The sequence below is a fragment of the Schistocerca serialis genome, chromosome 11, assembly GCF_023864345.2.
Source record: "Schistocerca serialis cubense isolate TAMUIC-IGC-003099 chromosome 11, iqSchSeri2.2, whole genome shotgun sequence".
Classification (NCBI taxonomy): Eukaryota; Metazoa; Arthropoda; class Insecta; order Orthoptera; family Acrididae; genus Schistocerca; species Schistocerca serialis.
In genome coordinates this window covers 99099571-100244630 of record NC_064648.1, presented here as the reverse complement: position 1 = coordinate 100244630, position 1145060 = coordinate 99099571, and the positions used below count along the sequence as shown (strand labels likewise).

The 1145060-nt window shown below is 41.1% G+C and overlaps 5 protein-coding genes across 14 annotated transcripts; all 5 read right to left on the bottom strand.

Moving 5' to 3' along the window:
- Positions 1-40180: 40180 nt before the first annotated feature.
- On the bottom strand, positions 40181-127150 carry LOC126426486 (zinc finger protein 492-like). Its single transcript, XM_050088396.1, has 12 exons — positions 126969-127150; positions 123727-123816; positions 112952-113014; positions 77521-77558; positions 48403-49903; positions 48049-48172; positions 47776-47872; positions 47543-47645; positions 46369-46470; positions 45931-46052; positions 45833-45850; positions 40181-40277 (listed from the first exon to the last, which is right to left on the bottom strand). The coding sequence occupies exons 2-12, from the start codon at positions 123727-123729 to the stop codon at positions 40181-40183; spliced, it is 2268 nt and encodes a 755-aa protein (XP_049944353.1). The 5' UTR covers positions 123730-123816; positions 126969-127150.
- Positions 127151-467599: 340449 nt separating this feature from the next.
- Positions 467600-468762, bottom strand: LOC126426736 (uncharacterized). Its single transcript, XM_050088706.1, has 2 exons — positions 468693-468762; positions 467600-468190 (listed from the first exon to the last, which is right to left on the bottom strand). Exons 1-2 carry the CDS (start codon positions 468719-468721, stop codon positions 467878-467880), a joined length of 342 nt encoding a protein of 113 aa, XP_049944663.1. The 5' UTR covers positions 468722-468762; the 3' UTR covers positions 467600-467877.
- An 89419-nt stretch (positions 468763-558181) lies between these two features.
- On the bottom strand, positions 558182-564992 carry LOC126426735 (zinc finger protein 724-like). The gene is made up of 2 exons (XM_050088705.1): positions 564823-564992; positions 558182-563867 (listed from the first exon to the last, which is right to left on the bottom strand). Exon 2 carries the CDS (start codon positions 563852-563854, stop codon positions 562604-562606), a length of 1251 nt encoding a protein of 416 aa, XP_049944662.1. The 5' UTR covers positions 563855-563867; positions 564823-564992; the 3' UTR covers positions 558182-562603.
- Positions 558182-1053183, bottom strand: LOC126426733 (zinc finger protein 430-like). 9 transcript variants are annotated; one of them, XR_007576404.1, is made up of 7 exons: positions 1052932-1053175; positions 1049471-1049560; positions 1016281-1016367; positions 1015113-1015199; positions 1000074-1000111; positions 983424-987619; positions 558182-559957 (listed from the first exon to the last, which is right to left on the bottom strand). XR_007576404.1 is itself a non-coding variant. In XM_050088700.1 (7 exons), the coding sequence occupies exons 2-7, from the start codon at positions 1049540-1049542 to the stop codon at positions 564451-564453; spliced, it is 465 nt and encodes a 154-aa protein (XP_049944657.1). In that variant the 5' UTR covers positions 1049543-1049560; positions 1052932-1053164; the 3' UTR covers positions 564075-564450. The 9 variants fall into 9 exon arrangements, 8 of the variants coding, with proteins under 8 accessions (XP_049944657.1, XP_049944660.1, XP_049944654.1 ...); XM_050088700.1 differs by lacking the exons at positions 558182-559957; positions 983424-987619; positions 1000074-1000111 and adding exons at positions 564075-564538; positions 577882-577919; positions 602542-602634 and having other exon boundaries at positions 1052932-1053164; XM_050088703.1 differs by lacking the exons at positions 558182-559957; positions 983424-987619 and adding an exon at positions 937599-937764 and having other exon boundaries at positions 1052932-1053143.
- On the bottom strand, positions 859031-860148 carry LOC126426738 (uncharacterized). Of its 2 annotated transcripts, none has more exons than XR_007576405.1 (2): positions 859924-860092; positions 859031-859573 (listed from the first exon to the last, which is right to left on the bottom strand). XR_007576405.1 is itself a non-coding variant. In XM_050088707.1 (2 exons), exons 1-2 carry the CDS (start codon positions 860123-860125, stop codon positions 859312-859314), a joined length of 309 nt encoding a protein of 102 aa, XP_049944664.1. In that variant the 5' UTR covers positions 860126-860148; the 3' UTR covers positions 859031-859311. The 2 variants fall into 2 exon arrangements, 1 of the variants encoding a protein (XP_049944664.1); XM_050088707.1 differs by having other exon boundaries at positions 860079-860148.
- Positions 1053184-1145060: the final 91877 nt, after the last annotated feature.

Below are 1145060 nucleotides of genomic sequence, written 5' to 3'. Positions count from 1 at the left end.
GCTATCAGATGAAAGGTTTCCCTAACCCCAATACAGTATTGTTGAGCATTGATCTTTCTCTGCCTCAGATATTTTGTTTCCCTTGTCCAAGCATTCAGTGATTCAACCTTCCATGTACACAACAAAATGACAAATCCTAGCCAAGCATACAGCAAAACTTTCTTTTAGTACAACAGAGTAAATGGTGTTGACATGAAATAAATGAAATTCACATGACATGTGTAACATAGTGAGACTTACAGAAGTGACACAGGCAGTTTGATTATTAGTGTATTTGTTGTGATCTTTCGTCAGTTTTAGATTTTAAGTGAGAGCGACCTTGTACCCCAATACACATCTTTAACCTAACAAAAAATACAGCACAGAACACAAAAATCAGAATTAAAAACACAAACATTGTCTAATCCTGCTCCCTTCTCAAGGGTGTTCATGAAGTTCAAAAATTAAAACATTAGAGAAATAAACACAGCACTAGTGAAGATGTGCATAACAGGTTGGATGTGGCTGGTGTAGTGGGTGAGTTCGTGCTAAGAAAGAGTTAGCCCCCTTTACTTATCAGTGATAGCAGCATGGTGGGGCAGAACTTGTCTATGGCAGCAACAGGTAGGCATCTGGACTATTGACAGAGATGGGCAGCACAAACACAGTTACTCTTGTTAAAGACAGTCCTTCAGCAGCAGTTGTCAGTGTTGTGGCAATTGCTGTGAGACATAAATTGCCTGGTGTGGCGCTTTCCAGTCCCTCCTTTGTCAGGTCCCTAGAGACCCTTGTCAGTGGTGGCCCCAGGTCGTTGCACGACTTTAGGGGCGAGCCTCTGTTACCTGTTGGCTGCAGATGAGGCACCCCTGTGGACTCTCTCTCTCATACAGGTGAAAGGAATGAGTATGATTCTGCCTGCGCCTCCATCGTCCTTCAGCTGCCTCGGTGTCGTCATGTTGGCCAGCTACCTGTCCTGTCGCCTAGGGCACCAGTTGGACTCTCACCTGGGGACATCGCCCCCTGCTGTGACGCCACGCTGGCAGCAGCACCCAAGGCTTTGCTATGACACCCGAGCCCTGCCAGCATTGTCATATGGTCACCTGCACTGTACCAAGCCGCGTCCAGCCATGGTCTATCACTCGATCCTCATTTGAAACACTGTAGTCCTCTGCATAATCCTTTGTACATGTTTCAGTGCCATGTTTCACAATGAATGTTTACAAAAACACATACATAGAAAATAATAACAAAAATATGAACTGATGGTCATTAAACTTCAAAATATTACTAACGTGAAGAAAAGTGCCTTACTGATTTTTCATTTAATTCGTGTACCAAATATTATAATGAATCATTTATCTAAAAAAACCATAATCTTTTTCTAGTTGTCAAGCTGTGTTGCTGTTGCATAAGTCAGTGTTATGGTATTTTCCTGACACTAGTGCACCCCAGTGGGCTAAGCCAGCACAGCCTACGAATTCATACTTAAAGCGCTCACACCATGCAGCACTTACTTATAAATGTTCTACCCATTCCCAAGTGTAGCTACGTCTGACCTTTCTAGTTTGTGCTACTCTGGACTGTGATACTTCTCCTGATGCAAACTTATTGGATGGTTATGCTGATGCAGATATGTGGTGCAGAATTAGTCGAATACTGCTCACCATTTGTGCTGTCACTATAGGTCATAAATTGCACGAATTCACCTTTCCCTCTGAAACTAACCAATAACTCTCAAAAATCGACGTACAGATATCAATTAACAGCTGCAGTGACATAAAAATACCAAGTCTTTTTAATAATTTGTAGTGCAAAAGAATCTATCTTTCACTTTCATCTGGTGCCATTTGCTGTTTCCTTCCTATCCATCTAAAAATTTGCTACCGTGACTCAATGTACACCACGTAATACAAAGCTTTACCGATGACGCACATCTGGTGTTAGCGATCCACAATCGAAATACCTCAAAGGAAACATCATCGCACAACTGGCGATAATGGATAAGTGACAACTACAGACGAAAAGGTGACACCAGCGAAAAATATTGCACCATAAGTGATGTGGCGATAACCCTAACCGAACCACAGCGAGAAAGAAACCATACTCGAACGTAAACACGCATGTGGCGTGGACAACTCATCTCCATCTCACAAGATACTATCACCAGTATCGGTGGCATGATGCTAATTCGCCAACATCCACTGTCGGATCACAAATCAGTTTCTGTAGCACCACTACTCACTCCAAATGGTGGAACAGATCGTGCATGCCCCCAACCAGTAATGCCCACAATATCAACCCTCCCACCCTTTCCCACCCCCCAGGGGGCTCGCCATTCTTTGGCAGGTTCGTGCTTGGCTACCATGGGGCCCCAGCCTTTGCAGAATTTCCCTTTTGTGCTGCATGTCTATCTTCTTGCTATTCTTTTTTCCCCCCTCCCTTGTGGAACATGTCTGGGGTATTATTGGGAATGTTGCGCATTCTGTAGCTGATGTGCGAAGTCACACGTTTGTTTTTCGCTCTCCTTTCCTTTCTTTGTTTCCCTTCTCTCGTTCCTCTGCTTTGAGGATCCTCTTCCTCCCTGTGCGCTCCTGAAGAGTGGCACAGGCGTCTGACTCGTAACAGGTGACAGGGTAACGCGTAATTCCCAGCCCCTGGTCGACAGATAGTGTTCGCACATACCCCCTGGTATAGGTCAGGCCCAGGCAGGAGTGATTGCCTGAGTCGTAACATTCCCAAATTGCCGATTGGTCCTTCCATCAGGTGTTTGGGAGGTGTGGACAATCAGCTAAGGCGTGTGCGCCCCATTTGAAGGGGGCCCGCGATTGGAAAGAGTGCGCCATTGTAGATGCTGGCAATCATGGGGATTTCCTCATGATGAGTTATTCATCTTCCCACTCAACATCTACAAAACATAAATGCAATGAGGCTAATGATTCAAAGACCCTTCCCACTGCACCATGGTTCCCCGTGGTTTCATGTACTGAAGACGCAGTCCCTCCCCACATTAAATCTGTTCATTATTCAGAAAGGTGTTGATGCAATTGCTGGCCCTGTGAAATCCTGCTCTCATTTACGGAATTCCTTTAGGAGACCACTTCCGATTTTCAAGCACAACAACTGCTTGCTGCCACACTTCTCCACGGTTACCCTGTTTGTGTCAAGGCCCATAGAGGGTTGAATTCCTCCTGTGGTGTAATTTACACCAGGCTGCTCGAAGGTCTGAGGCCGAATTCAAATCTTACCTCTCTAATCAGTGTGTCTTTGCCATCCATAGTGTATTGAAAAAGGTAATTCCTCCTTAGTGCCCACCTGCACTCTTTCTCACCTTTGATAGAGTGGTGCTTCTGTCCAAGCTCAAAGCAGGCTATGAAATCATCACTGTCTGGCCATACATTCTGAACCCGATGTGCTGCTACCAGTGTCATCGCTTCAACCACATTAGAACGTCTTGTCAACACCCAGTCAAATGTGTCACCTGTGGTAGGGATGCACATAAGGGCAATTGTCCACCTCCTTCTCCCCACTGTATGAACTGGAATGGCGGCTATGCCGCCGCCTCTCGGAAGTGTCCAGTGTATCTCGATGAGTGGGCTGTTCAAGAGGCCTGGGTAAAGAAAAATGTGCCTTATCCAGTAGCTCGCAGGTTAGTGGCTAGTTTCAGACCCAGCATTCTCCTGTCTGATGCCTATAGTTCTGTTCTTGTTACCCCTTGCTCCATGAAGGACATGGCCACGCAAACATGGGACCTCCAATTCAGTTCTGAGGTTGTGAAATCGACCAGTGTCAAAGTAGCATCGCTTTCCCCCATCCAGCTGTGCAACAGATCGTCACTCTCGCCTCAAGGGACGAAACCACCAGCTACACAACCGGTAGACCGGCAAGGACAGGAGGCATACTCCTGTGAAGACTTCCTCCATCCCTCCAGCGAAACGACACCCAAGCCTTCATCCAACTGCAAAAGCTCAAAGAAGGCTCCAAAGGCAAATGATCTCCTTTGCCACCTCGAAGATCCTATTTGATGGTGTTGGTTCATGATACCTTAGCCCGGCCAGCCTCTGTGTCCTGTAGTAGCTCCTCTTCCCTAGCTGTCAATAGGCAGCCGCCGATGTGACACCCTTCTGTCTCTTCATCATGACTCTCCGCCAATGGAACATTCACAGCGTTTGGTCCCACAGGGAGTATTTATGACTGCTTTTAGCGTCGCAACGTCCCTTTGTACTCTGCGCTCAGGAAACTAAATTGCCCCCTCAAGACTGGTTTGAGCTTTCACATTTCTTACCGATTCGTTTTGACCTTCCCCCTGAGGTCGGCATTCCCACTCGTGGGGGCTCATGCTGCTCATATGGGATGACATTTATAGTCAACCCATCTCCGTGACTACCAATCTTCAAGCTGTTGCAGTTCAGCTTTCCCTTCCTGACCTGACTTTTTCCACCTTTACTATGTCCCTCCATCATTTGCTGTCACCAGGGCAAACTTCCTTCAACTTATTAGGCAGTTTCTTCCCCCCCCCCCCCATTTCTGCTAATCGGTGACTTTAATACACAACCTCCTTTGGTGTTCTCCCACGACCTGTCAGAAGGGTGCTCTCTTGCTGACATTTTTAACCAACTCAACCTCTTCTGCCTTAATACTGGAGTACCCACTTCCCTCTCTGACTCCTCGCACACATATTCCCATTTGGACCTATCCTTCTGCACTGCCCAACTTGCCCATCGTCCTGAGTGGTCCGTTCTGATACCTACTCAAGTGACCAAGTGACCATTTCCCGTGTGCTGTCTGTTTGCTGAGTCCTACCCCATCCGTGTGCACGCCTAAACGACAGTTTCCTATGACTGACTGGCAACTTTACTCCTCTGTGGCGGCCTTTGATGAACAATATTTCCCCATGAAAGTCTGCAGACAGTTAACTTCACTTCAATATTTCCCCAGTTGTGATGACCAGGTCGAATATCTCACAAACGTTATCCTTAATGCTGCAGAACGTTCCATCCTCCACACCTCCTCTCTACCGTGTCGTGTCCCAGTCCCTTGCTGGACTAAGGCATGGCGTGAATCAATTCGCACATGTTGACGAGATCTCTGCTTCTTTAACCACTACCCAGCGCCGACAAACTGCATTCATTATAAACAGATGTGTGCAAAGGGTCGTCCCGTACTTCACGGTAGCAAAAGAGCTAGCTGGACTTCGTTCACAAGTTCTTTTAACAGTTCCACACCTTCCTCTGTTGTGTGGGCCAATCTCTGGAACGAAGATCCACTCCCCAATTTCCGGCCGGACAGTCGATGTCGATGTCATTGCGGACCCTATTGCTATCTCTACAGCTGATGCCAGCAGAGGTTCGAGTCCTCCCTCGGGCATGGGTGTGTGTGTTTGTCCTTTGGATAATTTAGGTTAAGCAGTGTGTAAGCTTAGGGACTGATGACCTTAGCAGTTAAGTCCCATAACATTTCACACAATTTGAAATTTTTTTGCTATCTCCAACATCTTGGGCCCCCATTTTGCGGAAGTTTCGAGCTCTTCCCACTATCACCCTCCCTCCCTCCATTGGAAACGAGCGAAGGAGGCTTGGGCGATGCCCATCTCTTCTCCAAATCGTGTTACAATGCCGTCGTTTATATGAGATCCCCCACCCCCAGGGCCATACACTATCCACATTCAGATGTTGCAGCATCTTTCACTTGTGGGCAAGCACTTTCTGCTTAACATGTACAACTGCATCTGGGCAGAGGGCACATTTCCTGGACGCTGGCATGAAGCCACCGTCATATCCATACCCAAGCCCAGTAAGGACAACAAACTTCCTAGCTACTGCCCCATCTCTCTTGCCAGCTGCGTTTGCAAGGTGATGGAACCCATGATTCATGCCTGACTGGTGTGGTGGCTCGAGTCTTGACATTTACTAATGAATGCACAGTGAGGATTTCGAGCACAGCATTCTGCAGTTGACCATCTTGTTACTTTGTCCACCCATGTCATGAAGGGTTTTCTGTGGAAATCCCAGACTGTGGCCGTGATTTTAGATTTGGGGGTAGGCTTATGAAACCTGCTGGAGAATTGGTCTCCCCCATACTCTTTACACATGGGGCTTCCGTGGACGCCTGCCCTGTTTTCTTCAGGCATTTTTACGAGTTTTCAAGGTACATTTGAGTTCTGCCTTATCAGACACCTTTATCCAGGAATATCGTGTGCCTCAGGGTTCTTTCCTAAGAGTCATCATCTTTGCTATCGTCACTAACCCTATAATAACCTGTCTCCAACTGTGTACCTCCACCTCTTTTTGTAGACGATTTTGCCATCTCTTGTAGTTCTTCATGGACCTCTCCCTGAGCGGTGTCTTCAGCGGTGTCTTGATCATCTATACTCCTGAACCATCGACAATGGCTTTCGCTTTTCCCCTGACAAAACCGTCTGTATGAATTTCTGGCAGTGCAAATGGTTCCCCCCACCATCTCTACATCTTGGGTCTGTTGCCCTTTGTTCGTTGACACTACAAAATTTCTGGGGCATATGCTCAATAGGAAACACTCTTGTCCTCCCATATGTTGTACCCTGCAGCCTGCTGAACGTGGTCCCTCAATCTCCTGTGTGTCCTGAATGGTACTCCCTGGGATGCTGATCGAACCACTCTCCTTCGTTTGTACTGGCTCCTTGTCTGTTCGAAACTCGCCTATGGGTGCTTTGTTTATGCATCTGCATGCCCATCCCTCTTACGCCATCTCAACACTATCCACCATTGCATCCATTTGGCCATGGGCGCCTTTTGCACCAGCCTGGTTAAGTCTGTATGTTGAAGCTGCTGAACTACCACTGTCCTACTTCTGTGACATTCTCCTCAGCAGGTATGCATGCCGTTAGTCTGCCATACATGGCCACCCCTACTATATCTCCTAGTTTGATGATTCCTTTGATTGTCAGTATAGAGCTCGTCCCTCTTCTGTTACCTCCTGGAGTTCGCTTTCGCCACTTGCTACAGCAGCTTAACTTCAAATTACCTGCAACTTTCCCAGTGGGTGTGAACCCTTCACCATGTTGACTTCGTGATGTGGCCCATGTTAACCTTGGCATTTATTTGCTTCCTAACGACACTACTCTAGCCTCGGTCTATCTCATCCAGTTTTACAACCATCACATGGAACTTCTCGATAGTACCTTTGTCTACATTGATTGCTGTTGGACTGACCATGGGGATGTGTGCCTTCATCGTTGGCACCTGGCAGGTCTTTTGATATCAGCTTCCAGCCCACTCCTTAGTATTTACAGCCGAGCTCTTCACCTTGTATCAGGCCATGGAATACATCCAGCGACACAGCCTTTCCAATTGTGTCCTCTGCTCAGACTCAATCAGTGCCCTCCAAAGTCTATATGCACTGTACGCTACACATCCCTTAGTCCAGAGGGTCCAGGAAAACTGTCACTGGCTCACTCATCGTGGAGCCAGTGTCATGTTTCTGTAGGTGCCTGGTCATGTCAGTCTGCCAGAAAACAAGGCTGCTGACGCTGCTGCCAAGGCTGCAGTCCTCGTACTTCAGCCTGAAAGGACAAATATTCCCTCCAATCTCTGCATTGCCATCTGTCTGGTGGTGGTGTCCCTTTGGCGTAGCCAATAGTCCTCCCTTCATGAGAATAAGCTCTGGCTCATCAAGCCTCTCCCAGCGCCTTCGACGACCTCCTCTTGGCCATTCCACTGAAGGGAGATTATTTTAACTCGGCTGTGTATTGGTCACTGCGTTTTTAGCCATTGTCATTTGCTAATTGGTGCTACTGCACCACTTTGTACACATTCGCAAAAATTTTAACTGTCCGCCACTTCCTGCTGGAATACCATTTTTTTAAACAATTCACGTTCCAGCTTGGATTTGCCATCTGATTTATCAGCCATTTTAGCAAATGACGTGTGGGTTGTCGGCTGCCTTTTACTTTTTATACCCTGAGGCAATATGATGGCCATCTAAGTTTTGGACCTCCATTTCTGCATGGTGTTTTTAGCCTTTTTTCCATGTGCCTGTTTTTAGCTATTCCTATTGTCCATTGGAACTGACGTATAGTCATTTAACTCTATGTTCGTGTTCTATAGTTTTGACTTGGGTGCATATGACCCTGGTTGTTTTTTTGCATCCTAAACAAAACGAAACAAAACAATTCTACATCGTGAGAGCAGAATGGAGTGGTTTGCGGAACTCACTGACTTCAAATGTGGTCAGTTTATTCGCTGTCACTTGTCATACATCTGTACGTGAGATTTCCACACTCCTAAACATCCCTAGGTCCACTGTCTCTCCCTCCCCCCCTCCCCATCCCTCTGCGGGTCTGGGGATTAGAATAGGCCCAAGGTATTCCTGCCTGACATAAAAGCGACTAAAAGGAGTCTCACACGTTTCGACTTTCGTGATGGTCGCCTGTTGGGTTTGACCACCATTTTCAAAATTTTCCCGAAGAGCGAGTCAATTGGGAAGGGTGCCTTACGTGGTGCATCGTTTCCATCGTGCTTGGAGTCATTTTCCATCTTTCGTCGACGTGGATCTTCACTTCTGCTCATTCTCCAGCTGTTGGGCAAGGTCACCCTTCTGGGTAAGTCTTCCTCCATCCATTGTACAGTATGGTATTCTACACTGACGATCATAATGGACTTATTTGCTTGGTTGCACCTGATATACAGCACGGTAGCCAGTCTGTTGTGGTGGGGGCCGCCATGTACCCTGTTAGTTGTAGCCAACTGACCACACAGGTATCACTCTGCTGATACCTGCGCTGTTAAATCCCCATGTATGCCAAGGAGTAGTCCCATCACCTTGGGGCATCAGGACTCACAGCAATGACCATCCTGCCAGGTGGCCTTTGCTGTGGCTGGGTGGCGCCTGTGGAGAGGGCACCTGGTCGGAGTGGGTGGCATCAGGGCAGATGACATGCGATGAAGCATAGTACATCATCTCTTGCTGGTGGTCAAACACCAGCAGTCTCTAAGTGTTCCCAGGCTCAATTCAACCCACACAAGTATGACCCAAAATCGTTCCACTCCCTGGCGACAACCATGGGAGGAATGTCATGCTGAGGATGGCAGCAGCTCTTACTCACCTCAGTATCTTGTATGTTCGAGAGCTGATTGGGAATGCAGCCTCAGTCTTCTGTTTAGTGTTTAGAGGACAAGTTTGGGGAGGTGGAGAGATTGTTCAAAATGAGATCTGGGTCAGTCTTGATAAAACCAGCATCCTCTGACCAGTAACTGGTGTTACTCGCTTGTGATAAGCTTAAATATGGTCCAGGGTATCACATTTCAGAGGGACCTTCTTTTGCAGTCTGATGACTAACTGCACGCCAATTTAGAGTGGCGAGGTGTAAATTTCATTCGGCATGTCTACTGGTGTTGGAGGGATAACCATGTTGCCATTGGTGCCTTCGTCTTGGCCATAAAGGGTGATACATTACCCAAGAAGGTCAACATGATGGTCTACCACTGTGATGTAAAGCCCTATAGCCCTCCCCCAATACAGTGCTTTAAATGCTGGAATTTCGGCATGTGTCTTCCTGCTGTACTTCCAGCCTCACATGTCGAGATTGCAGATGCCCATCACATCCAAATACTCCATGTGCCCTGCCTCCCATGTGTGCCAACTGCGGAGACCACCATTCGCCTTGCTCGCCTGACTGCAAGATTCTCCAGGAAGAAAGGAAAATCATGGAATAAAAGACCCTAGACCAGCTGACCTACACTGAGGCTAAGGAAATTTGAATGCCTAGATCTTGCACGTATGATATCGCCTTATTCCGCCGCTACAACAGTTCTAATCCTATAGGTCCACCAACCCCAATCAGCTCTGAGCCAGAAGACTACACCTGCCTCCTTGATGGTGGGGGCACTTCCTTCCCTCTTGCTCCTGGCCCACTTACTTCAGGAGCAGCACCCCCAACCTCTCTGCTGGAGAAGCATGTTTCGGCTCCTCTCTCTAGAAAGGGGTCCCTTGCGTCACTGCCTTCCCAGATTTCTGCTAGTGGGAAAGATGACACCCACCAGTGGCTGAAGAGCAGCTGCTCATAGGGCTTCATCATCCTCAGTTCCAGAGACTGATACAGTGAAGTCCTCCCAGCCAGGAAAACCCGAGGAGCAGCAAGAGAAATCCAAAAAGGAAGACCAAGGGAATAGCAGTGGCACCCAGACGACCACTACCTAAGAGCTCTGTGTCTGCGGATGAGGTGGAGATTCTGGCGTTTACTGAGGACCTGGACCTCTCCAAACCCTCAGACATAATGGATATAGACTGCTCAGGCAATACGTTTGTGGCATCAGGTGACCCTGAAGCGTAAACTGCCTCATTGAATCTTCCATTCCTGTCCAGTCTCACGATGTCATACTCCAGTGGAATTGCGGAGGTTTTTTCCTCTGCCTGGTTGAGCTATGGCAACTGTCAAGCTTTACACCTGCTTTCTGCACTGCCCTCCAGGAAACCCAGTTCCTGGCAATGCGTACCCCTGCACTCCACAGCTCGAAGGGATATTAAAGAAACTGTGGCGACTATAATAGTATCAAGTGGTGTTAGCATTTATGTCCTTTACTCAGTCTGTAGTGAAAATGTGCCCCTTCGAACTCCTGTTGAAGCTGTGGCTGTCAGAATAAGGACGATGGTGGAAACAACTGTCTGCAACATGTATCTTCCTCCACATGATGCAGTACCCCTGAATTTATTAGCTGCACTGATGGATCAGCTCCCTAAACCTTTCTTACTTTTGGGAGATTTTAATCCACATAATACCTTGTGAGGTGGCACTGTGATTACTGGCTGAGGCAAAGATGACGAAACTTGACTGTCTCATTTCGAGCTCTGCCTCTTAAACACTGGGACTGCCACATATTCCAGTGAGGCTCATGGTACTTACTGGGCCATTGATTTATCAATTTGCAGCCCAGAACTTCTCCCAACCATCCACTGGAGAGCACATGACGACCTGTGTAGCAGTGACCCCTTCCCCATCTTTGTCACTGCAGCTGCATCAGGCCTGTGGACGCCTGCCCAGATTGCCTTTAAACAAGGTGGACTAAGAAACTTTCACCTTTACTGTCTCAATTGAATCTTCCCTGTACGGGAACATCGATGTTATGGTTGAGCAAATGACTACAACAATCCTTTCTGCTGCAGAAAACGTTATCCCTCCCTCTTTAGGGAGCCCCCGGTGAAGGGCTGTCCCTTGGTGGTCACCAGAAGTCGCTGAAGCAATTAAGGAGTGGCGACGAGCTCTACAGCGGCATAAATGGCACCCTTCCCTGGAGCACATCAAAGCCTTTAAACGGCTACATACTCACATTCACTAACTTAGCAAACGACGGAAGCAGGAGTGTTGGGAGAGATACGTCTCGACCATTGCATACCATACATCACTGGACAAGGATCAAACGTGTTTTCGTGTAACAGACCCCGAAAGGGGTTACTGGTGTTAACATAAATGCTGTGTTATCTGCCGATGCAATCACGATTTCCTAGCACTTTGCCGAGCACTCTTTGCCGAGCACTGCTATCGGCCCATCAGCCTCACCAATATTCTTTGTAAGTTGCTGGGATGTATGGTGTGTTCGTGTGTGTTGATTAGGTATTTACAACAGCTGGCCAGTTACATTGCACACGTTCATAGTTCTCCTACACATCCGAATTACTATCTAATTTTCCCACCCACAGTTTATCTCCCACATTGGCAGCCCAGGCCTGGGCTTCCAATTGCCATTCGTGTCTGATCCCTTCTTTCTTAAGTGGAGTCCTTTCCTTACCTGGAACTTTTACGTGGCCATAAGGACTCGGTTAACCCTCACAGCTCTCTGCCACTTCCTCTCGATTCTTGACACGTACAGAGGCCATGAAGTGGTTTACACTGATAGCTCGATGGCTGATCACGTCGGCTTCACATATGTACATGGAGGACATATTCAACAGCATTCCTTGCCCAATGACTGCAGTGTTTTCACTACCGACCTGGTGGCTATATCTCGTGCTCTTGAGCACATCTGTTCTTGCCGAGGGAGTCGTTTCTTCTGTGTATTTTCTCCTTGAGCAGCCTACAAGCTATCAACCAGGGCTACCCTCGTCATCCAGCAGTCCATCTATACCCTGGAACGGTCCAATCGTTCAGTGGTGTTTGTCTGGACCCCAGGTCATGTCGGAATCCCAGGCAACGACTTTGCCGACAGGCTGGCCAAACAGGCTATGTGGAGACAGCTTATGGAGATGGGCTACTCTGCAACTGACCTTCGTTTAGTACTACCCCACAAGATTTTGCTGCTTTGGAAGACGGAATGGCGTAACATCAGTGCGCACAACAAACTGCATGCCATTAAGGAGACTCCATGTGTGCCTCTCTCAGGGAGTCTGTGGTTCTCTGTGATTCTCTGTCAGCTCTGCATTGGCCACACTTGGGTAACACACGGCTACCTCAGTGTTGGTGTGGTGCCCGGCTGACAGTGGCCCATATCTTGGTGAGCTGTCCTTCTTTGGCTACCCTTCGACGGATTCTTCAGTTACCAGACTCTTTGCCACTAATTTTAGCTGACAACGCCACCTCGCCTAAGTTAGTTTCACGTTTGATGCGTGACGGTGGGTTTTATCATTCTATAAAAGTTTTCGCGCATGTCCTTCGTCCCTTTGTGTTCTCCACTCTAATGCTTTTAGGCTAGATGTTTTAATGTGTTGCAGAGTGGGTGGCTTTCCTTTTTATTCTCGTGGTCGACCAGCCACGGTATTCTGCTCTAGTTTTATACCTTCTACCTGTTTCTTGGTTCTCTCTGTGGTTTTATTTTGCTGTTTTGTCCGTAGTAGTATTGGTTGTCCTTCTGTCGTTCTTCTGGATCTTCCATTCTCCTGTTATTGTGCTTTATGTCTCCTTTCTTTTATTCTTCCCCTTGTGTAATTATTTTACTGGGAACAACAGATCGATTACCTAGCAGTTTGGACCCTTCCCCCCCCCCCCCCCCTTAAATCAATCAATCAGCCAGCCACTGTCCCCGATGTGATAGTGAAGTGAGAACGTGGAGGGACACGTATAGCACAAAAGTGTATAGGCCGATCTCGTTTGTTGACAAAGACCACAGACAGTTGAAGAGGTGTAATAGGCCGACAGCTATCCAAACCATCACACAGGAATTCCAAACTGCATCAGGATCCACTGAAAGTACTATGACACTTATGTTGGAGCTCTGAAAACTTGGATGTCATGGTAGAGTGGCTGCTCATAAGTCACACATCACGCCAGTAAATGCCAAACGACGCCTCGCTTGGCGTAAGAAGCGTAAACATTGTACGATTTAACAGTGGAAAAACAATGTGACGATCCGATGGCAGGGTGTGGGTTTGGCGAAAGCCCGGTGAAAGTCATCCGCTATCGTGTGTAGTGCCAATAGTAAAATTCGGAGGCGGTAGTGTTAAGGTGTGGTCGCCATTTTCATGGATGGGGCTTGCACTCTTCGTTGTTTTGCGTGGCACTCACACAGCAGAGGCCTACATTGATGTTTTAAGCATCTTCTTACTTCCCACTGTTGAAGAGCAATTCGGGGAAGGCGATTGCATCTTTCAACACGATCGAGCACCTGTTCATAATGCACGGCCTGTGGCGGAGTGGTTACACGACAATAACATCCCTGTAATGGAATGACCTGTACAGAATCCTGATCTGAATTCTACAAAACACTTAAAACTCAGACTTCATGCCAGGCCTCTCCAATCGACACCGAACCTCTCCTCAGTGCAGCACTCCGTGAAGAATGGGCTGCCATTCCACAAGAAACCTTGCAGCACCTGATTGAATGTATGCCTTCGAGAGTGGAAGCTGTCATCAAAGGTAAGGGTGGGCCAACACAATATTGAATTCCAGTATTACGGATAGATGGCGCCACGAACTTGTAAGACATTTTCAGCGAGATGTCCGGATACTTTTCGTCACATAGTGTAAGAATTTCTACCTGGCCTTGCACACAACGGGAAAACCAGACCAGGTTAGAGCAAGTGGACACTGCCTGTGGACACGACGCTGCTAGGATGCACCAGTAACTGCCTCATAGAATTCTGATATAGTCCACTGTTCCCAACAACGTACTTTATTTTCAATGCTTTTCCTTCGCAACAAATGTAAGCATTGGTCTGGACTGTGGAAAGCACCAGTCAGTGAAGGATTATCGCGCGTTTTGTGCATGTCTACGTTTTGGTTCTACAGGCTGGATAAAACTATACAAGCGTGGTTGGAGCACAGGCATACGTGCTTGACCGCGAATTAAGAGCATCCGGTTACTGTGGCATTGTGTGTGTGTGTGTGTGTGTGTGTGTGTGTGTGTGTGTGTGTGTGTGTGTGTGTGTGTGTGTGTGATAAACTGAGAGTAGCAGGCGTTGTGAAATTTTCCCGCACGTCCACAGTGGAGCTGTCCAGGGCACTGAACCAGCGAGAACCACGCCTCGGGCCAGGAGGCGTCGCGAATCAGTCCGCCACCTGCGACCACACGACGCCTCCTCGCACTGTCTGAGGCCACAGCCCAGGCAGGGAGGCACAGGCGCCGCTGGCCTGCTGCTTTGTAAGCAACTGTTCCCTTAATCTGTTATCCTAAGTGCTAATATCCTTAATCACGGATCCTGACGAAAAACAGAGCTCAGTTAAGAAGAGAACACTGGTAAAATCACGAGTGGTCAGACACATTACATTTGTTAATGGCTTTCAGGAAGGATTCAGTCTCAATGACATTACAGTAAGGCAGTCACTGCTAAATACGAATAAGGATCAATACGAAGGTGGTTAGAAAAGTTCTCGGAATCACTACGAGATGTCAGCGCTAGTGCAACGTTTGTTCACATGGTATTCATTGGACTATTGCCTGTAAACACGTGCCACGTCAGTGCTCTTGGAAGAGAGCTGAGGCGGTGACGTGGCTCTGTTATTGTTCCCCAGTAGTGATTTCCGAAGACGGAAAAAATCTAGATTCGAGTAGTGATTAAGTCCTTCATAAAGAAAGGTATGAAAGCAAAGGATATTCGTGCAGATTTCCAGACTACACTGGGGGATTCTGCTCCTTCATATTCAACTGTTGCCAAATGGACAAATGAATTTAAATTTGGTCGGGAGAGCTTAGATGATATTCTGAGCAGTGGTCGGCCAACATCTATCACTGCTCCAGAAATGAAAGTGCACAAAATGGTCACGGAGGGTCACCGATTGAAAGTGCGTGAAATTGCTCACACTTGCGAGACATCTGTATGCGTACATAACATTTTAGCTCAAGAATTAGAAATGAAAAAATTATCTGCAGGTTGGGTGTCGCTACTCTTGACGCTGGATGAAAAACGCACGAGGATAGACATATCAGAACAACGTTTGGCCCGTTTTAGGAGAAACGAACAAATTTCGTGCGCAGGTTTGTGGCCACAGATGAAACTTGAGTCCTCTACTATACCTCAGACACAAAACAACAAAGTAGTGGAAACATGCTGATTCTCAATTCCTTCGGTGGGAAAAGTCGTGGCATCGGTTCTGGGATGTGAAGGGTATTCTGTTTGTAGATTATCTCCCCACTGGCCAAAAAAATACTGGAGAATACTATGCTAACCTCCAGGACAAACTGCAACAAAGGATACGCGAAGAAAAGCTAGGTTTAGCAAGGAAAAGACTCCTCTCCCATCAAGACAACACGCGCCCACACACACATGGCATCGCCATGGCAAAATTATACGAACTAAGGCATGAGCTGTTGCCACAGCCGCCTATTTCACCTCATATGGCTCCATCAGATTTCCATCTCTTCCCAAAACTTAAAATTTTTCTTGGTGGACGAAGCTTAATTTCAAACGAAGAATTGATGGCCACAATCGACAACTATTTTGCAGGCCTGGAGGAAATTCATTTTCGAGATGGGATCAAGGCACTGGAACATCGTTGGACCAAGTGCATTAATCTAAAAGGAGACTACATTGAAAAATAAAGTTTCAGTGATGTAAGTACTTTTTTCTATTCGGTTTCGAGAACTTTTCAAACCACACTTGTGCAAGAACATCCAAATCGGAGATTTACGATGTGGAAGAATCTCGTGGTGCAGATTGGGAGTCATTTGGAGGCTTGTGCTCACACACTGAATCTAAAATGACAGCGTTACTCTGGGAAAATATTGTCTTAGCTTATCATTCTACAAATTCATGCAGTTTGCGCCAAATAAAGCTCCCAGCCACTTCATTGCCATAACTTGGTATAATACAAATAATAATATAATGTACTACCTACATTAAAATATCTATAATACGAGGGTCACTCCAAAAGAAATGCACACTATTTTTGTAAAAATACAGTTTGCATTCTGCATGTGTGAAAGTTTTACAGTGTGTAGATACATCCTTCCCACTTGTTTTCAAACTTAGTTCAACCTGTTCCCGTGAGTGGCGCCGTCACAGCATGCCTTGAAGATGACTGCTACACTTGACGTTCGTCAGAAGCAACATGCTGTCATAGAATTCCTGTGCTGTGAAAACGAGACAGTGGGAAACATTCAGAAGAGGTTGAAGAAGGTGTATGGGGATGCTGCTGTAGATCGCAGTACAGTTAGTCAGTGGGCAAGCAGGTTACGTGATGAAAGCGGGCGCAGCAATATTGAGGATTGTCCTCGCAGTGTCAGGCCTCGTACTGCACACACTCCAGACAATGTGCAGAGAGTTAACGAATTGGTGACTATTGACAGACGCATCACAGTGAACGAATTGTCACGCTACGTTGGGATAGGGGAAGGAAGTGTTTGCAGAATACTGAAAGTGTTGGTGTTTAAAAAAAGGTTTGTGCCAGGTGGGTTCCCAAGATGTTGACAGTGGCAGCGAACTTTTGGAACAGTACGAGAATGGTGGAGATGAATTTCTCGGAAGAACTGTGACAGGTGATGAAACATGGCTCCATCATCATTCACCAGAGACACAGAGGCAATAAATGGAGTGGCATAATGCAAATTCACCCAAAAAAATAATTCAAAACCATACCTTCTGCTGGAAAAGTTATGGCTACGGTGTTTTTCGATTCCAAAGGACTCTTGCTTGTGGACATCATGCCAAATTCTGATGCATATGTGACGACACTGAAGAAACGTCAAGCTCGACCACATCGGCAAAAGCAGGATGTTTTGCTGTTGCACGGCAATGCACGGCCAGATGTCAGTCAAAAAACCATGGAAGCGATCACAAAACTCGGATGGACAACACTAAAACACCTGCCTTACAGTCCTGACCTGGCTCCATGTGACTATCATCTCTTTGGGAAACTGAAAGACTCTCTTCGTGGAACAAGGTTTGAAGATGATGACTCCCTTGTGCACACTGCCAAACAGTGGCTCCAACAGGTTGGTCCAGAATTTTACCGTGCAGGTATACAGGCGCTGGTTCCAAGATGGCGTAAGGCAGTTGATAGGGATGGAAATTGTATAGAAATGAAAATAGTGTTCCTAAAGGGTGTATCTACATATTGTAAAACTTTCAAACAAGTAGAATAAAAGATGGATTAAAAAAAATTGTGTGCATTTCTTTTGGAGTAACCTTCGCATATTACAAACAGCCATTATCTCGCTACACTTCTACAAAATAGTGTTCTGTGTTTTGGGATAGCGACACATGCTCAGGTTAGGCTTTAAATATGAGACAAAAATCAAGTTAAAAAATCAGAACTAGGATTGGATTCAGAAATGTCTGTCAGTGGAATAATTGGATGTACTACCATTTACAGATAATTAAAAGGATAATATTTTTTTACACAATTTTTAAACAACAAAAGAGGTTTATATAAGTAGGTCATATCAAATTCTTCTCTTTCCATGCTTAACCCTGAAGCGGTCGCGTCAATTTTTGTAATTTTGGTAGTTACATGGTTCATCTGTCAACCAGCTATTGCGTTCTTTAGAGACACGATAAATATTGCCTTAACATGCTTGTTATTGAAAAAAGTAATATTATTTTGCTTTTTATATGCGTAAGCAAATATTTTGATACTTAAACTTTATTTCCTCTAAATAAATAGTTACAAAATCTAGTAAAAGTATCCTAATCTTTAATTTAACAAATTCTGAACACACATTTATTTCACAGTATATGCTACTTGTACAGCACTTATTGTATTATACTCAGTTTAATTATTAGATGTCATGACATTCTTATTATGTATAAAAATTTTGCTCATCTTCTTCCTGCAATTCATCCACACTCCTCCACACTTAACACAGGCAATGGAAGAATGCTTTTGTATACTAATATCTTACACTGACCGCAACGAATTGTGGTAACATTTTTTTTCACATGTAATGGCGTGACTCCTCTTTCTGTTGGGAGGCTCTTCCAGCTCTCAAGGTTCTTCCAATCTGTAAGGTGCCAAAAATATTTTGAGATCTTTTGAAAGCAATAGAATGAGAGATCTTGCAACTAAATGATCTTTCATAAGTTATCGAAACAAATGCTTAAAAAATTTCCTCCTTCATTCTCTTGGATTTGACTATTTTGGGACTGAAGCCAGCGCTATACAGTAAAGTGAACCATTCTGCCATTGTCAATCTTCTTGTCACACGAGCCTCACTGTATTTACTGCACATCTAGTCGACTGTGGCAACCCTCCCATTTGTCATGCTGTAGTTCATGACAATGTGTGATTTATTGTTTCCTTCATTAACTGTGCTTTCACTGTGCATGGTGTTAAGCAGAACAACATTCATTTTTTTTTTTTTTTTTTTTTTTTTTACAGTTACCATTGTGATATCTTTTGGGTATGCAAACAGCAAAGACACAATGTTCATGGATTTCATTGGTAGAAATTATAGATGGATTTCGATTTTATTTTCCTTCACAGTTCGGATGCAAATGACGTGTTTCTGCAAAAGTGTGTGTGTCAATGCATAACTGGTATACCAGTTACCAAAAGTAAGATTCGGCTGGATCCATTCAGATTTCCTGCAAGTTGACGCACAAAATCATATGGTTTATTTCATACGTTGTAAGAGCCATCTGGTTGTATTCCACAATACAGCTCAATTGATGCTTTACAGAACGTTTTGAAATCACAAACACCAAAGAATTTCGAGCCGTACTTGTTTGGTTTGTTTGGTATATAATGATCAAACGAACCCATCTACGGTTACAAACTCACCAAATATGAACTGATCGCTGCTAGTTGATGTTGCTCATGCCTTTGTGTTATATCATTAAATTTCATCATTCTGAGGAGGAGTAACAATCATGTGTATAACACACACCTCTAAGAATAATCAAAGTTCTTCAACATTTGTTTTATTTCCACTGTTCAACCCTGTCAAAATAAGGATTCCAATGATGCAACAGATATCTTCCCTGGAAGTCTCCTCCACGTACCTCCCACTAGAATAGTTGTTCTATGAATTTCTAATAGGTAAATTAGTATATTCCACAAGTGAATCAATCTAATTCTCACTAATCTTGTTGAACGCTGTCACTTCTTCTGTAATACTCTTAGTAGACCTCTACAGATGAACTTTTTTGAGGGCTACACTTACCTAGGACCACTTACTTTTACCATCTTAACCACAAATAAAATCACCAACTACTTCTTTTTCTTCATAAGATGACATTTCCCTCTAATGGATCCTTTGCCACATTTGATTCACTGTTTTGATCAGTAACTAGTATTTCTTTTTCCTTCTCTCAGACCTGTCATATTCAGGATACTCACTGTCATCACTGAGAAACTTTTCGTTTTCTCCCCTGAGAAGCCTTTCTTGAAATCGGCCCTAAGAGTATAAATAAAAATGAAACATAATTGATAATGAAAGACTTTAACTCATAAAAACGGTGGTGCATATAATTAACAGAAACATGTTTACTTACATTCCAGTCACTTGGTTGAATCTGTACACTGAATAGAGCATAGAAAAAAATAAACTAGAAATATTTCCAATGCCTTGTCACCAAAAAAAAAAAATAATAATACAGGTGACTAACAGAGGTTTAATTTGAAGATAGGTGGAACTGCCAGCAATGCAACAATGAGTTATTAGAATTCAGAGCAAAACAATGAACTCTGGTTGGCTGTGTATACCAGAGCAATTGCTCGAGGAATAGAGATACTAGGTTACTTAGGCAATCTTGTCCCATCATAGATACGTGAAAATTAGTTTTAATATGATGAACAAATGTTTACTCTGAGTTAATATGGAAATACTAAGGACTATTTGAAATGCTTCTCTCAGGTTCGCAGAAACATTTTCTCCATGTGCAGTTATAATGGTAAGAAGCTCTTCAGGTTCAGTGTCTTTTATACTGCAGAGTAACATCTTACAGTCACATATTTTGACACGGGATTTCAGTCCATTAAAATTTGTACAATTCTTTCCAAGGCTGTCATCACCATTAGCCTTATTTTATAAATTTTCAGTGTCCATAAAAATCCAAATTTGTAATTAAAATCACTTAGTCGTGTAAATCATGTACTTATTTCTTACTGCAGATGATGAGGAACGCATTTCATAAAGTGAGAAATTTACTTTCTGCAGAAAGATCAAAACTGCTAGCCATTTCTCCAAGAATTTTTCAGCCTCTTCCAACACACTGTTACATCAATATATCATTTTTTACACAGATATTTAGCCTTTTCTATTGCCTATTCACAAAACTTGCTCAAATGCCTGCAAGTTCAGATCATGGAATACGTCCCAAAAATTCGTTTTAGGATCTTGTAATCTGAAATGCACTCTTTCCATTCTCCTCAAGATCTCATTCCAGAAAAGGACTAAAGCCATGACACTATAATTAAGTGTATTTTGCAATAAAATTGTAGCTTCGCTTCTGGTATCACTTGGGTAGTGCTATCCTGTGCTAGTTTTTCTAACAGTTCTACTAACTCTTCCAGCCCACTGACAATAATACTAACCATTTGTGCCCTGGCACTCCATCCTGTTTCAAATTAATATTTAACAGCTTTCTTTAAAGCATTTATAATAATAGACACCATAATGTCGTACATGAAAAAAGATATATATTTTTTTTCAATTATTCCAAAACTTGTTACAATGATTGGCTCTTGCTTACCTACAGCAACTCCTACTAAATTCAAGGAGTTGTTATCACAATTTGCAAATAGTGCTTTATTATTCTTTTCATACTCCTTTGTTAAACGTCAGATATATGACCTGATGTTACAGCACCGTTGTTATAGCATTATGATCTACAGTTTAACATCATCTGATTGGAACTAAATTTTTCTAAATTGAGGATGAATGTTTAACGTGTATTTCAACGTATGCCACTAAAGATTCGTTGATATGAATTTTTCTATTGGTAAAATCACTGCCTACATTTCTAAATACTTGATATTTGTGCGCAATCAGTCGTATCAGGAGTCAAATCAAATAAAAGTCGATAATATTTACTTCTTTTATTCGATTTCGAACTGTGGATACCAGAAGATGAATGAATTCATTTTGAATTTGTGGTGACAGATATGTGACAGATTTTGGCGTTTCCACGACTCTTTTTTTAAGACGATTTGCTAGTAGTGAATAAAACAGAGCTACAATATTCAGTAAAGATAATGATAGATTTCCAAAATTTTTATGTCCTTGAACATTTTCAACATGACCACAAGGCGTGTATGTACCATATTGTATAATTAGAGACTTCATGCAAGCTACTGTTCGTTTTAATATTCCCCCGCCATTCTTTTCCAGACTGTATATTTGTTCCTAATGATGTCTCAGTTCCCATTTTATTAATTAATCTTATTTCTGTTTCTTTAAAAGTTGTAAACGATTTTTTACAAATTGTACTTTCATGGCTAATCAATCCATACTGAAGCGCCAAATAAACTCTCATAGACTTGCATATTCAAATACAGAGCTATGCAACCGGGCATAATACGGCGCTGCGGTCGGCAACTCCTAAAAGTGTCTGACGCTGCTGTTAGATCGGTTACTACTGCTAAAATGATAGATTATCAGATTTAAGGGTGTCTGAACGTGGTGTTGTTGTCAGCACACGAGCTATGGGTCACAGCATCTCCGATGTAGCGACGAAATAGTGTTTCCTGTACGACCAATTCACGAGTGTACTGTGAATATCAGGAATCAGGTAAAACATCAGATCTGACATCTCTGCGGCCGGAGAAAGATTATGAAAGAACGGGACCAACGATGACTGGAGACAATCGTTCAACGTGGCAGAAGTGCACCCTTCCGCAAATTGTTTCAGATTTCAATGCTGGGCCATCAGCAAATGTCAGCGTGTGAACCATTCAACGAAACATCATCGATATGAACTTTCAGAGCCGAAAGCCCACTCATGTACCCTTTATGACTGCATGATACAAAGCTATTCACTCAATAATTGAATCATCGATTTGATGTTAACAGAATTCAAGATATACGGAGCATATAAATACCGCTTCTTTTTTTTTTTCAAGAGAGCCTCTAGCAGCATGAGTGGAAAACTTTATGAATGAGAGAGGTCAGCTGTATTCCAATGCATGTCTATGAATGAGACGAGTCATGTCTTGGATATGGCGTCCGATACTAAAGGCCTAATTTATGTTGGCTTGGAGAATGTGAAATGGGACTACCACAATTAACATTTGTATAAGTACCAGTAAACCTCGTATTCCTTAAAGAATCCAACACCAATGAATAAAACAGCTTCATATATCAGAGTTAATGTGTTAAATGTTTGACTTTAGGTATGTAAGCGAGAAAAAGTTTAGAAAAGGTTTGAAAATATGCTTAAAGTTGGTTGGAAGTCTGTAAGTCCTTTCATTATGAGACACTGGATAAGTACAGTATTAGTAATCTGCGGTCTGCTTGAAGCAAAAGGTAGTTTTTTACGCATGTCAGCGTTTGACATAATTTCTCATGGGCTCTGTGCTGTACAGTAAAATACTTTTGTGGATACGTTCAGTGGTACTTGTGCATATTGACTGCAAAGTGTGATGCGAATAGTCGGTAGTAAAGAAATAATAAACTAAAACGTCATGTATGATTTGAAGTTTAAATGTGCCCTATTTTAGCATTTTTTTTTACCTATTTAAATCTTTGTTCTACCAAATGAACTATATGCCGCAAAATGATGTAATTTTTCAGATACATTTACTGGAGTATTTTTATTTTTGTTATTTTACACATCTAGTTCTGTAGCACCAAATTGAGGTGCAGATCTCCATTGTCATGGAGCCTCAGTACATGAAATTACAATATAAAAGTAATAACAGATAAAATGTTTATGTATACGTGCTTATTATATCCTAGAGTGTAAAATAAACAATGAACTACAGTTTTTAACAGTTTCCTTGTTGCTACTGGAAATGTAAAACGAATAACATGGTAACATCCATAAATCCTACGCTGAAATCATGGCATTTTATTTTTCCTGTAATACGGGTAAAACTTTCTCTCAGCTACTTTGTGAAAAAAAGAAAATACATGTTCTAGCTATGACATCATTATACTCTGAAGCGCCAAAGCAACCGGTATATGCATGTTTATTCAAACACAGAGATATGTAAACAGACAGAATACGGCGTTTCGGTCGGCAACGCCTACATTAGTCAACAACTTGGCACAGTGGTTATACACAACTGCACGCACTACCCCAGAACAACTCCCTCATCAATCCAAATTCTCATTTGCTGCACAGTATCTAAGCAACGTCCCCTACCCCCTTCTCCTGCGTTCGCTCGGCGCATCACATGAAGTCCACACGAGATAGGGTATAGTGTGTCCCGCACTGAATGATCATACTAGCCTTCACAGCACATATGTCTGTATGAGTGGTGCCTGTTCTTTGACATCTCCAAGAGAACGGACACCACTGATAATATATAAATGTGTGATGTTCAAACCACTCTTGAATGATGCAGTGTAGAGTCATAGCTTACTAGGCAAACAAAAATTCTATACACTGTAAAGGAATCCATTCCCTAGTTGCTGAGTAACGTTATACCCGCATATATATATTTATTGTTAACCAATCAATAATGAGGTGTTTATTTACTTCGAAGTCTAGCAGGCTCGTATGGATCTTTCCTTGCAGTTTGATGCCACAGTATTTTGTGTCTTAATTGGCGATTTCAGACTCATGCACAATCAACATCTTGATTTTAAGCTTAAAAAGATATTTTCTGGTCTGAAAGTTACAGGTATGCAAACTAGCTTCAGAATGGTGGTAATTCCCAAAAGCCACTGCTGTCTCCCCTAGCGACATTACACTCAATCGTCTGCTCTAGCCCGAATACGGCGGATCTATAGGGAACATTGGTGTCCAGACCTACCCTATAATAGACCTTAGCTTGCCACTGGCAACAGCTGCTGCTGCCATCTTGTGGCACTCCCCCACTCTACGTACAGCCGATTGAGTGTGGACTCCCTGCCACTACATCTGGAGTCTTCTGCTCACCTGGTACTATAGAGCTGAATATGAAGGAAGACAGAATATGCACGATTTCTTTTTTCTTCCTATTTCTCTTATGTCATTTCAATACTGGGGTAAACAATTCACAAGTAAATTGAAATTCATGACATTTAACCAGCACAGCACATCATTGTATCTAATTTATGACTGCTATTATTCATATATGGAAGTTATCGAATCATTTAATAATGCTTGTAGATTCGTTTTTCTGACCTTCCATTTGACACACTTCCTCTGTCTATTATCTTCCTTCATCAGTCCACTCAATTACTGTTTTACTTTGTTTTATGCGTTTATCCTCATTCTCTGGCTATAGTTTCTAAGTTTACCTTTTGATATAACGTTTAACATACCGCAAAAAAGCCAAGAGGTTTTGATGTCAGCATTGGAAGACACAGAAATTTATCCAGTGGGGGACAGAGCAAGACTCTAAAATTTCTATTTTTGATATAAATGAGTTGGTTAGCTTTGAGACATCTCATGTGCCAAGAACTAAATTTTACAGCTGATGCAAAAAAGTTATAATATCACAGAGAACAGATGATTATTCATGATGTATGATAACTCTGTAACGATTAAAAACTGTCTACTCTATATGATTGCGGCAAGGGGGGGGGGGAGGAGATGATTGCCCCCCCTCTTGCTGCCCCTTGCCAATATCTATGGAGATCAGTGATTTTAAACACTTACGGTTGTAGTTTCACTTGCAACCTCCGCCTGGGAAGTCTGGACATTTTCAGGAAGATCTGCAATAAATAGACTACAAATATGATCACTGACCATGGTTGAAAGTGCTAGGAGATTACTAGACAACAAAATAGATTTAGTACGATTAAAACACTGAAAAGATTGTATATTCACTAACCTTCTTCTCATCCAGACACAACTATTGAAGATTCAACATTGCCAGCAACTATTTGAAAAAAGAACTGAATAGTTGTCTGCTTCTTGCTGTCGTCAATACTTTTTTTTCAATGGTCTTACACGTAAATGTACCGTGTATATGAGTTAGTTTTCAGTTGCATGATCGCAGTATTTACTTAAATGATGTTGCATAGACACACATTCATGGAAGATCAAACTATTGGCAGATTTGCCACCAAGCTGATTATTCTATTGAGCTGTCCTCTCAATGTCAAACAATTTTCATATGTGGTCATTAGAGATGGAACACAAGCCCATTGCTCTTAACGATGGAGAAGGAAATCAGTCATACCTATTCAAAGGAACTATACTGGCTTTAGCCTGGAGCGATTTGGGAAAATCTAAGCAAACCTAAATCTGGACAGCCGGATGGGGATTAGAATCACCATTCACCTGAGTGCAAGTCCAGAGTACTAACCACTGCACCACTCATTTGGTTAGGGTTTGGAGTATTTTTTCCACCCAGTAGTGTAATTGATTGTTATAATCAGTGATGACTGTTCCACTAGTCTCCTTATAAAGGGCATTCTTTTTAAGTGGGCTCAATGACCCTTTTGATATCCAGGTACAATCAACCAATGTTCCCAGAGTTGAAAAACTCCTGTATACTTGCACAAAGTTTCTTGCAGCACTGTTACCACAGTTACAGATGATGTGGTGTACTATTGCCTTTGCTTTTTTTGTCCCAGTGGGTGACGATGTAATGGTTTGAGTACTAGTTGGTAGTTGCCTGATACCTAGAATCAAGGGAATATTTCAGGATATTAGTATTCTAAAAGAAACTATTTTGGCATTTCACTTTGAGATTGTCAAATATAGTGTCACATGTAAGGGTAAGAAGTACTTGATCGCCTTTGAAAATGTGTGCATTTAAGCCCCAGGTATAAACTTCCTTCTGGACTATGTCACCAAATTTCTGTCTCCTTGCATGGTCTATATTCTCACACAGACTGACTCTGCTAGATATTTTAGCAGAGTGAATCTTTTTGGGCTTGAAGTGCACCTTTGTCATTCCTGGTATATGATCAGTGTCGCAATTGGTGCAATGAAAAGAGAACATGTGCAGAAAATGGTGGAGACATTTCCTCTTGATTAAAATGAGATCTAGTTGCTTGCTGTGTTTGGAGGGATAGGACACCTAGGGAACATTGTGCCTTGCATGCCGTTAAATTCTGTTGAGTGACACACACCTGGTACTTATCACAAAATTCAAGCAGTTGTAAACCATTCTCATTCATGTTGCCTTCTCAATGTATGTTTAGGGCAGCTTGACCAAGTTCCAGAATGCCTTGAATGCACAAAGACGGCTCATAATGCAATACCTATGCCACTTCACTGTATAATTCGTCATACTGACCCTTTAATTCCACAGCTAAGGTTACATTCCGTGTATACAGCTGTCACCTCTATGATTCATTGATAGTTGACAAACAGAATGTCATAATGAGTGCTGGGAACCTTATATGGCTTTCAGTGGGGCATATTAGATCACTGAGAACGGGAAGACCAATACTAAGTTGTCTGGTACTGTCAACGTTCTTGCCCTTCCGAAAAATTGATTTTCCTCCAAAACATAATAGCCTGATTTCCTGCAAGCAATTAGCAATATTAAGCCTGGCTAAATACAGCTCGATTACAGTTAGTAGCATGATCGAATTTCGATCTTCACTGCTTGAGTGATGAAAGATAGATATTGCTTTTGCAACAAAATTAAGGAGTTTTGACCCAATATGACTTGCAAAATAATTACAAAATACATATTTTTTATGCATATTGCCGGCCGGAGTAGCCGTGCGGCTCTAGGCGCTACAGTCTGGAGCTGAGCGACCGCTACGTTCGCTGGTTCGAATACTACCTCGGGCATGGATGTGTGTGATGTCCTTAGGTTAGTTAGGTTTAAGTAGTTCTAAGTTCTAGGGGACTGATGACCACAGATGTTAAGTCCCATAGTGCTCAGAGCCATTTGAACCATTTTGAACCACCATTGTGTGTACTTAGTTGGGAGTGGACCATTGCTATCCTGAACAGAGTGACACATTTAGCAACTGGGCAGTGACCATGAGAAGGTACCATGGTTTTGTTCTCATTCCTGTGGCGATTGATAATGTAATTGTAAAATGAAATCTATGAGAAAGATGTATGAATCTACTATTTTTAAAGTTCACTTGCCATTTATTGTAAATTGTTGTAACTGCTAGTTTTTAATACCATAAAAGTGAAAACACAAATTCTATTTTTGAAAAGTCAAGAAGTTATGACCTACGAAAAATTTGTTGTCATATTAACCAGTCTGCTGTGAGTAGTATAAAAAGCAAAAACTTAACTAACAGTATTTTTATGAAGTCACGATACCAAGTAGTCTTTGTATGTGCTAGTGAGCTGCATATTACGGAAAGACCTGAAGGATGGAATACTGACAGAGATGCAAATACTATAAATTGTATTTAAAGATAGGAGATGCTAGATACCAGTGCTGAATACATCACAGAATATAAAATAATTTTTAAAAAAATTTTCTAGTAGGAACATCTCATGAGGTGAGTATAGAGTTGACCACTGGTTGGCACTACAACGCCAAAAAGCAACAACAAGACAGCACTGTTATCCTCCATTCCCATAGAAGCTACCTAGAAGGTATTAACACACATTTAGGCAAAAGCTTGCAAAATGGAGAGAGAAAATACCTATATACAGCCATATAACGAAATAAATCTACACGAAAAATGTTTGCACTACACAAGCACATGGTCAGATAAAACTTGGCATATCTCAGAAAGCTGTGATATATGAATATAGACATCATAGGGGTTTGTGGTATCCAAAAGATCCACACCAAAAATTCTAAAGAAAAATGAATACGATAAGCCGAAACTCGTTGAAGCACTCAAAGGTCCGACTGGGACATGAATGAGGTGATAAATTCATTAAATTCTTCCAGCAGAGGAAGCTGAGTGAATAAGCACACGCTTTGGATTTGTTTTTATTAAACGTAAAATGTACAATAAATTATCTTGGAAGTAAACGAGTATAAATATGTATCTACTACACTGATTTATTTGCATTATTTTCTTTATCTGTCCTTCAATAAAATACAATAAGTGCTTGGCAAGTGTCATTGCAATAACCAGCAACTATCTACGATAGGAGCTATGGGAACACAAAACAATTATAATTATCTCCCGTTGGTAACAGACAGTATGTAAATACTAACCATCCTTCAGGTTACGTTACTTGTCAGTAATTATTGATTATCCCTTCATGTTAACGACAAGGTGGCGAAAATCATCAAACAACTGTTAGCAGTAAAGCTAAGGAAGGTTGTGTGGACTGTCAAGACCATAACACTTGCCATGCAAATCCTCTCTGAATATAAAAATTTTGTATCATGGATATAACTAGTGTCATATTTAGTGAAACATTTGTGAAGATTATTAGTGCAAAAAAAAAATGATAACGTAGCATCCTTAATGTTGGCCTGTTATGCTCGTGCTCTCACATATATTTCCATTCCCTCGGTGTAAACGCTTGTTGCCGAGTAGAAGCAAATGGTATTGAACACTGGTGAAATGCCAGCGAACGCTTGTTCACTCAGTTTCGCTCCCATTCGCTCTCGTGTAAACGAGGCTCCAGGTGATGCATTCACTAGTGGCCACACGCTGCTGCAAGTGGAGGCGCTGCAGTCTGGTGCACGTAGACTTCCGGTGCTGCTTTGACGTCACACCTGCAGCCAAAATTCGCCACATAGTATTCTGCAATGTTGCTGCGGCCGCCGATGCCTTCTCCCCACAGATTTCCACCCTGTTTCACAGCTGTTCGCCGCTGCAAGCTGCACACAATGATTTGCCACACTGTTTGTGTTCAGCCTGCTGAGAGTTGGCATGGAGGAGAAACCGCCGCACTGAGGAAGCTGCTGCCTATTGCAGGTGATGGAGAAGAACAGACTGCCAACGAAAGGGGCATTTCTGTCCCCATTGAAATGCTAACACCTGAGAATTCACACACGTTCCTTGAGGGTTGCACTATTAGTGAGAAGTCCATTTTATGATTTTCGTCATGCATATGGGACTTGAAAGTCATTTCCTTGACATCAGTTTCTTAAAACAATACCAAGCAGTTATAAAAAGATATCTCCAAAAAATTCTCTTTGAAAGTTTGATTTCCAAGAGATGTTATGTGTAAAACATGTAGAGCCAACTAACAGAATCGTTAGTAGCTGAGTGCATAGTGTAAATGGAGCAAAGTCTTTTTTACTTTTACTTAAATTTCACATTTATTAACAAAAATCAAAGTTAATATTGTTATTTTTAATCACTAATTGTACAAAAATAATTTACAATTTGATACAGACATACAAAAGTCTTTACGTTAAAAATATGAAATATATCAGTGGTACCACCCAGTTCCCATATACAGAAAATTCTACTATATTTCGATTTGATGCTTTGTATTTTTGAAACCAAATTCTAAGTTATTTTCAATACTGGTATTTTCGCGCACTTAGTAAGTAAAAGTAAAAAATATGTTATTAAAGAAACAACTTAATATTCGTTAAATAACAATTCTAGTGGTTAATCCAATATGGAATTTAAATAAAACATAAAAGATGTTACTACTACTGGGATTAGACCAACAACTTCACAATTAACAAACGTTCATGCTAAGCCCCCAGTTCCCAGTGACTATGATAATACATTTCAAATGCTCGAATACCTTCTAGATGGCCGAGCACTGAGCATCATGTCTTATAATAGTTTGTTGTTGTTGTGGTGTTCAGTCCAAAGACTGGTTTGTGGCCACATTCCATGCTGCTCTATGGTGTGCAAGCCTCTTCATCTCCAAGTAACTATCATGACCTACGTTACTCTCAGTCTGCTAGCAGTCTTCATGTGTTGCTCTCCCTCTACTATTTTTAACCCCAACACATCCCTCCCACACGGAATTGGCAATCCGTTGTTGTCTCAGAATGTGTTCCATTAACCAATTCCTTCCTCTAGTCAGATTGTGCCACAAATTTCGTTTTTCACCAATTTTATTCAGTACCTCTTGATTTTATACGTGATATATCTATCTAAACCTCAGAATTCTTCCATAGCATCACATTTCAAAAGCTTCTATTCTCTTTCTGTCTTAACTACTTATCATCCATGTTTCACTTCCACACCAACTAACTTCACACAAATACTTTCAGGAAAGACTTCCTAACACTTAAAATGTATATTCGTTGTTAACAAATTTCTCTTGTTCACAGACACTCTTCTTGTCATTGTCATTTACTTTTTAGATACTCCGTACTTTAATCACTATCGGTTCTTTTGTTGCCCAATAGCAAAACTTATCTACTACTTTGTGTCTTGTTTTCTAGTCTGATTTGCTCGGCATCACCTGATTTAATTCGACTACAATCCATTATCCTTGTTTTGCTTTTGTTGGTGTTCATCTTATATCTGTTCAACCGCTCTTCCGAGTCCTTTGCTGTGTCTGACAACCTCAAAGTTTTTGTTTCTTTTCCTTGAACTTTAATTCCTATTCCAAATTTTTCTTCGGTTTCCTTTACCACTTGCTCAACGAATAGATTACATAACATTTTGGATAGGCTACAACCCTGTCTCACTCCCTTCTTAATCAGTGCTTCCCTTTCATGCCTGTTGACTCTTTATAATTGTCTTCTGGTTTCTGCACAAACTGTAAATGGCCTTTCACTCCCTGTATTTTATCCCTGCTACTTTCAGGATTTCAGGGAATACTTCAGTCAACATTGACAAAAGCTTTCGATAAGTCAACAAATACTATAAACGTACGCTTGCCTTTCCTTAACCATTCTTTTAACCTAAGTCATAGGGTCAGTATTAGATAGTGTTCCTACATCCCCCCCAAATCCAAACTGATCTTCCCAAGGTCGGCTTCTGCCTGTTTCTCCATTCTTATGTAAGTAATTAGTGTTGGTATAATCTTATAATTACTTTTAAGAAAATCGAAAAGAGCTATTTTGTAATGTTCCCTTGTGATACGTTGACAGAGGTTTAGTTTGTCTTCAAGGAGCTCACGCTAGTTGGCATGCGAGTCTCCATACCAGTTCTATACAAAATAAGTATCTAGCAGAACCTACTCCAGCCAACAGGTTTCATAGAAACGTGATTTAAAAAGCACATTCAGGCAATGCTGTAACAGCGTGCAGCGGGGTCAAGAACAGGTAGCATGAACTCTACGCTATGCCAGAGCTTTCCCTTTAGCTCAGGAAGACAAGGCAATGCCATAGAGACTGGATATGCTGACTCACTGATGTTCCAGTCGCGTTCGCACCAAACTTTTTTTTCAGTTAAAGTATCAAAATGTGTCCTATTTACACCTCCACAATGCGATATATTGCGTATTTCTTTCTGTTACTGTTACCTTCATTTAAATATTGGGATGCACATGAACTTATTACAGCTGCGACGACCATATTGTTTCGTCCATGACACAAATAAAGCCCATAGACACTAATAGACTATACAGTAACATCGACCCAATGAGGTACACACAAACTATAGATAAGCTAAACTATCATAATTCCATTCTGTACTTTTGACGTCCAGGCTTATTTTCACAGGGCCAGTACATACAGGTATGAGCAATGTCCATTTGAGAGATGTTCAAAGTGTCTAATCTGCACTTGCAAACACTTCGTCACTCAATGGGTCATTATTTTCTGGGTCCTACGCAACACACCTGCATCCACCATTGCTGAAGCATCGTTCCCACAAGGTATTCGTCTTTAAGTGTCCCCACAAATAAAAATCTAGTTGATTAAGGCTCAGTGAACGTGGAGGCCAGAACATTGAACCTCCATGACCAATCCATTTCCCTGGGAATGCTTCATTTAAATAGATATGCACCTTCATTCCAAAAAGCGGCGGTACACCATCGTGCTCAAACCATAGCTGTCGCCACACACCAAATGGAACATTTTCTAATGCATTAGACAAAAGCATTGCAAAGAAACACATGATACAGGAGCGCATTCAACTTGTCCACAATAGGTGAGAGCACATAAGCACTTCTCCAACGATTCCAGCATACAGGTTCATGCCAAGGCTTGTCTGAAAGTCACATTCACAGGTGGAATGGGGTTGTGTTCCAATCAATAATGGCTGTTGTGGAGGTTGAAAACCCTTCAAAAGTGGAGCTAGATATGTCATTCCATATCACATCATTCATAAAGTGTTTGTTATTTTCTGCTTAGTGTAAAAACGATCCACAAAGCTGTACTCATAGACTGCAGTCTTCTGGCCACTGGTGTTTGAGTTAACATGCAATTATAAGGATGCAGCTCTTCGTTGTGCAACATGTCAACAGCTAGCCTTTGAGATACCTAACACTGCCTTGCAATGTCACAGATACTTCAGTGATTGGGGAGCGGTTTCAGTAATCACATCTTCTGTTTGTGGAGTATGTATAATCCTTGGACTACATCTGTTCATTATTTGCAATTAAAGGCTACCGGTTACCTGAAGGCATTGCACCAAGTGCCAAAAATCAGTCTTATTGGGATGGTGTCTTTGAGGTGCAAACACACGTGCAGCAGCAGCAGCAGCAGCTTGTTAGTTGGATGCACTCAACTCCTAAAGCATATCAACATATCCATCATTTGTTTATTCCATTGGGAAGCTGCCTTACATGAACTTGACAGGGCCAGTTGTTGCTGTGCACTGTGTAGTTTTTTAGTACACACATGCATGCAATTTATGGCTCCCTTTGTCATGTGATCAGCTACTGTCATGTGAAAACATGATGTTCTGCTCATAAACAATAAGAACTATGGAAAAGGCGTCTAAAAAATAAACTGCCAAGGATTCAAACCACACTCCATGGTGAATATGGATTTGATGCCCTAGCAGTCTATTCAATGAGCTACAATGGGTGGCATGATAGTGCGAGGTGATACACATTTCTGTGCACATTCTGAAGTGCTGCATGCTGTAGCAGTGTTGCCAGCTCCTTGTTAATGTACACGAATTTTCAATAAACACCCGATCAGATGTTGCTAAAAAAACTTTTGTCTTGAATGTGGTTGAGTAATGGCATGCCGACCTCCAAGACCAGCATTTTTTCTTCACTATGTATAAACAACTGTATTTCTCTCTTCAATACAGTTGACTCTGACAGTTAACAAAAGTTTATTTAATAAAACTTGCTTTATAAATTTATGTTCCTATTCATACACAGTGTAGGCTTTTCATTCTGTTCAGGTACAGTAAAACCTAGTTCCTTTTCACTTTTGCATAATTTATCTAGCCACTACTATAGAAGAAGAGTCAGCAGAGTAAAAAAAGAAAGAAACAAACGTCCTAGTTGTCACAGAACATTTGCAATGGGTCAAGAAACCAGTGCATATCAACTAAATAAAAACTAAGAATATGCTAAAGTACGAAATCCATTAACATAACACGGGTAAGTGCAGTGAAAGTAGGTCAACTTGCAATGTTTGCAGATGACTACATCGCCCTGCCTCCATATGGCCCTGCCATAACTTTAATGAAAAACTTTCTTCTCCAGAAAATTGGATGTTTATGTGCTGTTCCATCTCATTGATTGTCTATGTAAACCACTCCATCTGAAATGCATTGTACATTGTTTTCACGTTCCATTCTGTTACGTGTGAATCAATCTTTATAAATACATGTTGGTTGGTTGGTTGATTTGGGGGAAGGGACCAAATAGCGAGATCATTGATCTCATCAGATTAGGGAAGGATGGAGAAGGAAGTTGTCGGTGCCCTATCAAAGGAACCATCCCAGCATTAGCCTGAAGCGATTTAGGGAAATCACAGAAAACCTAAATCAGGATGGCCAGATGCGGATTTGAGCCATCATCCTCCTAAATGCGCCACCTGGCTCAGTATGAATACGTGTCTAACTATTATGACGTATTTGGGTTTTGTGTGATCATTCTTCAAGTTTCATTCTTTCTGGCATCATACAGCAGTTTCTTACTGTGGGTTTTCTCTCTCTCGTTCAATGTAAGATTCAGACCCAAGGGGCATAGGTATCTGACAGTAAGTGTGGAATTCAGATGTAGCATCGTCCAAAAATCTTTAATTTATTATGCTTAGGTGCATGATAACCAGCAGTATAATTTCAAATGGTGAAAAAATACATTTCATACAGTATTTTATGTAACACTTAATGTGAGTATTGTGGGGTAGGATGATAGGGATGTCCACAGACAATGTTATGACGATACATCTGTTGAAAGTGTTTTTAAGCTATTATGGAGATTTATGTTGTTTTAAAGAGTTTCTTGATGATGATAATCAGGATACTTCACACAATTTAAAAATTTTTTTTTTTCTAGTTCGTTTTAGTAATGATACAGTATTACGTTGAATATGTTGAGAAGATATTATTTTCAAGGGGTAAAAGCAAATCTATTACTGGTACTTTAAGCAGGCCAGAGAAGTCAACTTTGAATGACAAAAGATGTTTTCTGTGATAATGGTGACTTGCTGTAGTACAGTAACAAATAACTAAAATACTTGATCTGTGGCTTACAAAACATTTATTTTAGGCTGCTTTTAACACTTTGAGTGCCATGCCTGTAATATTGTCTTCAGTGTTGGACGAATATCGCACCCACAACATTATGTGGCATTATTGTTGTTGTGGACTGACAAGACAGCCAGTCCACAGTGACGGGTAACCGAAAGGCACACGCTTAAACTCACGCAGGCTGGCGTGAGGTCTGAAACAGGACACGTAACGAATGCTATAAAGAAAAGTTCGTAGCTGCTGGAATACTTAACTTTAATCCATCATTTGAATACATCGTTCTGGACGGTACGTTCAAGACTATAAACTGTTAATGGCGCCTGGCTAGGTCGTAGCCATTGACTTAGCTGAAGGCTATTCTAACTATATTCTCTGCAAATGAGAAAGGTTTCGTCAGTGTAGTCGCTAGCAAGTCGTCCGTACAACTGGGGCGAGTGCTAGTAAGTCTTTCGAGACCTGCCGTGTGGTGGCGCTCGGTCTGCTATCACTGACAGTGGCGACACGCGGGTCCGACATGTACTAATGGACTGCGGCCGATTTAAAAGCTACCACCTAGCAAGTGTGGTGTCTGGCGGTGACACCACAATTGTTTTATTCATTTAATTATTTCATTATTCTGCTTTTCGTGGAAAAGAATTAATAAGTTTATTTTGTTTCAAATTATTTTTAAGAAGTGAAGGATCTTCAGAATCAATATGTCTAACGTCAATCATGTACTGAATGCCCCTCTTGTACTGTTTTATGCTGTTTGTTAGTAAAGATTTCTTTTTGTGCAAGCTACAAGGTGTTTTATATCAGAGGTACTCCTTTCTTCATATGTTCTTCAGACAAGAACTTTGTTGAAGTACTTTTTATGCTAGAACCCGAATACTTTCATGCAGCTGTAATGTTTGTCAACTGTTTTCTTAAGTCTCTGTAGTCTCAGCTTTTATTTATTTATGTATTCATTCAATTTTTGGTTATCAAGAGGAGTCCCCACATTCATTATACTTTGTGCACCAAGTATTCCTTGAGAGTGAAAGAAATATGTCAAGTTTGTCTTACAATCTATTCCTTTCTGAAAAAATACACTGATGGAAAAGAAATCCTAACGCCAAGAAGGAGTTGTGCGACATACACCAAAGTTGGTAGGTGTGTTTCTGCATCTGAAAGATGATCTATAGTCAATTATTGCGCCAGTTGCATAAGAGTGACGCTACTAGCTCCAGTATAAGGATGTTTGCTTTAAATACATGCTGTAAAGGTCATGAGTGTTAGTTACTTTTGAGACTGGACATTGTGAGTTGATGGAGGTTTCTTCTGCAGTATAGCAGAAAGACATGGCAGGAATGCAGCCATTGTACATAATTGCTGGCAGCAATGTTTATGGGAATGTACAGTCACAAGGAGATCAGGCTCTGGACGATCATGTGGCACTACTGGGAGGGAAGACCATCGTATTCAGTGAATGGTTCTGGCGCATCGTACTGCATTTGCAGCAGCAATTTGAGCAGCAGTGACACAACAAACTGTTGCAAGTCAGTTACTACAAGGACACCTCTGGGTCATATACCCTGTAGTGCACATTCAACAGACGCCAAAGAACCGCTGTTAGCGACTTCAGTGGTGTCAAGCGAGGGCCCATTGGAGGGCAGAATGATATGTTGTGTTGTCTGCTGAAAGCTGGTTCTCCCTCAGCGCCAGTGATGTCTGTATGTTCATTATGAGGCGGCCAGGTGAGGGCATACAACCAACCTGTCTGCATAGTACACACATTGGGCCCAGACATGGAGTTATGGCCAGGGGTGTGATTTCGTGTGATGGCAGGAGCACTCTCGTTGTTATCCCATGCACCCTGACTGCAAACTTTTACTTCAGATTGATGATTCAGTGTGTTGTATTGACATTCATAAACAGCATTCCAGGAGGTGTTTTCTAACTGGTTAAAGCTCGCCCACATGCCGCTGTTGTAGCCCAAGATGCTATACAGAGTGTCGACATGTTGCCTTGGCCTGCTCGATAACCAGATCTGTCTCCAGTCGAGCACGTATGGGGCGTCATCAGATGACAACTCCAGTGTCATCCACAACCATCCTTAACCGTCCACTTACTGATCAACCAACTGCAACAGGCATGGAACTCCATCCCACAAACTGACATCTGGCACCCTTACAACGTGAATGCAAATGTGCATGCTTACATTCAATATTCTGGGGGTTACACCAGTTATTTATGCACCAGCATTTCACATTTGCAGTGGCTTCTCTTGCAATTACATTAACCTGTGATCTTGCAATGTTGATCACTTAAATATATTACCTAGACAAACGTATTCCAAAAATTTCATTACTTTACATTGTTTTTTTGGTACTGCAATTTATTTTGTCAGTGTATTTACTGGGCCGCACTCTCAAAGGATGAGAATTCTTTGTAATAATTTTGCCTGTCAGGAATTTCGATGTTTTTCTGCAGAGCTACCATAGCTTTTTCCATTCGTTATTTTCTTTTTGTTGCCGGCTATCCACAATTGAAATCGTATTTCCGAACAATTATTCTATGTGACTAAGATATACCAATGCCTCAAGGTAAATTGCATCAGACACTCTTAGTAACTTTCTCTCTATGCAATACTCAATTGCCAAATTCACTCTGCCTTCCGTTCAGAAACGTTTTTTCCATTGTAACACATTACAAATGAAAATATTGCGCACGTTTTCAGTTTCTAATGTTTGCTGTGACTTCCAAATAGATGGTTATTTCCTCTTAGTATTTCTTTATAATTTTCATGCCTTTTGTCTCTTCCCTGCGACTGTGTTCAGTGAAATTCGTTGACACCTTCAAAATAGGGACTGTGGTGTCATAAGCACAACACACCAGCAGGCAGCACAACAGGTGTCGACAACCCACTCCAGAGATGGTGTATAGCCCAGCTATTGCCACATCAAGAAGTCCCAGCAGTATTGCCGCCAGAGAAGTGACATGCACTGCCACCACAGCAGAGCATGCAGTTCCGAATCAGAGTGGCACATTGTCTGCCTTTAGCAAGTACACACCAGCCCATCTTCGGCGATCTTTTAGTGGGACGGGAACTGTTTACTATCCAGCTTTAGCTTCTGGAACAGTAGCTGAACTTCAGCCTGAGTCGATTTGTACAAAGTAGAGTATCATCGATAAATGTGTGTTCTTGTCACTAATCATCATCAGTGTATCAGTATTCTTCTCGTTCTCCTCTCTTAGTGTTTCCCTCAGAACACTGTGAATAGTTTAGGGGATGACGAGTAAAATCTCCTTCTGTAGTATTAAAAGTATGATACAACAGTTTGTGATCGGGAGGGATGGGATTTGAGCAAAGTGAGTTAATTTTTGTTTTGCCCACACACCCATCCTTGATACTTGTTATTTAATTCTTGCTATTTATATGTCTTAGTACGTTATCATGTGGACTTCCGACTTGGGATGGACATTACTACCGAGATGAGTGTGTTTTTTGTGTGACATGTCTAATCCAAATTCCTAACAGGCATGATTTTTGCATCAAAAGACGGTTCTCTAACGCATGCTATTCAGTTACAGAGTGGGCAAATCCAGTAGTTACTGCAACCAATGATGTAGCTAACACAATAACAACAGAACCTACAAGCAGCACAGCAGCTACAGCCTCCGTCAACCATTCCACAGCTCCAACAAACAGCATGAGGACTGGTCGGAATGCTTACCTCAATTGAAGAAAAATATGAAGGCACACCAATTGCAAGATCAAAAGAGCAAAACATTTTTCTTTTCGTAGTGGGAACAGAAGTTTACAGGCTCATAGTTACATTGTTTCCCGACGAACTACTAGCTTATTTAGTGTTTGAGACTTTAATTAGCAAGTTAACCATTTACTTCGATGAACAAACGCTCATGGTTGCTGCAAGATTCAAGTTTTTCTTTCTTTAGCAGGTAGCAGACCAAACTCATAAACAATGGATCCCTTAATTACGAGGTTTAACTAGGCGATGCAAATTTTTGTGTAGTCACGTACAATCATGCTGTTATGTCACGCTGCAGGACACTATAACTCAAAATATTTGTGATTATAAAATTTGTGCTGTTATTTTGAAACAACTTGATCCTTCATTAGATACAGTGTTACAGTTAATTGAGGCTGAGAACACATGACTTACCTAAGTGTGAGATTCAAATGTCAAATATTAGCGAATTGCATAGTGACAGTGTTAGAAGTGCTATAAAACATAAACAGTCCCATGCCCACCTGGCATGTGCAACTCAGCATATGATGCACAGAGACTAACAGTGGCATGTCACGCTGGCACAATGCCAGTAGACAGAAAAACATGGCAAAGTCTTGCCCAAAATGTTTTAGTCACAATAAGTACACGCAGTGCCCAAATCACGAGACTATCTCTTAGTTTTGCAGTACAAAAATCATGTTCAGTCAATCTGCATGAAAAGGCTACGTGGACAGCAAACTCCCAAACAACATGCCACTAAACCAGTTCATATCATTGTTTGTCATGACACAGCCAGCCAGGGAACAGTGCAACCCAGTGGCAGTAGTATATGTTTGGAAAAGTTGCCCAAGTGCAAAACATAACAAACATCAATCGAGTGATTTTCATGAGTCAAACAAGTCATGCTGACGCAAATACAGGTCCACTACTAAATATTTGTCCACTTCACCTATCACACTTTGTAGCAGCTCACAGCAACTGGAAGAAGGCGATAGTTCTGTTTTAGACGTGCAAAGCAGTTCAGTAAAGGTTTTTTTTTTTTTTTTTTGACAGTAGCTAAGAAAGATGTCACCCTGAAACTGGACACTTCTGCTTTAGTTACACTTCTGAACAAACCTACTTTTGAGCGATTACTTTCACCAATACTGAATCCAGCTATTCACCTGTTGTCAGGCTACAATGGACAGGAAATTCCACTTTCAGGAACTTTCAGTATGCCAGCTACTTTTTAAGGTGTAATGAAGACTTCATTTGTGGTGATTTCTGCCAAATCATCACAGAATTACAGAATATTTTGGCTTACATTCTTTTGACATTTTCGGATTGTCAGTCCACAAGTTAGTGTCGCAAATTCGACAGATGCACCTACAGACAAGCTTCAGGCTCTGTGTGACGAAGTTAGTGAATTTTTCAGCAATAGTCCTGGTTGCGTGAACAATTTTTTAGCTCATGTCACTCAAAGACAATGCACAACCATAGTTTTGTCACTAAGGAACAGGTTATTGGAAGTTACAACAATGGCATGCTTATGGGGTCATCAAGCCTATTAGTGCAAGTCAGTGGTCTTCCCTATTGGCATCCTTCACAAACTTTCAGGACGTCTTCGACGGTCTGTTGATTTAAGTAATCTGTGAACTTTCAGACAATGATAGATGCATACATTTTCTTCCACCCCAAGGAACGGATGGACAGATTAGATGAGAGTATTATATTGTATTGTACATTGTACAGGGACCTAGAAACAATGGAGAGGCTCCATCCCCGCTGCAGCCGCAGTGGTCCACAACCCCACGAAGACCACCACAGTCCACTTCACCCCTCCGCCACCCCACACCGAACCCAGGGTTATTGTGCAGTTTGGCCTCCAGTGGATACGCCCCCCCCCCCCCCCTCCCAGGGAATGTCTCACACCAGATGAGTGTAACCTCTATGTTTGTGTGGTAGAGTAATGGTAGTGTATGAATGCACGGAGAGCTTGTTTGGGCAGTGATTGCCGACATAGCTGAGGCAGAATAAGGGGAAACAGCCCGTATTCGCCGCAGCCCGCAGACTAGCCGGCTCACCAGACCTCGACATAATTCCGCCGCGCAGATTCATGCCGGGGACCAGGTGCTCCTTCCCACTCTGGAAAGCCGTGTGTTAGACTGATCAGCTAGCTGGGAGGTATAGGTGAGGGTAGTTTTTTTCCAAGAGAGGTGTCACGGGTGATTACCTCCAATTGCTTTTGGATGACTGCTCAAATTTTTGGTTATTAACACCTATCTCAGGTTTCTGAGACTCCATGATCCTGCCACTATGTTTCATTTTAGATTCAGCATACAGCCAAGAGCCAGGGTCGTGGCTGCCACAGACCAGCTGGCATCTCAGCCCAAGGTACTTCCCATAGAGGTGGATATGCCCTCATCCTCGATCCCATCATCACAGTGGCCCCTATCACAATGGGCGACGCCTCTGTGTCCTGCCACCTTCCTATTAGGGGAGGGGGAGGGTTCCTCCAGCATTCAGAGACTACAGCCCTGTATGCAGGTGTGTGTCCGACCTCTGGTTTGTCAGGAGTTCCCATGGGGCTCAGGGTGAATGCTGTGGCACGGATGGGGGCCTGTCACTGGCTTCTGACCTGGCTCCTGTCCCATCAGCTGCATCTGCACCTAGAACCCCAACACTGTTGGTTCATGCCACAACCATATGTGACCATGGCCTGGAGATTTGGGGGGAGAAGTGTGGCATCATAAGCACAACACACATTACCAGGCAGCACACAGGTATCAATAGGTCAACAAACCACTTCAGAAACAGTGTATATCCCAGGGATTGCCACACCGAGAAGTCACAGCAGTGGCACTACCAGAGAATACAACTGCCAGCGCCACAGCAAAGAGGGCAGTTAAAAGTCAGGGACGCTGAAGACCTTGCTGTCGTGCACTCGTCCCACTTGTGTACTTTGTGCCTCATCATCTGCTTCCAGCAAGTCTGCACCAGCCCATTTTCAGTTAACATTCTAGTGGAACAGGAACTGTTCAGTATCCAGTCCTAGCTTCTGGAATAATAGTTTAATTTCAGGGTCTGTTGCCTGAGCCAATTTGTACAAAGTTGAGTATTTGTCAATAAATGTGTGTGTTCTTGTCACTAATCAGTACTAGTGCTTAAAGCATTTCCCTTGACACACTAAAATGGCTCTGAGCACTATGGGACTCAACTGCTGAGGTCATTAGTCCCCTAGAACTTAGAACTAGTTAAACCTAACTAACTTAAGGACATCACAAACATCCATGCCCGAGGCAGGATTCGAACCTGCGACCGTAGCGGTCTTGCGGTTCCAGACTGCAGCGCCTTTAATCGCACGGCCACTTCGGCCGGCTCCCTTGACACACTGTTAGCGCTTGAGGGTGGTGATGAGTAAAATCCCCTATGGTTATATCAGAAGTATGATTCAACAGGGGCCATTATGTTTTCAGTTCTCCTGTGCTCTGGAGCTTCATGCAGAAATTATCCCACAGTGCTGGCTCATTTCTGTCATATGCCATTACAAGTCATTGTTAGGCTAGTTATCGTTTGTGCAAAGTTCTCCTGTAACTGGAATTGTGCATTAAAGTAATTTATTTTTTTGCTCTAGGAAACTATCTTTTTCTCAATTTTAATTACTGACTTTTTCAGGTTCTTAAATGTGCCACGAGTTCACTTTTCTTCACGGAAGTTTGTGGTTATAATCATGTAGGCATCCCTCTTGATAAAGTAAACTGAAAACACCTATGCAGCTGGACATGGTAAGTTCCAGAAACAAAAAATTGTGACTACTTTTCTGTTTTACAATGAACCATGATTTCTTCTACGGCTACTGCTGTAGTTCATTTTGCTTGCTTCACATCTTCGTTGGGTTACATCATAAGGTAATTGTGGAACTATGATTATGGGAGATATGATGCTCACAATACTTGATGAAGATCTAAACACGTTTTTTGTGCTTCCTTAGATTCATAGTGATATTTATCTTTTACATAATTGCTCTGCCATCTAGTTCGTGGCCTAGGTTCATTTGAGTTCTAGGTTTTATTGTAAAAGATTTTGACAAATTGGCTACATTAGACCCCAGTTTTCTTTTTTATCATATTGCTTCAGATTAACTAGAGTAATTTTCTTTTTTTCTTTTTCAGAAGGTTTGATTATTTAATGTTTACCTGGTGGGAGCTATAATGGTCAAGAACTTTGATGATACATTTTGATGTTTTTCAGTTTTACTAATTTTGACTGGAAATTTCCACTTTCATGTCATCATATTATTGACAAAACATAAATCACATCTTAGAATACCTCCCATTTTTAAGAATATAAATTTTGGACAGTGTAGTGTGTAGATCATGCTTTTCATGCTATATTCATTGACACATGTTGTAAACACAGAGTGATAAGCAATAGGCTGTTGCGTAATGACCAAGGTCAATGCTCACACAGAGTATCTCGCATGAAGCTGATGCAATAGCTTTGTAATTTATTTATTTTTATTTGGTATTCTTTTTTGATAGGAATAAGGGAAAGGAAAGACTTTATTTAATTTCTATAATAATGGGTAAGGTCACCAATAAGTTTAATTTTTTTACAATTGTCAGCACCTTTAACCCACACTGACACAGATTCAGATTCATTTATTTTATGATGATTCCTGCTCCCTAGGACGAAAGACATGGCTGAGAGGTAATATTAATTACGCATATCTCTGTTGTAGACCTCTGCGACGTGAATCCAGTATGCGATGACATCATGGATGTTAATACTTTCCAGCCCTGAAACTTTATCGAATTTAGGTCCACGGACGAGGGTTATGGTTACCCTGTTTTGTGTATCCTTTTCTTAATGTTAATTCCTACAATTAAGATAAACATTGTTCACTACATTTATCTCTCAAAGCATCTCTATTACAAATGAAAATATTGCACTTAATTTCAGTTTGTAATGTTCACTGTTATCTCCGAACAGAATATTTCCTTCCTCGCAGTGTTTGTGATTTTCATGCCAGTGGACTCTTCCTGGTGCCTGTGTTAAGCATATTTCGTTGTACTGCCATATTACTACTATGGAGTCTTCTCACTGTGATCATCCAAGTCTAAGATATTGTCCCTCTTCAGCGACTCTCTTCTAGTCCTGCCAGATCTGGAATTCCACACTAACTGACCCAGATAATCTGAGGGGCGGCAAATCGTTTTGTTACACACAAGTTTCTCTTATTGTAATGTAAAGCAAACTGAGACCTGACCATATTCTGTTAGCCTCTGGATATAAATACCATAGACCTTTTTGAAATCATGAAGAATATGAAATTGTGGGTGTCAGTTCAAACAGGGATTAACTTAAATTAATAATTTGATCTAATTTTTTATTAACATTTTAATTTCTGTGCCCAGCTGTTATGGCTTAATTCTGCCCACAATCCACTTGATGTCCTGTACACTGCACAGCTTCGGTACTCACAAGACTACAAGTGACTAGACTTCAGGCTGAGGTTTATGACTTTTTCTTTTGTTGCATTCCACTTGCATCTACTGCTGTCATCTTTTCAGGTATTTGCAAAATTTTCACGTACTGAATATTGGTAATTTATATGTCATCTTCATTTTGCCAGTTCTTATCACTAGTAAGGTCAAACTGTACTACTTCTTAGCCACGCCATTAGCGATCTCCATACCTGAAATTGAATGTATTTCATGTTATAATTGTTGTTCTCCACTGATTAATTATTCAGGATGTAGAGTTGTTTCTTTCATTTTTGTTACCACTGTACCAAAATCCTTCTATTGTCCTGTCTTCTCCACTAACATTTGAACAGCCATCTTTTTCATTGGATTGTTATTTTAAAAAAAAGGAAATGTATTTCTTCCCTGGAAGTTATTTTAGATGAAGACTTAATTCTGTCTGCACAGAGAACTAATATTGATAGCAATATGAATACTTAAGGGATGTCTGAAAACTTGCATCACAGCATTACTTCTAAAAATTATGGCCCTGGTGGACCAGTGGGTAGAGCACTAAACTCTAGCCCAGGTGGCCCCAAGTTCAATCCTGGATAGGAGGAAAGATTTCTCCTCATTCCAGTCCACTCAGCCTACTTTCAAATGGTGAAAGGTTGCTGGAGTCTGGGATCTGCCAACCCTCCCCCTTCTAGTGACACATCAAACAGAAAGTCTGCATTCTTGCTGCAGTCAGGCCAACAACATTGTCATGGACTTGTTCTACAGACTTTTACCTTCATTGAAAATCACCTGACTGGAATATCATGGAATACATGCTACAAAAAGAAAACACTATACATAACCCCTATAGTGAGATGCTGATGTACACTGATCTGTCGGTTTACATAAAAGTGCTAGTAACTACAACTAAAAACATGAGAAATTACACAGATGTTGAACCTTATAGGTTCATGTTGACAAACATACAGGTATAAATACATCAGGGGGCTACACCAGTCACCCTATGCAGGGCCCAGAGTTAACTTATCCCTTGCTCCTAACATACAACTTACCAATGATTTAATTTATTAAGCCTAACTAAACAATGTTACTTTACCAACTTGAATACAGTAAAATTTTAATAAACTACATTAATACACAGCACACTAACAAGTAACTTACATTTTAGCAAGAAGTAGCTATTTTTATCTTTAAATGTAACCAGTATTGTCTTCCAACAAATGTGATTAATTCTAAATGAAAAGAACTGCACTTTTTGCAGTGAATACTATTTAATATTGACACTTCTTTTATGTTTCATCCTGGATCCAGTCAACAATAAGGTTACTCAAAATGCCTATTGACTGTTGATTGTGTTGCCTTTAAACAGAACTGCTTCATGAAAACTGTTGCTGAGCTAACTTATGAAACATAAATCTTGGCTACTATCATCCGCTAGACGATTTTTCTTAGTACTTTTAGGTTGGCAACATGTTATCCATGTAAACTTTTACTGCTATGGTGACATGTTATTTTTACTAATTAAGGAATCATGAAATTAATTTTTTTTAAATTTGCAACTTCAACTATGGATTATCTCTCATGCATGGAACGTATGGACATCTGACAATGAATAATGTAATACACATCATATGAAATGTAAGCATTTTGATAATATGATGATAGTCGTTTTTGCACTTATGGTATTTGGAGGTGTATTTCCACAGAAAAACATACAGAAATCATCAAGAATATCACATGATGATGGCAATGTTCAGTTACTCATAATGACTGTCATTTCTACTTTATCATCTAAATACACACAACATAATACTAACGGTTACTTTACTTAATTTGAGAATATGTTCTCATATTCAGTTATGAGATTCTGAAAGTGGACGAGTACAAGTTAAAATTAAAGATTCATGGTGGGAAGTACCATTGTACATTTGTAAATTATGAGATCTGTTCTTACTTGAGCAATAATTGTTGAAGTTATTGTTACAAGTAGTCATTCCTGGGAATACAACATGTGTGTCCATTATTACTAAATCAGAATATCCACAACACTACAGTATCAACAGGAACTGAAGCAAAAATGAGCAAATAAATAATTGCACAGAATAATGTAACAAAATGACAAAAATATTACAAAATTTGAAATCTATGTATTTTTCACTCTGTCATGACCACAATTTGTTATTGTGTGTCTAAAGAATACTGGATGAGAGATAGTCAATAGTTCAACTTTGCTTAATATCTAAAATCGCTGTGATACTACATATGGCAGGATAGTATTACGTTGCAACAGCGAAACAAAGTGTCATGACATCACTGCAAATCCACACAGCTGAAAGTGTTGCAAAATTGAAGGATGCTGCTTACTTTATTACAACTACATGAAGTCACTTCAGGTATGACATGACATAGCAAAGCAGATATTTTAAACAAACAAAAAATTGGGAGGAAGTGGAAAATAAACTGATCCTAAAAATAAACATTTTTAAACAAAATACAGAGCAGTAGCAGATATTTCAAAAAAGATCGTGCTTATTCACAGGAATTACAAAATTGGATGCACTTCAATCATGTTTAACACATCAACTGCAATGAGGCCATGGGCAACCATGGAGGACTGCACATCTGATGCAATGAGGCTGCTAACCATCATAGAGTCTGTGTGTCCAACCTGACATAGTGAAAAATCCATCTCTTCAGCGTGCAGGAGTTAGTGTGTTAAAATAAAACAAAGGAAGCAATTAAAAATTATTGTCATTTAATATATTTGCTTAGAATAATGAAAAATTATGCTTCTGGGTTAAATTCAGGTTGTTAGCAATCATACTTGGACGTCATTTGAGTGTTGTCATTGCGTTTTATTCAAGCAACTGGAGTTAGAGATTAACATTAGATGATGCACTCATTTGCACTTTTATTTATGTCTAGGAGTTACACACTGGTAAACAATGACAAACAGAAGTTTTTATACATGGTACTAAACTTTATTTATTCTGAATCCCAGATAGAGCTGTGTAATACACAATGCACATTTCAAAAGAAATACAGCTCTCTAATAGACAGCGGCATTTAGTACAAAAGGCTACCAATTATGGTAAGATTTGTGAAACTACACATTTTACCAACTGGCTGCCTTCTGTCGAGATACACTGATGAACCAAAATATTATGACTGCCATCGAACAAGAGGTCAAATGCCACCTACTGCCATGTACAATGGCATACACAAGGTATATGAATGGGGAATCATTCTAGCGATGGTATAGGACCCAACGTTGTAAATCCACTGACATAAGTGATATAATCAAAGAGCAGTTTGTTATGTCCTGGTGGTTGGCAATGACCTTCTAGGAGGTGGCAAAGTTGGTGTGCTACTGTTGTGAGCATGCAAGGAAAGTGTTTGAAGGGCAGTGAAACCATAAACTTGCTACTTGGTGTAGGTGCACACCATTCAGCACACATTGCTGAACATGAGGCTCCAAAGCACACAAATTCTACATACTGCTCCAACAGCATTGTATTTTGTCAATGGATTTAGTCACCATGCTGAATGAGTGACTTTCTTGTTGCACCACATCAATGATCATACCCAGATACAAGCATTTGGGTCCAAAATTGTGACATAGTGGACATTCATCTGGGGTGCTATAGGCCATGTAGTATTGTCATATACCTCAGCACTGGGCTCTACATGAACATTATTGCTACCACCTGCATCCCTTAATGCATGATGTCTTCCCTGAAGATAATAGCATCTTCCAGTAGGATAACTAACCATGTCACAAGGCCATACCAAGCAGAATATTTCCAGTAGTACATTCCAACGGTGGACCACCACACTATTAGGCAGTTCTCATTATGTTTTCGCCCACCTATGTATTTTGACATTAACAGGCATTTTATAACATAGAATCATACATGTACACTTAGTTGCACAACATTAGTGTAGTGAAAGCATACCTCTGAGAAGTAACTTCTATAACTGTAAAAGTTTTGCTATCTTTCTCAAGTATTAAAATTACTTTCCTGAGTGAAGGGTGTCACAAACGTTGTATTTTAAGCATCTCCTTCTGCCTAGCATTTACAGCTTCATGGATCTCAGAATGACACCATCCTTGAAGTGATATGCAAAATACCATTACATTTCCTTGCCTTATCCAGAGCACTGAATGCTACATGGTACTTATGATTACTGCAACAGTCAAGATATTTCTCACAGTTGAGCAACTTCTGGTCTTAACTCTGATAGGAGCATAGTGACAAACACCAAAAATCATTAAAGTGATATCTGCAGTACTTAATACAGCAATTTATCGAAATGTCAAGCTGCAGAAATGTTTTTTCGTACTGTTGCATGCTCTGTTAATCTCGAGGGGACCATCTACAGATATTGATGTTTTCATTCCTTTCCAGTATGTAATAATATATGCCTCTTGAGATTGCCCAACTGAGTAAAACATTTGCCACAGATATCACATTTGTGGGGTCTCTTACCAGTGTGTATTAATTCATGTCTCTTGAGATTACGTAAATCAGTAAAAGATTTGTTACAACTACCACATTTGTGCGGTCTCTTTCCAGTGTGTATTATTCTATGACTCTTCAGAGTACCTGACTGGACAAAAGACTTGCCACAGATATCACATTTATGGGGTCTCTGTCCAGTGTGTATTAAGGAGTGAGTCTTCAGATTACCCGACTGAGTAAAAGACATGCCACAAATATCACACTCGTATGGTCTCCTTCCCATGTGTGTCAATGCATGTTTCTTGAGAGTATTTGACTGGGTATAAGATTTGCCACATACATGACATTTGTGTGGTCTTATTCCTATGTGTATTAATACATGCTCCTTGAGATGACCCAACTGAGTGAAAGAATTACCACAAATATTACATTTGTGTGGTTTTATACCAGCATGTATTAATGCATGGCACTTCAGACCACGCAACAGAGCAAACGATTTGCCACATATTTCACACGTGTGTGGTCTGTTTCCTTTGTGTAATAATAAGTGTGTCTTGAGAGTACTTAACTGAGTAAAAGATTTGCCACAAATGTCACATTTGTGTGGTCTTTTTCCAGTGTGTATTAAGACGTGGCTCTTGAGAGTACTCAATTGTGTAAAAGATTTGCCACACACATCACATTTGTGAGGTTTCTTCCCAGTGTGTATTAATATATGGCCCTTTAGAGAACCCAGCTGTGTAAAGCAGTTGCCACATATATCACATTTGTGGGGTCTCTTTACAGTAAGTCCAACAGTGTTTGTACTTACTTTAATAGCTGCTGTTACAGTTGAATTACTTTCACCTCTGTCTCGTTTCTTTGAGTTGCGTGAAATAGTTAGTGTGTTACAAATGTCATTAAAGGTTTTTTTTAAAGTCTTCCCAGAGTCCTTAGATGAAGACTGCTTCTCAGTCTGTTCCAACATAGAAAGTTCTTGATCATGATCCAAGAAGGCAGTTTTTTTGGGGTTATAACTAGAGTCAAATTTCTCATTAATACCGGCAAGTAAAGCTTGATCACACACACCCATTTTCCCATGTTTGTTTAAGCTACCATTACTGGGAAATACTTCACCACACAACTTACAAATATATATAGGCGGCTGCACACCATCTATGTGTGTGAAGACATGCTTTATGAGTTTATATTTTGAGGGAAAGCTCTGTAGGCAGAAACTGCAACTAAATTTCTGCAGTTCTTTTTCCCTCAAACGATATTTTAGTTTCGTGCAGAGTACGTTAGCTTCTTGTGAGGTCAATCCTTCTGTGTGTGTACCAAACATGGTGAAAATTGTTGATTCCCATGTGCCTATCTTCAGTTCATCATGGACAACTCTTTCATTAATAGTTTCTTGAAATGAAATGCCACAACTATCACCCCTACGTTGAATCAACCTGGAGAGAGAAGAGAAGAATGCTGAATAAATCAGAAAAAACAGAGACAATATTTCAATGTCCACAAATCCAGAAATAAAACTATGATCATATAAGTACTTGCTTCAGAAATTACATACTCAGTAAATATTAGTGAAGAGAATTATCATGAAACTCTACGAGAATAAAATTTTGCAGCAGAAAAGCCCTTTTATAAACAAAATGACCAGAGGGATTTCAATAGCGACCAACCTCATTCACTGTTGACTTCATTTGCAACATCTTTAGCAGATATTGTAATTTAGAAGAGTCACATTTTTTTAAACTATGGTGCTGCAAGCTAATTGTACACACCAATTTATCATATTTATCAAAATAATGTATCTCATTGTGCATTAGATAATTCTGAATGTGGAAGGTACAATATATTTCAGATTTAGTTGAGACATATAATGAATCTGCTTAATACTATGTCCTTCCTAAATTTTTGGGGACATTTTTGGAAAACAGAGATCTTCTAAGCTATATAAAATCAGAGAAAAACCAGTCTAGATCATTATGGTTATGTTACTAAAATGACCAGTTTCAGCCTCGTCTTACGCCATCTTCGAAGCAGAACCACCAGCTGAGGTTCACGATGTTTAGAACAGTCAGTTGACTTGTTGCTCACCAGTTTCAGTGACTGCGGTCAACTGACTGTTCTAGACGTCGTCAACTTCAGCTGATGGTACTGCTCTGAAGATGGCCTAACACTAGGCTGAAACGGGTCATTTTATTAAAATAATTGTGATCTAGACTGTTTTTTTCACTGATTTTATATCCTTACTGTTTCAGCGTTAATCTCACATACTAACAGCTTCCAGTTTAGTACTCAACAGTTTCTACATATGACAAATATTAACACAACAAATATGAACACAAAGTAAAACAATGTTATAAATTACTATAATATAAAAGTTAAAATAAAATAATGCTTTTTACAGCCCTCCTCCTCTGTTTTCGAAAACACTTTCAGCTCAGGATAGAAAATGGTACAACTATCAATGATAAATTTCCTTTATCAGTTAAAACAAATTTTTCTATTTGATTCCAAGTGAATCAACTACTACAGCAAGCTGGCTGATTAGTCTGGAACTTGACCAAGTGTATAATGGCTACATTAATTGGAAACAATGTTAGATCAACAAGTGGCAAAACAAACAAATGTGCAACTGATATATAAATATGAATGACTCAGATTTACAGAGGTTTGCAACAGAACATGTGTGTTGTTGGCACTTCGTAAACAGAAATTGTTTGACAGTATGGAAATAGCTGTAAATCTGCCAATACATACACAGTGCTCAGCCATTCTGAAATATTTTAAGACTCCCAAAAACCTGATCACCTATTATTCCAGAACAGACTTGACAGAATAAGACACACACCAATGTCCACATCACCACTGGACACAGGGGACACTACCCTACTGTACTGTGGGCCAGTGATGGCAGCTGGTACCTGTGCTACCCCTGTCATATCAGGACCCTATCATTCCACGTGCAGTAACCCCAACCAGCAGAATGGAAATGTGAGTCTTTGAGGTTCACAGTGGGTGCATTTCAGGTGTGAAAAAACTATTGTAAATTAATGTGTTTTTTTTGTTTTCTTTTCTTTGTCTTTTTTTTTTAAACATAGCTGCATAACAACAATGGTTTCATGTAATAAAATTATAAACAGCCGACCAGTTGCAATGGATAAAGAAATTCTTTACCTAGGTTCCCGCAAATATAAATTTATCTTCTTCAGAAGGTAGCTATTTTACATAAGTAAGGACTAATGTACCATCGCCATTTCTACACATGGATCTATGCCGACAATTGTAAAAACAGCGATGGTACATTAGTCCTTACTTATGTAAAATTGCTACCTTCTGAAGAAGACAAATTTATATTTGTCAAAACCTAGGTAAAGAATTTCTTTATCCATTGCAACTGGTCAGCTGTTTATAATTTTATTCTTTGTCTTTTGTTTGTTCTTTGATGGCTGTAACAATAGTTTACATTTTGTAACATTGTAGTTGCTGTTTACAGAAATGTCATTCTCCATTTTTATGAAGTTATGTATTTATAGATATTTTGAATATTGTAATGGTATGCAACAGAAGTTGAGCTTTAGGAATGTAATGAGAAGTTTCTAGCTGATGTAACAAAGGTGTATCTGGAGGAGGTGTGTAAGAGAATGACTGTGGTGTGTGATGGAGGGTATATTGTGAGATCATGACTGTAGTTTCAAGACTGTTGTTTTGGTACAATGTGTGCAGTTCCAGTATTTAACATAGACGATAAAACTAAGAGCTAAACGTAATATAGTGATTCATATTGTAGAGTCCCATCTCCAAAAATAAACTTGAACCTACAATGTGCAGATACCAGTCATTCACCACAGAGTGGTGTACTGTTTCAATGTGTATGTTGAATACAGATTAGGTTGGTTTCATTATAGTTTATTGCATCTTGAACTAATGAGGTGAAACTATCAATTGGGGCATGGAAAGGACAGTTGAACTGAGCTGATAGCTTTTTATATACTGTTCCGTGTGTGGTACACTGGTAAAGAGCTAACTTCTTGCCATGAAAAAATATTAATAAACTAATAATCAAACACTACAATACTGTGAATGTGTAGTAATTTGTTTGAAAAGTAAATGGTTTCTGATGCACATCACAGAATGTGATATAAAAAGAGCCTGTATGAAACTACAAAATTCAAACTGTTGTAATGAATGAGTAAGAAGTTGTGTCATGTTGGTACACTTCATGTTTGCTTAGCAGAGCATGTTTGGTCTACACTGCCACCTGAAGCTACTGTGATCAAGAAGGAAACTGTAACATACTATCAAGACTGTATATTACTGATATAAAATAGGTTCAGAAAATGTCTGTAGTTTTTGGTTTATGAGGCAAAGATGAACAGGCAGGAGCAGAAATTTTCTGTATGTGGACTACAGAAACTGAAGTTGTAAAAAAACACACACATGGTCTACCAATAAACATAACAAAAAAGTAAAATCAGAGGCATATATAAAATCTGAATTGTATTATTTTTCTCGTACAAAGGCTGTTCAAAAAATTTCCAGAACTTTGTTCACAAAATTCCTCTGTGTTTATCTTTTACTTCTTATGCACGATCTCTTTCGAAACTCTCCTCCACAGTTGATACACTGCTCCCAATGCCATTTCCACTTCCAGAAGCAGTCTTGGTGTGCTTCTTACTAGATAGCGCGAAGTGCTATCTGCAGATTTTCTTTTATCTCATCTATCACTGCAAATCTTCATCCTTTCAACAGAGTTTTCAACTTGGAAACAAAAAAAGTCTGCAGGGGCCAGGTCTGGGCAGTACAGAAGATGAGGCAGCACAGTCATTTCACTTAAGCACTCATCACCATAGGCTTCCTGCATCATTTGGCTCGTCCCTGTAAAGGTTTTCTTGAGTTTCATATAAATTTTAATGCACACTCATTGCTCCTCTAACTCCGCCATCCCAAAATTTGAAAACTGTGCAACACAATGTTCTACTCAATAAAGCACTGAACAATAACAGACATGCAACAATGAAACTTCTAGCAACTACACATTAAACACAGGCATGTGCAGGGTTGCTAGCTGCATTTCACTCCAACACACCAGTGGTGTGAAGTTATGAATGTTCCAGAATTTTTTAACAGACCTCATAGTAAGGCAAATGTCTTTTCTTCTTTTATAGCCTAGATCATTTTATTGGGATTACTGCTAAAATAATTTACGAATTTTAAAGTAAAGCTACTTATTTTCACATTTGTTTACTGTAATGATATGTGATATTTGATTCTGTGTCTGTCCTACTGATGACTAAAGTACCAGCTTATGAAGGACTGTGTGAACACAAGAAGTGCACAAACAACATACTTCATTTGAGTTAGTCAATTTATCATGAGAGGTTCAAATATCAAAACATAAAATAGGAGGCAGAGGACACACAAATATACCACTATAACAATGCAATATGGGGTGGGGGGTGTACCAAGGAGAGAGTTTGAACAGCTCAGGCTTTGTTATTTTGTTTTTTATACACATTCTGTAATTGTTATTTATGAAACTGTTGTTTACCATTTTTTCTGTTGCTTACACAGCTTGAATATTGCAGTGCTATGTGAGAGAAGTCAAGCTTTAGAAATATATAGAGATGTTACTAGGAGAAAGGTTCTCATGAGAAAGATATTAAGAAACTGACTATTTTATGCCCGAGTGTAGGAACAGTGAGAGATCATGAATGCAGTTTTTAAGCTTATTTTAGTATAAAATATGTGGTTTCAGCATTTACTGTGGATAATGAAGCTAAAAATAAATAATCATACAGTGGTCTATACTGTGGAGTAATGCCTTGAAAAATAAACTTGAAACTATGATGAGCAGCCAGTGTAGTAATGCCACCACAGAATGATTTTTGGTATGCACAACATGAACTGTTTTGATGTGTACTATGAATTGTCAATTTAAAAGAAAAACATCTCTCACACTGTCAGCTTATATCTCACAAAGTGAAACTAAAAAGTATGATGTCTGGACAATGCAGGAGGCTGTTAGCCAAGTAGACAACTTCTGATGAGCAGAGTGAACTGCTTCTGACTTTTTGTGTGTTGTGGTGGATGTATAGTTTTGTTTTGTATGGTATCTGGCACATGTCACTCTTTTCTCTCTTCTTCTTTTTTTTTTTTTTTTTTTTTTAGACCTCTCATTTGGAATATTCTCTAGGTTTGCCCCTTATACTGGATTCTGCAGATCCATTCTTGTATGAGTAAGTAATACATTGCTATTTCTGTGTACTTATCTGTTACAATCTTCATTTTGAACTTGTGTATGTGTAGTATTTCATTAGTTCTGTAACTGATGTAAGAGGTCTTCTTTTGAATACGTTAATCACCCCATGTTAACTTATGTATGTAAAAATTTAATAATAATTTTTCAGTTTTACATTGAGTGATTAATACCCTTCTATATGTTGTTACTATGCATTGTTAAGACCTGTGTGCTGCTTCCTCTTTTTCAGTAGTGATTTGATTTCAGTTGTCGGTCTCAACCATTGGCCCACAATATTTCATGCTGATATGAATGTTTACTAAGTGAGAGACTATGCTTTGGGCAGCATATACCACACTGCTATCTGTGTCTGGTTGATTGAGCAATTAGATCATACTTGCTAAAGTGCACTTTTTGCCCAAGTTGAAAGTGAGGTTATTATTTTCTTTAGTTATGGTGAGGCATATGATGTCTACCCCTCCAGAGTAACTTCCTCCTATACAATTCCAACCTCTTTTTCATGCATACCATTTGCAATAAGAAGAAAATTTAAATGAGTTCTTAATGAAACTTCCTCTTTTCATGAGCTTTGTTTACTGGTCAGTTCCCAACACCCATGTACCTATATTTACACATCAGCTTTGAAATATTTAATGTAAATGACCAGCCAAATACATTTGTTAGGTGATTAATCAAAACATTTACAGTTATTCACTAGACTGGTAGAGACTACTCATTGCTTGGAATAGTTACACACTGTGTCAGTGATGCTAGGCATAAAAAATGTTTATTTAAGAAATCACAATAAAATGGGGTTGTTTCTAAAATCCACAGTTGCTAAGTAAATGCAGAACACTGTATGCCATTCTGTGCTTAAAAATAAACCTATCAGACATGGCCTACATGACACATTTCTTATACAGCTCCCTCCAAGTAGGCCACATCATACCAAGCGGATGACTAGTGAATCTATGTGAGACGTTCAAATAACTTAGAAGAATGCAGCAGGGGAATGTTGTAAACAATTGACAATATTTCAACAGGAGCACACCTTGCCATTTTCAAGGGACAACGCCAGCAAGTAAGTGCTGTCCTAGGGAATTTAAATCCTTGGTTTGCAGAGAAGCTCTGGAAAGATAACACACACACACACACTGGAAACACTTGTGCCATCAGATAGCAAAGATGAATACTGAAATTAATAATCAGTGGGTGAAGTAGCATTAACTCTGTCCCTGTTTTTTGACAAGGAAGAGACCAGAATTCCATGCAGAATTTAAACAGACACCAACAACTCTATTTATAAGGTTATTTGCTAATTTTTATTTCAACAGCTTCCGTAATAACACTGTACCAACAGCTAGAAGTACATGCCAAAATCTTCATGTTGTGTTGTTCCATAGGATGACCAGCACTAACACAATAATGTTCTGCAATAGCCAATTCTATCAGATGTTTTAAGTATGTGTGCCACTTATGCCCAGTAGACTGGTCTCCCAGAGTCCTGAAAATGTGGCCAATATACAACTTGCCACAACTGCAAGGAATACAACACACCCACCTTATGCAAACCAAGATCATTCTGTATGGAGCCTAAACAGATCCTGATCTTAGATGGTGGTTGAAAAAACATTTCACATCACAGTTCTGCAAGATACAACCAATCCTGTTTGAAATAACCCCTGTGTAAGGCAAAAGGCCTTAGACTTTGGTGCCATCTCGGTATTATCGTCACTCACCCAGACCACGGTTGGTTAATAGTGCAACACGTCTGTTCTGTCTTTCAGTATAATCACTCTGATGAAAGGTGTCTTTGAGATGGGCGAATTCAGCTAACAAACTCTTGAGGTCTGGAATTATGTGAGCCTTGTGAATCAAGGTACAAAGCAGCCCCTCATGTTGAACCAGATATCAGCTATCAGCCCACAGATGCAGTCACTGTGAGTAGGCTGCGTATAACTGGCTTGTCCCAGTGTAACGTCAGTCTTCCTCCTCACCAACACATTAAGGAAAGAAAGACAGCCATCCTTTTCAAACCCCATCGTGAAACAAAATCTTCAGGTGAATGAAATTCAGGTGTTCCAAAACATCATTTGAATTCACAGTGCCTCGAGGACAAAGAACAGATGTCTCATCTATATATCTTAAAAAAAAAAAAAAGGACCCGCCTAGGTTAGAAAGCAGCCAACTCCATGGCACATTCTGAAAGTCTTCCATGAAACATAGACCTTGCCATTGGTGGGGAGGCTTGCATGCCTCTGTGATACAGATAGCCGTACCGTAGGTGCAACCACAACGGAGAAGTATCTATTGAGAGGCCAGACAAACATACAGTTCCTGAAGAGAGGCAGCAGCCTTTTCAGTAGTTGCAGGGGCAACAGTCTGGATGATTGACTGATAGGGCCTTGCTGTGCTGGTACTGCGAATGGCTGAAAGCAAGGGGAAACAACGGCCGTAATTTTTCCCGAGGGCATGCAGCTTTACTGTATGGATAAATGATGATGGCATCCTCTTGGGTAAAATATTACAGAGGTAAAATAGTCCCCCATTCAGATATCCGGGCAGGGAATACTCAGGAAGGCGTCGTTATCAGGAGAAAGAAAACTGGCGTTCTACAGATCAGAGTGTGGAATGTCAGATCCTTTAATAGGGCAGGTAGCTTAGAAAATTTAAAAAGGGAAATGGATAGGTTAAAGTTAGATATAGTGGGAATTAGTGAAGTTCGGTGGCAGGAGAAACAAGACTTTTGGTCAGGTGAATACAGGGTTACGAATACAAAATCAAATAGGGGTAATGCAGGAGTAGGTTTAATAATGAATAAAACAATAGGAATGTGGGTAAGCTACTACAAACAGCACAGCGAACGCATTGCTCTGGTCAAGATAGACACGAAGCCCATGCCTGTAACAGTAGAACAAGTCTATATGCCTACTAGCTCTGCAGAGGATGAAGAAATCGAAGAAATGTATAATCATATAAAAGAAATTATTCAGATAGTGAAGGGAGACGAAAATGTAATAGTCATGGGTGACTGGAATTCAATAGCAGGAAAAGCAAGAGAAGGAAACGTAGTAGGTGAATATGGATTGGGGCTAAGAAATGAAAGAGGCAGCCGCATGGTGGAATTTTGCACAGAGCACAACTTAATCATAGCTAACACTTGGTTCAAGAATCATAAAACAAGGTTGTATACATGGAAGAAGCCTGGAGATACTGACAGGTTTCAGATAGATTAAATAATGGTAAGACAGAGATTTGGGAACCAGGTTTCAAATTGTAAGACATTTCCAGGGGCAGATGTGGACTCTGACCATTGGTAATGACTATGAACTGTAGATTAAAACTGAAGAAACTGCAAAAAGGTGGGAATTTAAGGAGATGGGACCTGGATCAACTGACTAAACCAGAGGTCGTACAGAGTTTCAGGGAGAGCATAAGGGAACAATTGACAAGAATGGGGGAAAGAAATACAGTAGAAGAAGAATGGGTAGCTTTGAGGGATGAAGTAGTGAAGGCAGCAGAGGATCATGTACGTAAAAAGACGAGGGCTAGTAGAAATCCTTGGGTGACAGAAGAAATACTGAATTTAATTGATGAAAGGAGAAAATATAAAAATGCAGTAAATGAAGCAGGCAAAAAGGAATACAAACGGCTCAAAAATGAGATCAACAGGAAGTGCAAAATGGCTAAGCAGGGATGGCCAGAGGACAAATGTAAAGATGTAGAGGCTTATCTCACTAGGGGTAAGATAGATACTGCCTACAGGAAAATTAAAAAGGACTTCAGAGATAAGAGAACCACTTGTATGAATATCAAGAGCTCAGGTGGAAACCCAGTTCTAAGCAAAGAAGGGAAAGCAGAAAGGTGGACGGAGTATATAGAGGGTCTATACAAGGGCGATGTACTTGAGGGCAATGTTATAGAAATGGAAGAGGATGTAGATGAAGATGAAATGGGAGATATGATACTGCGTGAAGAGTTTGATAGAGCACTGAAAGACCTAAGTCGAAACAAGGCCCCGGGAGTAGACAACATTCCATTAGAACTACTGACAGCCTTGGGAGAGCAAGTCCGGACAAAACTCTACCATCTGGTGAGCAAGATGTATGAGACAGGCGAAATTCCCTCAGACTTCAAGAAGAATATAATTCCAATCCCAAAGAAAGCAGGCGTTGACAGATGTGAAAATTACCGAACTATCAGTTTAACAAGTCACGGCTGCAAAATACTAATGCGAATTCTTTACAGACGAATGGAAAAACTGGTAGAAGCCAACCTCCGGGAAGATCAGTTTGGATTCCGTAGAAATATTGGAACATGTGAGGCAATACTGACTCTACGACTTATTTTAGAAGCTAGATTAAGGAAAGGCAAACCTACGTGTCTAGCATTTGTAGACTTAGAGAAAGCTTTTGACAATGTTGACTGGAATACTCTCTTTCAAATTCTGAAGGTGGCAGGGGTAAAATACAGGGAGCGAAAGGCTATTTACAATTTGTACAGAAACCAGATGCCAGTTATAAGAGTCGAGGGGCATGAAAGGGAAGCAGTGGTTGGGAAGGGAGTGAAACAGGGTTGTAGCCTCTCCTCGATGTTCAATCTGGATATTGAACAAGCAGTAACGGAAACGAAACAAAAATTCGGAGTAGGTATTAAAATCCATGGAGAAGAAATAAAAACTAAGTTTCGCCGATGACAATGTAATTCTGTCAGAGACAGCAACGGTCTTGGAAGAGCAGTTGAATGGCATTGGACAGTGTCTTGAAAGGAGGATATAACATGAACATCAACAAAAGCAAAAAGGGGATAATGGAATGTAGTCGAATTAAGTCGGGTGATGCTGAGGGAATTACGAGGGTCAGTCAAAAAGTAATGCCTCCTATTTTTTTTTCTACGTTTAATTGTCAGGAAATTTAAATGCAATTACAGAGGTTGAAAACCACAACATTGAGGATCATTTTGTCATTTTTCAATGTAATCTCCGCCCATCTCTACAGTTTTGGTCCATCTTTGAACAAGGGCATGTATCCCAGCACGGTAAAAATCACAGCTCTGCTTCCTAAGCCATTGACGCACGGATGTTTTGACGGCCTCCTCATCTTCAAAATGAATCCCACGATGAGCTTCTTTTAGTGGCCCGAACAGATGGAAGTCTGATGGTGCCAGGTCAGGGCTGTATGGGGGATGAGGCAAAACTTCCCATCCAATTTTGACAATCTCGTCAGAGGTGTGACGACTGGTGTGTGGTCTTGCATTGTCATGCAAAAGAAGAACATCTGCCATTGATTTTGTTGGGCGAACTCGCTGAAGACGTGCTTTAAGTTTGTTGAGGGTTGCGACGTATTGAACAGAATTTATTGTGCATCCCTGCTCCAAAAAATCAACCAGAATCACACCCTCTGTATCCCAGAAAACTGTTGCCATTACTTTCCCTGCCGATCGCACAGTTTTGAATTTTTTCTTCCTCGGCGAGCTTGTGTGACGCCACTCCATTGACTGCCTCTTCGATTCGGGTTCAAAAAAATGCACCCATGTTTCGTCCCCGGTCACAATTTTTTTCAGAAACTCATCTCCCTCCAAACGGAAGCGCTGCAAGTGTTGGGAGGCTATTGTTTTCCTTGCCTCTTTATTCTGATCGGTTAACATTCTTGGAACCCACCGTGCACAAACTTTTGAGTACCCCAATTGTTTAATAATCGTGATCACACTGCCTTTACTAAGAGAAATAATGCGACACACTTCATCTGCAGTCACCCGACGGTCACCACGAATGATGTCATCAACTTGCTGAATGTTGTGTGGAGTCACTGCACTCACCGGCCTGACGCTCCGCTTTTCGTCAGTCAACGGTGTTTGCCCTTCAGCTTCCTTACAACGACGAACCCATCGTCTAACAGTGCTGACATCCACTGTCACAACACCATACACCTTCTTCAGTCTTTCATGAATGCGTATGGGCGTTTCACCTTCTGCATTCAAGAATTCGATCACACAACGCTGTCTCAAACGAACATCGATGTCGGCCATCTTACAAACTTCTGCTGTGCTGCCACCTGTTGACACAGAAAGTTACTACTGCAGTGGATTGCAGAAGAAGGTTTGAGGAATGGCGCCAAATTCAAATTTTTCACTTAACTTAATTTCTTTAAGTAGAAAAAAATGGGAGGCATTATTTTTTGACCGACCCTCGTAAATTAAGAAATGAGACACTTAAAGTAGTAAAGGAGTTTGCTATTTGGGGACCAAAATAACTGATGATGGTCAAAGTAGAGAGGATATAAAATGTAGACTGGCAATGGCAAGGAAAGCATTTCTGAAGAAGAGAAATTTGTTAACATTGAGTATAGATTTAAGTGTCAGGAAGTCGTTTCTGAAAGTATTTGTATGGAGTGTAGCCATGTATGGAAGTGAAACATGGATGATAACTAGTTTAGACAAGAAGAGAATAGAAGCTTTTGAAATGTGGTGCTACAGAAGACTGTTGAAGATTAGATGGGTAGATCACATAACTAATGAGGAGGTATTGAATAGAATTGGGGAGAAGATGAGTTTGTGGCACAACTTGACAAGAAGAAGGGATCGGTTGGTAGGACATGTGCTGAGGCATCAAGGAATCACCACTTTAGTATTGGAGGGCAGTGGGGAGGGTAAAAATCACAGAGGAAGACCAAGAGATGAATACACTAAGCAGATTCAGAAGGATGTAGGCTGCAGTACGTACTGGGAGATGATGAAGCTTGCACAGGATAGAGTAGCATGGAGAGCTGCAACAAACCAGTCTCAGGACTGAAGACCACAACAACAACAAAATGAGTGGTAATACTAGGTGACAATGGGCTTCCCATCACATCACCAACTGTTTCCTCACAGTACTGGTCATTAAATGATAAGTAAGTGGTCAACACATGTCGATATTTATTTAACAAATCAGGAGCAAACCTAACCTCAATCGACTGTAATGAATCAGACAGAGATACATGAGTGAAGAGAGGGAACACATTGAATCTTACGAGGTAAGCAGGGTCATGTTGACTAGAAGGCATGTGTTTGAATAAGAAATCCGCTGAGTTCTTAATGTGGTGCTCACACATACCTACTACATGGCTCAACCAAGCAGCAAGCTCTTATGCTACATGTGTCGGAGCACCCGTGTTATTCACAATCAGACCAAGAGGAGTCCCTTTCTTGCGGACCTTAGGGAGGCCATATAGTGGGGAACAGTGCAATAAGAATTAAGACTTGATAGTTTCCTCCAGCAAGGAAGTTTCCTTCTGGAGGCTATTAGTCTCTCTCTCTCTCTCTCTCTCTCTCTCTCTCTCTCTCTCTCTCTCTCTCTCACTCTCACTCTCACTCTCACTCTCACTCAACAGTTTTTGAGGGGTCAGCACCAATCCTGTGATATATTGACTCAGACAGTTAACATAGCTTCTTTCGAACATAATCCTGCTTGTCCAAACCAACAGTAGCACAGCTCTTGTCCACAGGTACAATAACAATATTCGGATCAACTTAGTGAACGTTAGGCAGCACTCACAACTACTGTGATATTAATCTTGGGTGTAGATGCTCCAGTCAAACAAGACATGCCTCTCTTCTAGCAACATCAGGAGGCACTTAAAAACAGCCTTTTCAACAGTACTAATAAAACATACTACTGGCACATGCCTTGGAGTCTGTGCAAAATTTAAACCTTTCCCTTGCACAGATAAAGCTGCATCGTCAAAGCTCTTTCCGTGAGATTTACCACGTTAAGTCGAGATACAGTATTTGACTTTGAGACATAAAAAGTTAAAACTTCACCAAAAGCTGGGCAGTTAGAGACTGAAATTCCCAGTTAGACTGTGGACATGGAGCACCGTCCAGCCAATCACAATGAAAATCTGAAATTTTTGAAGTCACCATTAAATGAAGCCGAAACAATACCTTGGAAACAAAATCTAACTAACGGTGAGTGTTATGAAACCTTTCATGAACAAGAACTAGCCCAACACATTGCTTGATGCGATTGGTGACAGGAGAATTAATATGATGCACAGCTTTGACGGAACAACAGTTTAGTCACAACACCACAGCAAAAGTGACAGTATGTATTATAGTCTCACTCCACTGCTGAAAAGTTTATTCAGCCTCCACAACTAATGATATATTTCCTCCCCTCTCTTCCCTGTAGAGGGGAAGAAATATATCTTTGCTTGTGGAGGCTGAATAAACTTTGCAGCAGAAGAGCAACATTGCAATACGCACAATCATTTTCCTATGTGTTGTGATCAAAATAATGTTCCAACATTTGCCTAAATTCTGCATCACATTAATTCCCCTGCTGCCAATTGCATCAAGCAACGTGTTGGCCTAGTTCTTGTTCATGAAAGGTTATATCACATTCATCGACAGTTGGATTTTCTTTCCAAGGATTTTTTTTTTTTTTGTTCTTTTCATGACTGCCTCAAAAATTTCAGCTTTTTCTTCTGATTGGCTGGACGGTGCTTCATGGTCACAGTCTAACGGAGTTTCAGTCTGAAACAGCCAGCATTTGATGAAGTTTGAACATTTCCAAGTCTTGGAGTCAAATACTGTATCCCAATGTTCTGTGATAAAGTTCACACAGAAAGCTTTGAAAATTCAGCTTTATCCATGCTAGCAAAAAGTTTAAATTCTGCACAGACTCTCTAGTGTATGGCAGTGGTTGATTTTATTAGTCCTGTTGAACAGGATGTTTTTAAACTACCTCCTCGTGTTGAGAGAAGAGGCAGCAGCACGTCATATGCTGACTGGGGCACATCCACCCACGATTAATATCACAGCAGCTGATAAGGTTACTTTATGTTCACTTAAGAGCCAATCCAAATATTATTTTACTTGTGGACAAGGGCAATGTTACCACTGTTCTGGACAAGCCGGATTACGTTAAAAAGCTGCAGTGCTTACTGTCCGATTCAACATACTGCAGGATAGGTGCTGACCCTACAAGAAATGTTGAGAGAAAGACTAAAAGCCTCCTGAAGAAAAGTTCCTTGTCAGAGGAAACTATCAAGAGTCTTAATTTTTATTGTGCTGCTCCCCATTACATGGCCTCCCTAAGATCCACAAGAAAGGGGTTCCTCTTCATCCAATTGTGAGTAACACTGGTGCTCCAACATATCATGTAGCAAAATGCCTTGCTGCTGCTCTGCTGAGTCATCTAGTAGGTCTGTATGAGCAACACATTAAGATTTCAGCAGATTTCTTATGTCAATTAGAGGGGAATGTGTTTGAATGACTCTGGTATCCCAATAAGTCTTGATGTGTTCTCTCTCTTTACTCATGTTCCTCTATCTGATTCATTACTGTTGATTGAGGTCAGGTTAGGTGCTGAATTAACAAATCCATTTTGACATGTGTTGAGTTCCACTTACTTTTTATTCAATGACCAATACTATCAGGAGATAGAAGGAGATGTGATGGGGAGGCTACTGTCGCCTATTATTGTCAATTCATTTATGGAAGACATTGAGGAGTGTGCCTTGGAGTTGACAGCTTTGAAACCTGTGTTGGTCTTTTTTCCCCAGACATACAAACGATAGTTTTGTTGTGTGTCCTTATGGCTGTGAGAATTCAAATGACTTTTTAGAATGCCTTATTTTCATCCAATTGAATATTTGTTTCATGATTGAGATGAAAATGGCTGGTCTCTCTTTCCTCAGTGCGTTGGTCAGGAGGAAGACTGGTGGTACATTGGGGCATGCCATTTATAGGAAATATACTCACAGTGACATGTATCTGAGGGCTAACAGCAGTCACTATCTGGTTAAACATGAAGGGGTACTTCAGACCCTGAGAGTTTGAAAGCTGAATTAATTTATCTGAGGTCACCTTTCATCAGAACAGATATAGTGAAAGACACATCAGATGTGCATTGCACCAGTTATCAAACAACCATGCACTGAGCAAGTGATGACAATGTTGAATTGGCACCAAGTTCTATGGGCTGTCTCCCTTAGAAAGACAATATTTACGATAAGACTGGTCGTATTTTGCAGGAATATGATGAGAAATGTGTTTTATGACCTCCATCTACAGTTCTGTTAAGGATGACACTGGTTTGTGTAAAGCATGTGTCTATTGTATTCCTTGCAGTTTTGGCATGTCATACATCGGTCAGACTATCAGGACTGTGGAGGACCAGTCTACTGAGCACAAGCAGCACATGTGCTTACAACAGCTGAACAAATGGGCTACTGCAGAGCACTGTCTTGGCACTGGTCACCCTATGGAATATAACACAGAGAATCTGGCATACACTTTCAGCTATTGGTATAATGCTATTAAGAAAGCTATTGAAATTAAATTAGCAAGTAACTTTATAAAGAGATGATGGTTTTTGTCTAAATTCTACATGGAATCATGCTCTCTTTCTTGTCAAAAAACAGAACAATGGAATTAATTCTACCTCACCCACTGATTATTAATTTCACTATTTATAACTACAGATGTCACTCATCTTTGCTTTGTGTTATCTTCCCAGAGTTTCTCTGTGAACTGCAGTTTTAAATTTCCTTGCCCAACACTTACTTACTGCAGTTATACCCTGAAAATGGCAAGATATGCTTCTGCTGAAATATCAGCAGTCATTAATAATGTCACCTGCTTGCACTGCTGTAAGTTATTTCAACATTTTATAAACTAGAAGAAACTCTCTTCTCTCATGTTAAAGGTGATTCAAAAGACACCTGTTTTCACAATACAATTAGTAAAGAGCACCACAATAACTCATACAGTTCTCTGAGGTATTATCAGCACAGGATATGTCAGAGTATTCCAGCAGTTAAATTGTTCAGGTTGGAGAGGTACTTTTGAGTCCTGCAGGAAGTCAGTAAACAGTTTCTTAGATTTATAGCCAAGGTATGCTGACCAAACTTTTCATGTTATTTTCCTTTCAGTTGGTGAGGGCCTCATCATGGAAACTACTATGAAGAGGAAACAAAATTGCTTCCTTCCATAAGCACAAACGTCTCTTGACAGTCAGCTCTTAAGTAAAAAAAATAAAGATTTTTGTTTCATTGTTTAGTTTCTCTAACATGACTATACTTGTCATGGTCATTTCCACAGGTCATGAGGTATATTTGATTTTTTGGAACACAGAATCCAAACCCAACACAAAGAAAGGGTACTTGCTAATGTAACAGTTTTGTAACTGATATCCTAATTAGCACCCCCTGAAAATAAAAAGCAACATCTAGGCTTTTCATAGCGTTGTTTTTTTCCCTTTCTTTGAGATTCTCCCCCCCCCCCCCCCCCCGCCCAATGTTAGCAGTCATCTCTACCTCATAAATATTTTGGTGGTAAGCTATCTCCTCCTGGTTATTTACTGCATCTTTGGTGATCTTGCTAAACGATAGAAAAAAATTCTGGGGAATGCATTCACGGCTAAATGTTTCCCATACTCTAATGTGGTAAAACTACAGGTGAACTTGAAGCAGAAATCAGAGCCCAGAACTGCAATGAGGTTACATGTTGGTGTCAGTCAGGTGATGGTCAGCTACACTCAAATTCAGTGAACATATACAATTTCCATACCATTGCTGTCCATGTGACAAAGCCAGGCTGGTAACCAGGAAGACCTGCAACTCTACCCACTGCCAAGTACAATAGAAGGTCATTATATTCACTCCAGATAATTCAGCATGACACATTGTCGCACCTTCCACAACTGCCAAAGCATGGAAGCAGCCTTTAACCACATCTGTATCAGCTCGTCATCGTTCAGCCAGCAGCTGAGCAATAAGTGACACCCAGTCTGTGTCTATCCGCACTGTCGCTGTAACTCTTCCACCAGCAAGCTGTGAAAGTGGACACTCTGCCCAGCCCAGGCAGCCAACATGGTTCCAGATGCCACTGCCTTGAGATCACCCACCGTCGGAAATCCAGCCACCAGTCCAGCGTAAGATTCTGAGAAACAAAATGACCTTCCGCTATGCTAACTGACACCCACTGCCTGCTTCATGCCACAGCTAAGCCAAGTGTTGTGTCTGGACCATCGCTGAGTCAGCATGCCAAGTCAACATTTCTCTGTGTAACAGCTTCCTGTCTGCACCACTGGCCATTGCTATGCCTCCTGCTCAGCATAGAATATTACTTTAAGAAAAAAAATGCACTTCAAAGACTGTACTAATCAGGTTGAATAATCAAGAGACATGAGGTGTATTTGACTTTTGAGAAGACAAGAATCAAGTTGAATAACTGAATAAAGGACTGTGTGTACGTCCCCCATTGGCTTGTCTGCAGCTTTCCTACATGTGTCACCCGTCTTCCCAATCATCTACAAACCTTACTATGCCAACAGGAAGACTTCTACCCATCTCATCAAGCAATAATTACACTTTACTCCAGATTGCCCCAACTACACCACATGTTCCTGGTTTGCTACATTTGAGCACCAAACAGGGACGATTTTGGTGTACCTGTTACATTAGGTGTCAGAACTGAGATGGTTTGGAGACTGCTAGATCACTCATGTAATTCCTTACATCCTTTGGTTTGAACTTTCATTATTTTTTCCCCATTACTGCCAGGGTTAGATAAAAATGTAGTATTCGCCACGAGACTGACAGCCAAAACTTGAACTCCAGGAATGTGCACCCAGTGCAATTTACCTAGGCACTCAGCTGCCTGCACCAAGTCACATCCTGTAGTATGTTCGATTTCCCATCAAAAAAGGTATCACTCCAGTCAGCACACAGAATGTGCCCGACTCAGGAATGGGAAACCTTTGGTATCCCAAAAATTTCGTAAGGATAAGTCAGAAGAAGCTTAAGGATTTTTGCATCAATTAAAGAATTCTACAGGGCAAATGTTTTAGGATGAGCAAGAATGATTCCTAACGTGTAAATCAGCAATTACAGATAGGTATAATGAAGGATTTAAGGTAATGGCTAAGCGAAGAATATTAGAAGATACAATCTGAAGAATTTCAGGCTCAATGAAAATAGTTAGCATGTACTTAGTTTGTTAAGATAGGGTTTTAGAATAGGTTTAAGCCATGATACAGTATTGATGGATTAGAAATAGATTAGAGTCACAACAGTATTATCTGATTAGTTTTCAATGTCTTCACATCATGCGGCATTGCCTCAAGGCAGCCAAAGCATTGAGATACCACACGGATGCGAGATGTGTCGTCCATAACTCTGTCAAATAAGATTTATAACTGAAACAGCAACCAGCCACTACTATGGTTAACAAGGTTTACTTGAATCACACAATGGCCAGTTTCAGATTTTTTTTAAATTCATCTTATGGTTGTTACACACTTTGTTTTGTTTTCTTGGTCTCACTTTGTTATTGGTTTGCTGCACTAGAATAGACAACAGGTTTTGGTTGACTAATTGGTAATGCTTGCAACAGATTTATTTCTTATAATCTCTATCAAAGTATTAATGAAAATGTTTTAAAAGTTGTTAAAGTGTGAAATGTGGTGAAAGCCTCTGTGACAAAACTGTCCTGTGTTGTTGTTATTTTTGAAGTTACACTTGTAAACTAAAATTGAAATGAAGTAATAAGTGTGCAAATGGGAACATATGGACCCAGTGGTTGAGAGAAACTATAGATAAGTGCTAGTGGTATCAGGCAATGTAATGCCACAATGATGTGGAAGTATGAACCACAAATAATTGTAAATAATCAAGAGTGTATTGCAGACAATTCATGGGAGAATTTTCTTTGCAGAAGGGAGGAGACTGTAACTGGATAAAATTTTAAGCATAAATCTGAGCCTGGAACTGCAATAAGACCACATAATGGAATCGGCCAGGTGCCCCTCGAAATGAGTGGGCAACTACAACTTCTGCATCACTGCCATCCGTATGAAAAAAATGGATCAGTAACCAGGAAAAACCGTGGCTCAACCCACTGCCTATTACAGCAGCTGGTCACTGTCTTCACTAGATAATTAAGTGTGACACACTAACCTTGTGCATTCTACAACAATCGGAGACTGAAGACAGTACCAGTTCACCATCGTTCAGCCAGCTGGGCACTGGCACCCAGTCTATCTATCTGCGCCATTATCATAACTCTGCAACAACCAGGCCACAAAAGAGGGACCTCTGCCCATATGCCCAGTCCGGAATGCCAACAGCACTCCAGCCACCACCTGCTTTCAATCACTCATCATTGCGAGTCCAGTTAACAGTTCAAAGTCAGATTCTGGGCAGCACCATGACCTTCCACTACACTGGCCAATATCACCCACTGTCTGCTTGGCACTGCAGATGAGCCATGTGCAGTGTTTGTACCATTGCTGAGTCATTGTGTCATGTCAATATTCCTTTGTGAAAGCAGCTCCCTGTCTGTGCCACTGGCCACTACTATGCATCCTGCTCAGCCCAGAATATTACTTGGTGAAGAAAATGCACTTCAGTGACTGTACAAGCTGGATGGAATAGTTAGAAACTTTTTTATCTACATGGAGAAACCAAGATGAATGACTGAACAAAGGACTGTGTATACCTGCTTGTTTGCATGAAGCTTTCCACACAGCTGAACTGTCTCCCAAACCATCTACAGACCCTACCAAGACTCTAAACTATCCTGACAAGCAAGAACTGTTCATGTATCAATTTCGTCTCTCTGGAGCTACCCCAAGTTCACAACAATACAAGTGTTCTCTTGAAGCAAAACAATCTGATGTTCTCTGTAGATCAACAATGGAATTGTCACCAAGTACTGCACAAGATGCCTTGTGTTGACTGTTACACTTAGTTCCACTACTGGACAACTGCACATGCAGTGAGGTGAATCTCCCTTGAAATGTACCCCTGTCTGGGGCACTACAAACAAATTTGAAAATTGGCTGATGGTGAAATATTGCCCAGTTAGCTCCACGTGGTATCCACATCAGCAAATTCATTTTGTATTTAAGTTATACACAATAAGCCCCTGGGTGGCGGGTACTGGTCTACAGAAGTAGGATAAGGGATTAGGTGGAGGAAATAAAGTTATCAGTCCAAAGTAAATGCTACCACTTGGGATTTGGAAAACAGCTCTTTTCATGAGCTCAAGCTTTCCACAGCCTGATCCCTGAAGATGCTGTATAATACTAACATTAATACCTCCTAAAAAATATACAGTTGTCAAACTTCTATAAAAGTGTCAGCAATGTTTCTCATAAAAAGGATCTTGGCATGGTAATCAAAACAGTATATATTGTTGCCACTGAGTAAATGTCATAAATATTCAGACAGTTGGTATCTGATGACATTACCCCTCACATACACCTATGTGCAACCAGTCACTTACACTGTCCATTCAACCAATTAGAGACTCTGCTCTGACTTCACAGGAGTATTAAGTACAAGGTGTGCGCACACACACACACACACACACTTGAAATACAGTTATCTTCTATGAATGAAAAGTTTCAGTCATCCTACATGTATTCTCAAGCCATGAATGTTCCATTGCAGTACAGTATAGGAGTAACTTCACCAAGGACTTGCTTTTGTGTCAGTCTCACAAAGGAGAGTCAGCAACATGGTTCCATCATGAAACTATCAATATTTGGAACTAGTTGGCAGTGTCCACATGCGAATCACAGGATAGGGAAGTTGCATCTAATGTTCTGAAACCCTCAAGTCCCATTACTTTGATAATGATGCATGATTTCCTCTAGTGATCATGGTGGTGTGTTTGGGTTTGAAGCATTTTCAGTCTTTGCACGCTGGGAAAGAGAAGAATGTTAAGCAATAGCCATATCTGCTTTCTCACCTCCCAAATCTGATAGGAATGAGAACCTATTGACAGATCATCGTTGGACGTGTTCCTGAAGACATCTGTAATGAAAGCTTCACTATTGCATGCACCAAAATGTGTCTTCTGAATTGTCTTTTCCTAACAGAAATGAATGACAGTGTATATCCTCCTCCAAGGGTGGATAGTCATAGCCCCCAGCAGCACAATTATTGCAACAATTAAGAAAAATCAGGAGCATATAATACGATGTTCTCCCTCCATGTTTATTTTCCATAGGTTTCTTGTTCCCTAAATGACAGAGTGAAGCCCCACAACACAGACATGAAACAGCTCATCAACTATTCTTATTTGGGCAAATTAAGTGATAGGTTTCATTTTCTGATAGCAATTATGAACTGCTGATTAATATCAATATCACTGATATTTTCAGCTTACCAATTTTGGTAATCACAGTTTCCTCATTTTTGCCTTCTACCACTCATCCTTCAATAGCTACACAAGTTCTGAGAAATGACTTACAAGAAACCACAAATTTACTAAAGTAGAGAATGATTTGAGATTAGTGTACAATTAAAACTTCAGTTACTATCTCCATGGCAAAATATTACTGTTTCAAATTCTGTGACCATCACATGGTCAAGTTATTTCACATTTCAGTTGCATGACAACCTTTCTTCCCACATGAATCACTGACCTCGTCAAAGTAGGATGGCATGCATGCCTCAATTATATAGCCATAGCATAGTGCAATAGGGATAAGTGAGAATAGAGCACACTCATGTATGGCTACTGAAGATGGCTAGCAGCCTTTTCTGCTGTTGGAACAGCAAGGCCTGTGCCATTAGGCAACATGGCCTTGCTATACTAGTGCTCTGAACAGCTAGAAACAAGGGGAAACTACAGCTAGTGTACTTCCCGAGAGGTAGCTCCACTATATAGGTTAATAATGACGGCAACATTTTGGATAAAATATTCTGGAAGTAAAATAGTTCCCACTCAAATCTTTGAGCAAGGGCTACTCTGGAGAATGTCATCATCTGGAAAAGGAAACAAACATGACTACATGTCAAAGTGTGTAATCTTAAACTTCTTAACTGAGTATATGGGTCAGAGAACATAAAAAGAAGAGGTGTATAGGATGAGGCTGGATATGGTGTGAATTACTAAAAAGTAGTGGGGCAAACAACAGGACTTCTGGTTTGTTAAGTACAGGATTATCAACACAAGATGATATTGGGTAACGGGGCAATAGGACTAAAACTAAATATGAATATAGAAATGTGGGTAAGCTGTTGTTAACAGTACAGTGATGCACTGCTATAGCCATAAAAGACATGAAACTAAGACCATCCAGAGTAGTGTACATATATATCTACTAGCTCTACAGATGAAGAGACTGAATGAATGTATTGCGTAGTATTTTGTTTAATTTTGAAGAAGACTGTAATTGAGTGCAGCAATATGTGGAAATATAAAAGAGAATAAGTACACTGAACAGTTATAGGTAAAGCAGGTGGCAGACTTTGCTCCATTGCTAGGATACTGGGGAAATCCGCTCAGGCCACAAAGAAAATGCTTACAGAACGCTCACATGCCATGTGGTAGAATACTGTACAAGTGTGTGGGCCACATACTGCATGGGTCCAATGCTGGACATCAAACTTGCACTTCACAATGGTTTGCAGGGAATGGATATGAATGTAGTTGTAGATATGGAAGCCACACTAACCTGAGACAATTTAGTGGATGAAGAATGGGAAATTGTTACTAGGGATGCAGACAATGACTGAGAAATTATTTATCCCTTATAATATTTTTGCAACATCATGACCCAGTCTTCCTTTACAAGACATCAGTGGTAATTGCAGTTCAAGCTGAGAGAAAGGGCAGCTAACACTGGTATCAAAATATCATGTGCCTGGAAGGGTGAGCTTTAGACAATACAGAGGACTATTCTAATACAGATTAGAAGGTGTACTGCAAGCAGTATAGCAAGGTTCTTCACTGTAACATAAAAATAAAATCATAGAATAGATACAGCTCCCTCTTCCTAGAGCAATATAACTAAATCTCAGAAGTTATTTATCCCTTACCCTTATTTCTCTTAGTTTTATGCTTTATTAGGAGAATATAAGATTAGGAGCATGGCTAAAAAAAATTTATTTCCACCCATGCTATCCGCTTACAAACTTATTCACAACATTTATCGTGTAATTCCCTCTAATTGCTGTTACTGATCCATTGCACAGCAGGACAGTAATGAACTACAGGAATAAAATTTTGCTGACATCAAATGCAACAATGCTAAGTGGAACATTTCCACTGAGTACACAATTGTGGCGCAAAGAGCTACAGTAGAAACAGGGACCTTATTGGCCCTTGGTGTGAGAGACAAAAGTCAGAAAAACCTGTTTCAGCACTTGGACATCAGTGCAGAGCAGACACAACACTCTTCCACAACAGGGTTAAGATAAGTAACTTCACCTGGGAATGACACAAGAATGCCTTTCAGGCTGCAAACTTTGCACAAAGGAACACACTGAAGTTAAACTTTGGGCGAGACAAGAATGCTGACAGGCTCAAGAAACAAGAGCACATTCAATCACCAATATGGAGGAAATCACGTCATCAACTGCTACAAAACCAACCCTCACCTTTCTTACACTCACTTTCTGAGTTTGGCCACTCCATCGACATCACGGGTACCAATGGAAGATCGGCTTTACTGCCCTGGTGAGTATGACAAATTATCTATACCCAGCACTGCCGTGGAGTGCACCATTACGAGCCCAAAACCATCCAGCTGCAAATGGAACTGCAGTTATGTGAGCTGCATTATTGCCATTCACAATGATGACCAAGTGAAGATGAGGGCTGGGCTGATCGTCCAAAAATGAAGAATCGGCCTTCCTGTCTAAGAGCTGTTCAACTTTGGTGCAGGGCCCCTGTACTGCCACTCCTGGGCAGTACAAGTACCTCTCCGGCTCTCCTTGTCACTCTTGCATCTTCTGCCTACATACTGTCTCAGCAACTGACAACACAGCCATGCATATTTCTGTGACGAGCCTAAGTATAGCTTCATATGAGCTAAGTTACTCAATATACATTTGAACAGCATGGTCAGATTAGCCATTGGTTTTGCTACTAAATCAATGAAGATCATTGGATCCCAAAACAAATTATCAATGGCTCTTGCTTAATGTCCACACTACTGCCAGAGAATTTTTCTGTGGCAGGTTTTTAAAACTGGACATTAAGCACTTCAGGTGTCCTTGGCTCATACTATCTGGCAGAAAATGACTAATAAGGACTCTACAAATAATGATACACCAATGAAAGTCTTCATAAGCTTACTAAAATGTCTCCAGCTGTTTTACAGAACTTAAGACACTTCTTGAAGGTTGCCTGTAAACTGATGGTAGTATAAAACTGCATATTGACTACTTTATTACTGTGTCACAGCATTCAAAGAGGTGTTCAATGCCATATTAATTACTTTGATGGGGTTGGGACTTGACTTCAATTTTTGGATCTACAGGGTGAGTCACTGACCATTGCCACGTAGAATAACTTCAAAACTATGACAATAGCTGAAATGTTTGTGGGTCAAGTTGCATGGGACAACAGGGGCCATAATGTGACAATTTTTTGTTGCTAGGTGGGGTCACATCAGAGATATGAACATCAACTTTTGTTTTTTTAAATGGGATGCTATAGTTTGGTACTTATTTTCTGGTAGCGGCTATCGAGACGAAACCAATGATGTGTAACAGTAAGGTCTCTGAAGGCCAATGAAGGTCCAAAAGGTGGCATGAACGTACTCTTACAGAATCTGTTCAAAGTGATGACCATTGGTATGAATGCAGTGCTGCAATCTTCTTATCATGGATTCAGTGGTATTCCTTACCACTTCGGCACTTATCAAAGTACACGCTCCAACAATTCTCTCTCATATATCATGCAAATAGTAAATATGTGCCAAATTTGGCATATCCATCTAATGTGCACTTGACATGTAAACACCATTCAACAGCTTTGCAATACAACACTAATAGGAACGGTAAGATTAGCATCGCCGAATCAAGTGAATATGAACGGTGTATTCCTTTGAAGAACAAGTCGATATGCTTCTCATTTATGGAGAATGCCTATGAAATTCATTGAGAGCTACAGACTTACACGCTAAAAGATACCCTCAATGTACTCACCCAACACGGCGTACATTTAGATATGTGTATGATAAATTGAGAACAACTGGATCTTTAATGCATGGGAAACATATCCGGCAAAGGAAAGTTACTAATGAGGAAACGAAAATTGGTACTCTTGCCACTGTGGTTCGAGATCCTTGTGTTAGTTCGCATCAAATCACAAGGGAATCTGGCATAAGCCAGAGTAATGTTCTTCACGTTCTGCATCGCCATAAATACCGTACTCACCATATCAGTCTCCACCAAGAATTAACTGGAAGGACTGTATGTGTCACACTGAATTCTGCTGATGTTATTGATTAATATTAATTACTTACTATTCTAGCAGATCAATGTGTTGAATTTAGAATTCATATATGTAGATTTTTTTTCTACAAATAGTACTGATACTTTATGATTTACTTATGTTCAACCTCAGATTCATAGGTGTGACACATTTACTCATTTCATTTTATTTACTGACGAGGCTACATTCATGAACTATGGAAATATTAATTTGCATAACATACATTATTGGGAAACTGAAAATCCATGTTGGCTGCGGCAAATTGCACATCAAAAACTGTGGTCAGTGAATGTATGGTGTGGGATTCTGGAAGACAGAATTATAGGCCCCTATTTCATTGAAGGAAATCTTAATGGTAGGAAGTACACCACATTCCTGCAAGAAACATTCCCGTATTTACTCAAATCTAAGCTGCACTTTTTTTCTGGTTTTTGTAATCCAAAAACTGCCTGCAGCTTAGAATCGAGTGCAAAGTAAGTGGAAGTTCTGAAAAATGTTGGTAGGTGCCACCACAACTAACTTCTGCCATCGAATATATGTAGCACTTCACAGGCATGCTTTTCAGGCACAAAGATAAATACTGGCACCAAAACCTCTGTGTCAGCAAATAAGTTAAAATAAAATGTGGAAGAATGTAAACATTATGCCATGTATTCTTTTGTGTTTGCTGCTATCTCGTTTAAATCTTGTCTGCCTAATAAACTACGAAACTAGAGTGAGACAACAGCAAACACGGAAGAATATACATATCGTGTCATGTTTATATTCGTATTATTCTTATGCTGAATAGTGATACAGTCAGAAATGAAGTGCGGCAACTGACCAGATTTTTAAATCGAGGATGACTAATTTCTGTGCAGAATATAATGTACTAAAGAGGCGTCTGCAAAGATTTTCAAACAGAGAAAAATTTTCACTAAACTCTCATTCAGAACATCTTCTATCATACGCAGTACATTATTTGGTTCTTGTTGATCCTTATCAATGGAAGCAGCAGTGTAAGTAACAACAAATAGCAGTCTCTTGGCATTGTTTCACTTATGAGACAATTCCCCTCTTTTTTATTGTAAGCGGTGGTAGCGTGCACAAAAGCGAGCCATGCCACGAGCAGCTAAAGGTCGTAAACACTCATTATCAGAATACGACAAACAATGCATGACACAGTACAATACTGCATTTTCAGCTTAAGAGTGACGTGAACACGTATAACAAAGAGAACGGCACTTATCATATCAAAGCACAATAAGCAATCAATTCAAACCAGACGAAGCACGTGAAAAAGGAAGGGTACCCTTATAAATACGGACGGAGCACCTGACACATAGCAATGGCTACTTGGTAAATCTTAACTGTTCAGCTTACGACTCGAACCAAACTGCTGTAGGTTTATCTACATCCATTCGACCTAAATTGTGTCATGTTACAATGGACCAACTTTGTTTCAATTTGGAGGTGTGGTCTAAAACTTTTCTCTCGCCTTGAATTTTGAGTCTCAAATTACAGGTGTAGCTTAGATTCAGGCAAATTTTTTTCCTTGATTTCGAGTCTCATTTTTCAGTTGTGGCTTAGATTTGAGCAAATACGGTAGGTCTATTATTGGAAGAAATACCTTTAGGAACAAGGAACAGAATGTGGTATCAACACGATGGGTGTCCAGCACATTTTTTGCTGATGTGCTAGAAATAAGTTGTAGAGACAATTCCCAAATCATTGGATTGGACATGGAGATGTGTCATGACTGGTTCGTTTGTTCAACTTGACGCCTCTGGATTTTTTTCTTGTGGGGATTCGTAAAAGACATTGTTTATAACGACGTTCCAACTACACCTGAAGATATGCGAGAGAATTGTCAGAGCATTTGCTTCGATAAGTGCCGATGTGATAAGGAATACCACTCAGTCCATGATAAGAAGATTGCAGCACTGCACTGATACCAATGGTCATCACTTCGAACAGCTGTAAATGGACATTCATGCCACATTTGTGACCTTCAAAGACCTTACTGTTACACATTATTGGATTTGTCTTGACAGCTGCTATCAGAAAATAAGTGCCAAATAAAAAAAAATTAAAAAAAGGTTGATCCTCATATCTCCTAAGTGACCCATCCTAGCAACAGAAAACCAACGTCGTATTATAGCCCCCATTGTCCCATGCAACTTTTGTCCCATAAACTTTTCATCTCCTATCATACTTTCAGAGTTATTATTGGTGGCAATAGTTAGTGACTCACCCTGTAGATATAGTCTTTCCTCTTATTGGTTCTATAGTGGTATGTATTCAAGAAGATGAATCTGTGGAATTTCAGTGATTTCCACGTGATGTTCCAGTAAGCACAATATAATTGCTGACATTCCACCTGCATTTTCAGTTTCCTGCATGATTATTAAAAGCTCACTCCTTTTATTAAGAGACAGAACAACATAACAGCTGTTGTATAGAGTGGGTTACTGACCATACTGCCTTGGAATATTGTTGCTTATTGATAATAATAATCATCATCAGTTATGAAATGTTTTATACTTCAAATACTTTCACATGGAGCAAATAAAAATTTATACTACTCACAAAATTCTGCAGTGAATAACTGAAACATACCTTCTACTGTTGGATGCATATCTTGTTGATGTTACCACCTAAAATATTTAAAGAAATTACCAGTGATTTACATGTAATGGATCATTAAATAAATAAAATTCTATAAAAAAACCGCTGATTGTTCCAAAAGACATTGTTTGCAATGTTTACAAATAGAAATAGAGAAGAAATGCCACATAAATCATAGTGGTTATTGGAACAGATTATAATATATGTAAAAATTCACACTTCATTTCACCATTTTGTTTTTAGTACTATAGGTAACTATTAAAGCTGTAGGTTTAGTTGTTTGCATACTTCCTACTTGACACTTCAAAAAGTATACAAATAAATTAATTAATTAAATTAAATATAGGCGGTCAGAAAAATCTTATATCTGTCCTATGCATTTGTCTTGCACAAAAGTTTTTTGCACTCTTCATTATAAATTTTAGGTCTCGGGAAGGTGAATTCATCATCACAAGTGATGCATTTGGGCCTTTATAGTCTACAGAACCAAAATCAGCATGAGGAGGAGGGTCAGAGTGTCCTCTAATCCCAACAACCACAATATTCAAACCCTAAATGAAGTATGGGGTTGACACATCAAATACACAAAACACAAATAAATGTTGGCAAATAAACTATTGACATAATGCCCATTTACTATAAATTAATGACATCACAAAATTAGAGACTTACACAGAAGAAATACCCTGTGAAGAAATATCACATCCATATAATTGTAGACTCTTCAAGGGGAAAACAGGAAATAAAATCGTAAAAATGGTGCCACAGCTAGGCACTACTCTCATAATTAACAGATTTACACTACCTTTGGTAACAAATTTGTCGTCATCTTCAGGAAGATTCTCCCCTCACAATTCAATGAGTAAATAAGAGGTACACAATAATTAGCACATGTGTACCAATTAATCAGGATAATGGTAGCAATGTAGACAAAACAGAACAGTTTTGAAAACAATGTGGACATGAGTTGGTCAAAGTTCCAGAGAAAATGCAAGGATTTTATTGCAAGATTCTCAAGTTGAAACTGGTAAAAAAAAAAAAAAAAAAAAAAAAAAAAAAAAAAAAAAAAAAAAAAAAAAAAAAAAAACCACAGAAAGGAAAATATTTTCTGCCTGAGCTGTTGTTATATGTATTTATTAACAACTGAAAATTTGTCTATTATGCCATTCTCAAGTGAGAACTCACTCAAAGTCTATAAACGTCGCACTTGATGCAGGAACAGTGGAAATTAAAGAGTCCAGTATGACGGATTCGACAGACATTATTGTATAGAGTGCTACATCATGTCCTAATATAGGTATACAGACAAAGCAAACTCTTGTCTTTTTGTACATATGAAATATGTAAACACTTCAGTGTGTTATAAATTGAAAATGACACAGTCGAAATCACAACTGTGAACAAATACATTTAATAACAGTCCAGGGCCAAGATGTTTTCATTTTTAAATTCTTGCATGACTTTGGGCATAAATAAAAATAAAAAACGATGCCACACTTGCATTCATAATTTACAAATCTTTCCTACCTTTGGTAGAGAATTTTTTGTCACCTTCAGAAAGATTCTCCCCTCACAATTCAACGTGTCAGTAAGAGGTACAAAATAATTAGCACACATGTGCCAATTAATCAGGTAACAAAAGCAATGTAGACAAAGCAGAACTTATGAAAACAATGTGGATATGAACTGAACAAAGTTCCAGAGAACATACATTGTTAGTAGCTATCCTAACATTCATTCCCCCCTGACACATGCACACACGCACATACACATACACACAAAAAAATACAAATGGGAAAGACAGTTCTACAGCTATGAAAATCATCAAATGAAAATAAAGTCAACAAAATTAAAAAATTAGCTGAAAAAACATGGGAGATCACCCAACACCATGACAAAAATTTCAGGTAGATCATGTGGCTAGAAAAGAGCTGAGTCCAAGACAATAAAGAAGATTCAGAATGGGATCCATGTAGAAACTGAACAGTATCTTTCAATGATAAAAGTAAAATTTCCAGTCCAGAATAAATGAAGAGCATATTCCAAAAAGATTCAAAGACACGTTGGGCATTAAAGAGATACCAAATTCCTCAAGTGCCTGGAAACTAGGGGAAATAAGAAAGGAACTAGCCTGTGCAGCAGACAAAGCTATCCCAGAGAAAAGAATGAGAAAACATCCATGGTGGACACTGGAGTGTGATGATGGAGTTGAAAGGACTACAGGCCTGGAAAACTGATAACCTAACAACAACACACAAGAATTTGTGGACTATAGCATCAAAGAGGAAACAGATTTTCAGAAATGCTAAGGCAAAGTATGAGACAGAGCAATTACATGTGATTAATTAGTACTTCAATGGACAAAAGAAACAGGAACTTTTATCAATTACATAACAAGAAATTAAGAAAATTTCAGCAAAGGATCTGTATTTTAGGCATGAAGAAGGTAAACTTGGTATGACAAAAAGTTTGAGGGGCCAAGGAGCATATTAGAATTTAACAAACCTGAAGTAATCCAAGATATATCCCAAAGTCCAAAAGAAAAGAAAATACTATTCTCACTTTCACCAAGAATTTCAAAGTATCAGAAGAAAAGAATATACAGCTTAAATTCTAAAACATACGAATATCAGGCAGGGTTTAAAGAACTACATCCTATGTAGAACAAATCAATAATCTGAAGTTGATAATATCACAAAGGATTAGAAGAGCTAAAGAATACAGGTGAACATTTGTAAATTTTCAAAAGGCTGTTGACAGTAAATAAAGACTAATCTCATTCAAAATTCTTGAAGCATCTGGAATATTATAAAACACACAGAAGCTCTTAAAGGATATACTAACAAATACAGAACCTAGAATAGAACTTATGGCAGAAATTTCTGACTTGTTTGAGATTTGAGGAGAAATTAGAAAAGATGGAAGGCATTGGAAAATTGCCCGTCATCTTCCCATGACAATGTCAATGATCTGTTCTACATAGGATTTACCTCTTTAAACCCTGCCTGATATTTGTATGTATTTTAGAACTTAAGCTGTATATTCTTTTCTTCTGATACTCAATTTTAGATTAGATCCCAGAGTAAGCCCTCTCAGTCATATCTCAGGGTGTGAGAGGAGAATGCACACATCAGTTTAAACCATACTTGAAAATCGTTACAAGGACTGCAATCTGGCATGTGCAAGGTCTCTCATAGACAGGAACATTTGCTATCATGGAGAGGTAAATGAATCCTCATGATACATACTCTGACTCCCTGAGACACTCTGGAAAGCATATGGCCATTTCATGACTCAAGCTACGAATAGAATATATTTTTCTGGATGTGAATAGAAATAGTGTCACTATAGTGATTTCTAAGATCCTCAGTAATGCTATCATGAATTAAGAGCCCATTTGTGAGAGAACAATTTCAATTAAAATGAAACCTGCTTCTTGCAATATCAACATCATTAAAGGTTTTGCTCCCACTGCAGCTTCCTCCAACATAGAAATTGAACAGTTTTATAAGCTGCTAGGAATTACTGTCAGAAAGATGCCTAAAAAGGAAATATTATTTACCCAGGATGAGTTTAATGTGAAGATAGGTGATACTATAGGTGCTGGATACATGAGACATGTAGTTGGACTTTACAGCTTGGGCATGAGGATTGAACGTGGGGAATGGTTAGTGGAATTTTGTGTGAATAACAACTTATCCATTTGTAATACCCTATTCCAACAATATCCATGATGCCACTACACATGTATTTCTCCTGGGGATAGGGACAGAGATCAAAAAAATTTTATTTTGGTAGGGCAACATAGACATATTTTGGTCCTATCCTGGTGCAGAGTATGGCATTGATGATATTACGCTGTCCACAAAAATGTGGATGAAACTGAAACTGATCACTAAGGCAAGATAAAGACATGTTACAGACAAAAATAACCTCAAAGAATCTGGAAAAAGAATACACTTCCTGGATTTTGAACGCTACTCTACTGCTGATCAAACAGGGTAGCACAATGAAGAAACATGGTACGCAAACTGCTCCAGATGAAAAATACTAATCACTTGATGGGAAAATATAGTGAAACTGCCAAACTGCAAGACACATTACATCATCAGTATTTGTAATGAAATAGAGCATCATCAAAAGCTATATGAAATGCATGAACTCTTCACGATGAGAAATACCTTTACTCAAGAGTTCAAAAGACATACTTGAGATATAGAAGATGAAATGGTAACATCATCAGTGACAAGAAATCGACACTAGTCAGGCAGAAACAATACTGTGAAACACTGTACTGTGAAGGAAATACCATCAAGGAAGAGAAAATCTGTATTAAATCAGACACGGAACCTGATATTCTATTCAGTGAAATTGAAAATGCCATCAAGGACGTGAAAAACAACAAACGTAGGAGCAGACAGTATTTCCAAAGAAAATCAGACTGTGATGAGAGATAGGCAATTGTGTTTTACATTTAATATGCAGTGGAAAGCTGGAGAATGGTCCAAAGACTGATTACTATGTGCAAATGTGGGCAGAGTTGGTGATACTTCTCTCTCAGCTCCAGGCTGTGATGGCTTCGGTTACACAGTAGATGGGCACCACTGACGTGGGCCGGCCGTTGGTATCCAGCTCACATCTGAGTCCTATGATTGGTCCTCACCAGTGACCAGCTCAGTTACTGCTTGCACTGAGGTTGACCCCTCACCTGTGGTCAAGTGACAGGTCACCCCCAGGGCATAGCAGTTGGCAAAAGACTTCCCAGGGGGCTGCACATAAGGCCTACCCGGTTAGTCTGACAAACAGATTCCAGGTGCTGTCTGTGGCTGACACTGTAGCTGAGCCAGATGCTGACGCCTGACTTTTTGAGAGCAAATGCCTCAGCCTGCAAGATCTGGGCAATCACGATGGTGGGATTATTGATAGTTGGGAGCTCCAACATTAGGCTCATTATAGGGCAGGCTCCTTAGGGACATGGCTGCTGCGAATGGGAAGAAAGCCAATGTGCACTCCGTGTGTATACCAGGTGGAGTCATTCCAGATGTGGAACAGGTCCTTACGGATGCCCTGAAGAGCACAGGGTGCAGCCAACTGCAGGTGCTAGCTTATGTCGATACCAATGATATGTGTCACTTTGGATCAGAAGTGATTCTCTCTGGTTTTAAGCGACTAACAGAAGCGATAAAGGCTGCCAGTCTTGCTTGCGAGAAAGCAGAGCTGACCATTTGCAGCATAGTCAACAGGACCGATTGTGGACCTCTGGTACAGAGCGGAGTGGAAGGTCTGAATCAGAGGTTCAGATGGTTCTGTGACCATGTAGGCTGCAGATACCTCGACTTGCGCCATAAGGTGGTTGAGTTTTGGGTTCCACTGAATAGGTCAGGAGTCCACTACATGCAAAAGGTGGCTACACGGGTAGCAGGGGATGTGGGGTGTGGACTGGGAGGTTTCTTAGGTTAGAGGGTCTCGCAAAATGTTAAAAGGGCTTCACTCACAAAAGGTGCAGGCCAAACACAAGAAAAACGTAGATACATCAGTATAACTGTTGTAAAATGTTGTAGCTGTGTTGGGAAAGTACCAGATCTACAAGCACTAATAGAAAGCACTGATGCTCAAATCGTTATAGGCACTGAAACCTGGCTAAAGCCAGCGATAAGCTCAGTCAAAATTTTTGCGAAGAACCTAATGGCGCTCCAAAAGGATAGTCTAAACATGGTTGGCAGTGGCATGTTTGTTGCTGTTAGAAGTACTTTATCTTGTCATGAAATTGAAGTAGATAGTTCCTGTGAGTGAGTATGGGCAGAAGTCATTGTTGGCAACCGGTATACAATAATAATTGGATCCTTTCACCAACCTCCCAATTCAGATGATACAACTGCTGAAAGGTTTAAAGAAAAATAGAGTTTGATTTAAAATACGTATCAACCTTAAACAATCATAGTTGGTGTTGACTTTAATTTACTCTTGATATGTTGGTAAAAACACACGTATAATTCTAGAGGTATGCATGAAACATCATCTGAAATTGTGCTAAACTCATTCCTTGAAAACTATATCAGAGCAGTTAGTTCATGAGCCCACACAAATAGTAAATAGTTGTGAAAACACACTTAACCTCTTACAAGGGGAGGCCGCCAATTGTGAAATTCAGATTCGATTCATACTGCGCATAATAAAAGCTCATGGCCAGAGGTGTAATGTGGCAAAGCACCAAGACGCACTTCTCAGCAGTTAAAAGAAACCGTTGTGGTGAAATACTCTCTACGATTAATAATTTGCTACAGCGTCGTGGCGCTGCGGTAAGCGCTCGGGTTTATAATCCAAAGGTAGCCGGATCGAATCTCGTGCCATGCAACTTTTTTGTTAAAATTCCCGGCAATCAGTTGCAACAATTATGCATATAATAAGTTGTTGAAAGTAATTTGTCGTGGAAAAATAATACTTGAAATAAAACATAATATCACAAATAATATTCAAGTGGATACAATTTATTGAAAAGTTCGGTATACACTCGCACATAATTAACAATTAGTGACCAGAAGTAGCTGGAGTATTGCACGAACCAGAGTGATAGTTATCATAGAAACATGGAAAGCAGAAAACAGCATGACATCGAGCACATCTCATAAACGGTGCGTTTTTACAAGAACAATTGTTTTTTAAATTATCTTTTGGGAAACACACCTGATTGACATTCTGAAAAATTGTTCCTCAGGTTGGATGCATACCACGCGTATCGTATCATATCGGCAAAAATCGGAGAAGACAATTGGTGGTGGACGATGGATTGGATTTTTATACAATCGTCTCTGGAATTGATGTCACGGCTTCGCTCGATTAAAAAAGCACAATTTTGAAGGCTCTTGATCAAATTTTTTACCTGCTGGTAAAAATACACATCACACGGTTGGACGAGGGGAGTGCACTTTGGAGGAATGACTTTTATAGTGCACGTTGGTAACTTCTTATCGTCCTGGAACATCTCATCATATAACACCGGGTTCGTTTGCCCACCCCAAGAGTCGATCAGAAGGAGAAATTCTTTCCTTTGTATGTATGGTTGCAAAGCATTACGCAAGAAGTCCATGGAAAACCCGTTGTTAGTTTACCGGATTTGGCAGATGTAATAACAACGTTGGTATACTTCTTGGCGTACTCGTCGACTGTCTTCTGTACTCTGGGTCCAAACATACCTGTAGACTCTTGGAGACATACGAAAACAAGAGGCAAGACTCGTCCAGACATCGTGATTGAATATTGTGCTGTATACGATTGCGTCACCTTGTTCATGTCGTGTCGAGTTACCATGACAGCCTTTGACCCTTTTTCGGTGAGAGTTCTGTTGAACGTGGACCGGTACTGGCACCCTGACAAAAAAAAATGTAAAAATATCGTTTATATAAGAATATATGAAATCTGTGTTGTCTATCATACATCAGATTATCATATTCTATCATCATGTCATATGACATTTGTGAACAGCTCTTTATGTACCTGTTTGATCAGTATTAATTATGAAATCTTTGTCGAAGTTAGTTATCAACGTTCGCGTCTGGATCCGAAATGTGTCCGCTGCGGCCAAAATTTCGTCTTGGGTAGCCGTCTCTTTCCGGGAAACAAATTTTGTGATTTTCCGTTGCCGAATCCCATGCTGCCATTTGTTTAACAGGGTGTACCAAAGCTCTCACGTATGCACTGATTTTTGACGATGTTATAAGTTGCGCTAGGGACCCAATCTACCTTCTTTTGAAGTTAGCAGGCAACTATGCTGTTATGCAGCGGCTCGTTTCGGCCCATTCAACATCTGTCCTTCAAGTGTAACGAGCGAGTAATGGAGTCTATATTTCATACCTGCCACAGAAAATTTGTGTTCATGGGGTCTCTTCTAATTCGAACGTTTGACTTACACTATACGTATTTGTTTCGGAATATTGTTTCTACGTCTTCCGTTAACTATACGTGGTAAACATTATGAAGACAATTAATAACATTTGTGAAATACAACTTTGTTTGCGGAAAACATAACGATGTTCGAAGTCGCCAGTTTTTCCACGACAAACGACTTTCAACAACTTATCATATGTATAATTGTTGCAACTAATTGATCTGGAGCAATTGAGAGATTTGTACTAAATAAATTAACAGACAACAGAGCTGATCCTTCTTGGTACACAAAGTGGGTCAGAATATGGTTGCAGAAACAACAAAAAAACATGCAAAATTTAAACAGATGCAAAATCCCCAAGATCGGCGATCTTTTACAGAAGCTCGAAATTTAGCAGAGACTTCAATGTGAGATACAATGAGTTTCCACAATGAAACTTTGTCTCGATACCTGGCTGAAAATCCAAAGAGATTCTAGTCGTATGTGAAGTATGCTAGTGGCAAGACACAATCAATGCCTTCTCTCCGTGATAGCTAAGATTGCAAAGACACTGCTGCCAAAGCAAAGTTACTAAACACAGACTTCCCAAATGCCTTCACAAAAGAAGATGTAAATATTCCTGAATTCAAATCAAGAACAGCTGCCTACATGAGTAACGTAGAAGTGGATATTCTCAGAGTAGTGAAGAAACTTAAAACACCTAATAAAAGCAAGTCTTCTGGTCCAGATGTATACCAATTAGGTTCCTTTTAGAGTATGCTGATGCAGTAGTTCCATACTTAACAATCATATACAACCATTTGCTCTATGACAGATCCAGACTGAAAAGTTCCACAGGTCACACCAATATTCAAGAAAGTTAGTAGGAGTAATCCACTAAATTACAGGCCCATATCATTAACATCGCTATGCAGCAGGATTTTGGAACATATTTTGTTCGAACATTTTGAATTGCATCAAAGAAAACGGTCTATTGACACACAGTCAACACATATTTAGAAAACATCATTCTTGTGAAACACGAGCAGCTCTTTACTCACATGAAGTGTTGAGTGCTATTGACAAGGGATTTCAAATTGAATCTGGATTTCTGGATTTTTGAAAGGTTTCTGACACTGTACCACCCAAGCGGCCTGTAGTGAAATTGCGTGCTTACAGAATATCGCCTTAGTTATGTGACTGGATTAATGATTTCCTGTCAGAGAGGTCACCGTTCATAATAATTAACAGAAAGTCCTTTAGTAAGACAGAAGTGATTTCTGGCATTCCCCAAGGTAGTGTTATAGGCCATTTGCTGTTTCTTATCTATGGAAATGATGTGGGAGGCAATCTGATCAGCTGTCTTAGGTTGTTTGCAGATGATGCTGTCGTTTATCGACTAGCAACATCTTCAGAAGACCAAACAAATTGCAAAAAAATTTAGAAAAGATATCTTATGGTGTGAAATTGGCAACTGACACTAAATAACGAAAAGTGTGAGGTGATCCACACGATTGCTAAAAGGAATCCGTTAAACTTCAGTTACACGATAAATCAGTCAAATCTAAAAGCCGTAAATTCAACTAAATACCTAGGAATTATAATTACAAACAACTTAAATTGGAAGGAACACACAGAAAAATGTGAGGACAGCTAACCAAAGACTGCGTTTTATTGGTAGGACACTTAGAAAATGTAACAGATCTACTAAGAAGGCTGCCTACACTACTATGCTTGTCCATCCTCTTTTAGAATACTGTTCTGCGGTGTGATATCCTCACCAGATAGGATTGACAGAGTACATCGATAAAGTTCAAAGTAGGGCAGCACATTTTGTATTACCATGAAATGGAGAGAGTGTGTCACTGAAATTATACAAAATGTGAGATGGTCATCATCAAAAGGCATTTTTCGTTGCGGGGCAATCTTCTTACAAAATTCCAATCACCAACTTTCTCCTCCAAATGCGAAAATATTCTGTTGACGCCAACCTACATAAGGATAAACGGTCACCATGAAAAAATAACGAAAATCAGAGCTCATACAGAAAGATTTAGGAGTTTGTTCTTTCTGCGCGCTATACAAGATTGGAAGAATAGAGAATTCTGAGGGTGGTTTGAGGAACCCTCTGCCAGACACTTAAATGAGATTTGTAGAGCATCCATGTAGATGTGGAGATAGATGTATGCTGGACCATATCTGTTCTAATCCCTCTACTCAGAAAACAATCATCCAGGGACTGCTCCAATTATAGGACTATAGCATTAATTTCACATACTAGTGAAGTCCTCCTGCACATAATAAATCAAACAAACAAAGAAATTCCTGCAAGCTGGATTGCTGCAGAATAAGCAGATTTTGTGGCACATAAAAGTACTTGAGGGGTCTAATGGAATTTGAAGCAGGTAATTGAAGAAGTCAAATTCAGTGTCCCTGCATTAATTTGTTTCTTACATTATAAAACAACGTTTGACTATCATTTCAGACAAGTTTTGGTATATGCTTAATGAGATTACTGTCCCAAAACACCTAGTAGTGTCACTAAAAGGTCTTTATGACAGTCATACTGCAATCAAAAATGTGGACAGTTTTTCAGCGTGACAAATGGAGTTGGACAAAGCTGCATACTGTCACCATAACTATATAACATCCATGCAGAACATGGCATTGGGGGGAGTGCTGAATGGCTGGGATGATGGAATTTCAATTGGTGGCAGGAAAATCTATATTTTTCAGGTGATAACATCCTCACTGCAGGACATGAGGATGAACTTGAGGATCCGTCTAGAGATAAACATGGACAAAGCTAAAAGTTGTTAGTCATCAAGGCTTAAACCAGATTCAGTTTATAGGGTGCTTAAAGGTTCTAGAGGTAGTAAGTAAATGATAGTGTGTATGTAGATCATTGATCACTGACACAGGAAACTGTGATAAAGAAATAAAATGAAGAATTGTCCTCGACAATGCCACAATGGTCACACTCACTAAAATATTGCAGAACAACAAAGATGCTCCTTGTGGAATCATTGATGTTTTCTGTGTTTTTGTATGGCTGCAAACCCTGGACCATGAAAGCCAGTGACGAGCCGAATTGATGCCTTTGAGATGTGGTGTTGACAGATTATGTTGCATGTACTATGGACAGAAAGACGAACAAGTGCTCCATTACAGGACTTAGCACCAGTCAAAGACACTTCAGTTCCTTGGGTACTTTTTGGAGAAGGGGAGGTTATAATCTGGGAAAAAAATTTTTTTTTTTTGCTAGGCACAGTAAAAGGTTGAAGACCACAAGGAAGAGCAGCAAGCAGATAATTGGATCAAGAGAAAAAGGTTACCTGCCTACCACTTCCCATTATATTAAGAAGAGCTGAAGATTGCTGTGGATGAAGACATCTAGTTGTAGATTCAGTTACTTAAGAAATCAAAGAAGAAATTATGTCATAACATTCAGCAATGAGTTAACCAGATGATGATGATGGACAAAGTAATGGATGCTCTCCAGTCTTGTTTAAATGTGTCCATCAAAAAGCGGTCGGGAGAAGAAGTAATTGTCAGAATCTAATATCAAAAATGGAACACTAATTGACTGGGAAATGGATAATCTCACAAGTAACTGGTTAACATTCATTAATGTCTTAGCAATTTTAAGTGTACAGGAAGTAAAAAAAAAGATAAATACAAAAACAGTTGCAAATTCCCAATTACAAATCTTCTTTGATATGCAGATGTAACAGCAGACAGCAAGAACGTGACACCCAAAACAAGCATTTATTATGGAAATGTCAGTTGTAGACAAACATATATCCATGAAAATTCATCTCACCAAAGGTAGGGGAGAAAGAAGTCATCAGAGGAAGATTATGGAAAATTGATATTTCATTTCACTTAACAAAAGATGTTTAAGGGAAAAATTCATTCTCTAGAAATTAAAAAATGCAACATTACAAGACAGTCTTTGTAAGAATACATATATGCACCAGAAACATTACAATAAACATTACAATAAATGACAATGAAAAAAAGGAAAGAAGATAATAGGAAACAGAACAACAACAGTATAAGAATTTAAAATAAGAAGTAATACAAAGTACACAAACTTATAGGAAAAAATTACACAAAAACTTAGGAAAAGATAACATACTAAAAATAAGAATTTTTCAGAAGTTCAAAAAATTTAAAGAAAAATCCAGCTGGCTTAGAGAAGTGCATGAAAACGTAGAATAAATTGGCATATATATGCAAGAAATTGAGATCAGAACCAAATATAGAAACAAAGTTGAGAGGCGGAACTTCCCAAAAACACAATAGCAAAAATGGACAGCGGAAGAGAGTAATGAAGAAAGTGAACACATAAACGAGTAGGGAAAAAAAACAAAGGCTTAGCTGGCCCATAATGAAAGAAGAAGGAAAAAATTGTAGTTCCACATTTGTATAATCTTTGTAGTAGAGCAGATACTACATGCACTGCAAACAAATTAAAGCAAGCTGCTCAAAGAATCTTAAGGACCCTATAAATGAGCAAACGTGTTCGACAAGATCACTCTTATCTAGCCATACATTGACCAAGCAAACCTATACATATAGAAACAATCTTTACCAATATAATGTCATTTTAGAAGTGGACACTGTTCATGTTCATATTTTGTTTGACAGCAGTGAGAATGGTCACAAATGCAGGCAAAGCAGTCCTGGCACTGACTTTGGTACTATGTTTAAAGAAGAAGATGCAAATTAAAGGAAATATTACACTCAGAACCCAATGATTACATCAACTTTCTTCAAATGGACAACAAAACTGCCAAACACTTGTAAAGCCCTCATAAGGGAGCAGTCTGTCAAATTCATTCTTATCTAGCCACGGGTGTGACAAACAGGCACATATGTATTTAACCTTACTTCTGAAGTAGACGCTTTCCACATATGCTGTATTTTGGCACTAATGGGAATGGCTACAAATGCAGGTAAAATATATTTCTAACATTAGCTCAAGTTCTGTGTTTAAAGAAGAAGAAAAGCATGACACTTAGTCCGGGAATTGTTTAGAATGAGCAGTAAATATACACACAAGAGCGTGTTAACAGAGATGTTACAATCAGAACCTGATGATTATATCAGCTTTATGTGGATGAACAGTGAAACGTTTAATAACTTTGCCCACACACTGAAAAAGAAGACATAAGTAATGTATGCTAAAATTTATTTTCTTCTACTTGGTCCACAAATGACAGTTCATTAAAATATCTCAGTGTAGGAATATATAGTCCACATCATCTATGAAAGACCGGGAGAACTTTCATTTATTTTATTTCATAGCACTCCCATTTGCATAAAATATTGATTTGGTTCACAATCTCTTCCTCCACAATATATGGCTGGGAGAGATGCGATACCTCTACCAGTACGGTAATTGTCACTGCTATTTTTTTATCCTTGAACATAGAAACTTACGATACAGTGAGATAAACTGTAATAAAACAATTTCTCCCTACACATGTGGTGTGTCATCGACACAATGTCCACAATCTTGTCAAATTTTCCATCAATCAAAATTTCTTGTGTAACATGATCTCTCCTTGAAAAACATGGCAAACAATACCATACCAAGTCAAATATTTGGCAAACGAAGTAAAGTTTGGCAAAACCTTTGACTGTTTATGGGGGCCTTTATTTTAATGGAAGCAAATACAACATAAAAAGCATGTTCTGAGTGTTTTACTAAGCTAGTAGAGCTGAATTTAGACCTACAGTGAGATGAAAGGGGCAGACAATAAACAACACATGTCAAGATAACTACTGTCTTGTTATGCAAATCACTAATCTAATCTGATGCCCTCTCGATAGTACCAAGAATCCGTAAGTACATGGTCTGATGTGATCTGAACAGAGGAAACCAATCCTCACTCAAAGAAAAGAACAGTCAGATCTTTATATAGTGGGCAGCAAATTAATTCACATATATAAGGTATCTGAAAATTTCTCATGCAGTCAGATTTCCACCACATAAGATGATCAAGTCAACCTGTCATCAAATGCAACTGATTGTTACACACGAAATACATAAGGGTAATTGTAGAACTTTATCAATGCCATATATTATTTTTCTTACAATATGTTTAATGTACAGTAAGGTTCTTTTAGTGATTGATCCAGCTGGTTCAAGTTCTCAAATGACTGTGTGAACACACACTGCTACACTCACTTACAGATTCCACCACATGGGATTTGCCACATGGGAGTAGGGTTTTCCAGACTACTACCTCTTCCTCAGCTCCTGGCATGGAAATGACATGATTTAATTTTTTCCTTGTGTATATGTCCTTCCTTTCCTAGAATTTATAGTTCCAAAATGCAGAATCTATTTGTATGAATAGATACCATTAGTTTTGTTTCTACATTTATTTTGTTATTTGTTTCACATTTAAGCACAGAGCTTGTGATAAATGGCTTACATATAAAAGAACAAGCCAGCAGCCTCAGAACTATTAGCTTCAACACCAGTTATCACAGAATGAATATACCACTTTTTTTTAGTTCCATGTTATGTTTGCCTGTGGCTTAATCTTACTGTAAAGCATACGAGTTGGGACTGGGAGCGTACACTGTGCACTATGCACAATGTGGAGCTGCAGCAAGATTACTGACATTGCTGCTTCTATTCACTGACAAAATATCTCACAGGACTAACCTTTGTTTGAGGTGTGTGTCTATAAGAATGTTTTACTACACAAGCATTAGTAACTGTATCACATGACTGCGTTGGAAACTACATTGAACAGACTCCTTTGTGTCCTGAGGTAAATTTCCTCATCATGGAACTGTAGTAGGGTGAAACTATAATTTTTCTGTTAAAAACGGGAGAGTGAAGCAACTGAAAGTGTTGCGAACGCAGAGATTTGTTCGGTATAGTGATGAACATCATTTCTGAAAATTATGTATTGTAATAAAGTCATAGTAACTAACACACTCAAACTTCAATATTCAATCACTTCGGAGGAGGGAACCTGAGACCATCAGGCTGTAATAGCGTCAATAGCTACTGGTATTGGAAAAAATGGTAAGAAAGACTGCAAAATATGCTTAGTAAATGACAGGAATCAGACTGCAAGTTATCCGAGAAACCACTATCAAACATTTGTCTACAGTGATGAAGATGTAAAATATTTACAGATCAAATACTTACCCTGGTTATACACTTGTCTAGCAAGTTTTTGGGGGACAGGAAAGACCCAGTGTTGAAAACTGTTACTGAAGCAAAGAGAATGTTTGTCACAGACTTAAACACACTCCTAACCTTGCTGACAAATAAAAGCTAAACACAGCCAAAACAGGGAAGGATAGTAAAATGGGAAGCATTCAAAGAATCTGACATAAAATATTGCTGAATAACCTGATAAAAAATCAGATGCATGGTTGACTGCTAATGGCTTTCCAGACAAAATTTTACTAACTGATATTACACATGAAAACATTAAAATTGACACCGATGGACCCCTATCAAATTCTGCATTTATGTGTCATGTGTTCAATGCAGCACTGAATAACTTTTAATCGACTTCAATTTTCATAAACAATTATTCAACATTCACTTTAAATTATATTACTAGTAAATCAAAACCTGCAAACTCAAACAATACGTTAAGCTGGGCAATGAACCCATACGGATACTGTTTCTCTGGAACTTAAATGACTCCAGACTATTGACTATTTGATTAAGGCCACGGAATTAAATTTATCACACAGCAGCAAGTGTTACCCTTACAACTTTATCATTTTGTTAATTGTATTTGTATTTAGGAATTTCTCTGTGAAATTATCATGCCATGTGCACTGGCCTCTAATTAGATAGGCCATAATTGAAATTTGGTATGTGTTTCATAACAACCAAGAGAACCATGTAAATTAGCAAGAAACTACACTGTTGTGATATTTCACATTCATATGTATGAAAACATTACCTTCTATTTTCCGATGTTAAAAACTGTGCACAATGGCACCATATCATGTCTTTATTCGTGTTTAGTGTAATACATGTGTTAAAATGTTATAAAACATTCCAATAATTTTGGAAAGTGACAAGGGTGGGGAGGTGCTTATTTCAAGATGTTTAGTTTTTAGAAAACCAATATACCCTCAATGATGGTAATTTTAATGTAATTTTGTTGGAGGTTGTGAATGTGACACTGTGGTACCATTTCTCAAGGTTTCAAATAGGTGGCATTCTTGTACCCCATGATCTTTGATGGTTTGTCTACTTTGCATTGTCTGTGCCAGTGGATAATTGGTGGCGAGTCTGGACAGGTTTCTGTAGGAGCAGAACTTACGTCTCTGGGCAGTAATCCACCCGCGATCTTTCAATATTTTACAATTTTACAGGCAAGAGAATTTTGTGAATTCTACGATGTTTTGGACATTATCATGCTTCTTTCAAGTTGTATATGTTTGCAACTGTGGGCTTAACTTTGCACGAGCGACAGTTCCATTTCACGCTGACCACTGAGAAAGAAAGTGAAGCAGCATCGCTGATGAACTTCAATATTAACGTAGTCAGAACTTGGAATTTTGGTTCTGCTTTCACACTAGCTGATCTAACAGAGAAATTAACATATCTTACTGATTTTCACACAATATTAACTGTATTTTGCTATGATCTTAAGTATTTAACTTTGCTGTGGAAACCTATAAGGATTTAATGGTTTTAAAAAATATAAATTTGGCATTTCAGTCTTTGATTGCTATTTTTTATTTTCAATGACTAGTTTTAGGCTAGCTGCCCATCTTCAGATCTGTTAGATACAGTTAAAAATATAATTAACAAGAGAGATATAGTTACTGATAGAAGTATCTTAGTTTACAAAAAGAAATTTTGGAATGTTTAAATGCCAACATATCATATACTGCAGTTACAAAGTAACCTGTCAGTACAGAACTATTGGTTCGCTGTCATAACTAAAGTAATTTTAAATGTTAAAACCTTATATCACAGTTTGGAGAAACCTGATTGGTAAAAGTAAAAAGTGCCCTCCATCTGTAAGAATTCTGCATATGTACTAAGATGTTATTTTCTACCATACATATTAATGATGACTATACTTTTTAATAATAAGACAATTTTAAAGAAATAACATACGAATAATCTTTTTTGAGTGGACCATGAACTGAAATAATTTACACTAATTAAAATTTTTTAAAGAAACTTAAAAATGTAATTAAAACATATTTTAGTTTTTTGAAAATGTGTGTTTCCTCTTCTTTGTATTGATTGGTGGTGGAGAGGATTTCCCTACACCAAGTCCTCTTCCACCGTGCCCAATCCACCTTGCCATCAGTAGGGTGAGGGCCGTTCCGCTGCAGCTGGTTGTTACTGGAGTGTGCTGTTGCAGTCAGGAGTAAGCCTAAAATATATCTTTAAAAATCTCATAATAGCTCCTGTGCATAACATCACTTTGCTCACTAAGTAGTAAGTCAGGGTTTTTCATTTGATGAGCAAATATTTCAATCTCTTCGAGCACTTTGAGATAGAGACTTTTTGGAGCTTTATGTAGCACCTCCATTTATTCATTTATGTTGCTCACTTCATGTTTACTATCCTTCACATGTGTTCCAAATATGTTTTTTTTTTAAATTGTCTTATTATTAAAAAGCATAGTCGCTATTAATACGTATGGTAAATAATAACATCTTAGTACATATGCACAATGCTTATAGATTGAGGGCACTTTTTACTTTTACCAAACAGGTTTCCCCAAACTGTGATATAAGGTTTTAACATTTAAAATTACTTTAGTTATGACAGCGAACCAATAGTTCTGTACTGACAGATTACACTGTAACTGCAATATATGGTATGTTGGCATTTAAACATTCCAAAATTTCTTTTTGTAAACTAAGATATGGAAGGCACTAGCAGTAGGGGGTATATAAAATGTGTTGGTGGACACAAAAAAAACCAGTGTTGCAATGCACAAATGGAGAGATTGACCTGAATTCCAAATGCACATGATCACTGATTTAGGACCACGAATGGAAGCATTTCTGAAACAGTTAAGTTTCTAAACCTTGTGGCACCATTGTTAAAGTACATCATGAATGGCTAAATGGCACTGTCCAGTACCAGAACCAAGTTAACTGTGGTGCTCCATGGGCCATAGATGACACAGGTGAACAATGACTGCAAAGATGTGTACAGCTGAATACATGCGCGATTGTTAAGCCCGGATGAACCAAGAGGCTACCAATAGTGTCTCCTTAATGCCCGTTCAGTGAACATTGCTGTGTATGAACCTCCATAGTAGATGCCATGTTCATGTACCCATTCCGACTACCGACTGCTGAGGCTGGAATCTACAAGCCAGGACCACAAGGAGAATTGAAATCACCTTCAGTGAGCATACTGGCACAGAAAGTAACTGTTTAACAGTGGAACATTATAGCTGAGATAATCATGTCAATACCATAAGTCGTAAGACAGATATTGAGATGAGCACTTTTTGTACATTTTCTATTCTCTGATCACTTGCCTAGTGGAGAAAAGGCACCTGGACCAGATGAAATACCTGTACAGTTTCACATGATTACGTGGGAGAACATGCTCCTATTCTAACCACTGCTTATGACAGGTTTCTGTACCCATGAAGGTTTCCAAATTACTAGAAAATGGTACTGATCAATCCTGTTTTCCACTTGGGTCATCTGACAAATGCATATAATTGTAGATATTTAACACAATTTTGCACTGTTGTTTAATGAATAAAACATGAGCTTACTGAGCATCAGCCCAGGTTTGAAACTATATTCAGGATTTGTTGGTAGATATATCTCAGTGTGACATTCTTGATGGAAGTCGAGATGATCTGGAGTACCCCAAGGGAGTGTTATAATAAGGTCTCTCTCTCTCCCTCTCTCTCTCTCTCTCTCTCTCTTTCCTTGTGCCTGTATCCTGCACTTCCACAGGTTATCAACTGGTTTGGCAAAGTTAATTGACAGGGTGGCCGGATGCCCTTCCTGTCACCATCCCAGTGGATGAGATGAAGAAGATGATGAAGAAGATGATGATGATGATGACCACACAGAATGCTGATGAGGACGAGTACAACATTACACCCAGTTCCTGAGTGGAGAAAATTCCCCAACCCAGTGTAATGTCCCCACAGCAAAAATACCCTCTACCACGCACCAATTAATCATTTTCAATCAAACCATCCATATTCATTCACTTTGGAAAAGTTATCTGATCTGATTTTCTCTTAATATATGCGGCAACAGTTCGTCGACGCCAAAGTATTTTCCAGTGCGTTTATTCTTTGAAATAACAGAGATGCATATATGCATTCTCCATGGTTGTTAGAGTGGTAACTAGGACAGCTTCTGGAGTGTCTGTTGAGGGATTGACGTGTTTCTGAGAGAAACATATTCTGCTTTTCTTCTCGCTAAAGCGAGCCAATTAACATTTGTGCCGCTAGCGGTCTGTTTTGAAGAGAAAGAGATTGTAAAAGGAAAATAATTAAGGCGTGGAATCACCGGAGATCTGGACATGTAATGGAGATGGATTTAATACACAATTTCCTTCATAAATCAGGTTTGTGACTTTTTTGTTCTGGAGTGAATGAACGAATGAGTTTTTTCTGAATCATTTGTTGATCACGTTGGCCCTGTAATTAGTGGGGAAGTTTCAGCTGTGTCGAAGAGAGCCTGCAATCACTGGTCTGTGTTAAATCGTTGAAAAAGGCTTTGTACACATCTGGAGTTCGCAATCTTTCATAAAAGGAACAAATTGTCCAAACGATTGATTCTCCCAACTGACTGCAGGTTTAACAGTAATAATAAATGTAAAGATCTCTTACAGCAAGCCAGCCACTGATTACGAAGGCGAAGGACTCCACCAAAGTTTCTATTTGGCTGAATCCTATATCACGTAAAGAAATATATTAAAAACTATACATAGATAAAGGAGAGAGAGAGAGCAAATTAAAAACAGATATAATACTAATAATCCTCCATTAGTCTAATTTTGCACCTGTCTTATCATGGATCAGCCAAGAACTGGGAGGGCCTTACTTTACTGTATAGACTTAGGTGTGAAGGTATCTTAAAGACAACAGATACACGTCTATACAGACAAGACATTACACAAAAATAGCGGCTAGCTGCATTGGTAATCTATTCTGAGATTAAAGAGACGGCAACTTATTATCCGAACATTTAAAAATGTTAAAATGGCCAATCCGTGACAGGACACATTTTTGGGCATTGCTAAAATAATTTTGTTCTCTGTTTCATGTCAACTACGATGAGCTAACCTAACTGACGCTTGGAAAAGAGAGGAAAGACTCGCAGGTGATATAATTGGATCCACAAATAAAGCCGAAAGACAGCACGCTGGGCGCAGAAAAAAGGCCAGATCTAAATTTTTATTATTAAAGCTTGCTAGTACAGTTGAAGCATACACTTTTCTGTTTAGTGTTATTTGATATTTGAATATTGATTATTTGTGTTCATGTTAGATATAGGAAGTGTTTTGATTGACCTGTCCCAGTTGCATTTATCTGTATATGTACATTAAGAAATTAGACACAGAAGTACTCTTGTGTGAAGGGAGTTACATATAGTGACAGTAGAACATTTATATGGTTTTAACTAGGGCAATGTTTAGGATGAGTCAAGCAGAGCAAAGCAGCACATATCAGCCTTCAGCTGTTAGCACTGATAATAATGAAGCAGTAAGAAGTGTTGTAAGACCGATGGCTACAGATAGCGCAACAGAGCGCCCTGTAGACACGGCAGTGGGTGTAACAGCAAGTATGCAGAAGGGATTAGATCCATTGGTAATTATCATGAGACAGATGCAGACGATAACCGAGAGCATGAATACTTTGAAAACTGACATTAATGCGAAATTTGCCTCAGTTACTGAGGGGCAAAATGATTTGAATACGAAATTAGCTCAGTTACTGAAGGGCAGGAAAATCTGAAAACCGATATTAAAGCACAATTAGTGACAGTCACTCAAACTCATGAAGAGATGAAATTAGTCCAGACTGAGATTAAGCAGCAGTTACAAAGACAGTTTTTCCGAATTAGAGCAGTGGATAGAGGCGAAGACCACGGAACTCAAAGATCAGGCCGAAGAGACGGAACTAAAATTAACTGCACAAATAGAATTGGTGAAAGCACAATGTGAGGAATCTACTCAGCATGTATGTGTCGAAATGAAGGAGTATGTGGCTATTAAGATAGATACCGTACGGGAACAAGTGGAAATGGTTCCGCAATTAGTACAAAAGCAAGACGCCATGGCACGTGCAATTGCGCAACTTCCTGAATTGGCACGTACACAGACTAACCTAAAGGAACGTGTTGAACATCTGACAGAGCGTCAAGATGTTATAGACCACCAAATTAATGTATTAACGGGTAAATTATCCAAAATCACATTAGAAAACAAAAGGCTAATGTGTGAAAACGTTGAGCAAAATGTTAAGGCAGCATTCCAGAATTTATCTGGCAAACAGGAAGAGAATTTGTTTGCGAAAGGACTTGAGGAGGTGCGACAGCAGTTAGGTGCTGATTTGGAGCATTGGAAACAAATAATAGAAGAGTCTATGCATGTTTCACAACAAAGCTCAGAACAAATGAATACAGGGCAGCAGCAGAAGTTGGCAACGACTATAGAGCCAGTTACTGCCCATTCGCACACAATACCAACTTGTGTAAGTAATTCAAACATTAAATTGCCACAAGCTGGTTGTTCGCGTGAATTCTTATCATACAGAGATTACGAAAGCCTTTGCCATGCCGAATAAAAAATGATAAAGCATCGGCAATTCCAGATTTTTAACCCTGACAAAAAGGGGGTCCATCCAATTGTTTTTATTCGAAGTTTCAGAGGAGTGCTACCCACAAATTGGTCGGAGTGGCAGAAGATCAGTTTTGTTACAGGATATATACAAGGTTCGGGGGGCGATCTGGGCCTCGGACATGACTTCTGTTTGCCCGACATATGACGATTTTGAGAAGGCGTTTTTAGCAAAGTTCTGGTCAGAAGGGGTACAGGAACGCCTAAGGCAGGAGGTGCTCTACACAGAGCCTTTCTCCTTTTCGAAAGGAAGCCTTAGAAGGTATTTCGAAAAATATATAAATAAAACGAGATACTGGGACAGACCTATGCCCTTGCCCGACATAATAAACATACTTAAGGCAAGACTACCAACTAGCATCCGGAATTAATTGATTTACGGCAACGACAAAGACTTGGAGTTGTTCCTCACAACGTTAGACCATATGGATATTATCGAAGAGAACAACCAGAAGGCCCATAATAACAGATTTCAATATAGGGCAATAGAACTTCCACCAAACGGTAGGCAAGGTGGAAGTATGGGTTATACCAATGGCGATCAATCGACACTTAGAAGGAATGAACAGAGATCATTAAACAATGGAGGAACCCCTCAAAATCTCAATAGTAATCCCGGCAATGGTCTTGCGAGGGGCTATTCAAGGAACAACAGGAACGGGAAAAGATACAACCCCCTGTTGGGGGGACGAAAGAAATTTCAGACCCCAAGCCTGGAATAATACCAATAACAGAAATTGGAATCAACCGGGAGGAATGTATTCAAATAGCCAAAATCAGTGGGGACGGACATCTCCGAATCGACCAGTAACTACCGAAGTGACGGATGATGTCAACCAGCAGGTAAACCAAAATCCAACAAACTCGTAAGGACCCACTCGTGCCCCGGAGGAGCAGTCAACAATTGGTTGAGGGGCAACAGGATATGTGTACCCACGCTAACGTATAATGATGGACTATTACTGGCAGATGAACTGACCGAGGACTTAGAACCACAAGATGAGGATAAGGAACAGGTGGCAGTAGCCGAAGTGCAAGTCATTATGGAGACCGTACCTATAGTGGCGGTTTTAGACACAGCTGCAACCACAAATGTTATTTCGGAGGCACTATTCAACAGGATCAGAAATATAAGACGAGTACCAGTTTTTCCAGTTTAAAATTGCAGAATAATAGGCGCTGTTGGGGCTAGATCAGCTAATGTAAAGGTGTGGTAACTACTTGGTGTGGAATTCGGAAATGTAGCAATATTAAGCACATTCCTTGTTGTGAAAAATTTGGTGGTAGATTGCATTATCAGAGTCGACAGCCTACGTCAATATGGATGCACAATATATTTCAAAACAGGAAAAATTTGGTTGAATGTTAAAAAACAAGAAATTGAGTTGGAGTTGTTGGAAAAAAAAAAAAAACAACCTTATGAGAAAATATAATTGTGGGATCAGTGCGCAAGTAATCAGGACGGCCCAAAATTCTAAACAGCACGTAATTAATGAGTTCCAAGTCAAAGAAGATTTCGGTCAATTAGTGTTTGAAAAGTTAAATGAACCCGACTGCATTATCGAAGATCAGAAGAAGCAGCTCAATGAATTATTATTAACGTATGAAAACGTTTTTGATGATAGGCCAGGAGTTATTAAGGGATACATATGCCATCTCTACATTAAGCCGCACGAAACGTATTGTAGAACTTTCTATCCTGTTCCCTGGAGGTTAAAGGCTCAAGTTCAAATTTTTAGAGAGTTCAATCGCTTTATGAGGACCTATTGCCATAATAAGCAGACTGCGTGGGCAAATTATGTGGAAGAATTTGAGCAGATATACAACAACATGCCACACTCCTCCACTGGTTGTACACCTCATGAATTGATGTTCGAGGCAAAAGAAGAAAACTTCTGGACTGAAAATATGCCCAAAACTCAGGAAACTGAGATGCTTTGGGAAGAAAAAATAAGACAAGCCATCATAAATATGACGCAAAAGACTGATCAGAGAAAACAACAATATGACAAATTAATCAAGAGGTTACAGACGTACCACGTCGGAGAAAAGGTACTAGTCAAAAGACATACCAAATCATCCTCAATAAATAAGAGTATAAAGAAATGGGAGTTGTTATATACTGGCCCATACATCATTCTACAAATTCCGAACCCTGGGGCTTATCTGTTAGCATACCCAGGATCTAACAAAATTAAAGGGTTATTTTCCCATAACAAATTGAAAAAATTTAATGAAGATTAGAAGATACGGATGAATGGTGTTGCGAGTGACAGAGATGAACGCTCGTAAAAACATAACAATAAACTGTGTGTGTTTAGTGTTAGAAAACTTTAAACTGAAATAATTAATCAGTGAAACAGATTGTAGAAATAGTGACTAACTATAACTATTGAGTGCTGTAAAGAAGATAGTGGAGATAGGCTTCACCTGTGTTTGGGTAAACAGAGAACTTTAGCATTGCTAATGTCATCAAGAAGTATAAAGGATCTGAATGACCTTCAAGAAGAAACGAATATTTCCCGAAAATGACGCTGCATAATCTTAAGAGGTTCCCAGTGAATGTTCATATATAATTTCAAGTGCACGCTTAGATGTGTAAACGTGTGAAGTGAAGTTTTGCAGTTAAGTAGTGAATCATGAGTGATGGTTAACGCTGCAAAGATAATTTGCCACACAAAACGATTGAGTCGGCGCGAGAGTTAGAATCGATATAGACGACAGAGATATGCTTTCTAAGAGGCTCGCATCAAACGCGAGGGGAAACTGATTGATGTTGAACTTCAAAAAAGTGTCATAATTGGAGGTTAAGGGTTTTTGATTTATTGTTGAATGTCACAAGAAGTTAATATTCATAGAATTAGTAGTTATTTAATGGGTCTTGTTCACTTTGGAATTTTGTTTGAAAATCCATTTCCATATATGTGCATGTATGAATGACGGATGAATCAGAGAATAAATGAAAGAAGTGAGTCCACATTCCTTGCCACTAATAACTTTTAGATTGCAGCAATCAAGCGAAGAAATATATGTATTTAGCACAAAATTTTTATGAGTACAGATAAATGATATGACTTTTCAAGGAAATTATGGATTATGTCTTTGTATAAAATGAACCACACTTTTCATTATTCGATGATTGGAATCCAAAATCTACTGCAAGTTGGATGAATCCTTTAAATTACGAAGAACAAATCATTGACAGAAAATGTGTCAGAATTTTTGGACTTATAAGCACAAGTGGTGATGCGAAGTCCAAAAGAAAATTCAAACTAGAGTAAATACTATGATATTTTAGCCAACAGAATTAGTCAATGGATGAATGGAAACCTTAAGTCAATGGCTAAATTCCTTGCAGTACATCGTAAGGAAAAGGATGCATGAAGCCATAGGGATTTTGTTTTCAAAAAGGAGAATCTTGGACGGTGCAACCTAACCAGTTCTTTTACAGGAAGAGTTTCCCTTTCAGTCATTGCTAATTCTTTTGGAATGAATGTTGCATGTAAGATCTGGTATCCCTGTCTCTTCTACTCTTCCCATTGTGGGCCGCGTAGAAGACCGACTACAAATGTGGACGTCGGGGATATGCAAGATCCGGGGGTGTTTCAGCACAGCAAGATATTGTCCTGGGAACAAGATTGCAAATGGAGGTGCTACATAAAGCTCCAAAAAGTCTCTCAACATGTCGCAGAGATTGAAATATATGCTCATCAAATGAAAAACCCGGACCTACTACTTAATGAGCAAAGTGATTTTATGCACAGGAGTTATGAGGTTTTTAAAGACATGTTTTAGGCTTACTCTTGAATGCAACAGCACACTCCAGTAACAACCAGCTTCAGTGGAACAGCCCTCACCCTACTGGCGGCAAGGTGAATTGGGTGCGACGGAAGAGAACTTGGCGTGGCGCTGTATACGTTCTAACGTAGGGAAGTCCTCTCCACCACCAATCAATACAAAGAAGACGATACACACATTTTTGAAAAGAATATACATATGTTTCAATAATATTTCCTAGTTTCTTAAAAAAATTTAATCAGTGTAAATTATTTCAGTTCATAGTCCACTCAAATAAGATTATTCATATGTTTTTTTTTAAATTGTCTTATTATTAAAAAGCATAGTCGCTATTAATACGTATGGTAAATAATAACATCTTAGTACATATGCACAATGCTTATAGATTGAGGGCACTTTTTACTTTTACCAAACAGGTTTCCCCAAACTGTGATATAAGGTTTTAACATTTAAAATTACTTTAGTTATGACAGCGAACCAATAGTTCTGTACTGACAGATTACACTGTAACTGCAATATATGGTATGTTGGCATTTAAACATTCCAAAATTTCTTTTTGTAAACTAAGATATGGAAGGCACTAGCAGTAGGGGGTATATAAAATGTGTTGGTGGACACAAAAAAAACCAGTGTTGCAATGCACAAATGGAGAGATTGACCTGAATTCCAAATGCACATGATCACTGATTTAGGACCATGAATGGAAGCATTTCTGAAACAGTTAAGTTTCTAAACCTTGTGGCACCATTGTTAAAGTACATCATGAATGGCTAAATGGCACTGTCCAGTACCAGAACCAAGTTAACTGTGGTGCTCCATGGGCCATAGATGACACAGGTGAACAATGACTGCAAAGATGTGTACAGCTGAATACATGCGCGATTGTTAAGCCCGGATGAACCAAGAGGCTACCAACAGTGTCTCCTTAATGCCCGTTCAGTGAACATTGCTGTGTATGAACCTCCATAGTAGATGCCATGTTCATGTACCCATTCCGACTACCGACTGCTGAGGCTGGAATCTACAAGCCAGGACCACAAGGAGAATTGAAATCACCTTCAGTGAGCATACTGGCACAGAAAGTAACTGTTTAACAGTGGAACATTATAGCTGAGATAATCATGTCAATACCATAAGTCGTAAGACAGATATTGAGATGAGCACTTTTTGTACATTTTCTATTCTCTGATCACTTGCCTAGTGGAGAAAAGGCACCTGGACCAGATGAAATACCTGTACAGTTTCACATGATTACGTGGGAGAACATGCTCCTATTCTAACCACTGCTTATGACAGGTTTCTGTACCCATGAAGGTTTCCAAATTACTAGAAAATGGTACTGATCAATCCTGTTTTCCACTTGGGTCATCTGACAAATGCATATAATTGTAGATATTTAACACAATTTTGCACTGTTGTTTAATGAATAAAACATGAGCTTACTGAGCATCAGCCCAGGTTTGAAACTATATTCAGGATTTGTTGGTAGATATATCTCAGTGTGACATTCTTGATGGAAGTCGAGATGATCTGGAGTACCCCAAGGGAGTGTTATAATAAGGTCTCTCTCTCTCCCTCTCTCTCTCTCTCTCTCTCTCTTTCCTTGTGCCTGTATCCTGCACTTCCACAGGTTATCAACTGGTTTGGCAAAGTTAATTGACAGGGTGGCCGGATGCCCTTCCTGTCACCATCCCAGTGGATGAGATGAAGAAGATGATGAAGAAGATGATGATGATGATGACCACACAGAATGCTGATGAGGACGAGTACAACATTACACCCAGTTCCTGAGTGGAGAAAATTCCCCAACCCAGTGTAATGTCCCCACAGCAAAAATACCCTCTACCACGCACCAATTAATCATTTTCAATCAAACCATCCACATTCATTCACTTTGGAAAAGTTATCTGATCTGATTTTCTCTTAATATATGCGACAGCAGCTCGTCGACACCAAAGTATTTTCCAGTGTGTTTATTCTTTGAAATTACAAAGATGCATATATGCATTCTCCATGGTTGTTAGGACAGCTTCTGGAGTATCTGTTGAGGGATTGACGTGTTTCTGAGAGAAACATATTCTGCTTTTCTTCTCGCTAAAGCGAGCCAATTAACATTTGTGCCGCTAGCGGTCTTTTTTGAAGAGAAAGAGATTGTAAAAGGAAAATAATTAAGGCGTGGAATCACCGGAGATCTGGACATGTAATGGAGATGGATTTAATACACGATTTCCTCCATAAATAAGGTTTGTGACTTTTTTGTTCTGGAGTGAATGAACGAATGAGTTTTTTCTGAATCATTTGTTGATCACGTTGGCACTGTAATTAGTGGGGAAGTTTCAGCAGTGTCGAAGAGAGCATGCAATCACTGAGTCTGTGTTAAATCAATTTTATATGTTATATTAAAAACTATACATAGATAAAGGAGAGAAAGAGAGAGAGCAAATGAAAAATAGAGATAATACTAATAATCCTCCCTTAGTCTAATTTTTCACCTGTCTTATCACGGATCAGCCAAGAACTGGGAGGGCCTTACTTTACTGTATAGACTTAGGTGTGAAGGTGAAGGGATCTTAAAGACAACAGATACACATCTATACAGACAAGACATTACACAAAAACAGCGGCTAGCTGCATTGATAATCTATTCTGAGATTAAAGAGACGGCAACTTATTATCCGAACTTTTAAAAATGTTAAACCAGCCGGGAATTGAACCCTGGCCCCTTGGCGTGGCATTCCATCGTGCTGACCACTCAGCTATCGGGACGAACAAGGTCTTGACTGTCACTTATCTACATTAACACACTGCCATCCAGCGACACCACAGTGGTGTCGTGTGCATGGTATCGCTCAGTGGTCAGCAACAGCATTTTAGTATCCTTCACATTCTGTTGGTATTTTGTTTAGGTGAAAGTGAGTTGCACACATCAACAAGTCTTTTGTTTTTATAAATACTTGTGCTTATTCATCATGGCAGACTAAAGAGATGATATGATTATTTACGATGAATGCGCGGATGCCTTGTCTGTTTTGGACAACTTGGCCGGTTGGGTAGAAGACACTGGATATCGAAGAAAATGAAGGTGAAGCAGAATCGTCGGAACATAGTGAAATATGTCCAAGAACAATTCAGCGAATGCTACGGTTGCTAACTGATTCGGATTAATCAGACGCAGAAGACAGTTGATCTCCAGGTCCAAACATATTTCCCAAAGAGCATTGAGGATATCGATGTATTATATATTGGGAACGATCTATTTGAATATGTTAGCAACAAAACCACCAAGTACTAAAGTCAAAAGTGCAGCAGAAGAAAACTGGATAAAAAAAAATACCAACTTTGTCGATGTTACAGAACCCAAACTTAGAAAATAGTTTTATCTCGCTATCCTTATGAGAACTGTAAAAAAAAGCAAGGATTGATGATTATTGGCCAACAAATCCATTGATAGACACATCAGTATTTCACAAAATGATGTCCCACAACCGATTCAGACAAATATTATCATTTTTACAGTTTTCTGACAACAGCAATAAACTGGATAATGCTGACCGGCTTTCCATAGTGCAATTCGTAACTGATCATTTTTCCAAAAACTTTAAATAAACAAATATTTGAAACAAACAAATTTTTTATTTATTTACATATGTATACTTCGAAATTTCAAGAAATAAGGGGAATAGGGTTAAGAACTAATGAAGAGATTAGTGACTTAACAATTTATAATCTCCTGATAATGTTAACAGCCGGCAACAAGCCAAGTAATCTGAATTAGGATTGCTGGCACCAAGCGAATCACTTTGTACGAGACATGCAGATGGTAAAGTGTTAATAATATGCTGGAAAACATCAGAAGCTCTACCAGGCTATCCATCAATAATGCCATTATATATGGGAAAGCCGCAATGCCTGCCACTGATTTATATTAATAACATAATGGAAAACATCAGAAGCTCTATTAGGGCTACCCATCAACAATGCTGTAATATACAGAAAATCTTCAGTGCCATACAACTGTCAAAAATTATAGGCAGACCTGCAGAGGACTGAAGAATGGTGCAGGGACTGGCAGTTGACCATAAATGTAAATAAAAGTAACAGAGAGCCATCACTATTTGATTACACCGTTAATACATTGGAGTAACAATCCAGAAAAAAACTTCAGTGGAATCACCACAAAAAATAAATACAAAAATCAGAGCCAGGCTGAGATTCACTGGAAGAACCTTAAGGAATGTAATTCATCAAGAGAGAAGTGATTTACCAACTAATTACCTGACTGATTACTGCTCATTAATCTGGAGTTGTTACCCAGTTTTATTAACATAAGAAATACAGAAGATCCAAAGAACAGTGGTGCATTCACTTCGTGATGGGATCATTTAGGGAGAGCTCTACGTAGATGCTCAATCTCCAGTGGCGGATGCTACAAGAGAAGTAATGTGCACTACAGAGAGGTTTCCTGTTGAAAGCCCGAGAGTGTACATTCCACGAAGACAGAGAACATATCAGTTCCCCCCACACACATCTCGTGAAATGGACATAAAGGTAAAATGTTATTGGAGCACATAAAGAGACTTTGCACTATACTCTTTCCCCAATTTTTATGATACAGTCCCAAAAGATCTGTCTCAAACAACCTCTAAAATTTTCTTGATACCTTTATCTGTTTGCAACACACAGAAGTTCAAAGTTACCATACTTCTAAACATAAAATCTCATATAAGGCGAAATCTAGATAATAAATAACTGCAGTAAATTGCTCAAATTTTAACAGTATACACTCTATGCATTTAACTGGAATAGCCATCTACCCATTTTCAAAAATCTTTATCTGTTACCAAGAAATACCCCAAAAACTTAGTAACAGATTCCAAGACAGCTATGCAAAGAAAATGGCTGTAATTTTTACAGTATAAGCCATATTCCTAAGATCTCAATCTCAAACAGCCTTCAAACTTAGCTTCATATCTTTATCCATTTCAAAGATACATAAGTTTTTAGTTATGTTACTTGTATACACAAAACACACATTTAAACTTTAGTGTGAAATGTAAAATTATTTTTGTATTATTTCAATTTCACATAAGGAAACTGTCAAAATTTTACTGACCAATACATTTCATATGAGTTACATTCCCTGTTGCAGCAGGAAAAAAAGGAACCAGTGGAATATTGCTCCCATCAGAGTATAAAAATGAAAATATGTTCCTGTTTTTTAAGAGACTGTACCTTCCTCAGTATTTTAAAAATTTTGGTGTGTGAACATATTCATACTTTTTTATGCTGAGAGAGAAAAAGACAGTGGCAGTGGCAAATAGATGGGAAAGTAGTAAATACTGGAAGGAAGAAGACATTGGTTGTGTTACAGAAAGAGTGACTGAAACAGTGGCAGTGTAAGACAAAGACAGTGACACAGGGTAGTGGAACAAGCTGACAGTGAGAGAACAGTGTTAGGAAAAGAGTGAAGAATATGGGGCCAGGGGGAAGGAATAGATAAAGAGATGGTGGAAATGGGCGAGAGCCTGTGGTAATGAGAGAGAGAGAGAGAGAGAGAGAGAGAGAGAGAGAGAGAGAGAGAGAGAGAGAGAGAGAAAATGGCAATGAGAAAGAAAGAGAGAGCAACAGTTCAAATGGCTCTGAGCACTATGGGACTTAAATTCTGAGGTCATCAGTCCCCTTGAACTTAGAACTACTTAAACCTAACTAACCTAAGGACATCACACACATCCATGCCCGAGGCAGGATTTGAACCTGCAACCGTAGCGGTCGTGCGGTTCCAGACTATAGGGCCTAGAAGCACTTGGCCACTCTGGCTGGTGAGAGTGACAGTAAGTAGAGACAGCAGCAGTAAGGAAGGACTGAGATATTAGCAGTAACAGAGAGCATGAGGCAGATAATGTCAGTGAGAACAGATTATTGTTGTAGTTGTAGTAGTAGCAGTAGTAGTAGTAGTAGTAGTACAGAAAAGAGGGGACTGTGGCTGTTACACAGGAGGCAATGACAGGGAGACACAAATAGATAATGAGGAGGAGGAGGAGGAGATTAGTGTTTAACGTCCTGTCGACAATGATGTCAGTAGAGATGGAGCGCAAGCTCGGGTTAGGGAAGGACGGGGAAGGAAATCGGCCGTGCCCTTTCAAAGGAACCATCCCAGCATTTGCCTGAAAGGATTTAGGGAAATCACGGAAAACCTAAATCAGGATGGCCGGAGACAGGATTGAACCGTCATCCTCCCGAATGTGAGTCCAGTGTGCTAACACAAATAGATAATGACAATGTTACGTACATTGAAGGTGGAGGGGGGTGGAGGAGACAGGAAAGGAATGAGAAGGAATTACTACTGCCAACTGCATTAGGACATTGCAGAATCTGTGGCGCTGAGCAAAAATGTGTGCCAGACCGAGATTCAAACCCAGGATCTCTTGCTTACTAAGCAGTTACGTTAATCAATGTGGCATCCACACAAAGTGTTTATCGCGATTGTGTAGACTATATCAGCACGCCTCTCGCCAGGCCTACATTCCCACCTAGCACCGCCTACCCACAGTTCTCACCCGTGTCCTCCATGCTCACTACTTTTGAGATTCCCACAGGTGGTCGAACATTGTTGTTCATCCCTGTTGCAAGTGGTGGATTCACTGTCCATCAAGATGAATAGAATTAATTATATGAACATGTGGTGTCTGTTCTTTCTGGCATGTCTACTGTGGTAATCTCAAAAAAGCACGCATAGAAGAAACGAACGGGAACTGCAGATAGGTGGCACTAGGTGGCAATGTGGGTCAGCTGAGAGGTGTAACAAGATAGTCTGTGCAATTGTGATAAACACTTGTCTCGATAGCACAGTGGTTAACGTAACTGCCCAGCAAGCAGGAGATTCCGGGTTCTGTTCTTTTGGACATGACCAAAAGAATAGACACCAAACTATCACCTAATGACAGTGAGTTGGGCAGAATGAGTGAGTGAGTGAGAAAGGATGGGTATGTGCAACTTATCACAATGGACTAGTGAGTGAGTGAGTTACAGTTAGGGAAGCTAGCAGGAGTTAGAGGTGTGTTGTATATTAAAAAGAGTGTGATTATTTTTGCGTGCCAAAGTTTTTGTGCCAATTTTTAAACGTTTTGAGAAAGGTAGAATGAGGAAGCTGGTGTTCTACTTTTCGCTCAGAGTCCTTTAAATGAACAGGAACATACTTGTACTTTTTGTGCTCCAATAGCAGCATTTTTTGCTGGTATATGTCTACAGCATAATAAAATCAATCCAAGTGTAATTCCACCAGCTCGTGAGAGCACATTGGAAGCAACACCAGCCTACAGAGAAACAGAGCTACCATTACAATCACAACTGCAGAGCAGCAGCCATGAGGATTTGGCTGCCCCATCCTCCCCTTCCCAGAGAGCCTTATTTGATCACCATCCTCTCACTACAAGCATTCATGCTTGAGCATGCTATGCCTGAACACAAGATGCTCAAATGAGTATGAAGGACGAATATTCTCCATTCTGTGAACCTCCCGATGATGTTTACGTAGCGGTATTGTGGTACCAACATTTGCTTTCATTTGCCACAGATCAAGAGCTGTCAAGCGCAAGTTATTCCAACATAGATGTTTCTGTACATGTGGATAAATCTCCTGTTAATGATGATGAAAATGGCATTCGAACCATGCAATTGAAGATGGTGGTACATGATGGTACCCAATAATGTATAAAATCTTTCACTATACATCCCTAAATAATTTTGATAGCCACCTGGGTAATTGTCCAGCAGCTCTTAATCAACAGAGAATGACTGTGACTATACCTGTCCTCCTCTGGAGCTGAGCTGAAGGCTCAAATCAGATCATTCATTGATTTTGTGATGATCTCAACTACATATATTATGTACTGTGTTATTCAGTGAAAAACAACAGGGTACTCCTGTAAAGGCCATGAGTGAACTATATTCAGGAAGCATTAGATAAATAGCAAATTACACATGGAATGCACTCATATCTTTTGGATTTTGAAAGCCCTTTTACAAAGCAAATAAGCAGTTAATTGGCAGACAATTACAGACCCAAGGTTATGTCAGCTGCTTTTTTCATTGAGGGGGATTTCATGTCCTGAAATGTTGGAAATAGTAAATGTAAAACTAAACTAAAGCTAGAGCTCTTATCCACCTGGAGATTATTTGGAACACTGCAATACTCTACTGGATGTGGTAAGCTGTTGCCTTCATCCCAAAGGTTATTTCAGACTGTAAGAAGAGTTGCAGGAAATACATACAGAACTAAAGACCTATCTAGCTGTTGTCAAAACCTTGTAGAATGATTTTGTGTAGTTATTTGATGGCTCTTTCTGAAACCAAACAGTTCCTCAGCAAGAATAAAAATATATACCACAACCACAGACTCAATGAAACTTTGTTTGCTCTGTTCACTATAGTGCTGACTCAATGCAGTCAACCGTTATGATGTAGTTATACTGGTGTGTGTGGTGTGGAAGAGGCAGTGGGCATACTGTGTAGTTCTGAAAATGGACTTGTTTGAAAGTTACCAAAGTTCTCAGTCTTCTCTATGTGCCTTTCAATGATTTAGTGCTTCTACTATTCAGCAAGTTGTTACCTTGCTCTTTAAATAAATATAAACAATACTATATACTACAACTGAATAGTTGACGTGGATGGGAACAAAGGAGCCACCATTATTATAGGTAATCAAAACAAATGCTCTCTTTCCTAATGAAGAAGTGACAAAAAGCCAGTGTCTATGGAAAGATCTTATGAAAATTAAAGTTGCCATAGCTGCATAGTTGTGTGTTCCCAACAATTACTCAGAGCACAATGGCAATAAAAATATATTAACAAATGTAACCCGCTTAATGGTAATAGGCTTTGAGAGGTTTGTTCCCATTGAGATCATGTTGTTTCATTTCTTACACACATTACAACTCTATTCTCTTTCCTTCTGCCCTTATTCCACACAAGTATACATCTGCACCACTGTTGAATAAAAACTGTTTTACAGACCCAAAATGTGTTTCATACACTGCTTTCAGTTCATTACAAACACTTCACTAAGGATCTAACAAAGTTAATAGTTCGAAATTAATCAATGTAACAACAACTGCTTCAAGTAAAACATTACCTGGGGCCCAATGATGAGTTGAACAAAGATTTTTGATTTTTATGGAGAGTCCCCTTAAGCACTGGATGCACAAAGGTCTGACACATTAAAGGAGGCATGCTTGGATGGCTGATATCATTAAGGCAACTGGTGATGACAGCAGAAAATCCTGTCTCGAGTCCTGGACACAGCACCAGTTTTCACGCACTGCTTTGTATAAATATCAACATGGTATCTCAGTATTCTTACTTGTGTTTTTATACAGATATATAAGGAATTTTATGAATATAAATCTATATGCTAAAACTATTTCACCAGCTCAAAGACAACACTTAAATCCATACAGTGTATTTTGCCCCTATTCCTCATTTTCCACTAAGAGCTTACTTTGTTATTGTGAGTGTCTTGTTTATATTTTCTGTACCAAAAATCTAGGTGCTAATGTGAGGAGACACACTCATTGAAACTTCCTGGCAGATTAAAACTGTGTGCTGGACCGAGACTCAAACTTGGGACCTCTTTGCCTTTCATGGGCAAGTGTGTGGACGGGGCATGATTCGGGCTTGGGTAGCTCAGATGGTAGAGTACTTGTCTGCGAAAGGCAAAGGTCCCAAATTCAAGTCTTGGTCCAGCACACAGCTTTAATCTGCCAGGAAGTTTCATATTAGCACACACTCCACTGCAGAGTGAAAATCTCATTCTAGACACAGACATTGGTTATCCATCCAATCACATTCACCACAACTCAGTCATACTGTAACAGAGCTCAATTCCACAGTCACATAAATTCTAGAATTACCTCTTGATTCGCCGTCTCCTCCCAATCTTCTTTTAAATTAACACTGGTTGGGTAGACTTGGATCTGTGGTAATAGTAAAATAAATGTAATGAGTATATTCAAGCAGTCATGACTTCCACATATTTGATAAAGCTGCAACTTATTTTAAGTCTAAATATGGTACTTTAGAATTAATCACTAATTCTGATCAGTGCACTTTCCTGAGATAGAAATTCACAGTGACAAAGTCCCTAAGGTGTATTTCAATGAACAAACAAAAATTTACATGAATGATTAATGACAACATACACAAAAATTTATAAAGGTCTTGCAGTCCAGCCTTCTATCCATACCAGTATTTTCAAACATACTTTTCAGTTTCATGATCTTTACATGCAAATAATAGTATTGCAGTCAAATCGAAGAATACAACCAGAATTTTAAATACTAAAATCAACATCACTCATATGAAATGGAAAGGCACAGTCATAACCTTAACCCTTGAACAAGTGTGCTGTATTTCATAACACAAGTGGGTGCGCTGTGTGCTGTGTACATAGGTAAAGAATAGCTGTCTTTATGTAACCAAGGTAAACATGTATGAGCAAAATATGGTTTAATCTTAGTTCAATTCAACAACAATGAAATATAGTTACATAATATGATCTAAAGCACTGTTTAATTGTACAATAAGGACAGAAACTTTCATTATATCACTCTCTTGCCCCAGACAGGTGTCACCACACAGTTATGACCCACTCAAATCATTAAATAGTGCAGCTGCATCACAGCCAATGGCTTATTCAATCATTAATATCTCTTGGACAAGTCTCACATTTACATATTGTGCTCCTAGCTCATAATGCGAGTCATTTTCTTGCACGGATTGTAATTTTTTCTTGCCTAGCCCCCTGCTTATTTTATATTACTGCGGCTCACTTGAACGTATGACAACAATTTATTACCATGTTAGCTGAAGCAATAACGAAAGAATAGGTATGGGCTCACAATTGTGAAACGGCAACAGAATGATGCAAAACAATTTCATTGTGGTTGATACACTTTATACACCACCCGCTCAAAGGTAAATACCAAATTCAACATTTTACATATTCCACAACTCTTACAAGGTAACTTTGGTTTTCTGTCAACCAGTCATATACCTTTGTTCGAAATATTTAAATGGTATGTATTAAGTAGGGAGAGAACCTTAATTAACTTCACTTTGTAGAATTTTCTTGTTGTTGCAGCCAGTACTTTGAGATGTCAATGTCTGTCTTATTTCTGGCAGCCCATTTGTGACTTGCTGCTTGTCTGTCAACACATTTTTTATTGTTGAACCAGACAAAACCTAGTATATGAGAGGGACAGTACTCCATACAACCCACTGACACATAAGTGGTGGTGGTAATTTTGGCTGTGGGGTGCTCAACAGCACGCTCATCAGTGCCCGATGGAAAGTCAGCATGTAATTTTTGTGTGGAGGAGGGAATGGAGATGAAGGCTATCCCCACATGCCGAGTAGTTTATAATATATTAAAGTCCGCCCCACCCCCTCCCCTCCCCAGTACTCTAGGGATGAGGCTCGACAGCTCATACAATTACAGAAGCTGTGTAACACTTGTGTCCGTATCAGTGAGGATGGAGGGCAAATCTTGAGCCAAACTGAGGGCTGTCCTAATGTCAGTATACAAGACGCACACAGCCAAATTTTATTGAGCGGAAAGTTGGACATCATAAATGTCACAGAGTGGTGGCTCCTCCTGCTGGAGCAGGAAACCAGGGCTATATCTTACGTGCTGTCTGGCGAGCAGCACTTTCTTCTATTGGCATGGTTGGCATGAAATCCACCATGCCTGTGTGGTCAATTTGAGTGACCGTAATTTATTTTCTGGCATCTCCAGTCATTCAGTTTCCCACTGATGCATAATTCATCTGTCAGATAATGATACAATGGCATGCACGGGATGTGCATCTTTGGCTGCTTTGCTGGCTGTCATTTCCCTGTACCCTGATGCATCCAAGTACCCAGCAAAATGTCACCTCCTTGCCACAGTGTTGGAGCCACTGTAAGAAGTCATGATGAGCTGAATCAACTGCTCTATGGAATACATTTGATGGACTGCCAGTAGAGCACTGAGTAAGTCAGAGCAAATGAGAACTCTTGGACACAATACCTGCAAATCTGCTCAGGTGCTGCCACAATGCGATCCAACTCCACATCATAATTTGCAAGTTGTTCCAGAAGATGTACTTTGTAAACTGTATCAGTGAAAACAGCTGAACAACCAAGATCACTCATCTGCTGGGATCCATTTGTATACATAATGATAAAACTGTGGGCTGTACTTAAAATTGAAGCAAACAGAATTGTAAAAATGTAAGCTGGAGTACTAGTTTTCTTCTACTGTGTCAAGCTTAAAATCACTTTGGGCCCCTTAAGACACCAAAGTGGCAGTTTGTTCCACCCCCTGCTGTTTGAGGTCTGATACATCCACATCTCTCAGACATTCAGTTGCATGCATCCCAAATGGCATGGTGACATGGAGCAAATCCTTTAACAACCTCTCAAAGTTGGGGTGGATGCTGGACCATATGCTGATGACTGGGACAACGCTATTATTTTCGGGGCCTGTTGAGCCAAAGTAGGTACTGCCAAATCCTGGGTAGTGGTTGACCAGCATCTGCACACAGACTTTGAAGTGGTCAGGTCCAATAGGCTCTAGATGATCTCCGAATGCCCTCATGGTGGATGCATTAAACATCTTGAGATAGGACATATGGGCTAATCCCCAAGCCATGCTGTTGTAATCTAACCATGATCTAACAAATGCAGGAGGCAGACTTGTCAACTACCCACACCTTTCCGCTAATGCATTTTAAAATATTCAATGACCTGAAGACCTCCAAAATCCAGTCTTTCAGGTGCACCAGCCACATTAGAAACAAACAGTAGACCCAAAAACCATGCAGTATCCTTAAAACGTAAAATATTGTTCCACATTGTGAGCTCTCATTGGCTAAAACTTCAACAAGCGTGTTTAAAAGTGACTGACATGTGTAGTCTTATTTGGTAACCCATTTTCTTAGCCCAAGCTCTCAGCCTCCTCCTGGTCAGCTGCAGTTGCCTTGCTGTCATTATAAGATCAGAGGAAGAGTACAAGATCGTGAAGTCACCCACAAACAAAAAGCTCCTGGCTGAAGGAGATGCCACTGACAGGGATTGCAAGTAATGTGACCCTGAGTACACTGCCTTGGGGACTTCATTCTCCTGAACATAGCAATAAGACAACAAATCTCCAATTCGATATTGAAAGCACCTGTCCTTGAAAATGGATTGGATAAGATGTGGCAGACATCCACGCAGTTCCCACTCACAAAGTCGGCAAAGGATGTTGTACCTTCAAGTGGTGATGTGTGCTTTGTGGTCAAAATACACACCAGCCAAGTAGTTTCAACATAGGAAGAATTGCATCGCCATCTCCAGTACAATTAAGTTCTCAAAGGCAGAACAGTAGCACCAGAAACTGTTCTAGGACCAGCACACGTGACCTCTGGATTCCTGTAATCTGATGAGATGGTGGTTAATCATGCATTCAAGAGTTTCACCCATACAACTGGTAAAGATCACACATCAATACATGTAACAGTCAGTATGATCCTTGTCTGGTTTCCGTAAAGGAAATGATATTGACTCCTAAGTTGGGGGACCTGTTTGTCAAAACAGATTAGATTGAAATGAGATTAGAGTTTGCGTTTGTGTTTGTCTTCAGGGCACAGAGGACAGAGCATGGCATAATGAATCTGATCTAGTCCTGGAGCAGTACCTCTGGCCACAGATGGAGTTGATTCCAATTCCCACATGGGGAATGAAAGCTTGTACACCTCTCCATTACATGACAAGTGGAGCCTCCTCATCACCACAGTCTTACCAAGCACTTGAAAAGCAGGAGTTTGTCTGGATGACACAGCGACTGCAAAAAAGTTCAGCTAAGCTCTGAGCCATCTCTTTTGGCGCATCCATCAAGACCCCATTTTTCAAAAAGGTTCATAAACTGCCCTTGCCTGAAAAGTGCCTTGTTGAGTCCTACACTTGAGCAGTGGACATGGACAAATTAATGGAAGTTGTGAATTCCTCCCAGGAGTTCACCTTCCATTCTGTTATCACTTGTCTCACTTGTGCTTTTGCAAATCTGAAGGCAGATAGGTTTTTGGTGATCGGTTGGTATCTGAATCTTGACAAAGCTGTGTACCTGGCTCTGACAGCCTTGTGACATTCGTCATACCAGTGAGGGACAGCTTGTTGTCTGATGTGATTGCTAGACAGGGGACTGGAATCTGCAGCAGCTTGTTGGATCTCACAGATTATGTGGTCCACAACCTCCTGTACACAATCCTGTTGTTTTGAGATGACCTGCTGACTGCAGCATGGCCTACCTGCCATTTGAATCATCCATCTTCGTGCTTCTCCTGTCGACTACCACACAAGTCGGCAGTCGAATAAACACCACAAAGTGCTCACTGAAAAACAATTCTCTGCCCACTTCCCACTAAACTGAGTCTGCAATACCTGGGAAGCAAAAAATAAAGGTCAAGGGCTGAATGTGACCCTGCAGATAAGGAAAAGTGTATCATCTGATCAGAGTTCAAAAGGCAGATACCCTCTAAATGGGCAAGATGTTCAATAATTCAACTCCTGAATGAGATTTTCACTCTGCAGCGGAGTGTGCGCTGATATGAAACTTCCTGGCAGATTAAAACTGTGTGCCAGACCGAGACTCGAACTTGGTACCTTTGCCTTTCGCGGGCAAGTGGTCTACTATCTGAGCTACCGAAGCACGACTCACGCCCGGTCCTCACAGCTTTACTTCTGCCAGTATCTCATCTCCTACCTTCCAAACTTTACAGAAGCTCTCCTGCTAACCTTGCAGAACTAGCACTCCTGAAAGAAAAGAAGTTTCATATCAGCTCACACTCCGCTGCAGAGTGAAAATCTCATTCTGGAAACATCCCCCAGGCTGTGGCTAAGCCATGTCTCCACAGTATCCTTTCTTTCAGGAGTGCTAGTTCTGCAAGGTTAGCAGGAGAGCTTCTGTAAAGTTTGGAAGGTAGGAGATGAGATACTGGCAGAAGTAAAGCTGTGAGGACCGGGCGTGAGTCGTGTTTCGGTAGCTCAGATGGTAGAGCACTTGCCCGCGAAAGGCAAAGGTCCCGAGTTTGAGTCTCGGTCGGGCACACAGTTTTAATCTGCCAGGAAGTTTCAATTCAACTCCTCTAAAAAGAGGAAGTCAAACCACATAGAACATTGCATGCGCTGAAATCACCCATGTGGGTGAATGGGTGGGGCTGTCCCTGGAAGAGGTCTGTCAGTGTACCTGCATCAAACAGATCATGAGGTGAAAGCTACAAGGCAAACACTATGATTTTAATCAATGAGAGAGATTCCACTGAAACTAGTTTTATGCCTGTCATAGGAAGGACAGAGGAGGGGTGTCATCTGACATGAATGAAAACAGCCACAACGCTCTTAGCCCTGTCTCCAGTATCATCACCCTTCCTGTACAGGTGGTAGCGCCTTAATATAGGTGTATCAGTAACTTCAAAATGATTTTTTTGTAAGCAAGTTCAGAATGATCTCCTGTGCCAAAAGCTGTAATTCAACATACATTTTAATTTAACACAAATGGCAGTAACTTTCTTCACTAAAAGAACTTGTTTTTTCTTGTGACAAAACTTAGTTGCAAAATATAGCTTTCCTTTTTAATAAAAGAAAACAGGTTTTTTAAGAAAAGACTTTACAGACGGTCCACTTGTTCAATGCAAACACTTTACACAAAATTATTTGAAAGAGGACTAAGAAGGCTGGTGGCTCCGAAGGGGTTCGAAATCGTTTGAATAGTTTAAAACACCAAAAACAAGCCAGAGTTTTAAATCGGAAAAAAGGTTTTTAAAGGTAGAATGCATACATCAATTACATTACTTCTCAAACTTACAGCCTTCCACAGTCATAGACCCACTTATTTGTCCTGGTCAGGAAGAAACACTTTAGGTTAGCCCAGCTGGTTTGGAAAAAAAGTTCCTTCTATAACATGCCAAACCTACTATTAGAACATGGCTCATTTTACACCAGCTGTGAAGGCAGTCAAGCTTTGCATGTGTAGTCAATAAGCTCAAAGTTATTAAAGCAAATTACAATGCTTTAAAGCATGTAAAACATTTCTTTGCAACTTTAACCATTAAAAGTAGGAGGCTTATTGAAATAATCTAGCACTCTGCAAAGCAGCAAAAATTACATCTTTAGAATTACACCAAAAATGGCATCGCATAATTTTAGCTCCTTGTGCACACAGTTGAGCAGAGGTTAACAGTATGCAATCTAGTGCAGCAAGAAAAACCTTTACCAGCATTTTGGTTGACCCACAATTAAGACTACACATGCTGCTATTCAATACAACATTCTTCAAACAAAATAGCACGCTTTACCAAAGTTGCACTTATAGAACCTGCCAAGCATTGGGATTTAAACAGATATTACTCCAGCAAAAGTTCCCCAACCCAAGCTCTATATAGTGCAAAGAATTTACACAGTTTTTGTAAGTTAGACTCAGTAAATTATGCAATAGACATAGGTAGTACTTGTCAGCACAATGGCACCTATGGGGTGAGGAACACCCACACACAAACGTGACAGCACACTTGAGGTACCACAGCTCAACACAAAAGTTGTAAAGGGACACCCAGCAGTTAACCATACAAGAATGATCCTGGATGGGAAAACAGCTTGCCAACCAGATTTAACACAGCTGCAGAGGGCAGTAGTAGAGGTCTTGTCATGGTGATAGGATGCAGACAGTTGTATTTAGGCCTCTGCATGGCTGCACTGTCCTCCAGATGCAGCCAAGGCCCAGTTCCCCTATTAATGTGACGTCGCGTCACGTCATTCATTCAAAAGCATTACTACAGTAATGGGAGCAAGCTCTGCTATTAGTGTGAAGTCTCACATCATATTGTTCACTCACAAGCATTACTACAGTAATGGGGCAAAACAAAACTCTGGGCTCATATGGCCCACCACCGACCACTGCACAACTAGTACTGCTACAACAACTGATGAGGTCACTGTCCTCTCTTGGTAACCAACGTAACTTCAACCGTGTCTTGCTGCTATGACAACTCCCTTCAAATCGTTCTCACGTGCCTAAATATGGGATCACAGCCAATCTTACTGCTGCAAAGTGCAGGAAAAAAACTATACACGAATCATTTCAGTGATAAGTGATGGCTCAACCTTCCCTTCTTAAAGCAAAAGTAGGGATGGGTGCCAGAATCTCCTTTGCCTAAGGCCCTATGGTCACTGTGTACCTGCTCCACCATCAACTGGTTCAGGTGCATGTGATTTCTTCACCCTGTCTTGGTACCACAGAAAAACTGTTACCACATTTTGCAGGACCTTATGTGCTGGTTAAGAGGTTTTCACCAGGTGCTGAGCACAGCTGGTGACCCAGCACATAAGGTCCTGCAAAATGTGGTAACAGTTTTTATGTGGTACCTTGACTGCCTTGACTTTGCGCCCAAAAGTTTCTTAAGAACACTTCACTGTCTATCTTAATGGATGCTGCCTCGCTATGCTTGTTATATCAGTCTTTCTCCTGATGATGTACCAGCTTGATGTTGTTCCTAGCTGCCTCCCACTTTATCTCTGTCGCATCTACTTACTCCAGCAACAAATCGTTCAATCACCATAAACTGGCCAATTGAGAGTTCAATGAGAAGAACATTAATTTGATGAGAGTGGTCTCATGAGTTTTGTAGTGGGTGGGGTTAAAGGCAAAGGATAGCCAATCGAGGTGCAAATCCCATTGTTTCTGTGACACTAAATGACAAGCGATGAGGGTGGACTTCAGGTCCTAGTTCATCCTTTCTGCGAAAGACGATTGCAGATAATCAGGTGGTGTAGCAGCCTGCATTAGCCTGCGATTGAAGCAGGACTGCCTATATTCTTTGGACTTAAATGCAGGCACATTATTGCTCACCACTCCTGCTGCCAACAAACTGAAATTCCATTATAAGAGGAAACGCCATGTACGATTCCCATTTTCAAGAAGGGGGATCGAAGTCACACTAGCTGATACAGTAGCATTAATGCGAACTGCACAGCAAGCTGCCTATCTGGCAAAATTCTGTATGACAAAATAAGGCCGAATGTTGGCCATCATACTGACCCATGATAATGTAAAAATCATATACTTTCGACTTTAACCCAAGACAAATCATCCAACAGGTCTAAAATAAAGCACCACAACACATATTTCAGTTAATTTAATGACATCCCATTTGTTGGCTTTAACAACTTTCAATCAAGCTGTCAACATTCAAACTAACCTAGACCTCAGGCTATATTTCACATCAATCTGTGATAATTTTCATTCCAAATAATAATAATAATAATAATAATATAAAATTGAAATAAATAATCGGTTCTGTGTCATTTTGAGCATGCGATGTCACATTCCAAAGCAAAGCCCTGTATCAGTACATTCTACCACCCTACCACTGAGTTTAATAATCTTGAGAGTATTTAGTTACTTTCTTACATTTTCTTACGGAGCTGGTTTAGGACTACAGTCGTGATACTGCTGGTCAAATTAATACTAAGTTTATCACTAAGTTTGTACAAACTACAATTAAGCATTTTTACAAATATTAAAATGCAAATGGAACAATTTGACCCATGACAGATCGGAAAGGAAACAGAACTGCTCAACACAGGTTGTTCAGAAGTAACAAGTTTGTTTAGACTTTCAGATGAAGATAATCTAAAACTCACAAAACTGTATTGTTGTAGAGCCCACTGATGATGCCTTAGAACAGGAAAATGAGAAACGCGTATGGGCTAAATATAGTAACTAGCAGTAGGAAAAGGCAGTTTTATTTACAAAACAAGTGTTCAGAAGTAGTTTGAGTGGTTAGGTAAGTTCCCTCAGGCATCGCCGACTAATGGCAACCTGTGAATCTGTTTAGCTGCTATACCTGACCACCCTCCAAATGGTAGCCCTTAGTCAGATTTGAAGTTACAAAGAAATGTATCCAATAATTTACACCAACAACTGCTTCAGTTTTATATAACACTTGTGCAATTTTACAGACATTATTTATGACACTGTGAAGTTAATGTAGGAGTCGGCTATGAACAAACATGCCAATATTCAATATGTAGCCTCACGGCTTTTGTCACAAATTTGCTGCCAACAGACATTCATTCTGCACCCATTCATTCTGCACCTATCAGACTGCATAACTAATAATTAACATCTAATAAAATTTATCTACAACTGAACTTTTAGTGCTGCTGGTCTTAATGAGGCCTCATTTATACATTCAAAGACAGATAAAATGTAGAGTATTACAAAATTTTCTTCTAACAACAGTCACAGTAGTAAAAGTATCTTAAAATTCATTTTCAAACCAATTATTTTAAATCAGTAAATGGGATTACAAGAGACTGGGATATCATCCATCTGCTTTGATCAATGACATCATCACCATGCCAAAAACCCCAGTTTCAAGCATATCCAATATGGCAACTAAAACAACAATCAAAACACCTGCAAAAATACAAATACCATGCAAACCAATGCACTGACTGACTGGTATTCCAATCTCCAGTTCACCTATATCGTTCAACCCTAACCCTAAATACCAATAAATCTTAGCCACAACAACAAAAAGTGGTATCTCACTCTCCAGTTCACCTACATAGCTCAAGCCTTGAGTGAAAGTGCACTTATGGTGTCAGCGGCTTTTCCATTGCTTGTTGCTGCTGGTAACTGTATGCACAGTAAATTATGGAAAGTGAACATGACTAACAATGAGTCACATAGGACAAGTTAGTGGAACCCATGAGAAAATAAAAAAACATCATAAGTGAATCAATGGTTTTTAATTAAATTATGGGAGGAGGCAAGTGACTCAACTTTTTTGATGAAGTGATAGGAGAAGGTAGGTGGATCAATGTTTACTAACAATTGAGTCGAACATTTAATATTTTAATAAACACTGATCCACCTACCTTCTCCCATGATTTAATTAAAAATTTTGATCTGCTTGCTCAATGGTTACGCATGCACCTAAGAATACAGTTTAAATTTTACGACATTACGTTTTGTATGACAATATTCGGCACAATATACTCCACTATGCCATGATTTCATAGACTCTACATCATGATGACAAAAGCATACTAAATGACACAGTAACATACCTCCCAAACACATCGTTGCCACATAATTAAACCACCAGAGCATGCCCCCTCTTCATACACCACACCCTATTTCATTTCCACTCCATATCAAACACACCGAAGATCAACATCACACAATACATCACAAAACAGCACAACTATGTCACAAGCCATTGCAGACTGGTGGTATCCTAAAACCTAATACACATCTAAATTAATAAATAAAACACAATTCCTTTTCCATACTAAATAGGTAATATTATTATGCAGTACCTGCACCTGTACTATCTTTAAATTTACTTATATTGCTAATATTCATCATAGAATCATTTTCATTCTCATCAAAAATTAAATCTCTCCCCCTTTCTATGTGTGGTTTGGCACTCACCAAATTTTAACAGTGTTGTAAAATGTCATATTTAACATCAACAGATTACTGTTTCTTTCTTTAAAAAAGAAAAAAAAACCATTAGGCTGAATTACTCTCGGTTCCATCAACCCAATATGAATTATATTTATTCCCACAATATACTGCATGATATACAAGGTCACTTACCATAGGGCCTGGTTCAGTGCATATCTCATCTGTTCCCTCTTTTTTTTGTCCAAATATTTTTCTTGTTGACCATAACTACAGTTTCTGTCCCTGTAAAACAATGAATCAGATACAACCAGTTATACTCAATTTTCAGTCCACTACTGCCTACAGAAAATTAGTCACTACACAGAAAGTAACTTTTAACACTGGGCAAGGATACAGATTCAAATTTCAAGAGCTGAGTTACAACTTTTAGTTTCAAAGGGTCAGAACCAGGGTTGCCACAAGTTTCCCCAAGAAATATTCCCTGATTTTCAGACAAGTTTTGGTATTTTTCCCTGATAAATTTTGATATCTGAAGAGTAAGTAAAAATATGACCTGACAAAAAATGTAAATGACTTTTGTATTTCTCCCCCGTGTGAGCAAAAATCTTAAGCACTAATATCAACATCTTTTGTAATGAACTGTTTGTAGATGGTCTATATCATTAAGACCACTTTTGTTATTATATTTTCAACAAAACAAAACACATTTGGTGAAAAGAACATGCATTTCCTTGGAGTTGCAAGACAGATCTCAGAAATAACCTCATAACAATGTAGGTATCTCAAAAGAAGTACATAAAGTGAGGAAGAGTTGTGTAAACCAACACTATATGTGACTGCCTGCTATGTTCGTTATTGTCAGTTATCACCAACCTATTATTTTAGAGGTATTGCGCGATTTTTCTTTCAAGAAATATACGAGTACATAGCGTACAAACCACCAAAGACTGCAACAATTTTCTTCTTACTATTGACCATAATTCCTAATATATAAACTACTTTCAAGGTGCCAAAATGTACTAGAATAAATAAAATGTCTATACAATGCTGTACTGTACAATGTACTTGTCGTCAGACAGTCACAATTCCTGTAATCCACTGCCTGTTGCCTCAGGCCTGCCGAGGAGCATCGCAGTCCCAGGTCCATAGACAAACCAAGAAAATCCCCTGCATTATGTGTCACACAAACAGACCTGGCTGTGGGTAGATCGATGAGACTATATCAGATAGGCAGGGCTTGCAGATTAATGGGAAATGCTGGGGTTCAGATAGGCAGAAATGGCCTGTGGTTTGCCCGCCATGGAAGTTCACTTGTGTGACCAGCTATTCACATGTCACACACACCATGTAGTTGAAATGAGACTGCAGTGATCAATCCCTGCAACAGATAACTTGTGCAAATACTATGAGAGTCAGCACTAATGAGGATAGGTAGCAACTCACCATAAAGATGATCGCTGAGCCGCAGACAGGCACAGAGAAAAGACAACTACACTCTCACAACTAAATTTTTGGCCATTGCCTTTGTCAGAAAATAGGAGCAAACATACAATCACACAAACACTGAAACATAACTCATGCACACTTGACCGCCACCTCCAGCCACTGCGCAACAGTCTCTGAGAATCAGATCCAAACAAAGCATTCCTTGTGCCTCCCTGCCTCTCATCAGCAGCTGCTATGCTAGTGGCAAGAAGTAGTGTCAGGAATGACTACAAGCTGAAGGGAGTGGCAGAGAGAGGAGAAGCACTAGGAAAGAGGAGTATGGAAGCGGCACCCAGCCAGGATGATGCTGACATCAGCAAACAAGCCATTTTATCTACTGAGATAGAAACAAGGTTTTTACAGTGTTGGTTTCTCCCCCCCCCCCCCTCTCTCTCTCTCTCTCTTTTTCCAAACTTCCCTGATATTTCCCTGACATGTTTGAAATTCCGTGATTTCCAGAACTTGTGGCACCCCTGAGAACACACAATCTCAAAATATTATAACATCAGAATCATATGCAGTGGAAACAAGTGCACTGGCTTAAGGTACACTGTCCTATTGTAAGTACCGTAGAAAACTTAATTTATTTCTTCTGCATGAATTCTAACTACTGAATTATGATGAAGCAATACAGCATAGTGAATTTACAAAAAAATACCATTTACTATAGTCACACTCAATTTTACATATGAACAAGAAATGTTGAAATGGAGTTTAGGGTCATTTTTTAGATGAAGGCCTGTGTGTGCTTCTCACTGTTAAGTGTCCACAAGCTCCATTAATGCCATGCCTGTGGCTTTATTTTGACACTATCTTACTGTATACCATAATCCCACAGGTGTACAATCATGTGCTTATTAACACTCAATAAAAATAGAACAGAATTTGTACTGATCATCAACCAAGGTGAAATCAAAACCCACATTTCACTCTGTATTTTATTCATTCCATTATTTCATTCTGGGCTGGCACGCACAAAATTAGAATCAAATACCAAAGACAGTTCACCAGAAAGCAAAACACACTTTTTTAGATTACTTTAATGTGCATTTTTAATACAGCTTCTCCTCTGAGGCTTCCATCGTTCAGATTAATAGTTGTATACTCAATTTAGAGCAACTGCTGTCATCCAGTAGTCAGCATCCATTTACTAAAGAATGCTGCATACTATAGTCCTCACATCATGCAATGGAACAATTAATTCTTGATGATCACTGACATTTAATACTCATTGCCTTACAAAACCTAGTGAAATTGCCAATATTCTGTTTGGCTCTGATATCAATTCCTGGACCAATTACCCTTTCTTTAAAAACGTCCGAAAACCTGTTCCATTATCCTTACACAAAACTATCCTGGAGCACGCACATTATTACACATGATTTAGGGATCGGTGGAGCAGTACACACTAGATGAACGCCCTAAGCATTCTAAACAGATACGGTACTTTCTTTGATCCGAACCATTCCTGAATTGACATAATAACCGCAGGTACTTGAAACTGAAGTACTGGTCCATATGATACAACAGCTCACAATACGAACTCGTCCCTTAGCAAACATTTTTACATCATTTGGATACTATATAGACTGTTTCTTTTACGATTCACCAACGAGACATGTAATAATCTTATGGGATGGGGCGAAAATAACAAGCACTTTACTAGAAGCAATATACCTATATTCACGTCGACCTGGTATTTTTCACATCTGCCCAATGTCCGTACACATATGTGCCAAATTCTTGTATGAAAATCAATTATGTCATAATTCACCTAATCATTGAAAATGCGACAAACATAACCTGAAGCATTCACATGTTGTCTGAGAATATCGTCAAACTTGCTTAAGGTGATCTAATCACAGATGTTTAGATACAGAATAAAATCACTTTCAAGTTTACGCGGTAAATAACAGTAAATTAGTACAATACTATATTGGTATACTCACCACAGAATCAAAAGATATTTGCTGGTTCCGTGAGTTCAAATCAACAATAATAATAATAATACTAATGGAGCATCAGCTTTTTTCCGGACTAAATTTTCGTGTTTGTATCATCCTAGTTTACAAAACCCAGTTACTTATTTACCATCTGGACGCCGAAATTCCACTGTTTCACAAATGACAACATGGCTTCTGCTTGGGTTTAGCATTATGCTCAAAGACAATAAACTTTGGAAGACCAACCCTATAAAGGCTGCTTTTGTTTCAAGGGAATGTACTCTCTTCGTTTTCTGACTATTTATAAATGCTTTACTTGTATTTCTTTAAAATTTTACATCTGATTCCTAATATGATTTTTAAGTTAGAATATAATATGATGGGCTAGATGGCCAGTATTCTCCACAGTAAAATTTTTTTGTAATTTAGTAGATTTTTGTTGTTTTATCGTTTCAAATGATACGCTGGCGATTGCATGATTAAGGCTTCTTTTAATTATATTTGGTGTGGTCATAGTGCCTGTAGTAATTCCACAATTATTTACTGTATTTCAAATCTCTCTTTACAAATACTAAAAAAGGCCTGCGCACTTTACCGTGCACTTTTTGTTTTAACGGCCCTCACACGTTCTCTACTATTGTGTCAACACGTTGTCCGAAAGTATGACGCCAAGAACGGTACAATATTGCAGCGCAATATTTCTACCTGGGACGCGTCAGATAGACCTCTGTCGTCATAGCGAACACGATGGCCCTCGACGACGTGCATGTGTGCTGTGTCTAACTTGCTTACTTTGCAAAAGACAGGCAGAAGTTATGCAGAACGGATCAAACAAGCCTGAGGAGCTTTCTGTGAGCGTTTCGCCGCACCAGGAACTTTTTCATATGAGCATGTGTTTGTAAGCCATAACAGCAACTGATTGCAAATTGAACAAATGAATTATATAATTTATCGCGTTCATATGTTGTTTTCTATGTATTTCCAAACTCTGGCAACTTTTGCAGCGAAACAAAACAATATTATTGTTTGAAATATTGCATGATCCTATGTTCTGACAATAACAACTGTTGCACGAGAAATCAATGTACTTGCTCACTGGGCAGTTGACCTGATCTTGTTTGTCAGTTCACAGGACTGCCACAAGTAAAATAAATAGTTTTGCTTACTGTCATAACGCCATGCTCTTCATTTTCATCTGCTGTTGGGTAGAATAAAGTATATCAATTAATAAAATGCTCCAGGTTATTATGATGTACTCTTGACAGCATTCTCACGACCTTATGCGGGCCAATTGGACTCCTATATCAAGAATTGGGCACATTATATCGGTAAATTAAACGACATAATGGTCCAGTCGAAGGAAACATTAATTAGTTTTGATGTAGTATCGCTATGTACAATGGTTCCGAACAATAGCTTCCTGATATTGCAGAACTGTTTAAATATTGCCTCACGACCTTGTGTTTCAAATGGAACGATGAATTCTATTAATATATGGGTGATGTGGCTGAGGAGACCCTTTAGCCACAGTTATAGCGAATATTTTATGGAAAAATTCGAGACGCAGGCATTGGAAACTACCAACAAAAAACTGAATATTTGTTTCCTCTATGAAAATGATACATTTGTTTTGTGGATGTATGGCAGAGAGGAACTATGTCGTTTCCACAACAATCTCAACGGCCTTAATCTGAAGAGTCAGATTATCGTGAGTAGGTGAAAGGTTAAATTTTCTTAATCTACTAGTTTTCAAGAAAGAAGATGATAACTTAAGCCAGATAGTTTACCAAAATCTCACATACACTAGAATTCGAGCCACCAACTACAACAAAAGCGAGGCACCATAAAAACATTGGCGAACAGAGCAAGGAACATTTGCAAACCTGTGTCACTGGACATGGAATTAAAACAGCTCATCAAGGCATTGCTCAATAATGTTTATTCGCGTGCTGAAGTAACCAGAGCTTTAAGAACGCTGGGCAAAAATCATAGCGATGCACAAGTGCCTGTGAAAACGAAAGTTTTCCTACCTTTCATTAAGGACATTACTGATCGCACGGAAAAATTTTGACAGTACAGAACATTGTGGTAATCTACAAATCTACCTGGAACTTACGTGATCACCTGACATTGGCCAAAGATGCTCGCATGCCGAAAAAGGCCGAAAAACGAGTAGAAGAGCAGAAGGGCAACTGTAGAAAGGAGAGATTAATAGATCAGCTGTTGCAGAATATTTCCAGACTCGCTAAAAATGTGATTAAGATCAGCCTCTTTACAAGAAGGGAGATAAAAGAGATACTGTCAAACAATTGGTCAATTTCACTTTTACTGGTTTTATAAAAAAAATATTGGAAAAGTTTGTGTTCAAGTACCTTCTTAAGCATCTGACTGCAAATAATATTTTGCCCAAGCCACAGTTTGAGATCCTTAAGGGTTCCAGTGTAGAGAAGGCTATTTACATGAACAGTGAGAACCTACATTATTCATTAGATATCAAATTAGAGGCTACTGGAATTTTCTGTGACCTGTTAAAAGCCTTTGACTGTGTGAATCACAGAATTATCTTAAGTAATTTAGAATATTACAGAGTCACTGACAGTGCTGCAAAATGGTTTGAGTCTTACCTAATTAACAGGAAACAAAGGGTGTTGTATCAAAATACAGGTGGAATAAGCAATTAATTTCCATCTTATTGGGAATTAATTCAGATTCAGATTCTTTATTAGTCATTCAGCATTGTTACATGCAATAGACTTCGTCAGTTCACTTAACCTATTAATTTTACAAAAAAATTTTTTTTACACATTTAAGTTGATATTAGGCATTTCTAAAAATTCTTCTAATGAATAGAATGGATTGGTTAACAAGAAGTTATGAACATTGTCTTTAAATAATTTGTCAGGCTTGATTGACCCATTTTTAGACAATTTGTTATATATTTTAATTGCCATATACTTATGACTATTGTTAGTTTTGGCTAATCTATTTTGTGGCAACAGCAGAGAAGTACACGTTCTTGTATAGTAGCCATGTCTTTCATTTGTTACACTTAAATTAGGTAGTTCAGCAAGTATGTAGTTAACACTGTCAAGAATATATAAATTAATTACTGTTAAAATTCCATATTTAGTGAACAATGGTTTACAATGTGTTCTATTATCTACCTTAGCCATTACTCTGATTGCTTTCTTCTGGATCACCATAATTTCATTTATTTTTCTGCTGTTTCCCCAGAGTATTAACCCATACCTTAAAATAGATTGAAAAAAGGCAAAGTACGCTGTCCTTACGTACTCAAATGTCACACAACACATCAGTCTCTTCAACAAATATATAACTCTTGACAACCTAACCACTATGTGATCAACATGAGAGTTCCATGTTAGACTGTTGTCAAGTACAATACCTAAAAACTTTGCCTTTTGTTTTTCTATTTTTGTAGTCTTTGATAGACTGAACCACATATTCTGGGTCTTTTCCTCATTTAATAGCAGACCATTGGCATTAAACCATGATGTTGCATTTTCTTTTGCCAATTTCATATCACTTAAAAGGTTATCAAGTACATGGTTTACAGATAGAAAAGTTGTGTCATCTGCATACATATATGTCTTTACATCTATATTTCCTGGTAAGTCATTTATGTGTACAAGGAAAAGAAGTGGTCCCAATTTAGATCCCTGTGGCACTCCATTTTGAACCTCGAGTATGTTTGACAGATGACTTCCTGAACTCACCACCTGGTTCCTTTCATTGAGGTATGATTTGATGAGTTTTAAACTTTTATCACATATTCCATAGTACTCAAGTTTAGAGAGCAGAAGTGAGTGGTCAACACAGTCAAAAGCTTTGCTCAGATCACATAAGGTTACCTGTGCGTGCGCATGGTCCTCAAATGCTGCTAGAATGTCTCTGACTAAGAGCTCTATGGCATGTATAGCTGACCTTCCTTTTCTGTAACCAAACTGTGATGCACTTAACATACCATTTAGTTCTAGGTACTCATACATCTGCTTATATATTATGCCTTCAAAGACTTTTCCTAGTACTGTAATTAGTGAAATTGGTCTGTAGTTTGCAGGATCTGATTTGACACCCTTCTTAAAAACTGGAGTTACCTTGGATAGTTTGAGAGGATCAGGAAAAAACCCTTCTATGAGACACAGGTTTATAGAATACGTTAATGGTGCTGCAATGTAATGTATGATTTCTTTCAATAGATTGTTTGACATATTAAAAATATCTGTACTGTATGAATTTTTCATTTCTTTGACTATTTTAAGAACTTCATGTTGGCATACCTCTCTGAAGTGTTTCAATGATGATCCGGCCCTATTATGATTTAGGTTTGCTCTCTTCAGATAATCTATATATGTTACATTGGGTTTACTGATCAGCTTTTTGATATCATCAGCACAGCTTACAAAATATTTATTCAATGTATCTGCTGGTATTGGGACTGTCTTGTCGAAGTTTCTGACTTCACCTTTAACAGCCCGCATCTCGTGGTCGTGCGGTAGCGTTCTCGCTTCCCACGCTCGGGTTCCCGGGTTCGATTCCCGGCGGGGTCAGGGATTTTCTCTGCCTCGTGATGGCTGGGTGTTGTGTGATGTCCTTAGGTTAGTTAGGTTTAAGTAGTTCTAAGTTCTAGGGGACTGATGACCATAGATGTTAAGTCCCATAGTGCTCAGAGCCATCTGAACCATCACCTTTAACAGTATTAATTACTGACCAGGCTGTTTTGCATTGGTTTTTACTATTTTTTATGAAATTTGTGTTGTATCTTAGTTTTGCTAATTGCAACTCTTTCTTATACAGCTTCTTAGTGATTTTTTCAAGATCCTTAATTTCATTAGAATTGTTTACTTTGGCAAGGCGCTTCAACAGCAGTAGCTTATTTTTTAGAATCTCCAGTTCTTTGGTGTACCAAAATGTACCTTTTCTTGTTTTATGGTATTTCTTTTGAACAAGATGGGCTTTTAAAATACCTGTTAAGTAATTGTGGAATGTTTCATAAACTGTTTGGGCACTGGAATCACAGTTTTGAAATAATTTGTCCCAGTTTGTTATGCTCAACTGGTGTGTTAGTTTTATGAGATTGTGTTTTGTTAATATTAAGGTATTAGATTTTGTTAACTTTTGTCCAGCCTTGCTCTCATCTCCTTTTATAAAATGTCTTAACTTTACTGTTAACATGGAGTGGTCTGAGAAAACAAACTCCTTTACCTTGGTGGAGTACATATCACGAGCACAGTTGACAAAAGCATTATCCAAGCACGCTTGTAGTCTTGTTGGTTCTGAATTTACATGATGGAAGTTGTGCTGCCTCAGCATATTCAGTAACTTATTTACACTGGGTTTGTTACATGTTACATCAAAGCTTGAATTAAAGTCTCCCCCAATTACAGTTACATACTGTTTCCATTTCGTTGTGTGGCAGAGTACACTGTCTAAATTATCTAAAAAAGTTTTATCATCTGAGTCAGGGGAATGGTAGATACATACTACGATAAGTTTCATTATATCACATATGATCCCGGCAATTTCAAAGTGTTTCTCTACACATGCCCAACCAAGATCTAGTTCTCTACACTCTATTTCATTTGAAACATAGATAACAGTACCACCATTACGGTACTGAGATCTACAAAAACTGTTCCCATATTTATAACCTTCTGGTACATAGTATTGTATTTGTTCTGGTTTAAGCCAATGTTCTGATATACATAAGAAAGAATACTTATTCTGTGGCAATGACTCATCCAGAATTTCAACTTTATTTTCAAGATCCTGAATGTTTAAAAATAGGATGTTGTTGTGACTTATCTGTGAGTTAGCAGGCTGGTTTTTCACATGTTTATTTTCTTCTTGGCTTGAAACCATAAAAAATTATCACTGAATGACACAGATGTATTTTTCCTTTGGCTCCTCCTTAAGCATTGCTGTGTTGCTGCTCCAGTCGATGTTGGTTCTGTTACTGCTGCTGCTTCTGCTGATAATGATGGTGCTGCTGCTGTTTCACTTATTTCTGGTGTTTGTTGTTCCGTAACTGCTGTGCCTTTCTGTGAATTATTAACATTTGGAGTGTTCACTTGCATTAATAAAATTTCACATTTGTCTTGGAGAGGTGTAGCTTCACTGATAGCAGATTTCACATTGGATTCTACAGGATACACACACTTCCTGTCCATTAGAGGTATGACTTTTCTATCATCACACTGCACATTTGAGATTTTATTTACAAGTTCTAAGATTTTAGTTACTATTACGTTTTTTCCCAGTACATTTAGATGGGAACCATGTGTTGTGTGAAATCTTTTCCCTAAGTTGCTGATGTTCACAAATGTTACATTTTCAAACCGCTTGCAAATATTTTGCATCTCTTTATTTGCAGTTTCAATTTCTTTATTTACACAGGACCATTCTATCAAGTCGTAGCGGTGTGGCACTGAAAAAACAATAACATTTGTTCCTCTCAGCTCATACAGTTTTCTTTTTAGCGAGATTAAGAGATCGTTTTTTTCGTTCCTAGCTATATCATTTGATCCCGCCAGGAAGATGGAAAAGTCCTTTTTGCTCAATGAGGAAATTACATGTGATGTTCCTCATGGTTCCATCTTGGATCCTGTTTCTTGTGTACATAATGACCTCTCATCTATTACATTGCTAGATGATAAGTTTGTTCTGTTTGCAGATGATACAAACATTGCAATAAATAGAAAATCAACTACAGCTTTAGAAATGGCTGCTAATCAAATTTTCACTGACTTTAATAAGTGGTTTAAACCTAGTCCACCACCATTAAACTTTGACAAGACCCACTACATACAGTTCAGAATCTGTAAGAGACTTCCTTCCAGAATTTATATAACATATCAAGACCTGCACATAGAAGAGGCTGACAGTGTCAAGTTGCTGGGATTACAACTTGATAATAAATTTTGTTTGGAAGGGCATACCACGGAATTGCTGAAACACCTAAACAAGTCTGTATTTGCAATGTGAATTGCGTCAGATGGAGGAGATCTAAATATTAAAAAAAAAAAAAAAAACATGCATATTTAGCTTGCTTTCCTTCTATAATGTCATATGGGCTCATACTCTTGAGTAACTCGTCAAACTGCACAAAAGTTTTTAGAGTCCAAAAGACTTATTTGTGGTGTAAATCCAAAAGTATCACGTAGAAACCTCTTCAACGAATTTGGTATTTTAACCACTGCTTCCCAGTATATTTATTCATTAAGGGGAGACAGTGGCAGAAGTAATGAAAAATTTACAAATTATTTTTATTTGCTTATTTGATAGTAAATATAATTGAGATTATTATCGCAAATTTTTCCTTTAAATTCGAACTACAAACGGCATAAAAAATTAAAACCCTAAGCAGTGTAATGCGCCAAGCCCGCTTTTCAATGTACCAAATGGAGGAAAAATTTTATTGCAGAATTTGTCCTGTGAACCTAGTAAATATAGCTTTAGAAGGCTGTGATTTTTTTGTATACATAACAGCAGTGTTGTAAAGAAGGCTGTGGAGCCATTTTCTGGTTGAAACAGTTCGGTATAGAAGGCTGTGGAGTGTTGTACACAAGTTTTGTGCTGTTCAGTGGAATGCGAGTGACGCTTGATTTATTGTGCCATTCTTTGTGCAAGGTTGAATCAGTTGATCCCTTTTTACAATGCCTAGGCCTGGTAAAGTATTTAAAAAATATAGGAAGTCCCATATTTCCAATATAAAGCGAAAAACTGACATTGAGGTTAGGGTTGGGCCTGCAGAGGGACAGTCATTGTGTCAGAAGAAACAAATCATGACAGAAATACAGGTTTCAGAATTGTGGATCTGGAAATGGTGGCAGAAGCCCTTAGAAAAGCCTGCAAGTGCTCCGTTTGTGGAGGAAATGTGGATTTGGTTGTTGATGGAAAGAGAGAAGATTTGGTTTGCACATTGCACATTTTGTGTCAAAACTGTGATGCTGACAGGCCATTCAAGACGTCAAAGGACAGTAATAGAATCTATGAAGCCAATATTAGATTTGCTTATGGACTAAGATGTATAGGGATTGGAAGAGATGGTGGAAACTTTTTATGTGGTATTATGAACATGCCTGGTCCTCCCCTAAAATTTTCTGCAATGAGTACTGCTCTCCTCAATGCAGTTGCAGAAGTAAGTAAAGAGAGTATGAATATGGCAGTCCTGGGGCAATTCAAGAAAATTGTGAAGCAACTAATAGCAGCGATATAGCACTTTCCTGTGACAGTTCCTGGATGAAGAGGGGTCATACTTCACTGCATGGAGTTTCAACAATCATTAGTGTCGACGCTGGAAAAGTATTAGACTTAGCAGTGATGTCTAAATATTGTTCTGCATGTTCCTTGCACAAGAAATATATTGATGCAGGTAAAGAAACAGAATGACAAGAAGTCCATAAAGATGTTTGTAGCAGAAATTATGCAGGCTCCAGTGGTAAGATGGAAGCTGCAGGTATGAAATTCAAGTTCCATAGATTTTTACAAAAGTATGGAGTAAGATACGTACAGTATTTAGGAGATGGAGACTCTAGTGCTTTCAAGAATGTAGTTGAAAGTCAGCCCTATGGAAAATATTGCACTATTGAGAAACTGGAGTGCTTAGGCCACATTCAGAAGAGGATGGGTAGACGACTCCGAAGTCTTGTTGTAGACAATAAAGGCAAGCTACTAGAGGATGGGAAGCCACTGGGAGGTAAAAACAGACTAACAAAGACGAGAATTGACAGCCTACAAGTCTATTATGGTGCTGCAATTAGACGTAACCTCACAAGCTTGGACAATATGAGGAAAGCAGTATGGGCCATTTGGTTTCATTACTTGTCAGCCGACACTACACCTCAACATGGCCTCTGTTCTAATGAATGGTGCAAATTTTTGAAGAGTTAGGAAACTGGGGAAATAACCTTCCTTATGAGGTTTCAATGGCCATTAAACTAACTTTTAGAGCACTGGCTTCACCAGAACTGCTAGGAAAATGTCTTCATCTGAAAACATAGAACCCAAATCAAAGTTTCAATGCTCTTACTTGGAAAAGATGTTCAAAGACTGCGTTTGTTTTCAATTTGGTGGTGAAGATTTCTGCTTTGGAAGCTGCAGCAGTGTTTAATGATGGGAATGTAACAAGATTTCGCATCCTCAGCAAGTTGGGCTTTACACCTGGAGTCTTCACTGAACAGATACTGCAGATCATCGACAAGCAAAGAATCGCAAAGGCAGAGACTTCAGTCCATAACATACAAAAAATTGCTAGGCAAAGGAGCAGAGAAGCTAAAAAAGCTGCAGAGGATGATAAGGAAGAAATGGAATATGGATATGGGCAGTTTTAGCTAAGGTATGATAGATTTTTTTGCAACTTAATGTTTTCTGCTTTCAGGAACACAGATATCAGAAACTACCAGAAGGATTGCAGTGAAATTTGGCACACCTATTCTTTCACTTTGAAGCAATATTTAAGTGGAACAAAATTTTAATAGAGATATTATACACAGTTTTGTGCTTGATAATATATTGAAAAGTTTGTTTGTAAAAAATGTTCGAATCCAAAATATCACAGAAAATAGTAGCATTAATTTACCAAAAAATTACTGCACTTAATTGTACACCTATTAGTGTAGATTATTTTACCATTAAAAAAATTTGCCAAATTTGTCTCGAAATTATGAAAAAGTGTACCTTAAAACAATAATGCAATAAAAAATTCAAAATTATCTCACTGCATCAGATTGTTATTGAAAATTCTGATTTAAAAAAAATCATATTAGATCTCAATACATAAGTGTGCAAAATTTAAATGAGATTGAACAAAAAATGGCAAAGATATGGATTTACAAATATATCAGTGCAAGACTGCCACTGTCCCCCCTTAACAGAATTTTTCGCAAGTAATATGTCTGTATTTGCAACCAATAGTATCAACACAAGGAATAATAATAAATATCTAAAATCAATTACCTTGGTCCAAAAAGGGGTCAAATATTTAGGAACACACATTTACAATAAATAGCCAGCAACATTTAAAAACTTGGTTTCAGATAACGCACAAGTTAAACAGAGATTGCAAGACATTTTGATAGGCAGCTCCTGCTAATCTATAGATGAATATCTTAACAAGGATGTTACACCAGCTTAAGTAAAAATGTCAGTTAGATTTCAGTTTTGACAGTGCATAACTATGTTTAATTCTGACAGTGTATTAATTCTGTAACTATTAGCAGTTCCAGGATACTGTCATGTATTCACATATTTTGAGAATTTCCTAACAAATTATCAGGATCGTGAATATTATATTCAAATGTTTTATGTTATTTTGTGCTATACTTTCTGACTTGCTCCACACTCACAAGAATCGTCTCGTTTTTGGGTCTATGGAACAAAAACTGAATCTAATCTTATCTAATCCTTGCAGCTAGAAGACAACAGAGAGCCCACAGAGATGATAACCCACGAATTTCAGTAAAAAGGGGAAATGCGCGAAACTGAATGGCATCTGGATCCTGGTGCTGAAGAAGATGTGTATTATAGTCTGTTTGAAATTGCATGGTAATTGACACTTCACGTGTTGGAGATGGTTTCCTCCACTCAACATCACGCCCAAAACCCTTTCCATTGCCAAACTTCACAATAATTAATCAGTTCGTTTCCAATTTCTTGTCCAGCGTTCTTTCTTGATGTGTTTGGGTTCTGAATCAAGGGTCTGGTACTTCTATTTAGTATTCCATCACACACGATAACCACACCAAAAACAAAACACACACACCGATATGCTAATGAAATACACATCTCATACATAGCACCAACCAAATACTACTGGATACTTCTGCACAAGAGGTGACTCAGAGCAACATATACAGTTATCATAGCCACAGGTATCGGCTTACATTAGACAAGCTATGAATGACATTGCATGAAGCTGAATTTTGAAGGCTGTAATTTACCATTGTGATTGGGTCATCACAGTATAAATATAACAACTGTTGTAGCAGTGTGTAATGGTTGGTGCATTACTCTGTTGTGTTGAAGGTCGTAGGTTCGAACCTCATCAAATCTAGCGATCTGTTTTCATTTCTAAATCTAATCACAAGAGTTTATTTATTATTTTAATTTGGTTAAGTGGTTTAAATGTAATTCTTTTATTTATAATTCTTTTCCACCTCATTTAAGTCATTATACTGACTCATTTGTCCTTATTTTTTCTTCCTATTATTCTTTTTCGTCTGGAATCTACCTGTGTCACCTACAATCTGCAACCATGTGTCAACGAGGGCTGCTCATCAGTTGATAATGCGGCAGTGAAGCCAGTGTGAGGATAGTTCCAGGTAACCAATGATATCGAGAAATTAGTTTTTGTTAAATGATGAAACTAATTTTTTCTGTTTGATATTACCTGTTAGCATGAACTGGAATGAACAAAGCCATTGTGATATGCTGGAGATTGTTGACCAACATTTTCTTGAATACATCACAAGGCTGTGGTTAGCTTAGGACATGAGATTAAGTTCAGGACTACAAACGACATCATCTAGAATGGCTCAGTCATCGGTCACTTAACATCAACTGTTGACAAAGCGTCTCACATTTCTGACATTCCTTGTTGTAGCCACTTCTAACATTTCTTCATATTACACATTAACAGCATTTGTGAAATGATCTGCAGTGCATGAGTGTCGCCTATAACCAAGCAGCAGCTGGCAGCCAATGTGGCTACACTGAAGCCACAACTGACAGACATCAACTATCAAGTAATTTTATCATGCTATAGACTTCTACTGTGTGTTGATAGCACCAGCACATGACTGCATCCGACAATGGTCAATAGCACTCTGGTATTCAAAGCACATGACATCATGCTACTGTGTGGGAGGACGCAAAAACGAAATTTTGCTGCAGTGACAACATTGCCAGATCTTCTGATCTGCAAAAGATTTCCCAGCTAGGCATGCTTTGTCGAAAATATGGGTTTTTCTCCGAAATCTTTCGATTTTTAATTTTAATTTTAATTTCTCTCTATAAACTAATTTTTAACGATGCAGTACACAGTATTGCATGGGTGATGTAATACCAATCTGCATGAATCCGTTTGGTAATCATTGATGATCCAAATAAAATAAAGACAGTTGCACTTGTGCACCATTTCAGTTTTACTGAATGTATCCCAGTTTAGGTGTTGGCTATGTAGGTTGAGCATTAAATAATTAAATATGGGTACAAGTATATATTATGATGCCTCATTGAGAGTGTTAAGAAGCAAAACCGCAAAATAAAGCACAAGAAGTAATAAAGAATGGGAACATGATATTATTTTTCGTTGGTTGTTAAGTAAAAGTAAGAGAGGTCCCTTTTTTTAAATTTATTGTTCTCTGTGTTACCAACACTTCAGTTTCAGATAATATGAAGAAAGATACCACAGAGAAAAAAATATGAAAAATTGTAGTATTGTTGTGAAATAGCTTAAATCAGCTGAAGTGTCTTCTGTATGCATTAAAACCAATTAAGTAAAACTGTAAAGGAAGGTGGAATACATCTTGCTAGTTTTGTTTGTGAACACGATCTAACAATAAGAATAATAGAGCACTTCCAAATCAGATAAAAGCAGTGGCATGTCCATATTCTGAAAATTCAAGGCATATAGAGTGCAAGAGAATAAAATGAACAGCCATTATAAATAATGTGACTGGGAAGGGAAGTTTTACTCAACTCGCTGAACTTATGGAAAAAAATCACATTTTCCCTTGTAGACGAGTCCATTGACAAGGATTGCATAAAATATTTATGTATGGTAGTTCATGTAATGACAAATGATAAAACCAAAGATGAATTCCTTCAACTTATTCCTCTGAATGATGCTACTAGCAATAATCAGTATGAACATATTGTTACATTTTTAATGACCGTGACATACCATACAAAAGAAACATGATTGGTTTTCGTGCAGATTTTGTAAAAGTATCATTCATTTTCAATTAAAACGTTGCTGGAGAAGGGCACACCACTCCTTTTCACAATGAAACGTATTTGTCATTCATTTGTAGTTTGTGCTACCTATGCATGCCTCAGACTGTATAGAGAAATTAAAGGTCTCACAAGAAATTTTTACAACTATTTGTACTCCAGTTCTAAGTGTGTAGCTGGGCTGAGCGAATTTCAAGATTTCGTAAATGTAAAGTCCCACAAGATACTACACCCATGCCAAACACACTGGCTTTCTTTAAAGATGGTTATTGCTCGACGTATTGTGCAAAGTGAGGTCTTAAAGTTGTATTTTACCAATACTGTCTTGAGTGAACAATTTCTTGGCAATGAAACTACGAACGTATTGCAGATATTAAACGGTCCAAATACAAAATTGTTCCTTCAATTTCTGAATTTCATACTACCCTTATTCGACGATTTGAAATTGAAAGTCCAGAGTGAATCATCATAAATCCATATCATTTATCAAGATGTAGCTAGTACACTCAGACCAATTTAGGACTGCTTCATAAAAGATGAATACCTCTCTAAGGTAATGATGGAGAATATGCAGTATAAAAATCCCAGTAACTGTAAACCATTAGATGATACGTATTTTGGTTCTAAAATTCCTCTCACAGGAACCAAAAGCTAAACCCAAGGAACCCAGGAACTGAAAGATTTCAAGCTTCAATGTTTAAACTTCTACATCGAAGGTGTTGAAGAAATAAGCAGGAAATTTCGTTTGATGACTTTGTAAGAGGTCCATGATTGAGGAATTTGTTGCTAGCACACTTGAGCAGATGTATTTCCGATGGATTGCTCACACGCTGCCTGCGATATGTAAGCTGTAAGAGAATCTCAGACCAGAGAGCAGTGTTGTATGCAGTAGGAACTGTGTGGTAGTAGGAGTAAGTAGTTGCTAGCACTCGAGTGTGTGGAGTTGGCTGGGCTGGTCGTGGGGAGCGATGGCGGAGCCTGAGCGATGTAGTATAAGGTAAAAAAGCAGCCTCACACATATGTAGTATTGTTATATTAAGTCCCATGTAAATGTTTTTAAAAAAATATCTTAGTAATAATCTTTCTTATAAAAATTAACTTTTGACAATCATTCATCTCAATTTAAAGAATTTACTAATTTGTCCAATCCATGGTCATCCCGTTCATTGTAAAGAAAAAAATCAGTTGTTTCTTTTTATACATGACAAATCTATGGGCCAGCATTGCACTGGGCCGTGCCAGAAAAATTTCTTATGGGAGCAGGTATATATGTGTTATCCGGCGACCTTATTGAGGTAAGAATTTTTAATTTATTCAGTATGATCTTTCAGGGCCATGACGCAGCACTGCTGATGTCCAAAATTTACCAGTTTGGATTCACAGTCAATTAATTATTGAAAGGTTACATATGAGTCACATTTTTTATTAGGAGGTTAGTCACATTGTATTATTGGTAGGTTATGGAATTTTTTATTGGGAGGTTATGCTGAATGTGAATGGTATAAATAATTATATTTTTTTCTTTTGAGAGGTTTCGGAATTTTTCTGTTTGGAGGATACAACTTGAAGATGTTAGAAGCTCTTAACCCTGAAAATGGAAAGACCAAATCTAATTCATCATTTTTTGGACTTGCATCATAATTTTGGAATTTAATTGGAGACAACGAATTACAACATCTAGGCACAGAATGGAGAAAGCTGCCAAATACTAATATTAACATTGTGACCACAGTCCCAACAGTGTTCTGGATTGCAGTTCAATGTATAAAGTAAGAGAATCAATATTTCCAAAATTATCTAAATTATTGACCTCACTTTTGTGTTTTCCAATTCATCGACTAATGCTGAAAGAGTGTTTTCTACAGCGAATACAACGATAAACAAGACAGCTGAAACATTTCTATGGCTAAGGTTGAGAACGATAAATAAGGTACACATTGTACATAAAAATAAAAGTTGACAAAGTTATATTCTCAGAGCGTTTTAACAACGAAATACAGACAAAATAGTTGTGTAATTGTGTGAAAGTGGTGTAAACAATATGGTGTTTAACAGTGGCTATCTACTGGCTCCTGATGAACCAGTGCTTCAGAGATATTGGGTAAATTTAGTAAAGAAAATTCACAAATTTCTCTCCTCTTAACATATATTATTGAATTTTACATCAAAATTACAAAATAGAGATATTTTCCACAGACTTCCGATTCTTCATACTCCTTAAAATTCAGATTCATATATGTTTTATAAATTAGCGTAGGCCTTCACATGAAACTTGTGACACTCTTTCTCCAGAAGTGCAAAATTGAAAAGCAATGTGTGTTTGTTTTTTACTGAGGGACTGTTATTTGAAAGTTAGATGTGTTAATGGTATGCAGAGTGATACGAAAAAACAAAACGGTAAAACTTTACAAAGGGCTCTCAGGGAAATTAAAGATTGCAGAACAGGTGATTTGTGAATCAATGTTTCTTATGATTTTTTTTCAAATTAAAACATGAGTGGTGGAAGATATGTGATCAGATTTTATTGTCAAAAGTAAGAACACATTCGCTCTTAATCATACATGCATGGGTGTTGCCAACATCTGCACATAGGCAGCCCACTGTAAACTTTAGCCAAAAAACTGCATTTTTGAGGTGAATCCCACAAAACACAAAGGTGATATACTCCTGCATAATGTCTCAGGATACCATGTTATCTCACCTGCTTGCCAGTGTTACATATTGGAAGTCTCTAACTTTCCAAGCAGTGAAGACAGTGAGTCAACAAACTTTAATTTGTTGAAGATTTTGTGTTGAGAGTACTCACCTTTCCAGGTCTGTGTATTCCAAATATCTAAAGGCCCTAAAAGTTAGTGACGTGATAACTTTGTCATCATTGACAGACCTACACCAGGTGTTTACAATTTTCAGATTAACTGAAAAGGGTTGCTTTCTGCTAAGACGATAATTGTGGACATTTATAAAATAATATTTGTATGTTGCTCACTTCACTTATTACATCTGGAAACGTGTATTTTCTCTCACTACAGCTGTTAATGGGTTTTGCCACTTTGTACCAAAACTGTACATGTAGAGTGATAGACCATTTCCTTAGTCTCTGTTCTAAAACAGGGCTCTGTTTCATGATGAGGACATTATGGAGGTATGAAAATTTGTGCGAGAGGTGCACACTTTCGATTCCCTTCCAACTGATAGCGAAAAAAAGGGTTAACCAACCGAGTAATGTCCTCAAATACACTTTGCCTTGTGGAAAAAAGATAAAAACTGCTTTCAATGAAAATTTTTAAGAATGCTGCATACATAACAAACTAGTTTGGATACATTACATCTGCCAACCTGACCCAGTGAGTAATTGGAAAGAGTGGTGCAGTAAATGATAGGACATTTCTTGACAGTATTAAAATTTTCCACTGCTTGCTTAAGTTGTAACGATACATACTAGAGATGTGATATTCATTGCAATTTAATCAACATGTCAGCATCTCAGAACAAAGTAGGAAGCAGGATGGAGATGATATTCATTATGTGCACAGTGCGAAAGTATGTACTCATGCTTATTGTCATACAAAGTAAGTTAAGATGTGACAGTAGAAACATTTTGAAAGGCTCTCCTCCTTGAATTAATCACTGTATAGCTTTTCTCTTTTCGCATAAACAGTAATTTTTAGGTGTGAACAAGGAAAGTGAATGTTACATTGTTTTCAGTCCGTATAGGTAAGACCTGCATGCCATGCACCCAACTGCTTTTCTTATTGCACAAAGTAAGCTGTTAAAAGCGAAGTTGGATGCCCTGTATAGTAACAGTGAGATCAGTATTGCAGCATACTTGCACAGTTTTTAGAAACTATGTGGAAACAGCTAACACCAAAGAATTACCTGCTGCTCACTATGATCTTACAGTTAGTACAGTCTGGAAATTCATAGTTAATACAGTTTTAAAGGCATCAATCATATTACAAAATGAAAGGAAGTCTACAGGTACAGTGTTTGTTATAACCTGTGGGACATCTCATTATAGTGCACATCTACAATGCATTGTTTTTGAAATTTGATCATGGTTATGATATATACATTTATTGGTTTGTTGATGAACTCATTTGTTGAAACTGCACAGCTTTTATATTGACAAAGGGAAAAGTAGAGCTCCTACAAAAAATGAATTTTCTAATTTCTCTGTAGCCATTGTAACTTTAGGTGAGTGAAGATGAATTGGCAGTGACAGGCGGAGTTGCATACACTCTTGAAATTCACAAAATGCTTTTACCTGTAATGAAACAGGTGCAGATATTTTTTTAATTTTTTTTAAATAATGCTCATGTCACATTTTGGTCAAATCTTTGTAAAGTCAGGCACACAAGTTGGTTTTGGCTATCCACAAAGTACTTTTCAAAGCAATTAGCTTCTTTGGATAATCACTTGTTGAAACAAACAGTGCATGCTGTAGCTGCAAGAGGGCACATGTTCAGAGAACTCTGTCACAGATTTTAGGAGTAGATTCTTTCAAGGAGATGTAATGATCAACACATTTTTCGAGCTAACGTATTCTCTACTTTGAAAGAACATAATGTAAGAGAAGTCCACCAACCTATGTTGTTATCGTCCACTGTCCTTTGTGCCTCAAACATTGCAGACCTTTATAATTGTAGCTATTTTCAAGATATGATAAATTTTGCTTTCAATAAGTCAATTATAAGAAGGAAGATAACAAGAACTTAAGACAAGATTTGTCATATACTCTGTGGGGAAAAATTATGTTCTTCCCGACATTGTTCTAAACATTCTGTAGTATAATTTCAGAGTCAGAAAATTACTAAGGTACACCATGCTCAAGAATTCAACCAATTAACTAAATCAAATTTTAATTACTACATGCATTTGACATTTACAATTGCAGTAGCATTAGCCTGGGTTCGAGACAGACATTAACTGTTACATTACATTGTGAACAACATTTCTTGCTCACAGATATATCAATTTATTCATTACAACCAATTTTGATTGCTGCAGACGATTGTTAAAGTAATAACACTTGAGATGTACATCATGTTATTCAGAATGTATTCAAAAGCAACTGTAATGTTAAATTAATCTCCATGTATTAATAATTACACCTGATTCCATTTCCTGTCACTGAATGTTACAGTTGCATTTGAATATATTCTGAATAACATGATCAGATGTACATAATGTATCATCATCTTCAAGGTGGTCTGTATTGTCCAAAATCGATGCAGCTGTGTGCAAGAAATGTTGTTACATTTCAGTTGCTCAGTGCTTAACAGTTTATCTTCCATGCTTCCTTTTTGTGTTCATGTGGCAAATGAATGAAATAAACGTTGACACAGTTAGTTAACTTCGCAGGTGTGTAAGGTTTGAAACAGAAGAGTAGAAGTTGAACACTTGGCACCTGTATTAAATTAAATTCTGAAAGAATTCCCTTACTGGCACCAAATATAGTTTATACCAACATTGAGATTATAGTCTACTTGGTTCATATCGCCGATCTGCAACTATGCTGCTATCACTAAGGTAACAATCTCATCATCCAAGAATCAATGAAACACATTAAATTATATAAAATATATTTTATTTAAATAATTAAGTGTCTTCAGGACACATTTCCATTACATATAGAGGTAACAAAAATGCTTGAAATCATTCATAAACATAAGAAAACATTTCTTAAGAAACAGAGGGAAATATCTGAAAACATTACATCTGTCATTCCCAAAATCAAAAAGAGTATAAATATACGACAACCATCATGTTGTACATGGACTCATATTATTATAGACAGACACCAGCAAAAGGAAAAACCTTGAACAGACATAAACAATAAGACAAGGACATATATACAATTCAATGAAAGGATGTGTAACATTTGGAAGAGTTGGGTAATTTACCTTTATACATACAATAAGAGAAAGAATCCACCTGGAAAGAAAGGATATGATAATGCTTCTAGGTGACATTTATGTTCCTTAAGGTAGCACTATTCTACTTATGTGAGAGCATTATTTGGTGATTTATCTTATGAGATGCTATACATCATCATTCTTTCTCTGTCACTCATTATGAAAAACAAACGCTTTGCTGTCAGCTAATCCCAATACAACAAGAATGATAAGTTAAGAAACTGTTTTTTTATATTTCATAATAAAATTACATAGTTAACAGAAATCCTTACAATTAAATCTGGGCAGATGAGATATCAACAGACTTTCACCAGGAAACCAATTGTTTAAAAAAATAAATAAAAAATAGTTGAAAGTAGGAGGAAAGTCCTGTTAACTAGCAGCCATGGAAGATGCATGGGCCAGATCTTGTGGAAAAATTAGATGACAGGTACCAGGTCAGAAGTCTTCCAAGCCCAGTGCATGTCTTACCCAAGTGACTGAGGATGTGGGATCATTGTGCAAGGGTTTTAGAAAGTAGCCTCATGTTATGATCATGTGTGGGGTGGGAAACAGTATTGATAGGGATCAGGGTTGCCTGGTAAAAATACCATCTGCAATGAACCATACCAATGATGACTTGTTTCCTGCTATTATGCAGTGTGATGGCCCAACTGAACAGCTCTGTCAGGAGGGTCAATATGCAGCTAGATCAGCTGCTTCAGGCATCTACTTTGTCAGGCAAAGGTTTTGTTCATGCATTGGTAGGTAGGACTTCACCAGGCATGGCCAGCATCTGAATGAGAAAGGGAAGGTTAAATTGGCTGGGATGACAGCAAAATCTTTGGGGGGCGGGGGGGGGGGGGGGGACAGGCACAAACTCGTGGGAGTAACTCGTTTTTAGGCTAAGACCTTATGCTATTAGGGTTATTGCAAATTTTAGTGATAAACATATCAGTAAATTAGTTTACTTTGCCTATTTTCATTCACTGCTTTCATTCATTGCACATAAGTGCATATCATAATAATGCCTGCAGCCCATCTAAGATCACCTTGCAGACATTTATTTAAGGAACTCAGGATATTCGGATATTCACAGAACCTTCACAATACAAATATTCACCTATGAAATTTGTTGTTTTTAATACTGCATCTCAATTCAAAAATAACAGCAAAGTGCATAGCTGTAATAGTAGAAAAAAGTATGACTTTCATTATTCTGGGTTATAACTGACTTTGGGATGGAAAGCGGTGAATTATGTTGCCACAAAAATCTTTGGTCATTTGCCTAATAGCATTAGAAGTCTGACAGATAGCCAACCAACATTTGAAATTTTAGATATGATTTTTACATATGAAGTAGAAAGTGTAAAAAACTGTGTAACAAAAACATTCCACATCACTATGAAATGTAGTATTCATGGACTATGGAACAAGTATTAATTTAATGTAATGTAATGAGCAGCTTAGTCAAAAGGTAAAGGGCAATCCCATTCAGAATATGGTCGCAGCTGTGATGCCTCTTTCATAGTCACACATGATGTAATATGACATGGTTAGTGTATAGTTCTATTCACCATGCACAGAGAACAATCTCTCTGTTGGTAGCCTACAGCTGAAAGAGGAAATGTTCCCGCGTTAACTGCATATAGTGTTCTAATGCTACAATCTTGAGAATAAATTATACCTATTAGTGCAAGCGTGCTGCGTAACACCACTATTGACTGTGGATGAATCTGGTGTGAGATCCCCTGTTGCTTACTGTCTCAGTACACACACTAAGCTTGGATTATGCAGGTTTTTCTTAGATCAGATACAAAAGTTTACTATCAACACCAAACACAAGACGACAGTAAGTTTCATCAACAAAGCTTTTATCAATACAGTTTGGTGATTGTGACAGCTACTACAATGCCAGGAGAGTGTAGTTATGGGTTATAGTAATCACAGTTTGTGTGCCTCACATGCTGGCCAGGAGTAGAGACAGAGGGCATGCGCAAAACGTAAATGGTAGTTCAATGCTGAAGAGTACTGTGTATACAATGCTGAAAACCCTGCACATACAAGCAGAAAAAGAAAAATTCTCAGAACTATTGGATGGTTTCCTTAAATGTCTTTTGTATATACATGGTCCCAGCTACTGTTCCCACTCCCCAAGAGGTTTTGTATAATGGTCTCAATTTCTGCACAGGATGGTGTTGCAAATTAATGTTCCTTCTTTTCACGTGCCTTCTTTACTGATTGGAACTGTCTCTGATTCCTGCATGTCTCATTTGGTGGAGCTGAAGTTACTGGAAAATGCAGACCAATGAGTTCTTTTTGCAATGCAATGCCTGCCCTCATTTCCTTAATTAATTTATCAAATCATGCAAGGAGAGAGCCAGCAGTTTCGCTGTTAGCACTTCTTGCTAACAGTTGCACAATAGTCAGCCTGCCTTCCAAAGCAGCTCGGTGGTCAACAATGCTGCCAGCAGCTGAAGTCTGCTGAGCAACAATTTAACTCCCGCACAGATGACTCTCTGCAGAACCTGTCTTGCATAGGGAGCTTTACAGTTCATTTGCTGATTTCCACTGCATGAATGTGTTCACAGAGGTTACCCTTGATCAAATTGTGCAAGAACACATATAACTGTGCACACAGATCTGAAAAGAAATACAAAATAATACATTATACGCACATATGGGTGAACATCTCTTAAATTGGCACAAATGGTTGTTACACCTAGGAATTTAACTGTGGAAAATAAGTGTACATACCTTGCACTCAGGACAGGACAATGGGCATGCAGCACAAGAGTTCTCTGTATAGATGACAGTTTATGGGGGCCTATCAGAAAGGGTGTATACATGCTATGTGCCATGTTCAACGCAGTGTATCAGTTCCTTCTTGATACCACAACATCGTCTGTGACTCTTACTTATTTCAGCACTGTGTGTAGTTCTTATTAATCTTTGAAATACTGAGTCCCTCGTTCTGTGCAACACGGGCTGGATACATTTACCTACCCTGTTATTTATTTTCTTCAATGAGTATGAGTATTTAAGAGTCTTGTGGTTTGCTTCTAAGAACATATTTGTATTAAGGCCAAGTCCAATTCTGTAGCTATACGCCCACATATGTGTCCTCTATGCATATCTATCTTTAAAGTACTTGCCAAACTCCTCAGTTCCTTCCTCCTCTGCACACCAAATAAGAAACCCATCCAGCAGCTCTGAGGACTTCTCTCTATCTATCTGTAAGTTCAAAGTTTTCAGAGCTTTGTATACAGTACTCTTCAGCATTGCATTCCCATTTAATTATGCACATATATTCCATGCCTGATCAACATGCCAAGTACATAATAATCTATGTTCACTATGGCCCACAACTACACTCCAGGCACTGTAGTAGCTGTCACAGTCATCAGACACGAATACCTATAAAAATAAAAATAAAACATATATGTCACTGCTATAGTTACTTTCAGCAAGCAGTGGATCAAACATTCTCTAATGAAACTGTCTTCTTACCTTTGTTTTGATGTTTCGAGTACATTTTTTAATCTGTTCAAAGAAAACTTGCATGGACCTTGCGTCAGTATGTCTTCTGAGGCAATAAGCAACTTGGCATCCAGAACCAAATTCATCTGTAGTCAACAGTGTGGTCAGATAAAATTTACATCTGTTAGTGCCATGTGTGTTGTCTATCAGAACTTTATCTGCACAGAAGTTTTTTGCCATTTTCTGCTGATACTCAGTCATAAGTACTATCATAAAGTCACTTTCTGATAATTTGTTTCCATTATCGTCAGTGCCTTGGCCTTTGTAATACATCACCAGGGAATCTTTTCCTAGGCGCTTTTGTTGTCTCACCCACTGGTTGCATCATCTTCATGTGCACTACTATCCTAATATTTCTAATATCTTGTTTGTTTAAAAGATGAAGTCTTCTGAAGAGTCCAACTTGAATGTTCTCCCTCACTTCCTTCAAAATTGTAGTATCAACAACACCTTGTGCAATTAATTCAGCAACCATTGCCCTGTCAGCTGTGGTCAGATGCAGGCTACCCACAGACAGACTGTGTCCTGTGTGTGTCATGTAGAACTTGACATTAACCACGTTAGATGACACACTTTTGACTACAAAACAGGCAGGGCAGGTGCCACCAATTTTGATTGAAGTTTCCCTTAACCTCCTGCCTGAAGCTGTTTTGTCAGCACATCCAGAACGTTGGCAAACAAAATAATCACATTTCTGTTTTCCCCTTGGTCTTATGAAGGAAACCTTCTTTTCAGCTTCCAGCTGTTCCTTCCACAGAAAGAACTCTGAAAATAAAATTACAATGCATAAGAAATACAAACTTAAGTATATCATTTATGTGTTATTCTGAGGAAACAATTTAGTTGAAATACACAAGATAACACTAAGGTCAAAACATATTAGCAGCTCTCCAATGATTATTATAAGCAAGGTGCCTGAGAAATGATGGTAAGGTGCCTGAGAAATGACGGTAATGGAGACAGTCTCTTCTACCCATGTGTCATAGAATCTGAAAATGGTTGTGGTATGTACACACAGTCAATGTCAGAATGCTTTATGCCAACATTCCAACCTAACCTAAGCCTAGGGCTACACTACAGATCAGCCTGTTACCAACACGAACATTTAGCATGCTGGGGCAAATCCAGATTAACAACTTAATAAGTGTAGAGTTATTTCAGTTATACACTGAAAATATACTGCCAATCATTGTATACCCTACAATACTTTCTTATCTATATTTACATTAATGATACTCAAGATGAACACTAATAATTACTACATCATATAATTAACTCATTGGAAAGTCCTACATATACAATCAATGTACAACATCAGTTATCTGGCAAATACAAACAATAAACTATAATTTTTTGTTTCCTCACCTTCCACAGAATTAAATGTCATTTCTTTGTACTCCATTTTCTATTGGTGAACATACTCAAAATGGTGTATCAGTTCTTGCCTCCGAGAGCATCTAAATGTATTGAAATAGCTATGTATAATGCCTCGTGCATCCAATCAGTGCCCGTTACTATGTATCATTCCGAGCACATCTCCCACCGCCACGTTCTTAATCTTTCTACCCCACAGACTGTATTCCTCCCACTCGAATTACTTATTTGAGATTTTTGTTTTTGGGCCTAAAACCGCTTTCCGCGTGAATCTGGCCATTAACACACGCGGTTTTTTGTTTTCCAATTATTCTCTATTTTGATAATTCTGCGGCATGAATCCTCTGCATGGGATACAAAATTGCCTCTTCCTCTTCCGCGGCCTCTCTGTACCATGTTTACGCGAAATCGGTCATTTTCCGTTTGTTCGTTCTGGTCATTATTTTGCCGTGATTGGTTGATATTATCAGGACGAGACTCGCAATTTCCTCGCCAATGGTCTTCGTCTTCGACTCTTTCCAAACATGCTGAAAAACTCCTATCGTTACTTCAGACATACCGTTTCGAACCTCTCAGTAATTTATTCCACGGTTCCCAAACTATGTCAACTTCAGTGCGTCTAGTCTTCAGATGTATCAATTTTCTACACCAGGACTCACAAAATTCTTTCATGGTCTATCTCTAATATCATAAAACTTGGCCAGTATGAATTCACGCCATAAATGGTCTTGTTTCTGTTCTGACCAGAAATCGTCAATAAATTTTTGTATGAAATCTCCGAAAGACTCGCAATTTCCTCGCCAATTGGCTTTGGCTTTGACCCTTTCCAAACATGCTGAAAAACTCCTATGGTTACTTCAGACATGCTGAAAAACTCCTATGGTTACTTCAGACATACTGTTTCGAACCTCTCAGCAATTTATTCCACGGTTCCCAAACTATGTCAACTTCAGTGCATCTAGTCTTCAGATGTATCAATTTTCTACACCAGGACTCACAAAATTCTTTCATGGTCTGTCTATCTCTAATATCATAAAACTTGGCCAGTATGAATTCACGCCATAAATGGTCTTGTTTCTGTTCTGACCAGAAATCGTCAATAAATTTTTGTATGAAATCTCCGAAAGACATCTGGTTTGTGTCCAAATTTAGCCCCCACCTTTTTGCATCACCTGCCAATGCACTGATCATTACGTTAATCTTTTCCTGATCAGACAAGTATTCAGGAAAGTTTCTTTCGCAATTCTTTACGAAATTCAAGGGTTGCCATCTGTTATATCTTTTTGCAGGGTCGAATTTTTCCTCGCCCTCTAAGATTTTACTGTAGACTGTTCATTCAATAAATTGGGTACGTCTTGCTTGTATTTTTCTTTCCAACTCGTACATTTTACCTTGGATTTGTGAAGTGTCATGGTCACACTTCTTTTCCCAAATAACGATTTTTTGACCAGTTCCCTACCTGTTTCTGACATAGACCGTCTAATCTGTTGTATTCTGTTTTTATTTCGGATTTAATACCGAATATTTTTTCGTGCACTTTAGTACTGGCTGAAGGTTCTATTGGATCTTGAATTTTAATTATTTCTGTGGTGTCACCACCAGACACCACACTTGCTAGGTGGTAGCCTTTAAATCGGCCGCGGTCCGCTAGTATACGTCGGACCCGCGTGTCGCCACGATCAGTGATTGCATACCGAGCGCCGCCACATGGCAGGTCTAGAGAGACTTCCTAGCACTCGCCCCAGTTGTACAGCCGACTTTGCTAGCGATGGTTCACTGACAAATTACGCTCTCATTTGCCGAGACGATAGTTAGCATAGCCTTCAGCTACGTCATTTGCTACGACCTAGCAAGGCGCCATTACCAGTCACTATTGATACTGTAAAACATGTACCGTCACGACCGATGTTCACCAATTATGGATTAAAGTTAAGTATTCCAGAAGCTCAGTACTTTTTTTACTAGACTCAACTCCTTTAAGTGTTCCAGACCTCACGCCAGCCTGCGTGAGCTTAAACACGTGCCTTTCGGCTTCCTCATAGTGGCTTGGCTGTCTTGCCAAGCCACAACAATTTCAGTGTCAAATCTTTCGTTAGTGTCATCAATGTGTCCTTGTACATTGGCAATATTACCATGGATTACACTAATTTCGCTTTTAAGGGTTTTGATCTCATTACTCACTATTCCTACCCTCGAATCGACTTCTTCAATTTGTTTACTAAGTTTGAACTTTCCACAATTTTCCGCCGTTTTACAATTTAAGCCACCGTTTTATCGCCTGTTTTTATTGTTTCTTATCTTCCTCTTATGTTTTAAAAATTCTGTAGGCTGAAGAGCAGCGTACTAAGCTGCTACCAGCCCGCCGCCTTCGGGGAGAATCGAAATTCTATAAAGAAAAAAAAATGCTGAGTTTGGTTCTTTGCATTTCAATTTGGTTACTCTGTGTTTTTATCTGTTGGTAAATATCACTACTTTGAGCTCTCATTGGTTGATTTTGTGCTGTAATGTGTGCATTCGTATTGTCACTGTGTGCTGCCATTTGCTGTCCCTGTGCTGCAATTTGTGCAGTCAACATTTTTAACAAATCTGTCATATCTGGGTCTTTTCACTTTCAGGTTCTACTGCATTTTCGTTTTCAAATTCTACTTCCCTTTCTGTTTTTGGTGATTCAAACATGTTCCTTGATTCATTTGCATAGCCACTGTCTTCGACAACATAGTCTGTTTTGTCTTGTTTAGTACGCACGATATTCATGGCTTGAATCTGTTCGTTTACGTTTGAGTGAAATTGTATGTAATTCAATACGCATCTAGTGGCCTCTCTTGGTGCGCCGTCCGAAATACTGTCAGTCGTATTCTATGCGCGCTTGTCTGAATTCATTTCTAGTTTCTTATCCATTTTAGTTACTGTTAAGTTTAGATATCTCTCACTTTTTACTATCCATTCTTTCAAATTGGTTGCAATTCGTGCCGCTGGTAGTTTTATGTACACTTTACCTTTGAAAAAAAATTAATACTTATGAAACTTCCTGGCAGATTAAAACTGTGTGCCGGACCGAGACTCGAACTCGGGACCTTTGCCTTTCGCGGGCAAGTGCTCTATCAACTGAGCTACCCAAGCACGACTCACGCCCTTTCCTCACCGCTTTACTTCTGTCAGTATCTCGTCTCCTACTTCCAAACTTTACAGAAGCTCTTCTGTGAACCATGAAGAACTAGCACTCCTGAAAGAAAGGATACTGTGGAGACATGGCTTAGCCACAGCCTTGGGTATGTTTCCAGAATGAGATTTTCACTCTGCAGCAGAGTGTGTGCTGATATGAAACTTCCTGGTAGATTAAAACTGTGTGCCGGACCGATACTCGAACTCAGGACCTTTGCCTTTCACGGGCAAGTGCTCTACCAACTGAGCTACCCAAGCATGACTCACGCCCCGTCCTCACAGCTTTAATTCTGCCAGTATCTCGTCTCCTACAGACTTGGTAATGCTAAGTTCTGTCATTATCTTGGTGGCGACATTCCTCAATTTTTGAATACAATTTCCAGAAACAGAGCAAGATAATTAAATCCATCCACCCACCCAAGGCTTTGGCACAGTGCAACCAGGCACAAAAATCCTCTCTCGCCTCCAGCGCAGTACACTGATCTATCATAAGCTGCCAGCGGTGTCGTAGCTCGTTTCCGACTAACTCGTTGTCCACCTTTTCACTCGCACCAACCACATTTAGCGCACGCTGCTCCGGGAAGTCACAATATCTTTTCATATGTAAAGAACTAAGAACCCTAAGTGAGGATCAGCAATTTCAGAGTAGCAAACAAACATATCATCTGATCATATTGACAGTTAAACAAAATTATTCAATTCTAAAGATAACCAAAGAGATTATGTGAGAAAGACAAAACATATCATAGTACATCATAGATCACACATTACAGAGATTACACTTCATATGAACATATAATTAATCAGAAGAGAAATATTGGCTATCTTACTGTAGTCTTACAACCTCACCTGGATCCCTCATCTCCGCTTTATCCAATCCAATGCCCACAACCTCTTCCAACACCTCAAACTCCTCTATGGCCAGCCATGAGGGTTGAACTCCACACCTACTAATCCTTACTCTGTCCGATCCTTTGTTATACCAGTCCCAGCTGTATATCCGCAACCCCCCCCCCCCCCAAATTCTGTAAGTCTGTCCAAATCCTTGAGCACCATGCACTCCACCTTGCCTTCTGTATATGCCTCCTATCCCCCACGTGGATCCTCTATGACCTGATTCCTTTCCCCCATCGCCTCCTTTTCCTTGTACATATCATCGTCCCCTACAGCCCCCACCGCCTTCATCCCTCTCATCCCCTGGTTGCTCCTCTCCTCTCCAATCCCCACCCTCTTCCGCACCTTCACCATTGTGTCCCCCCTACCCTCCACCTCTACATTCTTCACCTCCTTTCCAAAGGTGGTTTTCCATCAGCTCTCTCTCCTGGATGATGCCTTCTCTCCCTCCATTTATCCCTCCTACCAATTCTGAAGCTCACTTCCCCCTCCCTTCCTCTGTCCTTTTTCCAGGCTCCCTCTACCCCTTCTTCCATCCTGTTTTTTCCCCACCTACCCTCTCTCTGACTCCCTTCTCTCCCCTGAGTCCTTTTCCTCTCCCCTCCACTGCCTTTCCAGCTCCTTCTTGCATCTGCCCAGCCCCCCCTTCTGCATGTCCCTGTCTCCATTTGGCTCCCTCATTTTTTTCTCCTCTCCTCCCCCCTTTTCCCCCTCATCGGTACGGGTTCTCCCCCTCCCCGCCACATCTGCCGCCATGTCACCTCTATAGTGCTATTTTAAGTGAGTGTTTCTCAGCACGAACGCCACCTGCCCTGTTTTTAGAGTAACTACGCTCGCCGATTACACTCAGTCAGTTGTGACCTCTGCAAGAACCATGCGCTATTTTATATTAACGTGACAAACTCTAATTCTATGGCTATATTTTGTTTTTGACACATGGATCTATGCCGACAGTTGTAATAACGGCGATGGTACATTAGAACTTACTAATGTATAATTGCAAGTACCAGTCGTCATTATCATACTTCTGTAATGCAAGACTTCTCTAATTTGTCTTAATATTTATTCTTGGCTTATAAGTTTCATACTTTTCTAATGTAAGCTATGATGTTCATTGCCCTTAGGTTACCTTCTGAAGAAGACAAATTTATATTTGTCGGAACCTAGGTAAAGAATTTCTTTATCCATTGCCACTGGTCGGCTGCTTATAATTTTATTACGTGAAATCGTTGCTGTTGTGCATCTATGTTTAAAATATTGATGTTACATTATCATTAATTTCTTTTAGTACAATTTTTGATTAGGATAGATGCTAAGCGCGATCTGTGACCATTAATGTATTCACATATAACGGTGGTGTGTGAGAGCTGTCGTCAGTAACCAAAACGGGAAGAAGTGGACTAGTGGCTATATGTAGTGGTTGTTCCTGTTTGTAAAAACTATTACTTATTACGACATTTGAATGAGCAATCAGAACCAAAGGCTTCGCAAGCAGTGTTGTAATTACTTTTTTAAAAAAACTAGGTAATCGTGCTTAACATGTAGAGTTTCATCAGGTCACTCTTGATTCGTAGCTCATTTCAAAGGCAGCGACAGCTTTCTGTGGCAGTACTGCACTGGTACAGATTCAACAAACTGCCTGACTGCACCTCAGAATTCGCTATGACGTCTCATATACTGAGTGCCCCAAGGAGTTTGTGTTAACTAAGATGCGTAATAATGTTAATAGGACTATCATTTCAAAATCCAGAAGTACTAGAACTGATGTGTTTCGAACGAGCAAGACAAAATTACTCTGCAAGAAATAATAAAGGCACTATAAAATAACAATATTCAACATTGGTGATCACTTCCCGTTAAATTGTGACTTAATAAAATGTGTTCCAACTTCTTTCTGTTGTTTGAACATAGCTGGAGCAGAAGATGTTCGATATTGGAACATAATTCGATGAATAGAGAACTTCAGTCCATTAAAAAAGTTCAACTGAGGACGAGGCTGGAACGACATAACTAGGCAGTCCGATGTCACATTCAACTCTCGACAGTCAGGCGCGCAGTAGACGGCAGGGGGTTGAACCCACAGCTTCTGATACACAGGCCACAAGTCACAACTGGGACGTCATCGCCGCTAGGCCGTCGCTGAAAACCGGCACTAACGCAAGAGCCTGTACTTCTTTCATGAAAGCGTAACAAACATCACGAGACAGTGCTCGACTATCAATCTGTGGGCCATTTACAAAGACACTATGCCACACTTTATCATTTATAAAGAAACTACGCCGTTCCTGTATGCCATATTGTAAAATGCATGTTACTCTGGTTACAATACTCCGTGATTTCCTTCTATGTTTTAGATCATAATGCAAAAATTTACTGTTTGTTCAAATGTTCAAATGTGTGTGAAATCTTATGGGACTTAACTGCTAAGGTCATCAGTCCCTAAGCTTACACACTACTTAACCCAAATTATCCTAAGGACAAACACATACACCCATGCCCGAAGGAGGACTCGAACCTCCGCCGGGACCAGCCGCACAGTCCATGACTGCAGCACCTGAGACCGCTCGGCTAATCCCGCGCGGCTACTGTTTGTTAACAAAAAAGTTGATAGGGAAATCGACATACACCACAGCCTGTAAACTACACTACTAGAGTTACTGTGATGTAGTTTTAGTAAAAGTTAGCAGACAGGATGAGGTAATTATTCTAGTTTAATCACTTTGTCAAAAATGTAATTGACTCAGACATAAATGATTCACCAAACATCGTATCGATGTTGTCTCCAGGATTAGCTTAATTGTAAACCCTCCTGTAACGAAGTTTTAACCAACATAACAGAAAGAGATATTTCATAAATCTGACACCTCCGTCTGTCTGTGTCATCAGAACTGTCAACTGTGTACCAGAATACTGACGTTAATGAAATGAAATCTTTGTAGGTAAAGCATAGGCTTAGTATTATGCACCTTCAGTGTTAACAATGCAATTACACATATCGAGAAGAGGAAATTAGGAATGAGGGGAAATTGACAAATGTAAATGTTTATTAACCTGTCACAAAATTTATTCTAAACTACTTTACAGTTGACAATTTTCTCTTTTTGCTGTTATTACCATTACGGCTATCGTTAATTTTCTTAACATAGTTATTTACAAACATATTACACCCTGCTTTTACCACTGACTGAAGAATTCTGCCGTCTGTGTGATCTACCTGATTACAAGAAAACTCGCTTACGAAGAAGTCTCCTTTTTTAATTACATCAACAGCTAATTTTAAAAGTAAATTTATCTTGGAAGAGCATCTAATGAAGCTGAGTTGATGTTCTCCATAGAACATGGTTTTAACAACATATAAGCAGAAATGACAACATTAATAACCTCATTGTCCTTCATTATTTTCTATTACTGATAATGTTTTACCTCGCTCTATATATGTTTTACATGTCTCGCATCTCAGCTTCTTAAGAACAGCATTGGCACAGTGCCCTGACAAGTACGTGTAAAAAAAGGCAAGCATTCCTCACCAGACTGAATTTGATCCTCACTGAAATCCGTTATACTGTCAAAGTTCGGTTGTGGTGGTGGTAAGGTGACATCATCTACACAGTCAGCTTCCAAAGAATCTAAATCATTTCCAAATTCTCCAAGAACATGTGATGGAATTTCCAGGGGTAGTGGGGTCTGAATTCTTAGCTTGGATTCCATTTCTAATAGCTGTCTCAGAGATATCAAATAGTGACATACTGCCATTGTTCGATATTTTCCAAATCTTTTTTCCACAGCATCTGTCTCAACCATTCCTGGCAAAAGATATTTAAAATTCGAGTCCTCAGTGCAGTACTTGGCCATTTATAGAGGAGCATGAGTGGTACAAGATACGCGCAAATGAGTGTCATTGGGTAATCCAAATCTGCAATCGGGACAACGTTTCCATATATCCTGCCAAGATAAAAATCTTTCTAAATATTTTATATTGTCCTGGAAAGTGGTTTCTGCATTGCATCATTGAAACGGATATCTCCAACAGGTCAGCTAATATTTAAGGTGTTCTGCCACGTACAAATTAATTTTGATGAATTTAGGAGTGCTCTCAAAACTTTCGCTAAGATGATATTCCCCCAAGGCTAACAAACCTTGAACAGTCTTCTCATTGAAAATATTACGTGCAAGTTCGCCATTTTGTTGCTCCAGGTTCCGTCTATAAAGAGACTAAATTAAGATTTTTGTCAAAAATTTATTATCTGTGTACACTCCACATCATGCAGCTTTTTAAATGCAGAGAATTTCGCCATAATCAGTTGTGTACCTTCTGAAACAGTTTCAAACTATAGGTACTTTATTGTCTGATCTGGATCTTCTTTGTTGATCCATTTGTATGTGACACATTTTAATGTGTGAACGGAATATAAAAAACAAAAAGGGGCTGTGTGTCATTGAAAGTGTTATTGTAAACAATTGACAGTTCAGGAGGGGAAGCAAAGAATGATGTGACCCATCTGTTAATTGAATTTTTGTCACTAACAACACAGACTAATTAGTGAAGAAACATTATCTGATTCACAATGAAATTGGAACTTCTGTTTTGTATACTACTGCTAATTGCCACCAAGTTCCTCACCTGCTATGTTATGTTTGAAAATGTGGACATATTTTATGCAGTGTATTAGGACGGGGTAGCATAAGTCAGTGTGTGCTCCTTATAAACTCATAAGTGTCTGGTTATATTGAAAATAAAATACTAAAAAACGTAATACAATCTGGCGAGTATCTGTAATGCTTCTTTTGGAAACCCATTAAATTCACTTGCTCACATAAAAAATTAATGTTGCTTCTTTCGGTTTTACCAAAAACATTTACCATATTTTTCAAATAAGTGGCTATGGATAGCAAGTAGTCTGTTACTGAAATGACATTGTTCTTTCTGGTGTAGTTTTCTAAGTTATCTGAAATGTCATTTAATCCTTCTGTGCATGACATATTTTCTGCACGTTTATATACTTTGGGTCCATTGCACCCGTTACGTCTAATTCGAGAATTTAAACAGAAAAAAGTATTTTGTGGATATTAACATGTAGAAATACTTTGTTTTAAGGTGTATCAGTAAACTATAAGACAGCTGTGATCATTTTTAACACTTTTGTTAAATTAAAAGGAGTACATTTTTAATCCTGAATAATGTTCATTAAATAAATTACATTATAGAAACTGAGACACAAGCCACCAGTATTATCACAAACTGTTCTCAGATTGGCGGTTATGATATTCACACAGAACAAATCATTAATTAAACAAGGTTGGTTGGTTTATGGGGGTTGAAGGGACCAGACTACATAGGCCATCATTTCCTAGCAAACAAGGATGACATTAATTTTTATAATTGTTATGCACCTCACTGCTACAGCTGTGGCACACGTTTTGTGCATTTACAGCACACTGTTTTTCTGTCCTTTGAACCAGGACACAATGAACACCTTCTCCCCTGATGACTCACTATGCTGTTGTTGTTACTACTGCTGTTATGTATTTTAGGAATAGTAATGAACTTTTACATATCCAGGTATATGGATTACTGTAGAAAGGGATTAGACGATCTTCTGAACATAAATGGTTAGATCATCTACACTGAAAGGTCCTTGATGAAAAGTCTCTTGTGCAAAATCCCTTCATGATATGTGAGATGTCTTTTTTATATGGAATATAGGTATTTAGAGTGCAATACATCCCTTTTGTTGCACCACAGAGCCATTGGCCACCGTTTAGTTTGTCTTTTGCATGTATAATCACACACTATTTGACCCATAACATCCACACCATCCTTCATTTGGTTATAAAATTTCACAATCTCAGGCTTCAAGTTTGGATACTGTTCATCTATAGATTTATCATGATTAGTGGTATGTAGGAGGACTACACACTTGTTTTTCTTTGGTGAAAAACTAACCATTGTTATTTCCTTTGTAAATGCAAATAGACTTGAATTGACTGCTCTGCTCCTATTGGGCTTCATGTCTTTTGGTATTTCTCTTTATTCATCTTCATTGTTTCCACAACAATCAAGTTTTTAAGCAACAGATGTTCTGGCAATGGTATACTTGTAAAATAATTATCTACAGTAACATTTCTTGCTGTAACAACAATATTGGCTGCAAGGTCTTCACTGTGGTGAGGCACAAATTTTTCTGAGGTGGCTCACCTGTTTCTCTTCCTGTGTACACAATCCTGTCAATGGCATAACCAGTTTTGCTTTGCACATCCAGAATATTTTCATTCCACACTTTCCAGGCTTGTTTGGTATATATTGCACAAATCCACAATGGCCCCTTAATGGAACTAACTGTTTATCCACCGTAACATAACTTTTAGGTACATTTTTTTCCTGCACTGTCCAGTAAATATTTTCCATACATAGGATATAGCATCAAGTTTATCAGTTTGTAACCTAGCTGCTTTGTTCTTTTGTCATCAAATCTAATGAATCTTCTTATTGCCTCAAACCGACTCACAGACATTGTAGCTCTATATAACGGATTGGAAAACTTTCCCAGAAAAACTTCCCTGATTGGAACATCTCAAACTTTATCCGCTCCATTATGAAGTAAAATTACCCAGAAGGCGAACATTTTGTCTCTAGCTACATCAGTCCAGTTTATTTTTCTTGGTACACAAAGTCTTCTTGCTTCTATCTTTCTGCATCTCAGAGTTCCATAAATAAATCCCAAGCATCTTTAGGGGGTGCCCCTTGCTGGTCCTGGAATAATTTTCACCAAACTGTGTGCAGGCATTTTATTTGGCACTGGGGGCACTTACTCCATTGCATACCATTTGGAGCAATACATATGTTACAGTTCTCTCTGCTTAGTTGTCCAGAGGCATTATTACCCACATCATCATCAATATCATCATCACCACCACCACTACTTTGTTCTTCACTCAGAGAGGTGCATGCCACTGCCTGAGGAAGAAATTCATGGTTTTCATCTGAAGCAGTACTTGTATCTGAAAGGAAATCATCATCTTCAATCTCCCATTGACTAACAACTGATTCAAAATTTGAGCTTGATAAGCGAATGCTATCTTCTTTCCTACTTCTTTTTTTAGATGTAGATTCTGACATTATATCTGAAAAAATGATGTGGAGAAATAACCTCTCTTCTTCTGTCGACTGTAGGACTTTAACTGCTGTTCATTTTTTTGTTTAGTGTTACAAATGACACTTACCTTTCTTCCAAGTTCGTATCGAATATCAGACACACCACTGCTGTGCAGCAAATTCCCACAACTTTGCTATATTGTTTCACATACTCGTAATAATCAACTACAATATTTCGCTCTGTTATGCAACACAGGAGTACGCTACCTCACAGTGAACAGAGTTGCGAGTTGTAACAATATGTTTTCTGCAATGACAACAATGTGTAGGTGTACCAATAATGCATTCTTTGAATTCCAACAAACTGTAATCGATTACAACCCAATCTAATTTAATGACACTACAACATAAACCATAGGTTTCATCGGACCCAGGTTATGTAAGTGTGTGGTATAGAGACGAGATGTAAGTTACACTTAAAACCAATGACACAGATTTCTAATGGTACCTTCAATGTGTTACTGAATATTGCTAGAGAGCATACCTGATGAGTTGGGCCACAACTTTAAGTCATATATTAATTAAAAGTTAAAACTCTCTGCAGGTCCGTTGGAGCCACAGTGTCCATACCAGGGTTAAATCGTTTATAGTTAATGGGAACTTCCTTGTACCAAGTTTTGTGGTTACACTTTTACCAACATCTTACTGCATACTCTGGCCAGTATTCACCACAACACAACATGAAAGTGTAAGAGTATCTGTCGTCTCTATTAGAGCAAAGCTAATGACACTATCTGACTTTATAGTATGCCAATCTTTGGGCAGCTTGACCCCTTCTAAGCACTAAAGAAAGCCATTCAAGTTCATGACACGTCGTTCCTGTTCATACTGGGCATCAGTTTCTACATTAGCTGCAAGAGTTAGTTCTAATTTTCTGTTTTCCAGAAGCTGGCATTGAACTAGAATCTGACTAAAGGTACTTCGGACAGTTAGGCGGAGTCGATGGTATAGTTGCTGGTTTAAGGCGAATTTTGAGAAGAGGCAAAGAATATTTATTTCCTGTGGATCTGCGGAATTTTCACCACGTCTCACAATGAGGTCCTCAGTGAAATGGAGCTCGCAGACCTTGAAATAATGACAAAAACCTGTTATCGGCTACATATCATAATGCCCAAGGGCAAGGTTGCCACTAGTATTAACGCAAACATGCAAAATGGCTAAGCAAGGATGGGTAGAGGACAAATGTAAGGATGTAGAAGCTTATCTCACTAGGGGTAAGATAGATACTGCCTACAGGAAAATTAAAGAGACCTTTGGAGAAAAGAGAACCACTTGCATGAATATCAAGAGCTCCAATGCAAACGCAGTTCTAAGCAAAGGGTGGAAGGAATATACAGAGGGTCTATACAAGGGCGATGTTCTTAAAGACAATATTATGGAAATGGAACAGAATGTAGATGAAGATGAAATGGGAGATATGGTACTGCGTGAAGAGTTTGACAGAGCACTGAAAGACCTAAGTCGAAACAAGACCCCGGGACTAGACAACATTCCATTAGAACTACTAACAGCCTTGGGAGAGCCAGTCCTAACAAAACTCTACCATCTGATGAGAAAGATATATGAGACAGGCGAAATACCCTCAGACTTCAAGAAGAATATAATAATTTCAATCCCAAAGAAAGCAGGTGTCGACAGATGTGAAAATTTCCGAAATATCAATTTAATAAGCCACTGCTGCAAGATACTAACACAAATTCTTTATAGACGAATTGAAAAACTGGTAGAAGCCGACCTCAGGGAAGATCAGTTTGGATTCCGTAGAAATGTTGGAACACGTGAGGCAATACTGACTCTACGACTTATCTTAGAAAATAGATTAAGGAAAGGCAAACCCACGTTTCTAGCATAGAAAAATCTTTTGACAATGTTGACTGGAATACTCTCTTTCAAATTCTGAAGGTGGCAGGGGTAAAATAGAGGAAGCGAGAGGCTATTTACAGTATGTACAAAAACCAGATGGCAGTTATAAGAGTCGAGGATCATGAAAGGGAAGCAGTGGTTGAGAAGGGAGTGTGGCAGCGTTGTAGCCTCTCCCCAATGTTATTCAATCTGTATATTGAGCAAGCAGTAAAGGAAACAAAAGAAAAATTTGTAATAGGAATTAAAATCCACGGAGAAGAAATAAAAACTTTGAGGTTCATCGATGACATTGTAATTCTGTCAGAGACAGCAAAGGACTTGGAAGAGCAGCTGAACGGAGTGGACATGGTCTTGAAAGGAGAATATAAGATGAACATCAACAAAAGCAAAACTATAATGATGGAATGTCGTCGAACTAAATCGGGTGCTGCTGTGGGAATTAAATTAGGAAATGACACCCTTAAAGTAGTAAATGAGTATTGCTATTTGGGGAGCAAAATAACTGATGATGGTCGAAGTAGAGAGGATAAAAAATGTAGACTGGCAATAGCAAGGAAAGTATTTCTGAAGAAGAGAAATTTGTTAACATCGAGTATAGATTCAAGTGTCAGGAAGTCGTTTCGAAAAGTATTTCTATGGAGTGTAGCTATGTATGGAAGTGAAACATAGACGATAAATACTTTAGACAAGAAGAGAATAGAAGCTTTCGAAATGTGATGCTACAGAAGAATGCTGAAGGTTAGATCACGTAACTAATGAGGAGGTATTGAATAGAATTGGAGAGAAGAGAAATTTGTGGCACAACTTGATTAGAAGAAGGGATCGATTGGTAAGGTATATTCTGAGGCATCAGGGGATCACGAATTTAGTATTGGAGAGCAGCCTGGAGAGTAAAAATCGCAGAGGGAGACCAAGAGACGAATACACTAAACAGATTCAGAAGGATGTAGGTTGCAGTAGGTACTGGGAGATGAAGAAGCTTGCACAGGATAGAGTAGCAAGGAGAGCTGCATCAAAACAGTCTCTGGACTGAAGACCACAACAACAACAACAACAACAACATGCGCTTGGTTTCGGTTACTTTCGGAACAAATCCATCAATATCTACATCTACATCCATACTCCGCAAGCCACCTGACGGTGTGTGGCGGAGGGTACCTTGAATACCTCTATCGGTTCTCCCTTCTATTCCAGTCTCGTATTGTTCATGGAAAGAAGGATTGTCGGTATGCCTCTGTGTGGGCTCCAATCTCTCTGATTTTATCCTCATGGTCTCTTCGCGAGATATACGTAGGAGGGAGCAATATACTGCTTGACTCTTCGGTGAAGGTATGTTCTCGAAACTGACAAAAGCCCGTACCGAGCTACTGAGCGTCTCTCCTGCAGAGTCTTCCACTGGAGTTTATCTATCATCTCCGTAACGCTTTCGCGATTACTAAATGATCCTGTAACGAAGCGCGCTGGTCTCCGTTGGATCTTCTCTATATCTTCTATGAACCCTATCTGGTACGGATCCCACACTGCTGAGTAGTATTCAAGCAGTGGGCGAACAAGCGTACTGTAACCTACTTCCTTAGTTTTCGGATTGCATTTCCTTAGGATTCTTCCAATGAATCTCAGTCTGGCATCTGCTTTACCGACGATCAACATTATATGATCATTCCATTTTAAATCACTCCTAATGCGTACTCTCAGATAATTTATGGTATTAACTGCTTCCAGTTGCTGACTTGCTATTTTGTAGCTAAATGATAAAGGATCTATCTTTCTGTGTATTCGCAGCACATTACACTTGTCTACATTGAGATTCAATTGCCATTCCCTGCACCATGTGTCAATTCGCTGCAGATCCTCCTGCATTTCAGTACAATTTTCCATTGTTACAACCTCTCGATACACCACAGCATCATCTGCAAAAAGCCTCAGTGAACTTCCGATGTCATCCACCAGGTCATTTATGTATATTGTGAATAGCAACGGTCCTATGACACTCCCCTGCGGCACACCTGAAATCACTCTTACTTCGAAAGACTTCTCTCCATTGAGAGTGACATGCTGCGTCCTGTTATCTAGGAACTCCCTAATCCAATCACACAATTGGTCTGATAGTCCATATGCTCTTACTTTGTTCATTAAACGACTGTGGGGAACTGTATCGAACGCCTTGCGGAACTCAAGAAACACGGCATCTACCTGGGAACCCGTGTCTATGGCCCTCTGAGTCTCGTGGACGAATAGCGCCAGCTGGGTTTCACATGACCGCCTTTTTCGAAACCCATGCTGATTCCTACAGAGTAGATTTCTAACTCAGTTGTTGTACCACGGTGGCTCTTTTCCATCTCTTACGATCTTGCTTGGCACATACTCATCTAACGCATTATGTATGACGGTTTTGAACTTTGTCCACTGATCCTCAACACTATCTGTACTTGAGACAAAACTTTTGTGTTGAGCCAACAGGTACTCTGAAATCTGCTTTTTGTCACTTTTTCTAAACAGAAAAATCTTCCTACCCTTTTCAATATTCCTATTTACGGCTGAAATCATCGATGCCGTAACCGCTTTATGATCACTGATTCCCTGTTCTGCGCTAACTTTTTCAAATAGTTCGGGTCTGTTTGTCACCAGAAGGTCTAATATGTTATCGCCACGAGTCGGTTCTCTGTTTAACTGCTCAAGGTAGTTTTCAGATAAAGCACTTAAAAAAATTTCACTGGATTCTTTGTCCCTGCCACCCGTTATGAACGTCTGAGTCTCCCAGTCTATATCCGGCAAATTAAAATCTCCACCCAGAACTATAACATGGTGGAGAAATCTACTCGAAATATTTTCCAAATTATCCTTCAGGTGCTCAGCCACAACAGCTGCTGAGCCAGGGGGCCTATAGAGACATCCAATTACCATGTCTGAGCCTGCTTTAACCATGACCTTCACCCAAATCATTTCACATTTCGGATCTCCGTCAATTTCCTTCGATACTATTGCACTTCTTATCGCTATAAACACGCCTCCCCCTTCACTGTCCAGCCTGTCTCTGCGGTATACATTCCAATCTGAGTTTAGGATTTCATTACTGTTTACGTCTGGTTTCAGCCAACTTTCTGTCCCTAGTACTATATGGGCGTTGTGACCGTTTATTAATGAGAGCAGTTCTGGGACCTTTCTGTAGACGCTCCTGCAGTTTACTATTAGCACATGAATATTGTTATTCCCTGTTGCATTTGGCCTGCTCCTACCTTGCCGCGTCTCAGAAGGCGTCTTGTCAGGCCTAGGGAGGGGATTCTCTAACCTAAAAAACCCCCATGTGCACTCCACACATACTCTGCTACCCTTGTAGCCACTTCCGGCGTGTAGTGCACGCCTGTCCTATTCAGGGGGACCCTACATTTCTCCACCCGATAGCGGAGGTCGAGAAATTTGCACCCCAGATCTCCGCAGAATCGTCTGAGCCTCTGGTTTAAGCCTTCCACTCGGCTCCAAACCAGAGGACCGCGATCGGTTCTGGGAACGATACTACAAATAGTTAGCTCTGATTACACCCCGCGAGCGAGGCTTTCCGCCTTCACCAATTCCACCAACTGCCTGTACGAACTGAGGATGACCTCTGAACCCAGACGGCAGGAGTCATTGGTGCCGACATGAGCAACAATTTGCAGTCGGGTGCACCCAGTGCTCTCTATCGCCGCCGGTAGGGCCTCCTCCACATCTCGGATGAGACCCCCCGGCAAGCAGACAGAGTAAACACTGGCCTTCTTCCCCGACCTTCCCGCTATTTCCCTAAGGGGCTCCATCACCCGCCTAACGTTGGAGTTCCCAATAACTATTAAACCCCTCACCCCGTGTGCCTGCTCGGACCTTGCTGAAGGAGCAGCCACATGTCCACTCACAGGCAGAGCGGGCGATGCCACACGGCCAGCCTCCACATTGACCCTCCGCCTCGTGCGCCGCGAACGCCGCTGAACCTGCCACTCCCCTTGGGGAAAGGGTGGCCCAACCGCGCCCAGTACCCTCGGTATTTCGAGTTCGAAAGCTACATAAGTAGATTTCAGTCTGCTAGTGACTCAGTACTGCAGAGAGAGAACTTGTTCTGCTATAGAAAGGCATCAGGTCAACTGAGATCATGTTGTTCCTGAACAACTGTACATCATGTTAACAAGAACACCTGACAAACTGGTCATGTTCTCTATATTAAATTTATTTATTTATTTATTTATTTATTATCATCCCAATGATCACATTTGTGATATAGGATTTGTCAGGGTACATTTTAACAACTATATAATATCTTTAGAAAAATTGTATCTGTGCTGAATTCATATTAATCTGTCTTATGTTTAATACAATATACAACTAATAAGTGTTTTTATAACGTAATTTATTATGCACTGATGTAATTTCATTTGTCACATTAACTTAAACATATATTTTATACAGTTGCGCAGAGATATTCACTCATGCTGTAATAGCATTTGTCAAGCATGTGGTTCTTTAGAACAGTTTTAAATTTATCCTCATTTTCCAGCTCTTTGATATGTTTTGGTAATGCATTAAAAAGTTTGATGGCTTGATTACATACATGTTTCTGGCTTCGGGTCCTTGTTACAGCTTGTATGTGGAGATCTTTACATTGCCGTGTATCGTAATTATGGAAGTCTGTATTGGTTTTCATTTTGTCCTGATTTCTTTTGATCACCAACAGACATTTCAGAATGTATAATGATGGAATTGTTAAAATTTTCAATGCTTTAAAAAGGGGCCTACAATGTGTTTGAGGTGGGATGTGGGTCATTATCCCAATAGCACGTTTTTGCAATTTGAAAATCTCATTTAGACAACAATTTGTTTTTCCCCAGAATACTATCCCATAGGATGCAATGGACTGAAAATAGCCAAAATATACTAATCTGGTACTGTCATTACTACAAACTCTTGAAATTATTCTAAGCACAAAACATGCTGACTTTAGTTTTAGTGCTAAGTTCACCATATGGTCCTTCCAATTAATCTTCTCATCAATGTGCATACCCAGGAATTTTGCACACTGTACCCTTTCAAGTTGTTTGCCCTCCATACTTTTCCTCCTTACTTTTCCATATTGCACATAATTAGTTTTTTTTTTTGCATTCAGTGTTAGCTTGTTAGCACTAAACCATTTTTGTATATCTTGTAGGACATGGTCCACAGTACTGTGCAACGACTGCTTCATATCACTAACTATTAAACTAGTATATCAGCAAATAACATGATTCTAGCTTTTCTCTCTGACACCTGAATATCATTAATGTAAATGAGGAACAGCAAGGGGCCTAATACACTTTCTTGGGGTACTCCTACTGTGACCTCCCTTCGATCTGATCTTAGTTTAATTTTTTGATTAATATTTGGTGCTGTAATTTCAACCACCTGCATCCTCTTCTCCAGATAAGACTCAAACCACTTTTTTACCGGTCCTCTGATACCTATAGCTTCAAGCTTTCTCAAAATTATGCTGTGGTCAACAGTGTCAAAGGCTTTTGACAAATCTAGATTTATCCCAACTACACTATTTCCCTCTTTCAATTTAGTGATTATTTCTTTTGTGTATTCTAGTACAGCTGTTTCGGTACTTCTCCCAGCTTGAAGTGCACAGACCGCGAGACATTCTAAGTGACTTGTAAAGATGCTGAGTTTACCTTCGGATTCTGTGCAACCTGAAACTTTTCACGATGTATTGCTGTCAGCTACCCAGTTCTGCTGGAGCTCTACCCATTTACGAAAAGAAAACACAGATGCTCGTGGCACATTTTCATAATTTCCCCTGCAATGAGGCACACTACAGTTCTACACGATTTCCAATGAATACACTTCACTGTCACGTATATCAGCTGTGTAAATAAAACAAAGTAAGTAATGGATGCAACTATGAGAACTTCAGTTGCTTAACGCATGTTCCTGCAAAACGTAAGAAAACGAAATGATAACGGCTACGACAGGTCCTGCCATCGAACGGCGCGCCACGCAACTACCCTGTGCTGCAAGCCGGTGCCGCAAGATGGCAGCACGGTAAGTAGCCTCATGCTTCTCGTGAGGGATCGTTAATCGCGTGCAGTTTGCAGCGTAGAGCTCGCCGTTGTCAGGCAACGCCACCTGGAATCAAAGCCTCACAGCGGGCGTCCTGACGTCACAGCACGGATCAAACAATATCGGCACTTTGGCACGCCCTGCGAGACGGATGTCCAGTTAAGTGAATGTACCAGTACTTCCTGCGTCTTTCTCAAATGTAAATGGTTATTTCAAATAACGTAAAATAAACATGTTCATAATTTCCTTCACTGATGTCTATTATAACTGCAAATCTCATATTCGCAATATATATATATATATATATATATATATATATATATATATATATATATATATATATACATATGAGTTCAGAATAAAATATTAACACATTTTAATGGAAAACAAGCGCAGGTGCTAATCAGTAATTGTAAAATGCAGCAGGAGGATACCATGTTCTTTTTCTGTTACTGGAAAATTACTGAATTAGATTAAACCTAGCCACCAAAATTTCGTTTCATACGAATACACATTTAAAGAAGCAGCACACAAAGTAATGCAAATATTTCGAAATCTACTGATTCATCTAGTGTCGTCAATTAGTAAGGAAACACACATTCATGACTCTTTAAAATAATTGAGAAATTCTGTTACATGTAAGTTTCACACACACAAACACACAACCCCCCCCAACACACACACACACACACACACACACACACACACACACACACACACACAAAGAAAGCGAGGGGGTGGGCAGAAAAGGAATGTAATTAAATTAAAATATAAAGTGACTTTTTATTTCACCTCATAATATGATTTCCAAAACACTGTTCTATATATCATTAAAAAATTAATGTACACTTCAGTTACATTTTTTCATTCTTTTAAAAACATTTACATTTTTCATCGTAGTTGCATCATTTCTTCTCCTAGTATAATTATTTAATACGATATTTACACAACAGAGCAATATGGAACACCTGATAGATTCAAGACTATGTCTGTTTGTACATTGAAATCCACTAAACAAATCACTGGGAATATTGCAGGATTCTATCTTCAAAGGCACACACCTTTGATTTGCCTGTTGCAGAAACCAAATTTCATGTTCTTTTACATTTTTTAAAAAAGTTAACTGAATGTAAGCTACACATGCCACTACAACTTCTTTGGTATATGCCAAGCCTCCTCGATCCTTTGCCATTATCAAATGATCATCCTGCTTTACTTCATCTGAATTGAGAAATACTTTGCAATACTCGCAGTGAGTTTTTTTCAACACTTGGTGTGAGCAGTATCCTGATATGTAGTGCAATAATGGCCAGGTGTCCTTCACTATCCCTTCAACATCATTCTCACCTACTACCACATATAATAAATCTGGTACTGGGGTGTCTTTTAACTCCTGGATTTCAAAAGTTGTTTCAAAAATATATGACACCTAAATAATCACATCTCCAACTACTTTAGACTGTGCTCTCAGCGCTAGGTTTTTGCTCAGTTTCAAAAGCCTGTCTAAGAAAAATATGGTATTTTCCCCCACGTAATTCCAACCTGTCAGTCTGTACTCTTGCAAGGAGTAAATAGGACCTGTTTTTGTCAGACAGCCAATAGCTACTGAACTCAGTCAAAGCAGCTGTTGTATGTCTTAGAGCAAAGTGTGTCTCTTTAGAAAGGTTCCTACATCATTCATCCCATGCCATAAATCTAACCAAGACGCAAAGCTCTTTAAAAATTCAAATATGTGATGGGAATTAGAAGTTACAAATTCCTGGAAAACATTTCTTAGCCTCTGACCCTTAAGTAATGTTTTCACATTCACAATACAGCACCAAAGATTTATTATTTTTATAAATATTGCAGTACTTTCCAAATTTTGAGTTCCTTTCTTCGAGCCTAGTATCTGCAAAGCCACAACTGTCATATCATTAAAGATACAAAGCACCAACTGAATTTGCAAACAGAGATTTTAAAGTTAGAGAGTTTCTGTATTGTAATAAATCATCTTTTTCAATCATGCATAGCTCTTTCAGTGCTGTGACTGATGCAAAACCTCCCTCCATGGTCTCACAGAAATCAAGAAAACACAGAATCTGCTCCTTTGCATTGAACTAGTTGTTAAGATACAATTTAAAACATGCACTGTATCCACAAGACAGTACAGTGGGCAGGGTGACAGTACTTTACCTTTACTTCTGGCAGAGTACTAAAATTAGATATTGGTTTCTATTAATTGAATTATTGTCTGCCACTAATCCATCACCTCAAATCAAGCTGCTTCTAATTAAAGAATTACTTCTTTTATGTATGAGAAAAGTAGATCAGCCTGAATTGTTTTTAGTGGGAGAATGTATCCACATCCTTGTAAGGTGAATCTGAACTATGTATCATAAGAACATAAGCACTGGTTGCACACAAAAATTAGTCACAGATGAAGGTACCACGTACAATATTCCCAGCTTCGTAATCAAGCTCGGACTTAAAAAGTATTTCATCAATTAACAGAAGAACTGTTTTATCCTGTGAAGCTAATGTTCCAGCTTTCTGTGAGATATAATTCATAAGCTGATCACTTTGTTTTTCAACGACAGGTCTAGTTAAAAGCTTAGTACAAAGCCTTGGACAGTGTATATGGATTTGGCATAGAAATAATGCCAGTGCTTCTGAGAAAATTATATCCATGTGGGCTAATAGTATTTACTAATGACCATATAATCAGAGAGCCAGCATAATATCTAAACTGAGATGAACTTTTACATTTTAGAAATGTAATGTATCTTCAGCGAACGACAGAACAATATCAACAGGAACTTCATCATTACTACAAACCAAATAAATTTCCTTAAGAGCATCGCTCACCTCTTATGTGTTGCAGACTATTTTTGGTATGTTTCATCTTTCCAACACATTTCAATTAATAAAAACGCTGAGAAATAAATCACTGTTTATAACAGAGTAGGAAACAACTCTTGGGTACGGATTGTGGTTGATTAATAATAACCACACACTGTCTAATTTTTTATCTACGATACAGTCACTGTGCTTATCACAGTCGCTTATTTTACTTTTAAGTTGCTCTTAACTGCAGAAAGAAGTTGCTTCTATCAACTTCTCCAGCGTTTCTCCACTTTCTCGAATGGCAATGTGAAGGGTACTGTTTTCTAGCCACTCACTGTGACTTTCGGTGTCTCTCGGGTTGATGTTGGAGCATTGGACAAATATGAAGGGCATCCCAGTAACTTTGAAGGTATAGCACCTGAAAAAGAAAAGCTTAACATCAAACGATATGCAACTATACAACGAGCTTCCTCCTAATGACATTGTAATTTACAAATGTAGGCCTCTGCCTAACATTTGGTTCTTTAACCTACCTTTTCTTAAGCGTCGACGATCCAATGGTGCTGTTAACAGTTTGCCAGTTCTTGGGTCGTACATACTTGTACTGCTTAATATACCTTATTCGTTTAAATGCAGCTCACATACCTTAAAAGAAGCATACAGTTGATTGTTGAAGATGTTATGAAAATGACCGTTAAGATGGGCGGGGTTGTGTATTACTTTGATTCGCAATACATTTCGAAATATTGCGTTACGATTTATGTAATGATATGTAGTAGTTAACAAAAACAACGATACTTACAACTGAATGTTTACTAGGCATCCAATCTTGTCTGTGAACAGCCGAGATTCATTTCAGTCTTAGAGCTTCATCAGACGGAAAATAAAACACAGAAACTTTGGGTCCATTGCCGTAATTGCCTCTGCAATTTGGCACGCAACACATCCTTGGCTTTCTGATCAGCGCTGTAACTTATTTAGCACAATCTAAATCGTAAACAGTCACTCGATCCAAAGCACAACGCACCATGCGGTACTTGCAAGAGGCTCAAAGAGCTCGGTTTGTTATGACCCCTGCGTGTGACGTCACAGCTGCCTGGGACGTGCGCTGTGAGGCTCCGTTTGAAGGTGGCGCTCCGTCAGGTCCCAGACTCTCAGAGCTCTGACGGCGCCATAATTCGCACAGCGCGGAACCGCGGCGCTCCCTGAACACTGCCGGTACTCCACGCAGCACCGCGACTGGCAACACAGATCTGCAGGTTGCGTGGCTGAGCGGTCGGCGCCTCCGTCGCCCGGGTTTCCGACTCTCCATCTGCAGCCAACAGTGTTGAAATGTTTCTGACAGTGAAATGCTTAGGACTAACTCTCGACACATTACTAATATGGAACGCACACCTCGTCACCATCCAACAGCACCCACTGTCCTCGCCTCTAAATCCCTCCTAAACCGTCCCACGGAGCTGTGTGGGGCTGATTCTGTGCCCTTAGCTCAGTCGCCAAAGCGGCACCACCCCCACCCTCTTCCACTGGAACATAATTTTTTGCAAATGGATGTATTTATGGAACTCTAAGTTGTGAGGTAGGTTTAATAACCGTTATTGAAAAATATTACGTACATGAGCGATACAGTGAAAAATTATGTATCAATGGTGCAAATAAAAAACTAATTGTATAATAAAAATCCTTAAACAATTGAAAGTGAAACAAAAAAGCTATGTCCATTGTTAATGCAGCTATCCCTGTCTCTGGAGGTGACTTAGACACTTACAGTTGTATCTCATCTACAGCTGGAATCTTGCACTGATTTCAACAACTGATCCCTCTTTGTTGTATTAAGTTACACATGTAGTAACTAAGTTAACCTAATTTCTCCACAACCCGCAATGTTAATGCGATGGCTATCCTTTTTATGTCTATCCATGAAGAACAATAGCAAACGTGTCAAACTCTTACTCAAAAATCTTTATTTTCACAAACGACCGAATTACAGTTATTCGATGAACTCCTCTTCTTGTTTTGACTGTGTGACTCATTTAGTTGAACGCTTCTACGTGAGGAGGAGGTTGGGCAGGTTTCACGTAGTTTTCTGGTGATTTGCTCTGCAATACATGTGATTTGTTTTGTTGTGATGCTTTAAGAAATAACATCCTTAATGTACAATTATGAAATCTGCTTCACCCGATACAGATATCGACACAATATCGAGATATTGATGCGTGATGTACCAAAAAACGTTACGAGCGATTCCGCAGCCCGATGTATACCCGAATGAGCTTGGACTTTTTATTTCTCTCACTAAAGTAACACATTTAGTACTATCAAAGATTCATCCTTTTACGACGAAGCCAAGTTGTTTTTCGATGTTAGCGTCTCTCCACTACCCTTTGTTGTAACATAGTTGAAATCAAAGGGGACGCCCAAGGATACAACAACTTAACGTGTGGGAGGGAGGTGCACGCTGAGTTTACGGAAAGCCATTTGTTGCTTCAAAATTGTTGGTAATCCTTTATTTAAGAAGATATACCAAATAACATCAATGACATATCAGTCAAAAGTAACTGTGAAATAGGTCTTAGGACGGTGAACTAAAAGGACCAACTACGATAATTTTTTTCGTACAGTTAATACCTCTTTAAAATAACAAGGTTAACTAACATTCATAAAAATAAAGTTCTTTAGGCACCTGTAAGATTTCAACCAGAGAATAAGACTTCACTACTATTACAGACAGAGCATTACCTTAACAATTTGTAGGTGGGTGTTAACAGAATGTTTTCGCAATCGGAGGAGAAAACTGGTGATTGAAATTTCATGAGATGATCCAGTTGCAACGAGAAACGCCTTTGTTTTAATGATTGCCATTTCAATTACATGTCATGTCTGTGACACTATCTCCCCTATTTCGCGGTAATACAAAACGAGCTGGCCTTCTTTGTACTTTTTCAATGTCATCCATCAGTCCCACCTGATGCGGGTCCCACACTGCACAGCAGAACTCCAGAATAGGGCAGACAAGCGTAGTGTAAGCAATCTCTTTAGTAGACCTGTTGCACCTTCTAAGTGTTCTGCCAATGAATCACATCTTTGGTTTGCTCTACCCACGACATTATCTGTGTTCGTTCCAATTTAGATTATTTGTAATTGTAATCACTAAGTATGTAGTTGAATTTACAGCCTTCACATTTGTGTGACTTATCGCATAATCGAAATGTTGTTGATTTCTTTTAGTACTCATGGCAATAACTTCACATTTTTCTTTATTCTGGGTCAATTGACATTTTTCGCACCATACAGACATATTATCTAAATCATTTTGTAATTCGTTTTGGTCGTCTGTTGACTTTACAAGACGGTAAATGACAGCATAATCTACAAATAATCTAAGATGACTACTCAGATTGTTTCCTATGTCGTTAATACAAATCAGGAAAAATTGAGGGCCTATAACACTTCCTTCGGGAATGCTGGATATTATTTCTGTTTTACTCGATGACTTTCCGTCTATCACTCCCTGTGACCTATCTCACAGGAAATCACGAATCCAGTCGCACAACTGAGGCGATATTCCATGTGCACGCAGTTTGGTTGCAAGACGCTTGTGAGAAATGGAGTCGAAGGCCTTCTGGAAATCTAAAAACATGAAACCAATTTGACATCTCCTGCTGATAGCACTCATTACTTCATGGGTATAAAGAGCTAGTTGTGTTTCACAAGAACGATATTTTCTGAATCTGTGCTTACTATGCGCCAATAACTAGTTTTCTTCGAGGTGATTCATAATGTTCGAACACAGTGTAGGTTCCAAAACCCTACTGTAATTTAGCGGATCACTCCTACTTCCCTTGTTGGGTATTGGTTTGACTTGAGCAATTTTCCAGTCTGTAGGTACCGAATGTTCTCTGAGCATGTGCTTGTATATAGCTGCTAAATGTGGAGGTATTTTATCAGCATACAAACGTCTCAAAAATGAGATCGACAGGAAGTGCAAAATGGCTAATCAGGGATGGCTAGAGGATAAATGTAAGGATGTAGAGGCTTATCTCACTAGGGACAAGATAGATGCTGCCTACAGGAAAATTAAAGAGACCTTTGGAGAAAAAAGAGAACCGCTTGTATGAATATCAAGAGTTCAGATGGAAACCCAGTTCTAAGCAAAGAAGGGAAAGCAGAAAGGCGGAAGCAGTATATAGAGGGTCTATACAAGGGCGACGTACTTGAGGAGAATATTCTGGAAATGGAAGAGAATGTAGATGAAGACGAAATGGGAGATTCAATTCTGCGTGAAGTGTTTGACAGAGCACTGAAAGACCTGATTCGAACAAGGCCCCAGGAGTAGACAACATTCCATTAGAACTACTGACGGCATTGGGAGTGCCAGTCCTGACAAAACTCTGCCATCTGGTGAGCAGGATTGAAAGTTGCGAGCTGTATCTTCTTATCTCGAGTTTTCTACTGAAAATCTCGTGCTTGTACTCTTGTTAACTTTACTATTACACAGATCGCCAAAACTTTATTCGTTTTTTTATTGGTCCTGTGTGCAACAAATGGCTTACTTGGTCTTTCTGCTGCCACTGCTTGATCTGCTACATTCCATTATTTAACAAAAACATAAAAAAACCTATTATTCATGCTGAGTGCAATGCATGTTCTGTATGGCGGCTCCTGCTGTTGCTGCAGCTGCGGTTGCTGCTGCTTACTACAACTACATATAATTCAAGAGAAAGGGTTTGGTCAAATCTAAACTCGATAAATGATAACCCAAACAAAAAACTATATTCTGAAAGTGATTCTTTCTCATTCAATTAACAAAACGCTAGAAGCTCTTTGAACAATCGCTTCATTTGTAAATCTGCCTTCAGTGGCATTGAAGCAATATTACAAATTAATCAAACTCTTGAAACAGACTGAAATACCTCTCAATTGAATACATAGTGAAACAATTCCCTGACAATTACAAAAGAAATCAATGACAAAATTCAATACTTAATCTAACAATGGTTTCCCCTTAAGAATTCAGCTCCTATCATTATCAAAATTACCGTCTGCTGCTATGCACATACACAAACCCTTTTCTTTAAATTAAAAAAACGCGCTGCAAATTAAAAAAAAATATCAACTAAATACCAAATCCTGTGTCGCTGCTGGTGGACACGGCAGTACGGCAACTCGGCGACGACCCCTCGCCGAACACACGTGCGCACCACAGCAGGCGGGCTCCTACAGTGGCTTCAAAACTGCCACTAGTTAATCCGCGTGCTGCGAGGCGCGACAACAATATCTTAGATTCCAGAGCTTGGGTATGCGCGCTGTAGCCAACCTTTACATCCTAAGAGAGTATTGCCAAGTCTCATAACACCCAACCTCATGTTTGAAAATTTTGCAGGGTGATTCTTGCCAAACATATTGGCAAGGAACAAACAGTAATTTTTTTTTTTTTACAAAACGACGAAAAAATTAGGCAAAGAGAAAAAATGTTACAATTTATATCCAATGACTAAAAGTATTTCTTGCTTAGCATCTAAGTAAAATTTTTTTTACGTAAGGACGAAAATTTTCGTGCATAGCATATAAGCAAGAGAAAAATGTTAAAATTTTATACAAAATGGCAGAAATGTTGCTTGCCTAATTGATTTGAGAGGAGGAAACATGGCTTGTCTTACAAAAATAATCTGAAAATGTTGTTAGCCTAGTATGTATGTAATAAGAAAACATCAAAGGAAATATAACAAGTTTGTTACATAAGTAGATAAAAAAGATCATATAAGTTTTAACAGATGTGTAACAGTAACTACATAAGCATGGAATAGTCTTCAGTAAGCTAATATAACCTAATAAATAGTAAAAAAATAATATTTTATTTTCTGCATTTGGGCACTTACGTTTCCATGAGATTTATCAGTAGTGGTCTGACTACATGATACTTTATGTTTTTCTGCTCGCAGTTCCCTCTGGTCAAAAGAAACCAGGTCTACATGTTTGAAGTGCAGCAGACTCAGGGACTTCATATCCACTAACAACCACACAAATATTCCAACATCAGTTAAGTTACGGTGTACGCAGACTTAGGGACTTCATATCCACTGACAACCACACCTGAAGTCAAATTTTCCTCTGGTGAGACAGTTTGACAACGTAGGGAGACTCAGGGACCTTGTGTCCACTGACAACCATACGTAACGTCCATTCTCCCAGGATGACACAGTTTGACAGTGTTGGCAGACTCAGGGACGTCGTGTCCACTGACAACCACATGTCACTGCGTTATTGCATAAGTACCTTCTCAAACTTATGTAGTACAAGTCTCTGTCGAGTATTTCTGTATACTGGAAACGTCATATTTTATAGAAAGTAGATTCTCCCTTTAAAATATGATATCTCTAACCTAATTACAGAAATGAAGCAAGGAACAATATTATATCATATAAACAGGCATGTGAGCTCTGAGCTCATTTAAATGTTTTCTTTAACTCTATTGTCGCAGCAATTACAGATTTGTGGCACATATCTCAAGTCATGAATAATGTGAGGCTCACCACATGGTGGCAAAGTCAATTTTCTTTAAATTTCTCGCCACAGCAATCACCGATTTGTGGCATGTATTTTTCAATTCAGTCATAATATGAGGCTCACCACACAGTGGCAAGCTAATTTTCTTACGATTAGTTTGGCCAATAACAGTGGCAAAGTTTTGATTGCGACCACGAATCATTACAAATGTGGCACCACACAAAAAAATATCATTTTAATTTCAAGGCATAAATCCTGTGCCGTCGAACTCTAATTACCTACTATTTTTACATTACTAGTGATGCTGAAAAAGAATGTTACAATATTTGTTACAATAATTGTTAAGTACATTTTGGTTATAAAATAATTAAATAATCCTACAAATAGACAAGTAATTCCATAGTGATGCTATTATATATAATAAAAGTTACAGAATCATTTAGAAAAAGTCTAGCCAATGGTTCGCCAAATCAGTTCATGAATATGTACAAAATTTAGTGAATAATTACGTGACTTTGCGTCAGAATTTTTACACTCTAATTACTAAGTTATACCAAATTTACAATTATTAGTCTGTAATGATTTCAACATTTCTGATGTCAAACGTCAATGTCTGTGGTATAGCGTCTCAATCGTTTTTTTATATGGAGTCCTCATTGTCTCTGCTTGGAGGCCTCCCTAGTCTTTGTATGAATCTGTGTGGCCATATCTTGGATGGTCACAAAGAACAAGAAAAAGAAACAACCTACAAAGTACATAATAAAAAAATTATTTAAAAAATACACTCCTGGAAATGGAAAACAGAACACATTGACACCGGTGTGTCAGACCTACCATACTTGCTCCGGACACTGCGAGAGGGCTGTACAAGCAATGATCACATGCACGGCACAGCGGACACACCAGGAACCGCGGTGTTGGCCGTCGAATGGCGCTAGCTGCGCAGCATTTGTGCACCGCCGCCGTCAGTGTCAGCCAGTTTGCCGTGGCATACGGAGCTCCATCGCAGTCTTTAACACTGGTAGCATGCCGCGACAGCGTGGACGTGAACCGTATGTGCAGTTGACGGACTTTGAGCGAGGGCGTATAGTGGGCATGCGGGAGGCCGGGTGGACGTACCGCCGAATTGCTCAACACCTGGGGTGTGAGGTCTCCACAGTACATCGATGTTGTCGCCAGTGGTCGGCGGAAGGTGCACGTGCCCGTCGACCTGGGACCGGACCGCAGCGACGCACGGATGCACGCCAACACCGTAGGATCTACGCAGTGCCGTAGGGGACCGCACCGCCACTTCCCAGCAAATTAGGGACACTGTTGCTCCTGGGGTATCGGCGAGGACCATTCGTAACTGTCTCCATGAAGCTGGACTACGGTCCCGCACACCGTTAGGCCGTCTTCCGCTCACGCCCCAACATCGTGCAGCCCGCCTCCAGTGGTGTCGCGACAGGCGTGAATGGAGGGACGAATGGAGACGTGTCGTCTTCAGCGATGAGAGTCGCTTCTGCCTTGGTGCCAATGATGGTCGTATGCGTGTTCGGCGCCGTGCAGGTGAGCGCCACAATCAGGACTGCATACGACCGAGGCACACAGGGCCAACACCCGGCATCATGGTGTGGGGAGCGATCTCCTACACTGGCCGTACACCACTGGTGATCGTCGAGGGGACACTGAATAGTGCACGGTACATCCAAACCGTCATCGAACCCATCGTTCTACCATTCCTAGACCGGCAAGGGAACTTGCTGTTCCAACAGGACAATGCACGTCCGCATGTATCCCGTGCCACCCAACGTGCTCTAGAGGGTGTAAGTCAACTACCCTGGCCAGCAAGATCTCCGGATCTGTCCCCCATTGAGCATGTTTGGGACTGGATGAAGCGTCGTCTCACGCGGTCTGCACGTCCAGCACGAACGCTGGTCCAACTGAGGCGCCAGGTGGAAATGGCATGGCAAGCCGTTCCACAGGACTACATCCAGCATCTCTACGATCGTCTCCATGGGAGAATAGCAGCCTGCATTGCTGCGAAAGGTGGATATACACTGTACTAGTGCCGACATTGTGCATGCTCTGTTGCCTGTGTCTATGTTCCTGTGGTTCTGTCAGTGTGATCATGTGATGTATCTGACCCCAGGAAAATGTCAATGAAGTTTCCCCTTCCTGGGACAATGAATTCACGGTGTTCTTATTTCAATTTCCAGGAGTGTACAATACACAAAACCCCTCCATCTGTCCAGTAGAAACTGAAAGAAATGGTTTATTCATCAAGGTGACAAGAAATAAATTTATGACATGACAAGAGAAAAATCATCACCTTCCAATTAACCTCGTGCTGGAATCGGCACTGCATCACTAAATTACAATCATTAAATAGAAAAACACTAGATAAATATTGAATTGACTTATGTTACACTACTATTTACACATTCATAAAATATGACAGATACTCTCGCCTCTTGGCGTAAGACTCATTTCGCTCTGGAAAGAGAACAGAAATCGTTTAATGCACGACATAATTATCTAGGTCATAGCTCGGTGTTTTTGTCACGGCCGACTGTTTCTGGAACGTCTTTCTTCTCGCGACCCTTAACGGTAAGCGTGCTATGCTCCGATCTGAAAATATCGTCTACTATACAAAATTATGTCACGTTAAGTGCTTTCGTTTCTGCAATGGAGAAAACTTCAGTTGCGATCATGTTTCCTGTAAGAAATACAATAAAGTCAGCCTTAACAACAATAAGAAGAGAAACAACACTATCATTCTTACCATTCCACAATTTCACAGAGAAAAAAAAATATGCTTGGCATTCATTCATCACATAATTCAACAATTTGCTGTGTATTTGTATCAGAACCCCTTTCGTGACTCATAGCTGTCTTAACTTTACTGTGACTTAGATTTTAAGTAAGTGTGTACTATACCTTAACATTACTGATGAGTGATCCATAAATCCTAATACGCCTTAACTGGCAAACTAATAAACACGAAAAATCCACATAAATCATCACTCTTCAAACTACCTCATAAATCAGAACGAGTGTCAGTTCGAAGGTTTCCTAATTATACTATTGCCCGTCAAATATACCTTCTCAATTCAGAGACACTTATACACTATATTTTACCGGAAGATAATGTCAACAGTTTCTGTTATTTCATGTTATTTCTCCCTAAAAACGTACAAGTTATTTCTTGCATTTTCCTTCAAAGAAGTCACGAAAATTTCATTCTTTCAGTGAACAATCGCAAGACAGCTGATATAATCCTCTCGTCAGAAATGTCCTTTGCAAAGTTCTCATTCTCTCAAACAATACAAATCATTCATAATCATTCATTCTTGGTCTTTCACACAGGATAGATTGATAGTAAAAGATTAATAGATAAACAGGTTAGTCAAAGATTATGAAACAGTACTGAAAACTAAAATCGGAAGAATATACTGTAATGGCTGGGGCACCTATGCTTGCCAAACATATATTTACTAAAGATCAGTAAACCCCCTAGGGCCTTATTCCTTGAAAATTTTAATATGTGATAAGTGATGAAGACCTAGCGATTTATGTGTTCGTACTGTCTCAAGTTCCACAGCGTTTGTGTGTGCAATGCGTCATATATACGGAAGGGCCCTTCATACACCAAGAAAAACTTCCTACTCAAATATTTTCCCTTATGAGATAGTCGATGTGATCTAAGCAATACTTTTTGACCTATCTGTGAATTCTTGACGTTGACTAGTGGATTATGCAGCTTCTTTCTTCTGTCTGCAGCTTTTTTGATCTTCTGTAATGCTATACTTACCACTTCATGGTGTCTTTAACGTCGCTGTGCAGGGAAGGCTACTAATTGTTTTATCTTATCTAGTGGTTGTTAATTTTTTAACACAAGCAGTGGAGGCAGGGTAGTGGAATCATTAGGTAGTTCATTAATAATGTTTTGGAAATCGGATAAATGTACGTCCCAGTTTCTATGTTGGCGATGGCAGTACAATCTGTAAAGTTTATCTAACTCCTTCATGATACGTTCTGATGGGTTACATGATGGCATAAAACGTGATATAAATACTGGTTTAATTTTCCTGCGTCGCAAGGTTTTCAGCCAACTGTTGGAACGGAATTGTGGGCCATTGTCAGAAATCACTTTGTCAACGTGCCCTACTTCCTTCAAGAAATTCTTGACGAATGCTGTAGAAACTGTTTTTGCTGTAGCTTTTCGTAAAGGTGTGAATGAGAAATTTCGAAGTAAGCTCAGCAGCTACGAAAACATATGAATGGCCTTGTCTAGATCTTATTACTGGCCCGAAGATTGGAAATAGTGGTGTTCTGTGTGTCACTTTTGGTGGTTTTGCTTTCTGACATAACTTGCATATTGCCAGGACTTTACGGATTCTCTTTTCCATATTGTAAAAATAACATGTGTCTCGTAATTTTTAAACATTTTTTCGCACCAAAGTGGGCATAACTGAGATGTGTGTACCAAATAAGTTTATTTAAAAATTCGTCTGGTATACATAAAACCAAGAAGGACTGTCAGGACGTCTACGTCTGAATAAGATGTTATCACGTATGATATAAAACTATCTTATAGCAGGATGTGACTTACTCTCCCACTTCCTTTTTATATCCTTCCAAATCGAATCCTTATCTTGTTCACGAGCAATGTCACTTAATGAGGTTGAAATTAAGTTTTCAAAGGCAACCTTCTGCATGTAGAGTAAGCTGTAATTATTTTCTAGGCAATCTTCCTCGTTACTTTGAGCTAAACCAACAGGTGCTCGTGAAAGCGCATCAGCAATGATGTTTTGTGAACCCGGAATATATATAACAGTGAAGTTAAATTCCTGAAGAAACAAAGACCAACGTTTTAAACGGTCGTGATTTAATTTGGATGACATGAGAAATTGTAACACCCTGATGGTCGGTGTGTATACTTTTGTGTGTTTGCCTTGCAGATAGTAACGAAATTTATCAAACGCCCATACTATGGCTAATACTTCCAGCTCCGTGACTGAATAGTTGCACTTTGATTTTGTTAATACTCGACTGTGCAAAAACTATACTTTTCTGAGTAAGAATTCCATTATCAACAACTTCTTGGAACAAATGGACACCAAGCCCAGATCTTGAGCTATCTGTCGAAAGGCAAAAATCAAGGGAGAAATCAGGATGTGACAATATAGGTGCATTCAGTAGTGCAGTTTTCAAATCGTGGTATTCTGAGCTTCATGATCCTAGTCCCAAACTGTATTCTTCCCTGTTAGTTGACATAATCTAGGCGTTGACAAGCTTTGTAGGCTAATAAAGCGACCATAAAAATTTATTAGTCCCAAAAATCCTCTTAATTGTCGCTTGTTTGTTGGTAGGGGCATTTCTTTGATTGCATTTAATTTTTCTGGATCAGGTAGAATGCCTTTTGTTGTAACAATGTGACCAAGAAATTTGATTTGTGTCCTACCGAAGTCCGGTTTCTCTAAATTGACTGTATTGCCATCTTCTCGAAATGTTTGTAATAATTCACTTAATACTTGTCCATGAATTTTCTGCAATCAAAATGTCAACATAAGTGGTGATCCTGCCTTTTAAGTGTGTCGGTAATATTGTATTCAAACCACGGATAAATGCAGCTGACGAAACGTTGAGAACAAATGGCAATTTTCGAAATTGGTAACAGTTTACAAAACAGAGGAAAGCTGTGTATTTCCTACACCTCGGATTTAATTCTATTTGCCAAAAACTACGTCGTAAATCCAAAGATGACATCACCTTCACTCCATGGAATTTTTGCAATAGTTCATCTGGTGTCCATCGGTTTCAGGTTGGATTTCTGTGTTAATTTGTCCGGAATCAAGAACCAGTCTAACGGAACTATCCCTTTTCTTAACCACGTGTAATGGGCTGTTATATGAACTCACAGTAGGTTCGATGATTCCCTGCTCTAACAAGGATTGTATTTCCTGTTTGACTTTGTCTCTGTATGTCAATGGGATGACGTATGGTGATACAAAAAATTTATTATGTACCTTGACCTTGAATTCACAAAGAAAGTTACATATTGTTTCTGTCTTTTGAGAAAAAGCTTCACAATTTGTTTGTAATATTTCAAATAACTTATCAGTGCCTGCATTAGGATCTACTTCATCTCGGTAAACTTTCCTCTTAATTAATTGTTCTGTACTAATGGGTTGTTCTGTTTCACAGTAAAACGTAGTGATGTTATCTGTGCAACTATTAGACAAATTCATTGATTGTTGTGACTCAAGCGGAACGAGAAAACGCAGGTAAGTCACTTCCTCATCCTCCTTTCTTAACCATCCTTGAAATTTAAGCCTAACTAGCATTTGATTTACTCGTAACATGACTTCAGCATTACAAAAGTTTAACATTGCTTTATATTCACGTAGGAATTCCACACCCAAAATCATTTCTGTTGATAAAAGAGGGACTACTAAGAAATGTGCAGAAAACTCGTGTCCTCGACACCTGAAAACCAAAGAAGTCTGATTGCGTACGTCTACACTCTTTCCTTGAATGACTCCCTTTAATCTGGTCTTTAATAATGGCAAGGTTGGACAAACAGATGCCTGTTCACACTTCTTAAACATTGTCTCGCTAATCACATTCACAGGGCTGCCAGAATCAAGTACAGCTGAAAGTAGAATATTTCCTACCGAGATTTTTATAATTGGATGAGCATACATAATTTCGCGGTTATCATTTTCTTGTAATAACGTGTCTCTAATGTCCTCCAGTCCAACAAAGTTAACATAATTTGTGTGTCGGCTTTCCGCCGCTACAAACGGTTCGTTTGTAGTCCTTGTTGCTAGTCACTGTTGTGCCGGCTCGTATTGCCGCGAATTATTGCTTGGGTTGGGTGGTCTGATTTCTACATTGTCCCCACGCTCTAAATTGGAATTTCTACGATCCTGTCAATTTTGATTTGTCCCCTCATCATAACTGTTTTGGTTCTCATAATTGTTATGACCATAATTATCACGTGGGCTCGATGCTCTGTATCCTGCATGAGCACCGCGTTCCGAATCGTAATTTGCGTGTCCGCGCCTATTTCGGTTGGCCCTACCGCGACCATTCCTCCTAAAATAATTTTCATTTCCATAACGCCTTTTCTCTCGCGGTCCGCGATCTCTGTTACTGTACTGAGAGTTCCTATGATCATAAAAATCATTTATCTGGCGTCTATGATCTGTGTTAAACGGTTGATGCCGCATATCGCGCCTATCTTCTTCCGCCCTGTGCGCGTGAGGTTCGTCCGAGTTCCATACGCGTTTACGGTCACGCCGCGGATTATTATTTTCCCAATACTGATTACTATTATCTCTTTGTGTGTTTTCATAGTTGTCAAATTATAATTCTTGCAAAAGAGCTTGGAATGCCTCCAAGTCATCTTTGCACCTACCGGCCAAAATTAAGTGGCGTAATCTGATCGGCAGTTTCAAACAGATACGAATTAATTCCGACTGACTGCACGGTTTCGTTAAATATCTGCTCATGCGCATCATGTTTTCAAAATATTGCACTGGAGTTGAAAATTTCGACTGCTCATAACTTTGCATCATAATGATGTAATGTTTTACACGATCTTGTGTAGTCTCTGACCAGTAAGCAGATAAGAATGCGTGATAAAAATCACCATATGTGTGACATTCACGTACTAGTGAGCGCATTCTTGTTGCAGGCTCTCCTTCAAGATAACTGCAAATGAATTCCAGTTTGTGGCCAATTGGCCATGTTGGTGGTAAAGAATAGTCAAATTGTTGTAACCATTCTCGAGGGTGGATTTCGTGACTAGCCTTCCGAAAAACTTTAAATTTCCTAACTGTGAGAAAATGCATATAGTCAAACTAGTCATTTTTCTTAGCGGATGAGTTTTCTTTTACAGCATGACTCACGTTTCCTTCATTACGTCCCGAAAACGTGTCATATCCACGAGAAAAGTGGTCGGCATTTCCATAATTATCGCGCTCATTGTCGTTACCAATTTGGTAATTATCAGATCTACCAGTGGTTTGTTTTGCCGATTAATTGTCATCTGCCCTTGTTTAAAACGTTGCAGAGACTGAAATTCTTTGGTATCCGCGATTGGTACCAGCCGAGTGTCATCTGATGTATCTAAACCGCTACTCAATTCCGTCATTTTCATGGATAATTCATCTACCTGTTTAGCTACTGTCGTTAATTGAGTTTCTATCTTTGAAACTTCATTGTTGGTCTGTAATTGCAATGACTCAACATTTTTCGCTAATTCCTCTACTTGCAGTTCTTGTTGTGACGTCTGTCGTTTCACTTCAACACTATCAACATTTTGTACGTGATCAAGTCGGGATACAAGATTATTAATATCTGATTTGAATTCTTCACGTAGCTGACTCTTCAACTGACTGGTCATTTCTTCAAATTTACTATTTAAATTATCATTCACCTCACCCTGAAACAATGTGAGATTCTCGTTAATTTCGATCTGAAGCGATTTGAAATTCTTTGCATTATTGTCATTAAATTCAGTGAGTTTACTCTCCTGTCTGTCATTAAATTCAGTGAGTTTACTCAGTAATAACTGTAAAACATCATTACTGGGGGCGGGGAGTACAACGTTACTCTTCTCTGTTACAGCAGAAGCAGTACCTGCATTTCCACAAACAGAAGGAAAGGCAAAATTACTCCGCTCTATCGCAGTGGCAACCGGACCTGAATTTCCACAGACAGTGGGAAAAACAAACTTACTCTGCTCTTTTGAGGCGGATGCAACGCTGGAATTTCTTATAATGCGTTCTGTTTGCGTCACTGTATTGTCATGTCCTAAGTTGCGTGTAGCAGACAGTTGTTCATCACGCATTGTTGGCAAATGATCGCCTACATTCCGATTCTCCGCAGTGTTGTTCGAAAATTCCCGGATCTCAATATTCTCAAAGAATTTTCTACTCTCTGTTCCGAATTTTCGGAAACTGTGTTTGAAACCGCTCCTACATTCAAGTTCGCAACCATATCTACGTTCGCGTTTGCAGTAGCATCTGCATTACTTTCCATTTTCTTTTGTGCTCGCGTCCTCATTGTCTCAATACGAATGAAAACATATCACTAAAGTACACCGCTATCCTAAAAATTCCACTGCTCAATTAACTATTGCACGATGCACCAACAAATTCAAAGACAAAACTGCTGAAATTAAATTTTGTGTTGATACAAATCATTGCGCAAGCGATCAAAATGCTGTGCCTCCACTAATGATTACTGTTGCGTAAGCTTGCAGTTGGCAGTAGAAAGACGGAGCATATCTAACTACGACTCATAAAAAAAAAAGTATCCTGGCAGGCATGTCGACAGGTGAAAGTTGCGAGCTGTATCTTCTTATCTCGTGTTTTCTACTGAAAATCTCGTGCTTGTACTCTTGTTAACTTTACTATTACACAGATCGCCAAAACTTTATTCGTTTTTTTATTGGTGCTGTGTGCAACAAACAGCTTACTTGGTCTTTCTGCTGCCACTGCTTGATCTGCTACATTCCATTATTTAACAAAAACATAAAAAAACCTATTATTCATGCTGAGTGCAATGCATGCTCTGTATGGCGGCTCCTGCTGTTGCTGCAGCTGCAGTTGCTGCTGCTTACTACAACTACATATAATTCAAGAGAAAGGGTTTGGTCAAATCTAAACTCGATAAATGATAACCCAAACAAAAAAATATATTCTGAAAGTGATTCTTTCTCATTCAATTAACAAAACGCTAGAAGCTCTTTGAACAATCGCTTCATTTGTAAATCTGCCTCCAGTGGCATTAAAGCAATATTACAAATTAATCAAACTTTTGAGGCAGACTGAAATACTTCTCAATTGAATACATAGTGAAACAATTCCCTGACAATTACAAAAGAAATCAATGACAAAAATCAATACTTAATCTAACAATAGTTTCCCCTTAAGAATTCAAAAAAAAAAAAGGTTCAAATTGCTCTGAGCACTATGCGACTTAACTTCTGAGGTCATCAGTCGCCTAGAACTTAGAACTAATCAAACCTAACTAACCTAAGGACATCACACAGATCCATGCCCGAGGCAGGACTCGAACCTGCGACCGTAGCGGCTGCTCGGCTCCAGACTGTAGCGCCTAGAACCGCACGGCCACTCCGGCCGGCCTTGAGAATTCAGCTCCTATCATTATCAAAATTTCCGTCTGCTGCTACGCACATACACAAACCCTTTTCTTTAAATTAATAAGCGCGCTGCAAATTAAAAAAAAATGTCAACTAAATACCAAATCCTGTGTCGCTGCTGGCGGACACGGCAGTACGGCAACTCGGCGACGACCCCTCGCCCAACACACGTCCGCACCACAGCAGGCGGGCTCCTACAGTGGCTTCAAAACTGCCACTAGTTAATCCGTGCGCTGCGAGGCGCGACAACAATATCTTAGATTCCAGAGCTTGTGTATGCGCGCTGTAGCCAACCTTTACATCCTAAGAGAGAATTGTCAACTCTCAACGTCTATGAGACAGGCGAAATACCCTCAGACTTCAAGAATAATATAATAATTCCAATCCCAAAGAACGTAGGTGTTGACAGATGTGAAAATTACCGAACAGTCAGTTTAATAAGCCATAGCTGCAAAATACTAACGCGAATTCTTTACAGACGAATGGAAAAACTAGTAGAAGCCGACCTCAGGGAAGATCAGTTTGGATTCCGTAGAAACATTGGAACATGTGAGGCAATACTGACCTTACGACTTATCTTAAATGAAAGATTAAGGCAAGGCAAACCTACGTTTCTAGCATTTGTAGACTTAGAGAAAACTTTTGACGATGTTGACTGGAATACTCTCTTCCAAATTCTAAAGGTGCCAGGGTTAAAATACAGGGAGAGAAAGGCTATTTACAATTTGTACAGAAACCAGATGGCAGTTATAAGAGTTGAGGGACATGGGAGGGAAGCAGCAGTTGGGAAGGGAGTGAGACAGGGTTGTAGCCTCTCCCTGATGTTATTCAATCTGTATATTGAGCAAGCAGTAAAGGAAACAAAAGAAAAATTAGTAGTAGGTATTAAAATCCATGGAGAAGAAATAAAAACTTTGAGATTCGGCGATGACATTGTAATTCTGTCAGAGACAGCAAAGGACTTTGAAGAGCAGTTGAACGGAATGGACAGTGTCTTGAAAGGAGGATATAAGATGAAGATCAACAAAAACAAAACGAGGATAATGGAATGTAGTCGAATTAAGTCGGGTGATGCTGAGGGAATTAGATTAGGAAATGAGACACTTAAAGTAGTAAAGGAGTTTTGCTGTTTGGGGAGCAAAATAACATGATGGTCGAAGTAGAGAGGATATAAAATGTAGACTGGCAATGGCAAGGAAAGCGTTTCAGAAGAAGAGAACTTTGTTAACATCGAGTATAGATTTAAGTGTCAGGAAGTCGTTTCTGAAAGTATTTGTATGGAGTGTAGCTATGTATGGAAGTGAAACGTGGACGATAAATAGTTTGGACAAGAAGAGACTAGAAGCTTTCGAAATGTGGTGCTACAGAAGAATGCTGTAGATTAGATGGGTAGATCATATAACTAATGAGGAAGTATTGAATAGAATTGGGGAGAAGAGGAGTTTGTTTCACAACTTGTCAAGAAGAAGGGACTGGTTGATAGGACATGTTCTGAGGCATCAATGGGCTCACAAATTTAGCATTGGAGGGCAGCGTGGAGGGTAAAAATCGTAGAGGGAGACCAAGAGATGAATACACTAAGCAGATTCAGAAGGATGTAGGTTGCAGTAAGTACTGGGAGATGAAGAAACTTGCACAGGATAAAGTAGCATGGAGAGCTGCATCAAACCAGTCTCAGGACTGAAGACTACAACGACAACAACAACAACAACTCTGAGAGGAACCTGACTGGTATACAATCTGGACCAGAAGCATTGCCTTTATTAAGTGATCTAAGCCGCTTCGTTACACCGAGGATATTTACTTCTATCTGTCTCATCTTGGCAGTTGTTCTTCAATTACATTCAGGAATATTTACTTCATATACTTTGGTGAAGGAGTTTCGCAAAACCGTGTTTAATAACTGTGCTCCCGTGGCACCGTCATCAGTGACTTCAATGTTGTTACGCGCAGTGAAGGTATTGGTTGCGTCTTGCCACTGGTGTGCTTTATGTACGACCACAATCTTTTTGGGTTTTCTGCCGGATTGCGAGACAGAGTGTCGTTGTGGAAATTATTGAATTCATCTCGCATTCAAGTACGAGCTATATTCCGAACTTCTGCAGAGCTTATACCAATCTTGGGGACTTTGTGTTCTTTTAAATTTGGCGTGCTGTTTTCGTTGCTTCTGCAACAGCGATCTGACACGTTTTGTGTACCATGGGGGATCAGTAGCATCACTTATCAATTTATGTGGTATACCCTGTATATCTCCCAAATGTCGTCGATACTATCTCTTTGAAACCATTCCACATCTTTTCTACGCTTACGTGATCAGACCGGAAGGAGTGGAGACTGTCTCTTAAGAAGCCCTTAAGATAATTTTTATCAGCTTTTTTATATAGATATACTTTGCGTTTCTTTTTGATGGTTGTGGGTGTTACAGTATTCAGCCTAGCAGAAACTGCCTTGTGGTCGCTAACCCCTGTATTCGTCACGATACTCCCAATTTGTCCAGGATTATTTGTTGCTAAGAGGTCAAGTATACTTTCGCAACCATTTACGCCTCGTGTCGGCTCATGAACTGATTGTTCAAAATAATTTTTGAGAAAGCATTCACTACAATTTCGGACGAGGTTTTATGCCTGCCTCCGGCTTTAAATGTATTAATTTTCCAGCATATCGAGGGTAGATTGAAGTCCCCACCGACTATAATTGTATGAGTTTGGTACCTATTTGAAATGAGACTCAAGTTTGAACAGTTCAGCAAAACGATCCAATTAATAGTTTAGTCCGATTGTCAAGTACAACCTCTACCCATACTATTTCGCAGGAGCTATCTACTTCAATTTCACTACAATATAAACCACTTCTGACAGCAATAAAAACTCCATCAACAACTGTATTTAATCTATCCTTTCTGAATACTGTTACGTCATTTGAAAAAAATTCGGCTGAACTTATTTACAGCTTTAGCTAGCTTTCCATACCTATAACTATTTGAGCTTCAGATCTTTCTATTAGGGCTTGGAGCTCTGGTTCTTTTCTAACACAGCTACGACAATCTACCACTACAATACCGATCGCTTCTACAACTACCTTACTGTGTTTTACCTTCCCCCTTTTAGACGGACACCCTTTCTGTGGTTCCTTGAGACCCTCTAACTTAAAAAACCGCCCAGTCCCTTCCACACAACCCCTGACACCCGTGTAGCCGCTACCTGTATGTAGTGGACTCCTAACCTATTAAGAGGAACCCGATGGCGCAAGTCAATGAATCTGCAGCCTACACGGTCATAGATCCGCCTGAGACCCTGATTCAGACCCTCCACTCGGCTCTGCACCAAAAGACCACAGTCGGTTCTATCGACGATGCTGCAGATGGTGAGCTCCGCCTTAATCTCGCAAGGAAGGTGAGCCGGCTTTGCCATTTCCGCTAGCCGACCAAAACCAGAGAGAATCTCCTCCGATTGAAAGCAACACACGTCGCTGCTATCGACATGAGCCACCACCTGCATCCTGTACTCTTCATGGCCAAGAATTCAAATAGTACAGTAGGCTTACTGCGTTTTTCTTCTACAGGCTACGGGATGGCAGAAACGTCCACAAGAAAGTACTTGGAGATATGGCACGAAACCCATTACTCGAATGAAAATTGCGAAGAAGATATTAGAAGAAATTACTAACTGACGAACTGGACAGAGGGAAGCTGCAAGCAAATATGACATTGCAAGTCAGACGATTTTGAACAAATTGAGAAAGAAGAGCAACTGCAAAGCTGGATGGTCACCCACTCTTATTGAGACTGGAGAAAGATCTTTTGTGGTCCTTCCAATACCAGTCTCTGACTTGAGGTGCATAGTTAACTCATATCTTGCTGCCTGTAAAAGGAAAGTAGACTGCCTTTGCTGATAATATGCTTGGATGGGACTGGGGATAGAGATTTTTAGAGAGACAATAATTCTGAACTGTCCCACAAATTTACAGTCTATATTTTAAGCAAGGGTGCTGCTGTAAATGAGAAAATAATCAATATCATTTTAGAGAAATACAAAGCCGACATTGAAGGCGTTCCTGCTGAAATGTTTTCAATTTTGATGTAACTGTGTTTCATGACATAGCAGCAAAAGAAAGTTCTTGTTTCGTGAGACATGTCGACGTCCTGACAAAACTGAAGACACCTCAGAATCGTGCTTGCCTCTCATGTTGTTTGGGAAGGCAGCACGAGAATTCCTTCCCCCTTATCTTATTGATAAAGATAAGCCAAAACGGAGTGACTGGATTTACAGTTCACCTCCTGGAACGCAAATGAACAGGTCAGATTGGGCGGCTAGGACGGAGTGTTTTTGACAATAGTTCCACACTCGCTTCCTCCTGCGAGGATAGTGATTATTAGAGATATTCTCTCTTCTCACATCTCAATCAAAACTTCGGAGCTGTGCGGGGAAAAAAACATATAGATCATTTGCATTCCACCTAACGCTTCTAATCTTCTGCAGTTTTCACATGATGTTTTATTTTTCTTCTCTGAAGAGATTCTTTGTTAGTGAAGGAAGATTGTAGAAGGAGAGAAAAAAGAGCGTCTTCGGAAGGGTACAATTAGTAGCACATTAGCGAAGATTTTGTGCTTAGGTGAATGGACAGCTTCCACAAATTAAGTGAAAGGATTTGATAAATGTGGACTGTATCCTGTTAAATGTTATGGAGTCTTACAAGAATGCCCTGGTTATCCTAGAAATAAGTCTTGTGTTATGAGAAGTGTAGAAACTGAATTCCAGAAACATTTGGTGACGGCTATAAATACAGTCATACTTAGCGTGTTTTTTTTTGTTTTTTTTTGTTTTCGATTCCCCCCGAAGGGGGCGGGCTGGTAGCAGCTTAGTACGCCGCTCTTCAGCCTACAGAATTTGTTTTAAAAAGATGAAGATAATAAATAATAAAAGCAGAAACGATAGATAACGTTAAATGGTTCAAATGGCTCTGAGCGCTATGGGACTTAACCCTATGGTCATCGGTCCCCTAGAACTTAGAACTACTTAAACCTATCTAACCTAAGGACATCGCACAACACTCAGTCAACACGAGGCAGAGAAAATCCCTAACTCCGCTGGGAATCGACCCCTGGAACCCGTGTGCGGGAAGCGAGAACACTAACGCACGACCACGAGCTGCGGACAGATAACGTCATTAGAGAATTTGGTGTTAAATCGAAACTAGCAAACATAATTCGTGAAACACTAACAGGTACAGTATCTAAAGTGAAATTTATGGGAGAAGTATCTAAGTTATGGTTTATCACCTTTACTGTTTAACTGTGTTCTAGAAAAAATTGTAAGGATCTCGAATTAGGAGTTAAAAAATCACAAAATTGAACCAATAACTCTGGGAAGGAAAACAAATGGAATTAAGTTACACTACTTGGCTTTTGCGGATGATTTCACAATACTTTCAGAAAACCTGACGGAAGCAGTTACTCAAACATTCTGGAAAAATTAGCAAACAGAACTGATCTCAAAATTTCAGGTGAATAAACAAAATTCGTGACAAATATAAAAAATGCACGAAAATGCATAGGAACACAAATAGGTAAAATAGAACGCGTAAATAAATTTAAATATCTTGGAGAAACCATACAACAGAATGGACTAGAAAAATCTGCAATAGAAGTAAGAATTAACAAAATGGAAATAGCATATGGTTTGACCACAAATATTTACAACAAGAAATGTATATCTAGAAAAACAAAACTAAAACACTACACCACACTGGTACGACCAGAATGTTTATATGGATCTGAATGCCTAACAATGAACTATAAGATGGACAAACTAGAGGCACTGGAAAGAAGGATTATTAGAAAAATAATGGGTGCAATGAAAACTGCAGATGGTTGGAAGATAAGAAGTAATGAGGAGATCTTCAAAAATATACAGAAAATATCTGAAGTAATGGCCAAATGAAGATTAACCTTTTTTGGACATCTCTACCAAATGGATGGAAATAGACTAAGAAAACAAATACTCCTATATTTCTGGAAGAAGAAATCGACAATAGCATCGATTACAGAAGTAAGAAAAGATCTTGAAACAAACAACATCAAAGAATCAGAAATAGCAGCAAGAAACCGTTTTAAAAACAAAATACTAAATTTGGAAGACTTTCAAAGCAGAAGAAATAAAAAAACCAGAACAACAAGGTCAGAAGAAAGGAAGAGACTTCATGGGGAGAAAATGATGGAATACTGGAAAAATAGAAAACAACAACCAAGGAAGAAGAGGAACTGAAGTTGTTAACGTGATCCTAGTTGGTCAACACGATTGTAAAGAAAAAAATTAAGAAAAGGAGGCCATAAAATCGGTGACTTAAATGGTAAAATGGCGGAAAATTGTGGAACTGAAAACATAAAACAAAGGGCTGATGATGCTAATGAAATACATATGTTTCTAGATAGAGTATGCATTAAAAGAACAAATATCTTTCAACAAATCCGTTTTTATGTAATTTGAAACGCCTTTTCAGTTCTCGTGAACTTAGACTGAAGATGACTAAAGTAACAGTACAGAAAGTCTACATTTCTGCAAGAAGGTGTTAATGCTACTTAGTTAACCAACACGTACTACAGTCAGCAACAGATTGGCAACCGCGCTGCCATCTCTCGGCGACGCCCAGCAACAGCGGTGTGGCCCGCTGTCGCCGACCTGTAGCCGAATAAAGCCGGCAACCGCGTTTATTTCGTATTTTGACGTCTTGCCGAATAGTATTTGAAGTACAGCTCGTGTAAATATGTACATAATTTTTTCTTTAGTGAATTTCATGGAAACGAACTAGGATTTACAACATTCTTTTCGAGAATGTTTAGAACTCGTTTGCATGGCTTGTGGCAAATGGTATATAGCTCACAACTACGCATTAACGCAAGGTTCAGGTATGCACATATTCCGTTCACAATTTTTTGAAGGTGGGATCGGTTGATCCAAGCCTATTATAGTAACTACATGTATGATGGGTAAAATAAGTGTTAAAATACTGGTCTATGAATGGTGACTGGGGCAAATATGCTACATAATAAGCACCAAAAGAAAAACTTCCAAGAACGAAACTCGTCTAGCTTGAAGGGGCGAATCAGATGGTGCTGCCATAAGTCAAACGGATATCAGCTGCTTTTTTTTTTTTTTTAATAGGAACCCCCATTTTTTATTACATATTCGCGTAGTACGTAAAGAAATAGGAATGTTTCAGGTGGACCACATTTTTCGCTTTGTGATAGATGGAGCTGTAGTAGTCACAAACGTGTAAGTACGTGGTATCACGTAACATTCCGCCAGTGTGGACGGTATTTGCTTCGAGACACATTACCCGTGTTAAAATGGACCGTTGCGGAAAAGGTCGACATCGTGTTGATTGATGTATGGCTATTGTGATCAAAACGCCCAATGCGTGTGCTATGTATGATGCTCGGTATCCTGGACGACATCATCCAAGTGTCCGGACCGTTCGCCGGATAGTTACTTTATTTAAGGAAACAGGAAGTGTTCAGCCACATGTGAAACGTCAACGACGACCTGCAACAAACGATGCCCGAGTAGGTGTTTTAGCTGCTGTCGCGGCTAATCCACACATCTGTAGCAGACAAAGTGAGAATCGGGAATCTCAAAAACGTCGGTGTTGAGAATGCCACATCGACATCGACTGCACCCGTACCTTATTTCTATGTTCCAGGAATTGCATGGCGACGACTTTGAACGTCGTGTACAGTTCTGCCATTGGCCACAAGAGAAATTACGAGACGATGACAGATTTTTTGCACGTGTTCTATTTAGCGACGAAGCACCATTCACGAACAGTGGTAACGTAAACCGGCATAATATGCAATATTGGGCAGTGGAAAATCCACGGTGGCTGCGACAAGTGAACAGCAGCTACCTCAGCGGGTTAATGTATGGTGCGGCATTATGGGAGGAAGGATAATTGCCCTCCATTTTATCGATGGCAATCTAAATGGTACAATGTATGCTGATTTCCTACGTAATGTTCTATCGATGTTACTACAAGATTTTTCACTGCATGACAGAATGGCGATGTACTTCCAACACGATGGATGTCCGGCACATAGCTCGCATGCGGTTGAAGGGGTTTTGAATAGCATATTTCATGACAGGTGGATTGGTCGTCGAAGCACCATACCGTGGCCCGCACGTTCACCGGATCTGACGTCCCCGGATTTATTTCTGTGGGGAAAGTTGAAGGATATTTGCTATCGTGATCCAACGACAACGCCTGATAACATGTGTTAGTGCATTGTCAATGCATGTGCGAACATTACGGAAGGCGAACTACCCACTGTTGAGAGGAATGTCGTTATACGTATTGCCAAATGAATTGAAGTTGACAGACATAATTTTCAGCATTTATTGCGTTAATGTGGTATTTACAGCTAATCACGCTGTAACAGCATGCGTTCTCAGAAATGATAATTTCGCAAAGGTACGTGTATCGTATTTGAACAACTGAAATAAAATGTTCAAACGTACCTACGTTCTGTGTTTTAATTTAAAAAACCTTCCTGTTACCAACTGTTCGTCTAAAATTGTGAGCCAGATGTTTGTGACTATTACAGCGCCATCTATCACAAAGTTAAAAAGTGGTCCAAGTAAAACATTCATATTTCTTTATGTACTACACGAATATGTAACAAAAAATGGGGGTTCCTATTTTAAAACACGCAGTTGATATCCATTTGACATATGGCAGCGCCATCTAGCGGGCCAAGCATAGGGCCATCTGGTTTACCCCATCAAGCTAGACGAGTTTCGTTCTTTCTAGTTTTTTTCATTTGACGCTTATTTCGTGAGATATTTGGCCCAGTCACGATCAATGAACGACCCTGTATAGTAAAGGAGGAAGGAACGGTTGTACTGCTGTAACCTGTATTTAGAGAGGCCATAAATAATTATCTTTTTCACTCCCGAATACTCCGAAAGGTAAATAACGACGTGGAATCCGTGAGTTCATACCTCTTGTATACGGCGGACCTGTCGCCGCCTTCACCCCCATCCACCTCCTCCAGTTTGCCGATGACACCGCCCCCTCCCTGCAGCGCTCCCAACACCTTCTCCAATCCCATCTTGACCGGTTCACCGCTTGGTGCAACCAGTGGTTGCTTCAGGTCAATCCTTCCAAGACCCAGGCGATCATTGTAGGTATAACCACCCCTTCCTTCCGCCTCCTCGATTTCTACATCAACATCTATGGCCATCCTATCGCCTTAAGTACCTTGGCGTCACTCTCGACCATCGCCTCTCCTGGACCCCCATCTCCGGACAAACCAAGCCAAGGCACACTCCCGACTACATCTCCTCAAGCTCCTTTCCGGCCATACGTGGGGTCTGGACCCCTCCACCATCCTCCATACCTATAAATCCCTCATTCGCCCTATCCTTTGCTACACCCACCCTGTGTGGATCTCCGCTCCCCCTACCTTTTACAAATCCCTTCAGATCCTAGAATGTCATGATCTTTACCTCGCCTATCGCATCCGTCTCCCCTCCCCCATGCGGATCCTGTATGACCTAATTCCCTTCCCCCACCTCCTCCTTTAACTCGAAAGGATACAGATCCTCTACACCTCCCGTAAACCCAATCCTCCTCACCCGCTTGTCTCTCCCATCCTCTCTCACCCACATCCGCTGCCGCACCTGTACTTCCATGTCCCACCTGCTCTTCATCTCTCCACTCTCCACACCCTCTCCCAAGGTGGCTTCCGCCAGCTCCCCCTCCCTGATGATGCCCTCCTCCCCTCCATCTACCGCTCCTACCAACTATGATCCTCCCTCCCTCTTCCGTTGTTTGTTCCTTTGGGCACCCTCCCTCCCTTCTCTACCCCTTCCCTCCCTCCTTCCTTCCTCCCCACTCCTCCCCCAGGCTTCCCCTACCCCCATCCCTCCACTCCTCCTCCAACTCCTCTGCCATTGGCATCGTTACTCTCCCCTCTCTCTCTCACGTTACGAGGACATTCGCTCACTGGAGATCATCGCCATCCGTTTCTCGTGCGTGCCGTCGTGTTTTGTGTTCAGTGTTCACCGTCACGCTCCATCGTTCACATGTGCCATCGAAATCATCAGTGTTTGTGCGTCGTGTCTACAGTTTGTAGTGTGGTGTATTGTCGAGTGTGAACGGCTCCATGTTTTGTATTTTATGTCTACTGTTTTTTACCCACCATTCTGTCATTTCTGAGTATTCTTTCTGTCTTTTTTCATTGTCTCCTCTAAGGCTGAATGCTGCTGCCAGCCTACCTGTTGTCTGTACAGGTATAAAATTACAATAAAGGAAAAAAACAAAAACTGCGAGTCCAGTTATCAGTAACTGCGAGTAGCGCAAAATGCAGGAATGTCGTATGAATCGTGCCATAACCTTAGTTAATTAACTACAGATACATTTAGTTGATTTTTGAACGATTATTAGTGTTTCGTATTATATGTACGTAGGTTATTGGTCGCTATTAGAAATATTATCCTCGCAGCTGCAACGCGGAACTTCGGCACAGCACTGTTTAATTAAAATGTTAGCAACGTGCGTTTTTAAGCACGAAGTAATATGTAAGCTGAATTCTTCGAAGCTTAATTTCTTGTGCTGTTCACTTAATAGAATAAGAGTAAGGGCCTTTTAATACAACACAAAAATATACGTAAAGTGATAGATTCGTTTACTCCTGTACAAGATAGTCCTAATCCAACTTTTATGTGAGATTTGTAAAACTGCTCGATTTCTCCAGCTGCAGCGTGTGTGTAACATATCAAGAGATGCAGATCGAAAAGATTGACAGTGTTAAATTTCTGGGATTACAACTAGATAATAAATTCAGTTTGGAAGGGCATACCACAGAATTTCTGAAGCGCCTAAACAAGTCTGTATTTGCAGTGAGAATGATGTCAGATGTAGGAGACATACATATAAAAAAGCTTACATATTTTCATTCTATCATGTCACAAGGGATCATAGTCTGGGGTAACTCATCAAACCATGCAAAAGTTTTTTGCATGTAACAACATGTAACAAAAACCATTTGAGGTATATATTCAAGAATATGTAGAAAATGATCAAGGAACTTTATATTCTAACCACTGCTTCCTAGTATATTTATTCCTGAATGAAATTTGTTGAGAGTATTTCCAACTAATAGCTCAATACATAATATCGATAGTAGGAATAAGAACAATGGTCTATATAAAAACCTGAAATCACTTACCTTTATCCAAAAAGGGATCCAATATTCAGGAACAAGCATTTTCAATAAATTGCCAACAAGTCAGCAACCATTAAAAACTTGGTTTCAGATAATGCACGGTTTACAGAGAGTTTGAAAGACTTTTTGATAGGCAACTCCTCCTTCTTTGTAGATGAATATCTCAACAGTGACTCTTAGACCAGCGTAAGTAAAAATTCTGCTATATTTCAGTTTTGACAGCACTTGGTCACACCAGTCAAAATCTGGTATTCTGTGTATGATAAATTTATTAAAAGTTGCAACGTAACCCTCTACTACTGGTGGTATAGTTAATGTTAAAACTCGCAACTGGTAGGAAGATTACCGTCACTTGTCATGTCCTACAGCTCCTGCAAGCTGCCCTCTGTATTAATGGTTTAACAAATTCGTGTGCTCCACGAAATTACAGGCCCCTGAGAGTTACTGGTAGGGTGTAAATAATTTCTAGCGGGTGGGTTTAACTAACCGGTAAAAATTTTTAAACGAAACGGATAACGCAATACATCCTAGAACCACTACAGAAGGCACCTATGCTGGGCTTAATATGCAGCATAGAGCTTTCTATTTACTTTCAATTGCTATAGGTCACGCAGAATTAGTTCAGCAAAGACACTACACGCGAACTCGGTCAGGGCAGAAGAGTGTCTGCCTAAATATTTCAATTTTCATTAAAATGTAAGCTGACGAGTGGGTAGCAAGTGGTGCACTTGACTATGACTGCCAATTTTTGTTTAATTTTGCGTTCAGAAACAGCACCACGTTACTGAGCTGGGATGAAGAACATTTACTGTCGTATGGCTGGTAAATTTTGTAAGTCTTTAGTCCATCAATGGGCATTAAAATCCGAGCTTTCCTAGATACAAGAATTTAACCCGTATATTTTATGTAACGCCCAACATTGCCAGCAAATAAAATAGTTATGGGAGGGGGGGGGGGGGGGAAGGACATTAACTAATTAATACTATTCCACACAGGTGGCCAAGTTGCGGTAGCCAACAGAAATGCAAAAAATATGGACACACACACAGTTATTCCTTTCCTATCTTACATTCACCCTCTACCATATGGTTATTCACTTGTCTGCTATACATTTTCAGACCTAAACTGTACTTTACCAATGTGGCGGTTGCTCCAACCGACCCTGTGGCGGGAAATCAAGTACACAAAGAAAACATAAAAAAGTTAAAAATCCGACAATATATTACTGTAAAAGAAAGATCACATTAAAATACATTAAATGAGTTAACGTCCATTAAGCACAGAGCAATAATACGACTGTGATCTTAGGGTCCATGGTGCGCGGCCTGACCAAGGCACAAAAGCAAAGTTCTAATGAAATTTGACTAAACTATGAAAATGAACTCCATTACGGCGGTTTAGTGGTAATCTCAAACCTGATTTCAACATCCGGACCTTATTAACGAGCAGGTTTGGAACACTGTAATACCTTTGTTAACATTAACAAAATCGAGAGCTGTGTCTCCACGCCTGTCCAGCGCTGCTGCCCAGGAACACGTGGACCTGCGGCCACATCGCCTAAAAGGTGGAGCAGGGGGTGGTTCGCCAACCTGACAGAGCCAACACTCGTGCCTTGGCGGCCTCTCTGACCTGACTTGCACACTGTCTTTGCCAACCTTGTTCGTGTTTAGGGGTTGGTACTATCCTGCCACAGAACCGCTCTACTCGTGCAGTGCTACGACCTCTGACCAAAGCTTTCTGCTGCTTCACATAATTTCACATTCATACTGTCCAGGTCACATAAGGGAAAGGATGCAGGGAAACGTGGCACACACGAAATAAAAAATCAATGAATAAATGAATAAACAGCGCTTGGTCCATTCTGTCTTGCTTGTTACCCACGGATTTATTTCTGCAGATTAAAAAACACCCTCGCTATAATGCTCTTGTACCGGAATTTATTGAAAAAATATAGAAGGGTACAACACGTTCCATTTCATCTCTCCTGGGTATCTTCGAAGAAAATGGACTCAGGGCTATCTTTCCAATGGAACTAGAGTCCAGGCCATTTTTCAGTTGGTGACATGATAGGGAGACCCCAATCTCCACGCTACACCAACCTGTTGTTATTATAATTTTTTTTGTTATGCTTGGCAAGGTTCAAAGCACATCATTTGAAGTAGTTAACTTGCCAAGACCACACAAGAGAATACCATTGACATATTCAATACCTCACAAAAATTCCACAAATGAAATCATCTTAAGTAATTAATCACATTTGTATCCAATACAGATTGGTACTAATTATGCAAACACACCTAATTATCCTGAGACATAAGAATCAAATACTGATAAGAAGGGTGACTGGTACTAGATAGCAACAAAAACCTAATATGTTATATGCAAAGCATTGAAAAAGGAGTAAGCATTCAACTCAATAATATAAAACACTCAGCCTGCAGTGGCTTCAAAACATTTGCTGTTACGTTCATTACCTATTCAACAACTATGCGAAAGATTGAAAAATGAGTAAAACTTCAATGCAGTTAATCATACAAAACATCCAGCCTTCAATGGCTCCATAAACATTTACAGTTATGCATATTACCTCGTCACAAAAATCAAAAACTCTGACAAAGAAAGTACATGTTTGAAACTGACCACTACCAGACATGATTTTTTCTTTATGAAACTTGTAATAATATATTTGAGACTCCAAATCGCTGCCCTTTCCTCCTCGACGTCACCTTGCAACATTTAAATAGAACAATTGTCACTCCCTTAAACTTTAGGGATCCTCAATTCCTCTGTTGCTTGTACCAAGTACAATTTTCACTTAACCTACTGTACATCAAAACTTAATTATCTGTGGATTTCGCCAGAGCTTTACAATTAATGGCGAATAGTTATTAATAGAATAAAACTATCGTAAATCTCTACATATTACTTGTTTGCTTACAAACACAAGCCTCTAACATGTCTATTCTCATCGGTGAGGCACTTTACACTTGCTAAGCCAATTAACAATACAAGGTCTTTTGATCCCTGAATAGCAATTAAATAAAGAAAACACATCTCTGGAAGTCTTTACAAAGTTGGAGACGTCCTACAATAACTAGCATATTTCTTATTTAAGTGTACCCGATTGTCCACGAATGAGCAAACTGTGGAGTCAATCAGGACAGGTATCATGGGTTGTGAGGGTCGGTATGCAATTCACTACACCACCACCACTATCTACATCTTCATGTCCTACCATTCTGCATGCTCGCATCTGATGAATTATCTGGGTCCAAATTACTTGCTTATTACCCAAAACATTTACAAATCACAGTATGGTCTTACATCTTCTTTTCTACTATCATCCATTCCTCTAATCTACCTTCTAAACAGGTTAGATGCCTTATTACTGTTCCTTTTCCACTCACAAACAGCCAAAACAGGTAACATCTCTGCTTATCCATGAGGGTATGACCAGGATAGCACACCATCAAATGCTATGTAGACAATTACACAGAACTAGAGAATCATACACAAAATCAAAACTTTCATTCGAATGATATAGCCTGTAGTTATTACATCTCAGACCAATCTTATATTTTACCCAATTCGGACGTTTTGCTCTCCGTTATACCAAGTTTAGTTTCTCTATGAAAACCATTACGGTGTTTTTCACTTGAAGAATCTCATAGAAACATTATACCTCCACTTTAGTTATTGCCCCAATTCTTGTTACTGGCAATTAATCTCAATCTGTCATCATCAGCATCTCGTCCTCTTTAGTGCCTCTTTTATTTCCTGTGGACAAAATCAAGCATAGATTCCAGATACTACATACAACTAGTTTAAAGCTAGGGGCACACTTTATATTTACTTCTTATTCTACAAGCATCATCATCTTTCGCCAAATGGGTTACATTCATGAATACAACCAGTACTGCTTTCTGTTACCTCCATGGTCGTCCTCTTTAGTTAGTCCTGCCTTCATTCCTCTGGATGGTTTACCTCCAGGATCCTTAACTTGGCTCCGTCTGATTTTCCTCGCTATGGTCTGTCATGCACTCTTTATAGAGTTCAGCTCTCCCTCGGGGTCTCTCAAAGTCATCACTGCCTAATTCAGTAACACATTATAGCACTGCATCTCTGCACAACACTATAACACAGATACAACAACTCGCAAAATTCGCTGCCTTCAGAAAGCGACAATTGGTCCCGTCGCTACTTCGGCGCGAGCCATTACTCCACATAGCGCATCTATGTCGCGTTTCCCTTTCATTATATGTTGCGAAAGGTTTACCTTTCCTAGTGTAATTTCTCCTTGTTTCCCTTGCAAGTGATCATCACTCCTCCAGAGCAAATCACGACAATAACGTACGAATATCTTCCTTCGACAGTTATTACAATTCATACCTAACAGATAACTAGACAAAGAGAGTAAAGAGTACCAAATCATGTACATATGACGTTGTAGAGTACTGTTTTTATGCTAACCTAATTTGTTGTTTACTACAGATGACACTTCTGCCCCTACTTCTTACTCGATCCATTTCTTACTTTACATATGTGATGCAAACCTCTAGTCCTACGAGACCTGATCGTTTCTATTTCAATCGCGTTCTGGTGAGTGGCACGACTCGCCCGAAGGCGTCCAGAGTATACAATGAAAAATTTGCTGCTACCTGCGACCGACAGCTTCAGGCGACAAAACACAACCGCAGGTGTAGTTACGGAAGTGCCCTACGTGAGCGACATCTGTGTCGCTGCGTGTCTCCCGCTGCAACTTGCGACGTTTGAATTCTGACGTGTTTGAACCTCGTCGCTGCAGCACGCGCGACACAGAGCGACAGCCACGTGTCTTCTCGGCAAAGCGGTGGAGCGGACGCGACGGCAGCTATGAATTACATAACATCCGATTTTAAGAAAACTATTCGGGGAAAAAATTTGATTCTTCCACATCTTATAGCTTGATATCTTCAAACGATAAAGGTCTGAATTTATTTTCGTTATTTATTTATTTATTTACACGTCAAGTTCCGTAGGACCATATTGAGGAGCAAATCTCCAAGGTCATGGAACGTGTCAGTACATGAAATTTCAACATAAAAGTGATAACAGATAAAAATAAATGTTCATGACCCTGAAAAAAAAAGTCAGTCCATAAGTTTAAGTAAACGCTACCAGCAATGCAATAAGAATCAGCTTAATTTTTCAAGGAACTCCTCGACAGAATAGAAGGAGTGACCCATGAGGAAACTCTTCAGTTTCGGTTTGAAAGCGCGTGGATTATTGCTAAGATTTTTGAATTCGAGCGTCAGTTTATTGCAAATGGATGCAGCAGTATACTGCACACCTTCTTGCCCAAGAGTTAAGGAAGTCCGATCCAAATGGAGGTTTGATATCTGCCAAGTATTAACAGAGTGAAAGCTGCTTATTCTTGGGAATAAACTAATATTGGTAACAAGAAACGACAATGAGGAATATACATATTAAGAGGCCAATGTCACAATACCCAGACTCGTGAACAGAGTCGTTCGTGAACTCACACCACTTATTGCCCGAACCGCCCATTTCTGAGCTAAAAATATCCTTCTAGAATGGGAAGAGTTACTCCAAAACATAATACCATACAACATAAGTGAATGAAAATAAGCAGAGTAGACTAATTTACGTGTCGAGTATCACTCACTTTTGATACCGTTGGAATAGTAAAAATGGCAGTATTAAGTATTTGAACAAAATCCTGAACGTGGGCTTTCCACGACAGCTTACTATCCATCTGAACACCTAGAAATTTGAACTGTTCAGTTTCACTAATCACATGCCCGTTCTGTGAGATTAAAACGTCAGGTTTTGTTGAATTGTGTGTTAGTAACTGTAAAATCTGAGTCTTACTGTGATTTAACGTTAGTTTATTTTCTACAAGCCATGAACTGAGATCATGTACTGCACTATTTGAAACCGAGTCACTGTTGCACACAACATCCTTCACTACCAAGCTAGTGGCATTAGCAAACAGAAATATTTTAGAGTTACCCACAATACTAGAGGGCATATCATTTATATAAATAAGGAACAGGAGCAGCCCCAACACTGATCCCTGGGGCACCCCCCACTTGACAGTACCCCACTCAGATCCCACATCACAGTCGATATCAACATTGTGAATAATGACCTTTTGCTGCCTGTTACTAAAGTAAGAGGTGAACCAATTGTGAGCTACTCCCCTTATTCCGTAATGGTCCAACTTCTGGATCCATATTTTGTGATCAACACAGTCAAATGCCTTAGTTAAATCAAAAAATACGCCAAGCGTTCGAAACTTTTTGTTTAGTCCATCCAGTAACTCACAGAGAAAAGAGAATATAGCATTCTCAGTTGTTAAACGACTTCTGAAGCCGAACTGTACATTTGATAGCATTTCGTGTGATATAAAATGATCAATTAACCTTACATACACAGCCTTTTCGATAACTTTTGCAAACACTGATGGCATAGAAATAAGACTAAAATTATCTACATTATCCCTTTCTCCCTTTTTGTAAAGCGGCTTTACTACTGAATACTTTAATCGCTCAGGAAACTTACCATTCCTAAAGGAAAAATTACAAATATGGCTAAATACAGGGCTAACATGTGTAGCACAGTACTTTAATATTCTGCTAGACACTCCATCATAACCATGAGAGCCCTTAGTCTTCAGTGATTTAATTATTGACTCAATCTCCCTCTTGTCTGTATCACAGAGGAGTATATTGGACATCAATCTTGGAAAGGCATTTGCTAAGAAACTTATGATTTCTGTAGAAACTAAATTTTTATTTAATTCACCAGAAATGCTCAGAAAATGATTGTTAAATACTGTACATATATCTGATTTATCAGTAACAGAAATATTATTACTGCGAACTGACTTTATATAATCGACCTTGTGCTGCTGACCAGACACTTCCTTCCCAACTGACCATATGGCTTTAATTTTATCCTGTGAATTATTTATTCTACTTGCATACCACATACTTTTTGCCTTGCTAATAACATTTTTAAGCACCTTACAATACTGTTTATAATGGGCTACTGTAGCTTGATTGTGACTACTTCTAACATTTTGATATAATTCCCACTTTGTTCTAAATGATATCCTTATCCCACTAGTCAGCCACCAGGGCTGTCCATTACTGCTAGTACCCCATTTAGAATGTTGTAATGGAAAGCAACTCTCAAAGAGCATGAGAAACGTGTTGTGGAAAGCATCGTATTTATCATCAATATTATCGGCACTATAAACATAATTTCAGAGTTAACCTCTATCAGCAGTTCACTAACCTTATTTCTAATACCTCTTATATTTTGATGAAATATGCTAATTCCTTCTCTACTTGGAAACATTACCTCCTCTGAACGTGTGCCCTTAGTCAGAGGGACTTCCTTTAAGCAGGTATACCTATCAGCTGACTTCAATCTAAAAAAGGTGCACGCAGCTCTAACACCAACTACTACAGAAATTTTTCCATGAGTGACACCTCTACTACTACCACCACCACCACCACCACCACCACCACCACCACCCACTACACTGTCACCTATAAGCTTAGCCAGCCTCCCCTTCCCGCATCTATTGAGGTGCAGGCCGTGCCTAGTGAAAACTCATCTACTGATAGACCCAACGGGCCCCACTGAGATGTGATCCATGCCCTCCGCCATCAGTGCCCTCCCCAGCCCTACATTAACGCGCCTAACAGCCACATTAAGGTGAGGTCGATCATGACGCTGAAACAGTTGCACGAGATGCACATTAGTGCCACCAGTTTGAGTACCTATCTTAACCAAGTCACCACTGACATCATATTCCCCGTCCCTATCGAGACTGTTCCCTGCTCCACCCACTATCACTACCTGATCCTCCTTCGTAAAATTCTTACATAACATTCCTATGCTTTCAGTCACCTGAGCCAACCCTGCACTAGGAGTCACTGTGCTGGTGACCTGGTACTTACTCCCAACACTTCCTGCATCTGCTGGCCCACACCTCTACCTAGCAGCAGAACCTTTTTTCTGCTAGACTTTGCAACTAACCTAGGCCTCCTAATTGCTGAGGACTGCAGCAAGTTCCCTACATCTACAGCTACACGAGGCTCCTCTCCACTCAACTCTGGCAGTTGGTCGTATCTACTGCATGTATGCAAAGTAAAACTGTCTGAATACTTCCTCCTCCTAGCTACCTTCTTGCCTACAGCCAGTGCCCATTCCCCACCACCCTTCACCCTCCTCAACCTATCTAGTTCCTCCTTTCGCATTGTAGCTGCACCTGAAGGGCACAGATCTTACGCCCCTGCTCCTCTATTAACTTGTTTCTACTACAGATTCTACATTCCCAGGAGAGGATCTCCCTAAAATGACCACTGGCTACCCCACTGCATTCCCCCCAATGAAAATACTTTGAACAAATCCCACACCATAATCCAATACTCACAAACCTACGACAGAGCCCACACTTTTCACTCGTGGTAAAATTTTACAGTTACTGGAAAAAAACTATACGTCTACGCTACCAAAGTTCAGTTACACCAGTAGAACTATTTAATAATAATGGTCTCGAAATTCTCTGCCTACTAAGAAAGCAGCAACTTGTATTAATGCTACTACAACACAGCCAATACTAATACCAGCAAAACTGTACAAAATTATTAGCTAAAACCAAAAAATTAAAACGACCACTGTAACACTAAGCGAAGTTAAAACACTGGATGAAATTTTTACTGAAATATTTCACTAGAAACAATAATAAACGTCAGTTGAAAACTAAAGCACGAAATTTACTAAACGACTTCAACACACTGAAGACTCTAAAAAACACAGCGAGCGAACGATTACAAAAGTTTATTAAGTCGTTACTTCGCCACAAACGGCACGCAACACTGCTGAAATCTAGTAAATTTAATAACTGAATTACAGAGCACAAATAAGTTTGTCAGTACTTAGCCTATAACCGCTACAGCTGCAGTGCACGCCGCAAAATGTAAACACTCTACGGAGGCGCGACGCTTAGACGAACGACGAAAGCACACTCACAAATAATAGGCCACTCGAGTCAATAACACAGGAAGAAAGATTGAGATTAATGAAAATTCACTAATAAGTTACTTTTACGGCAAATGCTAACACAAATAAAATTTAAAATAAGTAAATAAAGTCTAAAATTTATAAAATATTAACGAGCTATTTCAACAGCAGTGCAGCACACGTGACATCACATCACTCTAGTCATAGTTACTGTGCTGCACGAAATTGAGTACATGGCTGCACGAAATTTTTAAGATTTTGCAGAGATCAAATCACATTGCGTAGACTTTCTGTATAGTTCATTTAAGGCCATACATTATTGTGTATGAAATGTAACCAATATATCTAAACTGTGTTTAAAGTCGAGACAGGAATGACATCTCTTTTCAATGCTGAGATATTGGTTGTTATATCCGCGGACGGGTCGCTCGCGGCGCGTCCGAACATTTCTGTGCTTTGGAAATCAAGTGGTCGTAAAAATCGTCGTATCTCATAAACAGTTCATGGTATCGAAACGACGGTTTTTGGAAATGACAGCACGCAGAAAGGACTATTTCATCATGTGATTAACACTCGATACGTTTTGGTAAACGCGTGAGCAGAGCGAAAACAAGACTCCCTATTAACTACATTATGAGGTTTTGTCCAAATTTTCATAGCCAAACAAAGGGAGAGAAACAAGCAAACGGGGTATCAAATTGACCAGGATTAGGTCTAGTTTGGCATGAAAATATTTAATTGCTTGAAAGTAATGACGGTAATTAACGAAAACGTAATTAATAAGCTGAGGAAAAATTGAAATATTCCACGAAAAGCTGCTGCCAAACTATGTAAATGAAGTGTCAAACATTTCATCTGTTCAGTACCTAGCTATTTTGCGCATAAAGAGATACATTGGTGTGGTATTTACATGTCCAAAAGGCTTCCTTCGAGTCAAGTACGTTAGGAAGGCAAATGAGGAGTCAGTAAGACCATGCTTTCTGAATAAAACTTGAAATTAAAAAATGAAAGAAATCAGTCAAATACTTTATGAAATGATTTGTGTAAAAGAAATAAGTAGATTGGAGAAACGTTCTACGTGTCTTTGAATGATGCTCGAAATCATGAACAGAAAATGAGGTGCACCAAACATTTCCCTAATATTTTTTATTTCATACTTTTAGACAAATGATTAAACATTTCACTTTCTTTTCAAAAATTTGTAACTGAGTCAGTAAAAATATAAGAACGGCCCAGAATCGAACCCAAAACCTGTCCTATACCCATTATCACGAAATGTAACGAAACCCCTACACCGTAGCTAACTGTTGTTTATTAGGTATAAATCTGTTTACTGCTGTTTGTATTTAGCATAGTTAGTCATGTAGCAGTCATTTCCCGCATTTATTGGCTGTTAAAAGTTCTTGATCATGTAAAACAACATTCTTATGTAATTTATTGATGAGATAGTCGAATGTTCCTCTGCTCATTCAAGTGCATTCGAGGAATTTGTCTGGTGATCTTCGTAGTTGATGATATTTATGAAATTCTCCATGGAGCTTCCTCCCTTTGTAAATTTCATGCACAGCATTCCTTTTCGCTTTATTTTCTTAAGTAAACCTAATTCTGTAGCCTTACTCTGCAACTACAGTATTCTACTTGTTAGGGACGCCGTTTTATACAAACAGCTGGGGTGTCGCGTATCCAGAAGTGGCTCACTTCTGTCGTTGACGTAGGACGCGGCCTAAATGTTTACGTTGTAGTTTCTTCTTCCTCCGTGCAGGAACAATGCCACATCTTACGCATTCCGGCCACTAGTTAAAACATTACCATAGTACCCTTGAAGACGACAGAGGGGAGATTAATCGTTAGCACACTATGTGATCAAAAGTATCTGGACACCCCCAAAAACATACGTTTTTCATATTAGGTGCATTGTGTTGCCAGGTACTCCATATCAGCGACCTCAGTAGTCATTAGACATCGTGAAAGACCAGAATGGGGCGCTCCGCGGAACTCACACGCTTCGAAAGTGGTCAGGTGATTGGGCATCATACGCCTGTACGCCTCATTTCCACACTCGTAAACATCCCTACATGCACTGTTTCCGATGTGATAGTGAAGTGGAAACGTGGAGGGATACGTACAGCACAAAAGCGTACAGGTCGACCTCCTGTGTTGACTGATGTAGACTGCTGACTGTTGAAGAGGCTCGTAATGTGTAATAGGCAGACACCTATCCAGACCGTCACACAGGAATTCCAAACTGCATCAGGATCCACTGCAAGTACTGTGACAGTTAGGCGGGAGGTGAGAGAACACACATCACGCCGGTAAGTGCCAAACTACGCCTGGCTTGGTGTAAGGAGCGTAACATTGGACGACTGAGCCGTGGAAAAACGTTGTGTGGAATGAAGAATCACGGTACACAATGTGGCGATGCGATGGCAGGGCGTGGGTATGGCGAATGCCCGGTGAACATCATCTGCCAGCGTGTGCAGTGTCAACAGTAAAATTCGGAGGCGGTGGTGTTTCGGTGTGGTCGTGTTTTTCATGGAGAGGGCTTGCTCCTCTTGTGATTTTGCGTGCCAGATTCCTACACTGATGTTTCAAGCACCTTCTTGCTTCCTACTGTTGAAGAGCAGTTCGGGGACGGCGATTGTATCTTTCAACACGATCGAGCACCTGTTTATAATGCACGGCCTGTGGCGGAGTGGTTAACGACACAACATCCCTGTAAGGGACTGGCCTGCACAGAGTCCTGACCTGAATCCTACAGTACACCTTTGTAATGTTTTGGAGCCTCGACTTCGGGCCAGGCCTCACTGACCGATATCGATGCCTCTCCTCAGTGCATCACTCCATGAAGAATGGACTGCCATTCCCCAAGAAACCCAGCACCTGACTGAACCTATGCCTGCGAGAGTGGAAGCTGTCATCAAGGCTAAGGGTGGGCCAACACTATACTAAATTCCACCATTGCCGATGGACGGCGCCACGAACTTGTAAGTCATTTTCTGCCAGGTGTCCGGATACTTTTGATCACATAGTGTATCTCCGCATACCAAACTCTCCGTCAAGTTTCTATACAGGATGTCTCAAAAGGTACGTTATATATTTAGTATCACATAATTCGACGTGTAATTAACTTTGAGGGGAAGAGTAAAGTTTGTTTGATGCACGAAGACAAAAAGTTAAATACAGCTTCTTTAATCAAGTTCTACCCACTATCTACTTGAGACTCATACGGTGCTTCGTCGGTAAAGACGCTTTTGGAATATACATCGAAACTCTCAGCTACAGTTGAAGTTTTCTAGCGTATCCACATGCGATTCTGGGCACAATATGTAGCGCTTTAAAGTTTACTCAGTATTGGTTCTCGTCATAACAAAATGACAGCACCTAACTGATCGACAGATTATGTTCAGTAGTTCTTCGATGCACATCACTACCTCACGCGTAACGTTATCTCGTCCCGTAGGTGTGTACTGAGACCATAAAGAAAAGTGTGTTTTATGCCACTATTTTTATATTTGTGTATGATACTGAGCTTTCGCTGTGTGCACTGGTCCATTCTGAAACTAAGAGCTCATCTCTGGTGAGTGACAGTAGCCAATTTTGAGCACTGTTTACCAACCAGAGACAGTGTTTAATCAGTCCGTCATTACCGACGATGTCAGAGAGCTCTTTGAGGAATGCGGTTCAATGTTGTATTTAACTTTTAGCGCTTTGCGAATAGACTTAAAGTGCTGAGTGTTTTATTACGACGTTATCTCATTCGTTGTCATCTCTGCATGCAGTTTCATTTCACTACACTGAAAGCTGTGACGAGCTTCATATGGGACACCCTTGAAACACAGCAACATTTACCAAGCAGAGATCCTGGAGTACTCTTAGTCTATACACACCTCACTGCTAAGTTTACGTGGAAATGTTAATGAGGCAATCAAGAGAGAGTCGCCACTCGACGCGTCTCTCCAACGCAGGAGGGCACGTGAGCCGCCAGGTCACGTGACTCCAGCCAGACAGGGCAGCGCCTCCGTCCGCAGACTTTGCACAGCAACTTGGCTGACTTTGTTCTTCTGCTGTTTCCGGTTTCAGCGACGTCCACCCATTTCGTGCCAATCGTGATCTCGGCATTTCACCCATTAGAATAACTTTAGAAAATCTTCCACCAGTGACCACTTCACATTTTTCCCACAAAGCAGTTAACTGAGGTCTGAGAATAGAAAAACCTTCGAACACATTAATAGCAGTAGAAAAGATTTTCACACTTCGATTCCGAGCCAAAACCCTCTTCCTACTCCTTCTCATTATAACTTCACTGACCTATACAAGGAAACACCTGTTCGCAGATTTTATTTAAAATATTACCAAAGTCCTGCTAAACCCACCTCATCGCACAAACGCTGTCGGAGAGCTGATCTACCCAAACCGTCAGTGTAGAACTACCAGACCTCTGCAAAATCAATATGTGATCGGGTTAGCAAAAGCGAGTAACAGTTCTCGAAATTCGGTTATTCTTTGTTGGCAGTCTTCTCTGTCGTCTCACATTTGTGTGACACTAGATATAGTGTCCCTCTCCATATATTTGACATGAACAATATAAATAACGACAGAAGAACTATACATGCGTAATGTAGTGTGAACACTGGCCGTGGTGGCCGAGCGGTTCTAGGCGCAACAGTCTGGAACAGCGCGACCACTACGGCCGCAGGTTCGAATCCTGCCTTGGGCATGGATGTGTGTGATGCACTTAGGTTAGTTAGGTTTACGTAGTGCCAAGTTATAGGGGACTGATGACCTCAGAAGTTAAGTCCCATAGTGCTCAGAGCCATTTGCACCATTTGTTGTGTGAACTTTAATGCCTAACTGTGATACGGACAAAGTGACGAAATAACTTTTTTAGACAATTTATCGATTATGATAATAGAAAAAGGACATTATTCTCCGTGATATAAGATCATATGTATAAACTAAAGAACTGAACACTATAATCTTTGTTATATTAGAAAAGGACTGGAAGACTATGAACTTAGTCGTCTTCTGATGTTTCTTGTGTCTTAGCTATGTTTGAGTGCAGAAGGTACGATTGTATTGCGACAGCTTTTGTCTTGCTCTCGTTTAATTACAAGAACATAATTGATGTGTAAAAGAGTTACGAAAATATAATAAGCTAATCTGGAGTGCAGAGTAATCATTTAAGGAACCTACGCCACATTTGTTTTATCGCAAGAGTTTGTTTAGCATTTTATGCAGCTGCTGCGGAGCTAGGTGCGATCATCTTTGACAGAAAGTTTGCCGCCGTTACATGGTGCATTTAAACTTTTTATTTCCACAGGAAATTCGACGAAGCCGAAGCAGAAGAACTTATTTAAAAATACTATCAAAATTAATTAGCATCCAATCACAAGACTTATTTTATCATAAAGTGACTGTTTTCAGTGGTACAATTTATTATAGGTCACGTGCCGCTTTCCATAAATTTTATTACGCTAACGCATCTGATATTATTTGTAGGGAGCCTGAAGCTCGTTTTCAATCAGAATCTAAAGTTTAATTTGGCAACCTGCAAATATAGCATTGCTTATTTGTAACTATTTCTTACGACGTTTTATGAAAGATAGCTTTATGAAATTTAACTTCACGAACTTAATAGAATCCTAATATAACTTATAGCAGAAAGAGACATTGCATACAGTAGAATACAGTACTCTTTCCGAAAAAGGAGAATTAGTTACATTTCAGCATCGGCCGTAATTGGGACACTTGATTGGTTATCACCGATCGCGTTTCCAGTTAACGTACAACACGTGAAATGCAAGCAAACACGTCCGTACCAATTTTACGGAAAAATCGATCTACTTTCAAAGTCAAATCACCTTCGCCATCAAATTTCTCCTCACTTGTCTGGTTTGCATATCGACAACATCAGAGAAACCAGCATTTCAATTGACGAACAATTTATAAAGCGCGGCAAAACAGCACTTGTCCGAAAATTCCGTTACAGCTCGCAACAGAGTCTCTCGCGACGCCATTCTTGTGTACACACGCTCTCTGTACTCTCGTCGCCGTGTCTCGAAAAGAAAATCAGATCAAGACGAAAATCTCCGTCGTCTTTTTTTTTCGGGAGCATCTCAGTGCCGTCGTGATTCCAGATAGGGTGTCGACGTCTGTGAATCTGTGTCTCCCCACGTTGATGCGTAAGCAAGTGGCGAAATTCCTCTGTCATCTCTCAACAGAACGCTCAATGGCGGCCGTCCATGATTAAGTCATTGCTGTGCAGTCGGAGCTCTACGGCTTATCTGATGGCGGAAAATGCAAAGCGCTTTAGTTAACATAACAGCTATACTGCTCGGTTTCGCGAACTGTTATACATCCTTGCGCTTAGTAGAAAACGGCGGGAGATGTTAAAAATATGGCGCCTTTCATATAATTAACTATTCCCTTCGCTTGATTTGTGTTAAATATGTTCAGTTTCTTAGTATACATTACCATTTGTTTCTATGAATCAGCAAGCGATTACATCTTGTACGGTGGCGACAACTCCTCACTGTCGTACCAGATTGTAAGACGCATACGGACACATATAAGTGTACTTTGGAAAACCGCCGTGTATTTCTGTTGATGGCTGCATGTCTCATGCGATTGTACAGCAAATCGCAGACATTCGCGACGTATTTACAAGCACCAAATTCACCGTCACATCTACATCTACAACCCCATACATACACTACAAAACACTGTGAAGTGCATGGCAGAGGGTACGTGCCACGGCAACAAGTCGCGGTGCTGCGTGGAGTACCGGCAGTGTTCAGGCTGCGCCGCGGTTCCGCGCTGTGCGAATTACGGCGCTGTCAGAGCTCTGAGAGTCTGGGACCAGACGGCGGCGCGCTCTGCGTTGGAAACTCCACGCCGAGCAATGATCGATCACCACAAGCGTAAAGCTGCCTACCGCACTGCCATATTGCTGCGACGGCTTGCCACAGGGCGTTAGCTGCGTGGTGCTGCGTTCGATGGCAGGAGCAGCCGTGGCTGATTTCGTTTCTTCAAGTTTTGCAGGATGAACTTCTCACAGTTGCATTCATTACTCGCTTTGTTTTTATTTACACAGTTGATTTATGTGACAGTGTAGTGTAATAGTTCGAAACTGTGTACAGATGTCCTGTGTCACATTACTGAGGAAAATATGAAAGTGGGCTGCAAGTAGCAGTGTTTTCTTTTCCATTTGTGGGTTGGATACCCTCAGTTCCAAGCTCAAGAATTACGCTGCCTGGGCTACACTCTGGGTGTAATCGTAATGAACAGAAGGGGGAGGTTTGGGCATATCAGCAGTATACAGGAGATAGAGGAGAGGGGATACGACAGAGCCTTGGGGCATGCTGGCAGAGGGATAGAAAGTATGGGAGTTGGAAATGTGGATGGTGCCAGACAGAGTCATACGCGTTCTGGAAGTCGAGGGAAACAAAGATCGTGGACAGAAGGGACTTAAGTTAGAGGGAAAGAAGATTGGTAAGGTTAAGGAGCTGGTCATCAGCTGAGAAGGAGAGCCAGAAGCCACCCTGGGTAAGGGAAAGCAGGTGGTGCTGGTTAAGGTGGCGATTAATAGGGTAGGAGAGTATGGACTTGAAGACCTTACTGAACATGGAGGTTAGGCAGATGGATCGATAGGAAGAGATGGAACAGGGAGTTGTTGGGTTTAGGGAACAGCAGGACATGGGACGTTTTCCACAGGTTGGGGTAAAGCCAGTGGAGAGGATGGTCTTGTACAGGGTAACAAGGACAGCCAGGAACGATGGCGAAGAGGGGGGGGGGGCGGGGGATTCCTTGAGGTGGCAGAAGGTGACACCATCGTGACCCTCGGTGGTGTTGCATTTGGAGAGGACGAGCATGATATCATGTGCAGTGAAGGGGGTATTAGTGACTGTAGGGGTAAGTGATCCAAGTACTGTAGCAGTGGAACAGAGGTGTCAGTGCGGTCAATCCCGGTGAGGAAGGGGGAGTAATCAAAATGGGGATCGTCAGGAATGGAGAAGACCTCAGATAAGTGGGAAGCAAAATGGTTAGCTTTTTGGAGGTTGTCAGGGAAGCGGCAATTGTCATGGAGAGTAGGGTAATGCAGGGTGGGATGGCTACCAGTAAGGCGGTGGAAGGCTGACCAGTACTTGGAGGAGTAGACAGGGAGGGTGGAGTTGAACTGTGTGCATATCTCGCACCAATCCCGGTATTTCTTTGCCATAAGGAGGTTCCGGATGTGTCACTGTAATTGCAGGTGGCAGATGAGTGCATCCCAGTCACGGGTGCGGAGGAAGAAGTGGTAGAGCCTGAGGGATTCATGAAGGAGGACGGCCCATGGAGGAAGTATAGGGCGGTGAGGGTGGATGAGTTTGGTAGGAACGTGGGCCTCCACTGCATCAGTGACGGTCTTCTGAAGGAAGGAAGAGGCATGGGTGATGTCAGTGTGGCAGTCAAACGTGAGGGGGTGGCTTTCGACCTGTGGGGCATTGGATTCCTGGTAGGCATCCCAGTCGGTGTGGTGGTAGTCGTGGACGAACTTTGAAGGCAGCTGGGTGGGGGACTGAAACATGAGACTTAGCGAAGGCAGGAAAAGGCGTGGACGGGGCATTACTCAGTTACCATTGGTTGCTCAGTCTTTTTTAAAAACCACGTACACTTTATTTGAAACAAATTGCAAATGAGGTTGACAATAAGGAACAATTATCAAATATGACTCTTAAGACACAATGTCTAATAAAAAAATTCTTAAACAGGTTGACTTATTGACCAGAAATTCAGATTATTTGTCGGCTGAAGGCCCCAGTAGTAATAACTCAAAACGTCTGATAAACAACACAACGATGGAATAACCCAGGCAAGACAGAACCAACAGACAGCACTGCGTCTTTAGAATCTGTGTTTAGAACATCGAGAAGCAGAAGGAACCACTACGACCAAGGTAGTCCAAAAGAACAAAATATCCGAACCGCAATCAAGAACGCCGTCTAACTACCAGCCTTACCGTACAGCAGCGGCAAGGCGAGGATACAAACACTGCCGTGAAAATACGCTAACCTCCAAGCCAGGTAACTGGGGATTAGCGGCCACTAGGCAGACAAATACCGCTGGTTGAGCTTCATGAATAAACACAAGGAATTCAAAGATTAATAATAAGAAGTGGAGGATGGCTAATTAGTTTCGCCAACTCCAAAACTCCACTCGTCGCTCTTCGTCTCAGCGACCTTGCGAGCAGCAACGCACGTACAAACGGCATGATCTCAAAATAGTGGAGGTTTCACTACTGGGTTAGTGTTCACTCAACTCAAACGTCCTGGGTCCGGTGGACAATGAGGTTGTGGCCCTCACAACTACAGCCCATTGATCCGGCAATTCCTCATCCCACCAGCAGTCCTGTCATGTCCTCGTGCTGCCGGACCGTCCTGCTGCTCTGTCCCAACTCAACTGCCGACACATCCGACCTGGAAAAACGGTTGACATCCGTCCAAGGATAGTAGCACTGTACTAGATATCGATAAACGCTGCTGCTGCCACTTACGGACAAACAACGCTAGCAAACGTCGTGGCGCCAGTAAACACAAGAAGAAAACTAGATACCACTATCCCCATTACACAATATCAAAACTAACAACGGTACCAACGCGAGCCGCACACGGCTCAGGGGCTGCAGGGGACCAATGGTCAGAGGAGACAGTGAGGACAGGGAGTTGGTCACTACCAATTGGATCGATGACATCCACAGCAATATGACCAAGGATGTTGGGGGAACAGAGGATAACATCCAGGATGGAGTTACTGTCAGGGTGGGTGTGTTGTGGGAGAGAAACAAGGTCACCATGAAAGGTGGCAAGGAACCGATACCACTGCCAAAGGATGGCTGGGTCACAGCTGCGGATATTGAGGTCGGCGGCAATCGCATAGGTGGAAAAGGTGGAAAAGGAGAGAAGTGGTGCTTGGTTAGCTCAGATGGTAGAGCACTTTCTCGCGAAAGGCAAAGGTCCCAAGTTCGAGTCCCGGTCGGGAACACAGTTTTAATCTGCAGAGATATACCTCTCGAAACACGTGTTCACTTAACCACCATGTCTGAGGCGTACCTGCCGGTCCAGCACCAAGAGAGATGTTTGCATAGCAGCTCACCCTCACAGACGCAGCTAAAAGGTTCTCAATGTTATACTGACGTCAGATGTCTATATAAATAACAGCCAAGTCTCTCTCTCTCTGCATGCCCTATAGAAATGTGTTGCAGTGCCTCCCAGAAAAGCACATGGTGCATGGTCCCTAGCGATCCTAACAGGACATGCGAGATGCCTCCAGCTGCGTATGTGTTTACTCAGCCACCACGTGTACCTGCCGCTCCAGTGTAGGCCTAATTGCCAATCACAAGATGCTTGTGCAGCCACTCACCCCCGCAGGCCCACCTTGAAGGTTCTCAACGTTATACTGACGTCACATGTCCATGTAAATAAGAGACAAGTCTACGTCTCGGAAATTGCAAAGCGCCACAGAAAGTCCTTGTTTGCTGAATCTGTGTGCATTTTTATAGAAGATATTTTCGTTACCCAAGAACGTCATAATACATGTGCGCAGAACATGTCCCATAACAGATTGACATCAACGATATAGGTCTATCATTATGTGCATCTGTCGTATGACCCGTAAACTTGATCCTCCTCACCCGCTCGTCTCCCTGATCCTCTCCCACCCCCGCCCGCTGCCGTGCCTGTATTCCCATGTCCCACCCGGTCTCCATCTCTCCACCCTCCTTACCCTATCCCAAGGTGGCTTCCGCCAGCTCCCCCTCCCTGATGATGTCCTCCTCCCCTCAATCTACCCCTCCTATCAACTTTGACCCTCCCCCCCACTTCCTGTGTCCTTTCCTTTAGGCACCCTTCCTCCCTCCCTTCCCTTCTCTTTCCTCTCCTCCTTCCTCCTCCCCTCTTCCCCTGGGCTTCCCCTCCCCCTTCCTCCCTCCCCCTCACTCCTCTGTCCATGGCATCTCTTCTCTCCCCTCTCCCATTCCCCTCCTCCTCCTCATCCTCCTCCACCGCTCTTGGCAGGTCCCCGGACTCGTACACGCTCAGTGGACTTTCGCGCGCCGGAGATCATCGCCATCTGTGTGTTGTGTGTGTGCCTCGATTTGTGTTTAGTGTTCTGTCACCGTCACGCCTCACCTGTTCACATGTGCCGTCGCCGTCATCCATGTTCTGTGCACCGTGTCCCCAAGTGTTACTGTTTTTTCGCGTCCAGCGTGAACGGCTTCTTGTTTATTGTTTTTTGTATCTCCCTTTTTTGCCCACCGTTTTTCTGTCTTGTCTGTATCACCTATATGTCGTGTTATTGTTCCACTTAAGGCTGAAGAGCGGTGTACCATGCTGCTGCCAGCCTGCCTGTATCAGGTGATTAAAATTACAATAAACGAAAAAAAAAGCGAAAATTTTACCCTCCCCCTAAGTACGTCCATGACTATTCCCGTGCCAACTGGAATGCCCACCGGGATACCCTCTCCACCCAGGTCGATAGCCACCCCTTCACCTACCACCACCCCGATGATGTCACCCATGCTGCCTCCTTTCTCCAGCAGACCTTGTCTGAGGCCGTGGAGGCCCACGTCCCTACTGTCGCCATCCACCCCCACCGTCCTACCCTACCCCCACAGGCCGTCCTCCTCCTCCTCTGTGAATCCCGCCGTCTCTACCGTGCCTTCCTCCACACGCGTGACCTGGACCCATTACGACGCCCCCGGCAACTCCAGCGACACATTCGTGATTTGCTCGCGGCTAAGAAACGCCGGGACTGGCGACAGACATGCATCCGCTTAAATACTACCCTACCTATCAACTTGTCCAAGTTCTCGTCAGCCTTCCGTCGCCTTACCGGAACTAAACCCTCCCCCTACTATCCTCTTCTCCATGATGATCACCCCTTCCCTGACACCCTCAGTAAGGCCAAACACTTTGCCTCCTACCTCTCTGATGTATTTTCCATCCCCGATGATCCCCAGTTTGATTACTCCCTCTTCCCGGATGTCCGCAATCGAACTGACACCTCTGTCCCTCCCCTCGCTCCTGGTTTCCAGTACTTGGACAACATTGCACACACAGAACTCAATGCCCCTATCACTACACTGGATCTAATTGCTACACTCCGCACAAAACGCACCACCACTCCTGGTCACGATCGTGTCACCTACCGTCACCTTTGTGAAGATCCTGTTTCTTTCCTCTCCACCCTGGCCAGGCTCTACAATGTAGTCCTGTCCACCGGTTACTACCCCGACCTGTGGAAAACCTCCCGTATCCTCATGTTCCTAAGACCTGGCAAACCGCCGTCCGCCGTCCCCTCCTACCGTCCCATCAGCCTTACCTCGGTCTTCAGCAAGGTCCTGGAATCTATCCTCACCCGACACATCCACCAGCATCTCCGCCAGCACCGCCTCCTTCCCGTTACCCAGTGTGGCTTTCGGCCATCCTTCTCTTCCGACGAACTTCTCCTTCACCTCATTCATCTCCCTTCCGACCAGCTTAATTCCCGTCGCTCCGCAACTTTCTCTCCCTGGACCTCGAACGAGCTTATGACCGTGTACGGCATTCCGGTCTCCTCTTCAAGCTCCAAACCTTCGCCCTTCCCATCAACTACGTCCGTCTGATCGGCTCCTTTCCCTCCCGCCGTCCTTCCTATGTCACCATCCATAACATTGATTCCTACACCTATTTCCCCTCTGCCGGTGTGCCCCAAGGCTCCGTCCTCTCCCCCCTTCTGTACCTTTTGTACACGGCGGACATTCCGCAGCCATCACCCCCCATCCACTTTCTCCAGTTTGCCGATGACACCGCTTTCCTTGCCCTTGCCCCCACCCTGCAGCGCTCCCAACACCTTCTCCAATCCCATCTTGACGGGTTCACCGCTTGGTGCAACCAGTGGTTGCTCAAGGACAATCCCTCCAAAACCCAGGCGATCATTGTAGGCAAAACCACCCCTTCCTTCCGCCTCCTTGATTTCTATCTCACCATCTATGGCCGTCCTATCGCCCTCACTCCCACCCTTAAGTACCTTGATGTCACCCTCGACCGTCGCCTCTCCTGGACTCCCCACCTCCGGACAATCCAAGCCAAGGCACACTCCCGACTCAGTCTCCTCAAGCTCCTCTCCGGCCGTACGTGGGGTCTGGAACCCTCCACCATCCTCCACACCTATAAATCCCTCATACGCCCTATCCTTTGTTATGCCCATCCGGCTTGGATCTCCACCCCCCCTCCCTTTTATAAATCCCTCCAAATCCTTGAACGCTATGCTCTCCGCCTCGCCTATCGCATCCGTCTCCCATCCCCCACGCGGATCCTCTACGATCTCATCCCCTTCCCCCACCTTCTCCTTTTCCTTGAAAGGATACGGATCCTGTATACCTCCCGTAAACTCGATCCTCCTCACCCTCTCGTCTCCCCGATCCTCTCCCACCCCTGGCCACTGCCGCGCCTGTATTCCCACGTCCCACCTGGTCTCCATCTCTCCACCCTCCTTACCCTCTCCCGAGGTGGCTTCCGCCAGCTCCCCCTCCCTGATGATGTCCTCCTCCCTTCCATTTACCCCTCCTATCAACTTTGATCCTCCCCCCCACTTCCTGTTTCCTTTCCTTTACGCACCCTCCCTCCCTTCTCTTTCCTTTTTCCCCCGTCCCCCTTCCTCTACCCCTCTTCCCCCGGGCTTCCCCTCCCCCTCCCTCCCTCCCCCACTCTCCCCTGCCCACAGCATCTCTGCTCTCCCCTCTCCCTCTCCCACTCCCCTTCCTCCTACTCCTCTCTTGGCAGGTCCCCGGTCTCGCACACGCTCAGTGAACATTCGCGCGCCGGAGATCATCGCCATCAGTGTCTCGTGTGTGTGCCTTCATCTGTGTTTCGTGTTCTTTCGTCGCCACGCCTCCACTGTTCACGTGTGCCGTCGCAGTCGTCCGTGTTATGTGCGCCGTGTCAACAAGTGTTAGTGTTTTTTTCTTCCAGCTTGAACGGCTTCATGTTTCTTGTTTTTGTATCTACATTTTTGCCCACCGTTTTTATTGTATTGTTTGTGTCACCTATCTGTCATCTTATTGTACCACTTAAGGCTGAAGAGCGGCGTAATATGCTGCTGACAGCCCGCCTTGTATGAGGTGCTTAAAATTACAGTAAAGAAGAAAAAAACGAAAATTTACATACTGTTTGCTTATAGTGATTCACAATCAAATTTTGAAGGGGTGGAATCAAATGCGAGTTGTGTTCTTAAACGCTCACTGGAGGATGAATATGTGTGCTCTCTGTCGTTGGAATTAGAAATTACAGCTGGGGAACGCGATTATTTTTCCCGAATTGATTCGTTCACGATTCATTCTAGTCTGCGATGGTACGATTCTTACGGAATGCAAAAAGTTCTACATCTTACTCACAGATGGCAGGACAGGTCTAAAATTGTCAATGGGGGTTAGAATCGAACTGATAAGATAAGCCAGAAATAGTTTATTTATGAGTAAACACGCATATGACGTTACAAGTGTGCTGCTCGATTTATACATGTAATGCCTTAATTGTTGAAAGGTACGTTTGATTTGATTGCATCTATTGTTTTATTTCATTATGCCAGGAAAGAGGAGTCGCTTTGTGCGGAAGGTGGTGCAAAATTACGTGGTATGCCAGTTTGGTTGTGTGGCTTGGACGCGCCTAACTACAGACGTCTGTTTTATAATAACAAAATCTAGCAGTGAGGCAGACATGGTTTCGCTCATACCATACTAAGTTTTTCTGTGCTACGATGTCTTTCCAAGTCCACATCACCATTGTAATTCATAACGCAGCTGACAGCCCTTCCACACAGCAAATTTAGCTTAACTTTCATTTCTTCTAAATACAAAGCATAGGTATTTGGTTTTTAATTTGTCTGAGAACTTGCCGCTGTCACTACTATTTACGTGAGAAGGCGACATACTTCTAAAGTGTAGGATACAATCGTACACAGCGACATTACTTCACTGCTAATATGCTAATTCTGTTAGTTTTAGAAGCAAGTTCTCAGACAAATTAAAAGCAAAATACCTATGCTTTGTATTTCGACGAAACAAAAGTTAAGCTAAATTTGCAGTGTGTGAGGGCTGACAGTGTCTTTATTGTGAAATATAAGGTGCTGTGGAATTGGAAAGAGCACATAAAAACGTAGGATGATACGAATCCGCGCATGTGCACTATATAGGGATAGTAAATGGGAAATGCCTTTACGCTCATTCCGTCAGCCACTGCCAAATATCAGCTTGGTTTTCACGAGTAAATATTACGGCCCACGAACTTCGTTTGTTCGTTCCGAGCTTCCTTTGTTGACACGCATCCTCCACTTGACTGCCATCTGGCGGTCGTAATCATTCGGCACGATTCGGGAAGTTGCCTTCGAAGCATAGCATAGTGCGTACTAAAAATCGATGAATCGTTGGAACTTGGAATCGTCACGACTCGGAAACACGCAATCGTTCTTACGATTCTTTTGAACGACGATTCGTCCGTATCATGATTCGATTCTTACGATTCTTCATTTAGAGTCATTCAAATGAACGACTCATTCACGAATCGCCACAACTCTATTAGAAATGGGTAGCATGCTGCACTACTACCGGCACATCTAGAGGGTTGGATCCCCTCCTTCGAAAGCGTCAGATTGCAAAGCCTGGGCTACTTTCAGGGTGGAATCTCCGTCTTCGAAGATTGTGTCTGTCTGTCTGTCTGCCCGCCCGCCTGCCGCTTGCTGCTGTAGCTGTTCATCCGTCCGACCGTCCGTCCGCCTGCCTGCTCGCTGTCCGTCGCCGTTGCCGTAACCGCCGCCGCCGCCGCCGCCGCCGCCGCCGCCACTGCTGCCTGCTGTCTGTCCGTCTGTTCGTCGCCGACAATCGCCGCCGCCGCCGACGACGACGACGACGACGACGACGACGACGCCTGCTGCCCGTCCGTCTGTCCGTCGCCGTTCGTCTGCAATGAGTACTCCCACCTCCACTGTCATCTACACCTCCCCCTCCCCCTCTCCCACAGTCACTTCCTGGAGTGCCGCCCCTGGCCTCCCTCCTTACACCTCCTCTCCCCTTCCCCCACTTACCCATCCCCCTCTCTCCTCCCCTGCTGTATACCCACACCTCTACACCCTTCCTCCAGCCTCCACACCCTCAACAGCTCCCACTACTACCCCCGCCCTCACGTACGCCTCTGTTGCCGTCCCTCAGGTGGTCAGCTTCCCCTCTCTCACCCACCCCGTCACTTTGTCACCTGCATCTCCTGCACGCATCACGTCGCGCCGAGCCACCATCACCACCACTGAATCGGCTGCATCTCCTGGTGCCCCCACTACGCCACAGGGATCTGCCACCTGCCACCTCCCTCTCCTCCCCGTCCCTCTCCCCTCCTTCCAGCCTCTAGTATCCAAAAAACCCCAAAAGCGCGTCATTACCGACTCTGCTCCCGCCACTTCCCACAAAAAGTCAACACCACCCCCCCCTCCTCCTGCCGTCTCCGTGGACACCACCCCTCCTCCTATCACCCATACCTCGGCCCCCACTCTCCACACCTTTGTCCTGTCAACTCCCGATCCTAAGTTCCTCGATGCTCGTACCCTCACCATGGAGATCAGAAAGTACTTACCTAGTGCACCCATCTCCCAACTCATTCCCCGCAGGGACTCAGTCCATATCAAGTCCCCGTCCCCATCCTTTCACACAGACCTCCTGCGAAAACTCCCATGAGTTATGTTTGGCCCCCACGCCTCTCTGACACCCTTCCTTTCCACTTCCACTCCTTGTCAGCCCCGTCTCCCCGTCGCCCCCCCCCCCCCCACCTACACTGCTGTGATCACAAAGCTCAGCCCGGTGATCACAGAGGATGAGGTGTTGACAGAACTGAACTCCGACCCGGACTTGGAAATCTGCTCTGCTCGCCATATCCACAATGCCTCTGGTCCCACCTACCTCATGCGGGTATTCTCTGAGTCCGCCCCATCCATTGACCATCTCCTCACCCAGGGTGCCCTCATATACCACCGTCGCCACCCTGTTGAATCCTCCAAATCCCCTCCCCAATCCTACTGTTGCCAGTGGTGCCTGATGTACAATGACCACCTGACTCCCAACTGCAAAAAAAACCCCACCTGTCCCCATTGCAAGGCCTCCCACTTTCTTAAGAACTGCCGCAACATCGCTGCTCCTCCTTCCTGTATTACCTGCAATGGCCCCCATCCCACATACTCCCACAAGTGTAAAGCTAAACCCTCTCCAACCACCCCTGAGCTCACAGTCCCAGTTCGTCCCATCGATCCCCCTGTCCATCCCAACCATTCCCTCCGTCCACCCCCCACAACTGAGGACATCATCTGGTTCCTTACCGTTGTACTCCAAAACATTCACCCTTTTCAGCACCCCTACACCTTCCAACAAATCTCCCTTGCCGCTCGCTCCATTTTCCACCTGAACACCTTCGCCACTTACTCCCACAACCAAGCCCACTTCACCTTCACCCGCCTCGACACCCTCATTTAAGTCTCTTCCCTTCCTTCTCTTCCCCCCCTCCTTCCTGCCATGGTGCGGCACGAGTATCACACCCTCCCTCTTCCAGAACATTTGCTCCTTCTGCTCCAACAAATACCTCCTCATGCACACCCTCTCCCACCACCAGGTCGACACCTTCCTCTTGAACGAAACCTTTCTCCAGCCCCACCATTCTATCTGCACCTCCCCTTTATCCTCCACCGCACTGACACTCCTGGTCCTCGTGCGCAGGGTGGAGTCGCGATTGGCCACCTTAAGCATATCCCCGTCCGGCCATAACCCCTCCTCAATGACCCCACTGAACACCTTATCCTTAGCGTCTTCTTCCCCTCACTCACCATTACCTGTGCCACCATCTATGTCCACTCCACAGCTCCTCTCCCTTATGACTTCATCTCACACATTGACTGCACCTTCTCCACCTATGTGATTGCTGCGAATCTCAACATCCATAGCCTCACTCCTGCTGCCCTTCAGCGGTGGCATCAGTTCCTCTCCACAATCCAAGGTGACCTTGTTCCCCTTCCCCAGCTCACCCGACCCGAAAGTGACACCACCGCCAATGTTGTCATTGCTTCCGCCAACCTCCTCGGGCATATCGCTGTCGCCGTCCTTGACCCCACAGGTAGCGATCACCTCCCTGTCCTTCTCACCATAACGTCTGCTCACCGCCCCCTCTGGCTCTGCACCCTGCACCCCCTCCCAAGGTCGTCCATGACTTTCACTGTGCCGACTGGGATGCCTACCGGGACTCCATCTCCATCCAGGTCGAAAGCCACCCCTTACCTTTTGCCGTTCTGCCGACATCATCCACGCCTCGTCCTTCCTTCAGAAGGTAATTACTGACGCCGTGGAGGCCCATGTTCCTACTAAAACCATCCACCCACACCATCCCACTTTCCCTTTGTGGCTGTCCTCTTCCTCCGTGAATCCCGCCGCCTCTATCGCTCCTTCCTGTGCACTCGTGAGAGGGATACACTCCAACGCCACCGCCAAATACAGCGACACATACGGAACCTTATAACAGCAACTAAATGCCGAGACTGGAGCCAGACCTGCAAACGACTCAACGCCACCCTCCCTATCAACTCCTCCAAATACTGGTCCGCCTTCCATCGCCTTACTGGCTCCCTTTCCACTCCCCACTACCCCCTCCTTCATAACGATCGCCCCCTTCCTGACAACCTCAGTAAGGCCAACCACTTCGCTTCCCACCTTTCCGAGGTCTTCTCTATCCCCAATGATCCCCACTTTGATTATTCTCTTTTCCCCACCATCATGGACCATGCCGATACCTTGGTCGCTCCACTTGCTCCTAGTCTCCAGTACTTGGGGCAGTTGCCCCCCTCTGACGTACACACTCCCATCACAGCACAAGACATTAAACTTATCCCCCAGTCCAAACGCAACACGGCCCCTGGTCACGACTGCGTCACCTACAGTCACCTTCGAGAAAGCCCCTATTCTTTCCTGACTGTCCTCACCCATCTCTATAACGTCATCCTCTCTACTGGCTTCTACCCTGACCTGTGGAAGACCTCCCGCATCCTCTTATTCCTCAAACCCAACAAACCCCCTTCTGCCGCCTCTTCCTATCGTCCCATCTGCTTCACCTCCATCTTCAGTAAGGTCTTTGAATCCCTCCTCTCCCGCCGTATCCATCAGCACCTTGCTCAACACCACCTCCTCCCCCTTACCCAGTGTGGCTTCCGACCCTCCTTCTCTGCTGAAGACCAACTCCTTAACCTTGTTCACCTTCTGTCCCTCCAGCTCAACTCCCGTCGCTCCGCCATTTTAGTTTCCCTTGACCTCCAAAATGCCTATGACCATGTATGGCATCCCGGTCTCCTCTTTAAACTCCAAACCTACGCCCTGCCTATCAGTTTTGTCCGTCTGGTCGCTTCCTTCCTCTCGCACCGTCTTTTCTATGTCACCCTCCACAACACCAACTCCCATATCTTTTCTCCCACGGCTGGTGTTCCCCAGGGTTCTGTCCTCTCCCCTCTCCTTTATCTCTTGTATACAGCTGATATGCCCAAGCCACCTCCACTAGTCCACGTTCTCCAGTATGCTGATGACACCGCCTTCCTGGCTCTCTATCCTACCCTTCAACGGTCTCAACGTACCCTCCAAACCCATCTTAACCAGTTCACCACTTGGTGTAACCAGTGGTTCCTCCGTCTTAACCCCTCCAAAACCCAGGCAATCATCATAGGCCGCACCACTCGCCTCCATGATTTCTACCTCACCCTTTATGGTCGTCCCATCCAGCTCATCAGCACCCTGAAATACCTTGGCCTCAACCTCGACCGACACCTCACCTGGACCCCTCATCTCCAGACCATACAGCAGAAAGCCCATTCCCGCCTCCGCCTTCTGAAACTCCTGTCTGGCCGGACATGGGGATTGCATCCTTCAGCCATCCTCCACACCTACAAATCCCTCATCCGTCCTATCCTCTGTTATGCCAGCGTTGCCTGGATCTCCACCCCCACCCGCTTTTACAAGGCCCTCCAAATCCTTGAACGCCATGCGCTCCGCCTTGCCTTCCGTATCCACCTTCCTTCCCCCACATGGCTCCTGTATGAACTGATCCCCTTCCCCCACCTCCTCCTGTTCCTCAAACATCTCCGCATCCTGTACATTGTCCGCAGGCTTGATCACCCCCACCCTCTGGTTTCCTCCTTCCTTTACACCCCCTGTCCATTCCCATGCCTCTATCGCTGTATCCCTCCCTCTTTCCACATCCACACCCTCCATCTCCTTCATCAGGGCAATTTCCAACACCTCGCCCTCCTGGATGACGAACTTCGCCGTGACATCTGCCCTTCCTTCCAACTATAACCTGGACTTGTTCCCTCCCCCTCCCCAGGGCGCCCTTCTTCCTCTTCCCTCCTTGTCCCAGAGAGGATTTTCCTTCTTCCCCCCCCCCTCCCCCGAGACCCAGCACCCCATACTTGCCTCTTTCCTTCCCACATCCCTCCCTACCTGGCCGTCCTCAGCGCACCCCCTGCTTTTCTCCCCCATCTCTTCCCCTCCCTCCCTTCTTCCGGTCTCCCTCATATCCTTGCGCCTGGCAGATCCTCTGTTTTGATCATCGTCAGTGTGCCGCAGCAGTGTTGTGTTTAGTGCCGTTTCTCCTGTGTGTCAAGAGGTGTGATTTTAATTGCGTACTGCCTTGAGGTTCGCCGTCAGTGTTTGTTATTTGCTACGCCATCCGTCGATACTTTTTATGCTCCAGTCATACTGTGCCTTGTGTTCTTTTAATTGTCGCAGTGTGTGGCTTTTTGTGTGTGCTTCTTTTAACCAGTTTTTTATCTCCATTTTACAGTCACCCCATTTTTTTGTCTATTGCCTTCCATGATGTTCCCCCTTTTTTATATCTATGTTCACCATATTCTCTCCTTTGTTATTTTTTTAAATATCTTCTATTGTTTCTTCTATGTCTTTCGGCTGAAGAGCAGCGCATATGCTGCTGCCAGCCCATCCCGATGGGGAATTGAAATACAATAATGAAAAAAAAAACACTACTACCTGCGACACATCTCTGAAGATTACGTGGCTGAGCTGTTGGTGTCTGCGCAGCCCAGCCGTCATCCGACTCCCCACCTGCCACAATCACACCTCACCGACTGACAGTGAAATGTTTAGGACTATCCTTCGAAACATTACTAATATGGAACGCATACCTCATAACCACCCAGCAGCAGCCACTGTCCTAGTCTCCAATTCCCTCCCAAACCGTCCCACAGAGCACAGCGGTGCTGATCCTGTGCCCTTAGAAGAGTCGCCAAACCTTCGCCGCGCCGCTCCCAACCGCTGGAGACATATTTTTTGCAAATTGATGCACCTATGGAACTTAGTAAGTTGTAAGGTATGTTTAATAAAAAAGAAGCGTAATTGAAAAATAATACTTACGTGAGCAATATAGTGAAAAATTATGTGTTAATAGTGCAAACAAAAACTAATTATATAATAAAATTCCTAAAACAATTTTAAGTGAAACAAAAAACTCTGTCCACCTTGGGAGAGGGTAAGGAGGATGGAGAGATGGAGACCAGGTAGGACGTGGGAATACAGGTGCGGCAGTGGATGGGGGTGGTAGAGGATGGGCGAGACAAGTGGGTGAGGAGGATCGAGTTTGCGGGAGGTGTACAGGATCCGTATCCTTTCAAGGAAAAGGAGGAGGTGGGGGAACGGAATGAGATCATACAGGATCCGCGTGGGGGATGGGAGACGGATGTGATAGGTGAGGCGGAGAGCATGACGTTCAAGGATTTGAAGGGATGTATAAAAGGCAGGGGGGCAGAGATCCAGGCCAGATGGGCGTAACAAAGGATAGGGTGGATGAGGGATGTATAGGTGTGGAGTATGGTGGAGGGGTCCAGAACCCATGTACGGCCGGAAAAGAGCTTGAGGAGATGGAGTCTGGAGTCTGCCTTGGCTTGGATTGTCCGGAGATGGGGGGTCCGGGAGATTCAACGATCAAGGGTGACGCCAAGGTACTTAAGGGTGGGGGTGAGGGCGATAGGACAGTCATAGATGGTGAGATAGAAATTAAGGAGGCGGAAGGGAGGGGCGGTTTTGCCTACAATGATCGCCTGGGTTTTGGAGGGATTGACCCTGAGCAACCACTGGTTGCACCAAGTGGTGAACCGGTCAAGATGGGATTGGAGAAGGTGTTGGGAGCGCTGCAGGGTGGGGGCAAGGGCAAGGAAGGCGGTGTCATCGGCAAACTGGAGAAGGAGGACAGGGGTGACAGCAGCGACATGTCCGCTGTATATAAAAGGTACAGAAGGGGAGAGAGGACGGAGCCTTGGGGCACACCGGCGGAGGGAAAAAAGGTGTAGGAATCCGTGTTATGGATGGTGATGTAGGAAGGACGGTGGGAGAGATAGGAGCTCATCAGACGGACATTGGTAATGGAAAGGGCGAAGGTTTGGAGCTTGAAGAGGAGACCGGAATGCCATATACGGTCATAAGCACGTTCGAGGTCCAGGTAGAGGAAGATTGCGGAGCGACGGGAATTAAGCTGTTCGGAAAGGAGATGAGTTAGGTGAAGGAGAAGGTCGTCGGAAGAGAAGGTTGGCCGAAAGCCACACTGGGTAACGGGAAGGAGGCGGTGCTGGCGGAGATGCTGGAGGATGCGACCGGGGAGGATGGATTCCAGGACCTTGCTGAAGACCGAGGTAAGGCTGATGGGATTGTAGGAGGAGACGGCGGATGGCGGTTTACCAGGTTTAAGGAACATCAGTATACAGGAGGTTTTCCACAGGTCGGGGTAGTAACCAGTGGACAGGACTACATTGTAGAGCCTGGCCAGGGTGTAGAGGAAATAGACAGGAGCTTCACGAAGGTGACGGTAGGTGACAGGATCATGACCAGGAGCGGTGTTGCATTTCGTGCAGAGTGTAGCAATGAGATCCTGTGTAGTGATAGGGGCATTGAGTTCCGTGTGTGCAATGTTGTCCAAGTACTGGAAACCAGGTGTGAGGGGAGGGACAGAGGTACCAGTTCGATCGCGGACATCCGGGAAGAGGGAGTAATCGAACTGGGGATCATCAGGGATGGAAAAGACATCAGAGAGGTAAGAGGCAAAGGGATTGGCCTTACTGTCAAGGAAGGGGTGATCATCATGGAGAAGAGGATATTAGGGGGAGGGTTTAGTTCCGGTAAGGGGACAGAAGGCTACCAGAACTTGGACGAGTTGATAGGTAGGGTAGCATTTAAACGGGTGCATGTCTGTCGCCAGTCCCGGCGGTTCTTAGCCGCGAGCAAATTACGAATGTGTCACTGGAGTTGCCAGTGGCGTCGGAGTGTGTCACGCATGTGGAGGAAGGCACAGTAGAGACGGCGGGATTCACGGAGGAGGAGGACAGCCTGTGGGGGTAAGGTAGGATGGTGTGGGTGGATGGCGACAGTAGGGATGTGGGGGTCCACGGCCTCAGACAAGGTCTGCTGGAGAAAGGAGGTGGCATAGGTTACATCATCAGAGTGGTGGTAGGAGAAGGGGTGGCTATCAACCTGGGTGGAGAGGGTATCCCGGTAGGCATTCCAGTTGGCACAGGAATAGTCATGGACGTACTTTGGGGGAGGGTCATTATGAGGGCCAGGGCAGGGGCAACGATCTTCTGAAACAGTGAGGAGGACAAGGATATGGTCGTCACCAATAGGCTCCAGGATATCCACCATTATGCGGCCAAGGAGGTTAGGGGAGGAAAGGATAACATCAGGAGCTGGATTCGGGACGGGTGTGCTGGGGATGGGGATGAGGTCGCCTTGAAGGGAGGAGAGGAACCGATGCCACTGCCGTAACTAGGAGGCGGAACGACTATGGATGTTGAGGTTGGCAGTAATCACGTAGGAGGAGAAGGTACGGTCAATGTGGGAGAGGAAGTCGAAGGGAATATGGATGTTAGGGTGGACATAGATGGTGGCGCAAGTGACGGTAAGGCCGGGGAAGAAGAGACTAAGGCTCAGGTGTTCGATGCGGTCGGGAAGGAGAGGTTGGAGCTGAACCGGGATCTGGTGGTGGTGACCAACGGCAACTCTGCCACGCGCAATCAGGAGGGGATTTTCAGAGCAGTGAAAGGGGTAGGGCAACGTGTGGACGGTGTGGTGGGGTTGGAGGAAGGTTCCATTGAGGTGGAAGGCATCCATGTGGTGGGTGGCAAGGGTGTGCAGGAAGAGGTTCTTGCTGGTGGGAAGGGAGTGGATGTTGTTGAAAAGGATACTGTGGTGTCGCGCCATGACAGGGAATTAGACAAGGGTGTGAAGACGGGAGAAGGTCAAATGGGTCTGGTTGTTGGAGTAGGTGGCATACATTTTTTAAGTCGAAAATGGAACGGACAGCGAGGGAGACCTGTTGGAGGACGCTGGAAAGGGTGGACGTTTTGTAGGACAATGGTGAGGAACCTGATGATGTCCTCAGCGTTGGGGGGGGGGGCGAAGGGAATTGCCAGGTGGGGTGGGGGCGTCCACAGGATGCACAGGGACGGTGAGTTCAGGAGGGATCGGAGGGAGTAGGGCTTTATGCTTTTGGGAGTACGTGGGATGGGGGAGATTGCAGGTATTGCAGGAGGGAGGGGATTGAAGGTTACGGCACTGCCGGAGGAAGTGCGCTTGCCTACAATGCGGGCAGGTGGGGGCCTCACGGCACTCGGCTGTTGGGTGTGGGTTATAGTGCAGACACCTCTGGCAGTGCAGGGATTGAAGAGGGGAATGGGAGGGGTCAACCTTATAGCGCTGGTTGAAGAGGAGGGCACCCTCCTTCAGGAGATGGTCAATGGAGGGGGCGTCCTCAGAGAAAACCCACATTAGGCGGGTGGGGGCGGCCGAGTTGAAAATACGGCGGACCGCCCGCACCTACAGCGTGGGATGTGCCTTGAAGTCCGCCAACACCTCCTCCTCCATGATCGACGGACTGAGCCGTGTGATCACGGCGGTGAGGGTCGGCAGGCGATGCGGGGAATGGGGTTGATGGGTAGGAGATGGAGAAGGAGCAGGGGTGAAGGAGGCGTTGGGGCCAAAATGGGTGAGGATGACAGTATGGAGGGTTGGGCTGGAGGAGGATATGAGGATGGAGACCTGTCTGGGAGTGAGGAGAGAGATGGGGGCACCAGGGAAGTGTTGGCGGAGGAGGAGGGAGAGATTCCGGGCCTTGAGAAAGGAAGGATCGGGGCGGGAGAGGAGGTATTTGTATAAAGAGGGGGGGAGAAGGAAGAGGAGGAGCAGGAGGCGGAGCGAGCAGGGCCAAGTGGGGAGACATCCATGGCATCCTGGGGGGGGGGGGGAAGGAGGACGGGGCAGGGCGTTTTTGGGAGTGGAGGATGTGGTGGTGCCACTAGATGTTTTAACGGCGGCAGAAGGGTGGGTGGTGACATGAGGGACGGGAGCTATACGAAGGTAGCGGGAAGGGGCGGGTACCAGCGTGGACGCAGCAGTCGGCACCAGAGATGGTGACAGTGAAAGCGACGGTGACGGCGACGGTGGTGGCAGTGATGGCAAAGGCGATGGGGAGAGTTGGGCATGGGCAGTGGCCCGACGGGCCACCACCCTAGCTGGAGCTGCACTGACAAGCTGGGGGAGTGGGGGGTAAAGATCAGAGGGAGAGGAGTGGGAGGAACAAGCTGGAGAGGGGGTGACAAAGAGCGAGGGCGATGGGAGAGTGAGAAGAGGAGGGATGGAAAGAGGGGGGTGTGACTGTGCACACCATATAATGGTGGTAGTGGCAGCGGAGGGGGAAGTATAAACTATGGCTGTGGTGGTAGTGGTAGTGGGGGCTGACATGATGACAGGGAGAGACAAAAATGCACACGACGAAAAGGAAAGGATAAACCTGGGGACAGACGAGGACGAAGACAGATGAAGACGAAGACAGATGAAGACGAAGACAGATGAAGACAAAGACAGATGAAGATGAAGACGGATGAAGACGAAGACAGATGAAGACAAAGACGGATGAAGACGAAGATGAATGAAGACGAAGATGAATGAAGACGAAGATGAATGAAGACGAAGACCAGAGTCCCAAGCTACTGGCGCTGATGCCGACGACGGCTGGCAGGAATGCCGCAGCTGCTGCTGCTGCCACGGACGGGGTCGGGGCCGCTGCCGCTGCTGCTGCTGCTGCTGCTGGAGGGCTGGCTGGCTGGCTGGACCACTGCTGCTGGAGGGCTGCCAGCCGGACCGCTGCTGCTGCTGGTGCTGCCACTCGGCTGGACCGCTGCCGCTCGGCTGACTGGCTGGCTGGCTGGCACCTGAAAACCTAGCACTTCAATTAGTGCTGGAATGGCAGAATCGAAGGGCAGTATCCTTGCGGAGTACAGCCGGAGATGTGTGTGTGTGTGTGTGTGTGTGTGTGTGTGTGTGTGTGTGTGTGTGTGTGTGTAATGGCTGAGTTGCCACAGCGTTTCACTTATTCCTTTGTTTTCACCATGAACAAAAGATTTCAGTCTTCAACAAAAAAGTAAGCTATTACGGAAAGCTCCTCCTCCTCTCTCCAGGCTTGTTGGTGACGTCGCTTTTTGCTGTGGAGGGCCAGGTTCCCTGAAACTGGCACGTGGCGAAGCGTTCGTTCTGCTGGTCGCACCTGCCACCTGTTGGTGACAGTGCGTACTACTATCGTTAGATCGTTAGCCGACGCCAGCGGCTGCTGCCATCTTGTGTCGTCTTGTACACTATGTGGAATCTTTGCAATTACCTCATGCAGCTTTCTGCACTCAGCTTCCGAACAGCTAAACATGACGGAACGGACGAACCCTTCGTGCATGTGTGATGCAGTCGACACACACAGTTTCCGATTCTTATCAGTAAAATTTAAAAAAATAATAAACACCTTAATAAAAAACGGACTAAAAGGTATACAATAATTTCCCGTAGCCACAAACAGATTCCTAAATTTCCTGAAAATTTATGCTCGTGAATTTTTAATAATTTCGACCACACATGTAAAATTTAAAATGAAATCTGTGGGGCGAATGCAGTAACTGATGCTTGAATAGTTTAGCTAATCCACTAAGAATTTTATTGGCGCTGCAAATGATGTGTATGAACTGTAAATGGTTCTTCTTCTTTCGGGGCAATATGGAGTGATATGTATACCAAGTTAGCTTCAAAATGCTCCAGTGGTTTAGGAGATGTGGAACATTACTGTAACATTTTATGTTTGGTAACATGTATTTATAATCTATAATGTTTCTAATCTGTATTTTTTAACATGTATTGATTAATTAATAATTTATTCTCATTAATAATTTATAAGGGTACATAGGCCAACGAGCAGCTATAACGCAGTCAGGAACCGTAAACTAAAAAACTGGTGGCCTTCGTTCTCGTGACCGGCTTTTCCCAGCATCATGGCTAAAGAATGTGGATGACACAAGTCTTTTGTTTTAATTTTGTACCAAGTTTTCAGTGAATTAATGTTTGGCTTGGATGTGATCTTTGTCCTCACAAGTGGAGTGTATGTAAATGGCCTGGATGTATCGTTTTGTATCTGTTGCCAATTACAAATCGAATCTGTCGAAACAGAGAAACAACAGCAGGACGCATTGCTACGAAATAAAACAGTTTCTCACACAGTGTTTAAATTCCGCGTCAATAAAAACAGATGATGGTGTCAACTTTCTTATTACATCTTCTCAAGCGATGGCTGGTGACAAAATATGCGCTAATTCTACATACATGATTAAGATTTCGCCTTACCTTGAGAGGACTTTCTCCGGCCGTTACTAATCTTCATAATCTTGGAGCATAAGTACGCTACACCTCTTACCACACAACGCGTGTGATCCAGGTGAGCATAATAGAACAATATCACATGCGTTAATTGGCATGAACAAAAATGTTTTGACAGTATGTTTTGACGATTTCTGTTCTGGAAGATTTTATCACCCAATCTCCTCCTCCTCAGGAGTTTAGATAACATCAAGTGGAGCCATATGTAACAGAAGGCCAGCTCTGAATGTGCGGGTGCGAAACAGTACTGTCCGGATGCATTAAAATACACTACTGGCCATTAAAATTGCTACACTACGAAGACGTGTTACAGACGCGAAATTTAACCGACAGGAAGAAGATGCTGTGATATGCAAATGATTAGCTTTTCAGAGCATTCACACAAGGTTGGCGCCGGTGGCGACACCTACAACGTGCTGGCATGAGGAAAGTTTCCAACCGATTTCTCATTCACAAACAGCAGTTGACCAACGGTACCTGGTGAAACATTGTTGTTATGCCTCGTGTAAGGAGGAGAAATGCGTCCCATCACGTTTCCCACTTTAATAAAGGTTGGATTGTAGCCTATCGCAATTGCGGTTTATCGTATGGCGACATTGATGCTCGCGTTGGTCGAGATCCGATGACTGTTAGCAAAATATGGAATCGGTGGGTTCAGGAGGATAATACGGAACGCCGTGCTGGATCCCAATAGCCTCGTGTCGCTAGCAGTCGAGATGGCAGGCATCTTATCCGCATGGCTGTAAGGGATCGTGCAGCCACATCTCGATCCCTGAGTCAACAGATGGGGACGTTTGCCAGACAACAACCATCTGCACGAACAGTTCGACGACGTTTGCAGCAGCACGGACGATCAGCTCGGAGACCGTGGCTGCGGTTACCCTTGACGCTGCATCACAGATGGGAGTGCCTGTGATGATGTACTCGATGACAAACCTGGGTGCACGGATGGCAAAATGTACTTTTTTTGGATGAATCCAGGTTCTGTTTACATCATCATGAAGGTCGCATCCGTGTTTGGCGACATCAGAGTGAACGCACATTGGAAGCGTGTATTCGTCATTGCCACAGTGGCATATCACCCAGCATGATGGTATGGGGTGCCATTGGTTACACGTCTTGGTCACCTCTTGTTCGCACTGACAGCACTTTGAACAGTGGACGTACATTTAAGATGTGTTTTGATCTGTGGCTCTACCCTTCATTCGATCCCTGCGAAACCCTACATTCGAGCAGGATAATGCACGACCGCATGTCGCAAGTCCTGTACGGGCCTTTCTGGATACAGAAAATGTTCGACTGCTGCCCTGGCCAGCACATTCTCCAGATCACTCACCAATTGAAAACGTCTGGTCAATGGTGGCTGAGCAATTGGCTCGTCACAGTACGCCAGTCACTACCTTTGATGAACTGTGGTGTCGTGTTGAAGCTGCACGAGCAGCTGTACCTGTACACGCCATCCAAGCTCTGTTTCACTCAATGTCCAGGTGTATCAAGGCCGTTATTACAGACAGAAGTGGTTGTTATGGGTACTGGTCTCTCAGGATCTATGCACCCAAATTGCGTTAAAATGTAATCACATGTCAGTTCTAGTATAATATATTTGTCCAATGAATACCTGTTTATCATCCGCATTTCTTCTTGGTGTAGCAATTTTAATATACAGTAATGTAGTACAACCGGCCAGCAACTAGCAAGTGTGATTCAGATGTATGAAAGGACATGCATCTCGCTACTGGTGTGATACGCGAGATTCTGGTAAGAGTAGATTATACAAAATTTTCCCGTCTTCATTTACGTCAGAAGACCACCATTACCCGCAAGAGAGTTTAATTGCCAACATTTCGGAGCGCCAGCAGCAACAAAGCTCTATCGGCCGCGGGAAGTGGAGAACTGACGGAGAAGAAAATTCAGCTTCTGCATTACTGGGATCTGCATTTTTGATTGAATGTACTCCAAATCAGTATCATCATCCAAATATGAAGCAGGTTTCATGAGTTTGTGTGGCCCGTGCTAGCGTTGCAGTGATGTGGACGGCCCGACTGGGAGAAAAGGCGTAACATCAGCAGGACTCGTTGATCTCAAACTGCAACCAGCAAACAGTGGCGGGTTACTGTGTCGGTGTCGGCTCGTTACTGCATCATCCGTGGCTGGTTACTGCGTGTGTGAGGATTGCTTCCTTCCCACACCCAAATTTTCTTAATCGAATCCTACAAACCAGTTTCTCAGTCTTTTTATTAGGGGTTCCTACGGCAACTCTCAACTACTCCTTGTGTCAATTACTCCAAAAAAATTCCTCCTTTTCGAGTGCTGATCACTTTGGTCGCCATGTTCTGGTTGTTTTCTGGCGACTAGAGGGAGCAGTGTCGTGCTGCCGTGCCAGACTCCCACTCCCACTTTTCTATTGAGCTTACGTGGAGCTGTTTCGCACATCTTCTTTTCAGGATAGCCGGCTGCGATTGTCTGCCCAACTTCTTCTCCGAAGATAAGACGCTGTTTTGGAGGAATTTTTTATACTCTTAAAATATCTTCGTACACTCAGGATACTTTTAAACCAATCTCACTATATTTTCAGTTCCACAAACAAGCCACCATACAGATGATTCATTTTTTGTAAGCCCAACAATTACCAGTCCAACAGATACTCTCACATACCGGTACTTTATAGTAAATGCAGTCTAGAAAGTTCTTGCAAGTCCACCATCCGTACCTCACGAAAGTACGTGAATAAGTAAGTGTCTTGTCTTTTCTTTAACAACATTCAACTGTTTTCAATAATGACTGATGTAGCACCATCACGGACTACGGCTCGTTTGCTCCTTGATCTGGGCATGGAACTTCTGAGGCGAGCGCTGCGACTACCTGCCCGCTCTGCTTGACCGTCCGATACACGCCAGTCCTGCACACAGATAATCGTGGTACAGTAGACACAGTTCCACTTTCAGGTACTCATCTTTAAAGTAACACCTGTTCGAGACAGTGGAAATAAGAGTGTCTCTAGAATTTACCGCGAAATTCTCGAGGCTCTACAGAAGGTATCAGCCAACAGACATTCATCACAATTAGACAACATATATTCAGTACCTCCACTATCTGGTGTGTAGCAACTACCCTTTCCATAACATTGTCATTATTACATAATAGATTTTCCATTGTGTAAGATTAGAGTTTAATGTCCCATTGACCACAGTAGCAAAGACAGACTATCAGGTTTCTACCAACAGACAGTACATGCAATGGATACCTTGTCAAGAGTGGAGCTTATCTCTTACTATGTGGTCTCCATCAAGACCGACACAATCTTCCACAAGGCTTTTCGCATCAGATCTGTGGCTGAGTAGCAGCCAACTGAATGTTGCCTGAAACCGAATTAGTGATACAGAAAGAAAATAAACAGAGAGGAAATTTGTTCAGGGCATAAACTTGAAACTGATAATAAATTGATAGATTCTCTGACCTAATGTTGGCTTTTACTACACAATGTGTTTTCACAGAAGTAGTTTTCTTCTTAATTGAAATTCGTGACATCATGACATCATTATGTTTGAGAATTATTTCCAAACTAAAAAAAATATATACAAAAAGATTTTAGTGGCAACTAACGTACAGTAAGTTTGATTTCGTGTCTATTATTTATTTCCGTTTATCTTCTTTCCTTTCCTGATTTTCTTCAGCTGCCATACGTGGCACAGATGTTTATGCCAGAATGATGGATTTTCATTTCCTTACAATGCAAATGAAGGTGGAAAAAATACTATTTAGGTCAAACAAGGAAAAAAATACGGAAACCCTGTTTAACTGCAAAAAAATGAAATACCGCGTAACGAGCTTCAGTAGTTATGTGAGGCTATTTGTCTGTATGGAGGTTGAGAAGCTGGAAGACTGCAGTGAAGTGTAGGAAGGCTTGCAGAGAATTGGTGCAGCTGCTGACACTGTGAGTCACTGTCAAAACAGATCTTGTTGATACACCACTCTGTAGTGAGCAACAGTTTGCCACTGAAGAGATCATTCCAATTTCCATCTACTGAAGTCTTGCTACAAGAACTGCTCTCCACACAACAATGATCTGTACCTGTGCACATTTTTGCATTTATGCAAAAGCAAAGTCAGTTACATTGTACTTGTTTCTTCAATGACAGTACGTCTATAGGTACTAAGTTTCCGGTAACATTACATTGAGAGATATACAGAAGATGAAATGGGTTGTGGCTAAGACTGTCAATTCGTTTGTTTATCAGGTGCATAGTTTATCAGAGGCCATCAACTGAATTGGACATAAACCTACAAGAATGAAGTCACTTCTTTTGTCTTGGATGAATACAGTTTAAAATAATATAACATATCATACAGCTATGTTACTTGCCTGGTTTATGCTTTAGGGGCAAAGGTTGTGAGAGTTCCTGGTCTTATGATGCAATAAATCCATCATTTGTGGATGACCTGGGCAATAATTTATTTATTTCTGCAAACATGTTTGGGAAAAATAACATCTTAATAGAGACTCTCCTTCTGTGTATTTAACAAGATAATATTAACGGACAAAATTTCTGTGATTTAAATGGAAATGTCTAGTTGCGGGCACTGATTTGATTGTGTTACTTAATGTATAGCTATTGTAAATGTAAATGATGTGAAATGATGTGGTTGAGAGATGGTTATGACAATTCACTTCATGGAGTATGGCTGGTGAGTGCCATGTCTAGTCTTTTGTGAGGGGATTCGTGGGAGGGGGGGGGGGGGGAGAGCTTGTGAAAGTTTACACTGTCATCTCATATCTGTAACTGAGTAGGCTGATGACCAAACATAAAGATAGCGCCACTGTAGTTTCTTTGTTGCAGTAAACATGATGCTGCCACAGAGTTTCAATATCTGCCTAATGTCTCTCCTGCTACGCAGTGCTGTGATGGGAGACCTCAGCAACATCTTTTGAAACGCATCAGGCTGGTGTTGGGCACTTTTCTGGATCACTGAACCCCACTCACAAGAGTTTCACTAAGATATTGATGGCAATGAAACAATTAACTCTGAAACACGCACTGCCTTAGAAAGCAGAGAAATGTGATTACAATTTTTGCAGAAAAGTTGCTGAACATATCAACAATGTTTTGTGTTCAGTAGCTGCAGAAGACTTATCATCAAGACTGCTATGCTAAGTTAGTGTCAAACCCCTCCTCTGTTTGAAAAGGGGGCCACACTCTTGGTACCAAGTTTGATGCCACTTTGCATTTTCTAGATTCTTCAGAGAAATCCCAATTTTTACAGTAGGATTTAGTGCAGAAAGTTAATCAATTACTCTTAGACTAAGATACAATAGCTATAAAAATGCTTAGAATACAAATTGACCGAACACTACAGTTCTGGAATCATTCCACAATGAAACATCTCGCAACCCCCAGTCTGATTAAGGTTCATTGATGATATATCTTACGATCTGGACTCAGGGTCAAGGCCACGTATCCACATTCATTCAGAATCTCAACACCCTTTCTCCTATCTGCTTCACCTGGTCCTCCTCTACACAATGTGGCATCTTCCTGTAAGTTGACCTTCACTTCTCTGACAGCTCCATCTGCACCTCAGACAACATCAGACTCACTAACCACCAACAGTACTTGCATTTCAACAGCTGCCATCCCCCTCCATACAAAAAAATCCCCCCCACATACAGCTTATCCACCTGGGGACCACATATCTGCTCTGAGGAGAACTCTCTTGCCCTGTGCTTGAAGCCCTTCACAGAGAGCAACATTCCCCCAATCTAGTCCACAAACAAATTTCCAATGCCTTATTCTCACACACCGCCATCCTCCCACCATCCCCAGGAATCAACTAAAAGGAGTGGCCCCTCATCACCCAATATCACTCCAGACTGGAAGAAGTGAACCATATTGTTCACCAGGGCTTTATCTCTCTTCCTGCCCTGAAAGAGGGACATCCTACCCAAGATCATTTGCACTCCTCCTAAAGTGGTGTTTCATTGCCCACCCAATCTACACTTCATCCTAGTGTATCTCTGTGCCACGCGCACTCTCATCTGCTTATCAAAGAGATCACATATATTTGACAGACCAAAGTACAAGATCTGCCTTCTACTCTAGTCATGTCACTGGCTTATCCTACCCCATCAGAGGCTGGGCCACCTGTGAAAGCAGCCATCATATACCAGCTCTGGTACAATCACGGCACAGATTTCTGTATTGTATGACGACTGACCAGCTGTCCGCCAGGATGAATCGTCATCTCCAAACTGTAGCCAAAAGCAAAGTAGACCGTACTTGTGGCACAATATGCAGCTGAACATAAAATGATTGATTTTAATGGCTGATTCACAACCTAGATTATATAGATCCTCCCCTCCACCACTAGCTTTTCTGAACCACACAGACTGGAGTTATCCATACAACATACGCTGTTTCTGAAATTATCCTGCCCTCAACCTACAGTAACCTGTTGTCCCCACATCTTCAACCCAACAATCTCCATCCTGTCACCCCTCCCTAGTTAAGCTGCTTTCAGTATGTGCCCCATCCCACTGGCCACTACAATCGTGGCAGCCATATACCTGCCACCTATTCCTCCTACATTCCTAGCCATCAAACTGGCCAGCTCCATTCTAGCTGCTAGCTACCCATTACCATCTCATCTCCCTGCCTCCCACGTCCTTTCCCTCTAACCCACCACGCTTGACTCTACCCCACTACAATTATCCCACCTGCCACAAAATAAAAATAACACTGACATTCTAACCTAGCTGATCTGGCAGCATGGGAAGAGAGAGAGAGAGAGAGAGAGAGAGAGAGAGAGAGAGAGAGAGAGAGAGAGAGAGAGACAGAGAGAGACAGAGTTTTTTAGTCCAGTTCATTAAAGGATAAATCTTGAAGCTAGCAAGTTTTCTTTCTTGTTTGTGCCTATCAACAACTCAATACTTCTGTTTTTTGGTGAATGGTCTCCTGTAATCCTAAAGTGTTTATCTTGTTTAAAACATGCATTGAACTTCTTTGAGCAAAGTTTCACTAGAAATATTTTTTGTCATAATAGATCTCTTCAAAATATGAACTGTTTTTAATAAAAACAGAAAAATAAAGTTCAAAAACTTGAACTAGGGGTGGTGGAGGCATATGCTCACCCACTAGGGGAGGGAACTTTCCTGTTTCTCACTACTACATCCAGTATGAGTATTTTCCTAAGGTTTCAGAAGCTTTATAAATTATTTCCCCTATTTTTCTTAATTTGCCTGGGTATAAGAATGGCGGTAAGCTATAGGCTGTCCACTGATTATTCTTAACTGTTTTTTGAAAAAACAATGTTTTATCAAAGAAGTAAGACAGATAAACACTATCAATTATATTCGCTGAGTAACACATATTTAGAACCATTGGATATGGCATGTCATTAGCAACATGGTTTAACACTGTATCTTATTTTTATTAATATTAGCAGACGCAAATCACTCCATTGCTATCCAAGCCCCCCCCCCCCCCCCCCCAAAAAAAAAAAAATTCAAGGTAAGGACATCATCATCCTTCTACCCCCCCCCCCCCCCCCCCTAGTCTCCTCCATCAGGGGGAGGAGCAAGCTGTTTGAGGGCATGCTAACTGCCCTTACTAGCCATAGGTTTTAACAACTTTTATTTTTATTGCACTTATATCCCTTTTCTTGCAAAAACAGGGTAATTCCTTTTGTTCAATCTTATCATATTAAGTTATTTCTTTACATTTCTCTTACAAATTTTACACATAAATAACACATATAGCTAAAGAAAAGACAAGAACATTGAATTTATATGAGGTACATGTATAGCTAAAGAAAATATTATAAGGAAATGGCAAGTAAATAATGTTATGCCTTGAGGTTTTTTCTCAGGTTCCAGCCTTAGCTGGGACTAATCTTTCCCTTTCTAGCATGGCAGCCAAAATGGTATGCCATGGTGTCACACAGACTACTCAGTCTTTGGTGTCTTTTATCTTCTTCGATGTTGCTAATATTATGATTCAGTTCTTCCTGCTGTGCCAGCCACCCCTTGTAGTGGATTACTTCATCAGTTGTCACTGTTTGGTCAATCTTCGCTGTTTGAGTTGACCTGACTCTATCCTCTCAGGTAGCCTCCCTCATTCATGTTGTGCAGTTGGCCAACATCACCTTTTTGCCTTTCATCTCAGGGTGATCGTGGATTTCCACCTGGGGTGTCAGCATGTGTCATGTTGTTGAGAGTGATCTTTAATTTTGGAATCTGTTGTGACACCCATTTGTGCACTGACTTGCATCAACCACGATTCTGCTTGTGCTAACTGGTGGTGGGCTGCTCAGGAGGTGGCTGGCCTCCTTCAGTAGGGGTCAGGCTGCTTCCAACTCAGCAGATCGTATGCTCCTCGCAACAAAATTATATAGGATTGCCAATGAAGTATGTCAACGAGTGTGACATTTCTCGTTGTAAGTAGGTTCAATCCATGTTCACCTATAGTAACTTCATTAACGAACTAGAAATATGTAAATTAAAGAGATGTCTTATTTTAACTATGAGTCGACAGAACTTTATAAAATCAACATAAGACCATTCCCACACCAAAACGTGAGAAGTAACATCGTTCACAGAAGTTACCCCATCCAGTTCAACTACTGTGTATTGTCTCAACGCTGTCAGACTATGCCCAAATACTGATGCTGCATGCTTGAGGAATGTGCATAAAATACACTAGAAGACATCATTAAGTGCTTCAAGAATGACTATAGATTTCTGGCTTATTTAAGATACATACGCAGTAAGAGTACATTATGGAAATGCTCATAAAATGACTGTATTCCAATCATGGGATGGTAAATAATGTTGTAAAATAAATAGCTTACAATGTGCGCATTTAAAGTAGTTTTATTTTTCCTATCAACAAGTGAAGAACAGTTCTTGGTACATTTCTTGAGTTTCATCCTTTGTGGCCATTATTCTGAAGCAGTTTAAATCTCTTATTAATGCCCCATTCTCTGAAGAATTTGCTTCTATTCTACATTAAAGTAATAAACATGCTAATCAACAACTGTTAATATAGTGTCTATTCTTATTATCTAATAACTGTACTCACTGTAATTTGTAGAGAATTGGTAGTATTTCTAAACACTGTGCTGTCATCTTTACAATTACATTTTTACAGATTTATTATTCAGTTGTGGCAAAGGAAATGCACCGAAAGTAAAGATGAGCAAAATGTGGAATTGTAATTTTAATAAACATTACAGTATTGATTGAGATTTTATTACACTGGCATTCATTGTCTAATATTCTAGGTTCATCTTGGTTTGCAGGGACCAAGGGCATAAGATATATTGCATTAGTAACACCACTGACAAAATATTGTCAAAGGATGTGAATTTTGCCTTGAAGGAGTTTCTGTACAGCTTGCTTCCTGTGTTTAAATATGTATCTAACACTCTTTATTCGTGGGAAATGCAATTTCTAAATAACCAATTTTTTAATCAGTGATTTTGTAACACTTAAACAAAAAATATCGCAAAAAATTCAAATCTGCTAGGACTGATAATATTACACAGAAAACCTAAATATTTGGAGCCCATAATGATTAAAAATTATCTTGTATTAAATGTTCTTTGAGTCAACTTGCTGAAGTCTGCGAGTTATGCAATACACCGAGGCACATGTGCAAGACAGTTACACCCTAGTTTCCTTTAGTCAGGGCACAACAAAAAATGGTAACACTAGTTCCCATCAGGTCATCAATGTTAAGAGCTGTTGGGCTCAGCTAGCACTTGGATGGGTCACCATCTGGGTCTGCAAGTGCTGTTGGAAAAAGGTGCACTGAGCCCTTGTGAGGCCTATTGAGAAGCTACTTGACTGAGGGGTAGCAAAACTGGTCACGAAAGCTGACCATGGCTGGGAGAGTGGTGTGCTGACCACAAGCCCCTCTGTATCCACACCCAGTGATGCCTAAGGGCTGAGGATGACACAGCAGCGAGTCAGTACCTTTGGGCCTTCATACGCTGTTCGGATGGTGTTTTTTTTACACTTTCTTGTACATGCTGAAACCATGTTATAAATAGGTTTACATCCACTGACTATCATATCAAATGTTTGTTGATAGTAAATATTAGAACTGAGAATAGTTAATTAAAAATAATAATGATACAGACATATGTTTGATACCTTTTAGAATCAATCCTGAAAATTTGTACTGATGCACAAATCCAAGAGGATATCATACTTAAAAGCACTGGCTGCAACTAATTAATTTACTCAGGGAACTTGGATACATTTTGTTATAAGACACAGCTTCCATTAATTTTGTTATAAGGCAAAACTTCGATCCATTTTAACCTGCTTACAGTACTAAAACCTAGTGTGCGCCTCTGTAATTTTTACCTGACCCACTTCCCTCCAATACCAAATTAACTTGATGATTCCTTGATGCCTCAAGATGTGTCCTAACAGTCAGTCCCACTGTGTAGTTGTTACATTAATTTCTCTTCTTACCAAATTTATTCAGCACCACCAATTTAGTTATCCAGCATACCCACATAATCTTCACCATTCTTCTCTATCACTACAGTTCAGATGCTATATTCTTACGCAAATTAATTTTCTGGTTGTGTAAAAAATACTTTATCTCCCTAAATGAACACTGACATAACAAGATTGAATAGGCGTTTTGTTCTGATGACTGATCTGTAGTGTAACAAGAGAGTTAGGTTAGGGTGGCTAGGAGACAGTTCAGTTGCGTGTGAGCAGGCTGAATGGGGAAGCAGAGTGTTAAGAGTAAAGTATTGTCCCATACCTGTGCAGATAGGTATGGGTGAGTACAGTGGAAGTGGTGGGGGTTTCGTTGTGTGCAAGTATTATCTGGTAGGGAGGATTCAGTTCAACGGATGAGGCCTACCCAAAAGCAGAACTCCTGAGCTACAGTTAGCAAGTCTGCAAAAGATCATACGGACAGCTCATCCCAGTATGAATAATGATATAACTGACTGGAGTGCCTAATAAGAAAATCACCCCATTATCAAATAATGCAGCTGCTGAACCAAGCACACTGCTCAGCAGATTACTGCAGACTAAGTTGGTCACTCCTTCGTAACAAAAACGTATACACACTTGGGGCTGTGTGGGTGCCAAACTATTTGGAGCTACATGTAAAATATTGATTTGTAGAGTAGCATGATGTTTACATTCATGCCATATTTAGTGCACTTTTTGCTATAAAAACGAACTGCAAGGTAAATTCAGAAAGCACATATCGGATAGTAAACAAGTATCTCATGAGTACATGACATATATTGTTCGTAATCTAAAACAATGTAGTAGGGGAATGTCATGCTGTCTTTTAACCATGTACAATAAATAGTTCTAGTTTATTTCATGATAAATAATTGAGAAGATCTAACTGGTATTATTAGATCACTTCAGTATATCACTGTTTACATTCCATGCAATTACTGAAGTTTAAGTATTACATTATTTGGTCATCTTTTCATATATCTCCTTATAACAGAAGACTATGTATAAGTGAAGACAATAATGTGCATCTGCCTAAGAATCTACCTTTACCCTTTTGTGGTGATGACTCATGATTATTCTTATATATAAATGTAAGCTGTAAACAAGAGGAATAATTACGTGTTAATATACACTGGCTCAGTGAAGATAAGATATAACTGTACATTTCACGGGGGATGGTCTTGGCATACTGTGGCAGCTCGAGCTGGTATTCACCACCTGCTCTAGTTACACCCAAACTACTATCAATAGCTTTTTCCTCTCTTTTCTGTCTCTGCGCGTGTTTTGGTTCTGATTTTCAGTAATATTTGTATGTGATGTAGGCATAAATCTGCCCATTAGATATTTAGGTCAGATTTCAATTGTTACAGTTGTGGTCTCAGTATGTGACAGCAAAAACACAGTTTTGTTTAAAACCATGTTAATTAAAAGTTATGTCTGATTAAAAATTTTACTACAGTAAATGTTTTGGGCTAATAAATAGATTTGGTAATGATGATACCACTCATTGTAAAGGCTAGCATTCCAACTTTTCATTAACACAGTTAAAATTTTGTGGAAATATTAACTTACAAGATAATTATAATAAAGTTCAGAAGTAGACACATTTTATGTTGCAGATTTTGACTCTGTGCTTATTAGAGTTCATCTTTGACTGCTGTACTTCTGTTACTCCAATTTGTATGCACAGGGTAGCTTACTCCATTAACTGATTGAGACATTAGTTATCTCCCACGATGTTCAGTATTGTGCTTGTACCCATAAACGGATTAGTGCCAATGCACATGAGTAAAACTATTCCATATACTTTTCCAAAGTCCTAGATCATTACACTTTTTACTAAACAAATTATTATTAATAATTATAGTCTATCCTCAGTACTATTTTTTCTTCATTTGAAGGTAAGAAATTGGTCATCATCCAACAATAGGACCTTGAAGACAATATATGAAAATGTGGAACCAAAATTGTGATGGTGTGTACATTTTTGAGCAAACACCATCTTGAAATCATTAAGATTTTCAGCTTTATGACTTCAGACTGATGTGCTACCGAAGAGATATCATAGAAGAGACTACATAAATCAAGTTGGTGAGCTTACAGTACTTGTGCAATACAGTGTCCTTAGTGTGGACGATACAGTCCTAGAAAACGCAATGGAAGTGGCTGCACTGTTACAGCCCATGTTAAAAACCATAACCATATTTTTGTACTGTATGCCAGACACTAATATTAAAGCAGTTGTACAGACCTTGGAGAAAATTGATTTATTTTTTGCAGAATGGTCTAAGGAAAGGATATATATACTTGGAGACCTAAAAACTGATTTAAGACTGATGCAACGACACAATTTAGGTTTCTTAAAATGCTAAGATTGGCTGACTTATATTGCATTACTGATTGTTCATAACAATTTTTCTGTCATCATCATGGTTCATTAATGATGCTCCACAGAATGGCAGGGTTTTGAATACCTCCCATCATGTCCCAAAATGAAAAATATACCCCCCCCCCCCCCCCACACACACACACAGAGGTATTCCACTGCCTACTCAACTCACGCAAATCTTTGTATGCCCCTGTTCCACCTCTGCTCGAAACCATTTGTCCCATGGTGCTTATCCTGTAATAGATTCAAAACCTGACCCATACTACAACCAGTCCTGTCCCAAGAATCTTCCATCCCACCAAAGGTGGGGACAAATGTGAAAGCAGTCATGTGATCCAGCATGTTATCTGCAACCATTTTCTGTCATTCTACATGGTCATGACCACTGCCAATTTGTGTGTCCACATGAATGGCCAGTGTCAAACTGGCCAAGAGACAGCTGGATCACCCATTTGCTGAGCATGCCACCCAACTTGATATGCTCGAATTCAATGACTGCTTCACTGACTGGATTCTTTCCACCCACACCACCACCCTGATTTCAACCTTTCCTGCTCCCACTACAACCCTACACAACCTTCTACCCCACTAGCGGATTGGCAGAATCCTTTTCCCTTCTCTACTTTACTCCACTTCCCCCTACCAGCCCCAGCATCTGCAGATGCTGCAACTAGCAGCTCACTATCCTGTCTCTACTATGTCCCAGCATGCTCCCACACTCTCTCTCTCTCTTTTGCCTGCTCAATTTCCGTTTTCCAATTTCTAGATTTGCCAATGACTCTAAATTATTGTTGTTCACATTTCACAAGTGGGATTTCAAACAATTTTTGTCATTTCTACATGACTACATAAAATGCACATTATTTGTTTTTCACTGTAAGGTCAGTCATTCATAGTGGTATCTGAAACTGATACCATGATTTAATGTATAGTTTACTGCAATAGGTGTGCAATTGTTGCCACTTGCAGAATTGTAAGATTCAGTTTTTTGATTCTGCTATCTCTCAATTGTAAAATCATAGTTCTTTTATTTTGGACTATGCCATACAGTTCTGAGAAGTTCACAATCTATGTTGCTTATTCACTACCTGTATATATTCCAGTTACTGCTCTTGAAATATATTGTACCACTTGGGTCTATTCATAAATTTTTGTTTATGTGAAGTAATGGTATTGTGATCATGTATCTTATTACACACATTTCATTAATCTTTATGGTATACAGAAAATAAAAAGTAACTTTGGAAATATATATCTTTTCTTATGTTTTCTTGTCTCATGTCCTGAAATGAGGTCCTTCCTAAACAAGATTACACCTACTTAACCAAGAGTTGTTTTCTGTAGCTCTTTGTCTTAGGTAATTATCATGAAATATTTATGCTGGATAATAACTTCTGGAATGTATATCTGACTCAGGTGCTACTGCTCTCTTTTACAACAGTGCTCAGTTAGTGTGCGTACTAACCCAAAGAAATATTATTATTAGAACACGATATCATTTTGTCAAAAGGAGAGAAGTATGTTTGATCCAAGAGGTATAATGCTTATCCCTGAATTAATTAAAAATTTGGTGATTAACACAAACTGAATTCAATTATCTGTCAAAGATAATTTTAATCCTTAGGGAAATGCAGTGAAAGGTTTCATGTACTATTTTATTTATTCTATTTGGCATTCAGCAGTATAACACTATTTAGCCAAGGTTTCCTACACTTGGAATGTGTTGATTGTTTATGGATTCATCACCTCAACAAACTCATTGTATTGGTATGTAGACTACTCCATAATTCCATTATAAGATGTGCACATTAACACTTTGTATAGGTATTGTTCTAATTTTAGTTTTCTTAAATCTGCCTGATGAACTTACAGTTCACTTAACAGTAACTCTTACAGCCACATCTTGTATATGAAGAATAGAAATCTTTACAAAATGGACTCATTCCTCATATGATTTGTTTACCCCACGAAATAGAAACAAACACTTCATGGCTCAATAAGTGCACTGTACAGTATAGCATTTAGTATTGCAGTTTTGGGTAACCTGTTTTTCCAGTTGGAAAGGAAGTTGCTTACAAAATGATTTTTTTAATGTGTATTCTTCGCATACTCAGTTGTATCAGGAGCCACATTTTATGTTTAATGCATCATTAGGAAGCTTTTCATCATCATTAGGGATTCTACAGTTGCCCAGTGAAAAGCTAAACACACTATGTAACATCACTGACCTAGTTATATTGCTAGCATTCTTTCATAATGCTAAACATATGTAGTCTCATTCTCTGAAATTGGTTGAAGACGCAATCCAATATTTCAGCGATGGACATGACATCATTGATTTAAGCTTGAGATTACTTCACATTTCTTAATGCCAAAACACCCAGTGATGAAGATTAACTACTGCTGTCAACTATTTTTATAGTTGAAATAAACCAAGTCAGCTACTACACTTGATGAACTCTAAACAGTGGCAGGTTCTTTCCATGGTGAAGTCATCATCCAAGTCTACAAAAAATAAATCTTCAAAAAATAGCATTTGAAAGAACTTTGTCACTGAAGCTTTACTAACACTTTAGCACAGAGAAGTTATGTGGATGACTACAGACAGATTTTCCAAACAAGTTCATTAAATAATCAGACTGTGTGACTGTAACAGTAACATCTTCTCATATTAGTGACTTTGACTTAGAAATGTGGATTGGATGGGTGCACTCTATGAATTTTTACATTGAGATATTAAGATGAAAATAGCTAATCATGACTCTGCCATGGAGATGTTACTGTAATGATTAGTAGGACCTGAATTCCTATTGCTATATAAAGAGAACAATTTCGAAATTAGTGACAATGATATTATGGGGAAGCAAATAATAATTTGGTTTATCTATGTGATAGATGATTGGGAAATAAAAATGTTGGGCAGATTATTTTATTCATACCATATGCACTGCTGTGGGAATTTACAGAGCCTCTTGTAAATTCAATAGGATAGTAGTTTTCTTTATTTCTTAACTGTTAAATTACTCTGATAACCAAAGATATTTTCTAGTTCAGAAAAATTACAGCAAGAAAATTATAACTACATCTATGATTTCATAAACGTACTTAAAGGTCCAAAATATAATATCATTTCTTGGGTGTGGAAACTTTGATTATAAATAACATTTTAGTTAATGGCTTGCCACAAGTAATAAAATGTACACTGATAAGAATGAAATGAGGGCTTTCAAATAATTTATGTCATTCTGTAAATTAACAATTATTAGCTCACAATATGTTCCTGAGCATATGGCTTCTGAATAAAGCAAATTACAGATATCTCTTAAGAAAACATGTACAGCGAAAAATTAACTACACAATTGGCATTAAAAGAACACAGATAAACTGATGAATAATGAATTTTACCGAAACATCATCTAAATACAAATTTTGGTATTTTATATAAAAGTGGTACATCTACTACCAGCATAATATAAAAAAGAAATGTAAGAAGTAGATTTATAGCAAATGGAGTTACTCTAACTTGCTAAGTTTCAAGTTCCTCATATGTACAATAGAAGCATATATTTGCTGCCCCCGGCTCAAAAAAGTGAGTCTACATCTCTCAAATCCAAAGTGGTGCATATCAATCAATGATTATGAAGCTACTGTTGATTGCTGTAGCACTGCAGATAATCTAGCTGGATTATGAAAACCTACCTAATTTGGGATATCTTTAACCCAGCACACAGCACTTGTATACATAGTACACAGCACTACAAAAGCAAACTTAAGAGAGGGGCATATGAGGGCAGTCAAATTAATACGAAAAAGGTGGAGAAAAAAAGTCAGTAAACTATTCATTAATACAGAAGTACTTGCTATAGTTGTTAACACAATTATTTCACTGTAATTGCCTTACAACGGTCAACGCTTTTGTGGAAAAATGACAGCAGTTGCCAGGTACACACCTCTTTATCTGAGGCAAAGGGACAGCCATGAATGTCTTTCTTCAGTGCTCCAAAAATACAGAAATCACATGGGGAGAGATTGGGACTTTATGGAGAACATGCAAGTGTTTCCGAGCGAATCTTCTACAGCATACTCAATACAACCATGGCAGGTGTTTTATTGGCTGTTTTCTTAAAGTATGTTGCAGAGTTTTGTCTGGGAAGCCTTCACACAACCTCCATACAGTCCCAATCTCTCCTCATGTGACTTCCATATTTTTGGAGCCTTAAAGAAACTTTCTTGGTCTTTCATTTGGTTCACACCAAGAGGTGCACACATGAGTACAATCATTGTTTTGTAGACAACCGCAAACATTTTGCCATGAAGTGGTTGACCATCTTGCCTCACAGTGGCATAAATGTATTCACAGCTATGGCGATTGCTTTTGAAATACTGAACAGTTTACTTCCTTTTTTCCATCAGCCTTGTTTTCATTTGACTGCTCCTTTTACATGGAGATTTTATCTAGTGTACTCTTTCTGAAGTTTTGAATCAGTGTAACCAAATTTATTACAACAAAAAAGATGAAGGTGACAGGGTTTAGATCCCATACAGAGCCAAACACAAAATATTTTGATTTCATTCATCACTTTCAAATTATTTTTTAATTCTGCTATGTTGACTCAATGATGAATCTATCATGGCAGATCCATGATTACGTTGGGACTTCTTAATTAACAAATACATGATAGATTTTTCCATGTGAGCAGTACAACAAACTTTCCCCCCGTCTCCAACCCCCACCCCCCTCCACCACACAAAAATTCATAAGACCAATTTCGTTTATCAGTTTCTTTGGGTGGCTGTGAGGAACAAGGACATAACTGACAAGAAACACATAACACTGGACATGATAATAAATGCATAATGGAGATGCTGAGTCAAGAAAGGTACAACAAAATGACTGTCAGACAAAGCTTTCATCCAAACAGCCCTTCATCAGAATCTCTCTCTCTCTCTCTCTCTCTCTCGCCACATCTGTGCAAGTTGCGTTTGTGTGTTGTATGCTGTCTAACTCTAATGAAGACCCGTTTAGCTGAAAGCTGTGTTTGACAGTCTTTTTGTTGTGCTACCACTATATGGTGTGTAGCAGCTATCCTTTTCACAATACTGTCAAACATAAATCTTCCTTTTTTTAATGCTGTGGAATGACAAAGCAGTCCAGGTACAGTTACTGGTGTCACTATTTTAAACCAAACAACTGCTTTTGTTGTTATAGCCAGTGCTCGATTTGTGATGGTATGCTGTGGTAAGTCACAGTACTGGTACCTCTTCCTTTTTACAAATCAATCACAGGTCATAGCTGTTGCTACTTCTACTTGTCTTATTTCTTTGAGATCATGTCGCATCCAAAAGGTAAACCAAACTAAACATATATATATGGAGAGAGAGAGAGAGAGAGAGAGAGAGAGAGAGATATGATATAACACATGTAAGAGACATAACTCTCTTTGCAATAAACAAATTTATTTTACTGCAGTTGTTTTTAAAATGTGATATAGTGGAATGTAAACCATTTGATTTTTTTAAAGTGTATCTATGATATTACTATTGACAGTGCCATAACATTAATATATTACTGGACACATTAATTTGGCACAGATGGTAAAATATAAAATAACAGTCTTGGGTATTTGCCATGGCCTATCCTTAGTAACCATCCCAGAAAATATAGGGTGCTGGCAGAGAGCATTTGGTTGTACAATCATGTAGTTCTGGTGTGGTACTGGATTTGTGATGTGTTTCTGAAGATAAATCAAGGGTATACTGAATGAATTAGTGAATACTTTTGATAGAACCTGGCAGTAATGAAAAGAACAAACATAAACTGCATGTCATATTAGAAAAGAATTAAGTATGTCCTGATTAGTAACATAAATTTTGTATGTAGAGCACACCACTCCATCACCAATGAGATACAAATCAATCTCAAATGAAGTACCTAGGAGAAAAACTCATACCTTTGAGCATGTATTAAGTTGTCAAATGGTGAGACATAGAATCAGCTAATCTGATCATGTACTGCATTCACATTGCAAGTGGGCAGCTGCAGATAGTCATGCTATGGATTTACTGACAGTCACTATGTAGGTGCATGTTCAAGGCATTAAGTATTCTAACAGCACCTTCACATTATATACATTTACTAACTCGGCTTGACATAAATAAACCATCACAATTTCAAAAGAACAGATATTTCTTCTACGCATTCATTGTGTTCTGTACATCCCACCATGAAGGTGAGCCTACAGGGCTAAGGAACTAGTGAAGGCACACTTTAATAAAAAACAACCAAACATTGCTTATGCTGTACACTATCTTAACAAGAAACTATCACAATAGTGCTTAATACTAAGTCTGTTTATACCAGTTAAATGTCTCATTATTTTCATCATGGCAGTGGCAACAGCAACCATTACAAAATTGTCTCGAATGAAAAACAGCCACAGTTGCACTAAATTATGTTTATTTTGAACCTTGACCATGGTTTCAGCTATAATAATATAGCCTTCTTCAGAGGTCATACACACTAATAAATGAAAAATGTCTTAGCCCAGTGGCTGTAGTATAACAGAGGTAGTGGCAGAGGACATACAGTGCCATATGTAATTTTACTTATGTTCGAAACAGGCTTATGTCTGTTGAAGTTATTTTATTGGTCTTGATGCAGCTGCTGGGCTAACACATTTTTCAGTTATTAGTGTGTATGACTTGTGAAGAAGGCTATATTATTATAGCTGAAACCATGGTCAAGGTTTAAAATAAACATAATTTAGTGCAACTGTGGGCTGTCTTTCATTCGAGACCAGTTAAATGTGTTCTAGTGAATTAGAAAGACAGCTGCTGCTACTTCAATTATATTAGGTAGCTGCTGGCTGTCTTGTCAGAAAATTAATATTTACTTCATTAATCAAGTATTTTTTCAAAGAAAAGAATAACCTAAATATGTAATTACACAGGACAGTTTACAGAACACTACTTGCCATCCATCTAGTGAAGGAATCAAATCCCTGCACTAAGATAATCAGTGGAAGGAGTCTCTAATGAGGTATGTTCTAAAATCTCCTTTGAATTGGCTGAGATAATTAATTATTTGTTGCATGTTAGATGGGAGCTTCTCAGATATCTTCATACCATAGTACACAACTTTGTTAATTCTTAGGTAAGGATGCAAAGTTTACACAAAAGTTACATTTCTGTCTTGTATTGATAGTGCAGATCACAGTTCAGCTTGAATGGATTTTTCACAACCACAGTACACCTTGAGTAAAGTAACACTATGATTGTGGCAGTGGCTAGGAGTCAGCCAAGTGCAGTTCTTTCTTGACACCTATGTGCCCCCTATAATGACCGACTTTCTAGGCACCACACCTTTCTCAGGCACAGTAAGGGGAGAGCCCACTGTTGCTCTGTCCACCAACCCCACTGATGTACTTCCCACTGCTGCTGACAATAATAAAAGTAATCTGAACATATGTTTTGCTTTATTTTCATTGCATGTGCAGCTTTTGCTCATTCTAAGTATGTGGAAGGATGTACATAATGAACAACCCTGCCCCACCATAGCTGTCTGTCAACCAAGAAGTTATTTTAATCAAAATTTAGAAGAAAACATAACAATAGTTTTTATCACTAAGTCTGCCAAAAGTTCTCAAAAGCATTCAACAATAGCCACAATATACAATAAATATGTACCATCTGATGATAAATCACTTATCAGTTTAAAACCGCTCATGGTAAATAGAAACTGAAGAATAAAACCAAAGGCAAGTAGCTACTGTGAACATTTACACAAATTTAAATCTGAACTAAAATTGCTTCTTCTGGCAACTTCTCTAAAGATGGGTATTTAACAAAAACCTTGTGGTATAAAAGACTATAATGATTGCTTGTGCTATTTAGAAGTAGATGTAAATATTCTGTAACAGTAACATGAGCAGTGACACAGACAAATATGTTCATCTTTATTACTTTTCATCCAATAAGCTGGCTGGTAATCTGTAACTATCCAATATGTAGCCATAAACACAAAGAAGAGTACCAAGTGTAAAACCAATGTAAACTACACCATTTTGGTAGAAACAAACCAATTATCCTTGGAACATAGCACTATTTTTATTAATCAAAACACACACAAACTATATCCGAAGAACAAAATCAGTTTATATAAAGTGATCTACTTCTATATTATGTAAGATAGATTGGCATAAAGACATGTTTCAACCAGTAATGCCATCGACCTAGTGTACACTATTTCAAGCACATGCAATATGGTGATGACAATGTCACTCATTACACCTACGAACAAACATAAACAACAAGTGTAGTATTTAACTCCAGCAATAGAATGAAACTATCAGGAAAACCAAATGAAGAGGACAAACTTAATAAATGACAGTAAGAATAATGACAACACTGCAAAACAAAATCCACAAAATTTAACAAAAAAATACAAAAATGTAAGATAGTGGTGGTGTAAATTTCGCATGACCTATATATCTCTAATGAAGACCTTGATACCAGTAACTCAAAAACCTAAAACAATTTACACTTGACCTACATAGCTCCAACAAAGCCCTCAATATCAGGAACCAACCAATCTACAACATGGTGTTGCAAATTTCACTTCACCCACATACTTCAAGCAAAGCCCTAGATACCACAGCTCCACTTACTCTATCTAAACCAAAGTTCTCAGTACAACAAACCAAACCATGCTCACATGACTAATATCAGAAATGTATCCTAACCAGCGTGGTATATCAATACCCATCATACCTATAAATAACAATCCAACAATTACCAAACACTAACAAGGAAATACCGAAAATTCATGAAAACTTTTCATTACCACCCATTTCAATATATACACACAACTCTGCCCATTGCAACAAGCAATGAGCTAGTCATAAATATCTGTATCTTCTTCATAACTGTAGAAAAGAGAAAAATATTAAATCTCTGACCACAATAAACTCATGGCACTAATATTTGCAAACATGGAAATGAATCCATCAGGCAAAATATGCAAATTCAAAATAACTCACCAGAAATCCAGCAAAAATTGTTTCCATAGGAACATGAAACATTAAATTTGGGTCGACAGAAGCGTCCGAACCCACGCGTCGGCTTTGACCCGTGACGTAAGGGTGTTGTCGTGTGTGACGTCATGACGGCACGGAGTTTGGTTTGAGTGTGGCTGTCTCCAGTTCTGTTTTATCTTATTTTATTTACTTTTCTGATCTGTTCGTTCTATCTCATGAGATTTTTTTTTTAATTTAAAAACACTTATTACTTATTTTAATTATCTGTTTCCTCCAATTTCTGTTTTAGTTTATTATATTTATCTTTCTGATCTGTTCGTTCTATCCTGTGAGATTTTTTTTTTTAAAGACAAAAAACACTAATCAGCTACTGAAGCATCTTTATCTTTTATGGGTTGCAGGAGTTACGACCCCTGGGGAGGTGGGTGGGTATTCATGCATGGCTGTCTTCACTTACACGTTGTAGCTACACAAGGCATCTAAATTTGTTTATATTTAGTTTGCCCCCCACCCAAAACACCTCATTTCCCGCGCTCGTCCCGTTAGTGTCATTAGGCTTCTTGTGGAAAGTGTGTGTTTGTTTTTGTTTCCGCCATATTTGTGACGTCATGGGTCAATGCAGACGGGTGGGATCGGACGCTTCCGTATTTCCTTAAATTTATGCCAAACAACTCATTAACAAACATCAAGCACAAGAGAGTGCCATCAAATACTACAGCAAACAATTTACAAACACAAAGATTCAAAAAGATCAAGGCTCACCATGACATCACAGGTCAAAGCAGATGGGTGTAGCATCAGCATCTAACCATGTGCAAATAACCTCACTTTAGCCTCAGGTAGGAAATAGTGATGAGGCAATGACTGCCAGTTCACAAGAAAACAGGACTAAATTATGAGAATGAAACTTAATTACTGTTCGAACATTTGTTAAGAGTTTGCATCTTTTTGGTACAACCCCAAAAGGCCAGTACTGCCTGCTTTGCATGTAGGAGATCTTTCTCACTGTACTTGCCCACAAATGGGACTGTCAGCATACTTTTATTCAATTTGTCCTGCAGAATTTTCTTTCTAAGCAGTGCAGCTAAGATCTAAAAATTGTCCACTTTAACACCGAAATAATACATCCTAAACCATTTACTCCCTTATGGTACTTATGATTAATAATAAACAGTGAATTTACATGACACTGATTTGATTTACGAATTTTCTGAATGTCAAGCGAGATATTCATGTGAATCCTTGCCTGCTATTTCAGCATCTTGTTTTGAAAATAGAAATTTCCCAAAGTATCTCCAGTTTTGCTGCATTCCTCTTCCTGTTTTTAGCGAGTTTCGTCGCTATATACTTCAGAGACAAAAAATAAAGATCAGCAACGCCATTACTTAACATCACAACATGTTTAAACGAAAGTTACCTTTGAAGAAGCCTTCCAACAGCCACTACAACAGTACTAAGTTGCATACAACACAGCTATGAAACTAAATCTGCCGTTTATAACATTCATGAGTACAACATTACACGTGCAGGTTGAGTACATACGTCACAGTATCAAATAAATTCTATACATTTATATTCTACGGAAAAATATGATATTCTAACCACAATCATTTTAACTGATCAGCTTATTTGCCACCCAGAATGCAAATGTAAATTACTTTTCCCGTTTTCTCCCCAACAATTTTGCGCTCCGCTTTTCGTCTCTTAGAAATCACAATAGCACAAAGTCTATTGCTGAGTTACTACAACAGTTCCATGCAGCATCTACCGCCTCGATGGAAACAATTGCATTCAACCCATGGAGGTAAGAATAGAGGGAGACGCCGTGACGTCACAGCTGCGAAGCTATGTGAAGCCGAGGGTAGCCATCTCAGTCCGACCAAAACATTGCTGATGCAAGCTTGTGTGCATAGGCTTGTCGCTCGCTTTTGGAAGAATTTTGCGTTATTGTGGTGACTTGTATGGTGTTCGGATGTACGAATCGTTCTGATTGTGATGCGAAATCGAAGGGAATAACATTTCATGTGTAAGTTGTCTCGTTAAGTGTGATTTTACAACTTCATTGTGAATGAACGTGTGCTACATCGGTACTTGTACTATAGCGTGATTTTCTCCTGTATGATTTTAGATTTCCTAAAAATGAAAGTCGGAAAGCTCTGTGGGAGAATGCCGAGAGGAGGAAGAATTGGCGTGCGTCGAAATGGAGCACTATATGTTCTCAGCATTTCTGAGAAGAGGACATAGACCGAACTTCCCTTTCAACAGTAAGGCTCCGAGAAAATGCTGTACCATCAGTTTTCCCTACACACCGTAAACATTTGCAAAAGGTATGTTAATTCAAAGAATTAAATTCTTAGTTTTTAAGTTCACATTTCAGTATAATACTTACGTATCGTCGATAATCGAAGTGTTGAGTAACTCACTTTGTCTTCATCATGTTGTTGTTGTTGTTGTTGTGGTCTTCAGTCCTGAGACTGGTTTGATGCAGCTCTCCATGCTACTCTATCCTGGGCAAGCTTTTTCATCTCCCAGTACCTACTGCAACCTACATCCTTCTGAATCTGCTTAGTGTATTCATCTCTTGGTCTCCCTCTACGATTTTTACCCTCCACGCTGCCCTCCAATACTAAATTGGTGATCCCTTGATGCCTCAGAACATGTCCTACCAACCGATCCCTTCTTCTGGTCAAGTTGTGCCACAAACTTCTCTTCTCCCCAATCCTATTCAATACTTCTTGTACCAAATTAAAAGCTAACACTACATTAACTGGCGTAAAGTATAGGCCTAAACAGTACACTGTGTAGATTTGCCATTCTATGTACCGTATTTCAGTAAATATTGGTGGTAATGAACAATGTTTCCCAGTAGAGTAACGTAACTGAAATGTCCCAGTACGTGTTACAAACAAAATGTATTTATGGGGCTTTGGAGGGAGGGTATAGCTAACTTAGTTTTCAGTTTCTATTATTTAGCTCTAACTCTGAAAGTAATGGAATACACGAGTGAAGTAAATTATATCAGTTTTGTGAATATTTAAGGCAGTAGTTTGTGAACATCTCACTTTGTCTGGTCTACTGTGTTGTACAACATTTTTATTGCACTGTCTTTGCTAGTTAATGGCAGTTATGTTTTAGGAGTAATTGATACAGCTCTAGTTTTACTTTTATATGTTGATTTTGGGAGGATTCCTTCAGGTCATTTGAATACATTAATTTCACTTTCCACCTGATTAGGTCCTTACACATAGCTTTTTGCCTAGGAACGATTCCATGCTGTATATAGAATTTAAGAGGGGAGGTGCTGGAACACTGAAGTGTTTCTGTACACAGTATGTTATAAAGAGATAATCTGGTTCTCCACATTGTCATGTAGAAACAAATTTATGAAACTCCTTTTTGATGAGCATCAGCCTCTGCACACAAGAGAATATTTGAGAAGAAAATTCAGGTTCGCTGTTTAGATTATGAGACTATTGAAGCTAACAAGTTTGTCTGGTATAATTATTTAGTGAAGTCACAGAAATTAACACTTGGGCTGTGTTAAATATAACTCTGTATTTGGGTTAAGCACAACAAATGAACATTTCTTTTGTTTGATGCACTATTCATTGACATTCTCCATTGAAAGATATCATTGATTAAAAAGCTTTGGCGGTACCTTCTTGTTAACATTATCCACAACTGTGGAACATTGAATATGCACCAACCACTAATGCAAAATTAGATATAACACACAATTTTATATCATTAACTGTTGGACCGGTAACTTGTTAACTGACAGCACCTATAGCGATACAGTGTGATAGTTAAACAAGACACCCCAGCAGAAATATTTTACATGTTCAAAGTTTATATTTTTTCAATAAGTGTGTATTAATTGTAGCTTCACACATGGGAGGCATTTCAAGTTGTCTGCTGAACACAACAACGGTTTTTGTTAGAGTAATGAGTATTTTATGAACAAGAAAAATAGTTGCTGGAAAAATAGAATTTATATTTCTGGAAAGGACTAAGAATAGGAGTAATTAGTGGGCTGTAACATGCTGTTCATGACAAAGACTGTAACACCTTCAACCATCTGTTAAAAACAGTTCTTAATGTTTTCCATCCGTTTATTTCATTTAGGGAGACAAGAAGAGAAAGCCACGATTGCGGAAGGAGAGCTCTTCCTTTCCATCTTCAGTTCTGGCTCCCATCAGCAGAGTGCAGGATGAAGAAGTTCCTGCTCTTGTTCCTGAATACACTGCAGGACCACCAGAACGTAGTCAGACATCCTCTGAAAGTGAGGAACTGAAGACGAAGTGTGAACACCTCATAAGAAAAACTGATCAGTACAAAAAACAAATTAAAACTCTTCAGCAGTCTAAGTGACGACTTAAGAAGAAAGTGGCTTCTTTGAGTGCTACTGAAGGACAAGCATCTTGTGGATGAAAGTTCACTAAATATACTAGAAAGAATACCTGGAATGCAGAGAGACTTGCTGCAGCGACAAACTGCGAAAGCTGGGGCACAGGCTGTACCTAGGTCATGCAGCCCAGAACTGCGCTCCTTTGCCTTAACACTGCATTTTTATTCCCACAGGGCGTATAATTATGTTAGGCGCTGTTTTAATATATGTTTGCCACACCCCAGAACATTAACAAAGTGGTACCAGTGCGTGGGTGGAGCACCTGGCTTCACATCCGAGGTGTTTAAGGTAATCACGGCAGAAGCTAGTCACCGTGAAACAAAGTTTACAACTATATGTAGTTTGGCAGTTGATGAAATAGCCATCAGGCAACATGTAGAATTTGATGGTACATGCTATTACGGTTATGTTGACATGGGGTCATCTGTAGACACAGATAATTTGCCCATTGCCAAAGAAGCATTTGTGCTCATGCTTGTGGCTATTAATGCTTCTTGGAAGCTCCCAGTTGGGTATTTCCTGACTGCTGGTATAACTGGTGAGCAAAAAGATGAGATAGTTAAACAGTGCATTGATCTTGCCAATTCAAGTGGTGTGAAAGTTGTTTCGCTCACATGTGATGGTTCAGCTAGCAATTTGTCAATGGATAGATGTTTAGGCTGCAATCTCAATTGTGAAACTTTGAAAAGTACTTTTTCAGTTGAAGGGCATGATCATGAAATGTCATTTTTCCTAGACCCTCCACATATGTTGAAACTTGTGCGCAATGCTTTAGGAGATAAAAAATTTCTTTGGGATGAGCAAGGTGATGTCATTTCTTGGCACTTTTTGGAACTGTTACATAAATTACAGGTCAAGGAAGGGCTCCACATAGGCAACAAGATCACTGCCAGTCACCTTAATTTTTTTTTTAAATAAAATGAAGGTGAAACTGGCTACTCAGCTGCTTAGCAATTCTGTGGCAGATGCCATACAGTACTGTTGTGATATGAAACTCCCAGGTTTTGAACAGGCATCTACAACAGTAAAATTTATACGCATTTTCAACTGTCTCTTTGATGTCTGCAATTCCAGAACACTTTTACAAAGTGGTTTCAAGCAGGTATTAAATACAGCAAATATTAGTGCTGCAGAGGGATTTCTTTTAAAGGCACAGAGGTACATCAAGGAACTCACTGTTGGTCCAAATCCTCAAGCAATGAGGGTTGTTGACTCAAATAGAAAGACAGGGTTTATTGGATTCCTGGTGTGTATATCCAGTGTTTTACACATGTATAGCAAAGTAGTGGGGACACAAACTCATGCTCCTCTATTGAAGTTTCTGCATCTTTACAAATGTTCTCAGGACCACTTGGAAATGTTTTTTAGTGCCATCCGAAGTCGTGGTGGTTGTAATAACAACCCCACTGCTCGCCAGTTTGTTGCAGCATACAAGAGGCTACTAATTCATAGTGAGATCCATGGATCAGAAAGAGGGAATTGTATAACTTTGGAAGATATTCCCATTCTTACTTTCAGCAGTTCCGATGTTGAAGATCACATAATTAACACTTCGGAACGGGGGCAGTTACTAAGCACGGAAAATAGTGCAGCGACAACTGACAACGACCACGATTACTTTGCTACTGGAATTTATCTCTCTGAAGTGGCAGTCCATATTGTAGTGTATATAGCTGGATTTGTGGTGCATCACTTAGAGAATACCTTAAAATGTGAACCATGTTTATCCGTGTTGAGAGGGGATGGTAGCCATGTTGCTTATTCTCTCATTCATAGAAGGAGTAGGGGATGGTTGGTTTTACCATCGAATGATGTTGTTGACATCTGTGTGTGTGCAGAAAAAGTGTTCAGGTGCTATACTACAGGTAATTCTAAAGCTCCTTTGAAAAATCAGTTTTCCAAATGTGTGTCTGAGGTGCTTAGTGAATTCATATTCAAGCCAGTGTTTAAGGAGTTAGCAGACCACATGAAAAATCAGCATCCCTTGGACAATCATATGATACTGCTGATTAAAGCAATTGCCACACAATACCTCCTGACACGGCAAAAACATGTAGCCAAGAGAATAAGTGATGCATTGCATGAAAATAAAATCAAGACAACCTATACAAAACTGGTACTCTTTAAAGGTCAGTAACTGATATTTGTACGCAGAGGTCTAGTGTGTGAGGCATCTTGTATAAAGCACTCATTATATTGAGGCAAACTGGGAATGTAATCTTATTGTAATTAATAAATGATGCACATTCTTCCTTTTCCGTTATGTCTATGTTATTATAACCAGCTACAAAATGTTTGTGATGTCTGTATCTTAAAACTATTAGTACTAGCATATTCAATGTATCTATGAAAATTTGTTCCTGGTGTGTGATGGAGTCAGACAATTATAATTTTATGTGTGTGTGTGTAATACCTTTCAAATATATCTCCCTCAAACCAACATTTGGAACTACATTATATGTAGAGTGTTTCCAAGTGATTGATACTCCACCATACCAGTATGCAGTACTGGTTCTGTAATAGCTTGTGATCTGTGTGCTTCCAAATGGGACATACATTTCTTTTTGAAATATTTAGCCATTGTTTGGCAGAGTATGCTGTAGTATGTTCTAGCCAGTGTTGTCAATGAAGTTTCCACGAGTGACAACATAGTAATGAGAAATAGAATTGCCTCATTTTTGTCACATTGAAATACATTCCTATCATTGTGTGGTATGTAATGGTTGTTGCTTGTGTGTTATTACAAATTATATTTCTGGTGATCTAGTCCAACAGTGGTTTACTCTCAAAAAATGAGAGATAGTAGTGCTCCCAGGTGGGCGTTATTGGTTTTTCACTGCTTCATTGGGCACTAAATTTTCTAGCAGTCTCTCCCCTAATCCATTGAAATGTAACCCATGTGTTGTACAGAAACTACAGCCCACAACGTTTATATCTGTAGTAAGACATATTTTATAAATGATTGCATATTTTCTTGTTTATTTGCTTGACTACTTTCCTGGTTATGCAAGACCACTGTGATAAATCATATGTGGAATGGTAAGTAGTATTACATTTGTATCAGTCAGGAGACTGAGACATTTCTTTCATTCTCAACAAGCAATGACATGGACTTTCTTACAATTTCATATAATATTTTTTTTACATAGAACTGTGTTATTTTTAAACTCCACAGTCTTGTGAAAAAGGCAGTTAACTGAAAAGTCACATAGTAATAATTTTTCTGTATACCTGTAACAAGCAGTTCAGCAAAGTGGATAACAACAGATCAAGAAAAGCTTTTTTGCTGGAATAAAATTCTGAATATAGCACCTAATATTTATGCTTTATTTCATTCCCAGTTCCCATACCTTTTTATGAATGAATAAGGAATACATAGCCTATATTTTTATTAGGATAATGATTTCAAAAGCAAATCCTAGTTTCAATGTTAGTAAAACTTTGTCATTGGTAAGCAATGAAGCTTCTGCTTATTGATTGAGACATTCCACACTTCTCAAACTATGATGTAAAGTTTTGCTCCATGATCTGTCTCAATCCCTTCATCATTTCATTTTGTACCACTGTAAATACCTGTCAGCTTGACAAGAAAGGCTTGCATTTAAAAGAATGAAAGTTATAAAATAGGGAATGACATAAACAAAGCTCAATGAAGAATGGTTTATGCCTAAGCTACCTAAAAACACTGGGACATTGTGGCCCTGTTAACAAATCTCTTCCATACCAAAATAAGAAATTGGAACCTAAGGTAAGTAAGCAATAAGTAGAACTCCTTACTAATATTAAAATGAGTCCCTTAGCAGATGAAAACTGGAACACTGTTATATTGCCTTGGCTAACAGACATGTCATTTAAGTGCTGCTGCTGCTGCAGTTGATTTGTTAGTTACTAAAAAAAGTGCCCCAGTCTCATATTAGAACTGCTGCATATCACTTAAAAGAAGAAATGTGGGTATGTATTGAAGTGCGTATGAACTGTATGGCAAAGAGTTTTGTTTTCTTCCTCAGGGTCAATGTTATCCAAACTGAAAGTACCTGTTTTGTGTATAACAAACACCTAATTTATATTTCTTGGGATTCTCCGCAGTTATATTCCACTTGACAACGGAATGAAGTTGTGCACAATGTGACAGGTTGTTGGCTAAACATTAACTCACATTGAGTTATTTTATCAGACTTATTTATCTGCTGCTTCATTGTTTAAATAATTAACAACAAAGACAGATCATTTGGTTACCTCTTCAGATATAGATGGTGGTCAGAACCGCAATCAGTCTGTTACACATTAGTAAATAGTTGCTACAATGCATCATTCTGAACTCAAACAACTGAAAAGTTTTGGTTTGTATGTCACGAAAATCGGAAAAGACGTCGTCACTTTTCGTAAATCTGGCATTGCTTCGTCCAATCAGATGTTCGTAAGAATAAGTAAAGAAAGAAACCTAGTTTGTGATACACCTTGATTACTGAATTAACAAAATTGTATCATTTACGTTGAAGACTAGCTATTCGTAATATTACATTAAAAACTATTTTTAATCAGAAGAAACGCGGAATTTCGCCTTTGCGAGGTTTTATTTTAAACAAAAACTTTGAAACAACCAATCTGATGACGTTACATGCGAATATGGTGCAATTAGCGACTTTAATACACGCAGCGCTATAGCACACTGGCAGTGTTTTGGACAGAGTGTCATGGCAGCGAGCCACGCCCCCATGGCTTCAAAACGTAGTATGGCTGGGATACGTAGCGCCATCTCCCCTTATTCTTACCTCCAACATGTTTAAACGAAAGTTACCTTTGAAGAAGCCTTCCAACAGCCAACAGCCTCTACAACAGTACTAAGTTGCATATAACACAGCTATGAAACTAAATCTGCCGTTTATAACATTCATGAGTACAACACTACACGTGCAGGTTGAGTACATACGTCACAGTATCAAATAAATCCTATACATTTATATTCTATAGAAAAATATGATATTCTAACCACAATCATTGTAATTGATCAGCTTATTTGCCACCCAGAATGCAAATGTAAATTACTTCTCCCGTTTTCTCCCCAACAATTTTGCGCTCCACTTTTCGTCTCTTAGAAATTACAATAGCACAAAGTCTATTGCTGAGTTACTACAACAGTTCCATGCAGCATCTACCACCTCGATGGAAACAATAACAAACACAGATCTTTGTGCCCGCCAGAAATGTCGTCTTCAAAGATAATGCTCGCAACACGTTCAACCACTAGACTCTAGCGACAGCGAAACATGGGAAGTGACGTAGTTCACACAAGTTTGAAGACAACATTTTTGGCAAGTCTCTGCCGATGACCAACTCCTCCGCCATTTTTGTTTCCCTCGACTTCAAAAAGGCCTACGACCATGTCTGGCATCCGGTCTCCTGTTTAAACTCCAAACCTATGCCCTTCCTGTCAACTGCATCTATCTGATGGCCTCCTTCCTCTCCCTTCACCACTCCTATGTTACCATCTATAATGCCAATTCCCACACCTTCTACCCCTCTGCAGGTGTGCCCCAGGGCTCTGTCCTCTCCCCTCTCCTCTACCTCCTGTACATGGCAGATATACCCCAAACACCCCCCCCCCCCCAACCAGTACACCTCTTGCAATATGCCCATGACACCGCATTTATCGCCCTCGCTCCTACCCTCCAACGGGCCCACGCCTTCTCCAGAATCACCTTGACCTTTTTGCTGCGTGGTGTACCCAGTGGCTCCTGAAAATCAATCCTTCCAGGACCCAGGCAATCATCGTAGATCGTACCACTCGCTCCTTCCAGCTCCTGGATTTCTCCCTTACTGTCTGCGCCCATCCTGTCCGCCTCACCCCCACCCTCACCTACCTAGGCCTCACCATTGACCGGCACCTCACCTGGATCCCTCATCTCCGCTCCATCCAATCCAAAGCCCACAACCGCCTCCGACTCCTGAAATCCTCTCTGGCCGTACATGGGGGTTGCACCCCTCTAGCATCCTCCACACCTACAAATTGTTAATCCGTCCCATCCTCTGTTATGCCAGTGCTGCCTGGATATCTGTCCCCCCCCCCCCAAATTCTATCCCTCCAGATCCTTGAACGTCGTGCACTCCGCCTCGCCTTCCGTATACGCCTCCCGTCCCCCACGCGGATCCTCTACGACCTCATTCCTCTCTCCCATCTGCTCCTACTCCTCAAACATATCCGCATGCTCTACATCTCCCGCCACCTTGATCCCCCTCATCCCCTGGTTGCTCCCCTCTGCTCCCATCCCCTGCCCCTGCCGCGTCTTCACTGTTGTGCCCCCCCCCTTCCCTCCATCTCTACACCCTACATCTCCTTTCCCAAGGTGGCTTCCATCAACTCCCCCTCCCGGATGATGCCCTCTCTCCCTCCATTTATCCCTCCTATCGACTCTGATCCTCACCCCCTCCATCCTTTTCTTGGGCTCCCTCTCCCCCCCTTCCATCCTCCTTTTTCCCCACCTAGCCTCTCTCTGCCCCCCTTCTCTCCCCTGAGTCCTTTTGCATTTCCCTCCTCTGCCATTCCTCATTCCCTCTCGCGTCTGCCCTGCCCCTCCCCCCCTTATGGGTCCTCTCCCTCCTTTGGTTCCCCCCCTTTCGTTTTTCCTCTCCTCCCTCTTTGTCTTCCCCCTCATCTGTCCAGGTCAACCCCCCCCCCCCCCCATCTGCCCTAGGCTATGATGTGTCCTCTTTGTGCCAACATTTTAGTGCAGTGTTTACAGTGACTGTTCAGTGTTGTGTGTCTTTTCCGACGTGTTGCGAATGGACATCATACTGTCGCTGGGTGTGATTTTAGATCTCTTGCAATTAGAAACCAGACTGTCGCCATGTTTTTTAATTGTCTGTCTACTATGTTACCTGTCTGCATCCTGTGTATTCTTATTCGCTTTGCCAACCCTTTGCTTTATGTTATAACTTTCCCCGATTTTCCGCCGTTTTACAATTTAAGTGCCCATTTTATCACCTGCTTTTATTGTTTCTTAACTTCTCCTTACATTTTAAAAAGTCTGTCTGCTGCAGAGCAGTGTAATAAGCTGCTGCCAGCCCGCCCCCTTCAGGGGGAATCGGAATACAATAAAGGAAGAAAAAAAAATTTTGGCAGGCAGAATGATCTGTGTTTGTTATTGTTTTCGTCAAGGTGGTAGATGCCGCATGGAACTTTTGTAGTAACTCAGTAATAGGTTTTGCGGTATTGTGATTTCTAAGAGACGAAAAGCTCAATGCAAAATTGTTGGAGAGAAAACATAAAACGTAATATACATTCGCATTCTGGGAGGCAAACAAGCTGATCAGTTAAAATTATTGTGGTTTGAATATTATATTTTTCCATAGAATATTAATGTATAGGGTTTATTTAATACTGTGACGTATGTACTCAAGCTGCATGTGTAGTGTTGTACTCATGAACGTTATAAACGACAGATTTAGTTTCGTACCTGTGTTGTATGCAACTTAGTACTGTTGTAGTGGCTGTTGGAAAGCTTCTTCAAATGTAACTCTCGTTTAAACATGTTGAGATGTTAATTAATGAAGTTGCTGGACTATATTTTTAGCACTGAAGTATATAGCGATGAAACTCACTAAAAACAGGAAGAGAAATCCAGCAAAACTGGAGATACGGTGGGAAATTCGCATTTGAAAAATAAGATTCTGAATGTTCACGCCTGACATTCAGAAACTTCGTATATCAAATCAGTGTCTAGTAAATTCACTCATCCTTATTGATCATAATTACCACTAGGGAGTAAATGGTTTAGGATGCAAGCATTAGAATTTCAATGTTAGAATGGACAATTGTTAGATATTAGCTGTGCTGCTTAGAAAGAAAATGCTGTAGGACAGACTGAATACAAGTATGCTGTTTGTGGGCTAATACAAAGAGCAAGCAGACAGTACTGGCCTTCTTGGGTTGTACCAAAAAGATGCAAACTCTGAACTAATGTTCCAATAGTAATTAACTTTCATTCTTGATAATTAATCCTGTTTTCTTGTCAATTGACAGTCATTGCCTCATTACTGTTTCCTACCTGGGGCTAACATGAGGTTGCTCGCACAAAGTCAGGTGCTGATGCTACACCCATCTGCTTTGACCCATAATGTCATGGTGAGCCTTGATGTTTTTGAATCTTTGTGTTTGTAGATTGTGTGTTGTAGTATTTGGTGGCTCTCTGTTGTGCTGTATGTTAGTGAGTAGTTTGACAAGAATTGAATGTTTCATGTTGGTATTGAAAGAATTTGTACTGGCTTTCTGGTTAGTTACTTTGAATTTGCATATTTTGGATGATGGATTCGTTTTTATGTTTGGAAATATTAGTGCCATGTGTTTCTTATGGTCGGAAATTTAATATTTTTCTCTTTTCTTCTGTGGTGCACAAGATATAGATATTCATCAGTAGCTGATTGCTTGTTGCAATGGTCGAAGTTGTTTGTGTATATTGAAATTGGTGGTGGTGAAATATTTCATGAATTTTCGGTATTTCCTTGTTAGTCTTCGGTAATTGTTGGATTGTTATTGGTAGGTATCATGGGTACTGATGTACTATCGTTGTTTGGGATACATTTCTGATATTAGTCATATGAGCATGGTTTGGTTTGTTGTACTGAGAACTTTGGTTTAGATAGAGTAAGTGAAAGTGTTGTATCTAGGGCTTTATTTGAGCTAGGTGGGTGAAGTGAAATTTGCAACACCATGTTTTAGAGTGGTTGGTTCATGGTATCAAGGGCTTTGTTGGATCTGTGTAGCTCAAATGAAAATTGTGTTGAGTTTTTGAGTTCTGTATGGGTTACTGGTATTGAGGTCTTCATTCGAGATGTATATATCATGTTTAATATACAACACTGGTAGTTTTCATTTTTGTAATTTTTTTGTTAAATTTTTGAGTAATTTGTGTGCTTGAATTTTGGATGAATACTAGTTTTGCAGTGATGTCATTATTGCCAGTGAGTGGAAGAATAGTGAAATTGTGATTGTTTTTTTATGTCATGCCACATCAGTAAATGTATATATTGTGAAGGTGCTGTGAGAATGCTTAATGCCTTGCAGATTCACCCACAAAATGACAGTTGTTAAACATTAGCATCTATCTCCAGCTTCTCACTTAAATTTTGATGCAATATGTGATCAGATTAGCAGATTCAGCATTTGACAACTTAATATTTGTTTAGATGTAGATTATTTTACTCATGGGTACTTCACTGGATGTTGATTTGTATCTCATTGGCGACAGAGTGGTGTACTCTACATACAAAATTCATGTTACTGATTAGTACATACTTAATACTTTTCTAATCTGACATGTAGTGATGATATTCTGCTTATGTTAGATCTTCTCTATACTGCAGGTTCTATCAAAAAGTATTTGATAATTCATTCAGTATACCATTGATTTATTTTCAGAAACACATCACAAATCAAGTACCAAGCCAGAACTACAGGACTGTACAACCAAACTTTCTCTGCCACCACCCTATAGTTTTTGTGATGGTTACTAAGGATAGGCCATGGCGTATGCCGAAGATCATTATTGAAGTGGATGACACTTGTATCCCTTGTGTTGGAGTTACTATTCCAATGAATGTGATTTTTTCTTTTAGTATGACACGTTAAAAACAACTGCAGTACAATAAATTTCTCTATTGCAAAAGGAGTTATGTATTTTACATATGTTGTATTGTCCCATTTTATGTGTGTGTTGTTGACAATCCCTGGTCCCATCCCCACCCAGAGCAAGTAATTACAGAAACATTGCATAATGTTACATCATGTGTGTGTGTATGTCTTGGACAGAGGGGGGAGGTGGAGAGGGAGGGAGAGTGCACACACTTTTGAGAACTGTTTATTGGTCCATCCACTAATGATTATAGTTTAAAGGATAATATTTTTTGATTGAGTTGCTTACATTTCTTCAAAAGTAAAGCTGTAAAAAATATAAAATTAAAATATTTTGTTATTGGCTCTGCAGGGAATGTTGAATGTTTTGTTATAATATATACAATTACTCAACATTTATTTGCTTACTGTGAACTGTTAGACATCAGCAACATTAGGTACAAATGTAATACCTATTAGCGACATGAAAATTTCTGCCGGGCTGCGACTTGAACCTACATTTCTCTCTTGTTGTGAGTAAATATTCCATGAAGTTCTGGGTTTGCAGTCAGATGCTACTGAACCAGTCTTTTGACTGTGTAACTTCCAGCAATGTGAATGGGATGAAGAAATACTGAATAATCATCTCTCCTATAAACCTCAACAAAGATACACTGTGTATATGTTTAGAATGAGGTATAATGAGCCAATTAGAACACACTCAGCCAATGATACACAGCTTCTTATTTGTCGTGTATTCAGTTTTTTTCCTTTGATTCTTTCCACACATCACCTCCCCTCTGCTTGTAACTTCAGATTAATCAGTCTGTGAGAGTATATAATGGGCTCTGAAAATGAACACTACGTTCTTCTAGATACGTTGTTTCGTTTGTCATTTTGGATATGACATAATCTTGAATAAATAAAACAAGCAGAAGTAGCAAGATTTATGACCAGTGCTTGATTTGTAAAGTAGTAGTAGTACCAGTACTCTGACCTACCATAGACTGTTTTTTTTTATTAATGTCTTAAAACATTATTTTAATGGTTTCATATCAGAGATATCAGTATGGTATACCATCACAAATCAAGCAGTGGTTATAACAAAAAAGTAATTGTCTGGTTTAAAATAGTCACACTGACTGTACCTGGAATGCTTTGCCATCTCACAACAATGAGAAAGGAAGATTGTTTGACAATATTATAAAAAGGATTGGTGCTTCTCAGACTATAGTGGAGATGCTGATTCCGAGTTAGGCATAACAAAAAGATTGTCAAACAAAATTTTCAACCAAGCAGGCACTCATCACAATTAGACAACATACATTCAGTATCTCCTCAATGTGATGAGTAGTAACTACCATTTCCATAACATTGTCATTATTATGTAATGGACTTTCCACTGTGTGAAGATTAGTGTTTAATGTACCACTGACCACAGTAGCAAGGACAGACTATCAGGTTTATACGAACAGACAGAGCTTACCTCTTACTGTGTGGTATCCATCAAGATGGACACAATCTTCCTCAAGGCTTAACCGCGCCAGCCTGTATTAGAGGCCGGAGTTGTCAAGCTGACAAGGTCGTAGCCTGTGACGTCAGTAGGCCGGCTAGCGTGACCAGCTAGGCTGAGACTGAAGTTTAGATTTCGTTGAATGCAGACGACGTGTCAGATATAAATACGCAATCACTTTCTTTTATTGTAGATTTGGTCCCTATAAATAACACAGTAACCAAGAAAAGAAAATTTCTCGCAGTTTGCGCCGACTTTATCTCGGAATTACGCATTTTATTCTCGTTTCCTGGAATGATGCACTTTTCAATAACTCACATGTGCTTCATAGCAGTATATTACGACGCTTCTTACCAGAGAGTTGGAGATACAAGTTCAGCAAACAATTTTGTGGGGTGCCTACTAACATTATTTGCAGACTTGCAATTATTTCAGTCTGTTACTTGAAATGTATTATCATGTTCTTCCTATATAAATGACAAACTAATATAAAAGTTTCTGACAGCTGCAACATATCTTTCACACCTTTATATATGAGGGTGGCATAATAATAATAATTTTTAACGAACGTTTTTTGTGTATTGTGCATTAGTATGTTAGATTTTTTTGTTTTTAATCACAGGTCATACACAATCTATTTAAATACTTTCACACATATTTCTGAGTCAGAATGAACTGGCGACCTTGCTGTAGGATTTGCATAAGAAGAATGACTGTAATTTATCAGTGCATTAAAGTTTATTTAATAGTGGCCACCTCCTCTGTTCCAGTACTAATCAGAGCATTTAAGGACTGAGGTTATGGATAAGAAAGATGTTTCATAATTTTGTGTCTAAAGTTATGTAATGTTTTTAATTTTCTATTACCTCCCTCCTTCTTGGAACATATTAAATGATCATTTTGGAGTTTGGTATAATTATTTAACAATATGTTACACATGATGGAAACCAGCTTTTTGTAAATATCAGTAAGCGACCTTCCACAGAGACATGAAGCTGTTACAAATATTTGCAGAGAAACATGTGATTCAACTCCTTGGCCAACCAGATTGAGTAGTAACTGCTTTTTATTTTGACAAGTGAGGAATTTTGTTTCATACTCTTCAGATATTAAAAGGTGCGTAACTGTATATACAAAAGTGCCAAGTTCCACAACAATATCTGATGGCACAGTCAATCCACTTCGGACAAGGTTATCAAAATATTTATCTGTGGTGTGTGTGCCCAAACCAAAATCAGTGCATGTTGTGCAACTGAGCAATTGTGTTGTTTTGTGTGCTGCACAACCACAAACATACAAAAGCACATATTGGTGTACATCAACATTTTCATTGCCTATGTTGTTCAAAACACAAATGGATTCACGTCAACATCCGTAGACATTACATCTGAGATGCTTATGTCATTCATTATTTCTGGAGAAAATTTTACTGGGCCATATTTTGCAGACTTTATTCCCAAAACACACATTATACGCAACTTCTTTTCAGATTCAAATACCTGGGTGACAGAAACATTGTAGTTTCCACCTGATAATTGACGGTACCTACTAAGCCGTGATTCCAAATTATCAGTTTGCAGTTTTCCTGTCAGAAGATACTGCACAACTACAACACTGAAAGAATATTCAACAACTTCTGAAATAGCTGAAGTACTCTGATACAATGCCTGATGTGTGTCTGTGGTCAGAAAACTGGTAGTGTCCAAAGCCCTCCATCTCTCTAACCAAGCCAAAAATTTGTCAAGAAATTCAAGCCTGTCATCAGAAGCACTAGTGAAAGGCAGACAATTCATTTTGTTTGTGAATTGCCTTTGTTCAGTTCTTAACATTAATAATATTCCACCAACGGAGAATGATTTCAACAAACTGTACAGTTCCTGAATTTTCACCATATTCAGCTTTTAAGCCTGCAAGTGTCTCATTAAAAATATTTCAGACAAGATTGACATTTTGTCTTTCTAAGCTACTGGGATACACTGATTTGTGAGTCAACCGAGGAGCTAATTTCAAAAGCTGGTCGAGTTCCTTTTTGTATTGGTTCTCAATATCTGAAAATTTTGTGATTAGCAGGTCATTGGATGCTGAGTCAAAATGGGGAAATTTAAATGTTCTGTCACTGTTGTCCCTCTGGTTCAACCAGTTGTTCCTAATACTTTTTAACAAATGAACAGTGTCAAACATTACAAATACAGGGGAACCACATGACAAAAAAGGAATATAGACTGCTGGAATTCTTTACCAATAGTGAAAACATATTCCTGTTAATTCTGTTGTTATCAGATATAATAACAACAAGTCAGACCACATGAGGAAAGAAACTGCAACACATTAAGTGTTAATTTATAGAGATCTAAGCCTGACAACTGTTTGACAGGAATCAAATGAACAACTTCTTTCAAACTGCCATATAAAGATGATGTGAGAAAGGCAAGCGCAGTTCTTGCCTCAGACGGGGTATTATTTTTTTGCATATCCATGGAGTTTCCCCCCTTTAAACTGAATACATGGCTTAACATAAATTTCATCCACTTGCAGAATTACAAATTTTTATCTCTCATCTAATTTATCCACAACAATTTTAAGAAATTGGGCATTTTGTGATTTATTGGTTGGACAAATCTTCAGTGAAGATGAAAGCTGCTGAATGTGTTTCACATGTGGTAAGGTAATTAATCCACTTGACCAGAGTGCTGTATAGCATGCTGGAGATTGGTTGTAGATGATAAATGCATGCATCATCATATCAACCAAATACGTCCGCTTATTCATTGCCGACAAATCTATCTGTTCCAACAGAAACAAGAGTGTGGCACAGCAATTTGGATTAGCTTCTGAATGCAGAGTAAGTTTCTTTACAATATTCTATAATTCATTTCAAGGAGAACTAAAAGTGGGTGGGTAGCTATCACAGTTGATATCTCTACTCAAAATATTTTCTATTTGAGACCATCTCGTTACTCTAAGTGAGGAAGGTAAAATCCAACTGAGCTGCTCATGTGACAGAATGAAACCATTCACACACACACACACACACACACACACACACACACACACACACTTGAAATGAGTTTGTCATTAATTTCCATACTCACTTTGACCTGAGGAATGTCTTTAGAAAAATCTATAGTATAAAATAATATCTTATTTTCTTTAACACTAACACTCCACTTTCCTACACTGTTTATTCTATCCTGGTACTCAGCACACAAACACTGAAAATTTGCAAGAATGTCCTCATTTAGCATGGCTTCATTCTTCTCCTTCTCTTCATGGTGTGCACGCTTCCTTCTTATTTCTGGGTCACACCTTCTTGGAGGCTGCACCTTACTTAAATACGATGATGACCCAGGGAATATTTTTGGCACAGCTTCTGGTAAAAGCAATGGCCTTTGACGAGGAAACTCGTGACAGTTCCCATCAGAGTCCTTGTAAATCTCCACTCTTGATACACCACATTCTTCAAAATGTTTAATGCAAACAACACTTCTATTTGATGGAGTCCAGTCCTTTCTGGGGATATTTCTTGTCCATCGTTTTCTGTTTTCCTCTTCAGCAGGGAATCTGAACACTGCGATGTAACCCTCTTCCTTGCTGGATTTGTAGTTGCTGTTGCAACCACGAACACAACATTTTTCTGGCATCTGCAAATAGAATGACGCATTAATTGCTAAAATCTTAAATCAAAATAATATTATGTAAAAATAGCAAATGAGAATTCGAGTGGACTGGTTTTTTCTACTGCTTGGACATCAAGAAACAAGTCTACAAACAGAATCAAATGTGTAGATATATTCATAATATTAACACAAAATCACTTAGGAGAAGATTATGATACTAAACTTATGAATTCAAAACTTTATTTTCAAATTGTATATAGAATATAGTAGAACTTTTCTTTGCAATTGTGTAGACGAAAGTCGTTCACGTAGCACACTTGCACATATACATGTAAAAACACTATAAAATTCACAGAATTGTACACTTACATTGTGTTATATGTTCGACTGTAGTCACGACTACTTGCTATAATTTTTGCAGAGTCCAGTATAGCGTAATTACACTGTAATGTTGGATAAAAGAGACACCACGAAATCGGATAAAACACCGCGAAAGTATGTAAACAACTGCTTCCGTTCGCTACCTTATAGCCACAGCCATGCGATAGGCCTTAACGTAACGTTGCCACATATCAGTGCTCCGGCGGCCGTGAACCAACACGTACTGCTGTGAGCAAAACATTGACTACCGCGCTGCCATCTGTTGGCTACGACAGGCAACAGCTGTGTGGCCGCCGTTCGCCATCCAGTAGTAGCCGACAGCTGGCAGGCACGTTTATTTCGCATTTTGACGTCAAGTCGGAAAGTATTTGAAATAGAGCTCAAATCAACAACTGTATATCTCTTCTTCTTTAAAGACCTTCATATAAGCGAGCGATGGTTTACACTACTTATTCCAACAATATTTAATACTCGTTCTCATAATTCGTGACAAATGCATATAGTTCACAACTGTTCCAAGGAGTATTATACTTTTGCAAATGTTTTGGGAATTTTTGGTAGAGGTGCAACCAAATACGGTTTGAGCCTCTTGACTAATAAGTGCCGAAGAATCGCAGTGTTCGCGCGCTGGCGCCAGTATGCAGAACGTGAGGGGGGTAAGTGGTGGTATATCAACTAAGATGCGTAACAACGTTAATAGGTCATTCATATCGCAATCGTGAAGCACTGTTACTGATGGGTCTCGAACGAGCAAGACAGAATTACTCTGCAAGAAATATAAAGGCGCTACAAAATAATAATATTCAACATTGGGGATCAGTTCCCTTGTAAGACGTAACTTAGTAAAACGTGCTTCAACTTCTATCTGTTGGAGCAGAGCATGTTCGAGGTTGGAAAATAATTCACTGAATAGAGAACCTCAGCCCATTAAAAAATGTTCGCTGGAGGGCGAGGCTGAAACGACATAACTAGGCAGTCCGAAGACTCGGCAGTCAGGCGCGCAGAAGACTGCAGGGGGTTGAGCCCACAGCTTCTGATACACAGGCCTCACGGTCAACTGTGACGTCATCGCCGCTAGGCTGTCGCTGCATTACTGCAAGAGCCTGCACGTTTTTCGTGAATGCGTAACAAAATCACCAGACTTAGTTCTCGAATATCAATCTGTGTGCCACAATTTACAAAGAAATGTGCCGCCCTTTATCATTTAAAAAGAAACTAAGCCGTTCCTGTATGCTGTTGTGCAAAATGCATGTTACGCTGGATACAATGCTCTGTGATTTTCTTCTATTGTGTTTTCTATCATTTGCAAAATATTACTGCTTGTTAAGAAAAACGTTGTGAGAGAAACCGACATACACCACAGCCTGTAAATTACACTATTAGAGTTACTGTGCTAGAGATAGTTTTAGTAAAAGTTAGTAGACAGGATGAAATAATTATTCTGGTGATCATAAGTTTAATTACTTCGTCAGAACTGTAATCCACTGAGACGTATATGACTCATAAAAGATCATATATGTATTGTCGCCTGGGTTAGTTTAATTGTAAACTGTCAGGTAACCAAGTTTTAACAAAAAAGACCAAAGGGAGATTTCATAAATCTGACACCTCCGTCTGTATGTGCCACAGAAGTGTCAAATATGTACCAAAATACCGCTGTTAATGAAACGAAATCTTTGTCAGTAAAATATAGGCTTAGAATAATGCACTTTCAGTGTTAACAATGCAATTACACGTATTGCGAAGAGAAAATTAGGAATGCTGGGAAAATTATCAATGTAAATGTTTGTTAAACTGTCACAAAATTTATTCCAAACTACTTTACAGTTGACAGTTTTCTCTTTTTGCTGTTATTACCGTTATGGCTATCGTTAATTTTTTAACATAATTATTGAGAAACATGTAACACGGTACTTTTACTACCCATTGAAGAATTCTGTCGCCTGTGTGATCTGTCTGAAGTAAAAGAAAACTCCCTTAGGTAGAAGTCTTCATTTTTAATAACATCTAATCTTAAAAAGTAAATTTCTCTGGGAAGACCATCTGGTTAAGCTGTTTTGATGTTCTGCAGAGACCGTGATTTCAACAAGCGAATAAGCAGAAATAACAACATTAATAACCTCATTCTATTGCTGATAGTGTTTTACCTCGGTCTAGATATGTTTTACATGTCTCGCATCTCAGCTTCTTAAGAACAGCATTGGCACAGTACCCTGACAAGTATGTGTAAAAGAAGGCAAGTATTCCTCACCAGACTGAATTTGATACTTACTGAAATCCGTTGTGCAGTCAAAGTTTGGTTGTTGTGGTGGTAAGCTGACATAATCTACACATTCAGCTTGCCAAGAGTCTAAATCTGTTCCAACTTCTCCAAGAACAGATGTTGGAATTTTCAAGGGCAGTGAGGCCTGAATTCTTAGCTTGGAATCAGTTTCGAATACCTGCCCCAGAGATACCAAATAGTGTCATACTGCCATTGTTTGATATATTCCATATCTTTTATCCGCAGCATCTGTCTAAACCATTCCTGGAGACGGTGGACAGATGACAGTGGCAGGCAGGCAGACAGACGGTGACGGCAGCAGCAACAGGCGTTTCAAAACCGTAGATTACACCCTGAGGGTAGCCCAGGCAGTATAATCCGGTTTTTTTTTCCTTTATTGAATTTCGATTCCCCCCCAAAGGGGGTGGGCTGGCAGCAGCTTAGAACGCCGCTCTTCAGCCTACAGAATTTTTAAACCAGAAGAAGAAGACAAGAAGTATAATCCGTAGACTTCAAAGGATCCATTCTCAATCTTATTTTTTTTTTCCTTTATTGGGTTTCGATTTCCCCTGGAGGGGGCGGGCTGGCAGCAGCATAGTATGCCGCTCTTCAGCCTACAGAATTTGTTTTACAAAGATGAAGATAATAAATAATAAAAACAGGCGATAAAATCGGAGATTTGAATGCGAAAATGGCGGAAAATCGTGGAGCTTAAAACATAGAACAAGGGGTTGATGATGCGAATAAAATACATATGAAGCAGACAGGTAAAAGAAGTGACAGACAATTAAAAAAACACGACGGCAATCTGGTTTCTGTTCACGAGAGATATAATATGTACACCCAGCGACAGCATGGTTTCTGTTCGCAACACTTTGGAAAGACGAACAACACTGAACATTTACTTGTACACTGCACTACAAAATTAGCACAAATATGATATACCACTGCCGAGGGCATATGGGGGAACCTAGACATATGATGGGAAAGGCAAAGGGGGGGAAGGAAAAAATGAAGTGGGGAGGGGGAAAGGAGCCAATGGAGGTCGAGGACCCATAAGAGGGGGGCAGGTGCTGGGCAGACAGGACAGAAAGTGGGAAAAGGCAGAGGAGGGGTGTACAAAAAGACTCAGGGGTGGGGGAGAGGGGAAGCAGAGAGAGGTTAGGTGGTGAGAAAAAACCGGATGGAAGGGGGGGGAGCCCACGAAAAGGACAGAGGAAAGGAGGGGGAGCTGCAGATCAGAGTTAATAGGAGGGATAAATGGAGGGAAAGAGGGCATCATCCGGGAGGGGGAGTTGACGGGAGGGGGAGTTGACGGAAGCCACCTTGGGAAAGGAGATAAAGGGTGTGGAGATGGTGGGTAGGGGGGACACAATAGTGAAGGTATGGCAGAGGACGGCAGAGGACGTGGGTTGGAGAGGAGAGGAGCAAGCAGGGGATGAGGGGGATCAAGGCGGCGGGACGTGTAGAGTATGCAGATATGTTTGAGGAATAGGACCACATGGAGGAAAGGAATGAGGTAGAGGATCCGCGTGGGGGATGGGAGGCATATACGGAAGGCGAGGCGGATTTTTTTTTTTTTTTTTTTTTTCTTTATTGAATTTCAATTCCCCCCAAAGGGGGCGGGCTGGCAGCAGCTTAGGACGCCGCTCTGCAGCCTACAGATTTTCTGACAAAGAGCAGGAGAATAAATAATAATAAAAAACAGGCGATAAAATCGGGGACTTAGTGAGTAACAAGGTGAAAAGAAAATGGGGAAATTAAAACAAGCAACAGAGGGATGATGAAGCGAATAAAAATACATACGGAGCAGACAAGGAAAACAATAGACAGTTAAAAAAACACGGCGACAGTCTGGATTCTGTTCGCAAGGTATATAAAATTCACACCCAGCGACAGCATGGTTTCTGTTCGCAACACTACACTGAATAGGCACTAGAACACAGCACGAAAAAGTCGGCAAAGGTGACACCACAGTCGAGAGCAGGTGGGGGGAAACTGGACAGGAGATGGGAAAACAAAAAGGGGGGAAAGGAGAGTAAAAGCGAAGGGAGGGGGGGGGGACCGGGAAAGGAGCTGATGGAGGATGAGGACCCATAAGAGGGGTAGGGGGCAGACGCGACAGGGAGGGGGGTAGGTAGAGGAGGGGAATACAAAAGGACTGGGGGGGAGAAGGGAGGTAGGGAGAGCCGTAGTGGGGAGGAAACAGGACGGAAGGGGGGGGGGAAGAGGGAGCCCAGGGAAAGGACAGAGGAAAGGAGGGGGAGGGAGGATCAGAAATGATAGGAAGGATAAATGGAGGGAGAGAGGGCATCATCCGGGAGGGGGAGCTGACGGAAGCCACCTTGGGAAAGGAGATGGAGGGTGTAGAGATGGAGGGTAGGGGGGACACAACGGTGAAGACGTGGCAGGGGGCAAGGATGGGAGAGGAGAGGAGCAACCAGGGGGTGAGGGGGTTCAAGACGGCGGGAGGTGTAGAGGATGCGGATATGTTCGAGGAAGAGGAGCAGATGGGGGAAAGGAATGAGATCATAGAGGATCCGCGTGGGGGACGGGAGGCGGATACGGAAGGCAAGGCGGAGTGCATGACGCTCAAGGATCTGGAGGGACTGATAGAATTTGGGGGGGGGCAGATATCCAGGCAGGACTGGCATAACAGAGGATGGGACGGATTAAGGATTTGTAGGTGTGGAGGATGGTGGAGGGGTGCAACCCCCATGTCCAGCCAGAGAGGAGTTTGAGGAGGCGGAGGCGGTTGTGGGCTTTGGATTGGATGGATCGGAGATGAGGGATCCAGGTGAGGTGACGGTCAATGGTGAGGCCAAGGTAGGTGAGGGTGGGGGTGAGACGGACAGGATGTGCGCAGACAGTAAGGGAGAAATCCAGGAGCCGGAAGGAGCGAGTGGTACGACCTACGATAATTGCCTGGGTCTTGGAAGGATTTAGTTTCAGGAGCCATTGGTTACACCATGCAGAAAAAAGGTCAAGGTGATTCTGGAGAAGGTGTTGGGACCGTTGGAGGGTAGGAGCGAGGGCGAGGAATGCGGTGTCATCAGCATATTGCAAGAGGTGCATTGGAGGGGGGGGGTTGGGGCATATCGGCCGTGTACAGGAGGTAGAGGAGAGGGGAGAGGACAGAGCCCTGGGGCACACCGGCAGAGGGGTAGAAGGTGCGGGAATTGGCATGATGGATGGTAACGTAGGAGGGGCGGCGGGAGAGGAAGGAGGCCACCAGACGGATGTAGTTGATAGGAAGGGCGTAGGTTTGGAGTTTAAACAGGAGACCGGGATGCCAGACACGGTCGTAGGCCTTTTCAAGGTCAAGTGAGACAAAAATGGCGGAGCGACGGGAGTTAAGCTGGAGGGAGAGGAGATGAGTGAGGTGGAGGAGTTGGTCATCAGCAGAGAAGGAAGGTCGAAAGCCACATTGGGTGTTTGGGAGGAGGTGGTTTTGGTGGAGGTGGAGATGGATGCGCCGGGAAAGGATGGATTCCAAGAGCTTGCTGAACACCGACGTGAGACAGATAGGACGATAGGAAGAGGCATCAGATGGAGGCTTATTGGGTTTGGAGAACATCAGGATACGGGAGGTTTTCCACAGGTTGGGATAGAAGCCAGTGGCAAGGATGACATTGTAGAGGGCGGCAAGGAGGGAAAGGAAGGAGGGAGGGCAGTTTTTGAGGTGGCGGTAGGTAACGCAGTCGTGGCCGGGAGCAGTGTTGCGTTTAGTGCGGAGTGTGAGGCTGATGTCCTGTGTAGTGATGGGAGTGTTAAGTGCAGAAGGTGGGGTGTGGCCCAAGTACTGGAAGCTAGGAGCAAGGGGAGGAACAGAGGTATCCGTACGGTCCACGACATCAGGGAAGAGGGAATAATCAAAGTGGGGATCATCTGGGATGGAAAAAACATCAGAGAGGTGGGAGGCAAAGTGGTTGGCCTTACTGAGGTTGTCAGGAAAGGGACGGTCATTAAGGAGGAGAGGGTACTGGGGGGTGGGGCGGTTCCTAGTAAGGCGGTGGAAAGCAGACCAATACTTGGAAGAGTTGATGGGGAGCGTGGTGTTGAGGTGTGTACATGTCTGGCGCCAGGCTCGGCGTTTCTTCGCAACAAGCAGGTTGCGGATGTGTCGCTGTAATTGCCGGTGGCGGGTAAGTGTATCCCGGTCACAAGTGCGGAGAAAAGAGCGGTAGAGGCGGCGGGACTCCCGAAGGAGAAGGACGGCCTGTGGAGGCAGGGCAGGGCGGTGAGGGTGGATGGCTTTGGTAGGGATATGGGTGGCGACGGCGTCAGACAAGGTCTGGTGCAGGAAGGCAGCAGTGCGAGAGATGTCATCAGGAGACTGGAGGGTAAGGTCGTGGCTGTCAACCTGGGTGTGAATGGAATCCCGGTAGGCATCCCAGTTGGCACGGGAGTAATCAATGACAAGTTTAGGAGGGACGTCAGGGCGAGGAGTGTGGCGGGGATGGCGACCGTTAGAGATAGTGAGGAGGACAGGAGCATGGTCACTGCCAATGAGGTCAAGGACATCCGCGGTGATGCGCCCAAGGAGGTTGGGAGAGGCAAGGACTACATCAGGAGTGGTGTTGGATTCGGGCCGGGTGTGCTGGGGCAGGGGAACCAGGTCTCCCTGGAGAGTGGTGAGAAACTGATGCCACCGCCGGAGGTCGGTAGGATCACGGCTGTGGATATTGAGGTCGGCGGCAATCACGTAGGTGGAGAAGGTGCGGTCAATGTGGGCCAGGAAATCGTACGGGATGGGGGTGCGAGGGCGGACATAAATGGTGGCACAGGTGATGGTAAGGGCGGGGAAGAAGAGGCTGAGGGTGAGATGCTCGGCAGGATTGTTAAGGAGAGGTTGGGGCCGGACTGGGAGGTGCTTGAGGTGGCCTATAGCAACTCCGCCACGTGCCAGAGGGTACGGGTTATCGGTGCGATGTAGGGTGTAAGGGGCAGTGGAGACGGAGATACGGGGCTGAAGGAAGGTTTCATTGAGGATGAAGGCATCCACGCGGTGCTGACGTAGGGTGTGGAGGAAGAGGAGTTTGTGGGTGGGCAGGGAGCGAATGTTGTGGTACAGGATACGGTACGGTTGTTGTACCATGGGAGTGGAGAGTTAGACGAAGGTGGTGAGGGGGGTGAAGGTGAAGTGGGCCTGGTTGTGGGAGTAAGTGGCATAGGTGGTAAGATGGAAGATGGAACGGGCAGCGAGGGCGATTTGGGAAAGAGTGTGGGAGCGCTGGAAGGGGTGGATGTTTTGGAGCACAATGGTGGTGAAACGGATGATGTCCTCAGCAGTAGGGGGAGGGCGGAGCGAGTTGTTGGGGTGGATGGGGTCATCAACAGGACGGACAGGGACGGTGAGCTCAGGGGTTACCGGTGGAGGTTTCGCTTTACACTTCGAGGAGCAGGTAGGATGGGGTTCATTACAAGTGTTGCAGGAGGGGGGAGAGGTGAGGTTGGGGCAATGCTTGAGGAAGTGGGAAGCTTTGCAGTGGGGACAAGTAGGGGGGTTCTTGCAGGCAGAGGTAATGTGGTCGTTGTAGGTGAGACAGCGTTGGCAGCGGTAGGATTGGACTGGGGAACGGGAGGGGTCCACCTTATGGCGCTGATTGTAGATGAGGGCTCCCTCGGTGAGGAGGCGGTCAATGGAGGAGGAGGATTCAGTGAATATCCGCATGAGAAAAGTCGGCCCGGCATCATTGAAGATGCGACGGGCCGAGCGGATTTCGATGTCGGGCCGGGAGTTGAGTTCCGCCAACACCTCAGCCTCCGTGATCACGGGGCTAAGCTTCGTGATCACAGCGGTGAAGGTCGGCGGACGTCGGGGAGGTTGAGGCTGACGGGGAGAGGACGGGGTGTGGTAGGGGGTGAGGGTTGCACGTTGGCCAAATTGGATACGAGGGATGCGGGAGAGGAGGTCGGTGTGGAAGGAAGCATTGGGGGATTTTATGAGGACCGAGTCCTTGCGAGGAATCAGTTGGGAGATGGGAGCATTGGGGCAGTATTTCCGGATGGCGAGAGTGAGGGAGCGGGCATCAAGGAATTGAGGGTCAGGATTGGAGAGGACAAAGGTGTGGGTGGCAGGCGTGGCGGGGGCGGGAGTCGGGGCCGCGTCCATGGGAGTGGGTGGGTCACGGGGATTGGGGGTTTTTTTGGAGGAGACTTCGGGGGAAGGGTCAGCATTCGGGCGCTTGGAAGGTTTCGTGGACACCACTGGGTGGGGAGGGGGCAGGGGGACGGGTTGCAGGGGGAGATGGCGGGGGGCAGGACCACCCTGAGCAGCGGAAGACGCAGACGGTGGGGGCGTGGGTGTCACTGAGACTGTGGAACGTCGAGCAGAGATCCGTGCTGGCTTGGAGCCTGTCGGAGGCGGTGCGGGGAGCGGCGGAAAGTCTGTAGCTGTCGATGGGGCGACAGTGATAGGGGAAGAGGAGTTGGGGGTGGGTACAGCCGAAAGTGGCGCAGGGGTGGGGTGGACAGGGAGAGAAGGAAGGACGGGAAGTGGGGTGGAGGATGAGCTCCATGTGATGGTGGTTGGAGCAGCGGAGGGAGAGGTGAAAATGATAGTGGTAGTGGTGGTGGGTTGGGACATGGCGGCGGCACGCGAGAAGGGCGGCGGCGGCGACCAGACGGCGACGGCGGCGACCGGCAGGCGGCGGCGGCGGCGGTGGCGGCGGCGAGCACCGGCAGGCGACGGCGGCGGCGAGCCCCGGCAGGCGGCGACGGCGGCGGCGGCGGCGGCGGCGAGGACCGGAAGGCGGCCAAACGGCGGCGCAGACGGCGACGGCGGCGACCAGCAGGCGGCGGCGGCGGCGGCGGCGGCGGCGAGTACCGGCAGGCGGCGACCAGGCGGCGGCGGCGAGCCCCGGCAGGCGGCGACGGCGGCGGCGGCGGCGGCGAGGACCGGAAGGCGGCGACCAAGCGGCGGCGGCGGCGGCGGCGAGCACCGGCAGGCAGTATGGACGGCAAGCAGACGACACGGCAGGGAAACGGCGGGAATCTTCCACGTCGAAGGTGCACCCTGAGAGTAGCCCAGGCAGTAATACTCTTCGATGAAGAAGAGAGGGAATCCAACCCTCGAATGGCGAGGCGGAATCTTACAACTAGCAAAAGCTTAACAGCCTGTAGCCGTATGACCGAGTGTTTAATAGTTTCACAATCACTATTGAAATCGTCGTTCACTTATATCAGTATTATTAAAGAACAGTAAATATACATTTGTTGAGATGAGCATCACTTCAAATACTGCTCGACAAGACATCAAAACGTGAAAAGAACGTGACTTCCAACTGGCGGCAGTTTCTGGACGGCGGTGTGCCACACAGCTGTTACTTGTTGTCGCCAACAGATGGCATTGCGGTAGTCAGTGCTATGCTGACTGCAGTTGTGGATCTGTTAACCACTTAACCTTTAACACACTTTTGCAACAGCATCCACCTGTTTGAGTGAATTTGTGTCTCTCAAAAGTCCCAAAAACGTAATTCCTTCTCCTTTGGGCGTTTTCAATGTTTACTGTGCCCTTTAAGCGGTCGATTTTAAAAAAAAAAAACTTTTTGAAGAAGCCTCGTCCTCCCACACGTTTCAAGCAATCTCCGTACAAAATTTCATCGAAAACCGTTCAGTTAGTCGTGAATACGCAACAGGCAAGGTTATTTTCACAATCGTTGCGAAAACGGTGCGTTTTCGAGATAGCCTCAATTTGTTGATGCTTTTAAACAGCTTATATAGATGTCATTTACTCTACAATAAAAAATTCACCAAATACAAAGTTTAATTGTATATAATATTGCTGCTTGTGATGGAAGAACGATGTCGCACCTCATTGGCCATATCGCTCTCTGCAACGCAAAAATCTGACATCACAGATTCTTCATTTCACGCTCCGCAGTGTAGTGGAATTTTGACGTCACTAACTCCTCGTCCACATCCTGTGAGAGGAAGGCATTAAAGCCCTCAGCACACAGACTGTGCATTCGAAAGTTGAGTGTTGAGCGTGGCGACTTCTGACGTCAGAGCGTGAAAAAAGCACGTTGGGGAGTCTTTCTGAACATGCAGAGCAGTATTTGGCATGACATAAACTCCGAATGTGCGTTTGTCTGTTGACCAATGAGGTGAAAGAACGCCACCTACGTCACATGTACGCCATTTCTCTTCAGTACAGAGTCGTGAGACTGCATATTGGCTTTCAGTTTCAACTGACCCATGTGTATATACGTCGTTTCTGTGCATCAACGAATTGAAAATCGCTCGACAACCCGCCGTTAATTGTATGATTTGTTAAAATGACGAGCAACGTCATATTTGTGGTTAAATAATTATTGTAACTCGCATATTATGAAAGTTACATTAATATATACATCCAAATACCTCCCCTATACCCCTATATACCCTATATGCCCCTCCCATATATCCCCCTAACGTATACTTCCAATGAACCATGGACCTTGCTGCTGGTGGGGAGGCTCGCGTGCCTCAGCAATATAGGTAGCTATACTGTAGGTGCAACCACAACGGAGGGGTATCTGTTGAGAGGCCAGACAAATGTGTGGTTCCTGAAGAGGGGCAGTAGCCTTTTCAGTAGTTGATGGGGCAACAGTCCGGATAATTGACTGATCAGGCCTTGAAACACTAATCAAAACGGCCTTGCTGAGCTGGTACTGCAAATGGCTGAATGCAAGGGGAAACTACAGCCGTAATTTTTCTGAGGGCAAGCAGCTTTACTATGTGGTTAAATGATGATGGCGTCCTCTTGGGTAAAATATTCTGGAGGTAAAATAGTCCCCCACTCAGATCCCCGGGCAGGGACTGTTCAAGAGGACATCGTTATCAGGAGAAAGAAAACTGGCGTTCTGCGGACTGGAGTGTGGAATGTCAGATCCCTCAATCAGGTATGTAGGTTAGAAAATTTAAAAAGTGAAATGGATAGGTTAAAGTTAGATATAGTGGGAATTAGTGAAGTTCGGTGGTAGGAGGAACAATACTTCTGGTCAGTTGAATACAGGGTAATAAATACAAAATCAAATAGAGGTAATACATGAGTAGGTTTAGTAATGAATAAAAACATAGGAGCGTGAGTAAGCTACTATGAACAGTGTAGTGAACACATTATTTTAGCCAAGATAGACACGAAGTCCACGTCTGCCTCAGTAGTACAAGTTGATATGCCAACTAGCTCCGCAAACGACGAAGAGATTCAAGAAATGTACGATGAGACAAAAGAAATTATTAAGATTGTTATGGGAGACGAAAATTTAATAGTTATAGGAGACTGGAATTCGATAGTAGGAAAAGGAAGGGAAGGAAAAGTTGTGGGCGAATATGGAATGGGGATAAGAAACGAAAGAGGAAGCAACCTGGTAGAATTTTGCACAGAGCGTAACTTAATCACAGCTAACATTTGGTTTAAAAATCATGAAAGAAGGTTGTATTTGTGGAAGAGGCCTGGAGACACTGGAAGGTTTCAGATAGATTGTATAATGGTAGACAGAGATTTAGGAATCACGTTTTAAATTATAAGACATTTCCAGGGGCAGTTGTGGACTCCAACCATAACCTATTGGTTATGAACTGTAGATTAAAACTTAAGAAACTGCGAGAAGCTGGGAATTTAAGGAGGTGGGATCTGGATAAACTGAAAGAACCAGAGGTTGTAGAGAGTTTCAGAGAGAGCATTATGGAACAATGGACAAGAACAGGGGAAAGAAATACAGTAGAAGAAGAATGGGTAGCTTTTAAAGATGAAATTGTAAAGGCAGCAGAGGATCAAGTAGGTAACAAGATGAGGCTAGTAGAAATCCTTGGGTAACAGAAGAGATACTTAATTTAATTGATGAAAGGAGAAAATATAAAAATGCAGTAAATGAAGCAGGTAAAAAGGAATAAAAACGTCTCAAAAATGAGACCGACAGGAAATGCAAAATGGTTAAGCAGGGATGGCTAGAGGATAAAAGTGTATATTGCTTGGGGTAAGATAGATACTGCCCACAGGATAATGAAACATACCTTTGGAGAAGAGAGAACCAGCTGTATGGATATCAAGAGCTCAGATGGAGAACCAGTTCTAAGCAAAGAAGGGAAAGCAGAAAGGTGGAAGGAGTATATAGAGAGTCTATACAAGGGCGATGTATTTGAGGGCGATATTATGGAAAGGGAAGAGGACATAGATGAAGCTGAAATAGAAGATATGTTATTGTGTGAAGAATTTGCCAGAGCACTGACAGATCTGAATCGAAACAAGGCCCCCAGGAGTAGACAACATTCCATTAGAGCTACTGATAACCCTAGGAGAGTCAGCCCTGACGAAACTCTCTGATGAGCAAGATTTATGAGACAGGCGAAATAGCCTCAGACTTTAAGAATAATATAATAATTCCAATCCCAAAGAAAGCAAGTGCTGACAGGTGTGAAAATTACGGAATTATCTGTTTAATAAGTAACGGCTGCAAAATACTAACATGAATTCTTTAGAATGGAAAAACTGGCAGAAGCCGACCCTGGGGGAGGACCAGTTTGGATTCCATAGAAATGTTGGAACACGTGAGGCAATACTGATCCTACGACTTATCTTATAAGATAGTTTAATGAATGGCAAACCTACGTTTCTAGCAATTGTAGACTAAGAGAAGGCTTCTGACAATGATGGTTGGAGTGCTCTCTTTCAAATTCTGAAGGTGGCAGGGATCAAATACAGGGAGCGAAAGGCTGTTTACAATTTGTACAAAAACCAGATGGCAGTTATAAGAGTCGAAGGGCATGAAAGGGAAGCAGTGGTTGGGAAGGGAGTGAGACAAGGTTGTGGCTTATCCTCGATGTTATTCAATTTGTATATTGAGCAAGCAGTAAAGGAAACAAAAGAAAACTTTGGAGTAAGAACCAAAATCCGTGGAAAAGAAATAAAAACTTTGAGGTTCGGTGATGATATTGTATTTCTGTCAGAGACAGCAGAGGATCTAGAAGAGCAGTAGAATGGAATGGACAGTGTCTTGAAAGGAGGATACAATACAAACATTAATAAAAGCAAAATGATGATAATGGAATGTAGTCTAATTAAATCAGGTGATGCTGACGGAAGTAGACTAGGAAATGAGACACTTAAAGTAATAGACGAGTTTTGCTATTTGGGGAGCAAAATAACTGATGATGGTGGAAGTAGAGAGGATATAAAATTTACACTGGCAATGGCAAAGAAAGCGTTTTTGAAGAAGATAAATTTGTTAACATTGAGTATAGATTTAAGTGTCAGGAAATATTTTCTGAAAGTATTAGCGTGGAGTGTAGCCATGTATGGATGTGAAACGTGAATGATAACTAGTTAAGACAAGAAGAAAATACAAGCTTTCGAAATGTGGTGCTACAGAAGAATGCTGAAGAGTAAATGGGTAGATCACATAACTAATGAGGAAGTATTGAATATATTTGGGGATGAGTTTGTGGCACAATTTGACTAGAAGAAGGGATCGGTTGTTGGGACATGTTCTGAGGCATCAAGGGATCGCCAATTTAGTACTGGAGGGCAGAGTGGAAGGTAAAAATCGCAGAGGGGGACCAAGAGATGAGCACACTAAGCAGATTCAGAAGGATGTCGGTTGCAGTAAGTACTGGGAGATGACGCAGCCCTCGTTGGATAGAGTAGCATGGAGGGGTGCATCAAACCATAACAATAGCAGCAACATATTATTTCAAAGCAATGGGACATTGAGGATCCACAAGAAATGTTGTGCTCTCATACAATTTGTTATAATTAAATGTCAGTTAGTAACCTATTTACAATTAAAGCTTTGAGCACATAATAAGAAGCAAAGTATGGTTGCATGACACTTACAGTAGGTGTAATGCAATGAGTACAGTCACAGAATTGTAAGGTATTGGTTGAGGTGTCACTGGTACACGTCTCACTAGATTCAATTTTTTTTACAAGCCTTCACATTTCCTAATAGGTTCTGATATTTTCTTGTCAGGCTAGTAAAAGTATGTTCTATAATATTCGATGTTTTGTAAATATGTATCTACATCTACATCTACATTGATACTCCGCAAGCCACCCAACGGTGTGTGGCGGAGGGCACTTTACGTGTCACTGTCATTACCTCCCTTTCCTGTTCCAGTCGCGTATGGTTCGCGGGAAGAACGACTGTCTGAAAGCCTCCGTGCGCGCTCTAATCTCTCTAATTTTACATTCGTGATCTCCTCGGGAGGTATAAGTAGGGGGAAGCAATATATTCGATACCTCATCCAGAAACGCACCCTCTCGAAACCTGGCGAGCAAGCTACACCGCGATGCAGAGCGCCTCTCTTGCAGAGTCTGCCACTTGAGTTTATTAAACATCTCCGTAACGCTATCACGGTTACCAAATAACCCGGTGACGAAACGCGCCGCTCTTCTTTGGATCTTCTCTATCTCCTCCGTCAACCTGACGTGCTCTTTCTGAAAAGTGACTTTGTTCGATTGGTTTAATGTGTAAGATAGTTTGCACCATTTGCAGTAAGACATTTTGCACTTTCTTGTTTAGAGTTTTGTATTTTGCATGTTGTAAAGGTTCTGCTGCTTAAAGGAACACTGATCAAGTTAGAATGACCTTAGGATTTTATTGAAAACTGAGGCTGATGAAATAATTGTTATTTTATGTGTAGAACTATTATAAATTTTTATGTCACTCTTTGTAATGGAACTTTTATGAGCCGATGTCCTTATTGACTGGACATCGTACTCTCTTTTTGCCTTATAATGTATTCATGGGCATTGAAGATTTTATTTATGAACACTACAGACAGCATAACATGACTAACATGCAGTCAAGGGAGCACATGTGTGTTTTAATACAGCTAAACATTGTGGTTTGCAAGCCAGATACAGCCCATAACTGCTTTGGTGCCGCGATCGCATATAGTACAACGTTGTGAACGCACATTGCACGCACAAGTCGCGTCGTTTCTGAGCGTTGAGCAGCACGTTGACTTCGGCACGCACAGTATTGATATTTGAAACCGCAGGCTGCGTAATGACAGCTTAAATGCTCCATTCTTTGTGATTATCCTGTGGGAAATGAACACACAGGAAGAATCACTGCACACGAGTCGCTGCTGCCTGTTGCACGTGGTGGAGAAGAGGAGCTTTCTGTGTCTTTCATCTCTGTTTCCTTCAATGTGCTCTCGCAAGAGAATTCACACAAACTTTGCTTGATGGTTTCACCGTTAGTCAGATTAGCATTTTATGATTTTCTTCATGCTTATATGCCGTCAAGTTCATCGCCTAGACATCGATTTCTTAAAGCACTAACGAATTCTCAGAAAAATATTCTAAAAAATTGTCTTATAATATTATAAGATTTCTAAACATTGTTAAGTAAAAAAGAAAAAAAGTAGCTTAATGTAGCAGAATCGTCGGCATCTGAGCATATAGTGTTAGCATTTTGTAATTTTAAAGTAACTGGTTCTAATCTTACTAGTAGCACATTTATTTACTTTTGTTTTAATTCTGTACTAGAGGAGAAACCCGGCGTTGCCTAGGTATTCATTTCTTTATAACAGTGTCTGGCCATGTGCTTAATGTTCATGACGTCGTATCTCCTGATGTATGTGTCATACAGTGATATAATTTAGTAGGTGCATTCGACGGCATATGTGGACACCGTCTGCAAAATGTGGTGCGAAGAGAGTTAGCAGCAGTTAGGTATATATACACTACTAAATCTATTCGCAATAAATTTTGCAGGCACACACACACACACACACACACACACACACACACACACACACACACACACACACACACACACACATATATATATATATATATATATATATATATATATATATATATATATATATATATATGTATGTATAGTATGAAAGAAGTAACAAATTTAACCGTCATCCACAATGCTGCAGTTATTCACACATCTCACTGCTTATGACATCATATCTCTTAATTACGAGTTGTACAATGATATTAATGTTGTAGGAACACTCAGCCGCTCACTTGGATACTGTATGCCAAATTTATACTGAATTGAGTTACTAGCAACAATGTAATAAATTTAAACGTCATGCATGATGCGGCAGTTTTCCATGCATCTCTGTGTTTGTGATAGCATAAATACGGAACTATGTTTTGCACAATGACGAAATTTTGCACCTATATTTAACGTTTAAAATGCATACTGTCTGCAAAATGACATATTTGGTCATTACATCCGTCCACAGATATTTCCATACTTTGTTTAAATTCATAGACATTCGTTCATTCTGTTACCCTTTATGATTATTTACCCTACAAAGAAAATTATTTCACATTTCGTACGGTATTTTGTCGTTTCCCCTTAGCTTACATGTCTCGTATAATTTGTCATAATGCTTTCTTTTACTTGTAAATATGTTGTATATAGCCTAGTATTTAATTAAATCACTGTGTACATATATCAATAGGTTCCTTAGTTCTTAGGTACTAGATGCAATTGCTTCGTATTTCCGTTTACTTTGTATTTAAGTTAAGTACTTGTTCATACCACATTCCTATTTGGTTGTGCCTTCTGCCAGACTGTCGCAGATGCACACATGTCAATGCCTCCTCTCCTATTACTGACGTCAGCACATATTGTAGAGTGCAGACAGATGAGCCATACACTAATTTTGTTTACACTTTCGCTTCCCATGAAGCGGTGTATTACTTCTCATTGCTGTTAATTTTAAGCCTACGTGTACAAATCCAAAGAATTACTTATGTCTATACACATTACTTTATCTTAAAATACACTACAGAAAAAATTTACACTTAGATTTACGTACACTATGTACAGTTACCTTGTGATAGAAAGAAAAAATGCTACCAACCTCCATCATTATATAAAAGCTTTTATACCTTCGTGAGGGTGGAGACACTTGTCTCTCTCTGTTTTTTTCATGGGCTAATCTGTACATCCCAGGGTATGGTGTTTTGGAAATTACATATGGTCCTCAGTAGAGTAATTCCTACTTCTTATTCAGTTTCCCAAATTTTGTCGATTTATGGTGCGTCTTTAAGAGGACTCGCTGACCTTCAAAAAACTGTGTAACACGCTTCAGTTTCCTATTATAAATTTTCTTTCTATACTCGACCTGTTTTCTAGTGCGACGATCGCTTGTTTGATTTTGTCCTGTAGTGTCATTTCTGTATTGGATACCTTTGGTATGAGCGACTCCCACTCATTCGTTTGTTTTGTCTGGAACATCAGTTCGTCATTGAAGAATGTGGAAAGTTGTTGACAATTTACATGAAGGGAATTTGTGAGTGGCGTATGTTCTAATAAACCGGTTACTAATTCTACTGGGCTTGCTTCTGGGTGAAAAAAGCGTACTAATATACGCTTTATGCCCAACGAAATATGAAGCATTATCAGTTAGTAGTACCTTTGATGTACCTACTGCTCTCTAATAGTCTCCCTCAATTCTTTTTCTGATATTTGTGGCTGTTGTATTTTTAATGGCATACATTTTGATATGTTTCGAGAAAATATCGTATAATGCTACTGTGTATCTTACTCTTCCTTTACTTCTTGGGTATGGACCCGCTATGTCCAGGGATACCATATCCAGAGGTTTTTTTGTGAGTATTGGATGTAGCTCAGTATATTTGGACACATTGGACTGTTTTGACTTTTGACATATTGCACATTCTTTTAATACCTGTAGGACTCGCCTGCACATATTTAGAAAATAACAAAGCGTTGAAACTTTTTCAGTACATTCGCCTGCTCCATAATGTCCCCATACTTCATGTGTGTGTCTTATAACTTCTTCGATATAATCTTCAGGAATACACACACACCATTGATCAGATTTTTCATGTTTCCTATGAAACAAATCGGCCTTGTGCTCCTTATACCATTTACTCACCTTCCCACCTTCGTCTCGCTTAATGTTTTGCATGACTTTACTCCATCTGCGATCTTGCTGTTGTATAATTTTCATTTGCTTACAAAACTTATGGTAATCAGATTGCTGTGTTGTACCTTGCATTAATAACGTTTTGATTTCTACACATGCTCTGTTAATTTACCAAATTCCTCTAAACCTTGTGGTAACATAGACAAGGCATCTGCAATAACATTCTGACTGCCTTTAATATGATCTCGAAATTAAATCTTTGTAAATATAGACTCCACCTAGCTAATCTACAGTGCAATACATGACAGTGACTGATGGTCACAGTAAACTTTGGTATTCTTACCCCACAACAAATATTTAAACTTTTTAAAAGCCCATATTACAGCTAAACTTTCCAATTCTGACAGAGAGTAAGATCTTTTGGTACTTCTTAACTTCTTCTTGCATGTGGAACAAGCACCGAAATCTCTATTTCATTTTCTTTTCTTAAACTTTCCTATAGATTCACGTATTAATACGAACGTGTTTTTTTATCTCCTACACTTTCAAATTATTAGATCGTAAAACGACAGTTTAATTTTAATTTGGAACTCATGTCTGTAAATGTACACATTAATTTCTAATGAGTGACACGTTCACTTCAATTTTTAGATCGTAACACAATTTTTTATTTCATTTTCAACGGTTTCGGGTAAAGGAGCATATTAAACTGGAATGTCTAACAAAAATCCGCTGTTACCTACACGCTCTGCTGAATTTTTAGGCCATAAAAGTCAAGTTATTTTCGTTTTCTTCATTTCTCTTGTCTTTCGAATGTATTAACAAAATGCAGTGTTAAGTTTGTTTTATTCGCTACTGTACACCAAGTACAGTTCAGGAACCATATTACATTTTGATTCAGCGTGACTAGACCACAGATGCATCCTTTAGAACAACAATAGCAGGGTACGGAAACAGCTCACAGTGCTCCCACCCAAAACAGAAATTGTGAAGTGATCAGGTAATAGTTATTATTTAAAACATGTTTTTCTTTTGGGGGGGGGGGGGGGTGCATATAATATGGTGTGCCTAGGGGCGCAAAATTTTTTATCATTGGAGTCAGGTTCTAATGTTGTTATCCTTAAAGTAAGCACTTCTACAGCTAGAGGTACACCTTCACAGTATTTATTTAGTATTTCATGAACACAACTGGTTTTGTTTGACTTCAATATTTGTGTTTGCGTCTGTGATTTTCTTTATCTGTTGCTCTGTTAAATCATTATGGTCATTAAAAGAATCTGCCTTATGTTTTAGCTCTGTAATGTTACTGTTAGCTTGAGAATTTCAGTGCGAGAATTTGTGGCTAAGTCATCAAACATCTGTGACAACGTGTCTTGCAAATCCTTGAATACCTGCTTTTGTTCTTGTTTCATTGTATTTAGATCTTGTATGACGGTATTCATATTGTGTGTCAAATTATCCATTTTGGTATTCATATCTTGCTTTATATCACTGAAATTGGTGTTCATATTGTGTTTCATATAATAAAATTTCGTGTTTATGTTACATAATAACTGCCATAGCAGTACTTCAGTTGCACTACTGTGGTTGCTTTCAGCTATAATTTCCAAGTTAATGTTTGTGTTGTGACCAAGTGGTGTTTGTAACGTGTTGTCAAGATTCATATTGGAATTGCTCTCCAGTGTTTCATTCATGAGCGGTATGTCGCTCTAGTGTACTCCCCCTCTGGAAATTGGAGGCAAAAAGACTCAGTTAATCGGTCATTTGGAGGGAATTCGATTGCAGTGTATCGGATATTGTTTAAGCAACTTAGACAATGCATATAATATTGTTTAAACAATTTAGGCAATGCATAGAATATTGTTTAATTATTTATGGCAATGTATGGAATATAGTTTATTTATTTAGTTGAAGAATTTGCCTGGAAATCGATTGCAGTGTATGGAATATTGTTTATACAATTTGGACAATGTGTGGAATATTGTTTATTTAAACAATTTATGAGGTTCAAGGCAGTGTAGGGAATATGTGGAAAGAGATGGCTCTTTGGTGGAGACGAGGGATCTCATAACAGGAAATTCAAGGGTATATTGTTTATTTACAAAAATTTCAGTTTGTGGCGGTTGGATTTCTCTTGCTCATCATTCCTTGCTGTTTGGAAAGATGTAGGTCTTGTAAGAAGTATTTACGTGGGGCAAACATGTTGCATTACCTATGTTCGCCACTGTGCTCTGGGTGTCTTAGCCTAATGTTTGGCCCTTTGTCGGCATTTAACTTATTGCTCTGTTACGTGGTTTTCCACGTCACCCCCATTTCCTTAAACTATTGTACAGCCATTGATACCAAATTAAGTAATTGGTTATGTCCCCCAACCATTTTCTGGTACACATTTTGAATGCCACATGCTTTCGATCTCCATTTCTGGCGCATTCTTCTTTGTCACCAACCCCCACCCCATTAAACTGTTGTACCGCGTTTTACATAAAAATTATGTAAATTAATCTAGTGTTCTGCACTTAACCTGCTGTACTGCTCCATCTCACCCATACACCCACACCCTCACCTTAACTATTGTACCGCTAACACCACATTGATATAAAAAAAATGCAAATTAACTATGCAAAGTAATTAAATCGATATCCTTCACATGTATGGGGGTAGTTTTTTTAATTCCCAGCATCGTATTGGTCGGTGAAATCGGTGGAATATAGTTTAAACAGAAGATCGCTAGTAAAAAGCACATCCCGCCAAAGGACGCCGAATGTCGACGCCTGCCAGCTCTGCACGTTCCCCCCAGGAGTTGGGATGCACCGGCGGCCCCCGAGAAGTTGCGACGCGACCATCAACTGCCGAACCACGCGGAGGTGTCAGTTCGAGTCTTGCAAGGATGAAGCGGCGGCATCTCTTTCATACATGACACCCAAGAAATACCTGTCGAAAGACGTGTTCACCTAACCACCATGGCTAAGGCGTACCTGCTGGTCCAGCACCAAGAGAGATGTTTGCATAGCAGCTCACGCTCACAGACACAGTTAAAAGGTTCTCAGTTTTATACTGACGTCAAATGCCTATGTAAATAACAGCCAAGTCTCTCTCTCTCTGGATGCCCTATAGAAATGTGTTGCAGTGCTTCCCAGAAAAGCACATGGTGCATGGTCCATAGTGATCCTAACATGACATGCGAGACCCCTCCAGCTGCGAATGTGTTTACTCACCCACCACGTGTACCTGCCGCTCCAGTGTGGGCCTGATTGCCGAGCAGAAATGTTTGTGCAGCACCCCCGCCCCCCTCCCCCCCCCCCCCCCCCCCCGCCCCCGCAGGCCCACCTTGAAGGTTCTCAGTGTTATGCTGACGTCACATGTCTATGTAAATAAGAGCCAAGTCTACCTCTCGGAAATTGTAAAGCGCCACAGAAAGTCCCTGTTTGCTGAATCCGTGTGCATTTTTATAGAAGATATTTTCCTTACCCGAGAACATCATAGTACATGCGCACAGAACATGTCCCACAATTTTTCAACAGATTGACATCAACAATATGGGCCTATAATTATGTGCATCTGTCGTATGACCCACCTTGGAACTGGAATGACCTGTCATTACGCTGAAGATCACCATTCACAAGATGTGCACGATGGGGGCGCGAATTGTCGCCTATGAAGAGGAATGCCTCGCCATTATGTTGCCGATATGGTTGCACTATCGGTCGGAGGATGGCATTCACGTATCGCACAGCCGTTATGGCGTCTTCCATGAGCACCAGCGGCGTACTTCGGCCCCACCTGATGCCACCCCAAAACAGCAGGAAACCTCCACCTTGCTGCACTCGCTGCACAGTTTGTCGAAGGCGTTTGGCCCGACAGGGTTACCTCCAAAAACGTCTCCCATGATTCTCTCGTTTAAGGCATATGCAACACTCACCGCTGAAGAGAACGTGATGCCAATCCTGAGTGGTCGATTCGGCATGTTGTTGGTCCCATCTGTACCGCGCTACACGGTGACGTGGTCGCAAAGATGGACCTCGCCATGGACGTCAGAAGTGAAGTTGCGCATCATGCAGCCTATTGCGGACAGTTTGAATCGTAACACGACGTCCTTTGGCTGCACGAAAGACATTATTCAACGTCGTGTCGTCAGGGTCCAGGACAGTAACAGTTGCAAACATGTAACTCTTTCGTATCGGTTGCGAATAAATAGTTGCCACTGTTTAAGTTCCAACCATCGTAATTAAAACTATACACCACAGCTAATTACAATTACAAATTATGTCGGAATTACTGTTAGATTTTAACTGGGGCATTATAATTTTGTTAGTAAATTTTTTTAAGTTCCTCATGACGTGCAGCATTTGTTAATTAAGTAGCTTATTAGAAAGCTCAGTATTTTGAGCATTATAAAACAGAGCAACACCTGTGTCTCTTGCCGTGAGCAGTTTGCTGTAGTCTGATAACTAGCGTTCTCAAATATTAACATATATTGTGGATCGTTTTCTTCACTCGTGGGCTAACTTCATGACTTCTGTAACAGTAATTACTAATTAATTCCGAACGAGAACTTATTAGATTATTCACTCCCATGAAAATGACCACTTAGCAGGGCAGTGTCGACGGACTGTCTTAATTGTTTCGAGTTCCTTAAATGTGTATGAGGGCAGTGACATGGTGAACCGATACGTTACATTTTTGTCACTTGTGAATCGTTTAAATCGCTGGACTATGTTGTATGCTTACTAACACTGGGACAATTTAACAATCCACGTACCAGTGTAGTAGGTAGCACTCTACTTTGATTCGAGCCATTTGTGAGACACAAATCTGACCACATCGGTGAATACTTTACACTGAGAGTGTGATTAAAGTGATTTTAAATCTACTTCTTGTGTCGACCACAATATCGCTATAGGCTATTAGTAGAAGTAACATCTTCCAGCCAGTTCTGGAGCGCAGCTACTGAGAAGAATAGTAGAGGCTTGTGCAGAAGGGAGCAGGATTGTTCTACACTCTTCCAAATTAATCGAAAACTACTGCAGGTCCAATTATAAATAATCTTAAATATTCATTCTAAATCTCCAATTGGCCATTAAATTAAATAGTATGATAGGCTTACTATCTTTTTCATCTACAGACCACAGGATGACAGAAATGTCCAAAACCAGGTACTCAGGGATATGTCACGAAACCTGTTATTCAAACGAAAATCAAAAAGATATAAGAAGAAATTACTTCTGAACGAATTGGACACAGGGAAGCTGCAAAGAAGTACGACATTCCAAGACAAATAACATTGTGAACAAATTGAGAAACAAGAATAACGGGAAAGCTGGAAGGCCAACTGTTCTTACCGAGATTGAAGAAAGATCTTTTGTGAAAGACTGTATCAGTGTCAGTGACGTGGGTCTTCCAATACCAGTCTCTGACTTGAGGTGCATGGTTAAATCACATCTTGTTACCTGCAAAAGAAATGTAGATTGGCTTGCGGATAATATGCTTGTATGGCACTGGGGAAAGGCATTTTTTTAGAGAGACATAATTCTGAACTGTCTCACAGATTTACAGTCAATAATTGAAGGAAGGGCGCTGTTCTAAATGATAATGTAATCATTTTCTTTTTATAAAAATAAAAAGCCGAGGTTAAAGGCGTTCCTTCTGAAATGTTTTTAGTTTTGATCAAAGTAGGTTTCACAACGTAACAGCAAAAGAAAACTCTTGTTTCGTTGGACACGCTGACGTCCTGAGAAAACTGAGGACACCTCAAGACCGTGCTTCACTCTTATGCTGTTGGGGAATGCAGCAGGAGATTTCCTTCCGCCTTATCTTATTGATAAGGGTAAGAAAAATGATGGACTGACTTGATTCACGGTCACCTCCTGGAATGCCGATGAACACACCAGAGCGGGTGGCTCGAACTGAGTTGTTTGACCATTGGTTCTAAATTTCTATTGTATGCCTCAAAGAAAAACGGAAGGAGAGTAATTATTGGAGATAATCGCTCTTCTCACATGCCAACGAAAACTTTGGGGCTGTGTGAGAAAAACAACATAAAGTTCATTTGCATTCCACCGAACGCTATTGGTCTTCTGCAATCTTTTGATGTTTATTTTTCGTCTCTGAAAAGATTCTTTGTTAATGGAGGAAGACTGTAAATGAGGAGAAGAAACGGCGTTTTCTGTAGGGTACATTTAGTGACGTACTGGAGAATATTTTGCATTTAAGTGAACAGACAGCTTCTACAAATTTAGTGAAAGGATTGATAAATGAGGATATTAAATGCGATGGGAGTCTTACAGTATCTCCCTGTTGTGCTAGAAATAAGTCTCGTGTTATGAGACTTGTGGGAACTGAATTCCAGAAAATTTGGTGACGGCGAGAAAGACAGTCAGGCTTCAAGGTAAGGATCGTCAAAACGTGTATGTTGTCTATAGAACTAGGGATGATATGGAGCCGGCCGAAGTGGCCGTGTGGTTAAAGGCGCTGCAGTCTGGAACCGCAAGACCGCTACGGTCACAGGTTCGAATCCTGCCTCGGGCATGGATGTTTGTGTTGTCCTTAGGTTAGTTAGGTTTAACTAGTTCTACGTTCTAGGGGACTAATGACCTCAGCAGTAGAGTCCCATAGTGCTCAGAGCCATTTGAACCATTTTTTTTGATGATATGGACGTTATTTCGGGATAGGATATGCATTAAAAGAACAAACGGCTTACATAGCCATGTTTTTATGTAATTTAAAATACCTTTTAATTCCCCCGAACGTGAAATGTAGTTAACGTGTGTTCAACCTGCCCCTTAGTGGGGAACTAATGAATCAGTAAAGTAGTCGACATTCTTGCATACACGTGTTAATACTACATAGTTAGCTAACGCGTACTGCCGTGAGCAAAAGACTGACTACCGCGCTGCCATCTGTTGGTGGTGCCAAGCAACAGCTATGTGGCCCGCCATTCGCAGTGCAGTAGCAGCCGCAGCTGGCAGTCAAGTTTATTTTGTATTTTGACGTCTTGTCGGAAAGTATTTGAAATGGAGCTAAAACAGACAATAGCATATTTCTTGTTCTTTAAAGGTTGTAATATAAGGGAACGAGGATTTGCAACTTATTCCAAAAATATTTAATACTCGTTCTCGTAATTTGTGGTAACTGCTATAAACTTCACAGCTCAGCGTGTTTCTTTGTAACTACTTTCTTTGCCCGCCATATTTTGTATTTTCTGTGTCACCTATCTCATATTATTGTACCCCACACGGTTGAAGAGCGGCGTATTAAGCTGCTGCCAGCCCGCCTTGTATGAGGTGCTGAAAATTACAATAAAGGAAAAAAAGTGCATTTCGTTAATCTGTATCAATTTTTATCGACAATTGATTTTTAAATGGGTGGAATCTAACGTGATTTCCGCTCTTTAACTCTCGCTGTTGTTTGAATTGTATGCGGTGTGTCGTTGGTGTTACAAACTGATGACGTGCTGCACTACGACCGGCGACACGTCTCTGAAGTAGTGATGGGCTAAACTGCGATTTTCCGATATCGGTGATTTCTGTGAATGCTGCTTTACAGCATCTGTTATTCTTAACTGTGATTTGTCGCAGTTAAGGAACATAGGTCGTGTATCCCTCCGTCACTGCTATTTCTGCTACTTCCGCGATTTTTGCTACTTCTGCGATTTCTGTGACTCACCACCGTATGAAAAAGTTACATCTGTGCACACAGAAAATTGCATCTCAACAAACCTGTCATTGGTAAGTGTGTTTTACGTTTTTTCTTCCGTTGGCTTTAATTTTGTATTAAAGAAACAACTGTGAAAATATTAATAGTGTAATTAATATGTAAGAAGCCATACAGTACCGTCATAGTTCATGTTTAGAAAATTAATTCTAACATATTGTTATGTTCACAGGTACCTGAACTACATTTCAGTCACTGAGTAAATTGATATCTCAAAATATCATTGTCAACAGATCTGGAGAAATTGCCACTGCGTCTTTAGACCGTTTTCGTCAGACGAGAGGTTAGTTTCTAAGTGTTTCGATGGACTTAATTACTTCAGTGAGATCGTTCTTGCAAATGTGAAATATACCCCATTGAGTGGCTTTCATTACAGCAAATATTAGCTATCTACTCTGTCAATTATATTGCTTGTAATTAGTGACAGCAAAAATTGTTTAATAATCCTTGTGTTTTCGCAGACACAGTTCTGACTCTGATTACTGGTTGGTGTATGTATCTATCCACATCAAGGCTGTTGAGAGAGACTCGTGAAGATTCAAGACGGCCCTTAGAGGATTTGCAGTTTAAAAGTAAAATAATTGTGAAATAAGTGTGCAGATGAGTGATTAAACTGTGTTTTATTGAAGCTGTTGTGCGATTTTAAAGGAATAATAAATGTTAAATACAGTGAGTGAATAATGAAAATCTCATTTTCCACATGTTAAGCCGTCCTATACCCGTAATTTTCGCCACTTATTTATTCGTAAACACTTGTTGGAGAGTGACATGCCCCCCCCCCCCCCCCCCGTACCCCTTTCTTCACAATTTTTTGTTGTGACACTGACCTGTAACATATCCCAAAGTCTACAATATGCATTTTGAGGCTGTTGATATGAAAGTGGGAAGTACAGATCTTCCAGTTAAATCAGGAATAGCTTAAGTGCATTACTTGAAAGTAACACAGGAAAAGCTTACTTATGTAGGTGGTAGTAGTGTCGGCAAAAAGGTCTTGTGTGTAAAGTTGCCATATAGAACATCAGGTGTAAACTGTTCTCCCTAGTCTTGAACTGTGTCGGAACAAAAGTGAGGCATTCATATGACTCAATAATACTGTTTTCATTTCATTACACTTATACAGATGTCTGAGTTCGGCTGTGTAAACATTGCAAAGTCCTGTAGGCATGTGGAGTATTAACCAACACTGTCATATTGGGAGCAGAATCAAACACATTTGTTACGTTACTTGATATTTTCAGGAGAAAAAGGCAATGTTTCTTCTTATTAATATAATACATTCAGAGTCACAGCAGTGTTTGACCAACCATAACTGATGCTGAATGTGCATATCGTCATATAATATGAAGGGCTTAATTCAATAGTGGTACAAGTCCATTACCTCCACTTTTCTGTCTATAATGCTTCTGAAATTAATGATCCAAACAAACATAAATAAAGGTTCATCTCTAGCAAAAAGCTATATGTTTGAATATTTCTGGTATCTCAACTGCAGATTTTTCAGCGCTCATTTAACTTTACGACTCTGTATCTCAAAATGAACAAAAATGGACTTGTACCACTTTTGAAATAAGCCCTTCATATGCACACACAGCACATCGATCTCGTGATGCAGAAGGCTCTCATAACGAAGTATGTACGCCGGTCAACAGATGGTACTCGGAAAAGAATGTTAACTGCGCCTTTAGTTGCTACTTGCGACTCTTAGTTGCGATTTGTCACAGAAATCGCAGTTTGACTCGGTAGCGAATGGCGTAGTATGAACTTTGCCCAACAGATGGCAGTGCTAACTGCGCTTTTTAGTTGATACTTGCGACTCTTAGTTGCGACTTGTCACGGAAATCGCAGTTGGACTCGCTAGCGTGTCGGAGAGATGAGCGTAGTACGAACTTTGACCAACAGATGGCACTGTTAACTGCGCTTTTTAGTTGCTACTTGCGACTCTTAGTTGCGAGTTGTCACAGAAATCGCAGTTGGACTCGCTAGCGTGTCGCAGAGATGAGCGTAGTACGAACTTCGGCCAACAGATGGCACTTTTAACTGCGCTTTTTAGTTGCTACTTGCGACTTCTACCCACGACTTGTCACTGAAATTGCAGAAAGGAGTACGGAATTCGGCCAACGGATGGCTCACGGCGTTGAATGTGAAATGCTACTTGCGACTGCTAACTGTCACTGAAATCGTAGTTAGATTTTTGAAAGTTGTTATTGTGATATCTGTGACTTCTCAATCACTGTGATTTCTAACAGATACGCGATTTCCTGCCCACCACTACTCTGAAGAATGCGTGGCTTAGCTGTCGGCGTCTCCGCGGCACAGCCCAGTCATCCGACGCCGCACCTGCTACAATCACACCGCCCCAACTAACAGTGAAATGTTTAGGACTATCCTTCGACACATTACTAATGTGGAACGTATACCTCGTAACTACCCAGCAGCAGCCACTGTCCTAGTCTGTAATTCCCTCCCAAACCGTCCCACAGAGAGCTGCGGTGCTGATCCTGTGCCCTTAGCAGAGTCGCCAAACCTTTGCCGCATCGCCCCCAGCCGCTGGAAACTAATTTTTTGCAAATGGATGCACCTATGGAACTTGGTAAGTTGTAAGGTACATTTAATGAAAAAGAAGTGTAATTGAAAAACATTACTTACATGAGCAATATAGTGAAAAATTATGTATTAATAGTGCAAACAAAAACTAATTATATAATAAAATTCCTAAAACAATTTTAAGTGAAACAAAAATCTCTGTCCATCGTTAATGCAGCTATCCCTGCCCGTAGAGGTTAATTGGACGCTTACAGCTCTATCTTATCTATAGCTGGAATTTTGTACCAATTTCAACAACTGATCCCTCTTTGTTGTATTAAGTTACAGATTTGTCCACAACTCGCATGGGTATCCTTTTTACATCTATCCATGAAGAACAATATCAAACGTGTCAAACTCTGTACCCACAATCTTTATTTTCACAAACGGCCGAATTACAGTTATTCGCTGTATCCCTCCCTCTCTCCACCTCCACACCCTCCATCTCCTTCATCAGGGCAATTTCCAACGCCTCCCCCTCCTGGATGACGAACTTTGCCGTGACATCTACCCTTCCTTCCAACTATAACCTGGCCTTGTTCCCACCCCTCCCCAGGGCCCCCTTTTTCCTCTTCCCTCCTTCTCCCAGAGCGGATTTTCCTCTTTCCCCCCCTCCCCTGAGACCCTGCACCCCATACTTGCCTCTTTCCTTCCCACATCCCACCCTACCTGGCCCTCTTCAGCGCGCCTCCCGCTCATCTCCCCCATCTCTTCCTCTCCCTCCCTTCTTCCGGTCTCCCTCCTTGCAACTTGGAATATCCTCCATTTTCATCATCGTCAGTGTGCCACATCAGTGTTGTGTTTAGTGCTGTTTCTCCTGTGCATCAAGAGGTGTGATTTTAATTGTGTACTGCATTGAGGTTCGCCGTCAGTGTTTGTTATGTGCTACGCCATCCGTCGATACCTTTTATGCTCCAGGCATACTGTGCCTTGTGTTCTTTTAATTGTCGCAGTGTGTGGCTTTTTGTGTGTGCTTCTTTTAACCAGTTTTTTATCTCCATTTTACAGTCACTCCGTTTTTTTTGTCTATTGCCTTCCATGATGTTCCCCCTTTTTTTATATCTATGTTCACCATATTCTCTCCTTTGTTATTTTTAAATGTCTTCTGTTGTTTGTTCTATGTCTTTCGGCTGAAGAGCAGCGCATATGCTGCTGCCAGCCCGCCCCGATGGGGAATTGAAATACAATAAAGAAAAAAAAATAAAGAAAAAAAATAATTTCGACAACACATGTAAAATTTAAAATGAAAAGTGTGGAGCGAATGCAGTAACTGATGCATGAATAGTTTACCTAATCCGCTAAGAATTTTAGAAGCGCTGCAAATAATGTGTATGAACTGTATATGGTTCTTCTTCTTTCGGGGCAATACGTGAGAAATATGTATAACAAGTTTGTTGCAAATTGCTCCAGTGGTTTAGGAGACGTGGAACATCATTATCACATTTTATATTTCATAACACGTATTTAAAATGTATAATATTTATAACATGTATTTTAAAATACGTATTGATTAATTATTAATTTATGCCCATTAATAATTTAAGAGGGTCAAATGAAATCTGTTCTTTTTAATACATCATACCGGGGCCTGCTATGTGTGTATCTGCATGGTCGAAGGTATGAAGTGTGGTGTGTGTTCCAAGTTTTACACAGGCCAACTAGCAGCTGTAACGCAGTCAGGAACTGTAAACTAAAACTCTGGTGGCCTTCGTTCTCGTAACCGGCTCTTCCCAGCATTATGACAAAAGAATGTGGATGACACAAGTTTTTTGTTTTAATTTAGTACCAAGTTTTCAGTGAATTAATGTTTGGCTTGGATGTGATCTTTGTCCTCACAAGTGGAGTGTGTGTAAATGTCCTGGATAGATCGTTTTTGTATCTGTAGTCAGTTACTAATCGAATCTGTCGCAACAGAGAAACAACAGCTGGACTCATAGCTACAAAGTCAAACAGTTTCTTACACTGCGTTAAAATTGCGCGTCGATAAAAACAGATGATTTTGTCAACTTTTTTATTACATCTTCGCAAGCGATGGCTGGTGACAAAATATGTGCTAATTCTACATACATGATTAAGATTTCGCCTTACCTCGAGTGGACTTTCTCCAGCCGTCAGTAATCTTCATAATCTTGGAGTATGAGCACGCTACACTTCTTACCAACAACGCGTGTGACAGGTGAGCATAATAGAACAATATCACATGTGTTAATTGGCACGAACAGAAATGTTTTGACAGTATGTTTTGACGATTTCTATCCTGGAAGATTTTATCACCCAACCTCCTCCTCCTCAGGAGTTTAGATTAACATCGGGTGAAGCCATCTGTAACAGAAGGCCTGCTCTGAATGTGCAGGTGCGAAACAGCACTGTCCGAGTGCTTTAAAATAATACAACTGGCCAGCAACTAGCAAGTGTGATTCACATGTGAAAATGGACACGCATCTCGGTACTGGTGAGATACGCGAGGTTCTGGTATGGGTAGATTATACAAAGTTTTCCAGTCTTCATTTACGTCAGACGACCGCCAATACTCGCGAAAGAGTGAAATTGCCAACATTTCGGAGCGGCAGCAGCAACAAAGCTCTATCGGCTGCGGGAAGCAGAGAACTGATGGAGAAATAAATTCAGGTTCTGCAATACTGTGATCTGCATTTGTGACTGAATGTACTCCAAACCAGTCTAATCATCCGAATCTGACGCTGGTTTCGTGACTTTGTGAGGCGCGTGCTGGCGCTGCAGGGATGTGGAGAAGATAGACGGACGTCCCGACTGCGAGAAAAGGCTTAACTTCAGCAGGGCTCGTTGAGCGAGGTTTTGTCATCCAGCAGCATTGTATGCGACTGAGGTGGCGTGGCAGATTGATCATCGCATTCCCAGGTGTCCAATACTTATTCTTTGGTAAAATGTGCTAAAGACGGCGTAATTATGGAATGCGATGGTGACGCATTATGCCTTTAAAGTTTAGCAGACAGTAGGAAACGCGATAGGTGTAATCAAGGTGCTACAAAGTAAGACATAACATATATTCCTTGATTACAATATTTATCTACTGCAGTAGTAAATGTAAAACTACCGAGACAAGAATGTATGTCACGCTGATATAGGGCACCTTACGTGAGCCTACAGAAATGTTATTAATGAAAGGAGAGACTACGCACCGTTGATGAATTGGCAAAGAATTGAAAATGGAACAAAGCTTTTAACTGCGTAGGTCACATTGCTCCTCTTAACGTAAGTAAAGACGAAATAGTTTTATAGCGCCTGTGATTTGGAAGTGATGACTCAGTCACTGTTGCTGTTGTGGTCTTCAGTCCAGAGACTGGTTTGATGCAGCTCTCCATGCTACTCTATCCTGTGCAAGCTTCTTCATCTCCCACTACCTAGTGCAACCTACATACTTCTGAATCTGTCTAGTGTATTCACCTCTTGGTCTCCCTCTACGATTTTTACCCTCCACGCTGCCCTCCAGTACCAAAATGGTGATCCCTTGATGCCTGAGAATATGCCCTACCAAACTGATCCCTTCTTCTAGTCAAGTTGTTCCACAAATTTCTCTTCTGTCCAATTCTATACGACGATATTAACTCCTCTTGTATATACCTACGACGCAAAGACAACCATTTATGGAAACAAGTAGGCAGAGGCAAACACTATGCCAGTTGTTAACGGTTCTGACTATACCGAAAGTTGTTAAATTTTGCCTCAAGGTCTCCATCAAGGTGGGCTACTAGAATTCAATACTTGCTGCGAAATTCCATGTATTTACTGACCACACAACGTCAACAGTACGACAGATACTACGTTTACATTCGGAACAACATTCATATCATGAAAAGTTCTATACACGGTTGCGGGACTCGGGTGTTCGATAGAGGATGTCAAATTAAACACCTTTCAGCTGTAAAATTTCCAATCTTATTTTATTTGGTAACCAGTTTCAGCGTTTTAGTACGACATCTTCAGGCCCCTGAGCGAAGTGTAGGAAGAATCTACCTGGGTTGTGATCTACTAGTACCAGTTTTGCTGGCTCCTGTTTTGATCATCAGTTGTTTTACACGCTTGGTCTCCCGAAAACAGTCGTCTTGGTTTAAGCGAGCATAGCAGTACTTTCGTAATACATAGGGTGTTTCAGAAAGAATATACGTATTACAAAGTATTATTTTGTCCAAACTATCGATCTCTGCGCCTCAGCTCGGCTGTTGGAGAAACGAATTCATAGTCTAGTTTATAACAATAGCCACTAGATGTCAGTTGTCTTCTGTTTTGCTTGGTAACCATCATGTGTTTAAAATGGCTACTCCGCAGCAGAAATCATTTTGTGTTCTCGAGTTTGCGAAGTGAAATTACGTGATTACAGCGGAAAGACTTTTCAGGTTGAGGTCCTAAATTGATCCTCCGAATGGGTGGAACAACCGCAGATGGTATCGACAGTTTCTAGACTCAGGATGTGTATGTAAAGGAAAGAGGCCTGGCCGCCCTCGTGTTCCTGAAGAAAATGTTGCACAAATTCAAACAGCTTTCCGACGTAGTCCTTCAAAATCAAATCGTCGTGCCAGTCTGGAGTTACAACTGCCTACAACAACAATTTGGCGTGTTTTGAGACGTCAGTCGGTTGTGAAGCAGTAGAAGTTAAGCCATTACAAGCTCTGCGTCCTCATGACAAAAGCTAAGGTGTGGCATTTTGTGCCTATAGAACCCACATGCAGCCATTGAACATGTACGAGATTCGCACAGAGTCAATGTGTTTTGTGCGATATCCCGATCATCTGTTTACGGCCCATTCTTGTTTGATGGAAACACGGCTAACAGTCAGCAGTAACTCGCAATGTTACAAAACTGGTTGTTTCCGAGGCTGCATGAAGACCATTTTTCAACAACACAGCCCCCCCCCCCCCCCCCCCCACACTGGAGTCGCCAAGTGCGTGAATATCTGAATGAAACTCTGTCAAACCGCTGGATTGGTCGTCAAGGAGCTGGCGACTTAGAATGTCTCAGATGGGCTCCACGGTCACCGGAATTGACACCCTCCGACTTTTTCCTGTGGGGTTTCGTTATAGACAACGTTTATGTACCACCACTCCGACAGAACCTGGAAAAGTTGAAGAATCGGATCTGTACTGCCATAACATCAGTGAAGAAGGACATGCTTTCCCGATTACGGGAGAGGAATTTGACTGTGGATGGGATATTGTTTGTGTCGCTGAAGGAGGACATATGAACAACTGTAATCTGAAAATGAGAGTTTCTTAAATATGTGTGTAAAGTTTCATATTCGTATGTGTTAAAGTTTAATATATATATGCATTCGAAATACGTATAGTCTTTTCGAAACACCCTGCGTATATACATATTTATTTATGTATTTATTTATTTTTCTTTTTAGAGAGGCAGAGTATGATTTTCTCTTTAGATGACAGTGGAATCTTACGGGAGCAGAGGAGACTGCACAAGAAGGCGTGTCCAAGACTCAACACTCCAACAGTCAGTGTGTTCAAAGTCGTTTTATTAACCACGCCCCCCCCCCTCCCCCTGCACCCTGTTAACAAGCGATGTATAAGTAAGTGAACTGCTCTCTGGTGGAAGAGTATTCGACGTAAAGTCTCTGAGTCTACAAATGGCCGCAAAAACTGCGACTGGGTAAAGGCAAATTCACATCCCTCTACACTCAGTTAGCATTTGCTTTGCTAGCAGCCCCTGGTTGTGCACGAGAGCCTTTGCCACTGAATCAGCCGGTGATTATGGTTGTGGAAGTTTAGAATTCAGCCAGCGATGCGACATACGGGGGCTGCTACGTAACAGATCGATTTCTGAAATACAGCAAAAATATAACAGTTCAGTTTAATGCAAAATGGAATGTAATTTTTCACTTAAATGCAAGCAATAAATATCTTCTTGCCCAGTGCAATTTTCATATACCTTCACAGTGCATGAAATCACTTTGTCCTCATTGACCGATATTTTTCGGAGTCTTACTGTGGCATGGTTATGAAATAAGTATAGATATAGACTGTGCACCTATTTGTGGTACAGCTTCGTGGTGTCGACTACTCGAACACGATAGGGAATGGACAGCATACTAAGCAAGAGGTTATAAAAACTTTACTTGATTCTCACTGTCAACGAGACGAATATGGATCTGTTTTTATATAAGACCGGAATGTGGAGGACACCACAGCACCATTTCGCTAAAGAAGATGTCACAGTGATGTTAACATGTCTACACAGCTCGCGTGATTCTTTTGTTGAATCAGAAAATAAAACTGTTAATAATTACAAAGGGCGTTTAAAAAGTTTTGCGCAGTCGTCTTTAATTTTTTTTTAATTTTTTGGAGGAGGATAATGAAATTTTTGTGAACATAGTTCGAACATTTAGCTATGCGTTGGTATATAAGAGTATTTTCTTTTATTTACAGGTGATCCATAATGGACCGCGAAGTAGATGTGAGGTTGCGACAACGGTCGGTGGTGGAGTTCCTCTTCAGGACCAGCGATGACTCTGCCACATTGATTCACAGGAAGTTGCTCCCTGTTTATGGGGATGATACAGTGGATCGTAGCAGCATCGAGCGGTGATTGCAGAGGTTTAAAGAAGGCGATTTCTCTATACTGGACAATCCACGATGTGGTAGACCATCGACGGCAGTGAGTGACGTGAATAAGGAGACCATTGATCAGATCATCCACAATGACAGATGTGTGACGACATGACAGCTTATGAAATGACTAGTTTGTCAGTGGGTAGTGCGGTATCGCTGGTACAGTCACCAGGGTACAGAAAAATCTGTCCACGTTGGGTGCCTACATTATTGACAAGAGAAATGAAAACAGTGAGGAAAAATGTGTGCGAGGGTCTCATGAAGACCTTTACTGAGGAGTGGAAACAGTGTTTTGACGGCGTCATTACCCAGGATGAAATATTGTTGGTTTTGTCCCAACCTGAGAGAAAAACCCAATCCATGGAGGGGCATCATCCGTGTTCCCCTCGGAACGAACAGCTGGCCATAAGGTGGTGGCCTCCTTCTTCTGTGATCACTGTGGTGTTATTTTCATTGACTTTTTGGAACCTGAATCCACAATTAACTGGGACCATCACTGTTTGTCATTGGACAAGCTGCGACGTGCCATCAAAACTCACAGACCAGAGCTTCAGGGTCAGCACATCAGGCTACACCATGACAATTCCAAACACGGTACAGCCCTTATGGCGCAGGAGAAAATGAGGAAAATGGGTTGGAAAATTGTTCCTCATCCCCCCTACAGTCCGGAATTGGCTCTGTCTTTTACCTCTTTGGTCGTCCGAAGCCCCACCTGGGTGGTAAACATTTGATATTGAGAAAGACCTATTTCCTGTGTCAAGCGACGGTGAAAAAGTAAATCCCCAGAATTTTACCAAAGTGCATTTACATCATGGACAGAAAACGTTGGGCCAGATGCGTCACAGCTGATGAAGGCTACAATGAGTAAGCTCAATGTAGAGCTAAATGTTCCAAGTATGACCTCATTGTGCATCAGCAAGACACACCTCCCGAGATGTCGCCATGTGGGGAAACAGCGTCGCAGACATCGACACCTTCTCTGGCAACAAGACGGCAGTTATACAGTCCTGATAAAAAGGAGATGAACATTTTCAAAATAAGATTAACTCGGCAAGAATACAGACAGCATCTGACGCAAGAATGCCGTCGCGAGCAACTCTGTCCCCAGTTGTAACGGAATTTTCGACCTACAGCTGTTTCCGCGGCAATTTATAAACAACGTGACATTTTAATTGTTCGTTTATCTGATACTGACGAATTGTGGAGCTGTGAACTGGAAAGAAATGCGATTACGATGATGGGTGGAGGTATTTTCTTAGCTGTAGTTTAATTGGAAGAACATAACATTTCTTATTGTGTTTTATGTACAATAAGGGAGACAACACATCGCACACTTTCAGTCTGTTCCCCAAATCTATGAAAGTAAAATTCTGAACATTCAAATGAGCTGGTCAAATCACTTCATACACTCGTTAGTAAGGGCGACCTGATCTGGTGGCATCTCTAGTTTGGAAATGGATATTCAGCTGTGGGCAAAAGTTTGCTACCGTTACTAACTAGAGATGCGTCCTTTGCTCCTAAACGAAGAAGTGCATGCAATGAGAGCTGAATAACATACACAAAAATGAATAAGGCGAATTTATAATAACGATCTCATCATATTTTACTTTCTGGTCTCAATATATATCCACGGCACAAGAGTAACACAATCTGCGTGACGTCGTGGGTTACGTGAAGGAACGGTCATACATAATCTGTCGGAACAAATAGGTGCTATTAGTTTCTTGTAACCTAACAACGATGTAGCTTCATTTGTTACCAATACTGACTAAACTGAAAACTGATAAATATTGCCTCTGGAACCATATGTGGATAATCTACAAAATAGTAGCGGTTCGTTTCGATATTTACATCGAAGCATCAGTCTGATCAAAACAAATGTAGTACGCATCGTTCACAGAACTGTTTGAGTACCGGACATGCTTTCCTACGTAAAGTTAGCGTATTAAAGAGAAATTAATGATTCCGATACCACAGTTTTTTAGCTTAACAACCGTGTTTGTCCTCATTGGAGCATGGTTTTCAAAGATTAGGTGCGTATTACAATGCGTACCAATTTCTAGTACAGTTTTCTTGTATGGACGATTCAGGGACATCGGTAAGTGGACACCAAATTCCGCACGAGCAGCTACTAGTGATAATTTCTTCTCTGTTATTGTCAAGGCAACAATATATTGATTTGATACGTGGCCAGAATGTGTAAGAAATCACAGAACTATTTCGCGAAGGAGGATGCAACTACATTGTTAACACTTTGGCAAAAGAGATTGCGCTTTTCGATTGTGCAGGCAGAAAACAATTCGTTGGAAATTCGTGCATTTGGCATCTGTAGCCTACGGGTTCTTAACTATGGGTTAGTTCTACGCAATTTACATATTTTAAGAGTGTATTAAAGCTTTAGCACAACAAAATGATATGCCCTTTAAACGCTTAAACTTGATAATAGGACGAATCTTTTGGGAATACCAAACGTATTGCCTTAGAAGAGTGTAAGGTCAACTTTTGTCTATTGTAGGAATTGCATATGTGGCGTTGCAGAGTCGGTCGTAATAAAAAAGACGCCAGTGTCTCATGGGGTCAGGTCTGCCGCGTTGTGTATATAAGATATGTAAATTTTCTAAAGTAGGTGTCCACATCTGCTTATTCGTTGTCAGGGCTCGGCAGACGGCGATAAGTTGTCGGGACTGCTTAAGATGCTTGCCGACCATCGCAAGCACACGGGAAACAAAAGAAGTTACGGTTAGCCCAGTGACGAAGGACTGAGGAATGTTTGGACACATACTTTCGAAAATAGGAATTTCAAGCCAAATGACTGCACAAGCTATGCAGCAAACATGTTCCAAAACCCTTGCATGCGTTGAAAGTAGAAATGTTATGTCGGTCGTCAGATCTAAAAAACCTACAAGTAGTGACGTATTTTGATTCGACAGAACGTTAATTTCTTTCTTTCTACAGATTATTTTTCTTTATTGTGATTTAATGCCCCCGCCCCAAACTGGCAGGGGGGAGGGGGGGGGGGGAACTGGCAGTGGTACAATCCCCCGCTCTTCAACTAAGAGACATGGCAGCTATTAAAAAAGATGACACAAAACATAAATAAGGCGATAAAAGGGGACATATTGGAATCTAATAAGGAGGAAGACAATGGGGTTAGAAATATACTGTCATGGAGACGTTCCTTGTGGTACACAGTTAAAGAAGGCCAACATAAATATAAAAACGCAATTGACGATGTGTGTAGCACGTAAAAGACACTGGAGCATAAGCACAAAATAAAAATAGGCCACAGTATTAAAAGTGCACACCAGACCGAGGGCACTACGAATGTGTTGCACAAGGCATACCACATACAGAAAAAGATTAAAACTGACGAGGGGGAGGGCAGACCTGCCGAGGGAGCAGAGGTCTGAGAGGAGGATGGTGGTGGTGGTGGTGGTGGTGGTTGTCAATTCCTATAGTGCCAAACTGCTGTCATCATCGGTCCCCAGGATTACATATTGCTTAATCCAACTTAAATTAACTTAGGTTAAGGACAACATACACACCTATGCCCGATGGAGAACTTGAACCTCCAACCAGGCGACCCACGCAAACCATGGCAAGGCACCGGAGACTACGCAGCACTGAGAGAAGGGGAGAGAGGAGGAATCATTTTCCTACTGTTTTCTTTTTTTTTCTTAATCTACAGGTCCTGGCTTTTTTAAAATGTGTATGTCCTCTTCCCTATTAACGTCTTCTTTGTGCTGCTACTTGCCGCTTTTCCAGTTAAAACGGTTCACCAACCTCACGTCTGCTCCATACCGCACCTGCCCTATGGGTCGTGTGCGGCCTCAGTACTCGCGCCTGGTGGACACTACATTGAGTACGGACTATGCAGTCGCAAACTAGAAAAACAGTAGACAAGGTTCATGTTAAATCAGTTCCCAGTTTTTAAGAGACGAATGTTACAAATTGTTAACAGTGATAGAGCTAACGGGAGAACACAACAGAAGGAACGGTGCGGGGGGGGGGGGGGTCATTACATGTTTGATGAAGTAGTTGGCAAAGTACGCCAATAGCCGCGAAAGTCGCCGAAAAGGGGAAATTTTACCCTGGCTGTTAAAACCGCTCATAATAACCGGTTCCGGAAACGAGCGATTTTCGGTTTTTTTCTTTTTATGCTATTATTTCCAGTAATATACGTAGATATCCAACAAAGACGGAAAAACTTTTGCAAGGTTAACACCGATTGTAAGGATGTCTAATGTTTACGTTTTCAAGGTGTATATTAAAACAAAAATGATACACGTCAGAATGTATAAACAATTCGTTTCTTTGGAAAGGCAGCAGTCTCTTAGAGTGCTCAGTGTATTCCCTTCATACGAAGAATGTAAGGCGAGGCCCACTCCACTGCAGGGGTAGCGTCTGTGGCAGCGCACCACCGTTCGTAGTGAAGGAGTCGCGAGTGCCGATGTTATGACGTCATCATACTGCATCAGCAAGAGACGCCCGCCGAAATGTCTGCATGTGGGGAAACATCGTCGCAGACATCGACACCTTCTCTGCCAGCACGACGGCAGTGACACGGTCCTGAAAAGAAGCGATGGACATCTTGCAAGTATTGAACTGTCACTCACGCTTAACTCGGCAAGGATACGGGCAGCGTCCGACGCAAGAATGCCGCCGAGACCAACTCCGTTCCCAGTTGCAACGGAATTTCCGACCTACGGCTATTTTCGTGGCAATTTGCAAACAACGCGTCATTTTAATTGATCGTTTATCTGATACTGAAGAATTACAGACTGTGATTTCGATGATCTATTGATCGTTTTTTTTTTCTTTCTTGTTAAACAGGAAGACTGTGTTTTCTGTGGATTAAGTGAGAGAAGACAGTGCACTTCCAGTCTATTACCGAGGCATTGAAACATAAAAACAGAACATTTAAAATCACTTCATCGCCTCGTTAGTAAGAGCGACCCATTTTGATACGGAGATTCAGCCGTGGGCGAAAGTTTGCTGCAGTTACCAACAAGAGGCGCCTCATTAGTTCCAAAATGAAGCACTGCGTGCAGCGAGAGCTGAATAACATACACAAAAATGAATGAGACGATAATAATGATTTCATCGTTTATTTTTCTTTCTGGTATGAATATATATCCACGACACAAGAGTAACGTAACGTGTCTGACGTTGTGGTCTATATAGAGGAAGGGCTAGACATAATCTGTTGGAACAAATGGGTGCTCTCAATATCTTATGGCCCCCGTGGTCTAGGGGTAGTGCCTTTGGTTCATAATGAAAACGTGTTCGGTCCCGGGTTCGATCCCCGATACTGCCTAAATTTTGATAAATAATCAGCATTGGCGGCCGAAGACTTCCGGCATAAGAAGTCAGCCTCATTCTGCCAACGGCCTCGCCAAAGAGGCGGGGGAGCGGATAGAGGTTCAGGGCACTCTATTGTCCTGTTGTTGTTGTTGTTGTGGTCTTCAGTCCTGAGACTGGTTTGATGCAGCTCTCCATGCTACTCTATCCTGTGCAAGCTTCTTCATCTCCCAGTACCTACTGCAAACTACATCCTTCTGAATCTGCTTAGTGTATTGATCTCTTGGTCTCCCTCTACGATTTTTACCCTCCACGCTGCTCTCCAATGCTAAATTTGTGATCCCTTGATGCCTCAAAACATGTCCTACCAACTGATCCCTCCTTCTAGTCAAGTTGTGCCACAAACTTCTCTTCTCCCCAATCCTATTCAATACCTCCTCATTAGTTACGTGATCTACCCACCTTATCTTCAGCATTCTTCTGTAGCACCACATTTCGAAAGCTTCTATTCTCTTCTTGTCCAAACTGGTTATCATCCATGTTTCACTTCCATACATGGCTACACTCCATACAAATAGTTTCAGAAACGACTTCCTGACGCTTAAATCTATACTTGATGTTAACAAATTTCTCTTCTTCAGAAACGATTTCCTTGCCATTGCCAGTCTACGTTTTATATCCTCTCTACTTCGACCATCCTCAGTTATTTTGCTCCCTAAATAGCAAAACTCCTTTACTACTTTAAGTGTCTCATTTCCTAATCTAATCCCCTCAGCATCACACGATTTAATTTGACTACATTCCATTATCCTCGTTTTGCTTTAGTTGATTTTCAACTTATATCCTCCTTTCAAGACACTGTCCATTCCGTTCAACTGCTCTTCCAAGTCCTTTGCTGTCTCTGACAGAATTACAATGTCATCGGTGAACCTCCAAGTTTTTACTTCTTCTCCATGAATTTTAATACCTACTCCGAATTTTTCTTTTGTTTCCTTTACTGCTTGCTCAATATACAGATTGAATAACATCGGGGAGAGGCTACAACCCTGTCTCACTCCCTTCCCAACCACTGCTTCCCTTTCATGCCCCTCGACTCTTATAACTGCCATCTGGTTTCTGTACAAATTGTAAATAGCCTTTCGCTCCCTGTATTTTACCCCTGCCACCTTCAGAATTTGAAAGAGAGTATTCCAGTTAACGTTGTCAAAAGCTTGCTCTAAGTCTACAAATGCTAGAAACGTAGGTTTGCCTTTTCTTAATCTTTCTTCTAAGATAAGTCGTAAGGTTAGTATTGCCTCACGTGTTCTGATATTGCTACGGAATCCAAACTGATCTTCCCCGAGGTCGGCTTCTACTAGTTTTTCCATCTGTCTGTAAGGAATTCGCGTTAGTATCTTGCAGCCGTGACTTATCAAACTGATAGTTCGGTAATTTTCACATCTGTCAACATCTGCCTTCTTTGGGATTGGAATTATTATATTCTTCTTGAAGTCTGTGGGTATTTCGCCTGTCTCATACATCTTGCTCACCAGATGGTAGAGTTTTGTCATGACTGGCTCTCCCAAGGCCATCAGTAGTTCTAATGGAATGTTGTCTACTCCCAGGGCCTTGTTTCGACTCAGGTCTTTCAGTGCTCTGTCAAACTCTTCACGCAGTATCTTATCTCCCATTTCATCTTCATCTACATCCTCTTCCATTTCCATAATATTGTCCTCAAGTACATCGCCCTTGTATAAACCCTCCATATACTCCTTCCATCTTTCTGCCTTCCCTTCTTTGCTTAGAACTGGGTTGCCATCTGAGCTCTTGATATTCATACAAGTGGTTCTCTTCTCTCCAAAGGTCACCCTAATTTTCCTGTAGGCAGTATCTATCTTACCCCTAGTGAGTCAAGCCTCTATATCCTTACATTTGTCCTCTAACCATCCCTGCTTAGCCATTTTGCACTTCCTGTCGATCTCATTTTTGAGACGTTTGTATTTCTTTTTGCCTGCTTCACTTACTGCATTCTTACATTTTCTCCTTTCATCAATTAAATTCAATATTTCTTCTGTTACCCAAGGATTTCTATTAGCCCTCGTCTTTTTACCTACTTGATCGTCTGCTGCCTTCAGTACTTGATCCCTCAGAGCTACCCATTCTTTATTCTACTGTATTTCTTTCCCCCATTCCTGTCGATTGCTCCCTTATGCTCTCCCTGAAACTCTCTACAACCTCTGGTTCTTTCAGTTTATCCAGGTCCCATCTCCTTAAATTCCCACCTTTTTGCAGTTTCTTCAGTTTCAATCTGCAGTTCATAACCAATACATTGTGGTCAGAATCCACATCTGCCCCTGGAAATGTCTTACAATTTAAAACCTGGTTCCTAAATCTCTGTCTTACGATTATATAATCTATCTGATACCTTTTAGTATCTCCAGGATTCTTCCAGGTATACGACCTTCTTTTATGATTCTTGAACCAAGTGTTAGCTATGATTAAGTTATGCTCTGTGCAAAATTCTACAAGGTGGCTTCCTCTTTCATTTCTTCCCCCCAATCCATATTCACCTACTATGTTTCCTTCTCTCCCTTTTCCTACTGACGAATTCCAGTCACCCATGACCATTAAATTTTCGTCTCCCTTCACTACCTGAATAATTTCTTTTATCTCGTCATACATTTCATCAATTTCTTCATCATCTGCAGAGCTAGTTGGCATATAAACTTGTACTACTGTAGTAGGCATGGGCTTTGTGTCTATCTTGGCCACAATAATGCGTTCACTATGCTGTTTGTAATAGCTAACCCGCACTCCTATTTTTTTATTCATTATTAAACCTACTCCTGCATTACCCCTACCAAAGTCTTGTTCCTCCTGCCACCGAACTTCACTAATTCCCACTATATCTAACTTTAACCTATCCATTTCCCTTTTTAAATTTTCTAACCTACCTGCCGGATTAAGGGATCTGACATTCCATGCTCCGATCCGTAGAATGCCAGTTTCCTTTCTCCTGATAACGACGTCCTCTTGAGTAGTCCCCGCCCGGAGATCTGAATGGGGGACTATTTTACCTCCGGAATATTTTACCCAAGAGGACGCCATCATCATTTAATCATACAGTAAAGCTGCATGTCCTCGGGAAAAATTACGGCTGCAGTTTCCCCTTGCTTTCAGCCGTTCGCAGTACCAGCACAGCAAGGCCGTTTTGGTTAATGTTACAAGGCCAGATCAGTCAATCATCCAGACTGTTGCCCCTGCAACTACTGAAAAGGCTGCTGCCCCTCTTCAGGAACCACATGTTTGTCTGGCCTCTCAACAGATACCCCTCCGTTGTGGTTGCAGCTACGGTACGGCCATCTGTATCGCTGAGGCTCGCAAGCCTCCCCACCAATGGCAAGGTCCATGGTTCATGGAGGGGTCTCTTGTCCTAGGGGTGGGAAATTGCCCCTAAAGGCGGAAGAATCAGCAATGATCAACGACATGAGGATGCAGAAGGCAATGGAAACCACTGCATTAAAGACACGTAACGTGTATCCACAGGACATGTGGCCTGTATTTGAAGAAGTGTCATGATGATTTCTCCATTGGCAAAAGATTCCGGAATAGTCACCCATTCGGATCTCCGGGAGGGGACTGCCAAGGGGGAGGTTACCATGAGAAAAAGATTGAATAATCAACGAAAGGATAACATTCTACGAGTCGGGGCGTGGAATGTCAGAAGCTTTAACGTGGTAGGGAAACTAGAAAATCTGAAAAGGGAAATGCAATGGCTCAATCTAGATATAGTAGGGGTCAGTGAAGTGACGTGGAAGGAAGACAAGGATTTCTGGTCAGATGAGTATCGGGTAATATCAACAGCAGCAGAAAATGGTATAACAGGTGTAGGATTAGTTATGAATAGGAAGGTAGGGCAGAGGGTGTGTTACTGTGAACAGTTCAGTGACCGGGTTGTTCTAATCAGAATCGACAGCAGACCAACACCGACAACGATAGTTCAGGTATACATGTCGACGTCGCAAGCTGAAGATGAACAGATAGAGAAAGTGTATGAGGATGAAAGGGTAATGCAGTATGTAAAGGGGGACGAAAATCTAATAGTCATGGGCGACTGGAATGCAGTTGTAGGGGAAGGAGTAGAAGAAAAGGTTACAGGAGAATATGGGCTTGGGACAAAGAATGAAAGAGGAGAAAGACTAATTGAGTTCTGTAATAAGTTTCAGCTAGTAATAGCGAATACCCTGTTCAAGAATCACAAGAGGAGGAGGTATACTTGGAAAAGGCCGAGAGATACGGGAAGATTTCAATTAGATTACATCATGGTCAGACAGAGATACCGAAATCAGATACTGGATTGTAAGGCGTACCCAGGAGCAGATATAGCCTCAGATCACAATATAGTAGTGATGAAGAGTAGGCTGAAGTTCAAGCCATTAGTCAGGAAGAATCAATACGCATAGAAGTGGGATACGGAAGTACTAAGGAATGACGAGATACGTTTGAAGTTCTCTAACGCTATAGATACAGCAATAAGGAATAGCGCAGTAGGCAGTACAGTTGAAGGGGAACGGACATCTCTAAAAAGGGCCACCACAGAAGTTGGGAAGGAAAACATAGGTACAAAGAAGGTAGTTGCGAAGAAACCATGGGTAACAGAAGAAATACTTCAGTTGATTGATGAAAGGAGGAAGTACAAACATGTTCCGGGAAAATCAGGAATACAGAAGTACAAGTCGCTGAGGAATGAAATAAATAGGAAGTGCAGGGAATCTAAGACGAAATGGCTGCAGGAAAAATGTGAAGACATCGAAAAAGATATGATTGTCGGAAGGACAGACTCAGCGTACAGGAAAGTCAAAACAACCTTTGGTGACATTAAAAGCAACGGTGGTAACATTAAGAGTGCAACGGGAATTCCACTGTTAAATGCAGAGGAGAGAGCAGATAGGTGGAAAGAATACATTGAAAGCCTCTATGAGGGTGAAGATTTGTCTGATGTGATAGAAGAAGAAACAGGAGTCGATTTAGAAGAGATAGGGGGTCCAGTATTAGAATCGGAATTTAAAAGAGCTTTGGAGGACTTACGGTCAAATAAGGTAGAAGGAATAGATAACATTCCATCAGAATTTCTAAAATCATTGGGGGAAGTGGCAACAAAACGACTATTCACGTTGGTGTGTAGAATATATGAATCTGGCGATATACCATCTGACTTTCGGAAAAGCATCATCCACACAATTCCGAAGACGGCAAGAGCTGACAAGTGCGAGAATTATCGCACAATCAGCTTAACAGCTCATGCATCGAAGCTGCTTACAAGAATAATATACAGAAGAATGGAAAAGAAAATTGAGAATGCGCTAGGTGACGATCAGTTTGGCTTTAGGAAAAGTAAAGGGACGAGAGAGGCAATTCTGACGTTACGGCTAATAATGAAAGCAAGGCTAAAGAAAAATCAAGACACTTTCATAGGATTTGTCGACCTGGAAAAAGCGTTCGACAATATAAAATGGTGCAAGCTGTTCGAGATTCTGAAAAAAGTAGGGGTAAGCTATAGGGAGAGACGGGTCATATACAATATGTACAACAACCAAGAGGGAATAATAAAGTGGACGATCAAGAACGAAGTGCTCGTATTAAGAAGGGTGTAAGACAAGGCTGTAGCCTTTCGCCCCTACTTTTCAATCTGTACATCGAGGAAGCAATGATGGAAATAAAAGAAAGATTCAGGAGTGGAATTAAAATACAAGGTGAAAGGATATCAATGATACGATTCGCTGATGACATTGCTATCCTGAGTGAAAGTGAAGAAGAATTAAATGATCTGCTGAACGGAATGAACAGTCTAATGAGTACACAGTATGGTTTGAGAGTAAATTGGAGAAATACGAAGGTAATGAGAAGTAGTAGAAATGAGAACAGCGAGAATCTTAACATCAGGATTGATGGTCACGAAGTCAATGAAATTAAGGAATTCTGCTACCTCGGCAGTAAAATAACCAATGACGGACGGAGCAAGGAGGACATCAAAAGCAGACTCGCTATCGCAAAAAAGGCATTTCTGGCCAAGAGAAGTCTACTAATATCAAATACCGGCCTTAATTTGAGGAAGAAATTTCTGAGGGTGTACGTCTGGAGTACAGCATGTTATGGTAGTGAAACATGGAGTGTGGGAAAACTGGAACAGAAGAGAATCGAAGCATTTGAGATGTGGTGCTATAGACGAATGTTAAAAATTAGGTGGACTGATAAGGTAAGGAATGAGGAGGTTCTACGCAGAATCGGAGAGGAAAGGAATATGTGGAAAACACTCGTAAGGAGAAGGGACAGGGTGATAGGACATCTGCTAAGACATGAGGGAATGACTTCCATGGTACTAGAGGGAGCTGTAGAGGGCAAAACTGTAGAGGAAGACAGAGATTGGAATATGTCAAGCAAATAATTGAGGACGTAGGTTGCAAGTGCTACTCTGAGATGAAGAGGTTAGCACAGGAAAGGAATTCATGGCGGGCCGCATCAAACCAGTCAGTAGACTGATGACCAAAATAAAAAAAATGGCCTGACAACACCTTAGCTTCATTTGTTACCAGCCGGTCGAGGTGGCCGAGCGGTTCTAGGCGTTTCAGTCTGGAACCGCGCGACCGCTACGGTCGCAGGTTCGAATCCTGCTTCGGGCATGGATGTGTGTGATGTCCTTAGCTTAGTTAGGTTTAAGTAGTTCTAAGTTCTAGGGGCCAGATGACCTCAGATGTTAAGTCCCAAAGTGCTCAGAGCCATTTGAACCATTTGTTATCGATATTAACTAAATTGGAAACTGCTAAAAATTGCCTGTAGAACCGTTCTAGCGTAGCAACTGTGTTTGTCCTAATTGGGACATGGTTTTCAAAAATTAGATACATATACGATTCGCGCCATTTACTAGTAGAATTTTCTAGTATGGACTATTGAACATGTCGCAGAGCGGACACCAGATTTCATACGATACGATTCCAATAATAATTCTTCTATGTCATTGATTCAAAATGGCTCTGAGCACTATGGGACTTAACATCTTAGATCATTAGTCCCCTAGAACTTAGAACTACTTAAACCTAACTAACCTAAGGACATCACACACATCCATGCCCAAGGCAGGATTCGAACCTGCGACCGTAGCGGTCGCGCGGTTCCAGACTGAAGCGCTTAGAACCGCACGGCCACCGCGGCAGCTCTTCTCTGTCATTATCAAGGCAACAATAATACTGATTTGATACATAGGTCAAATGTATAAGAAATCACAGAACTTCTCCGTGGAGGTGGATGGAGCTACAACGTCAACACTTTAGCAACAGGGTTGCACGATTCGACTGTGGACGCACAAAATAAAGTGATGGAATTTTGCGCATTTGGCCCTTGTAACCCGCCGTGTCCCAAGCGATCGGTTAGCTGTACGCCGTTTGTATATTTTAAGAGCGCATTAAGGCTGCAGCAGAACAAAAAGATACACCCTTTAAATGTTTGAACTTGATAATAGGACTAATCTTTTGGGATACTAAACGTAGCGTCTTGTGGCGTCACCGAAGTGTCCCCGCCGCCCAGCCCGTACGCTACTCGTTTGTTTCTTTCGTCAGTCTACTCGACTGAATCGAGTTATCGAGTATTTGTACTTTCCTATGTAGCACGGTCGCCCGCGTAGTCGAATGTTATACGTTTCTGTCTGGCACCTAGATAGCTAGCACATACCTACGAGAAAAATCGCGGCCATTCTAGTGATTTCGATACGTTCTTCGGTCTGGCATTTTATCGAGAAAAGTCGCGGATATGCTACTGTTTTCTTGTACAGAGAACCTTGGATGCGTAGCGTTATAGATACTGACTATTCGCCGAATAGGAAGCTAGTTTACATTCGGAAGCTGAAATATTCAGACTGAAGAATGAATAATGTAGCAATAGTTTCCCATACCCAAATAGTAACACGAGTTAGGTGTGGGAAACTATTGATGCGCTTTTCTCTGGTAACAGTGACTTTGGAGAAGATTGCTAAAAACGCATTGTTACTACATAGGGCCTCTATCGAATGCATTAGAAAGGAATGGCTTAGCTCAGTTGAACACTCTCCCTGACATTGATTGTCCTGTTGACGATGCAATTAACCAATTTGCCAGGAAGAGTAGGTGCATAGAATTCATAATCTGGCATTGCCTCGTATATCTCCATAATCAGTTTAAATAAAACTTCCTTAAACTTTAAATGTGACTTGATTGTTTCTTATTATGGTAAAAATAAAGGTTGCTCAAGATATCTTCAGCGCCCCTCCCTCCAGGTTTTTGTGTATCCGCCACTGGTGAGAAGAGTATAAGGCCAAACTCTGTCGCTGAGTATGTGGCGCTGCAGAGTCGGTCGTAATAAAAAAGACGCGAGTGTCCATGTTATGACGACAAGGTTGTGTGTCGTGGAAATACCCTAGTATGTAGTTGAATTTACTGCCTTAAGATTCGACTGATTTATTGTATAACCGAAGTTTAACTGATTGCTTTTATCACTCGTGTGATGACCTCACTGTTTTCGTTGTTTAGGGTCAATTTGCACTTTTGGCAGTACACAGATATCTTATCTAAATCATTTTGTAATTCGTTTTGGTCATCTGTTGACTTTACAAGACGGTAAATGACAGAATCTTTGCAAACAATCTAAGAGGACTACTCAGATTGTCTCCTATGTCATTAATACAGACCAGGAACAATAGACGGCCTATAACACTTCCTTGGGGAACGCTGTATATTATTTCTGTTTTATTCGATGACTTTCCGTCTAGCACTACGAACTGTGACCCTTATGACAGGATATCGCGAATCCAGTCGCACAACTGAGTTAATATTGCATAGGTACGCGGTTTGGTTGCAAGATGCTTGTGAGAAATAGAGTCGAAAGCCTTCTGGAAATCTAAAAATATGGAATCAATTTGACATCTCCTGTCGATAGCTCTCATTACTTCATGAATATTAAGAGCTGGTTGTGTTTCACAAGAACGATATTTCCTGAGTCCGTGCTGACTATGCGTCAACAACTAGTTTTCTTCGACTTAATTCACAATGTTTGAACACAGTATATGTTCCAAAACCCTATTGCAAATCGACGTTAGTGATACGGACCTGTAATTTAGCGGATCAATCCTACCTGCCTTTTTGGGTATTGGTGTGACTTGAGCAATTTTCCAGTCTTTAGGTACGGATCTTTCTGTGAGCGAGCGGTTGTATATGGTTGTTAAGTATGGAGCTGTTGTATCAGCATACTCTGAAAGGAACCTGACTGGTATACAATCTGGACCGGAGGTCTCGCCTTTATTAAGTGATTTAGGCCGCTTCGTTACACCGAGGATATTTACTTCTATCTTTCTCATCTTGGCAGTTGTTCTTCATTGACATTCAGGAATATTTACTTCATCTTCTTCGATGGAGGAGTTTCGGAAAACCGTGGTTAATAGCTGTGCTCCCGTGGCACTATCATCAGTGACTTCACCGTAGTTACGGCGCAGTGAAGGTATTGGTTGCGTGCTTTGTGTACGACCAGAAACTCTTTGGGTTTTCTGTCAGAGTTTCGTTGTGGAAATTACTGAAAGCGTCTCGCACTGAAGTACCCGCTATATTCCGAACTTCTGCAAAACTTTGCCAATCTTGAGGATTTTGCGTTCTTTTACATTTGGCGTGCTTTTTTCATTGCTTTTGCAACAGCGATCTGACACGTTTTGTGAACCATGGGGGGCCAGTACCATCACTTAATAATTTATGTGGTATATATCTCTAAAATGCCGTCGATACTATCTCTTTGAAATCATTCGACATCTTTTCTACTCTTACATGATCTGATCGAAAGGAGTGGAGACTCTCTCTTAAGAAGGCGTTAAGAGCATTTTTTTTAAATAGATATACTTTGCGATTCTTTTTGATGGTTGTGGGTTTTACGGTATTCAGCCTAGCAGAAACTGTCTTGTGCTAGCTAACCCCTGTATTCGTCACGATACTCCCTATTTGTCCAGGATTATTTGTTGCTAAGAGGTCAAGTATGCTTTCGCAAACATTACGCTTCAAGTGGGCTCATGAACTAATTGTTCAAAATAATTTTCTGAGAAAGCATTCAGTGCAATTTCGGACGATGTTTTATGCCTGCCTCCGGCTTTAAATGTATAAATTTTCCAGCATATCGAGGGTAGATTGAAGTCACCACCGACTGTAATAGTATGAGTGGTGTACCTATTTGAAATGAGATTCAAGTTTTCTTTGAGCAGTTCAGCAACTATATCTTCTGAGTCGGGAGGTTGGTAAAACGATCCAGTTAATAATTCCCATATTATTTCACAGGAACTATCTACTTCAATTTCACTACAATGTAAACTACTTTTGACAACAATAAAAACTCCATCAGCAAGTGTATTTAATCTATACTTTCTGAATACTGTTAGGTCATTTAAAAATAATTCGGTTGAACTTATTTTCGGCTTTAGCCAGCTTTACATAACTATAACTATTTCAGCTTCAGTTCTTTCTATTAGGGCTTGGAGCTCTGGTTCTTTCCCGACACAGCTACGACAATTTACAGCTACAATACCGCCCGTTTCTACAACTACCTTACTGTTTTACCTGCCCCCTTTTAGACGAACGCCCTTTCTGTGGTTTCCTGATACCCTCTCACTTAGAAGACCGTTCAATCCCTTCCACACAGACCCCACTCCAAATGTAGCCGCTACCTATGTGTAGTGGACTCCTACCCTATTAGGCGCAACCCAGAAACCCACCACTCGATGCAAAAGTCAAGGAATCTGCAGCTTACACGATCACAGAACCACCTGAGCCTCTGATTCAGACCCTCCACTCGGTTCTGTACTGAAGGACCACAGTCGGTTCTATCGACGATGCTGCAGATGGTGAGCTCCGCCTTAATCTCGCAAGCAAGGTGAGCAGGCTTTACCACTTCCGCTAGCCGCCCAAAGCCAGAGAGAATCTACTCCGATCCAAAGCAACACACGTCGCTGGTACCGACATGAGCCACCATATGCACCCTGTACTCTTCGTGGACAAGAATTTGAACAGTACAGTAGGCTTACTGCGTTTTTCTTCTACAGGCTATGGAATGGCAGAAACGTCCACAAGAAAGTACTCGGCGATATGGCACGAAACCCATTACTCGAATGAAAATTGCGAAGAAGATATTAGAAGAAATTACTAATGGACGAACTGGACACAGGGAAGCTGCAAGAAAATGTGACATTCCAAGACACATCATTTTGAACAAATTGAGAAACAAGAGCAACTGCAAAGCTGGATGGTCACCCACTCTTATTGAGACTGGAGAAAGATCTTTTGTTGTTCTTCCAATATCAGTCTGTGACTTGAGGTGCATAGTTAACTCATATCTTGCTGTCTGTAAAAGAAAAGTAGACAGCCTTTGCTGATAATATGTTTGGATGGGACTGGGGATAGACATTTTTAGAGAGACAATAATTCTGAACTGTCCCACAAATTTACAGTCTATATTTTAAGCAAGGGTGCTGCTGTAAATGAGAAAATAATCCATATCTTTTTAGAGAAATACAAAGCAGATATTTAAGGCGTTCCTGCTGAAATGTTTTCAATTTTGATGAAACTGTGTTTCATGACATATCAGCAAAAGAAAGCTCTTGTTTCGTGAGACATATTGACAACCTGACAAAACTGAAGACACCTCAGAATCGTGCCTGCCTCCCATGTTGTTTGGGAAGGCAGCACGAGAATTCCTTCCACCTTATCTTATTGATAAAGATAAGCCAAAATGGAGTGACTGGATTTACAGTTCACCTCCTGGAACGCAAATGAACACGTCAGATTAGGCGGCTAGAGCGGTGTGTTTTTGACAATAGTTTCAAACTCACTTCCTCCTGTGAGGATAGATTATTATAGATAATCTCCCTTCTCACATCACAATCCAAAAAACTTCGGAGCTGTGCGGGAAAAAAAAAACATATAGATCATTTGCATTCCACCGAACGCTTCTAGTCTTCTGCGGTTTTCAAATGATGTTTATTTTTCTTCTCTGAAGAGATTGTTTGTTAATGAAGGAAGAGTGTAGATGGAGAGAAAAAAAAAAACGTCTTCGGAAGGGTACAGTTAGTAGCACATTGGCGAAGATTTTGCATTTAGGTGAATGGACAGCTTCCACAAATTAAGTGAAAGGATTTGATAAATGTGGACTGTATCCTGTTAAATGTTATGGAGTCTTAGAAGATCGTCCTGTAGGACTGAATTCCAGAAACATTTGGTGACGGCTATAAATACAGTCATACTTAGTGTGTTTTTTTTCTTTTTTTCGATCCCCCCCCCAAGGTGGCGGGCTTGCAACAGCTTAGTATGCCGCTCTTCAGCCTACAGAATTTGTTTTAAAAAGATGAAGATAATAAATAATAAAAGCAGAAACGATAGATAAGGTTATTAGAGAATTTGGTGTTAAATCAAAACTAGCAAACATAATTCGTGAAACACTAACAGGTACAGTATCTAAAGTCAAACTTATGGGAGAAGTATCTCAGCCTTTTGAAATAAAAACTGGTGTTAGACAAGGTGATGGTTTATCACCTTTACTGTTTAACTGTGTTCTAGAAAAAGTTGTAAGGATCTGGAATTCGGAGCTAAAAAATCACAAAATTGAACAAATAACTCTGGGAAGGAAAACAAATGGAATTAAGGTAAACTGCTTGGCTTTTGCAGATGATTTTGCAATACTTTCAGAAAACCTGACAGAAGCAGTTACTCAATTAAACATTCTGGAAAAATTAGAAAACAGAATTGGTCTCAAAATTTCAGCTGAAAAAACAAAATTCATGACAAATATAAAAAAATGCACCAAAATACATAGAAACACAAATAGGTAAAATAGAGCGAGTAAATAAATTTAAATATCTTGGAGAAACTATACATTAGAATGGACTAGAAAAATCTGCAATAGGTGTAAGAATTAACAAAATGGAAAGAGCATATGGTTTGGCCACAAATATTTACTACAATTAATGTATATCTAGAAAAACAAAACTAAAACACTACACCACAGTGGTTTGACCAGAATGTTTATATGGATCTGAATGCCTAACGATGAACTATAAGATGGACAAACTAGAGGCACTGGAAAAAAGGATTATTAGAAAAATAATGGGTACAATGAAAACTGCAGATGGTTGGAAGATAAGAAGTAATGAGGATATCTACAAAAATATAGAGAAAATATCTGAAGTAATGGCCAAACGAAGATTAACCTTCTTTGGACATCTCTACCGAATGGATGGAATAAGACTAACAAAACAAATACTCACATATTTCTGGAAGAAGAAATCGACAATAGCATGGATTACAGAAGTAAGAAAAGATCTTGAAAGAAACAACATCAAAGAATCAGAAACAGCAGAAGGAAACCGTATTAAAAACAAAATACTAAATTTAGAAGGTTTTCAAAGCAGAAGAAATAAAAAATCGGGAACAACATGGTCAGAAGAAAGGAAGAGACTTTATGGGGATACTGGAAAAATAGGAAGCAACAGCAAAGGAAGAAAAGAAACTGAAGTTGTTAACGTGATCCTAGTTGGTCAATACGATTGTAATACAAAAAGAGCAGGCGATAAAAACGGTGACTTAATTGGTAAAATGGCGGAAAATCGTGGAACTGAAAGTGTAAAATAAAGGGCTGATGATACTAATGAAATACATATGTTTCTATTTTTTTTTCTTTATTGCTCTACAGCCTACAGACTTTTTTAAAAAAAGGAAGAAGAAAGAAACAAGGAAAAACAGGCGATAAAATGGTGATTTAAAGTGTAAAATGGCGAAAAAATGCGGAAAGTTAAAACAGAAAGCAAAAGGGGTGGCAATGTTGATAAAATACACAGGAATCAGACAAGTAACATAGTATACACACAATTAAAAAACATGGCGACAGTCTGGTTTCTGTTCGCAAGAGATAAAAAAAGCACACCCAGCGACAGTATGATGGCTGTTCGCTACACTTCTCAAAAGACACAACACGGAACACTCACTGGAAAAACACACCGTAAAACACTGCACGAAAATGGCGGCACAAATATGGCATTCCCGATCCAAAGGCAGATGGGGCAAAAACGAAACGGGGGGGGGGGGGGGGAGGGAAACCAAGTAGGGAGAGGACTAATAAAGGGGGAGAAGGGCAGACGCGAGAGAGAATGAGAGGAGGCAGAGGAGGGAAATGTAAAAGGACTCAGGGGAAAGAAGTGGGCAAAGAGAGGGGAGGTGGGGAAGAAAAAGGAAGGGAAGGGGGGGAGAGGGGGAGCCCAGGGAAAGGACAGAGGAAAGGAGGGGGAGTGAGGATCATTGATAGGAGGGATAAATGGAGGGAGAGAGGGCACCATCCGGGAGGGGGAGTTGATGGAAGCCACCTTGGGAAAGGAGTTGTAGGGTGTAGAGATGGAGGGTAGGGGGGACACAACGGTGAAGAAGTGGCAAGGGGTGGGGATCGGAGAGGAGAGAAGCAACCAGGGGGTGAGGGGGTTCAAGACGGCGGGGGTGTAGAGTATGCAGATATGTTCGAGGAATAGGAGCACATAGAGGAAAAGAATGAGGTCGTAGAGGATCCGCGTGGGGGATGGGAGGCATATACGGAAGGCGAGGCGAAATCTTACAACTAGCAAAAGCTTAACAGCCTGTAGCTGTAAGTCCGAGTGTTAAATAGTTTCGCAATCACTATTGAAATGGGCGTTTGCTTATATCAATATTATTAAAGAACAATAAATATACATTTGTTGAGATGAGCCCCAGGGGGGGAACACACAGTGAAGACGTGGCAGGGGGTGGGGATGGGAGAGGAGAGGAGCAACCAGGGGGTGACGGGGATCAAGGAGGCGGGAGGTGTAGAGTATGCGGATATGTTCGAGGAATAGGAGCAGACGGGGGAAAGGAATGAGGTCATAGAGGACCCGCTTGGGAGACGGGAGGCGTATACGAAAGGCGAGGCGGAGTGCATGACGCTCAAGGATCTGGAGGGACTTATAGAATTTGGGGGGGGGCAGATATCCAGGCATTAGTGGCATAATATAGGATGGGACGGATTAAGGATTTGTAGGTGTGGAGGATGGTAGAGGGGTGCAACCCCCATGTTCAGCCAGAGAGGAGTTTGAGGAGTCAGAGGCGGTTGTGGGCTTTGTATTGGATGGAGCGGAGATGAGGGATCCAGGTGAGGTGACGGTCAATGGTAAGGCCAAGGTAGGTGAGGGTGAGGGTAAGGTGGACGGGACGGGCGCAGACAGTAAGGGAGAAATCCAGGAGCCGGAAGGAGCGAGTGGTACGATGATGGCCTGGGTCTTGGAAGGGTTGAGTTTCAGAAGCCACTGGTTACACCATGCAGCTAAAAGGTCAAGGTGATGCTGGAGAAGGCATTGGGACCGGTGGAGGGTAGGAGCGAGGGCAACGAATGCGGTGTCATCAGCATATTGCAAGAGGTGTACTGGAGGGGGGGGGGGGCTTGGGGCATATCTGCCGTGTACAGGAGGTAGAGGAGAGGGGAGAGGACAGAGCCCTGGGGCACACCTGCAGAGGGTAGAAGGTGTGGGAATTGGCATTATGGATGGTAACATAGGAGGTGTGGTGGGAGAGGAAGGAGGCCACCAGATGGATGTAGTTGATAGGAAGAGCGTAGGTTTGGAGTTTAAACAGGAGACCAGGATGCCAGACACGCTCATAGGCCTTTTCGAGGTCAAGGGAGACAAAAATGGCGGAGTGACGGGAGTTAAGCTGGAGGGAGAGGACATGAGTGAGGTGGAGGAGTTGGTCGTCAGCAGAGAAGGAAGGTCGAAAGCCACACTGGGTGTTTGGGAGGAGGTGGTTGTGGTGGAGATGGTGATGGATGCGCCGGGAAAGGATGGATTCCAAGAGCTTGCTGAACACCGATGTGAGACAGATAGGACGATAGGAAGAGGCATCAGATGGAGGCTTGTTGGGTTTGGAGAACATCAGGATATGGGAGGTCTTCCACACGTCGGGATAGAAGCCAGTGGCAAGGATGACATTGTAGAGGGTGGCAAGGAGTGAAAGGTAGGAGGGAGGGCTGTGTTTGAGGTGGCAGTAGGTAATGCAATCGTGGCCGGGAGCAGTGTTGCATTTAGTGCGGAGTGTGAGGCTGATGTCCTGTGTAGTGATGGGAGTGTTAAGTTGAGATGGTGGTGTGTGGCCCAAGTACTGGAAGCTAGGAGCAAGGGGAGGTACAGACTTATTTGTACGGTCCATGATGTTAGGGAAGAGGGAATAATCAAAGTGTGGATCATCCGGGATGGAAAAAACATCAGAGAGGTGGGAGGCAAAGTGGTTGGCCTTACTAAGGTTGTCAGGAAAGGGACAGTCATTAAGGAGGAGAGGGTACTGGGGGGTGGGGCGGTTCCCAGTAAGGCGGTGGAAAGCAGACCAATACTTGGAAGAATTAATGGGCAGCATGGTGTTGAGTAGTGTACATGTCTGGCGTCAGGCACGGCGTTTCTTCGCAGTAAGCAGGTTGCGGATGTGTCATTGTAATTGCCGGTGGCGGGTAAGTGTATCTCGGTCACGAGTGCCGAGAAAAGAGCGGTAGAGGCGGCGGGACTCTCGAAGGAGAAGGACGGCCTGTGGAGGCAGGGCGTGGTGATGAGGGCGGATGGCTTTGGTGGGGATCTGGGTGGCGACGGCGTCAGACAATGTCTGGTGCAAGAAGGCAGCAGTGCGAGAGATGTCATCAGAAGATTGGAGGGTAAGGTCGTGGCCATCAACCTGGGTGTGAATGGAGTCCCGGTAGGCATCCCAGTTGGCACAGGAGTAATCATGGACAAGTTTAGGAGGGACGTCAGGGCAAGGAGCGTTGCGGGGATGGCGACCATTACAGATAGTGAGGAGAACAGGAGCATGGTGACTGCCAATGAGGTCAAGGACATCTACAGTGATGTGCCCAAGGAGGTTGGGAGAGGCAAGGACCACATCGGGAGTGGTGTTGGATTCGGGTCGGGTGTGCTGATGCAAGGGAACCAGGTCGCCCTGGAGAGTGGTGAGAAACTGATGCCACCACTGGAGGTCAGCCGGATCACGGCTGCGGATATTGAGGTCAGCGGCAATCACGTAGCTGGAGAAGGTGCGGTCAATGTGGGCCAGGAAATCGTACGGGATGGGGGTGCGAAGGTGGACATAAATGGTGGCACAGGTGATGGTAAGGGTGGAGAAGAAGAGGCTGAGGGTGAGATGCTCGGCTGGATTGTTAAGGAGAGGTGGCCTATAGCAACTCCGCCATGCGGCAGAGGGTACGGGTTATCGGTGCGGTGTAGGGTGTAAGGAGCCGTGGAGACGGAGATACTGGGTTGAAGGAAGGTTTCATTTAGGACGAAGGCATCCACGCGGAGCTGACGGAGGGTGTGGAGGAAGAGGAGTTTGTGGGTGGGCAGGGAGCAAATGTTGTGGTACAGGAGATGGTAGGGTTCGTGCACCATGGGAGGGGGGAGTTAGATGAGGGTGATGAGGGGGGTGAAGGTGAAATGGGCATGGTTGTGGGAGTATGTGGCATAGGTGGTAAGATGGAAGATGGAACGGGCAGCGAGGGCGATTTGGGAAAGAGTGTGTGAGCGCTGGAAGGGGTGGATGTTTTGGAGCACAATGGTGGTGAAACAGATGATGTCCTCAGCAGTAGGGGGAGGGCGGAGTGAGTTGTTGGGGTGGATGGGGTCATCAACAGGATGGACAGGGACGGTGAGCTCAGGGGTCACTGGTGGAGGTTTCGCTTTACACGTCGAGGAGTAGGTAGGAGGTGGTTCGTTCCAAGTGTTGCAGGAGGGGGGAGAGGTGAGGTTGGGGCAATTCTTGAGGAAGTGTGAAGCTTTGCAGTGGGGACAAGTAGGGGGGTTCCTGCAGGCAGAGGTAACGTGGTCATTGTAGGTGAGACAGCGTTCGCAGCTGTAGGATTGGACTGGGGAATGGGAGGGGTCCACCTTATGATGGCGGTTGTAGATGAGGGCTCCCTCAGTGAGGAGACGGTCAATGGAGGAGGAGGATTCAGTGAATATCCACATGAGAAAAGTCGGCCCAGCATCATTGAAGGTGCGAAGGGCCGGGAGTTGAGTTCCGCCAACACCTCAGCCTCTGTGATCATGGGGCTTAGCTTTGTGATGGTTGGTGGACGTCGGGGAGGTTGAGGTTGACGGGGAGAGGATGGGGTGTGGTAGGGGGTGAGGGTTGCACATTGGCCAAATTGGATATGGGGGATGCGGGAGAGGAGATCGGTGTGGAAGGAAGCATTGGGGGATTTAATGAGGACCGAGTCCTGGCGAGGAATCAGAAGGGAGATGGGGGCATTGGGGTAGTATTTCCGGATGGCGAGGGTGAGGGAGTGGGCATCAAGGAATTGGGGGTCAGGATTGGAGAGGACAAAGTTGTGGGTGGTAGGCGTGGCGGGGGCGGGTGTCGGAGCTGCGTCCAGGGGGGTGGGTGGGTCACAGGGAGTGGGAGTTTTTTTGGAGGAAATTTTGGGGGAGGGGTCAACATTCGAGCGCTTTGAGGGTCTCGTGGTCACGACCGGGTGTAGAGGGGGCAGGGGGATGGGTTGCACGGGGAGATGGCGGGGGACAGGACCACCTTGAGCAGCGGATGACGCAGACGGAGGGGGCGTAGGTGTCACAGAGACTGTGGAACGTCGAGCCGACAGTGATAGGGGAGGAGGAGTTGGGGGTGGTTACAACCGAAAGTGGCGCAGGGGTGGGGTGGACAGGAAGAGAAGGAAGGACGGGAAGTGGAGTGGAGGATGAGCTCCATGTGATGGTGGTTGGAGCAGCGGAGGTAGAGGTGAAAATGATAGTGGTGGGCGGTTGGGACATGGTGGCGGCGCGCGAGAAGGGCAGCGGCGGCGGCGGCGGCGGCGAGCACCGGCAGGCGGCGGCGGCGGCTACGGCGCGGAGGCAGATGGCGGCGGCGGCGACCAGGCAGCTGCAGGCAGTGACCGAACGGCGGCGGCGGCGAGCACCGGCAGGCGGCGACCAGTCGGCGGCGGCGGCGACGGCGGCGGCGATCAGGCGGTGGCGGCGGCGGCGGCGACGACGGCAGGCAGCGACGAAACGGTGGCGGCAGCGAGCACCGGCAGGCGGCGGCGGCGAGGAGGACTGGACGCCGAGCAGTAGTGACAGCGAGCAGACAACATGGCAGGGAAATGGTGGGGATCTTCCACGTCGAAGATGCACCCTGAGAGTAGCCCAGGCAGTGAAAGTTTTCGATGAAGAAGTGAGGGAATCCAACCCTCGAATCTATGTTACTAGATAGAGTATGCATTAAAAGAAAAAACATCTTTCAACCATTCTGTTTTTATGTAATTTAAAATGCCTTTGCAATTCTAATGAACTTTGACTGAAGATGCCCCTTAGTGAGAAATTGAAGTAACAGTACAGAAAGTATACATTTCTGCAAGAAGGTGTTTATACTACTTACTTAACCAACACGTACTTCAGTCAGCAACAGACTGGCTACCACGGTGCCATCTCTCGGCGACGCCCAGCAACAGCTGTGTGGCTCCCTGTCGCCGACCTGTAGCCAAAGACAGCTGGCAATCGCGTTTATTTCGTATTTTGACGTCTTGTCGAATAGTACACTCCTGGAAATGGAAAAAAGAACACATTGACACCGGTGTGTCAGACCCACCATACTTGCTCCGGACACTGCGAGAGGGCTGTACAAGCAATGATCACACGCACGGCACAGCGGATACACCAGGAACCGCGGTGTTGGCCGTCGAATGGCGCTAGCTGCGCAGCATTTGTGCACTGCCGCCGTCAGTGTCAGCCAGTTCGCCGTGGCATACGGAGCTCCATCGCAGTCTTTAACACTGGTAGCATGCCGCGACAGCATGGACGTGAACCGTATGTGCAGTTGACGGACTTTGAGCGAGGGCGTATAGTGGGCATGCGGGAGGCCGGGTGGACGTACCGCCGAATTGCTCAACACGTGGGGCGTGAGGTCTCCACAGTACATCGATGTTGTCGCCAGTGGTCGGCGGAAGGTGCACGTGCCCGTCGACCTGGGACCGGACCGCAGCGACGCACGGATGCACGCCAAGACCGTAGGATCCTACGCAGTGCCGTAGGGGACCGCACCGCCACTTCCCAGCAAATTATGGACACTGTTGCTCCTGGGGTATCGGCGAGGACCATTCGCAACCGTCTCCATGAAGCCGGGCTACGGTCCCGCACACCGTTAGGCCGTCTTCCGCTCACGCCCCAACATCGTGCAGCCCGCCTCCAGTGGTGTCGCGACAGGCGTGAATGGAGGGACGAATGGAGATGTGTCGTCTTCAGCGATGAGAGTCGCTTCTGCCTTGGTGCCAATGATGGTCGTATGCGTGTTTGGCGCCGTGCAGGTGAGCGCCACAATCAGGACTGCATACGACCGAGGCACACAGGGCCAACACCCGGCATCATGGTGTGGGGAGCGATCTCCTACACTGGCCGTACACCACTGGTGATCGTCGAGGGGACACTGAATAGTGCACGGTACATCCAAACTGTCATCGAACCCATCGTTCTACCATTCCTAGACTGGCAAGGGAACTTGCTGTTCCAACAGGACAATGCACGTCCGCATGTATCCCGTGCCACCCAACGTACTCTAGAAGGTGTAAGTCAACTACCCTGGCCAGCAAGATCACCGGATCTGTCCCCCATTGAGCATGTTTGGGACTGGATGAAGCGTCGTCTCACGCGGTCTGCATGTCCAGCACGAACGCTGGTCCAACTGAGGCGCCAGGTGGAAATGGCATGGCAAGCCGTTCCACAGGACTACATCCAGCATCTCTACGATCGTCTTCATGGGAGAATAGCAGCCTGCATTGCTGCGAAAGGTGGATATACACTGTACTAGTGCCGACATTGTGCATGCTCTGTTGCCTGTGTCTATGTGCCTGTGGTTCTGTCAGTGTGATCATGTGATGTATCTGACCCCAGGAATGTGTCAATAAAGTTTCCCTTCCTGGGACAATGAATTCACGGTGTTCATATTTCAATTTCCAGGAGTGTATTTGAAGTATAGCTCGTGTAAAAAATATATATAATTTTTTCTTTAATGAATTTCATGGAAACGAACTAGGATTTACAATACTCCTTTCGAGAATGTTTAGAACTCGTTTGCATGGTTTGTGGCAAATGGTATATAGCTCACAACTACTCATTCCTCAACCCGCCCTTCCTATGTTACCATCCATAATGCCAATTCCCACACCTTCTACCCCTCTGCAGGTGTGCCCCAGGGCTCTGTCCTCTCCCCTCTCCTCTACCTCCTGTACACGGCAGATATGCCCCATCCCCCCCCCCTCCAGTACACCTCTTGCAATATGCTGATGACACCGCATTCCTCGCCCTCGCTCCTACCCTTCAACGGTCCCAACGCCTTCTGCAGAATCACCTTGACCTTTTTGCGGCATGGTGTAACCAGTGGCTCCTGAAACTCAATCCTTCCAAGACCCAGGCAATCATCGTAGGTCTTACCACTCACTCCTTCCGACTCCTGGATTTCTCCCTTACTGTCTGCGCCTGCCCTGTCTGCCTCACCCCCACCCTCACCTACCTTGGCCTTACCATTGACCGTCACCTCACCTGGATCCCTCATCTCCGCCCATCCAATCCAAAGCCCACAACCGCCTCTGACATCCTCTATGATCTCATTCCTTTCCCCCATCTGCTCCTATTCCTCGAACATATCCTCATCCTCTACACCTCCCACCGCCTTGATCCACCTCACCCCCTGGTTGCTCCTCTCCTCTCCCATCCCCGCCCCCTGCCACATCTTCACTGTTGTGTCCCCCCTACCGTCCATCTCTACACCCTACATCTCCTTTCCCAAGATGGCTTCCATCAACTCCCCCTCCCGGACGATGCCCTTTCTCCCTCCATTTATCCCTCCTATCAACTCTGATCCTCACTCCCCCTCCTTTCCTCTGTCATTTCCCTGGGCTCCCGCTCCCCTACTTCCGTCCTGTTTTCTCCCCACTAAACCTCTCCCTACCTACCTTCTCCCCCCCCCCCAAGTCCTTTTGTATTCCCCTCCCCTGCCTACCCCACTCCCTGTCGCGTCTGCCCCCCACCCCTCTTATGGGTCCACATCCTCCATCAGCCCCTTTCCCGGTTCCCCCTGTAACAACAACAACTGTACATATAATAATTTTTTCTTCTGATTTTCGATAAATTAGGGTAAGCAATATTTTGATTTCATTTTCTTTTCTTTTAATGTCATTATGTTAAAGAAACTGTAAGCAACTTTAGATGTGAATATTAATATTTATGTCAAATTTTAAGAAATGCTATAACAGAATTGAATTGTAACACATGTTGAATCTATTGTAACATGTTTAAAATTGTAATTGTGCGCCTGGTCCATACGTAGGCAATATGTTAGGATATGTAGAATGTAAAACCTTTGGTGAATACCCTATCTGCAGGGGAGAGGTAAAAGGTGGATGGCAGGCGAGCGCGGGAAAGGCACACGGGCGCGGCACGGCATAATGGGCTCAGCAATACAGTCGGAGTTGGGCATCGGTCTGAGAAACACGCTCTGGATCGAGGAGGCTCTCCTGGAAAACGTGATTTCATTGAGCCTCGGATGTGCCGTGTCCGACGACTACACAGCATGGCTATATTCTATAGGCACTAAATTGAAAAGGATTGCGACGCTACGAAGAAGCAAAGTGCCGATACACCAAGAGCTATAGCTGTGATTGCATGTGTGCTGTGCGCCTCGCCATCTCGCTGCGCGCCAACCGCCGCATCGTCATGAACAGGTTGAATCTTTAGAATTGTATTCGTGTGGACCAGTGTTAATTTTGATCCTGACTGTTCAATAACAACTTAACTTTACCAGAATTGCCCTATCAATTAATTATCCTCATCACTAACCGAGACAGGGTCCTTTCCACATGTTGTGCAATCCGAGTGTCCCGAAATGAAGATTTAAAGTTTATGTTAATAAGAATTTCCTGCAGACCTTTTCATGTTAGAATGAATTTTAAGGAGCTTTATTGTTAATGAAAATATAAGCAAAGAACAAAGGTCTGACAAAGTTGGAAGTTAATTTTGGAACTGGTTTAGTAATGAAACTTAAATAATTTGAGACAAAAATAATGGTAGTTAAATGAGGAAGTAATAAGACTAAAAGAGTAGTAACTCATATTTTGTAAATCTTGAGTGCTTAATGTTTCCAATAGTTAATAGTTTCAACACAGTGATCATAACAGTTTCAGGGTCCCCCCCCCCCCCTCTTTCACTCTTTTCTTTTCTATTCATTTAAATTCTGAAGTGACTGAACTGATTTGACCAGCAAAGTGAAAGTCAGTACAAAACCTAAATTTATCAGTGTTTTACCATTATTAAAATTGACATTGTATGTGTGTTTCAAAAGTGCTATTTCTAGGGTAACCTATGCCCGATTTCAGTCGGATCAATAGACAAAATGCAGTTTGTAGTAATCATTATAGTGTAATGTTGTGTATTTATAGTTTGTCCAAATTAGTACAGAAGGGGAAAATATTAGTTCAGTAGGTTTTTCTGGTTCTAAAATTTACCAAATAATGCCGTATTACTACGTGTTGTTATGCTTGTACGTACACCTACTTGTACAAGGGAAAAACTCACTTAATGCCTAATTAGGCTGGCGACCGTATTATTAACAATTGGTAGCATCTGCTGTGTATGTTTCTTGCCCGTACTATCGTGTAGTTGCACTTTAGACTTGCTCGACGTATCATTGTTGTTACTGAGTTTGTGTAAGTCCGATTTTGCCTCCATTCAGGTACACGCGGTCAACATATTTACTAAAATCCTTTCTTATAAGGTGAAGCCCGTCAACTTACCATAGTACAGGCTTTAAAGAGTTAACGTACGCCGTGCATAGACGTTACACCCCCTTCGCTTTTACTCTCCTTTTTTGTTTTCCCATCATCTGTTCAGTTTCCCCCCACCTGCTCTCAGCTGTGGTATGTCACATTTGCCAACTTTTTAGTGCAGTGTTCCAGTGACTATTCAGTGTTGTTCGTCTTTCTCGTGTTGCATTTTATGTCTTTTGCGAACAGAATCCAGACTGTCGCCGTGTTTTTTAATTGTCTGTCTATTGTTTTCCCTGTCTGCTTCGTATGTATTCTATTAGCATCATCATCCCTCTGTTGTTTGTTTTAAGTTCCACGATTTCTTTTTGCCATGTTACTCTTTAAGTCTCCGATTTTATCGCCTGTTTTTATTATTTATTCTCTTCATCTTTCTCACAAAGTCTGTAGGCTGAAGAGCGGCATACTAAGCTGCTGCCAGCCCGCCCCCTTCGGGGGGAATTGAAATTCAATAAAGAAAAAAAAAAAAAAATTCCTCGGCATTGAAGTACGCACAAATTCCATTCAAAATTTTTTGAAGGTGGGATCGATTGACCCTGGCCTAATGTGATAATTACATGAATGATCAGGTGAAGCAAGTGTCTATGGAGTGGTCTACTAATGGTGACTGGGACAAATATCTTACGTAATAAGCATCAAAATAAAAGTTTCCAAGAACAAAACTCGTCTAACTTGAAGGGGCGAATCAGAGGGTGCTGCCATATATCAAACGGACATCAGCTGCGTTTTTTTAAAAATAGGAACCCCCATTTTTTATTACATATTCGTGTAGTACGAATTTTTCAGTTGGACCACATTTTTCGCTTTGTGATAGATGGAGCTGTAATAGTCACAAACGTGTAAGTACGTGGTATCACGTAACATTCCGCCAGTGCGGACGGTATTTGCTTCGAGATACATTACCCATGTTAAAATGGACCGTTTACAAATTGCGGAATAGGTCGAGATCGTGTTGATTGATGTATGGCTATTGTGATCAAAATGCCCAACGAGATGCTCGGTATCCTGGACAACATCATCCAAGTGTCTGGACCTTTCGCCTGATACTTACGTTATTTAAGGAAACAGGAAGTGTTCAGCCACATGTGAAACGTTAACGGCGACTTGCAACAAATGATGCCCAAGTAGGTGTTTTAGCTGCTGTCGCAGCTAATCCGTAGCAGACAAATCAAGCGAGAATCGGGAATCTCAGAAACGTCGGTGTTGAGAATGCTACATCAACATCAATTGCACCCGTACCATATTTCTATGCTCCAGGAATTGCATGGTGACGACTTTGAACTTCGTATACAGTTCTGCCACTGGCCACAAGAGAAATTACAGGATGAAGACATATTTCTTGCACGCCTTCTATTTAGCGACGAAGTGTCATACACCAACAGCGGTAACGTAAACCGGCATAATATGCAATATTGGGCAACGGAAAATCCACGGATGCTGCGACAAGTGGAACATCTGCGACCTTGGTGAGTTAATGTATGGTGCGGCATTATGGGAAGTAGGATAATTAGCCGCCATTTTATCGATGGCAATCTAAATGGTGCAATGTATGCTGATTTCCTACATAATGTTCTACCTATGTTACTACAGGATATTTCACTGCATGACAGAATGGCGATGTACTTCCAACATGATGGATGTAAGGCACATAGCTCGCGTGCTGTTGAAGGGGTATTGAATGGCATATTTCATGACAGGTGGATTGGTCGTCGAAGCACCATACTGTGGCTCGCACGTTCACCGGATCTGACGTCCCCGGATTTCTTTCTGTGCGGAAAGTTGAAGGATATTTGCTATCGTGATCCACTGACAACACCTGACAAAATGCATTAGCACATTGTCAATGCATGTGCGAACATTACGGAAGGCGAACTACTCACTGTTGTAAGGAATGTTGTTACACGTATTGCAAATGCATTGAGGTTGACAGACATCATTTTGAGCATTTGTTGCATTAATGTGGTATTTACAGCTAATCATGCTGTAACAGCATGCGTTCTCAGAAATGATAAGTTCACAAAGGTACATGTATCGCATTTGAACAACTGAAATAAAATGTTCAAACATATCTATTTTTTTTCCTTTATTGAATTTCAATTCCCCCAAAGGGGGCGCGCTTGTAGCAGCTTATTACGCTGCTCTACAGCCTACAGACTTTTTTAAAAACGGAAGAAGAAAAGAAACAAGAAAAACAGGCGATAAAACAGTGACTTAAAGTGTAAAAAGGCAGCAAATCGTGGAAAGTTAAAACAGAAAGCAAAGGGGTTGGCAATGTTAGTAAAATACACAGGAATCAGACAAGTAACATAGTAGACACACAATTAAAAAAACATGGCGACAGTCTGATTTCCGTTCGCAAGAGATAAAAAATCACACATAGCGACAGTATGACAGCCGTTCGCAACACTTCCCAAAAAACCCACAACACGGAACACTCATTGTAAAACACTGCATGAAAATGTCAGCACGAAGATGACACTCCCTAGGCAAGGGCAGATGGGGGGGGGGGGACCTGAAGGAGGGGGAAAACAAGGAGGGAGGAGAGGATAAAACGAAAACGGGGGGGAACCAACGGAGGGAGAGCTCTCATAAGGGTGAAGAGGGGCAGGGAAGATGCGAGAGGGAATGGGAAAAGGCAGAGGATGGAAATGCAAAAGGGCACGGGGGAGAGAAGGGGGCAGGGAGAGGGGAGGTGGGGAAAAAGGAGGATGGAAGGGGGGAGAGGGAGGCCAGGAAAAGGACAGAGGAAAGGAGAGGGAGTGACGATCAGAGTTGATAGGAGGGATAAATGGAGGGAAAGACGGCATCATCCGGGAGGGGGAGTTGATGGAAGCCACGTTGGGAAAGGAGATGAAGGGTGTAGAGATGGAGGGTAGGGGGGACACACAGTGAAGACGTGGTAGGGGGCGGGGATGGGAGAGGAGAGGAGCAACCAGGGGGTGAGGGGGATCAAGGCCGCGGGAGGTGTAGAGTACGCGGATATGTTCGAGGAATAGGAGCAGACGGGGGAAAGGAATGAGGTCATAGAGGATCCGCTTGGGAGACGGGAGGCATATATGGAAGACGGGGCAGAGTGCATGACGCTCAAGGATTTGGAGGGACTTATAGAATTTGGGGGACGTACCAACATTCTGTGTTTTAATTTAAAAAACCTACCTGTTACCAACTGTTCATCTAAAATTGTGAGCCACATGTTTGTGTCTATTACAGTACCATCTATCACAAAGGTAAAAAGTGGTCCAACTAAAACATTCATATTTCTTTACGTACTACATGAATATGTAACAAAAAGTGGGGGTTCCTATTTTAAAACACGCAGTTGATATCCGTTTGACATATGGCAGCGCCATCTAGCGGGCCAACCATAGAGCCATCTGGTTTCCCCCTTCCAGCTAGACGAGTTTCGTTCTTTGTAGTTTTATCATTTGACGCTTATTTCGTGAGATATTTGGCTCAGTCACGATCAATGGACGACCCTGTATAGTAAAGGTGGAAGGAACTGATGTACTGCTGTAACCCGTATTTAGAGAGGTCATAAATAATTGTTCTTTTTCACTCCTGAATACTCCGACAGGTAAATAACGACGTGGAATCCGTGAGTTCAGTTATCAGTAAGCACCTCCCTGTCCGGCCCCAACCTCTCCTTAACAATCCTGCTGAGCATCTTACACCCACCCTTACCATCACCTGTGCCACCATTTATGTCCACCCTCGCACCCCCATCCCGTACGATTTCCTGTCCCACATTGACTGCACCTTCTCCACCTACGTGATTGCCGCCGACCTCAATATCCACAGCCGTGATCCTGCCGACCTCCAGCGGTGGCATCAGTTTCTCACCACCCTCCAGGGAGACCTGGTTCCCCTGCCTCAGCACACCCGACCCGTATCCAACACCACTCCCGATGTGGTCCTTGCCTCTCCCAACCTCCTTGGGCGCATCACCACAGATGTCCTGGACCTCATTGGCAGTGACCATGCTCCTGTTCTCCTCACTAATGGTCGCCATCCCCACAATGCTCCTCACCCTGACGTCCCTCCTAAACTTGTCCATGATTACTCCCGTGCCAACTGGGATGCCTACCAGGACTCCACACACACCCAGATGATGGCCACGACCTTACCCTCCAATCTCCTGATGACATCTCTCACACTGCTGCCTTCCTGCACCAGACCTTGTCTGACGCCGTCGCCACCCATATCCCCACCAAAGCCATCCACACTCACCGCCCTGCCCTGCCTCCACAGGCTGTCCTTCTCCTTCCAGAGTCCCGCCGCCTCTTCCGCTCTTTTCTCGGCACTAGTGACCGAGATACACTTACCTGCCACCAGCAATTACAACGACACATCTGCAACCTGCTTACTGCGAAGAAACGCCGTGCCTGACGCCAGACATGTACACTACTCAACACCACGCTGCCCATTAATTCTTCCAAGTATTGGTCTGCTTTCCACCGCCTTACTGGGAACCGCCCCACCCCCCAGTACCCTCTCCTCCTTAATGACTGTCCCTTTCCTGACAACCTTAGTAACGCCAACCACTTTGCTTCCCACCTCTCTGATGTTTTTTCCATCCCAGGTGATCCACACTTTGATTATTCCCTCTTCCCTAACGTCATGGACCGTACAAATAAGTCTGCTCCTCCCCTTGCTCCTAGCTTCCAGTACTTGGGCCACACACCACCATCTCAACTTAACACTCCCATCACTACACAGGACATCAGCCTCACACACCGCACTAAATGCAACACTGCTCCCGGCCACGATTGCATTACCTACTGCCACCTCAAACACAGCCCTCCCTCTTACCTTTCACTCCTTGCCACCCTCTACAATGTCATCCTTGCCACTGGCTTCTATCCCGAGCTGTGGAAGACCTCCCGTATCCTGATGTTCTCCAAACCCAACAAGCCTCCATCTGATGCCTCTTCCTATCGTCCTATCTGTCTCACATCGGTGTTCAGCAAGCTCTTGGAATCCATCCTTTCCCGGCGCATCCATCACCATCCCCACCACAACCACCTCCTCCCAAACACCCAGTGTGGCTTTCGACCTTCCTTCTCTGCCGACGACCAACTCCTCCACCTCACTCATCTCCTCTCCCTCCAGCTTAACTCCCGTCGATCGGCCATTTTTGTCTCCCTTGACCTCGAAAAGGCCTATGAGCGTGTCTGGCATCCTGGTCTCCTGTTTAAACTCCAAACCTACGCTCTTCCTATCAACTACATCCGTCTGGTGGCCTCCTTCCTCTCCCACCACACCTCCTATGTTACCATCCATAATGCCAATTCCCACACCTTCAACCCCTCTGCAGGTGTGCCCCAGGGCTCTGTCCTCTCCCCTCTCCTCTACCTCCTGTACACGGCAGATATGCCCCAACCCCCCCCCCCTCCAGTACACCTCTTGCAATATGCTGATGACACCGCATTCGTTGCCCTCGCTCCTACCCTCCACCGGTCCCAACGCCTTCTCCAGAATCACCTTGACCTTTTTGCTGCATGGTGTAACCAGTGGCTCATGAAAATCAATCCTTCCAAGACCCAGGGAATCATCGTAGGTCTTACCACTCACTGCTTCCAGCGCCTGGATTTCTCCCTTACTGTCTGTGCCTGTCCTGTCCGCCTCACCCCCACCCTCACATACATTGGCCTCACCATTGACCATCACCTCACCTGGATCCCTCATCTCCACTCCATCCACTCCAAAGCCCACCACTGCCTCCGACTCTTCAAACTCCTCTCTGGCCAGACATGGGGGTTGCACCCCTCTACCATTCTCCACACCTACAAATCCTTAATCCATCCCATCCTCTGTTATGCCAGTCCTGCCTGGATATCTGCCCCCCCACCCTAAATTCTATAAGTCCCTCCAGATCCTTGAGCGTCATGCACTCCGCCTCGCCTTCCATATACGCCTCCTGTCCCCCACGCGTATCCTCTATGATCTCATTCCTTTCGCACATCTGCTTCTATTCCTCGAACATATCCTCATCCTCTACACCTCCCACCGCCTTGATCCACCTCACCCCCTGGTTGCTCCTCTCCTCTCCCATCCCCGCCCCCTGCCACATCTTCACTGTTGTGTCCCCCCTACCCTCCATCTCTACACCCTTCATCTCCTTTCCCAAGGTGGCTTCCATCAATTCCCCCTCCCGGATGATGCCCTCTCTCCCTCCATTTATCCCTCCCATCACGTCTGATCATCACTCCCCCTCCTTTCCTCTGTTCTGTTCCCAGGCTCCCTCTCCCCCCTTCCATCCTCTTTTTTCCCCACCTCCCCTTTGTTTGCCCACTTCTCTCCCCCAAGTCCTTTTGCATTTCCCTCCTCTGTCTCCTCTCATTCCCTCTCGCATCTGCCCTGCCCCTCTCCCCCTTTATTAGTCCTCTCCCTACTCGGTTCCCCCCCTTTTCGTTTTTTTCCTTCCTCCCTCCTTGTTCTTCCCCCTCCTCCAGGTCCTCCCCCCCCCCCATCTGCCTTTGGCTCGGGAGTGTCATCTTTCTGCCACCCTTTCTGTGCAGTGTTTTACAGTGAGTGTTTTACAGTGATTGTTCCGTGTTGTGCTTTTTGGGAAGTGTTGCTGGGTGTGCTTTTTATTTCTTGCGAACAGAGACCAGACTGTTTCCGTGTGTTTTTAATTGTGTGTGTACTATGTTACTTGTCTGACTCCTGTGTCTTTTATTAACATTGCCAACCCCTTTTGCTTTCTGTTTTAACTTTCCGCATGTTTCCGCCATTTTACACTTTACGTCACCGTTTTATCCCCTGTTTTTCTTGTTTCTTTTCTTCTTCCGTTTTTGAAATAAAACTCTGTAGGCTGTAGAGCAGCGTACTAAGCTGCTGCCAGCCCACCCCCTTCGTGGGCAATTGAAAATCAATAAAGGAAAAAAAAAAGTTATCAGTAACTGCGAGTAGCGCGAAATGGCAGGAATGTCATATGAATCGTGCCATAATCTTAGCTAATTAACTACAGATACATTTAGTTGATTTTTGAACGATTATTAGTGTTTCGTATTATATGTACGAATGTTATCGGTCGCCATTAGAAATATTATCCTCGCAGCTTCAACGCGGAACTTCGCCACAGCACTGTTTAATTAAAATGTTAGCAACGTGCGTTTTTAAGTGTGGATTAATATGTAAGTTGATTTCTTCAAAGCTTAATTTCTTGTGCTGTTCAGGTAATAGAATAAGTGTAAGGGCCTTTTAATACAACACAAAAATATACGAAAAGTGATAGATTCGTTTACTCCTGTACAAGATAGTCCTATTGAGGAACGTGTGAGTATGCTAATCCAAGTATAATGTGAGATTTGTAAAACTGCTCGATTTCTCGAGCTGCAGCATGTGTATAACATATCAAGAGATGCAGATCGAAAAGATTGACAGTGTTTAATTTCTGAGATTACAACTCGATAATAAATTCAGTTTGGAAGGGCATAACACAGAATTTCTGAAGCGCCTAAACAAGTCAGTATTTGCAGTGAGAATGATGACATATGTCGAAGACATACATATAAAAAAGATTACATATTTTCATTCCATCATGTCACAAGGGATCATATTCCGGGGTAACTCATCAAACCAAGCAAAAGTTTTTAGCATGTAAAAACGTGTAACAAAAACCACTTGTGGTATAAATTCAAGAATATCATGTAGAAAACTGATCAAGGAACTTTATATTCTAACCACTGCTGCCTAGTATACTTATTCCTGAATGAAATTTGTTGCCATTTTTCCAACTAATAGCTCGATACATAATATCGATAGTAGGAATAAGAACAACGGTCTATATAAAAACCTAGAATCACTTACCTTGGTCCAAAAAGGGGTCCAATATTCAGGAACCAGCATTTTCAATAAATTGCCAACAAGTCAACAACCATTAAAAACTTGGTTTCAGATAATGAACGGTTTACAGTGAGTTTGAAATACTTTTTGATAGGTAACTCCTACTTTGTAGATGAACATCTCAACAGGGCTCTTACACCTGCTTATGTAAAAATTCCGCTATCAAATGGTTCAAATCGCTCTGAGCACTATGGGACTTAACATCTGTGGTCATCAGTCCCCTATAACTTAGAACTACTTAAACCTAACCAACCTAAGGACATCACACACATCCATGCCCGAGGTAGGATTCGAAGCTGCGACCGTAGCAGTCGCGCGGTTCCGGACTGAGCGCCTAGAACCGCGAGACCACCGCGGCCGGCAATTCCGCTATCTTTCAGTTTTGACAGCACTTGGTCACACCAGTCAAGATCAGGTATTCTGTGTATGATAAATTTATTAAAAGTGCAACGTAACCTTCTGCTACCGGTGGCATAGTTAATGTTAAAACTCCGACCTGGGAGGAAGATTACCGTTACTTGTCATGTCCTTCGGCACCTGCAAACTGCCCTCTGTATTAATGGTTTAACAAATTAGTGTAGTCTACGAAATTACAGGCCCCTGCGAGTTACTGGTGGGGTATAAATAATTTCTGGCGAGTGGGTTTAACCAACCGGTAAAAATTATAACGAAACGGATAACGCAATATATTTTAGAACCGCTACAGAAAGCAATTATGCAGGGCTTAATAGGCCGCATAGAGCTATTTATTTACTTTCATTTGCTATAGGTCATGCAGAATAAGTTCAGCAAAGACACTACACGCGAATTCAGTCAGGGCAGAAGAGTGTCTGCCTAAATATTTCAATTTTCATTAAAACGTAAGCTGACGAGGGGGTAGCAAGTGGTGCACTTGACTATGACTGCCAATTTTGGTTTAATCTTGCGTTCAGAAACAGCACCACGTTACTGAGCTGGGGTGAGGAACATTTATTGTCATATGGCTGGTAAATTATGCAAGTCTTTATTCCATCAATGGGCATTAAAATCTGAGCTTTCCTAGATACAAGAATTTAACCCCGTATATTTTATGTAACGCCCAAAATTTGCCAGTTAATCAAATAGTTATGGGGGGGGGGGACGACATTAATGATCACATTAATACTATTCCACACAGGTGGCGAAGTTTCGGTACCCAACAGAAATGCAAAAATTGCGGACACACAAGGTTGTTCCTTTCCTATCTTACACTCACCCACTACCATATAGTTATTCACTTGTGTACTACACATTTTCAGACCGAAACCGTACGTTACCAATGTGGCGGTTGCTCCAACCGACCAGGTGGTGGGAAAGCAAGTACACAAAGAAAAAAAGTTAAAAATCCGCCAAAATATTACTGTAAAAGAAAGACCACGTTAAAATACTTTAAATGAGTTAACTTCTGTTAAGTACAGAGCAATAATACGTCCGTGAGCTTAGGGCCAATGGTGCGCGGCCTGACCAAGGCACAAAAGCAAAGTTCTAATGAAATTTGACTACATCTGGACCTTATTAACGAGCAGGTTTGTAACACTGTAATACCTTTCTTAACATTACCAAAATCGAGATCTGCGTTTCCACGCCCGTCCATCGCCGCTACCCAGGAACACGTGGACCTGCGGCCCCATCGCCTAACCGTTGTTCGTCCAAAACGTGGTGCAGGGGGTGGTTCGCCAACATGACAGAGCCAACACTCGTGCCTCCGCGACATCTCTGACCTGACTTGCACACTTGTTTGTGTTTAGGGGGTTGGTACTATCCTGCCACAGAACCACTCTACTCGTGCAGTGCTACGACCTCTGACCAAAGCTTTCTGCTGCTTCACATAATTTCTCATTCATACTGTCCAGGACACATAAGGGAAAGGATGCAGGGAAACGTGGCACACACGAAATATAAAAATCAATGAATAAATGAATAAACTTGCGCTTGGTCCATTCTCTCCTGCTTGTTACCCACGGATTTATTTCTGCAGATTAAAAAACACCCTCGCTATAATTAATGCTCCTGTACCGGAATTTATTGAAAAAAATATGGAATGGTACACAAGTTCCATTTCATCTCTCTCAGGTATCTTCGAAAAAAGGGACTCAGGCTATCTTTCCAATGGAACGACAGTCCAGGTCATTTTTCAGTCGGTGCCATGATGAGGAGACCCTAATCTCCAGGCTACACCAATCTGTTATTATTATTATTTTTTGTTATGCTTCGCAAGGTTCAAAGTACATCATTTGAAATAGTTAACTTTCCAAGACCGCACAACAGAATACCTTTGACACAGTGGCCATTGACACAAATATTCATAATATTACAATAATTCCATAAATGAAATCATCTTAAGCGATTAATCACATTTATACCCAGTACAGGTTGCTACTAATTATGTAAACACACCTAATTATCCCGAGATATAAGAATCAAATAGTGATAAGAAGGGTGATGACTGTTACTGGATCTCAAAAAAAAAAACACAATATGTTCTATGCAAAGCATTGAAAAAGGAGTAAGCATTCCAGGCTTCAAAACATTATTACCTATTCAACAACTATGGAAAACATCGAAAAATGAGTAAAACTTCAATGCAATTAATCATACAAAACACCCAACCTTCAAAGGCTCCATAAAAATTTACGGTTATGCATATTACCTCGTCACAAATCAGAAACTCTGAGAAATAAAATACATGTATGAAACTAATCACTACCAGACACGATTTTTTCGTAATGAAACTCTCAATAATATATTTGAGACTCCAAATCACTGCCCTTTTCTCCTCGACGTCACCTTGCAACATTTAAATAGAACAATTGTCACTCCCTTACACTTTAGAGGTCCTCAGTTCCTCTGTTGCTTGTACCAAGTACAATTTTCACTTAACCTACTATACACCAAAACTTAATTATCGATGGATTTCGCCAGAGCTTTACAATTAATGACGAATGGTTATTTTCAGAATAAAAATATCGTAAATCTCTACATATTACACGTTTACTTACAAACACAAGCCTCTAATATGTCCATTATCATCTCTGAGGCACTTTACACTTTCTAAGTGAATTAGCAAGACAAGGTCACTCGAATCCTGAATAACAATTAAATAAAGAAAACACATCTCTGGAAGTCCTTACAAAGTTGGAGACGTCCTACAATAACTATCATATTTCTTATTTAAGTGTACTCGATTGCCCACGAAGGAGCAAACTGTGGAGTCAATCAGGACAGGTATCACGGGTTGTGAGGATCGGTATGCAATTCACCACACCACCACCACTATCTACATCTTCATGTCCTACCATTCTGCATGCTCACATCTCATGGATTATCTGGGCCCAAGTTACTTGCTTTTTACCCAAAACATTTACAAATCGCAGTATGGTCTTACATCTTCTTTTCTACTATCACCCTTTCCTTTAATCTACCTTCTAAACAGGTTACATATTTTATCACTGCTCCTTTTCCACTCACAAACAGCCAAAACAGGTAACGTCTCTGCTTATCCATGAGGGTATGACCAGGATAACACACCATCAAATGGTAAGTAGACAATTACACGGAACTAGAGAATAACAAACAAAATCAAACCTGTCATTCGAACAATACGGCCTGGAGTTATTACCTCTCAGACCAATCTTATACTTTACCCAATTCGGACATTTTGCTCTTCGTTCTATCAGGTTTAGTTTCTCTATGGAAATCATTGCGGTGTTTTTCACTTGAAGAATCTCATAGAAACATTATACCTCCACTTTAGTTATTGCACCAATTCTTGTTACTCGCAATTTATCTCAATCTGTCATCATCAGCATCTCGTCCTCTTTAGTGCCTTTTCTATTCCCTGTGGACAAAATCAAGCATAGATTCCGGATACTACATACAATTAGTTTAAAGCTAGGGGCACACTTTATGTTTACTTCTTATTCCACAAGCATCATCATCTTTCGCCAAATGGGTTACATTCATGACTACAACCAGTACTGCCTTCTGTTACCTCCATGGTCGTCCTCTTTAGTTAGTCCTGCCTTCATTCCTCTGGATGGTTTACTTCCAGGATCCTTAACTTGCCTCCGTCTGATTTTCCTCGCTATGGTCTGTCATGCACTCTTTATAGAGTTCAGCTCTCCCTCGGGTTCTCTCAAAGTCATCACTGCTTAATTCAGTAACACTTTATAGCACTGCATCTCTGCACAACACTATAACACAGATACAACAACTCGCAAAATTCGCTGCCTTCAGAAAGCGACAATTGGTCCCGTCGCTACTTCGGCGCGAGCCATTACTCTACATAGCGCATCTATGTTGCGTTTCCCTTTCATTATATGTTGCGTAAGCTTTACCTTTCCTACTGTAATTTCTCCTTGTTTCCCTTGCAAGTGATCATCGCTCCTCCAGAGCAAATCACGACCATAACGTACGAATATCTTCCTTCAACACTTGTTATTACATCTCATACCTAAAAGATGACCAGGCAAAGAGAGTAAAGAGTACCAAATCCTGTACATATGACGTTGTAGAGTACTATTTTTATGCTAACCTATTGTGTTGTTTCCTACAGATGACACTTCTGCCCCAAATTCTTACTCGATCCATTTCTTGATATTGCATATGTGATGCAAACCTCTAGCCCTACACGACCTGATCGTTTCCATTTCAGTCGCGTTCTTATGAGTGGCACGTCTCGCCCGAAAGTGTCCAGAGTATACAATGAAAGATTTGCTGCTACCTGCGACCGACAGCTTGAAGCGACAAAACACAACCGCAGTTGTAGTTAGGGAAGTGTCCTACGTGAGCGACACCTGTGTCGCTGCGTGTCTCCCGCTGCAACTGGCGACGTTTGAATTCTGACGTGTTTGAACCTCGTCATTGCAGCTCGCACGACACAAAGCGACAGCCACGTGTCTTCTCGGCAAAGCGGTGGAGCGGACGCGACGGCAGCTATGAAATACTTAACATCCGATTTTAAGAAAACTATTCGGTGGAAATAATTGATTCTTCCACATCTTATAGCCTGATATCTTTAAACCATAAAGGCCTGAATTTATTTTCGTTATTCGTCATAGTTACTGTGCTGCACGAAATTGAGTATATGGCTGCACGAAATTTTTAAGATTTTGCAGAGGTCAAATCACATTGCGTAGACTTTCCGTAAAGTTCATTTCAGGCCATACATTATTGCGTATGAAATGTAGCCAGTATATCTAAACTGTATTTAAAGTCGAGACAGGAATGACATCTCTTTTCAATGCTGAGATATTGGTTGTTATATCCGCGGACGGGTCGCTCGCGGCGCGTCCGAACCTTTCCTGTGCTTCGGAAATCAAGTGGTCGTAAAAATCGTCTTATCTCATAAACTGTTCATGGTATCGAAACGACGATTTTTCGAAATGATACCACGCAGAGAGGACTATTTTATCATATGATTAACACTCGATACGTTTCGGTAAACGCGTGAGCAGAGCATAAACAAGACTCCCTATAAATTACACTATGAGGTTTTGTCCAAATTTTCATAGCCACACAAAGGGAGAGAAACAGGTAAACGTGTATCAAATTGACCAGCATGAGGCCTAGTTTGGCATGAAAATATTTGTTGTTGTTGTCGCTGCGCTCTTCAGTCCTGAGACTGGTTTGCTGCAGCTCTCCATGCTACTCTATCCCGTGCAAGCTTCTTCATCTCCCAGTACTTACTGCAACCTACATCCTTCTGAATCTGCTTAGTGTATTCATCTCTTGGGCTCCCTCTACGATTGTTACCCTCCACGCTGCCCTCCAATGCTAAATTTCCCCTTCTTCTTGTCAAGTTGTGCCACAAACTCCTCTTCTCCCCAATTCTATTCAATACCTCCTCATTAGTTATGTGATCCACCCATCTAATCTTCAGCATTCTTCTGTAGCACCACATTTCGAAAGCTTCTATTCTCTTCTTGTCCAAACTATTTATCGTCCATGTTTCACTTCCATACATGGCTATGCTCCATACAAATACTTTCAGAAACGACTTCCTGATACTTAAATCTATACTCGATGTTAACAAATTTCTCTTCTTCAGAAACGCTTTCCTTGCCATTGCCAGTCTACATTTTATATCCTCTCTACTTCGACCATCATCAGTTATTTTTCTCTCCAAATAGCAAAACTCCTCTACTACTTTAAGTGTTTCATTTCCTAACCTAATTCCCTCAGCGTCACCCGAATTAATTCGACTAGATTCCATTATCTTCGTTTCGCTTTTGTTGATGTTCATCTTATATCCTCCTCTCAGGACACTGTCCATTCTGTTCAACTGTTCTTCCAAGTCCTTTGCTGTCTCTGACAGGAGTACAATGTCATTGGCAAACCTCAAAGTTTTAATTTCTTCTCCATCGATTTTAATATCTACTCCGAATTTTTCTTTCGTTTCCATTACTGCTTGCTCAATATACAGATTGAATAACATTGGGGAGGGCTACAACCCTGTCTCACTCCCTTCCCAACCACTGCTTCCTTTTCATGCCCCTCGACTCTTATAACTGCGATCTGGTTTCTGTACAAATTGTAAATAGCCATTCGCTCCCTGTATTTCACCCCTGCCACCTTTAGAATTTCAAAGATAGTATATGAAAATATTTAATTTCTTGAAAATAATCAGGGTAATTAACGAAAATTTAATTAATAAGCTGAGGAAAAATTGAAATATTCCACGAAAAGCTGCTGCCAAGCTATGTAAATTAAATGTCAAACATTTCATCTGTTCAAGACCTAGCTATTTTGCACATAGAAAGATACATTGGTGCGGTATTTAAATGTCAAAAATGCTTCCTTCCAATCAAATACGTTAGGAAGGCAAACGAGGAGTCAGTAAGATCAAGCTTTCTGAATAAAACTTGAAATTAAAAAATGAAAGAAATCAGTCACATACCTTATAAAATGATTTTTGTAAAAGAAATGAGTAGGTCAGAGAAACGTCCTACGTGCCTTTGAATGATGCTCGAAATCATGAACAGAAAATGAGATGCACCAAACGTTTCCCTAATATTTTTTATTTCATACTTTTAGACATACATTTCACATTTGACTTTCTTTTCAAAAATTTTGTATGCTTCACCTTTACAGACTATTTAGAGTAATTGAAACGCTGGGTCTTAACACTGACTGCAAATGAATTACGCTTGCAACATCAAATATTTGTAAAATTTCATAGTTCATTGTAATTTATTAGCAATTAAATGTGCGTGATTTACTGGGATAGGTGTGAAGATCAAGTTCTTTGGCAAGACCTTAGAAATACACTTAGCGCCGAAGTGTAAACAGTACACGTAAAACTTAGTATACAGAATTGTAACTGAATCAGTAAAAATATAAGAAAGTCCCAGAATCGAACCCAAAACCTTTCCTACACCCATTATCACGAAATCTAACGCAGCCCCTACACCACTGGTAGCTGTTATTTACTAGGTATCCATCTGCATACTTATCTTTGTATTTAGGATAATTAGTCATTTAGTAGTCATTCCTGCGCATTTATTGGCAGTTAAAAGTTGTTGACCATGCAAAAAAACATTCGTATTTAATTTATTGATGAGATAGTCTAATGCTCCTCTGCTCATTCAAGTGTATTCGAAGAATTTGTCTGGTGATCTTCGTAGTTGATGATATGTATTAAATTCTCCATGGAGCTTCCTCCCTTTGTAAATTTCGTGCACAGCATTCCTTTTCTCTTTATTTTCTTAAGTAAACCTGATTCTGTAGCCTTACTCTCCAGCTACAGTATTCTACTTGTTAGGGACGCCGTTTCATAGAAACAGCTGGGGTGTCGCGTATCCAGACGTCTCTCGCTTCTGTCGTTCACGTAGGACACGGGCTAAATGTTTACGTAGTAGTTTCTTCTTCCTCCGTGCAGGAACAATGCGACATCTTACGCAATCCGCCCACTAGTTAAAACAGTACCATAGTACCCTTGAAGACGACAGATGGGAGATTAATCGTTAGTACACTATGTGATTAGAAGTATCTGGACAGCCCCATAAACATACGTTTTTCATATCAGGTGCATTGTGTTGTCACCTACTGCCAGGTAGTCCATATCAGCGACCTCAGTAGTCATTAGACATCGTGAAAGACCAGAATGGGGCGCTCCACGGAACTCACAGACTTCGAACGTGGTCAGATGACTGTGTGTCACTTGTGTCATACGTCTGGACATCCCTAGGTCCACTGTTTCCGAGGTGATGATGAAATGGAACCGTGAAGGGACACGTAAGGCACAAAAACGTACAGGCTGACCTCCTGTGTTGACTGACATAAACTGTGCTGACTGTTGAAGTGGCTCGTAATGTGTAATCAGCAGACCTATCCAGATCATCACACAGGAATTCCAAACTGCATCAGGATCCACTGCAAGTACTGTGACGGTTAGGCGGGAGGTGAGAAAACACACATCACGCAGGTAAGTGCCAAACGACGCCTGGTTTGGTGTAAGGAGCGTAACATTGGACGACTGAACCGTGGGGAAACGTTGTGCGGAGTGAAGAATCACGGTACACAATGTGGCGATGCGATGGCAGGGTGTGGGTATGGCGAATGCCAGGTGAACGTCATCTGCCAGCGTGTGCAGTGCCAACAGTAAAATTCGGAGCCGGTGGTGTTTCGGTGTGGTCGTGGTTTTCATGGAGAGGGCTTGCACCTCTTTTGGTTTTGTGTGGCACATTCCTACATTGATGTTTCAAGCACCTTCTTGCTTCCTACTGTTGAAGAGCAGTTCGGGGACAGCGATTGTATCTTTCAACACGATCGAGCATTGTTCATAATGCACGGCCTGTGGAGTAGTGGTTACACGACAATAACATCCCTGTAATGGACTGGCCTGCGCAGAGTCCTGACCTGAATCCTACAGAACAGCTTTGGAATGTTTTGGAGCCTCGACTTCCTGCCACGCCTCACTGACCGATATCGATACCTCTCCTCAGTGCAGCACTCCATGAAAAATTGGCTGCCATTTCCCAAGAAACCCAGCACCTGACTGAACCTATGCCTGTGAGGGTGGAAGCTGTCATCAAGGCTAAGGGTGGGCCAACACTATACTGTATTCCACCGCTGCCGATGGAGGGCGCCACGAACTTGTAAGTCATTTTTAGCCAGGTGTCCGGATACTTTTGATCACATAGTGCGTCTCCTTGTACCAAATGTGGTGTTGACTCTCCGTCAAGTTTCTATACAGGATGTCTCAAAAGGTACGTTATATCTTTAGTGTCACATAATTCGACGTGTAATTAACTTTTAGGGGAAGAGTAAAGTTTGTTTGATGCACCAAGTCAACAAGTTAAATACAGTTTCTGTAATCAAGTTCTACCCAGTATCTACTTGAGACGCGTATCGTGTCTCGTCGGTAAAAACGTTTTCGGAATAAACATCGAAACTTTCAGCTACAGTTGAAGTTTTCTAGCCTATCCACATGCGATTCTGGAGACAATATGTAGCGGTTTAAAGTTTACTCAGTATTGGTCCTCGCCGTAACAAAATGACAGCACCTAACTGATCGACAGATTATGTTCAGTAGTTCTTCGAAGCACATCACTACCTCACGCGTAACGTTATCTTGCCCCGTAGGTGTGCACTGAGACCATAAAGAAAAGTGTGTTTTATGCCACTATTTTTATATTTGTGTATGATACTGAGCTTTCGCTGTGTGCACTGGTCCATTCTGAAACTAAGAGCGCATCTCTGGTTAGTGACAGTAGCCAATTTTGAGCACTGTTCACCGACCAGAGACGGTGTTTAACGAGTCCGTCATTACCGACGATGTGAGAGAGCTCTTTGAGGAATGCGGTTCAATGTTGTATTTAACTCTTAGCGCTTTGCGAATAGACTTAAAGTGCTCAGTGTTTTATTACGAGGTTACCTGATTCGTTGTCATCTCTGCATACAGTTCCATGTCGCTACACTGAAAGTTGTGAAGAGCTTCATATGGGACATCCTTGAAATACAGCTCGCATTGACCAAGCATAGATCCTGGAGTACTCTTAGTCTATACACACCTCACTGCTAAGTTTACGTGGAAATATTAATGACGCAATCAAGAGAGAGTCGCCACTCGACGCGTCTCTCCAACGCAGGAGGTCACGTGACCCGCCAGGTCACGTGACTCCAGCCAGACAGGGCAGCGCCTCCGGCCGCAGACTTCGCACAGCAACTTGGCTGACTCCGTCCTTCTGCTGTTTCCGGTTCCAGCGACGTCCACCCATTTCGTGCTTATCGTCATCTCGGCATTTCAACCATTAGAATAACTTTAGAAAATCTTCCACCAGTGACCACTTCACATTTTTCCCACAAAGCGCTTAACTGAGGTCTGAGAATAAAAAACCTTCGAACACATTAATAGCAGTAGAAAAGATTTTCACACTTCGATTCCGAGCCAAAACCCTCTTCCTACTCCTTCTCATTATAACTTCACTGACCTATACAAGGAATAACCTGTTCGCAGATTTTATTTAAAATATTACCAAAGTCCTGCTAAACCCACCTCATCGCACAAACGCTGTCGGAGAGCTGCTCTACCCAAACCGTCAGTGTAGAACTACCAGACCTCTGCAAAACCAATATGTTATCGGGTTAGCAAAAGCGAGTAACAGTTCCCGAAATTCGATTATTCTTTGTTGGCAGTCTTCTCTGTCGTCTCACATTTGTGTGACACTAGATATAGTGTCCCTCTCCATATATTTGACATGAACAATATAAATAACGACAGAAGAACTATACATGCGTAATGTTGTGTGAATACTGGCCGTGGTGGCCGAGCGGTTCTAGGCGCAACAGTCTGGAACCGCGCGACCACTACGGTCGCAGGTTCGAATCCTGCCTCGGGCATGGATGTGTGTGATGTCCTTAGGTTGGTTAGGTTTAAGTAGTTCCAAGTTCTAGGGGACTGATGAGCTCAGAAGTTAAGTCCCATAGTGCTCAGAGCCATTTGAATCATTTGTTGTGTGAACTTTAATGCCTAATTGTGATACGGACAAAGTGACGAAATAACTTTTTTAGACAATTTATCCATTCTGATAATAGAAAAAAGACATTCTTCTCCGTGATATAAGATCATATGTGTAAACTAAAGAACTGAACACTCCAATCTTTGTTATATTATAAACGGTCTGTAAGACAGTGAACTTAGTCGTCTTCTGATGTTTTCTTGTGTCTTAGCTATTGTTTGAGTGCATAAGGTACGATTGTATTGCGACAGCTTTTGTCTTGCTCTCGTTTAATTACTAGAAAATAATTGATGTGTAAAAGAGTTACGAAAATATAATAAGCTAATCTGGAGTGTTAAAGAACCCACGCCACATTTGTTGTGACGTAAGAGTTTGTGTAGCATTTTCTGCAGCTGCTGCGGAGCTAGCTGCGATCATCTTTGGCTGAGAAGACGCGGCGCATTTAAACTTTTATTTTCACAGAAAACACGACGAAGCCGGAGCAGAAGAACTCATTTAAAAATACTATCAAAATTAATTAGCATCAAATCACAAGATTTATTTTATTATAACGTGCCTATTTTCAGTGATATAATTTACTGTAGGTCAAGTGCCTCTTTCCATAAATTTTATTACGCTAACGCATCTGATATTATTTGCAGGGAGCCTGGCGCTCATTTTCAATCAGAATCTAAAGTTTAATTTGGCAACCTGCAAATATAATATTGCTTATTTGTAAGTGTTTCTTACGAGGTTTTATGAAAGATAGCTTTATGAAATTTAACTTCACGAACTTAAGAGAATCCTCATATACCTTATAGCAGGAAGAGACATTACATAGAATACAGTACTCTATCCGAGAACGGAGAATTAATTACATTTCAGCATCTTCCGTAATTGGGAATCACCGATCGCGTTTCCAGCTAATGTACAACACGTGAAACACAAGTAAACACGTCCGTAGCAATTTTACCGAAAAATCGATCTATCTCCAAAGCAAATAACCTTCGCCATCAAATTTCTCTTTACTTGTCTGGTTTGCATATCGACGGCATCAGAGAAACTAGCATTTCAATGGATGAACAATTTATAAATCGTGGCGAAACAGCACTTGTCCGAAAATTCCGTTACAGCTGGCAACGGAGTCTCCCGCGATGCCATTCTTGTGTAACACACGCTCTCTGTATTTCCGCCGCCTTGTCTCGAACAGAATATCAGATCAGGACGAAAATCTCCGTCGTCTTTTTTTCAGGAGCGTCTCAGTGCCGTCGTGATTCCAGATAGGGTGTCGACGTCTGCGAATCTGTGTCTCCCCACGTTGATGTGTGACCAAGTGGCGAAATTCCTCTGTCATCTCTGTACAGTAAGCTCAATGGCGGCCGTCCATGATTAAAAAACGTTCAAATGTCTGTGAAATCTTATGGAACTTAGCTGCTAAGGTCATCAGTCCCTAAGCTTACACACTACTTAACCTAAATTATCCTAAAGACAAACACACACACCCATGCCCGACAGAGGACTCGCACCTCTGCCGGGACCAGCCACACAGCTCATGACAGCAGCGCCTTAGACCGTCCATGATTAAGTCATTGCTGTGCAGTCGGGTCTCTACGGCCTATCTGATGGCGGAAAGTGTAAAGCGCTTTAGTTAACAGAACAGCTATACCGCTTGGTTTCGCGAACTGTTATACATCCTTGCACTAAGTAGAAAACGACGCGACATGTTAAAAATATGGCGCGTTTCCCATAATTAACTATTCCCTTCGCTTGATTTGTGTTAAATATGCTCAGTTTCTTAGTATACATTACCATTTGTTTCTATGAATCCGCAAGCGATTACATCACATGCGGTGGCGAAAACTCCTCACCGTCGTACCAGATTGTAAAACGCATATGGAGACGTATAAGTGTACTTTGGAAAGCGCCATAGACTTCCGTTGATGGCTGCATGTCTCACACACATTCGCGACGTATTTACAAGCACCAAATTCACCGTCACATCTACGTCTACAACCCCATACATACACTACAAAACACTGTGAAGTGCATGGCAGAGGGTACGTGGCACGGTAACAAGTCGCGGTGCAGCGGTTCCGCGCTGTGCGAATTATGGTGCTGTAAGAGCTCTGAGAGTTTGGGACCTGACGGCGGCGCACTCTGCGTTGGAAACTCCAGCCGACCCTCGATCGATCACCACAAGCGTAAAGCTGCCTACCGCACTGCCATCTTGCGGTGACGGCTTGCAACAGGGCGTTAGCTGCGTGGCGCGCTGACCGATAGCAGGAGCAGCCGTAGCTGATTCTATTTCATTTCTTCAAGTTTTGTAGGATGAACTTCTGACAGTTGCATTCATTACTCGCTTTGTTTTTATTTACACAGTTGATATATGTAACAGTGTAGTGTAATAGTTCGAAACTGTACAGGTGTCCTGTGCCACATTGCTGAGGGAAATATGAAAGAGGGCTGCGAGTAGCAGTGTTTTCTTTTCCATTCGAGGGTTGGATACCCTTAGTTCCAAGCTCACGAATTACGCTGCCTGGGCTACACTCAGGGTGTAATCGTAATGAACAGAAGGGGGAGGTTTGGGCATATCAGCAGTATACGGGAGATAGAGGAGAGGGGAAACGACAGAGCATTGGGGCATGCCGGCAGAGGGATAGAAAGTACGGGAGTTGTAAATGTGGATAGTGACATAGGAGGGACGACTGGAGAGGAAGGAAGCAACGAGATGGACGAAATAGATAGGGAGAGCATAGGTCTGGAGTTTGAAGAGGAGCCCAGGATGCCAGACACAGTCGTAGGTGTTCTGGAGGTTGAGGGAAACAAAGATAGCAGAGCGACGGGAGTTAAGTTGGAGGGAAAGAAGATTGGTAGGGTTAAGGAGTTCTCCATCAGCTGAGAAGGAGGGTCGGAAACCACACTAGGTAAGGGGAAGGAGGTGGTGGTGGTTACGGTGACGATGAAAACGGCGGGAGTGGAGGAACTTGAAGACCTTACTGAACATGGAGGTAAGGGAGATGGGTCGATAGAAAGAGGTGTAATGGGGGAGGGGGTTGTTGGGTTTATGGAACAGCAGGACATGAGAAGTCTTCCACAGGTCGGGGTAAAAGCCAGTAGAGAGGAGGACGTTGTACAGCATAGCAAGGACAGCCAGGAAGGATGGGGGGGGGGATTCCTTGAGGTGGCAGAAGGTGACACCATCGTGACCTGAGGTGGTGTTGCATACTGGAAACTAGGGGCGAGCAGTGGAACAGAGGTTTCAGTTCCTTCAATAACTGTGAGGAAGTAATCAAAATGTGGATTGTCAGGATTTGAGAAGACCTTGGATACATGGGAAGCAAAATGGTTACCCTTACTGAGGTTCTCAGGGAATGGTCGACTGTCGTGCAGAATAGAGTGATGTAGGGTAGGGTGGCTACCAGTAAGCCGGTGGAAGGTTGACCAGTACTTGGAGGAGTTAACAGGGAGTGTGGAGTTGAAGTGTGTCTGCATCAGGCACCAGTACCAGCGTTTCTCAGCTGTAAGGAAGTTCCGGATGTGTTGCAATAATTGCTTGTGGCAGATGAGTGTATCCCACTCAAGAGTGTGGAGGAAGGAGCAGTAGAGCCTTTGGGATTCACAAAGAAGAAGGATGGCCTGTGGAGGAAGTGTAGTGCAGTGAGGCTGGGTGGGTTTGGTACAGATGTGGGCCTCTACAGCATTAGTGATGGTCTTATGAAGGAAGGAAGAGGCATGGGTGATGTCAGCGGGTCGGTGAAAGGTGAGGGGGTGGCCTTCGACCTGTGAGGCAATGGATTCCTGGCAGACATCCCAGCCGGCGCGGCGGTAGTCATGGACGGACTTTGGAGGGCAGCTACACGTGGGAGGGGGGGGGGGCTGCAGGGGGGCCACAGGTGGAGGAAACGGTGAGAAGGATGGGGAGGTGGTCACTACCAATTGGATCGATGACGTCTGTGGTGATATGACCAAGGAGGTTGCGGGAAGTGATAATAACATCTGGGATGGAATTACTTTCAGGACGAGTGTGTCGTGGGAGAGGAACAAGGTCACCATGAAAGGTGGTAAGGAACTGATGCCACCGCCAAAGGCCAAAGGGTGGCAGGGTCACGGCTGTGGATGTTGAGGTCGGTGGCAGTTGCATAGGTGGAGGAGATGCAGTCAACATGGGGATGAAGTTGTATGGGAGAACAGCTGCAGGACGAACATGGACAGTGGCATGGGTGAGGAAGAGGGAGGGAAAATGGACACTGAGGATAAGATGTTCAGTCGGGTAATTGAGCATGGGTTCTGGGCAGACAGCATTATGTTTGAGGTTAGGTTGCGTTGCATTCTCAATGGTCATTTGTTTTCTTTATTGAATTTTGATTTCCCCCGAATTGGGGGAGGGGGGGGGGGCGAGCGGCTGGCTGCAGGGTAATATGCCACTCTGCAGCCTACAGAAGAGTTTAAAACGTAATGAGAAGATAACAAAACAATAAAAACAGGTGATAAAACGGTGACTAATTAAACTGTAACATGGTGAAAAGTTGAGAAGTGAAAATATAAAGACAAAGGGTTGGTGATGCTCATTAAAACACATAATAATTATGCACGATTAAAAAGCGTGACGACAGTCTGGTTTCTGTGCCCAACAGTTAAAAAACAGAACTTGGGACAGTATGGTGTTTTTTCGCTGCGCTTAAAACACAGCCCACAATTCTGAGCACTCACATTAACACTACACAGTACGTTACATACGAAGACAAATGAGGCAGGTAGGTGGAACAATCTAATTATTATTTCTTTATTGAATTTTGATTCCCCCCGAAGGGGACGGGCTGGGAGCAGCTTAGTATGCCGCTCTTTGTTTTAAAAAGGTGAAGATAATATATAATAAAAACAAGCGATAAAATCGGGGACTTAAATGGTAACATGGCGAAAAAATCGTGGAACTTAAAACATAGAACAAAGGGATGATGATGCTAATAAAATACATATAAGCAGACAGGTAAAATAATACACAGACAATTAAAAAACACGGCGACAGTCTGGTTTCTGTTCGCAAAAGACATAAAATTCACACCCAGTGACAGTATGGTTTCTGTTCGCAACACTGGGAAAGACGAAACAACACTGAACATTCACTGGAACACTGCACTAACGGGTTGGCGAATATGACGTACCACAGCCGAGAGCATGTGGGGGGAAACTGGACAGATGATGGGAAAATAAAGAAGGGGTCAAAAATCGATTTTTTTTCCTTTATTGAATTTCGATTCGCCCTGAAGGGGGCGGGCTGGCACCAGCTTATTACGCTGCTCTGCAGCCTACAGACTTTTTTAAAACGTAAGAAAAAGATAAGAAACAATAAAAAGGCGATAAAATGGTGACTTAAATTGTAAAACGGCAGGAAAACTGGGGAAAGTTAAAACATAAAGCAAAGGGTTGGCAATGCTAATAAAATACACAGGAATCAGACAAGTAACATAGTAGACAGACAATTAAAAAACATGGCGACAGTCTGCTTTCTGTTCACAAGAGATATAAAAATCACACCCATTGACAGTATGATGTCCATTCGCAACATTTCCGAAAAGACACACAACACTGAACACTCACTGTAAACACTGCACGAGAATGTCGGCACAAAGATGACATACCCTAGCCAAGGGCAGATGGGGGGGGGGTGGCGGGGGGGGACCTGGGAAGATGGGGGGGGAAGGAGGGAGGAGAGGAAAAACGAAAGGGGGGGAACCAAACAAGGGAGAGGACTCATAAGGGGGGGAGGGACAGGGCAGACGTGAGAGCAAATGGGAAAAGGCAGAGGGAGGAAATGCAAAAGGATTCGGGGGAGAGAAGGGGCAGAGAGAGGATAGGTGGGGAAAAAAGAGGATTGCCGGCCGGAGTGGCCGTACAGTTCTAGGCAGTACAGTCTGGAACCGCGTGACCACTACGGTCGCAGGTTCAAATCCTGCCTCGGGGATGGATGTGTGTGATGTCCTTAGGTTAGTTACGTTTAAGTAGTTCTAAGTTCTAGGGGACTGATGACTTCAGAAGTTAAGTCCCGTAGTGCTCAGAGCCATTTGAAAAAAGAGCATTGAAGGGGTGGAGAGGGAGCCCAAGAAAAGGATGGAGGAAAGGAGGGGGGGTGAGGGTCAGAGTTGATAGGAAGGATAAATGGAGGGAGAGAGGGCATCATGCGGGAGGGGGAGTTGATGGAAGCCACCTTGGGAAAGGAGATGAAGGGTGTAGAGATGGAGGGCAGGGGGGACACAGCAGTGAAGACGTGGCAGGGGGCGGGGACAGGAGAGGAGAGGAGCAACCAGGGGGTGAGGGGGATCAAGGCGACGGGAGGTGTAGAGTATGCGGATATGTTTGAGGAATAGGAGCAGATGGGGGAAAGGAATGAGGTCATAGAGGATCCACGAGGGGGACGGGAGGCATATACGGAAGGCGAGGTGGAGTGCATGACGCTCAAGGATCTGGAGGGACTAATAGAATTTGGGGGGGGGGAGCAGATATCCAGGTGGGACTGGCATAACAGAGGATGGGATGGATTAAGGATTTGTAGGTGTGGAGGATGACAGAGGGGTGCAACCCCCATGTCTGGCCAGAGAGTAGTTTGAGGAGTCGGAGGCGGTTGTGGGCTTTGGATTGGATGGAGCGGCGATGAGGGATCCAGGTGAGGTGATGGTCAATGGTGAGGCCAAGATAGGTGAGGGTGGGGGTGAGGCGGACAAGATGGGCGCAGACGGTGTAACCTCCCCACCGTAATTTTAAAAGAAAGAGAATGGACAATACTTAATAGAAATGGGGAGCCAAGTGTAACCTCCCCACAAAATTTTTGAAGAAAGGACGATGCTAATTAGAAATGCTGATGGACATTGCTCTAAGCGTAACCTGCCCACAATGAAATGTACTGACAATGGCAACAAAAATGTGAAATACGCAATCTGACTCAAATATAAATCCTTCAAAAAATTAAAGTCCATTCAGTGACAAGAAAATTCAATTAAACCGAAATATCGGTCTTTGGCCCTGTGTAAAACAATCAGAATTAAAGTCTTACCTCAGAATAAATCAATGTCACATATCTGCTGTTGTTGTTGCGCACCGCTTGGAGGAACTGCATTGCAAATAATAATATTCTCTTTTTTTGTGATTTTACTGGAATTTTTCTTCAAAAGAAGTGGAATGAAATGGGAAGTGCAACGAAATCTTGAGTTCAATAAAAAATTAAATTTTTGAGAAAATGCTTTTGAAATAAAAAATTATTATTGGGAGACTTGTTGGAGAATAATTACAATAAATAAAATTTTTCATTATCTAATGATTATATTAATTAACAGTATACCTTATTCCTCATCTTGACCAGTGTTGCCGACCGCCTACATCACACAACCGCACTGGGCTGCTACTACTGACCGACCGCTCTGCATGACGACTACAGACTGAGTACTGCTCTCAACTAGACAGAGCTACAGACTCGCAACGACTACTCGACAGACTCGCAACGACTACTCGACTGCTACTACTGAGAACCGCTCGCAACACTCGCGCGGTCAAGCGCATACTCTCTGGTCACAGATGCTACAATGCCTCGCCATCGCTGCTGCGTTACATACGTGTTTCGTAACCCTCCACTGGGGGGGCAAAAATTTGGCAGCGATGGTGAGTCATTTGGACTTGCCAAGCGCGGCAAAATTTTTCTTTAATTAACAAAATTCTACAACTTACAGAGTATTTAAATGTTGTGCACACGCACTAAGTACAAAATATATCAGACAAAGACAAAATGTGAGTACAAAACATAGTAGCAAATCAGAAAAATATATACAAATTATTTGACAGATAATAAAGTGCACAGGCACTGAAAAAATTCTTTAGCATATGCAGAACAAATAAACAGACTGGCAAAAATATTATATTGACAAGTGACATAAGTGTATTCGCATTGGAGTTCAGCGAATCGAAAAATGTATAACCTATGAACTATGTGGCAAGAATCAGGATAGGAAAGGGAAGGATTGCATCATGGTTGTAGCACTTTAGATTGCACACAGCTGCTCTGAAAGTCCATATCTTTCCACAGAAATACAACACCAAGTGACACAACTTGAAGTTCTTTTCCCATCAGAATTTATCAGTGTAGCCAAGACACTGAACTGTCGTAGTAATGTTCCATGTTTTCATTTTGGCAGTACATTAGGTACACCAAACAGTGGGACCATAACAACGTCTTCATTGCTCATGGTGGTGGACAGCATGTCGTGTCAACACCACACTCTTACAAGGCACACCAACGTAGAATTAGTGCAAAACCAAATATAGTGCTCCATGATCACTGGGATAAACAGGACAAATGGACATTGCAGTAATTCAGGGTAGTCAGCTTATGAGGTGAAGGACATCAAGTCACATAATATTGACAATTACAGACTTAATTAGTAGTTTGTGGCATTCATAGCCCAGTTATTGAACATTTCTGTACCAAGTATGTAGTATTACAGAAAAATGTTCATTAATTGTTTTACATAGAATCAGTAGTCTTCTTTTCCTAGTTACAAAGCATTATGAAATAATTGCATTCTTTTCAGTTACAGAGTATAATTAAGAATCATTAACCTTCTCCTAATTACAGTTAATTAATCATTTTCATTCCAATAATCATTAGCCTTTTCCTAATTACAGTTAATTAATCATTTGTCGTTAATTAATCATTTGTCTAATTACAGTTAATTAATCATTTGTCTAATTACAGTTAATTAATCATTTGTCGTTAATTAATCATTTGTCTAATTACAGTTAATTAATTAATCATTTGTCATTTCAATATAGTAAGAATTATTAGCCTTAATTAATTACAAAGCATTATTAAACAGTACCATAGTTAATTAATTATGTGTCATTGCAATCTATTAAGAATCACTAGCTGGCATCATGGGTAATCGTATTACAATAAACAGTGGCGGTCCTTCGCCAGTTACAAAGTATATTTAGTAAGACAGAATAATGTTCATCAGAAGTCTTAGTTAAAAAGGAGAGTCAATTATTGGCCTAGCATTAACATAATACATTGAGTGATACAAATTATTGGCGCTCATTGGCTATTAACCAAAACATGAAAAGTCAACATGGAAAAAAAGGCTAATTAATGGCATAATTAATAACAATTCTTCAAGTGACATTAATTATTGGCACTCAGTGGCCAGCAAGTATTGAATAGAATCATCATTCAGTATTATTCAAATTATTACGAAGTCATTATTAAAAATCAGTTAATTATAGTCATAGCATTAATAATCATGGGCATTACAAGTACTCATTACAATAAACAGTGTTCCTCATTCAGTAGTATTCAGATCATTACAAAGTCATTATTAAAATCAGTTAATTACAGTCAAATCATTAATAATCACAGGCATTATAAGTGGTAACATTACAATAAACAGTGTTCCTCCTTCAGTAGTATTCAGACCATTACAAAGTCATTATTAAAATCAGTTAATTACAGTCAAATCATTAGTAATCACAAGCATTATAAGTGGTAACATTACAATAAACAGTGGCCGTTATTAGCTAGTGACAAAGCATTATTTTGAATATAGTCTCATTAAGAGGTCATTACTCAAGTGACATGCTATTCAGAGTTGATCAGTATTATTCAGAATTATCATAAACTAGTGACATTATGTGGGACTGGTAATACATTTTTTTTGGTAGCAATGCATTGCGTTGGGATCGATAATTAATTGCTGAGGCATAATACTTTTTGCTTTTGACCTATTGCTGCAAATGAGGATAGGTAACGTCATTCGTCATGAGTCAGCTGTAGCAAGATTATGTAACAAGGCAGTACATGTGATCACATTTATAAATGATAAACACAAATGGGTAAAAAATATAAAAATGCAAGTACTAGAACAGGTATATTAAGTAACAGGTTTAGTAAGTGTCATGAAAAACTTCTCCTGGAAAAAAAATACAAAAACGGATTATTGACCTGAAAGAAGAAACGCACACTATGCTGAAAAGTAGTGAACTTCGAATTAACAGGCAGTGAAGTGTGTATAAAAATGTGTTCCATAGCTGTCCTTTCCAAAACTTTCAGTCATCCTACTATGCAATGTAACACCTGCTGTCAAAGCAAACTGCAACAAATACTTAAATAACTACGTAGCATAAATACATTACTTCAACATTATCCTCATCTGTAAAAAAAAACTTCATTATCCATATCATCATAACTTCACCATTATCATCACCTGTAAAGAAAAACTTCATTATTCATAATACCATATCCTTCATCATTATTCATCAGTATTCATTATCATCTGCAAAAAATCACTTCATTACTCATTACATAACTATTCCTTATCTCTAGCATATTTCATCACTAAAACTAAGATGTGTAGTTCAGTCTGACAGCCTGCATCAATCACCTTGTATTCTGAAAGAAAAAATTAGTTAAGACTGCTATTCTTCGATGAGTATAGTATATTCTTGTTAATGTTTGTTAATCCTGATCCATTTACTCTTCCTCATAAAGTTATTGCATCTCCTTTCGTTTATTCCGTAGGTGAAATTCCCATTTATGTTAAATTTATTTCTTAGAATCATCATTCCTTTCTGAAATTGATGAACAAAGATTAATGTCCTGCATTTAAATCATATACCCACTAGATAATGACTGGTTTATGGTAACATAATTAACCCTACAGCATAACATGACAGAAAACGTAATATGTCAAAAACATTGACAGTGTTCAAAAACAAAGATATACACAGAATAATACAATGCAGCAGCAAAAAAAAATGTGAAACAGTCACGATGTTGAGATGTCATAAGGCAAAAAAAAATGTCAAAGTCGACTGTTGTGTGTTATATCTTAACTATTTCACAATACATACAAACAAAACTGGAGTACAATCATATACACAAAAAAGTGGAAAATGTGCACGGTCTGATGTGTAACGACAAGAAAAGCGACCTGCTAACCTTACCTTGCCGGGCGCTTGCCAAGAAAAAATACGATAATCATCAGTAATTAGTCAGGTGAATTAATTGCATTAGTAAATGACATCATAGTGTGTTGAATCATACAGTGGTTTCACTCAATAAACGGTTTAATGTTTGAGATATGGTGATTGCCTTTCGATTTTCTGGTTCTCAAAGTTTCGACGTGTACAACATTGCGGTGAGGGATGCTGCGAATCCGATACGGACCTGCGTATAGAAGTTCAAATTTACTGCACTTACCTTTTAATTTACTGGATAAATAGTGTGTACGTATCAATATCTTCTGTCCAACGTGAAAGTCGCGGCGTGTACAAACCTGTTTTTGCTGTCTTCTCCGGCGCTCTGCGGCACGTTTGATGTTGTTCAGCGCAATGTTAATTATTTCGTGGTGTCGTAATCGACGAGATGTAGGAAATGTTATTAATTCTTTAATTTTGTTCGGTGGTTCAACGTTTTTCAGTATAACAGTCGGAGATAGCATAGTGGATTCATTTGGAATGGAATTAATTACATCTTGGAATGAGAGTATGTGTGTATCCCAATCAATATGTCTTTTGTGGCAGTATATTCGGCACAGCTTACCAATTTCTTTCATTAATCTTTCACAAGGGTTCGAAGAAGCGTGGTACTTGGATATATAGATCGGAGAAATGTTTCTGGCTCGTAACATGCGTGTCCATACGCTACTACGGAATTGAGATCCATTGTCAGAAATTACTTTCATTACATGCCCTACATGAGATAGAAAATGTTTTACAAATGCTTTCGAAACAGTTTTAGCAGTAGCTTTGCGTAACGGAGTGAAAGTAACAAATTTTGAAGTGAGCTCAACAGCGACAAATATGTAGCAAAAACCTCTGTTAGTTCTGGGAATCGGACCAAAAATGTCTACTGCGGCCATATGTCTTAATTTAACAGGTATAATGGGATATAACGGAGGAATATGTGAAGTGGTGTCTGATTTAGCTTTCTGGTAAATTTTACAAGACGCTAAAACTCGTCGTATACGTTTTTCCATGTTAGTAAAATAACAGTTCTGTCTCAGTATAAGAAAACATTTTCGTGCTCCGTAATGTGCGTAGCTTAAATGAGTGTACCAAATTAATTTGTTGACCAGTTCGTCAGGAATGCATAATAACCAATTGTTGCTGTCAGGATGAGAGCGGCGAAACAGAATGTCATTACTTACAGTGTAATGGTTTCTAATCGTAACATTATTCCTATCTTGCCAAAGGTGTTTAATTTCTTTCCACACATTGTCTTTGTTTTGTTCTTGTGCTATGTCCTGCAATGACGATGAAATAAAATTTTCAAATGCAACTTGCTGAATGTACATGACACTGAAATTTGTTTTACAGAAGTTGGTTGCTACGTCTTGCTGATTGTTGCCGAGAGAACGCGATAGTGCGTCTGCTACAACATTTTGCGTGCCGGGAATGTGAACTATTGTAAAATTAAATTCCTGTAAATACAGTTTCCATCTACTTAATCTATCGTGTGTGAATTTAGCCGAAAGTAAAAATTGTATCGCTCTGTGGTCTGTGTAGACGGTGGTATGTCTGCCATAAAGAAAGTGCCTAAATCTCGTAAAAGCCCATACAACACATAATGTTTCAAGTTCTGTCACAGAATAATTTCGTTCAGCGGGTGACAAAATGCGGCTTGCAAATGCGATGTTTTTAATAACTGTTGAACCATCTTCTTCAATTTCCTGAAAAATGTGTACGCCTAAAGCGGTATTGGAACTGTCGGTGGCAATGGAAAAATTTCTAGTAAGATCTGGGTGCGATAAAAGTGGAGCATTCAACAAAGCATGTTTCAGGTTCATGAATTCAGAATGAGCTTGCTTATCCCAAGACCAAATACTGTTTTTACCTGTTAAATGGCATAATCTGGGTGTGTCTAAAGCAGAGTGATGAATAAATTTACGAAAAAAGTTAATTAAGCCCAAAAAACTGCGTAATTGCTTCTTCGTCGTAGGAACACTAATGTCACGTAGAGCCTGAAGTTTTTCCGGATCAGGTGCAATGCCTTCTGCTGAAATTACGTGTCCAAGAAATTTTATAGAAGTTTTGCCAAAGTGCGATTTACTAAGATTAACTGTAAGTCCTTGTGCATGAAAAGTTTGTAACAGTTGTTCAAGAATCAGATTGTGTTCGGACCAGTTAGCTTCTGCGATAAGAATGTCGTCTACATACGTCGTGATTCTGTCTTTAATGCAAACGTGTGTCGGATGGCGTCAAAATTAATAACATTCTCGTGAACAAAATTCTGCGTGTCTAAATTATTGCTTACGTTACTGGAATATAAAACCTGTACTGTGTCTGGTGAAATTCTGTCGTACGTGCTATTATTTACGGGAGGATGCTGTGACATATCCACTATTTGAACTGCTCTGTTAACTCTTACTGACGTGTTACGCTCTGGATGGTACCTACTGTCGGGTTCATTCATGAGAATATGTTCTTGCGTATGATTTTGCTGTTGGTGAGACCGACTGTTATTATATGTACGCTGAAAATTGTGCTCATCATTTTTTTACGTCTGTCATGATAGTAATTTCTATACGGCGCATTGCGATACGAGTTGAAATAGTGTGTTGTCTGTACGTAGTTATTTCTTTGCTGCCGTGCGTTACTATTTGTTGGAGCTGGGACTATACGTGCACGCGGCGAAACATTAAAGTTTGGTTGACCTTGTAGACTGCATTGTTGGTTAGGTATGCTAAGCGGCTGACTTTCATGCTGCTGTGGTGAAAAACATCTATTGTTACAAAAATGTGGTTCCGAGTGCTCAAAAATTTTACACATACTGATGATTACGATTTTATCTGTAATTAAAAATTACGGCGGTAGTTGTCATTACGGGAGTGCCTACTGAAAATTGTCACATTCGGTAAAAGTTAGTCACATCGGGTTTTCATTACTCGTTTCTTAATTCTAGATAGAGCAATAGTTAAAGAGCAGTTTTGATAGATATGAAGGATAGTAGAAGAAAAGGCAGCAGTGCAGAAAACTAAAGATGAAACAGCACTACTACAGCTCGGGGCCCTATGCTCGCTACGGCACATATTCATTAAAGCGTAATGAATCCCCTGAGGTCAATTACGCACTGCAAATAAATTTTAGCTTTTGCGTTGCAAGCAATAGCGGAAAAATTCCAAAAGTAAATAGTTGTATCCATGTTAATTCAAGTTTCCTTATTACGGGCAATGCTGATGAAAATACAAAAATAAATTGTCGCATCTGGTTCAAAGCTAGCTTTTGCATTACAGGTAATAGCGGTGAATGTACAAAGATAAATTGTCGTATACAGTGCAAAGCGTGTACCTGTACGCTGTCATTATTAAGTTCTTTACATTTTCTTACAAATGCAAATTGCTCGAAATCTACGTTCTCGTCACTCGGTTTGATAACACGTTCAGGTTTGTGTGTGAATCTGTTCGTCTGTGTCATTTCGGATTTCAAGTTGCGTAGCTTTTCATATTTTAAGTCGCGTGGCTTTTCGGATTTTACTTCGCGTAGTCTCTGTAAATTATTCACATTATACACGCTGCGTGAGTCTGACACATGTTCATAAAGTGGCGTCTGTTGTGGTATGTTATTAACTCACATGTTTTTCATCTCTGTTACTTCTTGTTGTAAATTTGATAACTTCCGACGTAACGTGTTGTTAGATGAATCGATTTCATTAATTGTCTGCTGTAAATTTTGAAATTCAGGCGTTTGGATAAATGAAACCGGTGCAGTATCGTCTGATTTATTGTCATTAGTGTTTTCGATAGCATCAATACGACTGGCCAATTCATCACATTTTTCAGTCAGTATTTTAACCTGATCATCGGTTTTAGAATCAGACGCATTAATCTGTTTTTGCAACTTGCGCGTAGTTTCGCTCAGTTTTTTAACATCAGCTTTGATGACATCGCAATCCTGTGTTAGATCTAGTTGTTCGAATCTATCTGTCACTGTTTGAATATTTACTGTGTGTGTATCTGTTTTTGCTTTAAGATCAGAAATTTCATCCCGTAATTCCGCGTTCAATTGTTCTATGGTATTAATTTTGTCGGACACTGTAGTAATATTATTGTCTACATACGTCTTCGCTTTCGCGAATATTTTACGTTTGTCCTCTTGTCTCTGTGCACTGATTGTTTCCATGACTTGTCGTTTTACTTTGTTTTGATCTTGAATAAATCTGCGGGAACGCGTATCACTGTTCTGTATGTGCTGATTAAAGCGCTCGTTAATCTGAGTGTTCTGCTGTTCGAATTTCGCGTCTATCTTTGCGTCCATAGTGCGCGAAAGTTCTACCGTCATTGCTCTAAACTCGTCCCGTAATTGTGTAGCTTTTTCAGAGCACTGTTTGGCGACTCCGCTAATTTCGTCTCTGAGTGTATTTGTTGCGGCTGTTTGCATTTCCCTTAATTCTTGCGCAATCGACTTTATTTCTTCGCTATTTTTTTGTGAACAAGCCTCAATTTCCACGCGCAACTGTTCCTTAGTGTCATGGCACTGCGCGGCAACGTCTCTAATTTGTTCACTAAGCTGTCTGTTATCTTCCCTAAGTTGTTTGAAATTTTCACTCTGTTGTTTGATATCTTTACTACTGTTGTCTTGGTTTTCCATTATTTGGTTAATTCGTTGCAGCAATAGTGTCATAATTTGATCCGAACCAAAATTAGCATTTCTATTCTCAGTACTGTTTAATGATGTACCTGCAGTTGTCGCACTTTGTGTGACCATTTGGTCATTTTGCAACTTACAAAAAGGATTATCAGTCCGATGTACACTGTCACTCACTATTTCGGAATTAAATAAATCCGTCCTACTTTGTGTGATCTGTTCATATTCATTAGACAAATTTGTCTGTTCGTTACTTGGGTTTTCCAAATCGGGTGTGTTAAGCTCTGCAGCGCTCATTACAATAGAGCATTCTGCGTCATCAATTGTCGTCAAGTTAACAGACGAGGCAATTGAGTTCGTTTGTTCATCATTAAGGTGAAAGTCATCATTAGTGGTTGGAATGCACTGATTGTTAGTGAACGCAGGATTGTCATCATTACGTTGCGTATCACAATTACTATCGGTCACGTTGTTTAAGTCGGTAATTTCATTCACAATACTTCGCGATACACTATTCACAGTCTTTCGCGGCATTTTTACAATAGTCAAAATTTTTCACAAAACAAATCAACACAGTGCAAAAGCAACACACAAATACAACAAAGCAACAAACTGCCGTTGACCTGTAGAGAGAAAGTCACAATATTATTAACAGCGTTGCGCTAAATCCTAATTATATCTAAGCAAACAAGAGCAGATATCTGACTGTTGTTCAAAAGACTCTCAACGAAATACGATCCTGGACTGGGTGTCGCCAAGTGTAACCTCCCCACCGTAATTTTAAAAGAAAGAAAATGGACAATACTTAATAGAAATGGGGAGCCAAGTGTAACCTCCCCACAAAATTTTTAAAGAAAGGACGATGCTAATTAGAAATGCTGATGGACATTGCTCTAAGCGTAACCTGCCCACAATGAAATGTACTGACAATGGCAACAAAAATGTGAAATACGCAATCTGACTCAAATATAAATCCTTCAAAAAATTAAAGTCCATTCAGTGACAAGAAAATTCAATTAAACCGAAATATCGGTCTTTGGCCCTGTGTAAAACAATCAGAATTAAAGTCTTACCTCAGAATAAATCAATGTCACATATCTGCTGTTGTTGTTGCGCACCGCTTGGAGGAACTGCATTGCAAATAATAATATTCTCTTTTTTTGTGATTTTACTGGAATTTTTCTTCAAAAGAAGTGGAATGAAATGGGAAGTGCAACGAAATCTTGAGTTCAATAAAAAATTAAATTTTTGAGAAAATGCTTTTGAAATAAAAAATTATTATTGGGAGACTTGTTGGAGAATAATTACAATAAATAAAATTTTTCATTATCTAATGATTATATTAATTAACAGTATACCTTATTCCTCATCTTGACCAGTGTTGCCGACCGCCTACATCACACAACCGCACTGGGCTGTTACTACTGACCGACCGCTCTGCATGACGACTACAGACTGAGTACTGCTCTCAACTAGACAGAGCTACAGACTCGCAACGACTACTCGACAGACTCGCAACGACTACTCGACTGCTACTACTGAGAACCGCTCGCAACACTCGCGCGGTCAAGCGCATACTCTCTGGTCACAGATGCTACAATGCCTCGCCATCGCTGCTGCGTTACATACGTGTTTCAACGGTAAGGGAGAAATCCAGGAGCCGGAAGGAGCGAGTGGTGCAACCTATGATGATTGCCTGGGTCTTGGAAGGACTGATTTTCAGGAGCCACTGGTTACACCAGTATTTTTGTATTCTGGATTTGTATTTATATTTCCCATGAATGACACCACAATATTTTTATTAATGCAAAGTTTTACTTTGAATATAAAGACTTTTGGAACACTGCCAAATGTTTAACAGCCTGTAGCTGTAAGACCGAGTGTTAAACAGTTTCGCCATCATTATTGAAATCATAGTTCCCTTATATCAATATTATTAAATAACAATGAATATACAGTTGTTGAGATGAGCCCCACTTCAAATATTCGACAGGACGTCAAAACGTGAAATCAACGCGACTTCCAGCTGTCAGCAATTTCTGGACGGCGGTCAGTGGGCCATACAGCTGTTACTTGTTGTCAGCCAACAGATGGCATCGTGGTAGTCAGTGTTATCCTTACTGCAAATACGGTTGTGTTAACCACTTAACCTTCAACACACTTTTGTAAGAATGTCCACGTGTATGAGTGAATTTGTGACAGTCAGAAGTCCCAAAAACATAATACCTCCTACTTTGTGCGTTTTTATTCTCTACTGTGCTCTATAAGCGGTCGGTTTTTTAAACCTTTTTAAAGGAAGTCCCATCCTCCCATAATTTTCAAGCAATCTACACACATAATTTCACCAAACTCCGTTCAGTTAGTTGTGAAAACGTAAAAGACATGGTTATTTTCACAATTATTATATTATACGATGGATTAAACACGTTGACGATTTTTATAAACGCTGTAGTCATTACCTTGAATGATATTATGGAGAACACAGCAACCAAAAACATTTTCGCAAAACTGAATAGACCATTTCCAGAGTCCGTTATCTCCACGTAACAAAAATTTTCAGAAAAGAGAAAAATGTGTCTCTCTCTTGTTTATTTGGTTTTTACTGTTATTCAGTATTTATTGCAATTTCCTTTTGTATTCTGGATTTGTATTTATATTTCCCATGAATGACACCACAATATTTTTATTAATACGAAGTTTTACTTTGAATATAAAGACTTTTGGAACTATAAGCTGGTCATAATGGTTTCTTGAAACGTCTTTCTAATGATGGGTATAAATGGAAAATGACGTAGACATTTCCAAATATTTGTTCCTGTTTGCAAAACTATTAGTAACCAATAGAAAGAATAACAGAGTACATACCCACTATTTAATTTTTTTGAAGAATGGCCGTCAACTGCATAATAAAATAGGACACCATTATGGGATCATTACTTTTTCACACCTATTACAGATCTGTTCTTCAGCTTCATCAGGCAGTTCTGCGACATCCATTTCAGTTCCAGACTGCTATCTGAAGATATTCTTGTAGAATAAAAGTTCATTAATGTCCATCCAGCCTAGTTCATGTTGGGTCTCTTAAAGGACTGCTACATCTTTCATTTTAATGGTTTTCCCATAACATCTTCAAGTATCTCTGCTGGTTTTACTCCCCTCTAGCATTTACCCTAATCGCAGATACTTTTGACACAATCTACAATAGTGTTCTAGCTTTGTTCCCTTTCTATAGAGATAGTGCTCCAACTTTCTATTTAATTAATATCCTGTTTAAAGGCTTGAATCGAAAGTATAATGAGAGGGAGGTTTATGTGATGTCTTATATATGTCGTCCAGTCGGCAACATGTACTTCTGATCCAAGTTTGTAGATAGTCCCAAGTTTTCCGCTGATGTCATAATAATGACTGGGGTTCAAGGTAGTGCTTCAGTCCAGGCAAGCAGCTGTTACTCAGTAATATGTTTGCGCAGTGTTCTACTTGACAGGTATACCAACATGAAAAATGTAAAATACAGAAGGCTAAACAAAATAAAGTCACATTTACCTCACAAGATATATTAATGTAATGTTTAAAATGTATTCTAAATACGATGTGACAAGTGTGATGAAATATCGGGTTTTGGAAATCTATCATTTTCAGAGCAACAAATACGCATTTGAATGTAACGGTCTTATGTCCTGAATTGTTGGTGGGATTTAACGTCTACTGAAACAGCAACAATCATGGACATAACGGAATCTGGAACTTGAGACAAACTTCAGGGTTACTTTTAGAACAGAAATAGCATCTTCTGGTATCTGTATTATGCTCTAAACTGTTCAGCTAGAAGCGCCCTTTTTCGACATATGAAAAAATAATATTGGAAGAAAATGGATTTGAAACTTTTTTTAATGGGGCGACCCAAATACGATAAAGATCAACAGCCAAAGAGTAAATAGATTTTTTTGGAGAGTAAATATTTCTTCCTAATTTGCGCAAAATTCTTCAGATCAACAAACGTCTTGTACTACACACTTTCTAAAGCAACCTAAGTCGTTCCTTGACGTGCAACCTTTCTGCACACCAAATATCACCAAAATATGTTCAGCCGTTTTGCCGTAAGAAGTTATCAAGTTATTTTCCTATTTACAATATTAGTGCGGAAATAAGGATTACGAAAATTTATTTAGTGAACCAGGTGTAGGGAACGAAGTCGCTGCTGCAAAAACACTTCACAGCAAGCAGCAATAATCTTGTAGTCAGATCCATTCTTCTTATACTTCTTTTATACGGCGCACAATGCTTGGTTGACAACCAAACCACTCAAAAATTACCTGTAAAATTTAACAATCAAAGGTTTCACACGTTTCTACGTAGCCATAAATTATATAGCGTCGGTCACAAACTATTGAAACGAGTGTTAACATTCTTGGAATAAGTATAGCAAATCCTCGTGCGCTTATATCAAGGTCTTTAAGGAACAAATACAATGCAAATCTTGAGATGAGCTCTACTTCAAATACTTCCTCTGGTCACGACTGCATTACCAATCTTCACGTCAAAAAATGTTCCGTTCCCTTTCTAGTCACCCTTGAAATCCTTCACACCACTATGCACATTGCCGCCATCAAATATAGAAAATTCCCGAAACCGTGCTTTCCCTCAAACTGCACAAAACCCCTATTACCGCGCCATCTGCCACACCTCAGTGTTTAGCAAGGTCTTCCGGTCTATCCTTTCCTGATGCATCTATCAACACCTGAACCACCACCACCATCTTCCAGTGAAGCAGCATGTCTTCCTCCCCAATTTCACCTCTGATGAGTAGCTCCTGCACCTCAACCATCTCCTATCCCACCAATTCTACTTCTGTAGACCTGTTATTTTTGTGGCCCTAGAGCTAGACACAGCCTACAACTGCATATGGAATACTGGTCTTCTTTTCAAAGTCCAGACACACACACTATGTCCACCTTGTGGCATCCTTCCTCTCTAATCGCCCCTCCATTGTCACCATTAACATTACCAGTTCCCTACATAGCTGATATGCCCAAACCATCCCCCGCCCTCGCAGTCCCCAGCCAACTATTTCAGAATACTGATGACAGCAGTTTCCTAGCCCTAAACATACGCACCTTCCATCTCCATGACTTCTAGCTTACCATTTACGAGCATCCCATTCAGTTAACTAGCCCTCAACTGTGGAAACCTCACCTACTAACCATCTGACTGAAAGTCCCCAATAGACTAACACTACTTAAACTACTAACAGGTCAAACTTCAGGATTACACTCCTACAAAACCCTGGTCTGACCCGTGCTCTGCTATTCAAATGTTGCACGGATCACAACCTCACCAAAGTTCTTACAAATCCAAAACCTTCATGCAATCCATCTCGCTTTCTGCACCCATTTACCTTTCCCCACATGCTCTACCATTTATCAAATTCCCACCTCTCCTCAACCACACTGAACACCTCCAAATCTACTGTACTATCCACAAACTAGATTCCAATAATCCCATCATATCCCCTGTTGTCAACAGCCCTACCATGTTGCTGCTTCTTCACAAACACTCCCCTCCAGCCCTACACCTACAGACACTCCATATCATATCCCAATGCAAATTAAAATAACTCCCTCTGCCAGACAATAAGATCTACCCCAATATGTATACCACATACCAACTATAGCCATTCCCACCTGTCCCACCCCACATAAGGGCTCCTTTCTCCTTCCCCTCTCCAGCCACCCCTAAGCCTTTCCTCTTGTAACCACTATCTGCTCACACACCAGACTTCTTCTCACATCTCTCTTTCCCACTGTCTATATCCCCACTATCCAAATAACCTCCTACCTATCATATCCATAGTTTGCCCACCTAACAGATCTCTTTACCCAGACCCCACAATTTCTGTGGAACATATTCCCTCTTCCCATAGTATTTATCATGGAGCGCAATTCCTTCAGATGAGAAATGAATGTGCTGTGCTCCAGTGCTTTTTCGTAGGATTACATCACCATATTGCAACACTGAGACATTTCACTTTGGTTTTGTTATCTTGGTATGGCAAAGCTTTTTCTGTAATGCGTCCTATAAATTTTAACTGTCACTGTACTGCTAGTACACACAGATTCCTTTCGTGTGTGTTGTGTACTTGACATAAGAGTTTTGTAGACACCATTGTTGTTTGTACCTAGAGTGAATTCGGCTCTTAGATCTGAAGTTTAAAGTGAACACGCATCACATCAGTGACTGATCATAGGCCTAAATTCAGGGAAGGCCAGCAAAAATATTGCATCCCTTTTAACATACTAATACTACGATTCAGTGGAGTCTCATGAACAAATCTGGTGGGTGTGCTATTTCTTGATCAAGAAACTAAGGAGCGCAAGGGAATTGGGGAGGGGAGGGAAGGGGGAGCAGTTGTGGCAGCAATGACAACAAGTGTTTTGTGACATGGAAGTACAAACCTCGCTCATCTACTTGACGACTAGAACTGCTTGTAAAAAGTGACTTGCTTAACAAACAGTTTCCCGGACTACTAGCCTGTTTTCTGGTATTTTTTAGTTTTTAATAACCATTGTAAAACCCACCTTCTGGTCTGCTCCTTGACTACTACTGAGACGCCCTGCTAAACAGCAGGACAGAACAGGTAGTTTAAATTGCGGAAAGGGTCCAAAATAAGCGGCTGTCAGTTAAACTCGAACATACAACTTTATTTATTTGACCAAACATTACAAGAGCCAAGAAAATCTTTTTAAAAAAAAACACAGCATTAATTTTTGGAACTTAATAACCAGCTGAATACCTCATACAATCTCGTGCCTTAAGGGCAAAACCACTTTAAATTAAAATCTATTGAAAGCCAATAATTTAAGACTCAAAGCAAAATCAGAAATCTAAAAGGCAGAAGGTCCTATCTTAGCTCAGTTATTTCAGTTAGGCTGAAGGCCCAAACAATCTCACACCTTAAAAGCAAAACAACTTTAATTTTTTAAAAAATCGGCTCAAGGTCCATCTCTTAACACTCAAACCAAAATTAAATTTTTGAAAGCCCATAGGCCTTACCTTAAAACAGCTCTTTAATTAGGGTGAAGGGCCAAACAATCTGACACCTTAAGAGCAAAACAACTTTAATTCAAAATCGGCTGAAGTCTCATCACTTAAGACTCAACAAAATTAAATTTTTAAATAGGCCAAAGGCCTTACTTAAAACAGATCTTTGAATTAGGCTGAAGGCCAAAACAATCTTATGCCTTAAGGGCAAACCAACCTTAATTTAAAAATTGGCTGGAAGCCATACAAATACAAGCAACAAGAACAAATAAGAAAAGGCAGTACACCCAAGGGCGCTCAGAATTTTCCAAGGATAGGCCTAGAATTCAAACACTAACGCTCTCTTAGGTGAGACAGGCAGTCGGTCCAACAATTCTCGATCCAACGACAACCCAAGCGACAGACAGTCAACGGACCCATCGACAAGATAACTTCCGCTCCACCCAAACAGCACACAACAGGGAGTTCAATGGAACAACGTAGAAAGTATTGGCGGCCAGATCCGATTACACATTGTACTGTGAAACTACACACCACGCTGGACGGCGACAACTCGATGAGGAACGTACACTGCCTGAATTTACGTCAATGACGAGGGCTGGTAACCGGAACGTTGAACGGCCATGAGGCAGAAGGTTCCACTGGTGCCCTTCAATTCAAAATAACCATGTACAGTTAAACTGCACTGGGGGGTGGCTAAAATTTGCCAACTCGAAAACACACGTTGTTGCTCGCAGGAATGTCCCAACAGCCGACAACGAAATACGAACGACACAATGCAAACAGTCGTGACTTGCTGGTAGATTAGGTCAAAACTCAACTTTCGTGTCCGGGATCTGTGAGCCACGGACCACGTAGCAATGGGAACAGCACCACACACCCCGACACCGTGTAGACGCCACCAGCGGTCCCACCCTAACTACGCGCCGCAGAGATTTCCTCGCTGCTCCACGCCAACCGACCGACTGATCGCACACAGCACATCCAGAAACTATAAGCGCCAGGCCAAAGATAGTACGAGGTGCGAAAATCGATACACACCACTGCTGCCACTTGTGGAGAGAGAGGATAACAGCATAATCGCGATAACCGCGGGAGACTAAACACAGAATAGCAACCGAGTTTTATCCAACACATAACATGAGCCAGCCACAGCTCAACTATGAATGGACAATGTATCACACGCTCTTCTATAACCTCTTGCTTTGTAACACAGAAGTTCCGACTGTGCTGTATTCATGTGCCTTTAATTACATATACATTATGAGAAGTACTGTGACTGAAATGGTACAATGGTGATTAAGACAATTGTGATAAATGCTAAATTCTGTTAGCTAATAACACAATTACGAAAAAAACAAAACACACACTCTGGGAATTATCGTCTATTTTTACAATTGTTGATTTGTACATTGACAGTTGCAGTTCGTTGCCAAAACATTTCCAAATGCAGTGTTTAAACATTTGACAATATATATCGTAATGATAAGTAAAAACAAGGTACCAACACAACTGTGATTAACATTAAGAAAGAGACACAATTTTTAAAAGTAATTATAAGTTTTTGAACGTTGTTGTAGTACTTTCTGCAATATCTGGGGTTTTAACTACCATTTTCTGAATGATACAAGCTGAAGAAGTGAATTAAAACTTGTGCCACGGCCGGGCCTCGCCTCCAGGTCTCCTGCTTAGCAGGCAGGTGTGCTGACCACTACACCACCACAGCAGTGTGGCTGAAACAGGTGCACGGTTGAAGTCACGGCTGTGCCACAAATTTTAATTCATTTCTTCAGCTTCTATCATTATTGGAAAATGTAATTCAATCCCATCACTTTTCTGTACGATTGACAGGTGAAGAATACGACTTTTCTGGAAATTTCAGACAGACAGAGAAAAAAATTGCAACGTTATAAACTTCTAATGTCAGCATCCTTTGGGCAGTCATGCATGTTGGACTTACTGGGAATAGTAGCTGGTCAGCTACTCTAGTCTCTACACTGTGGGGATGGTCCCAAGCAGCTCCTAAAATACTGGATTTGCTCTTCAGACTGGTATCGGTTTACTCCTCTGTGGAAAGTACACGTGAGTCATTCATATAGCTTACATATGTTGTTGGGGCGAGCTCTGTTTATACATATTTCTTGTGAAACCCAAGATCGCTTCACTTTAACACCTTTATTCCAATTACTAGTTTCGACAGCATCGTTTTGTCACCTTCAGACTGGTATTACCCGTTTTACGTTTATGTTCACATACATCTGTCACTGACAGTTTGTGAACAAAGGTAAATACGTTAAAAAGCTGCACATGGTTTGTCATTTATGAAACAGTATGCTCCAAGATGGGTTGTAAACTGAATAAGGAATATACGTATATGTTCATAAACATCTGTCACTGTCATTTTGTGAACGAAGCGTAAATACGTTAAAAAACTGCACATGGTTTTTTTCATTTACGAAAGAGAATGCTCCAAAATGGGTTGTAAAATGAATAAGGAATATATGTATATGTTCATATACATCTGTCACTGACATTTTGTAAACGAAGTGTAAATAGGTAAAAAAATGCACATGGTTTGTCATTTATGAAGCAGAATGCTCCAAAGTGGGTTGTAAAATGAATAAGGAGCCTATTGTTCCCACGAACCCTCCCCGCCGCTCAGGAAACCGCCAATCCACCCCCTCCCCCTCGCTGCTACATGTACACTTTCCGGTCTGAGTTATTCAAATACCCCATCTCACTCTTATCAATTTGATTAACTATTTAATTAAATTCATCAGTTAATTAAACCCACTAATGTACGCCCCTCTCGGAAACTGGCGGGAGAAAGACTCAGCTAATCGGTCATTTGAAAGGGATTTCGATTGCAGTGTATCGAATATTGTTTAAACAATTTAGACAAGGCATAGAATATTGTTTAATTATTTATGGCAATTTATGGAATATTGTTCATTTATTTAGTTAAGGAATTTGTCTGGGAATCGATTGCAGTGTATGGAATTTTGTTTAAACTATTTAGACAATGTGTGGAATATTGTTTATTTAAATATATATATTGTTTATATAATTTAGACAGTGTGTGGTATATTTTCTATTTAAACAATTTATGAGGTTAAAGGCAGTGTAAGGAATATATGGAAATAGACGGCTCTTTGGTGGAGACGAAGGACCTCATAACAGGAAATTCAAGGGTGTATTGTTTATTTATAAAAAATCTATTTGTGGCGATGTGATTTCTCTTGCTCATCATTCCTTGCTGTTTGGAAAGATGTAGGTCCTGTAAGAAGTAATTACGTGGGGCAAACATGTTGCGTTACCTAATGTTCGGCACTGTACTCTGTACTCTGTTTGGCCCTTTGTCGGCACTTACCTTATTGTTCTGTTACGTGGTTTTCCATGAAACCCCCATTCCTTTAAACTATTGCACCGCCGTTGATACCAAATTAAGTAATTACTTATGTCCCACAACCATTTTCTGGTACACGTTTTGAATGTCAAATGCTATCGATCTCCATTTCTGGCGCACTCTTCTTTGTCACCAACCCCAACCCCATTAAACTATTGCACCGCGTTTAACAATAAAATTATACAGATTAATCTAGTGTTCTGCACTTAAGCTGCTGTTCTGCTCCATCTCACCCATACACTCACACCCTCACCTTAACTATCATATCGCTAACAACACTTTCATACAAAAAATTTATGCAAATTAACTATGCAAAGTAATTAAATCGATATCCTTCACATGTATGGGGGTAGTTTTTTTAATTCCCAGCATCATATTGGCATGTGAAATCGACGGAATATAGTTTCAACAGAAGATCGCTAGTAAAAAACAGATTCCGCAAAATGAGGCCCGACGCCGACGCCTGCCAACTCCGCACGTGCCCCCAGGAGTTGGGATGCACTGGCAGCCCCCGCGCAGTTGCGACGTCGCCATCAGCTGCTGAACCATGCGTAGGTGTCAGTTTGAGTCCTGCAAGGATGAAGCGGCGGCATCTCTTTCATACAGGACACCCAAGAAATACATGTCGAAACAGAGAAATACCTGTCGAAACACCTGAGGTGTACCTGCCGGTCCAGGCTGTCAGTAGTTCTAATGGAATGTTGTCTACTCCTGGGGCCTTGTTACGACTCAGGTCTTTCATTGTTCTGTCAAACTCTTCACGCAGTATCATATCTCCCATTTCATCTTCATCTACATCCTCTTCCATTACCATAATATTGTCCTCAAGTTCATCGACCTTGTATAAACCTTCTATATACTCCTTCCACCTTTCTGGTTTCCCTTCTTTGCTTAGAACTGGGTTCCCATCAGAGCTCTTGATATTCATACAAGTGGTTCTCTTTTCTCCAAAGGTCTCTTTAATTTTCCTGTAGGCAGTATCTATCTTACCCCTAGTGAGATAAGCCTCTACATCCTTACATTTGTCCTCTAGCTATCCCTGCTTAGGCATTTTGCACTTCCTATCGATCTCATTTTTGAGACGTTTGTATTCCTTTTTGCCTCCGTCATTTACAGCATTTTTATATTTTCCCCTTTCATCAATTAAATTCAATATTTCTTCTGTTACCTAAGGATTTCTACTGGCCCTCGTCTTTTGCCTATTTGATCCTCTGCTACCTTCACTACTTCATCCCTCAAAGCTTTCCATTCTTCTTCTACTGTATTTCTTTCTCCCATTCTTGTCAATTGTTCCCTTATGCTCTCCCTGAAACTCTGTACAAGCTCTGGTTTAGTCAGTTTATCCAGGTCCCATCTCCTTAAATTACCACCTTTTTGTAGTTTCTTCAGTTCTAATCTACAGGTCATAACCAATAGATTGTGGTCAGAGTCCACATCTGCCCCTGGAAATGTCTTACAATTTAAAACCTGGTTCCTAAATCTCTGCCTTACCATTATATAATCTATTTGAAACCTGTCGGTATCTCCAGGCTTCTTCCATGTATACAACCTTCTTTTATGATTCTTGAACCAAGTGTTAGCTATGATTATGTTGTGCTCTGTGCAAAATTCTACCAGACGCCTTCCTCTTTCATTTCTTACCCCCAATCCATATTCACCTACTACGTTTCCTTCTCCCCCTTTTCCTACTGACGAATTCCAGTCACCCATGACTATTAAATTTTCGTCTCCCTTCACTATCTGAATAATTTCTTTTATTTCAGCATACATTTCTTCAATTTCTTCATCATCTGCAGAACTTGTTGGCATGTAAACTTGTACTACTGTGGTAGGTGTGGGCTTCATATCTATCTTGGCCACAATAATGCGTTCACTATGCTGTTTGTAGTAGCTTACCCGCATTCTTATTTTCCTATTCATTATTAAACCTACTCCTGCATTACCCCTATTTGATTTTGTGTTTATAACCCTGTGTTCTCCTGACCAGAAGTCTTGTTCCTCCTGCCACCGAACTTCACTAATACCCACTATATCTAATTTTAACCTATCCATTTCCATTTTTAAATTTTCTAACCTACCTGCCCGATTAAGGGATCTGACATTCCATGCTCCGATCCGTAGAACGCCAGTTTTCTTTCTCCTGATAACGATTTCATCCTGAGTAGTCCCCGCCCAGAGATCCGAATGGGGGACTATTTTACCTCCGGAATATTTTACCCAAGAGGACGCCATCATCATTTAACCATACAGTAAATCTGCATGCCCTCAGGAAAAATTACGGCTGTAGTTTCCCCTTGCTTTCAGCCATTCACAGTACCAGCACAGCAAGGCCGTTTTCGTTAGTGTTACAAGGTCAGATCAGTCAACCATGCAGACTGTTGCCCTGCAACTACTGAAAAGGCTGCTGCCCCTCTTCAGGAAACAACACGTTTGTCTGGCCTCTCAACAGATACCCCTCCGTTGTGGTTGCACCTACGGTACGGCTATCTGTATCGCTGAGGCACGCAAGCCTCCCCACCAACGGCAAGGCCATGTTCCATGGGGGGCGGAGGGGGGACTGACATCACATGTCTACGTAAATAAGAGCCAAGTCACCTCTCGGAAATTGTAAAGCGCCACAGAAAGTCCCTGTTTGCTGAATCCGTGTGCATTTTTATAGAAGATATTTTAGTTACCTAAGAACATTATAGTACATGCGTGCAGAACCTGTCCCACAATTTTTCAAGAGATTGGCATCAACAATAAAGGCCTACAATTATGTGCATCTGTCGTATGTCTCGCCTTGGAACTGGAATGACCTGGCATTATGCTGGAGATCGTCATTCACAAGATGTGCACAATGGGGGCGTGAATTGTCGTCCATGAAGACGAATGCCTCGCCATTATGTTGCCGATATGGTTGCACTATTGGTCAGAGGATGGCATTCACGTATCGTACAACCGTTATAGCGTCTTCCAAGACCACTAGCGGCGTACTTTGGCCCCACTTGATGTCACCCCAAAACATCAGGGAACCTCCACTGTGCTGCACTCGCTGGACAGTGTGTCTAAGGCGTTCAGCCTGACAGGGTTGCCTCCAAACACGTCTCCCACGATTGTCTCGTTTAAGGCATATGCAACACTCACCGGTGAAGAGAACGTGATGCCAATCCTGAGTGGTCGATTCGGCATGTTGTTGGTCCCATCTGTACCGCGCTACACGGTGTCGTGGTCGCAAAGATGGACCTCGCCATGTGAAGTTGCGCATCATTCAGCCTATTGTGGACAGTTTGAATCGTAACACGACGTCCTTTGGCTGCACGAAAGGCATTATTCAACGTCGTGGCGTTGCTGTCAGAGTTCCTCCAAGCCATAATCCGTAGGTAGCGGGCGTCCACTGCAGTAGTAGCCCTTAGGTGGCCTAAGCGAGGCATGTCATCGACAGTTCCTGTTTCTCTGTATCTCCTCCATGTCCAAACAACATCACTTTGGTTCACTCCTAGACACCTGGACACTTCCCTTGTTGAGTGCCCTTCCTGGGACAAAGTAACGGTGCGGACGCAATCGAACCACAGCATTGACACTCTAGCCAAGGTTGAACTATAGACAACACGAGCCGTGTACCTCCTTCCAGATGGAATGACTGGAACTGATCGGCTGTCAGATGCCTACACTTAATAGCCACTGCTCATGCATCATTGTTTACATCTTTGGGCGGGTTTAGGGACATCTCTGAGCTGTCGAAGAGACTGGGTCTGTGATACAATGTCCACAATCAACGTCTATCTTCAGGAGTTCTAAGAACTGGGGTGATGCAAAACTTTTTTTGATGTGAGTATATTCACATATGTCTCTATGAAACGGCAAACGTTTACACAAGGTGGCGGGAACTCCTCAACGTCATACTATATTCTAAAACGCAAACAGAGGCGTTAAATCGTACTTTGGAACAGTGCCATATATTTTTGTTGATGGCTGATTGTCTCACGTGATTGCACACAGTTGTGACATTATGTCATCCACTTGTGCGACGTCTTTACAAGCACCAAATTCACCATCACATCTATATCAACTTCCCCATATGTACACTGCAAACTACTGTGAAGTGCATGGCATAGTGTACTTGGCACGGTAACAAGTTGTGAAATATATTCCCGTTCCGTTCCTGAATGAAGTGCGTTGAGGGCGAGTCCTGAGATATCTCTGTGCTGTGGCCGGCCTGACTCTGCATTCAGGGCCGGCCGGTTCCCAATAGGGCTGCCGCGCTTCAAAACCATGCGGCAGCGGCATAGTTGCCATGGAAACGCCGTCAGCGGCGCTACGCCGCGGGCTCTGCGTCGCGATTTGCCCATGTCGAACCGCCGCCGCTGCCGCGTGCCGCGCTCCAGGGCCGCTCCGCCTATCACCGAACACGCTGAGGGTGATGTCAGGTACAGAAGCCCGGGCCACACGAACTTTCGCCAAAACGCTAGCGCGGACGCGGGGGCAGCAATGAAAAACTTATCCTTCGATTCCAAGGAAACAATTCGGTAGAAAAATTTGATTCTTGTGCATGTTAAAGCCTGATGTCTCGATAACGAATTTCTTTTCGTTATTCGTCATGGTTACTTGCTGTATTGCATTTACGTAAACCTTTACACGAAATTTTAATGAGTATGCAGAGGTAAAAATGCATTACGTGGACTTTGCGTACAGTTCATTTTAAGTAATACATTATTGCATATGAAATTTTGTCAACATATCGAAATTGTTTTTAAGGCTGAGAGCAGAACGATAGCCATTACCGTCGACGGACGGCCTGTGCGGTGACCGCGCGGGTCGCTCACGATGCGACCGATACTTTGACCTGCCGCTCGTAAACTATGTGGTTGTATCAACCGCAAATTTCGTAAATGGTTCCAGAAATCGAAACGTGTTTTTTTGCAAACGATAACTTGTAAAAGGTCATGTATTTCGTCGCATGATAAATATCAAAAATCCATTTATCTACCGAGATATGAAAGTAACTACAGTTTTTCGTAAGGGATAGATGAATTTTTTTAAACGGCATTTAATAGCATGTGGAATGAGAAGTTAAACCTAAACTAATTTGCTGGTATGTCATAAGATGTAATTTGTTATCTACAGCTATTGATAATTTTCTTTTGTAAGTAACAAACTTTTATTCTTGGTCCAGTGTACTTCATTGGTTCAAGACGTGTTTCGCCTTTTACTTTAAGGCATCTTCGATGGAATCTAGAATGATTCAGTTTTCTTTTGATATGTGATACTTGCAGATTATAAAACAATTCACATCTTTTTTTTACGTGAATAACTGATTACTTACAGTGAATTGAGTTTTTGGTGGACATCTGCGGTTCCCCTCATCTGGTCACATGCTGGAGGTTGAACTAAAACTTAGATTATGGAACGTAAGCACATTTTCATGTTCGTTCTTTTTTTCTTCTGTCACTAGCTGTGGACATTTTACCGAAAACTCTGATTTGAAGTTGTAACTACAGTGTGTTCACCTCATGTTTCTTCCTGTTTGGTTTGTTTACGTACATGCTGTCAACTTAAAGAATTATATGCTGAAAACTAATGGTTGTTTATTTCCGTTCTCCTTATATCTGCATGTGTCTGGGTGGCTAGCCAGTGATAGATAAAGAAAGTTGAAATTGAATGCAGTAGTTGTCAGACAGTGGTTGTAAGGTTTGGTGTTCAGCTGATTTCAGTTTTGGTTTAAATGTTTTGTGGAGGAGTGCATGGAAGAGTAAATTCACTGCTTACATTAATAGACAAAATAGTAGAATAGCATTTCAGCAGATGATTATTATCAGAATACTATCACTCAACCCCTTTGTCCTCACTCTTTGACGCCTCATAATATGTCCTGTCAGCTAACCCCTCTTGTAGTCAAAGTTGTGCCATAATTTCCTCTTCCTCCTCCATTGTCTTCGTGACAGAACTGTTCATCGTCCACGTTTCACTTACATACAAGGCTGCACTTCACACAAATACCTTTGTAAAATAGTATCCAACCATTAGAATTTATACTCGATGTGAACAAATTTTCTTTTTCAGAACGCTTTTCTTGCTCTTGACAGTCCTCATTTTATATCCCCTCTACTTCTGCCTTCTCAATTACTGCTTCCCTTTCAAGTCATTGAAGTCTTAGAAATGCAGTTCGGTTTCTGTACAAGTTGTAGATAATCTTGTGTCCTTGTGTTTTATCGATGACATCTCCAGAGCTTCAAAGAATGTTGTAATTAAGATTGTCAAAACCTTTCTCTAAACATGCAAATGCTATAAACACAGTTTCGCAGTTATTCAGTCTGTCTACCTAGCTAAGTGGTAGGATCAGTATTGCCTTGCGTGTTCAGACATTTCAGAGGAATCTAACATTGTGCTTATGTTAGTTTGTACAACCCCTCCCCCTCTCCTCTCTACATATTCCTACCACTTTCTAGCCTTCTCTTATTTGCTGAGTTCTGGCTTGCCAAGTGAGATCTTGACAGTTGCTTCTCCTATGAACTAAGTTCTCTTTCTTCTTTCTCATTTTCATTCTCCTATCTTTTCCAAGTGGAAAATCGCGTTGCAGTTTTGGACTTTCTGTCAACTAGACATTTCTATTTCCCATGGCCTATTTTATTTGTTGCATTTTTATATTTTCCCTCTTCTCAAATTTAATATATCACTTTTATCTAACGATTTCTACTGTACCTTTTTCCCGTTCACATATTCTGCTGCATTCACCGCTTCTCTCAGAGATATCCATTCGTATTCTAGCGGATTCCTTCCTCTGTTTCAGTCAGTCATTGCATTACGGTAACTTTAAGATTGTCGAAAAACTGTGGGTCTTGACTTATTCAAGGCCCATCACCTTAATTTGCTACCGTTTACTGTCTCTTTAGTTGTAAACTGCGGCTCGTAACCAATAAATTATTGTAGGATTGCGTCTGCACCGAGAAATGTCTTATAATTTAAAGTCTGGTTTCGAAAACTTTGTTCCGAATATGTATTATTCTTTCATGATTCTTAAGCAAGGTGCTGGCGATGATTACATTATGCTCTGTGCTAAATTCTATCAGGTGGCTTCCACTTTTATCCCTTCCCGCAAGCCTTTGTGTTCTTACTGTTTTCCTGTACCTGCTACCCTATCACATTTTAAATTTTTGTCTCGCTTAACTATCTGAATAATCTCTTTTGTTGTACATTGTTTCAATGTGTTGGGAGATAGTGAACAATCATGAACGGTAGTCATGAAATCTGTTTATGGTGAAATGAGAAAACATGAATAATGAAACATGTGTAAGAGTACATTTTATAGAAAATGAAAAATTGGTATGTCCTCATCCAACTTCATCTTTCCTTCATGTAGATGTAAGATATCTCTTTACGGCAGCGACGCGTGCCGGCCGGTGTGGCCGTGCGGTTAAAGGCGCTTCAGTCTGGAACCGCGTGACTGCTACGGTCGCAGGTTCGAATCCTGCCTCGGGCATGGATGTGTGTGATGTCCTTAGGTTTAATTAGTTCTAAGTTCTAGGCGACTGATGACCTCAGAAGTTAAGTCGCATAGTGCTCAGAGCCATTTGAACCAGCGACGCGTAGTGGCTGGAGAGCGCCTCTGAACTCCTCGCTTGGGGGGGGGGGGGGCTGTAACGGATTTTGGTCCAAAAAATAGATTTTCAAAAATATTGTTTTCTTGATCTACGCAGTTTAATCTACGTTGTGTGTGAATTTAATCACGATAGCAGCTTTAGAAATGTCTTTCAGTTGTGAAACTGATTATCTCTGCACTGGCGGCCACTCCCGCCTTTTTCTGACATTTGGGAAACTGCTTGATTTAACGGAATTCTTGTTAGTGTGAAGGCTATTTTCTTTCGATATTTTTGGCTGACATCTATATCTCTGGCTGACACCTACATCTTGGTCTGAAAACTTTCTTGCAAGTGGTTTATTTACGTTTTGACAGTACTAACATATATTAGTAGGTGGACGGTTAAATTTGCAAACCTTTACGTGGAAGTCAAGATTTATGCATAACGGTGGTGGAGAACCTGTGTTTAGGAAACGGAGATTTCATGTAAATCGGTTTACCAACAAAAAAGAGGAAGCAGCTCGAAATGAAGAACATAAGCTCTCAGCTTCAGCATCGAAACTTCGAACAGGAGGATTGTTCAGGTGCGTGAATGCTGTTGATATGGATTCCACTGGGTTCAGACTTATTGATTTAGAGCTTCTCTGCCAGGCTATAAAGTTTTCATATTCACCTGTTTGCTGTAAAAATACGGAATGCGTGGTTGTTGTTGAAGAAAGAAGAGTGGGAATAGCTTGTGATTATAAATTAATTTGTAATTCGTGTGGCTATGAATTTTCATTTTCCTCCTCCAAAAAGACTGAGACTGGTACCTATGAAAGTAATTTTAGGTTAGCATATGCTCTGAGTGGCATTGGACAGGGCAGGGAAGAAGGTAATTCATTGAGTGGTTTTCTGAGCATGCCTCCAACTTGTCAAATGTGAAAAAATTAATAAAGAAATGTCTGATGCTGTATGCATCACTTCCAAAGTTTCTATGAAGAAAGCAGTGGAGGAACTGGTGGAAATAATCCAAAAAGATTCCGGAGTAGATATTCATGGCAGTGAATCTCCTACAAATGTTACTGATCAGTGTGTGTTTGTAGATGGGACCTGAACCAAAAGGGGTCACACATATGTGTATGGTGTTACGTCTGTTTTTGGTATTGACTCAGGTAAAGTTATTGTGTTTAAATATTGCCACGAGTGTGCAACAAGGAAAATGCCCAACAATGAAGACAGTGAGAAACTGTGACAAGAAAAACATGCAGTAGCATGCTCTAAAAATTACAGTGGCTCAAGTGTGGGCACAAAGGCTGCTGCAGTTGTGAGAACGTTCTCCAAATCTGAGGACCAGTATGGTGTTAGATATACTAAGTACCTTGGTGATGGGGACTCCTCTTCACTCAAAGCTGTAACAGATAAAAATCTGTACAATAGAAAACAATAGGAAAGTTGGAACGCATTGACCACATCCAAAAGAGGCTTGGTGGTTGGCTTCGTCGCTTGCTGAAAGAGAAGAAAGGTGAAGTAATTAAGAATGGAAAACAACTAGGAGAAAAAGGCAGGCTTACTCTAAAAGAAATTGATTCTCTACAGTTTGTTTATGGGACAGCTGTCAGGAAAAACACTCATAATTTAGAGGCAATGAGGCGTGCTGTGTGGGAAATTTTTTTCCGCAAACTATCACTGACCAAACACCAGTGCACAATCTGTGTCCGAAAGGCGATTGGTGTAAGTTCAGCAACAGAAATGAGTCGGATTCACATAAACACTCATTACCAAAACCCATTATGGATGGTGTTAAGCCCACATTCAGGTTTCTTGCAAACCCTGATTTATTCAGGAAATGTCTTTATGGAAAGACACAAAATGCAAATGTAAGCCTCAATAATTTCATTTGGATTATATGCTCAAAAAGGACATTCTGGGGACTTGAAGTACTATGATGCAGTTTTATGTTACAATAACGGGAATAATGACAGAACTGAAGTGCTGAAGACAGTTGGTATAGATCCTGGTGCGTTTACAACAAAGGCATTTTACATCATCGACGAGAGCGGGGTCAAGAAAGCTAACAGATCAGTGTCTTACCTGCAAATACAGGCCAGGTAGATTCGAAGAGAAGAGAAGAGAAACCTGGAGGATGAGGAGTATCAGAATGGAGGATTTTATAATTGAGGTAAGTTTGTACATGTAGAAGTACAAGAAGAAAATGTTTGAACCTCATTTTCTCTGTTTCACATTTTTTACGTTATGAGAAGCCTTTTCTCAAAAACTATGTGCACTAATGCTATGAAATTTTCAGGAACTGTTCACAATGTGTTGCTGTCTCCCTGCAACTACAAAAATACCAGATCCTGCAATTACGTTCTCAATAAATTAATAACTGTACGTCAGTGGTCTTATAACCTTCTCAGGACACTAAAATAAGATTTTCAGATTAATTGCATGATTAGAATTTGAGTTATGGCTTTTTATAAGAAAGACAATAAAAAAATGAAAATTCAAATTAATGGCAAAATGTTAATCTTGCATATTTTATTATGTTTTTCCGTTTGTTTTCTTTTTTTGCATTACACATGTAAAATTTTAGCTTTGTACATTTATAAATATGGCTGCAATGACTTTTTAAATAAATGTTTGCATTTTCCGTTACATACCCCCTTAACAGTAGCCTGCGAAATATCGTAAGCGGCCTCTCGTGTGGTAACTTGCGGCTCTCTTCAAGCGTCTGCCGACTGAGTTGTTTCAACACCTGCATGACTCTCTCCCGTGGGTCAGCTAAAGCTGAGACAATATTGGCTGCCCTTCTCTGTATACGTTCAGTAGCCGCTATCGCTGCTATCTGCTATTGAACCCACACACTTGAGTATCGTGCTGTGACGGGGCAAACAAGTGCTTCGTAACCAATATCGACTGCACATTGGCTCCACTGTCCGAGTATCCTGCCAGAGATCCGAAGTCGTTGCCACTGCATTTCACCCCAGCTCACTAGCTCTCAATTCGTCAGTATAAGATAACGGAGCAACTAAGAAGGCATGTAACAGAAAAGTGTGCACCCAAAACAGCTCTGCATGAAAATTTTGTTACAACCAGCTACGGAATTTCGGACAATCACGGTCAGGGAATTTCTGTTGCGTCAATTTGAGTAAAAATGGAAGATCAGGACGGAAGCCTCCATCGGCTGCTGCCGCACCATCTGACTGCAATCCTACTGTCGATGTATGCGACTTCTTTCCGAACAGTGAGACATAAATATTTCGAATTCCTGCGTAGTCAATTAACGCTGAGACAGTACCCGCACTGACAGTTAAAATTATTGCTGATCTTCACACGATGATGGCCTCTCTGTTGATGGAAATGTAAAGCATGAATGCCGGCCACTGGATCAAGATGAAATTATGGTAATAACTGTACCTAAAACTCAACAGCGGATAAGAATGGCTTTCTTAAGTACTCAGAGGCCATCAAGCTGCCCAAGCATTGGCATATTATAAAATCACATGGTGCCATTAGTTTTGTTCTGACAGAAACGACAGATATTCCTACGCTTTTGCGTTCTGTTGTGATAAATACTGACCAGAGTATGCAGTTGGTGAAAGTGAAACTTCGTGGCATACGCTTCAGAACTGTTCCAGAGATTCGACAGGCAGCAGACCGCTCCATTCGCACCATCAACAGAACAGGCTCTACTAACGGTATACTACGCCTTCCGCATCGATGACAACGGGTCCTACACAATGCTGGTGACTACTCTGAAGGACGGTAACAGGTTCAAACATGTAACTCTTTTGTATAGGTTGCGAATAAATAGTTCACACTATTTAAGTTCCAACCATCCTAATTAAAACTGTACACCATTGCTAACTACAACTACAAATTATGTCGGAATTACTGTTAGATTTTCAACTCGGGCATTATAATTTAAATAGTAAATTTTTTTATGTTCCCCATGACGTGCAGCATTTGTTAAGTAAGTAGCCAGTTAGAAAGCTCAGTATTTTGAGGATTATAAAACGGAGCAACACCTGTATCTTGTCGTGAGCAGTGTGTTGTAGTCCGATAACTAGCGTTCTGAAATATTAACATATATTGTGGACCGTTTTCTTCACTCGTGGGCTAACTTCATGACTTTTGTAACAGTAATCACTAATTACTGCTACGAACGAGAACTTTTAGATTATTGACTCCCATGAAAAATGACCTCTTATCAGGGCAGTGTCGACGGACTATCTTAATTGTTTCGAGTTCTTTAAATGTGTATGAGGGCAGTGACATGGTGAACTGGTACGTTAAATTTTTGTCACTTGTGAATCGTTTCAATCGCTGGACTATGTTGTATGCTTACTAACACTGGGACAATTTAACAATCCACGTACCAGTGTAGTAGGTAGCACTCTACATTCATTTGATTCGAGCCATTTGTGAGACACAAATCTGACCACATCGGTGAATACTTTACACTGAGAGTGTAATGAAAGTGATTTTAAATCTACCTCTGGTGTCGACCACAATATCGCTAAAGGCTATTAATAGAAGTAATATCATTCAGCCAGTTGTGGAGCGCAGCTACTTAGAAGAATAGTAGAGGCTTGTGCAGAAGGGAGCATGATTTTTCTACTCTCTTCCAAATTATTCAGAAACTACTGCAGGTCCAACTATAAATAAGCTTAAATATTCATTCTAAACCTCCAATTAGCCACGAATGTAAATAGTATGATAGGCTTACTATCTTTTTCATCTACAGACCACAGGATGACAGAAATGTCCAAAACCAGTTACTCAGGGATATGTCACGAAACCTGTTATTCAAACGAAAATCAAAAAGAAATAAGAAGAAATTACTTCTGAACGAATTGGACACAGGGAAGGTGCAAAGAAGTACGACATTCCAAGACAAAAAACATTGTGAACAAATTGAGAAACAAGAATAATGGGGAAGCTGCAAGGCCAACTGTTCTTACTGATATTGAAGCAAGATCTTTCCTAAAAGACTGTATCAGTGTCAGTGACGTGGGTCTACCAATACCAGTCTTTGACTTGAGGTGCATGGTTAAATCACATCTTGTTTCCTGAAAAAGAAAAGTAGATTGGCTTGCTGATAATATGCTTGTATGGGACTGCGGAAGGGCAGTTTTTTTAGAGAGACATAATTCTGAACTGTCTCACAGATCTACAGTCAATAATTCAAGGAAGGGTGCTGCTGTAAATGAGAATTTAGAAAAAGAAAAAGGAGAGGTTGAAGGCGTTTGTGGCGGCAGCACCGTCCAACGCACGAAGGGCTGAACTACTGCACTGCCGACACAAGTAGGGGCAGCTGTACCGTTATGCGGAATTTCGGCAACGGTGCGTCGCACACCGGACCGCACGGGAACAAAGCTGCCACCAGTGCGAGCTAGTCGACGCGACGCGACACACGTCTCCCCAGTTCTTCCGCCGCGGACCACGTGCGTCGAGTCATCGTGACTCCGCCGTAAATGCGTACGCGCGGTCGTAAACGCAGTCGCCGTTAAGTTGTCTTTCGCTTCTTCGCGGACGTTACGGCGCCTCCGGTCGCGCCAAGAGCAGAACATTCTGTGACGAGGCCTTTTGTCTCGCTCGGTCCACGCGGTCGCGCCACGGCTCGTCACTGGAGTGTGCACCCTCCGGGATCGGTGACCGAGCCGTGCCGCCAGTGCAACGCGCCTATATAGGCGGACATTAGCGAAGTATATTATTTGTCATTTATTGTAACGGCAGGAAAAATAAATGTGTCCTGTCCAGAAACCGCTTTAGTCATTTATTGCCACAAAGCCTCTCCCATGAGCACAGTGCGTGGGCGCGGTGATAAATGCCGGTTCACTGCACATGAGCGACTGTAAGCGGGGATACAACACGTTCCCGCTTCACTGGTGACCCCGACGTGATCTGAGGCTAAAAAAACACGTGGTGACAAACGTTCGTCGGTACGAGAGACGTGGAACCGCGAGTAGGCTTGCGCGCATACGCCCGCGCCGAACAGTGCTCCGTAGTAAATTTTTTTTTAACTAACTTTTTTTGTATTGTTTTTGTGTGCGTATATTTTGATCGCGGACTGCTTAGTGTTATTTTTTTTTCTTTTCGTGTGTTTCCCTTGTGTTATTTTCACTGTGTACTTTCCTCTTGTACGAGGATTCGACTCTGAACTAAGATGGCGACACTAGAGGAGTTGCAAAAGACCGTCGAGGAACTGCTCGCACGCAACACGAGGCTAGAGAGTGAGCTACAGGCACGGACTACACGCGCGGACGCCGTCGCTAACTTGGCCGACAGGGTGCACGACGCGCTGACAACGGCGCCTAGCACCGCGGCTGCGGCAGCTTACGACTCCGTCCCCCCACCTCCGTGGCGGCCAGCGCCTCCCGCACCCGCATCGGATGCCGACCTGCACCAGCTAGTGCAAAACTTGACCACACAGGTGGCAGCTCTCTCGACGCAAGTCGACCGGTTGGCGCGCTCGCAGCAAGAGGGCAGCACGCGCCGCAGCGGCAGCAGACCGGGCGACAGGCGGCGTGGCTCGCGCAGCCGGCAACGCAGCAACAGCCGCTCCAACGGTACCCCGCCGACGTCACAGCACGCACAAAGCGGCTACTGCTGGTACCACGCCCGCTTCGGCAACGAAGCAACCAGGTGCCACGCTCCTTGCTCGCACCCAAACGCCAGCTGCGACCGGACCTAGGCGCACCCAGCTGCAATATGATATCGAAGCGTCTGTTTGTTGCGGAACGGGGGGCAGGCGTGAGGTACCTCGTCGACACGGGTTCGGACCTCTCGATCTTCCCCCGTTCTATGTTACGAGACCGCAGGCGGGCCGAGGCACTCTGCCTTACAGCGGCGAACAACTCCACGATTAAAACTTACGGCACACACAGCCGCAATATAGATCTGGGCCTACGGCGCACGTTCTCGTGGACTTTTACCGTGGCCGACGTCAATGAGCCGATCCTGGGCGCAGACTTTGTCGGCCACTACGGGCTACTAGCCGACATCGCAAACGGCCAGCTCATCGACGCCACGACTAAGTTAAAGATAGCGGGACAGCGCCGGCAGGCTGCATACTACAGCGTTAAACCCGTGAAGTGCCCCGGACCGTACGCTGACATTCTGGAACAATTCCCCGACCTCACCCGCCCAGCCGGTGCACCGAGAGACATCAAACATTCGACGGTGCACCACATAATAACCACACCCGGACCCCCCACATCGTGTCGCCCACGTCGACTCGCGCCGGACAGACTCGCAGCAGCAAAGGCAGAGTTCGAGGCCATGCTGCGGCAAGGCATCGTGCGACCATCGAGCAGCCCATGGTCATCGGCGTTGCATTTAGTGCCCAAGAAAGACAATTCGTGGCGCCTGTGTGGGGACTATCGCGCCCTTAATTCGCGAACGGTGCCGGACCGATACCCAGTCCCACACCTTCAAGACTTCAGCTACGCCTTGGCGGGCTGCGCGGTGTTCAGCAAGATTGACTGCGCAAAGGCGTACACCCAAATTCCGGTGGCGCCCGAAGACATCGAAAAAACAGCCATCGTAACGCCCTTTGGGCTTTTCGAAAGCCTGTTTATGACTTTCGGTCTTCGGAATGCTGCCCAGACTTGGCAGCGGTTCCTGGACGGCGTCTTGCGAGGCTTGCCATTTTGCTTCGCGTACCTCGACGACATCTTGGTGTATTCCAAGTCGCCCGAACTCCACCGCCGCCACTTAACGACCATCTTTCAGCGCCTGAGTGAAGCCGACATCGTCATTAACCCCGCTAAATGCGAGTTCGGCGTGACGGAAATTGAGTTCCTCGGCCATTTAATTACGCCCACCGGATCGCCACCGCTACCGGAGAAAGTTAAGGCAATACAGAACATGCCGCGTCCGCAGACGCACAAAGAATTACGACGCTACCTCGGCATGTTGAACTTTTATCGTCGACACCTGCCCAACGCCGCAGCGGTGCAAGAGCCGCTGACTAAGGCGTTACAAGGTCCTATCTCTAAAGGGAAGACCCTCGTGAATTGGACAGACGCAATGGAGCAGAGCTTCACGGACTCAAAAAGGAGTCTCGTGGAAGCGACGCTGCTCGCGCACCCGGTACATGACGCGGACTTAGCTGTAGTCGTGGACGCCAGCCAGGCCGCCATCGGCGCGGCGTTACAACAGCGCGTCGGCGGGAGTTGGCAGCCTCTCGGTTTTTTCTCTAAAAAGCTTTCCGATTCGCAACGTGCTTGGAGCGCTTATGACCGAGAGTTGCTTGCGGTGTACGCGGCGGTGAAATACTTCCGACCGTCCATAGAAGCCCGACAGTTCATCATTTTCACCGATCACAAACCCATTACCCACGCGTTCGAGAACAACCACACTAAGTGTTCACCGCGCCAACTCCAGCAGTTAGAGTACGTGTCGCAATTCACGACTGACATTCGACACATTTCCGGGATAGACAATATCGTCGCCGATTGTTTGTCCCGAGCGTGTGCCGTCATTTCACCCCCTGTGAACTTTGAGGACGTGGCCCAAGTACAGGAGAGTGACGAAGAACTGCACCGCTTCCGTCACGACACTTCCAGCGGCCTGCAACTGGAGCTGGTGCCTGTCCCCGGCTCCGCACGGAAGATTTGGTGTGACACCTCAACCGGCACGCACCGACCGTTCCTCCCGGGGAAATTCCGGCGCAGTGCCTTCGACCGTGTCCACGGACTGTCACACCCCGGCATCAACACCACCACGACGCTCGTGGCTGCGCGTTTCGTCTGGCCCGGGCTTCGGAAGGACTGTCGCGAATGGGCGCGCACTTGCACCGCATGTCAGCGCGCCAAAGTCGGGAGGCACACCCACGCACCCGTGGGCACCTTCCCGGACGCGACACGCCGATTTGCGCACGTTCACGTGGACCTCGTCGGCCCGCTTCCTCTCTCACAAGGCAAGCGGTACCTCCTAACAATGGTGGACCGCTTCACTCGCTGGCCGGAAGCAACGCCCGTCGCGGACGTCACAGCCGAGACCGTCGCCACCGCATTCGTCGACACCTGGGTGGCACGCTTCGGATGTCCCAGTCACGTGACAACAGATCGCGGCCGCCAGTTTGACTGCGCGTTGTTCACGCACGTCGCCAGACTGTGTGGCACCCGGTTACACAGGACAACCAGCTACCATCCGGCGTCGAATGGCATGGTCGAACGGTTCCACAGGACTCTCAAAGCCGCTCTAACCTGCCACGACACCTCATGGCCAGAGGCGCTCCCACTGGTGCTGCTCGGCCTGCGAGTCACGCCGAAGGAGGAGATCGGCGCGTCACCTGCCGACCTCGTTTACGGGCAATCTCTGACAATCCCGGGCGATTTTGTCGAAGATGCAAGACTCCCACGCGACGCCGTGGCACCCACTCTGGCGGAACGTCTGCGCAGTCACATGGCCGGCCTCCGAGCGCACGCACCGACGCGGCACAGCACCGGGAAGATATTCGTCCACGCCGACCTGCAGCGGTGCACGCACGTCATGTTGCGTACCGATGCAGTACGGCCACCTCTCCGACCGCCCTACAGTGGACCGCACCGCGTGATCGCCCGAGGAGACAAAACGCTGGTCCTCGAGTGCAACGGAAAGCCGTCGACAGTGTCAGTCGACCGCGTCAAACCAGCCTACGTCTTGCCCGCTCCATCAGCCACGCATTTCTTCGACCCGGCAGAAGATCTGTTCACGGACGACACGCCCTCTGCCAGCGGTCAGACGGAACCCGCACCCGGAGCCGCCGGTGACACACAGCTGCAGCCCGCTGTCATCGCGCCGCCACGTGCGCCTCCCACCACCACGCCCAGGCAGCTGGTACGGCCGCCCGGACCGCGCCCACCACAGGCGCACCGGTCGCCCCCACCACAGCCGCCAGCGGACTACGTCACGCGCGCCGGCCGCCGCGTCCGATTCAAACGGCCGTGCTGCGTCGCCAGCGCGCCACGACACCCAAACCGGCAATCACGCGTCTGAGCCGCCGAACGCCGTCAGAATTCGGCGCTCACGAGCCGCCGTCCGCTGTAGAGACCCGACCTCCAGCTGCAAGTGCCTTCGGCCGGTAACTCCAGTCGAGCGTTCGTCACAGCTCCTGGACCCGCGTTCGCGTCTTTTGCCTCCGCCGCGTCGGGCGTTGAGGCCGGATCGGCACCCGCGCCTGCTTACCTCATTCGCTTCTCCGTCGAGCTCTGGACATCGCGCACCACACCGCCCGGCTTGTCCGTAGTAGCTCCCGGACCCGCGTTCGAGTTCCGACGGTACCGCACTCGCGCAAGCGCCTTCGAGACGTCACCACCCATGACCTGCAACGCGCGCCTTCGCGCGCATAGCTACGGACAGTCGCAGCCAGTGCCTGCTGCCGCTGTCACTAGCCGTCAGCGCGAGGACACGCCCACGGCACGCTCGCCGGTCCGGCGCGCTGACGTCACGGGCCGCCGCCCTTCCGACGCCGACCGACCCCCGCCAAAGCTGCCGCACTGCCATCACGCAGTGCGCGAACTTTAAACACACGCACGCCACCGAACGATCGCCGCGTTTTCGCAGCTACGGAGCTCCGCTCTCCAAGGGGGGATCTGTGTGGCGGCAGCACCGTCCAACGCACGAAGGGCTGAACTACTGCACTGCCGACACAAGTAGGGGCAGCTGTACCGTTATGCGGAATTTCGGCAACGGTGCGTCGCACACCGGACCGCACGGGAACAAAGCTGCCACCAGTGCGAGCTAGTCGACGCGACGCGACACACGTCTCCCCAGTTCTTCCGCCGCGGACCACGTGCGTCGAGTCATCGTGACTCCGCCGTAAATGCGTACGCGCGGTCGTAAACGCAGTCGCCGTTAAGTTGTCTTTCGCTTCTTCGCGGACGTTACGGCGCCTCCGGTCGCGCCAAGAGCAGAACATTCCGTGACGAGGCCTTTTGTCTCGCTCGGTCCACGCGGTCGCGCCACGGCTCGTCACTGGAGTGTGCACCCTCCGGGATCGGTGACCGAGCCGTGCCGCCAGTGCAACGCGCCTATATAGGCGGACATTAGCGAAGTATATTATTTGTCATTTATTGTAACGGCAGGAAAAATAAATGTGTCCTGTCCAGAAACCACTTTAGTCATTTATTGCCACAAAGCCTCTCCCATGAGCACAGTGCGTGGGCGCGGTGATAAATGCCGGTTCACTGCACATGAGCGACTGTAAGTGGGGATACAACACGTTCTCGCTTCACGTTCCTTCTGAAATGTTTTCAGTTTTGATGAAACGGGGTTTCACGACGTACCAGCAAAAGAAAGCTCTTGTTTTGCTGGACATGTAGATGTCCTGAGAAAACTGAGGACACCTCAAAATCGTGCATCATTCTCATGTTGTTTGGGAATGCAAAAAAATGGCTCTGAGGACTATGGGACTTATATGCCATGGTCATCAGAACTTAGAACTACCTAAACCTAACTAATCTATGGACATCACACACATCCATGCCTGAGGCAGGATTCGAACCTGCGTTCGTAGCAGTCACGGGGTTCCAGACTGTAACGTCTACAACCGCTCGGCCACCTCGGTCGGCTTGTGAATGTAGCAGGAGAATTCCTTCCCCCTTTTATTCATAAAGGTAAGCCAAAGTATACTGACTGGATTCACAGTCACCTCCTGGAATGCCGATGAACACATCAGAGTGGGTGGCTAGAACAGAGTTGTTTCACAATTGGTTTCAAATTTCTATTGTTTGTCTCAAAGAAAAACGGAAGGATAGTAATTATTGGAGATAATTGCTCTTCTCACAAGTAACTAAAACTTTGGAGCTGTGTGAGAAAAACAACATAAAGTTCATTTTCATTCCACCGAACGCTACTAGTGTTCTGCAATCTTCTGATGTTTATTTTTCGTCTCTGAAAAGATTCTTTGTTAATGGAGGAAGACTGTAAATGAAGAGAGGAAACATCGTTTTCTGAAGGGTACATTTAGTGGCGTACTGGCGAATATATTGCATTTAAGTGAACAGACAGCTTCTACAAATTTAGTGAAAGGACTGAGAAATGAGAATATTAAATGCGATGGGAGTCTTACAGTGTCTCCCTGTTATGCTAGAAATAAGTCTTGTGTTATGAGACGTGTGGGAACTGAATTCCAGAAACATTTGGTGGCGGCGAGAAAGACAGTCAGGCTTCAATGTAAGGTTTTTTTTTTTTACTTTATTGTTATTTTAAAACCTGTACAACAGGCATGCTGTTCAATGTAAGGATCGTCAAAACGTATATGTTGTCTATAGAACCAGGGATGATATGGACGATATTTCGGGATAGGATATGCATAAAAAGAACAAACGGCTTTCATAGCCATGTTTTTATGTAATTTAAAATACCTTTTAATTCCCCTGAACTTTGAAATGTGGTTAACGTGTGTTCAGCCTGCCCCTTAGTGGGGAACTAATGAATCAGTAAAGAAGTCGACATTCTTGCATACAGGTGCTAATACTACATAGTTAGGTAACACGTACTGCCGTGAGCAAAAGACTGACTACCGCGCTGCCATCTGTTGGTGGCCCCAAGCAACAGCTATGTGGCCCGCCATTTGCAGTGCAGTAGCAGCCGACAGCTGGCAGTCAAGCTTATTTTGTATTTTGACGTCTTGTCGGAAAGTATTTGAAATAGAGCTAAAACAGACAATAGCATATTTGTTGTTCTTTAAAGGCCGTGATATAAGGGAACGAGGATTTGCAATACTTATTCCAAAAATATTTAATACTCGTTTTCTTAGTTTGTGGTAAATGCTATAAAGTTCACAGCTCATTGTATCTGTTACAGTGCCTATTCGTATGACTTCTGAATCAATTTTTGTAGGGGTGGAATCTAATGTGATTCGTGCCCTCAAATGCTCGCTGTAAGAAGATTGTTTGTGCTGTGTGTCGTTGGTATTGAAATTTCGAATTGGGCAACACGATTATTTTCCAGATTCGATTCCTACGATTCTTTCATGATTCATTCTACAGGCGTCTAAAGCTAGCAAAATGAGGGATGCTCAACTACCGATAGATGGCTCTACCAGCTGATTACTATAGTCTGTATTGCCCGCCATATTTGAATTTGCCAAGAAGTTTCTCTCGGTCTGTACGGTGTATAAGGAATTAAGGATGATCGAAATGGTGATTACTTGTTCCGCTTTCAATTGTACGAAGCGATGGAGTAAGGAAAGTGACTTACCATTCCACAGTTAATAGGACTACCGATACAATACCACAACAATACAGACTTAGTGCATTTGCTAATTCGATGTTTTTGAACAGGTTTCCTCTAAAGCACCCAGAGCTGCTAAAGAAGTGGATTACTTCCGTGAAGCGGAAAGATTTTAAACCTACGTCCTGCAGTTTTCTTTGCGCAAACCTTTTCCGACAAGATGATTACGTAGTGAGCCCTGGAACGTGGAAGAAACGTCTCAGGCCCGAAGCAGTGCCATCAGTTTTTGACTTTCCGACACATTTGATGCCACCAAATAAACAGCCACGACGACATGTTAGGATTTTGAGTGACAACGATGCTTCTCCATTTGAGGTAGCTAATTAATTTCCTTGCTATGTGTGTGCTTTTGACTTTTGTGAATTTATTTCGTACGGACACAAATGGGCTACATAGGTCTAAGAAATGTTGTAATACAGTTCCATATTTTTGTTTTTAGCGTTCTGTCCTGGAATCCGTGCTTGATTTGCCCTCTGCAGAAGCTAGTGATTGCGTGGAGAATGTTATCAATGAGAATTCTTCCGTGGAAAGCATGTCCCATTTATCCAATGCAGAAGCTGCGAATTGTGTCGAAAACGTTAGAATAAGGATGTTTTCACACCCCCAAAGTTTTCTTATAATATTTTTTCGTCAAGCCTTGAGTTAATTCAGTCATATATAACGAAATTATTTCTTGCCTTTTGACTGAGGCACTTGAACTTCAAAAAGAACTTGACATTGTAAAAAAATATATAAAAACGATGGAAAATTTGGTACTAACCATAAGGGAACTGTCTGAATCGTCAAGGCAACAAGATCTCATTAATGCTAGCCAAAAAATTCGTAGGTCTGCACAACCAAATGTACAAAGTGTAAACAGTACGACTGTAACTAGAAATATGAACGAACTGATCACTCAAAAAGACGCAAGTGAATTAAACGCACCAAGGAAAGTGTTAATAGCGCATCTATGGATAAAAATATGAACAAACTATCCACACAAAATTATACAAGTGGATTAAACGGAGAAAAACACAAGGTAAATATTCGTAAAGGAAAAAAAGTACACAACCACGTTATGCATAAGCAAGGATACAAGCAACAGACATATATTTTTGCAGATAGTCATGGGAGAGGAGTTACGGAAATTATGAGAAGAAATCACCCAGACCTTAATGTAACAGGCATCATCAAACCAGGCGCGCCATTACGCGAAATTCTGAAAAACAGTGACAACATATTAACGACGGGTAACAGCTGCATCATAATAGGAGGCGCAAATGATGTTTACTGTAATGAAACTTGGCGTGCAACGAGAATCCTAAAGGAAACAATCAAAAGGATGCCTCGAGTGCATTTCTACATTGTTAGTATCCCCAGGAGACACGACCTGATGGAAAACTCGTGCGTAAACATCGAGATTGTTACAGCAAACAGGCTATTTGAGAAGATATGTAGAGGTTTCCAGAATACGACTTTCATAGAGATAAACAGTGTTCACAGAGAGCACTTCACAAGACATGGTCTCCACATGAACGCAAAAGGGAAAAAGATTATTAGTGCCGAAATACTTACATTTATTAATGAGTCATCTGTAATGGAAGTGTCTCCAATCCCAATTCCGCCAAAACAAGAGTTGTCTGTAACAGTGGAACCATCATTATCTGCAGTAGAGCTACAACAAACACCAGTAGCAGCAGCAAAGGCTCAGATACTCTCAGCAGCAGTGTCAGATAAACCAATAGCAGCAGAATCACCACAATCATCAGCAGAGCTGTCGTCATCAGCAACAGCATCCAGAACAGCAGACCCCATAATACTACCTCAAGGCAATGAAAATGCATGTGAGGAAAACATACAAAGGTCATTAGCCGCAGCAGCTAACAAAGAAGGACAGTCACCAAGTCGGGGAGTACAGGAGCCACCAGCAACAGCAACCACACAGAAGAGGTAACTGAGGCTTGGGAGAGCAACAGCAGAAGCAACTTCCAATCAAGACAGATGCCTGAGAACTAGGAGACCTGCTACACTAAGTGAGGATTTTTTATGGTACCGAGTAAGCAGAAAGAGAACATGGAAAAAGATGTAAGTAAAACTGTCCATCTTAAATACCAGTGTGACAATAGTGAGAGGAATATAAACACTGGACAAAGATACGATCCAGGTTTAATGACACAAACTGAAAAAAATCACTGCGTAGTACCAGAAGCAAAGGGAGCAAGTGAAGTGCTTAGTATATCACAGGAAGGGGAACTATTACATTTAAAGCCAACTGTTAGAATACTTCACCAAAATGTTCAATACATAAACAATAAAACAGAGGAACTAGAGGTAATATTACAGGAGTATAGGCCAAACATTCTAGTAGTTACAGAACATGGGCTAAATGAAAATCACTTAGGAATGTACAACTTGAAGAATTATGTGAAAGTAGCCAGTTTTTGCAGAACTTCCTATAAAGGTGGTGGGGTTGCCATTTTTTCTAACTATAAATCAACTAAAGCCATATATATAACAAAATACGCTATCGAATTGAGCCTTGAAGCTACAGCACTGGAAACTAAAATTGCTGGGAAATTATGTTGTGTATTAAGTTTGTATCGATCACCAAATGGTATAATTAAAACCTTCTTTGAACAGCTGGAAGATATAATCCAACACCTCTCAAAAACATATGCTTATTTCATCATTATAGGAGATCCGAACATAGACACGAGTAAAAATACAGACAATACTAAGACCCTACTGGACTTATTGTGCATATACAATCTAAAAATAAAAATAGATAAACCAACCAGAGTAACAAAGCATAGTGAAACTATTATTGATCATGTAATAACAAATATTCCAACATGTTATTGTGACACACAGGTAATAAACTCCACATTAGCAGACCATTTAGCAATCATGATAGACATAAATATAAAGACGTGATTCAGTGCAGAAGGTATGGGAGATGAGAAGACAGAACTACCCACATAACATAAATCTACTAAAGAAGATGTTAGAGGCAGAAAACTGGGAAACATTATATGCAGCTAAAGATGCAACCACCAAATGGAACCAGTTTTATTCTTTTTTCAATTATTATTATGATGTTACATGCCCTGTTAGTAAAAGGCTTGTCAAACAGCAACAAAAAAAGAAAAGCTGGGTGACTGGAGAAATAATCCATGCCAGAAATAATCTGAGAGTGTATTATGACCTCTCCAATCAAAAAAATACTGAGGCCTACAACACACTGTATAAAATAAAAAAGAAAGAGTACTGTAGTTTTATCAGAGAAACTAAAGCATCATTCATCAGGATCTCTATAGATAAGGGAAAGAACTACTCAAGAGGTTTATGGTCGTTCATTAATGAAGAGAGAGGAAAAGTAACAAATCGGGCAGAGGACATCTGCCCACTGATGAGTGGGAAAAGCAACGCAAACCCTCTCGAAGTAGCCAATACTTTTAACAGATATTCTATTACTGTAGCAGACGAATTAATAAGTCAAAATAAAACAAAATGCAGTAAGTAAATTGTTAAACCCCCCACATACAAATCATACTATGGTTTTCATACCTACAACAGATGCAGAAGTGTCAAACCTAATAAAACAACTTAAAATTAAACCTTTTGTCTGGCTTGGATGGTGTCACATCACATCTCATAAAGGAATGCAGGAAATGTATATTAAAACCATTGACACACATGCTGAATGCTGCAATAGAAGAAGGTATATTTCCAGATTCACTGAAAGTAAGTAAAGTGAAGCCAATATGTAAGAACGGGAACAGGGATGAATTAGGAAATTACAGGCCAATATCATTGATCTCAACATTTGCTAAAATCTATGAAATGATAATAAAGAATAGAATTGTAAGTTTTATAACAAAGTACAGTATACTGCATTCATCACAACATGGCTTCAGAGAAGGGAAGTCAACAAAAACAGCATCAACAGATATAATTGACCACATTCTTAATTTACTTGACAGGCAACAAAAGAAATGTGGGATTTTTATGGACCTATCTAAGGCATTTGATTGTGTGAACCACTCAAAATTAATGATGAAATTATATCGGAATCTAATTAGAGGAAAATGCTATGACATACTTAATCATACATTACAAATAGGAAACAATGCCCAGAAATCAGACATACTAGTGGGGGAAATATAACAAACTACAGATCAGAATTACAAACAGTTAAACATGGTGTGCCGCAAGGGTCTGTGCTTGGGCCAATACTATTTGTACTTTACGTAAATGACTTCCCTAGCTATATAAATCAGAAACTTATAATGTATGCTGATGACACAACAATCATTTGTACAGCTGACACAAAGGAGGAGCTTGAGAAGGAAGCACTCCTGACTGTTGAAAATGCAAATAAATATTTAACATAAGACAACCTGTTTATGAATCACTCTAAATCAATGACCAGACCAAGTATAGTGAAAATTATGATATAAATGTTAATATTAATGGAAAGACTATTAAAGAAGTAACCAGTACAAATTTTCTAGGAACTATAATAGACAGACATTTGGCATGGGGGGAGCACATAGATGCACTGTGTAAAAAGATAAACAAACAGATCTTCATCATGGATAAAACAGCTAAGACTGTGGATGATAAAGTCCTCAGATCAATGTATTACGGACTTGTCTTCCCACATTTGTCTTGTTGTTGTTGTGGTCTTCAGTCCTGAGACTGGTCTGATGCAGCTCTCAATGCTACTCTATCCTGTGCAAGCTTCTTCATCTCCCAGTACCTACTGCAACCTACATCCTTCTGAATCTGCCTAGTGTATTCATCTCTTGGTCTCCCTCTACGATTTTTACCCTCCATGGTGCCCTCCAATACTAAACTGGTGATCCCTTGATGCCTCAGAACATGTCCTACCAACCGATCCCTTCTTCTGGTCAAGTTGGGCCACAAACTTCTCTTCTCCCCAATCCTATTCAATACTTCCTCATTAGTTATGTGATCTACCCATCTAATCTTCAGCATTCTTCTGTAGCACCACATTTCGAAAGCTTCTATTCTCTTCTTGTCCAAACTATGAATCGTCAACGTTTCACTTCCATACATGGGCTACACTCCATACAAATACTTTCAGAAATGACTTCCTGACACTTAAATCTATACTCGATGTTAACAAATTTCTCTTCTTCAGAAACGCTTTCCTTGCCATTGCCAGTCTACATTTTATATCCTCTCTACTTCGACCATCATCAGTTATTTTGCTTATTCAGTTCATATATGGGGAAATGCACAAGCTGGCTACCTATAAAGAATATTCACAATTCAGAAAAGGGCAGTGAGATGCATTGCAAAAATACCACCAAGACAGACCTGTAGGCAAGCTTTTGTACACTATAATATTATGACAGTATATTCACTGTACATATACCAAAGCATAATGGTGGTAAGGTCAAGTGATAAACACCTCCTAAATAGAGATGTACACAAACACGGTACAAGAGGAAATGAAAGTTACTACATGATAAACAGAAATCTAAAACTGGCTATGACTGCCCCAGAAGAATCAGGCAAAAGGTTTTTTTAACAAACTCCCCAAAATCATTAAAAAAAACAGATCTAAAATGTTTTAAAAATCATTTGAAACTATATCTCACAGAGAAATGTATATACAGTTTGAGTGAATACTAAGATGGCGTTGAAATATATCATTACTGAAATGTACCTTTAAAAATTATCATTTCTGTATGTTGTTTGGATTTGTGTGTACATATAATGCGAAACATGTAAAATCTGTGTATGATTATGGACTATTTCTGTTTAATTATTTGTTTCATTTATATATAATGAAATCAAGTCTGAAGTTAATAGGCTATTGCATGACACACCCAATACTCTCAGCTGGATTTTCAGCTGGAGTCCATGGGCAAAGAATAAATAAATAAATAAACAAGTAAATAATGAACACAATGTTCCAGTTGATCATAAGCATTCTTATTACTTTATAACCATTCGAGAATAAGGGGGCCTGAGTCAGGCAAAACCTTATTTTCTGAATTTTGTCTTTATTTTGCTAGGATGTCTTTCTATTATATTTTCCTGTGTTGAGGGGGGGGGGCAAGAGAATGCAAATAATCATATAGAACTATCTTTCTAGCACTACAAAGTACAGAATACAGTGATTACAGGTACACGTGGAGATCTAGGAAATTTCAGTATTCATGTTACATGCCTAATTTTCATCAACATTTACCTTAATTATACGGTTACACTTTTTGCTGATTTGAACTGTGTACTACATGTTAAAAAGATTTTGTTTGGTCATAGTAATAAAAGCATTTCATTTTGTTAGTTCATATGTCCCATATGGAACTGAAATTATCAAGTTATGATGACAAAGGAAGGAAATAACATTAAGGAATCTTACTTCACAGAAATTATGTAACGATGGTTACACTTTTTGCTAGTTAACTTTAACATAAACCATTTAGTTTTCCATTAAGAGTGAAAGCAGTTGCACGAGTCACGTAAAGAACAAAGTTTCCCATAGGGAACTAAAGAATTTTACGTTTGAGTTATTGCAGACCCAAAGTATTGTGATCTTCATATTTCTATTTATAAAAGTTTGTAACTCAAATTCACAGACATTTTGGAATCTGTACATACATGTGTGTAGCAAGGTACTTTTCATGTGCCATGTGGAACCTTTAATTTTCTGGTTTAAATATAATTTATTTCATGAATTACCTTTAATACCAGCACTGTCTGAATGCATTATTTACCATTTAGAAGAAGAAATATTTGTGTACAGAATAACAAACCTCATGAAAAATGCAAGAGATTGTTCTGTACAGAACTTGGAATGGCTCTTTATCAATAGCAGGTAAAAAGGAAGGCTTCTATTAAATGTTCAAAGAAACCAGTCAGTACCTCTTAATTCACCATAGAGGTGATACAGTAGTAAAACAATTTACTTTTTTCAGAATTTCTGCTAAGTATTAAAAGTGTGAAGACCTATTCAATTAGTATTTGCTTTACCAATAACCTGTAGTACAAGCACACGTATAAGCAGATAATTATGGGAGTCAAGAGTTATGTTAAAATTAAAGATACTGACTTTTATTACTTGCTCACAAAGCATTGCAGTTGCTGTACTGTATGTGGTGTACCCAATGTGATTCCTGGAGGACATAATATTCTGTTATCCTATGGCAGTGCACTGGTACCACACCTATTGAAAGTACGTTTTGCTGTGGAATAGTTGTATCAGATGTCTGTACCAGAAAACAAATCTCCACTGTGACACCCTCATGTTCTTGGTTTGCTATTAGCTATTATTACAGGAATACTCTTCACATGGAGGAGGAAGCATAGTGAGATTTTCTTTTTCATCATTTCCAAAATTGTACACAACTTTCTTGCACTTTTATGTTATCACATTTTTCCCTTGATAATCGAAAAGAGGGAGGGGAAGAAAAAATTTAAGCGAGCTTTCATAAAAACTGAAAACTCTACTTGCGTCATTTGTTATTTTCAAAGTGTTACTCTCTTTCCAAATACTGTTCTATTTCTTCAAACCAATTTTGAATTTCTCAGGTTATTACATATTATTTACTGTACATTGCCCACCAATACTTCTGTTGTTACCAGATAGTTTGTAATGTGGCACTACCTTTGTGCCACTGGTATTGGCTAGTGTACTTTTGCAGATAAGAAAATCGACTGGACTAGAATTTCCTGTCAGTATAGGACAAATTCAGACAATATGGAACTTTTTACACTAAATTTGCAATATAATGTCACCCTTGTCTCACGCAGATTGTAACTGCCATTGGGGTGCCTGTCTGGCCAGCTTCTGCAGCTTTCACGTTCAGGTTTGTTTTATGCTTGGGCCGTATACTGACAACCAGTCATTCCAGTGATTGACACCATGTCAAAGACTGGAACCAAGATTCACAGAAATAGAATTCTGTGGTTGTAATTCAAAGTGTAATTAATTTTGCTCACTGACATGTTTTGAATTCAATTTTAAAATTGTTTGGGTGTCAGACTGGAAAATTACAGTTTTAAGACACCCCAACCATAAAATTAACAGCTGTGATCGAGGTTATTTTCAACTAGTTCCTTCACTTCCTACATCATCATGGATCAGTCCAATATAATATTATTACTAGACTTAACTTCCAAATGATACAAGTCATGCATTTAAGAGGAGCCTTAACGTTGGGCTTTGTCTTTGTCTCATTTAAAAGTATTTCTTGTCTCGTATCAAAGACTGAAGCACTGTTAAAAACTTGTGCTTCTACCATATCACTCAGTTTAAATACACCGTGTCATGTACAGGCGTTAATAAAATCATGACATTTAAATTACTGATCAAAGAGGACCAAATTCGTAAGTGCATGTTGCAATTACAGTGTCAGCATATATGCAGATCGGTAATGCACCACATCAGATAAAGAAAAAATAACGATTTTTTCCGTTTATACGTAAGTAATACTTTAATAGTTCAGTTGTAATTTCTGTTGTCAGTAAAGATACCCCTAAGCACACGATGTCAACTTTTTTCAAGAGACGTCTTCACTGTTTTCCACACTTGATTTTCCGAATTATACCAGTAGTTAAAAGCTTCAGCAAGTAAGGTAATTTGTTGACCTCCATTGAATCTTAAATAGTGTTTTAAAAGGGGCTAATAAGTAAAGCACTCATAAAATAGTAATCAATTTATAGGTCAGCTTGTCAAACTTTCAAAACACACTCGAATTTAGGAATTTCATAGCAGAACTGTCACTGTTTTTTCTCGCTAGATTAAAAACACTTCATTATGTTGATGTGTAGATATCTAGAACATCCAATATAAAATACTTATGAGGGCGCAGAATGAAAAACATTTTCATCCGTGTTTTGACACTTTGTTTTTTGCCAAATTCAGATATGGCGGACACTCAATGATATGATCTCTTGCCGGCACGCGCTAGAGCCATCTATCGGTAGGTCCGGTGGTTGAGCATCCCTCATTTCGCCAGCTTTAGACGCCTGTATTCATTCTAGTCAGCGATGGCACGATTCTTTCGGAATGCAAAAAGTTCTACATCTTACTCACAGATGGCAAGACAGGACTTAAATTGTCAATGGGGGTTAGAATCGAACCGATAAGATATTTTTTTTTTCCTTTATTGTAATTTTCAGCACCTCATACAAGGCGGGCTGGCAGCAGCTTAATACACCGCTCTTCAGCCTTATGGGGTACAATAATATGAGATAGGTGACTCAGAAAATACAAAAAATGGCGGGCAAAGAAAGTAGTTACAAAAAAACAAAAAACAAGAAGCCGTTCACGTTGGACGATAAAAACACTAACACTTGTTGACACGGCGCACAAAACACGGAGAACTGCGACGGCACATGTGAACAGTTGAGTTGTAACTGCACGAAACTCAAAACGAAGCACACACACTAGACACTGATGGCGATGATCTCGGCGCGCGAATGTTCACTATGCGTGTGCGAGTCCGGGGACCTGCCAAGAGAGGAGGAGGAGGAAGGGGAGTGGGAGAGGGAAAGGGGAGAGCAGAGATGCCACGGGCAGGGGAGAAAGGGGGGGAGGGAGGAAGGGGGAGGGGAAGCCCGGGGGGAAGAGTGGTGCAGGGAGGGGATGGGGGAAAAGGAAAGAGAAGGGGAGGGAAGGGAAGAGAAGGGAGGGAGGGAGGGTGCCTAAAGGAAAGGACACCGGAAGTGGGTGGTGGGGCAGGGTCAAAGTTGATAGGAGGGGTAGATGGAGGGGAGGAGGACATCATCAGGGAGGGGGAGCTGGCGGAAGCCACCTTGGGAGAGAGTAAGGAGGGTGGAGAGATGGAGACCGGGCGGGACGTGGGAATATAGGCGCGGCAGCGGGCGGGGATGGGAGAGGATCAGGGATACGAGCGGGTGAGGAGGATCAAGTTTACGGGAGGTGTACAGGATCCGTATCCTTTCAAGGAAATGGAGGAGGCGGGGGAAGGGGATGAGATCATACAGGATCCGCGTGGGGGAGGGGAGACGGATGCGATAGGCGAGGCGGAGAGCATGGCGTTCAAGGATTTGGAGGGATTTATAAAAGGTAGGGGGGGCAGAGATCCAGGCTGGATGGGCATAACAAAGGATAGGGCGGATGAGGGATTTATAGGTGTGGAGGATTGTGGAAGGGTCCAGACCCCACGTACGGCCGGAAAGGAGCTTGAGGAGACGGAGTCGGGAACGTGCCTTGGCTTGGATTGTACGGAGATGGGGAGTCCAGGAGAGGCGACGGTCGAGGGTGACGCCAAGGTACTTAAGGGTGGGAGTGAGGGCGATGGGACAGCCATAGACGGTGAGATAGAAATCAAGGAGGCGGAAGGAAGGGGTGGTTTTGCCTACAATGATCGCCTGGGTTTTCGAAGGATTGACCTTGAGCAACCACTGGTTACACCAAGCGGTGAATCGGTCAAGATGGGATTGGAGAAGGCGTTGGGAGCGTTGCAGGGTGGGGGCAAGGGCAAGGAAGGCGGTGTCATCGGCAAACTGGAGAAGGTGGACGGGGGGTGACGGCGGCGGCATGTCCGCCGTGCACAAAAGATACAGGAGGGGGGAGAGGACGGAGCCTTGGGGCACACCGGCGGAGGGGAAAAAGGTGTAGGAATCTGTGTTATGGATGGTGACATAGGAAGGACGGCGGGAGAGAAAGGAGCCGATCAGACGGACGTAGTTAATGGGAAGGGCGAAGGTTTGGAGCTTGAAGAGGAGACCGGAATGCCATACGCGGTCATATGCACGTTCGAGGTCCAGGGAGAGGAAGATTGCGGAGCGACGGGAATTAAGCTGTTCAGAAAGGAGATGAGTGAGGTGAAGGAGAAGGTCGTCGGAAGAGAAGGACGGCCGAAAGCCACACTGGGTAACGGGACGGAGGCGGTGCTGGCGGAGATGCTGGTGGATGTGTCGGGTGAGGATGGATTCCAGGACCTTCCTGAAGACCGAGGTAAGGCAGATGGGACGGTAGGAGGAGACGGCGGACGGCGGTTTGCCAGGTTTAAGGAACATGAGGATACGGGAGGTTTTCCACAGGTCGGGGTAGTAACCGGTGGACAGGACTACATTGTAGAGCCTGGCCAGGGTGGAGAGGAAAGAGACAGGAGCTTCACGAAGGTGACGGTAGGTGACACGATCGTGACCAGGAGCGGTGTTGCGTTTTGTGCGGAGTGTAGCAATGAGATCCTGTGTAGTGATAGGGGCATTGAGTTCCGTGTGTGCAATGTTGTCCAAGTACAGGAAACCCGGGGCAACGGGAGGGACGGAGGTGTCAGTTCGATCGCGGACATCCGGGAAGAGGGAGTAATCGAACTGGGGATCATCGGGGATGGAAAAGACATCGGAGAGGTAGGAGGCAAAGTGATTGGCCTTACCAAGGGTGTCAGGGAAAGGGTGATCATCATGGAGAAGAGGATAATAGGGGGAGGGTTTAGTTCCGGTAAGGCGACGGAAGGCCGACCAGAACTTGGACGAGTTGATTGGCAGGGTAGCATTTAAACAGGTGCATGTCTGTCGCCAGTCCCGGCGTTTCTTAGCCGCGAGCAAATTACGAATGTGTCGCTGGAGTTGCCGGTGGCGTCATAGTGTGTCCGGGTCACGCGTGCGGAGGAAGGCACGGTAGAGACAATGGGATTCACGGAGGAGGAGAACAGCCTGTGGGGGTAAGGTAGGACGGTGGGGGTGGATGGCGACAGTAGGGACGTGGGGCTCCACGGTCTCGGACAAGGTCTGCTGGAGAAAGGAGGCGGCATGGGTGACATCGTCAGGGTGGTGGTAGGGGAAGGGGTGGCTATCGACCTGGGTGGAAAGGGTAGCCCGGTAGGCATTCCTGTCGGCACGGGAATAGTCGTGGACAAACTTAGGGGGAGGGTCAGTACGAGGGTCGGGGCGAGGGCGACGACCGTCTGAAACAGTGAGGAGGACAGGGAGATGGTCGCTACCAATAGGCTCCAGGACATCCACCGTTATGCGGCCAAGGAGGTTGGGGGAGGAGAGGATAACATCAGAAGTGGAGTTGGGTTCGAGACGGGTATGCTGGGGGATGGGGACCAGGTCACCTTGAAGGGTGGAGAGGAACCGATGCCACCGCCGTAACTGGGCAGCGGAACGACTATGGATGTTGAGGTCGGTGGCGATCACGTAGGAGGAAAAGGTACGATCGACGTGGGAGAGGAAGTCGAAGGGAATAGGAGCGTTGGGGCGGACATAGATGGTGGCGCAGGTAACGGTAAGGCCGGGGAAGAAGAGACTAAGGAGCAGGTGTTCGGTGGGGTCGGGAAGGAGAGGTTGGAGCCGAACGGGGATCTGGCGGTGGTGACCAATGGCAACTCCACCACACGCAATTGGGAGGGGATTATCGGAGCGGTGGAGGAGGTAGGGCGAAGTGTGAATGGTGTGGTGGGGTTGGAGGAAGGTTTCATTAAGGAGGAAGGCATCCACGTGGTGGGTGGCAAGGGTGTGCAGGAAGAGGTTCCTGTTGGCGGGTAGGGAGCGGATGTTGTTGAAAAGGATACGTTGCTGTCGCGCCATGATAGGGATTTAGACGAGGGTGTCAAGGTGGGAGAAGGTGAAATGGGCCTGGTTGTTGGAGTAGGTGGCGTACATCTTGAGTTGGAATATGGAACGGGCGGCAAGGGAGATCTGCTGGAGGGTGTGGGGGCGCTGAAAGGGATGAACATTCTGGAGGACGATGGTAAGGAACCTGATGATGTCCTCAGCGGTGGGGGGGGGGGGGGGACGAAGGGAATTGCCAGGAGGGGTGGGGGGCGTCCAGGGCACGGACAGGGATGGTGAGTTCAGGAGTGGTTGGAGGGGGTCGGGCTTTACACTTTTGGGAGTAGGTGGGATGGGGGAGATTGCAGGTATTGCAGGAAGGAGGGGATTGCAGGTTAGGGAACTGCCTGAGGAAGTGCGCTTGCCGACAATGCGGGCAGGTGGGGGGCCTCGCGGCACTCAGCTGTGGGGTGCGCGTTATAGCGCAGACACCTCTGGGAGCGCAGGGATTGAGGAGGGGAACAGGAGGGGTCGACCTTGTACCGCTGGTTAAAAAGGAGGGCACCCTCCTTCAGGAGACGGTCAATGGAGGGGGGCGTGCTCAGAAAAAACCCGCATAAGGCGGGTGGGGCCGGCAGCGATATGTATGCGGCGAACCGCACGCACCTCCAAATGGGGATGCGCCTTGAGCTCCGCCAACACCTCCTCCTCCGTGATCACTGGACTAAGCCGAGTATAGAGTAAACATGCATAAAACGTTACAAGTGTGATGCTCGGTTTATACTTGTAACGCCTTAATTGTTGTAAGGTACAGTTGATTTGATTGCATCTATTGTTTTATTTCATTATGCCAGGAAAGAGGAGTCGATTTGTGCGGAAGGTGGTACAAAATTACGTGGTATGCCAGTTTGGTTGTGTGGCTTGAACGCACCTAACTACAGACGTCTCTTTTCTTTATAATAACAAAATCTAGCAGTGAGGCAGACGTGGTTTCGCTCATACCATTCTAAGTTTTTCTGTGCTACGATGTCTTTCCAAGTCCACATCACCCTTGTAATTCATAACGCAGCTGGCAGCCCTCCCACACAGCAAATTTAGCTTAACTTTCATTTCTTCTAAATACAAAGCATAGATATTTGGCTTTTAATTTGTCTGAGAACTTGCTGCTGTCACTACTATTTACGTGAGAAGACGACATACTCCTAAACAATAGGATTCACTCGTATACATCGATATTACTTCACTAAAATTTAATGTGAATCTGAACAGTAGAACATTCGAACATCTAGAGGGTTGGATCCCCTCCTTCGAAAGCGTCAGATTGCAAAGCCTGGGCTACTCTCAGGGTGGAATCTCCGTCTTCGAAGATTGTGTGTGTTTGTCTGTCTGTCTGTCTGTCTGCCCGCCCGCTGCTGTCGCTGTTCGTTCGTCCGTCCATCCGTCCGCCTGCTGGCTGTCCATCGCCGTCGTCGTAACCGCTGCCGCCGCCGCCGCCGCCTGCTGTTCGTCCGTCTGTTCGCCGTCGACGCCGACGCCGCCTGCTGTTCGTCCGTCTGTTCGCCGCTGCCCATCGCCGACGCCGACGCCGCATGCTGCACGTCCGTCTGTCCGTCGCCGTTCGTCTGCAATGAGTACTCCCACCTCCACCGTCATCTACACCTCCCCCTCCCACTCTCCCACAGTCACTTCCTGGAGTACCGCCTCTGGCCTCCCTCCTTCCACCTCCCCTTCCCTTCCCCAACTTACCCACCCCCCTATCTCCTCCCCTGCTGTATACCCACACCTCTACACCCTTCCTCCAGCCTCCACACGCTCAACAGCTCCCACTACTACCCCCGCCCTCACGTACACCTCTGTTGCCGCCTCTGCTGCCGCCCCTCAGGTGGTTGGCTTCCCCTCTCTCACCGACCCCATCGCTTCGTCTTCTGCATCTCCTGCACGCATCACGTCGTGCCGAGCCACCATCGCCACCACTGAACCAGCTGCTTCTCCTGGTGCCTCCACTACGCCACAGGGATCTGCCCCCGCCACTTCCCTCTCCTCCCTGTCCCTCTCCCCTCCTCCCAGCCTCCAGTCTCCAAAAAACCCCAAAAGCGCGTCCTTACCGACTCTGCTCCCGCCACTTCCCACAAAAAATCAACACCACCTCCCCCTCCCCCCTGCCGTCACCATGGACACCACCCCTCCTCCTGCCACCCCTACCATGGCCCCCACCCTCCACACCTTTGTCCTGTCAACTCCCAATCCTAAGTTCCTCGACGCTCGTACCCTCACCAAGGAAATACGAAAGTCCTTACCTGGTGATCTCATCTCCCAACTCATTCCCCACAGGGACTCAGTCCTTATCAAGTCCCCGTCCCCATCCTTTCACACAGACCTCCTGCGAAAACTCCCACGAGTTATGTTTGGCCCCCACGCCTCTCTGACACCCTTCCTTTCCGCTTCCACTCCTCGTCAGCCCCAGCCTCCCCGTCGCCCCCCCACCTACACCACTGTGATCGCCAAGCTCAGCCCGGTGATCACAGAGGATGAAGTGTTGGTAGAACTGAACTCGCACCCGGACTTGGAAATCCGCTCTGCCCGCCGTATCCACAATGCCTCTGGTCCCACCTACCTCTTGCAGGTATTCTCAGAGTCCGCCCCATCCATAGACCATCTCCTCACCCAGGGTGCCCTGATATACCACCGTTGCCACCCTGTTGAATCCTCCAAATCCCCTCCCCAATCCTACCGTTGCCAGCGGTGCCTGATGTACAATGACCACCTGACTCCCAACTGCAAAAACCCCCCCACCTGTCCCCATTGCAAGGCCTCCCACTTTCTCAAGAACTGCCCCAACCTCGCTGCTCCTCCTTCCTGTAATACCTGCAATGGCCCCCATCCCACGTACTCCCACAAGTGTAAAGCTAAACCCCCTCCAGCCACCCCTGAACTTACAGTCCCAGTTCGTCCCGTCGATCCTCCTGTCCATCCTAACAATTCCCTCCGTCCACCCCCCACGGCCGAGGACATCATCCATTTCATTACCGTTGTACTCCAAAACATTCACCCTTTTCAGCGCCCGCACACCTTCCAACAAATATCCCTTGCTGCTCGCTCTGTTTTCCACCTGAACACCTTCGCCTCTTACTCCCACAACCAAGCCCACTTCACCTTCACCCTACTTTAAGTCTCTTCCCTTCCCTCTCTTCCCCCCCTCCTTCCCGTCATGGCGCGGCACGAGTCTCACATCCTCTTCCAGAACATTCGCTCCTTCCGCTCCAACAAATACCTCCTCATGCACACCCTCTCCCACCACCAGGTCGACACCTTCCTCTTGAACGAAACCTTTCTCCAGCCCCACCATTCTATCCGCACCTCCCCCTATATCCTCCACCGCACTGATGCTCCTGGTCCTCGTGCGCAGGGTGGAGTAGCGATTGGCCACCTTAAGCATATCCCCGTCCGGCCACAACCTCTCCTCAATGACCCCACTGAACACCTTATCCTTAGCGTCTTCTTCCCCTCCCTCACCATTACCTGTGCCACCATCTATGTCCGCTCCACTGCTCCTCTTCCTTATGACTTCATCTCACACATTGAACACACCTTCTCCACCTATGTGATTGCCGCCGACCTCAACATCCATAGCCGCACTCCTGTTGCCCTTCGGCGGTGGCATCAGTTCCTCTCCACAATCCAGGGTGACCTTGTTCCCATTCCCCAGCACACCCGACCCGAAAGTAACACCACCCCCGATGTTGTCATTGCCTCCGCCAACCTCCTTGGGCGTATCACTGTCGCCGTCCTTGACCCCACAGGAAGCGATCACCTCCCTGTCCTTCTCACCATAACGTCTGCAAACCGCCCCCCTCCGGCTCCGCAACCTGCACCCCCTCCCAAGGTCGTCCATGACTATCGCCGTGCCAACTGGGATGCCTACTGGGACTCCATCTCCACCCAGGTCGAAAGCCACCCTCTTACCTATCGCCATCCTGACGACATCATCCGCGCCTCGTCCTTCCTTCAGATGGTAATTACTGACGCTGTGGAGGAACATGTTCCTACTAAAACCATCCACCCACACCGTCCCACTCTCCCTCCGTGGGCTGTCCTCCTCCTCCGTGAATCCCGCCGCCTCTATCGCTCCTTCCTCCGCACTCGTGACAGGGATACACTCCAACGCCACCGGCAAATACAGCGACACGTACGGAACCTTATTACAGCAACGAAACGCCGGGACTGGCGCCAGACCTGCACACGACTCAATGCCACCCTCCCTATCAACTCCTCCAAGTACTGGTCCGCCTTCCATCGTCTTACTGGTTCCCTTTCCGCTCCCCACTACCCCCTTCTCCATAACGATCGCCCCCTTCCAGACAACCTCAGTAAGGCCAACCACTTCGCTTCCCACCTTTCTGAGGTCTTCTCCATCCCCGATGATCCCCTCTTTGATCATTCTCTTTTCCCCACCGTCATGGAACGTGCTGATACCTCAGTCGCTCCACTTGCTCCTAGTCTCCAGTACTTGGGGCAGTTGCCCCCCTCCGACATCAACACTCCCATCACAGCACAAGACATTAAACTTCTCCTCCAGTCCAAACGCAACATGGCCCCTGGTCACGACTGTGTCACCTACCGTCACCTTCGAGAAAGCCCCTATTCCTTCCTAACTGTCCTCGCCCATCTCTATAATGTCATCCTCTCTACTGGCTTCTACCCTGACCTGTGGAAGACCTCCGGCATCCTCTTATTCCTCAAACCCAACAAACCCCCTTCTGCCGCCTCTTCATATCGTCCCATCTGCCTCACCTCCGTCTTCAGTAAGGTCTTTGAATCCATCCTCTCCCACGGTATCCATCGGCACCTTGCTCAACACCACCTCCTCCCCCTTACCCAGTGTGGCTTCCGACCCTCCTTCTCTGCTGCCGACCAACTCCTCAACCTTGTTCACCTTCTGTCCCTCCAGCTCAACTCCCGTCGCTCCACCATTTTTGTTTCCCTTGACCTCCAAAATGCCTATGACCATGTATGGCATCCCGGTCTCCTCTTTAAACTCCAAACCTACGCCCTGCCTATCAATTTTGTCCGTCTGGTCGCTTCCTTCCTCTCGCACCGTCCTTCCTATGTCACCCTCCACAACACCTACTCCCGTATCTTTTATCCCACGGCTGGCGTCCCCCAGGGTTCTGTCCTCTCCCCGCTCCTTTATCTCTTGTATACAGCTGATATGCCCAAGCCACCCCACCAGTCCACCTTCTCCAATATGCTGATGACACCGCCTTCCACCCGTTGCCGCGCCTCTATCGCTGTATCCCTCCCTCTCTCCACCTCCACACTCTCCATCTCCTTCATCAGGGCAATTTCCAACGCCACCCACTCCCGGATGATGAACTTCGCTGTGACATATACCCTTCCTTCCAACTATAACCCGGCCTTGTTCCCCCCCCCCCCCCTCCCCAGGGCCCCCTTCTCCTCTTTCCTCCTTCTCCCAGAGCGGATTTTCCTCCATCCCCCCCTCCCCTGAGACCCTGCACCCCATACTTGCCTCTCTCCTTCCCACATCCCTCCCTACCTGGCCCTCTTCCGCGCGCCCCCCATTCCCCTCCCCCATCTCTTCCCCTCCCTCCCGTCTTCAGGTCTCCCTCATCTCCTTGAACCTGGCAGATCCTCTGTATTGATCATCATCAGTGTGCCACATCAGTGTTGTGTTTAGTGCTGTTTCTCGTGTGCGTCAAGAGGTGTGATTTTAATTGTGTACTGCCTTGAGGTTCGCCGTCAGTGTTACGTTGTGTGCTATGCCATCCGTCAACACCTTTATGCTCCAGTCATACTGTGCCTTGTGTTCTTTTAATCGTCGCAGTGTGTGGCTTTTTGTGTGTGCTACTTTTAAACAGTTTTTTATCTCCATTTTACAGTCACCCCATTTTTTTCTTTGTCTATTGCCTTCCATGATGTTCTCCCTTTTTATATCTATGTTCGCCTTCTTCTCTCCTTTGCTGTTTTTAAATGTCTTCTATTGTTTTGTTCTATGTCTTTCGGCTGAAGAGCAGCGCATATGCTGCTGCCAGCCCGCCCCGATGGGGAATTGAAATACAATAAAGAAAGAAAAAAAAAAAAACATTCGAAAACTCGAACTAGAAATTATTAATTAAAAAGCTTTTGTTTAAAGACGGTATTACACGGCGATCCCCCAAGAAAGGTATTGGTTAGAGGGCCTACATTCTCTCTATACAGGGTCTGTAATATTGGTCTAGTGCGACATCCATTTAGTGGCGAGACTGGTGGACCTAACAGAATTAGCAAACTAGCAGTGAAGTAATGTCGCTGTATACGATTGTATCCTACACTTTAGAAGTATGTCGTCTTCTCACATATATAGTAGTGGCAGAAGCAAGTTCTCAGACAAATTAAAAGCAAAATACCTATGCTTTGTATTTCGACGAAACGGAAGTTAAGCTAAATTTGCAGTGTGTGAGGGCTGACAGTGTCTTTATTGTGAAATATAAGGTTCTGTGGAATTGGAAAGAGCACATAAAAACGTAGGATGATACGAATCCGCGCATGTGCACTATATAGGGATAGTAAATGGGAAATGCCTTTACGCTCGTTCCGTCAGCCACCGCCAAATGTCAGCTTGGTTTTCACGAGTAAATATTACGGCCCACGAACTTCGTTTGTTCGTTCCGAGCTTCCTTTGTTCACACGCATCCTCCACTTGACTGCCATCTGGCGGTCATAACCATTCGGCACGACTCGGCATGATTCGGGAAGTTGCCTTCGAAGCATAGTGTAGTGCGTACTAAAAATCGATGAATCGTTGAAACTTGGAATCGTCACGACTCGGAAACTCGCAATCGTTCTTACGATTCTTTTGAACGACGGTTCGTCCGTATCATGATTCGATTCTTACGATTCTTTATTTAGAGTCGTTCAAATGAACGACTCATTCACGAATCGCCACAACTCTATTAGAAATGGGTAGCGCACTGCACTACGACCGGCAACACATCTCTGAAGACTGCGTGGCTGAACTGTCGGCGTCTGCGCGGCCCAGCCATCATCCGACTCCCCACCTGCCACAATCACACTGCACCGACTGACAGTGAAATGTTTAGGTCTCTCCTTCGTAAAAATTGAAATAATTGAAAATAATTGAAAAATATTACTTACATGAGCAATATAGTGAAAAATTATGTATTAATAGTGCAAACAAAAATTAATTATATAATAAAATTCCTAAAACAATTGAAAGTGAAACAAAAAACTTTGTCCATCGTTAATGCAGCTATCCTTGCCCGTGGAGGTTAATCAGACGCTTACAGCTGTATATCATCTATAGCTGGAATTTTGTACCGATTTCAACAACTGATCCCTCTTTGTTGTATTAAGTTACAGATTTGTCCACAACTCGCATGGCTATCCTTTTTATGTCTATCCGTGAAGAACAATAGCAAACGTGTCAAACTCTGTACCCACAATTTTTATTTTCACAAACGGCCGAATTACAGTTATTCGATTTACTCCTCTTCTTGTTTTGACCGTGTCTCACTTAGTTGAACGCTTCCACGTGAGGAGAAGACCAGATATCAGTTTGTCAGGATTCATGTAGTTTTCTGGTGATTTCCCCAGCAATACGTGTTTTTTTTGTGATGCCTTAAGAAATAACATCGTTAATATACAATTATGAAATCTACGTCATCCCATACAGGTACCGACACGATATCGAGATACGAGGCGTGATGTACCAGAAAACGTTACGAGTAATTCTGTAGCCCGATGTATACCCGAATGAGCTTAGACTTCTGTTTCTCTCACGAAAGTAACACATTTACTACACTGAAAGATTCACCCTTTTACGACGAAGCTAAGTTGTTTTTCGATGTTAGTGCGTGTACCCTTTGTTGTAACATAGTTGAAACCTATGGGGACGCTCCAGGATACAACTTAATACGCGGGAGGAAGGTGCAGGCTGAGTTTATGGAAGGTCATTTGAGGCTTCAAAATTGTTGGTAATCCTTTATTTAATGGGATATACTTAGAAACATCAAGGACATATAAGTCAAAAGCAATTGTCAAATAGGTTTTAGGACGCTGGACTAAAAGGACCTAATTACGATAATTTTTTGAGCAATTAAAACCTCTTTAAAATAACTAACATTCATAAAAATAATGCTCTAGAGCTCTTTAGGCATCCATAAGATTTCAACCATGATATCTGACTTCACTATTATTACAGATAGAGCATTACCATAACAATTTGAAAATCACTCCTTAGATAGTAAACTTGTGGTCGTGGTTTAGAAAAATTTTTACAAGTTCAGGATTACCATTAACTTGAGAGCATATTCAAAATTTTTCAAGTTCAGCATTTGCAATGTTCTAAAATTTACATATCGGGGATAACAACAAAGATTTAGAATATGCTTTGGGAACTAAGACTTTTGGAACAGAAGGTAACAACGATTAGAATTTACGGCAATGCACAGTTAAGAACTGAAAGATCTCTACATCGAGCTGCAACACAAGACCAGGCCGGGCTGGCGGAGGCAATGCTTGGCTAGAATTGCGTAAGGTGGGAGACAAGATTAAAAAAAGACCTGATTGAAACACAACAAAATTTGTATCTTTGTTTGTTTGTGTGTGTGTTTTCTTTATTGTTATTTTCAAACCCGTACAAACAGGCAGGCCGTCAGCAGCAGGTTACGCAGCTCTTCAGCCATAGAGGAGATAAATAAACAACAGAAAGAATACACAGATGTGACATAACGGTGGGTAATAAAACAGTAGACACATAAAGACAAACACGGAGCCGTTCACACTCGACGATAATTCACACTACAAACTGTTGTCACGCACTAACACTGAAGATGGCGATGGCACAGGTGAACGATGGAGTGTGACAGTGAACACTGAACACTAAACACGACGGCACACACGAGACACTGATGGCGATGATCTCCGGCACGCGAATGTCCACTTAGCATGTGCGAATCCGGGGATCTGCCAAGATGGGAAGAAGGGTGAGGTGGGGGAGAGGGGAGAACAAAGATGCCAATGGCTGAGGAGATGAGGGGAGGAGGACAGGGACAGGGAAGGGAAGCCTGGGGGAGGAGTGGGGAGAAATGGAGGAGGGAGGAAGAGGGAGAGAAGGGTGGGAGGGTGCCCAAAGGAGCAAAAATAGGGAGGGAGGATCAAAGTTGGTAGGAGGGGTAGATGGAGGGGAGGAGGGCATCATCAGGGAGAGGGAGCTGGCGGAAGCCACCTTGGGAGAGGGTAAGGAGGGTAGAGAGATGGAGACCGGGTAGGACGTGGGAATACAGGCGCGGCAGCGGGCGGGGGCAGGAGAGGATGGGCGAGACAAGCCGGTGAGGAGGACCGAGTTTGCGGGAGGTGTACAGGATCCGTATTCTTTCAAGGAAAAGGAGGAGGTGGGGGAACGGAATGAGATCGTACAGGATCCGCGTGGGGGAGGGGAGACGGATGTGATAGGCGAGGCGGAGAGCATGGCATTCAAGGATTTTAAGGATTTATAAAAGGTAGGGGACCGGCGATCCAGGCCGGATGGGCATAACAAAGGATAGGGCAGAAAAGGGATTTATAGGTGTGGAGTATGGTGGAGGGGTCCAGACCCCACGTACGGCCGGAAAGGAGCTTGAGGAGACAGAGTCGGGAGTGTGCCTTGGCTTGGATTGACCAGAGATGGGGGTCCAGGAGAGTCGACGATCAAGGGTGACACCAAGGTACTTAAGGGTGGGGGTGAGGGCGATACGACGGCCATAGATGGTGAGATAGAAATCAAGGAGGCGGAAGGAAGGGGTGGTTTTGCCTACAATGATCGCCTGGGTTTTGGAGGGATTGACCCTGAGCAACCACTGGTTGCACCAAGCGGTGAACCGGTCAAGATGTGATTGGAGAAGGTGTTGTGAGCGCTGCAGGGTGGGGGCAAGGGGAAGGAAAGCAGTGACATCGGTAAACTGGAGGAGGTGGACGGGTGATGACGGCAGCGGCATGTCCGCTGTATATAAAAGGTACAGAAGGGGAGAGAGGACGGAGCCTTGGGGCACACCGGTGGAGGGAAAAAAGGGGTCGGAATCCGTGTTATGGATGGTGATGTAGGAAGGACGGTGGGACAGAAAGGAGCCGATCAGACGGACGTAGTTAATGGGAAGGGCGAAGGTTTGGAGCTTGAAGAGGAGACTGGCATGCCATACGCGGTCATATGCACGTCCAGGGTCCAGGGAGAGGAAGACTGCGGAGCGACGGGAATTAAGCTGTTCGGAAAGGAGATCAGTGAGGTGAAGGAGAAGGTTGTCAGAAGGACGGCTGAAAGCCACACTGTGTAATGGGTAAGGAGGCGGTGCTGGCGGAGATGCTGGTGGATGCGGCGGGTGAGGATGGATTCCAGGACCTTGCTGAAGACCGAGGGGATGGCGGACGGCGGTTTACCGAGTTTAAGGAACATCAGGATATGGGAGGTTTTCCACAGGTCGGGGTAGTAACTGGTGGACAGGACTACATTGTAGAGCCTGGCCAGGGTGGAGAGGAAAGAGACGGGAGCTTCATGAAGGTGATGGTAGGTGACACAATCGTGACCAGGAGCGGTGTTGCATTTCGTGCGGAGTGTAGCAATGAGATCCTGTGTAGTGATAGGGGCATTGAGTTCCGTGTGTGCAATGTTGTCCAAGTACTGGAAACCAGGTGCGAGGGGAGAGACAGAGGTGTCAGTTCGATCACGGACATCCGAGAAGAGGGAGTAATCGAACTGGGGATCATTGGGGATGGAAAAGACATCGGAGAGGTATGAGGCAATGTGATTGGCCTTACTAAGGATGACAGGGAAGGGGTGATCATCATGGAGAAAAGAATAGTAGGGGGAGGGTTTAGCTCCGGTAAGGCGATGGAAGGCTGACCAGAACTTGGACGAGTTTATAGGTAGGGTAGCATTTAATCGGGTGCATATCTGTCACCAGTCCCGGCGTTTCTTAGCCACAAGCAAATTTCGAATGTGTCGCTGGAGTTGCCAGTGGCATCGGAGAGTGTCCAGGTCACACGTGTGGAGGAATGCACGGTAGAGACGGCGGGATTCACGGAGGAGGAGGACGGCTTGTGGGGGTAAGGTAGGACGGTGCAGGTGGATGGCGACAGTAGGGATGTGGGCCTCCACGGCCTCAGACAAGGTCTGCTGGAGAAAGGAGGCGGCATGGGTTACATCGTAAGGGTGGTGGTAGGAGAAGGGGTGGCCATCGACCTGGGTGGAGAGGGTATCCCGGTAGGCATTCCAGTTGGCACAGGAATAGTCATGGACGTACTTTGGGGGAGGGTCATTACGAGGGTCAGGGTGGGGGCGACGACCGTCTGAAACAGTTAGGAGGACAGGGAGATGGTTGCTACCAATAGGCTCCAGGACATCCACCATTTTGCGGCCAAGGAGGCTAGGGGAGGAAAGGATAACGTCGGGAGTGGAGTTGGATTTGGGACGGGTGTGCTGGGGATGGGAATGAGGTCGCCTTGAAGGGAGGAGAGGAACCGATGCCACCGCCGTAACTGGGCGGCGGAACGACTATGGATGTTGAGGTCAGCAGTGATCACGTAGGAGGAGAAGGTACGATCAATGTGGGAGAGGAAGTCGAAGGGAATAGGGATATTAGGGCGGACATAGATGTTGGCGCAGGTGACGGTAAGGCTGAGGAAGAAGAGACTAAGGATCAGGTGTTCGGTGAGGTCGGGAAGGGGAGGTTGGAGCCGAAATGGGATCTGGCGGTGGTGACCAATGGCAACTCCGCCACGCGCAATCAGAGGGGGATTATCGGAGCGGTGAAAGGAGTAGGGCGACATGTGGACGGTGTGGTGTGGTTGGAGGGAGGTTTCATTGAGGTGAGGAAGAGGTTCTTGTTGGTGGGAAGGTAGCGGATGTTGTTGAAAAGGATGCTGTGCTGTCACGCCATGACAGGGAATTAGACAAGGGTGTCAAGACGGGAGAAGGTGAAATGGGCCTGATTGTTGGAGTAGGTGGCATACATTTTTAAGTGAAAAATGGAACGGGCGGCGAGGGAGACCTGTTGGAGGGTGTGAGGGCGCTGGAAAGGGTGGACTTTTTGTAGGAGAATGGTGAGGAACCTGATGATGTCCTCAGCGGTGGGGTGGGGGGGGGGGACGAAAGGAATTGCCAGGAGGTTGTGGGGGCGTCCAGAGGATGGACAGGGATGATGAGTTCAGGAGTGGTTGGAGGCGGTAGGGCCTTACGCTTTTGTGAGTACGTGGGATGGGGGAGATTGCAGGTATTGCAGGAGGGAGGAGATTGAAGGTTAGGGCACTGCTGGAGGAAGTGCACTTGCCTACAATGTGGACAGGTGGGGGCCTCGCGGCACTCGGCTGTTGGGTATGCATTATAGTGCAGACACCTCTGGCAGTGCAGGGATTGAGGAGGGGAACGGGAGGGGTATACCTTATAGCACTGGATGAAGAGGAGGGCACCCTCCATCAGGAGATGGTCAATGGAGGGGGCGTCCTCGGAGAAAACCCGCATAAGGCGGGTGGGGCCGGCCGAGTTGAAACCTCCAGCATGGGATGCACCTGGAGCTCCGCCAACACCTCCTCCTCCGTGATCGACGGACTGAGCCGGGTGATCATGGTGGTGAGGGTCGGCGGGCGACGCGGGGGTTGGGGTTGGCGGGTGGGAGATGGAGAAGGAGCAGGGGTGAGGGAGGCATTGGGGCCAAACCGGGTGATGGGGAGGCGGGAGAGGATGTCAGTATTTAGGGTTGGGCTGGGGTAGGAGATGAGGACGGAGTCCTGTCTGGGAGTGAGGAGAGAGATGGGGGCATCAGGATAGTGTTGGCGGAGGAGAAGGGAGAGATTCCGGGCCTCGAGAAAGGAAGGATCGGGACAGGAGTGGAAGTATTTGTATAAAGAGGAGGGGAGGAGGAGGAGGAGGAGGAGGAGGAGGAGGCGGAGCGAGCAGGGCCAGGCGGGGAGACATCCATGGCATCCTGAGGGGGGGGAAGGAGGACAGGGCAGGGCCTTTTTGGGAGCGGAGGAGGTGGTGGTGTGACTAGGGCGTTTAACGGCGGCAGAAGGGTGGGTGGTGACATGAGGGACGGGAGCTATAGGGAGGTGGTGGGAAGGGGCGGGTCCTGGTGTGGACGCAGCAGTCAGCGCCGGAGATGGTGACAGTGAAGGCGTCAGCAACGGCAACGGTGGTGGCGGTGATAGTGAAGGCGATGGGGGGAGTTGGGCATGGGCAGTGGTGCGACGGGCCACCACCCTAATTGGAGCTGGACTGACAGGCTGGGGGAGTGGGGAGAAAGGATCAGAGGGAGAGGAGCGGGAGGGAGAAGCTGGAGAGGGGGCGACAAAGAGCGAGGGCGAAGGGAGAGTGAGAAGAGGAGGGATGGCAAGAGGGGGGTGTGAGTGTGCACACCATGTAATGGTGGTGGTGGCGGTGGAGGGGGAAGTATAAACTATGGCTGTGGTGGTAGTGGTAGTGGGGGCTAACATGACGACAGGGAGAGACAAAAATGCACAGGACGAAAAGGAAAGGATAAACCTGGGGACAGACGAAGACGGATGAAGACAAAGACAGATGAAGACGAAGATGGATGAAGACGAAGATCGATGAAGACGAAGACGAATGAAGACGAAGACCAGAGTCCCACGCTGCTGGCGCTGACGCCGACGACGGCTGGCAGGAATGCCGCAGTTGCTGCTGCTGCCGCGGATGGAGCCAGGGCCGCTGCTGCTGCCGCCGCCGCCGCCGCCGCTGCTGCTGGAGGGCTGGCTGGCTGGCTGGACCGCTGCTGCTGGAGAGCTGGCTGGCTGCTGCCAGCTGGACCGCTGATGCTGCCGCTCGGCTGAACCGCTGCCGCTCGGCTGGCTGGCTGGCTGGCTGGCACCTGAAAACCTAGCGCTTCAATTAGTGCTGGAATGGCACAATCAAAGGGCGGTATCCTTGCGGAGTACCGCCGGAGATGTGTGTGTGTGTGTGTGTGTGTGTGTGTGTGTGTAATGGCTGAGTTGCCACAGTGTTTCACTTATTCTTTTGTTTTCACCATGAACAAAAGATTTCAGTCTTCAGCAAAAAAGTAAGCTATTACGGAAAGCTCCTCCTCTCTCCAGGCTTGTCTGTGACGTCGCTTTTTGCTGTGGAGGGCCAGGTTCCCTGAAACTGGCATGTGGGAGGCGTTCGTTCTGCTGGTCGCGCCTGCCACCTGTTGGTGACAGTGCGTACTACTATGGTTAGATCGTTAGCCGACGCCAGCGGCTGCTGCCATCTTGTGTCGTCTCGTAAACTACGTGGAATCTTTGCAAGTACCTCGTGCAGCTTTCTGCACTCAGCTTCTGCACAGCTAGACATGACGGAACGGACGAACCCTAAGTGCGTGTGTGATGCAGTCGACACACACAGTTTCTGTTTCTTATCAGTAAAATTTAAAAAAATAATAAACACCTTAATAAAAAACGGACTAAAAAGTATACAATAATTTCCCGTAGCCGCAAACAGATTCCTAAATTTCCTGAAAATTTATGCTTGTGAATTTTTAATAACTTCGACAACACATGTAAAATTTAAAATGAAAACTGTGGGGCGAATGCAGTAACTGATGCGTTAATAGTTTAGCTAATCCACTAAGAATTTTATTGGCGCTGCAAATGATGTGTATGAACTGTAAATGGTTCTTCTTCTTTCGGGGCAATATGGAGTGATATGAATACCAAGTTTGCTTCAAAATGCTCCAGTGGTTTAGGAGATGTGGAAGATTACTGTAACATTTTATATTTGATAACATGTATTTATAATGTACAAGATTTCTAACCTGCATTTTTTAACATGTACTGATAAATTAATAATTTATTCCCATTAATAATTTATAAGGGTACATAGGCCAACGAGCAGCTATAACGCAGTCAGGAACCGTAAACTAAAACGCTGGTGGCCTTCGTTCTCGTAACCGGCTCTTCCCATCATCACGACAAAAGAATGTGGATGACACAAGTTCTTTGTTTTAATTTAGTACCAAGTTTTCAGTGAATTAATGTTTGGCTTGGATGTGATCTTTGTCCTCACAAGTGGAGTGTGTGTAAATGTTCTGGATAGATCGTTTTGTATCTGTTGACAGTTACGAATCGAATCTGTCGAAACAGAGAAACAACAGCTGGACTCATAACTATGAAGTCAAACAGTGTCTTACACTGCGTTAAAATTCCTCGTCGATAAAAACAGATGATGGTGTCATCTTTTTTATTACATCTTCACAAGCGATGGCTGGTGACAAAATATGCGCTAATTCTACGTACATGATTAAGATTTCGCCTTACCTCGAGAGGACTTTATCCGGCCGTTACTAATCTTCATAATCTTAGAGCAAACGTACGCTACACCTCTTACCACACAACGCGTGAGATCCAGGTGAGCGTAATAGAGCAATATCACATGTGCTAATTGCCATGAACAAAAATGTTTTGACAGTATGTTTTGACGATTTCTGTTCTGGAAGATTTTATCACCCAATCTCCTCCTCCTCAGGAGTTTAGATTAGCATCAAGTGGAGCCATCTGTAAAAGAAGGCCAGCTCTGAATGTGCGGGTGCGAAACAGCACTGTCCGGATGCATTAAAATACACTACTGGCCATTAAAATTGCTACACTACGAAGATGACGTGTTACAGACGCGAAATTTAACCGACAGAAAGAAGATGCTGTGATATGCAAATGATTAGCTTTTCAGAGCATTCACACAAGGTTGGCGCTGGTGGCGACACCTACAACGTGCTGGCATGAGGAAAGTTACCAACCGATTTTTCATACACAAGCAGCAGTTGACCGACGTTACCTGGTGAAACGTTGTTGTTCAAAAATGGCTCTGAGCACTATGGGACTCAACTGCTGAGGTCATCAGTCCCCTAGAACTTAGAACTAGTTAAACCTAACTAACCTAAGGACATCACAAACATCCATGCCCGAGGCAGGATTCGAACCTGCGACCGTAACGGTCTTGCGGTTCCAGACTGCAGCGCCTTTAACCGCACGGCCACTTCGGCTGCGAAACGTTGCTGTGATGCTTCGTGTAAGGAGGAGAAATGCGTACCATCATGTTTCCCACTTTAATAAATGTCAGATCGTAGCCTATCGCGATTGCGGTTTATCGTATCGCGACATTGCTGCTCGCGTTGGTTGAGATCCGATGACTGTTAGCAAAATAAGGAATCGATGGGTTCAGGAGGGTAATACAGAACACCGTGCAGGATCCCAACGGCCTTGTTTCGCTAGCAGTTGAGATGGCAGGCATCTTATCCGCAAAGCTGTAATGGATCATGCAGCCACGTCCCGATCCCTGAGTCAACAGATGGGGATGTTTGCCAGACAACTATCATCTGCACGAACAGTTCGATGATGTTTGCAGCAGCACGGACTATCAGCTCGGAGACCGTGGCTGCAGTTACCCTTGATGCTGCATCACAGACAGGAGCGTCTGTGATGATGTACTCGACGACAAACCTGGGTGCACGGATGGCAAAACGTCATTTTTTCGGATGAATCCAGGTTCTGTTTATAGCATCATGAAGGTCGCATCCGTGTTTGGCGACATCGCGGTGAACCCACATTGGAAACGTGTATTCGTCATTGCCATACTGGCGTTTCACCCGGCATGATGGTATGGGGTGCCATTGGTTACACGTCTTGGTCACCTCTTGTTCGCATTGACGTACATTTCAGATGTGTTACGATCTGTGGCTCTACCCTTCATTCGATCCCTGTGAAACCCTACATTCGAGCAGGATAACGCACGAACGCATGTTGCAGGTCCTGTACGGGCCTTTCTGGATACAGAAAATGTTCGACTACTGGCCTGGCCAGCACATTCTCCAGATCTCTCACCAGATCACTACCTTTGATGAACTGTAGTATCGTGTTGAAACTGCACAAGCAGCTGTACCTGCAGACGCTATCCAAGCTCTGTTTCACTCAATGTCCAGGCGTATCAAGGCCGTTATTACAGCCAGAGGTGGTTGTTATGGGTACTGATCTCTCAGGATCTATGCACCCAAATTGGGTTAAAATGTAATTACATGTCAGTTCTAGTATAATATATTTGTCCAGTGAATACCCGTCTATCATCTGCATTTCTTCTTGGTGTAGCAATTTTAATGGACAGTAATGTAGTGCAACCGGCCAGCAACTAGCAAGTGTGATCCGGACGTGGGAAAGGACACGCATCTTGCTACTGGTGTGATACGCAAGAATCTGGTAAGAGTAGATTATACAAAATTTTCCCGTCTTCATTTATATCAGAAGACCGCCATTACTCGCGAGAGAGTTTAATTGCCAACATTTCGGAGCGCCAGCAGCAACAAAGTTCTATCGGCCGCGGGAAGTGGAGAACTGACGGAGAAGAAAATTCAGCTTCTGCATTACTGGGATCTGCATTTTTGATTGAATGTACTCCAAATCAGTATCATCATCCGAATCTGAAGCAGGTTTCATGAGTTTGTGTGGCGCGTGCTAGCGTTGCAGTGATGTGGACGGCCCGACTGGGAGAAAAAGCGTAACGTCAGCAGGACTCGTTGATCTCAAACGGCAACCAGCAACAGTGGCGGGTTACTGTGTCGGCGTCGGCTCGTTACTGCATCATCCGCGGCTGGTTACTGCGTGTGTGAGGATTGCTTCCTTCCCACACCCAAATTTTCTTAATCGAATCCTACAAACCAGTTTCTCCATCTTTTTATTAAGGGTTGCTATGGCAACTCTCAACTTCTCCTTGTCTCAATTACTCCAAAAAAAATTCCTCCTTTTCGAGTCCTGATCACTTTGGTCGCCATGTTCTGGTTGTTTTCTGGCGATTAGAGGAAGCAGTGTCGTGCTGCCATGCCAGACTCCCACTCCCACTTTTCTATTGAGCTTACGTGGAGCTGTTTCGCCCATCTTCTTTGCAGCATAGCCGGCTGCGATTGTCTGCCCAACTTCTTCTCCGAAGATAAGATGCTGTTTTGGGGTAATTTTTTATACTCTTAAAATATCTCCGTACACTCAGGATACTTTTAAACCAATCTCACTATATTTTCAGTTCCACAAACAAGTCACCGTATAAATGATTCATTTTTTGTAAGCCCAACAATTACCAGTCCAACAGATACTCTTACATACCGGTACTTTATAACAAATAAAATCTAGAAAGTTCTTGCAAGTCCACCATCCGGACCTCACGAAAGTACATGAATAAGTAAGTGTCTTGTCTTTTCTTTAACATCATTCAGCTGTTCTCAATAATGACTGACGTACCACCATCAAAGAGTACGGCGCGTTTGCTCCTTGATCTGGGCGTGGAACTTCTGAGGCGAGCGCTGCGACTACCTGCTCGCTCTGATTGACCGTGCGATACTCGCCAGTCCTGCACACAGATAATCGTGGTGCAGTAGACACAGTTCCACTTTCAGTTACTCATCTTTAAAATAACGCCTGTTCGAGATGGTGGAAATAAGAGTGTCTCTAGAATTTACCCCGAAATTCTCGAGGCACTACAGAAGGTATCAGCCAACAGACATTCATCACAATTAGACAACATATATTCAGTATCTCCACTATGTGGTGTGTAGCAACTACCCTTTTCATAACATTGTCATTATTACATAATGGATTTTCCATTGTGTAAGATTAGAGTTTAATGTCCCATTGGCCACAGTAACAAGGACAGACTATCAGGTTTCTACCAACAGACAGTACATGCAATGGATACCATGTCAAGACTGGAGCTTATCTCTTATATGTGGTCTCCATCAAGACGGACACAATCTTACACAAGGCTTTTCGCATCAGATCTGTGGCTAAGTAGCAGCCAACTGAATGTTGCTTCAAACCGAATTGGTGATACAGAAAGAAAATAAACAGAGAGGAAATTTGTTCAGGGCATAAACTTGAAACTGGTAATAAATTGATAGATTATTTGACCTAAAGTTGGCTTTCACTACACAATGTGTTTTCACAGAAGTAGTTTTCTTCTTAATTGAGATTCGTGACATCATGACATTATTATGTTTGAGAATTATTTCCAAACTAAAAAAAATATATAAAAAGATTTTAGTGGCAACTGAAGTACAGTAAGTTTGATTTCGTGGCTATTATTTATTTCCGTTTATCTTCTTTCCTTTCCTGATTTTCTTCAGCTGCCATACGTAGCACAGCTGTTTATGCCAGAATGATGGATTTTCATTTTCTTAGAATGCAAATGAAGGTGGAAAAAATACTATTTAGGTCAAACAAGGTAAAAAAATACGGAAACCCTGCAAACTGCAAAAGAATGAAATACCGCGTAACGAGCTTCAGTAGTTATGTGAGGCTATTTGTCTGTATGGAGGTTGAGAAGCTGGAAGACTGCAGTGAAGTGCAGGAAGGCTTGCAGAGAATCAACAATTGGTGTAGCTGCTCACACTGTGAGTCACTGTCAAAACAGATCTCCTTGTTGATACACCACTCTGCAGTGAGCAACAGTTTGTCACTGAAGAGATCATTCCAATTTCCGTCTACTGAAGTCTTGCTACAAGAACTGCTCTCCACACAACAATGATCTGTACCTGTGCACATTTTTGCATTTATGCAAAAGCAAAGTCAGTTACGTTGTATTTCTTTCTTTAGTGACAGTACGTCTATCGGTAGTAAGTTTCCGGTAACATTACAGTGAGAGATATACATAAGATGAAATGGGTTGTGGCTAAGACTGTCAATTCGTTTGTTTATCAGGTGCATAGTTTATCAGAGGCCATCAACTGATTTGGACATAAACCTACAAGAATGAAGTCACTTCTTTTGTCTTGGATGAATACAGTTTAAAATAATATAGCATATCATACAGCTATGTTACTTGCCTGGTTTATGCTTTAGGGGCAAAGGTTGTGAGAATTCGTGGTCTTATGATGCAATAAATCCATCATTTGTGGGTGACCTGGGCAATAATTTACTTATTTCTGCAAACATGTTTGGGAAAAATAATTTCTTAATAGAGACTCTCCTTCTGTGTATTTAACGAGACAACATTAACGGACAAAATTACTGTGATCGAAATGGAAATGTTTAGTTGCAGGCACTGATTTGATTGTGTTACTTAATCTATAGCTATTGCAAATGTAAATGATGTAATGATGTGGTTGAGAGATGGTTATGACAATTCACTTCATGGAGTATGGCTGGTGAGTGCCATCACCCAATATCACTCCAGACTGGAACAAGTGAACCATATTGTTCACCAGGGCTTTATCTCTCTTCCTGCCCTGAAAGAGGGACATCCTACCCAAGATCATTTGCGCTCCTCCTAAAGTGGTGTTTCATTGCCCACCCAATCTACACTTCATCCTAGTGTATCTGTGTGCCACGCCCACTCACATCCGCTTATCACAGAGATCACATATATTTGACAGACCAAAGTACAAGATCTGCCTTCTACTCTAGTCACGTCACTGGCTTATCCTACCCCATCAGAGGCTGGGCCACCTGTGAAAGCAGCCATCATATACCAGCTCTGGTACAATCACGGCACAGATTTCTGTATTGTATGACTACTGACCAGCTGTCCACCAGGATGAATCGCCATCTCCAAACTGTAGCCAAAATCAAAGTAGACCGTACTTGTGGCACAACATGCAGCTCAACACAAAATGATTGATTTTAATGGCTGATTCATAACCTAGATTATATAGATCCTCCCCTCCACCACTAGCTTTTCTGAACCACACAAACAGTCTGTTTCTGAAATTATCCTGTCCTCAACCGACAGTAACCTGTTATCCCCACATCTTCAACCCAACAATCTCCGTCCTGTACATCCTGTCTCCCCTCCCAAGTTAAGCTGCTTTCAGCATGTGCCCCATGCCACTGGCCACTACAATCGTGGCAGCCATATACCTGCCACCTCTTCCTCCCACATTCCTAGCCATCAAACTGGCCAGCTCCATTCTAGCTGCTAGCTACCCATTACCATCTCATCTCCCTGCCTCCCACCTACTTTCCCTCTACTCACCACGCTTGACTCTACCCCACTACAATTTACCCACCTGCCACAAAATAAAAATAACACTGACATTCTAGCAGCCTAGCTGAGCTGGCAGCATGGGAAAAGAGAGAGAGAGAGAGAGAGAGAGAGAGAGAGAGAGAGAGAGAGAGAGAGGGGGGGGGTTTGTTAGTCTAGTTCATCAAAGGATAAATCTTAAAGCTAGCCAGTTTTCTTTCTTGTTTGTGCCTATCAACAACTCAATACTCCTGTTTTTTGGTGAATGGTCCCCTGTAATCCTAAAGTGTTTATCTCGTTTAAAACATGCATATGAACTTCTTTGAGCAGAGTTTCACTAGAAATATTTTTTGTCATAATAGATGTCTTCAAAAGATGAACTGTTTTTCATAAAAACAGAATAGTAAAGTTCAAAAACTTAAATTAGGGGTGGTGGAGGCAGATGCTCACCCACCAGGGGAGGGAACTTTCCTGTTTCTCACTACTACATCCAGTATGAGTATTTTCCTAAAGTTTCAGAAGCTTATAAATTATTTCCCCTATTTTTCTTAATTTGCCTGGGTATAAGAATGGCGGCAAGCTATAGGTTGTCCACTGATTATTCTTAACTGTTTCTTGAAAAGACAGTGTTATATCAAAGAAATAAGACAGATAAACAACTATCAATTATATTCGCTGAGTAACACATATTTAGAACAATGGATATGGCGTGTCATTAACAACATGGTTTAACACTGTATCTTATTTTTATTAATATTAGCAGACGCAGATCACTCCATTGCTATCCAAGCCCCCCCCCAAAAATCCCCCCATCATCATCCTTCTGCCCCCCCCCTCCCCCCCCCCCCCAGTCTCCTCCATCAGGGGGAGGAACAAGCTGTTTGAGAGCATGCTAACTGTCCATACTAGCCATAGGTTTTAACAACTTTTATTTTTATAGCACTTATATCCCTTTTCTTGCAAAAACAGGGTAATTTCTTTTGATCAATCTTATCATTTTAAGTTATTTCCTTAGATTTCTGTTACAAATTTTACGCATAAATAACATATATAGCTAAAGAAAAGACAAGAACATTGAATTTATATAGCTAAAAAAATATTATAAGGAAATGGCAAGTAAATAATGTTATGCCTTGAGGTTTTTTCTCAGGTTCCAGCCTTAGCTGGGACTAATCTTTCCCTTTCTAGCATGGCAGCCAAAATGGTATGCCATGGTGTCACACAGACTACTCAGTCTTTGGTGTCTTTTATCCTCTTCGATGTTGCTAATATTATGATTCAGTTCTTCCTGTTGTGCAAGCCACCCCTTGTAGTGGATTACTTCATCAGTTGTCACTGTTTGGTCAACCTTCGCTGTTTGAGTTGATCTGACTCTATCCTCTCAGGTAGTCTCCCTCATTCATGTTGTGCAGTTGGCCAACATCACCTTTTTGCCTTTCATCTCAGAGTGATTGTGGATGTCCACCTGGGGTGTCAGCATCTCTCATGTTGTTGAGAGTGATCTTTAATTTTGGAGTCTGTTGTGACACCCATTTGTACACTGACTTGCATCAACCATGACTCTTCTTGTGCTAACTGGTGATGGGCTGCTCAGTAGGTGGATGGCCTCCTTCAGTAGGGGTCAGGCTGCTTCCAACTCAGCAGATCGTACGCTCCTTGCAACAAAATTATATAGGATTGCCAATGAAGTATGTCAACGAGTGTGACGATTCTTGTTTTAAGTAGGTTCAATCCATGTTCACCTATAGTAACTTCATTAACGAACTAGAAATATGTAATTTAAAGAGGTGTCTTATTTTAACTATGAGTCGACAGAACTTTATAAAATCAATATAAGACCATTCACACACCAAAACGTGGGAAGTAACATCATTCACAGAAGTTACCCCATCCAGTTCAACTACTGTGTATTGTCTCAACGCTGTCAGACTACGCCCAAATACTGATGCTGCATGCTTGAGGAATGTGCATAAAATACACTAGAAGACATCATTAAGTGCTTCAAGAATGACTACAGATTTTTGGCTTATTTAAGATACATGGGCAGTAAGAGTACATTATGGAAATGCTGATAAAATGACTGTATTCCAATCATGGGATGGTAAGTAATGTTGTAAAATAAATAACTTACGATGTGCGCATTTAGAGTAGTTTTATTTTTCCTATCAACAAGTGAAGAACAGTTCTTGGTACATTTCTTGAGTTTCATCCTTTGTGGCCATTATTCTGAAGCAGTTTAAATCTCTTATTAACGCCCCATTCTCTGAAAAATTTGCTTCTATTCTACATTAAAGTAATAAATATGCTAATCAACAACTGTTAATATAGTGTCTATTCTTATTATCTAATAACTGTACTCACTGTAATATGTAGAGAATTGGTAGTATTTCTACACACTGTGCTGTGATCTTTACAATTACATTTTTACAGATTTATTATTCAGTTGTGGCAAAGGAAATGCACCGAAAGTATAGATGAGCAAAATGTGGAATTGTAATTTTATTAAACATTACAGTATTGATAGAGATTTTACTACACTGGCATTCATTGTCAAATATTCTAGGTTCAACTTGGTTTGCAGGGACCAAGGGCATAAGGTATATTGCATTAGCAACACCACTGACAAAATACTGTCAAAGAATGTGAATTTTGCCTTGAGGTAGTATCCTGTACAGCTTGCTTCCTGTGTTTAAATATGTATCTAATACTCTTTATTCGTGGGAAAAGCAATTTCTAAATGACCAATTTTTTAATCAGTGATTTTGTAACACTTAAACAAAAAACATTGCAAAAAATTCAAATCTGCTAGGAGTGATAATATTACACAGAAAACCTAAATATTTGGAGCCCATAATGATTAAAAATTATCTTGTATTTAATGTTCTTTGAGTAAACTTGCTGAAGTCTGCGAGTTATGCAATACACCGAGGAACATGTGCAAGACAGTTACACCCTAGTTTCCTTTAGTCAGGACACAATTAAAAATGAAACCAATATTTTTCTTGGTCAATGGTCTTGCCGCAGTGGTAACACTAGTTCCCATCAGGCCATCGATGTTAAGAGCTGTTGGACTCAGCTAGCACTTGGATGAGTCACCATCTGGGTCTGCAAGTGCTGTTGGAAAAAGGTGCACTGAGCCCTTGTGAGGCCTATTGAGAAGCTACTTGACTGAGGGGTAGCAAAACTGGTCACGAAAGCTGATCATGGCTGGGAGAGTGGTGTGCTGACCACAAGCCCCTCTGTATCCACACCCGGTGATGCCTAAGGGCTGAGGATGACACAGCAGCGAGTCAGTACCTTTGGACCTTCATGGGCTGTTCAGATGGGGTTTTTTTTACACTTTCTTGTACATGCTGACACCATGTTATAAATGAGTTTACATCCACTGACTATTATATCTAATGTTTGTTGATAGTAAATATTAGAACTGAGAATAGTTAATTAAAAATAATAATGATACAGACATATGTTTGATACCCTTTAGAATCAATCCTGAAAATTTGTACTGATGCACAAATCCAAGAGGATATCATACTTAAAAACACTGGCTGCAACTAATTAATTTACTCAGGAAACTTGGATACATTTTGTTATAAGAGACAGCTTCCATTAATTTTGTTATAAGGCACAACTTCGATCCATTTGAACCTGCTTACAGTACTAAAACCTAGGTGCGCCTCTGTAATTTTTACCTGACCCACTTCCCTCCAATACTTGATGATTCCTTGATGCCTCAAGATATGTCCTAACAGTCAGTCCCACTGTTTAGTTGTTAGATTAATTTCTCTTCTTACCAAATTTATTCAGTACCACCTATTTAGTTATCCAGTATACCCATATAATCTTCACCATTCTTCTCTATCACTACATTTCAGATGCTATATTCTTATGCAAATTAATTTTCACGTTGTGTAAAAAATACTTTATCTCCCTAAATGAACACTGACATAACAAGATTGAATAGGCGTTTTGTTCTGATGACTGATCTGTAGTGTAACAAGAAGGTTAGGTTAGGGTGGCTAGGTGACAGTTCAGTTGCGTGTGACCAGGCTGAATGGGGAAGCAGAGTGTTAAGAGTAAAGTATTGTCCCATACCTGTGCAGATAGGTATGGGTGAGTACAGTGGAAGTGGTGGGGGTTTCATTGTGTGCAAGTATTATCTGGTAGGGAGGATTCAGTTCAACAGATGAGGCCTATCCAAAATCAGAACTCCTGAGTTACAGTTAGCGAGTCTGCAAAAGATCATACGGACAGCTCATCCCAGTATGAATAATGATATAACTGACTGGAGTGCCTAATAAGAAAATCACCCCATTATCAAATAATGCAGCTGCTGAACCAAGCACACAGCTCAGCAGATTACTGCAGACTAAGATGGTCACTCCTTCGTATCAAAAAGGTAGACACACTTGGGGCTGTGTGGGTGCCAAACTATTTGGAGCTAGATGTAAAATATTGATTTGTAGAGTAGCATGATGTCTATCTTCATGCCATATTTAGTGCACTTTTTGCTATAAAAACGAACTGCAAGGTAAATTCAGAAAGCACATATCGGATAGTAAACAAGTATCTCATGAGTACATGACATATATTGTTCGTAATATAAAAAAATGTAGTGGGGGAATGTCATGCTGTCTTTTAACCACGTACAACAAATAGTTCTAGTTTATTTCATGATAAATAATTGAGAAGATCTAACTGGTATTATTAGATCACTTCAGTATATCACTGTTTACATTCCATGCAATTACTGAAGTTTAAGTATTACATTATTTGGTCAACTTTTCATATATCTCCTTATAACAGAAGACTATGTATAAGTGAAGACAATAATGTGCTGCTGCCTAAGAATCGACCTTTACCCTTTTGTGGTGATGACTCATGACTATTCTTATATATAAATGTAAGGTGGAAAGAAGAAGACTATATTATGTGTTAATACACACTGGCTCAGTGAAGATTAGATATAACTGTACATTTCACGGGGGATGGTCCTGGCATACTGTGGCAGCTCGAGCTGGCATTCACCACCTGCTCTAGTTACACCCAAACTACTACCAATAGCTTTTTCCTCTCTTTTCTGTCTCTGGGCGTGTTTTGGTTCTGATTTTCAGTAATTTTTGTGTGTGATGTAGGCATAAATCTGCCCATTTGATATTTAGGTCAGATTTCATTGTTACAGTTGTAGTCTCAGTATGTGACAGCAAAAACACAGTTTTGTTTAAAACGATGTTAATTAAAAGTTATGTCTGATTAAAAATTTTACTACAGTAAATAGCAGTGAAAATGTTTTGGGCTAATAAATAGATTTGATAATGATGATACCACTCATTGTAAAGACTAGCATTCCAACTTTTCATTAACACAGTTAAAATTTTGTGGATATATTAACTTACAAGATAATTATAATAAAGTTCAGATGTAGACACGTTTTATGTTGCAGATTTTGACTCTGTGCTTATTAGAGTTCATCTTTGACTGCTGTACTTCTGTTACTCCAATTTGTATGCACAGGGTAGCTTACTCCATTAACAGATTGAGACATTAGTTATCTCCCATGATTTTCAGTATTGTGCTTGTACCCATAAACAGATTAGTGCCAATGCACATGAGTAAACCTATTCCATATACTTTTCCGAAGTCCTAGATGACTACACTTTTTGCTAAACAAATTATTATTAATAATTATATAGTCTATCCTCAGTATTATTTTTTCTTCATTTGAAGGTAAGAAATTGGTCATCATCCAACAATAGGACCTTGAAGACAATATATGAAAATGTGAAACCAAAATTGTGATGGTGTGTACACTTTTGAGCAAACACCATCCTGAAATCATTAAGATTTTCAACTTTATGACTTCAGACTGATGTGCTACCGAAGAGATAGCATAGAAGAGACTACATAAATCAAGTTGGTGAGCTTACAGTACTTGTGCAATACGGTGTCCTTAGTGTGGACGATACAGTCCTAGAAAACGCAATGGAAGCGGCTGCACTGTTACAGCCCATGTTAAAAATCATAACCATATTTTTGTACTGTATGCCAGACACTAATATTAAAGCAGTTGTACAGACCTTGGAGAAAATTGATTTATTTTTTGCAGAATGGTCTAAGGAAAGGATATATATACTTGGAGACCTAAAAACTGATTTAAGACTGATGCAACGACACAATTTAGGTTTCTTAAAATGCTAAGATTGGATGACTTGTATTGCATTACTGATAGTTCATAACAATTTTTCTGTCATCATTATGGTTCATTAATGATACTCCAGAGAATGGCAGGGTTTTGACTACCTCCCATCATGTCCTGAAATGAAAAATATACGCCCCCCCCCCCCCAACACACACACACACAAACACAAACAGAGGTATTCCACTGCCTACTCAACTCATGCAATATCTTTGTATGCCCCTATTCCACCCCTGCTCGAAACCAGTTGTCCCATGGGGCTTATCCTGTAATAGATTCAAAACCTGACCCATACTACAACCAGTTCTGTCCCAAGAATCTTCCATCGCATCAAAGGCAAGGACAAATGTGAAAGCAGTCATGTGATCCACCAAGTTATCTGCAACCATTTTCTGTCATTCTACATGGTCATGACCACTGCCAATTTGTGTGTCCACATGAATGGCCAGTGTCAAACTGGCCAAGAGACAGCTGGATCACCCATTTGCTGAGCATGCCACCCAACATGATATGCTCGAATTCAATGACTGCTTCACTGACTGGATTCTTTCCACCCACACCACCACCCTGATTTCAACCTTTCCTGCTCCCACTCCAACCCTACACAACCTTCTACCCCACTGGCAGATTGGCAGAATCCTTTTCCCTTCTCTACTTTACTCCACTTCCCCCTACCAGCCCCAGCATCTGCAGATGCTGCAACTAGCAGCTCACTATCCTGTCTCTACTATGTTCCAGCATGCTCCCTCTCTCTCTCTCCCTCTCACTCTCTTTTGCCTGCTCAATAACAATTTTTGTCAGTTCTACATGACTACATAAAATGCACATGATTTGTTTTTCACTGTAAGGTCAGTCATTCATAGTGGTATCTGAAACTGATACCATGATTTAATGTAGAGTTCACTGCAATAGGTGTGCAATTGTTGACACTTGCAGAATTGTAAGATTCAGTTTTTTGATTCTGCTATCTCTCAATTGTACTCGTAAAATCATAGTTCTTTTATTTTGGACTATGCCATACAGTACTGAGAAGTTCACAATCAATGTTGCTTATTCACTACCTGTATATATTCCAGTTACTGCTCTTGAAATATCTTGGCAGGCTGTTGTACCACTTGGGTCTATTCATAAATTTTTGTTTATGTGAAGTAATGGTATTGTGATCATGTATCTTATTACACACATTTGATTAATCTTTATGATATACAGAAAATAAAAAGTAACTGTGAAAATAAATATCTTTTCTTATGTTTTCTTGTCTCATGTCCTGAAATGAGGTCCTTCCTAAACAAGATTACACCTACTTAACCAAGAGTTGTTTTTTGTAGCTCTTTGTCTTAGGTAATTATCATGAAATATTTATGCTGGATAGTAACTTCTAGAATGTATATCTGACTCAAGTGCTACTGCTCTCTTTTACAACACTGCTCTGTTAGTGTGTGTACTAACCCATAGAAATATTATTATTAGAACACAATATCATTTTGTCAAAAGGAGGGAATTATGTTTGATCCAAGAGCTATAATGCTTATCCCTGAATTTAATCCAGAAAGTTAGGGAAATGCAGTGAAAGGTTTCATGTACTATTTTATTTATTCTATTTGGCCTTCAGCAGTATAACACTATTTAGCCAAGGTTTCCTACACTTGAAATGTGTTGATTGTTTATGGATTCATCACCTCAACAAACTTACTGTATTAGTATGTAGACTACTCCATAATTCCATTGTAAGATGTGCACATTAACACTTTGTATAGGTATTGTTGTAATTTTAGTTTTCCTAAATTTGCCTGATGAACTTACAGTTCACTTAACAGTAACTCTTACAGCCACATCTTGTATATGAAGAATAGAAATCTTTACAAAATGGGCTCATTCCTCACATGATTTGTTTACCCCACGAAATAGAAACAAACACTTCATGGGTCAATAAGTGCACTGTACAATATAGCATTTAGTATTGCAGTTTTGGGCAACCTGTTTTTCCAGTACGAAAGGAAGTTGCTTACAAAATAATGGCTCTGAGCACTATGGGACTCAACTGCTGTGGTCATAAGTCAGTTGCTTACAAAATGCTTTTTTAAATGTGCATTCTTCACATACTCAGTTGTATCAGTAGCCAAATTTTATGTTTAATGCATCATTAGGAAGCTTTTCATCATCATTAGGGATTCTACAGTTGCCCAGTGAAAAGCTACACACACTATGTAACATCACTGACCTATTTATGTTGCTAGCATTCTTTCATAATGCTAAACATATGTACTCTCAGTCTCTGAAATTGGTTGAAGATGCAATCCAGTATTTCAGTGATGGACATGACATCATTGATTTAAGCTTGAGATTACTTCACATTTCTTAGTGCCAAAACACCCAGTGACGAAGATTAACTTCTGCTGTCAACTATTTTTATAGTTGAAATAAACCAAGTCAGCTACTACACTTGATGAACTCTAAACAGTGGCAGGTTCTTTCCATGGTGAAGTCATCATCCAAGTCTACAAAACGTAAATCTTCATAAAATAGCATTTGAAAGAACTTTGTCACTGAAGCTTTACTAACACTTTAGCACAGAGAAGTTACGTGGATGACTACAGACTGATTTTCCAAACAAGTTCATTAAATAATCACACTGTGGGACTGTAACAGTAACATCTTCTCATATCAGTGACTTTGATGTTGAAATGTGGAATGGATGAGTGCATTCTATGAATTTTTACATTGAGATATTAAGATGAAAATAGCTAATCATGACTCTGCCATGGATATGTTACTGTAACGATTTGTAGGACCTAAATTCCTATTGCTATATAAAGAGAACAATTTCGAAATTAGTGACAATGATATTATGGGGAAGCAAATAATAATTTGGTTTATCTATGTGATATATGAATGGGAAATAAAAAAGTTGGGTAGATTATTTTATTCATACCATGTGCACTGCTGTGGGAATTTACAGAGCTTCTTGTAAATTCAACAGGATAGTAGTTTTCTTTATTTCTTAACAGTCAAATTACTCTGATAACCAAAGATATTTTGTAGTTCAGAAAAATTACAGCAAGAAAATTATAACTACATTTATGATTTCATAAACATACTTAAAGGTCCAAATTATAATATCATTTCTTGGGTGTGGAAATTTTAATTATAAATAACATTTTAGTTAATGGCTTGTCACAAATAATAAAATGTACACTGATAAGAATGAAATGAGGGCTTTCAAATAATTTATGTCATTCTGTAAATAAACAATTATTAGCTCACAATATGTTCCTGAGCATATGGCTTCTGAATAAAGCTTATTACAGATATCTCTTAAGAGAACACGTACAGAGAAAAATTAACTATACCATTGGCATTAAAAGAACACAGATAAACTGATGAATAATGAATTTTACTGAAACATCATCTAAATACAAATTTTGGTGTTTTATATAAAAGTGGTACATCTACTACTAGCCTAATATAAAAAAGAAATGTAAGAAGTAGATTTATAGCAAATGGAGTTACTCCAACTTGCTAAGTTTCAAGTTCATTTGCTGCCCCCAGCTCAAAAAAGCGAGTCTACAGTTCTCAAATCCAAAGTGGTGCATATCAATCAGTGATTATGAAGCTACTGTTGATTGTTGTTGCACTGCAGATAATCTAGCAGGATTATGAAAACCTACCCAATTTGGGATATCTTTAACCCAGCACACAGCACTTGTATACATAGTACACAGCACTACAAAAGCAAACTTAAGAGAGAGTGGCATATGGGGGCAGTCAAATTAATATGAAAAAGGTGGAGAAAAAAGTCAGTAAACTATTCATTAATACAGAAGTAATTGCCTTACAACGGTCAACGCTTTTGTGGAAAAATGACAGGAGTTGCCAATTACACACCTCTTTATCTGAGGCAAAGGGACAGCCATGAATGTCTTTCTTCAGTGCTCCAAAAATATAGAAATCACATGGGGAGAGATTGGGACTTTATGAAGAACATGCAAGTGTTTCCCAGCAAAACTTCAACAGCGTACTCAATACAACCATGGCAGGCATTTTATTGGCTGTTTTCTTAAACTATGTTGCAGAGTTTTGTCTGGGAAGCCTTCACACAACCTCCACACAGTCCCAATCTCTCCTCATGTGATTTCCATATTTTTGGAGCCTTAAAGAAACTTTCGTGCTCTTTCATTTGGTTCACACTAAGAGGTGCACACATGAGTACAATCGTTGTTTTGTAGACAACCGCAAACATTTTTCTATAAAGCGGTTGACCATCTTGTCTCACAGTGGCATAAATGTATTCACGGCTATGGTGATTACTTTTGAAATACTGAACAGTTTACTTACTTTTTTCCATCAGCCTTGTTTTCATTTGACTGCTCCTTATACCTGGAGCTTTTATCTAGTGTACTCTTTCTGAAGTTTGTATCAGTGTAACCAAATTTATTACAACAAAAAAGATGAAGGTGACAGGATTCAGATCCCATGCAGAGCCAAACACAACTTTCAAATTATTTTTTAATTCTGCTATGTTGACTCAATGATGAATCTATCATGGCAGACCCATGATTACGTTAATTAACACGCACATGATACCCTCCACCACACAAAAATTCATAAGACCAATTTCGTTTATCAGTTTCTTTGGGCGGCTGTGAGGAACAAGGACATAACTGACAAGCTTTCATTCAAACAGCCCTTCATCAGACTATCTCTCTCTCTCTCTCTCTCTCTCTCTCTCTCTCTCTCTCTCTCTCTCGCTCTCTCTCTCTCTCTCTGTGTGTGGCCATGTCTGTGCGAGTTGCGTTTGTGTGTTGTATGCTGTCTAACTCTAATGAAGACCTGTTTAGCCAAAAGCTGTGTTTGACAGTCTTTTTGTTGTGCTACCACTATATGGTGAGTAGCAACTATCCTTTTCACAATACTGTCAAACATAAATCTTCCTTTTTTAATGCTGTGAAATGACAAAGTAGTCCAGGTACAGTTACTGGTGTCACTATTTTAAACCAAACAACTGCTTTTGTTGTTATAGCCAGTGCTCGATTTGTGATGGTATGCTCTGGTAAGTCACAGTACTGGTACCTCTTCCTTTTTACAAATCAATCACAGGTCATAGCTGTTGCTACTTCTACTTGTTTTATTTCTTCGAGATCATGTCGCATCCAAAAGGTAAACCAAACTACACATATATATAAGAAACTGTTGTAGATAAGTGTTCATTTTCATAGCCCATTACATACTCTCACAGACTGACCAATCAGAAGTTATAAGCAGAGGAGAGATGGTGTATGGAAAGAATCAAGGAAAAAGAACTGAATACATGAAAATGAGAAGCTGTGTATCATTGGCTGCGCGCACACACACACACACACACACACACACACACACACACACACACACACACACACACACACACACACACACACACACACACGTAATTACTTTCTCTGGGTGGGGATGTGAGCAGGAATTGTGAACAACACACATATAAAATGAGATGATATAACATATGTAAGAGACATAACTCTTTTTGCAATAAACAAATTTATTTTACTGCGGTTGTTTTTAAAATGTCATACTAAAAAATTACATTCACTGCAACAGTATCTCCAACACAAGATATACAAGTGTTATCCACTTCAATAAACATTTTATAACAGTGAGTTTTCACAGTGGAATGTAAACCATTTGATATTTTTAAAGTGTATCTATGATACTAATATTGGCAGTGCCATAACATTAATATATTACCGGACACATTAATTTGGCACAAATGGTAAAATATAAAATAACAGTCCTGGGTATTCGCCATGGCCTATCCTTAGTAACCATCCCAGAAAATATAGGGTGCTGGCAGAGAGCATTTGGTTGTACAGTCATGTAGTTCTGGTGTGGTACTGGATTTGCGATGTGTTTCTGAAGATAAATCAAGGGTATACTGAATGAATTAGTGAATACTTTTGATAGAACCTGGCAGTAATGAAAAGAACAAACATTTACTGCGTGTCATATTAGAAAAGAATTAAGTATGTACTGATTAGTAACATAAATTTTGTATGTAGAGCACACCATTCCATCGCCAATGAGATACAAATCAATCTCAAATGAAGTACCTAGGAGAAAAACTCATACATTTGTGCATGTATTAAGTTGTCAAGTGGTGAGACATAGAATCAGCTAATCTGATCATGTACTACATTCACATCGCAAGTGGGCAGCTGCAGATAGTCATGCTACGGATTTACGGACAGTCACTATGTAGGTGCATGTTCAAGGCATTAAGTATTGTAACAGCACCTTCTCATTATATACATTTACTAATTTGGCTTGACATAAATAAACCATCACAATTTCAAAAGAACAGATATTTCTTCTACACATTCATTGTATTCTGTACATCCCACCATGAAGGTGAACCTACAGGGCTACGGAACAAGTGAAGGCACACTTTAATAAAAAACAACCAAACACTGCTTATGTTGTACACTATCTTAACAAGAAACTATCACAATAGTGCTTAATACTAAGTCTGTTTATACCAGTTAAATGTCTCATTATTTTCATCATGGCAGTGACAACAGCAACCATTACGAAATTGTCTCGAATGAAAAACAGCCACAGTTGCACTAAATTATGTTTATTTTGAACCTTGACCATGGTTTCAGCTATAATAATATAGCCTTCTTCAGAAGTCATACACAGTAATAAATGAAAAATGTCTTAGCCCAGTGGCTGTAGTATAACAGAGGTAGTGGCAGAGGACATACAGTGCCGTATGTAATTTTACTTATGTTCGAAACAGGCTTATGTCTGTTGAAGTTATTTTATTGGTCTTGATGCATTTGCTGAGCTAAGACATTTTTCAGTTATTAGTGTGCATGACTTGTGAAGAAGGCTATATTATTATAGCTGAAACCATGGTCAAGGTTTAAAATAAACATAATTTAGTGCAACTGTGGGCTGTTTTTCATTCGAGACCAGTTAAATGTGTTCTAGTGTATTAGAAAGACAGCTGCTGCTACTTCAATTATATTAGGTAGCTGCAGGCTGTCTTGTCAGAAAATTAATATTTACTTCATTAATCAAGTATTTTTTTAAAGAAAAGAATAACCTAAATATGTAATTACACAGGACAGTTTACAGAACACTACTTGCCATCCATCTAATGAAGGAATCAAATCCCTGCACTAAGATAATCAGTGGAAGGAGTCTCTAATGAGGTATGTTTTAAAATCTACTTTGAATTGGCTGAGATAACTAATTATTTGCTGCATGTTAGATGGGAGCTTGTCAGATATCTTCATACCATAGTACACAATTTTGTTAATTCTTAGGTAAGGCTGCAAAGTTTACACAAAAGTTATACTTCTGTCTTGTATTGATAGTGCAGATCACAGTTCAGCTTGAATTGATTTTTCACAACCACACTACACCTTGAGTAAAGTAACACTATGATTGTGGCAGTGGCTAGGAGTCAGCCAAGCGCAGTTCTTTCTTGACACCTATGTGCCCCCTATAATGACCGACTTTCTAGGCACCACACAGCTTTCTCAGGCACAGTAAGGGGGGAGCCCACTGTTGCTCTGTCTACCAACCCCACTGACGTACTTCCCACTGCTGCTGACAATAATAAAAGTAATCTGAACATATGTTTTGCTTTATTTTCATTGCATGTGCAGCTTTTGCTCATTCTAAGTATGTGGAAGGATATACATAATGAACAACCCTGCCCCACCATAACTCTCTGTCAACCAAGAAGTTATTTTAATCAAAATTTAGAAGAAAACATAACAATAGTTTTTATCACTAAGTCTGCCGAAAGTTCTCAAAAGCATTCAACAATAGCCACAATATACAATAAATATGTACCATCTGATGATAAATCACTTATCAGTTTAAAACCGCTCATGGTAAATAGAAACTGAAGAATAAAACCAAAGGAAAGTATCTATTGTGAACATTTACACGAATTTAAATCTGAACTGATATTGCTTCTTCTGGCAACTTCTCTAAAGATGGATATTTAACAAAAACCTTGTGGTATAAGAGACTAAAATGATTGCTTGTGCTATTTAGAAGTAGATGTAAATATTCTGTAACAGTAACATGAGCAGTGACACAGACCAATATGTTCATCGTTATTACTTTTCATCCAATAAACTGGCTGGTAATCTGTAAATATCCAATATGTAGCCATAAACATAAAAAAGAGTACCGAGTGCAAAACCAATGTAAACTACACCATTTTGGTAGAAACAGACCAATGATCCTTGGAACATAGCACTATTCTTAATTAATCAAAACACACACAAACTATATCCAAGAACAAAATCACTTTATATAAAGTGATCTACTTCTATATTATGTAAGATAGATTGGCATAAAGACATGTTTCGACCAGTAATGCCATCGACCTAGTGTACACTATTTCAAGCACATGCAATATGGTGATGACAATGTCACTCATTACACCTACGAACAAACATAAATAACGTGTAGTATTTAACTTCAGCAATAGAATGAAACTATCAGGAAAACCAAATGAAGAGGACAAACTTAATATATGACAGTAAGAATAATGACAACACTGCAAAACAAAATCCACAAAATTTAACAAAAAAATACAAAAATGTAAGCTAGTGGTGGTGTAAATTTCGCATGACCTATATATCTCTAATGAAGACCTTGATACCAGTAACTCAAAAACCTAAAACAATTTACACTTGACCTACATAGCTCTAACAAAGCCCTCGATATCAGGAACCAACCAATCTACAACATGGTGTTGCAAATTTCACTTCACCCACATGCTTCAAGCAAAGCCCTAGATACCACAGTCCCACTTACTCTATCTAAACCAAAGTTATCAGTACAACAAACCAAACCATGCTCATATGACTAACATCAGAAATCTATCCTAACCAGCGTGGTATATCAATACCCATGATACCTATCAATAACAATCCAACAATTACCAAACACTAACAAGGAAATACCGAAAATTCATGAAAACTTTTCATTACCACCAATTTCAATATATACACACAACTCTGCCCATTGCAACAAGCAATGAGCTAATCATAAATATCTGTATCTTCTTCATAACTGTAGAAAAGAGAAAAATATTAAATCTCTGACCACAATAAACTCATGGCACTAATATTTCCAAACATAAAAACGAATCCATGAGGCAAAATATGCAAATTCAAAATAACTCACCAGAAATCCAGCACAAATTGTTTCCATAGGAACCTGAAACATTCAATTTATGCCAAACAACTCACTAACAAACATCAAGCACAAGAGAGTGCCATCAAATACAACAGCAAACAATTTACAAACACAAAGACTAAAAAAGATCAAGGCTCACCATGACATCACGGGTCAAAGCACATGGGTGTAGCATCAGCACCTAACCATGTGCAAATAACCTCATGTTAGCCCCAGGTAGGAAACAGTAATGAGGCAATGACTGTCAATTGACAAGAAAACAGGATTAAATTATCAAGAATGAAAGTTAATTACTGTTGGAACATTTGTTCAGAGTTTGCATCTTTTTGGTACAACCCAAACAGGTTAGTACTGCCTGCTTTGCATGTAGGAGATCTTTCTCACTGTACTGGCCCACAAATGGGACTGTCAGCATACTTTTATTCAATTTGTCCTACAGCATTTTCTTTCTAAGCAGTGCAGCTAAGATCTAAAAATTGTCCACTCTAACACTGAAATAATAGGTCCTAAACCATTTACTCCCTTATGGTACTTATGATTAATAATAAACAGTGAATTTACATGACACATTTGATTTACGAATTTTCTGAATGTCAGGCGAGATATTCATATGACTCCTTACCTGCTATTTCAGCATCTTGTTTTGAAAATAGAAATTTCCCAAAGTATCTCCAGTTTTGCTGCATTCCTCCTCCTGTTTTTAGCGAGTTTCATCGCTATATACTTCAGAGACAAAAAATAAAGTTCAACAACGCCATTACTTAACATCACAACACGTTTAAACGAAAGTTACCTTTGAAGAAGCCTTCCAACAGCCACTACAACAGTACTAAGTTGCATACAACACAGCTATGAAACTAAATCTGCCGTTTTTAACATTCATGAGTACAACACAACACGTGCAGGTTGAGTACATACGTCACAGTATCAAATAAATCCTATACATTTATATTCTATGGAAAAATATGATATTCTAACCACAATCATTGTAACTGATCAGCTTATTTGCCACCCAGAATGCGAATGTAAATTACTTCTCCCGTTTTCTCCCCAACAATTTTGCGCTCCCCTTTTCGTCTCTTAGAAATCACAATAGCACAAAGTCTATTGCTGAGTTATTAAAACAGTTCCATGCAGCATCTACCGCCTCGATGGAAACAATAACAAATACAGATATATGTGCCCGCCAGAAATGTCGTCTTCAAAGATAATGCTCACAACACGTTCAACCACTAGACTCTAGCGACAGCGAAACATGGGAAGTGACGTAGTTCACACGAGTTACTACTACATCCATTTGAAGCTGTTGCGAGTATTATCTTTGAAGACGACATTTTTGGCAGGTCATTGCCGATGACCAACTCCTCCGCCATTTTTGTTTCCCTCGACCTCAAAAAGGCCTACGACCATGTCTGGCATCCGGTCTCGTCTTTAAACTCCAAACCTATGCCCTTCCTGTCAACTACATCCGTCTGATGGCCTCCTTCCTCACCCGCCACCCCTCCTATGTTACCATCTATAATGCCAATTCCCACACCTTCTACCCCTCTGCAGGTATGCCCCAGGGCACTGTCCTCTCCCCTCTCCTCTACCTCCTGGACACGGCAGATATACCCCAAACCCCCCCCCCCCTCCAGTACACCTCTTGCAATATGCCGATGACACCACATTCCTCGCCCTCGCTCCTACCCTCCAACGGCCCCAACACCTTCTCTAGGATCACCCTGACCTTTTTGCCGCATAGTGTAACCAGTGGCTCCTGAAAATCAATCCTTTCAAGACCCAGGCAATCATCATAGGTCGTGCCACTCGTTCCTTCCGGCTCCTGGATTTCTCCCTTATCGTCTGCGCCGGTCCTGTCTGCCTCACCCTTACCCTCACCATTGACCGGCACCTCACCTGGATCCCTCATCTCCGCTCCGTCCAATCCAAAGCCCACAACCGCCTCTGACTCCTCAAACTCCTCGCTGGCCGTACATGGGGGTTGCACCCCTCTACCATCCTCCACACCTACAAATCCTTAATCCGTCCCATCCTCTGTTATGCCAATCCCTCCTGGATATCTGCCCATCCTAAATTCTATAAGTCCCTCCAGATTCTTGAGCGTCATGCACTCCGCCTCGCCTTCCGTATACGCCTCCCGTCCCCCACGCAGACCCTCTATGACCTCATTCCTTCCTCCCATCTGCTCCTACTCCTCAAACATATCTGCATGCTCTACACCTCCCACCACCTTGATTCCCCTCACCCCCTGGTTGCTCCTCTCCTCTCCCATCCCCTGCCATGTCTTCACTGTTGTGCCCCCCCCCCCCTACCCTCCATCTCTACACCCTACATCTCCTTTCCCAAGGTGGCTTCCCCCTCCCAGATGATGCCCTCTCTCCCTCCATTTATCTCTCCTATCAACTCCGATCCTCACCCCCCTCCTTTCCTCCATCCTTTTCTTGGGCTCCCTCTCCCCCCCCCTTCCATCCTCCTTTTTCTCCCAACCTACCCTCTCTCTGCCCCCCTTCTCTCCACTGAGTCCTTTTGCATTTCCCTCCTCTGCCTTTTCTCATTCCCTCTCGCGTCTGCCCTGCCCCTCCTCGCCCCTTATGGGTCCTCTCCCTCCTTTTGTTCCCCCCCCCCTTTCGTTTTTCCTCTCCTCCTTCTTTGTTTTCCCCCTCATCTGTCCAGGTCCACCTCACCTCCCCCCCCCCCCCATGTGCCCTAGGCTATGGTGTGTCATCTTTGTGCCGACATTTTAGTGCAGTGTTTACAGTGAGTGTTGTGTGTCTTTTCCGACGTGTTGCGAATGGACATCATACTGTCGCTGGGTGTGATTTTAGATCTCTTGCAATTAGAAACCAGACTGTCGCCATGTTTTTTAATTGTCTGTCTACTATGTTACCTGTCTGCATCCTGTGTAATGTTATTCGTTTTGCCAACCCTTTGCTTTATGTTATAACTTTCCCCAATTTTCCGCCGTTTTACAATTTAAGTGCCCATTTTATCACCTGCTTTTATTGTTTCTTACCTTCTCCTTACATCTTAAAAAGTCTGTAGGCTGCAGAGCAGTGTAATAAGCTGCTGCCAGCCCGCCCCCTTCAGGGGGAATCGAAATACAATAAAGGAAGAAAAAAAAAATTTTGGCAGGCAGAAATATCTGTGTTCGTTATTGTTTTCGTCAAGGTGGTAGATGCCGCATGGAACTTTTGTAGTAACTCAGTAATAGGTTTTGTGGTATTGTGATTTCTAAGAGACGAAAAGCGGAATGCAAAATTGTTGGAGAGAAAACAGGAAACTTAATATACATTCGCATTCTGGGAGGGAAACAAGCTGATCAGTTAAAATTATTGTGGTTTGAATATTGTATTTTTCCATAGAATATTAATGTATAGTGTTTATTCAATACTGTGACGTATGTACTCAAGCTGCATGTGTAGTGTTATGCTCATGAACGTTATAAACGACAGATTTAGTTTCGTAGCTGTGTTGTATGCAACTTAGTACTGTTGTAGTGGCTGTTGGAAAGCTTCTTCAAATGTAACTCTCGTTTAAACATGTTGGGATGTTAATTAATGAAGTTTCTGGACTTTATTTTAGCACTGAAGTATATAGCGATGAAACTCGCTAAAAACAGGAAGAGAAATGCAGCAAAACTGGAGATACTGTGGGAAATTCGTATATCAAATCAGTATCTAGTAAATTCACTCATCCTTATTGATCATAATTACCACTAGGGAGTAAATGGTTTAGGATGTATGCATTAGAATTTCAATGTTACACTGGACAATTGTTAGATATTAGCTGTGCTGCTTGGAAAGAAAATGCTGTAGGGCAGACTGAATAGAAGTATGCAGTTTGTGGGCTAGTACAGTGAGAAAGTAGACAGTACTAGTCTTCTTGGGTTGTACCAAAAAGATGCAATCTCTGAACAAATGTTCCAACAGTAATTAACTTTCATTCTTGATGATTTAATCCTGTTTTCTTGTCAATTGACAGTCATTGCCTCATTACTGTTTCCTACCTGGGGCAAACATGAGGTTGTTCGCACAAGGTCAGGTGCTGATGCTACACCCATCTGCTTTGACCCGTAATGTCATGGTGAGCCTTGATGTTTTTGAATCTTTGTGTTTGTAGATTGTGTGTTGTAGTATTTGGTGGCTCTCTGTTGTGCTGTATATTTGTTAGTGAGTAGTTTGACATGAACTGAATGTTTCATGTTGGTATTGGAAGAATTTGTACTGGCTTTCTGGTGAGTTACTTTGAATTTGCATATTTTGGATGATGGATTTATTTTTATGTTTGGAAATATTAGTGCCATGTGTTTCTTGTGGTCGGAGATTTAATATTTTTCTCTTTTCTTCTGTGGTGAAGAAGATATAGATATTCATGAGCAGCTCATTGCTTGTTGCAATGGTCGAAGTTGTTTGTGTATATTGAAATTGGTGGTGGTGAAATATTTCATGAATTTTCGGTATTTCCTTGTTAGTCTTCGGTAATTGTTGGATTGTTATTGGTAGGTATCATGGGTACTGATGTACCATTGTTGTTTAGGATACATTTCTGATATTAGTCATATGAGCATGGTTTGGTTTGTTGTACTGAGAACTTTGGCTTAGATAGAGTAAGTGAAAGTGTTGTTTGAGCTAGGTGGGTGAAGTGAAATTTGCAACACCATGTTTTAGAGTGGTTGGTTCATGGTATCAAGGGCTTTGTTGGATCTGTGTAGCTCAAATGAAAATTGTGTTGAGTTTTTGAGTTCTGTATGGGTTACTGGTATTGAGGTCTTCATTTGAGATGTATAGGTCATGTGAAATTTACAACACTGGTAGTTTTAATTTTTGCAATTTTTTTGTTAAATTTTTGAGTTTTTTGTGTGCTTGAATTTTGGGTGAATACTAGTTTTGCAGTGATGTCATTATTGCCAGTGAGTGGAAGAATAGTGAAATTGTGATTGTTTTTTTATGTCATGCCACATCAGTAAATGTATATATTGTGAAGGTGCTGTGAGAATGCTTAATGCCTTGAAGATGCACCCACAAAATGACAGTTGTTAAACATTAGCATCTATCTCCAGCTTCTCACTTACAATTTGATGCCATATGTGATCAGATTAGCTGGATATGTGCTTCAGCATTTGACAACTTAATATTTCTTTAGATATAGATTATTTTACTCATGGGTACTTCACTGGATGTTGATTTGTATCTCATTGGTGACAGAGTGGTGTACTCTACATACAAAATTCATGTTACTGATTAGTACATACTTAATACTTTTCTAATCTGACATGTAGTGATGATATTCTACTTATGTTAGATCTTCTCTATACTGCAGGTTCTATCAAAAAGTATTTGATAATTCATTCAGTATACCATTGATTTATTTTCAGAAACACATCACAATCCAGTACCAAGCCAGAACTACAGGACTGTACAACCAAACTTTCTCTGCCACCACCCTACAGTTTTTGTGATGTTTACTAAGGATAGGCCATGGCGTATGCCGAAGATCATTATTGAAGTGGATGACACTTTTATCCCTTGTGTTGGAGTTACTGTTCCAATGAATGTGATTTTTTTTTTAGTATGACATGTTAAAAACAACTGCAGTACAATAAATATGTCCATTGCAAAAGGAGTTATGTATTTTATATATGTTGTATTGTCCCATTTTATGTGTGTGTTGTTCACAATCCCTGCTCCCATCCCCACCCAGAGAAAGTAATTACAGAATCATTGCATAATGTTATATCATGTGTGTGTATGTCTTGGCCGGAGGGGGGGGGGGGGGGGGGTAGGGGGAGTGCACACACTTTTGAGAACTGTTTATTGGTCCATCCACTAATGATTGTAGTTTAAAGGACAATATTTTTTGACTGAGTTGCTTACATTTCTTCAAAAGTAAAGCTGTAAAAAATATAGAATTAAAATATTTTGTTATTGGCTCTACAGGGAATGTTGAATGTTTTGTTATAATATATCCAATTACTCAACGTTTATTTGCTTACTGTGAACTGTTAGACATCAGCAATATTAGGGAAATATGTAATATGTATTAGCGAAATGAAAATTTCTGCCGGGCTGTGACTTGAACCTACATTTCTCTCTTGTTGTGAGTAAATATTCCATGAAGTTCTGCGTTTGCAGTCAGACGCTACTGAACCAGTCTTTTGACTGCGTAACTTCCAGCAATGTGAATGGGATGAAGAAATACTGAATAATCATCTCTTCTATAAACCTCAGCAAAGATACATTGTGTATATGTTTAGAATGAGGTATAATGAGCCAATTGGAACACACTCAGCCAATGATACACAGCTTCTTATTTGTTGTGTGTTCAGTTCTTTTCCTTTGATTCTTTCTGCACATCACCTCTCCTCTATTTGTAACTTCAGATTAATCAGTCTGTGAGAGCTTATAATGGGCTCTGAAAATGAACACTACATTCTTCTAGATACGTTATTTGGTTTGTCATTTTGGATATGACATAATCTTGAAGAAATAAAACAAGCAGAAGTAGCAAGATTTATGACCAGCACTTGATTTGTAAAGTAGTAGTAGTACCAGTACTCTGACCTACCATAGACTGTTTTTTTTATTAATGTCTTAAAACATTGTAATGGTTTCATATCAGAGATATCAATATGCTATACCATCACAAATCAAGCACTGGTTATAACAAAAAAGGAAATGTCTGGTTTAAAATAGTCACACTAATTGCTTTGTCATCTCACAACAATGAGAAAAGACGATTGTTTGACAATATTACAAAAATGATAGGTGCTTCTCATTATAAAGTGGAGATGCTGATTCCCAGTTAGGCATAACAAAAAGATTGTCAAACAAAATTTTCAACCAAACAGGCACTCATCACAATTACACAACATACATTCAGTATCTCCTCTATGTGATGAGTAGTAACTACCCTTTTCATAACATTGTCATTATTATGTAATGGACTTTCCACTGTGTGAAGATTAGTGTTTAATGTACCACTGACCACAGTAGTAAGGACAGACTATCAGGTTTATACCAACAGACAGAGCTTATCTCTTACTGTGTGGTATCCATCAAGATGGACACAATCTTCCTCAAGGCTTAACCGCGCCAGCCTGTATTAGAGGCCGGAGTTGTCAAGCTGACAAGGTCGTAGCCTGTGACGTCAGTAGGCCGGCTAGCGTGACCAGCTAGGCTGAGACTGAAGTTTAGATTTCGTTGAATGCAGACGACGTGTCAGATATAAATATGCAATCACTTTCTTTTTTTGTAGATTTGGTCCCTATAAATAACACAATAACAAAGAAAAGCTAATTTCTCGCAGTATTGCGGCGACTTTGTCGGAATTACGCATTTTATTCTCATTTCCTTGCAACGATGAACTTTTCAATAACTCACATGTGCTTCATAGCAGAATATTATGACGTTTCTTACCCGAGATTTGGAGATACAAGTTCAGCAAACAATTTTGTGAGGTGCCTACTAACATTATTTGCAGACTTGCAATTATTGACAAACTAATATAAAAGTTTCTGACAGCTGCAACATATCTTTCACACCTTTACATATGAGGGTGGCATAATAATAATAATTCTTAATGAACGTTTTTTGTGTATTGTTCATTAGTATGTTAGAATTTCTTGTTTTTAATCACAGGTCATACACAATCTATTTAAATACTTTCACACATATTTCTGAGTCAGAATGAACTGGGGACCTTGCTGTAGGATTTGCATAAGAAGCATGACTGTAATTTATCTGTGCATTAAAGTTTATTTCATAGTGGCCACCTCCTCCTTGCCAGTACTAATCAGAGCATTTAAGGACTGAGGTTATGGGTAAGAAAGAAGTTTCATAATTTTGTGTCTAAAGCTATGTGATGCTTTTAATTTTCTATTACCTCCCTCCTTCTTGGAACATATTAAATGATCATTTTGGAGTTTGGTATAATTATGTAACAATATGTTACACATGATGGAAACCAGCTTTTTGTAAATATCAGTAAGCGGACTTCCACAGAGACATGAATCTGTTACAAATATTTGCAGAGAAACATGTGATTCAACTCCTTGGCCAAACAGATTGAGTAGTAACTGCTTTTTATTTTGACAAGTGAGGAATTTTGTTCATACTCTTCACATATTAAAATCTGCATAGTGCCAAGTTCCACAACAATATCTGATGGCACAGTCAATCCACTTCGGACAAGGTTATCAAAATATTTATGTGTGGTGTGTGTGCCCAAACCAAAATCAGTGCATGTTGTGCAACTGAGCAATTGTGTTGTTTTGTGTGCTGCACGACCACAAACATACAGAAGCACAGATTGGTGTACATAAACATTTTCATTGCCTATGTTGTTCAAAACACTTACAAACGGATTCACGTCAACATCCGTAGACATTACATCTGAGATGCTTATGTCATTCATTATTTCTGGAGAAAATTTTACTGGGCCATATTTTGCAGACTTTATTCCCAAAACACACATTATACGCACCTTCTTTTCAGATTCAAAAACCTGGGTTACAGAAACATTGTAGTTTTCCACCCGATAATTGACGATACCTACTAAGCCGTGATTCCAAATTATCAGTTTGCAGTTTTCCCGTCAGAAGATGCTGCACACCAACAATGCTGAAAGAATATTCAACAACTTCTGAAATAGCAGAAGTACTCTGATACAATGCCTGATGTGTGTCTGTGGTCAGAAAACTGGTAGTGTCCAAAGCCCTCCATCTCTCTAACCAAGCCAAAAATTTCTCAAGAAATTCAAGCCTGTCATCAGAAGCACTAGTGAAAGGCAGACACAAATCATTTTGTTTGTGAATTCCCTTTGTACAGTTCTTAACATTAATAATATTCCACCAACGGAGAATGATTTCAACAAACTGTACAGTTCCTGAATTTTCACCATATTGAGCTTTTAAGCCTGCAAGTGTCTCATTAAAAATATTTCAGGCAAGATTGACATTTTGTCTTTCTAAGCTACTGGGATACACTGATTTGTGAGTCAACCGAGGAGCTAATTTCAAAAGCTAGTCGAGTTCCTTTTTGTATAGGTTCTCAATATCTGAAAATTTTGTGATTAGCAGGTCATTGGATGCTGAGTCAAAATGGGGAAATTTAAATGTTCTGTCACTGTTGTCCCTCTGGTTCAACCAGTTGTTCCTAATACTTTTTAACAAATGAACAGTGTCAAACATTACAAATACAGGGGAACCACATGACAGAAAGGAATATGGACTGCTGGAATTCTTTACCAATAGTGAAAACATATTCCTATTAATTCTGTTGTTATCAGATATAATAACAACAACAGTCAGACCACATGAGGAAAGAAACTGCAACACACTAAGTGTTAATTTATAGAGATCTGAGCCTGACAACTGTTTGACAGGAATCAAATGAACAACTTCTTTCAAACGGCCATATAAAGATGTGAGAAAGGCAAGCACAGTTCTTGCCTCAGATGGGGCATTATTTTTTTGCATATCCATGGAGTTTCCCCCCTTTAAACCGAATACATGGCTTAACATAAATTTCATCCACTTGCAGAATTACAAATTTTTATCTCTCATCTAATTTATCCACAACAATTTTAAGAAATTGGGCATTTTGTGATTTATTGGTTGGACAAATCTTCAGTGAAGATGAAAGCTGCTGAATGTGTTTCACATGTGGTAAGGTAAGTAATCCACTTGACTGGAGTGCTGTATAGCATGCTGGAGATTGGTTGTAGATGATAAATGCATGCATCATCGTATCAACCAAATACGTCCGCTTATTCATTGCCGACAAATCTATCTGTTTCAACAGAAACAAGAGTGTGGCACAGCAATTTGGATTAGCTTCTGAGTGCAGAGTAAGTTTCTTCACAATATTCTTTAATTCATTTAAAGGAGAACTAAAAGTGGGTGTGTAGCTATCACAGTTGATATCTCTACTCAAAATATTTTCTATTTGTGACCATCTGGTTACTCTAAGTGAGGAAGGTAAAATCCAGCTGAGCTGCTCATGTGACAGAATGAAACCATTCACACGCACGCACACACACACACACACACACACACACACACTTGAAATGAGTTTGTCATTAATTTCCATACTCACTTTGACCTGAGGAATGTCTTTAGAAAAATCTATAGTATAAAAGAATATCTCATTCTCTTTAACACTAACACTCCACTTTCCTACACTGTTTATTCTATCCTGGTACTCAGCACACGAACACTGAAAATTTGCAAGAATGTCCTCATTTAGCATGGCTTCATTCTTCTCCTTCTCTTTGTGGTGTGCACGCTTCCCTCTTATTTCTGGGTCACACCTTCTTGGAGGCTGCACCTTACTTAAATACGATGGTAACCCAGGGAATATTTATGGCACAGCTTCTGGTTAAAGCAATGGCCTTTGACGAGGAAACTCGTGACAGTTCCCATCAGAGTCCTTGTAAATCTCCACTCTTGATACACCACATTCTTCAAAATGTTTAATGCAAACAACACTTCTATTTGATGGAGTCCAGTCCTTTCTGGGGATATTTCTTGTCCATCGTTTTCTGTTTTCCTCTTCAGTAGGGAATCTGAACACTGCGATGTAACCCTCTTCCTTGCTGGATTTGTAGTTGATGTTGCAACCATGAACACAACATTTTTCTGGCATCTGCAAATAGAATGATGCATTAATTGCTAAAATCTTAAATCAAAATAATATTATGTAAAAATAGCAAATGAGAATTTGAGTGGACTGCTTTTTTCTACTGCTTGGGCATCACGAAACAAGTCTACAAATAGAATCAAATGTGTAGAAATATTCATAATATTAACACAAAATCACTTAGGAGAAGATTCAGATACTAAACTTATGAATTCAAAACTTTATTTTCAAATTGTATCTAGAATTAAGTAGAACTTTTCTTTTTGCAATTGTTTAGACGAAAGTCGTTCACGTAGCACACTTGCACATATGCATGTAAAAACACTACAAACTTCACAGAATTGTACATTTACATTGTGTTATATGTTCGACTGTAGTCACGACTACTTGCTATAATTTTTGCAGAGTCCAGTATAGTGTAATTACACTGTAATGTCGGATAAAAGAGACACCGCGAAATCGGATAAAACACCGCGAAAATATGTAAACAACTGCTTCCGTTCGCTACCTTATAGCCACAGCCATGCGGTAGGCCATAACGTAATGTTGCCCCACTTCAGTTCTCCGGCGGCCGTGAACCAACACGTACTGCTGTGAGCAAAACATTGACTACCGCGCTGCCATCTGTTGGCGACGACAGGCAACAGCTGTGTGGCCGCCGTTCGCCATCAAGTAGCAGCCGACAGCTGGCAGGCACGTTTATCTCGCATTTTGACGTCAAGTCGGAAAGTATTTGAAGTAGAGCTCAAAACAACAACTGTATATCTCTTGTTTTTCAAAGACCTTTATATAAGTGAGTGATGGTTTACACTGCTTATTCCAAGAATATTTAATACTCGTTCTCATAATTCGTGACAAATGCATATAGTTCACAATTGTTCCCAGGAGTATCAAAATTTTTCCTCTCTTGGCAGGTCCCCGGACTCGCACACGCAACGTGAACTTTCGCGCGCCGGAGATCTTCGCCCTCGGATTAGTGTCTGTGCCGTCGTGTCTGTGCCTCAGTGTTTTTCGCCGTCCACGCTCCTTCGTTCACGTGTGTCATCTACCTCGTCAGTGTTTGTGCCCAGTGCCGCCGGTTTTTCTTGTTTGTTTCGTCAAGTGTGAACGGCTTCATGTTTTTTAACTATTGTATCTCCTGTTTTTTAACCGCCATTCTGTTACTTGTCTGTCTCCCTTTCTTTTTTCTTGTACTGCTTATGGCTGAAGAGCGGAGTACACTGTTCCGCTGCCAGCCCACCTTGTATGGGGTGTCCAAATTACAATAAAGAAAAAAAAAAAAAAAAAAAAAAATATCAAAATTTTATTTCCCCTCCGCCGGTATGCCCCAAGGCTCCGTCCTCTCCCCCCTTCTGTACCTTTTGTACACGGCGGACATGCCGCCGCCGTCGCCCCCCCCCCCCCCCCCCGTCCACCTCCTCCAGTTTGCCGATGACACCGCCTTCCTCGCCCTTGCCCCCACCCTGCAACGCTCGCAACGCCTTCTCCAATCCCATCTTGACCGGTTCACCGCTTGGTGCAACCAGTGGTTGCTCAAGGTCAATCCCTCCAAAACCCAGGCGATCATTGTAGGCAAAACCACCCCTTCCTTCCGCCTCCTTGATTTCTATCTCACGGTCTATGGCCGTCCTATCGCCCTCACTCCCACCCTTAAGTACCTTGGCGTCACCCTCGACCGTCGCCTCTCCTGGACTCCCCATCTCCAGACAATCCAAGCCAAGGCACGTTCCCGACTCCGTCTCCTCAAGCTCCTTTCCGGCCGCACGTGGGGTCTGGACCCCTCCACAATCCTCCACACCTACAAATCCCTCATCCGCCCTATCCTTTGTTACGCCCATCCAGCCTGGATCTCCGCCCCCCCTACCTTCTATAAATCCCTCCAAATCCTTGAACGCCATGCTCTCCGCCTTGCCTATCGCATCCGTCTCCCCTCCCCCACGCGGATCCTGTATGATCTCATCCCCTTCCCCCACCTCCTCCTTTTCCTTGAAAGGATACGTATCCTGTACACCTCACGTAAACTTGATCCTCCTCACCCGCTCGTTTCCCCGCTCCTCTCCCACCCCCGCCCGTTGCCGCGCCTGTATTCGCACGTCCCACCCGGTCTCCATCTCTCCACCCTCCATACCCTCTCCCAAGGTGGCTTCCGCCAGCTCCCTCTCCCTGATGATGTCCTCGTCCCCTCCATCTACCCCTCCTATCAACTTTGACCCTGCCCCACCCCCCACTTCCCGTGTCCTTTCCTTTCGGCACCCTCCCTCCCTTCTCTTCTCTTCCCTTCTTTTTCCATCTCCCTGTCCCCTCCCTTCCCCCTCTTCCCCCGGGCTTCCTCTCCCCCTTCCTCCCTCCCCCCTATCTCCCCTGCCCGTGGCATCACTGCTCTCCCCTCTCGCTCTCCCACTCCCCTTCCTCCTCCTCGTCTCTTGGCAGGTCCCCGGACTCGCACACGTATAGTGAACATTCGCGCGCCGGAGATCGTCGCCTCTTGTGCTTCGTGTGTGTGACGTCATATAGTGTTTTTGGTGTCCGCCGTCCCACTCCTACGTTCACTTGTGCCGTCGGACTCACCAGTGTTTTGTGCGCCGTGCCAACGTGTTTTCAGTGTTGTTAAAGTCACATGTGAACGACTCCGTGTTTTTTATGTCTCTGTGACCTCTCTCTTTTGCCCGTCACTTTGTTCATTGTCATTCACCATGTTTTATACTCTTGTCAAACGCTATGGCTGAAGAGCGGCGTAGTGTGCCGCTGCCAGCCTACCTGAATTACAGGTTTTAAAATAACAATAAAGTAAAAAAAAAAAAAAAAAAAAATATATCAAAATTTTACAAATTGGTTTGGGAATTTTTGGCAGAGGTTCAACCAAACACGGTTTGAGCCTTATAATCAGTGCTCGAAAATCGCAGTGTGTGCGCGCTGGCGTCAGTATGCAGACCGTGAAGAGGTTAAGTAGTCGTATATTAATTGCAATGCGTAACAACGTCAATAGGTCATTCATTTCGCAATCAAGGAGCACTGTTACTGATGGTCTCGAACGAGCGAGACGGACTTACTCTGCAGGAAATACAAAGGCGCTACAAAATAATAATATTCAACATTGGTGATCAGTTCCCTTGTAAGACGTAACTTAATAAAACGTGCTTCAACTTCTATCTGTTGGAGCAGAGCATGTTCGATGTTGGAAAGTAATTCACTGAAAAGAGAACCTCAGCCCATTAAAAAATGTTCGATGGAGGGCGAGGCTGAAACGACATAACTAGGCAGTCCGAAGACTCGGCAGTCAGGCGCGCAGAAGACTGCAGGGGGGTTGAGCCCACAGCTTTTGATACACAGGCCTCACGGTCAACTGTGACGTCATCGCCGCTAGGCTGTCGCTGCATTACTGCAAGAGCCTGCACTTTTTTCGTGAAAGCGTAACAAAATCACCAGACTTAGTTCTCGAATATCAATCTTTGTGCCACAATTTACAAAGAAATGTGCCGCCCTTTATCATTTAAAAAGAAACTAAGCCGTTCCTGTACGCTGTTGTGCAAAATGCATGTTACGCTGGATACAATGCTCTGTGATTTTCTTCTATTGTGTTTTCTATCATTTGCAAAATATTACTGCTTGTTAAGAAAAACGTTGTGAGAGAAACCGACATACACCACAGCCTGTAAATTACACTATTAGAGTTACTGTGCTAGAGATAGTTTTAGTAAAAGTTAGTAGACAGGATGAAATAATTATTCTGGTGATCATAAGTTTAATTACTTCGTCAGAACTGTAATCCACTGAGACGTATATGACTCATAAAAGATCATATATGTATTGTCGCCTGGGTTAGTTTAATTGTAAACTGTCATGTAACCAAGTTTTAACAAAAAAGACCAAAGGGAGATTTCATAAATCTGACACCTCCGTCTGTATGTGCCACAGAAGTGTCAAATATGTACCAAAATACCGCTGTTAATGAAACGAAATCTCTGTCAGTAAAATATAGGCTTAGAATAATGCACTTTCAGTGTTAACAATGCAATTACACGTATTGCGAAGAGAAAATTAGGAATGCTGGGAAAATTATCAATGTAAATGTTTGTTAAACTGTCACAAAATTTATTCCAAACTACTTTACAGTTGACAGTTTTCTCTTTTTGCTGTTATTACCGTTATGGCTATCGTTAATTTTTTAACATAATTATTGAGAAACATATAACACGGTACTTTTACTACCCATTGAAGAATTCTGTCGCCTGTGTGATCTGTCTGAAGTAAAAGAAAACTCCCTTAGGTAGAAGTCTTCATTTTTAATAACATCTAATCTTAAAAAGTAAATTTCTCTGGGAAGACCATCTGGTTAAGCTGTTTTGATGTTCTGCAGAGACCGTGATTTCAACAAGCGAATAAGCAGAAATAACAACATTAATAACCTCATTCTATTGCTGATAGTGTTTTACCTCAGTCTAGATATGTTTTACATGTCTCGCATCTCAGCTTCTTAAGAACAGCATTGGCACAGTACCCTGACAAGTATGTGTAAAAGAAGGCAAGTATTCCTCACCAGACTGAATTTGATACTTACTGAAATCCGTTGTGCAGTCAAAGTTTGGTTGTTGTGGTGGTAAGCTGACATAATCTACACATTCAGCTTGCCAAGAGTCTAAATCTATTCCAACTTCTCCATGAACAGATGTTGGAATTTTCAAGGGCAGTGAGGCCTGAATTCTTAGCTTGGAATCAATTTCGAATACCTGCCCCAGAGATACCAAATAGTGTCATACTGCCATTGTTTGATATATTCCATATCTTTTTTCCGCAGCATCTGTCTAAACCATTCCTGGAGGCGGCGGACAGATGACAGTGGCAGGCAGGCAGACAGACGGTGACGGCAGCAGCAACAGGCGTTTCAAAACCGTAGATTACACCCTGAGGGTAGCCCAGGCAGTATAACCCGGTTTTTTTTTCCTTTATTGAATTTCGATTCCCCCCCAAAGGGGGTGGGCTGGCAGCAGCTTAGAACGCCGCTCTTCAGCCTACAGAATTTTTAAACCAGAAGAAGAAGACAAGAAGTATAATCCGTAGACTTCGAAGGATCCATTCTTAATCTTATTTTTTTTTTCCTTTATTGGGTTTCGATTTCCCCTGGAGGGGGCGGGCTGGCAGCGGCATAGTATGCCGCTCTTCAGCCTACAGAATTTGTTTTACAAAGATGAAGATAATAAATAATAAAAACAGGCGATAAAATCGGAGACTTGAATGCTAAAATGGCGGAAAATCGTGGAGCTTAAAACATAGAACAAGGGGTTGATGATGCTAATAAAATACGTATGAAGCAGACAGGATAAAAGAAATGACACACAATTAAAAAAACACGGCGACAGTCTGGTTTCTGTTCACGAGAGATATAAAATGTACACCCAGCGGCAGCATGGTTTCTGTTCGCAACACTTTGTAAAGACGAACAACACTGAACATTTACTTGTACACTGCACTACAAAATTGGCACAAATATGATATACCACTGCCGAGGGCAGATGGGGGGAACCTGGACATATGACGGGAAAGGAAAAGGGGGGGAAGGAAAAAATGAAGTGGGGAAGGGGGAAAGGAGCCAATGGAGGTCGAGGACCCGTAAGAGGAGGGCGGGTGCTGGGCAGACAGGGCAGAAAGTGGGAAAAGGCAGAGGAGGGGGTGTACAAAAAGACTCAGGTGGGGGGGAGAGGGGAAGCAGAGAGAGGTTAGGTGGTGAGAAAAAACAGGATGGAAGGGGGGGGAGCCCGGGAAAAGGACAGAGGAAAGGAGGGGGAGGTGAGGATCAGAGTCGATAGGAGGGATAAATGGAGGGAAAGAGGGCATCATCCGGGAGGGGGAGTTGACAGAATCCACCTTGGGAAAGGAGACGAAGGGTGTGGAGATGGTGGGTAGGGGGGACACAATAGTGAAGGTACGGCAGAGGGCGAGGGTTGGAGAGGAGAGGAGCAAGCAGGGGATGAGGGGGATCAAGGCGGCGGGAGGTGTAGAGTATGCAGATATGTTAGAGGAATAGGAGCACACGGAGGAAAGGAATGAGGTCGCAGAGGATCTGCGTGTGGGACGGGAGGTGTATACGGAAGGCGAGGCAGAATCTTACAACTAGCAAATGCTTAACAGCCTGTAGCTGTAAGACCGAGTGTTGAATAATTTCACAATCACTATTGAAATCTTCGTTCGCTTATATCAATATTCTTAAAGAACAATAAATATACATTTGTTGAGATGAGCCCCACTTCAAATACTGTTCGACGAGACATCAAAAGGTGAAAAGAACGCGACTTCCAACTGGCGGCACTTTCTGGACGGCGGTGTGCCACACAGCTGTTACTTGTTGTCGCCGACAGATGGCATTGCGGTAGTCAGTGTTATGCTGACTGCAGTTGTGGATCTGTTAACCACTTAATCTTTAACACACTTTTGCAACGTGTCTCTCAAAAGTCCCAAAAACGTAATTCCTTCTACTTTGGGCGTTTTCAGTGTCTACAGTGCCCTTTAAGCGGTCGATTTTTTAAAAAACTTTTTGAAGAAGCCTCGTCCTCCCACACGTTTCAAGCAATCTCCGTACAAAATTTCACCGAAAACCGTTCAGTTAGTCGTGAATACGTAACAGTCAAGGCTATTTTCACAATCGTTGCGAAAACGGTGCGTTTTCGAGATAGCCTCAATTTGTTGATGCTTTTAAACAGTTTATATAGATGCCATTTACTCTACAATAAAAAATTCACCAATTACGAAGTTTACTGTATATAATATTGCTGCTTCTGATGGAAGAACGATGTTGCACCTCATTGGCGATATCGCTCTCCGCGACACAAAAATCTGACACGACAGATTCTTCATTTCACGCTCCGCAGTGTAGTGGAACGTTGACGTCACTAACTCACAGACTGTGCATTCGAAAGTTGAGCGTTGAGCGTGCCGACTTCTGACGTCAGAGTGTGAAAAAAGCACGTTGGGGAGTCTTTCTGAACATGCAGAGCAGTATTTGGCATGACGTAAACTCTGAATGTGTGTTTGCCTGTTGACCAATGAGGTGAAAGAACGCCACCTACGTCACATGTACGCCATTTCTCTTCAGTACAGAGTCGCGAGACGGCGTATTGGCTTTTAGTTTCAACTGACCCATATGTATACATGACTCATATGTATACATGACCCATGTGTATATACGACGTTTCTATGCATCGACGAATTGAAAATCGCTCGAAAACCCGCCGTTAATTGTATGATTTGTTAAAATGACGAGCAACGTCATATTTGTGGTTAAATAATTATTGTAGCTCGCATATTATGAAAGTTACATTAATATATACATCCATATACCTCCCCTATACCCCTATACACCCCATATGCCCCTCCCATATATCCCCCTAACGTATACTTCCAATGAACCATCGACCTTGCTGCTGGTGGGGAGGCTCGCGTGCCTCAGCGATACAGATGGCCCTACCGTAGGTGCAACCACAACGGAGGGTATCTGTTGAGAGGCCAGACAAATGTGTGGTTCCTGAAAAGGGACAGCAGCCTTTTCAGTAGTTGAAGGGGCAACAGTCTGGATAATTGACTGTTCTGGCCTTGTAACACTAATCAAAACGGCCTTGCTGAGCTGGTACTGCAACTGGCTGAAAGCAAGGGGAAACTACAGCCGTAATTTTTCTGAGGGCAAGCGGCTTTACTGTATGGTTAAATGATGATGGCGTCCTCTTGGGTAAAATATTCTGGAGGTAAAATAGTCCCCCCATTCAGATCTCCGGGCAGGGACTACTCAAGAGGACATCGTTATCAGGAGAAAGAAAACTGGCGTTCTACGGATTGGAGTGTGGAATGTCAAATCCCTCAATCAGGTATGTAGGTTAGAAAATTTAAAAAGTGAAACGGATAGGTTAAAGTTAGATATGGTGGGAATTCGTGAAGTTCGGTTATAGGAGGAACAATACTTCTGGTTAGTTGAATACAGGGTAATAAATACAATATCAAATAGAGGTAATGCAGGAGTAGGTTTAGTAACGAATAAAAACATAGGAGCGTGAGGAAGCTACTATGAACAGCGTAGTGAACACATTATTTTAGCCAAGATAGACACGAAGCCCACGTCTGCCTCAGTAGTACAAGTTTATATACCAACTAGCTCCCCAAACGACGAAGAGATTCAAGAAATGTACGATGAGACAGAAGAAATTATTAAGATTGTTATGGGAGACGAAAATTTAATAGTTATAGGGGACTGGAATTCGATTGTAGGAAAAGGAAGAGAAGGAAAAGTTGTAGGCGAATATGGAATGGGGATAAGGAATGAAAGAGGAAGCAACCTGGTAGAATTTTGCACAGAGCATAACTTAATCACAGCTAACATTTGGTTTAAAAATCATGAAAGAAGGTTGTATTCGTGGAAGAGGCCTGGAGACACTGGAAGGTTTCAGATAGATTGTATAATGGTAGACAGAGATTTAGAAATCACGTTTTAAATTATAAGACATTTCCAGGGGCAGTTGTGGACCTATTGGTTATTAACTGTAGATTAAAACTGAAGAAACTGCGAAAAGCTGGGAATTTAAGGAGGTGGGATCTGGATAAATTGAAAGAACCAGAGGTTGTACAGAGCATTATGGAACAATGGACAAGAACAGGGGAAAGAAATACAGTAGAAGAAGAATGGGTAGCTTTGAAAGATGAAATTATAAAGGCAGCAGAGGATCAAGTAGGTAACAAGATGAGGCTAGTAGAAATCCTTAGGTAACAGAAGAGATACTTAGTTTAATTGATGAAAGGAGAAAATATAAAAATGCAGTAAATGAAGCAGGCCAAAAGGAATAAAAAAGGCTAAAAAATGAGACCGACAGGAAATGCAAAATGGTTAAGCAGGGATGGCTAGAGGATAAAAGTGTATATTGCCTGGGGTAAGATAGATACTGACTACAGGAAAATGAAAGAGACCTTTGGAGAAAAGAGAACCAGCTGTATGAATATCAAGAGCTCAGATGGAGAACCTGTTCTAAGCAAAGAAGGGAAAGCAGAAAGGTGGAAGGAGTATATAGAGAGAGTATACAAGGGCGATGTATTTGAGGGCGATATTATGGAAAGGGAAGAGGATATAGATAAAGCTGAAATAGAAGATATGTTATTGTGTGAAGAATTTGCCAGAGCACTGACAGATCTAAATCGAAACAATGCCCCCAGGAGTAGACAACATTCCATTACAGCTACTGATTACCTTGAGAGAGTCAGCCCTGACAAAACTCTACTATCTGATGAGCAAGATTTATGAGACAGGCGAAATACCCTCAGACTTTAAGAAGAATATAATAATTCCAATCCCAATGAAATCAAATGTTGACAGGTGTGAAAATTACCGAATTATCTGTTTAATAAGTCACGGCTGCAAAATACTAACACGAATTCTTTACAAAAGAATGGAAAAACTGGTAGAAGCCGACCTCGGGGAGGACCAGTTTGGATTCCATAAAAATGTTGGAACACGTGAGGCAATACTGATCCTACGACTTATCTTATAAGATAGTTTAATGAATGGCAAACCTACGTTTCTAGCAATTGTAGACTAAGAGAAGGCTTCTGATAATGATGGTTGGAGTACCTCTCTTTCAAATTCTGAAGGTGGTAGGGATCAAATACAGGGAGGGAAAGGCTATTTACAATTTGTACAAAAACCAGATGGCAGTTATAAGAGTCGAGGGACATGAAAGGGAAGCAGTGGTTGGGAAGGGAGTGAGACAAGGTTGTGGCTTATCGTCAATGTTATTCAATTTGTATATTGAGCAAGCAGTAAAGGAAACAAAAGAAAAATTTTGAGTAAGAATCAAAATCCATGGAGAAGAAATAAAAACTTTGAGGTTTGGTGATGATATTGTATTTCTGTCAGAGACAGCAGAGGATCCAGAAGAGCAGTTGAATGGAATGGACAGTGTCTTGAAAGGAGGATATAAGATAAACATTAATAAAAGCAAAATGAGGATAATGGAATCTAGTCTAATTAAATCATGTGATGCTGAGGGAATTAGATTAGGAAATGAGACACTTAAAGTAGTAGACGAGTTTTGCTATTTGGGGAGCAAAATAACTGATGGTGGTGGAAGTAGAGAGGATATAAAATTTAGACTGGCAATGGCAAAGAAAGCGTTTTTGAAGAAGATAAATTTGTTAACATCGAGTGTAGATTTAAGTGTCAGGAAATATTTTCTGAAAGTATTAGCGTGGAGTGTAGCCATGTATCGATGTGAAACGTGAATGATAACTAGTTAAGTCAAGAAGAAAATACAAGCTTTCGAAATGTGGTTCTACAGAAGAATGCTGTAGAGTAAATGGGTAGATCACATAACTAATGAGGAAGTATTGAATATAATTGGGGAGGAGTTTGTGGCACAATTTGATTAGAAGAAAGGATCGGTTGTTGGGACATGTTCTGAGTCATCAAGGGATCGCCAATTTAGTACTGGAGGGCAGAGTGGAGGGTAAAAATCGCAGAGGGGGACCAAAAGATGAATACACTAAGCAGATTTAGAAGGATGTAGGTTGCAGTAAGTACTGGGAGATGACGCAGCTGGCGTTGGATAGAGTAGCATGGAGGGGTGCACCAAACCAGTCTATGGACGAAAACCATAACAAAACAACAACATATTATTTCAAAGCAATGGCACATTGAGGATCCACAAGAAATGCAGTGCTCTTGTACAATTTGTTATAATTAAATGTCAGTTAGTAACCTATTTACAATTAAAGCTTTGAGCACATAATAAGAAGCAAAGTATGTTTGCATGACACTTACAGTAGGTGTAATGCAATGAGTATAGTCACAGAATTGTAAGGTATTGGTTGAGGTGTCACTGGTACACGTCTCACTAGATTCAATTTTTTTTACAAGCCTTCACGCTTCCTAATAGGTTCTGATATTTTCTTGTCAGGCTAGTAAAAGTATGTTCTATAATATTCGATGGTTTGTAAATATGTATGTGCTCTTTCTGAAAAGTGACTTTGTTCGATTGGTTTAATGTGTAAGATAGTTAGCACCATTTGCAGTAAGACATTTTGCACTTTCTTGTTTAGAGTTTTGTATTTTGCATGTTGTAAAGGTTCTGCTGCTTAAAGGAACACTGATCAAGTTAGAATGACCTTAGGATTTTATTGAAAACTGAGGCTGATGAAATAATTGTTATTTTATGTGTAGAACTATTATAAATTTTTATGTCACTCTTTGTAATGGAACTTTTATGAGTCGATGTCCTTATTGACTGGACATCGTACTTTCTTTTTGCCTTATAATATATTCATGGGCATTGAAGATTTTATTTATGAACACTACAGACAGCATAACATGACTAACATGCAGTCAAGGGAGCACATGTGTGTTTTAATACAGCTAAACATTGTGGTTTGCAAGCCAGATACAGCCCATAACTGCTTTGGTGCCGCGATCGCATATAGTACAACGTTGTGAAGGCATATTGCAAGCACAAGTCGCGTCGTTTCTGAGCGTTCAGCAGCACGTTGACTTCGGCACGCACAGTATTGATATTTGAAACCGCAGGCTGTGAAATGACAGCTTAAATGCTCCATTCTTTGTGATTATCCTGTGGGAAATGAACACACAGGAAGAATCACTGCACACGAGTCGCTGCTGCCTGTTGCACGTGATGGAGAAGAGGAGCTTTCTGTGTCTTTCATCTCTGTTTCCTTCAATGTGCTCTCGCAAGAGAATTCACACAAACTTTGCTTGATGGTTTCACCAATAGTCAGATTAGCATTTTATGATTTTCTTCATGCTTATATGATGTCTAGGTCATCGCCTAGACATCGATTTCTTAAAGCAATAACGAATTCTCAGAAAAAAATTCTAAAAAATTGTCATATAATATTATAAGATTTCTAAACATTGATAAGTAAAAAAGAAAAAAAGTAGCTTAACGTAGCAGAATGTAGCAGAATGTCGGCATCTGAGCATATAGTGTTAATAGTGTTAGCATTTTGTAATTTTAAAGTAACTGGTTCTAATCTTACTAGTAGCACATTTATTTACTTTTGTTTTAATTCTGTACTAGAGGAGAAACCCGGCGTTGTCTAGGTATTTATTTCCTTATAACAGTGTCTGGCTGTGTGCTTAATGCTCATGACGTCGTATCTCCTGATCTATGTGTCATACAGTGATATAATTTAGTAGGTGCATTCGACGGCATATGTGGACACCGTCTGGAAAATGTGGTGCGAACAGATTTAGCAGCAGTGAGGTATATATACACTACTAAATCTATTCGCAATAGATTTTGCAGGCACACATACGCACACACACACAGATATATATATATATATATATATATATATATATATATATATATATATATATATATAGTATGAAAGAAGTAACAAATTTAACCATCATCCACAATGCTGCAGTTATTCGCACATCTCACTGCTTATGACATCATATCTCCTAATTACGAGTTGTACAATGATTAATGTTGTAGGTACACTCAGCCGCTCACTTGGATACTGTACGCCAAATTTATATTGAATTGTGTTACTAGCATCAATGTAATAAATTTAAACGTCATGCACGATGCGGCAGTTTTCCATGCATCAGCCATACGCTGATTTTGTTTACACTTTCGCTTCACATGATGCGGTGTATTACTTCTCATTGCAGGTAATTTTATACCGACGTGTACAAATCCAAAGAATTACTTACGCCTATACACATTACTTTATCTTAAAATACACCCCAGAGGAAAAATTTGCAGTTCGATTTACGTACTCTATGTACAGTTATTTTGTGACAGAAACAAAAATGTTACCAAGCTTCATCATTATATAAAGGCTTTTAAATCGTCGTGAGGGAGAAGACTCTTGTCTCTCCCTGTTTTTTCATGGGCTAATCTGTACATCCCAGGGTATGGTATTTTGGAAATTACATATGGTCCTGAGAAGAGTAATTGCTACTTCTTATTCAGTTTCCCAAATTTTGTCGATTTAGGGTGCGTCTTTAAGAAGACTCGCTGCCCTTCCAAAAATTGTGTAACACGCTTCAGCTTCCTATTATAAATTTTCTTTCTATACTCGAACTGTTTTCTAGTATGATGATGGCTTGTTTGATTTTGTCTTGTAGTGTCATTTCTGTAGTGGCTACCATTGGTATGAGCGACTCCCACTCATTCATTTGTTTTGTCTGGAACATTAATTCGTCAGATGTGAACCTATTGAAGAATGTGGAATGTTATTGACAATTTACATGAAGGGAGTTACGTATTCCACAAATCCGGCGTGTTTGTGAGGGGTGTATGCCCCGAGGCATTAATTGTTTTCACTTTTGCCCAACGAAATATGAAGCATTATTAGTTAGTAGTACCTTTGGTTCACCTACTCCTATCAAATAGTACCCCTCAATTCTTTTTCTGACATTTGTGGCTGTTGCATTTTTAATGGCATACATTTTCACATGTTTCAAGAAAATATCGTATAGTGGTACTACATATCTTACTCTTCCTTTACTTCTTGAATATGGACCAGCTATGTCCAGGGATACCATATCTAGAGGGTTTTTTGTGAGTATTGGATGTAGCTCAGTATATTTTGACACATTGGACTGTTTTTAGTTTTGACATATTGCACATTCTTTTAATACCTGTAGGACTCGCCTGCACATATTTAGAAAATAACAAAGCGTTGAAACCTTTGCCTACTCCATAATGTCCCCATACTTCGTGTGTGTGTCTTATAACTTCGTCGATATAATCTTCAGGAATACACACACCATTGATCAGATTTTTCATGTTTCCTATGAAACAAACGGGCCTTGTGCTCCTTATACCATTTACTCACCTTCCCACCTTCATCTCGCTTAAGGTTTTGCATGACTGTACTCCATCTGCGAACTTGCTGTAGTATAATTTTCATTTGCTTACAAAACTTATGGTAATCAGACTGTTGTGTTGTACCTTGCATTAATAACGTTTTGATTTCTACATCCTGCTCTGTTAGTTCACTAAATTCCTCTAAACCTTGTGGTAACATAGACAAGGCATCTGCAGTAACATTCTGACTTCCTTTAATATGACCTCGAAATTAAATCCTTGTAAATATAGACACCACCTAGCTAAACTACAGTGCAATACATGTTAAAAGAAATGACAGTGACTGATAGTCACAGTAAACTTTGGTATTCTTACCCCACAAAAAATATTCAAACTTTTTAAAAGCCCATATTAAAGCTAAACTTTCCAATTCTGACAGAGAGTAAGATCTTTCGGTACTTCTTTACTTCTTCTTGCGTGTGGAACAAGCACCGAAATCTCTATTTCATTTTTATTTCTTAAACTTTCCTATAGATTCACGTATTAATACGAACGTGTTTTTTTTTTCTCCTACACGCTCAAGTTATTAGATCGCAAAACGGCAGTTCAATTTTAATTTTGAACGCATCTCTGTAAAACTACACATTAATTTCTAATGTGTGTCACGTTCACTTCAATTTTTAGATCGTAACACAACTTTATATGTTCATTTTCAACGGTTTCAGGTAAAGGAACATATTAAACTGGAATGCCTAACAAAAATCCGTTGTCTCCTACACGTTCTGCTGAATTTTTAGACCATAAAAGAAAAGTTATTTTCCTTTTCTTCATTTCTCTTGTCTTTCTAATGTGTTGACAAAATGCAGTATTAAGTTTGTTTTATTCGCTACTATACACCAAGTACAGTTCAGGAACCATATTACATTTTGATTGAGCGTGACTAGGCCACAGATGCGTCCTTCAGAACAACAATAGCAGGGTACGAAAACAGCTCACAGTGCTCCCACTCAAAATGGCAATTTTGAAGTGATCAGCTAATAGTTATTATTTAAAACATGTTTTTTTTGAGGGGGTGCATATAATATGGTGTGCCTAGGGGCGCAAAATAATTAAATATATCACTGGAGTCAAGTTCTAATGTTGTTATCCTTAAAGTAAGCACTTCTACAGCTAGAGGTACACCTTCACAGTATTTATTTAGTTTTTGACGAACACAACTGGTTTTGTTTGGCTTCAATATTTGTGTTTGCATCTGTGATTTCCTTTATCTGTTGCTCTCTGTTAAATCATTATGGTCATTAAAAGAATCTACCTTCTGTTTTAGCTCTGTAATGTTACTGTTAGCTTCAGGAAGTACTTCATAGTTTACTTGTTTTTCCATATCATTCAATTTTTCGTCAATTTCAGTGTGAGAATTTGTGGCTAAGTCATCAAACTTCTGTGAGAATGTGTCTTGCAAATCCTTGACTACTTGCTTTTGTTCTTGTTTCATTGTATTTAGATCTTGTATGACAGTGTTCATATTGTGTGACAAATTATCAGTTTTGGTATTCGTAACTTGCTTTATATATTGAGTTTCATATAATCAAATTTCGTGTATATGTTCAGTTGTACCACTGTGGTTGCTGTCAGCTATAGTTTCCAAGTTAATGTTTGTGTTGTGACCAAATGGTGTTTGTAACGTGTTGTCAAGATTCATATTGGAATTGTGATTCTTGAGTTTCTCCCGGCGGATTTGATAGTCAAAATATCCACGGGTGTGCTACCGGTCTATAGTGTCCAACGGGCACAATATTTCGGCGATCATACATGTCGCCATCATCAGGTGAACTGATGGACTGAGCTCCTGTGAACGTGCCGGCACGGAGATCCGTGCGCTATGGCTGCTCAGAGGGAACTGGGTTCGGTCACGGCGGCAGTCGTTTTAAATACCCTCCGCCCCGGCGCGCTCACTCCGCCTTCCGCGCCCCACGCCACGGTCGCGCGGTGGAACAGATTGCGACGGCGTCTGAGATGACGTCGGTGTGATGGCTCTGTCCGCCGTGGTCGTCACAACTATACGTTTCCTCGATTTACTCTTGATTAACCCAATCGCTGGTTCCCAAGCCTTGCTAAGATTATAGCCACAGTCACGGTTTATGAGGTCGTCATTGGTGCGAATTTCGATGGCTTCTCTAACAACGCTGTCCCAGTATCTCGACGTCTGTACCAGAATCCTCGTGCGGTCATACTCCATGGCGTGATTTTCCGACAAACAATGTTCAGCGACCGCCGACTTGCTCGGATACATCAGTCGAGTGTGCCTCTGGTGTTCACGGCATCGATCCTCGACGGTACGCATCGTCTGACCAATATACGACTTGCCACATTGACACGGAATCTGGTACACGCCGGCCTTCCTCAAACCGAGGTCATCTTTGGCGCTCCCCACCAGTGCACGAGTTTTATTTGGAGGACAAAACACAGTTCCGACCTGGTGTTTCTTCAGAATGCGGGCGATTTTCCCCGAGAGTGCGCCTGTGTATGGAATAAATGCAGTGCCTACCTCCTCCCTCGTGACTTCATTCAATGTTGTTGTTGTGGTGGTCTTCAGTCCTGAGACTGGTTTGATTCAGCTCTCCATTCTACTCTATCCTGTGCAAGCTTCTTCATCTCCCAGTACCTACTGCAACCTACATCCTTCTGGATCTGCTTGGTGTATTCATCTCTTGGTCTCCCTCTACTATTTTCACCCTCTACGCTGCCCTCCAATACTAAATTGGTGATCCCGTGATGCATCAGAACATGTCCTACCAAACGATCCTTTCTTCTAGTCAAGTTGTGCCACAAACTTCTCTTCTCCCCAATCCAATTCAACACCTCCTCACTAGTTATGAGATCTACCTATCTAATCTTCAGCATTCTTCTGTAGCACCACATTTCGAAAGCTTCTATTCTCTTCTTGTCTAAACTATTTATCGTCCATGTTTCACTTCCATACATAGCTACACTCCATACAAATACTTCCAGAAACGACTTCCTGACACTTAAATCTATACTCGATGTTACCAAATTTCTCTTCTTCAGAAGAGCTTTCCTTCCCATTCCCAGTCTGCATTTTATATCCTCTCTACTTCGAATATCATCAGTTATTTTGCTCCCCAAATAGCAAAATTCCTTTACTACTTTAAGTGTCTCACTTCCTAATCTAATTCCCTCAGCATCAACCGACTTAATTCGGCTACATTCCATTATCCTTCATTTGCTTTTGTTGATGTTCATCTTATATCCACCTTTCAAGACACTATCCATCCCGTTCAACCGCTCTTCCAAGTCCTTTGCTGTCTCTGGCAGAATTACAATGTCATCGGCAAACCTCAAAGTTTTTATTTCTCCTCCATGGATTTTAATACCTAATCCGTATTTTTCTTTTGTTCCCTTCACCGCTTGCTCAATATACAGATTGAATAACATTGGGAGAGGCTACAACCCTGTCTCACTCCCTTCCCAACAACTGCTTACCTTTCATGCCCCTCAACTCTTATAACTGCCATTTGGTGTCTACACAAATTGTAAATAGCCTTTCGCTCCCTGTATTTTACCCCTGCCACCTTCAGAATTTGAAAGAGAGTCTTCCAGTCAACATTGTCAAAAGCTTTCTCCAAGTCTACAAATGCTAGAAACGTATGTTTGCCTTTCCTTAATCTAGCTTCTAAGATAAGTCGTAGGGTCAGTATTGCCTCACGTGTTCCAATATTTCTACGGAATCCAAACAGATCTTCCCCTAGGTCGGCTTCTACTAGTTTTTCCATTCGTCTGTAAAGAATTCGCGTTAGTATTTTGCAGCTGTGACTTATTAAACTGATAGTTCGGTAATTTTCACATTTGTCAACACCTCCTTTCTTTGGGATTGGAATTATTATATTCTTCTTGAAGTCTGAGGGTATTTCGCCTGTCTCATACATCTTGCTCACCAGATGGTAGAGTTTTGTCAGGACTGACTCTCCCCAGGCCGTCAGTAGTTCTAATGGAATGTTGGCTACTCCCGGGGCCTTGTTTCGACTTAGGTCTTTCAGTGCTCTGTCAAACTCTTCACGCAGGATCATATCTCCCATTTCATCTTCATCTACATCCTCTTCCCTTTCCATAATATTGTCCTCAAGTACATCTCCCTTGCATAGACCCTCTATATACTCCTTCCACCTTACTGCTTTCCCTTCTTTGCTTAGAGGTGGGTTTCCATCTGAGCTCTTAATATGCATACAAGTGGTTTTCTTTTCTCCAAAGGTCTCTTTAATTTTCCTGTAGGCAGTATCTATCTTACCCCTAGTGAGATAAGCCTCTACATCCTTACATTTGTCCTCTAGCCATCCCTGCTTAGCCATTTTGCACTTCCTGTCGATCCCATTTTTGAGACGTTTGTATTCCTTTTTGCCTGCTTCATTTACTGCATTTTTATATTTTCTCCTTTCATCAATTAAATTCAATATTTCTTCTGTTACCCAAGGATTTCTACTAGCCCTCGTCTTTTTACCTACTTGATCCTCTGCTGCCTTCACTACTTCATCCCTCAAAGCTACCCATTCTTCTTCTACTGTATTTCTTTCCCCCATTCCTGCCATTTGGTCCCTTACTCTCTCCATGAAAGTCTGTACAACCTCTCGTTTAGTCAGTTTATCCAGGTCCCATCTCCTTAAATTCCCACCTTTTTGCAAATTCTTCAGTTTTAATCTATAATTCATAACCAATAGATTGTGGTCAGAGTCCAAATCTGCCCCTGGAAATGTCTTACAATTTAATACCTGGTTCCTAAATCTCTGTCTTAGGTATTTAGTTGGATTTACTTCCTTTAGATTTGACTGATTTATCGTGTAACTGAAATTTAACGAATTACTTTTAGCACTTATGTGGATGACCTCACACTTTTCGTTGCTTAGCGCCAATTGCCAATTTTCAAACCATTCAGATATCTCTTCTAAATCGTTTTGAAATTTGTTTTGATCTTCGTATGACTTTATGAGTCGATAAACGACAGCGTTACCTGAAAATCTGTCAGTATCTCCATGCTTCTTCCATGTATACAACCTTCTTTTATGATTCTTGAACCAAGTGTTAGTTATAATTAAGTTGTACTCTGTGCAAAATTCTACCAGGCGGCTTCCTCTTTCATTTCTTAGCCCCAATCCATATTCACCTACTACATTACCTTCTCTCCCTTTTCCTACTACTGAATTCCAGTCACCCATGACTATTAAATTTTCGGCTCCCTTCACTACCTGAATAATTTCTTTTATTTTGTCAATAAAATCGTTAAAATATTTAGTAGCAGCTGATACACAGCGTATTAATATTTGTGAAGAGATTTTTAACGATTTCCATAAACTAAAGAGAAAAATTGTAAAAGAAGGAATGTTGTTTCTTTTCATAAAAGTGATTTGCGGCAAGCTGATCTAGTAGTAACAGATTCTGGAAACTTAAAAGGAATTTAAAATCAAATAGAGAATGAAAATATTTATTTGCCAGCGTTATTCAAGTTAAATATAAAGTAAATATGCTTCAGATACTTTGAAAAAAGCTTTATTTGCAAGGACCACAACAATTTTTCCAACATATTCCAAAAGAATTTTACTGTACAGTTTTTAATAAACTAAAATAAAAACTATAACATTAATCACATAATTAATAGCACCTGATGTTGAAAGATACAGTAGAATACCAAAAGTAAAAATGTGGAAAAACTTGCTCTTCACATAATTATAAATGGATTGACTTTTTTTTCAAAATTACCAGAGTGATATAATAATACAAAACATTCGAGAATAAAAATGAAACCAACAAAAGTTAATGAAAAGTATTATAAATATTTTTCACTTTATGTACAATACACATAGTTACAAGAAAAGTTTATATTAGCTGATACAATATATAAAAAAGAGATAAAGAAGAACAAGTACATTAAAAGCGATTTTTGAAATAGGAGAAAACACCAATTGGTCAAAAGGAATTTTGAAATTGATGGTATTAAAATTTCAAAAGCAATTACCCCTAAATAAAAGATATAAAACGAAACTTTTATGAGCAAGATGCTTAACAACCAAAGTTACCAGGTATGTGTGTTGCAAAAAATTTTTGTAAAGGAAGATAATAAAGTTTTTGTTAATGGCTTGATTTTGCTAATTCTCATATCAGTTGGAAAAATTAAGAAAAATTTATTTAATGAAAATCTACTTCATGAAAATAATTTATAGAATGTTGTATCTAAATTTAGAAACATTATAATTCATATATTTCAAGCCATTAAAATACTTTTATTAATTTTAATTTCGTTATTTATATAAAAAATTTTGTTCACTAAATGGTGCAAATTTTAAATGTGCAAAACAAGAAACTAATCTGCAATGAAAAACAAGTTTTCATGATTGTTGATGAAAAATAATCCTTAGTTTAAAGTTAATGATTGTGCTGCAATATTAGAACAAGACAAGAGAAAAACGATAAACATTTTCATGAAAAGCTAAAACTACTTTCGAAAATTTAAGAACCTTTGGAGGGACTAACATTTATTTAAAGAATACTGTATTTATTAACGGAGTAGAATTATATTCGTTGATTTTTTTGTCGAAAATAGAAGAAGCTAATATGTTTAAAAATGGATTAATAAAGACGTATGATCATTTGTTAGAAAGTATGGACAATATAAAATCGGAAAATCGATTATGCGAGAAATATGACGTGGATATAAATCACCACAAAATATAAATAGATTTTATGAAATACATGACATGTATATTGAATGTTTAGACAATATTTATTATTTCACAACAGATACTTCCAATTTAATAATGTCAAATGTTATTACACCAACACAAACAGACAATTAATACTCATTTACTTCTTTTAACATTACTTCATATGTATTTAATTTTTAGTTTTCGTGAAATTCGAGACCAACCTAAAAACCTTTGAAATCAAAAAAATACTACACCAAATGCATACCCTAATTTTAAAACAGTCCTAACCACAATTTATGAACCAGATTATCTTAATATATACCAAAACATAAAAGAAGAATTATGTAACAACGCTTAATTATATAGAAATAATTTTAATCTTCAGAATAACTATACACAAGAGCAATTAATTACTTCAAATCATTTTTTATAATTTTTATTTCGATAGTAAGATCTTTAAATCATAATAAATCAACTAAAATAAAACTTATTCATGTATGTTGAATTTCATATAGTTCTTTATTAATATTTTTTAATTTCTGTATCTTTTATTTAGTTTAATATTTTTTAACTTTCTAATTTTTCTTTCATAAATTAGTTTAATGTTTGTATTTAATCGTTAACTATTATTTTTACTTCTTTATAAAAGTTTTTAAATCTCTATAAATTAATGTAAATAAAATTAATTTTCATATATTAATTTATTTATTTCTCATAAAAAATTTTATGTGTAAAAGAAGGATTCAAGTACAGTGTCCTCTCCTATGTGTGAAAAACAGAAAAATATTAGCAAAGAAATAAAAATAACAAAAATACACCTTGAAGAATTCATTGTATGAAAAAGAAACAAGAATACAAAAAAATTAAGGCAAATATAAGAAATTTTTCAAAATTGGAGTAAGAAAGATGCACTTTCATAATTTGTATTAAAGGTGTTTAAAGTATTCCTAAGTATATTCACAAATATGAGTACAGACCTTCAAGAAAAAGAAAGAACATGTTTAAAATGTAACAGTCATCCTTGTCAAGAGTGCTCCAATGCATACTAGCTAAACTACAAAATAAGATATTCTGATAAATTTGAATGTTTTGCATAAAATTTCTTTTCAGAGTGAATTTGAAAATAGATTAATAATAGTTGCCACTTTGTGAAAACATATTAAAATGCTAATCATATTTATTTTTACATTGTATTTTTAAGGTTTTTAATTTTTTAATAGTCACCTCATGTACAAATAGTATGAATTGGTTATTTCATTTTTAAAAATTTTAATTGTTTATTAATCATCTCATATTTAAATAATTGAATATTAACAAACAACATATTTTTAAATATTTTAAAATTTTTAATAATTTATTAACCATTCATATATATATATATATATATATATATATATATATATATATATATATATATATATATATATGAATTTAATATTACCAAACTGTTTTTACAGGTGTATATCTTTTAATCTGTATATCTTTAATCTGTATATCTTTTAATCTTTTAATTGGTTAATTTTTAATTCTCTATTTTTTCATTTTAACTCCTTACTATATAATTTGTTAAATTTTATATTACATGTTTTCTTAAACCATTAGATTCAATTATTTTATTATTATCTATCTCATTTTCTAATTTAAATCTTTTAAAAGAGTCATTGGCACATAAAACAATTTTGTTACATTCAATGGTATATAATTCGTGTTTATAATATCCAGTTAAATTCCTTTCTATAGATTGTTAGTTTATATTGTTTAAAAAATTTTTACCATCAAATGTTAGGTACACATTTTTAAACACTTTAGCTATTTTATATTTTCATCTTCTACTCATACACATTTTAGATTTCCTACTAATGTTTTCTACAATAATGTTTTCATAAATTTTATGTTTCATGTTTTGTAAGAGTTTTTCTTTACTTGTGGGAACCATAAATATTATCTTTTGGAAAATTCTCTGTATCAAATTAATTTAACATAGTTATCGCATCCCCATAAAACTCTTTTGTTCATAAATGTAGGCATCAGCATCCAATTAACATGAATGTATATTTTCTCCATAATTTGGTTTCATGACATTATAATCCAAATCTTAATTTGTTCAAAATTCATGAATTACTTATTCACATATAAATTAGTGTATAAAATTTTATTTTTATTTTTTCATACAGACTGCTACTAAATTTTCTGAAAACGCAGTCTTATAGTCATAATTTGGTTTGGAAATATATTTCACATATTTTGTAGGATCCATTATTATTTTAATATTTATTCTATTTCTTATATTTCACATTATTTTACCAAAATCAGGGTAATTCATTAACTTACAAACACCATTTTCAAAATCATTAGTTGCCTTTTTTCTCATTTCTGTATTAAAATCTATATATTTGTATAACCAATGTGACTGATCAATTTTATGATTCTATGGTTTTTTGTTAATTTTAATCTGAGAGCTGACACTGTTTAAGATTTCCGTATTGTGAAACATATTTTTGATTATTATTTAATGTTAGTAATAATTTATTTCATCCTCCTGGTGCGCTAAAGGTATATCTTTGTGTAAATCATGTTATTATTTTTGATATTCTTAATAAACTTCAAAAATATACCCATATTTATAATCAGCCTATATTTTGTTTATTTCTTTAGAATTTTTTGGATCTCACCATTTGAGACGTTTAGATGGTAAGAATTGAATGTAGCACAACTGTATGGTTATTCACATCTAAATAAAATAAATATTTTGATTCTTTTTTAAGATCAAAACTTTTCTTGTATCTATTACTAGCTTTACCACATCTTATAATACTTTGAGAAATAGCTCCTCAGATTCCTTTTCAGTGCATAACTGTTTCTTAAATATTAGTTTAATTTCACTCATTTTTTACATAGCATCCCGAGATAAGCCTCTGAGAAGCACAATAGCAACAGGGATGGGTTTATAAGAATTAATACAATTATCTCTGTCTTCACAATCCATATATTTGTATCGGTAAACACCTTTTTTGGTCATAAAATCTAAGTTTTCGCCATCAAAATATTCCTCTATTATTTCCTTAAGATAAGAAAATAATTTATCTACAGTTAAAGATGAAAATGTAAAATTACCTAACAATCGGGGAGTTAATCCATTTTCAAGTTTTTTTCTACAAGAAACATGTTTTTCTTCATTATTTGGAATGGGATTTATATATTTATTATTACTCCTAATACCTTCATAAACAAAATGAAATCATCATAACTTCATAAATTATGACTATAAACTGGAATAAAAGAGAAATTTTGTAATAATTAATACTACAATCTCTGTCAGCCACTCTTACTTCTTTTTCCAACAGCAAATTTTTCATCCAGATAAACCATATTTTTATTTTTAAAATTATTTTATCTTCTTTTTCCATTCTTATTTCAACATTTTCTATACAGAATGCTTTAATTTCTTTAGATCATTGTTTTAACATTTCTAAAAAAATTTTTGTTTAACATCAAAATCAATATATTTCATGGGGGATTTATAAACTAAATTCGAACATTTTATATAATAATTGAAGCAATTTGATAAATTTTTATGATATTTATTAATAACAGATTTATCAGGATTTGGTTGAGAAGGACTAACATTTGATAAGAAACATTTGGAACTACCATAAATTAAAAAAGTATTCTTAATGAACTACTATAATTACTAAACTTAATTTTTCTCCTTTTATAGGCGTATTTGTTCCTACATGTTTTTGTTCCTTATATTCATTTTTGTGATTGTTTAATTTTTGGATAGTTAAATAATGTTAAACATCTGTCACAAGGATACTTTTTTCCATTTCCATTTCCATTAGTTACTAATTTAGACAACTCTTTATCCAACAATAATATAATTATTTTCATTTTGTATTTATAGCTGGTTTCTTGTTTATTTTTTGTGTGATAGAGAGGATATACAACAATTTTTTCATCATAAGGAAAAATATTAACTGATATATTTTATTTCTTTTCATTTTTTCCAGTGACTGTTAATTCACAAGAAAATTAATTTTTTCTTTTTCAAAAATTTCATCTTTATCTAGACCAATACGTTGTTTTCTTTAGTTTCTGCAGTAGAGTTACACAGCATGTGTCGAAAGTTGTTTCTTTGTCTGAGTAGTATAGTTTTCAACAGTCTTTAGTACGGATAGGGCCTATGACTGCTGTGTGTGGATATGAGCTGAGCTGGTAACCCTTCGCTCTCAGCTCCAGGCTGTGTTTGCTTTGGTTACACTGTTTGTGGCTGCAGTCGATGGGCATCACTGTTGTAGACTGGCTGTAGGAATCAGACAGACATCCAGCACAACCCACTACTCTGTCGATTGGTCCACAACGGTGGCCAGCCCAGTTCCTGCTGGCATTGAGCTTGATCCCTCACCTGTGGTCGAGTGTGACTTCACCTAAGGGCGTGGCAGGCTGCAAAAGACCTCAGGACCAAACTTAAGGCCGGCCAAGTTAGTCTGACAAATGAGTTTCCCTGTATTATCTGTGGCTGTCAATGTCCCTCAGCTGCATGCTGTAGCTTGTCCTATTTCAGAGGAAACCTCTCAGCCTGCAAGATCCAGCCAGGTATAGATGTTAGGCGTGTTATGGAGACAAAGATATGACTCCCAAAGACGGAAGACAGCCAGTGTGACTTCCACGTTCATACTGCATAGAGCTGTTGCAGATGTGGAACAAGTCATTCCAGATGTCATGAAGACCACAGGGTGGATCCAACTGCAGGCAGTGGCTCATTCGATATCAATGACGTGTTTCGCTTTGGATCAGAAGAGATTCTCCCTGGTTTTGAGGGTCTATTTCGAGTGGTAAAGGCTTCTAGTCATGTATGCAAGGTGAAAGCAGAGCTCACCATTTGCAGCATAGTCGACAGGACCAGTTGTGGACCTCTAACATAGAGCCAAGTAGACAGTCTGAATCAGCAACTCAGATGGTTCTGTGAACATGTAAGCTACAGATTCCTTAATTTGCATGATAGGATGGTTGAATTTTGGTATCTGTTAAACTGGTCGGTAGTCTGTTTCATGGAGGAGGAGGCTACATGGGTAGCAGGGACTGTGGAGGTTTTTTAGGTTATAGGGCCTCAGGGAAACACAAAAAGGGTTTCAATCTCAAAGGGTGCAGATTAAACACAGCAAGAATGTAGATCTAGGAACCATCAGCATAACAGTTGTAAATTGTTGTAGCTGTATTGAGAAAGTACCAGAGCTCCAAGCACTAATTGAAAGCACTGATCCTCACCTCATTATAGGCACTGGAAGCTGGCTAAAGCCAGAGTTTGTGTAGAACCTAAGAGCATTCGGAAAGGATAGGCTAAATACAATTGGTAGTGGCTTGTTTGAGCTGTTACAAGTAGTTTATCTTGTAGTGAAACTGAAGTAGGTAGATCCCATGAATGAATATGGTTAGAGGTCATTATTGGCAACTGGAATAAAATAATAATTGGATCCTTTTATTGACCTCCCAACTCAGATGATGCAGCTATTGAAAGGTTCAAAGAAAGTTGAGTCTAATTTCAAACATGAACCTGACTCATACAATTATAGTTGGCAGTGACTTTAATTAACCTCGATATGATGGCGAAAATATTCATTTAAATTTGGAGTTATGCAAAAAACATCATACGAAACTGTGCTAAACGCGTTCTCTGAAAATTATCTCGAGCAATTATTTCATGAACCCACTCGAATTGTAAAAGGTTGTAACTGGAGTTCAGATGTGGCTTGAATTCAAAGCAATAGTGTCGATAGCAATTGAGAGATTTATACCAAATAAATTGACGTAAGACGGAGCTGACTACCCCCTCAACCCCCCCCCCCCCCACACACTATGCTACACAAAAGGCTAAGAACATTGTTTCAGAAAGAACAAAGAAAGCATGTTAAAATTAAATGAACACAAAATCCCCAAGAGTGGACGTTTTACAGAAGCTCGCAATTTATTGTGGACTTCAATGTAAGTTGATGATAATAGTTTCCACAACTAAAAAAATGTTGAAATGTGTGTGAAGCCTTATGGGACTTAACTGCTAAGGTCATCAGTCCCTAAGCTTATACACTACTTAACCTAAATTATCCTAAGGACAAACACACACACACACACACACACATGCCGAAGGCAGGACTCGAACCTCCACCAGGACCAGCCGCACGGTCCATCACTGCAGTGCCTGAGATTGCTTGGCTAATCCCACGCGGCTCCACAACTAAATTTTGTCTCGAAATCTGGCAGAAAATCCAAAGAGATTCTGGTCATATGAAGGGCTTATTTCAGTAGTGGTATAAGTCCATTTTTGACCATATTGAGATACGGAGTCCTAAAGTTAAAAGAGCGCTGAAAAATCTGCAGTTGAGATACAAGAAATATTCAAGCATATGGCTTCTTGCTAGAGATGAACATTTCATTCTATTTGTTCGGCTTATTAATTTCAGAAGCATTATAGACAGAAAAGTGGAGGTAATGGACTCGTACCACTATTGAAATAAGCCTTTCATATGTAAAGTACGCTACCAGCAAAACAATCAATGCAGTGGAAATGCTATCGATGTCAGTGCTACTAAAGCAGAATTACTAAACACAGCCTTCCAAAATTCCTCCACCAGAGAAGACAAAGAAAATATTCTAGGATTCGAATCGAGGACAGCTGCCAACATGAGTAACTTAGAAGGAGATATCCTCAGAGTAGTCAAGCAACTTAAATCACTTAATAAAAGCAAGTCTTCCAGTCCAGATTCCATAACAATTACGTTCCTTTCAGAGTATGTTGATGCAATAGCTGCATGCTTAACAATCATATACGAGGTGCATTCAAGTTCTAAGGCCTCCGATATTTTTTCTCCAGACTGGGAAGAGATAAAAATATGCGCATTGTTTTAAAATGAGTCCACATTCATTGTCAATACGTCCCAGCGATGGCAGCACCGTATGGCAGATGGAATTTTACCGCCAGCGGCGAGAATGAGAACTGTTTTAAATACTTAAAATGGCGACGTTTTCCTTACTTGAACAGCGTGCAATCATTCGTTTTCTGAATTTGCGTGGTGTGAAACCAATTGAAATTCATCGACAGTTGAAGGAGACGTGGTGATGGAGTTATGGATGTGTCGAAAGTGCGTTCGTGGGTGCGACAGTTTAATGAAGGCAGAACATCGTGTGACAACAAACCAAAACACCCTCGGGCTCGCACAAGCCAGTCTGACGACATGATCGAGAAAGTGGAGAGAATTGTTTTGGGGGATCGCCGAATGACTGTTGAACAGATCGCCTCCAGAGTTGGCATTTCTGTGGGTTCTGTGCACACAATCCTGCATGACGACATGAAAATGCGAAAAGTGTCATCCAGGTGGGTGCCACGAATGCTAACGGACGACCACATGGCTGCCCGTGTGGCATGTTGCCAAGCAATGTTGACGCGCAACGACAGCATGAATGGGACTTTCTTTTCGTCGGTTGTGAGAATGGATGAGACGTGGATGCCATTTTTTAATCCAGAAACAAAGCGGCAGTCAGCTCAATGGAAGCACACAGATTCACCGCCACCAAAAAAATTTCGGGTAACCTCCAGTGCTGAAAAAATGATAGTGTCCATGTTCTGGGACAGCGAGGGCGTAATCCTTACCCATTGCGTTCCAAAGGGCACTACGGTAACAGGTGCATCCTACGAAAATGTTTTGAAGAACAAATTCCTCCCTGCACTGCAACAGAAACGTCCGGGAAGGGCTGCGCGTGTGCTGTTTCACCAAGACAATGCACCCGCACATCGAGCTAACGTTACACAACAGTTTCTTCGTGATAACAACTTTGAAGTGATTCCTCATGCTCCCTACTCACCTGACCTGGCTCCTAGTGACTTTTGGCTTTTTCCAACAATGAAAGACACTCTCCATGGCCGCACATTCACCAGCCGTTTTGCTATTGCCTCAGCGATCTTCCAGTGGTCAAAACAGAGTCCTAAAGAAGCCTTCGCTGCTGCTATGGAATCATGGCGTCAGCGTTGTGGAAAATGTGTACGTCTGCAGGGCGATTAAGTCGAGAAGTAACGCCAGTTTCATCGATTTCGGGTGAGTAGTTCATTAGAAAAAAAATCGGAGGCCTTAGAACTTGAACGCACCTCTTACAACCTCTCACTTAATGAAAGATCCATAACCAAAGATTGTAAAGACGCACAGGTCATATCAATATTCAATAAGGGCAGTAATACTTACTCATTAAATTACAGGCCCATATCATTTACTTCGATATGTGGCAGAATTTTGGAACATATATACATCATTAACTACCTCAAAGATAATGGTCTATTGACACATAGGCAACACGGATTTAGAAAACATCGTTCTTGTGAAACACAACTAGCTCTTTACTCACATGAAGTGTTGAGAGCTGTCAACATGAGATTTCAAAATGATTCTGTCTTTCTAGATATCCATAAGGCTTTTGACACTGTACCTCACAAGTGGCTTATAATCGAATTACATGCTTATGGAATACTGTTTCAGTTATGTGGCTGGATATGAGATTTCCTGTCAGAGAGGTCGCAGTTTTTAGTAGCTGATGGAAAGTAATCGAGAAAAACAGAATCGATTTCTTGCGTTCCCCAAGTATATTTATAGGCCCTCCACTGTTTCTTATCTACATAAACGTTTGAGGAAGCAATCTGAACAGCCATCTTAGGTTGTTTGCAATTAATGCTGTCGTTTATCCTCTAGTAAAGTCATCAGAAGATCAAAACCTTTTACAAAACGATTTAGATAAGATATCTGTATGCTGTGAAAATTGGCAGTTGACCCTAAATAATGAAAAATGTGAGGTCATCCACATGAGCCCTAAGAGGAATCCATTAAACTTCGTTTATACAATAAATCAATCAAATCTGTAGGCCATAAATTCAACTAAATACCCAGGAATTACAGCTACGAAGAACTTAAATTGGGAATAACACACAGAAAACGTTGTGGAGAAAGCGAACTTGAGTGTGTTTTATTGGCAGGACACTTACAGGATGCAACAGATCTACTAAAGAGACTGCCTACACTACTATTTTCCGTCTCCTTCTTGAGTATTTCCGTACGGTGTGGCATCCTTACCAGATATAATTAACATGGTACATCAAGAAAGTTCAAGGAAGGGCAGTGCATTTCCATTATGCGTTTATTAGTCAGGCCATGTCATCATTATGGTGTAGAGTATACAGCACATTATATATAGCTTTGTTAAAAGTAAAACCATGTACACATAAAAAGCACATTGTGTAAATGGGCATCATCACACATGTAGCAGTCCACTGAGGCATGTTAGTTCTTAAAATGGACAATATACTTGTATAGTAAAACTGACCACTTGGACAAATGGTTATATCTACATGACATGTTGTATAAATCATGGCAACATCCTAGTTGAAGTTTACAGTGCAACTCGATGATGACGAGGGAAAGACAAAGTGTGTATATAGATGGTTCTTACATATGTATCTGAAAACCAGAATGTACATTATTTTCTTTTTTACATTTGAATTACAATTTTTTGTGAATAATCCTTTAACATTTGAGGAACTCTGCTGTTTTTTGTATAAGAAATATTTCTACATTTTTACAATATACTGGAAAAGTTCTTATTACAACGTGCTTTACAGATTATTATTCAGTACTTATTCCACTAGAATATATTTCAGCTTTATAGTGGTGTGTACGTGCCATCCACATGCAATCAGCACACACAACCTACTATTTTTTGTATGTACATAAGATTCTTGGTATATTTATAAGATATATATAACTTATGACAAGAGTCCTGAAAGAAGGAAGGGGTGGCTGCGAGGGACCCATGTGTGTGTGCATATACACTCCTGGAAATGGAAAAAAGAACACATTGACACCGGTGTGTCAGACCCACCATACTTGCTCCGGACACTGCGAGAGGGCTGTACAAGCAATGATCACACGCACGGCACAGCGGACACACCAGGAACCGCGGTGTTGGCCGTCGAATGGCGCTAGCTGCGCAGCATTTGTGCACCGCCGCCGTCAGTGTCAGCCAGTTTGCCGTGGCATACGGAGCTCCATCGCAATCTTTAACACTGGTAGCATGCCGTGACAGCGTGGACGTGAACCGTATGTGCAGTTGACGGACTTTGAGCGAGGGCGTATAGTGGGCATGCGGGAGGCCGGGTGGACGTACCGCCGAATTGCTCAACACGTGGGGCGTGAGGTCTCCACAGTAAATCGATGTTGTCGCCAGTGGTCGGCGGAAGGTGCACGTGCCCGTCGACCTGGGACCGGACCGCAGCGACGCACGGATGCACGCCAAGACCATAGGATCCTACGCAGTGCCGTAGGGGACCGCACCGCCACTTCCCAGCAAATTAGGGACACTGTTGCTCCTGGGGTATCGGCGAGGACCATTCGCAACCGTCTCCATGAAGCTGGGCTACGGTCCCGCACACCGTTAGGCCGTCTTCCGCTCACGCCCCAACATCGTGCAGCCCGACTCCAGTGGTGTCGCGACAGGCGTGAATGGAGGGACGAATGGAGACGTGTCGTCTTCAGCGATGAGAGTCGCTTCTGCCTTGGTGCCAATGATGGTCGTATGCGTGTTTGGCGCCTTGCAGGTGAGCGCCACAATCAGGACTGCATACGACCGAGGCACACAGGGCCAACACCTGGCATCATGGTGTGGGGAGCGATCTCCTACACTGGCCGTACACCACTGGTGATCGTCGAGGGGACACTGAATAGTGCGCGGTACATCCAAACCGTCATCGAACCCATCGTTCTACCATTCCCAGACCGGCAAGGGAACTTGCTGTTCCAACAGGACAATGCACGTCCGCATGTATCCCGTGCCACCCAACGTGCTCTAGAAGGTGTAAGTCAACTACCCTGGCCAGCAAGATCTCCGGATCTGTCCCCCATTGAGCATGTTTGGGACTGGATGAAGCGTCGTCTCACGCGGTCTGCACGTCCAGCACGAACGCTGGTCCAACTGAGGCGCCAGGTGGAAATGGCATGGCAAGCCGTTCCACAGGACTACATCCAGCATCTCTACGATCGTCTCCATGGGAGAATAGCAGCCTGCATTGCTGCGAAAGGTGGATATACACTGTGCTAGTGCCGACATTGTGCATGCTCTGTTGCCTGTGTCTATGTGCCTATGGTTCTGTCAGTGTGATCATGTGATGTATCTGACCCCAGGAATGTGTCAGTAAAGTTTCCCCTTCCTGGGACAATGAATTCACGGTGTTCTTATTTCAATTTCCAGGAGTGTATAACATGAACAATGAAAACTGGTAACTGCAAGATTGGTGCATTACATGTTTATATGTATAACGTATTTTAGAAAACAAAGCACTGACGTACAACTATTCGAGATGGCAATGTATAATTGTGTGAAAAGAATATACTATGTAGTCACACTGATGGAAAAACAAGAAGTGCAATTCAAAATGGCTTGTATGAATATCGTATTCAGTAGAAAGACATTAACTCACAAAAGTTACTATGCATAGGCAGATGTTACACTCACTTATAGGGAACTGTGTAACAGATGTGTGAATATGCTACATATCATCACAGATGAATGTATAAATATTCACATCAGAGATTATGCCAAGTAAGTAGGGGTGTGTGACGTACAACATACAAACATGAAGTGCATATTATTTTGTAATATTGATAACAATAGAAGAAGAAAATAAGTGAAGCATACATTTTCAATGAAGAAAATGTTAGGTATTGTCATACAGTCCATACATTTATTCAAATGTGTCTGTGTCTTTGTGTCCTCCTAAACCACTGGACTGAATTCAGCTTAACTTTTTACTGTCAGGCAACAATCACTGTGGGGGGTAAGAACCACCTACCTGTCATAGTTCATGATATGATGACACAAATAATGAGATGTGTGAAAAACTACAGCAGCATGCATGACTTAAAATTTATTACTTCTGTGCTATTAATTCCATTCGCAATACATTTTGCAGGCAGTATCCAGATATGCCAGTAAAAGCGCCTACAAAATTATATCTCGGTACCGCACATAGTTCAGGAGATATAACATCATAAACACTAAGTTGCGTAAAAAACTGACGCATTATGGATGACGTTTAAATTTATTACTTCTTTGCTACTAAATGTATTCGCAACATATTTTACAGGCGGTACACATATATTCTGCTGAGTGTGCCTACATAAATATATCATTGTACGACACACAGCTCAAGAGTTATGACGTCATAAACACTGAGATCTGCAAAAAAGTTCTGAATCATGTAAGAGGTTTTAATACATTTACTCTTTACTGTTAAGACATTCCCACAGTTGAGTCAACTTACGTAAACCCATGACACGTGTCAGCGCTTTTGACAGCTTTTAACTGGTAATGAAATTGGCAAAATGAATAGCTAGGTTTGTCAGTTAGTAATAACAATTACACAGCTACTTAAAGAAGATGGATTCATGAATATAACTAGACGACATTGCTCTACTGCGTTTATGTGAACAATGATTTACAAAACGGCAAAGCAATTATGTATAGCTGTTCAAGATGGCAACGTATAATTTCAATGAGGAAATACCCTGAGATGACAAAAGTCATTGTATAGCGATATTTACGCATATAGATGGCTGCAGTATCGCGTACACGCTGGCAACACTTTCGCAGTTATAGTCGGCAATATAGGCAGTATGGCTCAATTTTTCTGCAAAGAACTTCCAACGACTTGTTGGCCCCATGCCAAGTTGAGTTGCTGCACTACACTAGGCAGAAAGAGGACCTATACTATATCACACGGTATCCCATAACTTTTGTCGCTCCAATGTATACCATGAAGTGACACAGCTGAAAGGATATGGTATCCGGGTGCCTATATTTTACTATTTAATGCACGAATTAATTTGTTAAAGCTGTTCATCTTATAATTAACATGTAAAGGAGACACATGCAATATCTGTGCGAAGCACAATCATGGAGAAAAAATAAGGGGAGCTGTCATGATGTCTTCACTTTCTGTCGACGTCCAACATCTTAGTCGTCATAAATCATTACTTTCAAGTGTATTTCTTCTGCCCAGAAAAGGAATCACAGCATATGCATAGTTCATGCACAGAATCAGGCAAAATTTCTGAACAGAAATCCCACAACATTGAATACACTTCATCCAGTTTTGTCATACGAGTATGTATTTCCCAGAAGAAATCAAATGAATATTGAATGTATAAAATGATGACTGCCTGTGGTAATATGCTAGGCAGCGGAAGATTCTTCTAGTAATCCACACAGATAGCTTTTTTTAAGCACAGATTTTCTGGATTTCAAACGTTTAACGTCTAATCTCATAAAACTTGTCTGATTTCCAGAACGCTTTTGACACTGTACCACACAAGCTGCTTGTAGTGAAATTGCGTGCTTATGGAATATCGTCTCAGTTATGTGACTGGATTTGTGATTCCTGTTATAGACGTCACAGTTCGTAGTAACTGACGGAAAGTCATCGAGTAAATCAGAAGTGATTCCCGGCGTCCTCCAAGGTAGTGTTATAGGCCCTTTGCTGTTCCTTATATATATAAACGATTTGGGAGACAATCTGAGCAGCCATCTTAGGTTGTTTGCAGATAACGCTGTCGTTTATCGACTTATAAAGTCATACGAAGATCAAAACAAATTTCAAAACGATTTAGAAAAGATATCCGAATGGTTTGAAAATTGGCAATTGGCGCTAAACAACGAAAAGTGTGAGGTCATCCACATGAGTGCTAAAAGCAATTCGTTAAACTTCGGTTACACGATAAATCAGTCAAATCTAAAGGAAGTAAATTCAACTAAATACCTCAGACAGAGATTTAGGAACCAGGTATTAAATTGTAAGACATTTCCAGGGGCAGATGTGGGCTCTGACCACAATCTATTGGTTATGAACTGCAGATTAAAACTGAAGAAACTGCAGAAAGGTGGGAATTTAAGGAGATGGGTCCTGGATAAACTGACTAAACCAGAGGTTGTGCAGAGTTTCAGGGAGAGCATAAGGCAACAATTGACAGGAATGGGGGAAAGAAATACAGTAGAAGAAGAATGGGCAGCTTTGAGGAATGAAATAGTGAAGACAGCAGAGGATCAAGTAGGTAAAAAGACGAGGGCTAGTAGAAATCCTTGGGTAACAGAAGAGATACTGAATTTAATTGATGAAAGGAGAAAATACAAAAATGCAGTAAGTGAAGTAGGCAAAAAGAAATATAAACGTCTCAAAAATGAGATCGACAGGAAGTGCAAAAGGCTAAGCAGGGATGGCTAGAGGACAAATGTATGGATATAGAGGCTTATCTCACTAGGGGTAAGATAGATACTGCCTACAGGAAAATTAAAGAGACCTTTGGGGAAAAGAGAACCACTTGTATGAATATCAAGAGCTCAGATGGAAACCCAGTACTAACCAAAGAAGGGAAAGCAGTAATTCCATTAGAACTACTGACAGCCTTGGGAGGAGAGCCAGTCCTGACAAAACTCTACTCTCTGGTGAGCAAGATGTATGAGACAGGCGAAGTACCCTCAAACTTCAAGAAGAATATAATAATTCCAATCCCAAAGAAAGCAGGTGTTGACAGATGTGAAAATTACCGAACTATCGGTTCAATAAGTCACAGCTGCAAAATACTAACGCGAATTCTTTACAGAAAAACTGGTAGAAGCCGACCTCGGGGAAGATCAGTTTGGATTCCGTAGAAATGTTGGAACACATGAGGCAATACTGACCATAGGACTTATCTTAGAAGACTGATTAAGGAAAGGCAAACGTACGTTTCTAGCATTTGTAGACTTAGAGAAAGCTTTTGACAATGTTTACTGGAATACTCTCTTTCAAATTCTAAAGGTGGCAGGGGTAAAATACAGGGAGCGAAAGGCTATTTACAATTTGTACAGAAACCAGATGGCAGTTATAAGAGTCGAAGGGCATGAAAGGGAAGCAGTGGTAGGGAAGGGAGTGAGACAGGTTTGTAGCCTCTCCCCAATGCTATTCAATCTGTATATTGAGCAAGCAGTACAGGAAACAAAAGAAAAATTCGGAGTAGGTATTAAAATCCATGGAGAAGAAATAAAAACTTTGAGGTTCACCGATGACATTGTAATTCTGTCAGAGACAGCAAAGGACTTGGAAGAGCAGTTGAATGAAATGGACAGTGTCTTGAAAGGAGGATATAAGTGTCTTGAAAGGAGGATATAAGATCAACATTAACAAAAGCAAAACGAGGATAATGGAATGTAGTCGAATTAAGGCGGGTGATGCTGAGGGAATTAGATTAGGAAAAGAGGCACTTAAAGTAGTAAAGGAGTTTTGCTATCTGGGGAGCAAAATAAGTGATGATGGTCGAAGTATAGAAGATATAAAATGTAGACTGGCAATGGCAAGGAAAGCGTTTCTGAAGAAGAGAAACTTGTTAACATCGAGTATAGATTTAAGTGTCAGGATGTCGTTTCTGAAAGTATTTGTATGGAGTGTAGCCATCATGTATTGAAGTGAAACATGGACGATAAATAGTTTGGACAAGAAGAGAATAGAAGCTTTCGAAATGTGGTGCTACAGAAGAATGCTGAAGATTAGATGGGTAGATCACATAACTAATGACGAGGTATTGAATAGAATTGGGGAGAAGAGGAGTTTTTGGCACAACTTGACGAGAAGAAGGGACCGGTTGGTAGGACATGTTCTGAGGCATCAAGGGATCACAAATTTAGCATTGGAGGGCAGCGTGGAGGGTAAAAATCGTAGAGGGAGACCAAGAGATGAATACACTAAGCAGATTCAACAACAACAGCAACCTAGGAATTACAATTGCGAACAACTTAAATTGGAAGATACTGCTGCGCAGTATGGGATCCTTACCTGATAGGACTGATGGAGTACATCGAAAAAGTTCAAAGAGTGGCAGCACGTTTTGTGTAATCGCGAAATATGGGAGAGAGTGTCACTGAAATGATACAGGATGTGGGCTGGACAGCATTAAAAGAAAGGCGTTTTCGTTGCGACGGAATCTTCTAACGAAATTCCAGTCACCAACTTTCTCCTCCGAATGCGAAAGTATTTTGTTGACACTGACCTAGGGAGAAAGGACCACCACGGTAAAATAGGGGAAATCAGAGCTCGTACAGAAAGATATAGGTGTTCGTTCTTTCCGCGCGCTATACGGGATTGGAATAATAGAGAATTGTGAAGGTGGTTCGATGAACCCTCTGTCAGGCTGTTAAATGTCATTTGCAGAGTATCCATGTAGATGTAGATGCATGGAGCCCTATTATTATTAATGGTTTACCACAAAGCTTGCTGTAGGCTTATGTACTTTGAAAACCTCAACATGAAATTCAAAAGTAAAATCAAGCAGAGAAACTGACCCATAGAGGTTCCGGCAACAAACGATCTGGGAAATGAAGCAAACAGGCTACATTAATTTAGTGTGAAAAACAAGAGTGAAACTACGTGGCATGTGAAGCACCTGTTTAAGAAGCTTGTGATGTTACAGAGGTTAGGCTCTCATTACTAAAAAAAATGAGTTACGTACCTGTTGAAGCAAAATATCCAATTTGCAGCGTTTAGACTATTAACACCATTCTTTTGTTGACATTGTAGCTTTTTTCTAACTAATATAAGATGTATTCACTGAAACGTCCATTAATGCCATTAGAATTGCCTACTTATGACATTTATTGAATTGTCAATAGCTGGAACATGCTTTCACAAACGACTTTATCACTTTTTGCAGTTATTGACTGCACACAAAATGATACTTCACGGGTAAGATTGCGCAGTGATAAGATGCGAAAACTAAAATGGCATCAATGCACTGACCGTCTGATACAACAATAGTGCAGTTCTGCATGCAGATAAACCTCCAAGCAGTACTGTTCCTTCGAAATTTCAGATATCTTTAATTTTTTTGATATCTGGCTTCAAAATAACGTACAGCGTCTTTGGAGCGACATCTCACCTTATTTTTATTTTTTATGTCCCTGAGCATAACTTTATTGACTAAAAATATTTCTTTCCAAAAAAAAAAATGCATATAGCTACTAGAAAATGTGCGCGTTTAACCAAGAATTTCCAGCATCCTGTGACTTACTTAAGAAATTAGTGTAATTATAAAATAATTGCGATTTTGTGTAGATAGCAAATTTTCTATACAGTGTGGGACTCAAGTAAATAGACCTCACCACTATGAAACTCCACATTACACTTCACTACCGCATGAGTATAACAGCGCCCTGCCTTACCCACTGTTGTAGATGACGGCATGTAAATTCGTCATTCTCTTGATTTTTAATTTTTACAAATTTTAGATTTCTTTATTTAATTCTATTCTTTGTTAACCCTAGTTCATTTTCATAGTTTTCTCCTTACATCTGCATGCATCTTCGATTCTTATGTACGTCATATGTTCATGTGGAAAGAAACGAACATACAAGGAACGTACGGTTATGAATAAGATTATGTATTCAATACAATTAATTATTCCATAATTATTACGCTCGCGTTCTCAGTCGCCATTGTAACGTCGATTATATGGGATCTGAATAAAGAAGGAATTACGAAAAATTTTTTACCTTAAACTATGTCCAATGTCAGGCTGATTCAATAGTGAAAAGCAGCTTCAGATCACATGTAAACGACATCGGTGAGAGAGAAATCTGTACTTAGCTACCCACTATAATACTTTCTCTCTCTCTCTCTCTCTCTCTCTCTCTCTCTCTCTCTCTCTCTCTCTCTCTCTCTCTCTCAACCCCATTAGAAATGTGAACGGACGTGAACGCGAAATATTTCTTTCATGATTAACTGGCTTGGTCGCGAATTTTATGTCAGTGCATTATAAACACATCTAATTCTATTGCACTGATATATTAGACTTCATTACGATGAAACAAGCAGGTTCCATGTAATAAATATAAATGATAATCACCTCTATGAGGTGGTCACAATTCTGTCTGTGTAAATAATGACCAGGTCGGCTAATCGTTCTCACAAAATTGTCCATTAGATGAGATATTAAGAAAAAACAACCAACATCTAGTTATCATGTTATGGTATTGAAATAAAAAGAAGTAACACTTCTGTCTGGTAAAACATTTCTTACTATTTGAGAACCCTTACATACACATACAGTTCCAAAATTACAGGCAAGAAGTAACAAGTTAAGTAACAAATTTGACAGAGCTCCATTTTAGTAATGGAAATGGAAGCTACTTAGCCTTATGCAGGGGATACACGAATCTGAGATACTGGTAGATATTCATTTAAACATCATGTGAGCTTCTCACACGGTAGAAATGTATGATTCTACACTTGACGAAACACCATTAGTCTCGCCCTTAACCTCAACACCAGTTCAAATACAAATTGCACAGCTCGAAATTGAAAAACCATAGTGAAATTTCAATCTTCATATGTGGTTTTCTTGCTCAGAAGTATACTTGTGAGGTGTCATGTCAGAGGGGTGTTCTAAACACAATTTCGACACAAAGCAGCTCAATAGGCTGTGGAGTGGAAGGGGTAGGCTAGCAATAGAACAGTGCATCACCATTGACTAGACATTCATTTATTGAACACATAAGTCGAGTATTACCCAAAAGGAACAATCAGTAGAAAATTACAAAATAATATTCTTTTCCTTTAAGTCACTCAAACATTTAAACAGGCAAATAGCAATCATTTAACTGAAAGCCTTTTAAGAAAGCAAGACTAGAAATTTTGAATGATAAGTTAAAATCATATTTAAATAGGCTCTGACTGAGCACATATTTTAATACGAAATACTTCCTTTAAGGAACCAGCGATCAAAATTAATTACATAATCCTCAACAACCATATTACATCCAAGACATTTAAAATTAAACAGTAATATATAACATCAGAGAGCTGCAGTCCCAAGTTTTCAGCAGCGCGTTTCAGATGGACTGCACTGCAACAGTACAATACAAGTCCCTCAGATCCCTCTGGAATCATGTATCGATGTATCGTTTGCAAATCATTGCTAAGTGAGGGCTCCAATTGCCTTTACTTTGTAACGGAAGATTCGAGCAGCATCACGAGGGCACATTCGTTGTTGACATTGGAGTCCAAGGCAAAGCTCACTTGAGAGCCGCAGGCGAAGCAGTTGCGTATCATTCAAAAAAGAGGGTTCCATCGTAGGTGCCTGTCTACACGCTCATTCCACAGCCAAGTCGTAGAGGATGTGCCGTCACGGAACTGGCTGCCGTCCTTGAGGAATTTTTCCACCGGTTGCAGTTTTCAGCGAGCTGCTCGTAAAGAAATGTATAATTGTTATGGTGATGAAATATGTGGCCTTTCGTGGAGACATGTGAAGAAACCTAATTACTATTCTTCACCAAAGAGCAGATGCCTGTTTGCAGTATGCAGAGTGTCATAAGGCTGTTCGTGTCTCTTTAGTCTGTTAACGTATTTTTTGTGACTATCAGACTCGAGTTTGGTGGCTGTAATGAGAGAACATGCTGCATCACGAAATAAACCTGACCTTACAGCTAACACGAATGCATGTGTCTTATAGTTTCTAATATTAAGCTTATTCAGTTGAAATATCGAAAATATCACTTTGAAGTAACAACAGTAGAAGTCATATTATTTTCTTTATTCGCGTTAGTGTGTAACACACTTTCCTAACAATGCCTAAACGTATCCAGTCCTATGTTAACAGTTAAGCTCGTTTCACAATCATACATCAACCATTGATAGTTTGCGTTCCTACTTTAATTACACAAGAAAATCTATGATCACAGAAGCCTTTTTATTTATGCTCTACTATCAATATGCTCCTCCCCAAAAGTTACTGATTAACATACATGAGACTGTTTCAACCACACATCTCAAAAATAACCCACTGTGCTCTTTCCACGAAATAATACATTTACATAAACATTTATGTCACATGAACACTTTCAACTCTCAATTACAGTTTCTAGCAACTTCTTTATACTGCAAGATTCGTTCAATAAGTAATGCAACACATTTTTTGGGCCGATTACGGTTGAAAAAAAATGCGCAATTTGTTGTGTGACATCGTGGAATGTTCCCGCTTTCAGCACCTATACTTCCTTGAACTTCCGATAGATGGCGGTGCTATAGGCAGCCTTCGAAACGGTGTCTGTAAATGAGGTACTTACCGAGCAGGACGGCAGTCATTGAGTTTCTTTTGGTGGAAAATCAGAGCACCGCAGACATTCAAAGGAGCTTACAGAATGTCTACAGAGACCAGGCAGTGAACAAAAGCATGGTGAGTCGTTGTGCGAGGTGCTGTTATCATCCCGAAAAGGCTGCCCAATCCTGTCCAATATTCGGCGTGCCGATCAGCTGCACACAGCTGTGCTGCTACCCTCAGGAAATCGAAGAAACAACTTCAGCGTGTTGATAGCCAGAAAAATTCAAATGTAGTTCTCTATCTCCATGACAACGTAAGGCCTCACACCAGTCTGTACATCCCTACAGGAACTCACAAAACGTCATTGGACTGTTCTTCCTCATCTATCGTACATCCCAGATTTCACACCTTCCAACTTCCATCTATTTGGTCCAATGAAGGATACGCTTCACAGGATGCAGAACATAAATGACAGGGTGGTTGTTGACGCAGCAAGATGTTGGCTCCAACGTCGACTAGTAGAGTGGTACCACGTGGGTATACTGGCCCTCCCAGTAAGGTAGAGTAAGGTCGTCACCATGAACAGAGATTATGTTGAAAAGTATAGTTTTGTAGTCAAAAGAGTGGGGATAGTATACTAGAATCTGGAAAAAAGCCTAGCAGCTTTCAGAAAACAAATGTAATGCATTACTTACTGACATGCAACCTTTCCATGCTGAAGCTCAACAATGACTCTACCGAACACACCAAGACAGTGTGTGACCACTACTGCAGAGGCATTGTTGACGTTCAGCAAGACTACGCTCTATGACAGAAAAGGGCATTCAGCTTCGAAAGTTCCAGAAATCAACGATGAGTAAGGAGTATGTTACAGCATCGAAAACAGCAGTAGTCCATACACCCTCGCATTCTCTACAGCCAGTATTAAATATTTTCACATCACCGTTGGCGAAATATTTAAAACGAAGTGCAGGAATTCCACGCAGTGTCCCTGCAATTCTCACCTCACTAAACAGTGTACAGTGTACTAGCCACTGCAGATGACACTCTTTGAAAGTGGCAGTAATACTCGGTAGCCTTGCAGCAGTCAGGAGTCCATCTCTTCTGTTAGACGGTCCTTCCATGTTATGCCTAGAATATTTGGTACCCACCAAAAAGGAGGATTGTTGAAATCACATTCTTGTTTAGCATATGACATCCAGATCTGGTCCCATACAAGCCAATGCTCACTACCATTACCTGACAGACGAATATTTTTGTGGTCACTGTGAGGTGCTTGTTGGCCAATGCTCACATCTGGAGCTCCCCAGTAGTCTTCACCACTTCACCAATTGTAGCATTTATTTCGTCATCAAGAGAGAGAACTTCTGACGCTAGTGAGTCGGGGCAGAGTTTATCGACTACAATCACCAAATAGCACATTCCATATCATTGTGAAAGGCGCTGATCATCTTCAAGAGTTTTTGTGGGAATACTATCTTCATTAGTAAAGTGTACAGTCCCTTGCTGCTGACTGTGTCAATGCGCTATTCATGTTGATGAAAGTAATGAACAAGGCTGGCATCTGATCGCAAAATTTTTTCTGAATTTTCTGTAGTGTGAAGATCATGTCAACAGTAGGTCGCTGAGATCGAAACCCACATTGAGGCTTGGGATACACACATACTGTAAGATTGGAAGGTAGGAGATGAGGTACTGGCGGAATTAAAGCTGTGAGGATGGGGCGTGAGTCGTGCTTGGGTAGCTCAGTCGGTAGAGCACTTGCCCGCAAAAGGCAAAGGTCCCGAGTCTCGGTCCAGCACACAGTTTTAATCTTCCAGGAAGTTTCACATTCTGCAAGTTTCTCCATTGTGCCCAACATCACATGGGAAAATGCTTTTCCGCCTATAGCAAGCAGGAAATTCCGTAGTAGCAATTTCAATCACCATGATCACCTTTTCCTTTGTATAGAATAGTGACATTGGCGTTGTGCATATCCTGCATCTCACACTACCACAGGCCAACACATCAATAAAATGTTGTATGGCATTGGAAGGACCTGTGTAAGTTTGAAACATTCTGTATTGGTGTCATTTTTACCAGGGCATTTCCTAGGTTTAAAGCCAGTAATACCTCTTTTAAGCTCCTCATTTGTAGGTGTGGCTTTCAACTTTGAGCAAAGTGACGGATGAGAAATTGTTTTTGGCCTGATGGTGGCTGGTCATGAACATAGATTGGGGTAGTGTTCCAACCAGTGACACAACTGTCGATTACAATTAGAGTTGAGTATTCCATTGATCTCATTAAGTAGGCAGTCTTCTTAGGCGTGGGCCCAATGGCCCTTTTGATATCTGCACACACTCCAATGATGTTCCTAATATTGACACACTCCTGTATACTTGCGTAGTGTTTCCCCCAGTAAGCGTTGATGCAGTTATGGACGGTGAACTGGAAGTTGCCTTTGCCTTGCTTATATTTTTGTGGGAGCTGTAAGTTGCCTGATTCTTAGAATCACACAGGGATATCAATATTCTTGATGAACACTCATGGAATTTCACTTTTGAATGATCAAATGTGCTGCCAGGCATAAGGGTAAGAAGTGGATTGATCTTTGGGTAACCTTCAAAAATGGATGCACTTAAGAATGCAGGAATCAACTTCTTTCGATACGCTATCACCAAATATATCTACTGTTTCAGGATTCTTAGTTTTACAAAGATTGGTTCTGCTAGGTGTTTTAGGAGATTGAATCTTTTTAAGGACAAAGGGCAATTTTGGCACTAGTAGTATATGAGCACTGTCACAACTGGCGCAATGGATGGAGTACATATGCAGAAAATGGTGGAGATCTTTCCTCTTAGCCTGTTAGTTAAAATAAGATCTATGTGGCGCCGATGTTTGGACTGGAAAGTATCTACCGTATTGGAAGATGGATGTTATTAAATGAAAGGGTCTGTGGAATGATGCTGTCGTTTGTGTAAGATGTTACCAGAAATACATGAAAGGAGTTGAGCCTATGAAATTTTACAGTGCTCAAAGCTATAGTTTCTAACAATTATGATTGGGTGAGCCTATAAGAAGCAGTGGTTCCTTTGAATAGAATTAATTAATTAATTAATCAGCCTCCCCTTCGAATTTATCAACATGTAATTCAGAATTTCTTAATGCAATGGATATTCATTAATTTATATTGATCATTGCCATTAGTTCTCATTACTGAACCATCAGTCTTCCCGTGCATTTGCTTGGTTACTAACTGCTAATTGAAATAAAGAGATGAGGACAATAGTGAATTTGACAACACTTTTATTTTCTGAAACAGAACTCGAAACTAATACTTAACAACCCGCTAGTGGTTTCCATGAAAACTAATTTCGATTTATGCCATAAAATGCAAGAAATTGGAAACCCAACAAATAATTCGAGTTCATAGGATGTGTATGAGAGTGGGGTTATTCCACAGTCATGCCATTGCTCACTCTGAAAATCGTTCAGTAGAGCAGTGGGGAGTGTTTCTCTCTGTATCAATTCAAATAACAAGAGACGGTGGATTGTGGAGGATCAACTGGTATGAACAGGATTCCTCATACTACCCTTGATATACTGTGGCCATAATCATAATATTAAATCTTTTCACAATAAATATCATCCAAAGTAAGATTCAGGTTCAGTTCCACAGTAACATGGTGCATCTGGTAAAGCCATATTAGTTATCAACTATGCCATCAAAAGAGTCGCATCAGTACAACCGCTGCCGATTTCCTGTGCCAACATGAGTGCAGACTGTGTGCTACATTCGCGCGAAATATATCGGTTCTGTTCTCTCATGATACATCATTCCTAAAGGGAATACTACAGTCACTTAGTTTACGAGAAAACAACACAAGATGAAAATATAACTGGTACAGAAAAGCTGCGCATGGGTACTAGATCAGATTTCACGCAAAGGAACAGTACTTGATTTCTTTATAGGTCGCTTAAGGGGATACGGAATCGGATTTTGGGTTAAAAAATCGAATTTTTTTTTATTGGCGTATTATAATCTGCCATGTTTCCTCTTTAAAATGACGTATCATACATAGCTCTACTACAATTATAACTATTTTATTTTTATATATTTGTGAGATCGGGTATTGCGCTTTAGTTATACACGTCTCTCGTGGCTGACCATGAACTTTTTGGCAGTACCTTTAAAGTGACATGAATTCAAATATCCCGGTTTCCAGCGACTATTTATACACTAGTTGCCCGAAAATGTTTCTCTCTGGTTTCCTCAAGTTACTCTTTGACTTTGTGGCGGGACTGTTTTGTAAACAGTGTGATATAAGAAAGTAGTTGTTGTTGAGTTATTTCGTATTTAGTGCTTCATTTTTCGCAGTGAAAATGCCTAGAGCTAAAGCAAAAGTATTTAAAAAGCGTGTGAACTGGCAAAAGAAAAGAAATAATGATTCATTAGCAAAGCAAAGCAGTTCATCATCATCACTGTTGGAAAATGTGAATCCACTTATTACTGATTTGCCGAACGAACTTACACCAAATGAAAACAGTGCTTCTCATAAAAAACTAAGAGATTTGGAAGAGAAATATAATTTACTTGATAGAGGGAATGAAGTTTTTGAATTCATTGATACGAATATATTGTGTGAAGCTCTTGAAAACAGTTTGTGCTGCAAAAAATGTCATGGAAACGTTTCTCTGAAAGTAGAATCCCATGTTGGCCTGGCTGCCCAGTTTAATTTAATATGCAGTGTTTGTAAATACAGCTGTAAGTTTCCAAGTTCGGTTTCAGTAACTGTAAATAATGGATACAAGAAAACTGAACTTTATAGTGTAAATATTAGGTTAGTTTATGGATTGCGAGCAATTGGTAAGGGCAAAGCAGCTGGTGATATGCTATGTGGTGTTCTAAATCTTCCAAGTGCACCTTCAAAGTTTGAAGCTTACAATTATGTACTAGGATCTGCAGTTGAAGATGTAGCACAGAAGTCAATGCAGGTTGCTGTGGAAGAAGCAGTGGAAGAAAATGACGGCAGTTGTGACCTCACAGTGGCGTTTGATGGCACGTGGCAGAAAAGGGGCCACACCTCCAACAATGGTGTTGTAACAGCAACTAGTGTTGATACTGGCAAGGTTATTGATGTTGCAATAATGTCTAAATACTGTAGGTGCACAGGCAGGCTGAAAAATGAACACAGTGATGACTGTATTGCTAATTATTATGGTAGTAGTGGTGGCATGGAGGTTGCTGGGGTGAAGAAAATTTTTCATCGCTCTTCACAGTGGTATAATGTTCGCTATGTCAAATATCTGGGAGATGGTGACTCTAAAGCATTCAAAGAAGTTTTGGAAAGCAAACCATATGGGAACAGTGTAAATATAAGCAAACTTGAATGTATAGGACATGTGCAGATGAGAATGGGTGCCAGGCTGAGAAGGTTAAAATCAGTTATGAAAGGGAAAAAACTAGATGATGGGAAAACCTTGGATGGCAGAGGAAGATTGACTGATTCCATAATAGACCACATTCAGAACTGCTATGGCCTTGCAATCAGGCAAAATACAGGCAATCTTGAAGAAATGAGGAGAGCTATATGGGCTTTATATTTCCACACCGCATCCACGGATGAGCATCCACAACATGGTTTGTGCACCAAAGGTGAAAACAGCTGGTGTAAATACAATAGGGGACTAACAACAGGAGAGAAATACATTCACCACCGCAGTCTACCATCAGCCATCATGGCAGAAATAAAGCCCATTTTCAGAGATCTGGCTGACAGGAGTCTTCTGATGAAATGTCTTCACGGAAAAACGCAGAACCCCAACGAGTGCTTGAATAGTGTGATATGACATCGTCTCCCAAAAACAGTGTTTGTCGGAATTAATACACTACATTTTGGTGTGTATGATGCTGTGGCAACCTTCAATCTTGGAAATATAACTAAATGCCAGGTCCTTCAAAAGTTGGGTATGTGTGTTGGTTCCCGTACGGTACGTGCTATGTTCTTTTTAGATCAGCACAGACTAAGGCATGCTGATAATATAATCAAGACATTAGTGAAAAAAGCAAGACAGGTGCAGAGGGGTGCCAAAAGAAGACTTGAAGATGATTATGAAGACTGTGAAGGGGGTATTAGCTACGGATCAGGAATGTTTTAATCTTCTTTCTCCGTTTCCCGTAAGTTTACTTTTTACTTCATCTAGGAACATTATCTCAGGTACTGGTCAACCTAGAAGTCTGAAATTTTTATGACGTAGTGACATAGGTCCCTATTACATACTGAAACAACGATTCTTTAATTACTTGATTTACAAAAGACTTAGGGGTGATAGTCTAGTAAAAAGCGATGGAAAAAATTTACTTAAAAATAAATGTACAATATCTCTGTAAGAAAATACTTTGACAATAAACTGTTGTTTCAGTATTGTTGTAACATATGAATGCACATACAGTAAAATTTTTACCTCTCTGTCTCCAGTAGTTTGTGAGAAAATGTTCCCTATAGTAGGCGTATATTAACATTGCGGGGATACGTGATTCCGTATCCCCCGCTTAAGCTTCCAGAAGAGAATACCACTATTGACGTAATTTAGACCAGAAGCAAGTTAACTGACTGGATGGCTTCCCAGGTGGCAATCTATTTCTCTATGGGCCGTTTTTTTTTGTTTTTTGTTTTTTGTTTCTATGGGTCGTCAGTCTTCTGACTGGTTTGATATGGCCCGCCATGAATTCCTCTCCTGTTCCAACCTCTTCATTTCAAAGTAGCTCTTGCAAACCTACATCCTCCATTACTTGCTGAATGTATTCAAATCTCTGTCTTGTCAGTTATTGCCTTCTACAGCTCCCTCTAGCACATGGAAGTCATTCCACGATGTCTTAACAGATGTCCTACCATCCTGCCTCTTCTCCTTGTCAGTGTTTTCCACATATTCCTTTCCTCTCTGATTCCGTGCAGAAGCTCCTCATTGCTTACTTTATCAGCCCACCTAATTTTCAACATTCGTCTGTAGCACCACATCTCAAACGCTTCGATTTTCTTCAGTTCCAGTTTTCCCACAGTCCATGTTTTACTACTGTACAACACTGTGCTCCAGACGTACATCCTCAGAAATTTCTTCCTCAGATTAAGGCCTTTGTTTGATACTAGCAGACTTCTCTTGCCGTTTTTGCCATTGTTGGTCTGCTTTTGATGTCCTCCTTGCTCCATCCACCACTGGTTATTTTGCTGCCTATGTAGCACAATTCCTGAACTCCATCTACTCCATGACCATCAACCTTCGTGTTAAGTTCCTTTATTCTCATTTCTGCTACTTCTCATTACTTTCGTCTTCGATTTACTCCCAGTTCATATTCTGTACTAATTAGATTGCTCATTCCATTCAGCATAACATGTAACTCTTCTTCACTTTCACTCAGGATAACAATGTCATCAGCGAATCATATCATTGATATCCTTTCATCTTGAATTTTAATTCCACTCCCGCATCTTTCTTTTATTTCCATCATTGCTTCTTCGATATACAGATTGAAGAGAAGAGGGAAAGACTACATTTCTGACTAACACACTCTTTAATCCAAGCGCTTCGTTCTTGGTCATCTACTTTTATTATTCCCTCTTCGCTCTTGCACATACTGTATATTCCCTGTCTCTCCCTATAGCGTACCCCTATTTTTCTTAGAATTTTGAACGTCTTGCACCATTTTACATTGTCGATCGCATTTTCTACGCTGACAAATCATATGACCATGTCTTGATTTTTCTTTACTCTCGCTTCGATTATCAGCTGCAATGTCAGACTTGCCTCTCTGGTGCCTTTACCTTTTCTGAAGCTACACTTTCATCTAGCGCATCCTCAAATGGTTCAAATGGCTCTGAGCATTATGGGACTTAACTGCTGAGGTCATCAGTCCCCTAGAACTTAGAACTACTTAAACCTAACTAACCTAAGAACATCAAACACGTCCATGGCCGAGGCAGGATTCGAACCTGCGACCGTAGCTTCGCGCGGTTCCAGACTGTGGCGCCTAGAACCGCTCGGCCGCCCCGGCCAGCTAGCGCATCCTCAATTTTCTTTTCCATTCTTCTATATATTATTCTTGTCAGCAGCTTGGATGCATGAGCTGTTAAGCTGATTGTGCAATAATTCTCGCACTTGTCAGCTTTTGCAGTCTTCGGAATTGTGTGGATGATATTTTTCCAAAAGTCAGATGGTATGCCGCCAGACTCGTACATTCTAGACACCAACGTCAATAGCCGTTTTGTTACCACTCCAGCCAATCATTTTAGAAATTTTGATGGAATGTTATCCATCCCTTTTTACTTATTTGATCCTAAGTCCTCCAAAGCTCTCTTAAATTGTGATTCTAATATTGGATCCCCTTTTTTTTCTAAATCAAATGGCCGTTATCCACGCAGTATTGACAAAGCCTTACAAACTGGTTCCACATTCAAAATAAATTCATTTTTAATGGTCATAGGTTTGTTTAATCCGTGGGGGAGTGTCACAGAGATACTCTCCCGAGAAATACTGTTAACAAAGTTTCAAGAACTGGCTTTGAATTATTGCTCTAGGAATATACTATAACCCCGTACGTATCGCTCATATAGCGATCATCATTAGCTGCATCTGACTATAACTCACATGAAATCATTTCTAAAGTCACCATAGGTAAAATATATGCGAACAAGAATTTTGTATTGCAGTAGAACCTAATATTTTCCACCTGAAAGACATCACATTTTGTAAACCTTGCGTGCCCTTGCTTTGAACATATGAGAGCATGGACACACACATATCTTCACATGTAAAGTAGGTCTTAATCATGAACACATTTATTTCACACACGGGCTTTATCGTAATTTTACCTAATAATCTCCTCCTGGAAGAGATCGTAATTTACAAACCTTTCATGCCCTCGTTCGGCATGAGTGAGAGACTGGTCTCACACAAGGCTTCACACAAACATGAACTTAAAACTACCATCCATAAATACTCCACATAACAATAATTTTAATTTAAACTATTACCTAACAAAAATGACCTTAAAACTAGCGCCCATAAATATTCCACACAAGTAACATTTTAATTCACGCTATTACCTAATATCCTAAATGCTGAAACAGAAACCAAACGGTTCAGAAAGTGATCGAGGAATCTCACAACACCTTCAGACCGAGCTTTCCCATATGTCCACTTACCATTAGCGTCCATGCCAGAGTGCTGGAGGAGTTACAGTGTATACACCGGAAGTCAGCCAACCCCCGACTTCCTTCCAAAGAGCTGTCTTTCTTGCCAACCTAATGCATCGCTACCTGACCAGCAATAGTGTCCTCTTGTACCTGTCACCATCTTTGGAGCAGCGCTGCACCCACTTTTGGAGCACCTGCATTGCAGACGCTGTAGCCTACCACCATATATGTCTATGCTATGCAAAGTATTGCAAAGATTCATACACCACCTAGGATATGGTTACAAGAAGTACTAAAGGGAAAATGAAGTTGGCTTTCTCTTATTACAAAATAATTAAACAAACAACTAGCTCATCCTACCTTGAGTTTGTTTAAATTATCAGACTGAAAGAATTAGTCAGGAGACACAGTAAATGTGATGTGCAATGAAATAATTAGAGACCAACTAGCAATCTCTAGGACCAATGATGCACCCGGGGCATCTTGTGTGTCATTTTGTATTTTAATTACATGTCAGCGACACACACCTGGTACTTTGCAAAAAATACTAGCAGCCATAAATCATACTCGTTTATATTGCCCACTCGACGTATGTCTAGGACGTCTGGAGATATGCCTGAACAACACCCATTCCCTAGAATGCACAGGTGAAGCTCAATGTGCATTCCCCACACTGCTTCACTGAGTAACTCATAAAACTGACCTTTACGTCCACAGTTGAGATCAGCATTGGGGCTTATACATCTGAATCAATGGTCCACTATTAGTTGACAAATACAACGTCATAACGTGTTCTGAAATCATGATTGGGCTTTCAGTGCTGTTTAACACATTATTGAAAGATGCAAGACTACCACCATGTTGTCTGGGACTGTCAATATCTTTGCCCTTACAGAAAAATGTACGATTTTCCTCAAAAATTTAACCTTCACAAAGTATACTCATTTTTTACAAGGCTGCCGTAAAAGTTTTAAGGCTGTCTAAATCCAGGTAGATAAAAGTTTGTACTGTAACTTAATTTCGATCACTCTTCTATCTTTTCTACCTGAGTAACACAAGGACGACAAAGAGTGATTACACAATAGCATTTGTAAAATAACTACGAAATATTTATTTTTTACATTTCATTTTAACAAACAGGGATCAGAGCAACATGGTTGCATATACTTGGTTGGAAGCGGACTATCACAACACCAGTCAGATTGATACAATTAGCCACCAGGGAGGGACCATGAGAGAATACCATCAATTTTGTTTCACTCCATGTGAGCACTATTAATGCAATTGCAAAATGATAAATATGAGAGCGATGTACAGATGTAAAGTTCATTTGCTATTTATGTCACATTCTGAAACTTTTTCGCCTTGTGACTTAATGTGGTTCACAAAAGCAGCTTGTTGTAATTGTAAATTTTTAACACTGCTAAAAAAGAAAATTAAAATTTTATTTTGGAAATTTAATGAGGTTATGATGTACAAAGTATTTATTGTCATATTAGTCAGTTTTCTTTGCGCAATGCAAATACGCAAAACGTGAAATAACATTTTTACAGTCACAAAACCAGAAAGGTGTATGTTGCAGATATTTGTATATTATGAAAATATTTTTAGTATGGCAACTGACAAGGATTGTAGTGAAACTTCCTGGCAGATTAAAACTGTGTGCCCGACCGAGACTCGAACTCGGGACCTTTGCCTTTCGCGGGCAAGTGCTCTACCAACTGAGCTACCGAAGCACGACTCACGCCCGGTACTCACAGCTTTACTTCTGCCAGTACCTCGTCTCCTACCTTCCAAACTTTACAGAAGCTTCATATCAGCGCACACTCCGCTGCAGAGTGAAAATCTCATTCTGGAAACGTCCCCCAGGCTGTGGCTAAGCCATGTCTCCGCAATATCCTTTCTTTCAGGAGTGCTATTTCTGCAAGGTTCACAGGAGAGTTTCTGTAAAGTTTGGAAGGTAGGAGACGAGGTACTGGCAGAAGTAAAGCTGTGAGTACCAGGCGTGAGTCGTGCTTCGGTAGCTCAGTTTGTAGAGCACTTGCCCGCGAAAGGCAGAGGTCCCGAGTTCGAGTCTCGGTCGGGCACACAGTTTTAATCTGCCAGGAAGTTTCATATCAGCGCACACTCCGCTGCAGAGTGAAAATCTCATTCTGGAAAGGATTGTAGTACTATAAAATTATTTAAAGAAGGGATGTGTTATATACCAGTGATGAGTGTACACAGATTAAAAAAGATATTTTAATAAGTTTTTTGAAGTTGAAAAACAACTCAGACATTGATCATAATGGACATTGCTATTCAACAACAGCAACGAAAACAAATAAAATTCGATACTGTTATCATACATTGTTGTATGACGTGTTACACTGTCTGGATCCTAATAATAAATATTCACAGCAAGAAACTGCAAACAAAGGGAGAATATACCCATATACAGATGTGTAACTAAATACATCTACAACAATAACCATCTTCACGATACACAAGCACATGGCTGCAAACACAAGGTGTATCATGGCAATTTGTGATATTAGAATATAGATATCATAGGTGTTCATGGGATAATAAAGATTTATACCAAAAAAATTGAAGAAAAATAATTACAGTCTGTAGCAAACTGCCAAAGCATTTCACCTGGAGACGTGGAGAGGAAATAAATTCATTATATTATTCCGTCATCAGCAAATGGAGTGAATTAACAATACCATTGCATTACTTTTTGCTAAGAGGGAACAGCACAATAAATACCCTCGAAAGTAAAAAAAGTAGAACTAGGTATCTATTATGTTGATTTATTGAAATTATCTTCTTCATATGTCTATTAATAAGATCAGTAGAAAAATGCTTCTGTTGCTGCGTGAAAAAGGCGACTATGTCCCTCGTTAAAAATCCCTGACAGAAAAGTGGGAACCAGCTGCCTCAATCCTCATTCTGCCCTAATCACCAAAAATTTCCACATGTAAACTTATTCACGGTCTTATAACACAGAACATTCTAAATCCTTTTACATGGTCTTCCTTTGTAGTTAATCCTTCTTACACTGCATCTCCCTCTCACTGCCACTGTCTGTATATGTCTCTCCCACTAATTTACAGTATATCTCACTGCCACTGTCTTCTCTCTGTTACACTGTCTCCTATTGTCTTTCTTCCCCACTGGCACTGTGTCTACCATACCTCAGCAGCTCCATAATTTTTTTCCCCTGTACCAAGGTGTTTAAAATTTCGGTCCAAATTTCAGTCCAATTTATTATACCTGCGTGTTAAAGCCCGGCAGTCTGGGGGTGTCCAGACCCCCAAGCCTATATATGGTCTCCAATCATCTATATATTTCATTTCCACTGTCCCCTCCCTCTCTCGCTCCCATTGTTTCTACCTCCATCCACCTCTCTTTCACCTTTACTGCCACCACCTCTCACTGAACGTGAGAATCTCTCTTTTAGACTCCCACTGTTATTGGCTTCATCCATCTATCTTCGTCTTTCACTGCGACTTTTTCTCTCCCACCGTCACTGTCTCCTCTCTCCACTGGTATTAACACTCTGCTACTCTCTTTCAGCACAAAATGCATGAATATGTTCGCATGCCAAATATTTTTGGTGAGGCATTGAAGCAGTTGATTCCCCACTTTTCTGTCAGAGTCTTTTAAAGAGGCACATACTCTCCTTTCTTGTGCTCTGGCATGATCATTTTCCCACTTCCCTTCTTTTCCCCACTATCGTAGGTTATGCTGCTTATATAAAACATTTGCACACTTTGACACATATATTTGTTTTTGGATACTTTGCTCATTGAACACTCTTCACCGAAATACGAACTTAAGATTTGTATCTTAAAAAAGTAAACGTGTTATTAGGAATACTTTACTGATTTTGCAGTCTTTCTATTTCCATATAATTTTTGGCAGTAATATAAGTTTTTTTCAGGCCCCTTTTAGCCCATTTTTCGTCACTGCAGTTCAGGCTTGGACGTTCTTTTATAGGCATGAAATGCCCATTGCATGGAGACAGTGCGTCTTATAAAGTTTTATTCGTGAAAAAGTACTGGTTAGAAACATAGTTTGGTGACCTCAGAAGTCTTGTGATGAACCTATAACCCTTGAAATGTGTTCACTACGATAGTGAAAACTATATTTACGCCTCAGACTGGACATGATGTGCATATTTTACGTGCATATGGTAACTCTGAACCTCTAAATCTCGGTAATCGACAATTTTATCGAAAAAAATTTCAAATTTCCCTGAGGTCATCATCTGAAGAACACATGGAAGAAATTTCGATGACTGCCATGAATAGAAATTATAGAAGTGGCCATCCTCGCAATTGGTAGTTTTCGTACCAAAAACCCATGGTTTTTCAGGGATTTCTTAAGAACCCCCCATGAATAAATGGTACTTTCATAAGCCGCCTAACATCCACTTAACAAATTTTCTCAATTTACCTGCTTTGGAGGAATTGCATAACATTTAAATTTTGACCTATCCTATAGGATAGCTACAGTATACCTGTTCTGGCCAATGGCTATCCAAAACAGTTGGCCCCTTTCCTCTGTGATCAGTAGAATCCGAGATACGATCCTCTGAAGAATCACATTTTCGTGCACAGCTATTTGGAGCATTTTGGTACCGGGTACTGTCGTGTACAGACCAGTCCATGAAGAATGCTTCCTTTTGAGTCTATATAATCCCTAGACCTTGGTTCACAGTGTCAACTGTTGTCCTCATATATCCTATTACCTCTGTCATCAATTCCTGTAATGCATATCTATTGTGTAACACCTGTTGTTCCAAACTTGACAACTGTGTGACATACCATTCTACAACTGCTTTGTTACCTTACTCTTCCCATGTGCTATTGCAGACACCAGGAACTATTTGCCACACAGCAGTTATTAAAATGTTAAAGACTTACTAATATAGTAACCATGCATAAATACTAGACTTCATTCATGTTGTGTTGCTCATCGATAATTATTTTTCTGCTTTTTAATTTCCACCTCAACCGGAACAAAAAGCCACGGAAAGATATAAAAATGTATGTGTTGATATTTGGAATAATACTAAAGAAGAATGCTTGCTTTGTCAAAACCATCCCATTCACTACGCGAAATTATCCTCTCTTGAGTATCAAAGTTTTCTATTGTTGCTATGACTAGTGCTGTATCTGGTGATATCTGTGTGAATATTATTAGTGTGATGATAAAAACAACGTAGCATCCATAGCATTTTCTTGTGTTCTGTTCCCTCCATTGTAAACTTTTGTTTAAAGATAAAATGGACAGGTAGTGAACACTGGCAAATTGCCTGCAAAAGCTCATTCACTTGTGTTCACTTTCATTCATTCTGATGTAAACGAGTCTTCAGGTGAAATGATGTTCAACTGCAGCCAGTTGAAGGTACTGCAGTTACATTCACACTGGCTTTTGCTGTTGATGCAACAGCTGAGAATCGCCACACAGTTTCCTCTGCGCTGTTGCCACTGCTGAAGGTTACACGTCACAGACTGCCACACTGCCTCACAGCTGTTTGCCTCCATGGGTGCTGGGAGCCGCACCGACTGAGTGCTGAACTGCTCACGTTCAGCCTGCTGGCAGTTGGGCACACAGGAGAAACCACTGTACAGCAGGCGATGGAGTGCAGCAGCTTGCTCAGGAGAAGGCCTTACTGTATCTTCCATTTGTATATGCTTCCCAGCACTGTCATCTGAGCATTCGTGCACTTTGCTTGAGAGTTGCTCTATTTGTCAGATTTGTACTTTATAATGTCTGTTCTGGTGCACAACACAAGTGCTGTTTAGCCAGCAAGGCAACTCCACGGACCGCTCTGCCCTCTCCAGTTTTCTTCATACTTGTAGGGTCTGGAGGTCAGCGCCAGGACATCACTATTTTAGGCAACACAATTCAACTCTCAAACTCCAAAAAACAGTATGAAAATTGGAAGATTTCTGAGCGCTGTTGAGCACCAAACATGTAGACTAAATAAACCATATTGTCAGAAGCACTAATGATAAAGTACTTGGCTGAAATCTCGCCAGTAACAACTTTTTTAACTTAATTTGAATTCGAAATTTATTAGCAAATAGAAATCCTGTTATTTTTTATTATTCATCATATGAAAAGAAATACAAATTTGATACAGATATGCAAAATATCTTATCATTAAAATGTTACACATGTCAATAATACTGCTCAGTCGCCAGAAATAGAAAAGTCTTTCACTTCCTATGTGAAATTTTGCATTTTTTCACCATATTCTAATTAACTCTGAATACTGGCACTTTCATATAGCTGACAATTAATAATAGAATGTATGTTACTTTTACTGGAAATATGATTCAATATTTGTTAATTAACATTTCCATTTGTTAATACATACAGAAATAAAATAAAAAAGGGGGAAGATGTTGCTATGAGTGATATCCAAAGAGCTCTGTGATCAGTTCCAGTCCCAATGGTAACTGCCCTTGTACCATCCGATAACAATCAAGTTCTGCCCTGGTGTTAACAGTGCTGTCCATGTACTGCACGGTGAATGGCTCCTTGTAAACTCGTCATCACTACTTGTACATCCAATACGCCATTGGTTAATGACTGCAACAGCCTCACAACCATTATCTTCATGGCCAATGCATCCTCTCCAGTCTGTATAATCTCTAGACCCTGGCTCACAGTGTCAACTGTTGTCCTCATATATCCTTTTACCTCTGTCATCAATTCCTGTAATGCATGTCTATTGTTTAACACATGTTGTTCCAAACTTGACAACTGTGTGACATACCATTCTACAACTGCTGTGTTGCCTTACTCTTTCCATTCACTATTTAGCTCCCATATAGCATTGCTCTTCACGCTCCCGAATAAAGTTTGCAATACCTCCACTCACCATCTAACTAACCCCTCTAGCGCCACTGCAAGGTACACTGTACTACATCTACTGGCTGCTGCATTTGCCCCAGTAACCATTTGTAGAACATACACAATTTATTGTACTCCAACTTCCCACACTTCTCTAAATACAACTTTGTTCTCCACTTCTTCTTACAACCCTGAGAATACATCCTCCAAACTCCTCACCTCACATGCACTAAAAGTTAGTCACACGGTCCCTCAGGTAATTGTAAAAAGTAGTCTGCTTTTCAGTTTCTAATCCCACAACATTCCCACTCCACCCTTGGTGAACAGGTGAAACACTGCTATGAGTAGGATTCCTTGGAAAAAGGGAGCTGCAAATAACTCTCCTTCCCCTATTTGAAAAGATTTGCTGTCACAAGACATAATTCTCTCAGGCACAATGACTAACTCCGTGATATAAAAACTTGTTCCTTGCATCTTCCTTACAATCAAATGTTGCCTTCCGATAGCCACACAATACAACAGCTCAACTAATGTTACTCTCTTTAATTACATTACAACATAACACAAAATATCCCTCCTTATTTCCTCGACCTTCACAATACAGTATCCCATACGCAAGTTGCGCCAGATCCTTGTGTTCATACTTACCCTTACTACTTGTAACCTTGTTCTCAGCAATGGATGCTTCTATCTGTCATAATGAATCTGGAGAATCTTAAAATGGTCGTAGGCATCTGACGTGAACTATTATCATTCTAGTTGGCAACTGAAGCTTGACATTAACTGGTGATGTTGTCTATTACTTAATGCAATTCCTTGTATCTCATAACAAATTCTTTTGTTATGCCATTTGGGGTATACAGCCTTGATAGCGTTACTCATAGTCCTGTTCTATATTGTGGTAATTCTCCAGTGTGGTTTCCTATTGACTCTTGGCATTCCAGGGACTTTGGTGTTTGCCCTGCCACACATCTCGATACTCCCCTAGCGTGTTGGCGAAATTTCGAACCAATTCCCCATCCTTGCTAATTTTTGGTCTTACCATATCGAACAGTGAAGGTATCTCTCTCCCATACACCACCTCATAATGGAATGGCTCAGTTGCATGCAGCTATGACAAATGACAAGTACATATCCCTACCATTATGGTGAGAGTTTAGATACTAACTCAACATCCTATCAGTAGCACAATGCATGCATTTCATACTGCCATTAGTTTGCAAGCATAGCGGCCTTGTTCTTAATGTCTAAGCCTCTAGCAAAAGGCATAGCTGTTTCATCAAGTGCAGCATGAAGTTCGTTCTCTGGTCTATGATCACTGTTTCAGGTGCACCAGACTTGAGCAGCCAGTTGTTGACCATGGTCTGTGCAACTGTAGTTGCCAGCTGATGAAAAATGGCAGTCATTTCTAAGTACCATGAGAAGTGGTCAAATATCATTAAAATGAAATGGTTTCCCACTGGAGTCTAGTCCTAGGAAATCCATTCATATCATTTGAAATGATTTAGTTGTCTCTGATAATATTTGCAATAGTACTTGCTTATGGTCCATGTTTACTTGTCGTGCACACAATATACAATTTTTTCCATTCATTTCTATAAGTTCCTTCTATCTAGTTCACCAACACCATTCTGCTACCATTTCGTTCATTGCCCTATAACATTCATGACCAGACAGCATGTGATTGTGTGTTTCCTATAACATTTCTTCCCTGAGCTTAACTCTTACTACCACACATAGCCCAAACATAGTTTACTTACATTACCAGCTGTCACTCATGCTGAACTATGGTTGTGTCATTTCCAACTTGCATTTGGCGTCAGTAGCTTGCACTGTCTGCCACTCCACAAGGCCATAACTCAGGGCTCATACTACTCTTCCCTTCCTTCTCCATCCATTCATGTTCCATGCTTCTTGCCCGACATATGAACAACTACATAGTCAAACTTTTACAGTCTCAATACCACCTCATGAATATACTAGAAAGGTCCTTCAACCATAATAACCATTTTAGACCTGCATGCTCGATTACCGCCTTGAATTTTTTTCCCAAACAAATAGTATCAAAAATATGTAATTCCATATATTAATCTGAGCATTTCCTTTTTTGTCATGGAATAGTTCCTTTCCACATTATTCAGCCGTTGTAAAGTGTAAGCCACAGGACGATATTCACCATCTACCATCTGACTTAAAACACACTCCAATACCTGACTGGAAGCATAATATCTCAGTACAAAGTCCTTCTTATAGTCTGGGATAATGAACACTGGGCTCCATGTCAAAGCTTTTTTCAACTCCTTGAATGGGACTTTGCATACCTTTACCACTTGAGTTTCATGCCCTTTTTCAGTAGTTACATAAGTGGCCATATAACATCTTTGAAGCCATTTACAAATTCATCATAATATTTTGCTAACCCCAAGAGTGAGTGCAGCTCCTTACTTGTCTCAGGGACTAGAAAATCTCGAACCGCTTGCATCAACATCAGACTCATCTTTACCCCATCTTTATTAATTATATTCCCTAAGTAACAAACTTCCTCCAAGACAAAATGATGCTTCTCCATCATTAATGTAAGATGTGTGGCACACAACCTTTTCAGAACCTCTTTTAACTGTTGTATATGCTCCCTCATATCCCTCAAGAACATATTTACACCACTGAGGTATACCATACATTGCCGAGGTTTCAATCCCCTCAGTACCAACAACTGCTGAAATGTTGCTGGTGAAGTCTTTAATCCGAATGCCATCCTACAGTACTGATAACGACCCCAAGGGACCGACAATGTTGTCTATGGTTGGTCCTTTGGAACCCCTCTAACTGATAGCACCCACTCCTTAAATCTTTGCTACAATTACCATCACTATCCCAAGTTATCGATGGTCTCCATCACACTGTGTATTAGATATGCAGCTGTTACTGATCATCCACCCCCACCTTCCTCCTCCCCCTGGCCCCCAATGGACTAGAGCTCTTCTCTAGTATTCCATCAGCTAGTTGTTCATTAATTAAATGTTCCATCAATGGCTGTAAATGCTGATGTATATGACATAGTTTCTGATATACCGGTGCTTCATTTCCTGTTGGAATTTGATGCTACAATATGAGTGTTATCAGAAAACGGCCTTGAGCATAGAACATATTCTTGGATATTAATGGCAATTTCTCAATCTCTACCCTTTCCATTTCTTTCAAATGCTCTACCTTCTTATGTAACGAAGTTTTTTCAGTGGCCTGCAGATCTCCATGGTTCACATTTGATGTGTCACAATCATCCATATCTACATGTCTAAATTTGCTACCAAAAGTCCCTTAGTTAACTTCACCTTGTTGGTGCTAAAATTATCTAAAATCGATGTTACCATTTTTCCACCATCTCCTTCTTGTATGCATACAACTCTTCTTCGCAAAAAAACAATGTGATGTTTCATATACATTGTTCTCCTGTAGTGGCTCTATCACACACAACATATCAACAGGCATTGCCGATTCCTCATTAACCCAAAGCAACTTCCCAGCATTTTCTTCTGGCACAATATCATGTGAATCCAGACTTAGAGCTTTTTTTTTTAAGTTTAACTAGTTTGCCCCTTAAGGCAGATGAATCTCGCGACAATACTCCACTTTTGATAGTTTTTCCTAGCTGGAATTTTGTCCCTCTGCATTTCACTGTATGTCACCAAAAGCTCAATTATGGCTTCATGTTCGAATAGAAAGTCCAACCCTGTGATCAGACAGTACTCGTCACTTACACAAGGCACTACTTGGACACACTGCTTAAACTATTCTGCATCAACATGAAAATTTAATAGCATTGAAACAGATGACTTTACATCAGCCTCCCACCCCACGTAACCTATAGCACAATAGGTTCAATCTCTTCTGACCTACAAGATCCAGACTTGCTACTGCCATGTGGCCCTGTGCCCAACAAAAACTTACGTTTTCTGATGCCTAAAATTCCCATTACAATATATTCTACCTCTACATATGGATTTGTAGCATCAAAATTTAACAGGAACGCCACTCAGCAGACTTGTGGCTTCCTTTTTGCATTTAACACATGTCCATTTCACCAATGTCCATCTTTACTGTTACTTTTTCAGTCTCATTGTTGGTGTACATTCACATCACATTTACCCCACTAAGACTGCTGACACTGCATACGGACATACTTTGACCGACCGCACCTGTAACATCCTACATTAGTACAAAACACCACTCGCTTATCACATACCCCTGTCCCTACATCAATCTTCTCAAACTCTGTAGCCAATGTGACAGCAGTGTATAGCTATTATGCGGTATCTGTCTGAACCTTCTACACAGATCAGGCGACAAGCCCCTTAGAAAAGCACCTAACGCCCTGGATTGGACTTTCTGGAGCATAATCCTGTTTGCATTGTCACTCCCCACCCCTCCTCCATTTGTACGTTTGAAAATTAATTTTACGTATCCTATCCGCAAAACTTTCTACTGTTTCACACTGGGTCTTTGTTATACATACTTAATTGTTCACGGAAAACCTCACGCTGTTCTGTTTCTTTAAAACACTGCGGGAGGCAGTGTTTCAACTGATCAAATGACCGCATATCTCAACCACTCCTCCACGAATCTGATAAAAGTTTTGCCGGCCGGGGCGGCCGAGCGGTTCTAGGCTCTACAGTCTGGAACGACGCGACTGATACGGTCGCAGGTTCAAATCCTGCCTCGGGCATGGCTGTGTGTGATGTCCTTAGGTTAGTTAGGTTTAAGTAGTTCTAAGTGCTAGGGGACTGATGACCTCAGAAGTTAAGTCCCATAGTACTCAGAGTCATTTGAACCATTTGATAAAAGTTTTCACCTCCCCTGCCAACTGTAATATTGCTACCTCCAATATGTTCCAAGATGGCCGCCGAGTACGTGATGCCAGAAACCATTTCCAGAAAGTTAAGTGATTTAAACAGGAATATAATTTAGTTTAACTCTGACAACAAATTAAATACATGCATTAGTGTATCATATAGTCTTGCCGTTAATGGTTTGACTTTTCTTTGCGTATTTTTTCAGAAAACACGAAAAGATCGTAACTTCGCGAAGTCGCGCTTAGGCTTAAATTTTGTAAACGTGTTTGTTTCTTGTTTCACGGTAATTTAACTAATTTCTCGGTAACAAATAAGTAAACTACCGTAAATAGCGTATAACTTCATTGTTTTAATACAGATTTCAGAAAAACAGCGTAACTTTATATCAGAAACTTGCTTATATACATTTGTTTATAGGCCTAATTCTCGTAACGTTTTTGGAGAATCAAAGTTAAAGTATCTCGTTTAATTGTCCTTTTTTTCATTCCATCGAGTGAAATATAAAATAAATAGCGTATACCTTCATTGTTTTAATACAGATGTCAGAAAAACAGCGGAATTTTAAATCAGAAACTTGCTTATATACATTTGTGAATAGGCTTAATTCTTGTAACGTCTTTTTTGATTTTCGGTAATTTAATTGATTTATTCTAGCTAAAGTATTATTTTTGCCATAAGTGAGAAGTGCCTGACTTGCCGTAGAATTGTTAGTTCCGGGATTTGGTGTGATGGATGCAGTAGTTTTTTTCACTGGGGGGACTGCAGTGGTGTGGGTGTCGGGAAAGTGGATCAGGCTCATCAGTGGTTATGTAGGATTTGCAGCAGAGATAGGAAGATAGTGGAACAGGAGGGGAAAATTGCTGCCCTTCAGGCTGAGCTAGATCAGGCTAGGGAAGATCTGGACAGGTTAAGGAGGGAGAAGGGCAAAGAGAGGTGGGAAGTGGCAACAGGTTGCAGAAGGAACAGGCCTAGAACTAAGTCTGACAGTTTTGTGGTGAATGTCAAAAATAAGTTTGACCTGTTGCTTCAGTTAGAAACTGATGAGCCTCAAGCAGAGGTAGGTGTAGACAGGACACAACAAACTTTCAATAGGAAATTGAAAAAGAATGTAGGAAAGCCATCGAAAAGGAAGAAAGTTTTGTTGTTAGGTAGTTCTCATGCCAGAGGTGTAGGCCAACTTCTGCAGGAGGAATTAGGACCAGAATATCAGGTCACAAATTTTTTCAAACCAAGTGCTAGTCTGGATCAGGTGACAGAGGATTTAGGTTCACTCTGTAAAGGATTTACAAGGGAAGACACCGTGGTTATTATGGGAGGGCCAGGGAACAGCATCGACAGAGATCATGGGTACAGTATAGAGTGTGACCTGGTAAAGATTGCGTCGGCATCGAGACACACCAATGTTGAAATTGTATCTGTCCTGAGACGCCATGACCAGCCTCATTTGAACTCTTTTGTTGGGAGAGTTAATTTGGAGTTGGAACGGCTGCCTGGGTTGGGTGCGGGGGCTCATATTGGTGTGGTTCCTGTTGATTCTCTCAGTACGTGGGACTATACCAGGCACGGCCTACATCTCAACAGGAAAGGGAAGGGGAAACTGGCTGGGGTAATAGCAGGAAATTTAAGGGGGGGACGCACTGCCATGAATGGTAAAATACCAGTGGTTACAGCTGTTGGAGCAGCACCTTTTTTAGGATAGGTAAGACAGAAAGATGTCAAGTTCTACGAGAGGTCAGTACTGAAACAAATCTTCAGTTTAGGAAAGAAATTAAACAGCACAATTCTAGCACATTGGATCACCAATCACAGCTGTCAATTATAAATTTTCACCAATCACCAGAAATTTTATCTCCACCAAGTTGTATCTCAGTCCTAGGTAATTGCATTGATGAATTAAAGTCACCCAACCCAGTTGACATAATCTGCCTCTCTGAACGCCATGTGACCACTGGTATAGCAGCTAGGCCTAAGCACAATGAGAAACTCAGACAGGAGAGTACTGCAAATGTTAGAATAAGGAAAGGTTCTCATAAAAGTATAATTAAAAATAATGTAAGTATATTTCATCAAAATATTGGGAGTTTAAAGAATAAAGTAGATGAGCTTCTGGTTTGTTTAGAAGATTTAGAAGCTGAGGATGAAATAGATATACTATGCCTGTCTGAGCATCACATTGTTACTGATATGGATAAGGTAAATGTAAGTGGATATAAGCTCTCTGCACATGTAATGAGAGAAAATATGGAGAAATGAGGAGTTGCCATATATGTCAAAAGTTATCATTGTGCAAAAAGTATAGAAACAAAAAAGTTTTGTGTGGAGAAACATATAGAAGCATGTGCCTGAGAGCTTAAATTAAATAAAGGCACATTTATAATTGTAACTGTATATAGGTCCCCATCAGGAAATTTTCATCTATTTCTGAAACATTTGGACTCCTTGTTGTGCTATCTGTCAGACAGGGGGAAGCAAATTATTATTTGTGTGGACTTCAATGTAGATTCTCTGAAAGAGGGTAATAGGAAAAATGACCTTGAAGTATTACTCGGTTCTTTCAATTTGACACCCATTCTTGATTTTCCTACTCGGGTGGTAAAGGATAGCAGCTCACTGATAGATAACTTCTTTATAGACCAAGATAAGTTTAACCAGATAAATGCTCAGCCTGTTGAGAATGGTCTTTCTGATCATGGTGCACAGCTAGTTACAATATATGACATAGCTCCATTCAGCAATACTAAACAGTCCTCCAAAGTAGTACGTTCAGTCAACGATTTAACAATTGCAAATTTCAGGGAAAGCCTACAGCAGTTAGACTGGGATGAGGTGTACTGTGAACCTGATGCCAATTTAAAATATAATTTATTTCATGACATTTTTGTAAATGCATTTGAAAACTGCTTCCCCAAGAAAATAGTTAAATATACTCGTAAGAAACCTTGTAACAAACCATGGCTTACTAAGGGTATAAAAATATCTTGTAACCGGAAAAGGGAAATGTATCTGACAGCAAGAAAGAGTAGTGACCCAGAAACTATCAAACATTATAAAAACTACTGTGTTATATTAAGAAAAGTTATTAAAAAATCCGGAAGTATGTGTATCATGTCTGAAATCAGCAACTCTGATAATAAAATTAAAACAATTTGGAATATTATTAAAAGAGAAACAGGTCAACCAAGAGCACAGGAAGACAGTATTACCATCAAATTGAATGAAAACTTTACGAACAAAAAGTCAGAAGTTGAAAATGTTTTTAATAATCATTTTCTAAATGTTGTGGATATAGTAGGATCCAGGTGTTCATTAGAAGATGCTAGGCTGTTAATGGAAGAGGCCATACCTATGCAATTTGATACAATTGAAATCTCACCCACTTCTCCCTCTGAAATTAGGAAAATAATAAACTTGCTTAAAAGCAAAAACTCACAGGGAATTGATGGCATTTCCAGCAAAATACTAAAAGCTTGTTCTCAACAGATAAGTAAGATTCTCAGCCACCTGAGTAATAGCTCTCTGGAACAGGGCATTTTCCCTGATAGACTGAAATATGCTATTGTTATACCTTTACATAAAAAGGGGGCTAGATCTGATGTCAACAATTACCATCCAATCTCCCTTCTAACAGCTTTATCCAAAGTTTTTGAGAAAGTAATGTATTCAAGAGTAGCTTCACATATCTGTAACAATGAAGTACTGACAAAATGTCAGTTTGGTTTCCAGAAAGGCTTTTCAACAGAAAATGCCATATATGCTTTCACCAATCAAATTTCGAATGATCTGAATAACCAAACACCACCCATTGGGATTTTTTGTGATCTCTCAAAGGCTTTTGATCGTGTAAATCATGAAATTCTGCTAGACAAGCTCAAGTATTGTGGCATGAGTCGGACAGTGCACAATGGTTTAATTCGTACCTAACTGGAAGAATGCAGAAAGTTGAAATAAGTAGTTCTCATAATATGCAAAGATCAGCACATTCCTCAAACTGGGGAACTATCAAGAATGGGGTTCCACAAGGGTCAGTCTTGGGTCCTTTGTTGTTCTTAATATATATTAATGACTTGCCATTCTACATTCATGAAGAGGCAAAGTTAGTTCTCTCTGCTGATGATACAAGTATAGTAATCACACCTGACAAACAAGAATTAACTGATGAAATTGTCAATACTGTCTTTCAGAAAATTACTAAGTGGTTCCTTGTAAACGGACTCTCACTGAATTCTGATAAGACACAGTGCATACAGTTCCGTACAGTAAATGGTATGATGCCATTAATAAATATAGACCTTAATCAGAAGCATATAGCTAAGGTAGAATATTCCAAATTTTTAGGTGTGTCCATTGACGAGAGATTAAATTGGAAGAAACACATTGATGATCTGCTGAAACGTTTGAGTTCAGCTACGTATGCAATAAGGGTCATTGCAAATTTTGGTGATAAGCATCTTAGTAAATTAGCTTACTACGCCTATATTCACTCGTTGCTTTCATATGGCATCATATTTTGGGGTAATTCATCACTGAGGAATAAAGTATTTATTGCACAAAAGCGTGTAATCAGAATAATAGCTGGAGTCCACCCAAGATCATCCTTCAGACATTTATTTAAGGATCTAGGGCTATTCACAGTAGCTTCTCAGTATATATACTCTCTTATGAAATTTGTTATTAACAACCAAACCCAATTCAAAAGTAATAGCAGTGTGCATAACTACAATACTAGGAGAAAGGATGATCTTCACTATTCAAGATTAAATCTAACTTTGGCACAGAAAGGGGTGAATTGTACTGGCACTAAAGTCTTTGGTCACTTACCAAATAGTATCAAAAGTCTGACAGATAACCAACAAGTATTTAAGAATAAATTAAAAGAATTTGTGAATGACAACTCCTTCTACTCCATAGAGGAATTTTTAGATATAAATTTAAAAAAAAAAACAAAAAAATATTTAAAAAAAATAAAAAAATAAAAATAAAAAACACAAAAAATGAAAAAGTTGTTATATTAACTTAAGTATGTTGTTAAATTAACTTAATTATGTCATGTATTGGAAAATTTGACTCGTTCCACATCATTACGAAATATCGTATTCATGATCCATGGAACTAGTATTAATCTAATCTAATCTAATCTAATCTAATCTAATCTACCCGATCATTTGACCAACTTCCAACCTTCACCGATTCCATGTAGTCCAAGACAGACATCACATCCTAAGATGACTTGCAAAAAAAGGGGGTTGTGATTAAACTGATGGTACGTTGATCTATCTGAGAACTAGGCTATGTAGTTAATGCTAACCGCTCCTCCCTATCTGCAAGTTGCCCACTTGGTATGGTCTGCTCTCAACTACGGTATCTTGCCAAGTAAACACTGTAATGCGTCTTGCTGAGAAAGACTCTGTGCCCTGGACTCTGACACTGTGGAATCTTTACTGTCATTACACAATTAGATACAACACAGCATCAATCAACATAGCTCACACAGTCACAGTTACAATACATTAACGCATACCATATGCCCTATCATGAGCCATCTCAACTCACTCCACTGCCTAGTCATGTGGTCATATCAGTGACAAGTAGAATACACAACTCCCACCAACTTCTCCAATGAATTACATTGGGAACACCTTACAGGTTCCACATAATGTTCTCTGGTACTGCCACGAAATGATGACACATCAGCAAGTTCTAAGAGTTCCACTATTGTGACTTTTAAACTTAGATGTCAGTCCCACCTTGATACTAGCTCCTCTGCTCATGAAAGCAATAACAAACAGTTCGTTCAGTCACCCCTATGCGCGATGATCAGAGCCTGGATTTGCATGTAAAAACAAATGCATGAAAATGTATGGTAATATGCACCAAAATTCGTAAAATATAGATAAACAATGTGAAAAATAAAAATAGCAATATTAACAAATATTGTCATAAGTTCATCACAATTTAGTTATTGGTAGTCAGTTACTTCAGAAACGTTGTGGACTGCTTTAATCTAAATCTTAAAGGAAAATGAAATAAGAATATTATTTATTAGAAACGTTATTGTCCAATGCTGCTGTTGCAATAAATGAGAAATGCCATTCTGAAGTTTTCCACAGTGAAATACAGAGTGACAATTATTGAACTATATTAAATAAAATCGTCATAACTTCTGAGCAGTTCGTGATAGGACGTTCAAACTGCATGGTTGGCCATGTGGAAATGATGGGAATTAGTATGTGCATGCATGATTTGGTTTAGCAACGAAGCCCACTTTCATTTAGATGGGTTCGTCAATAAGCAAAATTGGCGCATTTGGGGGACTGAGAATCCGCATTTCACGATCAGGAAGTGTCTTCACCCTCAACTTGTGTCCGTGTGGTGTGCAATGTCCCTTCATGGAATAATCAGTGTGATATCCTCGATGGCATGAAAATGCATGTTTTTGCACAACCAAACGGTGCATGAAGGTTTTGGAAGATGTTTTCATCCCTATTATCCAAAGCGACCCTGATATTGACAAGATGTGGTTCCTGCAATACGGAGTGTTTGATGTCCAGAGGAGCACTTTGGGGAGCGCATTCTGGCTCTGGGATATTCAGAGGCCACTGGCGTTGGCCTCCATTGGCCGCCATATTCCACGGATCTGAACACATGCGAGTCCTTTTTGTGGGGCTACATTAAAGACAAAAGTGTACAGCAATAACCCCAAAACCATTACTGAGCTGAAAGCAGCCATTCAGGTGATCATCAACAGTATCGATGTTCCGACACTTCAGCGGGTCATACAGAATTTCGCCAGTCGTCTGCGCCAAATCATCGCCAAGGATGCCAGGCATATCGAACATTTAATAGCCTAAATCAGAATATCTGTAGTGATATTTACATGTTGAATAAAAAGTGCATAGACTGTAGTTTGTAACTAATTAACTTTTTTCCTTCGTTTGTCACAAAAGGTTTTGTAGAGCGAAAAATAGCTCTCTGCATCACAAGATGTCACCAGTACATGAGAAACTTCAAAGGTCTTTCATGTGTTGTTCTTGCACTTCACAAGATTTCTCAGGCAGGTGTTTTGCAATTCCACAAAATGCCTGTATTTTTACCAAGAACTACATTCAGCTTATCAGAAGCAATTTTTGCAACTCCATGTACTTGAAAGGACAATGCTTGCAATACCTGATTCACTAGGAATTATGTTTGTTGCAATAAATTATTCCTAGCTTTTAATTGCTTTGTGATTTCTAGTACTATTGATGAATAACTACATATGTATTGCAATTTAGTTTTTATGTCACTTGAGTTGAAACTCTGTTGCGCTATCTGTATAGAAGCTGCGTCTTTCAGGTCTGAACTGTCTACAATTTTTCAAACTACAGAAATGTTAGAATAGTAGCATATAGTGTCCGATCACAAACTCAACCAAGTTAACATAGGCTGAGGAAATAATGCTAACTTTGGCGCCAGTCTTCTGAAAATTTAAACTTTAGCAGCTGGTTCAATGAAACGTTTCTTGACACTGGGAACAAGATGGTCAACTTCCAGATGTTGCGATCTACCCATTTATGCTATGGGCTGGGCTAATTGGGGCAAATGTATTTGTTTGGAGTAGAGAGATTTTAATGCATTTGCTGCTTTCGAAATGCATGGAGCAGTGTCAGTAGAAAATACGAGTAACAGTAAACTGTCATATTTTATACCATTTGGCCACAAAAAATCTAGGGAACAATTAATAAAATATTGCAACTGTAAAATGTTTTACTGTTTCTAATGTCTGAATATTTAAAAGGTACGTTTTACTTCCTGATTTCATTGTAACTGACTACAGCACTAAATATACACTGGCATGCAGCGTGGTCTCAACTACTGAAATCCAAATGTTTTCATGCTTCCTGGAAATTACGAATAACTTCGTTGAAACACTCGGACACAAATTTCTGATGGTAGGTTCACCAAGATCTCTTTTGTTTAGGTCTCTTTCTAATAACGTTTTAGGATACGTGTTATTTATAAACGCTGAACATATGTCCTTAACGGAGGAGTGACATGAACCTGTGGGGATGTCGACCTGTCCCCTACATGACCTAATTAGAAATTTTTGACGTAAAGTAGATTTTCTGGCTCTAGTTTGTTTGGGCTTTAGTGTTCAGATGCTATACTACTTGGAACTTTTTGTCAGAAGCAATACTTCCTCCACATGACAAACAAAATAATACTTGTCCACCCTCATTGAAATTATCAATGCCAAACAACATAACATATTTATGTAACACCGACAACCATGGCAGTTTCACTGCTAGCGTAATTAAACAAAGTATTACTGACTCCATATTCATGTTTTTGAATTGTGATTGCAACTGCAGATAAATGCATGCAACACATCCAGCAGAAGTGATCTTAAGGCAAACTCAGATGATTACCATCAACCTACGAAGAACAGAAACCCCAGCCTGAGTTGCAACGTGGTTAAATAATTAGCTCATATGATGAACTCATAAATACACTCATTATTCGAAGAAAATTAAAAAAAACTATTGCATGTGTCAATGAACCAGAATTTTACATACAGTACTTCAGAATTTGGTGACAAATGTTGTTTTATTACGAATGAGAAATTTTATTTTGGGGAGAAAAAAAATATGTCGTTATTTGAAAAAAATTCATAAATACACTTGCAAAACCAGTTTTCCCCAAAATATTCAACTCTATGCACTTTAAAACTGACTAGTAAAGGCGAGAATGGTAAATACATGAACTCTAAATAAATTAAAAAACTCTTTGCATTTTGCATACAAATGTGGGCTCTGGTGTAGACACTGTGAGCTGCAGCTGTGATGTGGTGCTGCATGGATAGCGACTTTTCTGGTACCAACAGCACTGGCCAGGGGTGAAGAGTCACTTGTGTGCAGGGTGGTGTTGCAGTGGTGCGTCGTGGTGGCGATGCAGGAAGTTGTGAGTTCATGAAAATTGCATCAAAAAATTAAACACCTGATTCAGATTCATGCTACTACACTCATAGAATTGTGGCACAGTGTCTTCAGCTCACTGACACGGTTGACTTGGGGTGTGTTGCAGTGGCCAGCTATCTGCTAGGAGACCAGCTGTGACATCAGCCCCAGGAATGTTGATACCCAGGAGACTGCTCAGGAGCATTTGTGTCACAGTTATGTGCAGTGTGGCTGCTTGTGGTAGGCACCAGCGGTGCAGAAGCCCGCTGGAGTTCTTGGAGTGGATGACAGCCTCCAAGGTTGGAACTCAACCCTGCAAGCAGAGGCATTTGGTGCCTGGATGCCCGCATCAGCAATGCAGGGCAAATGGCTGTATCACCGCAGTCATGAACTGCTGCCCCCATTCCCCCCACATTGGTCTCCAAGGGAAGAGATCTGGCTGCTGCCAAAATGAGACTGAGAGGTGGTTCACCAGCAGAAAGGCCGCCAAGACGAGGGAGGAGGAATTAGTAGCAGAAGATGGTCCAGCAGTCACACAGGCCCAAATTCCTGGTGGCTCTCACTGACCCATATTGCTCCATAAGCTGATGTCGTACGTACTGCCAGACTGCGAATACCTATGCTATAATTGATGGTTGTTTATACTCGTTAGAAGCTCATTTGCTGTGTTGATACAGTACTTACAGCCCTGTAATAAACAACAAATCCATTGGCTGATGGTGTAATAACTACTCTACTTGTCCTGCAAAAAGCCCCATCTTTCCCCTGCAGCATCAGGATTGCTGTGCTTGGCCTGGCTCCATCCACATCAGCCCTGTTACTGCAACAGTGTGCCAACACTTTGGCGCCTTCTGGCTGCTTATGGCTCATTCAGTTACTGTGGGTCACGTGTCATTTTCCACACAAACGTCCAAAAATAGTGACAGTGCTACAATTTCAACAAATCAACATTTATTTACTAAGAAAAAAGTACATCAAACAATATTTAAAAGGCAGTACACGGAGCCTATTTATATTAGCCATCTTTTTATCTATCAAAGTACCAAATAACACAAATGCTGTGTCATCAAGAGATGTGAAACAGAACCATGTACTAAGAGAGCAACACTTGCAAGGACAGACTCCAGAGAGGCAGAACAGAACTACAATCATGCACTAAAGACTGTGTGCACAACCTGAACTATGTTACAGTTCTGCTCTACATGACACTGATAGTTCACAAGTGAACATCCATCTGCCAAAACCGGATATAACCAGATGCACAGTTTCACTCAGACAGTTCAACAGTATTAATACCATACCTGATTTATCTGCAGTCACTGCCCAAATCAGCCCAACTCGACATTCTATTAGCTATACTAGTCATCATTCACTATATTCAATACTAGACCAGTATCCAAAGATTTGTCAGTGCAAGTTCACTGTGAACTACACTGCTATGCATGATCTTCACATGCAAGTTATAGAACGTATAGACTTCTTTAACAAGCTATTGTAAATTGCTGATGACCTATATCGCCATATACACTTTTTTTGTTTAGCTGTTGCCTAACCCCATTTGGCGTAGTGATGAGACTGTATAGTTACTACATATGAACAATGTCACTGCGTTCTCACTCATTGATCAGTAGATATTCACAGCCACTAAGGTTGGCAGCCCTGCACCAGGCAAAATATATGAGTTACATTGCATTACATTAATAGATCATGAATACGACATTTTTTAATGATGTGGAATGTGTCAGCTTAGCACAAGTTTTCTTTTCATGATATAAGTAATTTTTTTCATATCTAAAAATTCATCTATTGAGCAGGAGCTGCTCTTCAAAAATTCTTTTAATTTGTTTTTAAATGTTGGTTGCCTATCTGTCAGACTTATAATGCTATTTGGCAAATTACCAAAGATTTTGGTGGCAGCACAATTCACCCCTTTCTGTTTCAAAGTCAGATTTAACCCAGAATAGTCAAGATCATTCTTTCTTCTAGTGATGTAGCTATGCACTTCGCTATTATTTTTGAATTGGGTTGGGTTATTAATAACAAATTTTTCAAGTGACTATATATACTGTGAAGGTACTGTGAATATCCCAAGTTCCTTAAATAAAAGTGTGCAAGATGATCTTGTGTAGGCTCCAGCTATTATGCTGATTACATGTTTATGTGCAATGAATACTTTTTCTCTTCATGATGAATCACCCCAAAATATGCCATATGAAAGAAGTGAATGAAAATAAGCATAGTAGGCTAATTTACTGATATGCTTATCACTAAAATTTACAATAACCTTAAATAAGTTTCTTCCAATTCAATTTCTCATCAGTGCATGCACCCAGAAATTTTAAAGATTCTGCCTTAGCAACAGACTTCTGGTCAAAGTCTATATTTGTCAATGGTGTTATGCCATTTACTCTGCAGAATTGTATGTACTGTGCTTTCTCAAAATTTTGTGAGAGTCCATTTACAGAGAACTACTTAACAGTTTTCTGAAAGGCATTACTTACAATTTCCTCAGCTGATTCTTGTTTGTTGGGTGTGATTGCCATACTCTTATCACCAGGGAAAAAAATTAGCTTTACATCTTCATGAAAGTGGAGTGGCAAGTCATTAATATATATTTGGAACGATAAGGGACCCAAGGCTGATGCCTATGGGACACCATCTTGATACTTCCCCAGTTAGAGGACTCTGCTAATTTTTGCACACTATCTGTACTGTTAATTTCAACCTTCTGCATTCTTCCAGTTACATATGAATTAAACCATTTGTGCACTGTCCCATTCATACCAAATTACTGACGCTTATCTAGAAGAATTTCATGATTCATACAATCAAAAGCCTTTGAGAGACCAGAAAATATCCCAATGGGTGATGTACAGTTATTCAAAGCATTTAATATTTGATCAATGAAAGCATATACAGCATTTTCTGTTGGAAAGCCTTTTTGCAAACCATACTGACATTTTGTCAGTACTTCAGTTTTACAAATATGTGCTGCTACTTTTGAATGCATTACTTTCTTAAGTTCTAAGTTTTTGCACTTTCCTAAAGATGAGTTCTTTAGATTGTAATAACAGTTAGTTTAGTACAAATTACTCATTAAATAGAGGTATCAGGGCGTTCTTAAGCTTACTATTTAAGGTGTCACCTTCCTTTATTTATTAGTCCAGAAAACGCGAAGAGACTGTAACTTTGGGGCTGTAATTGTACAGTTGTTTACGTTTGGCAAAATTAACTTAGAGAATTCCGCTTAGTTGTTCTGTTTTTCTTTCCAATAATTTAATTTGAGCATTTCCACTCACTGTCAAGTTCATGTTTCCAGAAAGTAGCGCAAATCTTGATTTGTTTTATTTAGAATCTTTCTCACTAGTCGGTCGTTTATGTGCTGTTTGCGTAGAGTTACAGTCTTTTCTGATTAAAATAATTTAATGGATACAGCAGTTGAGTGAGTCATGAGTTCTTCTTGTAAGTGTAAAGAATACCTTTTGACGATATATCATACACCTGAACCACTAACATCTAGGCCAAATTTTTACTGCTCGTAAGTAACAAATATTCGTGTAATGTAAAGGGAGGCAATTGATTTAATTCTGTTATTAAAGGCGTAATCTGTGTTGCAATGGGACTGCAGGCTTTGCAAAAAAACACAAGAGAATCGCTAAGTAGGAGGCACAGATTTGTGCCCTTCAGGCTGAATTAGAAATTTGAACTAGATAGGTTGAATGGGGAAAAAGGTCTTGGAATATGGGTAAAGGCGAAAGGAGGACAGCTCTTCAACTTCACTACATCTGAGCTAACAGTATCAAATAATTTTGACTTGTTACTTGAAGTAGGAGGGGAAGTGATACATCCAGTTATGGGCCACAGTAGGCTTCTACACAAGAAACTCAATGTAGGTTGGCACCAAAATAGAGTAAGTAGAAAACAGTCTTGCTGTTAAGTAGTAGTCATCGGAGAGGAGTTGGCCAGATCATACAAGACAAATTAATAACTGGCTACCAGGTCACAAGTATTGTAAAGCCAAGTGCTAGTCCTAGCCAGGTGATAAAGGTAATAGGGAATTTCTGCAAAGGTTTTGGCAAAGAGGAACAAGTAATTATAGTTGGTGGAGTGGGGATTTGCCCAGCGAAGAACAGTAATTACAGCATTAGGGGTGACCTGGACGAGATGGAAGTCGCAACTACACACACAAAGATGAGTTCTGTGGAGGTCCTGGAGCGCCATGACCAGCCCTGGGTAAACACTACTGAGATATGTGTGAATACTAAGTTGAGCACACTACTGACTGAAACACAATCTCATATGAGTGCAGTGCCAGTTGTTACAACTGGGAGATGAGAATACACTAGGTATGGCCTACACCAGAATAGGAGAAGGAAACATAGGATAGCTGAGCTTCTCGCTGATAATATACAGAGGTAGGGAGGGGGGGGGGCACCATCACATATAACAAGAGCCTTGTGGTTCCTGGCGCCAGATGGGCACCTTCCTTAAGTTAGAATCAGAATTCAGGCACCCTGTTTTGAAAAATGTGAAAATAACAGAAGAGCCTGATAAAATGCTTAATAGTACACAGAAAAGTAAGGTTAGTTGATTTCATCAAAATATTATAGGCCTGAGTAATAATGAAAAAGAGCTTCTTGTCTGGAAAATTTAGAGAGCTCTGAAAAGATACACATCCTGTGCCTGTCTGAGCACCACATAATGACAGGGTTAGATTATTTACATATAAAATATTACACTACTGCTGCTTACTCATCATCAAAAATTACAAGGGAAAGGAGTTGTTACAGACATTATGACAGAAAACAAGTTCAAAAACATTGTGACAAGTAGATTTTGTAATGATCAGCACCTAGAAGAGTGTGCTTGTGAGTGAATACTGAAAAATAGTTCACTTTCAATTTTAACTGTATTAGATCCCCACTGGGAAATTTCGAACTATATCTAAGGAATCTGGATTCCTTACTATGCTATCTGTCAGTCATCAGCAAGCAGTTAATCGACTGTGGTGACTTCAATGTAGATTTTATTAGGGATTCTGACAAGAAAAACGGTCTGGAAACCTCATTTGAATCCTACAACTTAGTCTCAGTAATTAACGTTCCAACAAAAGTGTATAAAGACAGTAGAACTGTAATTCATAATGTTTCCTCTGATGATACTCAAAGTAAGAAAATAACTGTTTACCCAGTAATAGGTGCTGTCTCTGATCATGGTGCACAGTTGATTAGGGTAAATAACATAGCACCTCTGCAGTACAGATACTCCTCAGTGGAAATTAATTAGAATAATTAATGACTCCACAACAAATGGTTTTAAGAATAGTTTACAGGAGATGACATGGGATTCATTTTATGGTAACACAAAATTTAATCTGCTCCACGATAAATTCATGTCATTATTTGAAAATTGCTTTCCTCATAAGCGAATCAGGAAGGGTGCTAAAAATACATTTAACAACCTATGTATCACCAGAGGGATTAAATTATATTGTGAAAGAAAATGAGAAGTGTATTTTTTGCCATGGTCAACTAGGGATCCTGTGCAATAGTTGCACACTATAAGAAATACACAGAATTACTTAGAAAAGTTATTTAAAAAATCAAGGAACATGGACATAATGTCAGAAATCAGTACTTCTGGCAACAGACTTATGACTATATGGAATATAGTGAAACGAGAGACAGGACAACCAGCCACAGAACATGGCAACATCTCTATTGACTAAAAATGTGGAGTCACAGGTAGCAAATGCATGTAATAATCATTTCTTAAATATAGTAGAAAGCATAGGCACAAACAATTCAAGAACAATATCACTGCAGTATCTTGAAAAATTCACTGTCATAAAATTCAACCTATATGAATGAATCTCTCAAAAACGGAAGCTCATCTGGTTTTGATGAGTTTTCAAAAGAGTACTAAAAATTTGTTTCCATGTAACAAGCTGTAAAGCACCATCTGGCAGAACTAAAGATCTAACTCAAAACGACAAGGGATTGTACTGTACCAACATCACGATCCCCCTGATGTATGGGCTCCTGCTACGCAAAATTGCTTGAGCAAATCAATCGACCACTACAGCAAGAATTAGGTACAGTTTTTGTATTGACAGTCGTTGTTATGACTGTGGATCGCTATCCAATCACAGAAGATTCCAGTAGTAGCCGAGCGTCTGGCAAACTCTTGAACCCTAGCTTGTACAGTGGCTGCACTCTTTGACAACAAATTGAGGACAGATCAACCCTTTGGTGATTAGCAACTGCAACAATAAACACTGATGAGACAGCAGACTCAAATGCTAGACAATAACACTCAGTATTTTCATTATATGCATAATTCGAGGCCATACAGCAATGCTACTACAGCACAAATAGATACACCACAAATTGATACACCAAAATATCCAAATAACACGATCAATCGCTATCTACCAGCAATGACGAGACTAGCAGAAAACAGCAACTACACACGTTATCTTCCTATCGTCCAAAACAAGACACCAAAATTATTTAAATACGATACCTGTTTATATTGTCAAGCTAAATCGTAAATCCAGCTTGCAATTGTCCTCACAAGCAATGACCTCATTCCAACACAGAACAATCACTCTGGAACCACCTTGTAGTCTTTTAATATCTCTTAACATTCATCTCAAATATGAATTGAGTCCAAAGACCAATTCACATTGTGGGAATCGTCAGAAGAACATCTGTGCAGCATTATTCTGTGACAACGAGCACAAGGGCAATCTGCTTTACTCTTTGATTTTTTAAAGTATTCTTTCTATTGACATGTTTTTCAGTTGATTGGTGTTCAGGCATTAGTAAATAAAAAGTTATTGCTTGACTACTACGTTGTATCACTTCAGCAGATGGAGATAAGCTGTAGTTGAACAAAATATTAAACTCTTATTTGGAAAACGTTTACACATGAATAAAGATAACTGAAGCGATAATTCTATTTCTTGCTGTCTAATCTAACGTTCCTATGAAAATAATGACATGTAATGTATTCCACAGATTAACCTCTACATCTTTGTGAGTATACTCGCTGACTTTTCGTAACAGCTTCAAATAACTTCAATTCTGATTTTCACTCACATAGAACTTCTCTTACGTAAATTTGATCTTGTTAGCTTTTATTAGTATCGGACTCTTGTGTAATTTGCGTGTACCAACGCAATTATGTAATTTTCATGTAAACCAAAATTTCCTAATGTCAGCTCGAGATTATGTTACACAGGAAGCTAGTAATATCTCTGAAACATATCTTTGCTTTCACCGTTTTGTACGAGTTTCTATTGATTCACCTTTACGTGATAACACTGTTTTCAGAGATTATTCATCACTCAATTTCAACCAAAATAAGTTTCCCTTGCACTTTGAAATTAAGTATCCTTCAAACACATCGCTTTCAGGGTGACACTTAAACTTGCAATTACATCACAATGAACTACATGCAGCAGCTACTAATTAACAACACATAAAGGTTTCTTTTGACCCAAGGAAACTTGTCTTTATTTGGGCTAGGTATCTCAATACAAGTTCAAGTCTCATAAGTGTTCAAGCGCCAGCAAAGACTATAACCCCCCCCCCCCCCATAGAAACGGATATTCAAGAACAAACAAAAATATAATCAAAAAAATAGGCGCCACCGCCTCTTTTGCCTTAACCATAATTAACAAGTCAAACAAAACTGAGCCTCTTATGGCGTTAGCACAACACGACCCATTAAAGTTCCCTAAATTAAATCAGGCCACTCTTCACTTCAACTAACCAAGTTTTTTGTTTAGTTATGTGTTGCTTGTAAATGGTTCCTTTCTACTCCCATCGCTTACTAACTCAACCTAGTGGTGAGATGTCTCATATCGAGGTGAAACAGTTCAAATATACACAAGCCAATACAAGATCCACAGTAAGATCGTGGCATCCAAACAAGAAATGTGTTCGAGGTTTTCCCTTCTTGATACACAGCAGTCATTGCCACACCACTCCCAAAAACAGCAGCAACACAATTACCTATAGGTGAGCCACAATAACTAATCACGCAACACGGACAGGATATCGGGTTCTGGCGATTCTCTAAAGATCATCAAATGAAAATCTCTCTGACTCGGCTCACATTGTATCTACCACAGCAAAATAACCACTCCTTCCTCCCGAACTGTCCACAGGATCCAACCAATCGACCACACAAAAACACAAGTTCATCAAAAAAGTGTCTAATCCACAACTACTTCAAAATCCCGAACCTACACATATTCCGTAGCTTGGCCTTGGGAGGAAAATTGCGGTTGCAGCTATATCTATCAACAGGGGCCTCAACGACAGACAAAGTTGCCACATTGTCTTCATAAACTGCACAACATACTACACTGGCTTCACCAACCAAACTCCATCTCTCCCAAGCCTTAAACACTAATTGCAGTTCCTCTATACAACACACAGTGGGTCGGTACCACATCCGACCCTGACCTGTCCCAAGATTAACTTTATCAGTAAGAAGTCTACTGGGGAACTAACTATTTTCTGATGTCATACAATAGGCATCAATTACATGAACACACACACAATGCGTCGCCAACTTCAGACAGTTAAATTATTATTCCATTTGGCCATCAGGCAACATCGATAGCAGCCGGCTATGTCGTGTCACTAACATAGCATCTCTTGAATCAGCAATGGCCAGTTGTTACATCGCTGAAGCCGCGCCTGTTCACCATCTGTTTTCTCTGCGGCGCGCTCGGGTCATCTACAACAAGTTTTATCGCCTTTCAATAGATCATACACACATTGTTGTATTCATCAGGGTTTATTGGCCATTTACCAGATTGGATGCTCAGCAATTGTAACCGTGAACTAAATCCATGCTTTTGACACAGCACAAAACCCAGACTTATCTGAAATACGTAATGCATCGTTAACTCAAGGCATCTTTTCTGAGACGTAAATATATCGTCGTTAAACCCCTCTTTAAGAAAGGTGATCAGAGGGGGTACAAATCACTATCGAACTGTTTCACTGCTGTCATTATCCTCCAAATTTTTTGAGAAGATGGTGTACTCTAGAACAGTATCTCACCTTAGCAACAACAGTATCCTTAGCAAGTCACAGTTTGGTTTTCAGAAGGGTGCTCTATTGAGAATGTCATTTACATGTTTACTCACCAGATTTTACAACCATTAAATAATGAAACAGAGCCAGCTGATGTTTTCTGTGACCCCTGTGTGAATCACAGTATTCTCCTATATAAATTGACATTTTATGGGATTGATGGTATAGCCAACCAATGGATGTTGTCGCATCTAATCAAAAGAATGCAGAATGTTGTACTTAGTAATTCAAGCAATACTCCAGGGATATAATTCTGACTGGGGAGAAATCGGGTAGGGGTTCCCCAAAGTTCAATATTCGGTCCACTGATGTTCCTAGTATGTGTAAACTACCTTCCATTTGTTACACAAAAAGCAGTAGTAGTTATTTTTGCAGATCACACTAGTATTGTAATCAGTCCAGGCATATCTACAGAAACAGAAGAAATTTTAAACGAAATTCTTAAAAGTATCATTGCCTGATTTTAAAAAGAGTTCTGCACGTCTAGAGGTTCAAATGGCTCTGAGCACTATGGCTCTTAATATCTGAGGTCATCAGTCCCCTAGAACTTAGAACTACTTAAACCTAACTAACCTAAGGACATACCACACATCCATGCCCAAGGCAGGATTCGAACCTGCGACCGTAGCGTCGCGCGGTTCCAGACTGTAGCGCCTAGAACTGCTTGGCCACTTCGGCCGGCGGCAGTTCTTTATTCGGTTCTTCCTTATGGGGCCCATGGACTCAATGTTCCGATTTTTTAAAAGTATGTTATAAGTTCAAGGCTGCAAAAGAAACTGACAAAATAAACTCTGGGGGAAATATCTCTTGGAATACTTTTGCAAAGTGTAACCACAACTTGTCTTCATGCTAACGTAAGGAAAAGAAAGACGGAGTTGAGCAAAAACAAAGCAGCAACTCCTTGTCCAAAGACATGCACATATCCATAAAAGATAATATCATGCATCTGCTGAAACAACAACGGTGTGATGTACTACAAGTTGCTTCCACAAGTAGTAACCATAACTGCTTACTTTTACTGTTAATTGACATCTTGCAAAGACAATGCAACAACAACCGGGAAGACTGCATGAAGTGAAAACTCCAGTATAATGCCTGTCCACATTCTGCTAGACTGACAAAAATGACTACACAGTAGTTTTCACCTGATCTTGCACCTTTAGATTTTCACCTCTCCTGTACTCTATTGACTTCCTTCAAGGGACTTCCTTACCAGATGAAAATGACAAGGTCTTCGCCCCAAAAGCAGATGACTTCTCCATGCACAGAGTCCAACATTTACTATAGTGCTGACAGACTATTGTAAGCAGTGAAGGAGAACATACTACTGTTGACTGAAGTTTGCACAGAATAAGGTAACACAATTTGAAATCAATGTATTTTCACTCTGAATCGCAACAAAAATTTGTCGTCATATATGTATGAAGCATGAAAGACCAGAAATAGCAAGTAAGTCAACATTACATAAAAATTTAAAAGACACAGTGTTATGTTGCAAGAACGAGAATGATAATGAGAACGATAATTCATGAACCATGGACCTTGCCGTTGGTGGGGAGGCTTGCGTGCCTCAGCAATGCAGATGGCCGTACCGTAGGTGCGACCACAATGGAGGGTATCTGTTGAGAGGCCAGACAAACGTGTGGTTCCTGAAGAGGGGCAGCAGCCTTTTCAGTAGTTGTAGGGGCAACAGCCTGCATGATTGACTGATCTGGCCTTGTAACACTAACCAAAACGGCCTTGCTGTGCTGGTACTGCGAACGGCTGAAAACAAGGGAAACGACTGCCGTAATTTTGCCCAAAGGCATGCAGCTTTACTGTATGCTTAAATGATGGCGTCCTCTTGGGTAAAATATTCCGGAGGTAAAATAGTCCCCCATTCGGATCTCCGGGCGGGGCTACTCACGAGGACATCGTTATCAGCAGAAAGGAAACTGGCGGTCTATGGATCGGTGCGTGGAATGTCAGATCCCTTAATCCGGCAGGTAGGTTAGAACATTTAAAAAGGGAAATGGATAGGTTAAAGTTAGATATAGTGGGAATTAGTGAAGTTCAGTGGCAGGAGGAAAAAGACTTTTGGTCAGGTGAATACAGGGTTATTAATAGAAAATCAAATAGGGGTAATGCAGGAGTAGGTTTAATAATGAATAAAAAAATAGGAGTGTGGGTAAGCTACAACAAACAGCATAATGAACATATTATTGTGGCCATGATGGACACGAAGCCCACACCTACCACAGTAGTACAAGTTTATATGCCAACTAGCTCTGCAGATGATGATGAAATTGATGAAATGTATGATGAGATAAAAGAAATTATTCAGGTAGTGAAGGAAGACGAAAATTTAATAGTCATGGGTGACTGGAATTCGAGAGTAGAAAAAGGGAGAGAAGGAAATGTAAGTGAATATGGATTGCATGTAAGAAATGAAAGAGGAAGCTGTCTGGTAGAATTTTGCACAGAGCATAAATTAATCATAGCTAACACTTGGTTCAAGAATCATGAAAGATGGTTGTATACACGAAAGAACCCAGGAGATACTAAAAGGTATCAGATAGATTATATAATAGTAAGACAGAGATTTAGGAACCGGATTTTAAATTGTAAGACATTTCCAGGGTTAGATGTGGGCTCCGACCACAATCTATTGGTTATAAACTGTAGATTAAAACTGAAGAAACTGCAAAAAGGTGGGAATTTAAGGAGATGGGACCTGGATAAACCGACTAACCCAGATGTAATAGAGAGTTTCAGGGAGAGCATAAGGGAACAATTGACAGGATGTGGGAAAGAAATACAGTAGAAGAAGAATGGATAGCACTGAGGGATGAAGTAGTGAAGGCAGCAGACGATCAAGTAGGTAAAAAGACGAGGGCTAGTAGAAATCCTTGGGTAACAGAAGAAATATTGAATTTCATTGATGGAAGGAGAAAATATAAAAATGCAGTAAATGAAGCAGGCAAAAAGGAATACAAACGTCTCAAAAATGAGATCGACAGAAGTGCAAAATGGCTAAGCAGGGATGGCTAGAGGACCAATGTAAGGATGTAGAGGCTGATCTCACTAGGGGTAAGATACATACTGCCTACAGGAAAATTAAAGAGACCTTTGTAGAAAAGAGAAGAGCTCAGATGGAAACCCATTCTAAGCAAAGAAGGGAAACCAGAAGCGTGGAAGGAGTATATAGAGGGTCTACACAAGGGCGATGTACTTGAGGACAATATTATGGAAATGGAAGAGGATGTAGATGAAGATGAAATGGGAGATACGATACTGCCTGAAGAGTTTGACAGAGCACTGAAAGACTTGAGCCAAAACAAGGCCCCGGGAGTAGACAACATTCCATTAGAACTACTGACAGCCTTGGGAGAGCCAGTCATGACAAAACTCTACCATCTGGTGAACAAGATGTATGAGACAGGCGAAGTACCCTCAAACTTCAATAAGAATATAATAATTCCAATCCCAAAGAAAGCAGGTGTTGACAGATGTGAAAATTACCGAACTATCAGTTTAATAAGTCACAGCTGCAAAATACTAATGCAAATTCTTTACAGACGAATGGAAAAACTGGTAGAAGTCGACCTTGGGGAAGATCAGTTTGGATTCCAGAGAAATATTGGAACACATGAGGGAATACTGACCTTACACCTTATCTTAGAAGAAAGATTAAGGAAAGGCAAACCTACTTTTCTAGAATTTGTAGACTTAGAGAAAGCTATTGACAATGTTGACTGGAATAGTCTCTTTCAAATTCTAAAGGTGGCAGGGGTAAAATACAGGGAGCGAAAGGCTATTTACAATTTGTACAGGAACCAGATGGCAGTTATAAGAGTCGAGGAGCATGTAAGGAGGCAGTGGTTGGGAAGGGAGTGTGACAGGGTTGTAGCCTCTGCCCAATGTTATTCAATCTGTATATTGAGCAAGCAGTAAAGGAAACAAATGAAAAATTCGGAGTAGGTACTAAAACCCATGGAGAAGAAATAAAAACTTTTAAGTTTGCCGATGACATTGTAATTCTGTCAGAGACAGCAAAGGAAGAGCAGTTGAACAGAATGGACAGTGTCTTGAAAGGAGGATGTAGGATGATAATCAACGAAAGCATAACGAGGATCATGGAGTGTAGTCGAATTAAGTCGGGTGATGCTGAGGGAATTCGATTAGGAAATGAGACACTTGAACTAGTAAATGTGTTTTGCTATTTGGGGAGCAAAATAACTGATGATGGTCGAAGTAGAGAGGATTTAAAATGTAGACTGGCAATGACAAGGAAAACGTTTCTGAAGAAGAGGAATTTGTTAACATCGAGTATAGATTTAAGTGTCAGGAAGTCGTTTCTGAAAGTATTTGAATGGAGTGTAGCCATGTATGGAAGTGAAACAGGGACGATAAATAGTTTGGACAGGAAGACAATAGAAGCTTTCGAAATGTGGTGCTACAGAAGAATGCTGAAGATTAGATGGGTACATCACGTAACTAAAGAGGAGGTATTGAATAGAATAGGGGAGAAGAGGAGTTTGTGGCGCAACTTGACAAGAAGGAGGGACTGGTTGGTAGGGCATGTTCTGAGGCATCAAGGAATCACAAATTTAGCATTGGAGGGCATGGTGGAGGGTAAAAATCGTATAGGGAGACCAAGAGATGAATACACTAAGCAGATTCAGAAGGATGTAGGTTGCAGTAAGTACTGGGAGATGAAAAAGCTTGCACAGGATAGAGTAGCATGGGGAGCTGCATCAAACCAGTCTCAGGACTGAAGACCACAACAACAACAACAACAACAATTGTTATGGCATCACTACAAGAGAGAGTTGCAAAACTGCCCCTCAGTTATGATTACCTTAGGTTATTACACGTTTGACAAGATATACCAAACCAGATGTCTTACACTAATAATGAATTGGTAGTAAAACTGAAAATAAATTGATCATAACCACCACGACTATGAAATAAAATACAAATCGTAAGTAGACAGTTCTGAATACATCATGTTCATTCACAGAATGTAAGAAAAATACACAATATGAAATTACATTTAGAATGCATGAAACTGAAATAATTCCTGTGTATGTATTTAGTCCAACACAAATTGTGCCTTTTAATTAACCCTTCAGCAGGCATGCCATTCAAACTGCCACTGCTTGCCACAATAAATCTCGAAGTTCACGGTATAAAGTCTTTTTACATCACACAAGGCGCAAATCATGATTCCCTATTTTGTAGGTTTATTTAGAACAGGGGTCAGCACCACGTCAATCGCGATCTACTGATAGATCGCGAGCGCTTATTTGGTAGATTGCATGAGTAATGCGAGTGCAAAAGAAAAATTGTTGAATAAAATCAATTGTTTTCCGTAGCAGTATAAATGCGTGTTCCTTCGATACAAGTGGTTTTAATTGTTAATAACAGCGTTGAACTGGCACCAACAACTACCTTGAACCCCTAAAATTTTTTGCTGCATTAGTTAAATCAGTCACCACCTGTGTGCCACTCGCTGCTTCACTGTTTCATTCATCTTTATGAAATGTGTTCAGTACGTGTCTGGAAATGGCGGTGAGTTCTGTGCCGTGCACGACCAACTTCCGCGATGTAATAGATAATGAAAAGGACATAGGTAGAACTTTTTGTGCTGTCGTACTCAGCGCTGAGCATGTGTAGTTGCGTACCTTGTTGACAATTTTCGAGAACATACGAGTAGTGCAGCGACTTCACACATAATGAGTTATGTATCAAAAAAACGTAAAATTTATCATTTTCATTCTGAATGGGTACACGAATTTTTCATAACAAAAAGAAACGGCACATGCATTTGTTTATTTTGTGACGCTAAAATTGCATTTGTGAAAAAGACAAACGTCGAGAGACATTTCAAAACTGTGCACTCACATGTTAACACAAAGTTTACAGGAAACTCCGAACAGAGAAATGAGAAAATCCAGAAACTTAAAAATCAATTAAGTGTACAACAAAGCATGTTCACGAAACCAGTAGACGAAAGTGTTGCTGCCACTCATGCTTCTTATCGTGTTTTGAATGTATTGGCGAAAAGGAAGGAACCCTTCGAAGACGGTAAATTTGTAAAAGAAGCGTTTTGAGAAGCTGCTGACGAGTTGTTTCATAATTTCACGAAAAAGTCTAAAATAGTTGCTGCCATTGAATCCCTTCAACTTTCATCAAGAAGAGTCACAAGGAGAGTTGAAATTATGTCTAATGAAGTTTCCTTTCAACTGAAAACAGATTTGGATGAGTGCTGTCATTTTTAAATGCAATTAGACGAGTCCATTGATGCAAGAGGTATTGCTCAGTTGCCAGTTTTTGTAAGGATGGTTTTTGATAACTTTACTGTCAAGGAAGAACTTTTGAAAGTAATTTCTTTGAAAGGCCATACAAGAGGAGAAGATATTTTTTGCCATGAAGCAACTCATTCTATTGGAGAAAATACCTATCCACAAGCGTGTAAGCATTACCACAGATGAAGCACCAGCCTTGAGCAGTTCTAAAAGTGGTTTTATTGCTCTGTGCCAAAGAGATGAAAGTTTTCCACCGTTTTTAACTTATCACTGTATTTTACACCAGCAGTCTCTTTGCGGAAAGTTTTTAAATTTGAATGAAACTATGAATACTGTTGTAAAGATAGTCAACAAAATTAGGTCTCACTCTCTTCAAAGACGACGTTTCAAAGATTTGGCAAATGAACTAGAACTACAGTATGGAGATTAACTGCTCCACACTGAAGTGCATTGGCTCAGCAAGAGAAAAGTGCTGCAACATTTCCACAAGCCTTTACCGTCTATCAAACTGTTTTTTTAAGAACACGATGAGGGTGGTCAGCTTGTATTGAAGATCCTCTCTGGCTTATGAATTTTGCTTCCTTAATTCACCTAACAGATAAGCTTAATGAGCTGAATTTGAAATTTCAAGGCAATGACAAAGATATTGCTGATATGATATCTGAAGTAAATTCTTTTACTGAAAATTGTTTTTTGTGGGAGTGCTGCCTTACGAGGGGTGAATTAAGACATTTTCCAACTCTGAAGACACAAATAGAAGAAAGTGAGATACCTTACAATAGTGAATATCATGCAATAATGATCTCCAGTTTGAGGGGAGATTTCAGTGATAACCCAGTTTGTATCTTTCCTTTGGGCTAACATTGAATTATTGAATATATCTTCTTCCATTGCAGAAGTTTCTGACAGATAGGGCAGCTCTTGAACTTGAAATAATATCATTAAAAGTGATTTGTTTCTCAAAAGTGTTGCAGAACCCAGTCCCGTTGGCCTCTAATTCCTCAGGAGAAATACCCTATCTTAGTTAATGTTGCTCCTAGAATAAAGGCCTTCTTTGCTTCTACCTACCTGTGTGAATCACTGTTTTCAAATATGAACTTCATTAAAAATAAACACAGAACAAGGTTGATTAATAAACATCTGGACTCATGTATTCGACTAAGTGTAACAAGTTAAACACCAAACAACTACTCAGATTTCACATTAAATGCAAAATAATACTTGGGTTATTAATGTAAGAGTATACTTCAGAATATTATGAAAGAAAATTATTATGTTTCGAATAAATAGTAAAAATTTAAAGCTTTTAGTTTTAATAGTTGCTTTGCAGTACCGGCATCCAAAAATTAAAAATGTAGCTATTGAATTTTTAAAAGTAGATCACTTTCATATGTTGGTAAGGAATAGTAGATCGTGAAAGCTTTGTGGTTGCCTACCCCTGATTTATAAGATACTGTACAAATACACAGCATCCTCTGAAAGAACGCAACATCTCTTCTCATCAATGACAAACTCACTCGCACTGTCGTGAGCAAGACAGTTGTTGACAAATTCATGATGGAAGCATCAATAGGTGCTAGTTTGTCACTTTGTTTTCTCTCATTCAGGATGCCCAAGTTGTTGAACCTAAGAATTCGAAAAAGAAAGGAAAAATGCTTATAGCTGAAGAGAGATTGTAAAATGTTCATTCATATGCCATCTGAACCCCACAGTTCACAGCAGTTCATGTGTGCTGCTCTTTTTATACTTACTACATATACTGCACCTAGAAGAGCCATTATCTATGGTTTTGTGGTGTCTCTAAGGTCTCATTCTATTGAATGTTTTAACTTCAGCTCTTTCACTATTCTGCGGGTGTCAGTTTATATTTTCCACAATTTTCTGTACTTTCAGCAGTTGCTTTTGGACTTTGCCAAACTTTTAGGACGTTCTTGGCCTTGATTTTACAAGGAGGAAGTGGTTCACTAATCCAAATACTTTCTTCATCTTTTCCTGTGTAAAAATATATATGTTTGTTGTCATCCCTCTTCACCCATATGGTCATCTCCTTCCACAGTTGGTTGTTCAGTCAGTGCTGTGGTTTTCTTCTTCAATAACTTCCTCTTCCAAATCAGATTCACACAAATTGGACAATTCCAATAATTATTCTGAAAATTATCATAGTCTTCAGGATGTACAATTTGACAGTGCCTGTAAAATGCTATTGTTTTCTCTATTCCCATTCTTTTATGAGACCTAGCAAAGAAATGTTTATAAAAGTAAGATATTGTTGCAAATGAATACCCAAGATTTTAAAAAAAATAATGAGTAATGCATATGGTATCTCGGTTAGATTCTAATATTCGGTACATACTAGAATAAAGGAAAGATAGCTTTGAAGTGAAAGAAAACAAGTATAGAAAACACATCACAAGGCACATAGCTGGAAACACACCGCAACCACAATACTCATTTTCCGAACAACAATACTTGTACAAATGTAGTGATGGTATCTGTTGTGAATAACAAACAAGTATTTGGATGGGCACCCAACTATAATGCTATCTTTGATAATAAAAGAAAACTATATCTTGAGGGAAACTGCCACATGTGTGCCCATTGAAGGGTAAAATTCAGGCCCTTAGTAATCACACTTAGGTTTCTTTCAAATAGTGTCCTCATGTTTTACAGAAGCAACTGGCGACTTAAACTTAACCTTATATGATGCAGTTGTCCATCCCAGTATTTTTGTGCAGAGGTTATGAAGTATTAAACATGGAACAAATAAATTAGAATTCCCATGCATAACACTAATGTTCATCAACCCCAAATCATGTACAGAGCTATATAATATATAGAAAGCATATCTCAATAAATATATGCTCTCTAATGAGCAGTAATGGATTGGTATAAGGCGCAACTAAGCTTGATAAATTTGTTATATATTTTACTGGCTGACACTCCTTTATGAAGATACACTGACAAGCAAATACACTATGACTACTGCCCACATGGAGACCGAATGCCACCTGGCAGCGGTGCTCAAACGACAAAGTAAGGATTGTACATAAGCAAAGCCTAAAACGAATGGATAATCATTCTACAAAATACAGGCCACAGACGTGTAATTTCACTGATGCAAGCAGTTCTAACCCCCCCCCCCCCCCCCCCCCGCCCACGCCTTATTATTGGTGGGGTGGTCATACTGTAGGAGCAACCACAACAAAGGATTATCTGTTAAAAGGCCAGACGAAGGTGTGGTTCCTGAAGAGAGGCATCTGCCTTTTCAGTAGTTGCAGGGGCAATAGTCTCTAAGACAGATTGATCTAACATCAGCCAAACAGGCCTTGCTGTGCCGGAACCTATCAGTGTACATTTTAATTTTTCTGAGGCTATGCAGTTCAGTGGTTAAAATGACGATGGCATCTCTTGGGTAAAATATTCTGGGGATAAAATAGTCCTCCACTCATATCTCAGAGTGGACTTCTCAAAAGGATGTCCTCAGGAGAAATAAAACTGGCATTCTAGGGACTTACACTTCGTTTACAAATTATGAAAGATGAGTGTATCTGTGGAAGAGACCAGGAGACACCAGAAGGTTTAACAATGGTTACGTGATGGTAAGACAGAGACTTTGGAACCAGATTTTAAGTTACGAGATATTTTCATGAGTAGATGTGGACTCGGAATACAATTTGTTGGTTATGAACTGTAGATTAAAACTGAAGAAATTGCAAAAAGGTGGGAAATTAAGGGGGATGGAACCTAGATAAGTTGGATGAGCTAGAGGTTGTTGAGAATTTCAGAGGGAGTATTACAAAACAACTCTCCAGAACAGGAGAAATGAATATAGTAGAACACAAAAGGGTAGCTTTGAGAGATGAAATAGTGAAGGCAGCAGAGGATTAAATATGTAAAAAGACAAGGCCTAGTCAACATCTTTGAATAACACAAGACATTGAATGCAACTGATGAAAGGGGAAAATACGAAAATGAAGCAGGTAAAAGGGAATACAAACACCTAAAAAACGAGGTTGACACCAAGTGCCAAACTGCAATGTTGGAATGGCTAGAGGACAGAGACAGGGTGACACACAGGAAACGGACAGTTTTTAATGAAATAATACTCAGCCAACTTTAAAATTAATGCATGTTTATTTACACAAAATGAAATGTCATTATTTGTCATTTTAGTTCACAAAGTTATTTGTGAAAAATAATGTTGTCAAGGTGATGTCCATCATTTCTCTTCTCAAAATCCTCCATCACATGGACTAAAATCTCTGCAGGGATGGCAGCAATTTCTTGAATGATTGCATTCATCAACTCGTCCAAATTTTGAGGTTTAGGTTACAGACACAGTTCCTAAGGTAACTCCACAGAAAAAAGTCACATACTGACAAGCTGGCAGACCTGGGAGGCCAAGGAACATTGCCAAAACGTGAGACAATCTGGCCAGGAAACATGCGTCCAACAACTGTCACTGAAGTGCTTGCAGTGCGCGATGTTGCCCCATCCTGCTGGAACCAAATGTGTTTTAAAGGGATTCGTCATCTTCTTAGTTCTGGTTTCAAGAATACGAACGTGACAAATTGATTTAACAATAACTGTGACCCCATTCTCTTAAAAAATAAAATAAAATAAGGTCCAACAATGCCAACAGAGCCAAGAGCACACCAGACTGTTACTTTTTCTGAGTGTAGAGGATGATGGTGGATAAGGTGTGAATGCTCTGGAGCCCAGTAACATAGTTTTTGGTTATTCATGGTCCTGTTTAAATGAAAATGAGCTTAATCGCTCATCAATAAAATTTCATTTTCATTCGATCCCAAAATCACTTTCATTCTGTAAGTGAAGTCTTCTCGTACAGCAAAATCAGTTTCCTGAAGTTGTTGGACAATGAGCATTTTGTAGGGATGGAATATTAATTTTTTATGCAAAATTCGTCTAACCGATTCACGGCTGATTCGTAACTCACTAGCATGACATCAAGCTAACCGTCCTGGGCTTCTGACTGCTGCTTGCCTTACCCTTTCAACATTTTCTGGTGTCGTTACTCTGCGTCTCGGACCAGGATGCTTCTTATCCAGTATGTTTCCAGTTGATCTGAAGTTTTCCACCTATCTGAGGATTGTGTTACGGCTCGGAACAGCTCCATGTTGACCAACTTTAAACTGCGCACGAAACAATCGCTGCGTAGCAATAATAGGCTCACCACTTTTCACGAAACTGTCATAGACAAACACTCGATGTTGCAAGCCCCACTGCTCCATAGTGACTGAGTACATGAAATGACGTCTTGTGTGGATCAGAATTATCCCCACCATGACCACCTCCCACCACCACGCCCTCAGTACTACGCAATTCAACACCGTCCATTTCCCGTGTGTCACCCTGTACAAGGATTCATATGAATCACTAGAGGAAATATAGGTACTACATACAGGAAAATTCAAGAAGCCTTTGGAAAAAATAAAAGCAGCTGTATAAATATCAAAAGCTCAGATAGAAATCCAGTACTAAGCAAAGAAGGGAGAGCTGAAAGGCAGGAGCATACTGTGATGAACTTTAAGGAAATATTATAGAAATGGAAGAGGGCATAGATGAACATCACATGGGAGGTATGATACTGCAAGAAGAATTTCAGCACTGAAAGACAGGAGTCAAAACACAGCCTTGGGAGTAGATGACATTCTGTCAGAACTACTGGTAGCCAATGACAAACCTCTTCCATCTGGTAAGTAAGATGTATGAGACTATGAAATACACTCATACCTTATAGATAAATGTAATAAATCCAATTCCAAACACAGCAGGTGTTAGTATCAGCAAACTATAATTTTATAGGTCATGGTTGCAAAATACAATCACAAATTCTTTACAGAAGCATGGAAAAACTGGTATAAGCTGACCTTGGGAAAGATCAGTTTGGATTCCAGAGAAATGTAGAAACACTCAAGGGAATACTGACCCTATGACTTCAGCTTAGAAGATTAGTTAAGGATAGGCAAACCTATGTATATAGCATTTGTAGACTGACAAAAAGGTTTAGACAATGTTGACTGGAATACTCTCTCTGAAATTTTGGAGGTAGCAGGAGTAAAATACAGGGAGCAAAAGGCTGGTTACAACTTGTACAGAAACCACATGGCAGTTAGAAGAATCAACAGGCATAAAAGGGAAGCAGTTGTTGAGAGGGAGTGAGACATGGTTGTAGCCTATCCCTAATCTTATTCTATCTGTACATTGAGCAAGCAGTAAAGGAAACCAAAGAAAATTTGTAGTTCGAATTAAAGTCCAGGGAAAAGAAATAAAAGCTTTTAGGTTGGCAAGTGACATTGTAATCCTGTCAGAGACAGCAAAGGACTTGGAGCAACAGCTGAATGGACTGGACAAAACAAGGATAACTGAATGAAGTTGAATTAAATCAGATGATGGTCCAGGAATTAGATTAGGAAACGAGACAAGTGGGAGATGGAGGTTTGCTATTTGGGCAGCAAAATAACTGATGACGGCCAAAGTAGAGGGGACATAAAATGTAGACTGGCAATGGTAAGGAAAGTGTTCCTGCAGAGGAGAAATTTGTTAACATGAGATACAGAGTTAAGCATTAGGAAGTCTTTTCTAAAAGCTTTTGTGCGGATGTGAAACAGCTTAGACAAAAAGCAAATAGATGCTTTCAAAATGTAGTGCTACAGAATAATGTTGAAGATTAGATGACCAGATAAAGTAACTAATGTGGAGGTAATGAATAGAATTGGACAGAAATAAAATTTGTGGTACAAACTGACTAGAAGAAAATATTGGTGATAGGACACATTCAGAGATATCAAGGGATAATCAGTTTAGTACTTGAGGCAGGTGGAGCAGTAAAAATCATAGAGTGGAAGAAATAGATGAATACACTAGGCAGATCCAGAAGGATGTAAATTGAAATAGTTATTCAGAGATGAGGAAGACTGCACAGGATAGAGTAGTGTGGAGAGCTGCATCAAACCAATGTTTGGACTGAAGACCACTACAACAACGGCCTCTGATGAAGGGCAGATTGTTAGGGCCTATTGCCTGGGAATGAGCATCTGAAAAGCAACAAAACTGGTTGGCTGTTTGTGTGCTAGTTTTGTGAGCATCCATGGAAAGTTGTTCAAGGGCATTGAAACCACAGACTGGTGACAAAGATTAAGAAATCCATGTCTTTTTGCAGAATGTGAAGGTAAGAAGCTGATCCTCTCTCTAAAACAACAGAAACAGTGACACTAGCAGGTGTGACAACAGTGCCACAGCATACGAACACTGTATGTTCCCATTTTGATCCAACAACATTGACAATTATGACTGCGGTGAGCACAAGATTATTGGGATTGCATCACAGCCCAATGAAAATGTCACCTGGACACATAAGTGATTTTACTTGTTACAGCTGGTCAATAGTACTGTCCAAATAAGTCGTCATGCATATCAATACCTGCTCAAAATGTGCACCACCCCAGAGACACAGTCAATGCATGAAGTATTATGTAATGGGGGGCATTCACTTGGGCTGCTAGAGTACAAACGATAACTGAAGGACAATGATGTCTGTGGACTACAAGACCATTACTGCAGCAACCTACAGCCCTCATGCTTGATGGCTGACCCTACAATGCTAGCATCTTCCAGGATAATTGTTCATGTCACAATGCCAATCGTGCCTACAACTCATACTGACATATTGGCCACCCAATTTACCTGATACAAACCTAGTGGGACACATCTGGGAAGCTAACTTGGCATTTGTTCTGTGCTCACAAACCAGTTGGCCTACAATTTGGGAACTGAGTGATCTATGTATAGACATCTGGCACAACATAGCTCTGGAAATCAGACCATGCAGAATGACTGCTGCAAAGTGTTCCAAGGGTGGGCCAACACACTATTAATCCCATGATCTAGTTCTGGCTCCTTAGTATATATTTGCCATTACCAGATATTTCATAACAGAGGATCAGCAGAATAAGTACACATATGTAGACAACATTACATACACAGCACTACTGTTGTGTAAGTATGCCCGAGTATCAACTACCACACTCATCACGTTACTGTGATCTTTCTCCAAATACTAACCTGAGTGAAGGATATGCCATGAACTTATTTTTTCCTGCTCTATGCCTAATATGAGTCTTGACATCCCATCTTTAGAATGATAACTGACAAACCATTACATTTCCTTCAACTATGTGGAGTGATGAATACTGCATGATATGTTCAATTACTAATGTAGGTAAGCAATTTCTCTACAATGATGAACTTCTGAAGTGCAATAGGGACATAGGAGTATCAATCACAGAGTCCACATCGGGTGATTGGTTTCTCATTTTTAGTACTGCAACTTCGTGAAATGTCTTGCTAAACAAATTGATCTGTCACATTCTCTGTGACTTCTTTCTAGTGCATATTACTGCATATATCTTCAAAATCCTGACACATGTTAAGGCTTTTCACAGGTGTCAATGTCTTCCTCCAATATGTATTATCATGTGGACCTTGAGGGCACCAGCAAGCGCAAATTCTTTGCCTTAGGTAGCATATTCCTTACGTCTCTTGCCAGTGTGTATTAGTAAATGGCTCTTAAGATGAGCCAACTGAGTAAAAGACTTGCCACAAATTTTGCATTTGTGTTGTCTTTTTCCTGAGTGAATCGTTGCGTGCCTCTTGAGCCAACGCAACTCAGTAAAAGTTTTACCACAAATGTCACATTTGTGGGGTCTCTCTCCAGAGTGCATTAATGTGTGGCTCTTGAGAGTATCCAACTGAGCAAAACATTTGCCACAAATGTCACATTTATGAGGCCTATATCCAGCGTGTAGTAATTCATGCCTCTTGAGATTATGCAAGCGTGTAAAAGATTTGCCACAAATATCACATTTGTATAGTCTCTTGCCAGTGTGAACCAAAGAATGCCCCTTGAGATAGCGCAACTCAATAAAAGATTTGTCACAAATGTCACATTTGTGTGGTTTCTTTCCAGAATGTATTAATGAATGACTGTTGAGATGACCTAACTGAATAAAAGATTTGCCACAAATATTGCATCTGTGTGGTCTCTTTCCAGTGTGAATCAACGAATGTGTCTTCAGATGACACAATTCAAAGAAAGATTTGCCACAGATGTCACATTTGTGGGGTCTCTTTACAGTAACTACAGCAGCATCAGTACTGGCATTATCTGCTGTACATGAAGTTCCATAACTATCACTTTTGTCTTGTCTCTCTGCAACATGTGTTATACTGTGTGTGTCACATATGTCCTTCATGCAATTCTTTGAAGTTTTCAAAGTTCCTTTGTGTGAAAACTGCTTCTCAGTTTGTTCTGTTACAGAAACTGCTTTACCATCTTCCAAGATAATGTTTTCATGCTCATCACAGCTGTCAAATATCTCTCTATTGCCAGCAGATAAGGCTTCATTTCCTCCACTACCTTTCAAATGTTTGTTCAAGCTAGATTTACTGGAAAATACCTCCCCACATGACCTACAAACAAATATAGGTGGCTGTACACCATCAATGTGGGTGAAGATATGCATTATAAGCCTGTATTTTGAAGGAAATATCTGTAAGCAGAAACTGCAACTAAATTCATGCAATTCCATTTCACTTAAACTACAATTGTGTCTGGTGCTGAATGAGCTATCCTCTTGCAAAGTCAATCCTTGTGTATGGGTACATAAGTAGACAGGTACTGTGTCCTCTGCACCTCTCTCCAGCTTGTCATGGATTACTCCTCCATGAACAGTTTCTTCGAATGAAATGCCACAGCTCTCACCCATACTATGAACCAACCTGAAGAATGAGAAGAACATAAAAACATTGATTGGTGACATGTCCTCCAAATCCAGAGTCGTCATAAGGCTTAAGTAATGCAAATATATGCTAAGGTTTAACACATTTCTAAGGAAAATGATCAGACAAATATCAACAACAACATTATTTACTACTGATTCAGGTTGTTACATTTTAGTATACATTTTAATTTAAAAGTGTGTGATTTTGTTTAACATATGGTACTGCAAGCTACTGGTTCATACCTATTTATTTTAATTGCACTTCAATATGTTCCAAAAATGGAAGGCTGAGACATTTCAGATTTATGTAAGAGAAATACTGAATATGTATAATTAGATCCTTACTTCTTTAACACTCATCTCACAAGTGAACAATGTCCAGTTCATTCTATAAGACTTTTTAAGTACAACTAATACTAGGACACAAAAAGAACCAGGAAAGTAGAGCAAATAATGATTTTAAAATAATGACAAAATAACACTTTTGCAGTTGGCTTTTCCTTTGTTTTGAAAAACATTTTTAGCTTTAGGTAAAACAGTCATTGATAAGTTTATTTCATTGAGTAAAACAGCAAAGTTTGTTATTTGATTTCATGTAAATCAGAAACAAGGGCAAGCTGCAGCATTTTTATTGGCCATCTAGTATGGCTCCAATCGCGTGGATAATGACTGTACGTAAACAGGAAACAATTTCAGTTCAATAAATAAAAACAAACAAATATGCTGAGGAATTAATTAATTAATTAATTTCAAACACACACACACACACACACACACACACACACACACACACACACACACACACACACACACACAGAGAGAGAGAGAGAGAGAGAGAGAGAGAGAGAGAGAGAGAGAGAGAGAGAGACATTGGCTCTGAAACAGATGTAAAACCCTGTATACATGCAAATGATGCATGGTACACACATGCACCCCTCCAATACACCACAGACCTTTCCGAGACAGGATAGCTAGTGGCCCTCAACAATACAGACAGGTATAATATCTGTGTAGCCACAACAGAGGAAATCTGTGGAGAGGTCAGAGAAACATGGTTCTTGAAGTGTGTCCGCAACCTTTCCAGTAGTTGCAGGGGCGACAGTCTGGATGACTGACTGGCCTGGTCAGCCAACATGGCCATAGGATTTCGATATGCAGAAAGAAGCAGAGGTTGTTGAGAGTTTCAAAGGAAGCATTATGCAGAGATTGACTGAAACAGAAGAAAAGAATTAGATGAATGGGTAGCTTTGAGGCAGTAGAAGATAAAATAGGTAGAAAGACAAGATCTGGTAGAATCCTTGGATACTGAATTTAATTGATGAAACCAGAAAACATTAAAATGCAGCAAAAGAAACACACAAAATGGATTACAGATGTGTAGAAAATGATGTTGACAAAAAGTGTAAAACGGCTAAGCAAGAATGGTTAGACGATAAATGCAAGCCTATAGAAGCATTTATAACTATAGAGAAGATAGATATCACCTATAAGAAAATTAGTGAGACCTTTGGAGAAAAATAACCCAGTTGTATGATAATACTGTCAGACACAGTAAAGGACATGAAAGAGCAGTTGAATGGAATGGACAGTGTCTTGAAGGAAAACTATAAGATGAGCATCAACAAAAGCAAAACAAGGATAACTGAATGTAGTCCAATTAAACTGGGCAATGTTGAAGAAATTATATTATGAAATGAGATTCTTAAAGTAAAAGATGAGTTTTGCTATTTGGACAGCAAAATAATTGATTGTGGCTGAAGTAGAGAGGGCATAAAATGCAGACCAGCAGTGGCAAAAAATATATTTTAGAAAGAAAGTCATTTATTAACAAATTATATAAATTTAATGTGTTAGGAAGTGTCTTCTGAAGCTATTTGCTTGGAGCATAGCCTTGTATGACAGTGAAACATGGGAACTGACAGTTCAGATGTAAAACGAATATAGAATCCTTTTATGTGTTTTGCTACAGAAGAATGCTGAAGATTAGAGGAAATAATGAATAGAATTGAGGAGAAAATAAATTTGTGACCTAACGTCACAAAAAAAAAAAAAAAAAATAATAATAATAATAATAATAATCTACTGACAGGACACATTGTGAAGCACCAAGGAATCATGGATTAGTATTGGAGGAAAGTACAGTGGTACAAGTTATACAGAAAGAGCAGAATACAGTAAGAAGGTTCAAATGACTGTAGATTGTAGTAATCATCTAAAGATAAACAGACTTCCACCAGATAAAGTAGCATGGAAAGCTATATCAAACCCTATTCAGACTGAAGACCACAAGAATGTTTGGCAGGGTGGAAACAATAGTAAGCTTAACAATACACTTACAATCAGGCATTTTAAAATATTTTTTTTGAATCCCCAACAGCAGATCACCTGGGATGCAAGAAGACCCTGAACTGATTCAGGTACAGGTGTTAAAGGCTAGGTCTCCAGATCACACACAGTGGAAGCTATAATACCATACCGAAGGCCATTAATGGAAGCTACTCGCTGGGCTACCCATGTGGTGTCTGGGTCCAGTCATTACATCTACAGTTGTGTGTGTGTGTGTGTGTGTGTGTGTGTGTGTGTGTGTGTGTGTGTGTGTGTGTGTGTGTGTGTTTTTTTTTTTCTTTTCTGGTTGTTGCTTCTGACTTGTTTGCGTTTTGGTGTGAATGTATAGTTTTGTTCGGCACAGTATCTGGTAAATAGAAAGTGTTTTTTATACATATTTCCAATTTTCTCTACATCACAGCTCTGGTGTTGTATGGACAAATATTCCTCTCTTAATTTACCTGTTGAAATTCTTGTTTTCAAGATATGCATGTGTAGTGTTTCGTTCATTCTGAAATTGATGAAGAGGTGGTCTCTTGCTTGTGGTACTTAAAACTGTGTTAACTTGACTGCTTAAGAACTGAGTAACATTTTTTTCTGCATTGCTATGAGCGATTGATGCTCTTCTATTAGTGATTTACCATATTTACACGAATCTAAGCCGCACTTTTTTTTTCGGTTTTTGTAATCCAAAAAACCGGCTGCGTCTTAGAAACGAGTGCAAAGCAAGCGGAAGTTCTGAAAAATGTTGGTAGGTGTTGCCACAACTAACTTCTGCCGTCGAATATATGTAGCGCTACACAGTCAAGCTTTGTAGGCACAAAGATAAATACTGGCGCCAAAACCTCTGCGCCAGTAAAAAAAAAAAAAAGAAGGGTGCAAGACGAGCTTTTTTTCTCTCCACCCTGAGTTTCGACCACTGCATTTTCATACATTATCCAACGAAGTAAATACAAATTCCGTATTGTTCATCTTCGAATGTAGCAGAATTTCAATGTGCTACGAAAATCCGACTGGCAAGACTGTTTGGGATGTTCGTCAATATGGCCAACTCTACGTTCTCAATTTTTTCCTACCTGTGAGAAGAGATGGTTGCTAATAGGAACCTGATGAAATGTGAATCACATGCAGTATTCTCTTCACCATAAGAATAATACGAATATAAACATTTTGCCACGTATTTTTCATGTTTGCTGCTATCTCATTTAAATCCTGTCTGCCTAATAAACTACAAAACTAGAGTGAGACAACAGCAAATGCGGAAGAATATACGTATCGTGCCATGTTTATATTCGTATTATTCTTATGCCTAATAGTGATACAGTCAGAAATGAAGCACGGCAACTGACTAGATTTTTAAACCTAAGATGACTAATTTCTGTGCAGAATTTGATGTACCAAAGCAGCGGCCGCAAAGATTTTCAAACGGAGAAAAATTTTCACCTAACTCTCGTTCAGAACATGTTCTATCATACGCAGTCTATTATTTAGTTCTTGTTGATCATTATCATAGAAAGCAGAAGTGTAAGTAACAACAAATAGCAGTCTCTTGCCATTGTTTCGCTAATGAGACAATTCCTCTCTTTTTTTTTTGTAAACGGCAGTAGCGCGCACAAAAGTAAGCCATGCCGCGAGCCGCGACAGGCCGTAAACACGCACTATCAGAATGCGACAAACAATGCATGACACAGTACAGTAATGCATTTTCAGCTTAAGAGTGACGTAAACACCTATAACAAAGAAAACGGCAATTATCAGATCAAAGCAAACTAAGCAATCGATTCAAACCAGACGAAGCATGTGAAAAAGGAAGGATGCCCGAATAAATACGGACGGAGCGCCTGACGCATAGCAATGGCTACCTGCTAAAGCTTAACTGCTATGCTTACAACTCGAACCAAACTACTGTAGCTGTATCGTCATTCATTCGACCTAAATTGTGTCTCATATTACAATGGACCAACTTCGTTTCGATTTGGAGGTGGTGGTGGTGTGCAACGCACATGAGGAATTTCCTGAATGCTGAACATGCCTGCAAGCACGGTGCATTAATAACTGTTTAACATCCTGCAGTGCTATCCATGCAAAATTATCCATATTTAGGAGTTACTTCCTGCTGGCCTGCCAGCAAGACAAAAGCTCACTGCAGAATTTCTTCCATGGAACATTCTGAAGTTGGTTTCCATATCCAAGGACATGTTGCAGTATGCTGAATATAGCAAATGGAAAATCTGCACACACATCAAACAGTACCACCTCATTCTGAAAATGTTAACTGTGTGGTGCAGGTTGACAGCAAGCATCGTTAATTGTAGGGCCACATTTTCTGGAGGAGGTGAGTAGTGTGGGCCATGTTATCTGTACTTTTCCTGGTAAATGCTTTGGGAATCATTTGTGCATCAACATCACTTCAACATTGTGAATGTGTGTGTAGGTTTATTTTTATGCAAGATCACACTTCTGCCAACGCATTTTGAAAAAGCTAGAATTATTATCTATCATTTCTCCAACAGCCTGGCTGTCCAGATCACCTTATTTTAAACTGTGCGACTTCTGGCTCTGGGGTTATCTGAAATAACGTATCTGAATCTAAGGCACCCTCAGTGCAATGTGTTCTGAATGTGACCCCCAAAACACACTGATGTGGAACAAGCTGCTTCTCGATTTCAACTTGTCACAGAAAATGGTGGACAGCATATTGAGTATGTCTACCAGTCCCTCAACTAGAAACCGATGTCCTTTTGCTTTTTATGCAGTTTTTGGCCTCAGGACAATTAAAAACTGATTTTTTTCCCATCCAATGTGGTAGGATCTTGTCTTGATGCATGGGCTTACCTAACTGTGTCACAACTACTGACTACCAAACTTGTGCAGTCCTGTACATTTGACAGTACAGATGGTGTAATGTGCATCTCAAATCATAGCCATCGTATTGTGACTCATCTGTCATTTGTAGCTGACCCAATTTATGTTAAGATGCGTGCAGTTCCGTGTACTGGTAAAATTTTTGTTAACTTTTTGTTTCTTTGCCTTTGCCCCTGCATCAATAATATGCTGCTCAAATTTGGCGTCGTTCTGAGTAGTAGTTCTCTTTCTACAGTGCTTTGAAACTGGAATTTTAATTGTGCGCACCCTACATATGTTGATGTGGGTTTTTCTGCTGAAGTTGAAAGAGAGGTCATTATTTTCTTTATGTATAGTGATGAATAGGATGTTGACCTCTGTGAGTGTGTGTGTCCCTCCCTCTCAAAATCACCACCCCCCCTCCCCCCCCACTCTGTCTCATTTCTCTTTCATGCAAACAGTTTGCAACAAAGAGAAAATTTAAGTGACCTCTAAGAGGAACTTTCACTTTAATGGGATTTGTATACTGAACAGTGTACATAATTACTTAGTATAAGTGTTTGGACAAATACATTTTCTATGTGATTAATCAAAATACTTGCAGTTAAGCAACACATTAGTTAATAGTATTCATTGCCAAGAATATACATAACAAATTATTCTTTAAGAAGAACTCCTCAGTCACAAAGCTAATGCATAATATTGTATCTGTCTGGTTCTTGTATTCTGTGGACTCATATTAGAGGTGGCCCAGAACACCTCATACTTTCACATCTACAGCAGCAAGGTGATGACTGTCCATGTAAGAGTCCTCCAAGTGCAACTACAAAGAGGAATGGAGTGGAAGTCAGTGTATTCCAGCAGCTGGATTGTTCAGGGTGGAGTGATACCTTTTGAATCAAGGCAGGAAGTCAGTAAATAGTTTCTTGGATTCTACAGCCTAGTAAGCCACTTGCTCAGAAAACTTTTTATTTAATGCTGCTCACAGCTACCTATGGCCACATTATCACAGCTCTTGTGAAACGTACAGTCCTTCTCTGGTTTCAGGAGAGGAAATCAGATTGCTTCCTAGCATTAAGTACAAAAATCTCTAGTCAGTCAGCTTTTAATTAAAAAGAGCCCATTTCAAGGGGGTGATGGAATTTATTTGACTTTTGGGAATACAGGCTCCAAACTACACAAGAACATATAGCAAATGCTTGCATATTAGGTCTGTAAGGCTGTACCAATTAGTACTCACTGAAAATAAAAAGGAATATCTACGTTTTTCATGGTACAGTTTTCGCCACTGAACTACACTCTCCAGTGTTTATGTCATCCCTGCTGATATAATAGCTTTGGTGAGCTATTATGACAGTAATAAATCACACTCTGTTTCTCGTATCTTCACTGAGCTCGGTAAACAATGGAAAACAAAATACATTTCTGAAAAGTTGTTCTGGGGGGTAATGTTAAGGATACAAATGTTCTCTTAATCTACAACAGTTTGATGTTCCCTGTACATAATCACCATTGGAACTGTCACCAAGCTGTACAAAAATGCCTGCTATGGACTGAAATACTTAGTTCCACAATAGGAGTGTACCAGCAGTGTGGTTAGTCTACTCCATGATATTCCTTGTCTGAGATGCTGTAAGCAATTTTGAAAATTTTCAGATGGTAAAACATTGCCCAATTTGTTCTACATGGTTTCCACCCCAATGACATCCTTTTGTGTTACAAAGAACAAGCCCCTGAGAGGAGCTGGCAACCACTACGAAGCAAGATAAGAGATTAGTTGCAGAATGTGTTACCTTGCTGAAGCAAATGCTACTACTTGTATTCAGAAGAGACAGCTTTTGTAACGACCAAGTTTTCTGCATTCTGACCACAGGGCGTGCTGGAATTCTATTACATATTACTGCCATTAATACCTCCTAAAAAAAGAAATGGATGCCTCGCTTTGCAGATGAGATTAGTAATGCAACTTTCAAAGGGCTGCCTTGGCATAGTAATCAAAACAAAATAGACATCACTGAGTAAATGTTGAATTTGATGCTGTGAAAGCTTGGTGTCCAATTCTTTTGACAACTGTTATCTATATGTTTTCCTCTGATGATTATGGTGGTCCTTTTGGTCTTAAAAGGTCAAATATTATCTGTCTTTGAATGCTAGGAAAGAGTAGAATGTTAAGTGATATTTTTAACTGCTGCATCAGCTCCCAATCTGGAAGGAATAACAGTCTGTGCATATGGTCCACCATTGGATGTGTTCTCGAAAAAATTGCTGGTGAAAGCTTGAACATTGTATGTATCATCTTTTCTGAATGGCATCTCCCATAACAAAACCAAATGACAGCGAATATCCATCATCAATGCCAGTTAGTCATTCCTCAAAACTGCATAACTGTTTCAACAGTCAACAAAAACTTTTGAAATGTAACATCATGGTACTGCTCCATGTGTAATTTTATGGTACTTTCCAAAGTTTCTGGTTTCCTAAATTATACAGTGAAATCCCACTGAAAAAAAACTTTAAATAGATCAATAGCTTGTCCTACTTGGGATAAATAGCATCACTTCAATGCTGTCTAAGCAGTTACACATTCTGTTAACAATGATAAAGTGGAGTTTAATATTAATACCACTGTTGATATCCAACTCACTATTCCCATGATTTAAAATTTTCCTCAATTATTTGCTGCATCCTTTCCACCAGCCATCCTCCAATTCCTGTTCAGCCCCTTGACTTGGCTATATCTTGCACCATTCTCTCTTCCAACCCACGTAATTGTGCTCGTGCCTTCTAGTGCTTTCTTGCAGCACAGCATAATCTACCATTTTGGAGTGCTTCACTCAAATCAAATGATTGTTGTGATTTGAAGCTTTTGGCAGCAGCAATGTGTGCTACGAAAATAAGCTTGTTCCATTTGATTTAATTTGATAGTCTCGTGAAGGATTTTATCAGAGGAGTGAATGCATAAACATTACTTTTCCAAAAATTAGTATTTCAAGGATTACTTTCCTCGTGTAATACATTTCAAAATCGAGGTTCTCAACTACACCTTGTAGGAATAACATTACAAACAAAAATACACATCTCAATTGTTTGCTAACATGTGTGCTTACATGATCAGTACAGTATCTGCATGTGAAGTTGCAAAGTATTCTTACTAATTATCATTGTTAACATCCCTTCATCAAAAAAGAAAGTGTAACCTCAAGTGGATTCAGAGGATTTGCAAAATGAAGTTTTACACATGGTGCCCCCATAGGTGCAAATTTATTCTCCCCTGCATGACAATTAACAGACTACATTCTTGTAGAATCACTGTCAGCAGTCAGTACTTCGGCATTTGACGCTTCTGCATCGCTGTCATTTAAGTCCTTACCTTTTCTGTCTTCTTTAAACTACAGAAAAGTCAGCAATATCTGCTAGATGACCATTACACAACCTAGTGCAACACTTGTTGCTGATAGACAACTCTAAATAAACTTTGTAGCACCTCTTTAATACTGCCAACTGAGGCCAAATGCTGTTCTTAGAATTAATAGCACTGCACCACCAGGCACCCTGAACTCAGTTTTTAGTGCATGGTCCACAGGTTAAATTCCCAAAAATGGCTTACAAGAAACCATACATTTACTAAAGTTTAATATGTTGAGATATTCCATGACATTAAGTGTACAATTGCTGAAGTCCAGCCTGTTTTGATATTGTTTGACTTGTTAATTGTACATTTAATATCTCCATGACAAAATGTCATTTTCTAAAAGTCTGTGAGTTCTGGTAGCGGTCAAATTATTTTACATCCTTCAGCTGTGTGACACACCCCCTCCCCTTTCCACATGAACCAATGACCCAGTTGAAACCAGATGGCTTGTATGCCTTAATGAAACAGACAGCCATACCACAGGTCCAACAGCAATGACATGACATCTAGAGAGAGCCCCCACTAAAATGTGGCTACAACAGAAGATCAAAATCCTTTTCACAAGTTGAAGATGCAACAGTTTGGATAACTGACTGATCAGGGCTTGTACAATAAGCTAAGATGGTCTTTCTACACCGGTACTGTGAACGGCGAAACTACCATAATTAGATATCCTGAGGACATGTAGCTCTATTGTACAGTTTAATAATGATGGCATCCTGCTGGATAAAATATTCCAGAAGTAAAATAATCTGCCATTCATAACTCAGGACTACTCTGTAGGATGTTGTCACCAGGAAAAAGAAACAAATAATCCTATGGGTCAGAGTGCGAAATGTTAATCCCTTAGTCCAGTAGGTTGGTTAGAGAACAGAAAAGAGAAATGGATAGGTTCAAGCAGGATATGATGGGAATTAGTGATGTGCAGTGGGAGGAAGAACAGAATTTTTAATCAGATGAATACAGGTTATCAACACAAAATGAAATAAGGGTAATGCAGTAACAGGTCTAATACTAAATAATAATTTAGGAATGTGCATTAATTATTATGAACAGAATAGTGAACACAGTATTACACCCAACATGGACACAATGCCATGACCATCCATAATATAAGTAGTCATCCATAATATAAGTAGTGTATATACATATTAGCTCTGCAAATGATGAAGAGATTGGAAAGAACGTATCATGTAGTCCCTTAAAATTTCGAAGCAGTGCAAAGATTGGCAACTTTCTTTACATGTTCAGACATAGAACAGTACACTTCACAAAAATAAAAAGAAATAATATACTATGGCTACATCATCAATGTCCCATCTTTTACAAATATCCAAATGTAACAATATGTGGTGATCTAAAATGGAATCATCAAACTGGCTCAGTCATAGATAAAGCTGGTGGCAGACTTCAGTACACTGCTAGGATACTGAGGAAATACACACATAGTAAATGAGAAATTTAACAAATTCCTGTAAATATTTTTGCAACACTATGAATAATGTGTTCTTTTACAACACATAAGAGGTAATTACAGTTTATTATGCCAAGAGAAAGTGTGGTTAACATCTGAACTCAAGTATCATGTGCCAGGGAGAGCTTAACCCTAGCATTACCAACGTATTTTTTGTTACATGTAATACCAACGGGGGGGCCTCAAAGGCCCATAAAGAATACCACAATTTATTTTATCATAAATCAAGTTTATTTACTTCTGATACCTCTAATAACAATTCAAAATGCTTAGACATTGTTTTTGTATACTGTATAATAAAAGATGTTATTATAATAGGAATAAAATGAACAAATCACGAGATTCAGTTTATATATTTTTTGGAATAATGTTTCAAAATAGTGTTTTCTTATAAAAACGACTTTTTTAATTCGATACACTACATGAAGCAAACAAAATTTACTGTCTCATTCTGCAACGCATTTTTCACCCAACACTGTCTTCCTGCAGTGTTCCCCACAGACGTGTTTGTGGCACTGAGAGCAGGTAACAGTTGACTTTCCCAGCTTGTTGTACTTGATCTTTTTAGATGCAGCTTCTTGGCAGCATAGGTGGCACCGTCCACGTGTTCCTGGTTCTGCTGTTGAGGTTGGTTGGTTGGTTTGGGGAAGGAGACCTGACAGCGTGGTCATCGGTCTCATCGGATTAGGGAAGGATGGGGAAGGAAGTCGGCCGTGCCCTTTCAGAGGAACCATCCCGGCATTTGCCTGGAGTGATTTAGGGAAATCACGGAAAACCTAAATCAGGATGGCCGGACGCGGGATTGAACCGTCGTCCTCCCGAATGCGAGTCCAGTGTCTAACCACTGCGCCACCCCGCTCGGTCTGCTGTTGAGGATAATGTTTCTACACAGCAGCTGAGCTTCCGTTGTGTAATGCTTTCCATTACCATTATTACTGGCTTCTGAAGTCCATACAAATTTTGTGCCCGTTTATCTACTTGAGATCTTATTAGTTCGAGACCTAAGTTAGTGATAAAAACTCTTCTGCGGTTTAGAAAATTCTTTTTCCAATTCGGAAAGTTGAGGAGGAAGAGTGAATATGCATTTATTGCTGCTATGTCAATGAGTGTGTAGAAGAGGGACAAAGGCCATCTTCTTGTTCCTCTCTTTGTGCTGTACTGTCTTGCCATCTGGTCTATGGTGTCCACGCCTCCCTTTGTAGAATTATAAAAAAGATTTATGTTAGTCTTTTTTGAGTCTTCATTCAACACCCCTTCTGAGTGATAAGTTGAAAGCATCAACAGCAGTCGTTTTGGCTTCTCGCGGACTAGCGTTGATGCAAGAGTAACTGGTGGCCTCTGTGTCTGAGGGTCAGTATAAGCAAAGATGGAAGAGTGTAAACTGCGGCCAGTTGTAGTCTTCAGCTATGTGTCGTCTGTTAGACTGTAGGGTGCGAACAAGTGTGAGGTGAAAATCATTCCATAGAGTCTCAGCAAGCTCCACTGAAGTATAGTACCGATCTGTGGTAACATTACGGCCTGATTTTTCAATAGGTTTTATTAGTCTCTTTACAATTTCCATCGGTCCATTTGGATGCTGTGTATTTCCTGACTTGCCTGTATAGATGTCCATGCTGATCACATATCTAGTCTCAGAATCAGACAGCATTCGAATTAGAATGCCGTATTTTCCAGGTTTTTCTTTTAGAAACACCTTGAATGGACAGCGACCACAGAACAAAGACAACATCTCATCCACTGTTGTATGTAGACCAGGAATGAAATACAATGGAAGGGAAGAATTGAAGCTTTCAAAAATTTCCCTCATTGGAGCAAACTTGTCAGTCTGGCGACGAATTTCTCTTGTGTTCTTATCATCAAACCTCAATATTTTAGTCAATTAAAAAAATCGGGTCCGACTCATTGATCCATAGTACACTTGTCGGCCCTGAAGCAAAGACCATAAATCTTGGACAGGTATATTATTGTCATGATTTGAACCCATGATTAGCAAGAGTCCTATATAACAAAATAACTCATCTTCATCTGTGTGCTGAATACCTAGTCGAGAAGCCTCTTCATTTGAGTGTAGTTTTATTAGATTCATAATTTGAGGTGTAAAAAAGAGCTCTATAGCCTCTTTCGGAGACGCAATTCTTCCTTGTTGTCCTAGCCCCGTTCTTTCTCGCACTATATTTTGTACAGAACGCCGATATTGTCGAGATGGCTTCGTAATATACTCTCGTCCACTTTTTGCAATGAATTTATCACATTCCGTATCATTATCATCTGGTGGATTGGCTTCAACCTCATCTTCATTCTCAAACGATGAATCAGTTCTAATTTCTTCCACATCATCATTCACTTCACTTTCCTCTAAATCCGATTCGTTCAAAACTTCTTCTAGCACTCTTTCAATGGAACTATCATGTAAACGATGTCTACTCATGTTGCTGGTTCAACAGCAGCAGAAACACTGAAAATAACAATGGTCCGCTTCATAATAATATGTCTGAAGGCAACAATGCCAAAATTCGTTTCATGGTAAGAATTTGAAACGAGAGACTCAACCTCGTAAATCTTTCCTTGCTATTACCAACGGGTGGGCTTCTAAGGCCCACAGAGAATTAAATCAAGTAAATGAATTTTAATTACATTTTTATTCCGAAATTCTGTAATGACTCAATAGTACATTCAATAACGAACAATTACCTTTGCTTTCAAGTTCATATATCAAAGGGTGTGGATACAACATAGAAAAACTGAGTTGGTAATGCTAGGGTTAAGTCAATACAGATGGGTAGGTCTAACAAAGATTTGAATGTGCACTACAAATAGTATAGCAAAATTCTTCACAGTGTCATCAAACTTAAACCATACAAACAAAAAAAGTTGTCCTCTGAATTATATAAAGCTCCCTCTTCCTCGCACAAGATACTTAACCCACAAGCTTCTGTTCAATTTTATACCTTTTCAGAGGTAAAGAAGTCTAGGAATATGGTTAGCAAAAAGTATAATTTTCTGACCACATTGTCTTTTCAACTAACAACATTCATCCTGTAATCTAATACAGTAACTGAATCATTGCTTTCAATTCTGTGATAATACTTTCCTGCTGTGATCGAAGCCTAACTGATCAGTATACATTTGGCTACCACATTCTGGAAACTGGTGACCAATTGTTTTGCTACTACATCACTGACGGTTGCTGGGTTTCTAAACAAACTTGATAGCTCTTGCACTATGTCTGTAAGTCCTTGTATGGCTTTTTTTTGTGGTAGGTTTTTGACAGTGGACATCAGCAATTTGAGGTATTTTCAGTTAGTATTATCTGACAGAGAATCAATATAAAAGTATCTACAAACATTGACTCATCAGTTAGGTCTTCATAATATTACTAAAACTGTCTTCAGCTGCTTAATAATAGTTAAGATACTTTTTGAAGGTGGCCTGTGGAATGTTGGTACCACAAGATCATGTGTTTCCTGATCCACTATTGTGGCACAACATTCAAACAACTGTTCAACACTATGTTCATTAATCTGAAGAGGCTGGAAATTCAATATAATTTTTGGATATACAGCCACTCAGCCCCTCTTCTCACTTGTACCGTAGCATTAGCTTATACCCATCAACACGAATCTGTTGAATTTCAGTAACTTCCATAGTTCCAAGTTATCTTCTGGGAAGTACAGTATAACTGTTGAAATTCTATCTGCAATTCATTTCCCTGTATGTATATTAAAAGTTCTCAATTTTATTTTATGACAGCCATCGTTTATATGGTTATATATTAGCCGTTCAGCATGTTTACTATGCAACTGGCATTCATACTAAGGATTCTGCCTTTTACTATTGTTGTTTATCGATAATAATTAACAATTATTAAAGTAGATTTTATGTTTTATCTACTTTCATGTGCAGTAAATAAAAATGTAAACTGCAGAGAGAGTTCTGCAATGAATAACAAGAACTTACCTTACACTATCAGAAGCACATCTTATTGAGGCTAACACCTGAAATATTTCAAGAAATTATTAGTGATTTAAAAGTGATGAAACACTAAATAAATAAAACTTAATACACACCAACTACCATCTGACTGTTCCACAAGATACTGTCTGTAATGCTTGCAAATAGCAATAAAGAGGACATGCCATAAAAACTGTAGTAGTTATTGACACAAAATACAGTACAAGTAAAAATTTAAACTTCATTTCAACACTGTTTTTAGTACCATACGTAACTATAATAATGTAGTGGTTCAGTTAAAACCATACTTCCTATTTGATACTTCAAACAGGAAAGTGGCCAGAAACATCTCATCTCCCACGACTTGCGTAAAAGTTCTCTACTTTCTTTCATTATAAAATTATATCACGAGTGATGCATTTGGGACTTTGTCTTCTGGAAAGTCCAAACCAACAGGCAAAGGCAACTGAGTATCTTCTAAACTCAACTACAAAACTCAAACCCAAAATGAAGTACAGGCATGTAACATTAAATATAGAAACAGTACTAAATGTCGGCAAACTCAAACTACTGAAATAAATTGCTAATTTACAAGTTAGAATATCGGCATTAAAAATACCATATTCAAAGGTGAAGAAATATCACATTCAGAGGATTATAGGCTCTTCAAAGGGGAAACAGAGAAGAGTGTCATGAGAACTATGCCACACCTAGCCACTGCATTCATAATTAACAAATCTACACTACTCAGTATCAAATTTTCCATCATCTTCAGAAGGACACTTCGCCTTCACAATTCAACATGTAAAAAAGAGGTACACATTAAATAATACACATGCACCAATAAATTGCGAGAACAGAAACAATGCAGATGAAATACAACAGTTCTGAGAACAATGTGGAGAAGAGTTAAATTGCTTAATGCTCCAATATAAATAAACAGTAATAATAGTAAATAACAAAAATTAAAACATTTTTATGCCTGAACTTTTATTAAATGAATTTATACACAGCTGAGAGCAACATTGTGCTGGTCCGTCAGACACATTGGGCATCTTTCGGCAGAAGTTGGAGGAGAGCAAGTGAAAGCATCATTTCGGCACAACCAAGCGGAGATGGAGGGGACCATTGCTACCCGAGGGGAGCATTCTGCTGTAACGCTACAGGGGCTACAGCAGTTCATATCTTTGAGCTGGAAGCAAATTTCTGACGAGTCTCCATTAAAGATACCAGATGGCAAGTTTTGGAATGGTTCACAAAAATTCAGCTGTCAAGTGGTCTTTTCCCAGTGATGTTTCCACATTGCGCAACTCCACCTGTATATCTCCGGGTGTGCTGCATTTGTGTATAAGGTGCTTGCCAGCTTATCACGTTTGCCGAGTGAACTTTTCTCATGCCAAACTTTCACTATTGTGAGTGTAACCTGGTGCCTTGTTTTGGCTATACTCGGTCTCCCATGTCCTTCCGGTGTACTTATCTGATCTTTATTTAATGCCTTTATCTTGATACATATAAATGTATTTGGTGGTTTATAAATTTAAGGTATATTATGGATGTCCTTAGCACCAAGCATGTAAACTTCACTACTTGCTTGTGACTGCTTGCGCAGGAACTGTTAAATGAGTAATTACCAGTTGTCGTTACCTGCTTTACCTACAGGAAGTGATCTGTTAGTCACTTATTTAGTATGATTCCCTTTTCTTGAATTATCAACTGGAGAGAGAGAGAGAGAGAGAGAGAGAGAGAGAGAGAAACTCCTTCACTTAACTGTTTGGGAAACGAGTTGGCATATTGCTGCTGCATGATTGTCTGCATCTTCTCTCTTCTTTCAGAATTGTATTTTGTTTGTTTGTTTGTGTGTGTGTGTGTGTGTGTGTGTGTGTGTGTGTGTGTGTTTTAGAGGCAGTTAGTCTGAGTTGGTTGGTTGGTTTTTTGGGAGGTTTGATGAGGGCTAAACATTGAGATCATCAGTCCCCTGTTACAAACAGACGTACTTGTAAAAGACCTACACAGTAGAAGCGTAACCTCTGCACCCAAACGGAGGGAACACCAAGGGGTACAGAGCTAAAATGAACACCGCAATAACACAAAATAGAGGACACTTAAAAGGAGCAGAGCAAATAGTTGACTAGATTAAAACAGACTAGATTAAAACAGACTACAGTGGTTGATGGATCACATAAAAGGTCAACCACTCAAATACAAACGAAGAACCTCCAGCTGGAAAGCGTTGATAGAGGTACCAACACAACTTGTTACCATAAAAGACACTATTTTGGTATCCACGTCACAATTAAAAGTCACTGTAGTGGGTGAAGTCTGAGAAATGATGCAAGAGCACCCACACTATAGTGAGTGGTAAAACCCAGCTGCACAGATAAAACATAAAACTGAATCAGCTATAGAGGCATCGTCACCGAGAATTAAAGGAAGTGCAGCTGGTAAATTAAAGGACTGCCGCAAGGGGGCTAAAAGGGGGCAGTCCATCAGAAGGTGGACCAGTGTCAGTCCTGCACCACAGCGACACTTGGGCACGTTCTCATGGCGAAGGAGATAGCTGTGGGTCAACCGCGTATGTCCAATTCGGAGATGGCAGAGAACAACTGCATCACTATGCGTACTCCTCAAGGATGAGTTCCATACGGCTGTGGACGACTTTACCATGCGTGTTCAAGACAGACCATTCAGAGCTCCAGACATCACGGACCTTGCGATGTAGGGCTGACCGGAGGTCTCTTTCCACGAGACCAAGCTCCTGGGGTGGCGAAGTGGTGTCCTGCTTGGCCAACCGATCGAAACGTTCATTTCCTGGAATGCCAAAGTGGCCCGGGGTCCACATAGATGTCACTAAATGACCACACTCGGCGAGAGCAAAAACCACATCTTGAATACCGCGCACCAAAGGGTCCCAAGAAAAACACTGGTCGAGTGCTTGCAATCCACTCAGGGAGTCACTGCATATGACAAATGACTCCCCAGGGCACGAGGAAAGGTGAGCGAGTGCACGATAAAGAGCAACCAGCTCCACAGTGAAAACACTGCTCCCACAAGGCAGGGAATGCTGCTCAGCATAGTCGCCGTGAATGAAAGCAAACCCAGTGCGTCCATCGACCACAGAACCATCGGTGCAGACTACATCTGCATTGCGAAATGAGGCAAGAAGAACCATGACTTGTTGACGAAGACTGGCAGGTGGAACGGAGGACTTGGAGTCACAGGACAAATCCAAGCAAAGCCACAAGTGAGGGAGGGACCAAGAAGGGGCAGAAGATGAGGGCCGGAAGGATTGAGGAAGGGGAAAGGACTCGAGTGACGAGAGAAGGGAACAAACGCGAACCACGATCGGGAGACCTGAGCTAGGCTGCAGTCATGGGGAGGGGAGTGCAGAAGATGGAAAAAGGAGCCTGCGGTTTGGGTGGTCGGGCGAGGCATGGACGCAGGCGATGTATGATGCAAGCAAATGTTGTCAGCGGAATCGTAGGGGAGGGATTCCAGCTTCTACAAGAAGGCTAGTCACGGGACTAGTGCGGAAGGCACCTGTCGCCAGTCTGACGGCACAATGGAGAATCAGGTCAAGGATCTGCAATGTTGAAGGTGCTGCTGAGTCGTACACCACGCTCCCGTAGTCGAGATGGGACTGGACTAAGGGCTTATAGAGCTGTAGGAGGGTTGTTCGTGCAGCCCCCCAAAGGGTGTGGTTGAGGCAGTGTAGGATGTTGAGGTGCCTCCAGTACCGTTTGGTTAAGATTGCAAAGATGAGGTGTCCAAGTGAGATGAGCATCAAACAGCATGCCAAGAAAGCGATGCGCCTCCTCAATATGAAGGAGTTCATTGGCAAGGTAGAGCTCTGGATGGAGGTGGACCGTTCGACGACAACAGAAATGCATCACTCGGGTCTTAGAGGCTGAGAACTGAAAACCATGGTTGGATGCCCAAAAATGTGCCTTACGGATAGCTCCCTGCAGCTGCCGTTGAGCAACACTGATGCTTAGGGAATTTTAATAAAGACAAAAGCCATCGGCGTATAGAGAGGAACAGACCGATGAGCCCACCGCAGCCGCAAGACCATTAATCGCCACAAAAAGATGGGAACACTGAGAACTGAGCCCTGCAGGACACCGCTCTGAATATGAGCAGAGCTAAAATAAGTGCCAACTCTAACCCGAAAGGAGCGAGTGGAGAGAAAATTCCGTAGGAAAAATCCGAAGTGGACCCTGTAACCCCATTCGTGCAGCATAGCAAGGATGTGACGGCACCAGGTGGTATCGTACGCCTTCTGGAGATCAAAGAAAACAGCTAATAGATGTTCTCGCCGAGTAAAAGCTGTACAAATAGCCGTCTCTAGCGAGACTAAATTGTCGGTCGCTGAGTGGCCCTGATGGAAGCCCCCCTGATGTTGGGTCAGGAGCCCCGGAGCTTTGACGATCCACATGAGACTCCGACTCACCAACCGTTCCAGGAGTTTGCACATAGCGTTGGTAAGGCTGATAGGGTGATAGCTATCAACCACCAATGGATCTGCACCAGGTTTCAGCACTGGGATGGTAACGCTATCCTGCCAACGAGTTAGGAAAACGCCCTCCATCCAGATGCAGTTAAACAGGGCGAGTAATTCACCCTGACAGTGCGCCGAGAGATGGCGAAGAAACTGGTTGTGAATTTGGTCTGGACCTGGAGAAGTATCGGGGAAAGCTGTAAGGGCACTTTGGAACTCCCATTCACCAAACAAGGTGTTGTACCATTCCCAATAGTGCGTGCGAAACAACAACTGCGTACGCTCAGCCTGCTCTTTAATGGCGCAGAATTCTGCGCTGTAGCCTGCTGTCGCCAAACTACGAGCGAAGTACTCTGTCAGATGTTCGGCAATGGCAATTGGGTCAGTACAAAGTGTACCCCGAACAGAAAGGTAAGGGACAGACGCACGATGGTGAAAGCCAAAAATGCGCCGAACCCATGACCACACCTGAGATGGGGAGGTGCGAGAACCCATGGTGGCAACATATCATTCCCAGCAGTCCTGTTTGCTCCGCAGGATTAACTGCCCATCCCGGGCCCGCAGCCGTTTAAAGGCAACCAGATTAGGGAAGGATGACGCCGGTGTCATTGCAGGGCTTGCTGGCGGTCCCGGATAATTTCTGCAATCTCTGGTGTCCACCAAGGGACTGACTTACGCCTTAGAGTACTTGAAGAACAGGGGACAGTTGCCTCGGCAGCAGAAACAATGGCCTGTGACCTCGTCCACTGCAAAATTAATGTCACCAGGAAGCGGAGCAATGGCCAAAGTAGCTGACGTGTAGGCTGCCCAAACAGCTCCACGAAGAGACCGTCATGGCAGCTGGTCAGGGGGATGGGATTGAAGAAGAGAAACCAGGATAGGAAAGTGGTCGCTACCACAGAGGTCGTCGTGGACCTGTGGTATGGAAGAAGACCTGGGCTACTAAGACAGAGGTCAATGGCCGAGTATGTGCCATAAGTCAAGCTAAAATATGTGGGAGCACCAGTGTTAAGGAGGCAAATGTCCTGCTGTGCCAAGAGAGCCTCAACATTCCTACCCTGGCGCGAGATCTGGGCCCCACCCCATAAATGGTGGTGGGCATTGAAGTTCCCCAAAAGGAGGAATGGCGGGGGGAGCTCGGCGAACAAGGCAGCTAGGTCAGCAAGAGGGACAATGTCATCCGGGGGAAGGTAGAGGGAACAGATGGTAAGCTCCAATCCTGCACGGATTCTAACAGCCACAGCCTCGAGAGCCGTGTGAAGTGGCACTGGAGCACTAGGAACAGTGGCAAGAACATAAACACAGACATCGCCAGGCACCCTGTCGTATTCTATGCGGTTCTTATAGTAACCCCGGTAGCCACAGAGGGAGGGGGTCCGCCGAACAGGAAACCAGGTTTCCTGTAGGGTCAGGCCAATGGCAGGGAAGCGGTACAAAAGCTGTTTCAACTCAGCAAGGTGGTGGAAAAAACCACGGCAATTCCATTGAAGGATAATGGTATCCGACCGTGAAGACATGAAAGAACCTGGGGGGGGGGGGGGGGGGAGATAGATCACACTTTCGAAGCACTCGCCGCCACCGATTGTGAAGTAGCCTGATCAACTTCCATAGGAGCTGCGGGTCAAGCAACATCTAGCTCCTGAGTGGATGCTAGATGCCCATCATCATCTTCAGGTGCAGTGGTGAACTCCTTTTCTCTCTCTATGTCCTCCTCTTTTTGCTTTTTCTTCTTTTTGGTAGGGTCCCATTTGTCCTTCAGTTTATCAGGCTGAGTGGGCTTTTCCGACCCAGTCTCATGGACTGGCCTGGAAGCCCTACGGCTCTCAGGTGGTGGCTTTATCAGCCAATGACTGACATCTGGAGGGGCAGTAACGGTGGAAGGGAGGGCACCAAGCGATCCCTTCCGCACGAGGGGAGCCGGAGGAGGTGGGCACTTCTCCAGCTCAGCGGTAGGGACTGCAGTCCCCAAGGTTGTTACTCTCGATGTTGGAAACAGGGGAGCAACGGAAGAGGGTGTTCCCCCAACTACCAGGGGCGGGGGGGGAGGGGGGGCAGGAATAGGCGGCTGGGCTGGAGGGCTCACAAAAAGCGGCTGAGCTTGGTGGCTCATCGCCAGGGATGGCGACATTGAAGCTGTTGCAGCATACGTCGATGAAATGAGCACAGGGTGAAGTTGGTCATACTTGCGTTTAGCCTCCATGTAAGTGAGCCTGTCCAAGGTCTTATACTCCATAATCTTCCATTCTTTTTGATAAACCGCGCAGTCTGACAAGCAAGGTGAATGTTTCTGTCTGCAGTTGACACAAACAGGGGGTGGTGGACATGGGACGCTGGGGTGGGAGGCACGTCCACAATCCCGACAGGTAGAGTTGGCGTCACATCTCAATGACATGTGCCCAAACCTCCAGCACTTATAGCAGCGCATGGGAGGAGGGACGTAAGGCTTAACATCACATCGATATATCACCACCTTCACCTTCGCGCGCAGGGTGTCACCCTCGAAAGCCAAGACGAAGGCGCCGGTGGCGACCCTACTATCTTTAGGTTCCCTGAAGACACGTCGTACAAAGTGGACACCGCGGCGTTCCAGATTTGCACGGAGCTCGTCGTCAGACTGCAACAACAGGTCACGATGAAAAATAAGTCCTTGAACCATACTGAGGCTCTTATGAGGCGTAATGGAGACTGCAACATCACCGAGTTTGTCACAAGCAAGCAATGGCCATGACTGTGCTGGGGATGCTGTCTGTATGAGGACTGCTCCAGACCTCATTTTAGACATGCCCTCAGCTTCTCCAAACTTGTCCTCTACATTTTCCACAAAAAAATGAGGCTTTACGGTCAGAAATGAGTCTACATCTGTTCAGTTGCAAACCAGAAATTGAGGAGAATACGTCTCACCAGGTAATTTAGACCGCCGTTCCTCCCCTGGTGTGGGCAGGGAAGGGAACGATTGGGGGTCATACACTAAAACATTGAAATTGCCTTTCTTAGAGACTCGTGCTTGTGCACTATTCGTATTTCTTTTCATGGTGGTCCCACGAGCAGCTAGGGAAAGGAATGTCCACCCAGACAGAGCCCCACTTGTCTGGGTAAGCCTAATACAACCGGGGGCGGCAGGTTCCCCAGAGGTCGCCCGCTAGCAACAGTTCTACCTCAACAGTCATTCGTCTCCTCAGCGCGCAGCACACCTTGAGATTGAGGTTTCTTTTTATAGAGGTTTATACAATCCTCATGACCCATGCAGTTAAAGCCAAGATCCCCGGGCTCTGTATCGTACCTTACGGTGGGCGTTGAAGCACGCTCAGAGCTTACGGTATTGAGGACTGGTGGCGCTTCCAGTCACCAGCTAAGGGACCCCGGGATCGCAAAGCCCGTACCAAGCAACTAAATGCTGAGCCCCTGAGGGGAATCTGAGGTTTTTTTTTTTGTGGTTTTAGGGCGCACAACCTCAATGGTCATTAGCGCCCAGACTACGTTAGCAATGCACCGCGAGGCACAAGTTTAAAACAGCAACTAAAAGGGAAAACACGATAAAAGATCGACAGGCATAGGATTAAAAAAACGGCATAATCAAATGTCCCTAGACAGGTGTGTGAAGTTGATAAAATGAAGAACGCGAGCAGCTGCTCCTGGGTCATCCGCTAAAATGGCATCGAGAGTACATGGCAGGCCAAGATCAAGACACAGTGTAGTAAAATCCGGACAGGACGTTAAAATGTGGCGGACCATCAGCAATTGCCCACATGGGCAGAACGGCACCGGCGCAGACATCAGCAGATGGCGATGGCTGAACCGGCAGTGTCCAATTCATAACCGGGCCAAAACTACCTCCTCCCGCCGAGAAGGGCGTGAGGAGGACGTCCAAGCCACGGGAAGAGGTTTCAAGGCCCGAAGCTTGATGTCCGTAAGTGCAGCCCAATCGGCATGCCACAGCGATAAAATGCGCCAACAAATGACCCTGCTACAATCTGATGAAGGGACACAACAAGAAGCTGTCCGAGGCTGGAGGACCGCAGCCTTGGCCGTGGCATCTGCAGCTTCATTCCCAGGGATACCGACATGGCCAGGAACCCACATAAAGCTAACCAGGGAACCGTCGTCCACCAGCTGCTGAAGAGAGCGTTGGATCCGGTGCACAAAAGGGTGAACTGGATACAGATCACTGAGGCTCTGGATGGCGCTCAGGGAATCGGAGCAGATGACATAAGCAGAATGTCGGTGGCGGCAGATATAAAGAACAGCCTGGTAGAGGGCAAAGAGCTCAGCTGTGAAGACCGAACAATGGCCATGGAGCCGGTATTTGAAACTTTGTGCCCCGACAATAAAAGAACAACCGCCCCCGTCATTGGTCTTAGAGCCATCTGTATAAATGAAGGTCATATTAACGAACTTCGAACGAAGTTTGACAAAACGGGAGTGGTATACCGAACCGGGAGTAACCTCCTTTGAGAGCGAGCTGAGGTCAAGGTGAACACGAACCTGAGCCTGGAGCCAAGGTGGCGTGTGGCTCTCGCCCACTCTAAAGGTTGCAGGGAGTGAAAAATCAAGGTGTTAAAGGAGGCGACAAAAGCGAACTCCAGGGGGTAGCAGGGCAGAGACATACAACCCGTATTGATGATTGAGAGAGTCGTCAAAAAAGGAACGATAAGACGGGTGGTCGGGCATTGACAGTAGCCGACAGGCATACCGACAAAGCAGTATATCTTGCCAGTAGGTCAGTGGCAATTCACCAGCTTCAGCATGAAGACTCTCGATGGGACTAGTATAAAATGCTCCGATCGCGAGACGTAAACCCCGATGTTGTATGGAGTTGAGGCGGCGTAAGATGGACGGCCGTGCAGAGGAGTATATGAAGCTCCCATAATCCAGCTTTGAGCGGACGATCGACCGATATAGGCGAAGTTGGACGGTTTGATCCGCTCCCCACAACATGCCACTGAGAACACGGAGGACATTTAGAGAACGGGTACAACGGGCAGCCAAATAAAACACATGTGGAGACCAGCTAAGTTTCCTGTCAAATGTAAGACCTAAAAATTTTGTTGTCTCCACAAATGGGAGAGCAACGGGACAGAGTCGTAAGGACGGTGGGAGAAACTCATTGTAGCGCCAGAAGTTAATACAGACCGTCTCTCGGCAAAAAAACGGAAGCCATTGGTGACAGTCCAGGAGTAAAGATGGTCAAGAGAACGCTGAAGACAGCGCTCCAGGGAACATGTACGCTGCGTGCTGCAATAGATGGTAAAATCGTCCACGAAAAGGGAGCCTGATACATCAGCTGGGAGGCAATCCATTATTGGATTGATCGCTATGGCGAAGAGAGCGACGCTCAAAACTGAGCCCTGTGGCACCCCATTCTCCTGGCGAAAGGTGTCTGACAGGACAGAACCCACACGTACCCTGAACTGTCGATCCATTAAAAAGGAACAAATAAAAAGAGGGAGGCGACCACGAAGGCCCCATGTATGCATGTTGCGGAGAATGCCCGCCCTCCAACAGGTGTCGTAAGCCTTCTCCAAATCAAAGAACACAGATGCGGTCAGGCGCTTCCGCAAGAAGTTATTCATAATGAAGGTCGACAAGGTAACCAGATGGTCAACAGCAGAGCGGCGCCTACGAAATCCACATTGTACATTGGTCAGTAGGCGTTGAGATTTGAGCAGCCAAACCAAACGAGAGTTAACCATTCGCTCCATCACCTTACAGACACAGCTGGTAAGCGAGATGGGTCGATAACTGGAAGGCAAGTGCTTGTCCTTCCCCGGCTTAGGAATCGGTACAACAATAGACTCGCGCCAGCATGCAGGAACATGTCCCTCAATCCAGATGCGATTATAAGTACGAAGAAGGAAACCTTTACCCACAACAGAAAGGTTCTTCAGCATCTGAATATGAATATAATCAGGCCCTGGAGCAGAGGACCGTGACCGGGCAAGTGCATTTTCGAGTTCCCGCATGGTGAAAGGGGCATTATAACTTTCACGATTCAAGGAGCGGAAGTTAGGTGGCCTAGCCTCCTCTGCCTCTTTTCTGGAAGGAAGGCAGGGTGGTAATGAGCGGAGCTCGAAACGTCTGCAAAAAAGCGGCCGAAGGCATTGGAGACATCCTCAGGGGCCACAAGGACGCCATTCGCGACCGTCAAGCCAGAAACTGGTGAGTGGACCTTAGTGCCAGATAGCCGGCGCAGGCTACCCCAGACAACAGAAGGAGTAAAACTGTTGAAGGTGCTTGTGAAAGCAGCCCAGCTGGCTTTCTTGCTTTCTTTAATAATACGACGGCACTGTGCACGTAATCGTTTATAAGTGATACAATGTGCCACTGTAGGGTGGCGTTTAAAGGTGCGTAAAGCACGTCGACAAGCACGTAAAGCATCTCTACATGCTGCGGTCCACCAGGGGACCGGTACGCGACGTGGAGAAGAAGTAGTGTGAGGGATGGAATATTCAGCAGCAGTGAAAATGACTTCCGTGAGGTGTGCGACCTGACTATTGCAGCTTGTGAAGGTTTGATCCTGAAAGGTCGCCCTGGAAGAGAAGAGCCCCCAGTCTGCTTAGGATGTGTTCCAACCAGTTGAGCACAGAGAGGGGGTATGGTGCAGGAGATGGATGACACATGGGAAGTGGTCGCTCGAATATGTATCAGAAAGGGCATACAACTCAAACCGGCGTGCAAGTTGGGTAGTACATATAGAGAGGTCTAAATGGGAATTGGTGTGAGATGTGTCCGAAAGAAAAGTAGGGGCGCCAGTATTGAGGCAGACAAGATTGAGCTGGTTGAAAAGGTCTGCTAACAGGAAGCCCCTCGGGCAGGATGCTGTAGAGCCCCAAAGGGGATGGTGGGCATTGAAGTCTCCAGTTAACAAAAATGGTGCAGGTAGCTGAGCAATAATTTGCATCATGTCTGCCCTGGTACCGGCAGACGACAATGGAGTGTAAACGGTACAAATGGAAAATGGAAAAGTGGGGAGAGTAATTCGGATGGCAACTGCCTGTAGGCCGGTGTGCAATGTGATGGGATCATAGTAAATATCATCCCGGACCAGCGACATAACCCCTCCATGAGCCGGAATACCTACCACAGGGGGTAGGTCAAAACGCACAGAGGTGTAGTGTGCCAAGGCAATGTGATTGCATGGGCGTAGCTTCGTTTCCTGGAGGGCTACGACGAGCAGACGGTGCAAGCGGAGCAGCAACTTCAATCCTCTCGGTTGGAGCGAATGCTGCGACTATTCCAGCGAATAAGTGCCATCATGATAGGAAAAGGAAGATGAAAGAAGGGGTCACCTCGAAGGCCGCTGAGGGACAGGCTTCGAGCGAGCACTGCCACCGCTATCAGTAGGCGGACAGTCATCGTCCATTGGTTCTATAGGTTCATCGGCCATCTCGTTAAGATGGCCGGGAGGAGGAGCTTCCTCCGCCGGTGGATGGCTGGATGTTTGGCTACCAGCGGCGCGGCCAGGCGAAACGGATGACGGCCTGGGGCGGCAACCGCTGGGTGGCACAGGAGAAGAAATGCGCCGCGGCGGAGGAGAACTGTGCTTCCTATGAGCCTTCTTGGCATGTTGTTTAGTGGAAGTACTGGTCGACGGCTGGGAGTTCGAGGTACGTAGGAAGTCTGCACGGGACGGTTCCTTCTTGAAGGCCCGTGCATCTGACTTCTGGGTCTTGGTCTTAGCAGAAGCTGATGAAGGTGCTTGTGTCTGAGGGGTGACGGGAGGAAGAGGAGACATCGACTGCGCGATCTTAGCACTGGCCGAATGGACGACCATGGAGCTGAAGGTCAGATCGCATGTCTGTGTCGCCACCTCCCTGGTAGTCCGAGGAGAGGCGAGGACAGTACTGTATTTTCCCGCTGGGAGCAGCGTGGGCTTCCTACTAGCAAATAGCTTGCGAGCAGCCTTGGTGGACACTTTCTCTTTGACCCGAATTTCTTGGATACAGCGTTCTTCCTTGAAGATGGGACAGTCGCGGGAGGATGCTGCATGGTCATCCTGACAGTTCACACAACGAGAAGGAGGTGGACAGTCACCCTCATGGGCATCCCTGCCACAAGTCACACATTTAGCCGCATTGGAACAAGACTGGCGAGTGTGATTAAAATGCTGACACTGGTAGCAGCGCGTAGGTGTCAGGACATAGGGGCGAACAGAAATAACCTGTTGGCCCGCTTTGATACGCGACGGCAGCTGAACACTATCAAAGGTCAAGAAAAGTGTCCGGGTCGGTACAAGGTCATTGTTGACCTTTTTCATGACCCTATGGACAGCCGTCACGCCCTGCTCAGCGAGGTAAGACTGAATCTCCTCGTCAGTCAATCCGTGGAGTGATCGAGTATATACCACACCACGAGACGAATTCAAAGTGCGGTGAGCCTCCACCCGGACAGGGAACGTGTACAGGAGTGTGGCCCAAAGCAGTTTTTGTGCCCGAAAGGCGCTCTCAGTTTCTAGTAACAAGGTACCATTACGTAACCAGGTACACGACTTGACAGATCCAGCTATGGCATCTACGCCCTTCTGGATAACGAAAGGGTTGACAGAGGAAAAATCCTTGCCGTCCTCAGATCGAGAAACTATGAGGAACTGTTGGGCAGGCGGTAGTACTTTTGTCACTGGTGGCTGGTCAAGTTTCCGTTTTTGGGCAGAAGTCGAGAGAGATGGAGTGAAATCCATTGCGGAGGATTCCCCCATGATTGCCAGCGTCTCCGATGGCGCGCTCCTTCCTTGTGGGGACCCTCTCAGAGGGCACTCCTGCCTTAGGTGAATGTTTACACCTCAGGTCACACCTCCCGAGAAACAGACGGAGGGACCAATCGGCATGGTCAGAAGGTATCAGCTCGGGCAATCACCCTTCCCTGGGCCTGGCCTTTACCAGGGGGTACGTGCGTGCCTTACTTGTCTACCCAGGGCGGGGAATTATGCGTTACCCCGTCACCGGCTATGCATGCGAACACGTGGGTCGGCCTTCAGGCGCACACAGGGAGGAAGGAAGAAGAGGAAAAAGAAGAGAGAGAGGGAGAGAGAGGACAGACTGTCTCAAACACCGAGGCGGAGACCAGAGAGGGCAAGGAGAAGAAGGCAAGGAGAAGAAGGCAAGGGAAAGAGTAAGGAAGACAGTGAGATGGAGAAGGACAAAGTAAGGAACCAACCAAAGGAAGGAAGAAACGAGAAGAAGTGAAAAACCAAAATGACCGCAAATATAGGTCGTAGAACCGTCCGTCTCCGGATGCAGGCGCTAACCACCCCCTTGAGGGGGAGGGACTGCTTTTAGTCGCCTCTTACAACAGGCAGGAATACCTCGGGCCTATTCTAATCCCCGGACCCGCAGGACGGTAATCTGAGTTGCTCAGGTAGTGTAGCACGAGATGTCTCAGTTTACAGTGACATCAGAGCCTATACTGTTTAGACTCGTGCACTTTCACAGTTGCTCTGGAAACTTTATTTCTGATTTTATGACATCTACTGTTCAAGATTTAATTCATTATTTAAAGCATTTTCTGCTATCAATATTTGATGCCTGATTTAAAGTATTATTATTAATTCCTGTTTGATCTGTTTTTTAACCTTCCCGAGATTAACTAGTATACTATTCAGGCTTTACTGCTACTGAGGTTTACTGTACAGTTTAACTAGCTGCTCCTATAATCTTATTTTGCAGCAACTAAGGTAGCTGCTGTTATCTTGAAGACGTAAAAAACATTGTCTTGAATCTTTTGTGTTACTGTATTTTAAGTGAATCTATATTTTTAAATAAATGGCATTTAGCACTGTTATTGCAACAAATAATGTTCAATGCCCACTCACCCAGCCCTTCCTCATCCAAACTCAATAAGTGGGAAGTACCACACAGACCAGATTCATGATTTCCTGTCAGAAAGGTCACAGTATGTAGTAATTGCAGGAAATCTTCAAGAAATACAGGTGTCATATCCATCATTCCCCAATGAATTGTTTTAGGCCTTCTGTGGTTCCTAATCTACATAAATGATTTAGGAGACAATCTGCTGTCATTTACCATCTAGTAAAGGCATTAGAAGATCAAAATCGATTTCAAAATGACACACATATCTGTATGGTGCAAAGTGGCAATTGTCTCTGAATAACGAAAAATGTGAGGTCATCCAGCTGAGGATGAAAAGAATTCCATGAAATTTTGGTTACACAACAAATCAGACAAATTTAAGTTTACAAATGAACTAGATACATAGGAATTACAACTACACACCACTTAAATTGGAATTATCACATACACTATCTAGTGGCGAAGGCAAACCAAAGACTGTGTTTTATTGGCAGAACACTTACTAAATGCAACAGGTCCACTACAGAGACTATCTACTTTATGCTTGTTCATCCTTAGCTGGAATCTTGGTACGCTGCATGGGACCCTCAGCAGATAGAACTGACAGAGGACACTTAGAAAGTCCTGAGAAGGGCAGCTCCTTTTGTATCGTCACTAAATAGGAGACAGAGTGTCATGGGTATGACAAGTAATTTGAGCTGGCAACCATTAAAATAAAGGCATTTTTCATTGTGGTATAATGTTTTAATGAAATTTTGATCATCAACTTCCTCCTCTGAATGTGAAAATGTTGTCACCATACTACATGGCATAGAGCTCTTACATTAAGATTTAAGAGTTTATTTTTACACACACACTGTTAGGCAGTGAAACAGTATAGAAATAGTCTGAAGTTGGTTTGAAGAACCCTCTGCCAGGCATGGAAGTGTAATTGTAGAGTAGTCATGTAGAGGTAGAATTCTAGTCACAACTTGGGAGTCAACTGTTCAAAGATTTGTTGCATATTCAGAATTGTATACTGATTCTTATGAAGAACCAGATGTGGCAGATGACACACATCTAGAAGGCATACTACAAGAATGTGAATGTTGATCTGATAATTCCTATACTGTTTATCACTACAGAAATTTTACATGAAAAAGGTTTAAAAACTAATTTTTATGGGAACTGTGAATGTGGCAATGAAAGTGTAGAAGTTAAAGTGATCTTTCTGAAATCCATACTTGCACACCAAATGCTGGACACTGTGGCCGAGAGGTTCTAGGCACTTCAATCCGGAACCGCGCTGCTGCTACGGTGGCAGGTTCGAATCCTGCCTTGGGCATGGATGTGTGTGATGTCCTTAGGATAGTTAGGTTTAAGTCGTTCTAAGTCTAGGGTACTGATGACCTCACATGTTGGGTCCTATAGTGCTTAGAGCCATTTGAACAACACCAAGTGAAAGTGACAATTCTTCTGTCAAACATGACTATGTTTTAAGACTAACAAATGAACCAATGGTTATTCCACAAACCAATCTGTTTAAAACCGGGACCTGCAACTATCTTAATTTTTAATCGCAAAAAGTAACACAAAAATTGAAAAAAGTAAAAATAAAACATTGATTTTTCCAATGTTCATAATTTATGTATAGCTTAGTTTTGTAGAGTACCATAAACTGCATTAAGTACAGGGTGTACACAAAGTCCAAGAACATTTTCAATTATTTATTGCACAAGAACCAAACATTGTACAGATATCATACATCATTTTAAAGAGAAATCCTGAAAGATTTTTTCACGTATACCACCACAACATAGTTTAGTAATTAGCCGATATTCAGCATTAGTCGCAAACATGGTGAGTTCAGGTGTGGAGCGTGCTTTCTGTGTGTTGGAGTTCAACAAAAACAAGTGTGCTACAAGTTGTTTAACTGATGTTTAGAACCAAGTATGGTACAAAGCTTCCAACAAAGAAGGCCATTTACCACTGGCGGTTTGCTTTTGCCCAGCAAAGAAAAGCGGACGTTCCAGTGTGAGTGAAGTGAATGTAGAGCACGTGCGAGACACACTCATAAGGAGTCCAAGGAAATGGGTGCATCATGCATCCCGTGAACTCGAAATGGCTCCATTGCCAGTGTGGAAAGTCCTGCTACAAAAGCTGTCTATGACACCATTCAAATGTGGAGCTAGAGCAGAAGCTCAATGACGATGACAAAGACAAGTGTTTTGAATTTTGTTTGCAGTTGCAACATTGAATTTGAGTGTGATTCCCCAAAGGTAAATGTTTTTTGTGCCTTGTCACGTTGAAAACTGCATGGGCCATTCTTGTTCACCGAGAGCACTGTCACTGAATATTCCTACTTGGATATGTTGCAACAATGGCTGATGCCTCAAATGCAATCAAACTCTCCGTTCATCTTTTAGCAGGATGGGGCTCCACCCCATTTTCATCGTGAAGTTTGTGGATTCCTGAACACACAGCTGCCGCATCTATGGATCGGCTGTGCTAGAGAAGGGGACAGCTGTTTCATGAAATGGTCTCCCCGATCACCAGATCTCACTCCGTGTGACTCTTTTCTGTGGGGACACATCAAAGATCTGGTGTATGTGCTCTGGGAGAGGATACAGCAAGCGACTGCCACAGTTGACAATGCCACGCTCGGATGGGTATGGCAAGAATTCTATTACCATATTGACACCTGCCAGATCACTAATGGTTCGCATATCGAACGTTTGAAAAAAAACTTTCAGAGTTTCTCTTTAAAATGCAATATGTATGACATCTGTACAATGTTTAGTTCTCGTGCAACAAATAACTGAAATGTTCCCAGACTTCATTTACACCCTGTATTTGCATAGGTCTTGTACAGAATCAAAAGAGTGCCAAACAGAATTTGAGTCTTCACTTAAAACTTCCGGATTGATAGGCCGTGGTCTATGTATAAAACTCTCCCCTGACATTTTGTCTCCAGCTACGGGAGACATCCTCTGAGGTAAAGCACTGACTTCACCTCTGAGGACGTCTCCCGCAGTCGGAGGAAATGTCAGGGGAGAGCTTTATACATAGACCATGGCCTATCAGCCCGGAAGTTTTAAGTGAAGACAGTACCAGCCATGAAAGCCATTGTATGATCAGTTTTTAATACACTGCCCAAGAAAAGAAATGACACACCCAGAATACATGGTCAAGTGTCAACTAAAACTTTGTACAAACACACACACACACACACACACACACACAAACACACACCACTGGCAGGTATGTAATTGATGTAAATTTGTCTGTGGGACAGGCAGAATGGTCACCCTAGGCCTAGTATAATATACGAGGCCTGCCTAAGAAGTATCCGACCTTTGGCCAGAAATAATATTTCTGATACCTGTCGGGGTTGGGACTCTAATCCCAGATCACGTAAGAAACAGACTGACCGTCCTTACGGCGGAACAGGATACCGTAAAAATAGTTTTCCCGTCGGTCAATGCTAACTGACCTGTCCATGTCACGGAATTGGCAACGCTGTATCTTCGGTGACGTGAATGACGCTGATTTGTGTTCAGCTAGAGCGCTGCGCGCGAATTGCATTCGTCACACAGCTGACTGGAGACCATGATCGGCTATGGTTTTTCCCGAGTTGTCAATCGAAGAATGTAGATTACCACCTGTCATTCTACAAACCAAGTTTATTTCTACTGTAGGGATACTTCTCATAATCATATGCGAAATGAAGTAAATGGAAATCAACACACAAATAATTCTCTATTTAAATGCAGACTGTATTGCAGTCGCATAGGTTTTACACTCGCCTTCCATGCCGTCTCTTTCCTCGTTGTTATACAGCTCTTCTGATACGGATTAGGTGGTAAAAAAAGATCTCCACATGCAGGTTAACACTAGAAAATTTTCAAAATCTTCTCAACGTCTTTGAAATATAATTCGTTAATTTACTGACACATATTGCACTGAGCAGTGGGTTTCGCGTCCTGACGTTACCGACATAATTATTTTCCTACGCCATTTGTTTGCTTTATCAAAACCAGCGGGCAAAATAATCTTATCTCAGTATCAAAGATTTACATCGTAGCTGTAACTAGAAGTCTGCGCGGACAGGAAAAATGCCGCCGTCCGTATGTGCACCGCATCCACAAGATCATTATCCACATCTGCCAAGTTGCTTATCCGCATTCTGAGATATTAACGTTTTGTAAATCAGTTTAACCCACCTCTGCTCTGATAAGAGACTTGTGCCTGGCCTGAATTTTTGTCTGCTGATGTCCGCACTCGGTTGTGATGCGAATTAAGGCTTGACGTATTTCAGTGCCAGTCATTTCAAATTTAAATTCTTTTACTTTGCATGTAACTTATCGTAAATGATATAAGAGTGGCACAAAACGATGAATTTTGGATTGTTGTTGAAAGGGCGCCGCAAACGCGGTAATATACAAATGAAAGCGTGTTTTTCGAGCATATTTTGGCGGTGTCAACTTTGAAGAGCCACAGACAGCAAACCATAATTATGTTAAAAATTTACTTTGTACAGTTTAACGATAACCCGCAAATATTCGCAACAGACGTACGCTTTTATCTGCAACGCAGTTACTACTAGGGATATCCGCACTCGCGCAGACCTGTTACTATAAGTAGTGTTGTTTTCCAGTAAAAGCTGTGTGAGGATTATTAGCGCACAGATAAAAAAATTAAAATAGGCAGCGTCTATAGTTTGCATGCTATGCTCGTTCTCTTCTATTCTCTTCCCTTCATTCCAGTATAAACGCTTGTTCACACGTATAAACGAATGGCAGTGAACATTGGCGAATTATCTATGAATACTTATTTGCAGCAGTGTAAACGATGTTTTACACTCGTTCACATCGTTCGCTCTAGTATATACCAGGATTTAGAGGGACCGATGACCTAGCAGTTAGATGATCGCTATTATTCATTTATTCCACTGTTGCGATTTCAGCTCTAGAACCATTTTAAAGTGCCAAGGGAAAGGTCTTTTAAGGTAATGCTTCTTAAATTGTTTACCAAATGTTACCACACTATGCTTTGCATTTTGTTATCCATATCTTATATTGGTTTCAGTTTTCACATTGCACACAAAGATGCCTCTACAGCCAAAATTACGATAGTGAAGTGAGTAAACAGTTTAAAAAAGTCCAAATCGCAGCAAAGATTTCATTTAAAAATTATATGATATGATTCTTGTACAGGAAGGGTTGCCACGTTATATCAGAATATAAGATCGACAAAATTTAGATAGGATCGAATGCTTAGGGCTCTTTATCAATTCTTACTCGTAACTAATTTATTGATTTACCTGAATTTAAAATCCACTCGCATAACCTTTCTTTATCTTTGACAGGAAATCTGAACATTTTTAGTTCAGGATTTGTTCGTCTACTCCTTCTACAGTCGATATACTCGCAGGCCCACGGCATGACGACTCGTTTCACTACCACCGGTATGTCAGAAACAGCTGTACTTCACAGACGCCAAATAGTGGAAAGCTGCACGCGTTCGGCCGATGTTGCCACATATTTCACAGAACGGAGTGCCATCTAGTGGTTGATTCCACAAGTAAGGGTGTGACGCTGTTGCCGCCTGGTGGCCGTTCTCTGACAAGGGTTGCCTGCTAGACCATGCGATCGGGCAATCTGTTTCTTACGTGATCTGGGCTCTAATCCACTTCAAAGTAGGCCACTTATGCTTGCACACACTTAGCCCTCTAATCCTTCCACTGCTGGAAACACCTCTGGAAGTCTTCTTTTGGAATAGTGTTCAGCTCCGTCGCCATGTTACTCATTCTCTCTTTTCTACTCTCAAAAGGGCATCCTTTCAGTGGCATCTTCAATTTTGGAAACAACTAAAATTTGCAAGGAGCTATGTCTGGAGAGTAGGGAGGCTGGTGAACAGCTGTGACCAAGATATTTTGGATCAAGTGGGATGAATGTGCAGGGCAGCTGTTGTGATGCAGTTGCCAGTTTTTCACCAGCCACATATCTGGTCTTTTGCGCCAAACTGCATCATGGAGAACATCATGATAGTAATCCTTTGTCACTGTTCATCCTTCCGGTGTCTATTTGTGATGCACAATTCCATGGACATCAAAGAAGGCAGTCAGCACCATTTCGATTTTGCTTCGCACCTGCTGCACTTTCTTTGGCCCTGAAGACTCGGGATGCTTCCATTGCAATGGCTGTCTTTTTGTTTCTGGATGGTACCTGTACACCCATGACTCATCTCCAGTTATCATGGCGTTCAGAAACCCAGTATCAGTGTTGGTGGTGTCCACAAGATCCTGTGCAATGTCAAAACGGAAGTCTTTTTGTTCCAGCAACAACAACTTTGGCACGAATTTCACAGCCACTCAGTGCATGTTCAAATCATGCAAAATTGCATGTCCAGAATCTTTACTCACTCCAACCTCTTGGGCAATATCCCACACAGTCAATCGACGATCTACCATCACCAAATTTTGCACCCTCTCGACAACAGCTGCACTCCAAACAGTTTGAGGCCTGCCAGAATGCTGGTCACACTCTGCTGATGTGCGGCCGTATTTGAATCGGTTGAACCACTCCTTAATTTGTGTTACACCCATCACATCTTCTCCGAACACCTGCTGAATCTTACAAATTGTTTCACTTCAAGAATCACCAAGCTATCAACAAAATTTGATGCAGTATCTTTGCTCAACACTTTCCATCATTTTGAGAGAATCGGTAATCCAACGAACACGTAGTGTAGCATCTCGCTCGGCAACTGACGTGCTGGAAGGCGGGGACCAAATTAATGCATGCATATAAAGGTCTCTTCCTTTACTGTGTCCAGTGGCGCTGTGCTATCGTCTCTGTTTTGTGCAGGAAAATCAAAGGTTGGATACTTTTTAGACACTCCTTATAAGGAGTGTGAACAGTGTCAGATGTTGAGTGCACTGTGAAGGAAACCAAGATGTTTTGCACGCTTGCGAGACTGTGTTATCAGCACCTGACAATTAGGAAGCTGTTTCACTGCAGGTGCCCATTTGGTCAGCTGATTCAGTTGTGCAGCAGTATCCAGATTTGTGGGGCTCTCACGTATGAGGACAGGCATACTCATCATGAAGGTTCTGTTCAACCACATACCACCACTGCAAGGGAGGATCGCTGCATTACACACAAAGCACATTTTAGTCTCTTCACAACTGTGCCCACCATCTGAGAAAAAGTTATAGGCTCCCTGTAACATTCTGTCATCCTGAACCACTGTTCGGAAACTAGCAGCAGCCGGACTAGGAAATTACTATACTATGGGTAGGCTGCCATTAACACCACAACAGAAATCACTGGGTTTCGAAGTGTTGCCTTGACTTGGAAGCACGGCCTGCTGGAATGCCTGGGAAGAGATCACGTTCTTCCAATGTTTTTGACTGGCACAATAGTGTTACTCCTGACATCATTACGTGCACAGCCATCATGTGTGACTTCAAGTCATGTCTGATAGTGACTGGAAGAACTATGATGGCATAAAAGTACGAGGGTGGTTTGAAAAGTTCTCGGAACAGAATAGAAAAAAATACTTACAAGACTGAAACTTTTTTTTATTTTTCAATGTAGTCTCCTTGCAGATTAATGCACTTGGTTCAACGATATTTCAGTACCTTGATCCCATCTCGAAAAAGAGTTGCCTCCAGGCATGTAAAATAGTTGTTAACTATGGCTAACAATTCTTTATTTGAAGTGAATCTTTGTCCATCAAGAAAAATTTTCAGTTTTGGGAAGAGATGAAAGTTTTGACAGAGCCATATCGGGTGAATAAGGTGGGTGTGGCAACAATTCATACATTAGTTCGTGTAATTTTGTCATGGCGATGGCACACAGGGAGCGCATCAACAGTCGTGGCACCAATCTTGCAGATAATTTTTTCGTTTATAATTCTTCAGTTAATATGTGATATACCCTTTCAAATGACATCTGGCAAGCGTGAGCAATTTCACGCACTTTCAATTGGCAGATCCTCTGTGACCATTTTGTGCACTTTTGCAATGATTTCTGGAGGAAATCTTAGCCGACCAATGCGCGGATCATCATCTAAATCCTCTTCACCAAATTTAAATTCATCTGTCCACTTGGCAACAGTCGAATATGAAGGAGCAGAGTCCCCCAATGTATTCTGGAAATCAGCATGAATGTCCTTTGCTTTCATACTTTTCTTTACGAAGTACTAAATCATTGCTCGAATCTCAATTTTTTTGTATCTTCACAAATCACTATGTGGGAACAACAACAGAGCCACATCACTGCCACAGCTCTCTTCCAAGAACAGCGATGCAGCACATGTTTACAGGCAGCACTCCAATTAATATCACGTGAACTACTCGTTGCACTAGTGCTGACCTCTCATGGTGATTTGAGCACTTTTCAAACCACCCTCGTACATCAGAAATGTTCTGTGCCTTCACGCATTACTTCTCATGCGACAGTGTAGTGGTACTATTTTTCAACAGGAAAATGCTCAAGATATGGCATGCCTCTAAGGCTGTTTGTCTGATGTTGAGGTACTCCTGCGGCCAGAAAGATTCCCAAATCTGACCACCGTAAATGAAGAGTGGAACCAGCTTGTATGTCAACTCTTTCCCAATACCAGTATCAACATTACCTACAACCAGTTACATAAAATAGTTGTGGATCAGCTTGCCTCAGGAGCACCTGCAATCACTTTATGGAACTCTTTCCAACCAACTCAGTGTAAGCATGCAACCCAGAGAAAGTACATCATTATGATAAGTGACCTCATATCACCAATTTCTTTGTAAATTTGACTTGATACTATAATCACTGAAATAATTTAACATACCATAAACCTGTGAAGTCTCATTTTGTTTCTTCCTCCCCTTCTGGGCAACATTTCAAGTTTTAGGTAAGTTACTGAATGGCTGAAGTATTTCATTCTTCATGAATTTGAATTTTAATGGTAGGTTTTTAATGCCAATAAATTCTTGGAATTTTTAGAATCCGTACATTCTTGTGTGGTGCAAGGTACTTTTCATAATCTATATGGAACCTTTAATTTTCTGGCTGAAATACAATGTAAAACCAAATTTCTTTCATGGATTATATTTAATTCTGTTCAGACAAGTGTCTGAATGCAATATTAGTCATTTAGGAAAGAAAATGTTAACGTACTGAGTAGTGAAAAATGAGTGACTATACGACATGGCTCTTTAATCGAACAAATTTCCCTTGTGATTCAATTGACCCATAACGACTCAAATCTTTTGTACCCCTATGCATTTTCACTGCTAGACTATAACCATGCTACCTATACCAATTATTTTAAATAATAATATTGAATAGTCTTAAATGAGTCAGTCATTTCTACAATGAAACAAATTTCTTAACTAATTAAGAGGCCCTGCTAATCCTTTCATGCCTTTTCTTTATGCAAAATAAATTTTTCTTGAATGCTTCCACCATTTACTGGTAACGCGTGACATTTTAAATCATAGTCTGGGCCATTCATCATAATGGTCCACAGAGAATCAAAAGAAAATATTCTTTCAGAACAAAATTAATTATCTTTTGCTGTGTAACTAGCTCAACACACATCTGATCCACACATTCTATATACAATATTTTGAGATACAGTGGCACATAGATCCTCTGAACCCCTCAACATGACTCATATTCTTTTACAGCAGAAATTAAGACTCATCTCACATTAACTCACCCAAATCTCATTTAGGAATTTAAATATTTTTGAGAAAATATAAAATTCTTTATAAACTTAATGATTAAAGAAATTATTAGCTATCTTTGTGACAAGTATTGGCAAACTAATTTAGTCATTCAACATTTCACATATATGCGCAAGTACAATGAGTTGAAACTGAAGTATCAAGGATGATTTAGAACACACAAATATTGTAACGTTTAACAAATTTCCCACCCATTAAGAATCTTGGCATAAACTTACATATATCAAAGATTCACTGAAAAGGTAAAAAAGTCCAACGTATTCTTCTCAATTGCATTAATCAGAAGTTATTGAAAATAGGAATATTTCATAAACAACCTACACCATCAGAATTTATACATCTACTAAATGTGAATGCAAGGCATCCACCACATATAAAATGTTTGGTACCAAAAAGGGTTGCTGAGAATAGGTTTACACATATTGTTAAAAGTCCTGCTCAGATTCTAATCATAACTGTCAGCAAATAATAGATCACAATCCAAGTCAAGTTTAATAGTACAAGAATAGTGGAAAATTATTAAGGGCACTTAGTCCAAGAAAACTCTCAATATATGCCTAATTCCTTGCAATACATCCTTTACATTAAACAACCAAAGGCATTTTTCCTCACTCTATATGCAATAAATCAGAGATGTGAATGCTTACAATATTCTCAGTTTCATCCACATGCAAATTTGGTTCAGGATCCTCTTTGATAAAGTCAGTGGGGCAGGAGTTCCCCTCTGGATCTTCAAGAACCTGAAAAAAAAAAAAGGAAACAATCTCTCAATTAAAGCTGCTCTCCTGATATGGATCTCAATATTTCTTTCTTGTGAATCTCATCCATTCTTTCTAAGATTCTGATCACTTATGCTCAAATACATTTAGAAACATAATTTATTGAGCCGCTTGTATACCAACACACATTCCCATGATTTCAACTTGTGCTGAACTGCACTACAAAGATCCAGTTCTTTTTGCTATGCAGCATACTTTACAGCACTTACTGATCTTTACCTTTATGTGCTGACCTAATAGTTTGCCGCCTCCATCACCTCGTCATTTACCACAACTTCTGTTCCATATTTAATGAACTCGCCTACTATGTGCTGTCCGAGTTTGCAAAATTAACAAATTCTCATGCTCACAGCTCTGGGTCGAATGTATTTCGGCTTACAAGACATTCTCTGACAACATTACATTGTCATTTCAGCTGTTTCCTTTGATTTCTCCTTCTGTCCAGACATCACCAGAACCTTCCACTGGACCAAAGATACTGGAGATTTAGAGCTCAAGCTTCATCATCATCTGGGTTTAAGACTCTAGGAGTCAGTTGTATAAATCAACACTGGGAATGTAACTGCATTATATGCCTTGATTTCAGTTTTTTTGGGATAGCGTGTGATGTCAATTGTTGTTGTACTTGCAAGGTTATGGATGAACGAGGGTTGCCCAGAAAGTAATGCACCACATTTTCTTTCTCAGCCAAAACATATGCTACATATGCAAAACATTATGTATGCATAATCTGAAGTCTCCTGAGTGAGCACGCCAAATTTCCATCACTTCCATCAGACAGTTTCAAAATGGCATATGTAGGTGATGTACATTACAAGCAGCGTGCCTTCATTGAATTGCTCACTGCAGAGGAAGAAACTATGGGGAATATTCAACAACGCTTGCGCAAAGTCTATGGAGCATCTGCTGTAGACAAAAGTACAGTTAGTAGCTGGGCATGAAGAGTGAGGTTGTCAGAAGGCGGTTTGGTGGAGCTCCACGAATTGCAGCTGTCGGGAGACCAACAACTGTCACACCTGACATGTTGTAGTGGGCTGATTTCATTTGTGAGGACAAACACATTACAACTCAGCACTTTGAGGACAATGAGGTGGCGAGTCACATAGTGAAGCACTGCATCCACCATCAGGACAAGGACTGATACCGACAGGACACCGAGGCCCTTGTCTCGTACTGGAGGAGGCCTTAGAATGAGATGGAGATTACGTGGAAAAATAGGGTGTGTAGATAAAATACCATTCTCTTGTGTGCATAATCCTCATTCTGTTCAATAAAGAAAAAAATTGCAGTACATTACTTTCTGGAATGCTCCATTGTTTTATATGCAGCTGTATGTTGCACCCATATTTAAAAATTTTCCTAGGCTCAAAAATAAAATTCTCAGCTTGCAGTGAAGCAGTCTGCACTAGATCTCTCGAAAGAATCAAAAAACTATTATGTATGTTTTCTCAAGATTACTGTCCAGGTCAGCTCCATCTGTCCTATTGGCTACAAACCTCACTATTACCATCATCCCATCTCTGGACTTTGCCATGGCTGTATAAAATTGTCCTGTGTTCAGCTCCTGTATTTGCCAGTAAAGTTACCACCTTTGCTGTTTCTTCTAATTTATTAATTAATATGATGAATATTCTTGGACAAGCGACATAAGCTTGTCATCAACCTGTGCATGCACAGAAACTTTTCACTATAAATATTTTAGGTATTACCTCGCCAATCTGTCCGCTACAGACCAGTAACATGGTCAGAATGCAAAAAAAGTTGTTTATCATAGGAACCCTTTTAATGACCCATAACATCTTAGTACAACTTTAATTTTCTACTGGAAGTGCTGTCTGAAATAGTGTTCACTGTTAAAACAGAAGCAAAACACAAAGAGAATGTAGATACACTAAAAAAATCTTACCTACAGTCTAAAATACATCTGTATTGCACAGTAAGATAGTGTTACCATGAATGAAAATTTAACAACTTGAATTATTTTGAACATGGCTGCACAACAGCAATGGTTACAGAACAGCAGGGATAAACCACAGCCAACCTGCTGCAATAAATGGTGGATTTCAAACAACCTTTACCCTGGTTTTGACAGATTTAAACCCATCTTCTTCAGAAGAACAAACAAACTTCACATTAGTAATTCATCCAGTAAAAGCTGTCTCTACATTACATGTATCGGCAACAGTTTGCATATCCATATGTAAAGATTAAGGGCCCTAGAATCAAGGGTTTCTCAAATCAGTAAAACCAAACACTTAAAATAACACACCACATTAGTAACTAGCAGTAGGGTCTGCATGTAGCAACTAATATGGTCTTATTTTAAGTGTGTGGGATATACTGGCCATTGCCAATACAGACAGAATGTGGAGACAGCTTTTACTGAATGAAGTATTATTCTGATGTTTTTTTTTTTTCCTTATGAAGAAGACAGATTTAAAGATTATTTGAAACCCATCATTTATTGCAACTGGTTGGCTTCCTTTTATTCTTGCAGTTTAACATCTGCACATACCTTATTACAGTACTGCACTGACACACAACTAATTTCCACTTAACTGATTACAACATGAGAACTCATATGACAAAAAATGTTCTGTTCTTTAGCAGGATGAAAAAGTCTGTAATGTTCTTTTGCTCAGCAGATGACAAGCTTGATTTTGCTGCACTGTTCTGCCATTTCCTATCCACAAAATGTGAGATATATTGAAGAGCTTATTACATGCTTTTCTAGCACCTGTATATGATTATTGATCTGAACCAAGCTGCACGTTCATTGTCTTCATCATCTTCCTCATTCTCATCAGTTGCTTGAGTTGCAGTATCAATCATTTTGTCATCAGTTAATTCTTCTTCTGTTGTGCAGTCAACTTCAGCTGTACTGATCCACTCAGACTAGTGACCTCAACATATGGTTGTAAAGACTGCAAATCTCTAAGAACTGCTGGTGTTTCTACGTATTGACTTTCATCACTTGTTGCACGTGCTGTTTCACCTTAATTCTCTTCACTTGTTTCTTTCATTCATTTTTTGACAAGATTTTTCAAATATTGATGCCAGTATTTCCTCCCAAGCTTTGGAAATTGTACAGTTTAAATCTTTTGCATGTATTGATTTCATAGCTTTAAACAAGCTGCTACCTTGTTGTATCCTTTCTAAAATTGATCCAGTGAATTTTCAATGGTATCACCTCTTCAGCCACTCAGTGACACCCTCATCCACGAGTTGGATTAGATATGTTAAACTGTCAGGTAGAAAAAGTTTTACTACTTCTTTTTCACATTCATCTTCGTATGGATGAGATGTCACATTGTCAAGTATCAATCTAACATGTTGAGGGAGGGTTTTTTTATTTTTATTTTTTTCATTCTGTAATGGTAGGGATAAACTAATCATAAAACCTTTTCTTAGAGAGGCTGTATTCCATCCATGCTGACTTTTGGTTACCACGATACACAGGTAGTGATGCCATATCACTGTTCTTGAGCGCCCTTGGTTTTTTTCCTCTTCCAATTACAAACAATGGCATTTTGTGGCTTCCATTAGCATTACTACAGAGATCAATAGTTATTCTATCTTTTGCAAGTTATTCATGTATTACAGACTCATTTTGTGCAGCAACAGATCTTGTAGGGAGCATTTTGTAGTTTAAACCACACTCATCAATGTTATACATTTAGCAAGGTATCAGCTTTTGATGTTTAATAATTTTTTCAAATTTTGGAACAAATTCATTGACAGCTGTTTTGTCAGCAGACAGTTTCATACCAAAAATAATTACATTTCAAATGCCATTCCACTGATGTTACAGTTACAGGCTGTTACAGACTTTGCATTTCCAATATTTCCTCCTAATCTTTCATACAAAATCAATATACCGGGTGATCAAAAAGTCAATATAAATTTGAAAACTGAATAAATCACGGAATAATGTAGATAGAGAGGTACAAATTGACACACATGCTTGGAATGACTTGGGGTTTTATTAGAACAAAAAAACTGATCAGAATAGCAATAATTAGCATAGCAAAGTAAGACAAAGCATAGATGATGTTCTTTACAGGAAATGCTGAATATGTCCACCATCATTCCTCACCAATAGCTGTAGTCGAGGAATAATGTTGTTAACAGCACTGTAAGGCACGTCCGGAGTTATGGTGAGGCATTGGTGTCGGATGTTGTCTTTCAGCATCCCTCGAGATGTCGGTCGATCATGATAAACTTGCAACTTCCGGTAACCCCAAAGCCAATAATCGCACGGATTGAGGTCTGGGGACCTGGGAGGCCAAGCATGATGAAAGTGGCAGCTGAGCATACGATAATCACCAAACAACATGCGCAAGAGATCTTCACTCATCTAGCAATATCGGGTGGAGCGTCATCCTGCATAAACATCGTACGTTCCAGTGGGTGTTTATCAGCCAGACTGGGGATGATGTGATTCTGTAACATATCGGCGTACCTCTCACCTGTCGTACCTCTCACCTGTCACGGTAGCACTTACAAAACCAGAATCACGCATTTCCTCAAAGAAAAAAGGCCCGATAACGGTAGATGTGGTAAATCCAACCAATACCGTGACTTTCTCGCCGTGCAATGGAGTTTCCACGACAGTTCTAGGATTTTCGGTAGCCCAAATTCTGCAGTTGTGGGCATTGACAGACCCTCGGAGCATGAAATGAGCTTCGTTGGTCCACAACACGTTACTCAGCCAATTGTCATCTTCCGCCATCTTTTGAAATGCACACACCGCAAATGCCCTCTACTTCACTAAAACGCCAGGTAACAGTTCATGATGCTGATGGCTTTTCTACAGATAGCATCAGAGGGTACGCCTAAGTGCCAACCAAACAGTAGTGTATGGAATGCTGGTGCGACTGCACGAGCGCTGACTTCCCTGTGCGTGGACGAACCCTCTACAGTCTCCAGTTCTTCCTGAACTGTCTCAGCAGCATTACGCCTTGTGCTCGGTTGGCCACTATGGGGTCTATCGACTAAACAACCCGTGGATTCGAACTTCGAAATCATTCTCGCCACAGCTGCATTTGTCAATGGACCTTTACCCATTCGAATCCCCTTCCTATAGCAATAGGACCGTAACGCTGAACAAGCACATTCCCCATTCTGATAATACAGCTTCATTAAATGCGCCTTTTCAAGTAACATCAATTTGCTGCGACTGCTGGCGCATCTGATTCTCTCTCTCATTACAGCTCCTTTTATACACGATTGTCATGTGCAGTCACTGACTTTGTGCTGTCCAGTGCCATCTGTCAGACATTTTGTGAACTTCTTTTTGTTTTTTGTTCTCATAAAACCCCATGTCATTCCAACCATTTGTGTAAATTTTTACCTCTCTATTTACATCATTCCGTGGTTTATTAAGTTCTCAAATTTATACTGACTTTTTGATCAGCCAGTATTTTCTTTTACAATTAGTCCACACAACAGAGTTTTGTTTTCTTCTCTCCTGCTCAAACTATACCCACAAAGCATCACCTAGAATTTCACTTTTGGTGTTATTCAAAGTCTTTCTCATTTTCAGTTCACTCTTCTCATCAATCGTCACTGTGTCGCTTTCATAAATTTTTCTATTTTTTTCCATTCTTCAACTGTTGTTTTGTCATCCCCTCATTTGCAGTTTTTTAAAGAGACACTTCTTTAGCAAACCTTCTAAATCCTATCAGTTTCTCTGCTAAAGACAGCATCACATGTTTACGTTTAGTTGATGCTATAATTTAATTTTACATACTTCGATATGTAAAAAAAACATTACATACTTCGATATGTAAAAAAAAACATGGTCACTAATTTATAAAATGAATTCAAAGTAACACTTACTGATCAGGTAAGAAACAAGTTATTTCATACTAAAACTGATCGAATTACTGCATCTATCAATGGTCACCTGCCTACTGATCCACATCACAGAACTAACTGTAGTGACAGACGGGGTATGCACACAAAAACCAGAAATGGCATGGTCAGACTAAGTGGGGAATTGAACTATCCGAGGTCACATTAGCTAGGTTCTACTGTATCACCTTACCGTTGTTTCTTACCACCCTCTCACTAAGTACACTACCTTCCTTGATTTCCAACACTCCCCCACACTGTTGAATGATCGATGTCTGATTACTGTCCACTCTTGTAAAATCTACAAATATTGGAGACATGGGTTATTTCAATTCCTGGAACATCTCCAAGATGTGTTTCACACTAAATATGTAATTTACAGTCTATATCCCTGCCTACAACAAATTATGCCACATGCTCATCCCTGAGACCTGTCATTCAAGTCACATCTTAACCATGCAAGCCACTTTATTGTATATTATAGAGTGTGCTTCTGGCACCATTACAAATATTTCCCACTTCCCAACAAGAGAGATACAACTATAAAAACATCTAAAGATTTCAGATGTTTTTGTGTAGTTCAAGTGCTTGGGAAGAAGAAGTGTTGGAAAGCATCTTTATGGGTTCTACAGCCTCTGGTTTCGCCATCGCAGTCATTTTGCGAGGCATATATTAGAATAAATGTTACAATTTCAGACTCTTCTTACTGTGTCCTTTGGAAATGGACCTATGACACATGCTTCTCAAGGAAAAAAGTAAATAAATAAATTACTTACAGTTTTGAGCCTCTCTCATGACACTGTATCATGATTTTCTGCTATGCACTACATAACAATTAACTGTACTTCATTTACAGATCCTGTTTGACATGGGTAACATTAATATTTGTATTTTTTGCCCTCTTCTGTATCTGTATCAAATTCAATGCCCTGAATTATTTGTTGGATGTATTCCTACCTCTGTCTTCCCCTTAAGTTTTGTCGTCTACAGCTGTCTCCAATATCAAGGAAGTTACTCCCCAATGTCTTAACATGAGTCCTATCATCCTGCCCTTCTTCTCAGTACTTTTCAAATTAATGGAAGGAAACAGTCTTGAGTTCCAAGTTGTTACCAGCAGTCTAGCTAGCATAATGACTGTGTGTAGGGGGTTAAAAAGAATGGGTTACAACAGTTGAGCATATCCTCATAAGCTACCCATTTCTGTAGTCAGTGGTAAGCAATGTTCGTGGTGGTATAAAGAATGATGCCTCTGGGCCATGCGTGACTAAATAAGTGATTTGGACTGATTAATCATGCTATATGCTGCAGCAATCCAATGGAATGCTTTGGGTTTGGTGAATGCCTGGAGAATGTCACCTCCCATCATGTGTAGTGCCAACTGTGAAGTATGGAGAACAGGTAGTTACAGTATAGGGCTGTACTTTGTGGCTGGTGCGTGCTTCTCTTATTGCACCTAAGAAAATGCTAAATGTGGAATTATACGAACATGTTTTACCGTTCTGTGTGCTGAATACAGTGTATACAGTACAGGAACAGTTCAGAGATGTTTATTGTATCATAATGGTAATGCCCCCTGCTATAAATCAGCATCTGTGAAGCAATGGTTTGTGGACAATAATGGTGCTGAATTGCACTAGCCTACACCAACCCAAATCCTGACACAAATCCTATGTACCACCTTTGGGATTAGACAGAACATCCACCACCACTCAGTCCCCAACATCCATCGATACTGTCTTCTTGGTTTCTGCTCTTAAGGAAGAATGAGCTGCCATCAGGTATTGAGATACATCACTGAAAGTGTCCCACAGAGTTCATGCCTTCATAAAGAAGAAAAGTGGACACTCCATATTAATTTTCAGCAATAGGTGTCCGGATACTTCTGACCAGATAGTGTATAAAATGTGTAAGTCTAGCTACATATCCACCATAAATATTGAGACTTGCAAAACTTCCTAGCTTCACAGACATACCGGAGTCTTCTATCACATATTTGTAGATATTTCCTTTATGCTCATTTTTTTCTTACAATAGAACGTAAATTTGATTCTGCTTGTACGAATGATCTTCTTGGCATACTTTCATTACCTATCTCTGTCAAAATCTACTCTGAGTCGCATGAGGACCTGCTGTATCCTAAGCTTACACTCGTGTGGGTGGTGGTGGTGGTGGTGGTGGTGGTGGTGGTGGTGGTGGGGGAGGGGGGGGCAGGGGAGAGGTGATATAACATTTCAAAATTAATTAAACTCAGGAAATACAGCAAATGATTGCATTGTCAACTGAAAACCCACAAACAGAAAGTGATTTTTGGTCATAAAATGAATACAGTATCAATAGAATTAACCAAATTTTGTGCTATTTACACAGCTTCACACTGTCACCATGTCTTTTCAGTGCATGCTGTTTAGGAAATGCAATGCTCCATTCTACATCTGCACCCACATGGATACTACACAAATCACTTGAGTGCCTGGCAGATGGTTCATCAAACCACCTTCACAATAATTGTCTATCATTCCAGTCTCAAACAGCACGCAGAAAAAATGATCACCTATATCTTTCCGTGCGAGCTCTAATTTCCCTTATTTTATTACAATGATCGTTTCTCCCTACATAAGTTGGCGTCAACAAAATATTTTCGCATTTGGAGGAGAAAGTTGGTGACTGAAATTTTGTAAGAAGATTCTGTCACAACAAAAAAAATCTTTTAAATGATGTCCACCCCAAATCCTGTAGTTCGCAATAACACAAATTGTGCTGCTGCTCTTTGAACTTTCTCAGCATACTCTGTTAACCCTATCTGGTAAGGATCCCAGACTGCGCAGCAGTACTCCAAAAGAGGACAGGCAGGCGCAGTGTAGGAAGTCCCTTTGGTAGATTTGTGTCTTCCCCACAACATTTTCTCTGTGTTCTTCCCAATTACAGTTGTTCGTAACTGCAATTCCTTGGTATTGAGTTGAATTTACAGCCTTTAGATTTGACTGATTTATCATGTAACCGAAGTTTATGAGATCCCTTTTAGCACTCATGTGGATGAACTCTCACTTTTCGTTATTTAGGGCCAGATCCCAATTTCCGCACCACATAGATATCTTTTCTAAATTGTATTGCATGTCGTTTTGATCTTCTGATGACTTTACTAGATGATAAATGACAGCATCATATTCAAACAACCTTAGACAGCTGTTCACACTTTCTCCTAAATCATTTATATAGATAATGACCGGCAGAGAGCCTATAACATTACCTTGGAGAATGCCAGAAATCACTTCTCTTTTACTACATGACTTTCTGTCAATTATTACAAACTGCAACCTCTCTGAGAGGAAATCACGAATCTAATCACATAACTGAGACGATATTCCATAAGCACACAGTTTCACTATGAGTCACTTGTGTGTAACAGTATCAAAAGCCTTCTGGGAATATAGAAATACAGAATCAATTTGAAATCACTTGTCAATAGCACTCAGCACTTTGTGAGTGTAAAGAGATAGTTGTAGACACATATGAATGATTTTTTCTAAACCTGTGCTGACTGTGTGTCAATAGACCATTCTCTTCAACATAATTCATAACATTTGAACACAATATATACTCCAAAATCCCATTGAATATTGACGTTAATGATATGGGCCTGTAATTGAGTGGATTACTCTTACTACCTTTCATGAATATTGGTGCGACTTGTGCATTAAAACTCAAATGTATGCCTTGTGCACTGGATACAACCATCTTCCTTAACTTTAAGTATTCAGTGAACAGTAACAACTAAGTTTCAAATATATACCAACCAGATATTTTACTGCTTATGGCTACCAGCTTTTCTCTTATAGCAATGTAACATTAAGGCAGGTTAACAGAGCAACAATTACTGCAGGGAGGAATCTTCCTTCATACACTGACACCAGTCAATACCTTCGCTGCGCAGTGCCGATGGTACTGTTACCGACGATTGTGCCGCTAAAGCGGAGTTATTGAACGCAGTTTTCTGAAATTCCTTCACCAGGGGAGACGAATGGAATATTCTAGAATCTGAAACACGAACAGCTGGCTAGCATGAGTTTCTTAGAAGTAGATACCTTAGGGGTTGCGAAGCAACTCAAATCGCTTGATATGGGCAAGTCTTCAGGTCCAGATTGTATACCGATTAGGTTCCTTTCAGATAACGCTGATACAATAGCTCCCTACTCAGCAATCATATACAACCGCTCGCTCACCGATAGATCTGTACCTACAGATTGGAAAATTGCGCGGATCGCACCAGTGTTTAAGAAGGGTAGTAGGAGTAATCCATCAAACTACAGACCTGTATCATTGACGTTGGTTTGCAGTAGCGTTTTGGAGCATATGCTGTATTCAAACATAATGAATCACCTCGAGGGGAACGATCTATTGATACGTAATCAGCATGGTTTCAGGAAACATCGTTCTTGCGCAACGCAGCTAGCTCTTTATTCGCACGAAGTAATGGCCGCTATTGACAGGGGATCTCGAGTTGATTCCGTATTTCTAGATTTCCGGAAGAAACCGTTCCTCACAAGCGACTTCTAATCAAGCTGCGGGCCTATGGGGTATCGTCTCAGTTGTGCGACTGGATTCGTGATTTCCTGTCAGGAAGGTTGCAGTTCGTAGTAATAGATGGCAAATCGTCGAGTAAAACTGAAGTGATATCAGGTGTTACCCAGGGAAGCGTCCTGGGACCTCTGCTGTTCCTGATCCATATAAATGACCTGGGTGACAATCTGAGCAGTTCTCTTACGTTGTTCGCAGATGATGCTGTAATTTACCGTCTAGTAAGGTCATCCAAAGACCAGTATCAGTTGCAAAGCGATTTAGAAAAGATTGCTGTATGGTGTGGCAGGTGGCAGTTGACGCTAAATAACGAAAGGTGTGAGGTGATCCACATGAGTTCCAAAAGAAATCCGTTGGAATTCGATTACTCGATAAATAGTACAATTCTCAAGGCTGTCAATTCAACTAAGTACCTGGGTGTAAAAATTACCAACAACTTCAGTTGGAAAGACCACATAGATAATATTGTGGGGAAGGTGAGCCGAAGGTTGCGTTTCATTGGCGGGACACTTAGAAGATGCAACAAGTCCACTCAAGAGACAGCTTACATTACACTCGTTCGTCCTCTGTTAGAATATTGCTGTGCGGTGTCGGATTCTTACCAGGTGGGATTGACCGAGGACATCGAAAGGGTGCAAAAAAGGGCAGCTCGTTTTGTATTATCACGTAATAGGGGAGAGAGTGTGACAGATATGATACGCGAGTTGGGATGGAAGTCATTAAAGCAAAGACGTTTTTCGTCGCGGCGAGATCTATTTACAAAATTTCAGTCACCAACTTTCTCTTCCAAATGCGAAAATGTTTTGTTGAGCCCAACCTACATAGGTAGGAATGATCATCAAAATAAAATAAGAGAAATCAGAGCTTGAACAGAAAGGTTTAGGTGCTCGTTTTTCCCACGCGCTGTTCAGGAGTGGAATGGTAGTGAGATAGTATGATTGTGGTTCGATGAACCCTCTACCAAGCACTTAAATGTGAATTGCAGAGTAATCATGTAGATGTAGGGCATCCATTACTTATACATGTAATAAAAAGTTATCACCAATGGTCACGGTTAATAAAGTTACGCTTCTTATAAGTGTTCATTTAACTTTCATACATCACTTACATGTCAAATATTTTTACAAAGTTCAAAAACTTCAAAAACTTACATTATGCTCAGAGCCATTCACAAGCAGTGAACACTAGGATTTCGGTTATTCAATGGAACTTTAAGAAAATAAAAAAATAATGCAATCAAAACTTCTGTACCTTGGCTATATGTGACTCTCTCATAAGAGGGGTGGAGGAGGGGAAAGTGGAGGGAATGCTTTCAAATGACTAATGATGTCACAGAAGTAACGATTAGTATTAAATTTCTAACCTTCCACTTTTTGGCTTGTCTCACCATATCATCTGCTGCAGATAGTGTTATTGGATGTGGTATGGGTTGGGGGGGGGGGGGGGGGGGGCATGTGGTCAACCCATTTAAGTCCTCCCACCAAGGAAAACCTTTGATCGACCTGGGAATCAAACATATGTCACTCTTATGACAGTCAGCTATGCTAACCCCTCAGCTACAAAGGTAGATAGCAGTTATCCTTAAACAGCAAGGAAATGTGGATGCCACAGTCAAACATCTTAAACCAAATGTCTATTCACTCTGGAAGTCTGCCATGTCAGAAGAAGATAAACCACCAAATATCAACAAAAATTAATTCTTACATACCAACTACACACACACACACACACACACACACACACACACACACACACACACAAGATACGCTATTTTTCTTCACCAGAAGTTCCACCATTCTGCACAGAGTGGCATTTCATTTCTGCACAGAAAATAGAACACAACCTTCTCCTTCTCTCTAATACCACTGTCATGATACAGAGACAGTAAATTATGGAGGCTTTATCAACCACAACATTTATTTTACACTTGAAATTATACAAATTATGAATTATCCTAAATTTGTACAGATAAAAATATACTGGCTTCACCTACAACACTAGAAAGACTACATATATCATAGAAAACAGCTAGTGTATATGCCATGTTCACTCTAATGACCATTATTGTATTAATCCAAAACTAAAGACAAATTTTCCACCAGGACTATGAATGAATACAGCCTCTGAAGTAAATAGCAGTGACCACTTGCCTTACATGCAGTAACGTACAAATTCTTAGTGGTTCTCTCCCCAAAACTTTCCAGTCTAAACAACCCAAACACACACTTGGCACAATTTCAGCTTTCAGTGAATGACAAGGTGGGCTACAGTAGGTCAGTTTTGAGCAACTGCCCTCCATTCACACCCATCTTTATTCTTTCCCCGATTCTTTACTTCATTTAATTTGTGTACCTTATTGATGGACTGTTTCCACATCAATCAAACCTAGTTTCATGAACTTATCTATACAGTTGCAGTGATTTAATGAATTTATTTTCTGTCCCATTGAACTTAAAAACTCTTGTAGCATTTTCGGCAAATTAAAGTGGTCACGTAGTGCATACAGAACAAGTGCAGAATGTTCTTTCCACAAGGTATTTTGTTTGTTTTACTGTGTGTTACTGAATAAGCAGGAATATGTAAGGTTTTCTCAGTCCACATTTAGGTTCATCTAGAATATGTAAGCTTTTCTCAGGGCATATTTAGGCTCATTTTTATCACTTGTGTGTTTGTGAGAAATAAGGCCAAATGTATAAATTTTGTGGACCGTCTTTGCCCTGCTATATATGCCACTGTCAGCTGACTTGAATAGAACAGCAACTATTGAAAACCTACCCCAGTTGCAAAAATAAGCAGGGTGAGTTCCAGCAGCCGAAAGTACTTTCTTTGTGCAAAGCATTTAGCTTACTTGCTTTATTAAATAGTGTCAACAGCAACTGAGGTTTATACCAAATAAATTAACAAAAGATTGAGCTGATCCCTCATGGTATGCAAAATGGGTCAGAACACTAGCAGAAGCAATGAAAAAAGTAAGCCAAATTTAAATGAACACAAAATCTCCAAGATTGGCAATCTTTTACAGGAGCTCAAAATTTAGTATAGACTTCAATGTGAGATGCTTATAACAGTTTCCACAGTGAAACTGTCTCGAAACCTGGCAGAAAATCCAAAAAGACTCTGATCATATGTGAAGTATGCTAGCGGCAAAGCACATTCAAAGCTTTCTTGAATGATAGCAACAGAAACACCACTGATGACAGTGCTGCTAAAGCAGAGTTACTAAATACAGCTGTCTGAAATTCCTCCACCAAAGTGGATGAAGTAAATATTCCAGAATTTGAATCAAGAACACCGCCAACATGAGTAACTGAGAAACAGATATCCTCAGAGTAGTGGAGCAACTTAAATCAATTAAAGTAAGTCTTCCGTGTTCAGATTACCTCCTTTCAGAGTATGCTTATGCAATGACTCCTAGTTAATTATATATAACTACTTGCTTGGTGAAAAATCTGAACCCAAAGACTGGAAAGCTGTACACGTCACACCAATATTCAAGAGAGGCAAGATTTGTGATTTCCTGTCAGAGGTCACAGCTCATAGTAACTGACTGACAGTCATCGAGTAAAACAGAAGTGATATCTGGTGTTCCCCAAGGTAGTGTTATGGCCCCTCTGCTGTTCCTTATCTATGTAAATGATTTATGAGAATCTGAACAGCCACCGTAGATTGTTTATCATCTAACAAAATCTTGACAAGATCAAAACCAATTGCAAAACAATGTACATAGGATAGCTGTATGGTGCAAAAACTGGCAACTGACCCTAAATAAAGGAAAGCATGAGTCACCTGCACAAGTGGTAAAAGAAGTCTGTTAAACTTCAGTTACATGGTAAATCAATAAAATCTATAAGCCGTAAATTCAGCTAAATTCCTAGGAATTACAAATATCAATCCCCAACTTTCTCCTCCAAATGCAAAAATATTTTGTTGATGCCGACCTACAGAGGGAGAAACAATTATCATAAAAAAATAAGGGAAGTCAGAGCTCACATGGAAAGATACAGGTGTTCGTTTTTTCTGTGCACCGATGGAGAGTGGAATAATAGAGAACTAGTGTGAAGATTGTACAATAAACCCTCTCCCAGGCACTTAAGTGCAATTTGAGGAGTAGCCATGTTGATGGAGAGGTACATGTAGATGTGAGTCATTCAGAACCTTTCATCTTACTAGTAACTGCTATCTGATAGTTAAATACCCACAGGGACTATGCTAGTTTTGTGCAGAGGCATGGTAAACTGTACAGAGATACAGGCATGTAGAAACGCTTTCATGGACCATGGACTTTGTGATGGAGTTTATAATAGATACAAACAGTAACCGTGATTGTTGAAAGTGAGATCCAAACATCACATAAATAACTGTCCCCGCTGATACTTATCAACGCCTGTAAGCAGCTGATGGTCTGGATTTCATTGTAATTTCATTATGATAATTTGGTTGCATGACTTTGTTGAAGAGAAAAAATATGAAGCTTATAGGGCTCATTTAGAAAGTAACCGAAAAAAGTTTGCGACAGTACGTACAGTGGCACGTCCCTCAATATTTATGCACAAATGATGATGTACTAAGATTTATTTTTATTTTCTCTGTCAGGAGCTGCTATTAGCAAGTTACTCTACTATGGCTGTTTCTGTTGCTGTGTATGACCCTCATGTTGACTGTATGATGAATGGTACTTACCTTCTGATAATCATTATGTCAACAGGTGTAAAACTGATGGAGGAGTCCTTAATAATATCCAACAATGTGTCAAATATTTCACTACCAATTGAGTTTCATTAGTCATTTGCATTACTGTCTCAGTTATTGAATCAGAGGACAATCACTTCAGGTACCTGTACTCCTTAACCTAAGTACGAGAGTTTCTAATTTATGTTCATGTTGATAGCTACAATACATACACTGTAGTTCCTATAATATATACACACAATTAATTTTCACAAGTAATAATCCGTGTGTACTTGCATGTGCGCAAGCGCGCGCCCACACACACACACACACACACACACACACACACACACACACACACACACACACACACCACTCAGTTTGTGGGTCATCACTAGGAGCCCCAATGTCGGAGAGAAACAGCAGCTTTGTCAGGACAGAAGAGACTTGTCAACACTACAGGTTTGCCAGAGGATCTCATCTGAGATGTGGTGTAAACTCTATTGGGCAGCTATGAGTCACAGTTCAAGTGCACAACAGTGATTTAAAATGATCATATAATGTTGATCGTCGGTAAAGCAGATGCCAGACAGATTCATTGGAAGAATCCTAAGGAAATGCAATCCGAAAACAAAGGAAGTAGGTTACAGTACGCTTGTTCGCCCACTGCTTGAATACTGTTCAGCAGTGTGGGATCCGTACCAGATAGGGTTGATAGAAGATATAGAGAAGATCCAACGGAGAGCAGCGCGCTTCGTTACAGGATCATTTAGTAATCGCGAAAGCGTTACGGAGATGATAGATAAACTCCAGTGGAAGACTCTGCAGGAGAGACGCTCAGCAGCTCAGTAAGGGCTTTTGTCAAAGTTTCGAGAACATACCTTCACCAAAGAGTCAAGCAGTATATTGCTCCCTCCTACGTATATCTCGCGAAGAGACCATGAGGATAAAATCAGAGAGATTAGAGCCCACACAGAGGCATACCGACAATCCTTCTTTCCACAAACAATACGAGACTGGAATAGAAGGGAGAACCGATAGAGGTACTCAAGGTACCCTCCGCCACACACCGTCAGGTGGCTTGCGTAGTATGGATGTAGATGTAGATGTAGCAACAATTAAGTTTTATGGACTCTGAAGTCCTCTTCAGCTCTTGTTTTGGCCATCGGCTGAAAGGGTTATGAAGATTACATCTGTTACCAAGTCAGAAGTGAAGCTTTCAATTAACAGTATCATGTTCTGCACCTATGACAGTCAGCCAGTTCCAAGCAGAGCTGAAGGCTCATATCAAACTCTTTGTTGAATTTCTGATAGCCTCAGTTGTATATTTTGCAGCCTATGTTACTGCACAAAGAAGAAGCCACGGGTGCAGTGCTCTCAGGAAGAAACCAGGTAAGTAGCACAGTACATTTGGAATGTACTCTCATATTTTTTTTACATTTGGAGAGCCCTTTGTAAAGCCTAGATGCAGTTAAGTAAAGGACATGACAGAGCTAAGAATGGCTCACTTGCTCGCCATTGGCACATACATGTCATGAAATGTCAGAGAAAATAAATGTAAACCTTAACTAAACCTCCCATCAACATAGACATTGTTATGACTGCAGTGTTCTACGACGCATGGTTCTACCGAGTGTGGTATGCTGCAACCTTCCTCCGACCTCTTCACTGACTAATATTTAACAGACACTACAAACTATTGTGAAACTTTGCATTTTTTACACACACAAATCATTGCCAGCAATGAAAGAAATGCTGGGCAAAATTTCCCCTAGGTAGTATTATTGGCCCTCTGCTGTTCTTTATCTATATAAATGATTTAGGGGATAATGTATGCAGATATTACTGTTGTTTATCCATGGTGCAAACATTGGCGATTGACTCTAAATAATGGAAAGTTTGAGGTCATCCACATGAAGCCTCAATGGAATCCATTTAACTTTGATTACACAATAAGCCATAAATTCAACTAAATACCTAGGAATTACAATTATGAACAACTTAAATTGGAAATAACACATTGAAAATGTGGGTAGGACAAACTAGAGACTGTGTTTCAGTGGCAGAACACTTAAAGGTGCACAGATCTGCTAAAGAGACTGCCTAAACTACACTTGTCTGTCCTCTTTTGGAGTACTGCTTCACAGTGTGGGATCCTTACCAGACCGGATTAACAGAGTACAGCAAGAAAGTTCAAAGAAGGGCAGCATTTTTATATTATCGGGATAATGGGGAAAGAGTGTCATGGGCATGATACAGGATTTTGCATGGACATCATTAAAACAAAGGCGTTTCTCACTGCAGCAGGATCTTCTCAAGAAATTTCAATCACCAACTTCCTCCTTTGAATGCGAAATTATTTTGTTGACATTGACCTGCATGCACAGAAATCATCAAAACAAGAGAAATCATAGCTCACACAGAAAGAAGCCTTACAGACTTGGATTTTTGTAGCCTCACACTTGCCACTGAGCCACAAAGTCACCTTATGTTAGAAAACTGCAGAATTCAAGATAAGATTCAGAGTTACTCTAATCAAACCACAATAGCACTGTGCTAACAAAATTAAAAACAAGAAACTAGAAATAAATAGCTACAAAAATCTCAAATTCCATATGGAATACACAACAGATGAAAATGCTGAACACAGAGGAGGCTACAGAGCCTAAAGGAGTAGCCAACAGATTCAATAAAAAAATCTGGGGTAAAACTGGCTCCACATTGGCAACATCATTATTAGTTACCAAAACAATGGTCTGTTGCATGTGATTATAAAGAGGCAAAGTCCACACTAATTTGTAAGAAGTCACAGGAAACACGTACAGAAATACAGACCTGTCTAGCAGATGTTAAAACCTTGTAGCATGATTCTGTGCTGCTACATGATGGCTCTTTTTTAAAGAAAAAAGTTTCTCTGCAAGAATAAAAATATATTCAATGACCACTGATCATGTAAAACTGACCCCTCTGTTCACAGTTTTGGGACTACTATACATATGCATATTGTTCTCTACAGTAAAAACACTGCAATAAACTCCACAACCCCCTTATTATTACATACTGAAAAAGAGCAACACACTACAGTATCTATCTACTGCACTATACACAGAATACATATGTACAGTACAGTAAAAACTGAAGGTACCCTATACACTAGTAAAAAATCACTTAGGAAAAAAGTCAGTTAAAGATCTTTTGTGTAGAAGGTAAAATTCTGGACTAAGCTGTATTGTTCCTCCATTTCTTGGTCTACAAAATGTCCATAGGTGTTGCAGTTGATTTCTGCTCAATGTACTGAAGGACAATAACAAAAGCATACTTGGCATCAATGTGTGAAATCCAGGTAGGGGGTCTGTCTTCACCAGCCAAGACCTTCACAATTTCTTCACCATTTTCTTGCAAAACAGCAGCAATAATACGATCGTCATGGACCTCTTCACTCATTTCACAGTCTTTGTCACACTAGAAAATCCACTCCTCACTTCACTAGCACGGGCATTTGGTGGTACAGTATGTAGATCTTTAATGACATCCTGCGTGACGTCATTCTGCTCCCCTTCAAACTGGTCAGATTCGGTCATAACTTCCACCTGAAGCTTATGGTAAGATTTTTGCAGCATGTCAGATTTTAGTTCCTTCCATGAATCAGCAACTGTATAGGTAGCATCTCTGACATTGAGGGATTTCACAGCTTCAAGTACATCACAACCTCCTTGATATTTTTCTAAAATCGAGCTGACGTACTTTCTGCGATACTGCCTCTTTAACCATTACTCCCAGTTCCATTGGTATGGTACGCAATGTGATATTTGATGGAAGGAAGATGGCGTTTTTGTCCCCTTTCACGAGATCCTCCTCAGATGGATCTGATGAGGCATTATCGAACAGCAACAGAGCACAAAGAGAGAACTTTTGTTTCAAGTCTTTTACAACAGAAGGAACAAACTTCTCAAAAAAAAGATTTGAAAAGATTCCAGTCCATACAAGCAATTTTTGATTGCAGTAATAAACTTGAAAGGAAGATAAGTTGGTAATGTTCTTGAATGCCCTAAGCTTCTTACATATCCTAATAACAAACGGGAAGCTTGTGTGAATTATCAGCACTGCTGCAAGAAGCAACAATTAGCCTAACCTTTTTATGTTTCATTCCTTTCTCAGTTTCATTTGATGCAGCAAGTATTTTATAGTTCAGGTCTGGCTCGTCCACGTTATAGACTAGGCAATCTAACACTTCATTTTCTTCAGAAGTTCCTTGGAACTTCATACAAAACTCCTTAGCCACCTCAGTATCAGCAGATAGTTTTCCACCAGAAATTGAAATACACCAAATGCCATCATGGGTTTTCCAGCAATAAATCCAGCCTTCACTAGCTGCTAAATCGCTTCTGGCTTCTATCACCCCCCCCCCCCCCCAAAGCTATTGCCTTTTCTTTTATAATGAGCCCAGATATCAGGCTCCTTTCCTTCTTCCTTTCTTTGTGGAACCACATCCACAATGCATTATCAAGCAGTTCAAATTTAGGCTTTTTCAATGTTCTGCAATTCTTAAGAGCATTTTCACCATCTACTGTCACTCTACATGATTCAAAGTCTGTCCGAATTCTTCTCTACTCTTTAGTTATCATGAACCCTCTGATGAGTTCCTTTGCAATTTTTTCGAGTGATTACCCTGTGTCCAGTTTTCGTAGCACTGCTAACTTTTCATTTAATGAAAGAGTAACATGTGTATCATTCACTTCTGACATTTTGAAAACACACACACACACACACACACACACACACACACACACACACACACACACACACACACACAAGCTGTACAGCACACACAATCACAAATATATACAGTACTGTAACAAATACAGAAGAACTATGCCACACAATCAATAAACAGTAAGCACTAAAAACTTCACAGTGCAGTACTGTACAAAAAACACAATGATAAAAGGAATATGAGATGACGGAGCACTAAAAATGGATGTGCAATAACAATAATTACCTGTAAACAACAATGGCATGATGATTAGTGAGTCACGACCACAAGTCGGGGCAGCTAAGAAGAAACAAGCCTATTGCAGAGCAAGCAAAATAGGTGGGTTTGGTATGGTTGCTTTGCACCTCTATCACAACAAATGACATAACATGAGTTTGTAACACATATCTATGGTAACACCTCATCAGTATTGTCACAGCACTATGAGCAACTATTGTTGTTGTCTGCAGCCATTTGTACTTCACAGCTCAAAGCTTCCAACAGCAGCAGGAGCACAACTTTAATGAAGGCAGAAGTGACAGATTTACAGAAAACGCTCAACCCAAAGAGAATTTCTTATTAAATATCAAAAGTGGTACTGACTTAAAAATGGATAAATGTTTACAATTTGAAAAAACAAACAATAACCGAGATCCAGCACTAACTTGGAACTGTTTAACTCACCAGAAGTCTGGTGATATTACAGTAGCATTGTATTCCAGGTACCAGTACCATGTAACAGGTTTTATGTGTGTGTGAAATACGGTGTCTTTATCATTTCGTGCCTCCACAGCTGAATAACACAAATGTTAGTGAGTACCACGATAGCTGCATTTCATCTATGTTTATTTTGTTGTAAATAAAGACCTTCATGTGACACTTCAAAATCTGCTAGCAGTCTTCGTAATTAAGGTTAGTTGGTTTAAAAGGGGGGGGGGGGGGGTAAACTGATAGGTCATCGGTCCCTTGTTCTGAATAAAACAATGCCACAAGGGTGAGAATATAACAAGCAAGACTGACAACACAAAACAGAGAGAAAGGAAAAACCACATGAACACTTAAATGGACAAAAGGAGAGAAGAAAACCACAGAAACACAAGTAACAGGTAGAAGAGATTAAAACAACGAAACGGATTACCATAGCTGGCTGACCATGAGAATAAAAAGGAGAAGCCAGCCACTCTGCAACACAATAAAACCTCCACCCTAAACGCACTAGGGTGGAGGACAGAGGGGGGTAAAAGGAGATGCACTAAAACTTAGATAAAATGATAAAACCCACCCTCATGAATAAAATGTGAAACTAAATCAGCTGATGAGACGTTTTCAGATAAAATTAGCGACGAGTCCGGTAACCAAAGGTTTCATCAGAGGACAGTCAAAGTTGGACAGTGCACCAGAATATGGGCCATTGTCAACCAGGTGCCACACTGACACTAAGGCAGGTCTTCACGGCACAGGAGGTAGCTGTGGGTTGCTCAAGGGTGGCCATTGCGGAGCCGGCAGAGAACCACATAGTCCCTGCAAGGGGTCTGCATGGAGGACTGCCACACATTCGTAGTCTCATTAATGGCATGTAGTTTGTTGTGCGTACTGAGACTATGCCATTCCGTATTCCAAAGCCAAAAAACCTGGCGGCGTAAAAACAAATGCAGGTCAGTTATTGGAATGCCAATATCCATAGCCTGTTTGGCCAGCCTGTCAGCAAGTTCACTGTCTGAGATTCCGACATGTCCTGGGGTCCACACAAACACCACTGAACGACCAGACTGGTCCAGGGCATAGATGGACTCTTGGATGATCACTATCAAAGGATGAAGAGGGTAGCACTGGTCAATAGCTTGTAGGATGCTCAACGAGTCAGTACATAGAAAAAACGACTCCCCAGGGCATAAACGGATGTGATTAAGAGCACGAGATATAGCCACCATCTCTGCAGTGAAAACACTGGAGCCATAAGGCAACGAATGTTGTTCAATATGTCCTTCATGGACATACACAAAGCCAATGTGACCATCAGCCATCGAGCCGTAGGTGCGAACCACTTCATGCCCTCTGTACATGTCAAGAATTGAGAGGAAATGACGGCAGAGAGCCCCAGGGTGAATGGAGTCCTTTGAGCCATGTGAAAGATCCAGGCGAAGCCGCGGCCTAGGTGTACACCATGGAGGCGTACGCAGAAGGTCCTCAAGTATAGGTGGTAAAGGCAAGGACTTCAGTTCAGACAGAAGGGATTGAATGTGAACAGCAATTGTAAGCCCTGACCTGGGCCGCCAATGCTGGAGATGAACTGCCGAGGCTGGGAAAACAAGACGGTAATTCGGATGCACAGGAGAATTACGAACATGTGCAACGTAACTGGTGAGCAGTTGTGCATGCCTGACCTGCAATGGAGGAACTCCAGCCTGTCAGGCCACTGGTCACCGGACTCGTCCTAAAAGCTCCCGTCGCTAGTCTAACGTCACAGTGGTGCCCTGGGTCCAACCTTAAACCAGACTCACATAGTCAAGGCAGGATTGAACAAAGGCTCCGTAGAGCTGCAGCAGCGTAGAGCAATCTGTACCCCAGTTGGTGTTGCTCAGGCAGCAGAGGGCATTGAGGTTCTGCCTGGAGTTCCAAGCAAGTTGATGCAGATGAGGAAGCCAAGTTAATCAGGGCATCAAAAACCAGTCCTAAATATCAATGTGTCTCCACTACAGTGAAGGGATCATCAGCGAGGTAAAGTTCTGCTTCCGGATGAACGGTATGATGCCGACAAGTGCATAACAGACGACTTCGCGGGTGTCGCCAACAATATAGGAACTCCCAACACCAAATTATGTTTTTGAGCCGGCAGTGTAAATAAATACGGCATCCTTCATTCGTGCGCATAGAGCAGCAAATGCCCAACGATAAAACGAGAGAAGGGGTACCATCCTTGAGAAGCTGACAAAGGTCACGGAGCAGGCAGGTCCAGAGGCGGAGCCAAGGCAGTGCTGTACGCCCAGTTGTCAAGAAAGTTGTAGGAACGTGGAAGGAAAGAGATCTTAGCAGTTGACGGAAGTGGACTCCTGTTGGTAGTAGAGAGGAAGGGCGTCTTGCATATCCCAAATCCATGGAGGCATCGAAAAAAGGTCATGGGCCGGATTAGCAGGCATGGAAGACAGACGGCTAGCATAACGACTCAGAAGGACAGCTCGCCGATTGGACAGCGGAGGTTCAGCAGTCTCAGCATAAAGGCTTTCCACAGGGATGGTTTAAAAAGCTCCAGATGCTAAAAGCAATCCACGGTGGTGGACAGAGTCGAGATGCCGAAGAATAGACAGCCGAGCAGAGGAGTAAACTATGCTAATAGTACAATTTTGAGTGCACTAAGGCGCAACATAGGCGGAGAAAGACCACTCAGTCCACTCCCCAGGAGGGACCACTCAGAACACAGTGTTGACGGATCGCAGATAGTGAGCCAAAAGATAGAAAACATGTGAGGACAGGCACCGTTTTTTGTCAAACCCAAGTCTCAAGAATTTAGCGGCGTCTGCAAACAGAAGGTCGACAGGGCCTAGATGTAGGGAAAGCGGAAGAAATTCCGTGTGAAGCCAAAAATTTACACAAACGGTCTTACTGGGGGAAAGGGGGTAGCCAATTTTGATGCTCCAATAGTGGAGACGATTGAGACATCCTTGAAGACATCGTTCAAGAAGGCTGGTCCGTTGAGAGCTGTAGTAGATCGCAAAATTGTACACAAAGAGGGAGCCCAAGACATCGGGAAGGAGACAATCTATAACTGGATTTATGATGATGGCAAACAGTACAACACTTAGCACGGAGCCATAGGGCACCCCATTTTCTTGGGAGAAAGTAAAGGAGAGAGTAGTGCTCACCTGCACTTTAAACGTGCACTCTGTCATAAATTCACAAATAAACAGGGGTAGCCAACAGCTAAAACCCCAAGAGAACACTCTGCGGAGGATGCCTGTCCTCCAATAGGTATTGTACGCTCTCTCCTGATCAAAAAATATTGCTACCACTCGGCATTTCCTGAGAAAATTGTTCATGATATAAGTGGAGTGAGCAACAATATGGTCAACTGCAGAATGATGCTTTCGGAAACCGCATTGGGCGGGTGTTAAAAGGCTCCGGGACTTCAGCCACCAGGCTAAATGGCAAATCACCATACACTTTAAAACCTTACATAAACTACTACGCATGAGAGAAATGGGGCGATAGCTAGAGGGGAGATGTTTGTCCTTTCCAGGTTTCAGTACAGGAACAGCGATAGCTTCCCGCCATCTTCTGGGAAAAGTACTGTCAGTCCAAATTTGATTATTAAGGCGAAGGAGGTAAAGCAGACTATGGTAGGATAAATGCAGCAACATTTGGATGTGGACACAATCTGGTCCTGGGGCAGAAGAGTGAGAAGAAGAAAGTGCGTGTTGGAGATCCCACACGGAGAAAACAGTATTATAGCTTTCGCTATTTTGAGATGAGAAAGCAACAGGCCGCACTTCCACTGCACCTTTCTTTGGGAGAAAGGCTGGCGGGTAATTCGAAGAGCTCGAAATCTCCACAAAGTGTTGACCAATGAGTTAGAAATTGCGACTGGGTCCACTAAGGTATCATGCGCGACAGTGAGCCCAGTGATCAGGGAAAAACTAGGTGCACCACCAGGTAACCACTAAATTCAACTCCAAACTTCTGAGGAGGGAGTGAAAGTGTTAAAAGAGCTAGTAAATAACTCCCAGCTTGCCTTCTTGCTATCGCAGATGACGCGATGGCATCGCGCACGTAACTGCTTATAGCGCATACAGTTGGCCAAAGTAGGATGGTGGCGGAAAATGCGAAGAGCATGTCTCCGCTCGCGTACTGAGTCACAGCACGCCTCATTCCACCAAGGAACTGGGGGGACGGGGGCAAATCGGAGGAGCGAGGTATTGAACGTTCCGCAGCTGTAAGAATAACTTCGGTAGACATGGGTGACCTGATCATCGATGCTAGGAAAGTGACGGTCATCGAATGTCGCTAGAGACGAAAAAAGTGTTTAATTGGCTTGAGCAAAGTTCTAGCGTTTCAGGTCACAGATGGCAGTTGTAGCTGCAATCGAAGGACACATGGAAAATGGTCACTCGAGTGTGTATCAGCAAGAGTGAACCATTCAAAGCGCCAAGCTAGCTGAACAGTACCGACTGAAAGATCCAAATGAGAGAAATTTGTCATGGAGGCAGACAAAAATGTAGGTTCCTCAGTGTTGAGGCAAACAAGATCTGCTTGGTGGAAGAGGTCAATCAATAGAAAGCCTTGCGGACAAGGACACAGAGACCCCCAAAGCGGGTGGTGGGCATTGAAGTCCCCAACCAGCAAATAGGGGGTTGGGAGCTGACCAAGGAGATGAAGGAGATGTGCTCTTGCCATCGGTGTGGATGATGGAATGTACACGGTACAAAGAGAGAAGACATATCCAGAAAGGGAAAGATGGACTGCAACAGCTTGGAAGGAACTGTTTAAGGGGACTGGGTGATAATCGACAGCATCATGGAGAAGAATCATGAGTCCCCCGTGTGCTGGAGCTCCATCAACAGACGGGAGATCAAACTGTACTGATTGGAAATGAGGGAAAACAAAGCGATCGTGGGAACGCAGTTTTGTTTCCTGAAGACAGAAGTTGACCAGCAAGTATGATCGTAAGAGGATTGATAATTCATCCCGATAAGCTCTAATGCTGCAGATATTCCAGTGGATAATTGACATAGGGTGGACAGAAAAGGGAAGAATCTTACCACGGTTGCTCTCAACTCAACGACTTCTGAGAGCCGGAGGCCAACAGCGTGGAACGGCATTCAGTCAAAGGCAGAAGATCCTGATCCATAGGTTGTTCGGGGGCAGTTCCTGCCACCAGCGATTGGTCAGTTGATCGGCCGCCAGATGCCATGGCGGAGAAGGAGAGGAACTTCGTTTCTTATGAGCCTTCTTGGAAACAGGACATTGAGATGAGGGAGGAATCGACGGTTGTGAAATTGGGGTATGTAAAAAATCTTCGCGAGTAGGCTCTTTTTTGTAAGTCTGGGTGTCTGATTTTGGGGCTCGTGATTGAGCAGGTGCCAATGAAGGGTGAGCTGTAGAGTGAGCAGGTGATAGTGTGGAGGTTGAATTGGCAATCTTTGCACTGGCCAATCTGACGACCGTGGCACTAAAGGTGAGATCACAAGTCTGCATGGCTGCCTCCTTAGAAGGCCAAGGAGATGTAAGGACAGTGCTATATTTACCTGCTGGAGGCACAGTGGGCTAGCGACAGGCGAAAACCTTATGAGCTAAAATGTAGACACCTTTTCCTTCACTCTGGTTTCCTGAGTAAGCCATTCATCTTTGAAAATGGGGCAATCTCTAGAGGAAGCAGTGTGGTCATCCATACAGTTGGTGCAACGAAGGGACGGAGGTGGACATGCACCCCCATGGGAACCCTGCCACATGTAACGCATTTGGCTGGAGATCTAGGTCCTCAGCGGCCTCATCCACAGAAGCAGAGCTTGTAGGTAGTGGTGGTGTGGGTGCCACTGCAATTCCCTTGCTCTTAGGGACCTTCTTGTTGGATTTCTCTCACTGCTTCTTGGGTTCTCCTGGCTGGGAGGACTTCACTCATTCAGTCTCCGGGACTGAGGATGAGCGTGAAGCCCTATGACCAGCTGCTTTTGGGCTCTTCAGACACTGGCAGGTGTCATCCCTTCCACTAGCAGAAACCTGGGAAGGCAGTGACCCAAGGGACCCCTTCCTAGCAAGAGGAGCCAAAGAAGACTTACACTTCTCCGGCTCATAAGTGGGGACTGATATCCTCGATGGTTGGTGGCGGTGTTGCTTCCGAAATAGGGGGTGTGGGAGCAACAGGGAAGGAAGTGCCCCCCACCATCAAGGGGCAGGTGGAGTCTCCTGGTTCTGAGAGGCGACAGGAATGTGAGGAACTGATGAGGCAACAACTGTTTTTGTAGCGCCAGCGTAAGAGGAGGTCATAGTCACAGGATGTAGGCACTCAAATTTCCTCTTAGCCTCAGTGTAGGTCAGTTGGTCCAGCATCTTATATTCCACGATTTTCCTCTCTTTCTGTAAAATCCTGCGGTCTGGCGAACAAGGTGAATGATGCTCTCGGCAGTTGACACAGATGGGAGGTGCAGCACGTGGAGTATTAGGATGTGATGGACGTCCACAATCTCAACATGTGACGCTGGAAGTGCAGTAGGAAGACATATGGCCGAATGGCGCCAGACAAAATGAACACCTCACCACTCTAAATTGGAGCACAGCTTGTTGTCTGACTGCTTGTTGTCTGTACCTGTGGAATATAATTTCCTGGACCATATTTAAGCTCTTACGGGACGTGGTAATGCTGACAATAACCAATTTAAATCTAAATTGTTCGATAATAAAACTAGGGAAACTCCAGGTTGGAATGTCAACAACACAAGGAAAAGACAGATTACTACTTACTGTACGGATAACACATTAAGTTGCAGACAGGCACAATTAAAAGACATTTACACATTAGCTTTCGGCAACACCCTTCATCAGAAGAAGGAAGAGAAAAACATCATTCATTCACATAATCAAGCACACTTCACACACACAGGACCCCCAAGCAGCTCTGGTCCAAGCTGCCAGGGTTGGTAATTATGTTTGCATGAGGTGTGCTTGCTTGTGTGAATTAATGGTGTTTCTCTTTCATTTTGTGACAAAGGATGTGGTCAGAACCTAATGTGTAAGTGTCCTGCAACTTAATGTGCCTCATAAAATAATAAAGCACTTTATGAACTTCTTGCTACAACTGCTGCTGCAGCCTGACTAGTCAGAACACCAACTTTACACATGCTCTAACACTGAACTATAGTAAAAAACGAAGGAAAAAAAGCCCACACAAATTGGAGTTGTCACAGACTGGGGTAATCATGCTGCCATGTCTGCTTGTTTTCACTGCTTGTATCAGGGACTTTTAAACACTGTGCTATATGTGTAATTTATGTCTCTGCTACAATTGTTATGAATTTTATGAACAACAAATATAAATATTAATAACTTACAAATAATATAATTTATGCATTTCAGCACAGCAAGCTGGTGGAGGCTCTGTAATGGTTGGGGCTTGTGCAATTGGAGTGATATGGAACCCACCCGATATGTCTCGATACAACTGACAGGTAACATGTACATAAGCTTCCTGTCTGACTACCTGCATCCATTCGTATCCATTGTGCATTTCGAGGAACTTTAGCAATTCCAGCTGGACAATGCAACACCCCACACAGCCAGAATTGCTACGGAAAGGCTCCAAAAACACTCTTCTGGGTTTAAACACTTCCGCTGGCCACAGCAAATCCCCTGACATGAACATTATTGAGCATATCTGGGATGTCTTGCAATGTGCTGTTCAGAAGAGATCTCCACCCCCTCGTACTCTTACAGATTTATGGACAGCCCTCAAGAATTCATGGTGTCAATTCCCTCCAGCACTACTGCAGACATAAGTCGAGGCCATGCCACATCATGCTGCAGCACTTCTGCATGCTCACGTGGTCCCTACATGATGTAAGACAGGTGTACCAGTTTCTTTGGCTCTTAACTGTATCAGGAATATGACAAACGGGGATTGTAGGCGAGCCTCACAGAAACTCAATATGTCACACTGAATAGTGATAGTTTTTACAAACACATCAATGACATAGCATTTACAAGGCAGGTAGAATGCTTTAAATATCTAGGGGTCATGTGCCGATAAGAGTGGATTGCGTAACACTGAATACAACAAAGGAAAAAAAGTAATAACGCATATGAATTTTTTTTGTGAGACAAGAAAATTTCCAACAACAACAATAAAGGAGAGAGTAGTATAATGGCTGTATCTGTCCTATTAACAGAACTAAGGATTTTAAATATTGATCTAAAGAGAAGTGTGATAGCTGGAGAAATCTATTATTTAAAGAGAAGTAGCAGAATGTCAAGAATTGTGGAAAAAACTAATGGTGAAGTTAAGAGATAGAATGATAAATGAAACAGTGACAGCATGGAAACAGAATCATTAAAGTGCTATCTACATTTCCTGAGAACACCAGACTGGTGGCCAAAAAATTTTTGAATGGAAACCTCACGGCAGATGGAAATACAACAATCTTTGACATCATTATTAATTTATCTTTTAAGATGGGAACTGGCAAATATTCATTCAGCCATTACGACTTCAAATGGACACTGACCAAAGCCATGGGAACAATGTCAAAGTAGAACTGTGAAGAGAATGATGACACCATGTGTTTAGCAAATGATATATAAACCAACCAAAAATATTACGTTTTATTAAATTTGGCAACAAAGGTGGCTTTCAATGAATTCATACCCAAATAAATATCAGAAGTCAACGAAAATATTCAGTCTACCAACTAAAGTGGCAAATGAAGTGTGAGAAGATTTCATGGGGCTTCGCAATAGTTTCAGAGTTGAAGTTCAAACTAGTTCTCATCTATTCTAAAAAGTTGAAATTTTCAATTAATTTGCAAAGATTGTAAGTTTAAGCTACCAGATTGTAACAGGGCTCTTTCTGGCAGTAATGCCAAATATGGAACTTGCCAAAGCTGCCCGTCAATAAACCCAACTGGTCTAAAATAAATGTCACAACAATAATAATAGTGACCCTTACAATATCCCATTTTTTGGCTTTGCCAGCTCAAAATCAAAAAATCACCTTACATTAACCTATACCTTAAGCTACCCTAAGGATGAGCCAACTTTCATTACATCAAGAGTTAATGCCAAAGCCTGATATCAGCAGGTTCTACTCAACCTATTACTGTTTTCAGTAAATTTGATTATATGTAGTTACTTCCCTAATTTTCTCAGAGCTAGTTTAGGATTTTGACAGATGCTTGAGGAAACATATTTGGGACCTGCAGGTAGTTCAAAAGTCAACTGTTGCATAGTTGTGTCAGTCCCGTCCGTCCTTGTAGGAAGCACTGTAAGAATGACTAATGGCACCCTGTGAGTTAGTCTATCCAGCAATTGTTGACCAGCCTCCAATTGGTTGCACTGAGTGAAACTTCACAGTGCTTAACTCTGTAGCCCTTTAATTTACACCAACAACTGCTTTGGTTTTCTGTATCATACCTGCAGTTTTACGAACATTATTAATGACAATGGAAAATGAATTTACAGGGTGGTAGCAAAGAAACATGCTAACAGTCAAAGGGCAACCCTATGGCTTTGTCACAACTGCACTGCTGCATAGTGATTCATTCTACATACATCAAATTGCATAACTATTAATTGCTGTCACTTAATGATATCCCTCTGAAAGTGAACTTAATTGCTCTCAGTCCTTACTGAAGTTTCGTTTACATATTCAAAGCCAATGCAGAATGTAAATATTATTGTTGTTGTTGTTGTTGTTGTCTTCAGTCCTGAGACTGGTTTGATGCAGCTCTCCCTGCTACTCTATCCTGTGCAAGCTTCATCATCTTCCAGTAACTACTGCAACCTACATCCTTCTGAATCTGCTTAGTGTATTCATCGATTGGTCTCCCTCTACGATTCTTACCCCCCACACTGTCCTCCAATACTAAATTGGTGATCCCTTGATGCCTCATAACATGTCCTACCAACCGATCCCTTCTTGTAGTCAAGTTGTGCCACAAACTCCTCTTCTCCCCAATTCTATTCAATACCTCCTCATTAGTTATGTGATCTACCCCCTCATTATTTATGTGATCTACCCATCTAATCTTCAGCATTCTTTTGTAGCACCACATTTCAAAAGCTTCTATTCTCTTCTTGTCCAAACTATTTATCATCCATGTTTCATTTCCATACACAGCTACACTCTAAACAAATACCTTCAGAAACGATTTCCTGACACTTAAATCTATACTCCATGTTAACAAATTTTTCTTCTTCAGAAACGCTTTCCTTGCCATTGTCAGTCTACATTCTATATCCTCTCTACTTCAACCATCATCAGTTATTTTGCTTCCCAAATAGCAAAACTCATTTCCTAATCTAATTCCCTCAGCATCACCCGACTTAATTTGACTACATTCCATTATCCTCGTTTTGCTTTTGTTGATGTTCATCTTATATCCTCCTTTCAAGACACTGTCCATTCCATTCAACTGTTCTTCCAAGTCCTTTGCTGTCTCTGACAGAATTACAATGTCATCGGCAAACCTCAAAGTTTTTATTTCTTCTCCATGGATTTTAATACCTACTCTGAACTTTTCTTTTCTTTCCTTTACTGCTTGCTCAATATACAGATTGAATAAGATCGGGGAGAGGCTACAACCCTGTCTCACTCCCTTCCTAACCACTACTTCCCTCTCATGTCCCTCCACTCCATCCAGTTTCTGTACAAATTGAAAAATAGCCTTTCGCTCCCTGTATTGTACCCCTGGCACCTTCAGAATTTGAAAGAGAGTATTCCAGTCAACATTGTCAAAAGCTTTCTCTAAGTCTACAAATGCTAGAAACATGGGTTTGCCTTTCCTTAATCTATCTTTTAAGATAAGTCATAGGGTCAGTATTGTCTCACGTGTTACAATATTTCTACGGAATCGAAACTGATCTTCCCTGAGGTCGGCTTCTACCAGTTTTTCCATTCGTCTGTAAAGAATTCGCATTAGTATTTTGCAGCTGTGACTTATTGAACTGACAGTTCGGTAATTTTCACATCTGTCAACACCTGCTTTCTTTGGGATTGGAATTATTATATTCTTCTTGAAGTCTGACGGTACTTTGCCTGTCTCATACATCTTGCTCACCAGATGGTAGAGTTTTGTCAGGACTGGCTCTCCCAAGGTTGCCAGTAGTTCTAACGGAATGTCGTCTACTCCCGGGGCCTTGTTTCGACTTAGGTCTTTCAGTATAATATCTCCGATTTCATCTTCATCTACATCTTCTTCCATTTCCATAATATTGTCTTCAAGTACATCGCCCTTGTATAGACCCTCTATATACTCCTTCCACCTTTCTGCTTTCCCTTCTTTGCTTAGAACTGGGTTTCCATCTGAGCTCTTGATATTCATACAAGTGGTTCTCTTTTCTCCAAAAGTCTCTAATTTTCCTGTAGGCACTATCTTACCCCTAATGAGATAAGCCTCTACATCCTTACATTTGTCCTCCAGCCATCCCTGCTTAGCCATTTTGCACTTCGTGTCAATCTCATTTTTGAGACGTTTGTATTCCTTTTTGCCTGCTTCATTTACTGCATTTTTATATTTTCTCCTTTCATCAAATACATTTAATATTTCTTCTGTTACCCAAGGATTTCTACTAGCCCTCGTCTTTTTACCTACTTGATCCTCTGCTGCCTTCACTACTTCATCCCTCAAAGCTACCCATTCTTCTTCTACTGTATTTCTTTCCCCCATTCCTGTCAACTGTTCCCTTATGCTCTCCCTGAAACTCTGTACAACCTCTGGTTCTTTCAGTTTATCCAGGTCCCATCTCCTTAAATTCCCACCTTTTTGCAGTTTCTTCAGTTTTAATCTACAGTTCATAACCAATAGATTGTGGTCTAAGTCCACAGCTGCCCCTGGAAACGTCTTACTATTTAAAATCTGGTTCCTAAATCTCTGTCTTATCAATATGTAATCTATCTGAAACCTTTGAGCATCTCCAGGCCTCTTCCATGTATACAACCTTCTGTTATGAAACTTGAACCAAGTGTCAGCCATGATGAAGTTATGATCTGTGCAAAATTCTACCAGGCAACTTCCTCTTTCATTTCTTAACCCCAATCCATATTCACCTACTACGTTTCCTTCTCTTCCTTTCCCTACTATCGAATTCCAGTCACCCATGACTATTAAATTTTCATCTCCCTTCACTATCTGAATAATTTCTTTTATCTCATCATACATTTCATCAATTTCTTCATCATCTGCAGAGCTAGTTGGCATATAAATGTGTACTACTGTAGTAGGCGTGGGCTTTGTGTCTATCTTGGGCACAATAATGCGTTCACTATGCTATTTGTAGCAGCTTACCTGCACTCCCATTTTTTAAATTCATTATTAAACCTCCTCCTGCATTACCTCTAGTTGATTTTGTATTTAGAACCCTGTATTCACCTTACCAAAAGTCTTGTTCCTCCTACCATCGAACTTCACTAATTCCCACTATATCTAACTTTAACCTATCCATTTTCCATTTCAAATTTTCTAACCTACCTCCCTGATTAAGGGATCTGACATTCCACACTCCGATCCGTAGAACGCCAATTTCCTTTCTCCTGATAACGACGTCCTCTCGAGTAGTCCCCGCCCGTAGAACCGAATGAGGAACTATTTTACCAAGAGGATGCCATTATCTTTTAACCATACAGTAAAGCTGCATACATATATGAAATTGCATAACTATTAATTGATGTCAATTAATGATATCCCTCTAACAGTGAACTTAATTGCTATCAGTCCTTACTGAAGCCTCGTTTGCATATTCGAAGCCAATGCAGAATGTAAATATTATTATGAAACATATTTCTCAGACTGATGAACACAATAAGTGTGTCTTCACACTCATTTCTGAAATAATTATTTTAAATCAATTCCATAGAAATCTAAATTCGTGGTGCACACAGTGTAAAAAGATGTAATGTTTTTCATTTTTATATTTAGTGACATTGCTAACATTCATGAGAAAATGAACTTTAGTATTATGTAGGTCAATAAAGTTGACATTTAAAAAGCGATATATCAGATCAGAATAAACTCACTAAGCCAAATATACCATCAAAGAATTAGTTGGTGCACTACCTCCATTGTAAGAGAGCTTCCACACCAGCAATGACATAAAGTAGTGTTGTAACATGTAATATTTCACATGAATATACACTTCAATTTTAGAAAATTGAGACTGAATTACTCACTCATACAGCAACAAAATATGAATTATGTTTACTCACACACCATACTGCACACAGAAATTAATGAAATAAAAGGAAGCCACTCACCATAGGGTCCAGCTCAGAAGGCACCTCATCTGTTATCTCTTGTTTTATCCGGATAGTATTCATGTCATCCATGGCTGCCACTGTACACGTCTGAAAAACAGACAATCAGATAAAAACCGCTGTACTCAATTTCCATTGTCACTATGAGGTATAGCTCAAAGACAATATTTTCTGTCTCTTATGGACCGCAGCAAACAACAAACTATACAAGAAATACATATGACCCTGGCTAAGAAACAAGCATCCAACAACATGACCTAATTTTTTACAGATAGTCAGAACACAATCTCAAAATCATGTACAATGCAAATAAATGAATACTGAAATATTTTCACAGTTGCGAATACCAACAACCATCAGCTGTTTAAGGGAATGATGACAATGAAAATCTGTGCTGCACCAAAATTTGAATCTGGATTTCCCGCTTTCCACAAGTGGTCACCTTAACCACTTTGGCTATCCATCCACGACTCACAGCCATACCCAAACTTATGTGTGTCATCGTTCCTGTGCCACAACCTGTATTCATACACACATTACATAATTCCCACACAGGGGAGGACTTTTAATTTGATGTCACTGCCCAGTATTGGTGAATAAATATGATATTTCAGTTTCTGTGCTGTTAAGAGAAATGACGCAATGTTCCTTCGGACATGCATGCATGTCTGCAGGAATAAGTGCTGCGGCAACTACAGCCATTGTGTCATCATCCTCAACAATACAGGCACTGCAATATTGTATTATAAATGTACATTGATTGCTACAGTTCCTTTAGAGTACCGGCTTAAGGTATAATGCACTATGGGGCACTGGCTTAGGGTACATCGCACTATTTTGTGAACTATGGGAGAGAGATTTATCTGGATGAACTCTACATTTGGCATTATGATCAAGTAAAGAAACTAATATAGTACAGTGAATTTACTAAGTAAAACCATAATGTACACTAGTTGACCAAATTTTGCAGACAATGAAAGGAAGGTTAAATTGGAGCTCGCAGTTTTCTGTTACATCAAAGTTAGTGGAATGATTCTGAGTCTATCCTGAGGTACAATACAATGTAAGTGTGCATTACGGAAACATCTGATTCCACCCACCTGGCTCGACCCATGACGTCATCAAGGTGAGGACATCCCCTAGTTCCACCATATACAATATGGTGACCATAATGTCATTGCCTACAAATGTGAATAAAAATACAAACGTCACCAGAAAATTTCATTCTAGCAATAAAATGAAACTAACGGCACAACTGTAGGAAGTAGGCACTAAATTTACGAGGACACGAAAAACAACATCACAAAGTAAATATCACATCCTACGTGAAAAACAAAAAATTCTCAACGTACAACGTAACATTACAAACACGAAAATCACACGAAATGTACACTTATGTTGAACTACAGAGTTCAAAATGAAGCCTCCGGCATCAGGAAACTAAAATGCGCAACTCCAAAACATTGTATCACTAATGCCCTTCACCTACATAGCTCAAACAAAGCCAATGATAGCAAAACCCCACAGACAAATTGAAAATCCGAAACGCCCTGATTACTTGGCCAATTAAAATAGAAACAAGAACTATAGGCCTACACCAAAACAAACAAACCATATATAAGGCATTAAAAAGCACATAAAAACAAAACATTACTCACCAACCACAGCCACCAACGAATACAACAAGGTGCCCCCTACACACAATTAACAAAAACGGAACAAAAACCTCCAAACAACCACAACCTCTCAACCCTCCCCCCCCCCTTAACCAACCAACCCACTGAATATTAGTCCTAATCACAACACCCACAAGGAAATAGAACAAACAAAAACTAATACCATTCACACATAAAAAAATGGAAAGGTGAACGCTAACCAATATAATACTTGACTAAAACAATCTTCCTGATACCTAAAACAAGGTCCTCCATTGAATAGATCTCAAAATATTGTTGTGGCGTCAGAGTCACATACACAGGTCACTGATCCAAGGAGACAGGACTCTTAGTTAACTTCATATTCTCGTTACACACCACACCCCACATTGTAGGCAATCACACCGAACCGCTGCATAAACCTTATTACTGTCATATCGTTACCCTGTGGAACCGCATAGCATAACTTACATTTGTTCTGTCATATCCATACCAACAAAAAACAAGAAAACACTAACACATGTCAGTCCATACCAAACAACATGAGCACATAATCCCCTGAAACAATAGATCAACTCACTGGCGACTGTAATACGTTCTTCCAGCAAATCCACATAATTGTTATACAAATTCACATCACCGAATGCCACACATAAATCATCTTCCGACATGAACACCCACAAGCGCGCGCCACCAAATGCAATACGCCAACTATGTACAGACATGACCCGACTCACAAACCCGAGGCCCAGGAGAAGGACTTCACGCAACATAACACGCTTACAGCGAGGGTCAAAACAAATGGTTGGACTCCAAAGCTTTCCTTGACTATCAAAGCGTTTTATAATCCTTTCATTATTAACAAATGGTGACAACAGAATAGAATCTGTAATTATTATCATACCACTCTATGCTGCACTTTGAATTCTTAAGCGATTCACTGAACGAACTAGACGAATAATAAACACACACTGAAAACCAACAGAATGAATGGATTACACAGCACTTTCTTTCATCCCAATGTAACGAATCTCTGAAATGATTAGTAATAACTATGGGCCCCTGTGTCAAAAGAAATGACAATCAAACTGCTCACTTTGTAATCTGAAAGAGGTATACATTAGATCATAGAAAAATTCTCTTTTGTTTCTGGTTGTCCCTTCACAAACATTATTATATTTACATGCGGTGTGCACGTCAACATAACCATTCTAATATTTTCAATGGGGAAACTTTACAGTGGCCCTTTCCGCCTGTCACCAAATACTTAACACTGACTTTCACGTGGATCACAGCACAGAGAAACAGTTCCAGTAACTTCACATCACACTCTCGGCCGCTTCTTTTACGAAGTTACGAGAGACACACATAGCGATTTTATCATACATTGCGAAAATAGCAAGCATTTCACAAGACACTACACATACGTGAAAACGTGCCTTTATCATGACTGTCAACAGTAGACGAAAAAGGCTTTTTTATTAAGTATTCCACTCCCTTACCCAATACGAAAAATTGCATACTCGATGAAAGTAACGCAATTGTTTAGTTGTAATAAAGAGTTATGTATGAAATTCATAACACCATCCAAAGCCACAACCAAATACACCGAAAGTGATCTTGTCACAGAAAATTAAATACCAAATAAAGTTATGTTCAAATGTGTCCAACAACCGTAATAAACAAATACAATTGGGTTACGAAGTCATTACACCATGACAAGACATTGGCGAACTGCTTCAGGTATTAAATTAGTTCCAAAATAAATTGTTGTCTTTCCTTCGTACATGTCCCTAATCCTTAGACACTTGTCTATTACCTGAAGAACGTAATTTACCACTTTTCGGAAAAACATAAATTCGCAGCAACTTTGCAACACGCTATTGTCTTGTGCTCTAAGATAATAAATGCGGAAGAACAAACTAACGCTACTGATCTGCAAAGAGGGCAAAGATATACCTGTCCTCATGTGGGGAGCATTTCGCGACTAGTACGCGTGTGGCTGTTAAGGCGGGTTCACACGCGCAACGAAAGTATCGCCACAAGTCATTCTGGAGTGGCGTTGTGAGCTACCGTTCACACAGGACGCCACAAATTCTTCGTGATTGCGCAGTTTGCAAAATGGCGGCATCTGTCTCAGCTGATTAAATGGCTGTACGTATTACTAAATAAGATCTTTAGGAAACATAATAAATGCAAAATATTACTTACCAAACTGTTTCTCGTCTCTCTTGTCTCGACTACGTGTTTTAAGAACCGGTATGCAGCTTCAAACCAAGCAAGGCTGGGTTTATAAATACCGTCTGTAGACGCACCACTCTTAAGTGATTTCAGTACTTTTTTCATGTTCATTCATGTAAGCATTTCGAATGTTTCGAATTTTTAATTTTGTTGTAGCTACATAAATTCCAGGCACATATTCACGCATACTGTATACTATTTCAATTAATGCAGCATCTCTCAAATTTCTGTCTTTGTATGATTCGCTTTTGTGGTTCCAAAGGCATTCTCGTTCTTGATACATCTCCAATAATCTCATAATTGTCGCTGTTGAACACTTTTTCGACATATTAATAGCAAACGCACAAACAAAAGCAATATCTGCGAACGAATACGCATTAGAAAGGTTTGAATCCAGCCGCAAGGTAGCAATCGAATGACGTTATTCGATTATGCAAGTACAAAGTAACTGCAGTTCGTCATCAGCAGTGGCGATACTTTTGTTGCCAGTGTGAACCCGGCTTTACGTCAAGGCCACACAGTCTGCACTGTGATTAAGGCCCTAGTAAACAAGCAAACCTGTTTGTCAGATTCGCCCTTATGTAGCCGCGGATTTACTGAACTTAAAAACAAAGATTGTCAATTTAACCCCACTTTGAAGCAGACATTGTTTGTGTTCATGAGTATTTTGAGAGTAGGGCGAATTGCCACAAATGGAGACAAAGCAGTCCTCGTATTGACTTCGGTACTGTGTTTAAAGAAGAATAAGAAAACACGACATTTGCCCAGGAAATGCCTTAAAGTGAGAGAGAGATTTACACATGATAATCTGTCAAAGGAAATATTACTCTTAGAACAAGAATATTACAGCAACTTCCTTCGAATGGGCAAAGAAACTTACACTAACTTGTTAAGGCGACAGTAAAAGGACAAACTTGTCTGTCAAACTCGTTCTTATATAGCCATAGAAGTGTCAAACAAGCTCGTACATGTACCAAAAAACCTTGTCAATGTAACCTTACTTCTGAAGCAGACGTTTCTCGTGCCGTATATGCTCTATTTTAACACTATTGGGAGTGGCTACAAACACAGTTATGGCACTGTGTTTATAGAAGAAAACAAGACGCTGGTCCATGGAATGGTTTAAAATGAGAGAGAAATATACACACGACAAAAACCACTTAATGGAAATGCTATACTCAGAACCCGATGAGTACATCAGCTTTCTGCGGATGGACAGTGAAACATTTAATAATTTGTTTAGAGTTACTTCGTCCTCATACTTAAATCAAAGGCACAAGTATGCAAAATTTACTTTCTTCTACTTGGTCCTCTAACGATAGTTCATTAAAATACCAAAATACCACAACTGTGCGCAGGATGCACACAATTTTTTTAATTTTTTTTATTTTGTATTTTATTTTATTTTTTTTTTTTTTGCTACTCAAATGCCTCCAACAGGTGAGAATATTAAAATCCTACTGGTAAACTGCCAAAGCATACCCAACAAAGTAGCAGATTATGAAGCACTAATGATGAGTAGTGGAGCTCATGCAATAATAGGTACAGAAGCTAGTTGAAACCTGAAATTGATAGCACTAAGATTTATAAGGAAAAGTTAATTATATATTGAAAGGATAGGCAAATGGGAGGCGGAGATGATGTATTTGTCACAGTAGACAAGAATCTCAAATCCACCTAGGTAGAAATTGAAGCTGCATGTGAAATCGTTTGGGCAAGAGTCAGTATCAGGGGTGGGTATAAAAATCATAATTGGATCCTTCTATTGTCGACCAGACTCATCTTCTAATGTAATTAAAAGCTTTACAGTTCACTTGTACGTAAGTTCCTCACTCATATTGTAATCATCAGTAGAGACTTCAATCATGCAACAATTAATTGGGAAAATTATAGTTTTGTTAGTGGTAGGCATTATAAGACATCCAGTGGAAATTTATGAAATGTCTTTTCTGAAAACTACCTAAAACAGATAGCCAGGAACCCCACCAATGATGGAAATATATTGGATCCAGTGGCAACAAATAGACCTGATCTTATTGAGGATGTCCACATCGAAACTTGTATCAATGACCACAATGTGATTGTAGCAACCATAACTACCAAAGTACAAAGGACAATTGAAACAAGCAGATATATATATATATATATTCTTCAGAAATCCATAGCATGACAAAGCACATACACAATGGCATTGATTGCATCGCAATATTCCCATTACATCCCGAGATATTAAGACGCGAAGTTGGCACTTGAAACACCCGACATGCGCTGCTAGCGCACGTCCTGAGGCTCACACGTGAACCCCATGCTGCCCGTAATCGCGATGTGTTTGACATGCGTAGTCACACTTCCATACTTATCAAGAGGTCCGAAACAACGGTAAAAAAATAGGAGGTCCATTTAAAAAAACATAAGTTTGTGTTAAAAAACACATATGCTTTCGTTTTAGAATGTTTCCAAATATGTACATTCATGGGCCTCAGCCCTACATTGATACCGGTGAAAGTCGTTTTCCAATAGCTGTTATTGTTCCAGAGATATTTTGGGTGGACAAGATAGCTGGGACACCCTGTATATATATATATATATATATATATATATATATATATATATATATTCAGTATATATATATATATATATATATATATATATATATATATATATATATATATATATATATATATATTCAGTAAACTAGATAAAAAATCAGTAGTGTCATATCTCAATGAGGAGCTTAAAACTTGCAGTATGGGGCAGGAATTCTGGCTCAGGTTTAAAAGAATAGTCCACCATGTACTGGTAGATATGCACATGTTAGAACAGTTCATAATGGGAAAGTAGCTCCATGGTATACAATCACTATTAAGAAACTTCTAAAGAAACTGAGATTACTGCATAATACATGTAAAACAAAGCTTAAGGCTATAGATATAGAGATGCTGAATGAAACGTGTTTGGTTGTCAAGACAGCAATGCATGATGCCTTCAGTGACTACTGTAGCAGAATATTGTCAGATGATCTTTGATAGAACCCAACGAAATTCTGGTCATACGTAAAGACTGTTAGTGGCACCATGTTAGTGTCCAGTCCCTACTGATGAGACACAAACTTAAATTGAGGGTAGCAAAGCAAAACCTGAAACACATAACTCCCATTTTCAAATGTCCCTTTGCAAAGGAAAACCCACGAGATTTGCCCCAATTTAGTCCTCATATCACTTAAAAAATTAATGAAATAAGTATTAGTGTCAGTGGTATTGGAAAACAGTTGAAATCGTTAATATTAAACAAATCTCCAGGGCCTGACAAAAACCCTATCACATTCTACACTGAATTTGCGGCTGAGTTAGCCGCTCTACCGTAGATACCTCGAACAAAAAACAGTGCCCAGTTCTTGGAAAAAGGCACAGGTCACACACATCTACAAGAAGGGTAGTAGAAGTGATCCAAAAAACTACCGTTGAACATCCTTGGCATCGATTTGCTGTAGAATCTTACAACATATTCTGGGTTCAAACGTAATGAGGTATCTCTAACAGAATGACTTCCTCAATGCCAACCTGCATGGATTTCGAAAACATCGATCATGTAAAACCTAACGGCCACTTTTTCACGCAACAAACTGGAAGCTATGGATCAAGGCAATCAGATAGATGCTGTGTTCTCGATCTCTGAAAAGCATTAGACTCAGCACCACACCTACACTTATTGTGAAAAGTATGATCATATGGTGTATCAAGTGAAACTTATGACTGGATTGAGAGCTTTTTGGCAGGGAGGTCATAACATCTTATCTTTGATGGAGGATCATCGTCAGATGTAGAAGTAACTTCGGTGTGGTCCGGGGAAGTTTGTTGGGACACTTGCTGTTCATGCTGTATATGAATCACATTGCAGACAATATTAATAGTAACATCAGGCTTTTTGCAGATGATGCAGTTATCTACAATGAAGTACTATCTGAAAGAAGATGCATAAACATTCATTCAGATGTTGATAAAATTTCAAAGTGCTGCAGAGATTGGCGACTTGCTTTAAATGTTCAGAAATGTAAATCTGCACACTTTACAAAACGAAAAAAAGGTAGTATCCTTTGACTATAATATTAATCACTTTTGGAATAAGCCAACTCATACAGATACCTGAGTGTAACACTTCGTAGGAATATGAAATGGAATGATCACCTGTGTTCAGTCTTGGGTAAAGCAGGTGGTAGACTGGTTTATTGGCAGAATAATGGGGAACGCAATCCAACTACAAAGGAGGTTTCTTACATATCACTTGTGTGACTGGTTCTAGAATATTTCTTAAGTGTGTGGGATCTGTACCAGTCATGACTAACTGGGGATACTGAACATTATAGAGAAGGACAGCACAAATGGTCCCAGGTTTGTGTAACCCATGGGAGAGTGTCACAAATGTCTGAAGGAACTGAACTGGAAGACTCTTGAAGTTAGATGTAAACTATCTCGAGAAAGTCTGTTAACAAAATTTCTAGAACCAACTTCAAATGATTACTCTAGGAACATAATACAACCACCAACGTACCACTCACATAGTGACCGTGAAGATAAGATTAGTATAATTACTGCACGCACAATGCATTCAAATAGTCATTCTTCCCATGCTCCATATGTGAAAGAAACAGGAAGAAACCCTAACAACTGATACAATGGGACGTACCCTCTGCCGTGCACCTCACGGTGGTTTGCAGAGTATAGATGTAGATGTGAAATGTGGGAACATATAGCCCACATTGTCCATTGAAGGATCAGAGAACTAAGATTTTTTAAAATTTCATTCCATGCCTGCTTTATGTTATGCACAGAACACTGATTCTGTTCATATCCTCTTCCCGCATAATATGGGCTTATGGCTGGGAAAGATGTGAACATGCCTTTATTTGCATATACGTTACGAGAGGTACTCTGGCTGCACTCCTTTCAAAGATATACTTTGGATGAAGCACCTGCATGAGGCCATATTGAATTTCGTCAAACTTGTATTTGGTGTCTTTTATCTTGTAACCACATAATAAAATGCTGTTCCACACAAATACATTGAGAATCTTTCTAAAAGGTACAATTTATTGACATTAAATGTCAGCTAATGAGTTATTGAGGTTACTAGTTTCAGCTGGCATATGAAACAGAACAAAGTGTGAAACTACAGTTAACCACTCTGGTGCAGTGGGTAACATACGTAATGATCGGTGAAGGCAGTTGAATTGTAAATGTGGTTACTTTGGCTCGAGTCCTGCCATCAACAAAAATTTTATTATTTACCTTCATTTTCTGTGATCTATCTAAAGCCTTTGACCGTGTGAATCACAACATTCTCTTAAGTAAATTAGAATATTATGGTGTCACCGGCACTGCTGCAAAATGGTTTGACTCTTATCTAACTAGGAAACAAAGGGTGCCGTTGCGAAATACCTATGCAGTAAATAGTCAGTCTTATATAACCTGGAATTAATTACATGTGGTGTTCCTCAACGTTCTATCTTGGGTCCATTGCATTTTCTTGTGTACATTCATGACCTCATACCGGTTACATTACGAGATACTAAGTTTGTTTTGTTTGTAGATGATACAAACATTGGAAGAAGTAGCAAGTGAAGTACTGATTCAGAAATAGCTACTAATCAAATTTTCACTGACATGAATAAATGGTTTAAAGCTGATTCACTATAAGCAGTTCTGAACTTGTAGGAGATTTCCTTCCAGCATGTGCATAACACATGAAGACATGCATATTGAAAAGCTTGACAGTGTTAAATTTCAGGGATTACTTACTTTCATTCCATTATGTCATATGGGTTCATATTCTGGGGTAATTCGTCAAAACAAGCAAAAATTTTTAGTGTGCAAAAGAGTGTAACAAGACTCATTTGTGGTGTAAATTCAAGAGGATCGTGTAGAAACCTATTCAAGGAACTTTGTATTCTAACCATTGTTTCTCAGTATATTTATTCCTTAATGAAATTGTCCTCAGCTCGTCGTCTCATCACGCGAGTAACACGATGCTTCATCGGACGAAATCTCCCATACTGGCGTCTCCGGACTAAATGGCGACGGCGTTGTATCCACCTCCTCCTTCACAGACAATGGCCAATATGACAATTAGAATGAACAATGTTCAAACGAGACCATAGCGCCTCATCACCTATTACATTTCATTAGAAACAAATATACATGCCCGGTATGAATAATCGTTAGACTTGGTTTATTTTTGATGTTTACAGTAACAGGCCTCTCTTCAACAATTCTTTTAACTGTACCCGCATATTGTTTCCACCTACATCACTTAAATTCTTCGAACAATATAACTGAATGCAAGGACGAATTATATCAACCAAAACCGAATTCTGAACAGTAATTCCCTTCTTTAATATAAAAGCTATCCCTGCAAGCTGCAAACTATTTGAGTCCAATAAATGTCCTTTTCATACAGATTTGGACTCCAGCATCCACACATATAAGCTGCTGCGTTGTGTATGTGCAGTTCACATGTAAAAAAGGTGAAAATCATCTTGCAAATATCGGAATTCCCACGAAAAGAACAGCTGAGGACAGTAATATGAGTTGAGATCACGCGACTTGAATTGGCTTGACGTGCCATGCCATGATGGATGGCGTGAATACACCCTGATGTGACAGCGCCGTGATGTGATGTTGCTGTGACGGTGGCATGACAGACAGTGTGAATTGGTCTTAAGCAGCTCTGTTTACATAAGTGACGTTGCTCATGTCTTGCCCAAAGCCTTTAAATACAGACCTGTCTGCAGCTCCATTTTGGAATGTCAAGTCAGTACATACTGCTAAATGGAGCTTTGGTCATGAGAATTAAATGCAGAAAAGAGGTTCAAATACGAATAATCTTGAGAGACCATGGTGACAGACTAGTCCATAGCGTAGTAACAGATACAGATTAGTGTAATATTTACATATTGGACACCCTTGCATTTTTCAATATGGCATGGACTTAGATATTAGGCTTTGCTACCAGCCAGTTTGTTACTGTAACCAGATTTTCTGCTTTCACATTCATTGGCTTCCCTAACTCAACCCAGTTGTCACCTTCCAACCTAACCTAAATCTCAGGCTGCGCTACAGATCAGTCTGTCACTACAACCAGGATTTCAGGGGGAGGGACACGGTCCAATAAATAACTTTAGCCAAGATTACATGCTTGAGTGAAGCCAATGAAGTGACTACAAACTATTAATTGAATGACACATGATTTATAGCATAACAAATAATATTTCACCTTCATTACTTGTCTCAACCTAGACCTCAGGCTGCACTACAGATCAATCTGTCACCACAACCAGGATCTCAGGGGTAGTGGCGGGGTGCAGCACCAACTTAAGCCCAGATTAATGTGTTACATGATTGACTGAAGCCAATGAAGTGACTATGAATTATTAATTGAATGACAAAGTGATTTATAGCATAACACATATTATTTCGCCTTCATTGCAATGTGTCTCAACGTTTTTCAATATACAAAGCGGTGCTTCCTAATCTAATTGATGATCAGGCCTTAGCAGTACTTAATTAAGAATTTGTGTTTACACCTATAGCAGCAGTAACAAATGTGGAAAAAGGGCCAAATGTGGGTAAAAGTTATATATTGGAATTTCTCTTCCATTTTTTGCGGTTTACATATGATGTACGTACATAATATGCATCAAAATATTCATCAGATGGTTTTTAATTGTCTAATATGTATTGTTGGGCTTTGCTATAAGGTTTTAGTTTTTATGACAAAAAGTGCGTTAAATATACCAAAGTACATTTAAATATGGCGCAAACATAAATACTAGGCAATATCATACTCTATCCCACACACACCAATGAGATAAAACATTATGACCACCTGTTTAACAGTGTGTTGTTCCACTTTTAAAACACAGTACAACAAAGATTCTGCTTAGCATGGATTCTACAAGTCCTTGACAGGATTCCAAAAGTATTTTGCACCATATATCTACGCACAGGACAAGCAATTCCCATAAGCTATGGAATGGTGGTTTACAGGCACACAGCTGGCGCCAAAATATGGGTTTCAACAGGTGCAGATCAGATACATTTGCTGGCCAAAACATCAATGTGATTTCACTATAATGCACCTAAAACCACTGTAGCACAATTCGGACCTTGCAACACAGACAGGATCATCCCATAGCATAATTCTGCCCTTACTGTTCTGCATTTGTGGTGCAGTGCACGCTTCGTGCGGTCATTCGTCTGGTTGATGACGTGTAAGGACACAACCATTGACCTGTTTATAACAAGAAATGTGACTCATTCGACAGGCGACACAATTCAGCCGATCCACTGTGACAACTCAGTTATGCTGCGTCCACTACAATCACAACTAACAGTGTCACTGGGTCAGCACAGCAACACATAGGGTCGTATGATGTGGAGCTCCATTTTCAACACTGGCCTTTGAATGGTGTGTTCCTCCCACGCCCGGGTTCGCGGGTTCGATTCCTGGCGGGGTCAGGGACTTTCTCTGCCTCGTGATGACTGGGTGTTGTGCAATGTCCCTAGGTTAGTTAGGTTTACGTAGTTCTAAGTTCTAGGGGACTGATGAACATACCTTTTAATTCCCATAGTGTTCAGAGCCATTTTTGAATGGTGTGTTCCAAAATACTTGTGCCTGCCCCAGCATTGTCGCCAGGTCTGCCACAGATCGCTGCCCATCCTGGATTACACATAGCTACGTTTCCTGATGACACGTGGTCGTCCAATACAATATGGCCTACTCGTTATGTTACCATCCTTGAAGCACTTTTCGTAAGTGCTCACGACAGAAGTACGCCAAAAGGCGACCAGCTTCATCGTTTCACAGATTCTCGTTTCCAGCTGCAGCGCCACAACAATGTACCCCTTATATCAGTGGATCTCCGCATTTGCGGCCCATATCTTCACTATAATGATTGCCCATTCGTCTCTCATCCACTTACATTCTTTTCTTACTGTGTTATGCGCCCGCAACACCACCAGAAGGCATTCAACCTCGCAGTGGACAGTGGTCATAATGTTTTGGCTCCTCATTTTATATTCTCTAGCCCCAATACGTGTTATGCTTGATTTTTTTTATTGTTGTTATGTAAACAAATTGCTACATGTCAGGTGCATCTAACTCTATGTAATTTTTCAGAATCCAGTTTATCTGTATTTGGCAGTTTGATAAACAGAGCTGAATGAGGAATATTAATAGAGGTAGACAACACTCACATCTCCAAATTATAAGACTGTTATACGTGCAAGCCACTGACTATCACAGTGTACAGTGTTAAATGTGGAACAAATCATTTGAAACAAATCACGAAATAGCTAATATCAACTAATTTTTTAATGTAGTAGGCGGTCACTATTTTTTCCGTATTCAGCATCTATGTATTCACAGATACATACCATATTTGCTGGTGGAGGATACCTTGTACCACTACAAATCATTTCCTTTCCAGTTTCACTTGCAAATAGACCGATGTAGGAATGATATCTATATACCTCTGCACAAGTCTTAATTTCTCTTATTTTATGGTCCTTACGCAAAATATACGTTGGCAGCTGTAGAGTCTTTCTGCAGCCAGTTTGAGATGCTAGTTCTCCAAATTTTCTCAGTGGTGTTCCACGAAAAGAATGTTGTCTTTCCCCCAGGAATTCTGATACGAGTTCACAAAGCATTTCCATAATACTCACGTGTTGATTGATCCTACAGTTAATAAATATTACAGCCCACTTCTGAATTGCTTCCATGTGATCGTTTAATCCAACCTGGTGGGGATCCCAAACACTCAAGCTGTTTGCAAGAATGGGTCACACTAGTGTTCTGTGTAGGTAGTTCCCTCTCAATGTGTGGTCCAAGTGGCCTTCCTCATGTACCCAATCTTCTCAAACTTGTCCATCTTTCCGGAGGAAGGAATTAAGACTCCTAAAAGCTAGGAATAGTTTTTTACTCAGCTGCTGATTTTCTGTAACACTTTATATAAACCATTTTATTACTGTACAAGGAACACCATCGGTTGTACATATAACAGTAAAGTTAAAAAGCTTTTAATATGAACATTAGTGTTAAGTAGTATATGTCCAAACATTATGATTATGGAAGGGAAGACTAATAAGATAGCCCATTACTTTGTATTTTTTTATAAATATTTTGCAATTTCCAGTATTCTGGTGGATGTCTATCAGCAACCCAATAAAGATTTTTGTATAATAATGTAAAATCCCATTTTGAATCCAAAGTAGGGATCGATAGACAACATGGAAATTTTTCTTGCTTCCAATATATCGCCGGTTCATTTCACTGATGATCATAAGTCACACTATTAACAACATATACCATTAGAGAGACAACAGACTGACATGTAAATGTAAGAATACGAAGGACTAAGAGGCTTCTGTAAGATGGTCAACAAGTAGTTTTAAACAATATTCTTACTTGCATGGATAAAAAGTTCGGATTTAACATGCTACATCAAATTTGGATCAAATCCAAAACTTCTGATGACGTCCTCCATCACCAGGGGACTGCTGTATAACTACCATTTTTGTGCCCAGTGGATGGCAACTGATTGGCTAAATTACATCATAATGATATCAGGAAGATGGTGTATGCTTGTGTGATGTCCTCTGTACCCATAAGTTACGTTTGTGCTTGCTACCCAGCATAGTTTACAGCATCATGACTCATATCAGATGGTGAATTTCATATAGACTACATCATAAATTTGGTCAAATTGTTGCAGATGAATAATAGAGATCTGGAATACAACTAGGTTAAAACAACAATCTAGACTGCAGTAACTTTTTATTATTGGCCTGTTTCGATTTCATGTAGAAGTTCAAACCGTCGTTAATAAAGTATTATTGCGATCCAGACTGTTCTTTTAACCCGCCCATATGGAATAGATTACCATGTATGTGACTGGTTTGAAGACCCCAGTACATTGTCCTCCATGGCTAGTGTTTATCAGAGCCAAGGGTATTGTCGGGAGTGTACAAGGAAAGCATGGCAGGACTGCTGTTATTCGCTATATACACAAAAGATCTAGCCAAGAGGATGGATAGCAATCTGCGGATGTTTGCTGGTGCTGCTGTGTTGTACAGGAATGTGTCGTCGTTGAGTGATTGTAGAAGGATACAAGATAACTTAGACAATATTTATAGTCCATGTGATGAATGGCAGCTAGCTCTACGTGTAGAAAAATGTAAGTTAATGCAGATGAATAGAAAAAACAATTCCCTAATGTTCGAATATAGCATTAGTAGTGTCCTTCTTGACACAGTCATGTCATTCAAATATCTAGACATAATGTTGCAAAGTGATATGAAATGGAAAGAGCATGTAAGGACTGTAGTAGAGAAGACAGATGGTTGGCTTCAGTTTACGGGGAAAATTTTGGGAAAGTGTGCTTCATCTGCAAAAGGAGGTCGCTTATAGCACACTAGAGCCGCATATTCTTGAATACTGTCTGAGTGTCGGTCCAAGTGGGATTAAAGGAAGACATCGAAGCAATTCAGAGGCTTCCAGAATGAGATTTTCACTCTGCAGCGGAGTGTGCGCTGATATGAAACTTCCTGGCAGATGAAAACTGTGTGCCCGACCGAGACTCGAACTCGGGACCTTTGCCTTCGCGGGCAAGTGCTCTACCATCTGAGCTACCGAAGCACGACTCACGCCCGGCCCTCACAGCTTTATTTCTGCCAGTATCTCGTCTCCTACCTTCCAAACTTTACAGAAGGTCTCCTGCGAAACTTGCAGAACTAGCACTCCTGAAAGGAAGGATGCTGCGGAGACATGGCTTAGTCACAGCCTGGGGGATGTTTCCAGAATGAGATTTTCACTCTGCAGCGGAGTGTGCGCTGATATGAAACTTCCTGGCAGATTAAAACTGTGTGCCCGACTGAGACTCGAACTTGGGACCTTTGCCTTCAGCGGGTCCCGAGTTCGAGTCTTGGTCGGGCACACAGTTTTAATCTGCCAGGAAGTTTCAATTCAGAGGCTTGTTGCTAGATTTGTTACCAGTGGGTTCGAACATCACGCAAGTACTAAAGAGGTGTTTCAGAAATTCAAATGGGAATCTCTGCAGGGAACGTGACGTTCTTTTGAGGGGACACTATTGAGATTATTTAGAGAACCGGTTTTTGAAGCTGAGTGCAGAACGATTTTACTGCCGCTAATGTACATTTTGCGTAAGGATTCCAAAGGTAATATGAGAAAAATTAGGGCTTATATGGAGGCATATAGACAGCCGTTTTCCCCTTGTGCTTTCTGTGAGTGAAACAGTAGAGCAAATGACTAGTAGTGGAATAAGTTATGCCATGCCATGTACCACACGAAGGCTTGCAAAGTGTGTATGTAGATGTAGATGTAGAACTACGTTAAGTTTTCCTCTATCAATTTTCTTTCTCAAGTGCATGCCTCTATATACAGTTTTACTTATACTAACTTGTTTGAAATCGAGTTAAAATATGTATTATTTGTTATATACTAACACTTGTGCAACATTTGGTCTGTTCTTGTATCTACATAACACACTAAATAATCAGCAGATAAATAAATTGCTAAGTGCATTGCCAGTGTCTCTATTGAAGTTGTGAGTATACTGTCTAATTTCTACTGCTTCCCTAATCACAGAGATCCAACAGTTTGAAATGCTAATCAGATTCCTAATCTCTACAAACGTAATCTCGTGTTTCCACAAACTGCTGCGTTTTTAACGTTTGTGCACTTAAGGTGACAGTATTCAACACACTAATTAGCAACAGCCTCACATACTGTCGCATGTAATTAATGCCGCACTCACAAAGAATCATAAATCCCTGGCATTCTGTAGCTAATAATATCTTTGACAGGTCACAACAGTTCTTTTATTTTCCTGAATGGCCAGAAGACCAGACATTCCTCGCCTGTTTAGACTCTACCTATCTTACTCTTTGCTCACCACAGAATGGAAGTTGTTCTAGGTGCTGGACCTCATGGTTCAGTTGAACGGCACCATGTCTTGGTTTCCTTTACAGATTTGACATAATTTAACACACAGAGTGCACATTGATGCAGCAGGAGAAGGGGTTGGGGGGGAGGGAGGAGTTAGATTGAGTATGAGTAATGGGAAGGCAAGCAAGCATGGTGAAGGGAAGAAGTAAGCTAAATAGGAAATAGAAGGATGAGGGGGAATGGTTGGGGTGATGAAGTGAACAAAACTATAGGAGATTATGCCTCAACATTATGACAAGACTGTGGACCACATGTCCTAATGGATGATTACAATTTATATAGCAGTGTACCATCCAAATTAATAACAACCCCATTTGAACTGGAAATTTGCATAGACAAACAGATACATATACTACTTAACATCATAAAGAATGCAGCCATTATAAACAATATCATACTTGGCAGAATATGCAAACACACATAATGTTTTAATAATAATACATGATGATAAAAAATAAGTCACTATTCATACAAAACAACAGTAAACACTATGCAAATAAAGTGGGAATGGAAGGAAGCCCTCACCTGATTCCAAAATCACACGCCAGGCAGATTTCACAAAGATCATCTTACTGCACCCAGCATCTAAAGACTGTCGATACCAGTCATTTAAACATGACATCTACATTTACCTATTAGTGTTGACATTGACAGTCACCATTTCAAAAAACAGTAATATTGTGTTTGCCTAGCTTGTGGTTCCACAATCAAATGAAGACACCATTCTGTTCTCTTTTGTACACCTTCCTTCCCTAAATTCTAGTTCCTCCCACCCTTTCAGTCCATTTTCTGTTTGCCCATGCATGCTCACTTTTCCCTCAATCATGCACAACCAATCCCTGCCTTTTTTTCTTGGTGCACTCCTCTCACTTTTGTATCCCATTGTGACTACTGTAAGCGTAAACTTATCTGGTTTATTACCCATCTGGAGCAATTTGCATTTAACTGATAGAATAGATAGTTCGTTATTAGATTTGAAAAACAGTACTGTCATTTTATTGCTACTCATGGCATATGCAAATGCAAGTCTTTTTATGTTTATGATGAAATAATGCTACTCATGGCATATGCAAATTCAAGTCTTCTTATGTTTATGATCTCTTCTAAGGCCCGATAAACACTACTATTGAATTCAGATGAGGGGTTTAAATGTTTTTCTGTTGACGAGACTAGTGACACCCCAGAGAAGCTGACTATTGGAAAGTAGTTTTGTTTGTTCCTGGAGAAATAATGGTCAAGGAAAAAAAACATGAGTTTGATGGTTATTGTAACGCGGACATTAATAAATAGTTTTTTTTTGTGAAAGTCGGAACTGGTTTTCCTACAAATTTTGGGGCCCTGTCCGAAATCAACTGCATGAGTGTTGTCACAGTTTTGGTGTCTAATCCACGACGTTTACTCCAAACTTTTCTAAGCGTCGTTTTGCTGCGACGACATAGCGACATGTGATTCTGGTGATTTTGTATCTACGACAAGGATTTATATTTTAACGACGATTAGCAGTAGCAGAGCGACACAAGGAGACATTTGAAACGTGGTGAAAAAGAGAAGTAGCTGGCGAGAAAGCTCTGTAAACGGCAGTGTTAAGTGAAATCGGAAAAGTAAACCACTTCACTGGTTAAAACCATTAGAGCTCTACATAAGTTAATTTTCTGAACAATTTCAGCTGGCAGAAGTAATCAGAAACAGTTGTGAGAATTTCCCTGTTTCCCTTTTCAGTCAGTGCCTTGTGAACTTGAAGCTAAGAAGTCATTCATTGAATCATCATTTTCAGAAGCGGAGTTACGAGCAATCTCCAAAAAATTGTGTGTGGATAGTGGGACAAAAAATGAAATAACTATTAAAATTTGTTACCGGTATTATTTATCCAACAATGACAAACTTGTGGTGAACATTAATGATGATATAGAATGTGAAGAGGGTGGTGATGATGAGAGTGGTGAGCATTCAGACTGAGTGATTATCTAAAACATTGTGGGGAGTTTTTCAAGCTCTTATTTCATGGTTCTGGTATAGCATCTTATGATGAGACAGTTGCTTGGCCTGGACTGGTGCTATACCACATGTTACTCGATGCACACCTACCCACACTCAGTTCACAGAGGGTACTGCTGACAGGGGATGCTATTCCAAAGGCATAGTGACCATGCGATACCTTAAGGTACCCATCTGCTAGCCAATAAGAAAGCTAGAAACAGTGGGCGCCAGCGACAGGGGCACCTGACCACACAGCTGCTCTCTTGCCTACCGGCCATAGAACACATCACTTGCCTCTCTTTAATGTTAGGATCTGTAGATAATACATTCCAATTGTGATAGTTAATTTTCTGGTCACAGTCTGCATTTCAAGAAATTTCCTAGCAAACCTGGGTGCCCCCATCCCACCACCATCCTAACTTGTCTGTGCCTGAACAGAGTGGTGTCAGTTATGGGGCAGAATTAACCTGTCAATGTGGGCTGGCATAGCCTTTGCAGATAATCGCCACTTGTTAATCCTAAGGGAGAGAGAGAGAGAGAGAGAGAGAGCTGCCTTACTGCACCACTTCCATCAGTTAGTGTTTGACGCTCTCTTTCGTGCCATGCCACACGTTTGTGTGTGAGTGATATGCGCTGCTGGCACTGCCAAGTGTCCGTCTGCACCAGGCCTTCCATTGCCACACACGCAGCCCCTTACATACAGCAACTGCTCGCTGTGCACCACCCACACCACACATCATGCTGCTGCATTGACTATCCCAGCACAGCCAACGTCAACCCCGTCGCTACTGAAGGCCGAAGCCACATCTCATCATCACTGTGCTGTCTGTTGAGGGTCTGTATTGACGCCGATCCTGCTGACTCCAACGTCGCCGACACTTCACACTGTGCTGCTGACCGCGCTGACATTGCTGTCGACACATCTCCCCACCTGACTCTGGAAACACGAATGGCAGTCTCGCTGCTACGAGAAGTTACATTCTACCACTGTCTTTCTGCGAGCTGCCGCCGTTGCACTTCGACACGGTTAGGTCTCTACGTTTGTTAATATCTCTGGTCTCTAGAACTTTCGGTATCAAATTTTGTAACAATGCCTGGCATGTGCTCTGGGGCGAATTGGCCGGACGAATGGCAAGAAGCCGCTGTTGCCAGGAATGTTGAGACAGATAATGCTCCCTTCATCCAAGAACAGGTTAATGCACTGTTATTACATAAAATACAGTTACAGGAGCAGACTGCTGATCTAGTACATCAATGTGAACGTGAAACTAGACAGGCTGTAGGCCTGCAAGCAGTTCTAGAGCATCTACAGTGGAAACAGTGATATATATATCACATGTTTGCTAGTATTCTTTCTGCAGTTTCATTTTTCCTTCCTTTTAGGGGAAACCCAGCAAAAGTGTCACCACATTTCTGCAAAACATCTGCTATGTGGCGTTCCAAAACATCCCAAAGGTGTTCTATAGGATTCAGGTCAGGACTCTGCGCAGGCCAATTCATTACAGGAATGCTATTGTCGTGTAACCACTCCGCCACAGGCCGTGCATTATGAACAGGCGCTCGATCGTGTTGAAAGATGCAATCGCCACCCCCAAAACTCCTCTTCAACAGTGGGAAGCAAAATGGTGCTTAAAGCATCAATGTAGGCCTGCGCTGTGATTGTGCAACACAAAACAACAAGGGGTGGAAGCCCCTTCCATGAAAAACACGACCACACCATAACACCACCGCCTCCGAATTTTACTGTTGGCATTACACACGCTGGCAGATGACGTTCACGGGCATTTGCCATACCCACACCCTGTCATCGGATCGCCACATTGTGTACCGTGATTCGTCACTTCACAAAACGCTTTTCCACTGTTCAATCGTCCAATGTTTACACTTCTTACACCAAGCGAGGCGTCGTTTGGCGTTTACTGGCATAATGTGTGGCTTACGAGCAGCTGCCCAGAAGTGAATCCAAGTTTTGTCACCTCCCGCCTAACTGTCATAATATTTGTAGTGGATCCTGATGCAGTTTCGAATCCTGTATGATGGTCTGGATAGATGTCTGCCTATTACACATTACGACCCTGTTCAACTGTCGGCGGTCTCTGTCAGTCGAGAGACGTGGTCGGCCTGAACGCTTTTGTGGTGTATGTGTCCCTTCACGTTTCCACTTCACTATCACATCGGAAGCAGTGGACCTAAGGATGCTTAGGAATGTGGAAATCTCGTGTACAGATGAATGACACAAGTGATACCCAATCACCTGACCACATTCGAAGTCCATGAGGTCTGACGGGTGCCCCATTCTGTCCTCTCTGTCTAATGTCTACTGAGGGCGCTGATATGGAGTACCTGGCAGTAGGTGGCAGCACAACGAACCTAATAAGAAAAACGTATGTTTTTGGCGTGTATGGATACTTTTGATCACACAGTATGTGAGTTACTACCGACACTGGTCGTCCACTTTGCGCCAAAAAAACGACAATGTATTCTAGGCTTTTGCAGACAGAATAAGAACTGTGCCTTGCCACACATATGCGCTGGGCAAAGCGGTTCTAATTGAAGAAACCGAAGCAAGAGCTATTGACGTATTTATTTATGGAGTTTTCCACATTTTGGGAGTGAAGTTAAGAAGGCATCCTCCACCTCATTACACAGAGCCATCAGATTGGCTTTGTTGCGTGAGGAAGCAGGTCTATTTGTTTCAGCCACTGTGCACAGCAGTGATCCATGCCACATCAATCGAAATGGTACAAGCTGGCAGCAGTGTAGAAAACTGAACACTTGGCTCAGCACTGTCACATTCCTTGTTGTACGAATTGTTCTCATGTTGTACCACAGGGCATACCAGTGATGGCTGCACATAAAATCTGAGGCAGGGCTTCCACAGCAAAATTCACTGCAAACAAATAGGCGAAACGAGAGGTCGGAATGGGGAAATGCAAATGCACAGTGGGAAAACGAGATGGGCAGGTTCTGCCACCCACCCACCCTACAAGAACAATGAATCCAACGAGAATCGGAGAAATCAGAATGGTGTCAAACATGGTCTTAGAAGGCAAGCTCAAAGGAAGGGCTGAAACAATGTTAATCGATAGAGGAACTCAGAATTTGTTTCATAAAATGGTAGATGTGCATTCAAGCTGCCTTGATACGAAATAAGTGAGTTGGGTGGGGAGATAATAGTCCCTGCAGGTAATTGTTTGGCATATTTGCAGATTGTTGGAGTAAATATGAATTGGACATGGAAGTAGTGGGGAAACACCAACGAGATTTCGATGTCAATTTGTGGAACTACTTCCTAAACCGTTTTCAGCCTATGATAGAGTATAAGAAGTGAACTGTACAATCCGATGGGGCAAGTCACTGATTTGGCAGCAAGCGTGCACCCTAGTCACAAGGAATCTGTTATGTGAGATCTCTTTCACATGTTTCGATGATAATGTATACAGGGGTGTTAAAAACTAGCACTACTGTCCAAATCAGTGGAGATACGGAAAACGTTCTCTGGATTGATGTCAAAACTGAGATACTGATGAAATTAGACCTCCTGGTAGATCTGCTTAGCTAGAGCAACACTCCTCACCAGTTGCAATTCCATGTCAAAAGAAGTATAACTTAAACAGAAGCACTAGGAACGAACGATCAGGTATCAATTAGTGTTAATAACTTTGGTCATAGAGATATTGAGATACCATGCAGAACTATATTGACCAGTGGAGAGAAAGTAATTGAAGAAGTGGTTCAGTGTGAAAAGCGGATTCGACATAATATATAGGAAGAGGAAGCTTCTAGTGAGAAAGGTTCATGCCATAACAGCTTGGCTAAGAAATCACTTACAGGAGAAGTTAGTACATCTGCCTGAGTCAGAATAGAGCCTTCTGTACCGAGTTCTGGAGGAATATGCGTGGCTATACGAGGAATGGCACTATTTGTCGGCAACTCACCTTGTACAGTACGAAAATCCCACGAGAAATTCTGATTGCTCAGAAACCATACAGAGTACCATTCCACTTACAATCCTTTGTTGAGGATATTATTCAACAGCAGGTAGCTATTGGGTTAATTAATCCTTCTTAAAGCCCATCGTCGACACAAATGGTTGTGGTCCCTAAGAAGTTCGTCAATGGAGAAAAAACCTACGATCTATGCAGTGATATGAGAGTGGTAAGTAACATCATGACACCTGACACCGTCTACCCTGTATCGACAAAACACTGGACACATTATCACACTTGACATGTTCTCTGGGTACCATGATATTTCGATTGCACTATAAGATCGACCGAAGACGGCTGTTGTGGTTCCTTCTGCATTGTATGAGTTTCTCCACATGCCTTTTGGTCTAAGAATGCACCTGTCACTTTCCACTGATTCACTGACCTGTTATTGAGAGGTTTAAAGTCCACTATGTGTCTTGTGTATTTAGAAAATATAATTTTTTCGAGAGCAATTGAGAATCATGTGGAGAGGCTAGGAAGTGTGTTGCCCGGGTTGCAAAGTGCTCTTTAAGCTTTAAAAATAGGGAAGTGTTCTTTTGCAGGTTCAGTGCCTGGAACATATTATTAGTGCAGAGGGAGTAAAGCCAGACCCAAGAGTAACAGAATCAACTGAACATCTCAGTTCTCTGCAACGTTAAGGAGTTACAGTCATCTCTTGACCTATCTAACTACTATCATAGTTTTATGAAGAATTGTGCCTTTATGGCTAAACCTTTGATGAGATTATTGAAGAAAGTTGTTGTGTCTAAGTGGGCAGAAGAGTGTGAGGCAACTATGAGACAAATTAAGGATGTTTTGACAAGTTCTTCTTTGCTGATCTACCTATGCGTTGAAAAGCTCTTCATTCTTTCAATGCATGCTTTGGATTATGCTACTGGAGCTGTCATAGAGTATGATAGCGAAGAAAGATCCATAGATTGTACTTCTAGACAGATGAACTCAGCAGAGATAAACTATAGTACTACTGAAAAGGAGTTGTTAGGCCTTGTTTTTGAAGTAAACTATTTCAAATGGTATTCGTGTGGGCGAAAATTCATTGTGGTCACTGACCAAACTGCCCTACCGTTGATGTTAAGCTTAAAGGATTCCAGTAGTCGCTTAACTCGGTTGGAATTGAGACTGTCAGAATATGATTATGTTGTACACCTCAAGCCACATCGTCTATATGAAAATGTTGAAGGACTAAACCGCAAAGTCAAGGCTATTTAGACAAATAATGTAAAAGAACTAAAAGAAACACAGCAATGAGATGTAGGATGCCACCAATATCCTTCCCATTCAGATTTCATTACAGAGAATGTTATTTTATGCTGTAAGACCTCACTGGGTAGTGGATAAAGAGCTGCAACAACGCATCATGGTTTAGTGTCATGATAGTTTGCAAGTATGGTATAATCGATGATGGGCCACAAATCGTAGGGTAGCCTCCCATTTCTGGTGGAAAGGTAGACAGACAAATGTTCGGAAATATATATAGAATACTTTGTCTTGTGACCAAAGGCATCTTCACCAAGGACCAAAATTCCTCTACAGACACTTCCAGAAGCTACTAACCCATTCCAAAATGTCACCTTCAATATCGTTGGCCCCTTTCCACAAAGCACACAGAATTATAAGTACATCTTATCTATGACTGACCACTTTTACTGTCACCACTTGTAGAAACGATAGCAGAAACTGTGGCATGTGCCTTTGTTAGTCACTTAGTTCTACCTTATGGAAGTCCTGATGCTACCTTTATAGACCAAGGAACCAAGTATGCAGATCGTTGAGAATTAAAAAATGGTGCACTATGCCTTTTCATCCCAAAGCTAACGTCGTCTTGTCCATAAAACAATCGTTCGAATGCTGTCTTGTTATGTGAAAAAATCACATTCAGTTTGGGACTGGCATATCAGTTTTATTCACAAATAAACTGTTTGTATACCCTAAGAGGGAGTATACATAAGACTTATGAACTGCCCATTTCAACTCGGCAAGTTGCCACCTGATGCTGATTTGGCTGAAATAAAGGGTCCGGCTCACTGTTATGAGGCTGTCTGGGCACAGGTTAAACAAATTAATTCCAAGGCTACTCAGAACCGGTTACAAAGCTGCAACAGAGCGGCTATGCTCCCTCCCAGTTCAAACTAGGAGGTACAGTTTTGCCCAAAAATCCTATGGTTAAAAAAGAGAGAACTAAGAAATTCACACCTCAGTGTGAAGGCCCCTATCCTATTACATGGGTAACTTCTTCTGTGAATACGGAGACCCAGGTCTCTTATCACGCTGTGGTAGTGCATTTTGATTGGTTAAAACCATGCAAAGGCCCTTACAGCACCACCAAGTTCTCCTGCAAATACTTCACAGCAGAGTAAGGATACTGTGAAGAAGATGAGGAAGAAAAAAGACGAATTATTACTAGCATTGCCTAGGAATCCTTTAAAGGAAAGGAAGGAAGATTGCATTTAACATCCCCTTGACATTAATGTCGTTATGGATGGAGCACAAGCTCAGACTGTGTCGAGGATGGGGAAGAAAATCAGCCATGCCCTTTCAATGGAACCATCCTGTCATTTAGCTGAAGTGATGATGAAAACCTAAAAATGGCTCTAAGCACTATGGGACTTAACATCTGAGGTCATCAGTCCCCTAGAACTTAGAACTACTTAAACCTAACTAACCTAAGGACATCACACACATACATGCCCAATTCAGGATTCGAACCTGTGACCGTTGCAGCATCACAGTTCCAGACTGAAGCACCTAGAACCACTCGGCCACAGTGGCTGGTATGGAAAACCTAAAGCTGGATGGCTAGATGTTGGTTTGAAATGTAGTTCTCCCAAATGCAAGTACAGTGTGCTAACCACTACATCACTTTGTCTGGTGGTATGCTTTAAGTAACAAGAATCCTGATGCCTTGAGATCCAGGAATTAATTTTATTTTATGTACAGAGTAGATACTTACCTTGTAAGAGCTATGGAGATACTGAAAATGATTTATTTGAATGTATGTTGAATATGTAATGTTTTGAGACCATTATATCGCTCTTGTGGCTCAGTTAATCATTGCGTATTCAACATTATGTGTACATAGAGGAAATTTGTTAAGATGATAGAGTTGTTCTCAGTTGAAGTGATTGCTGTTTCATGTTGTGGTTTTGTTAACTAGGAAGCTGCCTACTCTTCCCTGCAGTGTGTAAAGAGCACAGTGTTATACCATATAGCAGTTATATCGATAAATGTCAGTAACCAAAGCAGTGGTAATTGTACATGTAATTGTTTGCAATGGACCTAAAGGCAATTATCTAAGAAATGAACAGGTGCTACCCAGTGTATTATAATGACATCGTTCCATTGAGCAAAGATCTGAAGGTACTTCCAGAATTACACAAACAGGAGTTGAAGTCAGCTGGTAAAGGTACTCTGGAGATGGAACAAGGAAAGCACCAATAACGTATGCTACACAGTGTTGCACTCAGTAAAGTGTTGTATACCATGAATCACAGGTTTTCAAAGATCCACTTGCACTACCACAGACTGAGTTTATGTAATTGATCGATTGGTGTAACTATGAAACTGAATAACACTTTGGAGTATCAGTTTATCAGTGTAACTATGAAAGTAAATAAAACTTTGGAGTATAAGTTTATTGTAACACCTTGATCAACTACCACTTTAACCAACTACGTTTTCTTAAGGTTTTATTCTTCTATATGGTGTATGTGAAGCTATTTTACAGCACAGTTCATTACTCGCTTACATGTTTATTATAGAATCGAGGGAAACTCTATTGACCAGTATCAGATTGTTGGGGAGATGCAATTACAGTATTGGAATTACCAGTTTCTTTAACTACAACACAGATGAATGCACACCTTCATAACAGCTAGAAATGCATAGAACAATTATTCAGAATATGACCATTGAAACTGACTCAGGTATAAAAACTGTACTCATTTTGATTAGGTAGGAAACAGAGTATGAAACATTAATTTAAAAAAGTGAACACAACTTCTAATGTTTTTTAAATAACAAACAGTGCGTAATGCAACAATTAAGTGTTGATCAGATTCTCACACAGACAATAAGCAGCAATTTTGTGGAAGGATGAGCCCTGTGAACTATGGAACCAAACAGAGTAAGTTCTGTTCCCAGTAGTGCTGGGCAGTACCATATTCATATGAAATGGGATGGGTAAACTGCAATTTACAACAGGAACACTTGTGGTACTGAGTTGACACATAAGTTTACAGCGTTTTTCTGTACGTTTAATAATCACAAAAGTTACAACAGAGACTTTAGTTATCGATAATATATTCTCCTTCACTATATACAACAGTCTGCCAACGCTGGGGTAGCTTTTCGATTCCCTGACTGTCAAAATCACGTGGTTCTGAGGCGAAGAACTTGTCGAGCCATGTTCGGAGTGCATTTTCATCCAGAAAGGAAGTTCCTTGAAGTTGTTCGGTACAGGGCGGAAAAAGTGAAAATCTAAGAGTGCAAGATCAACCGACCCACCAGGGTAGCCGAGAGAGCTAATGCGCTGCTTCCTGGACTCAGGTAGGCGCGCTGGTCCCGGATCGAATCCACCCGGCGGATTAACGACGAGTGCCGGTATGCCGGCCAGCCTGGATGTGGTTTTTAGGCCGTTTTCCACATCCCGCCAGGTGAATACCGCGCTGGTCCCCACGTTCCACCTCAGTTACGCCACTCACAGACATCTGAAAACGTCCGCATTACTTCATGCCTTACACTAGGCGCAGACAGCTGGGGTACTCTACTTCCGTCCCAGGCAGTTCGGGGTGGCGCCAGGAGGGGCATCTGGCCACCCTCTGCAATTAACATTGCCAAATCCGTTGTAACAAAATCCGACCCCGCATTGGAGCGGGAAAAAGGCCCCGAGAAAGAAAGAAAGAAAGACAAGATCCAGTCAATAAGGTGGGTGCGGAATGACTTCCCAAGCCAAGTCCCGTATACGAGGTGCATTCAAGTTCTAAGGCCTCCGATTTTTTTTCTCCAGACTGGAAAGAGATAGAAACATGTGCATTGTTTTAAAATGAGGCCACGTTCATTGTCAATACGTCCCAGAGATGGCAGCACCGTATGGCAGATGGAATTTTACCGCCAGCGGCGAGAATGAGAACTGTTTTAAATACTTAAAATGGCGACGTTTTCCTTACTTGAACAGCGTGCAATCATTCGTTTTCTGAATTTGCGTGGTGTGAAACCAATTGAAATGCATCGACAGTTGAAGGAGACATGTGGTGATGGAGTTATGGATGTGTCGAAAGTGTGTTCGTGGGTGCGACAGTTTAATGAAGGTAGAAAGAACATCATGTGACAACAAACCAAAACAACCTCGGGCTCGCACAAGCCGGTCAGACGACGTGATCGAGAAAGTGGAGAGAATTGTTTTGGGGAATCGCCGAATGACTGTTGAACAAATCGCCTCCAGAGTTGGCATTTCTGTGGGTTCTGTGCACACAATCCTGCATGACGACCTGAAAATGCGAAAAGTGTCATCCAGGTGGGTGCCACGAATGCTGACGGACGACCACACGGCTGCCCGTGTGGCATGTTGCCAAGCAATGTTGACGCGCAACGACAGCATGAATGGGACTTTCTTTTCGTCGGTTGTGGCAATGGATGAGACGTGGATGCCATTTTTCAATCCAGAAAGAAAGCGCCAGTCAGCTCAATGGATGCACACAGATTCACTGCCACCAAAAAAATTTCGGGTAACCGCCAGTGCTGAAAAAATGATAGTGTCCATGTTCTGGGACAGCGAGGGCGTAATCCTTACCCATTGCGTTCCAAAGGGCACTACGGTAACAGGTACATCCTACGAAAATGTTTTGAAGAACAAATTCCTTCCTGCACTGCAACAAAAACGTCCGGGAAGGGCTGCGTGTGTGCTGTTTCACCGAGGCAACGCACCCGCACATCGAGCTAAAGTTACGCAACAGTCTCTTCGTGATCACAACTTTGAAGTGATTCCTCATGCTCCCTACGCACCTGACCTGGCTCCTAGCGACTTTCGGCTTTTTCCAACAATGAAAGACACTCTCCGTGGCCACACATTTACCAGCCGTTCTGCTATTGCCTCAGCGATTTTCCAGTGGTCAAAACAGACTCCTAAAGAAGCCTTCGCCGCTACCATGGAATCATGGCGTCAGCGTTGTGAAAAATGTGTACGTCTGCAGGGCGATTACGTCGAGAAATACGGCAGTTTCATCGATTTCGGGTGAGTAGTTAATTAGAAAAAAAATCGGAGGCCTTAGAACTTGAATGCACCTCGTACTTTTTTGTCTGTCTAGCAGAATGCAGTCAGGCGTTATCGTGGAGCAGCATCACTTCACGCAGTCTTCCTGGTCGTTGATCTTGGACTGTGTCTGCAACACGTCTTAGTGTTTGACAATAAGTGTCAGCTGTGATAGTTACACATTGGGTAAGCAATTTGTAGTGGACCACACCGTCGCTGTTCCACCAGATGCGTAACATTATCTTTGGTGGATGCGCTTAGGTCTTTGTACAGGACGTTGCTGCATTGTTTGGTCTCAACCATTCCTTTGTTTTCCTTATGTTAGCATAAAGACGTCATTTCTCGCCACCAAAAAGGACACACGATATGAACGGACGGTGTTGTTCACAGACTAGTTGATAATGAACAAGCACAGATGCACATGTGGCACGTACTGTATTTCGTGAGCTTGCCTTAGAGCATTCGGTACCCTTGCACCCGATTTTTGAACGTTCCCCGTTGCATGTAAGCTTCGCACAGTGACGGAATGATCACAGTTGAATACATTTGCCCGTTCACGAGTATACTGACCTGCACCATTGTGGATTAATGCGATTAAACAATCTTCATCAAATCCCAAACGTCTTCCTGACTGTGGAGAGCCACTAATGTCGAACGGTCCTCCTTAAAACGAGAAAATCATTTGCTCCCAAGGTCTTTCCAATGGAATTATCCCATACACGCCGCAAGTATTTCGGGCTGCCTCTGTTGCTGTCACCCCTCTATTAAACTCAAACAGAAGAATGTGGGAAATGTTCCGATTTCTCTCTTTGGCGCTCGATTTTCTAGTGTCTACACTGCACTCACTACCTCCAAATTGCAAAATGACAATATGTAGACTCAAACAGCAACAGTGAGCTACAAATAATGCAATGGCAATCGCTAAACAGACCCATTGCAACCGGAATACCAACATCCAAAACAAAAACGCTACGGACTTATGCACCTACCAAGATATATTGTGAACATAAGAAGTTTCAAATGCAACACTGGCGTCTTTGCAGTTACACACCAATATTAACTATAATATTCGGTGCTACTACCTGCCTGCTAAAGAAATCTCTTTACCCACCGTTTCAATGCTGCCACTCTAGTGATGTGCTGCTCCAGGAATTAAACTTAATGGCAGTAATTATTGTTTGCTTACAAGGGAGTTAAGTGATCGATTCCTTGGTGCACAATTGCGTAATTGTTCCCACGATTTTCAAGCTGGTTATGAGCCGCTACGTGAGGACCCACATAAGAACGTAAGTTCCATTAATAATAGAGGTCTTTGGAAAAAGTGGCTTTACCCCCTTAATTTGCTCACAGAGCAGAAACTGATCTCGGCCAAGCTTCTGAATTTGTAGAATATTACTGCCTACATTTTCATAGCTACCAGACACTGTCGACAATCCTGGAAACACGGAATGCTTTGTCCATTAACTACAGTAGGAGTTTAGCGGGAGTCCATACATTACCAAAGCCAGCCCCTGCCTTATGAGGTTTCACGTGATTCGCCTCTTACGTGCTTCATATGGGGGTCTGATGAAGTATTACAGTTGAAGAATGTCCTGTGATTGTTATCTCACTGTTGCTTAAGAGAAAAATTCACCATGCCACCAGACAGTGGCATCAGTTATGTACGAGGGTCATTCAATAATTAAAGAGACAAATTGGTCTGGAGTAAAAAGCGTTTATTTTTACAAAACAACACTTTTCTACTTTTCAACATAATATCCTTGAACATTTATGCGCTTGTTCCAATGGGCTACAAGCATTTTTATTCCGGCTACGAAGAACTCTTTATCATGATGTTTGAACCAATTTCCCACGAATTTTTTCACATCCTCGCTGTTCTGGAACCTCTTCCCATGTAATGCCTCCTTCAGTGCACCAAACAAATGGAAATCACTAGATGCTAAATTAGGACTGTAAGAGGGATGAGGCAGTACTTACCAGCCCATTTTTTCGATGGTTTTACGGGTTAGTTGAGCAATATGGGGACGTGCATTGTCTTTCTGGAGAATCACACCTCTCCTCTGAGATCCACAACGCCTCTCTCTCTCTCATGGCTGCCTTCACCTTGTTTAAAAGTAAATCCGAGTAGAACTGGCTGTTCATTGTACGCTGCTCTTCGAGATAATCACAAGAAAAACTTGAGCTTCAGCATCCGAAACCACTGTCAACATGATTTTTCCTGCTGATCCTTGGGTTTTGAATTTTTTCTTTAAAGGTGAGTTGGTGTGCTTGCATTACATGCTTTGTTTTTCCATTATGGCTCAAATAGTAAACCCAAGTTTCATCACAAGTTACAATTTTGTTGAGGATGTGCTCACCTTCTCTTTCATAACGTTCCTTTAGCTCTGTGCACACTCTCAACTTCGTTTCCTTGTGTAGCTGTGTCAACTTCTTTGGGACCTATCTTGCACACGGTACTTCAGTTTGTTACAAATAATGTTACAAACTGTACCAGTGCTAACTTGAACCTTACCAATGTCATCAATTCACCTTTCAAGTGAGGGAGTTGAAACTGCAACTGGTCAGTCAGAACAGTGGTCGTCTGCCAGTCACTGAGTCGCGCTATTTATGAACTGCTCTACCCACCTGTAAAAATTTGCATGATTCATAAAACCTACACCAGAAACTAGACATTCTGCAGTATATATTCAGTGGTTTCTCACCTTCAGCAAGTAAAAAACGAATTAAAGAACGTTGTTCAGCTAATGTTGGTGTTTCAAGTGCACTCGCCATCTTGAAATGTATTTTTTGAGATTATAAACAAAACGAGGTTGATACATCAGCTGATCAGGGCTCATCCCAGTGATGCCAACTTAAAGCCATAAAAGTACCAAACTTGCGCTACTAACAGTTTTTTCCACAGACTAATTTGTCTCTTTAATTACTGAATGACCTTGGTATAAGTTTCACTGGAAATCTCCATGACTGTGATTAATACACTTCCGATAGGAAAACAACATAACTGTAACTGATCCAGTTCGGATATCAGCTTACTATGCACTGAACAGCTGGAGGAAACCTCTGCTCGCCTACTGATCTCACAGTTGTCATCAAATACTTCTTCTTGGGTTTATCAAATATCACTCTCGTACTCATAGGCATAATTGTGCTTGTGAATTCGGTAACCGTCTTTCACTTGTTACCACGAGCCATTTCTGATATCCCAAGATCGCGTGTAGCATTCTCCGACGTTTAGGTGGTCATAAATATTTTTTTCGTGACTGAATGATGGCAAGTGGCACTGGCAGGTGAGGGCACTCAGCTGAGACATATATACCAAGACTCTGATACGAAGCATACTACACCACAGCGATGCACCGCCTGTCACTGTAGCAACACAGACTTCGTTTGAAACCTCTGACTACTAAAATCTGTATGCACAACTGATTGAATGATATTTGCAATATTCCTTGCTAATAAGCTTACCATTAGGTAGCCTTCACAGTTTTTCTCCTGCATTACCAGAAGAGTTCCGGAACTTTAATAATAATAATATTGATAATTTTATTGCCATTCGGCCATTACAGCACTAGACAACGTCATATACATACTAAAATACAATTAATAGTTTGAAAGAGACAACAGGTTTGTTGTTAACATTATAGTATTATATTACAGTTGATAAATTCTCTTATATCATAGAATGGGTGGAGGACTAGCCAGTCATGAATTGTTTGTTTGAATAATTGTTCAGGTAATTCTTGAACAGATTGCAGAAGATTATTAAATAATTTGTACCCTTGATATCATAGCTGTTGAGTGACTTTGACAATCTGTGGTAAGGAATATAGAGGCACCTATTCCTTCTTGTATTGTGGCTATGTACGTTTTCTCTGGTTTTTGTTTCTGGTAATTTCTTCTTCGTATAAATTAGAACATAGTATATGTACAAGCTTACATCAGTCATGATTTTTTGTTCACAGAACAATGGTTTACAGTGTGCCTTATATGCAGAACCAGTAATTATCCTAATAGCCTTTTTTTTGCAGTATTAATATGTCATGTGTACAGCTAGAGTTCCCCCACAAAATAATTCTGTGTGTTATAATACTTTGAAAGAATGAAAAACAGGATGTTCTAACATATTTTTCAGGAACACAATCCATAAGTCGCCTTAACAGGTTAATTACTCTTGACAACTTACCACTAATATATTGTACATGTTGACCCCAAGATAATTTATCATCTATGTATACCCCCAAAATTTGACATAACTTGGATCATCTGACAGAAGCTTATCTTTAAGACTACAAACCATCTGCTGTGTTTTGTTTTCATTCAGCAGGAATCCATTTGGCTTGAACCAATAGGATGCTTGGTCAATTGTCTTTGCTGCACAAGTTTTAAGGCTATTGAAATCATCACTAGCATGAAGAAATGTTCTATTGTCTGCATACAACACAATGGTGGACTTGATAAATGATGATAGATTTATCATTTTAGGAACAAAAAGGGGCCCAGTACAGATCCCTGCGGAACACCTATCTTGACTTGTTCTATACCCGACATTTCTTTCCCTACACAAACAACTTGCTTACAATTCTGAAGACATGATTTTATTAATTTAAGGCTGTTATGGCCAATGCCATAGAATTCCAGTTTTTCTAGGAGTGGCTTATGCTTTACACAGTCGAAAGCTTTGAGGATAAGGGCTATGCTCAACTCACATTTTGCGATCCAAGCAAACACTTGATGTAAGTATTTGAGTACAAAGTCTATAGCATCCATAGTAGACAACTTTTTCCTAAAACCATATTGCGATTCACTAATTATTCCTAATTTTTCAAAATAAACAGATAGCTGTTGGTAAATTACACATTCCAGTATTTTAGAAAAAGCTGGGACTATGGAGATTGGTCTGTAACTGGAAGGTGAGTCTACATCTCCCTTTTTATATGTTGGAACTACCCTAGCCACTTTGAGTTCTTCGGGAAAATATCCATCAGATATACATTTATTTATACAGAATGTTAAGGGGTACACAATATAGTCTATTACTTTCTTTAGTATATTACAGGATATGTCATATATATCTACACTATCTGAAGATTTTAACCGTTTTACAATGCTTGGGACAAGACTAGGTGTGACCTCGGAGAACACAAATGATGGGAAGTTCAAATTTTGTCAGGGAAATAGGTCAATTGGGCTAACTAACACCTCTCCCCTACCTCCTCCCCTCCAAAACCCCCACCCCAAGAAAATGGTGGGAAGTTCAAATAATGGCGGGAAAAAGGCCACTTGGGCTAGCTCCACTAACGTAAGTCATCAAACGACCACCTCTTCGTTGGAACTGGCGGGAGAAGGACTCAGCCTGTGCTGGCCTGCTGGATAGGATGGACATAAGTCTTCATTTTATATACAGTGTTTATTTAAACAATTTGAGTTGTCATACGTAGCCCCTTCATCCAGTGTGTTCACCATTAGGTCCAGAGTCCAAATGACTTAGTACGCAGTACTGCCACCAGTACTGTCATCCCATGGCAGTCTGGGGAAAAATGGTGGGAAAAGGACTGTCTGTGTCCAGCAGCTGGAGAGAGGAAGGAGTGTACTTTATTTATTACCAGTGGGAAATTGGAACAATTTATTTAGGGATGAGTTTCACATAGTATATTTATTATACTGATACAAAACACTCGCCCTGATGTGCTTCGAGGCCACAGTAAATAGCCTACAGACCTGCAAACTACTCGTAAATCACAGAAATAATGCTGTACACTGGTGTGCAGACACAAAAACTCGTAAATTGTTAAAATAATGCATGTATAACGCTCTGCAAACAAGCTCACTAATTAAAAACTGTCAGAATAATGCATTGCACAGCCTACAGACATGTTCACAGAACAATGCAGTACACTGATCCACAGACACATTCACTCACATAAAATTGTCAAAAAATAATGTATTTATAATGCTCTGCAAACACCGTCACAGCGCTCAAACAGCCGAAAATAATGCAGTGCAGAAACACTCATTACACGTCAAAATCGTTTCGAACTCCATCTGTCTGGAGCTCCATCATGCATAAAAACCACCCTTGGCTTGTTCTTCTGAACGGTCTGCTATTACATCACAGCACTTTCAAATCTACTACTATACATTGATACCTCCTCAATATGCGCGCATCTGGAGAAATCTTGTGCACTTGGATGGGCGAGGACTCGACTAGCTCTATTCATTCACTAGCCATGGAATGTAGCTGTCTACTTCTGGTCAGCAGTAGATTAAATCGGTAATAGTACAGCAGAGTGGATTGGTCAAAGATGATGCGAGGGGATCTTTCAGTCTCTAACTTTATCCTAAGAATACGAGAATTCCTTGAGATTCCCATCCATGCAGAGACAGATCGTAAATTAAGCACTATGCTGGGGGCGCTACAAATATGTAGATCGCTGTCTGGTATACTTTAATGATGTTTATGTTTGAGAATTAACAATGAATCGACGTAATGCACAGTCATGTATCTACATTCGCAATGGTACAAAGTATAGGAGGGGGCAGTTTTGCAATGATACTGAAACTGGGAAGCATGCAGTCGCATCATTGGTGTGTGTCGAAATTACTGTAAAATTGCTAAAATTGTTAGCACTATCAACTGTGATGCTTATTATTACATTATATCGATGGTGTCTTTGCCATCCTATCCATCCACTGGTACACTGTTGATTACCATATAATGATTGACTGACATCACTTGTTTGATATGGAGAGAGAGTCTTGGTGGAGGGGCAACACCTGCTGGGGATGGCTAGCACCGAAACAGTGACTGCATACATGACTGCAATATCAGGTATCAATCAAAACACAACACAGAGTCATCAGCTATCAAAAAATGTTGAAATGTGTGTGAAATCCTATGGGACTTAACTGCTAAGGTCATCACTCCCTAAGCTTACACACTACTTAACCTAAATCATCCTAAGGACAAACACACACACCCATGCCTGAGGGAGGACTCGAACCTCCGCCGTGACCAGCCGCACAGTCCATAACTGCAGCGCCTTAGACTGTTCGGCTAATCCCATGCACATCAGCTATCCTGTCACTGTGACAGATGAGTTTAAATGTAGAGGTCGTCAGTCACCTTCGGACAGCCGGCCGCAGTGGCCGTGCGGTTCTAGGCGCTAGTCTGGAACCGCGAGACCGCTGCGGTCGCGGGTTCGAATCCTGCCTCGGGCATGGATGTGTGTGGTGTCCTTAGGTTAGTTAGGTTTAAGTAGTTCTAAATTCTAGGGGACTGGTGACCTCAGATGTTAAGTCCCATAGTGCTCAGAGCCATTTGAACAAAGCCATTTCACCTTTGAACAGCAATTTGGAAATGCTGCGAAGTGTGTGTGTGTGTGTGTTGTGGTAGCAGCAGCAGCCCAACGTGATTTACACCATGCAACATACAGTTTTTAGTGAGAGGCAATGGATCGGAATCTGTTTAATGTCAGTTTAGAACCTGACACAGACCTCGAAGTCGTGGCGGTAAAAACAGAATGTATGACTGTGTACAAAGTGTGTTACCGCATAAAAAGCAGTGTTTCAAACAACAACACAGGGAGCCTCTCTTGCGACAGGCAGTATGGTCTGTAGCGTATGGTCATCCTCTCCCTTCTCCTACAGTACTGGCGTTGACACTTTCCACTGGTCTGTGCTGAGATTGTACTCACTGGCCGCCTGCTCCATGGATCAATGCCTGCATATGTAATAGGATACCCACATGTGCTCGATTCCAGCACACATATGGTATTTGTTTTCGATATACTGGGAGAGAGAGGTGGAGTTTTATCGAGTTCTCTATCAGATGAAGTTAGCGGAGCCTTCACAGTTGGCAATTTTTCTCTGTAGAATGGTACAGAATGACAACGATAGCATGTTGGGGTGATAGATGTGAGTAGGCCCTGAGGGATGCAATCTGCTTCGGACTGCAGTACATGTATGTAGTTTGGAGACACACCACAATGCACTAGGAGATTTCTCATCCTTCTCCCAGTTACCGTACTGTCTTTTGTACTACCTCATGTTGCAGGAGTGGGCTTCGTTTGGCACTGACCTTACGCATCATGCACAGTTGGTGGAGCTACGACAACTTGTTATCATTTCCATTGAATGGTCGAAACACAGTCCTGCTGCACTAACTCAGCTTAGCTTGTTTCTACACGGGTTTGCTGAAGGTGGTAGATATAGCTTTCCCTGACTTCTACTTGGTTCCGACTTAAATTAGAACGATCATATGCGTAAAGCTGCAGGGATGGTAGCGCAGAGTCTGAGAGGCAGTTGCAAAATGCATAGGTAGTATCTAAAATTTTACTATAGCAGACAGGTTCAAAAAACGCGACTCGTTTCGAGATATGAGAGTGCCATGAATATGATTCGGTAGTGGCTGTAATCATTAAAGGACTTCTCCATAGGATCCATCGCAGGTACGTGGGTGAATGGAAAGAATTGATTCCAAATAGCAGACAGCATTTCTACCAGAGAGTGTAACACTAAAGATCTGAAAAACCTGTGTACACTTCTTACGACTTCAATCAGCACAGCATCTTCTGTATGTGATTATCATCAATCATCCATTGCCTATAACCCAGTGGATATATTGCAGAACCTCTGACATGGCATCAAGACGGAATGTATTACAAATACTGGAGAATTATCTAGTGCTGGCGTGAGGGAATTGCAAATATTGTCTTCATACCATGCTCCTTAGCCGAATCACTTTCTAAATTCGGTGATTTTATTACGAGCTTTGTAGTGGTTAATAAAAAAGGAAAAGAGAAGAGAAGAAATGGTGAATAAAAAGGGGGTTTTAAAATCGTTAATAACCGTGAAAAAGGGGAAGAATGAAATGTAAATCGGACTTCGTATTACAGAGAAGCTATTGTTGGGGTGGTCCTTGTGGCGTTTCTGAGCAAAAGTCAAACCAATTTCCACTACAAAAATTATTGAAAGAGAACATAGAATAACAAAATGTGATTGACAGAGGGAAATGGCGTAGATAAGAATTCATTCTTTACCATGTTAACATGTCTTCTTTCGTGCGGCGTCCAGGTCTTCAAAAATCTTCTACTTCATTTCTGCGTGAAAAGTAGTAGCTGCTCCGAAATCTTGCAATCGTCCAGGAATCACTAATTTATACAAATCAAAATCGTCTTGATAGTAAATGCAATGCATTTTATGTTGCTGCTTCCGTCCTCTGAATTTCATACAAATTGCCACAATACGTCTGCACATCAATAAGTTGTTTTTCGTCTTAATCAGACCATGACTAGCTAATAAGTAAGTTAAGCTTCCGCTCTCAGGAGACAAAAGACGGATAGAAAACAAAAGAGTTACAATTTTAGTACCTTGATTTTCTTATATATTTTCTCTGCCGTCGAGCGCTCATACCGCGGCGACCATGGAGGTGGCTGCGACGGTATAATTTATATCTGAGGGAACGAGTGTAGCGCGGCGAAATTCAAAGTCCCGCTGCAGCTTACACCGTCGGTGACGTAACTGCACTCTTGGCATGATAATATACACTCAGGTGATCACTGTCTATATTCAGTGTCGTGTTATTTGTCTGGAAAAACAACTTCATTTAGAGGTAATGCCACACCTCGATTTATAAGGCTTGCATAGTTTTTAACACGGATGTCGTTAGAGAATCTTGTGGGAACCTATAGAACCAAGATCGATTATGATAGTAATATGGGCGTCGCAATCGTGTTTTTAAAATCTGGCAGCCTGTAAGACGATTACATCTCTATTTCTAAGACACATTGGTACTACTCGCATGTCCACTTTACATGTCCACAAGTCACTGATTTTCGCTCAGTATTGTTTCGCATCGCCAGCAATCAGTTATTGGCGAAGTTATTGTACTTAGCAGACTTATGAAGTATGTGTGTGTGTATTTGTGTGTGTGTGTGTGTGTGTGATTGAGAGAGGGAGAGAGAGAGAGAGAGAGAGTGTGTTTGTTTGTTTGTGTTCCGACATGCGCAAAGAAAATGACTACATCCAGTTATAAGGAAGACATGGATTTGACGTGGAATACTGCGATAACAAAGGGAAGAGAAGTTTTTTTTTTACTTGGAAAAGTATGTCAAGTCATAAGAATGGTACATATATTTCTCTTACCAGAGCCACAGCCGACAGCTGGGTGTATTTCCGATACTTTGCTCGCTGTTGAATGTTGTCCAATTGACACCGCAATCGTAATATTTGTCAGTATAGTGATCAAATATATCTGTAGCCAGTTTCCAAGGAGGATTCCACGTGGGGGAGCGTGGCGCGTGGCGGCAGCGGCCTGTGGTGGGAATGATTCATGTTTCCGGTTAACGGCAGGAGCTCTCCGAATGGAAAGACCTTTTGTTGTACAGGAATGTAGCTGATCAAACTGTGTCGTCCTCTAGATGGCTGAATAGCGAACTAATGCTCAGTACGTGTTGGACAGCTTTTGTGATCACGTGAGTTCCCTGCGGAAATTTTGAGAAGATTCAATATGGACGTGTGTTTGAGTTCGTCCATTATTCCCTCCCATGTAAATTGTCCATTTGACTGCTTCTACACATTTTATGCCTTTATTTAGTTGAGAGAACATTGATTGTGGTGTGTTCATCTAGCAGTTGAAAGGCAGATGGAAGACACGTTTTCTGGTGACATGAGAAACACCTTAGTTGACTTTGTAAATTGTAAGGATGATTTGTAATCTGTTATATCACTCACATCGGTATAAGCGAGTGGAAATATCAGTTTCCTCTAGTTTTTTGAGTTTTCACGTAAAGATCTTCGCAGACGAGATATGTTTCTAGTTACTCAGTGGTTTACAGTACGCTGCACCTCGCTAAAGTTTCGGTTTTCGAGAGAAATAATTTCCAGTCTATATCTTTGGAATTATGCTGTGCAAGCTGATATGTGCTCGATATCGAGAAGTATCGCAAGAATGGTATGATATTCTGGTAACCCATGTGAAAATATATATCTTCTTGTAATCCCAGAGTCTGGAGATGAATGTAGGAAGCAAGCACAAAATCAGGTCGGGGGCTAGAAGCATAACGCCTTTGTGTCAAGGACAACTGACTCAGCCTTTGTACAACAGTCTTCGCGGTATACGTACAAGTGTCCGATGGTCGATAGCTTATATGCAGGATGCAGAGGTGGTGATTTTGTTTGGCACAGTGTACGAATTGTATGTTTACTACATCGAAACGTTATGTGGTGATACATAGCCAGGTTGGAGATCGGTTTCACGCTGAAATATTCAAGCTTCCGTCGTCAGTGGCAGAGCAGTGTAATGGAGGAAGTGTCTTTCCATGCTTGACGACTTGTAGACCACTTTTGAAGGGTTTAACTGTCAATGCAATAAGCAGACATGTACAAAATAGTTTTGCCACTGAAAGTCTTGTCTGCAGAAAAAAAAAGGCGGACAGTGCTCCCACACTGTCAGCATCAGTAATTGTGCAGGTAAATGAAGTAAGAGTTAATCAGAATGCTCCACTCATTCACAAGACACCCTTTGTGCTGTTACATAGGAGCCTCTATAGACTGGTCTGAACAAGATTGGGGCAATGTATCTATGGCGGGATGCTGTTCCCCATCTACCATTGTGGCCTTAGGACGTCTCCAGCAGCTATAGAACACCCAGCCATATTTCTCTTCTGCAGGACAGTGCTTCGAATTCTGTAAGTGTGTTTGTTCTGATTTTCTCGTGTGTGCTTAGTTTGTGCTCTCTTTCCAAAAAACAAGAAGCTTTTATAACTAATGGTGTTTTCGCAAGTGTGCACATACATGATGAAGGCTTTTAGTGGTGACATCGTTTACCGTTTCTGAGACGTATGTTGAAAGCAGGACGTCACGGTTTCCAGGAACGGTAGCTCGGGATGCCTCGTTAGGACCATCAGAAAGAGTGCATTCGGTGGACTATTTTCGTAAATAGGTCGTGTTAGGGGAAGAAATTCCATGCAGATGAGTTGAGACATCACGAAAGCTCCTACAACGACAAGAGTGACAGTTAACTATTTCTGCGACACTTTACGTTTTCCGAGAGGGAGACTTTGCTCTTATTTACATAGACATAAGACGTCAGTATAGCACTTACAACCTTTTAGCTGCATCTACGCGGTTGAGTCACTAGGGCAACAGCTCGCTCAGCAATTAGGCCAGCACTGCACTCTTACAAGCGAACCTCCCCATCGCACCCCCCTCAGATTTAGTTATAAGATGGTACAGTGGATAGACCTTGAAAAACTGAACACAGATCAATTGAGAAAACAGGAAGAAGTTGTGTGGAACTATGAAAAAAATAAGCAAAATATACAAACTGAGTAGTCCATGTTGAGTAGTAGGTGCAGCTCTAACAGCAACTACTACAGGAATTCTTCCATGAGTGATCCCACCACCACCCACTACACTGTCACCATAAGCTTTGTCAGCCTCCCCTTCCCATACCTATTGAGCTGCAGGCCATGCCTAGTGAAACCCAATCTATTCATAGACTCAACTGGCACCACTGCAATGTGAGCCATGCTCTCTGCCAACAGTGCCTTCTTCAACCGGATGTTAATATGACTAACAGCAACATTAAGATGAGGCTGATCATGACGTTGAAACAGTTGTACAAAGTACACATTAGTGCCACCAGTTTGAGTAGCTATCTTTACCATGTCACCAACTACACCATTTTCCCCGCTCCGCCCACAATCACTATCTGGTCCTCTTCCACAAAATTCCTACATAACTCCCCTATGCTAACAGTCACCTGAGGCAACCCTGCACTAGGGTTCAGTTGCTGATGACCTGGTACTCACTCCCCAACACTTCCTGCAACTGCTGGCCAGCACCTATGCCATGAAAACTACCTAGCAGCAGAACCTTTTTCTATCTGTTACAATTTGCAACTGACTAAGGCTCCCTAACTGCTGATGACTGCTGCACGTTTCATACACTTACACCTACAAGAGGCTCCTCTCCACTCAACTCACAATTTGCGACATAAAGCGCTCTTCCGCACATCGACAGAGGTTCTGCAACACAAATTGTCCACCTGCCTCGATACTGCTGCAGATCTGCACATGTAACTCCTGACTGCAGCTGCTTAATAGGTCTCAGAACAGCAGTGTTGAAGAAACTAAGATTTCATAACTACACATTGGAGGCCTCTATAAGTACGAAAAGCTGAAAATAGTCTTGTGAACTCTAAAGAAAAAATCGGAAATGGGTTACTATTCAAATTTCTAAGTTCAAAGGTCATTTTAAACTTGCATTAGGATTTTTTTATCACTATTAAACAAGATCATCAGCCCACATGTGTTCAAATCATTAAAGTTCCTGTTCACAGTCCTAATCACACTCAAACAGCCAGAACTTTTCCTATCCAATTCCGAAATCATTTGCGAGAGTAACACAGTCAATAAACTGCTATTTACTTTTGCACTCGGCATTCAGTGGTTGTCTTTAAATAAAGTTTTTGCTTGCCATAAATACTCAGTAAAAAAAAAAAATTACTTAGTACCACCACGCTTTTGTTCAAAATTTACACGCGCGATTTTCTCCAGAACAAAACATCTCTCGACTCTTAAAATTTCACAAATAGTTAATGGTAAACACCAGCTACCTTTATCACCGTACCGTAACGCGGAAGTCACAATATCACTTCATTTTACACATAATGCGTTTGGACACTTTCAGCATGACTAGCTCCTTCGAAAGCTAGTCCACCACCTCCTTCTTCTCTCTACCTCTACAAGCCCCTCTAACTCATGCGTTAGGTGGCAAACAGTCTCACTTCTTATTGGCTGTACAGAATTATGGCCAATCAGAACTGACTTTCAGAGTGCGGGTCGTGCCAAAATTTAGCAAGAACCAACCACTACTCTCAGCTCATTGACGTCATTAAAATAAGCAACTCAAAACTCTCTTGTTAAACAAATAAAATGAAATAAACTTTAAGCTGTACTTTACGTCCCGAATTTAACTATATAGTCGCGAATGTTCGGGCTGTCTCTTACATACTCAAACATGCTGGGACATTCGTCATCCACTAGTAGCGGAACCACTGGTTCATTCGTTCCTACGATACACAGCTGGAACACTAGCAAGTTCCTGTAGAGAATTACAAACTGAAAATTTAATATTGGCGAATGTCCCACATACACTCACACAAGTACTCTCTTTCACACTCACCCTAACACAAAACATAAGTATCTACTTGAAATTTTTTAAGTTATTACTACAGCAAAATTACGAAAGGTTTTCTAAAATGAGAGCTTTCCAAATTTGAATCTAAACACTGAAGGTGTTATCATCTCTTTTCAAATAGTCACAGTTGGCGAACTATTAACATATATATATATATATATATATATATATATATATATATATATATATATATATATATATATATATATATATATATTGATTTTTTTTAAGTGTCGGATAATTTAATTATGTTTTTTACTGACTTTTTTGTTTTTGTAACTTCCAACTTATGACAGTTATTGACTTCAGATTTTGACAGATTGTTCCTTTACACAACAGAAGGTTATGTACCTAATCTGAAGTTCCTCAGGCTATTTCTACATCAGTTATTAATTTTTATGGTTCCAGAGAATGTAACTACTGTGTAAGCGCCTCTCCGCTACTTCCACACGCTGCAGTCATGCCATATGGTCATGACGCACATCTGCAGGACACAGCTCACCCGTTTCAGATCATATAAGATTCTGACTGCTTACACTGGCGCCCACATACACTCATACAAGAAAGATTTAATAGACAATCTGCCAATCGCGTCCTAGCTGCGACGCCTCAAATTGGTCAAATCTATTGGTTATACGCAAAGTACATCTGTATGAATATCTCCTCCTCCTAGCTGCCTACTCACCAACTGCCAGTTCCCATTCCCCAGTGCCCTTCACCCTCCTCAACCTATCTAGTTCCTCCTTTGCATCTTGTAACTGCACCTGAAGGTCACAGAATTTATCCTCTTGTTCTTCTATGTATTTATTTCTGCTACAAATTCCACATTTCGAGGAGAGGATCTCGCTACTATGCCTACTGGCTTCCCCACTTCATCCCCCCCCCCCCCCTCATGAAAATCCTTTGAACAAATCTCACACTGTCACCCACTACTGACAAGCCAACAACAAAACTCACACTTCGGATTCATGGTAAAATTTTGACAAATCAGTACTACAAATGACTACAATATCAGCAAACCACAACTGGAATCAGTCAACTTGTACAAATACTTGCCTGTAATAGTTTGTAGGGACTTGTAATGGAATGATCACATGTGCTCAGTCACACTTAAGGCAATGAGCAGACTTCAGTGAGTCTACAAAGGAGATTGCTTACAAAATACTGATGTGACCCATCCTAGAATACTGCTCAAGCATGTTGGACTCATACAAGTATACAAATAAGGGAAATGCTTTCAATATTCAGTATTCAGTTTATTCACCATTGACCACTTACAGCGGAATAGGTCTGAACATAAAATATACAATTAACAATAACTTTACAGTAAAGTTTTCAAACTTTAATTCCTTTCTTTTAGGAATATTCTTATATACTAATGTCAATGCTTATTTCAAAATATTCTGTTATCTTATAAAATGGGTGTTTGAGAAGCCAGTCATAAACCTTACATTTGAAAATATTATTGATCAGTGACTGAGCAGATGCTGGAAGTTTATTGAAGAGTTTTAAACTCATTATTTTGTGTGAGTTTGCAGTCTTTGTGAGTCTGTGACTTGGTATGTCAAAGTCCAGTTTTCCTCTGGTGTTGTGGGGATGTATGTTCTCTCTGGTATCGAACTCATTTAAGTTGCTTTTGACATAAAGCAGTGCTGTGTAGATGTATAGATTCACCACAGTTAATATCATGTGCTTGATAAAGAGGGGAAGGCAGCAAAGGATGTTGCACTTCCAGTTCAAACCCAAACGCAGAAATGATGGCAGGCAAAGATTAGTAGAGATTCCTGTGTCTGTGAAAACTACAGTTTTGTCACTGCCATAGCTTTAGCAAAATATTGGGCTGTGAACCCTAGAAAATTCTAGTCCTACAAAAAATCATTGTGCAGGTCTAAGGCTTCCATCCAGTCACTCAGTGACCAGTCTGGTGTGGCAGCAGAACATAACAAACTGAAATCCAAAGTTTTACATTTTGTGTTTAAGAAATCATTTATTCTTGAGAACCATACAAACATACCAACATTTGACCGTCGCACCGTGCCGTATGGATGACACAGTAATAAGCATCCCTGGCATAGAGAGAAAAAACTGAAGGAGTTGCAAACAAATGTGTCATCAAGTCCAGACGGAATCCCAATTTCGTTTTACAAAGGGTAATCTACAGCACTGTCCCTTTACATAACTTGCGTTTATTGCAAATCTCTCACCTAGTGCAGATTCTGAAGCTTCTGAAAATAAGTGGAGGTGACTCCTGAATATAAGAAAGGTAAAGGAATGGACCCATAAAATTATGGACCAATATCCTTCACATCAGTTTGCTGCAGAAATCTTGAACATATTCTGGGTCAAATATCATCGATTGCCTTTGGATTGAAAAGCTTATTTCCACAAATCAGCACGTTTTTAGAAGCCGTTGTTTGTGGAAAACTCAGCTTGCCCTTTCCTCATATGATGTACTGGGAATTATGGATGAAGGACAACAGACAGATTCAATATTTCTAGATTTCTAAAAATTCCTCTGCGAACTTTAAGAAAGATACAAGGATATGGATGAGTGCTTATCGGAGACAAGGGTATCGCTGAGAGTGCTCCACGAAGTGTAATAGGACTGATATTACTTTCTATATGCATAAATTATCTGCTGTACATAATGGGCAGCAATCTGTGGTTGTTTGCTGATGATGCTGTGGTGTGTGGAAAGTTGTCAAAGTTGAGTAACTGCTGAATGATACAAGATGACTTAGACAAAGAATCCATTTGGTGTAGAAAACTGTAAGTTATTGCAGATGAGTAGAAAAAACAAGCTCTTAGTGTTGAGATACAGCATTAGTAGTCTCCTGCTTGATGCAGTCACATCGTTTAAATATCTGGGTGCAATGTTGCAAAGTGATATGAAATGGAACAATCCTGTGAGGATTGTGATAGGGAACGTGAATAGTCGACTTTGTTTTATTGGGAGAATTTCAGGTAAATGTGGTTCATCTGTAAAGGAGACTGCATACATGATGCCAGACAGTCCATTCTTGAGTACTACTCGAGTGTTTGGGATCTGTACCAGGTTAGATTAAAAGCAGACACGAAGCAACTTGGAGGCCAGCTGCTAGATTTGTTATCAGTTGGTTCAAACAACATGGGTGTATTATGGAGATGATTCACGAACTTAAATTGGAATCCCTGGAGGGAGGACAACCATCTGTTTGAGGAACGCTATTCAGAAAATTGAAAGAAATGTCATTTCAAGCTTACTGGAGAATTATTCTATATGTACATGTAAGGACCGCAAAGATAATATATGAGAAATTAGGGTTCATATAGAGGCATATAAACAATTGTTTTTCCCTCATTCTATTTGCTAGTGGAACAGGACAGGGAATGGCTGGTAGTGGTACTTGGTACTTCCCACTACACACCGTATGATGGTTTGTGGAGTATATATGTAGATGTATAAGGGCAGCAGGAATGATTAAAAATATGTTTGACCACTGGGACAGTCACAGATACGCTCAAGAAGCTGAACTGGCAGACGCAGACACAAATTGTCCTGAGAAAGCCTACTTGCTAAATAGTACAAACCAATTTTAAATGATGGAGCTAGGAATACCTCCTAGGTATTGCCCTGCAGGGATTGCAATGACAAGAGCACGTGTACATGCATTGAGTCATTTTTCGTTCGGGAATCACTGTGCTCGGGACAAACTTTGCACACACTTTTCTCTTCTCCAGAACATTCTGAAGAATGTGTCAAAAACTACAATGCGATTTTTGACAATAATGCTGAAACACTATAAATTCACATCCACTACTTAATGCAGCCTACTCACAACTGAGTGGTCAAATGTACATCTGTTGTCTACAGTCATTAGTTCAACTGCCATCAATAGTTACTGCACTGATGTTGGTTATATGCCAACAATAAAATCAGTCTTGGATCTTGTTGTATAGACAATATATGTGGATGAGGTTGTAATATACATTTCATACAGTGTTTCCCATGCAGCTAAGGAAAGCGCAACTAATGCTGTACAAGAAGATGTATTGCAGAGACGCTTAGTGCTGACTGAAGAAAGCCATCAGTCTTAATACAAGCACTAAAATTAACTCTAATTGAGCTAGTTTGAGAATCTTCATTGTATAGATGCTGACTGAGCTTAGAAAATATGCTATTACTGCTAGAATTGAGAACTAGCTATTTTTAAATGGCATTAGGATGCCATCCCACAGATATACTTATCAAGTACACATTTGTTGTCTAAGGTTACAGGTCAACAGTTTCATATTTTCATTAACCCTTAACTCACTAGGTGACTTTTCTATAACATATATCACAAGGTGCAGTCTCATATATTTAAACGAAGATTTAAGGCAAAAATCATTTGAAATTTTTAATTTATGCTATATAACATTTATTTTTACAATTATTTAAGTGATGTTTATATTCCTCTAGTTTATTTTACTGCACCAAACAAAGCCTGCAGCATTTTAATATTTATCATACAAAAGCACATAATTTTGTGTGGTTCTTTTAAATAGTACACATAAATGGACTGTTAGAGTACTGAATTTGACATTCTGAAAAATTATACTATCTCTGTAGCAAATAAATTTCTAGATAAAACTAAATTACAGGGGTTAAATTTGCGGATAAGAATTCCACCAGATAGATACAAAAAGAAAGTCTATCAAATTGACATTCATTGCTGGGAACTACATTTTTATCACCACTTAGAACACATTCAATTTTAACAGACACTTTAAGTATTTCCTTGAAGAAACAGACAGATCCCCATCACAATTTTCCTGAAGTTCTTCCTCTGAATGATACTCTTGTTCGATAGCAGAACTATGATCATTGGCTAACGTAAAATCGTTCTCTTTCTCGTTTATTTCTTGGTCTATATCACTGACACCTTCCTCCGTAGACTGACTAACAATTTCATCAAACACGAGAAAGTTAAAAATTTTGAGCTATACAGTGCCATACTGAAGAAAACAGGTACGTAGTTCACAAGGCACGTTCTAGGAGACTCCAAAACTTGTCAATAACACGTGTCAACAATAACCACAGAAGGCAATAATGCAACCGACAACAAAACATCGTAGGCTTGGCAATTTGAGGAGGGCAGGGGGAGTATGGAAGCATTCCACCACAACTGATCTTGGAGAGCGATTTTGAAAATTTTCACGTGGTCTGAGAGACCATACCTCGTGAGTTAAGGGTTAAGGTGTTCTGTAACTCCAGAAATAACTAACAAAAACTTTGTGTGATGTCTTTTTATTTGGCTTCCACAGTAAAAACAATACTAGTGACACACCCTCAGCTATGAGGGTTGTTCAAAAGAAAACGTATGAAACAACTCTGTGCGTATAATTAAAGTCTTTATTAAAAAATAATGACCAGAGGCCTGAGCACAACTATGCCACAGTTCAATGAGGCAAAGCATTCCCTGTTACCAGAGTTCCTGTGGCTGTGCAGAAGTCATAAATTCACTGGGCACCTTCAGTCTGTCGTCCGACTTGGAGCATTTCCCATTGTGGAGTTTTCTTGGCGGAAGTCTCAGGGTGACACGTCTGGGCTGTTGGTGGATGCTCGAGCTACTCTCACTTGAACTTGGCAAGTACACTATGTGTGACCTCAGATATGTGTAGATACACGTTATCATGGAGCAGAATTCTCCCTCCGTGAGCAACAGAGGCCGTTTACTTTGGTGGACTTGCATAGGCTACAGAGTGACTCACAGTACACATCATTGTTAATAGTGTTTCCGTGCTTGAAGACGTCAACGAGTATCTGACCTCTGACATCGAAAAAGACAGTGAGCAACACCTTCTCTGCTGATGGCACAGCTTTCAATTTTTTATGAGGAGGTGACGTTGCACACTTCCATTGCGTGCTGTTCCACTGTGTCTCTGATTCAAACTGTGACACCAGCTCTAATCACTGGCGATGATCCGCTCTAGGATAGCGGGTAATCATGATACGAGATGCAGTGCTTGCCCCATTTCCAGTTCCTTTTGTGGTTCGCCAAACTTCTTCGGAAGCCCCTGTGTGCACGTCATCTGGTAATCAAATCTGTTGTACACATTTGTCCAAACTGTTCCAGCACTTGCCCCCACCATCAACGAAAACATTTGCACTATGACACGCCAATCACCTCTCACCGGGTCTTTCACCTTGTCGATGAGTTCGACCGCCATTATCATATTTTCCTGGCCCGGTATCGCATCATCACTCAAACATACCTGGCCTTCACAAAAACAGGCGCACTACTTTCCCACTGACTTGTCAGACACACAGCCTCTCCCATATATAGCCAGTATCCAGCAATAAATGTCAGCTGGTTTAACCACTTCACACTCATAAATCTGATGACAGTTCGCTGATCCTCAATGGTCGAAATTTGCATTGTGAATGTCATGATGTTGTCACAGGATGTGGCGTGTCCAGTGGACACAACTGCCTTCTTCTCTCCCACGTCATGTTGTAGCAGTTGGCCTTCTTTTGTTTCTTCGTTTGTTGTCCTCAGTGTCAACTTACAGCATTGCTACATTGTCTGAAAAATAGGTTGTGGAAGTACAACACAGACTACATTAAATTATGTAGCCAACAGATGCACATTTGTGTTTCAGTCTTTTACTTTCACTGTTCACAATTATATGGCTATTACACTGTTGTTTAACTTTCGATAAGCCTCATTAACAGCTTTCAGGCAAACCTCCACATACTGCTACAATATTTTACTATTGAACATCCATGAGCAGTGAAAATCTAACCATAATGGTCACAGTTCTTGAATAATAGAAAGGTATGTATGCATCAGACACTGTCATTGTTTTAACACACGGCCTAATTGTGTAACACTTATTTCACAGTTAAGTTGAAGAATTGTTATTGTTCTAACTGACACAGGTTCCTCGTCTGAAACTCTGCTGTGGACTGACTATCACAGGACTGAAAATTAGGCCCTCATATATCCTCACAGAAACAGGTGCTGAAACTATGCACTGTTCAAAGTTAAATTTACAGAAATTCAAACTTAACTCATTAGATTAACTGAATACATCAAAAAATGTGTTCCTTTTAACAGTTTCCTCTGTTACATTGGTTAGGCCGAATTATTTGTTTAAATCATGAAATTAACATATAGCATTATGTAAACAATCTCTTAGACAAAACTGTTAATTACTTTGGAATTAATTAAGGGCTGGCTTTGCTAACATGTTTTCAAATAGAGCCAAATAAATACTTAAAGAATGCTAGTGTTTTGTCTTCCAAAAGTTTGAAATTATTATAGAATTTATATTTGTTTATAAGTCAACAATAGAAGTTAAGTTACAAAACAATTACTGATTTCACCCTATAACAAAAGAAATGATAATTAATTGAAATCCTCAGCTGCCGACAGGTGCTGTTGATATACCTCAACTGTCCCCATTGAGGTATATCAACAACACCTGTCGGCAGCTGAAGGTTTCAATTAATTATCATTTATTCTAGAGAAGCTGCACTGTCATCAATGGTATCTTGTCCTTTAGAGAACAGTTACTATCTTCAAATATACTATAACAAAAGATATTAACTAGAAATAGCTGAAATAAATTAGAAAATCAATTACATACATAAAACTAAACACAAAATTATATCTGGTGTTATATTCTTTAAAACTTAGGGCCAACCATTCTCTCTTATGAAAATGCAGATTATATTCACATATGTTAATGGTAATTAGTTAAAAGTGAAAAAAAACGAATTCTAAGGAGGCAGATGGCAAAATAAGAGGGGAAGTAAAAATATCCCAGCTTGCTTCATCACAAAGCTCACATGCACACAACCACATCGGACACAATTTTATAAATAGTAATGCTATGAAACTAATCCTAACATAAACACAAATTGTACACTTTGGGACCAAACAAACTGTTGAATATATAACCCAGTTAAGTTATAAAGGCAGAGAACTGATAACTGCAGTATCTGTTAAATTTCTCAGAATGACCATAAACAAAAAACTTCTCATGGACTGATTATATGGACAGCTTACTGAAGCAGTTAAATAGTTTTGTTTACACAATGAGGATTCTAAATAAAGTAACTTATAACACTCCCACTGCTACTGTTATACCATAACTTCAAAGACTGGAGGCATTATGTATAACCAATTATTGTACATATTGTACATATTATATAGATTAGGCTACACTTCCTCCAATCTAAAAGACATCAGAGTTTTTAACAGAGAAAAAGGTATACACTCTTATGTAGTGTTGAATTTAACATACAATAATTACAGAAGCTCAAAGATGGGATGTTGAACAAAACAAAAAGAAGAATAAATCAGCAAAGCATTAGAGCTATGGTGTTACAAACTGACTTAGCTGGTAGAAAAATTCCGTTTCATGCATATTTTACTTCAAGAAAACATCTATAACACTTAAGTGGTGTTGGCAAAAACAATCATTTTTCAACAGAAGACCCATCTGTATATTAACTCTAAAAAAAGCATTTATATGGAATAAATTTCGTTTACTGGATTTTTGAAACAACAATCTTATCATGGAATAAGACCATCTTCAACCATCATCTCATATACTTATTATCTAATTTTTTCATCATTACAGAGAAGAAAACGCACTGTCATATTATTTTGAAGAAACAAAATTACATGGCATACACTAAGTTTCTCTCCCATGTCTGTACGTATCATATCAGTGGCGGACAAATAGTACACAAAACAATTTATACGTTACTAAAACAAGAATAACCTTTTATAATCCAATTCCTGTACATATACCCCAAACAAAAGACATACACTCTAAGTGAACCTGTGATATTCAAGAAATCAAGTTACTTGAACCTGTATCTTCCCTTTTTGTAAAATTTTATCCTTACAAGTGCATTCATTAACTTTAGTGAAAATAAGTCTTTTTTTTCCTCAAACTTCACATCTCCTCAATACAAAGATTCAGACAGAAACATGATAATTTTTAAAGCATGACTCTACATTAGGTAGTCCGTCTTGCAAACAAACTAATACATATACATACTTTTATACAACAGTACTAAAAGGTATATTTTCTTGAATAATTTTCTGTCCATTAACTATTACAGTCTTTACCTATAAATAATTGAACATACCGACACACAGCTCTGTACAAACACATTAACCATACACTTTTATGTTAGACAGACTGGCTGTGACTACACCTGCACACTTATTACATCCTTTCCCCACAATGGCAAGTGCTTTACTGCCTGCTGCAGTTGGCAGTCCATACTTTGTTACTCACATGCCTGCTCTACATGAGCAAGTCCTTGGGTTACTGCTCACACAGCAATTTCAGTAGTTCTTCACTTCAGAACTACTTATCATGTCAGCATTTTGTTTTATCGTCCCAGTGACCAATTTCCGTGAGCAATCTTTTATTCCAGACTGCAGTACTCTTGCCCCAGCAGTTGCCTTCCCACTGTACTTAGTACATACCTGTCATCTCATAACATTTCAATTTCTTTTATATCGTTTGTTCATCTGAAACTTACGAAGACTATTACACACTGGTAACAAATATAGATAAAACATATTTATTATTACAAATCTCAGTTCAGTCTGTCATTTCATAGTCTAATTAATTTTATGCCCATTCCTGTGGTTTATAAAAGAGGAACCCCTTACTACTGGTACATAAAATATACACATTTCCTCATCCATTCACATTTATACTCAATTATCTTTGGACATTAGTCACATCAGATTTCTCATTTCAAATTTTATCTTTATTTACTCCCTTGCATCTTTCTGATTAGAATCATTTAAGTTAATTTTATTTTTATCCTATGTTTATTCTAATCATTTCAGCACCCACTTTCAGGTTAATTATGATTAGTAATTTTCTAGTACTTTTTTTTCCACTATGGGACTTAACTTCTGAGGTCATCAGTCCCCTAGAACTTAGAACCACTTAAACCTAACTAACCTAAGCACATCACACACGTCCATACCCGAGGCAGGATTTGAACCTGCGGTCGCGCGGTTGCAGACTGTAGCGCCTAGAACCACTCGGCCACCTCGGCCGGCAGTCATTTTCTAGTGTATGTGTATCACTTATTTACGTCTTTGACTACAAACAATTCCACTGTAGACATCCACATACATCAGTTTTTTCAGAGAAGACCATATTCTAGAATTACTAATATTTTACTTAAGTAACATTTTCTGTGCAATTTCTTACCATTTCTATAGCATTCAGTACATCCAACACAAAGAATATTCAGTATTATTAAAATGTTGACCCATTTCCCTTTTCCAAAAACATTTACCTTTTGTCATATTATACAAAGGAAATTTAGTATTACTGAAATTTTTATCATTATTTAAATTCGCAAAAAATATTATGTCTGGTATCAGAACTACTATACTGACAAATTAGTTCAAATTTGAAATTCACATTGATTGGAGGTTATTTCATTTCAAAGTTAAATTTACCGCAAAGAAGAAGAAAAATTTCATCAAATTACTCACAAACATTCATTTCTCTTTTTTTTCTCCTTTCTGATTCTACATTATTTGAACTAAAGGGGAAGAAATTAAGAAGATAGTCAAAGTTCTGAATGAAGAACAGGAAGGTTGACAACATGAAAAGAAACGGAAGTAGTGTTGGCCAACAACTGGGGTACCTGGTATTCGTCAGACACCTGAAAATGCAAAGAGTACATGTCCTCTGAGGGTACAACATTTCATTCATCATTAGTTCATCTATATTCCTGTGGACATGTACTTGTAAGTATAGAACATAGTGCAAACATAAACACTTTCTAGTCTTTGAGTACACTAGAAATTAATCATTAGCTTGTGGAGTTCTTTGCACTTCCATTAAGTTACCATAGACATCATCATTCATAAGGTTTGAAAATTTGGTTATAATTTACTTCAATTTTCATAATTACATTGGCCTCAATGAGCACTCATATGAAAATAAACAGTTTCTTAACAAAGTCATACAGTAGACTACAATAAAATAAACAACAACCTGCCCCTGATCTCAAGATCAACAAAAAAGTAATTCACTTTCAGGCAAAACTCAGTAACATAATGATGTCATGCATTATATTAACAACATATATACAACAAGGCAGTCTTTTTTGGTTCACAAAACAGTTACTCAAGTCTGGTGGCTTTTTAGGCCTCCTACACTGCAAATCTTTTATCATGCTATTCAGATCTTGCCAATGTTTTGTTTCGTCAGACGGCTTTTTACGTTTTGGGATTTCAAATTCTTTAGTGACATGTAACAACACCTGTCCTGCTATCATTTTATCAGGTGGTTCCTTCGGTTTATGTAAGTCAAGTTCTTTCATAGCATTATGTAAAGCTTGCCCAAGTATAGAATCATCTGGAGGCTCTTTTGGTTTTGTTTCAGTTATGCATTCCGGATTTTGTTTCGAAATGATGTGATTAATTTTTTCGTACCCTCTTTCATTAAAAGTATATTCACTTTCGTTTATTTCTGAAAATTCATCTTCACTGGAGTCATCACTACTCTTTTCTTCATCACCAGATCTACTGAAGTACGTGAAATTTGCACAACAGGAAAGTTAGTATATTCATTCTTATCTGTATCCATATGCCCTTCATCATCTAAACTATCACTGATTTCATTTTCGTCATCAGATTCGAGCATGAACGCAATTTTCAGACAGCGGGGCATTTCATGATTACATGTTTTATTCACTTTGTTTTTCGTATTGTTTCCTATACATTGCACTTAGTTTGGAGACTCAGGCACTTCTGTGGTATTGCTTTGGATGATGACAACTTACTCTCCATACTTTGTATAATCGTCATATACTTTGATAACCTTCATTTCACTCTCTTCCTTGCTATCATTTTCAGATGACCGTGCGAAATTCCTATCTAGCTTTTCAGTATCTGAACCACAGAACAACTTTTCATCAATAATAATTCCATTCGCACTGCTTACAACATCATATTTACTAACGCCCTTCTTTACATCATTTTCATCTATTATTAATTGTGTACACGTGTTTTGCATGGCGTAATATACTTTCTTTTCATTTTCATTCATCCTAAGCTCCCCTAACTCTACTTCTATTTTCTTATATACCAGATGATCAAAAAGTCAGAATAAATTTGAAAACTGAGTAAATCACGGAATAATGTAGATAGAGAGGTACAAATTGACACACATGCCTGGAATGACACGGGGTTTTATTAGAACAAAAAAAAAATAGTTCAAAAAATGTCCAATAGAAGGCGCTTCATCTGATCAGAATAGCAATAATTAGCATAATAAAGTAAGAGAAAGCAAAGATGATGTTCTTTACAGGAAATGCTCAATATGTCCACCATCATTCCTCAACAGTCCGCAGCTCGTGGTCGTGCAGTAGCGTTCTCGCTTCCCGCGCCCGGGTTCCCGGGTTCGATTCCCGGCGGGGTCAGGGATTTTCTCTGCCTCGTGATGACTGGGTGTTGTGTGCTGTCCTTTGGTTAGTTAGGTTTAAGTAGTTCTAAGTTCTAGGGGACTGATGACCATAGACGTTAAGTCCCATAGTGCTCAGAGCCATTTGAACCATTCCTCAACAATAGCTGTAGTCAAGGAATAATGTGAACAGCACTGTAAAGCATGTCCGGAGTTATGGTGAGGCATTGGCGTCAGATGTTGTCTTTCAGCATCCCTAGAGATGTCGGTCGATCACGATATATTTGGGACTTCAGGTAACCCCAAAGCCAATAATCGCACGGACTGAGGTCTGGGGAACTGGGAGGCCAAGTATGACGAAAGTGGCAGCTGAGCACACGATCATCATCAAACGACGCGCACGAGAGATCTTTCACGCGTCTAGCAATATGGGGTGGAGCGCATGGTTCTAGTAACACCCCATGTCATTCCCAGCATGTGTGTCAATTTTTACCTCTCTATCTACATTATTCCGTGGTTTATTAAGTTTTCAAATTTATACTGACTTTTTGATCACCCGGTACATTGCTAACAGTACAAATATCGTCCTTCCCAATCGTACTATCTTGCTCTCTTTTATATTTTAATAATGCCTTTTGCACGATTCTGATATCGACTTATCCTTATTATATGACATACTAACTTTATTTTCAGCTTCATATTCATCTATTGCTGAAACCGGCCAATGGAAGTGTCCGATTCCACCTCTTCTGTCTCTCTCTCTCTCTCTACGGCAGTCATCTTGTTCTGTCATCGACCATTTAACATTCTCCCTAAGTGCCCCGCTCGGTACCACTCTGGATAAAGGCGGGAGCCACTTAGTTTACTGCCAGCTTCCGATAGGCAAATATCATTTCGCATTCTTTCCTCTCGTACTTTTTATTTGACATCTTTACTCTGCGCCCACAACTGGTTTCCGCGTGAATCTGACCCTTAACACACGCGGTTCTTAGTTTTCCACGTCGTCCCTATTTTGACAATTCCGCGGCATGAATCCTCTGCTGCGCGTCGTAAAATTTCCCCTTCCTCTTCCGCGACCTCTCTGTAACATGTTCACTCGATATCTGCCATTTTCTGTCCGCTCATTTTGGGTATTATCTTCTCGTGAGTAATCGTTATTATTATTGGGATGAACCTCGCGATTTCCTTACCAATGGTCTTCGTCTTCGACCCTTCCCAAGAATGCTGCAAAATTCCTTTGGGTACTCCCTACATACATTTTTGGATCCTGTGGTAATTTCTTCCAAAGTTCCCAAATTATTTCAGTTTCAGTACGTCTGGTTCTCTGGTGTATCAATTTCCTATACCACGATTCACAAAACTCTTTCATGGTCTGCCTTCCTCTAATATCACACAATCTGGCCATTATAAATTCACGCCATAAGTAGTCTTTCTTTTGTTCTGACGAGTATTCGTTGATAAATTTTTGTTTGAAACTTTCAAAAGACATCTGGTTAGTATCCAGATTAAAGTCCCCACCTTTTCGCATTTCCTGTTAATGCACTGATCACTACATTGATCTTTTCCTGGTTAGATAAGTTCCAGTTTTCAAAAGTGCAACTAGTTATGTTTCTCATGTGACTTGTGGGGACTAAGCCTGAGTCAGCTATTTCACTAGTAGTATCTTTCACTATCCTAACAAAGTACTGATTGAAGGCATCAGGGCTACCGGAATTTAAGGCTGAGGTGGGCTTTTTTCTGCACTCGTTTACCAGATTCCAAGCTGCTTTGCATGGATTGTGAGCCTCTTTAATGAACCTGTCATTGTATCTCTTTTTTTGCCTACTCCACTTGCTTTCTGTAAATTCATTTGGCTATTACATTGTTACAGTGAAGCAGGTGTCTAGATGGAAGATCTCTAGCTGCTTTCATACGGTCCCTGAAAATAGATTACACTTCCTCCAATCTAAAAGATATCAAAGTTTTTAACAGAGAAAAGAGTATACACTTTTATACAGTATTGAATTAATCATACAATAATTACAGAGGCTCAACAATGGGATGTTGAACAAAACATAAAGCAAAATAAATCAGCAAAGCATTAGAGCTGTGGTGTTACAAACTGACTTAGATGCTAGGAAAATTCTGTATCATGCATATTTTACATCAGTTGTAAGATACTGCATAATTTTTTGGGGAGTTGAGAAAGGAAGCCTCCTCAGAGCATTCAAGATACAGATACAGAAAAAAATTACCAGAGCTACGACTGGAACAAACAACAGATAACCATGCAAACCTTTACTTGCAAGCCTGAGAATTCCTTCCGTGTTTATATATGAAACACTTCTCTTTGAGTTAAAAAGCCACATAATCCATTTCCACATGCTTGTGAAACAAGGCACAAACAAGATTACATGTTATCTTGCCACAGACTAACATTATTTGAAAATACTACATATTACATGGACTTGAACCTTAGCAATAAAATGCGTTCAGAATCAAAGGGATGCAGGTTAGAACCGACAGGTGCAAACATTGAAAAATATTTAAAAATCGAATACTACTGCAGTGTGGATGATTTTATAAATGAGGATGACAAGTAGGATATATCAATTTTTTTTTAATTCCTACATTATGATCTGTGCGCTTATGTTCCTTTTTAATGGTGATATATGTTCTTTTTATGTGTGTCCATACTTATAACCTATGTTCAAATGTCTCTGAGCACTATGGGACTTAACAGCATAACCTATGTATTGTGTAAACTATTTATCTATATATGTAGATGTACAGTTATAATAGAGGGAAACATTCCACGTAGGAAAAATATATCTAAAAACAATGATGATGTGACTTACCAAATGAAAGTGCTGGCAGGTCGACAGACACACAAACAAACACAAACATACACACAAAATTCAAGCTTTCGCAACAAACTGTTGCCTCATCAGGAAAGAGGGAAGGAGAGGGAAAGACGAAAGGATGTGGGTTTTAAGGGAGAGGGTAAGGAGTCATTCCAATCCCGGGAGCGGAAAGACTTACCTTAGGGGGAAAAAAGGACGGACATACACTCGCACACACACACATATCCATCTACACATATACAGACACAAGCAGACATATTTAAAGACCAAATATGTCTGCTTGTGTCTGTATGTACATGATAAACGAAGTAGAAGCTTGATTTTTTTTCTGGAAGTTCTGAGCACTATAATCTTTAAACCAGACTTTTAATAGGTGTTGCTGTCATAAATTATAAATCAAAAGTTTCAGTAATTACCTTATAGCTTTTCTTTTAAAAAGTCTTTAATTTACATACTTAAGTCATAAGAATAGCCTGCGTTTTAGTTACGTATATTTTAAGACAGTATACAAAAGTTCAGCCATTTATCTTTAATAGTTTTTAAGCCATGTGTACCACAACATCGATAAAGTGAACTTATGGGAAATTCAAGATAAAGTTCAAACCTTTTTCTCTATTTAACCTGCATAACGCTACAACATCCCAGGTCCATGTTCATCTTGTTTCTAGTGTTGTGGTTCCTCCCTTTTTTTCTTCAGACTTCTTTTTATTCTTGCTTCTTTAGCAGCTTCCAACACTGATTCCACGACTTTGAAGAGTCTCCTGCAGTGAGTGGCGACAAAAGCACTTTTCATATTTAGCCCAACTGGCACTCCCATCAACTACATAACCTTATTTCTCAACATTGAACCATCATTGAAACATAGTAGAGCATCCAGCACACCTAATTTTTAAGTATTTAGTCCCACAAGACAGTTTTTGGCATCTCTTCCCATATACAGTTTTTAAAACTTTCATTTAGGTTCTGAGTCCTACCACGTAAACACTTCTGCAACAACCTTGTGTCACTAAAACACCAAACAACACATTTTGTTACTTCCATTGTCACAAATGGCAATGAATGCTTTTGGTTGTAACTCTTACCTTGAACAATAGCCCTCTGGTAGCCACAACAGTACTCACTGTCAGATGGGCAGGTTGCATTAGTTGGGTTGTCATGTGTGGATGTTTTATGAAAGAATGTAGCCAATATTGCCTTTTTAATTCCATCAAGGTTGTTTGTATCTTGTCTTATGGTTTGTCCATAACATTGGAACCTATCTATTTCTTCATATGTAAGCCGACCACATCCACTAATACACTTACCATCAGCTAACTTTTTTCCTTTCTCTCCACTGATCTGTGCAATATCTTCACAACACCTTCAGACTCCATCCCTCCACTATAAACAAACAGAAATTTATCTAACATTTATGATTCATAGCTCATAATTCATTATGGTACTTGGTAATAAATTCCACACCAATGACTTTAGCATTGTCCAAGGATGTAGCCGTAACTACACCATTTGGAGAACTTTGGTCTCTTCATGGCCAAGATGCATCCAGGGCTGCACTCAACCATGTATTGCCATCATTCATATCTACACTTTCCTGTACAGAAGTTTTCATACTATCATTTGCTATTTCTACCAACACGGAAACCTCCCCATCACCCCCCCCCCCCCACCCCACCAGTTTTAGTTATAACTTGGCACAGTGGATAGGCCTTGAAAAACTGAACACAGATCAATCGAGAAAACAGAAAGAAGTTGTGTGGAACTATGAAAAAAATAAACAAAAGATACAAATTGAGTAGTGCATGAGCAACATAGGCAACATCAAGGACAACATGAACTCAGGAGCTCCGTGGTCTCTTGGTTAGCGTTAGCAGCTGCGGAACGAGAGGTACTTGGTTCAAGTCTTCCCTCGAATGAAAAGTTTAATTTTTTATTTTCAGACAGTTATCAAAGTTCAGGAACTCGCACATAATCACTCTCCAAAATTCAAGGACATGTTCAGATTTGCTTGGACATATGCAGGATTTGACGGTCTACACATGGAAAAATTTGAAAACTTTAAAAACATATGTTTTGACAGAGCACAGGGAAAACTGTGCGATTGTGAAACTGTTGCATTCATTTGTTGCAGTTTATGTGATAAACTGTTATGTTTTCATCTCTTTTTTGGGACTGATTATCACATCCACAAGAAAACCTAAATTGGGCAAGGTAGAAGAACCTTTTTACCCATTCGCCAAGTGTACAAGTTAGGTGGGTCGACAACATATTCCTGTCATGTGATGCACATGCCGTCACCAGTGTCGTATAGAATATATCGGACATGTTTTCCTGTGTAGGAATTGGTCGAACTATGACCTTGCGATCAAATGTTTTCGGTTCCCATTGGACAGGCACGTCCTTTCGTCTACTAATCACATGGTTTTGCGGTGTGATCACAAAACACAGACACTAAACTTATTACAGTGAACAGAGACATCAATGAATGAGCGGACAGATCATAACTTTGCGAAAATAAAGAAAGTAACCTTATAACTCGAGTGAAGACTTGAACCAAGGACCTCTCGCTCCGCAGCTGCTCACGCTAACCACGGGACCAGGGGGCTCCTGCGCTCACACTGTTCTTGTTGTGCCTATCTTGCACAAGGACTTCTTAGTTTGTATATTTTGATTATTTTTTTCATAGTTCCACACAACTTCTTCCTGTTTTCTCAATTGATCTCTGTTCAGTTTTTCAAGGCCTATCCACTGTGCCAACTTATAACTAGATCTGAAGGGGGTGCGATGTGGAGGTTCCATTGTAAGCTCTGTAGAATAATTTTATAGTGCCTGTCAGACCTTAGGGGGGAGGACATAGATCATTTGTGCACTTCTGTAACCCTCTGCCTATACACCTCACAGAATAAGCAAATTTAAAATTTGCTTTATAAACACTCTGTTTTGTTAAACAACATGTACAACTACATTCATTTAAATTATAAATTTTACAGGCAATTCTTCATTTTAATGTACAACATCTCTTACCACATATCTCTCAACTACCTTCAGAGCACTCTTACCACATTCCTTACACTGCAAAGCTTTGTTTATTAGTTTAGATACAGCAGGGAATTCAACAATAACACAATCTGAACAAATAACTGTTCATCTCTATATTATTGTCATTAATATTGTCACGTCCAATCTTTATAAACTTCAGTTTTTTGTTCGTGGCAGTTGATGGAGCTGAAGCTGATTCATGTGTTGCATCACGTGCTGCTTCAGTATTAGCGAGATTAATCCATCTGGCGAACCAATTCCCACACGATTAATGTTGTTTAACACCAAACTTTTTAATTCTTGTCATAGCTTTGAAGTAGAAGAAAAGTTGCTCAAGCAAAATTATTTCACTGTAAACACAAGTGTTAGCACCAAAACAAATACTAAACAACCTGTATAAATGAAAGGAAAGCAAGCGTGGTGCTTTGACAGGCTAGCCAACATTAGAGACTAAAACTATAAAGTCAAACAAGTGAAAATTTTTTTGGAGAGATTTCTGCATGACATAGGGGTGTTGTCATATGCACAGCCACTTTCTAAATTCCATTAACATTAGGGCTTCTTTCCCTCAAACTTTCTTAAAGCAAACTACTACAGAGTAGCCCTTAAGACAGAAATTTAAAAATAATCTTTTTTTATGTTTATTAACGTAGTAGGCCCCTTTAATAAGAGCACACTGGCCAAACTACCACAGCACGGTATGCCTGCTGGTTTGGCATAGAGATGTCGTTACTGGGAGGAACATATTGAGCTGCATGTGTGAGTTGTTGTACAGTTCTTTCCTAAACTTTTGCCACTAGTGGTTGTTAATGATCTCCCCATTGCACTTTGTAATGTACTTGTAGGACAGAGCAGAGCTATTTTTGTGTCCATATGATTCCAGTTAGAGGTAGAGTGACTACTGATTATTGTTGAATACTAAGTCTCATTACACCAGATGGTTATAATTAAAGTGCAGCTACACACAGAGATCCAGTGTGGGCTGTAATTATCATATGGCAGTAAAACTTGACAATTATTCAACTGAATTAATGCAGAACTGACTTACGCTGCAAAAAAATTAGTTCCAGTTTTGTCTACCAGATGTAAAACTGGCACTGTGAATGCAAGAAAAATCTGAAGAAATGTTTCCATATATAATTGAGTAGGGACGGGATGTGCGAAGAAAACATCAAACAATTGAGAAAGGCTGAATGTTGATTTTAGTTTTAACTGCTGCTTACAGAATTTGTTCAGCATGAGCACCAGAGACATTGATGAGATGCTGTACAGTAACAGATTTCCACCTGGTGGACAAACTTGGAACTAACTTTTTTCCAGCATAATTTGATTGTTTTATCATAGTGCAATTTCACTAATAGCATATGGTCTCTTTTCTCAATAGCCATACTATCCACTCACATTATAACTTGTTGGATGACAGTGTGGATGTCATACAAACAGTGTACAGAGCCAGTTTTGTACCTGGTGACTAAATATAGAACTAATGTTTTTCCAGTGCAAATTGGTCCTCCATTAACATATCTCCCTAGTTTTACTGCTATACTATAATTACACCCCACACCTGACCTCCATGAATAACTGCACTTTAATTATAATTGCCTGGTAGAATTACAGCTGTTTCCAAGTATGATGTTCATTCAGTACAGTTGTCTCACAGTAGTCAATAAACTGCGTATGTCACTGGAACTGTGGTCAGGTCATGTAAGCATGTATAATTGAAACAAAACGTTGGCATATTTTCTGCCACAGTCTCATGTCTCGACCTGGTTCCCTCTTGCAATGATTGTGTTGAAGTCTTGCCACATCTGATTAATGTTCTCATAAATCTGTTCCGAGTACAAGGTCTAAATTATTTTGAGAACCTGTGAAAGCATTTGGTCATATTGTTATATTTCCAAATTGCTCCTGTTTGATAATACTGACAGTAAATTATAACTTTTGTATAGGGCAGCGTGTACATGCCAAATTTAATGCTGCAGCTTGCTTTCATGTAAGAGTGCTCACAGTTGTAACAAACTTTTATATGGTGGTCTGGTCAAAGTATAACAATTTGAAGCTGTTAAATACTTTAAAATTTTTTGCATAATTGTACTTATTTTGTTGTGCAGCCCCCTGTCATTTTATTATTTCCGTTTTTGTAACATTATGTGTATACCCTTCGTTTCTGTTAACTGTTTCTGAATCTTTTTGTTTATTGTAATGCCTTGAAATTTTGGTCCAATTCTGAGGCTATCAGTCTGTTAATACTATTTAATTTGCAGTTTCAAAACAGTGTGTAACAAGGCAGGTGCATTCCATCCAGCTCTTATGTTTTTCACTCCCCCCCTCCTCCCCCTATTCATCAGAAATTTTTATTATATATTTTTGGTTTTTAAGTTTTGGGGTTCTCCAATAATGTTACCATTATGATGTGCACAGTACCTAAAATTGCAAATACTGATCCAGGGCTTAAGAAAAGTAACTGTATTATCTGTTACTTTTCCTTACTTATCAGGGTTTAATGAGCCAGCTACTTTGCCTGAAAACTGGGCTAATTACAAAACATCAGCAATCGCAGGCTTCAACAACATCAGTCAATATGTAAACAAATACTTAATTACTAACTTCCTGATAAAGTAGATCAAAGTCATGTATATAAACACTATGTGATCAAAAGTATCCGGACACCGCCATAAACACACATTTTTCATATTAGGTGCATTGTGCTGTCTCCTACTGTCAGGTACTCCATATCAGTGACCTCAGTAGTCAATAGACAGCGTGAGAGAGCAGAATGGGGCACTCTGCGGAACTCACAGACTTCGAACACGGTCAAGTGATTGGATGTCGCTTGTGTCATACATCTGTATGTGAGATTTCCACATTCCTAAACATCCCTAGGTCCACTGTTTCCGTTGTGATAGAGGAGTGGAAACATGAAGGGACACGTACAGCACAAAAGCGAACAGGCCAACCTTGTCTGTTGATTGACAGAGGCTGCTGACAGTTGAAGAGGGTCGTAACATCTAATAGGCAGACATCTATCCAGACCATCACACAGGAATTCCAAACTGCATCAGGATCTACTGCAAGTACTGTGACAGTTAGGGAGGGCATGAGAAAACTTGGATTTCACGGTCAAGCGGTTGCTCGTAAGCCACACATCGCGCCGGTAAATGCCAAATGACACCTCGCTTGGTGTAAAGAGTGTAAACATTGGACGATTGAAAAGTGGAAAAATGTTATGTGGACTGACAGTGGGGTGTGGCCATGGCGAATGCCCGGTGAATGTCATCCACCAGTGTGTGTAGTGCCAACAGTAAAACTCGGAGGCTGTGGCGTTATGGTATGGTTAGCAACTCTTGCACTCATTTAGTTTCAGAGAAATTAGCTTCCTAAGTAAGAACACTGTAACTGAAATAGAATTCCTGATTTATGCAAATTAGCATGCACAATTCAATATGAATTATTGATGTATCTAAAAGTCCTACATAAAACAAACCTTCATCTACTGTTCTGTTACTCATAAATGTACATAAATCTTTAATTGTAACTTACGAATATCCAGTACACAATAGCTAACTTTAGTACTAATTATTGCAAACTTATAAGACATTTTAAGTCAGTGTCCAGTGAGTTTGAAAGGCATAAGACCTGTGGCCAAAAAATGTCCAAAAACATGGGATAATGTACTGCACACAATATAGTACAAAGTACAACTCAGAAAATATACAGAGTTTTACCTAAATTTTGCATCTGAGAGTTGTGTTAATTAACGACTCCAGACTTGCAGCTAATTTCATGAGCTTTGTTGATCTTCCAAAAAAAATAATTGTGACAATAGGACCAGAATATGAACATTAGGTCCACGGAGGGATTGCTGGTGTCACCGTTCAAATTCCTGGTGCCACTAGTTCGACCTGTCCCTCTGGTTTGAGGCCACTAATATCTTTGCTCCAGGTTGTCAATGGGGACCGGGACGTGAGGTGGCACGAAAGTTGAGGAGTGGTAACAGAGTGAGGGTGACGGTGCGAGAGGTCTGTCCAGCAAGTAAGGTGAACACTTGTGCAAATGTCTTGGGCACGGAGTTCAGCAAGTGGTTGCTGGGCATATCTCTGAGCCAGTTTGAATCCGTGGCTGACTTCAAGTGCTGCCTTCATGACTAGCACACACAGCCAGCTCTGAAGTGTGGCACATCGATGAGAGAGTTGAAGTCAGTTTCAGTGTGCTGATTTCTGGGCCCCGTTTGGAACCGGCAAGCTTCAGCTTTGACTCATGAACTTCAGTTAAGTTTTGGGTTTAGAGGTCTTAACTGATCATTGCGACCTCTTAGCTGATCTATTTCACCACCAGCTGGTTCCTTGAACTGTGGCTGCTGTTTGCTTTTCCTGAGTCGATACTGGCTTTGGTGGTTGTAACTGGGGTATCTTAAACTGTGTGAACCGATGGTGTTTCCGAGCCAGAGTGATAACGTGTTGCTTCTATGCTGAGGCCAGACCCTGATCATCACACAGTACCTACACGGTTGGGGGATTAGTCGACCTCTCTGCCAAACATCTTCGAATGCCAGATAAGTACATTTCTTTTCTAAAAGGGCCGAATGCTGGTTTCGAGATACCTTCGGGCATTGCAGACATCATCGCTCTGGCAATTATATTGGCTTAGAAGCTGCCTGGGTCTCAAAATTTGCAATTGCTGAGGCTCTTTTATTGGGTTTGGCAGCCTAGTTTTCTTTTAAGCATTTCGCCGTCATTGCATGAGCGGTATCTTGCAGTGACATGGGTGTACTGTTTGGCTAGTTATTGTTGCTTTCCCATAATTAACCTTGCTGTGTTAATATTTCTTTTACAAGTCTGTACCCAATGAAAGGGGCCTTGGAAGGGCGGTCCTCTCATTATAACCTTTCTTGGCTTTCCCACTTGGTGTAGTCTTGTGCTCCTTGTGTATAAGCCTTTTGGTCTTGTGTATAAGCCTTTTGGTGTACATCTTGTGATGAAACAATTCAGACTCTCGGTTACTTAACTAAAGCAGTTATTCATAAATGCCTACCTATTTCCTATTTGGTACTCTTACTTAACTGAAGCTGTTACTACAGAAGGGCTGTCTATTTTCGATTTGGTAATTTTACTTAACTGAAGCTGTTACTTTGGAGCCCTGCCTATTTTCTTTTTATTAAATTAAGAGCTATATCACAGGTTGGATTACCTGAAAGTAATTAATCAAGGCCTAGTTGTTTGTATTGTACTATTATTGAGATTATTGATATCTGATATCTTGCTCAATCTGTGTTATAATTAACTAAAATTGTGATTGTGATAGGCCTGCCTCTTTCAGAGGTTTTTATGTCAATAAGATAGTGACAGGGAATGACACGATGGTACACGCATTATAACCTTTCGCCTTACATCCCTTTATCCTTAACTGTAGGTCTCAACTGGTATCCACAGAGTGTGGTTGCGTTCTGTTGTTGGGGGGGGGGGGAGGGTTAGAATTGTCTACTCTTTCTCTGGTCATTTGTCATTGCGGTGATAATTTCCTTAGTGTGTAAGGATCCCTTACAGTCTGTCGAGCACTGTATTAATTAATTCTATTGTTCACATGCACTAGCTCGCTACAGATCCAAGAGAGGGGCTACTCCTGAATCCGGCATATAAAGAACTAGTACTGGCAGTATGAACTTAGAATTCGAGAGCTTAGCACCAAGGGCAGTATTCCACAGCTGGCAGCCAGATTGTGCCGGTATTGGGCACCCCACTTTGTGTTTCAGCGAGCACCATTGCGGAGGTAAGTGTTTCTCTCAATAATATTTCCACGGGGTTTGATGGGGTGCAGCGGAACCTGTCTTTTCTGCAGGACAGTCTACCTACTGTTGGGCAAATTGGTAGAATTCAGGACAGCCTAGCAAATTCGAGGAATCGTGTGAGGGACACTACCCGCTTGCAATTTAGCCAGCCTGTAGTTACCAGGGCGGTGCAGTTGAGGGATCAAGCGACGGTTATGCAGGTCCAAGCAGTGTCCTTATGCTTGGAAAGTCAGGAAGCGGAAGCAAGTATAGCAGCTACCCCCAGGAATCAGTTATTTGATCAGGTGTCTGGGGCCCAAAGTTTAGGCAGTCCTCTGGCTAATCATTTCACTAGACTATCCAACCCAATTATGTGCCTACTAAATGGTATTTCAGAGCTTCCACTCGTTACCTTCGGCCATGTCCATTAGTTTTCGTGACTGCTAGCACGATCTGAATTTCATGCGGGTGCCTTGGGAACACCTCACCACGTGATATTAGCATTACTTTACCCCTCGGTGAAAGGTACTGTGAGTGGTTTTATACCTGAAGCCCTGAATCGGGAGGGCACAATATGACAACTAAGGGGACTGTCGACAGGAAGCTCTCGCGGCGGATGCGGAACGAGCTTGAACGCAAATATTACTGGTGGGTGCAGGTATCATTTGAACTGCTGAGCCAGTACATTGAACCAGTGCACGTAGTCACCTCGGCTCTCTGTATGTCGGGTTTGGAACTCGATACTGTATAGGAACATTTTGGAGGGAACGTGTCCCGAGGATAGGTCGCGCTCGGTCTTTCCTTCCCACCCCACTAACTTCCACGAATTGCGAACACTGGTCGATTCCACTGAATGCTTGTCATTTGCTGCCGAGGAGTGGAGGAGTGAGGAGCATTTGGAAACTCCTCTGTGCACCTGACGAATAAATAGGGTTCTTTAAGCAACCAACAGATTTTTTGGGAAAGGTTGTTTTCGGTGCGGTGGTTACAATCACTTGGTGCGTGAGTGTCCCACAGTACAAGCTCCTAGACCTAGCAAATGACAACAGGTAAAAGGCGGGAGGGGGACTGTTTCCGTCGGTGGCGCGAGCTGTGGTTCGCACATACTCGGCCTCCCTCCGGATCTGCCCTCCCTTTCATCTGTGCCCATCTAGGACAAAAACTGTTGTGTGTGCTGTTGAAGTCTGGCAGCTCTGTGTCCTTGTTGACTTGCCATTGGTATTTGGAATTTAGGTTCAAAAGGGCTCCGAGCACTATCGGACTTAACATCTGAGGTCATCAGTCCCCTAGAACTTAGAACTACTTAAACCTAACTAACCTAAGGCAGGGTGTCTACGTGGACAAGAAAAAAAAAATCCCGGATTTCTCAGTTAAAAAGAGAATTTCTCCCGGATGAAATTACGTATAAAGCGGGTGAAAATACATCCGTGTTAAGTAACAGTGTACTTTAAAAAAAAATGGTTCAAATGGCTCTGAGCACTATGGGACTTAACATCGATGGTCATCAGTCCCTTAGAACTTAGGACTACTTAAACCTAACTAACCTAAGGACATCACACAACACCCAGCCATCACGAGGCAGAGAAAATACCTGACCCCGCCGGGAATCGAACCCAGGCGTGGGAAGCGAGTACGCTACCGCACGACCACGAGCTGCGGACAGTATACTTTCCCTCGGAGCTGTAAAACGTATCAGTCCTTTGAATCGTAAACGTCTTGTACCGGCGTTGGACGTCCCAGCACTTTACGAAACGAAATCCAGGAAAAACAATGCGTTTGCAAAGTTGTTTGATGTGAGACAATATACACACAGTTTATTTTAGTATTGCGAAAGTATATACACAAATTACAGCACGGTAGCTTCCGAAACTCTAAAATAGAGATTGCGTTGAGCGATGCACTTTTGTCAGCCAGTTATAGCTCATGTCACGTGATCTCGCTAGTGAATGACGGCAGTTATTCAGAGCACGAGGCCTACGAGAAAGACAGGCCGCGGCGCATACGTTACGAAGGTAGGCCGAGCTCGCTCAACTCAGCGAAGTGCGTTTCTACACCGGTTAACTCGTAAGTAGATTTGTATGTATGAGCGAGAATTGCATCGTCTATTGGCATCCACTGTTATTAGTCCTACAATGATAGGAAGTCCGTAGGCCTACTAACAGGCTCCAATTTCGCAATTACAATCGTGCCATAATGATTATCAGTTGCGTAGAAAAGTCGAAGTGTTCTGGCATGAAGAGACTTGTGACATTGCTTAGTAACACATTAAGCACATTTTATGAAGGTCACTACACTTTTTGCCATCAATTGCATAATTTTTTATCTATGAAAGAACAACATTAAATACGAAAAGTAACTTGAAGCTCGGTCTTTTTTTAGCGTGTGTTACACGTTTAGTCATATCAAATACAAATGTGCCGGTAAAATTTTAAATAGTTGCATAAATGACTTATCTTCTGGGCCCGACATTTTTCAAATGGCTGATCCTCAAAGTGTTACGTTTTGAATGAGAGTTATAACGCCCTGTGATTTAAGAAACTCACTGCATATTCTCACACGTAACATAAATCATCTTGCGTGGAAATTTACTTTGAAGGTAACGCATCTCAAGCCGCTATTCGTAATATTTTCTGGTGATCTGTTAGAAATGTAAACAACTGTGACGTCACGCACATCGAATGCACGTTAGTAGTTACGGACGTACTGCATAATCTTCGACCTAAAGCCTTTGACACTTTTCAGTGTCGGCAAACTGGTTTGTGAATTGTGTAAATTACCCATTTTCTATGCAACTAAACTTTTATTTTGGTGTTATTCTCTGATTTATGTTTCATTTCTCCAGTATTATTCAGCAGTATTGGACTAAAGTTCTTTGTCAGCGTATCAGATCTTACACGTCAAACGTACAAAACTTTAACTGAAATCTAAAACAATGAAAAATCCCGGAATTGTAAAAAATTCCCGGGTTTTTCCCGAATGAAAAAATTCCCGGGTTTTTCCCTGATTTCCCAGATGTCCCGGGCCGTATACACCCTGTAAGAACATCACACATATCCACGCCCGAGGCAGGATTCGAACCTGCGACCGTAGCGGTCGCGCAGTTCCAGACTGAAGCGCCTAGAACCGCTCGGCCACACTGGCCGGCTGGAGTTTAGGCATTTGTGTAATTTATCTTTCCTGCGCTCCTGCCCTCACGGATGTCGTGTGGCAATGAGCAATAGTTGCCTCTGGTCAGCAGGGTTAGCAGTAGTTTGTCCATTTGTAATTTCTCATGGCCGGTTATGCTCTTGCTTGTGAAAGATCTAGTGCTCAATTTGTTGCTCGGGTGTGATTTTATTCAGAAAATTGGATTAGTTCTCAAGTTTGCAAGCCACGCCTTCTCTTTCAGGTTTTCGCCTAGTGACAAGATAACCTTTTGCTCTAGCTGTTGTGCAGGTGTGGTGGATTCGGTATATCTTAACTCTGGTGCATTTGATGTGGCTCACCTTGAGCCAGAACAGGCAGGACAGTTGTTGAATTTGTTAGGGGAGTTTCCTGAGGTTTTCTCTAATAAGTTGGGGGTCACTAATGTCATACATTACCACATACGCTTGGCCAATGATGTTCCAGTGCGACAGTCTCCTTATCACCTCTCACCACACAAAACAAAAATCTTGAGACAGAAACTGGCAAGTATGTTGAAGGAGGGGGTCATTAGTCTGTCTACATTTCCCTATGCGTTACCAGTTTTTCTTGTTCCTGTGGCTCAGGCCCAGCACTACAGGCTGTTTGTCGATTATAGACTCCTTAATAAAAAAAGGTTATCTTAGAATACGTCCCCTTGCCAGATGTTCACAACTGCTTTACCTGGTTTTCAGGGGCTGTGTGGTTCACAGTTCTTGATCTCAAGCAAGCTTATTATCAGATTCCTCTTACCAAGGAGTCTAAATGTGTCACCGCATTCTGCACTGGTTGGAACCTTTACAAGTTCAATCAGGTGCCATTCGGCTTGTCCACTGGGGTGACAGTTTTGTCTCGTTTGTTAGATCATATCCTGGGTGACTTGAAGTTTTCTTGTGTCTTTAATTACATTGATGATGTCTTACCTTGATGATGTCATTTATCATCAATAGTTTGAGGACCATGTTTCCCATCTTTGGGAGGGCCTCTCCTAGTCTGGGGATTTGGGGTTGACCGTTAAGCTGTCCGAGATTACACTTGCTAGGAAACCAGTCTCCTTCATGGTCCATTTAGTTTCTATGATCAGCATTAAGACTGACCAGGAATGAACTAAGGTGCTGAAGTAATTTCCTCAGCCTGGAAGTACGAAGGAGATAACCAGATTTACTGGGATGGTGAATTATTTTTGCTGTTTTCTTCGTGATTTTGCATAGATGGCCATTCCCCTGAATAAATTACATAAGAAGGGGGAGAAATTTGTCTGGAGTGAGAGGTAACAGGCGGCTTTTGAAGCTATCAAGACCACTATCACCAACCCACTGGTCTTAACCCTCCCGGATTTCGACAAAAGGTTTATCATTCACACTGATGCCTCTAGTGCCAGTATTGCTGCAGTGTTGTTGGAGGATGTACAAGGTATAAGGCACCCATTAGCTTTCGCGCCTAGAGGGTTGTCTGGTCCTGAGATGAATTACTCCATTTATGAGTGTGAGGCACTAGCTGTGCTTCTCACCTGAGAGAAGTTTCAGTTCTATCTTGAGTATATGAAGTTTGATCTCGGAGACAGACATCAGGCTCTAAGTTGAGCGTTGGCTCCACCCAGGAAAACTGGTATGATTGCCAGGTGGGCGGATCGCATCTCCACATTCCATTTCAAGGGGCGACACACAAAAGGATCTGACAGACAAATCACCGACAGCTCCAGTTACATGTTTCAGGAGCTGAGGGCTGTTGAGAACAAGGGCATTTGTGAGTCTCACCTGGTCATGTGTACCATTTTAGCTGAAATTCCCCAGTTATTTGTGGACCTTAGAACCAAACGGGATCAAAACTCTCTTTTTCCATTATTTTCATAATTCTCTAGTAGGAGGGCATCTCAGCCTCTATAAAACCTTGGAAAAGATTAAGGCTCACCTTACTTGGCACATATTGTGTAAGGATAGCAGGTAATTAGCGAGTGAGCGTGAAGTCGGTAAGAAGGCTAAACCCAGTAATAGTCCTCTGAAAGGGTTGTTATAATTTGAACGCAAGGAGAGCCCCATGAACAAACTATCGATTACGTAGGGCCTCTTCCTCTTACCGAGAAAGGGAACCAATATATTCTGGGGTTGTTGACGCGTTTTCCAGATTTGTACAGTTAATCCCTAAGCGTGGGTTCATGGTGGCTATTACCATTGCACACCTGACCAATATCTTCAGCTGGTTTGGACCCCCTACAGCTCCCATTATTGATAATGCTCTCGTGTTTGTTTTGGAGCAGTTTTCTTTCGTAATGCTATTAAGCACCTAATCACTATGCCATATTATCCCCAGGCATCTTTTGCCAAGAGAATGAATCACAACCTTAAGTCAGCTTTAATCATTTACCTTCATAAGTTTCCGAGTAAGTGGGATGCCACCTTGCCTCGGCTCAATTTTGCGTTTAACATGGCACAGCGTGAAGCGTCCAATTTGTGGGATATCAACGACTTCCCGCCTTCGCCCTTTACTACTGAAGATCTTAGGGAAAATTCTCAATGGGCCAGGAATAACATTATGCTATCCCACCACTGCCAGGCACAGCGATGTAATAGGAATAGATGCTGCTTTCAGGGGGAAGTAGGATATGGGGTTTTTGTGAAGAACTGTGCCAGTCGCGTGAGGGGTGGGCCAAGCTCGGGAAGTTCACTCCTCCTTTCATAAGCCCATGCTCTATCACCAAATTATGGATCTGGTTAACTTGATTGTAAAGCATCTGCCTCAGGGTGCAGCTTAATCAACTTAAGCCCATTAATTAACTTTTCCCTTCTTCTGTAGGCTGGATGGGGGTCATTGGGTTAAGGGAAGGATACTGAGCCACGACGAGGTTGCTGGCATTGCCTTTCGAATTCCCGGTGCCACTAGCTCGATCTGTCGTGTGATGTCCTTCTGGTTTAAGGCCGCTAAGATCTTTGCTCGAGGTTGTCAATGGGGACTGGGTGTATTGTGGCATGAGAGTTGGGGAGTGGTAACAGAGTGAAGATGGTATGAGAGGTCCACCAAGTGAGTACGGCGAGCAACTGAGCAAACGCCTCAGAAACGCAGTCCAGCGGGTGGTTGCTGGGCGTATTTGTGGGACAATTTGAATCCGAGGCTGACTTCGAGTGCCGTCTTTGTGTGTAGCCCGGCCAGCCGACTATGAGATGTGGCACACCTATGAAAGAGTTGAAGCCAGTTTCACTGTGCTGAGTTCTGGGCCCCCTTCGGAACCGGCAAGCTTTGGCTTCGATTCTTATTAATACTTATAGATCTGTTCAGTTTCTTAGCTGATCTATTTCACCACCCGTTGGTTCCTTCAACTGTGCCTGCTGTTTACTTTTTCTGTGTCAAGATTGACCTCAGTGGTTGTTAACAGGATATCTTAAGCTGTGTGGGTCGATGGTGTTGACCGAGTTGGAGTCATAACTTGTTTCTTCTATGCTGCGGCCTGACACACCCATTGTTATGCAGTACCTACACGGTTGGGTTTTAGCCGACCTCCTTGCCAAACGCCTTCAAGTGCCAGGTAAGTACCTTTCTCTTGTAATACAGCTCGGTACCGGTTTCGAGATACCTTTGGGCGTTGCAGACGTCATCACTCTGTTAATTACATTGGCTTCGAAGGTAAGTGGGTCTCAAAATTTGCAAGTGCTGAGGCTATGTAATTGGGTTGGGCATCCTAGTTTTCTTTTGGACATTTCACCATCATTTTAGAGGCGGTATTTTGCAGCAACGAAGGTATATTGTTCGGCTAGTTGTTGTCGCTCTCACGTAATTAACCTTGCTGCATTACTATGTGTTTTGCTGGTGTGTACCCAACAAAAGGTACCTTGGAAGGCCGGTCCTCTCATTGTAACCTTTCTTGGCTTTCCAACTTGGTGTAGTCTTGTGCTCCTTGTGTGTAACCCTTTTGGTGTACCCGGTGTGAGGAAGCAATTCAAATTAGTTAGTTACTTAACTGAAGCAGTTATTCATGAAGGCCTACCTGTTTCCTATTTCTACTTAAATGAAGCTGTTATTAAAGAAGGCCTGCTTGTTTTCTTCTTGGTACTTTTACTTAAGTGAAGCTGTTATTAAAGAAGGCCTGTCTGTTTCCTATTTGGCAATTTTACTTAGCTGAAGCTGTTATTAAAGAAGGCCTGTCTACTTTCTGTATGGTAATTTTACTTAACTGAAGCTGTCATCATTGAAAACCTCCCTGTTTTCTATTTAATTTTACTGAACTGAAGATGTTATCATTAAAGGGAACTCTGTTCCCTTTTAATTAAACTAAGAGCTATTTCATAATATGGGTTAGCTGAAACTGTTATTATTCAAGGCCTACCTATTTTTATTACCCTATTATTGAGGTCTGATATCTTACTCAGTCTGTGTTGTAATTAACTGAAATTATTATTGCCAAAGGCTTACTGTTTCTGAAGTATTTATGTCAGTAGGGTAATAATAGGAATTGACACGATGGTATTTGGGCCCTAACCTTTCACCTTACATCCATTTATCCTTAATTGTTATGTCTCGATAGTATTACTTTATTTCCAATAGTTATTTGCCGTGCACATCATTTTTGTATTGGTACGATTGTTAGATTTTGAGGACAGTGATTTAACGGGGTGTTTATGCAAGAAGAAAAAAGAAATCCTGCATTTCTCACTTAAAAGTACACTTTTCCCGGAGTGAAAATATGCTTTTTCTTTTTTCCCCCCCAGGCAAAAATACACTACTTGTGGGCGAAAGTACATTTTTTCCATGTAAAGTAATAATATATAATGTACTTTCCCCTCAGAGCAGTAAAACGTACCAATCCTTTGGATGGTACAAGTTTTATACACCAGCATAGAATTTCCTGGCACTTTTTAGGAAACTAAACCCAGCAAAAAACAACATATTTTAGAAAGATCTTTGATGTGCGGCAACATGTACACTGCATATTTTCATGTTACAAAAGTATACATACGATTTCACCAAATACAGTTTGATGCGCTTTTGTCAGCTAGTCATAGTTCATGCCATGTGATCTTGCCAGCCAATGACAGCAGATATTCAGAGCACACGACACATGATGTACTCAGCCAGAAGCAGTACCACTGTTAAATAGGGGTCACTGAAAGCAGTTTGTTGTTAGGAAGCATTGCATGGTCTTCCTCCTAAAGCCTTTGACACATTTTGCTGTCGGCAGATGCTTGTGTGTGCACTGTGTTTTGTTGTTGTAAATGGCACATTTTCTTTGCAACTTAAGTTTAATTTTAGTGTTATTGTCTCATTTATGTTTTATTGCTGCAGTATTATTTTGCAATAGTGGGCTTGAGTAAAATTCTTGTTAGAGTATCAGTTCTTACCAGTTAAAATTAAAAAATTTAACTGAGAATTAAGAAAATGAAAAATTCCCAGAATTCTAAAAAAATTCCCAGAATTATAAAAATATTCCCAGGTTTTTTGTGGATGAAAAAATTCCTGCATTTTCCTGAATTTACTGGTTGTACCGGGGTGTATGCACCCTGTTTAAGAACTTGACTCAGTGATTGTGTTAATTATATGTTTACCAAATATGAACTTTTGTCAATATTTACATCAGTATCAAGTTACTGTACCCGAACAACCGTACTGTCAGACACAGAGTGTAGTATGAGACTATCCAGTTACCTGTACTGTAATTATAATAGATGGGATACGATCTGGCCATAAACAGTAGTTCATCCGACATGAACAATGTACCTCCTGGCATGTTCTGTGTCTTTCCACTTAATAATGTCTTACAGAATGATTATCTATGATAAATTATCACTTAGGAAGGAACTACCAATTGTATAAAAGTGAGAAGTAAGGATTGTACATGGTGTTCACCCATCGTTATCATGTATGCACCTCTTAAAGTAGTTAAGTATTTTAACTACACCACCAAAATACATATACTTGCTAGTGGAATTTGCCATAAATAATCTATCACAATTTGAGCACAACAGTGACGTCCGTACCTATAACACTACACGTAAAAATGACCTTTATTACCCATTATTAAAGCTGTTAGTGGCCCAGAAAGAAGTTCAATGTGCCGCAAGAAAAATTTATTTGATAATTTGCTGCATAACATAAAATGTTCGACGGGTAGCAAAGCAGGTTTACAACCTAACCTGAAGTCATTTGTACTGGACAACTCCCATCATTCCATGAACAAATGCTTGTTTACAAGCTGTTAGCCTCTGAGGAAACTAATTTTTAAGTGTAGCTGTATGAGTAGGACTAAAACGTAATTTGTTCATTAACATCAATGCTAATCACAAATACACATCCTGTAAACAGACTTGTTCCAATCGTTTCATAATCGAATTTGTTCCGTTGCATAATTGTTCAAATGATCTATGGAACATGTAACTAATCAACTAACCGTAACTAACTTATGTACTTAAGTAGTGTTATTTTGTCAAACACTTGCATGGTACACTGCAAGGCAGCTCGGATAGATAGGCATTACTGAGCTGATTCAGGATCAACATAAATACACAATAAGAACATAGTTGTGAAAATAAAATTTTCGCATGCTTTATTTCTCACGATGACACGGTTCCTTAATGGCAAATACTGAACAGTCACTGATGGACATTTGCATAGTCACTAAAGCTGGTTTTTTGCTAACAACATAATACACAGAGAAATGCTGCTGAGAATACACCCAGGCTGACAAATTAATTGACCCCGACAGAGTTCTGAATACATATTTGAATGGATAATGATTATCTTTAATCCCTACATCCTACATTGGCAGTCTAGTGCTCAGTAATTTATCTGTACCATGAGCTTAACTTCACACAGCACACATACATTTGCAATACACACACTGATAAAGATTAAATATCATCTTTCTTCTCACAGAAAATTACAACTAATAATACTTTCACTTGCTAAGCACCATTTAAAAACAACATAGTCTCCTCTGCTTAGGACTGTAACATAAATTGGTAAGCAGTCCACAAACACAAAGAGCAATACAAAAATAAATATATCTCTTTTTCTCTTGCTCAAAAAGCATTCACACTTAATACACACATATATCAATAACTCACTACTAAATTACGTTTGGTGCTTTGAAGACTTTTAATCTAATTTACATCAGCTGACAAAATTCTAGAGTTGTGTGCAAGTTTATACTATACTAACACACATCTTTTTAAGTTTGGCACCAGCAGTAAATTCATTACTTTTTGTTTATTTTCTTTTAAAAGTACCAGTTAAAATGGAGACCATTTAAACAGCACTGCTTGTAAGCATGTTTTTCAATAATTCTTCGAACTCTATGCAAAAACCTATATATTTTTTGAACTGTCAAACTCAAAGCTTTCATTTTCTGGACACGCAGAGCTGACTAGATCGGACAACCATTTAGTCTCAGGTGAGAAAGTCGTCTGACCAAGTTGTCTGTTATCACAGCACGTGCTTGTACTATGCAGAGTGCGTTGGCCATAATGTATTTCTGTAGAAAATTTGAGGAACAGGCATTACTCCTAGAAGAAATGTCATGTAATCACTTAGATGCACTGTGCTGCTTTATCATATCACTGACATTACTTTCGTTTTGGAGATGCTAATCTTCATACCATAGTCCTTACATTTCTGATCTAGCTTTGAAATAATAATAAAAATTAAAGTATATAAAATAACCCATTGCTATCATGGAAAAGCACAAAAGTACAGAGGGGAGCTCCGAATATCAATTTTGGTGTCCCGAGTAGTATTAGAAATCATGCTCTGCTATCTACCTGTCACTACTGACAAATGTTGATTTTATGTTTGTATTTGCATTTACCAGTGTCCCACTGAAGTCTATTATACGGCTTCAATGCTGCACTTCTTTGGCATCTGTACACTGTTAGTCAGCAATGACAGATAGGTAGCATGGCATAGGTAGCATGGCACGATTTTGTGCGTTGAGAAGGGGGTGTGGGGATTCTAGCTTTAGGGAGATTCAGGTATGTACAATGGCATTGGCTATAATAATACGTGGGACACACTGCATTGGTATTCAGAGCTCCCCTTTGTACTTTTATGCTTTCCCATCATAGGTATGTATTTTTTATATAGTTTAGCTTTTAATTTTTAGTAACTCTGATTATTCTGACTATTAATGTAAACATTTTATCAGCAATTTTTAGAACACCGGTCATCCATAACAACTGTTGCAGTTTATTGTTATGACAAGATTTAGCAACTGAATGCTGTTGCAGCTCACAGCCTGCATGCACCATCTGCCGAGAGCTGCGCGCACTAGTCTTTGAGGCCTCGTATGTTTCCATATTCAGTGTGACGTGTGCAAGAGAATACGCACTACACATTCGGAGTGTTTTGCTGTAGAGCTTTACTGTAGGCCCGATCCCATTCGGGCTAGGTTGGACTGCACCACGTGCCATAATAAGTTTGTCTGCTGCTTCCTTCTTATTTCCAGTGGTGTTTGTCAATTTAGGGACAAAGCAGATTAAATATTTTTATTCTGTTTTATGGGACACTGTGTAGTGTTTTAGAAGCTTTACTAAGGGTATCTACCAGCCGGGATATTTTATGCACGGTATGCCACGTACCCATTCACTACCAAATATTAGTAAGTTGTTTAATATTTTCTTGGTAATACATCTTATTAAATGGGGTCACACCCCTATTAAGATATTTTTTATTTATCCAGAAGGTCAATCCAAATGTGCCTAAATAAAGGTGTAAGACATACTTGGGAAATAAAAAAAAAATTACAATGCTGTGAACAAGACTGCTTGTTTCTTCATATCATACATACTGGTTACTGTACCAGCCATGATACGAACTGTTCCTTTCAAATCTTAAACCCTCAATCTTTTCAATTATGCCACTTGCATTCTATACACAATTTCCACTTTCTGGATGGGCTTAAATATAAAGGGTTTAGCGTAAGTGCACTTATTTCTATTGGTGACCGAAGACACTGTACTGAACATCATTACATCAGTATTTATGTCATTTTCAGTCACATAATTTAGCTATTACAAGTCCCTTATTTTTAGGTCAGGTTGTACCTCCACTTACGCACGGCACGAACAAGCCGTTAATATCTGTTTTTCTCAAGGGGCCAGGTCAGGTACTGAAATGTGGATGCAATACAGATAGTCTACGTCGACTAGAGCAGTCAGTTATGGCCATGGAGCTAGTCATAACCGTGCAGAAAACATCAGGTCATAAAGTTTTGATGTGTTTGTGGCAATAAACAGTTGTGTTTAAATATTAAGGTACAGCATATAAAAATATCTGCACACCCTGTATGTGTGTTAATAATGTTTGTTTTTCAAACGATCTAGGCTACATGAAATTGTTTACCGACTCAGCACTATACTGAGCAGAGTCAGACACGAAATGCAACTGCATTTCTGGCTCTAGTGGCCATTCACTATGACTGCTGCAAAATGAAGAACAACTAATAATGGTTTTTTTCCTTTTCCTCCTCCTGTCAGTGGCAGACAAAAATGAATTGGCACCACATAAATACTCATCCAAGTGAGCATCTTCATGATGCCAAACGAAGTGTGAATAGAAACATAATAAAGCAAAAACCACACCACACTACATTACAACAACAAAACTAATCAGGCTATGTTAAGTCGCAAGTGTACGAGATGTGAGATGTTACATCCCACATACACTGAATTTCTTAAATTGACATAGGTCACATCAGAAGGAAATGTTTTACTTCAATCCAGATGGAAAATGGCTCCACCAATCCATCTCAGATCTTTTTATTAGTAGGCAGCACCATGCAAACATAAAGGTAAATAATGCACCAAAATCAGAATAGAAAAATCTGTTAACAGTTTTCTACCAAATGCACAGGACTTAGGCAGCAAGTTAGGTGAATCTTAAGCACTTCCGAATGACTATTTAATGCCTTCAGGCAGAATTCAACAATGTAAAATGCAGGGTGGAATGTAACAATATTATGAAAAAGGACAGTTGCTACTCATCATATAGTGGATATGCTGAGTCACAGACAGACACTACGAATAGACTGTCAGAAAATGAGCTTTCAGTCAACAAGGCCTTTGTTGGAGATAGAAAAAAAAAATGCTCCAGCAAAGGCCTTGTTGGCCGAACGCTCATTTTCTGACAATCTTTTTGTTGTACCTATCTGCGACTCAACATATCCGTTGCATGGTGAACAGCAACTATCCTTTTCATAATATTGTTATTTAAAGTCTTATGTAGAAAAGAGCACTGGCTCAAAGGGATGCAGCATGTAATTGTTCTTGACAATATCAATGTTAATTTTAAAATGACTGTGCTAAACACTAACAGCTCGTCAATCTATTCTTGTCTTTTACTATGACAGCAACCACACATATAGACACTGAATGTATAAATCAGACTAAACCATTAACTGACCAAATGTTTTTCAATCTGAACAAATGTGAACATATCACTGATGTAACAGATACCAGGTTATTGGACAATAAGCCAGTCACATTGAACATAATATTACAACAAATAAGGATCGAATGGTCAATGATACATACAAGAAAAGAAGATTTGTTAGTGACAGTAGCCTAAAGGTTTCTAATCCCTTGTTAAAAATATAAATTGGCACAGGTTATGTGTCTGTAATGTAGATATATAAGTTTCAGTCATTTCTTACAAGTTATAGACATTGTTACAATGCTGTGTATCCAAATAAATGATTCAAAATTAAAATTAAAGGAAACACATAGGTAATCCAGGGAATAAGAAAATAAGCAGACATCCTCAAAAAGTTAAACAAATCAGCCAGGAATACTGAAACACTGAAACAGCATGGGAAAAGTTTCTGTATAAACAAATTAATAGTGTAGGAAAAGACAGATTGCTACTTATCGTAAAAGTGACACATTAAGTTGCAGATACGTACAACTAAAATATACTTACACATAAGCTTTTGGCCGCAGCCTTAATCAGAAAAGGAAAGAGAAACACAATTAATACACAAAAGCAAGGTCTTACAATTGTGCCTGTCTGCAACTCAACATGTCATCTTTACAGCAAGTACCAATCTATCTTTTCCTGCAGTGTTGATATTCCGGCATTGAGTTTCTATTGTTTCTATAAAAAAAATTTAATACAAGCCATGAAGGTTGATAATAACTCATATATCAGGATATATCAATAAAAATATGTAAATAGATATGTAGGCAGAAAAAAAATCATTAAGATTGAAGGTAAAACTGCTAGCGACCTATAGTAGAAAGCCAACATATTCAACAAACATTACACAAATTCCGTACCCTCACATTACCTATTACACAGGTACTAGCTTGACTTCAGTTGCTATGATGTGCAGGTTCTGTAACACACTTCTACAGTTGTTTAGCACCAAAACTTTTGAAACTTTTTATATTCTGCATTTCCTTGGAAAGGGTGAAAGAATCAGCCAACCAGTTGAATAATGAAGGTTTAATACAACTTTTGACCTAGGTTTTTGGATTGGTTTTGTTTTGCTTTAGGGTGCAACAAACAACTGGGGTCATATGCACCCAAGTCAAAACTATAGAACATGAAGAAAGACAGGAGTTACAAAACGACCATACGTCAGTCTCAATGGACATAATACAACACAGCTGAAAACAGGCACATGGAAAAAATGCTAAAGAAAGAAACCATACAGAAATAGAGGTCAAAAACTAAAAATTAAATAGCCCTTGCCATTTTGCTTCGGTGGGTAAAAAGTAAGATATGGTCAACAACCCAAGTGTCATTTGCTAAAATGGCTGATAACTCAGATGGCAAACACAAGTAGGAACGTAAATGGTTAAAAAACGGGCAGTCCGTTATGAGATAGTGGACAGTTAAAACTTGGGTGCAATGTATACAAAGTGGTAGGGTAGTGCCACTTATCACACGACGATGGCTAAAAAGGCAGAGCCCAATACACAGCCACCTTAAAATGATCACCTCCTGGCGGGAGGGTCGAGAAGAGGTCGTCCGAGCCAATGGGAGAGGCTTAATAAGTCAGAGCTTATTCCCGTGGAGGGAGGACCATCGGTGGTGCCAAAGGGACACCACCTCCTGACAGACGGCAACACAGAAATCGTCAGAGGGAATATAGGTACCCACGGGCTGAGGTACGAGGACTGCAACCTCGGCAGCAGCATCAGCAGAGTGAGCAAGTGACAGTTTTCCTGGACCCACTGCACTAGGGGATGGGCGGTGTACAGCGCGCACAGACTCTGAATGGCACTGAGTGAGTCTGAGCAGAGGACACAATTGAAAAGGCTGTGTTGCCGGATGTACTCCGTGGCCTGTTACAAGGTGAAGAGCTCAGCTGTAAATACGGACTGGAAGCTGGAACTGAAAGACGCGGGTGCCAATGACGAAGCCACACCCAACCCCACGGTCAGTACGAGAGCCATCAGGGTACACAAAGGTACAATCACGAAGTTCCATGCGAAGGTCATGAAACTGAAGGCGACTGACGGAGGCCGGAGTAGTCTCGTTAGGAAGCGAATGACGGCCAAGGTTACGTGGGCCTCTTCACGAAGCCAAGGTGGTGAACAGCTCACACCCACCGGGAAAGATGCTGGTAGTGTGAAGTTAAGCCGCCGTATTGTGTGCCGAAAGTGGACTCCAGGAGGTAACAGAGAAGAGGGACGCACACCGTACTGGCAATCGAAAGAATCGTCGAAGGAGGCTGCACAGGATGGGTGGCCACGTGTGGTAGTACGGTGGTAGTTCAGCAGCTTCAGTGTACAGACACTCAACCGGGTCGTTGTAAAACGCGCCCGTGGCCAAACGGATGCCAGAATGGGGGACAGTGTCGAGACAGCGTAGGACGGACGGACGTGCAGACGCATAAACAAAGCGCCCACAGTCGAGTTCCAAATGGGCGAGGGACCGGTAAAAACAGAAGAGGATGGTTTGATAGGCACCCAGGGAAGTACAACTGAGGACACGTAAGACACTGAGGAACTGTGTACAGTGGGCTGCCAGGTAAGACACATAGGAGGATCAAGAGTGTTTCCTATCGAGCACGAGCCCCAGGAATTTTGTAGTTTCAACGAATGGAAGGGCAACAGACCCAAGGTGTAAAGATGGTGGGAGAAACCAATTGCATCACCAGAAATTCATACAGACGGTTTTGTCAGTGGAAAAGCGAAAGCCACTGTCGATACTCCAGGTGTAAAGACGATCGAGACATCGTTGAAGATGCCGCTCAGTCAGTAAGTTACGTGGAGAACTGCAACGGATGGCAAAATCGTCAACAAAAACGGGAGCTGAAGATGCCCAGTGGGAGACAGGCCATTATAGGGTTAATGGTGATAGCAAAGAGGATGGCACTCGGGACGAAATCCTGAGGCACACTGTTTTTCTGGATAAAGGTGCCTGACAAGGCAGAATCCACACGCACGTCGAAAGCTCTGTCTTCTAAAAATGCCCAAAGAAAACAGCGCAAGCGGCCACGGAAGCTCCGTATGCAAAGAGTATGGAGGATACCAGTTCTCCAGCAGGTGTCGTAGGCCTTCTACAAATTGAAAAACACAGCCACAGTCTGGGATTTCCGCACAAAACCATTCCTGACACGGGTGGGCAAAGTAATAATGAAATGGTCAACTGCAGAACGCCGTGCTCGAAATCCACACCGTGCATTCGTCGGTAAATTGCGAGACTCGAACCACCGTACCAGTTGGGCACGAATCGTATGTTCCGTCACCTTGCCAATGCAGATGGTAAGAGAGATGGGATGTTAGTTAGAAGGAAGGTTTTTGTCCTTACTGGGCTTAGGTACGATTACGACGGTGGCTTCACGGCGGTGTCTGGGAAATGTGCCCTCTGCCCAGGTGCGGTTGTACGTGTTAAGTAGAAAGTGCTTGCCAGCAAGAGAAAGGTGCTGCAAGATCTGAACGTGGATGGCGTCTGGCCCCAGGACGGAGGATCAGGACGAACTGAGAGCACGATCTAGCTCCCTCATAGTAAAGGCGGCGTTGTAGCACTCACAATTCGGAGAAGAGAAGGGTATCGCCTGAGCTTCCTCTGCTCATTTCCGACGGAGGAAGGCAGATTAATAGTGGGAAGAGCTCGAGACTTCTACAAAATGGTGGCCCGAGGTGTTGGAGATAGCAATAGCATCTATGAGGATAATGTCTGCTACGTCAGGCCGGAAATTGGGGAACGGGTCTCGGTCCCAAAAAGTCATCGGAGGTTGGCCCACACGACAGAGGAAGGGGTGGAACTGTTAAAAGAAATAGTGAATGAAATCCAGCTAGCCTTTTCGCTCTCTCGAAGAATGAGAGGACACTTTGCACGCATCCGTTTATAACGAATTCAGTTCGCCATTGTAGGGTGACGGTTAAAAACGTGGACAGCATGTTTCTGTGCACGCACTGTGTCGTGGCATTCGTCACTCCACCAAGCAGCCCGGTATAAATTACGCCACGGGAAGAATCTGAAGTTCTACAGGCCTTGACACGAACGGGGTAGCTGCAGAGAAATGAGGCAGTGAGCAGTTGATGTGCTCGAGAATCAGAACTAGTTTCCAAAAGCAGAGTGACACTCCGTAAACGAGAGCACGATTTCTCTGGGCTGGCAATTGCATCGACACCTTTCCGAACAATAAACAAATTTACAGTGGCGAAGGACTGACCGTCTTCATTACGTGAGACCACGAGGAACCATGGTGCAGTAATCACTAGCCTCATTATGTTCACATTTCATAGACGTCGACTGTGAAGACGAACGACTCACTGTGTGGAAATCCCCCACGATTACCGGCATCTCTGATGGCGCGCTCCATCCGATTGGGGGGCCCCCTTCACAAGGGGGCGTATCCGCCTCAGGTTATTGTTCACACCTCCCGAACACCTGACAGAGGGACCAATTGACAATTTGGTAACGTCACAGCTCAGGCAATCACTCCTCCCTGGGCCTGACCTGTACCAGGGGGCAAGTGCGAATCCTACCTGTCGACCCAGGGGTGGGAATTACGCATTACCCAGTCACCTGTTACACGCCAGGCGCACGGGCCGGCCTTCAGGAGCACGAAGAGAGGGGAACAAAGAAAGGAAGAGGGAGTGAAAAACTAAGGTGAGACCAAGTTTATGTCAGCGACAGACAATGCAGAACATTCCCAATAATACTTCAGACATGTTCCCCAAGGGAGGGGGAAAAGGATAGCAAGAGGAAAGACATGCAGCACAGAAGGGAAAAAATGTTGCAAAGTCTGGGGCCCCATGGTAGCCAAGCACGAACCTGCCGTAGAGTTGCGAGCCCCCTGGAGGAGAAGGGGGGGGGGGCTAGGTTTTGTTCATTAAAAAATTATCTTTTTCGGAAGGAGATTGCATCATTGTTATCTGATAACTGTGACTTACTAAACAGACTGCCTATACGACATCTGTCTGACCTCTTGTGGAGTACTGCTACACGGCAAGGGCTTCTTATCACACAGAATTGGTGGACACCAAAAAACAGTTCACAGGACAGCTCATTTTATACTACTGCAAAATAGGGGAGAGAGTATCACAAATATGATAAATGAGTTGGTATGGCAATTATCAAAAGAGAGGTATCTTTCACAGTGGCAAGATATTTTCACGAAATTTCGATTACAGACTCCCTCTTCCGAGTGCAAAAATATTTCGTCAGTTCCATCTTACACAGGGAGCAATGACCATCACAATAAAATAATAATACAGATCAGAGCTCGAACGGTGTTCATTTTTCCCACATGTCATAGGATAATGGGGTGACAAAAAATAATCTGGAATTTGTTCTACGAAACCACTGCCAAGTCTCAAGCATGGGCTGCCTTGAAGTTATGTAGATGTAGATGAAAAAACATACATCTAGTAACAAAAAAAGTTTTGTGTGTTGCACAGCCAATATAAAAAGATTACTTTGTTCTTTTTTTGACCATTAGATTGTTACTTTTAAAGATTAAATATTATAATAGACAAAAAAATTAATAACATGTCATGTGCAATGCTTCAGAAGGGAAAAAATAATAAAAATAAAAAAGTTAATAAGATGATTAAAATGGTAAGTCAAAGCATTTAGAAATAAGAAACATACACAGATGGAAAAAAAATCACAACACCATAAAATAATTAATGTAGAATAATGAAATTTCAGGAATACATTTGTCTAGATGACACATTTAAGGGATTAACATAGCTAGACCACAGGTTAAAATAAATGAGAGATAAGGCATTGCAAATGTGAAATGATTGTACATTAATAACCGGTGCAACCACCAGAATTTTGAGCGCAAATATGCAAGCACTGTGTCGTTCAGGTGCCAGATGTCAGTTTACGGTACGGAGTTCCACGGCCGTTACACTCGGGACACTTAATGCCGGGGATGTCGCCGGAGTTATCGTCCGACGACGTTCCGTACGTACTCGATCGGAGACAGATCTGGCGATCGAGCAGGTCGAGGCAACGTGTCCACACTCCGAAGAGCACGTCGGGCTACTACAGTGTTACGTGCACGTGTGTTATGTCGAAAAGCACCCCTCCGGAATGCTGTTCACGAACGGAGCACTAACGGTCGAACCACCAGACTGACATACAGATTTGCATTCAGAGTGCATGGGATACGTGAGGAGTGTTCCTGCTGTCGTGCAAAATCACACACCAAACTGAAACTCTAAGTGTAAGTCCGTGTGTGTAGCACACAGAGAGGTTGGTTGCAGGCCCTCAAATGGTCTCCTCCTAACCGACAGATGGCCGTCACTAGCACTGAGACAAAACCAGCTTTCATCAGAAAACACAGCAGATCTCCACCCTGCCCCCCCAATGAGCTCTCACTCGACAGCACTAAAGTCGCAGGTGGTGGTGGTTGGGCGTCGGTGGAATGCACACTACAGGGTGTCTGGCTTGGAGCTGTCCTCGATGTAACCAATTTGTATTAGTGCAGGGGTGGGCAAATAGTGGCCCACAGAGGGGTTTTGTGTGGCCCGCCAAGACATTTACAAAAATCATAGGAAAAACAAAATTTCCCTTCCCCGCGCGACTAAAAAAATCCGCGAGTGTCTGCGCTACTCGGTAGTGCGTACTACCGACAGATGTCTCTAAAGTCACGCAACCAACCTAGCTGCACGTGGGTGCGGTGCATTATGGGAGCACTACCACCAGCCACCACGGGCACGGAAAAAAGCACTGTGCATCCTGCTCAGGCGCAAATTTATGCTCCACGCGGTGGCTGATGGGAGCGCGGTATTTCTCCCGCGCCGAGTAAATAGTACGACGTTCAGAGCAATTTTCTTCTTTTTTGGGTGGTTTACTTGTGTTTTGTCTGTGCAGCAGTACAACGTGACATTTTTTTTATTTATCTATTTATTTTTTTCCCCCTCAGTGCAATCATGACTCCTAAGAAGAAGCGTAAAGTCGGTGATAAGTGCCGTCTGTTCAATGAAGACTGGAAGACCAAATATTTCTTTACTGATGCGGGAAATAAAGCCGCACGCTTACTATGCCACGATACAGTTGCCGTATTCAAGGAGTACAATCTTAAACGACATCACGAAACAAAACACAGTGACTTTGGCTGCAAACTTTCAGATGAAGAACGAAAAATAAAAGCGGCAGAGTTCGTGAAACGCTCGAAGAAGCAACAAACGTTATTTATGAAGCAAACACCGCTTCACAATAGTGCTACAGAAGCAAGTTTCACGGTGGCCTATAACCTTGCTAAACGAAACAAACCTTTTTCGGGTGGCGAGTTTATTAAACAGTGCACAGTAGAGTGTGCAAGTGTATTGTGTCCTGATGTTGAAACCAAATTTGAGAGCATTTCATTGTCAAGGATAATAATTAGTGTGTTGTTCCACTACGGTGCCAACTACTGCTCAAATTGCTGCTGCAGATGCCAGAGCTATACGCCAAATATGACGGACGGTCTTCCCTCTCGGTGTTGCCACACTACCGTCTGGAGCCCAATCTTCTACAGACTGTAGCTTCTCTTGACCACAACAGCCAGCAGTCGTGTACATTGGCTAAATTCCTGCCATGTATTAGTGCGCAGAAGGAACCTCTGGCTTCTTGTAGTCCTATTACACAACCTTGTTCAAACTGAGTGAAGTGTTTGTAATTCCATCTTTGTCACCTTAAAGGCATTCTTGACAAACATCCATTCATCGCGTCCAATCTCAAAGGTAACTAACACTCACAAACATCACAGCGTGTTGTTGTTGTTGTTGTGGTCTTCAGTCCTGAGACTGGTTTGATGCAGCTCTCCATGCTACTCTATCCCGTGCAAGCTTCTTCATCTTGTAGCGGGACTTTGAATTTCGCCACGCTACACCCGTTCCCTCAGACATAAATTATACCGTCGCAGCGGTATGAGCGCTCGACGGCAGACAAAATACTAAAATTGTAGCTCTTTTTTTGTTTTCTATCCTTTTCTTTATGGTCTCTCGAGAGCGGAAGCTTAATGCAGACGTGATCTGATTAAGACGAAAAAAACTTATTAATGTGTAGACATTGTGGAAGTTGTTATGAAATTCGGAGGATGGAGAGAAGCAACTAAAATAAATTGCATTTAATATCAAGACGGTTTTTGATACATTAGAAATTCCTGGACAATGAAACTTATTGCAGGATTTCGGAGCAGACTTTTCACGCAGAATTGAAGGAGATTTTTGAAGACCTGGACACCGCACGAAAGAAGACATGTTAACCCGGTAAAGGATGAACTTTTATCTACGCCATTTCCCCCTGTCAGTTACATTTTGTTATTCTCTGTTCTTTTTCAATAATTTTTGTAGTGGAAATTGGTTTAACTTTTGCTCAAAAGCGCCACAAGGACCACCCCAACAATAGCTTTTCCGAACCACAAAGTCCGATAGCTTTTCTGTAATACTAAGTCCGATTTGCTTTTCATTCTTTCCCTTTTTCACGGCCATTTACGATTTTAAAAACCATTTTCACTTACGATTTCTTCCCACATTTTCAATCTTTTTTTTCTTTTCTTTTCTTCTCTCTTTTCTTTTTTTATTAACCACTACAACTGGCTCCCGCGACAGGACGCAATTTTCGGATGTGTCTTTTTGAGCAAATTTGAAACTTTAATTTGTATTTTTTCCCAACAGAGAATAACCAAAAATCCTGAAGTTTAAAGGGTAACGGAAACACCAACTTTATTGTACCTAAGCAAATGATTATACAACAATATTGTAAAGAATTTTTGTAACTAATTCAATCTGTTTTCTCTTAATGGCATATATTGATGCACAACTGATATTTTGAGACCTTTTGGTGATTATCCGATGGAGATGTATTAACAAAATCCATATTTTGACGAATACGATTTACGCAGAAGTGATTGACCAGCCGCTGCAGGACAGAACATTTAATGGTGAGTCACACAATTATGTTTCATTCAAACATTCAATAGCCAACTGCAGAATCCATTTTTCCCTTTCCACGCATCCTGTAGTTTTCTTCTAGATTTTTCCAAAATTATCTATCTCTATTGTAGTTTGTGGTAATTATAGTATTGTTGTAGCATATGAAGATCGTGAATTTGCCCGCCAAACAGTCATTTGTTACGAAAAATTTTGTCCGCCCTGCTGCATCTTTCTCAACCATTGTTTGCAATAGAGCAATCTTTTACACTGACGAGAAAATATTTCATCCTAAATTTGAGTCAAATCTTTATTAATCAGACTTATATTATTCCCTTTTTGACTTACGATTATACATCCTATTACAATGGAACGCGGTAAGGTAGAGATAGTTTCGGCAGATGAGTTAAGTGAACTAGATTCATCTTTCAACCAACAAGAAAGTCCGTGTTTCCCTCCATGGACGAGTTCACAGATCAATGCAATGATTTTGCCTCAAACTCGCAACATTTGTGATGATGCACAGATGGCGACTTTAAATGACGAAATGTGGAAAGGACGCGAGACTAGACCGTCAGCGCCATTGTTAACAACAATGTCAGAACCGAATATGAGACAAATTCAGCAATGTGACACAAATCGGACACAGGAGACTGACAAACTGGACCGACTATTAGAGTTATTTGCAGACATGAAATGAGACGTTAGTCAGAAAATTGACGCAAAACTGGACGCACTTGGTCAGTACTTTAAACAAAGGCTAGATAAAAGCGACGAAAAATTTGACGTATTAAACCGTACTATGACCGAAAATTTTGAAAGAACGACAAAACAGATGACAGAATTAAATAACACCACTCAACAGCTCAGTCAGCGATTTGAGACATTGTACGACCGAGTCACTAAACAGGAAGAAACTTTGGTTACATTCACACACGAAACAAAAAACAATATCGCCCGATGTGAGAATCAGTTAACTCAAATAGTTAATGTGCAGCAGGAAGTGAACACCCGTGTGGAAGAGTTAGCTCAGGCCCACACTTCAGCTAGCTCCACTCAAGAAAAGCTGACTGAAGAAGTGGGAAATATTACCCAACAGCTCACAATGGTAGTCCTCAAACAAACCCACCTCAAAGAAAAGATAGACAAATTAGAAGACAGAGCGGACCTCGCGTCACAAAACGACGCCAACATGGCCGAGAGAATTGTACACGAATGTAAATTGCGTGACGACAATCTGGACAAAAAGCTTGAAACAATTACACAGGACATACTTTCAAAAACAAAGACACATGTTAAAGACGAGACAAAAAACATAGAAGACGATGTGACAAAATTACGAGACAATTTTGTGCCGTGTTTGGCGATTGGTGTAAACACATCATCAGGGAACGACAGAACAGCTAAAACCATGGCTAATGACACAGACAGAACACCTATTGTGGAATCACCTATTTCCAATCAAAACTACAATGTGCCGCTTTCATTTCCACCAAACGAGCAATATTACGGTACGACACCTAGAGTAGCAAGTGACACAAACTACGTCAATACAGTTATGCCAACCGGCATGGCCGATGACACGTTTGTAAGGCATGGGTATTTCCAGATATTTTCCAGTGAGGACAAGCACAAAGTCTACCCTATTGTGTTTATTAGATCATTTGACGGTGTTTTTCCACGTAGTTGGTCAGAAGTCGATAAAATCAGATAAGTCACCAATCTCATGAGAGGACGAGCAGCTAAGTGGGGTGCCGCTATGAACCAGCGGTGCCTTACGTTTGAACAGTTCGAACAAGCCTTCTTGGACGAATTATGGTCCGAGAATGAGCAACAGAGTCTAAGGAGAGAAGTGTACAACCCCGAGACCTATGACCCTAAAAAAGAGACATTAAGACAATACTTTGAGAGGTACCTAGACAAGACACTGTACTGGTACAAACCAGCCGACTTGCCAGCGATAATTGACACTTTAAATAGCCACTTACCCTTTCCATACCGAGACAGATTAATAGGAGTACCGGAGAATGACATTAAGACTTTCTTAAACTTCTTAGATCAAATGGACGTAGTTTACAGAGGCGATTCACGCCATTTAAGTTTTACGCGTATTAGTAACCAAAATCAGCACCCACCCCAAAGGAACCGTAGGGACGGTGGTCGGTGGAACCATCCGTCCGCGCCGCGACACAATAGGATGCCTGCGCGTGAAACATACTCAAATGGAAACGTGTATGACGGTAAGAACAACCGCAGAAATTCGTGGAATAATAATAACAACAATAATTATCACCCATATCAAAGTGGTAACTAGAAGCAAAATGAAAATCACAGACAGTATAACAACAACAGCAATAAGAGACGTGAGAATAACCGGCACAACCCAGGCTACTTTGACAGGAACATATATAACAGACATAATTACCACCAAAACAATAACAATCCCAACAATCACCGACAGAATATGTGGAACATACAAAATTCACGCATGACAAATCATAACCCTCCACAGAATCCGCCGCCATTCCCCAGTACAGTTATACGCTCCCCGCCACGAAGTAGCAATAACAATTGCGGCGCGCCATCAGCTGACGCGTGGGCGCCAACCGGCCGGAATGTAAACATAGTGGAGCTGGTCAATGAACCCGGCCAAACACAGCAGACGACGGAAAACAGTCGACGACCGAGCTAAGCGGTCGTGCTTCGGTCGTGAGGTGTTGTAAGAGCGCAATGGCTGAGACGGTTTGTTTCCTCAGGTACGACGACAAAATGACAGCAGAACAGGAATTAACAAACCTATCGGGTTGATGACCTTGTTCTTTTGCGTTCACATCCCAAGCCTACAAAATTAAAACAACTGAACAGAAAATGGCAGCTATTATATTCAGGTCCTTTCAGAATAGCAAGTATACCTCACCCATGTTATTACTTCCTAGAATACCCGTTATCTCACAAGCCGAGGGGGCTGCATCCCCACAGACATTTGAAACCCTTTGTGCACTAAAACAACATAATATAATGATAACTAAGTTGAACATGAGCAAGTTGCTGTGAGAACGAGATCGTAAATATTTGTATTGAATACACAAACATTAAGTTATACAGCCTAAGGACACAAACGTTAATTTATGGAAATTATATACTGCCATTACACTTGTACACATAATTATGAAGAGAATGTAAACTCAGGTGAGTACACTTACTGTATGAGAAAATATGTTCATATAGGAATGAGGTCAATGCAGGTTACATTTGTTGTTAATTGTAAATTATAAGGTGAACCAACAATTAGTTATTTCAAGGCACTCTAATGACAGGAGATAATAGCTATTGAGATCAGTAATGACATAGGTATGTAGCAGAATGAATGAGGATGTAAGAATGAATGAGTTAATATTTAAGTTAATATAAGAAGGTAAGTTACTGTGAAGTAGTTGATGGAGACAGATAATTTGAGGAAAATATTATTGGAGTTTTATGAGAATGGAAATGCCAAATGGCCCCACGTACGTGATATATTAATGTTTGATGAGGAATATGTTTAATGTATAAGGATATATATATATATATATATATATATATATATATATATAATGATGAATAAGATAAGTATGCGTGTAAGGAATGAGTGAGAATGTGTTTTGGTAATATTGTGCTACATAGAGAAGTGAGTAAATAATCTACATCTTTAAGATTACATAAGAATTTCAGTTGAAAGAAAACATTTGTGATGAGTTGGAACACGTGAGTACAAGATGTTAAATGTGAATCCATTCACAGTGCCCTTGAAAATGAACAAATGCAAGAAAAGCAGAGTGAACATAACGATGATTACAGCTGTTGAAAGAAGGGTAATAAAAATGTAACTTGGAAACAAATTAGCTTTAATTCATTTTAGAAGTGTACCTTGGTAACCTTTTGTTAAGCCATTGTGTGGAAGAAAACATTTATAGTTCGTGTTCAGACAGGAGAATGATATTTTAAGGAACTTAAGTTGAAATATAGTTTTTACACAGCACTCATGTGAATACATTTGTATAAAATTTTTTTTTACGAAAGTGAAATTTACTGCCATGTTAGCCTTGATTATACTTACACACAATAGAAAACCCTGAGGAAGCAAAAGAGAGGAGAGTTATTAAGGCCGATTTTGCGACTCGTACAACACCTCCACTTAGCGAACAAGTAACAAAGTTACATCTACTTTGAAGACAACATTTGACTTTTCACGTTATGCAAGGTAAGTGCAAAGGAGCAGTGACCACCCGTGCAGCCGACGTCGAGCAACGGACACTGAGAAAGAGACATTTTACTGTCAATTATAATACTATGTTCTTTATTTATGTTTTATAGAAAGAAATGATATATATACACCACATACATGATGTTTAACATTCACCAAAGTAGAAGAAAGTTCATGGTTGAACTCTTGAGAGGAAATTTGATATGTTATTATATAATACACATTATGAGAAAGACAATCTCTGTGAGATATATTTTCCATTTGTATAGACGGTATCCACAAGAAGTGGAGATATCGAGGAAGTACTGAGCAGCTATGTGATTTACTCATGCAAGGATTTGTTAATGTATAATACACTTAGTCATATGAACAGTCAGAACACAAACAAAGACTCTGTCATGATGTTACACTACACAGACTTGACGTAAGGGCACTTACATTTACCCATGATTTGGTAAATGGTAAGCACCTCCTTTCACACACCCCTTGAAGGTGATGCAAACGTTATAATGTATTATGTTCTCTTTTATGTAGTAGCTGTAGGATTTGGTAGTTTATAAGTAGTGAATAGTTTCTTCCAGTCTATCTTTCTACCGAGCGGGGTGGCGCAGTGGTTAGAGACTGGACTCGCATTCGGGAGGACGACGGATCAATCCCACGTCCGGCCATCCTGATTTAGGTTTTCCGTGATTTCCCTAAATCGCTCCAGGCAAATGCCGGGATGGTCCCTCTGAAAGGGCACCGCCGACTTCCTTCCCAATCCTTCCCTAATCCGATGAGACCGATGACCACGCTGTCTGGTCTCCTTCCCCAAACCAACCAACCAATCTATCTTTCTTTCTTTCTCCATTTCCTACCACCTCCTGCAGCTGGGTATTGTTTGTTTATGGAATGTAAGAATACATTGTGTGACAGTAAACTTTCAGGTATGAATAAAAAGACATGAATATTGACGGCATTACAAGCCTGGTTAAACACTAGCCAAGATATGGAATCAAAAGAAAGAAAGAAATAATAAATGAAGGAAAGCCCGTGCTTTAAATTTCAAGTCTGATATCCCTTGGCACGCCCAAACCTGAATTAAAAAAAATTAATACCCCAATGAAAGAAAGCCAATGAGACTTAGTATAATTTTTTTAGTGTAAATATTTCACATGCATATTCTTGTAAATTTATATGTATTTGTATATGTGTTAAAACTTTGCATATTGTCAATATATTTTGAAATGTGACCACGAAATGTAAACTTTCAAAAATTAACTATGTAAACATGCTGGGACACAGTGAACTTTGTTAAAATGTAGGTATGGCAAAAAAGTGTTGCAAACTGTGTTAAACTGTGAACGTTATAAACGACGAATTTTGTGTTATTTGTTAAACTTATGGTGCATAAACCAAATAACTGTTTGTAAATCGATATAAACTGCAATTTATTTCGACGATAATGAGGATTTTCACACTGCAAATGATCGTTTGTTGGCGAGTGTAAACAATGTGATGGTACACCTACCTTTGCGAACATCGACGCCGTTGTTCCTGGCCGGCCTTCAGATGCTTTGGAGACAATAAACTCAGCACCCGTCGTAGGCGATGTGGACGCTAAAAAAATATATATATTAAGTGTGTAAAAAGGATCAGAACTGCAAAAAAATGGTTCAAATGGCTCTGAGCACTATGGGACCCAACTGCTGAGGTCATTAGTCCCCTAGAACTTAGAACTAGTTAAACCTAACTAACCTAAGGACATCACAAACATCCATGCCCGAGGCAGGATTCGAACCTGCGACCGTAGCGGTCTTGCGGTTCCAGACTGCAGCGCCTTTAACCGCACGGCCACTTCGGCCGGCGGATCAGAACTGCAACAATTGTATTTAGTATATAGGTTTAGACAGTAGGTATTGACAAATTATCCCCTATGAATGCACGTGGCCTTTCCTATGAAAATATGTATACATTGACAATTAGGTATATCAATCATATTGTTTGCTAGCCTGCCACGCTAAATGTTTTAGCGTGACAGTCGAGGGGGCGATGTAGCGGGACTTTGAATTTCGCCGCGCTACACTCGTTCCCTCAGACACAAATTATACCCTCGCAGGGGTATGAGCGCTCGACGGCAGAGAAAATACTAAAATTGTAACTCTTTTTTTTCTATCAGTTTCTTTATTGTCTCTCGAGAGCGGAAGCTTAAGGCAGACGTGATCTGATGCTGATGTAAAAAACTTAATAGCTAGTCTTGATCTGCTTTTAACGTGTAGACATATTGTGGAAGTTATGAAATTCGGAGGATGGAAGTAGCAAAGTAAATTAAATTGCATTCAGTATCAAGACGATTTTCATTTGTATAAATTAGTGATTCCTGGAAGATTGCAAGATTTTGGAGCAGACTTTTCACGCAGAAATGAAGTACGGGATTCTTGAAGACCTGGAAGCCGCACGAAACAAGAAGACATGTTAACATGGTAAAGAATTAACTCTAAGCTACGCCATTTCCCCCTGTCAGTTACATTTTGTTATTCTCTGTTCTTTTTCAATAATTTTTGTAGTGGAAATTGGTTTGACTTTTGCTCAGAAACGCCACAAGGACCACCCCAGCAATAGCCTTTCCGAATCACGAAGTCCAATAACTTTTCTGTAATACGAAGTCCGATTTGCATTTCATTCTTTGCTTTTTTCACGGTCATTTACGATTTTAAAACACCCTTTTTATTCACCATTTCTTCCCACATTTTCAATCTTTTTCTTTTTCTTTTCTTCTCATTTTCTTTTTTTATTAACCACTACAGAAGAGCGAAGGTTTAGAGCTTGAAGAGGACACCGGAATGCCATACGTGGTCATAGGCACGTTCGAGGTCCAGGGAGAGGAAGATTGCGGAGCGACGGGAATTAAGCTGCTCGGAAAGGAGATGAGTGAGATGAAGGAGAAGGTCATCGGAAGAGAAGGACGGCCACACTGGGTAACGGGAAGGAGGCGGTGCTGGCGGAGGTGCTGGTGGATGCGTCGGGTGAGGATGGATTCCAGGACCTTGTTGAAGACCGAGGTAACGCTGATGGGACGGTAGAAGGAGACGGCGGACGGCGGTTTACCAGGTTTAAGGAACATCAGGATATGGGAGGTTTTCCACAGGTCGGGGTAGTAGCCGGTGGACAGGACTACATTGTAGAGTATGGCTAGGGTGGAGAGGAAAGAGACAGGAGCTTCACGAAGGTGGCGGTAGGTGACACGATCGTGACGAGGAGTGGTGTTGCGTTTTGTGCGGAGTGTAGCAATGAGATCCTGTGTAGTGATAGGGGCATTGAGTTCCGTGTGTGCAATATTGTCCAAGTACTGGAAACCAGGTGGGAGGGGAGGGACAGAGGTGTCAGTTCGATCGCGGACATCCGGGAAGAGGGAGTAAACGAATTGGGGATCATCAGGGATGGAAGAGATATCGGAGAGGTAGGAGGCAAAGTGATTGGCCTTACTGAGGGTGTCAGGGAGGGGGTGCTCATAATGTAGAAGAGGATAGTAGGGGGAGGGTTTACTTCTGGTAAGGCGACAGAAGGCTGACCAGAACTTGGACGAGACAATAGGTAGGGTAGCATTTAAACGGGTGCATGTCTGTCACCAGCACCGGCATTTCTTAGCCACGAGCAAATTTCGAATGTGTCGCTGGAGTTGCCGGTGGTGTCGTAGAGTGTCTGGGTCACGCGTGTGGAGGAAGACACAGTAGAGATGGCGGGATTCACGGAGGAGGAGGACGGCGGCCTGTGGGGGTAAGGTAGGACGGTGGGGGTGGATGGCGACAGTAGGGACGTGGGCCTCCACGACCTCAGACAATTTCTGCTGGAGAAAGGAGGCGGCATGGGTAACATCGTCAGGGTGGTGGTAGGTGAAGGGGTAGCTATCGACCTGGGTGGAGAGGGTATCCCAGTAGGCAGTGCAGTTGGTACGGGAATAGTCATGGACGTACTTTGGGGTAGGGTCATGATGAGGGTTGGGGCAGGGGTGACGACCGTCTGAAATGGTGAGGAGGACAGGGAGATGGTCGCTACCAACAGGCTCCAGGACATCCACCGTTATGCGGCCAAGGAGATTGGGGGAGGAAAGGATAACATCGGGAGTGGAGTTGGATTCTCGACGGGTGTGCTGGGGGATGGGGATGAGTTGGCCTTCAAGGGAGGAGAGGAACCGATGCCACCGCCGTAACTGGGCGGCGGAACGACTATGGATGTTGAGGCCGGCAGCGATCACGTAGGAGGAGAAGGTACGGTGAATGTGGGAGAGGAAGTCGGAGGGAATAGGGGCAGTAGGGCGGACATAGATGGTGGCGCAGGTGACGGTAAGGCTGAGGAAGAAGAGACTAAGGATCAGGTGCTCAGTGGGGTCGGGAAGGAGAGGTTGGAGCCGAACTGGGATCTAGCAGTGGTGACCAATGGCAACTCTGCCACGCGCAATCGGGAGGGGATTATCGGAGCAGTGAAGGAGGTAGGGTGAAGTGTGAATGGTTTCGTGGGGTTGGAGGAAGGTTTCATTGAGTAGGAAGGAATCCACGCGGTGGGTGGCAAGGGTGTGCAGGAAGAGGTTCTTGTTGGCGGGAAGGGAGCAGATGTTGTTGAAAAGGATACGGTGATGTTGCGCCATGACACGGATTTAGATGAGGGTGTCAAGACGGAAGAAGGTGAAATGGGTCTGGTTGCTGGAGTAGGTGGCATACATTTTTAGGTGGAAAACGGAACGGGCGGCGAGGCATATCTGTTGGAGGGTGTGGGGGCGCTGGAATCGGTGAACATTTTGGAGGAGGATGGTGAGGAATCTGATGATGTCCTCAGCGGTAGGGGGTGGGTGAAGGGAATTGCTGGGAGGTGTGGGGGCGTCCAGAGGGCGGACAGGAACGGTGAGTTCAGGAGTGGTAGGAGGGGGTCAGGCCTTACATTTCTGGGAGTAAGTAGGATGAGGGAGGTTACAGGTATTACAGGAGGGGGTGACATGAGGTTGGGGCACTGCCATAAAAAGTGGGCTTGCTTACGGTGTGGGCAGGTGGGGGCCTCACGGCATTATACCACAAGCACCTCTGGCAGCGGAGGGATTGAGGAAGGGAACAGGAAGGGTCAACTTGGTAGGGTTGGTGAGGGGGGCGTGTTTGGAAAAGACCCGCATGAGGTGGCTGGGGCTGGCTGAGTTGTAGATGTGGCGAACCGCACACACCTCCAGATGGGGATGTACTTTGAGCACTGCCAACACCTCCTCCTTTTGATCGTCGTACTAAGCCGAGTGACCACGGCGGTGAGGGTCGGCGAGTGATGCGGGGGTTGGGGTTGGTGGGAGGGAGGCGGGGAAGGAGCAGGGATGAGGGAGACATTAGGGCCAAAGTGGGTGACAGGGATGTGGGAAAGGAGATCTGTGTGAAGGGTAGGGCTGGTGGAGGAGGTGAGGATCGAATCACGGCGAGAAGTGAGGAGGGAGATAGGGGCACCGGGAAAATTCTGGCGAAGGAAGAGGGTGAGGTTCTGGGCCTCAAGAAGGGAGGGATCAGGATGGGAGAGGAGGTAGTGGTAGGAGGAGATGGAGGAGGAGGAGGAGGAGGAGGAGGAGGAGGAGGAGGGGGGCAGGGACAGGCGGGGAGTCATCCATGGCATCCTGGGCAGGGGAAGGTGGATGAGGCGGAGCCTTTTTAGAGGAGGCAAGGGTGGCACTGGGGCGTTTGACGGCGGCGGAGGACGTGTGGGGGATGGGAGCAACTGGAAGGTGGCGTGGAGTGGCAGGTCCCAGTGCTGGAGTTGGCGCCGGAGATGGTGAGGGCAAAGATGATGGCGACAGCAATGGGGGCCGCGGACACAAGCAGAGATAGGGAGTGGAGGGAAGGGATCAGAGGAGGCAACATGGGAGAGTGAGGAGTGGGGGGATGGATTGAGGGGGGGGGAGTGATTGGGCACACCATGTGATAGTTGTGGCGCAGGGAGATGTGTATACGATGGCAGTGGTGGTGGCTGTAGTAGTGGTGGTGGGGGTTGACATGGTGATAAGGGCAAAAACACAGCACAGGACAAAGAAGCAAACGAGGGATGGGCAAGGTGACGAGAAAGACAAAGAGACGATGAAGGAGACTGGGGCCAAAGCCCCACTCTGCTGGCTGCTGGCTGGGACCGCTGCTGGCTGGAACCGCTGCTGGCTGCTGGCTGGGACTGCCGCTGGCTGCTGGCTGCTGGCTGGGACTGCCGCTGGCTGCTGGCTGGAACCGCTGCTGGCTGCTGGCTGGAACCGCTGCTCGCTGCTGGCTGGACCGCTGGAGGGTGGCTGGCACCTGCAATAGACCTATCACTTCGATTAGAACCGGAAAGGCACAATCGAAGGGCGGTATCCTTCCGGATTATCGCCAGAGATGTGTGAACTAACTTTTTTTTTCTTTATTGTGATTTCATTCCCCTGCCACATATGGGCAGGGGAGGGCTGTCAGCGGCACAATCCGCCGCTCTTCAGCCGAGAGACACGACAACTAAAACAAGAATAAAATGATACATACATAAGGAGATAAAAAAGGGGAACATAAAACAGAGTAAGGGGAGAAAATGGAGGTAAAAAGACATGGATATGTAGACGTTCGTGGGGGACAGTTAAAAAAGTCACCAGAAAGTTAAAAAACACAGTTGGCGATGCTTGAAACACAGAGAAGACACTGAATGCGCATGCACAGGTTAAAAGTTGGCCACAGTATTGAAAACACTCCGAAACAACACACTTAAAACCCACTAGCAGCACACACGACGAAGAGTAAAACTACCAGGTGGGACCTGCCGAAGGAAAGGTCAGAGAGGATGGAAAAGGAGGGGAGAGCATGGGGCAGCTGAGGAAGCGGCAGGATGAAGAGAGGAGGGGCAACCGTGGGTTCACGAAGAGGCAGGTGACATGTGGGGCGGGAGAGGAAAAGGGAAGACAGGGCAGGAGGGAGCGCAGAGACACTGAAAGGAGGCACAAGAGATGGAGGGGGAAGCCGCTCAGAAGGAGAGAGGGGGAGGAGAGGGAGCCCTGAGGAGGAGGCAGGAAGAGGGTGTTAGAGTTGGTAGGAAGGGTAGATGTCAGGGTGAAGCTTATCATCTGGGAGGGGCAGATGGTGGAAGTTGTGTTGGGAAAGGAGATGGAGGGTGTGAAAATGGAGAGAGGGAGGGACACAACGGTAAAGGTGCAGCAACTGGTTGGGACTAGAGAGGAAGGGAGACACCAGGGGGTGAGGGGGATCAAGGCGGCGGACAATATATAGCGTGCGGATGTGTTCAAGGAAAAGGAGAAGGTGGGGGAAGGGGATGAGGTCATAGAGGATGCGCGTGGGGGACGGAAGGCGGATGCCGAAGGCGAGGCGAAGTGCATGGCATTCGAGGATTTTGAGGGCTTTATAGAACCGGAGAGGGGCGGAAATCCAAGCAATGCTGGCATAACAAAGGATGGGGTGGATCATGGATTTGTAGGTGTGAAGGATGGTGGGAGGATGCAAACCCCACGTCTGGCCGGACAGGAGTTTCATGAGGCGGAGGCGGTTGTGAGCTTTGTTTTGGATGGTAAGGAGATGGGGAGTCCAGGTGAGGTGGCGCTCAAGTGTTAAGCCAAGGTATTTGAGGGTAGGAGTGAGGTGGATAGGACGGCCATAAATCGTGAGGTAGAAATCATGGAGGCGGAAGGAGCGGGTGGTGCGGCCTATGATGATCGCCTGGGTCTTGGAGGGATTAACACAGAGGAACCACTGGTTGCACCAAGTGGTGAATTGGTCAAGGTGGGTTTGGAGGGTACGTTGGGACCGTTGAAGGGTAGGATAAAGGGCTAGGAAGGCGGTGTCATCAGCGAACTGGAGAAGATGAACAGGAGGGGGAAGATTGGGCTTATCAGCAGTGTACAGGAGATAGAGGAGAGGGGAAAGGACAGAACCTTCGGGCACGCCGGCAGAGGGGTAGAAAGTACGGGAGTTGGAATTGTGGATAGTCACATAGGAGGGACGATGGGAGAGGAAGGAAGCAACGAGACAGACGAAGTTGATGGGGAGAGTATCGGTCTGGAGTTTGAAGAGGAGCCCGGGATGCCAGACACAGTCATAGGCGTTCTGGAGATCAAGGGAAACAAAGATAGCAGAGCGACGGGAGTGAAGTTGGAGGGAAAGAAGATTGGTAAGGTTAAGGAGCTGGTCGTCGACAGAGAAGGAAGGCCAGAAGCCACATTGGGTAAGAGGAAGGAGGCGGTGTGGTTAAGGTGGCGGTGAATACGGCGAGAGAGGATGGCCTCAAAGACCTTACGGAACACAGAGGTGACAGAGATGGGATGATAGGAAAGGTAGCAGAGGGGGGTTTGTTAGGCTTAAGGAACAGCAGGACACGGGAAGTCTTCCACAGGTCAGGGTAAAATCCAGTGGAGAGGAGGACATTGTACAGGATAGCAAGGACAGACATGAAGGATGGAGGGGATTCCTTGAGGTGACGGTAGGTGATGCCATCATGACCAGGGGCGGTGTTGTGTTTGGAGCAGAGGACGAGTGTGATGTCTTGCGAGGTTATGGGAGTGTTGATGTCTGAGGGGGGTAACTGATCCAAGTGCTGGAAGCTAGGGGTGAGCGGGGGGACAGAGGTGTCAGTGCGGTCAAGGACGGTGGGGAAGAGGGAGTAATCAAAATGGGGATCGTCAGGAATGGAGATGACCTTGGATAGGTGGGAAGCAAAATGGTTAGCCTTACTGAGGTTGTCAGGAAAGGGTCGATCATCATGGAGGATGGGGTAATGCGGGGTGGGATGGCTACCAATAAGGCGGTGGAAGGCTGACCAGTACTTGGAGTTGACAGGGAGGGTGGAGTTGAGGCATGTGCATGCCTGACGCCAGTCCCGGCGTTTCTTTGCTGTAAGGAGGTTCCGGATATGTCGCTGTAATTGCCGGTGGCAGGTGAGAGTATCCCGGTCACGAGTACGGAGGAAGGAGCAGTAGTGCCTGCGGGATTCACGCAGAAGAAGGACGGCCTGTGGAGGAAGCGTAGGGCGGTGAGGGTGGATGAGTTTTGTAGGAACACGAGCCTCCACAGCGTCAGTGATGGTCTTCTGAAGGAAGGAAGAGGCATGGGTGATGTCATCAGGGTGGTGGAAAGTGAGGGGGTGGCTTTCGACCTGTAAGGCAATGGATTCCTGGTAGGCATCCCAATTGGCATGGTGGTAGTCATGGACAGACTTTGGAGGGGCAGCGGGGCGGGTGGCTGCAGTGGTGGGACGGGTAGAGGAGATGGTGCGAAGGACAGGGAGATGGTCACTACCGACAGGATCAAGGACATCAACGACAATGCGACCAAGGAGGTGGGGGGGAAGGGAGGATAACATCGGGGGTGGAGTTACTTTCAGGACAGGTGTGCTGTTGGAGAGGAACAAGGTCACCATGGAGGGTGGCAAGGAACTGATGCCACCGCCAAAGGGTGGCAGGGTCATAGCTGTGGATGTTGAGGTCAGCGGCGATAACATAGGTGGAGAAGGTACGGTCAACATGAGAAATGAAGTCAAAGGGGAGAGGAGCAGCGGGGCGAATATAGATAGTGGCACAGGTGACGTTGAGGAAGGGAAAAAATCGGCTGAGGAGAAGGTGTTCGGTCAGGTCATTCAGGAGGGGTTGTGGCTGGACAGGGAGATGCCTGAGGTAGCCTATAGCGACCCCACCTCGAACTAAGGGAAGGGGATTGTCAGTGCGGTGGAGGAGATAAGGGGAGATGCGGACTACATGGTGGGGTTGGAGGAAGGTTTCATTAAGGATGAAGGAGTCAACCTGGTGCTGGGAGAGGGTATGCATGAAGAGGTATTTCTCTGCAGGGAGGGAGCGAATGTTGAGGTAGAGGAGACGATACTGTTGACGCGCCATGAGGTTGGGAGTGGGAAGGGTGTGGGAAGGGGAGAGAGGAGCTTAAACGAGGGTGTCTAGGCAGGTGAAGGTAAAGTGGGCCTGGTTGTGGGAGTATGTGGCGTAGGTGTTTAAGTGGAAAACTGAGCGGGCGGCAAGCGAAATCTGCTGGAGTGTGAGGGGGCACTGGAAGGGGTGGATGTTCTGCAGGACGACGATGAGGAACCGGATGATGTCTTCTGCTGTAGGGGGAGGGGAACTAACATTCCGTAGTTGTGAGATATATAGCATTTGCCACAAACCACGCAGACGAGTTCTAAACATTCTCGAAAAGAGTATAATAAATCCTAGTTCGTTTCCATGAAAGTCGTTAAAGAAATTTTATATACACTTTTGACACAAGTTATACATCAAATACTATTCGACAAGACGTCAAAATGCGAAATAAACGCGATTGCCAGCTGTCTTTGGCTACAGGTCGTCGACAGCGGACCACACAGCTGTTGCTGGGCGTCGCTGAGAGATGGCAGCGCGGTAGCCAGTCTGTTGCTGACTGTGGTACGTGTTGATTAACTATGTAGTACTAACACCTTCTTGCAGAAATGTAGGCTTTCTGTACTGTTACTTTAGTTCCTCACTAAGGGGCATCTTCACTCATAGTTCACGAGAATTGAGAAGGAATTTTAAATTACATAAAAACAGATTGGTTGAAAGATGTTTGTCTCCAGAAACAACGCACATATCATTCCCGGTTATATGGGCAACATCCTCACGTTGAAGTACTCGTTCACTTTCTCTCCCTCCCCGACACTCAATTTGGCTTTCGGCCTTCCTTCTCTGCTGATGACCAATTCCTCCGCCTCACTCGTCTCCTCTCCCTCCAGTTTAACTCCCGTCGCTCCGCAGTTTTTGTCTTCCTCGACCTCGAAAAGGCCTACGACCGTGTCTGGCACCCAGGTCTCCTGTTTAAACTCCAAACCAATGCCCTTCCTGTCAACTACATCCGTCTGATGGCCTCCTTCCTCTCCCGCCGCCCCTCCTATGTTACCATCCATAATGCCAATTCCCACACCTTCTATCCCTCTGCAGGTGTGCCCCAGGGCTCTGTCCTCTCCCCACTCCTCTACCTCCTGTGTACGGCCAATATGCCATAACCCCCCCCCCTCCAGTACACCTCTTGCAATATGCTGATGACACCGCATTCCTCGCCCTCGCTCCTACCCTCCAACGGTCCCAACGCCTTCTCCAGAATCACCTTGACCTTTTTGCCGCATGGTGTAACCAGTGGCTCCTGAAAATCAATCCTTCCAAGACCCAGGCAATGATCGCAGGTCGTACCACTCACTCCTTCTGGCTCCTGGACTTCTCCTTTACTGTCTGCGCCTGTCCACCTCACCCCCACCCTCACATCCCTTGGCCTCACCATTGACCGTCACCTCACCTGGATCCCTCATCGCCGCTCCATCCAATCCAAAGCCCACAACCGCCTCCGACTCTTCAAACTCCTCTCTGGCCGGACATGGGGGTTGCACCTCTCTACCATCCTCCACAACTACAAATCCTTAATCTGTCCCATCCTCTTTTATGCCAGTACCACCTGGATATCTGCCCCCCTCCCCCAAATTCTATAAGTCCCTCCAATCCTTGAGCGTCATGCACTCCGCCTCGTTTTCTGTATACGCCTCCCGTCCCCCACGCGGATCCTCTATGACCTCATTCCTTTCCCCCATCTGCTCCTATTCCTCAAACATATCTGCATACTCTACACCTCCTGCCGCCTTGATCCCCTTCACTTCCTGGTGGCTCCTCTCCTCTCCCATCCCCACCCCCTGCCACATCTTCACTGTTGTGTCCCCCCCTACCCTCCATCTCTACACCCTTCATCTCCTTTCCCAAGGTGGCTTCCATCAGCTCCCCCTCCCGGATGATGCCCTCTCTCCCTCCATTTATCCCTCCTATCAACTCTGATCCTCACTCCCCTTCCTTTCCTCTGTCCTTTCCTGGGCTCCCTCTCCCCCCTTCCATCCCTTTTTTCCCCACCTCCTCTCTTTCTGACCCCTTCTCTCCCCGGAGTCCTTTTGCATTCCCCTCCTCTGCCTTTTCCCATTCCCTCTCGTGTCTGCCCTGCCCCTCTCCCTCCTTTGGTTCCCCCCTTTTTCGTTTTTTCCTCTCCTCTCTCCTTGTTTTCCCCTTCCTCCAGGTCCCCCCCCCCCCCCCCATCTGCACTTGGCTAGGGAGTGTCATCTTTGTGCCGACATTTTCACGCAGTGTTTTACAGTGAGTGTTCCGTGTTCTGTGTTTTTTCTGAAGTGTTGCGAACGGCCGTCAGACTGTCGCTGGGTGTGATTTTTTATCTCTTGCGAACAGAAACCAGACTGTCACCATGTTTTTTTTAATTGTGTGTCTACTATGTCACTTGTCTGATTCCTGAGTATTTTATTAACATTGCCAACCCCTTTGCTTTCTGTTTTAACTTTCCACCATTTTACTCTTTAAGTCACCGTTTTATCGCCTATTTTTCTTGTTTCTTTTCTTCTTCCATTTTTAAAAAAGGTCTGTAGGCTGTAGAGCAGCGTACTAAGCTGCTGCCAGCCCGCCCCCTTGGGGGGGAATTGAAATTCAATAAAGGAAAAAAAAACTCTCCCTTCGCTCCACCATTTTTGTTTCCCTCGATCTCCAAAATGCCTATGACAGTGTATGGCATCCTGGTCTCCTCTTTAAACTCCAGACCTACACCCTGCCTATCAGTTTTGTCCATCTGGTCACTTCCTTCCTCTCATGCCATCCTTCATATGTCACCCTCCACAACACCAACTCCTGTATCTTTTATCCCATTGCTGGCGTCCCCCAGGGCTCTGTCCTCTCCCCTCTCCTTTATCTCTTGTATACAGCTGATATGCCCAAGCCACTCCCACCTGTCCACCTTCTCCAGTATGCTGATGACACCGCCTTCCTGGATCTCTATCCCACCATTCAACGATCCCAACGCACCTTCAAAATCCACCCTGACCAGTTCATCACTTGGTGTAACCAGCAGTTCCTCTGTGTCAACCTCTCCAAAACCCAGGGAATCATCATAAGCCACACCACACGTTCCTTCCATCTCCACGATTTCTACCTCACCTTTTATGGTTGTCCTATTCAGCTCAGCTCCACCCTGAGATACCTAGGCCTCACCCTCAATCGTCACCTCACCTGGACCCCTCACCTCCAGATCATGGGGCAGAAAGCCCATTCCTGCCTCCAGCTCCTGAAACTCCTGTCTGGCCAGACATGGGGATTGCATTCTTCCACCATCCTCCACACCTACAAGTCCCTCGTCCATCCTATCCTCTGTTATGCCAGCATTGCCTGGATCTCCGCACCCACCAGCTTTTACAAGGCCCTCCAAATCCTCGAATGCCATGCGCTCTGCCTTGCCTTCCATATCAACCTTCCTTCCCCCACACGGCTCCTGTATGAACTCATCCCCTTCCCTTACCTCCTCCTATTCCTCCAACATCTCTGCATCCTTTACATTGTCCACAGGCTTGATCCCCCCCCCCCCACCCCCTGGTTTCCTCCCTCTTCACCCCCCCCACCCGTTGCCGCTCCTATATCGCTTTATCCCTCCACCTCCACACCCCTCATCTCCTTCATCAGGACAATTTCCAGCGCCTCCCCCTCATGAATGATGAACTTCACCCTATAACCTGGCCGTGTCCTCCCCCCCTCCATTTTGCAAAATGAAGACACTACACCACAGTTGCTTAATCCACAATATTGTTTATTGTGTACACGACTGGTTTCGGAGCACTTAAAATTACATCATAAGGTGTAATCTGCAAAAATGAAAATATTGCGTGACACGAGAATGGAAGGCGATTCTCGGCCTGAAATACCAGAAAAAGAACTTTGTGACTAAAGTTTCTAAATTAAAATAGAGAATAGGAGGTTACTTACAAATAAAATCACTTGACTACCTGAAATCATCCTCATCCTATTGTTGTCATCGAACCAAATGGACATGTGACGTGGGTGGAGGGAGAGAGCATATATTGCGTGAAACTAAGGTTAAAGTGACCTCATGACATAACGTTCGCTATGGTTTTCTTTTCTTTAATCTTTTCCTTTTTTTTAAATGTACATGTCCTGGCTTTTTTAAATGTGTGTGTCCTCTTCCCTGTTAACGACTTCTTTGTGTTGTTACTTGCCACTTTTCCAGTTAAATCGGTTAACCAACCTCACGTCCACTCTATACCGCGCCTGCCCTATGGTTCGTGTGCGCACTCAGTACTCGCGCTTGGTGGACAATACTTTTGAGTTCAAACTATGCAGTCGCAAACTAGAAAAACAGTAGACAAGGTTCATGTTAAATCAGTATCCAGTTTGTAAGGGACGAATGTTACAAATTGTTAACAGTGGTGCAGCTTACAGGAGAACACAACAGAAGGGACGCCGTGGAGGGGTCTACATGTTTGATGAAGTAGTTGGCAAAGTATGCCAGTAGCCGCGAAAGTCGCCGAAAGGGGGGAGTGTCGCAACTCGCACTCCCGATGTGTTGCCTGCTGAGTAGGGGTGGCGTCATCGCTAAACGAAACGGTGTTGAGTTTTACCGGTTTGTTCCATATTCAGTTTACCCTGGCCGTTAAGACCACTCAAAATAACCGGTTCCTGAAACAACCGTATTCGTTTTTTTTTTTTTTTTTTTTTTTGCTATTATTTCCAGTAATATACGTAGATATCCAACAAAGACTGAAAAACTGCTGGAGAGTTAACAGCGATCGTAAGGATGTCTATAGTCCGTGAGACGAGTGATTGGTACTGACAGTTCCGGCGGGCAGACGGCGCTGTTGCCGAACGTGGTTCACAGCACGCGGCGCCCTGTCTGCTACACGCATTCTCTAGCAGCAGAAATAAAAGCGAGACAAAATACAAGTCGTATTGGTACGCGTGAATTTATTTAAAGTTGATGCTTTAAATATATTAACTCGAAAACTGATAAGCTATTTAGTACAAGTATCTAAGATGCTGAAACATAATAAAGTTATTTGTTAAACTTCACAACTGAAATGAAAACTATTTTCGCAAGTTGTTGAACATTAGCAGTTTTGGTTTCCATTGTTAAGTATTAGCATTATTAATTTGTTCTACTACAAGCTACAGAATAATTGGTCAGTCTATTAAGAGTTATAATCTGAAGAAAGTACTCACAATATGATGATCTCGTTGTAGATCAGCAAACTCCCTCCTTACATTCCTGAATACGTTGTAGTTACTGTAATGGAAAAACACCACTCACATCACTGTCAGAATCTGATTTGACATTGTCTTCCTCAGCACTACTCGAACATCACTGCTCTCTCCCAAATGTATAATTAAATTTTTGATGCATTCTTCCACAACCCCTTCGGGTTTGGCAGCCTCTCTGATGGCACTTTCAGTGCTGTTTACAATTTTAGCCCACGTCTCGCTTGTCACTTTATTGATAGCTGCTGGAAGGAGAGTTTCCACTTCAGAGATCGTGAATTTTTTATTGTTTGCAGCAATGTAATTTTTTATCTGCGCCCACACTCCTTCAATTGCGTTGAAGTGACAGTGGTATGGAGGAAGCCGAACGATTTCATGCCCGTGCCTTTTAGCAATCTCGTCAATTACATACACTCCTGGAAATGGAAAAAAGAACACATTGACACCGGTGTGTCAGACCCACCATACTTGCTCCGGACACTGCGAGAGGGCTGTACAAGCAATGATCACACGCACGGCACAGCGGACACACCAGGAACCGCGGTGTTGGCCGTCGAATGGCGCTAGCTGCGCAGCATTTGTGCACCGCCGCCGTCAGTGTCAGCCAGTTTGCCGTGGCATACGGAGCTCCATCGCAGTCTTTAACACTGGTAGCATGCCGCGACAGCGTGGACGTGAACCGTATGTGCAGTTGACAGACTTTCAGCGAGGGCGTATAGTGGGCATGCGGGAGGCCGGGTGGACGTACCGCCGAATTGCTCAACACGTGGGGCGTGAGGTCTCCACAGTACATCGATGTTGTCGCCAGTGGTCGGCGGAAGGTGCACGTGCCCGTCGACCTGGGACCGGACCGCAGCGACGCACGCATGCACGCCAAGACCGTAGGATCCTACGCAGTGCTGTAGGGGACCGCACCGCCACTTCCCAGCAAATTAGGGACACTGTTGCTCCTGGGGTATCGGCGAGGACCATTCGCAACCGTCTCCATGAAGCTGGGCTACGGTCCCGCACACCGTTAGGCCGTCTTCCACTCACGCCCCAACATCGTGCAGCCCGCCTCCAGTGGTGTCGCGACAGGCGTGAATGGAGGGACGAATGGAGACGTGTCGTCTTCAGCGATGAGAGTCGCTTCTGCCTTGGTGCCAATGATGGTCGTATGCGTGTTTGGCGCCGTGCGGGTGAGCGCCACAATCAGGACTGCATACGACCGAGGCACACAGGGCCAACACCCGGCATCATGGTGTGGGGAGCGATCTCCTACACTGGCCGAACACCACTGGTGATCGTCGAGGGGACACTGAATAGTGCACGGTACATCCAAACCGTCATCGAACCCATCGTTCTACCATTCCTAGACCGGCAAGGGAACTTGCTGTTCCAACAGGACAATGCACGTCCGCATGTATCCCGTGCCACCCAACGTGCTCTAGAAGGTGTAAGTCAACTACCCTGGCCAGCAAGATCTCCGGATCTGTCCCCCATTGAGCATGTTTGGGACTGGATGAAGCGTCGTCTCACGTGGTCTGCACGTCCAGCACGAACGCTGGTCCAACTGAGGCGCCAGGAGGAAATGGCATGGCAAGCCGTTCCACAGGACTACATCCAGCATCTCTACGATCGTCTCCATGGGAGAATAGCAGCCTGCATTGCTGCGAAAGGTGGATATACACTGTACTAGTGCCGACATTGTGCATGCTCTGTTGCCTGTGTCTATGTGCTTGTGGTTCTGTCAGTGTGATCATGTGATGTATCTGACCCCAGGAATGTGTCAATAAAGTTTCCCCTTCCTGGGACAATGAATTCACGGTGTTTTTATTTCAATTTCCAGGAGTGTATGTTGGAAATTGGGGTTTCTTTTGTGCCACAATTTCGAGCAGTTCCGCCTTCCTTAAATGTTCTCTGAAATCTACTTTTCGCCGTTTCAACCACTGAATGATATCGTCTTTTTTTGTTGCCAAGGTTGGTGTCTTATCGTGAACAACGGAATGATAAGGCGCATTTTCCATAACAATCACTGATGGACTTGTCAGATTCGTCATAAGCGATGTCTCGAACCATTCTTGAAATACTGCACTGTTCATTTCTTCATGGTAATCTCCCGTCTTTTTTGACCGAAACATTTTCAAGCAGTTTGGCACAAAACCTTTCGATGTTCCTGCATGTAAGACAATAATATGCCCTCCTTTGCCAACAGGCACTGCCATTGCCCCCTCGGGCGTTCCATCATTCCAGCCTCTACGTAAAGAATGGCTGGCATTGACCCATGCTTCATCTAACCACACTATACTTTCGAATTCCACACCCATGATCCTGCGCAGAAATCTGCACTGCCATGCAACTACATCTGTCCTTTCCATTAATATTTTGCGTCCGTTAAACAGTGAATAGCTGAAGACTATGTCTTTCAACATTGTACGCAATGAAAATTTGCTGCCTTTAAAAAGATGGTCTTTCTGAAGCGACACCAGTAATTTAGATAGAGTGGGATGTTCCCTTCTCTTATAATAGCTGTATATATGACGACGAATAGCGTCTTTCTGAAAATCGTCCAAAGCTGTCACCTGCTTATTTCTCTGTCGCTTCTTTCCTGGTGTATGCAGCTTTGTTGTGCCACTCTCGTCACAATCTACACTATACTGTTCTTTCCCTATCTTTACAACAGTGTTCTTACTTATTTTCAATGCTGCTGCAGTTCTCTTCACAACCTGAACAACAGGAATTAAGGGCCCACGTTTGTCCTTTTCTTTCTCAAAGTAATCCCTCACAGAGCACACGAATTCACGGGCCTGGGTGTGTAGCACACTTTTCTTCCTCCGTTTCACTTCTTGTGTTGGGCTGGTACTACCCGCCGCACTAGACATTCTTTACAACGAAACATAAACAAAGAAACAACAAAAACGAAATAAACTGCGAATTCAACTTCAGACAAACGACGAACGACCGCACCGCCTGCACGAGAGACACTGGTAAGTTTCATAAGCGCGCGCGGCAGGGTTTCAGAGCGGCAACGTGGCCCTTGCTACCCACTCAAAGTCAGGCCGTCATTGGCTGCCTGCCTGCGGTCGCTAGGCAACGGAAAGACGCTACTGAGCTGTCAATACCAAAGACTCGTCTCCCAGACTATAACGTTTACGTTTTCTCTGCGTATATTAAAACAAATATGATACACATCAGAATGTATAAACAATTCGTTTCTTTGGCTGAATAACACACACAAAAATGAATGAGACGATAATAATGATTTCATAGTTTTTTTTCTTTATGGTATTAATACATATGCACGGTACAAGAGTAACATAACGTGCGTGACGTTGTGATCTATGTGGAGGAAGGTTTAGACATAATCTGTCGGCACAGGCGGGTGCTATCAATATCTTACGGCCTGACAACACTGTAGCTTCATTTGTTAGCAATATTAACTAAATTGAAAACTGCTAAAATTGTCTATAGAACCGTTCTAGATTAGCAACTTTGTTTGTCCTAATTGGGACATGGTTATCAAAAATTAGATAGATATACGATTCGCGCCTATTACTAGTAGAATTTTCTAGTATGGAGTACTGAACATGTCGCAGAGCGGACACCAGATTTCATACCAGAAGATACCAATAATAATTCTTCTCCATCATGATCAAGGCAACAATAATAGTGATTTGATACATGGGCGGAATATGTAAGAAATCACAGCACTACTTCGCGGAGGTGGATGGAGCTACACTGTCAACACTTCGGCAACACGGTTGCGCGATTCGGTTGTGGAGGCGCAAAATAAAGCGATGGAATTTTGGCTTTTGACCCTTGTAACCCGCTGTGTCCCAAATTATCTGTTAGTTGTACGGCATTTGTATGTTTTAAGAGCGTATTAGAGCTGCAGCAGAACAAAAAGATACACCCCTTAAATGCTTGAACTTGATAATAGGACGAATCTTTTGGAATACTAAACGTAGCGTCTTGCGGGGCCACAGAATTGCCAACTGCGAATGCATTAGAAAGGAATGGCTTAGCTCAGTTGCACACTCACCTTGACACTGACTGTCCTAGTGACGATGTAATCAAACAATTTGTCAGGAAGAATAGGCGTATAGAATTCATCATTTAAGGTAGAGAACCACAACTTTATCTTTTTTATAAAATAGCATTGTCTTGTATAGCTCTATAATAAATTTAAATAAAGAATAAATTTAAAAAATAATGTGGCTCGATAATTTTCATTATGGTAAAAATAAAGGTTGCTCAAGATATCTTTGGCGCCCCTTCCTCCAGGTTTTTCTGTATCCGCCACTGGTGAGAAGAGTATAAGGCCAAACTCTGTCATTGAATATGTGGCGATGCAGAGTCGGTGGTAATAAAAAAAGACGCGAGTGTCCATGTTATGACGACAAGGTTGTGTTAGTTCTGCAAGGTTCGCAGGAGAGCTTCTGTAAAGTTTGGAAGGTAGGAGACGAGGTACTGGCAGAAGTAAAGCTGTGAGGACGGGGAGTCAGTCGTGCTTGGGTAGCTCAGTGGTAAAGCACTTACCCGCGAAAGGCTAAGCTCCAGAGTTCGAGTCTCGGTCCGGCACACAGTTTTAATCTGCCAGGAATTTTCAAGTTTGTGTATCATGGTAAATTTCTAGAGCGGGTGTCCACATCTGCGTACGCGTTTCCAGGGCTATGGTTGACTGTGGTGAATTGTCGGCACTGCTTAAGATTCAAGTGCTTGCCGACCATCACAAGCATAAGTGAAAGAAAATTCGTCACAGTTTGCCCAATGACGAAGCACTGAGGAATGTTTGGACACTGTTTCAAAAGACAGAATTTCATGCCAAATGACAGCACAATACCCAGGTATTTAGTTGAATTTACTGCCTTTAGATTTGACTGATTTATTGTATAACCGAAGTTTAACGGATTGCTTTTAGCACTCATGAGATGACCTCATTCTTTTCGTTATTTAGGGTCAATCGGCACTTTTCGCAGCATACAGATATCTTATCTAAATCATTTTGTAATTCGTTTTGGTCATCTGTTGACGTAACAAGACGGTAAATGACAGCATCGTCTGCAAACAATCTAAGAGGACTACTCAGATTGTCTCCTGTGTCGGTAATAGAGACCAGGGACAATAGAGGGCCTATAACACTGCATTGGGGAACGCCGGATATTACTTCTCTTTTACTCGATGGCTTTCAATCTATTACTACGAACTGTGACCTTTCTGACAGGAAATCACGAATCCAGTCGCACAACTGAGGCAAGTAGTTTGGTTGCAAGATGCTTGTGAGAAATGGAGTTGGAAGCCTTCTGGAAATCTAAAAATAGGGAATCAATTTTACATCCCCTTTCGATAGCACTCATTACTTCGTGAGTATAAAGAGATAGTTGTATTTCACAACAACGGCCGGTGTGGCCGTGCGGTTTAGGCACTGTAGTCCGGAACCGCGCTACTACTACGGTCGCAGGTTCGAATCCTGCCTCAGGCATGGATGTGTGTGATGTCCTTAGGTTAGTTAGGTTTAATTAGTTCTAAATTCTAGGGGACGGATGACCTCAGATGTTAAGTCCCATAGTGCTCAGAGCCATTTGAACCATTTGAACCACAACAACGATATTTTCTGAATCCGTGCTGACTATGCGTCAATAACATTTTCTTCTAGGTAATTCATAATGCTCGAACACAGTATATGTGAGCGAGCGGTTGTACATAACTGCTAAATATGGAACTATTGTATCAGCATACTTTGAAATCATTCCACATCTTTTCGACGCTTACATAATCAGATCGGAAGGAGACTGTCTCTTAAGAAGGCGTTAAGAGCATTTTTATCAGTTTTTAAATAGATATACTTTGCGTTTCTTTTTTATTGTTGTAGGTGTCACGGCATTCAGCCTAGCAGAACTGCCTTGTGCTCGCTAATCCCTGTATCGTCACGATACTCCCTATTCGTCCAGGATTATTTGTTGCTAAGAGGTCAAGTATGCTTTCGCAACCATTTACGCTTCAAGTGGGGTCATGAACTAATTGTCCAAAACAAATTTCTGAGAAAGCATTGAGTACAATTTCGGACGAGGTTTTATGCCTGCCGCCGTCTTTAAATGTATAATTTTTTCAGCATATCGAGGGTAGATTGAAGTCACCACCGACTACAATTGATGAGTGGTGTACCTATTTGAAATGAGATTCAAGTTTTCTTTGAACAGTTCAGCAACTATAACGATCCAATTAATAGTTTAGTCCGATTGTCAAATATAACCTCTACCTGTACTATTTCACAGGAACAATCTACTTCTCTGGCTGGAGTGGCCGAGCGGCTCTAGGCGCTACAGTCTGGAACCGCGCGACCGCTACGGTCGCAGTTTCGAATCCTTCCTCGGGCATGGATGTGTGTGATGTCCTTGGTTAGTTAGGTTTAACTAGTTCTAAGTTCTAGGGGACTGATGACCTCAGATGTTAAGTCCCATGGTGCTCAGAAACATTTGAACCATTTTTTTTAACAATCTACTTAAATTTGACTACAATGTAATGTACTTCTGACAGCAATAAAAACTCCATCACCAGTTGTATTTAATCTATTCTTTCTGAATACTGTGAGGTCATTTGAAAAAAAATTGGCTGAACTTATTTTCGGGTTTAGCCAGCTTTCCATAACTATAACTATTTCAGCTTCAATTCTTTCTATTAGGGCTTGGAGCTCTGGTTCTTTCCCAACACAGCTACAACAATTTACAACTACAATACCGACCGTTTCTACAACTACCTTACTGTGTTTTACCTGGCCCTATTAGACGGACACCCTTTCTGTGGTTCCTTGAGACCCTCTAACCTAAAAAACCGCCCAGTCCCTTCCACACAACCCCTGCCATCCGTGTAGCCGCTACCTGTATGTGGTGGACTCCTAACCAATTAAGCGGAACCCAATGGCGCAAGTCAATGAATCTGCAGCCTACACGGTCATAGATCCACCTGAGCCCCTGATTCAGACCCTCCACTCGGCTCTGCACCAAAAGACCACAGTCGGTTCTATCGACAATGCTGCAGATGGTGAGCTCCGCCTTAACCTCGCAAGCAAGGTGAGCCGGCTTTACCATTTCCGCTAGCCGACCAAAACCAGAGAGAATCTCCTCCGATTGAAAGCCACACACGTCGCTGGTATCGACATGAGCCACCACCTGCATCTTGTACTCTTCATGGCCAAGAATTCAAATAGTACAGTAGGCTTACTGCGTTTTTCTTCTACAGACTACGGGATGGCAGAAACGTCCACAAGAAAGTACTCGGCAATATGGCACGAAACCCATCGAATGAAAATTGCGAAGAAGATATTAGAAGAAATTACTAACTGACGAACTGGACAGAGGGAAGCTGCAAGCAAATATGACATTCCAAGTCAGACGATTTTGAACAAATTGAGAAACAAGGGCAACTGCAAAGCTGGATGGTCACCCACTCTTATTGAGACTGGAGAAAGATCTTTTGTGGTTCTTCCAATACCAGTCTCTGACTTGAGGTGCATAGTTAACTCATATCTTGCTGCTTGTAAAAGGAAAGTAGACTGCCTTTGCTGATAATAAGCTTGGATGGGACTGGGGATAGACATTTTTAGAGAGACAAAATTCTGAACTGTCTCACAAGTTTACAGTCTATTTTTTAAGCAAGGGCGCTGCTGTAAATGAGAAAATAATCAATATCTTTTTAGAGAAATACAAAGCTGACATTGAAGGCGTTCCTGCTGAAATGTTTACAATTTTGATGTAACTGTGTTTCATGACATAGCAGCAAAAGAAAGTTCTTGTTTCGTGAGACATATCGACGACCTGACAAAACTGAAGACACCTCAGCATCGTGCTTGCCTCTCATGTTGTTTGGGAAGGCAGCACGAGAATTCCTTCCCCTTATCTTATTGATAAAGATAAGCCAAAACGGAGTGACTGGATTTACAGTTCACCTCCTGGAACGCAAATGAACAGGTCAGATTGGGCAGCTAGAACGGAGTGTTTTTGACAATAGTTCCAAACTCACTTCCTGCTGTGAGGATAGTGATTATTAGAGATATTCTCTCTTCTCACATCTCAAACAAAACTTCGGAGCTGTGCGGGGAAAAAAAAACATATAGATCATTTGCATTCCACTGAACACTTCTAATCTTCTGCAGTTTTCAGATGATGTTTATTTTTCTTCTCTGAAGAGATTCTTTGTTAGTGAAGGAAGATTATAGATGGAGAGAAAAAAGAGCGTCTTCGGAAGGGTACAATTAGTAGCACATTGGCGAAGATTTTGGGTTTAGGTGAATGGACAGCTTCCACAAATTAAGTGAAAGGATTTGATAAATGTGGACTGTTTCCTGTTAAATGTTATGGAGTCTTACAAGAATGCCCTGATTATCCTAGATATAAGTCTTGTGTTATGAGAAGTGTAGTAACTGAATTCCAGAAACATTTGGTGACGGCTAGAAATACAGTCATACTTAGCGTGTTTTTTGGTCTTATTTTGTTTTGTATTCGATTCCCCCCGAAGGGGGCGGGCTGATAGCAGCTTAGTACGCCGCTCTTCAGCCTACAGAATTTGTTTTAAAAAGATGAAGATAATAAATAATAAAAGCTGAAATGATAGATAAGGTCAAATGGTTCAAATGGCTCTGAGCACTATGGGACTTAACCCTATGGTCATCAGTCCCCTAGAACTTAGAACTAATTAAACCTATCTAACCTAAGGACATCACACAACACCTAGTCATCACGAGGCAGAGAAAATCCCTGACTCCGCTGGGAATCGACCCCAGAAACCAAGGCGCGGGAAGCGAGAACACTAACGCACGGCCATGAGCTGCGGACAGATAAGGTCATTAGAGAATTTGGTGTTAAATCGAAACTAGCAAACATAATTCGTGAAACACTATCAGGTACAGTATCTAAAGTCAAATTTATGGGAGAAGTATCTAAGCCTTTTGAAATAAAAACTGGTGTTAGACAAGGTGATGGTTTATCACCTTTACTGTTTAACTGTGTTCTAGAAAAAATTGTAAGGATCTCTAATCAGGAGCTAAAAATCACAAAATTTAACCAATAACTCTGGGAAGGAAAACAAATGGACTTACGGTAAACTGCTTGGCTTTTGCGGATGATTTCACAATACTTTCAGAAAACCTGACAGAAGCAGTTACTCAATTGAACATTCTGGAAAAATTAGCAAACAGAACTGATCTCAAAATTTCAGCTGAATAAACAAAATTCGTGACAAATATAAAAAATGCACCAAAATACATAGAAACACAAATGGGTAAAATAGAGCAAGTAAATAAATTTACATATCTTGGAGAAACTATACAACAGAATGGACTAGAAAAATCTGCTATAGATGTAAGAATTAACAAAATGGAAAGAGCATATGGTTTGACCATAAATATTTGCAACAAGAAATGTATATCTAGAAAAACAAAACTAAAACACTACACCACAGTGGTACGACCAGAATGTTTATATGGATCTGAATGCCTAACGATGAACTGTAAGATGGACAAACTAGAGGCACTGGAAAGAAGGCTCATTAGAAAAATAATGGGTGCAATGAAAACTGCAGATGGTTGGAAGATAAGAAGTAATGAAGAGATCTACAAAAATACAGAGAAAATATCTGAAGTAATGGCCAAACGAAGATTAACCTTTTTTGGACATCTCTACTGAATGGATGGAAATAGACTAAGAAAACAAATACTCCTATATTTCTGGAAGAAGAAATCGACAATAGCATGGATTACAGAACTACCAAAAGATCTTGAAACAAACAACATCAAAGAATCAGAAATAGCAGAAAGAAACCGTTTTAAAAACAAAATACTAAATTTGGAAGAGTTTCAACGCAGAAGAAATAAAAAAAACGAGAACAACAACGACAGAAGAAAGGAAGAGACTTCATGGGGAGAGAATGAGGGAATACTGGAAAAATATGAAACAACAACACAGGAAGAAGAGGAACTGAAGTTGTTAACGTGATCCTAATTGGTCAATACAATTGTAAAAAAAAAAAAAAAAAAAAAAAAAAAAAAAAAAAAAATTAAAAAAAGCAGGCGATAAAATCGGTGACTTAAATGGTAAAATGGAGGAAAATCGTGGAACTGAAAACATAAAACAAAGGGCTGATGATGCTAATGAAATACATATATTTCTGGATAGAGTATGCATTAAAAGAACAAACATCTTTCAACCAATCTGTTTTTATGTAATTTAAAATGCATTTTCAGTTCTCGTGAACTTTGACTGAATGTGACTAAAGTAACAGTACAGAAAGTCTACATTTCTGCAAGAAGGTGTTAATACTACTTAGTTAACCAACACATATTACAGTCAGCAACAGACTGGCTACCGCGCTGCCATCTCTCGGCGACGCCCAGCAACAGCGGTGTGGCCCGCTGTCGCCGACCTGTAGCCAAATACAGCCGGCAATCGCGTTTATTTCGTATTTGGACGTCTTGTCGAATAGCATTTGAAGTATAGCTCGTGTAAAAATGTATATACATTTTTCTTTAATGAATTTCATGGAAACGAACTAGGATTTACAATACTCCTTTCGAGAATGTTTAGAACTCGTTTGCATGGTTTGTGGCAAATGGTATACAGCTCACAGCTACGCGTTTCTCAGGCATCTCCGGCGGTAATCCGCCCTTCGATTGGCCTTTTGGTCCTAATCGAAGTGTTAGGCATATTGCAGGTGCCAGCCACCCTGCAGTGGTGCAGCCAGTGTCCAGCAGCCAGCAGCCATCTGCCAGCAGCGGTCCCAGCCAGCAGCCGGCAGCGGTTCCTGCCAGGGCAGCGGTTCCTGCCAGCAGCCAGCGTCCAGCAGCAGCAGCGTCGCCACTGGCCGGCCAGCCAGGTCACTTCCCCCGCTAGCAGCAGCAGGGTGGGGCTTCAGCCCCAGTCTCCTTCATAGAGCAGCAGCAGGGTGGGGCTTCAGCCCCAGTCTCCTTCATAGTTTCTCCGTCCCTTTTACTCTGTTTCACGGCCAGCCAGGTCACCTCCCCCGCCAGCAGCAGCAGAGTGGGCTTCAGCCCCAGTCTCCTTCATAGTTTCTCCGTCCCTTTTACTCTGTTTCATGTCACCTTGTCCATCCCTCGTTTGCTTCTTTGTCCTGTTCTGCGTTTTTCCCCTTCTCGTAATGTCGACCCCCACCACAACCACTACTGCCACCACCACTGCCATCATATACACATCCCCTTCCGCCGCCGCCACCACTATCACGTGGAGTGCTGCATCACTCACCCCTCAGTCTATCCCCCCACTCCTCACTCTCCCATCCCCCTCACTATTTGTTGCCCCATCCCCAGCTCCTCCCTCCCTCACCTCCTCTGATCCCTTCCCTTCCCTCCACTCCCTCCCTCTGCTCCTTCCGTTTCTGCAGCCCCTGCTAGGGTGGTCGCCTGGTGGTCTACGGCCCCCACTCAACCCTCCCCTTCGCCTTTATCATCATCATCTTCACTGTCGCCTTCGCCATCGCCCTCACCATCTCCAGCGCCGACTCCAGCACCAGGACCTGCCACTCCCCGCCACATTCCAGTCTCCCCATCCCCCACACCGCCGCCGTCAAGCGCCCCAGTGGCACCCCTGCCTCCTCTACTCCCAGAAGGGCTTCGCCTCGTCCCCCTTCCCCAGCCCATGATGCCATAGATGTCTCCCCACCTGTCCCTGCCCCCTCCTCCTCCACCTCCACCCCCTCCTTCTACCGCTACCTCCTCTCCCATCCTGATCCCTCCCTTCTTGAGGCCCGGAACCTCACCCCCTTCCTTCGCCAGAATTTTCCTGGTGCCCCATCTCCCTTCTCACTCCTCGCCGTGATTCGGTGATCATCTCCTCCCCCAGCCCTACCCTCCACATAAATCTCCTTTCCTGCATCCCTGTCACCCGCTTTGGCCCTAATGCCTCCCTCACCCCTGCTCCTTCCCCGTCTCCCTCCCGCCAACCCCAACCCCTGCGTCGCCCGCCGACCCTCACTCACTGCTGTGATCCCTCGAATTAGTCCGACGATCATAGAGCAGGAGGTGTTGGTGGAACTCAAGGCGCATCCCCATCTGGAGGTGCGTGCAGTTCGCCGCATCCATAACTCAGCCGGCCCCACCCGCCTTATGCGGGTCTTTTCCGAACACGCCTCCTCCATTGACCATCTCCTCAAGGAGGGTGCCCTTCTCTTTCACCAATGCTACCAAGTTGACTCTTAGCATTCCCCTTCTCAATCCCTCCGCTGTCAAAGGTGCTTGTGGTATAATGAACACCCGACATCTGAGTGCCGTGAGGCCCCCACCTGCCCACACTGTAGGCAAGCCACCTTTTTACGGCAGTGCCCCAATCTCCAGTCCCCCCTTCCTGTAATAGCTGTAACCTCCCTCATCCTACTAACTCCCAGAAATGTAAGGCCTGACACCCTCCTACCACTCCTGAACTCACCGTACCTGTCCGCCCTCTGGACGCCCCCACCCCTCCCAGCAATTCCCTTAGCCCACCCCCTACCGCTCAGGACATCATCAGATTCCTCACCATCTTCCTTCAGAATGTCCATCCTTTTCAGCGCCCCCACACCATCCAACAGATATCCCTCGCCGCCCGTTCCGTTTTCCAACTAAAAAAATACGCCACCTACTCCAACAACCAGGCCCATTTCACCTTCTCCCATCTTGTCTCCCCCTCGTCTAAATCCATGTCATGGCGCGACATCACTGTATCCTTTTCAACAATATCCGCTCCCTTCCCGCCAACAAGAACCTCTTCCTGCCCACCCTTGCCACCCACTGGGTGGATGTCTTCCTCCTCAATGAAACCATCCTCCAACCCCACCACACCATCCACACTTCACCCTACCTCCTTCACCGCTCCGATAATCCCCTCCTGATTGCGTGTGGTGTTGCCATTGGTCACCACCACCAGATCCCCGTCCGGCTCCAACCTCTCCTTCCCAACCCCACTGAAAACCTGATCCATAGTCTCTCCTTACGCAGCCTTACTGTGACCTACGCCACCATCTATGTCTGCTCTAACGCCCCTATTCCCTTTTACTTCCTCTCCCACATTCACCGTACCTTCTCCTCCTACGTGATCGCCGCCGACCTCAACATCCAAAGTCATTCCACCGCCCAGTTACAGCGGTGGCATCAGTTCCTCTCCTCCCTTCAAGGCGACCTCATCCCCATCCCCCAGCACACCCATCCTGAATCCAACTCCACTCCCGATGTTATCCACTCCTCCCCCAACCTCCTTGGCCGCATAACGGTAGATGTCCTGGAGCCTATTGGTAGCGACCATCTCCCTGTCCTCATCGCCCCCGCCCCGACCCTTGTAATCACCCTCCCCCTAAATATGTCCATGACTATTACCGTGCCAACTGGAATGCCTACCGAGATACCCTCTCCACCCAGGTCGATAGCTACCCCTTCACCTACCACCACCCTGACGATGTAACCCATGCCGCTTCCTTTCTCCAGCAGACCTTGCCTGTGGCCGTGGAGGGCCACGTCCCTACTGTCGCCATCCACCCCCACTGTACTACCTTACCCCCACAGGCCACCCTCCTCCATGAATCCCACCATCTCTACCATGCCTTCCTCCACACGCGTGACCCGGACACACTACGACGCCACCGGCAACTCCAGCGACACATTCGTAATTTTCTCACGGCTAAGAAATGCCGGGGCTGGCGACAGACATGCACCCGTTTAAATGCTACCCTACCTATAGACTTGTCCAAGTTCTGGTCAGTCTTGCGTCGCCTTACCAGAAGTAAACCCTCCCCCTACTATCCTCTTCTACATTATGAGCACCCCTTCCCTGACACCCTCAGTAAGGGCAATCACTTTGCCTCCTACCTCTCCGATGTGTTTTCCATCCCCGATGATCCCCAGTTCGATTACTCCCTCTTCCTGGATGTCCGTGATCGAACTGACACCTCTGTCCCTCCCCTCGCACCTGGTTTCCAGTACTTGGACAACATTGCACACACAGAACTCAATGCCCCTATCACTACACAGGATCTCATTGCTACACTTCGCACAAAATGCAACACCGCTCCTGGTCATGATCGTGTCACCTACCATCACCTTCGTGAAGCTCCTGTCTCTTTCCTCTCCATTCTGGCCAGGCTCTACAATGTAGTCCTGTCCACCAGTTACTAGCCCGACCTGTGGAAAACCTCCCGTATCCTGATGTTCCTTAAACCTGGTAAACCACCGTCCGCCACCTCCTCCTACCGTCCCATCAGCCTTACCTCGGTCTTCAGCAAGGTCTTGGAATCTATCCTCACCCGACGCATCCACCAGCATCTCCGCCAGCACCGCCTCCTTCCCGTTACCCAGTGTGGCTTTCGGCCGTCCTTCTCTTCCGACGACCTTCTCCTTCACCTCACTCATCTCCTTTCCGACCAGCTTAATTCCCGTCGCTCCACAATCTTCCTCTCCCTGGACCTCGAACGTGCTTATGACTGCGTATGGAATTGCGGTCTCTTCTTCAAGCTCCAAACCTTCGCTCTTCCGATTAACTCCATCCATCTGATCGGCTCCTTCCTCTCCTACCGTCCTTCCTACGTCACCATCCATAACACAGATTCCAACAGCTTTTTCCCCTCCGCTGGTGTGCCCCAAGGCTCTGTCCTCTTCCCCCTTTTGTACCTTTTGTATATGGTGGACATGCCACCGCCGTCACCCCCATCCACCTTCTCCAGTTTGCCGATGACACCGCCTTCCTTGCCCTTGCCCCCACCCTGCAGCGCTCCCAACATCTCTCCAATCCCATCTTGACCAGTTCACCACTTGGTGCAACCAGTGGTTGCTCAAGGTCAATCCCTCCAAAACCCAGGCGATCATTGTAGGCTAAACCACCCCTTCCTTCCGCCTCCTTGATTTCTATCTAACCATCTATGGCAGTCCTATCGCCCTCACTCCCACACTTAAGTACCTTGGCGTCACCCTTGACTGTCACCTCTCCCGGACTCCCCATCTCTGGACAATCCAAGCCAAGGCACGCTCCCGACTCCATCTCCTCAAGCCCCTTTCTGACCGTATGTGGTGTCCTCCACACCTATAAATCCCTCATCCGCCCTATCCTTTGTTATGCCCATCTGGCCTGGATCTCTGCCCCCCCCTGCCTTTTATAAATCCCTCGCCTATCGCATCCATCTCCCCTTCCCCATGTGGATCCTGTACGATCTCATCTCCTTCCCCCACCTCCTCCTTTTCCTTGAAAGGATACGGATCCTGTACACCTCCTGCAAACTTGATCCTCCTCACCCGCTTGTCTCACCCATCCTCTCCCACCCCCGCCCACTGCTGCGCCTGTATTCCCACATCCCACCTGGTCTCCATCTCTCCACCCTCCTTACCCTCTCCCAAGGTGGCTTCCGCCAGCTCCCCTCCCCGATGATGTCCTGCTCCCTTCCATCTACCCCTCCTATCAACTTTGATCCTCCCACCCACTTCCTGTGTCCTTTCCTTTAGGCACCCTCGCTCCCTTCTCTTTTCTTTTCCCCCATCTGCCTTCCACCGCCCCTCTTCCCCCGAGCTTCCCCTCCCCCTTCCTCCCTCCGCCTCTCCCCCCTGCCCATGGCATATCTGCTCTCCCCTCTCCCTCTCCCACTCCCCTTCCTCCTCCTCCTCTCTTGGCAGGTCCCCGGGCTCGCACATGCTCAGTGAACATTCGCGCACCAGAGATCATCGCCATCAGTGTCTCGTGTGTGTGCCTTTGTTCGTGTTTAGTGTTCTTTCGCCATCACGCCACCATTGTTCACATGTGCCGTCGCCGTCATCCATGTTATGTGCGCCATGTCAACTAGTGTTAGTGCTATTTCTCGTCCAGCGTGAACGGCTCCATGTTTTTTGTTTGTTAGTGTCTACATTTTTTGCCCGCCGTTTTGATTGTTTTCTCTGTGCCACCTATATGTAATATTTATTGTAAAACTCAAGGCTGAAGAGTGGTGTACTATGCCCGCCTTTTTGTAAGGTGATCAAAATCACGATAAAGAAAAAAAACGTTTCTCAGGGTTGAGGTATGCAGATATTCCGTTCATAATTTTTTGAAGGAGGGATCGGTTGATCTAAGCCTAATGTGGTAATTACATGTATGATGAGGTGAAATAAGTGTGTTAAGACTGGTCTATTAATAGTGACTGGGGCAAATATCTTACATAATAAGCATCAAAAGAAAAACTTCCAAGAACGAAACTCGTCTAGCTTGAAGGGGCGAATCAGATGGTGCTGCCATAGGTCAAACTGATATCAGCTGCGTTTTTTTTTAATAGGAACCCCCATTTTTTATTGCATATTCGTGTAGAACGTAAAGAAATATGAATGTTTCAGTTGGACCACATTTTTCGCTTTGTGATAGATGGAGCTGTAATAGTCACAAACGTATAAGTACATGGTATCACGTAACATTCCGCCAGTGTGGACGGTATTTGCTTCGAGACACATTACCCATGTTAAAATGGACCTTTTACCAACTGCGGAAAAGGTCGACATCGTGTTGATTGATGTATGGCTATTGTGATCAAAATGCCCAATGCGTGTGCTATGTATGATGCTCGGTATCCTGGACAACATCATCTTAGTGTCCGGACCGTTCGCCGGATAGTTACGTTATTTAAGGAAACAGGAAGTGTTCAGCCACATGTGAAACGTCAACGACGACCTGCAACAAATAATGATGCCCAAGTAGGTGTTTTAGCTGCTGTCGCGGCTAATCCGCACATCTATAGCACACAAATTAAGCGAGAATCGGGAATCTCAAAAACGTCGGTGTTGAGAATACTACATCAACATCGACTGCACCCGTACCATATTTCTATGCTCCAGGAATTGCATGGCGACGACTTTGAACGTCGTGTACAGTTCTGCCATTGGCCACAAGAGAAATTACGGGACAATGACAGATTTTTTGCACGTGTTCTATTTAGCGACGAAGCTTCATTCGCCAACAGTGGTAACGTAAACCGGCATAATATGCAATATTGGGCAGTGGAAAATCCACGATGGCTGCGGCAAGTGGAACACCAGCTACCTTGTCGGGTTAATGTATAGTGTGGCATTATGGGAGGAATGATAATTGCCCCCCATTTTATCGATGGCAATCTAAATGGTACAATGTATGCTGATTTTCTACGTAATGTTCTATCGATGTTACTACAAGATGTTTCACTGCATAACAGAATGGCGATGTACTTCCAACACGATGGATGTCCGGCACATAGCTCGCGTGCGGTTGAAGCGGTATTGAATAGCATATTTCATGACAGGTGAATTGGTCGTCGAAGCACCATACCATGGCCCGCACTTTCATCGGATCTGACGTCCCCGGATTTCTTTCTGTGGGGAGAGTTGAAGGATGTTTGCTATCGTGATCCAACGACAACGCCTGACAACATATGTTAGTGCATTGTCAATGCATGTGCGAACATTACGGAAGGCGAACTACTCACTGTTGAGAGGAATGTCATTATACGTATTGCCAAATGCATTGAAATTGACAGACATCATTTTGAGCATCTATTGCGTTAATGTGGTATTTAGAGCTAATCACGCTGTAACAGCATGCGTTCTCAGAAATGATAAGTTCACAAAGGTACGTGTATCGCATTTGAATACTGAAATAAAATGTTCAAACGTACCTATGTTCTGTGTTTTAATTTTAAAAACCTACCAGTTACCAACTGTTCGTCTAAAATTGTGAGCCATATGTTTGTGGCTATTACAGCGCCATCTATCACAAAGCTAAAAAGTGGTCCAACTAAAACATTCATATTTCTTTACGTACTACACGAATATGTAACAAAAAATGGGGTTTCCTATTTTAAAACACGCAGTTGATATCCGTTTGACATATGGCAGCGCCATCTAGCGGGCCAAGCATAGGGCCATCTGGTTTCCCCCTTCAAGCTAGACGAGTTTCGTTCTTTCTAGTTTTTTCATTTGACGCTTATTTCATGAGATATTGGGCCCAGTCACGATCAATGGACGACCCTGTATAGTAAAGGTGGAAGGAACGGTTGTACTGCTGTAACCTGTATTTAGAGAGGTCATAAATAGTTATCAAGTTCTTTTTCACTCCCGAATACTCCGACAGGTAAATAATGACGTGGAATCCGTGAGTTCACACCTCTTGTATATGGCGGACTTGTCGTCGCCTTCATCCCCCATCCACCTTCTCTAGTACGCCGATGACACCGCCTTCCTTGCCCTTGCCCCCACCTTGCAGCGCTCCCAACACCTTCTCCAAGCCCATCTTGACCGGTTCACCGCTTGGTGCAACCAATGGTTGCTTCAGGTCAATCCTTCCAAGACCCAGGCGATCATTGTAGGTAAAACCATCCCTTCCTTCCGCCTCCTCGATTTCTACATCACCATCTATGGCCGTCCTACCGCCCTCACCCCCACCCTTAAGTACCTTGGCGTCACCCTCGACCATCGCCTCTCCTGGACCCCCATCTCCGGACAATCCAAGCCAAGGCACGCTCCCGACTACATCTCCTCAAGCTCCTTTCCAGCCGTACGTGGGGTCTGGACCCCTCCACCATCCTCCATACCTATAAATCCCTCATTCGCCCTATCCTTTGCTACGCCCAACCTGCGTGGTGGATGTCCACTCCCCCTACCTTTTACAAATCCCTTCAGATCCTAGAATGCCATGATCTTCACCTCGCCTATCGCATCCGTCTCCCCTCCCCCACGTGGATCCTGTATGACCTAATTCCCTTCCCCCACCTCCTCCTTTAACTCGAAAGGATACGGATCCTCTACACCTCCCGTAAACCTAATCCTCCTCACCCGCTTGTCTCTCCCATCCTCTCTCGACCACATCCGCTGCCGCACCTGTACTTCCATATCCCACCTGCTCTCCATCTCTCCACTCTCCACACCCTCTCCCAAGGTGGCTTCCGCCAGATCCCCCTCCCTGATGATGCCCTCCTCCCCTGCATCTACTGCTCCTACCAATTATGATCCTCCCTCCCTCTTCCTGTGTTTGTTCCTTTGGGCACCCTCCCTCCCTTCTCTACCCCTTCCCTCCCTCCTCCCTTCCTCCCCACTCCTCCCCCAGGCTTCCCCTACACCCATCCCTCCACTCCTCCTCCAACTCCTCTGCCATTGGCATCTTTACTCTCCCCTCTCCCCTCTCTCTCTCACGTTACGAGGACATTCGCTCACTGGAGATCATCGCCATCCGTTTCTTGTGTGTGCCGTCGTGTTTTGTGTTCAGTGTTCACCATCACACTCCATCGTTCACATGTGCCATCGAAATCATCAGTGTTTGTGCGTCGTGTCTACAGTTTGTAGTGTGGTTTATTGTCGAGTGTGAATGGTTCCATGTTTTGTATTTTATGTCTACTGTTTTTTACCCACCATTCTGTCATTTCTGAGTATTCTTTCTGTCTTTTTTCATTGTCTCCTCTAAGGCTGAATGCTGCTGCCAGCCTACCTGTTGTCTGTACAGGTATAAAATTACAATAAAGGAAAAAAACAAAAACCGCGAGTTCAGTTATTAGTAACTGTGAGTAGCGCGAAATGGCAGGAATGTCGTACGAATCGTGCCATAACCTTAGTTAATTAACTACAGATGCATTTAGTTGATTTTTGAACGATTATTAGTGTTTTGTATTATATGTACGTAGGTTATCGGTCGCTATTAGAAATATTATCCTCGCAGCTGCAACGCGGAACTTCAGCACAGGACTGTTTAATTAAAATGTTAGCAACGTGCGTTTTTAAGCATGAAGTAATATGTAAGCTGAATTCTTTGAAGCTTAATTTCTTGAGCTGTTCACTTAATAGAATAAGAGTAAGGGCCTTTTAATACAACACAAAAATATACGTAAAGTGATAGATTCGTTTACTCCTGTACAAGATAGTCCTAATCAAAGTTTTATGTGAGATTTGTAAAACTGCTCGATTTCTCCAGCTGCAGCATGTGTATGACATATCAAGAGATGCAGATCGAAAAGATTGACAGTGTTAAATTTCTGGGATTACAACTCGATAATAAATTCAGTTTGGAAGGGCATACCACAGAATTTCTGAAGCGCCTAAACAAGTCTGTATTTGCAGTGAGAATGATGTCAGATGTAGGAGACATACATATTAAAAAGGTTACATATTTTCATTCTATCATGTCACAAGGGATCATAGTCTGGGGTAACTCATCAAACCAAGCAAACGTTTTTTTCATGTAACAACATGTAACAAAAACCATTTGAGGTATATATTCAAGAATATGTAGAAAACTGATCAAGGAACTTTATATTCTAACCACTGCTTCCTATATATTTATTCCTGAATGAAATTTGTTGAGAGTATTTCCAACTAATAGCTCAATACATAATATCGATAGTAGGAATAAGAACAACGGTCTATATAAAAACCTGAAATCACTTACCGTTGTCCAAAAAGGGGTCCAATATTCAGGAAGAAGCATTTTCAATAAATTGCCAACAAGTCAGCAACCATTAAAAACTTGGTTTCAGATAATGTACGGTTTACAAAGAGTTTGAAAGACTTTTTGATAGGCAACTCCTCCTACTTTGTAGATGAATATCTCAACAGTGACTCTTAGACCAGCTTAAGTAAAAATTCTGCTATATTTCAGTTTTGACCGCACTTGGTCACACCAGTCAAGATCTGGTATTCTGTGTATGATAAATTTATTAAAAGTTGCAACGTAACCCTCTACTACTGGTGGTATAGTTAATGTTAAAACTCGGAACTGGTAGGAAGATTACCGTCACTTGTCATGTCCTACAGCTCCTGCAAGCTGCCCTCTGTATTGATGGTTTAACAAATTCGTGTGCTCCACGAAATTACAGGCCCATGAGAGTTACTGGTAGGGTGTAAATAATTTCTAGTGGGTGGGTTTAACTAACCAGTAAAAATTTTAACGAAACGGATAACGCAATACTTCCAAGAACCACTACAGAAGGCACCTATGCTGGGCTTAATATGCAGCATAGAGCTTTCTATTTACTTTCAATTGCTATAGGTCACGCAGAATTAGTTCAGCAAAGACACTACACGCGAACTCAGTCAGGGCAGAAGAGTGTCTGCCTAAATATTTCAATTTTCATTAAAATGTAAGCTGACGAGGGGGTAGCAAGTGGTGCACTTGACTATGACTGCCAATTTTTGTTTAATTTTGCGTTCAGAAACAGCACCATGTTACTGAGCTGGGATGAAGAACATTTACTGTCATATGGCTGGTAAATTTTGTAAGTCTTTAGTCCATCAATGGGCATTAAAATCTGAGCTTTCCTAGATTCAAGAATTTAACCCGTATATTTTATGTAATGCCCAACATTGCCAGCAAATCAAATAGTTATGGGAGGGGGGGGGGGGAGGACATTAACTAACTAATACTATTCCACACAGGTGGTCAAATTGCGGTAGCCAACAGAAATGCAAAAAATACGGACACACAAAGTTATTCCTTTCTTATCTTACATTCACCCTCTACCATATGGTTATTCACTTGTCTACTATACATTTTCAAACCGAAACTGTACTTTATCAATGTGGCGGTTGCTCCAACCGACCATGTGGCGGGAAAGCAAGTACACAAAGAAAACATAAAAAGTTAAAAATCTGACAATATATTACTGTAAAAGAAAGATCACATTAAAATACATTAAACGAGTTAACTTCCATTAAGCACAGAGCAATAATACGACTGTGATCTTAGGGACCATGGTGCGCGGTATGACCAAGGCACAAAAGCAAAGTTCTAATGAAATTTGACTAAGTTATGAAAATAAACTCCATTACAGCGGTTTAGTGATAATCTCAAACCTGATTTCAACATCCGGACCTTATTAACGAGCAGGTTTGGAACACTGTAATACCTTTGTTAACATTAACGAAATCGAGAGCTGTGTCTCCACGCCTGTCCAGCGCTGCTGCCCAGGAACACGTGGACCTGCGGCCACATCGCCTAAAAGGTGGAGCAGGGGGTGGTTCGCCAACCTGACAGAGCCAACACTCGTGCCTTGGCGACCTCTCTGACCTGACTTGCACACTGTCTTTGCCAACCTTGTTCGTGTTTAGGGGGTTGGTACTATCCTGCCACAGAACCGCTCTACTCGTGCAGTGCTACGACCTCTGACCAAAGCTTTCTGCTGCTTCACATAATTTCACATTCATACTGTCCAGGTCACATAAGGGAAAGGATGCAGGGAAACGTGGCACACACGAAATAAAAAATCAGTGAATAAATGAATAAACAGCGCTTGGTCCATTCTGTCTTGCTTGTTACCCACGGATTTATTTCTGCAGATTAAAAAACACCCTCGCTATAATGCTCTTGTACCGGAATTTATTGAAAAAATATAGAAGGGTACAACACGTTCCATTCCATCTCTCCTGGGTATCTTCGAAGAAAATGGACTCAGGGCTATCTTTCCAATGGAACTAGAGTCCAGGCCATTTTTCAGTTGGTGACACGATAGGGAGACCCCAATCTCCACGCTACACCAATCTGTTGTTATTATAATTTTTTTTGTTATGCTTGGCAAGGTTCAAAGCACATCATTTGAAGTAGTTAACTTGCCAAGACCACACAAGAGAATACCATTGACATATTCAATACCTCACAAAAATTCCACAAATGAAATCATCTTAAGTAATTAATCACATTTGTATCCAATACAGATTGGTACTAATTATGTAAACACACCTAATTATCCTGAGACATAAGAATCAAATACTGATAAGAAGGATGACTGGTACTAGATAGCAACAAAAACACAGTATGTTCTATGCAAAGCATTGAAAAAGGAGTAAGCATTCAACTTAATAATATAAAACACTCAGCCTGCAGTGCTGTTACGTTCATTACCTATTCAACAACTATGCAAAACATTGAAAAATGAGTAAAGCTTCAACGCAGTTAATCATACAAAACATCCAGCCTTCAATGGCTCCATAAACATTTACGGTTATGCATAGTACCTCATCACAAAAATCAAAAACTCTGACAAAGAAAGTACATGTTTGAAACTGACCACTACCAGACATGATTGTTTCGTAATGAAACTCGTAATAATATATTTGAGACTCCAAATCGCTGCCCTTTCCTCCTCCACGTCACCTTGCAACATTTAAATAGAACAATTGTCACTCCCTTAAACTTTATGGGTGCTCATTTCCTCTGTTGCTTGTACCAAGTACAATTTTCACTTAACCTACTGTACATCAAAACTTAATTATCTATGGATTTCGCCAGAGCTTTACAATTAATGGCGAATAGTTATTAATAGAACAAAACTATCGTAAATCTCTACATATTACTTGTTTGGTTACAAACACAAGCCTCTAACATGTCTATTCTCATCGGTGAGGCACTTTACACTTGCTAAGTCAATTAGCAATACAAGGTCTTTTGATCCCTGAATAGCAATTAAATAAACACATCTCTAGAAATCTTTACAAAGTTGGAGACGTCCTACAATAACTAGCATATTTCTTATTTAAGTGTACTCGATTGCCCACGAAGGAGCAAACTGTGGAGTCAATCAGGACAGGTATCATGGGTTGTGAAGGTCGGTATGCAATTCACTACACCACCACCACTATCTACATCTTCATGTCCTACCATTCTGCATGCTCGCATCTGATGAATTATCTGGGTCCAAATTACTTGCTTATTCCCCAAAACTTTTACAAATCACAGTATGGTCTTACATCTTCTTTTCTACTATCATCCATTCCTCTAATCTACCTTCTAAACAGGTTAGATGCCTTATTACTGTTCCTTTTCCACTCACAAACAGCCAAAACAGGTAACATCTCTGCTTATCCATGAGGGTATGACCAGGATAACACACCATCAAATGCTGTGTAGACAATTACACAGAACTAGAGAATCATACACAAAATCAAAACTTTCATTCGAACGATATAGCCTGTAGTTATTACATCTCAGACCAATCTTATATTTTACCCAATTCGGACATTTTGCTCTCCGTTATACCAAGTTTAGTTTCTCTATGGAAACCATTACGGTGTTTTTCACTTGAAGAATTTCATAGTAACATTATACCTCCACTTTAGTTATTGCACCAATTCTTGTTACTCGCAATTTATCTCAATCTGTCATCATCAGCATCTCGTCCTCTTTAGTGCCTTTTCTATTCCCTGTGGACAAAATCAAGCATAGATTCCGGATACTACATACAATTAGTTTAAAGCTAAGGGCACACTTTACATTTACTTCTTATTCTACAAGTAACATCATCTTTCGCCAAATGGGTTACATTCATGACTACAACCAGTACTCCCTTCTGTTACCTCCTTCGGCTTCCTCTTTAGTTAGTCCTGCCTTCATTCCTCTGGATGGTTTACCTCCAGGATCCTTAACTTGCCTCCGTCTGATTTTCCTCGCTATGGTCTGTCATGCACTCTTTTTAGAGTTCAGCTCTCCCTCGGGGTCTCTCAAGGTCATCACTCCCTAATTCAGTAACACTTCATAGCACTGCGTCTCTGCACACCACTATAACACAGATACAACAACTCGCAAAATTCGCTGCCTTCAGAAAGCGACAATTGGTCCCGTCGCTACTTCGGCGCGAGCCATTACTCTACATAGCGCATCTATGTCGCGTTTCCCTTTCATTATATGTTGCGAAAGGTTTACCTTTCCTAGTGTAATTTCTTCTTGTTTCCCTTGCAAGTGATCATCACTCCTCCAGAGCAAATCACGACAATAACGTACGAATATCTTCCTTCGACAGTTGTTATTACAATTCATTCCTAACAGATAACCAGGCAAAGAGAGTAAAGAGTACCAAATCATGTACATATGACGTTGTAGAGTACTGTTTTTATGCTAACCTAATTTGTTGTTTACTACAGATGACACTTCTGCCCCTACTTCTTACTCCATCCATTTCTTACTTTACATATGTGATGCAAACCTCTAGTCCTACGAGACCTGATCGTTTCTATTTCAATCGCGTTCTGGTGAGTGGCACGACTCGCCCGAAAGCTTCCAGAGTATGCAATGAAAAATTTGCTGCTACCTGCGACCGACAGCTTCAGTCGACAAAACACAACCGCAGGTGTAGTTACGGAAGTGCCCTACGTGAGCGACAAATGGTTCAAATGGCTCTGAGCACTATAGGACTTAACTTCTGTGGTCATCAGTCCCCTAGAACTTAGAACTACTTAAACCTAACTAACCTAAGAACATCACAACATCCATGCCCGAGGCAGGATTCGAACCTGCGACCGTTGCGGTCACGCGGCTCCAGACTGTAGCGCCTAGAACCGCACGGCCACTCCGGCCGGCCGTGAGCGACACCTGTGTCGCTGCGTGTCTCCCGCTGCAACTGGCGACGTTTGAATTCTGACGTGTTTGAACCTCGTCGCTGCAGCATGCGCGACACAGAGCGACAGCCACGTGTCTTCTCGGCAAAACGGTGGAGCGGACGCGACGGCAGCTCTGAATTACGTAACATCCGATTTTAAGAAAACTATTCGGGGAAAAAATTTGATTCTTCCACATCTTATAGCTTGATATCTTCAAACGATAAAGGTCCGAATTTATTTTCGTTATTTATTTATTTATTTACACGTCATGTTCCGTAGGACCAAATTGAGGAGCAAATCTCCAAGGTCATGGAACGTGTCAGTACATGAACTTACAACATAAAAGTAATAACAGATAAAAATAAATGTTCATGACCCTGAAAAAAAAGGTCAGTCCACAAGTTTAAGTAAACGCTACCAGCAATACAATAAGAATCAGCTTAATTTTTCAAGGAACTTCTCGACAGAATAGAAGGAGTGACCCATGAGGAAACTCTTCAGTTTCGGTTTGAAAGCGCGTGGATTATTGCTAAGATTTTTTAATTCGAGTGGCAGCTTATTGAAAATGGATGCAGCAGTATACTGCACACCTTCTTGCCCAAGAGTTAAGGAAGTCCGATCCATATGGAGGTTTGATATCTGCCAAGTATTAACCGAGTGAAAGCTGCTTATTCTTGGGAATAAACTAATATTGGTAACAAGAAACGACAATGAGGAATATACATATTAAGAGGCCAATGTCAAAATACCCAGACTCGTGAACAGAGGTCGACAAAACGTTCGTGAACTCACACCACTTATTGCCCGAACCGCCCGTTTCTGAGCCAAAAATATCCTTCTAGAATGGGAAGAGTTACCCCAAAACATAATACCATACAACATAAGTGAATGAAAACAAGCAAAGTAGACTAATTTACGTGTCGAAGTATCACTCACTTTTGATACCGTTAGAATAGTAAAAATGGCAGTATTAAGTATTTGAACAAAATCCTGAACGTGGGCTTTCCACGACAGCTTACTAACTACCTGAACACCTAGAAATTTGAACTGTTCAGTTTCACTAATCACACGCCCGTTCTGTGAGATTAAAACGTCAGGTTTTGTTGAATTGTGTGTTAGAAACTGTAAAATCTGAGTCTTACTGTGATTTAACGTTACTTTATTTTCTACAAGCCATGAACTGAGATCATGTACTGCACTATTTGAAACCGAGTCACTGTTGCACACAACATCCTTTATTACTAAGCTAGTGTCATCAGCAAACAGAAATATTTTAGAGTTATCCACAATACTAGAGGGCATATCATTTATATAAATAAGGAACAGGAGCGGCTCCAACACTGATCCCTGGGGCACCCCCCACTTGACAGTACCCCACCCAGATCCCACATCACAGCCGTTTTCAACATTGTGAATAATGACCGTTTGCTGCCTGTTACTAAAGTAAGAGGTGAACCAATTGTGAGCTAGTTCCCTTATTCCGTAATGGTCCAACTTATGGATCAATATTTTGTGATCAACACAGTCAAATGCCTTAGTTAAATCAAAAAATACGCCAAGCGTTCGAAACTTTTTGTTTAGCCCATCCAGTACCTCACAGAGAAAAGAGAACATAGCATTCTCAGTTGTTAAACGACTTCTAAAGCCGAACTGTACATTTGATAGCAAATCGTGTGATATAAAATGATCAATTAACCTTACGTACACAGCCTTTTCGATGACTTTAACCTCTATTAGTAGTTCACTAACTTTATTTCTAGTACCTCTTACATTTTGATGAAATACGCTAATTCATTCTCTACTTAAAAACATTACCTCCTCTGAAGGTGAGCCCTTAGTTAGAGGGACTTCCTTTAAGCAGGCATACCTATCAGCTGACTTCAATCTAAAAAAGGTGCAGCTCTAACACCAACTACTACAGAACTTTTTCCATGAGTGACACAAACAACATTCTTACTTAATTTATTGACGAGATAGTCGAATGTTCCTCTGCTCATTCAAGTGCATTCGAAGAATTTGTCTGGTGATCTTCGTAGTTGATGATATTTATGAAATTCTCCATGGAGCTTCCTCCCTTTGTAAATTTCATGCACAGCATTCCTTTTCGCTTTATTTTCTTAAATAAACCTAATTCTGTAGCCTTACTCTGCAACTACAGTATTCTACTTGTTAGGGACGCCGTTTTATACAAACAGCGGGGGTGTCGCGTATCCAGAAGTGGCTCACTTCTGTCGTTGACGTAGGACGTGGCCTAAATGTTTACGTTGTAGTTTCTTCTTCCTCCGTGCAGGAACAATGCCACATCTTACGCATTCCGGCCACTAGTTAAAACACTACCATAGTACCCTTGAAGACGATAGAGGGGAGATTAATCGTTAGCACACTATGTGATCAAAAGTATCTGGACACCCCCAAAAACATACGTTTTTCATATTAGGTGCATTGTGTTGCCAGGCACTCCATATCAGCGACCTCAGTAGTCATTAGACATCGTGAAAGACCAGAATGGGGCGCTCCGCGGAACTCACACGCTTCGAAAGTGGTCAGGTGATTGGGTGTCATACGCCGGTACGCCTCATTTCCACACTCCTAAACATCCCTAGGTGCTCTGTTTCCGATGTGATAGTGAAGTGGAAACGTGGAGGGACACGTACAGCACAAAAGCGTACAGATCGACCTCCTGTGTTGACTGACATAGACTGCTGACTGTTGAAGAGGCTCGTAATGTGTAATAAGCAGACATCTATCCAGACCATCACACAGGAGTTCCCAACTGCATCAGGATCCACTGCAAGTACTGTGACAGTTAGGCGGGAGGTGAGAGAACACACATCACGCCGTTAAGTGCCAAACGACGCCTGGCTTGGTGTAAGGAGCGTAACATTGGACGACTGAACCGTGGAAAAACGTTGTGCGGAGAGAAGAATCGCGGTAAACAATGTGGCGATGCGATGGCAGGGCGTGGGTATGGCGAATGCCCGGTGAACGTCGACTGCCAGCGTGTGCAGTGCCAACAGTAAAATTCGGAGGCGGTGGTGTTTCGGTGTGGTCGTGTTTTTCATGGAGAGGGCTTGCTCCTCTTGTGATTTTGCGTGGCACATTCCTACACTGATGTTTCAAGCACTTTCTTGCTTCCTACTGTTGAAGAGCACCTGTTTATAATGCACGGCCTGTGGCGGAGTGGTTAACGACACAACATCCCCGTAAGGGACTGGCCTGCACAGAGTCCTGACCTGAATCCTATAGAACACCTTTGTAATGTTTTGGAGCCTCGACTTTGGGCCAGGCCTCACTGACCGATATCGGTACCTCTCCTCAGTGCATCACTCCATGAAGAATGGACTGCCATTCCCCAAGAAACCCAGCACCTGACTGAACCTATGCCTGCGAGAGTGGAAGCTGTCATCAAGGCTAAGGGTGGGCCAACACTATACTAAGTTCCAAAATTGCCGATGGAGGGCGCCACGAACTTGTAAGTCATTTTCAGCCAGATGTCCGGATACTTTTGATCACATAGTGTGTCTCCTTGTACCAAATGTGGTGTTCACTCTCCGTCAAATTTCTATACAGGATGCCTCAAAAGGAACGTTATATAGTTAGTATCACATAATTCGACGTGTAATTAACTTTTAGGGGAAGAGTAAAGTTTGTTTGATGCACGAAGACAAAAAGTTAAATACAGCTTCTTTAATCAAGTTCTACCCACAATCTACTTGAGACTCATACGGTGCTTCGTCGGTAAAGACGCTTTCGGAATAAACATCGAAACTCTCAGCTACAGCTGAAGTTTTCTAGCGTATCCACATGCGATTCTGGAGACAATATGTAGCGCTTTAAAGTTTACTCAGTATCGGTTCTCGTCGTAACAAAATGACAGCACCGAACTGATCGACAGATTATGTTCAGTAGTTCTTCGATGCACATCACTACCTCACGCGTAACGTTATCTCGTCCCGTAGGTGTGTACTGAGACCATAAATAAAAGTGTGTTTTATGCCACTATTTTTATATTTGTGTATGATATTCAGCTTTCGCTGTGTGCACTGGTCCATTCTGAAACTAAGAGCGCATCTCTGGTGAGTGACAGTAGCCAATTTTGAGCACTGTTTACCAACCAGAGACGGTGTTTAATGAGTTCGTCATAACCGACGATGTGAGAGATCTCTTTGAGGAATGCGGTTCAATGTTGTATTTAACTTTTAGCGCTTTGTGAATAGACTTAAAGTGCTGAGTGTTTTATTACGAGGTTACCTGATTCGTTGTCATCTCTGCATTCAGTTTCATGTCGCAGATCCTGGAGTACTCTTAGCCAATACACACCTCACTGCTAAGTTTACGTGGAAATGTTAATGACGCAGTGAAGAGAGAGTCGCCACTCGACGCATCTCTCCACCGCAGGAGGTCACGTGAGCCGCCAGGTCACGTGACTCCAGCCAGACAGGGCAGCGCCTACGTCCGCAGACTTCGCACAGCAACTTGGCTGACTTTGTTCTTCTGCTGTTTCCGGTTCCAGCGACGTCCACCCATTTCGTGCCAATCGTGATCTCGGCATTTCACCCATTAGAATAACTTTAGAAAATCTTCCACCAGTGACCACTTCACATTTTTCCCACAAAGCAGTTAACTGAGGTCTGAGAATAGAAAAACCTTCGAACACATTAATAGCAGTAGAAAAGATTTTCACACTTCGATTCCGAGCCAAAACCCTCTTCCTACTGCTTCTCATTATAACTTCACTGACCTATACAAGAAAACACCTGTTCGCTGATTTTATTTAAAATATTACCAAAGTCCTGCTAAACCCACCTCATCGCACAAACGCTGTCGGAGAGCTGCTCTACCCAAACCGTCAGTGTGGAACTATTAGACCTCCTCAAAAACAATATGTGATCGGGTTAGCAAAAGCGAGTAACAGTTCCCGAAATTCGGTTATTCTTTGTTGGCATTCTTCTCTGCCGTCTCACATCTGTGTGACACTAGATATAGTGTCCCTTTCCATATATTTGACATGAACAAGAAAATAACGACAGAAGAACTATACATGCGTAATGTTGTGTGAACGCCGGCCGAGGTGGCCGAGCGGTTCTAGGCGCAACAGTCTGGAACCGCGTGACCACTACGGTCGCAGGTTCGAATCCTACCTCGGGCATGAATGTGTGTGATGTCCTTAGGTTAGTTACTTAGGTTTAAGTAGTTCCAAGTTCTAGGGGACTGATGACCTCAGAAGTTAAGTCCCATAGTGCTCAGAGCCATTTGAATCATTTGTTGTGTGAACTTTAATGCCTAATTGTGATACGGACAAAGTGACGAAATAACTTTTTTAGACAATTTATCCATTCTGATAATAGAAAAAAGACATTCTTCTCCGTGATATACGATCATATGTGTAAACTAAAGAACTGAACACTACAATCTTTGTTATATTATAAACGGTCTGTAAGACAGTGAACTTAGTCGTCTTCTGATGTTTTCTTGTGTCTTAGCTATTGTTTGAGTGCAGAAGGTACGATTGTATTGCGACAGCTTTTGTCTTGCTCTCGTTTAATTACTAGAACATAATTGATGTGTAAAAGAGTTACGAAAATATAATAAGCTAATCTGGAGTGCAGAGTAATCATTTAAGGAACCCACGCCACATTTGTTGTAAAGTAAGAGTTTGTGTAGCATTTTTTGCAGCTGCTGCGGAGCTAGCTGCGATCATCTTTGGCTGAGAAGACGCGGCGCATTTAAACTTTTATTTTCACAGAAAACACGACGAAGCTGGAGCAGAAGAACTCATTTAAAAATACTATCAAAATTAATTAGCATCAAATCACAAGATTTATTTTATTATAAAGTGCCTATTTTCAGTGATATAATTTACTGTAGGTTAAGTGCCTCTTTCCATAAATTTTATTACGCTAACGCATCTGATATTACTTGTAGGGAGCCTGGCGCTCATTTTCAATCAGAATCTAAAGTTTAATTTGGCAACCTGCAAATATAATATTGCTTATTTGTAAGTGTTTCTTACGAGGTTTTATGAAAGATAGCTTTATGAAATTTAACTTCACGAACTTAAGAGAATCCTCATATACCTTATAGCAGGAAGAGACATTACATAGAATACAGTACTCTATCCGAGAACGGAGAATTAATTACATTTCAGCATCTTCCGTAATTGGAAATCACCGATCGCGTTTCCAGCTAATGTACAACACGTGAAACACAAGTAAACACGTCCGTAGCAATTTTACCGAAAAATCGATCTATCTCCAAAGCCAAATAACCTTCGCCATCACATTTCTCTTTACTTGTCTGGTTTGCATATCGACGGCATCAGAGAAACCAGCATTTCAATGGATGAACAATTTATAAATCGTGGCGAAACAGCACTTGTCCGAAAATTCCATTACAGCTGGCAACGGAGTCTCTCGCGACGCCATTCTTGTGTAACACACGCTCTCTGTATTCCCGCCGCCTTGTCTCGAACAGAATATCAGATCAGGACGAAAATCTCCGTCGTCTTTTTTTTTTCAGGAGTATCTCAGTGCCGTCGTGATTCCAGATAGGGTGTCGACGTCTGCGAATCTGTGTCTCCCCACGTTGATGCGTGACCAAGTGGCGAAATTCCTCTGTCATCTCTATACAGTAAGCTCAATGGCGGCCGTCCATGATTAAAAAACGTTCAAATGTGTGTGAAATCTTATGGAACTTAGCTGCTAAGGTCATCAGTCCCTAAGCTTACACACTACTGAACCTAAATTATCCTAAAGACAAACACACACACCCATGCCCGACAGAGGACTCGAACCTCTGCCGGGACCAGCCACACAGCTCATGACAGCAGCGCCTCAGACCGTCCATGATTAAGTCATTGCTGTGCAGTCGGGTCTCTACGGCCTATCTGATGGCGGAAAGTGTAAAGCGCTTTAGTTAACAGAACAGCTATACCGCTCGGTTTTGCGAACTGTTATACATCCTTGCGCTAAGCAGAAAACGACGCGACATGTTAAAAATATGGCGCGTTTCCCATAATTAACTATTCCCTTCGCTTGATTTGTGTTAAATATGCTCAGTTTCTTAGTATACATTACCATTTGTTTCTATGAATCGGCAAGCGATTACATCACATGCGGTGGCGAAAACTCCTCACCGTCGTACCAGATTGTAAAACGCATATGGAGACGTATAAGTGTACTTTGGAAAGCGCCATAGACTTCCGTTGATGGCTGCATGTCTCACACACATTCGCGACGTATTTACAAGCACCAAATTCACCGTCACATCTACGTCTACAACCCCATACATACACTACAAAACGCTGTGAAGTGCATGGCAGAGGGTACGTGCCACGGTAACAAGTCGCGGTGCAGCGGTTCCGCGCTGTGCGAATTATGGTGCTGTAAGAGCTCTGAGAGTTTGGGACCTGACGGCGGCGCACTCTGCGTTGGAAACTCCAGCCGACCCTCGATCGATCACCACAAGCGTAAAGCTGCCTACCGCACTGCCATCTTGCGGTGACGGCTTGCAACAGGGCGTTAGCTGCGTGGCGCGCTGATCGATAGCAGGAGCAGCCGTAGCTGATTCTATTTCATTTCTTCAAGTTTTGTAGGATGAACTTCTGACAGTTGCATTCATTACTCGCTTTGTTTTTATTTACACAGTTGATATATGTAACAGTGTAGTGTAATAGTTCGAAACTGTGTACAGGTGTCCTGTGCCACATTGCTGAGGGAAATATGAAAGAGGGCTGCGAGTAGCAGTGTTTTCTTTTCCATTCGAGGGTTGGATACCCTTAGTTCCAAGCTCACGAATTACGCTGCCTGGGCTACACTCAGGGTGTAATCGTAATGAACAGAAGGGGGAGGTTTGGGCATATCAGCAGTATACGGGAGATAGAGGAGAGGGGAAACGACAGAGCATTGGGGCATGCCGGCAGAGGGATAGAAAGTACGGGAGTTGTAAATGTGGATAGTGACATAGGAGGGACGACTGGAGAGGAAGGAAGCAACGAGATGGACGAAATAGATAGGGAGAGCATAGGTCTGGAGTTTGAAGAGGAGCCCAGGATGCCAGACACAGTCGTAGGTGTTCTGGAGGTTGAGGGAAACAAAGATAGCAGAGCGACGGGAGTTAAGTTGGAGGGAAAGAAGATTGGTAGGGTTAAGGAGTTCTCCATCAGCTGAGAAGGAGGGTCGGAAACCACACAAGGTAAGGGGAAGGAGGTGGTGGTGGTTACGGTGACGATGAAAACGGCGGGAGTGGAGGAACTTGAAGACCTTACTGAACATGGAGGTAAGGGAGATGGGTCGATAGAAAGAGGTGTAATGGGGGAGGGGGTTGTTGGGTTTATGGAACAGCAGGACATGAGAAGTCTTCCACAGGTTGGGGTAAAAGCCAGTAGAGAGGAGGACGTTGTACAGCATAGCAAGGACAGCCAGGAAGGATGGGGGGGGGGGATTCCTTGAGGTGGCAGAAGGTGACACCATCGTGACCTGAGGTGGTGTTGCATACTGGAAACTAGGGGCGAGCAGTGGAACAGAGGTTTCAGTTCCTTCAATAACTGTGAGGGAGTAATCAAAATGTGGATTGTCAGGATTTGAGAAGACCTTGGATACATGGGAAGCAAAATGGTTACCATTACTGAGGTTCTCAGGGAATGGTCGACTGTCGTGCAGAATAGAGTGATGTAGGGTAGGGTGGCTACCAGTAAGCCGGTGGAAGGTTGACCAGTACTTGGAGGAGTTAACAGGGAGTGTGGAGTTGAAGTGTGTCTGCATCAGGCACCAGTACCAGCGTTTCTCAGCTGTAAGGAAGTTCCGGATGTGTTGCAATAATTGCTTGTGGCAGATGAGTGTATCCCACTCAAGAGTGTGGAGGAAGGAGCTGTAGAGCCTTTGGGATTCACAAAGAAGAAGGATGGCCTGTGGAGGAAGTGTAGTGCAGTGAGGCTGGGTGGGTTTGGTACAGATGTGGGCCTCTACAGCATTAGTGATGGTCTTATGAAGGAAGGAAGAGGCATGGGTGGTGTCAGCGGGTCGGTGAAAGGTGAGGGGGTGGCCTTCGACCTGTGAGGCAATGGATTCCTGGCAGACATCCCAGCCGGCGCGGCGGTAGTCATGGACGGACTTTGGAGGGCAGCTACACGTGGGAGGGGGGGGGGGGCTGCAGGGGGGCCACAGGTGGAGGAAACGGTGAGAAGGATGGGGAGGTGGTCACTACCAATTGGATCGATGACGTCTGTGGTGATATGACCAAGGAGGTTGCGGGAAGTGATGATAACATCTGGGATGGAATTACTTTCAGGACGAGTGTGTCGTGGGACAGGAACAAGGTCACCATGAAAGGTGGTAAGGAACTGATGCCACCGCCAAAGGCCAAAGGGTGGCAGGGTCACGGCTGTGGATGTTGAGGTCGGTGGCAGTTGCATAGGTGGAGGAGATGCAGTCAACATGGGGATGAAGTTGTATGGGAGAACAGCTGCAGGACGAACATGGACAGTGGCATGGGTGAGGGAGAGGGAGGGAAAATGGACACTGAGGATAAGATGTTCAGTCGGGTAATTGAGCATGGGTTCTGGGCAGACAGCATTATGTTTGAGGTTGGGTAGCGTTGCATTCTCAATGGTCTTTTTGTTTTCTTTATTGAATTTTGATTTCCCCCGAATTGGGGGAGGGGGGGGGGGCGCGAGCGGCTGGCTGCAGGGTAATATGCCACTCTGCAGCCTACAGAAGAGTTTAAAACGTAATGAGAAGATAACAAAACAATAAAAACAGGTGATAAAACGGTGACTAATTAAACTGTAACATGGTGAAAAGTTGAGAAGTGAAAATATAAAGACAAAGGGTTGGTGATGCTCATTAAAACACATAATAATTATGCACGATTAAAAAGCGTGACGACAGTCTGGTTTCTGTGCCCAACAGTTAAAAAACAGAACTTGCGACAGTATGGTGTTTTTTCGCTGCGCTTAAAACACAGCCCACAATTCTGAGCACTCACATTAACACTACACAGTACGTTACATACGAAGACAGATGAGGCAGGTAGGTGGAACAATCTAATTATTATTTCTTTATTGAATTTTGATTCCCCCCGAAGGGGACGGGCTGGGAGCAGCTTAGTATGCCGCTCTTTGTTTTAAAAAGGTGAAGATAATATATAATAAAAACAAGCGATAAAATCGGGGACTTAAATGGTAACATGGCGAAAAAATCGTGGAACTTAAAACATAGAACAAAGGGATGATGATGCTAATAAAATACATATAAGCAGACAGGTAAAATAATACACAGACAATTAAAAAACACGGCGACAGTCTGGTTTCTGTTCGCAAAAGACATAAAATTCACACCCAGTGACAGTATGGTTTCAGTTCGCAACACTGGGAAAGACGAAACAACACTGAACATTCACTGGAACACTGCACTAACGGGTTGGCGAATATGACGTACCACAGCCGAGAGCATGTGGGGGGAAACTGGACAGATGATGGGAAAATAAAGAAGGGGTCAAAAATCGATTTTTTTTTCCTTTATTGAATTTCGATTCGCCCTGAAGGGGGCGGGCTGGCACCAGCTTATTACGCTGCTCTGCAGCCTACAGACTTTTTTAAAACGTAAGAAAAAGATAAGAAACAATAAAAAGGCGATAAAATGGTGACTTAAATTGTAAAACGGCAGGAAAACTGGGGAAAGTTAAAACATAAAGCAAAGGGTTGGCAATGCTAATAAAATACACAGGAATCAGACAAGTAACATAGTAGACAGACAATTAAAAAACATGGCGACAGTCTGCTTTCTGTTCACAAGAGATATAAAAATCACACCCATTGACAGTATGATGTCCATTCGCAACATTTCCGAAAAGACACACAACACTGAACACTCACTGTAAACACTGCACGAGAATGTCGGCACAAAGATGACATACCCTAGCCAAGGGCAGATGGGGGGGGGGGGGGGGGGGTGGCGGGGGGGACCTGGGAAGATGGGGGGGGAAGGAGGGAGGAGAGGAAAAACGAAAGGGGGGGAACCAAACAAGGGAGAGGACTCATAAGGGGGGGAGGGACAGGGCAGACGTGAGAGCAAATGGGAAAAGGCAGAGGGAGGAAATGCAAAAGGATTCGGGGGAGAGAAGGGGCAGAGAGAGGATAGGTGGGGAAAAAAGAGGATTGCCGGCCGGAGTGGCCGTACAGTTCTAGGCAGTACAGTCTGGAACCGCGTGACCACTACGGTCGCAGGTTCAAATCCTGCCTCGGGGATGGATGTGTGTGATGTCCTTAGGTTAGTTACGTTTAAGTAGTTCTAAGTTCTAGGGGACTGATGACTTCAGAAGTTAAGTCCCGTAGTGCTCAGAGCCATTTGAAAAAAGACCATTGAAGGGGTGGAGAGGGAGCCCAAGAAAAGGATGGAGGAAAGGAGGGGGGGTGAGGGTCAGAGTTGATAGGAAGGATAAATGGAGGGAGAGAGGGCATCATGCGGGAGGGGGAGTTGATGGAAGCCACCTTGGGAAAGGAGATGAAGGGTGTAGAGATGGAGGGCAGGGGGGACACAGCAGTGAAGACGTGGCAGGGGGCGGGGACAGGAGAGGAGAGGAGCAACCAGGGGGTGAGGGAGATCAAGGCGACGGGAGGTGTAGAGTATGCGGATATGTTTGAGGAATAGGAGCAGATGGGGGAAAGGAATGAGGTCATAGAGGATCCATGAGGGGGACGGGAGGCATATACGGAAGGCGAGGTGGAGTGCATGACGCTCAAGGATCTGGAGGGACTAATAGAATTTGGGGGGGGGGGGGAGCAGATATCCAGGTGGGACTGGCATAACAGAGGATGGGATGGATTAAGGATTTGTAGGTGTGGAGGATGACAGAGGGGTGCAACCCCCATGTCTGGCCAGAGAGTAGTTTGAGGAGTCGGAGGCGGTTGTGGGCTTTGGATTGGATGGAGCGGCGATGAGGGATCCAGGTGAGGTGATGGTCAATGGTGAGGCCAAGGTAGGTGAGGGTGGGGGTGAGGCGGACAAGATGGGCGCAGGCGGTAAGGGAGAAATCCAGGAGCCGGAAGGAGCGAGTGGTGCAACCTATGATGATTGCCTGGGTCTTGGAAGGACTGATTTTCAGGAGCCACTGGTTACACCAGTATTTTTGTATTCTGGATTTGCATTTATATTTCCCATGAATGACACCACAATATTTTTATTAATGCAAAGTTTTACTTTGAATATAAAGACTTTTGGAACACTGCCAAATGTTTAACAGCCTGTAGCTGTAAGACCGAGTGTTAAACAGTTTCGCCATCATTATTGAAATCATAGTTCCCTTATATCAATATTATTAAATAACAATGAATATACAGTTGTTGAGATGAGCCCCACTTCAAATATTCGACAGGACGTCAAAACGTGAAATCAACGCGACTTCCAGCTGTCAGCAATTTCTGGACGGCGGTCAGTGGGCCATACAGCCGTTACTTGTTGTCAGCCAACAGATGGCATCGTGGTAGTCAGTGTTATCCTTACTGGAAATACGGTTGTGTTAACCACTTAACCTTCAACACACTTTTGTAAGAATGTCCACATGTATGAGTGAATTTGTGACAGTCAGAAGTCCCAAAAACATAATACCTCCTACTTTGTGCGTTTTTATTCTCTACTGTGCTCTATAAGCGGTCGGTTTTTTAAACCTTTTTAAAGGAAGTCCCATCCTCCCATAATTTTCAAGCAATCTACATACATAATTTCACCAAACTCCGTTCAGTTAGTTGTGAAAACGTAAAAGACATGGTTATTTTCACAATTATTATATTATACGATGGATTAAACACGTTGACGATTTTTATAAACGCTGTAGTCATTACCTTGAATGATATTATGGAGAACACAGCAACCAAAAACATTTTCGCAAAACTGAATAGACCATTTCCAGAGTCCGTTATCTCCACGTAACAAAAATTTTCAGAAAAGAGAAAAATGTGTCTCTCTCTTGTTTATTTGGTTTTTACTGTTATTCAGTATTTATTGCAATTTCCTTTTGTATTCTGGATTTGTATTTATATTTCCCATGAATGACACCACAATATTTTTATTAATACGAAGTTTTACTTTGAATATAAAGACTTTTGGAACTATAAGCTGGTCATAATGGTTTCTTGAAACGTCTTTCTAATGATGGGTATAAATGGAAAATGACGTAGACATTTCCAAATATTTGTTCCTGTTTGCAAAACTATTAGTAACCAATAGAAAGAATAACAGAGTACATACCCACTATTTAATTTTTTTGAAGAATGGCCGTCAACTGCATAATAAAATAGGACACCATTATGGGACCATTACTTTTTCACACCTATTACAGATCTGTTCTTCAGCTTCATCAGGCAGTTGTGCGACATCCATTTCAGTTCCAGACTGCTATCTGAAGATATTCTTGTAGAATAAAAGTTCATTAATGTCCATCCAGCCTAGTTCATGTTGGTTCTCTTAAAGGACTGCTACATCTTTCATTTTAATGGTTTTCCCATAACATCTTCAAGTATCTCTGCTGGTTTTACTCCCCTCTAGCATTTACCCTAATCGCAGATACTTTTGACACAATCTACAATAGTGTTCTAGCTTTGTTCCCTTTCTATAGAGATAGTGCTCCAACTTTCTATTTAATTAATATCCTGTTTAAAGGCTTGAATCGAAAGTATAATGAGAGGGAGGTTTATGTGATGTCTTATATATGTCGTCCAGTCGGCAACATGTACTTCTGATCCAAGTTTGTAGATAGTCCCAAGTTTTCCGCTGATGTCATAATAATGACTGGGGTTCAAGGTAGTGCTTCAGTCCAGGCAAGCAGCTGTTACTCAGTAATATGTTTGCGCAGTGTTCTACTTGACAGGTATACCAACATGAAAAATGTAAAATACAGAAGGCTAAACAAAATAAAGTCACATTTACCTCACAAGATATATTAATGTAATGTTTAAAATGTATTCTAAATACGATGTGACAAGTGTGATGAAATATCGGGTTTTGGAAATCTATCATTTTCAGAGCATCAAATACGCATTTGAATATAACGGTCTTATGTCCTGAATTGTTGGTGGGATTTAACGTCTACTGAAACAGCAACAATCATGGACATAACGGAATCTGGAACTTGAGACAAACTTCAGGGTTACTTTTAGAACAGAAATAGCATCTTCTGGTATCTGTATTATGCTCTAAACTGTTCAGCTAGAAGCACCCTTTTTCGACATATGAAAAAATAATATTGGAAGAAAATGGATTTGAAACTTTTTTTAATGGGGCGACCCAAATACGATAAAGATCAACAGCCAAAGAGTAAATAGATTTTTTTGGAGAGTAAGTATTTCTTCCTAATTTGCGCAAAATTCTTCAGATCAACAAACGTCTTGTACTACACACTTTCTAAAGCAACCTAAGTCGTTCCTTGTCGTGCAACCTTTCTGCACACCAAATATCACCAAAATATGTTCAGCCGTTTTGCCGTAAGAAGTTATCAAGTTATTTTCCTATTTACAATATTAGTGCGGAAATAAGGATTACGAAAATTTATTTAGTGAACCAGGTGTAGGGAACGAAGTCGCTGCTGCAAAAACACTTCACAGCAAGCAGCAATAATCTTGTAGTCAGATCCATTCTTCTTATACTTCTTTTATACGGCGCACAATGCTTGGTTGTCAACCAAACCACTCAAAAATTACCTGTAAAATTTAACAATCAAAGGTTTCACACGTTTCTACGTAGCCATAAATTATATAGCGTCGGTCACAAACTATTGAAACGAGTGTTAACATTCTTGGAATAAGTATAGCAAATCCTCGTGCGCTTATATCAAGGTCTTTAAGGAACAAATACAATGCAAATCTTGAGATGAGCTCTACTTCAAATACTTCCTCTGGTCACGACTGCATTACCAATCTTCACGTCAAAAAATGTTCCGTTCCCTTTCTAGTCACCCTTGAAATCCTTCACACCACTATGCACATTGCCGCCATCAAATATAGAAAATTCCCGAAACCGTGCTTTCCCTCAAACTGCACAAAACCCCTATTACCGCGCCATCTGCCACACCTCAGTGTTTAGCAAGGTCTTCCGGTCTATCCTTTCCCGATGCATCTATCAACACCTGAACCACCACCACCATCTTCCAGTGAAGCAGCATGTCTTCCTCCCCAATTTCACCTCTGATGAGTAGCTCCTGCACCTCAACCATCTCCTATCCCACCAATTCTACTTCTGTAGATCTGTTATTTTTGTGGCCCTAGAGCTAGACACAGCCTACAACTGCATATGGAATACTGGTCTTCTTTTCAAAGTCCAGACACACACACTATGTCCACCTTGTTGCATCCTTCCTCTCTAATCGCCCCTCCATTGTCACCATTAACATTACCAGTTCCCTACATAGCTGATATGCCCAAACCATCCCCCGCCCTCGCAGTCCCCAGCCAACTATTTCAGAATACTGATGACAGCAGTTTCCTAGCCCTAAACATACGCACCTTCCATCTCCATGACTTCTAGCTTACCATTTACGAGCATCCCATTCAGTTAACTAGCCCTCAACTGTGGAAACCTCACCTACTAACCATCTGACTGAAAGTCCCCAATAGACTAACACTACTTAAACTACTAACAGGTCAAACTTCAGGATTACACTCCTACAAAACCCTGGTCTGACCCGTGCTCTGCTATTCAAATGTTGCACGGATCACAACCTCACCAAAGTTCTTACAAATCCAAAACCTTCATGCAATCCATCTCGCTTTCTGCACCCATTTACCTTTCCCCACATGCTCTACCATTTATCAAATTCCCACCTCTCCTCAACCACACTGAACACCTCCAAATCTACTGTACTATCCACAAACTAGATTCCAGTAATCCCATCATATCCCCTGTTGTCAACAGCCCTACCATGTTGCTGCTTCTTCACAAACACTCCCCTCCAGCCCTACACCTACAGACACTCCATATCATATCCCAATGCAAATTAAAATAACTCCCAGACAATAAGATCTACCCCAATATGTATACCACATACCAACTATAGCCATTCCCACCTGTCCCACCCCACATAAGGGCTCCTTTCTCCTTCCCCTCTCCAGCCACCCCTAAGCCTTTCCTCTTGTAACCACTATCTGCTCACACACCAGACTTCTTCTCACATCTCTCTTTCCCACTGTCTATATCCCCACTATCCAAATAACCTCCTACCTATCATATCCATAGTTTGCCCACCTAACAGATCTCTTTACCCAGACCCCACAATTTCTGTGGAACATATTCCCTCTTCCCATAGTATTTATCATGGAGCGCAATTCCTTCAGATGAGAAATGAATGTGCTGTGCTCCAGTGCTTTTTCGTAGGATTACATCACCATATTGCAACACTGAGACATTTCACTTTGGTTTTGTTATCTTGGTATGGCAAAGCTTTTTCTGTAATGCGTCCTATAAATTTTAACTGTCACTGTACTGCTAGTACACACAGATTCCTTTCGTGTGTGTTGTGTACTTGACATAGGAGTTTTGTAGACACCATTGTTGTTTGTACCTAGAGTGAATTCGGCTCTTAGATCTGAAGTTTAAAGTGAACACGCATCACATCAGTGACTGATCATAGGCCTAAATTCAGGGAAGGCCAGCAAAAATATTGCATCCCTTTTAACATACTAATACTACGATTCAGTGGAGTCTCATGAACAAATCTGGTGGGTGTGCTATTTCTTGATCAAGAAACTAAGGAGCGCAAGGGAATTGGGGAGGGGAGGGAAGGGGGAGCAGTTGTGGCAGCAATGACAACAAGTGTTTTGTGACATGGAAGTACAAACCTCGCTCATCTACTTGACGACTAGAACTGCTTGTAAAAAGTGACTTGCTTAACAAACAGTTTCCCGGACTACTAGCCTGTTTTCTGGTATTTTTTAGTTTTTAATAACCATTGTAAAACCCACCTTCTGGTCTGCTCCTTGACTACTACTGAGACGCCCTGCTAAACAGCAGGACAGAACAGGTAGTTTAAATTGCGGAAAGGGTCCAAAATAAGCGGCTGTCAGTTAAACTCGAACATACAACTTTATTTATTTGACCAAACATTACAAGAGCCAAGAAAATCTTTTTAAAAAAAAAACACAGCATTAATTTTTGGAACTTAATAACCAGCTGAATACCTCATACAATCTCGTGCCTTAAGGGCAAAACCACTTTAATTTAAAATCTATTGAAAGCCAATAACTTAAGACTCAAAGCAAAATCAGAAATCTAAAAGGCAGAAGGTCCTATCTTAGCTCAGTTATTTCAGTTAGGCTGAAGGCCCAAACAATCTCACACCTTAAAAGCAAAACAACTTTAATTTTTTAAAAAATCGGCTCAAGGTCCATCTCTTAACACTCAAACCAAAATTAAATTTTTGAAAGCCCATAGGCCTTACCTTAAAACAGCTCTTTAATTAGGGTGAAGGGCCAAACAATCTGACACCTTAAGAGCAAAACAACTTTAATTCAAAATCGGCTGAAGTCTCATCACTTAAGACTCAACAAAATTAAATTTTTAAATAGGCCAAAGGCCTTACTTAAAACAGATCTTTGAATTAGGCTGAAGGCCAAAACAATCTTATGCCTTAAGGGCAAACCAACCTTAATTTAAAAATTGGCTGGAAGCCATACAAATACAAGCAACAAGAACAAATAAGAAAAGGCAGTACACCCAAGGGCGCTCAGAATTTTCCAAGGATAGGCCTAGAATTCAAACACTAACGCTCTCTTAGGTGAGACAGGCAGTCGGTCCAACAATTCTCGATCCAACGACAACCCAAGCGACAGACAGTCAACGGACCCATCGACAAGATAACTTCCGCTCCACCCAAACAGCACACAACAGGGAGTTCAATGGAACAACGTAGAAAGTATTGGCGGCCAGATCCGATTACACATTGTACTGTGAAACTACACACCACGCTGGACGGCGACAACTCGATGAGGAACGTACACTGCCTGAATTTACGTCAATGACGAGGGCTGGTAACCGGAACGTTGAACGGCCATGAGGCAGAAGGTTCCACTGGTGCCCTTCAATTCAAAATAACCATGTACAGTTAAACTGCACTGGGGGGTGGCTAAAATTTGCCAACTCGAAAACACACGTTGTTGCTCGCAGGAATGTCCCAACAGCCGACAACGAAATACGAACGACACAATGCAAACAGTCGTGACTTGCTGGTAGATTAGGTCAAAACTCAACTTTCGTGTCCGGGATCTGTGAGCCACGGACCACGTAGCAATGGGAACAGCACCACACACCCCGACACCGTGTAGACGCCACCAGCGGTCCCACCCTAACTACGCGCCGCAGAGATTTCCTCGCTGCTCCACGCCAACCGACCGACTGATCGCACACAGCACATCCAGAAACTATAAGCGCCAGGCCAAAGATAGTACGAGGTGCGAAAATCGATACACACCACTGCTGCCACTTGTGGAGAGAGAGGATAACAGCATAATCGCGATAACCGCGGGAGACTAAACACAGAATAGCAACCGAGTTTTATCCAACACATAACATGAGCCAGCCACAGCTCAACTATGAATGGACAATGTATCACACGCTCTTCTATAACCTCTTGCTTTGTAACACAGAAGTTCCGACTGTGCTGTATTCATGTGCCTTTAATTACATATACATTATGAGAAGTACTGTGACTGAAATGGTACAATGGTGATTAAGACAATTGTGATAAATGCTAAATTCTGTTAGCTAATAACACAATTACGAAAAAACAAAACACACACTCTGGGAATTATCGTCTATTTTTACAATTGTTGATTTGTACATTGACAGTTGCAGTTCGTTGCCAAAACATTTCCAAATGCAGTGTTTAAACATTTGACAATATATATCGTAATGATAAGTAAAAACAAGGTACCAACACAACTGTGATTAACATTAAGAAAGAGACACAATTTTTAAAAGTAATTATAAGTTTTTGAACGTTGTTGTAGTACTTTCTGCAATATCTGGGGTTTTAACTACCATTTTCTGAATGATACAAGCTGAAGAAGTGAATTAAAACTTGTGCCACGGCCGGGCCTCGCCTCCAGGTCTCCTGCTTAGCAGGCAGGTGTGCTGACCACTACACCACCACAGCAGTGTGGCTGAAACAGGTGCACGGTTGAAGTCACGGCTGTGCCACAAATTTTAATTCATTTCTTCAGCTTCTATCATTATTGGAAAATGTAATTCAATCCCATCACTTTTCTGTACGATTGACAGGTGAAGAATACGACTTTTCTGGAAATTTCAGACAGACAGAGAAAAAAATTGCAACGTTATAAACTTCTAATGTCAGCATCCTTTGGGCAGTCATGCATGTTGGACTTACTGGGAATAGTAGCTGGTCAGCTACTCTAGTCTCTACACTGTGGGGATGGTCCCAAGCAGCTCCTAAAATACTGGATTTGCTCTTCAGACTGGTATCGGTTTACTCCTCTGTGGAAAGTACACGTGAGTCATTCATATAACTTACATATGTTGTTGGGGCGAGCTCTGTTTATACATATTTTTTGTGAAACCCAAGATCGCTTCACTTTAACACCTTTATTCCAATTACTAGTTTCGACAGCATCGTTTTGTCACCTTCAGACTGGTATTACCCGTTTTACGTTTATGTTCACATACATCTGTCACTGACAGTTTGTGAACAAAGGTAAATACGTTAAAAAGCTGCACATGGTTTGTCATTTATGAAACAGTATGCTCCAAGATGGGTTGTAAACTGAATAAGGAATATACGTATATGTTCATAAACATCTGTCATTGTCATTTTGTGAACGAAGCGTAAATACGTTAAAAAACTGCACATGGTTTTTTTCATTTACGAAAGAGAATGCTCCAAAATGGGTTGTAAAATGAATAAGGAATATATGTATATGTTCATATACATCTGTCACTGACATTTTGTAAACGAAGTGTAAATAGGTAAAAAAATGCACATGGTTTGTCATTTATGAAGCAGAATGCTCCAAAGTGGGTTGTAAAATGAATAAGGAGCCTATTGTTCCCACGAACCCTCCCCGCCGCTCAGGAAACCGCCAATCCACCCCCTCCCCCTCGCTGCTACATGTACACTTTCCGGTCTGAGTTATTCAAATACCCCATCTCACTCTTATCAATTTGATTAACTATTTAATTAAATTCATCAGTTAATTAAACCCACTAATGTACGCCCCTCTCGGAAACTGGCGGGAGAAAGACTCAGCTAATCGGTCATTTGAAAGGGATTTCGATTGCAGTGTATCGAATATTGTTTAAACAATTTAGACAAGGCATAGAATATTGTTTAATTATTTATGGCAATTTATGGAATATTGTTCATTTATTTAGTTAAGGAATTTGTCTGGGAATCGATTGCAGTGTATGGAATTTTGTTTAAACTATTTAGACAATGTGTGGAATATTGTTTATTTAAATATATATATTGTTTATATAATTTAGACAGTGTGTGGTATATTTTCTATTTAAACAATTTATGAGGTTAAAGGCAGTGTAAGGAATATATGGAAATAGATGGCTCTTTGGTGGAGACGAAGGACCACATAACAGGAAATTCAAGGGTGTATTGTTTATTTATAAAAAATCTATTTGTGGCGATGTGATTTCTCTTGCTCATCACTCCTTGCTGTTTGGAAAGATGTAGGTCCTGTAAGAAGTAATTACGTGGGGCAAACATGTTGCGTTACCTAATGTTCGGCACTGTACTCTGTACTCTGTTTGGCCCTTTGTCGGCACTTACCTTATTGTTCTGTTACGTGGTTTTCCATGAAACCCCCATTCCTTTAAACTATTGCACCGCCGTTGATACCAAATTAAGTAATTACTTATGTCCCACAACCATTTTCTGGTACACGTTTTGAATGTCAAATGCTATCGATCTCCATTTCTGGCGCACTCTTCTTTGTTATCAACCCCAACCCCATTAAACTATTGCACCGCCGTTGATACCAAATTAAGTAATTACTTATGTCCCACAACCATTTTCTGGTACACGTTTTGAATGTCAAATGCTATCGATCTCCATTTCTGGCGCACGCTTCTTTGTCACCAACCCCAACCCCATTAAACTATTGCACCGCGTTTAACAATAAAATTATACAGATTAATCTAGTGTTCTGCACTTAAGCTGCTGTTCTGCTCCATCTCACCCATACACTCACACCCTCACCTTAACTATCATATCGCTAACAACACTTTCATATAAAAAATTTATGCAAATTAACTATGCAAAGTAATTAAATCGATATCCTTCACATGTATGGGGGTAGTTTTTTTAATTCCCAGCATCATATTGGCATGTGAAATCGACGGAATATAGTTTCAACAGAAGATCGCTAGTAAAAAACAGATTCCGCAAAATGAGGCCCAACGCCGACGCCTGCCAACTCCGCACGTGCCCCCAGGAGTTGGGATGCACTGGCAGCCCCCGCGCAGTTGCGACGTCGCCATCAGCTGCTGAACCATGCGTAGGTGTCAGTTTGAGTCCTGCAAGGATGAAGCGGCGGCATCTCTTTCATACACGACACCCAAGAAATACATGTCGAAACAGAGAAATACCTGTCGAAACACCTGAGGTGTACCTGCCGGTCCAGGCTGTCAGTAGTTCTAATGGAATGTTGTCTACTCCTGGGGCCTTGTTACGACTCAGGTCTTTCATTGTTCTGTCAAACTCTTCACGCAGTATCATATCTCCCATTTCATCTTCATCTACATCCTCTTCCATTACCATAATATTGTCCTCAAGTTCATCGACCTTGTATAAACCTTCTATATACTCCTTCCACCTTTCTGGTTTCCCTTCTTTGCTTAGAACTGGGTTCCCATCAGAGCTCTTGATATTCATACAAGTGGTTCTCTTTTCTCCAAAGGTCTCTTTAATTTTCCTGTAGGCAGTATCTATCTTACCCCTAGTGAGATAAGCCTCTACATCCTTACATTTGTCCTCTAGCTATCCCTGCTTAGGCATTTTGCACTTCCTATCGATCTCATTTTTGAGACGTTTGTATTCCTTTTTGCCTCCGTCATTTACAGCATTTTTATATTTTCCCCTTTCATCAATTAAATTCAATATTTCTTCTGTTACCTAAGGATTTCTACTGGCCCTCGTCTTTTGCCTATTTGATCCTCTGCTACCTTCACTACTTCATCCCTCAAAGCTTTCCATTCTTCTTCTACTGTATTTCTTTCTCCCATTCTTGTCAATTGTTCCCTTATGCTCTCCCTGAAACTCTGTACAAGCTCTGGTTTAGTCAGTTTATCCAGGTCCCATCTCCTTAAATTACCACCTTTTTGTAGTTTCTTCAGTTCTAATCTACAGGTCATAACCAATAGATTGTGGTCAGAGTCCACATCTGCCCCTGGAAATGTCTTACAATTTAAAACCTGGTTCCTAAATCTCTGCCTTACCATTATATAATCTATTTGAAACCTGTCGGTATCTCCAGGCTTCTTCCATGTATACAACCTTCTTTTATGATTCTTGAACCAAGTGTTAGCTATGATTATGTTGTGCTCTGTGCAAAATTCTACCAGACGCCTTCCTCTTTCATTTCTTACCCCCAATCCATATTCACCTACTACGTTTCCTTCTCCCCCTTTTCCTACTGACGAATTCCAGTCACCCATGACTATTAAATTTTCGTCTCCCTTCACTATCTGAATAATTTCTTTTATTTCAGCATACATTTCTTCAATTTCTTCATCATCTGCAGAACTTGTTGGCATGTAAACTTGTACTACTGTGGTAGGTGTGGGCTTCGTATCTATCTTGGCCACAATAATGCGTTCACTATGCTGTTTGTAGTAGCTTACCCGCATTCTTATTTTCCTATTCATTATTAAACCTACTCCTGCATTACCCCTATTTGATTTTGTGTTTATAACCCTGTGTTCTCCTGACCAGAAGTCTTGTTCCTCCTGCCACCGAACTTCACTAATACCCACTATATCTAATTTTAACCTATCCATTTCCATTTTTAAATTTTCTAACCTACCTGCCCGATTAAGGGATCTGACATTCCATGCTCCGATCCGTAGAACGCCAGTTTTCTTTCTCCTGATAACGATTTCATCCTGAGTAGTCCCCGCCCAGAGATCCGAATGGGGGACTATTTTACCTCCGGAATATTTTACCCAAGAGGACGCCATCATCATTTAACCATACAGTAAATCTGCATGCCCTCAGGAAAAATTACGGCTGTAGTTTCCCCTTGCTTTCAGCCATTCACAGTACCAGCACGGCAAGGCCGTTTTCGTTAGTGTTACAAGGTCAGATCAGTCAACCATGCAGACTGTTGCCCTGCAACTACTGAAAAGGCTGCTGCCCCTCTTCAGGAAACAACACGTTTGTCTGGCCTCTCAACAGATACCCCTCCGTTGTGGTTGCACCTACGGTACGGCTATCTGTATCGCTGAGGCACGCAAGCCTCCCCACCAATGGCAAGGCCATGTTCCATGGGGGGCGGAGGGGGGACTGACATCACATGTCTACGTAAATAAGAGCCAAGTCACCTCTCGGAAATTGTAAAGCGCCACAGAAAGTCCCTGTTTGCTGAATCCGTGTGCATTTTTATAGAAGATATTTTAGTTACCTAAGAACATTATAGTACATGCGTGCAGAACCTGTCCCACAATTTTTCAAGAGATTGGCATCAACAATAAAGGCCTACAATTATGTGCATCTGTCGTATGTCTCGCCTTGGAACTGGAATGACCTGGCATTATGCTGGAGATCGTCATTCACAAGATGTGCACAATGGGGGCGTGAATTGTCGTCCATGAAGACGAATGCCTCGCCAACGTGCTGCCGATATGGTTGCACTATTGGTCAGAGGATGGCATTCACGTATCGTACAACCGTTATAGCGTCTTCCATGACCACTAGCGGCGTACTTTGGCCCCACTTGATGTCACCCCAAAACATCAGGGAACCTCCACTGTGCTGCACTCGCTGGACAGTGTGTCTAAGGCGTTCAGCCTGACAGGGTTGCCTCCAAACACGTCTCCCACGATTGTCTCGTTTAAGGCATATGCAACACTCACCGGTGAAGAGAACGTGATGCCAATCCTGAGTGGTCGATTCGGCATGTTGTTGGTCCCATCTGTACCGCGCTACACGGTGTCGTGGTCGCAAAGATGGACCTCGCCATGTGAAGTTGCGCATCATTCAGCCTATTGTGGACAGTTTGAATCGTAACACGACGTCCTTTGGCTGCATGAAAGGCATTATTCAACGTCGTGGCGTTGCTGTCAGAGTTCCTCCAAGCCATAATCCGTAGGTAGCGGGCGTCCACTGCAGTAGTAGCCCTTAGGTGGCCTAAGCGAGGCATGTCATCGACAGTTCCTGTTTCTCTGTATCTCCTCCATGTCCAAACAACATCACTTTGGTTCACTCCTAGACACCTGGACACTTCCCTTGTTGAGTGCCCTTCCTGGGACAAAGTAACGGTGCGGACGCAATCGAACCACAGCATTGACACTCTAGCCAAGGTTGAACTATAGACAACACGAGCCGTGTACCTCCTTCCAGATGGAATGACTGGAACTGATCGGCTGTCAGATGCCTACACTTAATAGCCACTGCTCATGCATCATTGTTTACATCTTTGGGCGGGTTTAGGGACATCTCTGAGCTGTCGAAGAGACTGTGTCTGTGATACAATGTCCACAATCAACGTCTATCTTCAGGAGTTCTAAGAACTGGGGTGATGCAAAACTTTTTTTGATGTGAGTATATTCACATATGTCTCTATGAAACGGCAAACGTTTACACAAGGTGGCGGGAACTCCTCAACGTCATACTATATTCTAAAACGCAAACAGAGGCGTTAAATCGTACTTTGGAACAGTGCCATATATTTTTGTTGATGGCTGATTGTCTCACGTGATTGCACACAGTTGTGACATTATGTCATCCACTTGTGCGACGTCTTTACAAGCACCAAATTCACCATCACATCTATATCAACTTCCCCATATGTACACTGCAAACTACTGTGAAGTGCATGGCATAGTGTACTTGGCACGGTAACAAGTTGTGAAATATATTCCCGTTCCGTTCCTGAATGAAGTGCGTTGAGGGCGAGTCCTGAGATATCTCTGTGCTGTGGCCGGCCTGACTCTGCATTCAGGGCCGGCCGGTTCCCAATAGGGCTGCCGCGCTTCAAAACCATGCGGCAGCGGCATAGTTGCCATGGAAACGCCGTCAGCGGCGCTACGCCGCGGGCTCTGCGTCGCGATTTGCCCATGTCGAACCGCCGCCGCTGCCGCGTGCCGCGCTCCAGGGCCGCTCCGCCTATCACCGAACACGCTGAGGGTGATGTCAGGTACAGAAGCCCGGGCCACACGAACTTTCGCCAAAACGCTAGCGCGGACGCGGGGGCAGCAATGAAAAACTTATCCTTCGATTCCAAGGAAACAATTCGGTAGAAAAATTTGATTCTTGTGCATGTTAAAGCCTGATGTCTCGATAACGAATTTCTTTTCGTTATTCGTCATGGTTACTTGCTGTATTGCATTTACGTAAACCTTTACACGAAATTTTAATGAGTATGCAGAGGTAAAAATGCATTACGTGGACTTTGCGTACAGTTCATTTTAAGTAATACATTATTGCATATGAAATTTTGTCAACATATCGAAATTGTTTTTAAAGCTGAGAGCAGAACGATAGCCATTACCGTCGACGGACGGCCTGTGCGGTGACCGCGCAGGTCGCTCACGATGCGACCGATACTTTGACCTGCCGCTCGTAAACTATGTGGTTGTATCAACCGCAAATTTCGTAAATGGTTCCAGAAATCGAAACGTGTTTTTTTGCAAACGATAACTTGTAAAAGGTCATGTATTTCGTCGCATGATAAATATCAAAAATCCATTTATCTACCGAGATATGAAAGTAACTACAGTTTTTCGTAAGGGATAGATGAATTTTTTTAAACGGCATTTAATAGCATGTGGAATGAGAAGTTAAACCTAAACTAATTTGCTGGTATGTCATAAGATGTAATTTGTTATCTACAGCTATTGATAATTTTCTTTTGTAAGTAACAAACTTTTATTCTTGGTCCAGTGTACTTCATTGGTTCAAGACGTGTTTCGCCTTTTACTTTAAGGCATCTTCGATGGAATCTAGAATGATTCAGTTTTCTTTTGATATGTGATACTTGCAGATTATAAAACAATTCACATCTTTTTTTTACGTGAATAACTGATTACTTACAGTGAATCGAGTTTTTGGTGGACATCTGCGGTTCCCCTCATCTGGTCACATGCTGGAGGTTGAACTAAAACTTAGATTATGGAACATAAGCACATTTTCATGTTCGTTCTTTTTTCTTCTGTCACTAGCTGTGGACATTTTACCGAAAACTCTGATTTGAAGTTGTAACTACAGTGTGTTCACCTCATGTTTCTTCCTGTTTGGTTTGTTTACGTACATGCTGTCAACTTAAAGAATTATATGCTGAAAACTAATGGTTGTTTATTTCCGTTCTCCTTATATCTGCATGTGTGTGGGTGGCTAGCCAGTGATAGATAAAGAAAGTTGAAATTGAATGCAGTAGTTGTCAGACAGTGGTTGTAAGGTTTGGTGTTCAGCTGATTTCAGTTTTGGTTTAAATGTTTTGTGGAGGAGTGCATGGAAGAGTAAATTCACTGCTTGCATTAATAGACAAAATAGTAGAATAGCATTTCAGCAGATGATTATTATCAGAATACTATCACTCAACCCCTTTGTCCTCACTCTTTGACGCCTCATAATATGTCCTGTCAGCTAACCCCTCTTGTAGTCAAAGTTGTGCCATAATTTCCTCTTCCTCCTCCATTGTCTTCGTGACAGAACTGTTCATCGTCCACGTTTCACTTACATACAAGGCTGCACTCCACACAAATACCTTTGTAAAATAGTATCCAACCATTAGAATTTATACTCGATGTGAACAAATTTTCTTTTTCAGAACGCTTTTCTTGCTCTTGACAGTCCTCATTTTATATCCCCTCTACTTCTGCCTTCTCAATTACTGCTTCCCTTTCAAGTCATTGAAGTCTTAGAAATGCAGTTCGGTTTCTGTACAAGTTGTAGATAATCTTGTGTCCTTGTGTTTTATCGATGACATCTCCAGAGCTTCAAAGAATGTTGTAATTAAGATTGTCAAAACCTTTCTCTAAACATGCAAATGCTATAAACACAGTTTCGCAGTTATTCAGTCTGTCTACCTAGCTAAGTGGTAGGATCAGTATTGCCTTGCGTGTTCAGACATTTCAGAGGAATCTAACATTGTGCTTATGTTAGTTTGTACAACCCCTCCCCCTCTCCTCTCTACATATTCCTACCACTTTCTAGCCTTCTCTTATTTGCTGAGTTCTGGCTTGCCAAGTGAGATCTTGACAGTTGCTTCTCCTTTGAACTAAGTTTTCTTTCTTCTTTCTCATTTTCATTCTCCTATCTTTTCCAAGTGGAAAATCGCGTTGCAGTTTTGGACTTTCTGTCAACTAGACATTTCTATTTCCCATGGCCTATTTTATTTGTTGCATTTTTATATTTTCCCTCTTCTCAAATTTAATATATCACTTTTATCTAACGATTTCTACTGTACCTTTTTCCCGTTCACATATTCTGCTGCATTCACCGCTTCTCTCAGAGATATCCATTCGTATTCTAGCGGATTCCTTCCTCTGTTCAGTCAGTCATTGCATTACGGTAACTTTAAGATTGTCGAAAAACTGTGGGTCTTGACTTATTCAAGGCCCATCACCTTAATTTGCTACCGTTTACTGTCTCTTTAGTTGTAAACTGCGGCTCGTAACCAATAAATTATTGTAGGATTGCGTCTGCACCGAGAAATGTCTTATAATTTAAAGTCTGGTTTCGAAAACTTTGTTCCGAATATGTATTATTCTTTCATGATTCTTAAGCAAGGTGCTGGCGATGATTACATTATGCTCTGTGCTAAATTCTATCAGGTGGCTTCCACTTTTATCCCTTCCCGCAAGCCTTTGTGTTCTTACTGTTTTCCTGTACCTGCTACCCTATCACATTTTAAATTTTTGTCTCGCTTAACTATCTGAATAATCTCTTTTGTTGTACATTGTTTCAATGTGTTGGGAGATAGTGAACAATCATGAACGGTAGTCATGAAATCTGTTTATGGTGAAATGAGAAAACATGAATAATGAAACATGTGTAAGAGTACATTTTATAGAAAATGAAAAATTGGTATGTCCTCATCCAACTTCATCTTTCCTTCATGTAGATGTAAGATATCTCTTTACGGCAGCGACGCGTGCCGGCCGGTGTGGCCGTGCGGTTAAAAGCGCTTCAGTCTGGAACCGCGTGACTGCTACGGTCGCAGGTTCGAATCCTGCCTCGGGCATGGATGTGTGTGATGTCCTTAGGTTTAATTAGTTCTAAGTTCTAGGCGACTGATGACCTCAGAAGTTAAGTCGCATAGTGCTCAGAGCCATTTGAACCAGCGACGCGTAGTGGCTGGAGAGCGCCTCTGAACTCCTCGCTTGGGGGGGGGGGGGGGCTGTAACGGATTTTGGTCCAAAAAATAGATTTTCAAAAATATTGTTTTCTTGATCTACGCAGTTTAATCTACGTTGTGTGTGAATTTAATCACGATAGCAGCTTTAGAAATGTCTTTCAGTTGTGAAACTGATTAACTCTGCACTGGCGGCCACTCCCGCCTTTTTCCGACATTTGGGAAACTGCTTGATTTAACGGAATTCTTGTTAGTGTGAAGGCTATTTTCTTTCGATATTTTTGGCTGACATCTATATCTCTGGCTGACATCTACATTTCTTGCAAGTGGTTTATTTACGTTTTGACAGTACTAACATATATTAGTAGGTGGACGGTTAAATTTGCAAACCTTTACGTGGAAGTCAAGATTTATGCATAACGGTGGTGGAGAACCTGTGTTTAGGAAACGGAGATTTCATGTAAATCGGTTTACCAACAAAAAAGAGGAAGCAGCTCGAAATGAAGAACATAAGCTCTCAGCTTCAGCATCGAAACTTGGAACTGGAGAATTGTTCAGGTGCGTGAATGCTGTTGATATGGATTCCACTGGGTTCAGACTTATTGATTTAGAGCTTCTCTGGCAGGCTATAAAGTTTTCGTATTCACCTGTTTGCTGTAAAAATACGGAATGCGTGGTTGTTGTTGAAGAAAGAAGAGTGGGAATAGCTTGTGATTATAAATTAATTTGTAATTCGTGTGGCTATGAATTTTCATTTTCCTCCTCCAAAAAGACTGAGACTGGTACCTATGAAAGCAATTTTAGGTTAGCATATGCTCTGAGTGGCATTGAACAGGGCAGGGAAGAAGGTAATTCATTGAGTGGTTTTCTGAGCATGCCTCCAACTTGTCAAATGTGAAAAAATTAATAAAGAAATGTCTGATGCTGTATGCATCACTGCCAAAGTTTCTATGAAGAAAGCAGTGGAGGAACTGGTGAAAATAATCCAGAAAGATCCCGGAGTAGATATTCATAGCAGTGAATCTCCTACAAATGTTACTGATCAGTGTGCGTTTGTAGATGGGACCTGAACCAAAAGGGGTCACACATATGTGTATGGTGTAACGTCTGTTTTTGGTATTGACTCAGGTAAAGTTATTGTGTCTAAATACTGCCACGAGTGTGCAACAAGGAAAATGCCCAACAATGAAGACAGTGAGAAACTATGGCAAGAAAAACATGCAGTAGCATGCTCTATAAATTTTAGTGGCTCAAATGTGGGCATAGAGGCTGCTGCAGTTGTGAGAATGTTCTCCAAATCTGAGGACCAGTACGGTGTTAGATATACCAAATACCAGCTTCACTCAAAGCTGTAACAGATAAATATCTGTACAATAGAAAACAATAGAAAAGTTGGAACGCGTTGATCACATCCAAAAGAGGCTTGGTGGTTGGCTTCGTCGCTTGCTGAAAGAGAAGAAGGGTGAAGTAATTAAGGATGGAAAACAACTAGGAGAAGAAGGCAGGCTTACTCTGAAAGAAATTGATTCTCTACAGTTTGTTTATGGGACAGCTATCAGGAAAAACGCTGATAATTTAGAGGCAATGAGGCGTGCTGTGTGGGAAATTTTTTTCCACAAACTATCACTGACCAAACACCAGTGCACAATCTGTGTCCGAAAGGCGATTGGTGTAAGTTCAGCAACAGAAATGAGTCGGATTCACATAAACACTCATTACCAAAACCCATTATGGATGGAGTTAAGCCCACATTCAGGTTCCTTGCAAACCCTGATTTATTCAGGAAATGTCTTTATGGAAAGACACAAAATGCAAATGTAAGCCTCAATAATTTCATTTGGATTATATGCTCAAAAAGGACATTCTGGGGACTTGAAGTACTATGATGCAGTTTTATGTTACAATAACGGGAATAATGACAGAACTGAAGTGCTGAAGACAGTTGGTATAGATCTTGGTGCGTTTACAACAAACGCATTTTACATCATCGACGAGAGCGGGGTCAAGAAAGCTAACAGATCAGTGTCTTACCTACAAATACTGGCCAGGCAGATTCGAAGAGGAGAGAAGAGAAACCTGGAGGATGAGGAGTATCAGAATGAAGGATTTTAAAATTGAGGTAAGTTTATACATGTAGAAGCACAAGAAGAAAATGTTTGAACCTCAATTTCTCTGTTTTACATTTTTTACGTTATGAGAAACCTTTTCTCAAAAACTATGTGCACTAATGCTATGAAATTTTCAGGAACTGTTCACAATGTGTTGCTGTCTCCCTGCAACTAAAAAATACCAGATCCTGCAATTACGTTCTCAATAAATTAATAACTGTAGGTCAGTGGTCTTATAACCTTCTCAGGACACTAAAATATGATTTTCAGATTAATTGCATGATTAGAATTTGAGTTATGGCTTTTTATAAGAAAGACAATAAAAAAATGAAAATTCAAATTAATGGCAAAATGTTAATCTTGCATATTTTATTATGTTTTTCCGTTTGTTTTCTTTTTTTGCATTACACATGTAAAATTTTAGCTTTGTACATTTATAAATATGGCTGCAATGACTTTTTAAATAAATGTTTGCATTTTCCGTTACATACCCCCTTAACAGTCGCCTGCGAAATATCGTAAGCGGCCTCTCGTGTGGTAACTTGCGGCTCTCTTCAAGCGTCTGCCGACTGAGTTGTTTCAACACCTGCGTGACTCTCTCCCGTGGGTCAGCTAAAGCTGTGACAATATGGGCTGCCCTTCTCTGTATACGTTCAGTAGCCGCTATCGCTGCTATCTGCTATTGAACCCACACACTTGAGTATCGTGCTGTGACGGGACAAACAAGTGCTTCGTAACCAATATCGACTGCACATTGGCTCCACTGTCCGAGTATCCTGCCAGAGATCCGAAGTCGTTGCCACTGCATTTCACCCCAGCTCACTAGCTCTCAATTCGTCAATATAAGATAACGGAGCAACTAAGAAGGCATGTAACAGAAAAGTGTGCACCCAAAACAGCTCTGCATGAAAATTTTGTTACAACCAGCTACGGAATTTCGGACAATTACGGTCAGGGAATTTCTGCTGCGTCAATTTGAGTAAAAATGGAAGATCAGGACGGAAGCCTCCATCGGCTGCTGCCGCACCATCTGACTGCAATCCTACTGTCGATGTATGCGACTTCTTTCCGAACAGTGAGACATAAATATTTCGAATTCCTGCGTAGTCAATTAACGCTGAGACAGTACCCGCACTGACAGTTAAAATTATTGCTGATCTTCACACGATGATGGCCTCTCTGTTGATGGAAATGTAAAGCATGAATGCCAGCCACTGGATCAAGATGAAATTATGGTAATAACTGTACCTAAAACTCAACAGCGGATAAGAATGGCTTTCTTAAGTACTCAGAGGCCATCAAGCTGCCCAAGCATTGGCATATTATAAAATCACATGGTGCCATTAGTTTTGTTCTGACAGAAACGACAGATATTCCTACGCTTTTGCGTTCTGTTGTGATAAATACTGACCAGAGTATGCAGTTGGTGAAAGTGAAACTTCGTGGCATTCGCTTCAGAACTCTTCCAGAGATTCGACAGGCAGCAGACCGCTCCATTCGCACCATCAACAGAACAGGCTCTGCTAACGGTATACTACGCCTTCCGCATCTATGACAACGGGTCCTACACAATGCTGGTGACTACTTTGAAGGACGGTAACAGGTGCAAACATGTAAATCTTTTGTATAGGTTGCGAATAAATAGTTCACACTATTTAAGTTCCAACCATCCTAATTAAAACTGTACACCATTGCTAACTACAACTACAAATTATGTCGGAATTACTGTTAGATTTTCAACTCGGGCATTATAATTTTGTTAGTAAATTTTTTTATGTTCCCCATGACGTGCAGCATTTGTTAAGTAAGTAGCCAGTTAGAAAGCTCAGTATTTTGAGGATTATAAAACGGAGCAACACCTGTGTCTCTTGTCGTGAGCAGTGTGTTGTAGTCCGATAACTAGCGTTCTGAAATATTAACATATATTGTGGACCGTTTTCTTCACTCGTGGGCTAACTTCATGACTTTTGTAACAGTAATTACTAATTACTGCTACGAACGAGAACTTAATAGATTATTGACTCCCATGAAAAATGAGCTCTTATCAGGGCAGTGTCGACGGACTATCTTAATTGTTTCGAGTTCTTTAAATGTGTATGAGGGCAGTGACATGGTGAACTGATACGTTAAATTTTTGTCACTTGTGAATCGTTTCAATCGCTGGACTATGTTGTATGCTTACTAACACTGGAACAATTTAACAATCCACGTACCAGTGTAGTAGGTAGCACTCTACATTCATTTGATTCGAGCCATTTGTGAGACACAAATCTGACCACATCTGTGAATACTTTACACTGAGAGTGTAATGAAAGTGATTTTAAATCTACCTCTGGTGTCGACCACAATATCGCTAAAGGCTATTAGTAGAAGTAATATCATTCAGCCAGTTGTGGAGCGCAGCTACTGAGAAGAATAGTAGAGGCTTGTGCAGAAGGGAGCATGATTTTTCTACACTCTTCCAAATTATACAGAAACTACTGCAGGTCCAACTATAAATAAGCTTAAATATTCATTCTAAACCTCCAATTAGCCACGAATGTAAATAGTATGATAGGCTTACTATCTTTTTCATCTACAGACCACGGGATGACAGAAATGTCCAAAACCAGTTACTCAGGGATGTGTCACGAAACCTGTTATTCAAACGAAAATCAAAAAGATATAAGAAGAAATTACTTCTGAACGAATTGGACACAGGGAAGGTGCAAAGAAGTACGACATTCCAAGACAAAAAACATTGTGAACAAATTGAGAAACAAGAATAATGGGGAAGCTGCAAGGCCAACTGTTCTTACCGATATTGAAGCAAGATCTTTCCTAAAAGACTGTATCAGTGTCAGTGACGTGGGTCTACCAATACCAGTCTTTGACTTGAGGTGCATGGTTAAATCACATCTTGTTACCTGAAAAAGAAAAGTAGATTGGCTTGCTGATAATATGCTTGTATGGGACTGCGGAAGGGCAGTTTTTTTAGAGAGACATAATTCTGAACTGTCTCACAGATCTACAGTCAATAATTCAAGGAAGGGTGCTGCTGTAAATGAGAATTTAGAAAAAGAAAAAGGAGAGGTTGAAGGCGTTCCTTCTGAAATGTTTTCAGTTTTGATGAAACGGGGTTTCACGACGTACCAGCAAAAGAAAGCTCTTGTTTTGCTGGACATGTAGATGTCCTGAGAAAACTGAGGACACCTCAAAATCGTGCATCATTCTCATGTTGTTTGGGAATGCAAAAAAATGGCTCTGAGGACTATGGGACTTAAATGCCATGGTCATCAGAACTTAGAACTACCTAAACCTAACTAACCTATGGACATCACACACATCCATGCCTGAGGCAGGATTCGAACCTGCGTTCGTAGCGGTCACGGGGTTCCAGACTGTAACGTCTACAACCGCTCGGCCACCTCGGTCAGCTTGTGAATGTAGCAGGAGAATTCCTTCCCCCTTTTATTCATAAAGGTAAGCCAAAGTATACTGACTGGATTCACAGTCACCTCCTGGAATGCCAATGAACACATCAGAGTGGGTGGCTAGAACAGAGTTGTTTCACAATTGGTTTCAAATTTCTATTGTTTGTCTCAAAGAAAAACGGAAGGATAGTAATTATTGGAGATAATCGCTCTTCTCACATGTAACTAAAACTTTGGAGCTGTGTGAGAAAAACAACATAAAGGTCATTTGCATTCCACCGAACGCTACTAGTGTTCTGCAATCTTCTGATGTTTATTTTTCGTCTCTGAAAAGATTCTTTGTTAATGGAGGAAGACTGTAAATGAAGAGAGGAAACATCGTTTTCTGAAGGGTACATTTAGTGGCGTACTGGCGAATATATTGCATTTAAGTGAACAGACAGCTTCTACAAATTTAGTAAAAGGACTGAGAAATGAGAATATTAAATGCGATGGGAGTCTTACAGTGTCTCCCTGTTATGCTAGAAATAAGTCTTGTGTTATGAGACGTGTGGGAACTGAATTCCAGAAACATTTGGTGGCGGCGAGAAAGACAGTCAGGCTTCAATGTAATTTTTTTTTTTTTTTTTTTACTTTATTGTTATTTTAAAACCTGTACAACAGGCAGGCTGTTCAATGTAAGGATCGTCAAAACGTATATGTTGTCTATAGAACCAGGGATGATATGGACGTTATTTCGGGATAGGATATGCATAAAAAGAACAAACGGCTTTCATAGCCATGTTTTTATGTAATTTAAAATACCTTTTAATTCCCCTGAACTTTGAAATGTGGTTAACGTGTGTTCAGCCTGCCCCTTAGTGGGGAACTAATGAATCAGTAAAGAAGTCGACATTCTAGCATACAGGTGCTAATACTACATAGTTAGGTAACACGTACTGCCGTGAGCAAAAGACTGACTACCGCGCTGCCATCTGTTGGCGGCGCCAAGCAACAGCTATGAGGCCCGCCATTTGCAGTGCAGTAGCAGCCGACAGCTGGCAGTCAACCTTATTTTGTATTTTGACGTCTTGTCGGAAAGTATTTGAAATAGAGCTAAAACAAACAATAGCATATTTCTTGTTCTTTAAAGGCTGTGATATAAGGGAACGAGGATTTGCAATACTTATTCCAAAAATATTTAATACTCGTTTTCTTAGTTTGTGGTAAATGCTATAAAGCTCACAGCGCAGTGTACCAATCTCAATTCGTTTTCGTGTAACATTTGGTAAAATTTTTGTAGGGGTGGAATCTAATGTGATTCGAGCCCTGAAATGCTCGCTGCAAGATGAATATGGGTGCTCTGTGTCGTTGATATTGGAAATTCGAATTGAGCAACACGATTTTTCTCCGGATTCGATTCTTACGATTCTTTCATGAGTCATTCTACAGACGTCTAAAGCTAGCGAAATGAGGGATGCTCGACTACCGATAGATGGCTCTACCAGCTGATTACTATAGTGTATTGCCCGCCATATTTGAATTTGCCAAGAAGTTTCTCTCGGTCTGTACGGTGTATAAGGAATTAAGGATGACTGAAATGGTGATTTCTTGTTCCGCTTTCAATTGTGCGAAGCGATGGAGTAAGGAAAGTGACTTACCATTCCACAGTTAATAGGACTACCGATACAATACCACAACAATACAGACTTAGTGCATTTGCTAATTCGATGTTTTTGAACAGGTTTCCTCTAAAGCACCCAGAGCTGCTAAAGAAGTGGATTACTTCCGTGAAGCGGAAAGATTTTAAACCTACGTCCTGCAGTTTTCTTTGCGGAAACCTTTTCCGACAAGATGATTACGTAGTGAGCCCTGGAACGTGGAAGAAACGTCTCAGGCCCGAAGCAGTGCCATCAGTTTTTGACTTTCCGACACATTTGATGCCACCAAATAAACAGCCACGACGACATGTTAGGATTTTGAGTGACAACGATGCTTCTCCATTTGAGGTAGCTAATTAATTTCCTTGCTATGTGTGTGCTTTTGACTTTTGTGAATTTATTTCCTACGGACACAAATGGGCTACATAGGTCTAAGCAATGTTGTAATACAGTTCCATATTTTTGTTTTTAGCGTTCTGTCCTGGAATCCGTGCTTGATTTGCCCTCTGCAGAAGCTAGTGATTGCGTGGAGAATGTTATCAATGAGAATTCTTCCGTGGAAAGTATGTCCCATTTATCCAATGCAGAAGCTGCGAATTGTGTCGAAAACGTTAGAATAAGGATGTTTTCACACCCCCAAAGTTTTCTTATAATATTTTTTCGTCAAGCCTTGAGTTATTTCAGTCATACATAACGAAATTATTTCTTGCCTTTTGACTGAGGCACTTGAACTTCAAAAAGAACTTGACATTGTAAAAAAATATATAAAAACGATGGAAAATTTGGTACTAACCATAAGGGAACTGTCTGAATCGTCAAGGCAACAAGATCTCATTAATGCTAGCCAAAAAATTCGTAGGTCTGCACAACCAAATGTACAAAGTGTAAACAGTACGACTGTAACTAGAAATATGAACGAACTGATCACTCAAAAAGACGCAAGTGAATTAAACGCACCAAGGAAAGTGTTAATAGCGCATCTATGGAAAAAAATATGAACAAACTATCCACACAAAATTATACAAGTGGATTAAACGGAGAAAAACACAAGGTAAATATTCGTAAAGGAAAAAAAGTACACAACCACGTTATGCATAAGCAAGGATACAAGCAACAGACATATATTTTTGCAGATAGTCATGGGAGAGGAGTTACGGAAATTATGAGAAGAAATCACCCAGACCTTAATGTAACAGGCATCATCAAACCAGGCGCGCCATTACGCGAAATTCTGAAAAACAGTGACAACATATTAACGACGGGTAACAGCTGCATCATAATAGGAGGCGCAAATGATGTTTACTGTAATGAAACTTGGCGTGCAACGAGAATCCTAAAGGAAACAATCAAAAGGATGCCTCGAGTGCATTTCTACATTGTTAGTATCCCCAGGAGACACGACCTGATGGAAAACTCGTGCGTAAACATCGAGATTGTTACAGCAAACAGGCTATTTGAGAAAATATGCAGAGGTTTCCAAAATACGACTTTCATAGAGATAAACAGTGTTCACAGAGAGCACTTCACATGACATGGTCTCTACATGAACGCAAAAGGGAAAAAGATTATTAGTGCCGAAATACTTACATTTATTAATGAGTCATCTGTAATGGAAGTGTCTCCAATCCCAATTCCGCCAAAACAAGAGTTGTCTGTAACAGTGGAACCATCATTATCTGCAGTAGAGCTACAACAAACACCAGTAGCAGCGGCAAAGGCTCAGATACTCTCAGCAGCAGTGTCAGATAAACCAATAGCAGCAGAATCACCACAATCATCAGCAGAGCTGTCGTCATCAGCAACAGCATCCAGAACAGCAGACCCCATAATACTACCTCAAGGCAATGAAAATGCATGTGAGGAAAACATACAAAGGTCATTAGCCGCAGCAGCTAACAAAGAAGGGCAGTCACCAAGTCGGGGAGCACAGGAACCACCAGCAACAGCAACCACACAGAAGAGGTAACTGAGGCCTGGGAGAGCAACAGCAGAAGCAACTTCCAATCAAGACAGATGCCTGAGAACTAGGAGACCTGCTACACTAAGTGAGGGTTTTTTATGGTACCGAGTAAGCAGAAAGAGAACATGGAAAAAGATGTAAGTAAAACTGTCCATCTTAAATACCAGTGTGACAATAGTGAGAGGAATATAAACACTGGACAAAGATACGATCCAGGTTTAATGACACAAACTGAAAAAAATCACTGCATAGTACCAGAAGCAAAGGGAGCAAGTGAAGTGCTTAGTATATCACAGGAAGGGGAACTATTACATTTAAAGCCAACTGTTAGAATACTTCACCAAAATGTTCAATACATAAACAATAAAACAGAGGAACTAGAGGTAATATTACAGGAGTATAGGCCAAACATTCTAGTAGTTACAGAACATGGGCTAAATGAAAATCACTTAGGAATGTACAACTTGAAGAATTATGTGAAAGTAGCCAGTTTTTGCAGAACTTCCTATAAAGGTGGTGGGGTTGCCATTTTTTCTAACTATAAATCAACTAAAGCCATATATATAACAAAATACGCTATCGAATTGAGCCTTGAAGCTACAGCACTGGAAACTAAAATTGCTGGGAAATTATGTAGTGTATTAGGTTTGTATCGATCACCAAATGGTATAATTAAAACCTTCTTTGAACAGCTGGAAGATATAATCCAACACCTCTCAAAAACATATGCTTATTTGATCATTATAGGAGATCCGAACATAGACACGAGTAAAAATACAGACAATACTAAGACCCTACTGGACTTATTGTGCATATACAATCTAAAAATAAAAATAGATAAACCAACCAGAGTAACAAAGCATAGTGAAACTATTATTGATCATGTAATAACAAATATTCCAACATGTTATTGTGACACACAGGTAATAAACTCCACATTAGCAGACCATTTAGCAACCATGATAGACATAAATATAAAGACGTGATTCAGTGCAGAAGGTATGGGAGATGAGAAGACAGAACTACCCACATAACATAAATCTACTAAAGAAGATGTTAGAGGCAGAAAACTGGGAAACATTATATGCAGCTAAAGATGCAACCACCAAATGGAACCAGTTTTATTCTTTTTTCAATTATTATTATGATGTTACATGCCCTGTTAGTAAAAGGCTTGTCAAACAGCAACAAAAAAAGAAAAGCTGGGTGACTGGAGAAATAATCCATGCCAGAAATAATCTGAGAGTGTATTATGACCTCTCCAATCAAAAAAATACTGAGGCCTACAACACACTGTATAAAATAAAAAAAGAAAGAGTACTGTAGTTTTATCAGAGAAACTAAAGCATCATTCATCAGGATCTCTATAGATAAGGGAAAGAACTACTCAAGAGGTTTATGGTCGTTCATTAATGGAGAGAGAGGAAAAGTAACAAATCGGGCAGAGGACATCTGCCCACTGATGAGTGGGAAAAGCAATGCAAACCCTCTCGAAGTAGCCAATACTTTTAACAGATATTATATTACTGTAGCAGACGAATTAATAAGTCAAAATAAAACAAATGCAGTAAGTAAATTGTTAAACCCCCCACATACAAATCATACTATGGTTTTCATACCTACAACAGATGCAGAAGTGTCAAAACTAATAAAACAACTTAAAATTAAACATTCATCTGGCTTGGATGGTGTCACATCACATCTCATAAAGGAATGCAGGAAATGTATATTAAAACCATTGACACACATGCTGAATGCTGCAATAGAAGAAGGTATATTTCCAGATTCACTGAAAGTAAGTAAAGTGAAGCCAATATTTAAGAAAGGGAACAGGGATGAATTAGGAAATACCAGGCCAATATCATTGATCTCAACATTTGCTACAATCTATGAAATGATAATAAAGAATAGAATTGTAAGTTTTATAACAAAGTACAGTATACTGCATTCATCACAACATGGATTCAGAGAAGGGAAGTCAACAAAAACAGCATCAACAGATATAATTGACCACATTCTTAATTTACTTGACAGGCAACAAAAGAGTTGTGGGATTTTTATGGACCTATCTAAGGCATTTGATTGTGTGAACCACTCAAAATTAATGATGAATTTATATCAGAATGGAATTAGAGGAAAATGCTATGACATACTTAATCATACATTACAAATAGGAAACAATGCCCAGAAATCAGACATACTAGTGGGGGAAATATAACAAACTACAGATCAGAATTACAAACAGTTAAACATGGTGTGCCGAAGGGTCTGTGCTTGGGCCAATACTATTTATACTTTACGTAAATGACTTCCCTAGCTATATAAATCACAAACTTATAATGTATGCTGATGACACAACAATCATTTGTACAGCTGACACAAAGGAGGAGCTTGAGAAGGAAGCACTCCTGACTATTGAAAATGCAAATAAATATTTAACATAAAACAACCTGTTTATGAATCACTCTAAATCAATGACCAGACCAAGTATAGTGAAAATTATAATATAAATGTTAATATTAATGGAAAGACTATTAAAGAAGTAACCAGTACAAATTTTCTAGGAACTATAATAGAAAAACATTTGGCATGGGGGGAGCACATAGATGCACTGTGTAAAAAGATAAACAAACAGATCTTCATCATGCATAAAACAGCTAAGACTGTGGATGATAAAGTCCTCAGATCAATGTATTATGGGCTTGTCTTCCCACATTTGTCTTGTTGTTGTTGTTGTGGTCTTCAGTCCTGAGACTGGTCTGATGCAGCTCTCAATGGTACTCTATCCTGTGCAAGCTTCTTCATCTCCCAGTACCTACTGCAACCTACATCCTTCTGAATCTGCCTAGTGTATTCATCTCTTGGTCTCCCTCTACGATTTTTACCCTCCATGCTGCCCTCCAATACTAAACTGGTGATCCCTTGATGCCTCAGAACATGTCCTACCAACCGATCCCTTCTTCTGGTCAAGTTGGGCCACAAACTTCTCTTCTCCCCAATCCTATTCAATACTTCCTCATTAGTTATGTGATCTACCCATCTAATCTTCAGCATTCTTCTGTAGCACCTCATTTCGAAAGCTTCTATTCTCTTCTTGTCCAAACTATGAATCGTCCACGTTTCACTTCCATACATGGGCTACACTCCATACAAATACTTTCAGAAATGACTTCCTGACACTTAAATCTATACTCGATGTTAACAAATTTCTCTTCTTCAGAAACGCTTTCCTTGCCATTGCCAGTCTACATTTTATATCCTCTCTACTTCGACCATCATCAGTTATTTTGGTTATTCAGTTCATATATGGGGAAATGCACAAGCTGGCTACCTATAAAGAATATTCACAATTCAGGAAAGGGCAGTGAGATGCATTGCAAAAATACCACCAAGACAGACCTATAGGCAAGCTTTTGTACACTATAATATTATGACAGTATATTCACTGTACATATACCAAAGCATAATGGTGGTAACGTCAAGTGATAAACACCTCCTAAATAGAGATGTGCACAAACACAGTACAAGAGGAAATGAAAGTTACTACATGATAAACAGAAATCTAAAACTGGCTATGACTGCCCCAGAAGAATCAGGCAAAAGGTTTTTTTAACAAACTCCCCAAAATCATTAAAAAAAACAGATCTAAAATGTTTTAAAAATCATTTGAAACTATATCTCACAGAGAAATGTATATACAGTTTGAGTGAATACTAAGATGGTGTTGAAATATATCATTACTGAAATGTACCTTTAAAAATTATCATTTCTGTATGTTGTTTGGATTTGTGTGTACATATAATGCGAAACATGTAAAACCTGTGTATGATTATGGACTATTTCTGTTTAATTATTTGTTTCATTTATATATAATGAAATCAAGTCTGAAGTTAATAGACTATTGCATGACACACCCAATACTCTCAGCTGGATTTTCAGCTGGAGTCCATGGGCAAAGAATAAATAAATAAATAAACAAGTAAATAATGAACACAATGTTCCAGTTGATCATAAGCATTCTTATTACTTTATAACCATTCTAGAATAAGGGGGCCTGAGTCAGGCAAAACCTAATTTTCTGAATTTTGTCTTTATTTTGCTAGGATGTCTTTCTATTATATTTTCCTGTGTTGAGGGGGAGGGGGGGCAAGAGAATGCAAATAATCATATAGAACTATCTTTCTAGCACTACAAACTACAGAATACAGTGATTACAAGTACACGTGGAAATCTAGGAAATTTCAGTATTCATGTTACATGCCTAATTTTCATCAACATTTACCTTAATTATACGGTTACACTTTTTGCTGATTTGAACTGTGTACTACATGTTAAAAAGATTTTGTTTGGTCATAGCAATAAAAGCATTTCATTTTGTTAGTTCATATGTCCCATATGGAACTGAAATTATCAAGTTATGATGACAAAGGAAGGAAATAACATTAAGGAATCTTACTTCACAGAAATTATGTAACGATGGTTACACTTTTTGCTAGTTAACTTTAACATAAACCATTTAGTTTTCCATTAAGAGTGAAAGCAGTTGCACGAGTCATGTAAAGAACAAAGTTTCCCATAGGGAACTAAAGAATTTTACGTTTGAGTTATTGCAGACCCAAAGTATTGTGATCTTCATATTTCTATTTATAAAAGTTTGTAACTCAAATTCACAGACATTTTGGAATCTGTACATACATGTGTGTAGCAAGGTACTTTTCATGTGCCATGTGGAACCTTTAATTTTCTGGTTTAAATATAATTTATTTCATGAATTACCTTTAATACCAGCACTGTCTGAATGCATTATTTACCATTTAGAAGAAGAAATATTAGTGTACAGAATAACAAACCTCATGAAAAATGCAAGAGATTGTTCTGTACAGAACTTGGAATGGCTCTTTATCAATAGCAGGTAAAAAAGAAGGCTTCTATTAAATGTTCAAAGAAACCAGTCAGTACCTCTTAATTCACCATAGAGGTGATACAGTAATAAAACAATTTACTTTTTTCAGAATTTCTGCTAAGTATTAAAAGTGAGAAGACCTATTCAATTAGTATTTGCTTTACCAATAACCTGTAGTACAAGCACACGTATAAGCAGATAATTATGGGAGTCAAGAGTTATGTTAAAATTAAAGATACTGACTTTTATTACTTGCTCACAAAGCATTGCAGTTGCTGTACTGTATGTGGTGTACCCAATGTGATTCCTGGAGGACATAATATTCTGTTATCCTATGGGAGTGCACTGGTACCACACCTATTGAAAGTACGTTTTGCTGTGGAATAGTTGTATCAGATGTCTGTACCAGAAAACAAATCTCCACTGTGACACCCTCATGTTCTTGGTTTGCTATTAGCTATTATTACAGGAATACTCTTCACATGGAGGAGGAAGCATAGTGAGATTTTCTTTTTCATCATTTCCAAAATTGTACACAACTTTCTTGCACTTTTATGTTATCACATTTTTCCCTTGATAATCGAAAAGAGGGAGGGGAAGAAAAAATTTAAGCGAGCTTTCATAAAAACTGAAAACTCTACTTGCGTCATTTGTTATTTTCAAAGTGTTACTCTCTTTCCAAATACTGTTCTATTTCTTCAAACCAATTTTGAATTTCTCAGGTTATTACATATTATTTACTGTACATTGCCCACCAATACTTCTGTTGTTACCAGATAGTTTGTAATGTGGCACTACCTTTGTGCCACTGGTATTGGCTAGTGTACTTTTGCAGATAAGAAAATCGACTGGACTAGAATGTCCTGTCAGTATAGGAGAAATTCAGACAATATGGAACTTTTTACACTAAATTTGCAATATAATGTCACCCTTGTCTCACGCAGATTGTAACTGCCATTCGGGTGCCTGTCTGGCCAGCTTCTGCAGCTTTCACGTTCAGGTTTGTTTTATGCTTGGGCCGTATACTGACAACCAGTCATTCCAGCGATTGACACCATGTCAAAGACTGGAACCAAGATTCACAGAAATAGAATTCTATGGTTGTAATTCAAAGTGTAATTAATTTTGCTCACTGACATGTTTTGAATTCAATTTTAAAATTGTTTGGGTGTCAGACTGGAAAATTACAGTTTTAAGACACCCCAACCATAAAATTAACAGCTGTGATCGAGGTTATTTTCAACTAGTTCCTACACTTCCTACATCATCATGGATCAGTCCAATATAATATTATTACTAGACTTAACTTCCAAATGATACAAGTCATGCATTTAAGAGGAGCCTTAACGTTGGGCTTTGTCTTTGTCTCATTTAAAAGTATTTCTTGTCTCGTATCAAAGACTGAAGCACTGTTAAAAACTTGTGCTTCTACCATATCACTCAGTTTAAATACACCGTGTCATGTACAGGCGTTAATAAAATCATGACATTTAAATTACTGATCAAAGAGGGCCAAATTCGTAAGTGCATGTTGCAATTACAGTGTCAGCATATATGCAGATCGATAATGCACCACATCAGATAAAGAAAAAATAACGATTTTTTCCGTTTATACGTACGTAATACTTTAATAGTTCAGTTGTAATTTCTGTTGTCAGTAAAGATACCCCTAAGCACACGATGTCAACTTTTTTCAAGAGACGTCTTCACTGTTTTCCACACTTGATTTTCCGAATTATACCAGTAGTTAAAAGCTTCGGCAAGGAAGGTAATTTGTTGACCTCCATTGAATCTTAAATAGTGTTTTAAAAGGGGCTAATAAGTAAAGCACTCATAAAATAGTAAACAATTTATAGGTCAGCTTGTCAAACTTTCAAAACACACTCGAATTTAGGAATTTCATAGCAGAACTGTCACTGTTTTTTCTCGCTAGATTAGAAACACTTCATTATGTTGATGTGTAGATATCTAGAACATCCAATATAAAATACTTATGAGGGCGCAGAATGAAAAACATTTTCATCCGTTTTTTGACACTTTGTTTTTTGCCAAATTCAGATATGGCGGACACTCAATGATATGATCTCTTGCCGACACGCGCTAGAGCCATCTATCGGTAGGTCCGGTGGTTGAGCATCCCTCATTTCGCCAGCTTTAGACGCCTGTATTCATTCTAGTCAGCGATGGCACGATTCTTTCGGAATGCAAAAAGTTCTACATCTTACTCATAGATGGCAGGACAGGACTTAAATTGTCAATGGGGGTTAGAATCGAACCGATAAGATATTTTTTTTTTTTTTCATTTATTGGATTTCAATTCCCCCCGAAGGGGGGCGGGCTGGCAGCAGCTTAGCAGGCTCTCTTCAGCCGACAGATTTTGTGACAAAGATCAAGAGAACAAATAATAACAAACAGGCGATAAAATCGGAGACTTAGAGAGTAACAAGGCGAAAAGAAATCGTGGAACTTAAAACAACAACACAGGGATGATGACGCTAATAAAAATACATACGAAGCAGACAGGGAAAACAATAGACAATTAAAAAAAAAAAAAAAAAACACGGCAACAGTCTGGATTCTGTTCGCAAAGGACATAAAATTCACACCTAGCGACAGCATGGTTTCTGTTCGCAACACGAGAAAGACAAACAACACTGAATAGTCACTGGAACACTGCACTAAAAAGTTGGCAAATGTGACACCACAGTCGAGAGCAGGTGGGGGGAAACTGGACAGAAGATGGGAAAACAAAAAAGAGGGGAAAGGAGAGTAAAAGCAAAGGGGGGAGCCGGGAAAGGAGCTGAAGGAGGATGAGGACCCATAAGAGGGGTGGGGGGCAGACGCGACAGGGAGTGGGGTAGGCAGAGGAGGGGAATACAAAAGGACTGGGGGGGAGAAGGGAGGTAGGGGGAGGTGTAGTGGGGAGAAAACAGGACAGAAGGGGGGGGGGGGGGAGAGGGAGCCCAGGGAAAGGACAGAAGAAAGGAGGGGGATTGAGGATCAGAGTTGATAGGAAGGATAAATGGAGGGAGAGAGGGCATCATCCGGGAGGGGGAGTTAACGGAAGCCACCTTGGGAAAGGAGATGGAGGGTGTAAAGATGGAGGGTAGGGGGGACACAACGGTGAAGACGTGGCAGGGGGCGGGGATGGGAGAGGAGACGAGCAACCAGGGGGTGAGGGGGTTCAAGATGGTGGGAGGTGTAGAGGATGCGGATATGTTCGAGGAATAGGAGCAGATGGGGGAAAGGAATGAGATCATAGAGGATCCGCGTGGGGGACGGGAGGCGGATACGGAAGGCGAGGCGGAGTGCATGACGCTCAAGGATCTGGAGGGACTGATAGAATTTGGGGGGGGGGCAGATATCCAGGCAGGACTGGCATAACAGAGGATGGGACGGATGAAGGATTTGTAGGTGTGGAGGATGGTAGGGGGGTGCAACCCCCATGTCCAGCCAGAGAGGAGTTTGAGGAGTCGGAGGCGGTTGTGGGCTTTGGATTGGATGGAGCGGAGATGAGGTATCCAGGTGAGGTGACGGTCAATGGTGAGGCCTAGGTAGGTGAGGGTGGGGGTGAGGCATACAGGACGCGCGCAGTCAGGGAGAAATCCAGGAGCCGGAAGGAGTGAGTGGTACGACCTACGATGATTGCCGGGGTCTTGGAGGGATTGAGTTTCAGGAGCCATTGGTTACACCATGCAGCAAAAAGGTCAAGGTGAATCTGGAGAAGGCGTTGGGACCGTTGGAGGGTAGGAGCGAGGGCGAGGAATGCGGTGTCATCAGCATATTGCAAGAGGTGTACTGGAGGGGGGGGGGGTTGGGGCATATCTGCCGTGTACAGGAGGTAGAGGAGAGGGGAGAGGACAGAGCCCTGGGGCACACCGGCAGAGGGGTAGAAGGTGTGGGAATTGGCATGATGGACGGTAACATAGGAGGGGCGGTGGGAGAGGAAGGAGGCCACCAGACGGATGTAGTTGATATGAAGGGCGTAGGTTTGGAGTTTAAACAGGAGACCGGTATGCCAGACACGGTCGTAGGCCTTTTCGAGGTCAAGTGAGACAAAAATGGCGGAGCGACGGGAGTTAAGCTGGAGGGAGAGGAGATGAGTGAGGCGGGGGAGTTGGTCATCAGCAGAGAAGGAATGTCGAAAGCCACATTGGGAGTATGGGAGGAGGTGGTTTTGGTGGAGGTGGAGATGGATGCGCCGGGAAAGGATGGATTCCAAGAGCTTGCTGAACACCGATGTGAGACAGATAGGACGACAGGAAGAGGCATCAGATGGAGGCTTATTGGGTTTGGAGAACATCAGGATACGGGAGCTTTTCCACAGGTCGGGATAGAAGCCAGTGGCAAGGATGACATTGTAGAGGGTGGCAAGGAGGGAAAGGAAGGAGGGAGGGCAGTGTTTGAGGTGGCGGTAGGTAACGCAGTCGTGGCCGGGAGCAGTGTTGCGTTTAGTGCGGAGCGTGAGGCTGATGTCCTGTGTAGTGATGGGAGTGTTAAGTGCAGAAGGTGGGGTGTGGCCCAAGTACTGGAAGCTAGGAGCAAGGGGATGAACAGAGGTATTCGTACGGTCCATGACATCAGGGAAGACGGAATAATCAAAGTGGGGATCATCTGGGATGGAAAAAACATCAGAGAGGTGGGAGGCAAAGTGGTTGGCCTTACTGAGATTGTCAGGAAAGGGACGGTCATTAAGGAGGAGAGGGTACTGGGGGGTGGGGCGGTGCATGGTCACTGCCAATGAGGTCAAGGACATCCGCGGTGATGCGCCCAAGGAGGTTTGGAGAGGCAAGGACCACATCAGGACTGGTGTTGGATTCGGGCCGGGTGTGCTGAGGCAGGGGAACCAGGTCTCCCTGGAGAGTGGTGAGAAACTGATGCCACCGCCGGAGGTCGGCAGGATCACGGCTGTGGATATTGAGGTCGGCGGCAATCACGTAGGTGGAGAAGGTGCGGTCAATGTGGGCCAGGAAATCGTACGGGATGGGGGTGCGAGGGCGGACATAAATGGTGGTACAGGTGATGGTAAGGGTGGGGAAGAAGAGGCTGAGGGTGAGATGCTCGGCAGGATTGTTAAGGAGAGGTTGGGGCCGGACAGGGAGGTGCTTGAGGTGGCCTATAGCAACTCCGCCACGCGCGAGAGGGTACGGGTTATCGGTGTGGTGTAGAGTGTAAGGAGCCATGGAGACGGAGATACGGGGTTGAAGGAAGGTTTCATTTAGGACGAAGGCATCCACGCGATGCTGACGGAGGGTGTGGAGGAAGAGGAGTTTGTGGGTGGGCAGGGAGCGAATGTTGTGGTACAGGATACGGTACGGTTGTTGTACCATGGGAGTGGAGAGTTAGACAAGGGTGGTGAGGGGGGTGAAAGTGAAGTGGGCCTGGTTGTGGGAGTATGTGGTGATAAGATATGCCAGAAATTGTTTATATAGAGTAAACATGCATAAGACGTTACAAGTGTGATGCTCGGTTTATACTTGTAACGCCTTAATTGTTGAAAGGTACGGTTGATTTGATTGGATCTATTGTTTTATTTCATTATGCCAGGAAAGAGGAGTCGATTTGTGCGGAAGGTGGTACAAAATTACGTGGTATGCCAGTTTGGTTGTGTGGCTTGAACGCACCTAACTACAGACGTCTGTTTTATAATAACAAAATCTAGCAGTGAGGCAGACGTGGTTTCGCTCATACCATTCTAAGTTTTTCTGTGCTACGATGTCTTTCCAAGTCCACATCACCCTTGTAATTCATAACATAGCTGACAGCCCTCCCACACAGCAAATTTAGCTTAACTTTCATTTCTTCTAAATACAAAGCATAGGTATTTGGCTTTTAATTTGTCTGAGAACTTGCTGCTGTCACTACTATTTACGTGAGAAGACGACATACTCCTAAACAATAGGATTCACTCGTATACATCGATATTATTTCACTAAAATTTAATGTGAATCTGAACAGTATAACATTCGAAAACTCGAACTAGAAATTATTAATTAAAAAGCTTTTGTTTAAAGACGGTATTACACGGCGATCCGCCAAGAAAGGTATTGGTTAGAGGGCCTACATTCTCTCTATATAGGGTCTGTAATATTGGTCTAGTGCGACATCCATTTAGTGGCGAGACTGGTGGACCTAACAGAATTAGCAAACTAGCAGTGAAGTAATGTCGCTGTATACGATTGTATCCTACACTTTAGAAGTATGCCTTCTCACATAAATAGTAGTGGCAGAAGCAAGTTCTCAGACAAATTAAAAGCAAAATACCTATGCTTTGTATTTCGACGAAACGGAAGTTAAGCTAAATTTGCAGTGTGTGAGGGCTGACAGTGTCTTTATTGTGAAATATAAGGTTCTGTGGAACTGGAAGGAGCACATAAAAACGTAGGATGATACGAATCCGCGCATGTGCACTATATAGGGATAGTAAATGGGAAATGCCTTTACACTCGTTCCGTCAGCCACCGCCACATGTCAGCTTGGTTTTCACGAGTAAATATTACGGCCCACGAACTTCGTTTGTTCGTTCCGAGCTTCCTTTGTTCACACGCATCCTCCACTTGACTGCCATCTGGCGGTCGTGACCATTCGGCACGACTCGGCATGATTCGGGAAGTTGCCTTCGAAGCATAGTGTAGTGCGTACTAAAAATCGATGAATCGTTGGAACTTGGAATCGTCACGACTCGGAAACACGCAATCGTTCTTACGATTCTTTTGAACGACGGTTCGTCCATATCATGATTCGATTCTTACGATTCTTTATTTAGAGTCGTTCAAATGAACGACTCATTCACGAATCGCCACAACTCTATTAGAAATGGGTAGCGCGCTGCACTACGACCGGCAACACATCTCTGAAGACTGCGTGGCTGAACTGTCGGCGTCTGCGCGGCCCAGCCATCATCCGACTCCCCACCTGCCACAATCACACCGCACCAACTGACAGTGAATTGTTTAGGACTCTCCTTCGACACATTACTAATGTGGAACGCATACCTCGTAACCACCCAGCAGCAGCCACTGTCCTAGTCTCCAATTCCCTCCCAAACCGTCCCACAAAGCGCTGCGGTGCTGATCCTGTGCCCTTAGCAGAGTCACCAACCTTCGCCGCGCCGCCCCCAACCGCTGGAAACCAATTTTTTGCAAATGGATGCACCTATGGAACTTAATAAGTTGTAAGGTACGTTTAATAAAAAAGAAGCGTAATTGAAAAATATTACTTACATGAGCAATATAGTGAAAAATTATGTATTAATAGTGCAAACAAAAATTAATTATATAATAAAATTCCTAAAACAATTGAAAGTGAAACAAAAAACTCTGTCCATCGTTAATGCAGCTAGCCTTGCCCGTGGAGGTTAATTGGACGGTTACAGCTGTATATCATCTATAGCTGGAATTTTGTACCGATTTCAACAACTGATCCCTCTTTGTTGTATTAAGTTACAGATTTGTCCACAACTCGCATGGCTATCCTTTTTACGTCTATCCGTGAAGAACAATAGCAAACGTGTCAAACACTGTACCCCCAATCTTTATTTTCACAAACGGCCGAATTACAGTTATTCGATTTACTCCTCTTCTTGCTTTGACTGTGTCTCACTTAGTTGAACGCTTCCACGTGAGGAGAAGACCAGATATCAGTTTGTCAGGATTCATGTAGTTTTCTGGTGATTTCCCCAGCAATACGTGTTTTTTTTTTTTTTTTTTTTTTTTGTGATGCCTTAAGAAATAACATCGTTAATATACAATTATGAAATCTACGTCATCCCATACAGATACCGACACGATATCGAGATACGAGGCGTGATGTACCAGAAAACGTTACGAGTAATTCTGTAGCCCGATGTATACCCAAATGAGCTTAGACTTATGTTTCTCTCACGAAAGCAACACATTTACTACACTGAAAGATTCACCCTTTTACGACGAAGCTAAGTTGTTTTTCGATGTTAGTGCGTGTACCCTTTGTTGTAACATAGTTGAAACCTATGGGGACGCCCCAGGATACAACTTAATACGTGGGAGGAAGGTGCAGGCTGAGTTTACGGAAGGTCATTTGAGGCTTCAAAATTGTTGGTAATCCTTTATTTAATGGATATTCTTAGAAACATCAAGGACATATAAGTCAAAAGCAATTGTCAAATAGGTTTTAGGACGCTGGACTAAAAGGACCTAATTACGATAATTTTTTGAGCAATTAAAACCTCTTTAAAATAACTAACATTCATAAAAATAATGGTCTAGAGCTCTTTAGGCATCCATAAGATTTCAACCATGATATCTGACTTCACTATTATTACAGATAGAGCATTACCATAACAATTTGAAAATCACTCCTTCGATAGTAAACTTGTGGTCGTGGTTTAGAAAAATTTTTACAAGTTCAGGATTACCATTAATTTGAGAGCATATTCAAAATTTTTCAAGTTCAGCATTTGCAATGTTCTAAAATTTACATATCGGGGATAACAACAAAGATTTAGAATGTGCTTTGGGAACTAAGACATTTGGAACAGAAGGTAACAACGATTAGAATTTACGGCAATGCACAGTTAAGAACTGAAAGATCTCTACATCGAGCTGCAACACAAGACCAGGCCGGGCTGGCGGAGGCAACGCTTGGCTAGAATTGCATAAGGTGGGAGACAAGATTATAAAAAGACCTGATTGAAATACAACAAAATTTGTATCTTTGTTTGTTTGTGTGTGTGTGTGTTTTCTTTATTGTTATTTTCAAACCCGTACAAACAGGCAGGCCGTCAGCAGCAGGTTACGCCGCTCTTCAGCCATAGAGGAGATAAATAAACAACAGAAAGAATACACAAATGTGACATAACGGTGGGTAATAAAACAGTAGACACATAAAGACAAACAAGGAGCCGTTCACACTCGACGATAATTCACACTACAAACTGTTGTCACGAAGCGCTAACACTGAAGATGGCGATGGCACAGGTGAACGATGGAGTGTGACAGTGAACACTGAACACTAAACACGACGGCACACACGAGACACTGATGGCGATGATCTCCGGCATGCAAATGTCCACTTAGCATGTGCGAGTCTGGGGACCTGCCAAGATGGGAAGAAGGGTGAGGTGGGGGAGAGGGGAGAACAAAGATGCCAATGGCTGAGGAGATGAGGGGAGGAGGACAGGGACAGGGAAGGGAAGCCTCGGGGAGGAGTGGGGAGAAATGGAGGAGGGAGGAAGAGGGAGAGAAGGGTGGGAGGGTGCCCAAAGGAGCAGAAACAGGGAGGGAGGATCAAAGTTGGTAGGAGGGGTAGATGGAGGGGAGGAGGGCATCATCAGGGAGAGGGAGCTGGCGGAAGCCACCTTGGGAGAGGGTAAGCAGGGTAGAGAGATGGAGACCGGGTAGGACGTGGGAATACAGGCGCGGCAGCAGGCGGGGGCGTGAGAGGATGGGCGAGACAAGCTGGTGAGGAGGATCAAGTTTGCAGGAGGTGTACAGGATCCGTATCCTTTCAAGGAAAAGGAGGAGGTGGGGGAACGGAATGAGATCGTACAGGATCCACGTGGGGGAGGGGAGACGGATGTGATAGGCGAGGCGGAGAGCATGGCATTCAAGGATTTTAAGGATTTATAAAAGGTAGGGGGCCGGCGATCCAGGCCGGATGGGCGTAACAAAGGATAGGGCAGATGAGGGATTTATAGGTGTGGAGTATGGTGGAGGGGTCCAGACCCCACGTACGGCCGGAAAGGAGCTTGAGGAGACAGAGTCACGAGTGTGCCTTGGCTTGGATTGACCAGAGATGGGGGTCCAGGAGAGTCGACAATCAAGGGTGACACCAAGGTACTTAAGGGTGGGGGTGAGGGCGATACGACGGCCATAGATGGTGAGATAGAAATCAAGGAGGCGTAAGGAAGGGGTGGTTTTGCCTACAATGATCGCCTGGGTTTTGGAGGGATTGACCCTGAGCAACCACTGGTTGCACCAGTGCGGTGAACCGGTCAAGATGGGATTGGAGAAGGTGTTGTGAGCGCTGCAGGGTGGGGGCAAGGGCAAGGAAAGCGGTGTCATCGGTAAACTGGAGAGGGTGGACGGGTTATGACGGCAGCGGCATGTCCACTGTATATAAAAGGTACAGAAGGGGAGAGAGGACGGAGCCTTGGGGCACACCGGTGGAGGGAAAAAAGGGGTCGGAATCTGTGTTATGGATGGTGATGTAGGAAGGACGGTGGGACAGAAAGGAGCCGATCAGACGGACGTAGTTAATGGGAAGGGCGAAGGTTTGGAGCTTGAAGAGGAGACTGGCATGCCATACGCGGTCATATGCACGTTCGAGGTCCAGGGAGAGGAAGATTGCGGAGCGACGGGAATTAAGCTGTTCGGAAAGGAGATCAGTGAGGTGAAGGAGAAGGTCGTCAGAAGGACGGCTGAAAGCCACACTGGGTAACGGGTAAGGAGGCGGTGCTGGCGGAGATGCTGGTGGATGCGGTGGGTGAGGAGGATTCCAGGACCTTGCTGAAGACCGAGGGGATGGCGAATGGCAGTTTACCGGGTTTAAGGAACATCAGGATATGGGAGGTTTTCCACAGGTCGGGGGTGGTAACTGGTGGACAGGACTACATTGTAGAGCCTGGCCAGGGTGGAGAGGAAAGAGACAGGAGCTTCATGAAGGTGATGGTAGGTGACACAATCGTGACCAGGAGCGGTGTTGCATTTCGTGCGGAGTGTGGCAATGAGATCCTGTGTAGTGATAGGGGCATTGAGTTCCGTGTGTGCAATGTTGTCCAAGTACTGGAAACCAGGTGCGAGGGGAGAGACACAGGTGTCAGTTCGATCACGGACATCCGAGAAGAGGGAGTAATCGAACTGGGGATCATTGGGGATGGAAAAGACATCGGAGAGGTATGAGGCAATGTAATTGGCCTTACTAAGGATGACAGGGAAGGGGTGATCATCATGGAGAAGAGAAAAGTAGGGGGAGGGTTTAGTTCCGGTAAGGCGAGGGAAGGCTGACCAGAACTTGGACGAGTTTATAGGTAGGGTAGCATTTAAACAGGTGCATATCTGTCGCCAGTCCCGGCGTTTCTTAGCCACAAGCAAATTTCGAATGTGTCGCTGGAGTTGCCAGTGGCATCGGAGTGTGTCCAGGTCACGCGTGTGGAGGAATGCACGGTAGAGACGGTGGGATTCACGGAGGAGGAGGATGGCCTGTGGGGGTAAGGTAGGATGGTGCAGTTGGATGGCGACAGTAGGGATGTGGGCCTCCACGGCCTCAGACAAGGTCTGCTGGAGAAAGGAGGCAGCATGGGTTACATCGTAAGGGTGGTGGTAGGAGAAGGGGTGGCTATCAACCTGGGTGGAGAGGGTATCCCGGTAGGCATTCCAGTTGGCACGGGAATAGTCATGGACGTACTTTGGGGGAGGGTCATTACGAGGATCAGGGTGGGGGCGACGACCGTCTGAAACAGTTAGGAGGACAGGGAGATGGTTGCTACCAATAGGCTCCAGGACATCCACCATTTTGCGGCCAAGGAGGCTAGGGGAGGAAAGGATAACGTCGGGAGTGGAGTTGGATTTGGGACGGGTGTGCTGGGGATGGGAATGAGGTCGCCTTGAAGGGAGGAGAGGAATCGATGCCATCGCCGTAACTGGGCGGCGGAACGACAATGGATGTTGAGGTCAGCAGTGATCACGTAGGAGGAGAAGGTACGATCAATGTGGGAGAGGAAGTCGAAGGGAATAGGGATGTTAGGGCGGACATAGATGGTGGCGCAGGTGACGGTAAGGCTGAGGAAGAAGAGACTAAGGATCAGGTGTTCGGTTGGGTCGAGAAGGGGAGGTTGGAGCCGAAACAGGATCTGGCGGTGGTGACCAATGGCAACTCCGCCACGCGCAATCAGGGGGGGATTATCGGAGCAGTGAAAGGAGTAGGGCGACATGTGGACGGTGTGTTGTGGTTGGAGGGAGGTTTCATTGAGGTGAGGAAGAGGTTCTTGTTGGTGGGAAGGTAGCGGATGTTGTTGAAAAGGATGCTGTGCTGTCACGCCATGACAGGGAATTAGACAAGGGTGTCAAGACGGGAGAAGGTGAAATGGGCCTGGTTGTTGGAGTGGGTGGCATACGTTTTTAAGTGAAAAATGGAACAGGCGGCGAGGGAGACCTGTTGGAGGGTGTGAGGGCGCTGGAAAGGGTGGACTTTTTGTAGGACAATGGTGAGAAACCTGATGATGTCCTCAGCGGTGGGGTGGGGGGGGGGGACGAAAGGAATTGCCAGGAGGTTGTGGGGGCGTCCAGAGGATGGACAGGGATGATGAGTTCAGGAGTGGTCGGAGGCAGTAGGGCCTTACGCTTTTGTGAGTACGTGGGATGGAGGAGATTGCAGGTATTGCAGGAGGGAGGAGATTGAAGGTTAAGGCACTGCTGGAGGAAGTGCACTTGCCTACAATGCGGACAGGTGGGGGCCTTGCGGCTCTCGGCTGTTGGGTGTGCATTATAGTGCAGACACCTCTGGCAGCGCAATGATTGAGGAGGGGAACGGGAAGGGTATACCTTATAGCACTGGATGAAGAGGAGGGCACCCTCCATCAGGAGACGGTCAATGGAGGGGGCGTCCTCGGAGAAAACCCGCATAAGGCGGGTGGGGCCGGCCGAGTTGAAAATGCGGCGGACTGCCCGCACCTCCAGCATGGGATGCACCTGGAGCTCCGCCAACACCTCCTCCTCTGTGATCGACGGACTGAGCCGGGTGATCACGGTGGTGAGGGTCGGCGGGTGACGCGGGGGATGGGGTTGGTGGGTGGGAGATGGAGAAGGAGCAGGGGTGAGGGAGGCGTTGGGGCCAAACCGGGTGATGGGGAGGCAGGAGAGGATGTCAGTATTTAGGGTTGGGCTGGGGTAGGAGATAAGGACGGAATCCTGTCTGGGAGTGAGGAGAGAGATGGGGGCACCAGGGAAGTGTTGGCGGAGGATAAGGGAGAGATTCCGGGCCTCGAAAGAAAGAAGAAGGATCGGGACAGGAGAGGAAGTATTTGTATAAAGAGGGGGGGAGGAGGAGGAGGAGGAGGAGGCGGAGCGAGCAGGGCCAGGCGGGGAGACATCCATGGCATCCTGAGGGGGGGGGGGGTGGGAAGGAGGACAGGGCGGGGCCTTTTTGGGAGCGGAGGAGGTGGTCGTGTGACTAGGGCGTTTAACGGCGGCAGAAGGGTGGGTGGTGACATGAGGGACGGGAGCTATAGGGAGGTGGTGGGAAGGGGCGGGTCCTGGTGTGGACGCAGCAGTCAGCGCCGGAGATGGTGACAGTGAAGGCGTCAGCGACGGCAATGGTGGTGGCGGTGATGGTGAAGGCGATGGGGAGAGTTGGGCATGGGCAGTGGCGCGACGGGCCACCACCCTAACTGGAGCTGGACTGACAGGCTGGGGGAGTAGGGACAAAGGATCAGAGGGAGAGGAGCGGGAGGAAGAAGCTGGAGAGGGGGCAACAAAGAGCGAGGGCGAAGGGAGAGTGTGAAGAGGAGGGATGGCAAGAGGGGGGTGTGAGTGTGCACACCATGTAATGCTGGTGGTGGCGGCGGAGGGGGAAGTATAAACTATGGCTGTGGTGGTAGTGGTAGTGGGGGCTGACATGATGACAGGGAGAGACAAAAATGCACAGGACGAAAAGGAAAGGATAAACCTGGGGACAGACGAAGACGGATGAAGACGAAGACAGATGAAGACGAAGATGGATGAAGACGAAGATCGATGAAGACGAAGACGAATGAAGACGAAGACCAGAGTCCCACGCTGCTGGCGCTGACGCTGACGACGGCTGGCAGGAATGCCGCAGTTGCTGCTGCTGCCGCGGATGGAGCCAGGGCCGCTGCTGCTGCCGCCGCCGCCGCCGCCGCCGCTGCTGCTGCTGGAGGGCTGGCTGGCTGGCTGGACCGCTGCTGCTGGAGAGCTGGCTGGCTGCTGCCAGCTGGACCGCTGATGCTGCCGCTCGGCTGAGCCGCTGCCGCTCGGCTGGCTGGCTGGCTGACTGGCACCTGAAAACCTAGCGCTTCAATTAGTGCTGGAATGGCACAATCAAAGGGCGGTATCCTTGCGGAGTACCGCCGGAGATGTGTGTGTGTGTGTGTGTGTGTGTGTGTAATGGCTGAGTTGCCACAGTGTTTCACTTATTCTTTTGTTTTCACCATGAACAAAAGATTTCAGTCTTCAGCAAAAAAGTAAGCTATTACGGAAAGCTCCACCTCTCTCCAGGCTTGTCTGTGACGTCGCTTTTTGCTGTGGAGGGCCAGGTTCCCTGAAACTGGCACGTGGCGAGGCGTTCGTTCTGCTGGTCGCGCCTGCCACCTGTTGGTGACAGTGCGTACTACTATCGTTAGATCGTTAGCCGACGCCAGCGGCTGCTGCCATCTTGTGTCGTCTCGTAAACTACGTGGAATCCTTGCAAGTACCTCGTGCAGCATTCTGAACTCAGCTTCTGCACAGCTAGACATGACGGAACGGACGAACCCTACGTGCGTGTGTGATGCAGTCGACACACACAGTTTCTGTTTCTTATCAGTAAAATTTAAAATAATAATAAACACCTTAATAAAAAACAGACTAAAAAGTATACAATAATTTCCCGTAGCCGCAAACAGATTCCTAAATTTTCTGAAAATTTATGCTTGTGAATTTTTAATAACTTCGACAACACATGTAAAATTTAAAATGAAAACTGTGGGGCGAATGCAGTAACTGAGGCGTGAATAGTTTAGCTAATCCACTAAGAATTTTATTGGCGCTGCAAATGATGTGTATGAACTGTAAATTGTTCTTCTTCTTTCGGGGCAATATGGAGTGATATGAATACCAAGTTTGCTTCAATATGCTCCAGTGGTTTAGGAGATGTGGAAGATTACTGTAACATTTTATATTTGATAACATGTATTTATAATGTACAAGATTTCTAACCTGCATTTTTCAACATATATTGATAAATTAATAATTTACTCCCATTAATAATTTATAAGGGTACATAGGCCAACGAGCAGCTATAACACAGTCAGGAACCGTAAACTAAAACGCTGGTGGCCTTCGTTCTCGTAACCGGCTCTTCCCAGCATCACGACAAAAGAATGTGGATGACACAAGTTCTTTGTTTTAATTTAGTACCAAGTTTTCAGTGAATTAATGTTTGGCTTGGATGTGATCTTTGTCCTCACAAGTGGAGTGTGTGTAAATGTCCTGGATAGATCGTTTTGTATCTGTTGACAGTTACGAATCGAATCTGTCGAAACAGAGAAACAACAGCTGGACTCATAGCTATGAAGTCAAACAGTGTCTTGCACTGCGTTAAAATTCCGCGTCGATAAAAACAGATGATGGTGTCATCTTTTTTATTACATCTTCACAAGCGATGGCTGGTGACAAAATATGCGCTAATTCTACGTACGTGATTAAGATTTCGCCTTACCTCGAGAGGACTTTATCCAGCCGTTACTAATCTTCATAATCTAAGAGCAAACGTACGCTACACCTCTTACCACACAACGCGTGTGATCCAGGTGAGCGTAATAGAGCAATATCACATGTGCTAATTGCCATGAACAAAAATGTTTTGACAGTATGTTTTGACGATTTCTGTTCTGGAAGATTTTATCACCCAATCTCCTCCTCCTCAGGAGTTTAGATTAACATCAAGTGGAGCCATCTGTAACAGAAGGCCAGCTCTGAATGTGCGGGTGCGAAACAGCACTGTCCGGATGCATTAAAATACACTACTGGCCATTAAAATTGCTACACTACGAAGATGACGTGTTACAGACGCGAAATTTAACCGACAGGAAGAAGATGCTGTGATATGCAAATGATTAGCTTTTCAGAGCATTCACACCTACAACGTGCTGGCATGAGGAAAGTTACCAACCGATTTTTCATACACAAGCAGCAGTTGACCGACGTTACCTGGTGAAACGTTGTTGTGGCCGACGTTACCTGGTGAAACGTTGTTGTGGTGCCTCGTGTAAGGAGGAGAAATGCGTCCCATCATGTTTCCCACTTTAATAAAGGTCGGATTGTAGCCTATCGCGATTGCGGTTTATCGTATCGCGACATTGCTGCTCGCGTTGGTTGACATCCGATGACTGTTAGCAAAATAAGGAATCGATGGGTTCAGGAGGGTAATACGGAACACCGTGCAGGATCCCAACGGCCTTGTTTCGCTAGCAGTCGAGATGGCAGGCATCTTATCCACATAGCTGTAATGGATCGTGCAGCCACGTCCCGATCCCTGAGTCAACAGATGGGGACGTTTGCCAGACAACAACCACCTGCACGAACAGTTCGATGATGTTTGCAGCAGCACGGACTATCAGCTCGGAGACCGCCGCTGCAGTTACCCTTGATGCTGCATCACAGACAGGAGCGTCTGTGATGATGTACTCGACGACAAACCTGGGTGCACGGATGGCAAAACGTCATTTTTTCGGATGAATCCAGGTTCTGTTTATAGCATCATTAAGGTCGCATCCGTGTTTGGCGACATCGCGGTGAATGTAATCCAAATCAGTATCATCATACGAATCTGAAGCAGGTTTCATGAGTTTGTGTGGCGCGTGCTAGCGTTGCAGTGATGTGGACGGCCCGACTGGGAGAAAAAGCGTAACATCAGCAGGACTCGATCTCAAACAGCAACCAGCAAACAGTGGCGGGTTACTGTGTCGGCGTCGGCTCGTTACTGCATCATCCGCGGCTGGTTACTGCGTGTGTGAGGATTTGTTCCTTCCCACACCCAAATTTTCTTAATCGAATCCTACAAACCAGTTTCTCCATCTTTTTATTAAGGATTGCTATGGCAACTCTCAACTTCTCCTTGTCTCAATTACTCCAAAAAAAATTCCTCCTTTTCGAGTGCTGATCACTTTGGTCGCCATGTTCTGGTTGTTTTCTGGCGACTAGAGGGAGCAGTGTCGTGCTGCCATGCCAGACTCCCACTCCCACTTTCCTATTGAGCTTACGTGGAGCTGTTTCGCCCATCTTCTTTTCAGCATAGCCGGCTGCGATTATCTGCCCAACTTCTTCTCTGAAGATAAGATGCTGTTTTGGAGGAATTTTTTATACTCTTAAAATATCTCCGTACACTCAGGATACTTTTAAACCAATCTCACTATATTTTCAGTTCCACAAACAAGTCACCGTATAAATGATTCATTTTTTGTAAGCCCAACAATTACCAGTCCAACAGATACTCTTACATACCGGTACTTTATAACAAATAAAATCTAGAAAGTTCTTGCAAGTCCACCATCCGGACCTCACGAAAGTACATGAATAAGTAAGTGTCTTGTCTTTTCTTTAACAACATTCAGCTGTTCTCAATAATGACTGACGTACCACCATCAAAGAGTACGGCGCGTTTGCTCCTTGATCTGGGCGTGGAACTTCTGAGGCGAGCGCTGCGACTACCTGCCCGCTCCGATTGACCGTCCGATACACGCCAGTCCTGCACACAGATAATCGTGGTGCAGTAGACACAGTTCCACTTTCAGTTACTCATCTTTAAAATAACGCCTGTTCGAGATGGTGGAAATAAGAGTGTCTCTAGAATTTACCCCGAAATTCTCGAGGCACTACAGAAGGTATCAGCCAACAGACATTCATCACAATTAGACAACATATATTCAGTATCTCCACTATGTGGTGTGTAGCAACTACCCTTTTCATAACATTGTCATTATTACATAATGGATTTTCCATTGTGTAAGATTAGAGTTTAATGTCCCATTGGCCACAGTAACAAGGACAGACTATCAGGTTTCTACCAACAGACAGTACATGCAACGGATACCATGTCAAGGCTGGAGCTTATCTCTTACTATGTGGTCTCCATCAAGACGGACACAATCTTCCACAAGGCTTTTCGCATCAGATCTGTGGCTAAGAAGCAGCCAACTGAATGTTGCTTCAAACCGAATTAGTGATACAGAAAGAAAATAAACAGAGAGGAAATTTGTTCAGGGCATAAACTTGAAACTGGTAATAAATTGATAGATTATTTGACCTAAAGTTGGCTTTCACTACACAATGTGTTTTCACAGAAGTAGTTTTCTTCTTAATTGAAATTCGTGACATCATGGCATTATTATGTTTGAGAATTATTTCCAAACTAAGAAAAAATATATAAAAAGATTTTAGTGGCAACTGAAGTACAGTAAGTTTGATTTCGTGGCTATTATTTATTTCCGTTTATCTTCTTTCCTTTCCTGATTTTCTTCAGCTGCCATACATAGCACAGCTGTTTATGCCAGAATGATGGATTTTCATTTCCTTAGAATGCAAATGAAGGTGGAAAAAATACTATTTAGGTCAAACAAGGTAAAAAAATACGGAAACCCTGCAAACTGCAAATGAATGAAATACCGCGTAACGAGCTTCAGTAGTTATGTGAGGCTATTTGTCTGTATGGAGGTTGAGAAGCTGGAAGACTGCAGTGAAGTGCAGGAAGGCTTGCAGAGAATCAACAATTGGTGCAGCTGCTGACACTGTGAGTCACTGTCAAAACAGATCTCCTTGTTGATACACCACTCTGTAGTGAGCAACAGTTTGTCACTGAAGAGATCATTCCAATTTCCGTCTACTGAAGTCTTGCTACAAGAACTGCTCTCCACACAACAATGATCTGTACCTGTGCACATTTTTGCATTTATGCAAAAGCAAAGTCAGTTACGTTGTATTTGTTTCTTTAGTGACAGTACGTCTATAGGTAGTAAGTTTCCGGTAACATTACAGTGAGAGATATACATAAGATGAAATGGGTTGTGGCTAAGACTGTCAATTCGTTTGTTTATCAGGTGCATAGTTTATCAGAGGCCATCAACTGATTTGGACATAAACCTACAAGAATGAAGTCACCTCTTTTGTCTTGGATGAATACAGTTTAAAATAATATAACATATCATACAGCTATGTTACTTGCCTGGTTTATGCTTTAGGGGCAAAGGTTGTGAGAATTCCTGGTCTTATGATGCAATAAATCCATCATTTGTGGATGACCTGGGCAATAATTTACTTATTTCTGCAAACATGTTTGGGAAAAATAATTTCTTAATAGAGACTCTCCTTCTGTGTATTTAACGAGACGATATTAACGGACAAAATTTCTGTGATTGAAATGGAAATGTCTAGTTGCAGGCACTGATTTGATTGTGTTACTTAATCTATAGCTATTGCAAATGTAAATGATGTAATGATGTGGTTGAGAGATGGTTATGACAATTCACTTCATGGAGTATGGCTGGTGAGTGCCATCACCCAATATCACTCCAGACTGGAACAAGTGAACCATATTGTTCACCAGGGCTTTATCTCTCTTCCTGCCCTGAAAGAGGGACATCCTACCCAAGATCATTTGCGCTCCTCCTAAAGTGGTGTTTCATTGCCCACCCAATCTACACTTCATCCTAGTGTGTCTGTGTGCCACGCCCACTCACATCCGCTTATCACAGAGATCACATATATTTGACAGACCAAAGTACAAGATCTGCCTTCTACTCTAGTCATGTCACTGGCTTATCCTACCCCATCAGAGGCTGGGCCACCTGTGAAAGCAGCCATCATATACCAGCTCTGGTACAATCACGGCACAGATTTCTGTATTGTATGACTACTGACCAGCTGTCCACCAGGATGAATCGCCATCTCCAAACTGTAGCCAAAAGCAAAGTAGACCGTACTTGTGGCACAACATGCAGCTCAACACAAAATGATTGATTTTAATGGCTGATTCATAACCTAGATTATATAGATCCTCCCCTCCACCACTAGCTTTTCTGAACCACACAAACAGTCTGTTTCTGAAATTATCCTGCCCTCAACCGACAGTAACCTGTTACCCCCACATCTTCAACCCAACAATCTCTGTCCTGTACATCCTGTCTCCCCTCCCAAGTTAAGCTGCTTTCAGCATGTGCCCCATCCCACTGGCCACTACAATCGTGGCAGCCATATACCTGCCACCTCTTCCTCCCACATTCCTACCCATCAAACTGGCCAGCTCCATTCTAGCTGCTAGCTACCCATTACCATCTCATCTCCCTGCCTCCCACCTCCTTTCCCTCTACTCACCACGCTTGACTCTACCCCACTACAATTTACCCACCTGCCACAAAATAAAAATAACACTGACATTCTAGCCTAGCTGAGCTGGCAGCATGGGAAAAGAGAGAGAGAGAGAGAGAGAGAGAGAGAGAGAGAGAGAGAGAGAGAGGGTTTGTTAGTCTAGTTCATCAAAGGATAAATCTTAAAGCTAGCCAGTTTTCTTTCTTGTTTGTGCCTATCAACAACTCAATACTCCTGTTTTTTGGTGAATGGTCCCCTGTAATCCTAAAGTGTTTATCTCGTTTAAAACATGCATATGAACTTCTTTGAGCAGAGCTTCACTAGAAATATTTTTTGTCATAATAGATGTCTTCAAAAGATGAACTGTTTTTCATAAAAACAGAATAGTAAAGTTCAAAAACTTAAATTAGGGGTGGTGGAGGCAGATGCTCACCCACCAGGGGAGGGAACTTTCCTGTTTCTCACTACTACATCCAGTATGAGTATTTTCCTAAAGTTTCAGAAGCTTATAAATTATTTCCCCTACTTTTCTTAATTTGCCTGGGTATAAGAATGGCGGCAAGCTATAGGTTGTCCACTGATTCTTCTTAACTGTTTTTTGAAAAGACAATGTTATATCAAAGAAATAAGACAGATAAACAACTATCAATTATATTCGCTGAGTAACACATATTTAGAACAATGGATATGGTGTGTCATTAACAACATGGTTTAACACTGTATCTTATTTTTATTAATATTAGCAGACGCAGATCACTCCATTGCTATCCAAGCCCCACCCCCCCAAAAATCCCCCCATCATCATCCTTCTGCCCCCCCCCTCCCCTCCCCCCCAGTCTCCTCCATCAGGGGGAGGAACAAGCTGTTTGAGGGCATGCTAACTGTCCTTACTAGCCATAGGTTTTAACAACTTTTATTTTTATAGCACTTATATCCTTTTTCTTGCAAAAACAGGGTAATTTCTTTTGTTCAATCTTATCATTTTAAGTTATTTCCTTAGATTTCTGTTACAAATTTTACACATAAATAACACATATAGCTAAAGAAAAGACAAGAACATTGAATTTATATGAGGTACACGTATAGCTAAAAAAATATTATAAGAAAATGGCAAGTAAATAATGTTATGCCTTGAGGTTTTTTCTCAGGTTCCAGCCTTAGCTGGGACTAATCTTTCCCCTTCTAGCATGGCAGCCAAAATGGTATGCCATGATGTCACACAGACTACTCAGTCTTCGGTGTCTTTTACCCTCTTCGATGTTGCTAATATTATGATTCAGTTCTTCCTGTTGTGCAAGCCACCCCTTGTAGTGGATTACTTCATCAGTTGTCACTGTTTGGTCAATCTTCGCTGTTTGAGTTGATCTGACTCTACCCTCTCAGGTAGCCTCCCTCATTCATGTTGTGCAGTTGGCCAACATCACCTTTTTGCCTTTCATCTCAGAGTGATTGTGGATGTCCACCTAGGGTGTCAGCATCTCTCATGTTGTTGAGAGTGATCTTTAATTTTGGAGTCTGTTGTGACACCCATTTGTACACTGACTTGCATCAACCACGACTCTTCTTGTGCTAACTGGTGATGGGCTGCTCAGTAGGTGGCTGGCCTCCTTCAGTAGGGGTCAGGCTGCTTCCAACTCAGCAGATCGTACGCTCCTTGCAACAAAATTGTATAGGATTGCCAATGAAGTATGTCAACGAGTGTGACGATTCTTGTTTTAAGTAGGTTCAATCCACGTTCACCTATAGTAACTTCATTAACGAACTAGAGATATGTAATTTAAAGAGGTGTCTTATTTTAACTATGAGTCGACAGAACTTTATAAAATCAACATAAGACCATTCACACACCAAAACGTGGGAAGTAACATCGTTCACAGAAGTTACCCCATCCAGTTCAACTCCTGTGTATTGTCTCAACGCTGTCAGACTATGCCCAAATACTGATGCTGCATGCTTGAGGAATGTGCATAAAATACACTAGAAGACATCATTAAGTGCTTCAAGAATGACTACAGATTTCTGGCTTATTTAAGATACATGGGCAGTAAGAGTACATTATGGAAATGCTGATAAAATGACTGTATTCCAATCATGGGATGGTAAGTAATGTTGTAAAATAAATAACTTACGATGTGCGCATTTAAAGTAGTTTTATTTTTCCTATCAACAAGTGAAGAACAGTTCTTGGTACATTTCTTGAGTTTCATCCTTTGTGGCCATTATTCTGAAGCAGTTTAAATCTCTTATTAACGCCCCATTCTCTGAAGAATTTGCTTCTATTCTACATTAAAGTAATAAACATGCTAATCAACAACTGTTAATGTAGTGTCTATTCTTATTATCTAATAACTGTACTCACTGTAATATGTAGAGAATTGGTAGTATTTCTACACACTGTGCTGTGATCTTTACAATTACATTTTTACAGATTTATTATTCAGTTGTGGCAAAGGTAATGCACAGAAAGTATAGATGAGCAAAATGTGGAATTGTTATTTTATTAAACATTACAGTATTGATAGAGATTTTACTACACTGGCATTCATTGTCAAATATTCTAGGTTCAACTTGGTTTGCAGGGACCAAGGGCATCAGGTATATTGCATTAGTAACACCACTGACAAAATACTGTCAAAGAATGTGAATTTTGCCTTGAGGTAGTATCCTGTACAGCTTGCTTCCTGTGTTTAAATATGTATCTAATACTCTTTATTCGTGGGAAAAGCAATTTCTAAATAACCAATTTCTAAATAACCAATTTTTTAATCAGTGATTTTGTAACACTTAAACAAAAAACATTGCAAAAAATTCAAATCTGCAAGGAGTGATAATATTACACAGAAAACCTAAATATTTGGAGCCCATAATGATTAAAAATTATCTTGTATTTAATGTTCTTTGAGTAAACTTGCTGAAGTCTGCGAGTTATGCAATACACCGAGGAACATGTGCAAGACAGTTACACCCTAGTTTCCTTTAGTCAGGACACAATTAAAAATGAAACCAATATTTTTCTTGGTCAATGGTCTTGCCGCAGTGGTAACACTAGTTCCCATCAGGCCATCGATGTTAAGAGCTGTTGGACTCAGCAAGCACTTGGATGAGTCACCATCTGGGTCTGCAAGTGCTGTTGGAAAAAGGTGCACTGAGCCCTTGTGAGGCCTATTGAGAAGCTGCTTGACTGAAGGGTAGCGAAACTGGTCACGAAAGCTGATCATGGCTGGGAGAGTGGTGTGCTGACCACAAGCCCCTATGTATCCACACCCGGTGATGCCTAAGGGCTGAGGATGACACAGCAGCGAGTCAGTACCTTTGGACCTTCATGGGCTGTTCAGATGGGGTTTTTTTACACTTTCTTGTACATGCTGACACCATGTTATAAATGGGTTTACATCCACTGACATATCTAATGTTTGTTGATAGTAAATATTAGAACTGAGAATAGTTAATTAAAAATAATAATGATACAGACATATGTTTGATACCCTTTAGAATCAATCCTGAAAATTTGTACTGATGCACAAATCCAAGAGGATATCATACTTAAAAACACTGGCTGCAACTAATTAATTTACTCAGGAAACTTGGATACATTTTGTTATAAGAGACAGCTTCCATTAATTTTGTTATAAGGCACAACTTTGATCAATTTGAACCTGCTTACAGTACTAAAACCTAGGTGCGCCTCTGTAATTTTTACCTGACCCACTTCCCTCCAATACCAAATTGACTTGATGATTCCTTGATGCCTCGAGATGTGTCCTAACAGTCAGTCCCACTGTTTAGTTGTTAGATTAATTTCTCTTCTTACCAAATTTATTCAGTACCACCTATTTAGTTATCCAGTATACCCATATAATCTTCACCATTCTTCTCTATCACTACATTTCAGATGCTATATTCTTACGCAAATTAATTTTCAGGTTGTGTAAAAATACTTTATCTCCCTAAATGAACACTGACATAACAAGATTGAATAGGCGTTTTGTTCTGATGACTGATCTGTAGTGTAACAAGAGGGTTAGGTTAGGGTGGCTAGGTGACAGTTCAGTTGCGTGTGACCAGGCTGAATGGGGAAGCAGAGTGTTAAGAGTAAAGTATTGTCCCATACCTGTGCAGATAGGTATGGGTGAGTACAGTGGAAGTGGTGGGGGTTTCATTGTGTGCAAGTATTATCTGGTAGGGAGGATTCAGTTCAACAGATGAGGCCTACCCAAAAGCAGAACTCCTGAGTTACAGTTAGCGAGTCTGCAAAAGATCATACGGACAGCTCATCCCAGTATGAATAATGATATAACTGACTGGAGTGCCTAATAAGAAAATCACCTCATTATCAAATAATGCAGCTGCTGAACCAAGCACACTGCTCAGCAGATTACTGCAGACTAAGATGGTCACTCCTTCGTATCAAAAAGGTAGACACACTTGGGGCTGTGTGGATGCCAAACTATTTGGAGCTAGATGTAAAATGTTGATTTGTAGAGTAGCATGATGTCTATGTTCATGCCATATTTAGTGCACTTTTTGCTATAAAAACGAACTGCAAGGTAAATTCAGAAAGCACATATCGGATAGTAAACAAGTATCTCATGAGTACATGACATATATTGTTCATAATATAAAAAAATGTAGTGGGGGAATGTCATGCTGTCTTTTAACCACATACAACAAATAGTTCTAGTTTATTTCACGATAAATAATTGAGAAGATCTAACTGGTATTATTAGATCACTTCAGTATATCACTGTTTACATTCCATGCAATTACTGAAGTTTAAGTATTACATTATTTGGTCAACTTTTCATATATCTCCTTATAACAGAAGACTATGTATAAGTGAAGACAATAATGTGCTGCTGCCTAAGAATCGACCTTTACCCTTTTGTGGTGATGACTCATGACTATTCTTATATATAAATGTAAGGTGGAAAGAAGAAGACTATATTATGTGTTAATACACACTGGCTCAGTGAAGATTAGATATAACTGTACATTTCACGGGGGATGGTCCTGGCATACTGTGGCAGCTCGAGCTGGCATTCACCACCTGCTCTAGTTACACCCAAACTACTACCAATAGCTTTTTCCTCTCTTTTCTGTCTCTGGGCGTGTTTTGTTTCTGATTTTCAGTAATATTTGTATGTGATGTAGGCATAAATCTGCCCATTTGTTATTTAGGTCAGATTTCATTGTTACAGTTGTAGTCCCAGTATGTGACAGCAAAAACACAGTTAGTTTTGTTTAAAACGATGTTAATTAAAAGTTATGTCTGATTAAAAATTTTACTACAGTAAATAGCAGTGAAAATGTTTTGGGCTAATAAATAGATTTGATAATGATGATACCACACATTGTAAAGACTAGCATTCCAACTTTTCATTAACACAGTTAAAATTTTGTGGAAATATTAACTTACAAGATAATTATAATAAAGTTCAGATGTAGACACATTTTATGTTGCAGATTTTGACTCTGTGCTTATTAGAGTTCATCTTTGACTGCTGTACTTCTGTTACTCCAATTTGTATGCACAGGGTAGCTTACTTCATTAACAGATTGAGACATTAGTTATCTCCCATGATTTTCAGTATTGTGCTTGTACCCATAAACAGATTAGTGCCAATGCACATGAGTAAACCTATTCCATATACTTTTCCGAAGTCCTAGATGACTACACTTTTTGCTAAACAAATTATTATTAATAATTATAGTCTATCCTCAGTATTATTTTTTCTTCATTTGAAGGTAAGAAATTGGTCATCATCCAACAATAGGACCTTGAAGACAATATATGAAAAAGTGAAACCAAAATTGTGATGGTGTCTACACTTTTGAGCAAACACCATCCTGAAATCATTAAGATTTTCAGCTTTATGACTTCAGACTGATGTGCTACCGAAGAGATAGCATAGAAGAGACTACATAAATCAAGTTGGTGAGCTTACAGTACTTGTGCAATACGGTGTCCTTAGTGTGGACGATACAGTCCTAGAAAACGCAATGGAAGCGGCTGCACTGTTACAGCCCATGTTAAAAATCATAACAATATTTTTGTACTGTATGCCAGACACTAATATTAAAGCAGTTGTACAAACCTTGGAGAAAATTGATTTATTTTTTGCAGAATGGTCTAAGGAAAGGATATATATTTGTAGACATAAAAACTGATTTAAGACTAAGGCAATGACACAATTTAGGTTTCTTAAAATGCTAAGATTGGACGACTTGTATTGCATTACTGATAGTTCATAACAATTTTTCTATCATCATTATGGTTTATTAATGATACTCCAGAGAATGGCAGGGTTTTGACTACCTCCCATCATGTCCTGAAATGAAAAATATACGCCCCCCCCCCCCCCCCAACACACACACACACAAACACAAACAGAGGTATTCCACTGCCTACTCAACTCATGCAGTATCTCTGTATGCCCCTATTCCACCCCTGCTCGAAACCAGTTGTCCCATGGGTCTTATCCTGTAATAGATTCAAAACCTGACCCATACTACAACCAGTTCTGTCCCAAGAATCTTCCATCGCATCAAAGGCAAGGACAAATGTGAAAGCAGTCATGTGATCCACCAAGTTATCTGCAACCATTTTCTGTCATTCTACATGGTCATGACCACTGCCAATTTGTGTGTCCACATGAATGGCCAGTGTCAAACTGGCCAAGAGACAGCTGGATCACCCATTTGCTGAGCATGCCACCCAGCATGATATGCTCGAATTCAATGACTGCTTCACTGACTGGATTCTTTCCACCCACACCACCACCCTGATTTCAACCTTTCCTGCTCCCACTCCAACCCTACACAACCTTCTACCCCACTGGCAGATTGGCAGAATCCTTTTCCCTTCTCTACTTTACTCCACTTCCCCCTACCAGCCCCAGCATCTGCAGATGCTGCAACTAGCAGCTCACTATCCTGTCTCTACAATGTTCCAGCATGCTCCCTCTCTCTCTCTCCCTCTCACTCTCTTTTGCCTGCTCAATAACAATTTTTGTCAGTTCTACATGACTACATAAAATGCACATGATTTGTTTTTCACTGTAAGGTCAGTCATTCATAGTGGTATCTGAAACTGATACCATGATTTAATGTAGAGTTCACTGCAATAGGTGTGCAATTGTTGACACTTGCAGAATTGTAAGATTCAGTTTTTTGATTCTGATATCTCTCAATTGTACTCGTAAAATCATAGTTCTTTTATTTTGGACTATGCCATACAGTACTGAGAAGTTCACAATCAATGTTGCTTATTCACTACCTGTATATATTCCAGTTACTGCTCTTGAAATATCTTAGCAGGCTGTTGTACCACTTGGGTCTATTCATAAATTTTTGTTTATGTGAAGTAATGGTATTGTGATCATGTATCTTATTACACACATTTGATTAATCTTTATGATATACAGAAAATAAAAAGTAACTGTGAAAATAAATATCTTTTCTTATGTTTTCTTGTCTCATGTCCTGAAATGAGGTCCTTCCTAAACAAGATTACACCTACTTAACCAAGAGTTGTTTTTTGTAGCTCTTTGTCTTAGGTAATTATCATGAAATATTTATGCTGGATAGTAACTTCTGGAATGTATATCTGTCTCAAGTGCTACTGCTCTCTTTTACAACACTGCTCTGTTAGTGTGTGTACTAACCCATAGAAATATTATTATTAGAACACGATATCATTTTGTAAAAAGGAGGGAATTATGTTTGATCCAAGAGCTATAATGCTTATCCCTGAATTTAATCCAGAAAGTTAGGGAAATGCAGTGAAAGGTTTCATGTACTATTTTATTTATTCTATTTGGCCTTCGGCAGTATAACACTATTTAGCCAAGGTTTCCTACACTTGGAATGTGTTGATTGTTTATGGATTCATCACCTCAACAAACTCACTGTATTAGTATGTAGACTACTCCATAATTCCATTGTAAGATGTGCACATTAACACTTTGTATAGGTATTGTTGTAATTTTAGTTTTCCTAAATTTGCCTGATGAACTTACAGTTCACTTAACAGTAACTCTTACAGCCACATCTTGTATATGAAGAATAGAAATCTTTACAAAATGGGCTCATTCCTCATACGATTTGTTTACCCCACGAAATAGAAACAAACACTTCATGGGTCAATAAGTGCACTGTACAATATAGCATTTAGTATTGCAGTTTTGGGCAACCTGTTTTTCCAGTTGGAAAGGAAGTTGCTTACAAAATGCTTTTTTAAATGTGTGTTCTTCACATACTCAGTTGTATCAGTAGCCAAATTTTATGTTTAATGCATCATTAGGAAGCTTTTCATCATCATTAGGGATTCTACAGTTGCCCAGTGAAAAGCTACACACACTATGTAACATCACTGACCTAGTTATATTGCTAGCATTCTTTCATAATGCTAAACATATGTACTCTCAGTCTCTGAAATTGGTTGAAGATGCAATCCAATATTTCAGTGATGGACATGACATCATTGATTTAAGCTTGAGATTACTTCACATTTCTTAGTGCCAAAACACCCAGTGACGAAGATTAACTTCTGCTGTCAATTATTTTTATAGTTGAAATAAACCAAGTCAGCTACTACACTTGATGAACTCTAAACAGTGGCAGGTTCTTTCCGTGGTGAAGTCATCATCCAAGTCTACAAAAAGTAAATCTTCATAAAACAGCATTTGAAAGAACTTTGTCACTGAAGCTTTACTAACACTTTAGCACAGAGAAGTTACGTGGATGACTACAGACTGATTTTCCAAACAAGTTCATTAAATAATCACACTGTGGGACTGTAACAGTAACATCTTCTCATATTAGTGACTTTGATGTTGAAATGTGGAATGGATGAGTGCATTCTATGAATTTTTACATTGAGATATTAAGATGAAAATAGCTAATCATGACTCTGCCATGGATATGTTACTGTAACGATTAGTAGGACCTAAATTCCTATTGCTATATAAAGAGAACAATTTCGAAATTAGTGACAATGATATTATGGGGAAGCAAATAATAATTTGGTTTATCTATGTGATATAAGAATGGGAAATAAAAAAGTTGGGTAGATTATTTTATTCATACCATGTGCACTGCTGTGGGAATTTACAGAGCTTCTTGTAAATTCAACAGGATAGTAGTTTTCTTTATTTCTTAACAGTCAAATTACTCTGATAACCAAAGATATTTTGTAGTTCAGAAAAATTACAGCAAGAAAATTATAACTACATTTATGATTTCATAAACATACTTAAAGGTCCAAATTATAATATCATTTCTTGGGTGTGGAAATTTTAATTATAAATAACATTTTAGTTAATGGCTTGTCACAAATAATAAAATGTACACTGATAAGAATGAAATGAGGGCTTTCAAATAATTTATGTCATTCTGTAAATAAACAATTATTAGCTCACAATATGTTCCTGAGCATATGGCTTCTGAATAAAGCAAATTACAGATATCCCTTAAGAGAACACGTACAGCGAAAAATTAACTATACCATTGGCATTAAAAGAACACAGATAAACTGATGAATAATGAATTTTACTGAAACATCATCTAAATACAAATTTTGGTGTTTTATATAGAAGTGGTACATCTACTACTAGCCTAATATAAAAAAGAAATGTAAGAAGTAGATTTATAGCAAATGGAGTTACTCCAACTTGCTAAGTTTCAACTTCATTTGCTGCCCCCAGCTCAAAAAAGCGAGTCTACAGTTCTCAAATCCAAAGTGGTGCATATCAATCAGTGATTATGAAGCTACTGTTGATTATTGTTGCACTGCAGATAATGTAGCAGGATTATGAAAAACTACCCAATTTGGGATATCTTTAACCCAGCACACAGCACTTGTATACATAGTACACAGCACTACAAAAGCAAACTTAAGAGAGAGTGGCAAATGGGGGCAGTCAAATTAATATGAAAAAGGTGGAGAAAAAAGTCAGTAAACTACTCATTAATACAGAAGTAATTGCCTTACAACGGTCAACGCTTTTGTGGAAAAATGACAGGAGTTGCCAGGTACACACCTCTTTATCTGAGGCAAAGGGACAGCCATGAATGTCTTTCTTCAGTGCTCCAAAAATATAGAAATCACATGGGGAGAGATTGGGACTTTATGAAGAACATGCAAGTGTTTCCCAGCAAAACTTCTACAGCGTACTCAATACAACCATGGCAGGCACTTTATTGGCTGTTTTCTTAAACTATGTTGCAGAGTTTTGTCCGGGAAGCCTTCACACAACCTCCACACAGTCCCAATCTCTCCTCATGTGATTTCCATATTTTTGGAGCCTTAAAGAAACTTTCGTGGTCTTTCATTTGGTTCACACCAAGAGGTGCACACATGAGTACAATCATTGTTTTGTAGACAACCACAAACATTTTTCCATAAAGCGGTTGACCATCTTGTCTCACAGTGGCATAAATGTATTCACGGCTATGGTGATTACTTTTGAAATACTGAACAGTTTACTTACTTTTTTCCATCAGCCTTGTTTCCATTTGACTGCTCCTTATACATGGAGCTTTTATCTAGTGTACTCTTTCTGAAGTTTGTATCAGTGTAACCAAATTTATTACAACAAAAAAGATGAAGGTGACAGGATTCAGATCCCATGCAGAGCCAAACACAACTTTCAAATTATTTTTTAATTCTGCTATGTTGACTCAATGATGAATCTATCATGGCAGACCCATGATTACGTTAATTAACACGTACATGATACCCTCCACCACACAAAAATTCATAAGACCAATTTCGTTTATCAGTTTCTTTGGGCGGCTGTGAGGAACAAGGACATAACTGACAAGAAACACATAACACTGGACGTTATAATAAGTGCATAATGGAGATGCTGAGTCAAGAAAGGTACAACAAAATGACTGTCAGACAAAGCTTTCATTCAAACAGCCCTTCATCAGAATCTCTCTCTCTCTCTCTCTCTCTCTCTGTGGCCATGTCTGTGCGAGTTGCGTTTGTGTGTTGTATGCTGTCTAACTCTAATGAAGACCTGTTTAGCCGAAAGCTGTGTTTGACAGTCTTTTTGTTGTGCTACCACTATATGGTGAGTAGCAACTATCCTTTTCACAATACTGTCAAACATAAATCTTTCTTTTTTAATGCTGTGAAATGACAAAGTAGTCCAGGTACAGTTACTAGTGTCACTATTTTAAACCAAACAACTGCTTTTGTTGTTATAGCCAGTGCTCGATTTGTGATGGTATGCTCTGGTAAGTCACAGTACTGGTACCTCTTCCTTTTTACAAATCAATCACAGGTCATAGCTGTTGCTACTTCTACTTGTTTTATTTCTTCGAGATCATGTCGCATCCAAAAGGTAAACCAAACTACACATATATATAAGAAACTGTTGTAGATAAGTGTTCATTTTCATAGCCCATTACATACTCTCACAGACTGACCAATCAGAAGTTATAAGCAGAGGAGAGATGGTGTATGGAAAGAATCAAGAAAAAAGAACTGAATACATGAAAATGAGAAGCTGTGTATCATTGGCTGCACACACACACACACACACACACACACACACACACACACACACACACACACACACACACACACGTAATTACTTTCTTTGGGTGGGGATGTGAGCAGGAATTGTGAACAACACACATATAAAATGAGATGATATAACATATGTAAGAGACATAACTCTTTTTGCAATAAACAAATTTATTTTACTGCAGTTGTTTTTAAAATGTCATACTAAAAAATTACATTCACTGCAACAGTATCTCCAACACAAGATATACAAGTGTTATCCACTTCAATAAACATTTTATAACAGTGAGTTTTCACAGTGGAATGTAAACCATTTGATATTTTTAAAGTGTATCTATGATACTAATATTGGCAGTGCCATAACATTAATATATTACCAGACACATTAATTTGGCACAAATGGTAAAATATAAAATAACAGTCCTGGGTATTCGCCATGGCCTATCCTTAGTAACCATCCCAGAAAATATAGGGTGCTGGCAGAGAGCATTTGGTTGTACAGTCATGTAGTTCTGGTGTGGTACTGGATTTGCGATGTGTTTCTGAAGATAAATCAAGGGTATACTGAATGAATTAGTGAATACTTTTGATAGAACCTGGCAGTAATGAAAAGAACAAACATTTACTGCATGTCATATTAGAAAAGAATTAAGTATGTACTGATTAGTAACATAAATTTTGTATGTAGAGCACACCATTCCATCGCCAATGAGATACAAATCAATCTCAAATGAAGTACCTAGGAGAAAAACTCATACATTTGTGCATGTATTAAGTTGTCAAGTGGTGAGACAGAATCAGCTAATCTGATGATGTACTGCATTCACATTGCAAGTGGGCAGCTGCAGATAGTCATGCTACGGATTTACGGACAGTCACTATGTAGGTGCATGTTCAAGGCATTAAGTATTCTAACAGCACCTTCACATTATATACATTTACTAATTTGGCTTGACATAAATAAACCATCACAATTTCAAAAGAACAGATATTTCTTCTACGCATTCATTGTATTCTGTACATCCCACCATGAAGGTGAACCTACAGGGCTACAGAACAAGTGAAGGCACACTTTAATAAAAAACAACCAAACATTGCTTATGTTGTACACTATCTTAACAAGAAACTATCACAATAGTGCTTGATACTAAGTCTGTTTATACCAGTTAAATGTCTCATTATTTTCATCATGGCAGTGACAACAGCAACCATTACAAAATTGTCTCGAATGAAAAACAGCCACAGTTGCACTAAATTATGTTTATTTTGAACCTTGACCATGGTTTCAGCTATAATAATATAGCCTTCTTCAGAAGTCATACACACTAATAAATGAAAAATGTCTTAGCCCAGTGGCTGTAGTATAACAGAGGTAGTGGCAGAGGACATACAGTGCCATATGTAATTTTACTTATGTTCAAAACAGGCTTATGTCTGTTGAAGTTATTTTATTGGTCTTGATGCATTTGCTGAGCTAAGACATTTTTCAGTTATTAGTGTGCATGACTTGTGAAGAAGGCTATATTATTATAGCTGAAACCATGGTCAAGGTTTAAAATAAACATAATTTAGTGCAACTGTGGGCTGTTTTTCATTCGAGACCAGTTAAATGTGTTCTAGTGTATTAGAAAGACAGCTGCTGCTACTTCAATTATATTAGGTAGCTGCAGGCTGTCTTGTCAGAAAATTAATATTTACTTCATTAATCAAGTATTTTTTAAAGAAAAGAATAACCTAAGTATGTAATTACACAGGACAGTTTACAGAACCCTACTTGCCATCTATCTAATGAAGGAATCAAATCCCTGCACTAAGATAATCAGTGGAAGGAGTCTCTAATGAGGTATGTTTTAAAATCTACTTTGAATTGGCTGAGATAACTAATTATTTGCTGCATGTTAGATGGGAGCTTCTCAGATATCTTCATACCATAGTACACAACTTTGTTAATTCTTAGGTAAGGCTGCAAAGTTTACACAAAAGTTATACTTCTGTCTTGTATTGATAGTGCAGATCACAGTTCAGCTTGAATGGATTTTTCACAACCACACTACACCTTGAGTAAAGTAACACTATGATTGTGGCAGTGGCTAGGAGTCAGCCAAGTGCAGTTCTTTCTTGACACCTATGTGCCCCCTATAATGACCGACTTTCTAGGCACCACACCTTTCTCAGGCACAGTAAGGGGAGAGCCCACTGTTGCTTTGTCCACCAACCCCACTGATGTACTTCCCACTGCTGCTGACAATAATAAAAGTAATCTGAACATATGTTTTGCTTTATTTTCATTGCATGTGCAGCTTTTGCTCATTCTAAGTATGTGGAAGGATGTACATAATGAACAATCCTGCCCCACCATAACTCTTTGTCAACCAAGAAGTTATTTTAATCAAAATTTAGAAGAAAACATAACAATAGTTTTTATCACTAAGTCTGCCGAAAGTTCTCAAAAGCATTCAACAATAGCCACAATATACAATAAATATGTATCATCTGATGATAAATCACTTATCAGTTTAAAACCGCTCATGGTAAATAGAAACTGAAGAATAAAACCAAAGGCAAGTAGCTACTGTGAACATTTACACAAATTTAAATCTGAACTGAAATTGCTTCTTCTGGCAACTTCTCTAAAGATGGGTATTTAACAAAAACCTTGTGGTATAAAAGACTATAATGATTGCTTGTGCTATTTAGAAGTAGATGTAAATATTCTGTAACAGTAACATGAGCAGTGACACAGACAAATATGTTCATCTTTATTACTTTTCATCCAATAAGCTGGCTGGTAATCTGTAACTATCCAATATGTAGCCATAAACACAAAGAAGAGTACCAAGTGTAAAACCAATGTAAACTACACCATTTTGGTAGAAACAGACCAATGATCCTTGGAACATAGCACTATTTTTATTAATCAAAACACACACAAACTATATCCGAAGAACAAAATCAGTTTATATAAAGTGATATATTTCTATATTATGTAAGATAGATTGGCATAAAGACATGTTTCGACCAGTAATACCATCAACCTAGTGTACACTATTTCAAGTACATGCAATATGGTGATGACAATGTCACTCATTACACCTACGAACAAACATAAACAACATGTGTAGTATTTAACTCCAGCAATAGAATGAAACTATCAGGAAAACCAAATGAAGAGGACAAACTTAATAAATGACAGTAAGAATAATGACAACACTGCAAAACAAAATCCACAAAATTTAGCAAAAAAATACAAAAATGTAAGCTAGTGGTGGTGTAAATTTCGCATGACCTATATATCTCTAATGAAGACCTTGATACCAGTAACTCAAAAACCTAAAACAATTTACACTTGACCTACATAGCTCTAACAAAGCCCTCGATATCAGGAACCAACCAATCTACAACATGGTGTTGCAAATTTCACTTCACCCACATGCTTCAAGCAAAGCCCTAGATACCACAGTCCCACTTACTCTATCTAAACCAAAGTTATCAGTACAACAAACCAAACCATGTTGACATGACTAACATCAGAAATCTATCCTAACCAGCGTGGTATATCAATACCCATGATACCTATCAATAAGAATCTAACAATTACCAAACACTAACAAGGAAATACCGAAAATTCATGAAAACTTTTCATTACCACCAATTTCAATATATACACACAACTCTGCCCATTGCAACAAGCAATGAGCTAGTCATAAATATCTGTATCTTCTTCATAACTGTAGAAAAGAGAAAAATATTAAATCTCTGACCACAATAAACTCATGGCACTAATATTTCCAAACATAAAAATGAATCCATGAGGCAAAATATGCAAATTCAAAATAACTCACCAGAAATCCAGCACAAATTGTTTCCATAGGAACCTGAAACATTCAATTTATGCCAAACAACTCACTAACAAACATCAAGCACAAGAGAGTGCCATCAAATACAACAGCAAACAATTTACAAACACAAAGACTAAAAAAGATCAAGGCTCACCATGACATCACAGGTCAAAGCACATGGGTGTAGCATCAGCACCTAACCATGTGCAAATAACCTCATGTTAGCCCCAGGTAGGAAACAGTAATGAGGCAATGACTGTCAATTGACAAGAAAACAGGATTAAATTATCAAGAATGAAAGTTAATTACTGTTGGAACATTTGTTCAGAGTTTGCATCTTTTTGGTACAACCCAAACAGGCCAGTACTGTCTGCTTTGCATGTAGGAGATCTTTCTCACTGTACTGGCCCACAAATGTGACTGTCTGCATACTTTTATTCAATTTGTCCTACAGCATTTTCTTTCTAAGCGGTGCAGCTAAGATCTAAAAATTGTCCACTCTAACTCTGAAATAATAGATCCTAAACCATTTACTCCCTTATGGTACTTATGATTAATAATAAACAGTGAATTTACATGACACATTTGATTTACGAATTTTCTGAATGTCAGGCGAGATATTCATATGACTCCTTACCTGCTATTTCAGCATCTTGTTTTGAAAATAGAAATTTCCCAAAGTATCTCCAGTTTTGCTGCATTCCTCCTCCTGTTTTTAGCGAGTTTCATCGCTATATACTTCAGAGACAAAAAACAAAGTTCAACAACGCTATTACTTAACATCACAACACGTTTAAACGAAAGTTACCTTTGAAGAAGCCTTCCAACAGCCACTACAACAGTACTAAGTTGCATACAACACAGCTATGAAACTAAATCTGCCGTTTTTAACATTCATGAGTACATCACTACACGTGCAGGTTGAGTACATACGTCACAGTATCAAATAATTCCAATACATTTATATTCTATGGAAAAATATGATATTCTAACCACAAACATTTTAACTGATCAGCTTATTTGCCACCCAGAATGCGAATGTAAATTACTTCTCCCGTTTTCTCCCCAACAATTTTGCGCTCCGCTTTTCGTCTCTTAGAAATCACAATAGCACAAAGTCTATTGCTGAGTTATTAAAACAGTTCCATGCAGCATCTACCGCCTCGATGGAAACAATAACAGATACAGATCTATGTGCCCGCCAGAAATGTCGTCTTCAAAGATAATGCTCGCAAAACGTTCAACCACTAGACTCTAGCGACAGCGAAACATGGGAAGTGACGTAGTTCACACGAGTTACTACTGCATCCATTTGAAGCTGTTGCGAGTATTATCTTTGAAGACGACATTATTGGCAGGTCTCTGCCGATGACCAACTCCTCCGCCATTTTTGTCTCCCTCGACCTCAAAAAGGCCTACGACCATGTCTGGCATCTGGTCTCGTCTTTAAACTCCAAACCTATGCCCTTCCTGTCAACTACATCCGTCTGATGGCCTCCTTCCTCACCCACCACCCCTCCTATGTTACCATCTATAATGCCAATTCCCACGCCTTCTACCCCTCTGCAGGTATGCCCCAGGGCACTGTCCTCTCCCCTCTCCTCTACCTCCTGTACATGGCAGATATACCCCAAACCCCCCCCCCCCCCCCACCAGTACACCTCTTGCAATATGCCGATGACACCACATTCCTCGCCCTCGCTCCTACCCTCCAACGGCCCCAACGCCTTCTCTAGGATCACCTTGACCTTTTTGCCGCATAGTGTAACCAGTGGCTCCTGAAAATCAATCCTTTCAAGACCCAGGCAATCATCATAGGTCGTGCCACTCGTTCCTTCCGGCTCCTGGATTTCTCCCTTATCGTCTGCGCCGGTCCTGTCTGCCTCACCCTTACCCTCACCTACCTTGGCCTCACCATTGACCGGCACCTCACCTGGATCCCTCATCTCCGCTCCGTCCAATCCAAAGCCCACAACCGCCTCTGACTCCTCAAACTCCTCGCTGGCCGTACATGGGGGTTGCACCCCTCTACCATCCTCCACACCTACAAATCCTTAATCCGTCCCATCCTCTGTTATGCCAGTCCCTCCTTGATATCTGCCCATCCCAAATTCTATAAGTCCCTCCAGATTCTTGAGCGTCATGCACTCCGCCTCGCCTTCCGTATACGCCTCCCGTCCCCCACGCAGACCCTCTATGATCTCATTCCCTCCTCCCATCTGCTCCTACTCCTCAAACATATCTGCATGCTCTACACCTCCCACCACCTTGATTCCCCTCATCCCCTGGTTGCTCCTCTCCTCTCCCATCCCCTGCCATGTCTTCACTGTTGTGCCCCCCCCCCCTACCCTCCATCTCTACACCCTACATCTCCTTTCCCAAGGTGGCTTCCCCCTCCCAGATGATGCCCTCTCTCCCTCCATTTATCTCTCCTATCAACTCCGATCCTCACCCCCCTCCTTTCCTCCATCCTTTTCTTGGGCTCTCTCCCCCCCCCCCTTCCATCCTCCTTTTTCTCCCAACCTACCCTCTCTCTGCCCCCCTTCTCTTCACTGAGTCCTTTTGCATTTCCCTCCTCTGCCTTTTCTCATTCCCTCTCGCGTCTGCCCTGCCCCTCCCCGCCCCTTATGGGTCCTCTCCCTCCTTTTGTTCCCCCCCTTTCGTTTTTCCTCTCCTCCTTCTTTGTTTTCCCCCTCATCTGTCCAGGTCCACCCCACCTCCCCCCCCCCCCATGTGCCCTAGGCTATGGTGTGTCCTCTTTGTGCCGACATTTTAGTGCAGTGTTTACAGTGAGTGTTGAGTGTTGTGTGTCTTTTCCGACGTTTTGCGAATGGACATCATACTGTCGCTGGGTGTGATTTTAGATCTCTTGCAATTAGAAACCAGACTGTCGCCATGTTTTTTAATTGTCTGTCTACTATGTTACCTGTCTGCATCCTGTGTAATGTTATTCGTATTGCCAACCCTTTGCTTTATGTTATAACTTTCCCCAATTTTCCGCCGTTTTACAATTTAAGTGCCCATTTTATCACCTGCTTTTATTGTTTCTTACCTTCTCCTTACATTTTAAAAAGTCTGTAGGCTGCAGAGCAGTGTAATAAGCTGCTGCCAGCCCGCCCCCTTCAGGGGGAATCGAAATACAATAAAGGAAGAAAAAAAAAAATTTTTGGCAGGCAGAAATATCTATGTTCGTTATTGTTTTCGTCAAGGTGGTAGATGCCGCATGGAACTTTTGTAGTAACTCAGTAATAGGTTTTGTGGTATTGTGATTTCTAAGAGACGAAAAGCGGAATGCAATATTGTTGGAGAGAAAACAGGAAACTTAATATACATTCGCATTCTGGGAGGGAAACAAGCTGATCAGTTAAAATTATTGTGGTTTGAATATTGTATTTTTCCATAGAATATTAATGTATAGGGTTTATTCAATACTGTGACGTATGTACTCAAGCTGCATGTGTAGTGTTATGCTCATGAACGTTATAAACGTCAGATTTAGTTTCGTAGCTGTGTTGTATGCAACTTAGTACTGTTGTAGTGGCTGTTGGAAAGCTTCTTCAAATGTAACTCTCGTTTAAACATGTTGAGATGTCAATTAATGAAGTTTCTGGACTTTATTTTTAGCACTGAAGTATATAGCGCTGAAACTCGCTAAAAACAGGAAGAGAAATGCAGCAAAACTGGAGATACTGTGGGAAATTCGTATATCAAATCAGTATCTAGTAAATTCACTCATCCTTATTGATCATAATTACCACTAGGGAGTAAATGGTTTAGGATGTATGCATTAGAATTTCAATGTTAGAATGGACAATTGTTAGATATTAGCTGTGCTGCTTGGAAAGAAAATGCTGTAGGGCAGACTGAATAGAAGTATGCTGTTTGTGGGCTAGTACAGTGAGAAAGCAGACAGTACTGGTCTTCTTGGGTTGTACCAAAAAGATGCAATCTCTGAACAAATGTTCCAACAGTAATTAACTTTCGTTCTTGATGATTTAATCCTGTTTTCTTGTCAATTGACAGTCATTGCCTCATTACTGTTTCCTACCTGGGGCTAACATGAGGTTGTTCGCACAAGGTCAGGTGCTGATGCTACACCCATCTGCTTTGACCCGTAATGTCATGGTGAGCCTTGATGTTTTTGAATCTTTGTGTTTGTAGATTGTGTGATGTAGTATTTGGTGGCTCTCTGTTGTGCTGTATATTTGTTAGTGAGTAGTTTGACATGACCTGAATGTTTCATGTTGGTATTGGAAGAATTTGTACTGGCTTTCTGGTGAGTTACTTTGAATTTGCATATTTTGGATGATTCATTTTTATGTTTGGAAATATTAGTGCCATGTGTTTCTTGTGGTCGGAGATTTAATATTTTTCTCTTTTCTTCTGTGGTGAAGAAGATATAGATATTCACGAGTAGCTCATTGCTTGTTGCAATGGTCGAAGTTGTTTGTGTATATTGAAATTGGTGGTGGTGAAATATTTCATGAATTTTCGGTATTTCCTTGTTAGTCGTCGGTAATTGTTGGATTGTTATTGGTAGGTATCATGGGTACTGATGTACCATTGTTGTTTAGGATACATTTCTGATATTAGTCATATGAGCATGGTTTGGTTTGTTGTACTGAGAACTTTGGTTTAGATAGAGTAAGTGAAAGTGTTGTTTGAGCTAGGTGGGTGAAGTGAAATTTGCAACACCATGTTTTAGAGTGGTTGTTTCGTGGTATGACATTTGTTGGATCTGTGTAACTCAAGTGAGTTTTTGAGAACTGTATGGGTTACTGGTATCGATGTCTTCATTTGAGATGTATAGGTCAAGTGAAATTTACAACACTGGTAGTTTTAATTTTTGTAATTTTTTTGTTAAATTTTTGAGTTTTTTGTGTGCTTGAATTTTGAGTGAATACTAGTTTTGCAGTGATGTCATTATTGCCAGTGAGTGGAAGAATAGTGAAATTGTGATTGTTTTTTTATGTCATGCCACATCAGTAAATGTATATATTGTGAAGGTGCTGTGAGAATGCTTAATGCCTTGAAGATGCACCCACAAAATGACAGTTGTTAAACATTAGCATCTATCTCCAGCTTCTCACTTACAATTTGATGCCATATGTGATCAGATTAGCTGGATATGTGCTTCAGCATTTGACAACTTAATATTTCTTTAGATATAGATTATTTTACTCATGGGTACTTCACTGGATGTAGATTTGTATCTCATTGGTGACAGAGTGATGTACTCTACATACAAAATTCATGTTACTGATTAGTACATACTTAATACTTTTCTAATCTGACATGTAGTGATGATATTCTGCTTATGTTAGATCTTCTCTATACTGCAGGTTCTATCAAAAAGTATTTGATAATTCATTCAGTATACCATTGATTTATTTTCAGAAACACATCACAATCCAGTACCAAGCCAGAACTACAGGACTGTACAACAAAAACTTTCTCTGCCACCACCCTACAGTTTTTGTGATGTTTACTAAGGATAGGCCATGGCGTATGCCAAAGATCATTATTGAAGTGGATGACACTTGTATCCCTTGTGTTGGAGTTATTGTTCCAATGAATGTGATTTTTTTTTTTTTTTTTTTTTTTTTTTTTAGTATGACATGTTAAAAACAACTGCAGTACAATAGATTTGTCTATTGCAGAAGAAGTTATGTATTTTACATATGTTGCATTGTCCCATTTTATGTGTGTGTTGTTCACAATCCCTGCTCCCATCCCCACCCAGAGAAAGTAATTACAGAATCATTGCATAATGTTATATCATGTGTGTGTATGTCTTGGCCGGAGGGGGGGGGGGGGTAGGGGGAGTGCACACACTTTTGAGAACTGTTTATTGGTCCATCCACTAATGATTATAGTTCAAAGGATAATATTTTTTGATTGAGTTGCTTACATTTCTTCAAAAGTAAAGCTGTAAAAAATATAGAATTAAAATATTTTGTTATTGGCTCTACAGGGAATGTTGAATGTTTTGTTATAATATATCCAATTACTCAACGTTTATTTGCTTACTGTGAACTGTTAGACATCAGCAATATTAGGGAAATATGTAATACGTATTAGCGAAATGAAAATTTCTGCCGGGCTGCGACTTGAACCTACATTTCTCTCTTGTTGTGAGTAAATATTCCATGAAGTTCTGGGTTTGCAGTCAGACGCTACTGAACCAGTCTTTTGACTGCGTAACTTCCAGCAATGTGAATGGGATGAAGAAATACTGAATAATCATCTCTCCTATAAACCTCAGCAAAGATACATTGTGTATATATTTAGAATGAGGTATAATGAGCCAATTGGAACACACTCAGCCAATGATACACAGCTTCTTATTTGTTGTGTGTTCAGTTCTTTTCCTTTGATTCTTTCTGCATATCACCTCTCCTCTGTTTGTAACTTCAGATTAATCAGTCTGTGAGAGCATATAATGGGCTCTGAAAATGAACACTACATTCTTCTAGATACGTTATTTGGTTTGTCATTTTGGATATGACATAATCTTGAAGAAATAAAACAAGCAGAAGTAGCAAGATTTATGACCAGTGCTTGATTTGTAAAATAGTAGTACTACCAGTACTCTGACCTACCATAGACTGTTTTTTTATTAATATCTTAAAACATTATTTTAATGGTTTCATATCAGAGATATCAGAATGGTATACCATCACAAATCAAGCACTGGTTATAACAAAAAAGCAATTGTCTGGTTTAAAATAGTCACACTGACTGTACCTGGATTGCTTTGTCATCTCACAACAATGAGAAAGGACAATTGTTTGACAATATTACAAAAATGATAGGTGCTTCTCATTATAAAATGGAGATGCTGATTCCCAGTTAGGCATAACAAAAAGATTGTCAAACGAAATTTTCAACCAAACAGGCACTCATCACAATTACACAACATACATTCAGTATGTCCTCTATGTGATGAGTAGTAACTACCCTTTTCATAACATTGTCATTATTATGTAATGGACTTTCCACTGTGTGAAGGTTAGTGTTTAATGTACCACTGACCACAGTAGTAAGGACAGACTATCAGGTTTATACCAACAGACAGAGCTTATCTCTTACTGTGTGGTATCCATCAAGATGGACACAATCTTCCTCAAGGCTTAACCCCGCCAGCCTGTATTAGAGGCCGGAGTTGTCAAGCTGACAAGGTCGTAGCCTGTGACGTCAGTAGGCCGGCTAGCGTGACCAGCTAGGCTGAGACTGAAGTTTAGATTTCGTTGAATGCAGACGACGTGTCAGATATAAATACGCAATCACTTTCTTTTTTTGTAGATTTGGTCCCTATAAATAACACAATAACAAACAAAAGCTAATTTCTCGCAGTAATGCGCCGACTTTGTCGGAATTGCGCATTTTATTCTCATTTCCTTGCAACGATGAACTTTTCAATAACTCACATGTGCTTCATAGCAGTATATTATGACGTTTCTTACCCGAGATTTGGAGATACAAGTTCAGCAAACAATTTTGTGAGGTGCCTACTAACATTATTTGCAGACTTGCAATTATTGACAAACTAATATAAAAGTTTCTGACAGCTGCAACATATCTTTCACACCTTTATATATGAGGGTGGCATAATAATAATAATTTTTAACAAACGTTTTTGTGTATTGTTCATTAGTATGTTAGAATTTCTTGTTTTTAATCACAGGTCATACACAATCTATTTAAATACTTTCACACATATTTCTGAGTCAGAATGAACTGGGGACCTTGCTGTAGGATTTGCATAAGAAGCATGACTGTAATTTATCAGTGCATTAAAGTTTATTTCATAGTGGCCACCTCCTCCTTGCCAGTACTAATCAGAGCATTTAAGGACTGAGGTTATGGGTAAGAAAGAAGTTTCATAATTGTGTGTCTAAAGTTATGTAATGTTTTTAATTTTCTATTACCTCCCTCCTTCTTGGAACATATTAAATGGTCATTTTGTATAATTATTTAACAATATGTTACACATGATGGAAACCAGCTTTTTGTAAATATCAGTAAGCGGACTTCCACAGAGACATGAATCTGTTACAAATATTTGCAGAGAAACATGTGATTCAACTCCTTGGCCAAACAGATTGAGTAGTAACTGCTTTTTATTTTGACAAGTGAGGAATTTTGTTCATACTCTTCAGATATTAAAATCTGCATAGTGCCAAGTTCCACAACAATATCTGATGGCACAGTCAATCCACTTCGGACAAGGTTATCAAAATATTTATGTGTGGTGTGTGTGCCCAAACCAAAATCAGTGCATGTTGTGCAACTGAGCAATTGTGTTGTTTTGTGTGCTGCACGACCACAAACATACAGAAGCACAGATTGGTGTGCATCAACATTTTCATTGCCTATGTTGTTCCAAACACTTACAAACGGATTCACGTCAACATCCGTAGACATTACATCTGAGATGCTTATGTCATTCATTACTTCTGGAGAAAATTTTACTGGGCCATATTTTGCAGACTTTATTCCCAAAACACACATTATACGCACCTTCTTTTCAGATCCAAAAACCTGGGTTACAGAAACATTGTAGTTTCCACCCGATAATTGACGATACCTACTAAGCCGTGATTCCAAATTATCAGTTTGCAGTTTTCCCGTCAGAAGATACTGCACACCAACAATGCTGAAAGAATATTCAACAACTTCTGAAGTAGCTGAAGTACTCTGATACAATGCCTGATGTGTGTCTGTGGTCAGAAAACTGGTAGTGTCCAAAGCCCTCCATCTCTCTAACCAAGCCAAAAATTTGTCAAGAAATTCAAGCCTGTCATCAGAAGCACTAATGAAAGGCAGACACAATTCATTTTGTTTGTGAATTCCCTTTGTACAGTTCTTAACATTAATAATATTCCACCAACGGAGAATGATTTCAACAAACAGTACAGTTCCTGAATTTTCACCATATTCAGCTTTTAAGCCTGCAAGTGTCTCATTAAAAATATTTCAGGCAAGATTGACATTTTGTCTTTCTAAGCTACTGGGATACACTGATTTGTGAGTCAACCGAGGAGCTAATTTCAAAAGCTAGTCGAGTTCCTTTTTGTATAGGTTCTCAATATCTGAAAATTTTGTGATTAGCAGGTCATTGGATGCTGAGTCAAAATGGGGAAATTTAAATGTTCTGTCACTGTTGTCCCTCTGGTTCAACCAGTTGTTCCTAATACTTTTTAACAAACGAACAGTGTCAAACATTACAAATACAGGGGAACCACAATACAGAAAGGAATATGGACTGCTGGAATTCTTTACCAATAGTGAAAACATATTCCTATTAATTCTGTTGTTATCAGATATAATAACAACAACAGTCAGACCACATGAGGAAAGAAACTGCAACACACTAAGTGTTAATTTATAGAGATCTGAGCCTGACAACTGTTTGACAGGAATCAAATGAACAACTTCTTTCAAACGGCCATATAAAGATGATGTGAGAAAGGCAAGCACAGTTCTTGCCTCAGTTGGGGCATTATTTTTTTGCATATCCATGGAGTTTCCCCCCTTTAAACGGAATACATGGCTTAACATAAATTTCATACACTTGCAGAATTACAAATTTTTATCTCTCATCTAATTTATCCACAACAATTTTAAGAAAATGGGCATTTTGTGATTTATTGGTTGGACAAATCTTCAGTGAAGATGAAAGCTGCTGAATGTGTTTGACATGTGGTAAGGTAAGTAATCCACTTGACCGGAGTGCTGTATAGCATGCTGGAGATTGGTTGTAGATGATAAATGCATGCATCATCATATCAACCAAATACGTCCGCTTATTCATTGCCGACAAATCTATCTGTTTCAACAGAAACAAGAGTGTGGCACAGCAATTTGGATTAGCTTCTGAATGCAGAGTAAGTTTCTTCACAATATTCTTTAATTCATTTAAAGGAGAACTAAAAGTGGGTGTGTAGCTATCACAGTTGATATCTCTACTCAAAATATTTTCTATTTGTGACCATCTGGTTACTCTAAGTGAGGAAGGTAAAATCCAGCTGAGCTGCTCATATGACAGAATGAAACCATTCACACACACACTTGAAATGAGTTTGTCATTAATTTCCATACTCACTTTGACCTGAGGAATGTCTTTAGAAAAATCTATAGTATAAAAGAATATCTTATTCTCTTTAACACTAACACTCCACTTTCCTACACTGCTTATTCTATCCTGGTACTCAGCACACGAACACTGAAAATTTGCAAGAATGTCCTCATTTAGCATGGCTTCATTCTTCTCCTTCTCTTTGTGGTGTGCACGCTTCCTTCTTATTTCTGGGTCACACCTTCTTGGAGGCTGCACCTTACTTAAATACGATGGTAACCCAGGGAATATTTATGGCACAGCTTCTGGTTAGAGCAATGGCCTTTGACGAGGAAACTCGTGACAGTTCCCATCAGAGTCCTTGTAAATCTCCACTCTTGATACACCACATTCTTCAAAATGTTTAATGCAAACAACACTTCTATTTGATGGAGTCGAGTCCTTTCTGGGGATATTTCTTGTCCATCGTTTTCTGTTTTCCGCTTCAGAATCTGAACACTGCGATGTAACCCTCTTCCTTGCTGGATTTGTAGTTGCTGTTGCAACCACGAACACAACATTTTTCTGGCATCTGCAAATAGAATGATGCATTAATTGCTAAAATCTTAAATCAAAATACTGTTATGTAAAAATAGCAAATGAGAATTTGAGTGGACTGGTTTTTTCTACTGCTTGGGGATCACGAAACAAGTCTACAAATAGAATCAAATGTGTAGAAATATTCATAATATTAACACAAAATCACTTAGGAGAAGATTCTGATACTACACTTATGAATTCAAAACTTTATTTTCAAATTGTATCTAGAATAAAGTAGAACTTTTCTTTTTTTTGCAATTGTTTAGACGAAAGTCGTTCACGTAGCACACTTGCACATATACATGTAAAAACACTACAAACTTCACAGAATTGTACATTTACATTGTGTTATATGTTCGACTGTAGTCACGACTACTTGCTATAATTTTTGCAGAGTCCAGTATAGCGTAATTACACTGTAATGTCGGATAAAAGAGACACCGCGAAATCGGATAAAACACCGCGAAAGTATGTAAACAACTGCTTCCGTTCGCTACCTTATAGCCACAGCCATGCGGTAGGCCTTAACGTAATGTTGCCCCATTTCAGTTCTCCGGCGGCCGTGAACCAACACGTACTGCTGGGAGCAAAACATTGACTACCGCGCTGCCATCTGTTGGCGACGACAGGCAACAGCTGTGTGGCCGCCGTTCGCCATCCAGTAGCAGCCGACAGCTGGCAGGCACGTTTATCTCGCATTTTGACGTCAAGTCGGAAAGTATTTGAAGTAGAGCTCAAAACAACAACTGTATATCTCTTGTTCTTCAAAGACCTTTATATAAGAGAGCGATGGTTTACACTGCTTATTCCAAGAATATTTAATACTCGTTCTCATAATTCGTGACAAATGCATATACTTCACAATTGTTCACAGGATTAGCGCATTCGAGGGTTGAATTCCCTCTCTTCTTCATCGAAGAGTTTCACTGCCTGGGCTACTCTCAGGGTGCGCCTTCGACGTGGAAGATCCCTGCCGTGTCGTCTGCTTGCCGTCACCGTCACCGTCACCGCCGCCGCCGCCGCTTGGTCGCCGCCTTCCGGTCCTTGCAGCCGCCGCAGCCGTCGCCGCCTGCTGGGGCTCGCCGCCCACGCCTGGTCGCCGCCTGCCGGTGCTCGCCGCCGCCGCCGCCGCCGCCGCCGCCGCCTGCCGCCGCCTGCCGGGGCTCGCCGCCGCCGCCGCCGCCGCCGTCCGGTGCCGCCGTCCTGACCCTGGTCTACGGCCGTCTTCGTCTTCATCCGTCTTTGTCTGTCCCCAGTTTCTGTCCTCTCCTCTTCGTTCTGTTCGTTGTTGTTTCTCTCTCCCGTCATGTCCACCCCCACCACCACTGTCACCACTACCACCACCGCCATTGTCTATACCTCCCCTTCCGCCGCCTCCACCACTATAACCTGGTGTGCCCAGTCCCACCCCCCTCCTTCCATTCCACCTCTCCTCACTCTCCCTTCACCCTCTATCTTTGTCGCCCCCTCTCCCGCTTCTTCCTCTCGTTCTGATCCCTTCCCCCCACTCCCCCAGCCTGTCACTGCAGCTCCAGCTCGGGTGATGGCCCGTCGGGCCACTGCCCACGCCCAGCTCTCCCCGTCACCTTCGCCATCACCGCCGCCACTCCCACCGTCATCGTCATCGTCGCCGTCGCCGTCGCCTTCACCGTCACCGTCACCATCTCCGGCGCCGACTCCGGCCCCGGGACCTGCCCCTCCCCGCCACATTCCCGTTGTTCCCATCCCCCACACCTCCTCCACCGCCGTCAAGCGCCCCGGTGGCACCCCTGCTTCCTCTGCTTCCAAAAAGGCTGCGCCTCGTCCTCCTTCCCCCACCCATGATGCCATGGAAGTCTCCCCGCCTGTCCCTGCCCCCTCATCCTCCTCCTCTCCCCCTTCCTCCTACCGCTACCTCCTCCCCCGTCCTGATCCCTCTCTCCTTGAAGCCCGGAACCTCACCCTCTTCCTTCGCCAGCATTGTCCTGGTGCCCCCATCTCCCTCCTCACTCCTCGCCGAGATTCTGTTCTCATCTCCTCCCCCAGCCCAACCCTCCATACTGACATCCTCTCCCGTCTCCCCATCACCCGTTTTGGTCCCAACGCCTCCCTTACCCCTGCTCCTTCTCCATCTCCTACCCGCCAACCCCAACCCCCGCGTCGCCCGCCGACCCTCACCGCCGTGATCACGCGGCTCAGTCCGTCGATCACGGAGGAGGAGGTGTTGGCGGAGCTCCAGGCCCATCCCACGCTGGAGGTGCGGGCGGTCCGCCGCATTTTCAACTCGGCCGGCCCCACCCGCCTTATGCGGGTTTTCTCTGAGGACGCCCCCTCCATTGACCGTCTCCTGAAGGAGGGTGCCCTCCTCTTCCACCAGCAGTACAAGGTCGACCCTTCCCATTCCCCTCCTCAATCCCTGCGCTGCCAGAGGTGTCTGCGCTATAATGCGCACCCCACAGCTGAGTGCCGCGAGGCCCCCACCTGCCCGCATTGTCGGCAGGCGCACTTCCTCCGGCAGTGCCCTAACCTCCAATCCCCTCCCTCCTGTAATACCTGCAATCTCCCTCATCCCACCTACTCCCAAAAGTGTAAAGCCCGACCCCCTCCAACCACTCCTGAACTCACCGTACCTGTCCGTCCTCTGGACGCCCCCACCCCTCCTGGCAATTCCCTTCGTCCCCCACCCACCGCTGAGGACATCATCAGGTTCCTCACCATCGTCCTCCAGAATGTTCATCCCTTTCAGCGCCCTCACACCCTCCAGCAGATCTCCCTTGCTGCCCGTTCCATCTTCCAACTCAAGATGTACGCCACCTACTCCAACAACCAGGCCCATTTCACCTTCTCCCGTCTTGACACCCTCGTTTAAATCCCAGTCATGGCGCGACAGCAACGTATCCTTTTCAACAACATACGCTCCCTTCCCGCCAACAAAAGCCTGTTCCTGCACACCCTTGCCACCCACCGCGTGGATGCCTTCCTCCTCAATGAAACCTTCCTGCAACCCCAACACACAGTCCACACTTCGCCCTACCTCCTCCACCGCTCCGATAATCCCCTCCCGCTTGCACGTGGCGGAGTTGCCATTGGTCACCACCGCCAGATCCCCGTTCGGCTCCAACCTCTCCTTCCCGATCCCACCGAACACCTGATCCTTAGTCTCTTCTTCCCCGGCCTCACCGTTACCTGCGCCACCATCTATGTCCGCCCCAACGCTCCTATTCCCTTCGACTTCCTCTCCCACGTCGATCGTACCTTTTCCTCCTACGTGATCGCCGCCGACCTCAACATCCATAGTCGTTCCGCTGCCCAGTTACGGCGATGGCATCGGTTCCTCTCCACCCTTCAAGGTGACCTCGTCCCCATCCCCCGGCATACCCGTCCTGAATCCAACTCCACTCCTGATGTTATCCTCTCCTCCCCCAACCTCCTTGGCCGCATCACGGTGGATGTCCTGGAGCCTATTGGTAGCGACCATCTCCCTGTCCTCCTCACCGTTTCAGACGGTCGTCGCCCTCGCCCCGACCCTCGTACTGACCCTCCCCCTAAGTATGTCCACGACTATTCCCGAGCCGACTGGAATGCCTACCGGGATACCCTTTCCACCCAGGTCGATAGCCACCCTCTCCCCTACCACCACCCTGACGATGTCACCCATGCCGCCTCCTTTCTCCAACGGACCTTGTCTGAGGCCGTGGAGGCCCACGTTCCTACTGTCGCCATCCACCCCCACAGTCCTACCTTACCCCCACAGGCCGTTCTCCTCCTCCGTGAATCCCGTCGTCTCTACCGTGCCTTCCTCCGCACGCGTGACCCGGACACACTACGACGCCACCGGCAACTCCAGCGACACGTTCGTAATTTGCTCGCGGCTAAGAAACGCCGGGACTGGCGACAGACATGCACCCGTTTAAATGCAACCCTACCAATCAACTCGTCCAAGTTCTGGTCGGCCTTCCGTCGCCTTACCGGAACTAAACCCTCCCCCTATTATCCTCTTCTCCATGATGATCACCCTTTCCCTGACTCCCTTAGTAAGGCCAATCACTTTGCCTCCTACCTCTCCGATGTATTTTCCGTCCCCGATGATCCCCAGTTCGATTACTTCCTCTTCCCAGATATCCGCGATCGAACTGACACCTCTTCCCCTCCCCTCGCTCCTGGCTTCCAGTACTTGGACAACACTACACACACGGAACTCAATGCCCCTATCACTACACAGGATCTCATTGATACACTCCGCACAAAACGCAACACCGCTCCTGGTCACGATCGTGCCACCTACCGTCACCTTCGTGAAGCTCCTGTCTCTTTCCTCTCCACCCTGGCCAGGCTCTACAATGTAGTCCTGTCCACCGGTTACTACCCCGACCTGTGGAAAACCTCCCGTATCCTCATGTTCCTTAAACCTGGCAAACCGCCGTCCGCCGTCTCCTCCTACCGTCCCATCAGCCTTACCTCGGTCTTCAGCAAGGTCCTCGAATCTATCCTCACCCGCCGCATCCACCAGCATCTCCGCCAGCACCGCCTCCTTCCCGTCACCCAGTGTGGCTTTCGGCCATCCTTCTCTTCCGACGATCTTCTCCTTCACCTCACTCATCTCCTTTCCGAACAGCTTAATTCCCGTCGCTCCGCCATCTTCCTCTCACTTGACCTCGAACGCGCTTATGACCGCGTCTGGCATTCCGGTCTCCTCTTCAAGCTCCAAACCTTTGCCCTTCCCATTAACTACGTCCGTCTGATCGGTTCCTTTCTCTCCCGCCGTCCTTCCTATGTCACCATCCATAACACCGATTCCTACACCTTTTTCCCCTCTGCCGGTGTGCCCCAAGGCTCCGTCCTCTCCCCCCTTCTGTACCTTTTGTACACGGCGGACATGCCGCCGCCGTCGCCCCCCGTCCACCTTCTCCAGTTTGCCGATGACACCGCCTTCCTCGCCCTTGCCCCCACCCTGCAACGCTCCCAACGCCTTCTCCAATCCCATCTTGACCGGTTCACCGCTTGGTGCAACCAGTGGTTGCTCAAGGTCAATCCCTCCAAAACCCAGACGATCATTGTAGGCAAAACCACCCCTTCCTTCCGCCTCCTTGATTTCTATCTCACCGTCTATGGCCGTCCTATCGCCCTCACTCCCACCCTTAAGTACCTTGGCGTCACCCTCGACCGTCGCCTCTCCTGGACTCCCCATCTCCAGACAATCCAAGCCAAGGCACGTTCCCGACTCCGTCTCCTCAAGCTCCTTTCCGGCCGTACGTGGGGTCTGGACCCCTCCACCATCCTCCACACCTATAAATCCCTCATCTGCCCTATCCTTTGTTATGCCCATCCAGCATGGATCTCCGCTCCCCCTACCTTTTATAAATCCCTCCAAATCCTTGAACGCCATGCTCTCCGCCTCGCTTATCGCATCCGTCTCCCCTCCCCCACGCGGATCCTGTATGATCTCATCCCCTTCCCCCACCTCCTCCTTTTCCTTGAAAGGATACGTATCCTGTACACCTCACGTAAACTTGATTCTCCTCACCCGCTCGTTTCCCCAATCCTCTCCCACCCCCGCCCGCTGCCGCGCCTGTATTCCCACGTCCCACCCGGTCTCCATCTCTCCACCCTCCTTACCCTCTCCCAAGGTGGCTTCCGCCAGCTCCCCCTCCCTGATGATGTCCTCGTCCCCTCCATCTACCCCTCTTATCAACTTTGATCCTCCCCCCCACCTCCTATGTCCTCTCCTTTAGTCACCCTCCCTCCCTCCCTTCCCTTCCCTCCTCTTTCCTTTCCCCCCTCCCTCCTCCCCTCTCCACCGGGCTTCCCTCCCTCTTCCTCCCTCCCCCTCTCTCCTTTGCCCTTGGCATCTCTGCTCCCCCCTCTCCCATTCCCCTTCCCATTCCTCCTCCTCCACCTCCTCTCTTGGCAGGTCCCCGGACTCGTACACGCTCAGTGAACATTCGCGCACCGGGGATCATCGCCGTCAGTGTTTCGTGTGTGTGCCTTCGTTTGTGTGTAGTGTTGTTCGCCGTCACGCCCCCACCGTTCACGTGCCGTCGCCATCATCCATGTTCTGTGCATCGTGTCGCCCAGTGTTAGTGATGTTTCTCGTCTAGCGTGAACGGCTACATGTTTTATCGATTTTTAGTGTCTACATTTTTTGCCCACCATTTTTACTGTCTACTCTGTGCCACCTTTATGTACTACTTGTTGTAACACTCGAGGCTGAAGAGCGGCGTATTGTGCTGCTGCCAGCCCGCCTTTGTATAAGGTGTTAAAATCACAATAAAGAAAAAAAAAACAGGAGTAGCAAATTGTTACAAATTGTTTTGGGAATTTTTGGCAGAGGTGCAACCAAACACGGTTTGAGCCTATTCATCAGTGCTCGAAAATCGCAGTGTATGCTCGCTGGCGTCAGTATGCAGACCGTGAAGAGGTTAAGTAGTGATATATCAATTACGATGCGTAACAACGTCAATAGGTCATTCATTTCGCAATCGAGGAGCACTGTTACTGATGGTCTCGAACGAGCGAGACAGATTTACTCTGCAGGAAATACAAAGGCGCTACAAAATAATAATATTAAACATTGGTGATCAGTTCCCTTGTAAGACGTAACTTAATAAAACGTGCTTCAACTTCTATCTATTGGAGCAGAGCATGTTCGATGTTGGAAAATAATTCACTGAAATGAGAACCTCAGCCCATTAAAAAATGTTCGATGGAGGGCGAGGCTGAAACGACATAACTAGGCAGTCCGAGGACTCGGCAGTCAGGCGCGCAGAAGACTGCAGGGGGTTGAGCCCACAGCTTCTGATACACAGGCCTCACGGTCAACTGTGACGTCATCGCCGCTAGGCCGTCGCTGCATTACCGCAAGAGCCTGCACTTTTTTCGTGAAAGCGTAACAAAATCACCAGACTTAGTTCTCGAATATCAATCTGTGTGCCACAATTTACAAAGAAATTGTGCCGCCCTTTATCATTTAAAAAGAAACTAAGCCGTTCCTGTATGCTGTTGTGCAAAATGCATGTTACGCTGGACACAATGCTCTGTGATTTTCTTCTATTGTGTTTTCTATCATTTGCAAAATATTACTGCTTGTTAAGAAAAACGTTGTGAGAGAAACCGGCATACACCACAGCCTGTAAATTACACTATTAGAGTTACTGTGCTAGAGATAGTTTTAGTAAAAGTTAGTAGACAGGATGAAATAATTATTCTGGTGATCATAAGTTTAATTACTTCGTCAGAACTGTAATCCACTGAGATGTATATGACTCATAAAAGATCATATATGTATTGTCGCCTGGGTTAGTTTAATTGTAAACTGTCATGTAACCAAGTTTTAACAAAAAAAGACCAAAGGGAGATTTCATAAATCTGACACCTCCGTCTGTATGTGCCACAGAAGTGTCAAATATGTACCAGAATACCGCTGTTAATGAATCTAAATCTTTGTCAGTAAAATATAGGCTTAGAATAATGCCCTTTCAGTGTTAACAATGCAATTACACGTATTGCGAAGAGAAAATTAGGAATGCTGGGAAAATTATCAATGTAAATGTTTGTTAAACTGTCACAAAATTTATTCCAAACTACTTTACAGTTGACAGTTTTCTCTTTTTGCTGTTATTACCGTTATGGCTATCGTTAATTTTTTAACATAATTATTGAGAAACATATAACACGGTACTTTTACTACCCATTGAAGAATTCTGTCGCCTGTGTGATCTGTCTGAAGTAAAAGAAAACTCCCTTAGGTAGAAGTCTTCATTTTTAATAACATCTAATCTTAAAAAGTAAATTTCTCTGGGAAGATAATCTGGTTAAGCTGTTTTGATGTTCTGCAGAGACCGTGATTTCAACAAGCGAATAAGCAGAAATAACAACATTAATAACCTCATTCTATTGCTGATAGTGTTTTACCTCGGTCTAGATATGTTTTACATGTCTCGCATCTCAGCTTCTTAAGAACAGCATTGGCACAGTACCCTGACAAGTATGTGTAAAAAAAAGGCAAGTATTCCTCACCAGACTGAATTTGATACTTACTGAAATCCGTTGTGCAGTCAAAGTTTGGTTGTTGTGGTGGTAAGGTGACATCATCTACACATTCAGCTTGCCAAGAATCTAAATCTGTTCCAACTTCTCCAAGAACAGATGTTGGAATTTTCAAGGGCAGCGGGACCTGAATTCTTAGCTTGGAATCAATTTCGAATACCTGCCCCAGAGATACTAAATAGTGTCATACTGCCATTGTTTGATATATTCCATATCTTTTTTTCGCAGCATCTGTCTAAACCGTTCCTGGCGACGGCGGACAGATGACAGTGGCAGGCAGGCAGACAGACGGTGACGGCAACAGCAACAGGCGTTTCGAAACCGTAGATTACACCCTGAGGGTAGCCCAGGCAGTATAATCCGGTTTTTTTTCCTTTATTGAATTTCGATTCCCACCCCCCCCCCCCAAAGGGGTGGGATGGCAGCAGCTTAGAACGCCGCTCTTCAGCCTACAGAATTTTTAAACCAGAAGAAGAAGACAAGAAGTATAATCCGTAGACTTCGAAGGATCCGTTCTCAATCTTTTTTTTCTTTTTTTTTCCTGTATTGGGTTTCGATTTCTCACAAAGGGGGCGGGCTGGCAGCAGCATAGTATGCCGCTCTTCAGCCTACAGAATTTGTTTTACAAAGATGAAGATAATAAATAATAAAAACAGGCGATAAAATCGGAGATTTGAATGCCAAAATGGCGGAAAATCGTGGAGCTTAAAACATAGAACAAGGGGTTGATGATGCTAATAAAATACATATGAAGCAGACAGGATAAAAGAAATGACACACAATTAAAAAAACACGGCGACAGTCTGGTTTCTGTTCACGAGAGATATAAAATGTACACCCAGCGACAGCATGGTTTCTGTTCGCAACACTTTGGAAAGACGAACAACACTGAACATTTACTTGTACACTGCACTACAAAATTGGCACAAATATGATATACCACTGCCGAGGGCAGATAGGGGGAACCTGGACATATGACGAGAAAGGAAAAGGGGGGGGAAGGTAAAAATGAAGTGGGGAAGGGGGAAAAGAGCCAATGGAGGTCGAGGACCCGTAAGAGGACAGCGGGTGCTGGGCAGACAGGACAGAATGTGGGAAAAGGCAGAGGAGGGGGTGTACAAAAAGACTCAGGTGGGGGGGAGAGGGGAAGCAGAGAGAGGTTAGGTGGTGAGAAAAAACAGGATGGAATGGCGGGGAGCCCGGGAAAAGGACAGAGGAAAGGAGGGGGAGGTGAGGATCAGAGTTGATAGGAGGGATAAATGGAGGGAAAGAGGGCATCATCCGGGAGGGGGAGTTGACGGAATCCACCTTGGAAAAGGAGATGAAGGGTGTGGAGATGGTGGGTAGGGGGGACACAATAGTGAAGGTACGGCAGAGGGCGAGGGTTGGAGAGGAGAGGAGCAAGCAGGGGATGAGGGGGATCAAGGCGGCGGGAGGTGTAGAGTATGCAGATATGTTCGAGGAATAGGAGCACATGGAGGAAAGGAATGAGGTCGCAGAGGATCTGCGTGTGGGACGGGAGGCGTGTAAGGAAGGCGAGGCAGAATGTTACAACTAGCAAATGCTTAACAGCCTGTAGCTGTAAGACCGAGTGTTGAATAGTTTCACAATCACTATTGAAATTGTCGTTTGCTTATATCAATATTCTTAAAGAACAATAAATATACATTTGTTGAGATGAGCCCCACTTCAAATACTGTTCGACGAGACATCAAAACGTGAAAAGAACGCGACTTCCAACTGGCGGCAGTTTCTGGACGGCGGTGTGCCACACAGCTGTTACTTGTTGTCGCCGACAGATGGCATTGTGGTAGTCAGTGTTATGCTGACTGCAGTTGTGGATCTGTAACCACTTAATCTTTAACATACTTTTGCAACAGCAACCACTTGTTTGAATGAATTTGTGTCTCTCAAAAGTCACAAAAACGTAATTCCTTCTACTTTGGGCGTTTTCAGTGTCTACAGTGCCCTTTAAGCGGTCCATTTTTTAAAAAAACTTTTTGAAGAAGCCTCGTCCTCCCACACGTTTCAAGCAATCTCAGTACAAAATTTCACCGAAATCCGTTCAGTTAGTCGTGAATACGTAACAGGCAAGGTTATTTTCACAATCGTTGCGAAAACGGTGCGTTTTCGAGTTAGCCTCAATTTGTTGATGCTTTTAAACAGTTTATATAGATACCATTTACTCTACAATAAAAAATTCACCAATTACGAAGTTTAATTGTATATAATATTGCTGCTTGTGATGGAAGAACGATGTCGCACCTCATTGGCGATATCGCTCTCCGCGACGCAAAAATCTGACATGACAGATTCTTCATTTCACGCTCCGCAGTGTAGTGGAACTTTGACGTCACTAACTCCTCGTCCACATCCTGTGAGAGGAAGGCATTAAGGCCCTCAGCACACAGACTGTGCATTCGAAAGCTGAGCGTTGAGCGTGCCGACTTCTGACGTCAGAGCGTGAAAAAAGCACGTTGGGGAGTCTTTCTGAACATGCAGAGCAGTATTTGGCATGACGTAAACTCTGAATGTGTGTTTGCCTGTTGACCAATGAGGTGAAAGAACGCCACCTACGTCACATGTACGCCATTTCTCTTCAGTACAGAGTCGCGAGACGGCATATTGGCTTTCAGTTTCAACTGACCCATATGTATACATGACTCATATGTATACATGACCCATGTGTATATACGACGTTTCTATGCATCGACGAATTGAAAATCGCTCGAAAACCCGCCGTTAATTGTATGATTTGTTAAAATGACGAGCAACGTCATATTTGTGGTTAAATAATTATTGTAACTCGCATATTATGAAAGTTACATTAATATATATATCAATATACCTCCCCTATACCCCTATATACCCCATATGCCCTCCCATATACCCCCCTAACGTATACTTCCAATGAACTGTGGACCTTGCTGCTGATGGGGAGGCTCGCGTGCCTCAGCAATATAGATAGCTGTACTGTAGGTGCAACCACAACGGAGGGGTATCTGTTGAGAGGCCAGACAAATGTGTGGTTCCTGAAAAGGGGCAGCAGCCTTTTCAGTAGTTGAAGGGGCAACAGTCTGGATAATTGACTGTTCTGGCCTTGTAACACTAATCAAAACGGCCTTGCTGAGCTGGTACTGCAACTGGCTGAAAGCAAGGGGAAACTACAGCCGTAATTTTTCTGAGGGCAAGCAGCTTTACTGTATGGTTAAATGATGATGGCGTCCTCTTGGGTAAAATATTCTGGAGGTAAAACAGTCCCCCATTCAGATCTCCGGGCAGGGACTACTCAAGAGGACATCGTTATCAGGAGAAAGAAAGCTGGCGTTCTACGGATTGGAGAGTGGAATGCCAGATCCCTCAATCAGGTATGTAGGTTAGAAAATTTAAACGTGAAACGGATAGGTTAAAGTTAGATATAGTGGGAATTAGTGAATTTCGGTGGTAGGAGGAACAATACTTCTGGTTAGTTGAATACAAGGTAATAAATACAATATCAAATAGAGGTAATGCAGGAGTAGGTTTAGTAACGAATAAAAACATAGGAGCGTGAGGAAGCTACTATGAACAGTGTAGTGAACACATTATTTTAGCCAAGATAGACACGAAGCCCACGTCTGCCTCAGTAGTACAAGTTTATATGCCAACTAGCTCCGCAAACGACGAAGAGATTCAAGAAATGTACGATGAGACAGAAGAAATTATTAAGATCGTTATGGGAGACGAAAATTTAATAGGTATAGGGGACTGGAATTCGATAGTAGGAAAAGGAAGAGAAGGAAAAGTTGTAGGCGAATATGGAATGGGGATAAGGAATGAAAGAGGAAGCAACCTGGTAGAATTTTGCACAGAGCATAACTTAATCACAGCTAACATTTGGTTTAAAAATCATGAAAGAAGGTTGTATTCGTGGAAGAGGCCTGGAGACACTGGAAGGTTTCAGATAGATTGTATAGTGGTAGACAGAGATTTAGGAATCACGTTTTAAATTATAAGACATTTCCAGGGGCAGTTGTGGACTCCAACCACAACCTATTGGTTATTAACTGTAGATTAAAACTGAAGAAACTGCGAAAAGCTGGGAATTTGAGGAGGTGGGATCTGGATAAATTGAAAGAACCAGAAGTTGTACAGAGCATTATGGAACAATGGACAAAAACAGGGGAAAGAAATACAGTAGAAGAAGAATGGGTAGCTTTGAAAGATGAAATTGTAAAGGCAGCAGAGGATCAAGTAGGTAACAAGATGAGGCTAGTAGAAATCCTTAGGTAACAGAAGGGATACTGAGTTTAATTGATGAAAGGAGAAAATATAAAAATGCAGTAAATGAAGCAGGCAAAAAGGAATAAAAAAGGCTCAAAAATGAGACCGACAGGAAATGCAAAATGGTTAAGCAGGGATGGCTAGAGGATATAAGTGTATATTGCCTGGGGTAAGATAGATACTGCCTACAGGAAAATGAAAGAGACCTTTGGAGAAGAGAGAACCAGCTGTATGAATATCAAGAGATCAGATGGAGAACCAGTTCTAAGCAAAGAAGGGAAAGCAGAAAGGTGGAAGGAGTATATAGAGAGAGCATACAAGGGCGATGTATTTGAGGGCGATATTATGGAAAGGGAAGAGGACATAGATGAAGCTGAAATAGAAGATACGTTATTGTGTGAAGAATTTGCCAGAGCACTGATAGATCTAAATCGAAACAATGCCCCCAGGAGTAGACAACATTCCATTACAGCTACTGATTACCTTGAGAGAGTCAGCCCTGACAAAACTCTACTATCTGATGAGCAAGATTTATGAGACAGGCGAAATACCCTCAGACTTTAAGATTAATATAATAATTCCAATCCCAAAGAAAGCAAGTGTTGACAGGTGTGAAAATTACCGAATTATCTGCTTAATAAGTCACGGCTGCAAAATACTAACACAAATTCTTTACAAAAGAATGGAAAAACTGGTAGAAGCCGACCTCGGGGAGGACCAGTTTGGATTCCATAAAAATGTTGGAACACGTGAGGCAATACTGATCCTACGACTTATCTTATAAGATAGTTTAATGAATGGCAAACCTACGTTTCTAGCAATTGTAGACTAAGAGACGGTTTCTGACAATGATGGTTGGAGTACTCTCTTTCAAATTCTGAAGGTGGCAGGGATCAAATACAGGGAGCGAAAGGCTATTTACAATTTGTACAAAAACCAGATGGCAGTTATAAGAGTCGAGGGGCATGAAAGGGAAGCAGTGGTTGGGAAGGGAGTGAGACAAGGTTGTGGCTTATCCTCGATGTTATTCAATTTGTATATTGAGCAAGCAGTAAAGGAAACAAAAGAAACATTTGGAGTAAGAATCAAAATCCATGGAAAAGAAATAAAAACTTTGAGGTTTGGTGATGATATTGTATTTCTGTCAGAGACAGCAGAGGATCTAGAAGAGCAGTTGAATGGAATGGACAGTGTCTTGAAAGGAGGATAGAAGATAAACATTAATAAAAGCAAAATGATGATAATGGAATCTAGTCTAATTAAATCAGGTGATGCTGAGGGAATTAGATTAGGAAATGAGACACTTAAAGTAATAGACGAGTTTTGTTATTTGGGGAGCAAAATAACTGATGATGGTGGAAGTAGAGAGGATATAAAATTTATACTGGCAATGGCAAAGAAAGCGTTTTTGAAGAAGATAAATTTGTTAACATCAAGTATAGATTTAAGTGTCAGGAAATATTTTCTGAAAGTATTAGCGTGGAGTGTAGCCATGTATCGATGTGAAACGTGAATGATAACTAGTTAAGTCAAGAAGAAAATACAAGCTTTCGAAATGTGGTGCTACAGAAGAATGCTGTAGAGTAAATGGGTAGATCACATAACTAATGAGGAAGTATTGAATATAATTGGGGAGGAGTTCGTGGCACAATTTTACTAGAAGAAGGGATCGGTTGTTGGGACATGTTCTGAGTCATCAAGGGATCGCCAATTTAGTACTGGAGGGCAGAGTGGAGGGTAAAAATCGCAGAGAGGGACCAAGAGATGAATACACTAAGCAGATTTAGAAGGATGCAGGTTGCAGTAAGTACTGGGAGATGACGCAGCTGGCGTTGGATAGAGTAGCATGGAGGGGTGCACCAAACCAGTCTATGGACGAAAACCATAACAAAGCAACAACATATTATTTCAAAGCAATGGCACATTGAGGATCCTCAAGAAATGCAGTGCTCTTGTACAATTTGTTATAATTAAATGTCAGTTAGTAACCTATTTACAATTAAAGCTTTGAGCACATAATAAGAAGCAAAGTATGGTTGCATGACACTTACAGTAGGTGTAATGCAATGAGTATAGTCACAGAATTGTAAGGTATTGGTTGAGGTGTCACTGGTACACATCTCACTAGTTTTAATTTTTTTTACGAGTCTTCACGTTTCCTAATAGGTTCTAATATTTTCTTGTCAGGCTAGTAAAAGTATGTTCTATAATAATCGATGGTTTGTAAATATGTATGTGCTCTTTCTGAAAAGTGACTTTGTTCGATTGGTTTAATGTGTAAGATAGTTTGCACCATTTGCAGTAAGACATTTTGCACTTTCTTGTTTAGAGTTTTGTATTTTGCATGTTGTAAAGGTTCTGCTGCTTAAAGGAACACTGATCAAGTTAGAATGACCTTAGGATTTTATTGAAAACTGAGGCTGATGAAATAATTGTTATTTTGTGTGTAGAACTATTATAAATTTTTATCTCACTCTTTGTAATGGAACTTTTATGAGCCGATGTCCTTATTGACTGGACATCGTACTTTCTTTTTGCCTTATAATATATTCATGGGCATTGAAGATTTTATTTATGAACACTACAGACAGCATAACATGACTAACATGCAGTCAAGGGAGCACATGTGTGTTTTAATACAGCTAAACATTGTGGTTTGCAAGCCAGATACAGCCCATAACTGCTTTGGTGCCGCGATCGCATATACAACGTTGTGAAGGCATATTGAACGCACAAGTCGCGTCGTTTCTGAGCGTTCAGCAGCACGTTGACTTCGGCACGCACAATATTGATATTTGAAACCGCAGGCTGTGAAATGACAGCTTAAATGCTCCATTCTTTGTGATTATCCTGTGGGAAATGAACACACAGGAAGAATCACTGCACACGAGTCGCTGCTGCCTGTTGCACGTGATGGAGAAGAGGAGCTTTCTGTGTCTTTCATCTCTGTTTCCTTCAATGTGCTCTCGCAAGAGAATTCACACAAACTTTGCTTGATGGTTTCACCAATAGTCAGATTAGCATTTTATGATTTTCTTCATGCTTATATGACGTCTAGGTCATCGCCTAGACATCGATTTCTTAAAGCAATATCGAATTCTCAGAAAAAAATTCTAAAAAATAGTCATATAATATTATAAGATTTCTAAACATTGATAAGTAAAAAAGAAAAAAAGTAGCTTAATGTAGCAGAATGTAGCAGAATGTCGGCATCTGAGCATATAGTGTTAATAGTGTTAGCATTTTGTAATTTTAAAGTAACTGGTTCTAATCTTACTAGTAGCACATTTATTTACTTTTATTTTAATTCTGTACTAGAGGAGAAACCCGGCGTTGCCTAGGTATTTATTTCTTTATAACAGTGTCTGGCTGTGTGCTTAATGTTAATGACGTCGTATCTCCTGATCTATGTGTCATACAGTGATATAATTTAGTAGGTGCATTCGACGGCATATGTGGACACCGTCTGGAAAATGTGGTGCGAACAGATTTAGCAGCAGTGAGGTATATATACACTACTAAATCTATTCGCAATAAATTTTGCAGGCACACATACACACACACACACACACACACACACACACACACACACACACACAGATATATATATATATATATATATATATATATATATATATATATATATAGTATGAAAAGAAGTAACAAATTTAACCATCATCCACAATGCTGCAGTTATTCACACATCTCACTGCTTATAACATCATATCTCCTAATTACGAGTTGTACAATGATATTAATGTTGTAGGAACACTCAGCCGCTCACTTGGTTACTGTATGCCAAATTTATATTGAATTGAGTTACTAGCATCAATGTAATAAATTTAAACGTCATGCACGATGCGGCAGTTTTCCATGCATCTCTGTGTTTGTGATAGCATAAATACGCAACTATGTTTTGCACAATGACATAATTTTGCACCTATATTTCACGTTAAAAGTGCATACTGTCTGCAAAATGATGTATTTGGTCATTACATCCGTCCGCAGATATTTCCATACTTTGTTTAAATTCATAGACATTCGTTCATTCTGTTAACCTTTATGATTATTTGCCCTACAAAGAAAATTATTTCACATTTCTTACGGTATTTTGTCGTTTCCCCTTAGCTTACATGTCTCGTATAATTTGTCATAATGCTTTCATTTACTTGTAAATATGTTGTATATAGCCTAGTATTTAATTAAATCACTGTGTACATATATCAATAGGTTCCTTAGTTCTTAGGTAGTAGATGCAATTGCTTCGAATTTCCGTTTACTTTGTATTTAAGTTAAGTACTTGTACATACTGCATTCCTATTTGGTTGTGCCTTCTGCCAGACTCTCCTACTACTGATGTCAGCACATATTGTTGAGTGTGGACAGCTGAGCCATACGCTGATTTTGTTTACACTTTCGCTTCACATGATGCGGTGTATTACTTCTCATTGCAGGTAATTTTATACCTACGTGTACAAATCCAAAGAATTACTTACGCCTATACACATTACTTTATCTTAAAATACACCCCAGAGGAAAAATTTACAGTTCGATTTACGTACTCTATGTACAGTTATTTTGTGATAGAAAGAAAAAATGTTACCAAGCTTCACCATTATATAAAGGCTTTTAAATCGTCGTGAGGGAGAAGACTCTTGTCTCTCCCTGTTTTTCATGGGCTAATCTGTACATCCCAGGGTATGGTATTTTGGAAATTACATATGGTCCTGAGAAGAGTAATTGCTACTTCTTATTCAGTTTCCCAAATTTTGTCGATTTAGGGTGTGTCTTTAAGAAGACTCGCTGCCCTTCCAAAAATTGTGTAACACGCTTCAGCTTCATATTATCAATTTTCTTTCTATACTCGAACTGTTTTCTAGTATGATGATGGCTTGTTTGATTTTGTCTTGTAGTGTCATTTCTGTAGTGGCTACCATTGGTATGAGCGACTCCCACTCATTCATTTGTTTTGTCTGGAACATTAATTCGTCAGGTGTGAACCTATTGAAGAATGTGGAATGTTATTGACAATTTACATGAAGGGAGTTACGTATTCCACAAATCCGACGTGTTTGTGAGGGGTGTATGCCCCGAGGCATTAATTGTTTTCACTTTTGCCCAACGAAATATGAAGCATTATCAGTTAGTAGTACCTTTGGTTTACCTACTCCTATCAAATAGTACCCCTCAATTCTTTTTCTGATATTTGTGGCTGTTGCATTTTTAATGGCATACATTTTGACATGTTTCAAGAAAATGTCGTATAGTGGTACTATATATCTTACTCTTCCTTTACTTCTTGAATATGGACCAGCTATGTCCAGGGATGCCATATCTAGGGTTTTTTTTGTGAGTATTGGATGTAGCTCAGTATATTTTGACACATTGGACTGTTTTTAGTTTTGACATATTGCACATTCTTTTAATACCTGTAGGACTCGCCTGCACGTATTTAGAAAATAACAAAGCGTTGAAACATTTGCCTACTCCATAATGTCCCCATACTTCGTGTGCGTGTCTTACAACTTCGTCGATATAATCTTCAGGAATATACACACCATTGATCAGATTTTTCATGTTTCCTATGAAACAAAAGAGCCTTGTGCTCCTTATACCATTTACTCACCTTCCCACCTTCATCTCGCTTAAGGTTTTGCATGACTTTACTCCATCTGCGAACTTGCTGTAGTATAATTTTCATTTGCTTACAAAACTTATGGTAATCAGACTGTTGTGTTGTACCTTGCATTAATAACGTTTTGATTTCTACATCCTGCTCTGTTAGTTCACCAAATTCCTCTAAACCTTGTGGTAACATAGACAAGGCATCTGTAGTAACATTCTGACTTCCTTTAATATGACCTCGAAATTAAATCCTTGTAAATATAGACACCACCTAGCTAAACTACAGTGCAATACATGTTAAAAGAAATGACAGTGACTGATGGTCACAGTAAACTTTGGTATTCTTACCTCACAAAAAATATTCAAACTTTTTAAAAGCCCATATTAATGCTAAACTTTCCAATTCTGACAGAGAGTAAGATCTTTCGGTACTTCTTTACTTCTTCTTGCGTGTGGAACAAGCACCGAAATCTCTATTTCATTTTTATTTCTTAAACTTTCCTATAGATTCACGTATTAATACGAAAGTGTTTTTTTTTTTATCTCCTACACGCTCAAGTTATTAGATCGCAAAACGGCAGTTCAATTTTAATTTTGAACGCATCTCTGTAAAACTACACATTAATTTCTAATGTGTGTCACGTTCACTTCAATTTTTAGATCGTAACACAACTTTATATTTTCCTTTTCAACGGTTTCAGGTAAAGGAACATATTAAACTGGAATGCCTAACAAAAATCCGTTGTCTCCTACACGTTCTGCTGAATTTTTAGACCATAAAAGAAAAGTTATTTTCCTTTTCTTCATTTCTCTTGTCTTTCTAATGTGTTGACAAAATGCAGTATTAAGTTTGTTTATTCGCTACTGTACACCAAGTACAGTTCAGGAACCATATTACATTTTGATTGAGCGTGACTAGACCACAGATGCGTCCTTCAGAACAACAATAGCAGGGTACGAAAACAGCTCACAGTGCTCCCACTCAAAATGGCAATTTTGAAGTGATCAGCTAATAGTTATTATTTAAAACATGTTTTTTTTGAGGGGGTGCATATAATATGGTGTGCCTAGGAGCGCAAAATAATTAAATCTATCACTGGAGTCAAGTTCTAATGTTGTTATCCTTAAAGTAAGCACTTCTACAGCTAGAGGTACACCTTCACAGTATTTATTTAGTTTTTGACGAACACAACTGGTTTTGTTTGGCTTCAATATTTGTGTTTGCATCTGTGATTTCCTTTAGCTGTTGCTCTCTGTTAAATCATTATGGTCATTAAAAGAATCTACCTTCTGTTTTAGCTCTGTAATGTTACTGTTAGCTTCAGGAAGTACTTCATAGTTTACTTGTTTTTCCATATTATTCAATTTTTCGTCAATTTCAGTGTGAGAATTTGTGGCTAAGTCATCAAACTTCTGTGAGAATGTGTCTTGCAAATCCTTGACTACTTGCTTCTGTTCTTGTTTCATTGTATTTAGATCCTGTATGACAGTGTTCATATTGTGTGACAAATTATCAGTTTTGATATTCATAACCTGCTTTATATATTGAGTTTCATATAATCAAATTTCGTGTTTATGTTCAGTTGTACCACTTTGGTTGCTGTCAGCTATAGTTTCCAAGTTAATGTTTGTGTTTTGACCAACTGGTGTTTGTAACGTGTTGTCAAGATTCATATTGGAATTGTGATTCTTGAGTTTCTCTCGGCGTATTTGATAATCAAAATATCCACGGGTGTGCTGCCGGTCTATAGTGTCCAACGGACACAATATTTCGGCGATCATACATGTCGCCATCATCAGGTGAACTGACGGACTGAGCTCCTGTGAACGTGCCGGCACGGAGATCCGTACCCTATGGCTGCTCAGAGGGAACTGGGTTCGGTCGCGGCGGCGGCCGATTTAAATACCCTCCGCCCGCGGCGCACTCCCTCCGCCGTCCGCGCCCCACGCCACGGTCGCGCGGTGGAACAGATTGCGACGGCGTCTGAGATGTCGTCGGTGTGATGGCTCTGTCCGCCGTGGTCGTCACAACTATACGTTTGCTCGATTTACTCTTGATTAACCCAATCGCTGGTTCCTAAGTCTTGCTAAGATTATAGCCACAGTCACGGTTTATGAGGTCGTCATTGGTGCGAATTTCGATGGCCTCTCTAACAACGCTGTCCCAGTATCTCGACGTCTGTACCAGAATCCTCGTGCGGTCATACTCCATGGCGTGATTTTCCGACAAACAATGTTCAGCGACCGCCGACTTGCTCGGATACATCAGTCGAGTGTGCCTCTGGTGTTCACGGCATCGATCCTCGACGGTACGCATCGTCTGACCAATATACGACTTGCCACATTGACACGGAATCTGGTACACGCCGGCCTTCCTCAATCCGAGGTCATCTTTGGCGCTCCCCACCAGTGCACGAGTTTTATTTGGAGGACAAAACACAGTTCCGACCTGGTATTTCTTCAGAATGCGAGCGATTTTCCCCGAGAGTGCGCCTGTGTATGGAATAAATGCAGTGCCTACCTCCTCCCTCGTGACTTCATCCATCTCAACAGGTTGTGCTGCAGTGGTTGGGCGGAGAGCACGTTGAATCTGCCACTCTGAGTACCCATTTTTTCGAAATACAGTTCTCAGGTGTTCCAATTCCTGGGGTAGACTCTCTGCGTCAGAGATAGTGCGCGCCGTATGTACTAGAGTTTTAAGTACCCCGTTCGTCTGTGAAGGGTGGTGGCAGCTGTCTGCGTGCAAATACAGATCAGTGTGCGTTGTCTTCTGATACATCCCATGTCAAACAGCTAAGTTCTCACGTCTCCTTGTCAAACCATCTCTGCAGGTTCCGTGCAAGACTGTCATCAATTAGAGTGGCATGGTGTTGAGTGATGATGCGGTCTCGGTTTTGCAGAAAGGTCTCAACTTCGCTCCCACCCCCAAGTTCACTCCGGTCGCAGAAATTGTTAGTGCTGTTGAACAGGTTGCAGATCGACTTCCGCCAGAATCAGCCGAGGAAATACGTCGTGAAACTTCTCGTACGTTGATGAAATCCAAGCCGATGAAGTCAAATATCAGCAGTAAAGAGAGGGCGGCCATTCGTGATCTGAGGGAGCGCTCTGAAATTGTTGTCTTACCGGCTGACAAAGGCAATGCTACAGTTGTTGTCTCCCATAAGGACTACTCTGATAAGATGCAGAGCCTGCTAAATGACGATTCCTTCCGGAAGATCAGCGTTGACCCTACAAAGAAGGTGGAGAACAAGACGAGGGCGCTTCTCAAGGACGCAGATTTACCGGAGGGTGACGCTAAGAAATTGTTACCCCAAGGTCCGGTACCGCCTAGACTATATGGACACAAAGAGGGGGTACCATTACGCCCCATTGTCAGCAACATCAGGGCACCTACATATTTGTTGGCTAAATACCCGACGGGAATATTAAGTCCTTATGTGGGTAAATCCCCTCATTACATCCGTAATTCCGTGGATCTTATTAAACGCCTTGATAGCCTCAGGTTGGAAGAGTCAGATATCGTGGTGAGTTTTGACGTCGTTTCCTTCTTTACGAGGGTACCCCTTCGAGAGTCAATAGAATTGATTAGTCAGAAGTTTGACGAGAAGACCACTGCACTTTTTAGGCATGTCTTGACTTCCACGTATTTTCTTTTTAATGGAGAATACTACGAACAAACGGAGGGAGTCGCCATGGGTAGCCCACTCTCGCTGGTGGTAGCGAATTTGTACATGGAGAACTTCGAGGAGGAAGCCCTGTCGTCATCCGTATGGAAACCTACTTGCTTTTTCCGTTACGTGGACGACACGTTCGTCATCTGGCCACATGGTATGGATAAACTCCTTGACTTCCTTACGCATCTAAACTCCATACACCCCAACATCAAAATCACTATGGAGACTGAAACGGAGGGTAAATTACCTTTCCTTGACATCTTGGTCAAGAGAAGGGCTGACGGCACCCTAGGTCATGGGGTGTATCGGAAGACAACGCACACTGATCTGTATTTGCACGCAGACAGCTGCCACCACCCTTCACAGACGAACGGGGTACTTAAAACTCTAGTACATACGGCGCGCACTATCTCTGACGCAGAGAGTCTACCCCAGGAATTGGAACACCTGAGAACTGTATTTTGAAAAAATGGGTACTCAGAGTGGCAGATTCAACGTGCTCTCCGCCCAACCACTGCAGCACAACCTGTTGAGATGGATGAAGTCACGAGGGAGGAGGTGGGCACTGCATTTATTCCATACACAGGCGCACTCTCGGGGAAAATCGCTCGCATTCTGAAGAAACACCAGGTCGGAACTGTGTTTTGTCCTCCAAATAAAACTCGTGCACTGGTGGGGAGCGCCAAAGATGACCTCGGATTGAGGAAGGCCGGCGTGTACCAGATTCCGTGTCAATGTGGCAAGTCGTATATTGGTCAGACGTTGCGTACCGTCGAGGATCGATGCCGTGAACACCAGAGGCACACTCGACTGATGTATCCGAGCAAGTCGGCGGTCGCTGAACATTGTTTGTCGGAAAATCACGCCATGGAGTATGACCGCACGAGGATTCTGGTACAGACGTCGAGATACTGGGACAGCGTTGTTAGAGAGGCCATCGAAATTCGCACCAATGACGACCTCATAAACCGTGACTGTGGCTATAATCTTAGCAAGACTTAGGAACCAGCGATTGGGTTAATCAAGAGTAAATCGAGCAAACGTATAGTTGTGACGACCACGGCGGACAGAGCCATCACACCGACGTCATCTCAGACGCCGTCGCAATCTGTTCCACCGCGCGACCGTGGCGTGGGGCGCGGACGGCGGAGGGAGTGCGCCGCGGGCGGAGGGTATTTAAATCGGCCGCCGCCGCGACCGAACCCAGTTCCCTCTGAGCAGCCATAGCGTACGGATCTCCGTGCCGGCACGTTCACAGGAGCTCAGTCCGTCAGTTCACCTGATGATGGCGACATGTATGATCGCCGAAATATTGTGCCCGTTGGACACTATAGACCGGTAGCACACCCGTGGATATTTTGATCGTATTGGAATTGCTCTCCAGTGTTTCATTCATGAGCGGTATGTGGCTTAGGGAGAAGGGTGACGTTGTCTTGTCAGTTGTAAACATTGTGTTGTCAAGATTATTCTGCTGTGGAGCGTTGCTATCATTTGTCACACCTGTGAGACTCATATCTGACACACTTAAACTTTCTGCAGTGTGCATACATGGCGCCTGAACTTCATTTGTTCCATCGCGCTATTCTACGCCATATTGGCTGATTGCGTTTTCGCAATTACTATCAACAGAAAATGGTTCAAATGGCTCTGAGCACTATGGGACTCAACTTCTGAGGTCATTAGTACCCTAGAACTTAGAACTAGTTAAACTTAACCAACCTAAGGACCGCACACACATCCATGCCCGAGGCTGGATTCGAACCTGCGACCGTAGCGGTCTCGCGGTTCCAAACTGCAGCACCTTGAACCGCATGGCCACTTCCACCGGCTACTATCAACAAAGGACATATATTTTTCTGTCATGTTTTATGAATATGGAATTAATCGCCAGATTACCAGTAATTCATGGAGAAGAATTAGCAGGAAATAAAAATTATTATAATGAGAAAGTTGGAATAACAAAACCTTTAACAAATCAATCTAATCATTTTACTATGAATAATCCTAAAAAATCCCACATTTAAGTAGATTTTTTAACCATCTACCTAATACTTTTTGAGGATCACTTAAATATGGAAAAGATTTAATTAATACTTTAATTAACAAATTACCATTAGAAATGCTTCTTCCCAGTTATAATTACTATGGGTTATGAAGAATATTAGAACAAAGATTAGCAAGTGATGATCCAGGAATGAATTCACTAGATGAAGCTTGCTAAAAACCTGATATTTCTTATAGAGATAATAAAGAATTAGAAAAAAGATTTGACACAGATAAGGAACTTCAATTAGCTGCAAAAAAGGATGTATGCCAAGGATACTTCCTTAGGAAAAAAATTAGCAGTAACAGGAATAATGTATGGAAAACGAAATTTAGGTATGAGATTCGAAAAAAAATGCATGGAGAATGTAAAAATTGTACACTTAGAATTACTTTTATGTATATAAATGAATAACTACAGCATTGGTTACACTTTGAGACCTAGTGTCAAAATTCCAAAAAAGCAATAAAATGTAACAAAATAATATGCAACTACATAGTATCTATAATTTTTAACTCATGCACATAAAAAAAGAGAGCCAAGAAGACAAGTATATCTGTTGAGAAAAAATTATTGAATTTCTTCCATTGCACATGTAATTATAAACAAAAATGAAAGCACTTCTAAAATAATTATATAGACAGACTTGCAAAACAATTAAAAATTAAGTATTTTAGAGGTGTTTTTATGATCCACAAAAGATCTAAAACACCCTAAAATTGGAATCTGGAATAGTAAATTTAGATACATTTGATCATGATGATACTCACTGTATTTGTAATTATGAAACAAATTTCCCAAATTTTTTTGGATTTATTAAGTGGAAATATACGTAACTAATTAGAAAATAATTTTGGAAAAATAATATGTATTATAATGCTGAGAGACTATAAAGTTTTAATGCATTTAGTTGTGTTTATTTCACTAACAACTATTATCAGATCATTATGAATTTAATGATATTTTGGTAATCACGTGAATAACAAGAACTGGAAAAATATCACAATCAAATATTAATAAAAAATTAGAACATTTTCAGTCATTACCACCAAAATTTGAAAAATAAAACATTTGTATCAAATTTTAATAGAGCATTATAAAAATTAAAATTAACAATGGAATCAAAATTTTATACTGAATTTGAAAAATTAAAAACAAACGCCAAATATTTTGAATTAAAATTCAAGCCAAAAATATAAAACTTAAGTACACCATTTGCTTAGGAATTAGATAAAATTTTTAAAACAACTAAGCCTTACCTTGCTTTTAAAGGTAGCAGACTGGTACATATAAAAGAGCCAGTAACTGTTTTTGATATGGCTACCAAACAATATTTAGAAAGGAACTGAAAAATCTTGTTACAAAACTTAAATCTACAAATATCTTAATACAATTCAATAACTATGGTACTAAAAAAGAATTATAATTTTGTTACTAAGATTGATATAGAATTATCCTTTAACAATTAAATAAAGGAAATAGCATTTATGATAGTATTACAGAAGATTATAATAAAAAGGTAAATAACATGTTACAACTCAAAATTATGCTTTAGATACATTTAACAGATTAGAAAGTAAGGTTTATGATAATCAAATGATTGAATTCACATTCATAACTGCAGATGACAACAAATACATAATTTTGCTTATGTGTTTACTATCAAAAAAGTTGTTACTGCTAAAAGTATAGAGAAAAATTTATCATTTAATATTTCTGATTCTTCATTAGGTGTGTTTGATGAAATTTATGAAAGAACTGCTCTTAACCAACTCATAAAAATAATACATTAATCGAATTACGTAATTCTCAGATTAAATGTAACCTTTACAACAATACCAGCAAATGTAAAATTAATTGTATTTGCTGAAATTTAACCTTACATAAATGTGAAATCGCAAATGGTGCTTGAAGTGCAGGAGGTATTCCAAAATGCATTGCCCTCCAAGAATGACAACTAACAATGTAAGACAAGGAATTGAACCAATTTGTACAAATTATAAAACTAAAAACAATGTTGTTGTTGTGGTGGTATTCAGTCCTGAGACTGGTTTGATGCAGCTCTCCATGCTACTCTATCCTGTGCAAGCTTCTTCTTCTCCCAGTACCTACTGCAACCTACATCCTTCTGAATCTGCTTGGTGTATTCATCTCTTGGTCTCCCTCTACTATTTTCACCCTGTACGCTGTCCTCCAATACTAAATTGGTGATCCCGTGATGCCTCAGGATATGTCCTACCAACTGATCCTTTCTTCTAGTCAAGTTGTGCCACAAACTTCTCTTCTCCCCAATCCTATTCAACACCTCCTCACTAGTTATGAGATCTACCTATCTAATCTTCAGCATTCTTCTGTAGCACCACATTTCGAAAGCTTCTATTCTCTTCTTGTCTAAGCCATTTATCGTCCATGTTTCACTTCCATACATAGCTACACTCCATACCAATACTTCCAGAAACGACTTCCTGACACTTAAACCTATACTCGATGTTAACAAATTTCTCTTCTTCAGAAGAGCTTTCCTTCCCATTCCCAGTCTACATTTTATATCCTGTCTACTTCGAATATCATCAGTTATTTTGCTCCTCAAATAGCAAAACTCCTTTACTACTTTAAGTGTCTCACTTACTACTCTAATTCCCTCAGCATCACCTGACTTAATTCGACTACATTCCATTATCCTTGATTTGCTTTTGTTGATGTTCATCTTATATCCTCCTTTCAAGACACTATCCATCCCGTTCAACCGCTCTTCCAAGTCCTTTGCTGTCTCTGGCAGAATTACAATGTCATCGGCGAACCTCAAAGTTTTTATTTCTCCTCCATGGATTTTAATACCTAATCCGAATTTTTCTTTTGTTCCCTTCACCACTTGCTCAATATACAGATTGAATAACATTGGGAGAGGCTACAACCCTACCTCACTCCCTTCCCAACAACTGCTTCCCTTTCATGCCCCTCAACTCTTATAACTGCCATTTGGTGTCTTCACAAATTGTAAATAGCCTTTCGCTCCCTGTATTTTACCCCTGCCACCTTCAGAATTTGATAGAGAGTCTTCCAGTCAACATTGTCAAAAGCTTTCTCTAAGTCTACAAATGCTAGAACGTAGGTTTGCCTTTCCTTAATCTAGCTTCTAAGATAAGTCGTAGGGTCAGTATTGCCTCACGTGTCCCAATAATTCTACGGAATCCAAACAGATGTTCCCCTAGGTCGGCTTATACTAGTTTTTCCATTTGTCTGTAAAGAATTCGCGTTAGTATTTTGCAGCCCTGACTTATTAAACTGATAGTTCGGTAATTTTCACATTTGTCAACACCTCCTTTCTTTGGTATTGGAATTATTATATTCTTCTTGAAGTCTGAGGGTATTTCGCCTGTCTCATACATCTTGCTCACCAGATGGTAGAGTTTAGTCAGGACTGACTCTTCCCAGGCCGTCAGTAGTTCTAATGGAATGTTGGCTACTCCCGGGGCCTTGTTTCGACTTAGGTCTTTCAGTGCTCTGTCAAACTCTTCACGCAGGATCATATCTCCCATTTCATCTTCATCTACATCCTCTTCCCTTTCCATAATATTGTCCTCAAGTACATCGCCCTTGTATAGACCCTCTATATACTCCTTCCACCTTTCTGCTTTCCCTTCTTTGCTTAGAGGTGGAAGTGGTTTTCTTTTCTCCAAAGGTCTCTTTAATTTTCCTGTAGGCAGTATCTATCTTACCCCTAGTGAGATAAGCCTCTACATCCTTACATTTGTCCTCTAGCCATCCCTGCTTAGCCATTTTGCACTTCCTGTCGATCCCATTTTTGAGACGTTTATATTCCTTTTTGCCTGCTTCATTTACTGCATTTTTATATTTTCTCCTTTCATCAATTAAATTCAATATTTCTTCTGTTACCCAAGGATTTCTGCTAGCCCTCGTCTTTTTACCTACTTGATCCTCTGCTGCCTTCACTACTTCATCCCTCAAAGCTACCCATTCTTCTTCTACTGTATTTCTTTCCCCCATTCCTGCCATTTGGTGCCTTACTCTCTCCATGAAACTCTGTACAACCTCTCGTTTAGTCAGTTTATCCAGGTCCCATCTCCTTAAATTCCCACCTTTTTGCAGTTTCTTCAGTTTTAATCTATAATTCATAACCAATAGATTGTGGTCAGAGTCCATATCTGCCCCCGGAAATGTCTTACAATTTAATACCTGGTTCCTAAATCTCTGTCTTAGGTATTTAGTTGGATTTACTTCCTTTAGATTTGACTGATTTATCGTGTAACCGAAGTTTAACGAATTACTTATAGCACTCATGTGGATGACCTCACACTTTTCGTTGCTTAGCGCCAATTGCCAATTTTCAAACCATTCAGATATCTTTTCTAAATCGTTTTGAAATTTGTTTTGATCTTCGTATGACTTTATAAGTCGATAAACGACAGCGTTATCTGCAAATCTGTCAGTATCTCCATGCTTCTTCCATGTATACAACCTTCTTTTATGATTCTTGAACCAAGTGTTAGTTATAATTAAGTTGTGCTCTGCACAAAATTCTACCAGGCGGCTTCCTCTTTCATTTCTTAGCCCCAATCCATATTCACCTTCTACATTACCTTCTATCCCTTTTCCTACTATTGAATTCCAGTCACCCATGAGTATTAAATTTTCGGCTCCCTTCACTATCTGAATAATTTCTTTTATTTCGTCAATAAAATCGTTAAAATATTTAGTAGCAGCTGATACACAGCGTATTAATATTTGTGAAGAAATTTTTAATGAATTCCATAAACTAAAGAGAAAAATTGTAAAAGAAGGAATGTTGATTCTTTTCATAAAGGTGATTTGCGGCAAGCTGATCTAGTAGGAACAGATTCTGGAAACTTAAAAGGAATTTAAAATCAAATAGAGAATGAAAATATTTATTTGCCAGCGCTATTCAAGTTAAATATAAACTAGTAAATATGCTTCAGATACTTTAAAAAAAGCTTTATTTGCAAGGACCCCAACCATTTTTCCAACATATTCCAAAAGAATTTTACTGTACAGTTTTTAATAAACTAAAATAAAAACTATAACATTAATCACAGAATTAATAGCACCTGATGTTGAATGATGTAGTAGAATACCAAAAGAAAAAATGTGGAAAAACTTACTCTTCGCATAATTATAAACGAATTGACTTTTTTTCAAAATTACCAGAGTGATATAATAACACAAGACATTCGACAATAAAAATGAAACCAACAAAAGTTAATGAAAAGTATTATAAATATTTTTCACTTTATGTACAATACACACAGTTGCAAGAAAAGTTTATGTTAGCTGATACAAAATATAAAATAAGAGATAAAGAAGAACAAGTACATTAAAAGCGATTTTTGAAATAGGAGACAACACCAACTGGTCAAAAGGAATTTTGAAATTGAAGGTATTAAAATTTCAAAAGCAATTACCCCTAAATAAAATATATAAAACGAAACTTTTATGAGCAAGATGCATAACAACCAAAGTTACCAGGTACATGTGATGCACAAAATTTTTGTAAAGGAAGATAATAAAGTTTTTGTTAATGGCTTGATTTTGCTAATTCTCATATCAGTTGGAAAAATTAAGAAAAATTTATTTAATGAAAATCTACTTCATGAAAATAATTTATAGAATGTTGTATCTAAATTTAGAAACATTATAACTCCTATATTTCAAGCCATTACAATACTTTTATTAATTTTAATTTCTTTTATTTATATAAAAAAATTTGTTTACTAAATGGTGCAAATTTTAAATGTGCAAAACAAGAAACTAATCTGCAATGAAAAACAAGTTTTCATGATTGTTGATGAAAATTAATCCTTGGTTTAAAGTTAATGATTGTGCTGCAATATTAGAAGAAGACAAGAGAAAAACGATAAACATTTTGATGAAAAGCTAAAACTACTTTCGAAAATTTAAGAACCTTTGGAGGGACTAACATTATTTAAAGAATACTGTATTTATTAACGGAGTGGAATTATATTCGTTGATTTTTTTGTCGAAAATAGAAGAAGCTAATATGATTAAAAATGGATTAATAAAGACGTATGATCATTTGTGAGAAAGTATGGACAATATAAAATCGGAAAATCGATTATGCGAGAAATATGACGTGGATGTAAATCACTACAAAATATAAAAAGATTTTATGGAATTCATGACATGTATATTGAATGTTTAGACAATATTTATTATTTCACAACAGATACTTCCAATTTAATAATGTCAAATGGCGTTACACCAACACAAACAGACAATTAATACTCATCTACTTCTTTTAACATTACTTCATATGTATTTAATTTTTAGTTTTCGTGAAATTCGAGACCAACCTAAAAACCTTTGAAATCAAATAAATACTACACCAAATACATACCTTAATTTTAAAACAGTCCTAACCACAATTTATGAACCAGATTATCTTAATATATATCAAAACATAAAGGAAGAATTATGTAACAACGTTTAATTATATAGAAATAATTTTAATCTTCAGAATAGCTATACACAAGAGCAATTAATTACTTCAAATCATATTTTTATTTAGTTAGTAAGATTTTTAAATCATAATAAATCAACTAAAATAAAACTTATTCATGTATGTTGAATTTCATATAGTTCTTTATTAATATTTTTTAATTTCTGTATCTTTTATTTAGTTTAATATTTTTTAACTTTCTAATTTCTTCTTTCATAAATTAATTTTAATGTTTGTATTTAATCATTAACTATTATTTTTACTTCTTTACTAAAATTTTTAAATCTCTTTAAATTAATGTAAATAAAATTAATTTTCATATATAAATTTATTTATTTCTCATAAAAAATTTTATGTGTAAAAGGAGGATCAAGTACAGTGTCTTCTCCTATGTGTGAAAAACAGAAATAAAAATAACAAAAATACACCTTGAAGAATTCATTGTATAAAAAAGTAACAAGAATACAAAAAAAAATTAAGGCAAATATAAGAAATATTTCAAAATTGGAGTAAGAAAGATGCACTTGCAAAATGTGTATGAAGGTGTTTAAAGTATTCCTAAGTATATTCACAAATATGACTACAGACCTTCAAGAAAAAGAAAGAACATGTTTAAAATGTAACAGTCATCCTTGTCAAGAGTGCTCCAATGCATACTAGCTAAACTACAAAATACGATATTCTGATAAATTTGAATGTTTTCCGTAAAATTTCTTTCCTGAGTGAATTTGAAAATAGATTAATGATAGTTGCCACTTTGTGAAAACATATTAAAATGCTAATCATATTTATTTTTACATTATATTTTTAAGGTTTTTAATTTTTTAATAGTCACTTCATGCACAAATAACAAGAATTGGTTATTTAATTTTTTAAAATTTTAATTGTTTATTAATCACCTCATATTTAAATAAATGAATATTAACAAACAACAAATTTTTAATATTTTAAAATTTTTAATAATTTATTAACCATTCATATATATATATATATATATATATATATATATATATATATGAAGTTAATATTACCAAACTATTTTTACAGCTGTATATCTTTTAATCTGTATATCTTTAATCTGTATATCTTTTAATCTTTTAATTGGTTAATTTTTAATTCTCTATTTTTTCCATTTTAACTCCTTACTATATAATTTGTTAAATTTTATATTACATGTTTTCTTAAACCATTACATTCAATTATTTTATTATTATCTATCTCATTTTCTAATTTAAATCTTTTAAAAGAGTCATTGGCACTTAAAACAATTTTGTTACATTCAATGGTATATAATTCGTGTTTATAATATACAATTAAATTCCTTTCCATAGATTGTTAGTTTATATTGTTTAAAAATTTTTATCATCAAATGTAAGGTACACATTTTTAAACACTTCAGCTATTTTATATTTTCATCTTCTACTCATACACATTTTAGATTTCCTACTAATATTTTCTACAATAATGTTTCCATAAATTTTATGTTTCATGTTTTGTAAGAGTTTTTTTTTACTTGTGGGAACCATAAATATTATCTTTTGGAAAATTCCCTGTATCAAATTAATTTAACATAGTTATCACATCCCCATAAAATTCTTTTGTTCATAAATTAAGGCATCAGCATCCATTTAACATGAATGTATATTTTATCCATAGTTTGGTTTCATGACATTATAATCCAAATCTTAATTTTTTCAAAATTCGTAAATTACTTATTCACATATAAATTGGTGTATAAAATTTTATTTTTATTTTTTCATACAGACTGCTACTAAATTTTCTGAAAACACAGTTGTATAGTCATAATTTGGTTTGGAAATATATTTCACATATTTTGTAGGATCCATTATTATTTTAATATTTTTCTATTTCTTATATTTCACATTATTTTACCAAAAACAGGGTAATTCATTAACTTACAAACACCATTTTCAAAATCTTTAGTTGCCTTTTTTCTCATTTCTGTATTAAAATCAATATACTTTTTTAACCAATGTGACTGGTCAATTTTATGATTCTATGGTTTTTTGTTAATTTTAATCTGAGAGCTGACACTGTTTAAGATTTCCATATTGTGAAACATATTTTTGATTATTATTTAATGTTGGTAATAATTTATTTCATCCTCCTGGCGCTAAAGGTATATCTTTGTGCAAATCGTGTTATTATTTTTGATATTCTTAATAAACTTCAAAAATATACCCATATTTATAATCGGCCTATATTTTGTTTATTTCTTTAGAATTTTTTTGGATCTCACCAAAAATGGCTCTGAGCACTATGGGACTCAACGGCTATGGTCATAAGTCCCCTAGAACTTAGAACTACTTAAACCTAACTAACCTAAGGACATCACACACATCCATGCCCGAGGCAGGATTCGAACCTGCGACCGTAGCGGTCGTGCGGTTCCAGACTGTAGCGCCTTTAACCGCTCGGCCACTCCGGCCGGCGGATCTCACCATTTGAGACCTTTAGATGGTAGGAATTGAATGTAGCACAACTGTATGGTTATTCACATCTAAATACAATAAATATTTTGATTCTTTTTTAAGATCAAAACTTTTCTTATATCTATTACTAGCTTTACCACATCTTATAATACTTTGAGAAATAGCTCCTCAGATTCCTTTTCAGTGCATAACTGTTTCATAAATATTAGTTTAATTTCACTCATTTTTTACATAGCATCCCGAGATAAACCTCTGAGAAGCAGAATAGCAACAGAGATGGGTTTATAAGAATTAATACAGTTATCTCTAAATTTTTCAAAAGATCTGCTAATATTGAAACATGGGACTTATTACATAAGTTCGTATATTCTTCTAAATATCTAATATTAATTTTCTTCCAAACTAGTATTATATGACCACAATCCTCATCAGAAATATGAGACTTATTAAGTTTAGAATAAAAAACATATTTCAGGTAATTTCGTATCTTTTAATTTGTCTGCACAATCCATATATTTGTATCGGTAAACACCTTTTTTGGTCATAAAATCTAAGTTTTCGCCATCAAAATATTCCTCTATTATTTCCTTAAGATAAGAAAATAATTTATCTACAGTTAAAGATGAAAATGTAAAATTACCTAAAAATCGTGGAGTTAATCCATTTTCAAGTTTTTTTCTACAAGAAACATGTTTTTCTTCATTATTTGGAATGGGATTTATATATTTATTATTACTCCTAATACCTTCATAAACAAAATGAAATCATCATAACTTCATAAATTATGACTATAAACTGGAATAAAAGAGAAATTTTGTAATAATTAATACTGCAATCTCTGTCAGCCACTCTGGAAATTTTCCCATTAGATAACAGTGGCCTCTTACTTCTTTTTCCAACAGCAAATTTTTCATCACAGATAAACCATATGTTCGATTTTTAAAATTATTTTATCTTCTTTTTCCATTCTTATTTCAACATTTTCTATACAGAATGCTTTAATTTCTTTAGATCATTGTTTTAACATTTCTACAAATTTTTGTTTAACATCAAAATCAATATATTTCATGGGGGATTTATAAACTAAATTCGAAAATTTTTTATAATAATTGAAGCAATTTGATAAATTTTTATGATATTTATTAATAACAGATTTATCAGGATTTGGTTGAGAAGGACTAACATTTGATAAGAAACATTTGGAACCGCCATAAATTAAAAAAAACTTAATTTTTCTCCTTTTATAGGCGTATTTGTTCCTACATGTTTTTGTTCCTCATATTCATTTTTGTGATTGTTCAATTTTTGGATAATTAAATAATGTTAAACATCTATCACAAGGATACTTTTTTCCATTTCCATTTCCATTAGTTACTAATTTAGACAACTCTTTATCCTACAATAATATAATTATTTTCATTTTGTATTTGTAGCTGGTTTCTTGTTTATTTTTTGTGTGATAGAGAGGATATACAACAATTTTTTCATCATAAGGAAAAATATTAACTGATATATTTTATTTCTTTTCATTTTTTCCAGTGACTGTTAATTCACAAGAAAATTAATTTTTTCTCTTTCAAAAATTTCATCTATTTCTAGACCAATACGTTGTTTTCGTTAGTTTCTGCAGTAGAGTTACACAGCATGTGTCGAAAGTTGTTTCTTTGTCTGAGTAGTATAGTTTTCAACAGTCTTTAGTACGGATAGGGCCTATGACTGCTGTGTGTGGATATGAGCTGAGCTGGTAACCCTTCGCTCTCAGCTCCAGGCCGTGTTTGGTTTGGTTACACTGTTTGTGGCTGCAGTCGATGGGCATCACTGTTGTAGACTGGCTGTAGGAATCAGACAGACATCCAGCACAACCCACTAGTCTGTCGATTGGTCCACAACGGTGGCCAGCCCAGTTCCTGCTGGCATTGAGCTTGATCCCTCACCTGTGGCCGAGTGTGACTTCACCTAAGGGCGTGGCAGGCTGCAAAAGACCTCAGGACCAAACTTAAGGCCGGCCAAGTTAGTCTGACAAATGAGTTTCCCTGTGCTATCTGTGGCTGTCAATGTCCCTCAGCTGCATGCTGTAGCTTGTCCTATTTCAGAGGAAACCTCTCAGCCTGCAAGATCCAGCCAGGTATAGATGTTAGGCGTGTTATGGAGACAAAGATATGACTCCCAAAGACGGAAGACAGCCAGTGTGACTTCCTTGTGCATACTGCATAGAGCTGTTGCAGATGTGGAACAAGTCACTCCAGATGTCATGAAGACCACAGGGTGGATCCAACTGCAGGCAGTGGCTCTTTCGAAATCAATAATGCGTGTCGCTTTGGATCAGAAGAGATTCTCCCTGGTTTTGAGGGTCTATCTCAAGTGGTAAAGGCTTCTAGTCATGCATGCAAGGTGAAAGCAGAGCTCACCATTTGCAGCATAGTCGACAGGACCAGTTGTGGACCTCTAACATAGAGCCAAGTAGACAGTCTAAATCAGCAACTCAGATGGTTCTGTGAACATGTAAGCTACAGATTCCTTAATTTGCATGATAGGATGGTTGAATTTTGGGATCTGTTAAACTGGTCGGTAGTCTGTTTCATGGAGGAGGAGGCTACATGGGTAGCAGGGACTGTGGAGGTTTTTTAGGTTAGAGGGCCTCAGGGAAATACAAAAAGGGTTTCAATCTCAAAGGGTGCAGATTAAACACAGGAAGAATGTAGATCTAGGAACCATCAGCATAACAGTTGTAAATTGTTGTAGCTGTATTGAGAAAGTACCAGAGCTCCAAGCACTAATAGAAAGCATTGATGCTCGCCTCATTATAGGCACTGGAAGCTGGCTAAAGCCAGAGTTTGTGTAGAACCTAAGAGCATTCGGAAAGGATAGGCTAAATACAGATGGTAGTGGCTTGTTTGAGCTGTTACAAGTAGTTTATCTTGTAGTGAAACTGAAGTAGGTAGATCCCGTGAATGAATATGGTTAGAGGTCACTATTGGCAACTGGAATAAAATAATAATCGGACCCTTTTAGTGACCTCCCAACTCAGATGATGCAGCTATTGAAAGGTTCAAAGAAACTTGAGTCTAATTTCAAACATGAACCTGACTCACACAATTATAGTTGGCAGTGACTTCAATTAACCTCGATATGATGGCGAAAATATACATTTAAATTCGGAGTTATGCAAAAAACATCTCTGAAAATTATCTCGAGCAATTACTTCATGAACCCACTCGAATTGTAAAAGGCTGTAACTGGAGTTCAGATAGTGTCGATAGCAATTGAGAGATTTATACCAAATAAATTGCTGTAAGATGGAGCTGACTACCCCCTCACCCCCACCCACCTCCCCACACACTATGCTACAGAAAAGGTTAAGAACTTTGTTTCAGAAAGAACGAAGAAAGCATGTGAAAATTAAATGAACACAAAATCCCCAAGAGTCGACCTTTTACAGAAGCTCGCAATTTATTGTGGACTTCAATGTAAGTTGCTGATAATAGTTTCCACAACTAAAAAAATTTTCAAATGTGTGTGAAGTCTTATGGGACTTAACTGCTAAGGTCATCAGTCCCTAAGCTTACACACTACTTAACCTAAATTATCCTAAGGACAAACACACACACACCCATGCCCAAGGGAGGACTTGAACCTCCGCCAGGACCAGCCGCACAGTCCATCACTGCAGCGCCTGAGACCGCTCACCTAATCCCGCGCAGCTCCACAACTAAATTTTGTCTCGAAATCTGGCAGAAAATCCAAAGAGAATCTGGTCATATGAAGGGCTTATTTCAGTAGTGGTATAAGTCCATTTTTGTCCATATTAAGATACAGAGTCTTAAAGTTAAATGAGTGCTGAAAAATCTGCAGTTGAGATACCAGAAATATTCAAGCATATGGCTTCTTGCTAGAGATGAACATTTCTTTCTGTTTGTTTGGCTTATTAATTTCAAAAGCATTATAGATAGAAAAGTGGAGGTAATGTACTTGTCTAACTATTGAAATAAGCCTTTCATATGTAAAGTACGCTAGCAGCAAGACAATCAATGCCTCTCTGAGCGATAGCAGTGGAAATGCTATCGATGACAGTGCTACTAAAGCAGAATTAGTAAACACAGCCTTCCGGAATTCCTCCACCAGAAAAGACAAAGAAAATATTCTAGGATTCGAATCGAGGACAGATGCCAACTTGAGTAACTTAGAAGGAGATATCCTCAGAGTAGTGAAGCAACTTAAATTACTTAATAAAAGCAAGTCTTCCAGTCCAGATTCCATAACAATTACGTTCCTTTCAGAGTATTTTGATGCAATAGCTGCATGCTTAACAATCATACACTCGTACAACCTCTCACTTAATGAAAAATCCATAACCAAAGATTGTAAAGACGCACAGGTCATATCAATATTCAATAACGGCAGTAATACTTACTCATTAAATTACAGGCCCATATCATTTACTTCGATATGTTTGCAGAATTTTGGAACATATATACATTATTAACTACCTCAAAGATAATGGTCTATTGACACATAGGCAACACGAATTTAGAAAACATCGTTCTTGTGAAACACAACTAGCTCTTTACTCACATGAAGTGTTGAGAGCTGTCGACATGAGATTTCAAAATGATTCTGTCTTTCTAGATTTCCATAAGGCTTTTGACACTGTACCTCACAAGTGGCTTATAATCGAATTACATGCTTATGGAATACTGTCTCAGTTATGTGACTGGATTTAAGATTTCCTGTCAGAGAGGTCGCAGTTTGTAGTAGCTGATGGAAAGTAATCGAGAAAAACAGAAGCGATTTCTTGCGTTCCCCAAGTATATTAATAGGCCCTCCACTGTTTCTTATCTACATAAACGATTGAGGAAGCAATCTGATCAGCCATCTTAGGTTGTTTGCAGATAATGCTGTCGTTTATCCTCTGGTAAAGTCATCAGAAGATCAAAACCTTTTACAAAACGATTTAGATAATTTATTTATTTATTTATTTATTTGTCCATATAAATCTCTTTTTAAGTACATATATTGTACACAGGATATTGGACAGAAAACATTTTTTGGCTATTGGATTTTCAAATATCAAACATAAATTTTGTAAATTTTTATGACAAATTGGATCTATACAGTTAATAATTACAAATTTTTGAAATACTGTATATTTATAACTTATTTCTACAATTAAAGATACAAATTACATTTTTTCTTGCATAAGATACTGTGAGACTGAATAGTAGCAGTTTTTCAGAAGGTAGGATGTCACAGACTTTTTAAAGCTTTGTAGTTCAGTAAGAGATTTTATATGTCTTGGTAATCTGTTGTAAAGTTTTGTTCCTGCATGATATACACCTTTTTGGCATAATGTGGTGTTACAATGATTGACGTGTATGTCACTGTCTGACCTGGTACTGTAATCATGGACACTTTTGTTTTGAGGAAAAAGGTTTTCTTTTCTCAGTATGCTTTTTTTGACATGCGTGACTATTTCCAGTATATAAATGCAGGGAAGGGGTAGGATCTTTAGATCTTTAAAGAAAGGTTTGCATGATTTTCTGCTGCTCACTTGTTTCATTATTCTTATAATTGCCTTTTGTTTCCTGAAAACTGTTATGGCCCGATGTACATTTCCCCAGAAAATGATACCGTACTTCAGTATTGAATGTACACGAGCAAAGTATACAGCCCTAACTGTTTCTGCACTAGTACTGTTGCAGAGAATTCTTACCACATAGCTCATTTTTGCTAGTTTTGAATTTAGGGCTGTGATATGAGTGTTCCATTTAAGATTTTCCTGGATATGAATCCCGAGAAATTTAGTTTCATTGACAGAACTAATGTTTTGGTTATCCATACATATTACAGGTTGTGCCGGATTTTTATTTTGATCAGTGTGGAAATTCATTAGTACAGTTTTTTGGGGATTAACTATTAGCCTGTTCCTGGTAAACCATTCAGACACTCCTTTTGTAATATCTTTTGCAGATGCAGTAAGATTTTCTTCATTATTCCCTTCAATCAATAGACTGGTGTCATCTGCAAACAGTACTGGTTCAGAATCCCTAACGTGTGATGGGAAATCATTAATGTAGACCAAAAAAAGAAAGGGACCTAAAATGGAGCCCTGTGGAACACCATGAGTTAGTCCACATGGTTCTGAAACGTGTACCTGGAGTTCATTTCCTTCTGTGTACTTAGCCAAGATGGCGGTGAAAAAAGGTTCACGAAAATCGAGTTCCGCGAAAAACGTAAAAAAGAATGAGTCTTTATGTATTCAGTGCAAAAAAAGTATCGTTGTTCGACCTGGAAAATGTTACTGCTGCGAAGTTAAAGCAAAAAACGCAAACGAAATCATTACAAGATCAAAATCTAGTGAAAAAACCGTAGCAAATGCAAATTCAGTGACATCGACATGTAAACATTGCGATGATTTTCGTCTCGTTTTAACTGCAAAAAACAGTGAAATCAGTGAACTTAAAAGGACTGTAGCCTTATTGGAGAAACAGCTGCAACATCTTGGCTGTAAATCTCAACAAACAGAGCATGGTCTGAACCTGGAAGAAATATCAGCTACGAGTGATGTAATCAAAGGAAGAACTACTGTGGAAACCAGTACAAAACTTGGAAATAATAAAGTAAGTGCATCAAATAGTTATAATGACAAACGTGATTCCACAAACAATGTCAATCAGGAACATATGAGTCCAGATAATAATTACAAACAACAACAGCCGTCCACTGTAAATTTTTCGCGCATGTCGCATCCTAAACAAAGAAATATGATTAAAAAATCAGTCGACTGGCCTCAAGTGTGCAAAAAAGAACAAAAAGTGTTGATTTTTGCCGATAATCATGGACGTCAGATAGCAGAAAAGGTAGCAGATACACAAACTAACGCAAGTGTCCAAGCCTTTGTCAAACCAGGAGCAGGCATTGCAGAAGTGACAAAAACAGTGGTAAAATCGTGTGAAAACCTTAACCCAAAAGACTGTGTCGTAATTTTTGCAGGTGCGAATGATGTTGCCAGAGATAAAGGTAGTGAACTCATCACTGTTCTTGAAAGTGTGCTACCCAAATTAGGCAACACAAATGTAGCTGTTGTAAATCAACCACACAGATACGACCTTCCTCCTTGGTCATGTGTAAATAAGTTAATAGAAAGAGTAAACAAAGAGATAGATACTGTATGCAAAAAGTTTCTGTACGTGAACTTAATAAATGTAAGCACGTTAGACAGGTCCATGCACACCAGCCATGGCCTTCATTTAAATCACATTGGGAAACAATTTTTGGTTGAAGAAATCTGTCATCTAGCAAATTGGAATCACAATAGGCCTAATATAGAAGCAGTCCAAAGTACTTTGGACAAATGGGTCATAAAGAAAGATGCAATGTCTTATAAAAAGGGTGAAAGGCATTTTTTAGGGAAGTAGACTGTATCACAAATAAATGTGATGCAGAATTAAATTGCAAATATAGACTGAAGATTGTACATCAGAATGTACAGTCATTAACAAACAAAGTTGATGAAATAAATATACTCCTCAATAGTGAATGGAAAGATGTTTCAGTGTTATGTTTTTGTGAGCATTGGTTACAAAATGAGTATTTTCAGTACTTAAAAATATTACATTTTAACCTTGCAAACTGCTTTTGTAGAATGGAATCAAAACATGGGGGAACTTGTATATATGTAAAAGAAAATGTAGATTATAAGAGTATAACATCTGTTTGCAAACTTGGTTGTGAAAGAGACTTTGAAATCTCAGCTGTAGAGTTAATGTCTGAAAACACTATTATTTTATGTGTGTATAGATCTCCTGTTAGCAACATAAGTGTTTTTTTCAAAAAATTGGACCTTGCTTTAGGCAAACTTAAGACAACTGGGAAAACAGTGGTACTATGTGGTGATTTTAATATTGACTTTCTGAGCCATAGCCCTCACAGGGAAACGTTTTTAAATATTATAAAAGCCTACAATCTTTGTCTTACTGTTAGCTCTCCAACACATGTAACTAAAACTAGTGTCACTCTCCTTGATCAGGTATGTGTAAACATGGACAAGTGTACATCAGAAAACTTTGATACCGGCTATGGTGACCACCTTTCACAATTACTGACCATACCTGTAAATCACACTTCGACCAGTATAGAAAATGTTATCCATAAAAGGATTTATAGTGGGAAAAATATTGAATGCTTCCAGTACCTAATCAGTGAACAATCTTGGAGAGAAGTATATGATACCTCTAATACTAACGAAAAGATGGAACATTTTTTGAACATATTCAAGCATAACTTTGACATAGCTTTTCCACAAAGGAAAGTTATTTCCAAGAGCACAGATAGATTCAGAAACTGGATTACATCAGGCATCAGAGTATCTTGTAAAAGGAAGTGGGAACTTTTTCTGCAGTCAAAAACTAACAGCAGTCCAGAATTTATTAATTATTTCAAAAAATACAAGCTAGTTTTGAAACGCATCATAAAGGAGGCAAAAATTAAGGAAAACGACAAATATATTATGAAGTCATCCAATAAAACTAAGTCCATGTGGAAAGCTGTGCAGGATCTTACTGGGAAGAAGACAACTCACAAAAATATTGTGATATCACATGATGGCAATCATGTCACTGACCCTAGGGAAGTTGCAAATAGTTTCAATTCTTACTATGCAACTGTTGCTGGGAAATTAGTGAAGGAAAAATTTGGAAATCCACCTAATACAACATGGAAAGAACTTTCATCTATTGAAATAAATAATATATCCATGTTCCTCAGTCCAGTAAGCCCAACAGAGCTCCTAAATACCATTAATTCACTGAAGAGTAAGTACTCAACTGGTATTGATGATATTCCAGATTATATTATAAAAATAACAGCAAGACAAATACTTTCACCTTTATTGGACATATGCAATTCATCCTTATCATGTGGTGTCTTCCCTCAGCAACTGAAAATGTCAAAAGTAATACCCCTATATAAAAAAGGTGATCATCAATGTATGGGTAACTATAGGCCTGTGTCTCTATTGTCAGGGTTTTCGAAAATTATTGAAAAAGTGTTCCTTTCAAAACTAATTACATTCTTCGACAAGAATAATATTATTTCTGGGTGTCAACATGGCTTCAGACCACAGAGATCAATTGAAACTGCCACTTTCAATCTGATAAACCATGTCGTAAATGCAGTGGACAACCACAGAAATATCTCAGGTTTATTCTTGGACCTAACAAAAGCTTTTGATGTGATTGATCATTCTATACTCCTGAGGAAGCTCGAATGGTATGGTGTAAGAGGTGTGCCAAATCAGTGGATCAAATCATATTTGGAATATCGTTCTCAGGTAACTGAAATTAAGTACACAGAAGGAAATGAACTCCAGGTACAGATATCTGTATGCTGTGAAAATTGGCAGTTGACCCGAAATAATGAAAAATGTGAGGTCATCCACATGAGCCCTAAGAGAAATCCATTAAACTTCGTTTATACAATAAATCAATCAAATCTGTAGGCCATAAATTCAACTAAATACCTAGGAATTACAGCCATGAAGAACTTACATTGGGAATAACACACAGAAAACATTGTGGAGAAAGCGAACCTGAGTGTGTTTTATTGGCAGGACACTTACAGGATGCAACAGATCTACTAAAGAGACTGCCTACACTACTATTTTCCGTCTCCTTTTTGAGTATTTCCGTACGGTGTGACGTCCTTATCAGATATAATTAACATGGTACATCAAGAAAGCTCAAGGAAGGGCAGCGCATTTTCATTATGCGTTTATTAGTCAGGCCATGTCATCATTATGGTGTAGACCATACAGCACATTATATATAGCTTTGTTAAAAGTAAAACCATACACATATAAAAATCACATTGTGTAAATGGTTATCATCACACATGTAGCAGTCCACTGAGGCATGTTAGTTCTTAAAATGGACGATAGACTTGTATAGTAAAACTGACCACTTGGACAAATGGTTATATCTACATGACATGTTGTATAAATCATGGCTACATCCCAGTCGAAGTTTACAGTGCAACTCGATGATGACGAGGGAAAGATAAAGTGTATATATAGATGGCTCTTACATATGTATCTGAAAACCAGAATGTACATTATTTTCTTTTTTACATTTGAATTACAATTTTTTGTGAATAATCCTTTAACATTTGAGGAACTCTGCTGTTTTTTATATAAGAAATATTTCTACATTTTTACAATATACTGGAAAAGTTCTTATTACAACGTGCTTTACAGATTCTTATTCAGTACTTATTCCACTAGAATATATTTCAGCTGTATAGTGGTGTGTACGTGCCATCCACATGCAATCAGCACACACAACCAACTATTTTTTGTATGTACATAAGATTCTTGGTATATTTATAAGATATATATATATAACTTATGACATGAGTCCTGAAAGAAGGAAGGGGTAGCTGCGAGGGACCCATGTGTATGTGCATATATAACATCTACATTGACGAATGGTAACTGCAAGATTGGTGCATTACATGTTTATATGTATAACGTATTTTAGAAAAACAAAGCAGTGAAGTACAACTATTCGAGATGGTAATGTATAATTGTGTGAAAAGAATATACTATGTAGTCACATTGACAGAAAAACAAGAAGTGCAATTCAAAATTACTTGTATGAATATTGTATTCAGTAGAAAGACATTAACTCACAAAAGTTACTATGCATAGGCAGATGTAACACTCACTTATAGGGAACTGTGTAACAGATGTGTGAATATGCTACATATCAGCACAGATGAATGTATAAATATTCACATCAGAGATTATGCCAAGTAAGTAGGGATGTGTGACGTAAAGCATACAAACATGAAGTGCGTATTATTTTGTAATATTGATAAAAATAGAAGAAGAAAAAAATTTAAGCATACATTTTCAATGAAGAAAATGTTAGGTATTGTCATACAATCCATACATTTATTAAAATGTGTGTGTATCTTTGTATCCTCCTACACCACTGGACTGAATTCAGCTAAACTTTGTACTGTCAGGCAACAATCACTGTGCGGGGTAAGAACCACCTACCTGTCATAGTTCATGATATGATGTCACAAATAATGAGATGTGTGAAAAACTACAGCAGCATGCATGACTTAAAATTTATTACTTCTGTGCTATTAATTCCATTCGCAATACATTTCGCAGACAGTATCCAGATATGCCAGTAAAAGCACCTACAAAATTATATCTCGGTCCCGCACATAGTTCAGGAGATATAACATCATAAACACTAAGTTGCATAAAAAACTGACGCATTATGGATGACGTTTAAATTTATTACTTCTTTGCTACTAAATGTATTCGCAACATATTTTACAGGCGGTATACATATATTCTGCTGAGTGTGCCTACATAAATATATCATTGTACGACACACAATTCAAGAGTTATGACGTCATAAACACTGAGATCTGTGAAAAAGTTCTGAATCATGTAAGAGGTTTTGATACATTTATTCTTTACTGTTAAGACATTCCCACAGTTGAGTCAACTTACGTAAACCCATGACACGTGTCAGCGTTTTTGACAGCTTTTAACTGGTAATGAAATTGGCAAAAATGAATAGCTAGGTTTGTCAGTTAGTAATAACAATTACACAGCTACTTAAAGAAGATGAATGCATGAATATAACTAGACGACATTGCTCTACTGCGTATATGTGAACAATGATTTACAAAATGGCAAAGCAATTATGTATAGCTGTTCAAGATGGCAACGTATAATTTCAATGAGGAAATACACTGAGATGACAAAATTCATTGTATAGAGATATTTACGCGTATAGATGGTTGTAGTATTGCGTTCACTCTGGCAACACTCTCGTAGTTATAGTCGGCAATATAGGCAGTATGGCTCAATTTTTCTGCAAAGAACTTCCAACAAGTTGTTGACCCCATGCCAAGTTGAGTTGCTGCACTACACTAGGCAGAAAGAGGACCTATACTATATCACACGGTATCCCATAACTTTTGTCGCTCCAATGTATACCATGAAGTGACACAGCTAAAAGGATATGGTATCCGGGTGTCTATATTTTACTATTTAATGCACGAATTAATTTGTTAAAGCTGTTCATCTTATAATTAACATGTAAACGAGACACAGGCAATATCTGTGTGAAGCACAATCACAGAGAAAAAATAAGGGGAGCTGTCATGATGTCTTCACTTTCTGTCGACGTTCAACATCTTAGTCGTCATAAATCATTACTTTGAAGTGTATTTCTTCTGCCCAGAAAAGGAATCACAGCATATGCATAGTTCATGCACAGAGTCAGGCAAAATTTCTGAACAGAAATCCCACAACATTGAATACACTTCATCCAGTTTTGTCATACGAGTATGTATTTCCCAGAAGAAATCAAATGAATATTGAATGTATAAAATGATGACTGCCTGTGGTAATATGCTAGGCAGCGGAAGATTCTTCTAGTAATCCACACAGATAGCTTTTTTTAAGCACAGATTTTCTGGATTTCAAACGTTTAACGTCTAATCTCATAAAACTTGTCTGATTTCCTCTTATGTAGTTCATTTTAAGTCGTTAGATGTTAACTCCACTTATTCAAAGTTTGCATCTGAGCTAAATCAAGTGTAGAACAGTCGGATTAAAATTTGTCACAAGCAGTTTCTGTCAGTTCTGGGGTGCAAAAAACATACGTTGTAAATAGTCACAAATATCAGTCAACGTTGTTCATGTGAGATAGCATTTAGAGGATTTTTCTCTGAATGTAACACGTCTAACGTTCGAATATTAAGTTCTTCTGGTAAATATAATAGCTTGCTGTCATGAATTCTATAATGTTGGTTGCAGACTCTGAGTGACTGTATATGTTGATGCACTTTTATACAGGTTTTCCCTTTAATTTCGTTTGGTGTAGTGTTATGTTTTCCTCTGGTCTACACATATTCCTTCTCTATAATAGCCAGTACCTTTTTAAGAGTGATAAGACATCTGTTGGTGATGCAATGCAATGCCAAGAATGCTAGATGTTATACCTTGTGGGAATGTTACAATCGCTCGCCAGAGAAAATGACTTGCAGTCTTATATCTGATAGTTGATGGTAGCAGTTCAGTTGGCTCTGTGATTAGAGTGTGTTATGGCATGCACCCTAGTGTATATCAAGTTTCTATAAAATAAAGTGTGTTGTGTACTCCATACACTGTGTCGTCTATCTTTCACTATTACTACATCCCAGAGTTCCACATTGTGGATACACACACTGCCATGCACATGATGTCCTGCAGCCACCAACAGTCATCGAATGCTTCTGGCTCATCCTGGCACTGACATCACAGCGGCCACCATCTCCATGTTCACAAAACAAACTCGGCTCCACCTGTCACTTGCAGTACATCAGCAGCTGTGCACACGAAGTATTGCCTCTGTTGGTACCATGCCCACTTCAGCCACACCGCACACTCCTATCGTGTAAGAGGTCTGAGAAGATGAAATTTCGATGTATTGCTCATGCACTGCCTGCGATATGCAAGGTATAAGAGAATCGCTGACCAGAGAGCAGTGTTGACTTAGTAGGAACTGTGTAGCTGTAGCAGTAAGTTGTTGCTAGTGGCTAGTCTGCAGTCTGCTCTGGTCTGTTATAGTGTATCATGTTGGCTGGGCCGGTCGCGGTGCAGCGATGCCGGAGCCTGAGTATTATTGTATAAGGTAAAAAGCAGCCTCGCGCATATCTAGTAATGTTATCTGAACTCCCATGTAAATGTTTTAAAAATGTCCTAATAATAATCTTTCTTATATAAAGTAATTTTTAACAAGCATCCATTTCAATTTAAAGAATTTACTAAAATCTCCAAACCATGATTATTCCGATTGTTGCAAAAGAAAAATCAGTTGCTTCCTTTCATAAATGACAAATCTATCGGCCAGCATTCCACAGGGCTGTGCTAAAAAAAAAAATTATTGTTAGAGCAGATATATATACGTTATCTGGCGACTTCATTGAGGTAAGAATTTTTCTCTTTTTATTCAGAATGATCTTTCAGGGCCATGACGCAGCACTGCTGACGTCCAAAATTTACCAGGTTAAATTCACAGTCAATTACTGAAAAGTTATAAGTGAGCGACAATTTAATTGAGAGGTTTAGGAATTTTTCTGTTTAGAGCTTACACTAAAATGGTAACGAAATTTTGTGGGGAGGTAAAAATGGGAAAGAATTTTGTAGGGAGGTTACAAATGTGAAGAAAAGAATTTTGTGGCGAAGTTACACTTGGCGACAACCGGCCAGGATCGTATTTTCTTTGTGAATTTCTGAAAAGTAGTCATATATCTGCTCTTATTTACTTAAATGTAGTTTGCATCTGGCGCAACGCATTTACTAATTTGTCACTCATTGTTTCACAGATCATCGGCAATTTATTGCTCTTTGTTGTAATTGTTTGTTCTATTTTTGCTTCATCTTTGTTTCATTTTTGAGCTTAAGTTTGATTTGTGAAAAATGCCGCGAAAAACTGTTAACAGTACATCGCGATGTGCAATGAGTGAAATAGCTGAGTCAAATAATTTGACCGATAATACTTGCGACACTCAGTGTAATAGCGATAATCCTCTAGGCATGGGTCGATTTATGGCATTATTGCTACAACTTAATGAAAATCTCAAACAGAAAATTAATGAAAAATACGACAACCTTAACGAATCGAACACACAACTTAATGAAAAACTAGACAGCAATTTCAAACAACTTAATGAAAAACTGGACAACAATTATAAACAACTCAATGAAAAATACGACAACCATTTCAAACAACTTACTGGATCGTGCAAACAATTTAATGAAAGTTTCAAACAGTGGAATAAAAAAACGACAACCCTAATGAACAGAACAAACAACATAGTGAACAGATTAGAGCAGTTACCGTGCAAGGTTATGACACTAAAGAACAATTATGTGAAGAAATTAAGGCTTGTGCTAGGAATAATAGTGAAGAGTTACGTAGTACACATGCAGCCACAACAAAATCACTTAGACACGAAATTAGTGCGGTTGGTAAACAATGTTCAGAAAACGCAACACAGTGGCGCGATGAGTTTAAATTAATGTCATCAGAACTTTCACACAGTCTGGATGCGAAAGTCGATAAGAAATTTGAAAAACAGAACAGCCAAATTGGCGAACGTTTTAAAGTGACAGAGACGAAAAATGTTGCAGTCTCCAGCACGTCACAGCATACGCCAAATTCTGAACATTTCTCACACTCACACAGCCACTATAATTTAAGTAATTTGCAGAGACTACGTGACTTAGAATCCGAACAGACACAGATAAACAGATTCTCATGCAATCCTGAACCTGTTCACACATTCAGAGACGATAACGTTGATTATAAGCAATTTTTATCCGTGATAAATGTAAGGTATTTAAAAGTGACAGAAAACAAATACATCCCTTGGAGTGGATACGTCAATTTGCTTTTGTATTTTCATCAGCTTGGCCTGTAATGCAGAAACTAGAATTGGACTGGACACAACAATTTGTTTTTGAATTTTCACCAGCATTGCCTGTAACGCAGAAACTAAAATTCATTTGCAGCGAATAATAGACCTCAGGGGATTCATTACGCTTTAATGAATATGTGCCGTACCGTGCACAGGGCCCCGCGCCGTAGTAGTGCTGTTTCATCTTTAGTTTTCTGCACTGCTGCCTTCTCTTTTACTATCCTTTATATCTATCAAAACCACTCTTCAACTATCGATCTATCTAGAATTAGGAATGAGTAAAGAAAACCTGATATGACAAGTTTTACCTGAAAGTGACAGTTTTCATTACACTCCCGAAATAAAAAGAAATACCAGCATAATTTTAATAACAGACAAAATTTTAATCATCAGTATGTACAACATTTTGAGCAATCGTCAAAATTATCAGAAACCACACTTTGGTAACAATAGAGGCTTTTCCCTACAACAGCAACAAAACCAGCCGGTTAGCATACCTGACCAACAATGTAATGTACAAGGTCAACCAAGCTTTAATGTTTCGCCGCCTACACGTATAGCGTCGGCTCCACCAAATAGTAACGCACCGCAACAAGGAAACCAGTACGTTCAGAAAACACATCATTTCAATTCCTATCGCAACGCACCATATAGCAATGATTATCATGACAGACGTAAAAGTAATGAGCACAATTTTCAGCGTACGTTTAATAATAGTCGGTCTTACCAGCAGTAAAATCAGCCACAACAACAGATTATCATGAATGAACCAGACAGTCGGTATCATCCCGAACGTAATACGTCAGGAAGAAATAACAGAACAGTTCAAATAGTTGAAATGCCACAGCATCCTCCCGCAAATAATAGCACGTCAGAAAGAATTTGACTAAATACAGTGCAGAATGAATCTTCCAGCAATGCAAGCAATACTTTTGACACAGAGAATCTTGTTGACGAAAATGTTATTACTTTTGACGGCATCCGAGACACTCTTTTGCAGGAAAAAACCAGTTATTCAAAAAACCATTTCCCACCCTGCCATTGAAGAACAGATTGGATCATCCAAATTTTCAGCAGTAATAGATTCTGGATCACCTATGTCAGTTATAAATGAGGAAACTTTCAACGAATGTAACAAAGAGAATACCTATCCTACGTTACCATTAGGCAAAACTAAAGTAAAAGGTGCAGTATCTGGTAAAGGAGTAGATGTAAAATTACAGACACACTAATCATTTTGTATTGCAGGTCATACGTTTGACTCAAATTTTTGGATTGTTCCCTTATTGACAACACACGTTATTATAGGTACGAATTTTCTGGTACAACACGACGCAATTATTGACTTTCGAAATTCGTATTTAATGTTAAAGGATGAAAATGTACAACTGGCATTAGAATTTCAGCACTCTTTATCTGCAGAAGAACAAACAATTAATCGTACAGAGGTCATTTCTGCATCACGTAACATAGACTGTCATTCCACATTGTTCACAGATACGTATGTTCACAACTACAACACACCAGACGAAGCCGACTATGACGTTATGCAAATGATTTGTGATAAAGTTAAACAGAGCAGTGCAAATACAGACGACGAACGTACAGAGCTACGCAAAATTCTTTTACAGCAAGCTCCAGTTTTTGACAACATCCCTGGTACTATGTCCGGTTTTATGTATGAATTTAAAGTTAAACAGCACGATACATTTAAAGCCAAACATTATCCCATTCCGTATATTCACAGAGAACAAGTCAAGAAAGAATTGCGAGCTATACTTGACCAAGGTATTATTGAACCGGCAGTTAGTCCGTACATAAACCCGCTCCATATTGTTAAGAAAAAGGATGGATCACTTCGGCTCGTACTTGATTCGCGCCACATAAATGACATTATTATTAATGAAACAGATCGCCCTCAAACACTAGAAGAACTTCTACAGAAACTTCATGGTACTGCTATTTATTCCACGTCAGATTTGAAATCGGGATTTTGGCAAATTCAGCTCCATCCGAACTGCAGAAAGTACACAGCTTTTCTCTGTTTTGGTGACTGTTATCAATTTTGTAAATTACCGTTCGGTTTAACTATTTCTTCAGCAGCGTTTATTCGCGGTTTCAATACTATACTTCCGACAGAATCACAACGTACGTAGACGACATTCTTATTGCAGAAGCTAACTGGTCTGAACACAATCTAATTCTTGAACAACTGTTGCAAACTTTTCGTGCACAAGGACTCACAGTTAATCTTAGCAAATCGCACTTTGGCAAAACTTCTATAAAATTTCTTGGACATGTAATTTCAGCAGAAGGCATTGCGCCTGACCCGGAAAAACTTCAAGCTTTACGTGACATTACTGTACCTACGACGAAGAAACAATTACGCAGCTTTCTGGGATTAATTAACTTTTTTCGTAAATTTATTCATTACTCTGCTTTAGACACCCCTAGATTATGTCAATTGACAGGTAAAAACACTATTTGGTCCTGGGATAGCCAAGCGCAGTCTGAGTTTGTTAATTTGAAACATGCCTTGTTGAATGCAGCTCTTTTATCACACCCAGATCTTACTAGAAATTTTTCCATTGCCACTGACAGTTCTAACACCGCTTTAGGCGTACACATTTTTCAGGAAATTGAAGAAGACAATAGTACAGTAATTAAAAACATCGCCTTTGCGAGTCGCATTCTGTCACCTGCTGAGCGCAATTATTCTGTTACAGAACTTGAAACATGTGTGTTGTATGGGCATTTACGAGATTTAGGCATTTTCTTTATGGAAGACATACGACCGTTTACACAGATCATAGAGCTATCCAGTTTTTACTTTCCGCTAAATTTACACACGACAGATTAAGCAGATGGAAACTTTATTTACAGAAATTTAATTTTACATATTCCCGCTACGCAAAATATTGTAGCAGACGCACTGTCCCGTTCTCTCAGCAACAATCAGCAAGACATCGCAACCAACTTCTGCCAAGTAAATTTTAGCGTCATGTATATTCAACAAGTTGCATTTGAAAATTTCAATTCGGCGTCATTACGAGATATAGCACAAGAGCAGAGTAAAGACAACGTATGGAAAGAAATTAAACACCTTTGGCACGATAGGAATAATGTTACCATTAGAAACCATTACACTGTACGCAATAACACTCTGTTTCGCCGCTCTCACCCTGACAGCAACAACTGGTTACTATGCATTCCTGACGAGTTTGTTAACAAATTAATCTGGTATACTCATTTAAGTTACGCACATTACGGAGCCAGAAAATGTTTTCTTATACTGAGACAGAACTGTTATTTTGTCAACATGGAGAAACGTATTCGACGAGTTTTAGCGTCATGTAAAATCTGCCAGAAAGCTAAGTCAGACACGACTTCACATATTCCTCCGTTACATCCCATTGAACCCGTTAAATTGAGACACATGGCCGCTGTAGACATTTTTGGTCCGATTCCCAGATCTAATAGAGGTTTTTGCTACATCTTTGTCGCTGTTGAACTCACTTCGAAATTTGTTACCTTCACTCCGTCACGCCAAGCTACTGCTAAATCTGTTTCGAAAGCATTTGTAAAACATTTTCTATTTCATGTAGGACGTGTATTGAAAGTAATTTCCGACAATGGACCGCAGTTTCGATCTGCTATATGGACACGTATGTTACGAGCAAGAAACACTTCTTATATATCCAAGTATCACGCTTCTTCGAACCCTTGTGAACGTCTAATTAAAGAAATTGGTAAACTGTGTAGAATATACTGACATAAAAGACATATTGACTGGGACACACACCTACTCTCATTCCAGGATGTAATTAATTCCATACCAAATGAATCTACTATGCTATCTCCGACTGTTATATTGAAAAATGTTGAACCACCTAACAAAATTAAAGAATTAGTATCCTTTCCTACATCGCGTCGACTACGCCACCATGAAATAATTGACATTGCACTCAACAACATCAAACGTGCCGCCGGCCGCGGTGGTCTAGTGGTTCAGGCGCTCAGTCCGGAACCGCGCGACTGCTACGGTCGCAGGTTCGAATCCTGCCTCGGGCATGGATGTGTGTGATGTCCTTAGGTTAGTTAGGTTTAAGTAGTTCTAAGTTCTAGGGGACTGATGACCAGAGATGTTAAGTCCCATAGTGCTCAGAGCCATTTGAACCATTTTCAAACGTGCCGCAGAGCGCCGGAGAAGGCAGCAAAAACAGGTTTGTACATGCCGTGACTTTCACATTGGACAGAAGATATTAGTACGTACACACTATTTATCCAACAGAGGAAAGAGTAGATGCAGTATATTTGAGCTTCTATACGCAGGTCCATATCGAATTCGCAGCATTCCTCACCCCAATGTAGTACACGTCGAAACTTTGAGAACCAGAAAAAGCAAGGGCAATCACCATGTCTCCAATATTAAACCCTTTACTGAATGAACATACTTTATGATTTATCACACTGTAATGCCATTTCCTGATTTTTTATATGACCACTTATGCAATTATATTTATATGAACACTTACTGATGATTATCATATTTTTTCTTGGCAAGTGCCCAGCATGGTAAGGTTAGCAGGTCGCTTTTCTTGTCGTTACACATCATACCGTGCACATTTTTCCAGATAAACGTACATATTTTATGACCAATTATGCAATTCTATCTATGTGATTACTTACTGATGATTATCATATTTTTTCTTGGCAAGTGCCCGGCAAGGTAAGGTTAGCAGGTCGCTTTTCTTGTCGTTATATATCAGACCGTGCACATTTTCAATTTTTCGTGTATGTATGAATGTTTTCCTGTTTTGTTTGTATGCACTACGAAATCTTTAAGATATAACAAACACCAGTTGACTTTGAAATTTTTCCTTATGATATCTCAACATCGTGACAATTTAACATTTTTTTGCTACTATATTATGATACCCTGTGTACATTTTTTTTTTGCACTTGAAAACTCTCTATGTTTTTGACATAATACGTTTTCTGTCATGCTATGCTGTATGCTTAATTATACAACAAGTGTTTCTTTAATGAGTATATGATTTAAATGCAAGATATTAATCCTTATTCATCATTTTCAGAAAGCAATAACGTGTAAAAGAAATAACTTAAACAAACCTCAGTGGATTACTATGAAATGGGAATTTCACCTTCGGAATGAACGAAAGAAAATGCAATATCTTGTCACGAAGAGTAAATGGATCAGAATTAACAAACATTAACAAGAATATACTATACATGTCGTATGATAGCAGTCTTAAGTAATTATTTTTCTTTCAGAATACGAGGCGATTGATGCAGGCTGTCAGACAGAACTACACATCTTAGTTTTAGTGACGAAATATGCTAGAAATAAGAAACTCTATACTATGAATAGTTGTATGAAGTAAATGTGAATATGAATAATGAAGTGTCTTTTTTGCAGATGATAATGAATGGTGATGAATAGTTATATGAAGAATATGCTAATATGTATAATGAAGTTTTTCTTTGCAGGTGATGATAGTAATGAAGTTATGGTAATATGAATAACGAAGTTTTTCCTTGCAGATGAGAATAATGATGAACTTTATATATTTACTATTAGTTAAGAGATGCTATGTAGTTATTTAAGTATTTGTTGCAGTTCGTTTTGACAGTATGTCTTATGTCGTCACATGGTATAATGACTGAATGTTTTGGAAAGGACAGCTAGAGTACATACATATTGAGTACACGTTTCATTACCTGTTAATTCGAAGTTCACCACTTTTCAGCATAATATGCGTTTCTTTGTTCAGCTGAATAATCCATTTTGTATTTTTTCAGGAGAAGCTATTCATGAAATTAATGTGCTATAAGCAGTTAGCCATTAAACTTGTTCTAGTACTTGCATTTCATTTTACCCATTTGTGTGTATCATTCATGAATGTGATCACATATACTCTACTTGTTTCATAACCTTGCTACAGCTGACTCATGACGAATGATGTTATTAATCCTCATTTCCAGCAATAAGTCAAAAGCTAATATTTTCATGCCCCAGCAATTAATTATTGATCTCAACGCAATGCATTGCTAGCACAAAAAAAATATATTACCAGCCCAAATAATGCTACCAGTTTAAGAGATATTTCTAGTTCCAAATATAATGCAAATTTCTCAGATGTGTTAATCCATTATATCTATGTATTATTGGACCACAGACCTTGAGTAATAGTTACAGTGTGTTACATTTTAAATATGTCCTATGTCACTTGAATGATAAGTTCTGAGTAATACTGAATAATGTTTTGTAATAATGCATATATGCTATGCCAATAATTTCTGTAAATAATATTTTTGTTGTACTCTATAAATGCTATGCCAATAGTTAACACTCATTTTGAATGATGACTTCTGAATGATACTGAATAATGTTTCATAAAACTATATGAATACTTTGTAACTGGCCAATGAGTGCCAATAATTACCACGATCAGATGAGTTATGAATAGTGTTTTGTAATATTCAATACTTGCTACATGTTTAGTAACTGGCCAATGAATGCCAATGATTACTATAATTAGATGAATTATGTAAATGCTATGCCATTAATTAACTCTTGCTTTGAATGATCACTTATGAATAATGCATAAAAATGGTTTGTAACTGAGTGCCAATATTTACTGTAATCAGATGACTTATGAATAATGTTATGTAATACTACATACATAGTACAGAAATGTTTAGTAACGAAGCAATGAGTGCCAACAATTACTCAAATCGGCTGATAGACTAGTGTAATTCTCAATGACGACTAGCATAAGACTTAATGTCCTTCACTTTCTAACCTAATTACCAGAAATTACTGCAATATCCGTTTGTCCTGTCCATCTTCATGATCATGGAGCACTATATTTGGATTTTGCACTAATTCTGCGTTGGTGAAAGAGTATGGATTCTACAAGAGTGTGGTGTTGACACAACATGCTGTCCACCACCTTGAACGATGGAGATGTTATTATGGTCCCACTGTTTGGTGTACCTAATGTACTACCAAATTAATACATTGAATATTAATATAACATTTCAGCGTCTTGGCTACACTGATTAATACTTCAGGGAAGAGAACTTAAGATTGTCTCACTTGGTGTTGTGCTTCTGTAGAAAGATATGGACTTTCAGTGCAGCTACGTGCAACCTAATGTGCTACAATCATGATGCAATCCTTCCTGTTCCTTTCCTAGTTCTTGTAAAATGGTAAAAATATATACATTGCGTGTGCACTTTATGTCATTTGTTAGTATGTTTTGTACTCATTGCGTGTACATTTTGTGATTTCTTGATATGTACTGTACTCAGTGCATGTGCACTCTATTTTATTTTATGTTCTGCACTTATATATATATATGTATATACTCTGTGATTGTAAACTTAGTTAATTATGTAGATTATAGAAAAATTTTTTGCTCATGGCAAGTCCAATTGGCTCACCATTGCTGCCAAATTCCCCCCCCCCCCCGCCCCCCCAGTGGAGGGTTATGTAAGAAGTCCAAGCAGATGTAATTTCGATGTATTGTTCATGCACTGCCTGCGATATGCAAGGTATAAGAGAATCGCTGACCAGAGAGCAGTGTTGACTTAGTAGGAACTGTGTAGCTGTAGCAGTAAGTTGTTGCTAGTGGCTAGTCTGCAGTCTGCTCTGGTCTGATATAGTGTATCGTGTTGGCTGGGCCGGTCCCAGTGCAGCGATGCCGGAGCCTGAGTATTATTGTATAAGGTAAAAAGCAGCCTCGCGCATATCTAGTAACGTTATCTGAACTCCCATGTAAATGTTTTAAAAATGTCCTAATAATAATCTTTCTTATATAAAGTAATTTTTAACAAGCATCCATTTCAATTTAAAGAATTTACTAATTTCTCCAAACCATGATTATTCCGATTGTTGCAAAAGAAAAATCAGTTGCTTCCTTTCATAAATGACAAGTCTATCGGCCAGCATTGCACAGGGCTGTGCTAAAAAAAAAAATTTTTGTAAGAGCAGATATATATGCGTTATCTGGCGACTTCATTGAGGTAAGAATTTTTCTCTTTTTATTCAGAATGATCTTTCAGGGTCATGACGCAGCACTGCTGACGTCCAAAATTTACCAGGTTAAATTCACAGTCAATTACTGAAAAGTTATAAGTGAGCGACAACTTAATTGAGAAGTTTAGGAATTTTTCTGTTTAGAGTTTACACTAAAATGGTAACGAAATTTTGTGGGGAGGTAAAAATGGGAAAGAATTTTGTAGGGAGGTTACAAATGTGAAGGAAAGAATTTTGTGGGGAAGTTACAATCGTAAATCTTGTGACTACACAAACTCACCTCATAGCCTGTGAGAGGCATACCAAGCCATGAATGATGCATAAGTTGCCTCAACCCATCAAACTCGCCGCCCCCCCAACCAGCTTCCGATGTTATTCCAAACAGCTGTCTGTACTTCCACAACTGCATCAGTGGACTGTGCTCCCTGATCGGCACCAGATTACAGATCAGCACTGCACCCCACATGCCTGTCTTGCCTGTATCTGAAGACTCACATCTTCGCTTGACAGCTTCTAACAGCTCCCCTATCACAGTTAGAGGAATCCAGACCTGGACTCGAGAACTCAACATCGCTACACTCTTCATATGATCGTTCGTCGTCGCTGATGTTAAGAAACAGGCCCTGGGTGCTGATTTCCGATGGACATTTCACCTTGTGCCCTTACTGCATACAAATGAAGTCACCTAAACGCCTCCTATCCACACTGCTGACACTACACTCGCACCTGGCTCTCTCACCAGCCCAATGAGATGACGCAGACGCCAATGCTGCTTTGTGCTCAGCCACACCTGGACAACGGTACATACAATAGTGTGTCATCGGCACTGACCACTTACTACACTGTCAACAGCTTATGGACATGCAAAAGACACTCACTCGCCTCCAGTGGGACATGCATCCCTACACAGCTGCATCCAAACAGCATAGGTATAACTTGCTGAAGCTCCACACTTTACACCCTTGAGCACCTCCATCCCTCACCTCTCGCCTATGATTGTAGACCTGCAGCTGTCTCCTGACACCTCAAGTCACCTGACACAGTCGCCCCTGCCTCACTGTTTACCTAGGACAGTACATTGCATGCTGCTTGTTCCATGCCTGCTCATTTGCCACCCGATTAACTTGTGCTGTGCTTGCTGTGCCACTGCTCACCTGCCCCACCCCCACCCTACACAGTGCCTACCACGCTGTGTGTGCACTTATGCAGTATGCTCCTGCTCTGTGCCTGCACAGAATGGTGTCACCTGCGCCGTGTTCCTGCTTGTGCAGTACACTGTTGCCCATGTCAACCAGCACCTGCACCCAGCATAGCCTGCCACACTGTGACCAAACCTTCGTAGCTCGTCAACCTTGCCCCTTACCTGGGCAGCCCAGCTCTAGTCTGCAACTGCCAACGACATCGCAGCCTCCTGGGCCAAGCCAGCACCTTCACACAGTGCTGCCTGCCATGCTACGTCTGAACTTCTGCAGCTCGTTGACCATGCCATGCATATGCAGACTACTGCCTGCCTTGACCAACATGGTTCTAATCTACAGCTGACATCCACTCTCATTTCTGCTGCTCAGAACGCCAGTCCACACTGAAAAACTCTCAACCAGTGGCTCCACTTCATGTGACCTTTTTATCTTGTCAGCCATCAGCAATAACATGGTGCACCATATTAACACTACACCTGAGCCACGGTTAGTCAGTGCCCTAGATATCTACCCCAGACCGCCTCTGCATGGCGAAAGCAGCAGTAGATGAGTTGTTACAAGCTGGGATCGTTCGCCCATCAGATAGGACCTGAGCCTCACCCATCTGCTCCATCCCCAAGAATGACGGCTCCTCTAGACTTTTCAGGGACTATCATGCCTTGAATATTCACACAGTCATGAAGAATTACCCAGTCGCTAATATCCAAGACTTCAAACACTATCTCGCCAGCGCTAAAGTGTTCTCTGTAATTGATTGTAAGAAGGCATATCTGTAGATGCCGTTGTACAAAGATGACATTCACTAGACTGCCATAAACGCACCTCTTGGATTATTTCTTTTTATGCCTTATGGACTAAAAAAGCTGGATAATCCTGACAATTCTTTATAGACGGCCTGATTTTTAACCCGTTTTTTTTGTTATGCATATTTGGACTATATCCTCATTTTTTTTGCCAGATGTGGACTTACGCTCCAGCAACTTCAAACAAGTTCTTGGCACTCAGCTGGCACTCAGCTTGGCACGCAGCAAGCCAACAGTGTCGTGATCAACACCTGACAAATGTCATCTCCATCAGGCAAAAGTCACCTTCTTGTGCCACATCGTTAATGCTTCTGGCATCTGCCCAACTCCAGAGTGCATCGAACTGAATCTTAACCTACTGCCACCATCTGACGACCACAAACTCCACCATTTCCTCAGAATTCTCAATTTCTATTACTGTTACTTGATCCGTGCCACTGCCCTGCAGGAACCGTTAACACAAATCCTCAAAGACGAAAATACAACTGGTCACAGGAAGCTCACGTGGATCACAGACATGCAGCACGCCTTTCAAGTGATCAAGGACGATCTTGTTCAGACAGCACCCTTAGCACACCTGACTCCAGAAGCTCCCCTATCCAGTAACGCTGACACTAGCGATTTAGCGATAGAAGCTGTCCTTCAGGAAGAAGTCAACCCTCATGCCTCTTCTCCCATGTTGACCAAGGCGCAGCATACATGGTCAGCTTATGACAGGGAGCTACTAGCCATTTATGCGACCATATAGTATTCCAGAGAAGATGTTGAAGGATGCTCCCTTATAATTTACATGGAACACCAGCCCCTACCCAACGTTATCTGTAACCCACCCAAGGATGAGTGCCTCAGCCATTATCATCACCTCAAATACATCACAAAATTCACTATGGATGTCTGTCATGTGAAAGGCACAGACAACGTAGTTGCTGATTACTTGTCATACATTGGCACCATCTCGGTAACGATCAACTTCAACAAGCTCGTGCAGGCTCAACAGGTCCTCTTAAACAATGTCTCCTCCACCCTCATCATTGAGCCAGAGTTTGGCAAATGGTTCAATCTGCCCTGTTCTCTGTGACATGTCCCAGGGGCACACATGCCCACTCATCCCTGATCAGCTCCTCTCAATTATTTTCGACCTGTCTCATAACTTCACCCACCCCTGCATCAAACCTGCTACCTGCCTTAATACTGAGCGATACGTTTGGACCCACGTTAAGCGAGACTGCAAGTTGTGGATGTGGACATGTGTATTGTGCCAGTGATGTAAAAACACCCGGCACACTCAGACCCCACTAGGTACATTCCAGATGTCGAAGGGTAACTTCCAACACATTCATGTGAACATGATCGGCCCCTTTCCCCCATATGGCGACTACCGCCACCTCATCTCTGTTGTTGAACAGGAAACACTCAGGGTAGAGACTATCCCCAACCAAGGCATTGCTGTTGAAACAGCTGCCAGAGCTCTTGTGTCTACCAGCTTCGCCTGTTTTGGCTACCCTGGCTCCATAACCATGGACCAAGGTAGGCAATTCAAGTCATCACTGTTTGCTGAACTCTGTAAACTATGCAGCATTACCGATTACAGAACCATCGCCTACCACCCTCAAACTAATGAGCTTATCAAGAGGTAGCATCGCATCCTAAAGACTGCTCTTCTGTGCAATAGGGGTGACGCCCCAATGTCAACTTCGCTTCACGCCTTGGTTGACAGTGTCTGGGGTCACACTGCTAATCTCCATGTTTCCGCCTCTCTCCCATACCCCTCCTAAAATTTTCGTCAACAAAGACATAGCCACTTGCAACCACATCATGCTGCATGACACTACTGTCTATGCCACTCTCCAGCCCTCATTCTGGGGCCTGCGTAGAGTTCTCCAATGCAGCATCAACATCTATGACATTCTGTTATGCAAGCCAGTCACAGTCTCCATAAACTGACTGATACCTGTCTAGTATCTCATCAACAAGCCCGCTGATACAGACTCTACTGTGATGGTGGCTTTCCCTGCCTGCTCCTGACCCTCCTGCCAGTGTGACTGTGTCCCCTCCTTTTCACACACTACTCAACATTACAAGGAGCTGCTGGCAAAGGGCCCACAATGACTACATGGTCGTCGGCTGAAGTGGCCGCGCGGTTCTGGCGCTGCAGTCTGGAACCGCGAGACCGCTACGGTCGCAGGTTCGAGTCCTGCCTCGGGCATGGCTGTGTGTGATGTCCTTAGGTTAGTTAGGTTTAACTGGTTCTAAGTTCTAGGGGACTAATGACCTCAGCAGTTGAGTCCCATAGTGCTCAGAGCCATTTTGAACTACATGGTCTCACCTGAGTCCCTGGTAGACAATTTCCAGGAAGGCCTCATCTTACCTGATAATGCCGACTTCACAATTCTGCATGCATATTTCACCAGGCCAGGTGCCCAATACCTGCTCACCCCCCCTGGACAGCAAGCTCCTCATGGACCCACCCAATCCACACATACGGGGGGATATATCTTCCCCACCTCCCCCTACCATGCATACTCGTGTGTGCCCTGCCATCCATGTACCTTCCCATTTCTACGACTATCATTTCTACACTCTGCACCAGACCACCCTCACCAGCACTTCCACCCCCAGGTCGGTGCCTCCACACTGTGCTCCACACCACTGGCAGGTGGGAGGGGGGGAGGCGCTCTGTGGGCATCGTTAGCCAGAGAAAACGACCAACAGTCATGGTTGAGGGTAGCAGTTCAATTCGCTCTGTGATCTGAGTGTGTTATGTTATGTATCCTAGTATATATCGAGTTTCTATAAAATAAAGTGTGTTTTGTACTTCATATCACTGTGTTGTCTGTTATTCACTCCGTATCGGAGTTCTACTACCTCAGCATTCTGTATTCGTCCATCTCTATTAATATGCACCTTATAGAGCAAGAAGAATTATGAAATTCAGCTTCATCCAGTCTTTTCTTTGGTCTTCTTCGCATCATAGGATTTACACTGAGACATTCACTCAGTTGAATTTTGTGTATCATAGGAACCTATTTTATTAAATTTCTTCTTTAATCTAGTCTGAAAACATTTCAATTATGAGCACTTACAAGCATTATCTGTAATGTGACTCATGACCAATAATATTTTTGAAAAATCAAAAAGACACCCCAACGTTTTTCCTCGCACTTCTATTCTGCACAGTACTGTAATATTCATCTTCGTTCTTCAACATTTCTGATGCCTTCATTCCATTTAAGAAGTAACTTTATGCACGATCTCAGTAACAGTAACACATGAGTGTTTCTGCTCACCTTACCAAGAACAACTTCTTTTCCAGTCTACTCTGGAAAGACAATGTGGCGCAACTTTATATGTCTTTGCTTTAGTACTAAACAATGTAACAATTCGAACTTTGTTTTCAAGTCGTGGGTGACTGCCAAGTATTGTTGGAAAGCCAGTAACATGAAGCTACAGCGTTACAAGATGAAACATAAAAGGAGAAGGAAAAAGCTCTAAGTACACAATGGAGCTTCGTCGTTATTACTCACCTTTTCCTCACTGACATCAAAATTTTAGCACAGATTTTCTAGCATCCTGTTCGTTTTTATAAAAAATAAACCTTGCCACATTATAGTCTTTCCAGTCCTCTATAAAGTGGCAATATGAACTAAATTTTAAATTCTGATGGACCTTGATCGTTATTGGCATGTATGCTTCATATGTAGGTAATATTTCTTAGTATGTACACATGTTCGTGACAGTACCTGACAAGTACATTGTAACAAATTTGATCTCCTGTATGATGGACCAATAAGTAAATAAAAGCTATAATTGGATATACCCATGGGCTTCAGCTAGAAGTACGCGGGTGGCGACCACGGGGACCCGAGCTGAGTCTGACATTGCTTCCACTTACTTGTGTCAGACTCCTTCTTTCTCCTTCCCTGTCGGCCTCCCTTGGCCAACTCTTGCTTTTTCGACCCCAACGGTATTAGGTTTCGAGGCCCGAGGGCGTCTTTCCAATTTTCTTATTCCTTCCTATAACCCAACTCCTGAGGGGAGCCCACCCCTTAAGAAAAGCCAGCAGTCCTGTGAGCTGTGAGGGTAACACCGCAGGTTCGATGGGAGGCCAGCACCCTCTCTCCATAAAAAATTAAACATGCTTTCAAGACTACAAGTAAGCCTCGGAACATTACTGACAAAAATAGACGACGTCAATGGCAAAGAAACGGTATACGATTTGGAACGTGGAATGTAAGGAGTCTGTACAAGACAGGAGCTGCAATCAATGTGGTCAAGGAAATTCAGAGGTACGAACTAGACCTAGTTGCACTGCAAGAAATCCGGTGGGACGATGCTGGGAGCATTGATGTTGAAAACTGTACAATTCTGTATGGAGCCTGTGAACGAGGTCATCTGTTAGGCACTGGTTTCTGCGTCAGTAAGACGTTGGCCACTAATGTTTCAGAATTCGTTTCAGTCAGCCCAAGAATATATGTTCTAACACTGGAAGTAAAGCATATTAAGGCGACTTTTGTGAACTGTCATGCTCCCACGGAGGAGAGCGAATGTGAAGTGAAAGACGAGTTCTATGCACAGCTAGAGGCAGTGATGGATGCTATACCAAATGGTCACCTGAGGATCCTCCTTGGTGATATGAATGCCAAGGTTGGGAAAGAACAAATATTCCAAGACACAACAGGTAGGCACAGTCTACACAACCTAAGCAATGACAATGGAGTTAGGTTCATCAGCTTCGCTACATCATTAGGGTTGTTCATCTCCAGCACAAACTTCCAGCGGAAAAACATACATAAAGGAACCTGGGTATCACCAGATGGGAGAACTGTAAATCAAATAGACCATGTTGCCGTTGATCTCAGAGCCAAGAGATGGGTGTTAGACGTTAAGAGAGCACGGGGTGCCGAAGGTGGGAGTGATCATTTCCTGGTCAGGGGCCATTTAAACATACAGTGTAAAGGAAGAACGGGGCCTAAGTTAAAAAGTGTGGAAAGGTACCATGTGGAGAAACTAAAAGATGAGACAATGAAGACCAGATATCAGTTGCAACTTAGTAACCGCTTTGAAGCATTCAATGAAGTGGACGCGAATCAGGACCTCGAACTTATGTGGGGAAACATCCAGAGCTCAGTTAGGGATACAGCAAAGGAAACACTCATGGGAAACCCAGTGGGCAAGAAGATCTGGTTTGGAAAGGGATGTGCAGATGCCCTGGAAAGGAGAAAGGAAGCCAGGAACAAATGGCTGAAGGGGACAAATCTGGCACAGGCCAAAGCACAATTTGAGGAGGTCCGAAAGACTACACAAGCAATTCTGAGAAGAGCAAAGAGGAAATATATAAGGAATATCATCACTGAAGCAGAAACAGACTTCAGAGGACAAAAGACGAGGGAAATGTTTCTGAGGGTGAAGTACCTCTGCAAAGGTCACCAGGCCAAGCAGAAATTTGTCAAAGATTCCCGTGATAAGATCCTGACGAACGATAGGGACATAGCTGAGAGATGGAAAGAGTACTTTCGACAGCTGCTAAATTGTGATGAACCCGAACTGCAGTTTGATTTCCAGTACCCAATTACAGCAGATGCAGACTATCCCCCACCTACCCTGGATGAGATAAAAACCAGAATCAGACACCTTAAACAGAATAAGAGTCAAGGTCAAGATGGAATACAGGCTGAAATGATCCTGGCAGGAGGAGAGAAACTTGCAGAAAAAATACACCGACTGATACAGGCAATATGGACCAAAGAAGAACTACCAGGAGAATGGAAAACAGCTCTGATTTGTCCAATACATAAGAAGGGCGACAAACTGAAATGTGACAACTATCGAGGAATCGCCCTGCTTAACGTCTGCTATAAGATCCTGTCCAATTGCCTCATACATAGAATTCAGCCAGTGGCAGAATCGGTGATTGGGGAGTACGAGGGAGGTTTCCGGCCAGGACGGTCAACAGTAGATCACATCTTTAGTCTCTGGCAGCTCACTGAGAAACTGGGTGAATATGGTAAAGATTTGCATATTTTATTCGTTGATTTTAAGAAGGTCTATGATTGCATACATCGTAAGAGCCTGCTCAACTGTTTAAGGGAGTTTGGCATAGCAGAGAAACTCATCAACCTGATAAAGATCTGTCTGAACGAGACACATGCAAAGGTGAAGATGGGAAATCGCGTAACTTAGGAATTTGAAATTGTGACAGGACTCAGGCAAGGAGATGGGTTGTCCCCTATCCTGTTCAACTTTGCCCTCGAGAAGATCATACGCAGACCTTCCAAGAGAACGAAGGGATTGAAATCGAAGGAAAGAGACTGGCATACTTAGCCTATGCAGACGACATCTGTTTACTCTCTAGATCGGGAGTTGGAGCAAATGACCAAAGCACTAAAGGAGGCTGCCAGCAAATTTGGGCTAAACATAAACGAAGCTAAGACAGAGTACCTCGTTATGACGTGTGGTCATTGTCAGACTGCTGATCATCTACAATCACTGCAGGTTGGGGACCATTCCTACAAGAGAGTGCAAGAATTCAAATACCTAGGGGCACTTTTCATTGAGAACTCGTCATGTGAAGCAGAGATCAATGCCAGAATACAAGCAGGAAACCGATCTTACCACAGCCTAGCACAACTGCTTCGGTCCAAATCTCTCTCCAGACAGTTCAAGATTCGACTGTACAAAACCCTGATCCAGCCTGCTGTTCTATATGGCTGTGAGACATAGAGTATCCGGAAACAGGACTTCCATAAGCTCCTTGTCTTTGAGAGAAAAGTGCTTTGGAAGATCTTCGGTCCGGTTCTGGATGCAGATACAGGGGAATGGAGGATCAGATACAACCAAGAGCTTGAGGAACTATACCAGCAGTCCAACATAGCAGGAGCTGTCAAAGCCAAACGAATGCAGTGGGCTGGCCATGTGGCCTGGATGGAAGATCACAGATGGTCTCAGAAGCTCCTGGATTTCACACGTACAGGAAAGAGAGCGCCAGGGAGACCCAAGAAGCGTTGGAGGGATGGACTCCATGAAGATTTAAAACAAATGTCAATAGATGTGGACGAATGGCGGATAGCAGCAATGTACAGAATACAGTGGAGGAGGAAACTTGTAGATGCGTGCGGTCCACTGGGCCTCATCATGCAGTAGTAGTAGTAGTAGTAGTAATTGGATATAAGCTCAACCGAAATTTTTGCGAAGAAACTATCGGCGTTCCGAAAGGATAGGCTAAACATGGTTGACGATGGCGTGTTTGTCGCTGTTTGAAGTAGTTTATCTTGTCTCAAAATTTAAGTACTTAGTTCCTGTGAGTTAATATGGGCAGAGGTCACTGTTGGCGACCGGAATAAAATAATAATTGGATCCTTTTACCGACCTCCCAATTCAGATGATACAGATGAGTTTCATTTCAAACACGTAACCGACTCATACGATTATAGTTGAAGGTGACTTTAATTTACTCTCGATATGTTGGCGAAAATACATGTTTAATTCCGGAGGTACGCATAAAACATCATCCGAAATTGTGCTGAACTAATTCTCTGAAAATTATTTCGAGCAGTTAGTTCACTAGCCCACACGAATACTAAGCGGTTGTGAAAACACACTTGACCTCTTGGCATCAAATAATCCTGAGTTAATAACGAGCATCAAAACAGAAACAGGGATTAGTGAATAGAGGGCTGTCGTATCCAGGTTGAATATTGTAAACCCCAAATCCTCAAAATATAAACGAAAAATATACCCATTCAAAAAATCAGACAAAAATTCACTTGGCGCCTTCCTGGGAGACAATTTCCACTCCTTCCAAATTAATAATTTCAGTGTAGACCAGATGTGGCTTGAATTCAAATAAATAGTATCGGCAACAATTGAGAGACTTATACCAAATAAATTAACAAACGACGGAGATGATCCTCCTCTGTACACAAAACGGGTCAGAACACGGTTGCAGAAACAACGAAACAAACATGCCAAATTTAAACAGACGCAAAATCCCCTAGATTGGCGATCTTTTACAGAAGCTAGAAATTTAGCGTTGACTTCAATGCGAGATGCTTATAACAGTTTCCACAACGAAACTCTGTCTAGAAACCTAGAGATTCTGGTCGTATGTGAACTATGTTAGCGGCAAGAAACAATCAATGCCTTCTCTACGCGATAGCAATGGAGATACTATGGAAGACAATGCTGCCAAAGCAGACTTACTAAACACAGCCCTCCTAAATGCTTTTACATAAGAAGACGAAGTATATATTACAGAATTCGAATGAAGAACAGCTGCAAACATGACTAACGTAGAATTAAATCTCCTCAGAATAGTGAAGCAACTTAAATCACTTAATAAAAGCAAGTCGTCTTGTCCAGACTGTGCACCAATTAGGTTCCTTTCAGAATATGTTGATGCATTAGCACTATACTTGACAATCATATACAACCGTAACCCACTTAATTACAATCCCATATCATTAACGTCGATATGCAGCAGGATTCTGGAACATACATTGTGTTCGAACATTATGAACTACCTCGAAGAAAACGGTCTATTGACACATAGTCAACATAGGTTTAGAAAACATCGGTCTTGTGAAACACAACTAGCTCTTTATTCGCATGAAGAGTTGAGTGCTATTGACAAGGAATTTCACATCGATTCCGTAATTTCTGGATTTCCAGAACGCTTTTGACACTGTACCACACAAGCGGCTTGTAGTGAAATTGCGTGCTTATGGAATATCGTCTCAGTTATGTGACTGGATTTGTGATTTCCTGTTATAGACGTCACAGTTCGCAGTAACTGACGGAAAGTCATCGAGTAAATCAGAAGTGATTCCCGGCGTCCTCCAAGGTAGTGTTATGGCCCCTTTGCTGTTCCTTATATATATATAACCGATTTGGGAGACAATCTGAGCAGCCGTCTTAGATTGTTTGCAGATAACGCTGTCGTTTATCGACTTACAAACTCACACTAAGATCAAAACAAATTTCAAAACGATTTAGAAAAGATATCCGAATGGTTTGAAAATTGGCAATTGGCGCTAAATCACGAAAAGTGTGAGGTCATCCACATGAGTGCTAAAAGTAATTCGTTAAACTTCGGTTACACGATAAATCAGTCAAATCTAAAGGAAGTAATTTCAACTAAATACCTAAGACAGAGATTTAGGAACCAGGTATTAAATTGTAAGACATTTCCAGGGGCAGATGTGGACTCTGACCACAATCTATTGGTTATAAACTGCAGATTAAAACTGAAGAAACTACAAAAAGGTGGGAATTTAAGGAGATGGGACCTGGATAAACTGACTAAACCAGAGGTTGTGCAGAGTTTCAGGGAGAGCATAAGGCAACAATTGATAGGAATGGGGGAAAGAAATTCAGTAGAAGAAGAATGGGCAGCTTTGAGGAATGAAATAGTGAAGGCAGCAGAGGATCAAAAAGGTAAAAAGACGAGACCTAGTAGAAATCCTTGGGTAACAGAAGAGATACTGAATTTAATTGATGAAAGGAGAAAATACACATATGCAGTAAGTGAAGCAGGCAAAAAGGAATATAAACGTCTCAAAAATGAGATCGACAGGAAGTGCTAAATGGCTAAGCAGGGATTGCTAGAGGACAAATGTAAGGATGTAGAGGCTTATCTCACTAGGGGTAAGATAGATACTGCCTTACAGGAAAATTAAAGAGACCTTTGGGGAAAAGAGGACCACTTGTATGAATATCAAGAGCTCAGATGGAAACCCAGTACTAACCAAAGAAGGGAAAGCAGTAGTTCCATTAGAACTACTGACGGCCTTGGGAGAGCCAGTCCTGACAAAACTCTACCATCTGGTGAGCAAGATGTATGAGACAGGCGAAGTATCGTCAGACTTCAAGAAGAATATAATAATTCCAATCCCAAAGAAAGCAGGTGTTGACAAATGTGAAAATTACCGAACTATCAGTTCAATAAGTCACAGCTGCAAAATACTAACGCGAATTCTTTACAGACGAATGGAAAAACTGGTAAAAGCCGACCTCGGGGAAGATCAGTTTGGATTCCGTAGAAATATTGGAACACGTGAGGCAATACTGACCTTAGGACTTATCTTAGAAGACAGATTAAGGAAAGGCAAACCTACGTTTCTAGCATTTGTAGACTTGGAGAAAGCTTTTGACAATGTTGACTGGAATACTCTCTTTCAAATTATAAAGGTGGCAGGGGTAAAATACAGGGAGCGAAAGGCTATTTACAATTTGTACAGAAACCAGATGGCAGTTATAAGAGTCGAGGGGCATGAAAGGGAAGCAGTGGTTGGGAAGGGAGTGAGACAGGTTTGTAGCCTCTCCCCAATGTTATTCAATCTGTATATTGAGCAATCAGTGAAGGAAACAAAAGAAAAATTCGGAGTAGGTATTAAAATCCATGGAGAAGAAATATAAACTTTGAGGTTCGCCAATGACATTGTAATTCTGTCAGAGACAGCAAAGGACTTGGAAGAGCAGTTGAATGGAATGGACAGTGTCTTGAAAGGAGGATATAAGATGAACATCAACAAAAGCAAAACGAGGATAATGGAATGTAGTCGAATTAAGTCGGGTGATGCTGAGGGAATTAGATTAGGAAATGAAGCACTTAAAGTAGTAAAGGAGTTCTGCTATTTGGGGAGCAAAATAACTGATGATGGTCGAAGTAGAGAAGATATAAAATGTAAACTGGCAATGGCAAGGAAAGCGTTTCTGAAGAAGAGAAACTTGTTAACATCGAGTATAGATTTAAGTGTCAGGATGTCGTTTCTGAAAGTATTTGTATGGAGTGTAGCCATGTATGGAAGTGAAACATGGACGATAAATAGTTTGGACAAGAAGAGAATAGAAGCTTTCGAAATGAGATGCTACAGAAGAATGCTGAAGATTAGATGGGTAGGTCACATAACTAATGAGGAGGTATTGAATAGAATTGGGGAGGAGAGGAGTTTGTGGCACAACTTGACGAGGAGAGGGACCGGTTGGTAGGACATGTTCTGAGGCATCAAGGGATCACAAATTTAGCATTGGAGGGCAGCGTGGAGGGTAAAAATCGTAGAGGGAGACCAAGAGGTGAATACACTAAACAGATTCAGAAGTATGTAGGTTGTAGTAGGTACTGGGAAATGAAGAAACTTGCACAGGATAGGGTAGCATGGAGAGCTGCATCAAACCAGTCTCAGGACTGAAGACCACAACAACAACAACAAGAACAGCAACCTAGGAATTACAATTGCGAACAACTTAAATTGGAAGATACTGCTGCGTGCTATGGGATCCTTACCTGATAGGACTGATGGAATACATCGAAAAAGTTCAAAGAAGGGCAGCACGTTTTGTGTAATCGCGAAATATGGGAGAGAGTGTCACTGAAATGATACAGGATGTGGGCTGGACAGCATTAAAAGAAAGGCGTTTTCGTTGTGACGGAATCTTCTAACGAAATTCCAGTCACTAACTTTCTCCTCCGAATGCGAAAGTACTTTGTTGACACTGACCTACGTAGGGAGAAAGGACCACCACGGTAAAATAGGGGAACTCAGAGCTCGTACAGAAAGATATAGGTGTTCGTTCTTTCCGCGCGCTATACGGGATTGGAATAATAGAGAATTGTGAAGGTGGTTCGATGAACCCTCTGTCAGGCTGTTAAATGTCATTTGCAGAGTATCCATGTAGATGTAGATGCATGGAGCCCTATTATTATTAATGGTTTACCACAAAGCTTGCTGTAGGCTTATGTACTTTGAAAACCACAACATGAAATTCAAAAGTAAAATCAAGCAATGAAACTGACCCGTAGAGGTTCCGGCAACAAACGATCTGGGAAATGAAGCAAACAGGCTACATTAATTTAGTGTGAAAAACGAGAGTGAAACTACGTGGCATGTGAAACACCTGTTTCAGAAGCTTGTGATGTTACAGAGGTTAGGCTCTCATTACTAAAACAAAAAAGTGAGTTACGTACCTGTTGAAGCAAAATATCCAATTTACAGCGTCTACACTATTAACACCATTCTTTTGTTGACATTGTAGCTTTTTTCTAACTAATATAAGATGTATTCACTGAAACGTCCATTAATGCCATTAGAATTGCCTACTTATGACATTTATTGAATTGCCAATAGCTGGAACATGCATTCGCAAACGACTTTATCACTTTTTGCAGTTATTGGCTGCACACAAAATGACACTTCACGGGTAAGATTGCGCAGTGATAAGATGCGAAAACTAAAATGGCATCAATGCACTGACCGTCTGATACAACAAGAGTGCAGTTCTGCATGCAGATAAACCTCCAAGCAGTACTGTTCCTTCGACATTTCAGATATCTTTCATTTTTTTGATATCTGGATTCAAAATAACGTACAGCGTCTTTGGAGCGACATCTCACCTTATTTTTATTTTTTATGTCCCTGAGCATAACTTTATTGACTAAAAATATTTCTTTCCAAAAAAAAAATGCATATAGCTACTAGAAAATGGCGCGTTTTACCAAGAATTTCCGGCATCCTGTGACTTCTTAAGAAATTAGTGTAATTATAAAATAATTGCGATTTTGTGTAGATAGCAAATTTTCTATACAGTGTGGGACTCAAGTAAATAGACCTCACCACTATGAAACTCCACACTACACTTCACTACCGCATGAGTATAACAGCGCCCTACCTCACCCACTGTTGTAGATGATGGCACGTAAATTCGTCATTCTCTTGATTTTTAATTTTTAAAAATTTTAGATTTCTTTATTTAATTCTATTCTTTGTTAACCCTAGTTCATTTTCATAGTTTTCTCCGTACATTTGCATGCATCTTCAATTCTTATGTACGTCATATGTTCATGTGGAAAGAAACGAACATACAATGAACATACGGTTATGAATACGATTATGTATTCAATACAATTAATTATTCCATAATTATTACGCTCTCGTTCTCAGTCGCCATTAAAATGTCGATTATATGGGATCTGAGTAAAGAAGGAATTACGAAAAATTTTTTACCTTAAACTATGTCCAATGTCAGGCTGATTCAACAGTGAAAAGCGGCTTCAGATCACATGTAAACGACATCGGTGAGAGAGAAATCTGAACTTAGCTACCCACTATAATACTTTCTCTCTCTCTCTCTCTCTCTCTCTCACACTCACTCACTCTCTCTTTCTCTCTCTCTCTCTCTCTCTTTCTCTCTCTCTCTCTCTCTATCTCTCTCTCTCAACCCCATTAGAAATGTGAACGGACGTGAAATATTTCTTTCATGATTAACTGGCTTGGTCGCGAAATTTATGTCAGTGATTATAAACACATCTAATTCTATTGCATTGATATATTAGACTTCATTACGATGAAACAAGCAGGTTACATGTAATAAATATAAATGATAATCACCTCTATGAGATGGTCACAATTTTGTCTGTGTAAATAATGACCAGGTCAGCTAATCGTTCTCACAAAATTGATCCATTAGATGAGATATTAAGAAAAAACAACCAACATCTAGTTATCATGTTATGGTATTGAAATAAAAAGAAGTAACACTTCTGTCTGGTAAGACATTTCTTACTATTTAAGAACCATTACATACACATACAGTTCCAAAATTACAGGCAAGAAGTAACAAGTTAAGTAACAAATTTGACAGAGCTCCTCTTTAGTAATGAAAATGGAAGCTGCTTAGCCTTATGCAGGGGATACACGAATCTGAGTTACATTTAAACATCATGTGAGCTTCTCACACGGTAGAAATGTATCATTCTACACTTGACCAAACACCATTAATCACCCAAGACAAATTGCACAGCTCGAGATTGAAAACCCATACTGAAATTTCAATCTTCATGTGTGGTTTTCTTGCTCAGAAGAATACTTGTGAGGTGTCATGTCAGAGGGGTGTTCTAAACACAATTTCGACACAAAGCAGCTCAATAGGCTGTGGAGTGGAAGGGGTAGGCTAGCAATAGAACAGTGCATCACCATTGACTAGACACTCATTTATTGAACACATAAGTCAGGTATTACCCAAAAGGAACAATCAGTACAAAATTACAAAATAATATTGTTTTCCTTTAAGCCACTCAAACATTTAAACAGGCAAATAGCAATCATTTAACTGAAAGCCTTTTAAGAAAGCAAGACTAGAAATTTTGAATGATAAGTTAAAATCACATTTAAATAGGCTCTGACCAAGCACATATTTTAATACGAAATACTTCCTTTAAGGAACCAGCGATCAAAATTAATTACATAATCCTCAACAACCATATTACATCCAAGGCATTTAAGATTAAACAGTAATATATAACATCACAGAGCTACAGTCCCAAGTTTTCAGCAGTGCGTTTCAGATAGACTGCACTGCAACAAGTCCCTCATAGGATCTCCCCCCACACAGGAAGTTATTGTCGCAATCGACAAAATATGAACATCATTCCATGTACCAACCTAAAACAAACTAAAAGCTCTCATAAGTTTGGTACAGTTAATTACCTTTCAACATAACATACATCGTAAGTCTAGCCCTTGGACAGCACCGACATTCCGCAATTTAGCACGCGAAAACGACAGCAATGCACTCATCACGTATCCTTACAAAATACAAGAACAGAGAGCCGGCTCCCCAGTAGCGGAACATTTAACCACGCACAGCGTGCGGGTTTTCGGGATGCTGATCTCGCCCTTAACCTCAACACCAGTTCAAATACTAGTCAGCCTACAATCTTGAACCACCATACACATTCCTTCAGTTACGTGAGCACACCCACAATCAAAAGACAAAAAACACCAATCATAAGGACAGTAGAACGTAAGCAAGTAGCAGTGGTAACTTCTGCTTAGATTGGCTACAAATCAGTGCGTGATTTTACACACCAGAGAACAGTCTTTACAACCTAACCATCAATACAATAGCAAGTTACTCACACGTGTAATCCCCCACAATTTCGATTCGCAAAGCCATAGACAAAATGTGGAGAACATATCAGTTAGACCTACATAATGGTGGTCCCTCAGTTACCCCAAATAACTGACTACCTTAGTTGCACAGCAAAGAACCAGACCTAATGAAACCACCACAGTTTTCGCCACTAAATTTTCAAAGTACAAGTGAGACTCAATCACAAATGTAATTTTACATCACCAGTTCCCGTATAGTTAAAACAAGCGCCCGATTTTCACTCGTTTATAACGGCAGGCAGCAACATCATACGGAAAAGAGCGTAGACACAAGCTCTTACCAAGTCTCTTCTCCAAAAGCAGCCACCGCAACTCTCGGGAACCACTGAGACATCCACTGCAAAAATCGTTACTCCTTCACACAAATTACAGGACGCCCGGTTCCCGCTGCTTGGTACGGCGCCTTCCTGTCAGAGCCAACTTGTATATCTCCATGCAATAGGGTCCGGTCCCACACTCGCTGCGTCAACCGGACAACCGTCTTCCACCACATCCTGGAGCACACCCCTCATAGTACCTCGCCTCGTTACTCCTCGCATAGGCCCCAGAGGGCGCTGCTTACCACCCTGACCGTGGCAGCAAAGATAAACCACCAGAGTGACATTATCGATATGAGCCGCCACGGCTCATCCCCCCCCCCCCCCCCCCCCGCAGAAAACAGAAACTACACCCCCTTCCCTTCTTTTCTTCCAGAGGGGTCAGTTTCCTCCCTTCACCTGGGGGACGTGAAACCGGGAGACCTTTCCCTTCCGTAGGTTTTTAACTATTAAACTGACCAGGTTTACGACACGCAACACCTTACATGGACCCACGAAATGCGGTGAGAGACTTCCTGCAATCTTATTGTCGCCCTGACCCCCTGTAACAAAATTACGAATAAAGACGCTCTTTCCCCCGGTTGCACTCTGAACGGACGACGTCTTTCATTGTAGCGCTGCGCCAGCCTCTGATGTGCGAGCTCAATGTTTCTACGCACGCGCTTCCAATTCTGGCAGATCTGCTCCTCGTCCAGCTCTTCAGGTAATAAGTCATTGATGGCCCACAAATTCGTGAGCAGTGAATTCGCCGGGTAGCTAAGCATCAGCGACAGGGAGGGTGGCCTTACTCGCTTCATGATGAGCAGCACTGAAAGCTAAGTTCAACCAGGGTATAGTTCCGAAGCACCTACGCTGTGACTTATGATGAAAGGCTATCAATGCGGCCTTGAGGTTCCTATTGACGCGTTCCGCAAAGGGGGGTTGCGGATAATATGGAATGGTGGTGGTATGCCGTATAGCACTTTCGAAAAAAACTTCTTAAATTGTTGAGACATGAAGGCGGGGGCGTTGTCGCTAACTAAAACCCGTGGGGGACGGAAGATGGAAAATATGCCCATTAAGTGGCGAATAGTGAGCCCTGCGGTTATTCCGCTACTAGGAATGAACCATACAAATCTGGTAAAAGCATCTACTACCACGAGTACATACCTATGTCCGTTCCTAGTCCTTGGCAAGGGACCGATATAATCAATAAACAACTTGCCCATTGGCACCTCTACCTGCTAGACTGCAAGAGGCCTCTTTGAGTATTCGCATTTGGTATAAAAATTTTGCACACCTGACACTCCCCCACTAACCTAGGGACATCTTTATACAGGGTCTTCCATGTCAGGTGTTCTCGGATTTTCTGAACAGTTTTCACAATTCCCAAATGCCCTCCTACCACCGAGCTATGAAAGTAATGGAACACGGCAGGAACGAGTTCCTTAGGCAAACAAATCTTAGACCTTCCGTCATTCGTAGTCTGATAACAGATGATACCCTTTTCGAGGCTATACCCCTGCAATTGCCTACCTTCGAGGAGCTGCTTCCTCAGTGGACCCAATTCGGGTCCATCTGCTGCCTCTCCTTTAGACTCCCAAAGAGTACCGGGACTTCCGTTAGCACACCCATGACCCAACGTTCTTACTTGTCTTCAGAATTACCCTTCTCTGTCTCTAGAGCCTCCTCGAACATTCGGCTTAGAGTGTCCGCTACAGAATTTTATGATCCCCTGATATGTCGGAATATGTCGGACGCTAAACCTAAAAGCGGATATCCGTACCGCCCACCGCGCAATGCGTCCAGTCTTCCTGGGTCTAGCCAGGACCCAGCTTGATGCCTGGTTATCGGTCTCTAATTCGAACTGCCTATGTTCCAGGTAGAAACGGAATTTTTCTAAAGCGAAGAGTACTGCTAACGTTTCCCATTCGTAAACGGAATACGATAATTCGGCAGCTAAAAGGGTCCTGGAGGCGTAGGCAATTGGGATACATTCACCCTCATCTTCCTGATGGAGAACAGCAGATACCCCAGAGTTCGACGCGTCAGCCTAAACCACAAACTTCCTACGGAAGTCGGGAACCGCTAACACCGGAGGTTTAGCTAAAGCAGATTTTCTCGCGTCAAAGGAGGATTGTTGCGACTCCTTCCACTCAAATGGTACATTCTTCTTTCGAAGTTGGTTCAGGGGCACTGCCAGTTGTGCAAAATTTGGCATGTATTTGCGAAAAAAATTCACCATTCTTACAAAATGGGCGATTCCCTTCTTATTCTTAGGAGGTGGGAACTTTTGCAAATCTTTCATCCTCTCCTGGTCAGTCTTAATGCCTTTAGCAGAAACCAAACGTCCTAAGAAGGAAATCTCTTCATGTGCTAAACTAATCTTGGATGGCTTAACCATAAGTCCAGCTTCACGCAATCATAACAGAACTTGCTTAAGGTGCTGAACGTGGTCCTCAAATGTTGAACTATACACTATGACGTCATCGAGGTAGTTATACACAAACTTGTACTTGACGTCACCAAAGATATTATCAAGCAACCGGGACAGGACCGCTGCCCCCGTGGACAATCCAAATGGCACCCGATTAAACTTGTGAAGATTCCAGTCTGTGGTACAGGCTTAGACTCTCCCGACAACAGGATTTGATAATAAGCCTGATACAGGTCCAGGACAGTAAAGATCTTAGCCCCCGCAGACCAGGTAAAACAAAGGTGCAGGTCGGGTAAGGGGACCAACTCCAACGCCACCTTTTGATTAAGCTGTCTATAATCCACTACGGCGCGGTATCCCTCCCCCACCTTTGGGACTAAAAACATAGGAGTCGCATACGGCGAAGTCAACTTCCTAATTACGCCTTCCCGCAACATTTTATCATTTAACTGCCGTAATACCTCCATTTTGGGAGGCGACAGTCTATAAAGTGGCTGACGAGCAGGTATATCATCTGTGAGGCGTATGTGATATCTAATTTTGTGTGTAATGCCTAATTTGTTAGTCAATACATCAGGAAAACGACTCAAAAGCCCTGACAACTTCTCCGCCTGACTATGCGGTAAATGACTGAGTCTAAACTCGGAACCTTGCCCTACTACATTATTAACCTCCGTCTGCACCCGACATGAACAAAATTTAAACCCTTTCCCCAGTGCAAAACGGAAAGAAAATATTCTATCAGCCCAATCCAAAAAATCCCCACCATTGTATCAGGTCACAACCTAATAATAGATCGACAGGTAGGTTATCCACTACCAACAACTTAGCTGGCCAAGAAAACCCTTCAATAGAAATCCTACCTCGACAGCAACCTATAATAGACAGGTTCTGCCCATTAACAGCCCGACAGACCTCGGGAGTCGTTTGTAAGTCCGGCAGCTTACACAGATAACGGTGCTTCTGATACCAACGGTAATCCAATAAGGAAGCACTACTCCCTGAGTCGACCAACATAATAATCGGTTCACGATTCAAGGCCCTGCACACAAAGGGTAAGGAAGACCCTACAACAGCCCTTATCTGATTACACCTCCGTATGGGACACTTCTGTGATGCAGCGTCTCTGTCCCCTTACAGTCAGCTAGAAGGAGGTCTTCCTTTCTCCAGACAGACACGTACCAAATGTTCCGAACTACCACACCGAAAACACCTATTAGCCTTGACGGCTCCTGTCCTGTTCTCAGTAGCCTTAGCTACCCCTTTCTGAATCACGGCATTGACTCGCTCCTTAATGTCTCTCTTACTATCCGCAAAATGGAGTCCTTCGATTTGTGACACCAAATTCTCCAGTTCAGTAAAGGTCGTTGGTCTTGTGGCAAACATCATGCGAGAATGGTCTTCTGGCATAAAACCTTCCAATATATTATCAACGGCCTCTCTCTCTGTCACATCTAAATCCAACACAGTAAGAGTGATCCGAACCTCACTAATGTACTGCTCTAACATTTCATTACCCTGTTGCACACGATAGAAATACTGTCCAGTAAGTTCATGTTTAATATGGGATGTGAACTTCCGTTCAATAACCCGCCTATGCACATTGGCAAGAGAACCCCAGGTTTGCAACACTTGACTAATTATCGTGCCGAACAAACCCATTGCCAAGGGATAAATTAACTGCAAGATAACATGCGGATCAACACCTAAAGCACAAGCGTGTACTTCCAAACGCGCTAATAACCACAGGACCTAATAACCACAGGACCTCAACAACTCCTGACAATTCGTCAACTACTAAGATTGTCAGCCCCTGAATTAATAAAACTATGGGATTAGGTAACTTAGCAAAGGCTTCGCATACTGACAGTCCTGTATTAACTAAATTTCCCCTTCATACAGGTTCTCTCTCTAGATCTTGTGCCAAAGTACCTCCTTTGCCTTGTTCCTCCTGTGACTCTATTAAATTATTCTCAAATTGCAAGGCCACACCCGTCTGGTGCAACTCGGCAATCATAGCCTTCTGTTCGGGCGTAATTTTAAACTGCTCCCAATCACCCAATCTATTCACCCTGTGAATTAACTATGCATGGACTCTACTAGTCTGAATACTTGACGGATTACTGCCCCGCATAAACTCAAGTCTCCCTCGCACACCAGAAAGCGACGCAGCGCAAGCCAGCAAAGCAGCGCTTACCTGCGTACTGTCTTCCCCAGCGAGACAAATGGGCCACTCTAAGACGCCGTGCGCTCTGGGATGGTTTGTTAGTGGGAGCCCCTCTCATCCTCAATTCATAAATTAAATGTTCCCTTTTCAAATATTTTAGTCCCGGGCAACCCTGAGGCTGCGGATGGCTGGTCTCATCTCCCTGTAACATAATGAAACGAACAGATTCTGTACCACAACAAATACAAGCAACCAATCTTAATCTAATCATATACCAAACAATGGTGATGACTGCCCCAGGAAGCAAGAACAGAACCAAGCTCTGCCACCAATGAGGTGTCATGTCAGAGGGGTGTTCTAAACACAATTTCGACACAAAGCAGCTCAATAGGCTGTGGACTGCAAGGGGTAGGCTAGCAATAGAACAGTGCATCACCATTGACTAGACACTCATTTATTGAACACATAAGTCAGGTATTACCCAAAAGGAACAATCAGTACAAAATTACAAAATAATATTCTTTTCCTTTAAGTCACTCAAACATTTAAATAGGCAAATAGCAATCATTTAACTGAAAGCCTTTTAAGAAAGCAAGACTAGAAATTTTGAATGATAAGTTAAAATCATATTTAAATAGGCTCTGACTGAGCACATATTTTAATACGAAATACTTCCTTTAAGGAACCAGCGATCAAAATTAATTACATAATCCTCAACAACCATATTACATCCAAGTCATTTAAGATTAAACAGTAATATATAACATCAGAGAGCTGCAGTCCCAAGTTTTCAGCAGCGCGTTTTGATGGACTACACTGCAACAGTACAATACAAGTCCCTCAGAGGATCTCCCCACACAGGAAGTTATTGTCGTAATTGACAAAATATGAACATCATTCCATGTACAGACCTAAAACAAACTAAAAGCTCTCATAAGTTTGGTACAGTTAATTCCCTCTCAACATAACATACATCGCAAGTCTAGCCCTAGGACGGCACCGACACCCCGCAATTTAGCACGCGAAAACGAAAGCGATGCACTCATCACGTATCCTTACAAAATACAGGAACAGAGAGCCGGCTCCCCAATAGTGGAACATTTAACCACGCACAGCGTGCGGGTTTGCGGGATGCTGATCTCGCCCTTAACCTCAACGCCAGTTCAAATACTAGTCAGCCTACAATCTAGAACCACCATACACATTCCTTCAGTTACGTGAGCACACCCAAATTCAAAAGATGAACAACGCCAATCATAAGGACAGTAGCATGTAAGCAAGTAGCAAATGGTTCAAATGGCTCTGAGCACTATGGGACTCAACATCTTAGGTCATAAGTCCCCTAGAACTTAGAACTACTTAAACCTAACTAACCTAAAGACATCACACACATCCATGCCCGAGGCAGGATTCAAACCTGCGACCGTAGCAGTCGCGCGGTTCCAGACTGCGCGTCTAGAACCGCTAGACCACCGCGGCCGGCAGCAAGTAGCTATGGTAACTTCTGCTTAGATTGGCTACAAATCAGTGCGTGATTTTACACACCAGAGAACAGTCTTTACAACCTAACCATCAATAAAATAGCAAATTACTCACACGTGTACTCCCCCACAATTTCGATTCGCAAAGCCATAGACAAAATGTGGTGAACGTATCAGTTAGACCAACATAATGGTGGTCCCTCAGTTACCCCAAATGACTGACTCCCTTAGTTGCACAGCAAAGAACCATACCTAATGAAACGACCACAATTTTCGCCTCTAAATTATCACAGTACAAGTGAGACTCAATCACAAATGTAATTTTACATCACCAGTTCTCGTATAGTCAATACAAGCGCCTGATTTTCATCCATTTATAACGGCAGGCAGCAACATCGTACGGAAAAGAATATAGACACAAGCTCTTACCAATTCACTTCTCCGAAAGCAGCCACCGCAACTCTCGGGAACCACTGAGACATCCAATGCAAAAATCGTTAGTCCCTCACACAAATTACCGGACGCCCGCTTACCGCTGCTTGGTACGGCGCCTTCCGTTCAGAGCCAACTTGTATATCTCCATGCGATAGGTCCGGTCCCACACTCGCTGCGTCAACCTGACAACCGTCTTCCACCATGTCCCGGAGCACATCCCACACAGGAGCTCGCCTCGTTACCCCTCGTGTAGTTCCCAGACGTCGCTGCTTACCGCCCTGACCGTGGCAGGAAAGATAAACCACCAGAGTGGCACTATCGATATGAGCCGCCTCAGCTCAACTTGTTATTAGCCAAGTCTATGTGACGCTGCAGAGATTTAGAACTTTGGACTCTTTTTCAAACTAGATGACACTGACAAAGATCGACTGTTCTGTGGCTTTGCCTCACCAGAGGTTGTAAAAGACTTTGCACATTTGAGAGATCTTCCAGAATGACCTCTTATATAACTGCCATCAACCTGCTCTTTGACGATGATGCAAGAGAGCATGAAGATCGACCACTGACATGGTCTGCTGATCAAGTTATCAGAATTTCATTTCTGATCACAGTAGAAATCATGAACTCTTCTGGTTATGGTGAAAAATTAATGTAATACCAAATCACAGCATAAACTGAACTGTCTCCACTTTCTCTTGATCTATGTATTCTAAATAATAATACAGTACCCATAGATACTTACATATATTTTCTCAATGAAACTTGAAAATAAAAAGAAATTTAAGAAAATATCAGCCAGATGTTTTCCGAAATGATTTGTATAAAAGTATGAACTAGAAGGGGCACTTAATAAGTAGTGTAACACTTTATTTGTAAAAGCAGGTTGTTTTATTCAGGACTCCAATATACCATATTGGCCCCCACTGGTTTGGCTACAAAACCCTATTTTTAAACATAATCTCCGTTCGAAGTGGCAGCCTCACGCCACATTAAAGGTAGGTCATGTAAACCAGCGTGGTACCACTCTACTGGTCAACGTCAGAGCCAATGTCTGTTGCATCAATAACCTCCCCATCATCCATATACTGCTTCCAATGGAGCAGATGGAAGTTGGAATGTGCGAGATTCAGGCTGTAGGGTGGATGAGGAAAAACAGTCGACTGAAGTTTGTGAGACCTCCTCATGTGCACAGATTTGCGATGGGCCTTGCATTTTCATGGAGGAGGAGGAGTTTGTTTGCATTTTTGTGGCGATGAACATGCTGAAGGTTCCACACGTTCCAACAGTCCAGGGTTCACAGCAGTGTGTGGCCAGGCAGTAAATGGGAAATTGGACAAGTTTGTGCAACCTTGTTTGGACGATGAAAGACGCCTTGCCGAACAACTCACTGTGCTTTTCTTCCTGCCAGGTCTCCGTAGACATTCCGCAAGCGCCTATGAATATCTGAGATGCACTGTTTTCATGCAAAAACTGCGATGCTATGGTTTCCCACAGAAACAAATTCAACAACAGCTCTCTCCTTGGAACGCACCTCTGTAACAGACGCCATTTTGATGGTTACATGTAACACCATCACCTATCTGGGCTGGGTTGTTTGGGGGAAAGAGACCAAACAGAGAGGTCATCGGTCTCATCGGATTAGGGAAGGACGGGGAAAGAAGTCGGCCGTGCCCTTTCAAAGGAACCATCCCGGCATTTGCCTGGAGCGGTTTAGCGAAATCACAGAAAACCTAAATCAGGATGGATGGACACGGGATTGAACCGTCGTCCTCCCAAATGCGATCACCTATCTGAACTTCATGAAAGTATAGGGGCATTTTTTTTTTCAACCGAAAATGGCCAAGAAGAAAAATGTGCTGCATTAATTACTGGACGCCCCTCGTACAATAGATGAGAGGAACATTTGACATGCCTTTAATGACACTCGAATTCATGTATATTTTTATCTGGAATCATGTATCGATGTATCGTTTGCAAATCATTGCTAAGTGAGGGCTCCAATTGCCTTTACTTTGTAACGGAAGATTCGAGCAGCATCACGAGGGCACATTCGTTGTTGACACTGGAGTCCAAGGCAAAGCTCACTTGAGACCCGCAGGCGAAGCAGTTGCGTATCATTCAAAAAAGAGGGTTCCATCGTAGGTGCCTGTCTACACGCTCATTCCACAGCCAAGTCGTAGAGGATGTGCCGTCACGGAACTAGCTGCCGTCCTTGAGGAATTTTTCCACCGGTTGCAGTTTTCAGCAAGCTCCTCGTAAAGAAATGTATAATTGTTATGGTGATGAAATATGTGGCCCTTCGTGGAGACATGTGCAGAAACCTAATTACTATTCTTAAAGAGCAGATGTCTGTTTGCAGTATACAGAGTGTCATAAGGCTATTCGTGTCTCCTTAGTCTGTTAACGTATTTTTTGTGACTATCAGACTCGAGTTTGGTGGCTGTAATGAGAGAACATGCTGCATCACGAAATAAACCTGACCATACAGCTAACACGAATGCGTGTGTCTTATACTTTCTAATATTAAACTTGTTCAGTTGAAATATCGAAAATATCACTTTGAAGTAACAACTTCAATTACTTTGTTTATTCGTGTTAGTGTGTAACACACTTTCCCAACAATGCCTAAACTTATCCAGTCCTATGTTAACAGTTAAGCTCGTTTCACAATCATTCATCAACCATTGGTAGTTTGCGTTTCTACTTTAATTACACAAGAAAATCTATGATCACAGAAGCCTTTTTATTTATGTTCTACTATCAATATGCTCGTCCCCAAAAGTTACTGATTAACAAGCATGAGACGGTTTCAACAACACATCTCAAAAATAACCCACTGTGCTCTTTCCACGAAATAATACATTCACACAAACATTTATGTCACACTAACACTTTCAACTCTCAACTACAGTTTCTAGCAACTTTTTTATACCGCAAGATTCGTTCAATAAGTAATGCAACACATTTTTTGGGCCGATTATGGTTGAAAAAAATGCGCAATTTGTTGTGTGACATCGTGGAATGTTCCCGCTTTCAGCACCTATACTTCCTTGAACTTCCGATAGACGGCGGCGCTATAGGCAGCCTTCGAAACGGTGTCTGTAAATGAGGTGCTTACCGAGCAGGACGGCAGTCATTGAGTTTCCTTTGGTGGAAAATCAGAGCACCGCAGATATTCATAGGCGCTTACAGAATGTCTACAGAGACCAGGCAATGAACAAAAGCATGGTGAGTCGTTGTGCGAGGCGCTGTTATCATCCCGAAAAGGCTGCCCAATCCTGTCCAATATTCGGCGTGCCGATCAGCTGCACACAGCTGTGCTGCTACCCTCAGGAAATCGAAGAAACAACTTCAGCGTGTTGATAGGCAGAAAAATTCAAATGTAGTTCTCCATCTCCATGACAACGCAAGGCCTCACACCAGTCTGTACATCCCTACAGGAACTCACAAAACGTCATTGGACTGTTCTTCCTCATCTAGCGTACATCCCAGATTTCACACCTTCCAACTTCCATTTATTTGGCCCAATGAAGGATACGCTTCACAGGATGCAGAACATAAATAACAGGGTGGTTGTTGACGCAGCAAGATGTTGGCTCAACGTCGACTAGTAGAGTGGTACCACGTGGGTATACAGGCCCTCCCAGTAAGGTAGAGTAAGGTCGTCACCATGAACAGAGATTATGTTGAAAAGTACAGTTTTGTAGTCAAAAGAGTGGGGAATAATATAGTATACTAGAATCTTGAAAAAAACCTAGCAGCTTTCAGAAAACAAATGTATTGCATTACTTACTGACATGCAACCTCTCCATGCTGAAGCTCAACAATGGCTCTATCGAATACACCAAGCCAGTGTGTGACCACTACTGCAGGGGCATTGTTGACGTACAGCAAGACTACGCTCTATGAGAGAAAAGGGCATTCAGCTTCGAAAGTTCCAGAAATCAACGATAAGTGAGGAGTATGTTACAGCATCAAAAACAGCAGTACTTCATACACCCTCGCTTTCTCTACAGCCAGTATTAAATATTTTCACATCACCGTTGGCGAAATATTTACAACGCAGTGCAGGAATTCCAGGCAGTCTCCCTGCAACTCTCATCTCACTAAACAGTGTACAGTGTACAGTGTACTAGCCACTGCAGATGACATTTTTTGAAAGTGGCAGTAATACTCGGCAGCCTTGCAGCAGTCAGGAGACCATCTCTTCTGTTAGACGGTCCTTCCATGGTATGCCTAGAATATTTGGTACCCACCAAAAAGGAGGATTGTTGAAATCACATTCTTGTTTAGCATATGACATCCAGATCTGGTCTCATACAAGCCAATGCTCACTACCCTTACCTGACAGACGAATATTTTTGTGGTCACTGTAAGGTGCTTGTTGGCCAATGTTCACATCTGGAGCTCCCCAGTAGTCTTCACCACTTCACCAATTGTAGCATTTATTTCGTCATCAAGAGAGATATCTTCTGACGCTAGTGAGCCGGGGCAGCAGAGTTTATTGACTACAATCACCATATAGCACAATCCATATCATTGTGAAAGGCGCTGATCATCTTCAGGAGTTTTTGTGGGAATACTACCTTCATTAGTAAGGTGTACAGTCCCTTGCTGCTGACTGTGTCAATGCGCTATTCATGTTGATGAAAGTAATGAACAAGGCTGGCATCTGATAGCAAAATTTTTTCTGAATTTTCCGTAGTGTGAAGATCATATCAACAGTAGGTCGCTGAGATCGAAACCCACATTGAGGCTTGGGACACACACATTCCGCAAGATTGGAAGGTAGGAGATGAGGTACTGGCGGAATTAAAGCTGTGAGGATAGGGTGTGAGTCGTGCTTGGGTAGCTCAGTCGGTAGAGCACTTGCCCGCAAAAGGCAAAGGTCCCGAGTCTTGGTCCAGCACACAGTTTTAATCTTCCAGGAAGTTTCACATTATGCAAGTTTCTCCACTGTGCCCAACATCACATGGGAAAATGCTTTTCCGCCTATAGTAAGCAGCGAAATTCTGTAGTAGCAATTTCAATCACCACGATCACCTTTACCTTTGTATAGAATAGTGACATTGGCGTTGTGCATATCCTGCATCTCACACTACCACAGGCCAACACATCAATAAAATGTTGTATGGTTGTGGAAGGAACTGTGTAAGTTTGAAATATTCTGCATTGGTGTCATTTTAACCGGGGCATTTCCTAGGTTTAAAGCGAGGAATATCTCTTTTAAGCTCCTCATTTGTAGGCATGGCTTTGAGCTTCGAGCAAACTGACAGATGAGAAATTGTTTTTGGCTCGATGGTGGCTGGTCATGAACATAGATTGGGGTAGTGTTCCAACCAGTGACACAACTGTTGATTACAATTAGAGTATTTCATTGATCTCATTAAGTAGGCAGTCTTCTTAGGCGTGGCCCAATGGCCCTTTTGATATCTGCACACACTCCAATGATGTTCCTAATATTGACACACTCCTGTATACTTGCGTAGTGTTTCCCCCAGTAAATGTTGATGCAGTTATGGATGGTGAACTGAAAGTTGCCTTTACCTTGCTTATATTTTTGTGGGAGCTGTAAGTTACCTGATTCCTAGAATCACAGAGAGCTTTTGGGATATCAATATTCTTGATGAACACTCATGGGATTTCACTTTTGAATGATCAAATGTGCTGCCAGGCATAAGGGTAAGAAGTGGATTGATCTTCGGGTAACCTTCAAAAATGGGTGCATTTAAGAATGCAAGAATCAACTTCTTTCAATACACTATCACCAAATATATCTACTGTTTCAGGATCCTTAGTTTTACAAAGATTGGTTCTGCTAGGTGTTTTAGGAGACTGAATCTTTTTAAGGACAAAGGGCACTTTTGTCACTAGTAGTATATGAGCACTGTCACAACTGGCGCAATGGATGGGGTACATGTGCAGAAAATGGTGGAGATCTTTCCTCTTAGCCTCTTAGTTAAAATAAGATCTAGTTGCTGCCGATGTTTGGACTGGAAAGTATCTACCGTATTGGAAGATGGATGTTATTAAATGAAAGTGTCTGTGGAATGGTGCTGTTGTTTGTGTAGGATGTTACCAGAAATACATGAAAGGAGTTGAGCCTATGAAATTTTACAGTGCTCAAAGCTATAGTTTCTAACAATTATGATTGGGTGAACCTATAAGAAGCAGTGGTTCCTTTGAATAGAATTAGTTAATTAATTAATCAGTCTCCCCTTCGAATTTATCAACTTGTAATTCAGAATTTCTTAATGCAATGGATATTCATTAATTTATATTGATCATTGCCATTAGTTCTCATTACTGAACCATCAGACTTCCAGTGCATTCGCTTGGTTGATAACTGCTAATTGAAATAAAGAGATGAGGACAATAGTGAATTTGACAACACTTTTATTTTCTGAAACAGAACTCGAAACTAATACTTAACAACCTGCTAGTGGTTTCCATGAAAACTAATTTCGATTTATGCCATAAAATGCAAGAAATTGGAAACCCAACAAATAATTCGAGTTCATAGGATGTGTATGAGAGTGGGGTTATTCCACAGTCATGCCTTTGCTCATTCTGAAAATCGTTCAGTAGAGCAGTGGGTAGTGTTTCTCTCTTTATCAATTCAAATAACAAGAGATGGTGGATTGTGGAGGAGCAACTGGTATGAACAGGATTCCCCATACTACCCTTGATATACTGTGGCCATAATCATAATATTAAATCTTTTCACAATAAATATCATCCAAAGTAAGATTCAGGTTCAGTTCCACAGTAACATGGTGCATCTGGTGAAGCCATAATAGTTATCAACCATGCCATCAAAAAAGTTGCATCAGTGCAGCCGCTGCCGATTTCCTGTGCCAACATGAATGCAGACTGTGTGCTACATTCGCGTGAAATATATGAGTTCTGTTCTCTCATGATACACATCATTCCTAAAGGGAATACAATAGTCACTTAGTTTACGAGAAAACAACACAAGATGAAAATATAGGTGGTACAGAAAAGCTGCGCATGGGTACTAAATCAGATTTCACGCAAAGGAACAATACTTGATTTCTTTATACGTCGCTTAAGCTTCCAGAAGAGAATACCACTATTGACGAAATTTAGACCAGAAGCAAGTTAACTGACTAAGGTGGATTGTACTGGATGGCTTCCCACGTGGCAATCTATTTCTCTATGGGCCGTTTTCCCTTTTTTTTTTTTTGGGTCGCCAGTCTTCTGACTGGTTTGATATGGCCCGCCATGAATTCCTCTCCTGTTCCAACCTCTTCATTTCAAAGTAGCTCTTGCAAACCTACATCCTCCATTACTTGCTGAATGTATTCCAATCTCTGTCTTGTCAGTTTTTGCCCTCTACAGCTCCCTCTAGCACATGAAAGTCATTCCACGATGTCTTAACAGATGTCCTATCATCCTGCCTCTTCTCCTTGTCAGTGTTTTCCACATATTCCTTTCCTCTCTGATCCCGTGCAGAAGCTCCTCATTGCTTACCTTATCAGTCCACCTAATTTTCAACATTCGTCTGTAGCACCACATCTCAAATGCTTCGATTTTCTTCAGTTCCAGTTTCCCACAGTCCATGTTTTACTATTATACAACACTGTGCTCCAGACGTACATTCTCCGAAATTTCTTCCTCAGATTAAGGCCTATGTTTGATACTAGGAGGCTTATTTTGCCCTTTTTGCCATTGTTGGTCTGCTTTTGATGTCCTCCTTGCTCCATACACAATTGGTTATTTTGCTGCCTAGGTAGCAGAATTCCCTGAACTTCACCTACTCCATGACCATCAACCTTGATGTGAAGTTCTTTTTTTCTCATTTCTGCTACTTCTCATTACTTTCGTCTTTCTTTGATTTACTCCCAATTTATATTCTGTACTAATTATATTGCTCATTCCAGTCAGCATAACATGTAATTCTTCTTCACCTTCACTCAGGATAACGATGTCGTCAGCGAATCATATCATTGATATCCTTTCATCTTGAATTTTAATTCCACTCCCACATTTTTCTATTATTTCCATCATTGCTTCTTCGATATACAGATTGAACAGAAGAGGGAAAGACTACATTTCTGACTAACACACTCTTTAATCCAAGCGCTTCGTTCTTGGTCATCTACTTTTATTATTCCCTCTTGGCTCTTGTACATACTGTATATTCCCCGTCTCTCCCTATAGTGTACCCCTATTTTTCTCAGAATTTTGAACATCTTGCACCATTTTACGTTGTCGATCGCTTTTTCTAGGCTGACAAATCATATGACCATGTCTTGATTTTTGTTTACTCTTGTTTCGGTAATCAACTGCAATGTCAGAATTGCCTCTCTGGTGTTTTTACCTTTTCTGAAGCCACACTTTCATCTGGTGCATCCTCAATTTTCTTTTCCATTCTTCTGTACATTATTCTTGTCAGCAACTTGGATGCATGAGCTGTTAAGCTGATTGTGCAATAACTTGTCAGCTTTTGCAGTCTTCGGAATTGTGTGGATGACATTCTTCCAAAAGTCAGATGGTATGCCGCCAGACTCGTACAGTCTAGACACCAACGTGAATAGCCCTTTTGTTACCACTTCAACCAATGATTTTAGAAATTTTGATGGAATGTTATCCATCCCTTCTTCCTTATTTGATCCTAAGAACTCCAAAGCTCTCTTAAATTCTGATTCTAATATTGGATTCCCTATCTTTTCTAAATCAAATGGCCATGATCCACACAGTATTGACAAAGGTACTACCATGTTATCTCAACTCTATTTTCTTACGGTACCAACATGAAATCTAATTTATCGTGAGGCCACTCAAAAGAACACTTTTCTTTGAGTCACCCACCATGTAGCACATCAAGCCATACAAACTGGTTCCACACTCAACATAAATTCACTTTTAATTACTCGTTGACGCCCATTTCGATTTAGAAACCACTTTCTGAATATAGCCAGACACTGAAACAAGAATACAAAACTGGACAGTACCTCTCCCGCCCGTGTGCTCCCGTGTTAGCTGCATCTGATTATAACTCACATGAAACCATTTCTAAAGTCACCATAGGTAAAATATATGCGAACACGAATTTTGTATTGCAGTAGACAGTATCTACCTGAAAGACATCACATTTTGTAAACCTTTCGTGCCCTTGCTTTGAACATATGAGAGCATGTACACACATATATCTTCACATGTAAAGTAGGTCTTAATCATGAACACATTTATTTCGCACACGGACTTTATCGTAATTTTACCTAATAATCTCCTTCTGGAAGAGATCGTAATTGACAAACCTTTCATGCTCTCGTTCGGCATCAGTGAGAGATTGGTCTCACACAAGGCTTCACACAAACATGAACTTAAAACTAGCATCCATAAATACTCCACACAACAAAAATTTTAATTTTAAACTATTACCTAACAAAAATGACCTTAAAACTAGCGCCCAATAATATTCTACACAAGTAACATTTTAATTCACACTATTACCTAATATCCTAAATGCTGAAAGTGAAATATTGCTACCAAATGGCTCAGAAAGTGAACGAGGAATCTCACAACATCTTCAGACCGAGCTTTCCCGTATGTCCACTTACCATCAGCTTCCGTGCCAGAGTGCTGGAGGAGTTGCAGATGGTTACCATTCTTTGTACACTCCGGAAGTCTGCCAACCCTCGACTTCCTTCCAAAGAGCTGTCTTTCTTGCCAACCTAATGCATCTCCATCCGACCAGCAGCTAGTGTCCTCTTGTACCTGTCACCATCTTTGCAGCAGTGCTGCACCCACTTTTGGTGCACCTGCGCAGCAGATGCTGTAGCCTACCACCATATATGTCTATGCTATGCAAAGTATTGCAAAGATTCAAACACCACCCAGGATATGGTTACAAGAAGTACTAAAGGAAAAATGAAGTTGGCTTTCTCTTATTACAAAATAATTAAATAAACAACTAGCTCTTCCTGCTTTGAGTTTGTTTAAATTCTCAGATTGAAAGTATTAGTCAGGAGACACAGTAAATGTGATGTGCAATGAAATAATTAGAGACCAACTAGCAATCTCTAGGACCAATGATGCACCAGGGGCATCATGTGTGTCATTTTGCATTTTAATTACATGTCAGCGACACACACCTGGTACTTTGCACAAAATACTAGCAGCCATAAACCATACTCGTTTATATTGCCCACTCCACGTATGTCTAGGAAGCCTGAACAACACCCATTGCAGACACTAAAGTTCCCTAGAATGCACGGGTGAAGCTCAATGTGCATTCCCCACACTGCTTCACTGAGTAACTCATAAAACTGACCTCTATGTCCACAGCTGAGATCAGCATTGGGGCTTATACATCTGAGTCAATGGTCCACTATTAGTTGACAAATACAAAGTTATAAAGTGTTCTGAAATCATGATTGGGCTTTCAGTGCTGTATAACACATAATTGAAAGCAGCAAGACTGCCACCGTGTTGTCTGGGACTGTCAATATCTTTGCCCTTACAGAAAAAGTACGATTTTCCTCAAAAATTTAACCTTCACAAGGTATACTCACTTTTTACATGGCTGCCGTGAAAGTTTTAAGGCTGTCTAAATCCAGTTAGATAAAAGTTTGTACTGTAACTGAATTTCGATCTCTCTTCTATCTTTTCTACCTGGCAGATAATTAAAGAGTGATTACACAATAGCATCTGTAAAATACTTACGAAATATTTATTTTTTACGTTTCATTTTAAACAAACAGGTATATACTTAGTTGGAAGCGGACTATCACTACACCAGTCAGACTGACAACTAGCCACCAGCCAGGGACCATGAGAGAATACCATCAATTTTGTTTTACTCCATGTGAGCACTATTAATGCAATTGCAAAATGATAAATACGAGAGAGATGAACAAATGTAAATGCCATTTATGTCGCATTCTGAAACGGTTTTGCCTTGTGACTTACGTGGTTCACAAAAGCAGCTTGTTGCAATTGTAACTTTATTACACTGCTAAAAATGAAAATTAAAATTTTGGAAATTTAATGAGGTTATGATGTACAAAGTATTTATTGTCATATTAGTCAGTTTTCTTTGTGTAATGTCAATATGCAAAACGTGAAAAAACATTTTTACTGTCACAAAACCAGAAAGGTGTATGTTGCAGATATTTGTACACTCCTGGAAATGGAAAAAAGAACACATTGACACCGGTGTGTCAGACCCACCATACTTGCTCCGGACACTGCGAGAGGGCTGTACAAGCAATGATCACACGCACGGCACAGCGGACACACCAGGAACCGCGGTGTTGGCCGTCGAATGGCGCTAGCTGCGCAGCATTTGTGCACCGCCGCCGTCAGTGTCAGCAGTTTGCCGTGGCATACGGAGCTCCATCGCAGTCTTTAACACTGGTAGCATGCCGCGACAGCGTGGACGTGAACCGTATGTGCAGTTGACGGACTTTGAGCGAGGGCGTATAGTGGCCATGCGGGAGGCCGGGTGGATGTACCGCCGAATTGATCAACACGTGGGGCGTGAGGTCTCCACAGTACATCGATGTTGTCGCCAGTGGTCGGCGGAAGGTGCACGTCGACCTGGGACCGGACCGCAGCGACGCACGGATGCACGCCAAGACCGTAGGATCCTACGCAGTGCCGTAGGGGACCGCACCGGCACTTCCCAGCAAATTAGGGACACTGTTGCTCCTGGGGTATCGGCGAGGACCATTCGCAACCGTCTCCATGAAGCTGGGCTACGGTCCCGCACACCGTTAGGCCGTCTTCCGCTCACGCCCCAACATCGTGCAGCCCGCCTCCAGTGGTGTCGCGACAGGCGTGAATGGAGGGACGAATGGAGACGTGTCGTCTTCAGCGATGAGAGTCGCTTCTGCCTTGGTGCCAATGATGGTCGTATGCGTGTTTGGCGCCGTGCAGGTGAGCGCCACAATCAGGACTGCATACGACCGAGGCACACAGGGCCAACACCCGGCATCATGGTGTGGGGAGCGATCTCCTACACTGGCTGTACACCACTGGCGATCGTCGAGGGGACACTGAATAGTGCACGGTACATCCAAACCGTCATCGAACCCATCGTTCTACCATTCCTAGACTGGCAAGGGAACTTGCTGTTCCAACAGGACAATGCACGTCCGCATGTATCCCGTGCCACCCAACGTGCTCTAGAAGGTGTAAGTCAACTACCCTGGCCAGCAAGATCTCCGGATCTGTCCCCCATTGAGCATGTTTGGGACTGGATGAAGCGTCGTCTCACACGGTCTGCACGTCCAGCACGAACGCTGGTCCAACTGAGGCGCCAGGTGGAAATGGCATGGCAAGCCGTTCCACAGGACTACATCCAGCATCTCTACGATCGTCTCCATGGGAGAATAGCAGCCTGCATTGCTGCGAAAGGTAGATATACACTGTACTAGTGCCGACATTGTGCATGCTCTGTTGCCTGTGTCTATGTGCCTGTGGTTCTGTCAGTGTGATCATGTGATGTATCTGACCCCAGGAATGTGTCAATAAAGTTTCCCCTTCCTGGGACAATGAATTCACGGTGTTCTTATTTCAATTTCCAGGAGTGTATATTATGAAAATATTTTTAGTATGGCAACTGACAAGGATTGTAGTATTATAATAATCCCTAGACCTAGGTTCACAGTGTCAACTGTTGTCCTCATATATAATATTACCTCTGTCATCAGTTCCTGTAAGGCGTATCTATTGTATAACACCTGTTGTTCCAAACTTGACAACTGTGTGAGATACCATTCTACAACTGCTTTGTTACCTTATTCTTTCCATGTGCTATTGCAGACACCAGGAACTATTTGCCATACAGCCGTTATTAAAATGCCAAAGACTTATTAACATAGTAACCATGCATAAATACTAGACTTCATTCATGTTGCATTGCTCTTCGATAATTATTTTGCTGCTTTTTAATTTCCACCTCAACCGTAACAAGAAGCCAGGGAAAGATATAAAAATGTATGTGTCGATATTTGGAATAATACTAAAGAAGGTTGCTTGCTTTGTCAACACCATCCCATTCACTGCGCGAAATTATCCTCTCTTGAGTATCAAAGTTTTCTATCGTTGCTATGACTAGTGCTGTATCTGGTGATATCTGTCTGAATATTATTAGTGTGATGACAAAAACAACGTAGCATCCATAACATTTTCTTGTGTTCTGTTCCCTCCATTGTAAACGTTTGTTTAAAGATAAAATGGACAGGTAGTGAACACTGGCAAATTGCCTGCAAAAACTCATTCGCTTGTGTTCACTTTCATTCATTCTGGTGTAAACGAGGCTTCAGGTGAAATGTTCACCTGCAGCCAGTTGAAGGTACTGCAGTTACATTCACACTGGCTTTTGCTGTTGATGCTACAGCCGAGAATCGCCACACAGTTTCCTCTGCACTGTTGCCACTGCTGAAGGTTACACGTCACAGAATGCCACACTGCCTCACAGCTGTTTGCCTCCATGGGTGCTGGGAGCCGCACCGACTGACTGCTGAACTGCTCACGTTCAGCCTGCTGTCAGCTGGGCACACAGGAGAAACCACTGTACAGCAGGCCATGGAGTGCAGCAGCTTGCTCAGGAGAAGGCCTTACTGTATCTTCCATTTGTATATGCTTGCCAGCACTGTCATCTGAGCATTCATGCACGTTGCTTGAGAGTTGCTCTATTTGCCAGATTTGTACTTTATAGTGGCTGTTCTGGTGCACAATACAACTGCTGTTTACCCAGCAAGGCAACTCCACAGACCGCTCTGCCCTCTCCAGTTTTTCTTCATACTTGTAGGGTCTGAAGGTCAGCGCCAGGACATCACCATTTTAGGCAGTACAATCCGACTCTCAAACTCCAAAAAACAGTATGAAAATTGGAAGATTTCTGAGCGCTGTTGAGCACCAAACATGTAGACTAAATAAACCATATTGTCAGAAGCACTAATGATAAAGTACTTGGCTGAAATCTCGCCAGTAACAACTTATTTAACTTAATTTGAATTCGATATTTACTAGCAAATAGAAATCCTCTTATTTTTTATTATTCATCATATGAAAAGAAATACAAATTTGATACAGATATGCAAAATGTCTTATCATTAAAAATGTTACACATGTCAATATTACTTTTCAGTCGCCAGAAATAGAAAAGTCTTTTACTTCCTATGTGAAATTTTGCATTTTTGCACCATATTTTAATCAACTCTGAATACTGGCACTTTCATATGGCTGATAATTACTAGTAGAATGTATGTTACTTTTACTGGAAATATGATTCAATATTTATTAATTAACATTTCCATTTGTTAATACATACAGAAATAAAATAAAAAAAGGGGAAGATGTTGCTATGAGTGAGATCCGAAGAGCTCTGTGGTCAGTTCCAGTCCCAGTGGTAACTGCCCCTGAACCATCCGATAACAATCAAGTTCTGGTAAAAAGTACTCTGCTTTTCAGTTTCTAATCCCACAACATTCTCACTCCATCCTTGGTGAACAGGTAAAACACTGCTCTGAGTGGGATTCCTTGGAAAAAGGGAGCTGCAAATAACTTTCCTTCCCCTATTTGAAAAGATTTGCTATCACAAGACATAATTCTCTCAGGCACAATGAATATAAATCCTTGATATAAAAACTTGTTCCTTGCATCTTCCTTACAATCAAATGTTGCCTTCCGATAGCCACACAATACAACGGCTCAACTAATGTTACTCTCTTTAATTACATTACAACATAACACAAAATATCCCTCCTTATTTCCTCGACCTTCACAATACAGTATCCCATACACAAGTTGCGCCAGATCCTTGTGTTCATCCTTACCCTTACTACTTGTAACCTTGTTCTTAGCAATGGATGCTGCTACCTGTCATAATGAATCTGGAGAATATTAAAATGGTCGTAGGCATCTGACGTGAATTATTATCATTCTAGCTGGCAACTGAAGCTTGACATTAACTGGTGATGTTGTCTATTACTTAATGCAATTCCTTGTATCTCATAACAAATTCTTTTGTTATGCCATTTGGGGTATACAGCCTTGATAGCATTACCCATAGTCCTGTTCTATATTGTGGTAATTCTCCAGTGTGGTTTCCTATTGACTCTTGGCATTCCAGGGACCTTGGTGTTTGCCCTGCCACACATCTCCATAGTCCCTTAGTGTGTTGGCGAAATTGCAAACCAGTTCCCCATCCTTGCTAATTTTTGGTCTCACCAAATCGAACAGTGAATGTATCTCTCTCCCATACACCACCTCATAATGGAATGGCTCAGTTGTATGCAGCTATGACAAATGACAAGTACATATCCCTACCATTGTGGTGAGAGTTTACACACTAACTCAACATCCTACCAGTAGCACAATGCATGCATTTCATTCTACCATTAGTTTGCAAGCATAGCGGCCTTGTTCTTAATGTCTAAGCCTCTAGCAAAAGACATAGCTGTTTCATCAAGTGCAGCATGAAGTTCGTCCTCTGGTCTATGATCACTGTTTCAGGTGCACCAGACTTGAGCAGCCAGTTGTTGACCATGGTCTGTGCAACTGTAGTTGCCTGCTGATGAAAAATGGCAGTCATTTCCAAGTACCATGAGAAGTGGTCAAATATCATTAAAATGAAATGGTTTCCCACTGGAGTCTAGTCCTAGGAAATCCATTCATATCATTTGAAATGATTTAGTTGCCTCTGATAACATTTGCAATACTACTTGCTTATGGTCCATGTTTACTTGTCGTGCACACAATATACAATTTTTTCCATTCATTTCTATAAGTTCCTTCTATCTAGTTCACCAGCACCATTCTGCTACCATTTCATTAATTGCCCTATAACATTCATGACCAGATAGCGCGTGATTGTGTGTTTCCTATAACATTTCTTCCCTGAGCTTAAGTGTTACTACCACACATAGCCCAAACGTAGTTGACTTACATTACCAGCCGTCACTCATGCTGAACTATGGATGTGTCATTTCCAACTTGCATTTGGCGTCAGTAGCTTGCACTGTCTGCCACTCCACAAGGCCATAACTCAGTGCCCATACTACTCTTATGTTCCTTCTCCATCCATTCATGTTCCATGCTTCTTGCCTGACGTATGAACAACTACATAGTCAAACTTTTAAAGTTCAAGACCACCTCATGAGTATGCTAGAAAGGTCTTTCAACAATAATAACCATTTTAGACCTGCATGATCGATTACCACCTTGAATTTTTTTCCACACAAATAGTATCAAAAATATGTAATTCCATAGATTAATCTGAGCATTTCCTTTTTTGTCATGGAATAGTTCCTTTCTGCATTATTCAGCTGTTGTAAAGTGTAAGCCACAGGACGCTATTCACCATCTACCATCTGACTTAAAACATACTCCGATACCTGACTGGAAGCATAATATCACAGTACAAAGTCCTTTTTATAGTCTGGGATAATGAACACTGGGCTCCATGTCAAAGCTTTTTTCAACTCCTTGAATGGGACTTTGCATACCTTTACCCACACTTGAGTTTCATGCCCTTTTTCGGTAGTTACATAAGTGGCCATATAACATCTTTAAACATCTTTAAACATTTACAAATTCACCTAATATTTTGCTAACCCCAAGCGTGAGTGCAGCTCCTTACCTGTCTCAGGGACTAGCAAATCTCGAACTGCTTGTACCAACATCAGACTCATCTTTACCCCTTCTTTATTATATTCCCTAAGTAACAAACTTCCTCCAAGACAAAATGATGTTTCTCCATCATTAATGTAAGTGTGTGGCACACAACCTTTTCAGAACCTCTTTTAACTGTTGTATATTCTCCCTCATATCCCTCAAGAACATATTTATACCACACATTGCCGAGGTTTCAATCCTCTCAGTACCAACAACCGCTGAAATGTTGCTGGTGAAGTCTTTAATCCGAATGCCATCCTGCAGTACTGATAATGACCCCAAGGGACCGACAATGTTGTCTATGGTTGCTCCTTTGAAACCCCTCTAACTGATAGCACCCACTCCTTAAATCTTTGCTACAATTACCAGCACTATCCCAAGTTATCGATGGTCTCCATCACACTGTGTATCAGATATGCAGCTGTTACTGATGATACCCCACCTTCCTCCGCCCCCTGTCCCCCAATGGACTAGAGCTCTTCTCTAGTATTCCATCAGCTAGTTGTTCATTAATTAACTGTTCCATGAATGGCTGTAAATGCTGAGGTATATGATATAATTTCTGATATACTGGTGCTTCATTTCCTGTTGGAATTTGATGCTACGATATGAGTGTTATCAGAAAACGGCCTTGAGGATAGAACATATTCTTGGACATTAATGGCAATTTCTCAATCTCTACCCTTTCCATTTCTTTCAAATGCTCTACCTTCTTATGTAAAGAAGTTTTTTTCAGTGGCCTGCAGATGTCCATGGTTCACATTTGATGTGTCACAATCATCCTTATCTACATGTCTAAATTTGCTACCAAAAATCCCTTAGTTAACTTCACCTCGTTGGTGCTAAAATTATCTAAAATCGATTTTTCCACCAGCTCCTTCTTGTATGCATACAACTCTTCTTCGCAAAAAACAACGTGATGTTTCATATACATTGTCCTCCTGTAGTGGCTCTATCATACACAACATATCACCAGGCATCTCCGATTCTTCATTAACCCAAAGCAACTTCCCAGCATCTTCTTCTAGCAGAATATCATGTGAATCAAGACTTAGAGCTTTTTTTTTTTTAAGTTTAACTAGTTTGCTCCTTAAGACAGATGAATCTCGCGACAATACTCCACTTGCGATAGTTTTTCCTAGCTGAAATTTTGTCTCTCTGCATTCCACTGTATGTCACCAAAAGCTCAATTATGGCTTCATGTTCGAATAGAAAGTCCAACCCTGTGATCAGACAGTACTCGTCACTTACACAAGGCACTACTTGGACACACTGCTTAAACTATTCTGCATCAACAAGAAAATTTAATAGCATTGAAACAGATGACTTCACATCAGTCTCCCACCCCACGTAACCTATAGCACAATAGGTTCAATCTCTTCTGACTTACAAGATCCAGACTTGCCACTGCCATGTGGCCCTGTGCCCAACAAAAACTTACGTTTTCTGATGCCTAAAATTCCCATTACAATATATTCTACCTCTGCATATGAATTTGTAGCATCAAAATTTAACAGGAACGCCACTCAGCAGACTTGTGGCTTCCTTTTTGCATTTAACACCTGTCCATTTCACCAATGCCTATCTTTACCATTACTTTTTCAGTCTCATTGTTGATGTACGTTCACATCACATTTACCCCACTAAGACTGCTGACACTGCGTATGGACATACTTTGACCAACCACATCTGTAACATCCTTCATTAATACAAAACACCACTCGCTTATCACATACCCCTGTCCCTATGTCAGTCTTCTCAAACTCTGTAGCCAATGTGACAGCAGTGTATAGCTATTACGCGGTATCTGTCTGAACCTTCTACACAGATCAGGCGACAAGCCCCTTAGAAAAGCACCTAATGCCCTGGATTGGACTTTCTGAAGCATAATCCTGTTTGCATTGTCACTCCTCCCTCCACTTGTACGTTTGAAAATTAATTTTACGTATCCTATCTGCAAAACTTTATACTGTTTCACACTGGTTCTTTGTTATACATACTGAATTGTTCACGGAAAACCTCACGCTATTCTGTTTCTTTAAAACACTGCGGGAGGCAGTGTTTCAACTGATCAAATGACCGCATATCTCAACCACTCCACGTATCTGATAAAAGTTTTGCCGGCCGGGGTGGCCGAGCGGTTCTAGGCGCTACAGTCTGTAACGGCGCGACTGCTACGGTCGCAGGTTCGAATCCTGCCTCGGGCATGGGTGTGTGTGATGTCCCTAGGTTAGTTAGGTTTAAGTAGTTCTAAGTGCTAGGGGACTGATGACCTCGTAAGTTTAGTCCCATAGTACTCAGAGCCATTTGAACCATTTGATAAAAGTTTTCGCCTCCCCTGCCAACTGTAATATTGCTACCTCCAATATCCGATCATTTAACCAACTTCCAACCTTCACCAATTCCATGTAGTCCAAGGCAGACATTACGTCCTAAGATGACTTGCAAAAAAAGTGGGAGTGATTAACTGATGGTACGTTGATCTATCTGAGAACTAGGCTGTGTAGTTAATGCTAACTGCTCCTCCCTATATACAAGTTGCCCACTTTCGTATGATCTGCTCTCAACTACGCTATCTTGCCAAGTAAACACTGTAATGCGTCTTGCTGAGAAAGACTCTGTGCCCTGGACTCTGACACTGTGGAATCTTTACTGTCATTACACAATTATATACAACACAGCATCAATCAACATAGCTCACACGGTCACAGTTACAATACATTAACACATACCATATGCCCTATCATGAGCCATCTCAACTCACTCCACTGCCTAGTCATGTGGTCATATCAGTGACAAGTAGAATACACAACTCCCACCAACTTCTCTAATGAATTACATTGGGAACACCTTACAGGTTCCACATAATGTTCTCTGGTACTGCCACGAAATGATGACACATCAGCAACTTCTAAGAGTTCCACTATTGTGACTTTTAAACTTAGATGTCAGTCCCACCTTGATACTAGCTCCTCTGCTCATGAAAGCAATAACAAACAGTTCGTTCAGTCACCCCTATGCGCGATGATCAGAGCCTGGATTTGCATGTAAAAACAAATGCATGAAAATGTATGGTAATATGCACCAAAATTCGTAAAATATAAACAATGTGCAAAATAAAAATAGCAATATTAACAAATATTGTCATAAGTTCATCACAATTTAATTATTGGTAGTCAGTTACTTCAGAAAAGTTGTGGACTGCTTTAATCTAAATCTTAAAGGAAAATGAAATAAGAATATTGTTTATTAGAAACGTTATTGTCCAATGCTGCTGTTGCAATAAATGAGACATGCCATTCTGAAGTTTTCCACAGTGAAATACAGAGTGACAATTATTGAACTAAATTAAATAAAATAGTCATAACTTCTGAGCAGTTCGTGATAGGACGTTCAAACTGCACGGTTGGCTATGTGGTAATGATGGGAATTAATATGTGCATGCATGATTTGGCTTAGCGAAGAAGTCCACTTTCATTTAGATGGGCTCGTCAATAAGCAAAATTGGCGCATTTGGGGGACTGAGAATCCGCATTTCGCCATCAGGAACTCTCTTCACACCTCAACTTGTGTCCGTGTGGTGTGCAATGTCCATTCATGGAATAATAAGCGTGACATTCCTCGATGGGATGAAAATGCACGAATTTGCACAACCAAACGGTACATGAAGGTTTTGGAAGATGTTTTCATCCCTATTATCCAAAGCGACCCTGATATTGACAAGATGTGGTTCCTGCAAGACGGAATGTTTGATGTCCAGAGGAGCACTTTGGGGAGCGCATTCTGGCTCTGGGATATTCAGAAGCCACTGGCGTTGGCCTCCACTGGCCGCCATATTCTCCAGATCTGAACACATGCGACTCCTTTTTGTGGGGCTACATTAAAGACAAAAGTGCACAGCAATAACCCCAAAACCATTACTGAGCTGAAAGCATCCATTCAGGTGATCATCAACAGTATCGATGTTCCGACACTTCAGCGGGTCATACAGAATTTCGCCAGTCGTCTGCGCCAAATCATCGCCAAGGATGCCAGGCATATCGAACATTTAATAGCCTAAATCAGAATATCTGTAGTGTATTTACATGTTGAATAAAGAGTGCACAGACTGTAGTTTGTAACTAATTAACTTTTTTTCTTCGTTTGTCACAAAAGGTTTTGTAGAGCGAAAAATAGCTCTCTGCATCACAAGATGTCACCAGTACGTGAGAAACTTCAAAGGTCATCTTTCATGTGTTGTTCTTGCACTTCACAAGATTTCTCGGGCAGGTGTTTTGCAATTTCACAAAATGTTATATAGCCTGTATTTTTACCAAGAACTACATTCAGCTTATCAGAAGCAATTTTTGCAACTCCATGTACTTGAAAGGACAATGCTTGCAATACCTGATTCACTAGGAATTATGTTTGTTGCAATAAATTATTCCTAGCTTTTAATTGCTTTGTGATTTCTAGTACATACTCACATATGTATTGCAATTTAGTTTTTATGTCACTTGAGTTGAAACTCTGGTGCGCTATCTGTATAGAAGCTGCGTCTTTCAGGTCTGAACTGCCTGCAATTTTTCAAACTACAGAAATGTTAGAATAGTAGCATATAGTGTCCGATCACAAACCCAACCACGTTAACATAGGCTGAGGAAATAATGCTAACTTTGGCGCCAGTCTTCTGAAAATTTAAACTCTAGCAGCTGGTTCAATGAAACGTTTCTTGACACTGGGAACAAGATAGACAACTTCCAGATGTTGCGATCTCCCCATTTATGCTATGGGCTGGGCTAAATGGAGCAAATGTATTTGTTTGGAGTAAAGAGCTTTTAATGCATTTGTTGCTTTCAAAATGCATGGAGCAGAATCTGTAGAAAATACGAGTAACAGTAAACTGTCATATTTTATACCATTTGGCCACAAAAAAGCTAGGGAACCGTTAATAAAATATTGCAACTGTAGAATGTTTTACTGTTTCTAATGTCTGAATATTTAAAAGGTACGGTTTACTTCCTGATTTCATTGTAACTGACTACAGCACTAAATATACACTGGCATGCAGCGTAGTCTCAACTATTGAAATCCAAATGTTTTCATGCTTCCTGGAAATTACGAATAACTTCGTTGAAACACTCGGGCACAAATTTCTGATGGTAGGTTCACCAAGATCTCTTTTGTTTAGGTCTCTTTCTAATAACGTTTTAGGATACGTGTTATTTATAAACGCTGAACATATGTCCTTGACGGAGGAGTGACATGAACCTGTGGGGATGTCGACCTGTCCCCTACATGACCTAATTAGAAATTTTTGACGTAAAGTAGATTTTCTGGCTCTAGTTTGTTTGGGCTTTAGTGTTCAGATGCTATACTACTTGGAACTTTTTGTCAGAAGCAATACTTCCTCCACATGACAAACAAAATAATACTTGTCCACCCTCATTGAAATTATCAATGCCAAACAACATAACATATTTATGTAACACCGACAACCATGGCAGTTTCACTGCTAGCGTAATTAAGCAAAGTATTACTGACTCCATATTCATGTTTTTGAATTGTGATTGCAACTGCAGATAAATGCATGCAACACATCCAGCAGAAGTGATCTTAAGGCAAACTCAGATGATTACCATCAACATACGAAGAACAGAAACCCCAGCCTGAGTTGCAACGTGGTTAAATAATTAGCTCATATGATGAACTCATAAATACACTCATTATTCCAAGAAAATAAAAATCTCTATTTCATATGTCAATGAACTAAAATTTTATATACAGTACTTCAGAATTTCATGACAAATGTTATTTTATTACGAATGAAAAATTTTGTTTTGAGGAGAAAAAGAAAAATATGCCATTATTTGAAAAAAATTAATAAATACACTTGAAAACCAGTTTTCCCCAAAATATTCAACTGTATGCACTTTACAACTGACTAGTAAAGGCGAGAATGGTAAATGCATGAACTCTAAATAAATTCAAAAACTCTTTGCATTTTGCATACAAATGTGGGCTCTGGTGTTGACACTGTGAGCTGCAGCTGTGATGTGGTGCTGTATGGATAGCACTTTTCCGGTACCAACAGCACTGGCCAGGGGTGAAGGGTCATTTCTGTGCAGGGTGGTGTTGCAGTGGTGTGTCGCGGTGATGATGCAGGCACTCGTTAGTTCATGAAAATTGCATCAAAAAATTAAACACTTGATTCAGATTCATGCTACTACACTCATAGCATTGTGGCCTAGTGTCTTCAGCTCACTGACATGGTTGACTTGGGGTGTGTTGCGGTGGCCAGCTATCAGCTAGGAGGCCAGCTGTGACATCTGCCCCAGGAATGTTGATACCCAGGAGACTGCTCAGGAGCATTTGCGTCACAGTTATGTGCAGTGTGGCTGCTTGTGGTAGGCACCAGCGGTGCTGAAGCCTACTGGAATTCTTTGAGCGGATGACAGCCTCCAAGGTTGGAATTCAACCCTGCAAGCAGAGGCATTTGGTGCCTGGATGCCCACATCAGCACTGGAGGGCAAATGGCTGTATCACTGCAGTCATGACCCACCACCCCCATTCCCCCCACATTGGTCTCCAACGGAAGAGATCTGGCTGCTGCCAAAATGAGCCTGAGAGGTGGTTCACCAGCAGAAAGGCGCCAAGACGAGGGAGGAGGAATTAGTACCAGAAAATGGTCCAGCAGTGACACAGGCCCAAATTCCTGGTGGCTCTCGCTGACCCATATTGTTCCATAATCTGATGTAGTACATACTGCCAGACTGTGAATATCTATGATATAATTGATGGTTATTTATACTCGTTACAAGCTCATTTGCTGTGCTGATACAGTACTTACAGCCCTGCAATGAACAACAAATCCATTGGCTGATGGTGTAGAAACTACTCGACTTCCTGCAAAAAGCCCCATCTTTCCCCTGCAGCGTCAGGATTGCTGTGCTTGACCTGGCTCCGTCCACATCAGCCCTGTTACTGCAACAGCGTGCCAACACTTTGGCGCCTTCTGGCTGCTTATGGCTCATTCAGTTACTGTGGGTGACGTGTCATTTTCCACACTAACAATCCAAAAATAGTGACAGTGCTACAATTTCAACAAATCAACATTTATTTACTAAGAAAAAAGTACATCAAACAATATTTAAAAGGCAGTACACAGAGCCTATTTATATTAGCCATCTTTTTATCTTTCAAAGTACCAAATAACACAAATGCTGTGTCATCAAGAGATGTGAAACAGAACCATGTACTAAGAGAGCAACACTTGCAAGGACAGTCTCCAGAGAGGCAGAACAGAACTACAAACATGCACTACAGACTGTGTGCACAACATGAACTATGTTACAGTTCTGCCCTACATGACACTGATAGTTCACAAGTGAACATCCATCTGCCAAAACCGGATATAACCAGATGCACAATTTCACTCAGACAGTTAGTTCAACAGTATTAATACCATACCTGATTTATCTGCAGTCACTGCCCAGAACAGCCCAACTCGACATTCTATTAGCTATACTACTCTTCATTCACTATATTCAATACTAGACCAGTATCCAAAGATTTGTCAGTGCAAGTGCACTGTGAACTACACTGCTATGCATGATCTTCACATGCAAGTTATAGAACATATAGACTTCTTTAACAAGCTATTGTAAATTGCTGATGACCTATATCACCATATATTTTTTTTGTTTAGCTGTTGCCTAACCCCATTTGGCGTAGTGATGAGACAGTATAGTTACTATATATGAACGTCATTGTGTTCTCACTCACTGATCGGTAGATATTCACAGCCACTGAGGTTGGCAACCCTGCACCAGCCAAAATATATGAGTTACATTACATTACATTAATAGTTGTTCCATAAATCATGAATACGACATTTTGTAATGATGTGGAATGTGTCAGCTTAACACAAGTTTTCTTTTCATGATAAAATTAATTTTTTCATATCTAAAAATTCATCTATTGAGTAGGAGGAGCTGCTCTTCAAAAATTCTTTTAATTTGTTTTTAAATGTTGGTTGCCTATCTGTCAGACTTATAATGCTATTTAGCAAATTACCAAAGATTTTGGCGGCAGCACAATTCACCTCTTTCTGTTTCAAAGTCAGATTTAACCCAGAATAGTCAAGATCATCCTTTCTTCTAGTGATGTAGCTATGCACTTCGCTATTATTTTTGAATTGGGTTGGGTTATTAATAACAAATTTTTTAAGTGAATATATATGCTGTGAAGGTACTGTGAATATCCCAAGTTTCTTAAATAAAAGTGTGCAATATGATCTTGTGTAGGGTCCAGCTATTATGCTGATTACATGTTTATGTGCAATGAATACTTTTTCTCTTCATGATGAATCACCCCAAATATGTCATATGAAAGAAGTGAATGAAAATAGGCATAGTAGGCTAATTTACTGATATGCTTGTCACTAAAATTTACAATAATCTTAAATAAGTTTCTTCCAATTCAATTTCTCATCAGTGCACACACCCAGAAATTTTAAAGATTCTGCCTTAGCAACAGACTTCTGGTGAAAGTCTATATATGTCAATGGTGTTATGCCATTTACTCTACAGAATTGTATGTACTGTGCTTTCTCAAAATTTTGTGAGAGTCTATTTGCAGAGAACTACTCAACAGTTTTCTGAAAGACATTACTTACAATTTCCTCAGCTGATTCTTGTTTGTTGGGTGTGATTGCCATACTCTTATCACCAGGGAAAAAAATTAGCTTTACATCTTCATGAAAGTGGAGTGGCAAGTCATTAATATATATTTGGAACGATAAGGGACCCAAGGCTGATGCCTATGGGACACCATCTTGATACTTCCCCAGTTAGAGGATTCTGCTAATTTTGCACACTATCTGTACTGTTAATTTCAACCTTCTGCATTGTTCCAGTTACATATGAATTAAACCATTTGTGCACTGTCCCATTCATACCAAATTACTTACGCTTATCTAGAAGAATTTCATGATTCATCCAATCAAAAGCCTTTGCAAGATCAGAAAATATCCCAATGGGTGATGTACAGTTATTCAAAGCATTTAATATTTGATCAATGAAAGCATATACAGCATTTTCTGTTGGAAAGCCTTTTTGCAAACCATACTGACATTTTGTCAGTACTTCAGTTTTACAAATATGTGATGCTACTTTTGAATACATTACTTTCTTTAGTTCTAAGTTTTTGCACTTTCCTAAAGATGAGTTCTTTAGATTGTAATAACAGTTAGTTTAGTACAAATTACTCATTAAATAGAGGTATCAGGGCGTTCTTAAGCTTACTATTTAAGGTGTCACCTTCCTTTATTTATTAGTCCAGAAAACGCGAAGAGACTAACTTTGGGCTGTAATTGTACAGTTGTTTACGTTTGGCAAAATTAACTTAGAGAATTCCGCTTAGTTGTTCTTTTTTCTTTCCAATACTTTAATTTGAGCATTTCCACTCACTGTCAAGTTCATGTTTCCATAAAGTAGCGCAAATCTTAATTTGTTTTATTTAGTATCTTTCTCACTAGTCGGTCGTTTATGTGCAGTTTGCGTAGAGTTACAGTCTTTTCTGATTAAAATAATTTAATGGATACAGCAGTTGAGTGAGTCATGAGTTCTTGTTGTAAGTGTAAAGAATACCTTTTGACGATACATCATACACCTGAACCACTAACATCTAGGCCAAATTTTTACTGCTCGTAAGTAACAAATATTCGTGTAATGTAAAGGGAGGCAATTGATTTAATTCTGTTATTAAAGGCGTAATCTGTGTTGCAATGGGACTGCAGGCTTTGCAAAAAAACACAAGAGAATCGCTAAGTAGGAGGCACAGATTTGTGCCCTTCAGGCTAAATTAGAAATTTGAACTAGATAGGTTGAATGGGGAAAAAGGTCTTGGAAAATGGGTAAAGGCGAAAGGAGGGCAGCTCTTCAACTTCACTACATCTGAGCTAACAGCATCAAATAATTTTGACTTGTTACTTGAAGTAGGAGGGGAAGTGATACATCCAGTTATGGGCCACAGTAGGCTTCTACACAAGAAACTCAATGTAGGTTGGCACCAAAATAGAGTAAGTAGAAAACAGTCTTGCTGTTAAGTAGTAGTCATCGGAGAGGAGTTGGCCAGATCATACAAGACAAATTAATAACTGGCTACCAGGTCACAAGTATTGTGAAGCCAAGTGCTAGTCCTAGCCAGGTGATAAAGGTAATAGGGAATTTCTGCAAAGGTTTTGGCAAAGAGGAACAAGTAATTATAGTTGGTGGAGTGGGGATTTGCCCAGCGAAGAACAGTAATTACAGCATTAGGGGTGACCTGGACGAGATGGAAGTCGCAACTACACACACAAAGATGAGTTCTGTGGAGGTCCTGGAGCGCCATGGCCAGCCCTGGGTAAACACTACTGAGAGATGTGTGAATACTAAGTTGAGCACACTACTGACTGAAACACAATCTCATATGAGTGCAGTGCCAGTTGTTACAACTGGGAGATGAGAATACACTAGGTATGGCCTACACCAGAATAGGAGAAGGAAACATAGGATAGCTGAGCTTCTCGCTGATAATATACAGAGGTAGGGAGGGGGGGGGGGCACCATCACATATAACAAGAGCCTTGTGGTTACTGGCGCCAGATGGCTACCTTTCTTAAGTTAGAATCAGAATTCAGGCACCCTGTTTTGAAAAATGTGAAAATAACAGAAGAGCCTGATAAAATGCTTAATAGTACACAGAAAAGTAAGGTTAGTTGATTTCATCAAAATATTATAGGACTGAGTAATAATGAAAAAGAGCTTCTTGTCTGGAAAATTTAGAGAGCTCTGAAAAGATACACATCCTGTGCCTGTCTGAGCACCACATAATGACAGGGTTAGATTATTTACATATAAAATATTACACTACTGCTGCTTACTCATCAAAAATTACAAGGGAAAGGAGTTGTTACAGACATTATGACAGAAAACAAGTTCAAAAACATTGTGACAAGTAGATTTTGTAATGATCAGCACCTAGAAGAGTGTGCTTGTGAGTGAATGCTGAAAAATAGTTCACTTTCAATTTTAACTGTATTAGATCCCCACTGGGAAATTTCGAACTATATCTAAGGAATCTGGATTCCTTACTATGCTATCTGTCAGTCATCAGCAAGCAGTTAATCGACTGTGGTGACTTCAATGTAGATTTTATTAGGGATTCTGACATGAAAAACGGTCTGGAAACCTCATTTGAATCCTACAACTTAGTCTCAGTAATTAACTTTCCAACAAAAGTGTATAAAGACAGTAGAACTGTAATTCATGATGTTTCCTCTGATGATACGCAAAGTAAGAAAATAACTGTTTACCCAGTAATAGGTGCTGTCTCTGATCATGGTGCACAGTTGATTAGGGTAAATAACATAGCACCTCTGCAGTACAGATACTCCTCAGTGGAAATTAATTAGAATTATTAATGACTCCACAACAAATGGTTTTAAGAATAGTTTACAGGAGATGACATGGGATTCATTTTATGGTAACACAAAATATGCTCCACGATAAATTCATGTAATTATTTGAAAATAGCTTTCCTCATAAGCAAATCAGGAAGGGTGCTAAAAATACATTTAACAACCTATGTATCACCAGAGGAATTAAATTATATTGTGAAAGAAAATGAGAAGTGTATTTTTTGCCATGATCAACTAGGGACCCTGTGCAATAGTTGCATACTATAAGAAATACACAGAATTATTTAGAAAATTTATTTAAAAAATCAAGGAACATGGACATAATGTCAGAAATCAGTACTTCTGGCAACAGACTTATGACTATATGGAATATAGTGAAATGAGAGACAGGACAACCAGCCACAGAACATTGCAACATCACTATTGAACTGAATGGAAGGACTAAAAATGTTGAGTCACAGGTAGCAAATGCATGTAATAATCATTTCTTAAATACAGTAGAAAGCGTAGGGACAAACAATTGAAGAACAATATCACAGCAGTATCTTGAAAAATTAACTGTCATAAAATTCAATCTATATGAATGAATCTCTCAAAAACGGAAGCTCACCTGGTTTTGATGAGTTTTCAAAAGAGTACTAAAAATTTGTTCCCATGTAATAAGCTGCAAAGCACCGTCTGGCAGAACTAAAGATCTAACTCAAAACGACAAGGGATTGTACTGTACCAACATCACGATCCCCCTGATGTATGGGCTCCTGCTACGCAAAATTGCTTGAGCAAATCAATCGACCACTACAGCAAGAATCAGGTACAGTTTTTGTATTGACAGTCGTTGTTATGACTGTGGATCGCTATCCGATCACAGAAGATTCCAGTAGGAGCCGAGCGTCTGGCAAACTCTTGAAGCCTAGCTTGTACGGTAGCTGCACTGTTCGACAACAAATTGAGGACAGATTAGCAACTGCAACAATAATAAACACTGATGAGACAGCAGACTCAAATGCTAGACAATAACACCCGGCCTCTTCATTATATGCATAATTCGAGGTCATACAGCAATGCTACTACACCACAAATAGATACACCAAAATATCCAAATAACACGATCAATCGCTATCTACCAGCAATGACGAGACTAGCAGAATACAGCAACAACACACGTTATCTCCCAATCGTCCAAAACAAGACACCAAAATTATTTAAATATGATACCTGTTTATATTGTCAAGCTAAATCGTAAATCCAGCTTGCAATTGTCCTCACAAGCAATGACCTCATTCCAACACAGAACAATCCACTCTGGAACCACCTTGTAGTCTTTTAATATCTCTTAACATTCATCTCAAATATGAAGTGAGTGCAAAGACCAATTCACATTGTGGGAATCGCCAGAAGAACATCTGTGCAGCATTATTCTGTGGCAACGAGCGCAAGGGCAATCTGCTTTACTCTTTGATTTTTTTAAAGTATTCTTTCTATTGACATGTTTTTCAGTTGATTGGTGTTCAGGCATTAGTAAATAAAAAGTTATTGCTTGACTACTACGTTGTATCCCTTCGGCAGATGGAGATAAGCTGTAGTTGAACAAAATATTAAACTCTTATTTGGAAAAAGTTTACACATGAATAAAGATAACTGAAGCGATAATTCTATTTCTTGCTGTGTAATCTAACGTTCCTATGAAAATAATGACATGTAAGGTATTCCACAGATTAACCTCTACATCTTTGTGAGTATACTCGCTGACTTTTCGTAACAGCTTCAAATAACTTCAATTCTGATTTTCACTCACATAGAACTTCTCTTACGTAAATTTGATCTTGTTAGCTTTTATTAGTATCGGACTCTTGTGTAATTTGCGTGTACCAACGCAATTATGTAATTTTCATGTAAACCAAAATTTCCTAATGTCAGCTCGAGATTATGTTACACAGGAAGCTAGTAATATCTCTGAAACATATCTTTGCTTTCACCGTTTTGTACGAGTTTCTATTATTCACCTTTACGTGATAACACTGTTTTCAGAGATTATTCATCACTCAATTTCAACCAAAATAAGTTTCCCTTGCACTTTGAAATTAAGTATCCTTCAAACACATCGCTTTCACGTTGACACTTAAACTTGCAATTACATCACAATGAACTACATGCAACAGCTACTAAATAACAACACGTAAAGGTTTCTTTTGACCCAAGGAAACTTGTCTTTCTTTGGGCTAGGTATCTCAATACAAGTTCAAATCTCGTAAGCGTTCAAGTGCCAGCAGAGACTATAACCCCCCCCCCCCCCCCCCCCCCCCACACACACACACACACACACACACACACACACACACACACACACACAGAAACGGAAATTCAAGAACAAACAAAAATATAATCAAAAAAATAGGCGCCACCGCCTCTTTTGCCTCAACCATAATTAACAAGTCAAACAAAACTGAGCCTTTTATGGTGTTAGTATAACACGACCCACTAAAGTTCCCTAAATTAAATCAGGCCACTCTCCACTTCAACTAACCAAGTTTTTTGTTTAGTTATGTGTTGCTTGTAAATGGTTCCTTTCTATTCCCATCGCTTACTAACTCAACCTAATGGTGAGATCTCTCATATCGAGGTGAAACAGTTCAAATATACACAAGCCAATACTAGATCCACAGTAAGATCGTGGCATCCAAACAACAAATGTGATCGAGTTTTTCCCTTCTTGATACACAGCAGTCATTGCCACACCACTCCCAAAAACAGCAGCAACACAATTACCTCTAGGCGAGCCACAATCACTAATCACACAACACGGACAGGATATCGGGTTCTGGCGATTCTCTAAAGATCATCAAATGCAAATCTCTCTGACTCGACTCATGCTGTATCTACCACAGCAAAATAACCACTCCTTCCTCCCGAACTGTCCACAGGATCCAACCAATCGACCACACAAAAGCACAATTTCGCCAAAACAGTGTCTAATCCACGACTTCAAAATCCCGAACCTACACATATTCCGTAGCTTGGCCTTGGGAGGAAAACTGCAGTTGCAGCTATATCTATCAACAGGGGCCTAAACGACAAAGTTGCCACACTGTCTTCATAAACTGCACAACATACTACACTGGTTTCACCAATCAAATTCCTTCATCTCTCCCAAGCCTTAAACACAAATTGCAGTTCCTCTATACAACACACAGTGGGTCGGTACCACATCCAACCTTGGCCTGTCCCAAGATTAACTTTATCAGTAAGAAGTCTCTTGGGGAACTAACTATTTTCTGATGTCATACAATAGGCAGCAATTACATGAACACACACACACACACACACACACACACACACACACACAAAACGCGTCGCCAACTTTAGACAGTTAAATTATTATTCCATTTAGCCATCAGGCAACATCGATAGCACCCAGCTATGTCGTGTCACTAACATAGCATCTCTCGAATCAGCAATGGCCAGTTGTTACATCGCTGAAGCCGCGCCTGTTCACCATCTGTTTTCTCTGCGGCGCGCTCGGGTCATCTACAACATGTTTTATCGCTTTCAATAGATCATACACACATTATTGTATTCACCAGGGTTTATTGGTCATTTACCAGATTGGATGCTCAGCAATTGTAACCGTGAACGTAATCCGTGCTTTTGACACAGCACAAAACCCAGACTTATCTGAAATACGTAATGCATCGTTAACTCAAGGCATCTTTTCTGAGACGGAAATATATCGTCGTTAAACCCCTCTTTAAGAAAGGTGATCAGAGGGGGTACAAATCACTATCGAACTGTTTCACAGCTGTCATCATCCTCCAAATTTTTTGAGAAGATGGTGTATTCTAGAATAGTATCTCACCTTAGCAACAATGGTATCCTTAGCAAGTCACAGTTTGGCTTTCAGAAGGGTGCTCTATTGAGAATGTCATTTACATGTTTACTCACCAGATTTTACAACCATTAAATAATGAAATAGAGCCAGCTGATGTTTTCTGTGACCTCTGTGTCAATCACAGTATTCTCCTACATAAATTGACATTTTATGGGATTGATGGTATAGCCAACCAATGGATGTTGTCACATCTAATCAAAAGAATGCAGAATGTTGTACTTAGTAATATTATGCATCTGCTGAAACAGCAACAGTGTGATGCACTACAAGTTGCTTTCACAAGTAGTAACCATAACGGCTGATATTTATTGTTAAATGACTCATCTTGCAAAGACAATGCAACAACAACAACAACAACAACAACAACAACAACAACCAGGAAGACTGCATGAAGTGAAAACTCCAGTATAATGCCTGTCCGCATTCTCCTACACTGACAAAAATGACTATACAGTAGTTGAGTTCACCTGATCTTGCACCTTCAGATTTTCACCTCTCCTGTAATCTATTGATTTCCTTCAAGGAACTTCCTTTCCAGATGAAAATGACAAGATCTTCACCCCAAAAGCAGATGACTTCTCCATGCACAGAGTCGAACATTTACTACAGTGCTGACGGACTATTGTAAGCACTGAAGGAGAACATACGACAGAAGTCTGCACAGAATAAGGTTTAACACTATTTGAAATCAATGTATTTTCACTCTGAATCGCAACAAAAATTTGTCGTCATATATGTATGAAGAATGAAAGACCAGAAATAGCAAGTAAGTCAACATTACTTAAAAATTTAAAAGGCACAATGTTATGTTGCAAGAACAAGAATGATAATGATAATTCATAAACCATGGACCTTGCCGTTGGTGGTAAGGTGATGCAGATGGCCGTACCGTAGGTGCAACCACAACGGAGGGGTATCTGTTGAGAGGCCAGACAAACGTGTGGTTCCTGAAGAGGGGCAGCAGCCTTTTCAGTAGTTGTAGGGGCAACAGTCTGGATGATTGACTGATTTGGCCTTGTAACACTAACCAAAACAGCCTTGCCGTGCTGCTACTGCGAACGGCCGAAAGCAAGGGGAAACGACAGTCTTAATTTTTCCCAAGGGCATGCAGCTTTACTGTATGGTTAAATGATGGCGTCCTCTTGGGTAAAATATTCCGGAGGAAAATAGCCCCCATTCAGCTCTCCGGGCAGGGACTACTCAGGAGGACATCGTTATCAGGAGAAAGAGAACTGGCGTTCTATGGATCTGAGCGTGGAATGTCATATCCCTTAATTGGGCAGGTAGGTTAGAAAACTTAAAAAGGGAAATGGATAGGTTAATGTTACATATAGTGAGAATTTGTGAAGTTCAGTGGCAGGACGAACAAGACTTTTGGTCAGGTGAATACAGGGTTATCAACAGAAAATCAAATAGGGGTAATGCAGGAGTAGGTTTAATAATGAATAAAAAAAATAGGAGTGTAGGTAAGCTACAACATACAGCAAAATGAACATATTATTGTGGCCAAGATAGGCACGAAGCGCACAGCTACTACAGTAGTACAAGTTTATATGCCAACTATTTCTGCAGATGATGAAGAAGTTGATGAAATATATGACGAGATAAAAGAAATTATTCAGATAGTCAAGGGAGACGCAAATTTAATAGTCATGGGTGACTGGAATTCTTCAGTAGGAAAAGGGAGAGAAGGAAACATAGTAGGTGAATATGGATTGGGGCTAAGAAATGAAAGACGAAGCCGTCTGGTAGAATTTTGCACAGAGCATAAATTAATCATAGCTAACACTTGGTTCAAGAATCATGAAAGAAGGTTGTATACACGAAAGAACCCTGGAGATACTAAAAGGTATCACATAGATTATATAATAGTAAGACAGAGATTTAGGAACCAGGTTTTAAATTATAAGACATTTCCAGGGCCAGATGTGGACTCTGACCACAATCTATTGGTTATGAACTGTAGATTAAAACTGAAGAAACTGCAAAAAGGTGGGAATTTAAGGAGATGGGACCTGGATAAACCGACTAAACCAGGGGTAATAGAGAGTTTCAGGGAGAGCATAAGGGAACAATTGATAGGAATGTGGGAAAGAAATACAGTAGAAGAAGAATGGGTAGCTCTGAGGGATGAAGTAGTGGAGGCAGCAGACGATCAAGTAGGTAAAAAGACGAGGGCTGGTAGAAATCCTTGGGTAATAGAAGAAATATTGAATTTAATTGATGGAAGGAGAAAATATAAAAATGCAGTAAATGAAGCAGGCAAAAAGGAATACAAAGGTCTCAAAAATGAGATTGACAGGACGTGCAAAATGGCTAACAGGGATGGCTAGAGGACAAATGTAAGGATGTAGAGGCTTATCTCACTAGGGGTAGGATAGATACTGCCTACAGGAAAATTAAAGAGACCTTTGGAGAAAAGAGAACCACTTGTATGACTATCAAGAGCTCAGATGGAAACCCATTCTAAGCAAAGAAGGGAAACCAGAAAGGTGGAAGGAGTATACAGAGGATCTATATAAGGGCGATCTACTTGAGGACAATATTATGGAAATGGAAGAGGATGTAGATGAAGATGAAATGGGAGATACGATACTGCGTGAAGCGTTTGACAGAGCACTGAAAGACCTGAGCCGAAACAAGGCCCCGGGAATAGACAACATTCCATTAGAACTACTGACGGCCTTGGGAGAGCCAGTCCTGACAAAACTCTACCATCTGGTGAGCAAGATGTGACAGGCAAAATACCCTCAGACTTCAAGAAGAATATAATAACTCCAATCCCAAAGAAAGCGGGTGTTGACAGATGTGAAAATTAGCGAACTATCAGTTTAGTAAGTCACAGCTGGAAAACACTAATGCGAATTCTTTACGGACGAATGGAAAAACTGGTAGAAACCGACCTCGGCGAAGATCAGTTTGGATTCCGTAGAAATGTTGAAACACGTGAGGCAATACTCACCTTACGACTTATCTTAGAAGAAAGATTAAGGAAAGGCAAAGCTACTTTTCTAGCATTTGTAGACTTAGAGAAAGCTTTTGACAATGTTGACTGGAATACTCTCTTTCAAATTCTAAAGGTGGCAGGGGTAAAATACAGGGAGCGAAAGGCTATTTATAATTTTTACAGGACCCAGATGGCAGTTATAAGAGTCGAGGGGCATAAAAGGAAGCAGTGGTTGGGAAGGGAGTGAGACAGGGTTGTAGCCTCTCCCCAATGTTATTCAATCTGTATATTGAGCAAGCAGTAAAGGAAATAAAAGAAAAATTCGGAGTAGGTACTAAAATCCATGGAGAAGAAATAAAAACTTTGAGGTTCACTGATGACATGGTAATTCTGTCAGAGACAGCAAAGGACTTGGAAGAGCAGTTGAACGGAATGCACAGTGTCTTGGAAGGAGGGTATAAGATGAACATCAACAAAAGCAAAACAAGGATAATGGAACGTAGTTGAATTAAGGCGGGTGATGCTGAGGGAATTAGATTAGGAAATGAGTCACTTAAAGTAGTAAAGGAGTTCTGCTATCTGGGGAGCAAAATAACTGATGATGGTCGAAGTAGAGAGGATTTAAAATGCAGACTGGCAACGGCAAGGAAAGCGTTTCTGAAGAAGAGGAATTTGTTAACATCGAGTATAGATTTAAGTGTCAAGAAGTCGTTTCTGAAAGTATTTGTATGGAGTGTAGCCATGTATGGAAGTGAAACATGGACGATAAATAGTTTGGACAGGAAGAGAATAGAAGCTTTCAAAATGTGGTGCTACAAAAGAATGCTGAAGATTAGATGGGTAGATCAGGTAACTAATGAGGAGGTACTGAATAGAATAGGGGAGAAGAGGAGTTTGTGGCACAACTTGACAAGGAGGAGGGACCGGTTGGTAGGGCATGTTCTGAGGCATCATGGGATCACAAATTTAGCATTGGAGGGCACGGTGGAGGGTAAAAATCGTATAGGGAGACCAAGAGATGAATACATTAAGCAGTTTCAGAAGGATGTCGGTTGCAGTAAGTACTGGAAGATGAAACAGCCTGCACAGGATAGAGTAGCATGGGGAGCTGCATCAAAACAGTCTCAGGACTGAAGACCACAACAACAACAACAACAACAACAACAACAACAACAACAACAACAACAATTGTTATAGCATCACTACAAGAGAGAGTTGCAAAACTGCCCCTCAGTTATGATTACCTTAGGTTATTACACGTTTGCAAGATATACCAAACCAGATGTCTTCCACTAATAATGAATCGGTAGTATAACTGAAAATAAATTGATCATAACCACCAAGATTATGAAATAAAATACAAATCGTAAGTATAGAGTTCTGAAAACATCATGTTTATTCATAGAATGTAAGAAAAATACACAATATGAAATCACATTTAGAATGCATGAAACTGAAATAATTCCTGTGTATGTATTTAGTCCAACACAAATTGTGCCTTTTAATTAACCCTTCAGCAGGCATGCCAGTCAAACTGCCACTGCTTGCCACAATAAATCTCAAAGTTCATGGTATAAAGTCTTTTTACATCACACAAGGCATAAATCATGTTTCCCTATTTTGTAGGTTTATTTAGAACAGGGGTCGGCACCACATCAATCGCGATCTACTGGTAGATCGCGAGTGCTTATTTGGTAGATCGCGCGAGTAATGAGAGTGCAAAAGAAAAATTGTTGAATAAAATCGTCAACTGTTTTCCGTAGCAGTATAAATGCGTGTTCGTTCGACACAAGTGGTTTTGTTTATTAATAACAGCGTAGAACTGGCACCAACATCTACCTTGAACCTCTAAAATTTTTTGCTGCATTAGTTTAATTAGCCACTAGCTGTGCGCCACTCGTTGCTTCACTGTTTCACTCATCTTTGTGCAATGTGTTTAGTACGTGTCTGGAAAAGGCGGTGAGTTCCGTGCCGTGCACTACCAACTTCTGCGATGTAATAGATAATGAAAAGGACATAGGTAGAACTTTTTTGTGCTGCTGTACTCAGCGCTCAGCATGTGTAGTTGCATACCTTGTTGACAATTTTCGAGAACACACGAGTAGTGCAGCGACTTCACACATAATTAGTTATGTATCAAAAAAACGTAAAATTTATCATTTTTATTCCGAATGGGAACACGAATTTTTCATAATACAAAGAAATGGCACATGCATTTGTTTATTTTGTGACGCTAAGATTGCATTTGTGAAAAAGACAAACGTCGAGAGACATTTCAAAACTGTGCACTCACATGTTAACACAAAGTTTACAGGAAACTCCGAACAGGGAAATGAGAAAATCAAGAAACTTAAAAATCAATTAAGTGTACAACAAAGCATGTTCACAAAACCAGTAGACAAAAGTGTTGCTGCCACTCTTGCTTCTTATCGTGTTTTGAATGTATTGGCGAAAAGGAAAGAACCCTTCGAAGACGGTAAATTTGTAAAAGAAGCGTTTTGGGAAGCTGCTGATGAGTTGTTTCATAATTTCACGAAAAAGTCTAAAATAGTTAATGCCATTGAATCCCTTCAACTTTCATCAAGAACAGTCACAAGGAGAGTTGAAATTATGTCTAATGAAGTTTCCTTTCAACTGAAAACAGATTTGGATGAGTGCTGTCATTTTTAAATGCAATTAGACGAGTCCATTGATGCAAGAGGTATTGCTCAGTTGCCAGTTTTTGTAAGGATGGTTTTTGATAACTTTACTGTCAAGGAAGAACTTTTGAAAGTAATTTCTTTGAAAGGCCATACAAGAGGAGAAGATATTTTTTGCCATGAAGCAACTCATTCTATTGGAGAAAATACCTATCCACAAGCGTGTAAGCATTACCACAGATGAAGCACCAGCCTTGAGCAGTTCTAAAAGTGGTTTTATTGCTCTGTGCCAAAGAGATGAAAGTTTTCCACCGTTTTTAACTTATCACTGTATTTTACACCAGCAGTCTCTTTGCGGAAAGTTTTTAAATTTGAATGAAACTATGAATACTGTTGTAAAGATAGTCAACAAAATTAGGTCTCACTCTCTTCAAAGACGACGTTTCAAAGATTTGGCAAATGAACTAGAACTACAGTATGGAGATTAACTGCTCCACACTGAAGTGCATTGGCTCAGCAAGAGAAAAGTGCTGCAACATTTCCACAAGCCTTTACCGTCTATCAAACTGTTTTTTCAAGAACACGATGAGAGTAGTCTGTCAGCTTGTATTGAAGATCCTCTCTGGCTTATGAATTTTGCTTTCTTAATTCACCTAACAGAAAAGCTTAATGAGCTGAATTTGAAATTTCAAGGCAATGACAAAGATATTGCTGATATGATATCTGAAGTAAATTCTTTTACTGAAAAATTGTTTTTTTGTGAGAGTGCTGCCTTACGAGGGGTGAATTAAGACATTTTCCAACTCTGAAGACACAAATAGAAGAAAGTGAGATACCTTACAATAGTGAATATCACGCAATAATGATCTCCAGTTTGAGGGGAGATTTCAGTGATAACCCAGTTTGTATCTTTCCTTTGGGCTAACATTGAATTATTGAATATATCTTCTTCCATTGCAAAAGTTTCTGACATAGATAGGGCAGCTCTTGAACTTGAAATAATATCATTAAAAATGATTTGTTTCTCAAAAGTGTTGCAGAACCCAATTCTGTTGGCCTCTAATTCCTCAGGAGAAATACCCTATCTTAGTTAATGTTGCTCCTAGAATAAAGGCCTTCTTTGCTTCTACCTACCTGTGTGAATCACTGTTTTCAAATATGAACTTCATTAAAAATAAACACAGAACAAGGTTGGTTGATAAACATCTGGACTCATGTATTCGACTAAGTGTAACAAGTTAAACACCAAACTACTCAGATTTCACATTAAATGCAAAATAATTCTTGGGTTATTAGTAAGAGTATACTTCAGAATATTATGAAATAAAATTATTATGTTTCGAATAAATAGTGAAAATTTAAAGCTTTTAGTTTTAATAGTTGTTTTGCAGTACCGGCATCCAAAAATTAAAAATGTAGCTATTGAATTTTTAAAAGTAGATCACTTTGATATGTTGGTAAGGAATAGTAGATCATGAAGGCTTTGTGGTTGCCTACACCTGATTTATAAGATACTGTACAAATACACAGCATCCTCTGAAAGAATGCAATGTCTCGTCTCATCAATAATGACAAACTCACCGGCACTGTCGTGAGCAAGACAGTCGTTGACAAATTCATGATGGAAGCATCAATAGGTGCTAGTTTGTCACTGTTTTCTCTCATTCGGGATGCCCAAGTTGTTGAACCTGAGAGTTCGAAAAAGAAAGGAAAAATGCTTATAGCTGAAGAGAGATTGTAAAATGTTCATTCATATGCCATCTGAACCCCACAGTTCACAGCAGTTCATGTGTGCTACTCTTTTTATACCTACTACATATACTGCACCTAGAAGAGCCATTATCTATGGTTTTGTGGTGTCTCTAAGGTCTCATTCTATTGAATGTTTTAACTTCAGCTCTTTCACTATTCTGCGGGTGTCAGTTTATATTTTCCACAATTTTCTGTACTTTTAGGAGTTGCTTCTGAACTTGGCGAAACTTTTAGGACGTTCTTGGCCTTGATTTTACAAGGAGGAAGTGGTTCACTAATCCAAATACTTTCTTCATCTTTTCCTGTGTAAAAATATATATGTTTGTTGTCATCCCTCTTCACCCATATGGTCATCTCCTTCCACAGTTGGTTGTTCAGTCAGTGCTGTGGTTTTCTTCTTCAATAACTTCCTCTTCCAAATCAGATTCACACAAATTGGACAATTCCAATAATTATTCTGAAAATTATCATAGTCTTCAGGATGTACAATTTGACAGTGCCTGTAAAATCCTATCGTTTTCTCTATTCCCATTCTTTTATGAGACCTAGCAAAGAAATGTTTATAAAAGTAAGATATTGTTACAAAAGAATACCCAAGATTTTAAAAAAATAATGAGAAATGCATATGGTATCTCGGTTAGATTCTAATATTCAGTACATACTAGAATAAAGGGAAGATAGCTTTGAAGTGAAAGAAAACAAGTATAGAAAACACATCACAAGGCACATAGCTGGAAACACACTGCAACCACAATACTCATTTTCTGAACAACAATACTTGTACAAATGTAGAGTGACAGTATCTGTTGTGAATAACAAACAAGTATTTGGATGGGCACCCAACTATAATGCTATCTTTGATAATAAAAGAAAACTATATCTTGAGGGAAACTGCCACATGTGTGCCCATTGAAGGGTAAAATTCAGGCCCTTAGTAATCACACTTAGGTTTCTTTCAAATAGTGTCCTCATGTTTTACAGAAGCAACTGGTGACTAAAACTTAACCTTATATGATGCAGTTGTCCATCCCTTTATTTTTGTGCAGAGGTTATGAAGTACTAAACATGGAACAAATAAATTAGAATTTCCATGCATAACACTAATGTTCATCAACCCCAAATCACGTACAGAGCTATATAATATATAGAAAGCATATCTCAATAAATATAGCTCTCTAATGTTCAGTAATGGATTGGTATAAGGTGCAACTAAGCTTGATAAATTTGTTAGACTATATATTTTACTGGCTGACACTCCTGTATGAAGATACACTGACAAGCAAATACACTATGACTACTGCCCACATGGAGACTGAATGCCACCTGGCAGCAGTGCTCAAACGACAAAGTAAGGAATGTACGTAAGCAAAGCCTAAAACGAATGGATAATCATTCTAAAAAATACAGGCCACAGATGTGTAATTTCACTTATGCAAGCAGTTCTAAACCCCCCCCCCCCCCCCTGCCCCAATGAAACAAGCCTTATTATTGGTGGTCATACTGTAAGAGCAACCACAACGAAGGATTATCTGTTGAAAGGCCAGGCGAAGGTGTGGTTCCTGAAGAGGGGCATCTGCCTTTTCAGTAGTTGCAGGGGCAATAGTCACGAAGACAGATTGATCTAACATCAACCAAATGGGCCTTGCTGTGCCGGAACCTACCGCTGTAAATTTTAATTTTCCTGAGGGTATGCAGTTCTATGGTTAAGATGATGATGGCATCTCTTGGGTAAAATATTCTGGGGATAAAATAGTCCTCCACTCATATCTCAGAGTGGACTTCTCAAAAGGATGTCGTCAGGAGAAATAAAACTGGCATTCTAGGGACTTACACTTGGTTTAAGAATTATGAAAGATGAGTGTATCTGCGGAAGAGACCAGGAGACACCAGAAGGTTTAACAATGGTTATGTGATGGTAAGACAGAGACTTTGGAACCAGATTTTAAGTTACGAGATATTTTCATGACTAGATGTGGACTCTGAATACAATTTGTTGGTTATGAACTGTAAATTAAAACTAAAGAAATTGCAAAAAGGTGAGAAATTAAGGGGATGGAACCTAGATAAGTTGGATGAGCTAGAGGTTGTTGAGAATTTCAGAGGGAGTATTACAAAACAACTGTCCAGAACAGGAGAAATGAATATAGTAGAACACAAAAGGGTAGCTTTTGAGAGATGAAACAGTGAAGGCAGCAGAGGATTAAATACGTAAAAAGACAAGGCCTAGTAGACATCTTTGAATAACACAAGACATTGAATGCAACTGATGAAAGGGGAAAACACAAAAATGAAGGAAATGAAGCAGGTAAAAGGGAATACAAACACCTAAAAAATGAGGTTGACACCAAGTGCCAAATTGCTATGTTGGAATGGCTAGAGGACAGAGACAGGGTGGCACACAGGAAATGAAATAATACTCAGCCAGCTTTAAAATTAATGCATGTTTATTTACACAAAATCAAATGTCAATATTTGCCATTTTAGTTCAAAAAGTTATTTGTGAAAAATAATGTTGTCAAGGTGATGACCATCATTTCTCTTCTCAAAATCCTCCGTCACATGGACTAAAATCTTTGCAGGGATGGCAGCAATTTCTGGAATGATTGCATACTTCAACTCGCCCAAATTTCGAGGTTTAGGTTATAGACACAGTTCTTAAGGTACTCCTACAGAAAAAAGTCACATACTGACAAGTCGGCAGACCTGGGAAGCCAAGGAACATCGCCAAAACGTGAGACAATCCGGCCAGGAAACATGCGTCTAACAACTGTCACTGAAGTGTTTGCAAAGCGCGATGTTGCCCCATCCTGCTGGAACGAAATGCGTTTTAAAGGGATTTGCCATCATCTTAGTTCTGGTTTCATGAATGTTTCAAGCATACGAATGTGACAAATTGAATTAACAATAACTGTGACCCCATTCTCTTAAAAAAAGGGTCCAATAATGCCAACTGAGCCAAGAGCACACCAGACTGTTACTTTTTCTGAGTGTAGAGTACGATGGTGGAAAAGGTGTGAATGCTCTGGAGCCCAATAACATAATTTTTGGTTATTCATGGTCCTGTTTAAATGAAAATGAGCTTCATCACTCATCAATAAAATTTCATTTTCATTCGATCCCAAAATCACTTTCATTCTGTAAGTGAGTCTTCTTGTACAGCAAAATCTGTTTCCTTCAGTTGTTGGACAATGAGCATTTTGTGGGGATGGAATCTAGCGGACACACCAGGAACCGCGGTGTTGGCCGTCGAATGGCGCTAGCTGCGCAGCATTTGTGCACCGCTGCCGTCAGTGTCATCCAGTTTGCCGTGGCATACGGAGCTCCATCGCAGTCTTTAACACTGGTAGCATGCTGCGACAGCGTGGACGTGAACCGTATGTGCAGTTGACAGACTTTGAGCGAGGGCGTATAGTGGGCATGCGGGAGGCCGGGTGGACGTACCGCCGAATTGCTCAACACGTGGGGCGTGAGGTCTCCACAGTACATCGATGTTGTCGCCAGTGGTCGGTGGAAGGTGCACGTGCCCGTCGACCTGGGACCGGACCGCAGCGACGCACGGATGCACGCCAAGACCGTAGGATCCTACGCAGTGCCGTAGGGGACCGCACCGCCACTTCCCAGCAAATTAGGGACACTGTTGCTCCTGGGGTATCGGCGAGGACCATTCGCAACCGTCTCCATGAAGCTGGGCTACAGTCCCGCACACCGTTAGGCCGTCATCCGCTCACGCCCCAACATCGTGCAGCCCGCCTCCAGTGGTGTCGCGACAGGCGTGAAACGAGGGACGAATGAAGACATGTCGTCTTCAGTGATGAGAGTCGCTTCTGCCTTGGTGCCAATGATGGTCGTATGCGTGTTTGGCGCCGTGCAGGTGAGCGCCACAATCAGGACTGCATACGACCGAGGCACACAGGGCCAACACCCGGCATCATGGTGTGGGGAGCGATCTCCTACACTGGCCGTACACCACTGGTGATCGTCGAGGGGACACTGAATAGTGCACGGTACATCCAAACCGTCATCGAACCCATCGTTCTACCATTCCTAGACCGGCAAGGGAACTTGCTGTTCCAACAGGACAATGCACGTTCGCACGTATCCCGTGCCACCCAACGTGCTCTAGAAGGTGTAAGTCAACTACCCTGGCCAGCAAGATCTCCGGATCTGTCCCCCATTGAGCATGTTTGGGACTGGATGAAGCGTCGTCTCACGCGGTCTGCACGTCCAGCACGAACGCTGGTCCAACTGAGGCGCCAGGTGGAAATGGCATGGCAAGCCGTTCCACAGGACTACATCCAGCATCTCTACGATCGTCTCCATGGGAGAATAGCAGCCTGCATTGCTGCGAAAGGTGGATATACACTGTACTAGTGCCGACATTGTGCATGCTCTGTTGCCTGTGTCTATGTGCCTGTGGTTCTGTCAGTGTGATCATGTGATGTATCTGACCCCAGGAATGTGTCAATAAAGTTTCCCCTTCCTGGGACAATGAATTCACGGTGTTCTTATTTCAATTTCCAGGAGTGTAGATGAATGTAATAAATCCAAACTATAATTTTATAGGTCATGGTTGCAAAATACTATTACAAATTCTTCACAGAAGAATGGAAAAACTGGTATAAGCTGACCTTGGGAAAGATCAGTTTGGATTCCAGAGAAATGTAGAAACACTCAAGGGAATACTGACCCTATGACTTCAGCTTAGAAGATTGGCTAAGGAAAGGCAAACCTATGTATATAGCATTTGTACACTGACAAAAAGGTTTTGACAGTGTTGACTGAAATACTCTCCCTGAAATTTTGGAGGTAGCAGGAGTAAAATACAGGGTGCAAAAGGCTGGTTACAACTTGTACAGAAACCACATGGCAGTTATATGAATCAACAGGCATAAAAGGGAAGCAGTTGTTGAGAGGGAGTGAGACATGGTTGTAGCCTACCCCTAATCTTATTCTATCTGTACATTGAGCAAGCAGTAAAGGAAACCAAAGAAAATTTGGAGTTCGAATTAAAGTCCAGGAAAAAGAAATAAAAGCTTTTAGGTTGGCCAGTGACATTGTAATCCTGTCAGAGACAGCAAAGGACTTGGAGGAACAGCTGAATGGACTGGACAAAACAAGGATAACTGAATGAAGTTGAATTAAATCAGATGATGCTCCAGGAATTAGATTAGGAAACGAGACAAGTGGGAGATGGAGGTTTGCTATTTGGGCAGCAAAATAACTGATGATGGCCAAAGTAGAGGGGACATAAAATGTAGACTGGCAATGGCAAGGAAAGTGTTCCTGCAGAGGAGAAATTTGTTAACATGAGATACAGTGTTAAGCATTAGGAAGTCTTTTCTAAAAGCTTTTGTGCAGATGTGAAACAGCTTAGACAAAAAGCAAATAGATGCTTTCAAAATGTAGTGCTACAGAATAATTTTGAAGATTAGATGACCAGATAAAGTAACTAATGTGGAGGTAATCAATAGAATTGGGCAGAAATAAAATTTGTGGTACAAACTGACTAGAAGAAAATATTGGTGATAGGACACATTCAGAGATATCAAGGGATAATCAGTTTAGTAGGTTGGTTGGTTAGTGTTGTTTAACGTCCTGTCGACAACGAGGTCATTAGAGATGGAGCGCAAGCTCGGGTTAGGGAAGGATGGGGAAGGAAATTGGCCGTGCCCTTCAAAGGAACCATCCTGGCATTTGCCTGAAACGATTTAGGGAAATCACGGAAAACCTAAATCAGGATGGCTGGAGACGGGATTGAACCGTCGTCCTCCCAAATGCGAGTCCAGTGTGCTAACCACTGCGCCACCTCGCTCGGTAATCAGTTTAGTACTTGAGGGAGGTGGAGCAGTAAAAATCATAGAGTGGAAGCAAGAGATGAATACACTAGGCAGATCCAGAAGGATGTAAATTGAAACAGTTATTCAGAGATGAGGAAGACTGCACAGGATAGAGTAGTGTGGAGAGCTGCATCAAACCAATGTTTGGACTGAAGACCACAACAACGGCCTCTGATGAAGGGCAGATTGTTAGTGCCTGCTGCCTGGGAATGAGCATCTGAAAAGCGACAGAACTTGTTGGCTGTTTGTGTGCTAGTTTTGTAAGCATCCATGAAAAGTTGTTCAAGGGCACTGAAACCACAGACTGGTGACAAAGATTAAGAAATCCATGTCTTTTTGCAGAATGTGAAGGTAAGAGGCTTATCCTCTCTGTAAAGCAACAGAAACAGTGACACTAGCAGATGTGACAACAGTGCCACATCATACGAACACTGTATGTTCCCATTTTGATCCAACAACATTGACAATTATGACTGCAGTGAGCACAAGATTATTGGGATTGCATCACAGTCCAATGAAAATGTCACCTGGACACATAAGTGATTTTACTTGTTACAGCTGGTTGATAGTACTGTCCAAATATGTCATCATGCAGATGAATACCTGTTCAAAATGTGCACCACCCCAGAGACACAGTCAATGCATGAAGTATTATGTAATGGGGGGCATTCACTTGGGCTGCTAGAGGACAAACGATAACTGAAGGACAATGATGTCTGTGGACTACAAGACCATTACTGCAGCAACCTACAGCCCTCATGCTTGATGGCTGACCCTACAATGCTAGCATCTTCCAGGATAATTGTTCATGTCACAATGCCAATCGTGGCAACAACTCATACTGACATATTGGCCACCCAATTTACCTGATACAAACCTAGTGGGACACATCTGGGAAGCTAACTTGGCATTTGTTCTGTGCTCACAAACCAGTTGGCCTACAATTTGGGAACTGAGTGATCTATGTATAGACATCTGGCACAACATAGCTCTGGAAATCAGACCATGCAGAATGACTGCTGCAAAGTGTTCCAAGGGTGGGCCAACACACTATTAATCCCATGATCTAGTTCTGGCTCATTAGCATATATTTGCCATTACCAGATATTTCATAACAGAGGATCAGCAGAATAAGTACACATATGTAGACAACATTACATACACGGCACTACTGTTGTGTAAGTATGCCCGAGTATCAACTACCACACTCATCAATTTACTGTGATCTTTCTCCAAATACTAACCTGAGTGAAGCATATGCCATGAATTTATTTTTTCCTGCTCTATGCCTAATATGAGTCTTGAGATCCCATCTTTAAAATGATAACTGACAAACCATTACATTTCCTTCAACTATGTGGAGTGATGAATACTGCATGATATGTTCAATTACTAATGTAGGTAAGCAATTTCTCTACAATGATGAACTTCTGAAGTGCAACAGGGACATAGGAGTATCAATCACAGAATCCACATAGGGTGATTGGTTTCTCATTTTTAGTACTGCAACTTCGTGAAATGTCTAGCTAAACAAATGGATCTGTCACATTCTCTGTGACTTCTTTCTACTGCATATTGCGGCAACTTCTTTCTACTGCATATTGCGGCATATATCTTCAGAATCCTGACATGTTAAGCATTTTCACAGGTGTCAATGTCTTCCTCCAATATGTATTATCATGTGGACCTTGAGGGCACCAGAAAGGGCAAATTCTTTGCCTTAGGTAGCATATTCCTTACGTCTCTTGCCAGTGTGTATTAGTACATGACTCTTAAGATGACCCAACTGAGTAAAAGACTTGCCACAAATTTTGCATTTGTGTGGTCTTTTTCCTGAGTGGATCGTTGCGTGCCTCTTGAGCCAACGCACCTCAGTATAAGTTTTACCACAAATGTCACATTTGTGGGGTCTCTCTCCAGAGTGCATTAATATGTGGCTCTTGAGAGTTTCCAACTGAGCAAAACATTTGCCACAAATATCACATTTATGAGGCCTATATCCAGCGTGTAGTAATTCATGCCTCTTCAGATTACGCAAGTGTGTAAAAGATTTGCCACAAATATCACATTTGTTTAGTTTCTTGCCAGTGTGAACCAAAGAATGCCTCTTGAGATAGCGCAACTCAATAAAAGATTTGTCACAAATGTCACATTTGTGTGGTTTCTTTCCAGAATGTATTAATGTATGACTGCTGAGATGACCCGACTGAATAAAAGATTTGCCACAAATATCACATCTGTACTGTCTCTCTCCAGTGTGAATCAACGAATGTATCTTCAAATAACGCAATTCAATGAAAGATTTGCCACAGATATCACATTTGTGGGGTCTCTTTACAGTAACTACAGCAGCATCAGTACTGGCATTATCTGCTGTACATAAAGTTCCATAACTATCACTTTTGTCTTGTCTCTCTGCACCATGTGTTATACTGAGTGTGTCACATACGTCTTTCATGGAATTCTTTGAAGTTTTCAAAGTTTCATTGTGTGAAAACTGCTTCTCAGCTTGTTCTGTTACAGAAACTGCTTTATCATCTTCCAAGATAATGTTTTCATGCTCATCACAGCTGTCAACTATCTCTCTATTGCCAGCAGATAAGGCTTCATCTCCTCCACTCCCTTTTAAATGTTTGTTCAAGCTAGATTTACTGGAAAATACCTCCCCACATGACCTACAAACAAATATAGGTGGCTGTACACCATCAATGTGCGTGAAGATATGCATTATAAGCCTGTATTTTGAAGGAAATATCTGTAAGCAGAAACTGCAACTAAATTCATGCAATTCCATTTCACTCAAACTACAATTGTGTCTGGTGCTGAATGAGCTATCCTCTTGCAAAGTCAATCCTTGTGTATGGGTACCACATATGTAGACAGGTACTGTGTCCTCTGCACCTCTCTCCAGCTTGTCATGGATTACTCCTTCATGAACAGTTTCTTCAAATGAAATGCCACAGCTCTCACCCATACTATGAACCAACCTGAAGAATGAGAAGAACATAAAACATTGATTTGTGACATACACAGAAATAAAATTTCTGTGTCCACCAAATCCAGAGTCATGTAAGGCTTAAGTAATGCAAATATATGCTAAGGTTTAACACATTTCTAAGGAAAATGATCAGACAAATATCAACAACAACAACATTATTTACTACTGATTCAGGTTGTTACATTTTAGTATACATTTTAGTTTAAAAGTGTGTGATTTTGTTTAACATATGGTACTGCAAGCTACTGGTACATACCTATTTATTTTAATTGCACTTCAATATGTTCCAAAAATGGAAGGCTGAGACATTTCAGATTTATGTAAGAGAAATACTGAATATGTATAATTAGATCCTTACTTCTTTAACATTCATCTCACAAGTGAACAATGTCCAGTTCATTCTATAAGACTTTTTAAGTACAACTAATACTAGGACACAAAAAGAACCAGGAAAGTAGAGCAAATAATGATTTTAAAATAATGATAAAATAACACTTTGCAGTTGGCTTTTCCTTTGTTTTGAAAAACATTTTTAGCTTTAGGTAAAAAAGTCATTGATAAGTTTATTTCATTGAGTAAAACAGCAAAGTTTGTTATTTGATTTCATGTAAATCAAAAACAAGGGCAAGCTGCAGCATTTTTATTGACCATCTAGTATGGCTCCAATCACGTGGATAATGACTGTACATAAACAGGAAACAATTTCAGTTCAATAAATAAAAACAAACAAATATGCTGAGGAATTAATTAATTAATTAATTTCAAACACACACACACACACACACACACACACACACACACACACACACACACACACACAGAGAGAGAGAGAGAGAGAGAGAGAGAGAGAGAGAGAGAGATTGGCTCTGAAACAGATGTAAAACCCTGTATACATGCAAATGATGCATGGTACACACATACACCCCTCCAATACACCACAGACCTTTCCGAGACAGGGTAGCTAGTGGCCCTCAACAATACAGACAGGTATAATGTACGTGTAGCCACAACAGAGGAAATCTGTGGAGAGGTCAGAGATACATGATTCTTGAAGTGTGTCCGCAACCTTTCTAGTAGTTGCAGGGGCGACAGTCTGGATGACTGACTGGCCTGGTCAGCCAACATGGCCATAGGGTTTCGATATGTAGAAAGAAGCAGAGGTTGTTGAGAGTTTCAAAGGAAGCATTATGCAGAGATTGACTGAAACAGAAGAAAAGAATAAGATGAATGGGTAGCTTTGAGGCAGTAGAAGATAAAATAGGTAGAAAGACAAGATCTGGTGGAACCCTTGGATACTGAATTTAATTGATGAAACCAGAAAACATTAAAATGCAGCAAAAGAAACACACAAAATGGATTACAGGATGTCTAGAAAATAAGATTGACAAAAAGTGTAAAATGGCTAAGCAGGAATGGTTAGACGATAAATGCAAGCCCATAGAAGCATTTATAACTATAGAGAAGATAGATATCACCTATAAGAAAATTAGTGAGACCTTTGGAGAAAAATAACCCAGTTGTATGATAATATTGTCAGACACAGTAAAGGACATGCAAGAGTAGTTGAATGGAACGGCAGTCTCTTGAAGGAAAACTATAAGATGAACATCAACAAAAGCAAAACAAGGATAACTGAATGTAGTCCAATTAAACTGGGCAATGTTGAAGAAATTATATTATGAAATTAGATTCTTAAAGTAAAAGATGAGTTTTGCTATTTGGACAGCAAAATAATTGATTATGGCTGAAGTAGAGAGGGCATAAAATGCAGACCAGCAGTGGAAAAAAATATATTTTAGAAAGAAAGTCATTTATTAATAAATTATATAAATTTAATGTGTTAGGAAGTGTCTTCTGAAGCTATTTGCTTGGAGCATAGCCTTGTATGAGAGTGAAACATGGGGACTGACAGTTCAGATGTAAAACGAATAGAATCCTTTTACGTGTTGTGCTACAGAAGAATGCTGAAGATTAGAGGAAATAATGAATAGAATTAAGGAGAAAAGAAATTTGTGACCTAACTTCACTAAAAGAAAGAATCTGCTGACAGGACACATTGTGAAGCACCAAGGAATCATGGATTAGTATTGGAGGGAAGTATAGAGGTACAAGTTATACAGAAAGAGCAGAATACAGTAAGAAGGTTCAAATGACTGTAGATTGTAGTAATTATCTAAAGATAAACAGACTTCCACCAGATAAAGTAGCATGGAAAGCTATATCAAACCCTATTCAGACTGAAGATCACAACGATGTTTGACAGGGTGGAAACAATAGTAAGCTTAACAATACACTTACAATCAGGAATTTTAAAATATTTTTTTGAATCCCCAACAGCAGATCACCTGGGATGCGAGAAGACCCTCAATTGATTCAGGTACAGGTGTTAAAGGCTACGTCTCCAGATCACACACAGTGGAAGCTATAATACCATACTGAAGGCCATAGTTACCCACTATAGCAGAATCGAAAGGTGACATCTTTCAGGATCCCAATGTGTGCATCATGTAGGGGCATGAAACTTGTTTGTTTGTTTGTGTGTGTGTGTGTGTGTGTGTGTGTGTGTGTGTGTGTGTGTTTCTTTTCTGGTTGTTGCTTCTGACTTGTTTGCATTTTGGTGTGAATGTATAGTTTTGTTCAGCACAGTATCTGGCAAATAGAAAGTGTTTTTATACATATTTCCAATTTTCTCTACATCACAACTCTGGTGATGTATGGACAAGTATTCCTCTCTTAATTACCTGTTGAAATTTTTGTTTTCGAGATATTCATATGTAGTGTTTCGTTCATTCTGAAATTGATGAAGAGGTGGTCTCTTGCTTGTGGTACTTAAACTGTGTTAACTTGACTGCTTAAGAACTGAGTAACATTTTTTTTCTGCATTGCTATGAGTGATTGATGCTCTTCTATTAGTGATTTACATGTTGTTACTATAAGCTGTTCAGACTAGGGTTCTGTTTTCTTTTGTAGGTTCAAATGGCCCTGAGCACTATGGGACTTAACTTCTGAGGTCATCAGTCCCCTAGAACTTAGAACTATTTAAACCTAAGTAACCTAAGGACATGACACAGATCCATGCCTGAGGCAGGATTCGAACTTGCAACTGTAGCGATCTCGTGGTTCCGGACTGAAGTGCCTAGAGCCGCTCGGCCACAATGCCCGGCTTCCTTTTATAGCTGTGATTTACTTTTGGTAGTCAAACCCTGTAGTGTTAATATGTCTTTGTTGTTCATCCACACTATCTCATTTTGATATCCATTTTTACTAAGGGAGAGGTTAGGTTTTGGGTGGTACACGCCTACTTGCTAATGTCAATGTCTGACAGAGTAATTAAGTTGTACAGGTTTCCACAATTAAAGTTCCAGTTTCAAAATGCTACAAGAGGAGAACCTCTACTCATGACATCAAATTTGAGCAGCATATTATTGACACAGGGAAACACCATGGGACAAAAAAGACACTTACTAAAATCTGGCCAACAGATGGTACCATAAGCATCACAATATGCATGCCAATAGACACTTATTCGTAAGTTTGTGTCCAAGACCCCTGACATGACTGCCTCCATGAAGGATCGTACTCTGCTGATAAAGTGCACCAGTAACCTTGAAGTTCCATGCACTCAAGGGTATAAAAAAGCAATGGTCTGATGTCTGCTAAGTGTCTGGAGAATACGACTGCAAAATTCTAAGAGACAAGTTCTTCTGACGTACAGTGCAGCAGAGGAAGGAAACCAGCTGAACAAACATCTGCTGAAGATGTGTCCACACTCCAGGTGGGGTCAAGGGGTGGTGGTGGTGTGCAACGCGTAACACATGAGGAATTTCCTGAATGCTGAACATGCCTGCGAGCACGGTGCATAAATAACTGTATAAAATCCTGCAGTGCTATCCATGCAAAATTGTCCATATTTAGGAGTTACTTCCTGCTGTTCTGCCAGCAAGACAAAAGCTCACTGCAGAATTTCTTGCATGGAACATTCTGAAGTTGGTTTCCATATCCAAGGACATGGCAGTATGCTGAATATAGCAAATGGAAAATCTGCACACACATCAAACAGTACCACCTCATTCTGAAAATGTTAACTGTGTGGAGCAGGTTGACAGCAAGCATCATTAATTGTAGGGCCACATTATCTTGAGGAGGAGTAGTGTGGGCCCTGTTATCTGTACTTTTCCTGATAAATGCTATGGGAATCAGTTGTGCATCAACATTGTAAATGTGTGTGTAGGTTTATTTTTACGCAAGATCACACTTCTGCCAACGCATTTTGAAAAAGCTAGAATTATTATCTATCATTTCTCCAACAGCCTGGCTGTCCAGATCACCTAATCTTAATCTGTGCGACTTCTGGCTCTGGGGTTATCTGAAAGAACGTATCTGAATCTAAGGCACCCACAGTGCAATGTGTTCTGAACGTGGCCCCCAAAACACACTGATGTGGAACAAGCTGCTTCTAGGTTTCAACTTGTCACAGAAAATGGTGGACAGCATATTGAGTATGTCTACCAGTCTCTCAACTAGAAACCTATGTCCTTTTGCTTTTTATTCAGTTTTTGGCCTCAGGACAATTTAAAACTGATTTTTCCCGTCCAATGTGGTAGGATCTTTTCTTGGTGGATGGGCTTACCTAACTGTGTCACAACTACTGACTACCAAACTTGTGCAGTCCTGTACATTTGACAGTACAGATGGTGTAATGCGCATCTCAAACCATAGCCATCGTATTGTGATTCATCTGTCATTTGTAGCTGACCCGATTTATGTTACGATGCGTGCAGTTCCGTGTACTGGTAAAATTTTCATTAACTTTTTGTTCCCTTGCCTTTGCCCCTGCTTGGCGTCGTCCTGAGTAGTAGTTCTCTTTCTACAGTGCTTTGAAACTGGAATTTTAATTGTGCACACCCTACATATGTTGATGTGGGTTTTTCTGCTCAAGTTGAAAGAGAGGTCATTATTTTCTTTATGTATAGTGATGAATAGGATGTTGACCACAGTGAGTGTGTGTGTCCCTCCCTCTCAAAATCACCCCCCCCCCCTACTCTGTCTCATTTCTCTTTCATGCAAACAGTTTGCAACAAAGAGAAAATTTAAGTGACCTCTAAGAGGAACTTTCCCTTTAATGGGATCTGTATACCGAACAGTGTACATACTTATTTAGTCTAAATGTTTGGACAAATACATTTTCTATGTGATCAATCAAAATACTTGCAGTTAAGCAACACATTAGTTAATAGTATTCATTGCCAAGAATATACATAACAAATTATTCTTTAAGAAGAAATCCTCAGTCACAAAGCTAATGCGTAATATTGTATCTGTCTGGTTTTTGTATTCTGTGTTTTTAAATCATACCTATCAGACATTGGCCCAATAAGTAATTTCTCATACAGCTGCTTCCAGACAGGCCAGGTTATACGGAGCTCATGCCCAGTGGACTCATATTAAAGGTGGCCCAGAACACCTCATACTTTCACATCTACAGCTGCAAGGTGCTGACTGTCCATGTAAGAGTCCTCTAAGTACAACTACAAAGACGAATGGAGTGGAAGTCAGTGTATTCCAGCAGCTGGATTGTTCAGAGTGGAGTGATACCTTTTGAATCAAGGCAGGAAGTCAGTAAATAGTTTCTTGGATTCTACAGCCTAGTAAGCCACTCGTTCAGAAAACTTTTTATATAATGCTGCTCACAGCTACCTAGGGCCACATTATCATATCTCCTGTGAAACGTACAGTCCTCCTCTGGTTTCAGGAGAGGAAATCAGATTGCTTCCTAGCATAAAGTACAAAGATCTCTAGTCAGTCAGCTTTTAATTAAAAAGAGCCCATTTCAAGGGATGATGGAATTTGACTTTTGGGAATAAAGAATCCAAACTACACAAGAACATATAGCAAATGCTTGCATATTAGGTCTGTAAGTGCTGTACCAATTAGCACTCACTGAAAACAAAAAGGAATATCTACATTTTTCATGGTACAGTTTTCGCCACTGAACTACACTCTCCAGTGTTTATGTCATCCCTGCTGATATAATAGCTTTGGTGACCTATTATGACAGTAATAAATCACATTTGTTGTTTCTCGTATCTTCACTGAGCTCGGTAAACAATGGAAAACAAAATACATTTCTGAAAAGTTGTTCTGGGGGGTAATGTTCACGATACAAATGTTCTCTTAATCTACAACAGTTTGATGTTCCCTGTACATAATCACCATTAAACTTGTCACCAAGCTGTACAAAAATGCCTGCTATGGACTGAAATACTTAGTTCCACAATAGGAGTGTACCAGCAGTGTGGTTAGCCTACTCCATGATATTCCTCGTCTGAGGTGCCGTAAGCAATTTTGAAAATTTCCGGATGGTAAAACATTGCCCAATTTGTTCTACATGTTTCCACCTCAATGACTTCCTTCTGTGTTACAAAGAAAAAGCCCCTGAGAGGAGCTGGCAACCATTACGAAGCAAGATAAGAGATTAGTTGCAGAATATGTTACCCGGCTGAAGCAAATGCTACTGCTTGTATTCAGAAGAGACAGCTCTTTTAATGACCAAGTTTTCTGCATTCTGACCACAGGGCGTGCTGGAATTCTATTACATATTACTGCCATTAATAGCTCCTAAAAAAGAAATGGATGCCTCGCTTTGCAGATGAGATTAGTAATGCAACTTGCAAGGGGTGCCTTGGCACAATAATCAAAACAAAATAGACTCATCACTGAGTAAATGTTGAATTTGATGCTGTGAAAGCTTGATGTCCAATTCTTTTGACAACTGTTATAATATGTTTTCCTCCGATGATTATGGTGGTCCTTTTGGTCTTAAATGGTGCAAGTATTATCTGTCTTTGAATGCTAGGAAAGAGTAGAATGTTAAGTAATACTTTTAACTGCTGCATCAGCTTCCAATCTGGAAGGAATGACAGTCTGTACGTATGGTCCACCATTGAATGTGTTCTCGAAGACAGTGCTGGTGAAAGCTTGAACATTGTATGTATCGTCTCTTCTGAATGGCATCTCCCATAACAAAACCAAATGACACAGCGAATATCCATCATCAATGCCAGTTAGTCATTGCTCAAAACTGCATAACTGTTTCAACAGTCAACAAAAACTTTTGGAGTGTAACGTCATGGTCCTGCTCCATGTGTAGTTTTATGGTACTTTCCACAGTTTCTGGTTTCCTAAATTATACAGTGAAATCCCACAGAAAAAAACTTTGAACAGATCAATAGCTTGTCCTACTTGGGATAAATAGCATCACCTCAATGCTGTCTAAGCAGTTACACATTCTGTTAACAATGATAAAGTGGAGTTTAATATTAATACCACTGTTGATCTCCGACTCACTATTCCCATGATTTAAAATTTTCCTCGATTATTTGCTGCATCCTTTCCACCAGCCATCCTCCAATTCCTGTTCAGCCCCTTGACTTGGCTATATCTTAAAACTTGGCTATATCTTGCACCATTCTCTCTTCCAACCCATGTAATTGTGCTCGTGCCTTCTAGTGCTTTCTTGCAGCACAGCATAATCTAAAATTTTGGAGTGCTTCACTCAAATCAAATGACTGTTGTGATTTGAAGCTTTTGGCAGCAGCAATGTGTGCTACGAAAATATGCTTGTTCCATTTGATTTATTTTTATAGTCTCGTGAAGGATTTTTTCAGAGGAGTGAATGCACAAAACATTACTTTTCCAAAAATTAGTATTTCAAGGATTACTTCCCTCGTGTAATACATTTCAAAATTGAGTTTCTCAACTACACCTTGTAGGAATAACATTACAAACAAAAATACACATCTCAATTGTTTGCTAACATGTGTGCATACATGATCAGTAAAGTATCTGCATGTGAAGTTGCAAAGTATTCTTACTAATTATCATTGTTAACAGCCCTTCATCAAAAAAGAAAGTGTAACCTCAAGTGGATTCAGAGGACCTGCAAAATGAAGTTTTACACATAGTGCCCCCATAGGTGCAAATTTATTCTCTCCTGCATGACAAGTACTTCTTCAGCATTTGACACTTCTGCATCGCTGTCATTTAAGTCCTTACCTTTTCTGTCTTCTTTAAACTACAGAAAAGTCAGCAATATCTGCTAGATGACCATTACACAACATAGTGCAACCGTTGTTACTGATAGACAACTCTAAATAAACTTTGTAGCACCTCTTGAATACTGCCAACTGAGGCCAAATGCTGTTCTTAGAATTAATGGCACTGCACCACCAGGCACCCTGAACTCAATTTTTAGTGCATGGTCCACAGGTTAAATTCCCAAAAATGGCTTACAAGAAACCATACATTTACTAAAGTTTAATATGTTGAGATATTCCATGACATTAGGTGTACAATTGCTGAAGTCCAGCCTGTTTTGATATTGTTTGACTTGTTAATTGTACATTTAATGTCGCCATGACAAAATGTCATTTTCTAAAAGTCTGTGAGTTCTGGTAATGGTCAAATTATTTTACATCCTTCAGCTGTGTGACACACCCCCTCCCCTTTCCACATGAACCAATGACTCAGTTGAAACCAGATGGCTTGTATGCCTTAATGAAACAGATAGCCATACCATAGGTCCAAAAGCAATGACAAGACATCTAGAGAGAGCCCCCACTAATACGTGGCTACAACAGAAGACCAAAATCCTTTTCACAATTTGAAGATGCAACAGTTTGGATAACTGACTGATCAGGGCTTGTACAATAAGTTACATCTACATCTACATTTATACTCCACAAGCCACCCAACGGTGTGTGGCGGAGGGCACTTTACGTGCCACTGTCATTACCTCCCTTTTCTGTTCCAGTCGCGTATGGTTCGCGGGAAGAACAACTGTCTGAAAGCCTCCGTGCGTGCTCGAATCACTCTAATTTTACATTCGTGATCTCCTCGGGAGGTATAAGTAGGGGGAAGCAATATATTCGATACCTCATCCAGAAATGCACCCTCTCGAAACCTGGCGAGCAAGCTACACCGCAATGTAGAGCGCCTCTCTTGCAGAGTCTGCCACTTGAGTTTGCTAAACATCTCCGTAACGCTATCACGGTTACCAAACAACCCTGTGACGAAACGCGCCACTCTTCTTTGGATCTTCTCTATCTCCTCCGTCAACCCGATCTGGTACGGATACCACACTGATGAGCAATACTCAAGTATAGGTCGAACGAGTGTTTTGTAAGCCACCTCCTTTGTTGATGGACTACATTTTCTAAGGACTATCCCAATGAATCTCAACCTGGTACCTGCCTTACCAACAATTAATTTTATATGATAATTCCACTTCAAATCGTTCCGCACGCATACTCCCAGATATTTTACAGAAGTAACAGCTACCAGTGTTTGTTCCACTATCATATAATCATACAATAAAGGATCCTTCTTTCTATGTATTCGCAATACATTACATTTGTCTATGTTAAGGGTCAGTTGCCACTCCCTACACCAAGTGCCTATCCGCTGCAGATCTTCCTGCATTTCGCTAAAATTTTCTAATGCTGCAACTTCTCTGTATACTACAGCATCATCCGCGAAAAGCAGCACGGAACTTCCGACACTATCTACTAGGTCATTTGTATATATTGTGAAAAGCAATGGTCCCATAACACTCCCGTGTGGCACGCAAGAGGTTACTTTAACGTCTGTAGACGTCTCTCCATTGATAACAACATGCTGTGTTGTGTCTGCTAAAAACTCTTCAATCCAGTCACACAGCTGGTCTGATATTCCGTAGGCTCTTACTTTGTTTATCAGGCAACAGTGCGGAACTGTATCGAACGCCTTCCAGAAGTCAAGGAAAATAGCATCTGCCTGGGAGCATTTATCTAATGTTTTCTGGGTCTCATGAACAAATAAAGCGAGTTGGGTCTCACACGATCGCTGTTTTCGGAATCCATGCTGATTCCTACAGAGTAGATTCTGGGTTTCCAAAAATGACATGACAAGAGAGCAAAAAACATGTTCTAAAATTCTACAACAGATCGATGTCAGAGATATAGGTCTATAGTTTTGCACATCTGCTCGACGAGCCTTCTTGAAGACTGGGACTACCTGTGCTCTTTTCCAATCATTTGGAACCTTCTGTTCCTCTAGAGACTTGCGGTACACGGCTGTTAGAAGGGGGGTAAGTTCTTTCGCTTACTCTGTGTAGAATCGAATTGGTATCCCGTCAGGTCCAATGGACTTCCCTCTGTTGAGTGATTCCAGTTGCTTTTCTATTCCTTGGACACTTATTTCGATGTCAGTCATTTTTTCGTCTAAGATGGTCTTTCTACACCGGTACTGTGAATGGCGAAACTACCATAATTAGATATCCTGAGGACATGTAGCTCTATTGTACAGTTTAATAATGATGGCATCCTGCTGGATAAAATATTCCAGAAGTAAAATAATCTGCCATTCATAACTCAAGACTACTCTGTAGGATGTTGTCACCAGGAAAAAGAAACAAATAATCCTATGGGTCAGAGTGCGAAATGTTAATCCCTTAGTCCAGTAGGTTGGTTAGAGAACAGAAAAGAGAAATGGATAGGTTCAAGCAGAATATGATGGGAATTAGTGATGTGCAGTGGGAGGAAGAACAGAAATTTTAGTCAGATGAATACAGGTTATCAACACAAAATGAAATAAGGGTAATGCAGTAACAGGACTAATACTAAATAATAATTTAGGAATGTGCATTAATTATTATGAACAGTATAGTGAACACAGTATTACAGCCAACATGGACACAATGCCATGACCATCCATAATGTAAGTAGTCATCCATAATATAAGTAGTGTATATACATATTAGCTCTACAAATGATGAAGAGATTGGAAAAAACGTATCATGTAGTCCCTTAAAATTTTGAAGCAGTGCAAAGATTGGCAACTTGCTTTACATGTTCAGACATAGAACAGTACACTTCACAAAAATAAAAAGAAATAATATACTATGGCTACATCAACAATGTCCCATCTTTTACAAATATCCAAATGTAACAATATGTGGTGATCTAAAATGGAATCATCACACTGGCTCAGTCATAGGTAAAGCTGGTGGCAGACTTCACTACACTGCTAGGATACTGAGGAAATACACACATAGTAAATGAGAAATTTAACAAATTCCTGTAAATATTTTTGCAACACTATGAATAATGTGTTCTTTTACAACACATAAGGGGTAATTACAGTTTATGCCAAGAGAAAGTGTGGTTAACATTTGAACTCAAGTATCATGTGCCAGGGACAGCTTTAGTCAATACAGAGGGGTATGTCTGACAAAGATTTGAATGTGCACCACAAATAGTACAGCAAAATTCCTTACAGTGTCATCAAACTTAAGCCATACAAACAACAAAAAGTTGTACTCTGAATTATATAAAGCTCCCTCTTCCTCGCACAAGATACTTAACCCACAAGCTTCTGTTCAATTTTATACCTTTTCAGAGGTAAAGAGGTCTAGGAATATGGTTAGCAAAAAATATAATTTTCTGACCACATTGTCTTTTCAACTAACAACATTCATCCTGTAATCTAATACAGTAACTAAATCATTGCTTTCAATTCTGTGATAATACTTTCCTGCTGTGATCTAAGCCTAACCGATCAGTATACATTTGGCTATCACATTCTGGAAACTGGTGACCAATTGTTTTGCTACTACATCAGTGATGGTTGTTGGGTTTCTAAACAAACTTAATAGATCTTGCACTATGTCTAAGTCCTTGTATGGCCTTTTTTTTTTTTTTTTGTGGTAGGTTTTTGACAGTGGATATCAGTGATTTGGGGTATTTTCAGTTAGTATTATACGACAGAGAATCAATATAAAAATATCTACAAACATTGACACATCAGTTAGGTCTTCATAATATTACTAAAACTGTCTTCAGCTGCTTAATCATAGTTAAGATACTTTTTGATGGTGGCCTGTGGAATGTTGGTACCAAAAGATCATGTGTTCCCTGATCCACTATTGTGGCACAACATTCAAACAGCTGTTCAACACTATGTTCATTAATCTGAAGAGGCAGGAAATTCAATATAATTTTTGCATATACAGCCACTCAGCCCTTCTTCTCACTTGTTCTAAAGTAGCGTAACATTAGCTTATACCCATCAACACGAATTTCAGTAACTTCCATAGTTCCAAGTTATCTTCTGGGAAGTACAGTATAACTGTTGAAATTCTATCTGCAATTCATTTCCCTGTATGTGTATTAAAAGTTCTCATTTTTATTTTATGACAGCCATCGTTTATATGTTTATATATTAGCCGTTCAGCATGTTTACTATGCAACTGGCATTCATACTAAGGATTCTGCCTTTTACTATTGTTGTTTATCGATAATAATTAACAATTATTAAAGTAGATTTTATGTTTTAACTACTTTCATGTGGAGTAAATAAAAATGTAAACTGCAGAGAGAGTTCTGCAATGAATAATAAGAACTTACCTTACACTATCAGAAGCACATCTCATTGAGGCTAACACCTGAAATATTTCAAGAAATTATTAGTGATTTAAAAGTGATGAAACACTAAATAAATAAAACTTAATAAACACCAACTACCATCTGACTGTTCCACAAGATAATGTCTGTAATGCTTGCAAATAGCAATAATGAGGACATGCCATAAAAACTGTACTAGTTATTGACACACAACACAGTACAAGTAAAAATTTAAACTTCATTTCAACACTGTTTTTAGTACCATAAGTAACCATAATAACATAGTGGTTCAGTTAAAACCATACTTCCTATTTGATACTTCGAACAGGAAAGTGGCCAGAAACATCTCATCTGCCACGACTTGCGTAAAAGTTCTCTACTTTCTTTCATTATAAAATTGTATCACGAGTGATGGATTTGGGACTTTGTCTTCTGGAAAGTCCAAACCAACAGGCAAAGGCAACTGAGTATCTTCTAAACTCAACTACAAAACTCAAACCCAAAATGAAGTACAGGCATGTAACATTAAATATAGAAACAGTATTAAATGTCGGCAAACTCAAACTACTGAAATAAATTGTTAATTTACAAACTTCTGATGAGTCTCCATTAAAGATACCAGATGGCAAGTTTTGGAATGGTTCACAAAAATTCAGCTGTCAATTGGTCTTTCCCAGTGATGTTTCCACATTATGCAACTCCACCTGTATATCTCCGGGTGTGCTGCGTTTGTGTATAAGGTGCTTGCCAGCTTATCACGTTGGCCGAGTGAACTTTTCTCATGCCAAACTTGCACTATTGTGAGTGTAACCAAGTGCCTTGTTTTGGCTATACTCAGTCTCCCATGTCCTTCCGGTGTATTTACCTGATGTTTATTTAATGCCTTTATCTTGATACATATAAATGTATTTGGTGGTTTATAAATTTAAGGTATATTATGGATGTCCTTAGCACCTAGCATGTGAACTTCACTACTTGCTTGTGACTGCTTGCGCAGGAACTGTTAAGTGAGTAATTACCCGTTGTAGTTACCTGCGTTACCTACAGGAAGTGATCTGTTGGTCACTTATTTAGTATGATTCCCTTTTCTTGAGTTATCAACTAGAGAGAGAGAGAGAGAGAGAGAGAGAGAGAGAGAGAGAGAGAGAGAGAGAAACTCCTTCACTTAACTGTTTGGGAAACGAGTTGGCATATTGCTGCTGCATGATTGTGTGCATCTTCTCTCTTCTTTCAGAATTGTATTTTGTTTGTTTGTGTGTGTGTGTGTGTGTGTGTGTGTGTGTGTGTGTGTGTGTGTTTGTTTTATAGGCAGTTAGTCTGAGTTGGTTGGTTGGTTTTTTGGGGGGTTTGATGAGGGCTAAACATTGAGGTCATCAGTCCCCTGTTCCAAACAGACGTACTTGTAAAAGGCCTACACAGTAAAAGCGTAACCTCTGCACCCAGAGGGAGGGAACACCAAGGGGTACAGGGCTAAAATGAACACCGCGATAACACAAAATAGAGGACACTTAAAAGGAGCAGAGCAAATAGTTGACTAGATTAAAACAGACTACAGTGGTTGATGGATCACATAAAAGGTCAACCACTCAAATACAAACGAAGAACCTCCAGCTGGAAAGCATTTATAGAGGTACCAACACAACTTGTTACCATAAAAGACACTATTTTGGTATCCACGTCACAATTAAAAGTCACTGGAGTGGGTGTAGTCTGAGAAATGATGCGAGAGCACCCACACTAGAGTGAGTGGTAAAACCCAGCTGCATGGATAAAACGTAAAACTGAGTCAGCTATAGAGGCATCGTCACCGAGAATTAAAGGAAGTGCAGCTGGTAAATTAAAGGACTGCCGCAAGGGGCCTAAAAGGGGTCAGTCCATCAGAAGGTGGACCAGTGTCAGTCCTGCACCACAGCGACACTTGGGCACGTTCTCACGGCGAAGGAGATAGCTGTGGGTCAACCGCGTATGTCCAATTCGGAGATGGCAGAGAACAACTGAGTCCCTACGCGTGCTCCTCAAGGATGAGTTCCATATGGCCGTGGACGACTTTACCATGGGGAGCTTATTTGGCATGTTCAAGACAGACCATTCAGAGCTCCTGACATCGTGGACCTTGCGATGTAGGGCTGACCGGAGGTATCTTTCCACGAGACCAAGCTCCAGGGGTGGCGAAGTGGTGGCCTGCTTGGCCAACCGATCAACACATTCATTTCCTGGAATGCCGATGTGGCCCGAGGTCCACATAAATGTCACTGAATGACCACACTCGGTGAGAGCAAAAACAGCATCTTTAATACCGCGCACCAAAGGGTCCCAAGAAAAACACTGGTCGAGTGCTTGCAATCCACTCAGGGAGTCACTGCATATGACAAATGACTCCCCAGGGCAGGAGGAAAGGTGAGCGAGTGCACGATAAAGAGCAACCAGCTCCGCAGTGAAAACACTGCTCCCACAAGGCAGGGAATGCTCCTCAACGTAGTCGCCGTGAATGAAAATAGACCCAGTGCGTCCATCGACCACAGAACCATCAGTGTAGACCACATCCGCATCGCGAAATGAGGCAAGAAGAGCCATGAATTGTTGACGAAGAGTGGCAGGTGGAACAGAGGACTTGGGGTCGCAGGACAAATCCAAGCAAAGCCGCAAGCAAGGGAGGGACCAAGGAGGGGTAGAAGAAGAGGGCCAGAAGGATGGAGGAAGGGGAAAGGACTCTAGTGACGAGAGAAGAGAACAAACGCGGACCACGATCGGGAGACCTGACCTAGGCTGCAGTCATGGGGAGGGGAGTGCAGAAGATGGAAAAAGGAGCCTGCGGTTTGGGTGGTCGGGCTAGGCATGGATGCAGGCGATGTATGATGCAAGCAAATGTTGTCAGCGGAATCGTAGGGGAGGGATTCCAGCTTCTACAAGAAGGCTAGTCATGGGACTAGTGCTGAAGGCACCTGTCGCCAGTCTGACGCCACAATGGAGAATCGGGTCTAGGATCTGCAATGTTGAAGGTGTTGCTGAGTCGTACACCACGCTCCAGTAGTCGAGATGGGACTGGACTAAGGCCTTATAGAGCTGTAGGAGGGTTGTTCGTGCAGCCCCCCAAACGGTGTGGCTGAGGCAGCGTAGGATGTTGAGGTCCCGCCAGCACCGTTTGTTTAACATTGTGAAGATGAGGTGTCCAAGTGAGATGAGCATCAAACAGCATGCCAAGAAAGCGATGCATCAACTCAATATGAAGGAGTTCATTGGCAAGGTAGAGCTCTGGATGGAGGTGGACTGTAGACGACAACAGAAATGCATCACTCGGGTCTTAGAGGCTGAGAACTGAAAACCATGGTTGGATGCCCAAAAATGTGTCTTACGGATAGCTCCCTGCAGCTTAGGGAATTTTAATAAAGACAAAAGTCATCGGTATATAGAGAGGAACAGACCGATGAGCCCACCGCAGCCGCAAGACCATTAATCGCCACCAAAAAGAGGGGAACACTGAGAACCGAGCCCTGCAGGACATAGTTCTCCTGAATATGAGCAGAGCTAAAATAAGTGCCAACTCTAACCCAAAAGGAGCGAGTGGAGAGAAAATTCCGTAGAAAAATCTGAAGTGGACCCTGTAAGCCCCATTCATGCAGCGTAGCAAGGATGTGATGGTGCCAGGTGGTATCGTACGCCTTCTGGAGATCAAAGAAAACAGCAACTAGATGTTCTCGCCGAGAAAGCTGTACGAATAGCCGACTCTAGTGAGATTAAATTGTCGGTCGCTGAGCGGCCCTGATGGAAGCGCCCCTGATGTTGGGCCAGGAGGCCCCGAGCTTTGACAATCAACATGCGACTCTGACTCACCAACCGTTCCAGGAGTTTGCACATAACGCTGGTAAGGCTGATAGGGTGATAGCTATCAACCACCAATGGATCTGCACCAGGTTTCAGCACTGGGATGGTAACGCTGTCCTGCCAACGAGTTGGGAAAATGCCCTCCATCCAGATGCGGTTAAACAGGGCGAGTAATTCACCCTGACAGTGCGCCGAGAGATGGCGAAGAAACTGGTTGTGAATTTGGTCTGGACCTGTAGAAGTATTGGGGAAAGCTGTAAGGGCACTTTGGAACTCCCATTCACTAAACGAGGCGTTGTACCATTCCCAATGGTGCGTGCAAAACGACAACTGCGTACGCTCAGCCTGCTCTTTAATGGCGCAGAATTCTGCGCTGTAGCCTGCTGTCGCCAAACTACGAGCGAAGTACTCTGCCAGATGTTCGGCGATGGTGATTGGGTCAGTACAAACTGTACCCCGAAGAGAAAGGTAAGGGACAGACGCATGAGGGTGAAAGCCAAAAATGCGCCGAACCCGTGACCACACCTGAGATGGGGAGGTGCGAGAACCCATGGTGGCAACATATCGTTCCCAGCAGTCCTGTTTGCTCTGCAGGATTAACTGCAGAGCCCGGGCCCGCAGCCATTTAAAGGCAACCAGATTAGGGAAGGATGATGCCGGTGTCATTGCAGGGCTCGCCGGCGGTCCCAGATTATTTCTGAAATCTCTGGTGTCCACCAAGGGACTGACTTACGCCTTAGAGTACTTGAAGAACAGGGGACAGTTGCCTCGGCAGCACAAACAATGGCCATAGTGACCTCGTCCACTGCCAAATTAATGTCACCAGGAAGCGGAGCAATGGCCAAAGTAGCTGACGTGTAGGCTGCCCAATCAGCTCCACGAAGAGACCATCATGGCAGCTGGTCAGGGGGTTGGGATTGAAGAAGAGAAACCAGGATAGGAAAGTGGTCGCTACCATAGAGGTCGTCGTGGACCTGAGGTATGGAAGACGACCTGGGCTACTAAGACAGAGGTCAATGGCCGAGTATGTGCCATAAGTCAAGCTAAAATATGTGGGAGCACCAGTGTTAAGGAGGCAAATGTCCTGCTGTGCCAAAAGAGCCTCAACATTCCTACCCTGGCACGAGATCTGGGCCCCACCCCATAAATGGTGGTGGGCACTGAAGTTCCCCAAAAGGAAGAATGGCGGGGGGAGCTAGGCGAACAAGGCAGCTAGGTCAGCAAGAGGTACAATGTCATCCAAGAACATAAACACAGACATCGCCAGGCACCCTGTCGTATTCTACGCGGTTCTTATAGTAACCCCGGTAGCCACAGAGGGAGGGGGTCCGCCGAACAGGAAACCAGGTTTCCTGTAGGGTCAGGCAAGTGGCAGGGAAGCGGTACAAAAGCTGTTTCAACTCAGCAAGGTGATGGAAAAAACCACGGCAATTCCATTGAAGGATAATGGTATCCGACTGAAGACATGAAAGAACCTGGGGAGGGGGGGGGGGGGGGGGGGGGGAGAGAGGTCACACTTTAGAAGCGCTCGCCGCCGCCACCAATTGCTAAGTAGCCTGATCAACTTCCATAGGAGCTGTGGGTCGAGCAACATCTAGCTCCTGAGTGGATGCTAGATGCTCCACATCATCTTCAGGTGCAGTGGTGAACTCCTTTTCTGTCTCTATTCCCTCCTCTTTCTGCTTTTTCTTCTTTTTGGTAGGGTCCCATTTGTCCTTCAGTTTATCAGACTGGGTGGGCTTTTCCGACCCAGTCTCATGGACCGAGGAAGGCCTGGAAGCCCTACGGCTCTCAAGTGGTGGCTTTTTCAGCAAATGGCTGACATCTGGAGGGGCAGTAACCGTGGAAGGGAGGGCACCAAGCGATCCCTTCCGCACGAGGGGAGCCGGAGGAGGTGGGCACTTCTCCAGCTCAGAGGTAGGGACTGCAGTCCCCAAGGAAGGCGAGGTTGTTACTCTCGATGTTGAAAACAGGGGAGCAACGGAAGAGGGTGTTCCCCCAACTATCAGGGGGGGGGGGGGGGGAGGGGGGCAGGAATAGACGGCTGGGCTGGAGGGCCCACAAAAAGTGGCTGAGCTTGGGGGCTCATCGCCAGGGATGGCGACATCGAAGCTGTTGCAGCTTACGTTGATGAAATGAGCACAGGGTGAAGTTGGTCATACTTGCGTTTAGCCTCTGTGTAAGTAAGCCTGTCCAAGGTCTTATACTCCATAATCTTCCGTTCTTTTTGATAAACTACGCAGTCTGATGAGCAAGGTGAATGTTTCTGTCCCCAGTTGACACAAACAGGGGGTGGTGAACATGGGACGCTGGGGTGGGAGGCACGTCCACAATCCCAACAGGTAGAGTTGGCGTCACATCTCAATGACATATGCCCAAACCTCCAGCACTTAAAGCAGCGCATGGGAGGAGGGACGTAAGGCTTAACATCACATCGATATATCATCACCTTGACCTTCGCGTGCAGGGTGTCATCCTCGAAAGCCAAGACGAAGGCAGCGGTGGCGACCCTACTATCTTTAGGTTCCCTAAAGACACGTCGTACAAAGTGGACACCGCGGCGTTCCAGATTTGCACGGAGCTCGTCGTCAGACTGCAACAACAGGTCACGAGGAAAAATAAGTCCTTGAACCATACTGAGGCTCTTATGAGGCGTAATGGAGACTGCAACATCACCGAGCTTGTGACAAGCAAGCAATGGCCGTGACTGTACTGGGGATGCTGTCTGTATGAGGGCTGCTCCAGACCTCATTTTAGACATGCCCTCAGCTTCTCCAAACTTGTCCTCTAAATTTTCCACAAAAAACTGAGGCTTTACGGTCAGAAATGAGTCCCCATCTGTTCAGCTGCAAACCAGAAATCGAGGAGAATATGTCTCACCAGGTAATTTAGACCGCCGTTCCTCCCCTGGTGTGGGCAGGAAAGGGAACGATTGGGGGTCATACATTAAAACATTGAACTTTCCTTTCTTGTGCTTGTGCACTATTCGTATTTCTTTTCATGGTGGTCCCACGAGCAGCTAGGGAAATGAATGTCCACCCAGACAGAGCCCCGCTTGCCTGGGTAAGCCTAATACAACTGGGGAGGGGGGGGGGGGGCGGCAGGTTCCCCAGAGGTCGCCCGCTAGCAACAGTTCTACCTCAACAGCCATTCGTCTCCTCGGTGCGCAGCACACCTTGAGATTGAGGTTTCTTTTTATAGAGGTTTATACCATCCTCACGACCCAGGCAGTTAAAGCCAAGATCCCCGGGCTCTGTACTGTGCAACGTTCCACCGTCGCCTTACGGTGGGCATTGAAGCACGCTCAGAGATTATGGTATTGAGGACTGGTGGCGCTTCCAGTCCCCAGCTCAACTAAATGCTGAGCCCCCTGATGGGTATCTGAGTTTCTCAGGCAGTGTAGCGCAAGATGTCTCAGTTTACAGTGACATCAGAGCCTATATTGTTTAGACTCGTGCACTTCCACAGTTGCTCTGGAAACTTTATTTCTGATTTTATGACATCTACTGTTCAAGATTTAATTCATTATTTAAAGCATTTTTGCTATAAATATTTGATGCCTGATTTAAAGTATTATTATCAATTCCTGTTTGATCTGTTTTTGCACCTTCCCGAGATTAACTAGTATACTATTCAGGCTTTACTGCTACTGAGGTTTACTGTACAGTTTAACTAGCTGCTCCTATAATCTTATTTTGCAGCAACTAAGGTAGTTGCTGTTATCTTGAAGACGTAAAAAACATTGTCTTGAATCTTATGTGTTACTGTATTTTAAGTGAATCTGTATTTTTAAATAAATGGCATTTAGCACTGTTATTGCAACAAATAATGTTCAACGCCCTCTCACCCAGTCCTTTCTCATCCAAACTCAATAAGTGCGAAGTAGCACACAGACCAGATTCATGATTTCCTGTCAGAAAGGTCACAGTATGTAGTAATTGACAGGAAATCTTCAAGAAAAACAGGTGTCATATCCATCATTCCCCAAGGAATTGTTATAGGCCTTCTGTGGTTCCTAATCTACATAAATGATTTAGGAGACAATCTGCTGTCATTTACCATCTAGTAAAGGCATTAGAAGACCAAAATCGATTTCAAAATGACACACATATCTGTATGGTGCAAAGTGGCAATTGTCTCTGAATAACGAAAAATGTGAGGTCATCCAGCTGAGGATGAAAAGAATTCCATGAAATTTTGGTTACACAATAAATCAGACAAATTTAAGTTTACAAATGAACTAGATACATAGGAATTACAACTACACACCACTTAAATTGGAATTATCACACACTATCTAGTGGCAAAGGCAAACCAAAGACTGTGTTTTATTGGCGGAACACTTACAAAATGCCACAGGTCCACTACAGAGACTATCTACTCTATGCTTGTTCATCCTCAGCTGGAATCTTGCTGTGCTGCATGGGATCCTCAGCAGATAGGACTGACACGACACTAAGAAAGTCCTGAGAAGGGCAACTCCCTTTGTATCGTCAGTAAATAGGGGACAGAGTGTCATGGGTATGACAAGTAATTTGAGCTGGCAACCATTAAAATAAAGGCATTTTTCATTGTGGTATGATGTTTTAATGAAATTTTGATCATCAACTTCCTCCTCTGAATATGAAAATGTTGTCACCATACTACATGGCATAGAGCTCTTACATTAAGATTTAAGAGTTAATTTTTCCACACACACTGTTAGACAGTGAAACAGTATAGAAATAGTCTGAAGTTGGTTTGAAGAACCCTCTGCCAGGCATCGAAGAGTGAATTGTAGAGTAGTCATGTAGAGGTAGAATTCTAGTCACAACTTGGGAGCCAACCGTTCAAAGATTTGTTGCATATTCAAAATTGTATACTGATTCTTACGAAGAACCGGATGTGGCAGATGAGACAAATCTAGAAGGCATACTACAAGGATGTGAATGTTGATCTGATAATTCCTATACTGTTTATCACTACAGAAATTTTACATGAAAAAGGTTTAAAAACTAATTTCTATGGGAACTGTGAATGTGGCAATGAAAGTGTAGAAGTTAAAGTGATATTTCTGAAATCCATACTTGCACACCAAATGCCGGACGCTGTGGCCGAGAGGTTCTAGGCGCTTCAATCCGGAACCGCACTGCTGCTACGGTGGCAGTTTCGAATCCTGACTTGGGCATGGATGTGTATGATGTCCTTAGGTTAGTTAGGTTTAAGTCGTTCTAAGTCTAGGGGGCTGATGACCTCACATGTTAAGTCCTATAGTGCTTCGAGCCATTTGAACAACACCAAGTGAAAGTGATAATTCTTCTGTCAAACATGAATATGTTTTCAGACTAACAAATGAACCAATGGTTATTCTACAAACCAACCTGTTTAAAACTGTGACCTGCAACTATCTTAATTTTTAATTGCAAAAAGTAACACCAAAATTGAAAAAAGTAAAAATAAAACATTGATTTTACCAATGTTCATAATTTATGTATAGCTTAGTTTTGTAGAGTACCATAAACTGCATTAAGTACAGGGTGTACACAAAGTCCAAGAACATTTTCAATTATTTATTGCACAAGAACCAAACATTGTACAGATATCATACGTCATTTTAAAGAGAAACCCTGAAAGATTTTTCACGTATACCACCACAGCATAGTTTAGTAATTTGCCAATATTCAGCATTAGTCGCGAACATGGCGAGTTCAGGTGTGGAGCGAGCTTTCTGTGTGTTGGAGTTCAACAAAAACAAGTGTGCTACAAATTGTTTAACTGATGTTTAGAACCAAGTATGGTACAAAGCTTCCAACAAAGAAGGCCATTTACCACTGGTGATTTGCTTTTGCCCGGCAAAGAAAAGTGGATGTCCCAGTGTGAGTGAAGTGAATGTAGAGCACGTGCGAGAGACATTCATAAGGAGTTCAAGGAAATCGGAGCATCATGCATCCCGTGAACTCGAAATGGCTCCATTGACAGTGTGGAAAGTCCTGCTACAAAAGCTGTGTATGACACCATTCAAATGTGGAGCTAGTGCAGAAGCTCAATGACGAAGACAAAGACAAGTGTTTTGAGTTTTGTTCGCAGTTGCAACATTGAATTTGAGCGTGATTCCCCAAAGGTAAATGTTTTTTGTGCCTTGTCACGTTGAAAATTGCATGGGCCATTCTTCTTCACCGAGAGCACTGTCACTGGATATTCCTACTTGGATATGTTGCAACAATGGCTGATGCCTCAAATGCAATCAAACTCTCCGTTCATCTTTTAGCAGGATGGGGCTTCACCCAATTTTCATCGTGACATTCGTGGATTCCTGAACACACAGCTGCCGCATCGATGGATCGGCTGTGCTAGAGAAGGGGACAGCTGTTTCATGAAATGGTCTCCCCGATCACCAGATCTCACTCCGTGTGACTTTTTTCTGTGGGGACACATCAAAGATCTGGTGTATGTGCTCTGGGAGAGAATACGGCGAGCGACTGCCACAGTTGACAATGCCATGCTCGGATGGGTATGGCAAGAATTCTATTACCGTATTGACACCTGCCGGGTCACTAATGGTTCACATATCGAACGTTTGTAAAAAAAAACTTTCAGAGTTTCTCTTTAAAATGCAATATGTATGACATCTGTTCAATGTTTAGTTCTCCTGCAACAAATAACTAAAATGTTCCCAGACTTTATTTACACCCTGTATTTGCATAGGTCTTGTACAGAATCACCAACCACATATCTGGTCTTTTGTGCCAAACTGCATCATGGAGAACATCATGATAGTAATCCTTTGTCACTGTTCGCCCTTCCGGTGTCTATGCACAATTCCATGGACATCAAATAAGGCAGTCAGCACAATCTTGATTTTGCTTCGCACCTGCTGCACTTTCTTTGGCCCTGAAGACTCAGGATGCTTCCATTGCAATGGCTGTCTTTTTGTTTCTGGGTCGTACCTGTACACCCATGACTCATCTCCAGTTATCATGGTGTTCAGAAACCCAGTATCAGTGTTGGTGGTGTCCAGAAGATCCTGTGCAATGTCAAAACGGAAGTCTTATTGTTCTGGCAACAACAACTTTGGCACGAATTTCACAGCCACTCAGTGCATGTTCAAATCATGCAAAATTGCAGGTGCAGAATCTTTACTCACTCCAACCTCTTAGGCAATCTCCCGCACAGTCAATCGACGATCTGCCATCACCAAATTTTGCACCCTCTCAACAACAGCTGCACTCCGAACAGTTTGAGGCCTGCCAGAATGCTGGTCACTCTCTGCTGATGTGCGGCCGTATTTGAATCAGTTGAACCACTCCTTAATTTGTGTTACACCCATCGCATCTTCTCCGAACACCTGTTGAATCTTACGAATTGTTTCACTTCGAGAATCACCAAGCTACTGACAAAATTTGATGCAGTATCTTTGCTCAACACTTTCCACCATTTTGAGAGAATCAGTAATCCAACGAACACGTAGTGTAGCATCTCACTCGGCAACTGACAGGCAGCAACTGACACGCTGGAAGGCGGGGACCAAATCTGTGCATGCATATAAAGGTCTCTTCCTTTACTGTGTCCAGTGGCGCTGTGCTATCGTCTCTGTTTTGTGCAGGAAAATCAAAGGTTGAATACTTTTTAGACAGTCCTCATAAGGAGTGTGAACAGTGTGAGATGTTGAGTGCACTGTGAGGGAAACCAAGATGTTTTGCACGCTTGCGAGACTGTGTTATCAGCACCTGACAATTAGGAAGCTGTTTCACTGTAGGTGCCCATTTGGTCAGCTGATTCAGTTGTGCAGCAGTATCCAGATTTGTGGGGCTTTCAGATATGAGGGCAGGCATACTCATCATGAAGGTTCTGTTCAACCACATACAACCACTGCAAGGGAGGATCGCTGCATTACACACAAAGCACATTTTAGTCTCTTCACAACTGTGCCTACCAGCTGAGAAAAAGTTATAGGCTCCCTGTAACATTCTGTCATCCTGAACCACTGTTCGGAAACTAGCAGCAGCCGGACTAGGAAATTGCTATACTATGGGTAGGCTGCCATTAACACCACAACAGAAATCACTGGGTTTTGAAGTGTTGCCTTGACTGGGAAGCACAGCCAGCTGGAATGCCTCGGAAGAGATCACGTTCTTCCAATGTTTTTGACTGGCACAATAGTGTTACTCCTGACATCATTACGTGCACAGCCATCATGTGTGACTTCAAGTCATGTCTGATAGTGACTGGAAGAACTATGATGGCATAAAAGTACGAGGGTGGTTTGAAAAGTTCTCGGAACAGAAGAGAAAAAAATACATGACTGAAACTTTTTTTTATTTTTCAATGTAGTCTCCTTGCAGATTAATGCACTTGGTCCAACGATATTTCAGTACCTTGATCCCATCTCGAAAATGAGTTGCCTCCAGACCTGCAAAATAGTTGTCAACTATGGCTAACAATTCTTTATTTGAAGTGAATCTTTGTCCATCAAGAAAAATTTTCAGTTTTGGAAAGAGATGAAAGTCTTGACAGAGCCATATCGGGTGAATAAGGTGGTTGTGGCAACAATTCATACATTAGTTCGTGTAATTTTGTCATGGCGATGGCACACAGGGAGCGCATCAACAGTCGTGGCACCAATCTTGCAGATAATATTTTCGTTTATAATTCTTCAGGTAAAATGTGATATACCCTTTCAGATGACATCTGGCAAGCGTGAGCAATTTCACGCACTGTCAATCGGCAGATCCTGCGTGACCATTTTGTGCACTTTTGTAATGATTTCTGGAGGAAATCTTGGCCGACCACTGCGCGGATCATCATCTAAATCCTCTTGATCAAATTTAAATTCATCTGCCCACTTGGCAACAGTCGAATATGAAGGAGCAGAGACCCCAATGTATTCTGGAAATCGACATGAATGTCCTTTGCTTTCATACCTTTCTTTACGAAGTACTAAATCATTGCTCGAATCTCAATTTTTTTGTATCTTCACAAATCACTATGTGGGAACAACAACAGAGCCACATCACTGCCACAGCTCTCTTCCAAGAACACTGCTGCAGCACGTGTTTACAGGCAGCACTCCAATGAATACCATGTGAACTACTCGTTGCACTAATGCTGACCTCTCATGGTGATTTGAGCACTTTTCAAACCACCCACGTACACCAGAAATGTTCTGTGCCCTAATGCATTACTTCTCATGCGACAGTGTAGTGGTACTATTTTTCAACAGGACAATGCTCAAGATATGGCATGCCTCTATGACTGTTTGTCTGATGCTGAGGTACTCCTGCGGCCAAAAAGATTCCCAAATCTGTCCCCCGTACATGAAGGGAGGAACCAGCTTGTATGTCAACTCTTTCCCAATACCAGTATCAACATTACCTACAACCAGTTACATTAAATAGTTGTGGGTCAGCTTGCCTCAGGAGCACCTGCCATCACTTTATGGAACTCTTTCCAACCAAATCAGTGTAAGCATGCAGCCCAGAGAAAGTACATCGTCATACTGATAAGTGGCCTCATATCACCAATTTCTTTGTAAATTTGACTTGATACTATAATCACTGAACTAATTTGACATACCACAAACCTGCGAAGTCTCATTTTGTTTCTTGCTCCCCTTCTGTGTGCTTCACATATTCTGGGAGCCAGTGAATTTATCTGGGCAACATTTCAAGTTTTAGGTAAATTATTGAATGGCTGAAGTATTTCATTCTTCATGAATTTGAATTTTAATGACAGGTTTTTAATGCCAATAAATTCTTGGAATTTTTAGAATCCGTACATTCTTGTGTGGTGCAAGGTACTTTTCATAATCTATATGGAACCTTTAATTTACTGGCTGAAAATTCTCATCCTCACAGCTCTGGGTCGAATGTATTTCGGCTTACAAGACTTATTTTCTGACAACATTACATTGTAAAACCATATTTCTTTCATGGATTATATTTAATTTTGTTCAGACAAGTGTCTGAATGCAATATTAGTCATTTAGAAAAGAAAATGTTAACGTACTGAGTAGTGAAAAATGAGTGACTATACGACATGGCTCTTTAGCCGAACAAATTCCCTTGTGATACGATTGACCCTTAACGACTCAAATCTTTTGTACCCCTATGCATTTTCACAGTTAGACTACAACTATGCTACCTATACCAATTATTTTAAATAATAACATTGAATAGTCTTAAATGAGTCAGTCATTTCTACAATGAAGCAAATAAATTTCTTACTAATTAAGAGGCCCTGCTAATCCTTTGATGCCTTTTCTTTATGCAAAATAAATTTTTCTTGAATGCTTCCACCATTTACTGGTAACGCATGACATTTTAAATCATAGTCTGGGCCATTCATCATAATGGTCCACAGAGAATCAAAAGAAAATATTCTCTCAGAACAAAATAAATTATTTTTTGCTGTGTAACTAGCTCAACACACATCTGACCACACATTCTATATACAATATATTATGACTCATACTCATTTACGGCAGAAATTAAGACTCATCTCACATTAACTCACCCAAATCTCATTTAGGAATTTAAATATTTTTGAGAAAATATAAAATTCTTTATAAACTTAATGATTAAAGAAATTATTAACTATCTTTGTGACAAGTATTGGCAAACTAATTTAGTCATTCAACATTTCGCATATATGCGCAAGTACAATGTGTTGAGACTGAAGTATCAAGGATGATTTAGCACACACAAATATTATAACGTTTAACAAATTTCCCACCCATTAAGAATCTTGGCAGAAACTTACATGTATCAAAGATTCACTGAAAAGGTAAAAAAGTCCAATGTATTCTTCTCAGTTGCGTTAATCAGAAGTTATTGAAAATAGGAATATTTCATAAACAACCCACGCCGTCAGAATTTATACTTCTACTAAGTGTCAATGCAAGGCATCCATCACATATGCACTATATAAAATGTTTTATACCAAAAAGGGTCACTGAGAATAGGTTTACACATATTGTTAAAAGTCCTGTTCAGATTCTACTCATAACTGTCAGCAAATAACAGATCACAATCCAAGTCAAGTTTAATAGTACAAGAATAGTGGAAATTATTAAGGACACTTAGTGGAAATTATTAAGGGCACTTAGTGGAAATTATTAAGGGCACTTAGTCCAAGAGAACTCTCAATATATGCCTAATCTCCTGCAATACATCCTTTACATTAAACAACCAAAGGCATTTTTCCTCATTCTATATGCAATAAATCAGAGATGTGAATGCTTACAGTATTCTCAGTTTCATCCACATGCAGTTCAGGATCCTCTTTGATAAAGTCCGTGGGGCAGGAGTTCCCCTCTGGATCTTCGAGAACCTGAAAAAAAAAAGCAAATAATCTCTCAATTAAAGCTGCTCTCCTGATATGGATCTCAATATTTCTTTCTTGTGAATCTCATCCATTCTTTCTGAGATTCTGATCACTTATGCTCAAATACATTTAGAAACAATTTTATTGAGCCGCTTTTATACCAACACACATTCCCATGATTTCAACTTGTGCTAAACTGCACTACAGAGATCCAGTTCTTTTTGCTATGCAGCATACTTTACAGCAATTACTGATCTTTACCTTTATGTGCTGACCTAATAGTTTGCTGCCTCCATCACCTCGTCATTTACCACAACTTTTGTTCCATATTTAATGAACTCGCCTACTAAGTGCTGTCCAAGTTTGCAAAATTAACAAATTCTCATGCTTACAGCTCTGGGTCGAATGTATTTTGGCTTACAAGACCTATTTTTGAGGAAATATAAAATTCTTTATAAACTTTACGATTAAAGAAATTATCAACTATCTTTGTGACAAGTATTGGCAAACTAATTTAGTCATTCAACATTTCGCATATATGCGCTAGTACAATGTGTTGAAACTGAAGTATCAAGGATGATTTAGCACACACAAATATTATAACGCTTAACAAATTTCCCACCCATTAAGAATCTTGGCAGAAACTTACATGTATCAAAGATTCACTGAAAAGGTAAAAAAGTCCAATGTATTCTTCTCAGTTGCGTTAATCAGAAGTTATTGAAAATAGGAATATTTCATAAACAAACTACGCCGTCAGAATTTATATTTCTACTAAGTGTGAATGCAAGGCATCCATCACATATGCATTATATAAAATGTTTTATACCAAAAAGGGTCGCTGAGAATAGGTTTACACATATTGTTAAAAGTCCTGTTCAGATTCTACTCATAACTGTCAGCAAATAATAGATCACAATCCAAGTCAAGTTTAATAGTACAAGAGTAGTGGAAAATTATTAAGGGCACTTAGTCCAAGAAAACTCTCAATATATGCCTAATCCCCTGCAATACATCCTTTACATTAAACAACCAAAGGCATTTTTCCTCACTCTATATGCAATAAATCAGAGATGTGAATGCTTACAGTATTCTCAGTTTCATCCACATGCAGTTCAGGATCCTCTTTGATAAAGTCCATGGGGCAGGAGTTCCCCTCTGGATCTTCGAGAACCTGAAAAAAAAAAGCAAATAATCTCTCAATTAAAGCTGCTCTCCTGATATGGATCTCAATATTTCTTTCTTGTGAATCTCATCCATTCTTTCTGAGATTCTGATCACTTATGCTCAAATACATTTAGAAACATAATTTATTGAGCCGCTTTTATAGCAACACACATTCCCATGATTTCAACTTGTGCTAAACTGCACTACAAAGATCCAGTTCTTTTTGCTATGCAGCATACTTTACAGCACTTACTGATCTTTATCTTTATGTGCTGACCTAATAGTTTGGTGCCTCCATCACCTCGTCATTTACCACAACTTTTGTTCCATATTTAATGAACTCGCCTACTAAGTGCTGTCCAAGTTTGCAAAATTAACAAGTTCTAATGCTCACAGCACTGGGTCGAATGTATTTCAGCTTACAAGACTTATTTTCTGACAAAATTACATTGTCATTTCAGCTGTTTCCTTTGATTTCTCCTTCTGTCCAGACATCACCAGTACCTTTCACTGGACCAAAGATACGGGAGATTTAGAGCTCAAGCTTCATCATCATCTGGGTGTAATACTCTAGGAGTCAGTCGTATAAATCAACACTGGGAATGTAACTGCATAATATGCCTTGATTTCAGTTTTTCTGGGATAGCGTGTGATGTCAATTGTTGTTGTACTTGCAAGGTTGTGGATGAACGAGGGTTGCCCCGAAAGTAATGCACCACATTTTCTTTCTCAGCCAAAACGTATGCTACATATGCAAAATGTTACGTATGCATAATCTAAAGTCTCCTGAGTGAGCATGCCAAATTTCCATCACTTCCATCAGACAGTTTCAAAATGGCATCTGTAGGTGATGTACATTACAAGCAGTATGCCTTCATTGAATTGCTCACTGCAGAGGAAGAAACTATGGGGAATATTCAACAACGCTTGCGCAAACTATATGGAGCATCTGCTGTAGACAAAAGTACAGTCAGTAGCTGGGCATGAAGAGTGAGGTTGTCAGAAGGCGGTTTGGTGGAGCTCCATGAATTGCAGCTGTCGGGAGACCAACAGCTGTCACACTTGACATGTTGTAGTGGGCTGATTTCATTTGTGAGGACAAACACATTACGACTCTGCACTTTGAGGACAATGAGGTGGCGAGTCACATAGTGAAGCACTGGATCCACCATCAGGACAAGGATTGATACAGACAGGGTACCGAGGCCCTTGTCTCGTGCTGGAGGAGGCCTTAGAATGGGATGGAGATTACGTGGAAAAATAGGGTGTGTAGATAAAATACCATTCTCTTGTGTGCATAATCCTCATTCTGTTCAATAAACAAAAAATTGCAGTACATTACTTTCTGGGCAACCCTCGTACTAATGCTCCATTGTTTTATATGCAGCTGTATGTTGCACCCATATTTAAAAATTTCCCTAGGCTCAAAAATAAAATTCTCAGCTTGCAGTGAAGCAGTCTGCACTAGACCTCTCGAAAGAATCAAAGAACCATTATGTATGTTTTCTCAAGATTACTGTCCAGGTCAGTTCCATCTGTCCTGTTGGTTACAAACCTCACTGTTACCACCATCCCATCTCTGGACTTTGCCATGGCTGTACAAAACTGTCCTTTGTTCAGTCTCTGTATTTTCCAGTAAAGTTACCACCTTTGCTGTGTCTTCTAATTTATTAATTAATATGATGAATATTCTTGGACAAGCGACATAAGCTTCTCATCAACCTGTGCAGGCACTGAAACTTTTTCATTATAAATATTTTAGGTATTACCTCGCCAATCTGTCCGCTACAGACCAGTAACATGGTCAGAATGCAAAAAAAGGTTGTTTATCATAGGAACCCTTTTACTGACTCATAACATCTTAGTACAACTTTAATTTTCTACTGGAAGTGCTGTCTGAAATAGTGTTCACTGTTAAAACAGAAGCAAAATACAAAAAGAATTGCTGCAATAAATGGTGGATTTCAAATAACCTTTACCCTGGTTTTGACAGATTTAAACCCATCTTCTTCAGAAGAACAAACAAACTTCACATTAGTAATTCATCCAGTAAAAGCTGTCTCTACATTACATGTATCAGCAACAGTTTGCATATCCATATGTAAAGATTAAGGGCCCTAGAATCAAGAGCTTCTCACATCAGTAAAACCAAACACTTAAAACAACACACCACATTAGTAACTAGCAGTAGGGTCTGCATGTAGCAACTAATATGGTCTTATTTTAAGTGTGTGGGATATATTGGCCATTGCCAACACAGACAGAATGTGGAGACAGCTTTTACTGAATGAAGTATTATTCTGATGTTTTTTGTCCTTATGAAGAAGACAGATTTAAAGATTATTTGAAACCCATCATTTATTGCAACTGGTTGGCTTCCTTTTATTCTTGCAGTTTAACAACTGCACATACCTTATTATAGTACTGCACTGACACACAACTTGGTTGGTTTGTGGGATTAAAGGGACCAGACTACGATGGTCATCGGTCCCTTTTTCCAAAAAATTAAAACCGCCCACAGAGAATAAAAAAAAAAAACGAACAGCAGGAAAGACGTCAGACAACACAGGACGAGAAAGACTCCGACAGAGATCAGACAAAACAAATTAAAACACACAGAGTGTGACGGTGGTTGGCCGACCATAAAGGAAAAAAAGAGGAAAAGCCAACCACCAAGAACACATTAAAAACTCAGTTTAAAATCGGAGGCTAAAAGCCAGAATTAACACTAAAAAACATAAATACTCAGATTAAACTATAAAAACCCCCAGCCCGAATAAAACGCAAAACTAAGTCCACCATGGCAGAGTCATCTAGTAAAGGGGCAGGGAGCGTATCAGGCAGCGCAAATGTCTGCCTGAGCACAGTTAAAAGCAGACAAGTTAATAAAATGTGCACCACCGTCAAAACCGCCCCACAGCAACAGAGAGGCGGGTCCTCACGACGCAATAAATAACTGTGAGACAGTAGGGTGTGGCCAATGCGGAGCCGACAAAGAACAACTGAATCTCTGAGAGTGGCTCGCATGGATGACTGCCACACACGCGTCGTCGCCTTGAGAGAACGGAGTTTGTTTGGCGTGGGCAGACTGCGCCATTCAGTGTCCCAAAGCGAGAGAACTGCACGGCGGAAGACTGCCCGCAAATCAGTCTCCGGGAGGCCAATGTCCAGGGTGGGTTCACTGGTGGCCTGTTTGGCCAGGCGGTCAACACGTTCATTGCCCGGGATACCGACGTGACCGGGGGTCCACACAAAGACCACAGAGCGGCCGCAACGCGCAAGAGTATGCAGGGACTCATGGATAGCCATCACCAGACGAGAACGAGGAAAACACTGGTCGAGTGCTTGTAAACCGCTCAGGGAATCGCTACAGATAACGAAGGACTCACCTGAGCAGGAGCGGATATACTCTAGGGCACGAAAGATGGCGACCAGCTCAGCAATGTAAACGCTGCAGCCAACCGGCAAGGAACGTTGTTCGGAATGGTCCCCTAGAGTTAGCGCATACCCGACACGACCAGCAACCATCGAACCATCAGTGCAAACAATTCCAGAGCCCTGATACGTGGCCAGGATGGAATAAAAGCGGCGGTGGAAAGCCTCTGGAGGTACTGAGACCTTCGAGCCCTGTGCCAAGTCGAACCGAAGGCAAGGGCGAGGAACACACCGAGGGGGTGTACGCAGAGGTGCCCGGAAAGGAGGTGGAACAGGGAAAAACCCAAGCCTGGAGAGAAGCTCTTTGACGCGTACGGCGATCGGACAACACGACCGGGGCCGACGGTCTGGCAGATGGACGACTGACTGCGGTAACAGGACACGGTAATTTGGACGCCCGAGCAAGCTAACAACATGGGCAGCATAAGCAGCCAGTAATTGTTGGCGTCGTAACCGCAGTGGAGGGACACCTGCCTCCACTAGTATGTTGTCCACAGGGCTGGTGCAGAAAGCACCAGTGGCAAGGCGTATCCAGCTATAGAGGATTGGGTCCAGCACCCGCAATGCAGATGGGGAAGCTGAGCCATAAGCCAGGCTCCCATAATCCAGACAAGACTGGATGAACCCCTGGTAGAGCCGGAACAGGGTAGATCGGTCGGCGCCCCAGCAGGTGTGGCTCAAACATCGCAGAGCATTGAGATGCCGCCAACACGCCTGTTTGAGCTGCCAGATATGAGGCAGCCAATTCAACCGGGCATCGAAAACCACACCCAAAAACCTGTGTGATTCCACCACTGAAAGAAGTTCGCCATTAAGAGAAAGCTGCGGCTCCGGGTGGACAGTACGTCGCCGGCAGAAATGCATAACGCAGGTCTTGGCTGCCGAAAACTGGAACCCATGAGCTACAGCCCAAGACTGCGCCTTGCGGATAGCACCCTGACGTTCAACAGCTGCAATGCCAGTAGAGCTGTAATAAAGGCAGAAGTCGTCAGCATACAGGGAAGCAGAGACAGAATTTCCCACGGCCGCAGCGAGCCCGTTAACGACTATTAAAAACAGGCAGACACTTAAAACAGAACCCTGTGGCACACCGTTCTCCTGGACGTGGGTGGAACTATATGAGGCTGCGACTTGCACGCGGAAGGTACGATATGACAGGAAATTGCGGATAAAAATTGGCAGAGGGCCCCGAAGACCCCATCCATGAAGCGTAGAAAGGATGTGATGACGCCATGTCGTATCGTACGCCTTCCGCATGTCGAAAAAGACAGCGACCAGGTGCTGACGGCAGGCAAAGGCAGTACGGATGGCCGACTCCAGGCTCACCAGATTGTCGGCGGCGGAGCGGCCTTTACGGAACCCACCCTGAGACGAAGCCAGAAGGCCCCGAGACTCCAGTACCCAATTCAAGCGCCGGCTCACCATCCGTTCGAGATGCTTGCAAAGAACGTTGGTGAGGCTAATGGGGCGGTAGCTGTCCACCTCCAAAGGGCTCTTGCCCGGTTTCAAAATGGGGATGACAATGTTCTCCCGCCATTGCGACAGAAACTCACCCTCGACCCAGAGACGGTTGTAAAGGTCGAGTAGGCGTCCCTTGCAGTCCACTGAAAGGTGTTTCAGCATCTGACAGTGGATGCGATCGGGCCCGGGAGTGGTATCAGGGCAAGCAGCGAGGGCACTGCGAAATTCCCACTCACTGAATAGAGCATTGTAGGATTCAGAAGTGTTTGTGCGAAAAGAAAGGCTCCGACGTTCCATCCGCTCTTTAATGGAGCGGAAGGCCTGGGGGTAATTCGCATAAGCGGAACTCATAGCAAAATGCTCTGCTAAGCCGTTTGCAATGACGTCGGAGTCAGTACAAACTGTTCCATTCAGTGAGAGTGCAGGGACGCTGGCAGGGGTCCGATTGCCGTAGACGCGTTGAATCTTGGCCCAGACCTGCGATGGAGTGACATGGAGCCCAATGGTGGACACATACCACTCCCAGCACTCCTTCTTGCCTTGGCGGATAAGGAGGCGGGCCCGCACACGCAGCCGTTTGAAGGCGATAAGGTGGTCTATGGAGGGATGTCGCTTGTGACGCTGGAGCGCCCGCCGGCGATCTTTAATCGCTTCAGCGATCTCAGGCGATCACCAAGGCACAGCCCTCTGCCGAGGGGACCCAGAAGAACGGGGAATGGCAGATTCGGTGGCAGTAACGATGCCGGTGGTGACCGATTGAACCACTGCATCAATGTCATCACTAGAGAGAGGCTCAATAGCGGCAGCGGAGGAAAACAAATCCCAGTCAGCCTTATTCATAGCCCATCTGCTGAGGCGCCCAGAAGAATGACGTGACAGTGACAGAAGGATCGGAAAGTGGTCACTGCCACACAGGTCGTCATGCACACTCCACTGGACAGATGGTAAGAGGTGAGGGCTACAGATCGAAAGGTCGATGGCGGAGTACGTGCCGTGCGCCACGCTGAAGTGTGTGAAGGAACCATCATTTAAGAGTGAAAGATCGAGCTGTGCCAATAAATGCTCAATGGTGGCGCCTCAACCTGTTGCCACTGACCCACCCCACAGAGGGTTATGGGCGTTGAAGTCGCCCAGTAAGAACAAAGGTGACGGCAATTGGGCTAGCAGTGCAGCCAGCTCATGCTGCGCGACATCACCATCCGGTGGAAGGTAAAGACCACAGACGGTAATAGCCTGTGGCGTCCACACCCTAACAGCGACAGCCTCTAAAGCTGTTTGTAGAGGGACAGACTCGCTGTGAAGAGAGTTAAGGACATAGATGCAGACGCCACCAGACACCCTTTCATAAGCTGCTCGGTTCTTATAATAACCCCGATAGCCTCTGAGGGCGGGGGTTCGCATCGCTGGAAACCAAGTTTCCTGAAGAGCAATGCAGAAGAAAGGGTGAAGGCTGATAAGCTGCCGGAGCTCAGCAAGATGGTGGAAGAAACCGCTGCAGTTCCACTGGAGGATGGTATTTGCCATGTCTGTGAAAGGCATGACGGGACTGGGAAGGCAGATTACGCCGCTGGGTCACCTGCTGCCTCCGATTGAGCACCCGTGCTAGTGCTATCCATGGCGTCTGAGGGACCGGCGAGATCAAGGTCCTCAGCGGACGCCAGAATCTCCACCTCGTCCACAGACGCAGAGCTGGAAGGTTGCGGTGGGGTGGCTGCCACTGCGACTTCCTTGGGCTTAGAGCTCTTCTTCTTGGATTTCTCACACTGCTCCTTGGGTTTAACTGGCTGGGAGGGCTTCACCGATTCAGCCTCCGGCACTGAGGAGGATCGCGAAGCCCTTCGACCAGCTGATTGTGGGCACTTACGCCACTGTCGGTTGTCAGCCTTCACACTGGTGGAAACCTGGGAAGGGAGGGACCCAAGGGACCCCTTGCGAGCGTGAGAAGCCGAAGAAGTTGGGCACTTCTCTGGCTTAGAAGCAGGGACGGACGTCCCTGATGGGGGGGGGATGGCGTTGCTCCTGAGGTAGGTGGCGCAGGAGCAACCCGGTGGGTAGAGGCCCCCACTGGCAAGGGGGCAGGAGGAGTTGTACCACTCATCGATCCGGCTGGAAGTTGCGAAACTGATGGGGTGAGCACAGGTGTTGCAGCAGCGGCATAGGTAGACGTCATGGGCACAGGATGTAGCCGCTCATATTTCCGCCTTGCCTCGGTGTAGGTCAGGCGGTCCAGGGTCTTACATTCCATTATCTTCCTTTCCTTCTGGAAGACCCGACAGTCCGGTGAGCAGGGGGAATGGTGTTCTCCGCAGATAACACAGATGGGAGGTGGAGCACATGGAGTATTGGGATGCAAAGGACGTCCACAATCTCGACATGTGATGCCGGGAGTGCAGCGACATGACATGTGCCCGAACTTCCAGCATTTAAAACACCGCATCGGAGGAGGGATATATGGCTTCATATCACAACGGTAAACCATCACCTTGACCTTTTCGGGTAAAACATCACCTTCGAAGGCCAAGATGAAGGCACCGGTGGCTACCTGATTATCCCTCGGACCCCGATGGACGCGCCGGACGAAGTGAACACCTCGTCGTTCTAGGTTGGCACGTAGTTCATCGTCGGACTGCAGAAGAAGATCCCTGTGGAATATAATACCCTGGACCATGTTGAGAGTCTTATGCGGTGAGATGCTAACGGAAACATCCCCCAACCTGTCACAATTGAGCAACCTCCGTGACTGGGCAGAGGATGCTGTTTTGATGAGTACTGAACCGGAGCGCATTTTGGACAAGCCCTCCACCTCCCCGAACTTGTCCTCTAAATGCTCCACAAAAAACTGGGGCTTAGTTGACATAAACGATTCCCAATCAACTCGCGTACACACAAGGAACCGGGGTGAATATTCTCCACTGCCTTCTTTTGCCATACGTTCCTCCCATGGAGTGGCCAGGGAGGGAAATGATCGTGGTTCGTATTTCTTGCCGTTGAGGTTAGACCTCGATCGCTTAGAGACTGCTGGTGGAGGCCCACCAGCGAGAGATGATGTACCACGCTTCATTGCGGGTCATCCGCCCTGATGCCACCTACTCCGACCAAGGGCCCTCCCCACGGGCGCCACCCAGCCGCAGCAATAGCCACCTGGCAGGATGGCCATTGCCGGGAGTCCTGATGCCCCAGGGAGACGGGCATCTACTCCTTGGCATACGTGGGGAGTTAACGGCGCAGGCATCAGTAGAGCGATCCCTGTGTTGTCAGGGGGCTACAACCAACAGGGTACATGGCGGCCCCACCACAATGGACTGGCTACCGTGCTGGATCTTAGGTGCAAAAATGTCCAAGGTCGTTGTCGCAGTTAAAAGCAACACTGCAGAGTGCAGCATGGTAATCGCACCCAGGGACGTATCCTCGCCCAAGAGATGGAAAACGAGTGGGACACCATTGCAACGACGAAAAAGCCGGCTAAAGGTCTCAATGCACGACGGATACAGTGCACCATGTAAGGCGCCCTTCCCCAATTGGCTCGCTCTTCGGAATAATTTAGAAAGATGGAGGTCAAACCCGAGAGGGGACCATCACATGAGGCCGAAACAGTTGAGACTCCTTTTAGTCGCCTCTTACGACAGGCAGGAATACCGCGGGCCTATTCTAACCCCCGAACCCGCAGGGGGATGACACACAACTAATTTCCACTTAACTGATTACAACATGAGAACTCGTATGACAAAAAATGTTCTGTTCTTTAGCAGGATGAAAAAGTCTGTAATGTCCTTTTGCTCAGCAGATGACAAGCTTGATTTCGCTGCACTGTTCTGCCATTTCCTAATCCACAAAATGTGAGATATATTGAAGAGCTGTATTACGTGCTTTTCTAGCACCCGTATACGATTATCGAGCTGAACCATGCTGCACGTTCATTGTCTTCACCATCTTCCTCATTCTCATCAGTTGCTTGAGTTGCAGTATCAATCATTTTGTCATCAATTAATTCTTCTTCTGTTGTGCAGTCAACTTCAGCTGTACTGATCCACTCATAAGTGACCTCAACATATGGTTGTAAAGACTGCAAATCTCTAAGAACTGCTGGTGTTTCTACGTATTGACTTTCATCACTTGTTGCACGTGCTGTTTCACCTTAATTCTCTTCACTTGTTTCTTTCATTCATTTTTTGACAAGATTTTTCAAATGTTGATGCCAGTATTTCCTCCCAAGCTTTGGAAATTGTGCAGTTTAAATCTTTTGCATGTATTGATTTCATAGCTTTAAACAAGCTGCTACCTTGTTGTATCCTTTCTAAAATTGATCCAGTGAATTTTCAATGATATCACCTCTTCAGCCACTCAGTGACACCCTCGTCCACGAGTTGGATTAGATACGTTAAACTGTCAGGTAGAAATAAAGTTTTACTACTACTTTTTTCACATTCATCTCATACGGATGAGATGTCACATTGTCAAGTATCAATCTAACATGTTCAGGGAGGGTTTATTTATTTTTTTTTTTTTCATTCTGTAATGGTAGGGATAAACTAATCATAAAACCTTTTCTCAGAGAGGCTGTATTCCATCCATGCTGACTTTTGGTTACAATAATATACAGGTAGTGATGCCATATCACTGTTCTTGAGCACCCTTGGTTTTTTTTTTCTCTTCCAGTTACAAACAATGGCATTTTGTGGCTTCCATTAGCATTACTACAGAGATCAATAGTTACTCTATCTTTGGCAAGTTTTTCATGTATTACAGACTTGTTTTGTGCAGCAACAGATCTTGTAGGGAGCATTTTGTAGTTTAAGCCACACTCATCAACGTTATACATTTAGCAAGGTATCAGCTTTTGATGTTTAATAAATTTTTCAAATTCTGGAACAAATTCATTGACAGCTGTTTTGTGAGCAGACAGTTTCATACCAAAAATAATTACATTCCAAATGCCATTCCACCGATGTTACAGTTACAGACTTCGCATTTCCAATATTTCCTCCTAATCTTTCATACAAAATCAATATACCGGGCGATCAAAAAGTCAGTATAAATTTGAAAACTGAATAAATCACAGAATAATGTAGATAGAGAAGTACAAATTGACACACATGCTTGGAATGACATGGGGTTTTATTAGAACCAAAAATAAAATACAAAAGTTCAAAAAATGTCCAACAGATGGCGCTTAATCAGATCAGAATAGCGATAATTAGCATAGCAAAGTAAGACAAAGCAAAGATTGTGTTCTTTACAGCAAACGCTCATTATGTCCCCCATCATTCCTCAACAATAGCTGTAGTCGAGGAATAATGTTGTTAACAGCACTGTAAGGCATGTCCGGAGTTATGGTGAGGCATTGGTGTCGGATGTTGTCTTTCAGCATCCCTAGAGATGTCGGTCGATCATGATACACTTGCGACTTCCGGTAACCCCAAAGCCAATAATCGCACGGATTGAGGTCTGGGGACCTGGGAGGCCAAGCATGATGAAAGTGGCAGCTGAGCACACAATCATCACCAAACGACACGCGCAAGAGATCTTCACGCATTTAGCAATATGGGGTGGAGCGTCATCCTGCATAAACATCGTACGTTCCAGCGGGTGTTTATCAGCCAGGCTGGGGATGATGCGATTCTGTAACATATCGGCGTACCTCTCACCCGTCACGGTAGCAGTTACAAAACCAGAATCACGCATTTCCTCGAAGAAAAAAAGCCCAATAACAGTAGATGTGGTAAATCCAACCCACACTGTGACTTTCTCGTCGTGCAATGGAATTTCCACGACAGTTCTAGGATTTTCGGTAGCCAAAATTCTGCAGCTGTGGGCGTTGACAGACCCTCGGAGTATGAAATGAGCTTCATCGGTCCACAACACGTTACTCAACCAATCGTCATCTTCCGCCATCTTTTGAAATGCCCACACCGCAAATGCTCTCCACTTCACTGAAACGCCAGGTAACAGTTCATGATGCTGATGGCTTTTGTACAGATATCATCGGAGGGTACGCCTAAGTGCCAACCAAACAGTAGTGTATGGAATGCCGGTGCGACGTGTGACTGCACGAGCGCTGACTTCCCCGTGCATAGATGAACCCTCTACAGTCTCCAGTTCTTCCTGAACTGTCTCAGCAGCATTACACCTTGTGCTCGGTTGGCCACTACAGAGTCTATCGACTAAACAACCCGTGGATTCGAACTTCGAACTCATTCTCGTCACAGCTGCATTTGTCAACAGACCTTTACCCATTCAAATCCCCTTCCTATAGCGATAGGACCGTAACGCTGAACTAGCACATTCCCCATTCTGATAATACAGCTTCACTAAATGCGCCTTTTCAGGTAACATCAACATGCTGCGACTGCTGGCGCATCTGATTTCCTCTCTCATTACAGCTCCTTGTATACACGATTGTCACTGACATCTTGCTGTCCAGTGCCATCTGTCAGACATTTTGTGAACTTTTTTTTGTTTTTTGTTCTAATAAAACCCCATGTCATTCCAACCTTGTGTGTCAATTTTTACCTCTCTATCTACATTATTCCATGGTTTATTAAGTTTTTAAATTTATACTGACTTTTTAATCACCCAGTATTTTCTTTTACAATTAGTCCAGACAACAGAGTTTTGTTTTCTTCTCTCCTGCTCAAACTATACCCACAAAGCATCACCTAGAATTTCACTTTTGGTGTTCTTCAAAGTCTTACTTATTTTCAGTTCTCTCTCCTCATCAATCATCACTATCACTTTCATGAATTTTTCTATTTTTTTCCATTCTTTAACTGTTGTTTTGTCATCCCCTCATTTGCAGTTTTTTTAAAGAGACACTTCTTTAGCAAACCTTCCAAATCCTATCAGTTTCTCTGCTAAATACAGCATCACATGTTTACGTTTAGTTGATGCTATAATTTAATTTTACATACTCTGATATGTAAAAAGAACATGGGCACTAATTTATAAAATGAATTCAAAGTAACACTTACTGATCAGGTTAGAAGCAAGTTATTTCATACTAAAACTGATCGAACTACTGCATCTATCAATGGTCACCTGCCTACTTATCCACATCACAGAACTAACTGTAGTGACAGACGGGGTATGCACACAAAAACCAGAAATGGCATGGTCAGACTAAGTGGAGAATTGAACTATCCGAGGTCACATTAGCTAGGTTCTACTGTATCACCTTACCGTTGTTTCTTGCCACCCTCTCACTAAGTACCCTACCTTCCTTGATTTCCAACACTCCCCCACACTGTTGAGTGATGAATGTCTGATTACTGTCCACTCTTGTAAATTCTACAAATATTGGAGACATGGGTTATTTCAATTCCCGGAACATCTCCAAGATGTGTCTCATACTAAATATGTACTTAACAGTCTATATCCCTGCCTACAACAAATTATGCCACATGCTCATACCTGAGACCTGTCACTCAAGTTACATCTTAACCATGCAAGCCACTTTATGGTATATTAAAGAGTGTGCTTCTGGCACCATTACAAATATTTCCCACTTCCCAACAAGAGAGATGCAACTATAAAAACATCTGAAGATTTCAGATGTTTTTGTGTAGTTCAAGTGCTTGGGAAGAAGAAGAGTTGGAAAGCATCTTTATGGGTTCTACAGCCTCTGGTTTCACCATCGCAGTCATTTTGCGAGGCGTATATTAGAATAAATGTTACAATTTCAGACTCTTCTTACTGTGTCCTTTGGAAATGGACCTATGACACATGCTTCTCAAGGAAAAAAGTAAATAAATAAATTACCTAACAGTTTTGAGCCTCTCTCATGACACTGTATCATTTTCTGCTATGCACTACATAACAAACCTAACAATCAACTGTACTTCATTTACAGATCCTGTTTGACATGGGTAACATTAATATTTGTATTTTTTGTCCTCTTCTGTATCTGTATCAAATTCAATGTCCTGAATTATTTGTTGGATGTATTCCTACCTCTGTCTTCCCCTGAAGCTTTGTCGTCTACAGCTGTCTCCAATATCAAGGAAGTTACTCCCCAATGTCTTAACATGAGTCCTACCATCCTGCCCTTCTTCTCAGTACTTTTCGTAAGTTTCTCCTTTGCCAATCCTGTGGAGACTGCCTCAGTTTTTCAGTTCACACAATTTTCTGTGGTCTTCTGTAATATAATATTTCAGCTAGTTCAGTTATCTTCTTTTCGATTTTATGACTGTGTATATCCAGATATAAATTTAATATTCACCCAAGTTGATCTTATTTTCCAATGCTGGGTACTATTAGTGAAAATGCAAAGACTTAAAGTATCCAGAATTTATTATGGAATGTGGAACTGACCACTGGTTGTCACAGAAAGTGGATTTGCCAATATGAAAGACGGTAGGGAGTGCTGATTTGTCAGTAGATAGGTAGTATCATCAGAATGGGTTGATCAGAAGAGATCAGCGACTTCAAAAGAGGACTAGTCATTGGGTGTCACCTGAGTACCAAAACCAACAGGGACATTTCAACCCTTCTATAGCTTTCCAAGTTAACTGTTGGTTATCTGATTTTTAAGAGGAAAAACAAAGGAACATTAGAGTTAGAAAGACCAGGCAGTCTTCATGTACCAATGTACAGGAATCAATGGGCACCAAGGTGAGCAGTTGTAAAATTTGCACGGAATTAGTGGAAGGAAACAGTCTTGAGTTCCAAGTTGTTACCAGCAGTCTAGCTAGCATAATGACCGTGTGTAGGGGGTTAAAAAGAATGGGTTACAACAGTTGAGCATATCCTCATAAGCTACCCATCTCTGTAGTCAGTGGTAAGCAATGTTCGTGGTGGTATAAAGAATGATGCCTCTGGGCCATGCGCGACTAAATAAGTGATTTGGACTGATGAATCATGCTATATGCTGTGGCAATCCAATGGAATGCTTTGGGTTTGGTGAATGCCTGGAGAATGTCACCTCCCATCATGTGTAGTGCCAACTGTGAAGTATGGAGAACAGGTAGTTACAGTATGGTGCTGTATTTTGTGGCTGGTGTGTGCTTCTCTAATTGCACCTAAGAAAATGCTAAATGTGGAAGGATACGTACATGTTTTACCATTCTGTGTGCTGCATACAGTACAGGAACAGTTCAGAGATGTTTATTGTATCATAATGGTAATGCCCCTGCTATAAATCAGCATCTGTGAAGCAATGGTTTGTGGACAATAATGGTGCTGAATTGCACTAGCCTACACCAACCCGAATCCTGACACAAATCCTATGTACCACCTTTGGGATTAGACAGAACATCCACCACCACTCAGACCCCAACATCCACCAACACTGCCTTCTTGGTTTCTGCTCTCAAGGAAGAATGAGCTGCCATCAGGTATTGAGATACATCACTGAAAGTGTCCCACAGAGTTCATGCCTTCATAAAGAAGAAAAGTGGACACTCCATATTAATTTTCAGCAATAGGTGTCCGGATACTTCTGATCAGATAGTGTATAAAATGTGTAAGTCTAGCTACATATCCACCATAAATATTGAGATTTGCGAAACTTCCTAGCTTCACACCCATACCGGAATCTTCTATCACATATTTGTAGATATTTCCTTTATGCTCATTTTTTTCTTTCAATAGAACGCAAATTTGATTCTGCTTGTACGAATGATCTTCTTGGCATACTTTCATTACCTATCTCTGTCATAAAATCTACTCTGAGTCGCATGAGGATCTGCTGTATCCTAAGCTTACACTCATGTGGGTGGTGGGGAGGGGGGGGGGGGCAGGGGAGAGGTGATATAACATTTCAAAATTAATTAAACTCAGGAAATACAGATGCAAATGATTGCATTGTCAACTGAAAACCCACAAACAGAAAGTGATTTTTGGTCATAAAATGAATACAGTATCAATAGAATTAACCAAATTTTGTGCTATTTACACAGCTTCACACTGTCACCATGTCTTTTCAGTGCATGCTGTTTAGGAAATGCAATGCTCCATTCTACATCTGCACCCACATGGATACTACGCAAATCACTTGAGTGCCTGGCAGATGGTTCATCAAACCACCTTCACAATAATGGTCTATCATTCCAGTCTCAAACAGCGCGCAGAAAAAATTATCACCTATATCTTTCCGAGCAACCTCTCATTTCCCTTATTTTATTACAATGATCGTTTCTCCCTACATAAGTTGGCATCAACAAAATATTTTCGCATTTGGAGGAGAAAGTTGGTGATTGAAATTTTGTAAGAAGCTTCTGTCACAACAAAAAAAAATCTTTTAAATGATGTCCACCCCAAATCCTGTAGTTCGCGATAACACAAATTGTGCTGCTGCTCTTTGAACTTTCTCAACATACTCTGTTAACCCTATCTGGTAAGGATCCCAGACCGCGCAGCAGTACTCCGAAAGAGGACAGGCAGGCGTAGTGTAGGAAGTCCCTTTGGTAGATTTGTGTCTTCCCCACAACATTTTCTCTGTGTTCTTCCCAATTACAGTTGTTCGTAACTGCAATTCCTTGGTATTCAGTTGAATTTACAGCCTTTAGATTTGACTGATTTATCATGTAACAGCAGTTTAACAGATTCCTTTTAGCACTCATGTGGATGAACTCTCACTTTTCATTATTTAGGGCCAGATCCCAATTTTCACACCATACAGATATCTTTTCTAAATTGTATTGCAGGTCGTTTTGATCTTCTGATGACTTCACTAGATGATAAACAACAGCATCATATTCAAACAACCTTAGACAGCTGTTCACACTTTCTCCTAAATCATTTATATAGATAAGGAACAGCAGAGAGCCTATAACACTACCTTGGAGAATGCCAGAAATCACTTCTCTTTTACTACACAACTTTCTGTCAATTATTACAAACTGCGACCTCTCTGAGAGGAAATCACGAATCTAATCACATAACTGAGACGATATTTCATAAGCACACAGTTTCACTAAGAGTCACTTGTGTGTAACAGTATCAAAAGCCTTCTGGGAATATAGAAATATAGAATCAATTTGATATCACTTGTCAATAGCACTCAGCACTTTGTGAGTGTAAAGAGATAGTTGTAGACACATATGAATGATTTTTTTCTAAACCTGTGCTGACTGTGTGTCAATAGACCATTCTCTTCAACATAATTCACAACATTCGAACACAATATATATTCCAAAAATCCCGTTGAATATTGACGTTAATGATATGTAATTGAGTGGATTACTCTTACTACCTTTCATGAATATTGGTGTGACTTGTGCATTAAAACCCAAATGTATGTCTTGTGCACTGGATACAGCCATCTTCCTTAACTTTAAGTGTTCAGTGAACAGTAACTACTAAGTTTCAAATATATACCAACCAGATATTTTACTGCTTATGGCTGCCAGCTTTTCTGTTATAGCAATGTAACACTAAGGCAGGTTAACAGAGCAACAATTACACGGTTAATAAAGTTACACTTCTTAAAAGTGTTCATTTAACTTTCATACATCACTTACATGTCAAATATTTTTACAAAGTTCAAAAATTTACATTATGCTCAGAGCCATTCACAAGCAGTGAACACTGGGATTTCGGTTATTCAATGGATCTTTAAGAAAATAAAAAAATAATGCAAGCAAAACTTCTGTACCTTGACTGTATATGACTCTCTCATAAGAGGGGTGGAGGAGGGGGAACGTGGAGGGAATACTTTCAAACAGGTCTCATGGAGTAATGATGTCACAGAAGTAACGATTAGCACTAAATTTCTAACTTCCACTTTTTGGCTTGTCTCACCGTATAATCTGCTGCCGATAGTGTTATTGGATGTGGTATGGGTGGGGTGGGGGGGGCGGGGGGGGGAGGGGGGAGGGGGGCATGTGGTCAACCCATTCCAGTCCTCCCACCAAGGAAAACCTTTGGTGGACCTGGGAATCAAACCTATGTCACTCTTATGGCAGTCAGCTATGCTAACCCCTCAGCTACAGAGGTAGATAGCTGTTATCCCTAAACAGCAAGGAAATGTGGATGCCACAGTCAAACATCTTAAACCAAATGTCTATTCACTCTGGAAGTCTGCCATGTCAGAAGAAGATAAACCACCAAATATCAACAAAAATTAATTCTTACATACCAACTACACACACACACACACACACACACACACACACACACACACACACACACACAAGATACGCTATTTTCCTCCACTAGAAGTTCCACCATTCTGCACAGAGTGGCATTTCATTTCTGTACAGAAAATAGAACACAACCTTCTCCTTCTCTCTAATACCACTGTCATGTTACAGAGACAGTAAATTATGGAGGCTTTATCAACCACAACATTTATTTTACACTTGAAATTATACAAATTATGAATTATCCTAAATCTGTACAGATAAAAATAAATATACTGGCTTCACCTACAACACTAGAAAGACTACATAAATCATAGAAAACAGCTCCTGTACATGACATCTTCACTCTAATGATTATTATTGTATAAACCCAAAACTAAAGACAAATTTTCCACCAGGACTATGAATGAATACAGCCTCTGAAGTAAATAGCAGTGACCACTTGCCTTACATGCAGTAATGTACAAATTCTTAGTGGTTCTCTCCCCAAAACTTTCCAGTCTAAAGAACCCAAACACACTCTTAGCACAATTTCAGCTCTCAGTGAATGACAAGGTGGGCTACAGAAGGTCAGTTTTGAGCAACTGCCCTCCATTCACAACCATCTTTATTCTTTCCCTGATCCTTTTCTTCGTTTAATTTATGTATCTTATTGATGGACTGTTTCCACATCAATCAAACCTAGTTTCATGAACTTATCTATACAGTTGCAGTGATTTAATGAATTTATTTTCTGTCCCATTGAACTGAAAAACTCTTGTAGCATTTTCAGCAAATTAAAGGGGTCACATAGTGCATACAGAACAAGTGCAGAATGTTCTTCCTGTGGTGTCACCGCCAGACACCACACTTGCTAGGTGGTAGCCTTTAAATCGGCTGCAGTCCGTTAGCATACGTCGGACCCGCGTGTCGCCACTATCAGGATTGCAGACCGAGCGCCGCCACACGGCAGGTCTAGAGAGACTTCCTAGCACTTGTCCCAGTTGTACAACCGACTTTGCTAGCAATGGTTCACTGACAAATTACGCTATCATTTGCCGAGACGATAGTTAGCATAGCTTTCAGCTACGTCATTTGCTACGACCTAGCAAGGCGCCATTATCAGTTGCTGATCTTGTTAATCATGTAACGGCAAGACCGACGGTCACCATTAATGGATTAAAGTTAAGTATTCCACCAACTACGTCCGTTTTACTAAAGTCTAATTTCCTTGTCCTGTTCCAGACCTCACGCCAGCCTGTGTGAGCTATAACGCGTGCCTTTCGGCTTCCTCTTGTAACCTGGTGTTCGCTTTCCTGCCAACCCATAACACTTTCCACAAGGTATTTTGTTTGTTTTACTGTGTGTTACTGAATAAGCAGGAATATGTAAGGTTTTCTCAGTGCACATTTAGGTTCATCTAGAATATGTAAGCTTTTCTCAGAGCATGTTTAGGTTCATTTTTATCACTTGTGCGTTTGTGAGAAATAAGGCCAAATGTATAAATTTTGTGGATCATCTTTGCCCTGCTATATATGCCAATGTCACCTGACTTGAATAGAACAGCAACTATTGAAAACCTACCCCAGTTGCGAAAATAAGCAGGGTGAGTTCCAGCAGCCGAAAGTACTTTCTTTGTGCAAAGCATTTAGCTTACTTGCTTTATTAAATAGTGTCAACAGCAACTGAGGTTTATACCAAATAAATTAACAAAAGATTGAGCTGATCCCTCATGGTATGCAAAATGGGTCAGAACACTAGCAGAAGCAATGAAAAAAGTAAGCCAAATTTAAATGAACACAAAACCCCCAAGATTGGCAATCTTTTACAGGAGCTCAAAATTTAGTACAGACTTCAATGTGAGATGCTTATAACAGTTTCCACAGTGAAACTGTCTCGAAACCTGGCAGAAAATCCAAAAAGACTCTGATCATATGTAAAGTATGCTAGCGGCAAAGCACATTCAAAGCTTTCTTGAATGATAGCAACAGAAACACCACTGATGACAGTGCTTCTAAAGCAGAGTTACTAAATACAGCTGTCTGAAATTTCTTCACCAAAGAGGATGAAATAAATATTCCAGAATTTGAATCAAGAACACCGCCAACATGAGTAACTGAGAAACAGATATCCTCAGAGTAGTGGAGCAACTTAAATCACTTAATTAAAGTAAGTCTTCCGTGTTCAGATTAACTCCCTTCAGAGTATGCTTATGCAAGGACTCCTAGTTAATTATTTATAACTACTTGCTTGGTGAAAGATCTGAACCCAAAGACTGGAAAGTTGTACACGTCACACCAATATTCAAGAGAGGCAAGATTTGTGATTTCCTGTCAGAGGTCACAGCTCATAGTAACTGACTGACAGTCATCGAGTAAAACAGAAGTGATATCTGGTGTTCCCCAAGGTAGTGTTATGGCCCTTCTGCTGCTCCTTATCTATGTAAATGATTTATGAGAATCTGAACAGCCACCGTAGATTGTTTATCGTCTAACAAAATCTTGACAAGATTAAAACCAATTGCAAAACAATGTACATAGGATAGCTGTATGGTGCGAAAACTGGCAACTGACCCTAAATAAAGGAAAGCATGAGTCATCTGCACAAGTGTTAAAAGAAGTCTGTTAAACTTCAGTTACATGGTAAATCAATAACATCTATAAGCCGTAAATTCAACTAAATTCCTAGGAATTACAATTACAAACAACTTACATTAGAAAGAACACAGAAAATGTTGTGGGGAAGGCAAACCAAAGACTGTTTTATTGGCAGAATGCTTAGAAGATGCATAGGGTCTACTAAAGGGATGGCCTACACTACACCTGTCTGTCCTCTTTTGAAGTGCTGATGCGTGGTGTGGGATCCTTACCAGATAGCATTAACAGAGTATATCATGGAAGTTCAAATAACAGCAGCAAATTTTGCATTCTCAAAATACAGGGAAAAAGAGTGTCATGGGCATGATACAGGATTTGTGGTGGATATAATTAAAACAAAGGCGTTTCTCATTGCTGCAGAATCTTCTCACAAAATATCAATCCCCAACTTTCTCCATGAAATGCAAAAATATTTTGTTGATGCCGAGTTACAGAGGGAGAAACAATTATCATAAAAAAAAGGGAAGTCAGAGCTCACATGGAAAGATACAGGTGTTCGTTTTTTCTGTACACCATTTGAGAGTGGAATAATAGAGAACTAGTGTGAAGATTGTACAATAAACCCTCTCCCAGGCACTTAAGTGCAATTTGAGGAGTAGCCATGTTGATGGAGAGGTAAATGTAGATGTGAGTCATTCAGAACCTTTCATCTTACTAGTAAGTTCTATCTGATAGTTAAATACCCACAGGGACTATGCTATTTTTGTGCAGAGGCATGGTAAACTGTACAGAGATACAGGCATGTAGAAATGCTTTCATGGACCATGGACTTTGTGATGGAGTTTATAATAGATACAAACAGTATCCGTGATTGTTGAAAGTGAGATCCAAGCATCACATAAATAACTGTCCCCGCTGATACTTATCAATGCCTGTAAGCAGCTAATGGTCTGGATTTCATTGTAATTTCATTATGATAATTTGGTAGCATGACTTTGTTGAAGAGAAAAAATACGAAGCTTATAGGGCTCATTTAGAAAGTAACCGAAAAAAGTTTGCGACAGTAAATACAGTGGCACGTCCCTCAATATTTATGCACAAATGATGATGTACTAAGATTTATTTTTATTTTCTCTGTCAGGAGCTGCTATTAGCAAGTTACTCTACTATGGCTGTTTCTGTTGCTGTGTATGACCCTCATGTTGACTGTATGATGAATGGTACTTACCTTCTGATAATCATTATGTCAACAGGTGTAAAACTGATGGAGGAGTCCTTAATAATATCCAAAAATGTGTCAAATATTTCACTACCAACTGAGTTTCATTAGTCATTTGCGTTACTGTCTCAGTTAGTGAATCAGAGGACAATCACTTAAGGTACCTGTACTCCTTAACCTAAGTATCAGAGTTTCTAATTTATGTTCATGTTGATAGCTACAATACATACACTGTAGTTCCTATAATATATACACTCAATTCATTTTCACAAGTAATAATCCATGTGTTGTGCACACGCGTACACACACACACACACACACACACACACACACACACACACACACCACTCAGTTTGTGAGTCATCACTAGGAGCCCCAATGTCAGATAGAAACAGCAGCTTTGTCAGGACAGAAGAGACTTGTCAACAATACAGGTTTGCCAGAGGATCTCATCTGAGATGGGGTGTAAACACTATTGGGCAGCTATGAGTCACAGTTCAAGTGCACAACAGTGTAGCAACAATGAAGTTTTATGGACTCTGAAGTCCTCTTCAGCTCTTGTTTTGGCCATTGGCTGAAAGGGTCATGAAGACTACATCTGTTACCAAGTCAGAAGTGCAGCTTTCAATTAACACTATCATGTTCTGCACCTATGTCAGTCACCCAGTTCCAAGCAGAGCTGAAGGCTCATATCAAACTCTTTGTTGATTTTCTGATAGCCTCAGTTGTATATTTTGCGGCCTATGTTACTGCACAAAGAAGAAACCACGAGTGCAGTGGTCTCAGGAAGAAACCAGGTAAGTAGCACAGTACATTTGGAATGTACTCTCATATTTTTTACATTTGGAGAGCCCTTTGTAAAGCCCAGATGCAGTTAAGTGAAGGACATGACAGAGCTAAGAATGGCTCACTTGCTCGCCATTGACGCATACGTGCCCTGAAATGTCAGAGAAAATAAATGTAAACCTTAACTAAAGGTGAAGCTCTCATCAACATAGAGGTTGTTCTCATGACTGCAGTGTTCTACTAAGCATGGTTCTACCGGGTGTGGTATATCGCAACCTTCCTCCCACCTCTTCACTGACTAAAATTTAACAGACACTACAAACTATTGTGAAACTTTGCATTTTTTACACACACAAATCATTGCCAGCAATGAAAGAAATGCTGGGCAAAATTTCCCCTAGGTAGTATTATAGGCCCTCTGCTGTTCTTTATCTATATAAATGATTTAGGTGATAATGTTTGCAGATATTGCTGATGTTTATCCATGGTGCAAACATTGGCAATTGACTCTAAATAATGGAAAGTTTGAGGTCATCCACATGAAGCCTAAATGGAATCCATTTAACTTTGGTTACACAATAAGCCATAAATTCAACTAAATACTTAGGAATTACAATTACGAACAACTTAAATTGGAAAGAACACATTGAAAATGTGGGTAGGACAAACTAGAGACACTGTTTCAGTGGCAGAACACTCGAAGGTGCATCAGATCTGCTAAAGAGACTGCCTAAACTACACTTGTCTGTCCTCTTTTTGAGTACTGCTTCACAGTGTGGGATCCTTACTAGATAGGATTAACAGAGTACAGCAAGAAAGTTCAAAAAAGGGCAGCATTTTTATATTATCGGGATAATGGGGAAAGAGTGTCATAGACATGATACAGGATTTTGGATGGACATCATTAAAACAAAGGCGTTTCTCACTGCAGCAGGATCTTCTGAAGAAATTTCAATCACCAACTTCCTCCTTTGAATGCGAAAATATTTTGTTGACATTGACCTACATGCACAGAAATCATCATCATCATCAAAACGAGATAAATCAGAGCTCACACAGAAAGAAGCCATATAGACTTGGATTTGTAGCCTCACACTTGACACTGAGCCACAAACTGCAGAATTCAAAATAAGATTCAGAGTTACTCTAATCAAACCACAATAGCACTGTGCTAAGAAAATTAAAACAAGAAACTAGAGATAAATAGGGGCAAAATCTCAAATTCCATATGGAATACACAACAGATGAAAATGCTGAACACAGAGGAGGCTACAGAGCCTAAAGGAGTAGCCAACAGATTCAATAAAAAAATTTGGGGTAAAACTGGCCACACATTGGCAACATCATTATTAGTTACCAAAACAATGGTCTGTTGCATGTGATTATAAAGAGGCAAAGTCCACGCTAATTTGTAAGAAGTCACAGGAAACACCTACAGAAGTACAGACCTGTCTAGCAGATGTTAAAACCTTGTAGCATGATTCTGTGCTGCTACATGATGGTTCTTTTTTTAAAGAAAAAAGTTTCTCTGCAAGAATAAAAATATATTCAAAGACCACTGCTCATGTAAAACTGACCGCTCTGTTCACAGTTTTGGGACTACTATACATATGCATATTGTTCTCTACAGTAAAAACACTGCAATAAACTCCACAACCCTCTTATTATTACATAATGAAAAAGAGCAACACTCTACAGTATCTATTTACTGCACTATACATAGATTACATATGTACAGTACAGTAAAAACTGAAGGTATCCTATACACTAGTAAAAAATCACTTAGGAAAAAAGTCAGTTAAAGATCTTTTGTGTACAAGGTAAAATTCTAGACTAAGCTGTAGTGTTCCACCATTTCTTGGTCTACAAAATGTCCATAGGTGTTGCAGTTGATTTCTGCTCAATGTACTGAACGACCATAACAAAAGCATACTTGGCATCAATGTGTGAAGTCCAGGTAGGGGGTCTGTCTTCACCGGCCAAGACCCTCACAATTTCTTCACCATTTTCTTGCAAAACAGCAGCAATAATACAATCGTCATGGATCTCTTCACTCATTTCACAGTCTTTGTCACACTAGAAAATCCACTCCTCACTTCACTAGCACGGGCATTTGGTGGTACAGTATGTAGATCTTTAATGACATCCTGCGTGACGTCATTTTGCTCCCCTTCAAACTGGTCAGATTCGGTCGTAACTTCCACCTGAAGCTTATGGTAAGATTTTTGCAGCATGTCAGATTTTAGTTCCTTCCATGAATCAGCAACTGCATAGGTAGCATCTCTGACATTGAGGGATTTCACAGCTTCAAGTACATCACAACCTCCTTGATATTTTTCTAAAATCGAGCTGACGTACTTTCTGCGATACTGCCTCTTTAACCATTACTCCCAGCTCCATTGGTTTGGTATGTTATGTGACATTTGGTGGAAGGAAGATAGTGTTTTTGTCCCCTTTCACGAGATCCTCAGATGGATCTGATGAGGCATTATCAAACAGCAACAGAGCACAAACAGAGAACTTTTGTTTCAAGTCTTTTACAACAGAAGGAACAAACTTCTCAAATAAAGATTTGAAAAGATTCCAGCCCATACAAGCAGATTTTTGATTGCAGTAATAAACTTGAAAGGAAGATAAGTTGGTCCTGTTCTTGAATGCCGTAAGCTTCTTACATATGCTAATAACAAACGGGAAGCTTGTGTGAATTATCAGCACTGCTGCAAGGAGCAACAATTAGCCTACCCTTTTTATGTTTCATTCCTCTCTCAGTTTCATTTGATGCAGCAAATATTTTATAGTTCAGGTCTGGCTCGTCTACGTTATAGACTAGGCAATCTAACACTTCACTTTCTTCAGAAGTTTCTTGGAACTTCATACAAAACTCCTTAGCCACCTCAGTATCAGCAGATAGTTTTCCACCAGAAATTGAAACACACCAAATGCCATCATGTGTTTTCCAGCAATAAATCCAGCCTTCACTAGCTGCCAATTCGCTTCTGGATTCTAGTCCCCCCCTCCCCCCCAAAGCTATTGCCTTTTCTTTTATAATGAGCCCAGATATCAGGATCCTTTCCTTCTTCCTTTCTTTGTGGAACCACATCCACAATGCATTATCAAGCAGTTCAAATTTAGGCTTTTTAATGTTCTGCAATTCTTAAGAGCATTTTCATTTTCACCATCTACTGTCACTGTACATGATTCAAAGTCTGTCCGAATTCTTCTCTACTCTTTAGTTATCATGAAGCCTCTGAGGAGTTCCTTTGCAATTTTTTCGAGTGATTCCCCATTGTCCAGTTTTCGTAGTACTGCTAACTTTTCATTTGATGAAAGAGTAACGTGTTTATGATTCACTTCTGACATTTTGAACACACGCGCGCGCACACACACACACACACACACACACACACACACACACACACACACACACACACACACACACACACACACCCCTGTACAGTACACACAATCACAAATATATACAGTACTGTAACAAATACAGAAGAACTATGCCGTACAACCAATAAACAGTAAGCACTAAAAACTTCACAGTGCAGTACTGTACAAAAAACACGATGATAAAAGCAATATGAGATGACGGAGCACTAAAAATGGGCGTGCAATAACAATAATTACCTGTAAACAACAATGGCATGATGATTAGTGAGTCACCACCACAAGTTGGGGCAAGTTTGGCTCAATCATGGTCAGGTCAACCAGAGTGGCAGACTAGCAGAGGGTGGACAAGAGGGGTTCTACTGCAGCATAAAGCCTAAAAATGTTGTATTTTGCCTCCTTTCTCTCATTTCCCATAGGCGACTTATTCTATTACTGAGTGTGTGTCATCTTTATACTGCCTTATGTGAGCAAACACACATTGGTTATCTGTGTCATTACGTTCATCTCAGATGATCCATAAAGTAATAGCACTTAATTCCATATAGTCACAGAGTCCAGAATTACTTCTTGAGTCACACCACCCTCCAATTCCTATTTTACTTTTACAGTCAATGGGTAAGCCTGGGCTTTAGTAACTGTAAAACAAACTGTAATGAGTGCATTTAAAAAACCATGATCTCCAAATATTACACAGATGTAGCATCTATTAAGTTTCACTATGGAACTTAATAAGAATTAATTACGATTTCTACTGTGTTCTTTTCTGGGAAGACATTCTTGTTGACAGTGTTATTAAGGTTTATTTCAATATGAGTGAACAAAAAAAAATCATATAAACCACAAATAACAACATTTGAAAATTGATTACAAGCCTGCATTTGATCCAGTCCCTATGTTATTATTTTCAGTAACTTTACATGTAAATAAATTAAGTGTAGTCAAATCAAAGGTTACAGCTAGAATTTTAAGTATTAAAACTAACATTGTTCATATGAAAGAAAGGAAAAAATTGTTTTTATTTAGCTAAGAAGAAAAAAAGCCTATTGCAGAGTCAGCAAAACAGGTGGGTTTGGCATGGTTGCTTTGCACATCCATCACAACAAATGACATAACATGAGTTTGTACCACATATCTATGGTAACGCCTCATCAGTATTGTCACAGCACTGTGAGCAACTATTGTTGTTGTCTGCAGCCATTTTTACTTCACAACTGAAAGCTGGCAACAGCAGCAGGAGCACAACTTTAATGAAGGCAGAAGTGACACATTTACAGGAAACGCTCAACCCAAAGAGAATTTCTTATTGAATACCAAAAGTGGTCCTGATTTAAAAATAAATAAATGTTTACAATTTGAAAAAACAAACAATAACTGAGATCCGCACTAACTTGAAACTGTTTAACTCACCAGAAGTCTGGCGATATTAAGGTAGCAATGTATTCCAGGTACCAGTACCATGTAACAGGTTTTACATGTGTGTGAAATACGGTGTCTTTATAATTCCGTGCCTCCACAGCTGAATAACACAAATGTTAGTGAGTACCACGACAGCTGCATTTCATCTATGTTTATTTTGTTGCAAATAAAGATCTTCAGGTGACACTTCAAAATCTGCTAACAGTCTTCGTAATTAAGGTTGGTTGGTTTAAAAGAGGGTTTAAGAGGGTGAGAATATAACAAGTGAGACTGACAACACAAAACAGAGAGAAAGGAAAAACCACAAGAATGATGGGAGGGTAACAAACACTTAAATGGACAAAAGGAGAGAAGAAAACCACAGAAACACAAGTAACAGGTAGAAGAGATTAAAACAACGAAACAGATTACCATAGCTGGCTGGCCATGAGAATAAAAAGGAGAAGCCAGCCACTCTGCTACACAATAAAACCTCCACCCTAAACGCACTAGGGTGAAGGACACGGAGGGGGGGGGGGGGGGGGGGGGGGGGCAAAAGGACATGCACTAAAACTTAGATAAAATGATAAAACCCACCCTCACGAATAAATTGTAAAACTAAATCAGCTGATGATACGTTTTCAGATTAAATTAGCAACGAGTCCGGTAACCAAAGATTTCATCAGAGGACAGTCAAAGTTGGACAGTGCACCAGAATATGGGCCACTGTCAACCAGGTGCCACACTGACACTAAGGCAGGTCTTCACGGCACAGGAGGTAGCTGTGGGTTGCTCAAGGGTGGCCAATGCGGAGCCGGCAGAGAACCACATAGTCCCTGCAAGGGGTCCGCATGGAGGACTGCCACACATTCGTAGTCTCATTAATGGCATGTAGTTTGTTGTGCCTACCGAGACTATGCATTCCGTATCCCAAAGCCAAAAAACCTGGTGGCGTAAAAACAAATGCAGGTCAGTTATTGGAATGCCAATCTCCATAGCCTGTTTGGTCAGCCTGTCAGCAACTTCACTGTCTGAGATTCCGACATGTCTTGGGGTCCTCACGAACACCACTGAACCACCAGACTGGTCCAGGGCATAGATGGACTCTTGGATGATCACTATCAAAGGATGAAGAGGGTAGCACTGGTCAATAGCTTGTAGGATGCTCAAGGAGTCAGTACATAGAAGAAACGACTCCCCAGGGCATGAACGGATGTGATTAAGAGCACGAGATATAGCCACCAGCTATGCAGTGAAAACACTGGAGCCATAAGGCAAGGAATGTTATTCAATATGACCGCCATGGACATACGCAAAGCCAATGTGACCATCAGCCATCGAGCCGTAGGTGCGAACCACTTCATGCCCTCGGTACATGTCAAGAATTGAGAGGAAGTGACGGTGGAGAGCCCCGGGGTGAATGGAGTCCTTTGAGCCATGTTAAAGATCCAGGGGAAGCCGCGGCCTAGGTGTACATCATCATGGAGGCTTATGCGAATGGACCTCAAGTATAGGTGGTAAAGGCAAGGACTCCAGTTCAGACAGAAGGGATTGAATGTGAACAGCAATTGTAAGCCTTGACCTGGACCGCCAATGTGGGAGATGAACTGCCGAGGGTGGGAAAACAAGACTGTAATTCGGATGCACAGGAGAATTACAAACATGTGCAACGTAACTGGTGAGCAGTTGTGCATGCCTGACCTGTCAGGCCACTGGTCACCGGACTCGTCCTAAAAGCTCCCGTCGCTAGTTGGACGCCACAGTGGTGCACTGGGCCCAGTAAACGCAATGCTGAGGGTGCTCCCCAACCTTAAACCAGACTCACATAGTCAAGGCAGGATTGAACAAAGGCTCCGTAGAGCTGCAGCAGCATAGAGCAATCTGTACCCCAGTTGGTGTTGCTCAAGCAGCAGATGGCATTGAGGTTATGCCTGGAGTGCCACGTAAGTTGATGCAGATGAGGAAGCCAAGTTAATCAGGGCATCAAAAACCAGTCCTAAAAATCAATGTGTCTCCACTACAATGAGGGGATCATCAGTACAGTAAAGTTCTGGTTCCAGACGAACAGTACGATGCCGACAAGTGCATAACACACGACTTTGCAGCCAAACTCTGGAAGCTGTGGGCTAGAGCCCATGACTGCGCCTTGTGGATGGCTCCCTGTATTATTTTTTTTTTTTTTTTTTTTTTTTTTTTTTTTTTTTTTTTGTTATGGTTTTAGTTTGCAAAACTGCCCATTCTGTAGCTTAGGGAAGGGTAAAAAAAAAGCTAGTAGGGAATCAGCAGCAACAGGAGCAAAATTCAGAAAATGGGGAAACTAAAGAACAGAAGGAAAGCTTAGAAAACCACTATAGAAGAGGAGGGGGGGGGGGGGGGTGTTTTCCCCAAGAAGATCCTCAACTGACCGACATCATCTCACTGACACTGATAAACTCGAGTATGCAATTGGCTGAGCGCGTGTCATCTGCTAAAATGGAAGATCTATCAGGCGACAGCTGTAAATGGGCGTGTAGTGGAGTAACATAGGGGCACTGAAGTAAAAGGTGTCTCACCGTCCACAGCTGAGAGCAGTGGGGACAAAACGGGGGAGGATTGCCACTTAAAAGATGTCGATGGCTAAAAAGACAGTGCCCTATCCGGAGTCTAGTTAAAATTACTTATTCCTGACGACGAGTTCGGGAGGAAGAGGTCCAAGCACTGGGAAGACCTTTCACATCCTGCAATTTATTATTGGGAAGTGTAGACCAATGAGCGTGCCATAAAAGAGAGCAACACGACGACAGAAAACACTCTGTAGATCGGCAAAGAGAACCATCCGAACAGCAGGATGAGGAAGAGAGACTGCAGGCTTGGCCACTATATCGGCCACCTCGTTTCCACAGATACCAACATGTCCTGGGTTCCAGAGTAATACCATAGAGACGCCCCCTGCGGAGCAAGTGCAGGCAGTCCTGAATCCGGTGGACCAGAGGGTGGACAGGGTAAAGTGCTTTGACACTGAGGAGAGAGCTGAGCGAATATGAGCGTATAATATAATGTATCCGCTGATGGCAACGGATGTATTGGACAGCCTGGAGAACAGCATAAAGCTCCACAGTAAAAACCGAACACTGGTCGGGAAGCCAAAATCTATTAGGGGTGTCGCCAACAATATAGGCACTCCCAGTGTAAATAAATGCGGCATCCTTCATCGTGCACATAGAGCAGCAGATGCCCAACGATAAAACAAGAGAAGGGGTATCATCCTTGGGAAGCTGACAAAGGTCATGGAGCAGGCAGGTCCGGAGGCAGAGCCAAGGCGGTGCTGTATGCCCAGTTGTCAAGAAAGTTGTAGGAATGTGGAAGGAAAGAGATCTCAGCAGTTGACGGAAGTGGACTCCTGTTGGTAGTAGAGAGGAAGGGCGTCTTGCATAGCCCAAATCCACAGAGGCATCGAAAAAAAGGTCATGGGCCGGATTAGCAGGCATGGAAGACAGACGGCTAGCATAACGACTCAGAAGGACAGCTCGCCAACTGGACAGCGGAGGTTCAGCAGTCTCAGCATAAAGGTTTTCCACAGCGATGATTTAGAAAGCTCCAGATGCTAAATGCAATCCGCGGTGGTGGACAGAGTCGAGATGCCGAAGAATAGACGGACGAGCAGAGGAGTAAACTATGCTTTCACAGTCCAATTTCGAGTGCACTAAGGCGCAATATAGGCAGAGAAAGACCACTCGGTCCGCTCCTCAGGAGGTACCATTCAGAACACAGTGTTCATGGATCACAGACAGCGAGCTGAAAGATAGAAAACGTGGGAGGACAGGCACCGTTTTTTGTCAAGCACAAGTCCCAAGAATTTAGCGACGTCTGCGAACGGAAGGTCAACAGGGCCTAGATGTAGGGAAGGTGGAAGAAATCCCGTGCGACGCCAAAAATTTACACAAGCGGTATTACTGGGGGAAAAGCGGTAGCCAGTTTTAATGGTCCAAGAGTGGAGACTATTGAGACATCCTTGAAGACGTTGTTCAAGAAGGCTGGTCCATTGAGAGCTGTAGTAGAGCGTAAAACTGTACACTAAGAGGGAGCCCAAGACATCGGAAAGGAGACAATCTATAATTGTCAACACTTAGCACAGAGCCATGGGGCACCCCATTTTCTTGGGAGAAAGTAAAGGTGAGAGTAGTGCTCACCAGCACTTTAAATGTGCACTCTGTCATAAATTCACGAATAGACAGGGGTAGCCGACTGTGAAAGCCCCAAGAGAACAGTACGTGGAGGATGCCTGTCCTCCAACAGGTATCGTACGCTCTCTCCAGATCAAAAAATATTGCTACCACTTGGCATTTCCTGAGAAAATTGTTCATGATATAAGTGGAGTGAGCAACAAGATGGTCAACTGCATCCAAACTGATCTTCCCTGAGGTCGGCTTCTACCAGTTTTTCCATTTGTCTGTAAAGAATTCCCGTTAGTATTTTGCAGCTGTGACTTATTAAACTGATAGTTCAGTGATTTTCACACCTGTCAACACCTGCTTTCTTTGGGATTGGCATTATTATATTCTTCTTGAAGTCTGAGGGAGTTTCGACTGTCTCATACATCTTGCTCACCAGATGGTAGATTTTGTCAGGACTGGCTTTCCCAAGGTTGTCAGTAGTTCTAACTGAATGTTGTCTACTCCCGGGGCCTTGTTTCGAATTAGGTCTTTCGGTATCATATCTCCGATTTCATCTTCATCTACATCCTCTTCCATTTCCATAATATTGTCCTAAAGTACATCGCCCTTGTATAGACCCTCTATATACTCCTTCCACCTTTCTGCTTTCCCTTCTTTGCTTAGAACTGGGTTTCCATCTGAGCTCTTAATATTCATACAAGTGGTTCTCTTTTCTCCAAAAGTCTCTTTAATTTTCCTGTAGGCACTATCTTACCCCTAGTGAGATAACCCTCTACATCCTTACATTTGTCCTCTAGCCATCCCTGCTTAGCCATTTTGCACTTCCTGTCAATCTCATTTTTGAGACGTTTGTATTCCTTTTTGCCTGCTTCATTTACTGCGTTTTCATGTTTTCTCCTTTCATCAATTAAATTCAATATCTCTTCTGGTACACAAGGATTTCTACTAGCCCTCATCTTTTTACCTACTTGATCCTCTGCAGCCTTCACTATTTCATCCCTCAGAGCTACCCATTCTTCTCCTACTACATTTCTTTCCCCCATTCCTGTCAATTGTTCCCTTATGCTCTCCCTGAAACTCTCTACAACCTCTGGTTTAGCCAGTTTATCCTGGTCCCATCTCCTTAAATTCCCACCTTTTTGCAGTTTCTTCAGTTTTAATCTACAGTTCATAACCAATAGGTTGTGGTCTGAGTCCACAGCTGCCCCTGGAAATGTCTTACTATTTAAAATCTGGTTCCTAAATCTCTGTCTTACCATTATGTAATCTATCTGAAACCTTCGAGCATCTCCAGGCCTCTTCCATGTATACAACCTTCTGTTATGATTCTTGAACCAAGTGTTAGCAATGATGAAGTTATGATCTGTGCAAAATTCTACCAGGCAGCTTCCTCTTTCATTTCTTAACCCCAATCCATATTCACCTACTACGTTTCCTTCTCTTCCTTTCCCTACTATCGAATTCCAGTCACCCGTGACTATTACATTTTCGTCTCCCTTCACTATCTGAATAATTTCTTTTATCTCATCATACATTTCATCAATTTCTTCATCATCTGCAGAGCTAGTTGGCATATAAATGTGTACTACTGTCGTAGGCGTGGGCTTTGTGTCTATCTTGGGCACAATAATGCGTTCACTATGCTGTTTGTAGCAGCTTACCTGCACTCCCATTTTTTAAATTCATTATTAAACCTCCTCCTCCATTACCCCTAGTTGATTTTGTATTTATAACCCTGTATTCACCTGACCAAAAGTCTTGTTCCTCCTACCATCGAACTTCACTAATTCCCACTATATCTAACTTTAACCTATCCATTTCCCATTTCAAATTTTCTAACCTACCTGCCTGATTAAGGGATCTGACATTCCACACTCCGATCCGTAGAACGCCAGTTTCCTTTCTCCTGATAAAGACGTCCTCTCGAGTAGTCCCCGCCCGGAGATTCGAATGGGGGACTATGCCATTATCTTTTAACCATACAGTAAAGCTGCATACATATATCAAATTGCATAACTATTAATTGATGTCACTTAATGATTTCCCTCTGAAAGTGAACTTAATTGCTGTCAGTCGTTACTGAAGCCTCGTTTACATATTCGAAGCCAATGCAGAATGTAAATATTATTATGAAACATATTTCTCAGACTGATGAACACAATAAGTGTGTCTTCACACTCATTTCTGAAATAATTATTTTAAATCAAATACATAGAAATCTAAATTCATGGTGCACACAGTGTAAAAAGATGTAATGTTTTTCATTTTCATATTTAGTGACATTGCTAATATTCATGAGAAAATGAACTTTAGTATTATGTAGGTCAATAAAGTTGACATTTAAAAAGAGATATATCAGATCAGAATAAACTCACTAAGCCAAATATACCATCAAAGAATTAGTTGGTACACTACCTCCACTGTATGAGAGCTTCCACACCAGCAATGACATAAAATAGTGTTGTAACATGAAATATTTAACATGAACATACACTTCAGTTTTAGAAAACTGAGACTGAATTACTCACTCATACAGCAAAAAATATGAATTATGTTTACTCACACACCATACTGCACACAGAAATTAATGAAATACAAGGAAGCCACTCACCATAGGGTCCGGCTCAGAAGGTACCTCATCTGTTATCTCTTGTTTTATCCAGTTAGTATTCATGTCATCCATGGCTGCCACTGTACACGTCTGAAAAACAGACAATCAGATAAAAACATCTGTACTCAATTTCCATTGTTACTATGAGGTATAGCTCAAAGCCAATATTTTCCGTCTCTTATGGACCGCAGCAAACAACAAACTATACAAGAAATACATATGACCCTGGCTAAGAAACAAGCATCCAACGACATGACCTAATTTTTTACAGATAGTCAGAACACAATCTCAAAATCATGTAGAACGCAAATAAATGAATACTGAAATATTTTCACAGTTGTGAATACCAACAACCATCAGCTGTTTAAGGGAATGATGACAATGAAAATCTGTGCTGCACCAAAATTTGAATCTGGATTTCCCGCTTTCCACAAGTGGTTACCTTAGCCACTTTGGCTATCCATCCATGACTCACAGCCATACTCAAACTTATGTACGTCATCGTTCCTGTGCCACAACCTGTATTCATACACACATTACATAATTCCCACACAGGGGAGGACTTTTAATTTGATGTACTGCCCAGTATTAGTGAATAAATATGATATTTCAGTTTCTGTGCTGTTAAGAGAAACGACGCAATGTTCCTTCGGACGTGCATGCATGTCTGCAGGAATAAGTGCTGCGGCAACTACAGCCATTGCATCGTCATTCTTAACAATACAGGCACTGCAATATTGTATTATAAATGTATACTGATTGCTACAGTTCCTTTGGAGCACCGGCTTAAGGTATAATGCACTATGGGGCACTGGCTTAGGGTACATCGCACTATTTTGTGAACTATGGGAGAGTGATTTATCTGGATGAAACCTACATTTGGCATTATGATCAAGTAAAGAAACTAATATAGTACAGTGAATTTACTAAGTAAAACCATAATGTACACTAGTTGACCAAATTTTGCAGACGAAGAAAGGAAGGTTAAATTGGAGCTTGCAGTTATCTGTTACATCAAAGTTTGTGGAATGATTCTGAGTCTATCCTGATGTACAATACAATGTAAGTGTGCATTACAGAAACATCCGATTCCACCCCCCTGGCTCGACCCATGACGTCATCAAGGTGAGAACATCCCCTAGTTCCACCGTATACAATAGGGTGACCATAATGTCATTGCCTACAAATGTGAATAAAAATACAAACGTCACCAGAAAATTTCATTCTAGCAATAAAATGAAACTAACGGCACAACCGTAGGAAGTAGGCACTAAATTTACGAGGACACGAAAAACAACATCACAAACTAAATATCACATCCTATGTAAAAACAAAAAATTCTCAGCGTACAACGTAACGTTACAAACACGAAAATCACATGAAACGTACACTTATATTGAACTACAGAGTTCAAAACGAAGCCCCCGGTATGAGGAAACTAAAACGCGCAACTCCAAAACGTTGTATTGCTAATGCCCTTCACCTACATAGCTCAAACGAAGCCAATGATATCAAAACCACGCAGACAAATTGAAAACCTGAAATGCCCTGCTTACTTGACCAATTAAAATAGAAACAAGAACTATAGGCCTACACCAAAACAAACAAACCATATATAAGGCATTAAAATGCAAATAAAAACAAAACATTACTCAGCAACCACAGCCACCAACGAATACAACGAGGTGCCCCCTCATGCCCCCAACACACAATTAACAAAAACCTCCAAACGACCACAACCTCTCAACCCCCCCCCCCCCTCCCCTCTTAACCAACCAAACCACCGAATATTAGTCCTAATCACAACACCCACAAGGAAATAGAACAAACAAAAACTAATACCATTCACACATAAAAAAATGGAAAGATGAACGCTAACCAACATAATACTTGACTAAAACAATCTTCCTGATACCTAAAACAAGGTCCTCCATTGAATAGATCTCAAAATATTGTTGTGGCGTCAGAGTCACATACACAGGTCACTGATCCAAGGAGACAGGACTCTTAGTTAACTTCATATTCTCGTTACACACCACACCCCACATAGTAGGCAATCACACTGAACCGCTGCATAAACCTTACCACTGTCATATCGTTACCCTGTAGAACCGCATAGCATAACTTACATTTTTTCTGTCGTATCCATGCCAACAAAAAACAAGAAAACACTAACACATGTCAGTCCATAGCAAACAACATGAGCACATAATCCCCCGAAACAATAGATCAACTCACTGGCGACTGCAATACGTTCTTCCAGCAAATCCACATAATTGTTATACAAATTCACATCACCGAATGCCACACATAAATCATCTTCCGACATGAACACCCACAAGCGCGCGCCACCAAATGCAACAATACGCCAACTATGTACAGACATGACCCGACTCACAAACCCGAGGCCCAGGAGAAGGACTTCACACAACATAACACGCTTACAGCGAGGGTCAAACCAAACGGTTTGACTCCAAAGCTTTCCTTGACTATCAAAGCGTTTTATAATCCTTTCATTATTAACAACTGGTGACAACGGAATAGAATCTATAATTATAATCATACCACTCTATGCTGCACTTTGAATTCTTAAACGATTCACTGAACGAACTAGACGAATAATAAATACACACTGAAAACCAACAGAATGAATGGATTACACAGCACTTTCTTTCATCCCAATGTAACGAATTTCTGAAATGATTAGTAATAGCTATGGGCCCCTGTATCAAGAGAAATGACAATCAAACTGCTCACTTTGTAATCTGAAAGAGGTATACATCAGATCATAGAAAAATTCTCTTTTGTTTATATTTACATGCGGTGCGCACGTCAACACAACCATTCTAATATTTTCAATGGGGAAACTTTACAGTGGCCCTTTCCGCCTGTCACCAAATATTTAACACCGACTTTCACGTGGATCACAGCACAGAGAAACTGTTCCAGTAACTTCACATACCACATCACACTATCAGCCGCTTCTTTTACGAAGTTACGAGAGACAGACATAGCGATTTTATCGTACAGTGCGAAAATAGCAAGCATTTGACACGACACTACACATACGTGAAAACGTGCCTTTATCATGACTGTCAACAGTAGACGAAAAAGGCTTTTTTATTAAGTATTCCACTCCCTTACTCAATTCGAAAAATTGCATACTCAATGAAAGTAACCCAATTGTTTAGTTGTAATAAACAGTTATGTATGAAATTCATAACACCGTCCAAAGCCACAACCAAATACACCGAAAGTGATCTTGTCACAGAAAACTAAATACCAAATAAAGTTATGTTCAAATGTGTCCAACAACTGTAATAAACAAATACAATTGGGTAACGAAGTCATTACACCATGACAAGACATTCGCGAACTGCTTCAGGTATTAAATTAGTTCCAAAATAAATTGTTGTCTTTCCTTCGTTCATGTCTCTAATCCTTAGACACTTGTCTATTACCTGAAGAACGTAATGTACCACTTTTCGCAAAAACAAAAATTCGCAGTAACTTCGCAATACGCTACTCTCTTGTGCACTAAGATAATAAATGCGGAAGAACAAACTAACGCTATTGATCTGCCAGAACAGGCGTCTAAAGCTAGCGAAATGAGGGATGCTCAACTACCGGACCTACCGACAGATGGCTCTACCAGCTGATTACTGTCGTCTGTATTGCCCGCCATATTTGAATTTGCCAAGAAGTTTCTCTCGGTCTGTACGGTGTATAAGGAATTAAGGATTATCGAAATGGTGATTTCTTGTTCCGCTTTCAATTGTACGAAGCGATGGAGTAAGGAAAGTGACTTACCATTTCACAGGTAATAGGACTACCGATACAATACGAAAACAATACAGACTTAGTGCGTTTGCTAATTCGATGTTTTTGAACAGGTTTCCTCTAAAGCACCCAGAGCTGCTAAAGAAGTGGATTACTTCCGTGAAGCGGAAAGATTTTAAACCTACGTCTTGCAGTTTTCTTTGCGGAAACCTTTTCCGGCAAGATGATTACGTAGTGAGCCCTGGGACGTGGAAGAAACGTCTCAGACCCGAAGCAGTGCCATCAATTTTTGACTTTCCGACACATTTGATGCCACCAAATAAACAGCCACGACGACATGTTAGGATTTTGAGTGACAACGATGCTTCTCCATGTGAGGTAGCTAATTAATTTCCTTGCTATGTGCGTGGTTTTGACTTTTGTGAATTTATTTCGTACGGACACAAATGGGCTACATAGGTCTAAGCAATGTTGTAATAGTTCCATATTTTTGTTTTTAGCGTTCTGTCCTGGAATCCGTGCTTGATTTGCCCTCTGCAGAAGCTACTGATTGCGTGGAGAATGTTGTCAGTGAGAATTCTTCCGTGGAAAGCATGTCCCATTTATCCAATGCAGAAGCTGCGAATTGTGTCGAAATCGTTAGTATAATGATGTTTTCACACCCACAAAGTTTTCTTATAATATTTTTTCATCAAGCCTTGAGTTATTTCAATCACATATAACGAAATTATTTCTTTATTTCAGAGTGCAGTTGGTTCTCAAGTAATTGATTGTGGTATACAGTCGAAAGTAGAAATGGAAGACAAGGCGACCAAAACTTGCAATTTTTTCTCAGACATTGTGCACGAATTAAAACGTAAACTGAAGTGTGTCCGTGAAAAACTTCGAAGAAGAGAGAAGAAAGTGTTTTCCTTGGATGACATCATAAGTTCATTGAAGGAGAAGGGGCATCTTCCTGAGAAGTTACATAACTTCCTCAATCATCAGAAAGGAACACAAGTGGAATTAGTGTGCAATTTAGTGGACAACTCTCTCTCCTCAAAGGGTAATAGATACACAACAAATGTGAATATGTTTGCGATGACTGTGTACTTTTATTCACCAGCAGCATATGAATACCTGCAAAAATTAATGCCTCTGACCCATAAATCATTGATTTCCAAATGGGTGGCAAGTGTCGGCTGTGAAACTGGCTTCTTAAAAGATGTTTTTAAGTACGTTGATTCGAACCCAATCGTAAGGGACCAGTTCAGCGATTCATGTCTAATTGTAGACAGTGTGGCACTTAGGAAGCAAGTAGTTTGGGACCAAGGAACTAAGCAATACACAGGTTTTTTAGAGTTTGGTGGGGAAGTGCCTCAGTCAAAAGAAGTAATAGAGCCATCTGAGGCTCTGGTTTTCATGCTTGTCTCTATTAAAGGCAAATTTATATGCCTGATTGCATATTTCTTTATCAACGGTGTACAGGCAAATAATCAAGCCACACTGATGAAATCCGCTTTAGAGAGGCTGCATAGTTCTGGCATTAGGGTTTGGTGTGTTACATGTGATGGCTGCAAGGTAAATATAAGCACTTTACGTACACTTGGCTGTACTTTAAATTTTTCCAAGGGTGATTTTAAGAGCTACAATGTTTATTGTATGTTGGACATGTCATATGATGAAGTTTGCCAGAAATGCTCTAGCAGAAGTATCTGCTATTGAGTCTCCAACTGGCATTATTAGATGGCATTTCATTGAGCAATTGAACAAGGTACAACAAGAAGAAGATATGACATTTGCCAACAAACTATCAGGACAATATATAAGTTATGTAAATAGAAAATGAATGTTTCATTAGCTCCACAGACTTTGAGTTCTAGTGTGGCAGATAGTATAGAGTTTTTGAGGAGGGTTGGTGATCCAAATATTAAAGGAAGTGAAGCAACAGTAGAATTTTTGTATAATATTGATAGGATTTTTGATATTCTGAACTCCAGAAATCCATTAGGTAAAGGGTATAAGAGCCCCCTGAGACTTGACAACAAATATTATTGGCTTGGTATTTAAAAAAAAAATTAAATTAAAAAAAATGGCTCTGAGCACTATGGAACTTAGCATCTATGAACATCAGTCCCCTAGAACTTAGAACTACTTAAACCTAACTAACCTGAGGACATCACACAACACCCAGTCAACACATTGGTATTTTCAGACACACTGAAAATTATATCAAAAGCTTAAAAATCATTGGTGTTCCATTGCTGCTCCATGCAAGAAGTACTTTTGCTTTTGGGATAATTTTCAATATGCAATCAGTAAGGCACATAGCTCTGACACGTATGCTTCGTGTTGAATCTCCTTTGAAGCATTTGCTAACATATAAACTGTCACAAGACCACATAGAGCTTTTTTTCCCCTGCATTCGGTCCAGATGTGGTTGGAACAACAATCCAAATGCATACCAGTTCAAATGTGCCACGAGAAAGTTGCTCTTGGGTAACAGTGTCACTGCAATGAATGGGAATTGCTCAAATTTTAATGTGTGTTGTTTGCCACCTGTTTATGATTTTCATTTATTTATTTATTCATTTGATTAGCCATCCGTAGACATTTTGCAATGTATGGATGTTGTCAGTTTGGATACAGTGATTTTTGCAGATACATTGACACTTTTATATGCATTTACAGAGTATACAAATACAATGACATTTATCACTTAAATTACATTCAAACAATTAAATATTCACTTATTGTTTAGAAACAGTGTTCCTGAAAATATAGTTTAAGGGTTTTCTGTAACAGTACATGTTGTTAATTTCTTTGATGTCCTGTGCAGCTTGTTATACATTTACAGAATATACAATACAATGTCATTATGTCACTTAAATTACATTCAAACATTTAAATATTCACTTACTGTGTAAAAACAGTGTTCCTGAAAATACAGTTTAAGAGTTTTTCTGAAACAGTACATGCTGTTAATTTCTTTGATTTCCTGTGGCAGCTTGTTATACAATTTTACACCCTGATACAAGAAACTTTTTTGGGTCTTATGCTTGTTTCTCCTATCTAGATGAAGGCAGTGGCTTGTTCTTGTGCTATAGCTGTGTAAAATGCTGTTTGTACTATAATTCACTATATTTTTCTTTATATATACTATAGTGTGGAACATAAATAAACAGGGAACAGTTAGAATACCAAGTATTTTGAATAGTTCTCTGCAGTGAGCCCACTTACTGCTTTTAGTTATAATTCTCACAGCTCTCTTCTGCACTTTAAAAACTGTTTGTAAGTTGAGTACATTATTTCCCCAGAAAATTATCCCATAGCTTATGACTGAATGTACATAGCTAAAATATACAGTTCTTAGACATTCATCGCTGCATACTGAAGAGAGAACTCTAAGTGCGTAACACGTTGTAGATATCTTTTTTGTGAGTTTTTTTAACATGTTCTCTCCACCTAAGCTGGCTGTCAATATGCAACCCTAGGAATTTTGTGGTGGGCACTTCGTCTACAGAGGTGTTATGTAGCTTTAACTTTAGGGGACTGTTTTTTCTGTTTATTCTAAAGCGTATGCTATTTGTTTTCTTAATATTTAAGGTCACTTTATTCTCTGTAGACCATTTGTAGACATCTTTCAGTGATTCATTACAATTTTCCAACATTTGTGCTGATGTCTCACTGGTGATTATAATATTGCTGTCATCGGCAAACAATATCTTCTCTCCATGTCGGATATATTGTGGAAAGTCATTTATATAAATCAAGAACAACGCCGGACCCAGCACACTTCCCTGAGGGACCCCAATATTAATATGCTGTGGATCTGACAGGTGTTTTTCTATGAACTTTGATCTACTGGAGACATGCGAGATCTCTACCCACTGTACTCTATTTTTAAGGTATGAATGGAACCATTTGTTGATTACCCCTCTTACTCCTAGTGCTTCTAACTTAAGTAATAGATTCTGGTGGTCAACTGTATCAAAGGCCTTTGACAGGTCAAGGAATATGCCAGATACATAGTTGCCTTCATCCAGTGCTTCTAGAACCACTTTAGTGAAATGTGCTATTGCCATTTCTGTATCTCTGCCTGGTCTGAAACCAAATTGGTCATTTGAAAGAAGGTTGTATTTGTTTAGATAGCTCATAAGTCTGTTCTTCATTATGGACTCTATTATTTTGGAAAATGATGACAGTAGGGCAATTGGCCTGTAGTTCTCAATGTTTTCTACATCATCTTTTTTGTGTAGAGGTAAAATTTTTGCATGTTTCAGATAATCAGGGAAACAACCGGCTTTGAAAGATTCATTTATGATATTGGTTAGGGGGGCTTTGATACTATTTATGCATTTTTTCAGCACAGACATTGGAATTTCATCTAAACCTGCTGAATTTTTGCTCTTTAATTTCCTTACCACATTACATACTTCTTCCTCAGTAGTGGGTAGCAATACCATTGAATTTGATGTATATTCCCGTGTTTGTGGATTATGAGATTTTGAAAAATTTTCCTGTAACTTTGTAGCTATACTACTAAAGTAAGAATTAACAAAGTTTGCTAGTTCTTTTGGGGTACTTGTTAGGTTTTCTTTGTTCCTGATTTGGGTGTTTATTTGCCTTTGTGTTGCTGTCCCTGTCTCTTGTTTCGCTATAGTCCATGTAGCTTTACTTTTATTTTTAGCTAGATTTATTAGTCTATCATTGGCCTTTTTTTTTGCAACATTGAGCACCTTCCTATAGATTTTTTTGTAGTTTCTGTAGTAATGAAGAAAATCTGGATCACTGTTGTTGTTTTTTATAGAGTTTAGGTATTTAAAAGTTTGGGCAGATTTTCTAATTCCTGTGGTAATCCACTTATTTTTGGTGGATGTTCCAGTAGAACTTAGTGCTTTGGGGAAGGCTTCTTCGAATATTATCTTAAACTCCGACATGAATTTGGAGAATTTCTGATTCACATTATTTTCTGAATATACTTCTTCCCATCTTTCATGTCTTAATTGTAAGCAAAATTTTTGTATTGCTGCGTCTGAGTAGACTCTTTTAAACATGTGGAGGTTTACTGGTTTTTCTACAGAAGCTTTTACTTTTATGATTTGGCATAAATGATCTGACAGTCCAAGATTTTTGACAGTTATGACACAGTTTTCCCCACCTATATCTGTAGCTACATGGTCAATGGTAGATGTTGAGTGTTTGGTTATTCTTGTTGCACAATTAACTAAAGAGGACATGCCAAAACTATTCAGAATATTCAGAAAAGTGTTACTGGTTTCATCTGCCTTAGCTGTGTTAATGTTTAAGTCACCACACAAGAGTATATTACTTTTCAGGGATGACACTTGTTCTAGGCTTTGCATAAGTTTTGAAAAGAATGTTTCTAAATCACCACTGGGAGAACGGTATACACATAGTACAATTAGTTTTTTGGGCATATCTACAGCTGGTATCTCTACTGCTGACACTTCAAAATGCTTGTCTACACTTAGTAGGATAATATCATTCCTGACTTTAAATGAAATACCACTCTTAACAAAAATACATGATCCTCCACCTTTCATTGAGTTTCTGCAATAAGAACAAGCTAGTACATATGAGGGCAAATTTATGTATTGAATTTCATTGACTTTGCACCAGTGCTCTGTGATGCAGATAACTGGACTGTCTAAGGATTGTAACTCAACTTCTAGCTGTTGCACTTTGCTTTTTATACTCTGAATGTTTTGGTGAAGCACTGTTAGAGATTTAATGTTACTTATCTTGGAGGTTTCTTTTTCATCATGCTTGTGACTAAAAAATCTTGCAGATGGGAGGGAGGCACTCTCTTCCGTCTGCTTGTTGCTCCATGTGAGGTTGTGTACTTTTCTGCCACTGCTGATGTTGGAACTGCTGCTGCTCCTGTTGTCTGTACTGCTTCTGTTGATTGTGCTGCTGCTGACGGTGCTGTGTCTGCTGTTTCTGGTACTGCTGCTTTTAGTGACACTGGTGGCAGTTGTGCTGGTGTTTCTGCCTCTATTTTTGTTGATGTTACTCTTACTTCTACTAGTGTTGAGTTTTCATCGTTTTTGCTATTGGGATAGCCTGGGATGGCGGCTAATTCTGCTGTAACCTCCTTTGAATGTGTGTTTTGGTCATCATTGCTTTCTGCATGAAAGTCCAGTGGCATAACAGTTTCAGTTAAAAAGTCGTCTTGCATGTTGAGTTTGTCTAAAGTTTCACTGATTTTTTCACTGAGCAGTCTTGCAAGAAAGCATGTAGTAGTGATGAAAGTGCTGCAGAAAATGAAGTAGAGGAGTGGTGTGCACTTCTTGAAGATAAGATTAAGTTCTCATTTCACAAGTAAAACATACTCTATTATATTGCAGGGTATGTGTCATTGCGCCTTTCAAGGCAGATCACATGCAAAGACTGTCTTCACATACTGAAGCCACCAGTAGTTAAATCTGCATTAGAATGTGATTCTCTCTATGCTTTTCCCAATATGGCCAATAAAAATGCATTTGTAAATTTTGTTAACTGGGGAAAACTGGTTAAAACAAGTGACTGCGTATACTCTGTTGTAGAATACTCAGAAACTGTTTTAGATGTTTGTGACTGCTGGGGATATGTGACAGAAATATATACAGGCCAAGATTTTGCATTGTGTTAAAAATAAATTTGTAGATTCCCCATTTCCTGCTCTTGGTCATGATTACCGTTATGAAATTAGGATTGAGGACTTACATCAGACTCAACTTGTTTGTAAGATTGCATCCCTATACTCCTGCATACGCTTAAAAATGTGGGAAAAAAAGCCTGCTGAGAAAGTTTTAAACAACAAATCAAGTATACGGCAGAAGTTAAATAAACTCATATTGTTTAATCATGTATAGTGCTCAAATTGGAAAAATTACGTAATGGGACATTCCATGCATATGGGTGTGACATTTTGACAAATTTTTTAAAACTATTTTGTCCATAGATTTGTTTTTGTGTATTGATGAACTTCAAAAGATGAATCACATTGAAGTAAAATTAAGTCTTTACATCCTGTGTAGATATTGTAACAAAATTATAATTGTTTATTATACAAGCTTATTTTAAGATGTTTGGTGTTACAAAATATGCACTTGCATTAAAAACGGGTGATTTGTGTGAAATTAATGAAAAAAAAATGTTCTGAGACTTATTTGACAGATGGCTTTCAGTGTGAGAAAATATGTCCCTCAACAAATATGTTAACTTGAATTTTTCACTTTAAGAAAACAGTTTAATCACAGGATGGGTGTGATCTAATGAAGTATGCAGTGGCCCTATGTTTAAAACAGTAATGTTTGTGGATACTCTGCAACATAAGAGCAATAAAATTGTTACTCTGTTAATTCTTGTTTTAATACTTCCTATAATGAACACAATGTTACAGTTGATCATAAGCATTCTTATTACTTTATAACCATTCTAGAATAAGGGGACCTGAGTCAGGCAATACCTAATTTTCTGAATTTTGTCTTTATTTTGCTAGGATGTCTTTCTATTATATTTTCCTGTGTTGAGGGGGGGGGGGGGGGGAGAAGAGAATGAAAATAATCGTATAGAATTATCTTTCTAGCAGTACAAAGTGCAGAATACAGTGATTACAGGTACACGTGGAAATCTAGGAAATTTCAGTATTCATGTTACATGCCTAATTTTCATTAACATTTACCTTAATTATACGGTTACACTTTTTGCTGATTTGAACTGTGTACTACATGTTAAAAAGATTTTGTTTGGTCATAGTAATAAAAGCATTTCATTTTGTTAGTTCATATGTCCCATACGGAACTGAAATTATCGAGTTATGACGACAAAGGAAGGAAATAACATTAAGGAATCTTACTTCACAGAAATTATGTAACAATGGTTACACTTTTTGCTAGTTAACTTTAACATAAACCATTTAGTTTTCCATTAAGAGTGAAAGCAGTTGCACAAGTCACGTAAAGAACAAAGTTTCCCATAGGGAACTAAAGTATTTTACCTTTGAGTGATTGCAGACCTAAAGTATTGTGATCTTCATATTTCTATTTAAAAAAGTTTGTAACACTCAAATTCACAGACATTTTGGAATCTGTACATACATGTGTGTAGCAAAGTACTTTTCATGTGCCATGTGGAACCTTTAATTTTCTGGTTTAAATATAATTTATTTCATGAATTACCTTTAATACCAGCACTGTCTGAATGCATTATTTACCATTTAGAAGAAGAAATATTAGTGTACAGAATAACAAACCTCATGAAAAATGCGAGAGATTGTTCTGTACAGAACTCGGAATGGCTCTTTATCAATAGCAGGTAAAAAAGAAGGCTTCTATTAAATGTTCGAAGAAACCAGTCAGTACCTCTTAATTCGCCATAGAGGTGATACAGTAATAAAACAATTTACTTTTTTCAGAATTTCTGCTAAGTATTAAAAGTGTGAAGACGTACTCACCTAGTATTTGCTTTACCAATAACCTGTAGTACAAGCACACGTATAAGCGGATAATTATGGGAGTCAAGAGTTATGTTAAAATTAAAGATACTGACTGTTATTACTTGCTCACAAAGCATTGCAGTTGCTGTACAGTTTATGCTGTATGTGGTGTACCCAATGTGATTCCTGGAGGACATAATATTCTGTTATCCCATGGGAGTGCACTGGTACCACACCTATTGAAAGTACGTTTTGTTGTGGAATAGTTGTATCAGATGTCTGTACCAGAAAACAAATCTCCACTGTGACACCCTTATGTTCTTGGTATGCTATTAGCTATTATTACAGGAATACTCTTCACATGGAGGAGGAAGCATAGTGAGATTTTCTTTTTCATCATTTCCAACATTGTACACAACTTTCTTGCACTTTTATGTTATCACATTTTTTCCCTTGATAATCGAAAAGAGAGAGGGGGAAAAAAAAATTTAAGCGAGCTTTCATAACTGAAAACTCTACTTGCGTCATTTGTTACTTTCAAAATGTTACTCTCTTTCCAAATACTGTCCTATTTCTTCAAACCAATTTTGAATTTCTCAGGTTATTACATATTATTTACTGTACATTGTCCACCAATACTTCTGTTATTACCAGATAGTTTGTAATGTGGCACTACCTTTGTGCCACTGGTATTGGCTAGTGTACTTTTGCAGATAAGAAAATCGACTGGACTAGATTGTCCTGTCAGTATAGGACAAATTCAGACAATATGGAACTTTTTACACTAAATTTGCAATATAATGTCACCCTTGTCTCACACAGATTGTAGCAGCCATTGGGGTGCCTGTCTGGCCAGCTTCTGCAGCTTTCACTTTCAGGTTTGTTTTTTGCTTGGGCCGTATACTGACAACCAGTCATTCCAGTGATTGACACCATGTCAAAGACTGGAACCAAGATTCACAGAAATAGAATTCTATGGTTGTAATTCAGAGTGTAATTAATTTTGCTCACTGACATGTTTTGAATTCAATTTTAAAATTGTTTGGGTGTCAGACTGGAAAATTACAGTTTTAAGACACCCCAACCTTAAAATTAACAGCTGTGATCGAGGTTATTTTCAACAAGTTCCTTCACTTCCTACATCATCATGTATCAGTCCAATATAATATTATTACTAGACTTAACTTCCAAATGATACAAGTCAAGCATTTAAGAGGAGCCTTATCGTTGGGCTTTGTGTTTATCTCATTTAAATGTATTTCTTGTCTCGTATCAAAGACTGTAGCACTGTTAAAAACTGGTGCTTCTACCATATCACTCAGTTTAAATACACCGTGTCATGTACAGGCGTTAATAAAATCATGGCATTTAAATTACTGATCAAAGAGAGTGCGAAATTCGTAAGTGCATGTTGCAATTACAGTGTCAGCATATTTGCAGATCGGTAATGCATCACTTCACATAAAGAAAAAATAACGATTTTTTCTGTTTATACGTAAGTAATACTTTAATAGTTCAGTTGTAATTTCTGTTGTCAGTAAAGATACCCCTAAGCACACGATGTCAACTTTTTTTCAAGAGACGTCTTCACTGTTGTCCACACTTGATTTTCCGAATTATACCAGTAGTTAAAAGCTTCGGCAAGTAAGGTAATTTGCTGACCTCCATTGAATCTTAAATAGTGTTTTAAAAAGGGCAAATAAGTAAAGCACTCATAAAATAGTGTATAATTTATAGGTCAGCTTGTCAAACTTTCAAAACACACTCGAATTTAGGAATTTCATAGCAGAACTGTCACTGTTTTTTCTCGCTAGATTAGAAACACTTCATTATGTTGATGTGTAGATATCTAGAACATCCAATATAATATACTTATGAGGGCGCAGAACGAAAAACATTTTCATCGGTGTTTTGACACTTCGTTTTTTTGCCAAATTCAGATATGGCGGACACTCAGTGATACAATCTCTTGCCGGCACGCGCTAGAGCCATCTATCGGTAGGTCCGGTAGTTGAGCATCCCTCATTTCACTTATCAGACAGGTACAGGTTCGAAATATCTCGCGGCTGCAGCGCCCCTGTGGAGTCTAGTTATTTTTACAAGGTGTGTGGCCGCGCGGGGTAGGCGCATGGTCTTGGGCGTTTTGCCATAGACGCCTGTATCTGCCAATCTGCCAGAAGGCAAAGATATACCTGTCCTCATGTGGGGAGCATTTCGCGCCTAGTACGCGTGTGGCTGTTAAGCCGGGTCCACACGCGCAACGAAAGTATCGCCACAAGTCAAGTCATTGAGGAGTGGCGTTGTGAGCTACCGTTCACACAGGACACCACAAATTCTTCGTAATTGCGCAGTTTGCAAAATGGCGTCACCTGTCTTACCTGATTAAACGGCTGTACGTATTACTAAATAAGATGTTTAGGAAACATAATAAATGCAAAATATTACTTACCAAACTGCTTCTCGTCTCTCTTGTCTCGACTACGTGTTTTAAGAATCAGTCTGCAGCTTCAAACCAAGCAAGGCTGGGTTTATAAATACCGTCTGTAGACGCACCACTCTTAAGTGATTTCAATACTTTTTTATGTTCATTCATGTAAGCATTTCGAATGTTTCGAATTTTTAATTTTGTTGTAGCTACATAAATTCCAGGTATATATTCACGCATACTGTATACTATTTCAATTAATGCAGCATCTCTCAAATTTCTGTCTCTGTGTGAGTCGCTTTTGTGGTTCCAAAGGCATTCTCGTTCTTGATACACCTCCAAGAATCTCATAATTGTCGCTGCTGACCACTTTTTCGACATATTAATAGCAAACGCACAAACAAAAGCAATATCTGCGAACGAATACGCACTAGAAAGGTTTGAATCCAGCCGCGAGGTAGCAATCGAATGAGGTTATTCGATTGTGGAGAAGGCAAAATGGCGCAACAAAGTAGAACCAAGTTCAACTTTTTGTGGCGTGACAAAAGTTGCGCTTCTTAAATGGCGCCACCGAAAACTAGGAGTTCACACATGCAACTACAAAGTAACTGCAGTTCGCCATTAGCAGTGGCGATACTTTTTTTGCCTGTGTGAATCTGGCTTTACGTCAAGACCACACAGTCTACACTGCGGTTAAGGCACTAGTAAACAAGCAAACCTATTTGTCAGATTCGCCATTATGTAGCCGCGGATTTACTGAAGAAGCCCCTATACGTAAAAACAAAGATTGTCAATTTAACCTCACTTTGAAGCAGACGTTGTTCGTTCATGAGTATTTTGAGAGTAGGGCGAAGTGCCACAAATGTAGACAAAGCAGTCCTCGTATTGACTTCGGTACTGTGTTTAAAGAAGAATAAGAAAACACGACGTTTGCCCAGGAAATGGCTTAAAGTGAGAGAGAGATTTACACATGATAATCTGTCAAAGGAAATATTACTCTTAGAACAAGAAGATTACAGCAACTTCCTTCGAATGGGCAAAGAAACTTACACTAACTTCTTAAGGCGACAGTAAAAGGACAAACTTGTCTGTCAAACTCGTTCTTATATAGACATAGAAGTGTCAAACATGCTCGTACACGTACCAAAAAACCTTGTCAATTTAACCTTACTTCTGAATCAGACGTTTCTCGTGCCGTAGATGCTCTATTTTAATACTATTGGGAGTGGCTACAACCACAGATACGGCACTGTGTTTATAGAAGAAAACAGGACGCTGATCCATAGAATGGTTTAAAACGAGAGATAAATATACACACGACAAAAACCAGTTAATGGAAATGCTATACTCAGAACCCGATGAGTACATCAGCTTTCTGCGGATGGACAGTGAAACATTTAATAATTTGTTTAGAGTTACTTCGTCCTCATACTTAAAACGAAGGCACAAGTATGCAAAATTTACTTTCTTCTACTTGGTCCTCTAACGATAGTTCATTAAAATACCAAAATACCACAACTGTGTGCACGGTGCACACAATTTATTTATTTATTTTTTTTTTTTTGGCCACTCAAATGTCTCCAACAGGTGAGAATATTAAAATCCTACTGGTAACCTGCCAAAGCATACCCAACAAAGTAGCAGATTATGAAGCACTAATGATGAGTAGTGGAGCTCGTGCAATAATAGGTACAGAAGCTAGTTGAAACCTGAAATTGATAGCACTAAGATTTTTAAGGAAAATTTAATTATATATTGAAAGGATAGGCAAATGGGAGGTGGAGATGATGTATTTGTCACAGTAGACAAGAATCTCAAATCCACCTAGGTAGAAATTGAAGCTGCATGTAAAATCGTTTGGGCAAGAGTCAGTATCAGGGGTGGGTATAAAAATCATAATTGGATCCTTCTATTGTCGACCAGACTCATTTACTAATGTAACTAAAAGCTTTACTGTTCACTTGTACGTAAGTTCCTCATTCATATTGTAATCATCAGTAGAGACTTCAATCATGCAACAATTAATTGGGAAAATTATAGTTTTGTTAGTGGTAGGCATGATAAGACATCTAGTGGAAATTTATGAAATGTCTTTTCTGAAAACTACCTAAAACAGATAGCCAGGAACCCCACCGATGATGGAAATATATTGGATCCAGTGGCAACAAATAGACCTGATATTATTGAGGATGTCCACATCGAAACTTGTATCAATGACCACAATGTGATTGTAGCAACCATAACTACCAAAGTACAAAGGACAATTGAAACAAACAGAAATATATATATTCAGTAAACTAGATACAAAATCAGTAGTGTCATATCTCAATGAGGAGTTTGAAACTTGCTGCGCGGGGCAGGAATTCTGGCTCAGGTTTAAAAGAATAGTTGACCATGTACTGGTAGATATGCACACAGTAGAACAGTTCATAATGGGAAAGTAGCTCCATGGTATACAATCACTATTAAGAAACTTCTAAAGAAACTGAGATTACTGCATAAGACGTGTAAAACAAAGCTCAGGGCTATAGATATAGAGATGCAGAATGAAACGTGTTTGGTTGTCAAGACAGCAATGCATGATGCCTTCAGTGACTACTGTAGCAGAATATTGTCAGATGATCTTTGATAGAACCCAACGAAATTCTGGTCATACGTAAAGGCTGTTAGTGGCACCATGTTAGTGTCCAGTCCCTACTGATGATACACAAACTTAAATTGAGGGTAGCAAAGAAAAACCTGAAACACTTAACTCCCATTTTCAAATGTCCCTTTGCAAAGGAAAACCTATGATATTTGCCCCAATTTAGTCCTCATATCACTAAAAAAATTAATGAAATAAGTATTAGTGTCAATGGTATTGGAAAACAGTAGAAATCGTTAATATTAAACAAAGCTCCAGGGCCTGACAGAAACCCTATCACATTCTACACTGAATTTGCGGCTGAGTTAGCCGCTCTACCGTAGATACCTCGAACAAAAAACAGTGCCCAGTTCTTGGAAAAACGCACAGGTCACACACATCTACAAGAAGAGTAGTAGAAGTGATCCAAAAAACTACCGTCGAACATCCTTCACATCGATTTGCTGTAGAATCTTACAACATATTCTGGGTTCAAACGTAATGAGGTATCTCTAACAGAATGACTTCCTCAATGCCAACCTGCATGGATTTCGAAAACATCGATGATGTAAAACCTAACAGCCACTTCTTCATGCAACAAACTGAAAGCTATGGATCAAGGCAATCAGATAGATGCTGTGTTCTCGATCTCTGAAAAGCATTTGACTCAGCACCACACCTACACTTATTGTGAAAGGTATGATCATATGGTGTATCAAGTGAAACTTATGACTGGATTGAGAGCTTTTTGGCAGGGAGGTTATAACATCTTATCTTGGATGGAGGATCATCGTCAGATGTAGAAGTAACTTCGGTGTGGTCCAGGGAAGTTTGTTGGGACACTTGCCGTTCATGCTGTATATGAATCACATTGCAGACAATATTAATAGTAACATCAGGCTTTTTGCAGATGATGCAGTTATCTACAGTGAAGTACTATCTGAAAGAAGATGCATAAACATTAATTCAGATACTGATAAAATTTCAAAGTGCTGCAGAGATTGGCAACTTGCTTTAAATGTTCAGAAATGTAAAACTGCACACTTACCAAAACGAAAAAAAACGTAGTATCCTTTGACTATAATGTCAATCACTTTTGGAATAAGCCAACTCATACAGATACCTGAGTGTAACACTTCGTAGGGATATGAAATGGAATGATCACCTATGATCAGTCTTGGGTAAAGCAGGTGGTGGACTGGTTTATTGGCAGAATAATGGGGAACGCAATCCAACTACAAAGGAGGTTGCTTACATATCACTTGTGTGACTGGTTCTAGAATATTATTTAAGTGTGTGGGATCTGTACCAGTCATGACTAACTGGGGATATTGAACATTACAGAGAAGGACATCACAAATGGTCCCAGGTTTGTGTAACCCATGGGAGAGTGTCACAGACGTCTGAAGGAACTGAACTGGAAGACTCTTGAAGTCAGATGCAAACTATCTCGAGAAAGTCTGTTAACAAAATTTCAAGAACCAACTTTAAATAATTACTCTAGGAAGATAATACAACCACCTTTGTACCACACACATAGTGACCATGAAGATAAGATTAGTATAATTACTGCACACACAATGCATTCAAACAGTCATTCTTCCCATGCTCCATATGTGAAAGAAACAGGAAGAAACCCTAACAACTGATACAATGGGACGTACCCTCTGCCGTCCACCTCACGGTGGTTTGCAGAGTATAGATGTAGATGTGAAATGTGGGAACATATAGCCCACATCGTCCATTGAAGGATCAGAGGACTAAGATTTTTTTTATATTTCATTCCATGCCTGCTTTATGTTATGCATAGAACACTGATTCTGTTCATATCCTCTTCCCGCATAATATAGGCTTATGGCTGGGAAAGATGTGAACATGCCTTTATTTGCATATACATTACGAGAGGTACTCTGGCTGCACTCCTTTCAAAGATATACTTTGGCTGAAGCACCTGCATGAGGCCATATTGAATTTCGTCAAACTTGTATTTGGTGTCTTTTATCGTGTAACCACATAATAGCTTATGTCCTATAAATAAATGCTGTTCCACACAAATACATTGAGAATCTTTCTAAAAGGTACAATTTATTGACATTAAATGTCAGCTAATGACTTATTGAGGTTACTAGTTTCAGCTAGCATATGAAACAGAACAAAGTGTGAAACTACAGTTAACCACTCTGGTGCAGTGGGTAACATACGTAATGATTGGTGAAGGCAGTTGAATTGTAAATGTGGTTATTTTGGTTCGAGTCCTGCCAAGAACAAAAATTTTATTATTCACCTTCATTTTCTGTGATCTATCTAAAGCCTTTGACCGTGTGAATCACAACATTCTCTTAAGTAAATTAGAATATTATGGTGTCACCAGTAGTGCTGCAAAATGGTTTGACTCTTATCTAACTAGGAAACAAAGGGTGTCGTTGCGAAATACCTATGCAGTAAATAGTCAGTCTTCATCTAACCTGGATTTAATTACATGTGGTGTTCCTCAACGTTCTATCTTGGGTCCATTGCATTTTCTTGTGTACATTCATGACCTCACACCGGTTACATTACGAGATACTAAGTTTGTTTTGTATGTAGACGATACAAACATTGGAAGAAGTAGCAAGTGAAGTACTGATTCAGAAATAGCTACTAATCAAATTTTCACGGACATGAATAAATGGTTAAAGCTGATTCAATATATGCAGTTCTGAACTTGTTGGAGATTCCTTCCAACATGTGCATAACACATGAAGACATGCATATTGAAAAGCTTGACAGTGTTAAATTTCAGGGATTACTTACTTTCATTCCATTATGCCATATGGGTTAATATTCTGGGGTAATTCGTCAAAACAAGCAAAAATTTTTAGTGCGCAAAAGAGTGTAATAAGACTCATTTGTGGTGTAAATTCAAGAGGATCATGTAGAAACCTATTCAAGGAACTTTGTATTCTAACCATTGTTTCTCAGTATATTTATTCCTTAATGAAATTGTCCACAGTTCATCATCTCATCCTGCGAATAATACGATGCTTCATCGGACGAAATCTCCCATACCGGCGTCTCCGGACTAAATGGCGACGGCGTTGTATCCACCTCCCCCTTCATAGACAGACAATGGCCAATATGACAATTAGAATAAACAATGTTCAAACGAGATCATAGCGCCTCATCACCTATTGCATTTCATTAGAAACAAATATAACACGCCCGGTATGAATAATTGTTAGACTTGGTTTATTTTTGATGTTTACAGTAACAGGCCTCTCTTCAACAATTCTTTTAAATGTACTCGCATATTGTTTCTACCTACATCACTCAAATTCTTCGAACAATATAACTGAATGCAAGGACGAATTATATCAACCAAAACCGAATTCTGAACAGTAATTCCCTTCTTTAATATAAGAGCTGTCCCTGCAAGCTGCAAACTATTTGAGTCCAATAAATGTCCTTTTCGTACAGATTTGGACTCCAGCATCCACACACATATAAGCTACTGCGTTGTGTATGTGCACTTCACATGTAAAAAAGGTGAAAATCATCTTGCGAATATCGGAATTCCCACGAAAAGAACAGCTGAGCACAGTAATATGAGCTGAGATCACGCGACTTGAATTGGCTTGACGTGCCATGCCATGATGGACGGTGTGAATACACCTTAATGTGACAGCGCCGTGATGTGATGTTGCTGTGGCGGTGGCATGACAGACAGTGTGAATTGGTCTTAAGCAGCTCTGTTTACATAAGTGACGTTGCTCATGTCTTGCCCAAAGCCTTTAAATACAGACCTGTCTGCAGCTCCATTTTGGAATGTCAAGTCAGTACATACTGCTAAATGGAGCTGTGGTCATGAGAATTAAATGCAGAAAAGAGGTTCAAATACGAATAATCTTGAGAGACCATAGTGTAGTAATAGATACAGATTAGTGTAATATTTACATATTGGACACCAATGCATTTTTCAATATGGCATGGACTTAGATATTAGGCTTTGCTACCAGCCAGTTTGTTACTGTAACCAGATTTTCTGCTTTCACATTCATTGGCTTCCCTAACTCAACCCAGTTGTCACCTTCCAACCTAACCTAGATCTCAGGTTGCGCTACAGATCAGTCTGTCGCTACAACCAGGATTTCAGGGGGAGGGACAGGATCCAATAAATAACTTTAGCCAAGATTAATTTGTTACATGCTTGAGTGAAGCCAATGAAGTGACTACAAACTATTAATTGAATGGAAAAGTGATTTATAGCATAACACATATTATTTCACCTTCATTGCAATGTGTCTCAACGTTTTTCAGTATATAAAACGGTGCTTCCTAATCTAATTGATGATCAGGCCTTAGCAGTACTTAATTAAGAATTTGTCTTTACACACATAGCAGCAGTAACAAATGTGGAAAAAGGGCCAAATGTGGGTAAAAGTTATATATTGGAATTTCTCTTCCACTTTTTGCGGTTTACATATGATATACATACATAATATGCATCAAAATATTTATTAGATGGTTGGTTTTTCATTGTCTAATATGTATTTTTGGGCTTTGCTATAGGGTTTTAGTTTTTATGACAAAAAGTGCGTTAAATATACCAAAGTACATTTAAATATGGCGCAAACATAAATACTAGGCAATGCCACACGTCAGTCTGTTTATATAACCTTTATTTCACATTCACTGAGTCCCACAACTGACAATAAAATTATCTCTTTCAACCTAATGTAGACCTCAGACTGCACTGCAAATAGGCCTGTAACCTTAAGCAAGATTTCCTTGGGAGAGCGGAGGGGGGGAGGGGGGGCAAGAGCTTGCAATATCATACTCTATCCCACATGCACCAATGAGATAAAACATTATGACCACCTGTTTAACAGTGTGTTGTTCCACTTTTATAACACAGTACAACAGAGATTCTGCTTAGCATGGATTCTACAAGTCCTTGACAGGATTCCAAAAGTATTTTGCACCATATATCTACGCACAGGACAAGCAATTCCCATAAGCTATGGGATGGTGGTTTACAGGCACACAGCTGGCGCCAAATATGGGTTTCAACAGGTGCAGATCAGATACATTTGCTGGCCAAAACATCAATATGAGTTCACTATAATGCACCTAAAACCACTGTAGCACAATTCGGACCTTGCAACACAGACAGGTTCATCCCATAGCATAATTCCGCCTTCCCTGTTCTGCATTTGTGGCACAGTGCACGCTCCGTTCAGTCATTCGTCTGGATGATGACGAGTAAGGACACAACCATTGACCTGTTTATAACAAGAAATGTGACTCATTCGACGGGCGACACCATTCTGCCGATCCACTGTGAAAACTCTGTGATGCTGCGCCCACTACAATCACAACTAGCAGTGTCACTGGGTCAGCACAGGAACACATAGGGTCGTGTGATGTGGAGCTCGATTTTCAACAATGGCCTTTGAATGGTGTGTTCCTCCCCCGCCCGGGTTCCCGGGTTCGATTCCCGGCGGGGTCAGGGACTTTCACTGCCTCGTGATGACTGGGTGTTGTGCAATGTCCCTAGGTTAGTTAGGTTTACGTAGTTCTAAGTTCTAGGGGACTGATGACCATACCTGTTAAGTCCTATAGTGCTCAGAGCCATTTTTGAATGGTGTGTTCCAAAACACTTGTGCCTGCGCCAGCATTGTCGCCAGGTCTGCCACAGATCGCTGCCCATCGTGGATTACACAGTGGGGGATCCTTCGATAGCTACGTTTCCTGATGAGACGTGGTCGTCCAATACAATATGGCCTACTCGTTATGTTACCATCCTTGAAGCACTTTTCATAAGTGCTCACGACAGAAGTACGCCAAAAGGCGACCAGCTTCATCGTTTCAGAGATTCTTGTTTCCAGCTGCAGCGCCACAACAATGTACCCTTTGTCAAAACCCCTTATATCAGTGGATCTCCGCATTTGCGGCACATATCATCACTATAATGATTCCCCTTTCGTCTCTCATCCACTTACATTCTTTTCTTACTGTGTCATGCGCCCGCAACACCACCAGAAGGCATTCAACCTCGCAGTGGACAGTGGTCATAATGTTTTGGCTCATCATTGTATATTCTCTAGCCCCAAAACGTGTTATGCCTGAATTTTTTATTGTTGTTATGTAAACAAATAGCTACATGTCAGGTGCATCTAACTCTACGTAATTTTTCAGAATCCAGTTTATCTGTATGTGGCAGTTTGATAAACAGAGCTGAATGAGGAGTATTAATAGAGGTAGACAACACTCACATCTCCAAATTATAAGACTGTTATACGTGCAAGCCACTGATTATCACAGTGTACAGTGTTAAATGCGGAACAAATAATTTGAAACAAATCACGAAATAGCTAATATCAACTAATTTTTTAATGTAGTAGGCGGTCACTGTTTTTTTCCGTATTCAGCATCTATGTATTCACAGATACATACCATATTTGCGGATGGAGGATACCTTGTACCACTACAAATCATTTCCTTTCCAGTTTCACTTGCAAATAGACCGATGTAGAAATGATATCTCTATACCTCTGCACAAGCCTTAATTTCTCTTATTTTCATGGTCCTTACGCAAAATATACGTTGGCAGCTGGAGAGTCTTTCTGCAGCCAGTTTGACATGCTAGTTCTCCAGATTTTCTCAGTGGTGTTCCACGAAAAGAATGTTGTCTTTCCCCCAGGAATTCTGATACGAGTTCACGAAGCATTTCCATAATACTCACGTGTTGACTGATCCTACAGTTAATAAATATTACAGCCCACTTCTGAATTGCTTCCATGTGATCGTTTAATCCAACCTGGTGGGGATCCCAAACACTCAAGCTGTATGCAAGAATGGGTCACACTAGTGTTCTGTGTAGGTAGTTCCCTCTCAATGTGTGGTCCAAGTGGCCTTCCTCATGTACCCAATCTTCTCAAACTTGTCCATCTTCCCGGAGGAAGGAATTAAGACTCCTAAAAGCCAGGAATAGTTTTTTACTCAGCTGCTGAATTTCTGTAACACTTTATATAAACCATTTTATTACTATACAAGGAACACCATCGGTTGTACATATAACAGTAAAGTTAAAAAGCTTTTAATATGAACATTAGTGTTAACTAGTATATGTCCAAACATTATGATTATGGAAGGGGAGACTAATAAGATAGTCCTTTACTTTGTATTTCTTTTTAATATTTTGCAATTTCCAGTATTCTGGTGGATGTCTATCAGCAACCCAATTAAGATTTTTGTATAATAATGTAAAATTCGATTTTGAATCCGAAGTAGGTATCGATAGACAACATGGAAATTTTTCTTGCTTGCAATATATTGCCGGTTCATTTCACTGATGACCATAAGTCACACTATTAACAACATATACCATTAGAGAGTCAATAGATTGACATGTAAATGTAAGAATACGAAGGACTAAGAGGCTTCTGTAAGATGGTCAACAAGTAGTTTTAAACAATAATCTTACTTGCATGGATAAAAAGTTCGGAGTTAACATGCTACATCAAATTTGGATCAAATCCAAAACTTCTGATGACGTCCTCCATCACCAGGGGACTGCTGTATAACTACCATTTTTGTGCCCAGTGGATGGCAACTGATTGGCTAAATTACATCATGATGACATCACTAAGATGGTGTATGCTTATGTGATTTCTTCTGTACCCATAAGTTACGTTTGTGCTTGCTACCCAGCATAGTTTACAGCATCATGACTCATATCAGATGGTGAATTTCATATAGACTACATCATAAATTTGGTCAATATGTTGCAGATGAATAATAGAGATCTGGGAATACAACTAGGTTAAAACAACAATCTAGACTGCAGTAACTTTTTATTATTAGCCTGTTTCGATTTCACGTAGAAGTTCAAACCGTCGTTAGTAAAATATTATTGCGATCCAGACTGATGTTTTAACCCGCCCATATGGAATAGATTCCCATGTATGTGACTGGTTTGAAGACCCCAGTACATTGTCCTCGATGGCTAGTGTTTATCAGAGCCAAGGGTATTGTTGGGAGTGTACAAGGAAAGCATGGCAGGACTGCTGTTATTCGCTATATACACAAAAGATCTGGCCAAGAGGATGTATAGCAATCTGCGGCTGTTTGCTGGTGCTGCTGTGTTGTACAGGAATGTGTCGTCGTTGAGTGATTGTAGGAGGATACAAGATAACTTAGACAATATTTATAGTCCATGTGATGAATGGCAGCTAGCTCTACGTGTAGAAAAATGTAAGTTAATGCAGATGAATAGAAAAAACAATTCCCTAATGTTCGAATATAGCATTAGTAGTGTCCTTCTTGACACAGTCATGTCATTCAAATATCTAGGCGTAATGTTGCAAAATGATATGAAATGGAAAGAGCACGTAAGGATTGTAGTAGAGAAGATGGATGGATGGCTTCAGTTTACGGGGAAAATTTTGGGAAAGTGTGCTTCATCTGCGAAAGGAGGTCGCTTATAGCACACTAGGGCCGCACATTCTTGAATAGTGCCTGAGTGTCGGTCCAAGTGGGATTAAAGGAAGACATCGAAGCAATTCAGAGGCTTCCAGAATGAGATTTTCACTCTGCAGCGGAGTGTGCGCTGATATGAAACTTCCTGGCAGATGAAAACTGTGTGCCCGACCGAGACTCGAACTTGGGACCTTTGCCTTCGCGGGCAAGTGCTCTACCATCTGAGCTACCGAAGCATGACTCACGCCCGGCCCTCACAGCTTTATTTCTGCCAGTATCTCGTCTCCTACCTTCCAAACTTTACAGAAGCTCTCCTGCGAAACTTGCAGAACTAGCACTCCTGAAAGAAAGGATACTGCGGAGACATGGCTTAGCCACAGCCTGGGGGATGTTTCCAGAATGAGATTTTCACTATGCAGCGGAGTGTGCGCTGATATGAAACTTCCTGGCAGATTAAAACTGTGTGACCGACCGAGACTCGAACTTGGGACCTTTGCCTTCCGCGGGTCCCGAGTTCGAGTCTCGGTCAGGCACACAGTTTTAATCTACCAGGAATTTTCAATTCAGAGGCTTGTTGCTAGATTTGTTACCAGTGGGTTCGAACATCATGCAAGTATTGCAGAGGTGTTTCAGAAATTCAAATGGGATTCCCTTTAGGGAACGTGACGTTCTTTTGAGGAAACACTATTGAGATTATTTAGAGAACCGGTATTTGAAGCTGAGTGCAGAACGATTTTACTGCCGCCAATGTACATTTTGCGTAATAACTCCAAAGGTAATATGAGAAAATTAGGGCTTATATGGAGGCATATAGACAGTCATTTTCCCCTTGTGCTTTCTGTGAGTGAAACAGTAGAGCAAATGACTAGTAGTGGAATAAGTTATGCCATGCCGTGTACCACACGAAGGCTTGCAAAGTGTGTATGTAGATGTAGATATAGAACTATGTTAAGTTTTCCTCTATCAATTTTCTTTCTCAAGTGCATGCCTCTATGTACTGTTTTACTTATACTAACTTGTTTGAAATCGAGTTAAAATATGTATTATGTGTTATATATACTAACACTTGCGCAACATTTGGTCTGTTCTTGTGTCTACATAACACACTAAATAATCGGCAGATAAATAAATTGCTAAGTGCATTGCCAGTGTCTCTACTAAAGTTGTGAGTATACTGTCTAATTTCTATTGCTTCCCTAATCACAGAGACCCAACGGTTTGAAGTGCTAATCAGATTCCTCATCTGTACAAACATAATCTCGTGTTCCCACAAACTGCTGCGCTTTTAACGTTTGTGCACTTAAGGTAACAGTGTTCAACTCACTAATTAGCAACAGCCTCACATACTGCCCCATGTAATTAATGACGCACTCACAAAGAATCATAAATCCCTGGCATTCTGCAGCTAATAATATCTTTAACAGGTCACAACATTTCTTTTATTTTCCAGAATGGCCAGAAGACCAGACATTCCTCGCCTGTTTAGACTCTACCTATCTTACTCTTTGCTGTACTACAGAATAGAAGTTGTTCTAGGTGCTGGACCTCATGGTTCAGTAGAACGGCACCGTGTCTTGGTTTCCTTTACAGATTTGACATAATTTGACACACAGAGTGCACATTGAGGCAGCAGGGGGGGAGGGGGTTGGGGGGGGGGGGGCGGGGAGGAGTTAGATTGAGTATGAGTAATGGGAATGCAAGCAAGCATGGTGAAGGGAAGAAGTAAGCTAAATAGGAAATAGAACGATGAGGGGGAATGGTTGGGGTGATGAAGTGAACAAAACTATAGGAGATTATGCCTCAACATTATGACAAGACTGTGGACCACATGTCCTAATGGATGATTACAATATATATAGCAGTGTACCATCCAAATTAATAACAACCCCATTTGAACTGGAAATTTGGATAGACAAACAGATACATATACTACTTAATATCATAAAGAATGAAGCGATTATAAACAATCTCCTACTTGGCAGAATATGCAAACACACATAATGTTTTAATAATAATCCATGATGATAAAAAATAAGTCACTATTCATACAAAACAACAGTAAACACTATCCAAATAAAGTGAGAATGGAAGGAAGCCCTCAACTGATTCCAAAATCACACGCCAGGCAGGTTTCACAAAGATCATCTTACTGCACCCAGCATCTAAAGACTGTCGATACCAGTCATTTAAAACTGACATCTACATTTACCTATTAGTGTTGACATCGACAGTCACCATTTCAAGGAACAGCAATATTGTGTTGGTCTAGCTTGTGTTTCCACAATCAAATGAAGACACCATTCTGTTCTCTTTTGTACACCTTCCTTCCCTAAATTCTAGTTCCTCCCACCCTTTCAGTCCATTTTCTGTTTGACCATGCATGCTCACTTTTCCCTCAATCATGCACAATCAATCCCTGCCTTTTTTTTTCTTGCTGCCCTCCTCTCACTTTTGTATCCCATTGTGACCACTGTAAGCGTAAACGTATCTGGTTTATTACCCAGCTGGAGCAATTTGCATTTAACTGATAGAATAGATAGTTCCCTATTAGATTTGAAAAACAGTACTGTCATTTTAATGCTACTCATGGCATATGCAAATGCAAGTCTTTTTATGTTTATGATGAAATAATGCTACTCATGGCATATGCAAATTCAAGTCTTCTTATGTTTATGATCTCTTCTAAGGCCCGATAAACACTACTATCGGATTCAGATGAAGGGTTTAAATGTTTTTCTGTTGACGAGACTAATGACACACCAGAGAAGCTGACTATTGGAAAGTAGTTTTGTTTATTCCTGGAGAAATAATGGTCAAGGGAAAAAAACATGAGTTTGATGGTTATGCTCCGTTTTTTTTTTTTCTATTGTAAAGCGGACATTAATAAATAGTTTCTTTTTGAAAGTCGGAACTGTTTTTCCTACAAATTTTGGGGCTCTGTCCGAAATCAACTGCATGAGTGATGTCACAGTTTTGATGCCTAATCCACGACGTTTACTCCAAACTTTTCTAAGCGTCGTTTTGCTACGACGACATAGCGACATGTGATTCTGGTAATTTTGTATCTACGACGAGGATATATATTGTAACGACGATTAGCAGTAGCAGAGCGACGCAAGGAGACATTTGAAACGTGGCGAAAAAGAGAAGTAGCTGGCGAAAAAGCTCTGTAAACGGCAATGTTAAGTGAAATGGGAAAAGTTAACCACTGCACTGGTTAAGACCATTAGAGCTCTACATAAGTTAATTTTCTGAACAATTTCAGCTGGCAGAAGAAATCTGAAACAGTTGTGAGAATTTCCCTGTTTCCCTTTTCAGTCAGTGCCTTGTGAACTTGAAGCTAAGAAGTCATTCATTGAATCATCATTTTCAGAAGCGGAGTTATGAGCAATCTCCAAAAAATTGTGTGTGGATAGTGGGACAAAAAATGAAATAACTATTAAAATTTGTTACCGGTATTATTTATCCAACAATGACAAACTTGTGGTGAACTTTAATGATGATATAGAATGTGAAGAGGGTGGTGATGATGAGAGTGGTGAGCATTCAGACTGAGTGATTATCTAAAACATTGTGGGGAGTTTTTCAAGCTCTTATTTCATTCTATTTCATGGTTCTGGTATAGCATCTTATGATGAGACAGTTGCTGGGCCTGGACTGGTGCTATACCACATGTTACTCGATGCACACCTACCCACACTCAGTTCACAGAGGGTACTGCTGACAGGGGATGCTATTCCAAAGGCATAGTGACCATGCGATACCTTAAGGTCCCATCTGCTAGCCAATAAGAAAGCTAGAAACAGTGGGCGCCAGCGACAGGGGCACCTGACCACACAGCTGCTCTCTTGCCTACCGGCCATAGAACACATCACTTGCCTCTCTTTAATGTTAGGATCTGTAGATAATAAATTCCAATTGTGATAGTTAATTTTCTGGTCACAGTCTGCATTTCAAGAAATTTCCTAGCAAACCTGGGTGCCCCCATCCCACCACCATCCTAACTTGTCCATGCCTGAACAGAGTGGTATCAGTTATGGGGCAGAATTAACCTGTCAATGTGGGCTGGCATAGCCTTTGCAGATAATCGCCACTTATTGATCCTAAGGGAGAGAGAGAGAGAGAGCTGCCTTACTGCACCACTTCCATCAGTTAGTGTTTGACGCTCTCTTTCGTGCCATGCCACACGCTTGTGTGTGAGTGATATGCGCTGCTGGCACTGCCAAGTGTCCGTCTGCACCAGGCCTTCCATTGCCACACACGCAGCCCCTTACATTCAGCAGTTGCTCGCTGTGCACCACCCACACCACACATCATGCTGCTGCACTGACTATCCCAGCACAGTCAACGTCAACCCCGTCGATCTGAAGGCTGAAGCCACATCTCATCATCACTGTGCTGTCTGTTGAGGGTCTGTATTGACGCCAATCCTGCTGAGTCCAACGTCGCCGACACTTCACACTGTGCTGCTGACCGCGCTGACACTGCTGTCGACACATCTCCCCACCCGACTCTGGAAACACGAATGGCAGTCTCGCTGCTACGAGAAGTTACATTCTACCACTGTCTTTCTGCGAGCTGCCGCCGTTGCACTTCGACACGGTTAGGTCTCTACGTTTGTTAATATCTCTGGTCTCTAGAACTTTCGGTATCAAATTTTGTAACAATGCCTGGCATGTGCTCTGGGGCGAATTGCCCGGACGAATGGCAAGAAGCCGCTGTTGCCAGGAATGTTGAGACAGATAATGCTCCCTTCATCCAAGAACAGGTTAATGCACTGTTATTACATAAAATAAAGTTACAGGAGCAGACTGCTGATCTAGTACATCAATGTGAACGTGAAACTAGACAGGCTGTAGGCCTGCAAGCAGTTCTAGAGCATCTACAGTGGAAACAGTGATATATATATATCACATGTTTGCTAGTATTCTTTCTGCAGTTTCATTTTTCCTTCCTTTTAGGGGAAACCCAGCAAAAGTGTCACCACATTTCTGCAAAACATCTGCTATGTGGCGTTCCAAAACATCCCAAAGGTGTTCTATAGGATTCAGGCCAGGACCCTGTGCAGGCCAGTCCATTACAGGGATCTTACAGTCGTGTAACCACTCCGCCACAGGCCGTGCATTATGAACAGGCGCTCGATCGTGTTTAAAGATGCAATAGCCACCCCCAAACTCCTCTTCAACAGTGGGAAGCAAAATAGTGCTTAAAACATCAATGTAGGCGTGTGCTGTGATAGTGCGACACAAAACAACAAGGGGTGGAAGCCCCTTCCATGAAAAACACGACCACACCATAACACCACCGCCTCCGAGTTTTACTGTTGGCATTACACACGCTGGCAGATGACGTTCACGGGCATTTGCCATACCCACACCCTGTCATCGGATCGCCACATTGTGTACCGTGATTCGTCACTTCACAAAACGCTTTTCCACTGTTCAATCGTCCAATGTTTACACTTCTTACACCAAGCGAGGCGTCGTTTGGTATTTACTGGCATAATGTGTGGCTTACGAGCAGCTGCCCAGAAGTGAATCCAAGTTCTGTCACCTCCCGCCTAACTGTCATAATACTTGTAGTGGACCCTGATGCAGTTTCGAATCCTGTGTGATGGTCTGGATAGATGTCTGCCTATTACACATTACGACCCCGTTCAACTGTCGGCGGTCTCTGTCAGTCGAGAGACGTGGTCGGCCTGTACGCTTTTGTGGTGTATGTGTCCCTTCACGTTTCCACTTCACTATCACATCGGAAGCAGAGGACGTAAGGATGCTTAGGAGTGTGGAAATCTCGTGTACAGATGAATGACACAAGTGATACCCAATCACCTGACCACATTCGAAGTCCATGAGGTCTGACGGGTGCCCCATTCTGTCCTCTCTGTCTAATGTCTACTGAGGTCGCTGATATGGAGTACCTGGCAGTAGGTGGCAGCACAACGAACCTAATAAGAAAAACGTATGTTTTTGGCTGTGTATGGATACTTTTGATCGCACAGTATGTGAGTTACTACCGACACTGGTCGTCCACTTTGCGCCAAAAAAACGACGATGTATTGGAGGCTTTTGCAGACAGAGTAAGAACTGTGCCTTGCCACACATATGCGCTGGGCAAAGAGGTTCTAATTGAAGAAACCGAAGCAAGAGCTATTGACGTATTTATTTATGGAGTTATCCACATTTTGGGAGTGAAGTTAAGAAGGCATCCTCCTCCTCATTTCACAGAGCCATAAGATTGGCTTTGTTGCGTGAGGAAGCAGGTCTATTTGTTTCAGCCACTGTGCGCATTAGTGATCCATGCCACATCAATCGAAATGGTACAAGCTGGCAGCAGTGTGGAAAACTGAACACTTGGCTCAGCGCTGTCACATTCCTTGTTGTACGAATTGTTCTCATGTTGTACCACAGGGCGTACCAGTGATGGCTGCACATAAAATCTGAGGCAGGGCTTCCACAGCAAAAATCACTGCAAAGAAATAGGCGAAACGAGAGGTCGGAATGGGGAAATGCAAATGCACAGTGGGAAAACGAGATGGGCAGGTTCTGCCACCCACCCACCCTACAAGAACAATGAATCCAACGAGAAACGGAGAAATCAGAATGGTGTCAAACATGGTCTTAGAAGGCAAGCTCAAAGGAAGGGCTGAAACAATGTTAATCGATAGAGGAACTCAGAATTTGTTTCATAAAATGGTAGATGTGCATTCAAGCTGCCTTGATACGAAATAAGTGAGTTAGGTGGGGAGATAATAGTCCCTGCAGGTAATTGTTTGATATATTTGCAGATTGTTGGAGTAAATATGAATTGGACATGGAAGTAGTGAGGAAACACCAACGAGATTTCGATGTCAATTTGTGGAACTACTTCGTAAACTGTTTTCAGCCTATGATAGAGTATAAGAAGTGAACTGTACAATCCGATGGGGCAAGTCACTGATTTGGCAGCAAGCGTGCACCCTAGTCACAAGGAATCTGTTATGTGAGACCTCTTTCACATGTTTCGATGATAATGTGTACAGGGGTGTTAAAAACAAGCACCACTGTCCAAATCAGTGGAGATACGGAAAACGTTCTCTGGATTGATGTCAAAACTGAGATACTGCTGAGATTAGACCTCCTGGTAGATCTGCTTAGCTAGAGCAACGCTCTCACCAGTTGCAATTCCATGTCAAAAGAAGTATAACTTAAACAGAAGCACTAGGAACGAACGCTCAGGTATCAATTAGTGTTAATAACTTTGGTCATAGAGATATTGAGATACCATGCAGAACTATATTGACCAGTGGAGAGAAAGTAATTGAAGAAGTGGTTCAGTGTGAGAAGCGGATTCAACATAATATAGGGAGAAGAAGCTTCTAGTGAGAAAGGAGAAGTTAGTACATCTGCCTGAGACAGAATAGAGCCTTCTGTACCGAGTTCTGGAGGAATATGCATGGCTATACGAGGAATGGCACTATTTGTCGGCAACTCACCTTGTACAGTACGAAAACCCCATGAGAAATGCTGATTGCTCAGAAACCATACAGAGTACCATTCCACTTACAATCCTTTGTTGAGGATATTATTCAACAGCAGGTAGCTACTGGGTTAATTAAACCTTCTTCAAGCCCATCGTCGATACAAATGGTTGTGGTCCCTAAGAAGTTAGTCAATGGAGAAAAAACCTACGATCTATGCAGTGATATGAGAGTGGTAAGTAACATCACGACACCTGACACCCTCTACCCCGTATCGACAAAACACTGGACAGATTATCACACTTGACATGTTCTCTGGGTACCATGATATTCCGATTGCACTATAAGATCGACCGAAGACGGCTTTTGTGGTTCCTTTCGGATTGTATGAGTTTCTCCACATGCCTTTTGGTCTAAGAATGCACCTGTCACTTTCCACTGATTCACTGACCTGTTATTGAGAGGTTTAAAGTCCAATATGTGTCTTGTGTATTTAGAAAATATAATTTTTTCAAGAACAATTGAGAATCATGTGGAGAGACTAGGAAGTGTGTTGCCCGGGTTGCAAAGTGCTCATTTAAGCTTTAAAAATAGGGAAGTGTTCTTTTGCAGGTTCAGTACCTAGAACATATTATTAGTGCAGAGGGAGTAAAGCCAGACCCAAGAGTAACAGAATCAACTGAACATCTCAGTTCTCTGCAACGTTAAGGAGTTACAGTCATCTCTTGACCTATCTAACTACTATCATGGTTTTATGAAGAATTGTGCCTTTATGGCTAAACCTTTGATGAGATTATTGAAGAAAGTTGTTGTGGCTAAGTGGGCAGAAGAGTGTGAGGCAACTATGAGACAAATTAAGGATGTTTTGACAAGCTCTTCTTTGCTGATGTACCTATGCTTTGAATAGCTCTTCATTCTTTCAATGCGTGCTTTGGATTATGCTACTGGAGCTGTCATAGAGTATGATAGCGAAGAAAGATCCATAGATTGTACTTCTAGACAGATGAACTCAGCAGAGATAAACTATAGTACTACTGAAAAGGAGTTGTTAGGCCTTGTTTTTGAAGTAAACTATTTCAAATGGTATTCGTGTGGGCGAAAATTCATTGTGGTCACTGACCAAACTGCCCTACCGTTGATGTTAAGCTTAAAGGATTCCAGTAGTCGCTTAACTCGGTTGGAATTGAGACTGTCAGAATATGATTATGTTGTACACCTCAAGCCACATCGTCTATATGAAAATGTTGAAGGACTAAACCGCAAAGTCAAGGCTATTTAGACAAATAATGTAAAAGAACTAAAAGAAACACAGCAATGAGATGTAGGATGCCACCAATATCCTTCCCATACAGATTTCATTACAGAGAATGTTATTTTATGCTGTAAGACCTCACTGGGTAGTGGATAAAGAGCTGCAACAACGCATCATGGTTTAGTGTCATGATAGTTTGCAAGTATGGTATAATCGATGATGGGCCACAAATCGTAGGGTAGCCTCCCATTTCTGGTGGAAAGGTAGACAGACAAATGTTCGGAAATATATATAGAATACTTTGTCTTGTGACCAAAGGCATCTTCACCGAGGACCAAAATTCCTCTACAGACACTTCCAGAAGCTACTAACCCATTCCAAAATGTCACCTTCAATATCGTTGGCCCCTTTCCACAAAGCACACAGAATTATAAGTACATCTTATCTATGACTGACCACTTTTACTGTCACCACTTGTAGAAACGATAGCAGAAACTGTGGCATGTGCCTTTGTTAGTCACTTAGTTCTACCTTATGGAAGTCCTGATGCTACCTTTATAGACCAAGGAACCAAGTATGCAGATCGTTGAGAATTAAAAAATGGTGCACTATGCCTTTTCATCCCAAAGCTAACGTCGTCTTGTCCATAAAACAATCGTTCGAATGCTGTCTTGTTATGTGAAAAAATCACATTCAGTTTGGGACTGGCATATCAGTTTTATTCACAAATAAACTGTTTGTATACCCTAAGAGGGAGTATACATAAGACTTATGAACTGCCCATTTCAACTCGGCAAGTTGCCACCTGATGCTGATTTGGCTGAAATAAAGGGTCCGGCTCACTGTTATGAGGCTGTCTGGGCACAGGTTAAAGAAATTAATTCCAAGGCTACTCAGAACCGGTTACAAAGCTGCAACAGAGCGGCTATGCTCCCTCCCAGTTCAAACTAGGAGGTACAGTTTTGCCCAAAAATCCTATGGTTAAAAAAGAGAAAACTAAGAAATTCACACCTCAGTGTGAAGGCCCCTATCCTATTACATGGGTAACTTCTCCTGTGAATACGGAGACCCAGGTCTCTTATCACGCTGTGGTAGTGCATTTTGATTGGTTAAAACCATGCAAAGGCCCTTACAGCACCACCAAGTTCTCCTGCAAATACTTCACAGCAGAGTAAGGATACTGTGAAGAAGATGAGGAAGAAAAAAGACGAATTATTACTAGCATTGCCTAGGAATCCTTTAAAGGAAAGGAAGGAAGATTGCATTTAACATCCCCTTGACATTAATGACGTTATGGATGGAGCACAAGCTCAGACTGTGTCGAGGATGGGGAAGAAAATCAGCCATGCCCTTTCAATGGAACCATCCTGTCATTTAGCTGAAGTGATGATGAAAACCTAAAAATGGCTCTAAGCACTATGGGACTTAACATCTGAAGTCATCAGTCCCCTAAACGTAGAACTACTTAAACCTAACTAACCTAAGGACATCACACTCGTACATGCCCAAGGCAGGATTCGAACCTGTGACCGTTGCAGCATCACAGTTCCAGACTGAAGCACCTAGAACCACTCGGCCACAGTGGCTGGTATGGAAAACCTAAAGCTGGATGGCTAGATGTTGGTTTGAAATGTAGTTCTCCCAAATGCAAGTCCAGTGTGCTAACCACTACATCACTTTGTCTGGTGGTATGCTTTAAGTAACAAGAATCCTGATGCCTTGAGATCCAGGAATTAATTTTATTTTATGTACAGAGTAGATACTTACCTTGTAAGAGCTATGGAGATACTGAAAATGATTTATTTGAATGTATGTTGAGTATGTAATGTTTTGAGACCATTATATCGCTCTTGTGGCTCAGTTAATCATTGCGTATTCAACATTATGTGTACATAGATGAAATGTGTTAAGATGATAGAGTTGTTCTCAGTTGAAGTGATTGCTGTTTCATGTTGTGGTTTTGTTAACTAGGAAGCTGCCTACTCTTCCCTGCAGTGTGTAAAGAGCACAGTGTTATACCATATAGCAGTTATATCGTTAAATGTCAGTAACCAAAGCAGTGGTAATTGTACATGTAATTGTTTGCAATGGACCTAAAGGCAATTATCTAAGAAATGAACAGGTGCTACCCAGTGTATTATAATGACATCGTTCCATTGAGCAAAGATCTGAAGGTACTTCCAGAATTACACAAACAGGAATTGAAGTCAACTGGTAAAGGTACTCTGGAGATGGAACAAGGAAAGCACCAATAACGTATGCTACACAGTGTTGCACTCAGTTAATTGTTGTATACCATGAATCACAGGTTTTCAAAGATCCACTTGCACTACCACAGACTGAGTTTATGTAATTGATCGATTAGTGTAACTATGAAACTGAATAACACTTTGCAGTATCAGTTTATCAGTATAACTATGAAAGTAAATAAAACTTTGGAGTATAAGTTTATTGTAACACCTTGACCAACTACCACTTTAACCAACTACGTTTTCTTAAGGTTTTATTCTTCTATACGGTGTATGTGAAGCTATTTTACAGCACAGTTCATTACTCGCTTACATGTTTATTATAGAATCGAGGGAAACTCTACTGACCAGTATCAGATTGTTGGGGAGATGCAATTACAGTATTGGAATTACCAGTTTCTTTAACTACAACACAGATGAATGCACACCTTCATAACAGCTAGAAAGGCATAGAACAATTATTCAGAATATGACCATTGAAACTGACTCAGGTATAAAAACTGTACTCATTTTGATTAGGTAGGAAACAGAGTATGAAACATTAATTTAAAAAAGTGAACACAACTTCTAATCTTTTGTAAATAACGAACAGTGCGTAATGCAACAATTAAGTGTTGATCAGATTCTCACACAGACAATAAGCAGCAATTTTGTAGAAGGATGAACCCTGTGAACTATGGAACCAAATAGAGTAAGTTCTGTTCTCAGTAGTGCTGGGCAGTACCATATTCATATGAAATGGGATGGGTAAACTGCAATTTACAACAGGAACACTTGTGGTACTGAGTTGACACATAAGTTTACAGCGTTTTTCTGTACGTTTAATAAACACAGCAGTTACAACAGAGACTTTAGTTATCGATAACATATTCTCCTTCACTATTTACAACAGTCTGCCAACGCTGGGGTAACTTTTCGATTCCCTGACTGTCGAAATCACGTGGTTCTGAGGCGAAGAACTTGTCGAGCCCTGTTCGGAGTGCATTTTCATCCAGAAAGGAAGTTCCTTGAAGTTGTTCGGTACAGGGCGGAAAAAGTGAAAATCTAAGAGTGCAAGATCGACCGACCCACCAGGATAGCCGAGAGCGCTAATGCGCTGCTTCCTGGACTCAGGTAGGCGCGCCGGCCCCGGATCGAATCCGCCTGGCGGATTAACGACGAATGCCGGTATGCCGGCCAGCCTGGATGTGGTTTTTAGGCCGTTTTCCACATCCCGCCAGGTGAATACCGCGCTGGTCCCCACGTTCCACCTGAGTTACACCACTCACAGACATCCGAAATCGTCTGCACTATTTCATGCCTTACACTAGGCGCAGACAGCTGGGGTGCTCACTTCCGTCCCGGGCAGTTCGGGGTGGTGTCAGGAGGGGCATCCGGCCACCCTCTGCTATTAACATTGCTAAATCCGTAGTAACAAAATCCGGCCCCGCATTGGAGCAGGACAAAGGTCCCGAGAAAGAAAGAAAGAGAAGATCCAGTCAATAAAGTGGGTGCGGAATGACTTCCCGAGCCAAGTCCTGTATACTTTTTTGTCTGTCTAGCAGAATGCAGTCAGGCGTTATCGTGGAGCAGCATCACTTCACACAGTCTTCCTGGTCATCGATCTTGGACTGCGTCTGCAACACGTCTTAGTGTTTGACAATAAGTGTCAGCTGTGATAGTTATACATTGGGTAAGCAATTTGTAGTGGACCACACCGTCGCTGTTCCACCAGATGCGTAACATTATCTTTGGTGGATGCGCTTAGGTCTTTGTACAGGACGTTGCTGCATTGTTTGGTCTCAACCATTCCTTTGTTTTCCTTATGTTAGCATAAAGACGTCATTTCTCGCCACCAAAAAGGACACACGATATGAACGGACAGTGTTGTTCACAGACCAGTTGATAATGAACACGCACAGATGCACATATGGCACGTACTGTATTTCGTGAGCTTGCCTTAGAGCATTCCGATTTTTGAACGTTCCCCGTTGCATGTAAGCTTCGCACAGTGACGGAATGATCACAGTTGAATACATTTGCCCGTTCACGAGTATACTGGCCAGCACCATTGTGGATTAATGCGATTACACAATCTTCATCAAATCCCAAAGGTCTTCCTGACTGTGGAGAGCCACTAATGTCGAACGGTCCTCCTAAAACGAGAAAATCATTTTCTCCCAAGGTCTTCCCAATGGAATTATCCCATACATGCCGCAAATATTTCGGGCTGCCTCTGTTGCTGTCACCCCTCTATTAAACTCAAACAGAAGAATGTGGTAAATGTTCCGATTTCTCTCTTTGGCGCTCGATTTTCTAGTGTCTACACTCCACTCACTACCTCCAAATTGCAAAATGACAATATGTAGACTCAAACAGCAACAGTGAGCTACAAATAATGAAATGGCAATCGCTAAACAGACCCATTGCAACCGGAATACCAACATCCAAAACAAAAACGCTACGAACTTATGCACCTACCAAGACATATTGTGAACATAAGAAGTTTCAAATGCAACACTGGCGTCTTTGCGGTTACGCACCAATATTAACTATAATATTTGGAGCTACTACCTGCTTGCTAAATAAATCTCTTTACCCACCATTCCTGGATGATTGAATGCTGCCGCTCCAGTGATGTGCTGCTCCAGGCAGCAATTATTGTTTGCTTACAAGGGAGTTAAGTGATCGATTCCTTGGTGCACAATTGCGTAATTGTTCCCATGAATTTCAAGCTGGTTATCAGCCGCTACGTGGGGACCCACATAAGAACGTAAATTCCATTAATAATAGAGGTCTTTGGAAAAAGTGGCTTTACCCCCTTAATTTGCTCACAGAGCAGAAACTGATCTCGGCCAAGCTTCTGAATTTGTAGAATATTACTCCCTACATTTCCATAGCTACCAGACACTGTCGACAATCCCGGAACACGGAATGCTTTGTCCATTAACTACAGTAGGAGTTTAGCGGGAGTCCATACATTACCAAAGCCAGCCCCTGCCTTATGAGGTTTCGCGTGATTCGCCTGTTACGTGCTTCATATGGGGTCTGATGCAGTATTACAGTTGAAGAATGTCCCGTGATTGTTATCTCACTGTTGCTTAAGAGAAAAATTCACCATGCCACCAGACAGTGGCATCAGTTATGTACGAGGGTCGTTCAATAATTAAAGAGACAAATTGATCTGGAGTAAAAAGCGTTTATTTTTACAAAACAACACTTTTCTACTTTTCAACATAATATCCTTGAACATTTATGCGCTTGTTCCAATGGGCTACAAGCTTTTTTATTCTGGCTACGAAGAACTCTTTATCATGATGTTTGAACCAATTTCCCACGAATTTTTTCACATCCTCGCTGTTCTGGAACCTCTTCCCATGTATTGCCTCCTTCAGTGCACCAAACAAATGGAAATCACTAGATGCTAAATTAGGACTGTAAGAGGGATGAGGCAGTACTTACCAGCCCATTTTTTCGATGGTTTTACGGGTTAGTTGAGCAATATGGGGACGTGCATTGTCTTTCTGGAGAATCACACCTCTCCTCTGAGATCCACAACGTCTCTCTCTCTCTCATGGCTGGCTTCACCTTGTTTAAAAGCAAATCCGAGTAGTACTGGCTGTTCATTGTACGCTGCTCTTCGAGATAATCACAAGAAAAACTTGACCTTCAGCATCCGAAAACACTGTCAACATGATTTTTCCTGCTGATCCTTGGGTTTTGAATTTTTTCTTTACAGGTGAGTTGGTGTGCTTGCATTACATGCTTTGTTTTTCCATTATGGCTCAAATAGTAAACCCAAGTTTCATCACAAGTTACAGTTTTGTTGAGGATGTGCTCACCTTGTCTTTCATAACGTTCCTTTAGCTCTGTGCACACTCTCAACCTTGTTTCCTTGTGTAGCTGTGTCAACTTCTTTGGGACCTATCTTGCACACGGTACTTCAGTTTGTTACAAATAATGTTACAAACTGTACCAGTGCTAACTTGAACCTTACCAATGTCATCAATTCACCTTTCAAGTGAGGGAGTTGAAACTGCAACTGGTCAGTCAGAACAGTGGTCGTCTGCCAGTCACTGAGTCGCGCTATTTATGAAAATTTGCATGATTCATAAAACCTACACCAGAAACTAGACATTCTGCAGTATATATTCAGTGGTTTCTCACCTTCAGCAAGTAAAAAACGAATTAAAGAACGTTGTTCAGCTAACGTGGGTGTTTCAAGTGCACTCGCCATCTTGAAATGTATTTTTTGAGATTATAAACAAAACGAGGTTGATACATTAGCTGACCAGGGCTCATCCCAGTGATGCCAACTTAAAGCCATAAAAGTACCAAACTTGCGCTACTAACAGTTTTTTCCACAGACTAATTTGTCTCTTTAATTACTGAATGACCTTGGTATAAGTTTCACTGGAAATCTCCATGACTGTGATTAATACACTTCCGATAGGAAAACAACATAACTGTAACTGATCCAGTTCGGATATCAGCTTACTATGCACTGAACAGCTGGAGGAAACCTCTGCTCGCCTACTGATCTCACAGTTGTCATCAAATACTTCTTCTTGGGTTTATCAAATATCACTCTCGTACTCATAGGCATAATTGTGCTTGTGAATTCGGTAACCGTCTTTCACTTGTTGCCACGAGCCATTTCTGATATCCCAAGATCGCGTGTAGCATTCTCCGACGTTTAGGTGGTCATAAATATTTTTTTCGTGACTGAGTGATGGCAGGTGGCACTGGCAGGTGAGGGCACTCAGCTGAGACACACATACCAAGACTCTGATACGAAGCATACTACGCCACAGCGATGCACCGCCTGTCGCTGTAGCAACACACACTTCGTTTAAAAACTCTGACTACTAAAATCTGTATGCACAATTGATTGAATGATATTTGCAATATTCCTTGCTAATAAGCTTACCATTAGGTAGCCTCCACAGTTTCTCTCTTGCATTACCAGAAGAGTTCCGGAACTTTAATAATAATAATATTGATAATTTTATTGTCATTCAGCCATTACAGCACTAGACAACGTCATATACATGCTAAAATACAATTAATAGTTTGAAAGAGACAACAGGTTTGTTGTTAACATTATAGTATTATATTAGAGTTGATAAATTCTCTTATATCATAGAATGGGTGGAGGACTAGCCAGTCATGAATTGTTTGTTTGAATAATTGTTGAGGTAATTCTTGAACAGATTGCAGAAGATTATTAAATAATTTGTACCCCATGATATCATAGCTGTTGAGTGACTTTGACAATCTGTGGTAAGGAATATAGAGGCACCTGTTCCTTCTTGTATTGTGGCTATGCACATTTTCTCTGGTTTTTGTTTCTGGTAATTTCTTCTTTGTATAAATTAGAACATAGTATATGTAAAAGTTTATATCAGTCATGATTTTTTGTTCACAGAACAATGGTTTACAGTGTGCCTTATATGCAGAACCTGTAATTATCCTAATAGCCTTTTTTTTTGCAGTATTAATATGTCATGTACACAGCTAGAGTTCCCCCACAAAATAATTCTGTATGTTATAATACTTTGAAAGAATGAAAAATAGGATGTTCTAAGACATTTTTCAGGAACACAATCCATAAGTCACCTTAACAGGTAAATAACTCTTGACAACTTACCACTAATATATTGTACATGTTGACCCCAAGATAATTTATTATCTATGTATACCCCCCAAAATTTGACATAACTTGGATCATCTGACAGAAGCTTATCTTTAAGACTACAAAACCATCTGCTGTGTTTTGTTTTCATTCAGTAGGAATCCATTTGCCTTGAACCAATAGGATGCTTGGTCAATTGTCTTTGCTGCACAAGTTTTAAGGCTATTGAAATCATCACTAGCATGAAGAAATGTTGTATCGTCTGCATACAACACAATGGTGGACTTGATAAATGATGACAGATCAATTATCATTTTAGGAACAAAAAGGGGCCCAGTACAGATCCCTGCGGAACACTTATCTTGACTTGTTCTATACCCGACATTTCTTTCCCTACACAAACAACTTGCTTACGATTCTGAAGACATAATTTTATTAATTTAAGGCTGTTATGTCTAATGCCATAGAATTCCAGTTTTTCTAGGAGTGGCTTATGCTTTACACAGTCGAAAGCTTTGAGGATAAGGGCTACGCTCAACTCACATTTTGTGATCTAAGGAAACACTTGATGTAAGTATTTAACTACAAAGTCTGTAGCATCCACAGTAGACAACTTTTTCCTAAAACCATATTGCGATTCACTAATTATTCCTAATTTTTCAAAATAGACAGATAGCTGTTGGTAAATTACACATTCCAGTATTTTAGAAAAAGCTGGGACTATGGAGATTGGTCTGTAACTGGAAGGTGAGTCTATATCTCCCTTTTTATATGTTGGAACTACCCTAGCCACTTTGAGTTCTTTGGGAAAATATCCATCAGATATACATTTATTTATACAGAATGTTAATGGGTACACAATATAGTCTATTACTTTCTTTAGTATATTACAGGATATGTCATATATATCTACACTGTCTGAAGATCTCAACCATTTTACAATGCTTAGGACAAGACTAGGTGTGACCTCGGAGAACACAAATGTGCCTGTGTCTGTTGGTGTTCTGCAAACATTTTTAGAAAGTAACTCTGATGAACTGATATCAGGTTTGATTATAGTATTTCCTACATCTTCAACAGATTTAATAAAGAAATCAGGGTGGGGCAGTGAATTATCCGTAATTTTAAGTTGGTACTGCTGAGAAAGAAGGGGCAATGAATAAGTGGGATCGGTTCCAAGGTCACATTGGCAATGAGTGTATATCTTAGTACCACAGAGAGTTGCAAACGTGGCATGGTCAAATGAACAATTTGCTTTTCCTGCCGAAACCTACTTTTCCGAAAGTACAGCGTGCTATCCATGCCAGATATCAGGTCTCCCCTCAAAAGAGTGTTCCAGACTATAAATCACTTCTTTTAAGGGTAGAAACTTTCGTTGATGTGGCTGTGTTTTGAAAAAGAGAGTTGGAGCACATGGGACTGTTAGAACTCCTGATGACATTAGTAGCGAGGCAAACTTCATATGGCCCCATTCTGCATTGTTGCCAAATTTATTCTAGATGACAGATCCAAGATGGTGGTGATAGATGTGGCAATGTCGAAATGACATCATGACGGGAAGTTCAAATTTTGTCGGGGAAATAGGTCAATTGGGCTAACTAACACCTCTCCCCTACCCCCTCCCCACCAAAACACCCACCCCAAGAAAATGGTGGGAAGTTCAAACTATGGCGGGAAAAAGGTCACTTGGGCTACCTCCACTAACCTAAGTCATCAAACCACCACCTCTTCGTTGGACTTGGCGGGAGAAGGACAGTGTTTATTTAAACAATTTGAGTTGTCATACGTAGTCCCTCCATCCATGTGTTCACCATTAGGTCCGGAGTCCAAATGACTTAGTACACAGTACCGCCACCAGAGGGCAATGTCATCCCATGGCAGTCTGGGGAAAAATGGTGGGAAAAGGACTGTCTGTGTCCAGCAGCTGGAGAGAGGAAGGAGTGGACTTCATTTACTTCCAGTGGGAATTGGAACAATTTATTTAGGGATGTGTTTCACATAGTATACTTATTAACCTGATACAAAACACTCGCCCTGATGTGCTTGGAGGCCACAGTAAATAGCCTACAGACCTGCAAACTACCCGTAAATCACAGAAATAATGCTGTACACTGGTGTGCAGACACAAAAACAACTCGTAAATTGTTAAAATAATGCCTGTATAACGCTCTGCAAACAAGCTCACTAATTAAAAACTGTCAGAATAATGCATTGCACAGCGTACAGACAAGTTCACAGAACAATGCAGTACACTGATCCACAGACACATTCACTCGCATAAAATTGTCAAAAAATAATGCATTTATAACGCTCTGCAAACATCGTCACAGCGCTTAAACAGCCGAAAATAATGCAGTGCACAAACACTCATTACATGTAAAAATCATTTCGAACTCCATCTGTCTGGAGCTCCATCATACATAAAAACCACCCTTGTCTTGTTCTTCTGAACGGTCTGCTATTACATCACAGCACTTTCAAATCTACTGCTATACATTGATACCTCCTCAATATGCGTGCATCTGGAGAGATCTTGTGCACTTGGATGGGCGAGGACTCGACAAGCTCTATTCATTCACAAGCCATGGAGTGTAGCTGTCTACTTCTGGTCAGCGGTAGATTAAATCGGTAACACTACAGCAGGGTGGATTGGTCAAAGATGATGCGAGGGGATCTTTCAGTCTCTAACTTTATCCTAAGAATATGAGAATTCCCTGCGATTCCCATCCACGCAGAGACAGATCGTATATTAAGCACTATGCTGGGGGCGCTAGAAATATGTAGATCGCTGTCTGGTATACTTTAATGATGTGTATGTTCGAGAATGAACAATGAATCGACGTAATGCACAGTCATGTATCTACATTCGCAATGGTACAAAGTATAGGAGGGGGCAGTTTTGCAATGATACTGAAACTGGGAAGCATGCAGTCGAATCATTGGTCTGTGTCGAAATTGCTGTAAAATTGCTAAAATTGTTAGCACTATCAACCGTGATGCTTATTATTACAGTATATCGACGGTGTCTTTTCCATCCTATCCATCCACTGGTACGCTGTTGATTACCATATAATGATTGACTGACATCACTTGTTTGATATGGAGAGAGAGTCTTGGTGGAGGGGCAACACCTGCTGGGGATGGCTAGCACCGAAATAGTGACTGCATACATGACTGCAACATCAGGTATCAATCAAAACACAACACAGAGTCATCAGCTATCAAAAAATGTTGAAATGTGTGTGAAATCCTATGGGACTTAACTGCTAAGGTCATCACTCCCTAAGCTTACTCACTACTTAACCTAAATTATCCTAAGGACAAACACACACACCCATGCCCGAGGGAGGACTCGAACCTCTGCCGTGACCAGCCGCACAGTCCATAACTGCAGCGCCTTAGACTGCTCGGCTAATCCCACGCACATCAGCTATCCTGTCACTGTGACAGATGAGTTTAAATGTAGAGGTCGTCAATCACCTTCGGACAGCCGGTCGCAGTGGCCGTGCGGTTATAGGCGCTACAGTCCGGAACCGCGAGACCGCTGCGGTCGCAGGTTCGAATCCTGCCTCGGGCATGGATGTGTGTGGTGTCCTTAGGTTAGTTAGGTTTAAGTAGTTCTAAATTCTAGGGGACTGATGACCTCAGATGTTAAGTCCCATAGTGCTCAGAGCCATTTGAACCAAGCCATTTCACCTTTGGACAGCAATTTGGAAATGCTGCGAAACTCTTCTAGTTTCCTTATGTTGTGACTGTCTTTTATTTAAAATCACCCAGTGTGTGTGTGTGTGTGTGTTGTGGTAGCAGCAGCAGTCCAACATGATGTACACCATGCAACATATAGTTTTTTGTGAGAGGCAATGGATTGGAATCTGTTTAATGTCAGTTTAGAACCTGACACAGATCTCGAAGTCGTGGCGGTAAAAACAGAATGTATGACTGTGTACAAAGTGTGTTACAACAGAAAAAGCAGTGTTTCAAACAACAACACAGGGAGCCTCTCTTGCGACTGACAGCATGGTCTGTAGTGTATGGTCATCCTCCCCCTTCTCCTACAGTACTGGCGTTCACACTTTCCACTGGTCTGTGCTGAGACTGTACTCACTGGCCGCCTGCTCCATGGATCAGTGCCTGCATATTTAATAGGATATCCACATGTGCTCGATTCCAGAACACATATGGTATTTGTTTTCGATATACTGGGAGAGAGAGGTGGAGTTTTATCGAGTTCTCTATCAGATGAAGTTAGCGGAGCCTTCATAGTTCGCAATTTTTCTCTGTAGAATGGTACAGAATGACAACGATAGCATGTTGGGGTGATAGATGTGAGTAGGCCCTGAGGGATGCAATCTGCTTCGGACTGCAGTACCTGTATGTAGTTTGGAGGCACACTACAATGCACTAGGAGATTTCTCATTCTTCTCCCAGGTACCGTACTGTCTTTTATACTACCTCTTGTTGCAGGAGTGGGCTTCGTTTGGCACTGACCTTACACATCATGCATAGTTGGTGGAGCTACAACTTGTTATCATTTCCATTGAATGGTCGAAACACAGTCCTGCTGCACTAACTCAGTTTAGCCTGTTTCTACACGGGTTTGCTGAAGGTGGTAGATACAGCTTTCTCTGACGTCTACTTGGTTCCGACTTAAATTAGAACGATCATATGCCCAAAGCTGCAGGGATGATAGCGCAGAGTCGGAGAGGCAGTTGCAAAATGCATAGGTAGTATCTAAAAGTTTACTATAGCAGACAGGTTCGAAAAACGCGACTCGTTTCGAGATATGAGAGTGCCATGAATATGATTCGGTAGTGGCTGTAATCATTAAAGGACTTCTCCATAGGATCCATCGCAGGTACGTGGTTGAATGGAAAGAATTGATTCCAAATAGCAGACAGCATTTCTACCAGAGAGTGTAACAGTAAAGATCTGAAAAACCTGTGTACACTTCTTACGACTTCAATCAGCACAGCATCTTCTGTATGTGATTATCATCAATCATCCATTGCCTATAACCCAGGAACCTCTGACATGGCATCAAGACGGAATGCATTACAAATACTGGAGAATTATCTAGTGCTGGCGTGAGGGAATTGCAAATATTGTCTTCATACCATGCTCCTTAGCCGAATCACTTTCTAAATTCGGTGATTTTATTACGAGCTTTGTAGTGGTTAATAAAAAAGGAAAAGAGAAGAGAAGAAATGATGAATAAAAAGGGGTTTTTAAAATCGTTAATGACCGTAAAAAAGGGGAAGAATGAAATGTAAATCGGACTTCGTATTACAGAAAAGGTATTGTTGGGGTGGTCCTTGTGGCGTTTCTGAGCAAAAGTCAAACCAATTTCCACTACAAAAATTATTGAAAGAGAACATAGAATAACAAAATGTGATTGACAGGGGGAAATGGCGTAGATAAGAATTCATTCTTTACCATGTTAACATGTCTTCTTTCGTGCGGCGTCCAGGTCTTCAAAAATCTTCTACTTCATTTCTGCGTGAAAAGTAGTAGCTGCTCCGAAATCTTGCAATCGTCCAGGAATCACTAATTTATACAAATCAAAATCGTCTTGATATTAAATGCAATGCATTTTATGTTGCTGCTTCCGTCCTCTGAATTTCATACAAATTTCCACAATACGTCTGCACATCAATAAGTTGTTTTTCGTCTTAATCAGACCAAGACTAGCTAATAAGTAAGCTAGGCTTCCGCTCTCAAGAGACAAAAGATGGATGGAAAACAAAAGAGTTACAATTTTAGTACCTTCATTTTCTTATATATTTTCTCTGCCGTCGAGCGCTCATACCGCTGCGACGGTATAATTTATATCTGAGGGAACGAGTGTAGCGCGGCGAAATTCAAAGTCCCGCTACAGCTTACACCGTCGGTGACGTAACTGCACTCTTGGTATGATAATATACACTCAGGTGAACACTGTCTATATTCAGAGTCGTGTTATTTGTCTGGAAAAACAACTTCATTCAGAGGTAATGTCATACCTCGATTTATAAGGCTTGCATAGTTTTTAACATGGATATCGTTAGCAAATCTTGTGAGAACCTGTAGAACTAAGATCGATTATGATAGTAATATGGGCGTCGCGATCGTGTTTTTAAAATCTGGCAGCTTGTAAGACGATTACACCTCTCTTTCTAAGACACATTGGTACTACTCGCAGGAAAATTTTATTTTACTTGTCCACAAGTCACTGATTTTCGCTCAGTATTGTTTCGTATCGTCAACAATCAGTTATCGGCGAAGTATTGTACTTAGCAGTAGGGGATGCATGACAGGTTCGCCTTGAGCATCAGACTTATGAAGTATGTGTGTATGTATTTGTGTGTGTGTGTGTGTGTGTGTGTGTGTGTGTGTGTGTGTGAGAGAGAGAGAGAGAGAGAGAGAGAGAGAGAGAGAGAGTTTGTTTGTTTGTGTTCCGACATGAGCAAAGAAAATGACTACGTCCAGTTGTAAGGAAGACATGGATTTGCCGTGGAATACTGCGATAACAAAGAGAAGAGAAGGTTTTTTTTCTTACTTGGAAAAGTATGTCAAGTCATAAGAATGGTACATATATTTCTCTTACCAGAGCCACAGCCGACAGCAGGGTGTATTTCCGATACTTCCCTCATTGTTTAATGTTGTCTAATTGACATCGCAATCGTAATATTTAATTGTCAGTATAGTGATCAAATATATCTGTAGCCAGTTTCCAAGGAGGATTCCACATGGGGGAGCGTGGCGCGTGGCGGCAGCGGCCTGTGGTGGGAATGATTCATGTTTCCGGTTAACGGCAGGAGCTCTCCGAATGGAAACACCTGAATGTAGCTGATCAAACTGTGTCGTCCTCTAGATGGCTGAATAGCCATGTGTTGGACAGCCTTTGTGATCACGTGAGTTCCCTGAGGAAATTTTGAGAAGATTCAATATGGACGTGTGTTTGAGTTCAACCATTATTCCCTCCCATGTAAATAGTCCAGTTGACTGCTTCTACACATTTTATGCCTTTATTTAGTTGAGAGAACATTGATTGTGGTGTGTTCATCTAGCAGGTGAAAGGCAGATGGAAGACACGTTTTCTGGTGACATGTGAAACACCTTAGATGACTTTGTAAATTGCAAGGATTATTTGTAATCTGTTATATCACCCACATCGGTATAAGTGATTGGAAATATCAGTTTGCTCTAGTTTTTCGAGTTTTCACGTAAAGATCTTCGCAGACGAGATATGTTTCTAGTTACTCAGTGGTTTACAGTACGCTGCACCTCGCTAAAGTTTCGGTTTTCGAGAGAAATAATTTCCAGTCTATATCTTTGGAATTATGCTGTGCAAGGGATCACTAGCAAACTGATGTGTGCTCGATATCGAGAAGTATCGCAAGAATGGTATGATATTCTGGTAACCCATGTGAAAGTACATATCTTCTTGTAATCCCAGAGTCTGGAGATGAATGTAGGAAGCAAGCACACAAGCAGGTCGGGGCCAGAAACATAACGCCTTTGTGTCAAGGACAACTGACTCAGCCTTTGTACAACAGTCTTCGCGGTACATGTACAAGTGTCCGATGGTCGATAGCTTATATGCAGGATGCAGAGGTGGTGATTTTGTTTGGCACAGTGTACGAATTGTATGTTTACTACATCGAAACGGTATGTGGTGATACATAGCCAGGTTGGAGATCGGTTTCACGCTGAAATATTCAAGCTTCCGTCGTCAGTGGCAGAGCAGTGTAACGGAGGAAGTGACTTTCCATACTTGACGACTTGTAGACCACTTTTGAAGGGTTTAACTGTCAGTGCAATAAGCAGACATGTACAAAATAGTTTTGTCACTGAAAGTCTTGTCTGCAGAAAAAAGGCGGACAGTGCTCCCACACTGTCAGCATCAGTAATTGTGCAGGTAAATGAAGTAAGAGTTAATCAGAATGCTCCACTCATTCACAAGACATCCTTTGTGCTGTTACGTAGGAGCCTCTATAGACTGGTCTGAACAAGATGGGGGCAATGTATCTATGGCGGGATGCTGTTCCCCATCTACCATTGTGGCCTTAGGATGTCTCCAGCAGCTATAGAACACCCAGCCATTTTTCTCTTCTGCAGGACAGTGCTTCGAATTCTGTAAGTGTGTTTGTTCTGATTTTCTCGGGTGTGCTTAGTTTGTGCTCTCTTTCCAAAAAACAAGAAGCTTTTATAACTAATGGTGTTTTTGCAAGCGTGCACATACATGATGAAGGCTTCTAGTGGTGAGATCGTTTACCGTTTCTGAGACGTATGTTGAAAGCAGGACGTCACGGTTTCCAGGAAGGGTAGCTCGGGATGCCTCGTTAGGACCATCAGAAAGAGTGCATTCGGTGGACTATTTTCGTAAATAGGTCGTGTTAGGGGAAGAAATTCCATGCAGATGAGATGAGACATCACGAAAGCTCCTACAACGACAAGAGTGACAGTTAACTATTTCTGCGACACTTTACGTTTTCCGAGAGGGAGACTTGGCTCTTATTTACATAGACGTGAGACGTCAGTATAGCACTTACAACCTTTTAGCTGCATCTGCGCGGTTGAGTCACTAGGGCAACAGCTCGCTCAGCAATTAGGCCAGCACTGCACTCTTACAAGCGAACCTCCCCATCGCACCCCCCTCAGATTTAGTTATAGGATGGCACATTGGATAGGCCTTGAAAAACTGAACACAGATCAATTGAGAAAACAGGAAGAAGTTGTGTGGAACTGTGAAAAAAATAAGCAAAATATACAAACTGAGTAGTCCATGTTGAGTAGTCAACATCAAGGAGAGTGTAAGCTCAGGAGCCCTGTGGTCCCGTGGTTAGCGTGACAAGCTACGGAATGAGAGGTCCTTGGTTCAAGTCTTCCATTGAGCGAAAAGTTTAATTTTTTATTTTCAGACAATTATTATCTGTCTGTCGTCACATTTTCGGGAGTGATTATCACATCCACAAGAAAACCTAAATCGAGCAAGGTAGAAGAATCTTTTTGTCCCATTCGCCAAGTGTAGAAGTTACGTGGGTCGACAACATATTCCTGTCATGTGACGCACATGCCGTCACCAGTGTCGTATAGAATATATCAGACGTGTTTTCCTGTGATGGAATCGGTTGACCTATGACCTTGCGATCAAATGTTTTCGGTTCCCATTTGAGAGGCACGTCCTTTCGTCTACTAATCGCACGGTTTTGCGGTGCGGTCACAAAACACAGACACTAAACTTATTACAGTGAACAGAGACGTCAATGAACGAACGGACAGATCATAGCTTTGCGAAAATAAAGAAAGTAAACTTTTCACTCGGGGGAAGACTTGAACCAAGGACCGCTCGTTCCGCAGTTGCTCACGCTGACCACGGGATCACGGCGCTCCTGAGCCTTCGCCCTCCTTCATGTTGTCTATCTTGCGCATGGACTACTCAGTTTGCATATTTTGCTTATTTTTTTCATAGTTCCACACAACTTCTTCCTGTTTTCTCGATTGATCTGTGTTCAGTTTTTCAAGGCCTATCCACTGTGCCAAGTTATAGCTAAATCTGAGGGGGGTGCGATGGGAAGGTTCCCTTGTTAGATATGCATGGTGGCTAGGTAAACACGTGCAAGGTCAGAGGTATCCCGCATGTGGGATGGGCTGTCCCGTTGGGATCACTAGGAAGAATGCATCCTGTGTTATTCTGGGAATCAATGCTAAAGATTTCTATAGCACATCCGGAGGGAGACTTTGCTGTTATTTACACAGACATGAGACATCAGTATAAAATTGACAACCTTGTAGCTGTGTCTACGATGGATAGTCGCTAGGTAAATGACTCGTGGCTACGCCTCATTGCACCAGCAACGGCGGTGCCTAGGTGAACACGTTTGCATGGCCAGCAGTGTCTTGCATGTGTTACGGGTTGGACCGGAGTGAGCATGCCACTTGAGGGTGAGCGCCTTGGGAATTCTGTAGGGAACAGTTCCCTGATATATCGGTGTTAGATTCCTTAACGATAGTTCGAAATGTTTTTTACGTGCCATCAATGTTTGTGCACTGCACCGTTTTCGGCTGTTTAAGCGTTGTGAGCGTGTTTGCTAAGCATTATAAATACTACACAATAATTATATTTCAGCTTCAAACAACAAAATGACCATAAATTATGCAAATGTGAGCTATCAGAAATGTATACCAGTCTTTTTCCTTTCGATTTGTGTCATTCTTGCATTATAAATGTACGAATACCAAGAGACGACCACTGCAGTTGACCAAAGACTTTGCTCATCAGTCATACAGATTTTGCACACACAATAATAGATTTAAAATATTTATTCAAAATGCAACCAAAACAGTACAGTACAGAATCAGCAACTCGAAGTACTCATACAACACCAAATTTTTCTCCTTTTGTGTATTTCTCTTTGCACCCATTGCAGCTACAGTAATTCTCCATTGTTGTTACGAACAAGCAAATGATGAAAACGCAACAAATGCATGTAATATTACACGTTTTGAAGGCATCGCAAGCACAAACAAACAGTATCTTCCAAAGATCACGTGACACTCACAGTTTGACTGTGGTTTAGTGTTGACAACATGTGCAGAAGGAATGCTCACTCCAGGGATATTTCTATTCTATGGATTCTGATCGAGCAGATTAACTACATCATATTTCACAGATGATGCAGTTATTTATAATGAAGTACTGTCTTCAGAAAGCTGCATAAATAATCAGTCAGATGCTGATAAGATTTCAAAGTGGTGCAGAGATCGGCAACCTGCTTTAAATGTTCAGAAATGTAAAACTGTGCAGTTCATAAAAAGAAAAGAAAGACATGGTATAATTTTTTAATTTTACACATCTAGTTTAAAGTAATAACAGATAAAATAAAATGTTTATGAACCCAAAAGAACACAAGCTGTAAGTTTAAATAAATGCAATGAACCATATAACATAGGAATCAGCTCAATTTTTCAAGGAAATTCTCAACAGTATAGAAGAAGTGATGAAGAAACTCTTCAGTTTCGATTTGAAAGCACGTAGATTACTGCTAAGATTTTTGAATTCTTGTGGTAACTTATTGAAAATTGATGCAGCAGTATACTGCACACCTTTCTTCATAAGAGTCAAGGAAGTGCGATCCAAATGCAGATTGGATTTCTGCCTAGTATTAACTGAGCGAAAGTTGCTAATTCTTGGGAATAAGCTGATATTATTAACAATGTCAGAACACCCAGACTAGTGAGCAGAGGTCAATAAGAGACTCGTGAACTTAAATTACTTATTGCATGAACTGCCAGTTTCCAGGCCAAAAATAACCTTTCAGAATACCCCAAAATATACCACCGTATGACATAAGTGAATGAAAACAATCAAAGTAGATTACTTTTCATGTCGAACTATTACTCAGTTCAAATACTGTTTGAACAGCAAAAATGGCAGCATTAAGTCTCTGAACAAGATCCTGAACATGGGCTTTCCATGACAGTTTACTAACTATCTGAACACCTTGAAATGTGAACTGTTCAGTTTCACTAATCATATGCCCTTTCTGTGAAATCAAAACATTGGGTTTTGTCAAATTATCTTTTAGAAACTGTAAAACCCGAGTGTTACTGTCATTTAGCTATAGTTTATTTCCTACAAGCCATGAACTTATGTCATGAACTGCATTATTTGAAACAGTGACAATGTTGCACACAAGATCCTTTACTACCAAGCTAGAGTCACCAGCGAACAGAAATATTTTAGAATTACCTATTATACTGGAGGGCATATCATTTATATAAATAAGGAACAGGAGTGACCTAAATACTTATACCTGGTGCACCCCCCATTTGACCGTACCCCACTGAGACCCCACGTCACAGCCATTGGTAGTTGGTTGGTTGTTTTTGGGGAAGGAGACCAGACAGTGTGGTCATCGGTCTCATCGGATTAGTGAAGAATGGGGAAGGAAGTCGGCCGTGCCCTTTCAGAGGAACCATCCCGGCATTTGCCTGGAGTGATTTAGGGAAATCACGGAAAACCTAAATCAGGATGGCCGGACGCGGGATTGAACCGTCGTCCTCCTGAATGCGAGTCCAGTGTCGAACCACTGCGCCACCTCGCTCGGTGTCACAGCCATTCTCAAGACTGTGAACATTGACCTTTTGCTGTCTGTTGTTAAAGTAAGGGTGAACCAATTGTGAGCTATACCCCATATTCCATAATGGTCCATCTTCTGCAGCAATATTTTGTGATCAACACAATCAAATGCCTTAGTTAAATCAAAAAATATGCCTTGCATTCGAAATCTTTTGTTTCATCCATCTAGTACCTCACAGAGAAGAAAGACTGTGGCATTTTCAGTTGTTAAACTATTTCTAAAGCCAAATTGTACATTTGATAGTAAATTATGTGAAATAAAATGATCTGTTATCCTTACATACACAGCCTTTTCAATAAGTTTAGCAAACACTCATGGCATCAAAATAGATCTAAAATTGTCTACATTATCCCTTTCTCCCTTTTTATAAAGCGTCTTTACTACTGAGCACTTTAATCGTTCAGGGAACTGACCATTCTTAAAGGAAAAATTACAAATATGGCTAAGTACAGAGCTAACGTGCAGCACATTACTTTAATATTCTGCTAGGCACTCCATCATATCAATGCGAGTCCTTAGTCTTAAGTGATTTAATTATTGACTCAGTTTCTGCCTTGTCTGTATCACAGAGGATTATTTCAGACATTAATCTCAGAAAGGCATTTACCAAGTAAATTATATGATTCCCTGTGGAAGCTGAATTTTTATTTAATTCACCAGCAATGCTCGTAAAATGATTGTTAAATACTGCACATATATCTGATTTACCGGTAACAGAAATATTTTGTTATGAACTGACTTTATATCATTAACTTCATGCTACTAACTGGACACTTCCTTCACAACTGACCAAATGGTTTTAATTTTATCCTGTGAATTAGCTATTCTATTTGTGCACTGCATACTCTTTGCCTTCCTAATAACATTTTAAGTACCTTACAGTATTGTTTGTAATGGGTTTCTGTAGCTTGATTGCAATGACTTATAACATTTTGATATAATTTGCACTCTGTCTTACATGCTATCCCTATCCCAGTAATCAGCTACCCAAGCTGTCTTTTGCTGCTAGTACCCTGTTTAGAACGTTTTAATGTAAAGCAACTTTCAAAGAGCATGAGAAATGTTTTAAGAAAAGCATTATATTTGTCATCTGTTATCAGCACGATAAACATCCTGACACTCTTGTTCCTTAACAATGTTTAAAGCACTCTCTATTTCCATTGGATTAGCTTTCCTACATATTTTTTAATTATGTGTATAACATTAGTTTGAGAACAAAAACCTTTTAGTGCTAAAATTTGTGCATCATGGTTTGGTAAGCAGTTCACAGTGTGATGATTCTGCCCACTTTATTTCTTTATTTGTTGTCCTCAGTGTTGATGAACTGCGTTGCTACATTGGCTGAAAAATGGGTTGTGGAAGTACAACACTGACTACTTTAAATGATGTAGCCAACAGATGCACATTTGCCTTTCACAGTAATTTACTTTCACTGTTCACAACCCCCCCAATAATACACGGTTGTATATGACCAGTGCACTATTGTTTTAACTTTCCATAAGCCTCATTGATAGTTTTCAGGCAAACTTCCGCATACTGCTATAATAGTTTGCTATTGAACATATATCCAGAACAGAAAGGTACATACTAAGTAGATACTGTCATTGTTAAAACACATGGCCTAATTGTGTAACACTTATTTCACAGTTAAGTTAAGTTGAAGCATTATTATTGTTCTAACCAACACAGGTTCCTCGTCTGAAACTCGGGCTTGGACTGACTGTCTCTGGACCAAAAATCAGGCCCTTATAGATCTCTGCCCAAACTCTTTGCCTCTGTGTGTGTGTGTGTGTGTGTGTGTGTGTGTGTGTGTGTGTGTGTGTGTGTGTGTGTGTGTGCGCGCGCGAGTGTATACCCGTCCTTTTTTCCCCCTAAGGTAAGTCTTTCTGCTCCCAGGATTGGAATGACTCCTTACCCTCTCCCTTAAAACCCACATCCTTTTGTCTTTCCCTCTCCTTCCCTCTTTCCTGACAAAGCAACTGTTGGTTGCGAAAGCTAAAATTTTGTGTGTTTGTTTGTGTGTCTATCAACGTGCCAGCGCTTTCGTTTGGTAAGTCACATCATCTTTGTGGAATGTTTCCCACTATTATATTCATATCATAAAAAAAATGTTCCTTTTAACAGTCCCCTCTACTACAAGGGTTAGACCAAAATATTGATGTAAATGATTAAATTAACATATATCATTATGTAAACAATACTTTTGACAAAACTGTTAATTACTTTGGAAATAATTAACGGCTGGCTTTGCTAACATGTTTTGAAATGGAGCCAAATAAATACTTACAGTATGCTAGTGTTTTATCTTCTAAATGTTTATAATTATTATAGAATTTATACTTGTTTATAAGTCAACAATAGAGTCTAAATTACAAAGCAATTACTGATTTCACCATATAACAAAAGATACTAACTAGAAATAGTCGAAATAAATTAGAAAATCAATTACATACATAAAACTATGCACAAAATTAAATCTGGTTGTTATATTCTTCCAAACTGAGGGCCAACCTTTCTCTTTCATGCAAATGCAGATAACACGTGTGTATTAGTTAAAGTGACAAAACGAATTTAAGGAGGCAGATGGAAAAACGGGGGAAGTAAAAACTTTCTAGTTTGCTTTGTCATAACCATTTTACTCACAGAATGCTCATCTAGTAATGAAGAATGAATAAAAATATTGTTCATGGCTGTGCCCCTAGACCTTGGTTGGAAAAAAAGTCTGCATCAGATTGTATGAGTTTAGAAGATCTTAACAAAATTCTTTTTCTGGCACTATCACATACAAAATTAATATTAAAGTCACCACATATAACTAATTATTGGTACTTCATATAAAGTGAAGCAAGAACCCTCTCTAGCTTGAGCAGAAATGCTCTGAAGTCAGAGTTAGGGGACGTATAAAGGACAACAATCAGAAGTTTAGTTTCACCAAATAAAACTGCCCCTGCACAACATTCAAATATCTGTTCAGTTCAGTGCCATATGTCTACAGACTTAAATGGAATACTGTTTTTTATATACATGGCCACTCTCGCACCCCGCAAGCAACTCCTTGAAAAGCAGCCAGCTAGTCTGTATCCTGGTAAAGGATGCCTCTGAATTATCAAATTATTTAAGTGGTGCTCCGATATACCAATAGTGTCAGCATCATCATCTGTAAGCAGTTCAATAACTTTACCTCTAATACCTCCTATATTTTGATGAAATATGTTAATTCCTTCTCTCCTTGAGTACCTGACCTCCTTTGAAGGTGATTCCTTTGTTAGGGGGACTTCCATTATGCAGGGATATCTATCAGTGGACTTCAGTCTACAAAAGGTGCAGCTCTAACAGCAACTACTACAGGAATTCTTCCATGAGCGATCCCACTACACTGTCACCATAAGCTTTGTCAGCCTCCCCTTCCCATACCTATTGAGCTGCAGGTCATGCCTAGTGAAACCCAATCTATTCATAGTCTCAACTGGCACCACTGCAATGTGAGCCATGCCCTCTGCCAATAGTGCCTTCTTCAACCGGATGTTAATATGACTAACAGCAACATTAAGATGAGGCTGATCATGACGTTGAAACAGTTGTACAAAGTACACATTAGTGCCACCAGTTTGAGTAGCTATCTTTACCATGTCACCACCTACACCATTTTCCCTGCTCCGCCCACAATCACTATCTGATCCTCTTCCATAAAATTCCTACGTAACTCCCCTATGCTAACACTCACCTGAGGCAACCCTGCACTAGGGTTCAGATGCTGGTGACCTGGTACTCACTCCCCAACACTTCCTGCAACTGCTGGCTGGCACCTCTGCCATGAAAACTACCTAGCAGCAGAACCTTTTTCTTTCTGTTACAATTTGCAACTGACTAAGGCTCCCTAACTGCTGATGAATGCTGTACGTTTCATACACTTACACCTACAAGAGGCTCCTCTCCACTCAACTCTGACAATTTGCAACATAAAGCGCTCTTCCGCACATCGACGGCGGTTCTGCAACACAAATTGTCCACCTACCTCGATACTGCTGCAGATCTGCACACGTAACTCCTGACTGCAGCTGCTTAATAGGTCTCAGAACAGCAGTGTTGAAGAAACTAAGATTTCATAACTACACATTGGAGGCTGCTATAAGTATGAAAAGCTGAAAATAGTCTTGTGAACTCTAAAGAATAAATCGGAAATGGGTTGCTATTCAAATTTAGAAGTTCAAAGGTCATTTTAAACTTGCATTAGGATTTTTTTTATCACTATTAAGCAAGATCACCAGCCCACATGTGTTCAAATCATTAAAGTTCCTGTTCGCAGTCCTAATCACACTCAAGCAGCCAGAACTTTTCCTGTCCAATTCCGAAATCATTTGCGAGAGTAACACAGTCAATAAACTGCTATTTACTTTTGCACTCGGCATTCAGTGGTTGTCTTTAAATAAAGTTTTTGCTCGCCATAAATACTCAGTAAAAAAAAAAAAAAAATACTTTTGTTCAAAATTTACACGCGCGATTTTCTCCAGAACAAAATATCTCTCGACTCTTAAAATTTCACAAATAGTTAATGGTAAACACCAGCTACCTTTATCACCATACCGTAATGTGGAAGTCACAATATCACTTCATTTTACACATAATGCGTTCGGACACTTTCAGCATGACCAGCTCCTTCCAAAGCTAGTCCACCACCTCCTTCTTCTCTCTACCTCTACAAGCCCCTCTAACTCATGCGTTAGGTGGCAAAGAGTCTCACTTCATATTGGCTGTACAGAATTATGGCCAATCAGAACTGACTTTCAGGGTGCGAGTCGTGCCAAAATCTAACAAGAACCAACCACTGCTCTCAGCTCATTGACGTCATTAAAATAAGCAACTCAAAACTCTCTTGTTAAACAAATAAAATGAAATAAACTTTAAGCTGTACTTTACGTCCCAAATTTAACTATATAGTCGCGAATGTTCTGGCTGTCTCTTACATACTCAAACATGCTGGGACATTCGTCATCCACTAGTAGGGGAACCACTGGTTCATTCGTTCCTACGATACACAATTGGAATACTCGTAAGTTCCTATAGAGAATTACAAACTGAAAATTTAATATTGGCGAATGTCCCACATACACTCACACAAGTACTCTCTTTCACACTCACCCTAACACAAAACATAAGTATCTACTAGAAGTTTTTAAAGTTATTACTACAGCAAAATTACGAAAGGTTTTCTAAAATGAGAGCTTTCCAAATTTGAATCTAAACACTGAAGGTGTTATCATCTCTTTTCAAATAGTCACAGTTGGTGAACTATTAACATATATATATATATTGATTTAGTTTTTTAAGTGTTGGATAATTACATTTTTTACTGACTTTTTTTGTTTTTGTTCTTGTAACTTCCAAATTATGACAGTTATTGACTTCAGATTTTGACAGATTGTTCCTTTACACAACAGAAGGTTATGTACCTAATCTGAAGTTCCTCAGGCTATTTCTACATCAGTTATTAATTTTTATGGTTCCAGAGAATGTAACTACTCTGTAAGCACCTCTCCGCTACTTCCACACGCTGCAGTCACGCCATATGGTCATGACACACATCTGCAGGACACAGCTCACCCGTTTCAGATTGTATAAGATTCTGACTGCTTACACTGGAGCCCACATACACTCATACAAGAGAGATTTAATAGACAAATTGGCAATCGCGTCCTAGCTGCGACGCCTCAAATTGGTAAAATCTATTGGTTATACGCAAAGTACATCTGTATGAATATCTCCTCCTCCTAGCTGCTTACTTACCAACTGCCAGTTCCCATTCCCCAGTGCCCTTCACCCTCCTCAACCTATCTAGTTCCTCCTTTGCATCTTGTAACTGCACCTGAAGGGCACAGAATTTATCCTCTTGTTCTTCTATGTATTTATTTCTGCTACAAATTCCACATTTCGAGGAGAGGATCTCGCTACTATGCCCACTGGCTTCCCCACTTCATTCCCCCCCCCCCCCCCCCCCATGAAAATCCTTTGAACAAATCTCACACTGTCACCCACTACTGACAAGCCAACAACAAAACTCATACTTCGGATTCATGGTAAAATTTTAACAAATCAGTACTACAAATGACTACAATATCAGCAAACCACAACTGGAATCAGTCAACTTGTACAAATACTTGCCTGTAATAGTTTGTAGGGACATGTAATGGAATGATCACATGTGCTCAGTCACACTTAAGGCAATGAACAGACTTCAGTGAGTCTACAAAGGAGATTGCTTACAAAATACTGATGTGACCCATCCTAGAATACTGCTCAAGCATGTTGGACTCATGCAAGTATACAAATAAGGGAAATGCTTTCAGTATTCAGTTTATTCACCATTGACCACTTACAGCGGAATAGGTCTGACCATAAAACATACAATTAACAATAACTTTACAGTAAAGTTTTTACAATTTAATTCCTTTTCTTTTAGGAATATTCTTATATACTAATGTCAATGCTTATTTCAAAATATTCTGTTATCTTATTAAATGGGTGTTTGAGAAGCCAGTCATAAACCTTACGTTTGAAAATATTATTGGTCAGTGACCGAGCAGATGCTGGAAGTTTATTGAAGAGTTTTAAACTCATTACTTTGTGTGAGTTTGCAGTCTTTGTGAGTCTGTGACTTGGTATGTCAACGTTCAGTTTGCTTCTGGTGTTGTGGAGATGTATGTTCTCTCTGGTCTCGAACTCACTTAAGTTGCTTTTGACATAAAGCAGTGCTGTGTAGATGTATAGATTCACCACAGTTAATATCATGTGCTTGATAAAGAGGGGACGGCAGCAAAGGATGTTGCATTTCCAGCTCAAACCCAAACGCAGAAATGATGACAGGCAAAGATTAGTAGAGATTCCTGTGTCTGTGAAAACTACAGTATTGTCACTGCCATAGCTTTAGCAAAATATTGGGCTGTGAACCCTAGAAAATTCTAGTCCTACACAAAATCATTGTGCAGGTCTAAGGCTTCCATCCAGTCACTCAGTGACCAGTCTGGTGTGGGAGCAGAACATAACAAACTGAAATCCAAAGTTTTACATTTTGTGTTTAAGAAATCATTTATTCTTGAGAACCATACAAACATACCAACATTTGACCGTCGCACCGTCCCGTATGGATGACACAGTAATAAGCATCCCTGGCATAGAGAGAAAAAACTGAAGGAGTTGCAAACAAATGTGTCATCAAGTCCAGATGGAATCCCAATTTCGTTTTACAAAGGGTAATCTACAGCACTGTCCCTTTACATAACTTGCATTTATCGCAAATCTCTCACCTAGTGCAGATTCTGAAGCTTCTGAAAATAAGTGGAGGTGACTCCTGAATATAAGAAAGGTAAAGGAATGGACCCATAAAATTATGGACCAATATCCTTCACATCAGTTTGCTGCAGAATTCTTGAACATATTCTGGGTCAAATATCATCGATTGCCTTTGGATTGAAAAGCTTATTTCCACAAATCAGCACGTTTTTAGAAGCCTTTGTTTGTGGAAAACTCAGCTTGCCCTTTCCTCATATGATGTACTGGGAATTATGGATGAAGGACAACAGACAGATTCAATATTTCTTGATTTCTAAAAATTCCTCTGCGAACTTTAAGAAACGTACAAGGATATGGATAAGTGCTTATCGGAGACAAGGGTATCGCCGAGAGTGCTCCACGAAGTGTAATAAGGCTGATATTAATTTCTATATGCGTAAATTATCTGCTGTACATAATGGGCAGCAATCTGTAGTTGTTTGCTGATGATGCTGTGGTGTGTGGAAAGTTGTCAAAGTTGAGTAAGTGCTGAATGATACAAGATGACTTACACAAAGAATCCATTTGGTGTAGAAAACTGTAAGTTATTGCAGATGAGTAGAAAAAACAAGCCCTTAATGTTCAGATACAGCATTAGTAGTCTCCTGCTTGATGCAGTCACATGGTTTAAATATCTGGGTGCAATGTTGCAAAGTGATATGAAATGGAACAATCCTGTGAGGATTGTGATAGGGAACGTGAATAGTCGACTTTGTTTTATTGGGAGAATTTCGGGCAAATGTGGTTCATCTGTAAAGGAGACTGCATACATGATGCCAGACAGTCCATTCTTGAGTACTGCTCGAGTGTTTGGGATCTGTACCAGATTAGATTAAAAGCAGACACAAAGCAATTTGGAGGCCAGCTGCTAGATTTGTTATCAGTTGGTTCAAACAACATGGGTGTATTATGGAGATGATTCACGAACTTAAATTGGAATCCTTGGAGGGAGGACAATCATCTTTTTGAGGAACACTATCCAGAAAATCGAAAGAAATGGCATTTCAAGCTTACTGGAGAATTATTCTATATGTACATGTAAGGACCGCAAAGATAATATATGAGAAATAAGGGTTCATATAGAGGCATATAAACAATCGTTTTTCCCTCATTCTATTTGCTAGTGGAACAGGAAAGAGAATGGCTGGTAGTGGTACTTGGTACTTCCCACTACACACCGTATGATGGTTTGTGGAGTATATACGTAGATGTATAAGGGCAGCAGGAATGATTAAAGATATGTTTGACCACTGGGACAGTCACAGATACGCTCAAGAATCTGAACTGGCAGACGCAGACACAAATTGTCCTGAGAAAGCCTACTTGCTAAATAGTACAAACCAATTTTAAATGATGGAGCTAGGAATATCTCACAACCTCCTAGGTATTGCCCTGCAGGGATTGCAATGACAAGAGCACGTGTACATGCATTGAGTCAGTTTTGGTTCGGGAATCACTGTGCTCGGGACAAACTTTGCACACATTTTTCTCTTCTCCAGAACATTCTGAAGAATGTGTCAAAATCTCCAATGCGATTTTTGACAACAATGCTGAAACACTATGAATTCACATCCACTACTTAATGCAGCCTACTCACAACTGAGTGGTCAAATGTACATCTGTTGTCTACAGTCATTAGTTCAACTGCCACCAATAGTTAGTGCACTGATGTTGGTTATATGCCAACAATAAAATCAGTCTTGGATCTTGTTGTATAGACAATATATGTGGATGAGGTTGTAATATACATTTCATACAGTGTTTCCCATGCAACTAAGGAAAGCGCAACTAATGCTGTACAAGAAGATGTATTGCAGAGACACTTAGCGGTGACTGAAGAAAGCCATCAGTCTTAATACAAACACTAAAATTAACTCTAATTGAGCTAGTTTGGGAATCTTCATTGTATAGATGCTGACTGAGCTTAGAAAATATGCTATTACTGCTAGAATTGAGAACTAGCTATTTTTAAATGGCATTAGGATGCCATCCCACAGATATACTTATCAAGTACACATTTGTTGTCTAAGGTTACAGGTCAACAGTTTCATATTTTCATTAACCCTTAACTCACTAGGTGACTTTTCTATAACATATATCACAAGGTGCAGTCTCATATATTTAAACCGAGATTTAAGGCAAAAATCATTTGAAATTTTTAATTTATGCTATATAACATTTATTTTTGCAATTATTTAAGTGATGTTTATATTCCTCTAGTTTATTTTACTGCACCAAACAAAGCCTGCAGCATTTTAATATTTATCATACAAAAGCACATAATTTTGTGTGGTTCTTTTAAATAGTACACATAAATGGACTGTTAGAGTACTGAATTTGACATTCTGAAAAATTATACTATCTCTGTAGCAAATAAATTTCCAGATAAAACTAAATTCCAGGGGTTAAATTTGCAGATAAGAATTCCACTCGATAGGTACAAAAAGAAAGTCTGTCAAATTGACATTCATTGCTGGGAACTACATTTTTATCACCGCTTAGAACACATTCAATTTTAACAGACACTTTAAGTATTTCATTGAAGAAACAGACAGATCCCCATCACAACTTTCCTGAAGTTCTTCCTCTGAATGATACTCTTGTTCGATAGCAGAACTATGATCACTGGCTAACGTAAAATCGTTCTCTTTTTCGTTTATTTCTTGGTCTATATCACTGACACCTTCCTCCGTAGACTGACTAACAATTTCATCAAACACAAGAAAGTTAAAAATTTTGAGCTATACAGAGCCATACTGAAGAAAACAGGTACGTAGTTCACAAGGCACGTTCTAGGAGACTCCAAAACTTGTCAACAATAACCACAGAAGGCAATAATGCAACCGACAGCAAAACATCGTAGGCTTGGCAATTTAAGGAGGGCAGGGGGAATATGGAAGCATTCCACCACAACTGGTCTTGGAGAGCGATTTTGAAAATTTTCACATGGTCTGAGAGACCATACCTCGTGAGTTAAGGGTTAAGGTGTTCTGTAACTCCAGAAATAACTAACAAAAGCTTTGTGTGATGTCTTTTTATTTGGCTTCCACAGTACAAACAATACAAGTGACACACACTCAGCTATAAGGGTTGTTCAAAAGAAAACGTATGAAACAACTCTGTGCGTATAATTAAAGTCTTTATTAAAAAATAATGACCAGAGGCCTGAGCACAGCTATGCCACAGTTCAACGAGGCAAAGCATTCCCTGTTACCAGAGTTCCTGTGGCTGTGCAGAAGCCATAAATTCATTGGGCCCTTCAGTCTGTCGTCCGACTTGGAGCATTTCCCATTGTGGAATTTTCTTAGCGGAAGTCTCAGGGTGACACGTCTGGGCTGTTGGTGGATGCTCGAGCTACTCTCACTTGAACTTGGCAAGTACACTATGTGTGACCTCAGATATGTGTAGATGCACATTATCATGGAGCAGAATTACTCCCTCAGTGAGCAACAGAGGCCATTTACTTTGGTGGACTTGCATAGGCTACAGAGTGGCTCACAGTACATGTCATTGTTAATAGTGTTTCCGTGCTCGAAGATGTCAACAAGTATCCGACCTTTGACATTGAAAAAGACAGTGAGCAACACCTTCTCTGCTAATGGCACAGCTTTCAATTTTTTACGAGGAGGTGACGTTGCACACTTCCATTGCATGCTGTTCCACTGTGTCTCTGATTCAAACTGTGACACCAGCTCTAATCACTGGCGATGATCCGCTCCAGGAAAGCGGGTAATCATGATACGAGATGCAGTGCTTGCCCCATTTCCAGTTCCTTTTGTGGTTTGCCAAACTTCTTCGGAACTCCCTACGTGCACATCATCTGGTAATCAAATCTGTCGTACACATTTGTCCAAACTGTTCCAGCACTTGCCCCCACCATCACCGAAAGCAATTGCACTGTGACACGCCAATCACCTCTCACTGGGTCTTTCACCTTGTCGATGAGTTCGACCGCCATTATCATATTTTCCTGACCCGGTATCGCATCACCCTCAAACATACCTGGCCTTCACAAAAACAGGCACACTTCTTTCTCACTGACTTGTCAGACTCACAGCCTCTCCCATATATAGCCATTATCAGCAATAGATATCAGCTGGTTAACCACTACACATTCATAACTCTGATAACAATTTACTGATCCTCAGTGGTCGAATTTTGCAATATGAATGCCACAATGTTGTCACAAGATGTGCCGTGTCCAGTGGATACAACCGCCTGCTTCTTTCCCACATCATGTTGTAGCGGTTGGCCTTCTTTTGTCTTTTCGTTTGTTGTCCTCAGTGTCAACATACAGCATTGCTACACTGGCTGAAAAATGGGTTGTGGAAGTACAACACAGACTACTTTAAATAATGTAGCCAACAGATGCACATTTGCGTTTCACAGTCTTTTACTTTCACTGTTCACCATTATATGGCTAGTACACTCTTGTTTAACTTTCGATAAGCCTCATTAACAGCTTTCAGGCAAACCTCCACATACTGCTACAATAGTTTACTATTGAACATCTATGATCAGTAAAAATCTAACCACAATGGTCACAGTTCTTGAAGAACAGAAAGGTATGTATGCATCAGACACTGTCATTGTTTTAATACACGGCCTAATTGTGTAACACTTATTTCACAGTTAAGTTGAAGCATTGTTATTCTTCTAAACAACACAGGTTCCTCATCTGAAACTCTGCTGTGGACTGACTATCTCAGGACTGAAAATCAGGCCCTTATATATCGTCACAGTAACAGGTGCTGAAACTATGCAATGTTCAAAGCTAAATTTACAGTAATTCAAACTTAACTCATTAGATTAACTGAATACATCAAAAAATGTGTTCCTTTTAACAGTTTCCTCTGTTGCATTGGTTAGGCCCAACTATTTGTTTAAATGATGAAATTAACATATATCGTTATGTAAACAATTCCTTAGACAAAACTTTTAATTACTTTGGAATTAATTAAGGGCTGGCTTTGCTAACATGTTTTCAAATAGAGCCAAATACATACTTAAAGAATGTTAGTGTTTTGTCTTCGAAAAGTTTGAAATTATTATAGAATTTATATTTGTTTATAAGTCAACAATAGAAGTTAAGTTACAAAACAATTACTGATTTCACCCTATAACATAAGAAACGATAATTAATTGAAATCCTCAGCTGCCGACAGGTGGTGTTGATATACCTCAACTGTCCCCATTGAGGTATATCGACAACACTTGTCAGCAGCTGAGGCTTTCGATTAATTATCATTTATTCTAGAGAAGCTGCACAGTCATCAATGGTATCTTGTTCTTTAGAGAACAGGTACTATCTTCATATATACTATAACAAAAGATGCTAACTAGAAATAGCTGAAATAAATTAGAAAATCAATTACATACATAAAACTAAACACAAAATTATATCTGGTGTTATATTCTTTAAAACTTAGGGCCAACCATTCTCTTTAATGAAAATGCAGATTATATTCACATATGTTAATGGTAATTAGTTAAAAGTGAAAAAAAAAAACGAACTCTAAGGAGGTAGATGGCAAAATAAGAGGGGAAGTAAAAATATCCCAGCTTGCTTCATCACAAAGCTCACATGCACACAACCACATCGGACACAATTTTATAAATAGTAATGCTATGAAACTAATCCTAACATAAACACAAATTGTACACTTTAGGACCAAACAAACTGCTGAATATATAACCCAGTTAAGTTATAAAGGCAGAGAACTGATAACTGCAGTATCTGATAAATTTCTGGGGATGACCATAAACAAAAAACTTCTCATGGACTGATCATATGGACTGCTTACTGAAGCAGTTAAATAGTTTTGTTTACATAATGAGGGTTCTAAATAAAGTAACTTATAACACTCCCACTGCTACTGTTATACCATAACTTCAAAGACTGGAGGCATTATGTATTACCAAATGTGGTATTATTAACTTTTACTTTTACTGCTCTTCGCATCACAAGTGACATGCAGTACTGTTCCAGAAAGCAAAACTACATAAGACACCTGTGCTCCCACTTATTTACATAATGAAACTGTTTTGTTAACCAAATATGGTATAAAAAAGCAGTGCAATGTTACCCTCTGAAAGGAATTTTGTTGTTACAACCATGATGGACCTAAAGGAGGCTGCCTATCAGACGGAAAGTCAGGATTACATGATTGATCAACAAGTAGCAGATAATGTTTTACTTATTTAAACTGTTCAAATAATAAAGAAAAACGGTCACCAGCCTAAGTAGGCATAGAAATATTTAACATTCCTGTTCAAGAAATAGGTATAAATAACTTCGATGGAAAGGCACAGCCTATACATTCTCATTTGAGAGTGCAATGAACCCAGCCACAAGCATATGATAATGTTAAAGAAAGTACTGACAGTCAAAGCAGAACAAACCTATCTGCATAAACGCAACAGATACTGTCACTTACTTTAGTATTCAACGCTAAACTAAGTAGCTTTAATAACATTACTGTTGAAATTCACTGCTGAATTGTGAATTTGGGCATAGGTTTGGTCTTACTTTAACAGGTGCTTTTCTACTTGACATGAAAATTAAATAGAGTTCACTAGTAAACACAGTCTCACTGTCCATTAAAGACAAGAAGTTACTATTTTCATAGATAGTGATCTTTCTGTTAATGAATTTCTATCAACGAGCATAAAAGGCAAAATATCGATCCCCTTAAACTGGCAATATATTCTTTAAGACAAGAGAAAAATAAATTTAGGAAGTCTGAGTAGTTAACTATCAACAGGGAAAGTCTTTGTGCTCTACTGCTGTAAGACACAAACTGACATAAAATTAAAAAAAACACTGACTCACCTTCTTGTGTTTTTCCCCAGGCTGTACAATAATTGTTTATTATGATAAACACTTTAAACCAAGTTTTGAAAGTAATTATTTTTTAAACTAACAGCAAATTGATTTAACACCTTTTTCTGCTACTTCAGTCTTTTACTTTAGAATCAATAATTAAATTTACACTTTTGAAAGCCCATCTAAACTTTAAAATAAGCAGATTCAATTACTGATACACTCTCACAAGACAGCATTTACTATCCAACGCAACTTTGCCACACTTATTTTGAATTTAAGTCCTTTCTTTTTACGGAATTTAAGTGGCATTATTCAATTAAAAGTTGGGCTTTTTAACTTCACTTTCACAACAAGGACACTCGGTAGTTATAGTTGCAGGGATAGGACCCTGAGTGGTTATGTAATTAGGGAGAAATCAAGGTAAGATTTCAAAATATAGTTTTTGGTTTACCTCATTATTGGAACCAAATAAAATATATAAATAAGCTGATCCTTCTCTTTACATTTCTACAATCCTTCGTTCCATTGCAGTGATTGCGCAATGTGGTGGCGAGTACACCCCGGCGGGTGGATTTGCAGTTGGCAATGTTGAGCTCTGTCATTTCTTGGTAATACCATTTCCAAAATAGAGCTGATTACTTAATCCATCCATCTGGGGCTTCGGCACTGTGAAAACCAGAACAAAAAGCCTCTCTCAGCATCAGCACAACTCACTGTTAGGACATAAGCTATTGGCAGTTTGTTAGTTCGTCTCCGACTGACTCGTCCCACCTCTTGCTTCATGTCAACCATATTTTGCACATGCTGCATGATTACATTCCCGAGGGGAACTACAACACCTTTTATATATATAAAGAACTAATAAACCTAAGTGAGGATCAGTATATAGAAAGTAGCAACACAACATTTTGAATAAAACATATCATTTGCACATATTAACAATTCTACAAAAAATTATTTAAACAAAATTAATCAATCTTAAAGACAACCAAAGAAATTATGTCATTATATCATTTGCTCATAATGTACATATTTTATAGATTAGGCTACACTTCCTCCAATCTAAAAGACATCAGAGAAACAGGTATACACTCTTATACAGTGTTGAATTAAACATACAATAGTTACAGAAGCTCAAGGATGGGATTTTGAACAAAACAGAAAGAAGAATAAATCAGCAAAGCATTAGAGTTATGGTGTTACAGACTGACATAGCTGCTAGAAAAATTCCGTTTCATGTGTATTTTACTTCAAGGAAACATCTATAACACCTAAGTGGTGTTGGCAAAAACAAAATATCCATCCAACTTCAGTTGGGAGGAAAAAAAAGAATACACATATTACAGACATACAGTATTTACACCAAGAAAGAATCATACATTTCTTTTAAATCATTTTTCAACAGAAGACCCATCTGTATATTAACTCTAAAAAAAGCATTTATATGGAATAAATTTCGTTTACTGGATTTTTGAAACAACAATCTTATCATGGAATAAGACCATCTTCAACCATCATCTCATATACTTATTATCTAATTTTTTCATCATTACAGAGAAGAAAACGCACTGTCATATTATTTCGAAGAAACAAAATTACATGGCATACACTAAGTTCCTCTCTCATGTCTGTATGTATCATATCAGTGGTGGACAAATCATACACAAAACAATTTATACATTACTAAAACAAGAATAACCTTTTATAATCCAATTCCTGTACATATACCCCAACCAAAAGACATACACTCTAAGTGAATCTGTGATATTCAAGAAATCAAATTACTTGAACCTGTATCTTCCCTTTTTGTAAAATTTTATCCTTAGAAGTGCATTCATTAACTTTAGTGAAAATAAGTCTTTTTTTTCCCTCAAACTTCACATCTCCCCACTACAAAGATTCAAACAGAAACATGATAATTTTTAAAGCATGACTCTACATTAGGTAGTCCGTCTTGCAAACAAACTAATACATATACATACTTCTATACAACAGTACTAAAAGGTATATTTTCATGAATAATTTTCTGCCCATTAACTATTTCAGTCTTTACCTATAAATAATTGAACATACCAACACACAGCTTTGTACAAACACATTAACCATACACTTTTATGTCAGATACACTGCCTATGACTACACCTGGCAGTTTGTGCACGCTTATTAAATCCTTTCCCCACAATGGCAAGTGCTTTACTACCTGCTGCAGCTGGCAGTCCATACTTTGTTACTCACATGCTTGCTGTACATGAGCAAGTCCTTGGGTTACTGCTCACACAGCAGTTTAAGTAGTTCTTCTCTTCTGAACTACCTATCATATCAGCATTTTGTTTTATCGTCCAAGGGACCAATTTCTGTGTACCTTCTTTTATTCCAGATTGAGGTACTTTTGTCCCTGCAGTTGCCTTTCCACTGTCCTTAGTACATACCAGTCATCTCGTAACATTTCAATTTCTTTTATATTATTTGTTCATCTGAAACTTAAGAAGGCTATTACACACTGATAACAAATATAGATAACACACATTTATTATCACAGATCTCAGTTCAGTCTGTCATTTCATAGTCTATAATTAATTTTATGCCAATTCCTGTGGTTTGGAAAAGAGGAACCCCTTACTACTGGTACATAAAATATACACATTTCCTCACCCTTTGACATTTATACTCAATTATCTTTGGACATTAGTCACATCAGATGTATCATTTCAAATTTTACCTTTATTTACTCCCTTGCATCTTTCTGGTTAGAATCATTTAAGTTAATTTTATTTTTCTCCTCTGTTTATTCTAATCATTTCAGCACCCACTTTCAGGTTAATTATGATTAGTCATTTTCTAGTTTTTTTTCCACTATGGGACTTAACTTCTGAGGTCATCAGCCCCCTAGAACTTAGAACTATTTAAACCTAACTAACCTAAGGACATCACACACATCCATGCCCGAGGCAGGATTTGACCCTGCAATCATAGCGGTTGCGCGGTTCCAGACGGTAGCACCTAGAACCTCTCGGCCACCTAGGCCGGCAGTCATTTTCTAGTGTACCTGTATTACTTATTTACGTTTTCTGAGCAATTTCTCACCATTTCTATTGCATTCAGTACATCTTACACAAAGAATATTCAGTATTATTAAAATTTTTACCCATTTCCTTTTTCCAAAAACAATTACCTTTAGTCATATTATTCAAAGAAAATTTAAATTATTGAAATTTTTATCATTATTTAAATTCACAAAAAATCTTATGTCTGGTGTCAGAACTACTATACTGACAAATTAGTTCAAATTTGAATTTCACATTGATTGGAGGTTATTTCATTTCAAATTTAAATTTACCGCCAGGAAGAAGAAAAATTTCATCAAATTATTCACAAACATTCATTTCTCTTTATTTTTATCCTTTCTGATTCTACATTATTTAATTTAAAGGGAAGAAAGAAAGAAGATAGTCAAAGTTCTGAATGAAGAAGAAGAAGAAGGTTGACAACATGAAAAGAAACGGAAGTAGTGTTGGCCAACGACTGGGGTACCTGGTGTTCGTCAGACACATGAAAATGAAAAAAGAGCATGTCCCCTGAGGGTTCAACATTTCATTCATCATTGGTTCATCTATATTCCTGTGGACGTGTATACTACATAGTGCAAACATAAACACTTTCTAGCCTCTGAATACACTAGAAATTAATCATTAGCTTGTGGAGTTCTTTGCACTCTCATTAAGTTACCATAAGCATCATTATTCATAAAGTTTCAAAATTTGGTAATAATTTACTTCAATTTTCATAATTACGCTGGCCTCAATAAGCACTCATATGAAAATAAAAAGTTTCTTAACAAAGTCATACAGTAGACTACAATAAAATAAACAACAACCTGACGCAGATCTCAAGATCAACAAAACAGTAATTCACTTTCAGGCAAAACTCAGTAACATAAGGATGTCATGCATTATATTAACAACATATATACAACACCCTGCCCTCAGTCTCTTTATTAACTAGGCAGTCTTTTATGGTTCACAAAACAGTTACTCAAGTCTGGTGGCTTTTTAGGCCTCCTACACTGCAAATCTTTTATCATGCTATTCAGATCTTCCCAATGTTTTGTTTCGTCAGGCGACTTTTTAGGTTTTGGGATTTCAAATTCTTTAGTGACATGTAACAACACTTTTCCTGCTATCATTTTATCAGGTGGTTCCCTCGGTTTCTGTAAGTCAGGTTCTTTCATTAAGTAAAGCTTGCCCCAGTATAGTATCATTTGTAGGATCTTTTGGTTTTGTTTCAGTTATGCATTCCGGATTTTGTTTCGAAATGATGTCCATAATTTTTTCGTACTCTCTTTCATTAAAAGTATACTCACTTTCGTTTATTTCTGAAAATTCATCTTCACTGGAGTCATCACTTCTCTCTTCTTCATCACCAGATCCACTGAAGTACGTGAAATTTGCACAACAGGGAAAGTTAGTATATTCATACTTACTGTATCCATATACCCTTCATCATCTGAACTATCACTGATTTCATTTTCATCACCAGATTCGAGCATGAATGCAACTTTCAGACAGCAGGGCAATTCATCATGAGATGTTTTATTCACTTTGATTTTCAGATTGTTTCCTACACATTGCACATAGTTTGGACACTCAGGCACTTCTGTGGTATTACTTTAGTGATATTAACTTTAACTTCATACTTTGTATAATCGTCATATACTTTGATAACCTTCATTTCACTCTCTTCCTTGCTATCATTTTCAGATGACCATGTGAAATTAATACCTAGCTTTTCTGTATCTGAACCACAAAACATCTTCCTATCAACAATAATTTTATTTGTACTGCTTAAAACGTCATATTTACTAATGCCCTTCTTTACATCATTTTTATCTCTTATTAATTGTGTACACGTCTTTTGCATGGCGTAATCTACTTTCTTTTCATTTTCATTCATCCTAATCTCCCCTACCTCTATGTCTTTTTTCTTATATACATTGCTAACAGTATAAAAATCTTCCTTCCCAATCGTACTATCTTGCTCTCATTTATTGTTTAATAATGTCTTTCGCATGATTCCGATATTGACTTATCCTTATTATATGACGTTGTTGTTGTGGTCTTCAGTCCTGAGACTGGTTTGATGCAGCTCTCCATGCTAATCTATCCTGTGCAAGCTCCTTCATCTCCCAGTACCTACTGCAACCTACATCCTCCTGAATCTGCTTAGTGTATTCATCTCTTGGTCTCCCTCTACGATTTTTACCCTCCATGCTGCCCTCCAATGCTAAATTTGTGATCCCTTGATGCCTCGGACATGTCCTACCAACCGATCCCTTCTTCTAGTCAAGTTGTGCCACAAACGTCTCTTCTCCCCAATCCTATTCAATACCTCCTTATTAGTTATGTGGTCTACCCACCTAATCTTCAACATTCTTCTGTAGCACCACATTTCGAAAGCTTCTATTCTCTTCTTGTCCAAACTATTAATTGTCCATGTTTCACTTCCATACATGGCTACACTCCATCGAAATACTTTCAGAAACGACTTCCTGACACTTAAATCTATGCTCGTTGTTAACAAATTTCTCTTCTTCAGAAACGCTTTGCTTGCCATTGCCAGTCTACATTTTATATCCTCTCTACTTCGACCATCATCAGTTATTTTGCTCCCCAAATAGCAAAACTACTTTACTACTTTAAGTGTCTCATTTCTTAATCTAATTCCCTCAGCATCACCAGACTTAATTCGACTACATTCCATTATCCTCGTTTTGCTTTTGCTGATATTCATGTTACGTCCTCCTTTCAAGACACTGCCCATTCTGTTCAACTGCTCTTCCAAGTCCTTTGCTGTCTCTGTCAGAATTACAATGTCATCGGCAAACCTCAAAGTTTTTATTTCTTCTCCATGGATTTTAATACCTACTCCAAACTTTTCTTTTGTTTCCTTTACTGCTTGCTCAATATACAGATTGAATAACTTCGGGGAGAGGCTACAACCCTGTCTCACTCCCTTCGCAACCACTGCTTCCCCTTCATGTCCCTCGACTCTTATAGCTGCCATCTGGTTTCTGTACAAATTGTAAATAGCCTTCCGCTCCCTGTATTTTACCCCTGCCACCTTTAGAATTTGAAAGAGAGTATTCCAGTCAACATTGTCAAAAGCTTTCTCTAAGTCTACAAATGCTAGAAACGTAGGTTTGCCTTTCCTTAATCTTTCTTCTAAGATAAGTCGTAAGGTCAGTATTGCATCACGTGTTCCAACATTTCTACGGAATCCAAACTGATCTTCTTCGAGGTCGGTTTCTACCAGTTTTTCCATTCGTCTGTAAATAATTCGCGTTAGTATTTTGCAGCTGTGACTTATTAAACTGATGGTTCGGTAATTTTCACATCTGTGAACACCTGCTTTCTTTGGGATTGGAATTATTATATTCTTCTTGAAGTCTGAGGGTATTTCGCCTGTCTCGTACATCTTGCTCACCAGATGATAGAGTTTTGTCAGGACTGGCTCTCCCAAGGCTGTCAGTAGTTCTAATGACATACTAACTTTATTTTCAGCTTCATATTGATCTATTGCTGAAACCGGCCAATGGAAGTGTCCGATTCCTCCTCTTCTGTCTCTTGTTAAATTTGATAATTATAATCTAGCCAGTAGCTACTGCAGAAAATTGCACTTAAGAGGTGGTGTGGTAATATATGTTAACAAGTCACTTAGCGGTACAGTCAATAGATTAGATTTAGATTTTCTGTGTGATGAACAAAACTTTGAAGCTGCTGGTATAGTAATAGACAGTTTTAAGTTAGTTGTAATTTCCCTGTACAGGACACCTAAGGGTATAACCAATGTATTTTTAGAAAAACTGGACCTGCTGTTACATGTACTTACAGATACTAGATGGATACATTATGATATTGTGTGAGGTGGAGATGTGAATGCTGAATTCGATGTTACAACACAAAAACGTACTGTCACTGAACTCCAAAACCTACTAAGACAGTGCAACGTACATTCAGTCAATAACAAGCCTACAACAGAACATGCATGTCTTGACAATATTTTTGTAAATTCTAAACAACGGAAGAATCATGTTTTGTGACAGTATTTCCATATTCTGATCATGATTCAGTATTTTTAAATTATACAAATAGGTTCCCTCTTTATAAGGGTAATGTAAATAAGCTTGTCCCAGAAGCTGTGGTCACTAGACCAGTCACAGATGAGAAAATGACATGTTTCGTACGTCCCTTTCTAACAGAGATTGGTTTGGCCTGTGTCATGATGAGACACGTTATACTCTAAGCAATTATCTGCCAGCAAAGGTACTATTTGATAGGTTTCTCAAAGCATTTTTGGGACACTTTAATGACTGCATTCCAATAAAGAAATGCAAAGTAACTGACAGAGTCCTAAAAGCAAAAGTTCCAAATAGACAAAATATATGGTATACAAAACGGCTGTGTACTATGAGAAATCAAGTTGTGTTATTGTACAATATTTATAAAAATCTGAAAACCAACCATGCTAAATTAGCCTATGTTAGATCTAGGAATGAGTACAAAAAAGCAATTGTAAAAGCCAAACAAGCACACAATTTCAGAAGTATTGAGAAATCCACCAATAAGTGAAAAGCAGCATGGACACTAATAAATAGTGTCGCCAAAGATAAAAGAAGTGACAAAATTAGTATCTCTCCCCAGGAATTTAATGACTTTTTTATTAAATCAGTTGAAGTAGGAAGTGCTATAATTAAACCTGAAATCAGCTCATCACAGTTACTGTCAAAAAATATTGCGAGGTCATCAACAAACACAAGTACCTTCAATTTTTCTGAGGTCTCACCTGGTTTTGTGTTAAGAATAGTGAAGCAGTTAAAATCATCACACAGTGTAGACATACATGACCTGTATTGTAACATGCTGAAGAAAGTAATAGACTGTATGGCTGGCTTTGAGCACTATGCGACTTAACTTCTGAGGTCATCAGTCGCCTAGAACTTAGAACTAATTAAACCTAACTAACCTAAGGGCATTGCACACATCCATGCCCGAGGCAGGATTCGAACCTGCGACCGTAGCGGTCACTCGGTCCAGACTGTAGTGCCTAGATCCGCACGGCCATTCCAGGCCGGCAATAGACTGTATAGTGTACCCCCTAACATATTGTATAAACAAGTGTATACTGGAGGGTTTTTTCCCTGATGAGCTTAAACTGTCTAGGGTAGTTCCAGTACATAAAAAGGAGATAAAAATTCTGTCTCAAGTCACAGGCCAATATCCATAGTCCCAGTTTTTTCAAAAGTTCTAGAATGCATAGTTTACCAACAATTATCTGTTTACTTTGATAACATAGGATTAATATGTGGATCACAGTATGGCTTTAGGAAAAACCTGTTAACCATTGATGCCGTAGTCAATGTTGTTAAATACATCCATCAAGTATTTGAAGATAAATGCTTTGCTCAAGTGACTTTTTGTGACCTAAGCAAAGCCTTTGACTGTGCAGAACATACACTACTAGTCGAAAAAATGGACTTTTATGGTGTTAAAGGTAACAGCCTTAAGCTATTAAGATCGTATTTACAAACCCGTAAGCAAGCCGTCTGTGTTGGGAAAGAAATATCCAGTATAGAACAAGTTAAGGTAGGTGTTCCGCAGGGATCCGTGCTGGGCCCTTTCCTTTTCCTAATAATGATAAATGACCTGCCATCATTTATTAAATCCAGAACAGTACTCTATGCTGATGATACAACGTTTCTGAACAGCAGTAATGATCTTAATAGCCTTAAAACATGTGTTACAGAGACAATTGAGCAAGCTTCACTGTGGTTTAAAGCAAATGGGTTCTTGCTTAATGAAAGCAAAGCCCAGCAGATGGTATTTAGTTTAAAAGACAAGTTCCCATCAGATGATCCTTGTTGTGTTAAATTTTTGGGGGTATATTTGGATGATAGACTTTCTTGGAATCCACATATTAAGTATATTAGTGGTAAATTGTCTAGGGTAATCCATTTGTTAAGGCGATTAATGCACCATGTGCCTAAAAATTATGTTACAGTATCTTACTACTCATTTTTCCAAAGCATCATATCCTATGGTATTATTTTATGGGGAAACTCCACTTGTATACATGATATACTATTGCTGCAAAAGAAAGCTATTAGGATAATTACAGGCTCACCATACAAGGTTCATTGTAAACCTTTGTTTACTCAACAAAAAATCATGACAGTAATAAACCTATATATTTATTATGTTTTAATCTACACAAAAAAGAACTTTTTTACCTAAAGTAAAACGCAGGGCAAATGTAAATTGTTACAGCACTAGGACAAACAGCTCTATCTATACGCCCTACCACAGACTGTCAAAATCAGTTAGCAGTTATGAACTTATGGGCCACAAATTATATAACAAACTTCCACAAGCTATACAAAATTTACCAGAGTAACAATACAAACAAACACTTTATGACTGGTTAGTTGTAAACCCATTCTACAATATAAAGGATTTCATGACTTGTGATATTAAACTGTAACGTTCTTAACAATTCTGTTCTTTTATAGCATGTACTGTACTGTATTGTATTATGTGTATGACTTTGTCTATTGCTGTAATGGCTTAAAGACAATAAAATTATTATTATTATTATCTCTACGGCAGTCATCTTGCTCTGTCATCGTCCATTTAACCTTCTCCCCAAGTGCCCCGTCCGGTACCGCCCTGGATATAAGAGGCAGCCACTTGATCTACCGCCAGCTTCCGATCGGCACGCTCCGCGTGCGTTCATTAATGCAGCGTTATTAAACTTCCTGCCCCGCATTTCGCATTCTTTCCTCTCGTAGTTTTTATTTGACATCTTTACTCTGTGCCCAAAACCGGTTTCCGCGTGAATCTGGCCCTTAACACATGCGGTCCTTATAGTTTTCCACTTCGTCCCTATTTTGACAATTCCGCGGCATGAATCCTCTGCCGCACGTCGTAAAATTTCCCCTTCTTCTTCCGTGACCTCTCTGTAACATGCTCACTCGATATCTGTCATTTTCTGTCCGCTCATTTTGGGTATTATCTTCTCGTGAGTAATCGTTATTATTATTGGGGCGAACCTCGCGATTTTCTCGCCAGTGGTCTTCGACCCTTCCCAAGAATGCTGCAAAATTCCTTTGGGTACTCCCTACATACATTTTTGGATCCTGTGGTAATTTCTTCCAAAGTTCCCAAATTATTTCAGTTTCAGTACGTCTGGTTCTCTGGTGTATCAATTTCCTATACCACGATTCACAAAACTCTTTCATGGTCTGCCTCCCCCTAATATCACACAATCTGGCCATTATAAATGCACGCCATAAGTAGTCTTGCTTTTGTTCTGGCGAGTATTCGTTAATAAATTTTTGTTTGAAACTTTCAAAAGACATCTGGTTGGCATCCAGATTAAAGTCCCCACCTTTTCGCATTTCCTGTGAATGCACTGATCACTACATTGAGCCGGCAGCGGTGGTCTCGCGGTTCTAGGCGCGCAGTCCGGGACCGTGCGACTGCTACGGTCGCAGGTTCGAATCCTGCCTCGGGCATGGATGTGTCTGATGTCCTTAGGTTAGTTAGGTTTAAGTAGTTCTAAGTTCTAGGGCACTGACGACCACAGCAGTTGAGTCCCATAGTGCTCAGAGCCATTTGAACTACATTGATCTTTTCCTGATTGGATAAGTAATCAGGAAAGTTTTTTTCGCAATTCTTTACAAAATCAAGGGGATGCCACCATCCGTTACACTTTTTTGCAGGATTGAATTTTTCCTCGCCCTCCAATATTTTACTGTAAGGTACTCTTTCAGTAAACTGTGTAGGTCTTGTTTATATTTTTCTTTCCAAGTCACACATGTTTCCTTTGATATGTGGAGTTTTATGGTCACACTTCTTTTCGCAAGTAACAAGCTGTTTACCTAGTTCTGTACTCGCTTCTGTCACAGATTGTTTAATCTGTGCAAACTCTGTGTTGCATTCTGTTTGTATTTCGGATTTGATACCGAATTCCTTTTCGGCTACTTTGGTACTGACTAAGGGCTCTATTTGATCTTGAATTTTAATTATTTCTGTGTAAAATCTTTCGTTAATGCCACCAATCTGTCCTTCTATGAAATTATTAATGATTCGGCCTCGTTCTGAAATTTGTGCATTAATATTGTCACTGTATGCTGCAATTTGTGCAGACAGCATTTTGAACAAATCTGTCATATCTGGGGCCTTTTCACTTTTAGGTTTTGCTATATATTCGTGTTCAAATCCTACTTCTCTTTCTGCATTTGGTGATTCGAACGTATCCCTTGATTCATTTGCATAACCATTGTCTTCGATAACATCGCCTATTTTGTCTTGTTTAATACGCGCGACATTTAGAGCTTGAATCTGTTTACTTATGTCCGCGTGAAACCGTACATACTTTAATTCGCGCGCAATGCCATCTGTTGGTGCGTCGCCTGAACTGCTATCGGCTGTATTTTGGGCTCGCTTGCTTGTATTTATTTATGGTTTTCTGTCCATTTTAGTTACTGTTACGTTCTGACATATTTTACTTTTAATATTAGCTGACCTTTCACTATCCGTTCTGTCAAATAATTTAATAGTTTGCACCGCTGGACGTTTTATGCTCACTTTACTTTTGTAAGACGATTGATATTTATATTTTTTCCAGTCTCTACCGGAACAATTTAAAACGTTCTATAAGAAAATGACACTGCTACTATTATATCATAACTTCAAAGACAGGAGGCAGTACGTATTAACAAAAGCGGTATTATTAATACTGCTCTATGCAACACAACTTACATGGAGTACTCTTCCAGAAAGCAAAACTACGTAAGACACCTGTACTGTCTCGATTTACGACATTTAATTATGCAACACAACTTACATGGAGTACTCTTCCAGAAAGCAAAACTACGTAAGACACCTGTACTGTCTCGATTTACGACATTTAATTATTTTGTTAACCAAATATGGTATAAAAAAGCAGTGAAATGTTTGTTACCTTCTGAATAGAATTTTGTTGTTTCTACCTTGATGTGCCTAAGGGAGGTTGCCTATCGGCCGTGAAAGTCAGGATTACGTAATTATTCAACAAGTAGCAGATAATGTTTTACTTATGCAAACTGTTCAAATAATAAAGAAAAACGGTTGCCAGCGTAAGTAGACTTGGAAATATTTAACATTCCGGTTCAAGAAATAGGATTAAATAACTTCGGTGAAAAGGCACAGCCTATATTTCTCGTTTGAAAGTGCAATGAACCCAGCCACAAGCATGTGATAACATTAAGGAAAGTACTGACAGTCATAGCAGAACAAACCTATCTGCGTGGACACAACAAATACTGACACAGTTTAGTATTCAAGGCATAGTCAAGGCACAGCCTATATTTTCTCGTTTGAAAGTGCAATGAACCCAGCCACAAGCATGTGATAACATTAAGGAAAGTACTGACAGTCATAGCAGAACAAACCTATCTGCGTGGACACAACAAATACTGACACAGTTTAGTATTCAAGGCATAGTCAAACAAAATAACTTTAATAGCATTACTGTTGACATTCTCTGCTTAAGTGTCAATTTGGGCATTGGTTTTCTACTTGACACGAAAATTAAATTGAGTTCACCAGTAAACACATTCTCACTGTCCTTTAAACACAAGTTACTATTTTCATAAGTAATGATCTTTCTGTTAATAAATTTCTGTCACTGAGCACAAAAGGCAAAATATGGATCCCCTTAAACTGGCAATATATTCATTAACACACATGAGAAAAATAAATTTAGCCAGTCTGAGTAGTTAACTTTCAACAGTGAAAGTCTTTGGGCTTTACTGCTGTAAGACACAAACTGACATAAAATTTAAAACAAACTCTGACGCACCTTGTGTTTTTCACCAGGCAGTACAATAATTGTTTACTATGAAAAACACTTTAAACCATAGTTTTGAAAGTAATTATTTTTTAAACTAACAGCAAATCGATTTAATGCCTGTTTTTGCTACTTCAGTCTTTTACTTTAGAAACAATGATTAAATTTATACTTTTGAAAACCACCTAAACTTTAAAATAAGCAGATTCAATTACTGACATACTCTCACAAGACACCATTTACTATTAAACACAACTTTGCCACACTTATTTTGAATTTAAGTCCTTTGTTTTCACGGAATTTAAGTGACATTATTCAATTAAAAATTGGGCTTTTTAACTTCACTTTCACAACAAGGACACTCAGAAGTCATAGTTGACAAGGATAGGACCCTCAGTGGTTATGTGAATAGCGATAAATCAAGCTAAGATTTCAAAATATTGCTTGTGGTTTACCTTATTATTCGAACCAAATAAAACATCGAAATAAGCTGATTCTTCACTTTACATCTCTACAATTCCTTCGTTCCGTTGCAGTGATTGTGCAATGTGGTGGCGAGTACATCTTGGCAGGTGGATTTGCAGTTGGTAATGTTGAGCTCTATCATTTCTTGGTGGCGTTGATCCGAAAATTATTAAATACCATTTCCAAAATAGAGTTGGTTACTTAATCCATCCATCCCACGCTCTGGCACAGTGGAAAACAGCACAAAAAGCCTCTCTCGGCACCAGCACAAGTCACTGTTAGGACATAAGCTGTTGGCAGTTCGGCAGCTCGTCTCCAACTGACTCGTTGTCCCACCTCTTGCTTCATGTCAACCACATTTTGCACACGCTGCACGATTCCATTTCCGAGGGGAGCCACAACACCTTTTATACACGTAAAGAATTAAGAACCCTAAGTGAGGATCAGTATATACAAAGTAGCAGCAAGACATTTTGAACAAAACATATCATTTGCACATATTAACAATTCTACAAAAAATTATTTAAACAAAATTATTCAATGTTAAAGATAACCAAAGAGATTATGTGAGAAAGACAAAACATATCATTTGCTTATATTGTACATATTACATATTACTTTATGACTAGATCCATGTCGTTTACCAGTGATGACTGGACAGACTGCATCAAGATTAATTACATACATACATTTTAAAAAAATATTCACAAAATTAAGACATTTATACTTAATAGAAACAATATTTGTTTGTCCATTCACTTTGGTCACTCTTAAAGAATTCACCAATGGAGTACAATGGGCATTCTTTCAGGTCCTGTGCTACTCTCCTTCTGAATGTTCCTAGTGGCAGGGATTGCACTTCTTGAGGCAGTGAGTCGAACATCTTTAGGGCAACCACTGGAAAGCTGTCTCGCATACCTGGGTATTTCGATGCTCCTCTTGTTACAAGTATTGTGATTGTGTATATCTTGCCTCACGCTGAAGACTCCTCAGTTTTCTTTCACGCTGATGAGACATAAAAACACATACTGGCTGAAAACTGTTGTAATTCTTAACTGCTTGACTATAGGCCTGCAGCACTCCTGTCTTTTGCTTGATGTGATTACTCTGAGAGCTTTTTTCTGTAGAATTAGCACATCCTTACAACCTGCAGAATGTCCTCCTAACAGTAGGCCACAAATGATGTGTCGATGGAATAGGGCATAATATACTGTTATGAGATATTGGTCATTAAGTACACCTTTTAACCTTCTCAGAAGGTATTTTACACGGGAGAGTTTGGAGCACACGTACACTGTGTGTTCGTTCATTGTTAGTTTCCTGTCTATCGTGAAGCCCAACAATTTGACAGCCTCCATATTATCATAGCATCCAAAGTTGTTAAGGGTGCATATCAGATGATGTGTTTTTTCTTCATTCGTTTTCATTTTATTTTTGACGAACCACTCTTTAATGTTTTGGGAGAGTACATCTGTTTCTTGGAGTGATTCTGCAGCAGTTCTTCCTTTGGCAAAAAGGGTGGTATCCTCAGCAAACTGCAGCATATTGCTGTTATAACCCATATCATTGACATAAATAAGGAACAGGAGAGGCTCTATGATGGACCCTTGGGGTACTCTACATTCCAGCTTTTGTTCTTCTGATGTTGCTCCACGAATTGATACCACTTGTCTCCGGTTTTCCAGATAAGACTGAAAAGTTGCCAGAACAACACCTCTGACACTGTAACACTTCAATTTATTGTGCATTATCTTGTGGGAAATGCAGTCAAATGCCTTGCTAAGATCACAGAGTGTCAGTGCCACACTTTCTCTGTCTTTGAATCCTTGCCTTATTTTTCTGGTTAAGTGCAGTGCTTCCGTAAACGTTGACTTTCCCTTGCGAAAACCGTGCTGTGTGTCCTGGAAGAGCTTATTTACTTCAAAATAATTCTGTAACTGGAGTTTCATAACAGACTCCATAACTTTAGCTAGAATAGGAATGATAGAAATTGGTCTGTAGCTGGACACTTTACACGAGTCACCTTTTTTTGTAGATTGGTACTGTCCGTGCTAGTTTAAGAAGTTTTGGGAAGACACCAGAGGATAAGCATTTGTTAATTGCCATAGATAATGGTTGAGCAAGCTCTAGAATAATTTTCTTCAGCATTGTGCAAGACATACCATAGATATCTTTGCTCTCTGAGTTCTTGTATGACTTAACTATTTTTACGAATCCTTAGGGTGCACTTCCATCCAGTTTCCAAAAGTGCTATTAGTTATGTTTCTCATGTGACTTGTGGGGACTAAGCCTGAGTCAGGTATTTCATTAGCAGTATCTTTCACTATCCTAACAAAGTACTGATTGAAGGCATCAGGGCTACCGGAATTTAAGGCTGAGGTGGGCTTTTTTCTGCACTCGTTTACCAGATTTCGAGCTGCTTTGCATGGATTGTGAGCCTCTTTAATGAACCTGTCATTGTATCTCTTTTTTGCCTCCTCCACTTGCTTTCTGTAAATTCGTTTGGCTCTTACATAGTTACAATGAAGCAGGTCTCTAGATGGGAGATCTCTAGCTGCTTTCATATGGTTCCTGAAAATAGATTACACTTCCTCCAATCTAAAAAGACATCAAAGTGTTTAACAGAGAAAAGAGTATACACTTTTATACAGTATTGAATTAATCATACAATAATTATAGAGGCTCAACAATGGGATGTTGAACAAAACGTAAAGCAAAATAAATCAGCAAAGAATTAGAGCTGTGGTGTTACAAACTGACTTAGCTGCTAGGAAAATTCTATATCATGCGTGTTTTACACCAGTTGTAAGATACTGCATAATTTTTTGGGGAGTTGAGAAAGGAAGCCTCCTCAGAGCATTCAAGATACAGATACAGAAAAAAATTACCAGAGCTATGACTGGAACAAACAACAGGTAATCATGCAAACCTTTACTTGCAAGCCTGAGAATTCCTTCCGTGTTTATGTATGAAACACTTCTCTTTGAGTTAAAAAGCCACATAATCCATTTCCACATGCTTGTGAAACAAGGCACAAACAAGATTACATGTTTTACATGTTATCTTGCCACAGACTAACATTATTTGAAAATACTCCATATTACATGGACTTGAACCTTAGCAATAAAATGCGTTCAGAATGAAAGGCCTGCAGGTTAGAACCGACAGATGCAAACATTGAAAAATATTTAAAAAGCAAATACTACTGCAGTGTGGATGATTTTATAAATGAGGATGACAAGTAGGATATTTTACTTCTTTTTTTAATTTCTACATTATGTTCTATGTGCTTATGCTCCTTTTTAATGGCGGTATATGTTCTTTTTATGTGTGTCCATCCTTATAACCTATGTATTGTGTAAACTATTTATCTATATATGTAGATGTATACATATATATTACATTTATGAAATTATGTGCTGTTTGAAGTATATCCATATTTATAAATGAGAGAAAGAAACTTCAAAAACACTTAAAAAGAATGATTTAAAACCACTACAGAAATTTTAAGAGACAGGAAGAAATATAACATGTAATTATCTTTTTATGTTGTAACATGCTTCTGGGAGCATCCATATGATTTATTTTAATCTATCTTGTTTTAAGGTATACTTAGGTAGGCAAAGAACATTCATTGACAAGTCACCAATGTTCCAGTCAAATGATTTTTTTTATAACATGTCATGTGACAATAAAGATTGTATTGTATTCTATTCACCTCCCTTGATATCTCACGGCATTGTCCCAAAATGGCATATGCAAATTTCAACCAGATTAGTTGTTCATACCTTTTCATTTCAACACTCCTTATATCAAGCCACATCACTGTTACGATCTTTGTGCTAGGTAAAAACAATACAGAGGCATCTTGAAAATCTACATCCACATCTACGTATGTACTCTGCAAGCAATTGTACAGTGCATGGTGGAGTGTAGCCTATACCACTATGTGTTGTTTCCTTTCCTCTCTCACTCACAGCTAGAGAGAGGGAAAAACAACTATCTACATGCCTCCATATGAGCCCTAATTTTTCGTATCTTATCTTCATGGTACTTACGCAAAATGCGTGTTGGCAGCAGTAAGATTATTCTGCAGTCAGCCTCAAATACCAGTTTTCTCAGTAGTGTTCCTCGAAAAGAATGTTGTCTTCTGTCTACTAATTTCCATTTGAGTTTGCGAAGTATCTCGGTAATACTTGGCTGTTTATTGAAACCTATTGCTAACGAAGCTAGCAAGCCAACTCTGAACTGCTTCAATATCTTCCTTTAATTCGACCTGGTGCAGATCTCAAACACTCAAACAGTATTCAGCAATAAGTCATACTCGTGTTCTGCATTGAAGCGCCAAGAAAAACTGGTACAGGCATACATATTCAAATACAGAGAGATGTAAACAGGCAGAATACGGTGCTGCCATCGGCAATGCCTGTATAAGACAACAAGTGTCTGGCACAGTTCTTAGGTTGGTTACTGCTCCTACCATGGCACCTTATCAAGATTTAAGTGAGTTTGAGCGTGGTGTTAAAGTCGTGACCCGAGCAATGGGACACACGATTCCGAGGTAGAAATGAAGAGGGGATTTTCCCTTACGACCATTTCATGAGAGTACTGTGAATATCAGGAATCTGGTAAAACATCAAATTCTTGATATCGCTGCGGCTGGGAAAAGATCCTGCAAGAACTGGACCGACAACAACTGAAGAGAATCATTGAATGTAACAGAAGTGCAACACTTCTGCAGATTGCTACAGATTTCAGTGCTGGTCCATCAACAAGTGTCAGCATGTGAACCATTCAACGAAACATCATCAATATGGGCTTTTGGAGCTGAAGGCCCACTCGTGTACCCTTGATGACTACATGACACAAAGCTTTATGCCTTGCCTGGGCCCATCAACACTGACATTGGACTGTTGACTGGAAAAATGTTGGCTGGTCGGACGAGTTTCGTTTCAAATTGTATCGAGTGGATGGACATTAATAGAGACAACCTCATGTCAGCAGGGGACTGTTCATGTTGGTGGAGGTTCTGTAATGGTGTGGGGCATGCACAGTTGCAGTGATATGGGACCCCTGACATGTCTGGATACAACTCTGACAGATAATACGTACCTAAGCATCCTGTCTGATCAGCTGCATCCATTCGTGTCCATTGTGCATTACGACGGACTTCGGCAATTTCTGGAGGACAATGTGATACACCATATGTCCAGAATTGCTACAGACTGGCTCCAGGAACACTCTTCCGAGTTTAAACACTTCCGCTGACCATTATACTCCCCAAATGATGGACGTTCTTGAGCATATCTGGGATGCCTAGCAGTGTGCTGTTCAGAATAGATCTCCACCCCCTCGTACTCTTGAGAATTTACGGAGAGCCCTGCAGGATTCATGTTGTCAGTTCCCTCCAGCACTACTCCAGACATTAGTCGGGTCCAAGCTGCATCGGGTTGCAGCACTTCCGCGTGCTTGTGGGGCCACTACAAGGACATTAGGCAGATGTACCTGTTTCAATGGCTTCATTGTATATACAGTTTCCTTTACAGATGATCCACACTTTCCTAAAATTCTCTCAATAAACTAAAGTCGACTATTCACCTGCCCTACTACAGTCCTTACATGGTCATTCCATTTCATATTGTTTTGCAACATTAGATGTGCATATTTAATTGACGTGACTGCATCAAGCAGCACACTCCTGATGCTGCATCCGAACATTAAGGGTTTGTTTTTCCTACTCATCCACATTAACTTACATTTTTCTACATTAAGAGCTTGCTGCAATTCGCCACACTAACTAGAAATTTTATCTATGTCATCTTATATCCTCCTACAATCACTCAATAATGACACCTTACTCTACACCACAGTTCTATCAGCAAACAGCTGCAGACAGGTGCTTACCATATCCTCCAGATCATTTATGTACATAAAAAACAATGGTAGTACTGTCACACTTCCCTGGGGCATTGCTGATACTTGTCTCTAACGAGCACTTGCTGCCGAGAACAAGGTGGTGGGTTCCATTACTTAAGAAGTCTTCTAGCCACTCACAGGCATGGAAACCTATTCCGTATGCTTGTACCTTTCTTACCAGTTAGTAGTGCATCACTATGTCAAGTTCTTGAAATCTAGAAAGAGGGAATCTACCTGCTGCTCTTCATATATGGTTCACACGATCTCATATGAGGAAAGGGAAAGCTGGGTTTTGCACGAGTGGCGCATTTAAAACCATGCTCATTCATGGACAGCAGCTTTTCCATCTCATCAAAATTTGTTATATTCGAACTGGGAATGTGTCTAAGGATTCTGCAGGAAACTGATGTTAGGTATATTGGTCTGGTACCCTTCTTATAAGCAGGAGTTACCTGCACTTTTTCCAGTTGCTTTGGGCTCTGCACTGGGCGAGAGATTCGCAATAAATGCAAGCTAAGTATGGTGTCAATGCTGTAGAGTACCCTCTGTAAGACCAAACTGGGATTCAATTAGGACCTGGCAACTTATTGCTTTCAAGTCTTTCATTGTTTCTCTATACCAGGAATGCTTATTACTGTGTGTGTCTGTGTGATGGTCAAACAATGGTATGTTTGTATTATTGTCTTGTGTGAATCACTTCTTAAGTGCAAAATTTAAAACTTCAGTTTTCATTTTGCTATCTTCTACTGCTACACCAGACTGGTCAACGAGTTGTGACATTCGCCTGCTTTATTTCTTCATTGACAGTCCTCAGTGTTGACGTACTGCAGTGTTATACTGGCTGAAAAATGGGGGTGGGGGGAGGGGGGTGGGTGGGGGGGGGGGGGGGTAACTTCAACACTGAATACTGTAAATGATGTAGCTGACAGTTGCACAATTGCGCTTCACTTTTCACAATCCTCTAATATTACACAATTATATGGCCAGTTCCCTATTGGTAAGTGTTGATAAACCTTATTAACAGGTTGCAGTCAAACATCACCATACTGCTACAATAGTTTGCTGCTGAACATCTATGAGCGGTAAAAACCTAACCACACAGATCATAGTTCTTGCAGAATAATACAGCACGTGTGACGCTATTCCTTAAATTAATTGAACAGACACCCCCACTGTTTTAACACACGACCTATTTTTGTTACACTAATTCCACTGTTAAGTTGATGCATTGTTGTTATTTTAACCAATAATAACTCCCATCTTAAAATCGGCCATGGTCTGACTGTCTCAGGATCAAAAATCCGCCCTTTGTATATCCACGCAATAACAGCCACTGGAACTATATATTGTTTTATGTTTAACTCACAGAGATTAGAATTAAAACATAACTTATTCAATTAATTGAATACATTGAAAACTTCCTTCTTTTTATCATTTCTTCTACCAGAAAGGTTAGGATGAATTATTTGTTTCAATAATGAAATTAACAGATGTAGTCATACAAACAATGCTTTTGACAAACTTGGGAATTATTTTGGAATTAATTAAGGGCTGGCTTTGCTAATATGTTTTGGAATAGAGCTAAATAAATACTTTAAAAATCCTAGTAGTTCTTCTTCCAAAAGTTTATAATTAGTACACAATTTATATTTGTTTATACGTCAACAGTAGAATCTAAGTCATGAAAAAATTACTGATTTCATCATATAATAAAAGGTATCAACTAGGAATGGCCTAAATAAATTAGGAAATTAATTACATACACAAAACTAAGCACAAAATTAGACCTGGAGCTGTATTCCTTAAGAGTGAGGGCCAACCTTTCTCTTTTATGGAAATGGAGATTATACTCAAGCATGTTAATGGTAATTAGGCAAAAATGAAAATAAAATGAAATTAATGAGGCAGACGCCAAAACAAAAGAGGAAGTAAAGAGATCCCAGCTTGCTTCATCACAGAGCGACTGCACAGAAACCTTAGACCCACTTAACGATTTTATGTAGACATAGTTACGGACCCTTACCGTCACGAGATTTTTTTCTTCTTGGTCATTGGTTATAACTGCATTTACATCACGCAATCACACTGGACGATTGAAAAGTGGAAAAATGTTATGTGGTCTGACGGTGGGGTGTGGCCATGGCGAATGCCCGGTGAATGTCATCCACCAGCGTGTGTAGTGCCAACAGTAAAATTCGGAGGCTGCGGTGTTATGGTATGGTTAGCAACTCTTGCACTCATTTAGTTTCAGAGAAATTAGCTTCCTAAGTAAGAACACTGTAACTGAAATAGAATTCCTGATTTATGCAAATTAGCATGCACAATTCAATATGAATTATTGATGTATCTAAAAGTCCTACATAAAACAAACTTCCATCTACTGTTCTGTTACTCACAAAAGTATGTAAATCTTAAATTGTAACTTACGAATATCCAGTACACAACAATAGCTAACTTTAGTACTAATTATTGCAAACTTTTAAGACATTTTAAGTCAGTGTCCAGTGAGTTTGAAAGGCATAAGACCTGTGGCCAAAAAATGTCCAAAAACATGGGATAATGTACTGCACACAATATAGTACAAAGTACAACTCAGAAAATATACAGAGTTTTACCTAAATTTTGCATCTGAGAGTTCTGTTAATTAACGACTCCAGACTTGCAGCTAATTTCATGAGCTTTGTTGATCTTCCAAAAATACTAATTGTGACAACAGGACCAGAATATCAACAATAGATCCACGGAGGGGTTGCTGGTGCCACCGTTCAAATTCGTGGTGCCACTAGTTCGACCTTTCTCTCTGGTTTGAGGCCACTAATATCTTTGCTCCATGTTGTCAATGGGGACCGGGACGTGAGGTGGCACGAAAGTTGAGGAATGGTAACAGAGTGAGGGTGACGGTGTGAGAGGTCTGTCCAGCAAGTAAGGCGAGCACTTGTGCAAATGTCTCGGGCACGGAGGCCGGCAAGTGGCTGCTGGGCATATCTCTGAGCCAGTTTGAATCCGTGGCTGACTTCAAGTGCTGCCTTCGTGACTATCCCACACAGCCAGCTCTGAAGTGTGGCACATCGATGAGAGAGATGAAGCCATTTTCGGTGTGCCGAATTCTGGGCCCCGTTTGGAACCGGCAAGCTTCAGCTTTGACTTGTGAACTACAGTTAAGTTTCGGATTTTGAGGTTTTAACTGATAGTTTCTTATTGATACCTATAGGAATGTTGTGATCATTGCGACCTCTTAGCTGATCTATTTCACCACCAGTTGGTTCCTTGAACTGTGGCTGCCGTTTGCTTTTCCTGAGTCGATACTGGCTTTGGTGGTTGTTAACGGGGTATCTTAAACTGTGTGAACCGACGGTGTTTCCGAGCCAGAGTGATAAAGTGTTGCTTCTGTGCTGGGGCCAGACCCCGATCGTCACACAGTACCTACACGGTTGGGGGATTAGCCGACCTCTCTGCCAAACGTCTTCGAATGCCAGATAAGTACATTTCTTTTGTAAAAGGGCCGAATGCTGGTTTCGAGTTACCTTCGGGCATTGCAGACATCATTGCTCTTGCAATTATATTGGCTTAGAAGGTGCCTGGGTCTCAAAATTTGCAGTTGCTGAGGCTCTTTTATCGGGTTTGGCAACCTAGTTTTCTTTTAAGCATTTCGCCATCATTGTACGGAAGGTATCTTGCAGTGACACGGGTGTACTGTTTGGCTAGTTATTGTTGCTTTCACATAATTAACCTTGCTGTGTTAGTATTTCTTTTGCAAGTCTGTATCCAATGAAAGGGGCTTTGGAAGGGCGATCCTCTCATGATAACCTTTCTTGGCTTTCCCACTTGGTGTAGTCTTGTGCTCCTTGTGTAGAAGCCTTTTGGTGCACACCTTGTGATGAGACAATTCAGACTCTCGGTTACTTAACTAAAGCAGTTATTCATAAATGCCTACCTATTACCTATTTGGTAGTCTTACTTAACTGAAGCTGTTACTACAGAAGGGCTGTCTATTTTCGATTTGGTAATTTTACTTAACTGAAGCTGTTACTTTTGGAGTCCTGCCTATTTTCTTTTTATTAAATTAAGAGCTATATCATAGGTTGGATTACCTGAAAGTAATTAATCAAGGCCTACCTGTTTATATTGCCCTATTATTGAGATTATTGATATCTGATATCTTACTCAATCTGTGTTGTAATTAACTGAAATTGTGATTGTGATAGGCCTGCCTCTTTCAGAGGTTTTTATGTCGATAAGATAGTGACAGGGAATGACACGATGGTACACGCATTCTAACCTTTCGTCTTACATACCTTTATCCTGAACTGTAGGTCTCAACTGGTATCCACAGAGCGTGGTTGCGTTCTGTTGTTGTTGGGGGGGGGGGGGGGGCGGGGGGGGTTAGAATTGTCTACTCTTTCTCTGGTCATTTGTCATTCCGGTGATAATCTCCTTAGTGTGTAAGGATCCCTTACAGTCTGTCGAGCACTGTATTAATTAATTGTATTGTTCACATGCACTAGCTCGCTACAGATCCAAGGGAGGGGCTGCTCCTGAATCGGGCATATAAAGAACTAGTACTGGCAGTATGAACTTAGAATTCGAGAGCTTAGCACCGAGGGTAGTGTTCCACAGCTGGCAGCCAAATTGTGCCGGCGTTGGGCACCCCACTTTGTGTTTCAGCGAGCACCTTTGGGGAGGTAAGTGTTTCTCTCAATAATATTTCCACGGGGTTGGATGAGGTGCAGCGGAGTCTGTCTTTTCTGCAGGACAGTCTACCTACTGTTGGGCAAATTGGTAGAATTCAGGACCGCCTAGCAAATTTGGGGAATCGTGTGAGGGACACTACCCGCTTGCAACTTAGGCAGCCTGTTGTTACCAGGGTGGTGCAGTTGAGGGATCAAGCGATGGTTATGCAGGTCCAAGCAGTGTCCTTATGCTTGGAAAGTCAGGAAGCGGAAGCAAGTATAGCAGCTACCCCCACGAATCAGTTCTTTCATCAGGTGTCTGGGGCCCAAAGTTTAGGCAGTCCTCTGGATAATCATTTCACTAGACTATCCAACCCAATTATGTGCTTACTAAATGGTATTTCAGAGCTTCCACTCGTTACCTTTGGCCGTGTCCATTAGTTTTTGTTGGCACGATCTGAATTTCATGCGGATGCCTTGGGAATGCCTCACCACGTGATATTAGCATTACTTTACCCCTTGGTGAAAGGTACTGTGAGTGGTTTTATACCTGAAGCCCTGAACTGGGAGGGCTCAATACAACAACTAAGGGGACTGTCGACAGGAAGCTCTTGCGGCGGATGCGGAACGAGCTCGAATGCAAATATTACAGGTGGGTGCAGGCACCATTTGAAGTGCTGAGCCAGTACGTTGAGTGAGTGCACTTAGCCACCTCGGCTCTCGGTATGTCGGGTTTGGAACTCGATACTGTATCGGATCATTTTGGGGGGGCAAGTGTCCCGAGTATAGCTCACGCTCAGTCTTTCCTTCCCACCCCACTAACTTCCACGAATTGCAAACATTGGCCGATTCTACTGAATGCTTGTCATTTGATGATGATGAGCGGAGGAGTGTGGAGCATTTGGAAACTCCTCTGCCCACCTAATGAATTAATAGGGTTCCTCAAACATCCGACAGATTTTCTCGGTAAGGTTGTTTTCGGCGCGGTGGTCACAATCACTTGGTGTGTGAGTGTCCCTTAGCACGAGCTCTTAGACCCAGCAAATGATACCAGGTAAAAGGGGGGAGGGGGACTGTTTCCGTCGGTGGTGCGAGCTGTGGTTCGCACGTATTTGGCCTCCCTCCGGATCTGTCTCCCTTTCATCTGTGTCCATCTAGGACAAAAACACTTGTGTGTGCTGTTGGAGTCTGGCAGCTCTGTGTCCTTGTTGACTTGCAATTGGTATTTGGAATTTAGGTTCAAAAGGGCTCCGAGCACTATTGGACTTAACATCTGAGGTCATCAATCCCCTAGAACTTAGAACTACTTAAACCTAACTAACTAAAGGACATCACACAAATCCACGCCCAAGGCAGGATTCGAACCTGCGACCGCAGCGGTCGCGCAGTTCCAGACTGAAGTGCCTAGAACCGCTCGGCCACACCGGCCGGCTGGAGTTTAGGCATTTGTGTAATTTATCTTTCCTGCGCTCCTGCCCTCACAGATGTCGTGTGGCAATGAGCAATAATTGCCTCTGGTCGGCAGGGTTCGCAGTAGTTTGTCCATTTGTAATTTCTCGTGGCCGGTTATGCTCTTGCTTGTGAAAGATCTAGTGCTCAATTTGTTGCTCGGGTGTGATTTTATTCAGAAAACTGGATTAGTTCTCAACTTCACAAGCCACACCTTCTCTTTCAGGCTTTCGCCTAGTGACAAGACACCCTTTTACTGTAGCTGTCATGCAAGTGTGGGGGATTCGGTATATCTTAACTCTGGTGAATTCGATGTAGCCCATCTCGGGCCAGGACAAGCAGGACAGCTGTTGAATGTATTAGGTGAGTTTCCCGAAGTTTTCTCTAATAAGTTGGGGGTCACTAATGTCAAACAGTACCACATACGCTTGGCCAATGATGTTCCGGAGCGACCTCTCGCCTCATAAAATGAAAATATTGAGACAGAAACTGGCGAGTATGTTGAAGGAGGGAGTCATTAGGCTGTCTACATTTCCCTATGCGTTACCAATTTTTTTTGTTCCTGAAGCTCAGGCCCAGCACTACAGGCCGCTTGTTGATTACAGACTCCTTAATAAAAAGGCTATCTTAGAATCTGTCCCCTTGACAGATCTTCACATCTGTTTCACCTGGTTTTCAGGGGCTAAGTGGTTCACAGTTCTTTATCTCAAACAAGCTTATTATCAGATTCCTCTTACCAAGGAGTCTAAACGTGTAATCGCATTTTGTACTGGTTGGAACCTTTACAAGTTCAACCGGGTGCCATTTGGCTTTTCCACTGGGGTGGCGGTTTTGTCTCATTTGTTAGATCATATTCTGGGTGACTTGAAGTTTTCTTGGGTCTTTCATTACCTTCATGATGATGTCAGTAGTTTGAGGATCACATTTCCCATCTTCGGGAGGTGCTCTTCAAGTTTGGGCATATGGGGTTGACCGTTAAGCCGTCCGAGATTACACTTACTAGGAAACAAGTGTCCTTCATGGGCCATTTAATTTCTGGGGACAGCATTAAGATTGACCAGCAATGAACTAAGGTGTTGAAGAAATTTCCTCCGCCTCGAAGTAGGAAGGAGATAACCAGATTTATTGGGATGGCGAATTATTTTTGCTGTTTTCTTCCTGACTTTGCACAGATTTGCACTCCCGTGAATAAATTACAAAGGAATGGGGGGAAATTTGCCTGGGGTGAGAGCCAACATGTGGCTTTTGAATCTATCAAGACCCCTATCACCAACCCACCGGTCTTAGCTGTCCTGGATTTTGGCAAAAGATTTATCATACAAACTGATGCCTCCAGTGCCAGTATTGCTCCAGTCTTGTTCGATGATGACCAAGGTATAAGACACTCATTAGCTTTCGCACCTAGAGGTTGTCTGGTCCCGAGATGAATTACTCTATTTACGAGTGTGAGGTGCCAGCTGTGCTTCTCACCTTAGAGAAGTTTCAGTTCGATCTTGAGTATAGGAAGTTTGATCTCGGAGACAGACATCAGGCCCTAAGTTGAGCGTTGGCTCGACCCAGGAAAACTGGTAGAATTGCCAGGTGGGCGGATCGCATCTCCACATTCCATTTCAAGGGGGGACGCGTAAAAGGATCTGACAGACAAGT

What these genes read in the sequence shown, in the direction of transcription:
- LOC126426486 (XM_050088396.1), bottom strand. An exon ending in GGAGATGCTTAAAATACAAC is followed by an intron (nt 47,873 to 48,048) that starts GTTTGTGACACC and finishes CAAAATACATAG; the next exon opens with GTGGGCGAAAACATAATGAG. An exon ending in TGGTATGGCCTTGTGACATG is followed by an intron (nt 47,646 to 47,775) that starts GTTAGTTATCCT and finishes CATGGCCTATAG; the next exon opens with CACCCCAGATGAATGTCCAC.
- LOC126426736 (XM_050088706.1), bottom strand. Translation starts at nt 468,721, where the DNA reads ATGGCCTACCGCATGGCTGTGGCTATAAG. An exon ending in CGCATGGCTGTGGCTATAAG is followed by an intron (nt 468,191 to 468,692) that starts GTAGCGAACGGA and finishes TTCTATTTGCAG; the next exon opens with ATGCCAGAAAAATGTTGTGT.
- LOC126426735 (XM_050088705.1), bottom strand. Translation starts at nt 563,854, where the DNA reads ATGGGTGAGAGCTGTGGCATTTCATTCGAAGAAACTGTTCATGGAGGA.
- LOC126426738 (XM_050088707.1), bottom strand. Translation starts at nt 860,125, where the DNA reads ATGGGGCAACATTACGTTAAGGCCTACCGCATGGCTGTGGCTATAAG. An exon ending in CGCATGGCTGTGGCTATAAG is followed by an intron (nt 859,574 to 860,078) that starts GTAGCGAACGGA and finishes TTCTATTTGCAG; the next exon opens with ATGCCAGAAAAATGTTGTGT.
- LOC126426733 (XM_050088697.1), bottom strand. Translation starts at nt 1,049,542, where the DNA reads ATGGATGACATGAATACTAACTGGATAAAACAAGAGATAACAGATGAG. An exon ending in CTTCTGAGCCGGACCCTATG is followed by an intron (nt 1,016,368 to 1,049,470) that starts GTGAGTGGCTTC and finishes TTTTTTTTTCAG; the next exon opens with GTTCTCGAAGATCCAGAGGG. An exon ending in TGGATGAAACTGAGAATACT is followed by an intron (nt 1,000,112 to 1,015,112) that starts GTAAGCATTCAC and finishes GAAATATTTCAG; the next exon opens with GTGTTAGCCTCAATGAGATG.